Source organism: Eretmochelys imbricata, chromosome 2 (genome assembly GCF_965152235.1).
Source record: "Eretmochelys imbricata isolate rEreImb1 chromosome 2, rEreImb1.hap1, whole genome shotgun sequence".
Taxonomy (NCBI): Eukaryota; Metazoa; Chordata; order Testudines; family Cheloniidae; genus Eretmochelys; species Eretmochelys imbricata.
The window spans coordinates 7,094,139-8,247,571 of NC_135573.1; the positions used below are offsets into that span (position 1 = coordinate 7,094,139).

Here is a 1,153,433-nt window from a genome sequence, read left to right on the forward strand (position 1 = left end):
TCCCCACTGGGTTGGCCAGAACGGCAGCTGTCACACAAACCCCCACAGACTTTGGCAGTGTTTGACCCTGTATTTTGCTCCCATTTCCACTAGACGGGTGATTGCACCACTAAGAACCCCTCCCCCGGCTGGCACTAATTGGCTTCCATTGTTGGTAGTCCCAGCAGAGGGGCTGGATAGGCCCGGGAGAGTGATCCGCCCATCTCACCCCTAGAAATAGTCCCTCCCGGGCACGGCTGAGGCAGTGGTGGTGGGGAGCTTACCCTGCTGCTGCTAGTACGGAACCCGTTCTGGGTGTAAACAGAGGAGTTCCCAATCAAGAGATGCCAGGCTAGCTCCTTTCACCATCAGTGAGTTCACTTTAGAAAACCATCAACTCCTGCATCTTGACAGGGGCTAGATGACCCTGCGGTCCCTTCTAACCCTATAGTTCTATGAAATCTATCACCCTTCTCCCCTATAATAGGTTCCACACAGCCTGTTCTGCCTATCTAAGTATTTACAAGACCTTCATCACCATAGTGTCTGAGCACCTCGTTACTGGATTTCACCCTCGCGACACCCCTGTGAGGTAGGGAAGTGTTAGCCCCAGTCTACAGACAGGAAAACTGAGGTACAGGGTAGCTTAAGCAGCTTGCACACAGATACATAGGGAATCTATGACAGAGGTGGGACTCGAACTCAGGTTTCTTGAGTGTTTAGCCACTGCTCTATTCACTAGACAAGCCATCCGTTGCTATTTTGGAAGGAACCTCTTTTCATCAGGCTTGCAAATACTTCCACATTTCTGCCTACAGGAAGCTCTGTTTCGAGAGACCCATGAATAGCATTTATCAAACTGAAAGCGAAAAATAATCAGCAGATGGTCACTGAGCAACATATGAAATTATCTTAATCTGAAACCTCAGCAGAGAATGAGTGCTCTTTTCCTTTCTGTGATGGTCCTGGGTTCCTTTAATGCAACTATGTTTTATTTTGAGTGCAAGCTAACAGGACATGTATGATCATTACAGTACTCAGTGCTCTGGAGCACTAATCTGAGATGCCCTTGCTCCCCAGCCTCAGCCAGGTAGAATCCAGGTGCCAGCCTCCAGAACCTTCAAAGGACAGCCTGCTCTCCATCCACACTCCAGTGGTTCGATCCTATCTATGTGGACTTCAAAAATCCTTTGACAAAATCCACAAGAGGCCATTATGGATCCTGGGATGAGAATTAGAGCTGTCTCCTGGATCGGAAACTGGCCAAGAAAGAGAAAATAAGAACATAACAATGGCCACACTGGGTCAGACCAAAGGTCCATCTATCCCAGTATCCTGTCTTCCAACAGTGGCCAATGTCAGGTGCCCCAGAGCGAATGAACAGAACAGGTAATCATCAAGTGATCCATTCCCTGTCACTCATTCCCAGCCTCTGGCAAACAGAGGCTAGGGACACCATCCCTGCCCATCCTGGCTAATAGCCATTGATGGACCTATCCTCCATTAATTTATCTAGTTCTTTTTTGAACCCTGTTATAGTCTAGGCCTTCACAACATCCTTTGGCAAAGAGTTCCACAGGTTGACTGTGCATTGTGTGAAGAAATACTTCCTTTTATTTGTTTTAAACCTGCTGCCTATTAATTTCATTTCTTGTGTTCTTGTGTTATGAGAAGGAGTAAATAACACTTCCTTATTCCTTATTATCGGAAGAGTCATCTGAGCGAAGGGATCAGAAGGAGACCCCATCGACCGGAAGGCATGGGATGCATTATCCTAGGGATGGCGGTTCCACAACCACCACTCCCAAGAGGAGGAGGCGGGTGGTGGTGGTCGAGGGCTCCCTCCTAAGGGGGACGGCGTCATCCATCTGCCGTCCAGACTGGGAAACTCAAGAAGTGTGCTGCTTGTCTGGAGCTAGAATTCAGGATTTGATGGAGTATCTGCCGAGACTCATCAAGCCCTCGGACCGCTACGCCTTCCTACTTCTCCACGTGGGCACCAATGATACTGCCAAGAAAGACCTTGAACGGGTCACTGCAGACTACATGGCTCTGGGAAGAAGGATAAAGGAGTTTGAGGTGCAAGTCGTGTTCTTGTCCATCCTCCCCGTTGAAGGAAAAGGCCCAGGCAGGGACCATCGAATTGTGGAGGTAAATGTGTGGTTACGCAGGTGGTCTCAGAGAGAGGGCTTTGGATTCTTCAATCATGGGATGTTGTTCTAGGAAGAAGGAGTGCTAGGAAGAGATGGATTCCACCTAATGAAGAGAGGGAAGAGCATCTTCGCAGGCAGGCTGGCTAACCTAGAGGAGGGCTTTAAATTAGGTTCGCCAGGGGATGGTGACCTAAGCCCAGAGATAAGAGGGGAAGTGGGACCCTTCGATGATCCAATAATAATTAATAATAAATTACAGCTGATCAGAAAATTATACATATTTTCTGCAAAAAGATTAGAAAGAAATTTTAAAAGCTTAGGGTTGTCTTTCAAATATTTTTATGGGAATCTTCTAGTTTTTCAACAAAAAATCCCCCAAACAAAAACAAAACAGCATATCCCAATCAACTCATTTATTTAAACCGGGTATCCCATCAACTCATTTGGATTTGGGGCCTTTGTCGAAAACCAGAAAATTTCAACTAAAACAAAAATGGTCAGTGAAAGTTTTTCTTTAGGGAGAAAAGGGCCATTTTTTTAGTTGAAAATCATATTGATGGAAATGTTTTGACCAGCTCCAGTGACAATCTTGTGCCTGTTGCAAACACACCTTTTACCAAGGGTGGCCAAACGTACTGACCCTCCGAGAGGCATACAACAATATTCAGAAGCTCAAGAGCTGGGGCGCGCCTGCCGGGGCTCAGGGCTTCATCCCTGCTCCTGCTGAAGCCCTGAGCCCCAGCAAGTGTACCCCACAGGGCTGAAGCCCCGAGACCCCCCGCCCCACTAGGCAGAAGCTCCTACCCCACCACCCCGCTGCAAGGCAGAGGTCCCAAGCTCCCCACCCCCAGTCTGGTAGGTGAAAATGAGAGGAGGCATGTAAAGTAAAAGAGACGCATGTGGCCCGTGAGCCACAGTTTGGCCACCCCTGCCTTATACAGTGAAACAACTGTAGCTCCTGTTCTCTTCTCATATCCATTAGTTCAATCATTTTTCCCCTCATAGATTCCAAGGCCAGACGGGACCGTTGTGATCATCCAGTACGACCTCTTGTATATCACAGGCCAGAAAACTTTCCCAAAATACTTCCTTGACCCGATCTTTTAGAATAACCTCCAATCTTGATTAAAAACGGTCAGAGATGGAGAATCCACCATGACCCTTGGTAAGTTGTTCCAGTGGTTAATTGCTCTCACTGTTAAAACATTTATTTATTTTGGGAGGGAGGCGGTGCACGTTGCTAGAACGGGGACTGTGTTTGAAACAAAGCCCCATACTTTCTCCACGGTGATGCTCCATGCTGTATCTCTCTGGCACAGGAGTGCACCAAGAGGCTGTGGTTATTGTTTTGCTTTTTAAATACCTGGCTAGTTACCGCAGTCCTTTTTAAATTTTAATGCATTCCTATAAAGACTTTTCTTGCTTTCTCTAGCATCAGGTACCGTCTGACAAAGAGGAGCGGTGAGACATAAAGAGCACTGTTCAAACGCATGTGAGAATCTTGGTTGAGACTTGTGACAGGTCTGCTGGTTGCCTTTTCATAATGATCTCCCAGTTTTATAAGTCCATTTTAGTCTTTCCAGTGCATTAGTCTTCCGTACTAGAAACTGCAGTGAGTGAGGTGATCCACTCCAAGTCTGATATGACCCGACCCTCAATATATTGTGTCCCGTGCGTGTTAAAGCATATTATTCAGCCCTTTCTGATTCTATTACACCTTTTTTGAAGAAGCATCCCAAAGCACTTCACTTAGGAACCACTTCCCCCACCCCTGCAACTTGGTCTGGGGTGGAGAGCAGCAGCTGTTTGGCAGCACGCAGCAGCGAGCCCAAGCCAGGAAGTGAAGAAGAATATTGTATCCCATTGACCCTACAAGGGTGATTAATGCAGAGGAAATACAAGTACAGTAGCTGGAATTCAGCAAGTACAGCAAAGCTAAACAAATAAATGTACGGGATCTTCAGTTTCCATCGGTGATCAAGGCATTAGTTTTACATCTCAGCCAAGAGGTGGCACCTGGAGCTTCCCCAAGGCCCAACCAGATGATCACAGTTGTCCCTTCTGACCTTATATATGAATCTACCACTCTCGTAGGACTTTGGTTTACAGGGAGGAGTGTGAGTCTCTACTAAATCAACCACGGATCCTACTTTTCCTTTGTGGGGGTCTCCCATCCAGATACCAACCAAACCTGGGCCTGCCATGAGAGCTCCTGTGATCACCGCTTGAGGGAGTTCAGATAGGCTGGCAATGGAATAAAACAGGATGAATTGCCAAGAACTAGAGAGATCAGATGATCACATCAAGGAGATGAGGGTTGGAGAAGGCCTGTTAGATTATCCAGTCCAGTTCCTGGCCAACATAAGCGTGAGCGTCGTGGTATGATTTTCCAGGACTTCATCCCTCTCTTAAAACTGATGCTTTTCATGTCTTTGAGGTTCATGACTAAGGGCTTTCTGCAGACATATAGTAGCAATATGGCGTGAAAGGCAGATCAGAAAAGGTTGAAGGGTTCACATTTAAGATAAACACTCAAAAAACTCCAAATACTCCATCCCCTGGACTATCCAGACCGCAGCATCTGAAGTGAGTAATTGCCAGAGGTGACGGCATGAAGCCCAGGAATCCAGTCACAGGGAGCACTTGGGACAATACCTGCTCTTTGGAATAACCTGGTGTGTTCCAAAGGCAATGCACCAGATCTCAGAATTTCCCCATGGATAAAAGGATTGGGGCCTTTCCTACAGTGCCCTCCTCCTCCCAGACCAGGCATTGCTCTTGCTGAGGCAGCCCATGCCCTGGATGAATTCTGTCTGAGCTCTCTCCAGCAATCCAGGGAAGAAGTTTCCAGCAGGGTGAGTTGTTTTATTTTAAGCCTCCTCAACAAACAAAATCAAAACCTTGCAGACTCTTCCCTCAAAAGTCTGTGCAGGCTGCGTAGTTGCTTCCCCAAATCTGTCCCTCATGCCAGTAATCAGAATTTCCTGGCTCTTCCCTCCGAGCTCAGCAATAAAAGACTCCATATGGTCTCATAGAATCATAGAATATCAGGGTTGGAAGGGACCTCAGGAGGTCATCTAGTCCAACCCCCTGCTCAAAGCAGGACCAATCCCCAACTAAATCGTCCCAGCCAGGGCTTTGTCAAGCCTGGCCTTAAAAACCTCTAAGGAAGGAGATTCCATCACCTCCCTAGGTAACCCATTCCAGTGCTTCACCACCTTCCTAGTGAAAAAGTTTTTCCTACAATCCAACCTAAACCTCCCTTATGTCCTTTTGGTTTCTGGTGCAAGTCCTCTCTGCAGTAGCTCCAGGAACAGTTCACTGGGACCACGGCCCCTCAGCTTTCTGGAGGGTTTTGCAATCCTCTCTTTCATTTCCTGCTGCCCTCTTTTAGAAGGGTCAGTGAATTAAGTCCCAGCCCTTTCTCAGGTGCAGTGAGCAGGGCTAAGCAGCCAGCCAGCAGCTGCAGGCCTTTGGGCCCAGACGTATTCCTTATATACCTTCACACCATACCATGCTGCCAGCAGCTGTGGTCAGTGGAGACTCCTGAACCAGAGCCCTCTGGACATGAGAGAGAAGAGGAAGCTGGTATGATGTTCTCTGTGGTCCACTCAGCACTGGGACTCCCTCCTATGCTCTGCAAAATAGCCTGAGTTTATTGGCCTTTATTTGCTTTCCTTTGCTGCAATGGAGTGGGAAGGCTTGGGCTGGCATTCTTCATTATGTTTGTCCTACTGGGTTTTTGTTGGTTGTTGTTGAGATGACGGCTGGTGGCTGACAGGAGGTTAATGGCTGAGGGTGCTGCTGATTTTATAATTGGTCTTTTTAAGGAATTTATCAGCAGCCCCTAGAGCAAAGGCAATCGGTGCCCAGTCTGCCAGGAGGCCAAATTCCTTTGGGCTTTTCCATAATGATAGCGAATGATTAAATGACCTAGAGCAAAAGATACCTGCTCCCACCTGCTGGGGTGTTTGTCTAAACTGAAATCAAACAAATTCATTAATCTGTGCTCAAAGGTTTCAAAATTGACCATGGGGGTTTTTTGTTTTGTTTTTTTGGCGGGGATCAGTTTTGGGGAGCATTACGTGAGACACCATAAAGAGGGCCTGACTTTCAGAAAATACACCATCCCCACCCTCTAAAAATTGAGCCCTTTTACTGGTGTCTCAGGTTGGACACCCAACATCACCAGCCACTTTTGAAAATCTTGGCCTGGAGCAGTATCGCTTAGGGGGCAGGGAATACGGTGACCTTTTAAAGGGGATGGTTCAGCTGCACCGAGATGGGAGAGGGCACTAAACCTCGTCAAAGGCTTTCCTCACCCTCCCCAGCCTCCTGGCTTCAAGTCAAGCAATGACAAACCCTGGGATCTGCTGACAGTAGATTACATGTGAAAGATACTCAAGAAATGGGATGGGCAGATGTCTCTTTATTGTTTTGTTTTCCAGCTAATGTTGTACCCATGAATCTCATAATTTGGTTCACTGATTGAACCAAAAAGATTGAAAAAAATTGTTTTAGATCAAACCAAATGTTGTGTTCTATCTGAGATAATTTATGGGGAATCATTTAGTTTTGTTTCATTGGGAGAGCTAAATATCATGTAATGGGTTTTTAACATTAAAAGTAGGTAAACTCTGACACAAAACAGCTTTTGGAAAGAAAATGTCAAAACATTTCATCTTGACATTTCTGAAAAGTTTTCCCCCTTTTTTTATTTTGCCAAATCTATTTGCCGAATGCAACCTGAATTTGCAAATCATTTTGATCAGCCTGAATCTGCCTATTGTCAGCAAAAAAAAACGATTTGCATAAAATGTTTTGCCCAGATCCAGTGATCATAATAATGGACCCTAATAATGGGACTCACTGACTAAGGCTGTTACCTGCATCAAGAAATGATCAGCTAAGAACATGCCTTTCTCCGAGTTTCATCTGAGCTCCCTCACCACTGGCTTTTTGTTCTCCCTCATCAGACCAGAGATGAAACAGAAGACTTGTCAATCACTGGTTCTTATGACAGCAGCCCACTCTCCCATCTCTCTAGAAGTTTCTGCCAATGGCAGCGCTGGAGCCTCAGTGTTTGCCGTGCGAGTTTCAGTTATATATAGTGCATCTAAAATAAAAAAATTCCTCAGAAAAAAGCCTAATTTTAGCTGCTACTCAAATCTGCAGATTTGGAAGGAAAATCTCACACGAATTATTCTGCAGATTTTGAGTCACTCGTGTGGGAGCACAGAACTGCACACGGAGTGACATACACAGCAACACATGAAGGTATCGATGCTAATAATAGCTTACATGGAGAGAGCTCCTTTCAGCATCCCACGGGGCTTTAAAAAGTATCAGGCAGATGAACAGTACACATCACCGCATCCACCTCTGGGGTGGAACACGACAAGGGCCCGATCCAAAGCTCCGTGAGGTCAAGCCTTTCGGTCAAGCTTTGGAGCAGGCCCCAACTTTTTAGCAGGGCACAGGAAGACGACAGAGCAAGACAGAGGACTGACTCTGCAAGTGCTTAGTAACTTTTCTTACCTGAGTAGCTCCAGGGGTGTCAATGGGACTAATTCACATACTTAAAACTGAGCGTGAGCTTAACTTTACGGTGCTCAGCATCCTGAAAGATCAAGCTCTGTCAGTTGCTACTGAAATCTTGCCCCAGCTGATCGATTGGTCATGTGCGTGAATGCTTATATCAGTCCTATGAAGCTGGATTTGAGCTAGTGACCTTGTTGGTAACCCCCTAGGCATCTAATCCCTCCCCCCCGAAAAAAACTTTATTGATGTTTACAAACAGCTGAGCCTAATTCTGACCTCATTTGCCCCATGGTAAACCTGATGTAACTATTGAATTCAACTGAGTTATTTCTGATTTACACCAGTTTATATGAGCTCCGATGCAGGCCCACTGATTTTTAACCATGTGGCTTGTAATCATTTGATTTTCCTGGTTATGTTTAGTGACTTTCCTAAAGGAAAGTTAATCCTCATTGGTTTAGAAAAATGGGACTATGCTGTTCTGATCTGATGTATCACAAGGACAAGCCACCAGTTTGATATTTCTGTGTTTTGGGCTGTACTGACTAAACCGTACTGTGTGAGTGCTATATATTAAAACAAAGAGCTGGCTTCATAAATTACCTTTACCCAGCAGGTGCCCTTCTTCCAGTAAGTTTGAAAAAAAATATTGTTAGGGTTCCGATTTACAAAGGTGTACAGTGAATAAAATGACTGTATAATATCACAAGATTTCTGTGGGCCATATTGCTCCTGCTACAATTACAATTAAACGATACCAGTAAAATGAGCAGGTTACGTTATCTGCATATTTTAGGAGTTGAAATAAAAGTACATTAAACTTGCTGATATGTGGAATAAAATCAACATGACTGAAGAGAAGCATTTTTCACCGTATAAATGATTGATTAAACTAATGGGGCAAAACCACAGTGAGGGAAACTGAACAGATCTTTCTAATTCTCGGAGGCCAATGGAATTTCTGAAATTGGATCTCTGTGTTCTGTCTGTACAAGTATCACTGCATCTGGGAACTTGGTTACAACTTGGCTATGTCCTAACTGGCTAACTGATAGAGCTCCAACAATAATTGTAAATGGGAGAATCGTCGTCCAATGGGGATTTTTTAATGTTTTTTTCAAAAATCTGTTTAAAAATCTCTAGATGATTAGTTGAAAGGACTTGTGTCCAGTTAAAAATCATATATTTTAAAAAATGTCCTGGCCTGCCAGCAGTGGGGCCAGTGACTCTTAAAAAAGATTTGGGGGTTGTGACGGATAATCAGCTGAATATGAGCTCCTGGTATGATGCTGTGGCCAAAAGAGCGAGTGCAATCCTGGGATGCATAAACAGGAGAATCTGAAATAGGAATAGAGAGGTTATTTTACCTGTGTGTTTGGCATTGATGCAACCTCTGCTGAAACACTGTGTCCAATTCTGGCCCCACAATTCAAGATGAATGTTGATAAATTGGAGAGGGTTCAAGAAGAGCCACAAAAATGATTAAAGGATTAGAAAACATGCCTTATATGGATAGACTCAAGGAGCTCAATCTATTTAGATTAACAAAGAGAGAGTTAAGGGGTGACTGGATTACAGTCTATAAATATGTACACCGGGAATAAATATTTAATAATGGGCTCTTCAGTCTACCAAAGAAAGGTATAGCACGATCCAGTGGTTGGAAATTGCAGCTAAAGAAACTGACTGGAAATAAGACGTAAATTTTTAACAGTGAGAGTAGTTAACCATTGGAACAATTTACCATGGGTCACAGTGGATTCTCCATCACTGGCGATTTTTAAATCAAGAAGGGATTTTTTTCCCAAAAAAATCAGCTCTAGGAATTATCTGGGGGGTATTTCTATGTCCTGTGTTACAGAGGAGGTCAGACTAGATGATCACAATGTTCCTTTCGGACTTGAAGGGTACAATGTACTTTGGCCAGTGCTCTTCATTATCTCTCTACTGATTTTTGAGTCTGCTGCAATCTTTACCAGCACTGATTTTATATTTTCTTCCAGATCAGTCAGAATGGGAGGGACAGGTCAGTTCTACAAAGCGATCTGGATCTCACAGAAAGCTGGCTCACTTGAACAACATTTGTTTTAACACACCTAAATGCAAGGGCAGACATCTTAGGAACAAAGAAGGTAAGTGATAGCTATAGGATGGGGCTGGGGGACTTTAAAAGCAATGACTAAGGCCCGGTCTACATTGGGGGAGGGGAATCGATCTAAGTTACCCAACTTCAGGTACGTGAATAGCGTAGCTGAAGTCGATGTACTTAGACCGACTCACTGCGGTGTCTTCACTGCGGTAGGTCGACTGCTGACGCTCCCCTGTCGACTCCGCGTGTGCTTCTCACTCCGGTGGAGCACCAGAGTCGACGGGAGAGCGCTTGGTGGTCGATTTATCGTGTCTTCACTAGACGCGATAAATCAACCCCCGCTGGACCGATCACTCTGGAGGTTAGTGTAGACATGCCCTAAGGAAGGGATTTAGGGGTCGTGGTGGAAAACCAGCTTCACATGAGCTGTGCAATGCAGTGTCTGAGAGAGCAAATGTGCTTCTTGGATGTATAAAGAGGGACTACTGAGTAGAAAGAGAGGTGTTTTTGCCGCCATATATGCCATGAATGAGACAGTCACTGGAATATAGTGTCCAGTTCTGGTGTCCACATTTTAAAAAGGATGTTGACTAACTGGAGAGGATTTGGAAAAGAGCTGAAAGGCAGATGTGAGGTCTGGAACCCGGGCCTTACAGGGAGAGATTAAAGAAGCTCAAGCTATTTTCTTTGTCCAAGGGAAGGTTGAGGGTACATCTACACTGAAAAAAACAAAACAAAACAAAAAAGACTCGTGGCAGGGAGTTTCTGAGCCTGGGGCAAATGCCTCAGGCTCACAGCACTCATGATATGGGGCTAAAAATAGCAACATTCAGGCTCATGTTGGAGCCCAGGCTCTGAAACCCTGTGAAGGGAGAGGGCCTCAGCGCTGGGGCTCCAGCCTGATCCCTACTACCTACACTGCTATTTTTAGCCCCATAACCCAAGCCCTGTGAGCCCTAATTCATTGACCTGGGCTCTGAGACTCACTGTCCTGGGCTTGGGGGATTTGATTTGGCGGGTTGGATGTGCCCTAAGAGGTGACTTGATCGCAGTCGCAAGGACCTACATGGAGAGAAGAGTTCTGGTGGTGGAGGGATCTTTCATTTAGCAGACAAAAGCAGAAGAGGGGTTAAAAAAAACAACGACAGTGTGTCTACAGGTGAGAGGTCTGCTAGCCACAAACAGGAGGAAAGCAGCAAAGAAGACGTGCCTTGCTAACACGCTGCATTGCTGATAGGTGGCTTCGGTTCTTCCTGGCTCTTTGGCCATGTACTACGCAACCCATATTGACCCTGTTTAGCTCTCTGTCTCCCTCTAGTGGCAAGTCCACACTAAAGGTTTACCAGTCTATTACTGCTCTCTGCTAGCAAACCTGGTTTTCTGCCTTAGCCAGTAACAGTTTATGCTTTTAGATCCTAGGGGTTTTGTTCACTTCCCACTGACATCTCATCTAGCGGTATTGTGCTCGAAGAAAGAAAAAATTATGACATGGGGCCCAATTCTCCTTTACATAAGAATCCAGTTTCATCATTTTTTCCCCTTCCTCTGTGAGCTAAGGTGACCTGTGACTAGGGCTTGAATAAAAATCCTCATTGCCTACTTACTCCAAGTATGCAGCGTGCATGGGTCACATGAACTGCACTGCAAACAGAGATGCCGCCTGAATGAAATGGAGAAATACAAATAATCTCTCTGTACTGTATGATAATGACCAAAAAGTAACTGTCTAAGGGCGCCAGAAAACTCTGCCATGAATGCAGCGTTTGTACACTGAGCCTATTTACTTAACAGGTGTCCTCTGGGCTGCGATGCCAGGCTTTGCTTGCCAAGTTTGCAGAGAGAGGGAGCCAGTTTGAATAAACAGAGGGGGAAAGACAATTCTGAAGGCATTTTCTTTGTTATTTAAACAACGTTTATTGTAATGAGTATACAGAAAGTACAGTGCTGCTTTGCTGCATGACTACAGAAAGGAGAAGCTGTCTACATATTTTCTCCTAGTAAATGGGAATAATTTAGGTTAGCCCCAAAATGCAGAGCTTTTCACTGTTTTCAGGATGGGTTTTGCTTCATTTAAATAAAGTCTAGCAAGTGCCAAGGGCTGGATTTAAAGATTCTCCTGCACTGTTTGGAAAACAAAAGCCAACAACATCATGCTGTTGTGTCCCCAAGGTATTCTCAGTGCACAGTCAATAAGTCCTGCTAACACAAGCCTCTAAGAATCAGATAGTGAAACTGACTACACAGAAAGTGAAATTGACCAGCCCCCCACTATACTGGCCATACTTAGGGAGAGTGAAAAATGTGAGATGCCTTTCCGCCAGAAGAAAGACACTCACAATACTGACATCCCTTATGCTCCACAAACCCCCAATCAACAGTAACAAAAGGAAACTAATACGACACAAAGGCCCCTTGGAAAGAGTCCCCTGTTCTTTGCAAACAACTCTCATCTCAGACCTGACAAACTCACGACATCAAATACCTTGCTTACAGGGTATTTGTCCACCAAGGGTAACCTGTAAGGTCTCTACTGAAAGCTTGCAACTTACCAATGTTCACAATCATGATGTGGTGTCTATATGGGTAATATTTAAGGAATAATATCACTATGTTGAAGTTTATGCCTTTATGGTCTTAAGGTTGAAGGAGTCAGCCTGTTTATGCAGGAGTGAGGTGCCAACCCTCCCTGGTCAGCTGGAGAGTTAATGCAAGGTTCAGTTGTCCACCCTTGCTCCAACCCAGAACAGTCAATGGAAAACCATCAAAGACAACTGCAGCCAATGAAAACCACTTGGAGGTAAAAAAGGAATGTTGTAACAGACAGGGGATCATCCTGTCTATGAATAAAGACAAGAGATTGTTTCAGTTGAACACAGTGGGGAGAGACACTCTATATCCATTCATTGAGGAGACATCTTGTTGAGCGGGGATGTTTTTCATGGATGATTGGATCCTGGCTCCTGAGAAGCCAGCCAGCTCTGCAATGGACTAAACTTTGGGAAGAAAACCTATTGTGTTAGATAGGGAATTAATAAATGTAGATCCAAGTTTGCATTTTATGATTTTTGTTTTGTAGTGTTTCCATCACTCTCTTTTGTTTCTAGAGGAATCTGCTCTTTCATAAGTAACTCTACTTTTGTTTCATCACAAGTGCTGTGTGTTATACAGAAGTGGTGGTCTAAGGTAAAATGGGTAAACTGAGGCACACTGCTCCTTTGGGGCAGAGGATCTGAGATTTCTCTGCGTGGCCTACATCAGGAGCTGGATATCACAGGGGAATGTTTCAAGGGGGCAGGGGTGCACCTCTGGTTAACCTGCAAGATGAAGTCAGCACGGTAATAGCCCAGAGGAGAGCGCTTGAGGGGCTGAAAGGCTGGTGGTGCTGCGGTGCTAACACCCAGCTGCTGCAGGCAAGATTCCCCCTTGCTAGAGGCTGGGGTAACAAGGTGGCTTACAGTCCTGGGTACCCCAAGATCCATCATATGTCCCACACACAGAGCTCTTTCCCCAGAAAGGGAGGTGTGCCTGAGACCCCTTTGAATCCACGAGGGACTTTGCTGTTGCGGCTGGTTGGAAGGTGCTCAGACACCGCAGTGACGAGCAGCCGTTTAAAGCCTTACGATGGAAAGCTACACAAACGGTGTCAATGGCAGCACATACACCTAATTCTTAAACATGACATTTAAATAAGCTAGGCCCGAGCCCAGCAGTCTGATCCAAACACGAGGATCCCTGTGAGCGGATGGTGCCAGAAGTCCTGGGTTCAATTCCCACTGATTATAATCATGGCTGCGGCCAGCATTCATTAGTCACACAGCAAGGGCAGACACCAAGGGAAACTTAATCTGTACTCGGACTCAGGGCAGACAACCGGGACCGCCCCGGTTTGGGAGCTGTGGAGGACAGTTCAGGTCCTGGTGCAAGCTGAGGTGGCCCCAAGTACCATTCCTTGCTGCGATAGCCTTTCTGGGTACATCTACACTGTAATAGAAGGGGCTGTGGGGCAGGGGGCTATGGCCCCTTCCACTTTTTACCTGCCGTAAGGGGAAGCAATGGGGGGAGGGGACAGAGAGGAGCGAGCGCAGGCAGAGTCTCGGAGAGAAGAGGTGGGGGGGAAGGGGTAGGAACTTGGGGGGGAGGGGCAGCGTGAGGGCGGGGCTCAAGGAGAAGGAGCAGTGGGGGCAGGGGCTGGCAAGTGGTTCGAGCATCTGTGGCCCTCCCACTTTTAGGGCGCTTCTGCTGCTCTTGGCTGCTGGCCCAGGTCACCTGACTCGGGCTTGCAGAGCTATGAAATTGCCGCGTAGATGTTCAGACTGAGGCTGGAGCCCAGGCTCTGAGACCCCCCGAGAGGGGAGGGTTTCAGAACCTGGGCTCTAGCCTCAGTCTGAACATCTACACTGCTACTTTTAGTCCCGTAATGCAAGCCCCACAAGCCCAAGTCAGCTGACCCGAGCTCTGAGACTCGCTGTGTCGACATACCCTGTGGGGCTTGTAGCAGTGGGGAATAGGCGGGGTGCAGCTGCTCCCCGGGCTGCCCCAGAATGTCCCCTGCCTCCGGGGCTACAGCAAAGGTGGCGGACCTCGCTGTGGGCTGAGGGATTTTTGGCAAGGCAGGTGGGGTGAGTAGAGTGGCCGCACCGGTGCCATGTGGCTGCATTACGGGGCCAAATTCCAGTTCTGTTCAGCTAATTTGCTCACTGAGCTAATCTCCATGCCAACAACAGTGACCCACTTGGCTTACACCCTGTCACACAGCTCCCTAGGCTACACCTGTCCCCGCCACAGTGGCAGAACTTGCTTTGCTCCACAAAAGCTACTTGTGTGCACTCCCGATGTCTTTGGCAGCTCAAGAATGGCTTGGCCAACTCACACTGAACCAGGGGACTCCAAGCTGAGATATTGTATTGTATTATATGCCAACATTTTTATGGCTGACTTAGAACAACACTTCCTCAGCTCTCGTCTCCTAGTACCCCTCCTCTACTTGTGCTACATTGATGACATCTTCATCATATGGACTCATGGGAAGGAGGACCTTGAAGAATTCCACCCCACCTGGATTTCAACAATTTCCACCCCACCACCAACCTCAGCCTGGACCAGTCCACACAAGAGATCCACCTCCTGGACACTACAGTGCAAATAAGTGGTGGTCACATAAATATCACCCTATATCGGAAACCTACAGACCACTATTCTTACCTACATGCCTCCAGCTTCCATCCAGGAAACATCACATGATCCATTGTCAACAGCCAAGCCCTAAGATACAACCGTATTTGCTCCAATCCCTCAGACAGAGACAAACATCTACAGGATCTTTATCAAACATTCTTAAAACTACAGTACCCACCTGGGGAAGTGAGGAAACAGATTGACAGAGTGAGACAGGTACCCAGAAATCATCTAATACAGGACATGGCCAACAAGGAAAATAACAGAACACCACTGGCCATCACGTTCAGCCCCCAGCTAAAATCTCTCCAGCACATCATCAACGATCTACAACCTATCCTGGAAAAGGATCCCTCATTCTCACAGACCTTGGGAGGCAGGCCAGTCCTTGCTTACAGACAGACCCCACAACCTAAAACAAATACTCACCAGCAACCACACACCACACCACAGAAACACTAACCCAGGAACCAATCCCTGTAACAAACCCCATTGCCTACTCTGTCCCATATCTACTCTAGCAATGCCATCATAGGACCCAACCACATAAGCCGCACGATCAGGGACTCATTCACCTGCACATCTACCAATGTGATATATGCCATTATGTGCCAGCAATGCCTCTCTGCCATGTACATTGGCCAAACCAGACAGTCTCTATGTAAAAGAATAAATAGACACAAATTGGACATCAGGAATCATAACATACAAAAGCCAGTAGGAGAACACTTCCATCTCCCTGGACATTCAATAACAGATTTAAAAGTAGCCATCCTGTAACAAAAACACTTCAAAAATAGACTTCAAAGAGAAACTGCAGAGCTGCAATTCATTTGCAGATTTAACACCATTAACCTGAGCTTGAATAGGGACTGGGAGTGGCTGGCTCACTACAAAAGCAATTTTCCCTCTCCTGGAATTGACACCTCCTCATCAATTATTGGGAGTGGACCACATCCACCCTGACTGAATTGGCCTGGTCATCACTGGTTCTCCACTTGTAAGGCAACTCCCTTCTCTTCACGTTCCAGTATATTTATGCTTGTATCTGTAATTTTCACTCCATGCATCTGAAGAAGTGGTTTTTTACCCACTTTATTGGATATTTTATGCCCAAATAAATCTGTTAGTCTTTAAGGTGCCACCGGACTCCTCGTTGTTTTTGTGGATACAGACTAACACGGCTACCCCCTGATACTTGGCAGGCTGAGGTATTGTGTGCTGGGCTCTTGCTAGATGTAATTAAAAATGGAAGATGGGCATAAGCCCCCAAAATGGAGATTTATAACGCAAATGGTGACAAGGCCGGATTTTGTCTTTATACCTGCAGCACACAGAGCAAGGAGGATCTTGTCCACCATGAGCAGACGTTTAATTAGATAAGTACTTCATAGTCCTGCCTTGCAGCCAGTGTGAGATGAGTTTGGTGGTCTCTAGTGGATGGATGCCCTCTACACAGGAGTCAGAACTAGAGCTTACCTCATAGAATCTTTGGAGAGAAGCCAAGGTTTGAGTAGACAATGGAGACTGGTCATGGGGTCAGAGCTGGAGCCCACTGGTAGGAGAATTTGGGCAAAGGTTGTATAATGACTTTTATCTTAGCTGTCAATGGGGATTAAACCCTGGACCTCCAGCGCTAAGCACATGAGATGCTGCAGCTTGAGGTAAATGACTAAGACACATAACAAGTTTGTAATGTCAATGGATCAAGCATAGAGTGAGACACAACACTCAGTGAACTGTGGGTTACTAATGTACTACTGTATCCACCCTGGGGGGAAACAGAGGGCTCTTGTCTGCAGGGCTGTTAAGCTGGCACCAGTACTAAATTCATGCATACAGTTTAGTAATATTATCTTCCATTGTCAGGGCAGCTTTCATGCCAAGGCATTTTGTACCTACATATCGCTGAATTTTATGGCGCCATGACCTTGATGGGCCTCTAAGCACTACTGCACTACAAACCATAGAGAATAATATATGTGACAAAGCTCTATCCTTGCCTCCATGGGTCCCGCGTTTCCTGGCAGATTTCGCTAGCCTCAGTGGTTCACTGTGACCCTCCACGTAACCCTTCTCTCTCTAGAGACAAGGTCACAGTCTACTGAGCCATTTTCATCATAAGCCAGCGAGGGAGGTGAGGAGAAGTTATCCTTCCTTGCACAGTCTCTGTTGTCTCCCAGTCTCAGTGATTAATCAGGGGGCAAAGGTTAGGGGCCCACCTTCTAGTCTGGGCTCCAGCCCAGGGACCCTAATAGTATCAGCTATGGTAGCTGACCTTTTAGAAACATGACATGTAATATTCCCTGGGCTACTTCCCCCACAGCAGCCCTCAGTTCCTCAAGCGCCACTTCACCCTTACCTCAGGGCCTCCTTCCTTGTGCCTGATATGGTGTGTACTACTCAGCCTCTCCAACAGCACAACTTCCTCCCACAGCTCTTGACATACACACTCACCTGACTGACTGGGAGTCTTTTAACTAGTTTAAGCCAGCCCCTGATTGGCTTCAGGTGTCCCAATCAACCTAGCATTCTCCCTGCCTTCTGGAAAGTTCTTAATTGGCCCCAGGTGTCTTAATTGACCTGGAGCAGCTGCCATTTCACTTATCCTGGTACCAGGGATTTGTTTAGCCTGGAGCTAATATATCTATCTCTCACTACTTTTCCATAGCCATCTGGCCTTGCCCCAACACATATACATGAGTGAAATATGGCCAACCAGCCCAGAGCACCCTACAGAACAATGGTGGAGAGGGAAACCTGGGACAAGTCAAACAAGGTAACCTATGGCTTGTATTGAAAAGTGCCATTAGCTGTTTAATGACAAAGTTTCCTCTGCATCTGGTAAATGTCAAAGCGCTCACTTTATGTACTGATGAAGGGATGATGCTGGGGTGAGAGTTTAATTTTGAACCTATGAGGCATTTCAAGCCTGAGGCCCCATTTTCTTCTTCTTAGGAGGCAAGCCATTCCCCATGAAGCCAGTGGAGGCTAGGGCTTGTCTGAACAAGAATGTTGCACTGGTGTAAGTTGAGTCAATAAAAAGCGTTTCCTGAGCTGGGCATGGTGCTAGTCACAGCCTCTGGAGGTGAGAGAGCGGCTGTTAGATAACAGTGTGTCACCTGTAAGTGGGCTTGGGGAAGCTTGGCATGAAGTGGGGGAAAGGGGAGTGAGAGGAACACTGCGCTGACTCAGCACCTCTTTGGCCACGATCTGCTGACTGAGAATTGCTGACTCACACCCAAATCCGCAGCGTCAATTCTCCTCTTAATTTTCACTCTCTATTAATGAATCTAACACCAGTCAGCTAATTCTCCATCTCTCCCCCCACAGGCACAGCCCTAGCAACCACAGCACTAGCTTTCCTCACACCCGGGAGAAGCCTCGCTGCTGGCTTCCACCTCTGGGAGTGAGGGGGCTGCTCCATCTCCACACCCAGCTCAGTCCAGCGCTATCTGCTGCGGCTGCCAACCAGGGGGCCAATTAGTGCCAATCATGGGGCGTTTCTTCTGATCTACCAGCTGTCCGCTGAGGATTGGATGTGGTTCCTGTCACAGTTTCAGGGTTAAATGTATCTTTGGCCCCCTCATGCCCTGGGTCTTCCTTGAGGGCACCTAGTTAAGATGTCAGGATCCCAGTCGTCATCTCTCTCAGGCTGAGACCCACATCTCTCACCCTCCAGATGGGGCTTGTAGTCCCTCTGTACCTCACTGACTGGGATCCCAGCACCTGGGTTAACCTTTCTCCAGAGGCTACAACAGTGTATGCCGGTTACCAGCCAGATTTCATAAAGCAAAATACATTTATAGGGTAAAAGCATTGCAGGGCAAATATATAAAAACCAATAAACATTCCTACACCTCAGGGTTACGAATACCCTGGGAATGGAGGTGGTTCATAACTCTGAAAAGTTTGTAACTTTGAACAAAATGAAAAGGAGTACTTGTGGCACCTTAGAGACTAACCAATTTATTTGAGCATAAGCTTTCGTGAGCTACAGCTCACTTCATCGGATGCATACTGTGGAAAGTGTAGAAGATCTTTTTATATACACACAAAGCATAAAAAAAACCCTCCTCCCACCCCACTCTCCTGCTGGTATTAGCTTATCTAAAGTGATCACTCTCCTTACAATGTGTATGATAATCAAGTTGGGCCATTTCCAGCACAAATCCAGGTTTTCTCACCCCTCCAACGCATTATTAAGGATCTACAACTTATCCTGAAGGATGACCCAACACTCTCACAAATCTTGGGAGACAGGCCAGTCCTTGCCTACAGACAGCCCCCCAACCTGAAGCAAATACTCACCACCAACCACATACCACACAACAGAACCACTAACCCAGGAAGCCTATCCTTGCAACAAAGCCCGTTGCCAACTGTGCCCACATATCTATTCAGGGGACACCATCACAGGGCCTAATAACGTCAGCCACACTATCAGAGTCTCGTTCACCGGCACATCCTCCAATGTGATATATGCCATCATGTGCCAGCAATGCCCCTCTGCCATGTACATTGGTCAAACTGGACAGTCTTACGTAAAAGAATAAATGGACACAAATCAGATGTCAAGAATTATAACATTCATAAACCAGTCGGAGAACACTTCAATCTCTCTGGTCATGCGATTACAGACATGAAAGTTGCTATATTACAACAAAAAAACTTCAAATCCAGACTCCAGCGAGAAACTGTTGAATTGGAATTCATTTGCAAATTGGATACAATTAATTTAGGCTTGAATAGAGACTGGGAGTGGCTAAGTCATTATGCAAGGTAACCTATTTCCCCTTGTTTTTTCCTACCCCCGCCCCCTCCTCAGACGTTCTTGTTAAACCCTGGATTTGTGCTGGAAATGGCCCACCTTGATTATCATACACATTGTAAGGAGAGTGGTCACTTTAGATAAGCTATTACCAGCAGGAGAGTGGGTTTGTGTGTGTGGGGGGGGGCGTGAAAAAACCTGGATTTGTGCTGGAAATGGCCCAACTTGATTATCATACACATTGTAAGGAGAGTGATCACTTTAGATAAGCTATTACCAGCAGGAGAGTGGGGTGGGAGGAGGTATTTTTTCATGCTTTGTGTGTATATAAAAAGATCTTCTACACTTTCCACAGTATGCATCTGATGAAGTGAGCTGTAGCTCATGAAAGCTTATGCTCAAATAAATTGGTTAGTCTCTAAGGTGCCACAAGTACTCCTTTTCTTTTTGCGAATACAGACTAACACGGCTGTTACTCTGAAACCTTTGAACAAAATGTTATGGTTGTTCTTTCAAAAGTTTACAGCCGTACATTGACTTAATACAGCTTGGAAACTTTACTCTGAAGAAGAAAAAAGTTTGCTTTTAACCATCTTAATTTAAATAAAATAAGCACAGAAACAGTTTCCTTACCTTGCCAAATCTTTTTTTTAAAACTTTCCTTTTTTTTTTTTACTAGTTTATGTTTAACAGGGTACTGATTTATTTTTATGTTTTTGTCTCTGCTGCTGCCCGATTGCGTACTTCTGGTTCCAAATGAGGTGTGGGGTTGTCTGGTCAGTTTGTAACTCTGGTGTTTGTAACTCTGACGTTCTCCTGTACCTCTCTGGAAGTGTTTACAACCTGAGACAAGGTGGGGGAGGTAATATGTTTTATTGGATCAACTTCTGTTAGTGAAAGAAACAAGCTTCAAATCTTTCAAGCTTACACAGAGCTCTTCTTCAAGTCTGGGAAAGGGACAGAGTGTCACAGCTAAATACAAGGTGGAACAGCTTGTTTAGCATAAGGAGTTCACACATGTTGCAAGAGCCCATCCAGGGTGAAGTGGACAATTAACACCTCTGCAGTCCTAGGCCAAAGGATCCGGTTAGTGGTTACAGATTGCTGTAGTGAGCCATAACTCCAGTGTCTTTCGTAAGTCCATGATTTTTAGTGCCTAGCAAAGTTATGAATTTAAGCTCCCAGGCTTGTCTTTTGAAGGTGTTGTGCCCCCTAATCACCCCCCGCTGTTTTTGGTTCCTGAAGGAGCTGTGATGACCCTTCCTGCCAGAGTAGCATACAATCCCTGGCCCACAGATACATAAACATACATCCCTGGCCCATGTCTACACTGCTGCTTTTGTTGGTGTAACTTATGTCACTATGTTACACTGACAGAAGCGCTGGTGTGGACAGAGCTTCTCCCACCATCATAGCTAATGCCGCTCGTGGAGGTGGTTTTACTATGTCGATAGGAGAGCTCTCCCCCGCCGGCTTAGAGCAGGTACACGAGCGATCTTACAGCCACGCAGCTGCGTCCGTACAGCTCTGCCACTGTAAGTTTTCTAGTGTACACATGCGCATAAACTTAATACAATACGGTCCCCAAAAACATTGCATGTGGCTGCAATATCCATTACCGTTGCCACAGCAACACAGTCTGGCCACTGTCCTACATAGCTGGGAGTAAGCATGTAATATCCTTGGATACACATACTAGTAAGCAGAGGTCTCTATAAACCTGTGTAATTGTGCATTCCTAGGCCAAACACTACAGTGCTGTAAATTGCAGACTGTGTTGTTCAGTATCTGGGTGTCTTTGGCAACCTAGTGCAAGTTACATAGCCTTTGCTGTCAGCGGGTGTGCAACACGAATAACTTTCACATAGTCTTCTGGATCTTTAGCTCCATTGACTGCTGCTTGATACCGTGGCACAAAGCAACCTTAAGATCAGTTTAAGCAGCAAGTGGCTTCCATGTCACAGCTGCTCCCAGCGTTGCAATCTGGGAAAAAGGGGAAAGGATCAGAACACTCCCATTCTCCAGCAGTGCCTACCAGCTGCAATGGACCCTTAAATCATGCTGAGGACCTAACCAGCATCCAAGCCAGTCCCAGGATTTGGGGCATCCCTGAACATATCTTGACAGCAGCTGAGGATCTAGTCACTAACACACAGTGTACCACATGCACCAGGAAGCTGATTTGCTTTGAATTTCCTGGCTTTAGTGTATTTAAAATCTCAGACATAACATTGCATTACCACAATTTAATTAAGTCCTTCATTCCTAGAGAGTAGGCCTTGGCAGCCGGGCTCTGAAATACTTAAGTGGAATGATATAGGAGTGTGGGAAAAGGCTGCATTATGTGTCAGAGAAGCTAATTAGGAACAAATATACGATATAATCCCAGCAAGGAGCTCAACTGATGGCCTCAGGCCAAAGTAAAACCATATTAGGCCTCCTTACCTGGTAAAGACACTGCAAGTATGCAACGAGATTGGATGGTTTCCTAAAAGATCTGCTCTAGGAATTATTCTGGGGAAGTTCTATGGCCTGTCTCATACAGGGGGTCAGACTAGATGATCACAGTGGTCCCTGCTGGCCTTGGAATCTGTGGATTTTATGCTAGGAGGAAATTAGAATCCCAGCATAAAATGTCCTAACGACTTGCATGGGTCGATAAATGCACAGAGGCACTGCTTAGTGGCTAACACAGGGGGCCCTTCATTAGGAAAATGAGATTCTATGCTTCACGGAGGAGCTTGATTCCCTACTGGTCACAAAGTGCTTGGAGATCCTCAGATGGAAGGTGGTATTTAAGAGCAGAGTATTGTTACCTATGTCCCTGCATCTTGCATTAGGCCTGTTCTTAATACACTGTCAAAGCTCTTTATATTGGGGATTGTAGCATGTGAAGTGGCAGGTCCTCTGTGGGAGATGATGTGTATTCCATACCTTGTAATGTGGTGGCAGGGATCGTTGGTTGAACAGCTGGTTGAACAGCTCTCATAATGCTAACTAGGACTATGCCGCCTGAAATGTGTGGCCAGGAACGCCTTTGAAGGGTCCTGTCTTTTCTGCTCAGAGATCCCATGGGGGTAAATGTTCACTGGCACTGAATGGCTCCACCAAGCTATACTGAGACACCTCTTCTGAGGCTTCTGGAAGAGGTTGTGTGGACTTTGATGTCATTGACACTCTGATGACATGCAGTTCCGCTGTATGTCTCTTTCTAATCAGACTCAAGGTGCTGGTGCCCTCTCACTGCCTGGCCCAGATAGGCCAGAGGAGAGCAGGCTGGCTAAAGACCAAGGACTGCACTAACTTCCTATCTGATTCTGCATGCAACCTCTGGGTACCAATATTGGTCTTTAAATTGCTGCAATAAGATTATCCTCAAGAGCTCAAGGGACTTTGGCACCTAATTCCCACTGAAATTCAGTGCGGAACTACCTAAGGAAAATCCTAGCCTATGTGTCTTGGGGCCTTGCTCCTTGAGAGACCTCTCCCTGTTCAGTCATAGTTCTGCAGATCAGCCATTGTGCTCCGGCTAACTGTCCCTAGAGTAAATGCCTGGAGGCTGAGAACAGTTCACAAAGGAAGGCCCTTGAGTTGAGGAATTCACCTCCTCTGAGGGCCAGAGAGCCTGGGTTTGCTAAACTTTGGGGCACAGGATACAGCCTGTCAGTATTCTCAGGCATCGGCCTAAAGAGCAAGAGTAGCGAGGACTGATGTTACCTTTGGTTGGGGGTAGAGTTTCAGGGTACATCTACAGTGCAAAAAAAAACCCCACTTCAGTGAGGCCCAAAGCCTGCATCAACTGACTCTGGCTCGTGGAACAGTGCTAACAATAGCAGTGTAGATGTTCCCATCGGGCTGGAGAGCAGGCTCTGAAACCTGGCAAGGGGGGAGGATGTCATAGGCCGAACGGAAATGTCTGCAGGGCTATTTTTCGTCCCCTAGCGCGAGTCCGAGTCAGCTGACCAGGCTCTGAGACACACTAACGTGCCGGTTTTTTTGCAACGAAGGAGTATCCTCAGTTAACACTGGTTGCCCATCTGGTGGTGTTTGTGTGTTTTCAGATTTGTATCTCCACGCAGGGGGAGATTTAATGGGCACATTTTTAAAAACCGGAAACAAAAACTGAAGTCCTGCTGGGGACATCGGCTTTGAAGAGCAGCGAACGAGAGTGGTAATTGGTCAGAAACCAGTCAAGCATTGTTATTTGGAGCGCAGCAGGACCCACAGTGTGGTAGCCAGTTTGCAAACATATAATAAGATGCCCCTTGCGCCAAAGAGCTCAGTGGAACGTGGTCAACAAACAGGGTTAGGAGGGGACTATCCATCTTCATGCTTCAGGAAATAAGCCAACCTCTACTAATGGGGGGTAGGAGGAAATTTTCCCTGCAACTGAGTTATAGTACAGCTACATACAGCAGGGTTTCTTGCACATTCCTCTGAAGCACCTAGCACTGACCACTGTCAGGGACAGGATACTGGACAAGATAGACCATGGGACTGGTCCCCCATGGCAATTCCTCTGTTACTGCAGACAACCTCTACAACGGCAGTAGTTTCTGTTTGTGCTGAAGAAGACAACTGTTTAAAACAAACACCCTGAGCCTCCTGAAATGAGTACTTTGCCCTGCCTTAGTTCCTGGCATCCAAGGATCTCCAAGTATCTAACGAACACGCTAAATAACAGTGTCTCTCCTCTTACATCATTATTTTTACGCTGAGCCCAGTGCATGCTGGGACGGGACTTTGGGAGTTTAGTCCACGTCGTGTGTGCACTGCAGTCATGATCCACACGCCTTCAATTCATCAATTCCGCGACCGAACACAGTGCTTTGGTGGACATAATGCCTCTAATACCTTAAAGTACTACTGCAGTATCGGCAGCAACACCTGCAGCAAAATCAGTTGGGCTGAATGCAGAGCTGACTCCAGAACGAAGAACAACGCAAGCTGCACTGCGTTAACGGTAGAACGCCAGCCTGTTGTCAGAGACCGCTTGAGCCTTTCTCGGGGTGAAAAATAAACCCCAGCTGTACGGAGTCCAGAAGAGCATGTGTGTGTGTGTGCCTTTAAAACAAAGATATTGACTGTTAATAGTCTGGCAGATTCTTAAAGACTGATGGCTGCTGGAATTAGTATGATAAAAAACCACCTAAAAAGAGGATGTGATCAGGTACATTGTCCTGCCCTACGAGCAAGCAAAGAACAGATCTGCAGCTACACAACAGGTTGCTGTAATCCCATCAAACCCAAACCGGGTAAATACTTACTGGGTGGGTGATCACCGTGAACACTTATGTACCGCAGGAAGTGCTGAATCCTGACTTTAATGGGAGTTTTGGCTGAGTACGGACTTCAGGATTTGGGACCACACCCATCCTTTGTTTCCATCGGCCTATCCAGGTTCCTAGGCCATAGCTGTCACCATGGTGACTGGACCTCTACACGATGTCATTAAATCAATGTGAGGTGTTGTCACTGATTTAACTACAACCTGGATTTTGTCCTTGGTCCATAGAGTGGGCCTCGACCTGCTTTCCACCGAAATCAATAGCAAAACACCTGTTGATGTCAACAGAACAAAGACCAAGAGAGGGAGGAGGGCTACTGCACTGGGACCCAGGGATTCAGTTTCCAACTCTGCCACTGACTCACTGTGTGACCTTGGGCAAGTTATTTAATAGCTCTGTGCTTCATTCCCCTATCTGTAAAATGGGGATAATAATACTTCCCATCACCCAGCCTTTGTATGACTTGTCTGTTTAGACTGTAAGCTCTTCAGGACGGGAAGTGCCTCTTACGTGGTGTCTGTACAGCACCTAGCACAATGAGGCCCCCGATCTCAGTTAGGCCTCTAAAGGCTACTGTAACACAAACAACAAGCAGGCCCCATATCTGCGCCATGCTACTGTCTACTCTATGTATCCGTGCTAATTTGGCTGCAGGAAGATCTGAAACATTCTCTGAATTTTTAAATGTCTTACAAGTTTTATTTTTACAGCAGAGCTGCCAAAGGTGAGCCTGGTCTCACCACCTACGCATGCACTTTACAAAAAAAATAAAAGGACGGGGTTTTAATGTGCTAGGAGAAAGTCCTGAAATCACTGCCTACAGGCAGAGTGGTATTTTAAATCTTCCCAAAAGAGTTGATGATGGCAAGACCCTTAAATTACCACCTACATCCACACACCCACATATGTGTGCGCTCAGATTTCTGTGTTAAAATCTGTAGGCACAGAGCCCCAGGAAACAGACTTTTTTTAGACAACTGGGTTTAGGTTTCCTCTGCATTTGTTGACAGAACAGAGGTGAGAAGCAGAGAAGTATGTGTGCAAGCCTTAGATCCCAGCTACAGCTACAGGGTATTTTTTGTAGAAAAGTACAAGCTCTCTCTGGGCTCATAGACCTGAACACTTAGTTCGCAGCAAGCAGGGGTATAACAACCCCACCCTAGCCTGCTATGCACTAAGTGTCTGTGCGGACCCAGCAGCTGCGCACTGAAAGCACTGCCGGGTGCTTTGATCTAACCCACTTTGAAATGGGAGGAGACTAGAGCACACTGGGGTGCTTTTAGGTACTCTTACACCCCAGCTTGCTGCAAACCAAGCGATCATGTTGATGGGAGAACAGGCTCACTCCACCTTGAGCTTTGCCTGTCTCCGGATCAACCTGTGGTTGGGGTCTGAAGACAATGGGAGAGTGTCAGCATCACATCGGGGCAACTGGCCCTGCCGTAGCCCCTCTGTGGGCATATGGTGAAAAATTCTGACCATCAGGCAATCAGTCTTCTTCTTAGCACATGCGCAGCATGCCTCAGGTGGCATGTGACCGGGATTCATCACCAAATTTGGTCTGCTAGTTGAATCATGCACTTCCCCAGCCCCAGGCCAGGCACTGATGAGGAGAGTGATGTGAATGCTGATCCATGTGACGGAGCAGACAAACTGTCACTAACTGGCTAGACATACCCAGGCTTTGTTCACAGAATGGTGGGGGTGGGGGCGCAGAGGAGGGCTTCCACCGTCACCACACAGCCCAAAGTATCTCTGTCATTTTGATTTCCACTTCACAAATCCCAGTCTCCAGAGCCTTTCAGTGCCCTACAGCAGAACAATCTCTTGAGCCTAGGTTCCTTTCCCAGCCGCCAGACCCTGAGCATCCACCCTACCATCAAAGTCAGTGGGAAGGGTGGGTCCACAGCACCTCTGCAAATCAAGCCCTTAGGCTGAGTTTGTCAAACTCAATCAGCATTGGCCTAGCTCAGCTCCCACTGAAGTCAATGGGCGTTTTACCACTGAGCCCGCTGCCAGCATAAGGCCAGGGCTGAGTGCTTCGGAAAGTCCCGCCCTTGCTGTGTAGAATACGCAGCTGTGGTGCAGGAATCTCCCTTTTTCTGCCTAGGCTGCCAATCTCTGATGCAGATGTCGAAGTCTGTTCTTCTTATGCTTCTCTTCAATGCCTCTTCCAGATGTCGAAATTATCCCTAGAGCTCTCTGGCTCCCTGTGGTTCTCCTCCATACGTTTTGCATGTTTTCTTCTGATGGTTGGAACTTGACACTGAATATAGGTAGAAAGCTGTATTTAGGGTGGCTAATTAGAATACAAATAGAGCATGCAAACATGCCTCCTTAGGCTGCAATTGGTATTAAGTACTTAACTCCTAGGTTCAGTTCATGGCTGCTGCTGACTCAGTGTCCCATCTGCCTCAGTTTCCCTACTTTTAAAGTGGGAATTATTATACCTACCTATGTCAAAGGGGAATGAAGATTTGAAGAGTACTTTGAGGGCTTTGGATAATATATGAGTGTAAAAGAATTGTTGTTTCTAATAATAATTAAACCAAAACGGCACAGAACTTTGAGAGGGTTTCATACCTGCCCCCCCCCCCCCCCCCCGATCTCTATAATGGTCCAAGACAACACCTCAACTACAAACACCTGCTGCAGCATTTGAATTCTGGATCCAAATTTCACAGTGCAGGCCCATCTCATGACTCAGTCGCCTATCAAAGTACCACAAGGTGTCTGCCTCGTTTCTTAAGGATAATGTTGTGTACGGCTCTGCAGGAACCACCAGCTGGAGCTCCATCCTGAGCTCTCTCCATCCTTGCAGAGAGTGCTTTAGAGCCAGGTCTTTTGTCGTTCAGAAGCAACCCCTTCTTGCGAATGAAGGTGCAGGGTTTGATGGTTAGGAAAGGTGGGCTCAAGAGTCCACATCACAGCCACCGCCAAGAACGCTGGCGCCCTAAAACGCTGATAGCATCAAGGATTAAATGTAAGTGTATTACAAAATGCGGGAATAAATGTAACTAGAGTCAGCCCTTTGAGTCTGGTCCAAGTCATTAGTGACAATAACCATGTGGAAGGCATGTTGTATTGTCAGTTCCATTACTGGTCGGCCCAGGGTCCACATCATAACTGCCACCCACAAATCTGGCATCTTAACATATTAGTAGCATCAAGGATGAAATGAGCATAGAGATGGGCACCTGATATTGGCATAGGAGCAACACCCCAGTTGTGAGTCTTCTCCACAGACAGGCCAAGGATGTGACATGGCGTGTGAACTGTTCTCATATTCCTAGATTTGTTCTTTCCAGTTCATGGCGGAGAGTCATTGACAGTGGTGTAAGGAAAGCTGGCAATGCTTATTTTTATGTTGTACCTGCCTTCTGTGGAACTCTTCAAGGCTCTTAGTCCAGCACCTTTGGCCAGCATTAATTCACTCCTCATTTTCTACAAGAAGATCCCAGTGACGTTACCTTTTCTGAAAGTGAAGAGATTTCTTCCAGCAGGACTTAACTGTTTTTGAAGTGCAGAAATGGACAGCACACATTCTGCTGGTGACACCACCGTTAGAATCAGAGAATATTAGGGTTGGAAGGGACCTCAGGAGGTCATCTAGTCCAACCCCCTGCTCAAAGCAGGACCAACCCCAACTAAATGCTCCTACTAATGCAGTCCAATATGCCATTAGCCTTCTCGGCAACACTGCTGACTCATATCCAGCTTCACATCCACTGTAATCCCTAGGTCCTTTTCTGCAGAACTGCTGCTTAGCCAGTTGGTCCCCGACCTGTAGCGGTGCATGGGATTCTTTCATCCTAAGTGCAGGACTCTGCACTTGTCCTTGTTGAACCTCATCAGATTTCTATTGGCCCAATCCGTCTAGGTCACTCTGGACCCTATCCCTACCCTCCCGCGTATCTACCTCTCCCCCCAGTTTAGTGTCATCTGCGAACTTGCTGAGGGCGCAATCCATCCCATCATCCAGATATTAATAAAGATGTTGAACAAAACTGGCCCCAGGACAGACCCCTGGGGTACTCCTCTTGATACCAGCTGCCAACTAGATATCGAGCCATTGATCACTACCCATCGAGCCTGACAATCTAGCCAGCTTTCTATCCACCTTATATTCCATTAATCCAATCCATACTTCTTTAACTTGCTGGCAAGAATACTGTGGGAGACCATATCAAAAGCTTTGCTAAAGTCAAGATATATCACATCCACTGCTTTCCCCATATCCACAGAGTCAGTTATCTCATCATAGAAGGCAATCAAGTTGGTCAGGCATGACTTGCCCTTGGTGAATCCATGTTGACTGTTCCTGTTCACTTTCCTCTCCTCCAAGTGCTTCAAAATGGTTTCATTTCATTAATCTGCTCAGCCTCGTCTCCAAGAATATAGATGTCCTGGAGCTATATGATAATAACAAGCGTTGATGTCTTTATACCCAAGGCGGCTTCCCACTTCCATGGGGTTGGAATCGTTTCAAAATCCAAGGCTCACTTGACCCTTCTGTGAACTTGCTGATTGAGGGCAGGAAAAAAAGGAAACCCTTCCCTTAAATTTCACTGGACATTTTGTCAGCTCAAGATGCTTTTCCTGGAGGAGTCCCAAGATTGCTTTGTCTTTGAGGTTGGGGAGCACGCCAATGCAGGCTTTGTTTCCAATCATGTTCCTTCCAGTAATGCCGGTTGGAAAGTCACACCTGCCTCGCATGATGAGGGCGATTTCTCCTTTTTCTTGAAGATTTCTTGAAGATAAATTTCTGGCAACTAAAATAAATCAGAAACGTCAAGCCTAACAAACAAAGGGCTCGTTAATTAAAGAAGTTCCGTCAGTGATAGAAATAGGAAGCTTCACAGAGATTTGGTTGGGGTTTTTTCTGTCAACATCATCATAAACCAAGCCACCATCAAGGGCAGTGTGAGAAGAGACCTAGAGAAGAGCGGGGAAGTAAGTGACATTATCAAGGTGCAAGCAACAAATCTTTGAGAAATAAAACATGAATATCTTTACTGCAGATGGAGTTGGAAGTGATGCTTGTTATTAAAGTTGCCTAACACTTCCCAGTATAACCCAATCATATGTGAACTCTTCTTATTACTTTATCCTGAATCAGGTCACTGCTACTTTGTTGTCCCTCTCTCTGTTATGTCCATCTGTTGTCTCTTTTCCTGTACATGGATTGTAAACTGTTTAGGGCAGGGGCTGTCTCTCTACTATATGGGTGCACAAAGCCTAATCGAATTAGGCTTCTATCCTTGACTGAGACCTCTACACACTATTAACTCGGTACAAATATTTAGTAGTAAGAGAGCTCTCTGGGTGTTTTTCCAGAGCTGTTACAGGTATCTTAGGATCCAGTAAGCATTTCAAATTATTCCCTCCAGTGTGCACTGCTTTGTATTTACTGAGGTTGGTCAAGATTGGAGAAGACCACTTGGGTGAAGAGAATTGGATCATCTTGCTTAATGCTTGAGGTTGCTCAAAACTACAGTTCCAGAGCACCCATCCTCTAAAAATCAAGCCCGTGTAAAGTCTCTTTCTGGGTACCCAAAAATGTGGGCCCTTGTCTACACCAAGTTCAGAGATGAACATTTAAAACAGATTTAAATTCTGTCTCTTTGAGTCCATTGTGGTCTTCATAATGGGACTCTCTCTTTCATGACTAGTTTTTTATATATTAACAAAAACAAAACATAACACAAAAGCCATAGGTTTATAAATGTCCAAAAGGAGAAAATACTTAAGTATCAGTAAGCTAAAGTATTATTTATGCCATTTAAGGACCACTAAACTCTTAAGAAGTTGGCCTGTGGTAAGAGTGACTATCACTTGAAATGACTGCTCCTTCTTGTCTCCCCTAAGGCAGAATGCCTGATTCCTCCAGATATTAGTGGTCCCTCTTGTCTACATGCAGCTGGTAGCAAGCCTCTCAGATAGACAGACCAATGCTAACTTTGCATGAGCTAGGATGCTAAAAATAGCAGCATGGATATTGCAGCATGGGCATGGTCTTGGGCTAGCCTCCTGAGTCCATGGATCTGAGCTCAGATGGCTAGATTGAGCCACTGCCCATGCTGTAACATCCATGCTGCTATTTTTAGCTCCAGCAAAATTAGCACAAGTCTGTCTACCCAGCGTGGGAGCTGCACTACATACAAACCTCTGTGATCGTTAGAGACAAAGAGAATTTACTGAGGGTAAGTAGTTTGTTTGTGGTGCTCTGTGCAAAACCATTTTTCACTCAGAAAGTCATCAGTGCCTAAATGGATGCCTTCTTGGTGCTGAAGTTGTGGCTTGGCATTTCTTCGGGAGAACGCTGAAGACTTTATCCCAAATGGATGCTGCTTGGACACCATTCCCCAATGGTAACTTTACAGAGATTTACAGCTGCAACTCAATCTTTTCTGGGTTGGATTCCCTGGGAAATGTGCGACTTTCACTCATTTAGCATAAGAATTTATAGACCTGTGTGACGGGGTGGACTGGCCCCACACTGGATCAGAAGGGGTTAATGCAGCGCTCTTAGCAGCTGAAGCCACACCCCCTCGACCCTGCTGGGTGTGCTCCATCTGCTGCTGCAGTATAAAAGGGAGCAGCGTAGCCAAGGAGGAAGGACACTTGGTAGAGGTTCCGGCCCAGGAGCTGTTACAGCTGTTATCTACAGGAGGTGAAGAGCCCAAGACCTGGACCAGAGGCCTGCCACTACCCTATGGACCGCTGCTGCAGAAAAGCTGGTAGAAAGTGACCCAGGGAGGGTAAGGGAGTGGTACCTCCTACCCTCATGAGGGCAGCATGTTTCGGTGGGATCGCCTGCTGATCCAGTGGCAGACCGCTGCGCAACTGTTAGGGCCCTGGGTCGGGACCCGGTGGAGTTGGGTGAGCCTGAGCACCCCTACCAGGGCCACCACCCCCCCTGCTGATGGCCCCTCAGGCACTGGCCACTTGGCCACCCTACCCTACAGTCGAGGGTGGCTGTATTGACTCCGGCCGCTAGGCCACACTGCTCTGCCTCTGAGGGTGGTTGTATTGATGCCGGCCATTGGGCCACGCTCCCCTGCAGTCAAGGGGAGTCCTGTTGACTCTGGCCATTGGACTATGCAGCCCGGAGGCTGAGCACAACCATATTGACTTCACTGTGAGGCTACCATGCATGTACCCCACCCCGAGGTAATGGGCAGTACTGGCCCCTCAACAAGCTGCTGTACTGGGCAAGACCATGGTCCATCTTACCCATTAGCCTGTCTCCAACAATGGCCAGCACCAGTGATTCAGGGGGAGTGTACAGAACAGGGCAATTGTAGAGTAATCCACTCCTGTCTTCCACATCTGGCTCCTGGCAGTCAGAGGTTTAGGGTCGCTCCGAGCGGTTGCATCCCTGACCATCTTGGCTCATAGCCATTGATGGTCCTGTCCTCCATGAACTCATCTAGTTCATTTTTGAACCCCATTATGCCTTTGGCCATCACAACAGCCCATGACAATAAGTTCCACAAGTTAGTTGTGTGTTGTATGAAAAAGTACTTCCTCTTTTTTCTATTAAACCTGCTACCTATTAATTTCATCGAGTGACCCCTGGTTTTTGTATTGCAGGAAAGGGTAAATAATTCTCTATTCCCTTTCTCCACACCATTCATGATTTTACAGTCCACTTTCATGTCCTCCCTTAGTAGTCTCATTTCTAAGCTGAACAGTCCTGACCTTTTTAGCCTTTCCTCATATGGAAGCTGTTCCAGACTCCTGATAATATTTGTTGGCATTTTCCAGATCCACTGTATCTCTCTTGAAATGTCAAATACGCTTTGACAAGACTAGGTTAACTCTTTTTGCTTATGATATAAAGCATCCATTATTGACTTAATTACTACGTGGCATGTGACCTCACAAGTAATGTTGGTTGTAACCCTTTCCCCTTTGTCCCAATTAACAGTAAAACATTCATGTTGCATAAAGTCCTTATTTTAAATAATTGTATTTAACAATAATCCTCTGTATATTGAATATATTATCTTTATTTCCAAGCTTCCTAGAAATAATATTTATATCTCAACCCAAGCCTTCTATTAATTTTCTTTGGACATGAATCAATTTACACAGGTATCACAATATAATTTATCCAATAATTTTGAATCAAAACTTTAAAATTTCCCAGTAACTTTAGTGTACTTTTCAACATTCGAATAAAATTAATACCCAGTCACTATAATTTGGTGAATATAATATGTGTGCATTTTTATTATTCAGTACTTTAAATCACAGCAGGAAAACAAAAACTGCAATACAGTATAACTTTGTGATGAAGCAGAGAAACCCCGCCAACACAGGAAGGGTTAAAGAAAGCTTTTGGGTTCAGCTAGCTCTGCCCCGCTACACCTGTAACCAATGCCAGGCTTGGAGGGAGAGATAAAAGAAGGGAACCTGGCTCAATTCAGGGCTGACTGGCAAAGAGGCAGGAACCAGCTGTCTTCCTGCCTGAAGGGAAAGAGCACAGACCTGCCAGCCAGGGCAGCCACCTGGAAGTACACACTGGCCGCCCAGCAAAGGGAGGCTACAAAGTAACCCCAGCACCAGAGGTAAGGGACTGAGTGAACCATAGAGACATTGTGGAGCTTGGTGGCATGGTGGCCCTGCCTGAAAGAACCTAGAACACCCCCCCTCACACACACACACACACACACACACACACACTGTTCCTCAGACGTTCCTGTTAACTGCTGGAAATGGCCCACCTTGATTATCACTACAAAAGGTTTTCTTCCCCCCCAGCCCGCTTTCCTGTTGGTAATAGCTCATCTTAAGTGATCACTCTCCTTACACTGTGTATGATAAACACCCATTTTTTCATGTTCTGTGTGTATATAAATCTCCTCACTGTATTTTCCACTGAATGCATCCGATGAAGTGAGCTGTAACTCACGAAAGCTTATGCTCAAATAAATTGGTTACTCTCTAAGGTGCCACAAGTCCTCCTTTTCTTTTTGTGAATACAGACTAACACAGCTGTTACTCCGAAACCTGTCAGATCATGTGGTCCAGCTATTCTCCACAACCAGTAAGGCTAGAAATGGCTTTTTTCCTAACTGGAAGCTGAGATTCTCACCATAAACACTTGCCTCTAAGTATCAGGAGACTCCTGAAAAAACCATGAGAGTTGGCTACACTGTGATCCGAAGCCCACTGACATCAATGGAAATCTTCTCCTTGACTTGAGCGGGCTTTGGACAGAACCATGCAATGGGTTTTTCAAAATCAGGATCACAAACTTTAAAATGACATGGCAGACTTTAAATATCTTAATGTTATAAAAGGACCAAAGAAAACACTGAACAAAACACAACCTCATCCATTATATTTATTCATCTTTAAGCTAGATTTTAAGAAAGGAGAAAAACAGAGCAGTCTCTCTATAGTGCAGCTAATTAAAAACATAGGAATGTTTTGGCTCTGATATTTTTTTCCCCGACAAACCAACTCATACACCAATTAAAATTATCTTTAACACCTTTAAAGAGGAAGCACTAATATTGTTAATGTACAGGCTTTGAACATTTATAATTGGGAAGAACTATAGCCTCCATCTGTAGTTTTTAGTGGCTCTTGCATATGAAGGATCATTTAAACTTGTCTTAAATGTTCCATTCAAAATGCCTCTTTTAACTGTAAATCTGTTATAAAAGATGCAAAAAAGCACATGCCCACATATCTAGATGTACTGTATATGTATATGTGTACACATAGATGAGTGTGGGTGAACATATAATCGGTGCCTATGTATATGTAAAATCTCTCCCTGGCTATAAATATGTCATAACATTCAGGTGTACTTAGCACATCCACTTTTCCATGATCTCAGTTGGAGTTGTGGGTGTTCAGAAATCTGAAACTCAGCCCCACATGTGATGGGGTATCTATCCCACACAAGGCCTGAACACGTGAAATAGGCCAATAAGCCTTCTAGGAGAGCCAGGGCCTGATAAGGCCGAATGGCTGAAGAAGCCCAGCTCGGGGAGGAGCTGGGCGAGGCTTATCAAGAGAGGAAATTCGTGGTGGGAAACGAGTGAGCAGCCGGCAGAGGGGCCTTGGTAGAGGGGGCTGAGAGGAGCAAGGGGTGAGTGGGGCCTTGGGGGCGGAGAGGAGTGAGCAGCAGCTGGGCAGGGGGAGCCTGGGGGAGGGAGGCTGAGAGAAGTGGCTGGGAGGCAGCCTCAGAGGAAGGGACAGAGCAGGGACGAGAAGAGGCGGAGCCGGGTCTCGGGGGAAGAGGCCGAGAGGGAGCGGAACCTTGGGGGAAGAGGCTGAGCCGGAGCAGGGCCTTGGGGCTGTGTGGGGGGTGGAGCAACCACCAGCAAAAACAAAAGTCATCATCTGTGGCCACCAGGAAGCTCCACTGGTAAATCTAGAGGGCCAGAAGCTAGAGAAGAGAGGTAGGAAAGAGCCCAGGGAAACAGCAACGGGGTCAGAGACTTGGCTGCTTCCCTGGGCTGGAACCTGGAGTCATGGGCGGGCCTGGGTTCCCCTACCAGCCACTGGGAAAGTGGCATAGATTTGGAAGTGGATCAGAAGACTGCCTGAGACTGAAGCTAAACAGTTTGTCCAGGAGAGGACTATAGTGACCTGGCCAGGGGGGCTGAGTCACAAAGCTGGAGCATGCCGAGACCAGAGAGAGAAAGAGACCACGCCACCCCCAAAGGAGGAGGTGCCAGACTGAGTGAGAGCTGATCCCCGGACCCAGCCACAAAGGGGGTGTCCCAACAGTGAGTGAAACACTACGGTGATGAGTGCAGTATGAGCACCTTTACAGAGTACTTCAGGCATAATTCTTCCCTTTTTAGCCCTGCAGAGCTGAGCGATAGAGGAACTTAAATGTTACTGCTGCAGCACTGAATATAACCCATCCTGTGCCTTGTGGTAGTGCAAATTTGGATGGAAATTCCTCATTTTGAGGGAAAAAAGGATCTCTTTGGCAGAGAAATATTGTGTAAAGAAAGAAGTAGCAGCTGTGGAGCGTCTCAGAAGTTTGCAGCGTTAGAAGCAGTCAGAGGGATGATGGAAGGACTGCAGGCAAGGCGGTCAAAGAAGCACGTAAATGCAATTTATCCCGTGGTTCTGCTATGCTATAAATATGTAATCGCACCACAAGTGGAGGTGATAACCATGTGATAAATAATCGTAGTGCATTGTAAAACAAATCATCAGACCTTTAAAGCACTGTGAAGCTGCCAGATGGGATAGATCCATATCATGAGACCATATTATTGCTTAGACCCGTTCAAATGTTGTGGAAGTGCCATGCTGAATAACATCCTGTTCCTTAGAATGCTGTTTTGTAACTCACCCTGCCATCAGCCTGCAACTGAATATGCCGTAGAGCAAACATCTCACCGCCCATCCACTGCTTCTTAAACGGCAGCATGCACTGATGAAATCAATGCCATTTTTATCACCTTCCCCATAAATGCATAGATGTATCTGTTCGGCCGAGAAAATGTACAACTGGCGATCTCAGATGATCCTCCTTTCTCTAAACCTGAGGCATCAAACCCAGCATGACCAGTGCCATGAAGAAAGTAATACATACCCTTTCTGTAAATGTGTCCTTTAATGTGCAGGCCAGGGCTCTGGAACGGTTGAAATCTAAAATTACTGATCTTTCTGATGACCTCTGATGGAAGGGTCACTCTTCAAATCTGGGGATTTTTTTTTAATGAGCCCATCAATATGCAAGAGGAGAATGGAAATTAATTGTCAGGCACTGGAATCTGGTTTAAAATGATTGTCCTTTCCTGTTGCCTGTAGCGGCAACATCTGATTGAGGTTTTCTTCGATACTCAGTAGCCCATGGCGAACGAGCATACCAAGTTTGAAGACTCTAGCCCAACAGGGTCATGGGAATTGTGTTCCAGGGCTTTGCTGAATCGGGGCCTGTACAGTTAAAATGCACTATGCTGAGCACGGCTTGTTTGACTTTCCTTCTGATATTAATTACATCTTTAACCTCTTCCTGCTGCAAATAATGGAGCTCGAATATTTGGGGTTTCAGAAGGCAGCCGCGGATGTCCACTGTAAACGACACCTCCTGCTGTACAACTCACATGCCTCTCCCCATCACATGATCATTACAATGGGCCACATTCTCCCACCCTTACTCAGGGGGGAGTAGGACCTTACTGTGCAGGTACCTCCATCAATTTCAGTGGGCACTATTCCTGGTGTAAGGTGTTATCCAGTGTAAGGGTAGCAGAATCTGGCTATTGTAAGTAAAATGACTAATGAGTATTTCTGCCCCATGGGCAGAGATGTCGTGAGACTTTCTTGAGATTCAGGTACCTGATGCAATTAATGCCCTAACCTGCAGTTTTCCTTCTTGCTGGGCCCGACAGCAGTGGCTGTGACTCATACATAGAATATTTTACACAACATTTTCTTCTCCGGGAATAGAAGGCCAAACGTAACAGACTGCAGCAGTAACCCGCTTACCCTGAACAGTAGTCTATGAGGGAGCTTTGTCGTGTGAGAACAACATTTTTCAATAGAGGATTAAAGGACTGATTTGGCAGTAACTGTGTTATGAACGAGATGACAAGACTTCTTCCACCAGCCAGTTATTATTTATTATTGTCACATGCATGAGCGATGGGAATTTGGAAGGGTAATTTCATGATTTGTTCCTAAGGGTATGTCTGGACTGTGTACACTTTAACGTGAATTCAGTGCTGGTGAAAGACTAACCACCAGACTAATGGCCCTGGAGGCTGCAGCCCCTTTCAATTAATGGAAGAGGGGGCAATACAGGCAGGAGCTCTGCAGATTTCCTCCACTGCATTCTGGAGCATGCCTCAATCATGACCTGCAGGATCCATCTCTAATGAGGGAGACGATAGATAAGCCTCCCTAGCCTAGTCAGTCCTTTGTCTCTCTGCTCTCAAGCCATGGTGGTGTGGACACTGGGCCGAGATCATTCATTTTAATGCCCACCGCATAGCCCATAAGTGTTTGATTCCACCCATTCCCTCAGGTAATTAGTTCTGGGTAAGCCCTTGCCCCTCCAATGGGGGGATCCAAAGAGCTATGCAAAGCCTAGACGCGGGCAGTGTTCTCTGCCCCTGACAATGGTAAGGAAAAAAGACGACTAGGGAGATATGATAGAAATCTGTAAAATCATGACTGGTGTGGAGGAAGTAAATAAGGAAGTGTTATTTATACTTTCTCATAACACAAGAACTAGGAGTCACCAAATGAAATTAATAGGCAGCAGTTTTAAAACAACCAAAGGAAGTATTTCTTCACATAACGCACAGTCAACCTGTTGAACTCTTTGCTAGAGGATGTTGTGAAGGGCAAGACTATAACAGGGTTCAGAAAAGAACTAGATAAATTCATGGAGGATAGGTCCATAAATGGCTATTAGCCAGGATGGGCAGGGATACAAAACCATGCTATGAAGTGTCCTTAGCCTCTGTTTGCTAGAAGCTGGGAATGGGCAACATGGGATCCACTTGATGATTACCTGTTCTGTTCATTCCCGCTGAAGCACCTGGTGTTGGCCACTGTTGAAAGAGGTGGTGGAATCTCCTTTCTTAGAGATTTTTAAGGTCAGGCTTGACAAGGCCCTGGCTGGGATGATTTAGTTGGGGATTGGTCCTGCTTTGGGCAGGGGGTTGGACTGGATGACCTCCTGAGGTCCCTTTCAACCCTGATATTCTATGATTCTACGAATCTATGAAGACAGGATACTGGGCTAGATGGACCATTGGTCTGACCCAGTAGGGCTGTTCTTATGTTCTTAAGTACCCAACAGCTTCCTGCCTTCCACCATAAAAGTGTGTGCTTTGGGGTGCTGCTTGTTCTCCCCATTTGGTTGGTTTCTGGTGAGTGGGGAAGGACTATTGACCTCTATGAGAGTCCCGCTGTCCGCACACGTGGAACAGGCTGCTGGGAACACTGAGCTCTCAGAGGAGCTTGTTCACTGCAAAGGGAGCAGTTGAGTATGGCTGAAGGTCAGTGACGTATGGGGTCACGATGCCTAATTGAGGTCTTGCGGTAAAATGACTCTTAGGTAGCAGACACAGAAACAGTCACAATTTAACACTGGGTTTTATTCTGCTTTCTAGTGCAGTATTTCACAGCTGCATACAAACATGAGCACTGGTTTCTCTAGTAGCATGTTCTCCCTTAAACCCCAGCCACCAGCAGTGTAGGTGGAGATGGCTAGCAATGATCTGCAAGACCAGACCAGCTTTATAGGGCACTAAGGCTGCAAACAGATCTAACTCCTTGTGGCAGCTGGGCTCTGCCTCTTGTCCTAAAGGACAGCTTGTGCTTACTGGGAGCCAGCGTTCTCCTGACCCCATTTGAAGCAAAGTATCTTATGTGGCTCTGTACTGAGCCGGTGTGGCTCCTTGCTGCCCAGGAGGGGGACGAGCCCGTCCGGAGGCTGGGGTGGGCGGAGCTAGCTCTGAACCCGCCCCTCAGAGGGTCAGGCGGTGACCTGGAAGTATAAAGGCTCGCCCTCAGAGCTCACTGGAGGGCCAGACGCCGGGGAGACCAGACGCCTCCAGCCTCACCCGTGACTGGGAAGCCCCTGCGGCCCAAGATGCATGCCAGGACTGGCCTGACTTGCCCTGTGCCCGCTACCCGGAGGAGGGCCCTGTGCCCGCTACCCGGAGGAGGTGCCGGGCCTGCCGCTCGCCCGCCACCTGGAGGAGGTGCCGGACCTGCCCTGGGCCCGCCACCCGGAGGAGGTGCCGGGCCTGCCCTGTGCCCGCTACGCAGAGGAGGTGCCGGGCCTGCCCTGTGCCCGCCACCCGGAGGAGGTGCCGGGCCTGCCCTGTGCCCGCCACCCGGAGGAGGTGCCGGGCCTGCCCTGTGCCCACCACCCGGAGGAGGTGCCGCGCCTGCCCTGTGCCCGCCACCCGGAGGAGGTGCCGGGCCTGCCCTGTGCCCGCCACCCGGAGGAGGTGCCGGGCCTGCCCTGGGCCCGCCACCCGGAGGAGGTGCCGGGCCTGCCCTGTGCCCGCCACCCGGAGGAGGTGCCGGACCTGCCCTGTGCCCGCTACCCGGAGGAGGTGCCGGGCCTGCCCTGTGCCCGCTACCCGGAGGAGGTGCCGGACCTGCCCTGTGCCCGCTACCCGGAGGAGGTGCCGGACCTGCCCTGTGCCCGCTACCCGGAGGAGGTGCCGGGCCTGCCCTGTGCCCGCTACCCGGAGGAGGTGCCGTGCCTGCCCTGTGCCCGCCACCCGGAGGAGGTGCCGGGCCTGCCCTGTGCCCGCTACGCAGAGGAGGTGCCGTGCCTGCCCTGTGCCCGCCACCCGGAGGAGGTGCCGCGCCTGCCCTGGGCCTGCTACCCGGAGGAGGTGCCGCGCCTGCCCTGGGCCTGCTACCCGGAGGAGGTGCCGCGCCTGCCCTGGGCCTGCTACCCGGAGGAGGTGCCGCGCCTGCCCTGGGCCTGCTACCCGGAGGAGGTGCCGCGCCTGCCCTGGGCCTGCTACCCGGAGGAGGTGCCGCGCCTGCCCTGTGCCCACCACCCGGAGGAGGTGCCGCGCCTGCCCTGTGCCCGCTACCCGGAGGAGGTGCCGCGCCTGCCCTGTGCCCGCTACCCGGAGGAGGTGCCGCGCCTGCCCTGTGCCCGCTACCCGGAGGAGGTGCCGCGCCTGCCCTGTGCCCGCTACCCGGAGGAGGTGCCGGGCCTGCCCTGTGCCCGCTACCCGGAGGAGGTGCCGCGCCTGCTGCTCGCCCGCTACCCCAAGGAACCCATGGTGCTGGACCCCCTGGAGGACACCACCGAGACTCAGGGACCACAAGAGGGGGAGTCAGGAAGTAGCCCAGGGGCAGCCGACCCTAGTCCGGCTGTGGCACGGCCAGAGCCCATGTCAGTGTGTTGCGGCCGGGATCCCCACTGACACAGCAACGGGTCTTCTGCCGCTGCTGGGGCCCCGGGCTGGGACGCAGTGAAGTGGGAGGACCTGCGTCCCCCCCGCCACCCAACTCACGGGTGGCCGTCTCCCCCTCTCCAAGACTGTTTGGAGGCCTGGGCTCGCTACTGTTTGCATTGTCGCCGCTCAGCCCTGCCTGAGGGCCTGAGCTCCTGACTCATTATTGCCCCGCCCTGACCTAGGGCCCCGGCATAACTGTACTTATTTTCAGCCTGCACAAAAGCTGCCAGGGAAGACTTCCGCAGCCGAACTAATTCCCCAATCCTCAAGCTGTGCGTAGTGAGCCAGTGTGGTTTCCCTCCGCCCCGGAGAGGGTCGAGCCCCGGCTAGCCCCTTTACAGGCTCCTATAAGGGCACGTCTTCACGAGCAACGTTAAAGTGCTGCCACGAGGGGAATAGCTACCAGCACTGGGAGCCTGGCTCCCAGCACTGGTGCACGGTCTACTTCACAGTGCTGAAACTTGCAGCGCTCGGGGGGGGGTGTTTTTTCACACCCCTGAGCGAGAAAGTCGCAGCGCTGTAAGTGCCAGTGCCCTAAGCCTCCAAGACAGACCATTCCAACCGGCCACCATAGCAGTGCATCACCGTGGGGTCAGTGCAGACCGGCTGCACTGCAGGGAAGCAGGGATTTTTATCAGCCATTCAGGATCAGGAGAAGCATTACAAAAATTTCCTTTTCCAGGCACGTTCCGTTTTTGACCCGTCACCCTTGACAGTGGCCTTTTGAGAGCTAAAATTGAGATGAACCAGATGGCCCAGAAAATGAGCAATGGCCTCCAAAGCCTTTCACCTACAGATTCCTGGCTTTGATCCATCCCATGCTGGTAGTGACTGGTGTGTGATACGAGGGATTGTGAAAGGGGGGTTGTACACCTATGGTAGGACCCAGTTTTCATAAGTCCTCCCAACCTAGCTGTCTCTATTGATCTCAGTGGGACCTGTTGCATGCTGAACTCTACTGAAAATCCAGTCACTGAATTTGTGCCTAAATGGGAGCTCAGCTGTCTCAAAAATTCTGGCCACTAGTTACTAGTGGCCTGATGCTTTATCAGAGTCACAAGACGAGAGGGAAAGTCATATCAAACATCAAGCAATTTTCAGACACTAATCTAACAGAAAGCTCTTAATTCATGCAACGTAAATGGTCTCCAAACCACTTCTCCAGTCTCAGGGCCTAGCGCTGGTACCTGTTAGTGGTATCAAGGCTTCTCTGGGCACTATGTCTCCTTAACCATTTTTGCTCGTTTACTTTTCTAAATTCCCTCTAGCTTGTGAACATGCTTCTGTTACTGAGGTGCCCAGCTATGCATGCCATATTCCAGGTGAAATTGATCATACTGGAGCTATGTAGAGTAGTAATATCTCCTCTGTGATGTGATGCAGCCCAAAAACTGTATTGACTGTCTCGGTCACCACATTGCGCCATAATTTGAAGTGCCATTGTCCACCTAATTAAGTCCTAGTATTCCCTGCCGACAGTTTTTACTTTCTCCAATTGCTCAAGGCAAATTGCTGGAGGCGCTCCCTTTGGATGAGACAAAACGACTGCCTTCAACCTTCAGGCTGCCTCTCCTGACTGTCACCAAACTTTCTGGAAACATCTCTAGCCTGGGACGAGATGTTGCATGGGAAATTTCAGGGAGATCGCTTTGTCTTTAGAGACATTCCAGGGAGGGGATAATGGGAAACTGTGTATAAGCTAAACAGCAGAGCAGCCATTGCTGTTCCAGCAACATTGCATATCGGCTTTACACTTACTGTAAGCGAGAGAACCACAAATCCAAGTCAAGTGCATGGAGCGTGGAGGACACAATTATTATTACTATGAGTAACACCTAAGCATGCCTATAAACATATAATAAATCAGAGTCCTTCCTCTTGTTTTTATTTCACGCACAAGATTTATGAACCTGTATATTTAGACTGTGGATTTAGGGTGCCTGGCGCGCAGTCCGCTCTTGGCACAATAAAAGGTTTTTCATGGCATGCTCAGAATCTCGTTTGATTTGGCTCCACTTTAATGATTTAAAATAAGGAATCCATCCCAGACTGCTGAGGGTTTGCTCAAAGTTAACGAGGTCAAGAAGACATGTAAGGTCAACTTTGACTCTCACTTTTTGCATCAAATTTAGCTTTCTAGTCCTGAACTTTAGGGCTTGGCATAACTCTTCATAACTCCACTTGTCAACATCTCTGCTCTCTTTCTTCCTAATATCCCATTCGCCCTCTCCTCTCTATGCCTCCCACTCCTGTTTTCACGCCTTCTTCTACACTGCCCCTTCTTTCTGGTGCTGCCTGCATGCACCCAGGCACCAGTCAGGAGATGATTTTCGAGTGGGGGTGGGAAAGGTGGTGGTATTCATCCAAGCTCTGCCCACAAAATAAGCTCCACCCATATGAGTCACCAGAATGCCTTGCCACTCCCAGTAGATGTTCAAAACAGGTCTCTGAGCTCCTTGAGCTTGGCTTCCCCTTCAGAGAGGTGCCAGTATGGGCCCCTACCATCTATTTCTGAGCCCTGGCAGCAGAAAGCAAGAGTTAATAGATGCAGCTGGGAAATAGTTGCCACTGGTTAGCCCGCCTGCAACCTGCTTAAGGAAGCTGTTATGCTACTGGGAGTGAGACGGTAGTTTGGGAATGTGATGGGAGAGATTTTGTGGTTTGCTTTTTAAAATCTTATTTTGTTTTATTTTATTTGCAAGAATGCTGTGTTTGTTCCAGCTTGGAAAGTGCTTTCAAGACACCTTTGAAAGGAAAAGTGTGGACCTCTTGTTTTGTTTCTTCTGCCCGCATAAGTGACCCTGCTTTGACTGGGATGGAAGAATCTCAGAGGCTGTGGCTTGGCTTGGCTTCTGTTCCACTTGCCTCGGGCAAGGAATTGGGCTTGGGAAGGCAATAGGGAGTTTTGGAGTCACACCTGGGCTGCTGCCTTTGTTCAGGGCTTAAGACTGGGCCTTGCCGTTGCAGGGAGGTTGAGAGCTCCCCTTGGGAACTGAGGGACCACCAGGGGCTGTATCTGACATGCATCCGCATTCATGCATGATTCCTACTGACCACATTGGGAGCAAAATGGGTGTGTCCGATGGCAGAGTTAGGCCAGTGTGTTCCAATTAACACAAGATTCTAGTCACTTCTCCTGCTTGTGTCTCCTTTTAGTTCTGACCTCACTTTGCATGTAGGGCCATAGAGATCACCCATAGTTCTGTTTGTCTGCTGTTTCCTCTCGTGGGTGAACCTTGCCTGACCAGTCTCAGTTCTGGAGCCCAAAGGTGAGTCTGCACTTCTTGGAGAGGGGACACTTCTCCTCCTGGCAGAGATTCCTAAGGGCTTGGGTTTTTTATACCCCCCTACCTCCTCCCCCAACAAATGCTGAGAACCCACAACTTCCCTTGAAGTCAATAAGAGTTCCAAGTATTTGAACTGCTCAGGATTAGGCTGTATGTGTTTGGAAAGAGAATTATTATTATTTTTATTTGTTCTGTAGACCAGGGCCCCATTGTGCTTGGAGCTGTACAAACACAGAACAAGAAGACAGCCCCCATCCCAAAGACCTAACAAACTCGTATCATTTCCTTTTACAAAGGGCAGCACTCTTCCCTATCACACAACTGTGTGCAACAGTGCTTCTCAACCTTTTCCATAGTGGGACGCACTTCCTGTCTTCATTTGAGAAGAGCAGGGTGAATGTGACCTCTAGACAGAGAATTCATGTTCTACAGCAATAGCCCAACTGTGTAAAACTCACAACAGCAGCTAAAGAAACCAATCCTAGATGTAATTTTCTCACAGGGCTTTTAAAAAATGCTGTAGACAGTTTGGCATTAAAATGGTTCCCAAAGTGACACCTTTCTGATTTCTCGTCATAAGGCCGCTAACCCGCAAGTAGGGTGAGCTCTTAAAAGCAAGAAAAAAGGTTGTCCCATTAGACCACATCCAGCATCTTTCTTTGATGCACATAAGGCATGTGAGAGCAGGGAAAAGTCTGCCTCATACTAGCTGGAAGGAAGAATAATTTTAAGAAAGGTCTCTTTGAGGCTCTGCAGGAGATCTATTTTACATAAATGTTTAATGCCTTTCTGGTAGCTCATCAATAATGGAGTTTGTCCTTTTCCATGAATTTTTGCATGCAGTTTGGGACAAAACCTCAGGAGCCAGCTCTTCCAGCCAAACTGGGATTACCCAACAAGTCGGGGGCAGACTGGGAATGTCAGCTCTAATAAAAATACAAGCGTGGTGGCATTGGTGGTTAAAGCCTCTTTGCTGTCATTTGCCCGTTTTCCTGGTAGTTGTGTGCGAGGGAATGCTGGGTGAGCACAGCAGGTAAAGGCTTATTTTGGATTGCAATTTACTCTGCTGAAATGGCCACTCAGAGTGGAAGTTAGTCAGGGGTGTAGGGAAAGGGCAGGCTGGCCAAGGGAGTGTGGGAAAGCAGCCTAACGAATGCCCTTTTGTTTTAGCCTAGCTGGCCACAAGGCTTAATTGCACCCAACCAAGCAAAAAGGCAGGCGGCTCACAAGATGGTTGCTTCTTTGCACTTGCATGCGTCTGGCTTGAGCCATCACAATTATTGCCCAGGAGGAGCACTTGAAAAGGGGCTTGTCTGCACAATAGGATGAGAAGCTGCATTGGAGTGCAGGGCTGGGCATGGGTATCTGAGGATGAGGAAGGGATGCTCCCTCTTCTGGTTCTATCTCCTTGCAAGAGCCTGCTACCCTGTTCAGCTGCTATGCAGTCTGACTTTTTATTTAATACAGGGGGTCCCCTGGTTACACTGGGGTTGCGTTCTTGAAAAGGGCAATGGATACTGAAATGACATACTGGAGAATTTTCCGCATAAGAAATAATGGAAGGATGCGTTTGCCTCTTCACCACACTCACCTATGACAATGCTCTTTTCACCTAAACAGTGTACCTTTTTCCAGTGACATGTCCAGTACATATTTTACACATAAAACATTGAATAAAATAATGCAGAACCCTACTAACACTGTTCAAACACATAGAACATTTTAATACAGTAAATACAGTACCGTAATACAGTATAAAACAGTGTCAATTATGCTAAACTTAGGTAGGGTGGCAGCTGGATTTTCTTGGGCTGGCTTTTCCAGGGCTGGCATTTTGGTTGCAGAAGTTTTTTAAAAGGATTTTATCCACGTCTGCTCTCCTGCGTGAATCTTTGAATGATAGATCTCCCTGTAGCAAGCCACTACATCACTGAGCGCCCTGGAGATTTTGGCAAACCGTTCACGAAAAGGATCACCGCTCTGTATGATTTCCGTCATCTCATCCAGCAATCCAAAGAAACAGGAGAGATTTTTTGTTGTCAGACTCCTGGCTTCCTGCCCTACATCGTCGTCATCATTGTCCTTGCTTTCTTTGAATATCCGTTGTTGGTCCAGCTCAATCAGTTTCTCATTTGTCAGTTGCTCAGTGTGAGACTCCAACAACTCCTGTACATCCTCCTCCTCCACCTCCTTGAAGCAGACATCCTTTGCCAACTTCATAATTTCTTGCTCGAGAGCAGGAATGCCATCAAATCCCACAAAGCTGTGGACAGCGTCTGGCCATGCACGGCGCCAAACACCGTTCATACACTGCAAAGTGACCTCTTCCCATGACACGTCAAGGTTTTCCATGCCCTTCAAGATGTTGTAGGACTTCCAGAACTCCTTTACACTGGGCTTTCATTCACTTGCCACCTTCATAAGCAGCATGGAGAACGTCCTCCATAGGTAATAAGCCTTGAACATGGCCAGCGGACGCAAGTACAGTACCGTACTGTACAACAGGGGAATGTTCCAATTCACGACAGTCCCGATCCATGCAAATGATGGATATGTGAATCGGGTCCAATGTAAATTAGAACATGTTCCCCTATCGATAAGCGATAGATATCTGAAACAATGGATAAGGGGGAGATGTATACTGGGGACTCCCTGTACCTGGATGGGAACATCTTACCTGGCTGGTCCTAGTGTTGTCACCCTCTCTGAAATTATCCCACTGTTCTGCTGTTGGTGTTTCTATGGCTTTTCAGAAGGGACAGAGTCAAATGTTAGAATGAGAGAGATTGCAGGCTACTAAAAAACAAAACCTTTCAAAGTGATTACAAACTCTGTGTTGACTTTAAAGGAAGAGGGAGAGAGGGGAAGGTTTAAGGATATGCCTTTTATGATGAGATTACTGGTTTTGTGGATGAAGGGAAAGCAGTGGATGTATTGTTTCTTGACTTTAGCAAAGCTTTTGACACAGTCTCCCACAGTATTCTTGTCAGCAAGTTAAGGAAGTATGGGCTGGATGAATGCACTATAAGGTGGGTAGAAAGCTGGCTAGATTGTCGGGCTCAACGGGTAGTGATCAATGGCTCCATGTCTAGTTGGCAGCCGGTATCAAGTGGAGTGCCCCAAGGGTCGGTCCTGGGGCCGGTTTTGTTCAATATCTTCATAAATGATCTGGAGGATGGTCTGGATTGCACTCTCAGCAAATTTGCGGATGATACTAAACTGGGAGGAGTGGTAGATATGCTGGAGGGGAGGGATAGGATACAGAAGGACCTAGACAAATTGGAGGATTGGGCCAAAAGAAATCTGATGAGGTTCAATAAGGATAAGTGCAGGGTCCTGCACTTAGGACGGAAGAATCCAATGCACCGCTACAGACTAGGGACCGAATGGCTAGGCAGCAGTTCTGCGGAAAAGGACCTAGGGGTGACAGTGGACGAGAAGCTGGATATGAGTCAGCAGTGTGCCCTTGTTGCCAAGAAGGCCAATAGCATTTTGGGATGTATAAGTAGGGGCATAGCGAGCAGATCGAGGGACGTGATCGTTCCCCTCTATTCGACATTGGTGAGGCCTCATCTGGAGTACTGTCCAGTTTTGGGCCCCACACTACAAGAAGGATGTGGATAAATTGGAGACAGTCCAGCGAAGGGCAACAAAAATGATTAGGGGTCTAGAACACATGACTTATGAGGAGAGGCTGAGGGAGCTGGGATTGTTTAGTCTGCAGAAGAGAAGAATGAGGGGGGATTTGATAGCTGCTTTCAACTACCTGAAAGGGGGTTCCAAAGAGGATGGCTCTAGACTGTTCTCAATGGTAGCAGATGACAGAACGAGGAGTAATGGTCTCAAGTTGCAGTGGGGGAGGTTTAGATTGGATATTAGGAAAAGCTTTTTCACTAAGAGGGTGGTGAAACACTGGAATGCGTTACCTAGGGAGGTGGTAGAATCTCCTTCCTTAGAGGTTTTTAAGGTCAGGCTTGACAAAGCCCTGGCTGGGATGATTTAACTGGGAATTGGTCCTGCTTCGAGCAGGGGGTTGGACTAGATGACCTCCAGGGGTCCCTTCCAACCCTGATATTCTATGATTCTATGATATATAACTGGAAAGCCCAGGAGCATGTGCTTTAATTAAATTTATCTGCCTGAGTCACCCCTCCCCCACCGCAGCTGAGACTGAGTCTGTGATCATGGTAACACGCTGGATTTGGTGGCGTCAGTAATGTTTTCCTTTAGCCTTGTCTACACTAAAAAAACCTCTTCTGCGCTGTCCCACCCTTGTGACTTGGTTGATAGTAGCAATGGGGGGACAAGGCAACAGCTGCCAGCTTGTTTAAGCAACACGGCCCACACACCATGCTGAGCGGGGCTGGAGAATGCGGTGCTGACACTGTTAGTGGCCATCTGGGGCTAGGGACCGTGTAGTTGCTACTCTCCTCGGAGCTGACATAGTGGCAGCAACAGTGGGAATCTCAGCAATAAGATCCTAGTGTAGACAGAGCCTCAGAGAGCTGTGGGGCAGATTTTTAAAGGTATTTAGGCGCCTGCCGATGCAGGTAGGCACCTCTTAGGATTTAAAAAAGCTTTCTTTGACTTCAGTGCAAGTTAGGCATCTGGGCACCTTTGAAAATTCCACAAAGTGCCAATCTGCCTCTTTAGGCCCCTGAAGGTCTGTCCGTCAGTGCTTTCTGACCGGAACCCCAATTCTCTTTCCGGCTGTGCAACATCTGGATTACGGCATCAAGCACAAACCCAGCAGGTCGAAGGTTGGCCTGTCTTTGCTATTTCTAGAGCACTGATTGCCAGGTGGCCAGATTCTGAACTGCCTCCTCCTGCTGAGGAGTACTGTCTCCTGCGAGGAGTCACACAAGTCATTCTGCTGAAGCTCCGTGTAAGTCAGGGTGGCAGAATCTGGCCCTTAATGCCTACACTTAGCTAAGACCCTGGCTTGACTAGGGCTTGCAAAATGGATTTACCTTTTCTGTTAAAGGCTCCCTTTACCAGATATTAGAGTGACGTGCTATAGCTGCACATTTTGTAGGTGAGTTTTAATCTGGTTGTCTGGAAAACCAGACTTTTTAAATCAAAGAAATGTATTAAATGAAAATAAGTAATTTTTAAAATTTGTATTGTGGTAGCACCTAGAGGACCCAACCCCATTGTGGTAGGCACCGCACAAGCAGTACCTGCCCTGAAGAGCTTACAATGTAAGTGAAAGATGAGAGCACAGGGAGATATAACAGACTGATGGCGAAAGCACAAGTTAACACCTTGTGACTTAAGCCTTAAGTGCTCCATACGGCCAGGTAGGAGACCAGATTCAGTTTGCAATATCTCTGGGCCTGATTTTAAACTCAGTCACACCCTAACACCATTGACTTCAATGGAGTTACTCCAGATTTACAGCAGTGGCAAAGATCCATTGTTTCAGTGCTGCGAATGGTGTGGAGGGAAGCTTTGGGTGGTCATTCAGCTCTGCTCCCACCGGCTTACTAAAAGAACAATGTTCCAATGCCTTGGAAAGGAGTCTCGTCCTGTTTCCTTTCTCTGGAAGAATAGAGGTTGCACTGGAGGTCTGGCAGGGCGCGTGTATCTCTACAAAACAATGACGATAAGACGTTATGTAACATACACAACTGCAGTTTCAGGTCAACAAGTTTATTGTAAGCAGCCAAACTGCAGGATTGCACAAGCTAAACAGGGACAAGGCTGGTCTGTATCTGGAGGGCCGACCTTTAAGGGAGAGGCAGGGTAGTGCAGAAAACATAGCCAAAGGCTATCTTCCCTGTGAGTCAGTATGCCCGATGCTGGAGGAGACCTTCATTCAGGATGAGAACGAAAACTCCTGACTGCTTGTAGTCATGAAAGATCCCACAGCATTGTTTTATAAGACTAGAGAATATTAATCCCAGACCCTGATGAGAGCTGGGCAAAACTTTTCGGGCAAATAGTTTCTTTGCCAAAAAGTGCAGTTTCAGATTGACTGAAAGTAGTCACGACTTCATGTCGAGTTTGCCAAATAGTTTCAACCATGCTGAAGAAATCAAAACAGTTCAGTGATATCAGAATGAAATATATCATTTTGACCTGAAAAAGCTCATTTAAACTTTCAGGCATTTTGACAAAAGAAAGCAAAGAATTCACAAAACAGCCAGAGGAAGAAGCATCACCACCACGCTACCCTTGTAAGCATTAACCCAGGGGCTAGGAAATTTACCTGGGATGTGGGACACCCCGGTTTGGTTCAGTTCCCCCAGCTGCCTGACATGAAGAAGAGACTTGAATGGGGTCTCCCACATTGTAGGAGCGTGTCCTAGCCACTAGGCTATGGGCTAGTCTGGTATATGTGAGTTAAAATTTTCAGGGATGCAGCAACAGCAAAACCACCACCTTCTCCTCTGCCAGTGAATTGGTGAATCCTTGACTTGTTTTTGTCAAAAAACCTGAAATTTTGGTATTTCAACATTATAGAAATATTTCAACTCACTTTTTTTTACTTTTCAATTTGCCAAAAAATGTTGTCTTTGTTTTGACCTGAAATTATTTGTTTTAAACTGCCAGCAAGCTGAAAAATCTGTTATTTGCCCAACTTTAGTCCTGGCCTCATTCCAGGCTTGGTAATCATATACTCCCTACTTAAATACCACTGAAACTTCCAACTGGATGTGGTAGTCTTCTTCACTTACTGTCCTAAACTGTTGTGTAATGGTTTCCATGCTGTTCAACAGGCACTGTGTTCTAATGCAGAAGTGGCTGCATTTCAGCAGTGGGTGAACTGCATTTAAGAACTGGTCAAAAGTTAATTTGACACCAGTGGCAAGATTCCCATTGATTTCAGTAGGCTTTGGATCAGTCTCCTAGTTTGTATTTCAGTTTACAAAGTGCTTTGGGATCACTTACAATGAAAAGCTCTCTATATATTGAAGTTACTGTTATTATCACTTATAATTATGTGCCTCTCATAGGAATAAAACTTTTTTTTAAATTGTTTTACTCTGTTATTTATCAGATCTTGGATTAGAGTTTAAGTATATCGACATGTCTGATTAAAGGGTATGGAGCCAGCTAGAGGCTGGTTGCTTCATTTTCATGAGATACTTTGAGTCATGATCAAGCGTAGATTTTCCCCCTCTCCAATTTGATAAAATGGGACCTTCCTTCCCCCCTCCCCCAACACAAAACATCTGCTAGAGTTCACCAGTGAGATAATATGGTATTTGGGTTTGCTGTGGGAAGAGAAATGGTATTAAGGATACATGCATTCATCCTGATGATATAGATAAATATAGGGAAACAATGGAGAATGATTTGTAGTATCTTTCCATACTCCGGTACACTCGTGTTGCTTAAATGAGTCAAATGTTTTGACCTTAAAGAGATGTTCTTAAAATGATAAAAGTCATGGGCCAAATTCTTAACTGCTGCGAACTGGCATAACTCCATTCACTTCAGTGACACTATGATGATTTACACCAGTGGAGGATCTAGCCCTGTGTAATATAAAAAATGCTTTATGTGGGGTGCTTGTTAATTTTAGTGCTAGTGAAAGCTGACACATTTGTAACGATTAACAGTGATTAGTTTTCTTCAGTCTCTCAGCTGACATAATTACGACTACATTCATCCTTCCAATTTAAACATGTTTATTGTACATGCAGCTACAATTAATTATCTATGCTGGGAGATGTAATAGGGTGGTCTGCCTCCTCTAAGAGCAGTGGGGCCTGGGCCCAGCCAATCCCTATTTCAAGGCATGGACCTTTTAAGGACAGGGGATCAGCAGACAAGCTGGGAATAGGGGCCAGGTGTTGAGCAGGTGACTGCCTCTGGAAACACTGCTGTGAGCTTGGGCGTGGCGGGGAGTATGCCATAAGGAGGTATTAAGGAAGGTACTTTGGAGTGGGACCACAATCTGGATGCTGGGGGAGCCTGCCTGAATCACAATGTAGCCCCAGGAAGGAGAGTATGATGGGATCCCCGAGGTACAACCTGGAACTGGGGTACCACTGTCCCCCTTAACTTTCCAGCCTGGGTGTCTCTCAAAATGCTTTGCTAGTGACAAGCAGCAAACCCCTTCAGGTGCTGTGATCACTCAGCACAATAGCATGTGGAGACCCACACCCAGCTAGACTGTATGAATGTTTCCTGAGCCACTCATGAATCACACGGAGAAAGGTACCAGCTGGTTCCCCCCCACTCCCAGCCTTGCACCCCCAGACTATACCGTCTTGCCCTGGTCAGAAGCCTGATCAGTGTAAGTTTATTACCCTGTCCACCCCTCCCTCAATGTGGAGAGGACACACACCAGCCTTTGTACCAGAGCTGAGATTTCTCAAGCACTTCAACCCAAACATCCTGTTTTAGGTAAAATATAAAACAGATTTATTTGAGCATAAGCTTTCGTAGACTAAAACCCACTTCATCAGATGCATGAAATGGAACATACAGTAGGGAGGTATAAATATGAAAAGATGGGAGTTGCCTTACCAAGTGGGGGATCAGTGCTAACGAGCCAATTCAATTAAGGTGGAGGTGGGCTATTCTCAACAGTTGTCAAGAAGATGTGAGTGGAAATCACTTTTGTAGTCCTAATGAGCCAATGTAAACAAGGTGGCCCATTTCAAACAGTTGACAAGAAGGTGTGAGTATTGGCCAAACCAGACAGTTTCTGCGCAAAAGAATAAATGGACACAAATCTGACATCAGGAATTACAGTATAACATTCAAAAACCAGTAGGAGAACACTTCGGTCTCCCTGAACACTCAATAACAGACTTACAAGTGGCAATTCTTCAACAAAAAAACTTCAAAACCAGACTCCAACGAGAAATGGCAGAACTGGAATTAATTTGCAACTGGACACCATCAAATTAGGCCTGAATAAAGACTGGGAGTGGATGGGTTACTACAAAGACTAATTTCCCCCTGTTGATCCTCACACCTTCTTGTCAAGTGTTTGAAATGGGTCACTTTCACCTTAATTGAATTGGCTCGTTAGCACTGACCCCCCACTTGGTAAGGCAATTCTCATTTTTTCATGTGCTGTGTATTTATACCTCCCCACTGTATGTTCCACTCCATGCATCTGATGATGTGGGCCCACGAAAGCTTATGCTCAAATAAATTTGTTAGTCTCTAAGGTGCCACACGGACTCCTCATTGTTTTTGCTGATACAGACTAACACAGCTACCACTCTGAAACATATAAAACAGATTTATTAACTACAGAAAGATAGATTTTAAGTGATTATAAGTGGTAGACATAAGAGGTCAGAGATAGTTATCAAAGAAAAGAAAACATAAATGCACAATCTAAATCTTAAAGTTTATTACAGTAGGCAGTTTTTAAATCAAGCACTTTTCTCACCCCGCTGGGTGTTTCAGTTTTTAATACACAGGCCTCTCTTAAGCCTGGACTAATCCCCTCAGTTGAAGTTTTCGTCTTTTCGGGGTTCTTGTTGCTTCCAGCGTAGGTGTGGGAGGAGAAAGGGCAAGGCATGCCGAAACTGTTCCCTATTTTATATCCTTAGTCTATGTGCCTAGAGACACTTGCCCAGACATGTCCAGATGGGCTTTGTGGAGTCATAGAGTTGAACCGTCCCCATTGTGTGGTGTTTGGGCAGCTGTCATTGAATTGTAAATCCCTTGATTACAACACCCTTGCTGATTAATGGCCATTGAGCACCCTCCTGAGAGTGGTTTGCCTTCTTGGTATGTCCCTAGCAAACTTACAGCATATTTCGTAACAATCATTCAGCAAAATCCTATAACTTGATATACACTAACAATATACATAATTGGACAGAACAATCAGAACACTGGGTTTCAGCAGATCATGACCTTTCATATGATATCTTACATGGCATGCTTTGTATGAAATATATCATAATTATATGACTGTGGTGAATGTGGAGGTTCCAGGGTGCTGCTTTGAGGTACAGAGTTCCACAGAGGGCTGTGGAGCCCCTGAACCAAGGGCAAGAAGATTGTTAGTCCAGAGAGCAGGTTAGGAAGAGACCTAAGGAAAGGACTCCAGTGAAACCAGGGGCTGGCGGAGGTTTTCGATTCAGGGGGAATTCTGCAGGAGTTGGGTCTTGAAGCCCTGGAAGAAGAGTGAAGTGGAAACCCCAAGAAAGAGGGAGGATTTGGGCCTGTAGGGCCAAAGGTGAGTGTATGCTATAAAGTAGAAATTCCCTCCAAAGGGGGACTGTTGTTTTAAGTACTCTGGGCTATGAATGAATTAATGGGAGAACCAGGATGCAACTGCAGGCAGGATGCCTCTAGTGTCACACCACGCCATGCGGGGGAGTGATCTGCACCTTTAGAAATGTAAAAGTTCTAGAAATTTTGAAGGCATGGGAGAAACCCGGTTTTCTTCTGTTTTTTTGGGACAATATGGAAATCTGGGGGAGAACTAAAATATCTACAGTAGTCACTTATTGAAACTAAACTTTATTTACTTCTTTAAGAATGAAAAATGCATTATGTATATGTATTATGTAGTTAGCATGAAGAATGTACTGTTCGGTATATTTATGAAATAAATAAGTATAAATACTTTACTTTTGAATAATGACAAACATACCTAGTATTAGAGATGGATCTGCACACTAAGTACTTAAGTGTATTTTTTTTTGCCTGCTGACATCTTTCTCAAACTGGGGAAAAAATTAAAATTTCCCTTGTGACTTCTCTAATCAGAATCTGTGTCTGAAAGATCCACAACTTCCGATTCTGAACTTTCACTGTGCTTTTCACGTACTTCATTAAACTGAAGATTTGCATGAATGGAAACAAGCTCCTCAACTCTTTCACATGTGAGCCTGTTTCTTGATTTTGTGTGTATATTTATTTCCAAACATCGACCAGTTTCTTTCACATGCTGCAGAAGACGGAGGAGTCAGAAGCAGAAGAGAAGCAAGAGGAGTCAGAGGTTGTATTGTATAAAGGCCTTGCCACTATGGTTTAGGAGCAATATGTTTGCCAGATTCTCCGTTTGTGCTCCTGGACCAAATACCCAAAGAGCGTCTGTATTCAGCAACATTTGAAAGTATTTTTCCAACATCGAGTCCTAAGTGTGTTGTTTGATTAGTAATCCAGTCAGATAAACACTGCTATCATCACTAACATTATTCCCTTAGAACCTTGGATCTAAGAGGTTTGCAACATCGTGTATTGATTTGCAGCAAAATTTTTCCTGTCTACCGATAAAGACCTTCACTTTTACCTCTTCCTGGCTTGTGAGTGGAGATGCACTTAGATTGTCAAAACCAGTTGACTTTCTCTTGGCTGTAAGTTGAGGAATGTCTGACGAAAGGGCTTTGTCTGATTCAGATACAGTGATTGCAGAAGCAGTTGGCTGAAGAATCTTCAGTGTTCAGCGGGTGAATCCAAAAGATATCATCAGCAAGTACAGTGATTCAGACACTTTTCACTACTTTAAGATCTTCAGTTAGCATCATTTCTGGAAGATCTTCTATGTTTTTTAACAAACCTTTAAATACCATCACTACAGTTCCCCATCTTGGTTTGCTGGAAAGTTTGCGTTACCATTTTATTCTTAGCAACATGTTTTTTTCCTGCTTCTTCTTAAAGACTGCAGCTACAATATGAGTAGTTTTCACACATTTTATAACTTTTCTTTGCTCTTTTATAGATCGCTTCCAGTGTGCTCAACTTCATGAAATCATTAAGAAGCAGGTTTAGGCCACAGGAAGCACTTCCTAGTGCAGTAATACATGGATATTTGTCCATGATGACATCTCATGCTGCTTTCATTTTATTGGCATTGTTAGTCAGCAGAGCAAATATTTTCCCACTTCCAATCTCCTCTAGTACTTCACATATTTCACTACTAATATACTCTGCAGTATCTCAGGGCTCTCCTGTTTCCATGCATTTGTTAAAAAAACTGGTGCAGGTGTTATCACAAAGTTTATAATTCCTGCTCCCTCCCTACATTTGTCCACCCTTCCGTAAGTACTGCCCGAGGGCTTTATTGATTTTTTTCCCTTGTACAATCCACATTACGTGTTTATATTCTGACTGTAAAAGAGGCTTGCTCGGGGAATGTGTGCTGGGTAACTGGTAGGATGATGCGAACTGTTTAAATGCTGCCTTCCAATAAGTGTTTTCAGTGACTTATAATGGAGTACCAGAGGCCTACGTTGCTCTTGCGAGAGCTTGGTGTCACGGGATGGTCCCCTTAGAGTCCTTTCCAACTGGCTACAGCCACTCCAGGGCTTTTTGACCACACCCATGCTTTATTGTCACTGCCTTGCCCACTGGGGAAGAGCACCCTGTCACAGGTTTCTCTCTTCAACCACCATCCTCCACCTCGGAAGGGGAGGAAAGGACCGCACAGCAGCCTCCTCCAGGCCTATGAAAGAGGGTGAAGATCCCCCGGAGCTGCTGGAGAAGTAGATGTGGAGTTGATGGGGGGCAGGGAGGTAAGCAGAGGTAGGGATGAGAGCCTCTGCAGTGGAGGCCAAAATGACCTTAATAAATTGGGGAGCGCTAGCGACACTAATTCTCTCTCTCTCTCTCTCACACACACACACACCTCCCCACTGCAGGGCAGGGGGAATCAAACATCAAAAGAACAAAAAACAATATTATCTTAAAAAAACAATCTCATGACTTTTTGCAGGGGGTCTGACTTGATTTTGGAATCTTTGGGATTGGCGATACTGTTTGCTCTGCGTTGCATGGCTAGAGCAGCACTCAGTAGTCATGAAGTGCTTGTGCATTTGGCCCATTATGTCTTATGTTTACCTTTTGAAGGAGTGTTCTGTGACTTTCAGTGGGTGCTGAACCGATTCTGCTGAGTATGACTGTTTGCCATGACACTGCATACTGCCATTGGCCTCTTCTTTTATTTTACTGACTTTCTAGTATACTTTTCTTAATGAACTAGAGGGTACCAGGTCCCATTAGAACTAGGCCCTTCTGGCCAAAATTCAATGAATCCTTCAGTTAATCCCTTCTGGTTTCTACTGGAGAACAAGTAGTAACCAAATAGATTCACTGTTCCATACCAAAACCTCATTGCCAACTGAAACAAGTAGGAACTAGCTGAAAATTGGTGGTGGGTGAAATTCTTCTCTTTTGTATCAGTTCCTTTTCTGTTTGCATTGGACTTGATTTGGTGAAACTGAGGCGATTTTCCTTGGGGTATTTTAATAGAAGAACTAGAAAACTGTTTTTCTCATAAAGGATATTGGTCCGGATTCTCCACCAGCGAATTTAAGCTCCTTGTCTTCAAGCATGGGAGCTTGAACTAGACATAACTGTACTAGACACTAAAAACCATGGACTTGATACTGGATTTATGGTTCATGACAACAATCTGTAACCCACTAACCCCCTCTTTTTGTCCTGTGACTGCAGAGATGTTAATGGGCCATTCTACCTTGACTGGTCCCTTACAATACGTGCTAACTACTTATGCTAAAGAGTCTATTCCATCTTGCAATTAGCTGTGATGCTTGGAGTAACTTTCCCAGACCTGAAGAAGAGCCCTGTGTGGCTCAAAAGCTTGTCTCTCTCTCTCTCTCTCTCTCTCTCACCAATAGAAGTTGGTCCAATAAAAGATATTCCTTCACCCACCTTGTCCCTCTAATATCCTGGGACCGACATGGCTACAACTACACTACATACTGATGCTCCATTGTCTTGGACCTTTGGCAGTGGTGCAAAGTGAATGCCTAACACTAGCATTCTGATTTAGCCCTATTTGTACCTGCTTTTGCCAGGTGTAAATGATTACACAGAAGTCCAGTTTAAAACTTATCACTTCTATTGTGGCAGCACCTAGAGGCCAACTAAGCCAGGACCCCACTGTTCTATGCCCACACAAACATGTAGAAAATTGCAATCCCTGCCACAAAGATTTTATCATCTAAAAGACAGGACAGAACAGGTGACTGAGACAAAAGAGCAGGGCTGGATGGGGTGAGGGCTGTGGAAGGCAGAGTAGCAAAAATAATAGGATCTGGACAATTCTTAGCTAGTCAATGACAGTAATCAGAGTTCAAAAACCAGTAGTAGAATATGGATTTGATTCTGTTCCTATTACGGTCACTGGGAGCTTTGACTTCAGTGGCAGCAGAATTAAACTCTTTATATGTAGATTTAAACATTTCAAATAAATATGCTTTAAAGCGCGCTCTCTCGCTCTATTTTTTCTCTCTCAAGCATGTCATGAGTTCAGGATTCTGTGTTTTGCCTAGCAAGATCGATTGCAGCCCAAGCAGCTAGAGCATCATAAAGAATGAAGGTTCCACTTGTCCTTCAGATGTTAGTACTGTCAGGAAGAACCCTGACCTTAGGTTTAGCAGATAAAATCCCTCTCAGTTTACCCTTAGCAGTGCTCTTGTTGCCGGTTTGGAAGGGCATCCTCCTTATTTTAGCTTCATTGAAGGGGCCAAATTCTTTTCTTGCTTACACCATGCAATGCCAGCTGCACTGGAGTAGGATTTACCCTTCGATGTTTATTCTTGTCTTTGATCCAGGCATCTGTGTGGCCTTTTTCTTCTTCCTTCCCCAAACTGGACCAAATCCTTTTCTCACTGAAGTCGATGGAACATGGAATTTGCCCCAGTGTCCGTTATTGACTTCAAAGTCTCCTTCCCCACCACCTGAGTTCAGTTCTGTTCACTCCCCATTGCATTATGACTGTTGCGCCCAGCATGCATTCCTTTAGCTCTGTTGACATTAATTTCATTTGCCACTTGTCATCCCGAGCCACAGTAGTGAGGAGGTTCAATTTAAACTCTCCAGCGTTCATCAATGAAACTGATCACTTGGGTCACTTAGAGCATTGGACACTCTTTATTGATGAGATGATTGACTTATCACTACCCAGGGTGCAAAGTTTATTTTTTCTAATTCACAAAGTACAATACTTCTAAAACTGCAGGGTCAGCTCTTAGCGACACTGATGGAAATCTGGAGATGCCTGTATTGACTTCACTGGAGTTAATTCAGAGTTTCCCCAGCGTAACTGAGATCTGAACGTGGCCCACAGCCAGAATACAAACTCTCTATAGCCAGTGAATCTTACCCATGACGTATCATACCTGCCAGTTAATCACTACCATGGGACATTTTTATTGATACCATTGCAACATTTGATGAAAACATCTGTTTTGTGTCAAGATTTGATGGGCTCTGGTCCAAACCTCTTTTGGACTTTAAATGGACTGAAATAAGGTTGTTCGGGGAATGCTCAGTGCTCTCTGGCCTGGCTTTACTGTTGCTGTAATAATGTTTTATTAAACTGCTTGCATATAACAACAAGGTACAGATATGCTGCAGTGAGCTAACGGAGTTGCACTCTTTGAGGAAATCTCTGATCACTATCATGTAGCCCTAAAATTTGGAGGTAAAAGCCAAACTTGTGTTTCTTTAGAGGAGCATTCATACTGGCTTCCTCTGCTGATATTTGCAAAGAAATGGAGAGGTAGTCCTCCAATATTCCTTGCAGTTGAGCAAGGAGGAGGTAGCTTTGGCAGCTTTGCTTATGGTTTCTTGTTGCAATTGTATTAGGAGTCTGATGGATTTGGTGCAGAAGATGTGACGTGTCCTCGGTACAACACTCGCCAGAAGCATGTATTTAAGACCCAAAGCTGCTGTCTCTTTCAGGTCAATCTATTTACTACATGTTGCTCTTTACCTTTTTCCCCAGCTGCATTTCATGGAATCATTGAACTGCCAGGCTGAAAGGGACCTTTAAAAGATTATCAAGTCCAGGCCTCTGCACTGAGGCAGGACCAAGTATACCTAGACACTGTTCTTAAAAACCTCCAGTGATAGGGATTTGACAACCTCCCCTGGAAGCCTCTTCCAGACCTTAACTATCCCTCAAGTTAGAAAGCTTCTCCTCATATCTATCCTAAATCTCCCTTGCACAGATAAAGCCCATTACTTCTTGTCCTACCTTCAGTGGACATGGAAAATAATTAATCACCGTCACCTTTATAATAGCACTTAACATATTTGAAGACTGTTATCAGGTGCCCCTCAGTTGTCTTTGCTCAAGACTAAATATGACCAGTATTTTAACTTTTCCTCATAGGTCAGGTTTTCTAAACCTTTTCATTATTTTTGTTGCTCTCCTCTGGACGCTCTCCAGTTTGTCCACATCTTTCTTAAAGTGAGACACCCAGAAATGAACACACTACTCTGGCTGAGACTTCACCAATTTTGAATTACAGCAGGACAATTATACTCCTGTTAATACACCCCAGAATATTAGCCTTTTCATAACTGCATCACACTGTTGACTCATATTCAATTTGTGATCCAGTATAAACCCCAGATTCTTTTTAGCAGCATTACTGCCTAAAATGCATCCAATGAAGTGAACTGTAGCTCTCTGTGAGAGTCTTAAGGAAGGATTCTGCCAATGCACTAGTTATGTCTAGATGGCTCTAGATGGCTCTAGATCACTGCTGTCACACTTTGGTTAGGGAAGTGGTGAGCTGAATCTTCTGCTATTCTTAGCCTTTAGCCTTTCCATCTGTAACCTTTGATTTAGATAGTCCCATTAATATGATTAGATGCAAACTTTAAAAATAATGTCAGCCCAAGGTTCGGTCCTTGATTTGGCTACAGGTTATTTACTTAATTCAGTCTAAGAACCGTGAGTGACACGAGGGATGAAATTCAAACTGTTATTATATGATCAAACTAAAGCAAGTGTGCACAAAAACACTACAGTTTAACAACTTAACTCTACATTTATACTCACATTCCAAAGATGTAATAACACCAAGGGGTGTAGGATCCTTCCTTTAAGCTGTGTTTGATGGTGTATGGAGCGCCCCCTACATTTGGAGCTACCCTATTGATAGTACATTATAATAAGCCAATCAATGTTAAATCTACCTTTTTACCATAACTATTCTTCTGCTACCATATTTAATCTTCCATACCCCAAAGCCAAATATCTTCTTTTTACTATTAATATCAAACATCCTTCTAATTATCATTTGCATCAACGCAAATTCTGCCGTTACTAATATTCCACAACATCCCAAAAATCCCTGTACAACACTTGTTAAAACCAGTTAAAATCAAAATATATTTACTATGTGATCCAAGATTATGCCTTGAGTCACTTCTATTAATACCTCTATTCACTCATGCTAACAAACCTAACTTTAGCTAATATAAAGCCTAATCTTCAGGCCTAAAGGCGTGCTCTCTATTTGCATTTCAACACATTTTAAATAAGCAAACAACACCCTCATGGTCTACACATCCACAGCCATGGGTGTGTCTGTTTGACCCAGCTGTTTCATCATGTCTGCCCGTAAACTGTAAGATCTCTGGAGCAGGGTTTGTTGTCTTCGTACTTGTCTATACAGCACCTTGATCCATGACTGGAATTCGTAGCTATCCCCATAATAGAAATAACAACATCAAGACTAGTTTGCAAACAACTTGCAAAGAGAAAAACAGGCTAAATTTACAACCTGTTATCTACAGTGAACAGCACAGCTTTTGGTTCTGAGAGAGCTGGAGACCATCTAAACTCCCATAAACTTGGGATATAGTCCTAAATTTCAATTTCCTTTATTTTTTTTATTGTTCAGTTGTTTACCAATGCAGCCTGTATGCAAATTCCTCTAACAACTGCTGGCATGGCTTATCACAAATGATGAGTCCTAATGATCTTTACAATTATACATATACTTCACTGAACACAAAGTGCCTGATAGAGCTTTCATGGACTTAACAGACCCTTCTCTCTTGCAGGAGCACAGGTCTCGTCTCACGACTTCCTTGCAATTTTAAGACAGGCAGCAACCATTAATTCAAAGTTTACAATGTGGGAGAGAATGATTTGTTCGGTGAGTTTCTTGGCACTTACATTAGCAAAGTGTTACTTAATTTGTGTCCAGTTTAGTTTTTCCTCTTATGGTTGCATGTAGATTATTGGGTTGTTTTTGTTGTTGCTGCTGCTGCTGTTATTGCAACACCCAGTGCAGCTACACGCAGAATGTAGACAAAGATGTTTAAACCTATTCCCCTCATAGACTTTCGGAATCTGATGCCATTGGCAGGAAGGCTGCCAAAGCCCAATCTCCAGGTTATAGCTGTAGCCCATGGAGTTCTGTACTGGGGCCCATAGCTGCCTTCCTCTTCACAACAGAGATTTCACCTGCAGAGAGACTCAAACATGAATGTAATACTCAAACTTGAGCCAAGCAGAAGGCCACCTGGAACAAGTTGGAGAACTGTACGCTCAGATCTGTAGTCTTTGTAGCCCATGCTTCTGTATTAATGACGAGCAAACGGCAAAGGCAGGCTGCTTCCAGTATTTACAAATGGGGCATGGTCTTTGTGGCTCCCAGAATGTTACTAAAACAGCCCTCACCTCAGCAAAATGAGAGCACTCGGTATTAATAAAAGAACGACACCTGGGAGGAAGTCCAGAAAGTGTGTGGAAAAACACGTAGCTTTTCAAAATCTCTGATCCTTAGGCAGGCAATATCTTGATGTGGTGATCGCTCATCTTCACAAATTAGCACTTAGTGTTACCTGGGGTTTTCAGAACCCCCAAGAGTGGTAACTTAATTATTTCACTCTGGACAGTGTCAGGAATAAATTAATCGAAACACAGCAACTCCATCTGATCAAGGATTAATGCAAGTAAGCGTGCTCTTGTCTAACACTGCAGTTTATTAGATTTAAGCACACACAGACATAAGCAATAGGTTTAGAACATCCCAGATATTTACCTAAACTCTGGCACGGTATTGAGTAGTTAACAGCAGGTACGCAGGGGCCAGTTGCTCACCCGCTGGGGAGAAAAGCTGTCAGGAAAAATGTCTCTCAAGACGGCTTCAGAGGACTTACATTCTATTATCTAGGTTTTTTAATAACTATCTTCTACAAAACACATAGGTCATAATGACTGCTACTGGATCATCACTTTTCCTAACTTTCAATAAACTTCTAATATCAGAGGCACTTAGTCTTCCATCCACTTATCTTCTTCAGTCTCACTTTCTTACTTTCCTTCCCCTTCTCCATTCTGATTAGCAGAAACTGCCTCCTAGATTTTGACCTTGCCTCTAAAATCCTGCTTCTCAATTAACCCTTAACTAGGTGGTGTTCTGTTTTATTAATTCATGGAGGCTGAATGCACATAATATGGTTGCAGTTGGCTTAGACTGGGGCTCCACTGTGCTAGGAGCTGTAGGAACACATGAGTCTCCACCCCAAAGGACATACAGTCTCAATGGACAAAACAGACTAAGGAAGTAGTCTTGAAGTAGTCAGAAACTGAGACACAGAGATTTCAGCAACCTGCCCAAACCCTCTCCAAAAGTCTGTGGCAGCCCTAGGGTTGGGTTTGAATGTGTAAGGGGGTGGCAATATCAGGAGAAAGGGGTAGGGTTGAAGAGAAATCAGGATCCTGAGACTGGCAGTCCCCACAGCCAATGGGGAGAGGGCAGTGCTCCAAGTCAGCTGGATTGACAAGGCAGGCAGGCCAATGCGGGAATCAAGAGCCTGCCACCCATCCTGCGTGTGAACTGGAGCTGCCTGAGCCAGAGTAGAGCCAAGCTAAGGAGAGAGCAGCAGCCTGAGCTGAGCTGAGAGAGCTGTGGGCCAGAGACAGAGGGGCCGGAGAAGCAGCCCAGAAGGCAGAGGTGAGCGGGAGGCAGAGCAGCAATGAGCCAGAGGAAGCAGAGCTGGGGAGCTGGAGCAGCACAGACCAGCTGCGCTGATGGTGCGCCAGGGCTGAGCTACAGCGGGGAGCAGTGGGGCCAGAGCTGGGATAGTGGATGCCCACTAACGCTACAGCCGAGCGTGTGGAGCAGCTGGGGAGAGCGAGGTGGGATCCTGATCAGAGGGCCCAGCTTAGGGAGATGTTGCCAGACAAGACGCCTTGAAGTCCGGACTTGGAGGTGGGGACGCAAACCCAATGGGAAGGTCAATGCTGTGGAGAAGGGTCCTCCCACCTAGAGCCTGAGGGCGTGTGGCCACCACCAGAGCTGGTGTCTGACCCACAGTATCACTGCAGCACAGCCAGGGCCTGGGAGGGAGGCTAGGGACATGTGAGGAATAGGCTGGGAACTTTTCTGAAATTGCAAAGACTGCTGGTTATGGTGTTCCCCAGGCCTATGGAAGGCTCCCATTCCTTTAACCTTTTCCATTTTCCCCATATTTTTCTTACAGTTGCTGTTTATTAAATTATATTTGGTTTAAACTTAATGTAGTGATCACTGGGGTCAGGGAAGTGGCTGGTGAGCGGACAATATCCTGGAGTGGGGACACTCTAGCCCCTGCACTAAGTGACCATGACAAGACGGGGGTTAAGTCTCCCAGGAATCCTGGACCCAGCTTTATCAGGGTTACGAGGATTGCCGCATGGTAGAGTGGAAGAGGAGTTCTCAAGGTCAGGTAGGTATCCAGGTAAAGGGAATTGGAGCGAGGACTCAGATCCTTTTGCTATCTGATTCCACCGGGGTAGTACAGAAGCCAGGAAAGTTCCCCACAATAGCGGGACCATTTTGCTGCTTACAAATGTCTTGCGTCCCAGCCTAATGCCTTAACCACAGGAGCATTCTTCCTGCACAGCTATGATATGCAAACTCTAAACAGGGTCACACAACTGGCCAGCACAACTTCTGAGGCAGTTCACTTGTTGGGAAGAAAGTTGATGCAATCAAAGTCTGAAGAAGCTCTTTGTAAATCAGAAACAGAACAACCATCCCCAAGATGGGGTATTTTTCTGTATATTTCAAGACCCTGTGCTGCTTGCTTGTGGCACCATATAGGGCTATATAAACTGGGAACACGGTTTGTGTGTATTCCATGCTGGAAATAAATCTGAATTTCTAACTCTGCTTTCTCTTCTAATATTTAAACCTCTGGGTTTGGCAAATTTGTCTTTTGCTGACTGCAGAGAAATCCGTCAGGATTGCTGTGTCACCGCTCCGAATCCATCCTCTGCCTACTTTTTGGAGAGTTGATGCAGTTTTGCAGCGCTCTCCAGTTGGCAAACACAGACTATTTTATCTTCGTATCCACTCTCTTGTCACTGCTACCTAATCTTGCATTAAAGAAATGCAGTTCTCTGCCCCCTCAAATAAGCTATCACATCATGGGCCTCAGTCTCTGTAGTCCAGACAGAACGAGTCTCAAACATGTGAATGAAATAATCAGCTGTTCATTCTGTTTTTTATCCCCCTTCAATAGATGTACCAGTTTGGACACTTTGTGGTCTCTTGCTGCTCCCCATAAAGGGCCTGCACTTACAATATGCCAAAGGTCCTTGACCCCTCTTGAAAAACAGTAATAGATAAATAAATATTGGTAATAACAAGGACCAGCCATAATGCACGTAAGGCACTTTTAGATCCTTGGAAAAGCGCCGTAGAAATATACAGAGTATTATTACTGTATTATTAATTAACCCAATTATTGATATAACAGCATTGTTTCATACACAGAACCAGCAAGATGCACACGCTGCAATCCAAAGCAATTATGTTATTATCATCCTACCTCCTCTCCTCTGGAACACACTGTCTGTTGTATCTTGTGTAGGGACTGTGTCGTTTATTGGTACATGCACACTTATAATAGCACTTTTTAAAAAAAAATTATTTTCACAGGGCTCAGCGGGAAGTAAACACGACCAGTTTTGAAAATCACTAGACTGTCTTGAATTTTGCACATTGCTATTTTGATCTTAGGCCAGGTCTACATTACAGACCTATAACAGACTGACTGCGTCGCTCAGGGGTAAAATCCACCCCCCTGAGCGATGTAGTTATACCGATCTAATTCCTGTGTAGACAGCGCTATGGGGATGGGAGAGCATCTCCCGTCGCCACAGCTACAGCCTCTCGGGGGGGGTGGACTGACTACGCCGACAGGAAAAGCTCTCCCGTTGACGTCATAGCAGTGTCTTCACGAAAGTGCTACAGTGGTGCAGCTGCACCTGTATGGGAAGACAAGCCCTTAATCTGAACTTTTTGTGGGACAAAAAAAGAACAGCAAAAAACAGAGTGTGACACCAGATCAGAGGCATTTGCACACTGCAAGCAGGACAGCAGCCTTTTCTTATCAGTGCATTTTTATGGCCTTTTTCCCTAAGGGATTTTCTGCAAAGGCCGCACCAATAAATGATTTATCAATGCAGCAAAAGATCAAGGAAACAGCTCTGCTTGTGGTTTGGCGCTGTAATATCTTGAAGTTTATGGAGGCTTAGGTGGCCTCTCAGCCCTTTTAAAACTTTTCTGGCAGGGCTATCAGTGCAGCATTACATTTCTGAAAAAGCAGCAGGCTTGACAACTCCTTGTTAAAATGAAATGTCGTTTAAAGGCCCTATCAAGAAAATCTATCCTTATAACTCACTTCTTCCGTGAAGCCGTCCAGTGCTAGCCCACTTCAGTAAAACTGCTGTCACATACCTAATAAAAAAACAAACAAACAAAAAAATCTAGTTATGCGCTAAGACAGAGCTATTCCGTGGGTCACCAAGTGCATCGTGTACCTGAATTGGATTGTCAAGCCATTTAGATTGTAAATGCCCCCGCAGCCGGGGCTGTGTTTTACTATGCTTTGTACGGAACTGAGCACACCGTCAGCACTTTAATAATAATGTAGTTGATTTTATTTTTATGATGTTTCTGGTGGCATTCACCATGTGCTAAGCACAGGCAAACACAAAGGAAGGCACGTTCCCTTCCCCAAAGAATTTACACTGTTTTTATGAGTAACTCATAACACCTACAATGATCAAAACTGAACTGAAACTTCTTCTTTCATGCAAACTGTTTGCTTTTTTGCACCTCTATCAGCCTGGAATGGTTGGTTTTGCTTTAGGGCCATCCTATATCTGCAGTGGTGTCATGGGCCAGTAAAACCACTTTTCAAGGGAGGAAATTAATTCTCCACCTAGGGTGACCAGGTGTCCGGTTGGCAGTGCTGCTCCCTGCTAGCCTCCGCGACGTGTGGCTCCCAGGCAGAAGCCGGCATGTCCCCCGTCCGGCTCGACACATAGGGGCAGCCAGCAGGCTCTGCACGCTGTCCCACCCGTGCAGCTCCCATTGGCTGGGAACCGTGGCCAATGGGAGCTGTGGGGATGGGGCCTGCGGACAGGGCAGGGTGCTGAGCTGCCTGGCCGTGCCTCCATGTAGGAGCTGGAGAGGGGACATGCCACTGTTTCCAGGAGCTGCTTGAGATAAGCGCTGCTCAGAGTCTGCACCCCTGACCCCCTCCTGGGCCCCAACCCCAATACCCCTCCCACCCTCCAAACCCCTCAATCCCAGCCCACCCCAGAGCCCGCACCCCCAGCCAGAGCCCTCACTCCCCTCCCATGCCCCAACCCTCTGCCCCAGCCCTGATTCCCCTCTCGCCCTCTGAACCCCTCGGTCCCAGCCTGGAGCACCCTCGTACACCCCAAACCCCTCAACCCTGGCCCCACCCCAGAGCCCGCACCTCCCAACCCCTCTTGCATTCCAACCCACTGCCTCAGCCTGGAGCCTCCTCCCGCACTCTGAACTCATTTCTGGCCCCATCCCGGAGCCCGCACCCCCAGCCAGAGCCCTCAGCCCCTCCCGCACCCCAGGTCCCTGAGCCAGCCCAGTGAAAATGAGTGAGTGAGGGTGGGGGGAGAGCGAGAGACAGAGGGAGGGGGCCTCAGAGAAGGGGCAGGGCAGGGGGTGGGGTAAGAGTCTTCAGTTTTGTGTGAGTGGGAAGCTGGCAACCCTACCTCCACTTGATGACATGAAAACCTTTTGAAATTGTTTCTCATCACTTGTTTTCTTGAAGAGTTTCACAGAATCTAATACAGGTCTGGGGTTTGCTGTTCAGGTTTGCAAGCAGGCACTTGCAGGCTGACGTGCCAACCTCACTAACTAGGGAGAGAGCTATTGGTTCTCAAGCTATTGTACCGGTGACCCCTTTCACACAGCAAGCCTCTGGGTGTGATCCCCCTTATACATTAAAAACACTTGTTTATATACTGAACACCATTATAAATGCTGGAGGTGAAGCGGGGTTTGGGGTGAAGGCTGACAGCTCGTGACCCCCCCCATGTAATAACCTTCCGACCCCCTGAGGGGTCCCAACCCCCAGTTTGAGAATCGCTGGTCTAGAGGGTGTCCTAGCCATGATCTGGGAGGGCTGTGGGGCAACAACAGCACAAGGACTGGTGGGGAGAAGACTGGAGCCAGGGGACGAGCTCGCAGGTATGGCATTAAACCTGTGTGTGTGTTTGGTGAGTGGGTGGGGGGTAACTGGAGTCCAGCAGGCCAGGAGCTTGGGGAGAGGGGACCAGGGGATAGCCAGGGCCCAGGGATGAAGTGGGCAGGATGCCGGCAGAGGATGAGGAGCCAGGATCGGGACTAGGCCCAAGTATGGGAGGAGCAGGGAGGAGGAGAACTCAGGATCGGGACTGCGACCAGGGCCAAGGAGGGGGATGAGATGAGGAACCGAGCCAGGATCAGGGCCAGGGTACGAGGAGCCAGGATCGGGGGCCGGGAGCCAGGATCGGGGCCAGGGCACGAGGAGCCAGGGCCGGGGGCCAGGATCGGGGCCAGGGCACGAGGAGCCAGGATCAGGGCCAGGATCGGGGCCAGGGCACGAGGAGCCAGGATCCGGGCCAGGGCCGGGCGCCAGGATCGGGGCCAGGGCATGAGGAGCCAGGGCACGAGGAGCCAGGATCGGGGCCAGGGCACGAGGAGCCAGGATCGGGGCCAGGGCACGAGGAGCCAGGGCCAGGGAGCTGGGATCTGGGCCAGGGCACGAGGAGCCAGGGCTGGGGGCCAGGATCGGGGCCAGGGCACGAGGAGCCAGGGCCTGGGGCCAGGATCGGGGCCAGGGCACGAGGAGCCAGGATCGGGGCCAGGGCACGAGGAGCCAGGGCCGGGGGCCAGGATCGGGGCCAGGGCACGAGGAGCCAGGATCCGGGCCAGGGCTGGGGGCCAGGATCGGGGCCAGGGCACGAGGAGCCAGGATCGGGGCCAGGGCACGAGGAGCCAGGATCCGGGCCAGGGCCGGGGGCCAGGATCTGGGCCAGGGCAGGAGGAGCCAGGGCCGGGGCCAGGGCCGGGGGCCAGGATCGGGGCCGGGACTCGAGGGAGGCGGGGGCGGAGGGGCGCGCCAGGCTCGGCCGGGGCGGGGCCTTACCCCGGGAGGGGCGCGGGGCGGCCCTCTGCGGAAGCCCCGCCCCTTCCTGCCCGGCGCGCGGCTCGCTGGGAGATGTAGTTGGCGAGGCGGCCTCCGCGGGGAGGGGCGGGGCGGTCGCGCGGTCACGTGATGTTTGGGTTGTCCCCGGCGCTGCCCGCACAATTGCAGGTGAGCTGCGTGCGGCGGGGGGCGCCCGGCCTCGGGGCGGGGTCCCGCCTGCAGACGGATGGCGGGGGATCTCTGGGGGCCCCCCTGCAGAGAGAGCAGGGAGTGTGGGGGTCGGGATCCTGGTTCCCCCCGGGGAGAGAAGGGGTCGGTGGGTCAGGGCCTGCAGGTTCCCCCTGGGGAGAGAAGGGGGGGGGTGTGGGCCAGGGCCTGCGGGGCCCCCCTGGGGAGAGAAGAGGGGGCGTGTGTGTGGGTGGGTCAGGGCCTGCAGGGCCCCCCTGGGGAGAGAAGAGGGGGCGTGTGTGGGTGGGTCAGGGCCTGCAGGGCCCCCCTGGGGAGAGAAGAGGGGGCGTGTGTGTGGGTGGGTCAGGGCCTGCAGGGCCTCCCCCCTGGGGAGAGAAGAGGGGGGGTGTGAGTCAGGGCCTGCAGGGCCCCCCTGGGGAGAGAAGAGGGGGCGTGTGTGGGTGGGTCAGGGCCTGCAGGGCCCCCCCCGGGGAGAGAAGGGGGGGGCGTGTGTGGGTGGTTCCAGGCCTGCGGGGTCCCCCGGGGAGAGAAAGGGGGATGTGTGTGGGTGGTTCAGGGCCTGCGGGGTCCCCCTGGGGAGAGAGGAGGGGGTGTGTGCGTGGGTGGGTCCAGGGCCTGCGGGGTCCCCCTGGGGAGAGAAGAGGGGGTGTAGGTGGAGGACCTGGGGGGTGTCCCCATGCAGAGAGAAGGGGTGTGTGGCTGGAGGACTGGGGGTGGGGGCAAGGTGTCCCCATGCGGAGAGAAGGCGGGTATGGGTATGGGTCAGGGGCATGGGTTGTCATTTTCTCCCTTTGCAGCAGAATGCCTCATTGTTTTTAAGGGTATCTGTGTATTTCTCCAGTGCCCGAGCCTGGTCTCTCTTGGGAGCCTTCTGCAAACGAGGAGGGTGCAGGTATTAGGGACCTGAGCTCCCTCTGGGACACCTGTCCAGTAGGAGAGTCTGAGGTCCGGGTGGCTTCCCTTCATCTCCTCCTGTTGGTCCCCACATAGTGAGGGGGAGAAACATGCAGAGGGGAGCTGGCTTACTAGCTTGACCTTTGCAGACCTATTCATGTGCCTCCCCCTGAGGCATTTCACTGAGGGTGTGTGAATGAATACCAGCAGTTTGAGCTCTCCCATCTCTCCTGGGGGTGCCCCACAGAGAGTGGGAGGTGGGTAGGTGTCAGTTTTACCCATGTCTCCTCGTGGAATGCTCCCTCCAGAGAACTGCCTGCAGATGTCACAGCTGAGCTCTCCTCTCAACTTCTCCTGGGGTGCATCTGCAGAGAGTGTGTGTCTTGTACGGTGGCAGTTACCTGAACTCCCCTTCCCCTGTGTCCTTCCAGATCAGAGTGTTTTTCATGCATAGCAACCACAGGATTTTGTTTTCAAATGGCTTGGGGGAAACACATTCATGGTACACCTAAGTAGATGGATACATTTTCCCCCTCTAGCTGGAAATGTCACTTTGAAGCTGTTTCCTAATGCTTTTTTTAATGAAAACAGTGAAAGTTGGATAATACATAACCTCTCTCTGATATAGCAACCTTGGATGATAGTCAGTTCTGACCATTGTTAAATAAAAGGTTTTGCTCACTTATGTCACTCGTGGATATGATATGGTGATTGTTGTCTTGGTGACTACTACCTGGTATTACATGGCATGTTTTTAAAATGGCATTTATCACCTCTAGGAAGGTGTTACTAGCAACACCTCTATCAGAATCCAATAATGCAAGCAAAACTTCTTACAACTTTTTTCAGGTTTAGAAAGCATCACTTTCTACACAGTGCTTGAGTGATATAGAGCAGGTTTTTTCTGTATATTTTTAAATTTCCAAAGAGCTAAATGTCTTTATAAATGCACATAAAACTAGATTGATAGTATAAATATCAATCAAAATCAAACGTTTAAGGGGATGCTGTCAGGAAATATAGGTCCCATCTGTGTCTTGGTTTATAAAATATATCAAAAATATTTTCTGAAACAGCAAAAATGTTTTCACAATTACAAAAAAGAACATCAACTGAAAACCACTTGTTTGAAATTCAAATAGTCTCCTACAGCGTTTACAACCCAGTATTTGCACGTGCTTAACTTTAAGCATGTGAATATGTCACTACCTGCATGTGTAAAGTTAAGTAGGGATATAAATGTTTGTGTGATCAAGACAAAATGTTGAAAAGCAAGCTAGATTTTAAATGTTCCCCCACCCCCGTTTCAACTAGTAGTGGTGACAAAGGTAAGACTCATCCTTTTAAAACTATATTTACCCTGGTAGTGACCCTTTTAATTAAGCTGGTATTTTTCTTAGTCATGAGGGCAGTAAGGTATTGAGTGGCATATTATCCCTCTTGAGCTTTTTATTGGGTTGATTAATGATGACTCAGCCCCAGCCTACGTCTCTGACTTTTAATCTTATAGCATTTCTCCTCTGCTCAGTCACTGACTCCAGCCTTGATGTCCTCTTTGTTTTCGTTTCCCGCTCTTGGCTCTGACTTCTTCAGTGATGACACCTACATGCAGAATGCCTTCCCTGTGCCTGCTAACCAAGCAATAAATGTCTCTCATCATTCCCTCCTAAAAACTCAGTTCTTCCACACCACCTACAAGCAGTGAGTTAATGTAAAGAAAACCCCAAATGTGGCTTTAATGGAAGCACAGAGACTTGTGCCCAGCGTAATTGCAACCAGGTTATCTTAGCACTGCTGTAACCCTGCAACCCTTGATGTTACACTCTTCAGTGTCATGTTGTGAAATGAGATCGTAGGGCATATGTCTTCTTCTTGGCTCTGCAAAGCGTGTAGCAAATTTTTGGGTGCTGTATAAATATGATGTATAATTTTGAGCTCTGAGTCTGCAAGCTACTCTGCCTGTGTTTAGGCGGATGCTACTGACTTAAGTAAAGCTATGTGTTAGTGTAAAAGTGTGTCCATGCAGAACAGCTTGCAGGATTGGGGCCCTATTTTACAGGAGTGTGTCTGCTCTGGAATCAGCATTCTTAACAGTGGTTGGTATCACTGTTACAGAACCCATTGATAAATACTAGTAAAAACTTGAATCCAGGATATGGGCTGTAAAGTTAGAGACTGAATGGAGGATGATAGACCCGTACTAGCATCTATGTAGCATCCATTATTGCAGTCCCTATGTAGGCAAATTCCCACTGAAGTCATCACTGGGATTTTTTTGTGTAGATAGCAGTTGTAGAAATAGAGCCTGAAAAATGATTCCCTTTAGAACACATACTTGCAGCGTTCCTCGAGAGAGAGTTTTTTATATGTATCTATGTTACCATAATGTGAAGTTTGCAAAATCAAGCTTTCAGAAGTTAAAAGATGCCAGACTTTATGCCCAGGCTGCCTCATTTCTGCCTCTTTGTGTGTACACATTATAATGGTTACTTACACAAGGTTTATTTTAAAGAAAAAGTCAAAACCAAATTCTGACAGCAGCAGTAGGCTGTTAACCTGTGTCAACAAGCTACTAGAGGAGGCTACCTAACACAATCGGAGAGTGTTAAGAATGCATGAACAGCCCCTTTTTACGGACAGCATTGCTAAGAACGTACATTTGGTAGATTCTTTCTGAGAGGCAGCGTGGCTAAATGCATCAGACTTGGGACTTCTGTATCAGAGATTTGTGTTCTGTTGCCAGTTTGTGTAATCTTTCAGTGGGGTACTAGGCCCTGCTCAGTTCTAAATGTTGTGCAGGGCACTAATTAACAGAGGTGAGTGTAGAACTCATGGCTTCTTGATTCCCAGGCCAATGTACCCCAGCGGCCAATGGGTATTGGGAGGAAGATCTATTTTGTGGTCCATCCAGTGGAGTACTTTGCATTTGTCCTTACTGAATTTCATCCTGTTTACTTCAGACCATTTCTCCAGTTTTCCAGCTCATTTTGAGTGATAATCCTATCCTCTCTAAAGCACTTGCAACCCCTCCCAGCTTGGTATCATCCGCAAACTTTATAAGTGTACTCTCTATGCCATTATCTAAATCATTGATGAAGATATTGAATAGATTAAAATAGAAAGAACTATAAAAATCTTTTTTTTTTAAAAAAAAAATCCTTTCTGCTCTCTGACTTTCTACGCTTCACTTAGCTTGGGGAGTGAACCTAGCTGAATCACTTTCACTTGGTTTCCCATGCATAGGGGATTGTCAGCAGGGACATATGTAAATCTACAAACTTTTAACTGATTTAAAAAAATCATAAAACATTTGTTCTTATTTTGAGTGAAATTCACCTCAGTGCAGTGTGTCCGCATGAGGCCCTTGGCACCACTTAAATTGCAAATCTCTTAATTTAAAACTTTAATTTGCCTGGAGCTCTGATTTTACAATGAGTTCAGCTCCGAGTGGCATATGTGGCAGTGGGAGCTCCAGGCAGGCACAGGAGACTATCTTCATCCAGTTTATATAGGATTGGGGTTTTAGTTGGTAAGGAGAGCATTGTGCAGCCATTCTGCATCAGGGTGAGTTTGGCTCATAAAGTTCCTGATCCAGCATTGGGATTCACAGTTGCAGACCCATATGACTGTAGGACCCTACACAGGCTCTGGGAACTTCAATTATGTGTGGATTGTTTTGTCCAACTCGTGATTCAAGCACATGTGTAAAGTTTAGCATGTGCTTAGCTGCTTTTCAGAACTGAAGTCTTAATATTTGTGTCTAACCTATAGTACTTAACAGTATCTGTTGTGGTGACATTACATGTTATCAATGTTCTCTCTAATTTTTTACATCCATATATGGAATGAATTTTGTTATGTGCACCAATATGGAAGTGACGTGTGGTGGGGGTTGGTCAAGGGGTTCGGAGTGTGGGAGGGGGCTGAGGGCTGGGGCAGAGGGTTGGGGTGTGGGGGAGTGAGGGCTCTGGCTGGGGGTGCAGGCTCTGGGGTGGGGCCGGGGATGAGGGGTTTGGGATGCAGGCTGCGGCGGGGAGAGAGGACTCCCCCCAGCTCTCTCTTGCCACAGCAGTTTGGGGCTGGGTGAGAGTCGCCTCTCCCCGGTCACGGCAGCTCTGGCTGGGCTGGGCTGGTCCGAGCCAGGGGAGAGGCTCCTCTCCATGGCTATGGCAGTTCCGGTGGGGCTGGGCCGGGTCATGGGAGGGGCGCCTCTCCCTGACTGCGCAGCCATGTGGCTGCACAACTTACAGGGAACTTAGTATGTTATGCTACCTGTTTTCTCTTGTTGGCTGTTTTCTTTTTAATATATGAAAATAGAAAATAAATGTTTAAAATGCTTAAGCTATTTATCTTGACATTGCAAAACAGAATATTCAGTATTGCTGGGATGGATTTGAAGATTAGAAATTGATGATTTTGCAGTGGCTACTTAATGATGATAACCATCTCTTAGATCTCAGAGTATTGCAAAGGATGTCAATATTATTATCCCCATTTTACACGTGGGGAAATGGAGGCACGGGGCAATGAAGTACCTTGATGAAGGTCATCCAGCAGATCAGTGGCAGAGCTGGGAGTTGCAGGTGTCCTGAATCCCAGTCTGATGCTCTGTCCATGAGGTCACACTGCTTCCCCACGTATTATCCCCTAATCATTATATAATAAGACACTCAAACACAATAGCTCTAACGAACATACGGCTCTTTCCACCAAATGATCAGTAATTTTGGCATTTTAAAAACATTGCTGTGCATTTTTAATTGGCATTCTACTTCTGCTAAAGGGATTAATGTAAGAATTGCACTTAACAGTTTTCTTTACCTGTATTGCTAATAATACCCAAGATTATAAAACTATAAAGAATTAAATACATCTGATTTACTTGTACTGTTTGCAGAGTGGGAGAGTGGGTGTCCCTTGTTTGTATGTCTCTTGTCCCTTTCTTGTATAGTAAAACTAACGGTAAATTTCATCCTCTGGTTCTTGTGATCTGGCATGATGCTGTTGGGAGTGCTCAATGAAAGAGAGAGAGCTGTTTTAAAAAAAAAAAAAAAAAAAATCCTCCTCTCTACATTCACTCTGATTTCCAGCCCGCCAGCTCGTAACAAATATTTTACTGACAATAAAATTGCATTGTCAAAGACAGGCTGAGGAAGTTGGAGTGTTTATTTATACATATTTGTAACTTTGTTTTGCAGGATTGGGGTCTGAATTGATAAGGAGCACATTTTTAAATCTACTGTACTTTGGTTGTGGTGGGGCTTATCCTCAGTAGCTATTAGTGTTTGCTGCTCACTTGCTGTGCTATTTAATCAAAAGATTGCTGGGAAGGATATAAACTTTTATCCTTCAGGGCATGAGCATAGAATGATGGGGGTTAGGAAGAAACTTTTCCTATTCACAGGTTACTCCATAACTTGTTCCTCCAGGGATTCTTGCACCTTCCACTGAAGCATCTAGAACTGGCAGTGGTCAGAGATAGGATATTAATATGAATCACTACTCTGATCCAGTATGACAGCTCCAGTTCAGTTAGGAAATGAATTGTATAGTTAAGTCTGGGAGGGATGCGTGCAAAATAAAACTACAAAGTTTATTCCAACTTCCTCTTGGATGGAGTATCAAACTAAGGGCTTGTCTGCACTACCGGGGTAAGTCAATATAAGTTAAGCTACTCCAGCTATGTGAATCATGTAGCTGGAGTCGATGTAGCTTAGGTCGACCTAGTATCTTCAGTGTGCTCCGTCGACGGAAGGCGCTCTCCGGTCGACTTACCTGACTCTTCTCAGAGAGCTGGAATACTGGGGTCGACTGGAGAGTGCTCTGCCTTTGATTTAGCAGGTCTTCACTAGACCCACTAAATCGACCCCGCTAAGTTGATTGCAGTAGCGTTGATCTCTCCGTAGTGAAGACCAGCCCTAAGGTTTGGTCTACGCTGCAGATGTATATCAGTATAACTACATCACTAGAGTGTGACAAATCCACACCCCTGAGCCACGGTGCTGGAACAATTTTTGTAGTGGGGGCGCTGAGAACCATTGCCCTGTATATCATGGAAACCACTTCAAGCAAGGGGTTGCTGCAGCACCTCTTCCTCCCCAGTTCCAGCACCTATGCCCCTGAGCAAAGTAGTTATATAGACCTAACCTCGTGTAGACAGCATTGTGTCAGCAAGAGAGTTTCTCCTGCCAACATAGCTACTGCCTCTCGGGGAGGTGGATTAAATAAGCCGATGGGAGAGCTCTCTCCTGTTGGCTTGGAGCATCTTCGTTAAAGTGCTAGAGTGCTGCCGTTGCACCAGTGCGGTGTTTTATGTGTACATGTGCCCTAAGATGCAACATTTGTCGTATTGCAAAGCTGTATAGTCTTAAGAAATATGTGGATATGAAATGTCATGTTGTTTTAGTGCTTGTTGAGCAAATGCTGATGATGGCTTATGTGGGTATTTTTTGTCATGCTATCTTTATAAATTCTCAAAAGTGCAAATTAATTAGCTGTAAAGTGTTTTGTGCTCTTTACTGTGTAACATTGTCATTTTCTTTTACACTCATTCCCCACACTAATGAGGCCTGTATATGGCACAAGGCATGGCTCCACTACAAAGATTTTAAAAATCAGTTAGGCAACCCTAGAACATTAAGTTAGGGAAAACATAAATATAAGTCCTGCTCTGAAGTTCTGATACTTCAGAATTCAGACTCAGGGTTAGTTTACATACAGAAGTTGCATGCATGTAACTCAACTTGTGATGTTTCTGCATTGATTTAATTGAACTGGTTCAGCAGCATTACACCTTTAGCTAAAATCAGTGCAATTTCTGTATTTACACCCGTTCTTGCTTAGGACAAAAGGAAAGATTAGAGAGCACAGGAGTGAAAATCCGTGGTTGAAAGCAAGGTAAAATAGGTGGATGTTGAAGAGGCGTGTGAAGACACTTGATATTGATGAAGAGGGATGTTTTGAACACAGGGAGGTGTGTGTGTGTGTGTGTGTAATTGATCACATTTTTTTCCTACGGGACACCGGCCTCATTCAGTGCGCAGGATGGATTGTGTGCACTGAATGAATAGTATTTTTGTTTTATTTTCGTCGTTCAACTTGTGGCCCTGGGCTTCTTTTACTGCACACTCTTCAAACTCTGCTGTGAATATGGAATCATTAATTTCCTCATAAACTTTCCTATGCCACTCATCCCTGTAGCATCTGAGTGGTTCACAAACGTTATACAAATTTATCTTTGCAGTACCTTTTGTGAGGTAAAGCAGTGATGTTATTCCCAATTTACAGATGGGGAACTGAAATACAGAGACATCAATGTCAACTGTCAACTAATTTTGGGTGCCCAGTTTGTGGCATCTAGGACCTGACTTTTCAGAGTCCTTTGCCTTATGTAGCGCTTTGTGTTTATGACACTTCCATTGACCACAGTTGGGAGTACTCTGCGCTTCAGCAAACTAGACTCGAGTGGAGTAAATTGGCCACCCAGAAAAGGAAGACCTATGAACATTTTGATTTGACTTGCCCAGCATCACACAGGAGGTCTGTGGCAGAAGCAGGGATAGAATCCAGTTCTCCAGGGCAGCCATGAGATTATCCTTTCTCTTGCAGCAATCCCCTGCATCATTCAGTGCACACCTTTCAACTTCTGCAATGAATGAGGCAGGGGTCCTACAAACAGTTTCCTTCATTACACAGCCCTGATTCATCCCTAGAGCAGGTCTGTCCTGTAGAGAAAATACTGTTAGAGATGGGTTTGTCTCTTCTGTGCTCTCAATCTCCCAGCTCTGTTCCTATGCCCTGGCCCACATTGACTCTGGCTTCTGGGAGGAGCAACTGCAAGGAGAGTCATGCTCAGCTGGGATCTGGAGCAAGTTCTTTGCAGACAGAATCATTTGAGAATTTAGCTGCTGAGCTCTAGCAAGTTTCTATTCAGTATGTGCAAACTGAGATTTTCAGAGGCTCATAACTTTGACAAATTTGGGTTGATTTTCATGCAGATGGCAAAAGGCACAATCGTGACACCAGGGCAAATCCTTGCTCCAAAGCATGGAGGTGCTAAAATTTCTTAGCAAAACAGCTGTAAGAATAATTTAAAATGGGCAAACCATACAGAATCATAGGGTTAGAAGGGACTGCAAGGATCGTATATTTTCCCCTAACTTCATTCTGAGAAACAGCGGAATCATTTTTGTTGAAACTGTCTAGAACAATTCAGCCCGAGACAGACATCTAAGTTCCAACATGGAAAATTTCAGCATGAATGGTTAAAGTTTGGCCAAGTTATAAGCAACTGAAAAGAGGGTCTTTACTAGGAAGTGTTGGGCAATCTTCATTCTAGGTATTGCTACCTGTATTTCTTATAATATGGCAACTAAATTACTATGGATCTGTTTCTGTATAGTTTAAGATGAATAGGCATATCCTATTAAAAATTTGAAAGAGCTCATAGACCAGGGATCAGCAACCTTTGGCATGTGGCCCTCCAGGGTAAGCCCCCTGGTGGGCCAGGCCAGTTTGTTTACCTGCTGCGTCTGCAGGTTCGGCCGATCGCAGCTCCCACTGGCCGCGGTTCACCGCTGCAGGCCAGTGGGGGCCGCAGGAAGCAGCACGGGCCGAGGGATGTGCTGGCTGCCACTTCCCACAGCCCCCATTGGCCTAGAGCAGAGAACCAAGGCCAGTAGGAGCTGCGATTGGCTGAATCTGTGGACGCGGCAGGTAAACAAACCAGCCAGGCCCACCAGGGATTTACCCTGGCGGGCTGCGTGCGAAAGGTTGCCGATCCCTATCCTAGATCATCCATAACGTCTGTCTACAAGCTCAGAGCTCCTGATGGAGAAACCTTCAGATACTGCACTTGGTTCTAGCCAGAAGGCTTTTGTTGTGCAATTTGTTTTATATTTAAATCTTGCGCTAAAGACATTTTTTTAAAAAAAAGGCACTGCCGTTTATCTGTGTAGTAATCTGTTTAGTAATGGGAAAGTTAGATGAGACTCTGCAAGAACCTAATAGAACTGTGCTGACTCACTGGCTAGCCTCTTATTTAATAAAATGCTGTGAATGACTGATTTTCTTAGCTTGCTATTTATTTCTCTTTCATCTGCCTTGAAATGGGAACTGCAGACGCTGATCAATTGAGTTTGTATAATTTTATTGTGGCTTTTGTAAGTACAGTACCTCTCTGCTAAAATGTGCATTTGTCACTTTCTGTAGTGGTACCATTTAGTGAATACCTCTCTCCTTCCCTTATTTCAGTTGCATCAGTCACTTATGGGGGCTATTTTATCTCTCTACAGTGGTCAAAGTATACCAGTGCTGCCACATGTGTGGATAATCTGGTAATATTAGGAGATCCTCCATTTAAGGTGCTAACCTAAAAAGCATTGTGTGAAGGTTTTTTGCTGCAGATGTTTGTTAATGGTAATCAAAGTGAACTTTTTATGGTAGTTACTGTAACAGGCCTATGTGAAATCTGGATCTGGAGAGTTAAGTAGATGATATCACTAATTAGCAAAAAATTATATTGTCTGATATGCAACCTTACAGGTGCTGTGCAGCATTATGGCTTAGAGCAATTTCTTCCTTCACTGTGTTTCTTAGCATCTTAAATGTAGCTTTCAAACTGTATTCTTTGAGCAGGCATTTTGTATCTGTGGCTGTTCATACAGTGACACAACCTAAAGAAGTAGCTGTTGTTTACTAGTAGACCTGGGTGAACGTTGATAATTTTTTCACAAAAAATGTTATTTTTTGACCAGTTTTATTTATTTTATTTTATTTGTGACAACCTCAATCTTCTAGTGCTTATTGGTGCTTTTGCCTGAGCTGTGCGTATAAACATATTACTAAATGAGTGGCAGTGGCTTTTGCATGATTCCTAAGCATTGTGGGGATTTCCTTAATGCCACCAGCATTTGGGGTCAGATCCTTAGCGGGTGTCAATTGTCATTGACACCTGCTGAAGATTTGCCTCTTTAAGAAATCCCTTCTCCGTTTAGATTGTGCCTTTCTGCTTGCTTTTGTTAAAAGCATGCTGCCCCATCTAACCCATGCACGTTTGTAGTTGTAGGAATGGAACATTGTCCTGAGAGCCAGTAAGTTCATAAATACACCCTGCCAAGTCTGGGCATGTCCAGTTTCTTGGCTTGCCTGTCAGTGTCGCTTCAGATGGATGGATGAGTTTCAGAAGGTCTGGGGCTCCTTCTTCATTCTGTTGAAGTAAGTGGGGATGGAGTAATGGGTGGTTGACTAGCGATAGTGAAGTTCGCAGGTAGAATTACCAGTTCATTGACCCCAGTGCTGGAATATCGGTGGGTGTTGTCGCTCAGTTCTGAAGTGAATCAGCAGAACTGTTAGTGCGGAAGCACGCACAGATCTGCCAGTGCTATATGGCCTTTATTGAAGTTCTCTTACAAGCAATAAAATCGTTCACAATTTTAGTGGTGGTGCAAAATCAAGTCATTTTAGTGGGAGCTTTTTTTCCCCCTAATGATAACCAAGGTCAAAATATTAAAACTTTGATACTGAAAATGATATTTAGGCAGCCAGATATATGTGATGCTGATTTTCAGTGTGCAGAGAACCTGCAACTTCCATTACATATAAGTGCCTGACTGAAATTAAGTGCCAAACATTTGGTATCCAAATTTGAAAATGCTGGCCTCAGGCTTTACACTACTCTGCTTTGAAAAAACTACCGTTTCTTCAAAATAAAGTACTGATCATGCAACATAGTGAAGTTTCATGGCTCCTCATTTACTATAACTCATTCTCATTCTAGCCAAATGTCAAAACTGGGATCCGTTGAAATGAATCTTATTGAGTGGTATAGAAAGTATTGTGATATTATAATAAGACAGGATGCTCGACTCTGAATTTCCCTTCTATGGTACAGGGATGTATGACAAATCTGTCCAGATGCTATCTTTTTCCCCTGGTTTCTAGCATGATTGAAAAACCAGGGTGAAAGTGAAGAATTCCCTCCACTGACAGTATATAATACTCAGCTGAAGTATCACTCGAGCGTCAGGTAGATGGAATCTTCCCTGCAGTAGAAGTGCAGAAAAGATTCCATTTTCTCTTGTTAGCTTCCCATGTACATCCATGCATTTCAATCACAAATGTTCTCATTTCCACCCGGAGATACATTTTCTCCTTTCCTCTTTTGTTGCTCTGGCCTGGATCTGCTCTCCTTCCCCGTGATGGCTTCCTTTAATATCTAAGTGTGGGAGAAATCTCCATAGCATTTTCCACAACCTGCCCCATTTCTCACCTTCTTCCCCAGCCAGGGTATTATCTCCTTCCATTCTTATTCATTTCCCCTTCTCACAGTCCATTTTCTAAACTCTTTTTGTATTATTATTAATAGCTTGTATTGTGGTAGTGCTTAGGAGCCCCAGTAGTGGACCAGGATACAGCCCTATTGTGCTAGGTACTGTACAAACACAGAACAAAGAGACGGCCCCTGCCTGGAAGAGCTTACAATCTAAGGCGTGGTCTACACTGGGGGGAGGATCGATCTAAGTTACTCAGCTTCAGCTAGGTGAACAGCATAGCTAAAGTCGACGTACTGAGGTCTGCTTACCACTGTGTCTTCGCTGCAGTAAGTCGACTGCTGACGCTCCCCTGTCGACTCTGCCTGCACCTCTCGCTCCGGTGGAGTACCGAAGTTGACGGGAGAGCGCTTGGTGGTCGATTTATCGCATCTTCACTAGACGCGATAAATCGACCCCTTCTGGATCGATCGCTCTGGAGGTAAGTGTAGACATGCCCTAAGTATCTCCTTGGTTGCCCACCTGTCGTCACCATCAGTGTCATAAAGGGCAGCATGCGGAAAACACAAGCTAAAGCTTTTCTTATCTAAACGGAGCTTCTCTTCTCCCTAATGCGCAAAGTTTTAACGTCCTTCCTCCTTTGGCCCATCTGACAACTGCTGGGGCTTCTTCTTACTGGTCCTTCAGTGACTGAAAATCTGTATGACACCTGTAGCCCCTGCTCAGTGGGACCTTTTTCTGTCAAATGCATTTGACCTACCCTGCCTTCAGCAATGGGGAGGAGGGGAAGCATCCTTACCAGAGGTAAATCGCATGCTTACTCAGCAAGATCAAGGTCTGACAGCTTATTGTGGAGCTTGTGCTAGCTTGGCTCGGAACAATACATCTAATTGTTGGAGTGTGTACTGCAGCTATGGAGGCAGGGCGAGTAATACATTTGTCCATTCATTTGTGCGTTTTAAATGCTTGTCTGACTCCACATACACCGCCCTCCATTCCATTCCTGCCTCGACCTGTATACAAATACGTAGAGAGCAAACCTCAGAGAGCAGCCCAAGCATTGCAAAAAACTATTGGGCATATGTTCTGACTTCACTGAAAGCTGTTCTTTTCCTCAGCTTTTCCTTCCTTTTGTAACTAGCAGCACCGCCTTAGAGAGACAGCCCCTTTCTCTGCACTGCATCTCAGCACGCGAGAGGTTAAAATTGGAAGCTACAGTTATTTTTGGCCCTCTCTGTCCCATATTTACAGGGCCTTTGAGACCCAGGCCCCATTTCCTCTGCTTTACAGTGTCAGATCTCGTCATCCCACATTGTGGCCACTGTGCTTCTGGTCAATGAAAGTCTGCATGGGAATGTCCTTGAAGCCTGTTCAGAAAGGGGCTTATTGTTGAATGAGGATCATCATCAAAGCTTATTGCTCCAAACCCGCAGCCAAGATCTGGTGTGGTCACTTATCTCAAATAGCTCCTTGGGAGTACAGGAGGTTTGTGGAGGGTGCTGCATCAGGCAGCATTCAAGGGCTTCCTTGCCTGGGCTCTCCGCATTCACATTTGGGGTCATTCCTCAGCTTCCACTTGGTCATATTGTCACCAGTCTTTGCCACCCTAGCTCAATTTAGAGTACTCTAGTGTTTTCATTTGAGGTCAGTGTGTGGAGGGAGTTGTTCTGTAGCAACCAGGTTCTCTGAGGCCGCAATAGAAGGCATAGACTTTGAGTGAGGAGACTCTCCCTAGCGGCTCAGCATGCTACCACTCCATCACTTGCCTGCTTAAGCAGGTTGGACCTGGTTGGATATTGTATCTGGTCTCCTGCATGGCAGTGTGCACAGTGCTACGTGAACTAGGCAGGAGTGACCACTGACTCCCTGGTTGGGTAACTGGGCTGTGACCCTTGGCTCCCCACACACTGTTTGATAAATAACTCTGCATTCTGGGTGTCATTCCCTGGGCCCATTTACATCTTGCCAAAAATAATTACTCTCTTGGAGAACAGAGTTTACTGATGAGAGAAGGCAGAGAAAAGTGCAAGTCATCTGCAGTTCAGACTCTTCAGACTCCCTTGTTAGGGCAGCAAGGGATGAGTCTACACTGCAGTGTAAGCCCAGGGTTTGTAGAACTCAAGTTAGCAGACCCTGGGTTTGTTAACTTAGGGATTCAGCATTTACACTCATTTGTAACCTCAGGTTAGGAATTGTTGAATCTGCACTGCATTGTGTGGGCCCAAGTCCAACCACCATTATCCCAGACTTTCCTAGCACCCTAGGAAAAGGAGAAGGTGTGTTTAAGTTTGGGAGTGTCTGAAGGTTTGCCTCTGCACCCACGGGGCCTAGGCAGCTGGACAATGAGTTTGAGCTCTCACGATTTGGGGTACTAGGCAGCAGTTCTGTGCCCTGAGAGTAGGCCTAGACACATACTTGAGACTGGGAGAGTGGTTGGACTCCGTTCAGGCTCTGTTAACTTAAACCACTCTGGAATTCCCCTCATAGCAGTCTGGTGCGTGGCTCAGAAGGGAGTGCCCTGACAGATCTGAGACACCATAGTCTGGCCATCCAAGCACCACTGAGCCATCTGGTACTGATGGTCCCATCCCTAGTCCGGCTGTCAGAGCACCTTGGATCCTTCTGGTTCTGATGATTCCATCCATAGTCCAACCATCCGAGCACCACGGAACGGTCTGGTTCCATCCATAGTCCGGCCACCCACCTGCCATTCTCAGCTTCTGAAGAATCTTGTAATACCTTCCTCTCCCCAGTGAAAGGTTCCTCACCAAAACATTCTCCTTGAGTCTATAATAGCAGGCAAGAGAAGAAAATGTTATCCCTTCCATTGTATATAACACTGCTCATTTTCAAAGCACTTTACAGTCGATACCGCCTCCATGAGAAATAGCAGGCATTACTCCCATTTTTACAGATGGGGGGGAAACTGAGGCTGGTTTATATATGGTCAGTGAAGAACTGGGATTACATCACCATTTCCTGGTCCCCAATCCAGTGCACAGATCAGCCTACACCTATGGTGTAGCATTTAAACACTAGGTTTTCTCTTCAATGAAACTTTAGTATGCAAATTATTTTCAGAAGAAACCTTAAGGTGGTTTTGGCACTGCATGTAGGACATCAGAGCAGTGTGTTTGAATAAATATTTAAGCCAGGGATTTCATCCAGAGGGCGAATGGGGCATGTTTATTCTAAAACTTTCCTTTCTACATTGAATTGCTGTTGTCCTAACAGACTGAAATGTATGCACCTTTGGAAAATACTCGATTCGCACTGGCAAAACGGAGATTAAATTACATTTTGTAACTCTGGGTTTTGAGGGCTGCAGAAGCACTAAACTCTAGTTGCCTTTCATTTGTAAATGATTACTGAGCCTTGGCTGGGGAAGAGTTTTCTAGTGGCTACCGGAAGTGGGATGAGGAGTCCAGAGATCTGGGTTGTATTTTCTGCTCTGCCACTGTCTTGTTATGTGAGGCTTTGCAAGTCACTTCAACTCTGCTTCAAATTCTCAAGTTGCTAATGGATTCACTAAACGTGTGTGAGGTAGGGAAGCTTAAGTGTTTGTGCAGTGTGTTGAAACCTTTGATTGGAAAGTGCTACACAAATACAAATTGTGTTATTTGATTTTATTCATTGCCAATTTCATGATGGTACCACTGGAGAGGGAGGCAAATAAGTTAAAAAGTTTGGGGGGGGAGGGGGAGAAAGGTAGCACTTTTGTAGTCCTGAATCATGATTGTGGTAACTGTTTCTTCTGGGCATCAACATTTAGAAAGTAAAGATGTTCTAGGCTAGTGAAATGCCTGAAGTTTATTTCTAGTGTCAGCAGGTTCCACTTCTTTGAAAAGGCCACTCAAAACCTAGCTGTATTCCTCCTCCTCCAGCCAGTGAGCTATGTGAGTGTAAAATAAAGGTAGTCAAGTATCATGTTTCATGGTTTAAACTGATGACTGCTGGAGTCAGGAAGGAATCTTTCTTCCTCCTGCTAATGCGCACCATTGGACATTTGGCCAGATATTGTCTTCTAAAGCATTTGGGTTCGGGCCACTGCTAATCTTGATGAACCAACAATTGGATATGTTATGGCAAGTGCTACATTCACCTATTTGCCAGACCTGCTGTATTAGCATTCCTTTCTATTTTGCCTGACCTCGTTTAGTACCCAAGGCCCTACTTAACTTGCGATATTGCAGAAATTGCAGGTTCTGCAATATTAATTTTCCACCGCAGTTTTGACAGCGGGGGCTCTGGCATGCACGGGGCTGGCAGCGGGAGCCCTGGCTGCCCCAAGGCTGAGAGCGAGAACCCCCGTGGTCAGCCCCGGGCCACTGCTCTCAGCCCCAGGTGGCCGACAGTGGAAAATCACGGAAAAGTAATAATGAATTTTATTACTGCAAATAGTAAGGTCCGTTATCACTTTTCTGCAATTTTCCATGGCTCGTTCGCACCTCAGCCGTGAGTTTTTGACAATCTTCCCGTGATTCAAGTAGGGCCTTATCAGTGTCCCCACTTGCTCTTATTTTTGGCCTTTTTTAAAACCTTTTTCTTTGCTTTAGCTGCTCTGCAGATTTATGAATGGTCCAATTAAAAATTAAATCCATACACAGTATTGATGGGTGGGTTGAGGAAACCCCAAATTTCCACAAAGTGTAAATGTTTCACGGGAAAGAATAAAAAATGTAACCACGTATATTGAACTGTGTGTGTATGGTGGTGACGGATTCTACTTCAGCAGACATTGGCTGGAAGGAATTGATTGAGGTTTGTTTGTGGAGCCACACAGTTACCCTTTCCAGGGGATAAGCATGCTCCCTCTGCACTGCTTATAACTCAAGCAGACTGTCCAGAATGGTCTTGAACTTGAAGCAGGGGAATGCACTACACTTGTTTGTTTAACTAAGATTCACCATGAGCCAGATTTGTCTGCTATTGGTTATCAGCCATAGTAATATGCCAGGTGGAGGGATGGGAGGGCCTACAGCTGTGATATTATATTTTATATTCCTCATCCTACAATGTGCTTTAATTAACTTTGAGTCTTTGGATATTTAGCCTCCATTGTCAGGGGGAAATCTTTTCAGCTCTGTCAAGTTACATGTCAATGGCTTTTTAACTATATACTCTCAAGTGCTACTTCATTTCTTTCTCCAATTGTCCATTTGCAGCATCTTCCTAGAAGTTTTAAAAAATTGTAATTGAAGGGCTGATGTTGCAGTGTGTACTCAGACTCCTGAACTCCTGCTCAGTTCAGTTCTAATGTTGTTCCTTTGTGCTTTGCCTGCAGGGTTGGACCTGTGTAGCATCTTTCATCAAAGAATCTCATAGCCCTTAATTAACCCTCATAACCCCTGTTTTAAAAGTGAGAAAACTGAGAGATTGAGAGGTTAACTGACCTGCCTAAGGTCACCCAACCAGTCAATGATTGAAGTGGGAATAGGACCAGGAGCCTTGAATTTCACTTTGCTTGCTTTGACTTTCCAGTAGAGGATAACACATTGTAGATCTTAAAAGAAAATCTTTTTTTTTAAACAGAATTGTCCTTACCTGTGTAATTAATAAGACTTATATTATGATGCTTGAATATTTTGAAAATCTAACTTTTCCCCAGAAGTGCTGTTCACTGTTTGCTTTTCTCTTATCTTGGATAATGATGAGTCAGCTTCATATCTTTCTAGTCAGTTTCAGTTTCTGGACTTCATGAGAGACAGTTCGAAAGGTTGGTGGAGATTTTGTTTATTAAAGGCTTGAATTAAAACAGAGAAACTCTCTTCTAATACAGTCTCTAGGGGGGAAAACCCCTCACTGGAACAGTTCTGTATGTCATGAGTTTTTTAAAACTTTGTTTTTACCAAACTAAACTGTGATTCTGCTTTGATCTGACAGTGTCCTTTTATTTTACATATTTAGCATCCTGTATTATTTAGGTTTTGAATGTATATAGAATCCTGTTATTCCCAGCCAGAACTGAACACTTTCAAAGCAGGCCTTGATTGCATGCCTTAAGCAACTTAGCAGTTGTTGCAGCTCACCTTGTAAAAGTGATAACTTCTTAAAAATCAAAACAGCCTTCTGAAACGTTAACAGAATATCTGTGAGAACTTTAGTTGTAGCTCATGTCTGTACAGTGCCTTGGTGGAGTACAGCACTATATAAAGACTGTTAAATATTTAAACCACTCGTATTTTGGGAAAAGCAGCTTATCTGGAATTCACTCATTGTTCATTTCCCTGCCAAGACCAGAAATTAAGATCCTTTCCCTTCCTGTATTTGAAGACCTCATTAATGACAAAAACTGGGCTTTTTCATTCCGCCCCAGGGTGTTGTGGTATCTTCAACTCTTTTGTGCCGGAAACTGGAATCTGGCTCTCTGCTCTTCATGCATAAGAAGCATTCAGATAAAAATATCTATTTGGACTCAGTAAGTCTGCACATATACTATGCTAAAGACTTGTGATCTAAAGCAGGCTTTTGATAGATCTTAACAGGTATGATATCACTTGTCAATCAAATTAAACGCCTACCTGACATCCTCCTACTATTTCTCTGAGTCAGTTTTCTTTGGTTTGGTCATAAAAACACCTTATGATAACCATAGCAACAAGAAAGACCCGCCTCTCACATTCAGAATCATTACCATGATATTTCTCTGACATAATGTGAATGTTGCATGTATATCTGTGATGGATTAAAAACCATGCTGGTGCTGTGTGCATAGGTGTTGACTTTCTAATGTGCCGGAGGGGTGCTTCCCCCGGCTCTGCCCCAGGCCCTGTCCCCATTCCACCTCTTCCCCAAGGCCCCACCCCCACCTTGCCTCTCCCCCCACACCTCTTCCCACCCCATTCCGCCTCCTCACCTGAGTGCGCCCTGCCCTCGCTCCTCTCCCCTCCCCACCCCCGGCCCCAGCGCCTCCTGCACGCTGTGGAGCAGCTTATCCGTGGCAGGCGGGAAGTACTGGGAGGAGGGGGTGGTGCTGATGGGGGGCTGCCAGTGGGTGCTCAGCACCCACTTTTTTCTTTTTTCCTCTAGGTGCTCACCCATGGAGTCGGCACCTATGGCTGTGTGTACATATAAATGAACCCCTTTAGTGAATTTTTTTTCACAAACAAACCATACTTTGCTATTAGTAAAGCTGCACTAAAATCACTGCAGGAGCATTATTAATTATTTGTGTTATGGTAGCGTGTTGTGTAATTTCAATCGGAGATAAGGACCCCATTGTGCTAGGCACTGTATAGAAACAGAATCATAGAAATGTAGGATTGGAAGGAACCTTGATAATTCATCTAGTCCAGCCTCAGCAATGAGGCAGGACTAAGTAATCTCTAGATCATCCGTGGTAGATGTTTGTCTAACCTGTTCTTAAAAACCACCTTTAATCTAAATCTTTCTTGCTGCAGTTTAAGCCCATTGCTTGTTGTTCTTGGATAAGGAGAACAATTTATCACCCTGGTCTCTACAACAACCATTTACGTACTCCTGTTATCAATTCCCCCTCTGTCTTCTCTACTCCAGACTAAACAAACCCAATTTTTTAATCTTTCCTTGTGGATCATGTTTTTTTAGACCTTGAATAATTTTTGTTGCTCTTCTCTGGACTTTTTCCAGTTTGTCTTCATGTTTCCCAAACGGTGGTGCCCGGAACTGGACACAATACTCTATCTGAGGCCTTACCAGTGCTGAAAAGAGTGGAAGAATTACTTCTTGTGTCTTGCTTACAACGCTCCTGTTAATAGATCCCAGAATATATGCTTTTTTGAACAATGTTACATTGTTGATTCATATTTAGTTTTGATCCATTATAATATGTAACAAAGAGAGAGTCTGTCCCAGAGAGCTTAGAAAGGACCTGATTGACGAGACTCGTGTGGTGGGGATGGATGGGAGGACGGGCAGAGCTGCTGCTAGGCATAAGTAGACTTAGGCTATGTTGCTCCAGGGTGTGAATATTCCACCCCCCGGGCGATGTAAGTTACACCAACATAAGCGTTGGTGTGCACAGCGTGATCTCGGTGGGAGAGACATAGCTCAAGCCACTTGTGGGAGTGGGTTTTTTTTATGCCGATGGGAGAGCTCTCTCCCATCAGTATAGACTGTTGTCACCAGACACGTTGCAGTGGCAGCAATGTACGGATAGACATATCCTAAGCAATTGCTTAGGGCCCCGAGCGGCTCAAAGGGGCCCCCTATTCATTATTAGTATGTGTTGTGTGGAGGGGGGCAAAACTATTCCTGTGTAGGGCCTCCAGTGGGCTATCACTGACACTGGAGGATGAGGTAAGAGAATGAACAGAGATGAGCAGAAAAGCAAAAGAGATTTGTCGCGTGTGGTGTATTGAAATAATTTAACGTGGTCTCTTGTACTTGTAGAGGTACACGTTCAAAGCATTGCACAATTATTAAGGAACTTGAGAGGTGGGCATAATGTTTACCCACCTATGAAATAGGGGCACTGAGACACAGAGAAACATTTGAAGTGTAGGTGGCTAGATTTAGGGCCCTGATCTCGTATTTGGGAGGCGCTCTTGCACTCATTGACTTCACTGGGAGTGGCAGATACTCTGCTCCCCAGAAATCTAAGTCATTTTTATTTAGGCACTGAAATAGGAATTAGATGCCTTATGGTAGGCATCTGAATTTGAAAATGTCCTAAAGCCACATTGGAATTTATTGGCAGAAATCAGAGTAGAAGTAAGTGTTCCTGGCTTTTGGCTCCAAACTCCATCCTCTAGACAAAGTAGCCTTGTCTTTAAGACTTCGCTATGAAGAATCTTGCTACATCTGAGCTCACTGTAGGCAAATTTTCCCTTTTTTTTTTTTTTTGAGTTGAGATAAATCATCAAAATGTGTAATGTTTGTATAAATGTAACATGTAATTGATCGGATGAAGATAGATAACTGCAGTTGTCAGGCATGGCCTCGATAACTCACTCAGAGCTTCACCATCTTTGTGAGTTATTGGAACTTTGAAAAGAGAGCTTCTGAAACAGTAGCATACAGCAAGCAATTAGGAAAGGGCTGTGCTTTCCCAGAGAGATGATGGTGGCATTAGAGGGATGTCTTCTCACATGCAGTGTTACCAAGAACACTGAACGTTTTCTGATACAGCGTGCAGGTCAGAAAGAGACACAGGCCCTCCAAGAGCCGGTGTCAAAGGTAGCGGGGGCCCGACATGTTTGATTTTCAGTTACAGAGCCATAACTGGTATGGGACTGGGTTACCTGACCTCCTCTTCTACCTGCAGTGGTGCTCCAGCTGGATTCCCCCTTTGTTATAATTTGGAGAGTGCTGTTGGCAGAATGTTCTCCACCTTGGTTCCCAGTCTGGAGAATTCAAATCCTTACGCCACTAGCCTGTGGTGGATTAGTTGTCTTTTTGGGTGTGTTGGGTAGGGCTTGATGGGTTTTTTTATTGTGTATGTTATTGGTCTGTATCACTCGTGTATTTGCTGGTAGGTGTTTATGTAAATCTTAAAGCTGGATGAGTGAGGAGCTTTCTGTTCTGCTGTGTAATGTGTATATGGTGTGTGTGTGTATAAAGTTATGCAATGGGTGTCAGTAGAGTTTTATAAATAAATGGTGGTGTAGAGAAGGATTGCAAGACATGGCATAAGCAACATCAAATTATTTCCACAACGGCTGGACACAAAATGTCATCAATAGTATTATGTATTGGAGCCTTGTCTTTAGAAACCATAAAACCTGACCCCTGTACAGTACAGTAACAGGGAAGAAATGTTGAGCAGTTTGACAAGATGTTGCTGACTAAAATAGCATAGACCTAATTTAGGGAGAGACCAAGAAAAACCCTTGAAGAAAAGTATAGCATCTCCGAGGGCAGGTTTTTGAAGAGGTAGAAATGTACTGCCCATCTCTTACTGGTCAGGGAAGAGATGGTGATAGGGTTGTAAAGCCCTTCACTGGGGAGAAGGATTTGAATGAATAGATGGAGCACCTCAAGGAGGGCTTTCACTCTGAGTGCATTTTCGAATTGGAGAACTTCCTTGCATGGTGCTTTCAGTATAGAGGTGGCGAATGTCGCTCTCCCACATGAGGAGATGTGGTAGTCTTGAGAAGAGTATGGAATGCAGTCTAATGGCTTTTGCTGGATGGCATACTCCAGGATTCTGATGCTAGCTCCGCCACAGACTTGTGGATGTTGGGCAAGTCACTGAACGTATCTCTGCCTCTTTAGTTGAGAGACGATGATATTTACCTGTATAAGGGGAATAATCAGTTGTCTAATTTTAGAAATTCTAAAGTGGTCTGTGCCTGAGTTTGCTGTGTGTGTGTGTGTGTGTGTCATCTGAAGTGTGGGGACTTTGGCGGTTTAGCTGGAGGGAGTGAGACATTTGAGAAAAATGGCAACATTTCCAAAAGGGAGCATTTTAAAAATGTTTCCTCTGCAAATGTTAGTAAAGACTTGTCCTTAAAAGTAGTGGATAGAAAACTCAAATGCCTTCTGAAGAATTAGTCTCCAAATTTAGTGCAATAAATTCAATCATTAAAGTATGAAACAGGCCTGCTTTAAGTGCGAACCTCAGTACAACCCTAACTATGGAGTATCTACAGACATCGCTCTAATATATATGTAGAGAGAGAGAAAATGATTCCTTCTGGGAAGTAGTAATTTTTGAGTTCAAAGCTAATTGAATAATCTTTATGGCGTCTTTATAATCTCAGGCTAATTTCAATTTATGAGATGGTTACTTGGTTTCGCTTTTGTGTGACCCACAGTCTCCTCTTTCTTTCGTTTCTAGTTACTATTTCTGTGCTTGCTCGCTGTTGCTACGCTGCCTGTGTGGTTGGTGGATGATGCTCCCTGCTTTGTTGCTTTTCATGAATGATGTCATGAAGTGGGTTTTAGCCCATGAAAGCTGATGCCCAAATAAATCTGTTAGTCTCTAAGGTGCCACAAGGAGTCCTTGTTGTTTTTGCTGATACAGACTAACATGGCTACCCCTCTGAATTCTGTTGAACAGTGGAATCAGTACAGGAGAGAAGCAGAATAACTTTCTTCCTGGTGATTTTGAGTTCTGCCAGTACTGCTCTTCAGGGACCCTTTCTGTCCTCATCAATCATGATGGTTAATCCCAAAGGGACATAGCCTCCTTGCAGATCAAGGGCCACCTGTATCAATCTCTAGCTAGGCCCTTGAGATAGTCTGGTTGGATGTTCAGTCTGTGACCCTCTCTATGCCTATCTACCATTGAAGATATGTACAGCATAGGATTTGTTCTTCTGTTCAGGACAAGACGGAATGTCAAATATGGCTCAGATTCCATGGTAATAAACACACAGACACTACCTCCCTACATCTGTTGTCCCAAAGAATAAAGGTTCCAGTTCTGTGTTTGCTGCGGTTTGGCCGTATTTATGTGGGGATGATGTGGATGGTTCAGCAAACATGTTAGCAGGAGAAGCTTTCAGTTTAAAATTAAAAAGGGGTGGGGAAGAAATTGGGGAACTTATCTTAGGATCCATAATTCTGTCATGTGAACAGAAGAGCAGATCCATGCTGGGAGAGAATAAAACTGTAGGTAAGAGAGCTAATTTTGCTGTTCCTCTTGTGTGACCCCTAATGTTCTTGGTCCCTAGTTTGTGCATCTCTGGGCTGGTCTGAGCTTCTTGAGGGCAAAGTGCCGGCCCCTTCAGCCACCCAGAGAGGTGACTCTGTTATGTAGAAGAGTGTCCGGGATGGGTTAAAAAATGAAAGTGGAATGCTTACAAATGCTCGTCTTCCTCATTCATATCAGGTGGATGAAGCAATTTCAGGAGCAGATTTTTCATATCCGCTCATTTTTTCCTAGTTGGTGGTCCTCCGATTTCCTTGTCCGGTCTCTTCAGTTCAGTAAGGAAGCATGCTCGCAATTGAGTAGCATTATTTCAGGCTTCTAAGCTAAAAGACATGTTGATGAGGCAGAGAATCTCCAGTGTCCATCACGGCTCTTCAGTCACTGGTGACTATTTCTTTGATCCTTCAGCTGCACGAGGCTTCACTTGTCAAGGTGCAATGGCCTGGCCTTTTAAAATGTCATTTGTACTGGTGATTGCAGCACCAGGTGTTGTTTAAAGGAAACTCTCAATTCTTACCAGGAATGCTGTTATGGTCCCTAGCACTGTGGCTGGAATAGCTCTGCTTTGCTTACTGCCCTTTCATACCTGAGCTGCAGGAAACTTTTTTTCATTCTGTGGTTTTTGATCTACCCTTCTTAGGATATACTGGAACTCGAAGAAATAGAGGGATTGAAAGGGATTCTTGGAACCCATCAAATAGCACTTATATTTTATTTCTCCTTAAACACACCACTACTTCAGCGTCTGATGTCATTATGTCTGTAAAGGATTTCCTCTTACCCTACCTCTGTCATCTCATGATTTGGGGAGAGTTAGTAAGCAATAGGCATGTATTTTATAGAGTATCCCATGACATGAGGAGTTGGCATGTAGCACCAAGTATACCTTCAATATTTAGTAAATAATATGCAATACAGCCCTTTTTACATATTACACATACTGACTGACCACCAGCACTTGTTAATAAGATTAACAGGAAACAAAAAAATCAGTGTTTTAAGCTCCTCTCACTGGCCCCAATCTGATCCCTATTTTGTAGCCCAGCCTGGCTAGGAATATAATAGTGATCTCACCACTGTTCCCAGTACAACACTTAATGAGTTCCTAGTGCTGAGGTGGTCTTACAGGTACAGAACCATTAAATCTCACTCCCTGCCAGATGATCCTTATGCTGCTTTTCCATTAATATTCTGATGCAGTGGTTCAGCGTTAGCTTGCCTGCTTAGTCTCCTTCTGTCCATTTCTTCTCTGCAGTTTGCCATCAGTATGGTTTCCTCTTGGTCCAGGAGCACCGGTGCTCTTTGCTATCCTTCCGGTGTTTCCCCTGTGGAACACACTGCCCAAAGGATTTCAGGTTCCCAAAGTGGATTGGGACTCTTGCACTGGTTTATTTTCCCAAGCTCCAGGTTCTCTTTCCTTTTTTATTTCTCTTCCAAGCAGATTTTTTCCATCAAATGCTGCAGGGAGATGGAGGTAATTTACCTAGAGGGGAAAAAAAATAAGCTTTGTTTTCTTCATCGAGCTCAGTACTTGATTCCATTCCCGTTTACTGTGGTTTGGATTATAGGATTATCTGAGCTCTGCAGCCTCTGTCCACCTGGTTCTAGGTTTCTCTGACAACAGCCTAAAATATTCTGAGTGTGCTACTTCTTAAGAGTTAGTAATTTGCATTTTCTCCACCCAAACTTCATATGCATGATTGACTCAAAGCTCTAGGCACCAACTCCCCCTACTGGTCAATTGACAGATTGCAATGTATTTCCATATTTAAAGAGGATTGATTAGGGTCCCTCACAGAGAAACCCAGGTTGTTTACATCTGACTAAGTTTTGTTCTTGCGGCCCTAGTCTAGCTCTAGTTAGTGGTTTCAATTAGACTATGGGTATGTCTTCACTACCTGCCAGATCGGCGGGCAGCGATTGATCCAGCAGGGATCGATTTATCGTGTCTAGTTTAGATGTGATAGATGGACCTTCGAGTGCTCTCCTGTTGTCTCCTGTACTCCAACGCCATGAGAGGCGTAGGCAGAGTTGACAGGGGAGCGGGAGCAGTCAACTCACTGTGGTGGAGACACCACGGTAAGTTGATCTAAGGACATCAACTTCAGCTATGTTGTTCATGTAGCTGAAGTTGCGCAACTTAGTACGACCCCCCCTCCCCGACCCCCCCGTGTAGACCAGGGCTAAGACTCTCAGACCTTAACTATCCACATAGGATACAAATGTCAATGGCGCACGACCCAATTGTGCCACCACTTTTTAAAATTTCACTGGCTAACTATTGCCCTGGCTTAACTGGATCAGAAACTGCGTTCTCTCTCGGTCTTGCAAACCTTCTGTCTATAGGGTAGGGTGATTATCCAGCCCTTCTTAACCATGTAAATCAGTAGGCTCTTGGCCAGCTTTTTCCCCCTCTTGGCCTCCTTTAAATAACTATAATTAAGCTCCACTAATGTCTTGTGCATAGTAATTGAGAATTTCACTTTTCCCTTTTTCTGTCAAATTAGACAGTCTTGCAACAGGCCTCATGGCTCATACTTACTATTCAGGTGCAGAGCCATTTACTGAGACATAAAATCATCACTCATAAAGTTTGCAGATGACACATGGATTGGGAGAGTAGTAAATGATGAAGGGGACAGGTAACTGATACAGAACAATCTGGATCACTTGGTAAACTGGGCTCAAGCAACCAATATGCATTTTAATACGGCCAAATACAAAGTTATACATCTAGGAACAAAGAATGCACACCATACTTACAGTATAGGGAACTCTATCCTGTAAAGCATTGTCTCTGAAAAAGATGTTGGAGTCATGGTGGATAATCAGCTGAATATGAGCTCCTAGAGCAAAGCTGTGGTCAAAAGGACTAATGCAATCCGTGTATAAACAGGGGATCCTCATGTAGGAATGAGGAGGTTACATTACCTTTGTATTTGGCACTGGGCTGACCACTGTTGGATTGCTGTATCCAGTTCTGATGTCCACAATTCAAGAAGGATTAGAGTAGGTGTGACCGTTTGTGCCTGGAGGGGCCACACTGAGATTGATCAGTCAAGGCAAACAGCAAAGAATGGGGCAGATGATCCCCCAAACAGGTGGTTATTCTAATAATTAGATTCACCAAGCCAGCGACAAAACAGCTTCTACATTACCTTGCTGGTTACCCAGAGCCCAAAAACACAGCTCCCTGAAAGCAATCCACTCCTGGGCTCCCACCCAGACAGATTCTGTTCATCATATATAAAGTTCTACCAATCCAAAGGGATTGGACACATTACCTGCCAGGTCAATGAATATTTCAGATCTTATCCAAATACATGCTTACAGCCAATTCTTATTAACTAAACTAAGATTTATTACAAAAGAAAAGAGAGAGTACTGGTTAAAAGAACATTATACATACAGATATGAGTAAAGTTCTTAGGTCAGTTTCATAGTAGAGATGGTGAGCTGCTGAGTTTAAAAAGTTCCCTCAGAATCAGTTTCATAGGTTGTAGTCCAAATAGGCAGTCCATATATAGAGTTTGTTCAAATTTTTCCATGAGAATTAGCTGGGTCATCCAGACTGGAGCTGGAGACCTTAGTCTTCCGACTGTAGCTTCCCGTGATCAAGCTTAAGCAGACCTGAGATAACAGGATCAGGTCCTAGAGTTCTTCTATAGATCTCTGACAGGCTACTATAGCCTCTTGACAGCATGGCAACACAACAGACTTTCCTTGAATGCAGAGTAAGTAATGCACATTGTTGCTTTGAAGTAAAAATCCCTATTTCCTATGTATACACAAGTAAACTAGTAGTATTAATTAACATGGCAATTATCCATTCAAACGATCAAAGGATTTAGTTCTGGCACAGACAATTTAAGATCAAGACCATGTAAGTAATATTATTTCCTGCAATATCTTAAATCTTTGATCTTAAGGTTAACTGAACCATCTGTAAGCATAATATAATGTAATTAAGACATGAAAGGGAATTAGCATCCACAAGCTAATCTGGTTACATGGTTAACATCTAACAAGATGTAGGTAAACACATACAATTAGTATTCACCTCTAATTCTCTAACAACACAGGTTTGCATTTCAAAGCTCTAGCCTATTTAACATGGCTTTGTTAGCTATTTATAAGGAATGGCACTAATTACCATTTATATACATTTCTAATATGTCTTTAAAGGTTGAATTTGAGTCACTTAGCCTGCTAGTTGCTTTAACCCTTTCTGGTTCAGTGTCACTCTGGGTTTAGAGAGTTTCATTGGTCTTCATGGCTGAGGATGTGAGGGAGATTCCCAAACCTGAGCCATTCTTTTTAGGTGACAAATCTGAGGAACTGTCCCAGATTTAGGTGGTGTTAGAGGAGGTTTTGGAACAAATTAAACAGTGATAAGTCACCAGGACCAGATGGTATTCACCCAAGAGTTGAAATTGCAGAGCTACTAATTGTGGTATGCAACCTATCATTTAAATCAGCTTCTGTACCAGATGATTGAAGGATAGCTAATGTGACACCAATTTTTAAAAAAGGATCCAGAGGTGATCCTGGCAGTTACAGGCTGGTAAGACTAACTTCAGTACCAGGCAAACTGGTTGAAACTATAGTAAAAAAACCCCCCGGAATTATCACACAGATGAAAATGATTTGTTGTGGAAGAGTGAACATGGTTTTTGTAAAGGGAAATCATGCCTCACCAATCTACTAGAATTCTTTGAGAGGGTCAACAAGCATGTGTACAAGGCGGATCCAGTCAATATAGTGTACTTAGATTTTCAGAAAGCCCTCACCAAAGGCTCTTAAGCAAAGTAAGCTGTCATGGGATAAGAGGGATGATCTTCTCATGGATCGGTAACTGGTTAAAAGATAGGAACAAAGGGTAGGAATAAATGGTCAGTTTTCAGAATGGAGAGAGATAAATAGCGCGGTCTCCCAAGTGTCTGTACTGGAATCAGTGCTGTTCAACATATTCATAAATGATCTGGAAAAAGGGCTAAACAGTGAGGTTTGAAAATTTGCAGATGATACAAAACTACTCAAGATAGTTAAGTCCAAAGCAGACTGGGAAGAGTTACAAAGGGATCTCACAAAACTGGTGACTGGGCCACAAAGTGACAGATGAAATTCAGTGTTGATAAATGCAAAGTAATGCACACTGGAATACATAATTCCAACTATACATATCAAATGATGGGGACTAAATTGGCTATTACCAGTCAAGAAAGAGATCTTGGAGTCACTGAGGATAGGTCTCTGAAAGCATCCACTCAGTGTGCAGTGGCAGTCAAAAACGTGAACAGAATGTTAGGAACCACGAGGAAAGGGATAGATAATACGACAGAAAATATCATGTTGCCTCTCTATAAATCCATGTTACGCCCATATCTTGAAGACTGTGCGCAGATGTGGTCACCCCATCTCAAAAAAGATATATTAGAATTGGAAAAGGTTTAGAAAATGGCAACAAAAATGGGGTATGGAACAGCTTCCGTATGAGGAGAGAGTAATAAGATTGGGACTTTTTAGCTTGGAAAAGAGATGACTAAGGGGGATATGACAGAGGTCTATAAAATCATGACCGTTGTGGCAAAAATGAATAAGGAAGTGTTATTTACTCCTTCTGTAACACAAGAAGTAGGAGTCACCAAATGAAATTAATAGGCGGTAGGTTTAAAATAAACAAAAGGAAGTATTTCTTCACACAACACACAGTTAACCTGTGGAACTCTTTGCCAGAGGATGTTGTGAAGGCCAAGACTATAATGGGGTTCAAAAAAGAACAGATACATTCATGATGTATAGGTCCATCGATGGCTGTTAGCCAGGATGGGCATGGATAGTGTCCCTAGCCTGTGATTGCCAGAAGCTGGGAATGGGCGACAGGGGATGGGTCACTTGATTACCTATTCTCTTCATTCCCTCTGAAGCACCTGGCATTGCCCACTCATGGAAGACAGAATACTGGGCTATATGGACCTTTGATCTGACCCAGTATGGCATTTCTTATGCTCTTAATAGTCATGAGAATGATGAAAGCATTGGTAAACATGCCCTATAATGAGATGCTCAGGTAACTCAAGCTATTTAGCATAACAAAGAGCAGGTTAAGAGATGATTTGATCACAGTCCATAAGTACCTGTGTGGGAAAGAAATATTTGGTATTAAGCTTGTTACTCTAGCAGACAAAGGAAAACATCATCCAGTGGCTGGAAATTGAAGCTAGACACATTGAAATTGGAAATAAGGTGCAAATTTTTAGCAGTGAGGGTAATTAACCATTGAAACAATTTACCAAGGATTGTGGTGGATTGTCTACCCTGGGCAATTTTAAAATTAAGATAGGATGTTTTTATAAAAGATGTGCCCTAGTTCAAACAGGAATTAATTTAGGCAAGCCCCGTGGCCTCTGTTACACAGGAGGACAGATTAGATCACAGTCATTCCCTTCCTGCTTTATAATCTGTGAATTGCTGAGTTTACAACAGCTGAGAAGATGAATTGTTAATGGGTACAATTCTATTTTTGCCTTATTTCTTTAAATGTTTTCATTTGATGCTTCCTGAGAGAGAAGAAAGGAAGCTGAGAGGAAAGCAGAGCTTTCATCCGACTGGACCACAAGCATGAATATTGACAAGAAGATAGGCAAGGAAAGTTCCTCCTCCTGGATAGCTTGGCCTGAAATGCTGTCACCTAATTTATAGGCAGCAAAACATCCTCTGTGGTGATCCCATCTCTGGGGGTAGGGCAGGGGCAGTTGCAACCATCTAAAGAGCGTGAGGTCAGGCAGAACTACTCTTGTTACCGATTGGACGATCATCTAGCTTCAGTATTCATCTGTTCTTACTTTGCCTCTGCAAAGGTTGGTCATGGATGGTGGATCTCAGGGGATTTGGGAATGAGATATGGAAACTTTGAACCTCTAGTTGATCCATTTCATGTTTGCCTCAGGTGGATAGTAACTGGATGTTGTCATCTAATTTCTGTATGAAATGAGTTGATAGGTCTCAGTCCTGTTCCTGTGGACAGATGCTCACCTCAGAAAATTACCATCACAGATTGGTTCCCAGGAGGCCAAAAAGGAAGCTGAACTGATCTCACACTTCTGGTGTATTTCTATCCAGATCAGAGTGAGGCATGTGGCTTGGGTGTTGAGAGGGAAGCTTGCATTGGGGCTGCCCAGAATGCTGACTAGGGGGATAAAGAGAGAACACCAGAATCCATGTCTGTCACTCTATTGTATCTTGCATGAGTGAGAAATATATTAAAATATAGGTGGGATTGCTTGGAAAGTCATCAAAAGAATGAATAAGTAGATAAATGAAGGAAGCAGTTTGTTGTTTGTTATGTAGAACTGTGTGTATTTATGTGTGTATACTGGGTGAACTTATACTTTTTAATCTGGTATGACGCTGGGAGAAGTTTTCCTACTTTCTTTACCACATTAACAAAATTTGTGTAAGACTAAAGAAATCCCTTTTGCACCTTCTAAATGGATGATTGAGCTTTCAGCAGTTACTTTCTCACTATGGAAATCTTTAAACCATTATACTTGTTTTCTTTAGCAATTGTATTAAAAACAAAGTGAGTTGTTTCATCTTTCCGAAAGTGCTTTTTTCTGCCTGCTGTGTGCAAAAGCATTTAATTGATCTTTCAGACAGTCTAGAAAAGAGGAGGGTGGGAGGAAAAGATATTTCACGCAGCACACAATTTTTGAGTTTTGTCTCAAAATAAGAAATGACTTTATCACCGTTTATGTATTTAGCCACACATTTTATGCATGTAGTGTAATTATGTTTTGTCAGCATACACAAGTTTTTGAAAAACCCACACCTTGATCAATATTATCCAGCATATCGCAGGATACTGTCATATCTGTCACAGTATAAAGCTCAGGGTGGCTCGAGAGGTGGTTTTGTCATAAACTCAGTGTTGGTTATTACAGCCCTGACTGGTACTATCACCATTATTTCTGTGGTAGTTTTTGGTGTGGTGTAGTTCTGATTTTAACTGAGGGAGAGGTTAGTAGCGTTTGCAGAAGGACATTACAATAAAGATAATTAAAAATAGGATAAAAAATCCCCTCATTTGCCAGACTTAAGCAGACTAGTACCCCACCTAGACCTGTATTCTTCAGAGTCCAATGCCAGGAGGCATCAGAGCTAGATGTAAAACACCCTCCACTCCCTCAAAATGTGCAATACGATATTCCAGAGGGGAGATTTCTTTAGGAAAGAAGTCTGGGCAAAGTAGGAAATGATTGTTGAGGTCTTCCTTGGCTGATGAGTTTGCCACCATGCTTATATGAGGCTTTGGCACTTCTTTTCTAAGCTAACATCTTCTGAACCACTGTCAGATGATGTCAAATAAAAGGCCTGAACCCCTTCAAGGAGTATCTCATTTAGTATTTTGGATGTATCGAGACATACCTGTCTGAAACTTGACATGCCCTGGAAGATTCTTCTTGAGAAGATTTCTGTCCACAAAACCTATAGGTAACTTTCTTATGTAGCGTTATGATTGGTAACTGTGAGAAAGATAGGGTATTGAAGCCTGATCTTTAGATTATGTAATTATTTATATTATTATATTGATTACTTAAGAATGTGCAGTTATTACTTTACATGTTCTTGTCGCAAGATCAGGCTCAGTATTATTTAAATGATTATATACTTGGCAGCCCTGATGTGTACAGTTGCAACACTTGCACTATAGGAACTTTCCTATATTTACAAATAGTTTATTAATACATTTAGCACAGTCACAATCACCCCAACTCAGTAAAATTGATGGAGATATGACAGAATGTACCTCTGCACATCCATATACTCACACCATCCCTGGTAGAGCAATCTGAAATGTTAGCCATCATCTTCCTCGTCACTCATGGCCATCATTCTGGCCCCTCCTAAGGATTACATCTTCTTATTCCTATCACCCCTAGGCTGGGATGCAACTTTCATAATATGATACTCTGACAACACTATGTTTTGATGCATATTCAGTAGGGGTATTTCCCTTTTTCCTTATTTGCATATCCTTACCTTATTAACTTTGGAATGTCCTTCCCCTATAGGTTAGTACAGCAGTGATCTTAACTTATTATCATATACGTCAATTCTTTACCATGGCACTCTTGTTGTTAGGTGTCTGTGGATGTAGCTCATGTACCTGTTATGTATATCAGTTCGTTGCCAGGACACTCTTGTGGTTGGACTCATGTTCCTGTGGTCAGAAATTCCCCTTAAACACTCTATTTTCAGCTCCCCATTACTTGGGGTTTCCACTGGAAAGTTTCTGTGCAAAGTTTATCTGTTCAGAGTTCGTAAGCCTCAAGCCTTATGCTAACTTGCTGAAGCTAATGTCTTACAGTATATAGGCTTGTAGGTTTCTTGCATCAGTGCTGAAAAATAAAGCAGAATATAATAAAGGCAAGCTAGCCACTGGGCTACAGAATAAAACAAACCTTGGTTAAGCAACTGCTCAAGTGATTACCTGTATCACTCTTTTTAGGGTTCTTTTAATTTTGATTACCACTTGGGTATCTCACGTGTGCTAATTGGTTAGCAACTCTGGTGTTGCTAATACAACAGAGGAAGAACAATCCAAAGCTAGATCACAACAGTTTAGTCAATTACTTATGTACCTGCCAGTTCACCAAAGTCATCTTCCCAATGGATTTCGAGCAGTCAGCTCTTTCTAATCTACTTTCCCACAAATTATTTTAACCACAGGATCTGACTAACACTCCTATCTAACATAAACTCCTACATTTATGACAAACTATATAGACTGAGTGCAGTGCAAGAAGCTTTCACACTTGGTCTCATTTTATGTCTCTATACACCTGGAGCTTGAAAGACTATGAAATCATTACCAATAGCAGACACATGTACAGTGTTCTACAAACGTAGCTAACAGCAATTTGTTTAGTTTTAAAGCCACTTTATAACAACCTCTATTGGAAGCTGTTACAAAACAAGGAAACCGACTAACTCTGTGACAATCTGTGCGTGAGCATGCACGCTTCCTTACTAATTAGACACTCACTTTCAGGAAGTGGTCAACTGATTGATTAGAGTTGCGATAAATGAAGTGCGGGGAAGCTCTGTTTTATGGACACCCAGCCAGCCAGTTAGCTATAAAATTCCTCTTATTAGTTGTTCTCTACTTGTTTTACCTGCAAAGGGTTAAAAAAGTCCAGGTACAAGGAAGGGAGTGGGCACCTGACCAAAAGAGCCAATGGAAAGGCTAGAACTTTTTAAAATTGGGGGAAAAATCTTTCCCTTTTTGTGCTGCTGTTGTTCTCCGGGGAATAGGGGAACATGGTAGCAGTTATGCTGTGAGAAGCTGAAGGCCAGGTCTAAAAATCATCAGACTCATACCTAGAATTGGTTATTTGGAAACCCAGATATGTAAGTAGATCAGAAATGTCTAGAAAGACATGATTAGGTTTATTTCTCTTATTTTGTAAGGCTTGTGGACTCCTCTGTGCTAACCCCAGATGCTTTTGTTTTGCATGTAACCTTTAAGCTGAACCTCAAGAGAGCGATTTTGATACTTAATTTTTGTAATTGTTTTTCTTTAAATCTAGCAATAGTCTGAGCTTTCAGATGCATTTTCTTTCTTTTTGGTTTTTTTAATAAATTTTACCTTTTTTAAGAACAGGATTGGATTTTTGTGTCCCTAAGAGGTTTGTGCGTATGTTGTTTAATTAGCTGATGGCAACAGCTGATTTCCTTTGTTTTCTTTCTCATCTCTTCCCTGGAGGTAGGGTGAAAGGGCCAAGGGTACCCCACAGGGAAGAATTCCCAAGTGTGCCTTCCTGGGTCCCAAGGGGTTTTTTAGCACTTGGGTGGTGGCAGCATCTTCCCATCCAAGGTCAGAGAAAAAACTTGTGACCCTGGGAGTTTAATACCAGCCTGGAGTGGCCAGTATTAATGTTTAGAATCCTTGCGGGCCCCCACCTCTGCGCTCGAAGTGCCAGAGTGGGGAAAGGACTATCATGATCATCTAGTCTGACCTCCTCTGCATTGTAAACCACAGAACCTCACCCTCCCACTCCCGTAATAGACCCATAACCTCTGGCTGAGTTACTGACATCCTGAAATCATGGTTTGAAACTCCAAGTTACAGAGAATCCACCATTTACACTAGTTTAAAACTGCAGGTGACCCATGCCCCACTCTGCAACAGAAGGCAAAAACCTCATAGGGTCTCTGCCAATCTGACTGGCGGAAAAATTCCTTCCCAACCCCCAGATATGGTGATCAGTTGGACTCTGAGCATGTGGGCAAGATCCACCAGCCAGACACATTGGAAAGAATTCTTTGTATCAACTCAGAGCTCTCCCCATCTAGTGTCCCATCACTGGCAATTGGAGATATTTGCTGCTAGCAATTGCAGATCAGCTACGTGCCATTGTAGGCAGTCTCATCGTATCATCCCCTCCAAAAACTTATCAAGCTCAGTCTTGAAGCCAGTGAGGTTTCTCCCCCACTGCTGCCCTTGGAAGTTGAGTTGTCTGTTCTCACCATCCAATCAGGGAATGAGATGTCACCATTTGAGTTCTTGCAACTGGGGCTGATATTGTCCCATCTTTGTGCAATGCATCTCGTCATACCAGCTTGCATAAGACAAATTAGGCCACACCTGTTGGTACAACCATCTTGGGACATGGCAAACCAGCCACTGTGCAAGTTCTGGTCAGCAACTTACCTCGGTAAGCTGCTTTCTGTGGGCCTCCACTGGGATGCATCCCTTGGCTAATTCTGCAGTTATGCTTGCTCAAGTTGTAGTTTCTCCTTCCAAACTCTAACTGCTGAAATGTCTAGTTTAAAATTCATATAATTTATACAAAGTCCCTCCCTATTCTTTGATGCTCTTTAAACTTATTTTAACAATCCTTCATACAACGCAAAATCACTTCAAGAAAAGGAGTACTTATGGCACCTTAGAGACTAACCAATTTATTTGAGCATAAGCTTTCGTGAGCTACAGCTCACTTCATCGGATGCATCCTACTTTTCTTTTTGCGAATACAGACTAACATGGCTGTTACTCTGAAAAAAATCACTTCAAGAACTGTTGTTCTCCAGCAGGCTGAAACATTCCAGGAATCTTCCATTCCTGGTCTCCTTGTTTTAACAACAATGGTGGGACCTTGGTGTGTATGTCTGAGCTGAATCTGGGTATTATTGATCAAACAGTTACATTTCTGATTATTCCACTCTGTGATCAGGTGTCCTTGTAAACACAGTATTTGGTTTAAGTTCCTTTTATTTACTGCTTCTTTTGGCATAGATGTATTTCACTAAATTGATAACATTAGCCTGCTTGAATGCAAATATTAGCCTTGCTCCTTCACTTGACTAAACTAAAAGAAATCAATATGAAAACAATCCCTTTTTTTCCCCCCAACAGGTTTGCCCAAGAGGTAAATCCCATCATTAAAGTTTACAGTATTTTGCCCAAAGTTATATCACTTATAATCAACTTCCCTTTTATACATATAACTTCATTTAATCATTATATTTCATCAAGTTCCCCATTCTCCTGCTGTGTCTGACACATCATATAATACCTTAGTGTTTGATAAAATTTAATTTTTGACTCATTCACAGCCAGGGAAAAAAGGGGCAACTCTTTAGCTGCACAAGAAGTACACTCTTTCAGAAGGCTGCAGCAACTCTGAATTTCCTGACTATTGAAGAAATCTAGCTGTTAGACCTTAATTTTTTTTCATTCAGCACTCTGTCCTGTCTTTTTTCTAAACAGCCTCGTCACCTTGGAAATTCTTAAATAGTAATCCTTCTAAAATTTTGGGGCCTTAGTTTCTACGTTGGCTCCTCCCTCTCTATTCTAAGGAATAACACAATAATTAAAACCATGGAACTATCAAGAGGCCAGTTGGACATCACCGCTTGACATGCTTATTAATGCTTCTCATCCTCATTTTCCATTCTGTTTAGGTTGGAGTCAGGGACCTTGCATTTTACTCAGCCGTAAACCAACGTGGCAAACTTTTGGTTCTATAGACTGAATAAATAATATTCACAGATATCCTTGTATTATTGTTTTTAAAACAACACTTGCAAGGGAAAAAAAAAGTCCATTGAGTTGGAAACATCTAGTTTCTAAGGGTATGTCCTGAGATAGAAAGAGATCTGGTGTATTGCAAGAGAGGGATGTAGTCTTAGAGGACTAGGTAGTAGAAACTCCCATGTCCTAAACCTGATTCTGACATAGTGTGTTTTTGTGGCCTTGTGTTAAATCACTGAACACTTTCTTGCAGTTAAAATGGAGATGACAATAGTCAGCTGCCTCACAGGGATTAAAGAGGATTAACTAAATGTTTGTAAAGTGCTTTGAAGATTGAAAGCATTCTAAGAAAATTACAACAGAATTCTATCCTAATATTAGAAACTGCCTTCCATTCCATGCACAGCAACAGCTTCAGTCATATGGAACTTTAACACCTTTATCTCTGAATGTGTGCGACTCTCCACTTCACCAGATCCAAAAGCTACCATTTATTGATTCAGTGAACTGACTGCCAGATGCCACTGGAACTTCTTTTGGTGCACCAGTATGTTTTGGTTAATGCAATACAACTGTATTTTGCATAGTCCCTTACACGCACACGCACACTCACACACACACACACACACACTAGTTTGATGGAAGAAGAGGCAATGAGAAGGTTCAGGCAGGTAGGGCCAACAGCCATCTGATAGGGTAAGAGATGTCTGTTTATTTGGTGCCATAATGCCCTGTGCCCAGTCAGGAGCTACTTGAAAGCACTGGATCAGATAACAGTTTCCATTCAGTTGTTAAACGAAAGCTCACATACTGCGATACGAACTCTGATATTACTTTAGAAAAGCATGCTCTTGTGTTTTTCATATCATTGTCCTTTATTTCTTTGAATTGCATGCGAGTCCTCCTAATGGCAGAACAGGGTGATGTTTGAAAGGGGAATAATGTTCCAGGAAGGTTCTTGTACCAGCTAGGGAGGGAAAGTCCATGAACTAAATCATGGTAACTTAATGGAGGTTTTTGAAAACAAGAAGATTGTATCATATAACAGCACTTAGAAATGCCCTTAGAAGACTCTGATGCTCTAGGGAAACAATTATTTTTCCCGTTCTGAAGTTTTGGCATACTTTAGTCCTCCCTTTAAAGTTCCCGCCGTAGAGGTTCAGTGGAGTTAACCCTGCTCCAGCTGGAAAACAGTGGGTTTATTTGCGGAGCATGTCTGAGGAGATATGTCTGACATGTTACCAAGCTTTTCAAGAGGAAGTGGGTGAGGCCTCAGCCAGAGGTTTGTGTGAGCTTATAATATTGATGCTCCTGGATGAGATGAGTGGGTGAGATTTAAGTTTAGTTTTTCTTTCCATCTATCCCTTTAATCCTTCTTTACTGGCCGCTATTCTCCCCATCTTTTCTTAAGAAGTTGCTCCTAACTTTAGCTGCTTTTTTTTTTTTTGAATGACACTTTTATTAAGAAATCAGAGCCTCGGTACAGCAAGTTCCTTAATTACGTGTGCAAGAGTAGTACCAATGGGACATCAGGACCTAAGACTAGATGGGACCTTGTGGGACATTGAGTCCAGTCTGCTGCTATCACAGGCAATCCCCTGGTTGCATTGACTTCAGTGGGAGTCAATGAGGATGGGAGTACTGAGTCTCTTTCTGTTGGACACTAGTAGTCACCAAAACGTTAGCCTCAAAGCCTCTTTCTTTCTTATGTCACGATTAAATTAATAACATCATAACCTGCAACTCTCAATGGGAGTTCTGGGAGCTCTTGGAGTCAAGTTCTCAGATAAAACTAGAAACCAAAGGAGCAGATTCTTTTACCATGTAGTCCAGTATCTCAAAAACAGAGAAGTTTTTTATGGGGAGATGTGCTGGCCTCTGGGGTTTTCATGGAGGAGCAGTGCTGATGACACAGCTTGTTCTCGTGAATCTGCATGAGGGCTGAAAATGTGATTGGCTTTTTTTTATGTTGCATTTGGGTATTTCATGTTGTAGTCCAGCAGACATGTTAACTCTGAAAAGGGAGAGGGTGAGGGATTCTCCAGTATCCGCTAGTGGGCTAGTGAACAGTAAAGTATTTACAGGCTCTGTAATGATGGAACTATGCTTGGGGTTAAATATCTTTAGATCCTTCTAAAATGTCATGCAGTCACAGAGTTCAAGGACAGAAGGGACCAATAGATCATCTTGTCTGACCTCCTGTATATCACAGGCTACTCGCACCACCCAACACCCACAGACTAACCCAATAACTGGAATGAGATCAAAGTATTACAACCTGCAGGAGACTAGACTATAATGTGCCACATGTGGAGAATAGAGGCTGAGGTGCATTGGGGCCCAAGGCCAGTACGTATAAGGTTGTATCCTCCCTTAATGTGGTTGCTTTATTGGAATCATTAGCTTTTTCCAGATGCTCTTTACATGGAGATGCGTCATGATGTGAACCCAGGAGCTGGTGGTCTTTTTTGTTGTACAGCTCTGGTGCGACCACACTTGAAATATAGGGTACAGTTCTTGGCCTGTCAATACCAAAAAGATGTCAAACAATTCACTGAAGAGCAGCAAAAAGCCTTAAAGGACTCTGAGGAATGACGCAGGGATGGCAGGTCTGTGAGTTCTTCTAAGAAGTCCATGGGTTCTTCATCTGGGGATCTGTAGTTGAGTAAGTAGGAGTTCTTGGCTCCTTCTGTCCTTTACTTTGTAGATGATACTGAGTGTGTTTTAGGGGATTTGGTTTATGTGGTGAGAGGATTCTTTTGCAGTGGTGACTGGGATGAGAAGCAGGACTGCTCTTCTGCTACCTGTTTTCTTCTTTCTGGCTCATGCTGATGACTTTCTTGGTTTGCATTGGCTGGAGATCTCTCATTTTAAGTGGGAGGGAGCTGCTGGCAAGATGTATTCAATGATGGGGCTTTCCCACACCTCTTGGTGCAAAATAGCCCAGATCTGTTGACATTTTAGGGTATGACGGAATCTCTCTCTCTATCTCGGGATTTTGAGGATGATGGGAGCAGCTTGAGTGTGTTTGTGGATGGGATCAGTGACTGACCAGAGCTGTCTCCTCTCCCTTTTGGTTTGGGTGAACTGCTGTATTTGCTTTTGTAGTTAAAGATGGTTTGTATTTGTATGTCAAAGCACTAAGAACATTTGGGGATAAGCGAGTTTTTTTGTGGGGGAGGGTGTGTGTGTTTGTTTTTTTTAAAGAAAACAAGTAAAACCAATTCTCAGCAATGCAGGCAAGGTCTGTTTACTCTTCCAAACTCAGATAGTGGTTAGGGACCTTGTCAAAGGTTTTCTGGAAATCTAAGTACACTATGTACACTGGATCCCCCTTGTCCATATGTTTGTTGACCCCTTCAAAGAACTCTAATAGATTAGTAAGACGTGATCTCCCTTTACAGAAACCATGTTGACTTTGCCCAACAATTAATGTTCTTCCATGTGTCTAACAATTTTATTCTTTACTGTTGTTTCAACTGATTTGCCCGGTACTGATGTTAGACTTACTGGTCTGTAGTTGCCAGGATCACCTCTAGGGCCCTTCTTAAATATTGGCGTTACGTTAGCTATCTTCCAGTCATTGGGTACAGAAGCTGATTTAAAGGACAGGATACAAGCCATAGTTAATATTTCCTCAATTTCACATTTGAGTTCTTTCAGAACTCTTGGGTGAATGCCATCTGGTCCCGGTGACTTGTTACTGTTAAGTTTCTCAATTAATTCCAAAACCTCCTCTAGTAACACTTCAGTCTGTGACAATTCCTCAGATTTGTCCCCTACAAAAGACGGCTCAGGTTTGGGAATCTCCCTACATCCTCAGCTGTGAAGACTGAAACAAATAATTCATTTAGTTTCTCTGCAATGACTTCATCATCTTTAAGTGCTCCTTTTGTATCTCGATTGTCCAGGGGCCCCACTTGTTGTTTAGCAGGCTTCCTTCTTCTGATGTACTTAAAAAAACATTTTGTAATTACCTTTTGAGTTTTTGGCTAGCTGTTCTTCAAACTCCTTTTTGGCTTTTCTTACTACATTTTTACATTTAATTTGGTAGTGTTTATGCTCCTTTCTATTTACCTCACTAGGATTTGACTTCCACTTTTTAAAAGATGCCTTTTTATCTCTCACTGCTTCTTTTACATGGTTGTTAAGCCACGGTGGCTCTTTTTTAGTTCTTTTACTGTGTTTTTTAATTTGGGGTGTACGTTTAAATTGAGTCTCTATTATGGTGTCTTTGAAAAGTGTTCATGCAGTTTGCAGGGATTTCACTCTAGTAGCTATACTGTACCTTTTAAATTCTATTTAACTAACCTCCTCATTTTTGCATTGTTCCCCTTTCTGAAATTAAATGCCACAGTGTTGGGCTGTTGAGGTGTTCTTCCCACCACAGGAATGTTAAATGTTGTTATATTATGGTCACTATTTCCAAGAGGTCTTGTTATAGTTACCTCTTGGACCAGATCCTGCGCTCCACTCAGGGCTAGATCGAGAGTTGCTTCTCCACTTGTGGGTTCCTGTACCAGCTGCTCCAAGAAGCAGTCATTTAAAGTATCGAGAAATTTTGTCTCTGCATTTTGTCCTGAGGAGACATGTACCCAGTCAATAAGAGGATAATTGAAATCCCCCACTATTATTGAGTTCTTTATTATGATAGCCTCTCTAATCTCCCTTAGCATTTCATCGTCACTATCACTGTCCTGGTCAGGTGGTCGTGTGAATTTTGCTTTTGGCTTCATTTAGAAATAAATGTAAGATTCGGCCGACTATCCTCTCCTTGTTTGGATTGAACTTGTTGAGAGCTGTTTGCTCTCATCTTGGAGTACAGTGTGAAATATCCCAGTCCTGATCGCAGTCGGGACAGGGAAGACACTGCACTGTCTAGGCCACTAACAGAGTTGTATGTCATATGTCTACTAATGGCAGCCAAACACAGATAGTCTCGGGTTCTATCTGCAGCCCCTCATCCACTTTGTCTCCCTGCTTGACAAAATAGATCCCTATGGATTTCTTGGCACTGGATCCCTCAAGGCTTATGAGTACTTGACCAATGCTACCCTCTAGCTTCAGGAGGAAAGAATAAACTAAGTGTGATCTCTTCAAATTCAAGATTTGCAGGGAAGTTAAGAAAATTTCATAGCCAACAGTATCAAAGGCATCTGATGGGTCTAAAATAATCCACATAGAGATTCAGAGATTATAAAGCCAGAAGGGGCCAGTGTGATCATCTAGTCTGACCTCCTGTATAGCACAGATGATAGGACTTCTCTAACTTATTCTCTAGTTCAAATAGAAATTATCTTTTATTGTTCCAATGGCTAATTACCCTCACTGTTAAAAAATTCATGTCATATTTCCAGTCTGAATTTGTCTAGCTTCAACTTCCAGTCACTGGATTGTGTTATGCCTTTCTCTGCTAGGCTGAAGAGCCCGCTGTCAAATATTTGTTTCCCATGGAGGTATTTACAGACTGTAATCAAGTCACCCTTTAGCCTTATATTAAGTTAAATAAATTGAGCTCCTGGAGTTTTAACTATAGGGCATGTTTTCTAATCCTCGAATCATTCTTGTGGCTCTTCTCTGAACCCTCTCCAATATATTAACTTCCTCCTTGAATTGTGGACACCAGAACTGTTTCCAGGACTGGTTCCACCAGTAGTAAATGCAGAGGTAATCAATATGCCTTCCCTGTTCCTACTCAATATTCACCTATTTATAGATCCCAGGTTCACATTCACTCTTTCGGACACAGTGGTGCAGTGGAAGCTCATGTTCAGCTGATTATCTCGCAGGACTCCAGAATCTGACCTTTGTACATTGCTGGAAGGAGGTCTTAAACTATTGAGACCAGCATGTTCTCTGTTCCAGACTGAAAGCTGGTCTGAAGGGAACCTAAATAACATGTGATTAGTTCCCTTTTAAGCAAGTGACGTAAAAAATATTTTTGCTGCCTTTCTGTTGTCTTCAGTTTATCAATATCCTTATTACAACCTGATAGTCTAAATGGAATACAGTGCGCTAGCAATGTTCTCATGGTTGTTTTAGCAGTACATACTATAGTAAATTATGGGTCTTTTCATGCAAGTGAATTTAGTGCTGAAAAAAATCCCAGATGGTCATTCTTCAAGGCTGAAATCTAGAGCTAGCACTGCTCAAAGAATGGGAACAGGGGAATTCTGAATCTTTTGTTGTTGGAAAATTCAAAATGTTTTGACCAGCTGTATTCACAGAATAGGAACATCACAGAAAGTTACCTCAACGTCTGCAAGATGCCTCGCACTGCTCAGCCAATGTGCTCCAACCCCAGCCTGGAAAGGACATCTCTAGAGTGAGAGTTTTCATGCCCATTTTTTCCCTTGGCCTTCGATGAGAATTTCAACAAAAGTACCAGTTAGTGATGATTGCAATGTTGGCATGTATGGTCTGGACACTTGTCTGCTAGACTGATGCTAACTGTACGCTTGTCATCACATCTGCTGCTTGCCAGGAGCTAGGATTCACGATGTGATGGAGAGACTGCCGAGACTCATCAAGTTCTTGGATTGCTACCCCTTCCTACTTCTCCATGTGGGCACCAATGATACTGCTAAGCATGACCTTGAGTGGATCACTGCAGACTACATGGCTCTGGAAAGAAGGATAAAGGAGTTTGAGGCTCAAGTGGTGTTCTCGTCCATCCTCCCTGTAGAAAGAAAAGGCCCAGATAGAGACCATCAAATCGTGGAAGTCAATGAATGTCTACGCAGGTGGTGTCGGAGAGAAGGCTTCGGATTCTTTGACCATGGGATGGTGTTCCAAGAAGGAGGAGTGCTAGGCAGAGACGGCCTCCACCTAACGAAGAGAGGGAAGAGTATCTTCGCAAGCAGGCTGGCTAACCTAGTGAGGAGGGATTTAAACTAGGTTCACCGGGGGAAGGAGACCAAAGCCCTGGGGTAAGTGGGGAAGTGGGATACCGGGAGGAAGCACGAGCAGGAGAGCGCAAGAGGGAGGGCTCCTGCCTTATATTGAGAAAGCGGGACAATCAGCGAGTTATCTTAAGTGCTTATACATAAAGACAAGAAGCCTGGAAAACAAGCAGGGAGAACTGGAAGCCCTGGCTCAGTCAAGGAATTATGATGTGATTGGAATAACAGAGACTTGGTGGGATAACTCACGTGACTGGAGTACTGTCATGGATGGATATAAACTGTTCAGGAAGGACAGGCAGGGCAGAAAAGGTGGGGGAGTTGCATTGTATGTAAGAGAGCAGTATGACTGCTCAGAGCTCCGGTATGAAACTGCAGAAAAACCTGAGAGTCTCTGGATTAAGCTTAGAAGTGTGAGCAACAAGGTTGATGTCATGGTGTGAGTCTGCTACAGACCCCCAGACCAGTGGGATGAGATGGATGAGGCTTTCTTCCGGCAACTAACGGAAGTTACTAGATCGCACGCCCTGGTTCTCATGGGAGACTTCAATCACCCTGATACCTGCTGGGAGAGCAATACAGTGGTGCACAGACAATCCAGGAAGTTTTTGGAAAGTGTGGGGGACAATTTCCTGGTACAAGTACTGGAGGAACCAACTAGGGGCAGAGCTCTTCTTGACCTGCTGCTCACAAACCGGGAAGAATTAGTAGGGGAAGCAAAAGTGGATGGGAACCTGGGAGGCAGTGACCATGAGATGGTCAAGTTCAGGATCCTGACAAAAGGAAGAAAGGAGAGCAGCAGAATACGTACCCTGGACTTCAGAAAAGCAGACTTTCACTCCCTCAGGGAACTGATGGGCAGGACCCCTTGGGAGAACAACATGAGGGGAAAAGGAGTCCAGGAGAGCTGGCTGTATTTTAAAGAATCCTTACTGAGGTTGCAGGGACAAACCATCCCGATGTGTAGAAAGAATAGTAAATATGGCAGGCGACCAGCTTGGCTTCACAGTGAAATCCTTGCTGATCCTAAACACAAAAAAGAAGCCTACAAGAAGTGGAAGATTGGACAAATGACCAGGGAAGAGTATAAAAATGTTGCTCAGGCATGCAGGAGTGAAATCAGGAAGGCCAAATCACACTTGGTGTTGCAGCTAGCAAGAGATGTTAAGAGTAACAAGAAGGGTTTCTTCAGGTATGTTAGCAATAAGAAGAAAGTCAAGGAAAGTGTGGGCCCCTTACTGAATGAGGGAGGCAACCTAGTGACAGAGGATGTGGAAAAAGCTAATGTACTCAATGCTTTTTTTGCCTCTGTCTTCATGAACAAGGTCAGCTCCCAGACTACTTCACTGGACAGCACAGCATGGGGAGGAGGTGATCAGCTCTCTGTGGAGAAAGAAATGGTTTGGGACTATTTAGAAAAGCTGGATAAGCACAAGTCTATGGGGCTGGATGTGCTGCATCCGAGGGTGCTAAAGGAGTTGGCGGATGTGATTGCAGAGCCATTGGCCATTATTTTTGAAAACTCATGACGATTGGGGGAGGTCCCGGATGACTGGAAAAAGGTTAATGTAGTGTCCATCTTTAAAAAAGGGAAGAAGGAGGATCCTGGGAACTATAGGCCAGTCAGCCTAACCTCAGTCCCTGGAAAAATCATGGAGCAGGTCCTCAAGGAATCAATTCTGAAGCACTTAGAGGAGAGGAAAGTGTTTAGGAACAGTCAGCATGGATTCACCAAGGGCAAGTCATTCCTGACTAATCTATTTGCCTTCTAAGACAAGATAACTGGCTCTGTGGATGAGGGGAAAGCAGTGGACGTATTATTTCTTGACTTTAGCAAAGCTTTTGATACAGTCTCCCACAGTATTCTTGCCAGCAAGTTAAAGAAGTATGGGCTGGATGAATAGACTATAAGGTGGATAGAAAGCTGGCTAGATTGTCAGGCTCAACGGGTAGTGATCAATGGCTCCATGTCTAGTTGGTAGTCAGTATCAAGCGGAGTGCCCCAAGGATCAGTCCTGGGGCTAGTTTTGTTCAATATCTTTATTAATGATCTGGAGGATGGTGTGGATTGCACCCTCAGCAAGTTTGCAGATGACACTAAACTGGGAGGAGTGGTAGATACACTGGAGGGTAGGGATAGGATACAGAGGGCCCTAGACAAATTGGAGGATTGGGCCAAAAGAAATCTGATGAGGTTCAAACAGGACAAGTGCAGAGTCCTGCACTTAGGATGAAAGAATCCCATGCACCGCTACAGACTAGGGCCCGAATGGTTCGGCGGCAGTTCTGCAGAAAAGGACCTAGGGTTTACAGTGGACGAGAAGCTGGATATGAGTCAACAGTGTGCCCTTGTTGCCAAGAAGGCTAACGGCATTTTGGGGTGTATAAGTAGGGGCATTGCCAGCAGATCGAGAGACGTGATCGTTCCCCTGTATTCGACATTGGTGAGGCCTCATCTGGAGTACTGTGTCCAGTTTTGTGCCGCACACTACAAGAAGGATGTGGAAAAATTGGAAAGCGTCCAGCGGAGGGCAACAAAAATGATTAGGGGACTGGAACAGATGAGTTATGAGGAGTGGCTGAGGGAACTGGGATTGTTTAGTCTGCAGAAGAGAAGAATGAGGGGGATTTGATAGCTGCTTTCAACTACCTGAAAGGGGGTTCCAAAGAGGATGGCTCTAGACTGTTCTCAGTGGTAGCAGATGATAGAACAAGGAGTAATGGTCTCAAGTTGCAGTGGGGAAGGTTTAGGTTGGATATTAGGAAACACTTTTTCACTAGGAGGGTGATGAAGCACTGGAATGCGTTATCTAGGGAGGTGGTGGAATCTCCTTCTTCTAAGGTTTTTAAGGTCAGGCTTGACAAAGCCCTGGCTTGGATGATTTAATTGGGGATTGGTCCTACTTTGAGCAGGGGGTTGGACTAGATGATCTCCTGAGGTCCCTTCCAACCCTGATATTCTATGATCACCAGACACTGAACTGTGTTTAGTCTGTCCTGATCATGGACAGACATGAATTGATGACCTAGAGGTGAACTATTATGTATTATGTTACTAATTCCCTGTGCAGTGTGTTCTTCCAACCTCTGAGGTTTGCACTTCAGTTAATGGTGAAGGCCCAAGCTCTTAAAGGCCATACTAGCAAGATCTGTTCGTGTGACTGTTCGTGATCGGTTTGCTAACATCTTTGATGGGTTTGGATGCAGTAGAGGAAATGGATCTGGGGCATGGCTATGTAAAAGAAAATTAGCTCTGGTCATTGATTATATATCCCTGTCTGTGTCTCTCTATAGACATATAGATAAATCTTTTCTAAGCTTTACCATTTCCATACAGTGACTGGAAGGATCGCATCAGCTATTGGGACTAGCTGGAGAGGAGGAGAAAGCAGTTATTGGTTAACTTCAGCTAATGACTGAAGTCCAACCACTTTCAACATCTGCTGCCAAGTTCTGGAATGGGAAATGAGCAGGGTATGTCCTTCTCCATGCCTGCCAATTGCAGAAGAAATGAGGAAATTCTACCACTCTGAACCTCCTGACAATTCACTAATGTTTGTAAAATTTCAAGTTTCTTTTTCACATGCGTATCTTTTTCAGTTTTGGTGAAACAGCTAAAAGCGACCGTAAATTCTTGTAGATTGGTAAATGTCACAAGCACAGTTCAGCTACTCTTGTAAGATTCCTTCATAAACATTTAAAAGAACAATAAATCAAATGTAGTGCTATGTGCTAAAGGTCTGCTGCGGAGCCTGGTCTGTGCAACAGAATGGCCTAAATTATCTGTTGGATGGAGGTTGTGATCCAATTTCCTCTCTGCATTTGGGAGGTTGGGATGGGGTGAAAAAGAAAACGAAAAAAAAACCTGCTTCAAATCAGTCTGGAGGCAGCCGTGCTATAAGAGACTGAAAATTATATTTTTGAATAACAGCCCCAAAATAAATCGTAAACTGCGTCCATAATGGTGGAATGAGCATGCAACTGGCAGGCATACAGAAGGACACCTCTGAGTCCAACCACTTTCAACATCTACCACCATATTCTGGAATATGGGGTGAGCAGGCTGTGTCCTTCTGCCTGCTTGCCAGTTGCAAAAGAAGGTGGTGAGTCTTCAATACGTGGTAAGCTGTTTGCTGGTGGTAAAGATCTCTCCCTGCCTTTTTCAGCACCTCTTTAGAGTGGGAACTTCAAGAAATTTTGGCTCTTTCACTGTTTTGGTTTTTTTGTAGGCTATTTGGATGACTTATCAGAGGTTTACTTCTTCCACACCTTTCCAAATACATGGGCATCCTCTGGTCTGAGCACTTACTCCTGCTCATTCCACCACAATGGAGGCAGCTTAGGATTTATTTTCGGGCTTTCTGTTTTCAAAAAAATAATTGTCGGTCTCTTATAGCATGGCTGCCTCTGGACGTATTTGTAGCTAGTTTCCTTTTTTTTTTTTTCCTTTTTCACCCCTTCCCACCCCCCCAAAATGCAGAGAAGAAATTGGATCACAATCTCCATCTAACAGATAATTTGGGGCATTCTGTTACACAGACCAGGCTCAGCCGCAGACCTTTAGCACATGACATTGCATTTGATTAATTGTCCTTTTAAATGTTTATGAAAGAATTTTTCAAGAACAGCTGAATTGTGCTCGTGACATTTACCAATCCACAGGAATTTACAGTCGCTTCGCTGTTTCACCAAAATGGTAAAAGATAAGTTTGCAGAAAGGCAACTTGAAATGTTATGAAAATTAGTGAATTGTCAGGAGGTATGGCGAGGTAGAATTTCCTATCTGATGTAAACTACGTTTTTACTCCCGTCTCAAGTACATCAGCAGCTACACAAACTTTTGCCTGTAATAACCACTTATTCCATCCCACCTAAGTTTGCTGTCAGAGAACGACAGCTTTTTTTTTATTTAAGCATTGAAGTGATAATGCTGGCAAGAGTAACTCCAATGTGCAGCCTAACTTTGTATTACTCAGTCTCAATACTATATGTAGTCTAGGAAGGATTGGATTTTTATCGGTAAGTGTCAGAAAATGTCCATTTCACTTTATATATATATATATATACACACATACACACACACACACACAGACAAAATATTTATAATAACTGAAATTTATAGATAAGGAAAGTAAGAAAAATGCTTCTTGAGAATTTAATAACATTTGATTTAAGAATATTTACTTTTTATATTTTGACGTGATGTTGACAATTTGTATTTTAACAGTTAAGCTTTAACATTTTGAATCTCAATGTCTACTGTCATTAAATAATTTTTGTCTCACCTCCCGCCATAATTTCCTGGAACTGTGAAAATTTAAATTGATAAAAAGAAGAAAAAATGCTTAGAAGTAAACATCAATATTATCTATCAAAATTATAAAAAAAAAGTCGAATTCTGCCAAGCGTAAATATATGTACTTAACAAATCTTAGGGGCAAATGTGTTAAGCACAAAACATTGTCATTATAATAAAATACAGAATTGTAGTTACATAGGGTGATTAGGAGCGGATTGGCATCTTGCTTTCTCTGTGTGGTACAGTGAAGTTTGTAATTATAAGGACATAGGAATTGTCAGACTGGATCAGACCCAAGGTCCGTCTAGTCCAGTATCCTGTCTTCCGACAGTGGCCAATGCCAGGTGCCCCAGAGGGAATGAACAGAACAGGTGATCATCAAGATGGAAGAAGCGATAGGCCAGTGGTCCCCAAACTTTTCAGGGTCATGCGCCCCCTTACCCCTCTCCGCTGCCTCTGTGCTGCCAGGAGTGGGGGCGCGGCTCCTGGGGGTTGGGGGGATGTGAATAGGAGTAAGGGGCGTGGGGGCGGGCTGAGGCTGGGGCCGCAGCTAGTGGGACGGGTCTGGGGCCGGGAGCATGGCTGGGGCCAGGAATGGAGCCACAGTCGGGCTGATTCTGGGGGTAGGGTCGAGGTTGGAGCCGCTGCCAGGCCACTGTTGGGGGATGCGTCTGCGGGTAGGCCTGGGAGCTGGGGCCGTGGGTATGGGCGGGGCCAGAGCAGAGCTAGAAGCGGAGCAGGGCTGGATGGTGCTGCCTCCCTATCCACTGTGGGGGCTGGCCTGGGCCCAGCTGTGCCCCCACAAACTTTCCTCCATGCCCCCATGAGGGGGCACGCTCCACAGTTTGGTGACTTCTTCCAGAGGCTGACCAGTTGTTATTACCCTCAAACTATATTAACTATGTGCCTGCTTCATGATGTTCTGCCTTTTTCCAACCTTGCACTTATGTAGACATAAAGGGTGACATTTTTTCCAAAGCCACGTAGGGAATGTAGATGCACAAATTCCACTGAAATTTGTATCATAATAGGGGAGGTATTCAAAGGTACAAATAAGGGTTCGGCACCTAACCTCCATCTGTGACTTAGAAAACCTCTCCATGTGTCTGAATCCCCGAGGCAGCTTTGAAAATCACTGCTAGTAGGTATTGATAATAGGTGATTTGCTGTATGTGACAGTCTGTTATCCTGCATATGTTAGTGCATCATGATTTCACTTGTATACGTTTATTTCCTCTTCAAAGTGTAGCTGTGGTCAGAGAATGGTGTAAGTCCTTACTCAGTGTCACTTGACTCACATCTGCTCGCTTCACAACACAAAAACATGTTTTCCTACTGGTTAGCTCTGCAGAGCCACTACCATGGTGGGCGAGTGACCTGAAGTCTGTTTTGCTCATGTGTCACTCACTGAATTGTCAACTGAGTTCCAGCCTTCATGTCTTGGCTACTGGTAATGATTTAATGGTAATGATTTAAGGGAAAAGGGAGTGCTTGCGAAAAGTTTTTCGCTGTTGCTAGCTGCGGTTTGCATCTGCTGGTGTTTTTATCAGAGCACATCTCATTGGCATGGTGCTTAAAATGCATGGGACAGCTTGTCTACAGGAAGGCATCATTGCTAAAAGCAGTAGAGCTGACCCAGTGTTCATGGTGGGCAGTGTTTGCAAAATTTCCTTGGTGCAGGTGAGGCTTAAAAGGCCAGGCTGCATGGTCAGATCTTAGATGGAGTTTGTAGATCTAGCAGTTATCTTTTGAGTTGTAACCGGAGCTTGGTATTTGAACAATCTTTTACACTTCTCTCATGCCTTTTATTCAGGAATCTCAACGCACTTCATTTGGCCTTCCCAGGTAGGGAAATACTGAGAGAGAATAATTTATAGAACCTCATGGTGTGATGTCATTTTGTTAGCGTTTAACCACATTTTAAGTATTCAATAAAATATAGTTCCTGAATTAACAGAGAAGATTGTCATTGCATTGGGTCCCTTGTGGTTTTGTGTGAAGTCCTGCTGCTGTGTGAGATAAATTAATCATTATAGCTGCATTCTTAATACCTGAGTATTATGAGTAGTGTTGCAAAGAGCTTTATTTGGAAAGTTTGCTGAATTTTCAGCTTAGTGTACACACTGCAGAAGTCTTGATTTTTTTTGTAATGGTCTTAAAATCTGTAGATACACATTTTCTTTGCTTCCCATAAACTGCAGAATGAAATCTGTGTTTCTAGGGGCTGTCTTTTTTGCTTATTTGTGTGTTTAGGGCTAATACAGTTTGGCTGATAGATGTGCCTTGTTGAATAGGAGAGGCCTAGAGGTCAGCCAGGGTCTGCATGGGAGAGGGTCTCCAACTCCCTAACAATCCACACGCACCCCCAAACCCTCCCCCAACTGTTTCATACTTCTCCCACCCAAACCCAACAATCCTCCAGGTTCACTTCCAGGATCCAGACCAGCAATTACTTCCCTCTCCCTCAGCTCCTCCGTTACCCCTTGCTCCCCCAAGAAGCAGTGCGGGAATTATGTTGTATTGTGTGTGTATTGAATCATTACTCAGAGTTCTGTATTAATATACCTTAGTAAAGAATCTATTTGTCAAAAAACATCTTTTGAATCTTTTTTGTCCTCTGTTTTGTTACAGACATACTTGCTGACATTTTGAAATAAATTACCAAAATAATTGAAATGGGCGTGATTATATTGTGTTATTTTGGCAAATAAAATATGCAGAATTTTGTGGAATTTTAAAATGTGCACAGAATTTTTAATTTTTTGGTTCAGAATTCCCCCAGGAGTAAAGTTCTTCCATAATTGTTCATTATGGGATTTCTTGTACTGCCGTCTAAATCAGATAGTACTGTCCACTGTCTGGCGAGATACTGGAATAGATGATCCGCTCTGATACTCTATGGCAATTCTTATAATCCAAAGTTAACTAGAAACAACTTGATTCATCCACTGCTTGTTTATCTTAACGTGATGGCTGATAACGTAAACTGAGATTTACAGGTTGACCTAGTTCATTAGCAGGGTAAGTTTAAAGTGATAAACACAAGTGATTGTTACTAATCCTAGCAGGTTTCTGGTGTTGATAGACTTGAATGACAGCTGGGAAGGTACTGAGTAGATTGGGAAGGACATCACTGAATTTATTATTGTAGAATTCAGTGGATAGAAGGATGTTGCAAAAATGTCTAGATCAGAGGTTTTCAATCGGTGCGGTGCACCCCCCCTTGGGGGGCATGGGGGAAATGTTTTGGGTGGCATGGCTGGAGCCCAGACCAGCCCCTACAGAGGGCGGGCAGGCAGGGAGCGCCGCCCAGTTCCTCTCCTGGCCCCGGCCTTGGCTGTCTGCCCTGCACCAGGGGTCCTGGCTGCCTGGAGATCCGTTCCCGGCTGTGGCTGCCAGCTCCATGTCTGGGGCAATGTTCTCTCTAATTTTTTTCCATCCATGTGCAGAATAAATTTTGTTATGTGCACCGAGGTATGTGCGGATGTGCGCCACCAGTAGAAACAAAAAAACCTAGATATGATATATATTTTTAAAAAGTTATCATAGGGATAGTTACTCCAGCCAGGACAGGTTAGGCATTTTTAGAACTCACTACCCAAAAAAGTAAATTTAAGTCTAAAAGAGAAATAAAAATTATGACATAGACCAGTCAAAACACTAAAATAACACACTCTGAAAGAATAAAATTACAGAGAATATATGTGCATTGCAGAAGGAACCAAGAAGTAACAACAACAATAATACAAGTATGTGTTGGGGGGTGAGTGTGACAGAGACAGTATATGTGTGTGCGTAACAGAGGGGGTGTGTGTGAGAGACACAGAGATGGTGTGTGACGCGGTGTGTGTATGTTTGTGACACACAGACTGTGTGTGTGTGAGTGTGCATGCTGGCTGCTGGGGAAAGCTGTGCGCTGTCTCTTTAAGACACTCACTGAAAGCTCTCCTGCTCTGTCCTGAGGCCTATTGTCTCCCTTCCCCCATGCTGAGGAGATGGGGTACATGGGCGGGGGGAAGAGAGAGAGACTGTATGAGCTAGCTGCTGGGGAAATCTCAGAAACTGTGCACTGTCTCTTTAAGAAAGACACTCAGTCACTCACCATTCAGACAGTCCTCCTGAGCCAGGCTGTCCCCTCTGCCCTGCTTTGCGGAGATGGGGTACAGGGGCGCCCTGACATCAGCACCCTCCCCCCCGCCCCCATTATGCACAGCCAGCAGGAGAGTCCCAGGAGCAGCTGCAGGACGGAGCAATGTAGCAATGTGGGCGGAGGAGCATTTGAATCTCTCCTGCATGCCGCCCAAGCACGCAGCTTACAGGGAACACAGGTCTGGGGTCCTGCCTGTCTGCCCGGCATAATGCATAAGCTCGAGGGGATGAGGTACTTAAATAAAATGGGTGAGGTTATTTTTATTTTTTTTCAGACTCCCTGAGCAATCATAGTCAAAATCAGGCCAAAGTGCTGTCTAAATATGGGTTTCACTGCTTTAACTTTAGGCACTCAGGTTTTTTTGGCCATATTGTTGTTATTAGAGGTTGGGTGAATGGGAAGGGTGCCTGTTAGAGCAGGAGGGGGCCTGTTTGTTTATCTAGTCCATCTCTGGCCACTGCAAGATTGTTTCTGACCACATATTTGTTAGTGCTTGTAGTGTATTCGTTGGCTATCATTTGTTGGTTTCCAAAAATTCCTCTCCTTCCCAGTCTGATCAGCCAGACTCGTAGTAGCCATAGGTTCTGGGTCTATAAGAAGATGCTGTGATAAAGTTCCCTTTTTTCTCTGGCCAGACTAGTAGAACAGCAGTGCTGAATACATGTATTTTTCCCCTTTTTTCCCTTGTTGAAGGAAAATAGCAACAGGGTTGCTCCCTGAAAGAGATCAGCACTAAAGAGAATTGATTTTGCAGTTTCCAAGTCATGATAAACCTAATTTAACCCCCTCTGTTCCCACTACTGCTCTGAACCCCACTGAGTAGAACAGAACCCCAGGCAAACTTTATTTGCATAGGGATTAATTATTGCAGTTCATCATTTATGAATCACTGGAGACGAGCATGGCACTGTATAAACAAAGACAGACAGGTAACCTGAAGAGCTGAAAAACAAAAGTCCCCTGGTGGATTTGACTGTCCAGTGTATTGGTTCTGCTGTAATTGTTTTGTGTACACGATTTCCAGAAAGCAGCACCTCCTGCTGTCAGCTTGGGGTTGAAAGACTGTCCTGTTTTGGAACGGATACCATGAGCGAGTGCTGTATCTGGGACACCTGGAGTAATCAGAAAGGGAATGAGTGAGTGGCAGCATATTTTACGGTCTGTTTGTCTCCTACAATGGCCCTTTTTAAAACATGATGTGACTAAAAGTCTTGCAACGTATTTGTAATTGTTTTTTTTCTGGTTGGTATGGGGGAATTCCCGGAATTCTTCCTCATCTCAGCGTTCCCACTTCCACTCCACTGTCCCTCTGGCTTAAGAAAGCTGCAGAGGGAAAATGTTGCTTGTGGCTGGTAGTGGATGTGGAGCCTTCCACCTTTAGGGCACCAGTGCAAATCTTGATCGGGATCGAAAATTCTCATCTGATGGCTGTTTGTTCCATTATTTTATTTTTGTCATTATTAACATACATAAATGGAGAAAATATAATCATCTGGATTATGCTGATGTTTGTCCTCCTTAATATTAACCTAATAAATTCACATTTATAGCACACAGTGTCCGAATGAAAATAGCTACTCCATCCTCCCCACCTTGATGCTATTTCATTGTTAGACCCATGTCTTAGAGCTTCTGGAATTTTTTTCTCTTCGTATAGCTTTCCCTGTATAAATCATGTAAATCATCACCAGCTGCTGTGTCGGTCCCTTTTTATGGGACTACCTGCTGTGTTTGCGTCTGCTTATTCCCTAGTATTTTTAAAGGATCCATTTGGGTCTTTTTGGCCGCTTGTCTTCACTTTCAAGGCCTTTCCCAGTCAATCCCCACCTTTCCTACCATCTCTCATCCACTGTTGAGCTGTCGATCCTCACCTCTGAGCAGCCTGTTATGTGAGCCTTTATTTCCTACATGTTAAATTTTCAAGCAAGGACCTTTATATTTTTTCCCTTGCTGCCCCATGCGCTTCAAAGAAGCGCTCTGTAAACACCCACAAAACTAACTCATTATCTTCCTTCCCCTCTTAAAACTCTCCTTTGCCGGGATGCCTACAAAAAACTTGACAGTGCTGCTGGCATGCTCTGACCAATATTCTGATCAACATTGTCTCATTGTTTCCTTGCACTCCGCCGTTGGTCTTTCTGTATCCATCTTTTGTCTTATACTTCCCTTTTAAGCTCTTTGGGACAGGGACTGTCTCCTGGTAGAAGGCTTTTGATTATTTCATTGGAGATGCAGGTTAGACTTGAGGGATGATAATGACCAGGCTGTAATCATCTTTGCGTTTTTTTTTCTCCTGTCTTCTTGTACGACTACCGCTCTACAAGCTCTTCACGTGACTTTTCAAATACAGTCAAAGGCAAACTGCTTGCTTCTTTCAGAAATCATGGCTGTGTTTGTGTGGTGCTGAGGAAGCTATTTAAAAACAATATATAACACTGCTGCTGGCACGTGACCTCAAATCAGATCACCCATGTTGTACCTGTGTTATTGGATTGGCGGGCTGGCGCTCTGGTTACATCCATGGTGTAAGTGAATTAGGCCCCCAGGAGCCTGTTTTTATTACTGTTTTATGTGGCATGATCTTGTTTTTCTCACTTTTGCACACAAACTTGCTTGCACTGTTGTTCCCTATAGAATAAATGACTATGTTTTAGAAAAGTGAAGTGCGCCCTTCTAAGTGAGAGAGAAAATTACTGACACGTGAAGCACGAAAATTATTGAACATGCAGCAGTTTGCAAACAACCCCCGCCTCGCAGCCCTGCTGCACCATCTCAAAACCAAACACAAGCAGAGGGCCAAATTCTTCCCTGGTGTAACGCCATTGGGAACACTGAGAAACAGTGGAGTTAAACCAAGAATGGATGTAGCTTGTTCTTTGTATTCCAGTAGCACCTAGGGGGCCCAGCTGAGACCAGGGCCCCATTGTGCTAAGCACTGAACATACTGGGGGTGACATAAAGAGCTTACAGTTTACCTGGACAAAGCAAAGTGGGGAGAAGGGAAGTATTGTTATCCCTGTTTTACAGATGGGGGAGCTGAGACATAGAGGGGTCAAATGACTTATCCAAGGTCATGCAGGGAATCTGTGGCAGAGGTGAGAAATGAACCAGATCTTCAGAGTTCCAGTCAGAACCTTAACCATAAGACTGTCCTGATGGCAGGAGAAAAGAGAGTTCATCCTCCATGTCTATATGCTGAGACTGCCAACAAAGACACTTCTCTAATAGATGCTGTGATGTTGCTCTCTATATGCTTTATGGAAGTATGCTTATGAATATGACATAACTGGAATATGCTTTACGCTAAATACCCCTTGTATGGTGTTATTAGAAAGCTTGTAATCTACTAAGTGTGTTCATCCTATTTATTTGCATGTTTTATTTCTATATCTGGAGTTAGGAGAATAAGATATAAACTTGTATCACTGATGTAAACATATTAAGTGAAGGCCATTAAGGGTGCTCCAGAAACAATCAGTTGTAAAGGGCCTAAGTTACTTGAAAGCCTTCCTGTGTACGTGTGGGCCAGCCCATGGGGAATGGAGACTAGGGGTCTTACAGTGACATGTGACCATGTCACCTGATGATGAAATCCATCTTAAATCTGGTACTTTTCCATTTAGAAGGAGGGGTGGGGACTCAGAGAGACAAAAGATTCATGCTCTATGCCAAAGCTATAAAAGGGGGTGGAGCTGGATAAAGGAGGCTGCCAGTCATGAGAAAACCCCTGGTTACCACCTGGATCTAACAAAGACTGTACCGGGGAAAGGATTGGGCCCAGACTAGGAAGGAGTCTAGTCTGTGAAAGAAGCTCATTGGAACATCTTTGAGGGTGAGATATTACCTGTAATCAGTTTCTTAGTGTGTTAGGCTTAGACGTGAGTGTTTTGTTTTATTTTGCTTGGTGACTTACTTTGTTCTGTCTGTTATTATCTGAAACCTCTTAAATCGTACTTTTTATATTTAATAAAATAACTTTTGTTTATTAATAAACTCAGAGTAAATGATTAATACCTGGGGGAGCAAACGTGCATATCTGTATCAGTGATATAAATTTTGTGAACAATTTATGAGTTTACCCTGTATAAGCTTTATACAGGATAAAAAGGATTTATTTGGGGTTTGGATCATATTGGGAGCTGGGTGTCTGGGTGCTGGAGACAGGTAACCTGCTGAGCTGTTTTCACTTAAAGACTGCAGCTTTGGGGGCATGGCCCAGACCTGGCTGTGTGTTGCAGCAGGCTAGCATGTCTGGCTCAACAAGGCAGGGTTCTGGAGTCCCAAGCTGGCAGGGGAAACGGGCTCAGAGGTAATTTCAGCATATCAGGTGACAGTCCCAAGGGGATCTCTGTGACTGAACCCGTCAAAGATGCTACCAGACTTGGGTCATCAACTGGTTGCCTCTACGTCATCACAGAGACACCAGATGACAGCAAATTTCAGCCCCTACAATGAAAGTTGGAATCACATGGGAGACCTACAGGTGAAAAGGCTGCTGTCTCTTCCCATTAGGGATGCGGTTGGGGAAGGCGACTGCATGCTTTAGTACAGTGGTTCTCACTGTGGGGTGCACAGAGGAACGTTCACAGGGGAACGTGGCAGGGCCGGGGTCGGCCCCTATCTGGGGGTTGGAAGGGAGTGCCCTGTATTCAGTCCCCAGTATTGCTCCGCCTCCAGGCCCAGCTTCTCCCTCACTCCCTTTCTGCCCCCCAGACCAGCTCTGTCCGCAGCCTTAGCGCCACTCTGGCCCCAGCCTGGCTCTGCCCTCATTCCCTCTATCCCCAGACCATCTTTGATCTCAGCCGCAGCTCCACTCCATTCCCTGCTCTGCTGTAGTAGCTAGGGCAGGGCACAGGTGAGGTTTAATGTGAACTCCTTTTGACCTTGGGCAAGTTGCTCTTAACCTCTTTGCCTCGATTTTCCCGTCTGTTAGTTGAGAATGATATTCCTTTCCTGCCTTGGAGGGGTGCTGGGGATGAAGAAATGTTTGTGCGGTGCTTTGCAGAGAAATCCCTCTGTAAGAGTCAAGTGCTGTCCCATTGTTACTTCCTGAGCTGCCTGGTTCTTCCAAGTTTATAAAACAAGCAAAGAGGACCTTGAACTACTGCCTCTGGGGAGGCGTTGGAAAGCTGAGGGCAACAGCATGTCGTCTGTCTTGTTCGTTTATCTCCCAGAAGGACATATTTCCTCTCGTCTCCACAGAATCAAGCTGCAAGGTTGTCTTACCCCCACTGCCCCAGTGAATTGGCTGCAAAGGGGCTAACTGTGACAAACTGACCAAGTGGGAACCTGCCTGCCAGCCTGGCTCTGTGACCTTTTCTGACCTGAAACCTTTGAAGAGTCAGTTATGAAATAAGAGCGAGCTCGCTCCCGCCCCCAAGGTCACATGCTTCTCACATAGAGCCGTGCCCCATACTCCGAGTTAGAGGCTGCTCTGACTCCGCTAGCCGTGTGTGGGGAAGAGAGATGACATGATTCGCGCTGTTGATGATAATGGCTTATGTGATCTCACTTCATTATATTTGATTGGAGCACAGAAAGTCCCATCTGTATTCATGAGCCAGTGAGTCTGCAGGGGGTGGGGTGGGGAGAGAAGCAACATTCATCCTTGTTATCAAACCCCATATTCCTTCAGCAGAGGAAAGCAGCTCGGCAGAGCTATGCTGGGGGCTGGTGCACAGCTGTGCATGTGTGGATGGAGCAAGGCTCTGAGGTCATGGGAAAACTCTTCACCTCTGTAGTAAGGGAAAGAAGGGTTAGGGAGCCCCTGTGCTGGCCTGGAAATTTGGGGCTGCTTCACATTATCTGGGACCCCCTGGGATACAAGCCTTTTGCTTTGGAACAGCCTGGGTGAAACAGGTGTTTGTAAAGCTGTGCAACCTTTCCCTCCCACCTTTTCTTTCATAGAGAAGCAGGGAAAGGTGACTCATTCCACCAGCCTACGAGGAAACTTTAATGAAGAAATGCATTTAAAAAACTCCTCCCATTTGGGGAGGATGGTGCTTCTATTGTCTTCGGTTATGAGATAATAGCAGTCAGGCTGTTACTTTTTATTACTTTATTTTTAATTGTCAATTAGTGAAAATATTTTACTGTCCTCTTCTTGATTAATCTGCTGCCCATGTTGGGATCAGAGCTGAGTATTAAAATCATGATTTGGGTGTGTTTAATTTGCCTTATGTTAATTGTCACATTGTGCTCTGAAAAGCCCTGAGGTGCCTCCGGGCCCAGCTCTGGGAATCTGGATGGGACCCTACTAGAGTTGCAGGGTAGTTGTGAATAGGTGAGCTGTTGCATCACCTTACAACCATATATGCTTCCCAAAAGTAATCAGAGCAAATGTAATGATTCCTCACTGGAAAGGAGATGGTGGAAGATTGGCTTTCTTAGGGTGCTTGGTTTGGGCGTCAAAGCTTTTCATCTCTATATGGCATATTCCCTTCTAACCAAAGTTAGTAGTGACCAAAAAGTTACCATGTACTGGGTGTTGGCTTGTGTGAAATGAATTTTGGAATCCACATCACAAAAATAGCTTATCTGGGACTTGAAAATTTTATCGCACCCCTGCTAGTGCAAGGATTGAAGCCTACTATCCAGGGTGAAACATTTTTTGTGTCACCACTCTTATTTCCTCTCTTCCTCCCATTCTCCACCACCTCCCCCCCCAGCCCCCCCAAAACAAAAAAAACTCCAACCTGCCCGCCCCCCCCAAAAAACCCAGGTTCTCTCTAATTCAAAGGGATAAACGTTATGTTCTGTATAAATCTGGAGCCCCAGTTCCTCCTTACTGAAAGAGAGGAGGAGCATCCCCATCATCTCCTGACTGCTCCAATGCGGGTGTATGTCTTCTCTACTCTACCCTTCATTCATCTTTCTGGCTGCTGCAAAGGGTGTGTCCCCTGTGCCCTATTCCTTTCCCAGCCTCTGTTTTGTAGATCCTCGTCCCTAGTGACTTGCTCCACAGACTGCTTCTAATGCTACACACACTGCTGCCAATCAGCAGCACAGTTAAACGGACCTGATTCTGGTCCATTCACTGCTATCCGCAAGGTCCTGAATAGCCACATTCACTCTGGTGTAGCTTGGGACAGCTCTGAGCAGCAGCAGAAGCACTGGGTCTATTTGCCTGCAGGTTCATGAAGATAACACTGGCTCTCATAGACGCAGTTCACTTGAAAAGTTGTCATTGTAACTATAAGAGTTAGAAGATCTCTAACTGCTACTTCTCCCCTCCTACCTGCCTGTTTCGCTTGTTTAAATGGAAGATTGTATCCTGCAGAAGTGGATGGCTTAGACCCTTACACTCACTACAGAAAGTCTGTCAATCCCCACTGGTGAGTAAACTGCAATCAAACAGTGCTGTCTTCCAGCAGTATACTTCCTTGAAAGGACGACAGTAAGAGAAAACACATTTATTTCACATAACAAAACCTTTGTCCACAAATGCTTTCCATTCATCATTTTTGGAATTCATATTTAAGGCAGAGAATGTGAGACAGTGCCTAAGTTAAGGGAAACAATATTACACATACCCGAAGAACGTTTATTTTTTATCAGTTTTCAGGAGGAGTTCAGTTTGTGCTATAAAAAGGCTATACTTTGCTTCTGTGCTTTTATACTGGATTCCTTGAAGTTGTAGTGTTATACCTGTAAAACCAGTAAACCCATTAGCTTTCAAGACATCCTATACAGATCAGGAGCAAACGTTGTAGCCTTTGAGACACTGTATATTAGTGTTCAGAACAGTGAGTGGGGAACTGGATGTGAATGTTCAGACAGTGGGTAAATTCTGTCATGCTCTGGGACAACTGGGTCAGTGATTGAAGGGTGTTCTGGCAATATTCAGAATTTCATTTGGCTTTACTCGTTTTTCCCAACTTTAATTTACAAAGGTTTAATGGACCTTGATTGTAGTGTCATAATATAATTTGAGGATGTGAACTGCAGTATTTCTTTACCATAACCTCTGCATTTTGTTCACCTTTATTTAAATACAGAAAGGAAAATGTTTTCAGAGGGGGGTGAGGAGGCGAGAGAAACGGGGGGGGGGGCGGGGGGGGGTTTGCTCTGAGGTTGACCCCATCCATTTTTATCTCGTTATATGTCATTTTTACCTAATGCTTTTATATTATTTGAACTGTGCTTGGGTTTTAGATTTGATGCAGAGATGAAGTTGCTATAACAACATGATGATTCACATAATTCCAGTGACAATCTGCTGGGGTTTATTTTTCGATCATGAAGACTTATTTGGTTCTGATGGGGATTTCTACCTGTTTTCAGTTAGTATGCTGCATTGTTTTGCCTATACAATTTTTTGGGGGTTACCACTGCTTATAATAATACCTGCCTGTTATACAGTGCTTTTCATCCCTAGTACTTCACAAAGGAGGTCAGTGTAATTACATTTTACAGATGGAGAAACCAAGGCACAGAGAGAAGTGCCTTGCTCAAGGTCATTTATCAGAGCAGTGGCAGAATAGAACCTAGGCATCCCGAGTTCCAGTCTAGTAATCTATCTACTAAACCAGGCTGCTTCTCCAGTTCCTTCTTGGAGCTGAAACTAAGTTGCTACAGGTTTTGACTTGCTAGTCACTGCCATTTAAAAAAAAAACCCAACCTTTGATTCTCCATTTGGGTCATGGAATCATGAAGATGTAGAGCTGGAAGGGATTCATAGAATCATAGAATATCAGGGTTGGAAGGGACCTCAGGAGGTCATCTAGTCCAACCCCCTGCTCAAAGCAGGACCAATCCCCAATTAAATCATCCCAGTCAGGGCTTTGTCAAGCCTGACCTTAAAAACTTCTAAGGAAGGAGATTCCACCACCTCCCTAGGCAACGCATTCCAGTGTTTCACTGCCCTCCTAGTGAAAAAGTTTTTCCTAATATCCAACCTTGCAAGAGGTCATCTAGTGCAGCCCCCTGTGTTGAGGCAGGATTAACCATCCTGGGTGGAGTGTGTGCAACTCATTCTTAAAATCCTCATGATGGGGATTCCACAACCTCCTTAGGTAACCTGTTCTAGTGCTTAACTATCCTTGTAGTTGGAAGGCTTTTTCCTGATCTCTAACATAATTTCCCTTGGTGCAAGTTAAACCAGTTGCTTCTTGCCCTACCTTCAGTGGACATGGAGAACTGTTGAGCACAGTCCACTTTATAACAGCCATTAACATATTTGAAGACTGTTACCAGGTCCTCCTCCCCAGCTTTACAAGCACCCAATTCTTGCACCCTTTTTGTTCTCTGTCTGGAGAATCTTCCTCCCAAAGGGGTGGTGTTACAGGGCCCATCCCCCCTGTTCAGAGTGATGTTCCTCCTTATATTCTACTGTCTTAATCTCTGAAGCATCCAGTGGGAAATTGACGGAATCAGTAATGTACCATTGACCAGCCTGAGCATTAAATTAGAGCCTCTTTATCATGTCCAACAAATGAAATCCAGTTGACAATGTAAAAAGGTCCTGGCTTTCTGTCCTGCCTAATTGTGTTGAATTACAATTACATTCTGAAGGGAGAGCCTAAGAGGGGTCAGTGTAGCTTTAGATGGAATTGAAATTTGTAAATGACAAAAGAGGCGAGGGAAGCAGCAGACACGTAGCAATTAAGGCACTAACAAAAATACACCACACTTTTGTATTATTCAGAGCCGAGTGCTCCGTGCATTAAATTTCTGAGTGTACGTATGCACACTGCTCTTGGTTGTGTTAGTGTTTGGGGGTAGTCTGAGTTGAGGAAGCAGCCCCTGGACCAGGAAGTATGCCAGTGGGTGTCACATGGCACTATTAGCCCATCATACAGCAAATGCTTCTGGCAGGGGGTGATAGTTAACATGATGATGTAGCTGTTCTTTCTTGCCTCTGATTTCTGTGGTCCTGTGGTGGTCAGAGCTGTCTGTTGCTGTCTCAGTAAAACCTATGGCAGAGAACACAGTCACTCATGTATCTATTTGTTTTCATGTCTTAGATAAGTGGCTCCTCCCCCCCTTCTTTCTGTCATCCAGAGTTGTTGCACTTGCTCTGCCTTTCTAGTGTGCCTTGGTTGTATGTAGAAGAGATACAACTGATTATGCACCGATTCTCAGAGTCTGCAGAAGGGATAGGCTGACAATCAATCTGAAAAAGAGAAAGATCATGTATTAACCTGTGCCAGGGAAACCCTACACAAAACTGAAAATCGCCATTAGCAACACACAGCTGAGTGCAGTTATAGGCTTCTGCTGTCTTGTCAGTGTATTGTCAAATGATGATACTACAGACAAGGCGCTGACAAGTAGTATCAACAAAGCCAGTTTGTTGCTTGGCAGACTATCAGACTGAGTTGGCAGCAACATGGTATTAAGCTTCAAACCAATCTAAAAGTCTATACGTTGTGCTGTCCAACTTACATGGGTGTGAGACCTGGACCTGGGACAGGCATCACATTAAGCTTCTAGATAAATTCAATTTACTACATCTGCGTGCCATGTTCTGCATCAAATAACAGGATAAAGTTACCACTAACGAGGTTCTGGAGCTTAGTTACGTCCCAGGGATCAAAGCCGTGCTCATCGCACCCCCGTGACTTTGGGCTGGCCATGTGTTGAGGATGGCCAACACCTGAATGCCAAAGCAGTTGCTGCATGGGGAACTGAAAGTGGGCAACCGCATGTGCGGCGGCTAGAAGAAACACTTTAAGGACACACTGAAGCATCCCTTGAAATGGTGCAACATTGGAGTTGGCAGCTGGGAGTTGGCAGCAACAGATTGACCATGCTGGCGAGCAGTAGTCAACAGTGGGGTTCCCCAGTTGGAGATTAATCGCTGTATGGCTCTTGAGGCACAGAGGCTGAATCGTAAACAGTGGCGGACTCAGCAGGCACAGATTATAATCTCTTCTTCGGCATCAAGCTACCTATGCACTTCCTGCAGAAATGACTGCCACTCACCCGTTGGCTTTTTTAGCCTCATCCATACTCACAAGACCTAATACAATCGTCAGGGTCATCTTTGGGCATGCAGGACAACATGTGTGCCTTATTGTTGTATTTACGCACCCCAAGTAAAAATACTGCAAAAGTATCAGTACTGAAAAATAGATTCCAGTAAGATATTGATGATATGAGACTGTACCACAGTACCAGACTCAAGGCTGGCAATACAGCTTTTATATTATCATTGTAGGTAGGGCTGGAACATTTAGATGTCCATCTGCCGTTGTTTCCCCCTAGGTGGAGTTTTGATCCCCTGACCAAGTTGACAGTCCAACCTGATTCCAAGTGATCTTATCCCTGGCATGGACTAGAATCCTCCTAATGTGATATGCTTGACTCTGTGCTGAAGCCGAGGCTGGTAGGAATGACCTGGTTGGAATGCTGCTTCTGATCATGTCTGTGCAGATGCTGTGGTGGAAGTGAAGATGCCCTTCTTTCTTCTCTTCCCTTAGAGCTGTGGCATTGCACAGTCTGCTAGCCTTGGCCTGTAACTCCTATTATGGGCACTCCTGCTATCTCCCTGCCCACTGCATCTGTCTCAGTCATAGATAACGTGCTGACCTGAGAGTGGCTAGGCACTGCCATATTGATGGTTGAGGACAAAAGGTGGTTATGTCTTACCAAGCCATTGATGGGGCTCTTTTGGCAGTAGGGTAAATTCTCCTCTGAGTTATGTGAACCCTTTAACATCCCAAGGTAGACTGATGAAATGGGTGTCTGGCTACGATGGTGATGGGGGTGCCTTGATCTCAAACTGGAAGAGGTAATTGTTTGTGGAAATAGCGTAACCACTACTCACACCTCCAGTCCCACCCCAGAAATATAGGTCCCGAGTGTGGGAAGCTGAGCGCACTGAGCCAGAAAGTATCTGGAATAGTCCCATGCTTGTTGTAGAGGGCATGATACCATGAGCTAACCTGGAGGAATTCTCAACCCTGTGGACAGTGAACGTACCTGGAACAATCTGTTTTAGAGACTCCAACAGCAGTGTGAAAGAAAATTTGGTCAGCATAGCAGGGTCATTGAGGTGCCAGAGAGGGCCTGTATACCAGCCAGCTGCTGGGGCGTGAAAGTGAAATGAGGGGAGGAATGTAAGGGTAGGAGGCAGGGATTTCCCTACACCCCCCCATGGGGGTGTTTACCCCCCACCCCGAATTTCCCCAACACTCCTCCCCCCCAGTTTTGTGAACTAGTTACATGCAGTGTTGCCAATTTAGTGATTGTTTGGAAATTTTGAATGGAAACTGAAACATTAATACACACTTTAAAAGCATATAATGTGTATCATAAAATACGTGTATCTGAAAAAGTGTAATAGATTTGAAAAGTATGAACATCGACTAGCTTCCTTATACAGCTGTTGTTTTTTATGACCATGTCAGTGCATTCATTTCGGTGATGTTGGCCAACCTAATACTTTCAAATTATGATTTGTTAACAAAGTCTAAATGAGCTCTCCCTGACAGCTAGTGATGAGCTGGGGGTTGGGGGGAAAGGCTTCAGGACCAGATTGTATTTACACTCACGCCTAACCTACCTAGGTATCCACCAAATAGAGCTGTGTTGCCCAAGTGATAGATTTTGGCTGGGGTTGGGTTACAAATCATTTGAATGCAGGGGGGGGGGAAAGAAATGTTGTTGTTCTTATTGTATGAGTAAAGGGCAGTAGAATTGTACTTAGCCTGTGCTGATTGAGGGCATCAAGAGAGAGGGTGGGGGCAGGTGTTTTGCTTGATGGTCTGCCTGATCACAAGTACGATTTGACCTGTCCCTCTCCACTGTTTAAAGACAGAACTGATTAGGCTCCATAGATAGTCTTTTGTTGTGTTAAGTGATCACTACAGCTGAAATCACTGATAATCAGGTCTAAGTGCTTAGACCTGCTGTGGGACAGTGTTTCTGTGGAAGAGACGGCCCAGCCTGCACTAGCAGGGAGGTTCCCCCGCTGAGAGCTCAGCTGAAATCACTTGAGAGCTGGGTAGAACCTCAAGAGACCAGGTCGCAGAGGTCACAGTTGCAGGTGGCAGCAGAGCAATGGAGTGAACGGTGGCACAACAAAAAACAGTGGCCAGAGCGAACAGTGAGCAGCTGGAGGAACGAGCAAGGTGCCTTCTTGCCCCCCACCTGGGAGGTGAACTCATATGAAAGCACCTCTGAACTCTGAGTTTCCACTGACCAAGGACAACACAGGTGAGTGTTAATGAGGCTGTTAAGAATGCTGGAGACACAGCATAGTTCATGCAAACAAACATGGCTGTGGCATCATACTTTCTATTGTGACAAAGTTCCTGCTCTACCTTGGTGGGTTTTGCACTTATTGGCGGATTTGCTCGCCTTGGAGCTTCACGGTAGCCCGCAGCTTGGCCGTTTTTCTGAACCCACAGTCCAGGTCGACTCCTCCTGTGTCTGACCAGGAGTTGGGAGGATTTGGGGGGACCCGGGCCCCCCTCTACTCCGGGTTCCAGCCCAGAGCCCTGTGGAAAGCAGCTCTCTAGAGTGCCTCCTGGAACAGCTGTGCGACAGCTACAACTCCCTGGGCTACTTTCCCATGGCCTCCTCTCAACACCTTCTTTATCCTCACCATAGGACCTTCCTCCTGGTGTCTGATACTGCTTGTACACCTCAGTCCTCCAACAGTCCGCGTTCTCACTCTCAGCTCCTAGTGCCTCTTGCTTCCAGCTCCTCACACACACACACCACAAACTGAAGTGAGCTCCTATTTAAAACCCAGGTGCCCTGATTAGCCTGCCTTAATTGATTCTAGCAGCTTCTTGATTGGCTGCAGGCTAATCAGCCTGTCTTAATTGTCGTCCAGAAGGTTCCTGATTGTTCTGGAACCTTCCCTGTTACCTTACCCAGGGAAAAGGGACCTACTTAGCTTGGGGCTAATATATCTGCCTTCTATTACTCTTTTGTAGCCATCTGGCCCGACCCTGTCACACTATTTAGGCAAGAGATACCACACACTACAAACTGGAGGCCAATGTTAAGTGCATTGTCACTTGTTCATCCTGAAGTTGAACACTGATTTCAAACAAGACCAGCAAATGCTCACTATCTTTCTGCAAGAAACTCAACTGACTGGCTAGATGTATGTGGTGCAACAGTGAAAAACTCAACAGTTGAAAAAGTGAAGAACTCTCTCACCACATTCAAAAAATTTGCATACATGGCTGATGAATGCACCAATGCAAATGGTCATCAAGTATTAAGTCATTGTGTACGTTATCTTGATGTCAGTGGTAGGCCAGTACATGCATTTCTAGATGTTCAAGTTATAGAAGACTGATTGGCTGCATCTGTGACAACCCACATCTTAGAAGAGTTAAATGCTTGTCAGCTGGACCCCTGACAGATGGCTGCTTGTGCATTTGATGGAGCTGCAAACTTCTCTGGAAGACATTGTGGAGCACAAGCTTTGCTCAGAGAAAAATGTAAGCCTAGTCTCTCCTATACACACTGCAGAGGCTGTCTACTCCAACTAGCATTAGTACGAGCTGCAGACTCTTCAAAAGACATTAAAAAAGCTATAAATTTAATGTATTCATTATATTCTTTTTTCAGCAAGATTCCAGAAGACTGAATATCTTGGAAAATATAGAAGATACACTGGGACTGCAGTTCAAATTAGTCCAACCTGGGAAAATCCTCTGGCTTTCTCATGAGTGATCCTTGGCTGTTGCCTTAAAATTACTCCAGCCATTATTACTGGCTCTGGAAAGTATTTACCAAGATGGGATGGATCTAAGTAGTGGGGCTGGTGGATTACTTTTGCTACTATGTTCAGAGAAGACTATTGCCATTCTCTCTCTTGTAAGTCTACTGTTGAAACCACTTGGGTCATTAAACAATGCCATCCAGGCATCTGCTACAACAGTAGTAGATCTTTGTCCAGCAATAGAAGCTACATTTGGATCAATCAGAGAGCTATCTATTGAAAAAGTACTGGAAGAAGGAAAGACTTCAGTCCAGAAGTTGACTAATGAAGGCATTTATATTGAATCCTTAAGTGAAGAGGACAAGAAGTGTTTGTTAAGACAACTGAAAAAGTACACAGACTTGATTCTTAAAAATCTACAACAGCGACTTCTAGATTCTACTCAACCTCTACATAGCTTTTACAGATCCCTGTCTTTTGGGGGGAGGGATAGCTCAGTGGTTTGAGCATTGGCCTGCTAAACCCAGGGTTGTGAGTTCAATCCTTGAGGGGGCCATTTTGGGATCTGGGGCAAAAATTGGGGATTGGTCCTGCTTTGAGCAGGGGGTTGGACTAGATGACCTCCTGAGGTCCCTTCCAACCCTGATATTCTATGATTCTGTAAAACACCGACAGTTGAGTGGAGTGAGGCACTACCAGCAATGGGGCTGCCATGTGCTCAGGACAGAATAGAGAATTTGAACCCAGAGTGGAATATCATACGACGAATGAATGAACATTTGACTTCAACTTCCTTTTTATCATCACTAGTGGCTCGACCCGATCTTTATGCTCTGTTTCCTGGGCTGAAAGAAGTAGGAATTCATCTCTTGCTACTCCCAGTCACAACAGCTACACTTGAGTGTTCTTTTTCATCACTGAGTAGAATTTGTGTTTTGAAAGAAGTCTCCTTCTGCCTGATCATGTGAATGAACTAATGAGCATATCAATTCAAGGAATGGAAGTACCGGACACACGAGAAGCCACCAAAGATGAATGCATTGCATTCAAGAAGTTCATTAACAGAATTGTGCAAAATTATAACAAGAAACCAAGAAGGATGTAGATGTTGTGCTCCATAGAAGGCTTGAGTAGCCAATTTTAATTTGCGTGGTGATTTTAAAATCTAATAAAATGGTCATGAAACATTTTTCAGTTTTTTACTATGGTGCCATACAGCCCACCTTCACCCTCATGGTCTCACCCCTCTTTCCCCCTCCACCCCCCCATAAATTTGAACACCACCACCTAATTTCAATTCTTGAGGAAAACACTGGTAGGAGGTGTAAATAGTTTGTGAACAAGTGATTCATAGCTGGAGATTGAGTGTCTTGAAGTTAAGTGCCATGAGCCAGTATGTGCCCTGACTCTTGCTCCCACAGTGCTAATGATGTCTGCTGGAGTTGCAGAGGGTGAAAGGGTAGGCATAGTCTGGCCAATTGCATGCAATGGTGGTGTTCTGTTCTTGGGGATCAGTGTTACAACCTGGCCCTGCGCCCCAGTGTATGGTCACTACTCCGTTGGATCCCACATGCTTCCAAGCCACCTGGGTCTGGGCAGTCTAGTCACTTCATCTAACTCTGGGACCCTAGGCTCAAACTGTGTTTGTGGCTGGTAGAGCCAGGGAGCTAACACTCATCAGGCACAGGCAAGCCTTCCTCACAGTCAGGGCAGGTGGTAGCGAGGTGCCTTATAACCCTGGGTAGCCCTTGGAAACGTCATATCTGGGTTCAAGTCCCTGCTTTGCCACAGACTTCCTGGGAGACCTTGGGCAAGACACTTAACCTCTTTGTGCCCCAGTTCTTCAACTGTAACATGGGGATAATAGCACTGCCCTGCCTCAAAGGGGTCTTGTGAGGATAAATACATTCAAGACTGTGAGGTGCTCAGATGATCCTGTTATGGGGGCCAGATAAGTACCTGTGGTAGGCAGTGGAAATTCAAATAGATTTTTAAAATTCCTTTCTTCAGTAATCGAAGGTGTTGTTATTGACACAGGTAAAAATCGCTATATTTTACATCTTACATATCGCTATATTTTACATCTTACATTTTACATATCTTGGCAGTGTGTCTGTGTGTGCCCCAGAGGCAACTTACGTGTGAGGAGGGTTGCTATATTTCTGCCAGGCATGGCTCTTGTGGCAAGTCAGGAGAATTCCAGTAGAACACACCAGGTAATATTCTAGACGGCACCCTTGTTGAACATGGTCTGACTAATCAAGGAGGAAGCTGTGTCCCCCTTGTGTGACTTCTCTATTAGTATTGTGTTTCTGTGAGTCTGAATGGCATTTTCATTTATAAGGGAGGGGATAAAGGAAAGCTGCCCACTTCCTGTGGGTCAAGCACATAACTCAGCAGGAGAACTGCTCATAAAACTACATCATCATTACCAAGACCTTGAGGATTTTTGCACCAGTGACTTCAGTGTGGCCTGATCTTTGAAATGCATCAGCTACTTTTGTTTTTCTGAATGCAGTGACAATTCCTCTACCAACAGAGATTGATATCCTGTCTCCTCCAGTGACTGGAGGCTTCAGGTGAAGCCTAGACCCATAATACTCCTCTGCTAACTGGGTGAATATACCTTGGGTTCCGAACATGGATGATTTCTTTCTGGCCGTCAGCTGGTGAGCCACGTAGACCCTGAAGCATGAGGATTGACCCTCTTTCTCGTTGCCGTCCCAGCATGTGTCACTGCGGATAGGCGCAGATTCTCCGCCGGTGTAAGTTCATCATAGCTCTGTTGTCGTCAGTAGAGCTGGTCTGCTGTAATCCAGCAGAGGATTCGGTCTGCTGTTCTTAAAGTGTTTTGTCCTTTTTGTGACTCTCAGTAAGATGCCTCCATTGCATCCTGCCCTAACAAGTTCTTTGAGCCTGACTTTTCAGAGCTGATGGGCATCCACAGCCCTTACTATTGTCAGCTGGGATTGTGGGTGCTCAGCACTTTTGAAAATCAGACCTGTCCCTTTCAAAAAATGTATTTACTTCTATCCTATTAGGGTCCCAGGGTGATCTCTCCTTTCAAGGACTCTGTATAACTCACTCTGCTTGGGAATTACCAACATCCTGTATTTCATTAATTAAACTGCACTTGCGATTTCTACCCTCTTGGCCGCCCCCCGCCCCTTCCCTTTCATGTCTGACCCTCTTACTAGGCTGAGCTCTTAAGGCTTCTGTTGTATAATATACTAGCTCTTATCCTATTCTCATCACTGTCTATGTGGGCATCTTCCAGTTGCAAATTAAGCAATGTGACTAACATCTGTTGTGGGTGGCTTGTTCTCTCTCTCATCTTTTCATGAAGGGGAGAGTTGTGTGTGCAGGGGAGTGTTTTGTTTGGGTTAGTTGGGTTTTCATTTTAAATGTATCTGCTCTCGTGTGTTAGAGAAGGCAGGTTGGTGAAGCGTGCCTTGGAGAAGAAGGTGGGGACATTTGTCTGGGCCTGTTTTCTCGTGAGTTTGTTCCATAGTCTTGAACCAGTCCCTGAGAAAGTTCTGTCTCCTGCACAGATGAGCTTTACCCTTACGTTGGAAGGTTCCATTGTCTGAGGAGCAAAGTTTTTGCCTGTGGTTTTTACCCTGGAGCGTCAGGTAATCTTTTAGGTATGCTGGGCCCACTCCATTGGTCCATTTTGAAGCTAAAGGACTGAGACCATGACTCACTGTTCTATGGCAAGCCAGTTTAGTGAGCGCAGGACAGGTATGGTGTACTCATGGCATCCAGTGTTGCTGAGCAGATATGCTGCAGTATTCTGTACTAGTTGGAGTTTTCTGAGGGCTGATAACCACATGCCTAGATTTGTAACATTGCTGGAGTCCAGATGGGAGGTGACAAAAGTGCGTATACGTGAGGCCAGGTCATCCTTTCCCAGGAGGAGGTGAAGTTTCCTAGCCAATGGGAGATGATAGAAAGCATGATTAGCAGATGTTGCTTTGAGAATGTCTAGTATCGGTGAAGGATTACAGGAGAACTCAGAAGTTATGGCCTGAATGGACCATTTGTGGATGTGTATCTTCAACCGAAGGAGACTACACAGTGGCCGCAAACTGTTCAAAATGCTTTCCTTTGCCCACCAGTATCCCTTCTGTCTTGGTTGGATTCATCCTCAACAAGCTGTTTTTCATCATCCATGAGCTTATCTCATCCAACTGGGCCATGCTGGGGGTACTGGGGTTATGTGTAGTGAGAAATAAACTATGTGTCCCCTGCACATTCCTGGCAGCTGAGTCTATCTTGTCTGACTAGTTCTCCGACTGGCTGCATGTAGATGTGGAATAGGACCGGAGAAAGGATTGTGGTGTGGGTGCCGTTTCCCATCTTTACTCCTTAGGTATGTCCCGCCAGGAAGGACTCAAACCATGTTAGCACATTCCCATGTTACCCCTGCTACCACTGTAAGGCAAAACAGCAGTGTCTGGTGGACAACAGTGTTGACTGCAGCACATAGCTCCAGGGAGATGAGAATAGACATCTGCCAGGATGAGGCCTCGGCTGTGCCAATCACGAATAGCATCGGTTACTCATGACTAGGGCCCTACCAAATTTGTGGCCATGAAAAATGTGTCAGGAACCATGAAATCTGGTCTTTCGTGTGCTTTTACCCTATACTATCCAGAAGACCAGCGTTTCTCAAATTGGGGTCCCGACCCAAAAGGGAGTTGTGTGTGGGAGGTCCACACAATGTTATTTTAGGGGGGTCATGGTATTGCCACCTTTACTTCTGTGCTGACTTCAGAGCTGGGCAGCCAGAGAGTGACGGCTGCTGACTGAGGGCCCAGCTCTGCAGTCAGCAGTGCAGAAGTAAGGGTGGCGACACCATACTAGGCTGTCCTAACTTCTGCGCTGGTGCTAGCAGGGAGCTGCCTTCAGAGTGTGTGTGTGTGTGTATGTGAGTTTATATAAATATAAGCTAGTGTGGTATTGATTACTGTAAAATTTAAAATGGAAAGAGCATTGGACTTGGGGAGGTTGTTCAGTATATGGACCAGAATCACCAAAGATGTTGCAAAACACTAAGCTTTGGATTTGAATAAGTAAAGGACATTGCTATTCATTATTAATCAAACATGGGAATTGGGATAGTTATCACGTAAAGACTTTTCATTTCTGATAACAGATTGATGGCTAACGGGCAAAGGCATTTATTAGTATTTTCCAATTAAATCCATGAAAAATAGTTCTTACAGCTATTGCAAGGGACCGTGGCATGTTAAGGACCCTCTGTTTACTGATGCAAAAGGCCATCTATTGTAGTCCATTTGCTTGAGGATAAAAGTGTTGGCAGCATGTAGCCGCAGCACGCTATTGGAACTCTCAGAAACTGGTCAGTACCTGGCTGATACGAGACCACAGGAGAATCTGGTGGGAGACCTTCCGAGTGGTTGATTAGATAGTGCCTTTCCTTCTTTATGAGCACCCCACCAGCATTAGTGGTTTTGTGCTGCTGAAGGTTCCATTGTTTGGATGAGAGAGAACTGAAGTCCTGGTAAGGTGCCAAAAAACCTTGGCCAGTGCTTATAGTGGGAATCATCTGGGGCATGATCCAATGGGACTATTCACATGCTTAAAGCTACACATGTTCTGAAGTGCTGCACCAGGGCCACCATGGTCAGTACCTGGCAGGATTGAGGCCCTAAAGAAACCAGGCCCTTCCTTAAAAGCGATTGGTGGAAGTCAAGAAATCACTTGAGTTTTGTCCCTCACCCCTCAATACATAAATACACCTGGTAATCTGGAAGATTTCTAAATCCCTTAACTCCTTCGTTTGTTTCCTTATCTTTAAAATGAGGATAACCCTCATTATCTCAGAGAAGTTCTGATTAATGTGTGTAACGTGTGATGTGAGCGATAAGTGTTGCTTGGTTTTGTGCTCAGTCGTGATCTGCAGCCCAAAGTACATGAGATGTTCCTGGAATCCAGAAGTCAAAGACATAGAGCAGCTGTGAAAGTATCTGTCTGAAAGCAGGGAACGTGGCATATTTCCCTCCACCCCAACACCACTCAGCAATCTCTGTCTTTCGTTCCAGATTGCACAGGATTCTTGTCTGACGGGGAGAACAGAATAAAAGCAACTCTACAGGACCGTGTTTCCAATATAAGGTAAGGGGGAAAGGTCTTGTCTATGGTTGGCGAGGTTGGAGTGAGTTGGGAGGTGGTGGAAATCTTGGACACTGGTTGCACAGTCACGAACATCTTGCACATTTGGCCATAAAGGATGGGTTGGTTTTGGTTCTTCATCATGCATATTTAGAGGCACAGCACTCTCTCTTTGGCTCAGGGTTTGCACAATGGGGCTGTGGTCTGTTGAAATATTAGGCTCCGAAACAAGGTCTGTCCAGGCAGGCGTTCTGTTCCCTGCAAGGCTCCCCACAGGCTCCAGGTAATGTTATTTTGAAGATGTTAAGCTGTGTCTAAACTAAGTGGCATTTCAAATCATGTTAGTTAACGTTATGAAAAAAACACCAGTTTACTCAGTCTGACCAGACTCTCAGCCATACTTGTCTCCCTCCTACTCCTGCATTCTTGTTGTCCCTACCACCTGACATAGCCCACCCCACCCCACCCTACAGGTCACTAGCTAGCAGAAGTGGGTCAAATGCAGCACCCCTGCCTACTGATCCTGGTGTGGGCTCTGCCTGTAGGACGTGCATCTCATAGATCCTGTCTTAGTCTGCCCCAGAGTGGAGATGAATCTTGTTCAGAGTGCATTTTAGTCTTGTCCCAGAGGGTGTATTCTACAGGATGTGTTTCCATATGCATTTCCAAATGTTTTTTACACTAGCTGGCTGATTCCTTCCGCTGCATTTCATTGGTAATGTATGTCCATCGGCCAATGTTTTGAAATTCGGTTGCTTGAAGCTGAGCACCTAAAATCAGCTGGAGCTACAGGTGCTCAGGAACTCTGAAAGTCAGGTCACTCAAATATAGACTTTGTGGGTGAACAATTAAGTTACCCCTGTGTGAAAAGTTTTGCCATTGGGCTTAAGTGTGTTGTGAAATGGAAACTTACGTGTAAAGTGCTCTAAGAGATGCCCTGATTTATGGTCTGTGGCTCTGCAGGTGTGTCGACTTGCACTTCCTAGGTCCATGCCACTCCAGTGTGTTCAAACCACTATCCTAACACTGGAAGACTGCGTGCTTGCTAAAGTTACCTGGCTGGGCACTTGCCATCTGCTTCACCAGCGCATTTCACAATGAATAACTCCATTCTTGGCCGAGGGAGCACAAGCAAAGATGCATTCAGTGTGTACATAACTTTTCCTATAATCGCTGCTTTGTTCTCCCTTGCTTCCAGAATTCCTACACTTCAAGTTGTAGGAGGCAGCCCTTGATTTACATAGCTGCCTTTTTCGTTAAGTAGCTTGGGCTAGTAACTGTGTGTTTCAGAGTTAAATCCCATAACTCCAGCATTGATAGGAGGGAGAGTAGGGTTTTGAATGGCTGTTTTTGCAGCTTGAATCCAGTCTTAACTTTAATGTAAATGATTTGTTCACTATCTGACCTGAGAGCTTGTGACCCTTTACCAATCACACTGCTCTGCGGCCTTGGTTTGCCTTTCTTTGTTCCTTGGGAAGTGTGTGCAGGTTTGGGTTATTTTAGGGTTTGTTTTAGGACTCTTAGTCAGTTTGTCGGTGGCACTCTATTTTCTGCAACTTTACAGCAGGGATGTGGGAGCTGTAGACGGACTCCTGCTTTGAGATCAGGAAAGTGGCTCTGTTCTGTATGAACGCTAATGGGCATGGAGACTTCAGCTCCCTGGTCTATCCAGGTTGGCTGGTCAGGGTAAGGGAAGCTTGCAATGTTGTTGCTCCTCCTCTGTGGATAGAGAATTTCACTGTCCAGGGCTGTCCTCCTAGCACCAATTTTGCCTAAAAAACAAATGTAAAGATCTAGCATTAAAAAGCGTCAGATCGCAGCCTGTCCCGGCAAGAGATGTACAAATCACTTTCCCTTTTGTTGTGTAACTAGCTACCCCTGAAAAACAAATTTCCCTGTGTGGGCTCTCCCACTGGGTTGGTAATTCTCCAGTTCTGACTTGTTTTGGTACAAAATTTCCTTTGCAGGCTGAGGATTGAAAACTAGGTCATGCTGGAATGTGGCCTTGAGGAGTTGTAACTAACCCCTTTGCACTCGCTGTAGACAAGCACATTGTGTTTAACATTGCAGACTTTTAGCAGTCAAGGGAATTAACCATTGGAGCAGTTTATCTAGGGATGTGCTGGAGCCTCCATTGCTTGGAGTCATTAAATCAGTATGCTGCAACTTGACCAGACATTATGGGCTTGATGCAAGAATCACTGGGTGAAATTCCCCGGTCTGCGTTATACAGGAGGTTGGACTAGGTGATCGTAATGGTCCCTTCTACCTTTAAATTCTGTGCGTCATGTCAACTGGGATTGGGCCGTGGTTTACCTACACTAGGCTGATGTGATGTTAAATGTGACAGCCTGTCTGCACAGACTGCAGTTGTGTGTAGTATCGTGTGCCCTGAGAGGGCTTGTTTACCCATCCTGTTGTGTGCCCATTTCTATGGTATCTGAGCACATTCTGATCCTTGCTGCTCACACTGTGCCTGTCTGCTCTGGGCATTGCAGTGGAAGCCATGTTCAAGGTTCAGCCATCCACTCAGTGGGTCAAGGACATGAGGAATGCATACAGGAACTTGTGGGAGGTTGTTTGGAGGTGGGAGGGGAGTTGCTCAAAGGCTGAGGGTGTTCTCATCCATGGCTTTGCCTCTGCCCAGGGCTCTGCAGGGGGCAGCAGCCAGGATTCAGCATGCCCCTCAGGAGCAGCATGCCCCTATAGTTTGAGACTGTCTCTTGACAACCCCTGCTTGGATGTTTACCTGCTGAAAACACCCTTCAGAGCAAAACTAAAGATTCAAAATAGAAAGATGTCTCGTGGTTCAGGGATTCTGAATATATCTAAATCTGAGTTGATGGTGTCCCTTTGAATCCTACCTAATTCAGCAGGGTTTAGGTCGCCATACTGGTAACCTTGCCCGACCTGGGACTGACACAGAGTGACCTCTGATTAAGCCAGATGAGTGTCAGTCTGCTTTGCAGTGGGATTTGTAGCTTTCTTCCACACAGCTGCATTGTGTGATGCTTACCCTGGTGATAGACTTCAAACTTGTTTTCTTTTTAACTTTGATACATTACCAAAGGAATGGTACAAGAACTAGGGATCACCCAATGAAATTAATAGGCATCAGGTTTAAAACAAACAAAAGGAAGTATTTCTTCACACAACGCACAGTCAACCTGTGGAACTCATTGCCAGAGGATGTTGTGAAGGCCAAGACTATAACACGGTTCAAAAAAGAACTAGATAAATTCATGGAGGATAGGTCCATTAGCTATTAGCTGGGATGGGCGGGGATGGTGTCCCTAGCCTCTGTTTGCTAGAAGTTGGGAATGGGCGATGGGGATGGATCACTCAATGATTACCTGTTCTGTTCATTCGCCCTAGGGCACCTGGCTTTGGCCACTGTTGGAAGACAGGATACTGAGCTAGATGGACCTTTGGTCTGACCCAGTGTGGCCGTTCTTATGTTCTTTTGTAGGTTGTGTACTAGCTGCTCTTACCTCTTTTAGACTGAAGCATGCTGGCACGGAGTTCATGTTTTACTGCAGCATGCTCAAAATATTGCCCTCTTCCAGAGCATGCTAAAGTAAATGAAAAACTTGAGACAAAAGCCATGCTCTGCATCTGACCTCATTGCCATGTGTTTCATGTTAGTGCTTGTCATGGGGAGACATGTCATCTTTTTATCAACATTCTCTGATCTCTTTTTCAGAGTAGCAGCCGTGTTAGTTTGTATCCGCAAAAAGAAAAGGAGGACTTGTGGCACCTTAGAGACTAACAAATGATCTTTGTGTGTGTTTGTGAATTAAGCCACTCACAGTCATGGCTGGTGAGGTAGTATCAGAATCTCTCTTTTATAGATAGGACAACTAAGGAATGGAAAGGTTTCTTGCGCCAAATCATACAGCAGCTCTGTCACAGAACTCAAACTTCCTGACTCGCAGTTTTAACCACCAGATCATTCCTCTGTCACCACTGCTACATCCTCAGAGCTGGCCAGTATATTCCCACTCTTCGTGGGACTAGTTCCCTAGACGGTATTTCAAAAGCACTGTAGGATCTTTGGGTGCATGTTGGTGCTTGCCGATATTGTGTTCTTTACAATATTCCTTGGGATATTTTTAATTAAAAATGTGATGCCACCAAATGGCCGAATTGTGTGTTGCTGCGTTCCCTCTTCTGCGCCTAGTTTCTGCGATGTGCTTCCCTGTGTTTTAAACATGCATAATTGCAGTTAAATAAAATGATCACCATCCCCCTGGGAATAAGTGTGGGACCATTCCTAACAAAAATGTCTGGAGAGCGAACAAAATGGACTTGACTGTCCAGTTTGGTAGGACTTCTCTTCACTGTTCTAATTCTCTCTGGCCTTTAAGGAGATGCTGCCATAAGCTGTCTAAATTGTATCTCTTTTTAAAATATTTTCTCTCTTAATTCTTTGAAATAACCATCTGGAAGCTGGAAAATGCCACGTCGTTCTGCACCAGCTTGGATGACTCGCTTTCTCATTTGGGTAACTTTATTTTAGACTTCCCGCTGTTTCTGGCAGAGCTCAAAATTATTGTGGCTTAAAAACGTCCTTGTTTGAGTATAAGCTTTGATGCCTCCGCTCTGGGAGGTAGTGTAAACTGCTGTTGCAGCAGAGGGTGCAGGTGAGCACAGAGGTGCCTGCCTCAGTGTGCTGAATGAGATTATCTCTGCAACGTTGGAGGTAAAATGTAAAGGAGCTGGTCATCCTGTTCTCTGGGGTGATTCGTTGGTCTGTAGCTAACACCAACTAGTATCCCATCTTGTGCTTTGTCTGCTAGGAGGTCGATCCATGAAGCATTCAAGATAATTTTCTGCTGTGTTATTAGTGACTCGGAAACAGGTAATGCCATATTGGACATAGAGTGCCACTCCCCCTCCCCTTTTGCCCACTCAGTCCTTCCTAAATAGTTATAACCATTGATTGTAACATTCCATTCATGCACATCATCCCACCACATTCCAGTAATACCAACTAGATTGAATTTATGCTCATAAATGATTAATTCCAATTCCTCTTGTTTATTACCCAGGCTCCTAGCAGTGATGTATAGGCAATTAAAGAATTATTTCTCTTCCTGACTTTTGGTTTGTTGGTTAGTTTTTTTTCACAACATCTTGATTTTGGTGTGTAATAAATAAGTTCTCATATGTTCCCCCTTTTTACCCTCCACTTTTGTTATTAGTTTAACGCCCTCCTGATTGCTCTAGGCCGCCTGCCCTCAAGGAGATTGCCTCCCTCTCAGTAGAAGGGGAACCACTCCAAACTGTACAGCCCTGATAGAAGGTGGACCAATGTTTCACAGAACCCACACCCTCTGCCCTACACCACTTACCTAGCCAGTGGTTCGCTTCCAGAAGCTTCTCTCTCCCTTCGCTCATGGGACAGGATGGATCTCAGAGAAGATTGTTTGGACATTATTCTTCTTCAGTACGCTTCTGAGTTCCCTGAAGTCATGTATTAGCTTTGAGAGACACTTCTCATGTTATATATCCCTGTCTGTGGGAAAAGAGGGGTGCTGAGGGAAGGGCGAATTTGTTTTGATGAATGGCAAGGGGCATACAGGACAATGGAAAGCTTGTCATTGCTAATGGCAAACCTTGGATATCGTTGTCTAAAAGATCTAGTCAAACTCACCCAAACGTTGTGGGCTCAATGCTGGAATCACTGAATGAAGTGCTATGGCCCGTGCTATGCAGGTGGTTGGACCAGATTGTAATGATATCTTGTGGCCTTGAAAACATCTGAGGCTGTGAAAACATGTCTCCTCCCCAGCCTTCTCCTGCTGTGCCGTGGTCTGCTACGCCAGTGTGGACTTGCTGTGGCATCTGTGCTTGGTAGGCACAGGATCCTTTCCTCCATTTCCCCACCCCTCCCCTGCCTTCTCCAAGTCTGGATACTTGGGATTAAGGGGGAGGAATTAGCCCCATGTAAATTGCTTTTTAATGTGTCTGTATTTTTGGGTGTTGGAACTGGACTAAATATTCAGGGTTTAAAAATAAAATAAAATAAAAAATCCAGGTTTTTCCATTGCCTGGTGTGGAATCCTCTCTTCTGGGTCTCAAAGCCACAGTCGATGTATGGTGACCTAAGTCATAATTTCCTCCATGGTGGGAATTACCATGTGAAATTCTCTGGCCTGTGGTTCACAGGAGGAGGGCAGACTGGATAATCTTAGTGCTGCCTTAAAATCTATTTGAATCTTCGTGTGAGTTGCACATGAGCCTGGCATGTGGCAGGAGAGATGTTATTAGCAGTGCTGTCTGGAGCAGACAGTTCTCAGCATAGATGAGCATATTTTGTTCTGTCTGCATGGCCAGGCTTAGTTTTTCCTCCTCCATAATCTTTGGCTATCATGTGTTTTGGAGGCTTCCCTTCGACAAGGGCAGGTCTCTGAGCAAGCTTCGGAGAGCAGCCAGCATATTCCTATCAGCTGGTGCATCAAACTCTTGTGAGGATTTTTGTGAGAGAGACTGATCCTTCAGACACTCCCGTTAATGCAGTGTGGAAAGGAGAGGCTTTGGGTTGCTTTTATTTTTAAGGATGTGAACGGCTGAATTGATTAGTAGCTGAATGGGTAGCAGCCCTTGAACCTGATTGCCTGCAAAGCTGGGATCACTACAGAAACGAAATGAGAATCCCCCTTCTCTTTTTGAGTTTTCTGTCCTAAAGGAGAGAAATTGGGGTGAGATAGTGATGTAGTCAGGGTGTTGAGTTGTGGATCACATGGTTGCATATCTCAGTGCAGTTCTAGAATAGAATTTAATGGTGGTTGCAGATCACAGCAGAGGAGCCAAAGGATTGTAAGATATATTTGAGGGTTCCACACCAATGGTAACCAGAACCCAAAGGATATTTCCCATCTAACAAGACAGGAAAGCTGTGGTGTAATATGAGAGATTCTAATCACATCTTAAAAGAAGGTAAATCCAACCTTTCCGTTAGTAATCGGTTGTTTTTTTTTTTTAATTTCAAAATTTCAATGCAAATTGAGAAGTTTTGATGGAATTTTCCTCATTTCCCCTTCCACCTTTCAACTGGCTCCATTCTGTCGTGAGAAAATAGCTTTAAAAAAGTGAGGTGACTTATACAAGGAAAAGGCTGGGTGATTAAGCAGTAGCTGTTAGCGAGAGGCACAAGCACCATTTGCAGCAAGTAGTAGTGAATCAGTGAGTGACGGTTATTTCTCAGAGGGGTATTGCAAGTTCACCTTCATGACAGCTGCTATTTGTATTTGCTCATAACTGCCCCAGCTCCTGCTTTGGGATTAAAACTATCCAGGGTGGAAGTGAGTTCTTTAGGAAATTGGGCAACATTCATGAACTGTTCGAATTAGGAAGAAATTTACTTTGCCCATTTGTTATTTGTGTACAAACCGTTTGATAGTCCACTTCCGACCCCTGCCCCAAATGGGCTGAGGTTTAAAATTATTATTTTTTCTGTTGTGTTTGCAACCAGATGTTGCAAATGGGATCTGGGCACCTTTGTATTAGGCATTTTATGAACACAGAATAAACTTCACATGTGACTAGTTCTCAGTGAGGAGGAGTTGCTTGATAAGTTATAACCTGGGGCAGGGGGAGGGTGAAAATAATTGTAAAAGCCTGATAGGCAACAACTTAACTAAAAAGCCTATGGCATTAAAGAATCTTGTTCTTTCCACCATTTAGAACAAACCTGTTGTCAAGCTCTAGGTATTTTTACCATAAAAACAGCATTGTGCATCAGCCACAGCGAAGTTAACAAAGGTGAACAAAAAACCTCCCTTGCCAAATAAGAACCTGCAGCTGCAGGCTTTGTTTATGGAGAGGATTGAATTTAAAAATCTTCTGGGATGTGCCAAACAACCCCAGCGTGCCAGCTAGAGAAGGGGGGATTGTTTTTATTCTATTTCTGCCTCTTAAACTAAAACAGGGAGTGTGCGAATGTGTATGTATGTATGTATAATAAAAATGGTAAAGCAGCATTGAGGCTGAACATTTGCATATCACACAAAATAGTCAAGAAAAACTTAATTTGAGATTCCAGTCACCAGTCTTACCTGGCTATGTGAACATAAGTAATAATGTAGACTCCTGGTGAGACCATTAAATGCCTGATCCTGCAAGGCGCTAACTGTCCTTGGCTCCCACTGAAACCAGCCCTGCTTGAGGACGTGCAGCGCCTCACAGGATCAGCCACTCGGTGTTGGGGAGTCTAACTTGAGATAACAGATCTGATTTTCCATAACTCCCTTTGACTGCAGGAGGAGCTCTGAGTGCTCAGCACCTCTGCAAAGCAGACACCAGCTATCTCAAGTTGGGCACCGAAAAATAATAGCCCTAATTATCTAACTTAATATGAGTTATGTGCAGAGCAACCTTGTGTAGGATCCTTTTCATTTCCTGGATCGGTGCTCAAGCGTGCTTCCTTATTAATGCACTTATTGCATTTAATATATATGCTGCTGTTGAAGACTCCAGGCCTGCAGTCTGCTGCATGGTGGGACCCCATTGCCTTGTCTGGGACTTCACCCAGTGGTGTGTGGAGTGGCTTGCGGAGCTGGGGCCACATGTATTGTGACTGTTCACTGTAGGTTCTGATAAGGAAGGAGACATTTTTGAGCCTGAACTATATGGCAGTCCTTGTACTTCTTAAAAAACTATTCTGCTGGTAAAGGTCATCATAAGGTGATGACAAATATCTCTCCCCCTCTGAACTTCCCCCAGTAAAGGCACTGTGTGCAAGGGAAGGAGCCATGGAACAGGACTTTCCCCAGTTGACCCTGAGAATCTCCATCCACTCATCCAGTAGTGACCATCTTTCTGTCCCATCACAGTGTCCCATAACGGTTGGTCCAGGAGCTTCTCCTCTGCAGTGCGTGTTTCCTGGAACAGCCTTTCTGTATCTCCCTGCCTCACTGGCTCCGCATCTTTTTTCAAATATCATCTGAAAGTGTCTCTCTTCTCCTCTGCCCTTGCCTCCATAAATAATAGCAGAGGGAAGAGGGAAATTAACTTGGAGAAGCTTTTTGATAGTTTGTATGTCAGACGCTATATAAACTAGTTATATTGGATTGCATTGCTCTCCACTTCATTGCAGCCATTGATTGCTCACTGGCTCTCGGCCCATTAGTGCCGTTAGGTATTTCGCTTTCCTTCAGCCAGCGCTTTTTCTTTTCTTCCTAGTTAATGAAACCGGAGGAGCGCTGCACTCAAATCCCATCTTCAGCCAGTTCACTTCTCCCTGATCCTCCCTCTGTCTCCGGAGAAGCTTTCGTCTCTTATTCTTGCCACCTCCTGGTCGACAAGTCAGATAATTTGCAGAGTAGTTCGATTGTCCTGCCGGTTGGCAAAGGTCATTGCTCATTGAAAGCTTTGGTTATAGGACCATTGTTTGTTATGTGTGTTACAGTAGATGGAACAAAACATGTAGGGACTGGCCAAAGGATGACAAAGGGGGCAGGTCATGGTGGGGGAGCAAATAATTCAAAGGATGCAAAGGCCCAGGTTTGAAAGGAATCCATTCGGGTGGGATAGGAGAGAGGGTTATAGCAAGGAGAAATGGGATAAAACTGAGCAAAAGAATACTTAAGGTTGAATATCAGGAAAGCCTACTTAAGAGAAATGGCTGTTAGACTGGAGAAGTTTCCTAAAGAACATGATGGAAGCACCATTGCTTTGATGGTATACGACTAGCTTGGACAAAATATTAGAAAACACAAGCAGAACAGTGTGGTACTGACAGGGGTAGGTGGATGAACTGATCTTATTGTTCTCCTCCTCCCCCATCTCTTAATTTCTTTGATTAGAGGTGCCAGTGTAGCTCGGTGCCATATACGCCCACTGTCATTGTGTATATAATGCCGAAGGAAAATAATGCTTGGCTTGCTACAGAGCTGATTGCTCTAGATGTGCCCATCAGTAACAAAGGCAAAATGCCAGCCTTGAAAAGTTTATAAACTAAATTAGGCAGATCATGACCTGGGATGAAAAGGAGGGGAAACAACCAAAAACAAGGGGAAGGGGAGAGCAGCTTGTAGGGTAGACAGTTATTTATAAGGAAATCAGGTCATTTAGTTTGTTGTCTAATTATAATGGAAGGATAGGAGAGAAAGTTAGATTGTGATCAGAGGAGTTGGCTCATGAAATTGAGGGGATAAACAATTCTCTCTCTAAAAAATTGAACACATTTTGGAATTGTTTTGCAGCGTGGAACTGCTCCTTAACAGTTATAGGACCAGAGATGGGTAAAGCTTCTATTTTTTCATAATTAATCTTGAAGTCTGAATGGCTTTCCAAATCTGTCACACAGTTAAATCAAATTTGGAAATGCTATTATCGGGTTTGTTAAGTGTCAAATGGTTTCACCTGAGTATTGTTCTGTGTTCTTTGCCACAAACATTGATCTCTGTTTAGCTCTTTACTTTTATTATAAACTGAACAGGAATTCTTTCTTGTACCTGTTCCTGCTTTTGTCAAAAGAATTAAAAATGCACACAACACAGCTTTGCTTTATTTTTATCTGGAGCCTGGAATAACAAGTGGTCTTGCTGGCCAGAAGAGAGTTGCATGGGCAGAAACTTACGCTGGAGTGGAAGCATGCATATTATTTTGCCTGGTTCTAGCCAGTAGAGTTCCTCATTTCCCTGAGCACAACAAATTTGTTGAAATTACAACACCTGTGAAAACCTGACCACACCCGAGGTAGTGTAGCTTTGTATCTGTTTTTCTTGTGTGATCATTAATGTGACTTGTAACTTTGTTCCCATTTCTAGCTGTAGAAATATTTTGCTTTGGATTTAAAAAGTAAACAAGAAAACACTAAATTGATGGGTTCCTTCTGTTTGATGTAAGGCTAACAAAAACAGATCCATTTGTTTTTAAAACCTCTAGAGACAAAACAAGTTTTAAAGCTATGAGGAGGAGGGGAGAATATGTTTTTTAGGTACTTCATAGCTTTGCTGGTTGGTGCTATTGGCTCATTCCTGACTAAAGCCAGGCCTGTTCGTTTCTCGTCCCCTGTTGTCTCATTTCGTCTCATCCACTACAACTGCAGTATGCAAATAGTTGAGTAAGGGAAGGATGATTTGCACTCCCACCACACAATAATGAGTTATTCATAGTTAGCAATGGATGAAATGCCGGGTAAAGGAGGAGGAATGGAGATGATGAGAGAGAGGTGATAAAGAGACATTTGACTTCCGAGACAACACACGAAGCAATACAATTTCACAGATCCAACATAGGTCAGGACTATTCGAGACCCTGCCGCAGTTGGTGGGTTTTGTTACAGTTTCCAAAGTAATCTCCCTCTCCAAACATATGAGACATTGGCCAGCATCCTAGATGCCTCACAATTAGGGTTCAGACCAGGGTTCTGAACAGAGATGGCTCTAGTGGCACTAAAACAATGATGTCTTTGTGGTCATGAACACAGATAACTCCAAGCTTATACTGCTGGGCTTCTCTGCAGCCTCTGACACGGTGGACCCCAGTGTATCACGAACACGCTTACATGACACAGCAGGAGTAGAAGGCCCAGCAGTACAGTGGCACTCATTCCTTTTTGGCAGAACTCTTGAGTGGTGATGGGTAACTGCCCTTCCTCTCCGGAGGTGCTCCCCTGCTGGGATCCCTCCTACCCCCACTTCTCTTTAATATCAACATAAGACCACTATCAGAGGGGTAGCTGTGTTAGTCTGTATCCACAAAAACAACGAGGAGTCCGGTGGCACCTTAAAGACTAACAGATTTATTTGGGCATAAGCTTTCGTGGGTAAAGAAACCCCACATCTTCAGGTGCATGGAGTGAAAATTACAGATGCAGACATAAATATATTGACACATAGAGAAGGGAGTTACCTTACAAGTGGGGACCCAGTGTTGACCGAGCCAATTCAATCAAGGTGGATATGGTCCACTCCCAACAATTGAGGAGGAGGTGTCAATACCAAGGGAGGGAAAGACCCCTGGGAGAGAGAGTGAGATCCTCTGGACTCAGCTGCCAGCAGGATGCTGATGACATTCACTGTCTACCTCAACTGATGCAACCACTACCACGACTAGAACATCAGAATGCTTACAGGATGATGAGCCGCTGGTGCAAGAGGAACCCAGGCATGACTGGTTGGAAAGGGGAAATACATTGATGAGTTGGCCATGTCCACCTCCCATCGAAGGCTCACATCCCACATTCGTCAAAGTGGTCAAAGCCTTGGGGTCCTGCCAGACTCATAAGAACATAAGAACGGCCATACTGGGTCAGACCAAAGGTCCATCTAGCTCAGTATCCTGTCTTCTGACAGGTTTCAGAGTAACAGCCGTGTTAGTCTGTATTCGCAAAAAGAAAAGGAGGACTTGTGGCACCTCAGAGACTAACCAGTTTATTTGAGCATAAGCTTTCGTGTGCATCCAGTGAAGTGAGCTGTAACTCATGAAAGCTTATGCTCAAATAAATTGGTTAGTCTCTAAGGTGCCACAAGTACTCCTTTTCTTTTTGTCTTCTGACAGTGGCCAGTGCCAGGTGCCCCACAGGGAATGAACAGGTAATCATCAAGTGATCCATCCCCTGTTGCTCATTCCCAGCTTCTGGCAAACAGAGGCTAGGGACCCTCACTAAGCTTGGATGACAAGGTAGCATCGGTTTCCCAAAATGCCCTTTTACCTCCAGCGTGCTAGGAAACTCCCAGATGAAGACCTGCCCACAGTGATCCCAGCATTCGTCACCTCCAGGCTGAATTACTGTAACTTGTCTCTGAGGCTGAATGTGTTCACAGGCTCCAGGTGGTACAGAATGTGGCTTCCAGCCTTCTCCTTGGCTCAGACTGCCATGAGCGTACCTGGCTCATGCTCAAATCCCTCCACTGTCTCCCAATCAGCTTCTGATGCTGGTTTAAGGCTGGTTTAAGGTCCTAATCTTCGGAGCAATTAATGGATCAAGCCCCAACTAAATCAAAGATTGAATTTTGATCTATGAACTACAGTGACAGCTGTGCTCTTTTGGGGCGGTGCAGATCACTAAGTAGCATGAAGCATGTGAGAGCTGAGCAGAGTATTCTCGGTCATGGGAATCCAGCTATGGAACAGTCTTCTAGAGGAGATCAGGAGAACCCAGAGTCTGGCCAGCCATAGGGAACATTGCAAGCCCTTCCTCTTTAAGAAACCCTTTCCATCATAAATGATGCACAAACCATGAACACCCTCTACCATTCCCCCCAGCTCCCTACCCTCAACAGAGTTTTGACACTAAAAAAGGAGATGTGCCAGAGACGCAGAAGCGGCTAGGGACTTTGCTATTGGTTTTACGTGGTAGATGCTCAAATGCCATGGTGATAGATGGCAATTTTGAACCCTACACAGATAGATAAGATAGTTATTGGACTATGCCAGGTCCAGCAGGTAGGAATGAGCCACCCCACCCTCCTGCCCCTGCATTTGTCCTGCAAAACTCATCTTGGGATCCAAGAGTTAAATAGGGGTCTTCAAAGGGCGTGTCTTCACCACAGAGTTAGCTGTTGCCCCTAACGCAAGCTCCATCCACACACAAAACCCTTTAACTTGAGTGTGTGGTGGTGCTTGAACTCAAGCTGGCCGATCCGCCGGGGTGTAGGCTCTAGTTCGAATTAGCACAACTCCTCAGTTGCTAACACAACCACTCTGTGTAACTTCAGTGGGATTGCGCAGTGCAACTGCTCGCACTTGAGCTTGGCCTAACTCAAGTTAATTTGACTGTCGATGATTTGTGAGCTCTGTGATGAAGATGTAGCCCAAGGATTTTGGTAAGACAGATTTTCCTGTCAGATACACCCATACAATCCTATTGTCTTCAAATTCTGTCACCAGTTACATGTTTGCAAGCCATATTGTTTTCGGGTGTAACAGTGGGCAGAATTGCCACTTGAATTTATTTAAGAATTCAGCTGCTGATACTGGAGGCAGAATAGAATCCAATTCACTCTCCCATTGCTGTCTTGAAGTCTACGAATGAGCCCCCTCTCATAGAGCATTATAACTGCTGGTGCATCATGCTGCAGTTGGAAGTGTTGTCCTTACCTCTGAGCAGAAAGCCTTCTGAGTCGAGCCTTCTGCTTTCTGTTATGGGAGATGTGTTCCCATTCACCCAGCTTTTTGGTTTGCCTCATGGCCATAAAGCTATTGCTTGTCGACTCAGGGTTCCTTTCTAAATGTTTTCCTGCAAAATAGCTCCCTGCCCTTTATGTAAATGTAACAATTCTATTAGCATAGTCTGAAGATGCATATTAAACCAAACAGCCCTAATCCGTTTTTAAACATCACAGTTCATTACCAAGTCTGTCCTTGCTGTGAGAGAATGCAGCCCTTAGCCGGTAGTGGATTCGGGTAGCTGCTCTGCATAAATACACTGGGTGAAATTTGAAATTTAATTAACCCCTTAGCTGCTGGACATCAATGGCACCTCCCCTGCCACTGTGTTCCATTGACTTGATCGCACATTCAGTGATTGTTAAGACATACCTGCAACTTGTAGCAGCTGTGGTGCGGCCTGGTCATATCTGACACCCGTTCTTCCTTTTCCAGCTGTAGAGGAACCTCAGTCTGAGTGGGGGTTGGGGAACTGTGATGTAGCAGGCTGCTGATCCTTCAGGTGGCAGTTCTGCAGCTTACAGTGAAGAGGACAGAAGAGAGGAAAACATTCTGTGTGCCGAGGGAGATGTTGTGCGCTAGTTAAATAGTTGAAGATGTGTGCCTCAATTCTCCACCTGGTTTAAACTGATTGCTTGCTTGAGTCAGGAATGTCTGCCTCCTACACTTCTCGCCAGACACTGACTAGGTGCGTGATGTTGTTTCTTTTCCCTTCCCTTCCCTTCCACTCACATATCACGACTTGGCCACTGTCAGACTGTAAACAAATATTATAGCAATTACATAAAGAAAAACTCTTCTTACAGAATGTTATTAAGCATTCAAAATCCAGTACTCAGAAGTTAGGAAATACCACAGAGTTGGTTCCTGATGGTGGGGTATCTTAAAATGCTGCTGCAGTTAGGATGTAATCTAAATTATGTCAAGGGAGCCTAGAACGTATGTTTGTATAAAACTATATGAACACATGAACCGGAGCTAGCATTGAAATGCAGAGTTTGGGGGTGGTTTTGTGTTTCAGGTCCACAAGCGAGTTCCCAAGGACAGCCCTCTGGTAAGAAGCTCTGCTCTCTGTGTCAGACAACATTGATGTGATGTGATTTTTTTGCCTGTTCTTAGACCCTGCTTAGAGGCTCCAGGCTTCTTTTCAGCCTCTGGCTAGTAGGTGTCATTTCATAGAACCATAGAAATGGAGGCCCTCTTAGAGACCTCAAGAGACCTGCACTGAGACAGGACCAAGTAAACTTAGACCATCCATGATGGGTGTTTGTCTAAGACCTGTTTTTAAAACCCCGCAATGTTAGAGATTTCACTACCTCTTTAGCTAACCTGTTCCAGTAAGTAACTATCCTTATAGTTACAAAGTTTTCCCTAATATCAAATCTAAATCTCCCTTGCTGCAGATTAAGTTGATTACTCCTTGTCCTGCCTTCAGCGGACAATGGAGAACAATTGATTGCCATCCACTTTATAACAGCCCTTAACGTATTTGGAGACTGTTCAGAGATTCTGAGATTCCAAGGCAAGACGGAACCATTGTGATAATCTAGGCCGGACGTCTGTATAACTCTGGCAAGACAACTTAGGCAAAATGATTCCTAGAGCATATCAAACATCCAAGCTTGATTTAAAAATTGCCCGTGATGGAGAATTTACTGTGACCCTGGGTAAATTATTCCAGTGGTTAATTACCCTCACTGTTTAAAATGTACAGCTTATTTCCAATCTGAATTTCTCCATCTTCAACTTCTAGCGAGTGGATCATGTTACACCTTTCTCTACTAGACTGAAGAGTCCATTCTTAAATATTTGCTCCCCATGTGGGTACTTATGGATTCTAAGTACTTCTTCACACAACACACAGTCAACCTGTGGAACTCATTGCCAGGGGATGTTATGAAGGCCAAAACTATATGTGAGTTCAAAAATAATTAGATAACATCATGGAGGATAGGTCCATCAATGGCTGTTAGCGAAGATGGTCAGGGATGCAATCCCATGCTTTGTGTGTCTCTAAGCCTCTGACTGGCAAATGCTGGAACTGAACAATAAGGGGATGGATCTTTTGAAAAATGCCCTTTTCTGTTCCTTTCCTTTGAAACATCTGGCATTGGCCACTGTTAGAAGACATTTCAGTAGTGGTTGCACTAGTGCCAATGAAAGAGGTAATATAACCTCTCTACCATAGTCACTGACTCTGTGGGTGCTCCGGGGCTGGAAAAAAATAGTGGATGGTCAACACCCACTGGCAGCCCTGTGGCTCAGCACCTCCCCCACCCCCGGTGCTTCCTGCCCACTGGCAGCCCTGCTGATTGGCTCCTCCTTCTCCCTCCCAGCACCTCCCACCTGTCATGATCATCTGTTCCGTGGTTTGCAGGAGGTGCTCAGGGGGAGGGGAAGGAGCAGGAGCAGGAAGAGGTGTGGTTGGGGTGGGTTGGGGAGTTGGAGGAAGGAGTGGGGCGTGGGGCGGAGTGAGGGTCGAGTACCCCCTGGGATCTGAGTAAGTCGATGCCTATGCGTTCTACTCCTACTTGAGATTCTCCTGTTTATGCAACCAAGAATTGCATTAGCCTTTTTGGCCATGGCATCTCACTAGGAGCTCATGTTCAGCTGATTATCCCCTACGACCACCAAATCTTTTTCAGAGTCACTGCTTCCCAGAATAGAGTCTCTTATCCAGCATACATGGCATACATTCTTGGTTCCTAGAGGTATATGTTTACATTTAGTCATATTAAAAGACACATTGTTTGTTTCACCCAGCTTACCAAGCAATGTAGGTCACTCTGTCAGTGACCTGTCCCTCCCCCAATTTTTGTGGTGTTTGCATTTTTTATCAGTCATGATTTTCTGTTTTCTTCCAGGTCATTGATAAATATGTTAAATTGCGTAGGGCCAAGAACCGATCCCTTTGAACCCCACCGGAAACACTGATTCAGAATTGCATTTTGAGACCTATTATCAGGTCCCCACTCAATCATTATATCTCAGTACTAAATATGCCCAGATTTTTTAACCTTTCCTCACAGGTCAGGTTTTCTACACCTTTGGTCATTCTTGTTGTTCTCTTTTGGACTCTCTCCAATTTGTCCATATCTTTCTAAAAGTGTGACACCCACTGTGGGACCCAGTACTTTAGCTTTCAGCACTGCCGAGCAGAGCAGAATAGTTACCTTCCATGTCTTATCTACCACACTTCTTTTAATACACCACAGAAACATATTAACCCTTTTCTCAACTGCATCAGATTGCTGGCTCATATTCAATTTTTGATCAACTATAACCTCCAGATCCTTTTCAGCAGTACTACCGCCTTGCCAGTTATTCCCCATTTTTTTAATTGTGCATTTGATTTTTCCTTCCTAAGTGTCGTACTTTCCACTTGTCTTTATTGAATTTCATGTTGTTTGTTTCAGACTAGTTCTTTAATTTGTCAAAGTTGTTTTAAATTCTGTTCCTATCCTCCAAAGTACTTGCAACCCGTCCTAGCTGGAAATTTTATAAGCATTCTCTCCACTCCATCATCAAAATCATTAGTGAAAATATTGTGTAGTACTGGACCCAGGACAGACCGCTGGAGGATCTCACTAGATACATCCTCCCAGTTTGGCAGTGGATCATTGATAACTACTCCTTGAATATGGCTTATTAACCAGTTGTGCATCCACTTCATAGTAATTTAATCTAGACCTCATTTGTCTAGTTTGCTTATGAGAATGTTAGACTATGCCAGAAGCCTTACTAAAATAAAGATATATCACATCTACTGCTTTCCCCCCATCCACTAGGTTAGTAGCCCAGTCAGATAATTTTTTTTCCTCTAATTGTTTTGTGGGAATTTTCTTGACGAGAAAATGTAGGAAGCCCTAAATAGTAACTATTAGCATATAGGGTAGTGTCCCTGTCCAGAGGAGGTGGAGCGCGTGATGGCTTTTTCTGGGTATTTTTGTTTGTTTATTGTCTGGCCAATGGGAATTGTTGACACTCTTTGATTTTAATGCTGCCAGCTGGCAGACTTATTTTATCAGTGTTTTGGTTCTTGGGGCTGTTGGCTTAAGTTTTAATTAGGGCACTCCAAGCTTCTGTAGGGGTGTCTCTTCTTTAAAATTTGGTTAAAATGTTTTCTTTTGAAATTGACGTGCAGTGCCTAGCCAGTGGGGTGAATTAAGGACAAAGAAACCCTGATGGGAACAGCAGTCAGACTTTTCCCCCATGGTTTTTAATTTATTTGTTTTTAAATCTTGATCTTCACAGTTCTTACGTCAGCCCTACCAGAAGCTTGGAATTAATTTTTCCTTATCCCATCAGTCTCATTCATGTTTTGGTTTGTCACCACAATTGACTGATCCCTGGGAACCTCCGCTTTCCTTACCTCTGCTCCTCTCTCGTGCATGTCCATCATTGGGGCCAAGTTTGGAGCTTGGCCCCACAGGAGAATGGGGTTTCAAAACACTTGACAAATGGTTAGGCAGCTGGTGTGCTGTGAACTCTGGTTGTACACATATTGTAATTGACTCCCAGTTACATTGTGCTGCCTGTCTGTTGTATCTATCTGTTGTCTCATTTTATGCTTGGACCAGAAGCTGTTTGTGGCATGCACGCTGTCTGTGTGTGTGTGTGTGCGAACGCATGTGCAGTGCAATGGAGACCTAATGCCTGACTGGGGCCTCTAGGTGCTACCATAATACAAATAAGAAACAATTTTCTGTGCCCAGTGTATATGTAGGGTATGGCTCCTAAATCAAAGCTCTGATCTAAAGAGTGCACCTTGGGGCGGTTCACATCTGCTCGCTGTGTGCCTGTCTGTTAAGCCGAGGAAAGCCAGTGTTTATTGCACGCTGTCTACCGTAACTCCAAGGGAGTGAACGGGATTCTCTTCTGCCTAGTGCACAGCATCGTCAGCTCAGTTCCAGCTGTGGCTTTGTTTGCTGGTGGCTGTGATGTATGGGTACAGGAAGAAGAGCCTGATTTTCGGCTCTTGGGCCAAGCGGCAATGAAACAGATACATCTTGTTTTGATTTGCCAAAGGAGAGAATTTTAACATAGAAGTGAGGGAGGGACAAATTACTATGAAACAAGGATATGTCCTTTTTGGATTCTTTTTCCTGACCACGACTGCACTGAACCTGGGAAAGCCAGAACTATGGCCCCAATTCAACAAACGGGGTGTGTGTGTGTGTGTGTGTGTGTGTGTGTGTGTGTAAAAGTCCCATGGGACTTCAGCATGTGCTTACAGTTAAGCGTGTGCTTTAGGTTCTTCAACGAATCGGGATCTGTATGTCTTTGAAATTTCATCTCTTCCCTGCTTCTACTCCCCCTTGGACACCTTTACCCCCTACTGGAGTGGGCACCTCAAAGTTTCTCCTATTGGCCTTCTTTTTGAGTACTGGACTCTGTATTTTGTTCATCTTCTTCAGTCAGGTTCCATCTTGGTTCTGGGGTGGGTACGGCTGGGCTGGAGGTAAGGTTGCCGCTGCCTTTTCCAGTCCAGGACACATTCATTGACACACAGGGTCATTTTGCTCGTTCCACATTATTTTCAGGACAATGCAATGGTCCTGGGCATGGGATTTCCCATATAGACTTGGCAGAGTCTTGCTAAATTTGCGTTGGGTTGTGGCCCTACCTGGCTTATGCCAATAGTTTAATCCTTGCTGGATCCCATAGTAATTCCCAGTCCTGGGGATAAAGTCCCAGAACAAGGACTCTGTGGTGGTGTAGATTCCTGCTTGAACAAGATGTGCAGAGTATTAATCCATGAAGATATGAAATACACAGTTTCCTTGGGTTACCTCTGACATAGGTAGCCCTGTTTGTTGTTGCCACAGGGTCCGGAGGAGACCAAGCCTGTGTTTCTGGTGCGGTTTACCTGAGAATTTTGGATAGACCTGTCCTTGGGGACAAATAGCTGTTGCAATTCCTTTTGTGTAGGGAGGTGTCTGAAGGAGAGCTCGGGGCAACTTTCCATCACTGTGAGCAAATTTCAGGCCACATGCTCCTGGAGAAGAGGTTTGAAAGGAGCACCGCGGGTACTGTATGTTCCTGGGCTGGGAGAGAATTCAAATAACACGGGAAGCTGGTAACGCTTAACCTTGGCCGTGTGTGAGTATTCTGAAAATAATATCTAATAGAACACTGCACTGTGTCATTCCAGCGGGATCATGCTCTACTGTCCTAGCGAGATGGGAGTCTTTGCTTTTGGTTATAGGTTTTATGGTGGAGGAGACCTGTGAAAACGTTTGGTTTGCTCTGTAGAGAGGCTGAATATTGATGAGAAATGCTTCTTGCCATGCTGTGTGGGAAAGAAGGCAGGCTTAAGTTTGCTGAATTTCAGAAGTGTGCACACACTTGTCAATATCTGGCTCCCAATAACATGCTCTTGAATATTTTTCAGAGTTTATTTTTTGGTAATGTGTGTGTGAACTTCAAAAATACATTATTTGGCTTATAAACCTTAGCTCTGGAGTGGAGCATTTATGTATGTAAAAAAACCCACACAACCACAACACACCTGCTGATATATGAAATGGATATACAGGGATATGTGGAAGGAAAACTAGACATACACTTTTAAGTACCACTGAAATTCAGGGGACTAGGAGAAATTTTGGGGTAACAGGCTCCAGATTGATGGCTCTGGAATCTGAAATCCTCTTTCTATCTACAGAACAGGTTCAACATCGTCAATACTTTGCAGGGAAAAATAGGGACAATTGGCATTTGCCATGGGAAAAATACTATTGTCGTAAAACGTTAGTACATCACTAAAGGAAATCCTGCCATTGAGTTTTTGCAGAAGCTGTTGTATTTACTACCATGTTAATATACTGGAATGAAGCTGTATTAAAATAGTATAGTGAAGTCATAGTGACCGACCATGGTATTTGTGTAGAAACTCTACTATTATTTACCAACAGTCAAACACACAATATTGTGTGAAGATGTGTAATATTTGCTATAGTCCACAGTACTGTCCTATTTACCATAGTGTGCTGAGGCATGTGCTATAAGCACACTGTAATTAGTAAAAAGAAAAGGAGGACTTGTGGCACCTTAGAGACTAACACATTTATTTGAGCATAAGCTTTCGTGAGCTACAGCTCACTTCATCGAATGCATCCGATGAAGTGAACTGTAGCTCATGAAAGCTCATGCTCAAATAAATTGGTTAGTCTCTAAGGCGCCACAAGTCCTCCTTTTCTTTTTGCGGATACAGACTAACACGGCTGTTACTCTGAAAACTGTAATTAGTGTAACTTACACTGTAATGGTCTGTCCTGAAACCTACAGTTAGAAACATAGGCTGTGATAGAAACTCCACGGAAGTCAAGGGAAAGACTTACACTGATGTCCATTGGGCTTTACTTTGGACACGTAAAGCAGTGCAGCCCTTACTCCTGTGAGTAGTACCTTTTAAACGGGAAGATATGGTTGTTAAAGACTGTTTTATTTGCTGTGCTTTTACTTTAGTTTCTATAATAAAATGTCTCATCATAATCATACTGTGTGGTGTAGTATTTGGGTTATAAGACATTGCACTGTATAAAATTTATCTTAATTGACTAGTAATAATGGCAGCTTTTCCCAATGGGTATTTTTCTGCTGTAGGATGCTGGTCTCTATGGGGCTGATCTGACCTTCCTTACTTTAGGAAAATTCCCACAGCCTATAATAGGATAAGGAGTAGCCTGTTAATTCATCCTCCTTTTTAGACCAGTGATGAAGCTGCGATAAGGGACGGTTCTGAATGTCACCTTGTCATTTGTTCTTATTTAAGTAGGATCATGAAGAAACCCCATATTCTTTAGTGTCTCCAAAATACTCTTTACAAATAAAAGGCAAGGTCCCTGCCCCAGGTCCTCCATTTTAATTTTAGATGGGACACAAGCGAGGGTGATATGCTAGTGCAAGGGCGGTGGGGTGAAGCAGACCCCAATTTCTCAAAGCACTTAAGCGTGTGCTGAAGCCTCATTGTGCCCTTAAGAACTCCCGTGCTGGGATGTCCAATCTTGGTATTACAAAGGCACAGCTTTACAATTTGCCACGAGTTTCAAGGCAGCACCTACTTTGCATATATGCATTTGCATAATTTTTAAATGAAAAATGTAGCAGTGCTATTTGCTTGTATGTGTGTCTTCCTTGGTTCTGGGAGGGGCATTACTTACTGTTGAATGTCAGCAGCCCCAAAGCAACCTCAGAAACCTTGATCAGTTTTGCTTCCACTCTGCAGTTAAAGGGAAGGAACAGTTACAAGCCACAGTTTAGGGCTTTTGTGGGCTGCATCCAGTTTTTATATTGGTCAAAATTCACTGCCATTTGTTTCTAGCTCAGTGAGAAATTCCCTGTGATTGAGGGATGTGGCTGTTACTTAGCATTTTCAGGACAGTGCTGTATGTTTGTACAGCACTTCTAGACTGCAAAGAGCTATGTAAGTGCCATGGACTAATGTTCCCATTTTACAGGTGGGGATACTGAGGCACAAACCCATGTTCCCAAAGAGAGAGCAGAGCCAGGTCTAGATAAATTCTTGGCTCCCAGCCCTGTGCTCCGAGCTCTGGAGTTTGCTGTTTATCTGAATGCTCTGCCCAGAGGTTTCTTTGCTGGTGGTATGGATGCTATTTAAGCACCAGCACTCATTAATATTTTTCTCCTCTGTCTGTGGTTAGTGCTTCCTTTTCACAAGCTTTCTCAATTTTTGAAGCCTTCCAAGGCCAAAATATGACAGAACAATGATTCTTGGTTGAGCATTGTGTTTTTACCCTTCTATTATGTTCTTTTGTTGTCTTCATTCAGTGGATCACAGGCACCTGATGGGAAATAGTAGGGGAAAAGACCAAATCAAAACTTCCATCAAATTCCGTTCTTTTTAATGTTCTTCCCCACATAAAAAGGTGACACATAATCAATCCTCCAGTGACCCCAGCTTTTGTGCTCAGCGGCCTTTTGCTTGGATGTTGTTATTTTCTAAGTGCAGGTATCACTCTTGGGCTTTAAGTGTGCTTTTGAATGTGGTTGTTTAACAATACCTCTGCAGGATAACACTTTTCATCAGAGGTTCTTGGTGCATTTGACAAACATGAATTAACTAAGTCTCCCTATCCCCTTTTGCAAAGGTATGACCCCCCCCCCCCTTTTACAGGTAGGTGAACGGAGGGATAGGAGCTAAGTGGCTTGACCAAGGCCACATTAGTGAGTGAATGGCAGGGTTAGGAAGACCCAGAAGTCCTGACTTTTGCAAGATAGCATTGCCTTGTTTGTTGCTGAATTTGAAATTGCTGCAAATTTTTGCATGTTCCCAAGTATCCTTTGCTTTTGACTCTGGCTCTCTCCTCCCCTCCTTTCTTTCACTTCTTTTCTGCCTTTTCATATTTTCTGTTGTCTTCGTGATGGGCTGAGAAATGGAATTACTCCTGGGGGAATTCTGCACCCCTGTGGGGATGTAGAATTCATACCCTCTTCAGATTTCGTGGCTCCCCCGCAGAAAAATGGGGGAGCAAATAAATCTGTGGGGAGCAGATGCTCCTTCCCCTGGCAGCCTGGTCGCGTCTGCTGGGAGCAGCCAGCAGCAGAGAGCAGATCACCGTGGTGGGGGGAGGAGGGAGGGTCTGTGTGTGTGTGTGTGTGTGAGAGCATCCATGGAGAGACGTTAAGGGGGTGGGGCTGGGCGCCTGCCTGCGTGCGAACCAGTCGGAGAGAGGGCATGGCTACACTTGCAGATGTAGAGCTCTATGAGTTAAACCCGCCTTCGGAGAGCGCAGAAGGGAAAGCGCTGCAGTCTGTCCACACTGACAGCTGCAAGCGCACTGGCATGGTCACATTTGCGGCACTTGCAGCGGCATTGGGAGTGGTGCATTATGGGCAGCTGTCCCACAGAGCACCTCTTCCCATTCTGGGGCTGTGGCTTGTGGGAAGGGGGTGGGGGGCTTTCTGGGTCCCATCCCAACGTCACGTGATGCAGCGGTTCGTATCCCAGCAATCCCTGTGCTTCCGTCCACATTTGGCACCATCTTTCAGTGTTTTTTGTAGTGCGCGCTCTGTCTTCCCTTTCGGTCTGCGAGAATGGAGCCCGAACTGCTTCAGAGTATGCTGACGAGTCTTGCCAACATGTCACGTTTGGCTGTCGAGTTATTCCTTATGATCTAACGTGACAGTGAGGGTTCTGACGATATCGACTGTAGTAACGTATACGACACGAGTTTGCTTGTGGCATTCACGGACAAGCTCACCACCGTAGAATGCCACTTTGGGGCTCGGGAAACAAGTGCTGAGTGGGGGGATCACAGGGCTGGGTGGTGAAGCTACAGGTGTTGGAGGCGGCTGGTGGTGGTAAGAACGCGGATGTTGGGGAAAGTGGGTTGGAGGTGACTTGGGAGCACAAGGGAAAGAGTTTTGGGACAAGGGCTGCAGTGGGGGTCGGGCACGATAGTGTTCTGCCTGCATGGCGACGAGCGCCTGGATCGAGTCTGCTTGGTGCTCCATTATGCTTATCAGCCGATCCGTGCTTTGCTGCCGGAGCACCGTGTTTTTGTGCTGTCGCGCCTCATTCTGCTGACGGATCCTCCTTTCACTGTCCCGCCACTCCTGCCCTTTTCGATTTTCATTACTTGAATGCTGCATTACTTCATGCAACGTCTTCCTTATTTCTGCATGTTTCAGAGAAGCAGCTGTGTTAGTCTGTGCTCGCAAAAAGAAAAGGAGGACTTGTGGCACCTTAGAGACTAACAAATGTGTTTGAGCATAAGCTTTCGTGAGCTACAGCTCACTTCATCAGATGCATGCAGTGGAAAATACAGTGGGGAGATTTTATGTACACAGAGAACATGTAACAATGGATGTTACCATACAGACTGTAACAAGAGTGATCAGGAAAGGTGAGCTATTACCAGCAGGAGAGCCGGGGTTGGTGGGTGTGGAAAGGAACCTTTTGTAGTGATAATCAAGGTGGGCCATTTCCAGCAGTTGACAAGAATGTGCGAGGAACTGTGTGTGTGTGTGTGTGTGTGGGGGGGGAATAGTTTTACTTTGTGGAATGACCCATCCACTCCAAGTCTTTATTCAAGCCTAAGTTAATTGTATCCAGTTTGCAAATTAATTCCAATTCAGCAGTCTCTCGTTGGAGTCTGTTTTTGAAGTTTTTCTTGTTGAAGAATTGCCAGTTATAGGTCTGTAATCGAGTGACCAAAGAGATTGAAGTGTTCTCCGACTGGTTTTTGAATGTTATAATTCCTGACGTCTGATTTGTGTCCATTTATTCCTTTACGTAGAGACTGTCCATTTTGGCCAATGTACATGGCAGAGGGGCATTGCTGGCACATGAAGGCTTCTACGTGGCCTATTTCTGATTCTTTGGAGTCTTTTGGCCAGTGATAACACAGACGGCTGAGATCTCAAGGTTGCATCTGTAAAGGCAAAATGCAACACTTAACAGAGGCAGCATTGTTCACACCAGACAGAGCAATGATTCCCCTGTACTTAAGGGCAAGCACAGTCTACACAACGGCATAATTTTCCTGTCCCAAAGCAAGCACACACAACCCACAGGAGCCCCAAAATGGTGAGTAAGCACAGGGTCAAGCATGACAGATTGTTTCATGGCTGTATTGTCCTCTGGGTTTCTGTGCCTTGGGGAGAGCCAACAGCGGCAGGGGACCCCTATACCGAACACTGTTCCCACATTTTCCACAGGAGTTCGTCCTGGAAGATATCTCGCTGCTGAGGGTGACCTGGGAAGCAAGGGAGGGTCTTCTACTGCAATGCGGATTCCGCCCTGGCCCATATGCAGCTTGCCTGTGTGCAGCAATGGTCCCCCCGCCCCTCATGGCACAGTGGTGCGGACAAATTAGCCTTACTGGGACGAGAAACACAGTGGCTCTCTCGACAAACCTGCGCAAGCACATTGCCCAAGTTCTGGATGAGACCTTTGAAGAGATCACTGAGGCCGATTACCATGATGTGAGAGAGCACATCAACGCTCTATTCCACATCTAGGCATGCATGCAGCCCTGAGCCTCCTCACCCCAAGAGCCCTCACCGAATAACTTCCTTCCCAAAATAAAAGCTGCTGACCGGGAACCTCCTCTGGTGTTTGTCCTTCCCCAAGCACCGGCCGCCACGACTGGCTACCTTCTTCCTAGCTTGAGAACAGCTCCTGGCTGCATGCATCTAGGGATTCTGGAGTGTCTTCCTCTGCCTCAGCACCCTCACTCCCACTTTGCTCCTCCTCCTCCTGCCTTGTTGGACTGGGCTCTGAGGTGTCCATGGTGGTACTCGGAGTGGAGGTGGGGTCGCCCCCAAGTACCATCTCCAGCTCTTTGTAGAAATGGCAGGTCGCGGGGGCAGCACCGGAGCAGCTGTTTGCCTCACGGGCTTTGCAGTAGGCATTCCGCAGCTCATAGAATCATAGAATAACAGAGTTGGAAGGGACCTCTGGAGGCCATCTAGTCCAGCCCCCTGCCCACAGCAGGACCAATCCCAATTAAATCATCCCAGCCAGGCCTCTGTCAAGCCTGACCTTAAAAACTTCTAAGGAAGGGGATTCCACCACCTCCCGGGATAACGCATTCCAGTGTTTCACCACCCTCCTAGTGAAAAAGTTTTTCCTAATATCCAACCTAAACCTCCCCCACTGCAACTTGAGACCATTACTCCTTGTTCTGTCATCTGCTATCACTGAGAATAGTCTAGATCCATCCTCTTTGGAACCCCCTTTCAGGTAGTTAAAAGCAGTTATCAAATCCCCCCTCATTATTCTCTTCTGTAGACTAAACAATCCCAGTTCCCTCAGCCTCTCCTCATGAGTCATGTGTTCCAGTCCCCTAATCATTTTTGTTGCCCTTCGCTGGACTCTCTCCAATTTCTCCACATCCTTCTTGTAGTGTGGAGCCCAAAACTGAACACAATACTCCAGATGAGGCCTCACCAATGTCGAATAGAGGGGAATGATCACGTCCCTCGATCTGCTGGCAATGCCCCTACTTATACACCCCAAAATGCCATTGGCCTTCTTGGCAACAAGGGCACACTGCTGACTCATATCCAGCTTCTCGTCCACTGTAACCCCTAGGTCCTTTTCTGCAGAACTGCTGCCTACCCATTCAGTCCCTAGTCTGTAGCGGGGCATGTGATTCTTCTGTCCTAAGTGCAGGACTCTGCACTTGTCCTTCTTGAACCTCATCAGATTTCTTTTGGCCCAATCCTCCAATTTGTCTAGGGCCCTCTGTATCCTATCCCTACCCTCCAGTGTATCTACAACTCCTCCCAGTTTAGTGTCATCTGCAAACTTGCTGAGGGTGCAATCCACACCATCCTCCAGATCATTAATGAAGATATTGAACAAAACCGGCCCCAGGACTGACCCTTGGGGCACTCCGCTAGATACCGGCTGCCAACTAGACATGGAGCCATTGATCACTACCCGTTGAGCCCGACAATCTAGCCAACTTTCTACCCACCTTGTAGTGCATCCATCCAGCCCATACTTCTTTAACTTGCTGACAAGAATACTGTGGGAGACGGTGTCAAAAGCTTTGCTAAAGTCGAGGAATAACACGTCCACTGCTTTCCCTTCATCCACAGAACCAGTTATCTCATCATAGAAGGCAATTAGATTAGTCAGGCATGACTTGCCCTTGGTGAATCCATGCTGACTGTTCCTGATCACTTTCCTCTCATCTAAGTGTTTCAGAATTGATTCCTTGAGGACATACTCCATGATTTTTCCGGGGACTGAGGTGAGGCTTACCGGCCTGTAGTTCCCAGGATCATCTTTCTTCCCTTTTTTAAAGATGGGCACTACATTAGCCTTTTTCCAATCTTCTGGGACTTCCCCCGATCGCCATGAGTTTTCAAAGATAATGGCCAATGGCTCTGCAATCATATCCGCCAATTCCTTTAGCACTCTCGGATGCAACACATCCGGCCCCATGGACTTGTGCACGTCCAGTTTTTCTAAATAGTCCCGAACCACTTCTTTCTCCACAGAGGGCTGGCCGCCTCCTCCCCATGCTGTGCCCAGTGCAGTAATCTGGGAGCAGTAGTCTGCCTTGTTCATGAAGACAGAGGCAAAAAAAGCATTGAGTACATTAGCTTCTTCCACGTCCTCTGTCACTAGGTTGCCTCCCTCATTCAGTAAGGGGCCCACACTTTCCTTGGCTTTCTTCTTATTGCCAACATACCTGAAGAAACCCTTCTTGTTACTCTTAACGTCCCTCGCTAGCTGCAACTCCAGGTGTGATTTAGCCTTCCTGATTCCATTCCTACATGCCCAAGTGATATTTATATACTCATCCCTAAAAAGAAAAGGAGTATTTGTGGCACCTTAGAGATTAACCAATTTATTTGAGCATAAGCTTTCGTGAGCTACAGTTCACTTCATCGGATGCATCCGATGAAGTGAGCTGTAGCTCACAAAAGCTTATGCTCAGATAAATTGGTTAATCTCTAAGGTGCCACAAGTACTCCTTTTCTTTTTGCGAATACAGACTAACACGGCTGTTACTCTGATACTCATCCCTGGTCATTTGTCCAATCTTCCACTTCTTGTAAGCCTCTCTTTTTTGTTTAAGATCAGCAAGTATTTCACTATTAAGCCAAGCTGGTCGCCTGCCATATTTACTATTCTTTCTACACATCGGGATGGTTTGTCCCTGTAACCTCAATAAGGATTCTTTAAAATACAGCCAGCTCTCCTGGACTCCTTTCCCCCTCATGATATTCTCCCAGGGGATCTTGCCCATCCATTCCCTGAGGGAGTCAGTCTGCTTTTCTGAAGTCCAGGGTCCATATTCTGCTGCTTTCCTCTCTTCCTTGTGTCAGGATCCTGAACTCGACCATCTCATGGTCACTGCCTCCCAGGTTCCCATCCACTTTTGCTTCCCCTACTAATTCTTCCCGGTTTGTGAGCAACAGGTCAAGAAGAGCTCCGCCCCTAGTTGGTTCCTCTAGCACTTGCACCAGGAAATTGTCCCCTACGCTTTCCAAAAACTTCCTGGATTGTCTGTGCACCACTGTATTGCTCTCCCAGCAGATATCAGGATGATTGAAGTCGCCCATGAGAACCAGGGCGTACGATCTAGTAGCTTCTGTGACTTGCCGGAAGAAAGCCTCGTCCACCTCATCCCCCTGGTCTGGTGGTCTATAACAGACTCCCACCACGACATCACCCTTGTTGCTCAGGCTTCTAAACTTAATCCAGAGTCTCTCAGATTTTTCTGCAGTTTCATACTTGAGCTCTGAGCAGTCATACTGCTCCCTTACATACAGTGCAACTCCCCCACCTTTTCTGGCCTCCCTGTCCTTCCTGAATAGTTTATACCCATCTATGACAGTACTCCAGTCATGTGAGTTATCCCACCAAGTCTCCGTTATTCCAATCACATTATAATTCCCTGACTTTGCCAGGACCTCTAGTTCTCCCTGCTTGTTTCCCAGGCTTTGTGCATTTGTATATAGGCACTTGAGATAATCCGCTGATCGCCCCTTGTTCTCAGTATGAGGCAGGAGCCCTCCCCTCTCACACGCTACTGCTCGTGCTTCCTCCCGGTATCCCGCTTCCCCACTTACCTCGGGGCTTTGGTCTCCTTCCCCCGGTGAACCTAGTTTAAATCCTTCACTTTAATCGTGCACTGCAGTGCGTCCTGGTCATGGCCCCTTTCCATCATGTCCCTTGATAAGTGCCCGAAGGTATCGTAATTCCTACTGCTGGAGTGCAGCTGGGACTCCCCCCAAAGACTGATGAGGTCCAGCACGTCACCATTGCTCCATACTGGAGCTCGCCTGGAGCATGGAGGCATGGTCACCTGGAAAGATACGCTGAGGGCTCTCCATGCCTGGCTGAGCAAACAGGAAGGGGATTTTCAAAATTCCCAGAGAATTCAAAGGGCGGGTCTGACGGTTGGTCACCTGAGGGCAGGGCAGTAGAGTTCAAAGTGATGACCAGAGTGGCTAGAACAGGGATTGTGGGACACTTCTGGAGGCCGATCAGAGCACACTATAGGACCAGGGCGTCCATACTGGTGCCGCGGCACTCCAGCAGGAGCTCAGCAAATGCAGTTCCACTCACTGAGGTGGAGTACCAGGAGTGGACCAGCCGTGGAGTCGGAGTGCTCTACCTGCCTTGCCCGTGTGGACGGGGAGTGAGCTAGGGGCCCGGGGCTCCTTTATTGCGTTGTAACTTGCAGGTATAGCCAAGCCCAGAGACACACTGTTGCTGTATCCCAGGCTTGGAGGTGTAGGGCTCTGTGAAGTAGGCTCTGTCCCTGAGGCAGAACAGAAGTGTAACAACTAAGCAGGCAGGCTGCTAATCATAGAATCATAGAATCATAGAATATCAGGGTTGGAAGGGACCCCTGAAGGTCATCTAGTCCAACCCCCTGCTCGAAGCAGGACCAATTCCCAGTTAAATCATCCCAGCCAGGGCTTTGTCAAGCCTGACCTTAAAAACTTCCAAGGAAGGAGATTCCACCACCTCCCTAGGCAACGCATTCCAGTGTTTCACCACCCTCTTAGTGAAAAAGTTTTTCCTAATATCCAATCTAAACCTCCCCCACTGCAACTTGAGACGATTACTCCTCGTTCTGTCACTGCTACCATTGAGAACAGTCTAGAGCCATCCTCTTTGGAACCCCCTTTCAGGTAGTTGAAAGCAGCTATCAAATCCCCCCTCATTCTTCTCTTCTGCAGGCTAAACAATCCCAGCTCCCTCAGCCTCTCCTCATAAGTCATGTGTTCTAGACCCCTAATCATTTTTGTTGCCCTTCCCTGGACTCTCTCCAATTTATCCACATCCTTCTTGTAGTGTGGGGCCCAAAACTGGACACAGTACTCCAGATGAGGCCTCACCAATGTCGAATAGAGGGGGACGATCACGTCCCTCGATCTGCTGGCAATGCCCCTACTTATACATCCCAAAATACCATTGGCCTTCTTGGCAACAAGGGCACACTGCTGACTCATATCCAGCTTCTCGTCCACTGTCACCCCTAGGTCCTTTTCCGCAGAACTGCTGCCTAGCCATTCGGTCCCTAGTCTGTAGCGGTGCATTGGATTCTTCCGTCCTAAGTGCAGGACCCTGCACTTATCCTTATTGAACCTCATCAGATTTCTTTTGGCCCAATCCTCCAATTTGTCTAGGTCCTTCTGTATCCTATGTTCTAGGTCCTTCTGTATCCTATGTTCTAGGTCCTTCTGTATCCTATGTTCCCATTGTTAGTTAATTGTTCCCATTCTTAGTCCATTAAGGCTCCTTTACCTTGCCAGAGTGGTGTAAAGGCGCCTTATTGTAAATGACAGTAATGGAATCAGAGTAGCAGCCCTGTTAGTCTGTATCCGCAAAAAGAACAGGAGTACTTGTGGCACCTTAGAGATTAACAAATTTATCTGAGCATCTACTAACCTAGTGGATGGGGGGAAAGACCATCATAGGGCCTAATCACATCAGCCACGCTATCAGAGGCTCGTTCACCGGCACATCTACCAATGTGATATATGCCATCGTGTGCCAGCAATGCGTCTCTGCCACGTACATTGGCCAAACCGGACAGTCTCTATGTAAAAGAATAAATGGACACAAATCAGACGTCAAGAATTATAACATTCAAAAACCAGTCGGAGAACACTTCAATCTCTCTGGTCACTCGATTACAGACCTAAAAGTGGCAATTCTTCAACAAAAAAACCTTCGAAAACAGACTCCAACGAGAGACTGCTGAATTGGAATTAATTTGCAAACTGGACACCATTACGTTAGGCTTGAATAAAGACTTGGAGTGGATGTGTCATTCCACAAAGTAAAACTATTTCCCCATGTTTATTCCCCCCGCCTCCCCCCACGGTTCCTCACACATTCTTGTCAACTGCTGGAAATGGCCCACCTTGATTATCACTACAAAAGGTTTTTTTTCTCTCCTGCTGGTAATAGCTCACCTTACCTGATCACTCTCATTATAGTGTGTATGATAACGCCCATTGTTTCATGTTCTCTCTGTATGTAAAATCTCCCCACTGTATTTTCCACTGCATGCATCCGATGAAGTGAGCTATAGCTCACGAAAGCTTATGCTCAGATACATTTGTTAGTCTCTAAGGTACCACAAGTACTCTTTTTCTTTTTGTAATTTAAGTGAAAATCCAAGATTATAACGGGAATGCAGGGTATTGGTTACCAAGTATTTGTAACTTAACTTTCATGTGTTTAGGAAATTCTGAACAGTTATTGTGAGATTTTTCTCTATGGTAGTTTAAATAAATTACCAAAGTAAGTGAAACTGGTGTCATTATATAGCATTATTTTGACAAATAAAATATGCAGAATTTTGGATTTTTTGATGCAGAATTCCCCCAGGAGTATTGAGTGCCTGGCTGTAAATGGAGTGAACCAGAACATGAATTCTTCCCACTAATACTCCTCTGTTTTCTGTAACTCCATTGCATGTTCTTTCGTAATGTCTCTTTTAATTTTAAAGAACTCTTTCATTTGAAGACTTTCTGATTCAGACAATATTGATGTGTCTAATCTCTGCTGAATGAACTTAATTCTTTTTATAGGCAAGACCTTGCAAAGACCTTCCTATTTTCCTCACTGAATATGTATAAAACTTTAATATTAGCTCCATGAGTCTTGCAATGTACTTTTATTTAAAGATGGGAGTCTTTTCTTTCTGTTTTCGGGAAGGAGGTAAGGGAGAACTGTAGGGTGAGGGGATGGGGGCCAGGAATTAAGAGATCAAAAGAAATGTAGATGGTATAAATTGTTCAGAACACCCAACAGAAAATGTGGCTCTTTTCTCTATCTACTTATATGGCCTTTGTAAATGTTAATGATTCATCAGCACAATTCCCCTAGGAGATGTGATCTTTATTATCCCCGTTTTACAGATGGGGAACTGAGACAGTGCGATTAAGGCTCCAATTGATTCATCCGTAAACACATGCTTATGCCTCACTGAAATGAGTGGTGTTCAGCACAAGCTCATCGACACTGCGGATCAGGGCCTGAGTGATTTGGCCCAGGTCACGCAGGACATGTCCTGAGCTCCTCTGCTTTAACCACAAAACCTTTCTTTCTTTCTTGTTTTCCCTTAAACTGTGTAGAGACTTGTATTTAAAGCGCACTCTGCTAATTACATAGCCCTGAGAAAAAAGAATGAGGAGTACTTGTGGCACCTTAGAGACTAACAAACTCAGTGCTCTACCAAACACTGAGGATGAAAACACCAGTGGACCCCGCAATTGATGGTAGGCGTGAGCCAAAGCCAGCTTGTCTAATCTGGATCCCTTTGAATTTGGGAGTGTGTGGTGGTCAGTGTTGAATTCCCGGATTCAAACTCGCTGCTTCCGTTTTGGTTCTGAGTTTCCTCCCAAACCAAAAGGGGTCTGTGTTGCAAGTTCCCCCTCTTCCCAAAATGTTGTGTCATGATCTGTTTGCCAGTTGACCATCTGACTGCTACTTTTACCCAAAGGGTGGCTGCATTTCAGTGGCAACCTTATTCCAGCCCATGTATCGCAATAATGATTTTTGCTTCTGTGGTTCCTCTCATCATAGAATCTCAAGCTGCTTTGCTATAAGGTAGGTCAGTATTATTCCCATGTGTTTTATAGATGGGGAAACTGAGGTACAGAATGTAAGATATTTTCCAAGGCCTCATGTGTTAGTTATGAGGCCATCCTATCCCTATATACTGTATAAACCACTTTGAGCTCAAAGACCCTCTGTAATGTAAAGAGGCATAACTTTCAGTGAACTTATTTGTTCTTTGGAATTATGCTTGGCATAACTCAAGTTTTTAATAATTTCAGCAGATAATATTAATGTTTATTTTACAGCATTTTAAATCGATTACATTTTTGCAGTTGCAGGACATTTTTGGGGAGGGTCAGGCAATGATGGAATCTGACAATAATTATGCAATGGTTGTATACCAAAAGGTTCAAAAATTGTCATCACATGTCAAAATATACAAAATAAATATCCTTAACTCATACTCCACTACGTTCTCAAGCAGCATTTTTCCTCCTTTGCCTGGATGTGCATTCCGGTTATTATCAATGGAAATATTTTATTAATCCGTTTGTGTATGCGTGTGGTGAAATCGACGTTTACTAACATTTACCAATAAAATCCAATCCTTCGAGCGGGTGAAGTGATAAGCACAAGATGAAAAATTACCCCAAATGCAATAATTAAAGTTAACTCTCCTCTCGGCATTTGGATTTTATTTTATTATTTTGAAAAATGCTCATTTATAGTTGCCCAGAAGAGTTCCATATGTCTCTGTTTGTTAGGACCAGTGGAGCTGTGCTGAAAGAACAGCTGCATCAGGCCCATTATAGCTCACAAGCACTGCTGTCTAATTCATTGCCATTACAAAAAGGCTTCTAAAATTATTTTGAACAGTTAACCCCAGAGCTGTCTGCTTCTATTATGTTCATGTCGAAAGTGCCCTCATATTTTGTGAATAGGCTGCCATTAAATTCAGCATCTCCCGCCATTCCCTCCCTCCCGACACCTCATATCCTCTCCTGTCTCACTTGCATATTGCTGGCTTCTTAAGAGAAGTAAGGCAGCAGTTTTCTTTCCCTGGAGATCACAAGTGAAATATCAGAAAATAACCCCATTTATGGTGTTTATCATCCCTGGAGGAGAAGCTTTCTTGAATAATTTCTTGTAGAACCTGGGTAAACCTTAACCTCCATGATGTTTAGGAGAGGACTTTTTGCTTTTCATGTCTGAAGGCAGTGGTTGTGTACAGAGGTTTAGGGTTGATTAAAATGTTGGATCTATGTCTTGCAGTGCAGTGATCTCCTTGGGGGAACTGGTGGAATACCCCATTGCTGGGGACACTTCCATGTCTGCTGGATGAAGCACTGTAGGAAACACCATAGGGAACAATCCTGAACTGTCCATGCGGAAAGGGATGCATGTATTGAAACAGATGTGACAGGGTCAGGCCAGATGGCTACAGGAGAGTGATAGAAGGCAGATATATTAGCTCCAGGTTAAGTAGGTCCCTTTTCCCTGGGTAAGATAACATGGAAGGTGACGGAACAATCAGGAACCTTCTGGAAACAATTAAGACAGACAGGCTGATTAGAACACCTGTAGCCAATCAAGAAGTTGTTAGAATCAATTAAGGCAGGCTAGTCAGGACACCTGGGTTTAAAAAGGAGCTCACTTCAGTTTGTGGTGTGTGTGTGAGGAGCTGGAAGCAAGAGGCACTAGGAGCTGAGAGTGAGAACGCGTACTGTTGGAGGACTGAGGAGTAAAAGCATTATCAGACGCCAGGAGGAAGGTCCTATGGTGAGGACCTCAGTCCCTGGAAAAATCATGGAGCAGGTCCTCAAGGAATCAATTCTGAAGCACTTGGAGGAGAGGAAAGTGATCAGGAACAGTCAGCATGGATTCACCAAGGGCAAGTCATGCCTGACTAGTCTAATTGCCTTCTATGACGAGATAACTGGTTCTGTGGATGAAGGGAAAGCGGTGGATGTGTTGTTCCTTGACTTTAGCAAAGCTTTTGACACTCTCTCCCACAGTATTCTTGCCAGCAAGTTAAAGAAGTATGGGCTGGATGAATGGACTACGAGGTGGATAGACAGCTGGCTAGATTGTCAGGCTCAACGGGTAGTGATCAATGGCTCCATATCTAGTTGGCAGCTGGTATCAAGTGGAGTGCCCCAAGGGTCGGTCCTGGGGCTGGTTTTGTTCAATATCTTCACAAATGATCTGGAGGATGGTGTGGATTGCACCCTCAGCAAGTTTGCAGATGACACTAAACTGGGAGGAGTTGTAGATACACTGGAGGGTAGGGATAGGATACAGAGGGCCCTAGACAAATTGGAGGATTGGGCCAAAAGAAATCTGATGAGGTTCAACAAGGACAAGTGCAGAGTCCTGCACTTAGGACGGAAGAATCCCATGCCCCGCTACAGACTAGGGACTGAATGGGTAGGCAGCAGTTCTGCAGAAAAAGACCTAGGGGTTACAGTGGACGAGAAGCTGGATATGAGTCAACAGTGTGCCATTGTTGCCAAGAAGACCAATGGCATTTTGGTGTGTATAAGTAGGGGCTTTGCCAGCAGATCGAGGGACTTGATCGTTCCCCTGTATTTGACATTGGTGAGGCCTCATCTGGAGTATTGTGTCCAGTTTTGGGCCCCACACTACAAGAAGGTTGTGGAAAAATTGGAAAGAGTCCAGCGGAGGGCAACAAAAATGATTAGGGGACTGGAACATATGAGTTATGAGGAGAGGCTGAGGGAACTGGGGATGTTTAGTCTGCGGAAGAGAAGAGTGAGGGGGGATTTGATAGCTGCTTTTAACTACCTGAAAGGGGGTTCCAAAGAGGATGGCTCTAGACTGTTCTCAGTGGTAGCAGATGACAGAACAAGGAGTAATGGTCTCAAGTTGCAGTGAGGGAGATTTAGGTTTGATATTAGGAAAAACTTTTTCACTAGGAGGGTGGTGAAACACTGGAATGCGTTATCTAGGGAGGTGGTGGAATCTCCTTCCTCAGAAGTTTTTAAGGTCAGGCTTGACAAAGCCCTGGCTGGGATGATGTAATTGGGGATCAGTCCTGCTTTGAGCAGGGGGTTGGACTAGATGACCTCCTGAGGTCCCTTCCAACCCTGATATTCTATGATAAAGACGGTGTTGGGAGGAAGCCATGGGGAAGTAGCCCAGGGAGTTGTAGCTGTCGCACAGCTGTTCCAGGAGGCACTCTAGACAGCTGCATTCCACAGGGCCCTGGGCTGGAACCCGGAGTAGAGGGCGGGCCCGGGTTCCCCTCAAACCTCCCAACTCCTGGTCAGACACAGGAGAAGCTGACCTTGACTGTGGGTTCACGAAAACGGCCAAACTGAGGGCTGCCGTGAATCTCCGATGTGAGCAAATCCGCCAATAAGCGCAAGACCCACCAAGGTAGAGGAGGAACTTTGTCACACAGACTAGAGTCAAACCATTAGTTCCTCCCTGATTTGGATGATTTTTTCCCTCCCCCAGTTCTTGTAATGACAGAATAAACCTGATTAATGCTCTTTTGGTCTCGTGTCATGGTCCAAAGGGGGAGGTTTGGATTATCCTGCTGTAGAGTTGACAGATCAGCTGTTGAAGAGCTGGGCATGGGGGAAGTATTATTATTATTTGTATTACTGTAATGCAGTTACAGATGCCCCATGCTGCCTAAAATAATTTCCATTTATTATCCATTAATCTCCTTTGGCTCCCAGGTTTGCTGTAATATTAGACATCTGTGTAAAAATCCTGACTCCTTAGCTTTAAGAGTGCATTTTCCTAGGCGGTGTTTGTGCCTCTTCCCCGTTGGTTTGCTGGGAGGAAATAAACACGGCAAGATCTGATTTTTCAAAGCAGTGGCTCACTAGGGGGTGTTAGTGCGCCCACCGGTTTACGGACAAGGAAAGAAGACAGCCATCATTGCAACATGAACGATTACTCAGCAGACGTAGTGCATAATGGTCAGAACAGAGGAAATGGAGGCAGGACTCCTGGGTTCCAGGCTGGACCCCTGACTATCCTGGGCAAGTCACTTAGCTGCTTTGTGCCTCAGTTTCCCCCCTCTCATATGGGGATAATACCTGCCACACAGGGATATTATGAGGATTAGTTAATGTTTAGAGCTTCCTGAAACTGTGAAGCCCCATGTAAAAGTAATGTCTGTTACTTCTCTCACCCATTGTCTGGGGTGGGACTCGGGGGGCAGCAGCAGCAGTGCCCCGGCAGAAGGCATCACTCCTTACAAGAGACGTCATGGGGCTGTTCCTGCTCTCTGTGCATTTTTTTTTCTGCTCCTTCCCTCCCTCTGTCTGCCTTCAGCTTTGTATCCACTGTCAGAGCATGAATAGGTCTCAGCGAGGAAAGAAAATGGAACTGTTTTGGGATCAGTGTCTCCTGGGAGAGAACTAAAGAGACGGCAGTGGGAACAGCAATAGGAGTCCATTATAACAGTAATAAAAGGGAAAGGGGGTTCTACATGTCTCTTGAGGAAATGAGGATCTGACCCTAGCAGAATCCACCTGGATTGTTCCCTGCATGTCCTGAAATTCCCTTCCTCAGTGAGATCATCATGATCCTAGTTTTGTTTGACAGCATAGAGTTTTTGCTGGGCAATCTTTGTCTTTTGTATTTAATGGACTTATGCTTATCAGCCCATCCTTCCATTTTCCTGCCTGCATTGTAGGGTGACTTTTGCTGTGGCTGGAGTGTCATGTCAGTCAGGGCTGGAGCTGAGAATGGGGAAAAGGATTAAAAGCAAGAATCTGTTCTAAGTCGGACGCTCAAGTTCGAAGATGAGCAAGTGGGAGCTGTCAAGCTCGTGGTCCGACTACTGCAATGTTGTGTGTCAGACAGGTGCCAAGATTGGATGCTGCATATGCAGCCATACCCCTCTGTAGCACACCCACTTGTGCAATGCCATACCAAGGGGCGGGGAGGGATATTGTGATCATCTTATGTCCTTGGCCCCTGTATCTTCTCTTCCCCCCAAATATAATAAAGCAAACCTTTGAAGTGCACCTCAAGATATGGTTCTCTCCTCAACTCTTTTCCCTTTCTTTCTGTATTTTTTGTAGTTCTTACAGTCCTTCATTTGCATTCAGTTGAGAGTCGTGGTAGGAGACCCACAGTGAATGAGACAATACTCAATATACATGGAAACAGGTAGAAAGATAAGTATCTCTTACCTGACAGGAAACCAGCTTTTCAACTTTTCTGGTGATCAGTCCCCCCAGACGCAGACTTTAAGAACATATTTTCAGCATATGCAGAATTCTTACACAGTGTCTGTGCACATGTTTCACAATGATATTGATGACTAGTGTGATACCAGCTTTTATTTGAGACCTCACATGGCACTTTGGTGAACTGGAATATAAACACCAGACTCAGGAGATCCCTGTAACCTCCCTGCATCCCCTTGCCAGGTGGCATTAAGGGGTTCTTTGGGTCACAGGAGGTAAGACACCTATTTTCCTGTCCGGTCATTTCTTTATTGTATGCCTCACAACGTATGCCTATTTTCGTAGTGAGCCACAAATGAAATAAGAGAACATGAAATTTACAAGAAAGGAAATCTACAAGATGAACGGAACAGTAGGGCGGGGGAAGGCTGAGGGGGTCCTGTTTATGAATAAAGACAAAGGATTGTACTGGTATATTTTAAGGGGCAAAGAAACAAACTGAGTCCTTCACCTAGGACACAAGCTGACAGCACATCTGTCTCATGAAAGGAGGGTCACAGCTGTAAAGCACTGCAACAATTTTGGGTGAGCATTACTACAAGAGATGAGCGTATCTAGTTAATTAAGTCTAGGCTCTAGAATGCGTGTTATGATTTTGTTTCCTATGTGACCATTTGTTTCCAGTACTTCTACTTGCTGTTACTTGACTCTCTGTGCTTTGTTAGATAAACTTGTGTGTGATCTTGGTGTAAATGTATTGAGGTGCTGTGTGTTCAGTGGAGCAGTGGTCTGAGGTGGAACTGGTAAGCCCTGTTTCTTGAGAAGCCGAGAAACTGTGAATATGGCAAGGGTCCAGTGGAACAGGGCTGGACAGTTCAGGGAGACACTTGGGAGGGTTGGATTGTGCCTATAGCTAACCTGTAGACAGTGGGACCTCCGGGCCCAGAGGGGAGTGCTTGTGCTGCCTGTGGGTGGTTGAGTTGGGGAGCTGACGTCCGCCAGGGACTGACTAGCCTCCCAGGTGGTAGCAAAGTGCTTCACATCCCTAGGTACTTCTGGCAAGCATCAGAGGTCGTGGTCCATGATGAGGACTACTATCATCATCATCATCATCATGTTCCCATTACGTCTCTGTTGGTTAGGGGAGTGACGAAGCTCCTCCACTCCTGTCTATTTCTGGCAAGTCTTGCAATGGTTCCCCAGCTGTGCCTCAGGGTTTCATCTCGGCTTCCACAGCTCTTCGCCATGCTGCTTTTGGGCAGCCTCATTTTCGCTTGCCTTCAGGTGTCCATCTTATTGCTACTGTGGTTATGGAATCCGTTTCCATGCGAAGCACATGGCCAATCCATCTCCAGTGCTTCCTGGCAATGATGGTGCTCGTATCCTCTTGGCTGCACTCTGTCAGTAGATCTTGTTTTAAGATTGTTCTGGGCCAAAAGATACAGAGGATTTTTCTGAGGGAGGTTGTATGGAATGAAGACAGTTGGGACATGTCAGACTTTCTCATTCCCCAGCATTCTGCACTACAAAGTAATATTGAAAGTACGCAGCTCTGATAACCTTGAGTTTGGTTGAGGGCTACTAGATGCTATGGAAGTACAAACAATAAATAATAACAATAACCCATTGACTTCAGTAGGCTTTGGATCAGGACTTGAGTGCATACAAATGGGTGCATGCCATTGCATGTGGCTAAATGTGAACGTTTGGCTCCAAATATATTCCTGAGAAACAATCTGCTTAATTTTCCAGCCAAAAGGTAGTGCTGATCGCTGCGTTCCTTTTATGGTCAATTTCTGCTGTTCCTAGAGGGAGCGATGATTCGATAGTGCCTAGAACATACACTCATTGAGGAAAGCATGGGCGAGACACCCAGATATGGAGGGATTGAAAAGTCATTGATAATAAGCAAATGGATGCTTTATTTGGATGTGAGCAATATGTGAGCAATGTGAGTATAGTGCCTTTTTTCAAGATTCAAAATGCTTTAAAGAATTACAAATTTGTATACAGGTTTAGCTCTAGTCTTCCATTAGAATAGACAAATACCAAAATCTAAATATATTTACTTTTCCTCATCCAAGAGTTGCAGTCACCTTTGGGATGGGACACAATGTCTGTATAAATTAAAAACTCCAGTAATTAGATTTAATTCCTTTGAGAGGTGAGTGCTCAATGAATGGTGACATAAAGGAAAGAAAAAGGACGTTTTCAAGGCATTTCTTAGAGATGCTGTACATAGCTCTGTCCATGAAGCTGCTGTTTGATCAGTAATTGTTATTTTAGCAATGCTTTTGAGCAGTAAGTCCAGTATGGCATAAGAGAATCAGATGCGCTGTACTCAAAGCCTTGGAGGTCAGACAGTTTACCTTACATTGTAAGGTAAGTTTGTTCAAGTTTGTTTCTTTTGTTCTTTCTTTTAAAAGGAGAAAAAATACTTCCAAGTGAAAGGCACTTACCTCCCTGCTGGACTCTATCCATGGTAAACTTGCAGTTTTAAAATTAGGCCTTTAAAAAAAAAAAAAGTTCACAGCACCAAAAAAACTCTTCATCTGCCAAAAGTTTAAAGGTTTAGTTTTCCCCTTTAAAATCAATTAGCAAATTTAAAATGTCATCGATATATATATATATAGGCTGTAGATACACAATGTGAGCATTCTGCTGGATGTTCTCATTTGGTGGTTGTGCGTGGAATCGGCCGCGGGAATCACATGCTGAGCTTTTCTCGTGAGTCATGCTGCCGCCCGTTAGAAACACTCCAATCCAGCCTTGTAGTTGTGCCATACATCATCATCACTTCCCCCCATTCTGTTGGTCTAGTGTCAGTTTCAAACTCCCACTAAGACTGTGTCTACACTGCAAGTGGAAGGTGTGATTGTACCACGGACAGGGACACCTGTTCGAACTGTAATCTAACTTTAACAGCGGTAGTGCGGACCATGGTGACATGGCTTCAGCATAGGCTAGCAACCGGAGTACAAGACCACCGGTCGACCTTGGATATGTACTCCGGTTGCTCGCCCATGTTGAAACCCATATCACCACATCTATACTGCTGCTGCTGCCTGAGCTAGCTAGATTAAAGCTAGCAAAAGGATGCCTAACTGTATGGCAGTCAGACCTTCGCTTGCAGCATAGACATACCCGAGATGTAAAATAGGCATCCAAGTTTTAGGGTCCCGAGTCTAGGCACCCCACTTGGAAAGTTTTCGGTCCTTTCCAAAAGTGAACACTTCAGCTCTGTTATCCGATTGTCAAGATGGAAGATTCCTGCTGGCTAGCTAAGTTCATACGTGGCCCTTGTCACTGTAGTATATTTCTGCTTTTTAATTAGTGACTGTTACCTATAATGTTCTTTCTGGCATTCAGTGTAGTGATTAGAACACTTTTTGTAAGGCACTGGAGTTTTCACGTGGCTGTGAATAGTTAAGTTGAAGAACAGGCAGTGAAGGCACTTATAAGCATGCGGTGTTATACCCTGCTCACTGTGAATAATCCACATTTTTACTCCCTACCTGGTAACTCAAATAAAAGAACATAAACCTCAGTCTTAGCTTTTCCCCTTTGTTCCTAGGCTTCTCCTGTAGGAACACTTCAGTCCCAACTTTAACCTCCTTGTCCTGTTGAGTCTAAGTGGATCCACCTGCTGGTATGTCCCAATGGTAACTGCACTGCACCTTCATGCCGCATTCAGACACCTGCTAACAGGATGCATCAACAGCTGTCTAGTGTGTTGATTTTTGTATTGGTTTCCCTAAATGGGGCTGTCACTTGAGTTTGCCCTGCCCAGACCTGATGTCTGCTGGCTTGGGAAGCAAGCCTGCACTGGTAACGTACTCGCTCAGACCTCGTTGTTCGCAACAGTAGACCCCTGTAGGCCACTGGGATATGAAGAGAATAAAGGAGGAAATGATATCTAGGGACTAGACTGACTGTAGCTGGAGATCTGAAGTGGGGGAACGTTACTCTTAGCTAAGATGGAGTTCCACCATAGGGGAAAATTGTGCTAATCTCGTTCCGTCTTTGGGAAGCAAACGAAGACAGGAAATTAGATTGTTGGGTCCCGGTTAGATAAGACATTGGAGCAGAGGTATCCAAATCTTGCAGTTCCAAGGGTGGTGTGTGTGACTTGCCAGGAGTGCCAAGGCAAAAGTTAATTTTCATGTTCATTTAAATAATTTTTGAGACGGTTCTTGTATAACAAGTGCAATATTTGCCTAGCCTTATTCCAAATGCTGAAACTAGCTGCTTTCATATTTGTAGATCGCTGTATATATGTATTCACGTATTTTAATTTCATTCTCACGGAAAACTTGAAAGTAGCTGTATGAGTATATGAATACATGTGTGTGGATATGTATTATGGAGGAGATTTTATGCACTGCTTCCAACAGAGATGGATTTATCAAGATCAGCTGCTAATGGATAACGTCTTCTCTGTCAGTAGATGCACTTTTGAGACACAGCCTTGGGACAGTACGCACACATTCACCTCCTCATCAAATCGCTCCCCCATGCGTATATGTTTAAAAAAACTCCAAATCCGGAAAACGAAGACACAGAAAGCTCCATTCTGAAGCAGTCAGGGTTGCAACACACACAACATGCCTGACACAAACCCACAAAAGAAAGGAAAGGAAAGGAATTCTGCCACACAAGGGATGCATGCCTTCCAACATCCCCAATATCAGACTGCCCCCCTCCTACCACAACATACTGCAGCACCAAGCATCCATAACAGTACCGGGAGGGGGAAGATTAGTGAAGAGGTGTGTGCAGAGCGGAGGGTTGAGGCTGTGGTGTATTGGTTGTGGTCGCAACAAAGTGTGCGCCTGGGGATGGGAGCGTAGAGGATACGTACTTGTTGGGTGAGTTAATTCTTATTTATTTGCTTTTGTTGCATGTGTAGCAACTGTAACTATTTCACACTTAAGTTCCTGTGTTTAAAAAAAATGTGTGTATTGTAGGCATAGCGGGTAGAACTGACAGTATAATATGTCTCTGTGTGTACGTGTGTACATGTACACGCACATACACAGTACACACACAACAACCTATCTTAAAACAACTTCGAAGTTGCAAAGTCAAGGACTGAAAAGTTAGGGAATGCCTGACTTAAAGGTTGTGTGTGTGTACTCTAATCTTTCGTACAATGTTTACAACAGTGATTTTAATTCAAGGGATTCCATGCCTCCTGTGTAATACTAAGGCTATGGCTACGCGACAAGGCTTTTAGCAACACGTCCGTGCCGCTAGAGCCGTCCCGCTAGAAGGCACGCTGCGTAGCTGCTGTTTGTCGGCAGGAGAGCTCTCTCCCGCTGACGAACATCTTCCACCCTCCACGAGCTGCTGAGGCTCGCTCGGAAGGAGAGCGCTCTTCACACCGGCGCTTTTCGTCGGTAAACCTGTTGTCTTTCGGGGTGTGTGTGTTTTATTAACACCCCCGGAAGACAAAAGTTTTGCTGACGACGTGCCAGTGCAGTCAAACCCTTCATGTCTTTGTTCCCAACTTAAGTGTGACATGCTCGTTGGACTCAGCGAGGGAATGCTGTTCCTCTCTCATCTCCTTTGCCTCCTCATCCTTGTATGTTCGCCTCCCTCCCTGAAGGACAAGAGGCCAATTGCCCTAGGCTTTGGCATCTCGATTCCATGCTAGCATCGGTGGGGTGCTGAGAACTCTATGGGCTTTTTGTGGCTATACTGAATCACTGGCTTTCTGAGGCATGGTGACGCAAATCTGCGATCTAGGCTGAGCTGGGAAGAAGATTGCCAGCTCCACCAAAGAGAACGCACCTTTCTGAATGACCCCTTTCCCATCCTCCTCAGTTCTGGCAGCAATTAGAGTTTTGTCACCTCCTGTCCTCTTCCTGCCCTGCCTTCCTCAGACAAAGATCATGCCCGCCTCAGCCACAGCCATCCTGAGCTGCCGCATACGTCCCCAAGAACAGTGTGTTTAATGCTGGGGAATCTGTGGGTGAGGGAGGTGCTATGTTGTGGGCTGCTGGTGCTCCGGTTATGTTCAGAGTGGTGGTGGTGGGGGGCTCTCTTTGAAATCTAAACATCCAAAGCGGGTTTGGTCAGCTCATTAGGGCTAACGAAATTGTTATTGGTCTTCACAGTGTCATGGACAGGGAAGCTTTGAGGCTTACGGTGCATCAAGATCACCAGCTCCCATGAGACAAGAGCAAAGAGGGAGCTCTGAATTGAAATGGCAACACATTTCTAGAAGATAAATGAAAATAATTTTTAAAATATGCATAGTTAACCTTTGGAACTCATTTCCACAGGATATTGTTGAAACTACGACGCATACTTTCTGCTTCTGTGTGCTTTTCACTTAAGGGTCTTAACACGTTAGAAACATTTACCCTCACAACACTCCTGAGAGATAGGAAAGCAATATTTTGCTATTCAATTGATGGTAAAGTAGAGTACAGAATGGTTAAATGGCTAAAGTAACACTGCAGCTGAGTACCAGCATCAGGAATAGTGCACACGGCCCTGACTGCCCTAATTAAGGGATTGGACACTTAGACGAATAAATATGACATCTGCATTTTACCTTAAACTTGCTGCTGAAGGGCAAAAGGTCAGATGGGCTGTTAGATGGGCAAAAAACGGGTACACACTGCAGTCTTGAGGTGTAGCCCTATTTGGCAATGCATGCTATCAGTATTTGAAAAGAGAGCCATTTTGCTTGGAAATGCAGGTCATATGATATGCTTCTGTTCCCTGAGTTGATGAGGTCTTGCTATCTAAATCAAGGTTCTGGTAAAAATGCTCTCAGTCATGAGTTAGAATATTCTGCAATAATCACTGAAAATTCACTGCTTCAAATATTCCTGCTAGTCAACTGATTTGCTAGAATGTTCCTGGAAAGCAAATGCAGTAAGGATGCAGGCCCAGCCAGTGGCCAGCCTTTTAAAGATTCAAGTTTATTTGTGGAAAACTTTTTTCAGTATTCACCCAGAAGTTTTGTCCTCAACTTGCGGCTTCTCAGTTGGTTGGTTGTGTTTTGTGTTTTTCTTCAAAGTTCATTTAAGATGATATGGCTAAAGGGTGACTTTGGTAACCTTTAAAACTGCCATTTAAAGTACAGTTGTAATCAGAAAAGTGACTCTGCAAGTGACATTGTAGCACAGGGTCCAGTATTTCTTCTCTCAATGTCGTCCCAATGTGCTCAGTTTACTATACACAAAAAACTGATTTTTGTTTTTTTCCCTAACTAGCAGTGCTGCAAACTCAATCTGGAGAACTGGTTGCTCTTTCTGTTTTACGTTGTCACCGGTGACAAAGATTCAGCAGTCCGAACTGAGCTTGACAGTTCTTTTGATGAAACGTGAGGCAGAACAGACTCCCATCTCACTGTTCCCGATGCTTTTGCGGTGCTAGGGGAGCTGGACCTTGTTTTGGTCAGGAAAGGTAGTGGCGCTGACTCTGAGACACACAGGGAGCAGATGCATTTGGTAAGATGGTGTTATTTTTACACAGTCCCTCTTGTGTTACCTGATGCACCTCCAGAGTTATCTGTAACCAGCGAGGTTGGGTCACTTGTTAGTGCTCAAATAGCTGTATGTTCTGAGACACTCACCTGTACAAAGGAATTCCATATGTTCTCAGATTTTCTTTTCAAATCAGAACACTGCCACCCTCTGTCTATATAGCGTATTGGCCAAACACCTGGAATCATCTTATGTCATTGTGGTGGGGTAGGCCAGAGCGGCTGCACAGAAGGGCAGCGAATCAGGAAAAGGCCTACTGGGTGCCAATCAGGGCTAGGCTAGGCCCTATATAAGGCTGCCCAGGAAGGGAGCAGGCAGTCTGTCCCAGACCTTCATGGGGGATGGTCGGTCTTCTGAGCAGGAGACAGGCAGCTCGGACAGAGCAGTGCTGGGCAGGCTCGGGGAGCATAGAAGGGCTCCAGCCCAATACCTGCCAGATTGCGGGCCCTGATAGAAAGGGCCTAGAGAGTGCGAAGGGCCAGAGGGGAAGTGGCCCAGGGATAGTTAAACAAGGGGAGAGATGGAAGGCAGGGAGGCTGCCACTAGAGGGTCCCTGGGTCAGGACCCAGAGTAGTGGGTGAGCCTGGGTCCCCCTCTTCCTCCTTGTACAGCATCTGGCCATGGAAGGGTGGCTGTGACAGGCCCTTGAACAGAGGGGCTAGACTCGAGGGGCTGTGGTTGGCCACTGCAGCAGGAGCGAACTGGAAAGATTGCTGTTAACCCCTCTCCCCCGCCCCCCACCCCCCAGGAAGGGGGCGAGTGTGGTGGACTTGGGGGCACTGCTGGAGGGCAGTGTCCGGAAGAGGATGCCACGAGCTGGGAGCAACATGGGTTGAGACGCCAGTCAAGGGCGAGAGACGGACGGGACACCACCGGCAGAGGGTGCTCCACATGAACTGAGCTATTTCCCAAAGGTACCAACAGGAGGCGCTGCGGTGGTGAGTCCCAACCCCGTCGCAGTCATTTGTCTAGTTTTCCAGCCAACATAACTTGTGCCCAGCCAGGTAAGCATTGTTTACACCAAACTTAATGGTGGCTATTCAGAGTGGAACTGCACTAGGCAGACACTGAAGAATAATAAGACTTTTTAAAATCTGCATATGCTGCTGAGCATCTGTGCTTTTTGTCCCTGTCCCCTACAGCTCGGTAATAAGTTGGCTTACATGTTACAATTGTATTACAAAAACCCTTTTTTCTTTTTTTTTTCTTTTTTTTTTTAATGTGTAATATATTAGACTTGTTCTGTCTTAAAAAGCCCCAGAAAAAAACCATCCAGTTGCTCCTGTCCAATTGTGGGAGGATGCTGGAGAATCTCATTATAGCCGACTGGCTCTTTTAATGTGAAATGTGATTCCATAAATACAACCAATTAATGAAATAGGAAGAGCAGAGCTAGAATGTGCTTCTCCTCCCCGTTCCCGTTCCCTTTGGCTTGAAGCCTCCCTTATGACCGAAGATGAGAGTGAGCGAGGGAGAGAGTCTGATTGCTTGTATAGTTCAGATGGGGGGCACTTAAAGAAGCTAAATCGTTCTGTTATCTTGGATGGAACCCAACTGGCAGCATCTGGAAGTGCCTTCTTGACAATCCGCAGTACATAGTTAACCTGCTAGTACTCAAGCCATTAAGCTAAAACTGCTCAAGATTAAGTTGTCCGTAGCGGCTGTGAAATATTCAAAGTTATTTGGTTTTTTTGATTAATCCACTTTTATTTTGGTGCTGCTTCATTATTCTCTGATGCCATCTTATGAGAGACTCTGCATGAGGTGATACAGATTCGGCTCGGAGGCATGGTTAGGGGACTAATTGTTGGTGATTAAATAAATTACACATAATTACTACACACAGCCCTATTGGCTGGAAACCTGGGCATGCCAGTAAATTATTTTTTCGGACACGCTGGCTTTCATTTGCTTTTTTCGGACACGCTGGCTTTCATTTGCTCTGCTCTGTCTTTTTATCCTGAGACATAGAGTGGAAGGAGGACATTGGGTAAGTTTAAAGGAAAAGTCTCCAGTCCCATTGATGTCTGTAGGGTCTGGGAGAATGCTCTGCATTTTCCTGGGTCTGCTCCAAAGCAGGCAAGCTACATAAGCACTAACACATCTTGCTTTCTTACTTCTCTCTTTTGTCCTCAGATTTTTAAATGATGTGTAATGGTTCTCATATAAATCTGTTTTCCTGCCTAGAATGGGAGGACTTGTGGCACCTTAGAGACTAACCAATTTATTTGAGCATGAGCTTTCGTGAGCTACAGCTCACTTCATCGGATGCATACCGTGGAAACTGCAGCAGACTTTATATATACACAGAGAATATGAAACAATACCTCCTCCCACCCCACTGTCCTGCTGGTAATAGCTTATCTAAAGTAATCGTCAGGTTAGGCCATTTCCAGCACAAATCCAGGTTTTCTCACCCTCCACCCCCCCCCCCCACAAATTCACTCTCCTGCTGGTGATAGCCCATCCAAAGTGACAACTCTTTACACAATGTGCATGATAATGAAGTTAGGCCATTTCCTGCACAAATCCAGGTTCTCTCACTCCCTCACCCCCCTCCAAAAACCCACCCCCATACACACACAGACTCACTCTCCTGCTGGTAATAGCTCATCCAAACTGACCACTCTCCAAGTTTAAATCCAAGTTAAACCAGAACATCTGGGGGGGGTGGTGGTAGGAAAAAACAAGAGGAAATAGGCTACCTTACATAATGACTTAGCCACTCCCAGTCTCTATTTAAGCCTAAATTAATAGTATCCAATTTGCAAATGAATTCCAATTCAGCAGTTTCTCGCTGGAGTCTGGATTTGAAGTTTTTTTGTTTTAAGATAGCGACCTTCATGTCTGTGATTGCGTGACCAGAGAGATTGAAGTGTTCTCCGACTGGTTTATGAATGTTATAATTCTTGACATCTGATTTGTGTCCATTTATTCTTTTACGTAGAGACTGTCCAGTTTGACCAATGTACATGGCAGAGGGGCATTGCTGGCACATGATGGCATAAATCACATTGGTGGATGTGCAGGTGAACGAGCCTCTGATAGTGTGGCTGATGTTATTAGGCCCTGTGATAGTGTCCCCTGAATAGATATGTGGGCACAATTGGCAACGGGCTTTGTTGCAAGGATAAGTTCCTGGGTTAGTGGTTCTGTTGTGTGGTATGTGGTTGTTGGTGAGTATTTGCTTCAGGTTGCGGGGCTGTCTGTAGGCAAGGACTGGCCTGTCTCCCAAGATTTGTGAGAGTGTTGGGTCATCCTTTAGGATAGGTTGTAGATCCTTAATAATGCGTTGGAGGGGTTTTAGTTGGGGGCTGAAGGTGACGGCTAGTGGCGTTCTGTTATTTTCTTTGTTAGGCCTGTCCTGTAGTAGGTAACTTCTGGGAACTCTTCTGGTTCTATCAATCTGTTTCTTTACTTCCGCAGGTGGGTATTGTAGTTGTAAGAAAGCTTGACAGAGATCTTGTAGGTGTTTGTCTCTGTCTGAGGGGTTGGAGCAAATGCGGTTGTATCGCAGAGCTTGGCTGTAGACGATGGATCATGTGGTGTGGTCAGGGTGAAAGCTGGAGGCATGCAGGTAGGAATAGCGGTCAGTAGGTTTCTGGTATAAGGGTGGTGTTTATGTGACCATCGTTTATTAGCACTGTAGTGTCCAGGAATTGGATCTCTTGTGTGGACTGGACCAGGCTGAGGTTGATGGTGGGATGGAAATTGTTGAAATCATGGTGGAATTCCTCAAGGGCTTCTTTTCCATGGGTCCAGATGATGAAGATGTCATCAATATAGTGCAAGTAGAGTAGGGGCTTTAGGGGACGAGAGCTGAGGAAGCGTTGTTCTAAGTTAGCCATAAAAATGTTGGCATACTGTGGGGCCATGCGGGTACCCATAGCAGTGCCGCTGATCTGAAGGTATACATTGTCCCCAAATGTGAAATAGTTATGGGTAAGGACAAAGTCACAAAGTTCAGCCACCAGGTTAGCCGTGACATTATCGGGGATAGTGTTCCTGACGGCTTGTAGTCCATCTTTGTGTGGAATGTTGGTGTAGAGGGCTTCTACATCCATAGTGGCCAGGATGGTGTTATCAGGAAGATCACCGATGGATTGTAGTTTCCTCAGGAAGTCAGTGGTGTCTCGAAGGTAGCTGGGAGTGCTAGTAGCGTAGGGCCTGAGGAGGGAGTCTACATAGCCAGACAATCCTGCTGTCAGGGTGCCAATGCCTGAAATGATGGGGCGCCCAGGAGTTCCAGGTTTATGGATCTTGGGTAGTAGATAGAATATCCCAGGTCGGGGTTCCAGGGGTGTGTCTGTGCAGATTTGATCTTGTGCTTTTTCAGGAAGTTTCTTGAGCATATGCTGTAGTTGCTTTTGGTAACTCTCAGTGGGATCATAGGGTAATGGCTTGTAGAAAGTGGTGTTGGAGAGCTGCCGAGCAGCCTCTTGTTCATATTCCAACCTATTCATCGTCTACAGCCAAGCTCTGCGATACAACCGCATTTGCTCCAACCCCTCAGACAGAGACAAACACCTAGAAGATCTCTGTCAAGCTTTCTTACAACTACAATACCCACCTGTGGAAGTAAAGAAACAGATTGATAGAGCCAGAAGAGTTCCCAGAAGTTACCTACTACAGGACAGGCCTAACAAAGAAAATAACAGAACGCCACTAGCCGTCACCTTCAGCCCCCAACTAAAACCCCTCCAACGCATTATTAAGGATCTACAACCTATCCTAAAGGATGACCCAACACTCTCACAAATCTTGGGAGACAGGCCAGTCCTTGCCTACAGACAGCCCCGCAACCTGAAGCAAATACTCACCAACAACCACATACCACACAACAGAACCACTAACCCAGGAACTTATCCTTGCAACAAAGCCCGTTGCCAGTTGTGCCCACATATCTATTCAGGGGACACTATCACAGGGCCTAATAACATCAGCCACACTATCAGAGGCTCGTTCACCTGCACATCCACCAATGTGATTTATGCCATCATGTGCCAGCAATGCCCCTCTGCCATGTACATTGGTCAAACTGGGCAGTCTCTACGTAAAAGAATAAATGGACACAAATCAGATGTCAAGAATTATAACATTCATAAACCAGTCGGAGAACACTTCAATCTCTCTGGTCATGCAATCACAGACATGAAGGTCGCTATCTTAAAACAAAAAAACTTCAAATCCAGACTCCAGCGAGAAACTGCTGAATTGGAATTCATTTGCAAATTGGATACTATTAATTTAGGCTTAAATAGAGACTGGGAGTGGCTAAGTCATTATGCAAGGTAGCCTATTTCCTCTTGTTTTTTCCTACCCCCACGCCCCCCAGATGTTCTGGTTTAACTTGGATTTAAACTTGGAGAGTGGTCAGTTTGGATGAGCTATTACCAGCAGGAGAGTGAGTCTGTGTGTGTATGGGGGTGGGTTTTTGGAGGGGGGTGAGGGAGTGAGAGAACCTGGATTTGTGCAGGAAATGGCCTAACTTCATTATCATGCACATTGTGTAAAGAGTTGTCACTTTGGATGGGCTATCACCAGCAGGAGAGTGAATTTGTGGGGGGGGGGTGGAGGGTGAGAAAACCTGGATTTGTGCTGGAAATGGCCTAACCTGACGATTACTTTAGATAAGCTATTACCAGCAGGACAGTGGGGTGGGAGGAGGTATTGTTTCATATTCTCTGTGTATATATAAAGTCTGCTGCAGTTTCCACGGTATGCATCCGATGAAGTGAGCTGTAGCTCACGAAAGCTCATGCTCAAATAAATTGGTTAGTCTCTAAGGTGCCACAAGTCCTCCTTTTCTTTTTGCGAATACAGACTAACACGGCTGTTACTCTGAAACCTGCCTAGAATGTAACTAGTGGAAGCTCCAGCCTTGATACACTGAAAACTGGTCTTGACAATGCGATGGAGAATAGACCAATGGTACAATGCTCCACTGGCCCCAGATGGATGGATTTGATTCTCTAATTAGATCTTTTCTATCTTTGGCTTCTAGGCCGTTGTATAGACTGTACCATTAAGGGATCTTGCCATTCTGCTGCAGCATGTTCACTTGAACTGAATAAAAGCCTCACTAATAATCATAATTTTATATTTATATGGCCCTCTTCACTTGGCTGGATCTGTAATTCTTCCATTACATACACAAATAGCAGTTTTGTCCTTGGCAGAAACAAAATATCATAAATTGGAGTTATTTTTAATTGATATTTCTAACCTTAATTGTGGCAGGTTGTTGGTTCTTCAGACTTTTCCTCTGGAATGAAATACACAGGTAGCGTTTTCACACTGTTGAAAGGCACAAAAATGAAACCCAATACATTCTGTTCTTGTTTGTCAATGGGAAGAAATAGCCATTTAAAATATGAATAATGTAGATGGGATGCAGGAGTTTATGGGAAATGTTGAACCAGTTCTGCTCATTGAAACGAACTGAAAGTTCACTCAGTAAGGAGCCACTCTTTGCTATGAATAAACTGTGAAAAGTGCATTTGGAAATGATTTTTAATGATAAAACTGACATTTTGGACTCCTGGATGGCCATGTGGGAGCCCAGTATGTACACTACGAGACTGTGAAATGGGACTAGTTGCTAATAAAAGAAGAGAAAAAAAAATAGAGGACATTTCTAGAGCATCTTCTATTCTGAAGTTGATTGGGGTTATATGAGTGTAAGTGAGAGCAGAATTTGGCTTGTTACATATACAGTAAATACTTTGCCCAATGCTGAAATGCAGCCCCTTCTGGGGTGGGAGGATAGTACCTATTTAACAGCATACAGAAACACTATCTAACGGTTTCACACAGGAAGCTTTCCAGAGTGAGAATTTTAGGGAGGTTGAATGGTACTATCCAAGTGGGAATTTGGCCAGGACACTTGGGTTCGTGTCCTCTTTTAGGGAGGAGGAAAAATGTGCCGAGGGATCCTTTAATGCTCCCCAACTGAAAGTCCCAAGGGACAAGTAGCGGGTTGTATGAGTCTCTCCATTGAATTTCTATCTGCTGTGTTGTCGGTTTTCTCCTGGACAGCAATTTCTGGTCAGTCTGTTGGTGCGTTTTGTAGGATGGCATGTTACTGATGCCTTTCTGCATCTTCAGCGAGCGTAGACTGAGTACCCAGCTGTGGATTAGCGTGGGTTGATTATGGTGGCAGATTGAGCACCTAATTATTTGATCCTGGAGCACCTTTTAGCCAATGTGTTCTGGATTTGGGGCACGCTTGTTGCTAATGCCCAAGATCTTGTTAAGAGTCTGCCCGTTAAAACACACAACCTAGAGGAGTGTTTCTTTTTTCTTCTCTTTCCAGGCATGTCATAGGGTAGAAACTTACTAATTCACCTTCATGAATTTAAATTAAAATGAATTAAGTTTTTTTTTTGAAATTTAAATATCCCTCTGTCACATTGTGCTAGTGCAGAAGAACTGAGTGGAACAAGCAAGTGGAATGGGAAAGTCGCATTCATGAGCCGAAATTTGATCTAATTAGTGTTACTGAAGCCTGGTGGGATGATTTGCATAATTGGAATGTCAGAATCACTGGTTATTACCTGTGTAGGAAGGAGAGAGTTGATAAAAATGGATGTGTGTGTGTGTGTGAGGCAGTGACACTCTCCATTAAAGACACCGTTACTTGTTTTAAAGTCACTGATAACTCAGGAGAACAGGATCTTGAAATCATACATATAGGCAGAGGGTGAACCATGGGCTTGGGGAGGCTAGCCACTGGCCCAGCCCTCCTCTTCTGCCTGAGGCTCTACCCCTCCCACCTCCCTTGCCCCACCAGAGCCCAAAGCCCCTCCCCCATACGACCACCCGTCCCCCCCCCCACGCCCAAGCATCCCGGGCGGCCTGACCCTCCGAAGCCCCAGAGTGCCAAGCGGGCAGTGCCCCCCCCCCCGAACACTGGCGGGCAGCACAAGCACTGGCTCCAGCCACCCAGAGTCCCTGGCTGCAGGCCGGCCCCAGCCCCAGCCACGGGGGAAGAACTGCAGAGCTCCAGTGAGAAGCAGGAGGGAACCTGCGGGCGGAGCATGGGCGGGACCACATAGCGCTGTTTGGGGAGGCACAGCCTCCCCTAGCCTTTCATCCTCGCCACCCATGATCATACAGATCAGTGTGCTAACTAAACCCAAGAAAGAGGTACTGGCAAGGCTGTGATATAGACCACTGAATCAACCGAAAGAACAGGATGAGTTACTCCGCAAGCACCTCTCTGTAATGTGTGGAAAGAAAAACTGTGTTATGTAGGACTTCAGTTTGGGAGACGTATGCTGGAGGTCTCATGCAGGCAGTAGTAAAACATTATTTAGAGTTTCTAAAAAATATCGATTTTCTGACACACAAGATTTTTCACCCAACATGAGGTAACTCTATCTTGAATCTCATTATGACAGATAAAGATGAATTGATCTCTGGGCTGGAAATTGCAGAGGGACCAACGATCATGACCTGATCACATTTGATATGAGCAAAGAGAAGACAGTCCCAGTGAGTTATGTGTGTACATGGTGTTTGGCCAATGTACATGGCAGAGGGGCATTGCTGGCACATGATGCCATATATCACATTGGTAGATGTGCAGGTGAACGAGTCTCTGATAGTGTGGCTGATGTGATTAGGCCCTACGATGGTGTCCCCTGAATAGATATGTGGACACAGTTGGCAACGGGCTTTGTTGCAAGGATAGGTTCCTGGGTTAGTGTTTTTGTTGTGTGGTGTGTGGTTGCTGCTGAGTATTTGCTTCAGGCTGGGGAGCTGTCTGTAAGCAAGGACTGGCCTGTCTCCCAAAATCTGTGAGAGTGTTGGGTCGTCCTTCAGGATAGGTTGTAGATACTTGATGATGCGTTGGAGAGGTTTTAGTTGGGGGCTGAAGGTGATGGCTAGTGGCGTTCTGTTATTTTCTTTATTGGGCCTGTCCTGTAGTAGGTAACTTCTGGGTACTCTTCTGCCTCTGTCAATCTGTTTCTTCACTTCAGCAAGTGGGTATTGTAGTTGTAAGAATGCTTGATAGAGGTCTTGTAGGTGTTTGTCTCTGTCTGAGGGGCTGGAGCTCTACAATACAACCGCATTTGTTCCACCACTTCCCTTCACATCAGGCACACTGTCAGAGGCTCGTTCACCTGCACATATACCAATGTGATATATGCCATCATGTGCCAGCAATGCCCCTCTGCCACGTACATTGGCCAAACCGGACAGTCTCTACGTAAAAGAATAAATGGACACAAATCAGACCTCAAGAATTATAACATTCAAAAACCAGTCAGAGAACACTTCAATCTCCCTGGTCACTCGATTACAGACCTAAAAGTTGTAATTCTTCAAGAAAAAACCTTCAGAAACAGACTCCAATGAGAGACTGCTGAATTGGAATTAATTTGCAAACTGAACACCATTACATTAGGCTTGAATAAAGACTGGGAGTGGATGTGTCATTCCACAAAGTAAAACTATTTCCCCATGTTTATTTCCCCCGCTCCCCCCACGGTTCCTCACACGTTCTTGTCAACTGCTGGAAATGGCCCACCTTGATTATCACTACAAAAGGTTTTTTTCTCTCCTGCTGGTAATAGCTCACCTTACCTGATCACTCTGGTTACAGTCTGTATGGTAACACCCATTGTTTCATGTTCTTTGTGTATATAAAATCTCCCCACTGTATTTTCCACTGAATGCATCTGATGAAGTGAGCTGTAGCTCACGAAAGTTTACGCTCAAATAAATTTGTTAGTCGCTAAGGTGCAACAAGTCCTTCTTTTCTTTTTGCGGACACAGACTAACATGGCTGCTACTCTGAAACCTGACATTTTTAACAGTAACAACAAGGAGTCCGGTGGCACCTTAAAGACGAACAGATTTACTTGAGCATAAGCTTTCAGGGGTAAAAACCCCACTTCTTTTACCCACCAAAGCTTATGCTCAAATAAATATATTCGTCTTTAAGGTACCACCGGACTCCTTGTTGTTTTTGTGGATACAGACTAACATGGCTACCCCTAGATTTTTAACAGTGAGGATGATTAACTATTGGAGCAAACTGCCAAGGGAAGTGGTGGATTCTCCACTGTAATTTCACTCTCCAAGGTAAATGAGGTGCAAACGCAAACCATCAGCATATCAGAAGAATAAAAAGTCAATTAAATTTTAAAAATCTTGTCAGTTTTAATAATCCGAAGCAGTGTTTGTGAAATAGGGAAAGACTTTTAAAAATAATGCAATGGACTTGTGTGTGTGTTTGTGCTCATGTGTGCATAATACTGCTCTCCACTGGACAGACCCAGAACAAGTCTGCTATGTTTCCAAGACTCTATACTGCTTAGAGGTAAACAGTGACTCTCTTAGTTGCTCCGCTTTTGAAGCAGGTGAATCGGAATTCTGTTTATCCTGATTGCAACTGTGAAGTGCTGAGTAACTGTGCCCATGGTGAAATCCTAGGTGATCATAGATTTGTTACAATCTCAAAAAATAAATCTCATCTGAGATCACTATTTCAGCTTTTTTTCCACCATTAAACTGTGTTGTGAATTTTTCATGGTTGTGATGCATCCCTCTGTATCCCCCTGTTGCCTAATATGCACATTGCAAGTTCTGTCTTTGTTTAGTTTGTGCTCGGTGCCTTGAACCATTGGGCCTTGATGTGTGCCCATGGCCACTGTGGTACAAAAAATAAACTGGCTCAGGTTGGCTCCAGATTGAGACTCAGTTCGTAGGAAAGGTTTGTGAACCTGTGATGGGGTCCCTCAGATGCAACCTGGACTGCTGAGTCTTCCAAACCCACCGCCTGGGCTGTCCTTCACACTCTGATGCTCATGTCAAGCTCCAAGCCTCTGACAGGCACTGCACTTACACAGCCACTCACAAAAACAACGAGGAGTCCTTGTGGCACCTCAGAGACTAACACATCTATTTGGGCATAAGCTTTCGTGGGCTAAAACCCACCTCATCAGATGCATGGAGTGAAAAATACAGTAGGCAGGACAGGAAAAGATGGGAGTTGCCTTACCAAGTTGGGGGGGTGAGAGCTAAAAAGGCCAATTCAATCAGGGTGGATGTGGCCCATTCCCAACAGTTGACAAGAAGGAGTGAGTATCATCTGAGGGAAAATTACTTTTTGTTGTGACCCAGCCACTCCCAGTCTTTATTCAGGCCTAATTTGATGGTGTCAAGTTTGCAAATTAAAGCTTATGCCCAAATAAATTTCTTAGTCTCTAGGGTGCCACAAGGACTCCTTGTTGTTTTTGCTGATACAGACTAACACGGCTACCCCTCTGAAACCTACAGCCACCCACAGGCAGGAACACACTCAACTTGGTTACATGAATGCTCTCCCAGCCACTCATGAGCCATCAATAGGGAGGCTCCAGCCAGTTCCCCCGAGCTCTAAGCTTTGCACCCCAGAACTGTACCGTCTTACAGTGAAAGTTTAAGTAGTTCGCCACTCCCTCAGTGTGAAATGGACACACACTTGCCTTTGTAGTCTGAGCTGAGATCCCCCAAGCAGTTCTTCCAAAAACACAGAGTTTTAGGTAAAAATATAAAACAGATTTATTAACTATGGAAAGAGATTTTAAGTGATTATAAGTAGCAGGCAGAGAGATTAGAGTTGGTTACTTCAGAAACAAAAATAAATGTAAAAAGAAAAGGAGTACTTGTGAGACAAACAAAGGTGCCACAAGTACTCCTTTTCTTTTTGCGAATACAGACTAACACGGCTGCTACTCTAAAAAATAAATGTGCAGCCTAAATTCTAATTTAAACAGACTAAGCAAGATTTGAATCAAGCCGTGTCTCATCCTAACAGATGGTACAAGCAGCTTACAGTGCCTCAATACAGAGACTGAACCCTATTCCAGCCTGGGACCAAACTCCCTCGTTCAAAGTCTTTTTCTTCCAGATGATTTTCCAGGTGTTGAGTTGGGGGAGTGGGGCGGGGAAGGGAAGAGGCAAAGTGATGAAATCACTCTCCCTCTTCTATACTACTTTCCAGCTGGCTAGAAAGATCCTTGCTGTGACCTGTGTTAGTCCATAGCATAGGTGCTTTCTCGGAGAAGTCTCTGGGATAGTGGATTGGGTGTGGATGAGCCATTAACCCCTGTCTGGCTGGTGATTGCTACCCCTTTGTTGTATGCCCTGGGTGTTCCTGAATTCACAACATATTTCAGTCACATATAACAATACTTCATAACTTCACATACAATCCAACAGGATATTAGTGTTGAACAGATCAAGACTTTTAAAATAATTCCTCACTAGGTATGCTTTGTACAAAACACATCATAATTATATGACAGAGGTGAATATGGGGATTCCAGGCTGCTGCTTTGAGGTACAGAGTGTCCCAGAACCTCAGTGAAAACTTCAACAAATCTAGGATGAATTACAGGTTTTTCGTTAGACCACATGTTTTCATTCTTGGTTGCAAATGTTTCACCCAAAAATATTTCAGGCTTGGTTGCAAATAGTGAAAACCCATGTGCCCTACTTAATCAGATTCATGTGGGTAAGGAGGAGAATGTTCTTGGGGGTTTGGAGAATCCCTGTAGTCTGATCACTCTCATGTCGGGGGGGGGGGGGGGGGGAAGAAAACCTGGATTTGTGCTGGAAGTGGCCCACCTTGATTATCATACACATTGTAAGGAGAGTGTCACTTTACATAAGCTATTACCAGCAGGAGAGTGGGGTGGGGAGAGAGAAAACCTTTTGTAGTGATAAACACCCATTTTTTCATGATTTGTGTGTATAAAAACAAACATCTTCTGTATTTTCCACAGTATGCATCCGATGAAGTGAGCTGTAGCTCACGAAAGCTCATGCGCAAATAAATTGGTTAGTCTCTAAGGTGCCACAAGTACTCCTTTTCTTTTTGCGAATACAGACTAACACGGCTGTTACTCTGAAACTCTGGTTACAGTGTGTATGGTAACACCCATTGTTTCATGTTCTCTATGTATATAAATCTCCCCACTGTATTTTCCACGGCATGCATCCGATGAAGTGAGCTGTAGCTCACGAAAGCTTATGCTCAGATAAATTTGTTAGTCTCTAAGGTGCCACAAGTACTCCTTTTCTTTTTGAGGATACAGACTAACATGGCTGCTACTCTGAGAAATGTAGTCTGTGTCTATCTTTTTCTCTCACTTTACTTATCACATGGGCAGTTGTTCGTAGATTGCTAAGACCAGAAGGAGCAGTGGCATTCCTTTACTCTGATTTGTTGCAGAACCCAGACCTTGAAATGTCAACAAGTGGTTCATTCGTCAAGCCCCTAATTTTTGGGTGAGCTACAGCAGATAGTTTAGAAAGACATCCAGTCTTGGTTCAAAGACCTCAAGTGATGGTCTACCCTATCCCTTGGTGAATGTTTGCAGCTGTTAGTTTTTTTCAATGTTCAAAATGTGCATCCAATTTCCCTTTTGATCTTTGCTGACTTCAGCTTCCGGCCACTGGATATTGTTATCCCTGGTGACATAAGGAGTAAAAAATATTTCAGTGCAATGTGATTTTTGAATTGAGCTGAAGTAGGGAGAAAGGAAAAAGCTATAAAGCTAGAATTAGGAGCTTTTAAATAGCTAATACATAGCACTTATATTCTGCATCAGGGCTTAAATATCTTGGTTAAATGGCTCAATCAATAGAGTTTCCTCCCCCGATCATATTGATTGTTATGTTTAAGACAGAGATTTCATATTATTCTTGTCTCTGTGTTAGGTGAGCAAGAAGTTGTTTTAAAAAGTTTAGTTCTAAAATGTCATTCCTGATTGAAAATTTTTTATGAAATGTTAATTTTTTGGGGGTGGAGGGTTGTTTCTATGGGAGATGGCAACTGTGTGGAACACGTATTATCGATCCTTGGAAAGTGTGGAAGAAAAATCCAGGCTTTGTACAAACCTTAGAAGCCTTTTTCTGTCTCTTATTTACCATATGTCATGTCAAGTAATTGTAAGCTTTATGTATTATCTCCTTTGTTCGTAAATATTTTTCTTCTGCTGTCCTTCCCTTTTTAGTGCACAGAACACTCCTGTAAACAAGATGCTACATCTTTAAAGCTCTTGAATGGCAGAGGAAGGATAATAAGACTAAGAAAAATGAACTCTCTCCAGACCCTGTGAATGGCCTGAACTAAACAGAGCACGTGGTGACTCACATATGTTTGCTTTGTAGTGGCAATTATCAGAACCAGGGCAGTAGGAACATGCCAATGCGGAGGTTAAAGGGCTACTCTTTGCAAAAACACTCCTGAACACCAAATCCAGAGTAAGGGCCCAGTCATGTGAGGTGTTGAACACCTTCAGCTTCCTTTGGCTTTCTTGTGGTATAAGGCCTCCATCTTGTATGGTGTCTTTTATTTAAAAATGGAACCCGGAATTAAATAACAATAGAGGGAGCTGGAAATGAAGAGGCAAGGGAGGAGCGAGATGCTTTCAGCTGAGATTTGCAATTAGATGGAGCGTTTGGGTGTTTGGCTCTGAGGAGAGATGCAGAGGAGAAGGCACTTGCCCTGAGAGTGACAAGAACGTGTGGATGGTCAGAGAGACTAGTATGAGCAGAGGGAGTTGGGATGGGAATAGACGCACAAGGTTCACTTGGATTTGTTAAAGCCTGACTGATTTTTTTAACAATACAAATGGAGTGGAACTCACTGTAAGGGCCATGTCTGACCTTTCCCATAAGTGACTCTTTTAAAACATATAGTAAAATTTTGTCTGAACTTGAGCTTGAAGTGCTCTCTACTCTGAGGCTACTTTTAGCTGATATATTTGATGAAGTCATTTAGGACAGGGATTAGTACAAAGCATTATTATCCCTGTGTTTTGCTCTACTTTTCAAAGCACTGGCCTGTTTTAATTAACCCTTGCCGGGCAGGTAAGTATTATCCTTGTTTGACAGATAAACTGAGTACAGTGAGGGAAAATGACTTGCCCATGGCCACGGAGGGAGTCAGTGGCAGAGCCGATATTGTAACACAGGCGTCCCTGTCACCCATTTGCGTGGGCAGACCTCCTCACCATGCTGCCATTATCTATAGGAAACTGTGGTGACAGGTAAGGTACAAAGACATAGACAGCCTGTGTTTGTAGTTTAGCGTGCACCTTCACTTGTTCTAAGTAGAGTTGGCTTCCCAGGTTTTTGAAATGTCCTTGTGCCCATCGAGCACCCATGATAGCTGTGAGCCATGAGGATGTGTGGATGGAAGAGGAAATGTCTCATTTTTCCTCCTTCCTCTCTGACTTCCCCCACATGGGAAGCATGTGTCCTTGCTGGAGAATCCAGTGCTTGAGGTGGAAAGGAACCTTCACTAATTTAAAGCTGCCTATTTACTCATTTAGAGGGAAGAAAGAGGGCAGCATTCCTGGCTTCTCCCAGATCTTGCCGGTGTAATTTCCATGGTGCTGTTACCGCAGTGTCAGGTGTGGGACAGGTGGGTTCAGGGAAGGGGGTAAAATGCATGGGGCAGTTTTGTTTATGACATAGGAAGAAGTCAGGTTAGAGTAAGGGTTCGTGGGGCTGAGAGTCAGGGCATAGATCAGCTAGCAAAGCTCAGCCTTCTCCCACCCTGCACTGACCTGCCACTCACCTCTTCCCATACCCTCTGAGGGGCTCTTCCCCCTGCTTTCCCCTGGAGCTGACAAGCTCCCTGCCAGGGCTGGTTCAGACAATGCTGCCAAACCTGCAGGCACAGAGTGGCCTGGGTCATGTGAGCTCCGCTCACACTGGCAAGCTGGTGCCACATGGCATTGCTCCGAGCTGCTTGGGCTGGCAGCCGGTAGCCCTTTCCAAAACTTCACCATTTGTGGGTATGTTCCCTGCTGACTCCCCCTCCACACCCGCCTGTTAGGGCCCAGCACTGGGGCCTTAGTGTTGGGGAGCAGGCTGCACACTGAATCGCCGGCCTCGGCATACAAGGGGCTGCTAAAATGGCTTTGTAGGGGGAGTGGCATTGCTTGAACTGATTACACCCCGGCATTCGGCATTTCTGCCTTGCTCTGTCAGCTGCTTTGTGCTCAGGGCACTGAGCTGAAGTGGGCTGATGGCTCTTGAATTTCAAAGCCCTGACTCGTTTTCACTCGTGCCCTTCTGGATCTGGGAGCTCAGGCTGTTCTTCCCTCCTCGCTGCAGTTGGCTCTGCAGTAGAGCCCCTCTGGGGAATCAGGACTCAAGGCCCCCCTCTGTGTGTCCCCTTTAATGTTGCACCCTGCTTCTGGGGAGCAAGGCCAGCAACGAATATGGTGTTGCCAACCCCAGACATTCAAAAATCATTAGTCAGGCTCACCAAAGATCATGAGATTGGCTTTAAAATCATGACATGATGTAAACATACCAGATTTGGGTTCTCTTTATTTGCCTTCCGCTTTTGGAGCCTTTAGGGTGCACTGGGGTTACATTTTAAAGCTTTCTCCACAGCCACGAGGGCTAGAAGAGGGCTACTTTTTCTTTAAGAATTCAAGGCTGAAATCATCCCATACCCACTTGACTCCAGGCACTGGGGCTTTAAGGAAAACAATAATGATCATGAGACTCATGACAAAATCATGAGCGTTGGTAGCACTGTGAATGGAATTAGACTGCGGTTTTCTATTGCACTTTTCAGGCCCAAAGCACTTTGCGAAGCAGCGGATTAGATGCTGGTTGAGGCAGCAGGACTGCAGGCAAACTTGGCTGCTCAGCAGTAGTTTGCACTTGGCTGTGAATATCTGGATGTTTTATATTCACGAACTCAGGTATTAGATGAAAAAGATGTGAGGACAGGACAGTTCCTAGTGGGACACTGTTCGGCGAGCATCTTCAGGTTCCCTGTCTTTTGTCTGGTTTTCTTACCTCTTTCTCATGCTCTCTCTCTCCTTCATTTCTTGTGGAAAAGGGGGAAGGACAACTGACGTAGGCCTCGTGGTAGAAGGGATTTGTAAGTGTGATTTAGTGGCTAGGACGCTGGACTTCGGCCACATGGATTCTCTTCCTGCTTCTGCTGCTGACCAACTCTGGGTCTTGACTGGGGTATCTAGGCAGTACTGGAAAACAAATAAATAGTAATTGAAGGAGGAGAGGACGTGGTAGGCTGGGTCAGGGTGGGAGCTCCTGAGACATCCGTGAAACTGGGAGGAGTGAATGCAGTTGGGCTGGAGACCAAGCAGTGGTTGAGATGGTGAAGAGAGGTGGGAGCTAGGTTATGAAGAGCGTTGAAGCCAGGATGGGAAGCTGTCAAGGTTCCTCCCCCACTCTGAACTCTAGGGTACAGATGTGGGGACCTGCACGAAAAACCTCCTAAGCTTATCTTTACCAGCTTAGGTCAAAAACTTCCCCAAGGTACAAAATATTCCCCCCCGTTGTCCTTGGACTGGCCGCTACCACCACCAAACTAATACTGGTTACTGGGGAAGAGCTGTTTGGACGCGTCTTTCCCCCCAAAATACTTCCCAAAACCCTGCACCCCACTTCCTGGACAAGGTTTGGTAAAAAGCCTCACCAATTTGCCTAGGTGACTACAGACCCAGACCCTTGGATCTTAAGAACAATGAACAATCCTCCCAACACTTGCACCCCCCCCTTTCCTGGGAAATGTTGGATAAAAAGCCTCACCAATTTGCATAGGTGACCACAGACCCAAACCGTTGGATCTGAGAACAATGAAAAAGCATTCAGTTTTTTACAAGAAGACTTTTAATAGAAAATAGAAGTAAATAGAAATAAAGAAATCCCCCCTGTAAAATCAGGATGGTAGATATCTTACAGGGTAATTAGATTCAAACATAGAGAACCCCTCTAGGCAAAACCTTAAGTTACAAAAAAGATACACAGACAGAAATAGTTTATTCTATTCAGCACAATTCTTTTCTCAGCCATTTAAAGAAATCATAATCTAACACATACCTAGCTAGATTACTTACTAAAAGTTCTAAGACTCCATTCCTGGTCTATCCCCGGCCAAGAAGATTACAGACAGACACAGACCCTTTGTTTCTCTCCCTCCTCCCAGCTTTTGAAAGTATCTTGTCTCCTCATTGGTCATTTTGGTCAGGTGCCAGCGAGGTTACCTTTAGCTTCTTAACCCTTTACAGGTGAGAGGAGCTTTCCCCTGGCCAGGAGGGATTTCAAAGGGGTTTACCCTTCCCTTTATATTTATGACACGCCCCCCAAATCTCAGCTAGGGTGAAACACTGGCTGGGATTTCTTCCTGGAGCTCTAGGAAAAACAGAGTTAATAAGACACATGCATCTCGAAATATACTACCAAGTACATAAAGACTAACAATATTTTCCACATCTCAAGGACGATTTTAACCAGTTGATTCTGGGAAACTTTCACGGGAGAGTGCATCAGCCACTTTGTTAGAAGCTCCTGAGATGTGTTGGATGTCGAAATCAAAATCTTGGAGAGCTAAACTCCACCGAAGAAGTTTTTTGTTAGTTTCCTTGACGGTGTGAAGCCACTTTAGTGCAGCATGGTCGGTTTGCAGGTGGAAACGCCGTCCCCAAACATATGGGCGTAGCTTTTCCAGAGCGTAGACAATGGCATAACATTCTTTTTCAGTGACTGACCAGTTCCTTTCCCTCTCAGACAGTTTTTTGCTGAGAAACACTACAGGGTGGAATTCTTAATCAGGTCCTTTCTGCATTAAAACTGCTCCCACACCACGCTCGGATGCATCTGTGGTTACTAGGAACGGTTTGTCAAAGTCTGGGGCCCTTAGTACAGGGTCAGACATGAGTGTCGCTTTAAGCTGGTTAAAGGCCTTCTGACACTTTCCGGTCCACTGAACAGCATTTGGCTGTTTCTTTTTGGTTAGGTCTGTCAGTGGGGCAGCGATTTGTCTGTAGTGCGGTACAAATCGTCTGTAATAACCGGCCAAGCCTAAGAAGGATTGAACCTGTTTCTTTGACTTTGGGACAGGCCACTTTTGGATAGCATCCACTTTGGCCTGTAGGGGGCTGATAGTTCCTTGACCCACCTGGTGTCCAAGGTAAGTCACTCTGTTTAGGCCTATTTGACAGTTCTTAGCCTTAACAGTTAGTCCTGCCTCCCTTATGCGCTCAAGGACTTTGTGTAGATGTTCCAGGTGGTCTGCCCAGGAATCCGAAAATATGGCCACATCGTCAAGGTAGGCGACTGCATATTCTCCTAATCCCGCTAGGAGACCATCTACAAGTCTTTGGAAAGTGGCGGGTGCATTTCGCAGCCCGAAAGGGAGTACATTAAATTCATACAGCCCGAGATGTGTGATGAAGGCTGACTTTTCCTTGGCAGATTCATCTAGCGGTACCTGCCAGTACCCCTTGGTTAAGTCCAAGGTAGAGATGAACTGGGCCCGTCCCAGTTTCTCTAATAGTTCATCTGTGCGGGGCATTGGATAGTTGTCTGGGCGAGTTACAGCATTTAGCTTACGGTAGTCCACGCAAAAACGTATTTCCCCATCTGGTTTGGGAACTAGAACCACTGGAGATGCCCATGCACTTTCAGAGGGGCGGATTACACCCATCTGTAACATATCCTGGATCTCCCGTTCTATAGCAGTTTTAGCTTGAGGAGACACCCGGTAAGGTTGGACCCTAATTGGGTGAGCATTACCTGTGTCAATGGAGTGGTATGCCCGTTCAGTCAGTCCTGGGGTGGCTGAGAACGTTGGCGCGTAGCTAGTGCACAGCTCCTGGATCTGCTGTCGCTGCATACGCCCAAGGGTCATGGAGAGGTTCACCTCTTCCACACCACCAGCACATTTCCCTTCGTAGTAGACACCTTCAGGCCACTCAGCATCATCTTCTCCCTGGGCTGTAAACTGACAAACCTTTAATTCTCTGGAATAAAAGGGCTTTAGAGAATTAATATGGTACACCTTAGGCTTTCGGTTGGAGGTGGGGAATGCTATGAGATAATTAACAGCTCCCAGGCGCTCCTGGACCATGAATGGCCCTTCCCACGATGCTTCCATTTTATGGGCCTGGCGCGCCCTTAAGACCATGACCTGGTCTCCTACTTTGAAGGAACGCTCTCTGGCATGTTTATCATACCAGGCTTTTTGCTCTTTTTGAGCATCCTGTAAGTTTTCTCTAGCAAGGGCTAAAGAGGTTCGGAGGGTGTTTTGTAGGTTGGTTACAAAGTCCAGAATGTTAGTTCCTGGAGAAGGTGTAAATCCCTCCCATTGCTGCTTCACCAACTGCAATGGCCCCTTAACCTCACGGCCATATACAAGTTCAAATGGGGAAAACCCTAAACTGGGATGTGGTACAGCTCTGTAGGCAAAGAGCAACTGCTGCAACACTAGGTCCCAATCATTGGAGTGCTCATTTACGAATTTACGTATCATGGCCCCCAAAGTTCCATTAAACTTCTCCACCATGCCATTTGTTTGATGGTGGTAAGGAGTGGCAACCAAGTGATTTACCCCATGAGCTTCCCAAAGGTTTTTCATAGTTCCTGCCAGGAAATTAGTCCCTGCATCGGTGAGGATGTCGGAGGGCCAACCTACCCTGGCAAAAATGTCTGCTAGTGCCTGGCACACTTTTAGCCCCGGTGTTGCTTAGAGCTACTGCTTCCGGCCATCGGGTGGCAAAATCCATGAAAGTCAGTATGTACTGCTTTCCTCTGGGTGTCTTTTTCGGAAAAGGACCCAGAATATCCACAGCTACTCGCTGAAATGGAACTTCATAGAATCATAGAATATCAGGGTTGGAAGGGACCCCTGAAGGTCATCTAGTCCAACCCCCTGCTCGAAGCAGGACCAATTCCCAAACTTCAATGATGGGGAGTGGCTGGAGAGGGGCTTTGACCTGGTCTTGGGGTTTTCCCACTCTTTGGCACACCTCACAAGACTGGACATAGGTAGAAACATCCTTGCCCATTCCCTCCCAGTGGAATGATCCCCCCAAACGGTCTTTGGTCCTGTTCACCCCAGCATGGCCACTAGGGTGATCGTGTGCTAAGCTCAAGAGCTTGGCCCGGTATTTAGTTGGAACTACCAACTGTCTCTGAGGATGCCAGTCTTCCTGGTGTCCCCCAGAAAGAGTTTCCTTGTATAAAAGTCCTCTTTCTACAACAAACCTGGATCGATTAGAAGAGCTGAGAGGCGGTGGGTTGCTCCGTGCCGCCGTCCAAGCTCTCTGGAGGCTTTCATCTGCTTGCTGTTCGGTCTGGAACTGTTCCCTTGATGCTGGAGACATCAGTCCCTCATGGGATTGTGGACCTAGGCTTGGTCCCTCTGGAAGCGATGTAGGGGATGGAGCTGTTTCTGTTGACTGTGAACCGCTCTCCACTGGTGCACTATGTTGGGATTCAGGCTCCGGCTGAGCCTCTTGTGTTGGGTTATCGGCTGCTGCCAGTTCAGGGTCGGTGGGGCCCTCTGGTGTTGAGGTTGCAAGTACTGGATTCAGTGCTGACACTGGGTCTGGTGTTGGTTGTTCGGCTGGTTCCGGTTCTGGGACTGGTTCCGTCTGGGTCTCTGGGACTGGATCCACTACTGCTGTTGCAGACATTGGCCTGGGGTCCGGGTCCATCACCTCTGACTGGGTCCTGATAGAAGTTTCCGGAACAGAGCTAGGCCTCACGGCTTGTTTAGCCTGGCTGCGGGTGACCATTCCCACCCTCTTGGCCTGCTTCACATGATTGGCCAAGTCTTCCCCCAACAGCCTGGGGATGGGATAATCATCATAGACTGCAAAAGTCCATGTTCCTGACCAGCCCTTATACTGGACAGGCAACTTGGCTGTAGGCAAATTGAAAGAGTTGGACTTGAAGGGTTGAATCGTCACTTGGATCTCTGGGTTGATTAAATTGGGGTCCACTAAGGAAGCATGGATAGCTGACACTTGTGCTCTGGTGTCCCTCCACGCGGTGACCTTCTTCCCGCCCACACTCACAGTTTCCCTCCGCTCCAAGGGTATCTGGGAGGTATCTGGGCCTGTGGACCTCTGGTGTGATTCCGGTGCAATGAACTGTAATCTGTTGGGGTTCTTGGGGCAGTTGGCCTTTACATGCCCCAGCTCGTTACATTTGAAACATCGTCCAGCTGACAGGTCACTGGGGTGAGGAGGGTTGCTGGAGAACGGGGTGGCAGGACGATAAGGGGTGTGGAGGGTTCTTTGGGAGGTAGGTGGGGCCTTGGGTGGCCCCCGGTAATAGGGTGTGGTCTGGGGTGGTCCCTTCTGGTCTCCGCTCCAACTGCGACCAGTTTTCTTCTTCTCTGCCACCTCCACCCATCTGGCTCCAATCTCTCCTGCCTCGATTACAGTTTTGGGTTTCCCATCTAGGATGTATCTTTCTGTTTCCTCAGGAACACCCTCTAAGAATTGTTCCATTTGCATTAGGAAGGGCAAATTTACTGGAGATTCAACACTTGCTCCTGATATCCAGGCATCCCAATGTTTCACAATGTGGTAGGCATGTCGGGTAAATGACATGTCTGGTTTCCACCTTAGGGCTCTGAACCTCCGACGAGACTGCTCGGGTGTTATCCCCATTCTGACTCTCGCCTTGGATTTAAACAGTTCATACTTGTTCATGTGTTCTTTAGGCATTTCAGCTGCCACCTCAGCTAAGGGTCCACTGAGCTGCGGCCTCAGCTCTACCATGTATTGGTCAGTAGAGATGTTGTACCCAAGGCAGGCCCTTTCGAAGTTTTCTAAGAAGGCCTCAGTATCATCACCTGCCTTGTAGGTGGGGAACTTTCTGGGATGGTAAGTGGTACCTGGAGAAGGATTGCTAGGGTTTGTTGGTATATTCTGCTGGGCCTTTATCCTCTCCACCTCCTCCACATGCTTCCTCTCTTTTTCCTTCTCCTCTTCCACATGCTTCCTCTCTTTTTCCTTTTCCTCCTCCACATGCTTCCTTGCCTCCATTTCCCTCTTGTGGGCAGCCTCCTGTGCCTCCTTCTCCAGCCGCATGAGTTCTATCTGTCTTTCATGTTCCCTTTGTTTTTCCTCAGCCTGAAATTTGGCTAATTCCAGCTGTAGTCGAGCTGAGGATTTGGTCATTCTAACCTCTCTGTTTTTAACTAACTTTACACCCGAGGTTTAGAAATAAACAAACAAAACTTGGCTGTAAAATTTTGCTGTGCTGGAATAGAATATCTATTCTCTGATAGGTTTCAGAGTAACAGCCGTGTTAGTCTGTATTCGCAAAAAGAAAACGAGTACTTGTGGCACCTTAGAGACTACAGTGGGGTGGGAGGAGGTATTGTTTCATATTCTCTGTGTATATATAAAGTCTGCTGCAGTTTCCACGGTATGCATCTGATGAAGTGAGCTGTAGCTCACGAAAGCTCATGCTCAAATAAATTGGTTAGTCTCTAAGGTGCCACAAGTACTCCTTTTCTTTTTATTCTCTGATAGTGATTGTCAGCCTACAGAAAAAGACAATTCCCTTGTCTCTGCTCTGGGCCCAAATTAAAGCAAAAAACCTCCAACTACTTGGAAACCTGCTTACCCAGCCCAAAGAAAAAGCAAATGGGTAGAACACACACCCCCTATTTACTTTTAGGAAGAAAAGAAAAAAACCTCTGGGTTGGAAGACTGTGAATTTCCCTGCAGGAGTTAAGTACCCTGCCTCCAGGCAAAGAAAACCTGTAATTCACAAAGATAATCCCCTTTTGTCTCTGCTTGGCCACAGTTTCAGCTTTCAGTTTCAGCTGCTTTCCAAAGGAAAAAAAAAATTCCTTTTTAAAATCTGTATTTCTAGTTCAAAAAATCTCAACTGGATCTCAAAATGATTTCAGGTTAATCCCACCACTATGCCACCATGTCAAGGTTCCTCCCCCACTCTGAACTCTAGGGTACAGATGTGGGGACCTGCACGAAAAACCTCCTAAGCTTATCTTTACCAGCTTAGGTCAAAAACTTCCCCAAGGTACAAAATATTCCCCCCGTTGTCCTTGGACTGGCCGCTACCACCACCAAACTAATACTGGTTACTGGGGAAGAGCTGTTTGGACGCGTCTTTCCCCCCAAAATACTTCCCAAAACCCTGCACCCCACTTCCTGGACAAGGTTTGGTAAAAAGCCTCACCAATTTGCCTAGGTGACTACAGACCCAGACCCTTGGATCTTAAGAACAATGAACAATCCTCCCAACACTTGCACCCCCCCCTTTCCTGGGAAATGTTGGATAAAAAGCCTCACCAATTTGCATAGGTGACCACAGACCCAAACCGTTGGATCTGAGAACAATGAAAAAGCATTCAGTTTTTTACAAGAAGACTTTTAATAGAAAATAGAAGTAAATAGAAATAAAGAAATCCCCCCTGTAAAATCAGGATGGTAGATATCTTACAGGGTAATTAGATTCAAACATAGAGAACCCCTCTAGGCAAAACCTTAAGTTACAAAAAAGATACACAGACAGAAATAGTTATTCTATTCAGCACAATTCTTTTCTCAGCCATTTAAAGAAATCATAATCTAACACATACCTAGCTAGATTACTTACTAAAAGTTCTAAGACTCCATTCCTGGTCTATCCCTGGCCAAGAAGATTACAGACAGACACAGACCCTTTGTTTCTCTCCCTCCTCCCAGCTTTTGAAAGTATCTTGTCTCCTCATTGGTCATTTTGGTCAGGTGCCAGCGAGGTTACCTTTAGCTTCTTAACCCTTTACAGGTGAGAGGAGCTTTCCCCTGGCCAGGAGGGATTTCAAAGGGGTTTACCCTTCCCTTTATATTTATGACAGAAGCTGAAAGGACAGGGGAAGCCAGGGAAGAAGGGACGAGTACACGGGTGGGGTGGCAGGAGCAGTGGACATTGCATTGGAAAATCCTGCTGACAGAAGGCACATCTTGGATAGGGTTCTGCTGAGCTCAGGATAGCTCACTGGGTCCCAAGCTGTGGTCTGCTGATGAGATGGCTTTTTTAGCTGATGCCTTTGAACAGAATCAGGCGATTATTGAGGGCAGGCCACAGAAAGAGGGGTTTAAAACTGCTGGGGAGGGAGGATCCCATTTTGCTCCTGGGAAGAGAGAAGTGGGTTGGGAGCCTAAACCTTCTCTTCCCCAAAAACATTCCTCTTAACTCATCCCAAATCGCCTGTAAAAGCAGAAGAGCCCAAAAGATGCGATCATTGTAATTCCACTGACCATCTGAGGAATACATGCCCTGTGCTAGGAGGAAGCAGGCAACCAATAGCTCTTGTTAGTTCTGTTGTCCTCAACACAGAAACCCCCAAGCAATTGGAACCGATCATATTGGTTTTGTGAGGTTAGCTTCTGCAGAACCAGATAGGAGCACATTAAGGCTGTCCAAATTGATGGCAGGGAATACTTGGGGCAGAGGGATACAGGGTCCCAGATCTCTCTGGTTAAGCAGAGTGTGGTCCCAAAGACCAGTATGCTACCTGGCCAAATGGCAGAGATTGTGGCGGTGGGCGAATTATGGCAGATTCCTCATATTAGCTAAAATCCATGTGTTTTGGGAAGGTTTGGAAAGTGTTTTGACTGTGGGGGTAATAGAACACCTCCTATTTGACCTGCTCCTGGGTAATGATTTTTTCCGTGTAGCTCAGGTTAAAGTATTTGCCTGCAGCAGGAGGGAGTTTTATGCTGGGACCCCCGAGGGAAAGGGTAAGGTCTCAGGAGTTGCTGAGAGAATGGGAGAGAGTCTCCTTGATTCTTCTGCAGCAGTGAGAAACCACATGCTTCCAGTGGGAGGGTGGTTGAGACCAACTCCTGCACTGCAGCTGGAGGCAACACCATATCAGGAAGGGATGAGGGTGTAATGCCTGCCAGGGAGAGAACTGTCCAGATTGTTAGCTGCCAGCAGCTTGCAGCTGAATCAGAGGCAAAACCAGGTCTAGGGAGCATAGAGCAATGTGTCCCAGAGGAGAGCCCAGAGAAGGGGCAGGGGATCTCAGAAACCACAGAGGTGGGTGAGGATTCCTGTGACTCTGTAACCCAGGGAAGCAGTGTGCTTCCAAGTATGGGAAGGGCTGAGACTAGCTCTTTTCCAGCAGAAGGCAACATGCCCTCCAGCGCAGGGGCAGGAGAGGTGTCCTCCGTGATTAAGGAAACCATCCCAGTTTTTAGCTGGCAGAGTTTTGCAGCTGAACAAGAGACAGAACCCTTCCTCGGGAGCACAGAGGAATGTGTCTTAGGACGGGACCCAGAGGAAGAAACTGAGGAAGGACTAGTAGGGGTACAGGAATGTCTCCTCCCTAGTCATTTGGGACAGGATGCCCAGGACACTCAGAGTATGACTGGGTCAGCATCTGTGCACCCAGGCAGTCAGCCTGTGACCCAGGTTTTGAGAAGGAATGGTGTGACTGACTTCGTGGAAGGGAGCCATCACACAGCTGACTTCTCAGGGACAGAGAATGGGGTGGCAGAGGGCACACCAATACAGGTCCCAGTTTGTCAGGATGCTATTTCTGAAAAGTTTTTGGAAGGTAACTGTGTCTCTTTACATCAAGCTGCAGCTCCAAAGCGTGGGACAGCAGAGGAGTTGGGACCAGGAAATTGCCAGGGGGTCGTTTGTGAGAACAGAAGTGACCCATCTGACAGAGAAGGGAGTGTTTTCCCCCAGGCTGGTGAGACACAGAGAGCAGTTATGGGAAAGCTGCTGGGGAAAGGTGACTCTGATCAAAGGGTAAACACACCTAGCCCACAGAGCATAGGTCATAGTCTCCTGGGAAAAGGTGGCAAGGAAGGACTCAGTTCTAGGAGGGGGAAACACCGGGTAACCCCAAAAGGGGAGCTGGATTTTCTACATATGTACAGTCCTGGGGTTGGGAGACTGCTCCCCAAAGGGCCAGCCAATGTGCAGGATCCCCCTGGATCCTTATCTTGCCAGACCCTGATATAGCAAAATGCCAGAAACATGATTAAATTAAGAGCCCACACAGAAGGGAACACCGGAGGGAAAGAAAAGCCAGTAACTGATTACATGGGAGAGAGTCAAAGGACACCATGAGTAATGAACAAACTAACCTCAAACTACATTATCTGAACAGAGGGCATGGTATCATAAAGATACTAGTAAACACCCATCTGTGATACATTTTTTTGGTATTAATGTTAAGTTTTGGGATAAGAATTTTGGCACGGATGTTAAACCTGGTAACGCTAGTTCTCAGTTAATACCTGTGAACAGATTTACAGCTGATCACAGTAGAGAAACCATAACAAACCTGGTTTGCTGTGTATGTGTGTGAATGGGGAAACTGAGGCACGCTGCCTTGTGGCCTTAATGGCTGGATGCCAAGAGAACTATAACACAAATTGTCTTCAAGCTAGTCAGTGACTAATCCTCTTGCAGTACACTAAGAGGGGAGGTGTGATGCTCTGTACCTCGGGGGAACACCCTGCACCCCCATCTTCATCTTTATAAAATGACTGTGTAGTATCCAGTGCAAAGTTTGTTATGTTGGATGTCTTCGGAAGGCTCATGATGCACTGAGCATGGTTGTTGCAGTGATGTTAAAGTCATGTAAATAAGGTTATGGGTTATAATTTCATGTATGTAGTTATGATGCTGAAAATGTATCCTCATGGCTTAAAATAAGCCCAGGCAAAACTCTCCAAGAACAGAGAGGCAGTTCACACCTCATCAGGGCATGGATGGGACAAACCCAGCCCAGCCTCACAGGAACAATGGATGCTGGCCTAGGCAGCAACAAAAGAATCTGTTAGACACTTGAGGGAGTCACCCCCTTCTTTTGGTCAGTACGGGACTGCGTGAATGGGGAAACTGAGGCACACTGCCTTGTGGCCTTAATGGCTGGACTGCTTGAGATAATGCTCACCCAACTCTGAAGGGGGGGGCAAAGCCAAGAGGGAAGAAAGGACATGATAAAAGGGAGAGACGTTTGCCATGCTCCTCCTCTCTTTTCTACCTCCATATACAGACATCACCACCAAGTGACTGAAGTGCTGATCAAAGGGGAGAGCCTGGCTGAAGAGCAACCACCAGCCTGTGGTGAGAAGCATCTAGGTTTGTAAGGACATTGAAAGTGTTAAGATCAGCTTAGAACGCGTTTTGCTTTTATTTCATTTGACCAAATCTGACTTGTTATGCTTTGACTTATAATCATTTAAAGTCTATCTTATAGTTAATAAACCTGTTTGTTTATTCTACCTGAAGCAGTGCGTTTGGTTTGAAGCATGTCAGAGACTCCCCTTGGGATAACAAGCCTGATACATACCAATTTCTGTGTTAAATTGATGAACTCATATAAGCTTGCAGCGTCTAGCGGGCATAACTGGACACTGCAGGACGGAGGTTCCTAGGGTTGTGTCTGAGTCCGGAGATAATGGCTAATGTCATTCAGTTGTAAGTAGCTGGGAACAGCTTAGATGCCAGAGGCTGTGCGTGAACAGCCAAAGAGTGGGGGTTCTTACACCAGAGCAGGGTAAGGCTGGCTCCCAGAGTCAAGGGTTGGAGTGACCTAGCAGATCACCAGTCCAGATAACACCAGAAGGGAAAGTCACACACATACCCACAGTTTTTTCTGTTTGCTGGTCCCCTTAAATCCACACTCACTTAGGGTCCCAAAGCTGTTCCAGTAAACAAAAACAGCAGGCATCTCAAGCTGTGACCTAGAATTTAATCTGTCATCCAAGATTTACTAACTTTCCATGCAGTTAAATTCTCCTTTTACTGCATGTGTTTAGTTCATCTAGTGCTATATTTACTACAATAGATAATATGAAAGGTCTTGTACATGTTGAGATAAAAGGAGATTTTTGTTCAGAGTTGTGTTTGCATAAAAGAAGCGCTGTGGTAGGAGAGATACAGTGACTGTTGTAAACTTCCATTATCAAACAAAGGTTTAATGTTGTACTGAGATCAGAGGGAAAGATAGATGTGTGTAATATAATAATTCATAGAGAACAACACTAATGGAAAGTAGAACACACTCTGTTTGCAGCAGGCATTCCTTTGTAAAAAGGATATTAGAAGACCAAACAACAAAAAACATCTGTTTTAATATTTAATGCAGAAGGGCAAGGGTGCAATTTGTCTATATAATTTAAATACTTCCACCTAAATAGAAGTAAGAATAGAGTTGTCAAGGTTCCTCTCCCACTCTGAACTCTAGGGTACAGATGTGGGGACCTACATGAAAAACCTCCTAAGCTTATCTTTACCAGCTTAGGTCAAAACTTCCCCAAGGTACAAAATATTCCACCCGTTGCCCTTGGACTGGCCGCTACCACCACCAAACTAATACTGGTTACTGGGGAAGAGCTGTTTGGATGCGTCCTTCCCCCCAAAATACTTCCCAAAACCTTGCACCCCACTTCCTGGACAAGGTTTGGTAAAAAGCCTCACCAATTTGCCTAGGTGACTACAGACCCAGACCCTTGGATCTTAAGAACAATGAACAATCCTCCCAACACTTGCACCCCCCCTTTCCTGGGAAATGTTGGATAAAAAAGCCTCACCAATTTGCATAGGTGACCACAGACCCAAACCCTTGGATCTGAGAACAATAAAAAAGCATTCAGTTTCTTACAAGAAGACTTTTAATAAAAATAGAAGTAAATAGAAATGAAGAAATCCCCCCTGTAAAATCAGGATGGTAGATATCTTACAGGGTAATTATATTCAAAAACATAGAGAACCCCTCTAGGCAAAACCTTAAGTTACAAAAAAGATACACAGACAGAAATAGTTATTCTATTCAGCCCAATTCTTTTCTCAGCCTTTTAAAGAAATCATAATCTAGCACATACCTAGCTAGATTACTTACTAAAAGTTCTAAGACTCCATTCCTGGTCTATCCCCGACAAAGACCAGCATATAGACAGACACAGACCCTTTGTTTCTCTCCCTCCTCCCAGCTTTTGAAAGTATCTTGTCTCCTCATTGGTCATTTTGGTCAGGTGCCAGCGAGGTTACCTTTAGCTTCTTAACCCTTTACAGGTGAGAGGAGCTTTCCCCTGGCCAGGAGGGATTTCAAAGGGGTTTACCCTTCCCTTTATATTTATGACAAGAGTGTAAACAGCTACCAGGGAGGAAAGTTGTGTTTGCTCTTTCAGTTACATACTGAGAGTAAAATAACATATTTGTTGTTGGGGATTGAAATTGACTTGGATCAATGGTTTTTAAGACCTGTGCTTTGAAGGGGGTTACTGATCCTGAAAGCAGGGCAATGAAAAATCTCACACGCCTGATAAGAAATGGGCAGAGTTCTCTAGAGATTGACATGGCTTAAGCCATCATTTTCTGCAGGGTGCATGAGATCATTAAAATAAACGGTTCCCAGTTCTAATGGTTGTGGAGATAACCTTCCAAGTGTAAATCAAATGGAAAAACATTGCAGTACTGTCTGCAGACTCAGGAAGATTGTTTCCATGCCTCTGTTGCTGCTCAGAGCTTTGCTGGGCAGCAGTGAAGATCTCCTCTATGTCAGTTTTATGCTGCTGCAGAAGCCTGTATGCACTGCAAGAAGTAGGCAGTGGTGGTGGTCATGAAGTGTTGTGTGTGTAGCATATCAGACCTTTTCTCCTAATCCTTGCAGCAGTCAGGAGACCCCGAAGGCATGTAGCACTGGTCCGTCTCCCTTCCAGCAGCATGTGTGTTTATATGTGAGATGGTGGAGCTTCACATTTATCACACCTACTAGCTGGAGACTGATATCTAAAATGGCTCCCTAAGGAGGGTCCAGGTACCTGGTGCCCTGATAAAAATCCCAGTAACTTCCCCCTTCCTAGCAGGTGGGGGTTCTCACCAGGTTGTTGTCCCCTTGGCCTCACTATTCGAGTCTTTTGCCTTCTTCCTTTTTCACATTTGGCTCTGGCTACTAGGTGTCTGTTACCTTTTTCAAGCCCTGTCTGAAAACATTTGTACTGGTCTGGCCAGAATGCTTCTAGCATTCAAGGTTAAAATAAGTATCAGACTTTTTTAAAGTCATGGCATTCTGATTGTCCTCTTGCTTCCTGCAGACACCCCCTCCCTCCTTCTTCCCCCTCCACCCCCACTTCACATTTCAGTTGCAATATGATTTTACTAGCCACTGTTTCTCAGATCCAGTGGAGTTGATTCATACATTGTTGTTCAAATACTGGGGTTAAAACATTCCGGTTACTGGGAGGTGTTGTTATTGTTATTAATTATTATTATTATTAATAATGAATAATATTTATTATAGTGGCCCCATCCAAGGTTAGGGCCCCATTGCACAGGTCACTGTACAAATGCAGAGTAACGATACAGTCCCTACCCTGAAGAGTATGTGATCTAAATAGACAAGACAGATGAAAGGAGGGAAGACCAGTGACTTGCCCACGGTCAGTTAGCAGGCCAGTGGCAGAGCTGGGAGAAGAACCCAGATTTCCTGAGTCCCAATCCAGTCTAGTGTCGTACCCATTAGACCACCAAGCCTCTCATAGGTATTATTGTATAGATGTGCAGCAAACATTTCTAGCCCTGATGGTTCGTAAGATGTAAGACTTTTAAAGTTGCCACTGGTCTCTCTCTGTCTGTGATTTTATGGCACTGGTCCAAAGTCCTGGATGGTAGAGCAGTATAATTTTGAGTTTCTCTGCTGTGGTCCTACTTCACATTGTCAGGGAGTAAGTGAAAGAAGTTAGGTATGAAATGGCTCTGTTCTGGTGGCACCTAGGGCTGGAGATGATTTTGGTCAATCATCTAGCCTGGCCTCCTGTATCACACAGGCCATAGGACTTCCCCAGAATAATTCCTAGAGCAGACCTTGTAGCAAAATATCCAATCCTGATTTAAAAAGGGCCAGTGATGGACAATCCGCCACAACACTTGATAAATTGTTCCAGTGGTTCATTGCCCTCCCTATTAAAAGTGTTCGTGTTATTTTCAGACTGAATTTGTCTAACTGCAATTTCCAGACAGGAAAAAATAAATTAGAGAGGTACTGACAACCTCCAGCTTCCAGGTAAATGACTTGCTTAAGTGGTTGTGTAGCTTAAAGGAAGGACCTGAATGAGGAGCTCATATGACAGCAGAGTGTGGAGGGAAGGGAAGAACAGAAGGAGAAAGTCTAGGGGGGAGTGGGAGGAGGTGAGAAGGGGAGCAGAGAAGTGAAAGCTGTTTGTTGCACTGCAGTAGAAGAGTTCTGAGGTACAGTACTAACCTTAAGTCAGTGGTGTTAATGTGAAGTTACATCAATCTTAAAATTGTTAGTAGCAGCTAATGATGATTTATAATATTGAAACACTCATTAATCTGGAGTAGAATTTCTCCTTGCATTGGCCTTCCCCACCCGAACCCTTCTGCATAACAGCCTTGCAAACATCTCAGTCTCACCTCTCTGGGGAGTGAATGGTTTGAAGTGGCAGCTGTTTCCTCTGCTAGGGCTTCCTGGTGGACAGCTGCTATGTGCTCATCATTACAGCTTGCCGCACTTTGGTGTATCGGTGAGGGTATCTGCAGGTGTGTTGCCTTCTTCTGGCCGGCCCTGCTGTTCCCACCTGCTTTCTGCCTCATTGTTGTGGTATTGAGCTCTTTGCACGTGTGGGCTTTGAGGCTTACATTTATTTCTTTCTGTTACGCAGGGCAGTAAAGTCAGATGCTTGTTAGCCAGCTCATAGCACAGCAGACGCAGCGGTAATCTAGTAATGTATAGTGACTGGAGACACAGTGTCCATATTGCTCGCACAGTTTGAGACAGAGTAACTAGAAACAAGGTTCGGCACAATACCCGCAGCTCAATGAATTGCATCCCCATAGGAGCTAACACTGCAGTTTCTGCCTTATTAATTGAAAAAAGCTGGTCCGCTAGAGAAAGCGACTGATTTTTTACAGTAGGCCCTGAAATGAGCACTCGTGCATCCTCCATACAATTGTAATTATGATCTTGTATTGACAGAGCAACGTACACCCAGGGGATCCCAAAACGCTATTCAAATATCTGAATTGCAAATAAATTTGCTTCACTGGGGTTGCACAGGTGTGAAGAGAGTGGTGTGTTTGTCTCTGTTTGTGTGTGTGTACAGAGGCAAAAAGCTGCATACAGTATTAACCTGAATATTCCACGTTTCCAAGAGGCAAGTGACATGTTCGGTATTAGAGCGAATAGAGAAATGCCAATTATTTTCCCTGGGAAAATTTGAAAAATGTCGTGTTTGAATTTTTTTCCCTGAAGTTGATTCCCCTGCCCCCAGCCCCAGATTTAAAAAACCAACATCTAAAAAAATTGCTTTTTGAAAACGGAAAACCAAAACTTTTTACCTTAAACAACAATTTTTACGGAACAAGATGTGACTTTGGGTTTTTCAAGTAAAAACTGGAAAATGTTGCCCAAAATGAAAATTTTCCATGTATGAATTTGTTTTGGTCTCCAAGCCATTTTTATTAACAATGTTTTAACAAAAGCAAGCAAACAAGCAACACCAGACAAGTGAACCAACTCTAATTGAATTCCCATCTCTTTGTTAGGGAAGAAAAAAGTTAGTTGTTGTTACAGTAGCATACAGAGACCCTCATTAGGATGAGGACCTAATTGTGCAAAGCGCTGTACAGACATATATAAAAGAGCGTTGACTTTATTTGAACAAGTCACTTCCCTTCTGTTTGCCTCGGTTTCCCCTATTCCCAACAAGTCATTGGTGTGATCCATGATGCTGCAAAGACTTACGCACATGATTAACGGTACTGCTGCAAGCAATGCCATTGATTTCAGTGGGAATAATGATAAAAACCTCCATGTAAGGGATGAAGATGTTGAAAGAGTTCTTCATAGTGCAGCTGTGCTGAGTGGGTCTGAAATTGATTGGGACAGTATGTGGAGTTTTGTAACACCTTGAATAGCCTCTTTCAAATCCAGAAGAACACAACCCGCATATCTTAAGGGCATGGGAGTGGGATACTGAACCATGCCTATTTGGGGCACCCGACTTGAATGCGGAGTTTTAGGCAGTGAATGAAAGTTGTTACCCTCTGATTGCTGAGCTTGAGGCCTGGTGGATCTGCAGTTGGGAGGGGTGATTACAGCACATGTAGACATACCAGAGCTAGATCAAAGCTAGCTTGAGTAACAATAATAGTGAAATTGCAGGTGTGTGGGTGTCTGCATGGGCTACCCTGTGTACATACTCGAGTGGCTGCCGCCTGTGCTAACTTGGCTTCACTCCTGTTGTTACTTGAGCTAGCAAAATCAAAGCTAGCTTAGGCATGTCTATGCTGGGGTTGCCACCTTTCTAATTGCTGGTAACTGGACCCTGAGGCCCTGCCACTTCCCCGAGGCCCTTCCCCTTGCCTGGCCTCCTTCCTCGAGGCCCTTTCCCCATCTCCGCCTCTTGTCCCCCAGGCCCTGCTCCCTTCTCCATCTCTTGCCCCCCAGGCCCTGTTCCCTTCCTTCCCTCCCCACATCACTCACTGGATTGTCTCAAGGAGCCTGCCTGCAGGTAGGAGGCGGCTCAGCTGAGCAGGGGCTGGCGTGGGTTAATGACCTGGTGCCTCCCCTTGCCCTATGGTAACCGGACTTTTGGTTCCAGTGCCATTTAGCCCCGAAAACCGGACTCTCCGGGTGAAAACCGGTCAGGTGGCAACCCTAGTCTATGCATGGTGCAGTCACCTCCCCATTGCAGAGCAGACGTACCGCTAGGATTAAATTCACCCCTGTGCAGAGCGTAGGGTTGCCAGGCATCTGTTTTTTGACCAGAACGGCTGGTCAAAAAGGGACCCTGGCGTCTCCGGTTAGCACTGCTGACCAGGCTGTTAAAAGTGTGGTTGGTGGCATAGCGGGAGTCCGGGGCTAATGTAGGCTCCCTTCCTGCCCTAGTTTTGTGTGGCTGCTGGAAGCAGCCACCAGGCCTTGCGGCTCCTAGGCGCATGGAGGGCCAGGGAGGCTCCGTGCATTGTCCCTGCCCTGAGGGCCCACACCACAGCTCCCATTGGCTGGGAACCACGCCTGCAGGCACGAGCACAGTGCACAGAGCCTCCCTGGCTGCCCGTGCAGGGCTGCAAGAACCTGGCGGTCGCTTCCTGGGAGTCACGGTAAGTGCTGGCGGGATCCCGCATCCCGAACCCCCTCCCGCAACCCCTTCCCCAGCCCGGAGCCCCCTCCTGCACCCAAACTCCCTTCCGGAGACTGCACGCTGGGGCCTCAGGGAAGGGGTGGGGCAGGGGTGCTCATTTTTGTGTGATTAAAAAGTTGGCATCCTTAGCAGGGGGCCAGAGCAAATCCTATGCACCACTTAAAACTTCCTTTTAAAATTCACCCAGCCTGCAGATGTGTACGCCAAACAAAGCGCCCTCATGACTACAACTACAACTACAATACCCACCTGCGGAAGTGAAGAAACAGATTGATAGAGCCAGAAGAGTTCCCAGAAGTCACCTACTACAGGACAGGCCCAACAAAGAAAATAACAGAACGCCACTAGCCGTCACCTTCAGCCCCAACTAAAACCCCTCCAACGCATTATTAAGGATCTACAACCTATCCTGAAGGATGACCCAACACTCTCACAAATCTTGGGAGACAGGCCAGTCCTTGCCTACAGACAGCCGCCCAACCTGAAGCAAATACTCACCAACAACCACATACCACACAACAGAACCACTAACCCAGGAACCTACCCTTGCAACAAAGCCCGTTGCCAACTGTGCCCCACATATCTATTCAGGGGACACCATCACAGGGCCTAATAACATCAGCCACACTATCAGAGGCTCGTTCACCTGCACATCCACCAATGTGATATATGCCATCATGTGCCAGCAATGCCCCTCTGCCATGTACATTGGTCAAACTGGACAGTCTCTATGTGAAAGAATAAATGGACACAAATCAGATGTCAAGAATTATAACATTCATAAACCAGTCGGAGAACACTTCAATCTCTCTGGTCACGCAATCACCGACATGAAGGTCGCTATCTTACAACAAAAAAACTTCAAATCCAGACTCCAGCGAGAAACTGCTGAATTGGAATTCATTTGCAAATTGGATACTATTAATTTAGGCTTAAATAGAGACTGGGAGTGGCTAAGTCATTATGCAAGGTAGCCTATTTCCCCTTGTTTTTTCCTACCCCCCCCACCCCCCGACGTTCTGGTTAAACTTGGATTTATGCTGGAAATGGCCCACCTTGATTATCATACACATTGTAAGGAGAGTGATCAGTTTGGATGAGCCATTACCAGCAGGAGAGTGAGTTTGTGTGTGTGTGGGGGGGGAAGGGGGTAAGAAGACCTGGATTTGTGCTGGAAATGGCCCACCTTGATTATCCTGCACATTGTGGGGAGAGTGGTCGCTTTGGATGGGCTGTTACCAGCAGGAGAGTGAGTTTGTGTGTGTATGGGGGTGGGGGGGTGAGAGAACCTGGATTTGTGCTGGAAATGGCCCACCTTGATTATCATACACATTGAAAGGAGAGTGATCACTTTAGATAAGCTATTACCAGCAGGAGAATGGGGTGGGAGGAGGTATTGTTTCATGGTCTCTGTGTATATAATGTCTTCTGCAATTTCCACAATATGCATCCGATGAAGTGAGCTGTAGCTCACGAAAGCTTATGCTCAAATAAATTGGTTAGTCTCTAAGGTGCCACAAGTACTCCTTTTCTTTTTATCCTCATGACTGAAACCCTTATTGCCAGCTTTGGCTGAAAAGGTCTGGACTGAATTACTTACAGAGGCTGAATTCCCTTCTCAGCTCTGGAAAGGGGTTCCTGCCTCCGGGTTGAGTCACAATGGCAAGAGAGACAGACTGGGGGTAGCCGAAATTCCTCCTGGCCTTTGCTGTCCCTTGGATAAACAGTCTTCCAGCATTTTGGTTTGAAGGCCTGTTGGTGGAGCATCTCTCACCAGAGCTTCAGTTTGCTTAAAAAAACTTTTAATTTTAAAAAAAATACAGATTGCATCCTGCATAGCTTTTGTTTGCACACTCTTTCCTGCTGACCCCGGACTTCTCTTATTGCATCAGGTTTGTCTCCAACCTTGCTTCGTAAAAGCCTGCCCTCTTGAGAGAGTAAACAGCAGGTTTGTTGTCAGATGAATGTTCAGTTCAGTCTCTAATGGATGGACAGATGCTCACAGCCAGAAGTCCAGAATTAGATCTTTGTAGGCAAACGGTAAATACAAATTCCCTTTGGGACAGAAGGGGAATGGAATCTGTCATCTAAGGAACCAAGCACAGTAAGAGTGCAAGTCCTGCGTTGTGAGTAAGCTTAGAAGGTGGAAGGATTCGATTTTTATTGGTGAGTGTCGGTAAATGATGAAAAAAAATTTCCACTGATGAAAATTGAAATGTACAGAGAGGAAAAGTTAAAAAAATATGCTTCCTGAAAACTTATTAGACACTGTCATGAAATAATTATCTGACGCTGCCATATAATTTCTTTCAACTGTGAAAATTTAAATGGATAAAAATGGAAAAAATGCTTAAAAATAAACATTGATATTATCCACCAAAATTATTTAAAAAAATTCAAATTCTGCCAAGCATAATTATGAGGGATCGTAGACTAAAGAAGGCTCTATTTTGAAAACTCGATCTTAACCTATGAAGCGATTTGATGCGACAGGGATACCTCTTGCCTAGTTTCTGCCCGATTGTAGCACCTTGCATCAGAAAATCTCAGTGCTTTACAAATATTAAAGAACTATTAAATCAGTTGAAGAAATCTGACGAGCCCCTTTGAGAGAGAGAGAGAGAGAGAGGGAAGTATTACTATCTCTGTTTTATAGATAGAGAAATGGAGGCCTAAGGAGTATGGAACTTACCCATGGTCCCACAGGAAGTCTATGGTGGAGCTTCTCTGAACTGTGCTGTAATCCACAGGGAAATCTTTCCCCTTCATAGCTTCTTAAGCCTTGATCTTGCAGTGCGTGGTGTGCGGGTGAGACTCCTGTATGTATGTTCAGTTCATTACAGGATTGGGGCCTTCGAAATGACAGCCTTTTCTTCTGCAGTGTAAGGCAATAACATATCCTTCCTTATGTTGATATCCAAATAAAAAATCTGAATGTGTGTGAAAGGATGCTGTCAGCTTAGAGAAGGCTTAATTTCTTTTAAAGTTACAAAATCTGAATATGTATAAATAAAAAAAATAACAGAAAAACACAACCCCCCCCTCACTTTTTTCCTTGGGCGCTTGTGGACGAGGGAAAACCCACCAACATAATAGTATTGTGCTAGTGCGGCAGAGCTAGGGAATGAGGCCGACGATAGCAAAGCTGGAAAAGGTTCAGCTAGTTTCAGTGTCCATGCTATGTGAAATGCAAAATGTAAATTTCTGAAAAGCTGCAACATCAATTAAATGCTTAAAATTCTTTTAGTTTTCATCCTCGGGGGGTGTGGGGGGGGCGCAGGAAAAGAGATGCACAAATATGGAGTTGAAATAAAGAATGCATAAGGCTTTTTTAGTGGGGAGTAAAAGGAAAAATTAAGAGCATCTTTATGAGGTGTCCTATCACCCCCCACCCCCAAAATGGGCACATAGCCAGGGAAGGATAATCGGATAAGGAAAACTCTGGCCCCATAAATTGCAGAAGGATAGATTTTGTTTAAGATCCATTGGTCTTTTTTCTGTGTGTAACAAACTTTAACACAAGTTGTGATCAAAATTTGAATCCTTAGCACCAAAGCACAGACTTTGAACTATCACTGAGCTTAAAGGAGCTAAATTAGCTGGCAGGAGTAGTGTAGGCTATTATACTTTATATGGACTAGCCATTAGCAGATGGCTTCCAGTGCCGAGGAGGTGAGTGGGAAGCGAGTAGGTCGAAGTGTTGGAAAATGCAGCCCTCAGGGATTGTGAGCTAACATTGGAGGACTGTCAAAACCTGTGCTCCGTAACCCGTCAGCTGTATCCAGACTGCAAAGTAGGTGGGTTAGAGCCCACTTTATAGCAAAACCCAAGTTCTAACCTATACCTCTAGCTGGGCAAACAGACCTGGGTTCAAAACCCCTATACATCCAGGTTTTTAAGGGTTTTGTGTGTGGGCAGAAGCAAGTTTGGGCTAAAAGCTGGGGAAGAGCCTGGGTAAACTCTTCCGTGAAGACCTACTGGGACCCAGGAACCTGTTGGTGCCAACTAGCAAGGGGCACAGAGACAGTGCCTAAGGGGTCACAGGGCTCTTCTGAGTCCGATATTCACCAAAAGAGCATCATGGGAGATCTCAGATAAAAGCTGGTGCCACACAGGTCATCATTATTGTAGCAAAACATAAGTATGGAGGTTGTGTAAGGAGTTATGTATATACGCTGCAAATGTGTTCTTAAAATCTGTGGCCAGGGACTTGTCACCAGCTAAGGTGAAAAACAGGTTTTCTGTCAGACAAGACGTGTTTATCTAGCTGGCTGTTTACATGTAAAGTATTGTATAGTTCACAGTGGGTCTCCTCTCACCAGTCTGGACTTAATGCTAATAAAGATTTGTAAAAATTTCATAGAGAGAGAAGTAACAGGAAAAGCAAGCAGCAAAGTGGGGGAGGGGAGGAGGAAGGTGGGCTGGCTATGTTGAGGTTCACCTCAAAGATTTGTTCTAGTATATTTAGGGAACAGAAAAGACACCCTGTCTTCCTTTAGCGAGGAAGTGAACAGGCAGTGAGTTTACTTCATGAAAGAAGGGTCTCAACCAGGTTTTAATGAAAACACTGGAGAGAACTTTGGTGTAACAAGCTTCTTTAGACAAGAGGTTAATCTGTGAGTTAAGTTTAGTCTCTAGCAAGCGTGTTACGATTTTGTTTTATATGTAACCATTTGTCTCCAGTATCCTTCCTCACTATTATTTGAATTGCTGCGCTTTGATAACACAATTATTTTTGCTTTCACTATAAATATATCTAAGAGCTGTGGTGTTAAGCAAGGTGATGGTCCTGAGTGAATCTTACAAGCTGGCGTGTACTGTTGCTTTGAGCACAGCAGGCCTGGTAATTCTGACAGTGTCCAATGGATAAGGGGCTGCACAAGGCAGGGAACACTGAGAGGACTCGAGGCTTGGTTTGTGCCTTTCACTAGACTGAACAGAGAGAGCAAAGGCTGTGGAGGCCTGGAAGGCAGAGCTTTTGCTGCTGGAGGCTGGTGGTTTCAGGGAGCTGATCCACAGCAGGCATGGATAAGACTGCTTCACGCTAAGGCAGAGTTGTGAGGCACCTCGCCACATCTGGGTACCTCTGGGGAGCATCATACATACCTTAACAGAGGACGTAACACATGCTTTATGAGTGTATTACACATGGAAGTCTGAAAACTCTTATTTTCTTCAGGCCTCGCATTGCCTTGTCCAACACAGAGACATGGTGGAGTGTTTGTTGTTCTCTCTTAAAAGCTTAACTCAATTTTAAACAAGATATAGGCACAAAAATCAAATTAAAAAGAAAGATACCAAGATAGGAAAGATACCAAACTAAGAAGTCACTGATAATGAATGGAACGTGAGAAATGATATTAAAGGAGCTATTAAGTTATAGGATTCCTAATGCTTAAAAGCTGTTCCATTTTGTCGCGCTTGAGAACCACTCTTAAATTGTTCAATCAAGAAGTGAATGGATTCAGTGGTTTGTAATATGAAGTTGTGCAGTCACCCTTCTGATCTTGAAAGCTTATTTTAATGTTGAAGGTTAATACATACCGGCGATTGCCATTATATATTGCATATAAGATGTACTTTGCCACAGTAAAATAACGTAGGCAGTAACTAGCAAGTTTTTTAATGGTGGTGTCAAGGTTCCTTCCCCACTCTGAACTCTAGGGTACAGATGTGGGGACCTGCATGAAAAGCTCCTAAGCTTACTTTTGCCAGCTTAGGTTAAAACTTCCCCAGGGTACAAACTATTTTACCCTTTGCCCTTGGACTTCCACTGCCACCACCAAACTTTATCTGCGTTCCTGAAAAAACGTAGTTTGGAAACGTCTTTCCCCCCAAAATCCTCCCAACCCTTGCACCCCACTTCCTGGGGAAGGTTTGGTAAAAATCCTCACCAATTTGCATAGGTGACCACAGACCCAAACCTTTGGATCTTAGAACAATGAAAACGCATTCAGTTTCCTTACAAGAAGACTTTTAATAGAAGGAAAAAAAAGAATCACCTCTGTAAAATCAGGATGGTAAATCCCTTACAGGGTAATTAGATTCAAAACATAGAGAATCCCTCTAGGCAAAACCTTAAGTTACAAAAAAGACACACAGACAGGAATATTCATTCTATTCAGCACAGCTATTTTCTCAGCCATTTAAAGAAATCATTATCTAACACATACTTACTAGATTACTTACTAAGTTCTAAGACTCCATTCCTGTTCTGTCCCCGGCCAAAGCATCACACAGACAGACACAGACCCTTTGTTTTTCTCCCTCCTCCCAGCTTTTGAAAGTATCTTGTCTCCTCATTGGTCATTTTGGTCAGGTGCCAGCGAGGTTACCTTTAGCTTCTTAACCCTTTACAGGTGAGAGGATTTTTCCTCTGGCCAGGAGGGATTTTAAAGGGGTTTACCCTTCCCTTTATATTTATGACAGGTGGTCACTGCATTTGAGAGTTTTCTGTCGATAAACGTTTGCATACTCAGCTGTATTTTCTGATTATAGCATGTCATCTAATAATTTTACAAACTTGTTTTAGTTTGGTTCTTAGTTAGTTGGTACCAGAATAATTGGTTCATGGAGACCTTGAAACAAGGTGTGACTGAAATGTGTTGCCTGTTAGCCAACCAGCAAGAGTCATTAATGGATAGGCCAGCTTTGTGCATCTTGAGCTCACCATGATGTATTGTGATAGAGTAAGTGAGGCTTGGAGGTAGACACAGGTCAAAACACAACATGAACATTCCTATAAGTGACATTCCATTCTACCAATGATCACACGCTTATACAACCTGCTACCATAGACTCTTCCTTTCTGACATGAGCCCATATCCACACACCAGCTTCTTCAGAGGAAATCCTCAACCTTTACTGTTTTGTCCAGATGTTGCGTGCATATAGAATCATAGACTTTAAGGTCAGAAGGGACCATACATAGGTGAGAGGTTTATTGCAGGAGTGGGTGGGTGAGATTCTGTGGCCTGTGTTGTACAGGAGGTCAGACTAGAGGATCATAATGGTCCCTTCTGACCTTAAGAGTCTAGTCTGACCTCCTGCACAACGCAGGCCACAGAATCTCACCCACCCACTCCTGTAACAAACCCCTAACCTATGTCTGAGCTATTGAAGTCCTCAAATCGTGGTTTAAAGACTTCAAGGTGCAGAGAATCGTCCAGCAAGTGACCCATGCCCCACACTGTAGGGGAAGGCGAAAACCCCCCAGGGCCTCTTCCAGTCTGCCCTGGAGGAAAATTCCTTCCCGACCCCAAATATGGCGATCAGCTAAAACCTGAGCATGTGGGCAAGACTCACCAGCCAGACATCCAGGAAAGAATTCTCTGCAGTAACTCAGGTCCCACCCCATCTAGCATCCCATCACAGGTCATTGGACATATTTACCGCTAATAGTCAAAGATCAAATTAATTCCCATTTATCGGTGTTTGCCATATAAATTAGATTTTTCCTTTACAGTGGCCATTTTAAGCTTGTCCTTCCACTATTCCAGGAGCTCCATCCACAGTGGCTGGGGGAATGGGTGGGACACAGCTACCTTGAAAGGCAGAGGATATTGAAGCTGGCGGACTCACTGAGAGCTGCTGCAGTGCTTTCGGGACTGTGCCGTTAGGGAAGGTTCCCCGCGCATGAGGCACTGCTGAACGTAGCTTATGAACCCTGGGTGGCTACTACCCCTCTGGTCCTCCTCAGAGAGTGGTTCAGGCTTGTGCTCTTGCTTCCTTCAGGAGCTGCACAGCGCACTGGATGATTTTGTGCCCTGTTAGCATTAGCACAGCCCTCCGTGGAATTCAGTTTCCTGATTTAGGTCCATGGTTTAGGTCTAACTTGCTTCACAGAAAGCGAGGCCTTGACTCTAAGGAAGATCATAAAGGATGAGATCCTTGATGGTTGAGTAGACTGCTTCTCCATCTAAAGTCCTTTAGAGTTGCATGGGGAATAGGATGCAATTCTAAAGCGGAGGGAAGGGAGACAGTGTATGGTATAATGGGAGAATAAGTAGCTCTATGTCTTTCCATGTTTAGCCAGTAGAGACATCTATGTCATTCTTCAATCACTGTACTACCTGTGTCACAATAAATTCCTTGAGAACTGAAATATGAGATAAATCCACCCTGCCCATATACTCGCGGAGGAGTGTTTTTCCGATACCTTTAAATACGACTGATGGTCATAGAAACTTGCTGAGACACATTTCTGAAAGGGTGAAGGGAAAGGAAGGGGCAACGTACTAATTGTAAATTAACTGTGGTCTCTTATATCTCTGACCAGAGAACATCCAATGGAGACCAATTAGTTACTGCATCTTTTGTTTTGCTTTTAAGAAGCATAATGCTAAATTGATCAGTTGGGTCAAGGTCAGATAAAAATTGAATATTTAATGTGTTACAAACTCCCTTCTCACAGGGTGATGGGCTGGGAAGCAGAATCAAATAGGATGGAAAGCTTCAGTTTTTGTCCTGTTAACCCAGTAACCTGAGATATTACAGCAGGCCTGTTTGGGAGAGTTAAATTATTATTGTTGGAATTACTGTAATGCCTGGAGACCCCAACAGAGAGAAACATAGCAAGAGACAATCTTTGCCTTGAACAGCTTACGGTGTAATGATGCAGGCCCAACAAAATGTGGGAGGGGGGCACAGAGAGATAATGGACTTGCCGACATTCACAAACAGGAAGTCTGTGAAGGATCCACAAATTGAACTCGCCTTTCCTGAGTTCCACTGTCTTTACTGCAGGACTGTCTGGATAAATCCATAGATATCAGTCACTAAATTGTGGTAGATTCAGGTTCTAAAAGTAAGGGGCTGGGTTCTGACAGCGTTACTGATGTTAAGTAGCATCTTTCTACATGAGTCCCACTGGAACCGTTGGGATTATTTGCAGAGTAAGGTACTACTCAGGGTGAGTTGGAACGGCAGAATCAGGACCAAAACTAACAAATGGAATGAAAAACACCACCTCTGCCTGGTCTATCTGTGAACAGAGGCTGAATGAGATCAAGAGTCTGGCAAAGGTAACTTCATATAAGAAAAAAGAAAAGGAGTACTTGTGGCACCTTCGAGACTAACCAATTTATTTGAGCATGAGCTTTCGTGAGCTACAGCTCACTTCATCGGAAGCATACCGTGGAAACTGCAGTAGACATTATATACACACAGAGACCATGAAACAATACCCCCTCCCACCCCACTGTCCTGCTGGTAATAGCTTATCTAAAGTGATCATTAAGTTGGGCCATTTCCAGCACAAATCCAGGTTTTCTCACCCTCCGCCCCCCCCCCCCCCCAAACTCACTCTCCTGCTGGTAATAGCCCATCCAAAGTGACCACTCTCTTCACAATGTGTATGATAATCAAGGTGGGTCATTTCCAGCACAAATCCAGGTTCTCTCACTCCCTCACCCCCCTCCAAAAACCACACACAGAAACTCACTCTATGGATGTAGAAGCCCTCTACACCCACATTCCACACAAAGATGGACTACAAGCCGTCAAGAACACTATCCCCGATAATGTCACGGCAAACCTGGTGGCTGAACTTTGTGACTTTGTCCTTACCCATAACTATTTTACATTTGGGGACAATGTATACCTTCAGATCAGCGGCACTGCTATGGGTACCCACATGGCCCCACAGTATGCCAACATTTTTATGGCTGATTTAGAACAACGCTTCCTCAGCTCTCATCCCCTAAAGCCCCAACTCTACTTGCGCTATATTGATGACATCTTCATCATCTGGACCCATGGAAAAGAAGCCCTTGAGGAATTCCACCATGATTTCAACAATTTCCATCCCACCATCAACCTCAGCCTGGTCCAGTTCACACAAGAGATCCACTTCCTGGACACTACAGTGCTAATAAACAATGGTCACATAAACACCACCCTGTACCGGAAACCTACTGACCGCTATTCCTACCTACATGCCTCCAGCTTTCACCCTGACCACACCACACGATCCATTGTCTACAGCCAAGCTCTGCGATACAACAGCATTTGCTCCAACCCCTCAGACAGAGACAAACACCTACAAGATCTCTATCAAGCTTTCTTACAACTACAATACCCACCTGCGGAAGTGAAGAAACAGATTGATAGAGCCAGAAGAGTTCCCAGAAGTCATCTACTACAGGACAGGCCTAACAAAGAAAATAACAGAACGCCACTAGCCGTCACCTTCAGCCCCCAACTAAAACCCCTCCAACGCATTATTAAGGATCTACAACCTATCCTGAAGGATGACCCAACACTCTCACAAATCTTGGGAGACAGGCCAGTCCTTGCCTACAGACAGCCCCACAACCTGAAGCAAATACTCACCAACAGCCACATACCACACAACAGAACCACTAACCCAGGAACCTATCCTTGCAACAAGGCCCGTTGCCAACTGTGCCCCACATATCTATTCAGGGGACACCATTACAGGGCCTAATAACATCAGCCACACTATCAGAGGCTCGTTCACCTGCACATCCACCAATGTGATATATGCCATCATGTGCCAGCAATGCCCCTCTGCCATGTCCATTGGTCAAACTGGACAGTCTCTACGTAAAAGAATAAATGGACACAAATCAGATGTCAAGAATTATAACATTCATAAACCAGTCGGAGAACACTTCAATCTCTCTGGTCACGCAATCACCGACATGAAGGTCACTATCTTACAACAAAAAAACTTCAAATCCAGACTCCAGCGAGAAACTGCTGAATTGGAATTCATTTGCAAATTGAATACTATTAATTTAGGCTTAAATAGAGACTGGGAGTGGCTAAGTCATTATGCAAGGTAACCTATTTCCCTTTGCTTTTTCCTACCCCCCCCACCCCCCGACGTTCTGGTTAAACTTGGATTTAAACTTGGAGAGTGGTCAGTTTGGATGAGCTATTGCCAGCAGGAGAGTGAGTTTATATATGTATGTGTGTGTGTGTGTGTGTGTGTGTTCGTTCCCCGGGGGGGAGGGCGGGTGAGAGAGCCTGGATCTGTGCTGGAAATGACCCACCTTGATTACCATGCACATTGTAGGGAGAGTGGTCACTTTGGATGAGCTATTACCAGCAGGAGTGTGAGTTTGTGTGTGTGATTTTTGGAGGGGGGTGAGGGGGTGAGAGAACCTGGATTTGTACAGGAAATGGCCCACCTTTATTATCATACACATTGTGAAGAGAGTGGTCACTTTGGATGGGCTATTACCAGCAGGAGAGTGAGTTTGTGTGTGGGGGGGCGGAGGGTGAGAAAACCTGGATTTGTGCTGGAAATGGCCCAACTTGATGATCACTTTAGATAAGCTATTACCAGCAGGACAGTGGGGTGGGAGGGGGTATTGTTCCATGGTCTCTGTGTGTATATAATGTCTACTGCAGTTTCCACGGTATGCATCCGATGAAGTGAGCTGTAGCTCACGAAAGCTCATGCTCAAATAAATTGGTTAGTCTCGAAGGTGCCACAAGTCCTCCTTTTCTTTTTGCAAAGACAGACTAACACGGCTGTTACTCTGAAACCTGTCATATAAGAAAGTAATTGACAAATTTTTGGCTAACCCCAAACCAATGAAAAACATGGGTGTTATAATTCTATTACATATTGTCACATACGTTTTGTCTCCTAAAGACAGCACGGCTACATAAATGGTCTGTTCATTCACTGCATGAGTGACATTAGACATCTTGAGTTTATCTGAGCAAAATCTATTTTAGTGGAAAATTCTTGACCCTGGAAGCTAGGTGAGGAATAATTTGGGGACTAAATAAAGTGGGGGAGTAGAAACTGAACTATGTTTCAAAAATATTTTGGAATCAACGTTGATCAGTGAGAGTGTCCTATAATAATTTCAAATACAAAGTTATCTGTAAGATTTTTCCAGCAAATTGCATTGCTGCTTTGGGGCAGGGAACAGGTAGAGTCTTTGGCTTCCATCTCGTCAAAAAGAAGCATAAGTTTTGGCAACAGAAGATCTGTAAATATTTTATAGAATTCAGTAGGGAATCCATCTGGACCAGCGTTCTTTTTTTAGCCTTCACTTCTCTTATGGCTTAATTTTATCCACAGAGAACAGCAATCTTAAAACTTCTTGAATTGACTTTGAAAATGTGTTTTGAAATAACCCCTCACAATAATGGAATAGAAGCAAGTATTTATTGTAGATCTATTTAAAATGGGCCTATCCATCCCCTTTGCCGCTTGTACACACTTTGTTTTACAATGAAAGCATTTACAGCACCTGCGATATAGGCAGTATCCCTCAGAATCTAATTGATGTAACTGTTTATAATACTCAGATGAAGTAGCGGGAATATGCTTTTTTTCCTCATGAGTATTTAATAATTATGAGCCAAATTGTGCTGCCTTTGTTTACGCAGAGCACACCTTCTTCCTTGAGCAGTCTCATGGAAGTAAAGGAAACTGTACAAGGAATAAAGTAGAACTTAACATGATGAGTATGTATATCCCAATCTAGCCCCAGGCTCTTTAAAATTCATGGAATATTTTGGTTTAATTGCTTAATTTTATGTTTGGAGTTACGCTAATTAAACTGTGCTTCAATTCCAATGTTTTGTTTCATTTCATTTCATGGCCTACGACTTGGGCATCATATATATTGTTTTGAAGGATTCCCTGCCTGATAAGTCTCTCTCATTGTTGCTTTTGTGGCTTCTTTTACAGTCTGGAAAAGGAGATTTGGGTTCAGATTTGAAAGAAAACAAACAAAAAATTCTATATTTAATTTAAAGGTAGTGTTTTCCATCTTCCCATAGTAGATTTCTCTTTAAGGTTTATCCAAGTAAAATTAGACATGATCTGATGAGGCAATATTCTCTACTGTGAGGGTTTAGAAAAAGAGTCCTTCTCTTTGGGATTAACTAGCCATCCTAGATCATCCAGACTTGACTTTCTAATCAGTGATTTTAAAGCGTTATGAGCCTTGGGAGGTATATAATGTGCCATGGATCTGTACTCCTAGACACTCTCAGTGACTGCAGTCATTTCCACAATGTAAGTAAAAGAGCAACAGATAGTAATACTTCTACTGAAAAGGTTGCTGCCCAGATGAATATTTTGTTTCTCTTCTTGGATGGGGAGAATAATTCATCTGAAGCTGAGATCTTGCCACTGTTTTAGTTCCAGAATCAGAAAAGGATACGTCTCTTGAATCAGTTCAATCAATCAGATTCAAGAGTGGTTTGCATCATTTATGAGCATGTTTGCTTGGCATTCTAGTCTCTCTACAGGACCCATCTCCATCTTGGAACTCCCTAGTGGTTCGGGTAATTTTCTCTCCTCTGAATATATTTTACCTCCTCAGAAAATGGAATATTTCCTTATTTTTCCATTGGCTGTATTAGCCTTTGAGCATTACCCGAGAGTATTTATTATCCCAGGCAGTTTTAGGCTGAGAGTAAATTCATAAGACTCTAAGGCCAGAAGGGACTGCCATGATCGTGTGCTCTGACCACCAGGACATGCAGATTGAAGCTGGATTGAAAGTACGTCTTTTAGAAAAATGTCTAATCTCATTTTAAATGTCCGCAAGTCCACTACCCCTCTTGGTAAACTGCTTAATTGCCCTCACAGCTAGGAAATTGCATCTTACTGCAAGGCTGAATTTGTCTAACGTCAGTTTCCAGCCGTTAGATCTCGGTATGCCTTTGTCAGCGCGGTTGAACGGCTCTCAACCGTCACATCTCTTTTTCATGTGTAAGTACCTGTACACAGAGATCAAGTCACCTCTCAGTCTTCTCTATTTCCAGCTATTAAATCAGCAATCCAAATGCATTTAACTAGGAACCAGCCTGTTTCCATAGATATTTTTAATAGCATTCTTCAGGAGGAGGCTGGTAGAGAGGTTCTGTTATGGTGGATCATATTAAAAAAATTCTGTATTAAAATCACAAATGAGTTTGATTCCCCATTGTTTAAATTCCAGGGTATCACTAATTAAGAGGTCTCTTAGTTTTTGGTCTCTTATTTTTACTGTTTCTCTCCCTCTCTGTGTGAAACTTGCAAGCTGCTGTTGTGTTAGTGCATCCTAAGACAGAGTCTGTTCTCAAAGCAATACTTTGTAACAACTACTCAGGCAGAGAGAGACTCAAAGCGATACTTTGTAACAACAGAAACAGCACACAGAGACGCCCCGCCCTTTTGTTGTATTTATCTCGCTTTGTTAACAATTGTGATTAAAATAGAGATAGAGGATGTATGTGGAGGGGTGCTTGGTGTGGATAACTGAATGATCAGGGAGGTGCCAGCCTAAGAATCCAGTGTCCATCGACTGAAGAAGGCGTCAAGTGGAAATAACCAGAGGACCCCCGGAGGACAGACTGGAATCCACCCAACAGCCTCAAGAATGGGAGAACCAAAGAACAAGATAACATCTGGCAGCATGGAGCTGTCAGGAATGTGCCATCTGCTGATTGATTCAGCAACAGCATGATGAAGCAGTTCCCATAGACTGGCATAGGAAGAAATTCCTATAAAAATGGACTCTAGAAAGTGAGAATTTTGGGGGTCTGATTCTGCAAACCAACTTCCAGGAGCATCTGATGAGCATCTGACAAGGCCCTGCTCCCTCCTCGTGTCCAGGCCACCTGGCCAGTGGCTTGGCACAAGCAACTGTAAGGCTGGTAACTATGATAACAACCTTGCAGAATCTGTCTCTGTGTGTGTGTGTGTGTGTGTGTGTGTGTGTGTGTGAATGTGTGAATAAATATGAGATTGAATGGAATGTTATAGCTATAACTAACTGCTTACTATGATTCTTTCTGTATTCACAATAAATGTTGCATTTTGCCTTATTAATAAGATCCTTATTTTGCCTTTAATATGATCCTTCTGGTTTTTATTTTATTGGTATAACAGTTCTCCATGTGCTAATCAGAGGCCTTTCACATAGTTGTAGTAGTGCAAGAACCATGACTGCACCTAAGGAGGATGCAGAACTCTGACTATACAGGGAGACGATTTCATATGAATAACACTCTCTACATCTATCATCTAAGGATCTCGGAGCACTTCCTACTGAACTCTTACAACACCCCTTAAGGTGGTTGTTTGTATCCTCGTGTAAATGGCGAGTAAACCGAGGCATGGCGAGGTAATGCCTTTCAGCTCGGAATTCTCAGCACTTGTGAAAGTGAGGCCCTAGGGGTCCTAAAGTTAGGCCCCTCAATTGGAATCTATATAATAAGTGGCAGCTTTCATTGTCTTTTAATGGGAGCTGCTGAAGGCTCATTGCTTCTGAAAGCCAGGCTACGTATATAGGAGCCTAAATGTGGGTTGAGGAGATAAATGGTAGGCTCCCGTTTTTGAGAATTTCGGTCTGTGTGTTTAAAGCTAAAGCGAGAGGTTACATTTGAAAATCCCATTGTGCGAGGCACTGTTGAGTAAGAGATTGTCCCTGGCTTGAAGAGCTTGCAGTCTAAATAGACAAGACAGAGAAAAGGTAGGAGGGGGAAGAGGTACAGAGAGTGGAAGTGACTAATGTCACATGGCAGGGGAGTGGCAGAACAATGATTATAACTCCTACTCTGATGCCCTGTCCACTAGTCCAAGCTGCCTATGTGCATATTTGGTGGCTACTATCTTGGCAGAGTTTCTACAGCTTAAGCTAAAGAGTCAGGCTCAGTAGCTGGGACTGGGACAGACTCACTTTCTCTGTGGATCGGACAAAGAGAGGGACACACAATACACATTATTCACTGCTTATGCTCAAATAAATTGGTTAGTCTCTAAGGTGCCACAAGTACTCCTTTTCTATTAACCACTGGGTTGCTCTCTGCATGAGCTATCATCTGTGCCAGGAATTCTCTTTCTCATTTGTGGTCCTACAGAGGAGGGAAAATTACCAGAACCACGAGGGAGCTCCAATATATGGGGATGGGTACTGTAGAGAGACTAGAATGCAAAGCAAACATACTCATAAATGATGCAAACCACTCTTGAATCTGATCGATTGTCAGATTTATTTTTATGTGTCTCCTCTTCCCTTCCCTTCAGCCCATCACCAATGCCTATTTATTTTTCTTTGTCAAATCTCCTTTATTCACCATTACGTTTTCTGCTGTTTCGCTTACTGTATGTGCTATTTCATGCTTTTCATTTCATTCTTGAGTTTTCAGTTTCATTTTCCAATAAAAACACTTTTCTTCTGTACAGCTGGTAGCTGTAATTTTCCTGAATGTTTTTTTTCTGCTTCTATAGATCTGGACGTCTTCATATATATATATATAAAATATATATTTGATAATATAACAAAAGAGAAGGGTGCAATAAGATATTTGAATTACAAGTGTTTTGGAGCATATCCTAACTCCATTACAGAGTTTTCTTCATTGCTATTTATTCATTCATTGTAAAATGACATTTTCTTAAAGGTTTGAAAAAAAAACCTGTCAAACAAACAAATCATGTTTAAAAGTGCAGAATGGGAGGAAAAATATCCTATCAGATCTGAACTCCTGCCCTGTATGTGATATTAATTCACTAGAACAAACAAGATCAAACCAAACAATAATAATAAATCGGGGCCTATTAGGTTAAATGAGCTGGATATAGAATAACATTTAGCATTTTATATTTCTTTAATGTATGTATTTTTGTTAGAATTATACCAAAAAAAAAAAAAAAAAAAAGAGAGAGAAAGAAAGAAAACCCTAAAAATCCCATCTATTGAAGGGACTAGGCATCCTGGCCATAAATAACAAAAATGAATAAAATAAAACAGCCAGCAGAACACAACACACCCCTTTCCACATCCATTTGATTCTTCTCAGAGCCCATAGCACTGTATGCTTTCATAGCTGGGGACAATCTGGGTCCAGACACCCCAGGGGGAGCTTGGGCTGGGGGTGCAAACCTCCAAAGAATAAGCAATTGAACCAGCTGGTTGTGTACAGTGTTATTGTGGTATAAAAATATGTTGGGTAAGATCTATTGTGAAAGCTTGCAGTGTCTGAACTTGATAGTCATTGTGAGGTATGTGCATAGACTGTGGTTCTGAATTGATGTATTTGTGTAGATATAAAGCTGAGCTCATAATTTTGTGCTGCAATATTCAGCTCCACCTTACAACAGGGAGGTAGTCAGCCAAGCAGGGAGGGGATGAGGCTAGCTCCAAGCACCTAGCATTGTACATAGAGTGGCCAAGCGCTCAGGTTTTGACTGGAAAGTCCGGTCGAAAAGGGGACCTGACAGTGCCCAGTCAGATCTACTGACTGGACACCCAAAGTTCAATTACTGTGGGTAGGGGATGCGGGGAGGTGCTGGGTCATCACTCGCACCAGCACCTATTCAACTGGGGCACCTGCTACCTGCATTGGGCGCCCGCAGCTCCCAGTCCCGGCTCTGCAGGTGAGTCCCTCCTGACATGGGCGGTGTGCGGGGGGAAAAGGCAGAAGGGGGAAAGCAGCGAGCGAGCGATGAGGGGGAGTGGAGAAGAAGAATGGATGGGGGCAGGGTCTTGGGGTAAGAGGCTGAGTGGGGTGGGACCTCAAGGGAAGAGGCAGCCAGGGAAGATTCCGGCACTCTTGCTGGAGTGTCAGTTTTTTAAATATTAGCAAGTTGGCAACCCTAATTGTACAACCTAGGAAAAGACAAATGATGGACATTCGAGTTAATGGAAAGAGATTGAAACTGAAAAGAAAACCCCAATCTTGGAAAATGAAGAAAAGAGGGAGTTTCCTCCACTGTGAACAACCACGAGTCCTCATGCCAGGAGGAAGGGGGGAGGAAGGGGGGGGGGGGGGGAAGCTTTTTAAAAGTAGGCTTGTGGTTGAGGATTTTTTATCCAGAAATCAAGGACAAGTATCTAGGCAGGATGTCCCTGAAACTCTGGATCTCCTCTGTGCTGGAGGTATACTGAGAAACTGTTCAGAGACAATAGGTAACTTGTATATAGAGATGTGGAAACCTTGAAGCTGGGCCTTTGCTTATTTTCTGTGTAACTTGTATGTCTCTGCTTTTCCTTACTGTTCATCTTTGAGTCTGTGATTTTCCTGTTAAATAAACTTACTGTTTATTTTTACCTCAAGTAAGTCTCTGTTGCGGAATCTCTGAGAAGTGTGTGCGTGCCAAAAGGAACTGATAACTGGGGACAGGTTTCACTCATGTGGGAGTGATGAACCAGAGGGGAAAAGTCTATGTGTCTGGTAGTTCGGAACTTGAGGTGGCCAGATTTGGGGAGACTGGGGTTCAGAAGGGCCTTTGCAAAGAGTCACTAGGCTTCTGGAAGCCAGGGTTGCTCTTATATTTGTGTGTGATGGTGATAGCCATCCATCCATCAATAACCAGCAATCAGGAAAATGGAGTGTGATGATGATCACTATAGTGCAACGGGCAGGCTGCTGGTGAAAAGCAAAGCAGAGTGATTGGAGGAATGTTGTGGTGAAATGCAGGTTTGAGGCGCGGTGCAGCTGTTTGCATTACATCAGTTCAGGATGGCAAGCTAAGCAATGTTAAGGCCCCTGACCATGGAGTTTTGGAGGAAAACTCTTGCCAGAGAGACTGTTTCCTCCCTGTGATAATGGGAAGTGTTAAGCTGACTCTTGTCGGAGGGCAGAGTGAGCCTGTTGCCATTTAAAAGGGAATGTCCTGGTGCTGCTTGTGTCCTCCCCCCTCCAACTGTGCATGGGCTGTGGTTTATAATGTGATGTTTGCGTGAGTTGCACACAGAAAGGAGCTCTTCCACTCCCTTTGTCAGCAGCAGGAGTTTGCTGGCTTCAAATTTGCTTTTCCGGTGCTTCTGCATAAACAGGATCCTACTGTACCAAGCCAGAGAGAAAAACAACCGCCCCTCGCCACCGCCGCCGCCCCCCCTCCCCCCCCCCCACACACAGCCAAGCCATGGAGGTCGCAGGGGAAGCATTAGACAGTGCCAAGGGAGAGAAGCCAAACAGGTTTGCCCTAAAGTTACCTGAGGGTGTACTGGCAATGCTGCTCCCATGCCTGTGTGCAGACTGGCAGGCTGCCTTGGGGAACTGCTAATGCCAGTTAGTCTTAGCAAATGCACTATTTGAGATTGTTTTGGCCCCTGTGCCTTCCCTTGAAGATCAGACCATTGTCTTCCCCCTCTGCCCTCTCTTGTGCTACCCAAAGCCACTCTCCTTCCAGCTGAGAGGAACTGGATGGTATTTCCTCTGCATCTCAGCATCCCCACTGCCCCAGAGCCCTCAAGGGTTATGATGAAGTTCATTTGAGTGTATTACCATTGAATTCAGTGGTAACAGGACTGGGCAATGAAACACCAAGGGTTCTAATTACTTCTTTCTGGATAGATCTCAGGGCCTGTACACATCCTTGAGCTCTCTGCTGCTTTTGAGACTAGATCATTAGATCTTTTCCAGGGTGGATTTGATTTAAATCATGATTTAAATCACTAGTCAGGAAGACTCTATTTAATCATGGATTTCTACATAAAAGTGCATTCTTTTTGGTTGTTATAACCTTAATACATATTCTTCACGACTCAGAGACAGATGTAGGTTTCATTTTTAGAAGGTACACACTATACATTTTTAAAGTGATTTATTTTGAAAACTTTTCAGATTAGTTTTATAAGTATATCAGAAAATGAATGATTGGTTATTTCATTTACCAAAGGTAATTGAAGCAGATATTTATGAAGTCATTGGAAGGTGAACTATCTTCGATTCAACAGGTTAATCATTAATATTTGGAGGATTTTCTTGCCATGCTGTATTAAGAGGAGAATATCACCAGACAGACATTTAAATTGTTTTATTTAACTAAAACAACAACATTATGTATTCTGGATTTTTTTCTTCAACAGCAAACATATACTCTTTTAACAAAACAAGCATATGCATTTTTGAATTTAGTTAAACATTCAAGTTTTTTAAAATCAGGTTTGTTTTTGTTAAAATTGTTTTTAACTAAAATAGTTAATGAAATATTAAAAACCAAAATACCAAAAATTAAATTGACTAGGTGAGCCAGGTCAACATGAGAAACTTAAAATATTGGCTTCTGCAGCTAACTCAGTCTTCTTCACCTTCATTTTCCTGTTTGTTCATAGTCTGGAAAAGAAAATCAAGCTTTCCTGCTTTTTCAGGTCCCAAACAATTTCTCAATTTGGAATGAATATTTGTCCAAATATTCTTTCTACACTGGCAGAAGAAGCTACTGCTGTTAAAAGTGAGATTATCACTTCAACAGTCTTTGAATCCAAGTGCTTGCTTAAGTGACTTCTACCAGTTCGCTGATGTGACTTTCTTTAAAACATCATCAGCAAACATGTATTTCTTGAATGGTTCTTATTCCCAAACTGGGTCTCTTTTACAGCCTGCTGCCACTATAGGTTTTCCCTTCTAGTGAGAGCATGGTATGGTAAATCTCAAATCAGTGAAGGCTACACTCAGAAAGACCTCAAGACTTCTGGAATATGCTGCTCAAACGAGTCACCTACTACACGACAGGCCTGACAAAGAAAATAACAGAACGCTACTAGCCGTCACCTTCAGCCCCCAACTAAGACCCCTCCAACGCATTATCAAGGATCTACAACTTATCCTGAAGGACGACCCAACACTCTTACAAATCTTGGGAGACAGGCCAGTCCTTGCCTACAGACAGCCCCACAACCTGAAGCAAATACTCACCAGCAACCACATACCACACAACAGAACCACTAACCCGGGAACCTATCCTTGCAACAAGGCCCGTTGCCAACTGTGCCCACATATCTATTCAGGGGACACTGTCACAGGGCCTAATAACATCAGCCACGCTATCAGAGGCTCGTTCACCTGCACATTCCCAATGTGATATATGCCATCATGTGCCAGGAATGCCCCTCTGCCATGTACATTGGTCAAACTGGACAGTCTCTACATAAAAGAATAAATGGACACAAATCAGATGTCAAGAATTATAACATTCATAAACGAGTCGGAGAACACTTCAATCTCTCTGGTCACTCGATTTCTGATCTCAAAGTGACTATCCTTCAACAAAAAAACTTCGAAAACAGACTCCAACGAGAGACTGCTGAATTGGAATTAATTTGCAAATTGGATACAATTAACTTAGGCTTGAATAGAGACTGGGAACAGTTGATTCATTATAAAAAGTAACCTATTTCCCCTTGTTTATTCCTTTCTCCCTCCCCCCCCCCCCCCCGCTGTTCCTCAGACGTTCTTGTTAAACCCTGGATTTGTGCTAGAAATGGCCCACCTTGATTATCATACACATTGTAAGGAGAGTGATCACTTTAGATAAGCTATTACCAGCAGGAGAGTGGAGTGGGGGGAGAGAAAACCTTTTGTAGTGATAAACACCCATTTTTTCATGGTCTGTGTATATAAAAACATCTTCTGTATTTTCCACAGTATGCATCCGATGAAGTGAGCTGTAGCTCACGAAAGCTTATGCTCAAATAAATTGGTTAGTCTCTAAGGTGCCACAAGTACTCCTTTTCTTTTTGCGAATACAGACTAACACGGCTGTTACTCTGAAAGCTGCTCAAACAGTTTCACTTTTGTTTCTACTGCCTGTCCCTCCCTTCTCACATTTATCTCCAGACTTCTTCTCCTCGTCCAGATCTATTCCGCCCCCAAAAATCTTCTATTAATTGAACTTGTTGAAACTTTGCACTTTTAGAGAGAGGTAAGGGATTGACTCTGTGTACCCAAATTTGCAGAGGGACAATAGGGTTGTGGTCTGTTATTTCTCACCCCTATTTATTTATTTAAAACATTTTTGCTGTTAACAAGCATTTTATCTCTGGAGACACAAATCCACAGTTTGAGAACTGCAAAACTAAGCACCTCTGATGGTACCTTCTAGACTGAGCACTGAGTCCCATTGGGTAGATAGAAAGATTAACCTAAATCTGTACAGAAGCCCCTGGACCATCAAAAGATTGGGTCCCTAATCCATGAACTATTGGAACTCATTTACAAAACTTTTCTGAAACATTTAGATGAATATATTGTCTCATCCTATAGAATTAGAATTTATAATCCCTATTCCATGATGAGATATCTTTGAGCTATAATGTATCTTAAATAAAACTCTTTAGATCGGTTTTTTCCTCAAAAAGCATTTTATAAAAAAAATCTGATTTCAATTAAAAAAAATCAGATTTTTTTAAAAACATCATTTATTTTTATCCACCCTGATCTTTTCCCCTTAGACCAGGGGTTCTTAACCTCTTTCTTTCTGAGCCTCCTCCCCCCCAATGCTATAAAAAGTCCACGGCCCACCTATGCTACAACAACTGTTTTTCTGCATATAAAAGCCAGGGCTGGCGTTAGGGGGTAACAAGCAGGGCAGTGGCCCTGGGTCCCACGCCACAGGGGGCTCCACAAAGCTAAGTTGCTTAGGCTTTGGCTTTAGCCTCAGGTTGCGGGGTTCGGGGCTCCGGGCTTCAGCCCCATGCGGTGGAGCTTCGACTTTCTGCCCTGGGCCCCAGCAAGTTTAATGCCAGCCCTGCTTGGCACACCCCCTGAAACCTGCTAGTGACCCCCCCACCCCGCCCCGCCCCGGGGGCCCCCAGACCCCTGGTTGAGAACCACTGCCTTAGACCATGTATCTTCTCTTTAATTCCCCCACGTTATCCTCTCCGGTTATCCTGCTTTCCTGACCACTCCCTTTAAACTGGTGATCTTCCTCTTTCCCATTGCCTGCGAGAGTACCCCCCCAGGACTCGCTGCTAGACTCTTTCCCCAGTCACATGTATTGTAGCAGCACCTACAAACCCCAACCAAGATTAGGGCACCGCTGTGCTGGGCGCCAAATATACACATAGGAAGAGACAGTCCTTGTCCTGAAGAGCCCTAAAGAGACAAGACAGGCAAAAGTGTGGGAGGAAAAACGGAGGCACAGAGAGTGGAAGTGCCAAGGTCTCCCAGCAGTTCAATGGCAGGGCCATGCCGAGGACTCAGAATTTGCTACCCAGCCATGCTGCCTTTTGTTGTGGCTGACTCAGAAAGCTGGTAGTCCAGGAATGTCGGAGTGAAACTCACCATGTCTCCTTCCCATGGCCTAATTCTCAGAGATGCTGAGCACCTCCAATTCCAGCTGAAGTCAGGGAGAGCCATTAACACTCAGCTCTTCTGGAATTCAAGTCTTCAGTCTCCAGAGCCATCCAATCCCTGCTTCCTTTCTTCTTTTTCCCCACACCCACCTCCCCATCCAAACCCTTTAAACAAACAAGGAAAAGAGGCGGGGGGTCGGGGGGGGCGGGAGGAGTGATTGCAAGAGATATTCATAACCAGGTATCGTGATCTGAATTTTAAAATCAGCTTAGCGGGAGTGTGAAGAAAAGTTGCAAGTTTTGTTGTTGTTGTTTTTTTTTTTTTTGGGGGGGGGGATCATTTCCCACTTATATCCCTTTTAATATCTTTCCATTTTACTTTCCTTCCCTTCCCCCCCTTGCTTTAGTTATTTTCCCAATTTACCAATAATGAGGAACTGGCTATTTGACAATGGGTATTTGGACTGAGGCCTTGTCTTCACTGGGGGAAAAAAAAAAAGCATGTGTGTTACTTGGAGGTAGCATCTTGAGGTGAAGTCCTACTTGAGACAAGGCATGGGTAGTTATAACTTCAATGTAGCTAGGCAAGGTGGTCAACCCTATACCCATTCTATCCCCCACTTGGGGTTGACCTCAACCAGCTACATCAAGATAAATTTAAAACTGCCAGGCATTGTCTCCACTAGGATTTTACATCAAGGTAGCTAACTTTTTTTTTTTTTTTTTGCAGTGAAAACAAACTGAATTGATGTTTGGGAGCTGATTGGTAGAGTCTCTTTTGTCCTACATTTCTTCCATTTCCTTTGTGGAGTCTGAGATTTTAGTGACTTTTTTTGTAAAGCACTTATTGTTCAAGTCTTGGTGTTTTATCTCTTTTGTGACTCAGACCCATTAGTGCGGTGTTAGTTTTTCCCTCCATATTCATGCATTGCTTCCCTTGACGCTATCAGGTGCTGTCTGGGCATATCAGGGGGAGAATAAATCCCTAAGCATGCAGCTAACAAACCTGAAGTAGAACCTCGGGTAGCCAGCTGAGATGAGGCTTTTCATCTTCTCCAGTTTATAATTGACAACCTGTTCCTTTTCTGTAACTCTTGGCATGACTGGCAGGTACGGTTTGCTCAGTATAGTGTTAGCGTGTATGTTTGTTTTGAAGAATGGAATCTGTCTCTTTGAAGTGAGCTGTAGCTCACGAAAGCTTATGCTCAAATAAATTTGTTAGTCCCTAAGGTGCCACAAGTACTCCTTTTCTTTTTGCAAATACAGACTAACACAGCTGCTACTCTGAAACCTGTCTCTTTGAGTCTGTCTGCGTGATCTTGGGCTTCTTTTGGACACACACAACCAAATAAATAAACTAATTAAATAAATTGCATTCATCATAAGTTGTTTTAAACAAGTGGCTGACTGATAAGGAGTTTGCCTCTTTACGCTACCTTGTTTTGTCAGCAGTCTTTCCTGTGTCCCTCATAAACTTTTTGATGAAAGAGACTTTGAGATAGAAACTCCTTTGACAGCAAAGCACTTATAAGGAGTAGATCAATCCAGTCATCTAGACCCTCTCTTCCTCCTTCCCTGATTGATGTGGGATTGTTCTCTACAATGTATTAGAATATTATCCGGAGCTTAGTTGAATTTATTATTGAGTAACTCAGGTGCTGGGTTCTTTCACCAATTCCCTTGGGCGAATATTTCACATTCTAAAAGATTCTGCTATCTCACTCAAATTCACATTTACTTTCTACACATTACATTTTCTTGGATCATCCTCGCAATTCCTCTCCCTCCTGCATCTTCATACCTTTTCAAATAACTGCTGAGAGTTATCATATCCAAATTATTTGAGTTTTGGCCAGACTATACTGCACATATTTCTTTCAATCCTTCCTGATAAATGGATGGGTGTCTTAAAAAAAATAGGTTTAGATCATTTTTTCCTTCTAGTTTGCGAAACTGTTTGGTTTCTTGCCTGTGGACATTTTGTGTTACCATAATTTCAAATAGCTGCTTGCATGATTGACAGGGAGCATCAGTGCTTGCTTTTGCCACTTGGTGGTCACAAAAATATTTTAAAAAAATGTGCCACTTTTATGAAAAAAATGTTTTTGTATTAATCAGTAGCATTTGAAACAAAGGCAGTCCAAGCCCTGCATTATCTCATGATGGCAGGAGAAGAACTTCCAGTTCTAATACAGCCGCTGTGAAATGAGGTGGGGATCTTACTAGGGTTCGTAGGGTAACTTTGAAAAAGGTTTGGGACTCCTGGTGAATAATCAGCTGTCATGAGCCCCCAGTGTGATGCTGCGGCCAAAAGGGCTAATGTGATCCTGGGATGCATAAAGAGGGGAATCTCAAGTAGGAGTAGAGAGGTTATTTTACCTCTGTAAGCTCTCTGGGGCAGGGACTGCTATTTCTTGTGTTTATACAGGGCCTAGCCTAGCACAGTGGGTTGATCTGGTTGAAGCATCCAGGCATTGACACTCTTAATGTTCAATAAAGGTCAGAACTTGCACTGGGGGAGGGAGGATGTCATGTATTGTACAGTCCTGTGTGCCTTTGAGAACCGAGAGCATTGGAAAATCCTATTACTCTGCTTTGTTACATTATTTCAGCAATGGTATATTTTTCTTTATTCGAAGTACAAGCACTTTACTTCACACCGGTCTCTACTGTGATTGGGGGCGCGAGGAAATGAGGGAAAGGATTTGAAAAATCACTTCTTACCACTCATTCATTTAAAAACTGGCCAGGCCACCGCCCACTAGGGAATGCACTACGTAAAGAACGCTCCTTTGGCTGAGGGAGGGGAAAAAACGTTGCTCGGTGTTTTTATTCCCCTTCTTCCACTCTCTCTGATCAGCTTGTCTACACTGACAATGCGTCGACCTAAGTATGTCAGCCTAACCACTGGTTTCAGAGTAACAGCCGTGTTAGTCTGTATTCGCAAAAAGAAAAGGAGTACTTGTGGCACCTTAGAGACTAACCAATTTATTTGAGCATAAGCTTTCGTGAGCTACAGCTCACTTCATTGGATGCATACTGTAGAAAGTGTAGAAGATCTTTTTATATACACACAAAGCATGAAAAAATATCTCCTCCCACCCTACTATGCCTAACCACTATGCCTCTTGCAGTGGAGGTTTTATTAAGCTGGCGTAGTGGGTGACTTACAGCCGTATGAGTGACATTTTAGTGTAGACATTTACAGAGTTAGCTCGACGTAAACTACCTTGCATCGACCTAACTCTGTAGTGTAGACCAGGCCTTAGAGAAATCCAGATTAGGGTTGCCAGGTGTCCAGTTTTCAACCGGAATGCCTGGTCAAAAAGGGACCCTGGTGGCTCTGGTCAGCACCGCTGACTGGGTCATTAAAAGTCCAGTGGCGGGGCTGGCAGGCTCCCTACCTTGCTCTGCACGGCTCCCCGAAAGCGGTGACATGTCCCTCAGCTCCTAGGCGGAGGCATGGCCAAGGAACCGTGGCCAAAGGGAGCTGCAGGGGCGGCACCTGCATGCGGAGGCAGCCTGCAGAGATGCCTGGTCATGCCTGGGACATGTCACAGCTTCTGGGGAGCCCTCCGAGGTAAGCGCCGCCTGGAGCCCTCACCTGCTCCCACATCCCAATCCCCTACTCCAGCCCTGAGCCCCCTCCCACACCCCAACTCCCTCCCAGAGCCCTCACCCCCTCTCGCACCCCAACTCCCTGCCCCAGCCCTGAGTCCCTTCCACACCCTGAACCCCTCATTTCTGGTGCCACCCAGGAGCCTGCACCCCTAGCCCAGAGTCTGTACCCCCTCCCACACCCCAATTCCTTGCCTCAGCCCAGAGCCTCCTCTCACACTTCAAACCTCTTGGCTCCACCCCCCAGCCTGGAGCCCCCTCCTGCACCCCAAACCCTTCATCCCTGGTCCCCCTAAAACCCGCACCCCAACCCCCTGCCCGGTGAAAATGAGCAAGTGGGTGAAGGTGGAGGAGAGTGAGCGACAGAGGGAAGGGGGATAGAGTGAGCGGGGGCGGAGCCTTGGAGAAGAAGCAGGGCAGGGGCGGGACAAGGGTGTTTGGTTTTGTGTGATTAGAAAGTTGGCCACCCTAATCCAGATTGAAAAGATATACGTGGGGAGAGAAGTGATCAGAGCAATTATTCACTGGTTGAAGAGGTCTCTTCTTTTCCTCCCTTTATTGTCCATCATAATGAATTTGCTTTTCCCTACTAGTTAAGATCTTCTCTGAGATATGGTAGTGTTAGATTGACTCCTTTTAATGATCTCCAATTAATTAATTAACTCCTTTTACTTATTATATTCTATTTAGAGGGACCTTTCAGATCCTTTGCATTTCATAAAGGATGTTGTTGTTTTCGAATCCTGACTGAACTGCATGCTTTTAAAAATTTGTTTCTGTCTCTGTCATCCTTTGCGCTAATTTACACTCCAGTCAGTCTGGGGCACGTGGTGGTGGGAGGAATAGTTCAGGGAACATTAAAGCATGTTAAAAACCATGAAAACATAAGAAAGAAAATTGTGGCACGGGGTGTGTGTGTGTTAAAAAACAGTTTTGTGAGTGGCATAATGCACAGACCTCTAGGGGTCTGAATTAATCAGAAGGTTTAAATTAGGAATGGATTTGGCTTTAGGAGCCAGGTTGTCATCTTGTTTTCTGATCTCTGTTCCGCTGCTGACTCACTACCTTGGTCAAGCCACTTCACCTTGTCTGTAAAATGGGGCTAATATTTTATTCTTTACTTCACAGGTGGGTTCCGTTTCAATGCCCAGCCAGGGACTTGGGTGCGGCTGGGCTGCTAGGCTCAATCCATGGCTTTAAAACGTCAATGTGTTATGTACCATGGTGGAATGCGTTCTCAGTGACCGGCTCTCTGTCCGTTAATTTAGAGACGTAAATAAGAAAATCTGTACTTGTGATCTGAGGTTCCAATAAAAGGTCTCTGCTGGGTGAATTAAAGAATGGCTGTAGGAGCACATCTGGAAGAGAGAAGGGAGAAATGCTGGAATAGACCTGATTCTGTCCAGAAGAGGGTGGTATCGAGCACAAGCTCACCCTCGTCTTCTCTTTCCTCTTCCCAAGGAAGGGTTTGTACATAAGATCAGTGGCTGTAAGCATTAGCTGGATGCCGTCTTTCTGACATGTTGTGTGGAGATCTGTCAGTAAATGTTGCTACTTTATCATTCTGACAGGTCTTTGAATGTGTGCGCGTTTTTGGCATCCAAGCAAGGGAATAAGAAGTCAGACTCACAAAAATTAGGGATAAAAATGGTCTCTGTCACTTGTTTGCCTGCAGAAAGTTCTTTGGTGCCTTTGTCTTGACCAGCATTAAACGACTCCAGTGACGACACTTGCATCTGGGAGGGGGAAGACTATGTCACAGTCTAAATGATTTCACCCTTAGGGAATGTTACCTGTTCATCTCTATCTTTTCTTTACTCAGTTTCACCCTCCTTGAACCATATTTAGCCACTCTTCTCCATCCTCCTTCCATTAGTTGTTAGATAATAATAACCATTCTGTTATCCTTCACGGCCTCCAAAACGTTTTACAAGCACAAACTAATTCACAGCTAGGGTCAGTGAGTGGCATTATCGCCTTATTCTCAGTAGGGAATCTGAAGGGAAAAGGTTAAGGGAGTTGTTCCTGGCTTCACTGTAAATCGTTGCTGGAGCACTTCAGAATTCTCATGTCCAAGTTGCCATGTTTTTCTGTTGGACCAGGCTGCTACTACTTTAGCCATCTCCAAGAAGCGTTTCTAGAGAGGGTGCCCATGAGTATCCCTGTTGGTACAGACCAGTGCTTGAAGAGCTTCTCAGAAACCTTGCACTTGCAATTACAGGGTCTTCCTGTGAGCAGTAGGAATGGGGGGGTTAGAGAACAGTATGTTTAGTGGTGGGAGCAGAACATCTAGATGTAGTAATCCATGATTCTGTCATTTTAAACAGACTGTCTGCCAGGTGCCTCCTTCCCACAAAGTGGGATTCCCAAATTTAACTGTGTGCCTGTCTCTGCAATATCTTCCTTACTGGCTCCTTTATCCTGTTGATATCTGATGCCAGTGCACACACACTGATTGTATCTATTAATTTGAACAAGTGTAACACCCCTGTCTCTGTTTATGTCTGCATATGGATCATCCAAAGTTAATAGCTTTGCTCCGGCTACACAGGAGAAAATTACAGAGCCTGATTCCCAACCCCTTCTTCCCTCCTTCCTGTTCGTTTACAGCAGCTTTGCATTAATATTCATAATCCATAACCAGCGAAAAGGAAGATGAAGCCTGGATTCCTGAACTGACTTGAAATTTAATTTTGCTGTTCACTGAAATATGTAATACTTCTGTTTTTGCTTAGTGCATTGATAGATTAAGACTGTTCTACATGCAGGGTTCACAAAAAACAGACAGCATGGCATGAAATGGCAAAGAGAAGACGGCACTACAAAAACCCAACTGATTCACCCAGGCGACGGCTCAGTGCAGCAATGGTGGGAACATTTTGGTAATAAAGTATTTCTCTTCCTCTGCCATTTTCTCCTTAGAGTAAGAGAAGGAGTGTTTGCCCATTAGCTAGGCTTCAGTTAAAACAGAATGTCACACCATGGCCAAGTGAACTGATAATGCCTTTCATGAGCAGATATCAAAATTGTTTTATTACCATTATCTAAGCCTCACGGCCCTTGCAGCCTTGTTGGTTGGTATGGCCTAGAAGAGAAGCAATGGAAACCAGTGTTTAGATGCTGGTGGTTTCAGACTCCAGAAGCATTTTCAGTATGTTGCAGAAAAGATGATGGATTACTCCTTTATTCCCCGAGATCTACTCCCCCTCCCTTCCTGTTGGGCCATACTATTGAGCTGGCCATCAAAGTATCTGAAAAACCTAACTGCTCCTATGAGAAAAAAATCTTGTTCCCAGGAATAGACCTTATAACCTCTGTATCCCACCTGCTTATTGTGTCATGATGCTATCCCTGGGAACCCAGCTTCTCCATTGCACCTAGTCCGTGAAACTTTTGTGATGTCACTGATGGAAGACGTCTTCTGGTCACCACACATGGCTACTCTTGCTTCTCTGGAGTTGAATTAGTCAGCAGTGGGGTCTGCAAGCCAGTGATAGCCAAGCTAAGCAAAATACATTCAGTGCACGGAGTCCTTGCAGTCATCAAAGGCGTGGTCTACCCTGTATATCTCAGTACTCCACAGCGACTTCAGTACCTACCCCATTAGCCTCTCCACCTGAGCCGAACTACCCTGCTCCTGAGAAGCATGTGCAATGGTAGCCACAATGAACAGATCAAAGGCTGCCAATTACTTTGGAGGACTTAATTCCTGGAAGAGATGTTTCCATGTTTGGAAAAAACGAAGGATGTAATGTCCCGAAAGGAGCCTCGCCATGTTTCTGACGAGGTCTTTGGAACAACAAAAGAAGCCGCTTCCCTCAGAGAATCTATGCTGGGTTTTACTTTGAGCCCAGTGCATGCTGATTTAGGATTTCGGGTATCTGCACAGTGCTGACTAAACCCCCAGGCAAAGCAGCCATGATCAAGTGTCTGTGCTTTGAATCAAGGAGTTCCCAGTCACCTGGGACAGCCCATGGATCTTACCCTTCCCTCTAGAATCTCCTGAAGATCAAACTGTTTTGTATAGAGTTCTAGCTATAAAGAGCACACCCCAGTCTCTCTTCGGGTGTATTGTTCTAAGTTCTGGGGCAATTTGTGCTAGAGACTGTAGGCTCATTAGGGCTTGGTTACTTCAGCACATCTGTCTGCTTGGATAGCCATGCACAATTGTGCCAGAGGAAGAATTACGGATGTTGACAGCTGGTGGCCTTGGCAAGAGATTAGCCAAGGCCACTTGATCAGCCAGTGGAGACTTTGAGAGAGAATTCCAGTCTATAACAAGGTTGAGGCACCTTGGTGGAACAGTGTTGATGGGGAGTCTTGCAGCATCTCTGTCTTTGCCATGGAGACATAGCTCTACTTCCATCTCCAAGCACCTTTCACCAACATTGAAATTAACTTGGAAACCAAAGTGGGGATGGGGGAGGAAATACACAGTCTTATCTGGCTACCTGCTCACCCTGTCCCAATACACTTGGGACACCAGCTCTGGATAACTGCACTGAGCAGTCATTTCCTGCAGGTAATTTTGAAGCTTTTAAACATATTGCTTCCTAAACTTGCCTTGTACTAAGCCACCAGAGAACAGAATGTTAATATTGCAAACACCACAAAAGAACTAAAAGCATAAATTAGCTCAAAGACACTTTTTTTAAAAGTAATCTCCTTACAGCTATTCTGATTGACCTCTGACACATTCGGTATGAAGCTCATCAAGAGTATAGGGATTCGTGCAATTATACCAACTCAGTGTTAAACCAGTGATTTTTAGAAATACTCTGACGATAGAGCTTGTTCAGAAGTTCAGGATCTCGGAGGCAAAAGAGTGGCATCTCTCCAGGTGATGTTCCAGAACGATATAGTTTTTTAAATAATTGAATAAATCCCTGAAAACAAAAGCCTGGAAAGTGACATGACTCCAGCATAATTGACAGATTGGAGCCTGGAGAGCAAACCATTTGGAAAGGACTTGGCATTAATATTAATATTATGCAAATATATGTGGTATATCTCACCAATGATCTAAAAGCATTTCAGGGTTAGTAAGTTTAGCCTCACAGCATCGTTGCAAGGCAGGTCAGTGTAATTCTATCCATGTTACAGGTGAGAAAACAGATTTAGGTGTTAAGGTCAAGATTTTCAGAAAATGCTCAGCTATCCCCTTTTGAAAATGGTTTGTGGTCTGGAAAATAGGCCTTATAATGAGAACCTAAAGAGGATCAATCTATTTAGTTTATCCAAGAGGACGTTAAGAGACAGTGTGATCAGTCTGTCACCTACATAGGGGACATGTATCTTGGCTCTTCAATCTAGGAGGCAAAAGTATAGTAAAACCCAAAGGCTGGAAATGGAAGTTTGCACAGTTCAAACTGGTAGTAAGATGCAATGTTTTAACTGTGTGGAACAGCTCACCAAAGGATGTGGTTTATTCTTCTTCACTTGGAATCAAAATGGATGCCTTTCCAAAAGATATGCTCTAGTTCAACTAAAGGCTGTAGAGTCTGATGCATGGATTAGAGCGTGAAATTCTCTGGCCTGTGTTATATAGGTACACTAGATGGTCCCAGTGGTTCCTTTTGGTTTAAAATCCTATGAAGAAGAGTGTCAAGTTGGTCAACCAAAAACGGAGGCAACCATTGTCACAAGTCACTTCTGAAAACCTTGGTGTAAGGGACTTGCCCATAGGTTTTACAGCAAGCCTTTAGCAGAGGTGGGAACAGAACTCCTAGGCTGTTGCTCTAATCACTGCACATATTCAAGGATTAAAATAATCCTAATCCTGAGGTGTGTTTGAGAAATAAAGAGGGACCTAGTTCTGGTACTTTTTGATGTGGCCCTGCCGTTCCCCAGGGAGGAGAGATGCTAATGGAGGAACTCACGGCAATAAAGTGAATCCATAAATAGAGCTCGAGGTTCTTCATGGATGGGAAATTGGTAACTTACCCCAGAGGAACAGCCTGTATAGATGGGTGAAGGTAACAGTATTGCTCATCCTAAAGTTTCCAAAAATCATGAATCAGGGTCCCCCAAATCCCAAAATTTTAAATAAGAAATTGTGCTTATTTTCATTTGTCTTCTGGTTTTGAGCTGGTAGGATTCACATTTTCAAACTTTTCTCCACAACCGTGAGGGCTAAAAACGTATATTAAAAATAATAATAATAAAAAAAAAAAACCTGAGATCCTGTCAGGATCACATGACTCAGGAGGCAGGAGCTTTAAGAAAAAGAGCAAATGTCACAAAACTCACTGAGGGTTCCCAAGACTGAGAGAACACCATAGTCTGGGATTAACATCACTCGATGGAGACACTTATGTGGGACTAGATTGAATGAAGCTGCTCTGGGAACTGTAAATTCCACTTTCCTGTGCCTGCTAAGCCCCCTCTAGTAGACCTCTCTTGTGGGTCTCAGGCAGGGACTCTTGCTGCGCTGGGTAAGAGCTCTGGCAATTGGAGTGGCTGATGGTAAGTAAGATGCTCCATCAACATGTTCTAAGGCCACACCTCCTTTCTTGTTAGTGCCACCCACCATTTGGGCGGCAGTAGCCTCCTTTGATCACCCTCAAGGGGACGTTGTGGCCCCTTTACACCAATTCAGCCCGCCTTGGTGGACTTTCCATCGCTGGAAACCGACCTTGTGTCTTTTGGTGGCCTCGCTTTGAAGTGAAGCTAGCTTTTGAGTGATATGCAGCGCAGAACAAGCTAACGCCCCGATCCTGGAATGGGATCTGTGCAGGCAGAGACTGGTTGTGTGCAGGCCCAGGAATCTGCCCACACAGATCTGATGGCAGGATCAGGCCCTAATAATTCAAGAACAAGCCAGAGTCCTCAGCTTTTGATTCCCCGTGATGCGAGCAGGGAAGCTGTAGCTTTCCTGGACTCCTCCTGTGCCCTTTTGTCTGCATCTCACCTGTCTAGATGATGACTCTGCCTGTCCCATCAGAGTGCTGGGCTGACCTAACCTAATGGGAAGATAATTTAGTATTTAGTCCGTGGTTTACAGCTCCCTTTTCATTAGCTGTATGTGAGTGAGTGGTTTGTCTGCCACACGTGGCCTGTGCACCAGGGGTGACTGCAGTCTCTCTCCTCTTTGACCCATTAGGCCCATATACAATCTCCGCTAACTCAAGATTTCCAGAGCTGTATCCACTCCCAAGCAGATGGTGTCTGTTGCTTCCCAGCCCCCAACACATCATCAGGGAAACTTTGGGTCTGGTCCATTAGGCAACACAGTCTCACAGTCAGTTTGCATTAATAACGCAATTCAGAATAAAGTTGTGCTGTGTCTTGGAAGGATAAATAGCAGAGGAATTAGGAGGTGTAATTGGGTGTCTCATTCTCCACATCACCTGTTTCTTTACCCAGGGCCACACAATCGGGGGTGGGGATCGGATGGCAGAGCAAAGCGTTTAACACAAGTTCTCACTCCTAGACTGTGTCTCTGAAGATCAGAGCCCTCAGGCTTGGTCTCCTCTTGCTCCTCTCATGACTCCTTTTCCTCTAGAATTCCTGCCTCCCTTTCCTAATCACATTCCCAGCTGGAGGGCAGGGCGATCCTAGGACTTTGCTTCCGTTCAAAAGGGAGGAAGTGATGATCCAGTAGTTAGGCTATAGAGTTCAGGGCCAGAAGTCTGACCGCCTTTATATCACAGGCCGCCAACACCACTCAGCACCTGCTCCCTAAACCCAACAGCTATTACAGCTCACAGGAGACTAGACTGCTATATGCCACAGGGAGAGAACAGGAGGGACCGAGGTGCACCAATGCCCAAGGCCCCCTCAAAGTCAGGGAAATGATGAAGTGAGATATACCCAGATAATCCTGGTAAGTGATGCACACCCACATGCTGTGGAGGAAGCTGGACCCCACCCCCACTCCCGGTCACTGCTAATCTGACCTGGTGGGAAATTCCTTTCTGACCCCCCACACGGCGATCTATTAGACCCTGAGCATGTGAGCAAGAACCAGCCAGCCAAGCCCCTGAGAGAGAGAGAGAAAGCTCAGTGCCACCTGAAAGCACTGGCCCTCCCCATCCAATGTCCGATCTCCAGCCATGGCCGTCCCTGATTCTTCAGAGGAAGGAAACAAAAATACAAAACCAAACCAAAAACCCTCCCAGAAAACATGCATGGGGAAGGAATAATCCCTTCCTGACCCCTGCCAGTGGCCAGCTGGAACCCTGGAGCATGAACTTTTGGAACATAAGACAGAAACCAGAGGGCTGCTGAGCCCTGCCCCCACCATCACAAGGAACCCTATCATACAGTCACACTCATCAGTTTCTCCATCTCGCTCTCAAAACTAATTAAGTTGTTTTCTCCCCCAGCTCCTGTTGGGAGGCTGTTCCAGAACCTCACTCCTCTGATGGTTAGAAACCTTCTTCTAATTTCCAGCCTGAATTTGTTTGTGGCCAGTTTATCCCCATTTGTACTTGTGCCAGCATTGTCCTTCAGTTTAAATAGCTCTGCACTCTCCCTGGTGGTTACCCCCCGATGTATTTATAGAGGGCAGTCAGATCTGCTCTCAGCCTTCTTTCTGCCTGGCTAAGCAAGTCGAGCTCTTCCAGTCTCCTCTCATAGGACAGGTCCTCCGTTCCCCGACCATCCTCAGAGCTCGTCTCGCCCCCTGTTCCAGTTTGAGTTCATCTTTCTTGACCAGAATTGCACACAGTATTCCAGGTGAGGTCTCACCAGAGCCTTGTGCAATGGCATTAATACTCTGTCTCTGTCCCTGCTGGAAATGCATCTCCTGATACATCCTAGAATCACATTTGCTTTTTCACAATCGTATCACATTGCTGGCTCATAGTCATCCTCTGACTGAGCCTCACATCCAAGTCTCCATCCTTCTCTTCACTTCTAAGTGATGAACCCCCAGCTTGTAGCAAAAATTCTTAATATTAGACCCTAAGTGCATGACCTTACTTTGTACTATTTCTGTCACTAGCCTGGGACTCAGAAGACCTGAGTTCAGTTACCTGCTCTGCCACAGACTTCCCGTGTGATTTTGGGCCAATCACTTCGTCTTTCTGTGCCTCCGTTCCCCCCATCTGTACAATGGGGATAACAGTCCTTCCCTGGCTCACAGAGGAGTTGGGAGGATAAGTAGATTAAAGATCATGAGGAGCTCAGATACTGCAGTAATGGGGGTTGTAAGTACAGCTACATTTTAGCAGAGGTATTTTTATTGAAAGTCACAGACAGGAAGCAGGAAATAAACAAATCATGGAAATGTACACAGGACTGGCATTAGGGGGTAGCAATCAGGGCAATTGCCTGGGGACCCCCGCCATAGGGGGCCCTGTGAAGCTAAGTTATAGGTGGCGGGGCTGAATTAGTGGAATTTTGAGGAAGTCACAGAAGTCTCGTAAAATCACAGAATCTGTGACTGATTTTAGCCTTAGTTATAAGTAAGGCTACGAGTCTGTCACAGATTCTGTGGCTTTACTGGACCTCTGTGACTTCTTCAGCTTCAGCGCACAGTAGCAGCAGGGCTGGAGCAGCTATCTGCCCCCCACCCAGGAGCAGTGGCCTGGGGCTGGCAGTCAGCCCCATCTCCCGGAGCAGTGACCCAGGGCCAGCAGTCAGCCCCTGGGGCTGGAGCATCGACCACCACCACTGGAGTAGTGGCCTGGGGCCAGGTCAGCCCCCAGAGCCAGTGGTTAGCTCCTGCTGCCGGAGCATTGGCCCAGCGCCGGTGGTCCCAGCGGTCAGCCCCCATCGCCAGAGCAGGGGCCAGTGGTCAGCCCCCAGGGCTGGTCAGCAGCTGCCCAGAGCCAGCAGTCAGCCCCTGCTGCAGGAGCAGCAGTCCTAGGCTGCTGGAGCAGAGGCTGCCACTGCTGGGTTGCCCCCAGGGGCCGCCAGAGCAGCGAAGTAGCATCCAGGGCTGGAGCAGTGGCCGGTGGGGGTCCCACTTTTAGTCCCCCCCCGGTGTCTTTAGTAAAAGTCGTGGACAGATCGTGAGGTTCCGTGATTTTTTTTTTTTATTGCCCATGACTTGTCTGCGACTTTTACTAAAAATACCCATGACAAAATCTTGGTTGTAAGTATCTAGATAGAAGTGTTGTCTTGTGAGACCTAGCTCCTGTTCCCAGCTCTGTCACTGTGTGCTGCAGTTTTACTCAGCTGAAAACGTACCTACTTCATGGGGATGTTGAGGCCTAATTAATGTTTGTACCGTGTATTGAGATCCTCAGCTGAACGACGCTAGAGCAGTGTGAGGAACTGTATTTATTGTTCTCTATTAGTTATGTTTTTTGTATTGGTTCGTGCCTTTTGATTCCTGTACTCAGTTTCTTTTTCATTGTAGCTTCTCTTGTCTGGCTTCTCGGAGCTGAATCTCCCTCTAGGGCTATTCCAGCTTCGCTCCTGGGGGTCAAGTGTATGGGAGGCTGGTTCTGCCGCAAGGCCTAGGAATCTCGTGGCACATTCCCTCTGTGCAGAAATGCCGCTCAGCTGGTGGATGAGATCTGCAGCTTGACAGGGAACTGGAGTGCAAATGGGAGTCGATTAGCTCTTAGCTTTTTTTTTTTTTTTTCTTGAGGCAGAGATAAATTGCCCTGCTCTCCGTTTGCGTGGCATTTGCTCCAGTCGGAAAAGGGCAGTAAGTGGCTCCCCTGGGATGTCACAGATTCCATTGCCCATACTAACGGCAGCAGTAATTTTGCCTGGTGTCGTGTAGCTTCAAAATAAAAATGTGCAGCAGCTGCCTGCGGCCAAAGTCCAAGTGGAGGTGTGGGGTCCGGAGACTCTGGTCTTCCTGCAGGATGATTGAAATGAAGTGCTGCAGTGCAGACCGCTGAGCCGATTCACTGCAACAGAGACTTCGCCTGTCGCTGCAGGCTTTGGTAGCTGGTACCATGAATAAATTGAAATGAATAAATCCCTAATTCATACAGAAACTGCTCTTTCGTACCTTCGATACACCTAGGCTAGATCATTCATAGGTAACTCCAGACTTGTATTTTCAAGCTCTTTCCAAAACGGGGCACATGCGTTATCCCCATTGTATGCACAGGCAAACTGAGGCACCAAGCAGGTGTTTTTCTTTCCTGAGGTCACACATCGAGGCTCTGGGAATAGAACCCCGGGTCTGCTGACTCCCCACCTCCTGCCCTAGCTGCTGGGACCATGCTGCTTGTGTATGTACTTGGGGGGTGTCTGGGTTTTTATTATACCCTTCACCGCAACATGCAGACACAGCTGATCAGCTCCCAGTTCCTGCCATCTCCCATGCTGCAGGCACCATTTCCAGTGAAGGGATCTCCACTGAGCAAGGACAGAAAAATCATTGTTGTATGGTCCTCGTCACACTCTCAGCAGGGAATCTACTGTCACATCCATCAGCCCCATCTGCAGCCAGAGAGCTTCTCCATCCACTGCCCTTCTTCCTGGCCTCACCACCACAAGCAAGGAGAAGGGGCTGCCGTTTCCATTTTTGCTCCCTGGGAGTCGGGGAGCCAGCACCACTTGTCATGCTGCTTCTTCCCCTGTTTGCCACTTCTGCCACTTCCTGCCTCCCTACCAACCCTGCCTCAGCACGTTGGTCCTTATTTCTTTGGGCCATCAGGTCCCCAGGGCCTCCAGGGTGAGTCATGTTTGGCCCTTCAAGTCCTGGGATCCCCTTGAAATAATCTAAGGCTTCTGGGGCAGTGGTTGCTGCATTTTGCAGAGGCAAGGAGGAGGTGGAGGAGGAGATTTAGGCTTGCAGCTGCCAGAAGTGTATTGAATTCAGTCCATTGCTGCTTGATGCAGCATCTTTTTACAGGCAAGGAGGAATAACTCTGGCTGCAGTTTTTGTACTGGAGGCCCAGGAGATTATGATATGGCCATAAACTGTCTGTCTAGAGCTCGTCAAGCCTGCAGTATGACAGATAGACTCCTGTCCAGCTCTGTAGCGAAAATGCTGCAGAAGGCAATGGCTGCCTTCCTTTGCTAACACTACCCTCCACTTGCCTTCCGCCTGAGGATCTCAAAGCACTGTGCACACGGTAGTGAATGAAGTCTCCCAACCCCCGAGGTGTTACGCTCATTTAAGGCACAGAAAGGGGAGCTGATTTACCTGAAGTCACACAGCAGGTCATTGGAAAAGCTAGGGACGTAACTAAGGAGACATGAGACCCCTCCCCTCTCACTACTGGTGGACAAGGTTACTAGGAAAGCTCTGGGCTTTGTTTCCTTTGCAGGATCTTTTAGGCAATGCTTGTGGACTTTAGCCAACTGTTCTTTCTTTGTGTCCTTTTTCAGCCTTAAGAGAAAATCTCCATTCACCGCTGTGTAGAAAATGTCTTATGGTTCCATTGATGGGAGCGGATTCGGAAGCCGGAACCCCTTTGGAGGCCCATCGAGACAAGGATATCAACCCCTAGGTAAAGTATTGATTGCGTGCTGTACTTTATCCTACCTGACTACTCTGGGGAAGGCAGTTTTAATTGCTAATGTATAACAAGGCTGATGTACCTCAGTAGACAAATGCTACGCTATATGATAGATCATTCTGCGTGGTGATTAGGTACAAGGAAGTCAAGTTAAAGATCTCCTCCAGCCCCTCTTTTCTGACTTCAGTACTGAGAGCTAGACAGAAGATGTGAGTTGCTTTCCAAGTGCTCTCACAACACATCATAAAATATCAAGACACGTCATGCAATAAGTCATAGGAATGTAGCATTGCCTAGGCAAATTATATTGTTGGTCCCTCTAGTCTAGTGGTTCTCAAACTTTTATACTGGTGATGCCTTTCACGCAGCAAGCCTCTGAGTGCGACCCCCCCCTTATAAATTAAAAACACTTTTAAAAATATATTTAACACCATTATAAATGCTGGAGGCAAAGCAGGGTTTGGGGTGGAGGCTGACAGTTCATGACCCTGCATGTAATAACCTTGGGAACCCCTGAGGGATCCCGACTCCCAGTTTGAGAACCCCTGCTGTAGACCCCGCAGTAGCCAGTACCTGATGCTTCAGAAGAAAACATACATCACCACTGCGCACCTAGTTACTGTGCAGTGCTATGTAGTGTGTGATTGTTCCCTGAGCAGCATGCTGCCCTTTCAAAGCACATGATTTAATCACCATTGTTCAGTCTTTTAGGGCTATCTTGTGCAATCCTTATGTTGAGGATCAGTTGTGCAAATACTCCCGCTGACTTCAGTGGGGCTGTTTGCATGAGTAAGTGGTGACCAACAAGAGTAAGGGCTTGTCTGCATTGCTGGGTAACACGTGTTACTGGGGTGTGATTTCCAAAGCGCACAAATGTGTTGCACATTAATTGACCCGTTCAGACCTTGCTGATGCACTAAAGGTTCCTTGGTGCACTGAAAACGATAGATTAATAGAGCTGAAGGCCAGAAGGACCAGCAGATCATCTAGTCTCACCTCCTGTCTCTCCCAGGCCACCAGCACCCGCACACTAAACCTAATAATTGAAATTAGACCAAAGTATTACAGCCCACAGGAGACAAGACTATTATGTGCCACAGGCAGAGCTAGGAAGGAGGGAGGTGCACCAGTGCTTGAGGCCCCTGCAGTGGCAGCATAATGATTAAGTGAGATATATCCAGATAATCTTGGCAAGAGACCCGCACCCACGTGCTGCAGAGGAAGATGAAAAACCCACAAGGTCACTGTCAATCTGACCCAGGGGGGCATTTATTTCTCTGTTCCACATATGGTAGACCCCGAGCATATGAGGAAGAACCAGTCAGCCAAGCACCTGCGAGAGAGAGTGAATGCTCAATGTCACCTCACAGTCCTGGCCCACGCTGTCCTGGGTCCCATCTTTCGCCATCTGCATCCCTGATGCTTCAACGAAAGGGGACCAAAAACTCGCCCAGAATGCACTGCGGGAGAGGAGGGGAGAAATCTCTTTCTGACCCTTGCAGGTTGACCATGGGAATCCTTGAAGCACGAGCTTTTAGTAATATAAGACAGAAAGGGGAAGTGATCCCCACCCAGGGCAGTGTGCTGAGCTCTGTCTCTGATCATCACAAGCAGTCGTGAATTTGGCCAGCTCTCTCTGATTAAGTTGTTTGGACTCATGGCTCCTATTGGGAAGCGGTTCCAGAACCTCACCTCTCTGATAAAAACCTTCTAATTTCCAGCCTGAATTTATTTATGGCAGTTTATACCCATTTACGCTTGTGTAAGCATTGTCCTTCAGTTTAAATAGTTCTTCACTCTCCCTGGTGTTTACCCCCTTGATGTATTTATGGAGAACAAACATATCACCTCTCAGCCTTCTTTCTGCTAGGCTAAACAAACCTAGCGTTTCCAGTCTCCTCTTGTAGAATAGGCCCTCCAGTCCCCTGATCATCCTAGTAGCATTTCTCATTACCTGTTCCAGTTTGAATTCATCCATCTTGAACATTAACATAATGCTGTTCCAAGTACAGTGCAGCACCTTAGAGTGCTTTAGAAATCACACCACGGTCGCGCATGTTCCTGTACGGTGTAAACAAGCCCTTAAGGATTGCACCGCTGGGCTCTTAATTTGCACCGCTACTGATGTTGACAGTGCTCTCAATCTTATTTAGCTCCAGCGACAATATTTAATTCAGTAATATCTTGCAACAGTGAGTTCCCCAGGTTGGCTTGTGGTCTAGGTGAAGATATATTTTTGTGATTCTGTAGTTCCAGCTTTGCAATATCATTGGCTGTCTGCCTTGTTCTAATATAACAGGATGTGTGAGGAATGCTGGGGGCTGCTCAGTTTTCACGATATCCTCAGTCTTGGGGCGTGATCGAATTACTGTGTTGCATATTATGATGCTTGCTTTTGCATGTTGCATGGTGGCTCATTCTGCTGGGTTTGATTCATGTATCAGTCATTGAACTAGTGCATATAACATGAGTAGCATGGGTGAGAATTTAGTGTACAACGTTGTTTACCATATATGTTCAGCTGGGGTCTTTTGCTTGCAGCATTTTTAGAGGCATTTGTGGGGACTGGAGATAGAGCATTTCACGGGCAGACATAAGATTCTGTTCCTGTCTTCTAGGTGTATTTATAATGGGAGTGATTGGAATGATGTGCAGAGGGAAGCTGGGCATGATGTGTCCACCGTGGGTAGTTTACCTCACAGGGATGCTGCATCTAATCTGTGCAGCGTGCTATTACATTACAGCAGTGGGCACAGAGAGTCACTCGGTAAATACATGCAAACCCAGAAATAACATTTAGCAAATGGCTGCACTTTTCTTTTTTAACCAAAGCTCAGAAATAATCTCCCTGGCCTCCCACCCCCTTCTTTCCCGAGGGGCTTTGGAAATGGTAAAGTAAAAAGAGGCAAAGCATCCAGATGTCAACCTGTATGTTTTAAATGGTCTCTAATGCACAGTGTCAGGCTGCACTTTATAAACGCAAACTCATAATACAACTGTCATGACACAAAGGGGAGCTAATGACTGCGACCTCATGCTTTAGCTTTCTGAAAGAATTTGCTCTTGTGCCTGCCCTCCTCTGAGGCAGACAGTTATAGGAAATGTGTATCCCTATTGGGTATTATGGGGGAAAGGGGGTGGCAGACTTTTCTGCTCAGATACCACAGTAATGAGTGAGCTATGGAAACCTGGAGAGAGCCGTGGGCAGGAGCATAGGGGTGTATAGCATTACTGATGGCAAGGCTGCTTTCTCTCCACTCACAATGATGGGGAGCTGATTCCTTGGTGCATTCCCATGTGTGCGGAGGGGGGTATCCTAGTGTATAGTCCACCTGGTAGTCCTAGAGCAACATGGAGAGGCTGTGATGCAAGGGAAGATTCACACCTCTAGAGGAGCTGCGATAGGCTAGGCAAAGAGGAGGGAGGAGGGCCCTACCTATCCCAAGCCTATCCTAATCTCAATGCACACGCCCCCTAGGTAATTTTGCTGTCATTGTGCATCTTCAGCGCCATTGAAGGGCTGACGTTTGCCATCTTAGCAGGAGACCAAACTACTTCGTGTACATTGCTATACAGTGGGTGGAAACACTCAGATGTTCCAGGAAGGGGGCTCAAAAACGGACCTAGACAGGTGCTTTTTGGAGTTTTAAAGTCTACATATTTTATTCTAGGGATTACATTCGTTTAAAAATCATCCATTTTAAACCAGCAAATTATCTTCCCTCTGTCACTAATTATATATAGGTGATCAAAGCAGAAGGAGTTTTATAAACCCCATTTGCTTTTCACAGTTTGTGCTGGTTGATTTAGCGTGAAATCCACCCCTGTGCAGAGAGCCTGGGTGAAGCCTATGCACCATGGTAGAGGCTTTGTGCTAGCACTTTGCAAATGGGCTGAAAATGTTCCACGAGGAACGTTTCCTTGTGTCCAGTCAGGTGTTCCCACGAGAAGGGAAATAAAAAGTGGAAATGTTTTCTGGGTTTTGGTTTTCTTATGAGTTTTGGCTTTTTTTTTTTTTAAACAGAATTTTAAGTACTGAGCCAAATTCAAGTTTTTAGTTTTAAGCAAATGCTCCTGGAAGGATTAACTCTCTGGAAGTGAAGCAGAATGGGGTATTCTGGGAAGCCAAAGAACAGTGACCGCAGAAGCGCAGAACGCAGGGCTAGGTTAGTGTTGAGTCTTTGTAAGATGTTATCTGGTCCACAAAACTTTGACATGGAGTCCATCCTTCCCCACTCTGAACTCTAGGGCACAGATGTGGGAACCCGCATGAAAGACCCCCTAAGCTTATTCTTACCAGCTTAGGTTAAAAACTTGCTCAAGGTACCAACTTTGCCTTGTCCTTGGACCCTATGCTGCCACCACCAAGCGTGTTAAACAAAGACCAGGGAAAGAGACCTCTTGGAGACGTCTTTCCCCAAAATATCCCGCAAGCCCTACACACCCCCTTTCCTGGAGAGGCTTGATAATAATCCTCACCAATTTGTACAGGTGAACACAGCCCCAAACCCTTGGATCTTAAGAATAATGAAAAATCCATCAGGTTCTTAAAAGAAGAATTTTAATTAAAGAAAAGGTAAAAGAATCAGCGCTGTAAAATCAGGATGGAAAATACTTTATAGGGAATTCAGATTCAAAACACAGAGGATCCCCCTCTGGGCAAAACCTTAAAGTTACAGAAAACAGGAATAAACCTCCTTCTTAACACAGGGAAAATTCACATAAAACAAAAGATAAACTAATCCGCCTTGCCTGGCTTACCTATACTGGCTGCAATATTGGAGACTTGGATTAGGATGGGTTGGAGAAGATGGATTTCTGTCTGGCATCACTCAGTCCCAAGAGAGAACAAACAAGTAAACAAAGAGCACAAACAAAAGCCTTCCCCCCCCCAGCATCCCCCAAGATTTGAAAATATCTTGTTCCCTTATTGGTCCTTTGGGTCAGGTGCCAGCCAAGTTACCTGAGCTTTTTAACCCTTTACAGATAACAGGATGTTGTCTCTGTCCAGGAGGGATTTTATGGCACTATATACAGAAAGGTGGTTACCCTTCCCTTTATATTTATGACAATCCCTCGTGCTCTTCTCAGGCTGTGTTCAAGTACAGATCGAAGAAGACAGGTAGGTTTATTTTTCAGGCAAGTGGAAGTGAATCTTTGAGTTGCTCAGTAGTGTGCGTACTTGCTTGGCTTTTGAAAATCAAGGGATTGCCTGTCTCTCTGGCTTGCTGATTCCTTCTTCTCTCCCGGGCCCTGTCGCGTGTTCAGTGCTTTACGTGCTTTCTAAAATTTTAGAATGGAAGCAGGAAGAGCCTTGGTCTCATTTGCTAAGCAAAAACCTCTGAGTCAGGAGCCCTGGGTTCTGTTGCTGCCTTTGTTTCCTCATCTGTATAAGAGGATATCATCAGCCTATCTAACAGGGATGTTGACTTGGTTTGGTCATGTCTGTTGAGCAGTTTGCCCTCTTACTGTGCCTTCTATGTGAGAATTCCAAACGATTATTCTTTGTACTACAATAAGTATTAATAATTACTTTGCGACTCTCCTTGTTTTTGGCTGTCCCCCAAGGGAGTGTGTGTTTGGGGGGGGCAGAAAGCGGTATAAATAGAAATTAATAAGATGAAACTGGGGGCCCTGTTGCTCGGGGACATCTGGACGAGGGCTGGCCGGAGCACTAGAACGTACAGCAGGGAGCAGTTCTGTACTAGCTGTGGAGTGGGTGGGTTGGCCTGGAGAACCTTTTTGTCTTTTTTGCATCTTATCTTTGTGCCTCAGTGTCATTTGAGCCTCTGCTGTGTTCTTTGCCCTTTAATCCTGACAGAGCGAGTGACACCTGCGGGCTGTCTTTCGTTGTAGGAGTCCTAAATATTATTGTTAATTAAATGTCAAGGGAGGCTGATTTGGAAACCCGTATTCTGCCTCCACTCTCCCCTGAGACGGATTAATGAGTTAATGAGAAAACTTTCTCAGTGTAGAAACCCCATGGTGAGGTCAGAATAAAGGAGTATGCCTCCTTTCGTCTCCAACATATATCTGTTTGCCGAGTGCATATAATCCTTGATGGATATATGTGTGTTCTTGAAAACAATGTTCTTTACTTTATGTTTACCAAATCAGTGCCAGCACCCCCTTTTTCAGTAACAACCCTACAAAAACAAACCAAGGTGTGTAGCCTGGTAGTTGTTAGGGGGCTTTTCCATTACCCCGTCCTCTGGTTTTTGTCATGGAGACAGAAAGCAGAAGACTGGAAATCCGAAGTGGAGGCAATGCAATATTTATTGGGGTTAGTTTTAAGCAAGCATATCCATAGCTCTGATACCACAGAGCCTTGTTTCCCAGTGTCCTGTCCGCCCCCCTCCTTAGCAGGCATAAATATACCTGCAATGCACACCCTCGTTCCCACCTCTTACAATTTATGGTCATGTTTTGTTTTGGAGGGTCCTGAGTCTGGGTTCTTCATCTCACCTCTTTTGTATTCCATGAAGGAGGGGTAAGGAGTGAGGTTGTATTTTGGTCAGGGACAGGCATTTCTTTGGCCTTAGTGTTTCTTACACCTCCCCGCAACCCCCTTGCCCTTCCTGACTGTTGCTTGACCTTGCCTTGAGATAGGAGTTGAGGCAGTCTTCAAGTGTACGCTTGTATATGATACTCCCACCATAACCAGCAACACTTTAGCTGTTCTTACGTGTTCCCATTGTACTAACAAACCCATCTGGCTAGACAGAAGCAACATACACAGTGTCTTTGTTCTTTGTTCACACATATTAGTAAGAATATAAAAGTATCAAAACTCAAGTGAGCAAACAAGACCCAAAAGTCTATCTCGGGCAAATATACAGGCCTGAATTCTACATTATCACTAACACTTCTAATGTGCAAACAACAAAACAGAACCATGAATTGCGAGACCCTGTTTTTATGAGCCCGACTATGCAATAACAAACCAGAGTGGTGCAGTGCTCTTGGGTAGCCCTACCATAACAAACTGATGTGCCTGGCATGTTAATCATATGCCAACAAGCTATTGTGTCCAGCCCAGAGCTGTGGATGATGAGACCCTATAACAAGATCGTATGTATGCACCATGAAGGAAGAAGAGCATTCGGGAAGAAATGCTCATCTTTCAAGAGTTTATTTTGGAGATCAAAGAAAGGAGCAACCAAAAAAAAAAAAGAGCTTTAAAAAAAAGTGTTGAAGATACTTTGAAAAAGTTCCTTGCCCAGGTGTATTTCCAGTGCATCTTGGCTCCTTTTTGCTCTGAGCTAGTTACTCATGTACTCATCTAGCAAGAGAAGATAAATTATTTGGAAGGGAGGAAAAAGCCTTCCCGAGCTGACATGATGACAAATGGAATTGTAACTATTAGAATGTTTGCAAAAAGAACACAAAAAAAATGTTTCAGAGGAGCAGCCCTGTCCGTCTGTATTTGCAAAAGGAAAAGGAGGACTTGTGGCACCTTAGAGACTAACAGCAAGAATGTTGTTGCTCATGGAAGAAATCTGATAGCAGGGTCTTGGATTGCACAGTCTTTGCCCTTTTCTAGCCAATCTATTTAGAAAGATGTATGGATTCCTTTTGCTATAATTTTGGAATGGATCTTGGACCCAAATTTATGGAGGTTTTGGGGCCCAAAAATACCTTTGTTGAACGGAAAAAAGGCAAAATAAAAATGTTCAGATTATTCAGAGCATTTTTCATTTATGACATATAGCACCTGTTATCTGGAAGGATCCCAGCATGCTTTACAAAGTACACACAACACACAATATTACTGAAATGCAGCCACTTCTGGGGTGGAGGTTGGCACCAAACTGAGGCAGAGCATGCTGAGCAATAATGACATATCTTTGGCTAATACGCTGGGACATATTCCTGCTCTCTTATAAACTGCCACCTGGTGCCCACAGAGAACAGACAGGGTCTTTATTTCTAAGGTCTCATCCCAAAGACTCGGATGAAACTGAATTTCCAAAAGTGCACTTTTCTGTATGTCCAACTTTCAATTGTGCGTCAGAGGTTGCACACAAAAGTCAAAGTTGGTGTGGATGTGCAAGACAGGATCATGGAAGAATTCACCAGTGAAGATTCACTGTTAAAATGTGTAGAACTCAGCTTCTCTGCCTGGAAAGGGTGAAAGACTGAAATGATCCTGGCGGGATAGGAATTTTTTTCATATAGGAGGTGTCTCATCTGTCTGCAGTACACTTAAAAGAAATGAAACACTGTTATAGTGAAGTTGAAATAAAGCCCTGAATCGTTAATGTGACAGTATGCAAATTACAGCCCTGCTATAGTGAACTCATTCTTCCAGGGTTGCTGTTCTATGGGGGGAAATGAACAGAGATCCACTGCCTATAAAAATACATAGAGATCAAAATAATGCAAATGGCATAAGTTAAAATGCCACAGGCCAAGTAATTCTTAAAGGTGCTTCTCTGTTCTTCACTTACCTTACTGTGCCGTGGTAATTTTAAGGTGGGATAGCATGAGCGAGAGTCATTTTACTTTGCAATAGTGAGGTGTAGTGGAGAGGGCAAAGGAGGCTTTTGGATTAGTGGTTAATTCTCAGGAATTGAATACTGTGTCACAAAGCAGATAGGTAATGGCCTCTCACCTGTATAGTTCTAGTGCAGCCATGCCTGGAGTTTATGTTCGCTTCTGGGCACCCATGTTACTGCAAAGTTCAGAGAAAAGTAGTAAATAAACTTTAGTGAGATGGAAAATGAGCTTCTCTTTCCTTTCAAGTGCTCACTTACGTATAATGTAAAATCCTAACTACATAGGTGGCTTTACTCATGTACTATTATTTATTATTATCCAACTACCTAGGAGTTCTAGTCATGGACTAGGATCCTGTTGGCCTAGGTGCTGTACAAGCACTGAACAAACAGAGGTCCCTGCCCCAAAGAGTTTACAATCCAAGTATAAGACGACACAACAGGTGCATATAGGCAGACAGGAGCGCGAGGGAACGAGACTACATTTATCAGCTTGATAGGCACACCAGCAGCCTAATTGTTGTCACGTTTTTTGTAGGTATCACGGCAAGCAAGAGTTTAAGGCAGATTTTGAAGGAGGAAAATGAGTTAGTTTTATAGGTGTTTACAGGGAACTTCTCCTAAGCAAGTTAAAATGTGCGTCTTCTAATGCAGACTCTTTACTGCATAGTAACACATGTCATGCTCTGTGTACATTGGGTACCTTCCAATAGTTCCAATGGTTTGGAGAGTTCTTGGCTCCAGAAGAGTTCACTAACAACAGGGGAAGCGGATAGCATCTTTCAAACTAGTCAGGCTTCCAGTGGATGCTCGCTGAGCCCTGCACACCTGGGCAGACAGCATGTGCAAGACTTTTAAAAGTGTCTGCTGTCAGCAATTCAAACCAGATTGTCACATGCATGCATGTGCTTGCAAATCAAGGTGCAGCAGAGTGTGGGTGCCCTCATGTTTTTGCAGATACACTTTTGGAAATTCTGTCCCTATAATGTTAAAATGTTTTTATTGATAAAAAAAGTTGTTGTGTTTTAATGACAAATTGGATATAATTTAGGAGGAAAAAATATATCAAATCTTTCAGACTGCAGAGAAGCAGTTGATTAGGATCGGGCTCTGGGGTTCTGTTTCATAAGGACATAAGAATGGCCATACTGGGTAAGACCAAAGGTCCATCCAGCCCCGTATCCTCTCTACTGACAGTGGCCAATGCCAGGTGCCCCAAAGGGAGAGAACCTAACAGGTAATGATCAAGTAATCTCTCTCCTGACATCCATCTCCACCCTCTGACAAACAGAGGCTAGGGACACCATTTCTTATCCACCCTGGCTAATAGCCATTAATGATGTCAGCAGTTATTCGCTCTCCTTCCCTGCTATATATGCTCTGTTTTAAACAGCTTCTCTTATGGGTGTTTGTTAAGCATATCTATTATCCTTTGCCTTAAATAGCCCTGCCTGAAATTATCCTCAGCTCCTGACTCTTAGATTCATCCCCCCTGGTTTTCCATTCCATCACCAGACTTTAAAATCAACCAACAACTAATCCGTGAGGATTCGATTAACCCTATTTGCAATCTGAAAAATTCCCACTGCCGTTCTCCAGTGAGAATGAGCCTTCCTGTTTTAGCCTTTCCTCACCCTTTAGATTCTTTAGGCCGTCATTACTTTTATTGCTGGCTTCCCCGGTATTGTCCCATTCTCCAGTGCAAATGTGGGACTGCACTCGGTTCTCGAGGCTGGATTTAGCAAATGCTTTATGCAGCAACAGTATCACTCTCTCCAAAGCCACAGTGATATACTGACCATGCACAACAACCAGCGCAGCATATTCCCCTTAGGGTTAACGACAGGCCATTATACTGGTCCCTAGGGCGTCACTGTTACCAACCTCCTATTGAACCGTGCATGTGAAGCTGGGATTGTTTGGAATGGGAGGTAGCTAATGAGCCAAAGTCTTGTAAAAGACACACTGCCACAGACTACTGGCAAGAACCTTGGCTGATTATTTAATTTCCTCTGTCAAATGAGAATAGTACTTACTTGACATTGTAAAGCACCATGAGATCCTTGGACAGACGGTCTTGTGCAAGGCTGGTTAGACTTGTACTCATAAAATGATAGGTTTCATAAGCCTGAGAAAAGGAAGGAGTGACAGAAACAGAATAAGAATAATGGACTTTAAAAAGCAGACTTTAACAAAATCTGAGAACTGGTAGATAAGGTCCCAGAGGAAGAAAATCTAAGGGGTAAAGAGGTTCAGGAGAGCTGGCAGTTTCTCAAGGAGACAGTAGTAAAGTACAACTGCAAAATATTCTGATGCAAAGGAAACACAGGAAGAATAGTGAGAGGCCAATATGGCTCCAACTCTTTAATGACCTGAAAATCAAAAAGGAATTCTACAAAAAGTGGTAGCATGGACTAATTGCTAATGAGGGGTACAACAGAAAAGAAAAGGGGTACAGGCATGGAGGGACAAAATCAGAAAGGCCAAGGTACAAATGAGTTACACTTAGCAAGGCACATAAAAGGCAATAAGAAGAGGTTCTTCAAATGCATTTGGAGCAAGATGAAGGAAAATGTAGCTCTTCTACTTAGCCGGGAAGGAGAGCGAATAACTGATGACATCAAGAAAGTTGCGGAGGAAGCCAAACTAGGGAAAGAACAGGTTAAAGAATATTTAGATAAGTTGAATGCATTCAAGTTGGCAGGGCCTGATAAAATTTATCCTAGGATACTTAAGGAACTAGTTGAAGCAATCTTGAAACAGTTAGCAATTATCTTTGAGAACTTATAGAGGACAGGTGGGCTCCCATATGACTGGAGAAGGACAAACATAATACCAATTTTAAAAAGGGGAAGGAAGGGGAAATTATAGAACAGTCAGCTTAATTCGATATCTGGAAAGATACTGAAACAAATTAGTAAACAATTATTAAGTGCCTAGAGAATAATAGGTAATAAGTAATAGCCAGCATGGATTTGCTAAGAACAAATTACGCCAAACCAGCCTAATTTCCTCCTTTGACAGGGTTACTGATCTAGTGGACAGGGATAAGGTGACCAGATAGCAACCGTGAAAAAACAGGAGAGGGGGTGGGGGGTAATAGGCGCCTATACAAGAAAAAGTTCCAAAAAATGGGAATGTCCCTTTAAAAACGGGACATCTGGTCACCCTAGATAGGGAGGAAGCAGTAGACATGATGTATCTTGATTTTTAGTAAGGCTTTTGATCCAGTCCCACATGACATTCTCATAAGCAAACTAAGGAAATGTGGTGAAATTACTATAAGGTGGTGCACAACTGGTTGAAAGTCTGTACTCAAAGAGTAGTTATCAGTCGTTCTCTTTCAACTGAGATATCTAGTGAGTCCAACAGGGCTCAGTTCTGGGTCTGGTACTTTTCAGTACTTCATTAATGACTTGGATAATGGAGTGGAGAGTGCGGTTACAAAATTTGTCAATGTCACCAAGCTGGGAGGTGTTGCCAGCACTTTGGAGGACAGGATTAGAATTCAGAATGACCTTGACAAATTGGAGAATTAGTCTGAAATGAACCAGATAAAATTCAATAAAGACAAGTGCCGAGTACTTCAATTAGAAAGGAAAAGTCAAATGCAGAATTACAAAATGGGGAATAACAGGCTAGGGGGTAGTATTACTGAAACAGGATCTGAGGGTTATAGTGGATCAAAAACTGAATATGAGTCAACAGTGTGATGCAGTTGTGAAAAAGGCTAATATCATTCTGGGGTATATTAACAGGAGTGTCATATAGGAGACACAGGAAGTAATTGTCCTGCTCTACTTGGCACTGGTGAGGCCTCAGCTGGAGTACTGTGTCCAATTCTAGGTGTTGCACTTTAGCGTAGATGTGGATAGACTGGAGAGAGTCCACTGGAGATCAACAAAAAGATAAAAAAAAGGTTTATAAAACCTCACCTCTGAGGAAAGGTTAAAAAAAACTGAGCATGGTTAATTTTGAGACAAGAAGACTGAAGGGGGACATGATAACAGTTTTCAAATACATTAAGGGCTGTTAGAACAATTGGTTACCATCTTCTTCTCCATGTCTGCTGACGGTAGGACAAGAAATAATGGGCCTAATCTGCAGCAAGGGAGATTAAAGTTAGATATTTTAGGAAAAACTTTCTAATTTAAGGTGGTTAAACTCTGGAAGAGGATTCCAAGGGAGGTTGTGGAGTCCCCGTCATTGGAGGGTTTTAAGAACAGGTTGGACAGACCCCTGTCAGGGATGGTCAAAGTTTATTTGGTCCTGCCTCAGAGCAGGGGCTGGACTCAATGACCTCTCAAGGTCTCTTCCAGCCTGACATTGCTCGATTCTGTATTTCTATTATTATTACCATAGCATATTATTTCATTGAGAGCTTAAGAAGTACTGCATTGACAGCTTATACCTTCCATGAGCCAGATATCTCTTCCCAGTTACACTGATTGCAGTGTGAACTGCGTAACTGATGGCAGAATTTGGTCCTGATGTAATAGTGAGAGTATACAAGGCACTTGCTGCCTGACACACCTCATTGGGGCTGCAGGTGCTTTGGACTTTTCACGGTAGTAGTAGGGAAATTAAACACGGTGAAAAGTGGCTGCTTTAGCAACCCAGTGCATTAGCTGTTTTCAGTTAATTGAATAATTTGCTTAGTTTTTTTTCCACTTGAGTACCATTAAATGCACCCCCCCCATGCTGCAGAATAATTACTGGTAAAATTCCCATTGACAAACTCAAGCTGTTTATGAAGTTAGTGCCTGCACAGGTGCCAGGTTCCCTGTGCCCCAAGAATGAGATTTTCTATTTATTCTGACACTTGGTTTGTAACTGCCAAATTTAACACATCAGAAATCCATCAAACCTACGCACAAGATTGCCTTGCAAGATTGCCTGCAGCATCAACCCAGTGGACAGAGTTACCCAGCCTTGGCATGCTATGCTGAGTAATGGGAGATAGGTAAACTACTCCTGCCTCTTCTCACTGCCACTGGCTCTTCTTCATCTCCTTTTCACATCCCTCCATTCCCACATAGCTCCTTTTACCGTGATTTTGGACACTGACCACTCACTCCTGATGGTAAAAAAAAGCCTTGGGATTTACCAATATCCTAGGGATTGTGAAGTATTTAGAGCCATGCATTCCCCATCCATGTAAAATCACACAACAGGGGAAGATTTGCAGCAGTCTGCAGTGTTGGAGTGAGATATGTTACACTGCATTGTCCCTTTGACAGCGAGGGAATCGGGGGAGCTGTGCAAGGGGCAAAGGGCAGGCCTGTAAATTCCAAGTAGGGTGGAGTTTTGTGTGAGACTCCTGATAAAAGCCAGGGGACCACGGGCCATGTGAACAGAATAGCAGTCCCTCAATGTTTTGGTTTCATGGCAATGTGGTCATTAAGTCCCTTTGGCTAATTCTGTGATAACTCTGATGGTGTTTGCAAGACACAAAGAAGATAATGCTGACTTGGGCCCCAAATCTAGCAAACGCTTAAGCACTTGCTTAACTTAAATACATGAGTAGTCCCGCTGAAGTCAACTAAAATTAAGCATGTGGTTAGCTGCTTTGTAGAATCAGGGCTGCATGCTTCTTCCAGAGTGGCTTTCACTTACTACAATGCTTTGTTAGAGGAATGGCTTTCTAAATGCTTGTGCTGCACTGACCCCTGTATTATCTGAATGCCTTGAACAGCCGCTCACCCCTGACGACTGCTACTCGTTCTTCATTTGTATAAATGTAGCACCTATAAGCCCTTGTCACGGGTCAGGACCCCTGTGTGCGAGGCGCTGTACAAACACAAAATAAAGAAGTTGCTCAGATACTGTGATAATGGTAAATGGATTACCTAGATAGACAGACTGGCAGAATTGAGAACAGAACCCAGCGGTGTTGATTGTTGAATCTCTGTTCTAGACACACGGCTTTCCCCGTGTGTCATAGGAACTTTTCTAGGACCAAGAGCATACAGCCGTACTCAATCTGAACCACAAAATAAGATCACCCACTCTACGGATTCAAAAAATCGTTTAAAAAAAAATATATATATAGTCAACAAAACATGTGTTGTGTGGTAGGTTTCTCCATGGTGTTTAATCCTGTTAATAACGTTGCAGAACATAAGCACTGAGCTTTGTTTTTTCCCTGGGGGTGTTCCACCTCTTTGCCGCCCCAAGGTCCCGCCCCCACTCCACCCCCTCCCTGAGGCCCTGCTCTCTTTCTGCCCTGCTCCAACCCCTCTCCTGAGGTCCCGCCACTCCCTGCTCTCCGCCCTCCCCCAAGCTTCTCCCGCAGCTGCTGAACAACTGTGGCTGGTGGGTGCCGAGCACCCGCTATTTTTTTATAGCCATTAAAAACCCATGGCGTTGGCACCTATGTTGCAGAATATTCTTTGTTTCCCTAATCTAGTTGCCGTTGTTTTAGAAGAGATTTCTGCTGTTATGTGACACTGATCTTACCAGTGATTTAATGAATAAATGAAACTTAAATATAGAAGATACTTTGCAAAAGCATAATGAACAACTTGTTTGTAACAAAAAAAAAACAAAACATTGCTAATAGATCTAACTTTGAAACTAATTCCCACGCTGAAAACTTCTGCCCTTCCTTCTAGCCATTATAACTTTATAAGTGTTCCTCCTAATCTATGTTTCAGTGATGCTAACTGGTGAATATATTTACATAAGTAACTAGTGAATCATTTTTACAGAAAAACCCAATGGAGTAAACAGATGTGTTAATGAGCCATATCAGTGCTGTAGAAATAGCCTCTCTCATTAAATCGCCTCTGGGGTAAAGATAAACTCTGTTAGTAACATTTCTTCCCTCACCTCCCAACCCTGGTGTTCAGCACTGCTCTTCTGAGCTCCCTCACCAAAATAAGTGTGTTAAAAATCATACCTAGGGCTTCCATTCTTTAAAAACAAAATCAGTGTTACAGGCGACTTCCTGGACAGTATACAACTGGAAGTACCAGCTGCAGCTATAGGGAGATTTTGAACTATTTAAACATCTCCTCAAAATAGCATCTCTTGCGTTGCCCATTCCGTCATAGTTCAGACCCAAGTCTTAAGAAGGGGATCCTCTCCCCACTCTATGGTCTTTACATTTGTGGGAATCTGTGCCTTCCTATGGACAAAACTAAGTGTGGTAAACACATTTCCCTGGTTGTCTCAGCAATCGTTTTGTCATAGCATCAACCCCACGTCTGGGTTCAGAGTTATTCACGTTCTCATGCTATGGACCTAGAAAGTGTTCCAGGGTGGGTTTACTTCTCTGTAGGGGCAGGCAATCTCCTTGATTTTGGACTTGTGGAGTTCTTCTTGAAATCCATCCATCCAGAGTGGAGTTTGTTTAGGGGATGTTATAGGGCCTGTGTTATACAGGAGGTCAGTCTAGATGGTCACAGTCGACTCTCTTTGGGCCGTGGACTCTATGAATCCTCACAATTACTTCTTCTGAGTGGCCCAAACGTCCATGTGCATTTGAAGGATGTAAACACTAAAGGGTCAGCGGTGTATTTTGAGTGACATGAGGGGTAAGTTGGAATAAGAAAACTGAGCAAAGGGAAACAAGTTTAGGATGAATATTGGGAAATATTTTCTACTGGTGACATATATTAGACTGAGGAAAGGAAATGGTAGAAGTCCCTTCAGTGGAGCCATTTAACGGTCTGTTACATGAAGCACCAGGGAATATGTTGTGGAAAGCCACTCACATTGCCCCACTGGGGATAATCTAAATGACCTAAATAAGTCTCTTTCATCTCTAATTTCTCTGTGTCTGTGAATCAACTTCCCTTAACGTACAGTATCTTTAATGTGTTGACTCATCGTCTCTCTCCTGGGTAGTCACAGTCTGTATGTAGTTAAGTGTTGCGTTTGTTCCTTGAGTTGAAATGTCTGGATTTCAGCTATTGTGTCTGGGAAGTCTGTGGCCAGTTTTAGACCTTGGTCCTGATAGAATGGAGTGGATATTGCTGTTTTATTTGCTACATCGGTTATGGTCAAGATTTCTGCCTGCAGCTTTTTGGCGGGGGAGGGTGAACACAGAGTTTGGGTCCTGGGCACAAAGTTTAGCAGGTACAAACTGCACCATAATATCTGCATTGAGTCATAATATTGCCTTTCAGTGCTGCAGTGGCTAGTCCCACGGAGCTGAGTTTTGCGTCTGCTTTAGTCAGGTTGTGTTCATACCTGAATTACAGGGAAATGAAGGGATTTGTGTGTGTAAGTCTCAGTTGCAATACCATTAGCCCACAGAAATGTCACACTTAGCAGTTCAGCCTGATGCTGATGGATGGATGACTCACCAGAATGGTACTGTCACACGGTGCATCTACCTGTGATATTCCCACTGGAAAGGTTCCTTTTAATCATGCTTTTAACGGTTCTCCTGGCTTTACTCAGAGATCAAGACTATACATTCGCAGCATCTTGTCAGATCTTGTATGGGGTTAGAACAGACACACAGCAGCTGCTAATGTGTGAAGCACATTGTATGAAACAAAGCACAAACATCTCCTGCCAGTCAGCAAAACCTCCTCAAGCTAATACTATACAACTCATATTTGAGTGCGTCTAATTAACCCATCCGAGAATGCATACACAGTCACGCCCTCCAATCCCGTTACTACCTGGTATACACGCTCCCTCGTGCACCTCTGACTGTCCATATGGCTGGATTTTTCCTCCTTTATTTTTTACATAGCATGTACAAATGGAAGCGCATTCAGGCAATATCCGGCTATGTTAGCTACTCCACCTGCAGCAAAGTACAGATTCACAGATTCCAAGGCCAGAAGGGACCATGGTGGTTATCTTGTCTAGTGGTTCTCAACCTCTTGGGCTCAGGACCCATCTGTAAATATTTATGGCCTGTTGTGACTCAGTAAATAGTCTGGGGATGGAGGTCATGGGGTGGTTTTTGGTAGGGTCCTGCCCCCCTCCCTCCCCAGTGGGGTAGGGTTCTGCACAGCACTCAGCCCACAGTGGCAAGCTCCAGCAGCTCCTGGGCTGTGGGACCGGCTGGGCTTGGCTCTCTGTTGGAGGTGGTACAACCTCTCAGGTTTGGCCCCGCCCCCCTGACTGGACCAAATTTTTGCGACTGGAGTTGTGACCTGGCTTATGGAGTTGCAGGGCCACTCACTCATATTTGGCCTAACTGGACTCCTGTCGTCATGACAGCTGGTCCAAACCTGAGTGGTGTTGGGACCCCAGAGGTTGCAGTGCCTGGAGCAGGTAGGCGAGCCCAGCCAGTCCTGTGGGACAGGAGTTGCCACGCGACCATTTGAAACATTTTGGAGACTCAATTACAGACCGGTAAGTTGAACGTCAGTACTGGGCAAATTAGTTGAAACAATAGTAAAGAATAAAATTGTCAGACACATAGAAGAACATAAATTGTTGGGCAAAAGTCAACATGGTTTCTGTAAAGGGAAATCATGTCTTACTAATCTATTAGAGTTCTTTGAAGGGGTCAACAAACGTGGACAAGGGGGATCCAGTGGACGTAGTATACTTAGATTTCCAGAAAGCCTTTGACAAGGTCCCTCACTAAAGGCTCTTACGTAAATTAAGTTGTCATGGGATAAGAGGGAAGATCCTTTCATGGATTGAGAACTAGTTAAAAGGCGGGGAACAAAGGGTAGGAATAAATGGTAAATTTTCAGAATGGAGAGGGGTAACTAGTGGTGGTCCGCAAGGGTCAGTCCTAGGACCAATCCTATTCAACTTATTCAAAAATGATCTGAAGAAAGGGGTAAACAGTGAGGTGGTAAAGTTTACAGATGATACTAAACTGCTCAAGATAGTCGAGACCAAAGCAGACTGGGAAGAACTTCAAAAAGATCTCACAAAACTAAGTGATGGGGCAACAAAATAGCAAATGAAATTTAATGTGGATAAATGTAAAGTAATGCACCTTGGAAAAAATAACCCCAACTATACATACAATATGATGGGGGCTAATTTAGCTACAGCTAATCAGGAGAAAGATCTTGGAGTCATCGTGGATAGTTCTCTGAAGACGTCCACACAGTGTGCAGCATCAGTCAAAAAAGCAAACAGGATGTTAGGAATCATTAAAAAGGGGATAGAGAATAAGATGGAGAATATCTTATTGCCCTTATATAAATCCATGGTAGGCCCACATCTTGAATACTGCGTAAAGATGTGGTCCCCTCATCTCAAAAAAGATATACTGGCATTAGAAAAGGTCCAGAGAAGGGCAACTAAAATGATTAGGGGTTTGGAATGGGTCCCAGATGAGGAGAGAATAAGAGGCTTGGACTTTTCAGCTTGGAAAAGAGGAGACTAAGGGGGGACATGATAGAGGTCTATAAAATCATGAGTGGTGTGGAGAAAGTGAATAAGGAAAAGTTATTTACTTGTTCCCACAATATAAGAACGAGGGGCCACCAAGTGATATTAATGGGCAGCAGGTTTAAAACAAATAAAAGGAAGTTCTTCTTCACTCAGTGCACAGTCAACCTGTGGAACTCCTTGCCTGAGGAGGTTGTGAATACTAGGACTATAACAGGGTTTAAAAGAGAACTGGATAAATTCATGGAGGTTAAGTCCATTAATGGCTATTAGCCAGGATGGGTAAGGAATGGTGTTCCTAGCCTCTGTTTGTCAGAGGGTGGAGATGGATGTCAGGAGAGAGATCACTTGATCATTACCTGTTAGGTTCACTCCCTCTGGGGCACCGGGCATTGGCCACTGTCGGCAGAGAGGATACTGGGCTGGATGGACCTTTGGTCTGACCCATTGTGGCTGTTCTTATGTTACCACTCCCTCAATTTTTGTGTCAACTGCAGACTTTATCGATGGTGATTTTATGTTTTCTTCAAAGTCATTGATAAAAATGTTAAATAGCATAGGGCTAAGAACCGATCCCTGTGGGACCCCACTGGAAACAAACCTGCTTGATGATGAGACCGCATTTACAATTCTATTTTGAGAACCATCAGTTAGCCATTTTTAATTAGTTGAATCATTAATGTACATGCAGTTTATATATGTATTAGATACGCAGCTTAGGTAGTTTATGTTTCATATATCAGATTTATAATATCAAAGTGGCTCCTTTTACATATGACATGCTTAAGTGGTCTTTTATTTTAGACATGGATCATTCCGTGTAGCCCAGTGTATAATAAAATGTGTAATACTGTCATTCGAAATCGCAATAACATATGTAAAAACACATACAAAATGTTGAACTTGTGATAAAACACTTCGGTCTACTTTTCAGAGTTAAAGGCAAAACATGTCTCTGGTCTTTGCTCTTAAATTTTAAAGGCCAAATGTTCTTGCAGATAGGTAGGAACTGCAGATGGGCTGGAACTCAGGGGATCTGGAGTCTATTCCCAGCTCTGCCACTGATGTGCTATATGACCTTGGACAAGTCACTTCACCTTTCTGTGCCCCTTCCTGCAGACCTTAATCACTCCTGTCTGTTTAGAGTGTAAGCTCTTTGGGGAAAGGACTGCCACTTTCTATGGGTATTTATAGTTTGACTCTCTACGGCCTCCCATAATACAAATAATTACTATATCAGCATTCTCACACTATATCTGTATTTACAAATATTTCCCAACAATACCTTTTAAACTTGTTCCTTTCAACAGGGTTGGAAGAAAGATTTATATGCAGTCTTTTGTGGGAGGTGATGAATAAAAACTTAGATATATAGATAGATACATCCATTTACACAAACTTTGTATCTGCATATTTCCATGTTATATGCACACACATAAACTGTCTCAGTATATGAAATGACCAGTCTACACGAGATGATGAATGTAAAATGATGTTGTTCAGCCACCTTTTAGCTTTAATATAATTGAATTTTTACTTTCCGTTCCTTGCAGTTACAGTATCCAAAAATGTTGGAAATAACCTCTTTTTTCCTTTACTAGTTTTGACTTTTGGTAGGGGAAAGAAATGGCAGCTAGAAGTGAGGAGGGATTAAAGATCAAACATCATGGGAAAGGAACTGACAGATGTAAACAGGTAGAGACTGGGCTTTGGGCTTAGCTGGGATTGGAAGGACATGTGGGAGCAGGAAGGAGTTTGGGATTGAACATTAGGTTTTGTCTGGTGAGGGAAGATTCAGTTAGGATTGGGTATTAGAGTGTGACTGGGCACTTGGATAATAAGGGTACCCTATAAGTACTAGGTACGTAGATGGTTGTTGCTGTGTGGAAGAAGCAACAGTGTAGGATCTAAGACATACATTAGGTTGGTTTAGGCAGGCTTATGAACGCATGTTGGGTAGCAGAGACGGCTATTTTAAAGAATGGCAGCAAAGGTCAAAGGCATTACCTATCTATAAACTAACTAGTAAGTAAATGTGAGTTTAGCTGGTAAATGGGAGACTGGGGGGAAACCTTGGCAGTGATTATTAACTTGGCTGCTTTGCTTTAGTGACTTTCTCATTTCTGTGCCAATGTGATCATTTATTGTCCATAAAGCTTGGAGAATGAATGAAGTTCGTTAGCTTGTTCTCCCTCTGCTGGCTTGCTCTGAACTGCAGAATATGTGATACTGTACAACTTACATAAACTGTGGCTATTTATTTTACTCAGTGATAAACAGAGACATTTTTGTATGTTTGGATATCTAGAATTTAGAAGACAGTCTCCACCTCGTTATAACACTGTTGAAGTTCTGGACTAGAAGGGGCATGGAATAAGATTAAGTGCTGCAGTTTTATTAAACTGTAATAACTCATCCATAATACTCAGCTTGGATATCATGTCTCTGAGGATTTTGAAGCACTTTAGAAAGTGAGTGTTAGCCCCGTTTTATAGATGGAGAACCCAAAGCACAGAGAGATTGAGCAACTTGTCAGAAGTCATGAAGATACAGTAACTCAGCTGAAAATACAGCCCAGAAGTCCTGACTTGGAATTCCCCAATATAACCGCTTGCCTCGCACACTGCTTCCCCAGGTGTTTCTCAAGTGCTGACGTGCTAAGTTTCTAAGTGATGCTGATTTCCGCGGAAGCATGTTTTCTCCTGCATTCTTCGGGCAAGATGCCTTCAAATTTGGTTCCTTGGTTTCTCTGTGTCAGAGATCATTTGTCTTTAATGTTGTCTTGAGAGATGATTTCAAAATAAAATGAGAGTGCATGGCTTCAGCAGTGCCCCTCTGTAAGGAGGACCAGGCGGGCTGGAGCTCTGCACAGAATTTCCAGGAGGTAGTCCTTTAAGAAGTCCCCAGCATCTACCAGGAAGGAGAGACTCAGCAGAAGCAATTGTAGCCTTCTGCCCCAGGGGCCAGGGCCTATTGTAGTCTTCCCTCCCGCCCCCCCGCCCCTAACCCTTTTGCAAAACCAGATTTTTGGAGGTTCCCCTCAGTAGCTCCCTTCCCATCTCAGCAAAAACAGAGGTACTCCTGTGATGTCAGCAGTTCTGGTCAGTGCTTAGTAGGTCTGGGAGTCTGACTGTGAGTGGGGGAATTTGGGGAAAGGGGAGTGACAGAAAAGATTAGGTATCAGAGAGGCTGTAAGAACCACTTCTCAACCATGTCTTCAGGGATCTTAGAACATGAATGAACGGACAGTCTGTTCAGTGAAAAGTCTTAGGGGGTAAGGTTCTCACTGCCACTCTGACACCTTTATTCTGCACGGAGATGCCCGTAATAGCCCAGGGTAGGGATTTTCTCATTCTCCTTTCACCACTATCAGAGGGGTAGCCATGTTAGTCTATATCCACAAAAACAATGAGGAGTCCGGTGGCATCTTAAAGACTAACAGATTCATTTGGGCATAAGCTTCCGTGAGTAAAAAACCCACGTCTTCAGATGCATGGAGATCACGAACATGGTCTGAATCATAGAATATCAGGGTTGGAAGGGACCTCAGGAGGTCATCTAGTCCAACCCCCTGCTCAAAGCAGGACCAATCCCCAACTAAATCATCCCAGCCAGGGCTTTGTCAAGCCTGACCTTAAAAATATCTAAGGAAGGAGATTCCACCACCTCCCTAGGTAACCCATTCCAGTGCTTCACCACCCTCCTAGTGAAAAAGTTTTTCCTAATATCCAACCTAAACCTCCCCCACTGCAACTTGAGACGATTACTCCTTGTTCTGTCAACAGCTACCACTGAGAACAGTCTAGATCCATCCTCTTTGGAACCCCCTTTCAGGTAGTTGAAAGCAGCTATCAAATCCCACCTCATCCTTCTCTTCCACAGACTAAATAATCCCAGTTCCCTCAGCCTCTCCTCATAAGTCATGTGTTCCAGACCCCTAATCATTTTTGTTGCCCTCCGCTGGACTCTCTCCAATTTTTCCACATCCTTCTTGTAGTGTGCGGCCCAAAACTGGACACAGTACTCCAGATGAGGCCTCACCAATGTCGAATAGAGGGGAATGATCATGTCCCTCGATCTGCTGGCAATGCCCCTACATATACATCCCAAAATGCCATTGGCCTTCTTGGTAACAAGGGCACACTGTTGACTGTGTCTGTGTGGCACGAGCCTTTCCCAGAGAACTTGTTCATTTCTTTGGTTGGTTTGCAATGCCAGTGTCTGACATATCCTGGCTGCAAGACCAGTTGACTTTGTGGCAGCCCAAAGCACATCTTCTTTTTTTCCCACCGGTGGCGATTGTATTGATTTGGTTTTATTTAGTACTATATTAAATGTGGGGTGTGTCATATTTAAGGGGAGATAGCCCCTAGCTTGCCTATGACAACTCTCTAAAAACCCACCTGGGAGTAATTGGTTCTTCCAAGTGGCTGATTATAAAGATCAGTTAAAAGCGTACATCTAGGGGCAAAGAATGTCGGCCTTACTTACAGGATGGGGGACTCTATCCTGGGAAGCTGTGACTCTGAAAAACATTTGGGGGTCATGGTGGATAATCAGTTACACATGAGCTCCCACTGCCGTGCTGTGGCCAAAACGGCTAGTGTAATCCTTGGATGCATGAAGAGGGAAATCTTGAGTAGGAGTAGAGAGGTTATTTTGCCTCCATATCTGGCACGGGTGCGACCGCTGCTGGAATCCTGTGTCCAGGTCAGGTGCCTACAATTCAAGAAGGATGTTGATAAATTGGAGAGGATGCAAAGACGAGCTGTGAAAATGATATAATGATTGGAAAACATGCCTTCTAGTGGTAGGCTCAAGGAGCCGAATCTATTTAGCTTAACAGAGAGAAGGTGAAGGGGTGACTTGATTACAGTCTGGAAGTGCCTACATGGGAAGCAACTCTTTAATAGTGAGCTCTTCAGTCTATCAGAGAAAAGTGTAAAACGGTCCAGTGGCTGGAAGTTGAAGCTAGAGAAAGTCAGACTGGAAGTAAGGCATGCATTTTTAACACTCAGTGTAATTAACCTTTGGAACAGCTCACCACGGGTCGTGGCGAATTCCCCGTCACTGACCATTTTTATATCAAAATTGGATGTTTTTCTAAAAGATCTGCTCTAGGAATTGTTCTGGGGAAGTTCACTGGCCTGGATTACACAGGAGGTCAGATTAGATGATCACAGTGGTTCCTTCTGGCCTTGGAATCTATGAATTAGTAAAGGAGTATTTGCATGCACTAAATAGGGTAAGTCAGGGGAGTGGAGTCAGGAGGAGGGTGCTTCTGAGGAGAAGAGGCTTGTAAGGGGAAGGCAGAGGGAAAGTTGTCCCAGGGAAGGAACAGGAGTAGCCCAGTAGAAGGAACCAGGGGAAGGCTCCAAAGAGACTGTTCCCCAGGGGAAAGGAGCCAGGAGTACCTTGAATAGAAGGAATCAGTGACTGTTTCCAGGGGACAGGAACAAGAGCCCTGAAGGAATGAACCAGAGTTTCTCCAAAGTTAGTTGGCCTTGACCCTGGAATAGCAGATGCCCTGCGGGTACCAGAATAAAATCTTGCTGATGTTCATTAATTTCTGTTGCCAGTAATGAGACCTTCTGAAGGGGTTGTTCTTTAACACACAAAGTCTGTTTGGATTTGTCTGTATCCAGCTGACAGTAAACTAAGGCAGGGCTCGACCGCAGCGCCTCGCCTGAATGCTAGGGGGTGCACAGTGGGAGGTGGTGTGTCTGCAGGGGGTCATGGGATGCTAGCCGTTCTGCAAATCTACAGAGAAAAGGGGCTTCCAGTGGCAGAGATGTGACTTAGCCAAGCCTAGCCCATGTTTACTTGGCACCTATGCCACTGGCAAGTATCCATGCAACTAGTGAGCAGGCACAGTGCCATCCTAACAGATGGGCATGAGGGTAGGCAGCCAACGCATCACACAGCATCTTGTATGTTTGGCAGTGCAGTACATGATTCCCAACTGGAAATATTGAAACAGGCTGTGCACTCCGAGCTTACACACACATCGAGGGTCTGGCTATCGTCAGTCCAGCCCTGAGCTGCATTGATTTCGGAAAATTAAATATAGAAAAATACTGCCCGATGCTGCCTGCTGTCATTTACGGCAGGGCAGCTGGCTCTTGTTGGCATTGGAGAATCTGTTGCCAAGAAGCGAGAGGAATCCTCATCAGTTCTTCGCCTCTTCCCACTCTTTGCAAGTACTTCAGCTAAGTAGGCGCTCACCTCTGGGTCTTCCCCTCTCCACCGGAGCCAAGGACAGTCTCATTTGGCAGCTTTACAGGAATCAGATTATAAGCGTGCCAGATAGAAGCGCGTTAATGGAAGGTCAGTGTGTTTTATCCCTTTCAAATCTACACTTTGCTGTTGCTTACTGCGGTATGATGACGGTGCTTTGTTTATCCCAAGCTCTTCAAAGGCATTAAGGGTGATTTAAGGAATTAAGTCACCAGCATCCTGGTAAAGTAAGTAGGTAGCTTCCAGTTTCACAGATGGGGAATCCGAGGCACAGATTGGAAAACATTCAAAAGCATCTGTGAAAATAAATCCACCTGAGGATCTCCACCCAGATGGTGGGAGAACCTGGCTGCACCCCATTATTGGCACTAGGTGTCTTCAGCATAGGCCCCAGGTCCTTACAAATTGCGAGGAGCCCTGCCCTTCCTTCCTCTCTGGCTCCCCCTGGGAGTTCGCTGCACTCTCCGTAGGGTCAGGGTGAAGATCTCCCGGCTTGGAGTTTACTCTGTGGCTCCAGGAGTCCCTCCAGCAATCTCCTGCTTAGGGCAGTCCTGCTCCTGCCCCCACAGCTGACTGCCGTTTCCTCCCTTCTCAAGGCCTCCTTCCAACCACACACGACTGATGGGTCCAGATGGGTGGGACTAGCCCTGCTTCCCAGGGCATCTCTGGCACCTTCCTTGTCAGGATGGAGTCTATACACGCCGTCACAGCATTTCAGTATCAGGAGCCCCTGTCCCACATTCTAAAAGTTAAAGCCAAAATTTTAAGAGACTTTAGGTGTCTAAAGATGCAGATGAGTGTCTAGTGGGAGTTTTTAAATTCAGTGGGAGTTAGGCGCCGAGTGGGATTTTCAGAAGTGCGTATCAGCATCTTGAGACACCTCAAGACGTTTACACTCGGGCCATAAGGCTAAGTCTGATTGAAAGTCAGTGGGACTTGGCCTCCTAAGACACGTAGGGTACAAGTAGAGTGCAGCTCGGAGCGAGCCTCCCAGCCTGGGCACACAGACGCATACCAGCTCTGCTCCAGCTAGTGCGCTAGAAATAGCAGCGTGGATGATGAGGCACAGACTAGCTGTCCCCTCCTTACCCCTGGGTCAATGCTCGAGCAGCTAGCCCATACTGCTGCCCATGCTGCAACATCCAGACTGTTCCTTTTAATTCGCTAGCTTTAGCAGAGCTAGCGGGCATCTGTCTACCCAGGCTGGGAGGCATGCTTCTGGTTGCAGTGTAGACAGACGGACAGCTGCTTTTGAAAATTTTACCCAAAGAGGCGAAGGGGTGGTGTAATGGTCCCTCGCCCTCTCGTGGGGCGGGAGGCCGCTCAGTCTGGTCCCGTCTAGCCAGGACCAGAGTCCGTAGGACAGTGGAGCCCACAATAGGGCTGGGTGACCAACTGTCACAGTCAGGCTTTACCCTGAGCTTGGGTGGCTCAAGCTGTCAGCCCTTAAACAGAGTTTATATCTGAGCTGGGGCCTGGGCTTGAGGAGGCTCAGGCAGCCAGCGACCAAACAGTCTCAGGGCTGGCTTTAGCCTGGGTGGAGCTCAGGCAGCCCGCAAAGAAACAGTCTTCAAGGGTGACTGGTAAGGGAGGCTCCTTCTCCAGAGCAGGAGCTTCTCAGGGAAGTGTAGGGAGTTGACCCCCTGGGGTGGGGTCGCAGGGGGACGTGGCCCCACCCTACTCCACCGCATCCCAGCCCAGGCAGGAGGAGATTCAGCCGCAGCACGCCGACTGAACCACAGCCGGCTGCACGGGGGCTGCCCCTGGGCTACTTCCTGCCTCCCTGGTGGTTGGTACCTGTGGCCTCCAGGCCTTTTCTGGCTCCTCGGGGTACACGGCGGCAGGCACTCCGGGCCAGTCCGCGTTGGCGTCTGGGAATCGGGAACAGCCAGGCATAGGTTCCTCTGGGATGCTGCAGAATAGGCAGAGCGTCCTCCTCCTCTGCAAGCTCTGCCCCAACTGTGCTGCAGGGCCAGTCTTTTATACTTCTGGCCACGCCCTGCTACTTCCAGTGTGTGGGGGGCGATCTAGGCTCCGCCCTCCAAGGGGAGTGTAATGGTCCCTCGCTCTCCCTTGGGGAGGGAGGCTACTCCGCCTCACTACAGGTGGGTTTCGAAAATGAGTGTGTGCACATAGACCTGTATGCAGGTAGCCACTATGGAAACACACAGCCCTGGTCTACACTAGGACTTTAGGTCGAATTTAGCAGCATTAAATCGATGTAAACCTGTACCCATCCACACAATGAAGCCCTTTATTTCGACTTAAAGGGCTCTTAAAATCAATTTCCTTACTCCACCCCGACAAGTGGATTAGCGCTTAAGTTGGCCTTGCCGGCTCAAATTTGGGGTACTGTGGGCACAATTTGACGGTATTGGCCTCCGGGAGCTATCCCAGAGTGCTCCATTGTGACCGCTCTGGACAGCACTCTTGTCAAGGTTCCTCCCCCACTCTGAACTCTAGGGTACAGATGTGGGGACCTGCATGAAAACCTCCTAAGCTTATCTTTACCAGCTTAGGTCAAAACTTCCCCAAGGTACAAAATATTCCACCCTTTGTCCTTGGATTGGCCGCTACCACCACCAAACAAATACTGGTTACTGGGGAGGAGCTGTTTGGAAACGTCTTTCCCCCCAAAATACTTCCCAAAACCTTGCACCCCACTTTCTGGACAAGGTTTGGTAAAAAGCCTCACCAATTTGCCTAGGTGACTACAGACCCAGACCCTTGGTCTTAAGAACAGTGAACAATCCTCCCAACACTTGCACCCCACCTTTCCTGGGAAATGTTGGATAAAAAGCCTCACCAATTTGCATAGGTGACCACAGACCCAAACCCTTGGATCTGAGAACAATGAAAAAGCATTCAGTTTTCTTACAAGAAGACTTTTAATAGAAATAGAAGTAAATAGAAGTAAAGAAATCCCCTCTGTAAAATCAGGATGGTAGATACCTTACAGGGTAATTAGATTCAAAACATAGAGAATCCCTCTAGGCAAAACCTTAAGTTACAAAAAAGATACACAGACAGAAATAGTTATTCTATTCAGCACAATTCTTTTCTCAGCCATTTAAAGAAATCATAATCTAACACATACCTAACTAGATTACTTACTAAAAGTTCTAATACTCCATTCCTGTTCTGTCCCCAGCAAAGGCAGCATAAAGACAGACAGAGAGACCCTTTGTTTCTCTCCCTCCTCCCAGCTTTTGAAAGTATCTTGTCTCCCCATTGGTCATTTTGGTCAGGTGCCAGTGAGGTTACCTTTAGCTTCTTAACCCTTTACAGGTGAGAGGAGCTTTCCCCTGGCCAGGAGGGATTTCAAAGGGGTTTACCCTTCCCTTTATATTTATGACAACTCTCAACTCAGATGCACTGGCCAGGTAGACAGGAAAAGAACCGCGAACTTTTGAATCTCATTTCCTGTTTGGCCAGCGTGGCAAGCTGCAGGTGACCATGCAGAGCTCATCAGCAGAGGTGACCATGATGGAGTCCCAGAATCGCAAAAGAGCTCCAGCATGGACCGAATGGGAGGTACGGGATCTGATCGCTGTTTGGGGAGAGGAATCCGTGCTACCAGAACTCCGTTCCAGTTTTCGAAATGCCAAAACCTTTGTCAAAATCTCCTAGGGCATGAAGGACAGAGGCCATAACAGGGACCCGAAGCAGTGCCGCGTGAAACTTAAGGAGCTGAGGCAAGCCTACCAGAAAACCAGAGAGGCGAACGGCCGCTCCGGGTCAGAGCCCCAAACATGCCGCTTCTATGATGAGCTGCATGCCATTTTAGGGGGTTCAGCCACCACTACCCCAGCCGTGTTGTTTGACTCCTTCAATGGAGATGGAGGCAACACGGAAGCAGGTTTTGGGGATGAAGAAGATGATGATGATGATGATGAGGTTGTAGATAGCTCACAGCAAGCAAGCGGAGAAACCGGTTTTCCCGACAGCCAGGAACTGTTTCACACCCTGGACCTGGAGCCAGTACCCCCTGAACCCACCCAAGGCTGCTTCCTGGACCCGGCAGGCGGAGAAGGGACCTCCGGTGAGTGTACCTTTTAAAATACTATACATGGTTTAAAAGCAAGCATGTGAAAGGATTACTTTGCCCTGGCATTCGTGGCTCTCCTGGATGTACTCCCAAAGCCTTTGCAAAAGGTTTCTGGGGAGGGCAGCCTTATTGCGTCCTTCATGGTAGGACACTTTACCACTCCAGGCCAGTAACACGTACTCGGGAATCATTGTACAACAAAGCATTGCAGTGTATGTTTGCTGGCGTTCAAACAACATCCGTTCTTTATCTCTCTGTGTTATCCTCAGGAGAGTGAGATATAATTCATGGTCACCTGGTTGAAATAGAGTGCTTTTCTTCAGGGGACACTCAGAGGAGCCCGTTCCTGCTGGGCTGTTTGCCTGTGGCTAAACAGAAATGTTCCCCCCCTGTTAGCCACGGGGAGTGGGGAGGGTTGAGGGGGTAGCCATGTGGGGGGGGGGGGAGGCAAAATGCGACCTTGTAACGAAAGCACATGTGCTATGTATGTAAAGTTAACAGCAAGGTTTACCCTGAAAGAGTGTAGCCACTGTTTTATAAAATGTGTCTTTTTAAATACCGCTGTCCCTTTTTTTTTCCTCCACCAGCTGCATGTGTTTCAATGATCACAGGATCTTCTCCTTCCCAGAGGCTAGTGAAGATTAGAAACAAAAAAAACCGCACTCGAGATGAAATGTTCTCCGAGCTCATACTGTCCTCCCGCACTGATAGAGCACAGACGAATGTGTGGAGGCAAATAATGTCAGAGTGCAGGAAAGCACAAAATGACTGGGAGGAGAGGTGGCGGGCTGAAGAGAGTAAGTGGCGGGCTGAAGAGAGTAAGTGGCGGGCTGAAGACAGGGCTGAAGCTCAAATGTGGCGGCAGCGTGATGAGAGGAGGCAGGATTCAATGCTGAGGCTGCTGGAGGACCAAACCAGTATGCTCCAGCGTATGGTTGAGCTGCAGCAAAGGCAGCTGGAGCACAGACTGCCACTACAGCCCCTGTGTAACCAACCACCCTCCTCCTCAAGTTCCATAGCCTCCACACCCAGACGCCCAAGAACGCGGTGGGGGGGGCCACCGGCCAACCAGCCACTCCGCCACAGAGGATTGCCCAAAAAAAAGAAGTCTGGCATTCAATAAATTTTAAAGTTGTAAACTTTTAAAGTGCTGTGTGGCATTTTCCTTCCCTCCTTCACCACCCCTCCTGGGCTACCTTGGTAGTCATCCCCCTATTTGTGTGATGAATGAATAAAGAATGCATGAATGTGAAGCAACAATGACTTTATTGCCTCTGCAAGCTGTGATCGAAGGGAGGAGGGGAGGGTGGTTAGCTTACAGAGAAGTAGAGTGAACCAAGGGGAGGGGGGTTTCATCAAGGAGAAACAAACAGAACTTTCACACCGTAGCCTGTCCAGTCATGAAACTGGTTTTCAAAGCTTCTCTGATGCATACCGCACCCTCCTGTGCTCTTCTAGCCGCCCTGGTGTCTGGCTGCGCGTAACCAGCAGCCAGGTGATTTGCCTCAACCTCCCACCCCGCCATAAACGCCTCCCCCTTACTCTCACAGATGTTGTGGAGCACACAGCAAGCAGTAATAACAGTGGGAATATTGGTTTCGCTGAGGTCTAAGCGAGTCAGTAAACTGCGCCAGCGTGCCTTTAAACGTCCAAATGCACATTCTACCACCATTCTGCACTTGCTCAGCCTGTAGTTGAACAGCTCCTGACTACTGTCCAGGCTGCCTGTGTACAGCTTCATGAGCCATGGTATTAAGGGGTAGGCTGGGTCCCCAAGGATACATATAGGCATTTCAACATCCCCAACAATTATTTTCTGGTCTGGGAATAAAGTCCCTTCCTGCAGCTTTTGAAACAGACCAGAGTTCCTGAAGATGTGAGCGTCATGTACCTTTCCCGGCCATCCCCCGTTGATGTTGGTGAAACGTCCCTTGTGATCCACCAGAGCTTGCAGCACTATTGAAAAGTACCCCTTGAGGTTTATGTACTCGGCGGCTTGGTGCTCCGGTGCCAAGATAGGGATATGGGTTCCGTCTATGGCCCCACCACAGTTAGGGAATCCCATTGCATCAAAGCCATCCACTATGACCTGCACATTTCCCAGGGTCACTACCCTTGATATCAGTAGATCTTTGATTGCGTGGGCTACTTGCATCACAGCAGCCCCAACAGTAGATTTGCCCACTCCAAATTGATTCCCAACTGACCGGTAGCTGTCTGGCGTTGCAAGCTTCCACAGGGCTATCGCCACTCGCTTCTCAACTGTGAGGGCTGCTCTCATCTTGGTATTCTTGCGCCTCGGGGCAGGGGAAAGCAAGTCACAAAGTTCCATGAAAGTGCCCTTACACATGCGAAAGTTTCGCAGCCACTGAGAATCGTCCCAGACCTGCAACACTATGCGGTCCCACCAGTCTGTGCTTGTTTCCCGCGCCCAGAATCAGCGTTCCACAGCATGAACCTGCCCCATTAGCACCATGATGCATGCATTGGCAGGGCCCATGCTTTCAGAGAAGTCTGTGTCCATGTCCTGATCACTCACGTGACCGCGCTGACGTCGCCTCCTCGCCCGGTATCGCTTTGCCAGGTTCTGGTGCTGCATATACTGCTGGATAATGCGCGTGTTGTTTAATGTGCTCCTAATTGCCAAAGTGAGCTGAGCGGCCTCCATGCTTGCCTTGGTATGGCGTCTGCACAGAAAAAAGGCGCGGAACGATTGTGTGCCGTTGCTCTGACGGAGGGAGGGGCGACTGACGACATGGCTTACAGGGTTGGCTTCAGGAAGCTAAAATCAACAAAGGGGGTGGCTTTACATCAAGGCGTATTTCAGGCAGGACTTCACGGAGAGTTCCAATAAGAAATGGTGCACCTAAGTTATTGTTCTTATTGGAACAAGGAGGTTAGCCTGGCCTCTGATTGATACATGGCTAGATTTACCTCGCTGCACCTTCCCTGTGAGTGACTGCAGTGTGACCTAGAGGAATGAGTCCCCTAGACGGGGGAGGAGGCAAATGAGTACAAAACAAATCTGGTCTATTTCTTGTTTTGATCCACTCCATCTATCTTTTACATCTTTGGCTTGCAGCAGATGGTGCAGAAGGACTGCATGCCATCCACATCTCATGGCTGCTCGGCAGAAGATGGTACAGTGCGACTGCTAGCCATCGTCATCTCTTGCCTGCCCAGCAGAAGATGGTACAGTACGACTGCTAGCAATCCGTATCGCCTGCCTGCTCACCATCAGATGGTTCAATAGGACTGACTGCAGGACTAAAGAGAATGACCTGGTCAGGTCACTCCAAATTTAGTCCTTGCGCCCATGTCTGCCCAGGCGCTCCCAGCCGACGTGGCCAGGAGCACCTCGGACACGACGATGATGGCTACCAGTCGTATTGCACCGTCTGCTGCCAGAAGGCAAGGGGTTGCTGCTACTGTGTAGCAATGCCGTACCGCGTCCGCCAGCACCCAGGAGACATAGGGTGACGGTTACCTGAGCGGGCTCCGTGCTTGCCGTGGTATGGCGTCTGCACAGGTAACTCAGGAAAAAAGGCGCGAAACGATTGTCTGCCCTTGCTTTCACAGAGGGAGGGAGGGAACGGGGGCCTGACGATATGTACCCAGAACCATCCGCGACAATGTTTTAGCCCCATCAGGCATTGGGATCTCAACCCAGAATTCCAATGGGCAGTGGAGACTGCGGGAACTGTGGGATAGCTACCCACAGTGCAACGCTCCGGAAGTCGACTCTAGCCTCGGTACTGTGGAAGCGCTCCGCCGAGTTAATGCACTTAATGCACTTAGAGCATTTTCTGTGGGGGGACACACACTCGAATATATAAAACCGATTTCTAAAAAAACAGCTTCTATAAATTCGACCTTATTCCGTAGTGTAGACATACCCATGGAATCATAGGTCATCAGATCCAGGCCTCTCCGCTGAGACAGGACCAAGTAAACCTAGCTCATCCCTGGTAGGTGTTTGTCCAGCCTGTCCTTAAACACCTCCAATAATGGGGATTCTGCAGCCTCCCTTGGAAGCCTCTTCCAGAGCCTGACTACCCTTCTCATAGCTAACCTAAATCTCCCTTTGTATTTGTTTGTATAAGGCATGTGCAAATGTGTGCAGGTGGTTCTCAGATGAACAATTAGTTCGTGGCAGGCTGGGGTGTCGATCTCTCCCGCACTGTTTCCAAGTGGTACCTTCTGCCATGCACTAAAAAATCCATAGTGGATTTTAGGCTGCCCCCCCCCCTTTTAAATGGGAATAGTTTAAAGTGCACTGGGGAACTTTTAGCACCCAGCGGTAAGGTCCACATGGACACTTAGTGGTGTAGATTTATATGTCTTCTTGCTGCGAATTAAATGGTCGTATAGACCAGTTCTGAGTGCCTTAGACGCTGCTGTTTGGGGTGAAGCTTGGGCTCTGAAGCTGAACCGTGCTAGCCTGAGTCTGTCGACCCAGGCGGGGAGGCTTGTTTCTGCAGACTCCAAAATGCTGTGTAGACGTACCCGACGTGTGACTTGCCCAGTGTCCTAGAGGGAAACAGTAACGGATTGAGGAATAGAATCCATGAGTCCCGATGCTACTCAGCTCTAAACGCTAGTTAACATTCCCATACCTACTAGCGCTCACTGTTCCTAAAGGTTGCACCTAGATGGCAAGGGGATTGCTGTGCTAGAAATATGTACACAGACGTAAAAGTAGATAAAGGAGAGAGAAAAAAAAGCTGTGTTAAGAGGATTAAAAAATAATACAAACATATTTTTGTATGGAGGTCAGCAAATGTGGCTCTGGATTCACACAGGGAGCAATTCTGTTGTGTAAGAACCACACTGAATGAGACCATTAACAGAGTCACTTCATTAAGAGGAGGGTATGTTTCAAGTTTCAGAAAATTTCCAAATTTTTGGGAAGCAATTGAAGGTGACATTCTGAATAAGATAAGACTGAATGAACGCTTTACTCTCTCCCTCCCCTCCTACCTCCCCCATCTTATATTTGCTACTGTCAAAAGGGCACAAATCACAGATTCGTAAAGATACACTCATTCCAAAACACAGTAGAGAAGGATTTTGTCTTTATGACAAAACACAGCAGGAAGATTTTATCTTTAAAATCAGATACAGCTGTCAGTGCTTCAGGTTTATTTAATGTAATGGAACATTGAAATGGATAGGGAAGGATAAAATACGTTTGGCTACTTTAATGGACTTCTGAACACTGGCTGGCTGGTAGGGCTAGTGCAGTGCTTCTCAGACTATTTATATGCAGCCTACAAAGTGTTAGCTGGGACACAGTGCCCCCACCTAACCCCCCCACAAACCCGTATGCTCAGCACCCTCTGCCCAGAGACCCCTCCATGGATTGGGGCCAGGAGTGGAAAGCTGGGCGTGGGGCAGGGACCCCGACCCCTGTCGTGTGGGCCCGGGGGGCGTCCAGGATCCTGTTGTGCGGGGCTGGGCAGCAGCCGGATGGCCGGACCCTGAGCCCCGCTGTGTGGGCACAGCAGCTGGGAGCCCGCCCTGCAGCAGGGCAGCCAGGAGCTGGCAGCCCAGAGCCCACCATGGCAGGGCAGCCGGGAGCCCACGGCTGGTAGCACACAGCTGATTGGGCTGCATGCGGTTGAGAACCTCTGGGCTAGGGGTATGAAGCCAGCATCTAACAGCAGCAGAGTAGCTAAAAATATACACCGCATTCTGATAGGTTGAACTTCCACAAGTCAAGACAGCTGAAATGCTTTGGCCTAGCTGTACTCCGTCCTCCGTATTTGCAGTTTGACTTATGGGACAATGGGACTTAAGCTCTGAAATCACCAAGAGGCTTGGAAAATTCCACCATTAAGTGCCTAAAGATGGATATAGGAGTCTAATTTTTCTTTTTTTTTTTTTTAAATACACAGGGCGAAATATGAAGTCTGAATAACTTTGTTAATGTATTGGAACTTTCTTCGTTGTTAACACTGAAGCAGTTTTTGTTCTGAAGCGACAAAGACTCTTTATGCCGCCGAGAGAAACATTATTTAATAAAAATATAGTTTCAACCCCTGATGCTGTAAATACTTAGACACGTGCTTGATTTTAAGCATGAGTCGTCTCACTGGGGTCAATGGAACTGTCAAGGGGAATAAAACTATGAACATACCTCAGTGTTTGCAGCACAAGGGCCTTAATTTTCAAAAGTTTGTGTTTTTGCCTGTGGTTATTTTGTAAAGCTCACACAAGATACCTCACCATTGACGATATTTAAAACAAGCAAGTAAACGTTGATAATGTAGTTCAGTATACATTCCAATCTGAGGTTTCCATAACACAGTTTTTCAAATTAGTTTTACAGAGCCTCAAACAAATTTTAATAACAAGGATTTTTTTTTTAAAAAAGTCAAGTGTTTTAAATCAAATTACTTAAATCTTTGTGATTTTAAATTGCCCCGCCCTGAATGACAGTATGCCAAAATGATAGGTATTTCTTTGCAGGATGCATAAATGAAATTAAGATGAGTTTTTTTAATTATCCACAGCAGTGGTTCACAAACTTGGTTTGCGGCTTGTTCAGGGTAAGCCCCTGCCAGGCTGCGAGACGCTTTGTTTAGAATCATAGAATATCAGGGTTGGAAGGGACCTCAGGAGGTCATCTAGTCCAACCCCCTGCTCAAAGCAGGACCAATCTCCAATTTTTGGCCCAGATCCCTAAATGGCCCCCTCAAGGATTGAACTCACAACCCTGGGTTTAGCAGGCCAATGCTCAAACCACTGAGCTATCCCTCCCTTGGAGCTTCTGCAGGTATGGCCACTTGCAGCTCCCAGTGGCCACGGTTCGCCGTTCCCGGCCAATGGGAGTTGCGGGAATTGGCAAGGGCCAGGCCACCGGTTCCTGCAGCTCCCATTGGCCAGGAACGGTGAACCATGGCCACTGGCAGCTGCGAGTGGCTCTACCTGTGGACGCTCCAGGTGAAGAAAGTGCCTCGCAGCCCGCCAGGGGCTAACCCGGAACAAGCCGCAAACCAAGTTTGGGAACCTCTGATCCACAGTGACAAATTATTTTTTTTATTTTAAAAGTAAAGCAACAGCTGCCCAAGGTGCCACCATGCATTGCTTAGAGTGCAATTGAAAATGAAATATGTGCCCGTGATATATTTATTGTTCATATTTCAGTAACACCAAGAGCCCTAATCATGGAGCAGGTCCCCATTGTACAAACACAAGGTAATAGACAGTCCCTGCCCCAAGGAGCTGACAATCTAAATATATATATGATTTTGACTGCCATTGTTCTTTGAAGACGGTGATGGGTTTACACATTTTTCTGAAAATAAAGGAAGGACTAGACTGCTTATTCTCTGGGATTTAAAGTAAGAGGGGATGGGGCAGATGCTAGCTCCCTTTGCTGTGCTTAAAGCAGAAGGAGAGTTCTGCTTCTTCCCTGGCTTGGCAAAAGCAGTGCTCCTCCACAACTCGCCCCTCTTTGGCTGGTGTGAGGAGTGCTACTTCTCCTGTTTTGATCTGCATTAATGGCTGTGACTGTCCACATGTGACCGGGGCTTAGTTGAGCTTATATGGACCTGAAGAATTCAGATAAAGGGCATAGAGATATGCCCCATGGTCTATGTGTGCAAATCTTGGTGTGGTTTGTACATGCTTGGTTGGGAACACTTCAATATCCAGCCTTTCAAGGAGCCAGCCTTAATATGGTGAAGTTCCATGCTCGAGCCTATGACTACTGCAGATGTGCCTTACTCCACCCATGGGGATGCCTTTGTATCTTCCGCTGCTGGAATTGCGCCTCATATCGATGGAGAGCTGAAGGATTATACTCCGGGGTATCCCATGCTAAGAAGAGAAGGCCCAATTTTTGACCGCAAGAGACCGAGACTTCTGTGCCGTCAGCTGCTCTTTCGGGCCAGGATCTTGAAAGCAGGTCCAATGACGCAATTCAGGTCCCAGAACTGGGAAGTCGCAGCAATGTGAGGTAGCCCCAGGAGGAATTACCCAGGGTTCCAGGTGGGCTCACGCAGTCCACAGTGAAGGTTGTGTTGCTACAGTTTCACTGTTCTGGGACCCAAGCTAGCTAGATTAAAGCTAGCTCAGGTATTCCTACAGGAGGTACGGTCCTAATACCCAAAGTGGCATTAGGTAGTTGTGGTTGGGCCACTTGCACTCATCATCTGTTGGAAACGTTTCTGTTTGTCAGGGTTGTTTGCCCTTCTCTTCTGTTTTCCCATGCTTGCTCTTTTCAGTTTCTGTCCTTCTCTCCCTTGCTTTTCTTGGCCGGCTTTCCTCAAGTGCAGGAAGTGACATTGGTTTATAGACCTGCATAAATGCTTTCATAGTTTGGTACCAGCATATTTACATTCGCTTTTTCCTTGGTGCACGCTGCAACTATGCCCTACACTCATACCGACTGCTCATCTCAAAGTGCCTAGAGCAAATGCTGACTATTGGAAGACTGCATCCCGTAGGGGAGGGGTCTGCAGCCCCAGACAACTGGAAGAAACTGCTTCCTTCATTGAAACAGGCGCGCGCATTGTTTGGGTTTAGGAAAACTTCTTAATGCGTTCTGATCTGAAGTGGGGAACATTACCCGGAGGCTCAGATGGATTGTCCTGCGTTATACCGCATATAAGAATATACGATTGCCCTCCCTTGAAAGCCTGGCCAAAATGCATTTTGCACGGATATCCACGTGAGCAACTTTTTCAGTGCAGTAACTCGATTTCCCCTCAGCTGCTGACAGAAGGATGTACGTGGAGACATTTCCCTTGAATGTGGTTGGATTAATTATCGTTTATAAAGTGCTATAGAAGTGCTAATATTGATGGTCATTATGTGAGGCAAACCTGCGGCCTGACCAGGGCTGCAGCATCTCAGTTGCGGTGACTCATGCCTCCAGCAGAGCCTGCAGTGACCCAGCCCCCAGGCTGCAGCAGCCTGTCCTTGATCATGGCCCTGGTCAGAGGACCCCCCCAGGCACAGATATTTCACTGACGCCACCTGGGCTTCAGGTTACTGTGTGCAACAGCACTACCAGGAACCCTCCTGCTGCCTCGCAGTGTAACAGATTCCCCAGGCTTCCAGTCTGCCCTTGATCTGGCTCCTGTTCCTGTCTCAGCCTTACCCAAGCCTTGTTCCAGCCCACTCCAGGCTTGTCCGTGCCCTACCCTGACCTTGCTCCAGCCTTGTAACTGACCCACTCCAGCCCTGCATCCCTCCATGACTCCCAGATATTGACTGATTCCAACCCAGTTTTGACCTTTGGCATGCATCAAGACTCCAACTCTGATACTGATTTGGTTTGTCTGTACACCGTGACCTTGGTTCTAACCCTTGGTTTGTCTGTACTCCGTGACCTTGGTTCTAACCCATGGCCTGTCCCCGGGCCTGGTTTCAGCAGGGCCCTTGGCCCGGTCCTGACCCTACCTCTGGCTTCGACCACTGCTCCAACCCACCAGGCTTGACTGCCTGGATCCAGAGCCTGACACATCGGACAGCCTCCTCTCATGTGATGTTGGCTTGTGCTGCAGGCATGATTCACTGGTGATTAAAGCATGCGAGTGGGAGTCAGTTGACCTGGGTCCTGTTCTGGGCTGTGCAACTGACTCGCTCTGTGCCCTTGAGTAAATCACATATCCTCTCTGCCCCTTGATTTTATCTGTCTGAAAGATGGAGATATCACCTTGCAACGAGTTAGTTTGTTACTGGCCTGTGAAATGGTGTGCCTGGAGTTAAGACAAAAAGGTGACTAGAAGGCTAACATAAGGGCTAGGAGATTGTATGACAACTTGTCTCATATTTATTTCCTGTTCTGGAAATGAATATTAATTTGCTAGAGATGGTTTTGTACTAGTTAATCTGCAGTCAAATAGCCATTGTGGAAGATCTCATAAACTAAGTAGTGATTGGATGGGTAACCTCAAATTAATACTCTGAATTAATACTGGATTAGTGTCCCAGCCTGGTGTTATGGATTATAGTCATACTAGTCCCCAGGGGGTTTGAAACAGAGAAACTGACCCCAATTTGTTACATGGTGGCGGTGTATTCCAACATGGGTAAACCTCTAAAGGAAGGTCTTCGCTACCCGCCGGATCGCTCTCCCTGCCACAACCCCGGGGCCGGAGGAGCTCTGTGACCCTGATGATTTTTGTGGGGGTGCGTGCGCCCCTGCTTGCCCCCCTTGTGCATGCCCCTGCATGGTTTCCATGGTTTCCATCATCAGCAACCCCACTATAAAAATTGTTCCAGCACCCCTGGAATAGGCCCATACTTCAATGCTATACATGGCATTTTGGAACTAATTCTGCAGCTTGGATCTTGTTATGAGCCAAGTGCTTTCCTTCCTTTCCATCCAGTAACATTAAATAGACCCGAGGGCACATGCAGGCACCACCAGTGACTCTTGCTCTGTCTTCTCACTTCGCCACCTGCTATGGGAACACAGCCATCCTCAACTGAAAATGGGGACGGTGCTTTCTCATGGCTAAAAACAGGAATGGGAGCCGGGTCGCTTGGGTTCGGCTCCCAGCTCTCCAGCCTTCTCACTTTGAAACCTCGCGCACCTCATTCAGGGGCTCTGTTGTGATGCTCAGTCTTACGGCAGACACGTCCTGAGGATGTGGAACTGGCAGCCTGTTTGAGTTCTGTGAGGAGGTGTTGTGGACCTCCTTGGCTCTGCTGGGGACAGAGGTGGTCTTTAAACAAGGGGAAGCAAGTACTCCCACCTCTGGGAGTGGTGGAATCTCCTTCCTTGGAAGTTTTTAAGGTCAGGCTTGACAAAGCCCTGGCTGGGATGATTTAACTGGGAATTGGTCCTGCTTCGAGCAGGGGGTTGGACTAGATGACCTTCAGGGGTCCCTTCCAACCCTGATATTCTATGATTCTATGGGGTGGATCAGTGCTTCAGGCATGACTGTTTCCCTATCAATCTCTAGCACAGCCTGAGATGGGCCCTACCTGAACCGTTTACTATGTAGAAAGGCTCTCTGCTGCAGCTGTTGCAGGGAGGTATAACTTAGCTGTCTGTCTGTCTGTCATTTCTCCCCCATAATATAGATATAATACTTAGCATATAGTTATACTTTTTTACTCGGGCTGTCGATTAATTGCAGTTAACTCATGTAATTAATTCAAAAAAATGAATCACGATTGTGACCGGGTCCCAGCGGCGCCAGTTGTGGTCACTCAGTTAGGGTGAACTGCAGAGAATGGGGCAAACAGTCCCCAAAAAGCTGGTGAATATTCCAATATTTAGATTTACCAAGCCAGAATAAAACGGCTTTTTATTACCTTACTGATTACTCAGAAGTCCAAACAACACAGTTCCCTTAAAGTGATCCAGCCTCAGGCCTCCATTCAGGTACCTAAGTCAAATATGACGATTTCTGAAAATCTTATTTCATCCTATAAAAGAAAAGTTTCTACCAATCCCAAAGGATCGGACACGTCACCTCCCCGGTTATTGAATATTCCAGACCTTACCCAAATACGTGCTACGGCCAATTCTTCTTAACTAAACTAAAATTTATTAAAAAACACGAGAGAGAGAGAGAGAGAGTATGGTTAAAAGATCAATATACAGACAGACATGAGTTGAATCCATTGAGGTTCAAATTCATAGCAGAGATGGTGAGCTTTGTAGTTGCAAAGAGTTCTTTCAGAAATAGTTCACAGGTTATAGTCCAATGTCCAAATACCATATTCAGGGCATACCAGCATAACTGGGACCTCAGTGTTGCTACTCAAACTTCCCCTGATGAAGCTTAAGCAGATCCTTGATAACAGAATCAGGACCCAACGATCGTTTATACAATTTCATGTCCTCTTTGACAAGTTGGAGTTCAAAAAGTAATTAACGTGGCTTTGAAGGAGGTCCATCCCCCTACTTAGCTATAGAATTAACGTCAGGCAATTTGCTTGTTCCTCCACCAGTCACAGTACGTTTCAAAGAATACCAAGATAGCCCGTGTTTACAATTCATTTAAATGATAGAATGTTCTTTTGACCTCTGAATTATCAGAATACAGCACAGACAGGGATTGTTGATTACATTGTCGACCCTACTCATACATATGTAAATACACAAAACCACAACCATTATCTCCCCACATGTCTTTTGAGGGTTATTTATTTTGCAGGATGTTTAACCCTTTCTAGCCATGCGTCACAGGGGTTTAAAAAAATTATCGCGATTAATCACAGTTTTAATTGCACTGTTAAACAATAGAATGCCAATTGAAATTTATTGAATATTTTGGATGTTTTTCTACATTTTCGTATATATTGATTTCAATTACAACACAGAATACAAAGTGTATATTATTTTTATTACAAATATTTGCACTGTAAAAATGATAAACAAAAGAAATATTATTTTTCAGTTCACCTCATGAAAGTACTGTAGTGCAATCTCTTTCTTGTGAAAGTGGAATTTACAAATGTAGATTTTTTTTTGTTACATAACTGCACTCAGAACCAAAACAATGTAAAACTTCAGAGCCTCCAAGTCCACTCAGTCCTATGTCTCGTTCAGTCAATTGCTAAGACAAACAAGTTTGTTTACATTTACGGGAGATAATGTGGACCACTTCTTATTTACAGTGTCACCAGAAAGTGAGAACAGGTGTTCTCACGGCACTGTTGTAGCTGGCATCACAAGTTATTTACATGCCAGATATGCTAAACATTCATATGCCCCTTCATGCTTTGCCCACCATTCCAGAGGACATGCTTCCATGCTGATGGCGCTCATTAAAAAAAATGTGTTCATTAAATTTGTGACTGAACTCCATGGTGGAGAATTGTATGTCTCCAGCTCTATTGTACCCGCATTCTGCCATATATTTCATGTTATAGCAGTCTCGGATGATGACTCAGCACGTGTTCATTTTAAGAACACTTTCACTGCAGATTTGACAAAACACGAAGAAAGTACCAATGTGAAATTTGTAAAGATAGCTACAGCACTCAATGCAAGGTTTAAGAATCTGAAGTGCCTTCCAAAATCTGAGAGGCATGAGGTGTGGACCATGCTGTCAGAAGTCTTAAAAGAGCAACACTCTGATGTGGAAACTAGAGAACCTGAACCATCAAAAATAAAAACAACCTTCTGCTGGTGGCATCTGATTCAGATAATGAAAATGAATATGCGTAGGTCCGCACTGCTTTGGATTGTTATCGAGTGGAACCCGTCATCAGCATGGACGCATGTCCTCTGGAATGGTGGTTGAAGCGTGAAGGGACATATGAATCTTTAGCACATCTGGCACGTAAATATCTTGCGACGCCAGCTACAACAGTGCCATGAGAATGCCTGTTCTCACTTTCAGGTGACATTTTAAACAAGAAGCGGGTAGCGTTATCCCCTAAAATGTAAACAAACTTGTTTGTCTGAGCGGTTGGCTGAACAAGAAGAAGGACTTAGTGGACTTGCAGGCTCTAAAATTTTACATTGTTTTATTTTTGAATGCCATTTTTTGTACATAATTCTACATTTGCAAGTTCAACTTCCATGATAAAGAGATTGCACCACAGTTCTTGTATTAGGTGAATTGAAAAATACTATTTCTTTTGTTATTTTACAGTGCAAATACTTGTAATCAAAATAAATAAATAGTGAACGCTGTACACTTTGTATTCCGTATTCTGTGTTGAAATTGAAATCGGTATCCACAGTTACATTTGATAGACTATAAATTATGTGTAGGTATGTATAAAAGACTTTCATGCTTTAGGGCATAACTGATACGGGTTAGGAATAAATATCCCTGTTAGGTAGGGTATTCTGTAACTGACAGTGGGAGTCCTTGCAGTGTCCAATGAACCTGTGGAACTCATTGTCACAAGATATAAGCGAGGCCACTATTTTAGCAGGATTGAAACAGATTAGACATGAATATGAATAACAAAAATATCCAGAATATACATCCTTCTGCTTTAGGATATAAAACACCTTCTAACTATTGCAGTTATAAGGGATTGTTCCCTGAGGGAAGATTGTCCCAGGGCTGCACACTTACAGAGTTTCTTGCACCTTCCTTCAGTCATGTGGTGGTGGCCACTGTCAGGATACTGGACCAGATGGTCCACTTGTCTGATTCCTATACACCTATCTGCTTTGCCTCATGCAGGTGTTGTGTGGTGAAATAATGTTTTGTAAAACTACTTTGCAGTGCTCTGATGAAATGTGCTTTAGAAGGGCAGAGTACAGTTGTTATGATGTGAGAGTAAATATCCATAAAGCTGCATTTGTATAAATACAAACAGGGTAGGGATGGGGCAAATAAAATAAAAGAACACATCTGTTTTTATGAAAGTAGTTGCGATCTCATTGCAGGGCTTGTCAATGAATAATGAAGCAGGCTGCTGGGTTTCTTTTCCTTTGTGCCTTTAGCTGAGATTTATTTCCTTGAAGTTTACGAGGCCCACTGGCGCACTTACTGGGAGGTTTGTAGAGGGTTCTGCATTATTGCTGTGTGTGTAAAGAAAAAGAAATAGGGGGTTGCGGGGTGAGTGGCTAACCAAACCCCTTAGTACAAAGCGCTGTTATGTTATCTGCAGAGGTCCCCTGGAGGTGGAATTGATGTGGTTCCACCTCCCAAGGGCATTGTGCATTGGGGAGCTGCATGTGGGGTGCTCACCCCTCGCATATTGAGGAGCATGAGGACTCTGCAATAGCAGGGAGCAGGCCAGGGTGTCTCTCCAGTCTTCCTTATTGGCCACTATTGGACAGAAATAGCCTCTGCGGAGCAGCTATTCTGGCACTTCACAGCTTGAGGCAGAATGTTTCTTTCGCCTACCCCACCCCAACCCTAAATTTGCATTGTGTCCAGCCTGCTACATAAGCTGTGTTCCCGGGTTTGACCCTTACTAAGGGGATGAGGGGATGGACACTCTTGGGATTAAGGCACAGGGCTGGTACAGAGGAGACCTGGGTTCATTCCTCAGATTCCCTGTGTGATGTTAGGCAAGTAACTTCCTCTGTTGTCACCTCAGTTCTCCATCTGTGAAATGGAGACGACACTTCCCTACCTATGTGGCAATAAATCAATTACTGGTTGTGAGACTCGTGCAAATAAGGTGAATGATGAACAGAGCTATGGATGTGTCTTGATACATAGGTAGAAAGCAGACGAGTTCTCCATCTGCTTTTTTGTGACTCTGGTGAGAATCTGCTGTGTGTGGTTTCTGTTATTATCATACTTTCTTTTATGCCGTCTGCTAAACTTAAACCCAATAACTGCGGCTTCTGCCCCCACCCTCCATTTTGTGGTCTTAGCAAAGTCTGCTTGCCATGGAAGTTTATTATGCATGTCACTCTCGTGGTGCATGTCAGGATGAGCTGTGTATCTTCGGGGCTGTTCGTGCAGCTTGATGTAAGTTTTGCCCAACTGGCTGTCGTTCTTGCATTCTAACTGTAATGTAGACAAAGGAAAAGTGGTTGGAGGAGGGTGTAAAGCTGGGGATGAGAGGCAGGCAAAGACATGGCCAAAATAACCGAATGGTGATGATGCTTTGTAGAACATCAAATCCTTTGCTCCTTCTGCGGCTTGTACTAAGTTTTGCCTAGGCAAACTCCTATGGCAGTTGGAGTATCTTCTTGGAAAGACTAAACTCAATGAGAGTTTGTCTGAGTAAAGCCCTCAGTGTACATCATTGCTTGCATGTACATTGATATAGCTTGATTTGCGATTTTGAAGTAAAGAACCGAGAGGTTGGTTGCGAATTACTTTAAATGTCCTGTCTTTAAAAAAAATCCCAAGAGCATGCTTCCCTCCCCCTGCACTCTCCTGTTTGCTTGTGTACTTGGAACAGGGGGAACAAGTAGATGTCTCCTTTCTTGGCCTTGTGGAGACAGTACTCTGTGTCTTGGGTTTGGGATACTTCATGAATGTTAAAGCCCCCTGTCACTTCAGCTGGGTGCAGTCATCTGAGTAGGTATTTTGTCTCTGCATGTTAAACAGCTGCCACATTTCCATGCCAGAGGTGGTTGTATTTCAATAGTGGGTGAAACCATTCCTGTGCAGAGCATATAGAGCCATATCCTACTCTTTTACACTGGTGTAAACCTGAAGTAATCCTGTTTGTAATTTGAGGTGCATGTGTGAAGGGGGTGGTCTCAGATTTACACAATGTAACTGAGGGCAGGATCTGGCCCATAGGTTGGAGAGCCCTCTTGAGTGCTTTGGGATCTTTGGAGAAAGTAGCTGTTTGGATGCCAGTTGTTATCCTCTAAGAAGCGGCATTTGCAAACCACAGCTGCAAACCAGAGGGCTGGTTTTAGTAAACTGACTTTAGGATAGTTTGTTTGCTGCACGACACAGGCACCTGGGGACAATGGAGAGAATGAGACATTAAACCCAAGTCTTTGTCTAGACACACAGAATGAGTGAAACCTGCAGTGAAGAGTATGGACCATCTTCAATAGGTAACTCATAGACTTTGAGTGGTATTCACTTTGAGTGGTATTCCAAGGTATTCAGTTCAGTTCTGTTTGATCTTTAAAGAACCACATCCATGAGAGGCACCGTGTTTTTTTTCTCTTGTCCTTGAATGGTCCCTTAGGCTAGATTTCACTCTGTACCCGGTGGATACAGGAATTCATGTGCTGCGGAAGAGTTGGTGCTTGTTGCGGCTTAGCAAAGGTGTATGATGCACTCCTACTTGTGATTGTCATGCCCAGGGATCAGCCATTGTGGGTGAAGGCCCAGGTGCCCTTTGAACAGATAGCAGGGGTTGTCCTCACTCTATCTCCAAAAGTATTTTTATTTGGGATACTACTTTGGATCCTTTTCGTGAACTGCTGTAGTGACCCGTAAATCCATCTCACCGGGGGGCAAGAAGCCTTTGAATGGGAAACGCCCATCTTCCCCTCCATAGATGGAGAGGGGGACGGAAACATGCACGCACCCGCTCTGTCTGGTGGTTAGAGCACAGAGGTGTCAGCCCAGCTCTGATGCGGACTCCTGCTCTGGCCCGCTTTAAAAACTGTGCCTCTGTTTCCCCCACTGTATTTAAGATGCTTTACTCGCAGTACATCGTGCTGTTCAATTTGAGATCTGTGTTGAGGTGGTTGTCCTCGCTCTGTGACAGTAACAAAATAAACTTTCATACTGTGGTGCCAGTTGATAGGAGAAAGCGTACCTGGTTCTGACTGGAGGAGTCTGGGAATTTTTCGGTGTCGGAGACAAAAGTGATGAGCAGGAATTGGGATGTAGCTGCCTGCTGCAGAGTTTTGGATCACTTTAATTCCACTGGCCCCAGACGTGATGCGTTGTCATAAACACCCTGCCTTAGATTATCCTTTGTGTGCTTAGCACTGCTCTCTTTGTCATCCTCTTGTGATTTGAAAGCGTCAGATATGGATACCTCTCTGTGGACAGAATCTATTACATGTCTCTGCCAAGCAGAACCATGTTGCCTGCTTTATTTCCCCTCCTGTCTCAAACATGCAATCTGTTCTTTGTCAGGGCTCAGCTAGACACATTGTTGAGCACCAGTGGGACTCCCTCTGCAAAGAGTGGGTCCTGTAGCTGCTTCTCTTCTTAGTTTCATTATCCATCTCAAATGGGTTTTTAATGTCTTAGCTGAATTTATGGTGCTGAGGACTTCATGCACCTTCAGTTTCTCTGGCAGATTGGCAGGGAGAGTCTGACTGATGGGCTCCCAGGTTCTTCATGACCTAGAGGAGAACTAGCCTCCGGGTTGCAAATGACACGGGATCTGTGTTTGCCATTAGCAGGTTCCTGCGGAGTGTGAGTGACAGAGCTTTCAGCTATACTTACTGAGTTGTAGTCCTAAGTTATAGTAATTACAGGTTCTTGCTCCATGAATCAGTCAATAGAATAGGAACAGCAATTGTACATACAGTTTTGCCACTCTATGTCCTATATTTTTCTTTCTGTCCACTTGTGAGCAGGTGCCTTTCCCGAGCTGCTGTGCAAACACCGTCTATACACAATGTAAAATCCAAATCTTTACCCTTCATGGGGTTTGACTTCATTAACAAAGACATGAGCAGTAACACAAGATGTAACTCAAACCACCTCCACAGGCATGGCTGCTCCCAGGGATCCTTTCTCAGAACTGTTCAGCCCACACCCTAGGTCCTGTCCCTCAGAAAGCCACTCTCATTTCCCTGGGATTCAGGTGGGATAAAAAGCCACCTGCCTCAGTGAGTCTAATCCATTTAACCCTTTCTCCACAGGATTTACCTCATGCTCTCTGAGTGGAGCGTCTCAGGGAAACAGTGCCAACTTGTTACAGCTAATCTGTCTTCTGCTGCCAGTCTCTAGGGTATTGCTCTCCTGTCTCCATTTCCCCAAAGAGTGGCTCCTAGAAATAGCACACGGATCGTAGGGGTAGGTGGCTTGTACAGGAGCCTGGGGGCTGTTTGTGAGGGGCACACTCACTCATGTCAGTTTTAATAGTCAGATGAACATATGCTGTTTTTATTAGTCAGTAAATCTGTCAGGAGAAGAGTTGAGACATTCCAAAGTTTAAAGGTAATTAAAGTCTGAGTAGTTCATAAAGCAGGATGCAGCCTTAGGGGCCCTGGCGAGGCACTGAATGTTGCAGGTACTCGACAAAAAAGATTCCAGACGTTCAGGAAAACAACATGGGCCTTCTCTAATGTGAGTATATCCTAGAGACACAAAGAATAAATAAGGCACTTGCAGCTTATTCCTCTGGGGATGAATGCAAGATAGTTCCCTACTGCATGTTCTCTGCTGTGTTGTCCAGAGCGGTTTTAAATGTCCTCTCATCATGGGGCTTCAACTATTTCTCTAGGTGACTACTTCAGAGTCTAATAGTTCTTGCTGTTTGGAAATGCTTCCTGATGTCTAACCCAGTTTTTCCTTTCAGCTTAATTGCCTCCTGTCTAGTTTCCTGCTTCACCTTCCTGGATTCTGTAGAATAACAAACCATGATTGCAGACACTAGTCACTGGTGCTGAGCAGCCACAGGCTTGAAAAATGTCACAGGCTCAAACCCGGGAGCTAAAGAAAGACCCATGCAGTTTGGGAGGTAGCAAACAGGTATCACGTGACAGGTGGAGTAAGGCACCATTGTTATGCTTAAGGAAACAATGATAGCGGTTATACAGGAGAATGCACTTCTTAAAGCAAGAAAAAAAAAAGGGGGGGTGGGGTATGAGCATTGTCTATAAAGAACAAAGGCCAGCAGACTCTGAGGTGAGTGAATACAGTATTCTCCAGTGGGCATCATTCAAATTTGGCATTTCTACATGTGACATCCTGTAAAACTTTGGAAGGGATGCTGTGTATTGCATGAGAAAAAAACATCTTTAACTGGGAGCTCTTCAGGAGTCCATCACTTGAGAGTTTTACAATGGAACTGGCCAAGACGTTGGAGAATATTCTGTTGGAGGGCAGTATGAAAAGGAAGAAATAGCTGCCTCAAAGGGTGAGACACCGTAACGCAGGAAATATGAAAATGAAAGTCACTAAGGAAATGTGAACAACAGTTGTTGTAAACTAATGGACTGACTAGTGCACGCAGCCTGGAAAATGGGGATTGTGGAAGCATCCATCATGGCTTTTTCACTGAGCATTTTAATGCATTTATCCTTTTCTTTTTCCAATGAATCTTACTCTTGTAACTTGCATTTCCTCCACTTGCAAAGGGTTATGTAGCATGGATAGGACAAAATGGTGCTGCTTTGATTTGGAAGGGAAGAAGAGGAGGGAGGGAGGGAGGAAGGAAGGAAAAATAGGCAGGAGCTCTGTGCTATTTCACTAGGTGGGTGGTGAAGCACTGGAATGGGTTCCCTAGGGGGGTGGTGGAATCTCCATCCTTAGAGGTTTTTAAGGCCCTGCTTGACAAAGCCCTGGCTGGGATGATTTAGTTGGGGTTGGTCCTGCTTTGAGCAGGGGGTTGGACTCGATGACCTCGTGAGGTCCCTTCCAACCCTAATCTTCTGTGATTCTATGTACTACTCATAGGTTAGGGCTTATTAAAAGTACACTTCTGCAGTGTAAAATGCCATCTATTGTGCTGGGCAGTTCCCGTCCTGTAGGGTGGAATCAGCTGAATTCCTGGGGAGGGAAAAAAAGAGAGAGTGAGGAGTCATAAGCACCAAGCTGAAAGTCCATCTTAAAAAAAGAAAGAAAAAGAAAAGAACCCAGCCAAACCAAACACGGCCCTGTGCACGACCCTGTGCACGTAATTCCCCCTGAGGAGAGGAGAAGAGAGTGAGTGGACCACACAGTGCGCATGGGAGTCACATTGCTTACTGCACTTCTGGAAGGCGCTCAGATACTATGGTGATTAAGTCAGTGTAAGATCCTATATTACAGAATAGAATTGTAAGTACTAAGACTGTAAATAGCCACGTTCTTTGCTTCGTCCAGAGTTCTCCAGAACAGTGCGTAGCAGGCCCTGACAATATTGAAATGATGGCAGGCAATGGGGTGAGCGCTGCTATCTGACATCCTTTTGGAAGGAAAGAAACCAGACGTGGTAAGAAAAACGAAGCTACTTGACCTGGGTGCTTCCTTTGAGTCTTTGACTCAGCTTAGCTAACTACAAGGACAAACCCAAGTTCTTGCCCTTGTTGGCTGTGCAGAAGCCAAGCCAGCACCAGGAGAGCCAGTCTGTTCTGCTGTGTGTCCTAGCATCAGAATTGACAGTTATGCAGAATGTTGATTACTGGTGTGGGCGTGAGATGTAGAAAGAACAATTGGATAGCTGGATTTTAGGTGTGTTCTGCCATGGCAGATGGAAAAACATCATTTGACTTGTAATCTGAGCACATTTGTGGTTCATTTGTCGAGTAGGGATAAACATGATATCGTACAGCATCAGGCTGGTGTTGTCTTTTTCTGACTGCATTACATTACGGTACCAATCCTGTAGCCCTACTGACTTCAGGGGTATTACTCACATAAGTAAGGTTTCAGGATTAGGCCCCTTTGAGAGAACAAGTAGAAGTGTATGGATGTAAACTCATGTGTTTGTTTTAGCCAAGAAGCATTCAGCTGTAATCTCTTCAGGGCAGGGACTACATAATCATATGTGTTTGTACAGCACCCAGCACGATGACACCCTGATTCTGGTTGGGGCTTCTGAATGCTATTATATAATAAGTATTCAATAGTGAGCACTTAGCTAGCTGGCTCACCCTGCCAAGCCATGTTGGCCTGTGTATGACCATCATCACTGATGTCAGCACATTTATGCAAGCAATGATTAATGATACAGAACCAAAAGAGAACAGAAACAAATGTTTTTTTTTTGTAGGGCTTGCATATATTGCTGTTATATTTTAATAAGCTCCTGGTAAGAGAGCAGTAGAATATTTAAAAAACAAAACAAAACACACATTAATAACAAACAAACAAAACTAAAGCTGTATCAATTCCAGAGGGAATTCCTGTCTACTTACCCTTCATAACTGCAGTAGCTGAGTGCTTCCATTTGGAGACTTAACAATTTGAGGTATAGTAGGTCATATTTTGGGACTGAAGCATCTAGAATATGTCTCCAGTATTAGTGCTGGAAAGAGTGGATACTTGGTGAGCTGTCTTTGGTCTGGCAGCTAGGCAACATCTCTAAAATGGGTTCATAGTAGCATGAATAGTAGCATGTAGGATAGATACCATATATTAGACAAGTAGGGAAGGAAGTGTGGCTGAGATGCTAGGCTTCTAGGTTCCATGGATTAGTCCACGTGTTACTCATGGCTGGATCTGATTCATTAGTGACTCAGTTCTCCTTTACATTTCATAGAATTCATAGAGGCATAGAATATCAGGGTTGGAAGGGACCTCAGGAGGTCATCTAGACATATTTCAGGTCTATATATTCTGTGGAGCTCAGTCAGGGTGTGGCCAGCTTAACATGCCTGTGTCAGAAGCTGACAATGACGGCTTCAGTCCTGCAGGGCTGAATTTGAAATAAGAATCGAATGGTCCACAGCACTTTACGAAGCATTAAGCACAGCACGTCGTGCCATCGGAGTGGATGCTGACCACAAATGCATTGGTCACTATTCACTCAACATCTTCTCCCATCAAGCTGTAAACATCCCTGAGAAAGGGATAATCATATAACGATGATATTGAAGAGGTTTGTTTCCCCATTGTACAAACTAATGTACAGTTATGGGCACCTCTTATCTCCATAGAATCCTAGAGAAATTAGCTTGGGATTTGGGACTGGGGACTCCTGAGTTCTAATAATCACTCTGTCTCTCTGACTCACTCTTTGTCCTCGGGCTAGTTCCCTAATTTCAATGGGAGCTATGGCAGCTCAGCACTTCTGAAATCAGGCTCCCCGTCTGCTTCTCCATCTGTAAAATTGGGGTAACAGTAGTGCTTACCTACCTCCTAGTTAATGGGTCTGATTCTCTGTTGATGTAACTCTGCTGACTTCCATGCAGTTATTCCAGCAGGAATTTAGGGCCCCATATTTTCAGATCATTTTGAAAATATAAATCTCTATGTAGGTGCTAACTTCTGTCTCCCAAGAAATGTGCTGTTCCCCTAAATAGATTCAGGTGGGAGAAATGGTAAGTGGAGCTGCTGGCTGTTCTGGTACTGTGATCCTGACCTTATGAAATGGGTGCTTAGATACCATGCACACCACTATGGTATAAATCCTTAGTTAAGAGGTGATCTTTTTGAATAGGGCTAGGTTAATGGAATGATAGTATAGAAACCAGAGGATTTTGAGCCAGCTGGAATGAAACCGGGGCATTATAAGTTTGAATTTGGCTTGCCTGGGGGCTGCAGCAGAGCATTGCAATGCCGCCGAATTTCCACCAGTGTAGAAAAGCCTGTCTTCTAGGATCCTGCACGTGAAAGGAGAAATCCCATCATGTTGACTTACATTTCCTCAAAACGGCGGCGCACATGAACACACACCAACAGCTGCAGTAACGGAGGCTAGAGTTCTCCCTGTCAAGAAGCTGCATTGATGCCTTTGAGGAAATGCAGATGTGGTTCCAAAATCCACTGCACATCATCTTGCTGCTTATGTGCATACGAACCTATGGGTTGTCATATCTTAGTCAAATGCTGTGTGCAAGGCTGTCCGCAGGCTGTGTGAGCTGGGGCATGCTTGCGTTCTACTGTAGGCACACTACCCCGCCTTTTCCCATTGCCCTCTTTCTTTCCAGCTAAAGTGCTCTCACTTTCGCAACACCTGCAGTCAGAATACTAATCGTTTTTATATAGTGTAGCACATTCGGTTCATGTATTTATTTTAGCCACTGGGCTCGCTCTCATTGCCACAGCATCTGAGGGCTCTCGTGTCTGATTTACCTTTTAATACTCACTACACCCCTGTGCTGTAGGTAGGTTAATAGTATTATCCTCTTTTTGCAAATAGGGAAACTGAGGCAGAAAGGTTGCATAGGATCAGAGGACTTACCACACTCACTGGATCAGACTTGTGATCCGTCTAGTTCAATATCCTGTCCCTGACAGTGGTCAGCGCTAGATGTTTCAGAGAAAGGTGCAAAAAGTCCAGAGTAGGTAGGTGGGGGATAAAACCTGAATCGTGAGATTTTTATGTCTTTCAAAACTTTCTCTCTTCTTTTCTTTTTTTCTTTTTTTTCATTAACTGTTATGACTTTAGATATTCTTGTTATCCATTTAAACATACAGCCCCTCTTTGAATTTTATTTAGTTATTTCTTGACACCCACCCACCCTGTGGCAATGAGTTCCACAGCTTAATGATTCATTGACTGGAAAAAATACTTCCTTGTCTCAGTTTTGTATTTGATTCCTTTCAGTTTCATTGAATGTCCCCTTGGTCAATGAAATTGAAAGGTAGCAAATTAAAAACAAATATTAATGGTTACGTGTCTTGCCTAACCTCACAGAGCAAATGAGTGGCAGAGCTGAATCTGGAACCCAGGATCTACTGCCTGTTCCTTTTCTCTCTGCCACGCTCCTTTTCTTTGTGGAGGGTAGGTTCACTAGAACTGGGGACAACATGCTTTGTAAGCTGGATATAATGCTGGTTCAGGTTCTGCTGAAGTCAGAGAGTCTACGCAGGCCCTTGAAGTTAAGCACATGCTTAAATACTCCAAAATCTAACTGGATTTTGGCTAGCGTGCTCTGCTCCTTGCAGGATTGAGCCTATAGTTGGTTATACTTATTATTGTTATGTACTTAATGCAAGTGGATTTCTCAAGCCAGAATGCACTCCATAAGGAATCAATAGTAATATTTTGCCCTTCTTTAACACCTTTCAACTAAACAACTCAGACGCTTCACAAACATTAATGAATTAACCTTCATAGCATCAAAGCATGGCAGGCCAATTATCATCCTTATTTTATAAATAGGGTTACTGAGCTGCATAACAATGAATGGTTTTCCCCAAGTCACGCTGTCAGCTAGCAGAGCCAGGAATAAAACCCAGGAATCCTTGCTCCCATTCCTTTGTTTGCACTACAGTTAAAAGCCCACAAATTTTAAGTGGGGGAAATAAAAAGGAAATGTTTAATCCACCACACAAAAATCCTTTGGAACTCATTGCCACCATATATTCTTTAGGTAAAGAACTTAGCAAGTTTGAGAAAAAAGTATTTTAAATATTTAAGGATATCATTTGCAGTGACACTATCTAAACGGGAGACAACTCTCATTCTTCAGGGACTAAACCAACCAGTATCTGTTTTGGGCCAGGGCCGGGGGGTGGGGGGGGGAGGGAAGGGGGAGGACTCCACTCCCATGCCCCCAGGAAGCATTTTCTTGCATAATTGTCCCATATGGGGAGTTTACAACCACCTCTGGAGGTTTTGGCACTAGCCTCTTTCTGATACAGAATACCAGATTGGAGATGTCATTGGTCCAGTCCAGTATGGCAATTCTTATGTTCCTCCACGGGAAACCATGCACTCCTCTCAGAACAAGAAAAGGAGGACTTGTGGCACCTTAGAGACGAACAAATTTATTTGAACATCAGCTTTCGTGAGCTACAGCTCACTTCATCGGATGCATGCAGTGGAAAATTACAGTGGGGAGATTTATATACACAGAGAACATGAAACAATGGGTGTTACCATTCACACTGTAATGAGAGTGATCAGGTAAGGTGAGCTATTACCAGCAGGAGAGAAAAAAAAAACCTTTTGTAGTGATAATCAAGGTGGGCCATTTTTAGCAATTGACAAGAAGGTCTGAGGAACAGTGGGGGGTGGAGGGGGGGAAATAAACATGGGGAAATAGTTTTACTTTGTGTAATGACCCATCCATGCCCAGTCTCTCTTCAAGCCTCAGCTAATTGTATCGAGAACTTGGAACAGTTTATTTCGAGTTGTGGATTTTAAATACCATGGGTCACACTGAGAAGTCAGCATTTGGCCACAGTTACTATTTCACCTACCATAGCTTGTCTGTATACTGGGAATGGAATGTGGGTACTCATCCTGGGGCTTGACGACCCACATTGGGGTCATGAACAGGTTTCAGGGGGTTGCTGCCATCTTCCCTTTCCGTATGGTTTCCTTATGGTTGGATGAATGCACTATAAGGTGGGTAGAAAGCTGGCTAGGTTATCGGGCTCAACGGGTAGTGATCAATGGCTCCATGTCTAGTTGGCAGCCGGTATCAAGTGGAGTGCCCCAAGGGTCGGTCCTGGGGCCGGTTTTGTTCAATATCTTCATAAATGATCTGGAGGATGGTGTGGATTGCACTCTCAGCAAATTTGCGGATGATACTAAACTGGGAGGAGTGGTAGATACGCTGGAGGGGAGGGATAGGATACAGAAGGACCTAGACAAATTGGAGGATTGGGCCAAAAGAAATCTGATGAGGTTCAATAAGGATAAGTGCAGGGTCCTGCACTTAGGATGGAAGAATCCAATGCATCGCTACAGACTAGGGACCGAATGGCTAGGCAGCAGTTCTGCGGAAAAGGACCTAGGGGTGAGAGTGGACGAGAAGCTGGATATGAGTCAGCAGTGTGCCCTTGTTGCCAAGAAGGCCAATGGCATTTTGGGATGTATAAGTAGGGGCATAGCGAGCAGATCGAGGGACGTGATCGTTCCCCTGTATTCGACATTGGTGAGGCCTCATCTGGAGTACTGTGTCCAGTTTTGGGCCCCACACTACAAGAAGGATGTGGATAAATTGGAGAGAGTCCAGCGAAGGGCAACAAAAATGATTAGGGGTCTAGAACGCATGACTTATGAGGAGAGGCTGAGGGAGCTGGGATTGTTTAGCCTGCAGAAGAGAAGAATGAGGGGGGATTTGATAGCTGCTTTCAACTACCTGAAAGGGGGTTCCAAAGAGGATGGCTCTAGACTGTTCTCAATGGTAGCAGATGACAGAACGAGGAGTAATGGTCTCAAGTTGCAGTGGGGGAGGTTTAGATTGGATATTAGGAAAAACTTTTTCACTAAGAGGGTGGTGAAACACTGGAATGCGTTACCTAGGGAGGTGGTAGAATCTCCTTCCTTAGAGGTTTTTAAGGTCAGGCTTGACAAAGCCCTGGCTGGGATGATTTAACTGGGAATTGGTCCTGCTTCGAGCAGGGGGTTGGACTAGATGACCTTCAGGGGTCCCTTCCAACCCTGATATTCTATGATTCTACGATTCTATGATAGATCGGGGAAGGGGGGTCCTGAACCTATTGTTTTTTCTTTTGTAACATGGGGTCCTATTGTAGAAATAGTTGAGAACCACTGGGATAGAAGAAAGCTGTGGTGGTGTCTCTGGGCCATAGTTGACTTTTTAATGGCAACCACTGCACATGCAATTCCACTTCAGAATGGGGTCCCTCTGTCATCCTTCACCGTGCTCTCCAGAAACTCCATCTCACCTACCTCCTCACACCCTGAACTTAAGTTCTCCTGGAACCTCATCGGCTAAAATAAAGAGCTAATGGAAAAAAGAGCTTTGCATAACAGAACATAATTGCCAAATGTGCGCGAAAAGGTCTTAATTTATGTTTCTGTTCTCAGCAGATAACAACATGGTGTTAGACAATACTGTGCTATGAAACATAGAGGTCTTGCGGAATGAAAGAGCTTTTTATTTGGTCATTTTCTTAAAAAAAACCCCACCTTATTTTGCCTCACAATGGGGCTGGTGGGAGGAGACAAAGTGGCCGAGGTAGCTGAGAAAAAGCAAAGATAAGCACTGCAAAATGTGTTTGCATGTATGTATGTATGTATTTATTTATTCAGCATGCAAGCAAAGTCATTTGGGGGGTGGGGGGGAGATGTAATCAGTGAAATGGATTGCTTTATTCATTCTTTGAACAATTGTAGCGCCAGTCTTTTTCTTCCATTTGCTTCCCCTCAGTGTGATACAGAAATGTCTCTTGAAAAAAATCTATTTCATGTTTTCTAAAGGAAAAGTTCGTAGTTTAATTAGATTAGACCAGGGGTGGGCAAACTTTTTGGCCCGAGGGCCACATCTGGGTATGGAAATTGTATGGCTGGCCAGGAATGCTCACAAAATTGGGAGTTGGGGTGCGGGAGGGGGTGAGGGCTCCAGCTGGGGGTGTGGGCTCTGGTGTGGGGCCAGAAATGAGGAGTACAAAGTGCAGGAGGGTGCTCCAGGCTGGGATCGAGGGGTTTGAAGAGCAGGAGGGGGATCAGGGTTGGGGAAGGGGGTTGGGGCACGGGAGAGGGTCAGGGGTGCAGGCACCAGGCGGTGCTTATCTCAAGCAGCGGAGGTGCGGCCAGGCAGCTCTGCGTGCTGTCCTGTCTGCAGGCATCGCCCCTGCAACTCCCATTGGCCAAGGTTCCCGGCAAATGGGAGCTGCGGGGGCAGCATGCGGAGCCCCCTGGCTGCCCCAATGCATAGGAGCCAGAGGGGGGACATGCCGCTTTGAATGGGGAAAGCCCTGGACCCTACTCCCCAGCTGGAGCTCGAGGGCTGGATTAAAACATCTGGAGGGCTGGATGCGGCCCCTGGGCCGTTGTTAGACCATGCAGTATTGTTTGTCAAGTTAATGGTTGTTTTAATTAAATTATTATAGTAATCAGAAGGCACGAACTAGTGATCTGAAAACAGGGGTGGGAGTCAGGAAGTCCTGAGTGGTAACCCCAATCTCTGACATGGACCGTCTCTAACTTTGGGCATTTCCCTGCCTCAGTTTCCCAATTTGTAAAATGGGGGGAGGGTACTAATATTTGTGTGTCTCACGGAGAGGTCAGGAGGATGGATTGATGTCTGTGAAGTACATGGACCACAAGATAATAATGTAAGTGATATACAGACAATAAAATTAAAAGTACATTCAAACTTGAACAATTTATTGGACAGCCACTTTTTATTCGCACAAGAGAATTGGAGGCCTCTCTGAGCTGCTTTTAATCAAAGCTGTTGTAGTGAGGATCCATTCTGACACAGTCTTTTGTAAAAGTAATATACAGAAATGTATAGCTTTGAAATTACAACTAAATTGCAGCTGACAAATGAACTGAAAACTTCTGGTGATACATTGTTGGGGTTTTATTTAACCCTTAAACCCACTGCGCTGCTAATTCACACAGTTCAGGAATGGGCAGTGCGTTTTGTAGTCACTTGTTTGTAATAGTGAGGCATCAGTAGATCCATTTTCTCTTATGACCCACATCATTGCTGTGTTTGAGGTACTGTGGGTTTGAGCCAGTGCCTACTGAAGTCAATGGAAAAACTCCCAGTTACTTCAATGGGTTTGGATCAAGCCCTGTATTTATATTCTCTCTTTCTCTCTCTTCACATACATTACACCGTATATATATTAATATACACTGCAACATTCATTTAGGAAGTGTCAGCTTAGTCATGTTGATACACTTAGAAAATATTACTGTAAAACATGAAATCTACATGCCATGTTTGTTTGGTATGTTCTAACCTTCGTCTGATTAGAATAATTACGTTTCCGCCTGAGCCACAGATGCAAAGTGTGTCTATGTGATTTTGTCTGAGTGAAAATTGTATTTGCACAAAGGTGTATTTGTGAAATGCCCAAGTATAGCTCATGTATCTCTACCTAATTTTGACATAGTTTGTGTGGTATCATTTACAATTTAATGAGTGTTGTGGAAGTAACTATTTGATGGATCAGTCATTGGGTTTTGTCTGTGGAGACACTATATGGAACAATTGGTTGGAGGTTGGTATAACCTTGGTGTCATGGCCATATTCTGATTTGGGTACCTATATTCGGCTGGCTTATAATTTTTCTGCAGGCACAACTGGATACACGCTATTCTTCACCTCCTGTTTTAAACTGTTGGGCTGTGCTCCTGGGCACTGTTAACGAGATGGTGTGTCTCACCCCAGAGGAGGGTGCATTCCACTGGTGGGTGAAGTGGTTAGTGTGATGTATTGTTGCGGCATCACCAGCCCCTGTGCGCCTCATTGCAGAGCACAGTGCTGCAGCAGCACTGCCTCAGTTTCCCCCAACGGAATTTCCAGCCCACTCTGCTGACTAACATGGCCCAGCCCTCCAGTCAGATCACTGCATGAGTTCCAGGGTCGCTGAGTCCAAAGTAACAGTCCAAAACAAACACAACATAAAGGAATCTTTGTCCCAGCTGGGTTAGTTTTCTGCCTCTCTGGGGTTATTTGTTCTTCTGCCCGGTAGCCTGAACTCTGTCCTTCCCTTCTGGTGAGACGCCTCCGTCACAGCCCTATTCAGTCACCATCGGGAGGTCCACACCGTCCCGTGTCAGGGACTACTTTCCTTCTTGGGAGACTTTGACAGGCAGAAATCTCACTCAGCTCCTGGCTCCCCAAGTGAGAGCTGTAGGTCTGCTCTCCTTCCCAGCCAGCCGCCAGCTGCGAGCTCGCCTCTTTGTAGCCCTTTCCTTCATGACTGACATCCGTGGTGGATGGGGCTGATTGAGTTTACAGCACTTTGATAACCCTTTCCAGGTCCATGTGGGGTTGTAACCTCCACATGTTATGTATGGAGTGGAAATCTATCAACTTCATGAAAATTTGTTAGTCTCTAAGGTGCCACAAGTCCTCCTTTTCTTTTTGTGTGTATCTAGTAATTTGTCAAGCCCTTTTCAAAGAAAGGTAAGCATGCATGTATATATGAGTATTTTATTATTAATAATATGTCTGACTACCGCATCCAGAACAATTGTCCTTCCCCTGACCTCAGCTGTCTCTGCTGCAGTTGTGGAATGTGGAACACTGTCTTCTAATGGTATTAATTTTAAGCTCCTCCTGGCGACATATAATGCCCTTCCAGTTGCAGGTTTGAGCGACCAGCAGTGAGACAGTGGGGTGCTGTGTAATTTCTCATCAGGAAGGCTACTCTCTGATCTTTCTAGACCCGATTGCCTAACCAAAAATATTTCCCAAACTCCATTGCAGGGGCACCTGGGCAAACATGCCTGGTGCGGAGTTACAGATTACTGTGAAAGAGTCAGTAACTTTGTATGCGAGCTGTAGGACATAATACATTGCAACCACTGTGGGATTTCCCTATATCCCTACGAGGGGAAAGCCTATTGGCTGTGTTTGCCAGGAAACAAGTTTGCCTATCCTAGCTAGACAATGGATGGCATCTTGCCTTAGCAGTCTCAGTAGCACTGAAAAGGCAATAGCCAGAATGTTAATCTTTTCTTTTCCTCGTTGCATGGTGCTGTTGGACCCTGAGGCAGCTTCTCAGACAGATTGATGTGTCTGTCACATCAAATTAAACTCTGTTCAAAGTTGCTTTATTGACTTGACTGTAATGCAAGGATTGCCAAATCTATTACGTAGGAATTAAATTACTATTATCTGTGCCTGTCTCTCTGTGTTCAGTTGTCTTTCATCCTATAGTCTTGGAGTTCTGCTTGCCCAATTTAATGTCATTTAGTCCAGCAACGCCAACTGTGTATCGGTTACGGTATCGGCTGAGCTGCCAAAGCAATCTCCTTTCAGAGCAAGGAGAAGCTACAGCAGAAATGTGGCTAAACATAGGGCTTGAAATCTCAGTGAGCAGATCGCTTGGTTCAGCTGTGGCACACTTTCTTTTGCGCTGTGCTTCTTGTGGCGGTTTGTTTCCCTCACACGCATTCCTGAAAATTACCCAATGTGGTGAAATAAGCCAAACTTTTACGCCAAAATGGGCTAACCCTGGCAATATATTGGGGTTAGGCTGGTTTTTACTTTACTCTGAGGTTTGTCCATCACCAAACTTCTATGCCAGGGCAGCGGCACTTGCAAACAGGATTGTGTTCTCTGCGTGCGTGTGCGTGTGTGTGTGTGTGTGTGGTGAGTTGTGGGGAGTGCTGCTGGATCAGGACTCCTGGACATTGAAGATTTCCGGATGACACCCTGTCCTGCTCCACCCATACCTAGATGGGACTCTCTTTACGGGAAGGGGGAAGGTTGTGTCCATTCCCACTCTCTTGTCAGCCATAAAAGGGCCCCAATAAGTGGCCTTGGTGGTGTGGATTCCTATCTACCAGGGATTCTGGAACAATTTGTATAGTGGCGGTGCTGAGAGCCATTGAACCAAACTGTAAACCCTGTATCTGATAGAAACCACTTTAAGCCAGAGGGTACAGCAGCCCCCACATCATCTGTAGTTCCAGCACCTATGTTGTCTACTGGGAACTGGGATCAGACCACTATACTCACTTTGCATACAGTAGATCACAATGAAACCATCAAATGGTGACAACTTCAGGTAACTTCTTACCTGGGTTGGATTTCAACTGGGAACCAAGAGCTGAAACATTCTGTGTCTCATTAACAGCCTTAGAGCCAGCGAGTCCCTAAGGGTTATTTTCTGATGTTATCAACAAGGACTTTATAACTTATGCATTCAAGGCAGATAAAACTGTGATTTCTTAATGTACAGTAGCGTATTTTTTCCTCTGGCATTCCCTCTATTAATAAATTGAGTTTTCTTGTCTAACTAGTGTATAATAATTTCAACAATAGCTGTTCTTTGTTTAGCCTCTATTTAGATTTCTCAGAATTTATTTAGCATAACTTTTACTGGCCATTTGGAGAATAGTCTGCCCGTCCCCACAGACGGACAGACAGACCCACACACAGACAAATGCTCCTATTTGTGTCTTGAACTTGCATATCAATGGGAGAATGGGGAGATCTGTTACTAGCAACTGCTGGTTATAGATACACCTAGTGTAGTGTATAATTGTACATAAATTAAGCATGTCCCTTAGGTTCTTGGCATATTGATCAGTGCAGTTCTTGGTTTTGGACTGAGCATCCTTATACTGGAGCTTTGGAGCTGTCACTATACCTGTGCCCACTGAAACATTATTACAAAAGCCACCTCTTTAACGGCATGATCCAAAGGGCATCTGAGTATTAGGAGTCCCTGGTTCCATTCCCATCAATTTTCCAGACTTGCTGTGTAGACTTGGTTAGGTTATATAAACTCTCTGTACCTCAGTTTCCCCATCTGCAGAAGAGGGATAATAGCACTTCCTTATGTAACAGGATGGTTTAGGTTCATAGATTCCAAAGCCAGAAGGGACCGCTGTGATCTGACCTTCTGCATAACACAGGCCAGAAATGATTCCTGTTTGAAGTGGAGTATATCCAAGTTATGAGGCTTCAATGATGTTATGCGAAACACTTTGATATCTCAGATGAATTGCACCATCCCAGTGCAAAGTGGTGGTAATAATCCTACGTGCACAACAGGTAGAGAAAAAGAAATGCCTTTCTGTCTTCTGATGGATCCAAAATATTCCTTACTCCTGTCTCTTAATGTAACATTAACATCCACACTTCAGTTACTGAGTGCAGGATAATACCTGTAACAATCAGTTGAGATTTACTTATGGATATTTATCTTGAGGATTATACTGTACTGTAAATGCCTGCTTCAGGACAGCCTGCACTTATTAGCGTTTTGGTTAAATTAACCAAGAGATCTTAAAAAAAGGCACCAAGATGAAATTCAGATCTCCTTGCATGGATAGTCTTTGATTTAAAAGCAGGTTAAGTGCTGTCAATTTCCAATTACTCTATAGCCTCCAGGGCATGGGAGCTCTGCCTTTCATCCTTCCTATACTTTTGATCTTTTTTTAAGACAGCAAAGTAGAAATCCCTGGCTCACTTAGGTAGAACAGGATTTTAATGATACTCATAGGTTGGGTATAGAGAGGTGCAATTTTTAAAATTTTGTTTTCCACCCGTGCAATGTTGGTAGACGCAAAAAGTTATTGGAATATTTGAAGTTCCCTTGTTCATCTCTTCGGTCACCTTTTGCTAACTGTGTGCCTGTATGTAGAGCTGTGTAGTGCTAGATGTAGAAAGAATGTGTAGGAAATTATTTTTTGCCTGACTGATCATAATAGTAAGTGGCTATATTAAATTTCAGAGGGTGTCTTTCCTCCCTTAGGTTCATAGATTTTTAAGGCCAGAAGGAACCATTATTCTCATGCAGTCTGACCCTCCTGTGCAACCCAGAATTTCACCTTGATTTCCCACACACTTCTCATTAAGTGCAATAGTATTTGGCAGTTATATTCAGTGCTTTCCCCCCTAGGATTTGAGGTGCTTTCCTAAGGTAGGGAAAACAGTTATTCCCACTGACCAGGTGGGGAAACTGAGATCTAGAGAGAGATTCAGTGACTTGCTTGAGGTCACACACAGAGTTTGTGTGGCGTCTGGACAAGAACCCAACAGTCCTGGCTCTCAGTCCTCTTTGAAAATCACTTCTCCATGGTAGTCTGGCTAAATGACTGTAGCAGAGGCTTTAGAATCCAGATTGCTTTCCTTCTGACTATTGAAATGCAGCCACCTCTGGTGTGGAATGTAGCTGCTGTTTATCAGTATTTCCATTACCAACCTCCTTTCTTCTTTCCCCCGTGCCCTTCAGCTGCTTTAGCCGTTGGAATATCCAAACCTGTTACAAAACCCCATTGAGTGAGTTGTGTACTGTTCATTGGGTGCTCGTTTTATATCGGTCTGTTTTCCATAAGTACTGAATGACATCCGTAGGGCTGCGGGTGCTCAGCACCGTGGACAATCCGGCTGTTCGTCTCCAGGCCGTGAAGACGGACTTGGGTGTGGGCCTGTCTTCGGAAGACATACAGACCCAGGATTTGGACATCAAAATGCCCCCGTATGCCCGGTTTGAAGTCTAATCCATCTGCTTCGTTCCCTTTGATTAACCACATTGATGTTCAGCTTCACCCATCGGAACTGTCGTGGATGACCCTGAATTAGGTCAAGTTTCGTGGTCAGCCTCCTTGCCTGATTCATGGGGGGGTGGGGTGGCAGGTGGAGGAAGGGGCTTGGCTCCTTGGTCAGCACACACACAAAAACAAAACTCACTGTTTCCAGGAAACTCTCATTCCATCCTGTTGACTCTTCAGAGAGAATTACAGCCCATCTCAGGCTGCCTTGGGTAGCTTATTTATTCTGCACCTCATAGAATCATAGAATATCAGAGTTGGAAGGGACCTCTGGAGGCCATCTAGTCCAACCCCCTGCCTAGAGCAGGACCAATCCCCAACTAAATCATCCTCGCCAGGGCTTTGTCAAGCCTGACCTTAAAAATTTCTAAGGAAGGGGATTCCACCACCTCTCTAGGTAACGCATTTCAGTGTTTCACCACCCTCATAGTGAAAAAGTTTTTCCTAATATCCAACCTAAATCTCCCCCACTGCAACTTGAGACCATTACTCCTTGTCCTGTCATCTGCTATCACTGAGAATAGTCTAGATCCATCCTCTTTGGATCCACCTTTCAGGTAGTTAAAAGCAGCTATCAAATCCCCCCTCATTCTTCTCTTCCGTAGACTAAACAATCTCAGTTCCCTCAGCCTCTCCTAAGTCATGTGTTCCAGACCCCTAATCATTTTTGTTGCCCTTCACTAGACTCTCTCCAATTTATCCACATCCTTCTTGTAGTGTGGGGCCCAAAACTGGATACAGTACTCCAGACGAGGCCTCACCAATGTCGAATAGAGGGGAATGATCACGTCCCTCGATCTGCTGGCAATGCCCCTACTTATACACCCCAAAATGCCATTGGCCTTCTTGGCAACAAGGGCACACTGTTGACGCATATCCAGCTTCTCGTCCACTGTCACCCCTAGGTCCTTCTCTGCAGAACTGCTGCCTAGCCATTCAGTCCCTAGTCTGTAGCGGTGCATTGGATTCTTCCGTCCTAAGTGCAGGACTCTGCACTTGTCCTTGTTGAACCTCATCAGATTTCTTTTGGCCCAATCCTCCAATTTGTCTAGGTCCCTCTGTATCCTATCCCTACCCTCCAGCCTCTGTCCTTGGAAACCTCAGGCACTGCATGCTCTTTGCACTCATACTAAATGGCTGTGAAAAGAGATTTGATTTATTGCAAAAGACTCCTCTCCACCTGGAAGAAGGGAGGGGAGTGATCTGTGGCAGTGTTTTTTGAATCGTGAATTGCAATAGTTGGCAGAGATCTGTGTATCTTCCCATATCAAGTCCAGCCATTTCAGGAAATCCGCAGGTTCCCAGCCCAGGATTGAAGTGGTCAGAAAGACAAGAAGGTCACTACTAGGTTGAGATTGCTGCTGGCATTTATCACTGGCACCTGGGATCTGGGTTGAACTCCTTTTCTGGGGCAGGAGCCAAAATGAATGTGACAGTCCCACTTGAATCCGTGTCTGCAAACGTCACAAATCTGTTACATAGCTGGCAAAGACGGCAAATCATGCACAGAAGAAGCTAGGCACTGGACTAGTGTAGGGCCTCCTGTACGTCAGGATGGGAGCTGCAAAGCCATGATAGGTTTAAGCCATGATAGGCATCCAGAACTGGAAGAACAGGGATTTCATTTTTTGAGTCTGAGGTACTGTGCAGAGCTGTGTGAGATCCCTATGCTACAATAACAAGGAGGAGATGGATGTGGGGGCTTAGGTTTATCAGCAGAACTGCTTGCAAGTCTAGTATTGATGGGCAGAGAGAGATCTTTGTGGGGCTGAGCTACCACAGATAAGACTAAGGTGCATCAGTAGACCTGTCATTTTGTGGCATTAAGTAGTGGCATACCAGCCATCACTCAACTTTGCAGAAAGGGGTTGGAATCATGGGTGGGACCCAGTGGGATCAGTGTGCTGGTATGTATATTTTCGATCAGACCTACCAGCCTTGATGCTGACCTTTTCACAATCCTTCATAGAAAGCTGCTGTTACGGGGGGAACACTAATCTAGGGAAAGTGGGAGGCTGACTGTCTCTGTAGCTATTTTGGCAGGGTCGAGTGAAGATTTCCCCCTTAACTCTCCATGGAACCATTTAACCAAAGAGATTTGATTCACAAAGGTTTTACTAGGCAGCTTCAAGTGTCGCATGTGGGTTCTGCGTTGAGCTGTCAGCTCCTGAGTCGCTGCTGGGAATGCTGACTCCATATTGCAGTGAAGCAGATGCGAACATTTCAACCTAAGAGGAGAAATGGTGTCTGGGTGGGGATGGCCCTTCTCTAACCACACTGGTTACACAAAGTGAGAACCTGACCCTGAGTGGTTTTGATCACCCAACACCTCCTAACAACTACAGTGAATTCAGGCCCAGTTCATGTAGAGGGCATTTCACCTGCCTCTGAAGCCACCTGGTGTGGAGCTATACCACCTTGAGTTGTGATCTTGCAATTGCTCAGCTCATCTTTTTGCAAGGACTGTGATTTTTTAGTCCTTGGTGTCGCAGTCCTCTGGCAAGTTTCCCCTTGGCTACGCTGAAGTTAGAGGATTTGTTTGCCGGAGAAAGGAGAAGGGGCATGAGAGAGGTGGAAATGGGAATGTGCTAAAAGGAAGTGTATCTGCAGCTGTGAGTCAAGATAAAAACTCCTCATCTTTCTGATCCCCCTTGAAGAAGAAGAAGATATTTGCCGTGTCATACTCAGGATTTGTCTCCTCTGTGTGTATCTGTCTGTCTTTCTGAATCCTGTTTCCAGTTCTCTGTCAGCAAATGGAAAACACCAGTAATGAGAAATAACTGTTCGGGCTCAAATCCAAAACCATGTTTCTCCCCTACCCCATGCTCCTTACTGCACTGACAATGCATTTGCTGACACTTTGTCTTGGGTAACCTCTGCCTTCCAAGGGTACTGTTAATCTCAGGGACTGTGCACGTGTGTGTCCCCCAGCAAATGTAATGTAAGACTCTTCAGGGGGATGGTAAGAGAACACAACTTCACAGCCCTCCCAGCTCCGTCTTTGCAACAGCAGTGACCTTGCAGCTACAGCCCCTTCTCCTGGGTGATTCCCTGCCGTGGGGGGAATGGATTGTCCTGAACTTTGGGGTACCGCCCACCCCTTCCGCCCACAGCTGGGGATCGCCAAATAATTTGTCTTCTTTGTCTCAGTGGCTCCTCCGTGGGTCTCTCATGCTTGGACGCTGCCCAGCAGAAGTTGGCGATATGAAAAGCAACAGCTCAGCTGCAGCGTTTGTGGCTTTCTGCCTACGCAGAAGGAGAAAGTATTGCAGATCTCATCGCTTGAGTCAGGCCAGGGCGGAGCGCTTGCTCCCAGGTGTCACTGCCAGCCCTTACCAACAATGCGTACGGACCCCCTGGGACATGTCAGGTGGGCTCAACCGTCGGGGTTGCAAGCGGTGACACTTTGCAGCGTTTTCTCCCACACTGCACACCTGAAAATGGCACGGCTGTGCCGCTGCGGCAAGGGGCGCTATGTAGCCGCTCTTTATCCCCGGGGGAGAGCTGTCCCGGTCACAAACTAAAACCAGCTCCAACCAGGGGCTGTAGCTTCCCGCTGCCAAAGCGCTGTCCACGCCGGCGCTTTTGTCGGTAAAACGTTTGTCCTTCGGGGGATGTTTTTTCACTCCCCTGAACGACAAAAGTGTTAATGTCGAAAGTGCCAGTGTAGACAAAGCATTAGGCTACAAGAGAGGAAAGCATTTAAGCACGTGTTTTACCTGTAGGCATATGCACTGTTCCATTGCAGTCTTGTGCTTAAAGTCATAGAATCATAGAATATCAGGATTGGAAAGGACCTCAGGAGGTCACCTAGTCACCCCTTGCTCAAAGAAGGAGCAATCCCCAATTTTTGCCCCAGATCCCAAATGGCCCCCTCAAGGATTGAACTCACAACCCTGGGATTAGCAGGCCAATGCTCAAACCACTGAGCTATCCATACCCCCGCCCCCGTCCAGCTTTGCTAGATCAAAGCCTTAGTATGGATAGCAGCATGGTATGCTGTTTAGATGTTAGGAGCTGCGGACTAGGATTCAGGACTCCTGGGTTCTCACATGTCGTAGAGAAACTAGATACTGAGCAACAATGTTAAAGTAGAGGCTTTCCCTAGGGGATGCAGGGACCATTTGTAGAGAGATCACATGCAAAGATGAGTAATTTTTTACTTACAAACTGTCTCAGTCGTTTTGTGTGTTCTAATTACCAAAGATACTGAGTGTGTGGGGGGCGGCGGGGATGGCTGACCTTTAAGACCTAGAATCGACAGCTGAAACTCACTAATGGTGATAGTTAATTGGGCTGTTCTGGAAAGGAACTAAAAATAAATGTGGATGACCCCCAGCTCTGTGTCTGTATCTCATGACCCAGCCAGTGGTGTGGAATGCTTAGCCCAGCATTGCGTATGGAGTGGGATGTGAATGAACATGAGCTGGCTGAAGTCTGGATAAGACTAAAAGGAAGTTGGCAGATTGAGGGAAGTGGCCAGAAGATGTGATTTGACCCTTTTGATCGAGGATGTGAACTCCTCATTTGTTAGATGTCACAAGTGGGAGGATATTATTGGATCCTCAGGAGCTGACCATAAAGTAGCAGCTTCTAGACAGATTTCTTTTCCCCCTCCCTCCCCATCTTAAGCAGGAGACGGTTGTCTGACTTTCTGGCACAGATTTGCTGCCAGCGCATGCCTCCATTGCCTTACGCTTAGTGTTCTGCATTGTGCTCTACTTTAGTGACACATGATATTGACTCAGAAACAGAAGCTGCTCCAGAATGTGGCAGCCCACTTCAGTAAACAGCGAATCTCCTGGGCATCACCTAACACCAGTGCTCTGGGATCTTCACTGGCTGCTTAGAAGGTTCAATGTGGAGTTTAAGGGGGCGTGGTTTTGCCCCATGTCTGCTTATTGGAGAGAATTCTTATTCTCATTTGCTTGACACTCGAGCTGGGTGTCCATTGGCATGGAAGAGGTGGCATTGCCTGCTGGGTGTTACCATGAGGGGTCTTCAGATTTGTATCATGCTCCCATCGTGGTCCAAAATAGCCTGGATTTGTTGATCTCTAGGGGACGTTACATCTGTTTAGCCTGATGTAGATTTTCACCAAAATGACGGTGATGAGCATGATGATAATACTGCCTCGCTTTTATTTCACACTTTTCATCAGTAGCTCTCCAAGCGCTTTGCAGAGGAGATCATAGAATCATAGAAGATTACGGACCTCAGAAGGTCATCTTGTCCAACCCCCTGCTCAAAGCAGGACCAGTATCATTAAAGGGAGTCCGGAACCCAACCCCCACTGACTGTCATAGGGCTCCGAACTGCCCTGCCCACAAACATCTGGGGGGGAGGGGGGGCAGAGAGGGGGGGCAGAGATAAGGGCTAGCAATTGTGGTGGTGAGCTTGACCCTCTGCTCAGTTGTTTTATGGTTTCGGTGTCGGGGGTAACAGGTGGTTTAACTGTTTAATGTTGATTGTATTTTTAATTTTATGGCAAAGCTACCTGGAGCCTCTGAGAGGCTTTTCCTAAATTCCTAAATGTATTAGGAATGGAAACCTGCCCTGCTCAAACACTGGGACCTGGCCTGCTCTTGGAAAGAGGCAGCCCCTCCTGGCAAAAATGAAGATACCTTTGCACCCTCTCCCTTCCTTGGCCTGAGAAATACTGCAGACAGATACTGTGCGGGAAGGCTGCCCTGTCTGCTTGGCTGCAGCTGCTCTTCTCAGCCCAGCTGCCTGGGGTTGCTTGAGGGGTGTGCCTGCTTTGTGAAAGAGCAATCCTGGGGTTTGGGAGGAAAGTGAATAGGAGTGAGTGGAGGCAGCTGGACCTGATATCGTAGTGAGTGGATCAAATGCGTTGCACCCACATCTGCTCTGCATAGAACTGTCTTTTCTCGGTGTGAGCTGCTGGGATTTTCTTTTCTGTTGTTGGCAGCTGGGGAAGAATCAGTGCTGGTTTTGTAGACCAGAGAACAAACTGATCCTGTCACGCTAGTTGTATGTCCTATTCTCCCTTAAGGACAGTGCCATTGTTTCAGAAGAAAATTTGAGTGAGAGGGTCAAAATTGTGTCAGCATATAGAACCTTCCCTGTCCCAAACAGCATCATGAATGAGAAAAAAAAAAAAGGCAATTATTGTTTTCCTAATGACCAGACCCAAAGGTGGGGTTGGGGGTAGGTGGTGGAAGACATAATGTTGCATATTGATCGATGAAAAGTCAGGGGGAGAAACCAAGATAAGGGGAGTGGGGGTGGGAGGGGAACTGCCCTCCTGCTCCCCATGGCAAACACTCTGCTTAGGGAATAGGGTGAATGGGTCAGTGGAAAGGGGGAAGTCTGAGCTTTATGCAGCCGCGTGAACTGGCAGAGGTGGAGTTCTGGGGGATTGTTCCAGGTGACACGCAGTTGCACCGAAATGCACATACATGGTTAGCCCGGGCACACGGATTTCAGGGTGACTGTGTCCGTAACCTGCCCTGGCAGAGGAAAGGGGAATTTCTTGGGAAGGGTGGGGGAGCTGGTGCATCTCACATGCTTCCTAGGCTGCTTCGTGAGGAGATTTCTGAGGCAGATGTTGCTGACTTTACACAGGGTGGGTGGGAAGAGCGTTCAGTAGGAGGATGCGGGAGGGAAAGAAAGGAAGGTGAAGTAGGGAGGCTGCGGGGAGAGGAAAGGCATGAAATTACAGTCCTGCATTCTCATAAGGGCACTAAGTGACCAATCCCACTCGAATGATCATCTCTGACTCCCACTTACCCCCCACAGCCCCGAACACAAGGCTTCTCCCTAGCCCTTTAAAAGCCAGTTGATGAAATATCAGTAAGCGGGAGTGTGGGAGAGCAGAAATTTGGCAGCCGTCCTGCTTCTTCTCCTAGAACATTGTATTTTATTATTGTGGTCCTGACGTAGACTGGATTTCAGAGACGTTTCTTGCTGTCACCCTGCTGCTAACCTATTCATTTGTCTTGCTAAAAGTTGCATAGAGAAGAGGTGCGAGGGTGTGCTTGTGCAAAAACAAGCGTGTAGTACTATCCTGCCTTCTAAACTGGGTCAGAGAGGTTTATTCCATTCCAGACTCAGCAGCACCATTACAAAGAGAATGTCAGAAAATAACCAAAGCGTTTTCCAATGGCATTTGAATGGAGGCTGCCAGGTAAAAAGCAAGGGTCCTGATTCGGCTCTCAGTTCCACCAGTGTAAATCAGGAGTAACTCCACTGAAGTCAAGTTACACTGGTGTAGGACAGATGCAAGTTCAGAATCACATCTGGTATATTTTAAACTGCAAACAATCCCCCCCCTCCTCCCAATAATGCAAATTTCCCTTTATTTGTTTCCCGAAAGCCTTAAATTCACTTGATTTTCAAAGGTACTGAGTACACAGAGCTCCAATTAACTTCAGTAGGAATTGGGGGTGCTGAGAACCTCTACAAATCAGGCCATGGGATCCTTGGAACAGAGAGAATTTTTAATACATAATTTGCTTTTCACCATCTGCACTGTTTGTTGTTTGCAAGTCACTCAGGTTGGATGATGAGGCCAGTTTTCAGTGTCTTGTCAGTTTCACTTCCTAGTTCTCATCAGTATCACAATGTTGCAGTGTTTGGATTGCAGATACTGCAGGGGGTATTTAAAAATCTGTAGTACCCTGTTCTTATTTTTTGGGAGGGAGAGGTAGTGTGCGTTTGTGTGCAAAATATGTTCTGTTAAGGTGAGATATTGTGGATCAGATTCTGATCTTAGTTTCTATACGGTGGTGTAAATTGTAAATTCAGAGTAACTCGATTTAAATGGTGATACTCTGAATTTGCATCTCTGTAGCTGAGCTCACAGGTTGACCCATAGATGGAATGGGTCTCTCTTGGAGTAGAGTTGATAGGTGCAATATGTACTTTTGTGAAACATTGCCCCATTATGGTCTTCATTGACAAAGTGCTCTTGTTCAGAGGAAATACAGAATCAATTTGATATGGTCTTTAAAAATCACATAGCTTTATGTGTGTGTGTGTGTGTGTGTGTGTGAGAGAGAGAGAGGTGGAAGGTTCACTGTCCTAACCAAATACCAGTTGGAGAAACTACATGCCCACTGTAGCTTCAGCTGAATGTAGGAAACATTTTGATTTTTTGTTCTAAACTGTGGTGCAGACTTCTTTTGCATTGTTAAGCTCTGCCTTATAGATTGGTAGCTCTTTGGTCACGTCTTCTCTTCTGCTTTTGCAACAACAAATACATTCTTGATGCTTAAAAAGAAAAAATAATAAATAATGGAACAAGTTTAGTTGGGGGTTGGTCCTGCTTTGAGCAGGGGGTTGGACTAGATTACCTCCTGAGGTCCCTTCCAATCCTGATCTTCTATGATTCTAAGTTCCACTCCACCTGTAGATGAGGGGAGACTGTCTTTTTGATATCCATTTGCATTCATGGAAGCGGGGGGGGACAGACGATGAATGGAGTACTCAGTAAATACTGGACTGCTTCTTTGGTCTCTGTGTGAAGTATTGTTATAGCTGTGTTGGTCCCAGGATATTAGAGAGACAAGGTGGGTGAGATATAGAAGTTGGTCCAATAGAAGTAGTACCTCACTCCCCTTGGCTCCTGGGGGTTTGATCAAACTGGGTTACTCTGAAAACCAGGAGTCTCCAGGGAGAAAAAAAAATGAGAAGGTTTGGCAGGTCTGTGAGGCGGAAACTAAACTCAAGTTAGGGAATCCTAAAACCACTGGCCGGATCTATACTAAGTGGGAATGAATCCCACAGACATCTTTATTACGCCTAGGTGATAAGAGGTTAGAGCCAGTTTACTCACTGCTGATAGTCAGTGCTATCGGAGACAAAGAGAATTCAACATCTGAACTTTACCGATCCCAGTAAGAGGCACAGTTTAGGTAGTGGCTTTTAAATTACTCTCCCACTTCAGATACATGTTTATTGCTAACACACATGGTCACACGTGGGAGGGCTGTGCTGTTAGGGGTGCTTTTGTAGATAAAATGCAAATCCAAGGTCCTGACCATTTATGGTCGTGAAAAGTCCTAGGACGTTTTGCATGAGAGTTAGTCCCAGTGTTCAGGCCAATTTCTACTTTGGTTAATTTTTGCAGTCAAATTAAATCGCTCATCCTACCTCTTCTCACCATGAAGTTCAGTTGAATACAACATTCATTTTTGCTTTCTGTCCTAAACTGCTGTTTAGTGTTGCTGTATCATGGTCCACCTAAGAGGTGGCTGCATTATGGTAATGGCAAAAGTGATCCATCTGTGTATGTGTAGAGGGCAGGGGCTGCGAAGCACCATTTGAAATGTGTGTGGGCCATAGATTTCTCCCTCCCTCCCCCCCGAAACTCCTCTTCCCCCTCACGCGTTCCCCTCCCAACATCAGCCTGCCCCCAGGCCCATGACCACCTACACCCACCCGCTCCAACTCTGAGCGAGTGGCAGTGTGACCTGGCATGCGGGATTGTAGTGCCACTCACATTTGGCCCAACTGCCCCCCTGACATGATGAAGGTGTGGCCAGGCCAAATATGAGTGAATGACAGGGTTGTGACCTGGCACATGGGATTGCAGTGCCACTTAGGTTTGGCCCAGCCCAAAAGTGGTCAGGCCATGGTCTGGGTGCTCCCCCACCCCGGCTCCACAGTCTATGGTAGACAGACAGTATTGGTAACCTTGTATTAAAAATTTTAGTATGTTCCTGTGTCATGCTGTCTGGAGTGGCTCACCACTCTGAGTGCCTATCTCAGGGCAGACTGTCAGAAAACAAGGGCATACACCCCAGATCGATGGTTTGTTCTATAATTTGATTTCATCAAGCTAGTAACAAATGCAAACTTCTAGATCACTATACCTGTCTTACCAGGGAGTCACAGAAACTCCCCTTAGACTCCCCAGTCTATCTTGCCACCCAGACAAAGTGAACTTTGCGATTAAAGGTTACTTAAACCTAAAATCACGCTGCATCAGGTTTGTCCGAGTCCCAAGAGACAAATCACTTACCTCAAATCAACTGGTACTCCAGGTCTTACACCAAAGACAATGCAGGCAGCCAGTTCTATAGTAAACTAACTATAGGTTTATTAGTTAAGAAAAAGAATGAGAGTTATTGATCAGTTTAAGCAGGTAAAATATAATAACAGGTAAATCACAGTTTGTAAGTCTAAATGGTGGCAGTGATGTAATGCACTGCCAGTTTCCCAAAAGTCTTTCAGGGCTACCCAGAATAATTCTGGGGATCTCCATCTTCTCTTTCAGTTATTCTGCCCTGTTAGAATCCAAACAGTCCAGATATGATGGATCATTTTTTGTACCCATATTTATAGCTCCTTTACAGGACTATACGCAATGTAAATGTTTGCTGTTGCATGAGACAGGAACAGGTAAGTGAGAACAATATAAGTAACAACCCATTCATTTTCATGAAGTTTGAATACCCAATACACTCTTCTACATTTAACAATTACTTCAATCTATCCTAATAGCAAGTGAACTGGCCTGTGGCCCTAGATTGACCTAGTCTGCCAGCGTCAGACCCTGCACCTTATAAATATTGGAAAAGACTTCTGGGAAGAGGAGCTTACTGAAGGAAAACTCCATTTCTGTGTCCATTCATTTTTATTGGCCAGTTGGCTGAGCATTTCTCTCCAGGTGGTCTCTGTCACCCTAGCAGCTACCATCCTAAAGATGTTTTTCTTTGGCTCTGTTGCAAGGACTTGCAGTGCTGTACACTTGTAAAAGACCTTTGTTTATGTTTTTGACTGACAGCATAGTCTGCTAAAATGCCGGCTGTGAGCTTGCTTTGCTGTGGCATCGCCTTCTCTGCTCTGTGCGTGCGTGTGTGTGTGTGTTTGTAGCTTTTGCTGATTTAGATGCACAGAATTTCAATCCATTTCTCCTGCACCATCCTTCTGTGACACCCGGAGAAGGAAACACCCTATATGCAACTTTCAAAGAAACCACCGAAGCTATGAGGGAGGCCAGATTGAATTACGCAAGTTATCTGGCCAAGATACGTGGTTTAAATCCTTCTGTTACTGAAAGTGTTGTGAGATCTGGGATGATCACAAGTGGTTGGAAACTTGGTTTGATACCCTGTCAAAAAAAGCCCACACCTTCAGCAGTGCAGCACTCAATAACTTCATGTTGGAGCGGTAGTCTAGAATTGTCATAGGGACAAGAGTGTCCCCTACTGGAGTCAAACCATCACTTTCCTGTATGCAACACAGATTTTTCTTGGAGAGATCCCATCCACGTACGGTCCTGTCTTACTCCTACTTACCATGTGGGTGCTGACATAATCACAGTGCGTGGTGGGTACAACTGCAGACTCTTGCCTCCTCTGCAGTCTTGCATTTGCTAGAATAACCAGTGAAGTGTATTTTATGGGCTGCCAGCTTTCAGAGTTCTGAGGAGAGCTCTCCCATCTCCCACACTGTTCATCTCAATCTGACTGTCACCGCTGTCGAGGTAATACTGCCTGTCACACAGTCATTATCTTTCCCCTCAGCTTGTGACTCATCATAACACTGGAAGCCCTCCAACGCAGAGCTGGTGAGGGTAATCTCATGAATGATGTATTTTATCGGCTGGGGGTCACACAGTTTCACTCATTTTTATTACTAACCTTTTATCCAATACACTTTTTGGTTATCAAGATTATACTTTAAGATTTTGATTAAAACATTCATAATTTAGAGGCAGAAAAAAACCCCAACCCAGCAACATTTGTGATTCTCATTGGAACCCATCTTGCATTGTAACAAAAGGTTTAAGGATTTCTGTCTTTCTGTATGCATCCGATGAAGTGAGCTGTAGCTCACGAAAGCTTATGCTCAAATAAATTGGTTAGTCTCTAACGTGCCACAAGTACTCCTTTTCTTTTTTGTCTTTCTGTTGTTCGGTGGGCTGATTTCTCTATGATATCACTTCCTGTTTATCACATGGGCAATGCCAAAATAAGGAAAAAAAATCCTTTTTTCGTGTTGCCGTTAGTCATGTAAGATTATTAAAAGGACATTTTAAAGGCATTCCAATGATGAGTGCATCAATAAAACCTAGCAATTAATAATGCTTTTTAAAATAAAAACCAGTATTAATTTATCTTACCAATACATGTTTAGATTATTAAAGCTTAAACACACACTCCTAGATCACCCTTTGTGTTGCCCTGTTTACATTTTGCCTTTCCTTTAGTTTGGACTATGAGGGCAGGTTGGTCAGTTTCGTGTACTGTTCTTCTGCATTGCTGCAGTGCTATAATAATTGGGTTGCAGACACTTCTGGGACTATTTCAATGCAAACTATAAAAACTGTTTTTAGTGAAGTTAAATATATACAATCATCAAAATTTTTGGGGAAACATTTTAAATCTCCTTTTTTCCATTGCCTAAGCTACTTGAATGTCCCTATAAAAGGCACGTTGAAACCACCCTAATGCATCTTTCTGTTAGTTCTGTACAGCACAAAGAATGAAATGTGGATTAGGCATTCCATGTTGCGAGGGTGGGCGATGGGAGTTGATATGGAAGTTTTGTAAGTGAAATGTGCATTTTCCATTTGGCTGATTTATTTCAGTCAAAAAATGAATGGTCTTAAAACTCTCCTAATCCACTCTGAGTAAAAATGATTCAAATCGTTTGTGTTTTAAAACCTCTTAAACTGTGTCTTGGTAATAAATCAGAATTATGCAAAACCTTTAATATTTTCCTCCTCATTGATTTAAAAAGTAGGAACATTCTTAATTATAAAACTACCCAGCTGAAACCAAAATTCCACGTTACCAAAATTAGAAGTTGCTTAATTCCTACCACAATACCTCTAGGTTTACTTATTTTTCAGAACATTCATAATCTTTTAAAAAAATGTTAAATTTAAAGTGTACTTTGTAGTGGAAAAAGGAGTCCAGCTGAAAGCCCTGCAAGCTAATTTCCAAGCAACAGATGCAGAATGGGCATATCAAGTTTCCCCATATTGTCCCTTCCAATATGCTTAATTCATGACTGGGAAAGGACCACTCCAGTGGGAAGGAGGAGGATAGAACACTCTCTGTGATGGGACGGTCAGCAGCTTGCTAATTGTGACAGTTGGCATTTAATTGTGATCACTCGGAACTGGACTGAGATCTTACTAACTCATTTCATGAAGCCAACAAACTGACATCATATGCAAATATCCCCCAAATCACTATTCACCTAAAATGGATTCATATCAGTGACCCTGGAGTGAAAGACTCTTTATACCTATGTCTTGAGGCTTCCAGATCTCCCTCTGCTAAATAAATTAGAAAAAACTGTTTTCTTGTTGTAGGAATCAAAGGTTAGTGGGACAGGGTCTCAAAATGGCAAGAGATGCACAAATGTGCAAAATTACCTTATGATAAACCCGATCAGGAATTCTATGTGTTAGTGGGCTGCAGACTCAGTCTGGGATCTCTGTTTGTAGTTGCCACTCTTCCTCTTATCCTATCATTCTGTTTTCTGGTAGTGCTTCATGCTAAGGTTTTTGTCTAGGCTGTGCAGGAAACCTGTGGCTTTCTTTGCCGAGGCCCCGGATATGGTCTTTCAAGGTTCTTTGTCATAGTTCCACTTTTCAGTCTCAACACAAACCTTCTTCAAGTCAAAGCAAACTTGATCAGGTCCAGGTTGCTCTTGCTCTGGGTGGACAGACTTATTTATTGTTATATTTTATTTTCTGAGAAAAGTACAAGTGCCAAAGTCCATCTGAATCCTTCCTGAGGCATCAAACTTTGCCTAGTGTACAAATGAGGCTCTGCCTTCCCTGTCTATCCTGGGCCGCTCTTTGCATGTCCTTTGTGTTATTAAATTCCATATGTTTTCCCTCTCTGTGAGTTATGTTTGTCTGAGGGATGCTTTTGGTCTTTTGCATGTTCCTCTGGCTGATGAATACCACTCCTGCCATGGCATGTGCTCTGGCTTCATTCTTAACACACAGCCCAGATAGTTCCATCTTCTTTTCTGAGTAACTTCGGAGATGAGGAGCTGGTGGACTCTGATGAATCTCAGTATTTATTATAAATTCATTCAATTTAATACCTCAGAATTTGCTGAGGCATTTTGCTTTCGAAGGCATTTAGACGTTTACTTGCATATTTGGTGGATTTCCAGCTTTCACATCCATATGTTAAGATGGAAATAACATTCAAGCTGAAAATTTGTAGTTTGGTCTTTAAACTATAGATTTTTGGTGACCAAATCTTGTTTAAGAATGCAGCTGCTGCCTTGTCAATTTAGGGCATTATTTCCTTCTGGATATCCCCATTGGCTTGCATGTCATGGCCAAGGTATATAATTGACTCACGTCTTGAATTTCTTGGACTTCTAACATAATGCTTGAGTTGGGAGTTGCTGTGGTTCTTATTGACTTTGTGTTCTCATGACTGATTATTAACCCAGTCTTTCTGTGACGCAGGACAGTCTTTTGGTCTTTGCTTACACGTTGGTTAAGCTGTCACTTGGAAGAGCTATGATATCAGTAAAATCTAGATCTTCTACCATTCTGTTAACAAACCGTGCAATGCCTGTGTTCTGGGCGATGCTGGATGAGGGCTCGCCTGCTGCCAGAGCACCTCTCCAGGTGGCATCGGGCGCTCTGGACACTGCCGCCCATACCATGGCATCAGCCATCTCTCTGCGCAGGGCTTCGTGGTGGCTCCTCTCTGGTCTTTCCTCGGAGGCTCAGCCATCAATTCAAGACCTGCCTTTCGACAGGCGCACCCTGCTCACAGAGCAGGGAGACATTAAGCTCCTGGAAGGTTCCCGTATGACCCTAAAAACATTGGGCCTGTACGTCCCCGGCCCTGCAAGCAGTTTAAGCCACAGCAACCTCAGAGCCAGGGGTGCCACCCTCACCGCAGAAGGTCCAGGGGCTACAAGAGGCTCCCTGGCCACCAACCCCTATCTACATCCCAGATGGGCTTGACCCGCAGTAAAGAGATGGGCAAGCACCCGTTTTGAGGGTGCCCCCGAGGGCAACCTACTGGACCGTTCTCCGGATCCTTCCTTCCCTCTCTTTGCCAATCGCCTTTCTTCCTTCCTCCCTGCGTGGGCGTGTATAACATCAGACTGATGGGTCCTCAGTACAGTGGCGCAGAGTTACACCCTTCAATTACTTTCTACCCCCCTTCTCACCCCACCTCCCCATCTCTCTTCAGGGACCCCCTCACCAGAATCTTCTCGTACAGGAAGTAGAGGGTCTACTACAGCTGGGTGTGGTGGAGGTAGTTCCTGTGGAGTACAGGAACAAGGGGTTCTATTTCCAATACTTTTTAATTCCCAAAGCCAAGGGTGGTCTGAGGCCCATACTAGACCTGCGGGGCTTGAACGGCTACGTAGCAAAATGGAAGTTCCGCATGGTCTCCCTGGCTTCCATCATCCCCTCCCTGGATCTGGGAGACTGGTATGCTGCCCTCGATCTGAAAGATGTGTACTTCCACATCGCCATCTTTGAGCGACACAGATGCTTCCTCCAGTTTATGGTAGGTCCTGACCACTATCAGTTCGCAGTCCTTACGTTTGGCCTAGCGACAGCACCGCGGATATTTACCAAGTGCATGTCGGTGGTGGCAGCTTACCTCAGATGTCAGGGTATCCAGATCTACCCATACCTCAACGATTGGCTCGTCAAGGGCAACTCCAGGTCCAAGATCCAAAGGGACATTGCGATGCTGCTGCCATGTTGTGTTGCCTCGGCCTGTTGGTGAACGATAACAAATCCATGTTAGTTCCAGGACAGAGGATAGAGCGGTGCTTGACTTGACCTGCACCAGGGTGTTCCTGCCACTGGAGAGATTCAGGGAACTGATGGACTTCATCGCGGACGTCTCCATGTTTCCCGTGACCACAGCTAGGGATTGCCTGCGCCTACTAGGTCACATGGCAGCATTCACATATGTGGTGCGCCACGATAGGCTCCAGATGTGACCCCTGCAGCAATGTCTGGTGACGGACTACTCCCAGTCCAGGGACCACCTGGAAAAGGTCATTAGCAGCCCTGTGTCGATACTTACCTTGCTGTGATGGTGGACCAACCAGGAAATTCCTGGAAGGAGTCCCTTTCAACAGCAGTCCTCGCTCAGTCAAGTTGGTTTCAGATGCCTTGGACCTCAGCTGTGGGGCGCACCTTGGCACCCGCCAGACCTGGGGTATGTGGTCCCCAGAGGAGTTGACGCTACACATAAATATCAAAGAGCTTAGGGCGGTGCGCAGAGCAAGCACAGTCTTCCTACCTCACCTGTCAGGCAGAGTGGTCAGAGTCCTCACGGACAACACAGCCTCAATGTTCTATATCAACAGACAAGGTGGAGCGCGATCCTCACCCCTTTGCCAAGAGGCACTCCATCACTGGGACTTCTGCATCGACCATGGAATCCAGCTGGAAGCATGTTAAGTCCCGGGTGCCAAGACATGCTAGTGGATCACCTAAGGAGGGACTTCTTTTATCACCACAAGTGGATGCTCCACCAGGAGGTAGCCGACATGATCTTCCAAAGGTGGGGAACTCCAAGTGTATTTGTTTGCCACCAGGCAGAAAAGGAGGTCTCACAGGTTTTGCTCCAGACGGGGTCTGGGCAAGGGCTCCCTCTCCAATGCCTTTCTCCTGAAGAAAGACTGAAGTATGTATTCCCTCCGATTCTGCTCATCAGCAAGGTCCTAGTGAAAATCAAGAGGGACAAGGCTCAGGTTGTCATGATTGCCTCAGTATGGCCCTGCCAGCACTGGTTTGGGACGCTATTGAGCCTGTCGGTGATCCCTTCTGGCCCCTACCAAACCGACCAGACCAGCTGTCACAGGATCACGGACGACTCTTGCACCCCAACCTGGCTTCCCTCCACCTCACGGTGTGGATGTTGCGTGGCTGAACCCTGAGGAACAGGCCTGCTCAGAAGGGGTCCAGAAGGTCCTCCTCGAGAGTAGAAAGCGCTCGAGTAGACTTACCTGGCAAAGTGGACAAGGTTTTACCCCTGGGCGGCCAAAAGAGGCATCTCCCCTTCGCATCCTTTGGTGCAGTCGATCTTGGACTACCTGCTTCATTTAAGGAACCAGGGCCTGATGCACTCCTGTATCAGGGTGCATCCGGTGGCCATTTCCGCCTTTCATCCGTCCATCCAGGGCAGATGGTGTTCTACTATGACATGACGGTCAGGTTCCTTTGACTTGTCAAGAGGCTCTTCCCTCAAGTCCACTCTCTGGCCCCTCAGTGGGATCTTAACTTGGTTCTGTCCAGGCTCACAGACCCGCCCTTTGAGCCTTTGGCCTCATGCTCCCTGTCTCACCTATCGTGGAACGTAGCTTTCCTGGTGGTGGTGATGCCGGCGAGGCAAGTCTCTGAGCTGCAAGCCCTGACCTCAGAACTGCCATACATGGTCTTCTATAAGGACAGGGTCCAGCTCCGGCCCCACCTAGCTTTCCTTCCCAGGGTGGTGCCCGCTTTCCACATGAGCCAGGACATCTTTCTTCCCGTCTTCTGCCCCAAGCCCCATTAAACTGGTGAAGAGAAGTGCCTTCATGCTTTGGACGTAAGAAGGGCTCTGGCTTTCTATCCAGATCAGACAAAGCCTTTCCGTAAGTTGACTGTAAGCGTGCGGACTCACCCTTGCGGCGCCTCCTGCTGGTAGTTGTCGGAAATTAGCTTGTCCAGCCACCGGAGCGCCCTCTGCAGGCCAGTGATCTGCCTTACTGCAGGCCCACGTGTCGCTCCCAGGACCCGGTGCACTTTTCTCTGGGGTGCTGCCCCCCTGGCAGTACCCCCCCACTCTCAGGTTCTGGGTCTCCCCACCCTCTAACCCCACCTCGCCTCAGTCTGGGGTACTTCCAGTCCCCATCTAGCCCCACTCTCTGCGGCAGACTGCAGTATAAGCCACTCATCACAGGCCAGGGGGTTCGGACCTGCTGCCTCTGCCTACCTATGGGCTGCCCCTCTGCAGCCCTGCACCTGTTCGGCCTGTAGTCAGGCTGGCAGCCTGGGGCTTTCCAGGCCAGAGCTCCCAGCCACTTTGGCCCTTCCCCAGCCCTGCTCCAATCTAGGTGTCCTGCCCTGCAGCCAGGCCCTTCTCCCTCTACAGGCAGAGGGAGGCTGCCTGAGGTTCTGGCTCACAACTTCTTATAGGGGCCAGCTGAGCCTGATTGAGGCATGGCCACATCTGAGCCTACCTTCCCCAATCAGCCCAGGCTTCTTGCCCCAGCCACAGCCCTCTCCGGGGCTGTTCTAAGCCCTTTCAGGACAGGAGCGGGTAACCACCCTGCTCCTTTGACTCAGTTTTTCATCTCTACAGCTGATAGGATGAAGGGCCTCCCAGTATCCATGCAGAGGATTTCTAACTGGATCATCTCTTGCATTTGCACCTGCTACGAGTTAGGGGGAGTCCCTCCACCGTTGATGGTTAGAGACCACTCGACTAGAGCGCAGGCATCCTTGGCGGCCTTCCTGGCACATGTTCCGATTCAGGACCTCTGTAAAGCGGCGACGTGGTCCTCAGTGCACATGTTCACGGGCCACTGTGCCATCACGCAGCAGGCCAGGGACGATGCTGGGTTTGGCAGAGCTGTGTTGCAATCTACATGTCCGTGAACTCCTACGCACCTCTAGGGGTCCTCCTGGGAGTCACCTAAGTTCAATGGACATGAGCAAGCACTTGAAGAAGAAAAGACAGTTACCTTTTTTACAAAAACCAGTCGGAGAACACGCTAACCTCCCTGGACACTCAATTACAGACCTAAAAGTTGCAATTATTGAACAAAAAACGCTTCAAAAATAGACTCCAACGAGAAACTGCAGAACTGGAATTAATTTGCAAACTGAACACCGTTAAATTAGGCTTGAATAAAGACTGGGAGTGGATGAGACATTACACAAACTAAAAACAATTTCCCCATGCTAATTTTCCCCCTACTGTTACTCACACCTTCTTGTCAACTGTTTGAAATGGGCTATCCTGATTATCACTACAAAAGTTTTTTTTTTTCCCGCCTGATGATAATAGCCCACCGTAATCAATTACTCTCATTAGAGTTGGTATGGCAACCCCATTTTTTGATGTTCTCTGTATATATATTTATATATCTTCCTACTGTATTTTCCACTGCATGCATCTGATGAAGTGGGCTTTAGCCCACAAAAGCTTATGTTCAAATAAATCTGTTAATCTCTAAGGTGCCACAAGTACTCCTCATTCTTTTTGCTGATACAGACTAACACGGCTACCACTCTGAAACCTGTTACCTTTTTCTGTAACTGGTGTTCTTCGAGATGTGTTGCTCATGTCCATTCCACAACCCGCCCTCCTTTGCCACTGTCGGAGTTTCCGGCAAGAAGGAACTGAGGGTGAGGGGGAACCAGCGGCACCCTATATGCCACGGCATGTGCGTGCCACTCCAGCCGGTCCCCTATGGATACTGCTGAGGGAAAAACTTCCAGCACTGGTGCATGTGGCAGGCACACACACCTACGTTGAATGGACATGAGCAACACATCTCGAAGAACACCAGCTATGGAAAAAGGTAACTGTCTTTTCCTGAGTGTTACCCCTAGAAAAAGTTTATTCCCGCTGTGAGGTTGGAGTCATGGAGTCTCATGGTGAAAGAGGTCCCATGCTGGTGTTCACTCAAATGTTGATCAATCTGTTTCTACCCATTTTCTTTGCCAAAGAATGGCTACTTGACAGGTGATTGCTCATCAACTTTGAAGACATCTGGCTAGAGGCGTCAGCTTGTCCTTTGTCTTTGAGAAACAGTCAAAATTTCCGCTTGTGTTTGTAACTTTACATGTAAAGTTGCTACATACATGTCCTCATGATATTATTGATCAGGGAGTTATTAGTTTTCAAATAATATTTCATAAGGAATATTTTATACAAAGATTATTACAATTGCATGTAGGGTGTGACTGCAGGGGTGCATTCGGTCACAATCAGTTAATGCCAGTCAGCCTGGATTTATGGAGAGTAGATCCTGTCAAACTAACTCAATATCTCTTTTTGATGAAACTACAAGTTCGGTAAATAAAGATAATAGTGCTGACGTAATACACTTAGATTTTTGTAAGGTGTTTGACTTGGTACCACGCAGTATGTTGATTAAAAAGTAGAATGATATAACATTAACATGGCATACATTAAATGAATCAAGAACTGGCCAATTGAGAGGGGAATTGTCATTGTGTGGGTGTGGGTGATTGGTTCTTGGCCCCATGCTATTTAACACTTTTATAAATGACATGGAAGAAAACCTAAAATTATCAGTGATAAAGTCTGAAGATGACATGAAAACTGGGGGGCTGAGGGGGGTGTGTGGTAAATAATAAAGAGGACAATAAAATGTGTGTTTTAGTATGACTAATGTATATGTCTAGGAACAAAGAGTGCCAGCCATACTTACAGGATGGAGGACTCTATCTGGGGAAGCCGTGACTCTGAACAACTTTGGGGGGTCATGGGTAGATAATCAGCTGCACATGAGCTCCCACGGCTGTGCTGTGGCCAAAAAGGCTAGTGCGATGCATGAAGAGGGGAATCTCCAGTAGGAGCAGAGAGGTTATTTTACCTCTGTATTTGGCACTGGTGCAACCACTGCTGCAATGCTGTGTCCAATTCAGGTGTCCACAATTCAAGAAGGATGTTGATAAATTGGAGAGGGGTCCAAGAAAAGACATGGGAATTATTAAAGGATTAGAAAGCATGCCTTATAGTGATAAACTCAAGGATCTCAATCTATTTAGCTTAACAAAGAGAATAGTAAGGAGTGACTTGATTACAGTCTGGAAGTAGCTACATGGGGAACAAATATTTAATAATGGGCTCCTCAGTCTAGCAGAGAAAGGTATAAAACAATCCAATGGCTGAAAGTTGAAGCTAGAGAAATTGAGACTGGAAATAAGACACATTTTTAACAGTGTGAGTAATTCACCATTGGAACAATGTGGTGGATTCTTCATTATGGAGAATTTTTAAATCCTGATTGGATGTTTTTTCCTAAATAATATGCACTAGGAATTATTTTGGGGAAGTTTCATGGCTTGTGTTGTATAGGAGGTCAGACTAGATCATCACAATGTTTCTTTCTGGCCTTGGAATCTATGTATCTATATCTTCTTTCCTTCAGAGATCAGAGCAAGACTCCTTTTTGGTAATATTCCTCTAAGAGCCTAGTTGCGGACAAGATGCTCCTTGAAATGAGCAGTATAGACTAACTACTCTACCCATATATAAATATGAAGAGAACTCAGAGCATGGTCCATCTCCTGAATAATATTAGATTAGATGCAATGATAAAGGTTCCCTAGAACACACATAAAATTATCCATTTTATTGTGTGGTACATTAAAGCGCCAAGAGGTAAAGTGATTAGTGGAATGTGTCATTGGCAGAGCTGGGAAGAGAACGTAGGTGTCTTCATTCCTAGCCTTCTGCTCCAACCATTAGTCCCCACTGATAAGATGATATGGGGATGGCATAACTTGCACTACGTCCCTGGCAGTATCCATACCCTTCTAAAAGTTAAGGACAAGCAGGAGAAATACAGAAATGGCATGATTATAGAGTTAGTCATGCACCTAGTACAGGTTGCTAGTACTCTTCTTGTACAGCAGCTTATTAGCACATATGCTAAAGAAGGAAACAAAAGAGAATAAAAACAAGTTAATTAAAAATAACACAAGGCAGGTCTGATTGAACCTTGATTATAATCTGAAAATGTATTTATATTAATGTTTCCTTTTTTTATTCATAAGCCATTTCTTCTTGGTATGCAGAACTGTGTTCCTAAAGCTCAGTTCTGATTTGTTTACATGTGCTGAATTTCAAGGCAAGATATTTTGATGGGGGGGAACACTGAGTCATTTTGAAATTGAACTGGACAAAGCACCCAAGGACATACTTTACTTTGACCATAGCATGGTCTTGATACCCTAAAAAGTCTTCTCCATCTCCAAGCTGTGATTTGAGTTCAGTACAAGTGGATGACATCCTAAAATCCACTGCCTGACACGCTACAGTCATAGGAAATGTTGCTCCCTTCCTGGGTTGTATATACCACAAGGGCATGTTATCTATACAGTAAGGTGCCGGGAATGTCATTGTGCGTTACTGTGAAGCCTATTATGTCTGTGGTGTCAGTGGAAAGCAATGGAAGAAGATACAAGCATGGTTGTGGGCATGGACGGCGGGTATAAGAGGCTTAGGGAGGCAAAGCCTCCCCAAACGGGGCAAGAAATGCGGGATGCGGTGCACCTGCCTTTGGAGGCGCACTGGCCTGCCACCTTTGGAGCACCACCGCTAGAATCTCCCGAGAATTGGGGGAGCCACCGGCGTCCGGAGCATGGCCCCGCCTGCACTCCTGCTCAGTCTCTTCCCCCATGGCCCTGTCCCCTTCCGCCCCTTCCCCCTGAGGCCCCTCATTCCACCTCTCCTGCCCCCTCTGCCTCTTCCCCCTCCGAGGCTCTCCCTGCCCGTGGTTCTCTGGGGGAGGGGGCAGAGAGGTGCAAGCAGTGGGCGCTGGTCCTCAAGGAAGGGGGCAGAGAGCAGCAAGCCGCTAGCAGGGGAGCTCTGGGGAGAAGAGGTGAAGTGGGGGGTGGGGCCTCAGGGCAGAGCAGGGAAGAGACCAAGCGGTGGTGGAGCCTCGGGGTGGAGCAGGAGGTGGGGCCATGGCCTGTGCACTGTAGCCCCCCCATGCTAGGGAGCTTCTAGTGCTTGCACCCAGCCTTCCCGAATGCAAGAGTAACGCACCATCTATGATTGAGGGCTCTTTTTTGTTCGGAGTATCACCAGGCTGAATCATCACTGGAGTTTGCAGTCTGTTACCATCCAGTTTTTTAGTTCTCAGCCATTTTGGCTTTATGGATTATGCCCATGTGGTGTACAGCGACAGTAAGGCATGTAACTATGCCATGCCAAGAGTCCTAGACCATTGTGGGAGCAGAAGAAACTCAACCAATCAGTACTTTTACTCTGCAACTAATTTGCATGCAGCGGTTTCATTGGTTGTATGAGGGAGACCACACAGATTGTAGATGACTTGGTCCCAGTGCCGTACCTTTGTGTCCACCTGCCACGCACACAGATCTCCCAAGTCAACCCGCCTCGACACAAATCAACACAACCACTTACACCACAACACAATCAGCAATAACCCCAAATACACACAGCCCCTCACCGCAGCACACACCCCTCTTTTGCCAGCTGCACAACTCCCCACAACTCTCCCAGCACAACATAAATCACACACTCAAATCAATCAGCCACGCACGTAGCAACACAACTAGCACACACAATAACCCCAAACATCACTCTGAAGTCTAGAATGTCTGTTGTGTTAGTGTAAAGCACAAACATGGCTGAGAGCTCTTTTTGTTTTGAATATCTCCCCGTTCTTCTTCGAGTGCTTGCCCATGTCGATTCCATTCTAGGTGTGTGAGCGCCCACCTGTGTGGTCAGTGGGGAGTTTTGCCTTAGCGGTATCCATAGGGCCAACTGTGGTGCCCCCTTCATTGATGCGCTCATGCATCAGTATATCAGACTCTGCCAGCACTAGGCCCTCTCAGTTCCTTCTTGCCACCCATGGTGGTTAGTTGGAGTGCCCTTCCTTGCATAGCAAGGGCTAGCGGTTTCAGCTCTTCTGACTTCGAGCCTTATGGCCTTGTAAATAGTTTGTTTATAGTAGTTAGTGTTAAGTAGTTGTTAAGTGTAGTTAGGAGTTAGAAGTCAGAGTCCTAGTGGGGACTTAGCCCCAGGCGGGGCATGCCCCAGTCTCCAGGGTTTAAACCCTGCATGGACTGTAACAGGCCTGTCAGTGACCCCCACAGCAGCTCCCTCAAGTGCCTGGGGGAATCACGTGTGAAGGACAAGTGTCGTATTTATAAAAAAATTTCAACCCAGGACTCAGAAAGAGCAGGATATTCGTTTGCATGCTCTCCTCATGGAGGCTGCCTTTCGTCTGGCTTCTGAGACGTCCTGCCAGGACTCGCCTAGTACCTCGGCCTTGATGCGCAGCGCACCCCCGGCACTGGTCTCCACCCAGCACCGCTCCCCATCGCCGGCGCCCAGAAAGAAAATGAAGAAGCACTGCTCCCCAGCACTCAACAAGAAAGGCCGTGGGGCATCGTGCAAAGGACCCAGTTTGGGCCACCCTGCCACTCTGGAGCCATGCGGACGTGCCTCCCGAGCTGGGGCCCTTAGCCCCTTAAAGGATCCATCACCAACTTCCGGGAGCAGTAGGGGACCCAAACTTCTGGCGGCATTGATGCTTTTCGAAGCTCCCCTGGTGCTGAGAGAGCAGAGGCCTCTGCCTCTGCCACAGGATGCGGTAGAGGCTCCCTTTGAGGGCAGGCCATCCCCTAAGACCCCTCAGGGGGCAGTGGAGCGCCGCAGATCCCCCTATCGGCAGCGCTCTCCATCTCTGCGTCACAGATCTCCGGTGTCACAGCCCAGATCCTCTAGAGCTCGCCCTTGGTCACCGGCATCGTGATCCTGGTCCATGCCATCTCAGAGAGGATCACCCAGGGGGAGGCGTTGGTCTCCATTCTACTGGCACTGTTCACCCTCCCGCTGATCCTCCTCTAGACGCAGATCCCGGCACCTGCCCCATGGGAGCACTCCCCGTCGCGGTTCTGGTCCCCCTAGTCCAGGTTGTCTTGATACTGGCGCCGATCCTCCCACTCAAAACACTGGTCTCCGGCGGCAATGGTCAGCAGACAGACAAAGGCGTTGAAGGCCCCACCGTAGTCACCGGAAGGGGATTCCTCCAGCAATTCAGCCCCTCGCCATGACCCCACCGGCGCAATTGGGCACCTGAGGCCATGTCGACTTCTACGGCATCGCCTTGGCAGCATGTCCAGTGGGCAGCGCAGTGGCCTTATTGGAGTGCTTGGGGCATGCAGGTGATGATGCCCCCTTCACACCGCTCATCTGCTGTCACTTTGGAGCAACAGCTGGCGGCACCAGGCTTGGTGCATGAGAACCACTCGGAGGTTGGGTTAGAGGAGAGAGTACCCACCCCAAAACCCCGCCCCCCCCAGGGGATGATGCCCTGGATTCCCAGAGTAGCCAGTCATGGGACCCTTGAGGGCCAGCTTTCTGAACGATTTTAAACACCAGGCCCTGCTTCGACGAGCGGCTGAGAACTTGGGCTTAGAGGTGGAGGAGATGGCTGAGCAGGCAGACACCTTGTTGAATGTCCTCTCAGCTTCCACCCCTGCCCATGTTGCACTAACAGTGCATGACGTGGTCCTGAAAATTGCCAAGGCCCTCTGGCAAACCCCGTCGTCCATCCCTCCCACCTCCCAAAGGGTTGAAAAGAAGTACTTCGTCCCAGCTAAAGGATTTGAGTACCTATTTCCCACCCACCTTCGCCCTCGCTGGTCGTCTCAACCAAACACTAGTTCAACGCACAAAAATAGAGGCCAAAAGACTGGACCTTTTTAGGAGAGAGATTTATTCGACAGCTAGCATGCAATTCTGGGTGGCGAACCATCAGGCCCTCTTGGCAGGTGCAATTTAATGTATGGGACTCCCTCCATAAGTTCGAGGAGTCCATCCCTCAGGGTCTGGCCCAGGAATTTGGCACCCTTGTGGAGGAGGGCCCACGGCGGCTAGGTGCTCTCTCCAGATGGCGTGGGATGCGGTGGACTCGGCGATGAGGGGGGTCGCTTCGGTGGTGGTCTTGAGGCACAGTTCCTGGCTTCAGACCGCCGGCCTGTCCCAAGAGATGCAGACCTTTATCCAGGACTTCCCGTTCGATGGGAATGGTCTCTTTTCGGAGCAGACAGAAGCAAGGCTGCATGGGTTGAAGGACACTCAGCCCATCCTTCGCTCACTGGGCATGCGTACGCCTCAGTCTGCATGGAAGCAGTTCCAGCCGCCCCTGCCACCAAGGCCTTGTCAGCCTCATCAGGGGTCTGCAAGGAGAAGGGAGAGAGACGTGAGCATTAGTCATCACTGCCCTTCCTCCTCCCGCTCACTGGCACAGCCCAGCCTGGTGAAGCATCCCGGGGGCCAGAAGCACTCATTTTGAAGGTGCGCTCAAGAACGATGGCCCTTAATTCCCCAGATCCACCTTGTTCTTTCCTCGACCGTCTTTGTCCCTGCCATTCAGCCTAGTCGCGGGTCACCTCGGACCGCTGGGTGCTGGACATAGTATCTCGGGGCTACACCCTGCAATTTTCAGTCACCCATCACTCCCACCCCCTCTCCTCCCTGTCCCTCTTCAGGGACCCTTCTCATGAGCAACTTCTTGTCCAAGAGGTTGAGAACCTCCTGCACCTGGGGTGGTGGAGGAGGTCCCTCGGGACATGAAGGGAAAAGGGTTCTTTTCCTGCTACTTCCTAAATGATCTGGAGGATGGTGTAGATTGCACTCTCAGCAAATTTGCGGATGATACTAAACTGGGAGGAGTGGTAGATACGCTGGAGGGGAGGGATAGGATACAGAAGGACCTAGACAAATTGGAGGATTGGGCCAAAAGAAATCTGATGAGGTTCAATAAGGATAAGTGCAGGGTCCTGCACTTAGGATGGAAGAACCCAATGCACCGCTACAGACTAGGGACCGAATGGCTAGGCAGCAGTTCTGCGGAAAAGGACCTAGGGGTGAGAGTGGACGAGAAGCTGGATATGAGTCAGCAGTGTGCCCTTGTTGCCAAGAAGGCCAATGGCATTTTGGGATGTATAAGTAGGGGCATAGCGAGCAGATCGAGGGACGTGATCGTTCCCCTGTATTCGACATTGGTGAGGCCTCATCTGGAGTACTGTGTCCAGTTTTGGGCCCCACACTACAAGAAGGATGTGGATAAATTGGAGAGAGTCCAGCGAAGGGCAACAAAAATGATTAGGGGTCTAGAACACATGACTTATGAGGAGAGGCTGAGGGAGCTGGGATTGTTTAGTCTGCAGAAGAGAAGAATGAGGGGGGATTTGATAGCTGCTTTCAACTACCTGAAAGGGGGTTCCAAAGAGGATGGCTCTAGACTGTTCTCAATGGTAGCAGATGACAGAACGAGGAGTGATGGTCTCAATTGCAGTGGGGGAGGTTTAGATTGGATATTAGGAAAAACTTTTTCACTATGAGGGTGATGAAACACTGGAATGCGTTACCTAGGGAGGTGGTAGAATCTCCTTCCTTAGAGGTTTTTAAGGTTAGGCTTGACAAAGCCCTGGCTGGGATGATTTAACTGGGAATTGGTCCTGCTTCGAGCAGGGGGTTGGACTAGATGACCTTCTGGGGTCCCTTCCAACCCTGATATTCTATGATTCTATGATTCTAATCCCAAGAGCAAAAGGGGGCCTCAGCTTCATTCAGGGCACGCACGCACCTAGAATGGAATGGACACAAGCGACACATCTCAAAGAATAACAGTTACGCAAGGTTGGTAACCGTTTGTTTTTAATCATTACTGGAATTCGTGGTCTGTAACTGGCCAATTTTTAAGTTCTCAGCCACTTTCAGCTCTTCTACACACATGACTTTAAAATTACACCCATGCGACAGCACTGCCTTTCAGCCATGAGTGGGTGTTTAAGTTTTTAATCAAAATCTGCTCTGATAGGTTATTGACTTCAAAGGCTGGCTAAAAGAGTAATATTCTGGGGAAAAACCCTTACATTGATGCATCTTGTTTATTAAATCTATAATCTGTGTATTCCTTTCTTCTTCTTTTCTTCTTTTTTCTATTATGGTAGCATCTAGGAGCCCCAGTCAAGTATTAGGTCCCAGTTGTGCTATGCACTAAGCAAATACAGAACAAAGAGATGCTCCTGTCTGCAACAGCTTACAATCTAAGTAACGCTTTGTGTGCTGAAATTATAATGAGAGTGATGCAGGGCAAGCACAATTTTTGTTTACTTTTTTCAAGGCAGGACAAAGTAATAACTAGACCATTCCCGACAGGCCTTCGTCTCCATCATTGGAGGTTTTTAAGAATGGGTTAGACCGGGGTGGGCAAACTACGGCCCGTGGGCAGAATCCAGCCCATGAGCCATTTAGCCAGCCCGTGAGCTCCCGCTGGGGAGCAGGGTCTGGGGCTTTTCCCACTCTGGCGCTCCAGCCGGGGCGCTGGGTCAGGGGCCGCACCACACGGATCGGCCCCGCTCTGGCACTCTAGCCGGGGTGCAGGGTTGGGGGCTGCTCCACGTGGCTCCTGGAAGCCGCACCATGGCCCTGCTCCGGCTCCTACGTGTTCTAATGGCCCCCTCCAGTGCTGCAATGGGAGCTGCAGGGGCAGTGCCTGCGGACAGGGCAGCGTGCAGAGCCGCTTGGCCGCGCCTCCGCATAGGAGTCAGAGAAGTGACATGCCACTGCTTCCAGGAGCCACTTGAGGTAAGCGCCACTTGGAGCCTACACCCCTGAGCCTCTCCCCATGCCCAAACCCCCTGCCCCACCCCTGATCCCCCTCTCCCTCTCCAAACCCCTCGATCCCAGCCTGGAGCAACCTCCTGTACCCCAAACCTCTCATCCCCAGCCCCACCCCAGAGCCTGCACCCCCAGCCAGAACCTGCACCACTTCCTGCACCCCTCCCCCAGCCCTGATCCCCCTCCTGCCTTCCGAACCCTTTGGTCCCAGCCCAGAGCACCGTCTTATACCCGAAACTCCTCAGCACCACCCCAGAGCTCGCACTGCCAGCTAGAGCCCTCACGCCCCCTCACCCTACTCCCCTGCCCCAGCCCGAAGCCCCCTCCCACACTCTGAACTCCTAATTTCTGGTCCCACCCCCAAGCCCACATCCCCAACCAGAGCCCTCACTCACTCCCTCACCCCAACCCCAATTTCGTGAGCATTCATGACCTACCATACAATTGCTATTCCCCGATGTGGCCCTCAGGCCAAAAAGTTTGCCCACCCCTGCGTTAGACAAACGCATTTCAGAAGTGGCCTAGTCATTACTTCGTCCTGCCTTGAGTTCTGGGGACTGAACTAGATAACCTGTTGAGATCCCTTCTAATCCTACACTTCTACGATTCTTTGACACTTATTTCAATCAAATCTTCTTAATAATAAAGTGGATCTCCAACACCTTGTAACAGTAGACTCTGAAAAGATTAGGTATCATTTTACCCTACCTTTCTGCCTTCTTCACTGTACTGTTTGAACACCTTAATACACATTGCATCAACTAACCTCATGGTCTAGTCTGGTTTCCTCCCTGCTTCCCAGAGACCACCATTCTTGTTCTCCCTACCATATGTACTGCTTTTCCCTCTCCATTTTTTTTTTTTTTTGGTCTTGTCCTTCTTTACCTCCCCCTGTCATCTTCTATCTTTTTGGGTTTAGTTTAATACAGCTGAGGTGAAGAAGTCAGTTTCTTTTTTGCTCGGAAGACCTTGAGGCTAAAGGAAAGTTGCAGAGCCGTAGGCCAACTTCCAGGGGCCTCATGAGTTTGATCCTATACAGGGACAGTTTCATCGGCCCAGCAGAGTGTGACTTTCTTTGGAGATTGTGGTCTTTGGGAGCATGTTGTTGTCTTAGACAGTGTTGGCCAATGCCATGGAGAGCCTTAAAGATGAAAATTGAAACCTTGTGTTCTGTGGGAAGCCAGGGTAGTGTGGGAAGCCAGGATAGTGAGCAGAATGTTGGGGGCAGTGGGGGAGCGAGAGCCATTCCAGATAACCTCTGGTCTCCAGTGCTCCAGAAAACTGAAGCCTTTTTAATATCGGTGTGTTCAATCCTGTTAGTAATGTGAGTTGCACTAATTCAGCCAGTTTGTCCTGATGATGTGAATCACAATGGCCAGTTCATTGTCCAGCAGTTTAGGGCACTGATTCCTTACAGGCTGAAGATGGAAGAAGTTGTTTCTGGACGCTGTGGCTATTTGAGTGTTCAGGCAGTTCATATAGATCCTGTGGCTATGAACGAAGATAACCGCAGGCATCCCCCTTCAACACAGGATGCTGCAACGATGGTAGCTAAATCTTGCAGATGTTTTTTCCCCTCTTTCTGGCATCATTCATCTTGCCCACGTTCATTTTGAGCCAGCTGCCTTTCACATACATGCTGATCTCATACCGACACGGAGAACTTCAAAACATCAATATGGTCTTAGATGCCTAAACTTTAGTCACCCACATGCGCAAACATGGACATGTCTCTGTGGGTCCCGTCTGTAAAATGGGGATAATAGCCATGCTTCAGAGAGGTATTGTGAGGATAAAAACATTGTGAGTGGCTCAGATACTATAGCAAAGAGGGCACATAAGTATCCTGGGTAGAGAGATTTAACAATTGTCCCTCTCCCTTTCTTCATACCAGTTACTATAATTATCAGTCTCTTTCTCTCCAACCTTCTAGATCTTTCAGGTTTGGTACAAAAATAAGTTCATGAAGGCAGCTGATTACACCAGGCTGCAGAAAAGCCACTAGCAACTGTAAATTAGTGTGAAATAATTAATAGGCCTGAATGATTAGCATTGGCTACCCTGGCAATTTTAATTAGTAATAGGGAAGTTCTTGTAGATGCCTGCACCAATTTTTGTGGTCTTTGACCTGTACTGGATCCAGTTTGATGTTCTTTACAATACAGATCAGAAAAGACAAGACATAAGCCTGCTTTGGCTCCAGATCTGACTTGTTTTCAAGATGAACCGAAAGAGGTTTCCAAGACCCCCAGACTTCTGTTTTCCCTCCTACAGTTGATGTCAATAACAGCTGGAGCTAATGACTGATTTACACAGTGCCTGTCAGCCTGAAGGATCCCAGTGTGCATTGCAAGCTGTAGATCTAGGAATCACTTCTACCACGGGTGAAATACACGGGGTGAAACAGACCAAATGTTGGTAAACATGAGAATGAGAGCTGTGAACTCCTGAGTTATTGCTCCTTCCAAGCTCTGACTCTGACTCCCTCTGTGGCAAATCACTCCACCAGTCCTTGTCTACAGGAGCATAATATGTTTCTCCCTCATATAGGATTAGTTAGTTAATGTATTTGGATGATGAGATCTGCATAGGGCCTGACATTTGATCTACCTGAAAAGTGCCTTGTTCATTCCATATATAAAACCTGCCGTGCTGTAGTGTTTGTTTGTTTTTTTAATATAGTTAAAGGCTCTTGGTTTCTCTTGAAAACCTCACATGGAACATCATCCAGTTCTTAAATGTAAATGTATTTCATCTCCTTATTAAGATGGGGAAAATAAGGCAGTGAGATCAAATGGCAGCGACTCTGGAATGGAACTCATGTTACTTCGTTTCTGTTCTCAGCCCTGCCACTGCCCTGTTGTTTGACCTCACACTAGTCCCTTCACCTGTATCTCTTTCCAGTCTCTGTCTTGTCTATTTCGTTTGTAAGCTTTCTGGGGCACAGCCTGTCTCTCACTGCGTGTATGAAGAGTGTTAGCACAATGGGGCACTGATCTCATTTGGGTCCCATACATGTTGTTGTAATACAAATAAACAATTACAAATACTTTTAAAAGAACCCCTCCTACCATTTTGGTGTGATCAATTGAAACTAGGACTTACATTCCACCATCTGCAGCAAAGTGAACTATTAAGCACTCACTATTTTCAGGGCTTTTCAAATGCTTCGGATCACATTTTCAGGGGACTATGTTTCCATAAAATTGCACGCAGACACATTTTGCTCACTCATATTGGTTAGCTGGGTGCTGAAACACCTGGTTCATACACACACATGTGATGGCATGTGCAGTTTGGTGGGGAAACGTTCTGAGGCTTGTTCGAAACCATGGAACAAAAATCACAAGCACCCATGTTGGCTGCTGCTACTTTAGAAAGTTGAAAAAATAGAAATAATTGAAATGCTGTTCTCCAAATGTGAGACGCAAAAAGTGGTAGCAGTGGAAGTTGTTTATTTTTCTTGATGCCTTCCAAGGGGATGATGCCAACAAGTGAATGGAAAAGGAAAAAAAAAATAATTGGAGACTAAAGTGGAGGAGAATTGATTTGCACATGTGTTTCTGCAACACTTGTACCGAAAACTCCATGCTGCCTTTAATATCTCAGCTATAATTACAATTCACCTTTCCTCATTCGTGGCACTGAACTGTATTAGCATCAGGGCATGCAAAATATTTACTGCATATTGGCAACCCCATAGTTCATCTCGGCGAATCGTAATATTTTAACACTGTGCTTTATGAAGTCTGAAGCATATAATTTTTATTAGCCACAACTGTCTTTCATGTTCTCCCCCTCCCTTTCTTTTTATGGTGTCAGTAAGTATCTGAGCTGTGGCATCTCCACTTCACTTGGCAATGTGGATGTGTTCTTTTGAAATTGCTTTTTTCAATAGGGAACTTGTACTTGTTACTCTCGCTGTTGCAGCCCTCCTGAACAGTCACAGGGTGAGAATCGCTTCTCCACATGTGTAAACTCTAAACTGCATCTGAGGTTTAAAGCTAAAATAGCACAACCTCAAAAATAAACAATGAAATTGCCGTTGTGTTACAGTAGGAGATGTGGGGCTGCAGATGGGGTCAAGAAATATCAACCAGGTTCCAGCCTGTTTAACAGATCAGCACTTCACAATACATTGTACTCCTTATTAAATTTGTGGCAGCTTTCTAGCTGATGTTGAAGATGTTTTGTTTAGAGGTGGTTCCCTTTCTCCATTGCATATCTGAGGGTTCAGCATGTGTGTCTTGTTAGTCCTATTATAACTAATCTAATTATGTTTCTGGCCCCATTATCATAGTGTTTGAGCATCTTACAATCTTTAATATATTTATCCTTATAACTCACCCCTGTGAGTCAGGGCAGTGCTATTATCTTCATTTTACAGGTGGAAAAGTGACTTGCCAAAGGTCACACAGGGAGTATGTAGCAGAGCAGGGAATCAAACCCAGGTCTCCCAAGTCAGCGTCCTAACCGCTGGGCAATCCTTATGCTCTTCCTCTGGTCTTAACTTTCAGAACATTGCGTCGATCAGTAAGGTATCTACAAAAGTGTTTCTTCCCTCTCGCATTTCATGATCTCCAATATGCAGGCATATGTTGCTCCCACATCTGATGGAATCATCCTAAATCCCGCTTTCGGGGTGATTCAGCATTTAAATGGATCATTGTAAACTCCTGCTGGTTGATTTTACTCCTGCAGGATGGTCCCTCTACAGAAGCCCATGAACCACTCTGGTCCATGCTGTTTGGGGAATTTAATGGAATACTAACTGTGTTTCAGTGAGTGCTGTTCTAGTTGTGGGTTGTCAGCGTTTTCACTTTGGGGACTAAGCTGTCTTTTACCAGACACGCCTGTCTGAGTACATCTCAGTTTGCTTGGGTCCCGATTCAGTAATGAACTTAATCATGTACCTAACTATAAGTACACGAGTAGCCCTATGCAGGGACCTTCCTGAATCAGGGACCATATTGTAATGTCACCCACAGTTCTGATGCCCTCAGCAAAGAACTAAAGGGCTAATAATGCACTATTAAAAATTTTGCCGTTGACTTAATGGGAACTGGATCAGGCTGTGAATGAATTAAATTTCTGGGGAGAGAGTTGAGCATGACCTGATTACTTCTGTTCCGTAATTCCTGGCTTTTGCAAGTTAGAATGAAAATATAAGGGAAAAGTTGAAGGAATTGAATTATGAGGAAGGAATTAAAAAATTAACCATGTACCTCTTAGTGAAATGCCAGCTAAAGTAAATCATGGGGATGCCTGTTCAAACTTGCTCCTACCCCTCCTTTTCTGCTATTGAGGCTGTGAGGACATTGATGGGATAGGGATTTTCATATAAATTTAAAGGTGGGAAATGGGAAAACTCTGGTTCATACCAGCTGGTGCCACCTTCTGCTCAGGGACAGATATAGGCATGTTCTTTCATAACTGGGTGCTAACAGAAGGGATTCAGGCAGACCAGTAAGCGAGGTGGAGGTCACCAGGGACTACAGCACAGCTGATTGCTGCCAGCTGGCTATCTGGTTACTGCATATGCGGGCAGGCACAAGGAATCGGGAGCAGAAGGAAGATGAAAATCCCACCTGGGGAGACTGGGATGGAGAGTCTGTTGGGGCCAGGAGATGGGGAAAGGTTTGCCCGGGGAGGTCAGTGTTTTTTTAGGGGGGAGCATGAAATTAGAGGTTCAGCACCATATTTGGCCTTCATCCACCCTATCTCTTAGGGGTGTGGGTGTGAGGCCATGTATGTATACACAAAGAGGCCTGTTAAACTGTAATCCAATTCTGCAAAGAGACGTTGTAAGGAAGGCATTGTGTTCATTTCTCATTGGTTGCCTTTATCGAATATGCTCACTCTCTCTCTAAAAGAAGTCCTTGCTAATTGCCGCGCCTTCAAATGCTCCCTTGTTCAGGGTCAAGCTGGATTCTTACTTTCTCACACCTGCCTGACTTCTTGACAGGAACGTTGTGGGTGAGTTATGTTTAAAGACTGCTTTGATGATTGAGGATCTGAGTTTTCAGCCTAGCCTCAACTAGTCTGGTGGGTGCACATGGTTGTGTCATGTCTCAGATTAAATAATAAATGCATCAGGGTGGGAGGCTAGTTTTACTGTGTATTTGTACAGCACCTAGCACAATGGGGCAATGATTCTAAAAGGGTCTTATACAAATATTTAAATAATCATAGTGTTGCATGTGCAACATGTGGCTACAATCAGGGAATCGGAGGTGAGATTTTCAGAGCCACCATTGGAGTTGGATGTCCTATTCCTATTCATTTGTATGGGAATGTGTGCATCCAGATGCCTTAGGCAGCTCGGAAACTATCAGCCTAGGTGCCTAAATAGAATCACTTGCCTCCAAAATAATTGTGGGTGAAAACTGCACTACAGTTGATTGTGCCTGCAAATTATGGGCACATAAAGAAAGGCAGCCTATAAAAACCTGCCCCTGTAAATGCTCTGTCTCCGCTCCATAGCCTGTTGATGTCAGTGGAGGGATTCCCCTTTACCTCAATGAGGTTGTATTTGGGCCTATAATTGTTAGAACCAGTGTTTCACTTTCAGCCCATTAACTTTCAGAGGTAACTGTGTGTTTGTTAAATATGTACAACCACCACAACAAAGTATAGGGAGAAAGCTATGATAAATGTCCCTCTCTTTGGTGCATGCTGGTTCAGAGACTCCGCTCTGATGTTAGTCTCTTGCTAAGCAAGGCACGGCGATACGCTGGCCAGATGTATTAACATGCGCTCTCCTCCTTGTCTTGTTGCAGCCACCCAGATCGATCCCAACGAACTCCAGGAATTGTTTCAGGAAACTTCAGCCAACATCTTCCGAATTAACTCCAATGGTGCGTATAATGAAAGGCTTCCTAGTCAATTGTATGCAGTCCTGCTGATGACTTGTAAGCATGTATACCGCGTTCAGCAAGCCCTCTTGTCGGGGAGCAGATATTAATGCATTTTTGCTGATTGGCCTCATGAGCTCCAGCACACGTACAATACACTTTTCTTTATAAGATGTAAAAATATTCCCCCATATGTTGCATTAAATAGGCAGAGAGATATTCCCATCCTTACTGAGATGGCATCCTTTTCTATTTTTAATTATGTCATCTGTTACGATAAGGAATTGGAAGGCAGAAAGGTGGAACAAGCTACACTGCTTCTTTGAAGTGTTGCAATGCTGCAAAGTTCAGAGCCTGTCATATTAGCTTGCAAAACAGCTACTATTTCCTTTATTCTTCCTTCTGTATCAAATGGGAATGCTGTTCCTGGTAATTCCTCATGTGTCTGTTTAGGATACTGCTTCCTAAGGGCCCAGTAGGTCAGGGTGCTGAGTGCCTTTTGAGAGGTGCTCAGGACCTTCAACACTCCTCGAAGGTAATAGGAGGTGAGGTTGCAGCACCTTGTAAGATTCAGCTGTAAGATAGCGAATGACAGAGGGAAGTGCTCTCTAATGATTAGAGAGAAGGCTTGGGAGTCAGAATTACTGGTTTCTCTCCCCTGTGCCTGCAGTGACTGACACATCATAAGAACTGAGGTAGGTAAGGAATAGGATCAAGTCACTATAACTAGGAGTCAAGACTTCTAGAATTCAATTCTGCCTCTTCTACAGGCCTGCTGTGTGACGTCAGGCAAGGCTTTAATATCTCTGAGTCTCAGCTTCCCCATCTGTAAAACTTGCATGATGCTGAACCTGTCACCGAAAAAATAAAAAAAGAGTCAATTTCATTAATAACACAGAGGATCAATGAGTTTATCCTGATTATAGAGTTATGCAAATTAGTGTGTCATAAAGATCAGGGCCAGAAGAGACCAACTGATCATCTAGTCTGACCTTCTGTGTATCCCAGGCCACCAGCATCCACGCACAAAATCCAACAACAAAGGAAATAAGACCCACAGGAGATCAGTCATTTATGTGCCACAGCAGAGACCAAGGGGTATAAGTGAGTCTGAGGAGCACCAGTGTATGAGGACCCTGCAGTGGAAGGACAATGACTGAGAGAGAGAGACCCAGATAATCCTGGCAATTGACCCACTCGCCGCAGAGGAAGGTGAACCCCCTGTTCAATGTCACTGCCAATCTGATCTGGAGGAAAATTCCTTCCTAACCCCACATATGGCGATCAGTTAGACCCTGGGCATATGAGCAAGAACCAGCCAGCCAAGCACTTGAGAGAGAGAGAATGCTCAGTGCGACCCCGTCCAGTGTCCTGTCACCACCTGTGGCCATCCCTAATGCTTCAGAGGAAGAAGATACAACAACCTCCCAGAATACATTGCAGGGGAAGGGACATCCCTTCCTGACCCCTGCCAGTGGCTTGTTGTAACTCTGAAGCCTGAGCATTAGGCACATAAGATATAAACTGAAAGTGACACCCTGGGCTGTCAAGCCCTGCTCCCCAACCATCACAAGCAACCCTGTCATGCAGTCCTTGCGGCTCCTGGTGTCCCAAAGTTAAGGGAATCTCTGCTATAGAATAGAAATTTCAGCAATTTCCCTTTGGCCAGTTCTACACTACAAAGTTTTATTGGCATAGCGGTGCCAGTCAGGGGTGTGAAAAAGCCACAGGCCCTGGCCAACATAACTAGGCTGGTTATTTCTCTGGTGTAGATTCAAGTATGCCAACAGAAGAGTGCTTCTGTCGGCACAGCTAATGTTATGTCTACACTCAGGGTCTTTGCCAGTATAGCTGTACCAGTATAGCTATAGCAGGAAAGCATTTGTAGTGTAGACAAAGCATTTGTGATATATGTGGGGGTGAGGAATCATGCACTTAGCAAGCTGAATAGCAATAAGAAAGAATGGATTCCCTGCTAATCTTTGAGATGCTTTGTGGTAGCAATGGGACTCTTGCTGCTTCAGAGGATGTACTTCCAGGAAAAAGCCAAGTGCTGCAGAAGGGGGTGAAATTCCTCCGAACGAGTTCCGATACCATGACCCAGCATGGTGCTAAGGTTAGTCTTGCAGATTGAATATAGACCTCAGTTTCTGGCTGCTTACGGTCGTTTCAGAATCTGTGACACTTCTCAAAAGAGATCAGGATTTATCATAAATATCCTTGTCCGATTTCATTTTGTATGTAACCACTGAATTCTGCCTGAACTTTCAAGTATTTATAGTACTCTTCACTTCTTGTTCTGAACTGCTGTTGTGTGATGTTGTGTTCTCCATCACTAGTGTCTGCATTTCAGTGCTGTCTGAAGTGATTTCTTTATTCCTCTGCTGGAATAATGGTGCCAATGCTTTATGAAACATGGTGTAAAACTGGAAAGGGTTCAGAGGAGAGCCTCAAGAACTGAGGACTGGAAAGATACAAAAAGCCTCTCTTTATTTAGCTTACTGAGAAATTCAAGAGGTGACTTGATCAAGGTTTACAAATACCTACGAGGGGAGAAGATAACGGATAGTACATGGCTCATTAATCTAGCAGACAAAAGCAGAACAAGATCTAGTTATTGGAAGTTGAAGCTAGACCAAATCAAACTTTAAAAATGAGGGTGACCAAGCATTAGAACAGCTTGCTGAGAGGCATGATGGATTCGGCATCACTCGGAGTCTTTAAATCAAGATTTGATGTCTCTGTAAAATGTAGCTCTTGTTCAACTGCAAGTGATGGTCAGGAACTGCAAGATGAAATTCTATGGCCTGTGTTATGCAGGAGGATGGGCTGGATCATCAGAATAGTTCATTCTGGCCCTAAAATCTATGAATTTATAATGCTTTTAAAGCACTTGGGTATCCTTTGGAATGAAGAGATAACTATAAAATAGCTTCTTGATGCTGTACTGGTCACTGATGTTGTTGCAGTTATTTTTGCCTTCTGTGATCAGCTGCTCTTACTGAGATTATGCACTGGCACTCACAACCCTGGGGAAGGCAGGCTGTTACAAAGATTGGTGCGACCAGCAAGGGGAAAACGTCCTAGCATGAGGTTGGTGAAACAGCAAAATTAGGTAAAATGATGCAACAAAAAGCTGGAAGAGGATCTGTGGAAAAATTAGTGGCACTCAACCTATTAGAATAACATGTAGTGCTTTTCATCCATAGATTTCAAAGTGATTTACAAAGGAGGTCAGTATCACTTTACAGATGGGGAAACTGAGGCACAGAGCAGGGAAGTGACTTGCCCAAGGTTACCCAGCAGGCTAGTGACAGAGCCACGAATAGCCAGGTCTTCTTAATGCCAGCCCAGTGTTTTATCCACAAGGCATCACTGTTTCCCTATTGCTTCACTTGCTCCTGTAGAGTTAGAGGATTTTGAATCATAGCTGTAGCCAGTGGCGATGATGCAATTTATATTCTGCTAGTTTGCTATCTCATTGCTTAGAAATCATGATGCTAGGTGTCTAAGAAATATGTAGTATGAGAGTAAACGTTTGGCTTGTTTAGGTGGCCTATATTTTTGAAGACATGTTTTGGTCCCCTTCCCTGTGTTTTTGTGTCTACTTTCCTCATTCCTCTTGATGTTTAGGAACTGTCCTCTTTGTGGGTAAGGAGGTTTGCCTGATAACTATCGGCTTTTGTGTTTGGGCCAGATTTTTTTTTTAATTCCAAGGTTATGGATTACATTTAGCTGATTGGGGACTTTTGTAGTAACTTTTTTAAAAAGGGGTTTGTGTTCTTTTGTTTTTTAATTGAGCAGCACTTAGCTGCCACCTAGTAAATGCCTTATAAATAAAGAAAATAAACGCCACCAATAAAGGGAATTGGTTCGGTAGATCATGTCTGAAGGACTAATCACTAAAGAATGTACTGGAGGGAGCAATCCTGCACTGGCCGGTTGGAGCATCAGAATGCTCTAATAGGGATCTTCTATCTCAGATTCCTGCTACTTGCTTGTTAATGATGTCACATGACAGGTTGGTGCAGTGTGCATCCCATTTCTTTGATCCGAGGGGCTGAGCAAAGGCTTCTGTACTGTCCCCGAGGTGCTCTAAAATTTTGGTAGCCATTTTGGGACCAATTGCTTTTAAAGCTTCCGAGAGAATATATGGATATTCTGAGTCAGATCGTCAATTTACACAAATCAGTGCAGTTCCTGTGACGTCAGTTACACTCACTGGGGATCTGCCCCACTGTGTTTAAATATCACATATACTGATCAGTGGTGTAGTGGTAAAAGATTAAACTTCATATTCCCCAAAATGAGAAGTGGGTAAACTCCATTTACCCACATTTATCCTCAACTACACTGCTGATGCTAAAGCTAGAAATGACTTCTGGGTCACCCAGCCCAAATGCTCTTGCACTGAGCAAAGAGCCTGTGACACTTTAAAAGCAACGCCACTGTATTGGGTCCAAAATTGGCCTTTCCGTGGCTCTGCAACTGGTGTTGACATATTACTTGTCTCAAACAAATTTCTTTGCTCTAAAATACAAAATATCAAAGATCTATGCTGCTGTTACACAGAACCCATGGAAGATCAGATCAGCCTGTCTTCCATAGATCTCCCTAGTTTGGCAGTCCGAAGACATTAAGGGGGTAGCCTTCACTCTGAATTGCCATCGTTTTCTCTGCAGAAGTCAAAAACATATCATCATGATGAACTACTTCTTTCCTACTTGAATGATATACATAACCCTAATACATTCTCATCAATTGAGTACATTTGAGAATGCGTAGGCCGCCTTGACTCATTCTGTTATCTGACGAGTTCCTTATGGCAAGTACCATACTGTGTGTTGCTGCTGCATTGAGTTCTTCTCTGAAGGTCTAATTGGCCTTGAAATATTTTTAGAAGCTGTCATGTTTCATCTTGGAAATGGGCGATATATAGATTGCACTTTAGATTGATTTGTTAAGAATGTGGATATAAAAAACCCAGGAGGAAATTATCGTACGTGGGAGACCTCTAGAAAGGTTAAACTCTGCTGTTAGAGAAGCTAACGGACATTAGTGAAAACTCTCAATTTATCCTTTGGACCTCTCTGTATATCCTACAAAAAATAATTATTAGCTAAAGTGTAACGACTTCGGGGCTCTCATATTATTGCATCTCCAAGTGCTTTACAAAGCATTGAGTGAGATGCTGGCACCGAGGTGAATGTATAGCAAAGGCGGCAGCTGTTTGTGTTATCAAATTGTCCATACACCGCTGTGGATACTAGATCCTGTTTCGTAGAGAAGAGGAAGTGTTGGCCAAGATACCCAGGTGATCCTGTTACTATTGAACACCTTTTAATTTCAACCTAGGGAAGCCCAAAGGAGATAAGTGAAGGTGGGGAGGTGACCCTGGTTTACAGTCAAATCAAAGGATGACTTGGGGGTATACAAACCCCTCACTACACAGGAAGGGTTAAAGAGCAGATCTGGACTAAGAATGCCGCACCCCACTGTTCCTGTGAAGCACGCCAGACTTGGAGGAGGAGCATTAAAAGAGAGAAACTCAATTCTGAAGGCCCCAGTCCTGGGCGATGGATAGACCTCTCATTCTCAGCTCCCAGAGTGGAGCACAACAGAGAGCCAAGGTGCCTTAGATTTCCTGTGGATCTGGAGTAGCAGTATAGATGACTGATGGACCCTTGTGGAAACTGTGGGACAGAAGGGCTGGTGCCAGTCTTTATCTCTGTTAGAATAGTTCTCTTTCCTTTGGCATAATGGGACCCTGCCAGCAATGTGAGGCCCCTGAGAAGGCAGGTCAGAGTAGGAATTAGCCCAGGGAAGAATCAAAAGATCCAATGAGACAGACCTTAACTGCTTGTTGCAGGTCTCTGGGCTCGAACACAGGATAGCGTGAGGGAATGGGTTTCCCTACAACCTCACTGAAGAAACTAGTGTAAAGATCCCAAATACAAGGGCCAGAAGGACTTTGTTGGGCCTAGACCAAGGCTGATGACCTGTTTTGGGACTATTGTTGAGTTGAAGTCTGATTAACCAAAAAAGATGTGAGACAAAATGTGACCTGGCTGGAGGGCCAAGTCACAAGACAAAGGAAACCACCACAAAATCTAAATGGTTGGTTGATGGGGTTACAGAGAGAAAATAACCCAAAAGAATAATGCCTCACCCAGGTACAAGATAGCACACTGGCTGGTGAGTCACTTCATCACAGACTGCATCAGGCATCCAAATCCCCTAGGTTGTTTTGAATATCTCATCCCTAGTGTGCAAGATGGAAAAAATACATGGGAGGTAAAAGGCGGGGAGAGAGGGCAAAAAAGGGACAACTGGCTGAGACCCCTACTGAAGTTCACGTCTTCACTTCTCCAATATATGACTCATTTCTGACATTTGGATGCATTAATTATTACAGCTGTTCCAGCCTGTGCCTGGCACTTATATGGATGACTCAAGATCTCATTGACCGTGACAACTTTAAAAGGGTCATATTGCAGCATGAATTTGTGGGAATTTCTGAACTGTGTTTCAGGGACTTGGGTGTGTGGAGCTTTACGAACTGTGATGACAGTGAATGTTTACTGTGCCTTTAGGAACAGAAACATTCTGGATGCAGAGCTCAGCAGACTTGTCATTAGAAGAAGCTGGTGTCGGTGGGAGATTGAATCAAAGAATGAAGTGGGGTGGATGGATGAAGTTTGTAAGCTAGGACCCTCTCACTTCACTGTTTTGTTGATACTCTTTCTCCTCCTGTAATTAAAAACATGCTAATTAAATTAAAAGGCTTTATTGGTTGTTTGGGTTTTGGGAAAGATAACAAGGACCAAACAGGCTTTGTTCTATTCTTGGGTCTTTCCAGCCAGCTGGCAGAGATTTTATGGAGAATGCAACTAATATTCCCCCTCCTTTCATGTGCAAGCTTTCTTCTTTCTCTCCATTTCCAGTTAGAGCTAGTCAGAATTTTTTCATAGAAAATTATGTTGAAATTAAAAATAAATATTTTTGTTGATTTTTAGTGAAAAATCTAAACTGGAAAAAATTCAACCAAGACTTTTGACTCAAAACCAAAAAAAAAAAAAAGAAAGAAAGAAAATAGATTAGGAAATGCCACCATGGTGCCTCATGGGAGTTGTAGTTTGCGTGCCTTGTGCTCCCATTCTCCTTTATGGGCTGCTGGGCTTTGTCTGGACTACATTTTCCATAATGCAGAACAGTCCCCCTTCTTGCTGAGCAGCCATGGTGCATAGCTAGCTCATTGGGAAGATAGGGTCAGAAAACCTGGGAACTACAACTCCCTTGGGCGGCTTTTGGAATTGAAACTTTTGGTATTGAACCAAAACCCTTTTGATTTTTAGGTGTTCCGCTTTTTGATGAAAAGCTGGAATTTCCCATGGAAAAGCGGACACTTCTCATGAAAAACAAAAATCTTTAGTCAAAAGCCCAGTTTTCCATTAAAAACCAGTTGTAATGGAAAAAAATTGACCATCCCCAGTACCTCAAGGTGGCAATACAGTTCGTCACACCACCCAGGCTCCTGAAAAGGGTAATTCTTATTGCTTATGTAGCAGTTTTCACCGTCAAGGTATGTTACAAATCAATGAATTAATCCTACGAGAGAGAGAAATATTACTCCTACCTTACTGATAGCAAAACTAAGACACAGAATAATGAAGTGGCTTGGATAAGTCACAGATGGAGTCAGTGTCTGTCAAGGTTCCTCCCTCACTCTGAACTCTAGGGTACAGGTGTGGGGACCTGCATGAAAAACCTCCTAAGCTTATCTTTACCAGCTTAGGTCAAAACTTCCCCAAGGTACAAAATATTCCACCCTTTGTCCTTGGATTGGCCGCTACCACCACCAAACAAATACTGGTTACTGGGGAAGAGCTGTTTGGAAATGTCTTTCCCCCCAAAATACTTCCCAAAACCTTGGACCGCACTTCCTGGACAAGGTTTGGTAAAAAGCCTCACCAATTTGCCTAGGTGACTACAGACCCAGACCCTTGGATCTTAAGAACAATGAACAATCCTCCCAACTTGCACCCCCCCCTTTCCAGGGAAATGTTGGATAAAAAGCCTCACCAATTTGCATAGGTGACCACAGACCCAAACCCTTGGATCTGAGAACAATGAAAAAGCATTCAGTTTTCTTACAAGAAGACTTTTAATAGAAATAAAAGTAAATAGAAATAAAGAAATCCCCCCTGTAAAATCAGGATGGTAGATACCTTACAGGGTTATTAGATTCAAAACATAGAGAACCCCTCTAGGCAAAACCTTAAGTTACCAAAAAGATACACAGACAGAAATAGTTATTCTATTCAGCACAATTCTTTTCTCAGCCATTTAAAGAAATCATAATCTAACACATACCTAGCTAGATTACTTACTAAATGTTGTAAGACTACATTCCTGGTCTATCCCCGGCAGAAACCAGCATATAGACAGACGGAGACCCTTTGTTTCTCTCCCTCCTCCCAGCTTTTGAAAGTATCTTGTCTCCTCATTGGTCATTTTGGTCAGGTGCCAGTGAGGTTACTTTTAGCTTCTTAACCCTTTACAGGTGAGAGGATTTTTTTCTCTGGCCAGGAGGGATTTTAAAGGGGTTTACCCTTCCCTTTATATTTATGACAGTGTCAGAACAAGGATTAGAATTTAGGATTTCCTGGCTTCCAATTCCACAGTCAGGTGATGAGTCCATACCAGTTATCTGTTCTTTTTCATGACCTAAGATACTAGAGCAACCAGTGATGTATATATGTTTGTACCATTGAGAGTGTCTTGAGAAAATCCACGAGATAAGTAATAATAATAGCCTGTATTTATTTAGTGTCTTTCATTGTGTATTTGTCAAGTGCTTACATACTTGATATGTTAAATGCAAGAAGGAAAAATAAACAAATCTACTGTTGATTCAACATTGAGGTTCAGACATCAAACATTCAAAAAAATGTTTTCTTCTGGATTTAACTTAGTCACTTTTCTGTATCTTGTATATTTTGTGGCATAGATTAAATAACATAAGTAATAAAAGCCAACTTATGTTGTTGATTTACAAGAGTCTCACTGTTAGCTTTAAAAATCTGCTGGACTGATTTTCATAAATCTTAAGTCGTTGTGGAGTGCAAAACAAGTCAAGTTTCTAGCTGCAGCCATTCCAATGGGAACATATGGAAAAGGTAGCTTTTTTTGTTTGTTTTTCCCAGTTGCAAAATTCAAAAGCACCTCTTTGGCTCAAAGTTAAAAAAAATCACTCCCTTCGGCTGAGACAAAACATGGAATTTGTATGAGGAAGTCCTGAACAACTGAAACAGGAAGATGAGAATGGAAGCTGGAACTCAGCTTTTAAAATATAATTAAGTCATTCAGTGTCTCCCCTCCCCAGCAAGAGCCTCCTGAGTTGCCTTTTACAACTCTGGTGACTGTACCTGTAAGATCTAGAACATTCTGGGTTGGCAAAGTTCAAAAGACGTGTTCCTGCAGCTTGGGAGACTAAACTGCACAATGAAGTGGGGCAGGGCGTAACTTGTGAAGGAGGACCGACCTTACCACTTCCTGCCCCTGTGATAGCGTGATGCATTTTTTGTTGTTGACATGGTTGAAGCAAAGAACCAGGAAAATGATCTTTGCTGCAGCATTTTGAATGGATATGAGTGTGGCATGATGGGATTTATCGAGGCCAGAAGGAGGAGGTTGCAGCAGTCAAGATACAAGAGGATGAGGCCTTGGATGAGAGTTTAAACTATTCTTGCTAACTACCTTAGAGCCCAGGGTGCTTATTGTGGAGGTCAGCCTGCTCTTAACTTGCAGGGTTATGCCTACTGTAATTTGCCACTTCACGGTGATCTCTGGCCTGATTGAAGGCTTTTTACAGGTCCTGATCCTGCCAGGTGCAGGATCGCCTTGATTCCCATGGGAGATAAGGATACTCAGATACATGTAAGATCAGGCCCACTGCTCCAGGCCAGTCCTGCTTTGGTGCCTCCGCATCCCTCATAAACATAAGAATGGCCATACTGGTTCAGACCAATGGTCCATCTAGCCCAGTATCCTGTCTTCTGACAGTGGTCAATGCCAGGCGCTTCAAAGCGAATGAACAGAACAGAATCAAGTGATCCATTCCCTATCACCCACTCCCAGCTTCTGGGAAACAGAGGCTAGGGACACCCCGAGCACGGGCTTTCATCCCTGACCATTTTGGCTAACGGCTATTGATGGATTTATCCTCTATGAAATGATCTAATTCTTTTTTGAAGCCAGTTATAGTTCTGGCCTTCGCAGCATCCCCTGACAATTAGCTCCACAGGTTGACTGTGCGTTGTGTGAAGAAGAACTTCCTTTTGTTTGTTTTAAACCTGCTGCCTATTATGTGATGGGATAAATAACACTTCCTTATTCACGGTCTCCAAACCAATCATGATTTATAGACCTCTATCATATCCTCCCTCAGTTGTCTCTTTTCCAAGCTGAACGGTCTCCGTCTTTTTAATCTCTCCTCATATGGAAGCTGTTCCAGACCCCTACTCTTTTTTTTTTTTTTTTTTCCGTTCTCTGTACATTTCCAATGGAGAATTGGAAAAGGTACAGAGAAGGGCAACAAAAATGATTAGGGGGATATGGGGTGACCAGAACAGCACACTGTCTGCAAATCGGCCTTGGCCTGCATTGCATTCTGTACGTGGGCCCTTCGTGCGCACCAGAAGGGAGGGGAGCACAGAGTGTTTGTGGAGTGGCAGTTTAACTGCCATGATGGTTTTTTATGGCTTATGCCAGCTCAAGGAGAAACCACTGATGGGACAGGGGAGGGAGCGGAGCCCTGGGACGGATTTGGGCTCAGGCACAATGGTTTCCTATTACACAGGGAGGGGGGGGGGATTTTTGCCTGAATAAAAACCTCAGCATTTGGATGAATCATTGGCTTGGCGCGTGATGCCTCCTCACATTCACGGCTTGTGACCAGCCTCTTCTTTGGAACAGAATGGGATGGAATGAGACTCGGGGGAGGAGATGAACGAGAGCATGGGTGAGTGGAAAGCGGCAATGTATGTTGTTTCTTAGCTCCTTGGGAGTTGCATACTAAGGCACACCAACCACAAACAAAATCCTCGGTGAGGTAATTACCGGGGATTTATGCCTTCTTCTGAAGCATTTGGCATTGGCCAGTGTCGGTGACAGGATTTGAGGCTAATTGATTTTTTGATCTGTTCTGGTAGAGCAGTTTTGGTGTTCCTAACAAGGTGCGGGTTGACAAGAATGAACGCACACCGTCTGGGAGTGGGGAAAAATGAATGTCTGTTGTATAAGGATGGACAAAGTGTGACCCATGGAGATCAACATGCAGTTGCAGCCACCCTAGTCACTAATACAAGGGTGTGAGGTTTGCAGAGACTCGGGATCCCAGCAAGCAGTTATCGCTCTCTCGCTCAATGGAAGGCTGCTCGGATGAAGATGTACAGTTGCATGTGGGAGCTGTGGAATCCAGAGGCTATATCACTGGGTTAAAGAAGAAGGTGGCTGCAGGCTGTTCCATTTTTACACTACCTCAGTGCTGCTCACCAAAGGTCCCTCACCAAAGGCTCTTACGTAAATTAGGTTGAATTGGGATAGGAGGGAAGATCCTTTCATGGATTGAGAACTGGTTAAAAGACAGGGAACAAAGGGAAGGAATAAATGGTAAATTTTCAGAATGGAGAGGGGAAACTAGTGGTGTTCCCCAAGGGTCAGTCCTAGGACCAATCCTGTTCAACTTATTCATAAATGATCTGGAGAAAGGGTTAAACAGTGAGGTGGCAAAGTTTGTAGATGATACTAAACTGCTCAAGATAGTTAAGACCAAAGCAGACTGTGAAGAACTTCAAAAAGATCTCATAAAACTAAGTGACTGGGCAACAAAATGGCAAATGAAATTTAATGTGGATAAATGTAAAGTAATGCCCATTGGGAAAAATAACCTCAACTATACATACAATATAATGGGGCTAGGTTAGCTACAACTAATCAGGAAAGAGATCTTGGAGTCATCGTGGATAGTTCTCTGAAGACGTCCACACAGTGTGCAGCGGCAGTCTAAAAAGCAAACAGGATGTTAGGAATCATTAAAAAGGGATAGAGAATAAGACAGAGAATATCGTATTGCCTTTATATAAATCAGTGGTAGGCCCACATCTTGAATACTGTGTACAGATGTCGTCCCCTCATCTCAAAAAAGATATACTGGCATTAGAAAAGGTTCAGAAAAGGGCAACTAAAATGATTAGGGGTTTGGAATGGGTCCCATATGAGGAGGGAATAAGAGGCTTGGACTTTTCAGCTTGGAAAAGAGGAGACTAAGGATGGGACATGATAGAGGTCTATAAAATCATGAGTGGTGTGGAGAAAGTGAATAAGGAAAAGTTATTTACTTGTTCCCATAATATAAGAACTAGGGGCCACCAAATGAACTTAATGGGCAGCAAGTTTAAAACAAATAAAAGGAAGTTCTTCACTCAGCGCACAGTCAACCCGTGGAACTCTTTGCCTGAGGAGGTTGTGAAGGCTCGGACTATAACAGGGTTTAAAAGAGAACTGGATAAATTCATGGAGGTTAAGTCCATTCATGGTTATTAGCCTGGATGGGTAAGGAATGGTGTCCCTAGCCTCTGTTTGTCAGAGGGTGGAGATGGATGTCAGGAGAGAGATCACTTGATCATTGCCTGTTAGGTTCACTCCCTCTGGGGCACCTGGCATTGGCTGCTGTTGGCAGACAGGACTGGGCTGGATGGACCTTTGGTCTGACCCATTATGGCCATTCTTATGTTCTTATGCTCTGGGATCCACTGGACTAATCTGATAATACCATGAATGTGAGATTTACCTTTTTGTTCTTAAATATTAAAAATAATGTAGACTCTTTAATGTAGCAGCCAATTGACTCTGCAGCCCATGTGTCCTTTGTGGGGTGTCTTACTTTAGGATTTCAAATCTGCATCTAGAATTCAGGGTGAAAAGTACATTTACTTGGACACCAACAGTCTTTCAGGCTGTACAGTTGGGGTAGATGTTTAACAGTGGTCAGACATGCTTGGAGTTGAACCGAATGCCGTATTTGGGAGACACGGCCTAATTTTCCCACGGGACATATTGACAGTGAACTTGAGGGGGTCACAGGACATATTGACAGTGACCTTATTCTTCTGGAGTGTGGAGTAGAGCTCATTTAAGGTTACCTTAAAGGTCATTTTCCTTTCCTGCTACTCTCTCACCATATCTCTGTGCTTGACTGTCTCCACTGGCTCTTCATTATCCACATAAAATTTAGATTAGCCTTGCTTTCCATATGCTCCCGAACTCTGTTCCAGCTTTATCTCCTGCATGGCCTCCTTCTTCCTTTTAATTCATTTATACTAGACTGTTCCGTCCTCTTCTTCCTCTATTACATATTTTTCTCCTTTCACGCCACTCCTTATCCTTAGATCATTAATTTAAACCAAGCATTCTTCTGTACCTCCTCTGAATCTTTTTAGAAAATGTACCACAGAAAATGACCAAAGGGCACTCTTGGGCTTGTGTTGTTCAATTGTACGGTCTATGGGGCAGAGATTTTCTTTGGTTTATCTGAATTGTTGTAAATCTCTTTGTACAGTTATGGTCTATACAAATAACAAATGTGTATAATACACCCTCAAGATGCAAAAGGATTATTCCACATTATTAATTTCCTCTCCTGGAGTTAGTATTGTTGGACCTTCAGCTCTTGCTGTGTTCTGTGTTTTTATTTATCCATACGTTAGTTATTAGCAAAAGAGTTTGAAAGAAACCCCATTTAAAAATATAAATACTTTTGTCTGAAATGTGGTGTCATTTCTTTCTCTTTTCTTTCTTTTTGTGTTGACAGTGACTTCCTTGGAAAGAACCCTTAGATCCCTTGGGACATCGAATGATACACAAGAGCTGCGAGATGGACTGTGAGTCTAGTTTGGATTGCTGTGGATCTCTGTCTCTCTTGTTCCATATTATTCCCATCTATTTTCTCTCTTCTATTTTCTTATGTTCTTATGATGTTCCCCCCACACACCCCTTATAAAGCTGGACAACTTTTTGCACAACTCCTTTTTGATACTTCACATTGATGATTAATGCTTATAGGAAGTGTATTGATTTTATAAAACTTCCCTTGTGCCGGTTTGAGAAGGATGGTGAGTGGATAAAGGAAAACGACTGGTTAATTATTTTTGTAATGTGAATATGATGGCCAGAATTGGAAGCTGAAGTAGGTTTTTCTTGCCAAGAACAGTCAAGCGAGGAGGAGAGAAGAGAGGAAAATGGGAAGACATAAATTTATAGCTAAAAACAGCTTATTATCGTGTCAAAACTGACATGGGTCAGCACACATAAAATGGTACAAAATAGTATGTTACATCTCACTTCTAGCAGATTTGGGTAGTCTCTCTCTGTGTCTCTCTCTAACACTAACACACACACATTTTCATTGTATACACACTAAAATAGCTTTTCTAAGTGTGGTGCAATTTCCTATTAAAATGCCTCTTTTATAATGGCCAATAAAACAAAATCTATCCTCCTTTTTATGAATGTAACTCATGGGACGTATATCTCATGGCAGAATCCGGGGCTGGAGCACCCCTCGGAAAAAGAAAAACTCAGCACCTATGCTCTTATTCCCTGTTATATTTTCTCCTTTTAAAGATGGAACCCAAGATTCCCACCTTCTTTCTCCCCACTTTACCCTGCCAAGATCCTATAGTGTAGCCAACACCCTCTGGAACAGGAGGATGGGACTGAAGTAATTTTTCAAGCCTTCAGTGGCCTTGCTGATTGTTCACCACCGGGCTGCTGCTTTTTGTTGATGTTTCATCCACACAGAACGTCTAGGTGTGTCTGAAACATCCAGCACAGAACAGGTGTGTTTACCTGAATGTAACTATTCCATTTGTAGCAGATGACAGGACAAGGAGTAATGGTCTCAAGTTGCAGTGGGGGAGATTTAGGTTGGATATTTGGAAAAACTTTTTCACTAAGAGGGTGGTGAAACACTGGAATGCGTTACCTAGGGAGGTGGTGGAATCCCCTTCCTTAGAAGTTCTTAAGGTCAGGCTTGACAAAGCCCTGGCTGGGATGATTTAGTTGGGATTGGTCCTGCTCTGGGCAAGGGGTTGGACTAGATGGCCTCCAGAGTTTCTTTCCAACTCTGTTATTCTATGATTCATTTAGCCACCTGGCAGGTGTGTACTTTCTAGATGGCTAGCTCAGTTGGTAGAGCATCAGACTTTTAATCTGAGGGTCTAGGGTTCAAGTCCCTGGTCAGGCACAGAGAGTCCTTCCTCCTGTGGAATCTCCCAAGAACTTCAAAAGGCACATCCTCCTTCATGTTACTTTCTAGATGTCGCTCATGCACTAGGCTGTATTAGGCATAGCTCCCTTGCCTCCTGGATGCACTGAACAGTTCAGCACTGTAGTTGCCATTCTGACATAGCGCTACCTAGTACATTATTCATGGCAGGCGGTGTTTTACCTGAGAAATGCGGTATAGTCAGCTGCTCCTCCGGTGCTGCTCCTTGTTAATTGTTCAGAAGAGACCTCTGAGCTGTGCGTGCTAGCTCTGCAGCAAACAGTTCCAGTTTAATCTCTTTCCCCCTCCTCAGCACCCAGTCCCCCTTGTTCTGAGGCTGTCACACGTTTCTCCTTGAGTATCCTCTAACCCAGAAAATGTTCAGGGAGCAATGAGTGAACATTTGGTTAAGTTTATGACTTTTCGTGTTACCGTGAAGACAGCATTTGAGTAGAATTTTATTTAGATAATAAAAGTGCCACACATTCTGATTTCGTATTTTGTGTCTACATCCCTCTGATTAGAGTGAAATTGGTGGGGGGGGGGAGGGAAGAGGGGGGCTTCACAATAAATAGGTTCCATTGTATTTGTGTGTGATGAAAGACCCTGCAAGATAGGTCTCTAGAGCCAGCACAGTCACTGCCAACTCTTGTCGCTTCCTCGGTCCGGTTGGCATCAGCCCACTTGTTTGTCTGCCACAGCTGTTTGCAACACGCTTCACTAGGAATGGAGGCCTTTGCCCCTGTCTGATTGTCTGAGTGTTGGGGTTTAAGTTCCAGGACCTCTTTGCCATCTGGAACCCCTCTTTTGAGGGTTTCAGGGTGAACCTTCTCCACACACAACAGCAGATTGTTTAGTAAGAACAAGATTATTTTAAAACAAAAAAATGGAGTTAAAAATGCCTTGCATAACATACCTAGATTTATAGTTTGCATAAGCTAAACCAGGCCAGGCATTCTCACTGAAAGTTACCGAGGGAAAACACAGTCCTTAAGTATTCCAAAGAGCAATCTGTGTCTGACTGCAGTTCCAACCCCATCCTGTTCTGAGAGCAAGTGAATCTCAGCTGTCTTTCATGCATTCAGAGATCTCACCACACCCTGCCGCAGCTTTGTGTCCAGCCAGGCTTCCCATCTTACTCAAGACCAACCACCTCCACTCTGCAAACAATTTTTCTGAATTACCTACATGTACAATGAAGTGGGGTAAGGTAAGGGGATTGCTGCTTTTTCTCTAGGTTTGTCTAGTCAAGGCCTAAGAGATGGCCCACTGGGGATACAAAACCTTTAATAGCTGCCTTTTGAAAGATTAACAACACACCCCTGAGGTTGTATTTCAGAGACTAGCCTGCCTCAGAAATAAAATGGTTTGTTCACTTGTTCATTGAGTAGGGTAATTTCACCTGGTTTGATGGAGTTTTTTCTAAATCTGAATCACACCCCCTCAAGCTCTTTGGCTATTAAATATTATTTTATTTACAGACATATTCATTCTGTCACAAAGGGTCACCGGTGTCCAGGGCTGGAGTGCACATAATTCAGTGGTCCTGGCAATGTGTATTCCTCCATCCCCCTCTAGTGGCAGGTCTACATAAAAGATGATAGCCTTCTAATGCTATCAGTTGCTTTATTAACTCAAGGGTTAGAGGACCGTGCTGTGGATTTAAAGATCCCAACCCTGCTGATGATCCATGTGGGGGACAATATGTTTCCACAGAGTTAAATATTTGGTGGTGTCCCCCACCCCCAATTTTGAAGCTTTAAAACTTTTTAAGCTTTAAAAAACTTAGTTTGGGATGTACTTTCCTATGTTAAAAGAATGTTAAGGTTGCATCATCAAGCACTCAAAAGGCCATAATCAAGGATGCTTTTGTAACCTTAATTTGGTCCTCTTTTGCATATGCATTATGATGATACACTCTTTAATTGCTTGGTCACATGTTGTTTCTTCCACAGGACCCCTTGCCTCATTCAATGCACAAGATGGACGTGCTCTGGGTATAAATCAGGGTTGTGTAGTGAAGAAGGCTGTTGTCGGTAGGACCTCTGCCTTATTTGTTGCAATAGTTGGAAGGTGTGTCATGAATGATCCAGAGGATGCAGGGAGAGAAAGGATAGTCTCATGGTTAAGGGAGTTGAATGCTGCCCTGAAGAACTGAAATCTATTTCTGCCTCTGCCACACAGTTTCTGTGTGAGGTTGGACCAGGCACTTAAACCAAAATGTTCACAGCTGGCTGTGAATTGGGTGTTCCTCATTTTCTGGTTGCCCAACATTAGATGGGTGATTTTTCTGGGCCTTCGTTTCTGTTCCTCATCTGTAAAATGGGCACAGTAATACCACCTGTTCTCACAGTGGTGTTGTGAAGATATATTGAATAATGTTTGCAAAAAGAAAAGGAGTACTTGTGGCACCTTAGAGACTAACCAATTTATTTGAGCATGAGCTTTCGTGAGCCACAGCTCACTTCATCAGATGCATACCGTGGTATGCATCTGATGAAGTGGGTTTCCACGGTATGCATCTGATGAAGTGAGCTGTGGCTCACGAAAGCTCATGCTCAAATAAATTGGTTAGTCTCTAAGGTGCCACAAGTACTCCTTTTCTTTTTGCGAATACAGACTAACACGGCTGTTACTCTGAAACTTGAATAATGTTTGTAAACTACCGTGACAGGATCAGTGAAAAGCTCATGAGGAAAGTAATAATTCTGTATTCAAGCACTGAGTTTGGTTGTGGTTCAATAAATAATGCACAGGGACCACACATTGAATGAGGAGCATCAAATGGAATATTCAATAGTTATCCATCAAAGGAATACTGCCTATTCTGTGCATTGAATGAAGCCAGATGTCTGGTAGAAAAAAAAAATGGTATGTGATCATGTAATTAGACTGTCATGATGCATATGCACAAGAGGGCTGAATTAAGGTTGCACAGGCAACTTTAATCCCAGCATTTCCTAACTTTTGGGTGCTTCACTTTGCAATCTTAGAGTTCTTTTAATGTAGGGTTTTTTGAAGGTAGATAAGCGCAATGCTTTTGTTAAGATTTGTGCAATGGCCCTGATGTAAGTACTGTGCTGAAAATAAAGTCCAAAATACTTTGAGAATAATGAATTTAATCTGAACAGCTCTGGCATGAGACAAGGGCAATGGTTCTTTTCCCAAGTGAAGAGGAAAGCAGAGCTTTTGGATTGCTTGTGGTACTCTGCTTTCAGCCATGCTGTGTCCCTGCTAAGCACCTGTTCTCCCTTGGGGTGCATACTGTGCCAAAAGACATTTATGGCTCACCACGCTGTTATTCAACAGCCGTGATTGAAAGAAAAAGATCATATATCTCATTGGTTATTGAAATCGCTAAGTAACCTGCAGAACTTTTCAGGAAGGCTAATTACTTCATCAATTTGGTTTGCCTTCTCACTACCCCCAAAAGGCAGTATCACATGCTGTGAAGAACTGCCAACATATTTTGTGGAGAAGGTAACCCAAATGTGGGATGCTCTCTCCACTGAAAAAGAACCATACAGTGCTCCCAGAAAAAGAAACATCGTACTCGCAGTTTGAGGCCTACCTGCACAATGAGAAACACTTGACGCACTACCAGAAATCTGTATCACCACATTCAACTCAAGCCCATGCCCCTCCTGTTTTGTTTATTAAATATTCAGGGGAAAAAAAGGTGTCTAACTGAAAATTCTTGGTGCCCCTCAATCTGGAGTAGAATTAGAGGTTGTTTCACCTCTCTACTTGGAACTGGTGCAACTGCTGCTGGAGTACTGAGTCCAGTTCTGATGTCCACAATTCAAGATGGATGTTGATAAATTGGAGAAGGTTCAGAAAAGAGCCACAAGAATAATTAAAGGATCAGAAAACATGTCTTATAGCCTGACTATTCTTTATATTAACTTTACATTTTATAACTTGGAGGTTTGGGCTTTAAAATATCCTCCATTAAAATATTTTTTATTCCTAAGAAATTCAAATTCCTTTTTTTAGAAAGTGAAGAGTAGAAAGGTATTTTAGAGTAATAATTTACTGAAAGAAGATTTTTAAGTAAATCAGACAGCAGCTTTTAAGTGTCAGCATGGTTAATTGCGGGTAGGATTTTAATAATATTTTATAGGGGTTTGTTTTTCTTCTTGTATAAGCTTTAAAAAAAGATTTCCATAAATATTTTGAAGTGTCATTTTGATTCCATTAATATGTTAAACCCTTCAAAGTAATACCTTCTCTGTTCAACTCAAAGCAGCTGGATTAACTTTATCTGTCCTTTATTTATCACTACTGCCATCAATTTCTGACATGAAAAATCGTATTGGTTTGACAGTAAAACAGGGTTACCAGACTGCACCATTTACATTTAACTATAATGCCCTGGCCTCATTAATAATTATGTCTTATATTTATGTGACATCTCTTATCCTTTAGAATCCTAAAACACCAGAAATGTGACATCTATATGATAAATTGCAGAAGCATGTGATAAACTTCAGATAAATAAGTTTATCACACACCTTTGACACATCTGTCATCTGGCCATTAATCTGCTTCTCTGAGACATCTCTTAATATTCCAGTCCCCAGGTGGATTCAAACAGCTGCCATTTAAAAAAAAAAATCAGCCTGCCAGGGAGACTGCCATGGGATGTTTACCCCCCACTGGCAGTGAAAGGGTTAATTGAAGCCGGAGAACAATTAGTGCTCCTGTTTGCACCTGGAAGCTGTGCCAGGCCCAATTTAGGATTAATTAGCTGGGGAGGAGCTGTGTGGCTGAATTAAAGATGAGTCCCAACTGAGAGTCTGTAGTTAGAACACTGGACTGGGGATTGGGAGAACTGGATCTTGTTCCTATTTCAGCCACTGACATGCTGTGTGAACTTGGGCCAGTTTTCTTCCAGTTGTGTTTCCTAAAATTAAAACATGCATGTTCCTAGCTTCAGTAGAATTTGCAGGTTCCCAGCATAGCTAAAAGCCAAGCTACTTATCTGAAGTTTAGAAATGATAGCCTTAACTTCTCTGTGTAAAATAGAGATAATACTTGCCCACCTTTGCAAAAGTACTTTGAAATCTTTTAGTGAAATGTACAATGTAGATTGATTGATATAATTTTATTCTTATTTATTTCTTCAGACTGTTTAATTTATTTAATGCCCATTCTGATCTCACCTTTTCAATAATATTCATGTCTTCTCTTTTGCTTCCATGAACAAAATGATATTTTTGTTGTTTTGCTTCATTTCTTACATAGTGATAACTTGGTATCATGAAACAATATTTCAGTAGGTTAAAGAGTTCAGCGACACTTTGAAAAATGGCTTGAAAACTTTTAATCACTTCTCCCTCCCGCTCCTGTACAGAAAGAGAGCAAACTGACTTTCACCATCTATTAGCATTGCCAGCAATGAGCAATAGCCTTGTAGTCTGATTTAGAACGTCCACAGGCATAAAGCTTGGAAATGCTGCATTATGAGATGCTAACTGGAGTGACTAGCCTTTGGATTCTAAGGCACATTTTTGTAAACATCCCTAGGTCAAAAACTCTTTAAAGAAATGTCTCGGGTGCTTGTAAATGGTAGTCCCCGTGGTTGCACATTGCACAGTGCAGTTCAGTGACAGAATGGAAAGGAGCTTGTGGGTAGATGATTACTTAATATTTCATGTATACACACACACACAGTATATGTTGCTGTCAGGGCCAGGCATTCCCTTTGCAGTCAAGTCCTTAAGGGGCTGACATGTTAATCCAAACATGCTAATGTTTAGTGAAATACTTACATTAGCTCTATGTGAGGTCTCATTTATTTCCCGAGATTTACATCGACCCTAAAGCCAGGAGCTTCTGCCCTTCAACTAGCCTGGCATTTCTTCTGATCCTTTGACGTTGATTGTTGGGCTGTGGCATTTTTGCAGCATGTCTATGGAAGCAATTAACGTTCTCTGGAACATATGCTGATATAATTAGGCTAGCGGGTTTTTTTTTTTTTTTTTAAGGTCTACTTTGTACGATAGTGGGATGGTGTGCTGTATTTTTCTTTGGTGAAGAAATCAGTCTAGCTTGGTGGTAATACTGTGGTTCCTACAAGTTAGTCCTTTGTGTAATAGAGGAGTCCATACATGTTCCACTTTTAAAATTCTCCATGGTGAGAGCCATTATCTAGCTAAAGGACCGTAACACATTATTTGGGAAGGAAGGTGTAGGATATACCTGCAGAATAATGGGTTGATTTTAAGCAAAACAAAACTTAATCAAGGCTGAAGGGAGGTCGTTTAAACCATAGAGGAGTCTCCTAAGAGAACTGGAGGAAACAACATCATGTGAGTAACATAAAACTAAACTAGAAAAATCATTTGAGAATACATCTGAGTAATGCTGGACAAAAAAAATAAGAAGACAGAAGGAGAGAACTCCAGGCACCTTTTTAGAATGACTGCATTTACTTGTCTGTTAGCCAGCTGTTTACTGATGTCACGACTTTGGGATTTGGCAAGTTGCTTAATGGATTTATTCTACAGATTTATTCATCCCTTAGGGATTTATTCATCCCTTAGGTTGGTACCTACTCTTGGTTAACCTTGTTACTTGTTAATATATGCAGATAAATGTGCATATATTATTTTGAGGCAAGTCAAACCACAATAGAATTAGGTATGTCCAACAGAGTATTACATTGCTATACCCTTTTTCTGCGCTGGTGTTCACTTTTTTTTTTTTTTTTGCTAAATTTACTAACCGTTGAAACTATTGGATTAAAAAAAAAAAAACTACTAAGTTTCTAAACTCTTGTGGTTGTGGAGAAAAGCTGGACCACAGTGTAGCCTAAAGGCTCAAAAGCCACAAGGCAAATAAATAGAGCCCAGTGGTTTTTGGGAGGCCTGATGCATGATTTTTGATTTCTTGGGGTTGGCAATGCCTCTAATCTGAAGCACAGTGATATTATATTTTCCTCAATGTAAAATAGCAAGTCACTTTCAAACCATGGAGTAGAACTCAATAGTTCCTGAGCCTCTGACATGTACTCAGGCCACTAGACTGTGCCCCTCTCTCTCAGATCACGTGAATCACAGTGGGGAAGAATGATGTTGAAGTGGATCGAAAAGTATGAAGAATAACAGCTGTGGCTGGAGTCATGAAGATAAGAAAGAGGTTAATGCTGCTGATACTCTGTGAGTGCCTCCTGTTAGAAGATAGTAACTCTGAGTGCAATTGCTCATTTCAGTATAATTGTCAAATAATACAGGTGTTGAGTGTCTGATGCCTGGTGTATTTCATCACATGTGCCGTGCTGTAAATGTTTCTGACCATGGTACAGAATATCAAGGTAATCAATAAAACAGCATCAGAGGGCATAGACAACAATGGCAATCACTTTCTTCAATAAGCTAAGGAAAGATTTGGAACGTTTAAGCATCTGAGCGAATAGGTGGCAAATGGAGTTGAACATGGATTAATACTGGTTAATGAGACAACTTGGGAAGGGAGTGGACCTAAACAAGTCAATTCTTTGCCCAATGGATAGTCACAGTAGCAGGCTGACAAGACATTTAGATTGTAGAGATGATAGTCCCCTAAAACCCTCTTCGATGATGTGCAGCTAGAATGCAGAGAGAAAACCCAGACGTGCTGCATTATTTGAAGACTATAAATCAAAGGAGATAAGATAATTGCAATACAGAGAGTAGTGAGTTCACTTGCTGTCCCCACTAGAATAATATATTTTAGCAACATTTTAGCCATACTGTACAGTATGTAAAGGTCAGTTTGCATTTCAATTATAAATCTCAGTTAGAGGTTTAAAAAGGACACTGAAATTTTTAATGGGTATTTTTCTCAATTCATTTTTGGTAATGATCTTGTGGAATGTGAATCACATTTTGCCCTTATCCATTGAAGGATCTGAAAATGCTATGCAGGTGAACATTAATTAAATCCCCAGTGAGGAAAGTATAGATGCTAATATTATCTTCATTTTACAGATGAGTAAATTGAGGCACAGGGAGGTTAAATAAATTATCCATGGTTACTTAGTGAATTATTCACAAATCTGGTAATAAACCCAGGAATCCTAGATCCCAGTCCCTTCATCTAGCCGCTTGTGACGTATCACTCCATTTTTATCTGTTTATAAAGGTATGAATTAATGAATTCAATTTTACAGAAATAAGATTCTTTTTCTTCACAAAACTTAAAACATTAGTGTGAAACCAACTTTTGTTTATCTGTGCATTTGGCTCTCCATTTGGCAATCAGAGGGTGGAGGGGTCAGAGCTGGGACACGGGGTTGGGGCACCGGGAGGGGGTCAGGGGTGCAGGCTTCAGATGGCATGTGGCCAAGCGGCTCTGCGCGCTGTCCCATCTGCCGGCGCCGCACTGTGGCTCCCATTGGCCACAGTTCCTGGCCAGTTGGAGCTGGGGGGGGGGCGGTGCTTGGGGCGGGGGCAACGTGCAGAGCTCCCTGGCTGTCCCTACATGTAGGAGTTGGAGGGGGGACATGCCACTGCTTCTGGGAGCCATGCAGAAAGCCCTCGACCCCACTCCCTGGCTGGAGCGGAGCAAGCCCCCAACCCCACTCCCCGATGGAAGCTCGAGGACCGGATTAAAAGTTCTGACGGGCCGGATGCGGCCCGTAGGCAGTAGTTTGCACACCCCTGCTATAGAGAATACTCCTGCACTGGCTAGGAGAAGGTGGACTCTGTAATTTTAATTAGTTCTCCTACATCTCTAATATCTATCATTTCAGGCTATTTTGGGTCTTAGAAGTTCACCTATGCCCACTGATTATTCTCTAACAGAATACATAGTTTTGTATGTCACGTCATAATTGGCTGCTGTGAAGATGATTCTGAACAGTGGCTGATGAAGCACTTGTCTACACTAGACCCTTGGCCGGTATAGTTAAGCCTGCTGAGGCCGCCTAGTGTAGATGCAGCATAAACTGGCAGAAGGATTTTTTTCTGCCAGCGTAGCTACACTACCTCCCAAACAGCCTTAACTACGTCGACAGAACCACTTTTTGGTCGGCATAGCTGTGACTATACTGGTGGTTTTGCTGGAATAGCTATGTTGCCTGGGAAGTGTGATCCCCCCCCCCCCACACACACATTCCTAGCTGACAAGGCCATGCCAGCTATAGAGCTCTCTCAGCCTTTTATTTTACATACAGTAACACAAGGAACAGCCATGTATCATGTAAGATGTTGACTGTAACTTTGTAGCATAGTCCAAGCCTCAGGCTAACCAGGGCCTGAAACCACCAGAATTTGTCCCGTTCCAAAGATGTATCTTTCTTTCTGCTGTCTTACAGGTACTTGCCCAGATGGACCTTCAGTCCAAACCCAGCAGCCTCCATCCTAACCAGGTCCCTTCTTCCCCTCTCTCTCTCTTTCCCATCTTTCTGCTTGTGGACCCTGGCCTTTGGTTTGGCTTCTCTGTTGATCTAAGTGCCCACCCAGCCCTGGGACTGGAGTTGTACTCCTTGGATCAGTCTTTAATCCATGCCTGATTATGATGAACTAGACCAAAGCAGGAGCAGATGAACTCCTGTGTAACAAAGGTCCTGTTTTCATGCAAATGGCCCTAATTAATAGGACAGGAGAAGGTGGGGAAATACCCAGAAAATAGATCACGTAGTGACAAGATAATTTCCAAATAGAGATTTTTTTCCAAGTTTTCTAACGTGGCATCAGCAGCTCTTCAAATGTCACATTTTCCTCCTTAGCTATGCCTGAGTGACCAAGTAACTAACAAGCTGCCAAAAACAAAGGAGCAGGATAACAGGGTAAAGGTTACCTATTTTTAACTAGATTATGGGCCAAAACATATGAATTGGATCATTAGAAAAGTGAATGTAACTGTATCTAGAAAAATAATTAAATTTATTTCCAAATCTAGATGGGGATTCTTTTCCCACATAAGCTGGGAAAGGTTCCCTTTTCCCTGTTTTATCTGTTTTATATCTGTCTTACCTCAACCAATTATGCCTGGGAGATGGGCAATTAAAAAAGAGCATCTGTTTTGCCAGGATAGTGCTGCCTTTCGCATTACACTTGACATAAAGGTTTTCTACTTACAGGGAGGAAACAAGAGGAAAAGAGAGAAGAAAATATGAGAGCAGAAAACTTGGAAGTGACTGTACTGAATGATTACTAGGCCTGTGACTTGACTTGCGTGGGGTTTGTGTGAATAACAAAAATGTTTGCCAATGGAGTTGCAAGGGGATCGGTCCACTCAGTGGGAAACTAGTCTGCATAATTTGTTGCTCTTACTCTCAGGATGACTTGTTGGGTCATGACAATAATGATGTTCTGGGCCTCCACGCAAGCCAGACAAAGGGTTGCTGGGCACTTCTCCCAAAGCAGGGGGCATCCTTTGAAATGATTCAGGACATCTCTAGGCACCGTGCTGTTGACAGGGTACAGCGGGACAGATTGTCACAGAGAAACATCCAAGCTCCTATCAAACATACAGCTGTGATCTCTGTGCTTGAAAGGGTTTAGTAATGTGTGTGCTGATTTCATATGTTAGCTCTATGCACTGGGGAGATGATGCATTTCAGGACTGCAGGTTCCTTGATTAAATGGGTGCTCTTAGTGTCTGCGGCCTAATCAAGACTGTCAGACATGTTCTGAAGGTGAAACTATGGGAGAAGCCAAAAGATGGACTGTATTTGTCATGTATTTTCATGTATTTGTCTCTCACTCTGTGTGTATGTGTTTGTGTGTGTGTGTGTACATACTTCTTAATGGTTAGTGGGTAGAAATACAGTGGAAGACCCAAAGAGATGTACTCATTCATCAGCAACAACTGTAGTTCAGTTGTAGCAAAATACATTATATTTGTGAAAATGTTTCTAAATACTGTTACCAGATGTGCCCGTTACTTTGGGGTATGCTCATTTATTAGGATTACTCTTCTGGGGGGTTCCTTTGACACAAGCAGTACATTGACAGAATTACTTGTGTTCAATGGAGCTATCCTGCCGGACCTACATTCCCCAGGGCTGGGTTCTTCCGCCCCCAGAATCAGACGAACACACAGCGCGTCTGAGAGGACCAGGTTAATCAGCACTCCCAAGCTGAACCCTTATATGTCCCTGGACTCAGTAGTCCCACTTGATGAGCAAACCCTACAGTATTTTTGGGTGCTGCAGGGATCTTTAGCTTTGGTCTGAGAATTGTTGCTGCAGAGCGAACAGGGAAGCCAAAGAACACCCACATGTGAGAGGGAAAGGCAACCAGCTTAACCATGAAAGTTATTTATGCTAGGTAATAGCCATACAATGGGAGCCAAACAAACAAAACAGTTACAATATTAAATCTAACTTAAATTTAATTATAAAAGTCAGGTTTAGAAAACTATAACTGATCACACAAGTCAGGGTCAGAAGGCTATACCAAGAGAGGGAGAGAGCTGGGTTCTCACCACTCCGTGAAGCTTGAATCGATCAGGTGTCCCAGATGGTGGTGGTAGCTGAGGGTCCGGAGTGCTGGAGACAGGCAGAGCCCCCAGTACAATCAGTCAGGGAAGATGAAGTCCCAGTGGAACTGATGGAGATTTTGGATCTGGGCATCAGAACACTTACTTGAGCATGGGTAGGGGTTTTTGCAGGCACAGAACAATGGTTCAAGGGAGAACACTAGATTGATTTATGTGTAAACTGATGTCTCAAGGAAGTATACCAAAGTTGTTTCATTCAGGCTAGACAACAGGAATTGATCATTTCTGGCTGTGGGCGGTGTTCCTTCCAAGGAGCTCACAATACAATTAGGAGCTTTACTATTTTGGATACCAATAAAGGATTTATTACTAGAATTGGTCTGATAACTACTGAGCTGGGTGTGTGCAGGTGTGGATTCATTAACATCTGGAGCAGAGATACCCCATCATGCAGTGCTTCCCTGCTTTTCTGATCCCAGAGTTCCATGCGGTTCTTGCCTTAGAATCTCTGTTCTCCATTCTGTATGCTAATGAAGATGTCCCCCGTCCATCTTTAATGCAGATGAGGCTAGGGGAGTTTCCTTAATCCTGTCATCCTTGTCTGGGGGGGATTGAGGTGTGTCTTCCACTACCTTTTGATAGCTTTTTGTAAGTCTTTCTTCTGATCGGCTTTGTTTCAAGCAGAGATGGTGGGGGCGGCGGGGGGAGGTCTTCAGTGAGTCAGACAGGCGGGGTATTGCGCCCCGGTTCCCCAAGAACACAGAGCTGATAGGTAACAATACAGATGTCACAGCACAGAGTAATCCTACAGCCCTTGGAAAGCCAGAGCCTATTTCATTACAATATACTCTTCCCTCATTTCTGAAATTGTACCTTTTCTTTAGATTAATTGAGCAATCTTGCCAATCTCCCCATCCTAATAATACAGATATAAAGCAACACTTGGAGCTGCTTCCAGAGCTGCTTCCCTGGCTGCATCCAGTGAGCCTCTGAGGTGGGAAGGGGTGGGATTTGGTTTATGCATGAGCCGCTGGACCTGATCAGCAAAAGGAAATTATTCCTGTGCAGATGGATAGAATTAATGTAAAATGCACCTTGGTGGCCCTCATTTTTTCTTCTCCACTGTTTTGCAGTGCTAATGACAATCACCTCTGAGCAATATAGTTTATTGCCTTGTAATAGCACGAAACAGTAAGCAGGGCTTTTCATGTATAGATTCAGTGTTCATCTAGTGCATTGTTTTATACTGTCTGTACATTTATGTTTGGTTTTTGTGGTGTGTTATTTTTTTTTTCTTTTTTGAAGAGGCATGCTGAGAAAATATATCGCACCTGGATGGGAGTCAATTGTGGTTATATCTTTTTATTAAGCATTGATAGTGTGTTTGGTGCTGTACAAGCTGAAAAACTACCCAGTCCTGCCCCAAAGAGCTAGTTTCACTTCTACAAACACTTGCTGTCTTGCATAGCAAATAATACCTTGAGTAATCCCATTGAAGTCAGGGTCACTACATGCAGGTCAGGTTGTGGTAACTGCTCACAGTTAATAGGACCTTTAGTCCATGAATGGCTCTATGGAAATCAGTGGAACTACTTATGGAGTCAGGTGCTACTCACTATGAGTCAGAATCTGCCCCTGTGTCAGTAAATATTTGCAGGAATTGGCCCTAAATGATGGACACAGAGGAGACAGGATGCATAAGAAACCTTGGAGGATGGAGCAGTTAGGTCAGGGGTGGGCAAACTACGGCCAGCGGGCTGCATCTGACTGGTCAGAACTTTTAATCCTGTCCTCGAGCTCCCGCTGGGGAGCGGGGTCGCGGGCTTGCCCCGCTCCAGCCGGGGAGTGGGTTCAGGGGCTTTCCTCATGGCTCCCAGAAGCAGCAGCATGACCCCGTTGGGCTTCTACATGTAGGGGCATCCAGGGAGCTCTGCACACTGCCCCCGCCCAAGCGCCGCCCCCCCTCCACTGGCCGGGAACTGCAGCCAATGAGAGCTGCAGGTGCGGCGCCTGTGGACAGGACAGCACATAGAGCCGCCTGGTCATGCCTCCCTGTAGGAGCTGGAGTGGGGACATTCCACCGCTTCCGGGAACTGCTTGAGATAAGTGCCTCTGGGACCTGCACCTGTGACATGCCCCACACCCCAACACCCTGTCCCAGCTCTGATCCCCCTCCCACACTCCAAACCCTGCGGTCCCAGCCCAGAGCACCCTCCTGCACCCCAAATCCCTCATTCCCAGCCCCACCCCAGAGCCTGCACCTGCAGCCGGAGCCCTCAACGCCCCCTGTCCCCGGCGCTCTGCCCCAGCCCTGATTCCCCCTCCCGCCCTCCAAACCCCTCTGTCCTAGCCTGGAGCACCCTCCTACACCCCAAACCCCTCATCCCCAGCCCTGTCCCAGAGCCCGCTCCCCCAGCCGGAGCGTTCATCCCACTGCCCACACCCCAACCCTCAATTTCATGAGCATTCATGGTCTTCCATACAATTTCTATACCCAGATGTGGCCCTCAGGCCAAAAAGTTTGCCCACTCCTGAGTTAGGTGCTTGTTTTTAAATATAATAAGTCCTTACATCTCTTGTTGGGAGCATCATAGAAGAAGGAAGTCTTTAGTGAGGGACTTCAGTGTGGAACATTCTTTTAGGTTTTTAATACCACACCTATCACTGTGATATCTGTCTGCCTGCAAAGTCTTAGGACTGACATCAGCTGGACGTAAGCCACCAGAATTGGCACTGAGACACTGGACCAGCAGAAAATGGTGGCTTAGTAAACTGGAATAGGGAGGATTCCATACATAAGGATAGTAAGGGAGAAGGCACAGAGGGGAGTAGGAAATGTATATTGCATTGTAGCGTTATTGGTGGGGGTTGAGGAGATGTTGAAATGTGGGCTAGGTGGAATGGGAGAGAGGGTTTGCCATGAAAGAGGGGAGAGATTTAGGATGAGGGAGATACAACTCAATATTCCCATATCCCCTCTCATTTTCCTAGAAGCAGGGTTGTTGAACTGAAACCAAAAGATATCCTGGAAAAAAATGGAATAATCAATTTTTTACAAAAAGAAAGAATTTTTCCTTAAAAAAACCCAATAAATCCCTATTGTATTCAAAAATCTACTCTTAGCACATTATGGGATGATTGTAAAAGTGCAGAGACACCTGGAAGACACAGTATCTGAGCTCCAAATAATTGGGGGATAAAATGAAGAGTAGGATTGATTTCAGAAGAATATTATTTATAATAGTTAAAAATATAAAAAGGTGCCTGTCTTTTTATAACATGATGTATTCGGAATAGAAGGGTTTCAAGAGAACCTGATTTCTCTAATCCACACTCCTTATAATTTGTACACAATATGTTGTTATTTATTACTGTTTATTTGCTTTATATTATTGTAGTGCCCTAGATGTGCTGGGTGCTGCACACATAGGGTAAGTCTATACTGCCATTAAACACCCATGGCGCTCTCATGCTAGCTTTTGGGGATTGGGCTAAGGGTCTGTTTAATTGTGGTGTAGACTTTCAGGCTTTGGCTGCAGCTCAAACTCTGAGACCCTCCCACCTTGCATAGTCCTAGAGCTCCGGCTCCAGCCTGAGCCCAGACATCTCCACTGCAGGTAAACAGCCCAGCAGCCTCAGCCCCGTGAGCCCGAGTCAGCTGGCAGGGGTCAGCTGCAGGTTTTTAATTTCAGGAGAGTTAGTGCCATAGATACAGTCACCAGTCCAAAGGCAGCCGCTCTTCAGCCAGATTTAAGGAAGACAGTGAGAGACTGCATAACTAAGGCTCTTACCTTGGAAACACATACATGAGTAACTTTATTCATGTGAAGACAGTGGGATTCCTCATGATCTTAAGTGCTTCACTGGACGAGGCCTGCTAAAGTCAATGGGCGTCTTTCCGTTGAGTTCAATGGGCTTTGGATCAGGCTCTTAGTCATTAGTGCACATTAGTGAGGCTGTGCTGTATGTTAGAGGAACTATCTGGTTAACCGTCTGGTTTTCACTGGGGGTGAGGGGAAACCTTGTGTAGTTTATTAACAATTTAGATTTGGGTGGTTTTAGACAAAATAGGTTTTTTTTAAACCTGATTTACTTTTTATAGCAGATCGGTGTGATATTTCACTCAACAGGGAAAATGGCAGTAGACAGAATTCTTGGCTAATCATTTTCCCTTTCTGAGTTTCAGACTTCATTAAGAAAAATAAATCATGGAAATCTTTCTATTGAACCTACAAAACCTACATTTTGACTTCAAAAGTACCCATCCACATCCCATTTTAAAGGAGAAACCTTGCTGAAAATGTCGCTTTCAGACACCTCTGTCCAGTTGAACTGATAATACCAACAGTTCTTCGAGTGGCTCAGCGTTTTTCCACTTGTGGGTTTTGTGCCTCGTGGAACAACACAACAGTAGAACGTTCTCCAAGCAGTGCCTTTTACAGTGCGTGCTCACCGCCCTCTTGCCTCTCCCCTTAGTGTTTCTGTACGTTCTGAGGGTGAGACTGTACAAGGGGGTGCTGCACCCTCTCCAGCCTCAGTTCCTTCCAGCTGCTAAACCAAATGGAAGTGAACTGCTCCTCTCTCTCGGATCTGGGGTTTTCTCCTATTCAGTGCCTCTGGATCATTTTTTTCTAGTGTAGTTTAAAGTAGTTATAGTTAGTTATCAGAGTTTGTAGGTTCAATTCCGTGTAATGGCAGAACCAAAGAATAAGCTGGGATTTGAAGAGATGTGCTCCATGTTCTGTTGTCTTCCCAGCATCGGATCATAAAATCATAGAATATCAGGGTTGGGAGGGACCTCAGGAGGTCATCTAGTCCAACCCCCTGCTCAAAGAAGGACCAATCCCCAATTTTTGCCCCAGATCCCTAAATGGCCCCCTCAAGGATTGAACTCACAACCCTGGGTTTAGCAGGCCAATGCTCAAACCCCTAAGCTATCCCTCCCCCCATGACTACATTAGGTACTTTAAATGCCTCGTGGAAGGCCACTCTCCTTCTAAGTGTTCTGTTTGCCAGGACTTCACCCCCGGAGTGTGTAAGGAATGGCAGAATAGACTGCAGGTGCTCCTGCTGAAATAAGTTGTTGTTGTTAAACCGTTAGGTTCTGGGTGATTTTTGGAAGCACAGATTAAGAGTCATGTTTCACCTCTGGTTGCTTCATCTAGCAAGACTAAGGTGCCTCAAAGATCCAGGGGTTTGGGGTCCTCATTTGTTCCAGTTCCTGTTCCTGTTTTGTTTGATCCTCCTGTGAAAGCTGTCAAGGTGTCAAAAACACCATCTGTCCATCTGGCTTCTAAAGAAACCGAGGATCATGTGATTGGTTCCGGGTGTGTTGGTCCAAAGAAAAAGGTGGGGGAGAAGATGGCCACCGTTAGCAGTTGTAGATCCTAGTCACTATACATCAGACTTGTCAGATCCGTCTGTTTCTGGTATGGCCTCTGCAGTTCTGAGTCTGAAACTTAGGATGGTTCCAGGTTCAACTTCAAAGCCCAGCAGTGCTGAGGTAAGTATCTCTCTGAATTTTGTGCTCTCTAAGTCTGTCGCTTTAGCACTGTTATTCGTTCCCACTCTAGGGCTGTCCTCATATCTGAAAGCACCACCTAGGAGCTGGGAATACAGGGTTGTATGTGTTTGTGGGAAGCAGGGTAGGACACAGGGATATCTGCCCCCAAAAGAGTTCACCAACCTCCTGATGTCAGCTCTGTGCCTTCAGCCCAGTAGTCATTGTTTTGGCTCCAGAAATACCACTGTGGGGGTAGTTGGCAAATGACTTTAGCTGCGGACTCTGTAGTCTTGCTCTGCAATGCTCACCATGTGTGCAGATACAACAGCAAAGAGCACAGTGTATGTTACTAGGTGTTTCAATACGACAGTGATAGCATAGAAAGCTCTTGGATGTGGTAGATAGGTGACATCTGATTTCATTCAACTGAGGAAGGGACTAATCTAACTGTAGATGGACAGCCTTAGTTTTTTGTTTTTTTTTTTTTTAATATATATTTAACCACCTGTCAGTGAATATAGACTTCTGCTGTTCCTGGGTCTGAGGTTACAAATAAGACCCACCCATGTTAGTCTTGGTGAGTCTAAATGTGTAGTGGGTTGTGAGAGGGAGTAATGATGCGTGAGGTGTCATTTAAGGTTCCCCATCTCTCCACTGCCCACCCCACTATGATTGTCTCGGACTTCTCTCCAGACTGGGTGGTTACTCTTTATGGAAAGCCTTTCCTGTGGGGAGCAGTGAGTGCCTCCCACGGAGGGAGAGCAAGACCTTGGCAGATGCGAGTGGGGAACAGTAGCTTAATCTGCGTGGAGTGCCTGGGTATTTAGCCTTTTAGAGTCATCGGTTTGTCATGGTTTCTCTGCATCAGGAGAGACCCAGCAGCATTGAACAATCCATGATCAATCTGTGCCTGTGTGTCAGTCCTTGTGGGTGGAGGAGCTTTTCCTTCTGTTGTTAATCTTCACGGGGCAGGGATTGCTCCAGCATTTAAAATATCGTCTTGGGATGGAAGGTGTGGCGTGACATGGATTTGTCCTGAGGTGACTAGCGATGAATTCCTTACGCCTTCTATGCAGCAGAAGGAGGCTATAATTCAACCTGCGTGCCCTCTTCTTTTCTTTATGTTCCACTGCAAGGCTTTCCCCCTACCACACGGCTACCACGTGACTTCTTCCTGTGTGTCTAGGTGGCAGGATGGGAAATGGGGAAGATGAGCTAGAAAACGTGTGCTTGTTTCTTTTCTTCCTGTCAACGATCTCTACAGCACCTATGCTCTGACACCAGCTTCCCTAAAGGAAAACCCCTATTCCTCTCTCTGGCTCCCTACTTTGGCTGCATCCCACAACTGGAGGAAAGTAATAAGGCCATTATTTTATCTGCGAAACACTGTTTCCTATCCAGATCAATAGGGAGAGCTGTATTAGCAGCATGAGTCACTGAGTTGATGGCTTTGCCTATGCAATACATCCACCTTACGTCAGGCTGGAGGTTGAAATATAGAACACAGTGACGGGTTTGGAATGTGGCTTCCTGATGGCTGTCATGGCAATGAATGTCACATTAGCTTGTTGATCTGATCTTCTCTGCATATTTATCCTCTAAGCCCTGGCCCACGTTGGGGAGTGTGGAAGGGCCATGCTTGTGGGACCCACCAGGAGGAATTCTGGCACATGCAGGGACGGTTTCTCCTGGGACTCCTGGTCAGCATGGAGCGGGCACAGAACCACCCTCACTTCACCCTTGCTTTGGGCAGCTGACATATGCCCGGCAACTAGCAGAGGGCCGTACCCGAGAGTCCTAATCGTATCACACCCACCCCTTTTGCGGAGGTATAAAATGGGCAAGGCTGATCGTATAGCCACTGCAGGCAGCCCCATTAGAACCTCTAGCTTATAGTGTGCATTGATGACATACGATTTATTATTTTATTAACAAATTAGTTTGATGCATGAATGTATATCTGCAAAGATGTAAAGGGAAAATAACTTGCATAATATCAGGCACCACCGTGATGAAGGGGTTATAAAGACAGATAGGACTGGATCCTCATACCCATTGAAGTCATTGGGTTTTGAATCAGGGCCACTGATAATGTAACATGTTCAGGTGAAAGAATAGCGGCCGAATTCTGTGACTGAAGTAGCTCATTGCAGCCCATGTGCTTGATTTATTGCACATACCCAAATTTATCGCTACCCTCCACTCCATGCCATGATTGTGAAGCACCTCCTGCTTTTCTCGGTGTTATCCAGTAGTCTCCTAAATATCAAAATACAGCGTGCAGAAAGCCTGCAACGTTCACAGCATCAGGGCGGCAATGCTAGTCATGACTGCAAGAGGGAAAGGTTGCTAGAAGGCATCTTAGTTGACGTCAGAACCAGAGTTTTTTATTTCTTTTGCAAAATGCCTTGTGTGTAAATGCAGTGCGACATTGGTAGCAGTGGAAACTGAAAGCTTCTGTTGAGCTGCAGAGTGGGTAGAGCCTCTCAGTATGTGTACGAGGCTCCCCGCGCCTCCCATCCAATGTACCTCAACCCTGAAGCGAGAACCACCGTGCTCTGTAGAGACAGGTCACCAGACAGCAACCGTGTGGTGACAATTTGGTGGCTACTGATCCGGGTGGAATTTGATTCTATGATTTATCAGCAGAAGGCTGTATAGCAAAGGACAGTTGTTAGGGCTGACCTCCCTCTAGACTCGTGGAAATTGCCCCACTTGGCTGGCCAAAGGCTTACCTGAGCTGTCTTCTAGGGGAGGCATTGTGACCTAGTGGATAGAGCACTAGGCTTAGACTCAGGAGACCTGGGTTCTATTTCTGGCTATGTTGTTAGCCTGCTGGGTTACCTTGGGCAAGTCACTTAACTTCTCCGTGCCTCAATTTCGTCATCTGAAATTTGGAGACGATAATTCTTGGCCACTTCTGTTAAGTGCTTTGAGATCTATAGGTAGGTGCTATATTATTTTTTCCTGCTGATGTAGTATTTACTGACCATTCTGAATTTTAAATGCTTTCTACCCTATATAAGGCTGTCAAGGTTCCTCCCCCACTCTGAACGCTAGGGTACAGATGTGGGGACCTGCATGAAAACCTCCTAAGCTTATCTTTACCAGCTTAGGTCAAAACTTCCCCAAGGTACAAAATATTCCACCCTTTGTCCTTGGATTGGCCGCTACCACCACCAAACAAATACTGGTTACTGGGGAAGAGCTGTTTGGAAACGTCTTTCCCCCCAAATACTTCCCAAAACCTTGCACCCCACTTCCTGGACAAGGTTTGGTAAAAAGCCTCACCAATTTGTCTAGGTGACTACAGACCCAGACCCTTGGATCTTAAGAACAGTGAATAATCCTCCCAACACTTGCACCCCCCTTTCCTGGGAAATGTTGGATAAAAAGCCTCACCAATTTGCATAGGTGACCACAGACCCAAACCCTTGGATCTGAGAACAATGAAAAAGCATTCAGTTTTCTTACAAGAAGACTTTTAATAGAAATAGAAGTAAATAGAAGTAAAGAAATCACCTCTGTAAAATCAGGATGGTAGATACCTTACAGGGTAATTAGATTCAAAACATAGAGAATCCCTCTAGGCAAAACCTTAAGTTACAAAAAAGATACACAGACAGAACTAGTTTTCTATTCAGCACAATTCTTCTCTCAGCCATTTAAAGAAATCATAATCTAACACATACCTAGCTAGATTACTTACTAAATGTTCTAAGACTCCATTTCTGGTCTATCCCTGACAAAAGCAGCATATAGACAGACGGAGACCCTTTGTTTCTCTCCCTCCTCCGAGCTTTTGAAAGTATCTTGTCTCCTCATTGGTCATTTTGGTCAGGTGCCAGTGAGGTTACCTTTAGCTTCTTAACCCTTTACAGGTGAGAGGATTTTTCCTCTGGCCAGGAGGGATTTTAAAGGGGTTTACCCTTCCCTTTATATTTATGACAAAGGCAAATCAAAGGCCTTTAACTGGTCCCTGTGTATGTAAAGTGACCACCCAACAAGAGACATTCTACAACTCCTACTGCTTGAAATACTTTCCAAAAAATGTGTGTCAGCCCTGAATGCAGCAACAGTCCCCAGTACACACTGGAGATGCAAAGCAGGAATCAAGTCCGTTTATTAGGGTTAGAAATGGGTTCTCATTTGTTTTAGCTCCTTGGAGAAAATCATCAACAACGGTGTTATAGAACATCCTCCCACCACCTCATAAATATTTTTCATTAAAAAAAAAAAGACTACCTACAATTGTTCTTGCATTATTTAATCCAGAGTTTAACCCAAATTAACCATGACCTCTGAAAATTAGGTGAGCTATTTGCTACCTATGCCACCATGTAATCAGTGGTTCTAAACTCTTTCCATACCATGACCCTCTCTTTCCATACCAGGATTCCCTCTTCCCTCCACGTAGCTTGGACGTAGCCAGGAACCCCCTCCGATCCAGCTGGTCATGTGCCTGATGTCTTGTAGTTACAACTCCCAGACTGAGAACCCATGCAGTATGCCATCTGGTTCCGCTGAGTCAGGCTATTTAAACTACACAACTCAGAATGCTGTGTCACTGACATGACTAAATGCTACTTAACAAAGTGGCAGGGGGGTGGGGAGGGAGGAAACCTTTGCCATTGTTCTTGTGTGTGTGAGAGTTAAGTTTTGATGATCATGTCACCTTGGGATGTTTGAGTATGGCTTTTAAATACAGGTGTGGCTAACTGTGTAATTATTGCTGTCATCCCCCAGTTGTGAAATATAATACCAAAGGGTGTTATGACAGGCAGAATCTGATTGGCTGATTGAGAGGTTATAACTTCACAAGTGTGACTTGTTAGCCCATAGAAGCAAAATATTGTAGGAATGTACTAATACATGGCAAATGACAATAATATCTAGCACGTTATGTATAGTGCTTTTCATATCTAAAGAGCCATACAGATAATTAACTAATTAGTTACACTGCTGGGTACACAAGTAGAATAGAGAACAGTTAGGCGGTTGAAGACCTGCCTTCCTCCAGCGCACCGATCTGATAATATTGAGAACAACATCTCCATCAGGAAGAAGAGAGTCCATTTTTAACTCTGTCTCCAACTCCTTGTCCCCTCTCCTTCAGTCCCACATTTGTGGTTAACAGAGGAGTGTAAGGTAATCCTCCTGGGGTGCATAATAATCCAGCTGTGCTTTCCAATAGCTACCGTTTTCTGTCACTAAATAGTTAAGTGCATTTCTTTCAATGCTAGGGAAAGGGGTTGCATAGGCAGACCTAGGAACTGAAGTCCTCCCTTTCCTCAACTGAAGGGTGCAGCTGACTGGCAGCAGCAGTGCAGGTTAACCCCATGCCTGCTCCAGTGCCTCAGTCCTAATCTCTAGCTCTGACGGGGTAATTCAGGGCTTGGCTACACTTGCAAGTTAGAGCGCATTAAAGGAGCTCAGGGTGTCCTAGCTCACTACCCGTCCACACTTGCAAGGCACGTAGAGCGCTCTGACTCCATGGCTCGAGTGCTCCTGGTACTCCACCTCGGCGAGAAGATTAATGCTTGTTGCACCTTGGCTGAAATGCCCAGGCGTCAGTGTAAACGAGGTGTTGCATTACTGCTGTCTGATCAGCCTTTGGAAAGGTCCCATAATCTCCTTAAGTCAAGTGGCCACCCTTCTCATTGTTTTGGAATTGCTGCAGGAATGCAGATATGCCCTTTGAAAGCTCCGTTTCTGACAGCCAGCTGCTTATCTGCCCCGAGACAAAGCAACCATTAGTGTGGAATGCTGTGTGTGTGAGAGAGAGGCGGGGTGTGTGTGTGCGTGGGGGGGGTCTGCTGCTGTCTGAACTTACAAGACAGCATGCTGACATGCTCTCAGCCTCCCCAAAAACCCACTCTCCCCCCCCCCATACACACAACACACTCCCTGTCACACTCCACCCCCCCTACCCATTTGAAAAGCACGTTGCAGCCACTTGCATGCTGGGATAGCTACCACAATGCATGGCGCTCTGTGGCCGTTGCCAGAGCTGCTAATGTGGCCACACCAGTGCACTTGTAGCTGTCAGTGTGGACAGACTGCAGCGCTTTCCCTACTGCGCTCTGTGAAGGCTGGTTTAACTAAAAGCACTCTACATCTGCAAGTGTAGCCATGCCCTCAGACTCCATGTCACTTCAGTCCTTGGCCTCTTTCATGAGATTGCCAGCTGGAGACTCTATAAAACCAACCAACCAAAGGAGTGTATTGAACGTAGCCACTCTGGGCTTTGTTTTGTGCAGCCAGTGTTGTAGACTCATGGACTGATAGCTTTCCAGCGACTAGAGCTTTCTAAAAAATCAGCCCCAGCTGCTTCAAGTGGCACTATCATCTCTCTGTGATGGACCCCGACTTCCCGCTCTAGTGTAAATCTATTGAATTACTCTAAGGATGAATTTTGTTCCATGTTCTTAATGCATTCCCGTGGGGTTGGGGGCGCTGGGAGGCAGGGCAGGGAGCAGTTTGCATTATCCAGTGCTAAATGGAGCAGCTGTACCCCAGGGGAGAGCGAGTATCTGCACCACTGCTGTCCCCTCCTGCCCAGGCGGAGAGAGAATCTTTGTCGTATATTTGGGGAGCCCCTAAGACTCCCCCGCCCCATTCCACTGGAGACTTCCCAGAAGATATGCTTAACCGGGCATCTCCCAGGTGCCCGGGTCACCCCTTCCCTGGTCAGTGTCACCCACTTTTGGTGCTCAGTGGGCCTGCTCGGTAGCCCTGTGGCTGATGTCATAGTGCTGCTACCTTCTCCAGGGCACACTTCCCATGACCAGGAGCCCATGCCCAACTTCTGCCTGGTTGGTCTCAAGCCCCAGTAATTTTACTTGGAGCAGAGAGAGAAAGTGTGCATGTGTGAAAGTTGTTCCAGTATGCCGCCTCCTGGCCAGATGTGGCATTAAAGCACCTTTGCCTCCTTTCCCTCCATTGTCCTTTAGCCAGCTGTGGCCATTAGGGTGCCCTGGCCCTCCAGGCAGACTACTTTGCAGAACACTGTCCCTTCAAGGGCCACAGAGTCCTTTAGCAAAGTCCAGCAGAAATATACACAGAACCAAGCCTTCAGCCTGGCTGGGCTCAGCTGGCAGCCATCTTATTGCAGGTGTGTCGTTGCTGCACTACACTGTCTAACCACAAGCTTGGAGTCCGGTGGCACCTTAAAGACTAACCGGTTTATTTGACCATAAGCTTTTGTGGGTAAAAACCCCACTTCTTCAGATGCATGGAGTGAAAGTTACAGATGCAGACATAAATATACTGACACATGAAGAGAAGGGAGTTACCTCACAAGTGGAGAACCAGTGTTGACAGGGCCAATCCGATCAGGGTGGATGTAGTCCACTCCCAACAATAGATGAGGAGGTGTCAATTCCAGGAGAGGCAAAGCTGCTTCTGTAATGAGCCAGCCACTCCCAGTCCCTATTCAAGCCCAAATTAATGGTGTTAAATTTGCAAATGAATTTTAGTTCTGCTGTTTCTCTTTGAAGTCTGTGTCTGAAGTTTTTTTGTTCAAGTACAGCTACTTTCAAATCTGTTATAGAATGTCCAGGAAGATGGAAGTGTTCTCCCTCTGGCTTTTGTATGTTACCGTTCCTGATGCCCAATTTGTGTCCATTTATTCTTTTACGCAGGGACTGTCTGGTTTGGCCAATGTATATGACAGAGGGGCATTGCTGGCACATGATAGCACATATAACATTAGTAGACATGCAGGTGAATGAGCCTCTGATGAATAGTTGAATCCCATTAATTTGGGCTTGAATAGGGACTGGGAGTGGCTAGCTCATTACAGAAGCAGCTTTTCCTCTCCTGGAATTGACACCTCCTCATCTATTGTTGGGAGTGGACAACATCCACCCTGATCGAATTGGCCCGGTCAACACTGGTTCTCCACTTGTGAGGTAACTCCCTTCTCTTCATGTGTAGTATATTTATGTCTGCGTCTGTAACTTTCACTCCATGCATCTGAAGAAGTGGGGTTTTTACCCACGAAAGCTTATGCTCAAATAAATCTGTTAGTCTTTAAGGTGCCACCGGGCTTCTTGTTGTTTTTGTGGATACAGACTAACACCGCTACCCCCTGATACTTAACCACAAGCTTCTGTACTTTGATCAGCCTAGGGGTTGGCACACTCCTCCCTTCACGCAAGCTACAGCTCTGGAAGGTCTCTGTTCTCAGGCAGGCTTCCAGCTGTCCCCTGCAGAAGCCTATCTGCTTTTCTGTCCACAGCCCTTTTCTTGGCTGCTTCCTAGAGAGTGGGAATGCTCCACCTCCCTCCTTCTCCGGTCTCGCCCCTCTAACTGGCTCACTCAGCTCTTTATTGGGGCAGGGGAGCTTCCCTCCCCAGATGGGCTATCTCTAATTAGGCCTGGCCCACCCTGCGGATGCAAGCAGGCTGGTTAATTGGCCTCTCCTGCCCATATTAACCCTTTAATGACACGTGTAGGGTAAACACCCCATCAGTGTGTGAAACACAATGCGCACACAGCCCCCTGCGCATAGGGCCCTCTCTGGCAATGTGGAGACATGTCCCAGCTACACGCTGCTGGGACCAGAACTATTTTCTTTTCTAGGGGCTTGTTGCGGGAAGAGTTTTGAGTGAAGCTGATTATGGTTGTTAGAGCCCTGGAGACTGCAGCTTTCTTGTCTCCACAGAAGAGTAAAAGCATGGGGACCACCACTAAGGGCGAGAGGGGAGGTCAGTTTCTGTGACGCAGTTTAGTCCTCTTCGCTCTTTCCTATATACATCTTCTATAGCTTGAATTATGACGACGACAGACTAGATTCTGCCACCTGTACATTAAGTACTACCTTACCCCATGGGAATCCCATTGATTTCTGTGCATCGGTTCATCCTGCAAAAGGCTGTGACAATCCGGCCCAGAATAACTCGGCGCTGGTTCAGAGCAGCGTTTGTTATACTAGAGTCATGTGACTATCTATTTTTAATATGCGTAACTATGTACGTTTCATGGAATGTGTTTTCACATGGCTGCCATCGGCATTAACAGCAGAATGCGGAGTTCACATGTTAAAGCTGCCCCTCTCTCAGTGGGGAAGAAAGAAGTCCATGGAGCATTGTGCAGACATCCAGAGTAAGAGCTCTGCAAACTGAAAGGGCTGCAGTGAGGAAGCGTACGTCTGTCTTAGCAGCAGTGGCATGCAGCCTCTGTCGTCCCTAGTCCATCCTTCCCTTACAGTCTTCTGCTTCGTGATCAGTTGTGACATGCCAACAGCCTTAGCCTGAGCAACGAAAGTCCATACATTTTCCAGCTCATCAGACGTCTCTGTGACCTTGGCTGCCTTTCAGAGGTCTGCTGCCTTGGCTCTTCTTGACATGCTTGAGATGTGTAACTTCTCCACTCTTCGCCTCGCCACCTCTTGCCTAGGTTAAATGGGAAGGAAGACGGAATTAAGTATCCCTGTGAAGTGATACTTTGTACATGGCGTTGCCCTGCGGAGTTTCTGATCAGAGTCTGCTTCTGGTTTTCAGTCAGTTTTCCTGCTTCAAAAATATTAATAACTCCTTGCACTTCAGCAGCTTCAATCTGTGGATCTTGAAGCATGTCAGAGCAGGGACACTTTTACTCCTGTGCAAGGGGGGTATAATGACTACACCAGGTGCAAGGCAGGGGAGGATCACTCCTTCAGAGTCCATGAAACCACCAGGAGGGATGACTCAGCTTTTTATCTTTCTGAGGTGGAGAGGTTGAGTGCTGTTCACTGGGGACGGGTCTTTCAAAGGAGATTTTAAAAATAAAGTTGTCTGTTCTGCACGCACATTAGCGATCCCATGGTACTTGGGACTTCCCTGGTACCTTTGGCCAAATCTCCTTCCCCTCCAAGCTGCTGAGATCTGTGCTCTGCTTCGGTTGGTAGCTGCACTCCACATTTGAGGAGAACATGGGCTGCATTTGGTCTAAGAGAGAGTGACTTTGGATGCCTCTGTTCTCCAGAACTGGGCTGCGAAGGGGATGGGAATTGCAAAAAATAAGTTTCCAGGGGGAAAGAGGTTATCTGAGGGAGGACAGGAGATTGTCTTTTGTAAACAGTGAAAATGCCAACTATTCCTTGCTCTTTGGAGCAGAGACAACTGAGGTTCGTGTACGGGGAGTGGTGACAAGTATAATAATAGGTTACACTGAACTCCCTTGCATGACTCCCTCAGTCGAACATCGCCAGGGTATCAAACTATAAGAGAGGTAATATTAATCATAGCACATTATCGTATGGAGCACATGCTGAACTTCCCACAGCTCCTTTCATCCCTCAGGTTTTGCAGTCACTGGGGCTGTGTAGCTGAAAATCAACCGAAAGCCTCTCTGGGCTTGTCTACACTGGCACTGTACAGCGCTGCAAAGTTCTGGCTCAGGGGTGTGAAAAAACACCCCCCTGAGCGCAGCAAGTTTCAGCGCTGTGAAGCGCCAGCCTAGACAGTGCCCCAGCGCTGGGAGCTGCGCCCCTCACGGAGGTGGGTTTTTTAGAGCGCGGCAGAGCGCTCTGCTGCGACTACACAAGCCACGGTAAAGCACTGCCGTGGCAGCACTTTAACATTGCCAGTGCAGACGAGCGCCAAGCCTTTGTTGTGAGATGGTGGAGGACGTTTTGTGCCTGGTTTAAAAGTTAACTAGGCCTGATGAACATCTGAAAGCTGGGGCCTCTCTCTGTAAGCACTGGGTGATAGTTGAAGTGAGTTAGCACATTAACCTTGTCCTTTGGAATTCAAAAACAAATTGGTGTCTTCAGGCTTTCTCCACAAGTTAGAGGGGTGGATGCATTAACACTAATATGCATTTGGCCACAGCAGTAAGTGGTGGGGTCACTTTTGTGGGAGATGATTGTCAGCACAGAACACAGAGGCAGATAAAAAACTTATTTTGAAACCAACAGTAAAGGATCTGGGGGGGAATGTGTGGAATTTTGATGGCGAGATTACATTTAAAAACAAAACCAAACAAACTTTGTATACTTGAACATTTGTGTACCCCAAGTGGATCTAACATACCAGAACAATATTATTACATTTCATTTATACAGCACCTTTATCGGAGATTTTCAATACATTCTAGACATGTCAAGCCTCATAGCACATCTGTTTCCACTGTTTAATGATGGAGGTAAGGAGACCATTCAAGTCATTTTGATAATTTAAATAATAGATAACAATAAGAAAAGACGCACGCCTCCCAGTCCTCGTGCCCAGTCCACTGGAACAGCATATCTGCAAAGGTCTTGCGCAAGACCACACATCAAGTCAGTAGAAACGCTGGGACTAGAAGGCAGGAATTCATGCTGTGACCATTAGACCTAAGTAACTAAGCTACATCTGCCTCCTCAGTTCAGCTCTCAGCACCTACCTTTTCACTTGGTGCATGCTGAAGCCATGTCTACACTACAAAATTAGGTTGACTTAACTTACATCGGCATACAGCCGTGGCAGTAATTACATCGCTTAGAATCATAGAATCTCAGGGTTGGAAGGGACCTCAGGAGGTCATCTAGTCCAACCCCCTGCTCAAAGCAGGACCAAGCCCCAATTTTTGCCCCAAATCCCTAAATGGCCACCTTGAGGATTGAACTCCCAACCGTGGGTTTAGCAGGCCAATGCTCAAACCACTGAGCTATCCCTCCCCCCTTGTGTGTGTCTAGAATTTGATCCTTGTATTGGTGGTACATGTCCTCAACAGAGCACTTGTATCGATTGTACAGTCAGTGTGGGACATTGTGGGAGGGCTCCTGAAACAGTAATAGTCAACATAAGCCATGCAGTGTCTACACTTATCCTGCATCGACCTTGACTCTGTGTTGCTTGTGGAGGTGGAGTCATTAAGTCGGCGTAGCGGGGCAGTTACGTCTGTGGGAGCAAAATTTAAATGTAGGCACTTACATAGGTCAATGTAAGCTGCCTTGGCGTTGTCCTAACTCTGTAGTGTGGACCAGATCTAAATATTTCTGTATGTCCTTTGTTTGACATTTCAGCTGAGAGATAGGGAAGCATCTTAATTCCTGTGATCCTGTGTGTTCATGGCCAAGGTTTTTAACAACCACAGGACTGAATCTCTTTCTCAGGCCAGTAGAGAATGAAAATCCTTACTGTATCATCTGCCACCTGTTCACTAGCTTGTGTGAAGTGAGTCGGTCATCTTCATCCAGTCTTTCCTCTCACAAATAACTGATGATGCTATCCCTTACCAAAAAAAAAAAAAATAAATAAAGTACTCTACGATAATGGTCAGATACACCACCTTTTACAGCAGTGTTATTACAGAATCTGGGGTGATTCGTGTAAGCATTAGCAGTATGCGCATAAGGTTTAGTTCGTCATCAGAACAGAGAGGCCATAGATTTGCCAAATGTGGAAGAGTAAAGAACAATCTTATGGTAAAGCATTTGATGGGGATTCAGATCTGGTTTTGGTTGCCTGTTCTGTCACAGACTTCCTGTGTCACTTGGACAAATCACTTAATCGCTCTTTGACTAAGTTTCCCATCTGTAAAATGGGGATAAAAACACTTCCTTTCTCCCACACCTTTTTCTGTTTTCTAGTGAGGCTGCAAACTCTTCAGGGCAGGGACTGTACATAGAGCACATAAGACAATGGGGTCCTGATTTTTGTTGGAGTTGCTAGGTGCTCTTGTACTCCTCCTCCTATTACTGATACTTTGTTATCTTTAGAGATGATCCTTTCAGGACAGGGTTTGAGGTTCTCGACCTGGGGCACCTTTCAGCTGCAGCCACATCAACTTAGAAGGGACCGCACACCCCAAAATCCTCTACAGGTCTGTTGCAAGGACACAGAAACACAAGGGACCTACAGAATCACCATACTCCCGAAAATTGTTTTTTTCTTTATTAATCTGTGTGGAAATTAGAAACCCAATTAGCGTTGCCAAGCTTATTTTAAGCACAATACATGTCAAAGTGTAATTGTTCACAAAACAATGCAAGCTGTCAAAATAAATAATTAAGGCCTTGCATTAGAAGAAACAGATGTAAAGTCAACGAGAAGCAAATTCACAATGTGCCCCAACATGAATAGTCTTTTTACCTTCCTAGATGAGAAACTAATAAGGACGTAGCACAGACCTCAGGGATGGTAATATTGCTGTGCTAGGAGACGATAATGGCTGCCACAAAGCAGGTTTGATCTGTAGCTAATCACAGACCTACTTAAAGCCAAGGGGTGTGCTAAGCATCCTTTTAAGATTAAATGGAAGAAGCAATTAAGCTCCTTTATGCAGTGAGATAGCTGGAGACAATGAAAGCTTCCCCTCCAAGGAAATGAACCCAGTGGCAAAGGATGAGCAGGGCTGAATGGGTGGTCTGAGGTCTTGCCATGGGACTGATTGCAAATGCAGGGGCTAGGGAATTGATTTATTATGTCTGTAAGAGAGGCAGAAAGCAAGAGAAGCAATCCTGAGAGTGTCCCTGAGAGGGAGCAGAGAAACAGAGCTGCTTGGGGCAGAGGACTTGCTTGGAAATGGAAAGCAAGGAAACTGTCTGTAGTGTGTGTTTCGTACTGTGTTCAGAGAAACAGGACTTTGTGAAGATTTCCTTCTAAATAAACAAGATTTCATCAAAGAAATATTTGACTTGTGTCTTCAATTTCTTCTCCTAATGGAAACAACTCAGCCAATATTCAGAGCCTTGCTAACTGCTTGGGCCAAAAAGCAACAATATCTTTGGGCAGCTGTAGGTCATCTATTTCACCTGGAGATGGTAAAGACATTTTCTCCTGGAAAGCAAAGTGGCAGTGCCTAGGATCAGTGCTCCTGGCTGATAGAAAACTAAGCTGTGAAAGATTTAGCAAGAAACCTAGAATAATTAATTTCCACTCCTTGTTGTACTTTAATTGGATTTTAATACCTAAGCTTTAAAGATCCACATTAATTAGGATACTTAAAATCATCTTTAAGCCATATTTATGGGCTCTCCTGGTGGCCCCTAGTGATAAAGCTCTGTAGTAATGCCAAGTGGAAGTCCCAGTTTTGAGTCCTCTCCACAGATGTCACCTCCTCATTTCCTGTGGCCGAATGCTGGTCCCATTACAGTCAACAGCATATGCATCTGTTGCCTTCAATAGGATCCAGTTGGGGGAGCTTGTGCTGGTCTACACTACCCTGGTCTACACTTGGGGTGGGGTCGACCTAAGATACACAACTTCAGCTACGCGAATAGCATATCGTAGGTCGACTTACCTGGCCATGATGACTGCGGCGAGTCGACCGCTGGTCCTCCCCCGTCAACTCCGTTTCCACCTCTCACAAGCTGGAGTTCCGGAGTCGATGGGGAGCGTGTTCGGGGATCGATTTATCGCGTCTAGAGGAGACGCGATAAATCAATCCCCAATAGATCGATCACTACCCGCTGGTCCGGCGGGTAGTGAAGACCCTGGCTAGTGCCACCCTGAATGAAGGAGTGTAGTGTTTGTAATTCAAAGGGAGTTCCTTTTCAGTTCTTTTTAGCTAGAAAGAATGGGCTTTCTAGGGTGTGGTGGACTGGACTGTGTACTTTTGGGGCCATAGAGAAGACTCTTATTGCCCTGAAAGAGCTGTAGAGAACTTGCTTTCAGTCATGTCATTCTGAGATCTGCTACTGGTTTCCATTTAATCATTTGATTGGCATAAGGAGAAGCTGCCTCGCAATCCTCGGGAAGGGGATTAACGTTCACAGAGGCTGAGCTTTCAGGGAGCATGTGTAGCCACCTAAAAACACATGAAGATCTGTTTGGCTGCACAAAAGGGACGTTAGCCCTGGGGGTACCCGTCCTGCAGTGAAAATCGTGTCAGGAGTCCAGCATGCTGGATGTCTTGTTTTGTATCCCAGTATGTATTTTTGTCAATGATGATTATCTCTTAATTGAGTTCTCTGGTGCTTGTTTGTAAGTGAATTAATTATTGTTCAGGACTGGGATTTAGGAAAGTTTTGCTGAATCAAGATTAATTGTTTCTTTTTCTGTTAATGCAAGAGAGAGTAGGTTTTAAATCAGGCAAAACGTGTTGAAATTTTTCAACAGTAGCAGGTGTATGAGATACTTTTGTTTGCTCTGGGATACAGGGAATCCTTTTTGGGGGGCTTCTTCCCCATTTTCTTCTTCCATTCTAAACCCTGCAAGAAGCTTTCTTCCAGCTGGGAAGCCCAGCTGAATTTCCTTTAAGTGCACAGCAAAATCTCCGCTCGGGTGGCTGCAGTATTTTTAGTAAAAGTCATGGACAGGTCACGGCAGTGACCAAAAATTCACGGCCCGTGACCTGTTTGTGACTTTTACTATATACTCCTAATTAAAACTTGGGCCAGGGGTGATCGGGGGGGGGCAGTCTGGGGGTGTTGAGGGGTGGCCCAGGACCCCCACTGGTGCTGGGGTGGGGAGGCGGGCAGCGGTGCACAGCCCGGAACCCCCGTTGGTGCTGGGAGGAGGGCAGGTTGGTGGGGCTCGTGGGTTCCCTACCGGGCTCCATGTGTCCCTGCAACTCCTAGCGGGAGGGCTCAGCAGGCACAGCATCTATTGGCCAGGAACCACAGAACAATAGGAACCGTGGGGGTGGCGCCTGTGGGCGCGGGCTGTTTGCACAGCCCCCCTAGTCCCTCTGCCCAGGAGCTGTGGGGACATGCTGGTGGGAGCTGGGGAATCCCCCACGTGAGCACCCCGCTGCACCCCAACCCCGTGCTCCAGCCCTGAGCCCCCTCCCACACCCACACCTCTGCTGCTGGCCCAGGGGCTGCCTGGCTAGGGCAGCCCTGAGCCAGGACCGTCCGCTGCAGAAGTCACGGATAATCATGGAGTTTGTGACAGACACTCAGCCTTACTGATATTGTAAGGTGCTAATTTTTTCAAGTACATGCTTCATGGATTAAGAAGTAGCTAATTGACAAATCTAATAGTTTGTCATTTGGGAATCATCATCTATAGGGGTGTTTCTAGTGGGATTCTGCAGGGAATGATACAAGTCCCAATGTTTTCATCAGGAAAATAAACAGGAAGTAAATGTAAAATCAATGCTGATAGATTTGCAGGTGACACCAAGACAGGTGAAGTAGTAAATAATGAGAACAGAGTGGTCTCACAGAGGTGACTTGATTACAGTATATAAGGACTTTCAAAATGGGAAAACTGAGTAGTAAATGGCTTTGTAATCTAACGGAGAACAGCATCACAAGAACCAATGGCTGAAAGCTTAAGATAGACAAATTCAATTTAGAAATAAGACACTTTTTTTTTTTTTTTTTTTTTTTTAGCAGAAGGGACAATTAATCATTGGCACAAACTATCAAGGGAAGTGGTGGATTCTCTGTCTTTTGATGTCTTCAGATAAAGACGGACTGCCTTTGTGGAAGATATGCTTTAGTCAGACACAAGTTATTGGGCACAATATAGGGGTAACTGGGTGAAATGTAATGGCCTGTGTCATACAGGAAGTCAGCCAAATGATCTAATTAATGGCCCTTTCTGGCCTTCAATTCTCTGAGTCTGAACAGTACTGGTTGTTCAAAAGCCTTTCATTTCTTTTTGTCCATTGAATTTGATGCCCCAGAAAAGAGTTGCCTCGACATCCCTGAGGACCCAAGTGACAATCACAGAAAGGAAGCAATAGACCCAACTGCACTGTGAGTTTCCCCACACTAACCCACCAGTGTCACTCTTCTGGTGGGGCCACCTCGAGGAGATGAGGAGATTTCTCAGTACCCATGTCCATTCTATCATGTTTTCTTTGCTGAGATTGCCTACAAGGGAGCTAATTAGTACTATTTGCAGAGGTGGTTTTTGTGAAGTACACACCTGCGCTCTGTGGACTGTGTTTACCACATATAGACCACTGAATAGCCATCAGATAAGTTCTGGTGACTACCAATCAGGGCTGGACTTGACCTAGATATGAGAGACTCTGTATAATACCAGGTTTCAGAGTAACAGCCGTGTTAGTCTGTATTCGCAAAAAGAAAAGGAGTACTTGTGGCACCTTAGAGACTAACCAATTTATTTGAGCATAAGCTTTCGTGAGCTACAGCTCACTTCATCAGATGCATACTGCGGAAAGTGTAGAAGATCTTTTTATACACACAAAGCATGAAAAAATACCTTCCCCCACCCCACTCTCCTGCTCGTAATAGCTTATCTAAAGTGATCACTCTCCTTACAATGTGTATGATAATCAAGTTGGGCCATTTCCAGCACAAATCCAGGTTTTCTCCCCCCCACCCCCACAAACCCACTCTCCTGTTGGTAATAGCTTATCTAAACAAAAAAACTTCAAAACCAGACTCCAGCGAGAGACTGTTGAATTGGAATTCATTTGCAAATTGGATACAATTAACTTAGGCTTGAATAGAGACTGGGAGTGGCTAAGTCATTATGCAAGGTAGCCTATTTCCCCTTGTTTTTTCCTACCACCCCACCCCCCCGACGGTCTTGTTAAACCCTGGATTTGTGCTGGAAATGGCCCACCTTGATTATCATACACATTGTAAGGAGAGTGATCACTTTAGATAAGCTATTACCAGCAGGAGAGTGGGGTGGGAGGGGGTATTGTTTCATGGTCTCTGTGTATATAATGTCTTCTACACTTTCCACAGTATGCATCCGATGAAGTGAGCTGTTGCTCACGAAAGCTTATGCTCAAATAAATTGGTTAGTCTCTAAGGTGCCACAAGTCCTCCTTTTCTTTTTGTATAATACCATTAATTCCCTGAGCACAAGCACTGCCTCCTTTTAGCCTTCCTTTAAATAGCACCAAGAATGGTCACAGAAAGTTATAATGAAAACAAAGAGAACACATTTAGAGAGGATAAAGGAGAGTGCTGTCGGCAGAGAGCACCTGGAAGAGAATAAGAAGGAAATGCAACGGGACTATGAAGGCATGAACCTGAACGCTACCTCCCCTTCTGTTTACAGCTAACTTGGGTTATAAATAGAAGATAATGGAATGTGTGTCCTGCAGGAACCGTGAATAATTAAGAGAGTTTATGTACAAGAGCAAGTAGAGGTCAGGTAGATAAACTGAAATAATACTCGAATTTGTTTGCAGAATGACTAGCACTGCTTGGTTAGAATCTCATTTTAATGACAGGAATAGAAAATAACTCCTGAAAATCAATGGGCATCATTCTACCCTGTTACTCTGGTGTAAATCTAGAGTAACTCCAGTGAAGCGAATATAATTACAGTAGTGTAAAACTGGAGGCAGATCATGCCTAATACTTCTAGCTGCTGAGATAAGATGTCACTATTTATTACTTTTAATAAAGTTGAAGCCCAGCTGAGATCAGCCCCCATCTTCCCCCTCCCCCTCGTGTGCTAGGTGCTGCCGCAAAGAGCTTACACTCTACATATACAAGGCAGAAAGGAAGTAGTAATTATTCCTATTTTACACAATGGGGAGCTGAGGCATAAATAATTTAAGTGACTTGGCCAAGGTCTCACATGAAGTCCCTGGCAAGCCAGGAATTGAACCTAGATTACCTGAGTCCCATCCCAGTGCTTTAACAGCAAAACCATCCTATGTGATCTTAAACAAACAAACAAAAAGTAGTTAGTTTGTGCAGCTTCCTTTTTAAATCTTATCACCTTTGAAAAGAAAGGCAAACTCGTGGCATCAAGTTGTGGTTATGCCCCCACTGCCATGACGTCTGCTCTCTATAATGCAATGTGACAATGTAAGAAATGGACCTTGCAAAAGTAGCCCTCTAGCTATGTGTATGTGGGTTTTTTTTCCGTAAAAGCTAAACAAGAGCAAACCCTGATTCCTCGCACCCTGCACTCCATCTCTGCATGGGGCACATGAATGAATAGCAGCTTAATGCAAATGTATGGGTGGGTTGTTCATAATTGTTATGATTGGACGATTTAGTTGGGGTTGGTCCTGCACTGAGCAGGGGGTTGGATTAGAAGACCTCCTGAGATCTCTTCCAACCCTAATATTCTATGATTCTACGATTGCTCTGGTAAACTAGACCTCTCAAGGTACTCTCTAGTGTGCTAGGTGTATCATGACTAAGAGGCAACCACTGAAGGCATGTAAACTCCGAGACCTATATATTCCAACCCTGGTAGATCCCAGTAACCACTCAGATGCACGGCTGAAGTGAAGGGATATTTTACTGGAGTTGGCAGGCAGGCCTGTTGGGAGAAATTTGGGGCCCCAGTACAACGTATTCACTGCAGCCCCACCCCCTGCCATTTCACCCCAGTCACAGATGTTTTGGGGAGCCCTCTGAGCTCAGGGTGCTGGTACAGTTGTCCCCCTATTTAGCCCCTCTCATCAACCCTGCTGACAGGAAAGGGAAAGGTGGCAAATATCCCTAGGTATAGTTACTTAACCAGTTATAATTCAAGATAGACCCGGCAATTTTTACAGTGGCCCCTAGGAACAGTCCAAGAGAGGGTTTGGGCCCCAGAGGCCTTGTAGCAGCGGTGCCTGGTTTGAGCCTGAGTCCCATGGGGCTTGGGCCTACACTCCATTGTTTTGCAGTGTAGATGCAGGTCAGGTCAGGCCTGGGCCCCCCAGACTTGGGTTCTGAGAATCTGCCAATTGTGGCATTCTGTACTTCAAAGCAGCACCCTGTAACCACCATATTCACCACTGTCATATAATTATGATATGTTTTGTACAAAGTGTGACTTGTAGGATATCATATGAAAGGTCATGATATGCTGAAGCCCATTGTTCTTTCAAAGTATGTATATCATTAGTGTGCATGAAGTTATGAGATTTTGCAATATAGTTCTTAGTGAAATATGTTCAGTTTTACAAGGCCATTTTTTGTCCTTGAGATTCCAGGAGGCACTCTTGCCTGGGGATACTGTGAACATATGAAATACCTTGTTTGATGTCTGCTTTTAGGCCTTTTGAGCTCTGATGGTTCTTCCATCTCAGCAGCACGGGCCCACTGCAGTAAGTCCCTGGGTTGCAGAACTGTCACAAAACAGTCTGAACAGAATATTTTCCAGGATGAACTTCTAGCGGACGTTCAGGATAGGGCCAACAAGCTGGTGCAGTACCAAAGGGGGAAGCGTTCACGGCAAATGGAAAGGCACAGCCACACTGCAGAGTGAGAGAACAGATTCAGTGCATGAGGAGAGGCTTGCCGTGCAGTTTGCTTATGGCCACCAGAACACAGACTCCGGCTGTACTCACACCATGCCCTGAGTCCTTTCCGTGCGTCCATGTGCTGCAGACCGGGAACACTTTGGACAATTCCTTGGTTGGGTGGCCCATGCGATTGGGACTTAGCAGCTGGACAGGGTAAATCTACCCTGGGAGGCCTCCAAACCCCTGCTGACTCCTTCCCCGCTGTGGGCCTTCACTCCCATTCAGACCCTCTCTCCCGTGAACACCCCCACCCCCCTGCTGTAGCGCCAAGTACATGCTAAACGTGGAAGGAAGGGAAAGGAGAACGTGGGTTAGGGGACTCACAACTGTAGCTTTGTTTGGAAATGGTCGCACTGCTCAAGACCTTTGCTTTTGTTAAAGGTTTTGGTGTTGGTTTATTACTGGTGTTTTGGTTTGCCAGTGGCAGCTGGCCTGCCTCACAAAGGTTTAATCTTGTGCTTTTCTAACGTATGTCCTAAAACAAAAGGTTTTTATTTTAATAAGAACTTGTGCTGCCATCACTACTTCACATCATATAATGTGTGTTTCAAATAATGAAGATAAACACATGATAAGGGACAACTGGGAAGTTGTATGCAAACACTATTTCTCGGTACATTCGTTACATCAAGCCATCCTGTAAATCCACAGTTCTTGCCACTTGCCCCCCCACCCCCATTTCATAAGCGGTCATGTGATTCATCGGTACAATGAATGCCAGTCAATCCCCCCATTTCATAAGTGATCATGTCATTTATAACTAAAGTTCATGGCAATCCACCCCCCCTCCCACACATACAAGTTATTGTTTGATGTAGCAGTACCGCATTTACTGTAAAGATTTTACAAGCACATTCACAAGGTACTACTCTCTCTCTTCCGTTGGCCCGTGCTAGTCCATAATGTGGAACTACAGAGCATCCATGATTTGTGTTGCCCGGGTGCATCCAGCTTCAGCTGTGATAGGTGCACAGTTCAGCAATCCATCACTGTCATAGTTCCATTCAGGGGCAAATGACTCACCTTTGGCTTCACAAAGATTATGGAGAGCACAACAAGCCACAATAATATGGAAGGCATGATGACACAGGTATCCAAATGTGTCTATAAACAGCGCCAGCAGGATTTCAATCTGCCAAACACACACTCAGCCACCATTCTGAACCTGTTGAGAATATAACTGAGCCTTCTTTGGCCAGGCCCTCTGAGATTGGGATATGGTTTCATAAGGGAAGACAAAAGGGGTCCCACAGGGTAACAGCGGGGACAGTAACTCTATTTCTGACAATGAATTATCCCAATTATCAGGAAACCCTGAAATCATGAACTTTTCCAGTGCAGCCCATGTTGGTGTCGATAAATCAGCCCCTGTGGTCCTCAAGGGCCTGCATAAAAATGGTATCTTACCTTTTGCAGTTTATGTACTCGTGCTCCTTGAGGAGGGCAAACTATGGGCACAGTAGATGTTGTATATCTTCACTTTAGTAAGGTTTTTGATACAGTCTCTCATGACCTTCTCATTTAAAAAAAAACGTAGGGAAATACAGCCTTGATGGAGCCACTAAGGTGGGTGATAACTGGTTTGAAAATTGTTTCCAGAGAGTAGTTATCATCAGAGAGTAGTTATCAGTGGTTCACAGTCAAGCTGGAGAGGCATAACGAGTGGGTTCCTCAGGGATTGGTCCTGGATCCAGTTCTGATCAATATCTTCATCGATAATTTAGATAATGGCATAGAGATTATACTTATAAAGTTTGTGGATGATACCAAGATGGGAGGGGTTGCAAGTACTTTGGAAGATAGGATTAAAATTCAAAATAATCTGGACAAACTGAAGAAGTGGTCTGAAGTAAATAGGATGAAATTCAATAAAGACAAATGCAAAATACTCTGCTTGGGAAGCAACAATCAATTGAACACATATAAAATGGGCAATGACTGCCTAGGAAGGAGTACTGTGGAAAGGGATTTGGGGGTCATAGTGGACCACAAGCTAAATATGAGTCAACAGGGTGGCCAAAAGAGCAAATGCAATCCTTGGATGCATAAACAGGGAATCTCTTGTAGGAGCAGAGAGATTATTTGACTTCTATATTTGGCACTAGTGTGACCATGCTGGAATATTGGGTCCACTTCTGGTGCCCACAATTCTAGAATAATGTTGAAAAATGTGTTCAGGGAAGAGCCATGAGAATGATTGAAGGATTAGAAAAGCATGCCTTATAGTGATAGAATCAAGGAGCTCAAATTGTGTCGTTTAACAAAGGGAAGATTAAGAGGTGACTTGATTACAGTCTGTAAGTATCTACATGGGGAACAAATACTTGATAATGGGCTCTTTAATCCAGCAAAGAAAGGTCTAACACAATCCAGTGACTGGAAGTTGAAGGTAGACAAATTCAGACTGGAAATAAGGTGTAAATTTTTACGAGTGAGGGTAATTAACCATTGGGACAATCTACTAAGGATGCTGGTAGATTCTTCATCACTGACAATTTTTAAATCAAGATTGGATGTTTTTTCTAAAAGAGATTCTCTAGGAATTGTTTTGGGGAAGTTTTATGGCCTGCGTTATGCAGGACGTCAGACTAGATGATTACAACGCTCCCTTCTGGCCTTGGAATCTGTGAATCTAAGCCTCTCCTTATGGTGAGAACTGTTACTCCGAGGAGTAGTCTTCCAAGGGAAGTGGTAGAAGTGTTACCTTGAATGATTTAAAATTGAATTAGACTGATCGTCTGTGGTAAGGAACAATCCTGCTTTGGCCCATGGGAGATGGCTTAGCAGATCATAGAGGTTTTTCTTTCTCTAGTCACTATGATTCCATTTGCCATCTTGTCAGCTATTTGCATTTGGAGGTATTGTTCCGAACACTGTCAGTGTTAAAAAGATGCTACCGATAGATGTTAGGGGGCATTTTTCTAACATTTTTTCCTCATTTCTTTTTCTTTTAAATGACATCATAACCTCTTGAAACCTTGAGGCTGAAAGCTGGTTTCTCACAGAATAGTCATGCCTCCATCCTTCACAGGCGTCTATACTTTAATTGATCTGGTAACATTGCTCGCAAGCCCTGAGTTGCTGGCACTGATTGTTATTTTTCAGGGGGAAAGAACACTGACTCCTTTTGTTTTAGGGTTGGGAGACAAATATAAATCTACTCACATTGACTGAGGAAACTGATAAGGGGGAATCAAATGCTGAGCCAGTCAACCTTCACAGCATCCCTTTAAGAAAAGTTGCTTTGGCTTACTTATAGATTATTATTGTTGTTCTGAAGGAGATAGGACAAGAGATCCCTTTAAAAAAAGTATTTTTGAAGGCAAGTGAGTTTAAAATCAATCTGAGACTGAACCAGTGGGAAAGAGGAGAGATTTAGTCAGACACTTTCTGCAGCAATGACCCAAATGTGAGGCAGTTTTGTGAGAGAGGTTTCAGACTATCAGAAATAATAAAACTTCTCATCAACAAGAAATGAAGAAAAACTGCCCCTGGTCCTGGGAGAAAGAAGAGACACAGCAGATATGACATCATGCTACATTCAGTCTGCCCCCAGATGAGGAATGGATGGCAATGGGAAACTAATGTGACAAACCCCAAACAATATGTAGCCCAACCATGGGCAGATCTTACTTACCCCTGACAGGTTTCTCTCTCTTCTGTTTGGTAACGTGTGGAGCTTGACATGCCAATAAAATTATGTTGAAATTGAAATGGAACCATAGATAATCCTTTCGGGCTGTTCCAGTCAGATGCAAGCTCTTCTCTTGGTAGCTGCAGGAGGAGAGGACAGAAGCAAAATATAACAAAACACACCTAAGGAATTTCTTGAGCCCATTTTGCTCCTCTTTTGTTTGTCATTGGTTAAAGCTGGATAGTGGAATAGTTTCCAGAGTAAGTGTGGTCTAGGGGTGGAATCGTACCTCATTCAAGTCAATGGGAGTTTTGTCATTTATTTCAGTGAGGCCAGGATTTCACCCTCAGACTTCAGAGGCACGACATGAAGGCTACTGTGAAGCAATATTTGCCTAGGCAGGAGAATTTTCTGTAGTGGTAGGAGAGTATCCATCCTCAAAAAATATTCTTCAGTGAATTCACTGCCAGTGAAAGGTGCTGCATTGACAGCTCCAGAGATGGAGATCTTTTGTTTATTCAGAATGCTGGTAGGGCAAATGTAGCAACAGTGCACGCTTTCACCAAAGAAGTGATCCCTCACCTGAAGTGGCCACTTCTAGTTTCCAGGGCCTGGGGAGATCTGTATTCTCCTTAACTAGACTGCAAACAAGCTGAGAGTCAAGGTGGGTGAGGTAATATCTTTTATTGGACCAATTTATGTTGCTGAGAGAGATCAACAAGCTTTCAAGCTACACAAAACTCTTCCTCAGGTCCAGTCAGTGCCAGTTGTGATTGTACCCTTAGTAATGTGGATCCATAACCCAGGAACTGGCCTGAGGCCACTAATTCCTCTCATGTCAGCCATGGAGCAAATCAGATGGTAATAAATTCAACTTGAGCTGAAATTAATCTTTATATAGGAGCCATCAAGCCCCCCAGCTTTAACAGTCTTATTAAATGTAAAGCTATCCACCGACCGTGAGCACTGGATTAAAGGCAGCTGTACTAGAGAAGAAGAGATGTTTGAACAGGGCTCTCTTTTCATTAGAGAAGAGTCTACTTTCTGATCCGCTAGCATTTTCTCATCTCTTAATTTCAATGACTGTATTTGAATGGCTTTGCCTTTGGTCTTGAAGCTAACCTAGAGGCAGCTCAGGTGTGTCTGGGGTTTGTAAGTGCCTCTAAGCACTAGTGTTATACAAATAATAATCAATAAATGTGAGGTAGCTGACAAGCATGTTAGAGAAGGGCATCTTTTCTTTGGTAGGCCATGCTATCGTTATTCACTGAATTCATTCACTGTTGAGGTTCTCCAGTTTTCCATTCTGTAAAAAAATAAGTCAACTTTGGTCAAGAAAACTATTTTTCTGTGTTCACTTAGAAGGGAAACTCATTATATTTAGGGTCTTTCTTCTTTGATGTCAGCATTTGAGTCAGATGTTTTGATGTGTGACCCCTTAATTTAAAATAAAACCAATAAAACACTGCAGTAGCACCATGGCATGGTGTTTGGGGTCTTTAAGGCATAATTCTGTTGTCTTTTTTTAATAGGTGTTAGCAGCATAGATCCTTTGGCACTAAGTATGGCAGCTGTCAAATATACCTACTAAAATCACTATTTAGTGTTCTTAAGAATTTGTGTTGAAGCCAAGTTTTTGTATTATTCAATAATCAGGAAGTCCCTTTTTGATGGACTGTATATTGGGTCAGAGTTTGTCAGTCCCTCACCTTTTCAACGGGTCTGATTCTCTGCATAGTTGTTTATAACAGTGCAAGGTGGTTGCAAAGTGGTTGTTATACACTGCCTTCCTGATTTGGTAGCATTTTCCAGTATTTGTTCTGGTACAAATGACTACGCAAAGCACAGACAAGAGAGAATGAAGTCCTGAGTATTTTTTTTCCTCCTATGCATAGACTTCACTTCAGGGAGAGAAGAGAGATTATTGATCTTTCATCAAGTAATTTTCTTCTTTCAGCTACGCACATTGGACTCTTAACAGCTACTCTTAAAATGAATCCATTTGTTTCCCCCCAAAGAACAAATTTGCTATCAGCAGCAGAGTTCCTGATAAGTGGATTTAGAGTTTTTACATTTCAATGGGTTGGAGCAATTAGGGACTTTCATCATACCTCACTGTATCTAAGGTTTCAGAGTAACAGCCGTGTTAGTCTGTATTCGCAAAAAGAAAAGGAGTACTTGTGGCACCTTAGAGACTAACCAATTTATTTGAGCATGAGCTTTCGTGAGCCACAAGTACTCCTTTTCTTTTCACTATATCTAAGTTCATTATAAATGTTGTGCATTGCCTTGTCCCAGCAAAAAGATAGAATTGTCTTTACCAAAACAGAAGTTCAGAGCCTGTCAACTTAAAACTCTTTATTTTAGACATAACTTCCTAGATTTCTTCTGTTTGTGTATCTTTTTTGTTATATATCTCTACCAAATTCTTACTGGAGAAATATATTCCATACGTTTACTTTTTTTGACACTGCCAATGCCCGGGGTGGCCAGCCTGAGCCTGAGAAGGAGCCAGAGTTTACCAATGTACATTGCCAAAGAGCCACAGTAATACGTCAGCACAACCCCCACCCGCTCCCAGGGCCTCCCACCCACCAGCAGCCCTGCCAGTCAGCTCCTCCCCCTCCCTCCCCGCACCTCTTGATCAGCTGTTTCCTGGTGTGCAGGAGGATCTGGGGCGGGGGGGGGGAGGAGTGAGGGCACAGTGGCTCAGGGGACGGGGCAGGAAGCGGTGGACTGGGGAGCAGGGCCTGTGGCAGAGCCAGGGGTTGAGCCGCATTTTAACTTCTGAAGAGCCGCATGGGGCCAATGCATTTTAATGGCCACTCTCTCACCTTGGAAATGCACATTCTCTTACCCATGTACTAAAACCCTCTCATCATGCACCATGAATGGTGATTTGAATAACTCTGTAATAGCACTGCCTTTTGGGTGCTCATGCAAATTTTACTGTCCGTGGTATCCCCAAATGTGGTCCTTATTCACATGGCCACTCTTGCGGATGTTTTATTGGCCAATAACGTGCTCCATGTTTTGGTAATCTAGCCACTAGGTTGCTTTATGAGCCAATATGAGCCAGAGGATGCTGGGGAAGAGCAGTGTGTGTAATGCTCTGGGAATTATGCGTTATTGTCATCTTACAGCCTGAAGGATCTTTAAATCAATGAAACGTGGGGCTGGGCATGACAGAAACCTCACCTGCAGTATTTGCTTTTACATTTTGTGCCTTTTGGAAACTTCGTCATTAAAAGAACAACAACAACCAACCAGACAGATCTTTCCGCCTTCTGTATTTTAGTTGCTGCAAAGGAAAGACAAATCAGAATGAAACATAATCTGAACAAAAGTACAGCGAAGGAAATCGAAAGAAACAACTATTCAAAAATCAAGAACTTGGTATTTTGTGTGCAGAAAAATATTAACCTCATCTGCACTTCACAGTTTGCCCTTACAAGTTCAGAAAGCTGCAGTGACGTGGGGTTTAAAGGGGTTTATGAAGTATACAGCATAGAGCAAAGTGTGTCAACTGAGCTGCTGAGATCCATTTCTCATCTCAGTGCAGTTCCTTTTAGTTGTCTTTATATTCTTAAAAAAATCAAAAAGCCTTTTAAAGCAATTTGTCACTACACGTTAATATTTGCTTCCTCTTCGCTAGACTATCTAGAAGCTAAACAAAATAGATATCTGCCTGCATATAAGAAGTGAGAGTATGCCAACGCTGCATAAAAAAGGTGTGTTCTTAACTTGAGTTAGCTAACTCATATCAAACTAACAGTGAAGACACAGAAATTCAGCTTTTAACTCAATGCTGATAAAGGCAAAGTAATGCACATTGGAAAACATAATCCCAAATATACATACAAAATAATGGGATCTAAATTAGCTGTTACCAGTCAAGAAAGAGGTCTTGGAGTCACTGTGGACAGTTCTCCGAAAACACCCATTCAGTGTGCAGTGGCAGGTAAAAAAGTTAACAGAATATTAGGAACCATTAGGAAAGGGATAGATAATAAAACAGAAAATACCATAATGCCACTATGTAAACCCATGCTAGGCCCACACCTTGAACAGTGAGTGCAGTTCTGGTTTCCCCATCCCAAGAAGGATATACTAGAATTGGAAAAGCTAAAGAGAAGGAGAACAACAATGCCTAAGGGTATGGAACAGCTTCCATATGAGGAGAGATTAAAAAGACTGAGACTTTTCAGCTTGGAAAACAGATGACTGAGGGGGGATATGATAGAGGTATAAAAACCTATAAACCTAAAATCTAAATCTATAAAACCATGAATGGTGTGGAGAAAGTAAATAAGGAAGTGTTATTTATTCTTTTATGTAACACAAGAACCAATGAAATTAATAGGCAGCGGGTTCAAAACAAACAAAAGGAAGTACTTCTTCACACAGTGCACAATCAAACTGTGGAACTCATTGCCAGGAGATGTTGTGAAAGCCAGAACTATAATGGGGTTCAAAAAATTATTAGATAATTTCCTGGAGGATAGATCCATCAATGGCTATTAGCCAAGATGGTCAGGGATACAGCTCCATGCTCTGGGTGTCCCTGGCCTCTGATTGCCAGAAGCTGGGAATGGATGACGAGAGTTGGATCACTCAACGATTGCCTGGTTCTGTTCATTCCCTCCAAAGCACTTTGGAAGACAGGATAGTGGGCTAAATGGATCATTGGTCTAACCCAGTATGGCCACTCCTATATTCTTGTGTAATTGGGCATAGCAGTGTGAATTCAACTACTGTCTCCCCAGTTGGCTTGAATTTGATCTGCTAACCCAAATTAAAAGTCAGGTTGCCTTGTCTTCACTGCTATTTTAACGCGAGTTAAGAACTCACCTTCTTTTTTGCACTGTAGGCATATCCATAGTATTACTACCTCACTCTTTTAGTTTACCCTTCATTTCCCAGGTTGTTGTGCTACTGTTTTTTATCTCAAAACAAATAAACTTTGTGAGTTCAATGCTAATATTTAAAATAAGCTTTACCTGAAATTATGATGTAAGAAGAGTAGGAAGGTCTTTCTCTCTCATGCTCTGCCTCCCACCCCACCCAAAAGCTGAATTGCACAAACTTTACTCATGTTGGTGTGTTCTTATATTAAATCAATGGAACTTCACATGAGTATTCACCAGTGTGGAGAAGGATTCTATAATCTAGTGCTTAGTGCTTTTATAAAATAAATCTTATTTTTGGTAGATTTTGCAGCTCCTTTAAATATCTAAAGTAAATAGATTTCCATTTGCATCCTCCAGAGTCTCAAACATTCAAATTTAGGTGCAACATTCATTAACACTGATGTGAAGGTTTTATAAAGTGTTTGCCCAGTGACTGAAGTAATAGATGGACTTCTGTTTAGTAGAACTGAAATCCCACTGGATCTCTGCAATATGCGTTTTTTCAGTCTGTGTTCTTACATAGCCTATTAAAGAGGGAAAAGAGCTGATGGTAACAAATTCAGTGTGTATACAACCCTTGATCCAAGATGGTTCATAAACGTTATGGTCATGTACCATATGTTTAATCTCCTCCTGGGGTTGATGTAACTTTTAAATCAATCATATTTTCTTTGGCAGTTGTGTTCCTTGTAATACGCAACACACAGTGTTCATCTGATGAAGTGAGCTGTAGCTCACGAAAGCTTATGCTCAAATAAATTTGTTAGTCTCTAAAGTGTCACAAGTACTCCTTTTCTTTTTGCGGATACAGACTAACACAGCTGCTACTCTGAAACACACAGTTGTCATCACTGTTGATAAAGGTGCCTTTGTACTGTAGTAACAATTGTGGGTATTTTTTCTTTTCATTATTAAGGATGAGTTTCTTGGAGGTGGTAAACTGTTATATTCCCTCTTTCCTGTGTATGCTCCATTCTCTGTCGTAGACTATGAAAGAAACACATGTGCCATATCTCTCTTTACAGTTTAAGGGTTCCCGTTGATCAAGAGGTCCCTTTCTCGGCAGTAGTAGACATTAGTTCGAATTGACAATCAGGTTTGCTTATTATCCTCTGACTGATGCTGCCACTTTTAATACCTTTCATTCCATACTCTGGTCCTGACTGAGGAAAGCACTTAAGTACATGCTTAAATTTAGGCATATGCTTAAGGTCTTCCTTTAAGTCAAGATATGCAAAATACTAATAACAAAATACTGACTAACTCTGAAGCCAAATTTCTATGCTTTTTGTTACAAACTCAGGGTGTATATTTTTTTTAGTGAAAAGGGCCCATTTTTCAGTGAAAAATGACCTCTTCTTGAGCAAAATCAAGCCCGTTTCTGAAATGAAATGAGCCCAATGTCAAGCAAAACAGCTCTGCATCAGAAGCTTGTGAAGCTTAACTTTTCTGCATCTTTTTAATGTGAAAGTAGCTGAAAGCAAAAGACCATATGTGGCGGTGCAAAATCACATGAAACAGCAAAACTTTCAGTACGAAATTTCATGACACAATAATAGTGATATTTGTGCATCTCTATATCTGTGTTTCCTTAAACCTTTCCTACTTGAGGAGACAAAGTGGCTGCTTTTGTTTATCAATGATAGATTCAAAGTAGGTTTCAGAGTAGCAGCTGTGTTAGTGTGTATCCCCAAAAAGAAAAGGAGGACTTGTGGCACCTTGGAGACTAACACATTTATTTGAGCATAAGCTTTTGTGAGCTACAGCTCACTTCATCGGATGCATACGATGAAGTGAGCTGTAGCTCACAAAAGCTTATGCTCAAATAGATTCAAAGTAGTTTCTCAAGAGGAGCTGAGTCAATCATTCATTTGCTCACATCAGTGAACGATCTGCCATGTTTACTTTTTGCAGCGGTAACCGCTAAAAGCAAGACCTAGAAAAATAATGAGCTCCTTTCATCCCTGGAGTAATTCCACTGAATTCTATTTGTTCCCATTTATTTTTTATAGCAGAGGCAGAAGATCAGTGAATGGCAACAGTTGATTTCACATGGGATTCGAGGTATTGGGCACATTCGGGGTGTTCAAACTCTTATACCAGTGAATAGAGTTGAGGCCAGGAAGGAATTTTCTCCCAGGGCAGATTGGCTGGGACCTTAGGGTTTTCTTGCCTTCCTCTGCCATGCGGGATGCAGGCCGCCTGCTGGGATCACCTGGTCATATCTCACCTAATCAATCCTCTGCCATTGCAGGGGCCTCGGGCATTGGTGGTCCTCTTGGTCTCTCCTGTTCTCTGCCTGTGACACCCAGTTTAGTCTCCTGAAGACAGAAATGCTTTCATCTAACTAAAGTTTTGGGCTTAATACAGGGGTGGCTGGGTGAAATATTATCCCCTGAGATAAACAGGAGGTCAGACTTTATGATCTGATAGTCCCTTCTGACCTTAACTCTGTGAAACTATAATTACAGATAAAATCCATTAAAACAACAAGATTTCTCACCGTGCATATACACACACTCTCTCTTCTCTCTCTCCCCCCCCCCAGCCCCCCCACAAATCTACATTAAAAAGGAAATGTTATGACTGCAGAGTGAAGTGCTCAAAGGTCGGGAAGTGAGAATGTTCAAGTTGCCTGCATGATGTGCAGTGAGTGAGGCACAGGGCCAGGCAATGTCCGATTATGATAAAAAGGAATATTGAACATCGGCTTTTTTCACTGAACAGCCTCCGATGAGTGCAGTGAACAAGACAGGGACAGGCCTGCGGGGAAAATACCATCTGCTCCCTACTTCCCCATCGGACACAGGAGGGACAAGAATACAGTTTCTCCGTCTTCTGCTCCTTATCTGTTTTGGGGCTTCTGGGATGGGGGAGGAGTAGGTCTCTCTGTCTCACCCTCCCAGCTCCTTGTGCTACATTTCTGCATGCCGCACACCACAGGAGGAGCGGAAGAGCCAGCAGTGTGGAGCTAGAACTGGCGAAGCTACTGAAAAATTGGCATCACACTAGCCCCCGGTAGTTAGTGGAGCACATTACCCCAAACCCATACCCTGAAAGCTGCAGCTGTCAGCTCCAAGACACCCTCTTCTCCGGCGGCCCCTGTAGTCATATGGCAGAACTGCCCTGGCTCTGCACCATCCATCTGAGCTGAGCTGGCAGGTGAGGAATGCACTCAGCACTCTGGAAAAAGCATGTACCAGCAGCTGTGTGTGGACATTTTCTGGCTGATGCATGAAAATGCTGCTGCCAGGATTGTGTGACTCCATACTACTGCAGTCTTTTAGGCACAGTGTAGTCATTAATGGGGAACATAAGAACGTAACAACCATACTGGGTCAGATCAAAGGTCCATCTGGCCCAGTATCCTGTCTTCCAACAGGGGCCAGAGCCAGGTGCCCCAGAAGGGATGAACAGAACAGGTAATCATCAAATGACCTGTCCCCTGTCACCCATTCAGGAAATGCAGACGTCACAAGGCCGAACTGGGAAAGAATAAGCTATGGAGCCCAAATCCTCAGGGTTTGATGAAATTCACCCTGGAATGCTAAAGGGATTAGCAACAGTGACACTGGAACCACTGGCAATTATTTATCAGAGCTCACTGAGGGCAGGGGAGGTCTCAACGGATTGGAAATGGACAAGCAGCCATTTTTTTTTGAAGGAGGGGGAAAGTAGGACCTAGGAAATTGCATACCAGTAAGTTTAACTTCAGTACCACGTAAACTGCAAGAACAATTAATGAAGTAGTCAATTTGTAAGCACCTGGAGGAAAATAAGGTGATAAACACCAGGCAACCAGGGGTTCGCAAAACCAAATTACAGCCAATTAATTTAATTTCTTTCCTTGATAAACTAACAAGCTTAGTGGTTAAATGGAAAGTGGTGTATGTGACATAGCTTAACTGTAGCAAGACATTTGCTGTGGTTCCAACTGACCGTCCTATTGTGAAATGAGGTGGTACGGGAATTGCTGCACATTTGGCAAAAATAGAGAGGAGTGGGAGAGAGAATGAAAAAGTAACCAGAAGTGAAATTTATTACTAGTTTGATGTAAAGTTCAGAGGTGTTGGTAAGCCCACAGGATCGTGTTCTGGGTTCATTCTGATTTCATATTTCTTGGTGAGGGCTAGTGGTCAGCTGCCTATAAATATTTAATACGATTGTGGAGTATGATCTCTGATTGGAATGAAAAATATAACCTTCTCCCTCTTACAGTGTTGCTGGATATGTCTGTGTTTTTTAGTGAGAGATATAAAATGGAGTTCCTCACAGTTAGACATTATAGAGCCCATGGAAGTTTCTGCAAGGATTAGGGGCTTACCTACAATGTCCTGGCCAAATTCTGGTTTATGTAAATACACTCTGCCTTCGTAACATTCTCTGTATAACTAGAACTGGATACAGTATATCTCAGTCCTGAACTATTGAGTAATATAGCTGTGCTTCATTGAATTCTTGCCATGTCCTGCCCTAGAGATGGCTGCATTTCACTGGCAGGTGAAGTGCTTCCTTTTCCTTTAAAAAACCCTGGGATAACTTGGGATGAATGGCACCACAGAAATGTATGGTATACTTAACTTCATGGCTGAAACTGGAAACCAGTGGCCCAGTTCTCCCCGACTTGTACTTTGACTAATTTGCTCCTATGTGAAGTAGGCATATAAATTGCCAGATTACAGTTCTACTGTTTTGCACTCCCTTTGCCCAGATGTAAATGACTGCACAAAGAGCAAGTCAGTGGAGCAGCAGGTCCTAGACGTGAACATAAAACAGTGTAGAACTCTGTCTTGGAGGTAAAACAAGTAGATTTAGCTCTTACTGTTGAGACCTAATGATACAGCAAAAGTACTCTAAAAGTTGATTAAATAACTACCTCTTCCAGCTTGCCTTTCTTCTGTTTGCTTTTGCAATAAATGCTCAGTTGAAAGATGCATTGTGCTTTAACTTCTCTCTGCATATGCAAGCAACAGCAGAAAATCTGGAGGATAAGGCACGATATTGCATCTTGGCCATAACACATTAATTCACCAGTTATAGTTGGTTATTCTGTGCTCTCCATTTAAAGGCTCTTACTGCATCAGCAGTTGCATTACTATATGCAAGTGTGTCTTAATAGAACAATTCATTTCATTGAGCAGGATCCTCAGCTGGTGTAAACTGGCATTGTTTTGGACTAGTCTGATGATGCTGTGACAATTCTTTGCAACATTGCTCCACTGGGAATCTCAGGAGCTGGTCATTGATTCTTGTTGGATCTTGGATCTGTATTTTGATATTGAATCTATATCTTTGTCTACTAGATTAACAACTTTTCATGACATTGGATCTTCTTATGTTTTTGTGTGCTAGATTAGCAATTGTTTGTTGCCCATGCAGGTACTTATGGACTGTGATCAAGTCACTCTTCTCTCCTGGGGTCTATCAAGGAATCTCAGGAGTACCTCTTGGCACTGTAGCTGCTCCCGTGGTCAGTAGAGTTTGAAGACTAGAAGAAGTCTGAAGCTATGCAAATTATTATGCATGTAAAATTAAATATACAAATGTTTATAATTTATGGGCCCAATCCTGTGCGATGCTGAGCATTCTCAACTCCCATTGACTTCAGTGCTTCATAGAAGCAAGCCCTACGACATAAAGGAAAATGGTAACAATCTTAAGGTTTAAATAATGATTTCCTAACACTTCCGTGGTGTGCCTTCTTGTTTTCATGCTCCTGACAACTAAAGAATGTAGGGAACATACGTAAATGCAGATGCTCAGCATATCAATGCTTGAACCAGAGATTTGAGATCATTGTGTCATACCAGGGTACAATCCAGACCAATATGTCACTATGTCATCACTACCCTCTAACATGGGGTGCCCTTTACAATGCTTTGCTGCTGTAGCCTCCAGCCTGGACTGCTAAAAACAGCCTCCAGTATGCGAGTCACTCCCAGCTACGTCTGTGTGTGTGTGGCAGCCAGATAGCCACACCTTGGCTCTTACCAGCCAGGGTTATTCAGCAGGGTGACCCCAGCACACCTCCAGCCTTAGATTCCACCTCCCAGGTATGTATGTCTTATACCCCCAAGCCCGCTCTTGTTTATATAAAGTCTGTTATTTCTTTAACAGAAATACTATTCAGACAACTTGTTACATCAAATGTAGTTTCCCAGACACTTCAATTTAAACAGACTGGATTGGATAAAACAATAAAACAAGTTTTTTAACTAGAAAGAGATTTTAAGTGAGTACAAGTAATGAGGCATAAGGATCAGATACAGTTACAAGAAAAATAAAGCTAAAATGCAACTGGTGCCTAACTTAACAAATTATGTTAAATTCAAAACAATTTTTTCTCACCATTTTCTTTCAGCAGTCTTACTGACCAACTTCTTAAGTCAGGATCCCTTCTCCCAGAATCCAGTGAATGCTTCCTTTGTGGCTTCTGGTTCTGTGAATGAGATGGGCAGGAGGAAAGAGAGGGGGGCCTTGGGGTGTTTGTTCTTCCTTTTTATAGTGTCAGTCTTCCCCTTGAAAAACATTTCAAGCCGAGATTCAGGAGAAAAAAGAGTTTATGTGGAAAGATGTTCCCTGCTGTTTTTTCCCACCTGTTGGAGCTTCCTTTGTCTCCCCTTCCTGCTTGATGACTCTGTTTACTGCTTAAATGCAAATTTGGCAGTGTACACATTCCTGTTCGCCAAGTTCTGCTTGGGTAAGGCTGTGGTTTGGAACATGTGTTAATAACATCATAAAGGGAAATCTTATAACACAACATCGCCACACATATTCTGTCAGGGCAATAATGACCAGCAAATTATGAGTTTTCAAATGATACCTCACAAGGCATACTTTGTACAAAGATTATTACAATAGTATGTAGGGTGTGAACACAGGTGTACAATCTGTTACAGTCATATAGCCCATCTCCCCACATAGTAAACAGTAGTTTTTCGTTTTCTTTTAGAAAAACAAATGACAATTTGTGCTACACTTTCCAGTTGCTGTGCAAAAGACCTTAACCAGAGTATCATCTTATGAGCATATAGTGTACGATAGAGTATGCTACCTGTCTTAATTATAGTCAAACCTCCTTGATCACCAACTTCTAAATGCATAAAATTGTTCAGCTGCTTTGCAAATCTTAGACACCAAATGGGATAGAAAATCTAAAGAAGTTTAAGCTGGCACAGTAAATATTCATAGATTCATAGCTTCCAAGGCCAGAAGGGACCATTGTAATAATCTAGTCTGACTAGGGTGGCCAGGGGCCCAAAATGTCTGGTCAAAAAGGAGACCTGAGAGTGTCCAGTCAGATCTACTGACTGGATACCCAAAGTGTAGTTACTGGAGGCGGGGAGGTGCTGGGTCCCCACCCATGCCAGCCCCTACTCAGCTGGGGCCACCTCCTACCTGCGTCGGGCGGCTGCAGCTCCCAGCCCTGGCTCTGCAGGCAAGTCCCTCCTGACCTGGGCAGGGGGAGGGGAAAAGTAGCGAGTGATGACGGGGAGGGGGAAAGAGGAGTAGATGGGGGCAGGGCCTTGGGGGAAGAGGCATGGCAGGCGTGGATCGTTGGGTGGAAGATTTGGGGCAAGGGAAATTCTGGCACTCCTGCTGAAATGTCTGGTTTTTAAATATTACCAAGTTGGCAACCCTAAATCTGTCCTTCTGTATAACAGAAACCATAGAACTTCACCAAAATAATTCCTGGAGCAGATCTTGTAGAAAAAAAATCCAGTCTTGATTTAAAAATTGCCAGTGATGAAGAATCCACCACAACCCTTGGTAAATTGTTCCAATGGTTAATTACTCTCACAGTTCAAAATTTATGCTCCTATTTGCCATCTAAATGTGTATAACTTCAACTTTCAGGCATTGGATCGTGTGATACCTTCCTCTGCTAGGTTGAAGAGCCCATTATTAAATATTTGTTCTCCATGTAGGTACTTATAGATATATTCTTGACATGTACCTGAAAACCATGGTATTGCTCTTTTGTTAGGGCGCAGATGTGTGTAATAGAAATCAGCTGTACCCTTTCTGAAGTGTGCTTCTCCCCCTCTATTCCCTCTTCCACCGCCCCTCCAAAACAGAGCTTTGGCTACAGTGTTGGTGACATAACTGTTGCAAACAAGTCCCTGTCTCAATTCTGGTTTTAATCGTATGCTTTAGTCTTCAGTTCCCGTGCTGAACTGTTGTGTCAAGTTGCTGGACCTAATTCTGTTTGGCCCTAGCCCCTGAGCAGTCATTTACAGTTCTGCAAAATGAGCATAAAATGCTGCCATGTTGATTGAAGAGTTGTCACCAGAGGTAGCTGTCTTGCTGTAGCGGATGAAAGGATTCCTTATATTGTATGTAATTTATAAAGTGCTTTAAGATCCTTTTTGATATAAGAAGCAGTATAAATTCTAGGTTATTAGGATGATATTTGATAGTTAAGGTGTTGTAAACTCCATAAATTGGTTTAGAGAAATGGTATCTAAAGGGAGGGTGCCATGATATCCCCTTTCTTGGCAATATGTGGTATCTATCCACACAATCTGATCTGTAATCTCCACCATGCCCCAACTGTGAACTTTCAGCTGGGGACTTGACCTGTCAAAAATAGCTGCCAGTGATTATCCTGAAAATGTCCTGAATGCATCAGTCTAGCTCTATCCAGTCTGTTATTACTGTGCTTGTCGCTGGCATCTAAATATTTTGTGTATGGCTGATGCAACCTTTTAGACCCCTGTGTGCATGTCTGCATCTACCCCAACAGCTGTACTTCCATAATAATGTGTGTTTACTCCTTTCAGCCTGCTGAAGAGGTAGGATTTTGCACAGAAGATAAGAAGTCATGGCTTACTAATCAGGAATGATGGAGCAATGTCTGGGGTCACAGCTGAATTTGCCCAGACTTAAAATGCTCTCTGTAACTTCTCAATAATCATTTGTATAGCATCATAAATGACCATGTACATGCAATAGGGTATGTCACCTGCCCCAAAGAAGTTACACTCTAAGACTTTTCTACCCAATGAGCAGGGTTAGCTTTGTTTACAGGAGAGCACTCCTGCTGACAACGCTCTGTTCATACTGGCACTTGTCAAGGCAAAACTTTTGTCTTGCAGGGTTTTTTTTTTTTTAAAAAAAACATCTCTGAAAGACAAAAGTTTTGTCATTCAATTGCCAGTGTAGACATAGCCTCAGGCAGACAAAACAGAGACCTGATATTGAACAATAGTTCAGGTAAAGGAGAGAGTGGTGAGATTACTGATGAGGAGAAGGAGATAGAAAGAATTCCTGGAAGGAGGTGGCTTTTAAGGAGAGATGTAAAGGGACCACATGATGGAGAAAAGTGGAGGTTTATTCCAAACAAAGAGGTCAGCGTGAATGAAGGCCCCCAGGTTCAATCTCAATACTCTTGAGTGCTTGACTTCACAGCTGTGACATTTTTAACATAAAAAGAAAAGGACTACTTGCGGCACCTTAGAGACTAACCAATTTATTTGAGCATGAGCTTTCGTGAGCTACAGCTCACTTCATCGGATTCAGCTCACGAAAGCTTATGCTCAAATAAATTAGTTAGTCTCTAAGGTGCCACAAGTCCTCCTTTTCTTTTTGCGAATACCGACTAACACGGTTGTTACTCTGAAACCATTTTTAACATAGTTTTTTTAGTGTTGTTTGTGTGCACGTGCACACACACGTTTTTAAAATAATCAGACTTGTGTGGTTAAATCCCCCAGTTGCTTTGAAAATCTTCCATGCAGTGTATGCTTCTTTTAAGAAAGCGTGTTTTGAAATGCAGCCTCATATCAGAAGGCTCCTGGCCATCCTAGAAATAGCAATTATGGGTTCTTCTCTCATCCTAAATTCTTTTCCAAAAATAGGCTGAACATTAAATGATTATTAAAGTCACTCCGTTCTTCTGGTATTAATTTCAGACTTTCTGGTACTGTCCGCAGTGTGTCTGTAGATCCCTGATATGAGCTGAAGCTGTTCTGAGACCCTGCCAACGCATATAACATAAGCAAACTAGAGAGACAGGGTGGGTGAGAGAATATCTTTTATTTGGATCACCTTCTGTTGGTGAGAGAGACAAGCTTTCAGTCCACACATAGCTCTTGTTTGGGTCTGGGATAGGTACTCATAGCAAGGTAGAACAGAGTGTTTCGCATAAATAGCACATATTGTAAGGGACCATTTAAGGTAGGGTGGCCCATTAATGTCTCTGCAGTCATAGGACAAAAAGAAGGGCTCAGTGGGTTACAGATTGTTGTAATAAGCCATAAATGCAGTGTCTCTGTTCAATCCATGATTTTTAGTATCTAACAGAATAATGAATTTAATCTCCCACTAACAACTTCCTTTTGTCCCTTTTGAAGTATCGAGTCACTTTTTCTCTTTGAAATTGTCTTGTTTTGCTGTTTGTTTAGTGAGCTTGGAGCCAGTGTTAAGTAATTTCCTTTTTGAGCCTTTTACAAGTGTAATCCTAAAAAACAATGTAAAGTGAAACTGTATGTTTAATTGGATTAGTATGTGGCCTTTCACCTCTGGAACTGGCATGTAAATCCATCCCTGGGGTTGTTTATGGCAGGGAGCCTCAGATGGAGGGGAAGATAAACATGATGAACCCCTTTGTTTTCTCTAACTCTCTGCTGCTTCATTTGAAGTCAGTCCTAAGGGTCTGATCATATTTTGTACTTTGTTTTTCACTAAGAATCTCAAAACCTTGTACAAACAATACTGAACATGCTTCATTACACCCCGGTGAGGTAGATGAGGGAAATGGAGAGATCACTTTGCTTGACTCTCACTTGAGCTCATTTTAAAACTGGATAAATGAAGCACAGCTGTGGTAAATTGAAGCAAAAATGCCTTGACTAAAATCACACAGCAAGTCAGTGGCACGGCTGGGAATACAATCTAAGATCACAGTTCCTAGTTCATACCATTACTTAGTGCCTACAAATAAGCAATTCTTAGTCTAGGACCTGTCTGAACTGCATGCTGGGAACTATACATCCAATGGGCCATACTTCCATATTAAAGAAAATGGCAGCCATGGGTTTGATTGTAGAATTATGTGGGCTAAGCTTTCACCACCGTGGTTTATAGAGTACAGTATCTTTGCATCCTTTCTTATAAACACACACAAATCAGAAAACTTTACTCCTCCTAAGAGAATTCCATCCCATGTGTAGTGCTGCAGTACATCTTTTCAGCATATATAAAATATTCACACTATATCTGTATCGATCATATATTTAACTTACTAGTGTGTGGCTGATTTTTCTCAAAATGAAATTGTGTTAATCTGAGACACCCCTTTAATTAACTTGCACAGTTCCATAGGGAGATGGATATGGAGGAAGCTAATAATAATAATAATAATAATAGTAGCTGCATATCTTATTACTGTTACATATTAAAGTAAAATAAAATGCTGCAGGAGGTGGGATTCCAAGGCCTTTATTTTTAATGAAGATCTTAATAGCATTTAATGTAAATTAAATATAATCAATGTCTGATTTCTGAATGTATCTCTGAGGCTGAAGCATAGTAAGTTAATTATGCTGACAAGACACTTGCAACTACCAAAGTTGAGCACAACAGTGTTGTTAAAAATGTGTTTTAAAAGGAGGATGGAAAGCAATTTTTTTAAGGCAGACAAATTGAGGGATCCAAGTTACAAGTTTACGCCAGACTTGAATGTATTATGTACTGCAGGGGTTCTCAAACTTCATGGCACAGCGATCCCCTTCTGACAATAAAGTTACTACTACATGACCCGGGGAGGGAGGGGTCAGAGCCTGAGCCCCACTGCCCCAGGTGAGGGCGGGGAGGTCTGCAACCTGAGCCCCGCCACCCCCATCTGGGAGAAGGGGAGGCAGCCAAGCCCTGCCGCCCAGCTGGGTGTGGAGCTTGGACTTCAACTTCATCCCTGGGTCCTAGCAAGTCTAATACTGGCCCTGGCAACCCCATTAAAATATGGTTGTGACCCACTTTGGGGTCCCGACTCACAGTTTGAGAACTGCTGATATATTGTATGTAAGGTCAACATTTGTATTGGAATCCAAACAAAGCTGGGCTTTTACTCAACTTCAGACATTGAAAATAATTGAATGTATAGAATTAATGAGGCCTTTTACTTTTGGGATGGGGATTGTCCATATGGAAATTTCCAACTTCTGTAGATAGACAGTTTTTTGAGGTTAAGAAGGTGACTGAGGATCAACTCTAGTGTCTTGTTCTATATTAAATTATATTAAAAGGAAACATTTGTTAAAGGCTCAATCATGGAACCCTCACTCATGGAAGTCATGCACCTTCCTTAGAGGTTTTTAAGGTCAGGCTTGACAAAGCCCTGGCTGGGATAATTTAGTTGGTGTTGGTCCTGCTTTGAGCAGGAGATTGGACTAGATGACCTCCTGAAGTTCCCTCCAACCCTGATATTCTATTATTCTATGGTAGGGAGGGAGGTTTGGAATCTAACAATAATCTAAAAATTATTATTCCAATAATGAATTATTGGGATCATAAATAGATGACCTCCTGAGGTCCCTTCCAACCCTGATATTCTATGATTCTGTGATTCTAAGGAAATTCCACCACCTCCCTAGGTAATGCATTCCACTGCTTCACCACCCTCCTAGTGAAAAAGTTTTTCCTAATATCCAACCTAAACCTCCCCCACTGCAACTTGAGACCATTACTCCTTGTTCTGTCATCTGCCACCACTGAGAACAGTCTAGCTCCATCCTCTTTGGAGCCCCCTTTCAGGTACTTGAAGGCTGCTATCAAATCCCCCCTCATTCTTCTCTTCTGCAGACTAAACAATCCCAGTTCCCTCAGCATCTCCTCATAAGTCATGTGCTCCAGCCCCCTAATCATTTTTGTTGCCCTCCGCTGGACTCTCTTCAATTTTTCCACATCCTTCTTGTAGTGTGGGCCCCAAAACTGGACACAGTACTCCAGATGAGGCCTTACCAATGCCGAATAGAGGGGAACGATCACATCCCTCGATCTGCTGGCAATGCCCCTACTTATACAGCGCAAACTGCTGTTAGCCTTCTTGGCAACAAGGGCACACTGTTGACTCATATCCAGCTTCTCGTCCACTGTAACCTCTAGGTCCTTTTCTGCAGTGCTTTCTCCATGTGCTTCTTGGATGGAGTCAAAGAACAGGCAGGGAAGAGAAGAGATGCAAGAAGGGTAAGGCAGCTGGAGCTCATCAGGCAGCCAGGCCCAGCTGCTTTATATCCCAGACAGGAAGAGGAAGCCAAAGAGGGGGATGAGGCTGCCCTGACCACCAAAAGAGGAGGCTGGGGATGAAAATATATTTGTGCCCTGGAAAGACTTTCTTTTTGAGCTGGGTTTGTTCCAAAAAGAAGGAGCTAGAAGGGCTGGAACTGAGGGCCTGGAAGAGAACACCTTTTGACAGTGCCTGTAGTCCTGGGGTAGAGTGTGGTAGTGGGCCCAAGGCAGGGACACCTGTGGGTGGGTGGGTGGCACAGTGGGGCTGTGGGACAGACGGCCTATGTGTGTTTATTTTCTGTATGAACTACTGTCCATTAGTTACAGGCCCCGGTTGTGTGGAGTGATAGCAAGATAAATGATTGTCTCTTTTGTTTGCCCTCTCATCACTCCATAGAGATACTATGGACTCTGGTTGCAGTGTGCCACTGAAGTGGCAAAAAAGGTGATTTTCTCCAGATGTCTCAGGAATCTGTGTTACTTCTCTTCAAAACTACCAGGCCTTTTCCTCTGCTTGAGTTTGGTAGAGAAGATAATAGGTGGATCTGTATTTCTCATGCAAACATGATACGTTTGATTACTAACTTTGATAGATTGGCTGCATAGGACCGTGTAAAAATGGCTGCGTATGGCCATGTAAAAATGACTTCTAAGTCTCATGTAGTGATCTGCTGTGCATGTATTCAGGTGATTTCTCTGTTTTTCTATTATGTTGGATAACCAGTAAGGTATTGGAAGCCTATTTTTAAGAAGTAATTGTTCTGTTCACGAGTAATTTATGCACTTGTTTTTCACCTTTCTGCCCAACTTTTAACAAGACTTCACCCTTCTAGCAGAAATGAGCAATACAATACGAGTGAGGGGTTGGGATTAATATCTACCTGCTGACAGCCATGTTTGATTTATCTGGTAAACTTCTTTGGGCGGAGTCTGGACTAGAGTCATCAGGGAGAATTAGGCACCTAACTGCCACTTTGAGTGCCTAAATCCAACATTTAGGTGCCACTGGAATTCACAAAACCACCGCACAACTGTTGCCTAACCTTGTAGTTGCATTGCAGTGCCTAAATCCCCCTGCTAAACCTCATCCTGACCTACTTTTACTGCCTGATACAGAATCTGTCTTCTAGATCTTCCATGGCAATGCCCTCATGTAGCCCTCTGTGTCTCCCTCTGCCCTGCACAGCAGGGAGCAGGCTGTCAGCACTCAGTAAATCCAAGAAATACTAATCATGACCATTGGAGAGTCAGATAACAGAATGGATTAGTCTTGCTTCTTGCTAGCATATTTAACCGCCTGTACCCACAACTGCATTATGTGCACCTTACCAACTGGTAGTACCCTCTTGGTGTAAATTAAAGGTCAGAATACCAAACCTCATGCTTACCGACTTCGTCCTCGTCTAGCTCCTTCATCACATCTCTTTCTGTTCTCGACCCTCTTTTTCTTTTTCTCTCTTTCTGTTCAGCCTTCCTCTCCTCCTTTGTTATTGCCAAAGCAGCTATATGTAACAGTCTGTCTGCTTTCCTCCACCCACCACTGACTCCCTTTGCACCATCCCATATTAAACCACAGATCCCAACCCATATCTCTTGCTGACTACAACAGGTGACCATTTGCTGGATCCCCTCTCTAACATTTACTATTATCCAACCTTCATGTTGCTGCTTCTGTTATGTATACCTGCCATCACAGCTTCATAGCATAGCCTGTGTGTATATTGGTGTTATAGCAGGAATGTGTTATGAGAGTTTTTTGAGTGAGTCATTATAAAATTAAATTGTAATTGTAATTTGCATGGTCTCTTTTTTTCTACAGGCATGCAACCCAGCAAGAGACCAATAAAACCATTACTACCAGCACCAAAGCTATCAAGCAGCTGTCTGAGATTGTCAGAGGCTCATCTAGGGTATGTGCCTTTTGGGATGCCATTTAGATAAAAGTTTGTTTTTGTTTTTTAAAGATAAGTGGTGGGCAGCAAGTGCCTTAAAGTTGCTGAGCTCGGTATCTTTATAATTTTCTTTGTTTTGATATGGTGATAGTGTTAAATTGCATGCTGCCTCGATAAATCATCATTGCAAAACGGATTCAAGGGACCTCTGAGGACTTGTTGAAAGAGCTCTCTCCTGAGGCTGGCTCTCATTAAATTAGAAATCTATAGTCACATAGTGAAATCCCAGCTCTTTCCTACACTGTGTTTAAAACTTAAGAGCCCACATGTCAACTGGAGTAGCGGGGGAAGGTCCCATGGAAGTCCCTAGACACTAGTTAGTGATGATGTCAAGAGAGGAGCAAATTTCACACTGGGTAAGAGTGAGTCTACAAATAGGTGAAAGTGGATGTAAGTGACAAAGGAGTGACAGTTGCATGGTGTGGCATTCATTGAGTGCAAGTATGTTCAATTTACATACTGAGAGGCAGAGAAGGGAAAATTAGAGCATGCTGAAACTCACACAAAGGATGCTGCTGGTGGTCCCCTTACACTCAATGGCCCGGTAGGTAGAACACTCACCCAGGATGGGGGAGACAGGGGTTCAAAGCCTCACTTTGTAACTTAAAAGTAATTCCTCACCATATTATAATTTATGCCATGCTAGCCCCAATTTTCGCAGGGGCATATTCAGCCCCTATCCATCAAGACCTTGATAATGCCCCCTGCAATGTCATAAGTCCTGCAAGCCTCTCTGGGAACATTTATTTAGCCACATGCAATCAGGCTATGATCAAAAAGCAGGTTGGGCTAAACAAGACTTAAAAAATAAGTATCTTGTGCTGGATCCCATGCCGAAGGTTCCTCGGTTTGACCTTCCATAGTTATCTTGGTCAACTCTGAACCAAATCTGAACTAACCTTGGCAGATGCAGACATCTAATGCACAAATTGAAAATCAAGAACTTCCCAGTGTGCAAGTGTGATTCCCCACAACAGACCATCGAACATATCGCTACCTCCTGCCCAATTTATAAATATGAAGGAGGCATTACCGCAATAAATTCTGCTACCCCTGATGTAGCCATTTGGCTTGATCAGCTTCAGGTGAAACTATAGTTGCTGCTCTACGTCAGACATAGGAAAGAAGGAGAAGGAGAAGAAGCTCCTAACATAAGTGGGTGCATCTCCCATTGACTCCCCCAAATTGGTGTGGGTTACACCCCTACTGGTTGTCCAGCAATTTCTAACAATTTACCACTTACACTCATTTTCTGACCAACTTGTTTCTAATGTGTAACTTACCACATTTATGTCACTGCTGAATTTGGCCCATCGCATTCTCATTGGAGAAGAGTCCAGGGCTTGTTGTGTGCTCATAAGAATGGCCATGCTGGATCAAACCAATAGTCCATCTAGCTCAGTATCCTGTCTCTGACAGTGGTCCGTGCCAGATGCTTCTGGAAGTTGGAGGTTTAGGGACACTGGAACATTGGGTTGCATCCCTGACCATCTTGCTAATAGTTGTTGATGGACCTATCCTCCAAGAATTTATCTAGTTCTTTTTTAACCCATTTATACTTTTGGCCTTCACAACATCCTTTGGCAATGAGTCCCACAGGTTGGCTGTGTGTTGTGTGAAGAAGCATTCCTTTTTGTTTGTTTTAAGCTTTCTGCCTATTGATTTAATTAGGTGACTCCCTAGTTCTTGTGTTATGTGAAGGGTTAAACAACACCTCCTATTCACTGTCTTCACACCATTAATGATTTTATAGACCTCAATCGTATCCCCCCTTACTCATCTCTTTTCTAAATTGACCAATCCCAGTCTTTTTGATCTCTCCTGATACGGAAGCTGTTCAATACCCCCTTATCATTTTTGTTGCCCTTCTTTTTACCCTTTCGAATTCTAATATATCTCTTTTGAGATGACCGGATCTGCACGCAGTATTCAAGGTATGGGCGTACCATGGATTTATATAATGGCATTATGATATTTTCTGTCTTATTATCTATTTGTGTCTTAATGGTTCTTAACATTCTGTTAGCTTTTTTGCCTGCCACTGCACATTGGGTGGATGTTCTCAGAGAATTCTCCACAGTTACTTCAAGATCTCTTTCTGGAATAGTGACAGCTAATTTAGACCCCTTTTCTATGTATAGTAGGGATTATATTTTCTGATGTGCATTACTTTGCGCTTATGAACATTAACTTTCATCTGCCATTTTGATGCCCAGTCACCCAGTTTTGTGAGATCCCTTTGTAACTATTCACAGTCTTCTTTGGACTTAACTGTCTTGAATATCTTTCTATCATCTGCAAATTTTGCCAACTCACTGTTCACTCCCTTTTTCAGATCACTTATGAATATGTTGAACAGCACTGGTCCCAGTACAGATCCTTGGGGGACCCTGCTATTTACCTCTCTCCATTTGTGAAAACTGACCATTTATTCCTGACCTTTGTTTCCTATCTTTTAATCAGTTAGTGATCCATAAGAGGATCTTCCCTTTTACCCCATGATGGCTTAGTTTGCTTAAGCACCTTTCGTGCTCATCTTGGAGAACAGAATCAACCTGAGTGTTTATTAAATGACAGACCCCAGGTAACACAGTAATTCAGTAGCTAAAACAAGAATATAATCCCTGTCTCTCAACTTCTAGTCCTTTACCCACACTACTAGAGCATAGACCCATGAACCATACCTCCCCCTTACTGGATTTTCTCCTGGTGTGCTCTCAGCAACCTGTGCTCTCCTCACACCTGCTCTTCCTGTAGCTTTCACTACCTAACCTTCCGTTAAACCACCCATGCACCTTCGGCTCCCTCCCCACCCCTACAGTCGCTTCTCCTTGATGTTCCCATATGATATTCTCTCCCACTCTGCATTTGCCCTCCTTGTGGTGTACAGGGCTGCTGCTCCCCCAAACTATCCCTGCATCTTCTCCCTCCCTCCCTGGTGTTCTCCAGAATTCCATGTTTCCATTCTTCCTAGACACTGCTTCAAGTATCCCTCCATCTAGAACAAGTATTAGTTGAACTGCCCAACTCAGGGTTTGTCCAAATATTCCCTAAGGGGCTGAAGCTGTGTTAATGTAAAACTCCACGTTGTTTTATAAAGGAGCACAAGCATTGTTTCTTCCTGTTGCCTGCCTGTATTGAGTGGTAAAGAAAAGGATGTACCAGCAAATGAATACTCTAGCGAGGGTCGCGGTAGCCTTTGTCAGAGAGAGAATGAACTGTGGGGCTGTTGAATGGCCAGACTAAAGCTGGCTGGAATGAAACAAAAGGTGCCTCACTGACTTTATAGAGATGTGATGGCCTGGCCATTCTCTGCAGATCCCTGTGTTATTTTGTGCAACACAAATTGGGTCCAGGGGGAAGTCAAATAAGGCCAGCTGAAAAATATTAGCAGTGCCTTGTTCTTGAATAAAGAACAGGAGGACCTGTGGCACCGTAGAGACTAACAAATTTATTTGAGCATAAACTTTCGTGAGCTATAGCTCACTTCATCGGATGCATTCAGTGGAATGCTTATGCTCAAATCAATGTATTAGTCTCTAAGGTGCCACAAGTCCTCCTTTTCTTTTTGCAACACAGACTAACAGGGCTGCTACTCTGAAACCTGTCATTATTCTTGAATGTCATTATCAGCCCTTGAAGCCCAGGTGGATTCCAGCAGAGGAGGCTATGATCAGAACAGGTTTCACTGTAGTGGATGTAAAGTTTTTAAATTAAAGAAAGTATATTTAAGAGCAGAAAGGAAAAGAGATGCAAACGTTTATGGTAATAGGAGAAATAAACTCACAACTCTGTGTTGATATCACATAATAACTTTTCCTCTCCCTGGTCAATTAATTTAACAAATCTTTTTTCACTCTTCCTTTATAACAGTGTGTAGCTTAAATAATTTAACCTACAAATTTTGATGTAATCCTGTAGACTTTGTCCCTTATATAAAACAGATGGCTCTGATAGGGATTGGTTGCTGGGTCTCTTAAGTCACTCTGGAGGAATCTGTGGACAGTGTTCCAAAGTTTTCCTCTTGCAAAGTTTCTTATAGCGTGAGAAACCTTCCATTGATTTAAAGCTTTGTGGTCAGTCCCTTCTGATCCATTTTTCTGTGTACTGCTTTGCACAAGAAGTTTTTCTTTTCCAACAGTGATGTGCCACCAGCCAAGTGCATTATGGGTTTTTTTTCCTACCTTCCTTTGAAGCATCGTTTATTGACTGGAATTGTTGGAGGCAGGAGGCCCACTTGGGTGAATTCATAGTATATCAGGAATAAAGATTCTGGTGTAGATAGACCAGTGACTGGATCCATGCGAGAGAAGGCAGGATGCTGATCTAGCTGGACACACAGTCATGCTGGGGCTATCTCTAACCAACATTAAAGGGCTCACACAGAAAAGCCCCGTCTAACACTGGGTCAGGCTAGGGTTCCAGTGTTTCTTATGGGGCTAATGTTAGGTTTGAATGGTCTCATTAGATAAGTTCTTCAGGGCAGAGAATATCTCTGAATCCATGTTTGTAAAGCATGTTCAAAAGTGATGGTGTTCTATCTCTAAAACGGGGATCATGTTCCCATCTTCTAAAGTGCTTTGAAATCTCAGGATGAGAAATGTGATGTAAGAGCCAGATGTGATTATTGTTATTAAGTGATTTTTAATAATTTAATAATGCATCTGCCATCCCTTATAAAATCTACCTCCCTATTCCTCAGCAATGTCTGAAACACTAAAACATGCACAAAGTTGCTAGATGTTTTTGAACAGTGATTGTAATAGACTATAGTTTTTTTTAATGATGCCCCCTCCCTTTCTCCCAACATACCCCTATGCAAACCTGAATATTTTAGCCCACAAGGGGCTTGAATTTTAAGATGCAAACTTCAAGGGTTCAGAGTACTCTTCTGAACCACGGATGGTTTCTGGAAGATGATCCAACACACACGCTGACTAAAAAATAATATAGTGTTGGTCCCAAACCCTCAATCTTCGAACCATAATGCTGCTGCCCATTGAACTAGAGCACTGCTGGCTGAGGCCTCCTTTTTTTACTGAAAACCTAATGTTAAGAGCTCCTGCTCTCTTTGAAGTCAGTGATAAAATTCTTATTGACTCCAGTGGGTGCAGGACTGGGTTTGGATGGATTTTGGTCAAAACAGTGACCGCTGGTGGATTAAACAACCTGGGAACTGGAACTAGGTGGGGAGACACACCCGCAGTGATCTGGGGCCTGAAACCATGTGTGCTGATGGCTCCGCTTTTCATCCAGCCCTTCTTGCTAATTGTGATATTCTGCTACTCCTCACTGGTGGTGGGTTGCAAAGTTCTCAGTCAGGAGCGGTGGGTGGCAGGGACTGTGTTTGGAATTTCATTAATGTCCATCACCAAGCACTCATTTTTCCAGTTATCCCCAAATAGCTAACATCTAAAGGAGGGTCTCCCCAAATCCATTTGCTAAAGAGGCTCTTGAACAATATTGCTACCAGAAAATAGATTTTAATGACTAGAGATTTTATTTTCAATCACTGAGCCCATGAATAAGGGAGAATGCTTTTCTTGTTCTGGGTACCATGGTGAGCAAAGACTATCTTGTCTCTTGTCGGGCTGTGTTTGTTTGTGATAAAAATAAGCTGCACATTGTTTGCAACTGTTATGTTATCCATTACTAAGTCTCTCAATGCTGCTTAGAGTATATTCAGTATAAGTTATGGGAGTCTCTAAGGTGCCACAAGGACTCTTCGTTGTTTTTGGGAGAAGCCGTGTTTGTCAAACAGAGTGGAGTGTGGCCCCCCATTATTTGCTGAAGAAGGTTTAAAAATAAAATCATAAATCTGTTTATTCTTACAAGGAAAGTATTGTTGTTATTATTGTTATTTATTTATTGTATTTATTAGCATCATTTTATTAGTGTTATTTCTGTTTTGTTACAAGTATTTATGAGGTACTCATCACTGTACTAATTGTCCTTTATAAGATATAAATATGAAAGGCAACTTTCCCATATACTAGAACAAGTATTCAGTGACCCCTGACTTTAAAGTGAGAGAAACATAGCAAAATAAGAAATTCCAGAATGGCAGTTAGAGGGAAGGTCTGAGCAAAGAGTTCCATCTCGTATTCTCTCATAAATGAAGTAGGGTTTCAACTAAGGCGAATGTCCCAGGGAAGTGAATTCCAGAGAGGAGGGCTTGTTACTGAGGACTCCCTGCTTCCCAGCATGTCGGTAAATGTATAGACAAGCCGGCCTCTGATTAGAACTCTTTTGTCCCTAAGCCAATCAGAATGAAGATGATTATTAATGGCACAGCACAGACCAAGTACAGAATGATCCATCAGACAAAATGGTCAAATCAGTCATTCGTCATCATCCAAATAAACTCCTTTTGATGTGACATTCATTCTCCCAGAATCAATGTCCCCGGCATTAAAGACATTTGGGGTCTGCCTTGGCATTTAAAAAGGAGCTGCAGGAGACCAGGCTACAACAGTCTATTCCACTGATAACATCTCTTCTGTAGATGTGTTGTCATTAACTAAATGCATGAATTAAAATGTGCTGTCTAGAGCATCATGCTGTAATATGTTTGCTTTTCATTTTCAATATGCCTATATTATTGCACCGTCTTGTGTGTTTGTTGTATAATGGATAAAGAGTGTGTGGTGTTGTGTTTTGTTTTTGTTTTTGTATTTTTTGCAGCTTGAGAACAAATACTTGTTTTCCCAAAGGAGAATATGGGGATTTGTAACAAGAATTGCAATTATTGATTTCTTGACTTTAGCATCATTAGTGTGACATGATAATTCATATCAATTAGATCTGGCCGAATAGCGGAAAAGGCATTTTTCGGCGTTTTTGGCAAATTTGACTGATATTCATCACATTATATACTCACTGAATAATATTGCTGATTGAATGCTGCAAAACATATTTCCTGAATATGGTGTTCTGTGAGTACTGGTGAAATTTATCTACTAATGTGTTCTTCAAATATGGTTTGACCAGCCCTAAAATAAATGTCATGATGTCAGACAGACTTCCTGTGAAATCAGATGGATAAAACCTGAGGTCTTTACTCAGATTTTGCCTGAAGTCAAACTCCCACTGACGCCAATGGGAATTTGCCTTAGGTCAGATCTATACTAGGAAAGGTTTGCTGGTATAACTATACAGCTTATATTGACAAAAAAGTAATTTTGCCCTTGTAGATTGTACCAGTTTCCTGAGTGAAATAAGCTATACTTTTTTTTCTTGGTATAAGTACATCTGCATTAGGCTTTTGCTTGTATAAAAATGTCATAAAAATCACACCCATAAGCGACTTCCCTACCAGCAAATGTTTATTCTTTAGACTAGGCTTTAGTAATGTCAGAGTGAAATATAAGGGCTTCGGGATTTGGCCTGTTGAAATTAGACATGCAAAAGGCCTTTTAGGTCATGTAGTCCAGATACCACATGGATGAGCATCATAGTCTATTTATTAAATAGATAATAAAGTATTCTAGGAGACAAATAGTCTATGATTGTTCCCTATTGTATTTTCTCTTGTATTGTTTCTGGTCTAGTTTATTTGTCCAACAATAGTGTCCAGCTCTTTCCTTTTAAGTGTTAGGTTGCATAAACTAGGCAAAATCAGTCCTGTTTAGTATATACATAGGCGAATATATGGAAAACTCAAAGGGTAAAGCATCCCCTTACTCACTAGCCAAAATAACTTGCTGTAGCACCTTGGTATTTCTAGTAATTCAGATACTGTTCAAATACCAAGCAGATCTAATGCCGCTTAGCTTAGGAGATCTTGCAGGATTACTGCTCAAGGTCATACACAATCACTTTCTGCTGAATTGTCGGCCATTTTATTGGTTAGTAATGATTTTTTTACTTTACTTTTTGTCTTTTAAATACAGCAAGAGCGACTTCAGCTGGACAGGTTGAATAACCAGCTGTCTGATGCCATCCAGCGGTATGGAGCTGTGCAGAAGGTAATAGGGCTCCCGCACTTCCTTTCACTTGTTGATGTGTGGATTTGGAAGTATGTTGATCAACAGCAACTATGGACTCCCAAGAGCATGGAACTGGCCAACAGGGTGTCTCAGGTCTTATATAGCATGATTATTGCAACATATCTGTACTGTTATTGTGTGGCACAGTGTATTGGAAATACTGCAAAACCTTTAATGAAATAGCAACATAGAAAATAATTTATTGATGAACTGGCTCCATCCCGCCTTGGCTGAATGTCAGTACTGCAACGGCATCACAGCATGGTGCAGCGTAGGGTAACACAAGAGCTGCAGGATGGCTTGTGTGGCTTTAGGAGAGCTGAAAGAGAAAAAGAAACTTTAGTGTGCAGTGTTGCTCTTACCTATGTGATTTAAAGGGACGCTGTCCAACATTGTGAGGCTTAAACATTGACCTACCTTGACAGCTTTGCTATATTAAAAGTTTAAGACCCTAAGGGTTCCAGAGGCCTATAGCTGAATAGAAAATACTACAACAGCTCAAACTGTTAAATAAAGCAACCAAAAGCCAATCCTCTCCTTCTGTTTTCCCTTCCCACCTTATTCCTGGGTGACCGTCTCCATTTGCAAGGTTTCACCAGTCATCTCTATGCTGATGACTCACAAATCTACTTCCCCAACCCTGTCCTTTCTCTTATTGTCTGTTTCTTATCGTCTGTTCCACATATGACAGCCTCGGAGGTAGAGCTGGTCAAAATTCGGAATTTCCGTTCCACAGGAGATTCTGACATTTTAAAGAAAAGTTTTAATTTCAAACCAGAACGAAGACTAGAAATTTTGAACTTTCCTGCAGAAAGAAAATTCTGGATTTTTTGTTTGTTTGAGAACAATTGAAATGTTTCCTTTTGGTTATTTTGAAACAGAGCAGCTAGCTACCCCTGGCTCAAGGGGACTCCCTGGGCTTTCAGGATCCGTGACTCTGGGGCAGCTGCACAATGCAGTCTGCCCCAGAGCTGAGGGCCCCCAGGTTTCCAGACTCTCTGCAGTGGAGTTGGAAGCCAATAGCCTGAGGCTGTATCTGAGCCTCACAGCCTGGGTCGAGAGATTCAGACTGGGGGAACTCGCACTCGCGCTCTAACTATAGCTGTGTAGATGGCACTTTGAAGTTGCGGCTCGAACCGGAGCTTGGGCTTTGACGCTTCGAGAGGGAGGATGGGCTTCCGAGCCTGAGCCCAAGCCAGAGCTGCACAGCTCTTTTTAGAGCACTAGCGTGAATCCTGCTAGCCCGAGTCTCTCCACCCAGCTTCTGTGGGTTGTGTAGACCTATCTAGGAGCCACTGCTAGAGTCAGGTGTCCCAGGTCTTCCGAGTCAACATGGGAGTGCTGCCCTGGAGCTACGGACTGTGTAAGCCTGGGCTCCCCAGCAAACCGCTAGGCGACCTGGCATTTCAGCGGAAGTTCATTGAAACGGAACCGTTTCCACAAAACGCTTCCGTTTCAACGAACTGGCATTTCCCAGCAAAAAAGCCACTTTATCGGGAAAAGCCCTAGCCAGCCATACTCAATGAGGCATCTACCTGAGTGCTCCAAATCCTGTTCAAGCGCAGCCTGGCCAAACTTGAGCTCCTTACTTACCCTTCTTCAATGGGAGTTCCCATGCGCTTGTGTTGAAAGTTGGGAAAAGGAGGATTTTGTGCAAATGAAATATTTGAAGCATACAATCCAGCCCTAACACTTGCATACAAGACGCTTTCTGTGAGGATGTAATGGAATTTTATTTATTTTTATTAAACACACACACAAACCAGTTATATTTCTGATGGGTACCAAAGAGGTACCATCAGGGTAAAAGTCAGGTATCTGAATAACAACTAGTTCTTTCTCTGGCCTTGATTTACCACTTTAACCTGTACTTAATTTTAAATGTGGGCTGTCCCACCCCTGCTTAGCAAAGCGCTTTAATTATGTGCTTAGTTGTAAGGATATGCTTAAGACCCATTAAAGTCAAGCATGTTCTTACGTGCTTTGCTGAATTGGGGCCTTTGCTGATAACACACAATATCATTGAAGTTGAAAGCATTTATTGTTTTTTTTTAAACCCTCATTTACACAACACCATTGACACAGTTTACTTTTTTGCATGTGATGGTGGAAGTAGACTGGGAAGATTCACTTACTGTTTCTCTTGCATTAGAGGCAGGCTGTTAGTTTGGGTTTCCAACACAGCTGGAAAATGTTTTTTTAAAAAGTTTCCATAGAATCGTAGAATATCAGGGTTGGAAGGGACCTCAGGAGGTCATCTAGTCCCACCCCCTGCTCAAAGCAGGACCAATCCCCAACTAATTACCCTTTAAAGTGTGTATATATAATAGCAATGCCACTGTATTATTTCTACTCATATGTCTCTTCATAGAACCTTTCCTCCTCTGTTTCAAAAATCTAAGTGCTGGGTGTAAATTAGATAGCACTGTCTCGTTAACTCACAAGTCAAAAATATCTGTGTAATGGGTTTGTTTGTCGTTAGATACATGTTCATCAGCATATTCCATCTGTGCTGTGCATGTGACTTTTTAAATAAATCTCATAGTGCCAAAATTAGCCGTTGCATTTTGTGAATGCCCGGTTGCGGCAGGAAGCTGAACTGGCTGGTAAATTGCTACTTACCCACATCCTGACTGTCATTTCTTAAATGCATATTTTGTCACCTTGTCATGCTTGAAGCTTAAATGACTTAATTTCTGAAAGGTCTACCTCTTCAAGGCAGTTTTTCCATTGCTAAACTACAGGGTTATTTTAATTTCTATTCTTTTTTTAAATGTAATGTGAATGAAAAAAGAATTTAATATGATTTCCTCCCTGCAATATTAGACCACTGATACATCAACACCAATCCCTTTTTTTCTTCTTTGGCAGAAAATAGCAGAGAAGTCCAAAGCTTTGCTTCCTACGGGGCAGAGAAGCAGCAAACAGGTAGGTATGTGTGTTTGAACTTTAGAGGGCAATAAATCAACCCTTAATAAAGTGCTAGTCTGTAATCCCCTTACTGATGTTGAGTAGCTCCATTGAATTCAATGGGGTTGTTCCTCCTTTCAAAATTGTATATCATTCAGTTGCATGTGTCACCCTTGGCCAATGGCAATGATCGTAGAATCCTAAAAAATAGAAATGTTGAATTATCTTGTTCCGTCCCTGGCTAATTCAGGTCTGTTCCCCACCATATGCTTTCTACTGTTTTGTCCACTCTGAAATGTCTCTAGAAATGGACTTTCCTGAAGAGATTTTTTTCACGTCTAACTGTTTTTACGAGTAGGGAATTTTGCTGATACTGCATCTCAGACCTCAATGTTAAGGTGCAGTCGCCTAGGGAATTTCTACACTCCAATAAAAGACCTGCAGAGGCCTGGGTCAGCTGAGGGCCATAAAACTGTAGTCTACATATTCATGCTTGGGCTGTAGCCCGGGCTCTGAGACCCTGTGTGAGGGTGGTGAGTCTCGGAGCCTGGGCTGCAGCCTGAGCCTGAATGTCTACACGGCTATTTTTAGCCCTGCAGCCCAAGGCCCTTGAGCCGAAGTCAGCCAACCTTGGTTCTGAGACTTGGTGCCGTAAGCGTTGTATTGCAATATAGGTATACCCCTACTCTACATTATTTATGTATTTTACTCTCTCCTGTGTATTTACACATATGCATTAAAGGTGCCTTTCCCAGGCTCTAAGTGCTTTGATAATTACTAAACATAATATATCAAACAATGACTAATCATCAGCCAATCCCATAAAGGGACTTAGATGCCCAGAGCAAAATTCATCCTAAATGCAACTCCAGTGGCTTAAGTAGAGTTACACCCAGAACATAAGAACGGCCACAATGGGTCACACCAATGGTCCATCTAGCCTAATATCCTGTCTTTTGACAGTGGCCAATGCCAGGTTCTGCAGAGGGAATGAACAGAACAGGTAATCATCAAGTGATCCATCCCCTGTCACCCATTCCCTGCTTCTGGTAAACAGAGGCTATGGACACTCAGAGCATGGTGTTGCATCCCTGACCATCCTGGCTAATAGCCATTGATGGACCTATCCTCCACAGACTTATCTAATTCTTTTTTTAAAGCCCTATTGTAGTTTAGGCCTTCACAACATCCCTGGCAATGAGTTCCACAGGCTGCCTGTGTGTTGTGTGAAGAAATACTTCCTTTTGTTCCATTGGGTGACTCCTAGTTCTTGTGTTACGTAAAATGAAGTTGTCCCTCAAATTCTACATTGTGGCATTCAGAAGAGCATGTAGGTGCCTAAAACTACAACTGGAACACCAGAGCACCATACTCAACTCTTCACTTAAGTGTCTACATTTGAAAAAGGGACCCTAAAGTTTCCTTCAAGGGATTTTTGAAAGAGATTCCAGTTTGCCTGTAAATTCACATTTTCCTCCCTTGTTATTGTTCTTAGTTGGAGCTCTGACCATCTTGCTTCCTAAACTCCATCCAGCCCGTGTTTAACATCTCTGTATGTTAATAGCGCTGGTGCTTATCCATAAGGAATAGAGCTGTGAGGAAAACAGAAATCCCCTCCTGCAAAATATTCATATTTTTGAAAAAAAAAAATCTTGCCAACATACAAATGAAATGTTTCATGGGAACGGTTTCAAGAAAAAAATCCATTTCAGGAGGATTGAGAGGGAATGTTTCAGCTTTCCAGCTTGCTTGCCCTGAAGACTCTTGACAATTACACTCCCGGTGCCCCTGGGAGAAAGGGAAGGGCAAGGGACCAGGAAAGCAGAGCCACTGCCCTCTCTGGCTCCAGGATCTGGTGGGAGGGAGGCCGGAAGAGAGTCAGGGTGCTCAGTGTCAGGCACCCCCCAGTAAAGCTTCTGTCGGTTTCACTGACCAAGAGTGAAATTTGACAGGAATCTTCCAGCCAGGCAGCCCTCATTTCAATTTTTGCCAATGGAGAATTGATTTCTTTCTTTCTTTTTTTTTTTCTTTTTTTCTGTGCAAAACATACTTGTTGTTGCATAAAACTTTGGATTTGTGAAATGGCATTTTTCATGTCTAAAAGCATCTGATTTTAAAAAAAATTGAGCATCTCTGCTAAGGAGCTGTTGTGAAGAGTGGGATAGATTCACAGATGATCCTGCAACTATGGAAAAGAAATGGGCTAGAAATTCATATTAATTTGCACGTTTCAAATAATTAAGATTCTGTGTCTGACTTTGTTGTAACTTAGTTGGTATTAGTTTGCTGAGGTGTTAGTGTATTTCTTTAATCTCAGATAAAGCTGTTTTGTTAAATGGTTCCATTGGCTCTCTGCACCTTGGAATAAATATACTTTAATTGTGTTATTAAGTTATGTGTTTATTGCCTTGTGATGTCTTTTTTCCCCCACATTCCCCCAGCAAGTGGTGATCAGTCATGGACAGAGTATTGTACATGATCGCAAAGGCATATTCTTGTATCTTAGTTGGCCAAATCCTGATTCCACTGAAGTCAATCTACAAACTTCTGTTGGTTACAATGGGAATACAATCTGGCTCATTGTGAATATGATATCTTTGGTGGAAACTAACACCCTAAGTCAAGAAACCATCCAAGTACCTGCTTAAAGGTAAACACATGCTTAAGTGTCCTTCTTAAATTAAGGATGCCTTCCTGGACTGGTTTAAACTAAACTGACCTCAGTGGAGCTAGCCTGTTTTACACCAGCTATGGATCTTTTGTGGACAGAAATATTAGACATATTGGGCCACATTCTACTTCATCAGTGTAGCCACACTGCCTTTTGTATATCACTGAAAGCAAATTTTAACCCACATCTTTTAAAGAAAATAGGAAACTGTTAGATCTTATCAGAATTCCTTCCGCTACATATTCTTCATAAACTAAATCCTGAACCCACAAAAGCCAATATTAAACAATCACTCGATTGAGATTTGGCCCTCAAAACCCCAGTAATTTGGCGGAATTGATCTAATATTCACAAGAGAACTTTTATTAGCTTTAGGTGCTTTAAATGGTGAGCAAGAAAATTATTCAAAGCTGCGGTTAAGAATCTAAATGGATTAAGGGCCATTTCTTTGTCTCCAGTCAGGACTAAAAATTAAGCTGACATCTGACATGAGATATTGTCCCCTTGATAAGCTGTGACGTTGGAGGCATCACCAGGCTACAGTCTACTGATCTGAATCTCAGGCACATTGAGTGTCCACAGCTTATATTCATCTTAACAGGAGCATTGCTGACAGCCCCTCTGAAAATCAGGCCATTGATTTTTAATGAGGATTGGTGAAATTATTTGAACCTTTATTCAAAATCTGAACCAGCCATTCCTGGAGAGTACTCAGCCCCTTGCAGAGTTGAGCCCAAGATGGCCAGCTCTGCCACTGCAGATCAATCACAGTTGATTTGTGGATGACAGTGATGACAGAGGGGATGACAGTGAAATATTTGCCCAACAAAGATAAAATTCCAGACAAGTGATTTATAAATAAGTTGAGAAATGTTATCAGGACAGAATAGATTTCCAAAGGAAGGAACTAGCATCATGGATACCAGAAGAATCCAGTTTGTATTACACAGTGAAAAATTTTAAAATAAATGTTCCATTTGTTTTACTGCTATGTTGCTACTGTGTTAGACACCTCACAGTCAGTCACTGGAGTGGATGTCACCAGTTGGCAGAGTCCTCTAGTTCGTGGCGGGATTTCATGCTTGTCATGATTTGATGTTTGGCTTGTATATAACCACAGCTGAGACACAAACTGGGACTGTCCAGGTTCAAAGATAGCATGTTTACTAAGTGAAGCAGAAAAGATTTTTCCCTCTGGCTGAGCTTTTAGGGGCTGGGCTAAACATGTCTCAGCTGGAAGTCCCTTTTCTTCATAACTTACACTTTGCCAGTTAAAGTTGGTGACTTTTTACTTCAATGCATGTGAAATGGTGGTTATGAAATGTCCTTTTGTGGAAATTCATACCGGCCAGGCCCACATCTTCAAAACATACTCGTGTACATACGCAGATTTGCATATGCCCAGCTTGGGTGCCAGCAATACCTGAGGTGCGTGTGCTTGTATGTGCAATTCCCTGATGGACATGCTCAGATCAGCTTTGAATTTGTGTGTGTGCATATATTTGCTTCTATAATCAATCTGAGATCTTTTTGTTTTCTCCCTCTTTAAAATATACAAAAGAAATTAAATGTATAAAACTTGCTGATGTTAAAGCAGTGACTGTTATGCTTGATTTCCCCCCCACCTGCATAGGAGTCAGGAAATTAAAAAATTATGGTTCCCACAGCAACTGCAACTCGACTATATTGTGCATATTTTAAGGCTTTTAAGTTAACACCTTGTACAGCAATACAAAATGCAACATATGTGTAGGAGAGCTGATTTGTGCTCGTTTTGGAAATCAGACAGTGAATTTCCTGATGCTTGTGCATGGAAAAATCTCCATGATAATGCTGCCATAATGCAAAGAGTTGGTTCCCACCCCCCCTCCCCCAATTGCAATTTATTGTAACAGGTTTGAAAACTGATGGCATCCCTACAATCTTCTACTTGCACTGGTGGGCAGGCATACTGAGATGTTCAATTACCTAAATCCTAATGAGAGTCCTTTGGGAAGTAACTAATTTCCTTTGCATTCCCTCTCTGGTGGCAATGATTTAAAGCAGTGGTTCTCAAACTGTGGGTCGGGCTGGCTGAGACTTGCTGGGGCCCAGGGCCAAAGCCCAAGCCCAAACCTGAAGGCTTCAGCCCTGGGAGGTGGGGCTAAGGTTACAGGCCTCCTGCCTGGGGCTGAAGCTCTTGGGCTTCGGCTTTGCTCCCCCCTGGGGTGATGAGGCTTGGGTGGGCTCAGGCTTCTGGTGTCCTGTAGTAATTTTTGTTCTCGGAAGGGGGTCGCGGTGCAATGAAGTTTGAGAACCCCTGCTTTAAAGGGTGCAAAGTGAAACTTCAAAAGACTTTCTTTTAATGTATTTACAATAATTAATGTTTAATGAAGTATTCTGTTTTGCTTATTTGGCTTTACAATATCTACCAAAAGACACTGGTCACAAGCTTAGACTCCTATAACAGGCACATAAACACACTATCAAATGTAAAAAACAAAAGCCAGCGGCAACTCCGCAAAATATGGCTGTACCTCCTTAAACCATGTAGCAAAGGAGAATTGAGGAAAAGTATCTTGTTCTTCTCAGTTATTACTTCTCATATAACATCTCCTTCCCCAAACACCCACTGAAAGAGGAGTCTTGCAGTGTGCCATAAATCATAGCATCATAGAAGTTTAGGTCTGGAAGGGACATCAGGAGGTCATCTAGTCCAGCATCCCATGCCCTGCAGTGTGCCCTGAAGATAAACAAGTACAAGCTATATTGAATGAAAAGGAGGAGTGAGTTCTAAAGCTGAAGGGCTCTCAAGTACCTGCCATTCCATCAATTACACTGAAATGGACCAGAGCAGATCCAGCTTGAGCGCCATCGCTAATCTTGAATGGGTCAGCATGTCAGCAGCCCCAGTGTATTCTGCATAGGTGAACTCTCTTCAGGGCTCCTTCTTTTGCTCAAGGTTCTCACAGAGTCTTCAGTTATTATAACTGGTCATGAACTCGATTTTACTTATTAATCGACTGATAATGGAGCCCCTCAACAAGGATACTTCCTGACTGATCCTTGGAAAAGTTTGGAAGGGAAAAGTACAACTTTGTTACAAATAAGGAATAAAATGTAAACTGGAACTTTCCCAGAAATTGGCAAAATCCAAACTGACAGTTTAAAAAAAAAACCTGAAACACATTTTTGTTCTGGTGTTTTTAGAAAATAAAATGACTGTAATTCTGATAGTATAATGCCACCCTCTTTATTTCCTCCTTCCCACTCAGGGGAAGAGGATAATTACTACCACTGAACAGAACAGTTGCCAAAAAAAAATGTTTGTAGTTTTTATTTTGTATGACTACTTGACCCTTTCTTTCAAGGGTTAATAAGTAAAATTTCTTGAAAAGACAGCTAATAAACCTCTGTTTACATTCAAAGAGATTATTTCTGCAAATCACACCAATTTATCTCAGCTTTAAATGCACTTCCCCCTTGCAGGAAGTGTGACTTGTGATTCTTTTGTGTGTGTGCACCTGTGCATTTGCACACTTGTGTATGCATGTGTGTGTGCATCTCTCTTTAAATTCCTCTTTGTTGCTGAATACAACAAAATTCTCATTTGGGACATTAAGATTTAATCTTCAACTTTAACGAGAATCATCCATTGACATTATACATAATTTATCATACCTCTACTGTGGCCACAATCTAAAAAGACAATATTTGCCAAACCTGGTATGTGAAGTACTGCAGTTGAGACCTGATGAAATGTCCATTCAAGTCAATCCACTTACTTCAGTGGGCTTTGGATTGTCCCTTTATTTCCTATACTTAGAAGAGGAAATATCTGTGGTAATTTTGTGGTATTTATTGTCCTGTTATTGTCATTATCTATTTATTTGTAGTACCGCAACACCTAGGAGCCCCAGTCAGAGAGCAGGACCTCATTGTGCTTGGAGCTGTGCACAACCAGAACAAAATGGCCCCAAAGAGATTACGTTCAAAATACATTATGACTGGTCAATATAAATTATGTCCACAATGACTTTAACGTAACTACTGTGTATCGTACTTTTCATCCCAACTTTTTTGCAGGATTGCTATGTCAAAATGATATATTCATCCTGAATCCAAACTGAATAGACATGATTTTTTTTTGTTTTTTTTTTTAAATACAAAACATCCTCTTACAGTCACAGAGACTGATAAAAAGAAAGCTTTTGCATACAAATGGAACAGATTTTTATTATGATCGTCTAACAAATGGCTCATCCTAACATCAGCCCAATTCCTAATGTTTTGGGCTAGCTGGTATATTTTAAGCAATCAGGATTGTCTTCAGCTTCTCTAGTAAATATAATGTCAATTGGTACATCTGTTCAAGGTTATTTCATCGTTAACCACCCCCATAATGAAGAAATATGTTAATTGAATAATTTTCTTCTGGTTCATGACCCTTCACTGGGAACTGAAACAAGACTTGATTAAGCTAATGCATTCACCTGATCAGACTATAGAAGACTTTATAGCACTCTGATTAGCTATGACGTTGATTAGGAGATAGTGAGTGAATGATCTATAGGCTTTGATGGTGAATCCTCCGTGTTCAGTTCTTCAGATAGACAAAGTAACCCTTTCACCCAACCCAAACTTTCTCCATAAAGCTATCAAGGGTTCTATTTAAACTAATTGAATTAACACTATCATAATTACACTCCTTTTATTTTTATTACATTTTATTTTGGTTTTTGTTTGTTTTCTTTCCAGCCCTTTAACTGTTACACAGAAGCTTGACTGCATACGGCAAATGTTCAGGGAACTTGGAGTTAGTACAAAGCTATCCCAAGTACAGCCTCAAATTTTTAATCCTTTTGGAGATAGGAAAGAGTATCTCTAGTCAAAGGCTTCGTAAGTGGACTGTCTCATATATTTAGACCTGTTTTAAATCTGTTAGAGGAGAAGGGAGGCAAGCCCCTATTCCTCAGGGGCAGTGCATGTGTTTGTTTGTTTGCATACTTGCTTGCTGGTTGTTTTGTTTTTTTAGTTTTCAGGGGCTGGTAGGAGGCTGTGTGCTGTGAAAGAAGCAGAGCCTTTAATCATAACAGAATCCCGATTGGGGTCATGGCTTTCCTGATTAGGGGCGGGGCTTCCCTGATTAGGGGACCTTTCTAGCTAAACAGCCAGCCCATGGCAGAGGAGCCAGCAAACTGAGCTCGAAACAGAGAGTTTGTAGCGGAAATCTGGCGGAGGATGTATGTGGTGTTGTGTGTTTGTGTGTGTGTGTATTTTTTTTTCTCCATGACAGGAGCTTAGGAGGGAGGGCTATGACAGCTGCAGAGGCAGCCAAGGTAGTGATCCAAGGAATGGAAGAGACAATGAAGATGAGTGGATGTGGAAGCTGCGGCACATACGTTGTCCTGGAGTGGGTACCTGAAAAGTGCTTCATTTGTATGAAGTGTCACCTGATACAGGGGATGGAAGAGAAGATCTGAGGTTTGGAGATGCAGGTAGAAACTATGGTTGAGTTTTGAAGGGGATTCAAGCAGATGATGGAAGGGAAGGGAAGAAAGGTTGAAGGGAAATCTCAAGACTCGCAAGCTGGACTGGAGAACTGTGAGGGTAGAGTGCTGGGTGAAGAGTGTGGCCAGTGGAAGCGTGTGACTACAAGAACCAGGCAGAGGAAAAGACTGGCTAGTGAACGAGAAAGAGAGCTCAGGAGCAGGTTTGCTGAGTTGGAGACTGAAAACGGGGTACAGCAAGCAGTAACAAGAGGTGGGAAGGCAAGAAATAAGAGAAGAGCAACTAGTCCTACAAGAAGAGAGGAAGAGTCAATGGAGATTTCCTGGGGCTCTGAACTCTGGCTGACAGAGAATGACTTGCAGAAGACTGCAAGTGAGAACACAAGACAAGAGGACTTGCAGCCAGAAAGAACAGAACAGAGAAGGCTGGGGAATCTCATCAGAACCAAGAAGAGGCAGGTCTATGTGATTGGGAGTCCCCTACTAAGAAGAACAGACAGACCTGTCACCAGATCTGATCCAGTGAATAGAAGGATATTCTGTCTCCTGGAGTTAACATTTGGGATGTGAACCTGAGGCCGAAGAGGATCCTAATTGGAGCTGTAAAGAATCCACTGATTTTCCTTAATGTGGGAGCAAAGGATACAGATAGATTTTCACTGGAATGCATCCAGGGAGACTATGCCACGCTAGGGAAGATGCTTGAAGAAGTGGAGGTTCAGGTGGTCTTCAGTGGGATTCTACCTGTCCGTAGAGGAGGAGAGCAAAGGCAAGACAAAATTATGATGATCAACAGATGGCTCAGGCAGTGGTGCTATAAGGAAGGCTTTGGGGTGTTTAACCACTGGGAGGCATTCATGGACAGAGGACTGTTCTCATGGGACGGACTCCACCTGAACAAAGAGGGGAATAGACTTCTGGGATGGAGGTTGGCACAACTGATTAAAAGAGCTTTAAACTAGGAATTCAGGAGAGACACTTGAGAGACACTCATGCAATATCCATGCCTGTTTCTAACATTGTGTGGGAGGAAAATCAGGTAAGAGAGGATACAGCAATAGAGAAAGAAACAACAGAGGGTAGGTGAATGGATAGCAATACCAATGACACTAACAATCAGCTAGGCGATACTGGCAGTAGAATGACTACCTAATTAGGTGAGGAATCTGGGAAAAGCCAAGCAGAAACAACTAAGACATCTGTAGACCCATGCAAGGAGCCTGGATAACAAAATGGAGGAACTAGAGCTACTGGTGCAGCAAGTAAAACCAGATATTATAGAGATAACAGAAACATGGGGGTATAGTAGTTGTGACTGGAGCATAGGCATTACAGGGTATGTGTTGTTCAAGAAAGATGGAAATAAAGGTAAAGGTGGTGGAATAGCATAGTATAGTGCAAATGGTGGATTCTCTCTTCCTTTAAGTCTTTAAATCATGGTTTGAGGACTTCAGCAACTCAGACAGAGGTTATGGGTCTGGTGGTAGGTGAGGTTCTATGGAATGTGATTTTCAGGAGGTCAGACTAGATGATCACAATGGCCCCTTCTGTCATTAAAGTCTATGAGACAATGGCCCAAAGTAGTTTCTTTATGTTTGAAATATATGTTTGTATTAGACAGAGGACATGTTCCAACCAACATGATCACAGCTTTGTTCCAGGATGCCAGAGTGCTTTACCGAACTATATACATCACTTGCTTTCCATTCAACTTATCCTCCACTTCCTGTAGTTCCTTCCTTCCTTCCACTTCCTGTCTCTGTGATAGAAGGCATCAGCTGTGTAACAGGACACAAGGCCACTGCACAGCAAGGTCAAGAAATGAGTACTTCACATTAAAACTCCAGGGAAAATGTAAATTGGCAGAATGGCATTTCTGGTATCAGACCTTGAATTTGAACAGGACACTTGGGTCAACTCCTCTTTCATCAGTGGTAGTTAACAATTATGTTGTGGTGGGGTCAGTGCAAGAACACAGATGATCAGGATTTCAGTTTTACACCTTACACAATGGTCCAAACCTTTTTGGGCCAGATTTTTAAAAGGTATATATAGATGTTGCTGGGCACAGTATTGCAATGCCTCACTGACTGTGGTGTCTGAATTGCATTTTCAAAAGGGATTTAGGCACTAAAGCAGGGGTGGGCAAACTGCGGGCCGCATCTGACCCATCAGACCTTTTAATCCGGCCCTTGAGTTCCCACTGGGGAGCAGGGTTGGGACCTTTCCCCACTCCTGTGCTCCAGCTGGGGAGCGGGGTCGGGGGCCTTGCCTTGCTCCTCTCTGTGTGTGCAGCAGCTCCACCTGGCTCCCAGAAGCAGGGACAGTCGGGGCTCCACACGCTGCCCTCTCCCCAAGCGCCGGCTCTGCAGCTCCCATTGGCTGAGAACTGCGGCCAATGGGAGCTGCGGGGGCAGTGCCTGCGGATGGGGCAGCACGGAGTGGCCCTGCCTCCTCGTGGGAGCTGGGGGGTGGACGGGCCACTGTTTCCAGGAGCTGCTTCAGGTAAGTTTTGCCTGGATCCTTCACCCCTGAGCCTCCCCCTGCGCCCCAACCCTCTGCCCCAGCGCTGATTGCCCTCCAAACCCTTTGATTCCAGCCTGGAGCACCCTCCTGCACCCTAAACCCCTCATCCCCAGTCCCACTCCAGAGTCTGCACCCCCAGCTGGAGCCTCACCCCCCCCCATGCGCCCCAATCTCCTGCCCTAGCCAAGAGCTGCCTCCGAACCCCTCCATCCCGGCCCAGAGCACTCTCCTGCACCCCAACCCCCTCATCCCCAGCCCCACTCCAGAGTCTGCACCCGCAACCAGAGTCCTCGCCCCCCCCTGTGCCCGCTAATCCCCTGCCCCAGCCGTCCTGCCATACAATTTCCAGACCGAGATGTGGCCCTCGGGCCAAAAGTTTGCCCAGCCCTACACTAAAGAGCCAAAATCTCATTGACAGTTGATGGGATTTAGCTCCTAAATACGTAAATACCTTTTGAAAGTGAGATGTAAACACCTAAATCAGTTCAGTGGTGCAATGCTGAACACAGCAATGCCTAAATAACATTACGAATCTGGGCCTTCAGTTTAAAACTGAATTATTCGCAAAAGATAGAAAGGTGAACTTCCAGAGACACACTGTGGGGACAAAGCTGCCCTCTCCTGAATTAAGGATACTGCTTCCCAACAACACCCTGGATTTTCCTTGGCGATCTCCCATCAAACTCCTTTCCATAGTTTATCCTGCTTCATGTGTGGGGTTTGCCAAAAATCATAGCCACAGGTGGAGTGGTTGCTGATTTAGCTGGAAAGTGGAGCTGTCTGTATCTGGCACATGGGCGAAAGATTTCCTATTCACTGACTGGATTTTTTTTATTTATTTATTTTTTGATAGCTCAAAAGGCAATACGTCATTCGTAGGAGGAGCAGCGAGAGAGCGATTCTCTTGTGCTAAGCCTCCACAATAGTCTGTGTGCTTTGATGTTTAAGCCAGTTTATTCAGACATTCCCGTCCCATACCCCAGTCTCTGAGTCATTATCAGAGTCTTCACACATGCTGAATGACAGGTTGTTTTGTCTGAAATGAGCACCCCAAGTCTCACTGCCTTCCTATGTCAGTGCTTGCAGTTGTATTCTTTAATCCTGCAGCTGTTCTCTCCGCGCTGAAGATGTAGAGCCCAGAGAACGAGAGAGTTTGGGGAACGGTGACGCCAGGGGTGTGTGGGTGGCTTGTGATGTACTGAAATGAAACGCCTGCCTGCACGTGCCTTGTTAATTAGAAGACAGTGCTATGGGGGCTTGATATTAGTGAGCTAGGCTCAGTCACATAACATAGTGTCCATTTTAGTGAGCCTCCCTAGTCAGTGATTGCTCTAAAACCTTGTAAATTGACTTAATTACTTAAATATTTACAGTGTCCCCATATGGTAAGTATAAGGGAGAGTGCAAACACTGACACAGAGTTATTTAAAAAAAGAGGAGGACTTGTGGCACCTGAGAGACTAACCAATTTATTTGAGCATAAGCTTCCGTGAGCTACAGCTCACTTCATCCGATGTAGCTCACGAAAGCTTATGCTCAAATAAATTGTTTAGTCTCTAAGGTGCCACAAGTCCTCCTTTTCTTTTTGCGGATACAGACTCACACGGCTGCTACTCTGAAAGGTGTTATTTAAGGCCTAACTGGAAAGATTTTACAGAGGGCCACTGTATATAAGAGTGTAGACAGGCATCATTGCCCAGTCTTTATACAGACCTTACTGGGGTCTTGGACGGTGCTTTTGCCTATGTTCCTACTAATGCCGACCTCCTTGCCCAGTGCACAGAGTGTACATATAGACAGTATGGTGGTATGGAGCCACGGCTAGCACTGCTGCCTGTAAGCTGACCCGTGCCAGCGATTCCTTGTCCAATGCACAGCCTGTGTGGGATGTGGATGCAGTTTTTCCCCCTGCAGTTGGCTTTGTGCAGGCTTCCGTGTTAGAGTTAAAACAAATATAGGCTAAATCTCTGGACTGACTAACATTAGTATTGCACTGTAGCAAATGTAAGGTCTCAGTAGCAATAAAATAAAATAAAAATCAAGCTAATTCCTGGACTGGTTATGTTTGCTTGGATTTTGTTCACTGCACAATTTTGTTTTTATTTTTCTTCCTTGAGCAGGAAGCTGCTGATGTAATAGGCATGTCGTTTATGCTCAGTGGAAGCGGTTGGTGGGTTTTGCCTGGGTGATGGTGATGCTTCATCATTTAGATGACCTCATCCATTTCCCCGCCCCTTCCCCCTTCAGAAATTACATTGCATGAGCTGAAATTGACTCTTGCCCTGGCAAAAGTCATGCAGTTACCGGGAAACAAATGTGAAACCTTACCCAGTATGTCACCTTGTTCCAAAGTGAATGCAGTATTATTTAATGCATTTAAACCCCTGAGGAGATGGATTATTGAAAGGAAGAAAACTGTATTCTTCTAAACCCTCTTTGACAGCAGCGTTTATAACGTGATTAAAGTGAATGGCAGTGGTATTTTCCCCAGAAGAATACATTTAAAAATAGAGTAACCCTTGCATCACTAGGATGAAGATACAAGTCCTTGGTAAATTGCGTCAGTGAACCGGAAACAGATATCCCCTTTTCAGCTTTGCCTCGCTAAGATATAGCACACAACCAGCAGCACAGGGCGTGAATCCACAACACAGCCTTGCCTGTATGTATATTCTGTTCACAGGGCAAGGAGAATGGTAGTATAGAATGGCATATAGAGAATGGTAATACAATTAATGCCAATCAACATGGGTTTGTGGAAAATAGATCCCGTCAAACTAACTTGAGATCTTTTTTTTGACAAGATTACAAGTTTGGTTGGTACAGGTAAGAGTGCTAAAGTAATATACTTCTGTAAGGTGTTTGACTTGCTACCGCAAAACATTTTGATTAACCCCCTGCCCCCCACTCTCCTGCTGGTAATAGCTCATCTTAAGTGATCACTCTCCTTACAGTGTGTATAGTAACACCCATTGTTTCATGTTCTCTATGTATATAAATCTCCCCACTGTATTTTCCACTGAATGCATCCAATGAAGTGAACTGTAGCGCACGAAAGCTTATGCTCAAATAAATTGGTTAGTCTCTAAGGTGCCACAAGTACTCCTTTTCTTTTTGCGAATACAGACTAGCATGGCTGCTACTCTGAAATCTGTCATTATGTTAATTGTAAATGTACACCCCTATGACTAAATAACACAGTTACATGATGGGGACTCTATCCTGGGAAGCAGTGAATGGGTGAGTTTCTAGTGGAGTCTGAAAAAGATTTGGGGGTCATGGTGCATAATCAGCTGAATGTGCGACACTGTGTCCAAAAGAGCTAATTAGATTCTCCTCTTTATGCATCTGAACAGGACTAGAGAGGTTATTTTACCTCTGCTTTTGGTAGTGGAGCGACTCCTGCTGGAATACTGTGGCCAGTTCTGGTGCCCAGAGTTCAAGAAGGGTGTTGGTAAATTGGAGATGGTTCAGAGAAGAACCAGGAGAATGATTAAAGGATTAGAAAACATGTCTTATAGTGGTAGACTCAAGAAGCTCAATCTATTTAGCTTAACAAAGAGAAGGTTAAGGGGTGACATGATCACAGTCTATAAGTACCTACATGGGAACAAATATTTGATAATGCTCTCTTCAACCTAGCAAAGATATAACAAGATCCAGTGGCTAGGAGTTGAAACTAGACAAATTCAGGCTGGAAGTAAAGCATTAAAAATTTTAACAGCAAGAGTATTTAACCATTGAAACAATTTTCCACGAGTTGTGGTGGATTCTTCATCACTGGCCATTTTTAAATCAAGATTGGATGTTTTTCAAAAAGATCTCGTCTAGATGAAACAGGAATTGATTCAGGCAATTCCTGTGTGGTGCAGGAGGTCAGACTAGATGATCACAATGGTCCCTGCTGGCCTTGGACTCTATGAACCCTAGTGCTTGGACTCAGGTGCCAATCACGTGGGCTAACTATGCAGTATAGACATAGCCTCAGTGTCATGTTTTTTTTTTCCTTCCTCCGATCTTGCTCTGCAGAAAAGTATGTTGTTTTGACCCATTTGTGGAGCAACTTATTTCTCCAATGCACCTGACCAGCTACTTGGTCTGGTTAGTAATTGGATGGAACTGGGGCCACTTCCTCCTTGTTGGAAGTGGTAGTGTGGTGTCGTATGTTCCCTCTTATCATGTCTGGTAGACCCACAATCTAAGCAGGGTCAAGCTGGGGAGGAGATGGACCTTAGCCCCCAGATGGCTGAGGCAGGGCTTACCAACGAAGTTACCTCATGAAATAGCATATTGGAAAATCAGTTAATTTCCCTGAGTTTAAGATTCTTCTTTGCGTGGTTGCACGTGTGTATTCCACTCAGGGGTGTGTCCGCCTGGTACACTGGAGAGTTTTCTGCCACACCGCCCTTTGTGGCAGCTCATGCCCCATGCCCAACTTGTGGGCTGTCCTGAGGTAATGTAAGGGCTATGCTGCCCCTGCCCTTCTCAGTTCCTTCTCCTTACACATTGTCTGAGTTAGAACTTCCTGGTTGGTTTGCTTCACAGTTGTTTCTTCTGCGTAGTCACTGAGTTTAGCTCTCTACCTTCCCCATAAATAGCTAGTCAACAGTTAGTACCCAGGAATTAAGTTTCCTTTGTAGTTTTATTTTATCTTAGCTATTTTAGTAGTTAATTTTGGTGCTGGGCACTGGTGGCATGAAGTGCTCACTGGATTTAAAGTGGCAGCCTGTTGTATGGGGTATTTGCTCAGTGGTCTTTGACAGACCCTTGGACCCAGACTCTTCTCCTGGAGAAATTGATTGATAGGATAGGGCTGCGCACCTTCATGGGTTGAAAACTCGAGTGTTATGGACAGAATGAGAAGCAGCTCTTTGTATCAATGTCCTCAAGCTTTGGGCAGTTCATGTGCTTTTGTCCCTTACGTGAAGGGCTTGTCGGTTAAGAACATAAGAATGGCCATACTGGGTCAGATCAAAGGTCCATCCAGCCCGGTATCCTGTCCACTGACAGTGGCCAATGCCAGGTTCCCCAGAGGGAGTGAACCTAACAGGTAATGATCTAGTGATCTCTCTCCTGTCATCCATCTCCACCCTCTGACAAACAGAGGCTAGGGACACCATTCCTTACCCAGTTCAGATACTGATTGACAATACAACTGCGATATACTCTCTAAACAGACAGGAAGGGGCATGATCTGATCAGCTTTGCCAAGAAGTGAGGAAACTTGGGGACTTTTGTATCAAGGGATCCATTATTCCCATTGTCGCTCACTTACTTGATTCCCAGAACCAGTTGGCTGATCATTTCAGCAGGAAATTCTCCCAGAATCATGAGTGGTCCCTCAAGAACGGTGTACTGAGACCCATCTTCCAAGTCTGGTGTATTCCAGCATTCAACCTACTCACAAGAAAAGACCAGAAGAAATGTTGTCAGTTCTGTTCTTGATTGGGTCACAGTCCAGGCTCACTAATCAATGTCTTTCTCATGTATGCTTTTCCCTCTATTCTACTCATCCTACTAGTTATTCTCTAATTGAGGCAAGATCACACTGAGATGGTTCTTTCTGGTTCAGCCTGGTTGAGACAGTACTGGTTCTCGGATCTTCATAGTGTCTCAGTTCAACTCCCATGGCCTCTGCCTCCTCTTCCAGACCTGCTGTCCCAACAGCATAGATGAATGTGGCACCTTGATCTAAAGAGTCTGCATGCACCTCATGGCCTGGCTGTTGAGTAATTAGATCAAATGGAGAAGTGCAGTTCAGTGGCAGATCAAGAGATATTACTTAATAGTAGGGAGCAGTCCACTAGGTCCACATATTTAGCTAAATGGAAGCATTTTTCAATCTGGTCCACTAGTCACGGAGTACAGCTACCAGAAACTAAAATTCAGGATGTTTTAAAATACCTGTTATACCTTAAATTCTTAGGTCTTTCTCTAAGTTCCCTGAGAGTCCACTTAGCAGCGATCTCAGCTTCCATCCTCCCATTCAAGGAGATAAATTGTTTTTTTTTTCCCCAACCCTGTGGTCATTAGATTGTTAAAAGGGATTGTTTAGTCTTTTCTTCTTGCTAAAATTCAGTACCTCTTTGGGATATCAGTGCTGTATTAGCCATTCTGATGGGTGTCCATTTGAGTCTTTGGCAACCTGTTCTTTGCTTCACCTGCCCCAAAAGACATCCTTTCTCTTCACCATTATGTCATCCAGAAGAGTGGGTGAGCTTCCAGCTGTGATGGCAGGATCTCCATATATGTAATTGTTCAATAAAATAGCCATGATGCTGCATCCAGATTTTTAAACTAAAGTGGTATCAGTTTTTTGTTTGAACCAGACAAGATACCTATCTGTCTTCCCCCACAAAGCTGCACTCAAATACGAATGGACAACATCTGCATACTTTGAACATAAGGTGAACACTGGCCTTCTATCTGGACAGGACCAATCCTTTCAGGCTGTCTCCTAGGTTCTTCATTTCATATGCTGAAAATAATAAGCAAGGCACAGACAGTTACCAGATGGATTACTTCCTGGATCAGGATGCAGTAGAGGGTAGGGACAATTTCTTCTCCACTGACACTATTGGCTCGTTCAACAAGAGCTCAAGCTACCTTTTCTAAAGGACTTCCCCATGCTGGACATTAGTGCAGATGCTGCGTGGTCCTCGGTGCATACTTTCACTCATCATTATGCCATTACTACTGCTTTGCAGCTCTGATGCAAACTTTGGGAGAAATACTGCAGGCACTGTTTATATAGACTCTCAGACTCACCTCCTAACAGTACTGCTTGTGAGTCTTAGAATCATAGAATATCAGGGTTGGAAGGCACCTCAGAAGGACATCTAGTCCAACCCCCTGCTCAAAGCAGGGCCAATCCCCCCTCTTTTTTTTTTTTTGTCCCAGATCCCTAAATGGCCCCCGCAAGGATTGAACTCACAACCCTGGGTTTAGTAGGCCAATGCTCAAACCACTGAGCTATCCCTCCCCCCATCACCTGTTAGTTACCTGCCTTTTCGATATTGTGCTTCCAGATGTGGTTGCAGATGTTTTATCCCATGACCCACCCTCCATCCCCTCTTCATTGGAGTCTTGAGCCACACATATTCCAGTACGAAACCACTGAGAGGATTTGGGCAGTGCCGCCTTTACCTAGTCTTGGGAGGGACCAAGAGGATGTGCCGAGCACGTAAGCCACCCCACACTGTTGCTGCAGAAACCTCTGTCTCCAGTCATAGGCGTAGTTTGACGACTGTATTTCGGTGGGCAACACATGTATATGTGCATGTGGATGAACATGCACTGAAGCCAGTTCCCCTGGCTCACTGCCTCTCCCCCCCCCCAGCCTGGAGTGGTACCCGGGCTGCTGGTGCTGCGGGGGGAGCTGGGTCAGCTTGTATAGGGGCACCCCCGTTGCTGCTGCTGCCTGGGTGGCAACTTGAGCACAGGAGCTGTGGCTACTCCAGCACTGGCTGCTGCGGTGACCCTGCTGCTCTGGTGCCTCCCGGAACTGCTGCGGCTGCCTTCCTGCTCCCTCCCCTCCCCACCCCATCCCCATTCCTCTCCCCACTGTCCCCTGCCTTTATCCCCCTCCTCCCTCTCCCCCATCCTTCTGCCCCATTCCCCTATCCTTCTCTTCCCCCTGCTCTGTGCCATCCCCCTTCCTTCCCCACTGCCTCTTCCACCTTTCCTCCATTTCCCCCGCCCCACTCCACCCCCTTGCCCTGCCCCCCGGGCACTCACCTTTGTACAGGAAACAGGATGATGGCCATGCAGGGCCCCCAGGACACGAAGATGGCGATGGGCACTAGGACCCAGGAGGCAGCTTCCCAGAGTGGCCACCCTCACCAGGGGACAGTGGCCAAATGAGTTGAAAACTTGCCGGGGGAAGGGAGGCGCAGCATGGGAAGGACGGAGCCCACCCCCTGCTCAGCACTTGCAGAAAGCAGGGAGCAGTGGCATGTGACCTCGTGTGCCCCCCCAAGCTTTGCCTCTGCATGAGGGGCAATGCCCTCCCTGTCCCTGCAAACTACGGCCGTGGCTGCAGTGCACTGGGCACACACACACCTGAGCTCAACACACATGTGCACCCGCATTTGGGAGAACAACAGCCACAGTACAGGTAAGTAACCGTTTTTTCCACGTTTCCCTGGAGGAGGACTACTTCCAAGGGTTGCTGAAAACATCTGTTGTTAGCAGAAACTTGGCACCTTGAACTCCTGTTTTGGCTGGGGGCCAGAAAGGAAGTTTTTAGTTTTATTATTATTTTGTTTTTAAAGGTATATGCATATTTTCAGTCTGAATTGGAATCTGCAAATTGAATTTTAAAGAAAAGATTTGCAACTTTAAGAAAGAAATGGGACAAATTCTTCCGTGAGTTGAGAGAGGGAATTTGGTTGGACTTGGTGTTTGTTATTTATATCTGTCAGCTGTTTTCAGGCCCATCCTCTCTGGGTGTGTCTACATTGCAAAGGAAAGCCTGCAGCTGGCCCATGCCAGCCCGTTCACAATTGCGGGGCTTGAGCTGCAGGGCTGTTTTGTTGCTGTGTAGATGTCTGTGCTTGGGCTGGAGGTTGAGCTCTGGGACCCTCCCACCCACTAGGGTTCAAGACCATGGGCTCCAGCCTGAGCCTAGAAGTCGACACAGCGGTGAAACAGGCCTGCAGCCTGAACCCTGCGAGCCTGAGTTGGCTAGCATGGGCCATCCGTGGGTGTCTAGCTGCTGTGTAGCTATACCGGTACCTTCTGTTTGAGAAAGCAATTAACAAGGGGTTCTGCAATATATTGTGTTTGTGTATGAGTGAGCAAGGGTGATGTCTCCATCTAGTGACCACCCCAGAGAGGATCAGGAGTCTATTGCTGTAGCAATCAAAATGAGTTTGCTGCTGACTAACTTGGTAGAGACCTGGGTTTGGAGTGAAAGAACAGAAGTTCTCTGCTCTGCACGTGTACACTGTGGGATTTATCGAATAATTGTGTCTATTTTTTGCAGCCATACATCAAGTCCAGCCTAAGACAGTACTCTAATTTTGTTAAACGTCCATCAGTTGAACTGTGGACCAGTACACAGCCTAATGAGGTCCAAGCAGTACCAAATGTCAACATCCAGAATGCTGTTAACTTAATGTAGTGACTAAATCAAGGAACTGGGAGTCAGAGCTCCTGGGTTCTGTTCACAACTCTGCTAAGGACTCCCTGTGACTTCCTGAGTAAACTATTTAGGCTCTTTTTTTTTCTTCTTCTTCTTCTTTTTTTCAAATGTGCCCACTAACAGCACTTTTACATTTTTGGCTGTCCAACCTGAGATGACTTGGATCTGATTTGAGCACTCACAGCCATATTCAAAGTTTTATGTTGTGGGTATTTAGCACCTCTGAAAATCAGGGCCCATTTAGGTATCTCTGTATCTGAGCTTACCCCTCTGTAAAAAAGGCTATAATGTTATTGCCAGGATGACCCAGTGGTTGGGGCACTAACCTACTGGGCTTAATTCCCTGCTGTGCCACAGACTTCCTGTGTGACCTTAAGCAAGTATCTTCGCCTCTCTGTGCCTTGTCTGTTTAGATTGTAAACTCTGCAGAGCAGGGACACTTCTTCAGTATGAGTATATACAGCGCCTAGCACTTTGGGGCCCTGATTTCAGTTGAGGCCTCTAGGCACCACTGTAATAGAAATAATAAATAATCTGGGTTCTGGGAATGGGTGACAGGGGATGGATCACTCACTGTTTACCTGTTCTATTCATTCCCTCCAGGGCACCTGGCATTGGCCACTGTTGCAAGATCGGATACTGGGCTAGATGCACCTTTGGTCTGACCCCATATAGCCATTCTTATGTTCTGTAAAATAGACGCTATTTAAATTCAAATTTTTACATAATTTATTTAAGCAATGCACATTCCCTTGCCTAAAGAGCTTGCAATCAAAATAACGGGTCTGATTCTGATCTAGTAACATCCATTTTAGCAGTGGTGTAATTCCAGTGACTTTAGTACAGTTACTCCTAATTAACATGATCAAGCCCAAGACTTTGCCTCTTTTGCTAATAACTGAAATGTTACTTAGCCTTGGTGTCCTGTTGAAAATTTCATTGTGAATTATATTGTGCTGCCAAATTAGGCTCCTGCTTTAGTTTCACCTGGACACAATATTTTTCCTCCCTTCCTGTGCTCTAACATTGCTGAGCTCAGTTAAACAGCATCTGGATTCCACCACAGAGGTGGCCGCATTTCCGTGGTGTATATTTTATATAATTTCTTTGTAAGGTGCTTTGGGATCTGTTGGGATGAAAGGTTCTCTATAGATGGTATATGAAGTTGTTGTTATTATTATTAAGTTGATAGCAATATCTTGTAACAAAGGAGAGAAAGAAGGAACACTAAAAACACATTATAAAAATATTGGTTGCTCCTTGTAGCTTCTGTCCTAATGTACAATGGCATGTTAGCAAGAGCAGGTAGCAGAAACGTGTCCATAACCGCCACCTTTGCTTCAAGAGACTGTGCCAGATGTGTTGCCACTGATCCTGAAATTAGGGGCGCAATCCAAAAAGGGTGTCATCAGCAAATAGTGGTGTGACTGCCACACTTGTGTGTGCATGCACCCACGGGCGCACACACCCACACACACACAGGCCGAAATGGAAAGGTGGCCATGCCTCAACCACCCTGTTGAACAGCACACCTTGTATTAGTTGTATTAGTAGCTATCGCCATAATGCAGATGATGTTTCCTTACCGGCATAAAACTGACACTTCGCTCCCCAAAATGGTTAAGGAAGTTGGAGTTGAGTGATTCATGGAACGCATCATGTATGCTCCCTGCTTGTGGGTGTTACAAGGCTTGATATGCCATTGCGATGACAAGCTGTCAAGAATGCCTCCTATGGCTTCCTCTGAGGTAAAACACTGTAACACTTTGCAGTGTCCCATTCTTCTAGCCTCCTTTAATTAAAGAAAGAACAGGAGGACTTGTGGCACCTTAGAGACTAACCAATTTATTTGAGCATAAGGTTTCGTGAGCTACAGCTCACTTCATCGGATGCTGTAGCTCACGAAAGCTCATGCTCAAATAAATTGGTTAGTCTCTAAGGTGCCATAAGTCCTCCTTTTCTTTTTGCGAATACCGACTAACACGGCTGCTACTCTGAAACCTTTAATTAAGGGTGTGTTACAGGAGGGCTCTCATGAAGGACATTCGGCAGATAGTGCTGCCGTGCAAACACATTCATTCAGACCGGCATGCGTGGCAAATGGCTCCGGAATGATGCAGTATTGTTGTAGCTGCATTGGTCCCAGAATATTAGAGAGATAAAGGGGGTGAGATAATAGCTTTTATTGAACCAACTTCTGTTGATGAAAGAGACAAGCTTTAGAGCTACACAGAGCTCTTCTTCCGGTCTGGGAAAGGTGCTAAATACAAGGTGGTTGAGATTGTTTAGCATAACCAGTTAATGCATATTCTAAAAGATCATTCAAGCTGTAATGGCCCGTTAACACCTCACGAGTTATAGAACAAAATGCGGGGAGGGGCGGGGGTTGGGGGAAAGGGTGCTAGTGGATTACAGATTGTTGTAATAAGCCATAAATCCAGTGTTTTTATTAAGACCAGGATTTTTAGTGTGTAGCAAACTTCCGAATTTTAGCTCCCAGGCTCGTCTTTTGAAGGTGTTGTGCAGGTGTCCTTTGAGGACAAGGACTGAGACGTTATGTACGGCATGATCACTTTGTGAAAAATGTTCATCGATAGGTGATGTGGAATTTTTTGTTTTGTTTTGTTATTTTTCAGTGAAGGTTCATTCAGGAGCATAGGGGTTGCCTGGTTTCACTCACATAGTTGTTATTGGGGGAGTTAGTGCACTGGATGAGGTTCCCGACATCTGATAGGCATGTGTAGGATCCATGGCTCTTGAAAGGTGTGTTGTGGGATATAATGATCATCGTAGCAGTGGAGAAACAGTATGTCTGCAGATTTTACATCGGTTGTTCTGGCGGGGGTTGGAGCCACTTTGAGTTGGTGTGTCTTGGTCTGTGGGAAGCTTGCCTCTGATGATGAGTTTGGTGAGGTTGGGGGGGTTGTTTGAAGGCCAGAAGATGGAGTTCGGGCAAGATTTCTTTCCGGATGTGGATCCCATTGAGTGTGGGTTGTAATTGTTTAGTAATACCCTGTATGGGTTCCAGTGTGGTGTCGAGGGTGACAAATAGGGGTGTGTTGTTCTCCCTCCTGCCTACATTGAACTCTCATCCTGGCCCCCATCTGTCAGTGCTCACAGTGGGTACTGCGCTCACCTCTCACAGTTAGAGAGAGATCCGGATAAGATTGTGTCCAGCCCCTGCATGACTAAGCAAAGTAAAAAGAAGGTGCAAAGAGTCCTACCCCGTTCACTCCCAGCACCCACTGTGCACAGAAGCAGCTCTTGCCTAGGGAGTTTAAGAGCAGCTTCGGGTTACTGTCACAGATCCCAGGCAAACACCGGCTTCTGCCCACTCACTGGCCTGCTGTGAGAGAACCCAGCTGCTGAATCCCTAGGCATTTTAAGCTTCCCGGAGCCTGACCAGAGCCCAGTCACTTGGGGTCCCTAGGCATACTCTTAAAGCGCAGACCCTCTTTCTAGCACATCTCCTGAGAGCTGGAACCTGCTGTCAAGCTCACTAGACCCTGGTCCGAGTGCTGACCCTCCATTCTTCCCTGTGTCTTGAACACACCCTCTCCCAGAACTCCACCCACAGGCGTGAGTCTGCTGGGTTACAGTTTCTTAAGTGGCAGGAGGCAAGTGTTACATATAACACACAAAGGCAATTTACCCAGGATTCTGGCGCCATTGTTCTTGTACTTAACGGATAAAGCCCAAGAATGTACAGATCAAAGAGAAGACAGACAACCTCAGTGCACTGCCCCTCACTAGCTCACCCTTCCCTTGGAAGCCTTTGGGGGACCACCTGTGTTCAGGAAGCTAGGCAGGATCCCTGTCTCACCATTATGCTACATACTGGGTTGTTTCTCCCTCCTCTTGAGCTGGAGAAAAATGGCTCCTGAGTAAAGCAGCTCCTGTCCTTTTATAACTTTTAGCCCCCTGTGTCAGGTGCCATCCTGCTCATCCGCCTCAGGTGATCACAGACCCCTGCCAGGTGATTTCATTGCCAACACCACCTCTCCCCAACAAATCAGTTCTGAGTAGAAGCCAGCCTTTTGTCTAGTGTGGTTCCTTTTTGAATAAGGGACCTGTGACATTACCCAGTGTATAACCTGAACCGATGAACAGTTGTGTCCCCTCAGTTCTCCAGCCTGAGGTGCCTTTTACACTGCTTTGCTGTGAGAACTACCACTCCTGGTCTGCTCACCCACAGCCCCCAGCAGATAAGTTACTGCCACTTATATTGTATGAGTGCTATAGACAGCCACTCATGAATTACATTACAGGGCAACATCAGCAAATTCTCAGCCCCAGACTTTCCCCAGAAATGTACGTCTTGTACTGCCCAGCTCTCTCCTGGATAATACAAGCTCATATAAAGTCCATCATTTTATTAATAGAAAATGATATGCACAAATCCTGTTATTCCAAGTGGAGTTTCCCAAACGCTTCAGTCCAGACACACTGGTTTAGATAAAACAATAAAACAATTAACTACAGAAGGATAGATTTTCCGTGATTACAAGTAATAAGGCATAAGAGTCAGAACTGGTTACAAGAAAATAAAAGTAAAATGTAACTAATGTCTAACTTAACAAGCTAAGTGAATTCAAAGCAAAGGTCTCTCACCACATGTTCTAGCAATCTTACTGGCTGAATTCTTTCAGTCAGGATCCTGATGTGATGCAGCAGGGACGGGGGAGTGTTGACCTGGGAATGTGCCCTGGGAATGGGAGACCTGAGAGCCTGTAACCTGAGCCAGGAGGGGAAGGGGGAGGTAACACCTCTGCCGGGGAATGTGGACGGAGGCTGCAGCAGGGAACCTGCTGGGTGAGTTTAGTTTCAGTTTGGGGCTGGGTGGAGGAACGCAGGGAACCCCAGGGCTGGGGTCTAAGCTCCCTGCTCCCCCAGAAGGACTTGACTGAGGGATCCTGGGTGCACCCACAAGCTCTGTTTTGGACTGTGTTCCTGTTGTCCAATAAACCTTCTGTTTTACTGGCTGGCTTAGAGTCTCAGTGAATTCCAGGAAGAGGGGTGCAGGGCCTGGACTCCCCCACACCCCGTGACACCCTCCCCCAGTCCAGTGCTGCTTCCTTTGTTCTTCAAGTGTTATGGATGTCATGGGAAGAGAGAAAGGGAGAAATAATTTGGGACATCTGCTCTCCCTTCTTATAGTTCTTTCTCTTCTTTGAGAATCATCTCCAACTGAGGTTCAGGAGACAGAAAGTCTGTGCAGATGGAAACTCGTAGCTGTTTCTTTGTCAAGATGTGGATTTTCGCCCACATCCTTTTTCCTGCCAAAGAATGGCCATTTAACCAGGTGATGGTCCATGTGATTTTGTTGACACCTGCCTCAGGCATCAGCTTGCCTTTTGTCTCTGTATAACAGGTTTGTGACTGTTGTCCACACTTGAAACATGTCTTAGTAACGTCATACAGTAGAATCTTGTAACTTTACATACAATGTTGCCATACATATTTTACAGGACAATAATGATCAGCATATTATGAGTTTTCAAATGATATCTCACAAGGAATACTTTGTACAAGCTTTATCATAGTATGAGCATACTTTGTACAAGCTATAAAAAGCGTTAACATAAGGGTACAGTCTGTCACAGGACCACCACAGTTTAATTGTCCTCTGTTGTTAGGATTTTGCCACTACCCCTGTTGGAATTCCGATCCAACATGGAGGTGAAAGGACAATAGAGAAGAAAATAGGCTTTGCCTTCAACATGGAGTTTGCAGCTGGGTAGAGATCCATACAGAGAGTTCATAATCTCATGCAGAACTCATTAGCTGTATCAACAAATTCCCCAAATGGTCACAGCTGGCACCAGTGTGCTTTATCTAACCTCTGTAAAGGAGGTATGGCTGAGTCTGTCCCCCATGATTTCTACCCCGCACCAAGAAAATTATGTAGCTTTGGTTGAGTATCACTTTGATTTTTTTTCTTCGTTCAAACCTGGATTGTAGGGTGAAACTAAGCCACTGAACCCCTGTAAATCAAAACATCCCTGTCTGCACCTCTCCAGGGCTCTAGCTGTGGAAATCCCAGTTGCAGGGGGGCATATTTAAATTTAAGGACTGCATTTTTAAAAGGCTGGATAATCTCATAATCAATTACACTGATAATTTTTCTGCAAAATGGACTAATCAAAGCTTATGCTTCTGGGCATAACCATTCACAGAAAGTCAGGAAGGCAATTTCTCCCATCTTGTGCAATCGCTAGGTGATTTATAGGACGTGATGAGAGTTGGCTTCCAGTGCAGCATGAGTGATTGGCCTCTACTTGAAGCTGGAAACAGAAGACTTGATGGCCTAATGTGTGATCCCATCCGGCAGCTTGTATGTGATTAAGCGCTCCATGTAAAGAGCCGCACACCAAAAGCCATTTGCAGTACACAACAAGAAAAGCTTGTATTGGTCCTAGAAAACCTATCAACAATGCTGCATAATCTTGAGTGCCATCTACAGGCACGCTACATTTTAGCTAACTACGTACACGTATACAGGCATCCATTTTGTAGAACACTCTGATAACAGTGATGGAGGAGAGGATTTGATGAATCATAAACACTTGTAGTTTGTTTATTGTATGACAGTAGTGTCCAGAGGCCCTAGTTAATCTCAGATCCCCATTTTACTGGATGCTGGGCAGAAACTTAGTAAGAGAAAGTGTGACCCACTGGTCAGCGTGTGCGTTACACGTCCCCTTCTCTGACCAATCCACAGAGGTTATCGGTCTGTTACCACTGAGCTACACAGCCTGCTCATCAGCTCAAACTCTAGAGACTCAGGCTTTTAGCTCAGGAGTTCTCTGGCTCAATCTCCAGTGTCGGCCAGATGGCAGCTCTCATGATAGTCTCTATCCCAAAGGATGTACAGTCTAAGGCCCCAATCCTGCAGTGCTCTCTGCCTAGGCAGACTGTTGTTAACTTCAGTGGGACTGTGCATGGATGGGCACAGGTGTCTGCCTGCTTGAAGGATCAGGCCTAACTACTACAGGACATGTGTAATAGACAAATGTAAGGGGTGGGAGAGAGAGGGCTAGGGTAACAGTGATAGGAGCATGCGATAATGGAGACCAGCTACCTGCAAAGTTAGCAGATTTTTTGTTCATTTTAAGATACAAGTTAGCATGAAATATTAATGATATCAGTTAACTCATATCTGTAGAATCGTTCGTGATGACAAGTAATGTTAATAGTCCTGATTGTCATAGGTATCCTCGTAGAAGTGGTCTGTGAGCAGGGATTTTAAAGACGGACAGAGAGGAGGTTTCAATGGCCAAGGAGGGCCTGAAAAAATGGTCAACCTCATCAATTTTTCGTTCATGAATGGTGAATTGTAAGAAAGGTCGGAAGAAGTGTTTTCAGTGTGTTTTTCCCCCCCATTTAATTGGTCCCTCAGGTTTCTTGAGTGTTTCTCTTCTTATCTCACAAATATGCATCTGTTGCATTTGGGAATTTGTTTGTGTTCGTGTCAAATGTAGGATCTGCTCATTTTGGGATATTTTTTCTTTTGTGCCCAATGACATCAATCACTATAAAACCTGCTGTACCCTTATCCAGCATTGTTTTTCTGCTTTCCAGCCTCCTGGTACTGGCCCCCTACAGAGATCCAAGTTTGCTCGCAATCATCTTAATCACTGCTTTATTTTCCAGAATCCCAATGGAAGTAAAATCTGCCTTCCCCCTCCCTCCCCCCCCCTCGATCCAGGGGCCTTGAAAACATTTAGAATGTGAAGTAGCTGGGGGGAAAATACACACACACACACACCCCATTGGAAACCCGCCAGTGTTCCAGGGTCAACACTCCACAGCAGAGTGCATGGCACCTGGGTCACTGGGGACTTTTAGGCTCCACAGTCTGTGGCAAGTAGCCCTGGGAGCCATGACTGAAGCCAGGTCTCTTTGAGCTGCCAGGCCCCCTGCTTGAGCTGAGGCTTTCAGGGCTGCCAAGGTCCTTGCCACAGACCTAGGAGACTGGAAGTCCTGGGATTGGACCCTAGGTCTTCCAGGATCTCAGGCCATCTGGTTCCCATGCTTCCCACTCAGGAATAGTGAATAGCAGCTGTCAAACAGACAAGAATGTCAGCTTCCCATTTTTCGTTGCAGGAACACCATATTTTTGTGTTTCTGAAATGAAATGTTCAGGGATCTCCAGTTCATGAAGAAATATAGGTAACTTTGTTTTCATTCTGAATCAAAACAAAAGCAAATTTGGAATGATTGAAACTTCTTGTCATCCGCCCCATTTCGGCCAGCTCTCCTTGTCACCACAACCTCATCTTTCAAAGCAAGGGGTGAGGAGAAGGTCATGCTGTTCGTTGCATGGTGGGAGATGTTGGTAGAGCCGGACGTCCAGAAAAGCACAGTGTCCTGAGCAGTTGCATAGATGGCACATGCCTTTCACAGGCCCACTGTTGAAGTCTCCAAGAATCAGAAGAGGGATGGCCTCTTGTAGACATTCTTTACTTTTAGCCAGTCTCATTGCATTTTAGCAATACCCTGAATTATCCTTACAATGCAGTTTAACCCCAAACATTGCATCATGAAATAAATCAATTCTCTCATTCACTTGCACTGGTGTTTGGGATTGGGTCATCCATAAGGCATAAATTAGCTTTTGGAGGTCTCCTATACTAAGATGTATGGTAGTCGCCCTCACGAACCGTGGCATCTGGTTCCTTTTGGCATTCTCTTTCACTGACTACTGCGCAGATATCTTTGGTTCTGTCACAGGGCCTAACAGACAATATTGGAGCTGGTCTGCAGTATCTTTTCTGTCTTGGAATTGTTTTCCTTTGTGATTCACTCTCACTGTATGTGTGAAAATTAGGCTCTGGGTGAAATGTATGCAGGAAATCCCACAGGAAAGATGACTTGGCAGGTTGTTCTGTAAAACTCTTCCCATCAGCTCTGAAGGAAACAGTAATGCCTACAAACGCCTTTTATTAATCTGGGCTTGGCTCATGTGCTACAATACAAGAGAAGAACAAAAGAAATCATTGAATTTCATTATTGCACTGGTGTGAAATAAGATTAGTAAGGATCTACCTTGTATTTGTTTAGAACCTTTCATGCTGATGGAGCCTAATGTGTCTCACAAACATCACTAATTGTCTATATACTCTGTGGGCCAATTTTTGAAGATCGTACTCTGTTTTTCTAATCTCTTATTCAGGCAAATTCCATTTGATGATCCTGATTGAGGACTCTTTTTTTCCGCCAGGATTTATTTCTCTAGATAGAGTACTCACTTCACCTCCACAAAAGTGAAGCCACCTCTAGGATAGATCATGTCTGCCATTGTAATGGCTCAATCCTGCTGACAGTGAGAATGTTGCCATTATCTTCAGTGGGAGTAGGACTGGACACCAAAAGTACACTGCAACACTAGACAGAAGTTTAGGACAAGAAGTGCAGAATGTTCATTTGGGCATAAGCTTTCGAGGGTAAAAACCTCACTTCCTCAGATACATGGAGTGAAAGTTACAGATGCAGACATAAATATACTGACACATGAAGAGAAGTGGAGAACCAGTGTTGACAGGGCCAATTTGATCATGGTGGATGTAGTCCACTCCCAACAATAGATGAGGAGGTGTCAATTCCAGGAGAGGCAAAACTGTTTCCACCCCACCACCAACCTCAGCCTGGACCAGTCCACGCAAGAGATCCACTTCCTGGACACTACAGTGCAAATTAGTGACAGTCACATAAACACCACCCTATATCGGAAACCTACTGACCTCTGTATTTACCTACATGCCGCCAGCTTCCATCCAGGACACATCAAACGATCCATTGTCTACAGCCAAGCCCTAAGATAACAACCAAATTTGCTCCAATCCCTCAGACAGAGACAAGCACCTACAAGATCTTTATCAAGCATTCTTGGAACTACAATACGTACCTGGGGAGGTGAGGAAACAGATTGACAGAGTGAGACAGTGCCCAGAAATCACCTACTACAGGACAGGCCCCACAAGGAAAATAACAGAACAGCACTGGCCATTATGTACAGTCCCCAGCTAAAACCTCTCCAGCACATTATCAACGATCTACAACCTATCCTGGAAAACAATCCCCCACTCTCACAGACCTTGGGAGGCAGGCCAGTCCTCGCTTACAGACAGCCTCTGAACCGGAAGCAAATACTCACCAGCAACTAGACACCACACCACAGAAACACTAACCCAGGAACCAATCCCTGTAGTAAACCTCGTTGCCTACTCTGTCCCCATATCTACTCTAGTGACACCATCAGAGGACCCAACCACATCAGCCACACCATCAGAGGCTCATTCAGCTGCATGTCTACTAATGTTATATGTGCCAGCAATGCACCTCTGCCATGTACATTGGCCAAACCGGACAGTCCCTGTGTAAAAGAATAAATGGACACAAATCAGACATCAGGAATGGTAACACACAAAAGCCAGTGGGAGAACACTTCCATCTTCCTGGACGTTCTATAACAGATTTGAAAGTAGCTATACTTGAACAAAAAAACTTCAGAAACAGACTTCAAAGAGAAACAGCAGAACTAAAATTCATTTGCAAATTTAACACCATTAATTTGGGCTTGAATAGGGACTGGGAGTGGCTGGCTCATTACAGAAGCAGCTTTGCCTCTCGGAATTGACACCCCCTCATCTATTGTTGGGAGTGGACTACATCCACCCTGATCGGATTGGCCCTGTCAGCACTGGTTCTCCACTTGTGAGGTAACTCCCTTCTCTTCATGTGTAGTATATTTATGTCTGCATCTGTAACTTTCACTCCATGCATCTGAAGAAGTGAGGTTTCTACCCACGAAAGCTTATGCCCAAATAAATCTGTTAGTCTTTTAGGTGCCACCAGACTCCTTGTTGTTTTTGTGGATACAGACTAACACAGCTACCCCCTGATACTTGACACCATGTTCATTTGAATCTGTAGTATCTATTTTGACAGGCGGAATGTAATTACTGGAGCATAAATTTGTCCAGGACAGTGGGACTAACACTGTTAATCTTTAAAAAAGCCATGGAATCTTTCATGATCACCAGTGGTTAGAACCTCACCTTTATATCTCAGCCAAAATCTGTTCCTCCAAAACCAAAACACACCTAACAGCACACTGGGACGTCAGCTTGCCAGAGCCTTAGAGGGATCACGCTTTCCGAAGTGGCTCCAAGTGCCTGCCTCAGGGCAGACACCGCAAACTGGTGGTGTGTTCTCTAATTGGATTTCATCAAGCCAGTAACAAATATGACCCCCTGGATAACTGGAATAGTCTTTACCATCCAGTCACTGAAAGTCCCCTTAAACTCTCCAGTCTGTCTTGACACACAGACAAACTGGACTTAGTGATAAATGGTCGTTTACACCAAATATCACACCACATTCGGGTTGCTTCCACTCCCAAGAGACCAGTCACCTACCCAAGATCAATTGGTGCCCTAGATCTTACACCAAAGACAACACCTTTAGCTAATCCTGTAATAAACTATGTGAAGGTTTATTAACCAAGAAAAAGGAATAAGAGAGCTATTTACAGGGTAAAGCGGGCAAACATACACACCAATGAGTTACCATCTAAATCCTAAGAGTACAGAGTTGTAGTGAGCTGTCAATTCAAAGTGTTTTTCAGGGCAGACCCAGGAGGCAGTCCCTGGGGTTATCTGGCTTCAGTTTAGAGTCTGTGACCCTTTAGATTTCAGACAGCCAAAAAGATGGAAACTTTTCCTGTGACTTTATTTTATGTCCTTCATTCAGCTTCCAATCCCACAGGATGAGCTTCCTTGCAGGTAGCATTTCCCAGGTGCAGTAGGGCCATTAACCAATCCTTTGTATTGCGATGGCCCTTGATGACACATCTGATTTTGATAGTCACTGTGGATGGGCAGGGGAACGATTCCTGGGCCTGATTTCACATGTTCAGAGCAAACATTTTCAAAGTTGTAAAGCAAAACATGCATATTTTCTTGCAACATGGAATACAGACATTGCAAATGAGATTAATGTATGTAGCAACTTCCAAGCATTTCATAGAGTCTAAATGCATTCGTATAAAACTAATACCTATTTTGAATACAACTCACATACAGGGGAACTGGTCTGGACTCCAGCTATAAATGTGTCAGTTCTTAGCTAATCCCTGCAGCCTGGGCAAGAGCCGGCATTTGGCCTGCTGGCATCACAACACCTAACAGCACACTGGGCCATTGGTTTATCACAGCCTTGGAGGAATTACTTGGTTTACTGAGTCATGCACACCATGGAAGTGTCCCATCCAAGTACTGACTGAGTACAGCCAATTATTGAGAAATGTATGGATCTGGTCTATGTCTGCAGGCTAGTAAAACTAAGCTATGTTCAATCTGAGCAGCATTGGGGGAAAAACAAGGACTCTTGAGACAAATGGAAAAGAAAAATGCAACATAAATATAGGTTAAATACTCCATAGGAAAAGCTGTGGGCAAAATTCTGACACCTTTACTCACACTGAGTAACACCTTACTCCACAGGTAGTCCCATTGGATCTAATAGGACTTCACACAGAGTAAGGCACTATTCAGCATAAGTAAAGATGTCAAAATTTGGCCCAGTTTTAAGAGATCTTTCAAGTAGCACAGTTGAGCCCAGGAAATGTGCATGCAACATTTACTCTGTCCCCTCATGCATGTGTATTATGACACAGGGCAAAATTCTGTTCTGAATCACTAGTGTAACTTCAGAGAATCAATGTAGTTACTGCGTACCAGAGAGTCTTTAATTACCAGTACCCCTCTATAGTAAATAGGATTGGGTGTGTCTGCCAGGAGGTGTTGGCAAAAACCAATTTACTAGGGTGTAAGAGACAAATGAACAACTGGTTCATTTGTCTGACTATAAATGGTATTGGACACTTAACTGCAGTAATTCTTATTCACAAATGGACACATTTTGTGTTGCATGCAAATGACAGTATTTGAAAGGGTTAAACTAAGGGCTGTATTTTGGGTTGGAAAAGACCACCACCTTGCTGCCCCAGACACATGTTAGAAATATATTTGGGATGTTGGGAATCCCATCTTCCTCAGTTCCACTGATCCATTAGGGTCAGGTGATGGTATCCCACACAACTGATTATTTTTGTGATTGTGAGGAGCTGACTGTTCATCTGAGATGGGCACCATGATCTATAAATTATAATAATCTGAAACTGGTAGTCAGATTACTCTTGGCTCTGCTTCTGGCTCACCATGTGTCTCTAGCAACTCCCTCTTATCTTCCCTCTCTGTCTCCCACTTCCCTTTCATCAGCATCTTCTGTCCTTCATTCACTCTTGTCAGGTCACAGTCCTCTCTTCTTCATCTGTTCTCTCTCTCATTGTCTCCCCACCTCCCTTCCTCTTTGCTTAGAACTTTTGGCAAAGATAAGATTCCAGAACAAAGAACAATTAAGTCAATTCTGTGACATATGTTTTCCTTTTGTAATACGTGATATGATCAGTTGCATTTCTGCCCATAACCATGCTATTAATGTTTAAATTGCTCCTATTGATATAATGATACCTATTGTGAAACTGACAATGTAAATATGCTTGAGGAACAGCTAAGAAAACAAGATAAGAATATCTCAATGCCCAGGGGAAGCACACAAGATGGAGACTAATAGAGAACATTATGCATTTTGCTCATCACCAATTTTTCAATAAAAGCAGATTTACAAACTGCAGCAGCTTTCAGCATATTAAGTGTGTAGCTCTGAAATGAATTGGGATTAGCAGGCAGCTTCGTCTAGTTACTCCTGGTCATGCTGGGTTCTGCAGCAATCAGCCCTTGATTGAAGCTTACCTTGACAAATTTTTCCCACAGGTTGATTCTTGGTCTGGAGACCTTCGATGTTCTGTTCATGTCTGTACATTTCAAGAAAGGCCAATAGTCATAATATCTGGATGATTTTTAAATCAATATTAACAATCTTTTTATTTCACATATCAACAAGAATGTTTTAGGAATGTGTCAGGCAGATAGGTCACTGCTTTCAGGATCTTACCCACTAATGAACTGATCCCACAAGGTGCTAAGCGCCTCCTCAAAGGAGCTGAGCACCCAGTTTGGGGCACTTAGCACCTTGCAGAATAAAGCCCTATATAGAAGGATGGGACTAATCTTCATAACATACGAGCACAGCCTGTGGGGGGAAAGGGAGAGGAACCGGAAAGGTGGTGCGTGGGACCAGAATTGAAATAAGGACCTCTCTTTTTCGGCATTCAGTACTCTTCCCTTGGCTGTCATGGGTGCCTTATCTAATTTAAATTGACCTTGCAGCTTCTTCCCATCTATTGTGTCATTTGAGCATTACAGTGTGGAGAAACAAAGACTTCTTGTCTGAGCAGTACAAATTCCATAATCTGTGTCTCTGCACAGTAGACTCTATTTCTTCCTCTCAGGATACAACATCAAGGATTTTACTTTCTATTTCCCCCCGCCCCGTTTGTTTCTAATGCTGTGTTTATTAGGAAAAATGATATCTGCTGTCAGAGAAAGAGATAATTCATGCAAGCAATCAGTGCTGGGTTAACCGGAGAATGAAAATGTCTTGGACTGTAGCAGAAACTCACATACTGAAAGTGTTCTCTTGGCTATCCATCAAACAATCAATTACTGTAGCCATTAGTCCCCTTTAACCACACATTATATCAATTTACCAGACGCGCCAATGTCCAGGTCATAACCCTTTAAAGATGAGCAAATACAGAAGGAATCTATTAACGTTTTGATGCCGCGTGGTCTTGAAAGGTAACAATATATAGCTTTGATCACTCCATGTCCTTCCGGTATCTTTAGCCTATTAGAGGCCCAATCCTTGAGGAATGCCGAGTGCCCTCCAATGTCAGTGACTGCAGTAGGAATTGAGGGCCTTCAGCAGAAGGCACTCAGCACTTCTCAAGATGGAGCCCTGTCTCTGGTAGTGAGGAAGAGAAGGTCATTCAACTGAAAAAAATGAATAGAGAAAATCAGTTTGTTTTTTGTCATTGCCTTGGTAACGCTTACAAACAACTGCCCTCCTCCTGTAAATGCACAAGAGAAGTGAATTTCCTTAAAAAAGGAAATGTGGGTGGGTGGTTAGTGCAGCATACTGGCAGTCGGTCCCAGCTTTGTCACTGCCTCCTTGGCCATGTCCGCCATTCAATAAATTAGGCATGCTAGCCACCCTTGGGATCCACGAGCACACGCAACACAACGCACAGCCACATGTGAAGTTCCTGTCAATAGTGCAAGCTGATTCTTCCGTTTGGTATAGCCTTGCTGCAAGCAAGTGTAACCATCTAACCACCATGTTATCCTCAGCTGTGCCAGTCTCCCCCGATGCAATGCCAGTATAGGTAGCAATTGGTACCAGAGTTGCAAATTCTCTTTCTGCTGCAATCCCAGAATGGTCCTGCTCTTCTCTTCCTCCCAAGCTGGTAGGATATAGGGCTGAGGAAGTATCTGCTAACCTCTGCTCTGCCCAGTTGCCTGTCTCTGAACCCACACCCTGTATAGCAGCATTGATGAACACGAAGGCAGTGTAGTCCCTGGTCCCCACAATGCATACGTGACTCCTCATGCCGAACAGAAACATTTACAGGAGACAAGAAAAATGTGAGCAGGTACAAATATACATTATACTATAGTCATTTTGCACCTGCCGTAGGGAGCTGTGCCAGGCATTATGGGATAAGTGCAGAAATGTATGTGCTCTTCAGTGTTTGCAGGGACCATTCTGTGTGGATGCAGTACATTGTGCACTTGAAATAGGATTCCTAAGAGGGATGTTCTGAACCGATGCAAGCTGCAAGCATACATTTCTCTAATGTAGACACCGTTACTGTGTGACTTTGAGCAAGTAACTTCTGAGTGCCATCTCAGTGCCAGAATCTAATGCTTATCCACCTCAGAGGATATTGTGAGGCTTGAATGCCGTTCTAGGTTTGAAAGTGACTGTGTAAAAATGTCCTCTTTTTACAGAAGAGACCTGCCTCCTGTGTGTGTTCAGAGGTAGATCTGCCAGTTTTAGAGTAGCAGCCGTGTTAGTCTGTATTCGCAAAAAGAAAAGGAGTACTAGTGGCACCTTAGAGACTAACCAATTTATTTGAGCATGAGCTTTCATGAGCTACAGCTCACCTCATCGGATGCATGAAGCTCACGAAAGCTTATGCTCAAATAAATTGGTTAGTCTCTAAGGTGCCACTAGTCCTCCTTTTCTTTCTGCCAGTTTTAGTGACTAAAATGAGGTTTTAGTTCTGTGTATTCCTGCTAGCCATGCAGAGCCAATGCAGGCAGCTACAGGAAAGTGAGCAGGATTCTGTTCCATCTGGTGGATCATCAGTGAAATTGTTTGCCAAGTTTCAGTCAGTTACACAGGTGTAATTCCATTGTTAACACTGAAGTTGCTTAGGTCTGACTCAGGTGGAACCTTTATTAGTAATAAGGATGTGTGAAATGGAAAGGACCCAAATTTGATTCTCTTTGAGACTAGCAGCCGGGGGATGGAGGTGGGAATCAACTTTGTTTTAACTTGTAAATTGAGCCCATCTGCTAAGAAAATTATTGAGAGACAATAAGCATGTAACCACCGGCTGCAGTATTTGCAGTGGTTTTTCAGAATACAGATTAGCATTTGCAAAATCATTGGATTTTTTTGGATGAAAGTGCTAATACAAAGTATAGAAACTGTTATAAGCTACAGAGCACGTGATCACCCCGGGTTATTACTTATAGTCCTGGTCTTGACTGTTCAGGAAAGATATTTTTTAAAAAATGAATACAAATAAGGACAGCAGAAATTACACAGGGGCTGGAATATAACACATCAGATGAGAAAATGAAGAAGCTAAATGTATGTAGTCTAGGAAAGAAGACCCAGAAGAGACATGATTACAATCTATAAATATTTTCAAGGTGACAATATACATGAAGAATAGGTAATTTATTTACAATGTTAGATGATCTGATGCTAGGGCTGATGGCCTGAAGCTAAAGAAGGAAACATTTAGGGTAAGTATTGAAGGGAGAAAGTTCTTACATTAAGAACAATTGGAATAGGCTTGCTGAGAGGTGGTCCAGACACTATAACTGGAGAAATTCAGCAATATAAATAAGACAACACAAGGAATAAGAATAGTATGTGAGCCTATAAAAAGGCAATGAAGTCATGATCCCAAGGCTATCTGTGGACCATCTATCTACAATACAGTTAGGTAAGCTAGTATCCCAATGTTCTCTGGAGAATGAACACATGTTGAACACTTATGCTGTGGTGATAAGCTCCTGAGGGGCTGAACAGAAAATTTTTCAGGATTTTTTCTCTCTTTCTATCTTCACAATTTATTATGCTGAAAATATTTTGATAGTTTTTCAAGCTAGTAAAAACCATCGGGATGTTTGCTTGCTAATCACGTATTATGGGTCTGCTGGGCTGAACAGTTTAGTTAATGAAAGGTCACCATCTTGATGTCTATATAACACAAATACAATACGGAATATTCCAGGAAAATAAATCAGTCTGTAGCGTTCCCATGTACCCACTTCCTACTTCTTGCCACCTTTTGAAAAATTAAGTTAACAACTTTTTGCCCTATAAAGAACTTACATGGAATAAATTAGCTAAGAAGCAAAATGCTTTCCACTTAATTCTCCATGGCAAACAGTCTTGGATATGCTGTTTTATTCAGTTGAATAATATTTATGCTTCCCATTGTTATTTCACTTTGCATTCATTTTGATTGCAAATATACATATGTGACAGAATTTGCCTATAATCTTCAGCTCCTCTTTCTTGAAATCTCCAGTGTATCAGTAATAACTATATCGTTGTTGTTAATGGAAATGAGGTTTATATATGTTTTCTTTCTTTTGTTGTTGTTTTTGTTTTGTTAAACTTTGTTGATCTTGTACTGAGAGTTGCCACCCACCTTGTTTGTCTGGATGCAAATCCACACTGTTGTCCTGTGTGACCCTGTGCATGTCTCTAGTGCAGCATCATGCTGCACACAAACATCATGCCACAATCACAGTAAATGTTTATTAGCTCTCCCTAGAGGGCAGATTATTCAGGTTCATTTTGGCCCTTTTCTACCTTTCTTTGAAACATGCTTTGCAGACCTCTGAAGGAGGTCAAAGTCTATACTAGATAAACTGTTGGACTATTCCAATCTGGCAATGTGACACTAAGAACATCCCAATGCCAGAGGGCAAGGGGGCTCACTGGCTATTGGGTAATGAGTTTCATCTTGTCTGATCAGTTCAGTGTACCCCAATTCATTATTGTTATAATCTGTATCTAAAAGGTGTCATAATATGTCATTGGAAGGTTCATAGCTCACTAATCATTAATATTCTTGACTGATGTATGTGCATGGTATGTGTTAAGAGTTATGGATCTATTGCTGGAATTATGACTGAAATGTGTTTAAACCAGGCAGGTCGGGGGGAGTTGGTAAACAGGTCTGACCAGGTCTGGAATAGAAATGAAGCAGGATTGACCAGAGACAATGAGATTGCAATGTTCATGTGTGGTAAACAAAACCATCAACGCTCACAAGGTGGTTGGGTGTCAGCATGTCTGGACCAACTTGATCATCAGGCAAAGACCATACATTGGCATGCCAGATAAACAAAGCTACCAAACTAACAAGTGGGGGAAGAGACAGCATGGCTAACCCTTAGCAGGAAGAGGAATTTTATTTGAGCTATAAAGAGAGGCGGGGTCTGAGCCTCAAATGATCAGCAATTGAATCACTTTGCTGTATTACTGTATTATAGAAGTGTATTGTGCTAGATCTTTTGTGAATGCCTGCAACAGACTGGTTATTAATATCATTTTAAAATGCATCTATTACCACTATAGGAAGGATTAAGAATACTCATTGATACTATGCCTAAGTAGTGTGGGCAAACGAAGGAAGAAACAGTTCCTACCCTGACAGGTGGGAATGTCACAGCTATTTACCTGTCTCCAATGAAATTAAGCAAGGTGTGACCAAAAACAATGGAAGCCCCATTTGCATAGAAATTAGCAGGGGGATGGGAAGGCCACAGGAAGGGAAGAACAGCATGAGGTGATCCTGCCTCTCGTAACAAAGAATTTTGGGAGACATAAGCGAAAGCCATTTCAGGCCTCCATCACTGGGCAGATGAAAGAGGGGAGAGTTCTTGCAAGTTGAGAAAGAAGGGTCCTTCAGTCCGGGGGGAAGGGGGGGCTAGAGTCTCTGGGAACTGGACTATAGAATGAGGGGAAGAGATCCCCTATGATCTCTTTCACCTGGGAGACGAAGGATGTTCTTCCACTGGAGAGGTCCTTGCCAAAGGGGTGGTTAGCCCTTTTGAGTTATCTTGCTGGAAGCATGCAGTAAGGATTTTACCTTGAACCCGAACAGTAGTGTGTTAAATTAAGTCTTAGCCATTAGAAACCCTATTTTTGTTTTGTACTTGTAATTCCTTGTAGCTTCATGCCTTATACTTGAACCCACTTAATCCCTGCTCCTTTGTTAATGGAATTGTTTATTTTTATTATAAACCGCCTCAGTGCTGTGTTTAACTTGCCGTGAATATTACCTCCAGTTAAAGTAATAAACTGTTGTATATGGTGACTCTTTACAGCAGCAATGTACCTTATTATTTCTCTGGGTGATCCAGGAGAGGGCTGGACACTTCAGGGCAGGCGTTGTAGGGTGCTTTGAGCAGAGGGTTGGACTAGATGACCTCCTGAGGTCCCTTCCAACCCTGATATTTTATGATTCTATACTTTAAGAATCCCAGTGCAGTTGAACAATACAGAGGCTGTGAAATGGGCAGGCTTTTTTCATATGTCAGTCACATGTTAGCCTTGGTGCTCAACCCTTTACAATAGATTCTTATGTTGAAAATATTTAACTATCGAAAGTATGGAAACCATTCATATAACTATGTAAACTATGAAAACATACATCAAAGTTTGGGGCAGTGAAGCTATGGCAGCAGTCAGCAGAAAAAGTGTTAAAGGTCTTAATTCCCAAAGAGGCTTTTATATGTCCTCCTGAGGTCAAAGTTGTTCCTAAGGTGACTGAGAACTCTGACAATTTGAAAAAGCAGTTAATGGCTAATAGTTATGAATTCTTTCATTGTGCATCACAGAGAACGTAGCCCACCAATGCATTTGTTTGGTGCTGATATATAATGCCATGTGCGGACTCCATTTTGCATAAATACCGTGAGCATGCAGCAAATCTTGTCTTGGTCATTTGTTCCCTCTCTGAGATGGGAAAGGACTCACTTGGAAGAAGAGGACTTGTTTCCCTTTGCTTTCCCATCAGCTTCCTCCTGCTCTGTTTTAATCCCCCCTCATTCACTCTAAGGATAATATGATCAGCAGGGTTTTTGTGGCTGTGCTGAAGGTGAATCTCTCAAGGGCAGGGCATTTTCATTCATGGACCTTTGTCTTTTGAACTTCCTTCCACTGGAAATCAGGCTGAGTTTGGTTCTTGCCCCCATCTGAAGCCAAAGAAAGATTTTCCTCTTCACATTATAAAGGATGCCACCAAAGGAACTGGTGGCATTCTTCCTTTTTTCATTTTCTTCTATAATCAGTGTCCAAACTAACTATCCGAAAGCATGACTGTCTAATGGGAGGTGCATAGAATGTGGTTCTTCTTAGATAACCATGATGCTCCTACTAATCCTTGTAATTGGTACCTAGATACAGAAATGATGGCTGTATGAGAAATTCAGAGAGGGAGCCTGTAAGTGGAGTGGTTTTCTGCCTGTTCTCAGGTTACAGAAGAGATGTACTGTACAGTTTTCAGCTGTGGCGTCTGGAAAACTTTGCCAGTGGGCAGAATGCTGTGGAGTTTAAGAATTATGAGGCTGTAATTCAGACAGCCAGGAAAGGGCAGAAGCAGTTTTTTAAAATGTGATGCTGTGCAATAAAAAATAACAGCCAACACACATTTATGCCAAACCTAGGAAACATTTGTCTGTGTTGTTTTGCATATATACAGATGCTGTCTGAAGCTGGTGACAGCAGAGTATCCGAGTTTGGGTGTGCATGGATGTTTGTGATCAAAACTTTGCTCGTTAAATGAAATGGATGATTTTAAAATTACTATGAGCTTGTGGAGAAGGGAATGTCTATGCCTCTGCTCATCATTATTATTCCACTTCACACACATTGCTGCAGGACCATCTGTTGGCACTGTAGATAAAAGCCCTCTAAAGGGAAAGAGAAGACTGGAAGTAGAAGCGGGCAAAGCTTTTTTCTTACAGAGCATGCCTAAGGATTTAGTGATAGTTACAGGTAGGTACAAATAAGCAGGTGATAGTTACAGTGAAAGGTTGTACTGAAGACTCAGCTCGCTCAATATCTGACACAGGTGTATGCCATCATTTCAGGGAGCCAACACATGTTGGTGTGAGGGTGAGTACAAGTAAGACTAATTATTCTTTGAGGGAGTTCTATCAGAAGAACTCTCCTTTTAGATTTAGGTTGACCTGGGTCACCCGGGGCTGCAAAGACACGCTATCTGTGAAGAGCCCTTTTGTTTCAGATTGCTGAGCCTCAAAATAGTGGTTTATTTCTCCTCCACCTGAGCTGTCACAGGCACATAATTTAACTCATCCAAGCTCAAAGTATAGTAAGCTCAGCTAGGGAATGGAAGAACCGTGTGAGGTCAAGATCTCGATGGAGAGGTAATAAGCTCTTGCAACAAGAGAGAAAAAAACAGTAGGGGAGATGAACTAGCTGCTCTTCTACCAAGTCTCTTCCAGTGCCAGCAGTTCCACGAGACTAATAAGCCTGTCTATAGGCTTCATGACCTCAGCGATTAGAAGGATGAAAAATGCTAAACACAAATATACATGTGTTGAAATACGAACTGATATTACAAATACCTCCCACTATTTCACTGTCCCTATAGCTGCAAGTACTGGCATATAACAGAAAATCAGTAGAACTGATGGTTTATTTTTTGCTTGGCTTTGGTTCCATCTCATTCCAGTCGAAACTTGACCAAGTGTTGATAAGAAAAACAACAACCTTGGAAAGATCCTAGTTACAATAAATGTAAAGGCACTACAGACACAAATACAGACTCTCTCTCTCTCTCACACACACACACACACACACACACACACACACACACACACAGAATTTATTCTCAGACTACGGTGGTATATTATAATCATATTTACATAGTTTAAAAAGTTGGAGTGATTTCTGTAATTGTGCTTGTTGAAGCTGCAAGTGCTATGGATAGAAGATATAATATTTAAAGCAGCTGTAGTTTAGGAGCTGAAATTAATGTCTCTAACAGTGTCTAATAAAGTTCATGCTGAGTGGGAGAGAAGGGCATGGAATGGACACATTCTGATTGGATTTTTCCCCCCCATTGACATGGTAAAGTACCTCTCATAAGATAACGGAGCTCTGGTTACCAATCACTGCTACTCTCTTCTGTGTGAAAGATAATGCAAAGTTGTAATATCACTATTTCACTTCTCTAAAAGATTTAGAAGTCCCAGGCCACTTGTTTTGCAGCTGCCGGAGGCTTTTCTACCTGTAATTGCTTTGGGCTTCCGCTTGACGAGATACATCTATAAATCTTTCTGAGTTTGCAAGGTTAGTTGTTTTGGAAGGATGGTTTGAGAAAGATTATCTAATCTAATTTGTGTCTTTTTAATGTAGCTATATATTGCAGCTGGGAAGACAGAGCTGGCTATTCCACGTCATTTTTGTTCATGCCAACATATGTACTAAAAATTCACCAGTAACATTCCAACATTGTAACTAATGGTATTGCAAGCGATGGTCTTTTGGGCCAGTGCTGTAAAGCATTTTAGTGTTCTTTAATGGAGGCATTCTGGCCTCATTATTCCAAGTATAATTAAATGTTAATCTTCATGCATGCTACTGAGAGTGGGCTTATCCTCATGAAGGTTAGTCCGTCTCTTTAGATGTATACGCGTACTGTAAAGTAAGAGAGACACATCTCTGCATTGCTGTGTTTGCAGTTTGTGCAAATGCTACAGCCAAAAAGTTCCCTAGATGAGATGTGATACCTTACATGAAGAAAGGTAGGTGTGTGGGTGATTCCTTATTGTGGTCGTATTCCTGCTAGGGGTACAGGAAATCCTGAGGAGTAAAGGAGGGAGAGCACCCCAGTTTGTTTTATAATATGGTGTGCGCAAAGTTCCTACTGCATTACAGATTTACGTGATTGTGAATGGTTGTCATGGACCAGCTTGCCATTTGTAGTATTCAGTTTGATTATGTGAGCCAAATTCTCCTCTCTGTTACATGGATATAAATCCCGAGTGATTCTGTTGAAATCTGGCAAGTACAGCGTGCACAGCAAGGCTAAGTATTGTTATTATTACATACAGGACCATCCTTAGGATTTATGGGACCCTATGTAGTATTATTAAACCAGTGCCCCTATGCCCAATGGCAGCCCGGGCTCGCACGTGTATTTTAAATAAGGGTGGTCTTTTGAAGGATTTATTTTAAAAAAAACCTATATCTGAAGATCCAAGCATTTAAGGCTAAAGATGAATACTCATATTGTGCATCTAAAAATGTTTGCAAAATTTTTTAGAGTTGTTATTTTATAATCTTCAGCAACACACTAATGAAATATTTTTACAGCAAATTTTAAGCGAAGGTCCTGTAGACGAACATGTTCCGAGTAAATATTACAGTCCTGCACACCTGGTTTTGTCAGTAAATTCAGAAACTGACAGTAAGTAGTGGGGGTTGGCAAGTGCTTGTTAAATGGCTTCATTACCATGTGAGGTTTCAGAGTAGCAGCCGTGTTAGTCTGTATTTGCAAAAAGAAAAGGAGTACTTGTGGCACCTTAGAGACTAACCAATTTATTTGAGCATAAGCTTTCGTGAGCTACAGCTAATTAACTTAGGCTTGAATAGAGACTGGGATTGGTTGAGTCATTATACAAAGTAAAACTATTTCCCCTTGGTTATTCCTCCCTCCCACACACACACACACACACTGTTCCTCAGATGTACTTGTTAACTCCTGGAAATGTGCTGGAAATGGCCCACCTTGATTATCACTTCAAAAGGTTTTCTCTCCCCCCACCCCACTCTCCTGCTGGTAATAGCTCATCTTAAGTGATCACTCTCCTTACAATGTGTATGATAAACACCCATTTTTTCATGGTCTGTGTGTATATAAATCTCCTCACTGTATTTTCCACTGAATGCATCGGATGAAGTGAGCTGTAGCTCACGAAAGCTTATGCTCAAATAAATTGGTTAGTCTCTAAGGTGCCACAAGTCCTCCTTTTCTTTTTGCGAATACAGACTAACATGGCTGCTACTCTGAAACCTGATTATGACGGCAGCTTTAATTATATAAAGTGTGTGTGTGGATGGTGAAGAAGTTGTGGAAATGTTACCTGTGTTTCCCCTGGTCTTCCAGAATTAGGTTGCCATCCAATTGTAAGACCTGCTTCCCACAAGTTCTGAGGACACTGACAGCTTTGTCATAACCATTAATAAAACAAATAAATAATAAAATAATAAAAACAAGTAATAAAACAAAGGTAAGCAAGTGACAGAGTTTGGCATGCAAGACCTCTTAATAGCATCTCCGTCTATTCTCCCACCTATTCAAAAAAGAAAGCTGTGAAAGACAGCAGCCAAGAGTTGAGATCATGTGGACAAGGGAGCCGTGATATTTCAAGAATCCCTTGTTCTGGAGACAGCCAATGGAGAAGACTGTGTTCACCACTGACATAATGGAATATGATAAACTGAATTCACATTAAGCCTAGTTAGGGTTGAAAAGTCAGCAAAATATCAGCATGCTATAATTTTATTAAGATGATGTTGAAGTAAAAAGAAAACGGTACAGAGTTTAAGCATAGAAGTTTCTGGTTATTAGGGAATAAGGTGCAGATTATCAAGGGGTGCAAACGCACGTGTGTTAGCTTCATCCTGTGCCTCAGCACTTCCGAGCCTTTCCGTCTGGTACCTGTCACACTGTTTTGTCTGTTTCTTTTAATTTCCAGTAGGAGCATAACTTCTAATGAGCGTCAGTAATAGTGTCTTGAAAGTTAGATGTGTAAACGAGAGCTATAGTTCTGAGTCACGGACAGAGCAACTGTTCTTTGTATGGGACATTCTCTGGTCCTCTAAAGATATGCTGTGCAGGATCTCTGGTGTACAGTATGGGAGCTGTAAGGTTGTGCTTTTGGGCAGAAAAAGAGAGGGCATTATAGTGTTAGGTGGCTTAACTTTTCATTTCCGCGCTTTGATGATTTGTTGTTTTTGTCACGTGTCTTGTGTGTGGCAACTTGAACCATTTCACAATTGAGTTTTTGTGTATTAGTTTCCCACATGTTTTTTTTTCCCTATTAAAATGTTTAAGCAGCCGAATGGGGGTGGAACTCCGTGGAGGTAATTTCTGGGTCTGTGTCACAGAAGCGCAGCCCTAGGTGCTGCCACAGCCCGTGGCTTGAAGTGGTTTCCATCGTATACAGGGTTTACCGTTTGGGTCAATGGCTCTCAGCCCCCCGAGTGCAGTTGCTGAAGTGAAGATTTTATCTGCTAGAGAAGTACAGCTGCTGACAGATTTTATATCCAGCCGGACAGATACAACTTTTTCTATCAAGAACTGCACATAAACCCTTATTTGTAGGATAAAATCTGATAAAACTATAGCTGCAGGCAGAAGAGATTTTATCCTACAGAGAAGATTTTATCCAACGGAGAGAATGTGCCTTGGCTACTGTTTGTTCATTAGTTGTCACATATGTTGAATAAGAACAAAAAATGACCCTTAGTCCTAAAAAAATTGTTTTCAAAAACTATCCAGCACATCGCACATACTGAACTTTTTCACCTCTCTACCAATACCTTTGCAGATACAGTGTTTGTTTTAAAGATACACACTGGCAGAAGACTGCCACAGGCAAACTTCAAGAACAGATCAACTTCAAGCACTTCCTATTAAAAAATTATAAAAAGAATCTAAACAACAATTGCATAGAAAATTCAGATAGCATAGAATCTAGCACCATTTCATACTGAAAAGCTACATATGTATAGAGGAAACCAAGAAATTATGCCTCATTTTAAGCCCATCTCAGATTGCAGCTTTAACTATGGAAGATCAACGCGTGTCTCTGTTATAACTTTGTTGATTATAAGTGTAACATTTGCAAATACAGTAACAAAAAAATTCAAAATGTAAAGGAAATACAAGAAAAAAACAATTAAAATACAATTTACAATCCAAAATATTAAATCAAATTAGATTTCTTTACACATTTAAATCCAAGTCTTTGTTAGCTGAGAGTTTCCATTTGGTGCTGCTTGAAAACAAGGGGTTTGTTCATTCAACCCACTGTATGAGGGCCACATACTACATCAAAATAATCGGCAAAAAATGGATCACAGTAGCCAACCATGACGAGTCTATGGAATGAACACAACTCCATTTTTATGTCTTGCAGGAAATTATAGCCAGCACACATCCTATTCTTTCTTTAATACAGGATCACTCATTCATGTGGCTTCTTTGCAAGATGTCCAGGAGACAGATTCACAGAGCTGTCTTCAGTGACTCTGAAGTTAACTCATGTCACCAGTCTGTTTAATAGGAAGAACATGAGTATACTGTGCTTGGACCATAATTTATTTAAACACATCAGTGCCCATGCTTTTTAAGGAGATATTGGAGCCATATCTGTTGTTGTGGTAGAGGTGGATTATTGTGGATTTACTTATTTACTTATATTGCAATACAGCACCCAGAGGCACCAGTCAAGACTGCAGCCCCATTGTACTGCAAAACTGCATAGGACGACATGGACCCTGTCTCAAAGAGTGTTAACTCTAATTTAAGACCAGACACAAAAATGAGTGCGTGTAACAAATAGGGAGTAGAGGAAGATAGAACAAGAGTAACAATGAGAGGAACACATGGTTACATAAGAGTAGCTATGTGCATAGTTTGATGGTGCCAAGTCATCTGATGTATGTTTGTTGGGGTGGTGGCTTTCCCCCTGATCCTGTACAGCCACTTCTGGAAAACACCAAACAAATTTGATGAAGGCGGTATGAATTGTGTTTGGATAGCCCTGTGAAAATGTGACCGTGATGACTGTGTGTGCAACTCCCATTAACCTTAATACGTGAGACGTTGCTGAGTTGAGAAGAGACCTTCATAGCTACAAGAGTTGCATTAGGGTACTCCAGGGTGTTTTATTGGTCGATTAATACGTACCTCAGGTCGTGTAGGCAGTCTGCCATATGCTTTCAACTGTCTGACACTTCTATTAGTGGACCAATAATACACCCCCTGGAATGTCTTAATGCTATTAAAATGTGGCTTGGTAATTTTAAATGCATTTGTAAACCTCATTTTTGTGATGAGTTTCCTTTTATAACATATCCTTCCACTCCAGAAAATAGCTCTTAGGGAAGGAGAGGAAGAAATAATGGAAAATACTGACAGCAAGAATCTCCTTCTCTATTTATAATTTTGGGGAACATTGTTTTTGAATGTTTCCCCCCCTTTTTATGCATACAGATTGATTTCCCCAGCCACGATTTTCAAAAATGGGTGCCTAAAGTTAGATTCCTAAGTCCATATTTATGCACCTAAATAAGTGGTCCAATTTCCAAATGCCCTGAACATCCAGCAGGTCCAACTGAAGTCAGAGAGCCAGATGCACAGCATTTCAGAAAATCCAACACATATTAGATGATGAAATAGGACCTTAAGAGTTTGAGTTTAGGCACCCATTTTGAAAGTCTTGGGCCCTGTATTCCCATCTCTTTGTTCACCCTTCACACTTCCTCCAAAAAGCAGAGATAATTTTACAGGTACTGTTTTGCTCTTCAGGCACATACCCCATGGCTGGGGTCATCATCCCTTTCAAGGTGACCAGACTGCTTTCTTAATGCAGTTTTGAAGACCCAATTTTGCGGGGTGTTGTGAACCTCCAGTGAGCTGCTGAGAGTTCTTGATTCTCATTCATTCAATGTAAATTGAGGGCAATTGGCAACATTCAGAACCAGGACCATTGCAAAGTAGCAAAGTATTTCCTTCCCAAACCCAACCCCTGAGAGACACTTGTGGCTGAGGTAGCAATCACCATGTCTTCCTCCAATTTCATAACGTTGCAAGCAGCTGGACTGCCATTTAATTTAACTTTTGATAAGCGAAACTGGGAGCAATGCCAGTTCGATGGCGCTACTTACGTGTTTAATGTTATACCATGCGGAGCCTTAAATGCTTCCTAAAAACGAACACCTGCTGTGTGAGCCGCCAGTGAGTTAATTCAAAAAGCAAACCAAAATGGAACCATGGGTTGCCCATAATGATAACTGTATTATCGTATTGCTGTTGCAGCTCTCCTTCCTACTCACGTCAGGCACACGGTTCGTCACTCTCTGATAACTCGTGTACTGTAAATTAGATCATAAAGTCTTCAGGGTAGGGAATTTGCGTATGCTCTGGTAAAGTGTTGAATACACTGTAGGGTATCGTAGACTTAATAAGTAATAACAGTGGGACTAATGTGCTTAAACTTAAATGTGTGCATAAGTGCTTTGCTGGATCAGGGCCTGTATGTTGAGATATATATGATATGACATATGATGAGAGAGATGATGTGGTGAAGGCATTGGCCTGGGTCTCAGGAGATCTCAGTTCAATTCCGAGCTCTACCAACACTTCCGTGTTACCTTGGGCATGTCATTTGACCTCTTCAGTTCCCCATTTATAGAACAGGGATAATTCTTCCCTTCTCCTGCCCATCATCTGTCTCAGCGGTTCTCAAAATGTGGCCCATGGTCCACATGCAGCCCAATTAGCATACAGCTGCAGCCCAGCTCTGTGCTAAAAAAATATTCAAAATTTGCCACTCTGGTCTGGCAGGGGGCAGGGCTGGCTGAGGGGGAGACAGCGTCTTGCAGCCTGCACCAGCGTTCCTGCCAGCAGGAGGCTGGTGAGTGCCGCAGTGGGACACGGGGTGGTAGAGTTGGTCTTTGGGTAGGTTTGGTGGGGGGCTCTGGAAACCAGGGGGTTTGCCCCATTTTTTAGGTGGGGCTCCACTCCTGGCCCCTCTTCTCAGGTCCTGGCTGCCAACCCCGCTGGGTGCTCCGCTCCTGGCTCAGTGCTCAGGGTCCTGGCTGCTGCCCAGCCCCACGCAGCCGTATTTGGGGTATGGCTGCCTGGCCCACACCCAGGGTCCACTCCTGGCCCCACTCTGGGGACTGTGGGCAGTTTTATGATGCGGGGGCACTGTGGTTCTCAGCCTACAGCCCTTAAAACGCATTCCAAAGGCACTATATCTGGTACATAGAGCTTTGTTTTGCATAATCTGCCTGGTAGGTAAAAGCAGCAACCATGCTGTTAAATCTAACCCTGCCTTACATACTTTCTCCCATCTCAGCAGAGTCCCAAGACCCCCTTCTCCGACCTGGCTGATGATGAGAAGATTTTTAATGGAGGAGATGGCATGTGGCAGAACCAGAGTCAGGATCAAGCCCTGCTCTCGGAAATCACAGAAGAGGACCTGGAGGCCATCCGTCTGCGGGAAGAAGCCATTCAGCAGATTGAGGTCAGTAGCCTTCACTACCAGCTGGCTTGGAAGTGGGAGTGGTCATTAGCTTAGCCACACGGTAGACACTCTGAAGAGAAGACGACGTTGGTTTTATATTCTTGGTGTTGTGACACCTCCATTAGGTTTTGGGAGCATTTTCAGGTGTATATTACAGTGGGAACATGTAGAGCAAGGAAGAATTACAGTGCCGTATAGTCACTGGTGAAAGTTAAAGGAATTAGTGTTTAGGATTAAATGTTTAAGCATATAGTTTGTCTCATCGTCTATTGCGCTGCAGAGTCTTTGGGCTCAGTGCTGCAGTGCCGGTTCAGGCAGAGCTCTCTTGTGATGAGTGATAGCTTTGTGTGCATACAGATCAGAGGATCAGACCCAGTGGGTGAGAGACATGGAACAGATGCAGTTTACTGGCATTCTTTCTGCTGTTGGCTGGTTGTCGTACAGCTTATATACAGTAACTCCTCGCTTAACGTCGTACTTACGTTCCTGAAAAATGCGACTTTAAGTGACACGACGTTACGCGAATCCAATTTCCCCATAAGAATTAATATAAATGGGGGGTTAGGTTCCAGGGCATTTTTTTTTTGCCAGACAAAAGACTATATATATAGTATAAGTTTTATATACAGTATACACAGTATAAGTTTTAAACAATTTAATACTGTACACAGCAATGATGATTGTGAAGCTTGGTTGAGGTGGTGGAGTCAGAGGGGGGGATATTTCCCAGGGAATGCCTTACCGCTAAATGATGAACTAGCACTCGACTCAGCCCTCAAGGGTTAACACGTTGTTAATGTAGCCTCACACTCTGCAAGGCAGCACACGTGGAGGGAGGAGACACAATAGACGCATGGCAGTGGCTGCAAACATTCCCTGCGGAAACTGAACGTGATGATGAACCCATGCTATCCCACTGGAGCGCACCACTCCCGCCACTTTCCAAAGTGCAGGGGTGGTGGTGGTGTTGCATGTGTGTGTGAGATATCCGGTGTGTGTGTGAGAGAGAGAGAGAGAGAGACAAAGTCACACACACGGTGTGTGTCTGACAGAGAGAGATAGACACACACCGTGTGTGAGAGAGAAGCTCCTACTCTAAGTACACTGCCTTTTTAAGTAGATCAGCAAGTTGAGATAGCAGCTGCTGCCAGGAAACTCCCTCCATCCTGAGCCCTGTCCTATCCCCTCCTGCTCTGTGGAGATGGGGTACAGGAGCGGGGGGGGGGGAACAGGGAGAGGGGGGACACCCAGACATCAGCACTCCTCTTCCCCCTCCCTCCACAGCAAGCAGGAGGCTCGGGGAGCAGCTCCAAGGCAGAGGGCAGGAGCAGCACACGGCAGTGGCGGGAGGGACAGCTGAACTGCCCGGAAATTGATAGTCTGCTGGGCGGGTGCCGCACAGGGAACTTAGGGGAGCGGGGAGCTGATGGGGGGGCTGCCGGCCCACCCTGGTTCCAAGCCCCCACCAGCCTGCTGTAACGGGCTGCTCTTCCTGCCAGCAGTAGACAAAGCAGGCAGCTGCCAAAGAACGTTATAAGGGAGCATTGCGCAACTTTAAACGAGCATGTTCCCTAATTGATCAGCGACATAACAACAAAACCTCACTTAGCATCGTCCTAGTTAAGGTTGAGTTACTGTACCCAGATATGTTGTTGGATGCTAGGTTGAACAATCCACCTTACTCTATACATACACCTACTTCCTGCTTCCTCTATTTCCATCAGCAATCAATGCCTAATACCAGTGATCATGCAAAATAAAATACTGTAACCCTCCTACCTTAATAATTAAATATTTTGCTCTTTTATATAAGAATCTGTTGGTTCTTAACGTAGTAATGGTGAAGGAAAGGAATCAAATTACAATATTCCAGGCTTATTTTTTACTAAAAGGCAGCACAAAGGTTTATAAATATAACGTCAAAAAGCTCCAAAAGCTTTTTTTTTTTTTAAGAGATATGACTGAGTCATGTATACATTTTTTTCTTTTAAAAAAATCAGTTTTCACTTTTGGAATACTCAGTTGCTTGAATTTAACCGATAAATGAATGAGAACAGAGAACATTTCCACTCACAAACTTATGCACGCTTAAACTAAGGATGAACCTAAAGATAGGATTTCAGAATAAATCAGAACATTTGATTAAGAAATACATGTTATTCTCTAATTGAATTCAGCTACTTTTATCAGAATGAATTTGGATATTAGCATGTCAAAAAGTGTGATGCAAATCAACAGTGCAAGAAGAGGACAAAAGTTCAAACTGTGACCCAGTACACTGCATCTTTGAGAAGGGAATATATGCTGCTTTTAAATAGAGATAAGAATTAGATATGATTCAGTGTTTAAAATGGGAGACTTATTTTGTCTTCTAGGGGTATATCTCCCTTTATGCACACCTTGCCTTGGCTCAGGTTGGTTGAATGGTGGTGCTGATATCCAAGATACAGAAAGTCATTGAATATTTTTGTTCCCTGAGGTGAAACTGTAAAAGGTTATCCTCCATTTTAGCATCTGTACCTGTCTGTGAGTGTGAGTTTGACAGCAATATCCAGTGAAAACCTCTGCTGGAATCTCTCGTGGCTGAGCCTCCTGCAGAGCCATCTATAATGTGGTTCACTGCAGTATGTTGCATATATTTGTACCTTGGGATGTTGCTGCTCTTAAGTATACTTAAGTGTTTATTTTAGGTTATACTGGTAAAACCATCTTGGGTATTGTATACAAGTAAACGCAAATTAAAATATCCCCAGTCCAATGACCTGGATATTCCTTCTGTATGTACAATTTACAATAATAGTATTGATGAACTGAAGGGATAAAAATGATCCAGGATGGACTCACCTGAACAAGATAAATTTACAATGTCTTGAAGATAGTACAATCCTAAAAAGATGCTTACAGATGTCCTAAAAGCACTTTTTTACAGAAGGTAGTCAACAAAGTGAAAAGGCCCAGCCTTCCTATCAAGATGTAACATTTAGAAAGAGACCAAGGACAGTCTGGCTGATTGCAGCTGCCCTGTTGGGGTAGAAGATATAGAGATTCATGCGGGCATTTGGGGCGTATGTCGATATTAATTTCACAGGTGCTGTACGAATACTTTGCACTCTGCTTTCTCCTGTGTTTCAGTCCTGGAAAGCATGGCTTCTTTCTTTTGGAGGGTGGAGGGGACGTTTGATATCTAAGAAGCATGGATGTAATGGTATTTTCCCAGGAAGTGGTAGAGATGGGTCATATTCTTGAGACATTATTGAGAGAATGTAGCAGCTTCCTTTCCCTATACATGTTCCTACTGTCTCCTGCCCGGCACAGAAGACATTGTCACTTCCCTGTAACTGAAAATGCTAGATGAAAGCTTCCTGTGCTGAGCAGATGGAAGATGCCCAGCAGGCATGGAAGACTTCACTCCAGGTGCTACAAGGTTGTTAAAAGTACACAGACATAATGCACCTTTATTTTAAAATAAGATTTTTATTGATTTTGTAGGCTTTCCAAGTGTGACTCCCACCTAATGTTAATTCCCCATTAGCTAAGTGTTCGATAATTCACTCAGCCACTTTGCATATGGTGACAGGGATTCAGGTTTCTGTTTCTTAAGAATCTGTTTTTCCACTGACATCACAACCGAAACCCACTTTGCATTGATAACTGGTACTGTACATTTATTCAATGACCTTGCGAGGGCTACACAACATACGCATTCTTGCATACAGAGCTTCAGTGATTTTTTAATTAATAGGAAGAGGGTGAAATATAAGAAAATTAGCATCGTGTATTATGTCTCTCCATCATTATGCTGCATTAAGCAGATATTAAGCAATCCTTCAACCTATTTTAAAAGAAATGTGATGAGAAGGTTATGGACATTTTGAATTGTGCCTGTGGCAAATTGCTGGCACTACTCTGATGGGTCTCGCGCTTTCTCTTCTTGGGGCAGGGGTGGGGGGGTGTTCAGGGCACCGTTTCTTGCCCCTGAACTGGGGTATTAACTGCCCCACTAGTATCATAGAGGAGGGGAGTGGAGAGGGAGGAACCCGGGCCCGGCCGCTACTCTGGGTCCCAGCCCAGGGGCCCTAGGGATAGCGGTAAATCACTAGAACTAGTGGTTCCTTCCCCTGGGCTACTTCCCTCTCCTGCCCTTCAGCTTGTGGGGCTTCCTGCCCTCCCTCTGCACAAACCAGGTGTCCCTTTACCTAGGGTCTTGGTCTTCTTAGCCCACCGCAGCACTTCTCCAAACTCTCCTCTGCTTCCCTCCAAACCGCTCTCTGCTCCAACACCGATCCACTCTGCTTCAACTCCTCCAAACCGCTCTCTGCTCCAACACCAATCCACTCTGCTTCAACTCCTCCAAACCGCTCTCTGCTCCAACACCAATCCGCTCTGCTTCAACTCCTCCCAACGGCTCTCTGCTCCAATACCAATCCGCTCTGCTTCAACTCCTCCAAACGGCTCTCTGCTCCAACACCAATCCGCTCTGCTTCAACTCCTCCAAACGGCTCTCTGCTCCAACACCAATCCGCTCTGCTTCAACTCCTCCAAACGGCTCTCTGCTCCAACACCAATCCGCTCTGCTTCAACTCCTCCAAACCGCTCTCTGCTCCAACACCAATCCGCTCTGCTTCAACTCCTCCAAACCGCTCTCTGCTCCAACACCAATCCGCTCTGCTTCAACTCCTCCAAACCGTTCTCTGCTCCAACACCAATCCGCTCTGCTTCAACTCCTCCAAACCGCTCTCTGCTCTAATGCCAATCCGCTCTGCTTCAACTCCTCCAAACCGCTCTCTGCTCCAACACCGATCCGCTCTGCTTCAACTCCTCCAAACGGCTCTCTGCTCCAACGCCGATCCACTCTGCTTCAACTCCTCCTCTTGTCTGATTGAAGCAGGGGGGGAGGGGTTATCATGTAACTGGCTTCAGGTGCTTTAATTGGCTTCAGGTGCTTTAGTTAATTTATAGCAAATTTTCTTCCCTCTACAGGGAAGAAGGCTCCCTTCTGACACTCTCCTGCTGTTCTCTGGCCTGGGCTTTCCTTGCTTTTTGCCCCTGCTTTAGTCTCCCCCCCTCCCCGCAACCAAGCCAGACGCTTTTTCTTCGTTTTGTTTTTTTTGCTGTTTTTTTGGGGTTTTTTGCTGCCGTTCGAGTGCTGGTCGGCTGCCAGCTTGCCTGCCAGCCCCCCCATGCCTGCCCTCGGACGCTGCTACTGCTTCAGCTGCAACCCCCGGAGGAGGGGGGAGGACTGCCGACCTGCTCCCCGGAGGAGGGGAGTGGCCGTCCCCAGACCCAACCGTTTTGCTGTTCGTTTGTGGACCCGCAATTAATTGTCTTCTTATCTGCTTGGCATTTTTGGAATGCTCCACAAAGACCGGGAGAGAAGACAGCTGACAGAGACATCGCCCAGGGAAGCTACAAATCATTGTGGAGGGGGCCGTAAGACTGAGTAACTTTTGAACTGTACTCTCGTGTGGGGGGAGTTTGACTGTGTCTTAACTACGTATGTAGGGGCACAGGGGGTGTGGCACGGAGCTGCCCCCCGATCCATTGGTGTCCCCCCCAACACTACTACAACTGTCATGGTCCCCCCGCCGTCCGTCCCTGCTGGCAACCTGCCATCTGCCTCTAGCCTCAACTGCTTGCTTTGAATTTCGTCATCCGGACCAGACACAACAGCCAACCAAGCGAGACTCTTTGGATAAACGCGTGTGGGTCCGCATTCCCCCCCACCCCCGCCCCCGGACTGCCCACCCCACAGTTTGCCCCACTACCTGACCCAACTCCTGTTTTCCTTCCCTTGTCCAGTCCGACACATTTGCCCCCCCCCCCCCCCCCCCGCCTGCAGCCCAGCAGGGAGAAGTGGTTAATCTGTTTCCCCCCCGCCCTTCCTTCTGGTGTCTCCCCGTCTCTCCCTGCTCACGATGGCGGGGAATGAGAGGGGTGAGGCCCCTCTAACAACCTCAGTTGCCCCTCCCCCACCTACCCCCCTGCCTAACCCCCAAGCCCCCCACCACCACCACCACTGCTGCCAAAACACCTGCCACCGTCCCTGCTGGGGCATTGGCAGCCGGAGGCACCGGGGCGACTATTGCCGCTGCTACGCCCACCGCCCCCCCAGATTCTAGGAAAGCCCCCCCGGTTAGCCAGAAAGGCCAGGGTGCGAAGAAGGGGAAGGGCCCCGCCACAACCACCAAGCCCTCCATGACAGAGGCTGCCCCCACCGCTGTGGCCTCGTCATCGACCATGGCGTCCCTCCCTGCTGTTCCCTCCACCAGCTCTGCGAGCGTCCCTCCCCCGGCCCCCAGGGTGTATGCCCGGGCGGTGGCAGCCCCCCGCCCCCGCCTGCCGCCTCGTCATCTCGCCCACCCACCGCCTCCGCTACCATCAATAGCGGCCGGGGTCCCTTTCCCACCATGACCAGGAAGCACGGCGTCCGTTGCCTCCTGGTGCCCACCTCGCCCCACGTAGAGACATACGTGCAGGCGTTGGCGAGGGTGGTAGGACCCACGGCTATTGTGGCGGCCTCCAAAATGTACGGGAAGGTCGTCTTTTTCTTAGCATCGGAGGCTGCCGCCCAGGAGGCGGTGGAGAAGGGCTTGGCGGTGGCGGGGGTGTTTGTCATCCTGGAGCCGCTAGAAGACCTGGGCGTCCGCCCAGTCCTGACCTCCATCCCTCCTTTCCTACCCAGTGCTGCCCTGTTACCCGCTCTCTCCACCCTGGGGAAACCCGTTTCTGTCATCAGCCCTCTCCCGTTGGGCTGCAAGGACCCCACCCTCCGTCACGTCCTTTCGTTCTGCCGGCAAGTGCAGCTTCTACAGCCGCCGCCAGCGCGTGACGGAGAGGCGCTCAAGGGGTCCTTCCTAGTCCCCTACCAGGGAGCCCGCTATCGGGTCTACTATTCCACAGGAGAGGCCTGGTGCTACCTCTGCCGATCAGCGGGGCATGTCTGAAGAGACTGCCCCTTGGCCCGGCGGGGAGGAGCACCTGAGACCCCCGAGACCCGGCAGGACATCGGCTCCGTCGTTGCCAACGCCCCTGGCCGCCCGACATCTGAAACCACCTCTCCTCCTGCTCAATCCACCGCTGCTCCTGCCCAGGCCCAAGAGACACCTCCCCTACAATGCCCAGACGAGCGAGGGAGCCCTGCCCTTGCTGTTAACAATCCAGAAGAGCCTATGGAGGAGGGTGCAGCAAAGATATTACCGGGCATAGAAGAGGGTCCGTCCCAAGGAGAACCGCCCCCCCCATGCTGCCTCACCGTTACCCCCCCGAACCCCTGAACCATCGCCTCTGCCCCCCAACACGACCCCTGCTAACCAGCCCCCAGACGATGCTATGGAGGGCTGGACCCTAGTCCAGGGAAAGCGAGGCAAGTGGAAGGCTCGAGCTCCGCTGCACCCATCCGATGCGGAGGCCCCCCGGAAGACCAGGAGGGGAGGCACAGACACTGAGCCTTCCGCTATGCCCACGAGTGAGATCCATCTGCCAGCGTCAGGAGGGGAAGACAAAATAGCACTGGAAGGTAGAATCTCCCCTCCACAGGAGACCCTCCGCTCCAAGACCCCTGAGGAAGCCCCTTCTGCCCGAATATCACCCGAACCCCCCGCGAACCCCGAAGCGACCGTCATAGCGGGTGCCAGAGGCGAGTCCCCCGGGGTGGCAGAAGACGACCTTTCCTCCATGTATGAGGAGATCGAGGCCCTAGGTTTCACCCTGATCACCCAGGGAGAGAATGACCTACTGCCAGCTGGCCTCGATCTGGGCAACCTTACCCCAGTCCCCCTTTTCCCATGGTCCCTCCCCCTAACCGCCTTCCCAGGCGAGCACCCTGCAGAAGGTGGTCCACCACCTGAGGCCATGGCTGCCAAATCCACCACAGAGCCTGCGCCTAGCATCACTGGGAGCCCCCTCCCCACCCCCTTAACCCTCAAATCTGTTCGGGAGGCACCACCTCTTAGCTGCTTGCCTCCCGAAGCCCAGAGCCTCGCCTCTGCCCCCGCCCCCACCCCTGTCCCTCCCCAATCCACCTCCTCCTGAAATGCTATTGCCGCCCCTGGGGTTATTTTTTTCCCGTTTTTTGCGGATCCCCCCCAAAGAGCAGCCTTTGCATTTTCCTGCCGCGACCCATTAGGAGCTGCAATTTTCCCTCCGCCATCCTCTTCTACCCCAAGGCTTGAGACGGACCTAATAACTTTAGCCTGTCAGACGCCCCGTCGGTGGTCTGCACCCTGCCTGCCCGCCTCAGCGGACCACGAGGCTGCACCAAGAGCCCCACCAGGGAATAACCCGGAAATCGCAACCCCACCCCCCCATGAGCTGCGAAAAGCGTTGCGAGAGTTTTTAGAAGACATCCGTGGCTCCCGCAACAGGGTACAGCTAGCTCTCCAGCTATGGGGGGACTTTGATCAAATCCTCCGGGCCACAAGGGCCCTTATAAAGGAGGGTAAAGGGAAAGGAAGGCATGGTGTCGCGGCCTACGGGTGGGCCTGCAGCTTCCATGACGATTTACTCACTTACGGGATGGGTCACGGATTGTTGCGCGACCCTCCGGGGGCTGCGAACACCCCCGCCAACAAGGAACCCCCACCCCCCCATCCCTCCGCATGACGCTCCTCATTATTGCAACTTTGAACACCAGGGGCTGTAGGATGGCTCTCCGCAGGTCCCAGGTGCTCTCTTACCTTCGGGAAGGGGGGTACTCTGTAGTTTTCCTGCAGGAGACCCATACGGATCCGACCGCCGAGGACAGCTGGCGGCTGGAGTGGGGGGACGGGGTCTACTTCAGCCACTTCACGATTCAACAAGCTGGAGTGGCGACCCTGTTCTTCCCCAACCTACGGCCCGAGGTCCTAGGGGTCACTGAGGCCGTGCCGGGCCACCTGCTGCATCTCTGAGTCCGTATGGAGGGGCTCGTGGTCAACCTCGTTAACATCTATGCCCCGACAACGAGCCCGAAGCAGCCGCAATTCTATCAGCTGGTGTCCAACTTCGTCAGCACCCTAGATTCTCACGAGTGCTTAGTCTTGGGAGGGGACTCTAACACCACCCTCGAGGTACAGGACCGTTCAGGGGCCGAGCTGAGCCCGGCTGCCATGAACATTCTCCAAGGAATAGTCGAACATCACTCCCTAGTAGACATCTGGCGTGACCACCACCCAGATGACACTTCCACATTCACCTTTGTCCGGGTGGAGGCCCATCGGTCACACCACTCTCGGTTGGACCATATTTATTTATCCTGTTTCCATCTTTCACAGGCCCACTCCTCCAACATTCGGCCGGCCCCATTTTCCGACCGTCATCTAGCCACTATAACAGCCTCCATCCATGCAGAGAGGCCGGGGCCGGCCTATTGGCATTTTAACAACAGCCTGTTGGAGGATGAGGGCTTCGTGACGTCCTTCCGGGAGTTTTGGCTGGCCTGGCGAGAGCAGCAGCGTGCCTTTCCCTCGGCGCGGCGATGGTGGGATCTAGGGAAGGTGCGCGCCAAGCTCTTCTGCCGTGACTACACCCAGGGCACCAGCTGACGGAGAAATGCAGCAATAGAGCAGTTGGAATGGGAGGTCTTGGAGATGGAGAGGTGTGTGGCCGCCAGCCCCGAGGACCCGTTCCTCTGTGGAGCATGCCGGGAGAAGCGGGAGGAGCTCCAGGCCCTCGAGGACCATCGGGCCCGAGGTGCCTCTGTTCAATCCCGCATCTGCCTCCTTCGGGAGATGGATCGCGACTCCCGTTTCTTCTACGCCCTGGAGAAAACGAGGGGGGCCAAGAAACACGTCACCTGCCTTCTAGCAGAAGACAGCACCCCCTTCATGGATCCAGTGGAGATGTGTGGGAGGGCCCGTGACTTCTACACAAGCCTTTTCTCCCCGGATCTGACAGATCCTGGTGCTTGCAGGGTGCTCTGGGAGGAACTCCCCACGGTCAGCGTGGGCGACCGAGACCGACTAGAGCTGCCTCTCACCCTGGCCGAGTTCTTGGAAGCCCTCTGTCGCATGCCCACCAATAAATCTCCGGGCATGGATGGGCTGACCATGGAGTTCTACCGCGCGTTCTGGGACATCCTTGGCCCAGACCTAGCCATTGTCTGGCTGAGTCTTTGCAGGGTGGGGTCCTCCCTCTTTCGTACAGGCGAGCAGTGCTCGCCTTGTTGCTGAAGAAGGGGGACCTCCGTGATTTACGAAACTGGTGTCCCGTCTCGCTCCTTAGCACGGACTACAAAATCGTAGCAAAAACAATCTCGCTGCGGCTAGGGTCCGTGATGGAAGGCGTGATCCACCCAGACCAGACCTATACTGTCCCGGATCGCAGCATTTTTGACAACCTATTTCTAGTCCGAGATCTTTTGGAACTCGGGCATAGAGACGGTCTGTCGTTCGCCCTCCTGTCTCTTGATCAGGAGAAGGCGTTTGATAGAGTGGACCATGGATACCTCCTGGACACTCTGCAGGCGTTTGGATTCGGACCTCAGTTTGTGAGTTTTCTCCAGGTGCCGTACGCTTCCGCGGAGTGTCTGGTTAGGCTCAACTGGACCCTGACCGAACCGGTCAGCTTCGGGCGAGAAGTACGGCAGGGGTGCCCCCTCTCGGGCCAGCTGTACGCTCTGGCGATCGAGCCCTTCCTCTGTCTCCTCTGCAGGAGGTTGACGGGGTTGGTGCTGCGGGAGCCGGAGCTGCGGCTGGTCCTGTCGGCGTACGCCGCTGACGTGCTCCTCGTGGTCCAGGACCCGGGCGACTCGGCGCGGGTGGAGGCTTGCCAGGCCATCTATTCGGCAGCCTCCTCCGCCCGAGTCAACTGGGTCAAGAGCTCTGGCTTGGCGGTGGGGGACTGGCGGCAGGTGAGCTCCCTCCCACCCGCACTTCAGACCATCCGGTGGAGCGCGGGTCCACTGCTCTACCTAGGCATTTACCTTTCTGCCACGCATGCTTCTCTGCTGGAGAACTGGCAAAATTTAGAAGGCGGGGTGATAGAGCGGCTCCAGAAATGGACGAGGCTACTCCGATGTCTCTCCCTCTGATGGAGAACACTGGTGCTTAACCAACTAGTCCTGTCCACGCTCTGGTACTGGCTCAACACCCTGGTCCCGGCCCTGGGTTTCCTGACCAACCTCCGGACATCGATTCTAGAGTTCTTTTGGTCAGGAATGCACTGGGCCCCTGTTGGGGTTCTTCATCTACCCCTGAAGGAAGGAGGGCAGGGCCTGAAGTGTCTGCACACTCAGGTCCATGTCTTCCGCCTCCAGGCCCTGCAGAGGCTTCTTTACAGTGCAGGTAGTTCGACGTGGAGCATATTGGCGCACGCCTTCCTGCGCCGCTTCCAAGGGCTCCGATACGACCGGCAGCTCTTTTATCTCTGTCCGAGAGGTTTTCCACGAGACCTCTCCGGGCTGCCGGTCTTCTACCAGGACCTCCTCCGGACCTGAAAACTGTTTTCAACTACTAGGTCTGTGGCGGCCACCATGGGAGCAGATCTCCTCGCAGAGCCCCTGCTACACAACCCCCAGCTCCGTGTGCAGGCGTGGAGTCCCGCTCGGTGCGCCAGAGTTTGGTCCTGGCGGAAGCCACGAGAGTCGGATACCTCCTGGACTACGACCGGGGAGACTGGCTGGATCCCGTAATGCTCGCTCGGCATATGGGGCTCTCCAGACCTCGTACCGCCCAGCACGTACTTCAGGAGGTGAAGGCCACCTTGACGCCCGCTGCTCGGGCTTATCTCAACCGAGCCCTGCGCGAGGGCGCACCCTGCCCACCCTCTACCCCAGGCCCGCCGGACCTTTCAGTTGGGCCCTTACCCCGTAGATCCCAACAAACCCCTCACCCTTCCACTGCGAGCCGGCTGCATAAACTGCAGCCGGTCAGCTTCCAAATCGCGCCACGGAAATATCTATACACACTCACGCTTCACACCCTTCACGCCCACACTCTGGTGTCCCACCCCGATACAGAGTGGCGGGACCTCCTGCCACCTTTGGAGGGTGATCAACCTCGGTGGGCCAGCCTGTATTCCACCTTGGTCCTGAGGCCCGTCGGGGACATTAGTTGGCGGCTCCTTCACGGAGCTGTGAGCACAGGCGTGTTTTTGACACGGTTCACCCCCATCCCGGATACTTGCCCTTTTGCAACGTGAGGGAAACCCTGGTGCACGTATATTTAGAGTGTGCCAGGCTGCAGCCCCTTTTCCGGCTCCTCACGAATATTTTATTACGCTTTTGGCTACATTTTTCCCGTCACCTTTTTATCTACACATCCCCATCCATGGCCCCACAAAATCGCGAGATCTCCTGGTTAACCTCCTCCTAGCCCTAGCTAAAACAGCCATTTATAAAACCAGAGAGGGGAGGTTGGCTAATGAAGCATCCTGCGATTGTACGGCCATTTTCCGATCCTCAGTACATTCACGTACCCGGGCGGAGTTCCTCTGGGCGGCGTCCACCGACTCCCTTGATGCCTTCGAGGAGCGGTGGGCGCTGTCCGAGGTTCTCTGCTCGGTGACCCCGTCCGGTTCCCTCCGTCTGACCCTTTGATTGAGGGGTAGAGCAAGAGACCCCAGCCCCAGCCGTTGCCACTGTGGATACCATCATCACTGTCACCTAGGAGGGGTCCTATCACACGTGGTGTACGTCCCCCCCACCCCCAAACCGCCCACCTCGCAGCCGTGGCCATCTTGTCGGGCATTCTCAGGAGAGGAATAATCGGTGACGCTGGGCGTGGCACTAGGTAACTCGAGGGGGTGGAAGACCATGAGTGTCGAGGAAGCCCCCCCGCTCTAGGCCACCAGGTAACTCAGGAGGGTGGAAGACCACGAGTGTCGAGGAAGCCCCCCCGCTCTGGGCCCAGGCTAGCCTGAACACTTCTCCCTCCTGAAGGCTGCTGTGTTATACCTTGTGTTTGCTTTTGTTTTGTTGCATAGTTTTGCTTTATTTTTTTTGGTGATTCTTGTAGGTGTTACACAAATAAAATTTTTTTCTGCTTAAAAAAAAAAACAAAAACAAAAAACAAAAACACTTTCCTGCTGCCCTCTGGCCATGCTGTATCACAGCCACACATCTGCCCAGCTCTAGCTGGATATACCTTATTATTGTTTGCAAACCTCACATGCTCAGCCCTGGATGACAGTCACTGTTATTGCTGGAGAAGGCGCTAGGAGCAGGTTCCCTGACCTCTGCTCAGCCGGGGCTGGGGATGGCCCCAGCCGGGCCAAGAGCTCCCCGCTCCTGTGGACCCAGCCCCTTAGGAGTTGTCAGGATTGGCTGTCCTGGCCCAGGGATGTGGGGCTGGAAGTTCCTCCCAGAGGAGACATCTGGGACAGTCATGCATCCCTCCATTTACGTTGTTCCCCACCTCTGTTAGCAGGCACAAGTCATCTATGAACTGGAGGTTCTTTGACATGTGTGGTCCCTATTTGTATTCCACTACCTGGTCTCCATGATCTCTCCTGCGGACTGGACTACACAGCAGTAAGAGGGACACTGGAGAGTCATCAACCCGCATGACCTATTATAGCCTCAGCTGTGAGCACGAGGGAATGCACTATGCATGTGTGAGTCAACAGACACTGCTAAGAAATACTTCTGGACTCAGATGCATGCCGCGCATGCACACCCATGTATGGTGTACAGATAGGGACAACACATCTCAAAGAACCTCCATTTACAGGTAAGTTACCTCCTCAAATCGCAGCAAGAGAGATTTAGGTTAGACATTAGGAAAAACTTCTTAACTGTAAGGGTAGTTAAGCCCTGGAACAAATTGCATAGGGAGGCTGTGTAATCTCTGACAGAAGAGGTTTTTTTAAGAACAGATTAGACAAACACCTATCAAGGATGGTCTAGTTAATACTCAGTGCAGGGAACTGGACTAAATGACTTTTGAGGTCCCTTCCAGTCCTACATTTCTATGATTCTTTGAAACATCCAGTTTGTTCAAAAACACCAATTCACTGTAGTATATTGGAAACTCATAGTCATTAGAGATAGTGACAACCTATTAGCTTGACATGTCCATCCCCTGGGAGTCAGTATTGGATTGTTCCCTACAGAATATGCTTGAATATATTGTCCATTTATTTTTAAATGACCCAAGCTATAGGACTGCCTCCATTTATTTTGGGAGACTATTTCATGGTTCAGTAGAGTTCACTGTTGATGAAATTCTTCCCTCTATTCTTCTTAAATATCCCTTTCCTGTTTCTCAGCCCTCTACACCTAGTAAAACTCTATTAGGCGCTTTCAATAATTCTTCCTCCTCCTTGACATTTACACTCTTCAGATACCAACAGACAGTTATTGTCCTGCTCACAAGTCAATCTCCCTTGCTCTTCAATCACTTTATTTCTGTTCTCTGTATTCCATCTAATTGTCACAGTTCAGGGCAACTGAACCTGTTTTTCCCAGCTTGTGGTCCACCAAAGGCACCCACTCTAGAGCGCTGGCTCCTCAGCTGTCACCTCTCTTGGGTGGAGACAGATGTCTCTCTCCCTCCTGACCAGGGGTTTTTCCAGACTGCACAGTTCCCGGCTTACACTGTGATATCCACAACAAGACAGACCACCTCAAAAGGTCAGTGTCTCTGCTTTGCTTCCTTTCCGAAGGCTATGAAAAAGCTGTAATTGCCAGCAGTCACAAATTACCCCACAACTCTTTATAAGCAAGCACATGTATTCTTAAGGTGAAAGCTTTACAGAAAAAACTTATTACAAACAAAGTTCCTATATATCTGCTAAAAAAATTACCAGTGGGCACCCAACAGTCTTATGGGACCTAAGTAATCCTTCCACTCCTCCCAGGAAGAATTGGGGGCCCCTTGGACAGAAAGTCCTCTCCATTTTCTCAATCAGAAAGAAGGCTCTGTGTCAGTTTAAACTTGGGTTATTTATCCAAAAATCATTTGGATAAAATCATTTGGATAAATAAATCAATCCAAATAAATAAAATTATTTAATAATTTAAATAATAATCATTTAAATAATTATTTAAAAATTATTAATTATAATTTTAATAATAATTTAATAAAATATTAATTTACTTAATAATTAATTAATAATTAATTAATAATTTTGATAATAATCTAATAAAATTATTAATTATAATTTTAATAATAATTTAATAAAATAAAATCCAAATAAATCAATCCAAAATGGCCCAACTTGATTATCATGCACATTGTGTAAAGAGTTGTCACTTTGGATGGGCTATCACCAGCAGGAGAGTGAATTTGTGTGGGGGGGTGGAGGGTGAGAAAACCTGGATTTGTGCTGGAAATGGCCCAACCTGATGATCACTTTAGATAAGCTATTACCAGCAGGACAGTGGGGTGGGAGGAGGTATTGTTTCATATTCTCTGTGTATATATAAAGTCTGCTGCAGTTTCCACGGTATGCATCCGATGAAGTGAGCTGTAGCTCACGAAAGCTCATGCTCAAATAAATTGGTTAGTCTCTAAGGTGCCACAAGTACTCCTTTTCTTTTTACTAATTTACTCATTTTCTTCTGCTACCAAGATGTTTGGAACTATATATAATGCCTAGTTGTGGTCACACCGGAGCAATGTAGAACAGAACTATAAATTCCCCAGGACCCTGAGCCAGTGGCCATTGAAGTCAAAGACTTCCACTAACTTCAGAGGTCGTTGTCTAAGGCCCCTAGACTGTAGCATGATGACATTTGTGTTTACATCCCAAAATGACTGTATTCTCTGCACCCCTGTATTGTATTACAAGCTGATAACCAATGAGTTGATCATGATAATCTCCCTTAGGTTTCTTTGGTATTATTGCTTGGGAGAAGGTAAGTTAAGAGTATGTTTTGGGGAAAATATATGTACAAGTCTGAAAGTAAAATGGTGGAAGCACAGAAATAACAGGGAAGCCTTCGGGAAAGAGGGAGATTCTTTAGCAAGTGATGATATGAACAAGTAAAGCTAGCTATGCCGAAAGGCTGCTGTGAAGATTGTTTTTCTTGCTCATCACTTTGATCGTACCATGGGTATTCGTCCATTGGCTCCCTTTCTCCATCACATTAAACATAAGCTATTTGTCTTTACTTTGAAGGTCCTATGGGGGGACCTATTTTGAAGTTAGCATGGAAATAATGTAGTCTGGAGAAGTTGTAGAGGAAAAAAACAGGGCAAAAACATTGTTTCAAAATTGCACTGGATCATGACTCTTTGTTCTCATCATGACCTGAACTGTGTGCCTTAGTAAGCTTATTTTGGGAGTGTTTTTAAGTGTTATGCAAGTTAGCATTGTAGGAGGCATGAAAATACGGACTGTGGTGGAAAATTGGGATTGGGATGGCTGTTGATGAGATCAAAGAGCTAATCAGTACAGTTGAGAGATTTATAAACTCCCTTTATGCTGAGATACTGGATTTGCTCCTCGGTTCCAGGGAGAATTCAAAGCATTTTTTTTTTATAGCTTCTAGTCTCTGGAGTTAAGCGCTCTCATTGTAGAACACAGTGGACCAGGTGTTAAAATGCAGATAGATATATCTTTCAGTTGGTTGTGTCTTCCAGTTGATTTTGTATTTCTGAATGCAGGTGTTGCAGTTTTGTTTTTGCTAAATTCACTTTTCCCAGGGGAAATAATTAAATCCATAAATAAAAACAAACCAATGCTAAGCAGAGTCCCTTCTAACTTATTCATTTATTTATTTTCTTTCCCACTGGCTGCTGAATGATTGACATCTGTATATATATGTCTGTCTGACCCATCATTTAAATGCAATCCATCCACACTGGTGGAGGTAGGTATGTGGTAATATACCATGTGGTACTATGTTGTCGTAAATTCATTTGTCATGAACCTTTGACCACTTCACCAGCATTCTGACTCTAATCCATTTCTCCTAGGCATACTTCAAACATTCCAAAACTCTGTGCAGCCTCAAGCAGCTGCCATTAATCATCATTGTCATCTTCGTCATTATCAACAACCAGAAAAATGTTTCCATCTTCCTCCCAAACATGATTCTGGTTTGAGTCTTAGGGTCAGCAGTGTTTAGTGCTTGACTCTTAGGTCTAGCATTTCATGTTTCTCCAGGAGGGAGATCAGCTTCTCAGTGGGACAGACAGCATTTATTTCTGTCTCTGGAAGATCCTGAGATATCAGACATTACAGCTGTGACGGTATTGTGTATGTGGAAGCTATTTAATGTAAATTTTAGAGGTTTCTAATATCTACTAATTATAGCTTTCCTCTTCCCTGTTAGAGTTATAGGACCGAATCCAAACCCCATTGAAGTTAGTGGGAGTTCTTTCTATTGACTTCAGTGGGCTTAGATCAGACTTATAGTAACCAAAGCACAGATATTCAGCTACGTGGGGATGGATTTTAAGCATGTGCTAAAGTTTAAGCATTTCCTTTACAGAAGGAAATAAAATAATAATAATAATAATAATAATAATAAACCCACACTGTACTACACACACAGTGTACATAAAACCATCTACATTATTTATGCATACATAAATATACATCCCTCCACCCCCGTCTCTGTCTCTTTGTCACCAAACAACCACAAGCAATAATTCTGCTATTGCAAATGTCTATGTCTATCCACCTTCTGTCACATCTGTATGTACCACGATGTAGATGCCAAAATATGGGGCTTTAAATCATCCACATTATTAAGTATATAGATATTTATAGGGTTTTGTATGTATATACGCACATTATATATGTGTGTGTGTGTGCATATATACATACACACAGTATGTATAGTGTGTATGTGTGTGTGTGTATATATATGCATGCGTGCGCACACACATAATGTTTGTGAATTTAAAAAACCACCCTATATCTGCACACAGAATAATGTGGATGATTTAAAGTCCCATATCTTGGCATCTGCCTAGTGATACCTACAGATGTGACAGAAGGATGGATAGATATAGACCATGTGCAACAGCAAAAATAATGCTTGCGATGGAAGCATTGTTTGGTGAGAAAGAGTAACGGTAGATTCTGATGTTAGTGCTGCCTGTGATGGAAAAGATGCCTTTCCTCTTCATGACTTACTGCGCTTTTGGGTCCTAATTTTCCATTACCGGATGATGACTCTCTCACAAAGGGCAATACCTTACACAGGTATTACATCTTTCTGTAGTGACGTGTACAGTAGAAACACGATGTGCTGCATTAATACAGCTGTTTTCTATTTTCTTTGTTGTAATTGGCTGGCGTAAGGGACTTGGAATTGCAACTTTCCCATCAAACAAAAGCCAGTTCATTCCCAATTGATAATTAATAATATGCTAATCAATGTGTCATAAGCCAGCAAAGATTTTTTTTACCCATGTGCTCTGGAGGTGTGCTGTAGTTCTGACTTCTTGAGCTCTTGGGTTGTGCTCTTTGTTCTGCCCTTGATTTGTGTGTCTGATCTTTGGGGAAATCATTTCTTATAAGAACTCTGTGCCTCAGTTTGCCCTTCTGTAAAATTGGGATAGTATTTGTCTACCTTTCTGAAGTATTGTGTGGCTTAACTAATGCATGTAAAGTGCCTTGATCCACGGAAAAAGAGTGTTACAGAAGAGCAAATAGTATTTTTACCGCCATATCTGCCCATCCCTCATCTTCCATAGCATGTCGTTGGAAACATACCCCTCCCCTCCATCTTTGATGGGTACAGCAGGTAAAAAGTCAGTACTGATGGGTGCACCTCTGTCATTTTCCTCTAGCCCTGTCTTCTGAGTTGTAGTGGGAGTTTACTTGATGTAACTCTTGAACAACGCACCCTCCAACCCAACCTAAAATAGCTTAATTCACTTCAGAGGGAACCCTGATCTACCTTCTTTTGGCTCATGTTGGGTGGTTGAGGAAATTGAAGGTGGGGGAGGTGAGAGAACCCTATGGGTCCCTGAAAGGAAAGGGATCATTGGGATTATAAGGAAGGGGGTCACTGAAAAGTTAATTAAAATCAGCATAAAGGAGAGAAGCATTTTATGGTGAGGTGTAGTTTCTGTTCCCCCCCCTGTTTAGCAAGGGGTCCCTTGCTCTTCATAAATTAGCCATGACAGTGATGTTCTCACATAAAACAGTAAATGTAGCAGGCAATTTTGAGCATATAAATTGAGTTTTGGATGCTGACACTGAAGACTGTTATTAATTTAATTTTCCTTGCCCCCTGCAGACTTGTAGTGAACTCTTTTCTTTTCTTTAAACTGCTTGTCAAGGTTCCTCCCCCACTCTGAACTCTAGGGTACAGATGTGGGGACCTGCATGAAAAACCTCCTAAGCTTATCTTTACCAGCTTAGGTCAAAACTTCCCCAAGGTACAAAATATTCCACCCTTTGTCCTTGGATTGGCCGCTACCACCACCAAACTAATACTGGTTACTGGGGAAGAGCTGTTTGGACGCGTCTTTCCCCCCAAAATACTTTCCAAAACCTTGCACCCCACTTCCTGGACAAGGTTTGGTAAAAAGTCTCACCAATTTGCCTAGGTGACTACAGACCCAGACCCTTGGATCTTAAGAACAATGAACAATCCTCCCAACACTTGCACCCCCCCTTTCCTGGGAAATGTTGGATAAAAAGCCTCACCAATTTGCATAAGTGACCACAGACCCAAACCCTTGGATCTGAGAACAATGAAAAAGAATTCAGTTTTCTTACAAGAAGACTTTTAATAAAAATAGAAGTAAATAGAAATAAAGAAACCCCCCCCGTAAAATGAGGATGGTAGATACCTTACAGGGTAATTAGATTCAAAACATAGAGAACCCCTCTAGGCAAAACCTTAAGTTACAAAAAAGATACACAGACAGAAATAGTTATTCTATTCAGCACAATTCTTTTCTCAGCCGTTTAAAGAAATCATAATCTAACACTTACCTAGCTAGATTACTTACTAAAAGTTCTAAGACTCCATTCCTGGTCTATCCCCGGCAAAGACAGAATATAGACAGACACACAGACCCTTTGTTTCTCTCCCTCCTCCCAGCTTTTGAAAGTATCTTGTCTCCTCATTGGTCATTTTGGTCAGGTGCCAGCGAGGTTACCTTTAGCTTCTTAACCCTTTACAGGTGAGAGGAGCTTTCCCCTGGCCAGGAGGGATTTCAAAGAGGTTTACCCTTCCCTTTATATTTATGACACTGCTCCTTCAAGTTGTGAGGTTTTTTGTAATCAGTAGTAGTTTATGGAGTAAGACAGGATTTTATGTACCAGCATTTGCCTACCCCATGGGCCAGTTATAACAAGTCAGAATACAGAACAAAGCATTGTTTATGAGCACACAATCCTAATGGAAAAGCAAGGGCAAAATCTCCTTTGTAATGAAGGAACAAGACACAGCAAGCAATGTATTTTTCCGCTGACTTCAGTGGGCCCAGGATTTAGCCAGAGAGGAGTAGCCTGAATACAGGGCGAGGAACCAGGAACTGACGAGTTCTTATCCTTAAATTGACACTCTCCTTGGCTTTTGGGAAGATGCTGAACCTCTCTGGAACAATTTTTCTCTCATGTAAAAGTGCCTGAGAGAGAATCTAATGCAAGTTCATTTGTCTAGCTGTCATCTGTGATGAAACTCATGTCACAGGTACTAACCCTGCCCATGAAGCACCACTTTGAGTGCAAACTAGGAACAGATCACGGTGGAGCTGGGGCTATGCAGTCTAGTGGATTTTTTTTTTCTTTACTCACTGTTCATCTATTAATATTAGATTGATTTCTCTTTTAACTCATGACTGTCAATGGGAAAGAGCAAAGGGCAGGTTTTAAAAAATCCATTTTGAAGACTGTAAGATGACTACATTATCAGATGATACAAATGATGAATGCCTTAAGCAAAATATGTGCTGCTCAGCTTACTTGAAAATATTGAGTGTCACTTTCAGAAATCCCACAGGAGCTTTCAGTCCCTGAGTTATGCAGTATCCCCTATTTGTGCCAACAACAACTTTATAACACCGCATTCAATCACTTATTCTATACTGCACGTGCAAATAAGTTTGAATCAAAGTGATATAATCAGCTGTGTGTTGAATGGCTGTTAGAGGTGTGCCATTCGTTTTAAAAGGATGTTTGTCCGGATTTTCAAAAATGTTTAAACACACACAATTGGGACCAGATTTTCAGAATAGCTCAGCTCCTGTTTAGGCACCTAGATCAGGTGGCCATATCTTCAAAACTGCTCAGTCCCCAGCCATTCCAGTGACAATAATGAGCGTGGCTGGTTGCTGAGCACTTTTATGGAAATTTTGCCACTTCATTTCGGTGCCTAAGAGGGAAGTGACCTTGTTGGAAATGCCAATCACTTATGTAAGTGCCTAAATAGAAAATGCTGGATGCTGAGCACTTCTGAAAGCTTGGCCAGTCATGGGGAAAAGGAGAGGGTTGAATTATGAGTGAGAGAGAATCATAGAAATATCAGTCTGGAAGGGACCTCGAAAGGTCGTCAGGTCCAGCCCCCTGCATGGATAAAAGGAGAGGGTTGACACGAAGTAATCAGCTCAATCTGCAGCAAGGGAGATTTAAGTTAGGTATTAGGAAAAAATTGGAACAGGCTTCCAAGGGAGATTGTGGAATCCCCGTCATTGGAAGGTTTTTTTGAACAGGTTTGACAAACACTTGTCAGGGATGCTCTAGGTATAAGGCATCAGCTCAGGTGGACTTAGATGATCTCTTGAGGTCCCTTCCATCCCTACCTTTCTATGGTTTCATGATTCTCTGAGTTAGGCTGGTGCCATCACAATAGGATCTCTCCACTATAACTGTGAGGTGTTTTTGGTGGTTAATTTTTTAGTGGATAATAATCTGTATGACAGAGTTACTGGCCTAGTGGATGCGGGGAAGCAGTACTCATCATATGCAAACCAGGGGAATGTAGCCTAGTTTGCATATGATGTTTACTTTAAGGAGGGTGCACAACTGTTGAAAGACTGTACTCAAAGAGTACTTATCAGTGGTTCATTGTTAGACTGGGAGGATGTATCTAGTGAGGTCCTGTAGTGGTCAGTCCTGGGTCTGGTACTATTCAGTATTTTCATTAATGACCTGAATAATGGAGTGGAGAGTGTGTTTATAAAATGTGGGGCAGAGACCAAGCTGGGAGGGGTTGCAAGCATTTTGGAGGACAGTTTTAGAATTCAAAATGACCTTGAGAAATGGAAGAATTGGTCTGAAATGAAAAAGATTAAATTCAAAGATAAGAGCAAAGTACTTCAGTTAGGAAAGAAAAATCAAATGCAGAATTACAAAATGGGGAATAACTGGCTAGGTGAGGAGTGCCCACCTACAGCCCACCAGAGCATTTCATAAAGCCCGTGGCTTGCTTCAACACAATATATTAACGACCGATTCATAAGTGTTTTGTCATCATGTTTACATCAATTTAGTTGACACAAGTGTGTAAATAGACAATATTGTACATAGAAACAACCTGTCTAAAATACATACAAAACAAGGTGAACTTAAAATACAAGTCAATACAGGTGACTTTAAATCTTATTAAAATATGTCGAATCTGGTTGGCATATATGAGGTTGTGCTTAGGTTTATGTGGCCCTCCTGTGTAATAAGATTGGGCACCACTGGGCTAGGTGGTAGCTTTGCTGAAAAGGATCTTGGGGTTATGGCTGATCACAAATGGAATATGAGTCAACAATATGATGCAGTTCTGAAAACGCTAATATAATTCTGGGGTGTATTAACAGGAGTGTTGTGTGTAAGACATGGGAGTTAATTGTCCCGCTCAACTTGGTGCTGGTGAGACCTCAACTGCATCCAGTTCTGGGTGTTATACTTTAGGAAACATGTGGACAAATTGGAAAGAGTCCAGAGGAGAGCAACAGAAATGATCAAAGGTTTAGAAAAACTGACCTATGAGGAAAAGTTTTTTTTTAAAAAAAAACAACAACCCAACTGAGCATGTTTAATCTTGAGAAAAGAAGACTGAGGGGAGTCCTGATAACAGTCTTTCAATATGTTAAGGGCTCTTTTAAGGAGGATAGTGATCAGTTGTTCTCAGTATCCACTGAATAGGCTTCCAAGGGAGGCTGTGGAATCCCCGTCATTGGAACTTTTTAAGAACACTTTAGACAAACACCTATCAGGGATTATCTAGTTTTACGTAGTCCTGCCTCACTGCAGGAGGCTGGGCATGATGGTCTCATGAGGTCCCTTCCAGCCTGACATTTCTATGATTCTATGTATAACGGTAGTAGTTAATATTTGTTCTCCTTTAACTGAAGTAGTAGGGCCTGTACTTTGGAGCAGAAGGATCAGAGCTCAGTTCATGATGTATAGTTCTGAGTGGCCATGATTTGCACCATAGTAACAACTGCAAAGTCCTCAATTGCCATGAATTTGTTACCATATTCTCTAGTCCTGGAGGAATTCTGTGCTACTGTGCATGCGCAGAATTCATGTGCTGAGCAGATTTTTCCCCCCGCAGAAAATAACTTGTACTGGAAAGTTGCTGCTGTTATGCCGTTTGCCTACCAGAGGCTGCTTCAGTGCTAGAACAGAGCAGCCGCTCCCAGGCCAGCTGCAGCTGCCAATAGGGAAGAGAAGACGCTGCCTTCCCGTTAGCATCCTGCTGGTTGGGCCAGGTCAGGAGACAGGGGATATGGGAGGACAGACAGTGTGGGGCATATGGGGTTGCTGGGGGTCACAGACTGGAGTTCATACGGGTTATTGGGGGGAGGACAGATTGAGGCAGGAGTTGAATAGGAGTGGAGGTGCAGGGCCACATGGGGAGAGGGGAAGGGCATGCAGGGACACATCGTGGAAGGGGATGGCTGAGTGGGTGCACAGGGACACATGGGGATGGGGTGGGGTGCAGGGACACATGGGGGTGTCTGAGTGGGGGTGCAGGGACACATGAGGACAGGGGGAGGAGGTGAAGGACCACATAGGAAAAGGGGGTGGCTAAGTGGAGGTACAGGGACACATAAGGAGTGAGGTGCAGGGACACGTGGGGGTGGTGTGGGGGTGCAGGAGCATATAGGGATAGGGACAGATGTGCCTGGCTGAATTGGAGAAGCTAGGGGTCAGCCTTGCTCTGCATGGGGGAGGTTCCCTAACAATCCTTTCCCGCCTCACAAAAAAAACCTGTTCCATACTTCTCCCAACCCTACCCAACAACCCACCAAGTTCACATCCAGGCTCCTTCCCAGCAATCATTTCCCTTTCCCTCAGCTCCTTCGTTACCCCGACTCCCCAGATCCTTTGCTCTGCTTCCTGCAGTAGTGCTGGAAATACTGGTTCTGTCTTGTAGTTTAAATGAATTATTACTCAGAGTTCTGTATTAATATGCCTAGTAAGGAATCTATTTCTCAAAACAAACAAACAAAAACCCAAACTTTTCCTGAATCTTTTTCATTGTCTGTATTGTTACAGACATACTTGCTGACAGGTATTTTGAAATAAATTACCAAAATAATTGAACCTGGTATGATTATATTGTGTTATTTTGAAAAATAATGTAGGCAGAATTTTAAAATATTGTGCGCAGAATTTTTTTATGCAGAATTTTTAATTTTTTCATGCAGATTTCCTCCAGGAGTACATATTCTCGGTCCCATTTTGCATCTGGGGAAGCTGAGACACACTGAGCCTCATTCATTGCTGTGCTGCTGCAGCTTTAGGCCAGTGTAGCTCTATAATATGTAAGTGATTTTCCTAAAACCCGAGAGTCAGAGCCAGGATTAAAATTGTACACTGAATTTCTCGGCAGTTGAAGAATACTGCTGCTGACAAAAGATGATTGTAATCTATCCAGTTTGGATGAAGCTCAGGGAAAATGCTAATAGTCATTTGTAACTGACGGCAGATCTTCCCTACAGGGGGAGCTTGCTGTGCTTTGAAGTTTAGCCCATGATATCATAACTTTATCAAGTGAAGCTAAATAGCAGTCTGTCTCTCTGAGGACACATAGCAGATTTCACTGTCAAGGAGAAAGATAACTTACTGCCTTGTGAAGAATCTTGGGATATAATGTTGGAGATATAGGGGAAGGGAGCAACTAAGACGTGTACACTTTAAACCAATCTGGAGGAAATACTACAGGTGTGTCAGTTGTGTTGGATGAAAATTTGTTGAACTCTTAAAATAAAATTCATCTCTTTCAATGCCCTGGGATGGACAGGCTGAAGTTCTCCTAACGGAAGTGGGTACAATGCTCAAAGGTCACGTGCAGAGCTCTGCATCAGAGATGTTGATTAGCATATGCTGATTTTAAAGCCGAGGTTCACTACTAGCCACACTATTTCAGGGAGCTTGTGCTCTAGGTGCTATTGTACAGTGGCATTTGGCATATATCAAGCTTCTCAGCAAAATCTTTCTCCCAGGCTGGTAAATGGGACAAATTGCGTACTGCCACTTGTGTCGGCAAAACTTGTGTGTTTCACCGGGGGGGCTTTTTTAAGTACTCGTGAAAGACAAAAGTTTTGTCAACAACGTCACAGTATAGACAAGACCTGTGAAGCAGAGAGTGTGTCTAGGGAGCTGTGCTGAGTCAGCCAAGTGTCATATTTAGTACCTTTTAGGCGGACATGCTAAACATATTGTTATGCAAATTTCAGCTAATCAGCCTGATTTGATTAGCAAATAGTGGCAGCATCCAGAGCCCCAAGATCACACAGTTAACATGAGTTCCTGGGTCTTGCTGCATTCTTTATATAAAATATCCCTAAAATAAATCCACTGAAACACCTCTGTCTGCACTGAATGCATTCAATCTTCTCCTTCCCTCCCTGCTGCATTCCTTGCTAGATGTGGATAAAAAGGAAGCAACCAGAATGATAACAGAACTCTATTACTGGTAAACTAAGCCTCTCAAGTGGAACAAATCAGCATCCAGCACCCACACCCCTGTGTCTGATGAGAGGATTGTGTTAAAATAGAATCAGGACAGGCTGCGTTCACTTTAGGTTAGGGCTTTCTGCACAGGAAGTGCTCATTTGGGAGCCTGGCCTGGGGGCTGAAGGAGCTCAGCACCTGACAGGATTGGGCCCTCCAGGAAAGGAAAGTCTGAGGAGTGCTTTCGATTTTCCTGCCTCCCCATTTTCAGTCCCCATGTAATATGTGGACCCTCTATGGATCAGCATCAGCGAGGTGGTGGTAGGGAAGTATTCTCCATCCATAATGTGGGTTGGTTGGAAGGGGCAAGAGACAAATCCCAAACCTTATAATTCAGATAGCCTTCCCAAGTCTGTACTTAGTGCTAAAGAGGGAGAAATAATTCACCACTGGCAGATGGCGATAAGCTCCTCCACTCAGTTTATCAGGCTTCTGTTCTACACTACTATGAAGGGTTAAGGAAGGTGACTTCATGCTTTGTAATCGTAAAGTCATGTTACACACATCAAACAAAATGAAAAAGAGGACTGTGGAATTGCTGAGCCAGTGAATACAGAGCTTCACACGCACACGGCGGGGGCAGGCAAGGAACCAGCCGTGCTTCTCTTTCCCAGTCATCTGTCACCCCATTTGAGGATTAAGAGCTTTGCATCTTTTAGTCCTGAGTCTTTACATTTAACTCCAGATGCTGCTGAAAGTCACATACTTTTACAACTCGCCTATTAAGATTTAAGGGAAGTCTCCTCCTTTTGTGGTTTTTATGTGGACCACAAAACAAGGATTGTAACTTCTCCGAGACCATCACCTGGTAGGAAGCAGACCCAGGAAATATGCTGTCAATCAGTGGGTTTTAAATATAAGTAATCTTCCTCCCCACACTTTTAAGAAGTTTGGTGACGGGGTAATTTTACTTGTAGAAATTGTAGGATAGATCCTCAGCTATTGTAAACCGATGTAGCATTCTTCACTTCAATGTCTGTTTACACCAGCTGAGAATCTGGCCCTTTAAACTTATGTCTTGGTTTCTTTTGTTATTTTGTATGGTTTTCACGGTCCTCCAAAAAAGCATGATGTACAGAAATTACTCTGTGTATAGCTCTCTTTTCCCCTTAGTATTCTGAGAAGATTGAAAAGATCTCCTCTGTTTACTAGCTAAACAGACGAGGTGGGTGAAGTAGTGTCTTTTATTGGTTCAACTTTTGTCTCTCTCTCCAACAGAATTTGGTTCAGTGAAAGATATTACCTCTCCCACCTTGTTTCTCTCATATTCTGGGACCAACACAGCTCCCTCAAAACTGCAATTTACGAGTTAAGAAATATTCCATTTTATCCTGTGATTAGAGCGCAGGGGATATAACTGAGTTCTGTTCCAGCCTCCTCTTATACAGATTTGCTGTGTTACCTGGGCAGGGGAGAGGAACTTTACTTCTTTGTGCCTCAATTCCTGGTCAACGAAATGGGGATAATACTGACCAAAACTGAGGGTGTAGTGAGACTTACATAATTAATGTTTGTAAAGCATTTAATAACCTTTTTTAATAGTTTTCGGCCAATATCTGTTGATTTGAATTCAAATATTTTATGTAGGGCTGTCAATTAATCGCAGTCAACTCAGGCAATTAATTCATGATTAAAAAAATTAACCACAATTAATCACACTGAGAGGGATGAGGTGTGGCGCCGGCTTTCAGAAGTTTTAAAAGAGCAATACTCTGATGTGGAAACTACAGAACCCGAACCACCAAAAAAGAAAATCAACCTTCTGCTGGTGGCATCTGACTCAGATGATGAAAACGAACATGTGTCAGTCTGCATTGCTTTGGGTCATTATTGAGCAGAACCCGTCATCAGCATGGATGCATGTTCTCTGGAATGATGGTTGAAGCATGAAGGGACATATGAATCTTTAGCATATCTAGCATGTAAATATCTTGTGACACCGGTTACAACAGTGCCATGCAAATGCCTGTTCTAACTTTCAGGTGACATTGTAACGAGAAGCAGTCAGCATTATTTTCTGCAAATGTAAACAAACTTGTTTGTCTGAGCTATTGGCTGAAAAAGAAGTAGGACTGGTTGGACTTGTAGGCTCTAAAGTTTGACATTGTTTTATTTTTGAATGCAGGGTTTTTTTGTACATTATCATGAAAGTTGAACTTACAAATGTAAAAGAGATTGCATTACAGTACTTATATTAGGTGAATCGTGAATACTATTTCTTTTGTTTTTACAGTGCAAATATTTATAATAACAAATAAATATAAACTCAGCATTGTACACTTTGTAGTCTGTAAAAACAACGAGGAGTCCTTATGGCACCTTAGAGACTAACAAATTTATCTGGGCATAAGCTTTCATATCTGTGTTGTAATTGAAATCAATATATTTGAAAATGTAGAAAACATCAAAAATATTTAAGTAAATGGTATTCTGTTATTGTTTAACAGCGCGACTAATCGCTATTAATTTTTTTAATTGCCTTGACAGCCCTAATTTTATGTAATCAAACAGGCAGCAGCAATGGCTTTGGAATGACAGTACTTTGAAAAGTGAGAGGTTTTTCCTGCGGGTGTTAGAATAACACTCTCACAGTAGGTCAAGCTGAAGGTGCAGTTGAGCAGATGGCTTTTTAGTCCACGTTCTCTGATGTTTCTTTAACCTTCAGCCAGGTGTGGTGGTGACTCCTCGTCAGATATCAGGTGGCACAAGTCCTGCTGAGATGGTTGGTGCCTCTGCAGCATCGGCATATCCTTAGCAGCGATAACAAATCTGTTGGGATCTTACTGGTAGTGCAGTGTTAAATTAGTTAGTTCTTTCTTCAGAAGTGAATTTAGAGCTGGTAAGTGGTGCCAGACTGACAACCTTGTATTGGTCACCATTCCATTCCTTTTGCATCCTAATATCTTGTTTACTTTTTTGTCCACAGCTGAACATTGAGCAGACATTTTAATTGAGCTTTCTACAGTGACGCCCCTTTCTTGAGTTCATAAAATTAACTTCAAACCCAGTAAGGTGTACAAGTAATTTATTTTTTCCCTCCAATGTGGATTGCTTTGCATTAATTTAGGTTGAATATTGTTTGCCATTCACGTGACTTGGCTGTGTCTCTCTGAACTTCCTCACAGTCCTCCCTGGCTCTGACTAACCTAAATAACTTTGTGTCAGATTTTGCTACCACACTGTTTACCCCCTTTTCCAGATATCATTATTACATATATTAAACAACACATGAACTGAGAGGCACCCTGGTCTTAACCTTTTGCCATGATGAAAATTGACCTACATTTTGCTTTCTGTCTCCAAGCCAGGCTTTGATCCATGACAATATTTTGCCTCTCACTGCATGACTACTTAGCTTCTTTAGTAGCCTTTTGTGAGGGACATTATCAAAGACCTTTTGGAAGTCTAAAAAATTATGAAAAAAGAAAAGGAGTACTTGTGGCACCTTAGAGACTAACCAATTTATTTGAGCATAAGCTTTCGTGAGCTACAACTCACTTCATCGGATGAAGCTGTAGCTCACGAAAGCTTATGCTCAAATAAATTGGTTAGTCTCTAAGGTGCCACAAGTACTCCTTTTCTTTTCGCGAATAGAGACTAACACGGCTGTTACTCTGAAAAAATTATGAGACACTCAAGGTAGCTGAGGTAATCTTTATTGGAGCAACTTCTGTTGGTAGACGGTGCAAGCTTTTGAGTTTGACAGAGCTCTTTTTCTGTGAACTTTGAAAGCTTTCCCCTTTCACCAACAGAAGTTGGCCCAATAAAAAAATTACCTCAGCTACCTTTTATGTTTCATATCCTGGGACCAACACAGCTATAACACTGCAAAAAAATAAATTATATCACTCAATTATGTCTCTGTATCTACTACATTATTGACATGTTCAAAGAATTCTAAGAGATCAATGAGACACCATTCCCTTTTCAGAAATCATGCTGGTTAGACCTTATATCATGATCTCCATGGTGTTTTATTTTTAATTGTCATTTCAAACAGTTTGCCAGGTACAGATGTTGTGCTTACTGATCTATAATTCTTCAGATCAGGTCTCGGGCTTTTTTTAAAATATAGGTACATTTGTTTCCTTGCAACCCTCTGGAACAGTGGCTGTTTTTTAATGAAAGATTGCCTATTTTTGTTAGCTACTCAATCGCGCTAAACTTAAGCTCCTTCCAAACTCTTAGATGTACTGTCTGGGCCTTGTGACTTATGCTTTTTAAATTATCGGTTTGCTTGGGTACTTTTTTGGTGATCCAGCAGACCCACCAAATTGTTCTCAAGCTCCCAATTTCTGGTATTCTTATAGACTCTCTTGTTGCTTCTTCTTAATTCTTTAGCTATTTGCACTTCAAAATCCATTTGACCATTCCAATTTCTTTCTTACTTATCGCCTGCTTTCTTTTGTGCTCCTCTTGTACTCTGAGGATAGACTGACTTAAAAGAATCCATCTTTTCTGGTCCTGGTGGTTCCTCAAAAATGATTTGATATGAATTTTTGATGGAGTCTCAGTACATTCTGGTCCTCCCTAGTAATAATGCATCTTTGGTTGTTGGAGAGATTGAGTAGATCTCGAGAATTGTGGGTAGCTGAGCTGCATGACTAAATGCATTTAGTATAATGTGACTCTGTGGAAATGAAAATACTTTTTATTTGTATCTTAGCTTCATTTTTCTACTGAGCAAACTAAAAATCTTCTGGTCAGGGATTTCAAGGCAAGCTGGGTAGTATTTTGGCAAGTTGCCCTCTGGCCAAAATCACTGCATGCATTGGAGAGAGAACAGAAAAACATTTTCGTCCTCATTATTGAAACTGTTAGGTTTAATTTCATTTTAGGGAGGAAAATCAATTGAGTCATTCTGAAGAAATCATCGATTTTTAGAATTTAAGAGAACCAAATAAAAACATTCAGGGAACAGACATATTGGCCATCTTTTGAGGGTTGTTCCTCTGGGAGAAACGCATATGCAGCCACAGTATGACTTGTTGGCAAATTTCAATGCTATCTCTTGGTGCAGTGCCCTCACATTGTGACATGACCTTATTGTGTGACAACACAATAGTTCAGCTTAGGCCGAGATTTTGAAAGTTGACTAGTGATTTTGGATGCCTGACTAGACACACTTTAAAGAGGGCTGATTTTAAGAAGGTGGCTGCTTAGCACTCATTTGAACCCTCTTGACTTTGTCTGAACCTCTGAGATGGTGGTTTAGCTGCAGCCCTTGAACAAATAAAGCCACCCTTTCTGAGATACATGCACCCACTGTATGTCACCAGTGCCAGTGAGCCCGTGGATGGTCAGGTTGGCTTTCCATTCAACTTAAATTGCAGCCTGATTTAAGGTGTACTAATAATATTAATTTAATGTATCAATTTAATTCTTAATTTAATTAATTAATAATACTACTAATAATTAATCGTTAATATTATTTTGGGTAGTATGGGTTTTGGGCTTGCCAATCTGTTTTGATCAGAAGATAAAAGTTCTTGTCCTGAATCAGGCTCCACTGAATTTACAAAGGACCCTCGCGGGTATGACAGGAAGCTCACACTGACACAGATATAGCCTTAAAGACTTTTTATTAAAATCAATAATAGTAAGTAAATGGTAAAATACTCAGAATTAAAAAATGCATTACTTTTATTCAAAAGATACATATGATATTATAGTATTATATGCAACAAAGCTTTGGTTAATATACTCACACCCTTCCTTGATAACCTGGTCGTAAGAGCCGCAGGACCAGCCTTGCAGTTCAGGTTTCTCAATTCTTGAGTGAGTGATACAGTGCTTAGAAGAAATTAATGCTAAGAGCTATCAAAACTAACTTAGGGTTTACTTGACTAACAAAGTTAAAATCAAAACCTAATAAACAAACTAAGAATAAAACTTAGGGAGACCATGCTTAGCCTAGTTCCCTGGAAACTTAAAGTTTAAGAAGTATAGCCTACTAATAGTAGTAGTCATAGTAAATAAATAGAATAGAAAGAGTGAGATAGAGAGAACGGAGGAAGTAAGTGAAAATACTCTAGCGAGGTGGGTTACCTCTTTTATAGGGCACAAGTGCCGGAAATCCTTTCTCCTATGCCCAAATTTCATTCCTCAGCCACAAAATGTGAGGGTACGCTTACCCCATTGGCTAGTATGTTTGTGCATATTGATGACATGTACATACGCACATAAGTTTACTTGTGGTGTACCTGTTAAGTCCGTGGGTACGAATTTGAAAAACCCCCTATGTTATTCTTCCATTGTCTATTGGTCTAGATAAAAGGTCTTAGACATATGTGTGGGTACTTATCTATTTAGGTAACAAGATATAGCTCAACTTTACTTTCTGGGTAAAAGTCTTAATACAGATATGCTAACTTTGCCTTAGCTTAACATACAGGTTTTGGCCTGTAGGTCTCTTGCATTATAGCCAAACTTACTTTAATATAAATCTATAAACCTATTACAATAAACCCAATACTTAAACTCTAAAAAAAGATACATATATGCAAGCAAGCAGGTTAGTCCTACAGGCTACTCAGTGTTCTAAGGGGCTTTCCGTACACATGGTCCAAGAGAGAAAGCCACACACCGTCACCCTGGCTTCAGAATGTAAAACCAGGAAGAACACTAGGGCGTGGAACCACTGCTGGTTTTTATTTTCCTTTCTCATTTTCCCAGCACATAGGAAAGTCTCAGCTATTTCTGGCCATTGAAACCCTTGTGATCCTCACCAAAAGGCCTCCCGCCCTCCCTTTTAGAATTGGCTGCTAATGAAGTTTGGACTCTCATTTTTCTTCTTTCGGACCTCATTGACAAAAAAGGGCAATGTTGACATGAAGCATTTTTCTCCCATTTGTGTCATGGCAGAAATACCTGGGAGATTTACAACCTGCAGAGGATATTGAATCTGCTTCTGCGAACAAAAATTGAATCTGTCCACACACTCATATAAGGTGTGCTAAAAACCTTGAAGAAATAGGAGAGAAACAGAGATCTGGGGAGGCGGTTGCCAATTGAAAACCCTTTCTGTGCACAGAAGGAAATTGGATTTCATGGAGATAATTTCGTCATCACAACAGCTGCACAAGTTTAGCTATTCAGTCTTCAGGAGCAGGGAAGCCATCGCTATAACATTCAAGTTGAGACAGGAGGGGCAGCTGTGTAAGAATGTACCTAATAGCACTTTACCTTCCCAATGAAGCTTACTTAATGTTAATTGTTATTTAGGATCCTTCGATCAGAGGTGATAAATAAAAGTGCATAGTATATCAGTAACCTCAGTAATGGGTTTGATTGGTTTTGTTTGTGGCTTATGAATGTATGAAAAAGCCAGAGTAGAAAATAAAATAACCCTCTCCCTCTGCTCTCATTCCAGCACCCTGGCAGAACTGCCAGGGAGGAAATCCCCCATGGTATTATCCCTCTGTAAGGGTACAGCTACACAGGGATAAAAGACCTGCGGCATGCCTGGGTCAGCTGACTGAGGCTCATGGGCCTTGGGCTGAGGGGTTAAAAATCACTGTGTGGACATTCTGGCTCGGGTTCTAGCCCAAGCCAGAATGTCTACAGAGATATTTTTCACCCCCGGAGCCTGAGACCTGTGAGCGCAAGTGAGTTGACCTGGGCCAGCCATGGGTTTTTTATCCCTGAGTAGACGTACCCTTAGTGCACATGGCATGATCCAATAACTTGGCATCAGTATAGTCCTGTGGGTATAGGATGTCAAGTGCAAGTTCATGTTCCATTCAGTTGTATAACGTTCAGCAAAATCACATTGGCCTTGAGTGCATGATCTCCTCTCTGCCTGAAGGGTTACGTTGTTTTACCATGTAAGTGTTATAGAAGCTCACAGTGGTGATGCTGTCTTGCTACTTAGAAGTCTATTTATTAAGCCATTGAACAAAGTAAAAGTTACCATTAAGGCATAAGCAATGCTCATACTGAGACAACAGAGGAAACACCTACACTGTAAAGTAGCACTTAACCTTTCAGTGTCTCTGCTTGGTACCAAGAATCTGAGTCCAAGGCTTTGTCTACGCTAGCTCTTTTGTTGGTGAAACTTTTATCAATCAGCAGTATGAAAAAACCACAACCTGATGAACAAAACTTTCACCGACAAAAGTGCGGGTGTGGACAGCGCTATGTCGGCAGGACATAGCTATCGCTGCGCATTCGGGGTGGTTTCATTATGCTGGTGCCATGAGGCGGCTACACAGGAGACCTTACAGCTGTGCCGCTATAAGGTCCTTAGTGTAGACATAGCCTTACTGCAGAAAAATCTAAGTTCCCAGTTTTTTAGGGGCTGAGGGTAGCCCCATTCATGATGGGCTAGAAGATAGCAAATAATATTGCTAATAGCGTAAAATCTCCTTATGGTCAGTGAAAAATGGGTTCATTTCTGTTCAGTTTCCTCTCTTTGGGCCAATTCTGTTTCTACTGAAGTCAGTGTGAGTTTTGCTGTTTGTATCAGTGAGATCAATTTTTGGCTCTTAATTATTTAACTAAACAGAATTGTATAGTCACACACACACACACCGCTTTGTGTCTTTGCAGTCTGGATTCAAATTCAGGCCTTATGGCTGCTAGGGAACAGTGACAAGAATGACTAATCCCATGTATAATTCCTTGGGTAAAGTTTCCCTTCTGCAGAAGCTTGAATCAGATCGCAGCCTATTCTCATTTGATTTAGGTAATTCTGGGAAGGCATGCGGATCACAGGAAGAAAGAATGCAGAGGGCCTTCCTGTGAGATGAACAATCCAATTTCTGCTCAGCAAAAGAATAGGGGAATTTAAAATCAGAAGCATTAACAGAGACTTTATCAGGAAAAAGCAAAAAAGCTAAGAGCAAACGGAAATGCAGCCTCAATTTACTGAAGTTTAACTTTTCCAGTGTTAACTATAATACAACTTCATGTTAAGTGATTACAGCCCCGGTAAGTTAAAGGGAAAAGGAAATAACTGCAGCTCATCATTTTCATCTTACCTTCCCCTCTTCCCCCCCAAGTTAGAAATAAAGGGAAAGATAGGAGAATGGGAAAGAAAAAGAATAAAATTGTATTTGGAGTGAAGCCCTGGAATCGGCAGCTGTTAGCAGCCTCAGGACAAGTGATAAAATGCTACATTAAAGTAGCCACAGTGTGACAGAATAAGCAGGATGGGAAATAGCTTTATAAATGTGCTTACCAGGATAAACAGATGTGATTGAGGGCACCTCCATTCTGTCACTGAACACTATAAAGGGCAGCAATTTATGGCAATCTATTTTCTCATGAAATAACAAGGAGGTTTCAGATAGAGGTGAGGGCTCTATGCACATGTCAGGGATAGAATTTGAGTAGAAACATCTCTCCTCCTCTAATAAACCATTCTGGTAGTACAATAAATCAAAACATGTGTGTCCTTAATAATTCACAAGCAAGAAGGGGGGTAGGGGTTGAGTGCAAGCACTGATGGTCCTCTTGAAAAGTAGGATCCTATTTTCAGACACCCATAGTAACTCTGGGTTTGACACTGGTAAAATATGCAAAGGACATTGGGCCAGATCCTCTGCCCTGGCTGAGTCCTGAGAGACACAGGACCTTGATGGGGAACAGCTGGGGGTGGGAAAGGTGGATTAAAGAAACCGCTGTGTTTCTCTGATCCTGGAGGCCGCTGAAGGACAGTTAAGCCCCTTTAGAGCTGGTCTAATTTATACCATCTGATAACAGCTCCTAGGCACTGTTGCATAGTCTGGGACTGTTGAACCACAAGTTGCAGTGGTCAGGCTTTGATGCATCCTTTAGGCTGGTGGTGGGGATGCTTAATGGGTGGGACAGAACAATGCAAAATGGGGTGTATTGTGGATGTGCAAATATACTGTCGTGTACTTTAGTGTCTCCTTCAGTGAATACAAGAAACAGCCAAATCCAGACCAGGTTGGTAAAAGCAGAAAGTCATTACCATCTGATGGCTGCTCAGTGAGCTAGGCATAATGAGGTGGGTCTCAGTTCAGTAACTGATGCATAGATGTCCACATTACGAATGTTAACATACAGCTGGCATTGTTGTTAGCCTGAATGAGCCAACTTCCCTTTCACCCACAGAACTGGATGATTCAAGGTCAGGGTTGAGTCTCATGGCCAGGTCTCCCAGTTCTGTGCCCATTCTGTAGATAAATGCAGGGCTTCAATCTCCAAACCTGTCAATCTGGCCCTTTCTCTGCCAAATAAATACAAATATATTTTCAAAATAAAAGAAAGGACAAAGTTTGTTGCTGTCTAAAATGTTGCAACAACTGAGGTAGCTTCAGTTATATTGGATTGTCCACATCTACAGAACCTTCAAGTCCCCTAATCTACTGGCAGTGGATGAACAGCTGCCACTAAGAACCAGACTGAGAATGGTTATGAAACGATAATTCTAGCCTAAGGTCACTAGCTATCCAGCTGGAGTAGAAAGTAAACCAGTGACCCAGAGGTCCCTATTCCCTTACCAATCACTCCAGCGATGTCAGTGATCATGAATTGATTTGGTCACTGACTCATCTCAACCAATATTTGATGTTAATTAAAATACAATGACAAGAAAAATACTGCATATATTTATATTTTGGAACGCTACCATGCTATAAATAATCATAATAATTAATTAATAATTAATGAGAGAGACAAGGTAAATGAGGTAATATATTTTATTGGACCAACAGATGTTCCAGTAAAAGATATTACCTCACCTACCTTGTGTGTCTCATATCCTGGGACCAACATGGCTACAACAACACTGTGAATAACGATTAATAATTCAAAAGGTTCCTAGGTTCTTCTCTGTCATATGAGTATGCATTCTACCAGCCACCCATGAATGGAAGAAGGGATTTTGGCCCAGCTTTTATCTGGGAGTCTAGGATCACAGATGGGTACAGCAGGACCATGTTGTACAGCACATTGATTTTAGAGGAGCAGATTTCCTCAGGTGTGGTTGTGGTGACCTTCTCCCTCTTGCCCCAGATATTCTGAACGTTTCCCTCTTCCAACCAGCATCAACTCAGTGCTACCTAGAATGAGCCAAGGCCACCTATTCAGTATTAGAACCTTACTTAGCCTGTTGACAAAATAGAACTGAGAGTTCAAAACAGTCCACTGAAAGTTTATTTTAATGCTGGGAGCCTCAGTTAGGAACAGCTGAATAAATGTGTTTAAAAGTTTCTAATAACATTGAATGATGAATCACATTTATTCTGAATTAACGTTTTCTTGGGAAAAAAACTGTTTTACTTCTGTATTGGGTAAATGCTGGCATAACAAGCATAAAAGAGTTTGGTCCATCACTTCAGACATGCCTGACAGCTTCTAAGAGCAAGTTTTCCCAACAGACTTGATTGATGGGCCTTGGGTTGATAGCATGGGTTGCCTACAAATTTTATTGTTCTCTGCTAATAAAGTGAAATCCTGCTGTCCGATTTGTATCTGTAGCTGTGTAATGACCTAAAATATCTTCATTACTTTTGATAAGTTGGTGAAAGTTTATTGTTTGCTGCTGTTTATTTTTGTGGGTAGAGTTGTTGAGCGGAACAGGGGTGACTGTCTAATTTCATCTTGACAGACAGCAATGGGGAAGTTGTGTAATGGGCTGCTTCTTAAATGTACTTCACTATGAGCACCAGAAACTTGAGCTCCTGCATTGGTCGTATGTCGATCTGTTCTATGCAGCTTTAAATGTCTTGACTTGTTACCTGAGAAATCCCCCTTTCTCCTGATGTAACACAGTCCTACTGAGATCCACAGAGGTGTTTGAACTAGAGCTCCATTGGTAGGAAAGAGACAAAGTTGTTGTGATTGTCATTTCTATTAGTATGCAAGGTTAAAGGTCACAGTAATATTCTTTTTAAGTAGTAAAATATTCCCAGTGTGGGAAGCCATGTACTACTGACAGTTGTAGTGCAAGAAACTGTTATGCAGATCTGTTATGATTAAATATACATGCCAGTAGCAACTGGACTCTCTTGTCAGAATAGAATGTGTGTAGGGGATACCTACAAATGGAAAAGGGTCTCTTCCTGCCTCCATTTAGTCTCATGTTACTGAATTCAGGGTCCTGCTCACGAGGAATCAGGTAAGTCCGCTCAGTTGTGTGAAAAAGACTACCCAAAAACCTAAGGCTCTCATTGTGCTCTGAAGGGGGCAAGACTATGTCTCAACCTGATCTCTAGAAGAAGCTCTTCCAAAGCTATGGGCCTCCTATCAAAAAAGCTCTTTCCCTTACTCCAAGTAGGGATGCTCTGAGCTCTGTCACCTTCAGTGACTCTGAACAGGGACCATTAACAGAAGCTTCTCCTGAGGTAGCCAGGCCAGCCCATTCCAGGCTTTGGAAGGTGAAGACGGTCAACAACATTCTGCTCTAGGTAGCTAACCAATGTAACATGCAGGGGACTGGTGTGACATGCTTTTGTCCACCTGCTTGGGTGGCTTTGGGGAGGCAGATTACAGTGGCAGGAGGGTAGGAAGGAGAACATGGGGAAAATCAATTAAAAAAAAACCCAACAACCAAAAATATGATATATCTTCATTTTTATCATATATATAAAATTTGGAGCACTATTGTAGTATGAATAATAATAATAATTAATAATAAACATGGCACATTGGTGGTTCTCTTTTAGCAAGGGGTTCATTCACCTAGCCATTCATGGCTAAGAGAAGGAATTTTGCCTCCAGCTTTTATCTGGGAGCCTAGGATCAGAGATGGATCTAGCTGGATAGATCAGAGATGTACCATGATGTTGTACCACACATTGATCTTAGATGCCATGGATGTGGTTACCATTTTTCCCCAGATCTTCAGAATCTTTGCTCAGTGAATCCCTGTGTTGTCTAGAATGAGCCTGAGCCCCCTGCTTTTCATACATGTCCCTGTTCCATCCAGACACCAGAATATCTGGAATAACATTTGTACTAGGGAGGAGAAGAAAACTGCGGTGTCATCAGCATATTGTTGGTGTCACGAGCTAGGGTGTTGCTCAGTATCTCCCGGCAGTCTCACACAGATGTTGAATAAGTGGCCTCACTTCCCTTTGGAAACTCCCAAAGAGGAAAGAGCAAATATCATGATCCTGCCTACACTTGCTAGAGCCTTCCGGACCCCAAAATCCCTGATGTCTAAAGCAAGATGTGTTGAAAGGGAATTGCTGTACAAGCTTCTGTGCTATAGTGGAGAGGTGTCAGTCATTTAGACTTCTGTAAACTTTAAAGAAACCTGATGTTAATCTGGAGAATCCCTGTCTTACCCTTAACTTTTAGATTGGCCTAGCTACATCACTCTAGGGTTTGGAAAATTCACAGCACTGAGCACAGTAGGTAAGCTAACCTAGCCTCAGCTAGGTCAACGGTCTGCTTGGGGAGCTGGATTACGTACACTGATGGAAATACCTCCTTTTTCGATGTAGGAACCGTCTGTACTACAGCGGCATAGCTGAAGTGCCCATTGTGTAGGCATGGCCCAAGTTTCTTTCCATGGACCATTTTTTGTGCAAAGCTTAAAGAACAAAACCTAGTCCCTTCTGCAGCTGCCACTGAGTGATTCATTTCCCTTTCCACAATCTGATTTGTGGCATTTCACACAACCCCTGGCTGCGGTAGGCCTGAAGCTGGTGAGGCAGACACTGAGCATGCTATAGATCAAATAGTCTCAAGCCTCTGAGGCTAAAGGTGCCAAGATGCATTGTGTTGCTCTGCAACACCTCCTATTCTCTGATCTTCGGAGAGTCTTTGACGTTGTTATCTATAACATCTCCATTAAGAGATGCTCACCCTCACTCCCTGCTATTAACCTACAGGCCACAATGCAGGAAAGTGGCACAGGTACAAGAGGAAAAAAGTAAGAAACTTGTGCTCTGGGTTCTGATCTTCTGTTACAGAGTGTAAATATTGAGTTGCTACCTTGGCTTTAATGGATTAACTCTGGCTCTAGTACCTTGTGACTAGAATAACAATCTGCAGCACTGGAGGATAATGCAGGAAAGAACCCAGTACTTCCCCCTTCCCCACCCGCAGAGAATGGATTGGATGATGCCCCGCAGTCCAGTGTCTCATTTCGTTTGCAACCAGAACTCCCAGAGGGGTCACTGGGGCCCCAGTTCAGGAAAGCACTTGTGCCCATGTTTAATTGCCTTTCAGAATCATGGCTCAAGAGATGTGCTGGCACAAAGAGTGTAAGATCAGGGCACTGTGGCATCTTTTCCTATTCCAGTTTCTGTGTTGTTGTAACTAATGAGAAAGGTGAGTCTAGAAGTATGTTGAAATTGTGACACATGTTTTCCCTGTGTTGTTTGTACAATATACCAGAACACGGATAATAGTTATCGAGCAACTCTGAGTACTTTAATCAGCTAGTGTAAGCAGCTGTGTAATTTGTGCATTATTAGTTCAGGACTTGCTGTAGCCCAGTGATGATAACCACTCATTTTAAGCACGGGGATAATTATTCATCTATTTATTTCTAGTGTTGTTTCGTTATCAGTAAGTTACTGTAGTAAAAGAGCTACCAAGCTCTCATGTGTAAAAACAAATTGCTCTACAAATGCCGCTCCACCCCGCCCCTTTTATTCTTATTTAAAATGAACAAATATTTGCATTTCTATCAAAATGTTATCACTGATAATGCAAGGAGTTTATTATACATTACTAGTTTTCTTTTTTAATGAAGTACTTTTAGTGACTTACTTTAGAAGCAATAAAAACCCCTCAATTACATTTTACAAAGTTAAGTAGATTTTTTTGTCTGCATGTTGGTGCAAAAGACAACTAGTTAATTTGGTTTGAACAAAAAAGTGCAATATGCTTTTCCTGTTAATAACAACTCATTTTTCCCATATATGTGCAATTTTTGTTCCATAACAACTCCACTTATTTGCTTCTTTCATGTCATTCATTTCCTCCTCCCTCCCCTCCCCTCACCCCCGGGTCTGTCACGAACACATTTGCATTGTTGTACATTGGATTCACAGCTATTCAATGGCCCCAAGATTAACAGAACCAGTTGTTGTAGAAGTGAATATCTTTCTTTTGTTTTCTTAGCTCTCGTAATATATGCTCCAACAGGAAGCCATTGCTCACTCCTGCAGCTGTATCTCCATTAGGTCTGTTGTTCATATGTGTTGTTGTGGTGGGTTTTTGTTGTTTTTTATTATTATTATTATTTTGTTTTTAATAACGTGAGGGAAAATAAATTTAAAACAAACAGAGCAACAATAATGTCAAAGGTCTGGTTTCAAACAGCAGAAGAGAAGCAATACTTTGGACTGCACATAGGACCTTTAGTGCTAAATCTTGGTTTTACTACAAGCGCCGAGTAAGCGATGGCATGTTGTTGCTTGGCCCCATGAACAGACCAGGAAGCCCATTGTGACTCTGAGGGTATGTGTACGCTGGAGGTGTAATTTCCGGCTTGGGTAACCATACCTTTGCTAGCTCTGATCCCATCCGAGACATTAGGCACATACTTGGGCAGCTAGCCCCTTGTTCCATTCACACTGCCACAGCTACTTTTGTATTTTTAGCACGCCAGCTTGATCAAAGCTAGCGCAGGTATGTCTACTCAGGCTGAAATCACACCTTCCAGCTGCAGTGTAAACATACCTTGAGTCAGAGTGCCCCCTCAGCTTCCCCTGCAGCAGGGGGAAGTGCCCTGTGCCAAGCAGTTACCTAGCATAGTGTACTTCTCATGGCATACTGGCACAGCTATACTGGCTGCCATATTGGGGGATCAAAGCCAAGCCTCTGCCCATTCTCTTTACCATTCCATCCACTCAGCTGCAGGAGAGGATGTAGCAGCTCTGTGGAGTCTGTCTTCCCCACACTGCTACCCACAATGTGGGTTGCCGGCACTAGGAAGTAAGGTATTGCTTTACATCTTCTCAGTTCTCCACACAACCCTGTGCACATGATCCAACCCTTCGTCTGAGGATCTCAGAATACTTTACAAACAGTGGCTAAGTATTACCACTTCTGTGTGAGCCAATTCAAGCAGATATGAGATTATATCACCCTCTTCAGAAATGCAGCCACCTCTGAGGTAGAACAAGGCAGCTGTTTTAACAGCACACAGAAACACAGTGCCATAATTTAGGCCAGGAAGTGAAAAGTTAGATATCCAGTTGAAACTGTAGGGTAAATGTAGGTTGTCAGAAAGCGTAAAAACTCTCATGGGATCTTTAATGTCCATATACGTGGTCAGGACTTTTGATTTTACTTTTCACCTAATAGGCAATTTCCTTAGAGTTTAGAGCTGTTGTGGCTACTTCTTGTAGTGATAAATTGGGGAATTCCAGAGAAGGGGAGAGGAAAGGGAGAAAAGGATTAGGTATAATTTATGAACAGCAAGTTTAAGCATTCACCATGTGCAGCCTCAAGAAAATTCAGCAATGAAAGAGGAGGTAGAATAATTTATGATGGCTAAAGTTGAGCATAGCAAGGAATATCAGCTCGAACTAATGAAGGGAATATGTAAATTAGACATTAGGAAAAAGGTTGTTACAGCGAAGTCAATTATTTGGGATTTGATGGCTGATTTCCAAAGGAAGCTGTCGAGTCACTGTCACAGAATGTTCAGGTGTAGACTAGAAAAAATCATTACGGGTTTACTACAGAAGTTCACCATTAAAAGGGCCTTTCAAGCCTTAGGTGCTGCAAGTCTATAATGCAATTCTAATAAATCATCCCTTGGATGCCTTGGCCCAGTATTTACATTTTAACTAGCTTAGATATTCATTGAAAATATTACACTGGGTGAATGACAACAACAGGATCTTCTAATTACTGCAGTCCCAATGAGCCAATGTCTGGCATATCCACAATATGCACTGTTGACTAGGGAACACACAGAGGGGATAGTGAGGGTAGCCATTATCTGTGTACTGGTTATGATGTTTCTTTTCTTTGGGCTAGATCATGCCATTAAGACATGCATCCCAGCACTGTACCAATTTAATTGGGGATTGGTCCTGCTTTGAGCAGGGGGTTGGACTAGGTGACCTCCTGAGGTCCCTTCCAACCCTGATATTCTATGATTCTAACCCAGGACAAGCCTCAGGAGACATTGTGTCTCAAGGAGGCAAATGCCTGCCACAGCTCTTGGAGAGCTAGGCTGCGGTGTCACACCTCAGATGAGTGCAACCCCTGCACATTGGCTAGCTCTGCTGGCTGATGTGTAGCGGATTGAGTCTTGCAGTCCTGGAGCTGCTAGCAAGGAACATTTCCTGTCTTCAGGAGAGCACTGGGGACTACAACAGTGGCCATCCCCTGTATGCAAGACTCCTTTAAGGGCTGACTCCTTTTTGCCCTAAATATCCATTGCTGCACCCAGTTAGTGGCAGGTATAGGCACCATGGTCCGTTCATCATTGCCCCTTGCACTTGAGTGGGCTTAGTCACTTCAGCTCTGTCACAACACAAGGCTGGTGCATCATTAAAAATACCTTGCTAAGAAGGCTATTTGCACCACAGGTTCCCTGTGAACAGTTTAGCACTTGGACATGGTGCATTTATAGTAAATACACTTTGCATTTATTTGGAGCCTTATCTCCCAAACCATTTTAGAGTCCAATATATAGGGAATACTTCACCAGCCACTGAAATGCAGCAAATTTCTCTGGGGAGAAATTTTGAAACTGATTATACACAGGCTGAGCTAGAGCCCATGAGGAAAGATTTTTATCTTCCTACAAAAATGTTGGTGGGGAAAAAAAACAAAAAATGTTTCTTTTGAAACTTTTCTTCAAAGGTTTTCAGGTGTTTATCCTCAAATAAACAAACCACAGAACAGCTCTAAATTTTGGAAGGGTTGATTTTTCAATGAAAACTTGAAAAACTTCACGGAAATCAGACATTTTCTGTGGACATTTCCATTTTGCCAAAAGCCATTTGTCATCAAAAGTTTAGAATGAAACATTTAGACAAATTCTAGCCTTAGCTTCCTCCTGGAAGAGTAATTTCACTATGCAACCAGCCCTGGAAGCACTCCAAATCTTATACTGCCTAGAAGGCATTAGGTCATATTTTTTTTGTCTGGCTCAGTCTTTAAAGATGTTTGATTTTCTACTACTGGAAACACAAACCCTTATTTAAAACACACACATAGTCATTTCTAGTAAGGTTGTCCAGGGGTTGGTCGTTAATGTGTTAGTTAATTATAAAGAACATCTCGTCAAACTGTATAATTAGAGTAGCTAAAGCAGAATTAAACAATGATGCTGAACTGATATAAAATGGTTGACATGCAGCAGATTGTCTTTCCTGTTTGTTTTCTTTTTCAAGTTATTTTAATTAATTTTGTGCTGGTGAAAATTCCTGAATTGTGACCTGTCCTGGAAACTGGAGTAGTTGTTATTTCGTATTTGGTTTACCATAGCATCAGGGCCTCGTTGTGCTAGGTGCTGTACAAACACAGAACAAAAAAGATGGTCCCTGAGTACTTTCTTGCCAGCAGTATGATGCATACTTCGCCACCACTGTGCTACAACCTCAGCTCGGAAAGCTGCCTCTGCGGGGCAAGGGTGGTTGTTACTTCAGATCCATTCAATCCATGGCGGCTGGCTGGAATTTGTAAATCACCTGTCTCCATTGAATGCCTTAGATTACACTGCTAGCACAGGTGCCAGTTGGCATTGGGTAATGCAGACTTCATTACGGTCTGACCTGAAACCATAACATTGTTTCACACCCACACAAGCCAGCATTCAGCTGATGCTAACCACTTTCAGCTAATTCCATACTGAGAAGGATTTGAACCCGCAGCCTAGCAATGCAAGATTCCTAGTTGTTACATTGCCAGTTCTCTCCCTGATTCTCTCACTGCCCCTCCACCCCCCAAATGAACCATGTACTTGATAACTGCAGATCACACTTTGCATTCAGTTTCATATTTAAGTAAAATAATTGAATGGCAATTGACAGTTTAAGATTACACTAATTGCTGAGTTTCCCAGAACACTCCTAAAAAGAACATGAATTTATCCTTCATATTTTTCCAGTTAAATGACCCTCATGGAAATAAATCCAGAGTACGGAATTAATAGTGCTGCAAACAAAGTGTATAAAGAGTGGAGACTGCTTAGCTTTTTGTCATAATCTTTGTACAGTTTCTATTTTGTGAAGATAAGAACATACTGTCTGCAATAAACTTCTCTTTCCTGAGGCTGGTATCAGTCAGTTTGATAGATTACTGCTACATCCCTCAATACCTGTATTAGTTTACACACCAGAGTCTGAGGTATATAGGAGAAAAAGCAAGTGTGTGTGATATTCAGTTCAGGTTTTGGTTGTGGATTTCCATGTCCTTGATTACTTAGTACACTGTAAAAAGAAAAGGGTACTTGTGGCACCTTAGAGACTAACCAATTTATTTGAGCATAAGCTTTTGTGAGCTACAGCTCACTTCATCGGATGCAGTCAGTGGAAAATACAGTGAGGAGATTTATATACACACATGAAAAAATGGGTGTTGTCATACACACTGTAAGGAGAGTGATCACTTAAGATGAGCTATTACCAGCAGGAGAGCGGGGGGCGGGGGTGGGAAGAAAACCTTTTGTAGTGACAATCAAGGTGGGCCATTTCCAGCAGTTAACAAGAACATCTGAGGAACAGAATAAACATGGAGAAATAGTTTTACTTTGTGTAATGACCCATCCACTCCCAGTCTCTATTCAAGCCTGAGTTAATTGTATCCAGTTGAGTCTCCGACTCAAGGAACATTTCCAACACACCTCTGAACAACATACTAATCCACAGAGACCTTCCTACCAACACTACAAAAAGAAGGATTTTAGGTGGACTCCTCCTGAAGGTCGAAACAACAGACTGGACTTCTACATAGAGTGCTTCCGCCGACGTGCACGGGCTGAAATTGTGGAAAAGCAGCATCACTTCCCCCATAACCTCAGCCATGCAGAACACAATGCCATCCACAGCTTCAGAAACAACTCTGACATCATAATCAAAAAGGCTGACAAAGGAGGTGCTGTCGTCATCATGAATAGGTCAGAATATGAACAAGAGGCTGCTAGGCAGCTCTCCAGCACCACTTTCTACAGTCCATTACCCTCTGATCCCATTGAGGGTTACCAAAAGAAACTACAGCATTTGCTCAAGAAACTCCCTGAAAAAGCACAAGAACAAATCTGTACAGACACACACCTGGAACCCCGACCAGGGGTATTCTATCTGCTACCCAAGATCCATAAACCTGGAAATCCTGGACACCCCATCATCTCAGGCATTGGCACCCCGACAGCAGGATTGTCTGGCTATGTAGACTCCCTCCTCAGGCCCTACACTACCAGCACTACCAGCTATCTTCGAGACACCACTGACTTCCTGAGGAAACTACAATCCATCGGTGATCTTCCTGAAAACACCATCCTGGCCACTATGGATGTAGAAGCCCTCTACACCAACATTCCAACAAAGATGGACGACAAGCCATCAAGAACACTATCCCCGATAATGTCACGGCAAACCTGGTGGCTGAACTTTGTGACTTTGTCCTCACCCGTAACTATTTCACATTTGGGGACAATGTATACCTTCAAATCAGCGGCACTGCTATAGGTACCCACATGGCCCCACGTATGCCAACATTTTTATGGCTGACTTAGAACAACGCTTCCTCAGCTCTCGTCCCCTAATGCCCCTACTCTACTTGCGCTATATTGATGACATCTTCATCATCTGGACCCATGGAAAAGAAGCCCTTGAGGAATTCCACCATGATTTCAACAATTTCCATCCCACCATCAACCTCAGCCTGGACCAGTCCGCACAAGAGATCCACTTCCTGGACACTACGGTGCTAATAAGCGATGGTCACATAAACACCACCCTATACCGGAAACCTACTGACCTCTATTTCTACCTACATGCCTCCAGCTTTCATCCAGACCACACCACATGATCCATACAACCGCATTTGCTCCAATCCCTCAGACAGAGACAAACACCTACAAGATCTCTATCAAGCATTCTTACAACTACAATACCCACTTGCTGAAGTGAAGAAACAGATTGACAGAGCCAGAAGAGTACCCAGAAGTCACCTACTACAGGACAGGCCCAACAAAGAAAATAACAGAACGCCACTAGCCGTCACCTTCAGCCCCCAACTAAAACCTCTCCAACGCATCATCAAGGATCTACAGCCTGTCCTGAAGGACGACCCGTCACTCTCACAAATCTTGGGAGACAGGCCAGTCCTTGCCTACAGACAACCAACCTGAAGCAAATACTCACCAGCAACCACACACCACACAACAGAACCATTAACCCAGGAACCTATCCTTGAAACAAAGCCCGTTGCCAACTGTGTCCACATATCTATTCAGGGGACACCATCATAGGGCCTAATCACATCAGGCACACTATCAGAGACTCGTTCGCGTGCACATCTCCCAATGTGATATATGCCATCATGTGCCAGCAATGCCCCTCTGCCATGTACATTGGTCAAACTGGACAGTCTGTATGTAAAAGAATAAATGGACACGAATCAGATGTCAAGAATTATAACATTCATAAACCAGTCGGAGAACACTTCAATCTCTCTGGTCACGCAATCACAGACATGAAGGTCGCTATCTTAAAACAAAAAAACTTCAAATCCAGACTCCAGCGAGAAACTGATGAATTGGAATTAATTTGCAAACTGGATACAATTAACTTAGGCTTGAATAGAGCCTGGGAGTGGATGGGTCATTACACAAAGAAAAACTATTTCCCCATGTTTATTCCCACCCCCCACTGTTCCTCAGACGTTCTTATTAACTGCTGGAAATGGCCCACCTTGATTATCACTACAAAAGGTTCCCCGCCCCCCCTCCCCATGCTCTCCTGCTGGTAATAGCTCATCTTAAGTGATCGCTCTCCTTACAGTGTGTATGATAACACCCATTTTTTCATGTTCTGTGTGTGTGTAAATCTCCTCACTGTATTTTCCACTGACTGCATCCGATGAAGTGAGCTGTAGCTCACGAAAGCTTATGCTCAAATAAATTAGTTAGTCTCTAAGGTGCCACAAGTACTCCTTTTCTTTTTGACAGGTTTCAGAGTAACAGCCGTGTTAGTCTGTATTCGCAAAAAGAAAAGGAGTACTTGTGGCACCTTAGAGACTAACCAATTTATTTGAGCATAAGCTTTCGTGAGCTACAGTTCACTTCATCGGATGCATACTGTGGAAAATACAGAAGGTGTTTTTTAGACACACAGACCATGAAAAAATGGGTGTTTATCACTACAAAAGGTTTTCTCTCCCCCAACCTCACTCTCCTGCTGGTAATAGCTTATCTAAAGTGATCACTCTCCTTACAATTCTTTTTTGCGAATACAGACTAACACGGCTGCTACTCTGAAACCTGTCATTAGTACACAGTAGATTTTCTTAGAATCATAGAATCATAGAATATCAGGTTTGGAAGGGACCTCAGGAGGTCATCTAGTCCAACCCCCTGCTCAAAAGCAGGACCCATCCCCAATTAAATCATTCAAGCCAGGGCTTTGTCAAGCCTGACCTTAAAAACTTCTAAGGAAGGAGATTCCACCACCTCCCTAGGCAACGCATTCCAGTGTTTCACCCAGCCTCTGAGCACTTTCCAAACACCCTCCTCGTGAAAAAGTTTTTCCTAATATCCAACCTAAACCTCCCCCACTGCAACTTGAGACCATTACTCCTTGTCCTGTCCTCTTCCACCACTGAGAATAGTCTAGAATCATTCTCTCTGGAACCACCTCTCAGGTAGTTGAAAGCAGTTATCAAATCCCCCCTCATTCTTCTCTTCCTCAGACTAAACAATCCCAGTTCCCTCAGCCTCTCCTCATAAGTCATGTGTTCCAGACCCCTAATCATTTTTGTTGCCCTTCGCTGGACTCTTTCCAATTTATCCACATCCTTCTTGTAGTGTGGGGCCCAAAACTGGACACAGTACTCCAGATGAGGCCTCACCAATGTCGAATAGAGGGGGACAATCACGTCCCTCGATCTTCTCGCTATGCCCCTACTTATACATCCCAAAATGCCATTGGTCTTCTTGGCAACAAGGGCACACTGCTGACTCATATCCAGCTTCTCGTCCACTGTCACCCCTAGGTCCTTTTCCGCAGAACTGCTGCCTAGCCATTTGGTCCCTAGTCTGTAGCTGTGCATTGGGTTCTTCCGTCCTAAGTGCAGGACCCTGCACTTATCCTTATTGAACCTCATCAGATTTCTTTTGGCCCAATCCTCCAATTTGTCTAGGTCCCTCTGTATCCTATCCCTGCCCTCCAGCGTGTCTACCACTCCTCCCAGTTTAGTATCATCCGCAAATTTGCTGAGAGTGCAATCCACACCATCCTCCAGATCATTTATGAAAATATTGAACAAAAGCGGCCCCAGGACCGACCCCTGGGGCACTCCACTTGACACTGGCTGCCAACTAGACATGGAGCCATTGATCACTACCCGTTGAGCCTGACAATCTAGCCAACTTTCTACCCACCTTATAGTGCATTCATCCAGCCCATACTTCTTTAACTTGCTGACAAGAGTACTGTGGGAGACCGTGTCAAAAGCTTTGCTAAAGTCAAGATACAATACATCCACTGCTTTCCCTTCATCCACAGAACCAGTAATCTCATCACAGAAGGCGATTAGATTAGTCAGGCATGACCTTCCCTTGCTGAATCCATGCTGACTGTTCCTGATCACTTTCCTCTCATGTAAGTGCTTCAGGATTGATTCTTTGAGGACCTGCTCCATGATTTTTCCAGGGACTGAAGTGAGGCTGACTGGCCTGTAGTTCCCAGGATCCTCCTTCTTCCCTTTTTTAAAGATTGGCACTACATTAGCCTTTTTCTAGTCATCCGGGACTTCCCCCGTTCGCCACGAGTTTTCAAAGATAAAGGCCAATGGCTCTGCAATCACAGCCGCCAGTTCCTTTAGCACTCTCGGATGCAACTCGTCTGGCCCCATGGACTTGTGCACGTCCAGCTTTTCTATATAGTCCCTAACCACCTCTTTCTCCACAGAGGGCTGGCCATCTATTCCCCATGTTGTGATGCCCAGCGCAGCAGTCTGGGAGCTGGCCTTGTTCGTGAAGACAGAGGCAAAAAAAGCATTGAGTACATTAGCTTTTTCCACATCCTCTGTCACTAGGTTGCCTCCCTCATTCATTAAGGGGCCCACACTTTCCTTGGCTTTCTTCTTGTTGCCAACATACCTGAAGAAACCCTTCTTGTTACTCTTAACATCTCTCGCTAGCTGCAGCTCCAGGTGCGATTTGGCCCTCCTAATTTCATTCCTACACGCCCGAGCAACATTTTTATACTCTTCCCTGGTCATATGTCCAACCTTCCACTTCTTGTAAGCTTCTTTTTTATGCTTAAGATCCGCTAGGATTTCACCGTTAAGCCAAGCTGGTCGCCTGCCATATTTACTATTCTTTCGACACATCGGGATGGTTTGTCCCTGTAACCTCAACAGGGATTCTTTGAAATACAGCCAGCTCTCCTGCACTCCTTTCCCCTTCATGTTAGTCCCCCAGGGGTTCCTACCCATCCGTTCCCTGAGGGAGTCGAAGTCTGCTTTCCTGATGTCCAGGGTCCGTATCCTGCTGCTTACCTTTCTTCCCTATGTCAGGATCCTGAACTCGACCAACTCATGGTCACTGCCTCCCAGATTCCCATCCACTTTTGCTTCCCCTACTAATTCTTCCCGGTTTGTGAGCAGCAGATCAAGAAAAGCTCGCCCCCTAGTTGGCTCCTCTAGCACTTGCACCAGGAAACCACCTTCTTGAACCTCATCAAATTTCTTTTGGCCCAATCCTCCAATTTGTCTCGGTCCCTCTGTATCCTATCCCTACCCTCCAGCGTATCTACCACTCCTCCCAGTTTAGTGTCATCTGCAAACTTGCTGAGGGTGCAATCCACACCATCCTCCAGATCATTTATGAAGATATTGAACAAAGCCGGCCCCAGGACCGACCCCTGGGGCACTCCACTTGATACCGGCTTCCAACTAGACATGGAGCCATTGATCACTACCCGTTGAGCCCGACAATCTAGCCAGCTTTCTATCCACCTTATAGTGGATATTCTTCTTCTGAGCAGCTACAGAAAAACTGTAGCTGACCGTATTAGAAGCCCTTTTCTTTTTTAAATGAGTAAATGGTCCCAAGCAGTTCAAGATATGTCATCTCATTGATATATTTATTCCCAGTTAAAAGCATTTTTCATAGGATTTCACATGAACTCACGTAACTTGCTTTCAGTAATTTGTTACTGAACAGGCCTGTGGCTCACTGGAGTGGTTCAGAAACCTCTATAAAATAACTAGGCACTATGGTCTAATAGTTCCTAGTGCATAGTCATCCACATCATAACCTACCCATCGCAATTTCACCTAATTAGAGTACTTGTTATTGGGCTCTGCAGAGAGGCCGAGGGTTAAATGGGCCATGAAGACTGAGTTACTCTCTTACCCATAGAAATGCTCTTCCAGGTCAGGGATGGTGAATAATTGTGGGGTGAAGTTTGTGTGACAGCTGTGTCTGCTGTAATTTTTCTGTGGATTCTATGTTCAGTAGCCTATCATGAGCTCTAAAGTCTATTTTTTCAATGAATCCACTCCATCAGGGAAACGTTTTGTATAAATGACATTTTTGTATCCATAATGCAGATGCTACCATGTCATCTTGTGCTTGCTTATTTGTGTTTAATTTTATTTCTTGGATTTTTTTCTGTAGCCCTTATCGTAACAGCCTCTGAGCACTTTCCAAACAGCAATGGATTTAGCCTCACAAAAGCTTTGTGACACCTGGAGAACTGAGACAGGTGCATTGCCCAAGTTCACATAGGAAATCTATGGCAGAGGTGGGAACAGAACCCACATATCTAGATTTCCAGGCCAGTTTCTCAAACACAAGGGCATTCTTCCTTCAAACTCTGTCTATATGCTGGGGCTCGGAGGTGTTTATTTTTTTGTGGTGGCAAAGTAGCAGAAAACCTCATCTTCAGGGGATCACGCATTCGGTTTGGAGTATGTGCGTGTTTTCCTGCCTTATCACAGTACAAATGTGTACATAAATGAATAAATTCACAAGCTATAAATATTAGGTGTGACCAGCCTAATGCATTTTTGACATTATTTCTTCCAAATATGAATTGCAAAGTCCCAGAGGCCTCAGTCATCTGGACTAACAAAATGCGGCAACATCAGATGCTGAGCGAAAGGAAATAAGAATTGTGGCATTATCACTGTCAGAGAGCAGAGCAGATATTATCGCTTGTACTCAGGAGGGTAATGAAACACCTTCCTCCGTCATTTACTTTGTGTGCAGATCTTCACCTTTTCCCTCACTGCTAGCAACTCCCCATTGTAGGCTGGGTGAGCATTTGGAATGTGGGTAAGGGATGTTCATACCTAATTAGGAAACACATGCTCTGTCATGCATCACAAAAGACTTTTGAAACATTATTCAATTTGTTCTACCCCTTGACGTAGTCGGGTAATTTTTTGGTTCCCTGCGCAAGAATATCACTTCTCTATTTTCTGACGCGAGCTGTTCCTTGCTCTCCTCTCCCTGATACCAAACTATCATTCCATTGCCTTGAAGATAAAATGGAATCAAATGCAGCTTTTGTTGTCAAAAAAGAAGCAAGGAAAACCAGTTATTTTTGTTTATTTGTCTGCTATCAGAACGTTTCAGTGTTCACACTTATCTTGAAATGTAGTGTTTAGAGGCGAATGGGGGCTGAGATAACCGTTCTGCATTGTGCTGGTTCAGACAGAATTAGACTGCATTTTATCTTTGTAATCTGCCAAGCCTCAACCCTTTATCTACCATCTTGGGTGAGGTTCTTTTGGAGGGGGGCGGGGGGGGGGAATAATTTACACACACACACACACGCTGGAAGGGGTGGTCTTGTGAGATTGTCTGATGGAATATGCACATTTACAGTGGTGCCAATCCAGATCACAGCCTCAGTGTATTAGGTGCTACATGCTTACAAAGAAAGAAAAGCCCTGCCCCAAAGAGTCTATAAACTAAATAAAAAGAATGAGGAGTACCTGTGGCACCTTAGAGACTAACAAATTTATTTGGGCATAAGCTTTTGTGGGCTAAAGCCCACTTCATCAGACTAAATAGGGACCAAACACAATAAGGCATACAGAACACAAAACAAGAGTAAAGGTAGTAGGAACCCAAGGTTGCATATAATTTTAGCTGAGGGCACAATTTGGAAACGTCAGTGTTTTGTGTGTGTCTGTAAAAAGTAGATAAAAAATATTAAATAACCGCTCATAAGAAGAGGTGACTGAATAATTGTTTGGGTTTTTTTGGTTGGGTATCCAAAATGAAAAATCTGGGAAATGAATCAGTTAGTTTAGAACCAAAATGAAGTTTTACATACCAAAATGAAAAATGAGAAATTAAAAAAAAATATCATTCAGGTCAAATGAAATGGTTTGAATGTTGATTCAAAACAAAATATCAAAATGGTTTGTTTTGGAAAAATTTTGAGGGGGTGGGGAGGGGAACTCTTCACTGAATTCAACCTGAATTCACAGATAGTTTTGGTGTCCTGAAAAAAATCATTATTCAGTGAATTTACTATTTGCCCAAATATTTCGCTCAGCTCTACTCACAAACCATCTGCCTTATAAGTTGCTATTGTTATTATATCTCTTGCACACTTTTGCTAGTCAGCATCACAAGTAATGACACTTATCTTTAGTCCTCAATGTAGAGAAACACCTTCAAGAACAGGCGCCTAGTGGCTCAAGGGGCATGGCAATGGCATGGAGAACCCTTCATCTCTAGGTCACTAGTGCAAAAGCAGCCCAAGTTATTAGTGACTGAAAGACTGATGGGTGTCTGGTGGCTGATATGAAGTGAGCTGGTGTCTCTTGGTCCAGTTCTTAGTGAGCATGTGTGTATATCACAAAAAAATCCGTCACAGCTGATAACCAATATACGGTCTGCAGCCCCAGTGGACGGGCCAAGGACTGAATAGTTTATGGTGACTAAATTGCCCTTTTAGCCTCTACCTCAGTACTGAACCATGTTGCCAGGGAGTAGTGAGGGGAAAGCACATTCTGTCCCTGCATCTTTTCTGAATAAATAAAGGGCTTTGGTGTTCCAAGCCATCAGTCTAGCACCATTCACTACATCTGAATTCACTCCACTACATTGGCCAGAGATGGACTGCCATATTACAGTAAAAAGAAAAGGAGTACTTGTGGCACCTTAGAGACTAACAAGTACTCCTGTTCTTTTTGCGAATACAGACTAACATGGCTGTTACTCTGAAACTTGTCATATTACAGTAACTCCTCACTTAACGTTGTCCCGGTTAACGATCGTTTGTTGTTACATTACTGATCAATTAGGAAACAAGCTCATTTAAAGGTGTGCAATGCTCCCTTATAAAGTCGTTTGGCAGCTGCTGCTTTGTCCAGTGCTGGCAGGATTCTCTGGAAGAGCAGCCCCCCCATCTTGGGGATTGGAACCGGGTGGGCCGGCAGCCCCCCACCCCCATCAGCTGTAAGGTATGTGGCTCGGCAGCTGCCCAGCAGCAGTTCAGGTGTCCCTCCCGCCACTGCTGTGCTGCTCCTGCCCTGCCCTCTGCCTGGGAGCTGCTCCCTGGAGCCTCCTCCTTGCTGGGGGAGGGGTGGAGAGGGGTGCTGATGTCAGGATATCCCCCTGTTCCTGCCCCCCACCCCCGCAGGAGGGGACAGTCACAGGGCTCAGCGTGTGGGGGGCGGGGTGGATCTTGCAGGAAGCTGTTGCTTCCTGTATGAACTGGCTGATCTGCTTAAAAGGGCAATGTACTTGAAGTGGTGTCAGAGTACTTAAAGGGGCAATGCATGTCTCTCTCTCTTACTCATGCATGCACCCCCCAGCACTTTGGAAATTCCACACCTGTGCAGCCATGCATTGCTGTCAGGAGGAGGGAGTGGTACGCTCCAGCTGGATAGGCGTCGGTTCATCATCATGTTCAGGTTTTTGCAGGGAAGTGTTTGCAGCTACTGCCCTGCATCTGTTGTGTTTCCTCCCTCCTGCCTCAGTCCATGCTGCCTTGTAGAGTGTGAGGCTACATTAACAACAGCGTATTAACCCTTGAGGGCTCAGCCGAGTACAAGTTCATCATTTAGCAGCAAGACATTCCCTGGGAAATATTCCACTCTCTTACTCCACCACCTCAACCAAGCTTCAGAATCATTCATTGCTGTGTACAATATTAAACTGTTTGTTTAAAATTGTTTAAAACTTATACTGTATATGTATATAATGTCTTTTGTCTGGCGAAAAAAAATTCCCTGGAACCTAATCACCCCCCATATTTACATTAATTCTTATGGGGAAATTGGATTCGCTTAACATTGTTTCACATAAAGTCTCATTTTTCAGGAACATAACTCCAACATTAAGTGAGGAGTTACTGTACTGTGTTATTTCTCACCTAGGCCCTAATAAATGAATCATGTTAATAGGGAGAGGTTTCCAGCATCCTTCCTCTCTGTCCCTCCCTGTTCAGAGGCCCTACGTAATGGCATCGCAATGGTCTGATAAGAGCTAGACATCACGCCTTCCAGAGCCCATCTGCTCAGCTCCTGCTGTTGAGCACAGTGTCTCTGCAGTGCTCCTGGAGCCTGCTGTCCCCAGTTAGCTTAGGGACTGAGATGATGAAGCTCAACAGAGCTATTTTAATTATTCAGCATGGTGCCATGATGGCATTGACCATTAAGACAACAAAATAGAGCAAGAGAAGGAGAAAGAAACTCCCAGTGCTGGTTGTTGAGGAGTCCCAGAGGAGGTCTAACTCAGGCTGTAATTGCTGTTCTGGATAGCTTCTGCCCTCAAAACAATTTTCTGCTAGTCTGTTGTTGCTTAGCCTGGCTCAGTTTGATTTATAGGATGTCATTTTTTCTCCCCAGCTGTAGACAAGAGAAAAATATTTCCTGGAAAGACTGTTGTGGGTGAAATTTAGTTTGTGTCCATCTAGCATCAAAGAAGCTCTCTGCCTTTCTATGTCCCTTTGTTATACCAATAAAATAAAAACCAGCAGGATCTTATTAAAGGGGAAAAGGCAAAATACCACATTTATTGTGAATACAGAAAGAATCATAGTAAGCAGTTAGTTATAGCTATAACATTCCATTCAATCTCATATTTATTCACACGTTCATTCATACACACACACACACACACACACAGGTTCTGCAAGGTTGTTATCATAGTTACCAGCCTTAGAGTTGCTCATGCCAAGCCACTGGCCAGGTGGCCTGGACATGAGGAGGGATCAGGGCCTCGTCAGATGCACATCTGATGCTCCTGGAAGTTGGTTTGCATAATCAGACCCCAAAGTTCTCACTTTCTAGAGTCCATTTTTATAGGAATTTCTTCCTATGCCAGTCTATGGGAATTGCTTCATCATGCTGTTGCTGAATCAATCAGCAAATGTCACATTCCTGACGGCTCCATGCTGCCAGATGTTATCTTGTTCTTTGGTTCTCCCATTCTTGAGGCTGTTCGGTGGATTCCAGTCTGCCCTCCGAGGGTCCTCTGGTTATTTCCACTTGACGCCTTCTTCAGCTGATGGACACTGGATTCTTAGGCTGGCACCTCCCTAATCATTCAGTTATTATCCACACCAAGCATCCATCCACATACATCCTCTATCTCTATTTTAATCACAATTGTTAAAGCGAGATGAATACAACAAAAGGGCGGGGAGTCTCTGGGTACAGTTTCTATTGTTACAGAGTATTGCTTTGAGTGTGTGAGTAGTTGTTGTTACAAAGAATTGCGTTGAGAACAGACTCTGTCTTAGAATGTACTAACACAATTAGCAGCTTGCAAGTTTCACACATAGAGGGAGAGAAACAGTACCAAAAATCAAGAGACCCCTTAATTAGTAGTACCCTGGAATTTAAACTATGGGGAATCAAACTCATTTGTGATTTTAATACAGAACTTCTTTAATATGATCCAACACCTTCTCCCTGCCCCCCCCCACCCCCGGAAGGGATGGGAAATGGATTTACACTATGTTTGAGTTTAAACACTGAGAAATGTCCATCCTTGTGCTCTTTTCTATGTGCGACACAGGCTGGGTAGTGGGAGGAATGTGTTCCTGAGAGTAATGCACACTGGGCACCGTAAACGGTGCTTCCCTGTGATAACACATTTTGCGCATCTGGAGTGGGTGTTCCCCAATGGTTACATTTGCCTTGGCCCTGGGAGAGTGCTGTTGGGTGGGGGGGATAGGGGGGTTATCCCAAGGGTAACACATTTTAGATATTTCCTGGGTTGCTTCCCTGTATTGACGTGCACAAAGATATGCTGTGTTTTACTCCCTTTAGATCCTACGCCAATATCTCTGTCTGCTTCCAGTTCATTTTATAACAGCCCTTGTTGATCATTCATAGAATGACTGGCAGGGCTGACCCAGGAGTCTGCATATAGAATTCTACATGACCTGCAGACACAGATATAATTAATTTAGTTGTTAATTTAGATTCATCCGTCTAATTTTTTTTTTAAGACTAGAGGTTCTCCCTATAAAGGGACAAACCCTGAGCTTTCTACTCAGTTTTTTTTATTCTGTCCCTACTCAGGCAGATTCCCTTTGATATCTGTGGGACAGTTCCCTGAAAAGGGATTAAGTCAGTATTGATCAAGAACTCCAGGATGTGGCCAAAAGTGAATGAGAAGGGACAGTGAGGACATCCCTGGCCTGTCCCTTTGGAATGCAAATGAAATCACCTCTTGTTTATTTAGCATTGTTCTTGTGGCTGGAATTTAGAGTGTCCTGAGAGTAAGATTACATGTGGGGCCAAATTTAAATGTTTGCCATATTGCTAAACTTTGACACCTTTAGGAATGAGAATGGCTGTGGGAGGAGCTAACATTTTCATTGCTGTTTTTGTGAATATGTTTAAAATGTATGTTCTGTGCTGAAATGTGCTGATAGGATTTATAATCCAGGCTGTCTGCTCTTTGGCTTTAAGAATGCTGAAATTGTGGGCATGTTAAAATGAGCCTTCTGTTGGGAGGTGTAACACTCTTGTTAACCAGGGAGTTAATATTTCTTAAAAGAATTTGTAAATTATCCCTGTAAAACCATCTGAGCCTGGTGATTTTCTAGGGTTTTTTTGTTCTTTGTTTTTCCCTCTCTGTATGTAAGATATGTCTAATGCAGCTTGTTTGTGTTCCTTGAAGTATGAGAACGTTAAACAAATTATACATACATTATGTTTGCCTTGGTCATCTCCTATCTCAGCTACTGCAACCATCCCTTGTGTGTCCCCCAGTCTTGCCACATCCGTTTGCCTCTCTTCCGCTGTCTAGTCTACACACAGTATAAAGGGCCTGGTCATTCAACTCCACGGGAGCGCTCACAACTCCCACTGAAATCACTTGGCAGATGGCAAGCACTCACCGCTTTCCAGAGGCACTGAGCACCTTACAGGCTAAAAAATCTTCATCTTCTGCCACCAGTCTAACCATGTAATTCCCTTCTCAGACTCTCCACACTGACTTCCTCTTGCTCACTAAAGCTTATCATCCTCACCTTCAAACTGCCACACAATTTCTACAGTGGAACCTGCCTTCTTGGCAATGCTTTACTACCATAGTGTTACAGAGTGTGATCTCGTGTTACTTAAACTTCATTACTTTTATAAAATATTCTGTGGAACATTTACTAGTTATGCATATTCTCATACATAATTAAAGCTAGACTGCACTTGACAAGGAAGTGAGCACAGTGCATTTTGTGCTGCATTACCCTATCCTTTGGTTTTTTTTAGCTTTTGTTTCTTGTATTTGTTCACTTGCTCGTAAATTTGCCATATTCAGTCATTCGCAATGGTTCTCCCAGGCTTCATTACAAATTAATGAGATTTGACTACATTGTATAATTAAGTACTGTTCTACTCACAATTACATAATAAACCTCAAAAATGAATGTAGATACTCTTGGAACCATTTATAAATTAATCAAAGGGGATAATATAGTTGTCTAACCATCAGGTTGGGGACATTTAGACTCCTTTGCCCCCCGGATTCTACTCCAAGCCGGCTTAAAGTAGGTGAATAGGCTACTGTTCCGTTAACTGTGTGAGGGAGTCTCTTACAAGAGATTTTAAAAGTTAGGGGAGGAAATCATCTCCTATGAGAAAATGTGTGGGATGAGTCTGAGGGGAGAGAGAAACTACACTTCTCCATGAGAGCATTCTCACATGTGTTGTCGGGAATACGTATGTGTGTTTTTTTCCCCTCAGTGCCCCAGTAGAATCAACAGGGCGCTCCTCCCCAAGAACATGTGAACTCCCTTGGATGTACAGTCAACTAGGGTTGATCTCCTATTTGCCTTGCATCTATGCATCAGCTCTGAAAACACCTCTCTGCGGATCAAAGGAAAGTTAATACTGCCAAAAGTGGTTACCATGCGTGGATCATGCCCTGAGAGTTTGTCTGCTCCCTGTGGACATTAGTGGTCCAGTGACACTTCACAGAGGAGTAAGGGTTTGCTCTCGCTCTGGTGCTATGCATTGTATTTGGCACGAATTGATTAATTTCCCCCCTCCCCAGATTTATCTATATATCAAAAGTGCTGTATTATGGTGGCACCTGTATTAAAATTTTGTGTTAGTTCTGTTATCCCTGAGCAGCCTTCACTCACACTCAGCATAATGTTTTTGTGTCCTAAGATAAATAGGGCAGCAAAGTCGGATCTTTCTGCATGAAAGGCGCTATAAAAAATCAAGTCATAGCAACAAGTTATGTCAGAGTGTCCTTTTCTGGTATGCTAATAGAAGCCTTTTCTGTATTGTATTCAGTATTATCCCATTTACAGATTCATCATTCTTATTAGAGCCAGAGTTACATGAAGCCAAGATTTGATTGTAAATGTTCTTACATGCTAGGCTGTTACAGGCTCTAATTTAGAAACAATATTTCAGTTGCTGTTTTTTAATTCAAAGAGCTACTGTTGCTTTAGCTAGTTAATGTTTTGACACTTTGAAGAGGTGTAAACAAATCCTTTCATCACTTAGCTTTGCTCTAACTGACCTAAAGATAAAGAAATTTCAAAATCTGACAGTCTTTCTATCAGCTCTCCATTCACTTAGTAATGGTATTTCACCACAAACACGCAACACTGAGAGAACTTGAGTTAGTACATAAGAATCAGCGGTCCTAAATGAATTGTATCCCTCAAACACAGCTCCTTAGAAAAAGGGGAGGGCTGGTTTTTGTTCTTTGGTGCTGCACAGTTATTCTAAGCAGCTGTGTAGTCTAATTTTTTGATTTCCTCCTTTTACAAGGCAACTCAATTGGTTCAAGTGCAAAGTTTGATAACTGAAGTGCAACAAATTATGGTGTTGTTTAAGGGCCCTTTTAAGGTATAGTGAGAATATTTGGTCATCACTGTTCTTTGCAGAAGAAAAAATACATGTTTCCAAGCTTGAGAAACCGGGCAACTCTTTTGGGGTATCTGTTGATCATTAACTGTGACCTTTCACCTTTTCAGAGTGACATGTTGGACGTCAACCAGATCATTAAAGACCTGGCCTCTATGGTTTATGAACAAGGAGACACAATAGGTAGGTATCACCATTAGTGTTAAGGTATGTCCTTTATTATCTGATTTTGCCATTCAGATCTGAGGTGGCAACTCACCTACAAAAGAGTTTAAGGGGCCAAAATGATCCCAATTCCATGGCTGCTTAAGACAACTGAGTTGCCACTGAGACCATTCGTCTTGTACTAGAGGGGATTCTGTACATGGAAATCTCCTTGGGTTTGAAAAGCTGTCCTCTGATATTTGGGATAGTTACTGGTGGTAGTAGCATAAAAATAGATTTCACAGGAAGAACAATCCATTGGCTGTTGGATATCGGGAGGGGAAGACTTAGCCATAACTAGAATGGGAAGAAATTGTTAATCTTCCTCTGGAATTGGAATGAACAATTAGTGTAGCTACAGAAAATTGTATAGCTTGATTCTGCTTAATAAAGCTTCAGCCATAATATTTTGACACACACACAGTCCAAACATATGTCTAGAGCCTGACCCCCTCCTTGCTCCCCCGCCAGCAGGGTTTTGGACCATAGTGAGACAGCATGCTTGTGCTTTGGTGGAAGGCAGGGGAACAGAGGAAATGCTTAGCCATTGACTGTTTTTTCTCCAACATCAAGAGCATCATTGACAGGGAGTGGAGACCAGTGGGAGTAGGGGGAAGAAATGGAGGCAAAATATAGGAGAGCCACATCTTTTAAAATGTCCTGTCCCCTCAGCTCATTCATGACCATCTCCGGTTACAGCTAAAGGAAGGAAGGGTCAGCTGTGTTTCTCTCCCTCTTGTTTTACAGTGTGTATGAGATAAAATGAACTATCCAGAGCCTTAAACAATTGCCAAAATTTCCTAAGAACCTGAGCGCCTAAGTTAGACTCTTAAATCCATGTTTAGCGACCTAAATATAAAATAAGCCTGATTGGCAGAGATGCTGAGCACTTGCAGGTCTCATAGAAGTCAGTGGGAGTTGGACCAGACCCTAAGAGGGAAATCACAAAAGGAGAAATACTTCCAGTCTGACTGTTGATCACACTGTTTCCTCGCCTAGCACACAGTCTTTGGCAAGCATCCGTTAAGCTGCAGACATGTCCATCCAAACAGAAATATGCAAGTGCCATCACATAGACTGTTCATTCACAGACAGAGAGCAAAATCAGGATGACGTCTGCAACAATTCATTTTTGATCTTGTGCTTGTTTGGCAGTTCTTTTTGTGCACAGATAACTTCTGAATCTGCTTGGGCTTCAGGAAGCGTATCAGATGTTAATGCCTCGAGGGACATGACAACACACATCAGTTAGTTTCATGACCCTTGTCACGAATTTCCTTACGGCTAGATTTATTTTTAAGCCATTACCCGTGTGGCCCCAATATTAACTTGCCTGGGAGAAAGCGGAAAGCTGTAGAAAGTAGGACCTTTTTATCTTTAAACCAGCATCATGCTTTTATATAGTAGGTGTTCTTTTTCCAGTAGCACTGTTAACCTTTTTCTTTCTTTCTGAGTAGCTTTTCAGTAAATCAGCCAGTCAAGATATCCCCCTACTCAGCTGCTGCAAGTTCCCACTGTTTATCCTTTGAGGTTTATGTTACACACAAACGAGAGGAATCAGAAGGTAAAGGGAATTGAAACGCCCACAGTGAAAATTCAACATTGATGATGATCAGGGGGAGTTCTCATCACATCCAGGGGTTTAATTTCCACCTGTTATACATAGGAGATGAAAGTTCTGCAACTGTCACTCCTCCACTAAGTATTTTTTTTTTATTTAAATGAGGAGAATCAGGCTGGCCAGCAAAACAGGCTCTTGTGTCCATGATACAAGATCAGATCTCACACTCACTTGTGCCTGCCCTGGTCTTCCTGGGAGCAATAGAAAGGCAGTTTGTGTTCACCTGGTGGAGGAGGCCTGTGTTCTTTCAAGGAACCTTCTGTAGCTCACCTAGCTGCCAAGTTGGCTAGCTTCTGAGGCAACATGACCACAGCCCTTCTTAAAGGGAAGGAAGTTTGTTGCCATGCAAGGGATGGGCGGAATGAATGAAGGAGGAAAAATGTAGAATCCTAGAGGCTGCATCTCTGCCATTTTGTATTTTCTGTTCATATATCGCCATCCCTAAGGATTGTGATCGGTGTTCCCAGTACCAGTAGTTTCCTCTGTTTTAGTGGTTAAATGAACGTGTAACTGAGAATCACAATACCAGTGGGCCGGATTCATTAAAAAATAGTGACACAGATTATCATTGCATCAGGCACAAGAATCTTTTCAGTCCAGGGCAGTAGCAGGCCCGAATGGTTTCAAATACATATAGATACTGGATCATCTAGTGTGCCTCCCTGCCACGTTGCAGGATATGATCCATAAATCTATACTGGATCCCCACTAACAGTCCTGTTTTACTCTAGCATTGGTAGTGAGTGAATGATCACCTGTGAGAGGTTGCTCCTTTGTATAATTGACACAAGCTCTCATGAAGGAAATGAAGTTAATTCTTGTAGGTAGTTATGCAGACAGCAATTTCAATGGCACTGGACTTTTCCCATGTGTTAGTTGAGATGTCAATTTACATATGTAACTCTGAGAGAAACTCTGACAGGCTTGCACAGCCATGGATCAACAAGTGGGCGGGAGTTTACATTTTCAAAAAGGATTCAGACATGGGTGTGGGAAACACTGCTTTTTTATTAAACAATATAAGGTAGGTGTGCAAATCCTCATTTGGAATTTACACGCTACCTTATTAAATAACATATAAATACCCAGCATTTGGTACCTTTCTAGGAACCAACCTCAACATGTTGACATGCAAGAGAAGTTCCACACCAGAGTCTGCGATTGCTGCTCAGTTGGTTGCTTCTACTTCTGACCCTGCTGCTCACGGGAATGTTACTATGTTCACACACTATACTGCTGGAATGCCACGTCAAGGACAATACTCACGGACCAAGACAAGGAAACCCAATTTTAGTCCACAGGAGACTGAGGTGCTGGTGCAAAAGGTCGCCAAACACTACCAGTTACTTTTTGGGGCTTTAAGGGGGACCCCAGCCAAGAAGCACAGAGTGTGGAATAAGATCCTACAAGCTGTCAATGTTTTGGGGTACTGCAGGCGGGACATGGGGGATCTGAAACACAAATGGCGAGATCTCCGTGGGGTAGTGAGGAAAAAACTTGGGGAACATCAGAGAGCTGCCGCTGAAGGAGGGCCACCACAGTCCCTTGTCCTCACTCCAGTGGAGCGAATGGTAGCAGAAACATTCTCCACTCAAACCATCCAAGGACAGAGTCAAGGAGTTGACACCTTGAGAAGTAAGTTACACTGGTGCAATTGTCAGAGCAACATTTACCTATACAAAAGCACACACACATTAAGACACTCTACAGTACTCATCACCTCAAAATTTACCCATCATTCTCTGTCAAAGGATATTTTGTACACTGTATGGGCTGGTTTCTCCTCTCACATACATTGATGTAAATCAGGAATAACTCCAAGAAGTCAATGTATAATTGGTATTTGTGCGAGGAGAATCTAGCCCTACATCGAGCAGATTTGAAGGAGACATCACTGACATAGCTGGCAATATCATTCTCATTAGCACATGATTTGGGCGAACACACATCTGCCCATCTCTGGAATCTGCTGTGTGTGTTGCAAGAGGGAGTCAGGATGATTGAAATAATGTGCACGTTGCATTTTTTTAACCCATGACGGAAAAAATACTGCTGTTCTCATGCCCATCAGGAAGAAGGAGATGCTTTCCTCTCCCATATACATAAACAATGTCTTTGGTATCCCGAAACAGTGCAAAAGCCAATTCCTTAAGTAAACCATCCTACATCAAACATCACAAGTAAGTTCACTGTTTGCAGCTTCATCACATTTCTCACATCTGAGCGCCAGATTATTCTGAAAGCATTTTACTAGGATTATAACGATTGCCCATCCCACCCTCCACCCCTCCCATTGGGCCATTTTGCCACCAACACTCGTTCCTCAAGTAGAGCACATACATACCCGCAACCTGGTTCCTGAAAAGAGTAAGAGAACCACAGACTGGTACATCCACACAATCAGTCCAAGACTACAGCACAGGAAACACAGGAACTCACTCTATGCTTTATTCGCCAGCTCCAGCTACCTCTTTGTCATACCTAAAGGTGTACAGATCAACGGTGTACAACTTTCACAGCAAGACCTGCTGGCAGGGAAAGGAAGCTGTGTGACATGAAGATGAGAACTTTCTTCACCCCTGTTTTTCTTCCATGTCTTATTGTCACATTTGCCACCCATCCGCCTTCTCCTGTTGCTGAGTCTGAGTTGCGTGGGTTTTAGATTTTGGTTGATGCTGAAATTGCACTTGACCATGTCCTGAAGTCTGGACATCTCGCACTAAGAATAATAAGGCTGAGGAAGGGAAATTCAGTAATGCAGCCTGATACGGAGGCTTGAATAGTTTAGAGAATTCACACACCTGGTGTCTACCAGCCTAGAGCGTACAGGCCTGCCCAGGAAACAGGAGAAATGTGGTAGTTGGTTCATCTTCTTCTTACATTGAGGGAGAGAGAAAATTGTCCCGGTGGGTCAATAAATGTAGTCCTTGAGCTGGGCTGATATTAGTTTGAATGCAGCATTGTCTTTCCCCCCAGTCTTAATAAATGACTCTATGGAAGGGAAATGTGTTTGTATTGATGTAAATGTGGGATCACTGAGATTATTTGTTTTGGGGGTTGGGGGAGCATCCTGCACCAGCCTCTTCTGTCCCCTGGAACCAGCCCTGTTTGGCCAGCATCATTTCCCATAGCTGGGTACTTCCATCTTGACTTGAAGGCTGATGTCTTTTCAAAAGAGTGACGCTTCATTTGCAGAGTCATAGGATTTAACATGTAGCATGCTTAATAGAGTTTACACACCATCCTGGGATCCACCAGAAAGAGCCATCACTCCTGTCCTCTGCAAGCCTCTTCACGTCCCTTTGGAAGACTCTTCATGTATGTTCCGTGACTGATTGCTTCGTGGCACAGAAATTTCTTTGTTATGAAGAGTCCTCTGGAGACTGAATGGAGTCTGCTGTCAAATACAATAAAACGAGAGAAGTTGGAAGATCAGACAGCTGGATCATTAGCTAAACTGTCCTGTAGCTCAGTTGGGAATCTGAAAAATGAATGCATCCTGGGAATGGTCCCTGAATAACTGGATTTAACATTCTGGTAACCTTTGTACAACAGAATGGGGTCTACATATTCATATCCATTCAGTTGGTAACACTTCCTAAATATCAGAGGAGACAATTATATTGATGGATATATTTAAGCATTCGTTGGTTCTCTGTGCACTGCAGAATCCTCACTTGGCTCTTTCATGTCTAACTGTTCCTGGGGTAAGACATGGAGTTATGTGTCAGTGCAGGGCACCACTTCTGCAAAAGTTGTGCACAGTGGCATCCAAGTCTTTCTGAAGTTGCTATTTATCTATTTCATATGAGACACACATTTTTCATTTTATTTTGAAGGCATAACCCAGAATCTGTTGAACCAAAAGTGTATACTTTGGAGCCAGTTTACTCTGTCTTCTTCTCAACACGATTATGACTAACAGTTTTACTATAGGTTTCAGAGTAGCATGCCATGTTAGTCTGTATTCGCAAAAAGAAAAGGAGTACTTAAACAGTACCATGCATTGTAATAGCGTTTCTCTCAGGAGGCAGGCAGAGGTTTGTTTAATCTTCTCTGTTCTTCTCATTTCACCTATAGTGGTAGGGGGTGCAAGGAATGTATGAGTCTTCCTGTTTTATGGCTCTGTGTTTAGAAGTCTTTGTCTCTGAGTTTCTGTCTCTTACCTTATTGGTTGCACATTCTTTTTATAATGCTAATGGTGTTAGAAAGACAATGCCTGTGTTTTGTAAAGAAAAGAGTAATGGGTGATTACAGACTTATACGTTTACTAATGCCTAAAGATGTGTCTGCTGTTCTGTATTTGATCTTCTTAATGTGACTGGGTTGGTGTAGTTGCAGCTAATGAGCCAACTAATTTTGTACAAGAAACTAGCTGTGTGGACGAGGGTCTCTTCTTTTTATGATGTGTTTTTTTGTTGTTTTTTTTTTGCCACCAGTAGAATTCTCTACTGCTGTGAATATGCAGCCCCGTTCATCTGAAGTTGTTATCAGGAAGCTGCATTGCTGTGCTCTGAACTCCCAGAAGTCCTGGGATTGAGCTGGTAGGGTCATAAATGTACAAGCAGCTGAGTTGTTGGTTTATTTCTGCTGGTAGGCGTCACATTCTATCTTATAAGGGTAGAGTGTGGGATAGCATGTTACAAATAGGTTAAGTAAATCAAATCAACCACTGCAAGGGAAAGACAAATCATAAATATCATGGATTTTACTTTGGAGGCAAAATTCAGCCTTTCCAAAATAACAAGCAAACATACACACCCTTTTTTTAAAAGTATCGGACACATTGTCTTGATATTTTCCTCTGACTGGGAAGAGTTGACACCTTTGGATAAATCCACTGAGTTATAGGAGTAGATAGATTATACATTTGGGTCTCTGAGATTTTATTTTTTATTTATTTTGGCATAATTATAGGTTTGAATGGACTTGCAAAATATTCTGAGCTTGATAATGCATGTAAAATGAATTTTGCATAAATGATAAGCTATTGACACTATGATATAATTCTGCAATTTGCATAGGTTTTATGGAGGTTTAAATATTTCCAAACCACATCTTAAGGGCATCTGTCATTTACAAAGCAGTGCAAATCACTGCTTTGTCTGGGACTAAAGTCAGGTTAATGTTAGTACACTACTTGACACCCACTTCTGCTGGTATAAACTAGGGCACAGGGCCCTTGAAGAAGGCAAATCCAGCAAGCAGCAGATTGTGGCATTTCATGGTGGTTATAACGTCTGCTCCACTTTGATCTTCAAGGAGTCAATAGCGAGATTTCTAAAAAGTGCTGGCTTGGTTCACTCATTTGGCACAACACCTTGGCAGGGGTCTTTTCTGTTACCCTTTGCGGAAATGAGAGCTGCCATCTCCCATGAGAAACCCTTGGATAGCGTAGAGATGTGGATGCTGTCTGCCCTCCATTGGGGATTAATACCCCCAGGTCTTGATGGCTCAGGGAGCTACAAATTGTACCTCATTACGTCAACCTGATCCACTTACCTTAATTTATAAATTGGGAGAGCACATATATTACATACTCTATAGACCTGATTTTGCATATGGATTTACACACATTTTGATATGACCAAACACTGTCATTTTAAGTTTTATTTTGGAAGAACTCCCATATCTATTAATGAGAGGTAAGTCCCCAATCCAGCACGGAGCAAAACACGATGTGTCCTGTGAAGTGCTCTTTGAGTTAAGGATTCTCAGCACCTCACAGTCACAGACCCTAAAGAATGACACAAGACTTGATTCATACTATGTACAAATTAGAACTGGTTGAAATTTTTCTCACTAAAGCATTTTCATCGAAAAGTGGCCTTTATTCAAAAAAGGAACATTTTGACATTATGTTCCATTTTTCACAGTGTCTCACACTGTATTTTTACTGACATTTTTTATGGAAAATTTTTTGCTAAAAATATAGTAATCATTTTGTTTAAAGAAATGTCATGAAAAATGTTTTGGAAAACAAAATGGACCCATTTCAAACCCTGCAAACAAGAAGCAATTTTAAATGTGTTTGCAAAATCTTTCTCCTGTTCTTCAACCAGCCCTCACACAAATACCTACCCAGTGAAACCAATTAATAATGGCCATTGTGGGGATCCTGATTTTGTCCTATTAAATCCAGTGACTGTTCAACACAGTGCAACAAAAAAATGAAAAAAACCCACCACCCTGAGCACTTTGACTTAGGTGCCATTAAGTATGGAATTCACTTTCACTTAAGTAATTTCACATAGAAGATTTTGCTGTCCATTAACATGGGTTGATCATAGACAGCAGGTGACCTTAAGCAGAGGTGTGACAGGGTAGGGTCTCATTCTGGTCTCTTTTGAAGTTACAAATAGTTGGAGACCTTATTCAGGTCAGCACCTTATGTGGTTTATATTGCACCACTTTCACAGAGGAGTGCAGTTCCCTGTTTACAGTTTCATACAGTCCTTAACTCCCTTAGCCAAGGAGGGGTGACACAGAAAGGATCTTCCTCCTGGGAGATCCCTCTGGGCTGTGACTCTGAAAGCTTCCCTCTCTCTCCTTCCCCACCTTCCCCTTTCTTTTTTACTTTCTGCCTAAAGGACTAATTAGCCTTTTAGCACTCCAAAGCGCAGCCCAATCCATCAATTAGGCCCAGTTCTTCTTAATCAGTTCTACCCCAGAGCAACTAATCAGAGATGCAGTGGCCAGAGTGCTGGATCAGCTGTTGTTTCCCAGCTCTCTGTCACAACAGGGTATCACCGTAAAGAAATAAAATGCAAATCACAATGCTTAGCACTTCTGTAATTGTGTTCTCTTCAAAACATTTAATAATCCTTGATTAATACCCTTGTGTGGTAGGAAGGATTAAGGCCCGTTTGAAAATCACAGCCCAAGTGACTTGGCTTACGTCACACAATGAGTCATTGTAGTTGGGATCATCCTGTTGTGTGCATGCAGGACCTCCTATTAAAATCAGTGAAGTGGTGGACAGATAATTGGCTGGATGATCTGGCCAGTAATTCTTGGCTACCGTGTTTGTGTTTTGACACCCAAACTACATCTCTCTCACCCTCTCTCCCTTGTGTGTAAATCAGTGGAAATCACTAGTTTGCCCAGGTCTTGTCTTCTCTGCTAAGAAAGGTGCATTTTTTACCTCAGGGTAGCTAACACGCATGAGCTGCCCTGAGGTAAAACCACAGAGAAGACCAGGCACTTCAGTTTTACTGCCTGGTAAATCATGTCTTTAACAGCTCTATACCTCTTCCAGGGGCTGACTTACGGTAAAACTAAAATGCCTGGTCTTCACTATGTTTTTTTTTCCTTGGGATAATTCATACATGTTAGTATCCGCAAGTTAAAAAATTGCATCTTTTTTAGCAGTGAGGACAAGCCCACCATATTACCTATGTATGCCTCATTTTTCATGCAGTGCTAGCTCTGTAGTCTTTTTTTTTTTTCCCCTGCCCCTTAGGATTGCAAGCTACTGTAGCAAATGTTAATTAGGACCTTTCATCTCAAATCTTTTGTACTCCTGGCAAATCTGGAGTTCTGGACATTAGAGGAACCTGCCAGCTGGGCAGGCTGCTTGCCCAGTTTTTTGCTTTTCCTCTGTAACATCACACCATTACGTATGTAACGTTTGGGTAATCATTCAGTAAAGATTCCTTGTACTCTGGGTGTTTGCATTGTGGACTAATTTAACATGTAGTGTTTGCAAAGCATGATGCTGGTTGTCCTGAAAAAATCATCATGGAATCTAAAGAATTTTGTGTTGCTTTTCCATGCTTAAAAAGTTATTTCCCTAGGAAAAGGGCCTGTTAAATTGCAGCTGTTCATGAAAGAAGAGGTGAAATGTCCTGGGATCCTAGGTAACACTAGGGCAGAAAACAACAAGCTGTTTTGCTTTGATTAGACAAATCAGATTACTCAACTTTTTCTGAATTTCCATATAAGGCTGTTCTATTATCGGACAAAGAGTGACTGTCCTCTTTAATGACAGGTTTCAGAGTAACAGCCATGTTAGTCTGTATGTGCAAAAAGAAAAGGAGTACTTGTGGCACCTTAGAGACTAACCAATTTATTTGAGCATAAGCTGTAGCTTACGAAAGCTTATGCTCAAATAAATTGGTTAGTCTCTAAGGTGCCACAAGTACTCCTTTTCTTTTTGTCCTCTTTAAATATATCTCCTATAAACTGGCAACCTTGCCTTGCTTTATGCTCCCAAAATGAGCATGTCTCCTATTACCTGCTATGGCTTGTTTCTGATTGTCACTTGTTACCTTATTTACCTTGTGTCATGTCCCCTCTCTCCAACCCAGGTACATGTGTCTAATTCCCAGGCCTTGTCCAAACTGGGAGATTATGCTGTACAAGAGCACAACCTTGTACATTGTGGAGTTATGGTAACAGAACATGAGACAGTTAGGATCAGCTTGTGTAAACTGCTGTAGCTCCATTGACTTCCATGGAGCTGCACTTATTATACCAGCTGAGAATCTCTGTAGACAAGCACTGTCCTATTTAGCATTGTCCCAGCTGGTCACGATATTCCTAGCATATGCACAATGTTCCTCACGTGGCATGTGACCAGGATTCATCAACCTTAGGGCTAACCACAACTAGCTGACAAAATGTTACACCTGATATTCTCTGTCTATGCTATGTGCTAAGTCACATTTAGCATCACGTCATCTACCTTGACTCCTCAGAGTGTGTTCTAGCACAATGTAATTTCCCAGTGTAGACAAGCCTGTATGGACGACCATGGAAGCTGGACACACATGTTAATTGCTATTTACCAAGCACTGATTAAATTCCCATAGCTAGACAGACATCAAGAGAGAGACACTCCGAGCCCCATACAGCTTTCCCTGCCCTAAAGAACATGCTCAGGCACCACTCTGCTTTTCCCACCCCAACTCTTTGGTTTCAGATGGAAAGGGCATGCTTTTTTTCATTGTCTGTATGATGATCTACTGCTAGAGACTCCTGAAATACCCAGGCACTGTGAGCTGACTTAAGAGTGTCGAACAGAAGAGAGATCAGAGGTTGCACTGGATGGTAGTGGTTTTGAACATGTGTGTGAGAGTGATTTAATGCCATTATTTTCTGCTAGCACTGACAACAAAAAGGGGAGAAAAGAATCTGTCATTATTCCAGCAGTATACTAGAATTAACATAAGACTGTAAATGAACCCTTTGGGGCTGATAGATAGACAGAATCATAATAGCTCTCATCTGTCCTTATAAAGGCAAATTTGATAGGCTTCTGGGCCAAACCCTGAGCTCATCATGCAGTTTTCACTCCATTCCCGCTGACCGTGCAAAAAGGACGATTTGGTCAGAAACCAGCGACTAAAGTGGATCTCTGCACAGGCTCAGGCCTCTGTTGCAGGGTCAGGTCCTTGGTTAAAAACTGTTTGAGATGCTCAGGATTTGGCCGTTAAATTAAGGCATCTCAATCCTTAATAGCACTGCCCGTAGAGTTTCTGCTCTGCTAATACAGATGCATGTATTAAAGAATAAAAAGAGTAGGACCTCCTCCCCAAGTTGTGATGAATGCTTTTGAGTAGGTTTCCACACGTTAAACTCATTTCATTTTCTCTAAGGTATCAAAAGTGCCCAAGTGTATTAGCAGCCTTACAAAATTGTTTCATTTACAAAACAGAATAAAACAAATCTTCTGAAAAGTATCTATGAGTGCATAACAGCATCTGAAAGCTCAGTTTCCCGCACTCCACAGAAATGTCCTTTTTTTAATGTTCTCTGTTTTGAAAATAGAAGAATGAATTAATTAAACCAATTTTCTGTAGCAAGGATCCGTTCAATTTCCTAATGATGTCATGTAAAGTCTTTCCATTGACTTTATAGAGAGTTGGATCAAGCCCTGAAATCTTATTCTCAACTTTCTGCCTATAGTACTTTCCCCCAGGTGATTTATATCTACCCAGTGGTATGCTTTCTCCTCTACAATGCAAACGGGCAACTCCCACTGAGATCAGTAGTCGCTGTGTGCACGTCTCTGAGGGAATGATTTGGCCATGACTGTGATATTTATATTTGAAACACAATCTAACTCTTAATTGCAGCTTTTGCAACATAGATGTTGGTTTCTAAACACAGGACTGGTGTCCATTTAAAACATTGCTTTCTTTGACTGGCATGTATTGATTTTTCCCCCCAACTGGCTGCGCTCTGTAGTTATTAAACCTTCTATTCCCAATGTTTTTTCTTCACTCAGAGGTAAAAAGTAAAGATCTTTACAGCAGGACAAATCAAGAAGCACAAACATAGTATACCTCCTGTATCCCATTTTAGAATGTAACTTTCATCCAATGAGATTACCAGTCCTATAGAAGCCCTGATCTATTGGAGTCCATGGGATTCTTTCCATTCTTTCCAGGCCCATAACCTCTCCATTTTGTATGATATTCACCCATTACTCTGCCTCTGACTGTGATGATTTAGGCTCCTTCTTTTTGCTAAATTTTGGGTGACCCTTATGAGCACCCCCTAGTTTTCCAAACTCGCAAACAAAAGGATGTGTGGATCTTTCCTGTTTGTTCATGCCCTCCCCCCCACCATTAAATCGCTGCATTGTTGTTGGTGTGAATTATTCCTTTAGCTTTGTACCATGTAATTACCTTCTATTATCTTAATTTACAGATAGTATTGAAGCCAACATTGAGACTGCATCTTCTAATGTAGAATCAGCCAATCAGCAGTTGGCTAAAGCCAGTCAGCACCAAGTAAGTTGGTCTAAAAAATCCTATAGATACATTCAGTAACATTATTTAAAATAAAACAGTTGAAAGCTGTTTTATTTCCATGAGCACATGGCAGAAACTCTGCTGTGTTCTTGCACTACATGGAAGTATAATAAAGAGTAGTATAAGTGAAAGCTAAAGTCTTTCATATGATTAAATGACTAGTGTTGGCAACTTGGATTTGGAGTAGTCATTTAGAGATCTGCATATTAAAGAGACATTTCCCAGTAGGAAACTGAGCAATTAGCTACTGTTGTTCTTGGAAGGGTGGCATAAAGAGTGCATCATTTAAGCATATATGTTCTTCTTACTGGAATGTTTCTCTATAATCAAGCAACTCAGTGTTGCCAGCAGACAAGATGCAGTTGGTAAATAATGGGTAAGGAAATGATGTTCAGCACTTTTTAAGGCAATTTTCATTTTGTTTGCATCAGAGCAAGAGTAAATTACGCTAAAAAAAAATTAGTCTTGTTTGAAAATAGCTGGACCAAAAAGAACAGCTTGACTTTTTGAGCTAAATACTTACTAGGCATGAAGACAGGAGGGAAAAAAATCCCAAATCCATTAAAACTTCATTATTACGTACATTGGATTAGACAGACCAAAAGTTGTTAAGGTAAACTTTGTTTTTCTGAAACATAAATGTATGAAAGCCCAAAGTTAGTTGCTTGTATCCAAACTTGTAGGCATTTTTATGAAAAATTATAGCTTAGATTACACGTGAGTGAACAGAACCTTCTCTTTGCTAATTAATATAGGGCATAATTCTGAAGATCTTACTCAGCAAAACTCATTAGGAGTTTTGCCCGAGTGGAGACTGCAGGATTCTGTTCACAGGAGATGAAGTAGTATGCTTTTTAGAGTCTGCCCTGATTCTCTGATCATAGGTACTGTAGGTGATTAGACACGTAATAATACTGTCTGTTCGGGCAGAAGCATTTCTGCGGAACATTGACATGACCTAAATCTATAGAGGGGGAACAGTGAATATATGTTTGGGGCAGAAGCGCACATTTATGCACAAATCTCTAGGCAATAATGTATTATAGGCAATGTTGTGGTTGGAATAAATTGGCTATGTTCATGAATTACCCCACTTGCCTGGAACAACCCAAGATTACTGAACTCTGCTTAACAGAATTTCACTGTCAACAAACTTTAGATGCGATCCATGGGATTTTACTCTGGCCTCTTCGTAGAGTCTACATTCCAGATCCCTCAAGTGCATAGCATAGTGAACAGAATGTCCTGTATGGATAATTCTATGTAAAACTAAACCACCGTTTTATGTACTTAGTGTTGGATGTTTATAAATACATACTTGAGACAGACTGATGAGCTGGATGACTTTGTAGATCACTTGGGTTGAAAGGGGCTGCACTGGTTGGAATGTCACACCCTTCAAAGCCATTAGAATTTGTTGCGCTGCTCCACACTATCTCTCTGTGTAGCTTCCTTGTTTTATTAAACTGTCAGTTTGCCATTGTATACCCCTATTACCCACAACCTATGGCAAGTTGGGGTTCTCCTATAAATGGCTGGCTCACATGCATTTGTTATGTATCTCTTCTTTATATTCTTTATGAATGTGTTGAAATATTTGCGTTTGAGACCGACTGTAGTCCTTAATAAAGGGATCTCTGTTGGGAATAAAGTTAAAGTGATGAGTTACTTAGTATAGTGTTTAAGCAGAGCATAGAACATAGCTTCAGCAATGCAACATGGACCACTGGCCTCAACCCAGACATGACCATAACAAAGCATAGGTAAATAGCTTTTCTTTAACTCTTACAAAATAGTTTTCAGCCAGTGATAAAATATTTAAGCAAATACAAGTATGCTCCGGCTAAGCAACTTTGCCCTGGTACTTCACTTATACAACTGTTTTCCCCTCAGCCTGCAATATCTGTGCTGACAACAGCATTTTGCTCCTCTGCTGTGACTCCCCCCATCCTCCCTCCTATCTGTCTATCTATCTATATGGAGGAAACTGGAAATTTCTCATTACATAAAACCCATGCGAGAAACACACTGTAGCTTATCTTTAATGGCTTTGCGGCCTCCCCTGTTTGAGTTTGTGCATGGAGACTTGTTCAATTTGCCACAGATGTACTTGCAGAAGAGGGGCATCTGCTTCATAATGTGTGTATGGATGTATGAACACATCTCTGTGTATGTAAGTGTACTTGAATAATAATTTATCTCTCTAGTAGCAGAAAAGAATAGCTTCTCCAGTGGTTAGGGCACTATCTTAAGACTTGGGGGTGAGGGTTTGAGGTGTGGGTTCAAGTCCCAGTTCCCCAACAGATTTTCTGAGTGACCTTGGGCAAGTCATTTAGGCCCAGATTTTTAAAGTCTTTAGGTATTGCCTAAATCCTTTTAGAAAACTGGAATTATGTTCCTAAATCAGTTAGGTGTTGTAATGCTGAGTGCAGCAATGCCTAAATACCTTTACGAATCTGGGCCTTAGTCTCTCCGTTTTTCATTTCCCCAGATGTATAGCAGGGAAAATAGCACTTTCCCACCTCATATTGTGAAGATAAATATTTTAAAGATTTTGAAGTGGTCAGATATGGTGACAGGGGCTCATATACCTACTGTAGATAAAGGTGAATACACATACTCTCTGTACCTATCCAGGAGTTAAATGAAGAGAAATAATATTCTAATAGTGTGTCTTGAATCCTTGGCTACTGCTGTAAATCTGTGTAGCTCCATTGACTTCTGATTTACACTAGTTGAGATCTGGTATGCTGTATCTGGACTACAAATGGGAAGTGGTGGGTGAATTTCTGCTGACCATGATATTATGAGTGAAAGAGGTGCTACGTTAGCCCAGAGGCATAACCGAGTTAATTATTTTAGTGAGGGTATTCAGTGGCCTGATATTACTGTGTTCAGCATTGGACAGGCTTAACCTTCATAGATGACCACAAACTGAATATGAGTTGTCAATATGATGTAGCTGCAAAAAACACTAACATGATTCTGGGATGTATTAACAAGCGTGTTGTATGTAAGACACAGAAGGTAATTATCTCGCACTACTCGGTACCAATGAGGCCCCAGCTGGAGTACTTTGTCCAGTTCTAGGCACCACACTTTAGGAAAGATATGGACAAATTGGAAAGAGTCCAAAGGAGAGCAACAAAAATTATCAAAGGTTTAGAAAACCTGACCTGTCAGGAAAGGTTAAAAAAAACGGGGCATCCTTAGTCTTGAGAAAAGAAAACTAAGAGGGGACCTGATAACAGTCTTCCAGTATGTTCAGGGTTGTTATAAAGAGGACAATGATCAAATGCTCTCCATGTCCACGGAAGGTAGGACAAAAAGTAAGGCGCTTAATCTGCAGCAAGGGAGATTTAGGTTAAATATTTGAAAAAACTTTCTAACTCTAAGGGTAGTCAAGCTCTGGAATAGGCTTTCAAGGGAGGTCGTGGAGTCCCCATCACTGGAAGCTTTTAAAAACAAGTTGAACAAACACTTTTCAGGGATGTTCTAAGTTTACTTGGTCCTGCTATAGCACAAGGAGCTAGACTAGATGACTTCTGAAGGTCCCTTCCAGCCCAATGTTGCTATGAATCTATAATTCTAGAGACACAAAGGGTAACAAGAAAACATTGTACAAATACATTAGGAACAAGGGGAAGAGCAAGGACAGGATAGATCCATTACTCAATGGAGGGGAGTAGGGAAACAATAAAAGAAAATGTAGAAATGGCAGAAGTGCTAAATGACTTCTTTGTTTCAGTTTTCACCAAAAAGGTTAGTAGCAATTGGATGTCTAACATAAAGAATGCCAGTGAAAATGTGGTAGGATCAGAGGCCAAAATAGGGAAAGAACAAGTTAAAAATTACTTACACAAGCTAGATGTCTTCAAGTCACCAGGGCCTGATGAAATACATCCTAGAATACTCAAGGAGCTGACTGAAGAGATAGCTGAACCATTAGTGATTATCATGGAAGATGGGAGAGATTTCAGAGGACTGGAAAAGGGGAAATATACTGCCCATCTCTAAAAAGTGAAATAAGGACAACCTGGGGAATTACAGACCAATCAGCTTAACTTCAGTACCTGGAAAGCTAATGGAGCAAATAATTAAGCAATCAATTTGCAAACACCTAGAAGATAATACAGTGATACAGTCAGCACAGATTTGTCAAGAACAAATTATGTCAGACCAACCTATTAGCTTTCTTTGACAGGGTAACAAGCCTAGTGGATAATGGGGAAGCGGCAGATGTGGTATAACTTGACTTTAGTAAGGCTTTTGATACTGTCTCGCATGACCTTCTCATAAACAAACTAGGAAAATACTACATAGATGGAGCTACTGTAAGGTGGGTGCATAACTGGTTGGAAAACCATTTCTAGAGTTGTTATCAGTGGTTCACAGTCAAGCTGGAAGGGCATAATGAGTGGGGCCCAGCAGGGATCAGTTCTGGGTTTGGTTCTGTTCAATATCTTCATCAATGATTTAGATAATAAGATTATAAAGTTTGCAAACAATCCTAAACTGGGATTGGTTGCAAGTGCTTTGGAGGATAGGATTAAAAGTCAAAATGATCCGGACTAACTGGAGAAATGATCTGAAGTAAACAGGATGAAATTCAATAAGGACAAATGCTAAGTACTCCACTTAGGAAGGAACAGTCAGTTGCACACATACAAAATGGGAAATGACTGGCTAGGAAGGAGTACTGCGAAAATGGATCTGCGGGTCTTAGTGATCAGAAGCTACAGAGGAGTCAGCAGTGTAACACTTGCAAAAAAAGCAAACATAATTCTGGGCTGTATTAGCAAAACATGAAAAGTAATTCTTCCTCTCTACTGCTGATTAGGCCTCAGCTGGAGTATTGTGTCCAGTTCTGGGCGCCACATTTCAGGAAAGATGTGGACAAATTGGAGAAAGTCCAGAGAAGAACAACAAAAATGATTAAAGGTCTAGAAAACATGACCTATGAGGGAAGATTGAAGAAATTGGATTTGTTTAGTCTGGAGAAGAGAAGACTGGGGGAGGGACATGATAACAGTTTTCAGGTACATAAAAAGTTGTTACAAGGAGGAAGGAGAAAAATTGTTCTTCTTAACCTCTGAGGATAGGGCAAGAAGCAATTGCAGCAAGGGAAGTTTAGGTTGGACATTAGGAAAAACTTGCTAACTGTCAGGGTGGTTAAGGACTGGAGTAAATTGCCTAGGGAGGTTGTGGAATCTCCATCATTGAAGATCTTTAAGAGCAGGTTAGACAAACACCTGGCAGGGATGGTCTTGATCAGAGTTTTTCAAACCATGGGTCATGGGTTGCGGCATGTAAGGTGCCAGGTCGCCTTGCTCTGGTCAGCACCGCCGACCAGGCTGTTAAAAGTCCCACCAGCGGTGCTACCCAGCTAAGGTAGGACATCAGAAGCAGCCAGCAGCAGGTCTGGCTTCTAGGCAGGGGGCCACGGGGCTCTGCGTGCCATCCCCGCCCTGAGCAACCGGCCAATGGGAGTTAGGGAGGTGGTGCCTGCAGGTGAGAGTCACGCAGAGCCACTTGCATGCCTCCGTCTAGGAGCCAGACCTGCTGCTGGCTGCTTCTGGGGTGCAGCATGGTCCGTGGTGCACCCCGGCTGCACCGCTGACCGGGAGCCACCAGAGGTAAGTCCATACCCCAACCCTGGGCCCCAATCCCCTACCCTAGTCCTGAGCCCCCCCCCAACCTGGAACCCCTTCCAGCACCCCAAACTCCTCAACCACAACCCCAGCCCAGAGCCTTCACCCCCTAGCCCAGAGCCCTGACCCCCTCCCAGTCCCCAACCCCATGCTCCAGCCCTGAGCCACCCCAACCCAGAGCCCCTCCTGTACCCCAGAGCCCTGACCCCCTTCCACACCCCTGCCCCAGCCCAGAGACCTCGCCCACACCCTGAACCCCTCATTCCCAGCCCCACCCCACAGCCCTCTGCTCCAGCCCTGAGCCCCTCCCACACCCCAAACCCATCATCCCAAGCTCTGGTGGGTCACGGGCATCAACAATTTTCTTCAACTGTGTCCCCAGAAAAACATTTGAAAATCACTGGTCTAGATAATACATAGTCCTGCCTTGAGTGCAGGGGACTGTACTAGAAGACTTCTCGAGGTCCCTTCCAGTCCTACAATTCTATGATTGATTCCATTTCTTTTTATTATGTACTAATTATTAGTTGCCTTAAATTTATTTTTCTGACAGATGACTAGAGCACAATCTAGGTCATTGAATTCCATCATTCTCTGAAGAAAAATGAAGGAGATAAAATGCTGAGGGTGTCATAAGTGTTAGTCATTATCAGCAATGCAACATAGGGTCACATTTCCACATGAAATCTTCTGACTTCACTGCTGATCTCCAGAGGCTGGCTTTTCTCAACTTCACTGGTATTAGGAAATGAAGGTTGGTGTGGGCCTGAAATGAAATTCCAATGCACTGGACTACCACCCCCTGCTTTTCACTTACAGGAATGCTCTGTATCTTTTGGGACTATTTGATATAGACAGATCTATCAGTGGATCTGGAGGCTACCAATGAAGGGCTGGCTTCAGCATGTGCAAAAAGAGTGACTCTGGATTTTTTTATGTTCTCTCTTTTGTCAAACAGAGGTACATTAGGGTAAACAAAAACGTTCCACTAGTTTGTTCTGAGCTCCAGTTTTACCTTCTCAGATTCTTGAAGTCCCTTGGCATTTTGAACCTCGCAGTGCAATTCATAGTTACTTGTGTTCTGATAAAGGAGTGCTACTGTTCTGAAATTTGTAGGGCAGTCTTGATTTCTATAGGTTTGTCCTTGGAACCTTATTTGCCCAGCACATAAATCGACCCAAATTTATTTTGTTCATACTATGATGATGTAGTGTCATGATGCAATGAGATTGCATCTTAATCCATGAGACTGCATTATGATATGCTGAGAAGTCACTGGAAATTGATGCCACATAATTGTTGCAATGCAATGTGAATGTAACACAGCATGATTACTTTGTCTCATGGGAATACGAGAGTGGGAGTGCTCACAGGTCAGAATCCTAACTGAGGAGTAATGGCAGACAAGTGGTAACTAATTTCTTGTGGGTTATTGCTTAGACGTGTGTGTCTGGAGAGTGAGTATGGCTGAATATGCTTCTCATTTTCGTAATTAGCACTGACTGAAAGTTTTATTTGGGGGATTTTAAAGCTGTTCTGTAGCGATTCTGTCTATGAATGTAATGGGAGCTAAATAAAAAGTCCTGACGTGGACTCAAAACATTGCAAAGGTTCTAAGCAAACTACATTAAAACAGTGATTTTTTAATTTTACAGTTAAGCATTTGTTTGAACCCCTTCCCCAGAGGTAGGTACAAAACTTTCCTACCAGCCAAAATTCCCATGGTTCCAAGTCATGACAGTCCCTTCACAAATAAATAAATCTCCCAAAATGTACTGAATTGCTAATTCATGTCTTGCTTATTCTAAATGCATCCTTTGTGTTCTCCCAGCAGTACTCCCATCATAACTCCTTTCTGTTCTCCAAGCTGAAGCATTACTTCTCTGTACACACTAACACCAACCAGCCCCTTTCAAAAATCTTAGCCCCCTCCCACCCCGCAATCCACTTCCATAAGCATACACAACTGATCTCCTCACTTTCCAGGCTCTTCATTCCTCTCACATCTCATTCTCTTGATCTCCTCTCCTTCTACCATTTCATCTCACTCCCGATATCCCTACATCTTCGCTCTCCTCTACGAATTCTGGACTTTTCTCAATCCCCCCTCTTTTTTTCATTGTCGGGGTTGACCCTTTGCTGCCGTCATCACAGTTACCTTGAACAGTCTGTTCACTTGCATTGACCCTACAAATTCGTTTGTCCCATTCAGGTCAAAATCCACCTTGTAAGGAATCCTATATTCATGCTCTATGGTCTGCTTCCCCACTTACTCACAAGAGTCCTTTCTAACCTTTTATTTTATTTAAAGTGAATTTAGTAATGTTGTATTGCACCATTGTGGGTTCAGCTCTGGTGGCTACAGTTTCCAGTTTAGCAGAGTGAAAGTCACCTCTGCTACTTGCTTCAGATTTATTGTCTCTTGGAACACATAAAGACATATACATACATTGAGAAGTACAAGGTCTAGTTTGTTTTGTCAATTTTGTTAAAGTTACAATTAAGGTTATGAGTACCCAAGCATACAGAAATCCTATAAAGACCTACGCACAAGTTAGAAAAATAGTCATACTCACATCCTTAATGATATTCTTAAGGTCTGATGTCTGCCTTGCCAATTGATCATCAGTAGAGGGATGGTTCTTGGTGCAGGTTTCCCACAGGGGACTCATTTTACCCAATCTGGGAGCCTTCTTTTCTCTTGTGATTCTAACTACACCTAACACCCTGTGCATGTGACTTGTACTCAAAATTACTCTTACAGTTAATTTTTCACAGTACCACCCATTGGTACATCTTTTCCCATAATCTTGTGGCATAGGGTCATTGTTTGGTCACTTACTTATGTCAGGTTTCAGAGTAACAGCCGTGTTAGTCTGTATTCGCAAAAAGAAAAGGAGTACTTGTGGCACCTTAGAGACTAACCAGTTTATTTGGTTATAAACTGGTTAGTCTCTAAGGTGCCACAAGTACTCCTTTTCTTTTTACTTATGTCAGCATTTCTTAAGCCTATTACCTAGTATGGCTAAGCTAAAACGTACAGGCCCAAGCCTGCAGGCCTTGTGTTTCAGCCCTACTTACCTAGATACCTAATGCATACTTATCCCTTCTGACTACTGATCAATCTATTATTCTATAGTCCTACAACTTAAATATATTTAATATACAGTTATTATATATGACATAGCATGTCAGTTAATCATAACATCATACAACACACAATAAATGAATGATAAAATGAAGTAATGATCTACACCTTCATGCCGTTCCTTGTCCACTGTTCCTGTCTACTCTCATATTTCTTTATTGTAGCAATATCTTGTGTACTTACAAGGTATTTTGGTATGAACAATGCCTTCTACAGTTAAACTGTATTGTGTTTTAACTTCCAATGACAAATAGGTTGGTGCAGGTGGTTCTGATAAAAACGTGTGCTTTCTTTTCTGCCTGCTCCAGTGGCTGCATATGAAAGGCGGGCTGAGATTACAGGTTGGAGAGTGTTTTATTCGGAATCAGCTTCTGTCTGTATGTGTGTTTTATCTTATTGTAATGCGGCCCATTACAAAACAGCTGCTTACCATTGGAAATGGTATTCGAGTCAGCTGCAGTCCAAGTGATAAACGAGATGAGTGAATGCAGGAATTTAACCTCAGCAAGGTCTGAGCTATAACATTTATTTAAACCCATCTTTTCCTCTAAACAATGGCTCTGTGTGATCAAATATTTATTGGGATAAGGTTTATTTAGGGCTTTCAGATGGATGCTTGTGAGTGGTAAGGGGCAGTTTTTCAGGAGAATTCTGATTGCATCTAAGCATCTCTTCATTCAGACTATCAGGGGAGATGATTTCTGTAGCTAGGTGTTAGTTTAATCACCTTACTTTTTGAATCGTGGCTAGTGGTTTGTTTACAAGAAAGAAACTTTGTCCATCGCATGTTTTGGTCCAAATGATTCTATGTTTTCATGAGAGAAATGTACTGTATAGAGTGTATGGCAGGACATGTCAATGAAGCGGAGTCTGTTACCTAAGGCCAAGAGTGAATTCAGCCCGATGCATACTGGGCATAATAACATCAGGATGCAGTAATTTTACGTAAACTAAATTTCTCATGGTTGCTTATTCAGGAACATAACCTTTTGTAAGGAATGGTCATTCCATAAGCACTTAGGAGAGCTAGCAAACCAACCAGACAGCTGCAGGAAACAGATGGCTTAGTAAAGTTAGGTGTGTTGGCAAGGCCATAGTGAAGTCATTATCTCCTCAGAAGGGGGTGATTCTTTGTTTAAAATATCAGACCAGACATTCTTCATTATATTTAGACTGAACCGTTTGACTTGAAGGGAATTAGAGACAATATTGTCAAGCTGACTCAGAACTGGAGCATTTGTGGAGTTCATGTGAGTTCATTTGCCGCTGATAGGAGTTCAGAGTTTATGCAGCATGATGTCTTACACATGTGTGACTGGGTGTGTGGTACATGTCCCCATGCATGGGTGAACATGTGGTTTTTTTCCTCATGGATATTGATGTTCAATATAGTGACTAAGCCCCTGACCCTACTTTGCTTGTCTGATATGCCCAAGTGGTCTGGAGGATATAGTACTCATTAGCTGAGGTTACACTGCCAACTCATCTTTCCTAGCAACAAACTATGGCCTGTTCCAGTGCTTTCCTAAGCAGCTGAACGTTTCCTTTTTTTGTTATTGGGCAGCTACAGGATATAGTTTGGAGAGCCCAGTCCTTAAAATCATCTCAAACATTCCTGGAAGTGCTTTATTTTAGAAATAAACCCATTAACTGTATATCATTACAAATCAATGGTGCTAACTCTTTAAAAATGTCCAATATATGTATATTTTAGCAACATGGCCATGTAGTCATACCTCCTAGTTTGTGATCTTCTCATGTCTTGTAAACTCAGTGGGATTGAGATTCACTACTGTTTGAATGTGGGATCTTCCAGAAGCACAGAGCATATTGCAACGAGTCATCTTAGGATCAGTCCTTTCCCTCGGACTCATTGCCGAACCAGTGTCCCAGCACTGAATTAAGGGCTCTGCTCCTGGAGAATGGTGCCTTTCAGATGAGATGGAAAACAAAGGTCTTGATCACTTATGGTATGAAAGAGCCTATGACAAATTTTGGAACCATAGGGGTATTAATTACCTAAGAGAGAGTATCCAGAATGCTTAAGGATCTGATTCTAATCTCACGTACACAAGCGTAACTCGGGACCAGGTCCATTGAAATCAGTAGAGTTGCACCAAGGTAGCACTGGTGGAAAAGAGAGAGGAATCAGGCCTTAGAAATCTAGCCGTTTCCAGCACTGCTGGAAAGTCCTTGTGTCTAATTTTCATTTACCTTAAGATCCCCTTTCTCTGAGTGTTGTAAGTGTAATTGAGAATCAGGCCCCTTGGGTGCAACAGCAGCAGTTTACAGTATAATCCATTACTACTAATATTTGGTATATTTCTTTTGGTAACACTTTTGTACTTTGCAAGCCAATAAAGCTATTGGACCTGATTTTCATATACACGAAGCCCCCTTTACATCACATTGGCGGTGTAAAGGAGGCTTAGGGCTTGTCTACACAAACATTTAGTTTGTGGCAAGCTGGAGTGTGAGTCTACCTAGCACTATCCTGCTGCGCACTATTTGTCCGTGTGGACTTTGCTGATGCACACTAACAGGTCCCTGGTGCACTTTGATCTATTCCCTTTTCAAAGCAGGGTGGATCAAAGCACACTAAGGAACTGTTAGTGTGCTTCAGCAAGGGCCAGAAGAACACTTAATGCAACACTGCAGCTTGCTGCAAACTAAATGTTCATGTAGATACATCCTGAATCTAAATGAGAGTCAGGCCCATTGATATTAAAATCCGATATTATATTTAAGCTCTTGTTCTGGTGCATGCTATTTTATATGCAAACCAGATACTTGGTGCTAAAACCTTACTAAAATCCTGATCCTGAAGCACTAAAATCAGAGGACAGATTTCCAATAACTTCATTGATGTAGGATTTTGTCTTAAATTAGATGCCTCCTTGTGATTATTGGCATCCTAAATGAGCAACATATTGAGGAACTGAAACTATTTGGTAAATATTCAAAACCAACCCCCTGCTCTAATCATATCAGAATATCAATCCATCTGCCGACCTCTGGTATCTTGTCTCTTTCATTGTTTGACACCTAGTGCTTCAGCAGGAGGTAAAATCTCCCAATAGTGCATTTAGGGCCTGATGGCAAAAGAAAGAGTCCCACTGAATTCAGTGGGATTTGGATCAGTCCTTTAGCCCGTTTGGCCCCACCTCCTGAATCATAAGATTTGATTGTTCATCTCCTACCTTGCATAACTACAGACAGTGATATTACTGGCCATACTATTATACAGATTTTTAAAACCAACCCTAATAATTTACCAATATCAGGGAACTCCACAAGATGACTTTACAGCATAAAGAAATATTTGTTTTTATTTGTGTGAAACATACTTGTGTATCTAATAAGGCTATTGTAAGGGTAAGTGAATTAATATTTGTGGTGCTCTTTCATAAATGTGACATACTATGTTAGTGCTAAATACTCTTCTTAATCGTTTTGCTATTACTACCATTTAATTTCCAGCATCCTTCTCTTTTTCATATTATGTGAAAAAAGAGGAAAACTGATTTTTTTTCCCCCTCTGATTGTTGTTCAGAAGCTGACAAATGTCATTTACTCTAGGGATAAATTTAAAATGAAAACCTGATACTTTCCCCACTTTTTAGGCAGAGGCTGAAACTTGTTTGTTAAACTAAAATCAGTGACTGTTTAGGTGTATTTGTAACACTCTTAAAATAAAACAGACCCGTTTAAATACTACTAATGTGGGTTACTTTTTTTTTTCTTTTTTGAACTTTGTGTTCTATAAAGTTTTCACAGATCCAGAGACAGTTTGGGTCAATTAAACCAGTGTAAATCAACAGTGATTCATTTGGGTCCTATTCTCCTGTCACTTGCACACGTTTCACACAAGTGTAAATTTAATTGACTTCAGTGCACAATGTTTTTCCTCTTATTTACACAATGTGTAAGTTAGAGGAGAAGCATGCCTTCCACCCCATAATTCATTCTGTGTAACCTACAAAGCACCAGAAACGTATGTAGCCGGACACCAAACTCCTAGATGGAAATGTGACACCCTGTAGACCAGAATCAACAGTGATAAAAAGATGGTGCAAGTTACCTGTAATTAGATCAGAAAAGAGGTATAATTTGTGAAGTTTTAAAAACGGGTTCCTCGCATACAGAGGGGCCCAAAGAGAAAGCTGTGATAGGAAAAGCAGCCAACAAGGAGGTTGTAGATAATTTATCCCATTCCCTTTACCGATCCTACACCCGCTTTATCTTGAACGCTTCTATTGCTTTTCTTGCTATGTTCCCTCTCCTCTCTTGTCCCTAATTACATCCCCTTTCCTGTGACTGCCAAATTGGTGTAAGTTACAGTTACATCCGTTCCTTAACCAATTTACACCCCCTCTTACTTCATTGCATAATTTTGCACCAGGATTTTTATGGGAGTTCACCTGCTGCGTATAGTTCCAACAGTGTAACTGAAGAATAGACCTCTGGGAATAATTCTGCACCGGCAGGTAGTTGCACAAGATGATGTAATGGACCTATACCTCCAGCTATTTTGTGTCACTCTAGTGCCTCAAAGCAGTTGCAAAACCCTGCATAACCGGCCAGATAAATTAGATTCACAGCAATTTTACCCCACCAGGCTATACCAGTAAATCTGGCCCCAAATATCTTTTCTGTCTCTTGTTTGCATGATTCTTATCATCTGATGCTGTTAACCTGCCTTTTTAAGCAGCTGAAACTCTAACATGCAGACTCTCTAGGCTTGTTTCTAATATCACAGTCATTGTTGTAAATAAGGAGCGGCTCTAGTGAAGTCCAGGGGGTTAAACTGTTGTAAAAATGTAAGTGAGATCAGGCTCAGACTCTAGGAGCATGATTCTCCTTTTGTGTAATTTAGGAGTAACTCCCCTCAAGTCATTGGAATTGCTCAGTGTAAAACTGCTTCCAGAAAAAAAATGGGTTTTCCAGCTGTGTGTGATGTTCTGAGCCTGAGAAAGTACAGTGAGCCTGATTCTCCACAGACCTACACCAGTTTGACTTCACTGGAGTTACTCCTCAATTATATCAGGGCTAGTGAGCTGAGTATCTGACCCAAAGCTTATTTCAACCTGTTAAAGACTGTGGCCCAGATCCTCAGCTGGTGTAAATCAGCATAACTCCATTGAAGTCAATAGAGGTACACCAATTTACACCAGCTGAGGATTTTATCCTTGTGTGTCTCCTCATTTCTGTTCCAGTGACACTCCAGTAACATCAAGCCCCCTCGTATAGCGTTTTGTTAGTCATTGTCATTGTTAGCAATGACACATCTATGTACTTTGCCACATTATGCCCCACTGCTTGAGCAGGCACTGACCAGCATCAGCGTAGCTTGTGTATTTCATGAGAATATTTCAATGTGAAGTGGTCCTGATGAGAATCCAGCATCAAATTGCCCCTTCCTGTTTCGTTTTTTGCAAGAGGAGCAGATTTAAAATGGCTGCTGGCCCCCGGAAGAGGAAGGAAAAGTTTTCTCCTGTAGAACTTGAGATTTTGGTGGCAGAGGTGACCAAAAATCACGCTAGGCTCTATGGGAGTGAGAGAGTCAACCTGAGCCAGCCAGAGAGGGAGAAGATATGGTGCAGCATTGCCAGGAAGATCAATGCTGTCGCCCGGTCCCCCAGGACCCCCCGGGACCTCCGGAGGAGATGGGATGATATGAAGAGGCGCACCAAGGAGAAGCTGGTGGAGATGAGTCGCTCAACGGGGGAGCCCAGACCTGATACTGTGGTGGTGCGGATTTTGGAAAGTCCTTTGCTTGGGCAGGAGGAGGCTATTAAAGAGGCTGAGGCCAGAGTGGTGGCAGAGGAGGAGGATGGTGGTGGTGGTGATGGTGTTATGCACACTGGTGGCCCTCACATAACTCTGGAGCTTCAGTCAGGTAAAGAGTCCTAAACAAAACCATTCATCCCATCCACACACATCAGCAGACTGGGGAAAGCTGGGGGAAAGGGGGAGGGGGAGGAGCCTTTCTCTAGAAGGTTATCTTTGGAGGCTGTGACGTGGTCTCCCCTGCAATGTTAGATTGCTACAGCCAACCTTATGGCAAGAGAGGACTCTGCAAATGAAATCTCAGATCCAAATAGGCAGAACCTCTCACACAACAGCTTTTGATTCTGGAGTCTTACATTCTCCCCCTTCCCTCCCCCCTTTCCCCCCCACCTCCGCCCCATCCTTCAGGACAGAGATGTCTCCTTGTACAGGAGCTTGGAGTTACTCAAAGGAATTCACCCTGCAGAGCAGGAAATCATCTACGGGACATGAGGAATTTTAATGTCCCAGGACCTTATCATCTAATATTTCAGATGAAACAATTACATAAGAGAGAGAGAGATCCCTCTGGTTCACAAATACAAAGCACAAGACCTATTGAGACATTCACATGCACACAGTCAAACTAATGTCCCTTTCCTGAGCTCATATGCACACCCACACAGCAGACATCATTCCTTTAGCATATTAACCAAAAAGGCTGCTTTCTGTGTTGCTAACGTGTAAAGAACTCATGTTTTGATATTTTGATCCCCCACAGATGAGGAGGAGGAAGTGCCTGGTTGCACATGGGTGCCTTTGAGGACTATTGAAATGCCTATGCCAGCTGAGACAGATGCGTTAGAGCAGCGGGGGGCACTGCACACTTCAGTTTCCTCTCCCTCCCCACCTTCCTCCCCACAGATGCAGCAGCGGGCTGCCTATGGAAGGCGGTCATCCCAGACTGCCCGGCATCCTAAGCAGAAGTACAACATCTCAGAGTTTGAGAAGCAGCTGATGGATGCTCATCTCCAGCAAAGCACCCTCTTGTCCTCCTGGTACCAGCAGCAGAGCTCCCTCATGATCCAGCAGAACCTCATCTTGGAGAACTTAGTGGAACAGAACAAGAGGCTGGCAGACAATGTCGAGTCACTCAACCGGACGCTGGAGAAGCTGGTCGACTACCAGCATCCGCGCAGGGAGACAGTACATTTTGTGCAAGACTGCACCCCTGAGACTTCTGCCCGTCTGCCCTCCCGGATAGCCAGTGGCGAGTCTGTGGGGCAGTCAGGGATCGAGGTGTTCTCGGGAATGATCTTGAAAGTCGAAGAGGAGATCTAAACAGAAACACAGAGTCTTCTCAAATGCCATTTTCATAGTTTTTAAGGACAGTTCTCTAAAACAAATACTTTTTATGATGGGTAAAAAATTCCTCATGATTTGTAGGTCACGGTAAATGCTACAGTAGCTCTTTTTTTAGAGGGTCAAGATTCTTGGGTATATTCTACATATAGCCTTTTTTGGTTGCCCAGTATGGGACAGGATATCATTCTGTTTTATAACCAGCAGCGCTGTCCATTTATGAGAAACAATTTTGTATCAGTTCTTTTTATTGTGAAAGATATTTTCTTACATAAATCCAAACCATATAAAAATAAACTCTGTTCATATTTATCTTTACTCTTAAGAGTCTGTCCCCCGTGGATATTATTCTTTTCCGGAAACATTTTTAGGTTTAAAAAGAAAAAAAAAAAGAAGAAATCATTGCTAAGGCCGTAGAACTTGAGGGCCTGATCCTGCTTCCACTGATGTCAAAGAGAAATTTGTCATTGAGATTGATGGGAGCAGGACGGAGCTCTTATTGTTATTTGGATTATGTTTGCTGATTTAATAATACTGGGTAGAGTTCTTTTATGAGCAAATAAGACAGTTTGTTTTCTAAGTATAAGCATACGGAATTCCATTTATTCCCCCTTCAGTCTATCCCGACCTTCTCACTAGCTTTGTGTTTGAAAGACACACGATATATCAATGAATGAGACATTTAGGACTGTAGGAATATAATACTCAATAATACAGTTCAACTTTGCCATCTTGCACTAATTTTATCACGAATCTCATGATATTTGTGTTTTTCTGAAAGCCTCAACTCTTGGGGAATACATGAGCATCTGAGTTTTCCTTTTAAAAACCCTAAATGTCTAGTCCACATGGTTTTAGAGAAAAGACTGAAAACATAATGTGGCTCCAGAGAAAGAGAACCCTTGACTTCGGCAATAACTCATACCAAATCAGATTCAAGGTCCATGTTGTCCAGCATCCTGTCTCCAGTGGAGACTAGCACCAGATGTTTTATAGGAAGGTGCAAGAAACCCCACAGTGGGGATAATCTGCCCACCATGGAGGTCTCATCCTGATCCCTAATATTTAGAGAATGGCTTATGCCACAAAGCCTGAGGCTTAATATCATCTTCCAAGCCTTTTTGTTTGCATTAAGTATTATAACTGTGGATATTCTTGTTATCCAGATCAATATCCAATCCCTCTTCAAATCTTGCTACGTTTTTGGCCTCAACAACATCATATGACAATGAGAGCCACAAGCTAATTATATGTTGCTTGAAAGAGTATTTCTCTTTATTGGTTTTGAGTTTGCCGCCTTTCAGTTTCATTGGACATTCCCTTGTTTTTATATTTGAATTGGTTTTCTTCCTTTCCAATACATAATCCAGTGTGAGAGTGTGAAACTGCTAGGGCACACCAAATCAGTTTATTAAGAATCATGCCACTCTCAGCTCCTGCAAAGGGTAAATTGATCTAAAATCTCCATTGAAGAAATAACCAAATCAATTCTTGGTAAGAATTAACACAGTTCCAATTACCAGACTCTTGCCAGAATCCCAGTTTTTTTCATCTAGTGCAAAGAGTTAAATCAAAAACAAATGGTGCTTGGCTATAGATCCTATATCCCAACCCCTCTGTTGATCTCAGAATCCATTTTAACATTTGCAAACCAGAAGGCAGTTATTTGAAATAGCTTGCTGCTTGGAAGGATTCACCTTCACTGAATGACTTTGGCTACATTGTGGCCTTATACACCTTTACACTCAGGCAGCTTTAAACCACTCTTAACAGTATAAAGGGGCCTTAAAGTAAGCATAAATATAGTATACACCCACTTTAAGGTCTGTTTTTGCTGTCAGAGTGGTGTAAAGGGTCCTTAGCGTCAAAGACAAGCACCCCTGTGTCTTTTATTCCCTCTTGCTCTAAAGATTATACCATTTTCTCGGGATAAGCATCTTTCAGATAGCACTATAAAATATTTTCTTTCCTTTCCTCCTGCTTCCCTTATATTCATAAAACACCCAATGAACTAAGTAAGTTCCCTCGGAGTGTAATACACTTTAACATCAGTGCACAATAATGAAGTTTACATATTATAATTATCATTTGCTATAAAAAGCTGAAGGTTTGCATTCATCTGTACGTTTGTAATGTGTTAAACAGCAAGCACTTAACATGTCTATAAATGTAATGAATGTGTTTGAGGCGATCTTCTATTTCTGATAGTGCCCTTCTTCCCCAAGGATCACAAAGCATTTTACAACTTGCTCTGTAAACTGGACATACAGATCATTTCTACCAGCACTGAAATTTCATCCCTCTTGGAGGTGAAACACAGCAACAGTTTCAGGGTAGGTCTCCCAGTGTCTCTAATGATGGTCAGATCAGGCTCTATTAGCACACAACCCCACTAGAAAACAGTTTAGTAAAGGAAGAAAGGAATCCAGTTGAAACAGCAGGAGGATTGACATTGACGGAATGTAATTACCCATGCTGGAGTGAGCCCAAACAGTGGTATCTCCAACAACACAGTGCCCCAGTGACTGATACAGAAGACTACCTTTTGCTGTTTCTTTCTGAAGTGTTTGGATGTGCCTTAGAAATCTCCCATTCGCGTACCCACAGGCCCCAACCCTATTTGGCATGTGAGATTACAGTGCTGCGTGGAACGTAAAGTACAGGCCATATTCAGACTATGTCACAAGCAAATAATTATCTCATGAAAAAACTTTGTAGCCAGCAGGTGTTCTGCTTTGGCTAATTTTTTCAAGCTTAGGTCGGTACAGTGAGGGAGGGACCTAAAGCCATATTTAGGACTGGCCTGATTTTCAGCTATGCTGAGCACCTACATTATCCATTGGCTTTGGTGGGAGCTGCAGTTGATCAGAACCTCTGGAAATCATTTGTTTTGTCTCTCATTCTCCAGCTTTCTCGACAAAGGGGAGTGGGTCAGTTATGGTGCAAGCCCCCTGCACTCTTCCATAGAGCCAAGCGTCAGGGGGTTTGGTTAGCCAGACCTGGCGCTTGCAGCTGTGGAACTATGGAGCAGCCAGCGACCTAGGCTGGTGAGGCATGCTGCCTGGAGAACAGCACAGCAGCTGAGGCCAGGACAGCCAGAGCACAGAAGTGCTGAAGTTTTGTTGGAACACATAGGGGAGGGTTAGGAAACTTTATGCTGGACTAGATCATGGGATCATGGCCTGGAGAGGGGAACCTGGCTGCCTGGAGAGTACAGTAGGGAGAGAAAACCCCTCCTCAAAATAAGTTACTGGGGAAAATAATCAACACATTTTACATCAACAAAGATTTTCAACTATGAGCAGCCAGCCATAAGTGTGTGGGATAATGTGAAGGTGCAGGGATGGGAATTAAGGGTATTATGTGACAACAGGATAAAGTAATGTTGCAGGAAGCTTAGAGGTTATTGCTCCAGCAATTAGTCCCATTCTACCGCAGAGCATATGGGACCCTGGGTGACGGTAATAATAATATCTCACAGGTTTTAATTTGTTAACATTTGTAAAGTATTTCGGGAAATTCATGTCTACATATTGCAATGATTGCTGCTTAATAGGTACCTTGATAAATCGTTAATGCAAATATATGTAAACCCAGCCGCAACACTAGCAGTGTTGCCAGTTCTCATGATAGCCAGATATTTTCTTAAATCCCCAGCTTCTGGAGTCATAGGGTTACATGAGAATCTCAGCTTTCATTTTAAACAAAATAGTAAGTTTCTAGTCCTTATCACTGCAGAGAAAAACTTGAAAACATGACCTAAGTGCTCTCTCTACATTTAAAAAAATGGAAGGCAAATTAAAAGAAATCATATTTTATTACTCTGAAAATTATCCTATCATTATTAAGCCAGTTGCATTCTATTGTGCCAACAAACACAGAAACCTTTATCTTGGTCTTGGTATGTATGTTAATTTGAGAATTTTATTCTGTGCCCACTGTTTTATCACACAGATGAAAAGTTTGTTTTCTTGCGGTATGACAACTGCATTTTATTCAGTCCTTGGGTTCTTTACAGGATGGAGGGACTTTTCAAACCTGTACTGACTGGTAGATTCTCATATTGTTGTTGGTGACACTTATTCAACAAGGAGACTGTTGAGTTGGTAGCCTAAAGAAGTTCCTTTATCACTGTCATTTAGGAAACCTGGATTTGATTCATCAGCCTCTCATTTTCCACAAACCAACAAGGGATGTGAAGTCAGCCCAGGGCATTTAGAGAATGTAATATCTTGTGACATGCAGGAATGATTCCTCTTCTGCGGATGACTGGGTGACATTAATTAATGAACTCCAGAAACAGAAGAATGGCAACTGAGATGCAGTCTCTCTAAGGTACATAAGATGAAGAATAGAGGTAAATCAGCAGATCATTCAGAGTTCCAAGCCGCATGGAGAACATACTTCTTTGCCCATCTGGAAATAGGAGAATTGTTAAACATTTAGCCACATCCTATTTCCTGGAGCAGATTGAATTCTGGATCCTGCGATAAGGAGAGGGCTTAGTTGCAGCTGTGAGTCAGTCGCAGGGGGTAATGTAGCACAGCTGCTCGGTTGTCCGAAAGATCAAGGACGAAGAAGTAAGAGGAAAAGGCCATCCAGGGCCAGCTGCATGGATTGGACTGTCTGAGTCAGGTGTGAGGAACAGTTTGCCTGTAGGACACTTATGGGGTTGGGGGAGGGGGCAAACAATGGTGGCTCTATCTACCATGCAGATTTAATTCACATCCTTCTTAATTTTTCCTGGACACTCAGTTTAGAAACACTTTGGCTGATGCAACATAGATGAGAATAGAGCCATAAAGGCAAATTTAGTTGTATTGCTGTGAATTTGGAGTAACTTCAGTGGCGTTACACCAGAAACCTCCTGGTGTCACTGAGAGCAGAATCTGGACCACAATCTAGCCCTGGAGCTTCTTGTCCAGGGGAGCATCTCTCACTTCCTCATCAGTTTCATGCTTTGGCCTTGCTGAACGGAGAAGTAATGAAATGCCTGCAGTGCCTGCCTGGCTCGGAGGTACCGTACTGCATGGCACCCACGTGCATCGATAAACGTCACCATATGCTTGCACCAGCTGCCAGAAATTATATTACTCCCGCCACATCAACCCACAGTCTCATTCGTCAACACTGCCTACAGAGAGAGAGAGAGAGAGAATGAGTGCATCCATTTTTTACTTCACTCAGGCGTCCCTTGCATTTTAGCATCAAAAGCTAATTAGAACTGAACAAATTGAGGAAAGGATGTTCTTATGCAGATCGTAAACTGGCTGAGCATGCACTTTGTTTGCGTAAGTAGTGAAAATATCAACTGCATCACTTCTAAAATCCAAGAGCCAATGTTTTGCCCTTACATATACCCACACAGCTCTCACTGCAGTCAATGGGAAACAAGCATGCATCCTTAAGACAGCATTTTGTCTGAAGATTGGAAATACAGTGGTCTGTCTACTTAATGTAACTCTTCATCGCCATAGTATTTGTGCACTTCATGTGCATTAAGTAAAGAGTCCTCACAACAGCCCTGTGAGGTGGGAAAGGACCATCCCAGTTATACACCTGGAGCAGAGTCATAAACTGATGCTCAGATCCTCTGACTACCAGTCTACTGCTTTAAGTGGAAATAGGGTGTAAATTTTAATGGTCAGAGTAATTAACCATTGGAATAGTTTACCCAGGTTATGGTGGATTCTCCATCATTGACAATATTAATGTGTCATTTAGAAAGGAAATCTTAAAACCAAACAATAAATTGCTCAGGGTGAATTACTGGATTACTCAGGGTATTGGTAGTGGAAATATAGAGCTTTCTCTCCTTGGTCATTGCTTTAATTCTAGTCCAAATTGCTGGTAGTCCAAGAGTTCTTACCATCTGATGGCAGCCTGGCGGTAGGGTGACCAGACATACTGATAAAATCGGGACTGTGTCAATATTTAACTTTGTCCCGCATCCCGACCTATGTACAATCAGGATGTCGTTTGTCCCGATATTGTAAAGTTGCCAGGCGTCCAGTTGGTGCGGGGCTGGTAGGCTCCCTACCCAGTTCTGCGCAGCTCCCTGGAAGTGGTGACGTCTGGGGGTGTGGGCTCCGGGGGTGCTTACATCAGGCAGCTCCCCGGAAGTGTCGACATCTCCCTCTGGGTCCTAGGCACAGGGATGGCCAGGGGGGCTCTGCGTGCTGCCCCACCATGAATGCCTGCTCTGCAGCTCCCATTGGCCAGGAACTGCAGCCAATGGCAGTTGCGGGGGCAGTGCCTGCGGGTGAGGCAGCTCACACAGCTGCCTGGCCGTGTCTCCGCCTGGAACCCAGAGGGAGACATCAAGACTTCCGGGGAGCCACCTGAGGTAAGCGCCCCGGAGCCCATATCCCCTCCTGCACCCAAACTCCCTCCCACAGTCATAGAATCATAGAATATCAGGGTTGGAAGGGACCTCAGGAGGTCATCTAGTCCAACCCCCTGCTCAAAGCACCCTGAACTCTCCCCCGCCCAACTCCCTCCCCCAGCCCTGAGACACTCCCCCACTCTTGCAGCCAGGGGTGGGAGCCAGGGCCATGTGCCCCTGACCTGCAGCTTCCTCGAGCGGTGTGCCTCCCTCCCCCATGGCTCCAGTGGGGCTGTTAGTCTGTGGCTCTCCCCCCGCCCTCCACCTCCCATGTTTCCCAATATTTTCTTCTTGCCATCTGGTCACCCTACCTGGTGGTCTACGTGAAACGAGATGGTGGGTCTCAATCCAGTTCCGATGGAACAGGTGTCCATATCTTAAAACCCATCACCACAGTTGTTATTAAGGCCACATCTATGCTACAACTTTTTCCAAGAATAGCTGTACTGGTCAAGGTTGTGAAGGGGCGTGATCACTGACGTACATAAGTGGTGCTAGCAAAAGTGTAGACAAAGTTATACTAGCCATCATGTGCCAGCAATGCCCCTCTGCCGTGTACATTGGCCAAACCGGACAGTCTCTACGCAAAAGAATAAATGGACCCAAATCTGACATCAGGAATCATAACATTCAAAAACTGGTAGGAGAGCACTTCAACCTCTCTGGCCACTCAGTAAAAGATTTAAGGGTGGCAATTTTGCAACAGAAAAGCTTCAAAAACAGACTCCAACGAGAAACTGCTGAGCTTGAATTAATATGCAAACTAGATACCATTAACTTGGGTTTGAACAGAGACTGGGAGTTGCTGGGTCATTACACACATTGAATCTATTTCCCCATGTTAAGTATCCTCACACCTTCTTGTCAACTGTCTAAATGGGCCATCTTGATTATCACGACAAAAGTTTTTTTCTCCTGCTGATAATAGCTCATCTTAATTACTTAGCCTCTTGCAGTTTGTATGGCAACTTCCACCGTCTCTGTATGTGTGTATATATATCTTCTTACTATATGTTCCATTCTATGCATCCAATGAAGTGGGCTGTAGCTCGCGAAAGCTTATGCTCTAATAAATTTGTTAGTCTCTAAGGTGCCACAAGTCCTCCTGTCTTTTCTACTAGCAAAGCAATTTCCCCAGTGTAGCTTTTTACACCCAGGAGTGTGTGTGTCAGATAAGCAGTACCAACAAAAGCAGTTTTGCAGGAATAAGTGCATATCTGCACTAGGAGCTCTTTGGCAGTCTAGCAGTCTCTCTACTGACTGGTCAGGCTATGGAGACGGGAAGACTCCTCCATCCGCCACTCCTTGGCGGGAAGCAGGGGAGTGGGAAGTTAATGCTGCTATTGCCTGCCATGCTTGTTCAGTGAATGGAAGACGCGTCAACAGGGCTGCAGACCCAGTGCTTTTCACAACAGTGAAATGAATCATAGAATAGAATCACAGAATATCCGGGTTGGAAGGGACCTGAGGAGGTCATCTAGTCCAACCCCTTGCCCAAAGCAGGACCAATCCCCAACTAAGTACATCTTGCTTTGTTTTCTCTTAAAAATTAGTCTGCACTGGATCCCTGGAGACATTTATTTTCAAGCTAAAATGATGTTATTGACAATGGGGAGTTGAAAAAATAGAGAAAAAAATTAAACCAGTACTTACCAGATTCCTTTGATGAGAGAGGATGGTTACCGCTTAGAACGTACACCGAGAACCTAGTGGGGCAGTGGTACATGCACGAGTTAAACACTGAAGAGAAGCAGCAGGGCTACACAGGATTGGATGGGACCTGGGACATCACCTCCAGTCCCTCACTGTCACAGGCAGTTTAAGCTGCGGGGGCGGGTATGTTTGTTTTTTAGACGTTTCTGTTTGGTTTGGGATTCTAGCTAAGCAACTGGGGGAAATCTGCTTTAAATTCTGAGATCCTGTAGCTATTCATATACAGTTTATTTTGTAGCCAGCTGAGAAGTGTTGTTTACAGCTCCCAGCACCCACTGCCCTGGAAGAGACCTGAACCCTGCTCCTGCTCCCATTGACTTCAGTAGTTCAGGACCAAGCCCCTAGAGTAGGTCATCTAGTCTCATCCCCATTGCGTGGAGCTGGCTTGATTTTATTGTCCCTCGGCAGGCCTGATTGATGGTTGTCAGTAGGTTTGAGCACTTCTAGTGAAGATGATTTTTTATGCTCCTTTGGCAGTTTGATCCATTGCCTGGCGTGCTTTTATGGCAGTGTTTTCTAAGCATTTTTGCTAAGAGTTAAACTATAGTTCCTCTGCTGCAGTTTTAGCCCCGCACTTCTTGCTCTGACCCCACTGTCTCCTTTTTTCACATCCCTTTGAGTTCATAGGTGATTGACCTGTTATTTCTCCAGAGCTTTTCTGAGCCTTTCCATATGTCAGCACATCTTATTTTCCAGACCTTTTAGAAATTTGATTTGCTCCCCTCTGAAATCCATTCTGGTTTATCCAGAAATCACACCCCCAAGAGAAGCCTGGATGTAAGCTAGGAAAGCAAAGGGGAGAAATCCAGGTGATGTGTAACAGTTTTACATAAATATATGAATTGCAGCACCAAAGAACTCCAGTGGACCATGTAGTCTGGTAGCCAGTTCTCATAAATGACCAGCATCGGATGCTGAAGGGATAGTAATGCAATACTGGGTCTGAGTCTTATCTCACTTGCACTGGCATACGTTAGGAGTAGCAGCACTGAATTTAGTGGGGTAAAACCAGTGTGAGCAGAATTATATTGATTAGATATAACACTATGAACTCCTATAATGCACCTAATTCTAAAATACTCCATGACCAAATTTTGTCCTGAGGTGTATGTGTGTGTGCAACTCCATTTACAGTCAGTGAGAATTGTGTGCACACATCCATGACCTGAATTTTTCTCTGTGGAGGAGATATCTTTCTGACCTCAGCTGGTGATCTTCTTATACCCAGAAGCAGATGGAGTGACAGAGCACTTATAACTTGCCTTTGTAGCATAACTGCAGATGCTGTTCTGTGGAGACTTGCTATATTTTTGTTTTGTTTTATTTTTTTGCCCAATAGCATTAAGCCATCAGAGCACATCAATGGTTCATGTATTTATTTTTTTCCAGACCCAGGTCTGTGAGGTCACCTGGAATCCCGTCTTACATAGTAGTTCTGGCCACGCAGAAAATTGCTTTTCAGGGTGAAAAGCTGCTTTTTTCGCTTGGTTTTCCACTCAGCTCTACTTTAGATTGGGGACTGAACATGATGAATCGATGCCAACATTTTTCTCTTTGTAATACTCAGTGAGAATGAAATCCCCTATACCCACTTCCACACTGAGGTCTGATCCCCATATCCATGCCTAACACAGCCTTCATTTTTGCATACTAAAGTTTTCCTGATGTTTATATACATGGAATTTACACCTAATGGAATGAGAGGGAAAGTGAACGTGCTCTTGCATTTTTGAAGTCCCGTTCTAAATCAGGAAGAAAACTGCTCACAGTAGTCCGCAGTCTTCCATGCAGTCCGTGGAAGAGGCCAGACCACTAATGCCAGCTCCCTCCCAGATGGAGGCTCAGAAATGCCAGTTCTAATTTGGAGATGGGCCCAGTGACAGTGTGCAGGGGCATTATCTGTTCCTGGTGAACAAGGAGTTAGATCTGCTTCTTGATGAACAAGGAGTTATGTTCAGCTCCTCCCTCTCCTTGCACACGTGCTTAGGGGAAGGGCTGTACATTGGCTGATGGGGTGACAGAAGGGGAGAGTGGCTTCGGGAAAGTTGGGCTCCACAGCCAGGATCAAAGGATTGGGGGGAATCCAAAGTTTTCCATTTCCTTTTTTGCTTAATGCTTTCTTGTTCTAAGCATTATTCCTTATGGAGAAGACCCCTCCTGATTGCCTCTCTGTTTTCGTCTGCTGTGTCATGCTACCAGTTCACAGATCTGAAACAAACTGCGAAATCCAAACAAAACCTCAACTTTAAAGAAATTCAGACTCAGCTTATAATTATGGGCTGAACCAATCCCCCACTTCCCCCACCCTCCATGAGATCTCTTGGGACACTTCGCTGAGACATACAGGCACCCTCTGCCTTTCCTTTATGATGGTCATATGCCAGTTGTTTTCCCTTGGCCAGCAGCATGTGGCAGCCCACCTTATGGGTGACATAGATTCATGTCCACTAACTTGAATTGCCAAGTCAGGTTTATTTTAGCCTTGTAAAGCACAGGAAAGAGAAAGTTGAGGGACATCCTGTAACACCAAAGCACAGGTCCCAGGCAGTTTAGTGAACTCATTACCTCACTTACATTCAGTGATACAATCTCTGGGCCCAGGGAACTTGTTAGTTCTCTGAGCTGACGGCTTGCTTTCCAGCAGGAGACAGAGGACTTGTCTTCACTGCAGTATTGACTCAAGTTATGCCTTGACTTGTTTCCCTCCAAACACAAACACTTAACTTCAATGCGGTGATGCTTTTACCTGGAGTTGGTAAGCCCATCAGGGAGTACGGGCTACATCTTAAGTTAGCACAAGTCTCCAACTGCTCACACAGTCACCCTGTGCCACCAGTCCATTCGCTCTGTGCCATACGAGTGTTATCTCTCAGGGCAACTGCCTTCATTCGGATCAGGCCAACCTCAGAAGAGTTAACTCTGCAGTGAAGACCTAGCCTAAGGACCCTCCTGTGGATGGTGCTGTGCACAGTCAACTACCAATGGGATTGAAGATGCTCCATCTTTGGGGAGATCCCACCCAAAAGATGAGTGGGAGAAAGGAGGGGGATGGTATGCATTGAAGGAAAGAGAGCAGGTTGTCCAAAGAGGAGCTTGCAGATTGGTTGAACCCCCCCAAAAAACCCTGTTGCTCATAAAGGAGTAATGCCAGAAAGCTGATATGCATTTGTGTCCCAGTTTTGCATCTTTGAACTCTTCAGGTGTAAGTGAAAGGGACCATTATCAGGGAGGTAAAGAGTAATGCAAATGATAACTCCAGGAGGGAGAAATGGATTGTAAGTGAACAGCTTTAAACATAACCTAATTGAAACATTGTTTTCTTTCATTTTATTAATCATCATCTTAATAGGATTAAAACAATTATTTTCTATCCTTGAGCATTGTTTTCCTTCTCAGAAGAATTCCATATTTATATCTTAGTTTGCTCATTTTCTCTTTTGGGGGGCATTAATTAAAGAAACAATGTATCTATAGCTAACTGAGTTCTTCTTCCCACGGATAATACACCAGACAATGAAAAGCCAGGAAGAATTTCTGCCACTTCCTTATTAGAAGGAGAATTATTTGCTGTTATCAATCCCCATCCTGTGGCCAAGCGAAGCTGATTTGCCTAGTTGTCTTTCCCAGGGTTGGGTCTGGAGACATGACTTTCATTCATTGCATTCATCTTACCCAGTATAAATCTGGAGTCACTATTGAAATCAATAGTTACTCTGAATTTACCCTGGGGAAGAAGAAAGCAGAATTTGGCCCCCGTTTTAATTTTCAGGCACATCAGATTAAATGATCAGAAATTGGATTGCATTAAAGTTTACAATGGCCCTTAACAAGTCAGCACTCCTTTGCAAGCAGGGCTCTTGAAAATGGCATTTAGTTGATCAGGTTTTTATGTATTCTCACTTCAATGGCATTATAAGCCATCCCTGCAGTGCTTCTGAGAAATGTAAATGGAATTGTTTTCCCCCACCCCAGTAAAGGGAGAGCATTTGTATATGTAAAGAGTCCCTTAAAATCCCTGTGTATTTCCCCTCCAATAGCTCAGCTATTTCTGCTGTCCCAAATGGGAAACTCTGCCACATACGTGACCTTCTCTTACGTGTTAAAATTAATGCAAAGTATAAAAAATAACCCTGGGCAAAGATTTAAATCAATCTGTTCTGTGTTGAATAAATACAGGGAAATCAGATACCTGTAGGCAGTGGGGAAAATATCTGAGCCATTGCGAACTGTTTAAGGGGGCGGGGAGATGGCCATTCCAAGTAAAGTGTTGCTGCATTTGAGGTCATATTTCAGCTTTATAACTTTCCAGCCTGCCAGTTTTTTTTTCAGGCACCCATTATAACTGGGTCCGTGTAAAGTAATCTCAAGCGACTCGCTATCCATTTCTCTGTAAAGTTCCTTCCTCATTCTTCCCATCTTGACATTTCAATAGCCACTGTTTTTCAAGACCTGCCTGGCCTTTGGATATGCTGTGGAAAGCTGTAGGAGAAATGTTTTCAATTCTGTCTATCTAAGGTATTTATATGACTGCCATCATCCAAATATCTGAGTATCTCAATACCCTCAATGTATCCTCACAGCCGGAGGTGAGCAAGTACCATTGTCCCCATTTTACAGAGGAGACACAAGGAGAGTAAGTGGCTTGCACAAGGTCACTCTGGAAGCCTATAGCAGAGCTGGTAATTGAGCCCAGTCCTCAAAGGTAAGCACTGGGCCTATGGGGCAATCTTTCTTCTCCCACATAGGGTAGAATTCACCTCAGTACAGAGAGTCCGGGCATGCCATGCACTAGAGCAAGTCTTGCTCCTAATGACTTTGCCCTGGAGTTCTCAATCTGGGGGTCACGAATAGGTGAAGGGGCGTTTGGACCACCCTCCCTTTCTTTATGGCTAGATGGGACTATGAGCAGATGGTCCCTGCCCTTTTGTCTCTTTCAGAATAGAGTCACAATATGGTAAAGGTTGAGAACCATTGAGTTAAATTCACATTGTCTCTTTGGTAGCTTTATTGGCAGTCTTGGGGGGAATTTCAAAGACTCTAGTGGCCGTAGAAGGCCTCATGGGGCCCCAATTTTCCATGGATCTCACACCAATTGGATACATCGGACCTGTCCCTGTTCTTGAGTGTGAGTGTGGCACTGGCAGAGATCAAACTGACCGGGCTGTGAAGGGGAAGGAAATGGATAGGGCATCACGTGCTATTTTACGTGTCCCTACAAACCAGAGGGCTCTGTGTTGCTCTGGGTCATTGGAACTTCAAAAACATATTAAGTATAGATGTGAATTTTGCCTACTTATTGCATCTGGGTATCTTATGCCACACTTAGGATCAGGACTCAGATTATCTGTGCAGACAGAAAGCTATGACGCAAATTGGCTATGTATACACTGCAGCTGAATTGCTCTTCCAGTGATTACATATCTTCAGTGTGATTTTCAGAAGCCCCTAAGGGAGTTAGATGCCAATATGCATTGGCCTTTATTGATGGCCAGTGTGAGATGAGCACCTTCCTCCTTTATCAGCTTCTACTAAGTGCATTAAACAATAGGAAAGGACCATTTATTTCAGTTTGTCCCAGTTTTTATTTAGTTCAGACAGTCCGATTTCCTTTCCCAGACCTGAAGAAGAGCACTATGTAGCTTGAAAGCTTCTACTTTCCACAGAGGCTGGTCCAATTAAAGATATTACTTCACCTCCCTTGTCTTTCTCATTGCTTAGGTGTCCATTTAAAATTCCTTCCAAGCACACAGTGTTCTTAGGGAGTGATGGCCACATGTGCCTCTTATTGCATCGTGTCCTGAGTGGGAAAAGCAAACACGCTCGTCTGCTCTGAGGTGCTGTCATTCAGAACAGATACCAATCATCGAGTTACCATTATCTGCCTTCACTTTACAGCATTTTTAGCCAGGCCTATGAGCAGAAGATGAAATATCTGCTATCAAACGAGACTAGTGCTTTTGCTGGAATAGAAATGTTGCCAAAAAAATCACATCCAGAACCGATATTACTCTGCTAATAAAAGTTTCTCCTGTAGACCTGGCTTTAGTCTCTTTGCCCAGATCCTCAAGGGTATTTAGGCTCCTAAATTCCATTGATATCCTGTACCTCAGGATAATAGCACTTCCCTTCCTTACAGGCATGTTGTGAGATTAAGAAACTAAAACAAAAATTGAGACGCTTAGATACCATAGTACTGGGGGCCACATAAGTACCATAGATAGATTACCATGTTTGTTCCCTCTCCCAATATGTTTGTGAGATGCTGGGACAGAGTGCTGGGAACTAACAGCTGAGCCAGCACTCTGATCACTTCAACACACATTAATGCCCCTCCCCGAGCCTAATAGTGGATTAAAATGGGCTGGGGAGGATTAAAGAATGAATTAGCCCATTAAAACAGAGGGTAGAATTTGGCACAAGAAGGAAGGACTGGGGAAGAGAGACCAGTTAGCGGAGCCTGCACCAAGAAAAGGCTCAGAGGGCTGAGGTGAAACTGCTGCTGTAAATGATGTGGTGTATCGATCTGTAAGATGGCGGGAGGAGCAATGTCAATAAACCACATGATGAGGCTTAACAGCAAAAGATCTCCAAACAATCTGTGTAGACAGAGCAGAAGACACGAGCCGGACCTCCCGCAGTCACAGATGCCTTTAGCAAATGTATGGTACCTAGAACAGAGGTACTTGTGCAAAAGACACTTCTTTGTATGCATTTGAAATCATGATGTCAAAGGGGTCTTGGTTCTCAACCTGAAACTATACGTCTCTGCCACAGCGATATTTACTTCTGTTTATGTAACTGGTTTGTAGAGGAAAATATATGTATCTGTTACAGCCATACATGGACATTTCAACAGATGTCAAGTCATAAAATCACTTACCTCTGTTTCTTAGAGGCAGTTTATGATCACTGGGGATTGTGCCTTTGGACAGGGCATTGCCATATTGATTAAATGCCTTGGACTGTTTCAGGAAAAAAAGAGGTATTGAATCAATAGATTTCAGAGTAGTTGCACTTCAGTCACTGTCCTTGTCTGGCTGGAACAGAAATAGCTCACGGGTGGGGTGGCTGCACACAGCATTTGAGGGAGTCAATTTTAGAAGAAAGCTAACTGTAATGCATTCCAAACCCAGTGAGAGAGAAAATAATGGATTTAGCAGCCATTCCAGTGTTGTTGGAGATACCAAATCAATATGGTTAAGGAAGATCAGGAAGAATGTGTGTGAACCAGAGAGTTACTTATGGTACAGGTTGCAGCTTTGTTGGCATTGAGATCCAGATCCTGTGAAATCTGAGTGCCTCCTCAATAACAAAGAACTTATACAATGCTTTTCATCCACAGATGTCAATGTGCTTTACAAAGGATAACATCCCTAACTTTTGCCCAAGGTCATGAACCAGTCCATGGCAGAGGTCTGAATTCTGTCCATGATACACCATTGCCCTCCTTTGAATAATAGATTCTAGTTATTATAAAGTGTACAAATCTGTGATTTATACTCTCAGAATACAGTTTTGAAGAGGAAGATACTTGTTCACCATTTGTTTGCTAACCCTTTGTTCAAGTTCTCTAGCCTGAAGATCTGAATTCTAAAGCTAGTTGGGTTTATGAGGAATGAATTTAGTGAGCTGGATCTGCAGACTCTGGGCATTTGCCCATCTTACTCAGTGTTGTAATTGTCTCCAAAAGTGATTGAGATTTTCTAGCATGATTTTCTGTTTATAAAGCTGTACTGTGCATTTCCTATGGTTCTGTCCAGTAGCAGAGGTGAGGGGCTTCAGGACTGGAGTAGCAGAGCCGTGTATTGAAAATCTGGAGTAGCAGAGGCATGCTGGGTGCAGATTTGATCAGATTATGTCTAGTTCTAGCGGTTGCGTTTGAAGAGAAAGGAGGTAAATTAGAAATTTAACAATTGTGAAACAGGGCAATGGGTTTGGGGGCACTTGTGTGCCAGATACAGCTCTTGGGCCCTTTAAAACTGGGATCTCTAGTTTCAAGGCACTTGGCTGCTTGGGGTGGAGTATAACAAGAAGGGGACAGTGGGTGAAAGGGGAAGAGCATTCCTCCTCCCCTCTTTGCTTGCTGAAGCAGGGGATGATTGCCCAGTGTATGTCAGACGACTGGCTTGTTGGGGTTTTTTCGGTGATCATTTGTCAAATAAGCCCTGAGGAGAGGGCCTCCAAAAGTACTGAGGCTTGGAGCTTTATTCCCTTCCTCAGATACCGTCCAATTTACAGACTGCTGGATCTGGGAGCTTAATCCAACTACATGAAGAGTGTTGCTGCTTAGTTCGGGTTTTCACAGAATGTCACACGTCCCCAGTGGTGAGTGACAAGTCACTTAGCCAATGATCTACAAGATAAAAACATTGCACCATGAGAACCATTTCACAGGCTGAATGCACTCTGAGAAGGGGGACACTAGTTATCTAATAACTTCTGGAACCTGATTTCACCTATGTCCTACTTAGATTGTAAGCTCTTTGAGGCAGGGACTGTCTCTTTGTTCTCTGTTTCTATAGTGGCTAGGACAGTGTGGTCCTGGTCCATGATGAGGGTTACTTAGCACTATGGTCATACTAATTATTATGATTATTATTTATTATATTTTATTTTATTTATTAATGTGTATGTACAGCATGTAGCACAATGGGAACCTGATCTCGGTTGGGCATGCAGTTTTCTGTACATAGAAAAAAACATGAGAAGAAGTAGATCATATATATAATCCTACTACTAAGAAAAATAATTAGCAAGTGTTGTCCCTCAATTTTGATACAGTCGAATTCAACCAAAAGGGAAAAATAAGGTTGTTGTACTTATAAAGAATTCAATATTTTATTGATCAAATGGCAAAATACTACTTTTGCATGATGTTGGTGCTGGGTCTTCCTTGTCTTCCCTCAGTAACAATGGAATTTCTGAGTAAGTCTCTTCAACAATAGCATGATATGCTTTATGTGAATTAGTTGCAGTACATACCATGCATTAACATCAGTAAAGTGGCATACTGGGGAAATTTCAAAAGTCTGGAAGAGTGCTAATGTTGTATCAAATTCAAGAAAGGCCACTAAGATAACCTGGGTAATGTTAGGCCAGTTAACCTGATATCAGTCCTGGGCAAAACAGTGGCATAGCTATTACAGGATGCAACTGATAAAGAATTAAAGAATAGGAATATAATTAATGCCAGTTAATGTGGTTTTATGAAAACTAGGTCTTGTCAAACAAGCCTTATTTCATTAACATAACATAAGAATGGCCATAGGGGTCAGACAAATGGTCCATCTAGCCCAGTATGCTGTCTTCCAACAGTGGCCAGTACCAGATGCTTCACAGGAAACTAGTTAACGGAACAGGGCAATTATCAAATGATCCGTCCCCCTGTTGTCCAATCCTAGCTTCTGGCTGTCAGAGATTTAGCGACACCCAGAGCATGGGGTTGTATCCTGACCTATCCTCCAGTAATTTATCTAATTCTTTTTTTAACCCAGTTATGCTTTTGACCTTCACAACATCCCCTGGCAATGAGTTCCACAGGTTGCCTGTGTGCTGTGTGAAGAAATACTTCCTTTTGTTTGTTTTAAACCTGCTGTGTACTAATTTCATTGGGTGACCCCTAGTTCTTGTGTTATGAGGAGGGGTAAATAACACTTCCCTATTCACTTTCTCCACACCCGTCATGATTTTATCCCTTGATCATATCCCGCATTCGTTTTTTTCTATGCTGAACAGTCCCAGTCTTTTTAATCTATCCTCATTTGGAAGCTGTTTCCAATTCTAATATCTTTTTTCAGATGCGGTGACTAGAACTGCACATAATAGTCAAGCTGTGAGTGTAGCATGGATTTCTATAGTGGCATTATGATATTTTCTGTCTTATTACTTTTTCCTTTCCTAATAGTTATTTCATGAGATTACAGGTTTGGTTGATAAAGATAAATGTAATATCCGTAGACTTTTGTGAGGTATTTGACTGAGTACCCCTCAAGGTTCTGATTAAAAATCAACACTATACAAAATCAATACCGCACACATTAAATGGATTAAGAACTGGCTAAATGACAGATCTCAAAAAGTTGTTGTTAATGGGGAATCATCATCAAATGGGGGTGATTCTAGTGGGGTACCACAGGGGTTAGTAGTAGGCCTTGATGCTATTCTACAAGTTTTCTCCCAATCAACATTTTTATGAGTGATCTTGAAATAAATATAAAATGAATGCAGATAACATTTTCAGTTGACATAAAGATTGGTATGTAATGATGAGGACAGGACAGATGTACGGAGTGATCTAGATTGCTTGGTAACCTGGTAAGCCAATTCAAACAAAATTATTTTTAATACAGTGAAATGCAGAGTTATACATCTAGGAATACAGGCTCCGTCTACAGAATGGGGGACTGTATCCTGGAAAGCAGTGACTCTGAAAGAGATTTAGGGGTCATAGCGGGCAAACAATTGAGTAAGAGTTCCCAGTGCCACACTGTGGCAAAAAGAGCTCCCATGACCCATGGGTGTATAAACAGGAGTAGCAAGAAGAATTAGGGAAGTGATTTTTATCTCTGTATAGAGCATTGGTGAGGTTGTTATTGGAATATTGTGTCCAGTTCCACTGCCACATTTTTCAAAAGGATGTTGAAAAATTGAAGAGGATACAGAGAAGAAACACACACCAAAAAATGATTTGAGAGCTGGAGAAAATGCCTTACAATGAGAGACTTTGAGAGCTCCATTTGTTTAGTTTATCAAAAAGAAGTTTGAGAGGTGACTTGATTACATGGGGAGAAAATACTGGATGCTTGAAGGGGTCTTTCATTTAACAAAGAAAGTCGTAACAAGAGCTAATGGAAGCTGTAGCTAGACAAATTCACTTTAGAAATAAGGCACACATTTTTAGCAGTGTGGGTGATTTACCCATTGGAAGGAAGCACCAAGGGAAGCAGTAGATTCTCCGTCTTTTCATATCTTCAAATCAAGACTGGACACCTTTTTGGAAGATACACCAGTGTCAACCCTCAGTTATTGGGCTCAATACAGGGGTAAGTGGGTGAAATTTATTGGACTGTGATATTCAGGAAGTCAGAATGATGATCTAATGATCCCTTCTGGCCTTAAACTTTATGAATCTATGAAATAATTAAGTTGTTTCTTCTCACAGTTACCCTAGTCTTACATGTCTGCTGTGACTATATTCCTGATTTGTATCAGAACGTTAGAGGAGAGGCAGATCCTGAGTGAGAACTCACTGTAAATCATTTCTCTCCATGGTAGAAACGACTGTTATGGATATTCAGGGCTCAGCACAGCTGGACAATGTAGAGGCTGCCAAAGCAACCCCACCTCTATGTGTCTACCTTATGAACAATAAAATCAATTGGCCCTGGCTCTGAAAGCATTAAGGCTAATCTTGCAAAAGTGCCTTCCTCAGCAGGAACTGTTGTTTTGAAAAGTTAACAAGGGATCTATTGGAAAGACTGCATGCCCTAGCAAGGAAGGTTGACACGTTTAATGAGGGTTAAACATGAATTAGCTCTATGCCCTAAAACCACAATAAATATATTCTGTCCCAGCTAAGAAGTTCAACCTTCTGTAGCCTACTTGGCTCAGACTGAGTACAAAGCTCTGGCTGCCTGTGAAATTCGGTTGTTGTGGATTCTGTGCTGGTTGGCAGTACAGTTCTCCATGACAATCAGTAGTTGTCTCTAGATAAAGACAAAAGGAACTCTCCAGGGAGCAAGAAGAGGGGTTAGTACAGTGGCCTGGGAGTCCAGACATATGAAGTCCGCCAGGGCCTTATCTGACCTTAGGCAAGCCACTTAATCCTCTCGGTTTGCCCCTCTCTAAATGGGTACAGTTATACTTCCCTAGCTCCCAGGGGTTGTGGGAGGCCTGCCTACCACCTCTAAATCGCTTGGAAGTTGTTGAGTTGGAGTTCTGTGGAAAGGCAAAGTAGCAGTAATGTTTTCAGAGCAATCCGCAGGAGGTGGCCTTGGAAATGTGCTGTTTAAACGGTAGGTTTCCAGAGCTGGGTTTACAAAGTGAGTCACTCAGACTGTGGTACAGTGTGTTGCTCAAGGGTGGAAGCCCAGTGAATGCTTTAGTGTGACTCCCATGCAGAGCAAGGACTCTGGCAGGTCAAGCAATTTCGTTTTCATCCATCGCTTCAGTTGGGGCCATCCTGAGTTTGACCCCATCCCTCTTCTACAAGTTCCAGCTCTGGCTTCATTTGTGCATCAACCTGCCGTAGAATTACTCAGTTGCCTAAGTTTTGTTTACCATGGCTCCCTCTCCCCTTCACTCTATCAGTGGGTGCCAGCCTTCTCAGCCTGTTTGTTCCTTCCCTCATCCTCCTCTTGTGCCTTCCCCTATGCTTGGGACATAATCCCAATGTGTTACAACCCCTCACCCTTACCTCATTCTGTTCCCTCCTAAACCATCATCAGCCCACTAAAAACCAAACCAACCAACCAATACTCCTAAGGCACGTCAGGAGTGAGGGGCATTGGCACAGGTGGGAGAACACAGGTAATTGTAGATGCTGTCTACCCACACAGTACACATAGTTCAAGCCACTGCTATTATGTCCTTTCTCCCCCATTACTGGGATTACAGTAGCACCTTAGAGGCCCCAGCCAACACTGGGGGCCCCATTGTGCTAGGTACAGTACACATAGTATGAGATAGTCTCTGCCCCAAAGAGCTTGCAATCTAAATAGACAAGCCAGATGACGTGGGGGAGAAAAGGAGTATCATCATCCCCACTTTACAGATGGGGGAGTAAGGCACAGAGACATTAAGTGACTTGCCTAGGGTCACACAAGGAGTCTGTGGTAGAGATGGGAATTAAATCCAGATTTCCTGAGTCCCACTCCAGTATCTTCACCACAAGATTAGTATCACTGTCATGAGCACTAACCAAACTCACACATTCTTAGGTTGGAAGCAATGGATACAGATACACTTGCGGATAACTTTAATTCATATATTATGTTATCATTATAACAGCTGGGGGCACAGAGACATCTGAATTTGAACTCACTCCCTTTCCCTTCCCCTCTGCCTACCTGTCTGATTTTCACCCAGATTTATGCAATTCCGGTCTGTCTCTACCTTAAAATGTTGCTATGAAAATGGAAAATAAATACATTTCTTTTTGAATCTGGTAACAAAGGTTCCAAACAGCATCTCTTATTTCCTTTAAAGATACTGCAGGCTTGAGTATTGTGACTGCCCTCCCCATAAAGCTTCTCCTTGAAAATACATTCTCTCACATTATTGTGCCCCAACTGGTAGCCACTTAAAGCAGCTCAGTGTTAGCATCAAAGATGCATCATTTGCTGTAGTACAATGCAATGGTCTACCGGAGCTGTTTTGCACACTCAGTAGCTCAGGCTTTGTGAAAGCTTTTAATCCTTCCTCTTTTCTCCATCCCTGAGGTTCACAAGCCCTTTGAAGAGTGTTGCCCACTCCATTTCTCATCACAGTTCTACTTCAACTAGCAGGAACAAATGCAAACATCCAAAAAGAGAATCTGAATCGAAACTGCTCTGATCTGCCTGTTATTATTCTCTTGAGGGAGTGATTATTTGGAAAGCACTGAAGTCATTTCACTTGTGCTGCCCAAGTGTATGGAAATAACCAGGTTGGATCCAAATGGATTCCATTGCAGGTGTTGATCAACCATGGAGGGAGTGAAGGAACGCGCTGTATCCTCAATGAATCAAACTGCATGCATTTTAATACAGCTAAATGTAAGCTTCTCATGCGGCTAAATGTAAATGTATACATGTGGAAACAAAGAATGTAGGCCATGCTTACAGGAGATCTATCCTGGGAAGCAGTGACTCTGAAAAAGATATTGAATCTATTTCCCCATTGTTAAGTCTCCTCACACTTTCTTGTCAACTGTCTAAATGGGCCATCTTGATTATCACGACAAAAGTTTTTTTTTTTTCTCCTGCTGATAATAGCTCATCTTAATTACTTAGCCTCTTACAGTTTGTATGGCAACGTCCACCCTCTCTGTATGTGTATATCTTCTTACTATATGTTCCATTCTATGCATCCAATGAAGTGGGCTGCAGCCCACGAAAGCTTATGCTCTAATAAATTTGTTAGTCTCTAAGGTGCCACAAGTCCTCCTGTTCTTCTTGTGGATTCAGACTAACAGGGATGCTGCTCTAAAACCTGAAAAAGATATAGGGATCATAGTGGGTAATCAGCTGAACATGAGCTCCCAGCATGATGCTGTGTCCAGAAGAGCTAATGCGATCCTGGGATGTATCAACAAGGGAATCTCCAGTAGGAGAAAAGAGGCTGTTTTACATCCGTATTCAGCACTTGTGTGGCCGCTGCTGGAGTACTGCGTCCTGTGCTGATCCCACAATTCAAAAATGGTGTTGATAAATTGGAGAGGGGTCAGTGAAGAGCCATGAGAATGATAAAAAGATTATAAAACATGGCTTATCGTAATAGACTCAAGGAGCACAATCTATTTAGTTTAGCAAAGAGAAGATTAAGGCGTGACTTGATTACCATCCATAAGTATCTACATGGGAAACAAATATTTAATAGTGGGCTCTTCAGTCTAGCAGAGGAAGGTATAACATGATCCAAAGGCTGGAAGTTGAAGCAAGACAAATTCAGACTGGAAATAAGGCGTACGTTTTTGATAGTGCGAATGATTAATCATTGGAACAATTTGCCAAGGGTTGTGGTAGATGCTCCATCACTATTTATTTTTTTTCTACAAAAATATGATCTAGGAATTATTTGGGGGAAGGTTTGTGGCCTGTGCTATGCAAGAGGTCAGACTAGATGATCACAGTGGTCCATTCTGGTTTTATAATCTGTGAATCTATGAGCCACTGCAGGAGGGGAAAGGGACTGAGAGGTAAAACATAAGCATGTAGTGGTTGAACAAATAATTCCACATGGCAAAATGCTTCAGTTTGCTTTAGAGGATGGGTTCGAAAGAGTGGCAGACCTAACTCAGGAAAGGAAGAAAAAGAACCCCAAACCTTAAAATGTGTTTTAATGATTCAATCATCCCTCTGCTGGCTTAATATCAAAAAATGCTCAAAAAAGTCTACTTTAATAGCTTTTCCAGTGCTCAGAAATGTTGATAATTAACTGATCTGCTCCTGTCTCAGTCAAAAAACCTCTTACTGTTTGAAGAGCTGTCAAAATGTGAAATTATATATACACACTTATAAAAATCTGAGGTACCTGACAATTATTGTGGCTTCTTTGTAAACATAGATGAATCTTTCGCTGACTTCTTCCTAACCTCCCCATGTTCATGCTGAGAAGGAGGGCATACTTTTTATTTAAAGACAGATTTTCTAAAGTATTTACACTCATACAAGTGCAGATAGGCGTCCAGTGGAATTAGTCACCTAGGTGACTAATTCACATTGATTCCAAGAGGAGTTAGGCTCCTAGTGCTTGTGCCTAGTGCAACTTTAGGCACCTAAATACCTTGAAATTCTGTCATAGAATCATAGAATATTAGGGTTGGAAGGGACCTCAGGAGTTCATCTAGTCCAACCCCCTGTTCAAAGCAGGACCGATCCCCGACTAAATCATCCCAACCAGGGCTTTGTCAAGCCTGACCTTAAAAATTTATAGGGAAGGAGATTCCACCACCTCCCTAGGTAACGCATTCCAGTGGTTCACCACCCTCATAGTGAAAAAGTTTTTCCTAATATCCAACCTAAATCTCCCCCACTGCAACTTGAGACCATTACTCCTTGTTCTGTCATCTGCTACCACCGAGAACAGTCTAGAGCCATCCTCTTTGGAATCCCCTTTCAGGTAGTTGAAAGCAGCTATCAAATCCCCCCTCATTCTTCTCTTCGGAAGACTAAACATCCCCAGTTCCCTCAGCCTTTCCTCATAAGTCATGTGTTCCAGTCCCCTAATCATTTTTGTTGCCCTCCGCTGGACTCTTTCCAATTTTTCCACATCCTTCTTGTAGTGTGGGGCCCAAAACTGGACACAGTACTCCAGATGAGGCCTCACCAATGTCGAATAGAGGGGAACAAACACGTCCCTCGATCTGCTGGCAATGCCCCTACTTATACATCCCAAAATGCCATTGGCCTTCTTGGCAACAAGGGCACACTGTTGACTCATATCCAACTTCTCGTCCACTGTAACCCCTAGGTCCTTTTCTGCAGAACTGCTGCCGAGCCATTCGGTCCCTAGTCTGTAGCGGTGCATTGGATTCTTCCGTCCAAAGTGCAGGACTCTGCACTTGTCCTTGTTGAACCTCATCAGATTTCTTTTGGCCCAATCCTCCAATTTGTCTAGGTCCCTCTGTATCCTATCCCTACCCTCCAGTGTATCTACCACTCCTCCCAGTTTAGTGTCATCCGCAAACTTGCTGAGAGTGCAATCCACGCCACCCTCCAGATCATTTATGAAGATATTGAACAAAACCGGCCCCAGGACCGACCCCTGGGGCACTCCACTTGATACTGGCTGCCAACTAGACATGGAGCCATTGATCACTACCCGTTGAGCCCGACAATCTAGCCAGCTTTCTATCCACCTTATAGTCCATTCATCCAGCCCATACTTCTTTAACTTCCTGGCAAGAACACTGTGGGAGACTGTGTCAAAAGCTTTGCTAAAATCAAGGAATAACATGTCCACTGCTTTCTCTTCATCCACAGAGCCAGTTATCTCTTCATAGAAGGCAATTAGATTAGTCAGGCATGACTTTCCCTTGGTGAATCCATGCTGTCTGTTCCTGCTCACTTTCCTCTCCTTTAAGTGCTTCAGAATTGATTCCTTGAGGATCTGCTCCATGATTTTTCCAGGGACTGAGGTGAGGCTGACTGGCCTGTAGTTCCCAGGATCCTCCTTCTTCCCCTTTTTAAAGATGGGCACTACATTAGCCTTTTTCCAGTCATCTGGGACCTCCCCCCGATCGCCATGAGTTTTCAAAGATAATGGCCAGTGGCTCTGCAATCACAGCCGCCAACTCCTTTAGCACTCTCGGATGCAACGCATCCGGCCCCATGGACTTGTGCTCGTCCAGCTTTTCTAAATAGCCCCGAACCACTTCTTTCTCCACAAAGGGCTGGTCATCTCCTCCCCATGCTGTGCTGCCCAGTGCAGTAGTCTGGCAGCTGACCTTGTTCATGAAGACAGAGGCAAAAAAAGCATTGAGTACATTATGTTTTTCCACATCCTCTGTCACTAGGTTGCCTCCCTCATTCAGTAAGGGGCCCACACTTTCCTTGACTTTCTTCTTGTTGCTAACATACCTGAAGAAACCCTTCTTATTACTCTTAACAAGAGTTAAGAGTCCCTTGTCCCTTTGTCTTTTTACAGAGCACTTTAGTGAATTGATTTTGGCGAAACTGTCCTTAGAATCCTGTTTGCTGACTGACCTCCCATAGCCGAAGGATGAAAGCCAGTCTCAGGAGCAGTGGTTTGGGTTTGGACATAGATACTCAGAAGCAATCTATTAATGACTGCTGTGACCCAAGGCACTGGTGTACTCACACCTACGCTCTACTGCAATAATATTTGTACAAAATGTGCCTTGTGAGGTATCATACGAAAGCTAAGAATACACTGACTATTAATATTATTGTAAAATGGATGTGTTAATAATATATGTGAAATTATTAATTCCCCCCTGTATGATGTTACTAGAACATGTTTTAGACCAGGCATCCTAGCCTAGGTAAAGGTGATAAATAGTTCTGTCCTAGACAGAGGAATGTGGGTTTACCTCAAATTGCATATTAGCAGTAAACAAAGCCATCAAGCTAAACAAGTAGGGTTTATCCTGATCCTCAGCTTGAGAGATAGAGAATTAACATGGCTCTTGCACCCCAGAGAGAGACAGGAGACTGAATCCTCAGGAGGCCTTCCTGACTTGTAAGACAAAAACTATCCCTTTGGGGATATAAGGAACAGAGAGACTCCATCTTTATCCTCCACCCAGGAGACAAAGAAGCCAAGTGATTTGATTTCTGTGAGGGATCCTGGCCAGTGCACCCAGTAAAAAGCCAGAAAGGAGACTTGAACAAAGACTAGTATCAGGGGGTAGCCGTGTTAGTCTGTATCCACAAAAACAACAAGGAGTCCGGTGGCACCTTAAAGACTGACAGATTTATTTGGGCATAAGCTTTTGTGTGTAAAAGACCCACTTCTTCAGATGCAACTGAAGAAGTGGGTTTTTTACACACGAAAGCTTATGCCCAAATAAATCTGTTAGTCTTTAAGGTGCCACCGGACTCCTTGTTGTTTTTAAACAAAGATTGTATCTTGCTAAATTAAGTTTTAGACTTTTAGATGCGTGTTTTATTTGCTTGTAACCCTTTCTTCCTTTTTACCTCTTTTACCTAGTCACACTTAATCCATGCTCTTTTGTTAATAAACTTGTTTTACTTTACTATAAACCAACTCAGTGCTGTGTTTGAAGGGAAGGGTGCATTTACTCCAGTTAAATTAATAAACTGTGATGTCACTGACTCTTTAACAGAGCAGCAAACTTAGTGTCTTCTGTAAGTGCACAGAAAGAGGTGTCGTGCATTGCAGAGAAACATCTCTGAGGAGCTCAGGGGCTGGAGTTCACTGATGGTTACGTGACTGGCGAGGTTTGGGCTAGGAGAGCCTTGAGGAGTTTGATGATGAGGCAGACAGGCTGGTGTGGCAGGGAACTGACACAGTCTAATAGCCAGCAAAACTCACCCTTGCCGAGACAGAGGGGTAAAACAGTGGCTCACAGCTCTAGGTATCCCCAGCAGCATGTTTGAAAAGGCCTACTATCCTTCTTTCCTTGTTGATTCAGTATCAGCATAGTATCAGCATGGATTAAGCAATGTAGCACCACAGCCATCTGGCCTTCATACTGAGCAAAAGAAAAAAAGAAAGATCTTGATGAAATGTCAGTGTCTAAGTTAAACTCCATTCCATCTGCAAAAATGAAATATATTAACAATCAGCAGCTCACTGTTTACATTCAAAACATGTTGGTCCAGCTTTTTAAAAGAAGGGGCGTGCAAATATGTCTGTACTTGCTCTTCTTCTGTTCCCCCCCCCACCCCCAAAATGTGGTGAGCCTATCTGGCTAACTCAAAAGTCTTTGGAAGTTAACTCCTATTGGCATGAAGCACTTCTTTTCTGACATGAGTGGTGCTGAAAGAATCCAAGAAGTGACTCCTAACACCAGTTCTCATCTACAGCAAGAGCAATTAGATCAGGCCATCAGAACCTGCCCCTTCCTACTGCCTTCTCCCTTAGCAGTTGAGTAGTCTCTGTGTGTGACCTATATATGGGCCTGCATCCTCACTCTACTCCAAACGGTATCCTCGATTGCTCAGTCCACTGCAGTGGAAGACAGGATGCATTCAGGGCAGCTTCACATGGTTTATCACACACCAAAAGGGAAGAAACAATTATGGGATTCTGTGACAACATGACCTATGACCATAAAACCTCATGCGGTGCAGTACTTGAACTGATGGCCTTCTAGCTCACTTGCAAATGCTGCCAACTTACCCTTAAGATGCTTACTATTGTGTTCTCTTTGTAGAGCTTTTGCTCCCCAAACTGTATGTCCACGACCTCAAAATGTTTCTTCTGTTGTTTTGTAGATAGAAGTCCAAAACAACCTCCCAGTCCGAGCATTTGTGAACTTCATATGTGGCCTCTATAAGGAGCTAAACTAAAATCCTAGATCCAAACACTGTTGAATTTGGAGTACATTTGGATCTGGATCTGAACTCCTTGGCTGGCCCCTGTCACTGTAATTAACGAAACCAAAATTCTTGATCTCAGCACACACAGTCTCTGGGAAGGTGAAGCATACATCCAGATCTCTACTCAACATTCTCTTTTGCAGCGGATGTATAAAACCTACAATCCTGTCTGCATTTGATCACAGTCCTGTCGGAGTGATATACCAGGAAAATTCCAGTCATTTCCACCAACTCCTCTTCATTTGGGTGCGATCCCTATGTAAGTAATTGTGCCTAACCATGGTGGAGATATGCCAAAGTACCCAACTTGAACTTGTTGGTGGGTGAGAGTTTGATGGCAAGTAGTGTAGCTAAACCAGCTGCAGAACCCATCGTTTCTCCACAGAAGTACTCCCAATGCTGCTAACACTGCCCTCCACCCCCATTAGTGAGCTGCCTGCATCCATCCTGATTGCATAATACAGGAAAAGACTGAATGAGAGGCGGAATTAAGGACATGAAAACATCAGCAGGCGGGGTCATGAATATTGGACACCATTATCACTGGCATGCTGTGCTGTTGAAAACTAATGATGCTCGGAATGGAACCTGTACATCTGGCTTTCTGAGAGGGATCTGGGTCTGCAGGAGTCAGCTCTGATTGCCAGCAGTTTATGTCGTCGGATATTACTGTAGATGAAAGGAATTTGATTTTTACAAAGAGCTTTTTCATCATTTAAAAAAAAATTAATTCCCCACTTGCTGCTGCTATTTACCAAAACCCGTTGGAAGCTTGAGACAACAGTGATTGCAACACAAACATTGCAGCGCTCAGAACCCAAAAGTGAAAATAAGAGAAAACAAAAAGTGAAGGTGACTTCAGTGTCCTGGCTGAGAGAAATGCAAAACTAAATAGAGCATAAGTAGTGAAAAGTAAATTGGATTTATAAAATGTTGAGTTCTAATAATATAAGTTGGTGGTGATTACACACAGACATAATATGGTGCGGTTGATAGGGTTGCTTTAATTAAGCTTTGTTAATTAAAGTGAGTTTCTGCATTGAGAGGTTAAGTGGTTAAGGCTGAAAAGCAAGTAAGCAGGACAGAGGTGGGAATAAAACCCAGCATTTCTGGTGCCCATTAGAAAAAGTAAAGCCTTGAGGAATTTGCTTCTAAAAGGAAACTCATCGGAGGACTTGAACTTTGCAAATAGATATAGGAATATAAAAAGACACGGCAGGTTTTACAACCTTGTCACCATCAATCTTAATATAGTGTAACTGTAGTCTGTAGAATAACATGCTCTTTAATTCTACTTATATCATTTCCTCCCTTTGGACCAAGTCCTCAGCTGGTAGAAACAGGTGTAGTTTCCACTAGTGGAGTTTGGCCGTTCCCACCAGCTGAGGATCTGTCCCTTTGTGACTTCAAGTTAGAGTTTCTTTATTTACTGAAAAATATTTTTTTATTCCTATTAACGCTGCAGATTCCAAAGCAGCTATGAAAGAGTGAGTTAGATACTAGTCTGCCTTGTAAATCCCTGACAAAATTGTCATCTAAGTTCTCCTTGTAGAATCTTTGGTACTGGCGAGGATATACGAAGCAAAAAGAAGAGACACTTTGATGGTCAAATCCCTGGGAAATTTTATGGTACTGGCTGTTAGACAAATCAACATTTGCCTTGTAAAGTGAAAGAACTCGGTCCAGGCAGTGTTGAGAGAGAAGAAATATGGAAGGCCATGATGTTATTTTGACAGTCACTTTTCTGATTACAACTGCGCTTTAAAAGTATACAGAACAGATGATTATTGAAGATCACTTTCTGCTCAGCTAGTAAATCGGATGGGAGCCCAGCATGCTATGTACATTTGCTTTTCAAAACACATCTGGGAACGATTGGCAGAACAGACACTGAAGTTCCTGAGTTATCCGATGAATCAATTATGCAATTGAGTGACTGCAGTTGCATCCATGGCCCAGGAAGAGATAAGTTGTACTCTTTGACGTGCCTGCTGTAAAGGAAGGGAGAGAGGTGATCTCATTTCTTATTTCAATTTAGAAAATGCACTTTGTCTATCCAGTATTCTAGGGGAAAAAACTCAACCCTGGACAGAGGACCAGCCTAATGTGTGTACACCAACATGAGTTCCACTGAAGCCCTCAAACCAGGCTGGAAAAACCACAAAGATGGCCTCTATCATGGTGTTTTAGCACTTTCCTGTCTGGTGTTGGGAGCATTTTGCTTTCCTCTGAAGTTTCAGACATACGACATTATGCACAGGCAGGATATTGGACTTGATCAACCTTTCACCAAGTCTATCTCATCTGTCTCTGTGAAGAATTTCTATAATTCCCATCACTGCAGTATCTGAGGACTGGTAGAAGCTGATATTACTGTGGTTTAGCAAAATCTTTTAACCTTTCTTATAAGTATATCCGAAACATAAAAATAAAAACAGGCTGTCTGGGAAATGAACCCAACTCTGTTGGACCTCTCAAGGGCTTTGATTTAGAATGGATTTATGATTGTAAGGAATGCTCAGGTTGGATTTTATTTGATCTGGATTGCTTCTTTTGATTTGCCCAACCTTTCTTCTAGGCAACAGGACTGTCAACTCCCGATGTTTTATATCCCCCAGTTGAAGTTTCCTCCCTTTTACTTAAATGTGTAAGTGAATTTAGTGTTCACTTTCTGTGTCAGCTCTTGAGACTAAAGTCCTCTGTTTATCCTGATCAGCCACAGATCAAATAAAACAGCACTGCAAGCTTCCTCATCAATCTGCCTCACTCTGAACAGAAGGAATAACCTCCAGGGTGAAAGCAGAACTTCAGCCCTTTGTCATTCTTGTGAGAATGCTCACAAAGAGCCAATAGCTGCATAGGTCACCTAACAGTCATTGGGTGTCAATGATTCTCAGTCACTAGCAACCCAGGCTAGGTTTCAGCCTGGTTATTTCAGTGCGGAATGATGGAACTCTCCATTTCACATTTCCACTTCTCTCATTCATCCAATCTATGTTTTGAGCTTTGTCACATTAGTATTCATATTCCTGAAAAGTCATTTAATCAATCAGTTCAGAGAGAGAGAGAGAGATCTGAGTGCAGGGGACTGGACTAGATGACCTCTCAAGGTCCCTTCCAGTCCTATGATTCTATGATCCTTGAAGGCCCGTTTTTGAGGTAAGTGTTGCAAAATAAGCATTTGTTGCTATTGCAGAAGTTATGAAACAAATGGTCAAACTAAATATACTTGATTCTGGCTTCACACTCCTGTAAATGAGGAGCAGCTCTTTTGAAGTCAGTGAAGTTACAACAATGTAAAACCAGGAAACCTTGGATCAGAATTAGGTCCTCAGAGAGCTGATTTTATTTATATGTATTTTTGTGATGAGTTGATGATGTTGCAAATATCATTCTCAGATGGAATGCCAGGTTAATGCCAGGAGAATAGCCAGCTTTACAGATATAAATCTTCCCCTCGTTTGCAAAAAGAACTCGTGTTTGCAATTGGACACACATGCAATAAATAAACTCTTCTTTAAAAAAAAGTGCACAGATGAGGTGCTGAATGCAGCACTGGTGTGTAGGTACCAAGAATTTATCCATTTCATGAAGCTGAACACCTGGCTGTTTAATAGAGGTCACCAGCTAAATTAGTTGGAAATGGCTTAGCCAGGCATATGGAAGCAAGGCTGGATTAGAACTAAGTGAATTCTTGCTTTGGCCACGAATGTGTGAAAATGAAACTAAATTAAGTCGCCTCAGCCCTTTCGCTGGCACAAAGTGATATAAATTGGTTTCATTAAAACCCCTCACATATGTTCAGATGTTCAGCCCTAACCTATTACATTTTGTGCAGTTGCCGAAAGCGAGTAGCTGAGTGGCATTTTATGTAGAAAATGAACAGGGGACACATAGAATTTCATTGCTTCCTAAATGAAAAGGCTGGGAAGTTGCAGTATAAAATTGATTTTCACATATGGAAAAGTTTTCTTCCTTATCACCAACTTTGCGCCTCTCTCTCATTCTCTCTTTATTCCCCTCCCCCGCATTGTTTTCCACTTATTTTGCTAGACATGCATGTCGTTTTCATCCCCATTCATTCATGTTTCCAAATTACATTTTTGTTTTCCAACTGCAACATCTGACAATGTTGACATGGAGGCTGGGGGTCTGGAGCGTGACTTTCTTGGAGCATGTACTCATCTTGATATTATTTTCTCTCTCACCTCTGGATGAAGTACCTGTGAGGGGTATTTTGTCAAATAAATAAATAAATAAATAAATAAATATATCTCCTGACTGTACTTACAGAATTTGTCTGTGTTCTACTTATGTCCCCAGCCTTGCCAATCCATTTGTCAGCTTCTCCGACAGTCACCTTCATGCCACCTTTGACCCTAACCACCCTAACCCTAACCCATGCATGGTACAACCTCCGTAAACTCATCCACTTCTGCTGCACTGCTGATGATGGATTAAGTTGACTTGTATATAATTGCCTGTTATTGTTCCCCATCACCCCAACCTTTGTCTCCTGGTCTATTTGTCTTTAGATTGTGTGCTGCTTGCAGCAGGGGCTGACCATTTCAGAATCCTTGCAAAGCATCAATCACATTGTGGCAACTGCTGTAAATACAGTATGAATAATAATAATAATGGCTTCTGGGCTAGTTGATTGTTGCTATGATATGCAGTGGGCAGAATGCCAGAACCTCATGATGATGTACTCTTCACATGGGGAGAATGTGAAGAGTGCTTTACCTTGTGTGCCATGCACATGGAGGTAGCAACAAATTGTGTAATGTATGTTATTAGGTTTGAGAGATCAGTGCCTAATTCCAGTCTTCATTTTATGGAGTCTAATTCCTTTATAAAGGAGGATCTCAAATGAGTGACTCCCATATAGGGGATGATAAAGTGAGCCCAGATAGCCCAAGGTTACTAGTGGAAATTAGAGCTTGTGTCAGGGCAGAGGTGGCATGGGATTAGGGCATGCCACTGAGGGCATCTTGAAAAGTAATCTGTGGCAGATGCATAGCTGGGCACGGTTAGCAGACGGAATGAGAATTGTTCATCCTCAATGCAGAATAGTGATGTTGGTGTCTCGTACACCAGATTAAGTACTGACAACCCTGAAGCAACAAGATCTGGACTTCCCATCAAATGTCTCCAGTTCAAAATGCATTTGAAAGTTGGACCACAGAAACAGTGGTCTCTGTGCAGGAGTTCACATTGCATAAAAACACCACCACAACTGACACTAATTGGCAACCTTAGCTTCAGCAGAGAGACCATGGGCTGAATGCACCACGGAGACCGAAATTCCCTCTCATCCCTTCACATTGTACCTCCATGTTAGGAATAAGACATATTGTGGGACAGTATGTTTGTGGTAGCTTCTACAGGCACTGCCCACACTGTACCCATTCTGTGGTGAGCAAAAGCATGTCTTAGCAAAGGTGTGTTCTTAGCTCAAGTTAACTAACATGAGGTAAAAGCCTAGTGAAGACCAGTCAATTTGTAGTTTTCACCCAAGTTAGCAGGTTGGAATAAAGACTACGGGGGAGCCTAGGATATAACTTGACCTGCTAACTCATGTGAAAACTACAGATTGCCTTGTCTTCACTAGGAGTTTACCTTGTGTTAGTTCACTCGTGTTAAGAGCACATCTTTTTTTCTGAGTGTAAACCCAGGTTACTGAGAACTTCAGTCTCCGAGGTTGTCAAATGGGCATCTTTCTCTAGCACCAAAGGCAATTTAAATAAATTAAATCAGACATTTTGCCAAGTAATTCTCATCTCTCAGTGCCAGAGCATTAATTGATAACACCTCTTTAAAATATCCACTCAGTCCAGTCACTTTCACACTGTTGCAATTTACTGCATGGAATAAGGGAAGTTAAAGATAGAAAACCTTGGTTCAATCACATCGCTATTATTTATCTGTCATTCTCAGAGCTCCAAAATATGTGCCCTTCCCCTTCCCGTGAGTGGGTATAGCCAAAAAGAGACATTCTGACACAGATACATGTCTCTCAGGCAATCCCAGAGAGGTGTGGGCTCATGTTGGTCAATGCTTCCCCACTGGCCTTTTATAGAAGGACAGGGAGCGATATTAGTGTACATTAACGGGGAGGCTGTTCCAGACCTAAGAGGCAGAGTGAAAGATGGCATGAAGAGAGGAGTGTGCCGGACAGTGAATTGGGTCAGAAGGCAGGTAATATGGCCCAGTGGAAAGGGCCCTGGATGGGTCCTATTGCCATCTCTACCACTGACCTGCCGTGTGACTCTGGTCTAGTCACTTCATCTCCCCGTGCCCCTGTTTGCCCTCCCACCTTCTGTCTTGGCTACTTAGACTGTAGGGACTCTTTGGAACAGGGACACTTTCACACTAGGTGTATATATAGCACTTGGCACAACAGAGCTCTGATTGAAACTGGAGCCTCCCAGGGTATGTCCACACAGCGATTTGGAGCCCATGGGAGTGAGCCTCCCAGCCTGGGCTGACAGACTTGATACGGCAGGGCTTGTGCTAGCTCCAAAAACAGCTGAATAGATGGTGCTTCGAAGTTGCAGGTCAGGCTGGACCTTGGGATCTGAAGCCTCAGGCACAAGCCGCAACTTCAAAGCGCTGTCGATACAGCTATTTTTAGAGAGCTAGCATGAGCCCCTACTCGGGCTGGAAGACTCACTCCCATCCAAAATGCTGTGTAGACATAGTCTCAGTACTTCCACAATAGACTGAGACACAAGAGAATAGGTGAGTGAGTGCAGTGTGGTGTAGTCCTTCAAAGGGGAAGAAGAAATAGTTGAATCATCTATAGAATATGGTTCAAGGGTCCTTCAGGCATGTGGATGTGGTCAGAATGTTGGAAAAGGAAGATAATTTGGAAAAGGAAGATAATGGTGCCTTCACGATGAGACCAAAGGAGGATGAGGAGGAGAGAAGGAAGTTGTAGTAGTTGAGTTGGAAGACAACTAGAGCCTGGATCCATAGCTTGGTCATCATCATCTGACCCTCCTCCCAGCAAGGTATGATTGCTCTCTTCACCTTTGTTCTCTGTCCAGTCTAATTACCCTGAACTTAATAAAACAAACAACTGTGCACATGATGTTTATTTCAACATCCTGTGGTATAACTGAGCTAATTATACTCAGCCATAATACAAGTGTTTGAATCAGCATGAAGGCAGTTCTTACAAGGGAATGAGTTCAGGGAAAGATGATTATTCAGGCTTCAGTGGTTTCTAGACTTTCAAAGTAGCACAAATATATTTTTATAACCAAGGCCCCAAATAATGATAATTACAATGATTACATAGTAGCTGGCGTGTGCTCATCTTTTATAAATCCATTATACCCCTCGCCTTGTATGGAGGCAATAAGTTTGTGTATTCCTCTAATAGAAATGTATTGATAGCAAGTTACTTGTTAATTGCTATGAACATCAGTAGCAAAGCTGCGTCAGCACATCTGTGGTTCGCTGCTTGACTGAGAGATCATGGAATCATAGGATATTAAGTTTGGAAGAGACCTCAGGAGGTCATCTAGTCCAACCCCCTGCTCAAAGCAGGACCAACCCCAACTACATCTAAATGGGGAAATCGACAGTGTCACTTGGATGAGCATTGGGAAGAAGTGCTGTGTAGTGGTTGGAGCAGGAGACCTGTCATCATGGGTTTATTTCTGGTTCTTCTGCTGACTCACTGTGTGATCCAGGGAAAATTATATAGGCCAACATTTTCAAACATTTTGACATTTTCAAAGGTGATCACTGGGAGTGCCTCAGTTTTGGGCTAACCAACTATAGACATCGCGGGTCTGATATTCAAAGGTTCTGAGAACCTGCAGTTTCCAATAACTTCAGTTGGAGTCATGGGTGCTCACGGCTTTTGAAAATCAGGCTGAAGTGTCAGACACTGGAAACGGAGGCAAAATTAGAGGCTGCCTTTGAAAGTTTGGTACTTAGTCTCTGTGATTCAGTTTTGCAATCTGTAACATAAATTGTTGACAATTCCTCACCACACAAGGGTGTTTGAGAGGCTTAATTAACATTTTAATTACCTTGAGATTCTTCGATGAAATAATCTGTCTGTGATGTAAAACAGATGTAAAGGAAGGCTGGAACCTCGTTATTTTATTCAAACATAGGGTAGACTCTGATCTCGCTTACATTTGTGAACGTCTGGAGTTATTCTGATTACATTAATGTAGTTACCGCTGGATTTATGCCTGAGCAGAATCTGGACTGTGGACAATTTTCAACTAATCTAACAGGTACTAGGAAAGAGTTTTCCATTGATCTTCTCTAGTTTAAGTCACACCCTTGTGGGTGATCACAACAGGTGATGAGAGGGACTTCTGCAGGACAGGTTTCAGAGTAGCAGCCATGTTAGTCTGTATTCGCAAAAAGAAAAGGAGTACTGGTGGCACTGTAGAGACTAATCAATTTATTTGAGCATAAGCTTTTGTGAGCTACAGCTCACTTCATCGGATGCATACTGTGGAAAATACAGAAGATGTTTTTATACACACAGACCATGAAAAAATGGGTGTTTATCACTACAAAAGGTTTTCTCTCCCCCCACCCCACTCTCCTGCTGGTAATAGCTTATGTAAAGTGATCACTCTCCTTACAATGTGTATGATAATCAAGGTGGGCCATTTCCAGCACAAATCCAGGTTTTCTTCCCCACCCCCCACCCCCCAAACCCTAAGCTATTACCAACAGGAGAGTGGTTGCGGGGGGGGGGGACCTGGATTTGTGCTGGAAATGGCCCACCTTGATTATCATACACATTGTAAGGAGAGTGATCACTTTACATAAGCTATTACCAGCAGGAGAGTGGGGTGGGGGGAGAGAAAACCTTTTGTAGTGATAAACACCCATTTTTTTCATGGTCTGTGTATATAAAAACATCTTCTGTATTTTCCACAGTATGCGTCCGATGAAGTGAGCTGTAGCTCACGAAAGCTTATGCTCAAATAAATTGGTTAGTCTCTAAGGTGCCACAAGTCCTCCTTTTCTTTCTGCAGGACACTAGATAATCTCACTGGTGCAGCTACATTTAGGAAGGAGATGAAGGGATGAGAGTTCTCTTCCACCAGGGCTTATGAATGCTGCAGTTTATCAGATGATCATGGGGTTGGTGTCACTTCAGACTGATACGAGGAAAGGAACCAATATCTGCTGGGGAAGGCACAAGAGGGACTATAACATTAACTTCAGGCTCTGAAGGAAAAGTCTTTGGACCTGATTCATCATAGTCCTAGGGAGACTGCACCAGCTAGGCTGTGTCAGCTCTTCACTGGCTGCACTGCAGTCCCAAGCCCAAGTAGCATTTCAGGTGCTGTTCGGAAGCATTCGGGGCAGGCAAGAGGAGGGAGGAGGTTTGGCCAGGATGGATGTGACAGTTCTGTCTCATAAGGGCCATTGAAATAGGGGCACAATTTAAGGTAGCCCTATGGGCACGTTAGGGCACACCCTGAATAGGAGAGATGCAAGCTGCCTCTTTCTATCCCTGCCCCTCGAGGAGGTATGAACCGGACCCTCTGTGTATGAGCAGAGGGTCACCCCACCAGCCTGACCCCTCACCTGCTTCCTTCCAGCTGGAGTGCGAAGGGGTTGCTATTTGTCTCTAAAAGCCAACGAGCCCTAAATTACCTTTTAAAGAGCCCGAAAGAGGAATGTGCTAGTGTGGTGCAAAAGCCTGAAGAGACTGTAAGAAAGCGGATTTCTGTGGGTAAATTGTGAATGAGTAGTTTTCCCTGAACGGTTGTTTAATTGAGCTGCAGCTGGAGATGATTATGTTTGTTTTTCCTTCAGTGTCTCTCATTTCCTTTCGTTTCCGTTAATTCCTGCTTTCAGTCGGTATCTGTTGCTGTACAAATTTTAAAATGCTCTAAAAGAAAAAAAAGGCAAAAAGAAAGTATTTCGGGAGCTTTTTATGACAGTCGCTCCTGGAGACACCTGTAAACTATTGAGCTGAATTGGGCTGCAGCTGCTGCTGACTAGGTTTGATGCGAAGGGGCGTGACTCACTTTGCTTGTCTTTCCGGCATTCGCTCTTCCTTCCAGCAGGTTTTGCTGGGGTGACTATCAGGCAAGGCAAGATGTGATCGATGCTTCTTGGAAGAAGGAATCGAGGGGAGAACCTGCATGGATATGGGGTGTTGAATCCATCATGGTCATGGCTGCTGGCGGTGAGAGCCAAATTGCTGTACTACCAAGGCAGACGATGGACCTGATGGATGAACGGTTCTTTCCAGCCCACTGTCTTACCTACGTAGCAGACAAACAATGACTATAGAGGGCATAACAGACAATATAAAAGTCCTGGGTATACTTCCTCCTGCCCTACAGGCTCTCTCCTGCTCTATTTTTGCAGGTGTGAGGTTTCCTGGGGACTGTTGTGTTGCCTTCTCTAACCTCTGTTGTCTTCTGCTGGGGCCGGGCAAAGGGATCAGAAATAGAGGCTGCAGGAAAATGTATTACACCACAACTGCCGCAGGTATTCATCCTTGTTGAAATTCACCCTGGTGCAACTGGGAAGTGCCCGGGTTATTCTGAAGGCTTAGCTTATACCCATGTGCTGTATAGACCTTTTGCTAGCTCTCTGCACAAAAGTGAATTCTGTCCCATGAGAATAATAAGGTTTGATCCCTCCCCCACCTACCTACCTTATCCCTGGGGGAATTTCCTTCTTCCTACTTCTGAAATCAAGATTCAGTTGAGTATCAAGAGAAGTGTATCCCAGTAGAGTCATACTCATCCATAAATAGATCTGCCCTCCGCAGGGAGAAGGGTAAACTTTTTCACCCATAGGCCACACTGTTATTACAAATTGAAGATCTGGGTCCCAGCTGTTGCCACTGAACAGTCGCTGTTTTATACAGATGCGTCATGTTACCCCAGGCCGCTGGTTTTTTGCTTCACCACCCATTACAGTTCTTACACCCTGGCTCCCTTTTGACAAAATAAAACAATCAGCTATTTACTTTTTATGCTGGGCCCCATCCTCCTACTTCTGCCCCTGCTAATCTCTGATGGCAACAGGAACAACACCAAACACAGGGCAACTGGTAGTCAGTCGCATGTCTATGCCATGGCTTAGCTATTGTGACCGTGTGAAGGTTTCTGCTGCACTATTGAGAGCTGGGGTCTCTTAACAAAAACATTCTCTCTCATTTCTCATGTTGATGCCAGTTGGAGAATCCCTGTTTAAGTGTCTTGCTCTGTCCTCAATTCCTTTGCCACACTCATCCGTTCTGCCTGCCATCAACGCCTTGCACGCCCCCTTGCTCAGCAAAAATACCCCGAGGTTGGGTTCATGAGCTGACATCTGTTCAAGATATTCATGTGCAGTCAAGCTTCCCATTTAACATCTCCTCTCTCAAAGGATGTTCCTTAGCGACTTCAATGCTGCTGAATGTATCTGGCACCTGTGGACAAAATGGACGGCCAGTGCTACCCCCGTGTGGCCACCAATCCTTGTGCCATGATTGACAGTTAGTCCTGTGTGTTTCTGGATGTCCACAGTTCCGGATACCATTTCCAGGACCTGCATTATATCATTATGTCACAATAGTGCATCGTAGCATGATAGCATTTTGAAGCAATGCCATATTGTGACATTGCAATGCTGACAAAAGACCACAACCAGATTGTGATGGCTGAGTTTGTCCTTGGCTGACACACCGTCCCAGGTGTGTCCATGTGGTAGATGGGAGCCTCTTGAGCCTCTTACTAAATTTCTGCCACAAAACTGAAGAATAGGTTTGGGTGATTTCCCAGTATCTGATAGAGTGTACCATCTTTCTGATACAACTAAATCTTCTCTACCAGAGATGCCTTTTTTCTAGAGTACATAAATAATTCTGAAGAACCTTTTATTCTTTTGGAATGGAACAGATAGCACCAAATGGCAAGTATAACTCAAAATAAAGTTCCCTGGAAACGGATCATCCCCCATGATCCCTTTCCCTTATGTTGCAATTATGCAATTTGAGTTCTAGGCTTTATAACCAATAAACTCATTGTATATGTCGGCAAGAGATAACAAGCATTTTCAGCAAAATGAAGCTTAATATTCATTGGTCAAGTGGCACTGCCGTTTCTTACTTAAGGTTTTAAGAAAGTGTTTCTCTTTAAAAGCAAACCCTTCCCTGATTTACTTCCAATGGGACTCCACTGGTGTTTAAGTGGGATTCCACAGAGTGTATATCAAGGTAGAATTTGCCCTAAAAGGGGAAGTAAACAAATAGATTTGCAGTCTGCCCCTTGTGCTCTCTAGTAGCCCATGTGTGCTTGGCACACGATGTTATATCACAGTCTAAGGGGTATAATTTTTGTAGGAGCCCCTTGTTAGACTATTGCCAGTACATCACTGGCCACGTATTACCAGTGGAAGTGCCAATATTTCAATTTGTTGGCATTGCAAACAAAAGAAGCTGGATTATACCAGTGCATAAAAGTTGTGTTGGGACTCTGCAGTGGAAGAGGTTAACGCGAATTTCAAACCTGAGCTACAACAAAGTCATGTTTAGCTTTCGTTATGATGCAGAGGGATTGAGGAGCCAGTGCATCAATCCATAGCAACTCCTACTCTGCTTGACATCCTGCTTTCTGTAATGAATACATTTCTTGCATTGCTGCATGCTTCTCCCAGCGTAGATATATATGATTAATATGCCTTGTCTTTTATAAACAAACCTAATGCAAAGCCAATAATGTGAGTCTCATTTCTTTATTGCCAAACCAGCAGCTCAGCATTGTTTGGATGTATATGTAAAGGAAGGAAGATGAATGTTCACTCAAGCTTGGGAACTAGAGCTATAACAAATTTACGGGATGAAAAGTGCACAGCAAAGTGAAGAGAATAAGTCCTGGGAAGGCCTCTGCTTTGCCCCCCTCAATCTTTTTTTATTTTAATAGCAATCGCACCTTAATGTACACACAACCAACAGCATCACACCACACACACACTAATGGAAACAAATGCATTGCAATAACCTGGAAGCTTTTATCACTAATGAGATCCTGCAGGAATAAAGGGCTATCTTTACACACGCCTAAAACAGAGATGGATTAGCACTTTCTCAAATAATTTAATTTCTATTAACCGTACAAGTTGCTGAATTTTTCTTAAACACCTAGAGCTAGATTAAAGCAATCTGGGGCTCTCAGCACACCTCCACCCCACTGACCACCACCCCCTTAGAAGTTGGATCAGTTGGCCGCCTCCAATTCAAAAGTAGCAAGCATGGGGTTGAGTGGCACCCTTAAGGCTGGGAGCCTAGTGCACAGTGGTGGTAGTGTTTGGGGGGCTAGATGGCTTCCTCCATGGATCTAATGGCTGCTGCTTCTCCCTCTGCTGCAAGCTGTGTGCAGACTCACACAGACTTCTCTGTATCAGTTATAATTGGTTCACATGTTCATGTGTAGCTGCTTCCCCAAGGTGTGCCTTAGACTCCTCCCTTTTCTCTCTTTGGTGCTTGATATCACCAATATTTGGAGAGGCTTCTCCCCTCTCCTTGCATGGGATGAGACCTGGGTTCTTTTTTTCTTGGTGCATGATGCCTCCACTCAAAGTGACTCTTCACTGTGCCGTATGCTCAGCGGTGCTGTTCCTTGAGAAAATCAATGATAAAGCTACCAGCTGGCAAACCATGTAGACCTCAGTACACTCTAGACAATAAGGTAAACAAAATAAACTCTAGCAAAGAAATATCACTCCAGAAACAACAGTATAACAGGGGGGTGACTCTGTTGGGAACAGGAAACTAGGATCTTGGGAAGGAAGGGGTTAAGATCAACAAACATTTACGAACAAATCAGTTCTCCACCTCCTAACACAAACTGCTCCCACTTTACCTCTCTTCCTGAAGCAGGTGATAAGTTGAGGCTGAGTGTCCTGAGACACAGTGTCATCATGCTGTGGTGTTTGCCAGGTTAAACAACCGTCACTTTACTTTTTCTTCGCACCCCGGTGTGGAACCCTTCCAGGGTATCAGCAGGCTCTCAGTAGCCAATGCCAGGTTGGATCTCTCTCTCTCTCTCTCTCTCTGGATGTTGGTCACTGCAGTGCTGGAGCAACCCGATAGGTGCAACTAGCGTCTCAGAGCAGCGCAAAACCTCACATCGGGGGAAAGGGTACTCTGGAAGGGTTCCCCTGACCTGTCTTCCCTCAGCCCCAAACACTGGAACTCTTCCTTTCTCTGAAAGTCCTGTTGGCCCCTTTCATCCGTTAATTTCCTGAGAGCTGTTCAGCCCTGGCTTCTCATCGGCCCACTGGGCTTCTCTTCGAGATCATCCTGTGCAGAAAACCCTCAGTTTTCTTCTGTCTCCACCCCTGATTCCAGCCATGCTGGGAATGGGGTCAGAGGGATTTTGCAGCCATCCTAGTTGTAGCCCTTTTGGTAGGGCCCCCTAGAGACTCAGCTCAGAGCTCCAGAAACTGGCAAATTCCAAGTGAGTAGGTTGCACAGGATTTTCTCTGCAAATCATAGGAGATGAAGGATGGTCCAGTGGGTAAGACAGTAGCCTGGGATTTGGGACACCAGGATTCAATTCCCTGCTTCCAGTGTGATCTTGGGTAAATTGCATACTCTCTCAGTGCCTCAGTTTCCCATCTGAAAAACTGGGATTACGGTACTTCCCCAGCTCACAGGGATGTTGAAGATAAATGTATTAGACGTTGTGAGATACTCAGGTTCTATGGTACTGGGGGCCATATACGTACCTCAGAAAGATAGGAACAGATACTTCAAAAAGAAGAAAGCTGAGATGCTGATAACAACACTCAACTCTGGCTCAAGGCTGTTCGGCCTGTGCCATAACCTGGCCTTGTAAGTACTACATTTTTACAAACATATTTTCTGTTTTTTTTATTGAAAGTTTTCTGACTAGCTCTAACAAGCATACATGGTGCTTTATACAGACACCGGCCAGATCCTCATCCAGTGTGAACTGGTGAAGCTCCATTTAAGAGCAGCTCCATGGAATATTGTCTTCCTGCTCCCAGCAGCTTACAAAGTTTGTCATCTTGCTTGTATTGCAATCAACATGAGTTTTGCCATTGATTTCACTGATCTAGTGCCCGCTGAAAACCAGGGAAAGACTCCTGTTGACTTCAGTGGGCTTTGAATTAGGCCCTAATTCAGTTCCTTGTGCTGCACAGCATAACAGTTCAAACACAAGAGAAAGCAAGGCTGATGTCAGCATGGAAATCATAATGTCACTTATATAGTGCTTTACAAATATAAACTCATGGAACCATACTACATCTCTGGTTTGGTAGGTCAGTATTATTATCCCTCATTTGTAAACTGGGAAACAGGCCAAGCTGTTATGTAAATTACTCAGGGCTACACAGAAAGACATTTATAGAGCTGGGATTAGACCCCAGACTCTGAGTTCTCCAGCCACTAGATCAAATGGACTGTCAAAGATCAAAGAAGGCTTTACAGATGAAAGCCGCATCTGTCCAGTGATGTACTGTAAATAGCTTCAGCATGTATTTAGCAGAAATATTTGTTAGATGTACTTCTTGATATGTTAACCTTTAATGTGATTTTGGAAACACAGATAGGTGATCCTGTTAGATCCCGTATTTCTGACTTCAAGTAGCCCGTGGTCAGCGCACGAGAGCTTAGCTTGAACTGATTCCAAGCGGTTATTCTAAAACCACTAAGAATATATATTGAGTCACCTAAATTCTGGGTTTTGTGAAGGAAAATAGATTTTCAGAGCAAGAGCTGGAGAAATGTAAATGGAAGGGAGTTTACATGCAGCATGGGCAAGAATGCTGAAGATAAAAGGGAAACAAGAATCAGTAAGCATCCTTGCCTATTATTATTTGTTTCCAGTATCTCCCACAAAGTGCCAAACACTTTCTAGGTTCCCTATCCCAAGTAGCTCACGCTGCTAAGAGAGATGAACAGGGGTTAGGTGGAAGGAGTGCTATGTTTGAGAATTCAAGGAGGGCCAACAGGACCACAGAAGGTAAACAGAGTAGCTGTTTTTAAAAAGGGGGACCAAAGAGGACCAGGAGGATTATAGAGCAGTCAGCCTTAATTCAATACCTGAAAATATATTGGAACAAGTTATTAAACAATCAGTTTGTAAACACCTAAAGGATAATAGGGTTATAAGGGATAATCAGCATTGATTTGTCAAGAAAAAACTCATGCCAAACCAATGTAGTTTCCTTCTTTGACAGGGTTACTGGTCTAGTGGATTTAGAGGGGGATGATGTATCTTGATTTTAGTAAGGCTTTTGACACAGTCCCACATGATATTCTCATAAACAAACTAGGGAAATGGGGTCTATATAAAATTACTGCTAGGTGAGTGCACAACTGCTTGAAAAACCATGCTCAGAGAGTGGTTATCAATGGTTTGCTGTCAGACTGGGAGGGTGTATGTAGTGGATCTCACAGAGGTCTGTATGTAGTGGATCTCACAGAGGTCTGTCCTGGGTCTGGTACTATTCTGTATTTTCATTAGTGACTTGGATAATGGAATGGAGAGTATGCTTATAAAATTTGAGGATGACCCCAATCAGGGTAGATGCTTGCAAGCCTATGGAGGACAGGATTAGAATTCAAAATAACCTTGACAAATTGGAGAATTAGTCTGAAATCAGAAAGATGAAATTCAAGAAAGAAAAGTACAAAGTACTTCACTTAGAAAGGAAAAATCGAATGCAGAACTACAAAATGGGGAATAAGCAACTAGGTGCTAATAGCGCTGAAAAGGATCCGAGGGTTATAGTGGATCACAAACTGAATATGAGTCAACAGTGGAATGCAGTTGTGAAAAAGGCAAATATCATTCTGGGGTGTTGTGATTGGATGTGTACTCCACTCCCTAAATGGGTTAATGTGTGCCTAAGAAGTCAATTAACATGCCTGGCTGCACCTGCGTGAGAGGAAAAAGCCAGGCTTAATTGATGATGAAGCCCAGGAAATTGAGACCAGGAGGGACTGCCAGGGGAGAGAGTCTGTAATTACTCTCGGGGAATAGAGAAGTGGTGAGGAGGTGGCCCAGGGGTGGGCCTTAAGAATCCTAGCCCTGAAAGAAGGGTCAACCTAGAGAAGTTGCAGGGAAGAAGGCGTGAGAAAAGCTGGATGGGAAGGAGCCCAGGGAAACAACAGCAAGGAGTGGGGCTGCATAAACATTGGTTGCTGATTATAGGGTCCTTGGGCTGGAGCCCAGTGTAGTCAGAGGGCCCAGGTTCCTCTGCCAGCCGCTGGCAAAGGGGCATGAGCCCGGAGAAGGGGATAAGGACACTGGAAAGCCCTGACGTGAGGAAGTGAGGACCAGGGGCCTGTAGTTGAGGTCAAAGACCCTTTTGTGAGCTCATTGGACTGTTTTATGTTGGACTTTCTGCCAGCCCCAAAGGGGTGGATTAAATGTTGGCCTGGCCAGAGGGAGAGAGACTGCTGCCATGACACAGCAACCGTTGACAGAAGGCGCCAGACTGAAAGACAGCTGCTACACCTTGTCTGGGCAAAAGGGTCACCTTAGTGGTGCGTGATCTCCCTTCATAGGTGTATTAACACCGTGTAAGACATGGGAGGTTATTGTGCCACTCTGCTTTCCACTGGCGAGGCTTCAGCTGGACTGCTCTGTCCCCTTTGGGGTGCCACACACTAGGAGAGAGGTGAATAAACTAGAGAAAATCCAGAGAGAGCAACAAAAATGATCAAAGGTTTAGAAAACCTGACCTATGCGGGAAGGTTAAAAAAACTGGGCATATTTAGTCATGAGAAAAGAAGACTGAGGCGGACCTGTTAACTGTCTTCAAATATGTTAAGGGCTGTGACAAAGAGGGTGGTGATCAACTGTTCTCCATGTCCACTGAAGGTAGACTAGAAGTAATGGGTTTAATCTGCAGCAAGGGAGGTTTAAATTAGCTATTAGGAAAAAAAAATCTGACTATAAGGGTAGTTAAGCTCTGGAATAGGCTTCCAAGAGGGCAGGGGGTTGGAATGCCTGTCATTGGAGGTTTTAAAGAACAGGTTGGTCAAACGCCTGTCAGGGATGGTGTAGGTTTGCTTGGCCCTGCCTCAGTTCAGGTGGCTGGACTTGATGACCTTTCAATGTCTCTTCCAGTCCGACATTTCTATTATTCTATTTATCAGGAGATTTGCCAAGTTGGAGCTTGACCACCTCTTTTGTGAAATATGTATAACTATTTACTTGTCCATCTAAGGTTTTCCCATAGACGCGTAACAGAAGTAATAGGATCTTAACTGTCCGGAGGGTAAGAGCCTTGTGGATGAACTCAGGAAGAGCATTACAAGTATAGAAGGCAGCCTGGAAGAAGGTAATGAAGGTGATTAGGTGAGAAGTTGACAGATGATTGGATGAGCTACAATCATTGGTGGATCGGAGCAGGTGGAGGGCTGAGGTGACATGAGATAAGAGAAGGAAAATGGAGTGGGGCTGATATATGCAAAGCTCTGTAGGTAGTGACAATCTTGAATATGATGCAATAGCAGAAAGAGAGAGGGCTTCAAAGAGGGGATCGGTGGGATTGAAATGGCAAGCAAGGAATATGAGTGTAGCAGCAGGACTTTGGGCAGAAGGGGGAAATATATTTGGGAGGCTATAGAGGATGATGTTGCACTAGTCAGGTCAGGAAATAAGGGCTTCAACTTATTCAGACACCCGGATGTTCAATGGGAAATCAAAGTCACATTTGCTTGTGTTTCAAAAGAGGGGAATAATTTGAAGACATTTTAAATATATTTATTATTATTATTTTACTTTTACATCATAATTAGGATTTTAATCAGGGTGTAAGAACTGATGAGGGCAGTTTTTCTCCTGAGAAGAGGATTCTGTAAAATCAGATATGCAAGAAAAAAATGGAAGGAGAAAATGTCCTGTGCGTATGCAAAAGAGAACTGACATTAACACAAAAGATAAAGTAATTCTGTACTGCACTACTGATTCTGTGGTCATTGTTGCTGTTTGGTAGTTTAGTTACATGCATTCATGAGGACTGAATAGGGGTAGTAGTGGGAAGAAAGGAGAGGAGCAGAGAAAGAGACAAAATGATCGGGCAACAGAAGTGGATAAATAGAGAGGTGACATAGCTCTGCCTTGAAAGATGGTATTTATGGGCTATGGTCTCTTGTAAAAGGTTCCAGGGGAAAAAGAATTAATCCAGGATGTTGTTTCTTTAGTTGATGATCTTGTCCCTCATAATTATTGGTATGTTTGTTTCTTTTGCACAACTGTCTGAAGAAAAACACACCTGAAGAACAACATCAGGTGCCATGTCATAGGGAGAACTTCGACCAGATCATGGATTATTAAGAGTCTAATGTGCTGTTGTCATCCTGGAAGATAACAGCTATTGGTAATTCAGTTCTCCTCATTTGGAATATATTGCCCTGCACTTAGAGCCTGCTCCAAAGCCCACTGAAATCAGTGGGAGCCTTTCTGTGGATTTCACTGGGCTTTCGCTCATCTGCTTAGTTTATTCTGTCCACAGAATACAGGACACCTAGTTTTCTACAATGCTTACACCTTGTAACATTCCAGTTGTAGTTCTTCCTTGCACTTGTATGTACATAGTGTGAGTTTGGAAGCACTACAAAATGCAAAATGTTTGAGGGATGCTCACTCCCTTCCATGTACCTTTTTGTACTTCCTACATGTACAAAGCAGCGAGCCCAAACTATGCCCATCTCTAGACATCTCCTCATTCATTTCCAGAGCCAGTTTCATATTATCCTTCTGGGTTTTAAAACCTTCCATGGACTGACTCCGCCGTCCATCACACACTTTCTCTCTCTCTGATTATTTAGCACCGGCCTCCTCTGTCACTTCCCAGAGTACTTTGGCTGCTGGTGGGAGAGCCGTCTCCTCTACAACTCGTGCACTTACCACATTTGTTCTGTCTCATTTCAAACCTCAGCTGAAAACTGTTCCTCCTTGCCTGCTAATTTTTCCCTTCCTCTGCTGTTATTTAACTCTGTAATGGTATTATTTAATTCTAAAGCATTTCAGGGGCACAGTTGGTTTGAAAGACTCTATATCAAATAAAGTAGTGTACTAGGTAGGCAATTTGTCATGTACTACTAATGCTAATAGGCATTTTACATCTGGTTGGTCTCAGTCACTGAAAACAGACTGCGTTATTAAACCTCTCTTTTTATTAAGATTAAATGGCATGTTTGTTTACTCCACTGCAGAAATGCTAAGAAGCTAAATTCTCTCTCCTTTTTTCATTCCTGCAGGTATAGATTTGTGGATGTAGCACACACACCCACACACGCACACACAAACTATTGAATGATATAAAAATCTTCCCTAATAAGCCCTGAAATCCCTATCTAGTAAAGGCTGTAATGTCACACAGGGACTAATTGACAAGTTTTAAGGAAAGAGAAGGATTCTGGAGAATGAAAACCAACATCTATGAGCCATAATTGGGCAAATTAATAGCTACTTGAAGTCACTTCTTTGGTTAGTATCCCATGAAATGGCAGAGAATGTGGCAGAGTTTAGCTTTGAGCTGCTTCTTGCAAAATCATTTCCCCCCTCAGCTTTGTGTGTGCATTGACAATGGACCATCCTTCATAACATCAATGGCAATTTTAACATTCAAAGGCAAAGCCTTCAGCTTCATCAATTCCAGACGGGTGAGTCTTATAGAGTTTTCACCTTTTCCTTTGTTTGTTGCTGAGGTTTCAACAATAATTTGCATTTATATGATAGTTTTATCTGAGGACTTTATTGCTGTCAAACAAGGAGTCAGTGATGAAGCCAGCAATGGAACCCAGGAGTCCTGGCTTCCAGTCCCAACTCCTTTGAGGGAAGCTCTTTATTTACCTCTTTTTCTTCCCACCCTTTGGTCACTTTTATACATCACTGGCTATCTTACTGCACTCACTGAGGAGAGGAGATATCACAGAAGCTTCTCTAAAACATATCTGCTTCTCTGGGGTCTGGGGTCAACGGAGATATGAGTCACCTTGTGTATGTCTACAGTGCAAAGAGAAACCCACAGTACTGAGTCTCAGAGTCAGGTCAATTGACTTGAGCTTGCAGGTCTCGGGCTGTGGGGCAAAAAATAGCAGTGTAGATGTTCCCGCTTGAGCTGGACCCTGGGATCTCAGACCCTTCCCCCTCGCCAGGTTTTGAGCCCAGGCCAGCCCATGGCCTGAGCCCCGTGAGCCCAAGCCTATTGACACAGGCTCTAAGACTCAGTTCTGCAGGTCTCTTTGGGTTTTTTTTTTTCAGTGTAGAGACAGTGCTTGGGCCGACAGTAGAATGCATGTGTGAGCTCTATTGCTAGAAGACCTAGAGAAACAGAACTGTCTGTTCCATCTATTGGGAAGGGGGAAAGCCAGCCTTGGCCATCTTCATTTACTTAAGTTATAGTGTTATTTATCCGTAATTCCACCTACCAAGTCTTGTTGCATGTTTTTGAATTTGGTTTGCTGTGTAAACATGAGAATAGATTCTTAGCATTACTGTATTCATGAAAGGCAGAGGAATTGTGCAGGATATGCCCTGGACAAGGGGTACTGGGTGTAACAGCAATGGACTTTGGATGGGTAATAAGCTCTGGCTCAGCAAAGACAATGGGAAGAGCTTTGCTCTGGAGATGAGGAGCCCTATCCCAGGCAGCAGGAACTTCTTCTGCTCTAGGTTCCTTACTTGGAGGCTCTGCATCCTGTGGGGTGGGTGTGAGTGGAATCTCTAAGACTGGACCAGGTAGACCTATAGGAGTGGTGGAGCAGAGCTCACTCCACAGCAAGACAAGTGGTGGTAGCAGCAATGGAGTTGAAATCACAGACATCTCGAAGTCGGATTTGGTTGAGCAGTTCTGTCTGGATTGAAGGAAATCAGCAGAAGAGAGCCACCCTGGACACCTCTGACTACCACGGAGACTACCTCCCACCCCTGAATTTCCCCCAAAACATGTTTTCTGCATTGTCCAGCCCTCTCCTGGGCAGCTCAGATATTAGAGGTCTGTTGCCCCTATAAGGGGTCAATATGCAGCAGTTTGATACTTTACATGGAGTTACCCAAGCAGTTCAGTTTAAACACAACACTGGATTAGGTTTGATTTAAAAAATAAAACATGTTTATTTAACTACAGAGAGGTAGATTTTGAGTACAAGTATAAGGTATTAAAGTTAGAAGTGGTTACAAGAGAAATAAAGATAAAACACTTTCTGATAGCTAAAACTTAACAAATTAGATTTGGTTCCAGGTCAAATCTGTATCACAGATTGCCAGCAACATTATTGATCAAATTTTCAGGTCAGGAACTCCCCCAAAGGCTGGTTCCTGTGTCTTCTTAGGTGAAAGAAAGAGATAAGGAGAGAAAGCTTGGAGTGTTTTTGCCCCTCACTTTTATAGTCCAGTCACCCTTTGAAATGAATTGTCTGAGGGTCACCCCAAGATAAAGTTCATTCCAGCTATGAGGACAGAGACCTGGAGTCTTGTGATGAAAGAGGTTCCATGTTGTTGTTTGCTAAAATGCCAATCAATCTGTTCCTGTCACCCTTCATTGCCAAAAAATGGCCACTTGACAGGTGATTGCCAATCAACTTTGACACCTGGCTAGAGGCGTCAGCTTGTCAGTTTGACTTTGAGAAACCAATTTTTCCCGCTCCCCGGGCTTGTCTGGTAAACACGTGGCAGTCATGATTTCAACTTACGTTCATAACTCTTAATATGCCTTTTGTACATACGTTACTCAAAAATATTGATGATCAGCCTGTTGTTAGTTTTTAAATGGCATAATTTGCACAAAGAGTGTTACAATCTTGCGTAGGGTGTGAATATAGGTGTGTTTTGGTCACACTAGTGTATTCATTATGATTCAAAAATCTACACACAAGCTAGACCATCAAAATCAGGCAGAACACTCTGGATTGCTTTGCTCCTAGCGTAGTGTGAAGATTTTGGCCCAGTGCAAAGTACTTTTAGACAAATCAAATAATTAAGGACTCACCTATGAACCCCATTCTCCCACTGAGCCACGATACACATGAGTAAGCTCCATCACTGGCAATTTTTAAATCAAGACTGGATGTCTTTCTAAAAATATGCTCTAATTCAGAAAGGAATTATTTGGGGGACGTTTCTGTGGTCTATTTTATGGAGAATATTAGACTAGATGATCACAATAGGCCCTTCAAGCCTCAGAATCTATGGCTCAATCTGGCCCTGTGTGATGAAAATGTAACTATTGAATTGATAGCAAACGAAGATGAAGCTCGGGGCCTTAACTTTAGGCATCTGAATCCCTATGTAAGCACCTAAATGAAAGTAGCTGCAATCTCAAAAGTGCTGAGCACCTCCAGCTCCTGTTGACCTCACTGGGAACAGCAGGCATTCATTACATTTGAAAATCAGGCCACTTTGGTTTAAGTGCCTGAATATGGATTTAGGTGTCTAGCTGTCGGCAGCTAATTTAGACATTGTTGGCCTTGATGCCGTTAGATTATAGGCCCTGATCCCACTCTTGCTAAATTCAGTGGCAAAAGTGCTGTGAGCGTCAGAAGTGCAGGACCAGCCAGGTAATTTTGTGGCTAGGTTTCACAGTGTGTAGTTAGCATGCATGGATATGTATCGCTCTTAAATGTGTCATAGGAGGGAACTCATCTTGCTCGATGAATACCATAAAAATATAATGAGAATTACAAAGGAAAAATGAATCCAACTTTTATGTAAACTAAACGCAACAGTGCAAAGACTATTCCCTTAATTCATGCCACAGTGTCCTGGGAAAAATTAACATGGCATTTTGATTCTTCAGCTAAAGGAGTTTAACTGTTTTCCAATGGCTGCAGAAAATTCGGGACTCATAAAGATAATTAAGTGTTGTAGAGACAAGGGTCCATTTTTGACCCAGAGGGAGAAAATAATAATGAGGACATTTTAATAAAAACACCCCCTAAAGAGTGTTTGAACTTTGAAATATAAGGGAAACAATTTAGCGATTAGGCTAAACAGACTTTACAAATCTATATTAATTTGGATTTGTTAAATTAGCCACTGGAGGGCTTGCACAGTGTTCCTTGGATGCGAGAGAAATATAAAGGATAATGTATTAAATATTTGAATACAGGGGGCCAGATTTCCGCTAAAATCAGAACCCTTTGTGTTGATCTGGCAGTGCAAAGGGGCTAGAAAGCAACTGGCTTTTCCTAGCTAGGGATTCCTTCATTGTGGAGGGATAGGGTGACTGTATGTCCCATTTTGGCTGGGACAGTCCCTTTTTTAAGCCCTGTCACGGCCATCCTGACATTTTTGGCAAAAGTGGGCATTTGTCCTCTTTGCTCTTGCCAACTGTTCAAGGTGGGAAAAACAAACAGGACAAATGTCCGCTTTTGTCAAAACAATGAGGTGCAGAGGAACATGGGTGGGGGGAGAAGCAGCAACGTCAGCTCCATGCCGGGGGTAGGGCAGGGGGGAGGGAGGGCTTGGGCAGGAGGCAGACAGGGCTCGAGCAAGCAGTGATGCTAGCCACAGCCTCATGTGGTGGTGCAGGGAAGGGGATGGACTGAGTGGCTCGGGCCAGCACCGCTTGGGGAGGGCACCTTGAGCGAGCGACTGGGGTCAGCCCCAGGCAGGGGTGGGAAGAGGGCTCCAGCTAGTCTCACACAGTGTCCCATTTTGCTTTGGGGAAATATGGTCACCTGATGGAGGGGTCAACAGTTGGCATAGATCTGGCATGTTGGCTCCATGTTGGCATAGATCTGGCATGTTGGCCCCAGTTGACTCCATGCCTGCCCCCCCACACACACACATTCCCACAGCCCCTGGCATAGGAGCAAGAGCAGCGTGGCCAGAGCTGTACTCCAGCTATTCTCAGGTGTAGGGTTGCCTCTTGGGGAGCCATAATTCTGCAGCATAGACCAGAGGAGCCTTCCATTTTCTGTGCATTATGCCAGAGCTGGGATAGAACTGGGTGCAGAATTAGGAAGCTGCAGCTGGCTCATTTGTGTCCCTGCATTCTCTTTGAATGCCAGATGCAGCTGAGAGGGATGTGTAGTTTTCAAACCAAGCTTGCTCCCTAGTTTATGCTTAGATATAATTGCAGGCAGAACTATAATGGAAATCAGACATGACTTACTGTGCTTAGTTTCTTCAAAAATAAATAAAATGAATAAATAAAAAATAATAAATAAAATAAATAAATAAAAATGAATCCAATCTCTACTTAGTGATGGGGGAGGGGGCATCTGGGAGGTGGGTATGGCTCCCTGATTGAGTGCCAGCCTGTCACTGTCATTAATTGGAGCATCCAAGGAGCTTATGCAACTGGCATAAAATCCCTAAGAGACTTCATGTCAGTTGAGAATCAGTGTAGCAGAGCTTTGCTCTTCCATTCTTCGGCCCACCCCCCATCCCCCCGGGAACACCCTCTATGGTGGGCTGGGTGGCTGGTGCAGGAGCCTTCCCTCCAGAAGAGGAATTCTCCACTGGCTATTTCTAGTATATGGGAGCTCTGGACCCAAAAATCTCCCTACCTTTTAGCTGCAGATTGCTCTAGATTTCATAATGATAGCAAACAAAAAATAAATATCATAGCATGGGGCAAGTAAGTATAGTTTGTGTCTGAGCTGATACGTTTTCAGGGTGGTTTTGCCGGGCTGCGTTTTCTGATACATGATGTTCAGACCTGACCCTGCTTCTACTGAAGCAAACACAAAGGTTCAAACCCTGAGAGTTGCTGAGCATCCTTATCTCCTCCTGAAATCGCTGGGAGGGAGGCGGATTTGGTACCCACAGGATGAAGTTCCAATGCTTAGTGTTGTGAGGTCCGCGCACCCATCATTCCCCATCAGCCACGGTCCCGCTTAGACCGTAACATTACTGGATGGCATTCTACAGGACACAAATGGCTGGTCTTCAAACCCTTATTGTAACTCTCATCAAGGCTGTGCTTCCAACTTAGCGCACTGTGCTAAACACAATTTATGGCAATATTTTTTCCTCAGTAGCTTTTTGTGGAGTGTGTGCAACTTATTCTGCAGACTGCTGGTTTTCTAATTTATTATCATCTATTTTGTGGTCTGCATTTTAAATTCCTTTAAGTGCTGGCAGCTGAGGAACAAGTTTGAGAGCGATCACTAGTCAGTCCCAATTCCCCGGTGCAGTGTCAATGTGCTGTTTATAAGTCACTAACTAACCTCCACCCCAGAGGGTGCGGCATTTCAGGAGTAGGTAGAGTAATTGCATTATATGTTGCTCTGTTTAAATTTATGATGTGCTCTGGTATTCTACTGTACATAAGTCTTTATGTTGTTGCTGTTTATATTATAGCCACCCCCTAGATGCACCAGCTGAGATCAGGATCTCATTGTGCTAGGCACCATACAAACCCATAGAAAGAAGCAGTCCCTGTCTCAAAGAGCTTGCATTCTAAACAAACATGTCAGTCAAAAGGTGAGACGGTAAACAGAGGCATATAGCAAGTCAGATCACCTCATATGTTCATGCATCAGGCCAGTGTCAGAGCCTGATCTCCTAATTCCCCCTCCAGTACCCTATCCACTGGACTATGCCGACTACTTAAATGTCAGCCAGTCTTTAAGGATGATATTCTAAACTTATTTCACTCTCATTGTGCACAGGTACTTCACTTCATATGGTCCAGTAGATCACCCGCTATTATAGTTCCTAGGTGCAATAAGCCTGAGTATAACCCAGAATTTCAATTTTAACTCCGTAGTTCCCTGACATAGTGACTTTTACCCACCTATTATTGGACACCAAGTCAGAAGAAGAAAGTCGCAGTTGGAGGAGCAGTGTCAGGAATGGAACCCACCACTGGGAATTGAAAGAAGGCATCAGTGTGGGGAGCGAAACATCCGTGAATCACAGGGAGAAGGGAGAGATTCTTTGTGATTTGTGTCAGAGAGTAGAATGCACCAGTGTCCCAGGAAGGGATGCTAGGCAAGATGGTCAGATCCAGGCCTGTGTTTCTAACTAAAATTGAAAGGCGAGGGGGAAAGAGAGGAGACGGAAAGGAGACACACGGGGAGGAAGGAGACCCATTGATTTGATGTTAGTAATATTCCGGGATCTTATCCAAAGGAGTGCTACTAGCATGCAAGGGGTGAATTTGCACCAGCCGCATGAGTAGCGCTGTTGGAATTGCAAGGTGACAACCTGAGGTTGTGAACCATGCAGCCGATAAGTCAAAGCACACTTTGAAGTGACTTATGGACTCTGACCTCCCTTTTGGGATCTCCGTTGGCAGTTGGGCATCTAGGTCTCTTGGGCAGCTTTGAAAATGTCAGCCAAAATGATGTAGGATGTAAGATAAACATTGATGTAAGATGAATATTGCACAGAAGATATAATGGAACCCTTCTCCTGGGAATTATTTCAAGCCATCACCTATAGCTGTGCCTATGTATCTATAGGGAGATCCTCTTTTTCACCAAGGAATCTATATTCTTCCCTAAAGTTAACCATCTCTGTCCAGTAGCAGTGCCCAGAAGGACATTGCTAAACATTTCCATATCAGGGCAGTGAAAATGTGAATGCCGATAATGCCAACAACACCGTACACAGCAAAATACTCAAGCAGTGACTTCAAGACTCCACAGAGAAGTCCTGTGCTTTTATTTTTCTTATAATCTATTCCTCAGGCCCTTCCTAATGATGAGGTTTGAAATGTCTGGGGACGGTCACAGATTTTCTGGAAATGCTCCATTTTTAACTGTGAAACCTTTCTTGTGCAAAGACTGTCCACTCTGCATCCACTTGCTGTGCCTCACACTGAAGCACTGAGCATGCACATAGGTCATAATCTGTGCTGAGAAGATGATGTAATGTAGTATGATGGAGGTGGAGACTGTGATTCGGGAGTCCTGTGTTCCCATTCCCTGACAGTGGCCAATGCCATCTAACCTCGGTGTGCTGCAATGTTCCCATCTGGGGAAATAAGATCCTCGTCTCAGGAGTGTTGTGAATGAGGCTTAATTAATTTAAGTTTATATGTTGGGATTTCCAAAGCAGCCTGCTGGAGTTAGGCGCCAATTCTCACTAATATGGATGCCTAAATCCTATAGACTTTAAAAATTCCCAACTTTTACAGGCTTTGGGATCCTAGAACAAAAGGAGCTATTAAAGTACAAAGCATTGCAGTAATTTTATTATTTTAATCTTCAATTAGCACAGAAAAAAATGAACTGTTTCTTTAGTTTCTCAGCCACCTTACTTAGTATTTTAAACATGTAAATACCTCCATTTATATCCCAGATTTTTACAAGCCATAAAGGTTATTTTATTCCTGAATTCTTGCAAGTTCCAGTCAATGCATTCCTCAGCAGGTTTTAATTCCACCATGTCAATGGAATGTGGATAATTTGAGGACTATTTTACATTTATTGCATCATAAAGGATGTTCACAGTAAAGGGCTTAATTCAGCATACATCATAAAAATTTAAGAAAATAATATGCATAAAAACTCTGCATGCTCCTGTATTTAGAGTGAAAGGAAGACACTGACAAGCATATTGCAAGGCAAAAAGTGCATGCAGGAAAATATTTATAGGTCTTGAGAAGAGCAAGTACGAAACACAGAGGGGAAGCTGCCCATCTGGGGCACTGAGCATGTATTTTGTCTTCCTTGTATGCCTGCGTATTTTTTTTGTTGTTCAGAGCAAAGAGGGTGCCCAGAGGGCTCCTCAGCTGGTTTTGTTCAGAACACTTCAGCTACATGAAACTGGGGAATAGCAGCTTGACTGGACAAGGATCAGAGGAGGTTCTGAAGGTTTCTTATGCCATAACTATTGTATTCAAGACTTTCTGTAGTAGTGGAAGTTGGGGTCTGCTGGTACACAGGACTCTGTGAGCAGCTGCTCAACCAAGGGCTATAACCTCTTCAGATTTCACAAGCTAAGGTCCTCGCACCTGGTCCAAAGCCCAGTGAAGTCAATGAGAGTCTCTTAAAAGGTGCTCAATGCCTCATGTAAGATCCTGGGACCGCTTCACCCTGGAGGAAGCACTCTGTGCCTCACAGGATCAGGCTCAAAGCAAAGGTAGGACAAGTCAAAGATGGGGAGAAACTAAGGTGTTGGAGAAAGTGGTCATTCAGTCTGTGGCATCGTCGGAGTCAACACTCCAGCATGGTAGAAGTGCTGCTGAAGATGCTTCCCTGGCGTAAAGCACTGTAGCTCCATTGACATTAGTGGAGATATGTGAATTTGCACCAGTGATGGTCTGAACTGCTGCCTTTCCGATATTGGGGTCTAGACCATTTGTGGTTATTTTAGATTTCACAAGAATCTTCACATCTTTCACAGGAATATGGAAGTTTAATCCTGGCTTCCTAGTCAAATTCCAGTCTGCTTAGCCTATTTACATTTCTTTGTTACGACTTTGTTCTTTTTCATTTGGAAAAAAAATATTTATTTCCAATGCAGATGAAGTGAACAGGATTCTTTTGCTTTTGTTTTGATTACTTACCTTTTCCAACTCCATCATTCATGATGCCTGGCCTGAGTCAAGTCTTAGGCAATCTGAAAGGCATGAATGAGAGTTAGGTGCCTATCAGATGCCCTTTTGCCTTTGAATATCTCACTCCAGATGGTATGGTATTGCAGATCATCTTGATATCCTACCTGTTCAAATCCTGTTTTAGTTCTCAGTGCCTCAGTTCCTCCTTTTTTAAGATAGGTATTAAAGTACGCCTTCTTCTGTCTTCTGGGACCTCACCCATCCTCCATGAGTTCTCAAAGATAATTGCTAACAGTTCTGAGATTGCTTCAGCTAGTTCCTTAAGTACCCTAGGATGAATTTCATCAGATCCTGCTGACAGCACCACTGTGACACTCCCCGGTGTGCCCAGCGTTGTGAGGCACCTCTCTACCACCTGCCTTTAGTACGAGGAAGGTTTGTCTGCTCCTGCTATGGGTTAGGTCCTTGACTCCACCACCCATGGGCAACACAAGAACTCCCCTCTCAGCTTGCACAGGCTCTGCTGTCCTTCTCCAGGTTAGTGATAGGCACACTCCAACCCCGAGCCTGAGCATTTCCGTGGTGTGTCCAAGCCCTGATCCACTGGACATTCATGGTATTTGCAGATTTGCTGTTCCCAAAGAAGCTGTGCACTCTAGTTTACCAGTCCCACATCAGATCTCTGCTCCACTTAACACAGCACTTAGATATGTTTATAATAAAAACAAGCCAAAGTTTATTTAACAAAGAGAAGAGATTCAAAGGATGACAAGTAGTAATATTGGAAACAAATGGTTACAACTAAAATAAAATCTTGACACACATTCTAAAACGTAATTTTATTCAACTAAAGCTCACCCCAAAGACCTTCCAGCATCTTTCAGCCAGGGCTGGCTGAGATCCTTTTTTCATGAGACAAAACATGCAGCTAGCTTGTCTCCTTATAAAGGATACTTGTCTGTGTTCTTGCAACCCCAGATACAGTGCGCTCCGTTTTTAAGAGTCACTGATATATAAGAATCAGCTGCATACAGTGATCAAAAATACTGGGACAAAATCATTCCTCTGCTAAAATACTCTGCTTATAAGAATCAAATCAACCGTGACCGATGTGATTTGTATAACAGGAGTGCACTGTATATCAAACCAGTCCTTTGATCTTTATTCATAAACAGGCCACCTTCCTGCTGTGTGTTCCTTTCTTGTCAGTTTTACAGTCTTGATTAGCTGGTGGCTCCATATGCAAATAGATTTGCATTGTGAGATACACAATGACCAGGCAGAAATATAAGAGTCTACCACACCTTGCCTGAACAGAACCTGTCCAAGGTACGTCACCTCCTGGTAACCTGCCTTTAACTTCAAGCTTAAAGCACATAATTTTCAGTATAGGTACATAACTTCTTAAATATCCGTACATGCAGTTTGCAGTGATGATGATGACCAGTGGGCTGTTGGCTCTCTGTAGAGACCTTACACGCTCTCCTTTGGTGAATTATTGTGCACATACTTCTTCACCCGGGGATCCCTGTAATACTCTGTGTCCCCCTTGCCCTTTGGTCACACCCTTTGGTATTAAAGGGCACAGTATGCATGTAGGCTACTCTATTGTTACTACTGCTGTAACAGATGAGATTGACAACCTGCAGTATGTAGTGCCTGAGACGGGACTCTGATTTTCGGATGCTTAACAAACTGGGAATGGAAAATATCGATACAGATTTGGCATTAGCATCCCACCCCCGGCTCCTGCACATTCAGAATGGGGTCTCTTGTCTCAAACCATCTGCACAGCTGCAACCACCAGTCTGCTCGGGCTATTTTTGCTACTCTCTGCACCTGAGATTCCTGAGCTCAGAAAATGAATTCACATATTGCAAGTAAAAGGGAAAAAAATAACCCCAAACCCTGAAGGACAGTTGTGTGTTTGATATGCTCCGCAGATTCTTAAGGCATTGTTAAAAATTTAGTGCTGAACATAGCAAGCTTAGTTTGCTTTACAATGCATGCTACCCTCTTTTATGTACCACAGCAGTTTTGTATTTGGAAATTGAAATGATGCTCACTTTGGGGATAGTTTCACACCAGGCCTGGCATTTTATCGGCTTTGAAACCCAGTGCCCTTTAAGTGCATATTGTCAATGGCATAATGAGGAAACCTAGAGAGAGTCCCGGCTTGGACATAACAGTGGGGATGAGAGTGACTAATTTTGATCAAAATACGCAGCAGGAGCAGCAGTGGATAGTGAAGTGCTGCCTAAGTAAATAGTAATTTGGGTGACTGTGATTAAAAACTTTAGAAGTATTTGCAGCAAAGCATATAGCAGTAATATATCCCATTCTCCGGACTCACTAAACAATGCTGGATGTACTGTAGAGCCTTGCTAGCCAGCCATGTCTATCCATGACCCGATGATCCCTGCAGTTGGGTATATGAGGAATGTGCCCTTCCACCCACGTGTAGCTTGCATGACTCCAACAGGGCTCTGCAAGGCCTGCCCATCCAGCTCTGCCAGCTGGATCAGAACCCGTCTTAACATCTCCACCGTCTCTTACACCAGATCTCCCTGTCCACCTTCTCCCTGCCTTCCTGAATCGTCCCAATCCCCTGCTCTCTCTCTCCTCTCTTTGACCCTCACCTGACGATCTCTTATCTACCAGCTGTGTCTCCCAACCCTTCTGTCTCTCTCCTGACTTGTCTCCATCCCAACTCCCTCTCTCTATCTTTCCTTCCCACTCCACTGAATCATTCCAGAGTAGCATAAATTAGTAAAACTATTCAAAACCAAGAGCAACCGCAATCATCTTTGGGTCAGCTGAATACCACAAGACCCGACCTTCATTGCTTGCTTGCACAGATAACAGAGCAAGCCATCAGCTTGGATAAGATCATTTGGGGGGGGGGGGTTAATCATGTTTTACTCCCATTCATCTTATTAATATTGCAGCTGTCACACCCTATATGCTCATGTGTTAGCTTTAACCCAGCGCACGGTAGTGCGTTGATCCCTTTATTATTTGAATCAGTTTGGTCTCGTGATATTTTTCATCCATGCTGAAATGGAGAGAATGAAATTGCAACAGAAAGTGCACACACACAAATTGTTAATATTTGACCTCTGGAGCGAACTCATTTTCACGTGCCCCCGGGATATTCGTAGGCATCGTTTCTTTGTGTGTTACTTTGGCTGTAAAACTCCAGCGTTTCCCCATGGGCTCCTCTAAGTGATCTCAAGCGCACAGTAATAGTCTTTTTCCTTTGGCTGTCATGAGTATAGCACACAATTAGTGACAGCATCCCCGTTGGGTGATGGTATTCTTTTATTTACACACACACACACACACCCTCTTACAAGGAGGAGGGTTTGTTTCTCTGCTTCAGTATGAAATAGAGAGGGCTGCTGCTGCAGCACTGGGGTTTTAACAGATGGGGAATATTAAACCTTCACATATATGTTTTCAGAGTGTAAAAGGATTGATTGCCACAGAGCCAGGCACTAAAAACTTGTTTTCATACAAAGCATGTTCTGCGGTTGGTTCCTTCCCGGTGGTAAAAAGCATAGATGACTTTGACTCACTGGCTGTCTATTTGCATCGTCCTTGGTGGTCAGTGCCCTGATGGACAATTAAAAGATTGCAGAGCCTGGAAGTTGATATTTAAATAACCTCTCCAGAACATAATGAAAACTGCACCCAAAATTCAACCGCTATCCTAAAGGCTAAATCCTGGGCTGGGCTGCATTAGTGACCAAGAGTGGAACGAGGGCATGGGGTGTGATCATCCAAAGCACCCCCCACACACTCCCGAGGCAGTACTACTGAGAAAATCTTGCCCTTCCCTCTGGGTCAGAGCCGTCCCTTTTGCAGCAGAGCGGGGGAGCATGACCCAGGAACACACCCAGTTCAAAGGGGGCTGCTATGCAGCAGTGCACAGTGAGGATTTGAAAGTGGGTGGGTGGATGCACTTCTGTGTGACTCCATGAGCTGTTTCTATCCTGCTGGGGAAAGACTGTTACTGCTTGGAGAGTGGAGTACTATAGATGGGCAGGGATGGTGTTCCTAGCCTCTGTCTGCTAGAGGCTGGGAGTGGGTGGCCGGGAATGGATCACTCGATGATTACCTGTTCTGTTCATTCCCTCTTGGGCACCTGGCATTGCCTGCTGTTGGCAGACAGGATACTGGGCTAGATGGACCTTTGGTCTGACCCAGTGCGGCAGTTCTTATGTTCTTATTAGCCATGTAGCAACCTCTGGGCCTCACTGCACCATGGGTGGAGCTGGGGCATCATTCCTTCTCCTACAAGCCTCAGCCCCAGCATAGGGTTTGGCTGTGTGACAGAAAGCTGGCTGGGTTTGAGGGTGTCTCTAGCCTACCATCGAGCTGGTGAGCCCTACCTGGGGGACACTGCCCTTGCTGAGATGCCCTGCACTGCACAACCCCACTGTTCACCATAGGGAATCAAACTCAAATGAAACTATCTGCAGCTAGATCGGTATGAGGGCCATCTAGAACTGAACGTTCCAGTCCTAATCTCTGTTGGTCAAGGAAATTGTCCTGCACCATAGACAATCCACAATGGACAACTTCTTCAGTGCAGTCAGCAGTCAGCCTCACTGGTCAGATACTCTATGCCCTTCACAGCTTGGCTCCTGGCACATGGCCCTTCGTGATCCAGCTTCCGCAGCAAATCACCAGTGCTTCCTCTTTACACTTCCTTCTCTACCCGCCTTCCAACCGCCTCCTCTCTGGTGGATTCTCAGCCCCTTCCCCAGCAGAAGCTGCCTGCTTGGCTGTCTCTCCCCAGGACAGCATTCTGAGATTACTGATGCATGATGAGATTACTGGTTCTGTGGATGAAGGGAAAGCAGTGGATGTATTGTTTCTTGACTTTAGCAAAGCTTTTGACACGGTCTCCCACAGTATTCTTGTCAGCAAGTTAAGGAAGTATGGGCTGGATGAATGCACTATAAGGTGGGTAGAAAGCTGGCTAGATTGTCGGGCTCAACGGGTAGTGATCAATGGCTCCATGTCTAGTTGGCAGCCGGTATCAAGTGTAGTGCCCCAAGGGTCGGTCCTGGGGCCGGTTTTGTTCAATATCTTCATAAATGATCTGGAGGATGGTGTGGATTGCACTCTCAGCAAATTTGCGGATGATACTAAACTGGGAGGAGTGGTAGATACGCTGGAGGGGAGGGATAGGATACAGAAGGACCTAGACAAATTGGAGGATTGGGCCAAAAGAAATCTGATGAGGTTCAATAAGGATAAGTGCAGGGTCCTGCACTTAGGACGGAAGAATCCAATCCACTGCTACAGACTAGGGACCGAATGGCTAGGCAGCAGTTCTGCGGAAAAGGACCTAGGGGTGACAGTGGACGAGAAGCTGGATATGAGTCAGCAGTGTGCCCTTGTTGCCAAGAAGGCCAATGGCATTTTGGGATGTATAAGTAGGGGCATAGCGAGCAGATCGAGGGACGTGATCGTTCCCCTCTATTCGACATTGGTGAGGCCTCATCTGGAGTACTGTGTCCAGTTTTGGGCCCCACACTACAAGAAGGATGTGGATAAATTGGAGAGAGTCCAGCGAAGGGCAACAAAAATGATTAGGGGTCTAGAACACATGACTTATGAGGAGAGGCTGAGGGAGCTGGGATTGTTTAGTCTGCAGAAGAGAAGAATGAGGGGGGATTTGATAGCTGCTTTCAACTACCTGAAAGGGGGTTCCAAAGAGGATGGCTCTAGACTGTTCTCAATGGTAGCAGATGACAGAATGAGGAGTAATGGTCTCAAGTTGCAGTGGGGGAGGTTTAGATTGGATATTAGGAAAAACTTTTTCACTAAGAGGGTGGTGAAACACTGGAATGCGTTACCTAGGGAGGTGGTAGAATCTCCTTCCTTAGAGGTTTTTGAGGTCAGGCTTGACAAAGCCCTGGCTGGGATCATTTAACTGGGAAATGGTCCCGCTTCGAGCAGGGGGTTGGACTAGATGACCTTCAGGGGTCCCTTCCAACCCTGATATTCTATGATTCTATGATTCTATGTGCTGCTACATACCAACTACAGGTCCTAACATTACCCCTCTTGGTCAAAACTGCAGCAGATGCTAGTGCTAGGGCTTCAACACAGGACCTGCACCCTCCGTGTTACAAGCTACCCCACAGAGAAGAGCAAAGTGAGAGTAGCATCTCCACCATTCCTGAGCTGGCTGGCCATGCAGGAGAACGTGCTGCATCTCCTTCAGAGGCACATGAGCCGGACTATTCCCTCTGTTCACCTGTAGCCTGCGCTAGGCATCAAGTCCACTAGGAACAATTAGTGGTAATTCCAGACCTCATCCTTTCCTTGGTTAAGTTCTCGTTTTTCTAACCAGCCCCCTTTTCCCCCTCTCCACTGTCCAGTTTTTCTCAAGATCTATATATATCTCATTATTTGCCTATATATGAAGCTTGTTGCTTTCTGATTCCCATTGGACATGTGGAACTGATGTCCCTTTCCGAGGGATTTATCAGCAATTATAAATAAATCAGTACAAATAGGTTTCCCGGGACCTTCAATTATGCACACTAGCTTGGTGCTAATGAGATGCAGGATCAAATTTAAATCCATCTGATTCTAAATTTAGGGCCAGAAAGGCTTGACTGAATCCACAACTTTGCAGATTGTGTTTGAAGCCAGCGTGGTAAGGCATGCTAGGTCCTATGAAGCAGCCTGTATACAGGCAAAACTCCCAATGACTTCAGTAGGAGTGTTGCCTGAGTGAGGATCACAGGGTCAGATCACTGGCAGATGGGGACAAAAAGGTTCTACAAGGAATATTGATTCAGGTGAATCACAGGGGAACACTAACATCAAATGCCACCTTATGGGGATGGAGGATGGAGGATGGGCTCAGTGCAAGAACTCTGTTTAGCCATCAAAGCAACAAAACCAGCATATGCTCTGTAGAGAGGTAACAGTCTGCCTGGTCCTATTGCATTTGTCACATGGCCTAGAAGACTGACACATAATGGTTAAGTCAGACACCACCACCACCATCTCATTCATGAATCCATAGAGGGAAACCATCTAGAAACCTAGTTGCTACTCCACGGGGAAGTGGAATGACTATGAACCAGATTTACACAAGGCACACAACTGTGAATGCATCCTGGCTTAGCCAGAGATCATTGCATCAAGGAGCATGGTTGCTGAGTTCTGCATTTGTCAGAGGGAATCCTGCATTAAGACATTCATGAATAGGGAATAGCAGCCTAGCACAGAGAAGCAGCCTTCCCTTATAACCAAAGCAGTATAAAAATATCTAAAGAGAAAACGCCCTGATCATTCCGGTAAATGTGCAGTGGCTTACATGACCCATGTTCTCCAGGCTAGTACCTCCAATTCCATGTACTCTTTACACATGCCTCCAGGGAAATATTTATACACTCTACACCAGGGGTGGGCAAACTTTTTGGCCCGAGGGCCACATCGGGGTTCTGAGTATGGAGGGCCGGGTAGGGAAGGCTGTGCCTCCCCAAACAGCCTGGCCCCTGCCCCCTATCCACTCCCTCCCACTTCCCGCCCCCTGACTGCTCCCCTCAGAACCCCCAACCCATCCAACCCCCCTGCTCCTTGTCCCCTGAACACCCCCTCCCGGGACACAACCCCCCCACCGCTAACCACCTCCCCGGGGCCCCACCCCCTATCCAACCCCAGCTGCTCCCTGTCCCCTAACTGTCCCAACCCCTATCCACGCCTCCGCTCCCCGACAGTCCCCCTGGGATCCCACCCTCTATCCACCCCCACCCCACTCCCTGTCCCCTGACTGCCCTGACCCCTATCCACACCCTCACCCCCTGACAGGCCCCCCGGGACTCCCACGCCTATCCAACACCCCCATTCCCTGCCCCCCCCCCAGGACCCCCTGCCCCTTATCCAACCCCCTCCCCGCTCCCCGCCCCCTTACCATGATGCTCAGAGCACCAGGACTGGCAGCTGCGCCGCCCGGCCGGAGCCAACCACACCGCCGCGCTGCCCGGCAGGAGCTCGCAGCCCTGCTGCCCAGAGTGCTGGCAGCATGGCGAGCTGAGACTGTGGGGGAGGCGGGACAGCAGGGGAGGGCTCAGGATTTGAAATGTCTGAATGGCCACTGAATGGGAATTACTGAAAAGGGCAGGCTATTCCAACAAGAATACATTTTACATGGTTTGCATCAAGGGACCACTCCACTTCTAAGGCTTACTCTGATGCCAGGAATTGAGCCATCTGCTTATGCACACACTCCACATTACTTCCAGCCTCCAGTTCCTCAAGGATGGCCTCTCTATGAGATTGAAATCAATATCCAAGTCTCAGGTGGCAGTTTTCCCTCCTCTGCTGGCCTTATCCTATTAACCAACGTTAGTAGAGATGCCAGCTCAAGAGAGAGAGACATTTTGTCTCCCCTGTCAATTTCTCTTCTTTGAGAAAGGTATGTCCACTGCTCCATGCCACCCTACTCTCAGGGCTATGCTGGGTAACTGGGATATGCTGCATAAGTTGTTACCTTTGTCATGTCTTGGCTGAGTTTATGGAGCCAATTGTGACTCGATTATGTACATACCATCTGCAGAGAGAGAAGAACAAATTTATTGCTGGTGCAAGAAGGCACAGTGGCCAATGATGTCTATGGGAATAGTAAAAAGAACAGGAGGACTTGTGGCACCTCAGAGACTAACATTTATTAGAGCATAAGCTTTCGTGGGCTACAGCATGGGGCTACAGACTAACACAGCTGCTACTCTGAAACGTATGGGAATAGTGGCCATTTACTCCGGCTCTGGATTTGGCCCAGAGTATTGAACCTTATTTGAGGTTACATGTTAACAGTTTGTTCTTACTGTAGCTTTGGCAAAGGAAGTGAGCGGGATCTCACATAGCTACTTCATCCGTTAACAGTTTCAGCTGGTTCTCTCATGACCAATAAGAGGCCCCAACCCATTTGCAAGATGAAACGTGTGTGCCTTTCTCACAGAAGAGAAACTAACCGAGACACTAACATGTTTCTTTCAGTGTTTGTGTTAACATAGAAATGATCATTCAAAAGGATATCGCATATCCAAACGAATCACCGTCTCCAGGAAATTAGATGATGTGATATCTTTCATTCCAGAGCACTCCAAAGTGCTCTCTGTACGGTGGCCACAGTTGTCAAATGTGGCTGCCTCTCACATGCCTAATTTTCACACAGAGGTGCCCAAACTGGCAGGGGTGGTGTAGACGTGGCTCGATTTTATTACTGACAGTTTTAATTAGTGAAGACGATCTGAGATCAGCTGCTAACAGAGTTTTGTAATTGCTTGGTGGTGGTGGGTTGTGTTGAATTTTTTGGCTGTCTTAGAGCCTTTCATGCTCATTGCTAATAGAAATTAAGTGATAACAAGTGGCCAAGGCCTAGTTTGGAGGAATCCTTCCAAGTTAGGAGAATTTTTAATGAACAGTTTGAAATTGATCCATATTCTGTACCTTGCACTTGAAAAAAGTTAGTCTTTAAAAGGCTCCATGCACCACTTAACTCAGAAACTGGCAGAGGATGAAAGTACAACATACTGTGGGAAAAACTGCAAATTTCAGATTACTCTGTGAAGAGCGTAGGTGCTCGCGCGCTCTCTCTCTCTTTCATTACTTGACTTCTCATTATTTTTTACTAACCATTTAATATCAACCAATGGGCAGAATCCTGCCCTTTATTGCGTGGGTGCATTATGGGAAAGGGAGCTCAAGGGATCTCTTCCGCACCCCATCCCAAGCAGGAGTAAAGCAGAATGCAAACCTAATTTTCTCTTCACTGTATCAGCATCATGTAATGTGGGCTCCCACTCTGTGTTGGAAGGCTTAGCCCAGGCATGGCTGGGGAGCCTGTAGTTTAAGCACAATCCTTTAGCCTTCTCTGTGTGTCCCAAGACCTGATGGATTTCCACACAATGATGGTTATCTCCAGACTAGGAGATTTAGAAGCATTGCCTGTCCTCAAGGAGTTACACCTAGCTCTCCACTTACCATGTGTTGCAACGTAGTCTACGTGGCTTCAAGTCCTGTTAAGACTATTGACCCTCCAGTCAGTGTTTCCACAGGAGGGAATCATCTGGGCCATTATTTGGAAAGTACATTGAGATCTTAGAAAGAAAGGTGTCCTGTTGTAAATATATGATGTTGCTATTATTATTAACTAGAACTTCAAGCTAATTTGTAAAGTTCAGTTTCCTTCAAATGGCTTCCAACAGCAGTTGTCTGTTGCAGAGATCTTAGAATTTGAAGGAGCCCACTGGCCTTAAATATATTGTTATGATCTGAGTCCTCCATTTTTAATGAAACTCACAGCTATTAGAAGCAGACAGCTTGTGCTGACAGTCTTGCTTACCTTATTTAACCTTCTGCAGCCGTCCAGGAGTTTAGCCTCCAAGAAGAATATCTGAGAAGTACAAAATCTTTTTCCAACTCACTGACTTGATGGAGAGCATTTTATTGACATTATCTGCACTGTATCTTTAGGGAAAGGTACAGAGTCTATAAATGGAGAGGTTTGTGAAATTCATGTCCAGGAATCAAAGAAGAAAACAGCAAGGTAAAGTATTCTTGACAGGGCCACCTTCTATTTTCTGAACTGAAAAAATACTTTCTTTTTTATCAATGCAAATGACTGTATCTGGGAATTTTGACCAAGACCTAAATCAACCTCAACTAGTCTTTCACTGAAGTAGATTTTATCATGCAGAGCTCACTTATGTTCAGAACATTAGCTTGTGAAGGGACTTAATATAAAATCACAGTTCAGAGCAAACAGATTTTGCATGAGAAATAGCTTAGTTTACTTCATCCTTGCAAAATCAGGTACCAAATCCTGGAATCTTTAATTTACATCCTTCTTGCAGGAAAAGGGTGTCTTTTACAAGAGGAACTCAGTGTTACTGAGTGGACTGGACACTGGAGTTCTGGTTTCCATCACCAGGCTGTGCCACAATTTTCCCATGTGATCTTGGGCAAGTCACTTGATATCTCTGTGGCTCAGTTCCCTTTCCTCCTGCCCGTGGCTTGTTTTGTCTATTACACTGTACTGTCTTTGGGATCATCTCTTACCATGGCTTTGATATTTTTTCCTAGTCAAAACAAGTTTAGGTCAGATTTAGCTAGCACATGCTAGCTAAGCTTGACTGAAATCCAAACTTTTTGGCATTGTAGATACAGGGAAAGATCTTTAACTCAACTTTAGCTGGTCACATTCTAATCTAGGTAGGACCTCAAGAAGCCTAGGCTAGAACATGACCAATTAAAATCAAACTTAAGGTGTTACACTGCATCTCGACTAGGAAAAAGGCTGAATTTTGGTTGAGCCTAGCTATCAGTGTTAGAGAATGGATAGTTCACTGGTTCTTACTCGCCCACTGAACCGCCCTTAGGGGGATTAAAGTTGCATAGAAAATTTTACAAGCTTCAATTTTGACAAGTTCCTAAGGCATCGTCAATTTGGCAGGGCTTAGCCTGCCTATGGAAGAGTGGGCAAGAAATGTTCTCCCTTCGATGTCCTGAGATCTGGCAGATCCTGGAGCAACAAAGGATGGGGATATTGATACCATGAGAAATGCTGTTCACCTTCCTTTCAGTGGACCTGGGGATAAGAAGCATAGGGAATATTGCACAGAGATTCCATGTTTCTGGATATTTCAGATATGACGTGGAATTTTCATATGGTAACTTTGGAGGACACGTCCCATTCAAAGGAACTTGGGCTTCTAAATCAGTTAAGCTCTTTTGAAAATCTCACTCCAATATTCCAACTTCAGAGTCAAACTCAGTAGCTTTTTGAGATTCTCTCGCTACGGTCCATAATCCCTGATTCACTCCTCCTTCAGATGATGCTCACACTGAAGCCAATAGGAGTTTTGCCTGTCTAAAGAGTGAAGGCTTTGGCCTGTAATTATATCATTGAGCAGAGAAAGCATTAGTAACAGAATGTTGTCCCCGCCCCAAACCTCCCAGTTACTTGCTGAGGCTAGGTTCAGGGCAAATTGGCTAGAATTTCCTTCCCTTGCAGTCAGTCCTTGTTGACAAAAGAGCTTCTGATGTTAATTCTCCATTGCATTGATTTGTAGAATTACTCTGCTTTTCATACACTTGAATGTCTTAAGCACTGGCCAAATTTTCAGCTGATCTGTGTAGAAAATGATCGCATGACAAAGGGAGGAAGAAGAAATGTAATAACTATTGAGTAGAATATTTTCAGCCGTTGATCTGACATTGATTTAAGCCTTACAATGAAAATGGAAATGAAGAACTGAAAATGAATTTGCCTACATAAAACTCACTTTATATTAAATGGGTTAAGCAAAATCCAAGAGAAATATTTTATTTAATTTATCGTATTTATTTATTTAACCGAATAATTTTGATATTCCTGAATGATAGGGACTTACAGAGCTGGGTAGAGAATGGGTGAGGGCATTATGCAGGTTTACTGAGGCATATCCCCACAGATCAAGCTTTGAAGGTGGGCATCCCAGCTTGTCATTACTCTAAAATATGTTTTTTTTCTGAGCACACTGCTGAATCATTCAGAAAGGTTGGTTCCACACTGTGTAGCAGTTATGTGATTTGGATGGATATTCACCAGGAAATATACTGAGATTGTCCAGTCGTAATCTACAGATGGCTTCACTTCATCTCTTTGTTGTAGTAATTGGGGCCTCGTATGCCTACTTTAATTGTTAGCCTAACTGGTGAAAAGTGGGTAAAGGTTCATAGATGTGAGAAGGAGACAGGCGGCATTAATTTAAACAAAGCATCTACTGATAGCACTCAAGGAGTGTCATAAGATTATGACCGGTAAACAAGAGGAGAAGAGGATCAGAAATCAATGAACCAAAATTGGTATGTTGGAAATTAGGCCGAATTGGTGTACAAAATAATGAGAGAATTATTGCCTTTTTGGGGCCTGGAAAAAGAATCTTTGGGAGGGGAAAAAGGGGAACTTTTTATCATCACAATGGCTGAGGCAGATCGGATTGACAGCAGACCTTGATATTCCAGTGGGGACATTGACTATCATCACTGAACCAGTGAAGACCCCCAACCTGATATGTGTGAGATCCTGCTGTCTTCTCTTTCCACATATGCTCCTTTCTGTCCCCCTGCATCTGCCTCCTGTTCCACACCCCCCACCCCACACTCAGCTTTTCAGCTCATCCTGAAATCAGCTATATTGCATGGCACCGACACGAAAGGATTAGATGACCCATCCAGCTCTGCCCAGCCTAAGGAGGACTAGTGAAGAAGAGGGAACTGACCAGATCAACTAGACAATGTCCCTGACTGGGGAGGTGAGCCAGGGTCCAGAGCAACAGCTGTCGTGGTTATCATCATCCATGACTGCTCGGCTGCTCTATATCCTGAAAACATCAACAAAAATCTTATTGTCTCCATATTTGCTATCCTATCTCTTCCCTCCCTTCTGTGTCCGTCTATCTGTCTGTCTAAAACAAGAAAGTGACTATCATCCCCAACTCAGAACTGAACAGTATGAACCCCTTTCTTCTCCACCATTGACTGTTTCACTAAATAAGAGACTTCAGCCAATATTCAAAGTGGAACTTTGATAGGTATCGATTAGATTTGTTTTCATAACCAATCAGTTTCAGTTTCAATGCTCCTTACTTCATTTCAGTTCTTCTCCTTTTGTTTGTTTCAAATCAATCAATTTCTAACCTTTGTCAAGTATTTTATAGTGTGTTTTATAAGCTCCCGGAGATCTCCATGTATCAAATCCCAAACCTTGTGTAAAACTATTTAATGTAGGACACTTTTAGAGTCATGACACTTCAGGCCCTTTATTCCATCTAAAATAATACAACACACCTTCTTTACTCTGTGTATTATAGCCTTTCCCCCTATGATCTATTAGTATGCACCTTACAGTACAGCTAAGACTATGTGGTCTCTTATAAGACTATGCGTATCTATTATAAGGTTGTAAGCTCTTTAGGATGGGGACTATTTACAATTCTGTGTTTGTCCAGTATGTAGCACAGTGGGATCCCTTTCCTGGTTGTTCCCTTGGTATTACTATAAAAAATGCTTAATATTTTATTTCACAGCGCCCAAAAGTACCTTATACACCTTACAATACAGTTAAGACTATGTGGTCTCTGCACTAAAGAACATACAATTCAACCAATCCTCTCCCCACCCCAAAAGGCATGAGAATTATCACGCTGCAACTCCACCTTCTGTAAAAGCACAGTGTTTTCAAAAGTGCTCTATTTTTCAGGGGGGAGGGATAGCTCAGTGGTTAGAGCATTGGCCTGCTAAACCCAGGGTTGTGAGTTCAATCCTCGAGGGGGCCATTTAGGATCTGGGGCAAAAATTGGGGATTGGTCCCCCTTTGAGCAGGGGGCTGGACTAGATGACCTCCTAAAGTCCCTTCCAACCCTGATATTCTATGATTCTTCAGCTGGTCACACATGGAAATTTGTCTGCTTGTGTATTAACAGACTATTATTAGAGTATTCATTTACGTTATATTCATAATTGTTCCTTCACCTGAAGGGATCATTCACTGGTTCTGTGCATGAGGATCACAACACTTACCATTGTAATGCAGGCACTTCTGGTGTGGAACTCAGTATTTGTTTGTTAGTACACAGTTTAGGACAGGAAGAGAAGGAAACTGTATATTGGAACTACAGGAAGAAAACAAATGGGCAGATATTGCAGTCTGGCCAGGACACTGGGGTTAACTCCCCTAATCGTTCACAAAACAAAATAGGGATTTTTAATGAACACAGATGGTGAGGACTTTGATTTTCCATCATAGCCAAAAGACAGCACAGTGCCTGCTGACTCAATGCCAGACCACTGGTTTATTAGTGACACTGAAATAAGAGGCCCACATACTAAATTACCAGCACTGGGATAATGCGTGTAATGTGATTTGCAATAACTAGTCTTGGCAAAAGTCATGTGGCACTAAATAAAGTCAACTCATGCCTGTTAGAACCTATATTTTCTAGAAGGTCTCCCACTTAAGTTGTAACCAGATGAAAACAGGCATAGCTTGTGATCACCGCCTAGATCATATCTTCACAGTGATACAGCTACTGCGTATTTTGGGTCTGTTCTGATACAGACTGCTCCCAAACAATCTTGGAAGCAGATCTATAGCAATCTGTGATTTTACATGCCACTGAAGTGAAACTTTCAGGAAGAATCATCCCATGCATTTGCCTTTGTATAAGTCATTGGTTTTTTAATACATTTCACTTAAAATAAGTGTCAGATTTTGGGATAGTGAGCAGTTCTATTAAAGACGATTATGTCTGTGTGTTTTTCCTTGCTCCCATACAGTGTAATTTGCTGGGATTTCAATGCATCTTACTTACCCTGGCATCCGATTTCACGGATAACACTTAGGGGAAGGCCATTTATTTTATTTAATGATGTAATTACCCAGGTACCTTGTTTATTGCATTAGTGCCCACATCCACGTCAGCCTTGTCTTCAGGAGAATTAGTATCATTTGTCTCATTCGGGCTGTATAACTTTATGCCTCAATTATTCTGCACACTATCACATAAGTAACATTGCCAGGATCTCTATTAGATGGGGACACCAGACGACAGGGAAATTTAATACCCTGGCATTTTCAGCTGTGGAGCACTCGGTCCTGTTATTAATCAAGGCTTCAGGGACTTTTTCTCCTACAGATTAAAGATTTCAGAAAAAGGGAATCATGCAGGCTTTAAATACTGTATTTTTTAATTAGGGACAAACTCAGGAACATCACTTTGCATTACTTCTTCTATAGGTGTAATTTAAGAGCTGATTGGTAATGAGCCAGTTTGGGAAAATGCTCTCACCTCAGACCTCAGCAATCTGCTGTTAGAAAATGATCTTCTGCATGAGGGACACACATTTCTATCTTGCGCTGTGCTGTATAGCAAAGGAATTGTGGTGATTGTTTTTCCCCGAGGGTAACTGTGTCTTTAAGAAGGACAAGCCCAGTTACTCTACCTAGTGAGCAAAGTCAAGCTCACAGCATCCCTACTGATGACACAGGAGCAGTTATGTAGTAACTATGGTGTAAGGTGCAAACAATTGCTGAAGTTACAATACTTAGCGCTGTTAACCTGAAAGCACTGATACCGAATACTCTTTACAGCTGTCTGAAGAAGGGGCATATTAACTCTATTTTACTGATTGCACAGAGTGTTTAAATGACTTGTGCAAAATTACAGAGTCAAAATCTGGATTTGAAATCAGGAGTTACTAGCTAAAGATGCGTGGGAAGCGTTTTCCACAGCCAATGAAATTTTTTAAGATCTTGAAACATTTTACTATCCCATAGCCGGACAAAAAGGTCAAAATCTCAAAAATTTTTGCAAACTGGAAATCTGAAGAAAAAAAAAAGCTCAGGTCAATCAAAATGTTGCATTTCGATAATTTCAGAATACTTTTCTTCAATTTTGACTTTCATTGATAAAAAATATTTTTATTATAAATTCAGTTTTGAAACAAAGGAATTACTGCAAAGCAAATGAATTGAACCGTTTCATTCTGAAAAGGGGTTAAAAGCAGCCCTAGGGAGGCTACACAGGAGGCAGCCAATCTGCAAAGAGACTGCTTGTCCCTTCATATGATCTCCACATGACACAAACAGACAACCTCATTTCGACAACCACCAAAATTTTTAAAACTTTTGTTTGAAACGGGAAGTTTGTCAAAACTGACCCTTTCCTGCAAACAGTTTTGGTTTAAAAAAATTGGCGTTTTGCAACAAAGAAGTGTTGTCAGAAAATTCCCCACCAGCCCTAATCCTGTCATCCAGACCTGTAACTAGTTCACTGCAGTACATTGTCTCTTGCAGTAGATGTGAATGTTGTAGACTTTCCTATCTGCGATATTAGGTAAGTAGCACCCAGTGACACAATTGGGGCCTGGAGATCAGGGCAGAAGAGAAGAAACACGAATACAGCCACAGAGTATTGCTGCTCAGCGTGTGTACGCCCTGGCCAAACTGGGGGATGAGAGTCACTCAGGACCCCTAAGCTTGCCTGTGTCCAAACCATCACCATCGCCATTTCAGTAAGAATGCAGCACACAGCTGCTACCTTGGGCATCTAGCTGGTATTCTGGCAGGAGAATACTTACCAGTTGCTGGCTATTCTCTGGCTGTCCGCCCCAGGGAGGGTTGCCCTCCCGATTAAGGATTCACTCACAGAGCCTGCAAACATTCTTTGGAGTACGCTGGCTTCGGTGCCGCCTGGGATGACATGTTCAGAGAAATGCTATTTTGGACTTATACAGAGTTTTGTTCCCACCCAGTGCCTTATTCCCTGGTTGTAACTGCGGTGAATGACAAGGCCTGGCAGGGCAGGTAAAAGTCTACAGCCAAGGGGATGGACATAATGGACAGTTCAAGAGGATGGACATAATGGGTAAAAATATCTATATCCTCGCTTCCCTGCAAATGCATATTGTAAACCAGCGGGCATTGCTGTCCCAATACGCTTTTGTTAATTGGACAACTATGTCTAAGTTCATGGACCAATTACCTGAGGCTTCCAAGGAGGAATTTTGAGCCTGTGTAGCTGAGGGTTGTCTGGTGGCCAGGATATCTTTACAGTCGGCTTTGGGTGTGGCTGAGACATCGACCAGAGTTATGGCCTCAGTGATAATCCAGAGGGAGGTTTCTTGGCTGTAAAATTCTGGCATTGCATTCGATATGTAGCAGATTATTGAGGACCTGCCTGTCGATGGTTAAGTGCTTTTTTCAAGAAAAGACTGACGAAACTCTGCCCTTGTTTAAAGACTGTAGGGCCACCCTATGCTAGTTGCGGGTGTATACTAAAGCCATGCAGAGATGTCATTATGGTGCACAGCAGCAGCATCCACAGTATCAAGATAGTTAAGACCAAAGCAGACTGTGAAGAACTTCAAAAAGATCTCACAAAACTAAGTTACTGGGCAACAAAATGGCAAATGAAATGTAATGTGGATAAATGTAAAGTAATGCACATTGGAAAAAATAACCCCAACTATACATACAATATGATGGGGACTAATTTAGCTACAACTAATCAGGAAAGAGATCTTGGAGTCATCATGGATAGTTCTCTGAAGACGTCCACGCAGTGTGCAGCGGCAGTCAAAAAACCAAACAGGATGTTAGGAATCATTAAAAAAGGGATAGAGAATAAGACGGAGAATATCTTATTGCTCTTATATAAATCCATGGTACACCCACATCTTGAACACTGTGTACAGATGTGGTCCCCTCATGTCAAAAAAATATACTGGCATTAGAAGAGGTTCAGAAAAGGGCAACTAAAATGATTAGGGGGTTGGAATGGGTCCCAGATGAGGAGAGATTAAAGAACTAGGACTTTTCAGCTTGGAAAAGAGGAGACTAAGGGAGGGACATGATAGAGATATATAAAATCATGAGTGGTGTGGAGAAAGTGAATAAGGAAAAGTTATTTACTTGTTCCCATAATGTAAGTACTAGGGGCCACCAAATGAAATTAATGGTCAGCAGGTTTAAAACAAATAAAAAGAAGTTCTTCTTCACACAGTGCACAGTCAACCTGTGGAACTCCTTGCCTGAGGAGGATGTGAAGGGTAGGACTATAACAGGGTTTAAAAGAGAACTGGATAAATTCATGGAGGTTAAATCCATTAATGGTTATTAACCTGGGTGGGTAAGGAATGGTGTCCCTAGCCTCTGTTTGTCAGAGGTTGGAGATGGATGTCAGGAGAGAGATCACTTGAGCATTACCTGTTAGGTTCACTCCCTCTGGGGCACCTGGCATTGGCCACTGTCGACAGACAGGATACTAGGCTGGATGGACCCAGTATGGCCATTCTTATGTTCTTATGTTCACAGTACTGCCCACATCACCCCCTTTGGGAAGTCCTTCCTTCCCCTGAGGCAGTGTGACTACCCCAGAAAGGTTCATAGATCCCAGAGGCAGAGGCCTTCAAGTTCTGAGTTCAGCCAGTTGGCTCGTCTCTCTCCCCTTCCCCCAGCATCTACCAAATGCCCATTTTCACTTGTATGTCCAGGACAGAGACGCAGTTGTGACCTCTGTGTCCTTGCCCTCCCCTCACCCTTCAGGGACAGGCTGGCTCGCTTTCATGATGTTTGGGGTTCAGTTACCACTGCCCTCTGACTGTGCCACACTCTATGTCCCCACCCCACCCCTTGCAATCTACTGTCCAGCCACTTCCTTCAGTCGCTCCAGCACCCTCTATGCCCTTGCCTCAGGGCCTCAGTCTGCAGATCCCTGCAGCCTGCCAGGAGCTGCCTTTAGCTCTCTGGGTCTCTCCCTGAAGCACTGCTCTGCCCAGGGGGCTTGCTACCCTCCACCTGCAAGGCAGCCAGTCCTCCTCCCTTCTCAAGCTCCAGGGAGTAACTGACTCTGCTCTTTTCCACAGCCCTTTTTATATGGGCCAGCCCAGCCCTGATTGGCTGCCTCCCGCACAGCCTCCCTGGGGCTGCTTTTAACCCCTTTTCTGCCAGTGTAGGGCAGATGCCCCATCACAACAGGTCATCCTCAAACTGAAAGTCAACTGTGCCAAGCTCATCCTCATTGCCCCAGCATACCTGAGGCAATGTTGGTTCTCTGACCTTGCGTTATAGATTTGGCATCCCATATCTCTTCATCTTCACCCCAACCTCCTGACTCAGAATCGCGGTCAGATTTTTCATCCTGCACTCAGTTGGCTCCATCTCCCTGCCTGGCTGCTGTGTGGTAAATGAGGAGGACGAACAAGGTTCTCAGGCTGTCCAACAGGTTCCACTCACTAGTAGAAAGCCTTCTACCAGAATAGACTATCCGGAAGCAGTTATTGATGTGGTGGTTCAGTTCAGCTGAAGCTGGCTTGTTTCCAGGACACCTTGTTGTATCTTCAGTCATTGGACTGTGCACTTAGCTCACTGAAGGTGCATCTGGTGATGATTTCAGCGTTTCAGCCTCCCATTCATGGAAGATCAGTATTTTCCAATGCCATGATATCAAGGTTCTTGAAAGGAATCTGTCATCTCCATCCACCGGTATGAGAACCAATTCCTTTGTGGGACCTTAATATGGTTTTAGTAGCTCTGATGTGTCCTCCTTTCCTACTTTTGTGTATACTGTTGTGGCCTGCGGTATTGTCAACACCACGCAGTCAAGAATCAAGAGTAAGGCCTCCAAAAATCATGAGATTTTTAGTAATGCATTTTAGATTATTTTTTTATTTGCCTTCTGATTTCTGAGTCTCTAGGTTACACACGGGTCATGTTTGGGTCATGTTTTCAGAAGGGATATTTTGACTCCACAAGCTGGGGCTTAAAGAAAATCAGACATCACTCCCAACTCCCAAATCAGATAACACTCCCAATAAAAGCAGGAGAGTTGGGAACACAGGATCTGGAGGAACGAGCCAATGAGTGAGAGACAGAAGGATGTGAGTTCAAATCCCACCTCTACCCCGACTTGATGTGTGGCCTTAGACAAGTCATTTCTGTTCTCTCTTGCAGCTTCTCGTTCTGTATTAAGGGGATAACATTATTTAGATGTGTCATGAGGACTAATTACTTAATTATTGCAAAGTGCTTCAATATGTAAAGTGCTGTGGAAATGCTGAGGATTACTGTTATTATCTTGGAGATAATGAAGATTTTAGTTATTGTGAATATTTTTTTTTAAAATAGCTGCATGGCCAAATGTCTATAAGAAGCTGTCATTTATAAAGTAGGTTTTGTGAAGGGATTTCAAAGGAGAGAGGATCATGGGAGTTTTAAGTGCTAGAGGGTAGAACTGACCAGGGAAGAAGGCATGATGCTCTACTGCAGGGGTGGGGAAACCTTTCGGCCTGAGGGCCACATCGGGGTATGGAAATTGTACGGCAGGCTAAGAATGCTCACAAAATTGGGGGTAGGTGTGTGGGAGGGGGTGAGGGCTCTGGCTGGGGGCGTGGGCTCTGGGGTGGGGCCAGAAATGAGGAGTTCAGAGTGTGGAAGGGGGCTCCAGGTTGGGGTGCAGGGGAGGTGAGGACTCTGGGGTGGGGCTGGGGATGAGGGGTTTGGGGTGCAGGAAGAGGCTCCAGGTTTGGACCGAAGGGTTTATAGGGTGGGAGGGGGATCAGGGCTGGTTAGGGTATGGGGGAGGGGTGTGAGGGCTCTGGCTGGAGGTGCAGGCTCTGGGGTGGGGCTGGGAATGAGGGGTTTGGGGTACAAGAGGGGGTCCTGGGTTGGGATTGAGGGATTCAGAGGGCGAGAGGGGGATCAGGGCTGTGGCAGGGGATTGGGGCGTGGGGGGGCCTCGGGGGTGCAGGCTCTGGGCGGTGCTTACTGCAAGCAGCTCCCAGAAGCATGTCCCCCCGCCAGCTCCAAGGCGCAGCCAGGTGGCTGCGCGCTGTCATGTCCGCAGGGGCCATCCCTGCAGCTCCTATTGGCCGGGAACTCCAGCTAATGGGAGCTGCGGGGGCGGTGCCTGCAGACAGGGTGGCATCTGTGGAGGGGGCAATGCGCAGCCATTCCTCAACGTACTACGTAGGAGCCGGAGCGGGGTCATGCCGGCTACTTCCTGGGAGCCCCCGACCCAGCTCTCTGGCTGGAGCGGGGCAAAGCCCCGATTCCTCTCCCCGGCGGGAGCTCAGGGCCAGATTAAATGGTCTGATGGGCTGGATGTGGCCCACGGATGTCGTTTGCCCTCCCCTGCTGTAGTGACTGGGGCACTAGACCGGAAAGACTGGGCCTGGTTCTGTCTCTGCTGCGTAACCTTGGGCAAATGTTTGTGCCTCTCCTTCCCTTTCCATTTGTTCTCTGTCTTGCCAGCACAGACCATGAACCCTTCAGAGCAGGGCGAGTATCTTATAATCTGTACAGTGCCCGAAACAATGGAGCCCTGATCTCAGGTGAAGCCTCTGGGTACCACTACAATAAGAAGGTACAGAGATGAGAGCAGGAGTAAGTAATACATAAAAGTGGTCCTGGCCTGCAAAGTTCAGATGTGAACCAGGGTAACTTTAATCCTAAACTGGAAAGGATTCAGATCTGGGGTTTTCATTTCACCCTGAGAAGGGGACCTTCGTGGTGAGATTTGAATATGAGACTTGAATAATGAATACAGATGTCCCCATGATACAGCGTTGTTTGGCTCTGGGCTTGGTGTATGTGGAAAGTGCATGGGGATGCTTGATGAGATTTGATTTGTCCCTCCTATGTTCCTCTGCCGTTCTCATCTTTCTGGTGCACTTCTCTGTGATATTTCTAATAGAATTCAGTGCTTGACCTGTTAGACCCATGGCTATCTTCCTCCTCCTCTCTCACACGCCCAGGCAGAAAATTGCTGACGAGGCTTAGAGTTAGATAAACCGGCTCAAGAGGGTGTGTGGAAGGAAATTAACTTAAGCTGACAGCCTGAAATCCTTCTGCCTGCCTTTCCCTCCAGATAGCCATTCAGTGCACCAGTACAAGTTGCATGTGTAACAACTTTTACATGAAGGCATTTGTGCTGCTAAATTCCTCCCATCATCCCTTGAGCTCTTTACCTCTGAAACTGGATTTGCTGCAGCTTCCATTTCTCCAGACCTCTCTTCTCCCAAAGCAACCTGACTCTCATGCTGTCCGCGCCCATTCAGGGACCTGTCAAATGGTGACAGCACGATCTACAGGCAGCTTCCGAGGAGGAGACTAAGCTTATAAGTGCCTTAGAATTTCACATGGAGACGGGTTTTTCTTTGTCATAAGAGCTGACGGCACCTTTTTATAATCAAAATGCAAACTCCCTTCCCCTGCTCCGGAATACAATTGAGAGTGACGGAATTCATTGCCGAATGGAGACTGACGAAGGACTTAAAAAAGAACCATAGATCAAGAGAGGAAGGCTGTGAGTGTGCAGATAGTGGGCAAAAAGCTTAAAAACTTCAATCTCTTCCATGCCGCTGAAAATTACCAATCTTCTTATCTCGGCAAAACCTCATTATGCAAATAGTTGTCAAGTGGAACACTCAAATTGGCAAAATTTCTTTAATGTAGCGTTTCCCCCCCTCCTCCCCAAAAAAAGTCTGCTTTACTCCTGCAATAAGTAAATGATTGATCACTCTTGCTGTTTCAGAACAGCATGAACTGAAAAATGGTGTGGTAATGCTCTGTACAGCACATGCTACATTTAAACAGGAGAGGGAGATGGCTCCATGTTCAGAACGTGGCCTGTCACTGAGAAGTGGTCAAGTTGGTTTATTTTCCTCCACTCGATTGCTGATTCTAATAGTGGGTGGAGGGGGGGGGAATATGTGGGTGGACTGGGATTTTCAGGGACCAAATTGCTCAGCCCTCCCTCTCTCACCTCCCGGATACCTCCAGCCTCTCTCACCTCCCGGATACCTCCAGCCATTTCCAAGTGAAATATAGAGCCTGTGCGTTGTGTGAAGGAGTACTTCCTTTTCTTTGTGGTAAACCTGCTGCCTATTAATTTCATCCGGTGAGCTCTGGTTCTTGTGTTATGGGAAGTGGTCAATAATACTTCCTTAGTCACTTTATTAACACCATTCATGACTTTATAGACCTCAACCATATCCCCCCTGAAGAAGTGGGGGTTTTACCCAGGAAAGCTTTTGCCCAAATAAATCTGTTAGTCTTTAAGGTGCCACCAGACTCCTTGTTTTTGTGGATACAGACTAACACAGCTACCCCCTGATACATATCCCCCCTTAGTCATCTCTTTTCTAAACTGAACAGTCCCAGTCTTTTAAATATCTCTTCACCTGGAAGCTGTTCCAGACCCTTAATCACTTTTGTTGCCCTTCTCTGTACCTTTTCAAATTCTAATATACATATTTTTGAGATGGGGCAACCAGAACTGCATGCAGTATTCAAGGTGTAGGTATACCATGGATTTATTTAGTGGCATTATGATATTTACTGTCTTATTATCTATCCCTTTCCTAATGGTTCCCAATATGCTGTTAGTTTTTTTGACTGCCGCTGCACATTGAGCAGATATTTTCAGAGAACGATCCACAAGGACTCCAAGACCTCTTTCTTGGGTGGTAACAGTTAATTTAGACCCCATAATTTTGAACATACAGTTTTCCAATGTGCATTACTTTGCATTTATCAACATCGTACTTCATCTGCCATTTTGTTGCCCAGTCTTCCGGTTTTGTAGGTTCCCTTTGTAACTCTTCGCAGTCTGCTTTGGACTTAACTATTTTGAGTAATTTTGTATCATCTGCAAACTTTGCCACCTCACTGTTTGTCCCTTTTTCCAGATCATTTATAAATATGTTGCACAGCACTGGGTCCAGCACAGATCTTTTGGGGCACCACTATTTACCTCTCTCCATTCTGTAAACTGACAATTTATCCCTACCCGTTGTTTCCTATCGTTTAACCAGTTACTGATCCATGAAAGGACCTTCTCTCTGATCCCATGACAGCTTACTTTGCTTAAGAGCCCTTGGTGATGGACCTTGTCAAAAGCTTTCTGAAAGTCTGAGTACGCTAAATTGACTGGATCACCCTTGTCCATGTGTTTATTGACACCCTCAAAGAATTCTAATAGATTAGTATGTGATGATTTAACTTTACAAAAGCTGTAGTTCTGCAATTTCACATTTGAGTTCCTTCAGTACTCTTGGGTGAATACCATCCGGTCCTGGTTACTTATTACTCTTTGATTTATCAATTTTGTTCCCAAAATCCTCTTTTGACTCCTCAATCTGGGACAGTTCCTCAGATTTGTCACCTAAAGAGAATGCCTCAGGTGTGGGAATCTCCCTCTCATCTTCTGCAGTGAAGATTGATGCAAATAATTCATGTAGCTTCTCCACAACAGCCTTGTTTTTCCTGAGTGTTCCTTTAGCAACTTGATCATCCAGTGACCCACTGATTGTCTGGCAGGCTTCCTGCTCCTGATACACTTAAAACATTTTTTGCTGTTAGCTTTTATGTCTTTTGCTAGTTACTCTTTACATTCTTTTTTAGCCTGCCTAATTGTACTTTTATACTTAACTTGCCAGCGTTTATGTTCCTTTCTATTTTCCCTCAGTAGGATTTGACTTCCAATTGTTGAAGGAAGCATTTTCACCTCTAACTGCCTCTTTTATTCTGTGCCATTTTTTTTTTGGTTCTGAATCTGAGCCTCTTTTATGATGATTTTTAAAAGTTTCCATACAGCTTGCAGGCATGTCACTTGTGTGACTGTACATTTTAAATTCTGTTTAACTAGCTTCCACATTTTTTGTAGTCCCCCTTTCTGAAATTAAATGCCACTGTGGTGGGCTTCTTTCATATTTCCCCCCCCCAATAAGGATGATAAATTTAATTACATTATGGTCACTATTGCCAAGCAGTTCAGCTATATTAACCTCTTGGACCAGATCCCGTGCGCCACTTAGAACTAAGTCAAGCATTGCCTCTCCCCTCATAGGTTCCAGGACTAGCTTCTCCAAGAAGCAGGCATTATTGGTTTCTAGAAGTTTTATCTCTGCATCCTGCCTTGGGGTGACATGTACCCAGTCAATATGGGGATAGTTGAAATCCTCCATTATTTTGGGCTTTTCTGTTTTTGTAGCTTGTCTAATCTCCTTGAGTATTTCACTGTCACCATCTTGGTCAAGTGGTTGGTAAGATATTCTTGCTGCATCCTTCTCTCCAATGTCCTTTTGTCCAATAGGGGCGCTCCCTCTTCAGGTATCTCCTCCGCCCAGAGGCATAACATTCCCCACACTCAGACACCACCTCTTGATCCTGGTGCCTAGCTTCTTCTCTCTCACTGCAGCGTCTACGGGCCCTCTCTCGAAGCCCCTTAAGCAGATAAAGCTGCTGCTCAACTAGCCAGGCCACACAGACCCTCAAGTACTCTAACACCATTTTCTCCACCTCCACTGTCTCTCAGCAGGCAATAGTCCCCACAGTCTTCTATCTGCTCCTTGTATCAGGAGTGACCGTGTGCATGCATTCTTCACCACATGTAAAGGGGCATTTGTGACTCACCACCACGGTGCCTCCTGCTGGCTGTCCTGGGAATTAGCTCAGGGTTTGCTAGTATGCCCTTTGGGTGGTGTCTTGCCCATCGTCTTGTCTGTCTCCACCTCCAGAACCATCACTCCCCGGACCGCGTCATCCTCTTCTGGACACAGTCCTCCTGCCGTGTCCCAGTCAGTCCTTTCCCCCCTTCCGGGGTACCGACAGTCCTCAGTCCAACCACTTGCCTCAGAGGCAAACTGCAGTCCCAATTCTAGCTGCTCGTTGCAGTGGCAAACTGCAATCCATTCACCAGCCACTCCCCTCAGTAGCAAGTGGGGGCAAGGAAAGGGGGGGGACCCAGGCCTGTCTGCTACTCCGGCTCCTGATCCAGGGACCCAATAGCTGGCAGCCAGGTACTGCCCCTCCTCCAACTCTGCCATCTCCTTCCCTGGGCCACTTCTCCACAGCCCCAGCACCTCTCCTCTATCCTTGTATCAGGGCCTCAGTCTGGCAGCCATCAGCCTGGAGCTTTCTCCTACTCTGCTGACCCTGCCCAGCACTGCTCTGTCCATGGTGCTCCTCCCTCAACCTTCAGGGAGTGACTGCCTCTGCTTTGCTCAGCAGCCCCTTCTTATATGGGCCAGCCTGCTCCTAATTGGCTGTTCCAGTAAAGCTTCTCCTGATTGGCTGGCACTATAAGCCTTTTCCTCATTGGCTGCCTCCCGTGCAGCCTCCCTAGGGTGGCTTTAACCCCTTTCCTACCAGTGAGGAGCAGCCGCCCCATCACACAAGCACTTATAAAATTTGTCATTATTTAGTTGTCTGCCTTTAAGTGATGTAATTGAATGGGACTCTTTTATTCCTGTGTTTCTCTTCAGCTCCTACCTGTACTTTATCAACTTCTATGTTCTCCTCTTTTCTAAGATGTAGATTCCCTATTAATAGATCCTCCCCTAAGGGATATCTCTGAACGAATTGTGTGCTCCTCCAGACCTGTCAGCTTTTCCCTAGCCCTAAGTTTCAAAACTCCTCTACAAACTTTTTAATATTACATGCCAGCAATCTGGTTCCATTTCGGTTTAGGTGGAGTCCATGCTTCCTGCACAGGTTGCTCCTTTCCCAGAAGGTTCACCATTTTCGAATAAACTTAAAACCATCCTCCCTGCACCACCGTCTCATCCACATACTGAGATCATGCAGTTCTGCCTGTCTAACTGGCCCTACATGTGAAACTGGAAGCATTTCAGAGAATGCTACCATGGAGGTCATGGCCTTTAATCTCTTACTTAGCAGCCTAAATTTGGCCTTCAGGACCATTCTCCTCCTTTCCCTATGTCATTGGTATCTACATGTACCACGGCCAACAGCTCCTCCCCAGCACTGCACATAAGTCTGTCTAGATGTTGAGAGATCTGCAATCTTTGCACCCAGCAGGCAGTTCACCATGCAGCTTTCCTGGTTATCACAAACCCAGCTATCTATATTTCTAATAATTGAATCCCCCATTACTATTACCTATCTCTTCCTAATAACTGGAGTCCCTTTCCCTGGAGGGATATCCTCAGTGTGAGAAGACACCATGACATCATCTGGAAGGAGGGTCCCAACTATGAGATCGTTTCCTTCCACTCCAGTTCTCCTTCCCCAAGACTTTCATCCTCGTGAACAGCACAGGGGCTGTCAGACTGGGAGCAGGACTGCTCTGCTGTGTCCCAGAAAGTCTCCTCTATGTTCTTCTCTGCCTCCCTTAGCTTCTTCAGTTCAGCCTCTCTGGTCTCAAGAGCCTGTATTTGGTCTCTGAGGACCATGAGCTACTAGCACTGAATGCACATATATGCCATCTGCCCACAAGGCAGGTAATCATACATACTGCATTCAGTGCAATAAACTGGATAGCCCCCGCTCTGCTTCTGGATTTCTGGGCTCGAAGGAACCATTAAGATCATCTCCTCTGACCCTGCATAACAAACCATAGAATTTTACTCAGTGATTCCTGAATCAAGACCACTGCTTCTGGATGAGCTAGAGTGGATCTCTTAGACATCCACTCTTGATTTCAAAGCTTCAAGTGACAGAAAATCCACCACATCCCTAGGAAGGCTCTTCCAGTGGTTATTTACCCCCATTGTTAAAAATGTTCATCTTATTTCTAGTCTGAATTTCTCTAGTTTAAACCTCCACCCATTGTTCTCCCTTGCTCTGCTAGATTAAAAAAAACCTTCTGCTATCAGAAATCTTCACCCCATGTGGGTCATAAGAACATAAGAATGGCCCTACTGAGTCAGACCAAGGGTCCATCTAGCCCAGTATCCTGTCCTCTGACAGTGGCTAGTGCCAGGTGCCCTAGAGGGAATGAACAGAACAGGTAATCATCAAGTGATTATCAGAACAGGTAATCATCAAGGTCCTTATAAATGGTGATCAAGTTACCTCTCAATCTCTCTTTGATAAATTAATGAGATTGAGTTTCATGTCTCACGGTAAATCATGTGTTCCAGAATGTGACTCATTCTTCTGGTTCTCTTCTGAACACTTTCTTGTTTGTCAACATTCTTTCTGAAGTGTGGACACCAGGACTGGACACTTTATTGCACAACATCACTGGAATCACTCCTGATATACACCAGTATACGTGAGAAGATCATGTGATGTGTGATTCTGAAATAAGAGAAAGAGTAACTATTGTTTGAGCCTTTTGCTTTTCATATTCTTCTTAGTAATTTGTTTGCGGAGCTAATTTCTAGGCCCTGATCCTCATGGTGCTCCACTGACATCAAGGGGTCTGCTAATGTGGGGCCTTAGCCCTGGAACTTGCAACTTGTTCCAGGTGAACATATCACTGTGTCCACACAGATCCCTACCAAACTCAGTGGGACTCTCTGTGGGTGCAGCAGTCTGGCCACAACACAGCAGATTGTGGGATCAGGATCCTAATTTGATGAGCCTCAGGAAAAAGCAATATGGAAATAGCCCCCTTTATTATAGGGCTAATGAATACTTCCTGTAAGCCTAATTCCTCAGAAGAGGCGTTCCTGGTGGTTTACTCAAAGCTGTCATTTCCCCCTTCCCCCCCCCCCCAGTGGAATATATGTTTTTTTTTAAATTATAGCATTTGTCATCCACTTAGAAAATATGGGATTTTAGACAACATTACTTAGGAAATAAATACACTTCATACAGATCGATCTAAATTGCATATCTGAATAATTTATCTGAAATGCAATCTAAGTATGTACAAATAGATTTATCTAAAATGCCTCATTTTATGCATACATTTACATGGAAAATATAATTTTAATAATTCCATTCGGAAATGATGAGGCTTTTATTCAGGACAAGCACAACATCTGAGCAATCTATATAGTCGCTCCTCCTCTCAGAAACACTCAGAACCCTCTCCCACACCATGTGCCCTTTTCCTTCCCTTTCTAGCTTTAAAGGTGGGGCGCTATTTCTTTGAACTTACATAGTGTCATTAATCTTAGAATCCTAAAGCACTTTCCAATCATTATAATAAAGCTTCTATGATTCTGTGATTCACAAGACTTTCTCTATGAAGTAAGATGGTATGTCAGTTTTACAGGTGAGAAAGCTAAGGTGCAGAGAGGTTGACTGATGTGCCCAAGGTCACACTCTGACCTACTGGCAGAGCCGGGGATAGAATGCAGGAGTCCTCCTTCTCTGATCTCACCAGTAGACTGCACTCCCATCACTTCAGACAGGACCCAGCATCTTCAAAGCTGCATTACTTTAAACATGCCCAGCTGAAATTTCTGTGACTGCTCGTCAAGCACACAGCAGGGTGTGAGTGTGTGAGTGTGTGATGAGTTGCCTCTGAGCCTGAGCCTACTAAGCCTGATGAGTCACATTTCCTGCTCAGGGATGACTTAGGCCCAGCAGTACCTCAGGCTTAGGCAGGTTCAGAGGTAACTCATCACAGCTTGATCCTATAATTAACCCTCTAATACAGTGGTCCCCAACCTTTCTTGTGGGAATAGCATATTGCTGTTCCCTGAAGACTGTGGCAGGCGCCAGACACCCCACCGCCGAAATGCCGCAATAAGCATTGGGGACCCCTGCTAATACGTAAGATTGGCCTTTCATTGATGTACTTGTAGGTTTCCAGTTCAAATCTGGTCAAGGGCAGTTAAACAGGCATTATTGTGTGATGGCTGTTAGGTTTTGAGCTACATTAGGTGAGTTGCTGGGGAACAGTTCTGAGTGAACAGGGGGTTCATTTTCGTTCCTAGTGGGCAGCTCTTAGTGCTGCCACCAATAACATTAACATTGTTTTTGGTAATCATAGCAAAGGCTAAGCCTTGAATGGACCACAGAGACAGAACTTCTCGTTTCCCCTACAGGTGGTCCTTCAGATCAGGGTTGGAATGCAGGACTAGAGGGTGGCACGGGGAAGCTGGCACGGATGCAGCCCATGTTCTATTTCTTCTTTGGGTGTCAATCCAGCACCTTTACCCAACAGCAGAGTTACACAAGAAGGAGTTAGTGCCCTTCTTGAGTATAGGAGCAAAGAAATCTCTAAAGATTTTGAATCCATTAGTTTAAAGTACAATAAACTAATCATAAGGAAAAGATTGAAGATCCTGAAACCAACGAGAGCACTGAACTGGAAGCAGAACTGGTTTCTTTATCCACAAACCTCATTTCCAGCTTCTGTTGACTCATTGCAGTTCTGAGCAGACAATTGGGACCGATGCCTGAGCCCAGCTAATGAGAACAACAGAGGGACTGCAAAACTCAGTAAGCATGCTAGTTACACATTCATCAACTCAGATACCTTAAATATCCAGAGGTATACAGGCTACCAAGTAGGCTGTGATTTCGTCAGCTCTCACAAGTTAAGCAGGGCTAGTTGAATTTGGATGGGAGACCTCCAGAGACATTCCCAAGAGCTTCAGGAGTTAGTGCTAATGATTTAGTAAGCTTCCCTGGGAATCAGGACCCCACTTGAGATTAGAAGGCTGCTGTAAAGTGCTGTCATTTGGATGTGAAATAACACTGAGAGACACCTCTTATTGGTAAAAATATAATGGATCCTTTCTTTTAGAAGCTACTTCTTGTCAGCTTTCCAGACAAAAAGGTCTAGAGATGCATCTAAATATTTAGATGGTTATCTAAGCTGAACCTCTGAAACTGTTGTAGTTTTTCCATTAAGAATTATTATTTCTGGTAAGGGATTAAGCTGTGGGAGCAGATGAACTCTGACGAAATAAAGATCCTGCTTTTATGCAAATATGCCTAGGAGTCAAAATAACACAAAAATACCCCAATATCTATTTAACATCATTTTTGCTAAATACAATGTTTTACAAAGACTTCTTTTTTAGGAGGCATCATGTGTATCTTTTTTAAGACAGGAAGAATAAAGCAGGGAAGTAAAAGCAACAGGTACACCAGCCTGCCATCTGGGTCATTATCTGAGCTTCATTTAAACAAACAAAAAAAATTCAGAAGATCTTTGCATGAAAAGAATGAAAATCAGCAAGAGAGAAAGAAACAAGATTGATGAATTAGTGCCTAGAATAAAGATGCTCAATGGAAATCACGCTTTTCTACCTTTGGCATCAGTGCCAGTGAAAGAGCCAAAGCTTTAAGGATGGCAGCCCTTTGTATCATTCCCATAGCCTCTAAATTGTTGGAAGCAGGAGGGACCAGATGTTAGAGGATGGCTGGAAACCAAAAGAGGTCCAGGAGTTTCCTTCCCCTTTGAGCTATCTTGACATCAACTAACAATTTGCTTCACGCTGCCATGGCTGAAACAGGCTCCCTTGATTTACATGTTTCATGATGTTTCATTACTAGATGTGCTATATATATAGATATTTTGCTGACTATTTTCAACATATTTAGTGACTTTTGTGCTCATGCAAGGTGTCGGGTTGAGGGCCCTGGACAATGAAGACTCCTGTTTACAACTGGAACCAATAATGTATAAGCAAAGGCAGAGCTAGCCTCTCTTCACTGCCAATGTGATTCAATCCACACACCACCTCTAAGGAGGGGAGAGTAGTTCAATATCCATGGCTCATTTGGTGCTTGGCCTCTCTACCGCTAACAGTTGTGGTGGTTTTGAGATGTGAACATCTGACTTTTTTTAAATGCCTAGTGCTTTGTGTTTTGCTGTTATAACTCATTTTTGGAACAAAAATATTGCTGACACAATATTGATGGCTGTCATGTAAATTGGACACCTCCAGTCTTACGCTGTAGGCACTTCACTTCACAATAATCAACATGCAATATTCAGTGAGAAAGTTAACAATCTGGCAAACCAATGGATGGTCTACATGCTATGGTACTAGTTTCAGACTCAAAAGACCTAGTTTTAATTTCCTGCTCCACCACAAACTTCCTGTGTGACCTTGGGCAAATCACTTTGGTTTCAATGGGAGTTAGGTGCCTAAATAACTTTGAGGATCTGGGCCTTAGTCTCTCCGTACCTCAGTTGCCCCATCTGTCCAATGGGTTTGAGAGCAGTGCCCTGCCTCAGAGGGGTGTTGTAGGATAAATGTATTCAACTGTGAGGTGCATAGATTCTACGATAATGGGGCTATATAAGTACCTTAACTAGACCGACTCAAATATTAACACAAGTCCATGACTATCCTAATGACAATGAACCTGAATCAAACCCCCTATATTATGTCCATCACCGACCTCCTCCCCAGATCCCCAGCAAAAGAGGTGAGCTTTGCCATGCAGGTTAAGAAATCTGGGCTCTGGTTGATCAATATCATCTGCATCGCTATAATTTAAGTCTTCGTAGAGTACTATGAGAAGAAGATTGTGCCATACGTCATTTGAAAGTTATTTTTCCCTGGATCCAAAGCCTTAAATCTGATCTATGACCTTGATGTCTCAAGGTATTAATGGTACAATATAATACAACTTCTTTGTATTTTGCATTTCATCCAAGCTGTATGCCAAAATGCTTTATAACTTTCAGGTGAAAACCTGAGTGCATGATTTGGCCACAGAAAATACGTAACAGCCAGAAGAGAGCGAAATGATAGGGTGGTTATACTTCTCTTTAAATCTAGTCATATGGTGTAGCATAAACCCTCCAATCTAGTTGTAGGCAGAGGGTGAATGAGTGAGTTTCCTGTTGAGGAAGAACTTGCTGATGTCACAATTCCTGAGGTAGCTGCACCTCAGACCCCTTCATGATCTCTTTGAGGGCTTCTCACTTAGCTCTTAGGCCTCTAGCCGTCACCTGGCTAGGAGTGGAATCCTGCAGCTATCTCTAAACTAAGAATGTAGGCAGTAATTCACTGTGATCACCCTAGCAAGTCTGACTTTAGTTCAGCATCTGCAGTCCTGTTCTCTCTGGGGCATTCACAGGATTACCCAGTGACTTGTCAGCCTTTAAAAAGCAAAGTAGTATTTATTCAGAACAAAAGCATGACAGAGTAAACATAGCTTAAAAGCAATAAATAACTTCCATGCACAACTTAGCTTACCATACAGTCATCCATCTTCACATGGAGACGATAATAGGACCAAAATACTGTAAATCTTTTCTGCAGCGTCTTCCCCTCTGGGTCACAGGGTCATGCCAGTTCTCCCGTAACTATCCCATTGAGCATGAACACAATTCCCAGTCCATATTGATGTAACATTTGTAAAGCTGATATTACAGTCTTTGGACATTCCATCTGTCCATAATATCTGTCACAACTCACAGTAGTTATAGAATGCAGACTCTCAAGTGACAAAGAGCCACCTCCTATCACTTCACACATCTCTTGAAAAGCATCATGAGTTATTGGCCTCAAAGGGATAACTGGGTGAAATTAGGATTTGGATTATATGTGACATTATGTTGATTAGGATGGATTACCAGCAAGGATCTCTGCATTGTGACACAGACTGTACTGATTTACCTCGGAACAGCAACAGACGACTTCCCAAGGTCTGTACTACATAAAGTTAGTAAAGCCAAAGAAGCATTGAGACTAGTGGACTGGGAGGAGGGGGGTAATTAAACAGCAGGTAACAATGATTTGGAAAGGAGAAAGGAGTGACCGGGTCACTGAAAAGAAATAAGCACATCAGTTACAAAATAAGCACATCAGTTACATTTGCCCCTCAGTGTTGATAGCTAAATCAGAGTTATCATGGAGAGAGGATATAATAAGATGCTTCCTTTTGTCTTCCCCGAAATCCAGCTTCTGCAATTGAATGTGGTAGGAAAACACCTTCACAGCTGGAATTTGTGCGCTAACATTTCTTGAGTACAATTTGGTTCAGTTGCCTGACCTATATTTCTTGGCAGAGAGAGCCATATTCTTTCTCAGCTCAATTGTCTGATTTCCATCAGAAGTTTGCTGCTGAGCACTGTGGCCACCTAGAAATGGGTTCTTATGGCTATATAATAGATTTTAAAAGAATCAAAGAAATAAGAAAGAGAACTCTTACTAGGGTGTCTTCTCCACTCAGTAACTCCCATTCCTAAACAGCAGTGCCCCTTCTGATATGTTCTCTAGTGCTTTGTCAAGTACAGTTCTAAGTGACTCAGGTGATGGGGACTCCTGTGCTTCCCTTTGAGAAACTATTCCAAAGAGTAATAGATCTCACCTGAAATCTAGCCTCAATTTCTCTCAGGCTTAATTTATTCCTTTTACCCCGCATGGAGCACCCTAAGCAATTTCTGTCCTGTGCTTTCATGTCTAGTTATTTCACCCCCAACAACTCTGCGAGTCCTCACTTTTGTCATTGCTAAATAAATATTTGCCTTTGTAAGTTCCCTGGCACTTAGGGCAGAGATTCTACCAATAGATCATTTCACTTCCCATAACGTTATTAATTCAAAGTAATGCTACTTTAAAGGCTAGAGAAAAATAACTGGGACGGAGCAGCTAACTGGGCGAGTCTCACCATTTCATTTCCTATGTTGCAGGTACTCTTGTATTGTCGAATCCTGTTGTTGTATCCTAGGAGCCCAAGGCCTCTGTGGAATGTAGACAGGCCTCTCACCACAGTGGCTCAATGACTTTGACTCCCCTCCCCCCTTCTTCTCTGTTGTATGTGTGTGAAAAAATCATCAGATTTTGTCCTTTCAACACCATTTAATATATTTGGATCATGGAGAATAAAGTGGCAGTCTCATAGTCCCTAGGAAAGTAGCTAGTTTTCCTCCTCAGTGGCCCCAGAGCAATCCACCAGCTTTTTCAAGCCTCGCCGCACTATCAGCTGTCAACCAGTGCCATCCAATAAAGTCATTCATGATTAATTATTCTTAAATGACAGCAGCATATTGAAACACTCTGATAGCTGCTGACAGTGGCAATCCAATTAACCTGAATTACTATCTTGATTGTGGCCCAATTAATGTCAGCTGTGCCATGTCAGGAGGGAAGGCCTGGCTAATATAATTGTTTAATTAATTCACTGTAATGGGTGAGTTGATGTGAGACATCCCCCAATGCCTTTTTCCCCCCATTGAACATTAGTTTTTAAAGAGAAAGGTAAAGGTGCATGCTGCCTGCTGCTCTTTGTTTAGGTGAGTAAATTAAATTCCTTCCTGAATAGGGCTTCGGAAGAGTGCTTGTGGAAGAGCAGAACAGTTAAACTTGCTATGATCATCCTACTACTGCCCATTGCTCTAGTTAGTTTGCAGTGTCCTCTGGCTAGGCGGATTTGCTAAGCGATAGCCGGGACTTCAGTTTGAGAGTATCAAAGAAAGGACTGATGCTGACTTGACTTCCTGACTTGTCTGTCTCTTAAAAACATACTGGATGTTCAGAAAACTGGTAATGAGGAGGCCTGGATCTGTTTAGCCATTAAAATAGGAAATTGGGTCAGGGTGACTGAACGTTTGTTTGGGTGCTTTTTCCTATGTCTGTCTGGTGTACTGAGATTAGTTCATGGTCTCAGCCTGGTTCCAGGTGAATAGGGCGCCCATTACAAAGCAGCACCTGCCTGGCAGTTTTGGGAATGAGTAGGAATAGGATTTGAATGACTAGTGGGTCTTGCAGCGGAGGCATATTGGTCATGTGGAGCTAACTTTGCTGCCACTCCCCATGCTGTGGCTCTATGCTGGGGGCTTTAATATCTGTAATTACCAGTCAGGCACTTTTCAACAGCCCTGAATGCGCTGTTAAAAACCTGCCCTATCACCCTGTGTAGAAAGGCCAACAACAGGAAAGAGAGAAGCCCAGCAAAGCATTTTAAGGTCTAAGTGGCGTCCCTGGCCACTGACAAATAAGTTTGAGTCTGTGAACTAGATCAAGAGAAAACTTTCCTTGATCTCCTTGAGAACCTTAAATTATCCCTAAAGAGATAGACTCAGACTGATTACCAAATAAGAGGATTAGAACTAAAAAGGAGCGCTAAATACTTAAAGAAGCTAGCATTAAAAAGATGAACTCAATAAATTAACATGGTAAGTATGGAGGCTGTGACAAGAGAAAGGGGGGGGAATATATATATTTTTTCCTCCTGTGGAGCTCAAATGTAGATTTAAGCTCCTGTCATGGGTGCCAGGAAAAGAGGAATGGAGTGTTAGAGGCTTTCATCAGCTCCACATAACTAGAATTGGAACACCCTCAATAAGTTGAGAGGTTCGGTTCACAAGAGTACCTAAAACTGCGAATGCTTATTGCAAAAGTCTTCAAAGCCCTGGGATCATGAACATTGATCTGAGAATGCCCCAAGAACAGGCTTTCTCATGAGATTTCTGGTTCTGAATTTTCCAGTAAATATCATCAGAACATTCTCTCTCCTGGTATCTTTAGTTTGGGTGGAACCCAGAAGTACATACGAGAATTTCTTAGAAGCTCAAAACCATCTGTGGTTTGAGTTTGGGATTAAGGTTTGACAGAGTTGTATTATCCAAACTGCCCACTCCGACAGACAACCCTTGAGGCAGTGTACCTCATTTGAAAGTTTCTTTATGTAAGCCTCACACTGTGAGGTGGTGAGATCCCTCATCTTCCCAGGAAGCTTCAGACTCTTCTGACCTGGGCCAGGAGACCAGCCTGGTACTGACCCAATCAAGGATCAAGAGGATTCGAACTGCACCTTTGCAAGCACCTCCCTTCACATACACGATTTGAGTGAAGAGTTCCTCAGGCACAGTCCAGCATCTGGCCCTGTGTATTTTAAAGAAAACCATGTCACCACCTACTTTATTATTTCATCTCGGCAAAGCTTTTTCTAGTGCATCAGATTATTTTTTCTTGTGCATCACTATAAAGATATCTTAGACAGATACATAACTGAAAAGGTTTTGCCTGGGCTAAAGGTTATTTATAACTGAGTTGCAAAATGTGTTTTAGCATCAACCTCTTGCTCCCATCATGTTGGGGTTTTCTATTTCTTCACTATCTTTATCCATCAGAAGAAATATTCCTAGTTCGATGTTTACTTTCACAGTCTAAATGGATTTATTATGCTTGTTTGCTATTACAGGTGTTGTAAATTGGCCACAACTTGGCAACCTGTTTTTTTTTTTTTTTAAAGGCAGATTCTTTTGGAGTTTGTGAATTATGTTCTTTAACAATATTTTTTCCAGGCAGTGTGAAACCACTCAAGGACATAAGTAATTTTGCCCCTTTCATGGCAAGCTAAATGAACAGATTTTTTTTACAGAATGCCCTGTAATTGTTGCTATTAATGGCTTTACTTTGTAGAATGATCAGTGTCAATGATCGTTGCAGTACACAGCTGAGCCCCATTAAGCTGTCCACAGCATTAGAATCCTATCACCACGCTGTTGGCATAAATGGACCTCCTGGTTGGCACGCTTGGTAGAGAGAGGCCAAGGACTGAACTTCCCTTTTACACTTAGAAGCGATTCCTGCTGGTGAGGTTACAGGGACATTGACATGGAACAGTGTAAAGGAAACTTGCCTGGCTCCTGCCAGGGCCATAACTATTCTGTGAATAACCAGAAGATTTGTGTCTGTGATTGTCGGCATCTTGCTTTTCATAAGGACTCTATTTATTGGTTTTGTGACAGTCACAAAACCCACACAGCCGCCAGTCCCACAAAAATTCACTTGTAGAGCAATTACTATTCATTTGTTTTATTCTCCTGAAACGTGTGCTAGAGCCATGCCTCAGATATGTGGTACACCAAGTTTCATGATTGTGAGGCAGAACTAAGGACTAGAGCCAGCTAGGGAGCATGTGCATTTACTTTAATAGAAATTGGATAGGGGCCCAAATTCAGAGATCCAGGGCTTCTCCCTGGGAACTCTGTGACATTAGGGGGGATAGAATCAGGGGGAGAGAATAGCTCAGTGGTTGGAGCATTGGCCCGCTAAGCCTAGGGTTGTGAGTCAATCCTTGAGGGGGCCATTTAGGGATCTGGGCCAAAAATTGGGGATTGATCCTGCTTTGAGCAGGGGGTTGGACTAGATGACCTCCTGAGGTCCCTTCCAACCCTGATATTCTATTATTCTAATCACGTTCTTTGGCAGCATTTAGCTGTCTTAACCACGAGACTCTCCTTTCTCTTGCTGCAATCCCCTGCCTCATTCACAACACACATTCCATCTTTTGCAACAAATGAGGCAGGGGGCCTACAGAGAGCAGTTTCTTTCCCTTGGAAACCCTGATTCAGCCCCAGAGCAGTTCCATCTTGTGCACTGAATGAAGCAAAGGTCCTATGGACAAAACAGTATGTGGTAATGTAGTTAAACAGAAATTCCATCATCTGGAACTACATTAACCCCCTCACCCTTCTTAGAAATGACTGAACCATTTCAGCTGAAACAAAAACAAATAATAATTAAGAATATAATAATAATAATAATAATTAATAATTGATTAATTAAATTAATTAATAAATCAGGCAGACACCTGGCATGAAAAACTTCAGCCTGAACAATTTAAATTGAGCAAAGTTAAAAGCAACCAAAAGCAGGATCTTGAAATGGAAAGCACTAGGCAACCTTAACTATTGGTGTTGCTATCTGTGCTATGTGTAATTTTAGTGGTAACATCCCTATTTTACAGATGGGGAAACTGAGGCACAAAAGTTAAGTGGCTTTTGTTAGCTCACATAGCAATTCAACTGGAGAGCAAAAAATAGAGCCCCAATCTAACACACAGTTCTGTGCTTTATCTGATAGCTCATGTGTGGGGTTTTGTTTGTATTTTCCCTTTAATGCTGAACTCCTAGCTGTCCTGAACTCTGATCCTTTGTCAAACCTTATCTGGATCTCTAGTTGCAAAACTGGGCAGGCAATCTCAGGAGAAATTTCTTTCTCCTGAAATTGCCAATACATCCTGCTTCTTGATGAGGCAGAAATGTACTGCTTCTCTCATGGCTTTTCTACTTCTGATCCATCGGAAATGTGAAAGCACACAGGCTGCTGTGAAAAATGAAAAATAATAGAGGCTAAAATGTTATTCAGACATTGGAAAACTCATTTGGGTTTATTTTCTCCTAACCAGTTTCTCATCAGTACTGATTAATAAGTAAGTCAGCTCATGTTTAGGCTCAAATCTATCTCCGTCCCAACTGACCCAAGACACACAGGGCCCAATAATTCCTTGCTGTAACTCCACTGGCTTCAGTTGAGGTGCACCAGGGCAAACTTGTCCAATACTGTTTGTTAGAACAATTAACTGATACTGGAAAATTTGGACTTTGAATTGGAGTTTATGGGAAATGAAATGAACTCAACATCCTTTAAAGGAGCATCTCTTGGAGTTTTTTGCTGTGCTTCTCATGTTATGACTCTATTGTACATTGTAAAGCCCCATGTCACACACATGGGCTTGGGAGGGTTGAGACATTGTAATGCAGCAATAGAGTCAGCTTGTAAATCCCTGCTATGTAATGCTAAGTGCAGAGCTGTGCATCTCTTTACTCCAGGGGTGGGCAAACTACGGACCGGGGGCTGCATCTGGCCATCCAGACGTTTTAATTCAGCCTTCGAGCTCCTGCCAGGGAGCAGGGTCCAGGGCTTGCCCCACTCCACATGGCTCCCAGAAGCAGCAGCATGTCCCCCCTCCAGCTCCTACGTGTAGGGGCAGCCAGGGGGCTCTGCACACTGCTCGCGCCCAAGCGCCTGCGGACAGGGTAGCGTGCAGAGCCACCTGGCTACACCTCCATGTAGGATCTGGAGGGGGGTCATGCCGCTGCTTCTGGGAGCTGCTTGAAGTAAGCGCCGCCCAGAGCCTGGACCCCTGACCCCCTCCCACACCCTAACCCCCTGCCCCAGCTCTGATCCCCCTCCCACCCTCCAAACCCTTTGGTCCAAGCCCGGGAGCATCCTCTGCACCCCCAACCCCTCATCCCTAGCCCCACCCCCACCCCAGAGCCCACACTCCCAGCTGGAGCCCTCCCCCACACACACCCTAGCCCCCAGCCCCAGCCCAGAGCCCCCTCCCGCAGCCTGAACTCCTCATTTCTAGCCCCACCCCTGAGCCCACACCCCCACCCGGAGCCTGCACCCCAACTCCCAATTTTGTGAGCATTCATGACCCACCATACAATTTCCATACCCAGATGTGGCCCTCGGACCAAAAAGTTTGCCCACCCCTGCTTTACTCTCTATCACAGAATGTATTGCTCTTTCAGAGGCAGATTGTCATGCCTGTTTTCAGTTTAGTTTACTCACTGGTATTTAGCACTTCGCTCCTAACTAGTTCTCATGCTGCAAAACATCAGCAGCAAAGTGATAAATGCTTGTAAACTAGTGAAAAATAATCTGTCTGGAAGGAAATTGTGCTCTGTAGTTTTAAAAATACTCTCAGCTACAAAGCACTGTGGTTTTTCAGAGTCTCTTAAAGAAGCCTTCTGCAACTCCTTGTGTTGAAGCATATTTGTAATAAGGCTGTTTCTGATGAGACTAAAGGGATTTGGTTTTCCGTGTCCGCTGACTGTGTTATAGCAAAAGCCGCACCTAACATGTTTATTAAGAGCTGCATGCAAACAGCTGAAGGCAAGAAGCTATCTGTAGGGCACAACAATAAAAAGTTTTATTTTCCTACAAACCCAATAACAATGCAGCATATTCTTGAGCGCCATTTACTGGCAGCATATCTATTAACTATTTACTTATATACAGCGTTGTCTCTTCTATGGAAAACTCTTGTAAACTTTATAACACAGGGATTCACTAACTCCTAACAGTGACTTTATAGAGCACTGATGATATACCATTCTCAGAATACCTCTTTGGGAGCCTGTGTCATGTGCACCAGGGGGTTGAGGAAGGATACCTACCTTGATCACTCACTGTAATGTACTGGTTGATGGGTATGTGCAGCGTTGCCTCAACTGGGTGGAGTCAGACTTGCTGAAGTGTCCGTTTTGTTCTCAAGTGGCTGGAGGTCTACACTGAGGATACTAGTATTGCTATGCAAGATTAAAATAGCTGCTGAAGGTAGATGGCTGCTTTCTAGGGTAGGAAAAATGAATTGTCAATCTAGGGAATTAGTAAATCACATTGTGAGCCTGGTGCCTTGAAAGAGACCATAGAAATGTTAGCCATTAACATTTTGTCATCTTCTTCTTCTTCTTGCTTTAAAAGAGCAATATTAAATGTCCACGTCTAGGTTGGTGATCCAATTGATTGCTTCAAGTGATGCGTAGGGATGGCAGAAATATCACCAAGGTGTGGGGTTTTTTGGACATTGAGTGATGAGGAGTTCCATAATTTGAAAGCTATTTCTGCAGTCGCAAATAGGTTTGTGTCTCAGTCCCCATTTATGGAGAAGGTAGGCAGATCTGCTGTTTGGATATTGGAAAATCCTTGTTCCTCATTCAATGAAACCAAAAGATTCTCGTGTTGTGATGAATTTGGGTGGGTGGAGGAATGCCAGTATGGGAAGCCATGGTTGTAGCGTTGATTTTACTGTGCCTGTAATGACCCACATGGTGGTGTTGAGAACTAATGTGTCCAGATGTGTGAGCAGTATCCTGTGGTAGAGTAGACAAGGGCCAGTGAAGTGTAGAGATTTTTTTCATCGGCTCCCCAGGTTGATCTTGCCAATTTCTGAATGAGATTTACATGCATCTTTATTTATCATGAATATTTTTCAAGTGCTGGTGGTATGTAAAGTATTTGTAATTGTCAGTGATGTTAAGTAAAACAAAACTGAAAGAACATAAGGTCGCAAAGTCATGCACTCAAAAGTTAGGAAATGCCAAAATTAAAGCAGCTTGTGCAGCCTTGGCAACAGCGCCTAATTGATGGGAGGAGCTATTGCAGGGAAAGTCCTGCTCAAACCCTGCAGCCCCGGGCTGGAACATGCTCAATGCAAATGGCATTTGGCAGCTAAAGTCTCCAAAGATTCCAGCAAGTCTCTACTGAGCATGTGTGAACTGAGGTTTTACAGAGGCTCATAACTAAGCCAAATTTAGGTGAATTTTCACAGAAATAGCAAAAAGCGTTTCCCTGATACAAAGAACATAAGAACGGTCCTACTGGGTCAGACCAAAGGTCCGTCTCGCCCAGTACCAATAGCAGTGTTACCAGCTCTACTTATAACACACACGTGGGAGAGTAACAAATTGTAGTAGCCATGAGAAAACTAAGAAGGAACGGAAATTGCTTCAGGGGCAAAGTGGTAGATACATTGACAAAGTTGCTGGAGAAAAGGATAAATTAGTCCACGAGATAGAGATTAATGTCTGGGATGGGAGGGGATCGAGGAAATAATGAACGGCACCAAATCTACTTAAGCTATATCCATCAAGTTGGTGTGGGATGGTCTTTTCCTGCTAAAAATACGTTATGTTCTTATAAACAAAGTGGCTGCTTCTTTCTCATTTAAATACACCGAAAGGTGCGTGCTAATATTATTGGTTTTTTTATAGCCACTCTTCAGAAGCAGTGATATTTAATAGTAAATTTACGTTATTTTTTAAAGAAGGTACACCATAAAGATCACCAGATTTGGTCAGTGTGTTTTAATTTATGCACACTTTAAAGGTTACATTCCTCAGTTCCCTTTCAGTAACACAGTCTGTTTATTTCATTATAAGGTCTGATTGTGTACAACATGACTAAAGGATCTTATGAAATACAATGGAATATAATAATAATAATGTTCTGGAAACCTGTTATCAGGAAATTGTTTTCTCAGAGTTCAGTTTTACTGTAACCAGAGATTTTAGTCGAGCTGAGTTCACAAAGGGCCTGATCCTGATGTGTGCTGATTACCCACAATGTCCAGGGAAATCACTGGATTTAGAGATAAGTAGTAATTTATACTTGTATATTTGTGTGTCTCCCCCCGCCCCTTCGCGGGGACCTGCTTGGAGTATCTGGAGAATGATGATATGCTAAGGGCTAGATTGAGAAGTCCTAACTCATTTTGGTGAGCACCTACTAACATGAGTAGCCCTGACATTTGCAATGTTATTCATGTGGGTACGTGCTCACCTATATTGAGATTGCACAGTCTTGCCTTTAGATTCTGATACAGATTGCATATAAAATGGACCACCTTATATTGTACTATTTTCCCCTCCTGCAACAAAGGAAACAGCTACTTGAAAATAAATGAAGATGAGTTTTCATTGCCCAACAAGGGCACTTAAAAAATTCCCTCATGACAACGGCAGACTGTGAATGAATGTTTTTTTTAAGTTCATGGTGGTTCTGATATTTTCAGGATAGGGTTGGGATCCAGGAGACAGAGTTCTCCCTGATGGATGAATCCTCAGAGGCTTCTTTGTTTTTCAAGCGATTATTTGAGCCATCTAGAAAGTCTTTTAGTATTACTGAAGTGTTTTCAAATTCCTCTCTCCCTTGGTCATCTTTAGCCAGTCCTTTCTGGTTAGAAATTATTTTGTGTAATGTGCATAAAATATTCCTGCGAGTATAAAGCCGATGGGATCACTGTGATCTTATTTGCTGGGAAAGAGGGAAGAACGGTGGCTTCTTCTCTGCATGATATCAAGGTTCCTCTAAGGCTTGTTGTCCAGAAAATGGGTCACCATTTCCTCTTGTACTGAGAGAGAGAGTGCTGTGTTGTATAGCTCTAATGGTAGGCAAGGTGTACCCTAGATGTTTACATCTTGTAGAAGAGCAGGAGGGTGAGGAAGAAGGGTGAAGTCCTGTGGTAGAGTAATAGTGCTCCATGCATTACTCCTTTCCTTTGGCGCCCTTATCCCTATCCCTGACATGTCCCCTATGCCAGAGGTTGTATGTGGGAGCAGCACAGAGAGATAAAGTCATTGTGGAGATGAGCTTGGCAAAAGATCACATGCCTTCATGAAGAACATCCACTCCCTGTAGATCCTTCACCCGTTTTCCTGTAGAACCCATGATAGACAGAAGGAGTGCTGACGATGCCTATGTCCAGCAACAGGCTGAGAAAAAATCCTGGAATCAGACACATCAAAGACAGAAAAGCCCTTGACAATTTTGTGTGAAACTCGTTGCCATTTGATGGCTCCACATTTTCTTGACCCTCTAAATATAGGAACAGCACCAGTTTTTCCTGGGCTCGCTACCCCTTCACAGCAGCAGAATAAGGACAATGGATTTCAAAAAAGTGGATTTTCACAAACTCAGAGAACTCGTAGGTAAGATCCCATAGAAGAAAATCTATGAGAAAAAGGAGTTCAGGAGAGTTGGCAGTTTCTAAAATAATGAATAGTAAAAACACACCAGCATACTATCCTGATTCAAAGGAGAGATAGGAAGAATAGTAACATGGCTCCATCAGGAGCTGTTTAATTATCTTAAAATCAAAAGGGAATCCTACAAAATGTGGAAACATGGACAAATAACTGAGGATGAGTACAAAAGAATAGCATAAGGGTGTAAGGATAAAATCAGAAAGGCTAAGGCACAAAATAATTCGATCTAGCTAGGGCCATGAAAGGCACTAAGAAGAGGTTCTATGAATACATTAAGAGAAAAAGAAAGATGAAAGAAATTCTAGGCTCTCTACTTAAAGAGGAAGGGGAGCTAATGTCCGATGACATCAAGAAGGCTGAGGTATTTAATGCCTATTTTGCTTCCGTCTTCACTGAAAAGGTAAATTGTGACCAGGTACTTAACACAATTCAGATTAACAACAAGGGGAAAGGGAACACAAGCTAAAAGAGAAATAAGAGGTTAAAGAATATTCACATAAGTAAGGCTATGTCTACACTGCAAACTTTTGTCCCCAAAAGTTATGCCATTTTCATTAAAATGTTTTAAGTAAACCGCTGTTGCATGTCCACACTATGGTCCTTGTGTCGGCAGAATGCATCCATGCTAGCAGCTTTTGCATTGACACGGAGAGCAGTGGGTAGCTATCCCACTGTTACTCCTGGGGGAATTCTGGGGGAGCTGCCCGAGGTAAGCACTGCCCAGCTAGCACCTGCACCCCTTACCTCCTCCCACGCCCCAAGCCCCTGCCCCAGCCTGGAGCCCCCTCCCATACTCTGAACCCCTCGGCCTCAGCCCTCACCCCAAGCCTCCTCCCGCACCCCAACCCAGTGAAAGTGAGTGAGGGTGGGGGAGAGCGAGGGACGGAGGGAGGGGGGATGGAATGAGCGGGGACGGGGCCTCAGAGAAGTGGCGGGGCCTCAGGGAAGGAGCGGAGCAGGGGACGGGGCAAGGGTGTTTGGGTTTCTGCGATTAGGCAGTTAGCAACCCAAACCCTGCCATCAGCCCCCACTCCTTCCAGCTCTGCACAGCACAGCAGTCTCTCTCTCTCTCTCTCACACACACACACCCATCCGCCTCTGCCTACTTGCCTCTGTGTTCCTAGTCCGGGAGAGAGCAGCATTCCATGTTAATGATTTGCTCCTTGCTGCCAGAGCTCAGCTCTCAGAAACTTCCCAGAGCTTTGAAAGGGAAGGGGCGCGTGTCTGCAGGGCAGTTGATTTCAAAACAGTGTGCAGAATGGTCCTGGCAGGCATTGTGGGATACTGGGGGAGGCCAGTTGTGGTGATATAACAAACGACAGTGTCTACACTGACGCTTTGTAGCTTTAAGTTTACTGAAAAAAGCTTTATCGCTCTCATCGAGGTGGTTTTATTTTGTCACTGAAACTGACGAGTTTTGTCCCCCAAAGTGGCATTGCAGTGTGTACACCTCCGCTGGTTCATCAACAGAAGCTGCCTTTCAGTGACAACATTCTGCAATGTAGACAGGGCCTTAGATGAATTCAAGTCAGTAAAGCCTGCATGAAATCCCCCCCTGGGTACTTAAGGAACTAGCTGAAGCAATCTTGAAACCATTAGTTATCACCTTTGAAAACTAGTGGAGGCTGGGTGAGGTCCCAGAGGACTGGAGAAGGGCAGATATAGAACTTATCCTTAAAGGGAGGGGGACATAGATGACCTGAGGAACTGTAGACCTGTCAGTGTAACTTTGATACCTGGACAGATTCAGGAACAAATTATTAAACCATCACTTTGTAAGCACCTAGAGGACAACAGGATTGTAAATAATGACAAATCCATGTTGGCGAAAAACAAATCATGCCAAACCAACCCAATTTCCTTCTTTGACCGGGTTACTTGTCTAGTGTATGGGCGGAGGCTGTAGATATGATATATCTTGATTTTAGTAAGACTTTTGACACAATCCCACATTACATTCTCATAAGCAAACTAAGGAAATGTGGTCTAGATGAAATTAATATAATGTGTGTGCACAACTGGTTGAAAGACGATACTCAAGGAGTAGTTATCAGTGGTTCACTGTCCAACTGGGGGGGGATGTTTCTAGTGGGGACTGTCCAGGGTCCTTTACTATTCAATATTTTCATAAATGACTTGGATAATGGAGTGCAGAGCATACTTATTTAATTTGTGGATGACACCAAGTTGGGTCAGGTTGTAAGCATTTTGGAGGACCGGATCAGAATTCGAAATAACCTTGACAAGTTGGAGAATTGGTCTGAAATAAAAAACAATGAAATTCAGTAAAGACAAATGCAAAGTACTACACTCAGGAAAGAAAAAATTAATTGCACAACTACAAAATAGGAAATAGTCTAGGTGTTAGTTCTGGGGGATTATAGGGGATCGCAAATTGAATATGAGTTAAAAATAAAGTTGCAAAATATGCTACTATCATTCTGTGTTCCATTAATAGGGGTGTCATATGAAAGACATAGGAGGTAATTGTCCTGCTATTCTCGACACTGGTAAAGCCTCATGTGGAGTACTGGGGCCCACTCTGGGCACCACACTTCAGGAAAGATGTGGACAAATTGGAGAGAGAATCCAGAGAAGAGCAACAAAAATGGTGAAAGGTTTAGACAAGCTGACCTAAGAGGAAAGCTTAAGAAAACTGGTCATGTTTAGTCTTGAGAAAAGAAGACTGGGAGGGGACTTGCTAACAGTCTTCAAATAAATTAAGGGATGTTATAAAGACGATGGTAATCAGTTGTCCTCCATTTTCCACTGAAGATAGGACAAGACATAATGGGCTTAATCTGCAACTCTGGAGATTTAGGTTGGATATTAGGAAAAACTTTGAATCATAAGGGTAGTTAAGGTGTGGAATAAGCTTCCAAGAGAGGTTGTAGCATCTCCGTCACTGGAAGTTTTTAAGAACAGGATAGACAAACCTGTCAGGGATGGTCTAGGTTTACTTGATCTTGCCTCAGCGCAGACAGTTCGACTAGATGACTTCTTGAGGTCCCTTCCAGCCCTACATTTCTGTGATTCATTCCAAGCCAGCTTTTGAAACTCTGAGCAACAAAGATGTTTTCTTTTGCCCTTGCAACTGTATTTTCTTAATAATTTCCAGGATGTAAGTCACTCCTCTGGGCCCAGTGCCTCAGCAGCTTTTAATGGTTCTAATTGCTTGACTATCTATTGTGGCATAATTAAAAAGCCTTTTAACATTTCACTTCCCTCCCATAGATAAATAGATTCCAGCCTGTAGGATGTGACCTACAGCTTCTTCTGTGGAACATTAAGGCAAAGGATTCTTTCAGTCTCACAGTAACATCCACCTCTCCTGTCACTATAAAGCACTTTCTACTCATGTCCCTAAATAGCCCCACTAACTTCTTCCCTGACATTTGGTATTCACTATTTCAATTGTGTGTGTAAAGGGCACTGTCAGGCTTAAAATATGTCCTTACCTATAACATGTTACTTATAAATCCTGAGATTAAAGCAAAAATAACTACTGGTACACACAAGTGGATCAATGCTGTTCTACACCAGCCGAAGATCTGGCTCATCTGCTCACCAGACTAAGCTGGGTGGTGTAGGTAGTTCTGCCTATAATTAAGGTTGCCCAACATTTTCCATTATAAGGTCCTGGTTTTAGTTGTTTAAACTTTGCCAGACAATTCAGGCTGAAATTTTCCACTCTAGGCAACTGCCTAAAGAGGTTTGTTTGGCTTGGTTATTGGTTTTCTGTTTGCTGTTTGGTTTTGTTTGTTTAAATTTAAGCTAAACAATCCAGGCACCTTCAAGAACAAAATGAGGGGGAAATGTGGTGTTTTCCCATGTTACAAATTCATAGTACTGTTTTGTTGAGAAGCTGTAGTGCCTCTGTGCTTTGGAACACTGACTTGAAATTTGGCAGTGGGACGCATTAGTGTCCGGGATGTGCCTTTTGCCATTCCAGTGAAAATCTGACTGAATTCTAAACCTCCAAAAAATTCTAGTTTGCACATGCTCATTGGAGACTTGTTAGATTTTTGGCAGCTAAATTCTCTGACATTTCCATCTGCATTGAGCATGCTGTATCCCCTTACAGCTCCTACATGCAAACTGGATGGCACATGGCCCAGAGAGCGACTGAGTATGCTCCATCCTGGGGCTGCGGGAGCTGAGCAGCAGGACTGTTCCTGAAATTGGTTGTCCAGGCAGCCAAAGGGTGCAGTGGCACCAGGCACAGGAACTGAAAGCGGGAAGACTTGTCAGTCCTCTGCTCTCAGTGCTTCCTCGCTGGCACTCAGGCAGCCTGGAGGAGAATGAGGAAGACGTCTTGCCTGACTGGAATTAGGGTTGCCCACTGTCTAATCACACAAACCCAAACACCTTTGCCTCACCCATCCCCGAGGCCCCGCCCCTTCTCTGAGACCCCGCCCTGCTCACTCCCTTACCCCCTCCCTCCATCGCTCGCTCTCTCCCACCCTCACTCACTTTCACTGGGCTGGGACAGGGGGTTGGGGTGTGGGAGGGGGTGCAGGCCCTGGGCTGGGGCCAAGGGGTTTGGAGTGTGGGAGGGGGCTCCAGACTGAGCCTGGGGCAGAGCGTTGGGGTGCAGGAGGGGGTGCGGGATGCAGGCTCTGGGAGGGAGTTTGGGTGCTGGAGGGGGCTCAGGGCTGGGGGAGAGGATTGGGGTGCAGGAAGAGATGCAGGCTCTGGGAGGGAGTTGGGTACAGGAAGGGGCTCAGGGCTGGGCCACGGATTTGGGGTGCGGGAGGGGTTGTGGGCTCCGGCCGGGCAGCGCTTACCTCAGGCGGCTCCCAGTGCTTACCTGCCTGGGACTAAGGCAGGCTCAAATCACTCCAGCCTCTGATGTCACATGCTAAACTGGTTCAGCTCTGATCCGGTCTGAAAAATCCTCCATGGAATGCACAGATGCTGCAGGAACTGGAGTTGGTGGGTTAGCAAGTGATAGTCTTCCCTGTGCATAAGTGTTGAACCAAAGACCATAGCATGCGATAGAGGGCAATGTACTGAGAGAGGTGCCATCTTTTGGATGTAAAACTGGCATGCTGATGTATCCTTGATGACCAAAACTTGATGATGCTTTTTTTTTAAGAGCAGCAGAGTTAGTTCTAGTGCCATAGCCATATTCTAGTTTCGGTACTTATATTCTGCTTGCCAAAGGGCCTCTTGCGAGTTCATTTGGGTATGATGTGGATAAATTGGAGAGAGTCCAGCGAAGGGCAACAAAAATGATTAGGGGTCTAGAACACATGACTTATGAGGAGAGGCTGAGGGAGCTGGGATTGTTTAGCCTGCAGAAGAGAAGAATGAGGGGGGATTTGATAGCTGCTTTCAACTACCTGAAAGGGGGTTCCAAAGAGGATGGCTATAGACTGTTCTCAATGGTAGCAGATGACAGAACGAGGAGTAATGGCCTCAAGTTGCAGTGGGGGAGGTTTAGATTGGATATTAGGAAAAACTTTTTCACTAAGAGGGTGGTGAAACACTGGAATGCGTTGCCTAGGGAGGTGGTGGAATCTCCTTCCTTGGAAGTTTTTAAGGTCAGGCTTGACAAAGCCCTGGCTGGGATGATTTAACTGGGAATTGGTCCTGCTTCGAGCAGGGGGTTGGACTAGATGACCTTCAGGGGTCCCTTCCAACCCTGATATTCTATGATTCTATGATTCTATGATTCTATGATATTCTTCACTTCCTTTCCTGAGCTATTGTGAAGTGTTCCTGTTCCTATTGAACCCAGAAGTGGTTGCATTTTATGGCATGTGAAGGGATTCCAGTATATGGCATTACAATTGTGAAATTCCTGTGGATGCTTCTGGATAAAAAGTGGTATATGAATGCAACATATGCATGTAGTATATTATTTATCCCTACTCAGGTATTCTATGGCATGCTAAGATTTTTGAATGGAGACTGAAATACAGATGAAAAGTGCAAACTGTCTTTGCAATGGAATGAACATTTGCCTTAATGAAAAATGAAAGAACGAGATGAGGAATTAAGAGGAAAAGGCTGTAACACCTAAAACAGATTATAGAAGCATGTTGGAGCGACATGCTAAATCCATAAAGTGGTGATATAAAGGGAACAGGAGCCATTATTGTAATTTGTCAACCAGGACAGAACTTATAAAATGTTTATACATATAAAATGTCTAAGAATAATGAAGTCAATCCTGCTCTAAGCTAAATGGCCCGCTAGCATTCCCTACTGATGCAACAGAGTCTATGGTTTTTAGAACCCAACAAGAACTAGTCTTTTCAAGATAGTCTTTGTGATTTTAAGCAGAGGCAATGCTCCCTTATTGACTTGAAATTACTTAAGGCTAAAGGTAAACAAAAGGTTGCAGCAGGCCCTTTATCTCATGTGCTCAGCTCTTCAGAATGTATTTGATTAAGTTCCCCCTTGGAAGTGAAGCTTAAGTCATTGAAAAGGAGAAATTTACCTTTATAGGTGGAAAAATGGCCTTATGGGACTTCCATTATTCTATCCAGTTAAACAGGGAATAAGGAATTGCCCCTCAAGAGAGAGGTTATAAATAGATAACGGCAGTATTACAGCTGTGGAAGATACTGAGTAGGAAGAGCAGTGGGTGAGGAATGTGGCTGCGAGTTTCAAGGGAGGCTTTTCTCTCAGGAGGGTGCACAGAAGGGTGGATCTGCACTGAGTAAAAGGCATGTCTTCTGTAGCCTAGCATCCTGCATGTGACTCAGCCAGTCCTGGAAGTGGAGATCGATGTGCAGCGATATTTCTTCAGACTTTCTCTGCATCGTCCAATGAACACATACATGTATTTTGACAGCAGTGTGCCCTTGTTGCCAAGAAGGACAATGGCATTTTGGGATGTATAAGTAGGGGCATAGCGAGCAGATCGAGGGATGTGATTGTCCCCCTCTATTTGACATTGGTGAGGCCTCATCTGGAGTACTGTGTCCAGTTTTTGGCCCCACACTACAAGAAGGATGTGGATAAATTGGAGAGAGTCCAGCGAAGGGCAACAAAAATGATTAGGGGTCTGGAACACATGACTTATGAGGAGAGGCTGAGGGAACTGGGATTGTTTAGTCTGCAGAAGAGAAGAATGAGGGGGGATTTGATAGCTGCTTTCAACTACCTGAGAGGTGGTTCCAGAGAGGATGGTTCTAGACTATTCTCAGTGGTAGAAGAGGACAGGACAAGGAGTAATGGTCTCAAGTTGCAGTGGGAGAGGTTTAGGTTGGATATTAGGAAAAACTTTTTCACTAGGAGGGTGGTGAAACACTGGAATGCGTTACCTAGGGAGGTGGTAGAATCTCCTTCCTTAGAAGTTTTTAAGGTCAGGCTTGACAAAACCCTGGCTGGGATGATTTAATTGGGGATTGGTCCTGCTTTGGACTAGATGACCTCCTGAGGTCCCTTCCAACCCTGATATTCTATGATTCTATGATTCTATTTATTTCTGTTTCCTGTTTTTCTCTTAGCAACGAGCCAGGAAGATGAAGTGCTGCCTTCTCTCTGTCGGGATGGCCGTTCTGCTGGTTGTTGTCGTAATTATTGCAGTCTCAGTCAAACACTGATCCCGCTGAGATTTCTACAGGTGGGAGTTTATATCTGACTCTTTATCATGTGATATGGATGAAGGCTGGGATAAGTGGATGGCTCAGGAATGTGGTGATGACTAGAGTGGTGTATCTCTAATTTGTTGGTTCATATCCAGACCTCAGAAGTTAGATGTGACAATCATTACCCTCTAAAGGATGCTGGGGGGCCTAGGTGAAATGTGTGAGTGGTCACAGTCCCATTCTAGGTAGACATGGGGAAACTTGCACTGCTGTTTTCTATTCTGCACTCATGCTTTGAAGAAATTGAGGCACTCAGACTCCAGGGCAGTTTTCCTGGCATCTTTCACTAACTTTCTATGCATGCCAAAGCCTGTCCGATGTCTGGGCCAGGCTGAGATCGGCCCGTGGTGGGCTTGCAGAAATCTCCCCCTCACTTGTGCAGCCCATGTGAGGAATGCTACAGCCGTGTCTCCTGCCTTCTTCCGTATCGGGGGAACAATCTGCACCACGGATAGACCCTGCACAGTGTGTAATGCCTTAATCACGCCGAGCAGCTCAAGAGACACATCACTTCCTGAGGAACCCTCCCTCCCCCACTCCTCCTGATTCAGATGGCTCTGCATTGCCCTCCAAACAGGGCTCTGTCTAAATTGCACAATTTATCTCTGGCTTTTTTTTATCCTGCACAATTTATTTCTCTCTCTCGCATACAACAAACTGCGCAGGCCAGATTCTGATCACGCATGCCAGCGTAAATCTGGCATAACTCCAGTGACCTGAATGGCATTACTCTGGATTTGCACTGGTGTGTCTGAGAACAAAATCCGATCTCATATGCTACTTTATGTGAGTATGGAGCGATGTTAGGGTGTACAAAATCAAACATCCTCAACTCCTGGAAATCACAAATCTTATCAACCCGTGGTTAAACCTGGACGCATTTAAGGCCTACTTGGGCATGTCTACACAGCAAAGAAAAACCTGCCACTGGCCCATGCCAGTGCGGCTTGAGCCGCGCAGCTCTTACATAGCTGTGTAGACATCCGGGCTTGGGCTGGAGCCCAGACTCTAGGACCCTGCGAGGAGGGAGGGTCCCAAAGCTCTCAGCTGGCACGGGCCAGTTGCGGGGGTTTTTTTTGCTGTAACACTTTTTTTTTAATCCGTTAGATTGGTGCAGTCACAGAGCCAGAATAACCTAATGGTAATGAAAAGCCCAGCAGGAAAATTGGAGTTAATCTTCTTTCAGAATTTCATGTGTTTGGGGAGGGGATCCTAATGACTCAGTACAGCCCTCGGAAAAGCTGAACACTCAATTTTCCCGTCATCCTTCAGTGGTTGAACCACTTACGACCTAGTGCATAAAACACCAGTTCCTCAACAGCAGCACCAATAAAAATATAAAAACTGGACTGGATTATATTGGATTCAGCCTGGACGTGTCCTCTTATTTCATCTCACATGAGACAAGCACCAACATGGTGACGTAATGACATCTGACCTTTATATACCACTTGTCATGCAGAAGGAGCCCCAAATGCTGTACAAACTACTCATTTATATACAGGTATCACTTTACCCACCTCTAGGGAGAAATGCATCAGTTGGTTTTTTGTTTTTTTTTCCATGCCCAACAGCTCTGCACAACAATTCAAGGCAAAAACTGAAGTATCTAATTGAGAGACAGAAAATAAATACTCCACTTTGAATGAGGCGAGGACACTGAACCTAACATCCCGAGACTTATAAAATGTGCTGTGAGATCTATAATGAGGACAACTAGTTAGGACTCCAGTTTTACATTTCATCCAGGAGAGGCTACAGCACAGGGCTCTTGAGTCTTTGCTGGACCATTGCTTTATTGCTGAGTCAGTGGGAAAGTAACTGCCTGCTAAATCACTTTTGATTTTTCTCCCATCCTCGTACTGATCAGGCCAAATATCTCTAGCTTTCAAGTTCACATCCCAGGATGAAATACCTTAAGGTCACTACACTGAGAGCCCCCAGACCCAGCTGATCATATTTTGGACCTAGCTAATGATTCATTTGTAATAGATTTTTTTTAAATTATGATTTCAGCAACCCTGATACCCCCAAAATAAATAAAGGTCCTTATTACAAGGGAAAGGCAGGTTGTTCTTTCACAAATCAGATGTGAAGCAGGCACAGCAAATCCATCCCTTCCATGGGATTCATCGTTTGTTCCTTGAAAAATAAACAAGAGAGTGGCTCTTGCTTTGAATTTCCTAAGTAACAGCGGTGCCATCGGTTCTTCAGCTCAGTGCGTGCAGAGAGACCAGCTGTTCTTATGAAATCTCCAAGCCCTGTCCTAAGTGTGTCACTTCATGCCCTGAGGCATTCTTGACTGAGGATGGAGAGAAAAGCATCCATTGCATCCAGCGAGGTTATGGAGAAACTCCTGGAGATGTATGTACGTTTTTTTGTTTCCACCTCGGGGATTATGAAGTAACCAGGCATTTTGGAGTCAAATTGCTCATTATGGAACCATGTTGCAGCTGCTCTCTTAGCCATTCTGGTATAAGTCACAGAACATCTTAAAGGGATAGTATCCTGGTGACTGTCCTAGAAACTCCCTACCTTAACAATGCCTTTGCTTTATAATTGTTAGAATTCCTGATCCTGGAAGCGTATCTCCATTGGCTCTCTCTGCCTGACTTATACACAAAGTGTTTCAGCCTTTGGACTCAGTGCCAGAGTCTAGGAAAACCAAGAGAATGCAGAGAAAACCCACTAAAATGATTTGAGGGCTTGGAACAAATGCCTTACAGTAAGAGAGTTAAAGAGCCCAGTCTGTAGTTTATCACAAAGAAGATCAAGAGATGACTTGATTATGGTGTGTCCCTTCATGGGGAGAAAACACTGGGCACTGAAAAGTCTTTTTAAGAGAGAATGGCATAACAAGAACTGATGGCTGGAGCTGAAGCCAGACAAATTCCAGTGAGAAATAAGGCACACAGTTTTAACAGTGACAGTGATTAATCATTGGAACAAACTACTGAGGGACATGGTGGATTCTCCATCTCTGGATGTCATCAAACACAAGTTGTTGGGCTCAGTGGATGGGTAACTGGGTGAAATTCTATGAACTGTGATAGACATTAAGCCAGACTAGGTCCCTTCAGGCCTTAATCTATAAATTTAAGAAGATTTGGATAGAGGTAATCGTATAAAAGAGCCCTTCACTTCTCAGTTGCTGATTCATATTCAGCTTAAGTCAGTCAAGACTTCAGTGTTGTTGCCATCTGATGGCAGCTTGGTGGCCTATGTGAAATCGGTCCACCAAGTGCCCTACATCCGTATCTCATATCATGGCAACTATTACCCTCATTAGCAGTCTCAGTAGACTCTCTATTTCTTGGTCTAATCTGTTCCTCCCTGTGCTTTGGAGCTTTGCTACATAGTTCAGATTCAGATGTTAACTTTCCAAAGTTCAAGGGTGGTAAGATCTAAACATTCAGGCCCTTCTATACTTTTAACTAATTGAGACACAACCTTAAGGGAACCGTTAAATGAAATACCTAGCGCAGTTTCTAATTCCTTTCCCTCCAGTTTGGGGGCCCAATTCTACATGGAAGGAGAGAATCAGGCCCATGGGGTTTAACCATTCCCTGAAGATATGGTGCACTCTCTTATTCACTCTCTTTCAGCTTAAAGTGAAATAACCATCAGATCAAGCTGGAAACATTACTTTGACTTTTTTTTTTCCTTTGCAGTCACAGATAGCCATGTCCAGTCCATTTAATTGGTGCATTCTGTGATGAAGTGTTTATCTCACCACTCAGAGAGGACACAGACTCTAGCAGCTTGTTTGATATGTTTTTTTCCTCATGCTTTCAGGTCTTGGCTATTTTCTTTAATGTCTTGTACTCCGTTATGCCCCTCTGTGCTCTACACCTGATGTCCTGACTGCAGTGGGAATAATAAAATCCACAATTTTAGTGCACAGCCACTGGGTATGATCTGAGGACCATAGGAATGCCTCTATCAAGGGCTTCATGCTGTATAGCCTAAGTCACTCCTCATCTCAGAGCCTGAAACCTAAGAGATTTCTGAACTACTGGATTTTGCTAAATCAGCCTCAGAGAGCCCCACTTGGTGTCATTAATACTGAACTTTTCCAGTACACCAGAGGACTTTCAGAGACAATACACAGTACCCTGTGGAGCTGAGGGAAAGGATATTTCCAAGGCAGGAGACATCAGTAAAATACCAGTGAATGCAATTGGAGACTCTTTCTGAGGGGATTATATATACTGTTGAGGACACCGATGACAAAACCGACAGCTTGCGTTGGTGTTCCGTGTGCACCCAGAACGTGGTGCTTACAATGCTCTCTCTTCACCAACTCAAGCCTAAATGCTGGGCACCCTCACAATGGAAATTCTGTGGCACGTTCTGTGTGTTTCTTGCATGGTGCCATCATGTTGCAGCTGCAACAGCAATTCCCAACTAAGCGACAATGTGGGATGTAACAATAAATTGACCTAATGAACATTGTAAATAAGGGAAAAACATGGCTAGCTTTGTTCCATGAAATTGCTTCTTGCTTTTTAAATTGATACCATGGGGCCAGTTTTACTTATTGGCTCTGCTCTTACCAGTGCAAGGTACATTTCTTAGTGGTCATGAGAGAGGCCCAATTTGCAGTCCTGTATCAGTCTCAAGAGCCACAGAGGACGTTGTCATATTTGCTAGCTGCCAATCACAGGACTGAATTAATCCACACCCTGTTCCCTGAGCTGCCTGTGTCCTTTGTGTTCAGGAATGTACAAAGGAGCCAACAGTCAATAACTTTGCAAAAGCTCTTTTGTTCTGGAAGTGATTCTCCTTTTTTTCATCGGGGTATATTCAAGATTTATAGTCTCTTGATCTATAATTAATGTTTCAGATCCTGAAGTCCTTACTCAGTTTTTACTCTGGCAAGATTATTGGGCCAGATTCTTACACTGGTTTAAATGAGATCAGAATCTGGCTGTCAGTTTCAGAAGGAGTATTGATGGAGTTTTCTTAACACTTCATCTGATCTTGATGCTTGTTGCCTGCGTGCCTCTGTGACTTCACAAGTATTTCCATGGTACCAATTGCAGTGTCACAAACAGAAGCATCTGACTACAGCTGGGCAAAGGTTTTTCACTTTTTTTTCTGAAAAATGCTTTTGCAGGGAAACAAAAATTTGAAATAGTCAAAATGTTTCATTTTGACTTTTTGATTTGAAACAGTGTTTCAATTTTAAATCAGGCCAGTTTAAAAAAAATATATAAAAAGGGTGAAAAAATATCTTAAACAGCCAAAATCAAAATAAAATTAAAAAAAAATCTTTTGAATCAATTGAAACGTTTTGGTCGACTCAGTATGAATCAAAAGTTCAAAAAAAATTGTTTTGGGTCAATTCAAAATGTTTAGGTTGATTTGAAACTAATTTTTTTCAAGTTTTCTGATTCAACCAAAAACCTTGAAAAAAATGAGGTTACGGTTCAAATCAAACTGGACTTTATTTTGATTTTTCAGTTTGGCCCCCAAAACAAAAAATCTGTTATTTGCTGATCTCTACCTATGAGTTCAAGGACAGGGCACCTTGAGCAAATGAAATCTTAAGAAACAGGATCCTACTTCATGCAAAAGTCCTTTTAAAGTAGTGTACAAGGGAGAAAAAATATAAAGACCCCATAATATGTAGGAAGACTTATTCCTAAATAAGTTTTGCTGTAATTCATAAATAATTTCTCCCTCTTAAAGGGCTTAATCTTCAAAATGTTGAATGCTTGAACGGAAATCAGTCAGAGTTGTAGGCATTCATCACCTTTCATAGGCCAATTCTAAACTTGCATGGCATCTCTTTTACAATCTGTAGCATAATTTAGCATTTTCCCTTGGGTTTCTAGTGCATATTTAATCTGAGAATCTCAAAGTGACTTGTGAACATTAATTTAGACTTTGAAACACCCTTAAACATTTGCCATGACAGCCCATCTCTAAGCATACAGTGAAATAGCCTGATTTTCAGAGGTGCTAAGAATTCAGTTTACATTGACACCAGTAGGACTTACGGGTGCTTGGCCTTTAGGATCATGAGGTTTTTGTATCCCTTACGTATATTTTTGTTATGATACTTCCAGATGTTCTTGATAGCCATATAAATATATGATTCCTTTTGTAATCTTGTTACATTCATGGCCTCAATGACTTCTTGAAACAATGAGTTCCACAGTTTATTCAGACATTGTGTGAAATACTATTTCCTTTTATCAGTTTTGAATTTGCCACCTTTTATTTTAATGAAATGTTACCTTTTGTTCTTGTATTATCAAACTAATATTTTCCCCCTGTTGTGCTTAAGTTATCTCTCTACCTGCTTTTTCTGTCTTGGGTTGTCCAAGAACCAGGGAGGTCCTGGGGTGCTGGTGGTGAAGTGGGATGGAAGCAGAAGCAGCAGACAGTGTTTAGTCATTGTGGTTCACTGATTCTTCTGCTCATGGGCTTAAGTGGGTTTGCGGATTTGGTGGAGTCCCTGATTTTTTGATATCACGGTGATAGCGTCCCCTTGCCTGGAGAAAGGGAGAGTTCTGATTGCCTCCCGAGGGGGGAAGGACATGGGCGTAGCTCCTGGGTCCACATTCAGTCTCAGTGTCTAAAACAGAGGATGCTGGCTCTGTGTGTGGGTGTGGCGAGAAGGTGGAGAAGGCAGCAGATAGGCATGGTTGTGCTATTCTACCCTAAGCCTTGCCTGCATGAATATTGTCTCCCAAAACAATGAGCTTTGTGAATGTCATACCCATGTCAGGCTCAATCAACTCCCTGGGAAAATCGTTGAGGTCTTGAGGCTTTTGTGTGTGGAACAGAGAGGAAAGGAGGAAGAGGATGCTGACTTAAAAGACCAAAGGGGAAATATTAGCAAAATCTTTGTTTTCCCGTATTATATTATTAAATATATATTTTTGTGAGTAACCTCGAAATACAATTTTAAAAGTGTGGAGTTTAATGGTAGACCTTTGGGGATGTATTTCCCATTGCTACAGCAAGGCGAGTGGGGTTATTACATAATTGTGTCTACAAACTCAGCTGCAGAGAATACGTAAGTATCTGGTTATTTTTCCTCTATGGACAAGGTTGCTAGTGCATTAACAGAAGCCCTGAAGAGGCTGGAATGCCCAGCTGCTCTGATTAGTGATCCACATAAGTATGAAATATATGCCTGTTGGGACAGGGAAAAATAACCCGTTGGACTTTCTCTGGACCAAAATCTAATTAAAGGATGTACCAGGATTTCTCTGGAGACAATTGGTTACAGGAGAATTATTTTATCAGTGCTGTTAGAGAAACAGATAAAGAACATCTTAGAAACAGCACTCCAGGGTTTGTAGTGAGTCGTGAACAATTATGTGTTTTGCCGGTGGGGAACCATGTTTTTGATTCCACAATCTACTGAAAATCCACCACGGCAGCCATTTATACTCAGTCAGTTGTGCGTCTCGAGGTTCACAGGCAACTGTGGAGACAGGGAAGGTTTTGTGAGCACTCCCCTATTTCCTGTCCACCTCTTGCTAAAGTAATTCACTCAGTCTCTTACAAATGGGATCTCTCCAAAGGTCAGGAGTGTCCCATAAATAAGACAGGTTTCAGAGTAACAGCCGTGTTAGTCTGTATTCGCAAAAAGAAAAGGAGTACTTGTGGCACCTTAGAGACTAACCAATTTATTTGAGCATGAGCTTTCGTGAGCTACAGCTCACTTCATCGGATGCATACCGTGGAAACTGCAGCAGACTTTATATACACACAGAGATCATGAAACAATACCTCCTCCCACCCCACTGTCCTGCTGGTAATAGCTTATCTAAAGTGATCATCAAGTTGGGCCATTTCCAGCACAAATCCAGGTTTTCTCACCCTCCACCCCCCCACACACAAACTCACTCTCCTGCTGGTAATAGCCCATCCAAAGTGACAACTCTCTACACAATGTGCATGATAATCAAGGTGGGCCATTTCCTGCACAAATCCAGGTTCTCTCACCCCCTCACCCCCCTCCAAAAATCACACACACACACTCACTATCCTGCTGGTAATAGCTCATCCAAAGTGACCACTCTCCCTACAATGTGCATGATAATCAAGGTGGGCCATTTCCAGCACAAATCCAGGTTTTCTCACTCCCCCACCCCCATACACACACAAACTCACTCTCCTGCTGGTAATAGTTCATCCAAAGTGACCACTCTCCCTACAATGTGCATGGTAATCAAGGTGGGCCATGTCCAGCACAAATCCAGGCTTTCTCACCCCCCCACTTTTTTTCCCCGGGGACACACACACACACACACACAAACTCACTCTCCTGCTGGCAATAGCTCATCCAAACTGACCACTCTCCAAGTTTAAATCCAAGTTTAACCAGAACGTCTGGGGAGGGGGCCTAGGAAAAAACAAGGGGAAATAGGCTACCTTGCATAATGACTTAGCCACTCCCAGTCTCTATTTAAGCCTAAATTAATAGTATCCAATTTGCAAATGAATTCCAATTCAGCAGTTTCTCGCTGGAGTCTGGATTTGAAGTTTTTTTGTTGTAAGATAGCGACCTTTTACATTGGTCATTTACATTGGTCAAACTGGACAGTCTCTACGTAAAAGAATAAATGGACACAAATCAGATGTCAAGAATTATAACATTCGTAAACCAGTCGGAGAACACTTCAATCTCTCTGGTCACGCAATCACAGACATGAAGGTCGCTATCTTAAAACAAAAAAACTTCAAATCCAGACTCCAGCGAGAAACTGCTGAATTGGAATTCATTTGCAAATTGGATACTATTAATTTAGGCTTAAATAGAGACTGGGAGTGGCTAAGTCATTATGCAAGGTAGCCTATTTCCCCTTGTTTTTTCCTACCCCCCCCCCCCAGACGTTCTGGTTAAACTTGGATTTAAACTTGGAGAGTGGTCAGTTTGGATGAGCTATTGCCAGCAGGAGAGTGAGTTTGTGTGTGTGTGTGTGTGTCCCCGGGAAAAAAAAGGGGGGGGTGAGAAAGCCTGGATTTGTGCTGGACATGGCCCACCTTGATTACCATGCACATTGTAGGGAGAGTGGTCACTTTGGATGAGCTATTACCAGCAGGAGAGTGAGTTTGTGTGTGTATGGGGGTGGGGGGGGTGAGAAAACCTGGATTTGTGCTGGAAATGGCCCACCTTGATTATCATGCACATTGTGTAGAGAGTTGTCACTTTGGATGGGCTATTACCAGCAGGGGAGTGAGTTTGTGTGTGGGGGGGTGGAGGGTGAGAAAACCTGGATTTGTGCTGGAAATGGCCCAACTTGATGATCACTTTAGATAAGCTATTACCAGCAGGACAGTGGGGTGGGAGGAGGTATTGTTTCATGATCTCTGTGCGTATATAAAGTCTGCTGCAGTTTCCACGGTATGCATCCGATGAAGTGAGCTGTAGCTCACGAAAGCTCATGCTCAAATAAATTGGTTAGTCTCTAAGGTGCCACAAGTACTCCTTTTCTTTTTCCATAAATAAGATTGTCTCAGAGCATCAACCAAACCTGGATAAAGAGATGTATGCACCTCCTTTTTATCTCCAGCTGCACTTGCAGGCCTCTGGGCTCCTTATTGCCGAGAAGAGCCTTGTCATAAATATAAAGGGAAGGGTAAACACCTTTAAATCCGTCCTGGCCAGAGGAAAAACCCTTTCACCTGTAAAGGGTTAAGAAGCTAAGACAACCTCGCTGGCACCTGACCAAAATGACCAATGAGGAGACAAGATACTTTCAGAGCTGGAGTGGGGGGAAACAAAGGGTTCTCTCTGTCTCTATGTTGCTTTTGCCAGGACCAGAGCAGGAATGCAGGTCAGAACTCCTGTAAAAAGTCAGTAAGTAATCTAGTTAGATATGTGTTAGATTCTGTTTTGTTTAAATGGCTGAGAAAATAAGTTGTGCTGAATGGAATGTATATTCCTGTTTTTGTGTCTTTTTGTAACTTAAGGTTTTGCCTAGAGGGATTCTCTATGTTTTGAATCTGATTATCCTGTAAGGTATTTACCATCCTGCTTTTACAGAGTTGATTCTTCTACTTTTTTTTTAATTAAAATTCTTCTTTTAAGAACCTGATTGCTTTTACATTGTTCTCAAGATCCAAGGGTTTGGGTTTGTGTTCACCTATGCAAATTGGTGAGGATTTTTATGAAGCCTTCCCCAGGAAAGGGGATGTAGGGCTTGGGGGGATTTTGGAGGGAAAGACGTTTCCAAGTGGGCTCTTACCCTGTTATATTTGTTAGACGGTTGGTGGTGGCAGCAATAAAGTCCAGGGACAAAAGGTAAAATAGTTTGTACCTTGGGGAAGTGTTAACCTAAACTGGTAAAAATAAGCTTAGGGGAGTTTTCATGCAGGTCCCCACATCTGTACCCTAGAGTTCAGAGGGAGAAGAAACCTTGACAAGCCTGAACTCGTAGGAGAAGTTAGAGAGTTAGCATTATGTGACAAGTCGTCTCTCCATGTTCCACCAGCAGGTGCTTTGTGCACTAATTCCCATGTTTCTTTCTATAAAACACTGTGGGAAAGGTTCTCAAAAGACCTCTAGGGCCATGAATCAAGTTAGGTCTAATTCCCTGTGTGTGCTGAGTCGTTTAGAGATAATGGGAGAAGGGCACTAGAAATTGCTGTCCAGCTTATGGCTGCAGTCCAGTTCAGCACAGACAATGGATTTAATAATGTATCTTTGGGCAGGGTGTGTGTGAAGCATTCTGAGCTGTATACACTACATAATGTATAATGTTTATGATTTTGTTCCACTGCCTCAGAATCTCATTTGGACACTCTCTTAGCATGCCCAGAAATGTCTCTGACACTTTTCCCACGTCTATCATGAAGAAGTATTATCAAGAAACTTGCATGAGGAATGCTAGCAACAAGCCTCTTCAGTTTCATAAGCTGGCCAAAACAGACACCCCCCCCCCACACACTTGAAATGGCCTGTTTATAAACACTCAGCTGCCATGAAGAAGATGATACCTAAATAAATATATCTACGGCCGTCAGGTCACCAAGGGCAGTGTGAAGTCTCTGCTACTGAAGAATCAATTTTCAAGGCCTGCTTTGGGCTACTCATTCTTCCAGTGTGGTTTGTACTGGGTTCAGGTGTGGTTGAATCATTATTTTAACACACAGTGCCCCCTAGCCCTTTGCACAGTATTGTGCTAACCCTGAGTGTGTCTAATTGCTGCAAGCTACAACGGATGTGGAACACAGCATTGCTCCAGCTTTGAAGGCTTTGCATGTTCAACACTTAAATTTTGCTGTGAATCAGACAGGAGAATTCTCAGACTGTACTATGATCCTTTTTTATTGTCTTAAAGACAGTCAAAATGAAGACCTTATACCAAAACCTGCCTGATTGGCGCATAAGAGAAGACAAGGTTTCACCTCATCACCAGACTGTCTGCTCTGCTGGGTGTGGTTTGGTTTGATTTTCTTTTTCTAAATAAACCACTCTCCATGTGATTCTGAATTGCCTTCTTGGTCAGTGGATTCATGCACAAACCAAATCTGATTCAAGTATTTATCCCATGCCAGCTAAATAACCAGGAGAAAAAATTACCTTTTGGGTTTTCTCCAATTCTGTCTGCGTAATGAAAATCTGGAGATTAGTAATTAGGGAGGGATGAATCAGAATTGTGCCAAATCTTTGCCCCAGACATGATATAAATTGTTTTTAAGGTTTAAAAACATTTTCCCTGCTGATATAAACATTGTGGTCCAGAGCCTCAGCTGATGTAAATTCCCAAGATGAAATCCTGGCCCCACTAAAGTCCAGTATAAAAACTATCATTGACTTCAATAGAGTCAGGATTTCACCTCTAGTACTTTGTGGGCTTGCTCAGGCCAGAGACATTGTGATCCTTTGGTTTTACTTTTCAGTGGCCCAGTCCTCAGGTGGTATAAATGGAAGCAACACCATTCAGCACTGGAGTTAGGCTCATTTTCACCAGCTGAGTATCTGACCCAGTATTTCACAACCTCAGCTTCTAGTCCTGGCCTAAGCCAGAAAGAAAAGGAAATTATTTTATCTTCCTCTGAAGTATCTGGCACTGGCCACTGTCAGAGACAGGGTGCTAGACTAGTTTATCCATCACCCTGTGCTCCTGTGAGATATGCCAAAGTTTTCAAACAACAACAAAAAGCGAATCTGTCATAACCATAAGGGTAGCCTAAAATTCCTCCTTACATGTAAGGGGTTAAAAAGCTCAAATAACTTGGTTGGCACCTGACCAAAGGAACCGATGGGGACAAAAGATACTTTTAAATCTGGATTGGGAAGAGAGGCCTTGTTTTGGGTTCTTTGTTTCTGTGTTCGTTCACTCTTGGGACTAAGAGGGACCAGACATCAATCCATGTCCTCCAAACCGTTCTGAACCAGTCTCTCATGTTACAGAAATTGTAAGTACAGCCAGGCAAGGCATATTTGTTTATCTTTGTTTTCTCAACTTGTGAATTTTCCCTTTGCTGGAGGGAGGTTTATCCCTCTTTTGTTGTAACTTTGAAACTGAGGCTAGAGGGGGTTCCTCTGTGTTCTGTGCATCTTTTGTTACCCTGTAAAGTTATCTTCCAACCTGATTTTGCATAGGGGATTTTTACCTTTTCTTTTTTTTTTTTTTAATAAAATTCTTCTTTTAAGAACTGATTGATTTCTTTTCAGTGTCCAAAGATCCAGGGATTTGGGTCTGTGTTCACTTTGTAACCAATTGGTTAGGATATTATTCTCAAGCCTGCCCAGGAAAGGGGGTGTAAGGGCTTGGGGGGATATTCTGGGGGAACAGGAACTCCAAGTGGTCCTTTCCCTGATTCTTTGTCTAAATCACTTGGACGTGGCAGCATACTGTTCATGGACAAGGTGGAATTTGTGCCTTGGGAAAGTTTTTAACCCAAGCTGGTAAAAATAAGCTTAGGGGGTCTTGCATGCAGGTCCCCACATCTGTACCCCAGAATTCAGAGTGTGGAAGGAACCCTGACAGAACCAGTCATTCTCAATCTGCTAGAAATGTTTGTTTCTCATCTGCTTGAAGAATTTGGGATTCTCTGTGTCTTCTCTCCACCAATTTTTCCTTTCCCTCATTGGGGCTTTCACAAAAGGATAGCCAGCATCTGGGGGTGAAATCCTGACCTCTCTCCATGGCAAATCTCCCATTGAGTTCAATGGAGCCAGGGTTTCACCTGATATTAAAGTGTGAATCGCTGCTGTCTTGTTAGTCTTTACACAACTGGTGCAGGTTACTTATGTCTCTGCATTAGTAAATTCCCATGATGTTTTCTGGCTTTCTAGAATCTCCCTTGTCTCCTAGACTCCTGGGAAGCTGTAACCCATTTACCCTCAGCCACAACCAGACAAGGACCATTGCTCATACTACAGACATAGCAGGATGTGCTTTCTCAGCCTATCGAGTCCCTGAGGCTAGGACTGCCCTACTCTACTCTATAATTCTGTGACTAGAAGTAAGCGTGGTTACTCCACTCCTGCAGGATAGCAACTTTGTAGTCACAGTGCCCCTGGAGTACCTCGCCTTAAGGGGACAAGTGTTTGATGCCATCACTCATTTACACCGGGACATTGTCAAATTTTGACTTCTCGGTGAGCCGTTAAGAGCGGGCAGCGGAATGATCTGAGTACCGGTTGTCTGGCTAAACTCACAGATATTTATTAATCTGCTGACATCCCTATTTTCCTGATGCTGTATTCAAATTGCAGTGTCAGTAGAATTGCCTGTTGTTAGAATTCCACTTTACCGAAGCCATCCTACTAATTCTTCTCTGAAACCAACACGCATACACACTAACAACCTGATGCACATTAGCTATAAAACACTTGGGTGGAAGGGGAGGAAAATCCACACCTATGATGGTGATGTGGGATAAACCTAGTGAGTGTTTCAATTACAGAGAGGAATTAAATAGCCTGGAGTTAATCAGCAGCCAGATTTCACTTTCATTATCATTTTCATGTAGCTGAAGGCCCAGATACAGGCAGCTAGAGCCGCAGGCCTGTTCTCTATGTGTCCATGTACACATGGGCACGTCCTTTGGAAATAGGCTGGCTTGCAAAAGAAAGTGGCCTGTAGACATGCAGATTTATTGCAGAAATAAACACTGTTGATTCAAAGTGGCTATTACAGAACAATGTGCGTTGTAGGCTGATTTGCTACTGGAGTGACCTGAGCCCTGCGTGCACACTTTCCGTATTGGAATGATTTCTGTGCATCATGTGTCAGAGCATTCTTTTTCTTTTCCATGAGTGGTAAAGAAGGGCTATCACTTGCTCCCATCCTCTTATAAACTGATCAAAGAGGAGAACAGTGGTTCATTCCTGTAGAGAGACAGAAATCCCCTCTTCAGGTAATCATTGCTGTTGTTTGACTTAAAAATGTGCTTATCTGGCAAGCTCTATGTGAATGCACAAAGATAGAGAGCAACTCGTCTAGTATCAAGGTAGATGGAACCCATTCCCCCCACATCCCTCCATAGTCTTCCTCTGAACACTAGGGTGGGATTTTCAAAAGCACTTAAGGGACTTGGGAGCAGCATTCCCACTGACTTACAATCGTGAGTGAAGAGGGGAGCCTGGCACCATGCTATGAAGGTCAACAGGCTCAGCTTCTGGAAGACCAGTAAGGGGAACACAGGCCACTTGAGGACTCTCCACTGAGAACACGCCGCTTCCAGCCCCCAGATGTTTAAATCAAGGGAGATATCAAAAGGGTCCCTGCTGTCCCTGGCTGCAGTAGCAATGTGATCGTTGGGCTGCCAGGTGTCCTGCATCTCACGTGGCGCTCACCCATCCGGCAGCCCTGTCACGCATTCTTGCTGCGGAGATCTTGCGTGTCCAAGATGGACGGCAGTCCCGAGAGATTGGTGGTGCCTGCTCTGCACACAGCCAGACACCCATGCGGCCTCTTTGTTTCCCCTCTTGTTGCGCTCCTGCTGGATCCCAGCAAGGGAAGAGCTGGCAGAGGTGGCAGCGGCAGGCAGTGAGAAGTGAGGGCTCTGGTTCCAGACTCCCTCAGCCAGGCACCACAACCTCATGCTTCTCTCCAGCGTTCCCCTGGCCCACTAAACATGCTGCCCCTGCCTGAGAAAGCCTCTGAGGGGAAAGCAGCCCTACCATACATTCCAGTTTATAGACATATGTCAATGATTTCTAATTATCCAAATTGGCTCATATAGCTCATACAGTGATACATGGAGCTGCCCCAAAGTTGGCAGCCATGAGGATTGCCATTTAGAAAGCAAGGAAGATTTAACGGCTTAGCTAGCAGAAGTCTGCATCATTTACCATAGCTCTTCGTAATGTCTTTGGGCTTGTCTGTGCTAGGAGTTAAAATGCTTTCAGCAATCAATTTGGCTGAGCTGGTGCTGAGCACAGTTCACCTCAAGGGTGGACATAATGATTACCCAGAAGGCGTTTTGTTTCCTTGGCTTTTCATCGTCACGGTGGACCGCTTCCCTTACATTTTCCATTGCTTGCTTTCCTTATGCCTTCACAGTAAATCGTTCTCGTGCAGAGAATGCATGGGCTTCTTTCTGAGGCCCATCAGTTCGCTGGAGGAATGGCGAATACAAAGTGTTCCCCTCGCAAGGAATCGAGAAGGCATCGTCTTTCTCTGCAGGCCCACGGAAAGAGACTGAGCGTTGAACCCAACTCCAATATAATAGCTACTGTGAAAGATAACTGCACTTACCGTGATGATACTTTGTGTCCACAGCGAGCAAGATGATTCACCAAAGTGGGTAAATGTCATAATCCCCATTTTAGACACGGGGAGACAGACTCCGAGATGAAAAAGGGGATAAGAAATTAGTGGTGCTCTGGAAAAGCTCTTGAGCACCTGCTTAACTCTGAGCACATGAAGCAGTCTCCTTGAAGTCAAGCAGAGGTAAACCTTCAAAGTCAATGGATCTACTCGTGTACTTAAAGTGAAGCAGTTGCTGTAAGTGCTTTGCTGACTCAGGCTGTTAAGCCCTAATGTCGTACAGCGAGTCTCTAGCAGCTGGGAATAAATCCTATGTCTTCTAACTCCAAGGCGTGTGCTTCCCATGCACAGTGGCTTTTGTGCGGTTGTTTTATCAACGCTTTCTCCTCAGTAATCGCCCATCCCCCAGCCAGCCTACCTGCCAGCGCTTCAAAACAAAACTGGCAAGAGGATTAGCCTCTGTACTGTAATTCAGACATCAAATCTCCTTTTGAAATGTGTTGGAAAAAGTTTAGCCCTGACAGTCCTGTTTTGTTGCGCTATCTCTTGATTCCCAAATAAAACATTCAAAGCTGAGGGCTTTCTTTCTTTCATATTTTTAAGTTCCCTTTTGATGTTCTGTGAGCTTTGCCTTTCTTTCTCTCTCTCTTTTTTGAAGTACTTAGAGAAGAAAGTTCATTTTCTTTAATTGCGGTTTCTACCACCATCAACAAAATCACCACTCCATAGGTCTCTTGGCTTTTGTTTTCCTTACTGCTGCTTTTACTCTTGACATTCAGCCTGCCCAACTAATCCTGATCTGACACTTTGTAAAATCTTTATTCTGTCTCAAAACCCTGCTGTGAACCTTCTCCAGTGCTTCCAGCATTTGCATTTACCATCCATTCACATGTCTAAATCGATGTGGTTTTCTTATCATCAAATAGCCTGCCAGCTTTACAAAAAAAGGACACAAAGTTAATGAAATCAGGATTAAAACTGTATCAGCATTTAGTGAGCTCACTGGGGCTTGGCCTAAGCTTGGTATGAGGTCCAATAATTTGTTTTAACTCTCTGTACTCAGAGTAATAGCTGAAATGATAGTGCAGGTAAGTCCACTTCCTTCTGTTTGTGAGGATAAGAGCATTTCAGAAGAGAGATACAGGGCATTTTTTTTTCTGAAGGAAAACACACGTGTTGGCTTTATTCTGTTTCCCCCCATTTTAATTCCTGAGGAACTCTACCCCAAAGAGAGAAATAACTCTTTGGAGAAAAAGCCTGTATCGTTGCTGGCATGCAGTCAGAACCTGTCATTATGCCGATTTCATAGACTCTGGCCTAGATCTTCAAAGATATTTAGGTGCCTAATTCCTATTTTAGTTAGGCACCTAAATACCTTTGAGGATGTTTGCCCATGTACCTCTTGCTAGGTGAGAGCGGCAATCTGCATGCCTATCACCGTGGGCTCTGAACTCCTAGTATACCCCCAAGCAAAGGCCTTGTCTACACTACGAAATTACTCCAATTTTACAGAAGCCGATTTTTGGAAACAGATTGTATAAAGTCGAGTGCATGCGTCCACACTAAACGCATTAATTCGGCAGTGTGCGTCCACAGTACCGTGGCAAGCGTCGACATTCTGAGTGGTGCACTGTGGGTAGCGATCCCACAGTTCCCGCCGTCCCCGCTGCCCATTGGAATTCTGGGCTGAGCTCCCAATGCCTGATGGGGCCAAAAATTTGTCACGGGTGGTTATGGGTAAATGTCATCAGACAACCCTCCCTCCCTCCATGAAAGCAACAGCAGACAATCATTTCACGCCCTTTTCCCTGGATTGCCTGAGCAGACACCATAGCACGGCAAGCATGGAGCCCGTTCAGCTCACCACAGCAGTTATGACCATTGTAAACACCTCGCACATTATCGTGCAATTTATGCAGAACCAGAACCTGAAAAACCAGGCGAGGAGGCGATGGCAGTGCGGTGATGAGAGTGATGAGGACATGGACACAGATTTCTCTAAAACCGCAGTCACTGGCAATTTGAAGATCATGGTGTTACTGGGGCAGGCTCATGCCGTGGAATGCCCATTCTGGGCCCAGGAAACAAGCACAGACTGCTGGGACTGCATAGTGTTGCAGGTTTGGGATGATTCCCAGTGGCTCCGAAACTTTCGCATGCATAAAGGCACTTCCATGGAACTTTGTGACTTGCTTTCCCCTGCCCTGAAGCTCAAGATTACCAAGATGAGCGCAGCCCTCACAGTTGAGAAGCAAGTGGCAATAGCCCTGTGGAAGCTTGCAATGCCAGACAGCTACTGGTCAGTCGGGAATCAATTTGGAGTGGGCAAATCTACTGTGGGAGTTGCTGTGATGCAAGTAGCCAACGCAATCATTGAGCGGCTGCTATCAAAGGTATTGACTCTGGGAAATGTGCAGGTCATAGTAGATGGCTTTGCTGCAATGGGATTCCCTAACTGTGGTGGGGCTATAGACGGAACCCATATCCCTATCTTGGGACCGGACCACCAGGGCAGCCAGTACATAAACCAAAAGGGGTACTTTTCCATGGTGCTGTAAGCACTGGTGGATCACAAGGGATGTTTCACCAACATCAACATGGGATGGCCGGGAAAGGTTCATGACACTCGTGTCTTCAGGAAGTCTGGTCTGTTTAAACAGCTGCAGGAAGGGATTTACTTCCCAGACCAGAAAGATGTTAAAATGCCTATAATTATCCTTGGGGACCCAGCCTACCCCTTAATGCCCTGGCTCATGAAGCCATACACAGGCACCTGGACAGTAGTAAGGAGCTGTTCAACTATAGGCCTAGCAAATGCAGAATGGTGGTAGAATGCATTTGGACATTTAAAGGGTTGCTGGCACAGTTTACTGACTTGCTCAGACCTCAGCGAAACCAATATTCCCATTGTTATTGCTGCTTGCTGTGTGCTCCACAATCTCTGTGAGAGTAAGGGGGAGACGTTTATGGCAGGATGGGAGGTTGAGGCAAATCGCCTGGCCGCTGAATATGCATAGCCAGACACCAGGGCGATCAGAAGAGCACAGCAGGAAGCGCTGCGCATTAGAGAAGGTTTGAAAACCAGTTTCATGACTGGCCAGGGTACCGTGTGACACTTCTGTTTGTTTCTCCTTGATGAAAACCCACCCCCTTGGTTGACTCTAATTCCCTGTAAGCCACCCGCCCTCCCCCCTTTGATCACAGCTTGCTTGCAAAGGAAATAAAGTCACTATCATTTAAAAACCATGTATTCTTTTTTAATTGATTATAAAAATAGAGAGTTAACTCACAAGGTAGCCTGGGTGAGGTGTGGGAGGAGGGTAGGAGGGAAGGAAAAGGCCTCTTCAAAGCTTGTTGAATGACAGCCTTCTCTTGCTTGGGCTGTCCACTGGGGCGGAGTGGTTGGGTGCCCAGAGCTCCCCCTCCCCTCCCCGCGTTCTTGGGTGTCTGGGTGAGGAGGCTATGGAACTTGGGGAGGAGGAAGGGTGGTTAAACAGGGGCTTCAGCGGCAGTCTGTGATCCTGCTGCCATTCATGAACCTCCAGCAGATGCCGGAGTATATCCGTTTGATCCCTCAGTAGCCCCAGCATTGCATCCTGCCTCCTCTGATCTTCCTGCCACCACCTCTCATCTTGATCATCCCTCCTGTCCTCGCATTCATTGGCCGCTTTCCTGTACTGTGCTACTGTGTCCGTCCACACATTCTGCTGAGCTCTGTCAGTGCCGGAGGACTTGAAACATTTGCAGCTGCGGGAGGAAAAAAAGGGAGTGAAGTATTTAAAAAGATACATTTTACAGAACAATGGCTATACTCTTTCACGGTGAACAACACTATTCACATTACATAGCACGTGTGATTTCGGTACAAGGTCGCATTTTGCATCTTATATTGAGTGCCTGTGGCTTTGGTGTTAGAGATCACACGTGCAGGGCCGGGCAACAGAATTCGGCTTGCAGGTGGCCATGGTAAGCCATAGTCTTTTGGCTTCTGCAATCTTCATAACAGCAGCACCATCCTTTCCCATACCAAGCAAAGCCCGTTGAGTTGGCTTGGCTAACTGCGGGGAGGATTTATTTTCAGCCACAGGCAAACAGCTCAGTAGGAAAGGCCACCTCTGAATGTCCCCTTAATTAAATTCCCCTATTTCAACCAGGTTACCGTGAATGATATCACTCTCTTGAGGATAACACAGAGAGATAAAGAACGGATGTTGCTTGAATGCCAGCAAACACCTGGACCATACACTGCCAGGCTTTGTCATGCAATGATACCAGATTACTTGCTACTAGCATCGCGTGGTAAAGTGTCCTACCATGGACAATGGAATAAGGCTGCTCTCCCCAGAAACCTTCTGCAAAGGCTTTTAGAGTACCTCCAGGAGAGCTTCATGGAGATGTCCCTGGAGGATTTCTGCTCCATCCCCAGATACGTTAATGGACTTTTCCAGTAGCTGTACGGGCCACAAATACATCCCAAGTCCTCAGGGCAAATTAATCATTAAAAAATGCTTGCTTTTGTAACATGTATTATATTTAAAAAGGTACACTCACCAGAGGTCCCTTCTCCGGCTTGGTTGGGTTGGGAGGGTATTTCAGTCAGGGTGATAAAAAGATCCTGGCTGTCAGGGAGTGCTGTGTGGTCTCCTCAAGCTCGTCCTCCTCATCATCATCTTCCCCGTCCGCAAAATCCTCAGGCATGGTGGAGAGTACCCCATCATTGGAGTCCACGGACAGGAGTGGGGTAGTGGTGGCGGCCCCCCCTAGAATTGCATGCAGCTCAGCGTAGAAGTGGCATGTCTGGGGCTCTGTCCTGGAGTGTCTGTTTGATTCTTTGGTTTTCTGGTATGCTTGTCTGAGCTCCTTAAGTTTCACACAGCACTGTGTGTAGCCTGCTGTATCCTCTGCCCCTCATGGCCTTGGAGATTTTTTGAAATGTTTTGGCATTTCGTCTTTTGGAACGTAGTTCTGGTAGCACAGATTCCTCTCCCCACACAGCGATCAGATCCAGTACCTCCCGTGCGGTCCATGCTGGAGCTCTTTTTCGATTCTGGGACTGCATGGTCACCTGTGCTGACGAGCTCGCCTGGCCAAACAGGAAATGAGATTCAAAAGTTCCTGGGGCTTTTCCTGTACACCTGGCCAGTGCACCCAAGTTCAGAGTGCTGTCCAGAGTGGTCCCAATGATGCACTGTGGGATAGCTCCCGGAGGCCAATACCATCGAATTGCGTCCACACTAACCCTAATTTGAAATGGCGATGTCAATTTTAGCACTAATCCCCTCGTCGGGGAGAAGTACAAAAATCGATTTCAAGAGCCCTTTATGTTGAAAAAAATGGCTTTGTTGTGTGGATGGGCGCAGGGTTAATTCGATTTAACGCTGCTAAATTCGACATAAACTCGTAGTGCAGACCAGGCCTCAGTAATAGCAGCTTGGTTTAATGTTTCGATGGAGGATCTAAGTGAATGTACTGATGTAGTTGGCGGCGCAGTGAATCCTCTGAGCTGCTACTTATTTGCATCACGGAGGACACACCTTTTAAAGGTCCATGCCGTTTCATGTCTCCTCAAACAAGAGAGCCCCACTGGGAGGGAAGAGAGCTGCAGACCGTGCTGAACGGTGGAAACTTCACCTCTTCTGAGTCCTTCAGCCAGCCATTTGCCGGGGGCGGTTTTGGGGAGCGAGTAGCTACAGATCCACGCCCGCGCTGCTGCGGGTGCTCAGAAAGGTGAGGGGGAAGGGTTCTGAAAATACAGAGTGGGGACTCCAACTCTGACTGCACTCAGCCTAGCCAGAGAGGTTTCACAGCCTGCTCCTTCTCCTCACCGTGTCAGCTTCTTGCTAGCCAGATATAGCTGTGAGGGAGGAGAGCCGCTAGAGAGTCCTTTCTGCCCATCCCACTGCACTTTTGCTGTCCCTGTAGCCACTCAGTGTGAGGCCCAGGCACCCACTAAAATAGCAGTCAGGAGGACGCACAAAAAGGGAGTGCATCCTCATGGGAGAGGGCAATCCACCAGTCCTTCCTTCCTGCTAAGAGCACAGCCTATGCATGCTGCTGTGACCCTGAGTTCCCTTCCACCAAGCCCCCATACTCAGGCCTTGCACATGTTACAGGAAGGATGGGTTGCGGAGTGGAGAAGGTACTGGTTGGAGATAGAAAGATGTGGATTCAGTTCTTGGCTCTACCCTAAGCTTCCTGTGTGAGTTGAGGCAAGTCTCTTAATTGATCTTAATTAGGATAATAGCACTCCCCCACTTTGTCTTGTCTATTTATGCTGCAAAGTCTTTGGGGCACTTCCCCTTCTGTAAAAATGGGGTAATACTTCCCTACCTCACTGCGGTGTTTGGAGGATGAATTAACTGAGGTACATTAGTTGCTCAGTTACTATGGCAATGAGGGGCCATAAAAGTCCCTAGATAGCTAACAACTGTACAAACACTCTTTTGTCATGTATTTATTAAGTTAATAAAAATGAAGCTACTTAAAACATTCATGAGCGTCAAGGTCTCACAAAAGTTTTAGACAAAAGAAAATAATTGGAATTAATATGGGCATGAAGGGAAGCACGCTATCAGGCTTTATGAAAGCTTTGTTCAAGGACTTTCTTCTCATGCTATAGATGGTAGTGCTGCATGTAGCCACCTGTAAAATCCATTAGAAATGGGTTTACAGAGGGGTATTGTGGAACGGGAGTATGTCGGGAATGCAGCTTTGTCCATTCTAGAGCTCAGCCTGAACACAGTTTCTGTCTTTGTGGGCATAAAAAGAGATTGCACTATTCAGTGCTAAGCACAGTTATATGCCTCACCTTCCTTTCATAAAGGAAGGTAAGACAGTGCTGCTCAACTGAAGGCATTTTAATGCAGACATTAATATTACCATTGCATGCTTTTCATCCACCAAGCCTTTTGGAAACATGAACTTAACTCTCAGAGCAGCCCTGTGAGATACATAGCTCTTAATAGTCTCGTGTTACAGGTGGGGAAGCTGAGTACAGAGCGGTTAAGTGGCTTGCCAAAGGCCATACAGGAGAACCAGGAGTAGAACTCAGGAATTTAAGGCAACCAGTCCTGTGTTCTGGCCACTAGATACAGCTTCTCCTCTCAAGCTGAGAAATACAGTGTAACAGCGCGCATCATTCTGGGATGTATTAGCAGGAGTGTTGTAAGCAAGACACAAAAAGTACTTCTTCCGTTCTACTCTGCACTGATATGGCCTCAGCTGGAGTGTTGGGTCTAGTTCTGGGTGCCATGTTTCAGGACAGATGTGGACAAATTGGAGATAGTCCAGAGGAGATCAACAAAAATGATTAAAGGTCTAGAAAACATGACCTATGAGAGAAGATTGAAGAAACTGGGTTTGTTTAGTCTGGAGAAGAGAAGACTGAGGGGGGACATGATAACAGTTTTCAAGTACATAAAAGGTTGTTACAAGGAGGAGGGAGAAAAATTGTTCTCTTTAACCTCTGAGGATAGAACAAGAAGCAATGGGCTTAAATTGCAGCAAGGGAGGTTTAGATTGGACATTAGGAACAACTTCCTGTCAGGGTAGTTAAGCACTTCAATAAATTGCCTAGGGAGGTTGTAGAATCTCTGTCTTTGGAAGTTTTTAAGAGCAGGTTGGACAAACATCTGTCAGGAATGGTCGTTATTACATAGTCCTGCCTTGAATGCAGAGGACTAGACTAGATGACCTCTCGAGGTCCCTGCCAGTCCCACACTTCTATGATTTTATGATTCCTTTAAAAATGAGTTTAGAAAAATGGACCAAATACTTCCTTGTTATAAATCCACTGAAGTCATTGGAATTGCCCCAGCGATTAGTTTATTTTATTAATTTCAGGGCAGATACCATGAAGTCTGCTGGGTCTATTTTCTGCCCACTGATCCCAGCTATTGGTGTCTTTGTGTAACTAACGAACTGTAACAGGTTGTGGCAGGTCACTTTCCTTCATGATGAAAATTTCTTTTGTTTTTATAACATGTCATTATTTTCCACTCTGTCCACTAACTAAGGTGGAAGTGTAATATATTTTTCCTTGTTAATAATCTGCTCTTTTGTGTGTGGGGCAAATATTGATCATGCTTCACCTGTGTTTGGAGTAGAGCTCAAAAGACGATGACTTTATTCAACATCCTTTCTTGTATCATGGATTATCATGTCAAAATCCTGTGGGAGCAAGCACTGAGGATTTCACCTACTGGCTCAGATGGGAGTGCTGTATGGTCAAACCAAAGGTGGAGAGGTGTTGAGATCCTGGCTGTGATTTTGGCTCATCTCAGCTTATTATCATCTTTCTTGATTTAAACACCACCTGAGAAAGGCTGAGTGACCATAGCTATCATTAGCTCCCATGGGAGTTGCAAATGTTGGAAAATCAGGCTACTTATTTAGGTGCCCAAATATGTTTTGAAGTGCCTACGTTCAAAAATGTTGTCACTTTGCTGGATCAAGACCTTATTGATGATATAGCAGGCCAAAATAGCATGCGTTTTTAATGTGTAATTAAATACATGTAGGGAATGTCCAGTACAGTTACTAATGATCCAATTTGTATAGCCATCCTGAAATGCATATACTCATCTGATTGATGCAGACTGGTCACAAAACTTAGCACATTTGGAAATACTAAAGAAAAAAGATACTGTTGCATTGAACCAATACCCTGCTATTTGTGAAATATTTGTGATTGCCTGCACCCCCAGTTTTACATTTGAGAAGGTAAATGCGCCATTGTGGTAATTAGTATCTAAATCCATTGCATACCAAGGCAGTATAGGGCATTGCACTGGGACTCAAGAGATGTGGGTTCTAATCTGGCTCTGCTGATGGGTGACCACATGCAAGTCATGTCTACCTCAGTTTTCCCTTCTGCAAACGAGGGATAATGATACTGGCCTCCTTTGAAAAGCATTTTGAGATCACTGGATGAAAAGTGCTATATAAGGGCTAGGTATTATTATTTATTAAAGGCATTACACAAGTGCCTTTCGCCTGGAGCTATTAAGCCCAGAATTATGATCTAGTACATCTGAATTACTTCAATGAATGTATCATTTTCATATCTTTATCCTCTTTGTTACAATGGCCACGATTTTGCAAAGAACTTAAATATGTGTCCCATTGATTTCACTGGGACTTAAGTCCCCGTTTAAGTACTTTGCTGACTCAGGGCCAGTAAGCATGGGTTTTGTATGTTGGATTGAATCCTGCTTCCCTTTTCATTGTAACCTGAGTCACTGAACGGGGTTTATCCATTTGTTTCCTGCAAGTGAAGTTGGCAGCTCAATGAGCAAGAGTCTGTCCTGATGAGAACTGAATAGTGCTTTTTTGAGACTAGAGGAATAAAAAGATGATGATGATTGGAATGAGGCTCATGAAAGGAAGGTTATATTTATACTCTAGTGTTTTTCCTTTAACTTTAGCCTGGAGATACATTTGTCAAAGCAACTCAAATTACATCAAATGAGAGCCATTTGCCGCTAATGTGAGCTGGATACTGTATGTTTTGACATTTTTTTTAATCATCTAAATTTTACAATTTTTTTTACTATTTATGTGAGATTCTAGTAAGTGACATTTCCCTCCAATTATGCTGGCTATTCTGTTTGTTTTTCAGCGACTATGGACATACCTTTTAATTTCCATATCAGAATAATAATAAGGAGGCTACAAAGGAGGAAAGAGCCATGTTTTCCCCTTTGTCTGTATAACAATAATACCACTCATCCTTGGCATTTACATAATGCCATGCATCATCCAGAGATCTCAAAGCACTTTATAAAGCACATCTCATCATTCCTCTTGTATTGATAGAGGAAGCTGAGGCTCACAGTTCAAGTGATTTGACCAAGGTCACACAGCAAGTCACTAGCAGTAGAGCCAACTATAGAACCCAGGACCACTGATGCCCAGTCTTCCACTCAGTCTGCTAAATCCTAGCTATGTTTTCTATAGCTTATCCCCCATTCCCAGCCTGTGCTCGCTACCTTTCCAATTAGACGTGGCTAAATAAGATTTAATTGTGAGTAGATCTTCAATTTTTGGTGATGGAAGTAGTGTGATTCCTATTTAGATTCTTGTGCTGTGCCCATTACGGTGGTATCTGAGTACATGTGGTACAAGGGAAAGTTGGAAATAAGGAAGGGAGTGGATTGTAACCTATTCAGGGCAGGGACCGTGTCTCCTATGTGTCTTTAAAGTACCAACAATAATGGGTCATGCTCCTTCCTGCGAACTCTTCCATCGGAAACGTACACCTCCAGCCTCTCTCCTTCTTCAAAGTGTTGTGGCTTCCAAGGAACAGGGGTCTTTTTCTGAGATACAAATGCTCCAGCATGCTCTCTGCTGTGCTGATGACGTGGCACATTAAGGACTGACATTTTGGGGAAATGTTATTGCAAATCTAAAGGGACGTTGTGAAGATGCATCATCTAGTTGAATAGCCCAACTTGAAGATCGCTGAAGTTTACCATGCAACCCCAAATGAGCCTCTTAGGTTTGTAGAAATACTTCCCTGGAGATGTAGCCACCTTATCGTACCACTTCCAGCTGTCACAAGAGCTCCAAAGAGCAGGCTGCGTTCTGATCTACATCTTTCCCAGTATGCTCTGCTGGTGAAAATGTGTATCCATCCAGGCCTTTTATTTGCACAGTGGCTATGGGGGTGGTAATATTACTGGGAAGCAGCACTGAAGAGTTAATCCTGTGTCACCTCTGATGGGTTTTTATTCGTGGTGGCCAGCCTCCAAAATCCTCTTTTTCATTTATGGAAGCATCACGTTTAAAATGCAAATTCCTTCCTATTCTCCTCCTCCTTCTCCATCTCTTTCCTTTGAAGTATCCCTTGAGCACTTGAGGTGTCATGAACTTCCAATCCACTGTAATCAGCAAACTTGCAAAATGATCACAATACAACAGCTCAAGTGAGGTGAGCTCTGCCTCACTTGGGAGTCCCAGCTTGTAGGAGCAGCTGCTTTAGTGGTTCCAGGTGCTCCATGCATGCATGAATGTGACTGTCTTGCCTCTTGCTATTAGCTGGGATGTGGAGGAACAAAGAATATCAGTTATACCCCTCTGAAAACATCCACTGAAACTTATCTATCACCTGGCACTGAAAGCAATGCACACTCTGAACTGTTGCAATGTCTGTGGCCAGCGGAAGATTTTGGGTGGAGGAAACAGAGGAGAAACATGATGACTCCAAAGTATCAAAGTGGTGGGGGTTGTGTATACCTGCAGGTGGCCAGACATAAGAGTTTGATCAGTTACCTGAGGCCACTATTCAGCAACTGGACTAGCTGTTTCCTGTACATTACTGCAGCCCGCACTTGAAATCAGGAACCATGTAGTGTCTAGGCAGCGGCTCTACCAAGTGAGACAAAAGTGAGCTTTTATCAGTTTAAATGGGCAAAGAAAAAGTAACATATATCATAATTAACCTGTGGAATTCACTGCCACAGGGTAACACTGTAAAGCAAATAGCTTATAAAGATTTATGTAAAAATAATTGAAGACCTATGTGAATAAGAATATCATCATGCAGTTACACTAGCTAAGATAAAGTGTTATTTCACCCACTGGGTAAGTGAGGGAATCTCACAGTTAGCCAAGTGGAGGGTTTTGCCTTTCTCTAGGCCATCCCGTTCTACCTATTCTCAGACACCTGCCAGCCCAATTTGGCATCTCATGTACTAGGAGGCAGCATGTAGTTTGGCACCTCATGGACATATTCGCTGTGATTGAGCTAATGGTAGCTATGGTCATGCCGCCCCAGCCAGAACTTATTTTGTGCATCACTCACAAACCTTGACCAGTCTTGAGTTGCACCTGCCAGGAATATTGGAACTTCTATATAAAACCCATTTCTTCTCACAGTTGCGTCAGTTCAAATGAAAAAGACATCACAGGGCACAATAAGCAGAGAGAGAGAGAGAGAGACGTGGATGTGTAGAGGGGCTGCAAAGTCTCTTTCCATCCCCAAATGCTGCTGTGTTCCTGAGCTTGCCACTTACCACAAACATCACTCGTAGGAAGGTTAAGAATGCCTTGAATTTTCTTCGCCAAATTCCCTGAGCAATGCTGGGCTTTGTACGTTCCACTGGTATCTGGGAGGCCTCCTGGTGCTTTTGAGTGTGTTTGTGGTTTTATTAAATGGATTTTGTTCTTAATTGCATTGGGATTGTGCCTTCTGCCAACAGGAAACGAGAAAGGCAGGTTCCGTGGCCTTTTCAGCCAGTATAATCTAAATAAATTCATGAATGCACAAAAACACATCTACATCTCTTCCCTTGCCCTGCAGCCTGTGTTGGCTCAAACAGCTCGGATTTGCTGTAATCCCCTTTTCCTCTCCAGTAACCATGTTAGAAGTCACCCCCTGTGTCTTCCACTTGCTTCTAATTACTTTAGTTTTTATTTCCAAGAGTACTGTTTTATGAACTTTGGGAATTGGAAGGCCTCGAGTAGTTTAAAGAAGGGGGATTTCCCTCAGCACTTTGGGAACGAGGAAGTCACACCAGCAGAAACACTGGAAGGATGCACACTTCAGTTATCCATCCGTGAGAGCTGGGAATGCTCTGAAATGATGTCGTTAATTTTTAGTACCCCTACAAATGAATCACTAAATCAGGAAAAAGAAAAGGAGTACTTGTGGCACCTTAGAGACTAACCAATTTATTTGAGCATGAGCTTTCATGAGCTACAGCTCACTTCTCATGCTCAAATAAATTGGTTAGTCTCTAAGGTGCCACAAGTACTCCTTTTCTTTTTGCGAATACAGACTAACACGGCTGTTACTCTGAAACCTGTCACTAAATCAGGGTTATCAAACTAACAGGACTTTAACAGTAGGAAATAAAACTCTTGAAGGATTAAGACTTGAGCTGATCGCAGGGCCGGCTCTAGGCACCAGCAAAGCACGCACGTGCTTGGGCGGCACATTTCCAGGGGCGGCGTTCCGGCCAGCCTTTCTTTTCTTTTGCTTGGGCAGTCGCGCTCTCGGAGATTGGGGTGGCAAATTTTTTGTTTGGGGCGGCAAAAAACCTAGAGCTGGCCCTGGCTGACCGGAGTTGGGAAAAGGGTCTTTTGTGTGTTGCCAAAGTTCCTGTATTTTAATATCTCCGAACACAATTGGGACCATGTAAATCTTTCTAAGTTATTTATTAAGGTACCTATCACCCTAGTATCTGATCTATTCCTGCTGAAACATGCATTCACTCAACTGATAGTTTTAACACATAAAGTCTCCTATTTTTTCCTTGCAGACCATAGTCATATCCCCTGTTTTTTGAAAATATCAGAGGTGATAAATGATCATCTAATCTATCACCCCCTGGAGTGCAGGGTTGGCTCATTAGAGGAACATATGCTTTGTCCAGTCCAGTTGAATAGGTGCCAAGCAATGAGACTTCCAGTAGGGAGAGTCTATTCTACAATCCAATAGATCTCACAGTTAGGATTCCCCTGCCCCCTCTTTAAATTACTCTGTTTTCCTTTTCTTCATTTCATCCTAGTTATCACCATTATGACTACCTTAAACAATTCCTCTCCCTCCTTGGGCTCAAATCCTGGTCCCACTGAATTCAATAGGAATTTTGCTGTTGGCTACAATTGCACTAGGTTTTTGCCTGGGGTGTTTGTACTCTTTAAATAGGCATACACAGTTATCATGTTTTCTTTAACGTTTGGCCAAGAGGTACAGGATACTTTTTCTTCACTATTTCCTGAATCACTCTCGTGTTTTAGTCAAGTATGATGCTGTTTTCTGATTTGTTTCAGATATAGTGAGAGCTTATTGGCATTTCTTACATTGTAAGCTCTGCAGAACAGGGAATGTGTTTGTACAGCACCTAGCACAATTGAGATTAGCACCCTTGGACACTACTAATGTAATGTGACAAAGTTCCTGCTCTACCTTGGTGGGTTTTGCGCTTATTGGCGGATTTGCTCGCCTTGGAGCTTCGTGGCAGCCCTCAGCTTGGCCGTTTTCCTGAACCCACAGTCCAGGTCAACTCCTCCTGTGTCTGACCAGGAGTTGGAAGGATTTGGGGGGAACCCGGGCCCACCCTCTACTCCGGGTTCCAGCCCAGGGCCCTGTGGAATGCAGCTGTCTAGAGTGCCTCCTGGAACAGCTGTGTGACAGCTACGACTCCCTGGGCTACTTCCCCATGGCCTCCCCCCAACCCCTTCTTTATCCTCACCATAGGACCTTCCTCCTGGTGTCTGATAATGCTTGTATACCTCAGTCCTCCAACAGTCCGCGGTCTCACTCTCAGCTCCTAGTGCCTCTTGCTCCCAGCTCCTCACACGCACACCACAAACTGACGTGAGCTCCTTTTTAAAACCCAGGTGCCCTGATTAGCCTGCCTTAATTGATTCTAGCAGCTTCTTGATTGGCTGCAGGTGTTCTGATCAGCCTGTCTTAATTGTCTCCAGAAGGTTCCTGATTGTTCTGGAACCTGCCCTGTTGGGAAACGGAACGTCTTTTGCTTGCTCCTCAGCTATCTGCTTTCTATTCTTTCCTAAAGCGCCCTGGCCCGGATTTTCTTACTTTTTGCACCTGCCTTAGTCCCCCCCCCCGACCGGGCCAGATGCTTTTTTTGTTTTCTTTTCATTTTTTGTGGGTTTTTTTCCGTCTACGTGCTTCGGCCCTTAGCTTGCCAGCACCCGCCCCCCCCCACGCCTGCTTTCGGGCGCAGCTATTTGCCTCAGCTGAGCCCCCAGAGGAGGGGGGGGAAGATTGCCGATTTTGCTGTCTGGAGGGGGGAGTGGAAACCCCCAGACCCAGCCGTTTTGCTAGCAGCTCGGACTTTACAACATTCTTAGCATGCCGGAAGCCTTGGAACACAGCCAACACAGCCGGAGAAGAAGATTTCAGCAGACAGGAGAAATAATCCCGGAGAGCTATAAATCATCGTGAAGGGGGCCGTAAGACTGAGTAATTTTCTGAATTATACTCTCGTGGGGGGGAGTTTGACTGTGGTTACTTGCGTTTGTGGCAGCACAGGGGGTGTGGCGTGGAGACCCCCACCCCCGATCCATCGGTGCCCCTACCCCCCCATCGTTATTACAACTGTCACGGCCCCCCCGCCGTCTGTCCCTGCTGGCAACCTGCCATCTCCCTTCGGATCCAGCTGTTCGCTTTGAACTTTGCCTTCCAGACCGGACATAACAGCCGAACAACCGAGACTCTTTGGACAAACGTGTGTGGGTCTGCACCCCCCCCCCCCGGATTACTTATCCCACAGCTTGCCCCTATTACTGGACGCCGATTTTGTTCCCCCCCCTCCTCCCACTCTAACCCCCTCCGCATTCCTCCCCTCCCTGCCCGCAGCCTAGCGGAAGGAGGGGCTACTCCGCTTTCTCCCCTCCTCCTTCCGGTGTCTCCCTGTCTCTCCCTGCTCACAATGGCGGGGAACGAGAGGGGCGAGACTGCTTCAACAAAATTAGTTGTCCCTCCCCCACCACCACCCCTGCCCGACCCCCAAGGCCCCCCCCACCACTATTGTTAAGATACTTGCCACCCCCCCTGCTGGGGCACCGGTAGCAGGAGGCACCAGGGTGATTGCTGCTGCTGCTGCACCCACCGCCCACCCAGATTCTAGGAAACCCCCCCCCCGGTTAGCCGGAAGGGCCAGGGCGGGTGGAAAGGAAAGGGCCCCGCTAAAACCACTAAGCCCTCCATGGCAGGGGCTGCCCCCACCGCTGTGGCCTCGTCATCAACCGTGGCGCCCCTCCCTGCGTTTCCCTCCACCAGCTCTGCGAGTGTCCCTCCCCCGGCCCCCAGGACGTATGCCCTGGCGGCAGCGGGCTCCCCCCTGCCTGCCACCTCGTCATCTCGCCCCCCCCCAGCCTCCGCCACCATCACCAGCGGCCGAGGCCCTTTCCCCGCCTTGACCAGGAAGCACGGTGTCCGTTGCCTCCTGGTGCCCGCCTCGCCCCACGTGGAGACATACGTGCAGGCGTTGGCGAAGGTGGTAGGACCCACGGCTATTGTGGCGGCCTCCAAGATGTATGGGAAGGTCGTTTTTTTCTTAGCCTCGGAGGATGCCGCCCAGGAGGCGGTGGAGAGGGGCCTGACGGTGGGGGGGTGTTTGTCCCCCTAGAACCGTTAGAAGATCTGGGCGTTCGCCTCGTCCTTACCTCCGTTCCTCCCTTCTTACCCAATGCTGCCCTGTTACCCGCTCTCTCCACCCTGGGGAAACTTGTCTCTGTCATCAGCCCTCTCCCGTTGGGCTGCAAGGACCCCACCCTCCGTCACATTTTTTCGTTCCACCGGCAAGTGCAGCTTCTACCACCGGCAGGGGCGCGTGACGAAGAGGCGCTTGAGGGGTCCTTTCTAGTCCCCTACCAGGGAGCCCGCTATCGGGTCTTTTATTCTACCGGAGAGGCCCGGTGTTACCTCTGCCGTTCAGCGGGGCATGTCCGCAGAGACTGCCCTTTGGCCCGGGGGGGAGGGGCACCCGAAACCCCCGGGACCCGGCAGGACATCGGCCCCGTCACTGCCGACGCCCCTGGCTGCCCAGCACCTGAAACCAACCCTCCTCCTACTCGACCCATCGCTGCTCCCGTCCGGGCCCAAGAGATACCTTCCCTACAACGCCCGGGCGAGCAAGGGAGTTCCCCCCTTGCTAGTACCAATCCAACAGAGCCTATGGAGGAGGGTGTGGCAAGGATATTATCGGGTATAGGAGAGGGCCCTCCCCAAGGAGAAGCCCCCGCCCCTCATGTTGCCTCACCGCTACCTCCCCGAACCCCTAAACCATCGCCTCCACCCCCCGACACGACCCCTGCTAACCAACCCCCAGATGACGCTATGGAGGGCTGGACCCTAGTCCAGGGGAAGCGAGGCAAGCGGAAGGCTCGAGCTCCGCTGCATCCATCCGACGCGGAAGCCCCCCGGAAGACCAGGAAAGGAAGCACTGCTATCGAGCCTCCCGCCACGGCCACGAGCGAGATCCATCCGCTGGTGTCGGGAGGGGAAGATGGACTGGCATTGGAGGGCAGGACCCCCCCTCCACGGGAGACCCTTCCCTCCGAGACTTCTGAGGACGCCCCTTCTGCCTGGACGCTGCCCGAACCCCCCGCAAACCCCGAGGCGACCGTTGAGGCGGGCCCTAGAGGAGAGGCCCCCGGGGTGGCAGGAGTTGGCCTCTCCCCCGTGTACGCGGAGATTGAGGCCCTAGATTTGACCCCAGTCACCCAGGGAGGGGATGATCTGCTGCCGGCTGGCCTCGAGCTGGGCAGCCTTACCCCAGCCTCCCTTTCCCCATGCTCCCTCCCCCTAATTGCCTTCCCGGGTGAGCACCCTGCAGAAGGTGGTCCACCACCTGATGCCATGGCCGCTAAGACCACCATGGAGCCAGCGCCTAGCATTATTGGGAGCCCCCTCCCTTACCCCTTAACCCTTGACTCTGCTCAGGAGGCACTTTCCTTTAGCTGCTTGCCTCCTGCATCCCAGAGCCTTACCCCTGCCCCTGCCCCCACCCCTGCCCCTGCCCAAGTTCCCTCCTCCTGCAATGTTAATGCCGCCCCTGGGGTTATTTCCTTTCCGCCTTTCGCAGATTCCCCCCAGGGAGCAGTCTTTGCACTTTCTAGCCGCGACCCATTAGGAGTGGCAATTTTTCCCCTGCCATCCCCCTCCACCCCAAGGCGTGAAATGAATTTAATAACCCCAGCCTGTCAGACGCCCCGTCGGTGGTCCGCACCCTGTCTACCCGCCTTAGCGGACCACGAGGCTGTATTAAGAAGCCCATCAGGGAACACCTCGGGAATTGTAACCCCACCCCCCCATGAGCTGCGGCATGCGCTACGGAAGTTCCTAGAGCACACCCGTGGCGCCCACGATAGGGCACAGCTGGCTCTTCAGCTATGGGGGGACTTTGATCAAATCCTCCAGGCCACAAGGGCCCTTATAAAGGAGGGCAGGGGGCAAGGAAGGCGCGGTGCTGCGGCCTACGAGTGAGCCCGCAGCTTCCGACGCGATCTACTCACCCACGGGATGGGTCACGGGTTGCTGCGCAACCCGCCGGGGGCCCTGAACACCCCCGCCAACACAAGGCCCCCACCCCCCCAGCCCTCCGCATGACGCCTCTTATTATTGCGACCCTGAATACCAGGGGCTGTAGGATGGCTCTCCGCAGGTCCCAGGTGCTCTCTTACCTTCGGGAAGGAAGGTACTCTGTAGTTTTCCTGCAGGAGACCCATACGGACCCGGCCGCCGAGGACAGGTGGCGGCTGGAGTGGGGGGACGGGGTATACTTTAGCCACTTCGCGACCTGGCAAGCTGGAGTGGCGACCCTGTTCTCCCCCAACCTACGGCCTGAGGTGCTAGGGGTCAATGAGGCCGTGCCGGGCCACCTGCTGCACCTTCGAGTCCGTATGGAGGGGCTCGTGGTTAATCTTGTTAACATCTATGCCCCGCAAATGAGCTCCAGGCGGCCACAATTTTATCAGCAGGTGTCCGACTTTCTCGGCACCCTAGATTCGCACGAGTGCCTGGTCCTGGGAGGGGACTTTAACACCACCCTCGAGGAACGGGACCGCTCAGGGGCCGAACCGAGTCCGGCCGCTGCGAATATTCTCCAAGGGATAATTGACCATCACTCCCTAGTGGACGTCTGGCGTGACCATCACCCAGATGACACCTCCACGTTCACCTTTGTCCGGGTGGAGGCCCATCGGTCACACCACTCTCGGTTGGACCGTATTTACTTATCCCGTTTCCATCTTTCACAGGCCCACTCCTCCGCCATTCGGCCGGCCCCATTCTCCAATCATCATTTAGTCACCGTAACGGTCTCTCTCCGTGCAGAGAGACCGGGGCCGGCCTATTGGCACTTTAATAACAGCCTGTTGGAGGACGAGAGCTTTGTGATGTCCTTCCGGGAGTTTTGGCTGGCCTGGCGAGAGCAGTGGCATGCCTTTCCCTCGGTGCGGCGATGGTGGGATCTCGGGAAGGTGCGCGCCAAGCTCTTCTGCCGTGACTACACTCGGGGCACCAGCCGACGGCGAAATGCGGCGATAGAGCAGTTGGAACGGGAGGTCTTAGAGATGGAGAGGCGCCTGGCCGCCGATCCCGAGGACCCGTCCATCTGCGGAGCATGCCGGGAGAAGCGGGAGGAGCTCCGGGCCCTTGAGGACCACCGGGCCCGAGGTTCCTTCGTTCGGTCCCGCATCCGCCTCCTTCAGGAGAAGGACTGCGGCTCCCGCTTCTTCTATGCCCTGGAGAAAACGAGGGGAGCCAAGAAACACGTCACCTGCCTTCTTGCGGAAGACGGCACCCCCCTCACGGATCCGGAGGAGATGTGTGGGAGGGCCCGCGACTTCTACACAAGCCTTTTCTCCCCGGACCCGACCGATCCTGACGCTTGCGAGGTGCTCTGGGAGGAACTCCCCACGGTCAGCGTGGGCGACCGAGACCGACTAGAGCCGCCTCTCACCCTGGCCGAGTTCTCGGAAGCCCTCCGTCGCATGCCCACCAATAAATCTCCGGGCATGGACGGGCTGACCGTGGAGTTTTACCGCACGTTCTGGGACATTCTTGGCCCAGACCTAGTCACCGTCTGGGCTGAGTCCTTGCAGAGCGGGGTCCTCCCTCTGTCGTGCAGGCGAGCGGTGCTCGCTTTGCTGCCGAAGAAGGGGGACCTCCGCGACCTACGAAACTGGCGTCCCGTCTCACTCCTTAGCATGGATTACAAAATCGTAGAGAAAGCAATCTCGCTGCGGCTAGGGTCCGTGATGGTGGACGTGATCCACCCAGACCAGACCTACACTGTCCCGGGTCGCAGCATTTTTGACAACCTCTTTCTAGTCCGAGACCTTTTGGAACTCGGGCGGAGAGATGGTCTGTCATTCGCCCTCCTGTCTCTTGATCAGGAGAAGGCGTTCGACAGAGTAGACCATGGGTACCTCCTGAGCACTCTGCAGGCGTTTGGATTCGGACCTCAGTTTGTGAGTTTTCTCCGGGTGCTGTATGCCTCCGCGGAGTGTTTGGTTAGGCTCAACTAGACCCTGACTGAACCGGTCAGCTTCGGGCGAGGAGTGCGGCAGGGGTGCCCCCTCTTGGGCCAGTTGTACGCTCTGGCGATCGAGCCTTTCCTCTGTCTCCTCCGCAGGAGGATGACAGGGTTGGTGCTGTGGGAGCCGGAGCTGCGGCTGGTCCTGTCGGCGTACGCCGATGACGTACTCCTCGTGGTCCAGGACCCGGGCGATTTGGCGCGAGTGGAGGCATGCCAAGCCATCTATTCGGCAGCCTCCTCCGCCCGAGTCAACTGGGTCAAGAGCTCTGGCTTGGCGGTGGGGGACTGGCGGCAGGTGGGCTCCCTCCCACCCGCACTTCAGACCATACGGTGGAGTGCGGGTCCACTGCTCTATCTCGGCGTTTACCTTTCCGCCACGCATCCTTCCCCGCCGGAGAACTGGCAAAATTTAGAGGGTGGGGTGATAGAGCGGATCCGGAGATGGATGAGGCTACTCTGATGTCTCTCCCTCCGAGGGAGAGCACTAGTGCTTAACCAACTGATCCTGTCCATGCTCTGGTACCGGCTCAACACCCTGGCCCCGGCCCCGGGTTTCCTGACCCACCTCCGGAGATTGATTCTAGAGTTCTTCTGGTCAGGAATGCACTGGGCCCCTGTTGGAGTTCTTCATCTACCCCTGAAGGAAGGAGGGCAGGGCCTGAAGTGTCTGTACACTCAGGTCCGCGTTTTCTGCCTCCAGGCCCTGCAGAGGCTCTTTTATAGTGCACGTAGTTCGGCGTGGAGCATATTGGCGCACGCCTTCCTGCGCCGTTTCCAAGGGCTCCGATACGACCGGCAGCTCTTTTATCTTTCTCCGAGGGGTTTTCCGCGAGACCTCTCCGGGCTGCCGGTCTTCTACCAGGACCTCCTCCGGACCTGGAAACTGTTTCTAACAACCAGGTCCGTGGCGGCCACCGTGGGAGCAAATCTCCTCACGGAGCCCCTGCTACACAACCCCCAGCTCCGTGTGCAGGTGGCGGAGTCCCGCTCGGTGCGCCAGAGTTTGGTCCTGGCGGAAGTCACGAGGGTCAGAGACCTCCTGGACTACGACCGGAGAGACTGGCTGGATCCCCTGACGCTCGCTCGGCGCATGGGGCTCTCCAGCCTCCGTACCCCCCGGCGCGTACTTCAGGAGGTGAAGGCCGCCTTGACCCCCGCTGCTCGGGCTTATGTTAGCCGAGCCTTGTGCGAGGGCGCACCCCGCCCATCCCTTACCCCAGGCCCGCCGGACCTTTCCATCGGGCCCCTACCCCGTAGATCCCAACAAACCCCTCACCCTTTCACTGCAAGCCGGCTGCACGAACTGCAGCCGGTTAGCTTTCAAATTGCACCACGGAAATACTTATATACACTTACGCTTCACACCCTTCACGCCCACACCCTGGTGTCCCGCCCCGATACAAAGTGGCGGGACCTCCTGCCACCTTTGGAGGGTGAGCAACCTCGGTGGGCCAGCCTGTATTCCACCTTGGTCCCAAGGCCCGTCGGGGACATCAGTTGGCGGCTCCTTCACGGAGCTGTGAGCACGGGCGTGTTTCTGACACGGTTTACCCCCATCCCGGACACTTGTCCTTTCTGTAATGTGAGGGAAACCCTGGCGCACGTATATTTAGAGTGTGCCAGACTGCAGCCCCTTTTCCGGCTCCTCACAAATATTTTATTACGCTTCTGACTTCATTTCTCCCCTCACCTTTTTATCTATACACTTCCCATCTGTGGCCCCGCAAAGTCACGGGACCTTCTGGTCAACCTCCTCCTAGCCTTGGCTAAAACAGCCATTTATAAAACCAGAGAGAGGAGGTTGGCCCATGAAGCGTCCTGCGATTGTGGGGCCTTTTTCCGATCCTCAGTACATTCACGTATCCGGGCGGAGTTCCTCTGGGCGGCATCCACCGACTCCCTTGACGCCTTCGAGGAGCGGTGGGCGCTGTCTGGGGTTCTCTGCTCGGTGACCCCGTCCGGTTCCCTCCGTCTGACCCTTTGATTGAGGGGAAGAGCGAGAGACGCCAGCCCCAGCCGTTGCCGCTGTGGATACCATCATTCCTGTCATCTAAGAGGGGTCCTATAATACATGGGTGTCTACCCCCCCCACCCCTAAACCGCCCACCCCGCAGCCGTGCCCATCTTACCGGGCACTCTCAGGAGAGGGAGGATCGGTGACACTGGGTGCGGCACTAGGTAACTCGAGGGGGTGGAAGACCATGAGTGTCGAGGAAGCCCCCCCGCTCTAGGCAACCAGGTAACTCAGGAGGGTGGAAGACCACGAGTGTTGAGGAAGCCCCCCCGCTCTGGGCCGGGCTAGCCTGAACACTTCTCCCTCCTGAAAGCTGCTGTGTTATACCTTCTGATTGCGTTGTTTTGTTGCATAGTTGTTTTGTTTCCTTTGGTAATTCTGTAAGCATTACCAATAAACTTTCTTTCTGTTTAAAAAAAAAACAAAAAAACCTTCCCTGTTACCTTACCCAGGGAAAAGGGACCTACTTAGCCTGGGGCTAATATATCCGCCTTCTATTACTCTCCTATAGCCATCTGGCCCGACCCTGTCACAGTACATTATATTTACTAGTGACAGTTTTTAATACAAATCTCTCTAAAGATGCTCCACACTGTCAGTTTCTACTTTAATACAGGGCCTTTCTTCTCAAAAGAAGTTTACCACTTCATCTATAATGGACTTGCTTCACACATCAATTAAGAGTATCCTACTAAAGGGTGAAACATGGTAGCTGTTAACCAGCTCATAGCAACAATATACAAATGAAACTATAGAGGGGATTTAAAGTAGAGAAAATAGAATTTGACTAGGACATCAAGCTAAACAGCATTGAAGAATTTTTAATAATCACTGGCAATGAAGACCACAGTGTCATGTCCAACAGACAACCCTTTGAGCTAAATAGCACTCCCCAGTATCATCCTGGGGTAGTAGATCAATTGAAATTAGACATGTGGAAGGGAAGGAAAATGTCATCTGTTGAATTACTCAACATTCCTTCTTGCAACTGACCAGGTTGTATTTGGAGGTGTCCATTTCAATACTGATTAGACCTCCTCTGGTATCTGAAAATCCAGGTATTCTGTCTGAATCTTGCATCATTACTAATAGTAAAGATTCTGAAACTGGTACTTAGCTAATAATAGCCCTGTTAATTATTCAGATGACAATAGCCATTCCATCTCACTCGCACATAGCCGTGTTGGTTCTATAATGGTAACTGTAGTGAAAACTCATTTTTGTCAGTAAAATAATCCAAAATTCAAAGACACACAGCGAAGAGATATGATCAGATGCCTTCTTTTTGTTGTGGCCACCATTTCTTTCTGAGCCTCTTTTTTACTGTAACCAGTTTCTATTATATTCACGTACCTTCAGTGCCAGATTTACACCTTACACGCCCCTAGGCACATCCTCTCTGGTGCCTACAGTCAACCTTCATGTTTTCCATAAAAAATGAAATGAAAAGCAATATAAGCACAGCCTCCCTGGGAAGACACAAGACCCTCCGCCACGCGTGGCATTCCCAGCCTGAGCTGGGGCGCAACGAGGAGACTGTACCTCTCCCCATGACGAACGGTCCCTGGGTGTCATCCATCCCTCCTGCAGCCCAGCGCTGCAGCCGTACTCTCCCCGTGCAAGTGAATGGGGCACTGGCCATGCCCCTTCTCCTTCTTCCTAACTGGAAATCTGGCCCTGGGTACTTTTTTGACGCCCGTCACGTTATACAAATGTCCCTGGCATTAACCAGTTTATCCTTACAAGATCTCTGTAAGGTAGGGATGTATTATTATCTCTGTTTTACAGAAGGAGGGACAGAGAGATTCAGAGCAATATCCTGCCACCTTTACTCAGGCTATGTAAGAGCAAGGAACTGTGGTGGAATTTGGTCCTGAGTGACTTCTCCAATATTCCACAAGAGCCTGACATTGAGCCCAGGTCTCCTGAGTGCTAAGTCAGTGCCTTAACCACATGACCAGCCTTCCTCTCCCTTCTGCTGTCTGTGGAAATAAAAAAGATGACAGATCCGAGAGCCAGCTGAAGCTGGGGACAAACCCCAAACATATGCCCTTGTGAAATAGATGCAAAATCCAACTTAATACTTCATTTATACCATCCCTCTCCCTCACAGTGTGTGATGGTGTTAACCATGGGGACACTTGTATAAGCCCTCTGAGTATGGAACTCCCCTTCAGAAGAATTTCCAGGCAATAAAGGTTTGTAGAACCATTTCCTATGACTGAAAGAATTAACAAGATGGCCAGAATGCAAATGCTCCCCTCTGCTTCACTCCTCCTATCCCCTGTGTGCATGTTACAGACCATTAAATGTTCCATGAATTAGTTTTTATGTTCCAAAGAGCTCCTTACCATTGCCTGTTTTAGCTGTTTGGTAAAGCCAGTCACTGTAGCAAGAAAGTGAAATGTTAAACCAACTTGCACTGGGCAGCAACACACACACATAAACCATAAAGGATTAAATTGCTACCTTGCAAAGAGAAAGAACTGAGAATCTTCCTTGCAATCTTCACTGAGCTTCTCATCATTCTTCGACACTAATGCTGGTGAAACAGAGATTAGAAAATCTGCTATTGAGCTAAATGGAGACTGCAGCTGGGAGATAAGTGAACCAGTGTATCTGTTCAGGGCTCATTTGTTCAACTTCGCTCATTCAGAACCATTCTAACTGAGAAACATGGGCCTGAATACAAAATTCATGGCGTGCTCAGTTCCTCCACCACTGCCCAACCTCCTTCAGCAAGGCTGAAGTGTCAATCACAATAGCGAGGAAGGTTTCAAAAGGGTGGCTTTTAGGTTCAATCATTGGGGTGGATTCACCCTGTGGACTTTGTATGTCTGTAGGCATGCTACCTCAGGTTGTGATGTCTTACTTAAAGCTCTCAGGTCTGGCCTGTTCTTGTCTGGGAGACCTCTAGAGTTGCAGTAGGGGATAGTGCTGATGATTCAGGCGGTGGCCTAGTGCCTTCTGAACTAGTACTGAAACAGGGCCCCAGAATGGTGTTAGGGGGCATTGGCGTTGCAGATGGAGTTGCCAGGGTCCTGAGTACATGTTGTCATTAAAGATCCCATTGCACTTTCCCAAGAATTCGCCACAGAGTCGTACCCAAATTCCAAGCTGGGTAATTGCTCTCCTGACCTAAATTTCTTATGCTATTTCATTTGGATACAGTATTTTTCTTATTTTATATTTATTATTGCTACTGCAATAGCGTCTAGAAACACCACTTGAGGATCAGCATCCCATTGTGCTAGGCACTTTACAGATATGCTGACAGAAGTCAGTCCCTACCCCAAAGAATTTGTCAGTTAGGTTATGGCAGGATGTCACAGGGGTGTGAGATAACCTAATAGGAGGGACCAGGGAGACAGAGGTAATAGCAGAGCAAAAACACTAGCAGAGCAAAAACTGTTGTTGTGTAATAAGTAGGATATCCCGCAGTCATTCCGCAAAATGACTGCTTCATTCCACCCAAGAGGTGTGTGATGCTTCTTGGGGTTAGGTACCTCGCTACCACCTGCCCTTAGTGTGAGGCAGTCTTGTCAGTTCCTGCTGTGGGTCAGCTCCCCAACTCCACCAGCCACAGGTAATACAAGCACTCCTGTCTCAGGCCACATGGGCTCTGCTGTCCCTCATGCAGGCTAGTGATAGGAACCCCCGAGCTTTCTAAGGGTGTCCAGCCACTGGGCTAGTCACAGAATTACCAGGTTCTCTCTTCCCAAAGCAACAGTACACCACAATTTACTAGTCACATCTTAGAACACATGCCGCTTAACACACAGCACTTAGAGCTGTTCATAGAGAAAACAAGTCTACGTTTATTTAACAAAGAACAGAGATTCCAATGATAGCAAGCAGAAATATTGGGAACAAAGAGTTACGTATAAAATAAAATCATAACCCACATTCTAGAGCCTCAACTCAACTATCAAGATGCCCTCTTGACTAATAAGGTACTGCTCACCCCGAAGTCCTTCTCTCAACATTTTTCAACCAGGATGGCTGAGACCCTCTTTTCATGAGGTCAAGCCCACTGGTAGCTTGTTTCCCCCAGTGAAGGATCCGGGGCATCTATCGGCACCCCTAGATATATGGACCAGTCCTTTGTTCTTTACCAGTAAACAGGATTCTCTCCCTTGCTATTCACCTCGTCCTGTTAATTTCTTGTCTTGAAGTCCCTGCAATCTCTTCATTAGCATTTGACTCAGTATGCAAATTGACTTCCATTGTAAGACACACAGTATACAATGATCAGCTAGGGAGATAAGTGTCTCCCTCCTCCTGTGCAGTGAAATCAGTCTTGCACCGTGCTGCCTCTGGGTGACCTGCCTTTAGCTACAAGGTCTTCAGAACATAAGTTCCAATATGTATATAAATATCTCCTTTCATATTATCCACACATACATTTTGCAAAGATTATGATTGGTGTGACACAGGCTTGCAGTAGAGATCTCACATGACACTCCTTAGTGAACGAGACTGTAAATATCAGACTCAGGGGATCCCTGCAACCCTCATGTACCCCTGTGCAGTGATACCTTTGCATAGAGTGTATCGTTTGGATGATGGGGGGTGCTTGAATTGTTTTTTTTAAATGACGCAGTGATCCCATTTCACCAGTTTTTTACTTCCTTCAGCTACCATCTCCATCCCCAATTGAAATACTCATCTGTAAGCACTTCACAGGAAAAAATGTCTTCTGAAGTCAAAGAGTTGTTTGTTTTTTAAAAAAAAAAGAATAAGAAAAAAGGCTAATTTGATTAAATTTTTGCTATTTTTCAATATGACCCAGATCCAGTAACACTGAAGTCAACACAACTTCTCACCGTTCTTAAAGTTAAGCATAAGCCTAAGTGTATGGCTGGAATGGGAGCATTGGGAGCACTGACTTTAAGACTGAACGATGGGAAGAAGTAATTCCGGAAAAGGAAAGGACAGGAGCAACTAACCCCCTGCAGACAAACACCCCAGCTTGCCAATGAGTGATTTCAAAGAAAGGAGTTGTTACAAGGGCTCAGGAAGTGTAGTTTGCTGAATGTGACTGAGATGTGACAATTAAAAGGAAATGACTGTAAATGTAAATTACCATGTGCCACGTTGAAGGCACTAATACATTTAAAATACAATAGTGCAGACATCTACAATTGGTAATGAAGGCCATAATCACTTTATATTCACAAAGGAAATGGTATAATAAATCCTACATAATGCAGTTTGCGGGTTACCTTGGCATGAGCACTTGAATCAACAGGCAAGGAACATGAAGTCCGAGAACTGGAATATACATTAAAATTAGGGCATAAGAATGTCATGAAATGGTGACCTGAGTAATATTGATTCCTATTTAGTGGGGTGAGCTAGCAAGGCAGAGTCCATGACGTAATCGAATTTTGCTTTATTGGTACTCTTTCTTGCAAAAAATATAGAAATACATATATTAGAGTTCACCATGTCTTTACGTGCAGCTTCTGTCTGTTCCATCAGTAAAACTAACTGTCATAAATATAAAGAGAAGGGTAAGCCCCTTTAAAATTCCTCCTGGCCGGAGGAAAAATCCTCTCATCTGTAAAGGGTTAAGAAGCTAAAGGTAACCTCGCTGGCACCTGACCAAAATGACCAGTGAGGAGACAAGATACTTTCAAAAGCTGGGAGGTGGGAGAGAAACAAAGGGTCTGTGTCTGTCTGTATGCTGCTTTTGCCAGTGATAGACCAGGAATGGAGTCTTAGAACTTTAGTAAGTAATCTAGCTAGGTATGTGTTAGATTATGATTTCTTTAAATGGCTGAGAAAAGAACTGTGCTGAATAGAGTGACTATTCCTGTCTGTGTGTCCTTTTTGTAACTTAAGGTTTTCCCTAGAGGGATTCTCTATGTTTTGAATCTAATTACCCTGTAAGGTATCTACCATCCTGATTTTACAGAGGTGATTTCTTTACTTCTATTAAAAGTCTTCTTGTAAGAAAACTGAATGCTTTTTAATTGTTCTCAAATCCAAGGGTTTAGGTCTGTGGTCACCTATGCAAATTGGTGAGGATTTTTCCCAAACCTTCCCCAGGAAGTGGGGTGGAAGGGTTGGGAGGATTTTCGGGGGAAAGACATGTCCAAACTACGTTTCCCAGTAAACCCAGTTAGAGTTTGGTGGTGGCAGTGGAGATCCAGGGACAAAGGATAAAATTAATTTGTATCTTGGGGAAGTTTTAACCTAAGCTGGTGAAAGTAAGCTTAGGAGTTTTGATGCAGGTCCCCACATCTGTACCCTAGAGTTTAGAGTGAGGAAGGAACCTTGACACTAACGTTCTGACACAAAAAGGAAAAAAAAGAAGTCCCTGCTGCCGGTCAGTTGCAACAGAAATTATTTTTTGGCTCTAATTAGCATCAGTTTAATGTCCTGTGTAAAAAGATGGAGTCACAGAGTGTATGAGCTAAACATGCCTTCTCAAAAATGTCTTTAATTTCAGTGGTTGGTAGGCTGGAGATATTAAGAAAGAAATATTATTCCATTATGATCCAGCCAAGAAGGACCACATATGGGCAGTGAAATTATGGAAGTGAATTTAATGGTGCAACTGTAGAATGGGGAGAATAGATTATGTGTTTGGTTCTGGATAATATATAACAGATCAAATTCTGCTTGTAATTTCTCCGGTGTTACACCAGATGTTACACTGGTGTAACTAAGAACAGAATTTGGCCAGACATGTATATACCACCTTGATGAAATGGGATAAGTTCTTTCTGGCATCTGCATTAGAACTATTCCAAATACATTGGTTTTACTATACAGGGGCTCATGCAAACATTTGCTTGCAAATTCTTCTTGTTGTAGTATTGGTAGGAGGGTTCCTGTGGGTCAGTGCACTGTTCAGTGGTGTGTTGAAAATATTCCTTGAGTCGGAGATGGCGAAAGTAGGCTTCCAGATCACCGCAGAACTGTATCATGTGCGTGGGGATGGTGGGGCAGAAAGAGAGTCCCCAAGATAGGACAGACTCTTCTGCTGGGCTAAGCGTGTGGTTGGATAGATTAACAATATTGTTGGGTGAGTTAAGGGTACCACTGTTGTAGCCTCCTGTGGCATGGAGGAGTTTAGATAGTTTACTGTCCTTTTTCCTCTGTAGAGAAGTAAACTGCGTTGTAAATGGCTTGTCTTGTTTTTGTAAAATCCAGTCGTGGAAGTTTGTGTGGAAGGTTGGTTTTGTATGAGAGTCTCCAGTTTTGAGAGCTCATTCTTGATCTTCTCCTGTTTGCTGTACAGGATGCTGATCAGGTGATTCCTCAGTTTCTTTGAGAGTGTGTGCCCCACAATCTCTCACCATAGTCCGTGTAGTATGTCAATTGCAATGGATTTTTTACCTTCAGTCCATTTGGTATTATGTCCATCTATTTGCACTTGGAGGGGAAGATGATGTCTGTCTGTATCTGTGCGAGTTTTTTCATGAAGTTGATGGATTTCCATAACAGAAAGACTTGAGCAGGTGGCAGCTGCCAGATACTTGGGCTGCATCATAGACAGGGCTGGAGGATACGCGAGAGATGTGGAGTCTTGTATAGCAGCAGTTGCTGCCATGTTTCAGGCCCTTCAGTGGCCTCTGTGGGAATCTTGGGGCATGGAGTTTGCTATGAAGCTGCAGATTGATAGAACCGCAGTTATACCAGCTTTACCATACAGAAATGAAATGTGGGCTCTGAGGAACGCTGAAGAAGATTGATGTTTTCGATTCTCATTGTCTCTGTCAATTGCTCCGTAGCAAGTCTCAGGACAAAGTCAGAAATGACGATATTTGAAGCTGAATGCAGCAACTCCTGCCATCACACTGGCTCGGTTTTAGCGGGTTTCTTGGTATGGACATATTGTTAGGCTGAAAGACCAATGAATTCTTGAATTGTGTGTCCAAGGACTGCTGCTCCATGGCTGGCAATCATATGCGCATCAAAAGCTTCAGTGCCATGACAAAATTGCCAGTGATGGACATTAACTGAATATTCAACCAGATCACCTTAAGCACCTTGCCAGAGATCAATCTGGGTGACACTTGCTTTGCAAGCAGGCCACGTCCCTTTCAGTTTGCCATGATGATGATGTGAAGACTTGGAAATATGGCTAATTATGATGTTGTTACTATTTATTTGTATTTCAGTAGAGTCCCAAAGGCCCATTCAGGTTTGGACCTCATTCTTCTAGGTGTTTTACACTCATAGGCCAAGATTTTCCTAAGTGAGTAGAGATTTAAAGTGGTTTGATGTTTGGTGCCCAGCTGACCATCAGAAAGTGATGGTCACCTGCCCTCTGAAAATGGGGAACCTGTAAGGTCTGTCTAATTGGTACCAAAAAACGGAGACACTCAAAATCATTAGTTACTTTTGAAATTCTTGGTTATAGAGCCCAACTCTGCGACCCTTATTTAAACAGCATTGTTCCTTATACTGCAGATAGTCCCATTGAACTCATGAGTATTCATATGGAGATGTTGTTAGCAGGGCGGGTAGGTGGTTGTTAGGGCCAAATCCTGCTCTGACTAAAGACAGTGGCAAAGTTCCTGTTGACCTCATTGGTGCAGGATGGGCCCTGCATTGATGCAGTGGTTCTCAAACTTCATTGCACCGTGACCCCCTTCTGACAACAAAAATTACTACACTATCCCAGGAAGGGGGACCGAAGACTGAACCTGCCCAAGCCCCGCTGCCCCAGGCGTGTGGGGGGGTGTGTGGCAAAGCTGAAGCCCAGGGGCTTCTGCCCTGGGTGGGGGCATGTAACTTTAGCCCTGGGAGGTGAGGCTTTGGCTTTGGCTTCAGCCCTGGGTGGTGGGGCTTGGCTTCAGACTTGCTGGGGCCCAGGGCCAACAGCAGCCTTGGTGACCCCATTAAACTGGAGTCGCGACCCACTTTGGGGTCCCGACCCACAGTTTGAGAACCCCTGGATTAGAGCATTTGATATCTTAATTAGTAAAGCACCTGGAAAACTACAGCCTGTAACACAGAAGCAATAAGATTATCTGACCCATCCAGTCCAGCCTAGCAACACAATTCGTTAGACTTAAAATGTGTTCCTACGCAGTAAACAAAGCCAGTCTAAAGTTATACCAACTGTCATAAGAAAAGATTAGAGTGAGCAAAATCCCATATTTTTTGGATAAATAGAACTTGTTGCAAGTGTAAATAGATAGGCCTACAAAATTTGAGAACATGTTTTTGGAGCCTCATTAAAAGTTTATCCTTATGTTTTTCTCCTCTCATTACTAAATGCTCATTTGCAATTCCATATGCTAATCAGCATCCACAGTTTTGCTCATCTCCTGTGCTTTGTTCTAATTCTATCTTTGTTTGCTCTCCTTTTCATGAGCCCGTCTCAGCCTGGGTAGTGGAATTTCATCATTATTAACTTTAAATGACAATCCAGCCTCCGAGTGGATGATGTCTCAAGGGAATCGGTAGCTGCATCCCCGGTAGTGCTCAGTAAAGAGAACAGAGAAATCGGGAAGCTCCTAAGAGGCTTCATTATAGATCTGAACTGGGGAATCAGAGCCCAGAGTGGAGCCTGGGAAGCAGGGGAGCTCCTGTAATGCTGCCGGACAGATTTGATCTGGAAGAGAGCACAGAGACAGACTGGAAAGTACGGTGTGATGAACTATTTAAGTATATGTGATCATGTTGCCTGAGGATAGCTGACCTACAGTGTGGATAAAAGCCTTTCCACTGCGGACAGCTGGGTGAGATAATTGTTTAACTCACACAAGAGCTATCAGTGCTCCTGCTTGTGACAACCACCTGCTATCTGGCGACTCTTATGTCTGCTGTAGATTGGCACTGTCCCTCTGAAGATGAACTTCGACTAGCCAGGTGGAAGCCATTTGGCAGTGTACTGGTCCAGGATGTGTAATCATAGTGCCTTCTAGTAGCTGACTTACACAGAGGAAAAGCATCCTACCACTACTGATAGCTGAGGGAGACTTTCCTTTAGTTTCGAACCTGGGTCCTGTCCTCATGAGTATCTGCTTTACACAATGACCATGCTGTCTGCAGCACACAGATTTGTTACAAGCAGTGCGGTAGCACAGATTGGAGCTGGGAAGCACAGCACAGAGGAAAGATGGGAAAACAAGGGAACTGCTGTAATGCTACAGCACATGTATGAGTTTAGGAGGGGAGCAAAGAGGCAGAATTAACCACAGAATAAACAGTTGCTTTATTCTTTTTATCGCTGCATATTTTTTATTCTTCTTCCTGCTTTGCTTAAACAAGAATAAAAAATATATCTCCCCCTTCACTCAGGAAAATTACCGGTACTCAGCTCCTGCTGGGCAGCGTGCCAGCACTCAGCTCATGCAAGCTCTTTCTCACTTTAAGCACTGGTCCTTAATAATGGAAAAATACGAACAAAGGAAAGCAAAATATCGGATAATATATTGTGTGTCTTTTGAATGCACTGAAAGAAAATATTTAAAACCATACGGTTTGCCAGCTTGGATAATACACGGGAAATATTTAATTTAACTCTTCAGTCCAGCTCCGATCTCTCCCGGCATGTGTCCTGTGCATCCTGTCTTCACGTTTCTGTGCTGTCCTCCATTACAGTGCATGCCTCTTACCTCTTGAATGTAGTTTGCCAGGTCAGAATGTCCCTTGCTGGGAAGTAAAATACAGTGCATGCCTCTTACCTCTTGAATGTAGTTTGTCAGGCCAGAATGTCCCTTGCTGGGAAGTAAAATAATGGAAGTTATGGCGGGCATTAGAGACTGACCAATATATTTACATTGCAATTGGAGATGGGTGTAGACATACCCAAGATAGCTTTGATCTAGCTAGCTCTGGTAACAACAGCAAAGAAGACCCAGGAACATGGGTGGCAGCACACGATGTGCAGCCCCAGCCGGGTCCCTGTGTATGTACCCTAGAGACTAGCCCATGCTGCTGCTGCTTCACCGCGATTGTTATTGGAGCTAGCGAGAGCAAAGTTAGCTTGGGTAGGTCTACACGTCGACATACCCTGGATGGTTTAAGGGCTGCATAATTTTCCCCTGCAGGAGCTGGATTTGACCCAGGTATGCTAGGTGATCTGTTTGACATGAACTGGTGGTCTCAGTTCGCATCTTGGGCCCTGATCCTAGTACTGGCTCCATGCCCCGGCTCCTATGCCTGTTCGGATCCCTACTAAAGTCATGAGGGCCCAGGTGGAGCTCGTAGCAAGATTACAGTTTTAGTGGACAGGGGTTAGATTTTCAAAGGTGTCCTACTTGCATTGGCTTTTAGTGGAAGGTTGGCACCTAACTGTGTCTTTGAAAACCTCCCCCGAGTCATCAAAACTCACCGTCATCGCTAGCACGACCCAGCATTCTTGTTGGCAGCCGTGATGACAAGGCTAGGGTTGGAAGCATCCCTAGAGACTGAATTAGCCTCTTCATCTTAATCTGGTGCCTTCAGGCCTCGGCAAAGGCCAGTAGTGGGGCAGTTTAGAGATGAGTGCACTGCTGCTGACTATAATGCACCCACCGTGAGGCAAAATAAAGGATGTCCGTATCCAGCATTGCTATTCTGGTACTTGCACTAGCATTAAATAGATAATTCTGTCTTTACCCCAACTACCCCCCACTCCCTCGGGAACACCTTGTGACATACAGCCACCCATGACATTTCCAAGGGGTAGTGCCCTTTAAGAGGTTCAGGAGCCCCCTTATTCCCCAGCCCCTGCAAAACTAGGAATTTGTGGGCACCTGGCCCCAACCTAGTAGCACCAGAGACCGTGCTTTTACGGCTTCAAGAGTATTGAGGAAAACAATTCTGGGCACTGTAAGTTACTTTGTGGAGCTGGGAGACTGACTGAGGAGGTTTGGGAAGGGGAAATGAAAAGGGGATTAATGGGCAGGCTCCAGGGGTACCTTCCCAGGCACACCTTGAAGGACATCAGAGTGTAGGGTTTGTGCCCTGCTCCTTGGGACTGAGCACGACCAGATGCAGCCTAGGATCAAGGCTCAGATGTCCAAGTCTAGAGACCTGACGCTGTGACCACTGAAATAGCTGGCAAAGCTCTGTTGATTTCAGTGAGGGAAGGCATCAAATCAGGAAAGGCTGAGCTACAGAAGTGGTTCAATAATGTGTGAAGCAGAAGGCTAGGGAGAAGAGGTGTGTGATTTCTCTACCAATTCTAATCATGTAGTGAAAATAGTCTGCAGGGGAGACATCTGGAATAGTTTGAAAAGCGTCAAGAGGATTTTTATGACAAATATTTATTTATACAATTCCTGATAATAACATATTGAAGTTGACACATCAAGCTAGAGAATTACACTCACAGAGAGGAAAAATACATCTTGGTAGAGAAATGCTGGTGAGCACAAAAATACACTGTAAAACTTAGGGATGAAAAACCTTTTGGTGCAATGAGTCCAATACCTGGGGACTGATCCAAATCCCATTAAAGTCTCCCATTGATATTACTGGGCTTTGGCTTAGACCCTTGGACTCCAGTGTCCCATCCCCTCCACTTTCTAAATAAGTCTAAGAGGTGTCTAAGGGCGTGACTACATGGTGAGGTAGAGCAGAACAAGCCAGAGTGTGAATCTACAGCATACCAGCTTGCTGTGCATTACCTCACCGTGTGTTCACTGCTACTGCACTGGCAAGTCCTGGAGTGCTTTAACATGCCCTCTGAATTTGGCCCTTAGTATTTATCATCTTCAAATTCCTTTATTAATCTTAACTGATTAATCCTCACACAACAGCCCTGTGGGGTAGGTAAGTATTAGCCAGCCTTAATGGAAGGAATGGGAGCAGTGAAGTTAAGTGACTCACCAAATGCCACAAGGGAGACACTGCCATAATTCTGACATTAGAAGAGAGGCGTTTGAATCAGAGGTGACGTGTAAGGGGGTTTGGGGTAGGTGGATGTGAGTCTGTGGGAATCTAAAAGAATCAAAGTTGATGTAAATTACATCAGCTTAGACACCCTGAGTTAGGCCCGGCGTCAGTCAGTTTTAGATTCCAGTTTTACCTTCAGTGACCTCGGTGCTTGCTTGATAAACAATATTCAAAGAGTTCCCCATGGATCCACAAGGTGAAACTTATGCAGGAGCATTAGGGTCACTTATGGTAGCAGCAGTTCTTCCGTAACTCGTGTTCAACTACAGATCACATGCAGGCTGGCCATCAAGCAGTGCTGTCTTCTCTACATTGCTCCATCAGTGTCCATTAGCCTTGATGGGTCAGGACCACGTCTGGGACTAAGAGGGGAATGTAGACCCTAGCCTCTCTGCAGAGAATGCCAACAATGTTTCCAAACTGCGATGGTGGCTTTTCTTACCTAGGCATCTGCCTGTTAGGAACTGAATCGAGGCCACCAGCTTATTTCATAAAGGCGACTGAATGGCTATCGCTAACTTTTATTCTGCAGTATATGTGGGGTTACTTTTATTTCCTTTGGCTATTTCTCTGCCGTGTGACTGTTGACAAACATCTTTATAACAAGTGCTGCTAAATTTTCACTTGTTCACCTCCTTGGAATGGGAAAGACAAAGAAATCCCATGAACAGTGACGGTTTTGAAGCCTATTGTTAGTGACTTGTTCATCACAATAATTGAAATAGGAGCTAAAGGTCCTATTGTTCCCTACACTGACTGTATGCCGCTTCCTGTCATTCTTCCATCGGGGGCTGTCATCTTCCTCTAACACCATGAGATACAGGACCCAACGTGATCTCTTTAGATCCAGGGAGTCCAGGGCTATTTGTGCAGCAACCATATGACTCTGCACTGGCCCCTACCTGCCTCCGTCCCCGTCCAGACACTCGACAAAACATCTCCTGTGAGTTATGCTACCAAAGGCTTTCCTTGTAACCTGTCAGAGGGAGATGCCCAAAGAACGGGATTATTAATACCAACATGGTCAATATGAGCTCACCTGGAAAAATCCCATGGGCTTCAGGTGTGGGAACAATGCCACTGAGAGAAGCTATGCCCTGAGCCTACTCCCTTCATCTCTGCTCTGCCCTTCTACAGAGGTAGGGGAAGACTGGGGTCATAGAAGCACTGGGGATGATAGGGACTACATAAAAAATACAGTACACGCAATATTAATGATATCAAATTCACAGAGCACCTTATGCAGAAGTCAGAATAAAGCTGCCATTGACACTAGAGGCATGTATGCAGTTCTTGTGAATAAATAGGTTTTTAATGCAGCCTTGAGAAAACTAATAGGCCTGTTATGTCTCACCTCCAATGGCAACTAATTCCATCAAAATGAAGCATAAGAACCCCCAAAGGCACATCCTATCGTATTGTGTCTAACACATGGGAGAAGTAATGAGCCTTTAGCTGTAGACTGCAACATGTGCTCAGCTTCATAAAGGAAGAACAAATTGACTAGATAGTTAGGTCCAACCCAGTTGCTTTTGAAAAATAAACCCAATCTGAGAAAATAGTAAGTATTTATTTTGCAGCAGGTGAAGGCCCATTCCTAAAGTGCATGGAAATGTGTGAAACATAAAAAAGGACTCAGATGACATTCTCACAACACGAGAGCCTGCCAACCCCACAGAGACCATCACCACCAACGAGGCCTGGGTATAGTGGGCTGTGTCTTGTGTCTGACTTTAAAATCAATCCATTGCCAGTTTATGATCCAGTGGATATAATGTACTTGGACTTTGAGAAAGTCTTTGACAAGGTCCCTCACCAAAGGCTCTTAAGCAAATTAATCAGGCATGGGATAAGAGGGAAGGTCCTCTCCTGGATCAATATGTGGATAAAAGACAGGAAACAAAGGGTAGGAATACATGGTCAGTTTTCAGAATGGAGAGAGATGAATCGTGATGTACCTCATGGATCCATACTGGTACCAGTGCTGTTCAACAAATTCATAAATGATCTAGAAAAAGGGTAAACAGTGAGGTGGCAAAGTTTGCAGATGATACAAAAGTATTCAAGATAGTTAAGTCCTCAATCACTGTGAAGAGTTACAAAGGGATCTCACAAAACTGGGTGACTGGGCAACAAAATGGCAGATGAAATTCAATATTGAAAAATGCAAAGTAAGGCACATTGGAAAACAATCCCAACTACACATACAAATGGGGGGCGGGGGGCTCTAAATTAGCTGTTACCACTCAAGAAAGAGATCTTGGAGTCATTGTGGGTAGTTCTCTGAAAACATCTACTCAATGTGTAGCAGCAGTCAAAAAAGCGAACAGAATGTTAAGAACCCTTAGGAAAGGGATAGATAATAAGACAGCGTATATCGTAATGCCACTAGATAAATCCGTGCAACACTCACCCCTTGAATACTGTTTGCAGTTGTGGTCACCCCATCTCAAAAAAGACGTATTAGAAGAGGAAAAGGTACAGCGAAGGGCAACAAAAATGATCAGGGGTATAGAACAACTTCCATATGAGGAGAGATTAAAAAGACTGAGACCGTTCAGCTTGGAAAAGAGATAACTGAGGGAGGATATGATAGAGATCTATAAAATCATGAATGATGTGGAGAAAGTGAATAAGGAAGTGTTAATTACCTTCACATAACATAAGAACTGGGGTCACCCAATCAAATAAATAGGCAGCAGGTTTAAAACAAACAGAAGAACATACTTCTTCACACAATGCACAGTCAGCTTGTGGAACTCATTGCCAGGGGATGTTGTGTAGTCCAATACTATAACTGAATTTAAAAACAGGTCCATCAGTGGCTATTAGCCAAGATGGTCAGGGATAGAACCCCCATGCTCTGGGTATCCCTAAGCCTCTAACTGCTCGATGCCAGGACTGGACAACAGCAGATGGATCACTTGATGATTGCCGTGTTCTGTTCATTTCCTTTGAAACATCTGGCATTGGCCCCTGTCGGAAGACAGGATATTGGGCTAGATGTACCATTGGTCTGATCCAACATTCACATTCTTATGTTCAGACTGCAGTGTGTCCTCCATTGTGCTAAGCCAGATAAACCAGCTACTCAGCATTTCTTTGTCTAGGACAACGTGTTTATCACCTCTGCTGCTAAAACATATTTTAGGAACTTATTTCCAGCACACATACATAACTCTTTACATACCATCCATACGTACTTTACACAATGATATTAATGACTGGTGTGTCACCAGCTTTCATTTGAGGTGTCACCCAACACTGTTTGCAGGTAAACACTCTGGCAGCTGTGTGTGAGATTTAGTGAATGTGTCAGATCTGATAGGAGTTATGGCTTGGTGGGCCCTCTGCCACTTAGGGTCACGCTGTTACAAGCATTTAACTCTGCTACTTGTCCATTGAGACTCACGGCAGCCTGTCTTCCTACCCCATTGCTGAGTGTGGTGCCCAATCTTTGTGCTAGATCCCGGGACCTGCCTCAGCTTCATGTGTGCACACTTAAGGCTATGTCTGTATTGTACATCACTGGCCGTGGCGTATAGGGTATGTGTAGCTACATGCTGCAGTGAAAAGCAAGCTGTGTGTTTAGCTACGTGTGTCAGTGGACGTCTGAGGCAGTGGGGAAAGGCTCTGGTAGCCCATCACTGCCAGGGCCTTTCTCTGCGATAAGGAATGGCTGTGGCAGGAAGGAGGCAGTGGGTAAAGGCTCCTGCTCTGGGGAGCTGCAGGGCCTTTCCCTGCTGCCTCTGCCCTACCAGAGCCTTTCCCTGGAAGCGGGGAGGCAACGGGACTCTAGTCTGCTAAAAATAGCAGTGTAGATATGGGAGGTGTGGCTTGCGCAGGTAGAGAGCCATGTAGGGTCCACACCCACCTAAGCCGTGCCTCACTGTCTACACTCCTGTTTCTACCCATGTTAGAGATGGGTGCAGTGTACGTACTTTACACGCCACCGTAAGGAGTGTGCAGTGTACATGTACCCTACGTGTAATGAGTTATTCTAAATCATAGTCTCCTGAAATCTGACTCAGTATTATTATGGTTGTGGGACATCCCAAACGCTTTAGATCAAAAGGCTTCCCTATTCACCAAAATAAACTTTCCCCTTTCAGTTGATTCAAACCCCCATGCAACTCCCTGCCTTACATCAAGCAGGACCTTAGAAATAGAAAGATTTTCTAACAAACCCCGCAGGTGACCAAATCCAGATTCTGTTGGAGTTAGAGAGGAAGGAGGAGTGCGTTCCTGATTCGGTGACTCCTGGATCAAGGATTCCTTGCCACTGACCCCTTTCCATTGGAACCAAGTGACTCCTACGGTATTTCAAATGGCTCAGCAGATTGCATGGCAATGAATTCAGTTGTGGTCTCTCGGTTAGCCAGGACCAAACCATTTAGGGATATAGACTCATAGACCTTAAGGTCAGAAGGGACTATTATGACCATCTAATCTGACCTGCACAACACAGGCCACAGAATCTCACCCACCCACTCCTGAAATAAACCTCTAACCAATGTCTGAGCTATTGAAGTCCTCAAATCACGGTTTAAAGACTTCAAGGTACAGAGAATCCTCCAGCAAGTGACCCATGCCCCACGCTACAGAGGAAGGCAAAAACTCCACAGGGCTTCTGCCAATCTGCCCTGGAGGAAAATTCCTTCCCAACCTGAAATATGGCAATCAGCTAAACCCTGAGCATGTGGACAAGACTCACCAGCCAGACACCCAAGAAAGAATTCTCTGTAATAACTCAGATCTCACGCCATTTAACATCCCATCATAGGCCATTGGGTTGTATAGGTCAAAACCAACACCTCACACTACACTGGGAAATCAGTAGGCAGAGAGTGCAAATCACGGAATACAGATGTAATGCATTCCTTGCAAGAAACACCACATAATATGCATGCAGCTGTATTTTGCACTTGTACTTTTCAAACATGCCTGTAAAGCATGTTGTAGCTATTCAGTCACACGTTAACAAGGTGTGGATAACCTTAATAAGATTTACAGTGAAACTGTTGATTAAGAACCTATTAATAAAGTGATCTGGGCAGATCAATAGACAAAGAATTGCCATCATCTAGAGTTATGTGAAGACACACACATGCATTCGTCAAGGTTCTAACATAGCTAGGAGTGAGTGGTGATTCTGGCAAGCTTGTTAAAATGTGAGCTGTTAAAACTACGATTCGGATGCACTACTGATCCTCTGAAACATTATAAGATCAGGAAAAATGCATCATCAGCAAAATGGAGAGAAATAGGAGAAAAATGCATTTGGTACCTGCTGAGATTTTGACAAAACCAATTCACTCTTCCCACTGCCAAGAGATAAACAATGATTGTACATCCAAGATAAACTGCAAGGCAATGGAGATAACGCCCTTGGCATTAGGAAATCAGGTTTAAAATAAATGTGTACAACAGCAGCATAAAATTTGTCACCCTCTGCACAGCACCTAGTTATACAGGATATGAGTACAAAACCAGTCACAGAGGACCATCCCACTGTAGTCAAGAGCTATAGTCACTGAATTCAAGCTTTGTATTCTCAGATTCTTGGGCTCAATCCTAATTCCATCATTTGCTTCTTGTATAGCCTTGGGTGAGCCAGTTATAGTACTCTATGCCTTTATTAACTAACTTTAAATGCCTATAATAACTCTTAACCTTCCTTGCAATTCATGAACCTAAACTCAACATACATAATCAGGCAAAACTCCCATGTGGCCACATTCTGAGGTCATGATTCAATTTTTACTCAGGCGAAGCTCCCATTAATATCTGCCTAGCACATGAGTGATAGACTGACTGTTGTCACTCAGGAGTGGCAAATGTTGAGCTTTTAAGAATGATTTCCATTTGTATAATATGTATTTTACCAGTGCGGGATAAAAGAAGCACACACAAATTATGTGATTTGTCTAAAGCAACAAAGAACGCTTTTTCAATGCATGGGATAGAGCCCAAGAATCCAAATTTCCACTCCCCTATTCTAACCACTAGACCACACTCTCACCTTTGATTGTTAAACTGTTGGCAGCAAAACTGTATGACCTTCTCTTTAAACAGTTAAGTCTTCCATCAAGAAATTCAAACAAAAATCAGAGCGTATGGCAAAAAGGGACAAAAGCATGATTGCACCATCCTGTGATAATCTAAAGGAATAAATTATAGATAAGAATATCAGCATTTTGGGAAGAAGGCAGAAGATGTGTTTGGAAACTCCAGTCACCAATGAGATATTAACAATCAGTGCCCAGCAAAGATACAAAATAATCAGAAATTCACACACACACACACAAACACCCCCCCCCCAAAGGTAAAGAAAGATCTTTAGATGGAGCAGTAAATGGCAATAAAAATTGCAGAGATCAGAGCTGTAAGGAGCACGGGCGGAATGCTGTGTCTCAGGTTACAACAGAAGACTAGAAGCAAGGATTCCTAGAGTCTTTACCTGTCTCTGGAATTTAACCTCACTGGGCCTCAATTTCCTCATCTGCTTTTCTCCCAGATTTCCTTCATCGCCAACTAATAATCAAATTTCTCTTCTCTTGAATCTCACCTGGGATGAAATTCATGTCTATTCAGAGGGCCAGAACAAGACTTATGCAACACTGAAATCTCACTTACGCTCTATTTTTGAGAGCTTAAATGGAATTTAAGTGGTGCCTGGACTTTGTACTGGACCTCTGCATAGAGGAGAATTTCACCCCAATGTCTACATTTTAGCATCCAGGAGAGCCCTGTAAATTTAAAGTAATTTTTGTGGGCTTAACTTATGCTATGACACGGACCCAAACAGCTGGAATAACTTATCTGTTCTCTTGAAATACAAGACAATATTGTCTGTGTTTTAGAAACGTACCTCTTACCCTTGTGAGTGTAAACTGAACTCAAATTGTGGCTTCTGCTTAATGTTGCTGTTTCCTATTGACATTGAGTGCCGTGCCATGCAAAGTGCGTAAGATTGCATGACCTCTCGCTCCCCAGACCCCTCAAGAAAATAAGATTAGTATCCCAGAAGGCTACATGGTGAACAAATATTTATAATAAAAATGCACGTCATATTTTCCTACCTTCATAAAATTATAGAACCTGGGGATGGAAAAAGATCTTTTAGGTTACCCTGCTGCCAAAGCATAGTTGTTCCATACAGTAGTATGAAGAGATTCTAATTTCTACACTAGATAGTACTCTCCAATGATTTGTCCATTTTTGTTTTAAATGTCCTTTTTGATACAATTTCCCTTACTCTTCTGTTCTCTAGTCTAATAGAGTTCAGTGTTATGAGTTTTACTTGCTTTTCAGGCTAAAACTTCCTTGGCTTAACATACATAGGAAACATGGGAATTGTCATAAAGGATCAGACCCAGGGTCCATCTAGTCCAGTATACAGTCTCCAACAGTACCAGATGCTTCAGAGAAAGGTACAAGAACCCTGCAGTAAGCAGATGTGGCATAATCCCCCCTCATGAAGGTCTCATTGTAACCTCTGATAGCTAGAGGTTGGCTTAAACCCTGTAGTATGAGGTTTTATATCTCTTAAAAAATTGGCTTTGAGTATTATAACTGTGGATATGCTTGTTATCCATATAAATGTTTAATCAATTTTTGACCCCTGATAATTTCTTAGTCTTGCCATCCTGTCGCAATAAGTTCCACAGGATAATTACATATGAGAAAACATATTTCCTCTATCAGATTTGAATTTGCTGCCTTTCAGTTTTACTGAATGTTCTTTTGCTCTTGTGTTTTGAGAGAGGGAGAACAGAAGCTTCTGACCTAACTTCTGTAGATCATTAATTACTTTATTTACTTTTTAACTATCATATCCCCTCTTATTCATCTCATGTCTATAGTAAACAATCTTTTCAGTCTCTTTACTCGCCCCAATCATTTTAGTGATCCCGTTGTTCCTAGTTCTAAATCTCTGTGTGCCACCTGAAATAACTCACTCCCCTCTTTTGTGAATGCTTGTACTCTTATCATATTTCCACTTCGGCACGATTAAGACAAACTGTAGATATTAATTTGCTTTAATCATTCTTCATAAATCTACCTTTTCATCCTCTGAATTATTCATTGACAATTTTTTGCTAATGCAGTGCACCTAGACCTAAACACAGTATTCTAGTTTTAGCAGAACTAATCTACAGTTCTTCGTTAAGGTCTCCAACATGGTACAAAGAGTAACGATAAACTTCAAGGTGGCCACACTTCCTTGGACACAACTTTTACTGGGTGAAATTCACCCGTCTGCGGAGGACAGCACAAGGTCTGTGCACCACTTACATCCTATTTTGAAGGCTTAAGTGATGCATACACATCTGTTTGGGGGTGAATGATTTAGTTGGGGATTGGCCCTGCTTTGAGCAGGGGGTTGGACTAGATGACCTCCTGAGGTCCCTTCCAACCCTGATACTCCATGATTCTATGAATTTCACATTTAAGGAGCAGAAACAAAGAAAGGGAGTTCCTGCATCAGCTATCTAGGTGGTTTAGAGTCAACAATACCAGCCATTAACGATTATCTTGTTTCTTGCTGTTAAACTATTGTTGAGTTTTTCTGGTAAGTGACTTGGGAGACATCCCTTTCACTGTGAAGGGAACTTGCCTCCTAAATCACTAGGAGCCAGATTTTCAGAGGAATTTAAGCACCTGAAGATGTAGATAGGTGTCTAGTGAGATTTTAGGCAGCTGGCAACTAACCTGCTTAGGCACTCTTGAAAATTCCACGAGACACCTATTTGCATCTTTAGGCACCTAAATACTTTTAAAAATCTGTCTGTAGGTGCTTTGGAACATTCCACCCTAAATACATGATTTGTCCTGCAAATAGCTTCATTGTTGCGTGCACATAGCACATCCAGAAAACTTTGAGCCTTGGGTCTGAAAAAAAAAGTTACTAGACAAAGGATATTTTATAGCTTTGTTATTTAATGCAACCCAAGCTGTTCCTAGTGTATTTTTAGGTGGTTTATTTTGTTTAGTTTGTGACTCACACAAACATAGTGAGGGACAACAAAGAGGATGTCAGGTTCCATTACTGTAGTCAGACGGTGAATGACAAGGGCATCTGGTCAATAAAGCAGTACAGAAAATTGCACTTTGTCTGGCAATTAAGGGAACAAAAAGGAAAGATTTCACTTTCCGATTTTCATTTAACTCCCTTAATACAACAAGATTCTGCTTAGGCAAGTTATGTAGGCAGCTCCTTGGTAACTAGTTTTGCTTTAGAAACACTTTGTGTAAAGGAGGCAGGGAAGGTGATAAAACATTTATCTAACTTCCAGTCTTTGCTTGATGCCTTGATGACTCAGGGCTTCCCTGAACTAGGAACACGACCCCACTGGTGACAAGTGGTGTCAGCAGTGGCTGCAGCTGAACCACCGCTAAAAAAAGTTTGTTAGTCCTTTCACCTTATATCGTGCTTAACATCAGTTTGGCTATGAGAACTAAAAGGCTTTTCATCTGCTGAGTTCTACATAAGAATGGCCCTACTGCGGGAGACCAAGGGTCCGTCTAGCCCAGTATCCTGTCTTCCAACAGTGGCCAGTGCCAGGTGCCCCAGAGGGAATGAACAGAACAGGTAATCATCAAGTGATCCATCCCCTGTCGCTTGTTCCCAGCTTCTGGCAAACAGAGGCTCGGGACGCCATTCCTGCCCATCCTGGCTAATAGCCATTGATGGACCTATCCTACATGAATTTATCTAGTTCTTTTTTAAACCCTGTTATGGTCTTGGCCTTCACAACATCCTCTGAATTCAAATTTCTGTGTTTCTCCTGAAGGACCTAAACCAGAGCCTTTCCCAGCCTATGCCCACCCTACCTCTTATCTCTTGTTCACTATTGAAATATCGACTCCTGCCTCTGATGGACCCAGGATTGTTCAATTTTCAAAGAAGCATCTCTGTGCTCTCTCCCATGCTTCCCCTAATGCTTGAGAGGAGCATAAACATCCACAAAGCCACCTCATTGTCCTCTTTAAAACCCTCCTTTAAAATTGTCCATTGCCACAATGCCTACAAAGAGCTTGACCATGGTTGGGCCACTGTTGTGCTGAGGCCACTGTGTATCATGCTGACCAGTAATGCCTCTCTGTTTCCTTGTACTCCCCCTGTCTATCTGTGTCTATCCGCAATCTCTTGGGTGATATTTAGATTGTAAGCTCTTGGAGGCAGGGACTGTCTTTTTTTGTTCTATGTCTGTGCAATGCCTAAGCCAGTGGGATTCGGGTCTATGACCAGGGATCCTAGGTGCTACGGTAGTAATACAAGCTGCTGGGGGTGCCACTAATGGCTTTAACTGTTGGAACGGGACCAGAGGCTCCTGAATTCAATGGCTAATTTCTCTGCGGCAGCGGAATCTACGACTTGTACAAAAGGGAATTGGGACCAACGTCTTGTCAAGTAGATAATGGAAGGACCGGTTCTAAAGAGTTTTGTGTTACAGTGCATTTGCCTGCCATTATTTAATTCTTCTTCTGTTCTCTCCATTATTTGGCATTGGCATCTTTTTGTTTGTTTGAAAAAAGAATTCATAGATTCACCTTTTAATTCACCTGTAAATTAAAAATAATGCATTTTGTTTAAACCCATCCATGCCAGGAAAGCCAGGGTTAAGGTGACCCTGTTCTAACTAAATACATCCATTTATCATGAAGTGCAGGGCCACATAAAGCTTCAAAGATCCTGTGCTTTTGTGAGCCCCAGCAAAGCAATAATGACAGCACAACAGAGGGAGTTTGGAACTGAGTTCCTTTGGCTTTGATTTTCCCAATACTTGCTATATTGGTGAATGCCATTGTTACAACATTTGAAGTAACCAATTAGTCATTTTTAATAGTGTACATGTAACAATACCCTATGAACTTTGGGAACATAAAAGAACACACTTCCCCCTGCCCCCACCCCAGAATATCATGGAAAAACTAAACAATCCCAGGCTTTCTAGTCACTTAATAACAAGCGGCTCCTGCTAAAGATCATGTCCCTCATAAACCCTGTCTGGAAGAGGATGTTGGTGTTACGCACACCTGCCACTCTTGTGACAATCCTGTCACCCATTGGATTGTGAAACACTCATTTGGCACCTGAATGTTGCCTTCAAAATGCTCACAGATCCGCTCCTTCAAGCCTGTGGACACAGTTTCAGTGCATTCCTTTCTAATCATGACAGTGTAGCTCCGAGTCATCCCATTTCCAAAAGGAGGATGGGAGCACTTTATCTTCCACAAAGAGGTGATATTCAGACTACCTTCCAGCCCAAACAATCAGTGATAGGAGATAGTGATACATCCCTTCTGTCCCCACGTGGGTCATGTAAAAGAAAGTAAGTAAGTAAGCATGCAAAGGACACTGAACTGGTCTGGTGACTCTCAGGGCAAGTATATAAGCCTCACAGGAGGAACAGCAGCTGAGTCTACTCAGTGTCACTTCAGGGCTTGAAACTCTCTCCTGCCTGCTAGCTGTGACAGACTCCCTGAATCTTAGCCTGCTCCAGCCTAGCTCCTGCTCCAGTCCTGTTCTTAGTCTTGCTCCAGCCGTGCTGTTGCTCCCATCCTGTTTCTAGTCCTGCTCCAGCCTTGCTTTCACTCCAGCCTCGCTCCAACCCTGCTCTGGACTCCTGGGGCTGGCTCCAACCACTAGGCATGACTGCCATGGCTCCAACCCACTATATCTGGCCATCCCCATCACGGTTTCTGATACAGATCCTCCTTGCCTTACTCCCTGCTGATTTTCAGTGGGCTACGTGTATGAGTAAGATGAACAGAAACTGGCCCCAAACTTGGTAGCCGTGACTTTTTCTCCTTGTCTGTCCAATACTCTGGCCTTTTCCTCTGAATATGGAGCAGAGACGCTTCCTGCTGGCAATGCTACACTGCAGGCTTAGTGCACACCACTGTGCCCAGAGAAGGCTCATGCGCACATTGTAAGGCTGCATTGGTCCTGCTTTGAGCATTGGTCCTGCTTTGGACTGGATGACCTCCTGAGGTCCCTTCCAACCCTGATATTCTATGATTCTGTGATTCCAAATTTACGTAACAACATGAGATCTTACTTAAGCTCCATCCCTACACTTGCTCTTCCCTCCCCGGAGGGTGGATGCATAGCTCTTCCTCTCTTTTGGTGCACAGAGGCTTGGAAACTTCTGCTAAAGAGCTGCTGCCCAGAGGAGAGCCTGGGTAATTGCACTGGAACATTCAGCTCCGTGAGGTCATCTCCAGCATGTTGCACCAGTGCTCCTGACAGATGTTTCCTCTTCAAAGCTGTCTCTTCTGAGGTCTTCTATTCAAATGTGATCTGAAGGTAATATAGCGAAAGGCATTCAAATGCAAATACTCGAAGGCAAGCAACATATGGCAGAAGTGGCTGAGTGTGTCTGCAAAGGAATATTTAGATTTTCTTGTGCATAACGTTTCATTAAAGAGTCAAAATGTGACGATGCAGGCATGGAGGGGAGGATGGACACAGCCTGTGTTGTAATTCCTGCAAGTACTGTTTTGAGAGATAATTTGCTGAAGGCAAGTTACATATATGTGCCCTTGTTGCCAAGAAGGCCAATGGCATTTTGGGATGTATAAGTAGGGGCATAGCGAGCAGATCGAGGGACGTGATCGTTCCCCTCTATTCGACATTGGTGAGGCCTCATCTGGAGTACTGTGTCCAGTTTTGGGCCCCACACTACAAGAAGGATGTGGATAAATTGGAGAGAGTCCAGCGAAGGGCAACAAAAATGATTAGGGGTCTAGAACACATGACTTATGAGGAGAGGCTGAGGGAGCTGGGATTGTTTAGCCTGCAGAAGAGAAGAATGAGGGGGGATTTGATAGCTGCTTTCAACTACCTGAAAGGGGGTTCCAAAGAGGATGGCTCTAGACTGTTCTCAATGGTAGCAGATGACAGAATGAGGAGTAATGGTCTCAAGTTGCAGTGGGGGAGGTTTAGATTGGATATTAGGAAAAACTTTTTCACTAAGAGGGTGGTGAAACACTGGAATGCGTTACCTAGGGAGATAGTAGAATCTCCTTCCTTAGAGGTTTTTAAGGTCAGGCTTGACAAAGCCCTGGCTGGGATGATTTAACTGGGAATTGGTCCTGCTTCAAGCAGGGGGTTGGACTAGATGACCTTCTGGGGTCCCTTCCAACCCTGATATTCTATGATTCTATGATTCTATTTATTAATTTTTAACAATTGCAGTTTTATGGGGGGGAAATTAAACCTCTCCAATTTAAATACAGATTCTAAATGACATGTAATCCTCCCACTGGTACCACTTACAAGAAACAAAAGGATAAGGCAAAGGCAAGTATCTTAAATCTCTGCCCCCCCTCCCCCCGCAGTGGCATTTGAAAATGTGAAACCAACAAAGCAAATCGATATAGTATTATTTTCAAAAATGGATTACCATGTATATGAGTGAAAATAGCTCTGATAGTTACACTAACTAAGAGATCAATATTCAGGACTCTCAGTCCTCATGCTTCAACCGATCACCAGCTATGGATCAGGAAGGAATTCCCACCACAAGCTGATCTTTAAGTCTTTTAACCTCTCCTCCTTCAGAGCCCTTCTCCAAAACCCAGTTCTGACACAAAGCCCACAGAAAATTAGCCCATATTTAAATAGTTAGGCTGAGGGACATTTAGGGAATGCCTTTATGCATCAATGTCACTGCAAAATGGATGTCTTTCTAAAAGATAAGTTCTAGTTCCACGAGAAGTTATTGGATTTGAAACAAGAATTACTGGAAGAAATTCCCTGGTATGGAATATATAATAGGATGTGATGATCATAATGGTCCCACTAGGCCTTAAAATCTATTGAGCTAAAACTTAAAAACAAATAGTAAACCTATGTAGGTATCGAAGTTGTATATATTATTGTGTCCCATTCTGCCTCTCTTCGTATGTTGTTCCACTATACTGTAAACCCTTCAGGGCAGGCAGCATGTTTATCTCTATGTTTGTGCAGTTTCAGCAATGGAGAAGAGTGAGGGGGGATTTGATAGCAGCCTTCAGCTACCTGAAGGGGGGTTTCAAAGAGGATGGAGCTAGGCTGTTCTCAGTGGTGGCAGATGACAGAACAAGGAGCAAGGATCTCAAGTTGCAATGTGGGAGGTCTACGTTGGATATTAGGAAAAACTATTTCACTAGGGAGGTGGTGAAGCTCTGGAATGAGTTACCTAGGGAGGTGGTGGAATCTCCATCCATAGAGGTTTTTAAGGCCCGGCTTGAGAAAGCCCTGATTGGGATGATTTAGTTGGTGTTGGTTCTGCTTTGCGCAGGGGGTTGGACTAGGTGACCTCCTGAGGTCTCTTCCAACCCTAGATTCTATGAATGGCGTCCCAATCCTACTTGTTATAATATAAATTAATTATGAGATGATATTACAGTTTGGTTAATCACTGGGATTTTATGCTTTCTTTTGAACCATTCAGCATTGGCCAGTGTGAGACACAGAATACCAGACAACTAGCCTTGGTGACAAATACAATCCTTACACAAGCAGTGACCGAAGGGGAGGGTGACAAAAGGCAGGCATTGCTGTTGTGAGATGTTGAAAAATTTATTTAATTGAAAAGCAAAGAAAATTTCAGTCCCCACATACCCTCATCTTCAAGGTCAAGTATTCTGTGTCAACCTCACAAAGTAAGCATGCACATATACACACATTAATTATACAGGCTTAACATTGATATATTTTCCCTCTGACTTTTGTAATACATTTAAGTGGGTCATGACAAATTTGACTTTGAATAAGGGGTTGAAAATATGAAGCAAAATCTGCAGTGCCTGAAGTACAGAAAAGTGTCAGAACAGAGCTTGAGTGTCCTACTGTGGCCAGGCATGAATACTGCCATGGAGGATAAGGTGTTCAAGTGTGAAATCTGCCATCAGTACAGGAAAGGGAATGCAAAAGAACCAATGAAACTCTAATAGATTCTTCCTCACCTTTAAGCCAAGTGTGGCCCAGGTCTATTAGAATTAAACTGGAAAAATTGCCACTTGTTAGTGGAGGGTACTACTTAATGGTTTTAAAAATTGAGCTATTGCAGAATACACTGAGTGACAATGAACTAACACAGGTTAATTGTAATTTGCTTGCCTTGGGATTCCAGATGAGTTATTAAAATAACAAACGGTGGGGCACAATTCCAGAGTGAATCATGTCAGCAATTCATTTTGATACTGTTCACAGCACATCAACCCCTTACTATGTCAAGTGGATTATTAGAGAAGTTGGTACAAATAATAAAAACCTTGATTTAAAAAAAACCCTGGTGCATTCAAGGGTTCTGTAAAATATGACAATACACCTCTCAGTGCTCTGGAGCAACAGTTCAGAGCTTATGAGCAGTAGGACATTGGTGCCAGTATCTAACAAGTTTCTTGAGCCACAGAAAATTAACCTTGAAGTGGTTGCAAAAGAATTATATGCCCAGAAACTGGAACCGAACCAGCTTTGTGACAAGAATGCCAAACAGTTCTCTACATTGCAAGTGGGAAAGAATGCTGGCTGCCAAACAGAGACTATAGCATCCGCCCCAGGTCATCCCTCAGAGCCTATCCTAGGTGAGGAACAGAAGATACCGAAATAAAATTAGGAGAACACTGGGGCTCAGATCCTCAAAGGTACTTAGTACTTAGGCTCTGCTCTGCTCAGCATTTCAGAAGTCAGCAAGCTGTGCAGGAAGCTAGCCAGGAGTGACGTGCCAAGCAGATGGGTGGCAAAAGGGGCAGGGAGAGGGGAGGACCTTAGGCGTAAGCAGCTGATCTGATGTGCCTGGCTGATGGACCAGAGATAGATGCCTCCTTCTGCTCAGGATGCTCAATTGCCAGCCCCCTCCTTGAGTTAGCCACCTAAGACAGACCAACCATTAATGTAGCACATGCCTTAGCAGTCAAAAGCATCTCTCTATCTCCTGCTCACAACTGATACTTCTCTGATGCTTGCTCCATGTTCCCAGCTGTCTTCTGTGTGGACGCTGCCCCCACACCTATCTTGTATCCTGCATCCAGACCTCCTGCTGCTCCTGGGCTCTGACAGGTATCAGGTCGTAGGTGTGCTCCGAGCACACCTGTGGGATTGGGCCCCACTGGTGAGATGCGTGTTCCCCCACTTAATGGGAGAAACCTGTTTTGGTGCCTCCCAGGCTTTGGTTTGAGCTAGGGCTCTGTGTGGCTTGTTAGCTGCTTTGCAATTGCCACCTAGCCCTGGGATGCCAGCGGGACTGGGATGCCTTGGGGTTAAATGGCACCTAAATGGTGGACTTAGGTGCCAACAGGGGCAGATAGGGGCCTAAATACCTTTGAGATTCTGGGCCTGGGTGTGTGTTTTGAAGACGTCCAGAGTGCTCCTGACAGTGCTTTTGTGCTGCCTGTACTAACAGCCACCCATTGAGTTGGTGACTGTGGCACAAACAAGGAGCAGCAAACACAGCTACAGGTGTCGGATCCTCCCAGCGTGGCTGAACAGGCCTCTGCAGAAGGAATTCTTGAGAAGCTAGAAGTGCTGTGTGATGAAAAAGCCCTTGAGCGGCAGAGATAGAAATTACTAACAGGTGTCCAGAAAGATGGAGACTAATCTGTCAGGGGGTCCCGGGAGTCATTTCTGCTGACCTCCATCCTAGACGTCTCCATATGTGTATTGCATGAGTTGGTTCTGCCAGTGTGAGGAGGTTGGTTCTGGTTGATATTATGCTTGATTTGATCTGATTTTTAAAAAAGGAAAATATGCCCAGAGTCAACGGATACTCATCTCCATCAAGTAATATTTTGTTAACCCTGACCCATGTCATGTGTCTGGAACCACGAAGACCAGTCTGGGAGTCATCCCTTTATGACAATGATTCTGTGCCAGTCTTAATATCCATGCTGTTGGCTCCACATAACCTTTCTGAAAGCCTGTTAATCCACTAGGTGGCTTGTCCTTGAGCATCTTATCATCACTGACTCAAAGGGAAGCTAGCCACCTACTGAGTCATCAACAATACATCCTGCAGCACCGAGTTCTCCTCTGAGATTTTCAATCGAAGTACTTACACAGCCCAGCCCCACTTCACAAGTGACATCCAAAAAGCCACAGCGCTAGGTGGTACAGCTGCAGGAGAAGCAGCCTTCTAAAGCTCTTATCCTGGCCCAGAACTGGCAGAATTATAGCTTGATCCAGCTCACACTAAAGTCAGTGGTAAGACTCCTGTTGATTTCAGCGGGAGCTGGATGGTATCCTTAATCAAAGGAAAACTCCCCATTTATTGACTGTGACCCACAAACCTCTAGGATCCTAAATTGATGAAGCTGATGCTGAGTATTTTGAGAAGCACTGGAAATTCCTCCTTATACAGCGGAAAAGCAAGACCTCACCCACTCTGAGCAGAATACAAATGGTTACAAAACAGTGCATCTTGGTAATAGCTGTTGCACTTACCATTTTTCTCTCCTTCGTTCTCTTTCTCCTTTCCTTTTTCTTCTTGGTAAATAGCATCCACCCATCTGTTAAAACTAAAAAGGTCTCCCTCAGCTACTATCTATTAAAGTACCATATGGCTGAGGTGTAGCCTGCGGTGGGAAGTACTACAGAGACTATCTCTGAGATTACAGCGATTTGTGCATTTGAGGTTTAATTAAGTAAGTGCTTTTTAAGCAGTGTTTTAGCCTTGCCTTAAATATCTGCAGCCAATGGGGAAGGGGAAAGAGGAGGGAATTTGGGTCTAAACTATACCATGGCATGAATCATCAGCACCTCCATCCTCCTCATTATAGTACCGCATCCTCTTCATCTTGTTGCTTGGGCACCGTGCAGAAAGTGGCCTCCTGATAACTCATTGCTGACCTCTCCCATCTTGGTCCATGTAGCTTTCCTCCTTCATTACTGAGCATGGCTGCTGCAGATACTGTTTTTAGTTTGAGTACAGAACACCATCTGTTCCAGGGGAAGAAGGAGTTGTTTATTTCAGGATGCACATACAGTATTTCCCAAAAGCTTTGTTGGGGGAGAGAGTAAGGGGAAATGAACATCTTCAGATTTCTTACATACATAAGGCATTGCATGTTGCTCTGCAGAAAGCTATCATCACCAAACCAATAGGAAGCCAGATATGGAGATGGGGAGGAGAGGACAAAGACCACCAGATCTCAGTCCAGCTCCCAGGTTTAGAGATTAATACGACTGGGACTTTTCAGCTTGGAAAAGAGACGACTAAGGAGGGATATGATAGAGGTCTACAAAATCATGACTGGTGTGGAGAAAGTAAATAAGGAAGTGTTATTTACTCCTTTACTCCACAAGAACTAGGGGTCACCAAATGAAATTAATAGGCAGCAGGTTTAAAACAGACAAAAGGAAGTATTATTTCCACACAATGTACAGTCAACCTGTGGAACTCTTTGCCAGAGGATGTCATGAAGGCCAAGACTATATAACGGGTTTCAAAAAAGAACTAGATACATTCATGGAGGATAGGTCCCTCAGTGGCAATTAACGAGGATGGTCAGGGATGGTGTGCCTAGCCTCTGTTTGTCAGAAGCTGGGAACGGGTGACAGGGGATGGATCACTTGATGATTACCTCTTTTTTTCATTCCCTCTGGGGCACCTGTCATTGGCCACTGTCGGAAGACAGGATACTGGTCTAGATGGACCTTTGGTCTGAGCCAGTGTGGCCATTCTTATGTAACAGGTATCCACACTGCAAAAACCACCAGCTCCGCTGACACTGATTAGCTTGCTTTAAAGAAGTCACTTCCCAGGCTGAGGACTGATCAGATATAGAGACTTAACTATGTTCTCATCCAGCGAGCTGTCCCTTCTGGCAGAATTTCTCCTTGAGCATGCCCAGGGTGTGCTCTACATCTTACTGTGGAGTATGTACCTACATGGCACAATTGAACTCAAAGTTAGTAAGCGCTGAATTTATCTCCTTTGACTCCCAGTGTTCTCCAGGAAGGGTGGGGAAGGAGGGCAACCCCTGGTGGCAGCAACAGCAGGTCTTGAGAGTCCGAAGCAAAGTCAGTGCTTGCAGTCATTAGCACTTAGCGAGTCACTGAATTGCCCCATCACGTGTGGCTGTCACCTTTTTTAACAAAAGGCAGGATGCGAAGAGCTTGCCTGCGATGCCACCGCCCAGCAGAGAACATTGACTAGAGAGCAGGGTTAGAGCTACTTGTGGTATTCCTGGGCCTGGCCATCCTAGCAGTTGCCAGCTGTTGGTCCAGGGTAGGAGTCTGGATAGTTGCGGAGAGGAAACTGACAATAAATATTATTTTAAGTCCCATTGTTATTCTCGTAGAGGGTGAATTTTCTGCCTAAGGTGAGGGCAACACCTGTTGTTTGGTGAATGTAAGTAAATGTAGGATTAATGTTTTACCTGAAGCCATGATGAATAGTGCTTCCTATGAAATCAGTCTGACAAAAGTGGAGGGCAGTGCCAAAATGCCTTGCTGGTTGTTATTGTCTAGGGAAAAAATCCTAATACAAGCAGCAACCACAACAACAATCTTTTGCCTTTCAAACAGCACCCACAATCATGGAGTTAGACATGACAGATTTATAGGTCTTTTCCATCCCACAGCTGATTCATGATTGTTCCCTGCTGTCTGTTCTCCAGTGTTTTGTCCAGTTCAGTTTTCCTTCTTCTCTTGTAGGTATTTCCAAGACACCAGTCACGGTGGTATCAGAAAGTCATTTAAAAAGTTGTAAGCAATGGGACTTCCACCACTTCCCTTGAGACACTCTTCCACTGTTTAACAGACTTCACCCTTAGGAAAGATTACTTCCTATCCAATAGCAATGTACATGAGCGCGGTTTCATATCCTTCTTCTCCGACACCCCTTGGAGCCCCGAAATAATTCCTCTCCCTCCCTTCTTGTTTTGCCTCCTTCAAATACCAGAAGGTAATAATCAAGTCAATGAATAAACAGAATTATCATCATTGATATGCACAATGCTAGTATACAGAAATGAAACTGGCAGGAAGCAGTCCATTACCCTGGGAATTATATTAGGCTGATTGAAGGGCTGCATGTGCTCCATGGTAGAGAAGGCAATGAAAATGACGTTTTTGTGTATACAGGACATTACACCGAAAATGGGCTTAACTACATCGTAGGTGGAGAATTTTAAACAGGAACAATTAGATTACTATTGATAACGTGTAGCATGAGAGGTCCTTTCTCAACACTTCCCCTCCTTTCAAATACCCCAGTCTAAGAAGACAGAACTAGGAGTAATGGGATGAAACTGACCAAGGCGGTTAGAGGGCACAAGGGAGAGGGCATGGTAGAGTTCCACTCTGTTATGCCTATCCACCACTGGTCTGTGGCCCCCACACCACACGGCTTTGGGGGAAATGCGGAGAAGAGCCAGCCAGAGACTCCAGTGGTTAGGGGCAGAAGCAGCCAAAGCAGGGACCTCTGGACATCCAATCAAAATTGTGCATGGTCTCTGACTTCCTCTGCCCTGTGCTGATTGGCTGTTTGCTCCAACTCCCTCCCTCCCTCACAGCCTGCTCACCTCAGCTTCACTCCACATTTGTCCCTTTTGGCCTCTTCTCCTTACCTTGTCCCCATCATCCTGCATCCTTAACCCTTTCCATTTAACTGATCTCCTACAAATTAAACTCTCCATCTCCTCCCCACACCCCCAATCATGCAACTAATACAGCATTTGCCACCATCATATTGTTCACTCTGCTTGTATGTTTTCCCCCTCTCTGGCTCATAAGAATGGCCATACTGGGTCAGACCAAAGGTCGATCTAGCCCAGTATCCTGTCTTTCAACAGTGGCCAATGCCAGTTGCCCCACAGGGAATGAAAAAAACAGGTAATCGTCAAGTGATCCATCCCCTGTTGCCCATTCCCAGCTTCTGGCAAACAGAGGCTAGCGACATCATCTCTACCCAACCTGGGTAATAGCCATTGATGGACCTATAATCCATGACCTCATCTAGTTCTTTTTTGAACCCTGTTATAGTCTTGGCCTTCACAACATCCTCTGGCAAGGAGTTCCACAGGTTGACTGTGCATTGTGTGGAAATAATACTTCCTTTTGTTTGTTTTAAACCTACTGCCTATTAATTTCATTTGGTGACCCCTAGTTCATGTGTTATGAGAATGAGTAAATAACACTTTCTTATTTACTTTCTCCACACCTGTCATAATTTTATAGACCTCTATCGTATCCCTCCTTAATTGTCTCTTTTCCAAGCTGAAAAGTCCCAGTCTTATTAATCTCTCTTCATATGGAATACCATACCCCTAATCATTTTTGTTGCCTTTTTCGGAACCTTTTCCAATTTCAATATATCTTCTTTGAGATGGGGCGACCACACTCAGTATTCAAGATGTGGGTGTACCATGGATTTATATAGCGGCAATATGATCTCTTCTTTATTCAGATTGTAAGTTCTTCAGGACAGGGACTGTCTACTATGTGTTTACAGCACCTAGCACAAAGGGGCTCGGGTAATTAGTAGTAGTCATAATGATCAGTAAGCACCTTACAACGGTGGCACAACTAAGAGTTGCCCAGAAGCAGTTGTAAGTGACATCAGGTCTGGCCCTAACAATCAGTTCTCATGCAGAAGAGAGTCAGCCTCAGCTTCTTTCCCCCTACTTTAACCCAGGTCTTCTCTGACAGGCCTATTCTCTGCCCTCACCTTGCTGCTTATTTGCCATTTGCTCTTGCAAGTCAATGAACAGTCAGTGGACCCAGAACCATACTTGCACTCAGTGCAGTGGATCAAGCCTAGTGCTTCACCTTACCTGTGCACACCAGCCCCTGCTGCACACCATGAATAGATTTGTAGGATTCAGCCCAGAATATACACTCAAGGGTTAAATAATTGTTAGGATTGGGAAGGATGCAGAGCAGATTCCTGTATTCTAAGTCCAAAAGGAACCACTGAGATCATCTGGTCTGACCTCTTGCCTCACACGGGTCATAGACCTTCCCCAAAACAATTTCTGTTTGAACTAGAGTGTATCTTTTTAGAAAAAAAACCCATCCTTCTTGATTTAAAAATTAATCCAGTCCATTCCATTTGCTTCTTTTCTCTTAAGATTGAATATGTCTGTTACAGCTTCAGTGTGAACAAGGCTTTCCTTTTGTCACCTCATAGAATAAATTTTGCTTGTAGCTAAACGCAAGTGCCGAGGCAAAGATCTAGTACTGCCCTGTAGCTATCGGTAGGTGTGCTCCCAGATACAGTGAAAAGGAAATGATATGTTGAATGGGTGTTAAATATAATTTGTACACCAGTCAGACTAGGGCTACATTCCCTACTCTGTGAGCATTCACCTCCCTGAAATTGTCTCTCTGCCGCCACAGGTACTTTGGTCTGAATAAGCAACTTGCGCTACTGAAAGTTCACCCAAATAGAAGGTTGAATGCAAGTAGTTCTACATGTTTCCGTAGGAACATAGGATTTATAGCAAACTGGTGATTTGTCAAGTCAGGTACCAAGCAGTGGCCAGTCCCTGGTGTCTTCTCTGGCCAGGTTCTCCTCATCATGTTCTCCTGAGGGTCACCCACACAAAGCTATAATTCTCTCTCTCTCTTCCCTCCAGTAAGAAAAGATTGCCAACTGTGAGGCTGCCAGCCGTATAGTCCCCAGGAAAAGTGGACAGTGGCTGAATAGACTCGAGAGACGCTTGCATGATTGCCTTAAAGAAACCACGACCCCTGCCCACTCACTCCTAAAGCTTCTGAGAGTCCAAAAGAGAAGGGAGTATTCTTAGCTCCGAGTATGGGAGAGGGAAGACTAGACTTACACCTCTTGACTGAGACTTTCTGAGCTCATGCTGATTTGGGGAACAGGATTAAAAGGTCCAAAGTGGAGGTCTGTACAGTCCTGCAGAACTGGTGGCTTGTGTGTGGGTATGAAAAGGTTAAAGAATAAACAAAACCTGGTGGATGCACAAGAACGCTTCAGAGCACAGCTTGGGCGGGAGGGCAGGGAGGAAAGTAGGCCCTGCAAATGCCAGTGTCTGTGTCTTTTCAGATAAATCTTTGAAATGGCCTTTTTGCAATAAAAGGATGACTAAAAAGTCTCTGTGGGAACACAATCTCTGCTGATCTCCACAAGCTGCTGTCTCCTGAAAGCTGCCCCAGCTGCAAAGAGAGATGCCCTTGACACCACTGGAGTCACTTTCATGGCAGCCAAGAACAGGAGGAAACCTCCTCCTCCTCTGAAGCGTTAGCAGATTCCAGAAAAAAATGCATGCCATGCTCTCCCCTTATTTTTCTTGCTTACCAGCAACAGGATTCCTGACTATTAAGCTAACAACTTCACTCCCCCCAGGCAATCCTACTCATCTGTTAAAAATAAATAGGTAAATACAAAAATGAGTAGCTACACGGAACTAATGCAGCCGAAAGTGCGAAGAGAGCTCATTGATGGGGAGAGCCGTGCAATTTTCTTGGCTATTCAGCGCCATCTGTTTAATGTCACTTAGATTAGATCTTGTGCAGATTGCGCTTTTAACCGTTTTTTCAAGGCAACAGGATGAAGTCAGAGTTCTTCTGCCACTTATAATCTCTGCCTGGATCCTCCCTTCTCCCCTCTTTTGAAGAGGATGGCACTGGAGAAGTTTGCTCATGTTGTTACTGGCGTCCCAAAAGACTGTCCCAGAAGAGAGTGCTATTCTTTGTGGAATAAGATAATGATACTGGATTCTGGGGCTGAATGGAAGCCATCTAGGCTTATGCAGCAGTTTATAAGCCGGAAAGTTTCTGCTGGGTGTGACGTCACTGCTGCTGTAGCAGAGAAGTAGAAATCCTTTGCTTCCTTCATCCCAGTGACTTCGGTTTGAAAGGGATCCCTCCTGCCTGAGCTTGTCTGGATCAGCGTGGTTTCGGTGCCAGCTTGCACGTGTTTTCCTCTTTCCAAACTTTTCGGGTGCAAGATGTCCAAAAGCATACCGGTCTGTGTCGGCAGTGGAGGAGTTGATGGAGCCTGGCTCTGAAGTAGCAGGCGAGCTCTGCACTGAGCTGGTCAGGCTCTCAGACCAGAAGTGGCATGGTAATGCCCTAGAGGAGGGAGTGAGGACGAGCTGGGCGGGGGTGAAGCTCTAGGAGCTAAGGGCGATGGGGGCCAGATTCATGGGTGGTGTAAATCCGTAGCGTCAGTGAAGTCCGTGGAGCTATAGTGATTCACACTAGCTGAGGGTATAGCCCATTAGCTCCCAGTGCTGGTGGCTTCGTAGGTGTCCTGTTGGCGGACGCTAACAGGGCCGGATGACCTCTCACGACCTCAGTTTCACTTCTAAAGCAAACGCAAAATAGTGTGTTCAGGGCATATGGCAACTGTCTGAATCAAGCAGAAAACACCTACTGGAAACGGAAAAGCAATTATGTCCAGGGTTGGACATTAGCCGGAGCCCTTTGCAAAAATTCCCAGTGCAGCTCTAGAGCTAGAAGGCAGAGAAAAGTGACATGAGACAGAGTTGTCAAGGAGACAGTGTCATGGTGTATTATGAAACCAGATGTGGTTTTGGGTAGCTAAGTGACCAAAAGAAAACTGCACTCACCCTCTACTACTGCATCTCCCTGCTAGGGGGAGTGACTGTGGAGGAGAGAAGGAATGGGTAAGCTTACCCAGAAGCAAAAGATTTTTTGGCAATGAAAATATACCCCTGGGATCTGAAATGTGACTTACTGTTTAGTCAGAGCAAAGCATCCCGTGTAATTGTCAGCAAGCTGCACTGAACATTGCCACTTGAATCTAAGTTGCCTATAATGGCCCATGGAACTTGTAACATTGGTGGCTTCCTGCTGCAGCATACCCTAGACACCTGCTTATATATGTCTCCCTACACTTGGTTTCAGGGGTGTGTGGGAGTAACAGTCTTTGCTTCACCTCCCCACCTGAACTCAACTAAATACTTCCTCTGTTTGCCAGAAGCTGGGAATGAGCGACAGGGAATGGATCACTTGATGATTACCTGTTCTGTTCATTCCCTCTGAAGCACCTGGCATTGGCCACTGTCAGAGGACAGGATACTGGGATAGATGGACCTTTGGTCTGACCCAGTATGGCCATTCTTATGTCCTTAGATAAAGCTCTGGGCTGGAATGGAATCTCTCATATAAGAAATGTTCTGTTTGATTTAGCTAATGACAGACAGAGATGAGCAAGGCTGGTCTTGTGGTTGAGGCATTGGAGGAGGGGCTCATGAGATCTAGGTTTAAATCCCAGCTCTGCTACAAACTCCCTTTGTGAGCCTGGGCAAGTCCCTTAACACGTCTGTGCCCCAGCTGTAAAATGGTGGGGGATCGCACTGCCTTTCTCCCAGCCTTTGGCTGCCTTGGCTATTGTGACTGTAAACTTAGTGGGGAAGGGGGGGGTCTCTCTTGCAGTGTGTATATACGGTGTCCAGCATCCTGGGCCCCCAATTTTGGTAGTGAAGATATTGTGTTATGTAAGCCATTCCCTTCCCAAAATGACAGTGGGAGAGATCCAGTCTCATACTCTAACCGGAAAAGGGGTTGGGGGAGCTCTTTTCTTTTCCCCCTCTGACCAGCCTGCTTCTGTTTGTTGATGAATGGGGATGGATTTGGTGTATTCTCAGCCAGCAACAGCCAAATGCCTGCATTTGAAGCCCTGCTCTTGTTGTGACCAGCTCAGAGTGTAGGAGGGACATTTCACAACAGCGGGTACATTTTGCGGGGATAAACGTGGTGCTTTTGAAAGTCAGGAAATAGGAAGTCAGGTAAACACCAGGTTTAGTATTCTCAAAACTTCAGATTTCAGCCGATCCCCTTCTATCCTGATCCCCAGCATTCCCAGTCCTGCCACTCACCATCCCCAAAGTGCAACCAGCACCGTTCAGTTCTGATCTACAGCGTTCCTTGTTATTCCTGCCCTGCATTTTCACCTCAGTTCTGACCAGTGGAACTCCCTGTTGTTCCCAATCCTTAACACAGCTCTACCAAAGTGCTATAGTCCTTCTCTGCAACACCCCATTGCTAATCCAGTTGGGGATTTCCCACTGGAATGTGCCCTGCCAATGCACTGCAGTCTGATGTGGAATATCCTCTGCCAAGCCAATCCTGGGTCACTCCTCAACTGTGACGGGTCGGAGTGGATTCTCAAGGACCCCTTGCTAAAACTCTAGCATGAAAATGAAGGGAAGTGTGGAATGCCTGCTTCTAATGGAATTACACCTTCTCTGGGTTCTTGCTAGAGACAACTTCTTCCGGAGGTCTTCATACACACCCCAAAACTCACATCCGTTTATACAGCTGAAATCTGTGCTATATCGTCAATAGACTCAGTGCTCCAAATCTTGGCCCCATTATAGTTTGAACAAGTAGTACATCAAACTGCATTACAGAACATTAGCGCATGGTAGCAGGGTCCACCCAGTGAGTTACTGCGGTGTAGATTCACACCTTGGCTTGCTACACACTAGCTCGCCATGTAAACAGGCTCTTAACTGCCACTTTAGGCACCTAAGTCCAGCATTTAGGTGCCACTTGCATTCATAATCCTATCATTCAGCTGCTGCCTAGCCCTGTAGGCCCTTAAAATTCATGGGCACCAAAGTTTCCCTCATTAACGTTGCCTAGGTGCCTACGTTTGTGCCAGCAGGCATGCATACTGCTGCTTGAGTCCTGACAACAGTGAGCTGCTCAGCACCTAAACCCTGGTAGCATTCACAAGCTAAGTGTTCCCACACCTGGCTTGTTTGCAGGGCCTGATCTGGTAGATGTGCTCTTAGTACACCTACTCCTAGGCTGAGGTGACCTCTCCTCCCATACCCCATGGTCCAGTGGTTAGAGCACTCTCCTCACATGTGAGAGAGCCAGGTTCCAATGCCACTCCTGTGGACTAGGGTTTGTGCCCAGGTCTCCCACCTCACTGCATGAACCACTGGGCTCTAGGAAGGTAGTCTGGGGCGGGTGTCTCTCCATTTCTTCTGTTGCAGCTGGCCAATTTGTATGAAATACATAAATATTCCTGGGGCCAGCGAAGGAGAATGACTCCATGGCCTAGTGGTTGCAGAATTCCCCTTTATGGGAGAAGACCTGGGCATCTGCTGTGAACCAGGCAGAGTGGAGATTTGAACTAGGGTCTCCCTCAATCTGCATAAGTGCTCGAACCAGTGGGGTACTAGGTATAAGCAAGGCACCACCTCCTCATTTCTTCTTGAGAATGTGCTGATGTCACTTAGGTATCTGTCTCCAGGAGAGTTTCCAAGGTTGTGAATCCCAAGTAGAGGGAGTTGCCTCCCTCCAGTTCAGAGTTAGGTCCTAGCTCCTTTTGATGGGCGGGGCTTAGCCCACATCCCTCTCCTTGGCATTTCCTATTGGCTGGCTTAGGCAGCTCCCCACTCAGCATGCTAGCTTCCATGAATCCCAGTCTTAAGCACCTACATCTCCCCATACAATGCATGGAGAGCCTGGGTGACTAACTCAGGGCTGTGAATGCCACTGGGAGGCAGGGCACCTAAAAGGTAGGTATTGCAATGCCCAAGACCCCCGTGTGAATCTAGCCCAGGGTGTACGACCATTAAAGAACTCTTGTTAAATTACAGGCAGTACATCACTGATCCTAAGCGGAGATAGCCAGCCGTGCCAAATCTGACAGTGGCTTTTGTGCCATGGACAAATATCCACTAGGGACAAGGGTAAGAGGGTTTGTATAATGAAAAGAAGTTATGTGTAGCAAAGGGGAATATAATTTAGTTATCTGCATAACCTTTGTGGCAAATTAGAGGAAAATAATTATTTAAAAGGGAGCAATATATGTTGCTAGAAAAGCAGACTTTACTGAAAGCATACCCACAGCCCCGTAGATTGCCTCTGAACAAGGCCTAGATAAAAACTCAGCTCCACCAGATTCACTGTGTCCGTGGTGCAGTTCTCAGATTAATCTGCTGTCTGATTAGATTCAGCTTCGAAGAGCTGGAATATATTGTTGTTTGCCTTGGCTGTCATGTCACGTTTTTTATTTCTTCTTATTTAATTGAACCCAAGTAGACCGCCACGAAGCAAATAATAGTGCAGTGATAACAATTATGTATTTATGTCATATCCCATGTCCAACAGGCTCTGGGTAACTTGGTGTAATACCATAAATAAAACATACGTGCCCCAGTTTTCAAACATGGGGCCTTAAAGTAAGGTACCTAAGGGCCTAACCATTCCCACTGTAAGGGTTGTGAGTATTTTACCAGGAGGTGCTCAGTTGCTTTGGTGATGGGCAACAGCGAAAAGCCTCCTGAGAGTCTGCAGAAGAGAAAAGTGAGGGGGGATTTGATAGCAGCCTTCAACTACCTGAAGGGGGGTTCCAAAGAGGATGGATCTCGGCTGTTCTCAGTGGTGGCAGACAACAGAACAAGGAGCAATGGTCTCAAGTTGCAATGGGGGAGGTCTAGGTTGGATATTAGGAAACACTATTTCACTAGGAGGGTTATGAAGCACTGGAATGGGTTACCTTGGGAGGTGGTGGAATCTCCATCCTTAGAGGTTTTTAAGGCCCGGCTTGACAAAGTCCTGGCTGGGATGATTTAGTTGGGGTTGGTTCTGCTTTGAGCAGGGGGTTGGACTAGAGGACCTCCTGAGGGCCCTTCCAGCCCTGATGTTCTATGATTCTATGAGAGATAGAGTATTGGTTTCAGCTTATCTTTGGGTTTTATACTGCTGTCCCTCCCCATAGCATCTGAGCACCTTCCACACAAAATCAACAGCAATAGCAAGGACCCATGAGCTAATGGTTCAAGCAGGGAACTGGAAATTCCAGCTTCTCTGCCCAGCCCTGTTACTGGCTTACTGTCTTCCTATAGGCATATTCTCCTAATCTCTTGGTGCCCATCTGCAAAATGGCCAGGATCAACAGTGATCCCCAAATTAGCAGAACATGCCGATGTGGAGAGGTCGGCTATCCTGTGGCATGAAAAGACAGTCTTTGTAAACCGGGAACAGAAAATGGGCCTGTATAATTGTATTAACAGAGCATCTCAGTGTCCCACAGCTCAGGCAGGGAGGGGTGCTTTATAATAACACTGATTGATATTATTATATGATAGATATGGCGCACTCAGTATGCAGCATGGGACGGGAAAATATGAGAGAGCTCCGGCAGGGTGGGGAAGCAGAGCAGGGGGTAGGAAGGTAAGCAAGCACCCTTAGTGATGTAGCACAGATCTGAGCAGAGCGCGGGCAGAGGGGAGATGCAGAACTTCTGTGAAGCTGCAGCACAAGGTCTGAGCAGGAGAGGCTAGCGCTGCGGGAGGGAACAGTGAAGAAATGAGGGGACTGCTAAATTGCTGTCGTGTTAATGCCACTGAGTAGCTGCAGTGCACGGGGAGGAGAGAGGGAGGCAAGGAATGTTTCAAAGTGGACCTAAGGCTGCCATTGTGAGGCAACTGGGAATTCTCTCAAGTGTGGATTGAAGCCACTTGCTTCCCCCAGCAGAGTTTCAGCATGGGGAGAGGAAGAGCGTGGTGTGCTCTGGCGATCTTGGCCAGATGGAATGGTCCACAGGGGGCTGCTCCAGCCCATCTGCAGGAGAGCAGCCCTGTGGCTGCTCTAATGTGCATCTGGGGCAAAGCTGCGGCGCCAGCCTGCAGTTTGGTTGGATTTCAGAGAAGTGCATGTGACTGCCCCCTGCTGGGCTAAATGCTGGGGCTTGGCTCCTGCTCCTGCTTTTAGCTGGAGTTCTACACATTGAACGACGAACAGATACTGTATTACTCACAGGAAGCAAATGTCCAAGACAAACAAAACTTGCCCCATCTGGCATTCTTTTTAGCCCACTGTAGTCTCTATATCTTCCCCTCTCTATGCTGAGCACAAGCACACGCAGCTATTTATCCAGATGACACTGCACTCATTTGACTTTTGAAAACATTCAAGGACATTAAGGCTCATTTCCCTGACAGCAGTTAACCTTAGTGAACTACAGCCTAGCCATTCAGACCAACTGCTCTCTATTATTCATACTAATGGGTGAGGGGGGATGGCCCTTATAATTTAGGGGGGTTGGAGCAGCAGGAATGAAAAAAACTAATTATGAACAGGCTGCTAGTCACTGAACTCCCCGAGTAGGAAAATAACAAATAGACTAGACGCCGGAGTGGATGAGAGCGTATGAGACTGATCCAGACATCCAAGTCAATGGAAAGACTCCCTTTGACTTCCACAGACTTTGGATCAGGCCCCAGAAAATTCCCTGGGCCCCGTTCTGCAAACTATTACTCATCAGAATAGTCTCACTCAAAGGACGGAGAGTGAACGAATAAGAATGAATGAAGAATGTCAGATAGAGGGAGTGAGAGAAGACTTGAGTATCACCAAGGGAAAGAGCATGGACCTGATTTTGGGCTCCTAAGTTGTTAAATATTATTGCACTGAAGTTAGATCAGCCTCTCTGGCAATTTTTATTTCTTAACATGTCGAGTTCAGCTGCTAACTTGGCATAACGCTAATAGCTTCAGGGTAGCAATGCCCATTGACCCCAGTGGAGGCCCTGTCCTGTTAGATTCAGTAAGCTCTTTTGGGTAAGGATTGCCTTTTTGTTATCTGTTTATACAGCACTGTGAAGTCCTGGTCCAGGCCTGTGGCTCCTGCATGTTACCACACTACATATAAATCACAATAATCATAGGCACTCTGTCAAAACTTTAGGATTTGGAGGGATAAAAATCCTTTCTGATGGTCCTTAAAAGGGATTCATGTTTCCCTAAATTAAACCCCAAATGAATATTATACCATGCTGGCCACATGGCCCAAACTCTCTCTCAGTTGGATTGTGGCCACAGCATCAAAGGATCCATCTCCAGATATAGACACAAGACAGGTTTGCGTCCCAGCCCAGCGATCAGCTAGTCCTGATTTAAGTAGGTTTTGTAATGTAGATATTTTTCTGCTCACAAATCAAGATACATAATCCCCACTTGTTACACACCCTGCCAAAAATTACAGCTCCTGTTGGTATTGGAGCTTGTTTACGTGTCAAACATATGGTGCCCCTCATCCCAGTGCAAACAGAAAGCTTGGATTCCAGCTCCTCAGAGGGAAAAGCCAAGCCAAGATCCATGGGATTTCCTTAGGCTGAGCTCTCTCTCATGCACACACACAAAATGTTATGAACCATGGCAGCTTGTCTTAAAAAGGCATTAATACAGGAATGGCTTGATTGGGCCAGATTAACTCCAGCAACTTTTTACAGGGAGAAGAACAATGCTGAGGAATGTGATCAGCTGTGCATCAATTTTTGGACACCAATTTTCACTCTTTATGTGGCCAATTACCATATCGATACTTGGCACTTACAGACACATCCATCTCCTTCTCAGGGCTTGGTCTGTCCTTTCACTCTTCTGTTGGATCGGGGTATGGTATTCCCCGGCAGAGTACAGGGAGAGAGAAGAGGATGTTTTTAGAGAGCTAGGCAAGTTTATATGATTCCTATTCTGGCTTCTCCCCATAGCCTCTCAAATCTCATGTGAAACACAGTCCAGTGGTTTTGTGATGATATAAGTACAATTCATTTACTGAAGATGAAGATTTTACTGTTTCCTTTTTAGCAGTTTATGCTGTTTACGTGTGTTCATGGCAAACCGTGGGTCTTACTCTGTGCACATATGGCACCTTCCACACTGGGATCCTGATCTCAATTGGGGCCCCCAGGTACTATTCTCAGACAAATAATTGCTACTAAAATAACTCACGTGGGTTTGTATTTTGTGAGTTTTCAGGGTTTGGTCATTCTCCTCTATTTTGGTATCTTGTTGGTTTACAGTAAAGTAATCTTTTCTTTTTAGTACATCTTCTGAAGGATTTCAGGCATAGGCACCAATAAAATGTCATGGGAAAGTGATCACGTACAGTAAAGTAGAGTCCGGTTTTATTATGTGGCCAAATGGCAACACGGCCAAAATTGCTATGGGCTCACTTGTGACCTAACCTAGGATTTGAACCCGGCTTCCTACTCATTAACGGCTAGTGCACCCCTCCATTATTTTTTTTAAAAGGCCAGCCTTGCTGCCGTCTGGTGCTGGGCTCCGCTGGTAATACAAATAACAGCGCCAGAACACAGTTCCCTGCCTAAGCTTTCTCCCCAAGCTTGGCCAATCCCTCGTCATCTCCACCCCCACTTCTGCCTCCTCCACGAGAGAGTCTCTGCTCTCTCCTGTATGCCTAGACTGGTTCCAACCAGGCACACGCTGATGGGATTGCGTATCCACCTTACAACTGATTATGTATTTATTTGGGAATGTCTCGACTAGCCATCCTTCCGTGGGCTGGCACTTTATATCTGCAACTCTCAGAGAAACCCATGAATACTTATCCGTTATCCTTATCTTTGCAGAGCACCTGATCTCACCATGAAGTGGAACAGACTCTGACGATACTTCACATTCAGGCCATATATCAATTTCGGCTTTACTTGATATGTGATATTAAAACTGCTGTAACCAATAAAGACTGTAATTGTATGAAAGCAAAGCTAGGTTTTGTAACATATATTAGTGATCATGAATGTTTTTTTTTTCCCTTTACCTCCTTCACTGAAGACACACACTGTATTTGATCTTGTGTTATGGATTTTACTTGTCCTGTGTATCTGGGGAATGTTATTTCATTGCTGCTGAAGCTTGGTGTTTAGAGTGCTTGAATATGTATAACTGAGAGTTCAGCTTTATAGTTTTTTTCTTTCAACATGTTCCTGATCGCTAATTTTGTTCTTTTAAAGCCATGAAAGTCAATGTGTTTTGTTGGTTTCTTTTTTTACAGGGTTTAAAAATAATCTCGTACAGGCAGAGGAAATTCACGTACAGTAAACTGCTACTTCAGAAATTGCTCTTCTGGGCAAAACACGAAGACATTTTAGGATTACGCATATTATTAGCATACAGATCAGCTGGCTGTTTAGTTGATGCAGGGGTTCTCGGTTTGGAAGAGAACTATGTTAAGGTACCATTTAGTTGGTGCCAGCTGTGTCCACATGGGGCAGCTAGGGCACAACACTTTGGTGCGCTGTGCAGCTCACACCCATGTCATCTGCACTGTAGCATGGTGTAAACATAGCCTTAGACTCTCAGCTCTACATACACAAAACAACACCTCTCAAAGGCCCTGTTTATTTATTTTGGGGACACAGCAATGGAAGATCAGAAAATAAGATCAGTTATTTCACTAGGAGGGTGGTGAAGCACTGGAATGGGTTACCTAAGGAGGTGATGGAATCTCCATCCTTAGAGGTTTTTAAGGCCCGGCTTGACAAAGCCTGGCTGGGATGATTTAGTTGGGGGTGGTCCTGCTTTGAGCAGGGGCTTGGATTAGATGACCTCCTGAGGTCTCTTCCAACCCTCATCTTCTATGATTCTATGATTAAGCCCTGCCATACCTCGCTGGCAGGAAGTATATAACTAGAGCTGATTTAAAAACAAACAAACTGGAAAAGAAGCTCATATAATTGCAAATTGTATTGAACATGTAATTGAAATAAATGTTTAAATGTTTCATTTACTGAAAACCCAGTTTCCGTTAAGAAAATGTAGTTTTCAGTAAATGAAAAAGGTTGATAATTATTTTGATTAAAATTTCAGTAAAAGATGTGGACAGTTTTCTGAGAAATGGAAATAGCACCAATTTTTCATGAAAAATTGCATTTTTTAAAAGAGGCCATTTTTTGGCAAGAAACAAACACAAACAAAAACCTTTTCATGTGAAAAATGTTGACCACCTCAATACATTACATATCTCTGAGCACTACGGAAGTTAAAAAATCTGCAGCAAACCGGATCCGAAGTCGCTGCATTGACATCCGTAGAGCTATGCCAGTTCACACAAGCTGAGGATCAGGTTGTTAAGAATGGCTTGATCATGCACCATTGTCTCGGTGGAAGCTTTGGCATTGACTTGGCTTGATCCTGAGAGGTGCTGAAATCAATGGGACTTGCAGCTGCGTAGCACTGCTTAAAGGTAAAAAAGCCTAAATACTAATAGAATGGGAGAAATTCGGTTTGGCAAAAGACCTATGCCGTCATTGAATAGTATATCTCCCAAACTAGCAACTAAATTATTAGTTATATACATAGGTAATATGTAGAAGTTACAATTAAAGCGTTGGATGAATGGAAATTTACATATTTTCAAGTGAATTTAGTCCTGGCAAAAGACACAAAATTTGGTGCCTACTCTTCCGTCTTTATATCTGGTCCTGGGGTTATCACCTCTGGTGTGGGTGTGCAGCTCAGTATCCCTCTGCAATTCAGGCCCTGAGCTCAGACTACCAGCAAGTTTGCCCAGTCACATCAGGGGTGGTAGTGGCTTGTTGTGATCTGCATGACACCTGTCCTGGATTGAGACCATCAAACAGCTGTTAGATAGTAATTGTTTTTGGTTACTAGAGCCTGAGGGCCTTTTAGCCAGTGACCCAGAGATGAAAGACTGTGTTTGAAATCCCTTAGCCGTTTACTAATCCTCAATGGGAGCTACGTTAGTAATGTACCATCTATTGACAATGAGAAAACATATTTTAGAAATAATGATTCTGTGAAATTGCTATAAACAAATGTATTCACTTCGAATTTATGTTTTTCATTGATTTGCACACTATGAAGGCACATTCATCCTCCCATTTCCATGACAGATTAATCCAGCAATACCATTAAACTGCTGTTTACTCTGCCGATGCCCATATTCATTAATATAAATACTCTGAATACACACATTGGCACTGTCTCCTCTTACTTACCATATCACACAATGCAGACTTCTGAGCGGAAACCCCCAGGAGCTGGCAGTTCTGGTTGGGCAAAATGCCCAACCAGAAGCACGGGGAGCAGCTGGATGTGGATAATGAGAACTGTATGAGACGAGAGAGAATTCTAAACGCTCCTTTTATGGGTGTTACTGAGGAGTCTCTGAACCCTGGCAAATGTGGAAGAAAAGTAAAGAGAACATGACTCAAACAATTGAAGAAACACAGAACAAAAACTTAATGAGCTGAGGCCAGTACTAGTCACTAATGAGTCAAACTTCCATTGACTGGGAGTCTTTGTCCAGTGTCTTAAGAACAAGTCGTCACATCACAAAAGCAGCACCCAATGCCATGTCTGGCAGTAGTTTCAGCACCATAAGCCAATGATTAACTGAGTGTAGAGGCCAAACGCCTCTCTGACCCCCAGGTCTGTGCTCATGAATATTTGTCGGGGAATATAACAGAGCCGCACCCATTTTTAGGGACATATAGAGGAATACATTCTCCAACCTTGTCAATTCTAATCTTGTCTTGGCAAACCTTGCTTCTCTATATCTATTTTACCTTAGGTACTTCTACTGTACCCATTACGATGTATCATGACCACTAAAATTCACTGATAAAACTGTACCTAATAAATGAAATGGAAGACACCTAAAATCTACTATATTAGTGAGACAGCTATTTCTCCTGTGCACTGTGGGTTTGATCCAAAGCCCACTGAAGTGGGAAATATCAAGTGCTGTATCTCATCATTCACCAATTTCGCTCATTTCCTACCAAGCAAGTTTCTGAGATAGAACAAAGAATTGGATTTCTTTCACATATTTCTCCTCTTTAGCACTCCAGACACAAAGCAAAAGTGAAGAGTGATAAGACAGTTCAACAGATCACTCACTAACTACTTATTAATCTGCAGTTCTATCGGTCTCAGGGGCCTCAAGCCATTGGAAATGGCTGCAATTCATCCATATTGTATGAGTGCATTAACCCACATAATTAGGTAGAGCCCTTTCCAAAGCAGCAGCCCAGAGCATATAAATGATCCCTCACATGGCTTCTGAACTGTGCTTCTCATGTGTTCATTTATTACAGCTTTCAACACAGCAGAGTTGAGTTGAACCTAATTAGACCAAAAAGAAAAATGGTTCTAATTGGTCCGGGGCAACTTAGTGAAATGTAATAAGGAAGTTTAATTGGATGCTTCCCTGTATTGATGAGCCTATAATTTATGATTTGCGTTGGACAGCAGATGAGCTCCGCCTTACCTTGCCTGACATTGCCATGGACAGAAAATTAATAGATTTAATTCTACTTAAAAGTAAATTGGTTGATGCTCATACACAGTGATGGTGGAAATTGACCAGCTTCACAATAGAATGCTGCAGGTTCTGGGCCTGGGATGCTGTTGATAATTGGCATGTGTCTTCAATTTGTTGGGTTTCAGTTAGCAAAACAGTAATAGCAAATAAATGGTTAGAAAGTCATTAGGTTATTAGCTTTTTAAACCCCTATTCCACTGTACAAAGGGTACAGTGAATGTCTCACTTATCATAGTCCAGGGATGGAAGCCACAGTATAAGCAAACACAGATCTGACCCCGATGTGAACAATTTAAGCTTTTCACTTGCCATAACTAGGGTTACGGGAGAGCACAGAGAAAGTTGTACACTTAGAAGATTTGCCCTGCTGCTTTCATTAGCAATTCTGAGGTTTATTTGTTGACACCTCCGCAAGAAAAGCAAGCGCCTCAAACCTCTGTCACTGGGTTCCAGTGTGGGGGTGGGGGTGGGGCGTAAATGTGTGAAAACAGGAAATGGACATTCCTGATTATCCATCAGTGCTTGGATTCTGCAGAGGACTGGAAGCCATGAAAGGTTAGATGTCACATCACTGGAAATACAGGAGGAAAAGAACAGTACGCTAGTTTGTTGGGGATTTGGTACATGGAGAAAATATGGCTTGTGTCTTAGGACTTCTTGCAAAGCCCAGCAGCATAAAACGTACAATGTAAAACATAAAAAGAATTGGCAAAGCCTAAAGCTTCTAGTGCTGTATTAAACATGACCTCTTAAAAGCCTTAAGGGACTCACACAACCTGAGAGCAGAGATTACATAAGCATAACTGCAAACATATAACACATGACTTGTGAGGAGAGGCTGAGGGAACTGGGATTGTTTAGTCTGCAGAAGAGAAGAATGAGGGGGGATTTGATAGCTGCTTTCAACTACCTGAGAGGTGGTTCCAGAGAGGATGGTTCTAGACTATTCTCAGTGGTAGAAGAGGACAGGACAAGGAGTAATGGTCTCAAGTTGCAGTGGGGGAGGTTTAGGCTGGATATTAGGAAAAACTTTTTCACTAGGAGGGTGGTGAAACACTGGAATGCGTTACCTAGGGAGGTGGTAGAATCTCCTGCCTTAGAAGTTTTTAGGTCAGGCTTGACAAAGCCCTGGCTGGGATGATTTAATTGGGGATTGGTCCTGCTTTGAGCAGGGGGTTGGACTAGATGACCTCCTGAGGTCCCTTCCAACCCTGATATTCTATGATTCTAACATGAGTTTGAGGTTAGCTGATAGGACCTTCCACCCACCTAGGGTCCCAGAGCTCGGGGTCCAGTCTGAGCCCGAACACCTACACAGAGATTTTTTTAGCCCTGGAGCCTGAGACCCCGAGTCAGCTGACTTGGGCCAGCCACGGATGTGATGTGGAGCTTTTATCCCTGTGTAGACGTACCCTATGCCTTAAAAGATTTCCACCTCCAAATCTTTCTATGATCTGGTTCCGTGGCTGTAGCTGTGCTTCTGTCCGTAGTAGTGGGGCTGATCCTATGGCTGTAACCACGCTGTCTGTGCTCAGTTGTGGGGCTGATCCTATGGCTGTAACCACGCTGTCTGTGCGTAGTTGTGGGGCTGATCCTATGGCTGTAACCACGCTGTCTGTGCTCAGTTGTGGGGCTGATCCTATGGCTGTAACCACGCTGTCTGTGCTCAGTTGTGGGGCTGATCCTATGGCTGTAACCACGCTGTCTGTGCTCAGTTGTGGGGCTGATCCTATGGCTGTAACCACGCTGTCTGTGCTCAGTTGTGGGGCTGATCCTATGGCTGTAACCACGCTGTCTGTGCTCAGTTGTGGGGCTGATCCTATGGCTGTAACCATGCTGTCTGTGCTCAGTTGTGGGGCTGATCCTATGGCTGTAACCACGCTGTCTGTGCGTAGTTGTGGGGCTGATCCTATGGCTGTAACCACGCTGTCTGTGCTCAGTTGTGGGGCTGATCCTATGGCTGTAACCACGCTGTCTGTGCGTAGTTGTGGGGCTGATCCTATGGCTGTAACCACGCTGTCTGTGCTCAGTTGTGGGGCTGATCCTATGGCTGTAACCACGCTGTCTGTGCTCAGTTGTGGGGCTGATCCTATGGCTGTAACCACGCTGTCTGTGTTCAGTTGTGGGGCTGATCCTATGGCTGTAACCACGCTGTCTGTGCTCAGTTGTGGGGCTGATCCTATGGCTGTAACCACGCTGTCTGTGCGTAGTTGTGGGGCTGATCCTATGGCTGTAACCACGCTGTCTGTGCGTAGTTGTGGGGCTGATCCTATGGCTGTAACCACGCTGTCTGTGCTCAGTTGTGGGGCTGATCCTATGGCTGTAACCACGCTGTCTGTGCTCAGTTGTGGGGCTGACTGTATGACTGTAACCACGCTGTCTGTGCTCAGTTGTGGGGCTGACTGTATGGCTGTAACCACGCTGTCTGTGCTCAGTTGTGGGGGCTGATCCTATGGCTGTTACTATGCTGACTGTGCTCAATTATGGACAGGCTGCATCAGTGGTGTGCCTGGTTCATGGCCTTCCTTAGGAAAGAATTGCATAGTCCCCAGCACATGGCTGATAACGCTGCTGCTGCTGGAGTTCTTTGCATTGCATTTTTTTAAGTGGACTCAGCATGTGTCTGCCATCACGAGGGAGCAGCATTTGCTCTCTCTCAGACATTAAATTTATTTCAGAATTGCTCAGATTACTTGTATGGTGATTCACAATGTGGGACCAAGGCATCTAGCTAAGTCGCTGTTTCCCTTGCAGCTGAGTCACTGCTTGATAGCTGCTGCTAGGCTACGGGCCAGTTCAAAATGCACGTTTCAGTTTAGTCAATTGGTAGAGCCCTGCAAATATCCACTTTATATCTGTGGATATCCACAGCCATGGATATGGATAACCATGGGCTAGGTTTGCAGGTCATGGATGGATGCAGATCAAAATTTTATATCTAGAACCCTGCAAATCTGTGGATATCCATGGACCATATTTGCAGATTGCAGATCAGACGTGGATGCAAATTTTGTATCCATGCCGGGTCCATCAATAAGCTCATTAAAAATCTGAACTTGCATGATTCCTGATGTCAGATTTGTGTCCATTTATTCTTTTGCGTAGAGACTGTCCGGTTTGGCCAATGTACATGGCAGAGGGGCATTGCTGGCACATGATGGCATATATCACATTGGGAGATGTGCAGGTGAACGAGCTATGCAAAAGAATAAATGGACACAAATCTGACATCAGGAATCATAACATTCAAAAACCGGTAGGAGAGCACTTCAACCTCTCTGGCCACTCAGTAAAAGACTTAAGGGTGGCAATTTTGCAACAGAAAAGCTTCAAAAACAGAGTCCAACGAGAAACTGCTGTGCTTGAATTAATATGCAAACTAGATACCATTAACTTGGATTTGAATAGAGACTGGGAATGGCTGGGTCATTGCACATATTCAATCTATTTCCTTAAGTTAAATATCCTCACACCTTCTTGTCAACTGTCTAAATGGGCCATCTTGATTATCACTATAAAAGTTTTTTTCTCCTGCTGATAATAGCTCATCTTAACTAATTAGCCTCTCACAGTTTGTATGGTAACTTCTAACTTATCTGTATGTGTGTATATATATATCTTACTATATGTTCCATTCTATGCATCCGATGAAGTGAGCTGTAGCTCACGAAAGCTTATGCTCTAATAGATTTGTTAGTCTCTAAGGTGCCACAAGTCCTCCTGTTCTTTTTGCGGATACAGACTAACACGGCTGCTACTCTGAAACCAAAAATTCCACTAATAGTTACTTTTTGTTTGCGGTTGTTTAACTAATTATCTATCCACTTAATGGTAGTTCTACTGAACCCACATTTCTCCATCTTACTTGTGAGAACGTCATGTGGGACTATGTCAAAAGCCTGGCTAAACTCCACATATATTATGTCCACTGCATTCCCCCTATCCATCAAAGTAGTTACCTTGTCAAAGAAGGAAATCAAGCTGAATGGCATGATTTGTAGTAAAGCCATGCTGGCTGCTTCCTCCGCCAGATATTTTCAAACTGAATGTTTTATACTAGGGATGTCAAACGATTAAAAATAATCGCAATTAATCATGAGATTAAACAAAATAGTGGCAACTAATTGCAGTTTTAATTGCACTGTTAAACAATAATGGAATACCAATTTAAATGTATTATAAATAGTTTTGGATGTTTTTCTACGTTTTCAAATATATTGATTTCAATGACAACACAGAATACAAAGTGTACAGTGCTCATTACAAATTTTTTTTTGTATTACAAATATTTTCATGGTGAAAAAGATAAACAAAAGAAATAGTATTTTTCAATTCATCTCGTACAAGTACTGTAGTGCAGTCTAGTTATCATGAAAATGCAACTTACAAATGTAGATTTTTTTTGTTACATAACTGCACTCAAAAACAAAACAATGTAGAACTTTAGTGCCTACACATTGAAGTATGAAGGGACATACGAATGTTTAGCATATCTGGCATGTAAATATCTTGCAACACGGGCTACAACAGTGCCATGAGAACCCCCTGTTCTCACTTTCTGGTGACACTGTACATAAGAAGTGGGCAGCATTATTTCCCGTAAATGTAAACAAACTTGTTTGTCTTGGTGATTGGCTGAACAAGAACTAGGACTGAGTGGACTTGTATGAGGTGAATCGAAAAATACTATTTCTTTTGCTTTTTTACAGTGCAAATATTTGTAATAAAAAATAGTAATATAAAGTGAGCTGTGTACATTTTGTATTGTGTTGTAATTGAAATCAATATATTTGAAATTGTAGAACAACATCCAAAACTACTTATAACACATTTAAATTGGTATTCTATGATTGTTTACCAGTGGGATTAAAACTGCAATTAATCATGACTTTTAAAAAAATCTAGGTAATATGTTTTGCGTTAATCGCATGCATTAACTATGATTAATTAACAGCCCTATTCTATACATTGCTCTAATAGCTTCTCAGATATCTCAGACACACTGATTGGTCTATAATTCCCCAGTTTGTCCTTTTCCCTCTTTTTAATGATGGGCACCACTTTAGCCCTTCTCCAGCCTTCCAGGACCTCTCCTGTCATCCATGAGTTTGCAAATATTATTGCCAGTGGCTCTGAGATTTCTTCAGCTAATTCCTTTGGCATTCTGGGGGTGAATAATATCAAGTCCTGCTGACTTGCTGTCATAAATATAAAGGGAAGGGTAAACACCTTTAAAATCCCTCCTGGCCAGAAGAAAATCCCTTTCACCTGTAAAGGGTTAAGAAGCTAGGATAACCTCACTGGCACCTGACCAAAATGACCAATGAGGAGACGAGATACTTTCAAAGCTGGAGGGGGGAGAAACTAAGGCTCTCTCTGTCTGGGTGATGCTTTTGCCAGGGACAGAACAAGAATGGAGTCTTAGAACTTAGTAAGTAATCTAGCTAGATATTCGTTAGATTCTGTTTTGTTTAAATGGCTGAGAAAATAAGCTATGCTGAATGGAATGTAGATTCCTGTTTTTGTGTCTTTTTGTAACTTAAGGTTTTGCCTAGAGGGATTCTCTATGTTTTGAATCTGATTACCCTGTAAGGTATTTACCATCCTGATTTTACAGAGGTGATTCTTTTACTTTTTCTTCTATTAAAATTCTTCTTTTAAGAACCTGATTGCTTTTTCATTGTTCTTAATATCCAAGAGTTTGGGTCTGTGTTCACCTATGCAAATTGGTCAGGATTTTTATCAGGCCTTCCCCAGGAAAGGGGGTGTAGGGTTTGGGGAGGATTTGGGGGTGGAAAGATGTTTCCAAGTGGGCTCTTTCCCAGTTATATATCTGTTAGACGCTTGGTGGTGGCAGCAATAAAGTCCAAGGGAAAAAGGAAAATAGTTTGTACCTTGGGGAAGTGTTAACCTAAGCTGGTAAAAATAAGCTTAGGGGGTTTTCATGCAGGTCCCCACATCTGTACCCTAGAGTTCAGAGTGGGGAAGGAACCTTGACACTTACATTCATTCAAATTAATCAGAAGATCTCTGATGTGTTCTTTACTTATCCTGATTTGCATCCTTTCCCCTTTATTGTCCATGGTAACTTCTCTCGGCATCTGATCACGCACTCTTTTTTGTGTGAAGACTAAAGCAAAGTAGGCATTGAGCATGTCAAGGTTCCTTCCCCATTCTGAACTCTAAGGTACAGATGTGGGGACCTGCATGAAAACCTCCTAAGCTTACTTTTACCAGCTTAAGTTAAAACTTCCCCAAGGTACAAACTATTTTACCCTTTGCCCTTGGATTTCCACTGCCACCACCAAACTTTATCTGGGTTTACTGGGTTTAGTTTGGACACATCTTTCCCCCCAAAATCCTCCCAACCCTTGCACCCCACTTCCTGGACAAGGTTTGGTAAAAATCCTCACCAATTTGCATAGGTGACCACAGACCCAAACCCTTGGATCTTAGAACAATGAAAGAGCATTCGGTTTTCTTACAAGAAGACTTTTAATAGAAGTAAAGGAACCACCTCTGTAAAATCAGGATGGTAGATACCTTACAGGGTAACTAGATTCAAAACATAGAGAATCCCTCTAGGCAAAACCTTAAGTTACAAAAAAGACACACAGACAGGAATAGTTATTCTATTCAGCACAGTTCTTTTCTCAGCCATTTAAAGAATTCATAATCTAACACATACCTAGCTAGATTACTTATTAAAAGTTCTAAGACTCCATTCCTGTTCTGTTCCCGGCAAAAGCAGCATACAGACAGACACAGACCCTTTGTTTTTCTCCCTCCTCCCAGCTTTTGAAAGTATCTTGTCTCCTCATTGGTCATTTTGGTCAGGTGCCAGTGAGGTTACCTTTAGCTTCTTAACCCTTTACAGGTGAGAGGATTTTTCCTCTGGGGTTTACCGTTCCCTTTATATTTATGACAGAGCAGCTCTGCCTTCTTATCATCTTCTCTTACCGGCTCATCTGCTCCATTGAGCAGCGGGCCCACACCGTCCTTGATCTTTCTTTTTTGTCTGACATATATGAAGAACCCCTTCCTGCTGTCTCTAACATTCCTTGCCAGCTATAACTGATTTCTTGCCTGGGATTTCCTGATTTTTGTTCTTCCAGGCTCGTGCTATTCCCATGTATGCTTCCTTGGTGACATGCCCCTCCTTCCGTTTCCTGTACGTATCCCTATGATGTGGTGACGCCCCCTTGTGGAGAATGAGTGGTGCTAAGGAAGGTACCAATAGAGCTAAGAATGTGTGTGGAAGTCCAATGTGAGAGTGCTTCAGGGGAAAAGTGTTTGTAGGGTGTGCATTAGAAAGGCTGTGCATCGTGTGAAGGATGTGCCTCAGTCTAAGACAAGAGAGCAGCCACATATTCTGCATCCAGAGAGCGCGCGTTTTGGGGACTGCCAAGACAGGGGCTGAGGATGGTGCAGGTAGGGAGAGCGGTGAAAGATGGCCTGACAGAGACACTGGGAGAACGCTGGAGTTGGCAAAAGCTCCGTGCATCTGTCTGTCTGAAGGATTCGTATGGTGTCTGCGATTCTTTTCATTGCTTAGGTAACAAGGAGATCACGGCACTTCAGAGTCAAGAGCCACTAGCATTCCCTCTGTTTGTTCCCCAGATTGCAGGGTGTGCGGATTGTATGGTCGGGGATTGTTGTTTAGTCCTGTTGTTCATTTGCAAGGGAAAGTCTTTACTGAAGAGCTGTATCTTGCCTTTTGATCTGAACACAGCCAGGTTTGGGCTTCTTCTGATTCCCCCTGGCAAAACAGTCCACTGCCAGGGTCCCACCCCTGAGAACGCTGCTCCCCCAGCACCTGTCTGTCCAGCAATCTCGCTAACTGCAGCAGCCCGGCACACACAGTTTTCTTGGCGGGTGAGTAGCCAAACCTATTCCATCAAAGGTTTTGTAGCTTAGCAGCAAGGCCTTGAATTCTGTACTGAAATGAATGGGAGCACTGGCGAAGCCCAGGTGTGATGTGTGCATGTCAGCCTCTGTCTCTGATATGGGCTGCTGCCTGAAACCTGTACCCGTGAGAGAATGTGTGTGTCTGAACACGAGGAGGCTGCAGGGTGTGGCAGGGTGGGCCGGGGGGATGGTAGCCTACCTGCACAGTGTGCCTGACAAAGTGACGGCAGGAAATGTCTCTTAGGTTGTGTCTATGCTGCACTCACGGGGTGTGGTTGCCGCTCGAGTAGACATAACTGAACTAGCTTTAAGCTAGCTAGCTTGGGCACGGGAGCGGTGAAGCTGCGGCCTTGTGGGCTTTGGTGTGTGTTGTACAAGCCCACCCAGAACACTGGGTAATTACACATGGCCAGCCAACCCTGCCATGGCTTCACCGCTCCGGCACCTGCTCTAGGTAGATTAAAGCTAGCTCAGGTATGTCAATACCCCAGCTGCAGTCACACACATTTTCCAAGTGAGAGCAGTGACAGGGGTGGCCAGAGAGCACTTGGGGAAAGTGCTGTGGGGCTAAGAGAAACGCTGCACGGAGAGCCTGGCGGACAAGCTGAAGCGCATGTGTGTAGCAGAGAGCATATGCCGTTTGTGGGAAAGTGCCTGAATAGGAGGTGTGGCCACGCTAAGTGAAGGGGAAATCCATGGGGTTGCGTTTGTACTGTGAGAAGCTAACGACAGACAGGGAGCTCACCAAACTATGAATGTAACTTTGGAGGCCAACACATCTCACAGCAGCAGATAGGCCTGACCTGTGTCTGTCCACCTCCTTATTGCCTTCCCATACGTCTTCAGTGAGGTGTTTCTCTGGCGTGCCACGCCAGCAGCACTGTTACTGGGCATGGATCGAAGCACAGACTCGGTAACTCTTCCTCTGGAAGGCAACAATTATAATGCTAGCATGTTCACAAGCAGTTCCCTCCACGGGGACATCTGGATAACCGTTGCGTCTCCCAGAGAACCACTTCCTCCCACTGATAGTCACTAGGGAAAACTACCTCCTAGCTGGAAGGTGACGCTGCTTACTGAGGACAAAAAGAAAAGGAGTACTTGTGGGACCTTAGACACTATCAACTTCCTTATACTGAGGACAGTGCGTGTCCCACTTCCCTAAATCGCACGCTGACCCCTCTAAGCTCCATAGGAGGAACCGCTATAGCCATTCTAAGATTGTAGGCTTCATAAGGACCAGGCCCCATCTCCATTTAAATGCTATGAGGAGTAAACTAGGCAGGCACTAGGAGACAGCTCAGATGCTCCATTGGGGCTTCCCAGTTTCCAAAGCAGACAATGCAGATATTGCAAACACTGCAGGGCCTGAGACTGCTGCTGCATTCTGCCCCATTTCCTGAAGGAGCTTAGAAGATTTCTATGTGGCCTTATGTGGTGATAATCATCAGGCCACTTAAGCAGGCTGAGGGGCTGTGCAGCAGACCGTTGCATTGACGTGACTGCCACGCTACATGCATATGAAGCTGTAAAATGGGGCATTATGAAAGGACTTATCGGACTGTGGAAGCTCCTGACGAAGTCACTCTGGCTGGCTGGGGAGCACCAAACATCTGGTGCTTGGCTGAAGTTTATTCAGATGCTGAAATGTTCAATAAGGACAGTCCGTCGACGGAGCTCTTTCCACATTGCAAACAAGATCAGGCAGCATCCTGGGTGAAGGTTCAGGCCAAGTCTTCTGTGACACCAGCAGATCGAGGGACGTGATCGTTCCCCTCTATTCGACATTGGTGAGGCCTCATCTGGAGTATTGTGTCCAGTTTTGAGCCCCACACTACAAGAAGGATGTGGAGAAATTGGAAAGAGTCCAGCGAAGGGCAACAAAAATGATTAGGGGTCTGGAACACATGACTTATGAGGAGAGGCTGAGGGAACTGGGATTGTTTAGTCTATGGAAGAGAAGAATGAGGGGGGATTTGCTTTTAACTAGCTGAAAGGTGGATCCAAAGAGGATGGATCTAGACTATTCTCAGTGATAGAAGATGACAGGACAAGGAGTAATGGTCTCAAGTTGCAGTGGGGGAGATTTAGGTTGGATATTAGGAAAAACCTTTTCACTAGGAGGGTGGTGAAATACTGGAATGTGTTACCTAGGGAGGTGGTGGAATCCCCTTCCTTAGAAGTTTTTAAGGTCAGGCTTGACAAAGCCCTGGCTGGGATGATTTTGTTGGGGATTGGTCCTGCTCTGGGCGGGGGGTTGGACTAGATGACCTCCAGAGGTCCCTTCCAACTCTGATATTCTATGATTCTATGACGCTGACTGGTTCTCCCAACGTCAGGGGGGTTTCACGGCTCCTAGCAGGGCTGCGTTTGGCTTGGTGTGAATGGAAGTGGGTTCCTGGTCACCTTTTCAAAACCATCTCAGTGAAACCAGTTGCTTGGGGATGGAAAAGCTCCTCTGTGGTGTTGCAAATCCCAGAATGGCCCCACATGCTGCTGGCGCATGGGGGCGGGAAACTGGTCATCAACACAGACTGAAATTGACCCGTGCAGCTGCCCATTCCGACATTTGCCGCCACGGCTCATTGAAAGGATGTAGGAGCATCGTCGGAGAAACAGTCTCCAGAGGCATGATGCTGCTAGGAGCCAAGTGGGGAGCGCACAGAGGAGCAGCAGCTGTGCCCCTCCTGGGCTCCTGCAGCTTTTGGGCTGCCAACTCGACAGCCGTGACTAGACCTGCCAAACCACGCCCCTCCCTGGAGTGGGTAGCACGACCCGCCAGGTGAACGTTCCCCCTGCCCCTTGCCCTCCTGGAGAGCAAGTGCCAAGCTTCTGGCTTCCATCTGCCCCGGTGCGGAATGGCGGGCAGTGAGATCAGAATCAGGCTGGCTGACTCTTGCGCATTACAAACAATGAAAGAACATAGCCCCTGATAGGATGCCATAGGGATGAGAAATCTAGAGGATCCTAGCTAAGCATCAGATAAGTAATAGCCTCCACAAACCAGGAGCCTGACTGACCCGGATTCCACCCGGATTCTGGTCTCAGAACACACATACACCACTACCAAAATCAGCCAGCACAGAGCACAGAATAGGGGCCTAAGTGTTTATAGCAAATGTTAAAAGCATAGAGTTGGGGGGGGCGGGGGGCGAGGTCATGGCTAGCGTCAGGAGGTCCTGAGATCTAATCCCAGCTCTGCTACTATCCACTTGTGCTGCCAGGGTCATGTTGCTTTTATGTTCTGACTCAGTTTCCCCACATGCAAAATGGACGACTAATACCAACTTCCCTCACAGAGGCGCTGGGAGGGGTAACTCAGTAATGGTTGAGATTATGGGATGAACGGTGCAAAAGGAAGGTAAACCATAACTCCATCTGCCAGGGACTCAGAGCAAGCAGAGGTCATGGCAATCTAGAGCAGCCAGCAGCTCGTTGCTGAGCCTACCCTCAGGAAGGGCGTTGGTGAGGGTCAAATAGACTCACATGAGCACTGCCCCAGCGGTGGCCATGATCGCTGGGGATCCGTTTTCATTCCTGAACATTGTCAAATTCTTGACAGCTGGGGCTCACATTCATCACAGTCAGGGTCCTATGCACGAGCCAAACAATGCATCTTTACAAGGCCAGTGTCAAGCTGTCCTGCAGTGTGTACCACCCTCAGGGCAAACTGTTCAGACACAGGGTACAAACCCCAACTTGGTTGTGCGTTCTATACTTAGATTTCACCAACCAGTTATCAAGTGTGAACTCCTCAAGCCCTATTACAGTTTTACCATGGAGTCACAGACAGTCCCCTTGGGCACTCCGATTTATCTTGACACCCCGGTAAGTTTGCCTTTGTGACAGATGGGCCCTTATACCAAAGATCACAGCAATATTCAGGTTACTCCCAGGCTAGAGTTGCCAACTTTCTAATCACACAAAAACCGAACACCCCTGCCCTGCCCCCTTCTCCGAGGCCCTGCCCCCGCTTGCTCCATCCCCCCTCCCTCTGTTGCTTGCTATCCCCCACCCTTCTGAACTTTCACCGGGCTAGGGCAAGGGATTGAGGTGCACGGGGGGGGGGGCAAGTGCTCCGGTTGGGAGTGCAGGCTCTGGGGTGGGGCTGAGGATGAGAGGTTTGGGGCGTGGGAAGGAGTTCCAGGCTTGGGCAGCAAGTTGGGCTCTTGGGGGGGGGTATGGGCTCTGGGCTGGGGGTCCAGGCTCTGGGTGGGGCTAGAAATGAGGGGTTCAGGGTGCGGGAGAGGGCTCTGGGCTGGGTCGATGGGTTCAGAGTGCGGGAGAGGGTCCGGGCTCCAGCTGGGGGGGTGTGGGCTCTTGGGTGGGGCTGGGGATGAGGGGATTGGGATGCAGGAGGGGGCTCAGGGCTGGGGCAAGGAGTTGGAGTGTGAGGGGGGTGCGGGGTGTGGGCTCCAGGAGGGAGTTTGGGTGTGGGAGGGGACTCCGGACTGGGGCAGGGGCTTGGGGTTCGAGAGGGGACTGCGGGGTCCCACCGGTGCTTAGCGCGGCAGCCAATCAGGAGCCACCTGAGGTAAGCACCACCAGGTCAGAGCCCACACCCCAAACCCCTTCCTGCACCCCAACCCCCTGCCCCAGGTCAGAACCCCCCCCCGCACCCTAACTCCCTCCCAAAGCCTGTCAGCCTTGAGCCCCCGCCCCGTACCTCCTGTACCCACCCTCCCTCCTGGAAATCACATCCTGCACCCCCTCCCACACTGCAACCCCAGCCCTGAGCCCCCTCCTGCACTTCAAACCCCTCATCCCTGGCCCCATCCCAGAGCCCACACCCCTAGCCAGAGCCCTCACCCCATCCCGCACCCCAACCCCCTGCTTCAGCCCAGTGGAAGTGAGTGGGGGGGGAGAGCGAGTGATGGCGGGGGAGATGGAGTGTGGAGGTGGGGCCTTGGAGAAGGGTGGGGCAGGGGCACGGCAGAGGGCAGGGCAGGGGTGTTCAGTTGTGTGCAGTTAGAAAGTTGGCAACCCTAACACAGGGGCATTGGCAGCGGGAATCAAACCTGGGACCTCTTGAGCTAAATGCACGAGTCTCTACTGCCAAAGCTAAAAGACACATCTCTTTTAGCCAATGCTGTAGAAGGCTCATCAATTTCTAGGTGGCCTAGACACCACTAGGGGCGACAGAGTGCAACTTCGAGCAAGTAGGGGTTACAAAGGTATCTAGCAAGCCAACGACACCTCATTGAACCCACCTGATTCCAGGGTGGGCTAGTGGTTAGGGCAATTGGGAGGCTCTAAGTCAATTCCCAGTTCTACGACAGACTTTCTGTGTGGCCTTGGGCAAGTAACTTAGTCTCGCTGTGCCTCAATTCTCCATCTGTAAAATGGGTATAATAGCACTGCTTTGCCTCACAGCATTGTTAAGGATTGTGAGGCATGCAAGGCCAGGTCCTCAAAGATATTTAGGCACCTAACTTCCATTCATTTCCACAGATACTATGTAATTGGGGTGGGGGAAGCTCTAAGTACCTAACATAAGAGTCTGGTCTCACACCACTGTAAATTGAGTAACTCCACTGAACTGGTGAGACGAGAAGCAGGCCCTGTGTGCAAGTCTCCATAAGCAATAAGGACAAGCTTGCTCTGTTACCTGGAGCCAATGTGATGCAAGCACTCCCAGTGCCACCAGCAATTCCCCAGTGGCATAGGGTGACCAGACAGCAAATGTGAAAAATTGGGACAGGGAGTGCAGGGTAATAGGAGCCTACATAAGAAAAAGACCCCAAAATCGGAACGGTCCCTATAAAATCAGGACATCTGGTCACCCTCCAGTGGCAACACGGTGGAATGTAAGGACTGAAGTCTCCAGAGCTATGCAAATCTAACTACAGTCCTGTCAAGGGTCCTTCCCCACTCTGAACTCTAGGGTACAGACGTGGGGACCTGCATGAAAGACCCCCTAAGCTTATTCTTACCAGCTTAGGTTAAAAACTTCCCCAAGGTACAACCTTTGCCTTGTCCTTGAACCCTATGTTGCCACCACCAAGCGTGTTAAACAAAGAACAGGGAAAGAGCCCACTTGGAGACGTCTTCCCCCCAAAATATCCCCTCAAGCTCTACACCCCATTTCCTGGGGAAGGCTTGAGAAGAATCCTCACCAATTTGTACAGGTGAACACAGACCCAAACCTTTGGATCTTAAGAACAATGAAAAAGCAATCAGGTTCTTAAAAGAAAAAAATTAATTAAAGAAAAGGTAAAAGAATCAGCTCTGTAAAATCAGGATGGTAAATACCTTACAGGGTAATCAGATTCAAAACATAGAGAATCCTTCTAGGCAAAACCTTAAGGTACAAAAAGACACAAAACCAGGAATATACATTCCATTCAGCACAGCTTATTTACCAGCCATTTAAACAAAAGGAAATCTAACGCATTTCTAGCTAGATTACTTACTAACTTTACAGAGTTTCTGAGACTGCATTTCTGATCTGTTCCTGGCAAAAGCATCACACAGACAGACAAACCCTTTGTTTCCCACCCCCCACCCCGATTTGAAAGTATCTTGTCTCCTCATTGGTCATTTTGGTCAGGTGCCAGCGAGGTTATCCTAGCTTCTTAACCCTTTACAGGTGAAAGGGTTTTGCCTCTGGCCAGGAGGGATTTTATAGCACTGTATACAGAAAGGTGGTTACCCTTCCCTTTATATTTACGACAAGTCCCCTGGTGGCAGCAGGAAATAGTGGGCCCTACCATCTGGTTGCCACATTAGAGATGCCACAGTGTAGCTAACAGATGGGGCATCATTGGTGGGGGGCTAAGCCTCATCATCTTCTAAGGACCAGCTGTCTCCCTCTACCTATAGATGAAATGCTCCAGCTCTCCTTACAAATCTACAGAGGCAACCTCATGGAGAAACCGGTCACAGATCCCTCAACATATCTTGAGACTTCCGCATTGGCCATCGGGTTGTTTACCACCCTCCGCTCCAAGATATGGCCATGAAAGAATTACATCTCGATGGGCACATTTCTTCCCGTTCAGCTGTCTTCCTCTCTTTCCGCTCCACTGACAGAGGCGCCGACTCTGTGGGTGCTCTGGGGCTGGCGCACCCATGGGGAAAAATGGTGGGTGCTCAGCACCCACCAGCAGCCCCCCTATCACTTTCCCCTCACCCCCATCCCAGCACCTCCCACCCACCACGAACAGCTGTTTCGCAGCATGCAGGCGGCTGGGAGGGACAGGGGAGGAGAGAGGACATGGCACGCTCCGGGGAGGTGGCATGACTGGGTGGGAAGAGGCGGGGTGGGGGTGGAGCAGGGGCAGGAAGAGGCAGGGTGGGGCCTTGGGGGAAGGGCTGGAGTGGGGGGACGGTGCCTGGATCAGAGCCGGGGGTCCAGCACCCACCGGCACTTTGGAAAGTTGGCACCTGTGTCCACTAGTATCTGCTATTATAAACAAGCTGCTCTTAACACAAGTAGAATTCAAAGGGAAAAAGCAAGCAGCAGGCTCATTGTAAGTAACAACCAGATACAAGTGCAGTCTAGTCCTATTGGGGCTTTCTAGCTGGCTTCAGGATTTGAAGCTGGATCAGATGAAAGTGCTGATTTCCAGAGAACAGCAACAACACTCGACACCCCTGCAAGTATGTGTAGAAGTGCAACTAGGCCACGAAGAGCCAGTGTGTACAGATACTCTGACCTGATATGTAAGTGTGTGGGGGGCAAATATTTGCCTTTGTGTCATGAAACCAGACCCCGTAATAGCTAAGTAATGTAACAGTGGCACTGCATGGATGCCAGTTACAGATCTTTTATTCATATCCTAGTCCTTGTTACAATCTCATTCAGCCTAACACAAAGTGAAGGCCTCAGCAGAGCATCACTATTGATGTTAGCTCGTCTTTGTAGCTGGAATTCTTTACTGCACTCACCACTGTGTCACAAGTATAATCTGTAAACTGACTTCAACGGGGTCCTGGTTTGCTATTCACTGGACCATGCTGCTTCTTGTTGCTCTGTACCATTTGAAAGTTTACAGGCTTTCCTGTGGTACACAAGGTTGGTTCCAGCTCTAAAAGGTCTTGAGACATGAAAATCAAGGCAGAACGGAAGCAGAGGGTAAAGGGTAAGATAGTAATCGGAATGACGTGATTCTAAGGTAACAGATCAATGCCAGCTCAGATGAATCAGCCTACTTGTGTACCTGCACCATTATTTACCTGTAGCACGAGGGTGCTGAGTACAGAGTAAGCCTCCCTTTGCTCAAGTCCTTTCAGATTGCTATGCACCATTGGAAAGCTAATATTTCCCAGCTACTTGCCAGTTGTAATGGGCAGGGACTGTCTCTTCCTATGTGTTCATACAGTGCCTGGCACAATAGGGCCCTGATCTCAGCGGAGGCCTTTAGGCACTTCTATACATAAGCTACTTCTCCTCCTCCTACTAATAATAATAGTGTCAATTTTCCTTAATTAGTCAATGAGGTTGGAGGGATGAAGTCCTGGTTGTTCATGGGACATGACCTAAAGTGGTGAGTGGTCCATCTTACCAGGAAAATAGCTGGCCACTTCACAGGTGGGTCAGGATGCTTTCAGCACTACCCATCACTGTCCTGTACCCTCGCTTCCAGCTGTTTCATGTGTGTAAGAGAGGGCACAGTTTGGCTTGTGAACTTCACAGCTGCAATAACCTGCCCTACTTTGATTTGCATTGAAGATAAATGGTGTTGTGTGGCAGCAAAGAGCGACTCCACAGCTAAAGCTGTCTGATTTTTAAGGGACACCACTGGAATCCCTAAGATGAGGCCTACCATAAAACTGAGACCAACTGTTAAGCTGCCTGTCAATTTCTCTGCCTAACAAACCTTGACAGTGGAGCTTTAAAAGAGAAAAATCAGAAAAAGAAAGCTGTTACACGGTTCAGGTGTTAGATGCAGCACATTCCTGGATAAATTGACCCCAGAAGAGTTAGGTTCAGAAGCTCCGGGAAAGAGGGAAACCAGGTGGCCCTAGAATCCCTATGAAAATGATCGTGTATTCAGCTATGTAATTGTTGTGGTTTTTTCGTTGTCTGTGTACTGCTCCGTTAAATCTCTCTGACCAGTTTGTAAAGCCTGGCAGCTTTTGAGTTCAGTCCACTGCAGATTGTCACAGAAGAGACATACACATTGGGCCAGATCCTCAAGTAGCATAAACTGGCATAGCCCCATTGACTACAATTGAGCTATCGTGATTTGCACCAGCTAAGAACCTGGCCCATTGTGTGCTCGCTCACAGAGACTTTACTTTTGTTCTCTCTTGGCTATAGTGGATCCCACTATCAGGCACTAAACAAGCTGCCTTCTCTGAGTTGTCAGTCCCTGCCACCCTGCAACGTGAATGCAGATTCACTGCATTCATAGATTGACAGAGCACAGGGCCAGTTTTGCTCATCTAGTCTGATCTCGTCCATACCACAGGCCATATACCCTTTATTTCTAGGTTAAATATGTCTAGCTTCAACTTAAAGCCACTGGATCTTATTATACCTATGTCTGCTAGACTCAAGAGCTCTCCATTGTAAAATTCTGTTCCCCCGTAGGTACAAATAGGCTGTGATCAAGTCACCCCTTAACCTTCTCTTTGTTATGCCCAATAGATCGAGCTCCTTGAGTGGATCAGAATAAATCTTATTTTCAAGCACTTTTAATAATCGATTATGGCTCCTCTCTGTACCCTGTCCTATTTTTTTGAATTGTGGATGCCAGACCTGGGCACAGGATTCGAGCAGCTGGCACACCGGTCCCAGATACAGAGGTAAAATAACCTCTGTATTCCTATTGAGAATCACCTGTTAATTAGCCCTTTTGGCATCAGTATCATACTGGGCCCTCATGTTCAGCCATGATGCCCAAGTCCTTTTCAGAGTCACGGCTTCCCAGGAGAGAGTCCCCCATCCTGTAAGTATGGCCCGCATTCTTTGTTCCTAGACACAGGACTTTACATTTTGCCATATTTAAATACATGTGGTTGGTTTGCCCTCAGCCCACCCAATGATCCAAATGGAGGAAGAAGCAGAAGTCATTGGACTGCCATATCAATGTGTGGCTTGTTTTATAATGAATGTGTTGGATCTTACTATGAAGCGTAGCCGACAGGGAAGAATTTTCCTGGATTTTATAAAAGACTTCAGTTGTTAAGCCTGAATTCACAGTGCCAAATTGTGCCCTCAGACCTGATTGCAATGCAACCCCTTTTCCATTCCTGGATTTGCTCAGGTCTAACCGGTTGGCTGTGTTGGCTCTGCAGGGCTAGCAGGAGTAAATGGCAATAAAAATCTTAATTTGGTCACTAAGAACAGCAGACAAGCTTCTGAATACACTGAGGGAGCAGACCTGTGGCCTTTTCTACATTAGGAAGTTATATAGGTAAAGTTAAAGGAACCGCTGTCGTGTGAATGCAGTGATACCAGTATGAACGTGCTTATGAACGTACAGCTCATTCTCATACGGGAAGGGGAATAACCTATACTGGCATGAGGCATCTTGATACCAGGATAATTGCATCCGTGCTAGGGGTTGCACCGTTATAACAACTGGTGTAACAACTCTACCACTACAATTCTACTTAATATTGATGCATTGTGTGTAGACCAGGCCTAAGAAGCGACCATTTTTACATTGTCACTTTTCAGAATGGAGCCGTAATTCCAGAGTTTAATTTATGCCAGGGCTGAGCCCCGACACATCTGGGCTTGGCAATTCACAGCCCCGGCACCTCTGGGCTGGGCAATTCACAGCCCCGGCACCTCTTCCGTTACAAATTACGCCCTGTGCACTTCTGTGTGTTCATTCAGCCTCCGTTTCCTGGGAGCCTGCTTCCGCCAGCCCAGTCCAGCCTAACCTCCCATGGACTTCCATGGGATTTTGACCTGTGAGAGAGTGGCAGGCTCTGGCCAACGTACGTAGAGCAAAAGATTGATCAAGAGAACGAGTGATGGGTAACTACAAAGGGATACATACAGTGAGTGGCAAGAGCAAAGCCTGAATGATTTATGTGTTTTCACCAGATCCCTGAGATGTATTTACATCCCCATCTTCCATTTCCTTATTTTCCTTATATTTTTAACAGTAGGAGGACCCACTGTCAACCGTACACACTGAGGGGACTTTGTCCAGAGCAACAGAGTTGATTTACAGGCTTGCCATTTGGCTGTGTGACTTCAAACATTTTTCTCTGAACGGAGAGACGTATAATTTCCACACCACTGCCCTGAGGTGGAGTTACAGCTTTCTGATCATACTTAAACTACATGGCATGAAGTGTCCTCTCTCCACCTATCGATAAGGGCCTCAATTCAGGATAGCACTTAAGCTTGCGCTTCAGTCCCATGGAAGTTAATGGGACTGAAGAACAAGCTTAAAGTTAAACCCGTGGTTTGGGTGGGATTTTCCAAAACATTTATGGGTGCCCAGCACACAAGTCAGACTGAAAACCACACACTCAGTGCTTCCCTGACGAGGGATGGCTTCGACGACGTATGCTGTCATGGTGATGCCGAACGGGGCCGAGAGGGCACAGGCTGGCATGGCCTGACTATCACCAGAAATTTGGAACAGCCATGAAACTCATGATTTGTTAATTGTAGTAGCTGAGTAGCGCCTAGAGGTGTTAATCAAGTTTGGGACCCTACTGTGCCGGCCATTGTGAATTTACCATCTAAATAAGTCCCTGCCTCAAAGAATTTACTATCTAAATAAATTGAGTTACCAGGGTCACCCCAGATGAATGCCAATAAATCTATTCTGTCACACAAACACCACAGCATATCCTGAGTATTGCACATCTATTTTAGGGTACCAGGGTTCAGACCCCAATCACAGTGCTTAGCTCTACCTCTGACAGATACCCAAGGATAGCTTCTTCATACTTAGCTGGTCCTGACAATAATGTTTCAGTGAACAGAAGGAATGTTGCAGAGGATTCACAAAAATTATTGGGACTTCTTTTTGTGTCCTTCCACCTACATAGTCAGGTGGCCGTATCTACCATGAACCTAACTATGTGGAGCAGAGACGGAGCCATTGCCACCTCTGAAAATGACCAAAAATTATGTAAACTGTTCATAGAAATATCAAAACTTTATAGCCAGATGTCTTGAGCCCTTCCAGGACTAGAAGCAAGTGTTGTTTGTCACATAAATAATCTTCAGGTCCCACTGGGAGCTCCACTCTCAACCAGTATCAAGCTCCCATTTCTAGCCGTGCAGAAACAGGAGATATCAAAGTGATGTCGTATTTATATACAGAAAAGCTGGACTGGAGCCTGTCCAGGCTCACAATTCCAGGGGGCGAGGATGGAGAATTCCACATCTCAGGGAGAAGAAGGGTGTTCTGAGGCAAGTAGGTTTGTAAACACTGGCAGCTGCTCAGAGCTTTGGCTCAAGACTTGAATTGTAGGAGATAGCTGGGGGTCCGATGTACCCCCATTGCTCTGGAGCAGCCATCTTGTGCTCCAGAAGGAAAGCTTTTATTAAAATAAATCAGTACATGAATAAATAAATAAGTCCACAGCCTTCTTGATTTCAAAGAAAATCTTCAGAATATGATCCCAATGTAAACTGACTGAATGAAGTAGGCCTGAGTGTGCAGACAGCCTGGAACGATAGCTCTGAAAGCTGTGTCTGGTCGCCTTCATCTCAACGAGGTGTTGGCTCACAAGCCCAACAATGATTAATTTAAATAGCAACATTCATTGTTAAGTATTTCACTGATGATCAAAGCAAGTAAGATAGGAGAGGAAGGGGTGTATTATGAAGAGCTGCACAAGGAACCCTAAGTGACAGCACGTTTTGGTGCCAGGAGTGGGTGGGATATGAGAAGGTAAGAAGGAACTAGTTTCAAAGAGCCTCACAGAAACCAGCAACACATCTTAGCCCCACAGAGGGAAAGCCGACCCCAATGGGGCATCGGAGCATCACCAGGAGGTAGCTGACCACAAACAGCACAGAAGAGCTTATGTGTGTATGCGACCATCAGTGGGGTGAAGCCAAGCTCAAGGGGTCCAGTGGCTCAGTACAGCACTCCTGATCCCATTTTGAACACCTCCTATGAGTGGCGTCTCATGTGGGCGGAGCTTTGGAAGAGTTCTGCTGTCCCCGATGGTTTCACTGTGCCACTGGTAGGGCTGGTTATACCGAACCTCTAACTTACAGCCAAGTTGTTCTGCTAAAGTGAGTCTGCATTGGACGAGCCACTGTGTAGATGGGGCAGGATAGAACCAGGGTCTGCTGCTGGAATAAATAACCTTTTCCTCTGTCATCTACTCAAATGTGTTCAGTAGAGACCAAAAATCAGTACTGCCGGATAGCTGTATTAAATGAAATAAGTTTAGAGAGATGGGGTGGTGTGATCGTGTGAGGTATTATCTTTTATTGGACCAACTTTTCTTGGTGAGAGAGACAAGCTTTCAAGCTACACAGAGTGCTTCTTCAGGTCTGGGAAAAGTACTCCGAGTGTCACAGCTAAATATAAGGTTGAACGGGTAGTTTAACATAAGTAGTTAGCACATATTGTAAGGGGCCATTCAAGGTGAAGTGGAAACCTTGACTAGCTGCATTAAATGAAATGAGTTTAGGGAGAGAAGGTGGGCGAGGTCATATCTTTCATTGGACCAACTTCTGTTGTGAGAGAGACAAACTTTGAAGCTACACAGAGCCTCTTCCCCTTGAATGGCCCCTTACATTATGTGCTAACTACTTATGCTGAACTACCTGTTGGAGCTTGTATTTAGCTATGACACCCTGTCTTTGAGCACTTTTCCCAGACCTGAAAAAGGGCTCTGTGTAGTTTGAAAGCTTGTCTTGCTCACCAACAGAAGTTGGTCAAATAAAAAATAAAAACACCTCATCCACTTTGTCTCTCTAATATCCTGGGACCAACAAAGCTACAGCAACCCTGCATACATGAAATGAGTTTGGCAGTTTCAGTCCATTGTCAGTGGCCACTTATCAAAATACCACCACTCACGACAGCACCATGACTGGTGGCTTCAGCAGAGAGACTGAGGGCTATAAAAGGGCTAGAGCGACTTAGCTGCCCTCTCGTCACTAGAGACACTACCTGCAGAACAGGATGAAAGCACGTTGGTGATGCAGTGATGGCAAAACTCACCCAGCTGCTACATGTTCTGTGGAAAGACAGACGGCATCAGTCTCTAGACTGTTGCCTTCACCAGCACTAAGTTCATCTGGAAGAAGCAAAGGGGCTTTATACAGCCACATGCTTTGCAGGTTTATATTCGGCACCGCTCCAAATTTGCTACAGAATAATATATATATATATATATATTCCATAGCTTACCAGAGGTCACTTTTTCAAACATCACATATGGTCATTGGTTAAGTATTTCATTACAGAGCAGATAAAAGCCCCAGCTGTCTCCAGTGGTTAGCATTGCCATGTTTTATTTATTACTTTTTGTACCTATTCATCATGAAGGACACCTGGGTGTCCTTTCGTTAACCTCCAGTTGAGTTCACTTTTGGATGGCAACTTAAGATGGTGATAGAAAAATGAATAAATAAATACATACAGACATAAATAAATAAAATAAAAATTTAAAGGCCCTGAAAACATTTATTAGATCACTTTTCTTTCTTTCTTTTCACAAAGAGGAGGAGGGACATGCAGTTTTCACAGGGGAAAAGCATAAAACAGTGACCACTGAACATTTATATGAATAATGACAAGATTGCAGTTAGACCAACTAGGATAATTAGGACAAAGGCTTTCCATCGTCATACTTCAGGACATAAATTTATCAGAAACTGGCGTAAGGACCATCGGACTGCAATTGCTAAGTCCCTAAATTACTTTTGAGAGAGAAGCAGGTAGGGTTTTATAATTACCCTCCTATTTGAGCAGCATGGATCTCCCATTATGCAACACAAAACCACATGAAATTCATCTTGTTCCATTGCAAAATATGGACCCCCAACCCAGACTGACTGAAAGGTTTAACATTTTGACTGAGCCCAGAATGCCAAGCGACTGTGGGGTGATTTGTAGTTTAAAGCAGAAAACACAGGAGGGCTAATGGCTTTGCAGGGCTTCAGAATGAAACCAAGTGAACCAGGGGTGCTGGAACAATTTATATAGTGGGGGTGCTGAGAGCCATTGAGCCAAACTATAAACCTTGTATAGGATGGAAACTACTTCAAGCCAGGGGGGGCAGCAGTACCCCCCACACCTCAAGTTCCAGCACCTATGAAGTGAACTGCTCTTTCAGCTTGAGGTAGGCCTGGGTCAGAACCTCAGGTCCCAATGCCCCTGAAAAATGGAATAATTTGGAGCTGGCTGGAATGTCACAGATGATCCCTATGTTTACAATGGAGCTGGATAAGAACCTCACATCCAAGCACCCCTGAATTTTAGGGAAGTTTGGATCTGCATCCAAACTTAGGACACAATGGTACAAATTGAACAAGAGCTATGAGAGTGATTAAAGGATCAGAAAACATTCCTCATAGTGATAGATTCAAGGAGCTCCATTGATTTTGCTTAACAGAGGCCAGGTTAAGGGGTGACTTGACCACAGACTATACAAATCTACATGGGGAACGAGCATTTGATAATGAGCTCTTCAGTCTAGCAGACAAACAAGATCCAAGGGCTGGCTGTTGAAGCTACACAAATTCAGACTGGAAATCAGGTGTATATTTTTAGCAGTGAGGGTAATTAACCATGGAAACAATGTACTGTGTGTGATAGTAGATTTGCCATCACTAGCAATTTTTTAATTTAGACTGGACATTTGTTTTTTTAAAAAGATTTGCTCTTTTAAAAGTTTTTTTAAAAGATTTGTTCAAAAGGAATTGTTTTGGGGAAGTTCTCTGGCCTGTGTTATACAGGAGGTCAGACTAGATGATTACAACTGCCCCTTCTGGCCTTAGAATCTGTGAATAGTGAGTGACAGAACAGAGCCATCCAGCCCCAAAGGGAGCCTGGTAATACATCCCTTACTCCCCCCATACAGCTGGCAAATGCATAACAAAGATGGATCCAAGCTCCTGTTGCACCCCACCCTTCTCGTTCCATCTTTGGGTAGAAAGGAAGCAACCCCGGCATACAGGTTGAAACTCCACCTGGCTATTACATGGGCTGCCTCAATGTGGAAGTGCTCCCCACCCCCATGACAATGTACAACCAGGCAGAATCCAAACTAACCCCGTCTCTAAAATGGTCCAGACCAAAACCCTGGCTCCAAACTCCCCTTTCAACTGGGGGTGGGGGGATGGGAGAGAGGGGTTTAAGGTCCACATATGGCCCCTCTCTCTGGTGCTCAGGCCCAGCTCTAGCATCCAAGCCATAGGGGTTGTTCAAGTCCCCAGGTTTGAAGGGGTGCAAACTGTGGTGAAGCAAGCCAAAGACAAGATTTAGTATTGTGGTTATTACAGTGGCACGAAGAGCTGTCCTGAAGATCTTACAGTCTGAGAAAAGGCGCAACAAGTGAGCATAGGACAGCTGGAAGGGGAGGTGAAGGAGGGGGAAGGTAACAGCAATAGGACCATGCAGTTGCATACATTAGCTCAACTTCAATGGAGCTATGGCTGAGGATCTGGCCCTTTTTGATTAAAGTGGGTCATTGAGCCTTGTTTAAGGCACCCATCATTGAATCATGGAAATGTAGGAGTGGGAAAGACCTTCATAAGTCATCTAGTTCATTCCCCTGCACTATGGCAGGACTATGTAAAACCTACACCATTCCTGACAGGTGTTTGTCTAACCTCTTCTTAAAGACCTCCAATGACAGAGATTTCACAACCTCCCTCATCAAGTGGCAGCATTTGTACTTTATTGGTAGCAGGATTGCCCAGTGTCTGAGAGCAGAGGTCCATTTCCGGCTGACTTCAGTACTGGTTAGAGCTAAGGAAGAGCTTTTCTTCTTAACCAATAAACATTGTGCTTGAACAGTAACAGCCAACTGGCTTGCAGGTTACTGGAGGAATCATACATGAGATGTTTCCATCAGCAGCATCAGCCTATGGACAAGGGCATGACTAATACTGTGCAGCTCTGTTCTTGGTTTTCTCTTAGTGCTAACAGCCTTAGGGCTAAAAGCTTTTGTCCTCTGTGCAGACTGCAGGATGGAGTGTAAATTGGCAAAGTTCCATTGGTGATGAGCTCCTTCACTACCTGAGAATTTAGTCCGTTATGTGCACAGAACATGGTGTTGCATTACAACATACCAGCCTCGCCCCAGATCGGCAGGAGCCTGCTGCCAGATTTGGGAAAGCTGGAGGCATGGTTTTAGAAGCAGGTAAGGTGAGCCTATTTTGTCAAACCCACTCAAATACCATTAAGACTTGAACTTGAATGTTATAGCACGAGCTGCACGTTCCACTTAAGAGATTAGCTTGTGGTGTCCCCGGGCCAGATTGCGCCTTGAGAACCATGCATCGCAGGGACCCATTGCATCTAAGTCTCACCTGGTTTCTACAGCTGCCTCCATGGCATGTTTCTCTCCCATCCTCTGAACAGCAGAGAGCTCTCAACAGGACAATAATCCAGTAGGATCTCTACGGAGACCTTCAAAATAATTGTCCATAGGTCATCAGAAAGTAAGGACTTTTAGTCCCTATTGAGATGGTCTAGATTCTATCTGATGACCTAGAGGGGAAAGATGCTGGATCCCCAAGTTACCCAGTTCAGTGTTCTGAACACAAATGTCAGATCTTATGAGATTTGTCCATCCCACTCCCCAAAGTTCTCAACCTCACCATCTCTGTGCAGAGCTAACACTCTAAGAAGAAAGTCCACTTTTTTCTTGCAAGAGGTGGAAGCATTCCTCACCCCAGAGGGAGCCAAATTCTGGCAGAATGTGGCACATGAGCAGGTGCCAGGAAATCCAGACACGGCAGAGGAAGAGGAATGAAAATTTTTTACCCAGATTCTGCCACTACCCAAAATTCAGTGAGGCTGTTCCACAAACCCTCTGCACCAGGAGCCACAAAGACAATTCCCGGGAAGGGATTAATGATCAGAGGGCTCATTCATACATTGTATGGGTACAACCCCTGCCCTACCATTGGTACATATGCACCCAATCACACACATGCGTACACATTATTCCTACTTTAGGCCAGACAAATCTGCATGAGCTAAAAGGAAGACTTTGACGGGCTATTGCTATTCAGAATACAGATACGTATTAATGCTGCTTCTGTAGAGTATTTGCCCACCCATAACAGAACCATTAAAACACTGGTCCCGGGTACGTCCCAGAGGCTGTATGTTGCATTTGATGTCAAACAGTTTGGTTAACAATTGGCATTTCTGGCTTCCTGCGGGAGGCGGCCATTGTACTAAAAATGTAAGTCATTGCAACACTAGTAGCAGGGGGCCCAATGTCAAAGATGGTAAACTAGCTTCCCTTCAGCTTTAATACTGGCTGTACAATTAAAAATATAGCTTTGCTCTTCACTTTTGAAAAGCAATGCGGGTAGAGGAATACACAGGAGACTAGGACTCAGGAACTCCTAAACTCTCAGGGCTTGGCTACTATCAAGGTTCCTTCCCCACTCTGAACTCTGGGGTACAGATGTGGGGACCCACATGAAAGACCCCCTAAGCTTATTTCTATCAGCTTAGGTTAAAAACTTCCCCAAGGCACAAAATTCTTGCCCTTGGACTAGGCTATGCTGCCACCACCAAGCGCTTTAACAAAGAACCAGGGAAAAGGACCACTTGGAGTTCCTCTTCCCCCAGCAATCCCCCCAGCCCTTACACCTGCTTTCCTGGGGAGGCTTGAAAATAAACAAGTTGAGCACAGACCAGCTTGGGTTTCTTGGGACCCTAAGAACCCAATCAGATTCTTAAAAAACAGAACTTTATTAGAAGAACAAAACAAAGATAAAAGAAACTCTCTGTAAGATTAGAATGGAAGATAATCTCACAGTCAGTCAGATTCAAAACATAGAGAATCCCTCTAGGCAAAACCTTAAGTTACAAAAAGTCACAAAACAGGAATACACATTCCCTCCAGCACAGCGAATTTACTAGCCAAAACAAAGAAAACCTAACGCATTTTCTAGCTAGATTACTTACTAACTTTACGGGACTTGGAGGGCTTGCATCCTTGATCTGTTCCTGGCAAAAGTATCACACAGACAGACAGACAAAAGCCTTTCCCCCCACTGCAGATTTGAAAGTATCTTGTCCCCTCATTGGTCATTTTGGGTCAGGTGCCAGCGAGGTTACCTTAGCTTCTTAACCCTTCACAGGTGAAAGGATTTTGCCTCTGGCCAGGAGGGATTTTATAGCACTGTATACAGAAAGGTGGTTACCCTTCCCTTTATATTTATGACATCTACCCAGCAAGTTAGCGCACAGTAAGCCAGGGTGGGAATCAAGCCGCAATACATTTAAGCAGTATTCTGTGACTTTTACTGCACTGAGGCAGGGTCCACAGGACAAATTATTGCACGCAAGCTGATGCGCTGTTGATTCGCACCCTGGTTTGCTGCTCACTAACTCTCCATGTAGACAAGTAGCCCAGTTTCCTAGGAGTATTTGCTGTTCATTATTCATTGCTATGGGAACAGTCATTTTCATTATGTGGTATTTTCTCTCTTCCCTGATTGGATGAGAGGAACTGTAATAAAGAGGGGTAGTGAGGGGCAGGTCACTGGGTCTTTGAGTCACTCAGGAGAGGTTTGAGATGATTTGTGAGATGAAGAGGAATGCGCCAAAGCTGGTTTACATTAAAAACCCTCCTTTTGGGTCACTCAAGCCAGGTCCTGCCAGAGCCAGCACCACTAGGATAATTAGTCTATAATACTTAAACAGAGATCAGATTTGTTTGTCACATTCACACCAAGTAATTTCGTGTGTAGCTCCACTCACAAAGGGTGTAGCGAGATCCTTGTCTTCCTTATTTGGTTGCATCTAGTCAGGAGGTCCACATGGTCCAACCCACCAAAGAGGAGATCACACACTTATCTGTCTCGTTTAACTGCATTACAGCCAGGGTTCTGGCCCAGGCTTTGGGGACGGAGTCCTTCCACATTGTGTTGAATAGCTCTAGTAAAGCACCGTGCAGCAATATTTAATTTCAAGTGTACTCGCTGAATAATACCGCTATCCATTTTTCTGTCACCTGTTACTATTCACCATGCTCATTGTCACAAGCCAATTAGCATAAGAATATAAGAATGGCCATACTGGGTCAGACCAAAGGTCCATCCAGCCCAGTATCCTCTCTACCGACAGTGGCCAATGCCTGGTGTCCCAGAGGGAGCGAACCTAACAGGTAATGATCAAGTGATCTCTCTCCTGACATCCATCTCCACCCTCTGACAGACAGAGGCGAGGGACACCATTCCTTACCCATCCGGGCTAATAGCCATTAATGGACTTAGCCTCTATGAATTCATCCATTTCTCTTTTAAACCCTGTTATAGTCCTCGCCTTCACAACCTCCTCAGGCAAGGAGTTCCATAGGTTGACTGTGCATTGAGTGAAGAAGAACTTCCTTTTATTTGTTTTAAACCTGCTGCCCATTAATTTCATTTGGTGGCCCCTAGTTCTTATATTATGGGAACAAGTAAATAACTTTTCCTTATTCACTTTCTCCACACCACTCATGATTTTATAGACCTCTATCCTATCCCCCCTTAGTCTCCTCTTTTCCAAGCTGAAAAGTCCTTGTCTCTTTAATCTCTCCTCATCTGGGACCCGTTCCAAACCCCTAATCATTTTAGTTGTCCTTTTTTGAACCTTTTCTAATGCCAGTATATCTTTTTTGAGATGAGGGGACCACATTTGTACACAGTATTCAAGATGTGGGCGTGCCATGGATTTATATAAAGGCAATAAGATATTCTCCGTCTTATTCTCTATCCCTTTTTTAATGATTCCTAACATCCCGTTTGCTTTTTTGACTGCCGCTGCACACTGCGTGGACATCTTCAGAGAACTATTCACGATGACTCCAAGATCTTTCTCCTGATTAGTTGTAGCTGAATTAGTCCCCATCATATTGTATGTATAGTTGGGGTTATTTTTTCCAATGTGCATTACTTTACATTTATCCACATTAAATTTCATTTGCCACTTTGTTGCCCAATCACTTAGTTTTATGAGATCTTTTTGAAGTTCTTCACAGCTTCCTTTGGTCTTAACTATCTTGAGCAGTTTAGTATCATCTGCAAACTTTGCCATCTACTGTTTACCTCTTTCTCCAAATCATTTATGAATAGGTTAAATAGGATTGGTCCTAGGACTGACCCTTGGGGAACACCACTAATTACCCCTCTTCATTCTGAAAATTTACCATTTATTCCTACCCTTTGTTCCCTGTCTTTTAACCAGTTCTCAATCCATGAAAGGATCTTCCCTCTTATCCCATGATAACTTAATTTACGTAAGAGCCTTTGGTGAGGGACCTTGTCAAAGGCTTTCTGGAAATCTAAGTACATTATGTCCACTGGACCCCCCTTGTCCACATGTTGTTGACCCCCTCAAAGAACTCTAATAGATTAGTAAGATATCATCTCCCTTTACAGAAACCATGTTGACTTTTGCCCAACAATTTATGTTCTTCTATGGGTCTGACAATTTTAACATCTTTTGTTGCAACACCTGAGCATTATACCAACCAATTGTCATTAATAGGGTATTGTCAACACAATCTCAAGCAACCACGCCTGTTAGTAGCAGATCACAGCGATCTGTTGCAATTGAATTAAATCTTTGCTCTGGACAAACTGATTGGCAAAAAAAGGTAGTTTATTCCTAAAATGGACTTTTCAATGAATTTTCAAATGGCTTGAACTGTTGCAATCCAAAACTCTATAGTGATTCATTGGTATTGTTAATAGTACGGCCTAAAGTCCCTAACCAAGATTGGAGCCCCATTGTGTTAGGTGCTGTACATACACATAGTAAAAGACAGTCCCTTGCCCTGGAGAGTTTATAGTCTAAATAGACAAGATAGACAAAGGGTAGGAAGAGAGGCAGTACCACTGATCCCCATGTTACAGATGGGGCTCAGAGGCACAGAGAGATTCATGCCCAGATTTTGAAAGACATTTAGGCAACTCACTCCCATCGATTTCTAAATTTGGGCCTGCGCAACTTGCCCAAGGTCACACAATGGGTCTGTGCCCCCCTGGAAATTGATTCCAGATCATCTGCATCCCTGTCCAGAGCTTTAACCATAACACCATTGCCTATGTCATAGCACCTAGGTGTGCCTGATTGGTCATATTTAACCCAACTACTCTGACATTGTGAACCAGGCTGTGGTCCCAGTTCTGCCCTCAGCTAATGAAGGGTAAAGTTCTATGGAGTTACATGCATGTAACTGATGGCAGAATTGGCCCCAGCCAGGGTATCTTAATAACACTTTGGGACAAAGGCTACAAAGTCCATGTAGGTCTAGCTGCTGCCAAGCCCCATGGTGCTTTTTCATGGGCATATAGGATTGGAAAGGACCTCTTGGGTCATTGAATCCAGCCCCTTGCTATTCAAAAGGGTAAAAGTGGGCCCCACACTACAAGAAGGATGTGGAAAAATTGGAAAGAGTCCAGCAGAGGGCAACAAAAATGTTTAGGGGGCTGGAGCACATGACTTATGAGGAAAGGCTGAGGGAACTGGGATTATTTAGTCTGCAGAAGAAAAAAATAAGGGGGGATTTGATAGCTGCTTTCAAGTACCTGAAAGGGGGTTCCAAAGAGGATGGATCTAGACTGTTCTCAGTGGTAGCAGATTGACAGAACAAGGAGCAATGGTCTCGAGTTGCAGTGGGGGAGGCTTAGGTTGGACATTAGGAAAAGCTTTTTCACTAGGAGGGTGGTGAAGCACTGGAATGGGTTACCTAGGGAGGTGGTGGAATCTCCTTCCTTAGAGGTTTTTAAGGTCAGGCTTGACAAAGCCCTGGCTGGGATGATTTAGTTGGGGATTGGTCCTGCTTTGAGCAGGGGGTGGGACTAGATGACCGCCTAAGATCCCTTCCAACCCTGATATTCTATGATTGTATAACAGTGAGGTGGCAAAATATGCAGATGACACAAAACTACTCAAGATAGTTAAATCCAAAGCAGACTGAGAAGAGTTACAAGGGGATGTCTCAAAACTGGGTGACTGGGCAACAAAATGGCAGATGAAATTTAATGTTGATAAATGCAAAATAATGCACATTGGAAAACATAATCCCAACTATACATACAAAATGATGGGTCTAAATTAGCTGTTACAACTCAAGAAAGAGATCTTGGAGTCATTGTGGATAGTTCTCTGAAAACATCCACTCAATGTGCAGTCGCAGGCAAAAAAGCTAACAGAATCTTGGGAATCAATAGGAAAGGGGTATATACTAAAACATAAAATATCATATTGCCTCTAGATAAATCCATGGTAAGCCCACATCTTGAATACTGCATGCAGATCTGCTCGCCCCATCCCAAAAAAGATATTTTAGAATTGGAAAAGGTACAGAAAAGGGCAACAAAAATGGTTAGGGGTCTGGAACAGCTTCCAGATGAGGAGAGATTAATAAGATTGATACTTTTCATCTTGGAAAAGAGGGGGGATATGATAGAGGTCTATAAAATCATGACTGGTGTGGAGAAAGTAAACAAGGAAATGTTATTTACTCCTTCTCATATCATAATAACTAGGGGTCACCAAATGAAATTAATAGGCTGTAGGTTTAAAACAAGCAAAAGGAAGCATTTCTTCACAAAATGCACAGTCAACCTGTGGAACTCTTTGCCAAAGGATGTTGTGAAGTCCAAGACTATAACAGAGTTCAAAAAAGAACTAGATGAATTCATGAAGGGTAGGTCCATCAATGGCTATTAGGCAGGATGGGCAGGGATGGTGTCCCTAGCCTCTGTTTGCCAGAAACTGGGACTGGGTGACAGGGGATGGATCACTTGATGATTACCTGTTGTGTTCATTCCCTCTGGGGCACCTGATATTGGCTACTGTTGGAAGACAGGATACTGGGCTAGATTGACATTTGGTCTGACCCAGTATGGCCAAGGTCACCTCATCCTATAATCCCATAACACATTTATCAATCTCTATCTTAAAACCATTTAAATTTCTTGCCCTCTCTTCTGCTGGGAAGCTCCTCCAGAATCTTGTTCCACCGATGGCTAGAAAATTTCTTCTAATTTCCAGTCACCATTTATTCATGACCACTTGAGCTCCATTTGTTCTTGTGCCAATGTCGTCCTTTAGCTACAATAGCTTTCTCTCTCCTTAGTGTTTATCCCCCCTGAGTATTTACAGAGAGCAATCATGTCCCCTCTTAGCCTTCGCTTGGCCAGGCTAACACACCAAAGTCAGTCTCCTCCTCAGTTTTCCTTTTAGGGTTATCTCTAGTTACTCAAAACATTCATCGACACGGACAGTGTTGCTGTCTTTGGAAACTTGTTCCACACATTCATTATCCTCAGTGCAGAGAATCTCTTTGCAGTACTCCCACAAGGAATGGCTCGTTTGTTTTCACATTTTTTGACCCCTGTGATATGCGTTCAGTTAACATGTACTTGAAGAGTACAGCTTAAGGTATGCACCAAGCAAAGCATCAGTCTTCAATCTGAATTTCCCTAATGTCTGGGAGGAGAACGGACAGACCTCAAAATGGGCTGCAAAGAGAAACTGACCAACCCTAGTCATTTCTGCAGGGCAGTTAGCTCCATTTTTACAGTGGAAAACTGACTGGAAATATTTTGTTCTGTATTATGCTTTGTCTACCTGCACCTTGACAGTTCTTTTCTAATGGGGCGTTAGAAGCCAAACATTAGAAAAGTGTGTTACAAAATTTTGGGCCTAGTTATTGTAAGTTCTGTTTTCATTTTAGTTAAAAAATAAAATGGACAAATGACAAACTATAAATTCAGCATTAAGAAGGTAGGAAGTTCTTAAAGCAAAAGGCCCTAATAAAATAATAATAATAATAAATAATATTTTGTCGGTATACATTTGTTTTCTCTTCCTTTATACTTTTCGGGACAGGGACTATTTTTTTTTTGTTCTGTGTTGTACAGCCCCTGGCACAATGGAGTTCTGGTCTATCACTGGGTTCCCAGGCAATAAAATAAGAAACAGGAATACTAAAGAATTATAAAGAGCTAAAACAAATGCCAGGAAACATGACAACATGCAGGCAGATCCATTCCTAAGCAGAGCATTTTTCAAAGTTTTCCTAGATGCATCAGCGGGTCTTTAATATAATGTTGTGAAATAGAGTTTATTTCTTGTAGTGAACAGAACTGATTCATCACAGGGAACATATGGCTTCCCATATGATTTAGCATTTGGGTCTCCACAATGTAACACATCATTGGAGTTAACAGTTGTGCCTGAGTTTTGCCATGCTAAGAGCTGTTACTTAGTTTGCCCTGTTCCCACAGATCATTTTCCTTTTCTAAAAGTACATTGGTCTGCTTGTATACAGGAAATGTTCAATACTGCACCCTTCCATTTGAGAGGAGACTCTGTTTGGGCTAGATCGTCGGGCTCAACGGGTAGTGATCAATGGCTCCATTTGTAGTTGGCAGCCGGTATCAAGCGGAGTGCCCCAAGAGTTGGTCCTGGGGCCGGTTTTGTTCAATGTCTTCAAAAATGATCTGGGGAATGGTGTGGATTGCACCCTCAGGAAGTTTGCAGAGGACACTAAACTGGGAGGAGTGGTAGATACGCTGGAGGGTAGGGATAGGATATAGAGAGACCTAGACAAATTAGAGGATTGGGCCAAAAGAAATCTGATGAGGTTCAACAAGGACAAGTGCAGAGTCCTGCACTTAGGATGGAAGAATCCCACGCACTGCTACAGACTTGGGACCGAATGCTAGGCAGCAGTTCTGCAGAAAAGGACCTAGGGGTTACAGTGGACGAGAAGCTGGATATGAGTCAACAGTGTGCCCTTGTGGCCAAGAAGGCTAACGGCATTTTGGGCTGTATAAATAGGAACATTGCCAGCAGAACAAGGGACGTGATCATTCCCCTCTATTCGGCATTGGTGAGGCTTCATCTGGAGTACTGTGTCCAGTTTTGTGCTGCACACTACAAGGAGGATGTGGAAAAATTGGAAAGAGTCCAGCGGAGGGCAACAAAAATGATTAGCAAAAAGAACAGGAGTACTTGTGGCACCTTAGAGACTAACCCATTTATTTGAGCATAAGCTTTCGTGAGCTACAGCTCACTTCATTGGAGCTGTAGCTCACGAAAGCTTATACTCAAATAAATGGGTTAGTCTCTAAGGTGCCACAAGTACTCCTTTTCTTTTTGAGAATACACACTAACACGGCTGTTACTCTGAAAAATGATTAGGGGGCTAGAGCACATGACTTATGAGGAGAGGCTGAGGGAACTGGGATTGTTTAGTCTGCAGAAGAGAAGAATGAGGGGGGATTTGATAGCTGCTTTCAACTATCTGAAGGGGGGTTCCAAAGAGGATGGACCTAGACTGTTCTCAGTGGTAGCAGATGACAGAACAAGGAGCAATTGTCTCAAGTTGCAGTGGGGGAGGCTTAGGTTGGCTATTAGGAAAAGCTTTTTCACTAGGAGGGTGGTAAAGCACTGGAATGGGTTACCTAGGGAGGTGGTGAAATCTCCTTCCTTAGAGGTTTTTAAGGTCAGGCTTGACAAAGCCTTGGCTGGGATGATTTAGTTGGGGATTGGTCCTGCTTTGAGCAGGGGGCTGGACTAGATGACCTCCTGAGGTCCCTTCCAACCCTGATAGTCTATGATTCTATTCTATGATACATGAGAAATTGGCCCCCTAACTGAGCTTCCAGGATTGGCTCCTTCAGTAATTAATGCTTGGACCACATGGTTGGCTGGACCTTTTGGAAAGTGTGTTTGAGCTGTGAAATAACTCATGCGAGCAGAAATCTTCTACATTTGAACATCTTGCCTTCCGGCTAATTCAGTAATTACGTGAAAACCACACTGTACCTCTACAGATGGCTTCCCTCCCTTCCTGGGAGGCACCACATTTAGTTTCTGCATTGCATTGTCATGTACTCATTACATGGCCAATCACATGATTAATATATGCCACCTGGGTGAAATGTGTCACGGAGTAATCCCCACTAGATTTTAAATAATATTTATATAATAAAATAACAACACTATAATTGGCCAGGTTCTCCTTGATATTTACTGTTGACTATATATGATGCAACAGGATATATTTGAATTAACAGTGTATTTGAAGGTGATGTGTTTAATAATATTCTATTCTGCAGTATATTAAATGCATGTGTTATATTAACACTCATGTGCTGTTCATTAAAGATGAATGGAACAGGTCAGAGAACATAGCCAAACCGAATGGCTGCCTAACAATCAAACCAAACTCGAACAGAGAGGACAGCCTTGTTCTTCAGGCACTGGGCTCCAGCGAGCTGAGGTATTTCCTGGCTCTTCCATAGACTTCCTTTGTGACCCAGGACAAATTACTTAATTCCTCTTTGTCTCAATGCCCCTTTCTGTAGAAGTAGGATAATAATATCCCTGCCTCAAAGGATATTGTGAGGATAAATCCCTTAATGATTGTGAGGTGCTAAGATACCATGGTGATATAATGACCTAGATGGATAGATCTCAGAGAATTTCATCTGACTGACTGGACAACTAGCATGGTGAACGTCAGTGTAAATGGGGTAGGATCTGAAGCTAAAATAGGGAAAGAACAAGTTAACAATTACTTAGAAAAGTTAGAAATACATCCTAGACACTTAAGGAACTGGCTAAAGAGACCTCTGGGCCATTAGTGATCATCTTTGAGAATTCATGGAGGATGGGAGAGATACCAGAAGACTGGAAAAGGGCAAATATTGTACCTGTCTATAAAAAGGGGAATAAGGACAATCCAGGGAATTATAGATCAGTCAGCTTAACTTTGGTACCTGGAAAGATAATGGAGCAAATAATCAAACAATAAATTTGTAAGCACTTCTGAGAAAATAAGGTAATATGTAACAGTCATCATGGATTTGTCAAGAACAAATCATGTCAAACCAACCTAATATCCTTCTCTCACAGGGTAACAAACCAGGTAGATGGGGTGGGGGAGGGGAACGGTAGATGTGATATATCTTGACTTCAGTAAGGCTTTTGATACTGTCAGATATGACCCTCTCATAAACAAACGTGAGAAATATAGCCTAGATGGAGCTACTATAAAGTGGGTGCACAACTGGTTGGAAAAGTGTAGTTAGAGAGCAGTTATCAATGCTTCACAATCAAGCTGGAAGGGCATATAGAGTGCGGCCCTACAGGGCTCCCCGTCTGGTTCTGTTCAATATCTTCATAAGTGATTTGGATAATGGCATAGGGAGTACACTGATAAAGTTTGCGGACGATACCAAGCTTGGAGAGGTTGCCAGCGCTTTGGAGGACAGGATTAGAACTCAAAGTGATCTGGACAAACTGGAGAAATGACCTGAAGTAAATAGGATGAAATTCAAAGGAAAAATTCAAAGTATTCCACTGAGGAAGGAACAATCAGTTGCACAATCACAAAATGGGAAATGACTGCTCAGAAAGGTGAACTGCGGAAAAGGATCAAGGGGTTATAGTAGATCACAGACTAACTATGAGTCAATAATGTAATACTGTTGCAAACAAGTGAAGATCATTCTGAGATGTATTAGCCAGCATGTTGTAACCACAACATTAGAAGTAATTCTGCCAGTCTATTCAACACTGATAAGGCCTCAAATGGAGTACCATATCCAGTTCTGGGCACCACACTTTGGGAAAACTGTGGAAAAACTGGAGAAAATCCAGAGAAGAGCAACAAAAATGATTAAAGGTCTAGAAAACATGACCTATGAGGAAAGATTAAAAAAAATGGGTTTGTTTAATCCGGAGAAGTGAAGACTGAGGGGGGACATGATAACAGTCTTCAAGTACGTAAAAGGTTGTCATCAAGAGGAGGGTGGATAAATTGTTCTTAACCACTGAGGATAGGACAAGAAGCAATGGCCTTAAATTGCAGCAAGGGCAGTTTAGGTTGGACATTAGGAGAAACTTCCTAATTGTCAGGGTGGTTAAACACTGGAACAAATTACCTAGGAAGGTTGTGGAATCTCTGTCATGGGAGGTTTTTATGAACAGGTTAGACAAACACCTGCTAGGGATGGTCTAAATAATACTTATTCCTGCCTCAGTGCAGGGGACTGGATTAGATGACTTCTCGAGGTCCCTACCAGTCCTATATTTCTATGATTCTATGATCTGGGTGGTTGTAAGAGAAGGGATCCCTGCAGAGGTGTGTGTTCAACATCTGAAGGGAGAAGAAATACCTCATGTTATATTTGATCAACCATACTCTGGATGACCCAGCACCAATACTGACAGGATCCAAAGCTTGCTGCATCTTCACCACATTGAGCAGGAGGCTGTGCATCAAGGAGGAAAATGGAATGATTCTGGAGGACCTCTCTTTGCTGTATAGCTACAGTATGTATATTTTATGCTTCTTTGTCCTCTCCACTGCCTGGTTAAATCTCAAAGGACTCCGCTGTGTATAGCGGCAAACAGCCATTTTGTGTCTGTTTCAGGCCCACATTTTACTTTTGTTTTTTCTTGTTTTTTTGTTCTTCTCCTAATCTGAAGTAAAGACCATGCAGCGGGAACGTATTGTATGGGGTAAAAGACACATTATATGTAACAAGAGAATACAATCCATAACCTTATTTCCTCACTAGTGTAACATACTGGTTAGTGTCTATATTCATAGATTCATAGATTACAATACCAGATGGGACCACTGTGATCACCTAATTTGTCTTCCTGCATAACACAATCCACTGAATTAATTCCTGACCCTAGTATTTCGAACACAGGGCCTTCTTAAGTATATGTCAGAAGTTCTCAAACTGTGCGAGCGCCATTCAGGTGGTCTCCAGATAGTTCCCTCTAAGGGTGGCCACACACGAGAGAATGAAGGGCCACCCACCTAATCAGTGGAGTGTTCACTAATTAGGTACCTGGACCCTGGAGACGATGTACATGTAAGGTGAGGTGGTGGCACTGAGGGGAATAGGGGGTAGGTGGGAGGGGGCAGTGGGGTGAGAAAAGGGGGTGGGGGGAATCTGGGACGTGCAGGGCTGTGGCAGCCAGAGAAAGAGGCGACTTTCCCCAGCTCCAGGGCTGCAGCAGCAGCTGCAGGGGAGAGACGGCCCTCCTCTCCAGCCTCAGCTCCGTGGCTGCTGTGGCTGGGGAGAGATCCCCCTCATTCCCAGCCCCAGCTTGGGGGCTGCCCGGCAGGGTAGAGAGGGCACATCCATCGCATTAGAAAGGTAAGACTACTGATATTATAATATGAGTTGTGTGCTGTTGTCTGTAGAACCAAAAAACATTAATTATTAAGGTTTTTTTTAAAATATAGTGCTTTTATCCAAAGCACTTTACAATAGTTAGCTAATGGTACAAACAACATTTGGAAAGATCATTAAGTGGTCCGCCAAGACCCTCAGCAATTTTCAAGTGGTCCGTGAAAAAAAAAAGTTTGAGAACCACTGGCATGTGTGATCATGGTTCCCTTTAATGGCCAGTGTTGCAAGATTATATAAACTCTAACCCTGGTACAATTAAAAGAAATACTAGCACAACTAGTGGTAGGCAGCTAGGTTATTTTTGCAGGAGAAAGCCTTTAATTTGGTCTCTGTTCATGTGGTCCCAGAAACAATACATTCCAGGTACGTCATGCTACAGAAAGAGAATTGTTACCCTTCTCCAGTCAGATGCGCTGACAAACCAACCAGGAATTGCATTTTGTTGTTTGTTGTTGAACATTTGCCAAGGATAAGCGAGAGTCCCCCTGCTGCAGGAAAACAGAAGAGCATGAAATTGTCAGAAATCTGGTGATCTGGGAACCTCTGAGAGGTAAACTTTCTAAAGGGGGAATGCAAACGTGCAATGCTTCCTCACACAGTTATAGAAAACAAGTGCATATGCCCAGGATAGTCACTGAGCCTGTCATGTCTGAAGGCCTTAAGGCCTAGAAAAATGTGTGTTTCACACACAATAACACAGCGTGCTGCACAACTCAATGAATTTTACACAAAAACTTGGCAGTCTGCTGGCTGGGGCACTGGATTGGGAATCAGGAGACCTTGGTTCTATCCCTAGCTCAACCACGGATTAATTATATGACTATCGGCAAGTCACCTCTCCTCTCTGTTGAAGGCTTAGTTTTTTTTGCATCCAACTTTTTGTCTGTCTTGTCAGAAGTTCTTTGGGGCAGGGACTGTCTCTTACAAAGCGTATGTACAGCACCTAGCACCAACAGGATCCTGGTCTCAAGTTGAGGCCTCTATACGATTAATAATGACAATAGGATGTAGTGGAAAATGTGGTAGCTGTTAAGTGCATGGTACTGAGGCCTGCTCTACAGTGGGAAATTAGGTTGGTGTAAATACATCGCGAAAGGATGTGAAAAATCCACACCCCTGCTGCCAAGTGAGCCCTCCTAAAATGTGCAATCCCCAATACGACTGTTTAGCAGGTACAAACTATTTTATACTCTGCATTTGGTTCTTTAACAAAAGGTGTCCCACCTTTCTATTTAAAACGCTTTTTATTTTCATGATAGAAATTCTCGGACGTTCATATTGATTTTTCTCCCCTCTGCTTTTATGTTGCCCGCAAATCAAATGCGATAATAACCTCTGAGAGGCTGGGAAGAGCATATTTATCTCCCTAGGCAAGGTCTGGGGAGGATAGCTCAGAGCCATGGCATCGCCAGAGCGGTTATATTTCCATTCATTAACATTCTCTTTTTATATGTAAAAATATATAATTGGGACTTTCCTTACTGGAAACGTTCGGTGCATCTTCAGCTGGCAGCTGAGGATCACAGCGGTAAAGCCTGAACCTAAGAGGTGCTGAGTGCTTTCTGAGACCTGCTGAGCACCCTTGCTCCCAGACACTCGGTATCTTGCAGCAGTAGACTCTTAACTTGTCATGTTTTTTGTGATGATAATAATATCAACTTTTCTCTCGCTCTTTTGTACCATGCTTGCAAAAGTGTGTCATCACCCTCCAGCGGCTGGTCCACATAATGGATAACAGGCTGACAGCTAATCAGGTTATCTTCCAAGGTTATGTAACAGCTGTCTGTGCTTCAGTGCCGTAGGTTTTGGGACCAAACACTTTTGACAAACCGTGCTGGAGATGGTTACACTTCTGGGGCCAGATCCCCAGCTGGTGTGCATTGGTGTAACTCCATCATAATCAATAAAATTATGCTGATTTACACCAGCGAGGGATGTCGTCCTTCACCTACACGTCCCAACATTCCTCACATCGTTGAGTAAATATCATCGCCCGTACTTTGCAGATGTGGATGAGACACAGAGATGTCAATGATTGGACCAACAATGTATTAAGTTCACAGCAGAGATGGGAATCAAACACAGGTCTTCTGTGGCAAAGAGCCATGTTTCCTGGTGCAGTTGATTAACTCTTCGCCAAATTCAGATCACTGTCTCTGTTCTCTGGTTCATGCCAGAACACTGGGTGCGTTTCTGTTTCAGAAGATTAAATGCATTCCCAACTAGAAGCTGGAAAAGCCAGATGTCTCATGAGGCATTCTGCTCTTGCCAGATTTCCAGTTCACTTATTCATCTCGGAGAGACTGGGATAATTTGTCTGAGGTTCGGTTGAATATCCAAAACCTCTCAGCCTGGCTATTACTCAAAATTGTTGTTTGATTGCCGTTTTCACTAAAACTTGAAAAACTTCCCCGCTTGCAGTTATATTCTCAATCACTGCACGGGCATCGAGCCAAGCAATGCTGGGCAAATGTGTCTGTTTTTGGTTTCTAAAAGCAATCAGCAAAATTCAAAACCAAATCACTTTAATATGACATTTCCCTTTATTTATTTTGGAGACAGCTTCTGAAATTCAGACCCACTTTGGATCTCCGGCTCCCCCTTTCTGTGACACCCCAGAATGCATAATGACAACCCTCTCAGGCGATCAGCAGGATTTGATCCCATGACCATTACTACTAAAAGCAAAAGCCTCTACTGTTTGAGTTTAAGGAGAAGCCCTTTCAACAAGCAGCTGCATAAGACTCTTAACTTCTTAATGCACTAGGGAGAGCCAAAGGCTCACACTGTGCTCCTGTAGGTTATCTGTACATTCTTCCCATTCTTCATTTAACCCTGTTATTCCTGGTTATACTCACAACCCTAAATAATTCCTATTCCTCCTTGGTGCCGACACATACCAAGTTACCAAGAACCCTCTTAGTCATCGCCTCAGCCAGCCCTATCTACTTATCAGTAGGAGTCTTTCCCAAACCAGCCCCTTCCACTGCTGAGCATGTCCGTTGATCTACTTTGAGCTCTCACCAATCTGTAGGGTGACCATATTTCTCAAAGGGAAAATGGGACACTGTGCAGGGCTGGGCTGAGCCCTCCCCCAGCGTCCCTACGCGGGGCTGGCCGGAACCACTTGCCCAAGCCCTGCCTGCATCCCGCACAAGGCTGGGCTCACTGCTCACCTGAGCCCTGCCTGAACCCTGGGCAAGATTGTGGTTGTGGCTCACTTGAGCCTGCCTGCCCCCTGCATGAGCCCTGAGTCGCCCCCTGTGTGGGGCTGGCATCACTACTCCCCCCACATCACACACCATTTTTTTTGACAAAACCGGGGCCTTTGTCCCATTTGCTCTTGCCAACTGATCAAGCCAGGAAGGGCAAATGGGATAAATTCCCACTTTTGCCAAAAAAAGTCACGATGACTGAGACAGGGCTTAAAAAAGGTACTGTCCTGGCCAAAACGGGATGTATGGTCACCCTACCAATCAGTCAGCCTCTTTCAGATAATGAAGTGCCCAGAACTGAGCTCGTTATTCCATGGGCAAGGCCATAGAGAGACACATTGCAATCCTGATCCAGGGCCATGTTTCCAGCCAAACATCACGTAGGCCTGTCCAGCCACCATGCCATATTGCAAGCTAATGGCTCACTGTTATCCGTGCTCAGCCCAAAGCCTCTGGGATCATCTAGTCTGACCTTCTGTATGACATAGACCATAGAATTTCTATGTCCATCTTCCAGTCTCCGTAGTCAATACCACTATCTAATAATTTATCCTGAGTCCATGAAGGACATCTCGAGGAGAAGAATGGATCATGTTTAAATAAACTCCCAGCCCTTTGCCCAACCTGGATTCCACACATACACAGGGCCTGCGAGAAGTGTTTCTTGAAGATGAGAAACGGAGAAATAATTTGAAAACAAATTTTGTCCTCGCAATAGGCTTTTCTGAGCCTCATGCTGGCAGGCAGCCATGTTGTTTTAAAAAGAGTGACATTGGCATGATGGAACAAAAATGTCAGAGGCTGGAAATAAGTTCTCAGACAGCTTTAATACTAGCTCCATGCTTTTTATTTTTTTAAAAAGGAGGTTAATATTTAAATATTAAACAGTTTGTTTCTATAACCCTTCTGCCAAGTGTTGTCAGCAGCAATAAGGGCTGGGTTTAGACAGCGAGGTTTTCCTCTTAAAATTGGCAAGCACAGCAGCTCAAGCCCTCACCCAGAAACCTGAAAAACGAAATCACTTCCTGGAGTCCCTTAACCGGCAACACTTCCCTACTTGCAAGCATTGAGTCTGTCTAGAAACGAAGGGAAAACTATAAAAGGAACAAGGAACTCAGCATTAATTTGGGAAAACCTGACAATAGAGCAACCAACCATATGCTTATAAGAATAATAAGTAAAACACCCAGCCCCAGTGTCCCTACCTGCTGGTGTGAATGTCAAGGAGACAAAGGTCTCTTTGACAACTCACTCTCCCACCATCCCGCTTTTCCCTCTGATGCACCCCACTCATGGTTTGTTGTCAGTGGTTAATGAAGTCCCAGAGCTTGGAAGTGAACTTATCTCTAGCTCCTAGGGGGATTCCTGGTTTCCACTAAGAGACAACTAGTTACCATCTCTGGATCGGCTCTCATTGTGTTAGCACCTCTAGCTGTAATGCTGTATCTGCACCGCCATTTCCCCCCGTGCCACCATCTCTCCCCACAATGCTGTCTCTGAGCTGGCGCAGTTTGGTTGGAAGTCACCGCGACTCATCTTAGTTATGGTGATTTCAGCCCTGTGGGTGCTGGGTAAAAGGGCCCTTACTGGAGCTCATTCGGCTCTGCTCTCTGCAGCTTCAGTGGAGAGCTACCATCACCTCTCCACCACCAAGTTCATCTCTCAAGATTTCCATTCTGTCATTACTCTGCAGAGGGGGCCCCTTGAGCAGAGTCCATGCCACCAGGGATCCACTCCTCCCGAGGCAGTAAGAAGCCCTTTCCCCCACGCCCCTTCTCTTCATGTATTTACAGCTCTACTGCTTAGCCCTTTGAGACTAACGTTATGGTTATAGGTTTCAGAGTAGCAGCCGTGTTAGTCTGTAGTCGCAAAAAGAAAAGGAGGACTTGTGGCACCTTAGAGACTAACCAATTTATCTGAGCATAAGCTTTCGTGAGCTACAGCTCACTTCATTGGATGCAGTGAGCTATAGCTCACGAAAGCTTATGCTCAAATAAATTGGTTCGTCTCTAAGGTGCCGCAAGTCCTCCTTTTCTTTTTATGGTTATAGTGACTATTCACTTAGGCTAGGCATGTGGGAATTCTCCAAAAAAGGGCATATTTTTGGAGTTTAATGTACTCACCCTACCCACATCCACCTCATGTATCACTTGAAAGCATACGTTTAGATGGGGGATGATGAGGACCTGTCAAGTGGTGCCGTAAGCCTGTAGGTGAGGTGAAACAATGGTACCCAAAATGGGAAAGTGTCATTTTTTGCACCATTCCAAGAACACTGCAACATGACTATGACAAGTTTTTACTCTTTAAGTTAATTTTAACACCTTAATGTTGTGTTAATTGGCCAAAGCGACCAAACGACAATATATTAAAAGATTTATATTGGTTTTGCCTGGGCATTTTTCAGAAATGATGAAACTGACTAGCCTCTGGCAAAAATGGTGAATATCAACATTTGCAGTGCACTGACATGAAATGTTTTCGCATCACATAGTCTCAATGGTCAAAGTATATAATAAGAATGTTCTAGATTATTATATAATAGTGATTATAATAGTTTTCGCAAAAAGAAAAGGCGTACTTGTGGCACCTTAGAGACTAACCAATTTATTTGAGCATGAGCTTTCGTGAGCTACAGCTCACTTCATCGGATGCATACCGTGGAAACTGCAGCAGATATTATATACATATATACATATATATGTAGCTCACGAAAGCTCATGCTCAAATAAATTGGTTAGTCTCTAAGGTGCCACAAGTACTCCTTTTCTTTTTGCGAATACAGACTAACACGGCTATTACTCTGAAACCTATAATAGTTTTCTATATTTTCAAATGAAATTTGCTGATCAGATCAGTCTGACACTGACATTTGTACACCAGTAGTCATAGAATCATAGACTATCAGGGTTGGAAAGGACCTCAGGAGGTCATCTAGTCCCACCCCTTGCTCAAAGCAGGGCCAAACCCCAATTTTTGCCCCAGTTCCCTAAATGGCCCCCTCAAGGATTGAACTCACAACCCTGGGTTTAGCAGGCCAATGCTCAAACCACTGAGCTATCCCTCCCCGTGTGCCCACAGTTTGCACTGCATAGTGGGTAGATATAAATGTATGTGAATTCCTACTGTAATGCTTCTCCATTTGAAAGCTTTTGCACATACAATGTAGCATCTAATCTTCCTAGGTGAAGGTTTTAATTTGTAATTGCCTATGCATCAGTTCTAGTCTTTGAAATATTCTACAAACTAGCTTTTTAATTCAGAGATACTTATGCACAAGTCAGTATTAGTGTTAGAGATGACAATACGCAGTTTTGTATTATGAATATGCAAGAGCTATGAGAGAAAGAAGTGACTTAACAAGAAGCAGTGAAGACAAAGTCCACAAACAAGCCCTTGCCTCTGCACTGAAGCAGGATGAAGAGCATGTTACAGCTCTTACCAACCATATCATCAGCTATTTAATAAACCCATTTGACCCTCAATCACATCCAAGGTGCTTATCAACATGTCTGTTGGACTGCATGTAACATCAGATGTACAAGAGACTCTACTGAAAATAGCAGCTGCTGGTGAAGAACAGACAGATTTGAAAGAGGTGCACTTGATTCTGATGGTACACATAGCTTCTTCAGCCCAGTCAAGAAAGCCGGCATCAAAACATTTGCTGACATGGCCAAGAAGACCAAATTTAAATCTGGCAAGGAAGGGACAATCCAGAAATTGTTTGCCGCAGAGTAAGATACAGAGATGATGTTTCAATGGTAACTGTTCTTAGTTACCAGGTAGGACCTCTGCCTATGTCCTGTTCCATGCTGATGGAACAATGAGAAGAACAGACAACACTGAATTAGGACATCTGCTGGAGGTTCAAGTTGAAATAATCCATGAGCTAAGAGCATGCAACAAAGAAACCGCAGTGTACATCAGACATGCCATGGCTGTCATACAAATGATGGCTGGAGAAAACTTCCACACTTTGGATGAACTGGCAGTTGAGTACTTGAGGTGGGTCCTAAAAGGATTTGACAAAGCTAATTCTGTAATCGAAGGCTTTGACAGATACGAAAATAGTAGCTCTGTGAAAACTGCAGAACAGCAGCACCAGAAAGGATCTTAAAGGTTGGACGCAAGAAATATCCGGTGATTGGTGGATGCTCTGTGCCTCCATGGAAAGTTTCTAAACATGGCCTCCAACAAGCAATCACTTGTAAACTTCTGTGACTATATGGTTCAAAATGCACCTGAGAGTGTGGGAGCGCACCCAACACTTCATAGAATCGTAGAATCATAGAATATCAGGGTTGGAAGGGACCCCTGAAGGTCATCTAGTCCAACCCCCTGCTCGAAGCAGGACCAATTCCCAGTTAAATCATCCCAGCCAGGGCTTTGTCAAGCCTGACCTTAAAAACCTCTAAGGAAGGAGATTCTACCACCTCCCTAGGTAACGCATTCCAGTGTTTCACCACCCTCCTAGTGAAAAAGTTTTTCCTAATATCCAACCTAAACCTACCCCACTGCAACTTGAGACCATTACTCCTCGTTCTGTCATCTGCTACCATTGAGAACAGTCTAGAGCCATCCTCTTTGGAACCCCCTTTCAGGTAGTTGAAAGCAGCTATCAAATCCCCCCTCATTCTTCTCTTCTGCAGGCTAAACAATCCCAGCTCCCTCAGCCTCTCCTCATAAGTCATGTGTTCTAGACCCCTAATCATTTTTGTTGCCCTTCGCTGGACTCTCTCCAATTTATCCACATCCTTCTTGTAGTGTGGGGCCCAAAACTGGACACAGTACTCCAGATGAGGCCTCACCAATGTCGAATAGAGGGGAACGATCACGTCCCTCGATCTGCTCGCTATGCCCCTACTTATACATCCCAAAATGCCATTGGCCTTCTTGGCAACAAGGGCACACTGCTGACTCATATCCAGCTTCTCGTCCACTGTCACCCCAAGGTCCTTTTCCGCAGAACTGCTGCCTAGCCATTCGGTCCCTAGTCTGTAGCTCCTTCATATTGGAAGCTTGTCCAATGGTGAAGTAGCAAAATCTATCACCAGTAGAAGTGTTGAAGAAGCCCAAGAGTTGTACAGTACTCAAGAGGAAGTGGGCTCAAGGATACTTCTGCATGCAATATGTGCCAATATGGCTTTTTGGGTCTCTTGGTGTCAAAGGAACCTTAGTAATTGGTCACCTGGTCCTTGCTGTTCACTACTTTCCAAAAATGAAACAAATAGATAACATGTAGATTGAAACAGGCACCATTATCAGCACAATTGACAAGCATCACTTCATACCTGTGCATGCAATTTGTGACGCACTCACTCCTGACTTCTGCAACGTACTTCCTCCTATACACACATTAACAGGATGTGATTCTGTGTCATTCCCATTTGATATTGGGGGAAAAAAATTGGTGTTTAGTGTTGTCAGAACAAAGGGAGCTTATCGCTTCAGAGATCTTGCCAAACTGGGAGAGAGTGATAGACAAGCTGCAATTTCTGTAGCAAGGAAGGTAGTACCAGTGTTGTATGACCAGCGGAAGAAAAAAAAACAATGGAGACCTGAATTGCTTGTGTCTCAATCTAGCCATACAAGTCACTGGCCAAAATCCCACCATGGGAGGACAGTTTTGATGAGCACATCAGAAGAACATCTCGGCAAACAAAGATTTGCATGTCTTCGCACATAGGTAAACCAGATATTGCATCACCATTGCAACATGGATGGAAAAATGTGGATGATGAACTATTTCCTGTATTCCTCAAGGGCCCAATGGCATCTAAGCTTCTACAAGACCTTATCTGTGCCTGTACCAGTAGGGGTCACTGCACAATCCATAGTGTCTGTAGTCAGAACAATCTTCCCTTGTACAGAACTGTATACATGCCAAGGCAATGAAGACTGTCATAACCCAGGCACTATTGACAGAGATCATGAACAAGATGATGATAATGATGTCGACTAGAAATGTCACCACCACTATTACATTTCAATAATACTTGTGCACATTTATTATTAGATTTTGTTTTACCCTTTAGATTGTTGTTGTGATGCTTTGAAGTCACAAAGAAATCAAATTTTATGTCTTGAAATAACACATAGAGTCATTCAACTAATACAAACAAATGCAAATATTTCAAAGTGGTCTTTTAATGTGTTGATGGTGTCATTGTTTATCTCCATTTCTATGGTCCTGGCACCACCTGACAGCTCCACATCATACCGAACCTTAAAGTAGACATAATAAGCTTTCTAATGGTGTGTGGTGTGCATGTGTGTAGAGCAGGTACATTACACTGACCAAAGCGGTGGTGTCTGCCATTCCCCTAATATTAAGTATAGTTCTGTTGCCCTTTTATCACACAAAGAGGATAACAACACTTCATTACCACTACACCTGAAACTTAAATAAATTGTAGTGACCAAAACCACCAAAATGTTTGCACCAACATACACGGTGTCATCCATGCAAATGAAGTCTGGCTCATTCTGTCTCTTCCTTGAGTTTTCATCAATATATGGTATCAGAGAGCTCCTCCCTCTAGGAGCTTTGGACCACAGGGCTGCATCTCACTATGAATAGCCTCAGGCTTCTCCCCACGTATGGCAGCGCATCTCCATTGACTTCTGCGGAGTCACTCCTGACTCCATGATATACAAGAGGAGAAACAGGGGCAAGCTGTTACTCCTTTTTTTCTGAAGTTAAATTAGAGAAGAGCTACAACACTGAATAAATTTGCAGAGACAGTGTGTTTTTCCTTTTAAGAGATACAGAACTTAATTAGCATATCGCCTCCCTCTCATAGACTCATAGACATTAAGGTCAGAAGGGACCATTATGATCATCTAGTCTGACCTCCTGCACAATGCAGGCCACCTAATCTCACCCACCCACTCCTGCAATAAACCTCTCACCTATGTCTGAGCTTTTGAAGTCCTCAAATTATGGTTTAAAGACTTCAAGGTGCAGAGAATCCTCCAGCAAGCGACCCGTGCAGAGGAAGGCGAAAAAAACCCAGGGCCTCTTCCAATCTGCCCTGGAGGAAAATTCCTTCCCGACCCCAAATATGGGAATCAGCTAAACCCTGAGCATATGAGCAAGATTCACCAGCCAGATACCCAGGAAAGAATTCTCTGTAGTAACTCAGATCCCACCCCATCTAACATCCCATCACAGGCCATTGGCCTATTTACCATGAATAGTTAAAGATCAATTAATTGCCAAAATCATGTTATCCCATCATACCATCTCCTCCATAAACTTATAGAGTTTAATCTTGAAGCCAGATAGGTCTTTTGCCCCCACTGCTTCCCTTGGAAGGCTATTCCAGAACTTTACTCCTTTTATGGTTAGAAACCTTCCTCTAATTTCAAGTCTAAACTTCCTGATGGCCAGTTTATATCCATTTGTTCTTGTGTCCACATTGGTACTGAGCTTAAATAATTGCTCTCTATAAATATATCAGAGGGATAAATAACAGAGAGGGAGAGGAATCATATCTCCCCTTAGCCTTCTTTTCGTTAGGCTAGACAAGCCAAGCTCCTTGAGTCTCCTTTCATAAAATAGGTTTTCCACTCCTCGGATCATCCTAGTAGCCCTTCGCTGTACCTGTTCCAGTTTGAATTCATCCTTCTTAAACATGGGAGACCAGAACTGCACACAGTATTCCAGGTGAGGTCTCACCAGTGCCTTGTATAATGGTACTAAAACCTCCTTATGTCTACTGGAAATACCTCACCTGATGCATCCCAAGACTGCATTAGCTTTTTTCACAGCCATATCACATTGACGGTTCATAGTCATCCTGTGGTCAACCAATACTCCAAGGTCCTTCTCCTCCTCCATTACTTGTAATTGATGCGACCCCAGATTACAACTAAAATTCTTGTTATTAATCCCTAAATGCATAACCTTACACTTCTCACTATTCAATTTCATCCTATTACTATTACTCCAGTTTACAAGGTCATCCAGATCCTCCTGTATGATATCCCTGTCCTCCTCTAAATTGGCAAAACCTCCCAGCTTTCTATCATTTGCAAACTTTATTAGCACACTCCCACTTTTTGTGCCGAGGTCAGTAATAAAAAGATTAAATAAGATTGGTCCCAAAACCGATCCCTGAGGAACTCCACTGGTAACCTCCCTCCAGCCTGACAGTTCACCTTTCAGTATGACCCGCTGTAGTCTCGCCTTCAACCAATTCCTTATCCACCTTTCAATTTTCCTATTGATCCCCATCTTTTCCAATTTAACTAATAAGTCCCCATGTGGCACGGTATCAAACGCCTTTCTGAAATCTAGGTAAATTAGATCCACTGCGTTTCCTTTGTCTAAAAAATCTGTTACTTTCTCAAAGAAGGAGATCAGGTTGGTTTGGCACGATCTACCTTTTGTAAAACCATGTTGTATTTTGTCCCATTTACCATTGACCTCAATGTCCTTAATTACTTTCTCCTTCAAAATTTTTTCCAAGACCTTGCATACTACAGATGTCAAACTAACAGGCCTGTAGTTACCCGGATCACTTTTTTTTCCTTTCTTAAAAATAGGAACTATGTTAGCAATTCTCCAGTCATATGGTACAACCCCTGAGTTTACAGATTCATTAAAAATACTTACTAATGGGCTTGCAATTTCATGTGCCAATTCCTTTAATATTCTTGGATGAAGATTATCTGGGCCCCCCGATTTAGTCCCATTCAGCTGTTCGAGTTTCGCTTCTACCTCAGATACGGTAATATCTACCTACATATCCTCATTCCCATTTGTCATGCTACCATTATCCCTAAGATCCTCATTAGTCTCATTAAAGATGCAAAATATTTGTTTAGATATTGGGCCATGCCTAGATTATCCTTGATCTCCACTCCATCCTCAGTGTTTAGCGATCCCACTTCTTCTTTCTTTGTTTTCTTCTTATTTATATGGCTATAGAACCTTTTACTATTGGTTTTAATTCCCTCTGCAAGGTCCAACTCTACCTGACTTTTATCCTTTCTCACTTTATCCCTACATGTTCTGACCTCAATAGGTAGCTTTCCTTGCTGATCCCTCCCATCTTCCACTCCCTGTAGGCTTTCTGCTTTTTCTTAATCACCTCTCTGAGATGCTTGCTCATCCAACTTGATCTACAACTCCTGCCTATGAATTTTTTCCCCTTTCTTGGGATGCAGGCTTCCGATAGCTTCTGAAGCTTTGACTTGAAATAATCCCAGGCCTCCTCTGCCTTTAGATCCACAAGTTCTTCAGTCCAATCCACTTCCCTAACTAATTTCCTTAATTTTTGAAAGTCAGCCCTTTTGAAATCAAAAACCCTAGTCATAGATTTATTTTTGTTTATCCTTCCATTCAGTTTGAACTGAATTAGCTCATGATCACTTGAACCAAGGTTGTCTCTACAACCATTTCTTCTATGAGGTACTCACTACTCACCAAAACCGAATCTAAAATGGCATCCCCTCTTGTCAGTTCAGCAACTACCTGATGAAGGAATCCATCAGCTATCACATCTAGGAAAATCTGAGCCCTATTATTATTACTAGCACTTGTCCTCCAGTAAGTTAAGTTAAAGTCTCCTATGATCACGCAGTTTCCATTAGTATTTACTTCATTAAAAACATTAAAGAGGGCTCTGTCCATATCCAAATTAGATCACGAAGGTCTATAGCACACCCCAAGCACTATCCCAGGGGAGGCTCTAGTAGTTTTCTTCCCCAATGGGATTTTTGCCCAGATGGACTCTGTCTTATCCATTCCATCGCTTCTTATTTCTTTACATTCTACCTCCTCATTGATATACAATGCTACTCCACCACCTTTACCTTTATTTCTGTCTTTCCTAAACAGCACATACCCTTCAATACCTGTAGTCCAGTCATAACTACTATTCCACCATGTTTCTGTTATCCCTATAATATCTGGTTTCACTTCCTGCACCAGTAGCTCTAGTTCCTCCATTTTGTTTCCTAGGCTCCTCGCATTGGTGTACAAACATCTTAATTTTTGCTGTTTGGCCTCACATTCTTTACCCAATTAGGCACGGTCATTCTACAGCCAGTATGACCTATGAGACTGGTATCCACACTGTCCTTCCTCCTTATGCCCATTCTCCTACCCATGGCTGTATCCTTTCTTACTTTGTTTTCTTCCCTCTTAATGCTAAAATCTGGCGTGGAGATTACCTGTACATCTCCCAATCATCTCCCCCAAATTCCTATTTTAAAGCTCTCTTAATCAGTTGTGCCAGCCTCCATCCTAGAAGTCTATTTCCTTCCCTACTCAGGTGAAGTCCATCCCGAGAGAACTGTCCTCTGTCCATTAATGCCTCCCAGCAGCCATACATCCCAAAGCCCTCCTTATAGCACCACTGCCTGAGCCATCTGTTGATAGTCATAATCTTGTCACATCTTTGTTGCCCTTCTCTAGGAACAGGTAGAATCCCACTGAAGATCACCTGAGCCTCTTTAAAGGACCAGACATTAAAGCAGAGGACAGGGAAACATGGCCCTTTAAGATCTGTGGGCAACAGTAGCTCTCAGTTTAATATAGACTCTTAAAAATGAGAGATGGAAAGACATGAATTAAAACTCTAGATCCAAATACCACTGAACTTGGGAGACCTTCAGATCCAGACCCCAAAATCTGGGTATAAACACCCCAAATTCTGAGGCCATCTAGTTCCACGTCTGAAAATAGTGAATCAGGTTGATCACTATGATAAGCAATATGCTAGAAATATTAGTGAAGCTAGATTGGCCCAGAATAGTGAAAGCCTAAGGACTGGAAAAGCACAATAGATTGAATTAATCTGTGCCGCAAAGCCAAGAGGTAAAGAAGAAGTGGAAATATCTCACTCTGATCTCACAGCACAAAGGAGCACCAGATGTTCACGTTTGAGACATCATTTCAATCTGTTCCAAATCTAGAGCTGGCATCTGTGATAAGGATATTGTCTCCTAGAAATTGGCTGGAGACCACCAAGCTTGTTTTACTAAATGACCTTATAGGGCATGGAGTATTGCTCACTAATGGTATTGCCAGGATGTTTGCTGGTGACTACAGGTTAGATCCCTGACATGACATTGAGCCATCCAGTCAGTTACCACGACCTGTCTATTACTACCCTCTCCTCCTCACCAGCCTTACACTTTTAATGTGGAGCTATAGCTGTATAAGAATGGCACCTTATTACTGCATATACCAGCTCCCTGGGTGCCCTCCCACTCCACTTCTTTTTACAAGCAAAAGCAAGGTTTTCTGTTGCTTTCAGCACCACATAGCCAAGCTAGGTTCTACTACAGAGCAACCGGCTGGGTTCTTCTTTATCTTGCATGGCTTTAGCCAAAGTGAAATGAAAAGGAGCAATGGTCTCAAGTTGCAGTGGGGGAGGTTTAGGTTGGATATTAGGAAAAACTTTTTCACTAGGAGGGTGGTGAAGCACTGGAATGCATTACCTAGGGAGGTGGTGGAATCTCCTTCCTTAGAGGTTTTTGAGGTCAGGCTTGACAAAGCCCTGGCTGGGATGATTTAGTTGGGGATTGGTCCTGCTTTGAGCAGGGGGTTGGACTAGATGACCTCCTGAGGTCCCTTCCAACCCTGATATTCTATGATTCTATGAAATCTGAGCTCCCACTCCAACTGGTTTATTATTCTACTAATAATACTTGGTGCTTGCACTCAAGATTATCAAATGCAATTTGCAAATATTAATTAAGCCTCATAAGAGCCTTGTGAAATAGAATAATCTCTGCTTAACAAATGGGAAAACTGGGGTCAGAGAAGTTAAATGACTTGACCAGGGAACACTGTGACAGAACTAGGACTGGAACCTAGAGCTCCTGACTCCCAGCTTGGTATCTTAGGTAAAAGACTATTTTATAATGTAGACAGTAAAAGGAATGCAGCTTGTTCTTCAGGTGCTAAGGTGGGCTTTCCAATATTAGACCTTTCTTGCTTTGTTTTCTAAAGCACAGCTCCCCTGAGGGAGCCACTGACAGAAGATAAAATAGGGAGCATGGTGGATCTCTTTTTTTTCAGACCCCATCAACACTATTCATTAGAGCCAAGCTGTGTAAAAGTATTTCAGAAAACGCTTTGTATCTGGATTTTCACCTTCATTTGAAGTCACTGTCCATTTCTCAAACTGGCTATTTTTGCATCAAAAGCATGCAATATTTTCAGTTTCCAGCACTGAATTTCAAGGGAAACTTTCGCTTGCCACTTTCTGGCAAATGATTTGGAAAAATGGGAGCATTTTCAAATTTGTAATAATGGGAGAAAAACAACCAGTTCATTGTGACTATTCCATTCACTTCCCTTATTAATCGCATCAGTGCCACAGAGCTGTATAATCAATGTCGGGAAAGAAGACTGAATAGAACACTCTCCACCCAAAAATACTTACACATATGTGTGCTGGAATTGCTTCATCCACCATTGACATAAAGCAGCCTCAGGTATAGGACACAAAGCTCTTCAACAGTGCACAGGAACACTGCTCAATCGTCTAGGGCAAGAAGTGAATAATACAATATCCAGAGGGAATTTAAGCTGGGCAACATGTCATTACCCAAACTGGAATTTAGCAAGGAGACCAAAATCAGCACCACTGCACTCAGGAAAAGGGCAGTGGAATCTTTAATAGCAGCATGAACTCTTGATGCTATTTTTATATCTCACCACCACAGCACTCCTACAGATATTGGTTCAGAGAGCAGCATGCCACCACTTTGACTCTATGAACCAATACAAAGTCCTGCACAGCATATAAACCATCTCAGCTCCTGCGTGCTTGCTGCATGGCACAGAAGAAGGGGTTAAGGAGCTAAATGAAATTAATACGTAGTTGTTTCATCAGTGCATAATGGAAACTTCAAAGTAATCTGATCAGCTATGTTCTAATACACCCGAAATCCACCACCACAAAGAAGAGTGAACATGCAGCAAATTTTAGGCTAAATTGCATGACGAATTCTGACTTTATTGAAATGAACAAAGACAAATGAGGAGCTACTTGTTCACACAGTCAGTTTCAGCGGGACTGTACTGCCTTTACTGTCATCCTTTAGACCAGAGGTTCCCCAACTTTTCTTCATGTGTACCCCCTTCTAGAGCTACCAGCTGGCTGCATACCCCTACCTTTCTCATCACTGATACTTTGTGTGTTCTTCTTAACACAACCTGTCTTTAATATCTGTCAATATGTCACTGTTGCATACAGATATAGTTATAGTGTGACGTATACAACTGAAAAAATAACAACCCTGAGTACGTTCTGAGCTCAGTTAGACTGGACATTTGCTGGGCAACTGAACTCGCGATGTATGGTGTTTGGAAGTGAGGGCTCTGTACATAGAATCATAGAAGATTAGGGTTGGAAGAGACCTCAGGGGGTCATCTAGTCCAACCCCCTGCTCAAAGCAGGACCAATCCCCAACTAAATCATCCCAGCCGAGGCTTTATCAAGCCGGGCCTTAAAAACCTCTAAGGATGGAGATTCCACCACCTGCCTAGGTAACCCATTCCAGTGCTTCCCCACCCTCCTAGTGAAACAGTGTTTCCTAATATCACAGATATTAATATCAAGATACATCAGCATCTCTGTGTATCTGTTTTCTCAAGTTCTCATCTTGAAGTAAATTAATGACCATATTTTATATAACAAATTCCCACAGAGTTTTAAAGCTTCACCTGCATAGCCTATTCTGAAAATGAAGTGAATAAAATCATTAATAAATAAAATCCATCATTGCACAATTTCTCCTGCATACCCCTCCGAGATGCCTTGCATACCCCCACAGGTACGCATGCCACCGTTTGGGAACCCCTGCTTTAGACTGTAAACCCTGCAAAAGATTAGTGTCAGCCGGTCACTGTCCTTTACGGGGTTCTATGCCTAGCACAGTGGGGCTGTGATCCTGCCTAGGGCCTCTCAGCAGCAAACAGTAAAAATCACCATGGACATTGCTGGCCTCTGAATCCCTCTAACTCTCTGGACTGAGAAAGGAGCCCACTGTATGTGAGGAGGAAAATGAAGTCACAGATTCATGGAGCTATATGCTCCCCTGTGTTCTGAGCGGCCGAGGACAGCAATGCAAATGCATATTATTCATGTACAATCAGGCCTGGGGGGCAAATGGAAGGGAATAGCTGGTAAATGGCGTCATCTCCCACCCAGCCTGAATCAGTGGAAGCCTTCCTGCACTTTCACACCAGTAATGCAGTGTGGGAATGGTCCATCAATGGCTCTTAGCCAAGATGGTCAGGGATGAAACTCCATGCTTTGAGTGTCCCTAGCCTTTGTTTGCCAGAAGTTGGGAGTGGATGATAGGGGATGGATCATGCAATGATTGCCCTGTTCTGTTCATTCCCTCTGCGGCACCTGGCATTGGTCACTGTTGGAAGACAGGATACAGGGCTAGATGGACCATTGCTCTGACCCAATAGGGCCGTTCTTATGTTCTATGGAATTTAGGGCTCTGTTAGGAGAGATACGAGAAGCCAGGAATCAGTCACTCTAGAACAGCATGTGTCCCTTCCAAACCACAATATGAAGTAGAAATCCCCAGGGGGATTTAAGTTCCTTACAGGATCAGCTTCCACACCATGCACCAGGGCCCAAGAGCAGCATGACCTCCAGCTTCAGCTTGAAACGCAGATATCCCCCACTCTCCCAACCCAAATACATGGAAGCATAGGGACTGCCAAAGTGGATCAGACCAAGGATCCATCTAGTACAGTATCCTGTCTTCAACAGTGGCCAGTACCAGGTGCTTCAGAGAAAGAGGCAGGATGCCCTGCAATACTCAATCATGGGATAACCTGCTCCCAGGGAAAGCGTCCTCCTGACCCTGATAGTTAAAGGTGACTTAAGCCCTGAAGCATGAGAGTTACATCCCTGTCCAAAACTCTCTTTTTTAAAACATTAAATATTAAAACTCTGGATATACTTTTTATCCATAGAAAGGCCTAAATTCCTTTTTGGATCCTGCTAAGCTTTTGGCCACAGTGGTGTCTCCTGGCAGTGAGTTCCACAGGCTGATTTTACCTCATATCGAAAAGTATTTCCTTTGATCAGTTTAGAATTTGCTATCCCATATGAACAAGGAACTGTGCAGAACCCTAAGCACACAATCTAAGATATTGATATGGCCACCATTACCTGGTATCTGAGTGCCTCACAATCCGTATTGTATTTATACCCTGTGAGGTAAGTGACCATTATCCTCATGTTACAGCTGAGGGACTGAGGCACAGAGAGACCAAGGGCCAGATCTCTATATGTATTTAGGCACCTAAATAAATTCAATGGAATGTAGACACCTGAATACCTTTAAAAATCTGGCCCTTAGTGACTTGCCTGAGATGGTTCCCCAAGAAGCCTCTGTTAGATCAGGGATTTAAACCTATGTCTCTCAAGTTCCAGACTAGACCACTAGGCCATCCCTCCTGTCTGACATGTCACCTGGCAGCACCGATGGCTTTGCATTGTGTCTCATCACTAGGTCACTATAGTGAATATAACACACCTGGTGAGCCCCATGAAGATTTCCACTTTGCTTCTTCCCTATCTGCAGTCTCACAAGGAACTGTTCTTGTTTCTGAAGAAAACACCACCACCACCATCCCACTGAAAATAATAGCCATGTCTACTAGCAGAGAAATAATTCCACCTTGCCATGCTGGTAACCTACAATCTCCTGGCTCATTACCTGTGCATATTAGAACAGGGGCATGCTCATTCTCTTGAATCATAGGTGAGGTTACACGCTCACTATAGGAACCTGAAGATTGAAATTGCACAAAGGCCAATTTATTTTCAAATAGTTCAGTACTAATGGGCTAGATAAAGATCAGCCTGAATGAATGATTCAGAATTGTTCCTGGTATTCTAGCTCACCGGGATCTGAGCTACAGCCAGATTAGCTGAGTTGGCAGGTCTCATCTAACCATCACCCACTACCAGCATGACCACTACCCCACGCACCTGTACGAAGCACCGCCTAGTGCTCTGTGTAGACGCCACAGCAAGCACTGCAGATGAAAACCCCTTATTAGGCCTGATTTGAACAGAGTATGATACTTCAAAACCAAACCGAGCGCACAAACTTTATTCGGCAACTGTCAACGTTTTGAATGCGTTCACACCCTCTTTTTGTGTTCACTTTGAATGAATAGGCTAAGCAACAATTTTATCAACTGAAATGTTCGCGTCAACAGCTATTTTTAAGGGAGTATTGAAGAATAGTCACAGCAAGTGAAATGTCTGTCACTCTTCTACATCTACCTTCACCGTTGTATTTTAGCATGCACAGGTAGAATTAAATTTATCTTAATTCCCTCCTGGTAAGGTATGGAAGTATTATTTTCCCCATTTTATTGGTGGGCAGCTGATGTGCAGAGATTAGTTGAGTTGCCCAACGTTACATGAGAAGTCTGCAGCACTGCTAAGAATTGATCACAAAGCTCCTGTGTCCTTTGTCGAGTCATCCCTTGTAGGATCTTACTATTAGCTCATCATTGTGATCATTCGGGAGTGGTGATAAAAGCTGACATGGGCCATTCAATCCATATCTATGAGAATTCATGCTTGAAACTTGATTCTAAGTGTCAGGGCATCAAAACGTGTGTCCAATAGAAAGAGATTGATTGTTGAATATTAAATACACAGAACCAATGTTCATCAAAAATCTACAGATGAAGAATGACATACTAAATAGAAAAAGAGGCTTCACTTGTCAACTAAATTCATGATTAAACATGATTCACCCAGCTCTGAGTGAAGTAGGACAAGGTGATGTCCAGGACAAAATGCTGGTGTGACTGCGGTCCGGGGGCTGGGGGTAGGGGTAGGGGGGCACACTGAGGTTACTCAATTAGGGCAAACTGCAAAGAATGGGGCAGACAATCCTCAAAGCTGGTGGCCATTCCAATACTTAGATCCACCAAGTTAGCCTCGAAACAGCTTCTATAATACCTTACTGGTTACCCACAAGCCAAAACACAGTTCCCTTAAAGCAACCCAGCCTTTAGCTCCCACCCAGACACCCAAGTCAAATATGATGAAGATTACTGAAAATCTTATTCATCATATAAAAAAGTTCTACTTATCCCGAAGGATCAGGCACATTGCCTCCCAGGTTAATGACTATTTCAGATCTTACCAAAAATACACACCTACAGCCAACCTTTATTAACTAAACTAAACTTTATTAAAAAATAAAAGAGCGAGAGTATTGGCTAAAAGATCAGTATACATACAGACATGAGTACAGTTCTGAGATCAGATTCATAGCAGAGATGGTGAGCTTTGTAGTTGCAAATAGTTCTGTCAGAATTAGTCCATAGGTTATAGTCCAATATTCATATTCAGGGTGATCCAGGTGGGACTAGAGATCTCAGTTTTATGACTCAAGCTTTCCCCGAAATAAAGCTTAAGCAGATCTGAGATAAAAAGGATCAGGTCCCAAGAGTTTTTTATAGAGTTCCTGGGCAGTACAGAGTCCCTGAATGAACAATAGGCCTTTGACATAACCTTCTATTTCCCAAACATCACTGATAATTACTACATGGATTAACATAAGGTAATTTATCCATTCAGCAGTTTATCACAAACTTTAAAGAAACATACAGACAATGACATTATTTCACCCAAGATCCATCTAAATGTTAATATTCCCTTTTGATCTCTGAATCAGTAGCTACAGTAATATACAGGAACTGTTTACATGGCTAACAGCTAACAAGATATAAATAAATACATACTAGTATCACCTCTAATTCTTTAACGATACAGGTGTGAATTTCAAAGTTCTAGCCTATCTAACATGGAATTGACTTAATTACCATTTACATACTTTTCTAACATGTCTATAAAGATTGAATCTGGGTCATTTACCCTGCTAGTTGCTTAACCCTTTCTAGCCCAGCGTCATAGCTGGTGACAGAAAATGGGTGTGTTGGAGAACCTGTTTGGAAAGCTGTGAAGATTAGTGCCTGAAATCTATAGAAATCATTCCTGACCAAGGATGGATGAATTGTCAATGTGATTGATCAAAAATATGGGTTATCAGCTCCCCCTAAACTGCTGGATATATGTTTGTTGGGCCAGTGCAACTGGATTATTTGGTGTCCTTCCAACAAAAAGCTCATCATAATTATAACATGTTGATTGCAAACAGGGATCTTTCTATCTTGGTTCATATATTAAATAAATGTATCATCTGATCATGTCATAAATAGCCACAGATTTATTCTCAGAACCCCTCTTTGAGGTAGAGAAGAATTATTATCCTCACTTTACAGATGGAGCGCTGAGGCCCACAGGCCCAGATCCACAAAGGTACTTAGGCAGCTAACTCACAATGATTTCAGTAGCAGTTAAGCACTTTAGAGGACCTGGGCCGGAGAGATTGCATAAAGGACTTGCAGAGCCAGGAATTTAATCCGGTTCTCCTTCTGGAGCCTTAACCAAAAGACCAGAATTCCTCTGCTGATGTGCCTAAAACACTGTGCCTTCTTCCAGGGACTCCCAGTTCTGACTCAATCGAGAGCCAGACCAGCAGTTTTCATAAAATTGTCACAGAATGGAGCCACTTGCACATGGTAAATATGCAGATGTGGCTCAAGGAGATGGTCCCATCGATGCTCCATGTTGACCCAAGCCAACTACACGGAAGATTGCCCACTAGAACCTGTACTCTGAATGGTCTACACCTCTGCCTGAAAATAGGCTGCATTGTGGAACGCCACATTTGGTCCCAAAGCTGCCATTTGACCCTCCCATTCTGACGGCCATAGTGAAATTTACACCTAGTGTATGTGTTCACTTCCATGACTGGCTACTCTCTGCTTGCTGCAAGGGGGGCAGATGTACTGGTCTGAACTGCCTGGAGTTATCTGCACTGGGGAAGAGACCAGAGATGTTTATTTCAAGCAGTTTGCGGCAGGAAAATGAGAGACAAGGGAGCACAAAATTCAATTATGCACAGAGTGTTATGCATGTACGTTTTCATGATTTGTATTGATTCATGTGCATGACAGATTGGTTATAAATTGGGTAATATATTGACTTATACATATTGAAAATACATTGGCTTGTAGTTGGTGTATGGAATTCTCAGGGCCTATATGACATTTTAGTTGTGTGTGTAAAGAATCGCTGTTATTCCTGTGTGTGTATGATATAATTGGGTTACACGGGTAGTACGTGGGTCGTTTATGGAAATATATTGGCACCACAGTATCTCAGGTTGCTGCTGCCGTCCATGAAATGAATTGATGGGGCCGAGTCCGGCTCCTAGAGAACATGCAGACACATCCCCTCTCAGTTAGCATCCCTCTTGTCAACCTCAGCATAAATCCATGACTGATTGGGCAGGGAGACCAAACTCCATCCACCTCAAAGGTTGAGCTGTCTTGGTATGGGCTGCATGGGAGGAGGCTGGCAGACTGCTGCTGCCTCTGATGTACCTCCTGAGGGGGAAGGAGTGCTGTTGATCCAGCACAAAAAACCAAACAATGAAACACCTGCCCCTAGGAGTCTGGGCAGCTATGCTGGCAAGACCTTCAACACTACACCCCGCGTTGGAGTAAGGCAGGCTTAGGCCTCAGGCACATCACAACATGGGTCCACTCCAGCTCCATGGACATAGCCCTACCTCCCGCACTGCTGGCCCACCCAGCCCTTACAAGGGTGGGAAAAGGGGCCCCCTTCCCTTCCCAGGAGCCGCAGCAGAGCCAACATCCCCTTGAGAGCCAGCTTGGTTTTCAGCAAGAAGCACCCCCGGTACCTAGCCCAGCAGCCTGAGTCTAGGGGCTTGAGGGATTGGGATGGACTCACTGTACTCTTCTCTTCCTGATGCACACAGAGGGTAGACAGACAGAGGGTAGCTTGGGTAGACAGACGCACCAGCTCTACTCGAGCTACTGTACTAAACATCACAGCGTAGCTGGGTATTAGCACGGGCAGCAGCTCAGACCAGTTGCCGGAGTACAAACCTGCCCAGCCCTCCCCAAGTACATGCTCTGGTGGCTAGCCCAAGCTGAAGCTGTGCTACCCCAGCCATGTTGCTATTTTTAGCCCGCTAGCTCAAGCAGAGCTAGCACCTGTCTGTCAACCCAAGCTGGGAAGCATCCTCTCAGCTGCAGTGGAGAAATAACCAGAGTCTTCTGCTTGCGTGGTGTTGGTTGCACATCCCCTTCCCTCTACCCCAGAGCAGTTAATCTTGGCATTAACACCCCATTAAGGTGAATGGTGCCCTTCATGCCTCTTAGACATATTGTCTCAGGCTCTGTGCAGACTCCGGCAGACATCTCTCCACTGGTTATGCTCAGGTTACTTTTTTAAGCTTTTTTCCATTCCAACTATGAGGTTTGGGAAGTTTCTCTTTGGAATGAGAGCTGAGATTTGGCTCCAATCACAAGACTTGGAGATTTGGGACCCCTGGCAAGAGCCTTTATTGCCTATGCCTGAATCTGTACTTGACTAGCCTGCATTAGTTGCTAGCTGTAGTATTTGGATACCTCTCCAAAGCTTAACCTGAAGCTCTAAGGCCACCAGCAGCAGAGCAACCTATTAAACAGGAACATTTCTCTTTGTCCAGTTAGAACACAAAACCAAAACCCATAAAGGTCAACAGAAAGACTCAATGGGTTTTTGGGATCACGTCACCAGTCCTGCATTGGCAGGATGACTAACACGGTCTTCTACGACTTTGACTTCTACGAAAGAGGCATACAGCTCTAAGGCCAACAAGCAGAGGACTGGATGCAAAAGTGGAGTCATTTAGAATCATAGAATATCAGGGTTGAAAGGGACCTCAGGAGGTCATCTAGTCCAACCCCTGCTCAAAGCAGGACCAACCCCCAATTTTTGTCCCAGATCCCTAAATGGCCCCCTCAAGGATTGAGCTCACAACCCTGGGTTTAGCAGGCCAATGCTCAAATCACCGAGCTATCCCTCCCTCCTGAGATTTACAAGAGCTCCAGGGGTAGATGGTCAGTTGGTAGTGGAGACGCTTATGGACACCCATGCTAGGGTATAGGAGAGGGGGATGAAGGTGGAAGGGGTGAATAGGTCCTGGTGAAGTTGGTTTTATACAGCCCTTTCCATAATTCCCATGTCCTGCTCTCTGGAGATGGACTTAGTCAATGATTTGTCCCTTTGGACTGAGTAGTTCAACTGGTGAAAACTCGAAAGTTGGTTTCTTTTGGGGGTTGAGGAAGAGAGAAGGATTTTTAAAATCTTATCCTTTATTCTATAACTTATAGTTCTTATAGCAGCGCTAGTACTTCAATAATCTTTATAGAGCTCAATTATACCATAGACAACTGATACGAGTTACTTCAGTGTGTTTTAATACATGGTTTAAAATCTCCAGAGTAGAATATTCGTAGTGCTCACTTGTGGCTGAGATGCAGAAAGAATGAAGATCAAGTCTGCATTACGTTACAGTGGTGGTTCCTCTCTCCCGCTGAGGTTCTGTCAGCTTTCCCAGTTCTAGTTCCACCCCAAAACGACTGGAGCTAGCAGTGTGCACTTATGGAGCAGGGAAGAATAATTCCTTCCTCTTCTAGAATCACTGGCTGGAATCCTATGGCTTGTTTTATGCAGGAGGTCAGATTAATTGTTTACAGAGGTCCCTTCTAGCCTTTTAATCCATGAACCAGATCTTCAGCTGCTGTCAATCAGTGTAGTTGCACTGAAGGGAAGACTCCAACTGGATCAAGCTTCTGCTGAGATTAGGTGGAACCTGAGTTTTACCATCTCTAAACTATTCTGCAAGACCCACGTCTTCATACATGCATTTCCTTACTGAGTAGGCATGGCCTCCCCACTGCACTTGGAGTATGACCTTTAGGATAAGAATCTATGGAAGAGGGCGAATGGATGGTTAAGCTTGCATTAGTGGGCACACGTATGCAAGAGTGCCCAGATCCTGTTGTGATGGGCACTTTAAAATGTCCCTCATAGAGCTAGTGGTGAAAGCCTATGGAGAAAGCTGATGAGACATTAGACCTGTTCTGGGTAGCCCAAATGTTGAATGAAAAAGGATTTGTACAATAACCATGAGACCTGTTCTTTATATGTGGTCACCTCTGGTATATATATCTTGCGTATGAAAGACATGGCATTAAAAGGATCTCTAAAGCTGCGAGCACCTAACATGGAACTCCAGCTTCCCTGAAAGCTACTGGCTGCTCAATGCTTTTGAAGAATCAAGCCACTTATTTAGTTGGCTAAACAGGGACATAGGAACTTCAACTTCAGGCTTCCACTTTTGAAACTCTTGGCCAGCATTTTGAATCACCATGGTATTGATGAGAAGACGGCAGCTTTAATGACTGATCCTCCTTTTGATGTACTCCACAGGGGTAAAGCTGTCCCACTTCCTTTTCCCAGATTTGTATCATCAGTGGTTTCTGAGTTCTCGAGCACTAATTTCCTGGTGTTCTTTCTGAAACCTCATCCTAATCCAAAGGAAACTAGAGTCCATGCCCTAAGCATCAGAAGGGCTTTGAGTTTTTAAATGGGTAAGGCTAAGGCATTTTGCAGCCTTTGAGGATCAGAGCAAAAGGAATGCCATTTCCATGTAACATCTCTCCAAGTAGATCAGCCGGTGCATTGAGACATGTCATAGGTCAGCCTGGGTTTCAGCACCTACGGCTCTTAGGACGTGCACACTACTAAGCCTGAAGCAGCATCAGTGACACTGTTTTGTAATGTTACCCTCATAGCAATGGGAGTGGCTCTCTGGAGTTCTACCTTCACATCTACATAGCGCTACTCTGATGAACCGGCATCTGGATCCGACACTTGCTCTGCAATCCTTGTCTGATGAAAACTCCTCCACGCACCTTCCAAGTGTCTCTGCTCACTGCAGTCACACATGTGGGAATAGACAGAAGAATAAAAAAAAAAATAATGAAGCTGGCTGGAATTTTCCAACATTCAATTTTTCAATGAAATTGTGTGTCAAAATTTGGAATTTCAATGAAAAAAATCTGGCCATTTTGTTCGTGTGTGTGAATTCCCTTCCCCCACATACCTGTTTTCTGACTAGCTCCAGGAAGAACAGTAACTGGCCACAATAAGAGTGGCTCTCCACACGCCTTGCCTCTGCGTATTCTTGCTCAGCACTCTCTCACACAAGACTCTTGGACAAGATTTGTGTAAGACCCTAGCAATTTGGGATCCCTCTATTTGCGATGCCTCTATTTGGGATGCCAACCTGAAATACCGGATTTTCAGAGGGAGGAGGTTCAGTGTTTTCTAAAAGGCGCCTCAAGAGGGGCAAACAAAAGCAGAGACAACCCCAAGTTACTAACTGCTTAGGAAAACGTCACCCTGGGGATTCATGGAAGGAACTGAGGTGGCTGGAAGCTGCACAGAAGTTTATAACCTCATCTCTGAAACTTCTGGGGCTCTGCATGGAATATTGAGTGGTGCCAGCTGGCACCGAAGTTCTAGAACAGGAGTGGGCAAGCTATGGCCTGTGGGCTGGATTCGGCCCTCCGGCCATTTTAAGCCGGCCCTCGAGCTCCTCCTCTGGCACTCCAGCTGGCTCCTACACGCTCCAATGGCCCCCTCCTGCGCTCCAATGGGAGCTGAAGGGGCAGTGCCGGAGGACGGGACAGTGTGTAGAGCCAGCCTGGAGCACCCTCCTGCACCCCAAACCCCTCATCCCCATCTCCACCCCAGAGCCCGCACCCCCAGCCGGAGCCTGCACCCTTTCCTGCACCCCAACCCCTTGCTCCGGCTCTGATCCCCCTCCTGCTCTCTGAACCCCTCAGTCCCAGCCCAGAGCACCCTCCTACACCCCAAACTCCTCATCCTCAGCCCCACTCCAGAGCCTGCACCCCCAGCCGGAGCCCTCACCCCCCCACACCCCAACCTCCTGCCCCAGCCCTGATCCCCCTCCCACCATCCAAACCCCTCAGTCCCAGCCCAGAGCACCCTCTTATACCCCAAACTCCTCATCCCCAGCCCCACCCCAGAGCCTGCATCCCCAGCCAGAGCCCTCACCCCCTCACACACCCAACTCCCCCGCCCCAGTCCAGGGCCCCCTTCTGCACCCTGAACTCCTCATTTCTGGTCCCACCCTGGAGCCCGCACTCCCTCCCACACCCCAGCCCCAATTTTGTGAGCATTCATGGCCTGCCATACAATTTGGCCCTCGGGCCAAAAAGTTTGCCCGCCCCTGTTCTAGGAGGTCCTTGAAGCACAGCAGCCCCAGGAAAGACAAGGCTGTGGAGAGGAAATTCTCTTGATATATGATAGTCGTTATAATTAGTAAGTGGTTTCCTCTCTCCCCTGCCCCCCCCCCCAGCAACTATCCAAGCAAGGGCATGGAATGAGAGTGCTGCAATTTGAGCTGTCTTGCTATCAGGGAAGCTCCAAGCAGCCACCGTCCCTGAGCTATAAAAGGTATGAAATCTCATCAATTTCCACCCAACTAATCCAAGCTGACTCAGCTTTGCTAACTGCGTCTCCATGTCTCAGCCTCTATCTATCTTGCCACCGTGCATTAGCTTCTTTCTAAGTCCCTCACCGTGCATTAGCGGATGGCAAGATTTATTACTGGGAGCTAATAACCGCGTGCGTTGCATGTTGTTCCACATAAAGCAGGCTCTGAGAAATTACTGTGGACACTAATTGCACTGGACTAAATAATGACAGGTTGACACCATTATTGTCAATGATCCAGAGATTTACAAGAGACAGGATGCCCAGGGTTTAAGATGAGGGTGCTAACTGTATCGCTGAACCATGCATCTTGCAACACCTTTCCCCTTATCCACGTAGAGTAACTCCACTGCCTTTGAAGGTAGCAGAATGAGGAAGGGTGCTAGTTATCATCTCGTAACAGTGTCAGTGGAATACAGCAAGAGATGATTGAATCAGCAAGTGAGAAATTCTGTTTGCTATACAAGCCAAAGAAAACCAAGCAGAGTTAGTCAACAGTAGGGTGGGCTTAATCAGATCGTAACACACAATAGTGGGTATCATCCAGCTTTGTGTTTAATTTGTTTTCCCTGTCTTCTTAATAACATACAGTGTTTACCCAGGGTGTCCACACTATGATATCTGAAATGCCACAAGATCAGCTTATTCATAATTAATAGAAGATAATTAAGGTAGCTTGGATACTGTTGTGTGGGAATGGCTGGCAAATGCTGACATTATAATGGCAACTAGTCCACTGGCCCAGGTTGCTAGCCAAAGCACTCAGCTGTATTAGCTTCAGTTTGATTCAATTAGAGGTTACTGGCAAGCTACAGAGGTGTTGGCAGAGGACAGAAGAAGGATCCTTTGGGTCTCTGTCAGAGCAGGGTATGATCCAGCCACAAATTGGTTCCACACTGCTGCATTCAGGGTTTGAATCCCTTTTTCATTATGATCCGCTAACAGGCTGGTACACAGCATGATGCTCTCTCTCCTTTCTCCTGCAGCGAGGCTTAGCTGTTCCTCAGTTTCAGTTCTATGGATGTGGAAGGCACGTTGATGTGTCTGCATAGTGCCTAGCCCAAAGGGGCCCCCAATATAGATCAGGGTTTCTTGGCTCTGCTGCAGCACAAATACCAAGTGGGCAATTGAATTTGAAAACAAGTAACAGCCTGAAGTCACTGTTTCCCATTCAGTTGTGTCTAATCTACAGTGGAGCCCGGAAATGCACCAACATCTAGCCTCACAACTGGTGTGATCAATAAATCATGAGCCAAAACAGGTTTCCTCAACCTGTTACTGAAGGAGCTGCTTACATGAGATCTGGGGGTGCTCATCACCTCTGAAAATCAGAACGCTTCCATTTGGAAGCCTAATTATGGAGTTAGGTACCCAAGTAGGCACCCAGGTTTGCAATTTTGGGGCTAAGCGACTTGCCCAAGATCACAGAGTAAGTCAGTGGCACAACTGCTATTATAAGTATGCCATTGAAGTTAATGGGAACTGATAACACTATGCGCCTTGGAGGATGGTTGGTCTTGTGGTTATGGTGCTGCACTAGACTTCCCCAAACCTAGGGTTAGGTCCCAGCTATATCATAGGTGACCTTAGGGAACTGACTTAATGTCTCCCTGTCTTAGTTCTCCATTAGTAAAATGGGGTATAACAACATTTTCTATCTTGTCTGGTCAGCCTGTCAGCTCCTTCGGGCAAGGACGGTCTCTTACAATGTGTTTGCTCAGAGCATAGCACAACGCAGCACCAATTTTGGGTCAGGCAGGCACTACTGTAGTACAAACAAACCAGTGCTCTGACCGCTAATCCCTCTTGTAGCTCATTGCCAGTGCAACTTTGGGAGAACTGATGCCGGAGAAGGTGTACTAGGACATGATTACTTGAGAGAGACTTAGACGGATGGCTGGATAACTAGCACGGTAGCCTCTAACTTAAAAATCATTCAATATACATTTGAAATAAGACCTCTCTTAACTCTCCCTGACAAATCCCTGTTACTCAGTGTCCTGGGGTCACCTCTGCAGTTCACAGACTGCAAGCCTGATGTGGCATTTTTGTAATGAAAACAGTATTTCATAGCAAACTATAGCATCTAGCGGCCTCAAGATAATTACCAGCAATTCCAAGTGGACAGAAATATGTTATCAGTAATAATTTTACACACTTTACCCACAGAGCAGGCAAGAACACAGCACCCTGCCTGCATAATGCCTGGAGCAAGTATGTGTTACTTTTCTCCAACTTAAAGCAAAGGAGTGTAGCTAGGACATGCCTTAATTAGTAGGCTATCCTTCCTCTCCTTTAATAGCCTCTATAGAGCTGGCAAATAACGGATTTTTTTGGTTTGGTGGCAGTTCTGAAAAAAACAAACAAACCCCAACAATAGTTCAAGTTGAATTGAAACTGACATTTCAGATTTTTCAGTGACTCAAAAAAAAAATCAATTTTGGGTCTGTCCCAAGGCAGCAATTCAAATCTTCCATAGCCCAGGGAAGTGCCTAACCATTAGGCTCAGGTTATAAAGGAGTTTTTTGGGGGAGGGAGAGGATGGTGGCAACTCTACCACCATTGCCTGCTCCTCTGGGCATTTTATGATTGACCAAAATCATTCGTGTCAAATTCACAAATATTTTCAGGTTAACCCAAACTGCCTTTTTTTGTTGACGAAACTGTTTGTCCAGAAAACTTCACCCGGTTCTCATCCAAAACTCGGAGCCATCTCACCCAGGCAAATGAGACTGATTCAATGTTCAAGTCCTTCTAGCTACACAGCATTCTAAACCGCACAATCAACCAGCCAACTTGAAACGCTCACAACCTGAAAACTCCTGAACGGATTTTCTTCTGCTTTTTCTTCTTTTACCGATTTCCAGAAGACTTACAAACCAAGTCGGCTCCAATGGTGATATACATTGCATCTTACTTCATGTCGCTGCGTGTAAGGCACAGGTAGCTGAGGGAGAGGCAAAGCGTAAGAGCTACATTTTAGAAAGCTCTAATAACGTCCTTAAATTCTTTTCCATATGTAAGAATACCATGAACTTAAGGCCTGATCTACCAGAGCCAAAATTCTTTTGCCATTGGCAGAGGGGATTCTTGGTGTTTGAAGGGGATAAAGCTGAATGTTCTGGAGTTATTGGACTATAACCTTGACACCAGGGCTGAATATTAGCTGTCCTGGGCCCGTAGCCCATAGAGCTAACTTAGCCTTTTATTTTACTTGGCAAGGACCCTATAGGCCTGTATCCTATAAGACCTTGGCTTTAAGCAGGTTAGCATAAGTGAAGCATAGACCTATGACCCTCAACATAAATCAAATGGCCCAATGGTTACCTGAGCGTTTAGGGAACTGGGAACAGCTTGCTTAAGAGAGAAGTCGTTACATAATGAGACGAGGCAACCACAGAAATCTTGAACTGATACTGGGCTTGGATATATTAGGATAAAGTCATTGGCAGACTTCTGTTAGCAGTAGTTGACGTATATGGTATCATAGAATCATAGAATATCAGGGTTGGAAGGGACCTCAGAAGGTCATCTAGTCCAAGCCCCTGCTCAAAGCAGGACCAATCCCCAACTAAATCATAATGAGCTAAAAGGTATTAATATGTTAACCTATAGGATAAAGACACCCCAGTATTATGAGGGTGAGGAAGTTAGAAAGAGACATGGGAGACAGGGCATCTGAATAAATATTCATGATAGTCCCCAGGCCCTATAGTAGGCCAGGCCACCATGTAAGCAAGAGGTGAGCTTTCCCTCTTTGACCCTTTAGCTCTTCATTGTCATCATCGATCACTGCCCTTCAGGCATTGGGGTCTGGACCATCGGATGCATTTGGCATGTCAGGGACAGGGCTGGTCCTTTGTCTCTTACCACTAGATCCCAAGGAAGCATGTGAGTATATAAGTATATGAGCATATGCAAGGAATGATATTCCAGATATCCCCAAAACTATATTACTGCTATTTGTTTACATGGTTTGACGCTTTCTCGTCTTTACTGATTGCATTAATAAAAGTGGCTAAGGTTTTGCTTTGCCCTCAGTGCAAGTGTCTTTGTCATACAGCCAGAGCTCCCTACGAGATATCGAACTTAGTTTTAATTTTGTTGTGTCTGATTCTGGGACTAGAACCCTATTACCCCCAGCTCATTAGATGAATATTATGTGGCAACCAAGACAATTATAAACCATTAAAGAATCAAGCTACAACCACAGGCCAGTGGGGAAAAAATCCAGACTTGTAAGTAAAGAAGGAATAATTTCCCTGGAAATTGATTTTTTTTTAATAGTGTACGTATGAGCTGTTCAGAGGTTTGGAATTGTAACAGTAGGCCCAGGGGAGGTGGATTAGTGGGCAGAGTCCAGAAGAGGCAGTCAAAGACGCATATGATAATTTATCATATGAATAGCCCTCCACAAAGGCAATGTGTGTGAGAGAGAGACCTGGGTTTAGTCCCATGCCAGTGAATCATTGTGTTATTATGGGCAAGTCATACCCACTAAGCAGTGTGCTCTACTGGAAAGAGTACAGGACTGGGACACAGGAGCCCTGGGCTCAGGTCCTGGCTAGGTGATTTTGGGCAAGTCACTGTCCCTCTCTGTGCCTCAGTTTCCCCACCTGTAAAATGGGGGAAACGACATTGCCCTGCTTCGAGATCTACGGAAGGAAAGAGCTGGATGGATATTATTATTATTTCCTCCTCTCCTCATACCCTCTCTCTCTTCCTTCTTGCATACACCTCTTCTCCCTGCCCCCCTTTTCTCCTTCTCTTTTCTTTGTTGTTAAGGCAGAGTCTCTGGGAAAGCCAAGTGAGCCAAGCCAAGTCAAAGAAGTGAATCCAAGACACCTCCCTCCAGCCCTTGTTCAGGGGTTGTGCAACACTGCAGTCTTTACTACAGAGACTTGTATTACAAGGCTTCTGGTGCCGTTGCCAGCATTAGAATCCCCAGTAGGGGTAGGGCTATGGTCCTCTGCATGTCTGCTGGCCCTACTGTGAGTTGGCCTATAGGTGCCAACCCCGTGGTTGCTCTGGGGTTCAAGCACTTACTAAAAAGGGTGGCACTCAACACCGGCAGGGCCTGCTTAATCTTTTGTGGGCTCCATTGCCCGGACCGTGGCCCTGGCCCCTGCTCCACCCCGAGGCCCCACCCCTGGTCAGCCTCTTCCCCCAAGGCCCCGCCCGTGCTCTTCCCTGAGGCCTTGCCCCCATTTAGCCTCCTCCCCGCTGCGCTATGCCCTGAGGCCCTGCCCACTACTCGCACAGAGGGACGGGAGGGAGAGAAGCACCCACCGGCAAAAACAAAAGTCAGCACCTGTGGGTAGGCCTATTAACTACCCAGGCTGTATCGAAAGGAGAAGCCAGGGAGGGCTGGTACCTAATTGCTGATGGTGCCCAGCTAAGGAGGAACAAGCAGGGCCTATATACGCCAGGAAGCTGGCAACAGAAAGAGGCTGCAGGGAAGCAGGCTGCAGTTGCTCCCTGGGCGAAGGGAGATGCTTCAGGGGCTAGAGGTAGTCCACGGTTACTCCCTGAGAGGAAGGAGTTGGGAGGCTGATGAACCCAGACAGGGGGAAGCCAGGAAGGTAGGGAAAGGCTCGGGGGAAGCAGCAAGGTAGGACAGTGCAGGTCTTGGCTGCTGATTAGAGGGTCCCTGAGCTGGAACGTGGATTAAAGGCTCCCCTACCAGCCCGTGGGGATGTAGCACAGATCAGGCAGAGGACAGTGAACTGCACAGGAGAGTTTGTTGTGGGAAATACTTTTACACCCCCCCAGAAGGGGGGAAACCATGGGGTGACCTGGCCGGAGGGCTAAGTCACAAAGAGGAGGCTGCACTTTCAGGAGCAAGACAGGACCGGTGAAGACACCCCCCAGAGGAGGGCGCAATGTCAGGCAGAGCTAATCCCCAGGATGGCCAGGAGCAGGCTCCACTAGCGGTGAGTGGACCCCGTGACAGGGTCCTCTGCTAAAATGAATCAATTTATGGCTCAAGCCCCCAGCCAGAGCTGTACTCCAACTTTTGGCTCTGAGAAATTACAGTAGAGTCTCCCTCAGCTTTGTAGGTTTTTCCACTCACAAGCACTCGGGAGTCCTTGGGAACTGGATCCACAGACACCTTTCATTTGGGGTAAAGGAAAAAACTGAAACAAAAATCTATATTTACTTACAATGAGCAAGACCCAATCAGTACAGCAGGCATATCGCCAAGCCCAGTCAATTGTCTGGTTTGTTGAGGTCCAGAATTTAGTCACATAATCTCCATCCACTGTGATGCCCTACAAGGGTCACCCAGAACTGCAAGTAATTATGTTACCGCTCTGTCTCAGCAAGAGGGAGCTTTGCTACTGCTAAGCTATGAGTCAGCTCCCCGACACACACCAGCTCCTGACCAGGGAGCTTCAGGATGATACTACCCTTTCAGGGGTGGTGACCTGTAAGAAATCCCATGTCTATTTATGTTGCTTGTGGATTTTAAGTTGGCTAACGATTATAGTGCTGCATCACCCACTACAGAACTGGTTCTCAACTCACTGTCTGCCGAGGCAGGTGCTGGGAGGCTGCTGGGTGATTTGGGCCTGTTGTAAATGTTAGGAAGTGGAGAGCTTAAAGTATTGTTGCTATTTTATGATTCTAGTTATGCCTGTTCTTTCTTCATCCCTCATCCTTTGTTCCCGGGACGTAATAAAGTTTCCCCTGTGGTTTTGCTGCTTTAGAGATTGTGATAATTATTTTATTCCTTGTGTATCAAACTAGATGCCTAGTAAATTATTTGGTAGTAAACATTTTCCCAAGGGACAGCACTCCTTGCGTTCCACGTGCTAGGAGGGGATGCCTTGGATGGAGGCACCAGGTGCCAAGAGAAAGGACCCATAATCCTGAGGTGAAAGGGGAGAAGTCACTCCAAGCAGCAGGCACAAGGGAGAAGGTTTTAGCCTCAGGGATGGGGTTACATTGTAATAGAGTCAGCGTACCCAGACCTGGAAACAACTGGATTTCTCAGGGAGTCTACAGTGATTCAGCCCATGAAGTGAAACTCAACATAGGAAGTATCAACACATTAGCAACAAGACACTGCCTTCTTTCAGAAGCATCCCTAGATCAATCTGTAGAGATCAAGGAAGTGTGCATGGTGAAAAAGATAAAATCAAAACACTGCTGTGAATGAACTAGGTGGGTAGCCATTTTCTGCTCTCCTCCACACCTGGTGTGACCCATGCGGCTGCTGTGGTGTAAATGGAGCAGAATTTGAATGAGTATTTAAATAACCTCTAGACATACAGCACACAAATCCTGCACCCACTGGCGTGATGGCATAAGAAGGAAAGGACTGTTTATACTTAAAGCATTAGGCTAGGACTCAGAAGAGGGGACGAGGGGTTTCAAACCCTCGTGCTCCACGGATGGCTTCTGTGATCTTGGAAAGTCACTTAATCTCTCTGTGTATCAGTTCCCCAGCTGTACAGGATGGATAATAATACTTCCCTTCTCCCTACCCTTTGTCTTGCCTATTTACACTGTAAGTTCTACGGAGCAAGGATTGTCTCATTATGTGTCTGTACAAGACCCAGCACAACTGAGCTCTGATCTTGGTAAGGGGCTGCAGGTGCTGCAGTAAATATGAACAACAGCAGCAGCATGAATCAACATCAGCAAGTGCAGGATCAGACTCATAATGAGAGGCACTGTCCTACCTTGCACTGTCCTACCTTGCTGCTTCCCCCTGTATGTTACTCTCAGTTACACCTGCAGGTGTATTTGTGAAGCTTGAAAAACTGCTCTGTTTCCTTTGAGATGAAAGGCCTCTTGGCATGTAAAATATGATTCTTACTTCAAACCACGTTCCTTAATTTAGAGATCTGAAGTTATTACAGCAACATGGCACATTTGTCATCCATTGTGGGTATTAACATAAATTTTTAAAGTATGTTGTTTTAAATATGCATTCAAAACAACTAAAGGCTTTTTGTTCAAACATTAAAATTGTAAAATTACCTCACAATTCCTCAGTAATAATTAATTTTATGATTTCAACTCCACGGGCCAAATGCAGAGCTGGCAAAGGCATGGGAGTTGCAGAATCCAGACCATTATTGATTAATATTCTGTTGCTTGCCTGCTTTTCTTTAGCTCTCCCAGTATGCATTAGACCTCCTGATTAAAGGGGGGGCCCCATGGCTGTGCAATAGGGACTAGGATTGGGTATGTTGTTGGTTCACATCCCTTTTAGGTTGGTTGAGTCATTACCATTTGTGCGACATGAGAATCTTGATTCATTTCCTTGCAGACAATTGCCCATGCCACAAGTCATGGTGACTCATTCTCTCCCTACAGCTAAGACCAAGGATTGAATTGGACAAGGAGACTGAACAGCTAAGTTATACCCTCTGAGATACAGGTGCATCAAGGGAAGCTTGTGCTGCTGTGTCTGCTCATATTGTGTCTATCCTTGCTGGGGAAAGAGGGGACTTGGGTCTTCATGGCCAATAAGCTCACATCTTTCTTAAGCAATGCATTCAATAAAAGATGTGAATCTGGTCTGTGTGTCTCTCTTTTACTATACTTTGAGTTTATTTTGGTTTGGTGTAACTTGCTCATGATTTGAAGTGTTGTGAAAGGGGAATCAGGCCCCAAAGCAGCCTACCTCAAACACTAGGGGTGAAAACTCAGGCTCCTTGGTTTTTTATTACGCTGTGGGTTAGACACGTGCACCACATGCCCGGAGCTGGAGAATTTGAAAGTAGCGTCCATTCGTCTGCACTTGCCCCCGGCTCATGCTGTGCCTCTGACTGAGGGGATAAAAGGAGTGGTGGACCAACTGTGATTCCTTCTCTGCTGTGAATCACATATGATCCAAATCAGAGGGGAAGAAGGCGGGTAGTGAAATACAGATACGGACCACACATCTCCAAGAACCTCCAATTCCAGGCAAGTAACCTCCTCTTCAAGTGATGGTCCCTATTGTATTTCCATTGTGGGTGACTGACAAGCAATACTTAAGTAGGAGGAAGGTGCGAGGATGTAGATGGGAGAGTTGAGTGTAGGACCACCTTTCCAAAGGAGGCATTAGCAGAAGAGTCCTACACCAGGGCATAATGTCTCATGAACATGTGAGCAAAGCCCCATATGGACACTTTATACGTATCAAAGAGGGGTTCCTCATGAAGTGATGCCATAGTTGTTGCTTGCCCTCTTGGAGGGGAGAGGGAAGGTTTGATAGCTAATAGCAGGGAAGAATGCAGCCAGAGACCCCTTTGGAGATTCTCTGGGTGGAGATGGCATGCCCCCCTGATTCTTTCCCTAATTGGTTTTGTTCTTTGCAGATAAAAGGCCAAGGGCCACCGGACATCAAGGGAGTGGAATCTCTGTTCCTCTGAGAGAAGCGTGAGGTTTTGGAAAGAACACAGGTAAGTGAATAGATTGGTTTGGGTGAAATTCTGAAACTACTTTGGGGATGAAATTGGGAAGTAAATGCAATGAAACCTTATCCTTGTGTTATATAGTGTAAGGAGGATCCACCATCATTGCTCCAAGCTTGCCAACCCTTCTGGCTGAGGTGATGGCTACAAGGATGAGAACTTCATGGAAAAGGAGAGACATGGAGCCTTGTGAGTGCTGAAAGAACAAGGTTCAGATTCCACTGGGGAGTAGGTTTCCAATTAAGCCTTTCCAGAATCTGGCCGTCAGTGGGTGTGCGAAGACTGAATAGCCTTGAGAAGGTGAATGGTATGCACTGATTACTGCCAAATGGACAGGCCTGATGTCTTTAGAGAAAGGATATTGTCTAAGATGAAGAATATCTGCAGTTTCTGGGAAAATGAGCCTGATGTACCCAAGAAGAAAAGCACCTCCATTTAGCTAGGTAACATCTTCTAGTAGAGTCCTTTCTATTGTTAGAAAGGGTGTCTCATAGGTCTGTGGAACATGAATGTTCTAAGGATGATGCCCATCCAAAACCAAGCTCTGAGGTGAAGCGGATGCAGGTGCTGTTCCACTGGGTCAGGAGCTCAGAAAACATTGGGAGGATGATTGGTACTTGAGATGTCATGTGTTCCAGGCTCGGAAACACAAACTGTCAGGACCTGTAGGGGGTGCCTTGTCTTGCCAGATTTTGCACAGAACTTGTGGCAAGAGTGGTAGCAGAGGGAAGGCATGGGGTTCCCCATACAGCAAAAATGTTGCACAGTACTGAGCCATGGCGCTCCCACTCGTGGTTGACTGCAAAATGTCTGCTGAGGGAGTCTACAAGCACATTTCTCCCCCCCCCAAAGATAGACTGCCAATAGCATGATTTGATTGATGACACCCCTGTTCCACAAGCTGATCAGTTCTGCACACAGATCTCGCTTTGTAGAATATCAGGGTTGAAAGGGACCTCAGGAGGTCATCTAGTCCAACCCCCTGCTCAAAGCAGGACCAATTCCCTAAGTTTTGCCCCAGAACCCTAAATTGCCCCCTCAAGGACTGAACTCACAAGCTGGGATTTAGCAGGCCAATGCTCAAACCACTGAGCTATCCCTCCCCTTCTCCTTGCTTGTTGATGTAGAAGACTGTCAGTAAACTCTGCAAACTTGGAGTAGTTCAGGAAGTCATACTTACCAAGGAGTACCTGGTAATTGGCTATCCTGAACTGAACTGGAGTCTACATGATGAAAATACCTTTCTTCCCAGTAGGTTCAGGCACTTGCACTCTTCATCTGCAGGAGAAGACCGGGGTTGTTGCTGCCTGGACATTTTGGAAGAAGCCTGGATCACCAGTGAGTTGGGAGCTGGAGTGCTAAACTGTTCTAGCTGGCTTCAGTATGGCTTCATTAATGGGGAGTGCTATTCTGTTAGATCTGAATGAATGGATGGATGATCTCTAGAAGTACGTGCTGGGAGTCTTGGACTTCAAGAGGAGTCTGTAGTTTTCCAGCAACTTTGTGAAGAAAATCCTGGAACGGTTTGAAGTCACTGGTGCTGGTGGGGAGAAGGAGACATAGGTGTCGCCACTTCATCTGGAGATGAAGAGGGCAGTCTTACTCATTCTGGCAGAACTGCTGGATCCGGTGTGTATTGCTTTTCCTTCTCTGCAGGAACCAGAGGTGGATCTGAGTGTCCCCTTAGAAATGTTGCAAATGGGTGACTCCCTAGGAGATTGGACTGACTTTGCAGGGGGGATACTGGCCCCTAGGCCCCCAATATGGCCAGTAGGAAAAGTAGAGAGGGGGTCCTGGAGGCCCCCCATGGCATGGGGTACCAGTGACTCTGAAATGGAGGAGGTGGAGGTTGGTCCCAAATTGGTGTCGGTCTTTTGTGAGGCGGAGGATACATGGGGTGAAGGAACAAAGGTTCATTGAGCAGTTCGGCATGTCCTGATGAAGAGAAGGCTGGTTCTGGTTCCAGTGACAGTGCTGGTGGTATTGTGGGAGGAGAGTTGCATCCCAAAGATGGGACGGGTGACAAACTCCTCCTCGTGGTCAACTGCCTAGGAGGTGGTGTTATCGCTCTGGAAATCAAGGGGCCCTTTGGAGCAGGGGATTCTGGGTTCTGGGAGAGTGAAAATGTCCAGTTGAGCAACAAGGGATTCAGTTCTCCCAGGTGTAACAGGGGTTCTACCTGTCCAAGCCACTGTAGCTGGAAGAGATTCTGTTATTGTTGAGGAAGACGGTGCTGTGGATACTCAAAGTTGGCGATGATCTTTGTCAGTGATGGTGGATCCCAGGGTTTGGGAATTGCCAAGGATGACAGTACCAACAGATCGTGGTCCGGTACCGATGTAGCCCTATGTTTGTGGGCTGTCTTGTCATGCCTCTGGGACTTTTAGTACATCCTAAGTCCTCTTAGGCCAAGCTGATGGGCATGCTCAGAGCTGAATCTGACTTTCTTGAAGTGGATTTAGAGGAAGACTTAGTCTCATGCTTATGAGACCGCTTCCAGGATTCCCGACAAGATCCCACCAGGGGATCAATGGGGGTAGACTCTCCCATACCAGAGTTGGAATTTGTAGCAGGAGGCACACTCCTTGCTGAATCAGGCTGATGTTCCCTGGCCTGTGTCCAATTGAGGCCTCATGGCCTTGTCCATCAGATGTTTCCAAAGATACAGTTCCCACCCTTCTCAGGTACAGCTGGGGAATGACAGGCAGATACTTCACCTTGTTGCGATGTGGGCTTTCCCAAGGCAGTTGTCAGTGACAGGGAAGGACCATGGGCAAGAAGTGCACAGTTTGAAGTCCAGAGTTTAGGCATAGTCCAGTACCTGTATAGGGGGTTCTGGCCTGGATCATGTTGCAGCGAGAAGGAACTGGAGAGATGGTCAGTCTGCCCTGCCCTTTATCCTCTTGGTCAGAGGCAGGAGGTGAGCCAGGGCACTACTTTTAAATTCTCCGGCTCCAGGCACATGCTGCCCATGCGAAACCCACAGTGGAATACAATAGGGACCATCACTCGAAGAAGAAGAATAGATTCAGTGGCCTGGCTCCTCACTTACCTCCCACACTCCCTCCTGGCCAGCCCCAAATTGATCTGGGTCTTGTAGAGGGCTTTATGCATTTGCTAATTTCACCCTCTTTGATATGCTTCATGAGGCTATCAGATGGTTCATGACAGCTGCAACACAAGTTAAAAAAATATATATCTATCTATCTGTGCCTGGCTTTCCAGCTCTCTGTTTGCTAACTTCTATAGCAGCCAAACATGAATGAAGGGCTCTCTTCCTGTCTCAGTCAGTTCTCTCTCTCGGTCTAAAGCAGGCTAACTGGGAGACTAGTCAACATGCGCATGACAGTAATCAACGATCAAATGCGTGAATCAACTCCCTTGGAACCGTTCGGTTCACAAGAGGACGCAGCTGAATATTGCTCTGTCACAGGCCTGTCAGTCAAGTGGCAGCATGAAGACCTCTGTTGACACACCCATCACCGTCACTCAGGGGAGAAGGGCTTTTCTTTGCAGCCAGTGCTGCCAAGCTGCTTTGTAGCATCAAGAGGACGTTGAGCATATGGGCTGGCATCCAGGCGATCTTCTCTTGTGATTGAAGTTGAAGAGGCTCTGCTGCTTCTTCTCCTCACTGCGTCTCTCGGGGAAGAGTTGTGAGACGAAATCCTCCTCCTCCCTGCTGCTTTGCCTGCTGCTTCCTCCACTCTGTGGGACCCACCATCCCTCGCCCAGAGCCTATTGAAGCTGACAGCTCCTAGCCAGCATCTTCACAGCTGAATAAGGCTCACGAGTTAAACAGCAGTTGCTCCTGGAGCACAGGATGGGGAAAGCATTATAGCTGGTAGAACAGGTACTAAGGAATCAACCCTTCCCCTAAAAAACAAAGAACACTAATGGGGTAGACCCACAGCTTCTATAAATCAGCATCACCCCCAATGAATTCAAATGGAACTACAGCAGTTTACACCAGTGGAGAATCTGGCCCCTGCAAGTCCTTTAACAGCCTTAGAATTCCATTAAGAGGAGAACAATGATGTAACCGATCCATTCCTCTGCTACAGAGTTTTCCATGGAAGGGGGGAAATGGGCAATGGTTCTGTGAAAAAGCTGGCTGCAAGGCCAGAGTTAGGAGTGAATCGTGTGTTCTGCTAATATGTTGTACTGGGAACATGCTGTCATGAATAAAATAGTCTTCATGAGACGAGAGCATGATCTTTATAATGATGTGCTCTCCCTTACACTAGTGCCCAATGAATGATTCCTGCATGGCACAGGACCTTGCAGCGAGAGAGAAGATTGGTCCATTTTTTTGACAGAAACATGCTGCTTTGGGTGCTTAGATGGAGGGTGGATGGTAGCATTGCAAGGGTACTTGCAGCAAGAGGAAGACACTATGTTGGGAACACAGTTGATGACTGAGTAGTTGTCTTGCCAACCCAATAGATTTTTTGGTCTCTTTTCTGCAAACAATTCAACTTACTCATGTTAGGGTTGATTGTCTTTGTTTGTGTGGGTTGTTGTTGTTTTTATGTCTTCAAAATGTCAAATAAGAATGAGGGTTTTAAAAGGTTGTATTTCTGGTATGTTTGCAGTGTGCTTTATAATCAGAGCCCAGGCGAAAAGTTGTTTTAACAATTTAAACACAACAACAACACCCCAGTACTCTCCAAACACAGCAACACCTACCAAAGATTTCTCCTTGTTAAGAGACGTAACTGTCATGTCTCCATGTAACTGGAGTCAATTATCTACCATGTCAGCTACTGGGAAAGATGAGACTACAAACAAATATAGGAGAGCATTTGGATTTCATAGCTTCTTTCATATTCAGAGTATGTCTAAGATTTTTACAAAGCAACAAGTCAGAGTGAGCTGTAGCTCACGAAAGTATATGCTCAAATAAATTGGTTAGTCTCTAAGGTGCCACAAGTACTCCTTTTCTTTAAGGCAGAGAGAGAAATCCATAGCAATAAAATGCAATAAAAATAAAATAAAAAACATACTAAAAATTATAAAAATATTATTATATATTTATTATTTATATTTTTATTATTATATTATTTATTATATTATATATATTTATTTATTATGCAATAAAAACACATGGTCAGCAATAATTCACTGAACCTTGGGCAATATAACCTGTTTTACAGAGAAAGGAGAAACTACCATGGACCTTTGGAAATACCTTGGACAGAGAGAGAGATGAAATACAGCAGACAGACACAGACGGAAATGTGAACTAGAGCTGTGCAAATGTATTTTTTAGTTATCTGGTAGTTCAGAAATTTTTTTAAAACAAACATTTGAGGTTTGCCCTAAAATGAAAGTTTTCTTAATTTTGGCCAAAATTTTTCATTTTGGGTTGAACGTCATTTTGGGTCTAACAAAACTTTTAGACTTTTTAAGCAGTTAATCAAAAGGGTTATTTTCTGACCGAAACCCACAAGAATTCACAAAAATGTTTTGGTTGACATGCATCTAAATTTTTTTTGCCAAAGGAGAGTTGTAGAAATGTGTTGCCCAGTTCTAATGTAAACCAATACTGCACATGATAGAGAGGGCATGGAAGGTCTCTCTGAACTCTTTTTAAAATGAGTCATTGAATGTTTAACACCCACTTGGACAGCCCAAATAGAAACCTGCACAATGGAATGTTTATTTAAGAGAAAATATGAGTGAACAAATATGAATTATTGCCCACTGATTTTCAATCACTGTTAGCTTGGATTAGATTTGAAGTGATAACCAGCAGTTAGATGCTTTGCAGCCCATCACCAAACAAAAGGTACCACTACAATTTTCAGTTGTACAATTTTCAGTTCAGTTGCTACCGCCAATTAACTAGCCAACATGGTACAGCTCCTTCCAAGCTATTGCTGTCAGGTTTCATTTTCAAGGATATCTGTTTTCCATTCCTCACACCAACCAATACTGTACAGTTTCATCTCAATTCTGTTTACCTGAAAGACTCAAGATTTTTTTCATTTCAGATCTCCCTTTGCCTTGCGTTTTCACAGCCACAAGACACGGCTGTTCTATGAATTTCAATTGATATTAAGTTTGTTTCATGAAAGTTTTTGTTTGTTGCAGCTGTTTCTTTCTTACCAAGAACTCTAGATTGAGAAACACCGGTACAAGCAGAGTGTAAATCCAGGAGCAGTTTATCTTCCAAGAGCTTTCAGAGAATTTTGTATAGTTTTTCCCCCTCTCCCTGAAAGATCTAAGAAAGAAATTCTTCTTTGGCATATTATGCTATTGTGTACCATATCTTACATGAAGGGAAAAAAAAATCTCAAAAGCACCTAAGTGACTGAGGAGCTTATGGTCCATTTTAAAAGTGGTATAGGCACATCAGCCCAGATCTTCGAATGTATTTAGGTGCCTAACACCCATTAAAAACACTTAAATATCTTTGAAGATCGGGATCTTAGGAGCCTAAATCTAATGGAAAATCAATAGGACTTAAGCTCCTAAATCATATACTTTTACCCTTAGATCATAGAATATCAGGGTTGGAAGGGACCTTAGGAGGTCATCTAGTCCAACCCCCTGCTCAAAGCAGGACCGATCCCCAATTTTTGCCCCATATCCCTAAATGGCCCCCTCAAGGATTGAACTCACAACCCTGGGTTTAGCAGGCCAAAGCTCAAACCACTGAGCGGACCCCCACATTCACTTCCTTCCCCACTTCAACTAATTTCCACCTGTGGGCCCCTCAGTCATTCCCGTCCCCCCTTCCAACCATACACACACTGCACCCATATCGCAATGCCTATGTGGTACATCACTAGTCTGGAGTCGGACGGGCTGTGCCTCGCCCCAGGGGAAAAACTATGTCAGGTCTCTGGGCTGATGTGATTCCTAAGGAGCTTGCTTCCTTCTCCCTAAAGATGCCTGGATATTAGCCTCAGGCCCCTGCAATCCCGAGTGAGTTGCAGTCAGTGGATTTATATATAGTTTCCTAATGATTTCTCTGTTCTACCATAGATCCTGGTATCACATCATATATGTCAGATACGGAAAAGACCTAGCAGGCCTCCTTCAACTGGCCAATACTTTGTTATTATTAAACATGTGCAGTGGGATTTTCAGGTGCAATCAGTGCTGGCCTAACTCTACTCCCACTGAAGTCAATGTGGAGTGTGGGTCAGTAAGGGCTGGGACTCATTACTACAATATGTGAGCTTCGGGTACTTTCATGAATCTATCCTCACAACACCCTGTGAGGGGTTGGGAAGGAATTTCTCCCTGGTCAGACTGACAGAGACCCCTGGGGAAGGGGGCGGAAGGTTCACCTTCCTCTGCAACATGGGGCATGGGTAACTTGCAGGTTTAAACTAGTGTAAATGGTGGCTTCTCTGTAATTTGACATCTTTAAATCCTGATTTGAGGATGTCAGTAACTCAGCCAGAGGTTATGGGTCTATTACAGGAGTGGGCAGGTGAGGGTCTGTGGCCTGTGATGTGCAGGAAGTCAGACTAGATCATGATGGTCCCTTCTGGACTTAAAGTCTATGAATCTAAGTGTGCATTCCTTATCTACAAAATGGAGATGAGATGCAGGATAGATTAAGTGACTCGGCCGAAGTCAGGCAGGAAGCCCGTGGCTGACCTAGGATCTGACCCCAGGTCTTCTAAGTCCCAGTCCCATTGCCAGTCTAGTACACCATCTGTCCTACCTCCCTCTTCCACTGTTCAGCTTAATTCTGAGCCTATTGCTGGGATGCCGTCAAGGCAGAAGTCTTGGGTCATAGGTGGCTGTGATCTCAATGGGGTCCAACATACAGGTGCTGCTAGCTGAATTTCAAACAGATCAGACTCTCCATCAGCATTCCCTAATGACAGTGCTAAATTTCCTTACAGATGATTCAATGATTTTGTGGAAATTACAGCTGTCATCTTCCGCCACCATGGGCACAGGATATATAATTAGTAGCCAAAAATAATTACAATCTTGCAAATGAAAGGCAGGCATGTAAAACATATGAGCATTCAGGCTTGTCTGACACAGCATCATTAATAAAATGCATAATCTGTACTCCAGCAATGTAGCTGACTCACAGTGAGAACGTTAGGTTATTCACTCAAGTGTTTTCAGTGGTAAATGTGTATTTGAATATAGATTTGAGTGTGCAGGGGACATTGCTATGTTAATAAAACTTTAATTTTTAATTGGATTCTCTCTGCCAATTCAGTTTCCCTCCTCTCTCCTGATTGCTGCCTCTTTTATTCCACCTTATTTCAAAGCACTGAAAATATTAAAAGCTGATAGAGAAAGTTTGGTCTGTTTCAAGGTTTATGACCTTTCAGAGAAGAACCAAGAAAAGTGTCTGGCAAAAGAAAGGATGAGGGAGAAAAGGGTTGCATTTGCCCATTGCCAAAATGGAAGAGGTCCAGAGGTGGGCAATAAAAATTCTTCAGGAGCAAAAAGGTGAATGGTTGGAGGTGATTAAGCAATAGACAAGAGATGAAAAGGATTAAGGGTGAGCTTTTCAAAGCAAATTCTGAGATTGTGATGTCCACTTCCTGTTCAAATTAATGGCAATCCCATTGTAAACCTCACTTTTGGACTATTTAGTTTGGAAAGAAGAGTGGGGTTATATGAATGCAAGCCTAATAGACACTCCTCGTTGCATTTTCCAGAAATACAAGAAACAAGGCACAGTTGATGAAGTTAATAGCCAAGAGGTTTAAAAGATATATAAAGGAATAGTTTAGGCAACAGGTATTTAACCTGTGGAACTCATTTCCACAAGAAGTTATGAAGGCAAAATAGTACAATAAGGTTAAAAATGGCTTAGACATTTCAGCAAGTCAAAGCAGTTGGGTCAGATCCTGAGCTGGTCTGACTCAATGTATCTCCATTGAAGTAAAACTGATTTACAGCTGCTGAGAATCTGGTTTAGCATTTCGAATCACATTAGCTAGGATAAAAAGAAAAGGAGTACTTGTGGCACCTTAGAGACTAACCAATTTAATTGAGCATGAGCTTTCGTGAGCTACAGCTCACTTCATCGGATGCATACCGTGGAAACTGCAGCAGACTTTATATACACACAGAGATCATAAAACAATACCTCCTCCCACCCCACTGTCCTGCTGATAATAGCTTATCTAAAGTGATCATCAAGTTGGGCCATTTCCAGCACAAATCCAGGTTCTCTCACCCCCTCACCCCCCTCCAAAAAACACACTTGGAGGGGGGTGAGGGGGTGAGAGAACCTGGATTTGTGCAGGAAATGGCCCACCTTGATTATAATGCACATTGTGAAGAGAGTTGTCACTTTGGATGGGCTATCACCAGCAGGAGAGTGAGTTTGTGTGTGGGGGGGTGGAGGGTGAGAAAACCTGGATTTGTGCTGGAAATGGCCCAACTTGATGATCACTTTAGATAAGCTATTACCAGCAGGACAGTGGGGTGGGAGGGGGTATTGTTTCATGGTCTCTGTGTGTATATAAAGTCTGCTGCAGTTTCCACGGTATGCATCCGATGAAGTGAGCTGTAGCTCACGAAAGCTCATGCTCAAATAAACTGGTTAGTCTCTAAGGTGCCACAAGTACTCCTTTTCTTTATGCGAATACAGACTAACACGGCTGCTACTCTGAAACCTGTCATTAGCTAGGATAAACTCTCAGTCTTCAAGGTCTTTGCTGTTTGTCAGAAAGAGTCAGGTAGGCATACCCTGTCAGTCTTTCATGGGACACTATATTTTAACAAATCCACAGGCCATCTCCAAACCTAGTGACTGTCACCATCCTTCACACCACGGCCACTTGGAACTTCACATGACAGCAAAGATAGACCTCAGCACAGGCTTGCCCCACTTGAACTAAGGGAGAAGCTTCATTAGCTGTAGCAGTGTAGTGACACAACAGAACAGTTCTGATTCCATCTAAGAGAGGGCAGTGGAACACACATGCACAAAGCTGACTAGCTTGTTGGGATCTGTTGTTTTTTCACTTCCAGCAGGAATCTCAGAAATACAGACACTTTTATGACGTTGTTCCCAATAGCTTCACTAATTGCCAAATCTTGGGGCCCCTATTCCCTTTCTGGGACTGAAGGCTACTTCTAATGCCCACTCCTCTCTCTGTAACTTGTAAACCTGCTAGAAGAGATCAGTGCTTAGGGTGAAATCCTGACCCCATTGAAATCAAGAGCAAAACTCCCCTTGACTTCAATGAGGTCAAGAGTTCCACCTTAGAATCCAGCTTCCAACATAGCCTCCCTTAAACTGGGCTATTTTAAAAGCCTCTCTACCATGCTTTGTACCTATTTATAAAGCAAAGATGTCAAAGGATATTGCTTTGCTCCCTTCAGTCATATAGCTGTGGGGTTATATTGTCTGGCAAAGGTCCCCACTTCTGGGAAACTTGTGATGGTGGTTTCACTAGAAGGGGTGAGCTAGCAATCAAGAGGTCGGCACTCTGGGGCTTTGAGAACTCTCAAGCTACCAAAATTGTAAATATCCCAGCAGTACGGGAATCACTGTTTCCAACTTCCTTGTACGCTTTACAGCTGCTCGTGTTTTTTCCGATCTGCAAAGCATTTATTTTTACAAATCAGGAGGATGGTGGGGGGGAATCAGCAAGACCCAAGGTCTCAGGCACATTCTGACTGCAATTTGTGATTGGCTACAAAAATTCAGCTTGGCAGCCAGTGGCTGGAATATAAACAGCTGGGAAGTAATAGGCTCAGGAAATCCTCAGTGCAAGTGGTAGCTGGACCAGAGCCTGTTTGCCTTACTCACATGAGCAGGTAATGAGTAGAGTGAAAAATGTGGCCCAGCAAGAACAGCTGGTTTTATATAAAATATTGGATTAAAGAGAATTATTTCTCCTACTTCATGGGAAATTATATATTATCTTGTCACTTGCCATTATTGACTGTAGCAGAAATACAACCTGGCATTTGTCTCTAGAACCTTTTAAAGAACAATTTTGCAACTATATTCTCATAATGTTTAATTTGATAACAGCTGCAGTCAGGGCTGAGGACAGGGCATGGAGTGGGAGTCAGGGAGTCTCATTCTCGCACACATGAAAATTTGGCGGAAGGGTTCGATCAGGAACCAGGAATAGGTGTAGTCCCATCTTTGAGGCCAAGATTTTAGTTGGGTTAAAATTATTGGTCATTTTTGTATAGAGGTGAGACTAACCACCTACATTAGTAAGGAAGAGATATAAACCTTCATGTTTCTGGGCATAATCCAACCTCTAGTGGATGGGGGTTGGGAAGAAATTTCCCATATAGACTCAGACTCATAGATATTGAGGTCAGAAGGGACCATTATGATCATCTAGTCTGACCTCCTGCACAATACAGGCCACAGAATCTCACCCACCCACTCCTGCAATAAACCTCTCACCTATGTCTGAGCTATTGAAGTCCTCAAATCATGGTTTAAAGACTTCAAGGTGCAGAGAATCCTCCAGCAAGTGACCCGTGCCCCATGCTACAGAGGAAGGAGAAAACCCCCCAGGGCCTCTTCCAATCTGTCCTGGAGGAAAATTCCTTCCCGACCCCAAATATGGTGATCAGCTGAACCCTGAGCATGTGGGCAAGATTCACCAGCCAGATACTACAGAGAATTCTTTCCTGGGTAACTCAGATCCCCCCCCACATCTAACATCCCATCACAGGCCATTGGCCTATTTACCATGAATAGTTAAAGATCAATTAAGTGCCAAAATCATGTTATCCCATCATACCATCTCCTCCATAAACTTATCGAGTTTAATCTTGAAGCCAGATAGGTCTTTTGCCCCCACTGCTTCCCTTGGAAGGCTACTCCAGAACTTCACTCCTCTGATGGTTAGAAACTTTCATCTAATTTCAAGTCTAAACTTCCCGATGGCCAGTTTATACCCATTTGTTCTTGTGTCCACATTGATACTGAGTTTAAATAATTCCTCTCCATCTCCGGTATTTATCCCTCTGATATATTTATAGAGAGCAATCATATCTCCCCTCAGCCGTCTTTTGACTAGGCTAAACAAGCCAAGCTTCTTGAGTCTCCTTTCATAAAACAGGTTTTCTATTCCTTGGATCATCCTACTAGCCCTTCGCTGTACCTGTTCCAGTTTGAATTCATTCTTCTTAAACATGGGAAACCAGAACTGCACACAGTATTCCAGATGAGGTCTCACCAGTGCCTTGTATAATGGTACTAAAACCTCTTTATCTCTACTGGAAATACCTCGCCTGATGCATCCCAAGACCACATTAGCTTTTTTCACGGCCATATCACATGAGCGGCTCAGTCATCCTGTGATCAACCAATACTCCAAGGTCCTTCTCCTCCTCTGTTACTTCTAATTGATTCATCCCCAGCTTATAACTAAAATTCTTGTTATTAATCCCTAAATGCATGACCTTACACTTCTCACTATTCAATTTCATCCTATTACTATTACTCCAGGTTACATGGTCATCCAGATCCTCCTGTATGATATCCCAGTCCTCCTCTAAATTGGCAATACCACCCAGCTTGGTATCATCCACAAACTTCATTAGCACACTACCACTTTTTGTGCCGAGGTCAGTAATAAAAAGATTAAATAAGTTTGGTCCCAGAACTGATCCTTGAGGAACTCCACTGGTAACCTCCCTCCAGCCTGACAGTTCACCTTTCATTATGACCCTCTAGTCTCCCTTTTAACCAATTCCTTATCCACCTTTCAACTTGCTTATTGATCCCCATCTTTTCCAATTTAACTAATAATTCCCCATGTGGCACAGTATCAAACGCCTTACTGAAATCTAGGTAAATTAGATGCACTGCATTTCCTTTGTCTAAAAAATCTGTTACTTTCTCAAAGAAGGAGATCAGATTGGTTTGGCACGATCTACCTTTTGTAAAACCATGTTGTATTTTGTCCCGTTTACCATTGACCTCAATGTCCTTAACTACTTTCTCCTTCAAATTTTTTTCCAAGAACTTCGATAATTGCCCAGTTTAGGGTTTCTGGGAACTTTCTGTGCAGTGTCTGGTGCTGGCCATAGTTGGAGACAGAGTTGTAAACTAGATGGACTGTGGATATGATCCAGCCAGCAATTCTTATGCTTGTACGAACATCCATTTTGAAAAAAGAAAATAAAAAAATAATAAATTATCTTTAAGTCCAAAGAAAATCTTCATTATGGACAAAGATTCAGGTGGCTGATGTCATCTGAATCAGTTTGGCCACAGTTTGGAATAGGGCCAGCTGTGTGTTCCTAGATTGCACAACTCTGTAGGATGCTGCACAACATAAGGATGTAAATGACTGTATCAGAAGGAACCTCATGCTTCTTTCAGGCTTAGCTGGTGATGAGACGGACTGCCCTGGAGGAGCCTGGGATGGAGATGATGACTAAGCGAGTTCCAGGTCTATACCCAATGCGGTGTACATTTCCCAATCTGCTGGTACAGCTATTCTATCCAGTGCATGGAAAGGGAAATGAAACCTAGACTCTTTTCACTGCCTGCCCTCTTCTACCCACCTGCATGGAGTGGGGAATATAGTGGTTCCCTTGCACCCTCTTACTCCAGACCAAGATGTGGCCCTTAATCTTTATTATCCAAGGATCTCAAACACTTTCCTAACATTAACTCATTAAACCAGCAATACTTCTGGGGCAGGGACTGTCTTTTAGTTACATGTTCATACAAAGCCTTGTGCAATCCTTAACGGGAGCAGTCAGGTGCTATACAAATAAAAATATTCCTATCAAGGAAGGATCCACATTTTATAGATGGGTAAAATGAGCCACCAAGAGGTTAAGGGACTTCCATTTGACCATGCAATGGATCAGTAGCAGAGTCAGGACTAAAATTTATAAGCCCCAAGTCCTTCTCCTCAAACTACCAAGGTCACATGTAAATTATGCCAGTGGAGTAATCTAACAACCTAACAGGGGCTGACTGTAATGAATGCAATGTTAAACTATACTGAACATCCACCTAATGCCTGTAAACCTGTACATCTCTTCTTAGGCTTTCCTGTAGCACTCATTACCATAGTAACTCAGTCCTGGTCCCCCAAATGCCAACATTATTCCTTGGATCTATGTTGGCAATGCAGAGGAGACAAGCTCCAGCCAGCACAAAATAATCGGTGGATTCATCTTTCCTTCCATCTAATTAACAACAGAGAAGCATTCAGAACACACCACTTTTAGATAAAATAGAATTCCTGATAAAGAATGGCATTTATAATTAATAGCCAGCTAGCTGAAGTGGTAGCTCTTTACTTTTAAGTGTTCCATTACTGTAATTTCCCTTGAAATTCATTGTAACAACACTAATCACAACGAAGCGATTTGGCTTTGAGTTAAAGGGACACTGTCAAGGTTGGGAAGGCAAAGATTTGACCTACTACCGGCCGTGTTTGGGAACATGTGGGTGAGGTGCTTGTCTCTCCATGTTCCTGCTCTGCTTCAGTAGCCACACACTGGAGAAGTGCTGGAGACTTGCTCCGCAGGAGAACAGGGCTCAGAACAGCAAGGAACAATGCCATGTGCAAACTGACAGAACCCTTGTGTGATGCTGCATAATTGATATTACCACTGTTATGCAATTGCAACAAATCTTGTACAAAGTAGGTCATGTAAGGTGCCAATATAACGTTTCCAATCAAATATGATTATCCTGGTTAAATCCATGTATCATCTTCGTATCTAAAATTATGAATATTAGCCATGGACTTGCGTTTTATTCATGTGTTGTATTCCTGGGTAACACCCACCAGATCCGATTTACATCAAGGCCAGACAGCTATATGTTGATGGCCCATTAAGGACACTTCACTCTAACAATGAGCCATAAAAGAAACTCATCCCGGCCAGTAAGACTTCCTGCAGATGCCTCAGCAACATTATGGGCAATGGCTGCCCACTGTAAGTCATCAAAGCATGGAAGGACATGTGATATGCTCCTATGACTCTGGACTCCATCTTGGGCCAGTAACTTTCCACAAACAGAGGCTGTGAGCTTTGTCGGAGACAATAAATTTCCAGGCACATGGCAGAGAATATAAAAGACCCCAGAGATATTTCCATTTTGCCTCTTTCCTGCCCTGATTCTCTGGCTTGTGAATTTACGGACTGAGAACCTTCCAATCTTTTGGAAGTTACCAGAGAGACTTTACAAGCCAGCAGTCTATTCCATCACTGCCACAAACCTGATATAAGGACTTTGCAATTATTTGTTTGTATATGATCTATTAACCATTATTAACTCTCCTTTTCTTTTATTATTAAACCTTTAGTTCTTAGTTACTAAAGGATTGGCATCAGCATGATTATTGGGTAAGATCTGAGTTATATATTGACTTGGCTAAGTGGCTGATCTCTTGGGATTAGAAGGACCCTATATTTAGTGAAATTGATTTTCAGTAAGCACTCATCACCAGTGTCTGGGTGGTGAGCCAAGGGCTGGAATGCCTAAGGAAACTGAATTTTTGGTTTCTTTTTAACCAGTGCGGTGAGACAGAAGTTTACTTTTGTTGCTGGCTTGGTACAATCTAAATGAGAGAATAACCACCAGTTTGGGGGGAGTCTGCCCTATTTCTCAGCAGTTTGTCCTGAATTTGGCATCCGTAGCTGGGATCCATGCCACTGAGACATGGCGACACCTTGTTAGTATGGGACGGGAACAGATGCATTATCTGTGTTTCCCCTTTGTCTTTACAAATCTCACTTTAAAGGGATGTCAAAGGGATTTTAAAAGACATCGGGTTGACGGCACTGGAGAGTGAAATCCTCTCTTCAGCAGGCACAGCATGGGCAGCAGTGCTGTGAGCGCCTCCGAGCCCTGCTAACGAGCCTCAGCGCTGACAGGCAGGTCACTCACACCTGACTTTAGGTGTGAGAGCGGAGTTCATCCTCTCTGGCCCCTTCAGTCCTTGGCCTATCTGCAGAGGCCGAGAAAGACCACCAACCAATGCCGTTTGAAATGAAGGCCTCCGTTTTTTGGTGGGGAGACCAGACACATTGCCTGTCACCTGAACCAGCCATCTTTCCTGAATTGGGGTCTACATACCAATACAATCATAGCATGTGAATTGTGGGTCCAACGCTTATAAGTTCAGTGAAAGGAAAAAGAACAGAAAAAAGTGTGGTGACCATTACAAATATAGAAAAATACATGATTTTCTCATTTAGGACCTCACAGGAATATCTTATTTGAATGACAGAATTCTAATAGCGAGTTCCTAACAGACAAACGCTCATTAAGGAAGGCATCTGACTATAGTCCATAACTCAATTAAACTCCTGAGCTAACTCAGATTGCTAGGCTAGAGCAAGTTTCTGAGCTAAAAATGAATCTCCGAAGATGGAGAGAACTTCTGAGTTATGCTACAGTCCCAGGCTTAAGTAAGCCTCTGAGCCGTGCTGAACTGCCAACCGGGAATGAGCGCCTTACGACTGGACCAGACGTCTTACTAAGCTAAGCTTCCCTAATGGCGTCACCTCCACAGAGCAGACATCTAAACAGATGAAACCACTGAACTCCTTTAGGTCTAGAACATGATTTATAGTTCTTTAGCTCCACCTCCTAATAGGTTCTGGGCAATCAACCCTCTCCTTACGGACTCAAAACGCAGTCTCACAGCTACTAGTTACTGTAGCCTCTCCCAAGGAAATTCTACCAATGTATTTCCCCCAGATAAAAATACCTAAGTCAAATCAATGGGAGTTGGGTGTCTAAATTCCCTTTGTGCCTTTACAAATTTTCCCCTTAGCCTCTTTTATTTCAAAATAGAGACAAAGAGCAAAGGAGAAACCAACTCTGCAGTAAGGGCCCTGCAATTGGTTTGTGCTTTCCCCATTTCTCCTTGGGGCTCAGTAGAAACTTTCTAGGGTGGGCTGCACCATGGCAATCATTTTATGCCCATTAAGAGACTGCACTGAAAGGACCACACATCTGCCCATGGGCTCAAACAGAACCTCCAAACATTGCAAATTCTCCTGCCAGTAGAAAGAATCCTACCCACTGGCAAGGATGCCATCATATCATGTTTATATAATATTTATAATGCCTTGCATTTCTACAGCATCTTCCAGCAGAGGATCTCAAAGCACTTTACAAATTAAGTCCCACCAAGGTGGGGTAGGCTCATTATTTTTCAGAAAGGAAACGTATACAGGGTAATTAATTGATTTGACAATGTAAGGCAGTGATTTAGCTAGGTCTCCTGATGCCTCACCCTGCATTAGCTAGACCAGGTGTCTCTCTGAAATAACCCCCCAAGAAGCCCAAAAAATTCACCTGTGGCAGCTCAATATATAATGCCGACCCTTCATTTGCCATGGGTAATATTTTACAGTATATCTCTTGCAAATCATTCCTTTTAAAAGCATTGTTATGTCTGTGACTAATGATTTATTTTGTCTTTGTTGCCGGATGTGAATCTTTCCAAAAAGCAATATACAAATCTCTTAAAGTGGGATTTCAGGGTTGTTTTTAATACAAGTCATAGATCTTTACATTGGTGGAATGAATATTAAAAGACCTACCGCAACAGTTTTTGCTTTAAATATCTGTAATGCCAAATTTCTCCACCCACAATCATATGTATATCTTCCGATTCTTCCAGGGTCCTAGAAATGACAATAGAAAAGGTGCCTAGAGTTTTTTCAGGGAACGTCTAGAGATTGGAGTTGGAGGAAATTTTAGTGCCCAAGTGGTTGCAATGTTTTTAAAGCATCTTCTTTTGTTATTAGATAGGAGATTAGCCCTTGGGCTTTAACATTAAATGAAATTGAGGCTATCAATATGAGCTGACATGGGGTTAACATGGGCAATCCACATTTACTTCACTAGGAAGAGCTGTGTTTAAATAATCAAGTAAGAAACAGTCCCTGCTCAAAGAGTTTAGTGTGCGATCCATGAAGGTACTTAGATACCCAAGTCCCATTTTTAGGCTCCACTTCAATCCACACACCACCTGCTCAGCTGCCGTCAAACCCCGTAGGTGCCTACGCTCACGTGGTGCCTATGTTTTGGTATCGGAGTATGTTCCCAGCAGCCTCGCTCGAGGTGACTGTATGCCTATCTCCCGCCTAAACCCTGGAATGATTCACGAGCCAGGGAAGACGGGCGTTCAGCTCCTTAAGTCATATGCAAGGACCGCACCTGGTAGGTGGCCTCTGAGCATGCCTATTGGATAGGGCCCCTGTCATAACCATAGGGGTAGCCTAAATTTCTCCTTACCTGTAAGGGGTTAAGAAGCTCAAGTAACCTGGTTGGCACCTGTCCAAAGGAACCAACGGGGACAAAAGATACTTTCAAATCTGGTGGGGGGAGAGGCTTTGTTTTGGGTTCTTTGTTTCTGTGGCTGTTCGCTCTTGGGACTAAGAGGGACCGGACATCAATCCATGTTCTCCAAATCTTCCTGAACAAGTCTCTCATATTTCAGACTTGTAAGTAACAGCCAGGCAAGGCGTATTAGTTTACCTTTGTTTTCTCAACTTGTGAATTTTCCCTTTGCTAGAGAGGTTTATCCCTGTTTTGTTGTAACTTTGAAATTAAGGCTAGAGGGGGTTCCTCTGTGCTCTTTGAATTTTCTGATACCCTGTAAAGCTAACTACCAGCCTAAGTTTACAGAGGTGATTCTTTTGCCTTTTTCTCTTTAAATAAAATCCTTCTTTTTAAGAACCTGGCTGATTTTTCCATTGTTCTAAGACCCAGGGGTTTGGGTCTGTGGTCCTGGCAAGGTTCCTTCCCCACTCTGAACTCTAGGGTACAGATGCGGGGACCTGCATGAAAGACCGCCTAAGCTTATTCTTACCATCTTAGGTTAAAACTATCCCAAGGCACATATTTCTTTCTTGCCTTGGGAACCAGCTTAAGTTAAAACCGGATATGCTGCCACCACCAAGCGATTTAAATAAAGAACAGGGAAAGAGCCCACTTGGAGACATCTTCCCCCAAAATATCCCCCCAAGCCCTACACCCCCTTTCCTGGGGAAGGCTTGATAACAACAATCCTCACCAATTGGTACAAGTGAACACAGACCCAAACCCTTGGATCTTAAGAACAATGAAAAATCAATCAGGTTCCTAAAAGAAGAATTTTATTTAAATAAAAAGGTAAAAGAATCACCTCTGTAAAATCAGGATGGGAAATACTTTACTTTATTTAGCCTGGCTAAGTACACCCTATCCACTAGGCTAAAGGGGAGTTCCTCCCCCAAGCTGTTTTGTTTTGGGTCCTGCCGGCAATGTAGGTATTTGTCTACCTACTGCCCTTGGTATCTGGATCGCAAGCAAAGATAGGCACCTCCCAGCAGCCTGGATTTGGGCGCCTATCTCCAGGAGTGTTACCCAGGGTTCTTTCAACCCAAAGCTCTTAGCAACTTTCCTCTGTGTGAGGGGGTGTCAGTAGATAAATCAATGGAGACATGGCTGTCCAACCAATAGGTCGCTGGCACAAACAGGACAATACAAAAATGCTCTCACTAAAAGCTAGACTTTACTTATTATCAAGCACTTACACTCATCCCCAACAGGTTAACAAAATGCCCCCAACCCTCAATAACTACTGAAGTTGGGTGTGGGTCTTGAACGGCGCAGCGGCTGTCTTCTGATTGGTCAATCTTCCTTCTGCAGTTGGGGACCCCAAGAGGTATCCAGAGGGAGAGTCCCTGAAGAGTTCAACTACCCCAAACTTTCTTCCCTTATTTATTCATTAGTATTACAATAACTCATCACTCAAAGAAAACTTGTTAAGCAAGCAATTTCAAACAATTTCAAGGTTTCCCTCTGATCATCAATTAGCCAGATGTGTTTTTTTTTCAAGCCTTGAGGCCCTGACAAACACATCCCTGAGGGCACATATAGATAAGCTTTCTGTTTTTCCTTAAACGCATACCTCAGCAATTTCAACAGAGATCTCGTCAGGAAGGACGCGGGTTCAAGCTTCCCTTCTGTGGTCACCCAAACCCCCTCCCCTCCTGACTTGGTCATGCTAAGGCTGCTGCATAGGCCCACTCATGGCCTGCTGGTTACTTTTAGCAATAAGTATTAGTGGTCCAGGCACTTTACTGGTCCACCAAGATCTCCCCATACAAGAGGGGCAGGGTTTAGCACACACCCGCCTGGTTGACATCTCCCATTGGCTAGCTTAGGTGGTTCCCTGCCTAGTGTGCTGGCTTTGTGGATCACCTTCTAAGGAGCCCATCTCTTCCCATTCATTGTACAGGGAGCCTCAGTGCCTAAATCAGGCTTTGTGGATCACAGTCTTGTTCCAGCGGTTTTCTAGGCAACTACCAGTTAGGCACTGCATTGCCTCAGTCTCTCTGTGGATCTGGTCCTTACAAACTAAATAGCCAAGACAGGCACAGGAAGTTTCATTATCCCCATTCTACACAGAAGGAGTGGTGGTCTAGAAAGAGTGACTGATTTGCCCAAAATTATAGAGGTTAGAATTGAATCTAGATCTCTCAAAGCCCAAGTTAGTATTTTAACTACAAGACCAACCTCCTTCTCAAAGGAAGCTATTTTCCAACATATACCACTTGGTATTCTCTATGTTGTAAATCCTGTACACATATGTTAAAGGCATCTTTCCCAGAGTCAAATACTGATGGGATGGATAGTGCGCAAAAGTCATGGAGGGAGTTTCAGTGGCTTTTAAGGAATACCTTGATATTCTGCATGCAGGATGTCTCCGAGTCACATAAATCATCACCAGAACTGACCCTCCCTCCGCTTTGTCTCTCTCCTAGCGGCAAAGCCAAAGTTGCAACCCTGAGCATGGACCTTACCTATCTAGGCCTTTATACTGTGCTGTATTTATATAGCTCCCCTGACCCATTTGCAGGCATTTCGCCGCAGGCTGGGTGTCTGCACCTTTCAGACACCGGTGGAGGGTTTTTTTTGGCTCAGTCACTAAATACATCAATGACTATGAGGTGCTCAGATACTACAGTAAAGGAGGGCATATAAGTACATAATCTAGACAGAGAGAGTCACTGGGTGAGTACCCAAAGCCAGGTCCCTTGACTAAATGTCAGTCTAAATAAATGTTAAGAGAAAAAGGAGGATGTGAGGAAGGCTGGTTCTGTGGTCAAGGCACTAGGCAGGCCTCCAGGAGGCCTTTGTCCAAATCCTGGCTGTGCCACAGATTCCAGGTGGACAAGTCAATCTCTCTGTGCATTGGTTTCCTGGCTGCAAGGTAGAGATGATGCTTCTCTCTCTCACAGCAGTGTTCTGAGGATAGGCAGAGCAATGGTTCTGAGGTGTTCAGATACCAGAACGATGTGGCCGTAAAATTAGACAAACTCCTGGAATGAGCTCCAGGAAGGAGAGGTGTGTGGGTGTCCAAATTTCTTGGTTAAAGTACAGTCAGGGTTCAGACTCCAGAGAAAACAACAATAATGATAATAATAAAATAAGTGAAAAGATTTCATTGTCCATTCAAAAGCCTCTGGTGGTCCAGGTTTGGTCCACATTCCGCCTATTGACTACCCTTGAAGTAGGTCAACCCAAGCTCCGTTAGCCTGGTCTGGCTGGCAAACAAAATGATTCTCTAGCTTCCCCTAGCGGATCATTACAATTGATTCCAGGGCCTCTATAAAGGCACTACACTACCTAGAAATGTAACTTCTCAGGCCTGTAGGTTTCATTTATTCCATCAGACTAATAACCAGACAATAACACTGCATTTTGTGTGCGCGCGCTTTCATTTTCAATCTTTGTGCCCTTTCACTGTTCCCACTCACAATACAAGTCATAGTCTTGATGCTTTTCTATCCCTTAATCTCTCGGCATTTTGATGTGTTGCTTTCTACATACTCATTCACTCATGCGCTCTCTCACTCTCTGATCCTTGCTTAATGTCCTTTTAGGTGACTCCACTTGCTCTTCTGCATCGTCTCTCAGAAAAGAAGGGAAGTGAAAGGAAGCAGTTTGGTATCTTAGCGCTTTTTGGACTTTAAATATCACCAGTTACCAGGGTGACACAAGACAAGCTGCACAGTTCCCTACGGAATGTCATTGCTGGCTTGGTGCTATTGTGACTACAGCAATTGTCAACATCTGAGAGTTGACCCCATAGTTCAGCTGCTGTCTTGAGGCTGAAACTAGTGCGGGAACAGCTCCTCAGGAGCTTTCACTAGTACTGTGTTTTTTAAACCTTGGTGGCAGCATGGTCCAGTGGATAGCACCTACTAATGGGACTTTGAAATGCTAGGTTCTGTTCCTGGCGCTGTCACTTACTTGTTAGGTGACCTTGGGCGAGTCTCTTTCCTTCTTGTTTTTTAAGTTGTAAGCTCCTTGGGACAGGGACTGTTTCTTACTATGGCTTTGTACAATGCATGGCATAACGAAACCCTTGTATTATCTCTGCTTGTATTCATACTATGGCTGTTGATTAATCACAGTTAACTCACGTGATTAATTCAAAAAAATTCATAGCGATTAATCGCTGTTTTAATTGCGCTGTTAAACAACAGAATACCAATTGAAATGTATTAAATATTTTGGATGTTTTTTCTACATTTTCATATATATTGTATTCTGTGTTGTAATTGAAAACAAAGTGTATACTGTCTTATTCCAAATATTTGCACTGTAAAAATCATAAATAGTATTTTTTAATTCACCTCCTACAAGTACTGCATTGCAATCTCTCTGTCATGAAAGTGCAACTTACAAATGTAGATTTTTTTTGTTACGTAACTGCATTCAAAAACCAATCAATGTAAAACTTCAGAATCCACTCAGTCCTGCTTCTTGTTCAGCCAATCACACTGTCAGTCACAGGAGGCTTTTAATGATGGGACTTCTCAGAGGATGGTCACTGATGGGGAGTGCAGGATACTGAAAATGCCCTGAAATAGCCTGGGGATCAGTGCACCCCAGCAACATTTTGTGATACATGATAACGGGCAGAAAGTTTTCTAAGTGGCAACTTTCTGTCTTAAGGTCACAGAAGGGATGGTTGGCAGAGTATGTGTGAATGATCATGATGTTTGTAAAGCCTGCTAGGGTATCCTCACTGTGAAAGGTGCCCAGAACTTTCAGGGAGCCCCACTGGAGTCAATGCCAAAACACGCATTCACTTCAGCTGGCACACGGTCAGGCCTTGAACGCTTGCGCCTGGTTTGTAACTTGTTCAGTCCTAGGGCCAGATTGTGTAACTGAGGCCCATGCCTGAGCAGAGGGTGATGCAGACACCCTTGTAAAATGTATGGCCTTGTGGTTAAGGCTTTGGGCTGCCACTTGGGTGCAGTTCCAGGCTCTGTCTGTGTGACCTTGGGCCTCAGTTCCCCATCTTATGCTTGTATGTTGTATCTCTTTTCTCCCACCCTTTGGGTGTCATGTCCATTCAGACTGTAAAGTCTTCAGGGCAGGGACTGCCTTTTACTGTGGGTCAGCCTGTGCTACATGTCTTCATGTTGACGAGGGCCCAGATCCTCAGTGTTGTGTAGGTTCCTAATGCCCCTTTGGGTCTAGAAATTTTCACCACAAGGGGTCCTACAGAAACCAGTGTTGCAGAGCATCAATGCAACTATTGCAACTGGCCCTATCTGTTTGTACAGCATCTTCATGTTGGCTGGGACATCTAGGGACAAATTATTAACAACACTGTTCCTGGGGAAGTTCTGGGAGGGAGAGTGCTTCATGAGGCCCTGGGGAACATAGCAGCCATGTCAAACGTTAAGTGCTTCCCTCTGATCATGATAGAAGCAGAATTAGGCCCTTGGCTTAGTTTTTATGTTGTATTTATCAGCACTGCATGTCAATCATGCAAATATATGCAAGTTTGGGCACATCGTTTCACATACCCCTTCCTATGACATTTCAGGTCTTGAGAAGTTTTTCAGAGTGAAATTATTTATGATTATTATTAATTATTATTATTATTATGTGGTATTGGAATGTGAAGAAAAATAAAAAGTTTGTGCTAGTGAGTTTTTAACATGAAAACTTCAACCGGTTGAAGGGATCTCTCCATCACTGCTAGAGACAGCGTGGTCTCGTACTGCATACAGGAATCCTCCTTTTCCAATTCCCACCTCTGTCACTGTCTGGCCTTAACCCCATGTTGCACCTCTGTCTCTTTTTACAAACGTTCTGCACCCGATCCTCAGCTGCTGTAAATTAACACCATTCCACTGAAGTCAACAGAACAATGCCAATCTACACCAGGTAAGGAGCTGGGCCATTATTTAGTAAGGTGTTACAATTCTCTTTTGCTATCTGTTCCATTTATCTGTACCATGCTATCTGTTCATATCACTACCGTGGATGAGAAAATTGAGACTCTGGGAGGATTAGACCATTATTTTAAAAATCGTCCCCTAATTTGGTTGCCCAAGCTTATGACTGGCAACAAGACACACCCAGAACCTGACTTTCAGAGGTTCTGGACCCCACAACTCCATTGGATGTCAATGGGATCTGCGGTTGCGTAGGCCTGGATCCTGAAATCCATTTAAATCAATAGAAGGTAGATGCCTCTGAAAGCCTGGCCCTACAGCAGATGTCTAAAGTTGTACACCCAAAATTGAGGCTATCAAAACTAGTTTTGAAAATAATGACCTAAGTGACTTGCCCCATGTCACTCAGCCAATGTCTACACGTATGGTGCTGTAGAGGCAGTATATGCTACAGTCAAAGGCTCCAGCAGTGGAGAAAGGCTCTTTATTGTCAGTCTGCTTTAGCCTCTAGACTACACTACCTCTTAGAGGAGAGGACCCTTTTATTTCGAGGTAGCCAAGATGTTTCCTTGAGGAAGCTATGACTTCAATTTATAACGGGCACTTTGCGAATTGCACTTATGTAGCTCAAGCCAGCAGGACTTTGTATCACCACTATGCCATTTCTTCTGGTGTTTCACTGAGGTGCCACTTAATACGACATCACATGACCTAGGCTGGCCCAGTACAGTGGGGCTACCTGCAGGAACTGTAATTCTATCAAAGTATCAAGTACCCCGTGAGTGGCAAGTTGCGATGGGGATTGGGCTTACTGATGGCAATGCCTAGCGGTTAGGTTCCTGGACTGCCACTTCCCCCCACCCTCAAGACGGGGCCTCTCGGCAGCAACCACTCCAAGATCCCGGCCTTTGGTAGGTGGGGACTTGGCCCTCCCAGGTGTGTCACCAATTAATTTAGTGAGTCCCCTTCCGGTGTAACTGAGTCCTAGACATATACAGAGTCCCATGTCCAACAGGAAGGGCCTTCAGTCCAACTCTGGACCCTGATAGGTGGCTCACCTTCACCTCGAGGCTTTCAGCACCTCTACTCCCTCATACTTCTGAAAAGGAATTTTCTGGTCCTGCTGTAACAAGGGTGGTTGGTACAGGAGCCTGAGCCCTCCCACTCCATCAGTCTCCAGCCCAGAGCCCTGTGGGAAGCAACAATATCAAGCACCTTGGAGTGCCTCAAGGCTGCTTCCCTGGGCCACTTCCTAGCATTCATCCCCCACCCCCCAGTCTCAAAGTCTAACATAAGAAAGAAAAAGGAAAATCGCTGAACCTTCAGCCCAGCTGGGCTCACCTGGTAGCTGCCCACTCACAGCAAAGGCTTCTGAAGTTCCCTTGTGCAGGTGCTCTCAGGGTAGGTCTGTTTCCTCTATTCTCTGTCCCCTTCTGAGCAGGTGGGCTTCCTTTTAAGCTCCTCCTTCAGCTGGAGCATGCTCTGCATGTGCAGCGGGAGCGAAGTCACCATGGCCCAGAACTGCTCCTTCAGTTCAAATCTGCGGTTTATACAACCCACCACACAGGTCTTCATTTTCCACCAATAGACCAGAGCAGTCGCAGCACAGACCCTTACACAACGGTTACTTTCTAGAGCTCTAGCAAGGAAGTGCAGCTTGTGTAAATGCTGTTCTTTCTTGATATTATTTAGACAGAATCAGTGTTCACACCCATTCATTTCTCTTGGAGGCACAAATGAGAACAGTGGGCAAAATTAATAAAGATAAATTGAAAAATAACATGGTATTGATTGGCCAGCTTTCCATTATGTTCCACAGCATCACTCAATCTCCCATTACACAGATAACATGCTGTTATTTATCGCAGCCCAGCATCCCTCATAGCAAACTTCTCTTGCTCTAAAGAATAAATTGCAGGGGGTTGTGTCTTCCTTCAGCTGAACACCTTTACGGTTTGGATTAACTGAATGCAAAGGCACACAGCAAAGGGCTAGTGGCCATGTTTAAAAGCATACTGTCACCAGGGATCTGACTATCTTGTCCAAGGATTGGCCTCAACAGGGGCAACATTCCAGTTACACTGCTGGTTTTGGTAGCTGTAGATGTATTTTTAAAAACAGGCATTGCATTCTGAGAAGTATTGCTCTGAAAAGAAAATTGGCTAGGGTGACGGCTAAGCAGAAGCAAAGTTTGAGCTCCTGGAAAGGTCTCCTGTATGTGTCTGTGATCAATTAAATTACACCTGCTGCCATACCTGAACCCAAAATTAGGAACATAATAATAGCCCAAAGCATTTTCTAAGGGAGGAAGTACCCTACATTTTAATTAATTAATTGCATGCTGTCTAGGTACAGTGTCATATTCTGTCTCTCCATTTGCACCTATGGAATCACATCAACTCTGACATGCCGTTTACACTACCTATTTCATTGAGACACAACAGATATAACTGTGGTGTAACTCACAGCAGGTTTGACAGTACATGCGGGTAGATATTTGTGGAACACTTCCTCTCCTTTGTAAAGCTGTATGGATAGGAATCCTCATTATCTCCATTATAACAACAGGGAAACAGTCCCAAAGAGGTGAAACGTCTTGCCAAAGGCTGCAAAAGGACAATCCTGTATTATCAAACTCAAGCATTCAAAAATCAGCATTCACACCCCCAGTCATGAGAATAGCTTAGAAATAATAAGATAAAAAAGAAAGAAAAAAAGCTGAGATTCTCATATATATATACTTGGCTCCTGGAGCCAGAGTTTTAAGAAAAAGACCAAATATTGGGACACTTGCAATAAAATTGTGAAAGCTGATAACATTCGCATGAGTCAGTGGCAGATCCAAGAAAAGAAGGCAGGTTTCTTCTCCATAAGTAACTTATCCTGTGTGTTACCCTCAGATGGAAAGGCTGTGTAGGTCTAAACTTCAACAACACACCTGCAGCTGGCCCTTGTCAACTAACTTCGGCTTGTGGGGCTTGGGTTGCGGGGCTATAAAAGTGCAGAATAGACTCGGGGTGAAGCTAGACCCTGGGGTCTGGGACTCTGCCCCCTTGCAGGGTCCCAGTTCTTGGGCTCCAACCTGAGCCCAAAACATCCACACTGCAATTTTATAGCCCCGCAACTCAAGTGCTGTGAGCCCGAGTTAGCTGACAAGGCCAGCGGTAGGTGTTTTCTTGCAGCGTAGACCTACCCTGACTCACTAAGCAGAATTTGCTAATTATATGAATAATGGCTCTTTAGTGGTGTTATTGTTTACATTATGTACTATTGGATGTTTCTTTGCTTAACCCAAGAATGAAATGCAGATGGGCTGTGCGCTAGGTCCATGCACAATCCAACAGACCATAGCACCTACTGGGAATTCATTTCACTCAGGGAGCAATGGTGAGGACTCACACTAAGAGTCATTTTTCTCTCCACACTGAATATGGAACTTTCTTGTTCAAAGATGACAATATTATTTCCCAAAACTACTCCCTCTCTCTCTGCTTCACTGCTGTGCTGCTAGAACTTTGCTCTGACACTGGCTGCCTGGCTTTCTGCCATCCCAATATCCTCATCTCTCTCCACTCACCATCCTTTGTCCCCCCTGCATAAACAGTCTTTATCGAGAATTAATATTTAATAGAGCCAGGAATATAGCTGACTAAACCTGCTCACATTCTGGTCTTTAGGAGAAATTTGTCCAGTTGATTCACTTAAATTATGAAATCTCAAAAGTTTCTCTGAATTGTCATCTGTCAGTATCAATTCCTAGCAAGGACACTTAGAATGAGGATTGATCTCTAAGGCTGGTAGCCTAAATGTAGCATGCTGAACCACAATGAGCTGAGCTGGGCTTAGTTCAGTGAGTAACATATGGTGTTGCTCTCCATCACTGGCAAAATACAAACAGGTTTGAATCCTTATTTTTTGGTCCTATTTAGGCTTAATCATTCTGAACTCAAGCATTACATTAGAAAACAAAAGAATACAAGAAGTGAGTCTATTCACATACATTTGGCAGTAACACGCAAACCAGTGTGGATGTCCAGAATGAAACAATTGACAAGATGGCAGCTGCATTCACGATCTTTGGTAATTTGGTAATCGAAAATCTACAATGTAAAGCCCAGAAGACAGATCTTCAACTCAAATGTTACTTCCCTCTTAACATTTAGGTTTGAAAGCTGGAAGTCCACCAAAGGTACAGACAAATGTCTAAATTCCTTTGAAAGCAAATGCCTTTGAAAAATACTAGTATTCAATTACATTATTTTATAACAAATGCTCAGATTCGTTTGCCTTCGACAACTCCTTATCTCTACAGGTAATCAGAAAAGAAGATGGAAATATTTGGGACACGTGTTAAGAATGAAGCCAGAGCATCTGCCTTTGGATCTTTGGAGGAACACACAAAAGGGGCTGACCAAAAAATCTGTGTGTCAAACACAACTTTGGGAGGGAAAGGATATGGCACTTAACCACACAGGGGACATGGAAAGGGATGGCAGACCCTTGTTGATGTCTTAAGCAATGTCTGATGGCTAAGGAAGGATTCAGAGGAAAGTGCGTCATTGAGATCTTTTGCGTTCACACATGCACAAAGCTGGAACAAGGAAAACATGTGAATTCCAATGAATTCTTAATGATGAATTATTATTAAATTAACATATATATATATACACACACACATTATTATAGTGTGATAACAGCTGTCTGTGGTCAGTACGAGGGACTTGGACCTGGGATCTCCAGTATTAAAAGCATGAGCTGAAGGATCAACTCCTCTAGCTGACAGCTGTAGCAGACGCACATTTATGTGGACAAACCATATGTGGGCTGACACATAACACAACAGTGGGAGCTCCATAACTGTGCATGACACTTTACAGACAAGCTTGAAGGCAAGGACCCAGTCCTAAATTGCATACAATATGAAAAGAACTTACCCGCTAAATGAGTGGTTTAATTAAGATTTATGGCCTTAATCTTATTTAGCATTTATGAGTTTCCCATAGATTTTGCTATTGTATGTTCCCCAGAATCTAAGCTTTTATTTTTAGAATAATGAAGTTTCTATCCCTTTTGATTGCTCAAATAGCCTTCAGAAACCAGCAGCCTGGCCTTGTAAAGAATAAATCACATTAGCCAAAACTTGATTGCTTTTCTTGATAGAAACACAAAATTAGTAGATGAAAGGGCTGCAGTAGATGTGCTATGTTTTGATTTTAGTCATGCATTTGACAGTGTGTGTCATGTAATTTTACCTGAAAGAGTTATTCAGATTGCTTTGGATAGAGCTCAGTCATGTGGATTGCAAACTGCACCGATGGACTGCAGCATACTGAGCGGGGCAGAGTAAGGCTGAAGTCAATGAGAGAGGCACGTGGTCAGGAAGACATCTCAGAATCTGGCCCTCCATGAATGAGGGCATGCTTGTGCATAAGCTCCATAAATCAGCCTACCGCTCAGAAGAGTCCAAGCAAAGGTTGAGCTGAATGTGGCCCTGTCAGATCTCAACAAGGCCAAACCGGCAGCTGTCTCCCTGACTTGTCAAACTCCACACAATGAAGACATGGAAAAAAAAAATGAACAAAGCACTACTCTTCCCGACAAGCAAATACAACTTGTCACTTCTGCCATCACTGCTCAATCAAAAGGAAGGGAGCCATTATTCCTAATTACAGGGGAGTGAAAACACAGTTTATCAGTTACTCCTAGCTGAAGGCTTGCTTCTGGGTGTGCAGAGAATTAATTTTCCTACAGTAACTCTTGGGAGACAGAAGATTGGTTCTGGTTGATTTATAGTGTCAGTATTTATTTTTATTATTATTTCATGAACAACCTCCACTTAATCATAAAGCATCCAGAACCTGACTACGAAAGGAGCCCCTCCGTTATTCATAGACAACGTCTTTCCCAATCACAGCCGCTTCCTTGGTTAATAATATCAGTACTAAAAAATCCTGGCTGAAATCAGGTCCACGGAGCACCTTGTTTATTTCTTATTTACTTTTAATACCTAAGGGGGTGCTGGCGATAAGCAAATTTGTCCCTCTGCTGTGGCTCAGGAACTAAGGATTAATGTTTCCTGATTCTCCTACCTTCTGCAAGAAGGAACATGCCTCGGTGTTTAAAAGCCTGGAACTAGGAGCCTGGAGATGTGGCCTCCAGCCTATAATTCTGCTGCTGGTGCACCGTGTTCCGTCAGGGCTGGGTTAGGGGAAAGGCACTCTGGGCACATTGGCACCACAGCTAGGGGTGTCATTCCCAGCTTGGCTGGATGCACACACGTCAGCTCTGATCGAGCTAGCATGCTAAAAACAGAAGCGTGGCCATGGTGGCATGGATTAGCCGCCCGAGTACAATCTCGTCCGAGATCCTAGGTATGTACACGGGCAGCTCGTGTTAAGCACCAGGCCGTGGGCGTTCTTGCTTAGTGGTCAGGGTGGAAGGCTGACCTAGTGGTTGGAGCAGAGGTGACCAGGGCCTCTAGTAGTCAGAGCCCACATCAGGGGTTACCAAATCCAGGGAGTGAGGCAGAGCTGAGAGCCGGGGATCAAGAGCCGAGGGGCGGAGCTGTGGTCAGAAGCCAAATACCAAGTGCAGGGAATGAGACCGAGCCCAGGGTCAGAGACAAAATATCAGCCCAAGCAGGGGCAGGAAACCAGGAGTGGGTGCCAGGAGGAAGGAAGCTACAGCCAGAGATACGGTGCTGCTGCCAGGCTTAGGAATTTGCCTGCTGAAATCTTCAGCCAGTCAGGGGGCAAGGTTCATGAATCGGCTGCGTCTGAGATCAGCTGTGGGTCCCCGACAGCTACCCTGTGCCACCGCACCAGCCTTGCTGTAGTTAGCCTGCTAGGTCAATTAGAGCTCCACTTGGATGTCTAAACCAGCTGAGAACTACACCACCCAGTTGCTGTGTAGACATGCCTCGCACTCCAGCTCCTTTGTAGGACTGGCAGAACAATTTCGGTCTAAATTTCTTTTCAGTGGGAAATTGGGTTTTTGATGCAATGAAAGTTTTCGCAGCCAGCATCAGCTTTCTTTGAAAAAGTTTGGTTTTTCATCAGAAAACTCAAAACCCCCAAATTAAAAAATTTGCATCTGAATTTTTTTTTTCAGATTTTGGCAGATTTCAGCTAATTATTTTTTGGTTTTTGATTGCCAAGCCCCTCCTCTCTTCAACCTCCCTCCCCAAAATCAAATCCCTCCCCCCACAAAAAACCATGGGTTTTGGTTTTTTTCCAATGAAAAGTCTAAAATTTCCACAAGGGAATTCCCATCCCTCACCCCTTGACCAGCTCTGCTTCTAGAGGCTCATGTTCAGATGAGAATTTTAGCTCATTTATTAAAAAATAAAAAGCATTGCTTCTAGCCTTCACGGCCTCATTCTTCTTAGTACTGAAAGCTACTGTCACGCTAAGAATGGGAGGGACCATGGCACAGGGGTGGAGTCATGTCAAGTTGTGGGTTCTGTCTAGGCTCTAGACTGCCTTACTTTGGCTTTTCGCAATTTTCTGAGGGCCTAATCCTTTGACCTTTATGCATGTGAATGGGGCTATTTGTGTTAATAATGATTGCAAGACTGAATCCATAATCTAAGTCTAGACATCTTGGTTAGTACTAGGAACACAGACTGCATTTGCTCAGAGACGTAATTATAAGCCTGTGAGTCTGACATTAATCCTGGATAAGATAATGGAACAGATGAAATGGGACTTGATTAATCAAGACTTAAAGGAGGATAATGTAATTAATAGGTTTATGGAAAATAGATCCTGTCAACTAACTTGTAATCTCATCAAAAAAGATATCAAGTTTGGTTGATGAAGGTAATAGTGTTGATATAATAGACTTCTGTAAGGTGTTTGACTTGGTATCGCAGAACGTTTTGATTAAAAAACTAGGACAATATAAAATGAATATGGAACACTTTAAAAGGATTTAAAATGGCTAACTGATAGGTCTCAAAATTTAACAGTAAACAGAGAATGGTCATTGAGCAGGTTTCCAGTGGTGTCCTGCAGAGATTGGTTCTTGGCCCTACATTATTTAACATTTTTATCGATGATCTGGAAGAAAAACCTAAAATTATCACTGATCAAGTTTGCAGATAAGTGACAAAAGGTGGGGAGTTATTTTTTCACAACAGTGCACTCCCCAAGTGTAAGCTGTGTGCTTGGCTGCACATGTATCCCGACTGTCCAATTAGTTACCTGGGAAGGCATGGCTCCAGGTGAATGCAGCATCAGAGAATATAGAACATGGGATTATTTCTTTGTGTGCATTTTCAAAGCACCACTGAAGCAAACACAGGAGACTCTAATTAGGCTGGGCCCATGTGCATAGCAAATATGAACAGAAGACACAGATTCTTAATATGGAGGAACTGTTTAATTCCACTCACCACTAAAAATGCTGCCCTTTCTGGGGAGGGACATGGCAACCATTACAATGACACTCTGCCACATTCCGTAACGGAGTAAGACAGTGAAGAAAGATGTAGCCTAGTGCCCTAAGGACAAAGGAAAGGCACACCTGTGGCTCTTAAAATAAATCACAGCTGTAATCATTCAGAATAATTACTAATTAATATATCTCAAAGACCCCCCTGCCTGTCCTTTTCTATTCATTTTTCAGGCAATAACAAGTATCACCCACATGAAGATCACAGGTGCTACCCACACTGATTACTTCTCTGTAGGACCAGAAATACCTCAGGTAGGGGGGTCTATATACATAATCATAGAAGATTAGGATTGGAAGAGACCTCAGGAGGTCATGTAGTTCAATCCCCTGCTCAAAGCAGGGCCAACACCAGCTGAATCATCCCAGCCAGGGCTTTGTCAAGCCAGGCCTTAAAAACCTCTAAGGATGGAGATTCCACCACGTTCCCAGGTAACCGATTCCAGCGCTTCACCACCTTCCTATTGAAATAGTTTTTCCTAATATCCAACCTAGACATCCCCAACTCCAACTTGAGACCATTGCTCCTTGTTCTGTCATCTCCCACCACTGAGAACAGCCTAGTTCCATCCTCTTTGGAACCCCCCCTTCAAGTAGTTGAAGGCTGCTATCAAATCCCCCCTCACTCTTCTCTTCTGCAGACTAAATAAGACCAGTTCCTTCAGCCTCTCCTCATAAGTCATGTGCTCCAGCGCCCTAATAATTTTCATTGCCCTCTGCTGGACTCTCTCCAATTTGTCCACATCCTTTCTGTAGTGGGGGGCCCCCAAAACTGGACACAATACTCCAGATGTGGCCTCACCAGTGCGGAATACAGGGGAATAATCACTTCCCTCGGTTTGCTGGCAATGCTCCTACTAATGCAGCCCAACATGCCGTTAGCCTTCTTGGCAACACGGGCACACTATGCATGGGATTCTTCTGTCCCAAGTGCAGGATGCACCCCACTGGAGAGCACAGACATTGCTCATGGCTAATGGCCCAGTAGTGCCATCTACTTAAAAGGGGTTTGTAGATGAAGTTGGGGGTGGAGGTATAGTGCAGTCCTCTTCACAGAGCTGGCTGGCCACATATGATGGGTGATGGACCTGCCCCTTTATTGTGCATTACTTATGCAGCACAGAGCCCTTCAGCCTGGGTCTACAGCACGAACAATGGCTTAATAGGCCCCGGTCTGGCCTGTGGTATCATTTCCTTTGCCCAACACTTCTCCTTCAATCTTACTTTTCATTCTCACCTTGTTACTTCTTGTTATTTCTCCCAATTTAGCTGATTTGAAGCACTAGCCAGAAATTACGGGCATAAAAGAGAGATATATCTCAGCAGTAAACCGAATTCTCTTCTATTTCTCGTGATAGATAGGAACGTTACAGGAATTTTCCCCTCTGGATTTGGCAATGTTTTATGGGGACTGAAAAGAAAAAAAAAAGAAGTACCAAGCATATACACAGCTCCGTAGCTAATCCAAAATCCTGGTGTGCTGCATCAGGGCATATTTACTGAGGATCATTTGTTAGAAGTAGGGCACAGAATGAACTGCTTTTTAGGCCTCTTTGAGGAGAGGCCATTGGTTTTGGCACAGCAGACATCAAGCTGCTGGGAATAGTGCTTTCTACATTAAACATTGCATACAGGTAAAGCAGGTTCAAAGAGCTACATCAAGAGACATTAAAGAGTCAGCATTTACCATGTGTTACCATGCGCTGACTACAGATACCTCCTAGCTTGTCTTTGTAGAGTGCCTAGCACAAGTATATAGAGAGGGAATAAAAAAGGGCGGGGGAGGGAGGCACCTCAAGAGGGTACTCATCACCCCTGTGCAAGATCAAGTCCTGGGATATCATGCTACCATCTACAAGGGCTTTCCTTCCAGAAGCAGCCCACTTATTCAGGCTCTAGGGGAAGAGTCGGAGAAGTGACACTGGGTGCACAGGAGATAGTTCCCTACAAGAAGGAAGTCGGGCCTGTTTGTAGAACAGCGGCTATCCTTAAAGAGCTACCCTTAATATCTTTGCTCATTCCCTTCTGAGATTTTTTTCCTTTTACAGGTAAGGGTATTAGCCTGTGAATTCAGCATCTGGGGTTAAATAACCTCCTCCGCCACAGACTTGCCGTGTGACTTTGAGCAAGTTCTCACTGCAGTGGGGAGCGAGCCTCCCAGCCAGGGCAGACAGACTTGCATTAGGAGGGCTCGAACAAGTGCTCTAAAAATAGCTGTCTGGATCTTGCAGCTCAGGCTTGAGCTCGTGTTCTCAAGCCTAGGGGGCTGGGTGAGCTTGAGAGCCTGAGCTGTAGCTTCCACCCTTGCTGGAGCCCTGCTAGCATGAATCTGTCTGCTTGGGCTAGGAGGCTCCTCCCAGCTCCCGCCTAGGCAAACTCTTAGGGTAAAATTTACAAAAAATGCCTAGATCCTCACAGGTATGGGACTTAGGTACCTAAATAGCTTTGAGACTCTGAGCCTTAGGCCCCACTTCCAAAGGGACTTAGGCTTCTACATCACTTAGATGTTTACGAAAAGGTTACCTTTAGTCTCCCAGTGCCTCAGTTCTCCTCCTGTAAAATGGGGATAATAGCGCTGCCCTACCTCACAGGGGCCATGTGTGGATAAATCCCTTAAAAAATTGTGAGGTGCTCCAATACTTTGGTAACAGGGGCCATATAAGTACCTAAGATATACCTAGATACAGCTACCTTTGGTTTCAGCACAGACACACTTTTCACTTTAATTACAATGAAGCAGATTTGCAGCAACTGGAAGCAGCCCTTTCCTTGGGGTTTTATATTTTAAACATTACTCTTAAGCCACGGAAATAGCCTTTGAAAATCTCCACGAAACAGCTGTAAGGGAAGAGGGAGAAAAAGATTGATAACGTTCAAATGTCCTTAAACACCTGCATGACTTTTTAAGCTCGTGGTGACTCAAGCTGCCCTGTGTATTAGCACAGACCTATGGGAATTGGGGGCACGGAAAAGAACCTGGTCCCCTAATTGCCAAGGAAACCAAGCTAAGTGCAGTGTGTCCCTTAAATCCACCAGAATACTGAGATATTGATGTCACCATCAACAGCCCAAGAAGATAAAAGAGTAAGTAGCACCTCATGGCAACGAAATCCGAGGTGCTGTATATTAAACTTCGGAGCAGTTGGCTGTGCTGAATGCAAAGTACAAGGAAGGTTAAAAGGAGCATGCAAATCTCAGGGCTGAGATGGCAGAGCTGAAAGCAGAGGAGGGAGGAAAGAGAGTGAAAGTGACAAGGCTGTTGATTTTATTATTAGAGGTGGCCAATCTAATTCGTATAAACCAATATAACAAAATTGTGATCACATAGAACTTCTCAGTTGCCTCCTGTACTGCAGCCCATGGCCAATCACAACAGCAGCAGGGAATTATGGGCTCGATGCAGGAATCACTGGATGAAATTCTAAGGTCAGTGTTCTGCAGGAAGTCACGCAAGATGGGCCCTTATAATCTATGAAAACTCAGTACTTCCTACTCCAACATCACAAGGTGCTTGCCAGTTCAGGCAAAGGAGAATCCCCATTAAATGTTAACAGTGTAGGGCCTATGACACAGATTTGGGCTGTTCTGACTCTACCCCATAGAGAGCAGTGGTGTACATATACACACACAGCTTATTATATTAAGAATCTACCCAAGCATGTTGGTGCTTTTCTAAGCCACTCCCTACAGAGAATTCCCCTATCACTACCCAGATGGTCAAATCTTGAGGGTCCTGATTCTGCTGTTGCTCAGTCCTTGCACAGGCCAATTCCCATCAAAGTGAGTGGGGCCAAACCCTGATAGGTGCTAAGCACCAGCCAAACCTGGACGTCCTCACTCACATTTTACTCAGATAAAACTCTTGCTGACTTCTGTGAGAATTTTTCACACTACATATTTTCTTCACTATCAGGGTCTAGACCCCAGTTCCCAGCCAACAGCTCCGTGACTATTATGAACTGCCCTGGCTCAAGCGATGAAGCAACATTGATGGTGTTCCTGTGCATTCCATACATCTACTGCGTGCAGGGACCGCTGCAGAGATCAGACCTCAATTAGTGGTGTTGCTGATTAACTCTGGCTCCGCTCTGAATGCTATTTTTTGAAGCAGCTGTAATCTCTAAATCATGGGTTTCAGAGTAACAGCCGTGTTAGTCTGTATTCGCAAAAAGAAAAGGAGTACTTGTGGCACCTTAGAGACTAACCAATTTATTTGAGCATGAGCTTTCGTGAGCTACAGCGCTCTCTGCAAGATCTTAACAATGGCAGAGCATTACCTGCCGTTTCCAAAGTGCTTTATTTACTCAGAAGATTTATTTGTAAACCCACAGGAGGTTTATTGTTGCTGGTTGTGGACAGGCAGTGCATTGCTTTCCCCCATGTTGAATGTGGTCGCATAAAACCACGCTTGAGGAAGGTAGTAAACTGGTATTTGGTGCATCCATTATGAAACCACTTTAATTATATTGGCACATAAGCTCCTGCTCCTTAAATTAATTCCTTTGTAGCTAATGATTTCCTGGACATTTTCTACATGCTTAATTTAATTTAAATCATTCTCATGGGAGAAGATAGATGGCTCTTAACAGGACACAGGCCTTGTGGTTTTGAGAACTGGGTGGTGGGTGCCATGTTGCAAAGGTCAGGTGGAAAGATTTTTACCTGCCAAGACTTGCATTCATGCGTCTATCTCTCTCTGTCCGTTGTCCATCTTTCTGATCTCCGTCTATCAGATTCTCAAGGCTGCCCAAGTAGATGCTTAATTCTCATTAGTATCATTTTGGTTCCACTTCATATTAAGGTTCCAGTTATACATTGGTTAATTAGCCCCATCACAACCATTAAGAGATCTGTTTATCATTTATTGACTCTTTTATAAACAAACAGGCCACAGATGAGGAGAATCAGTGCCCAAGGAATCCCAGGACTCAGTAACGGAGCTGGGTTGGAGCTATAAAGGCAGGAAATTGGCAGCAGAAAGGTACTGCTGGGAAAGTCTGTAGTCACCCCTTGGGAGAAGTGCTTGAAGGCCCTGGGGACAGTAGCCCACAGTTATTCCCTGGGAAGGGGAGTTAGGAGGCTGGCAAACGCCAGAGAGGGGGGAGTGCCAGATGGCAGGACAGGGCTCAGGGAAAGGCAGTGAGCTTTAAGAGGGACTGCTGGCTAGAGTGTCCCTGAGCCAGAACCCGGAGCAGAGCATGGGCCCGGGTTCCCCTGCCAGCTGCTGAGGAAGTGGTACAACTACACAGTGACTAGGAAGACTTGTCAGTGGGAAGAGACTGCCAGAAAGGGAAGCCATTTGGTGACCTGGCCAGAAGGCCGAGTCACGAAGAGGCAGCAGCTGCTCGTGGAGCGAGAGAGGAGTCACACACTCAGAGAGCGACAGACACCATGCAACCGTGGGAAGGGGCATCGACCTGGTGAGCTATTCCCCAGAGGTGCCATCCTGGCCATGAGTGGTACACCCCATCACAGGGGTTAACTGATGATTACAGCGTCTACTGGTGTGCCTGTAACCATCAACAAAACCTACTGCTCATCTCTGTAACGTGCTTATAACATCCATGAATTGTTTAGTAATCTTTTATGAGCCAGTTATGAATGGAACCTTAATATAAAGCAAGGCCTTAATTTTCATCGAAATTGGGCATCTACAGCTTTGCAGATCTCAGCCCTGATCTTAGATCTTTCTAGGATATTAATCCATGTACGTCGTCCGGACACTGTAGCATCAGTAGAACGCTGGTCGTGTGTAGCAGGACAGCTTTCGGGACTCTGAAGCATGCCTGCCCCAGAGGAGGCGTTCTCTTGTCAGTGCAACAATAATATTGTCCATAGTTGTATTTAGACGATGGCTTCTCCAGGGGCAATTCCCTCAACAGCCTAAGGAGGGAGTGGGGGAGGGAAAACACTCCCTTCCCCAAACCCACTCCAAAATAGGTGACACCACCTTGTAAAATGGCTCCTCTTTCTACATGCAAAATGACACAATGTAGAATTATTTTAATTCTGTGGCCAAAGTTCCTATTTTGTGTTCTCTCTCCTCCCCTTTTTCTTTCCTCATCTCCCCCCTCCCCCTATATCTTTCTAGGCACTCTACAGCATTTTTAAATGGCTGTCTATTTCCATTTAACCCATTTCTCGTCTACATTTTTTCCCTCCTACATTTCCCTCTATTTTTCATTCAGTCTCTCATTTCCCCCTCCCCCAGTTCTCATGTTAGCACTTTTAATACAATAATGATGCTTAGCTCTTATGTAGCACTTTACCCTCAGTAGCTCTCAAAGGGCTTTACAAAGGAGGCCAATATTATCCCCATTTTACAGGTGGGTAAACTGAGGCACAGAGCGAGTGGGTCACCCAGAAGTAAAGCCAGGAATGGAACACAGGTCACTCGAGTCCCCGTCCAGTATGCTATCCACTGGGCAACACTGCCCCACTACAGAGACGACTTTTATTTTGCTTTAGTCTGCTTATTTGTTTGTATAGCAGCTCTGCCTAGCTGCCTTCATCAGGATTGTGGCCCTATTGTGCCAGCACTGTATAAACACCCAGTAAATGGCAGTTCCAACTTTCTGCATGGTCTCTGTGTCCCACCAAGAAATGTAGCTCTGGTGCCAGGGTTGCGGATACTACATAGCTTTCTCCTACCCATCAGACTGGAGCAGGTGCAGAGACGGGCTGCGAGAACAATCCGAGGAATGGAAAACCTACCCTGTGAGAGGAGACTCCAAGAGCTCGGCTTGTTTAGCCTAACCAAACAAAAGCTGAGGGGAGATATGTTTGCTCTCTCTAAATACATCAGAGGGATCAATACCAGGGAGGGGGAGGAACTGTATAAGTGAAGTGCCAATGTGGACACAAGAACAAATGGATATAAAATGGTCACCAACAAGTTTAGGCTTGAAACGAGAGGAAGGTTTCGAACCACCTGAGGAGTGAAGTCCTGGAACAGTCTTCCAAGGGAAGCAGTGGGGGCAAGAAACTTAACTGGCTTCAAGACCAAGGCGATGTCTACACTGGCACTTTCGTTGTTAAACCTTTTGTCGCTCAGGGGTGTGAAAAACCAGCTTCCTGAGTGACAAAAGTTTTAACGCTGAAAAGCACCAGTGTGGACAGGGCTTCGTTGGCAGGAGCCGTTATAAGGTGCGCAGTGTAGACGTAGCCTGCGCCTGATAGAATTTATGGAGGGGATGGTATGATGAAACGGTCTACGCTGGCACATAGCCGATCTGCGACTGCTAGGAGCAAATATGTCCAATGGCTGGTGATGGGACACTAGATGGGGAGGGCTCTGAGTTACGACAGAATTCTTTCACAGGTGTCTGGCTGGTGGGTCTTGCAGAAATGCTCAGGAGCCAATAGACCACTGTATTTAGGGTCAGAAAGGAATTTTTCCCCTGGTCAGACTGGCAGAGACCCTGGGGTGTTTTTTTTTGCCTCTCTCTGCAGCATGGGGCATGGGTCACTTGCAGGTTTAAACTAGTGTAAATAGTGGATTCTCTAAGCTGAAGTCTTTAAATCATGACTGAGGACTTCAGTAACTCAGCCAGAGGTTAGGGGTTTATTACAGGAGTGGGTGGGCAAGGTTCTGTGGCCTGCAATGTGCAGGAGGTCAAAGTAGATCATGATGGTCTCTTCTGGCCTCCAAGTCTATGAATCTGAGGGCAAGTTTTTGCCTGTAATGTATTTTGTCTATGGTGTGTATATTGCATAGAATTTTATAATTGATTGCTTTGCCAGATAGAAATAATCAGTTGTAAGAGTACTCAAGCCAAACTGATCATTGGTTTGGTTTTGTAAAACCCAAACCCAGCTGTCAAGGTTCCTCCCCCACTCTGAACGCTAGGGTACAGATGTGGGGACCTGCATGAAAACCTCCTAAGCTTATCTTTACCAGCTTAGGTCAAAACTTCCCCAAGGTACAAAATATTCCACCCTTTGTCCTTGGATTGGCCGCTACCACCAAACAAATACTGGTTACTGGGGAAGAGCTGTCTGGAAACGTCTTTCCCCCCCAAATACTTCCCACAACCTTGCACCCCACTTCCTGGACAAGGTTTGGTAAAAAGCCTCACCAATTTGCCTAGATGACTACAGATCCAGACCCTTGGATCTTAAGAACAATGAACAATCCTCCCAACACTTGCACCCCCCCTTTCCTGGGAAATGTTGGATAAAAAGCCTCACCAATTTGCATAGGTGACCACAGACCCAAACCCTCAGATCTGAGAACAATGAAAAAGCATTCAGTTTTCTTACAAGAAGACTTTTAATAGAAATAGGAGTAAATAGAAGTAAAGAAATCCCCTCTATAAAATCAGGATGGTAGATACCTTACAGGGTAATTAGATTCAAAACACAGAGAATCCCTCTAGGCAAAACCTTAAGTTACAAAAAAGATACACAGACAGAAATAGTTATTCTATTCAGCACAATTCTTTTCTCAGCCATTTAAAGAAATCATAATCTAACACATACCTAGCTAGATTATTTACTAAAAGTTCTAAGACTCCATTCCTGGTTTATCCCCGGCAAAAACAGCATATAGACAGACATACAGACCCTTTGTTTCTCTCCCTCCTCCCAGCTTTTGAAAGTATCTTGTCTCCTCATTGGTCATTTTGGTCAGGTGCCAGCGAGGTTACCTTGAGCTTCTTAACCCTTTACAGGTGAGAGGAGTTTTCCTCTGGCCAGGAGGGATTTTAAAGGGGTTTACCCTTCTCTTTATATTTATGACACCAGCTGAAAGGGTTTTGCGAAAACAAGACTAAGGGTATGTCTACATTTCAAGATGGAAGGCATAATTCCCAGCTCAAGGAGACGTACCTCTGTGTTGTTGGCAAATAGGTGCCAGCTCTTGCCAAGGCTTTAGGCCTCAGCAGAACTCGGACAGATGTGTTGCTGGAAACCAGTCCTGCTCACCGTGTGGGTTAACATGGTTATTGAACTTCTAGCCATGTGTTTAGTGTGTTGACTTTGACATGCTTGTTTAAGTTGCTCTGTGCATTAATCTCACTTACAATCTTGATCACATGCTATAACATAATATTCAAGTTTTTGCTCTGAAACGGTCAACCTGTCAGAAGCGATCCTCTCATGCTCATTAAGAAATCATTGTGGGACATCGCAATACAAAGACATCGTGAATAGCTCCTTCACATATCAGGAAGAGGCTACATGCATAAGGCCTTGTCTCATCAGCTTGAATTCTGGAAGAAGCAAATAAAGATAGCTGGCAAGAAAATGTTTCCTCTGAGTTACAAAAGAAAAGCAGCGATCCCTGGGGTCAATCTGGGTTAGCCTTAAAAGAAAATCAGTGTTGACAGCTTGCTGCAATTCTGTCACCTTTTGACTAACTCATTTAGTATATATATGTTGCCCACTTTAACCTGTAAATAACTCATTTCTTTTTCCTAGTTAATACATCCTTAATTAGTTTACTATAGGATTCTCTACAAGCATTGTCTTTGGTGATCTGAGGTACAAATTGACCTGGGGTAAGTGACTGGTCTCTTGGGACTGGAAGCAACCTGAATCTTTTGTGATCTTTGGTGTATGGCAACCAACTAGCATTCAGTCCAGCATGCCTGGGTGGCAGTTAGACTGGAGTGCCTAAGGGGACTGTCTGTGACTCTATTGTAAGACTATTACAGTGCTTCAGGAATTCAAATGTTCCTGGGTTTGTGAAATCTAAGGATAGAACATACAGACAGCTGCCTGCCCTGCTTCCTGACCATCTGCCCTGAGGTTGGCACTCACAGTTGTGAGCCACTCCAGACAGTGCAACACCCCACGCTAGCTCTGATCGATCTAGCATGCTAAAAATAGAGGTGCAGGCCTGATGGCATGAGCAGCGGGAGGGGCTAACTGCCCCTCATTCAACCCCTTCCTTCCCCCGGCCCAGCCCCTAGGTATATGTTTGGGGCAGCCAAACTCTGTTACCAGTATGTTGCAGTGAGCTAGAAATTACACCTCTGGATCAAAGTGTAGACACACTAAGGTATCAACCCCCACAGTTTGGCTGCTGGTGCACTGATTTGCTGCCTCTCCTGCTGACCAGCCTTGTCCCATTGTTTCCTTGTACTCCCCTGCCTTTGTGTCTGTTATACCTCTGTCTTTGTACCTTTGTGTCTGTTTTTTTTACAGTGCAGTATTACAACAGTCTATGAGGAGGAATCAGAGCAGCTTTGCTTTTCATATGATGGAGGGAAGGAGGATGAATGACAGAGTCTCTCCTCTTGACAGGGTTATTTCCACAACTTAAGTCGATCACTGTGTATCACTATCCAGACCAAAAGCAGAGCTCAGCAATGCTGTGGCATTTTCTGCTGCCATAGCAGAAGTATTGGCCATCTGAAGAGCTTGCTTTCCCTCATCTCATTTCACCCTGTCATCAATAAGTGATTATATTATCATTGTTACCTTCTGTGTCTCTTCACTGTTTTTAACAGTGATGAAGAGGATGCACAGTGCTTCAGCTATTTAGCTTTACATTATAAGAACATAACAGCCATACTGGGTCAGACCAAAGGTCCATCTAGCCTAGTACCCTGTTTTCCGACAGTGGCCAATGCCAGGTGCCCCAGAGGGAATGAACAGACCAGGTAATGATCAAGTGATCCATCCCTTGTTGCCCATTCTCAGCTTCTGGAAAACAGAGGCTAGGACACCATCCCTGCCCATTCTGGCTAATAGCCATTGATGGACCTATCCTCCATGAATTTATCTAGTTCTTTTTTGAATGTGCTTTTAGAAGTCTACTGTACGAGTAGAGATATTGGTTATTAAGCTCATAGTTTTTCCGTTGTGTTTGTTGAGCACTGGTAATAGGCCCATTATTACTATTTATTTTGTGTACTATGGTAGCACTTAGGAATGTCAATCAAGGCTCAGGGCCCCATTGTGCCAGGCACTATAGCAGACAGGTCTCCTTCTTTATGGCAAGGAAAGACTCCTATTGGTTTCTCTGGGCTTTGAATCAGGCCCAGAGTGTTTAGCACTCTACAGCAGTGGTTCTCAAAGCTGGTCTGCCGCTTGTTCAGGGAAAGCCCCTGGCGGGCTGGACCAGTCTGTTTACCTGCCGCATCTGCACGTTCGGCCGATCGTGGCTCCCACTGGCCGCGGTTCACTGCTCCAGGCCAATGGGGGCTGCAGGAAGCAGCGCGGGCCAAGGGACGTGCTGGCCATCCTTCCCGCAGCCCCCATTGGCCTGGAGCGGCGAACCGCTGCCAGTGGGAGCCGCGATCGGCCGAACCTGCAGACGCGGCAGGTAAACAAACCGGTCTGGCCCGCCAGGGGCTTTCCCTACACAAGCAGTGGACCGGCTTTGAAAACCGCTGCTCTACAGAGCCTGGTGCCACAATCCCTGTGTCAGAGCGTACAATGCGAGATGACAATCAGCAGACAACACAAATAAGATCACTACTTCTGACGGTGAATTGACACTAGACAATAAGGGGAGTTTTCTCCCAGTGTGACCTTGGTGCTTAATTGAGGCAGTTCCAAAGTAAACCAGTACTAGAAGCTCTGCTTAAACACTAAAATCTCAGCAGGCCTCCCAGGTAAAAGGCGAGAGCACCCCAAGCATCTGCTCCTGAGCCAAGACACCAGAGGCCCAACTTTCAAAGGCATTTAGGTGCCTAAAGATACAACTGGTTGGGGGAAGAAAAGTTCAACAAACTTTTCCATGGGGGAGAGGGAAATGTAGTTTTGTCCAAACTGAAATGTTTTGCAAAAATCATGTCAATTTCAACAAAAGTTCATTTAAACAAAATAAGTTCAAGCACCTTGTGAAGGAATCTGGCCAACATAGGGTCGTTCCATTGGAACTGCCTGAGGTTTGACTCAAAAACTGGTTGTAACTTAATTGTGACTGGAACTTGCTTGAAAGTTTGGGGGTTTGAATGAAACTCAGGGATGCAAACCAAGGTGAATTCAGACTGAAGAAAAAGCTCAAAGGAAGTGAGCCCTGAAACCTTTTTCCTGTATAGTTCTAGCAAGTGTCTTCATTTTCATGACCTATTTCTCTCTCTCCATTGAAATCTCCTTGCCTTTGTCTAATACACGACAAGGTTTCATTTTTAGTCACTGTGTAAGCAGCACTAAGTACTCTTGTTTAAGAGTGTTTAGTTTCTTTAATCTCAAAGGCACCCCTAGCTTTTTTGCTTTGAGCAATGGGAGAGAGAGAGATCAGAGTGAGTACCTGTTCATTTTCATTACACATGGCGGTTGAAAATGAAATCCTCCCAGAGTTAAGCCATGGTCCTGTGGATGAACCTCCAGGAACGCCTCTGGCAAGGCCAGCAGGAATCCCATGACAATCTCTGATTTAAAAGGCTACTCATGCTTTGCAGGCACCCAGGGCTGCTCTAGAGAGAAATCATGAAGCCCACTCTTCAAAGTTTTGCCAGGCAGAACTTCCCAGGAAGATACTGGGATTTTGACTGAGAAAGGCATCAAGATTTAGATCATTGTTACTATTATTTGTATCGTGGCGACAATATGCTAAAGAGTTTTTGGGACAGAGGGGAAATGGATTCTCCAGACAGCTGTGGCTTCTTTGGACCACTCCTGCACCCATCACCCCCCCCCCCACAGCCTTCTCCAGCACGGGGGGGGAGGGGAGAAGGGAGAGAAGGGGTGTGTCTGGGGCATTTCAGGATTGGAGCAAACCTCTGCTATGCTAGTGGGGTAAGGCAGAGCCACTCCCCCACTGCTTTAGCTCATATCCAGAGTCAGCAGTCCAGAAGCAGGGAGCAACAGCTGGTTCCTTGATAGTTTCCCCCATTAAACGCATCAAGTAGAACTCTCATGCGGAGGAGAATTCAAACCGCTGGATTTCTACATGTTTGCAGGGGTCTGCTCAGACTGAGTCAGTTGCAGGGTTGGGGCCTGGGATATTATGGTGATGGGCACTATAGAAATAGCTAAGATAGAGAAGAATCGTTCCTTCGCTGGGCTGGGCTGGGGCATGGCAAATGTTTTACAACACACAGCAACTTGAGAGATGAAGAAGAATGCAGTGCGGTACAGATGCTTCTAACAGGTGACCCACCAGCACCATTAATGTCCATGTTCCTGTTGCTCTAGAATATTAATTTTTGAATACCCATTTGTCATGGGCTGCCGAGTACAGAGGAAATCCAAAATCTGACTTTTCCGTCAAAGCTTGTCCAGGGGTCAGGGATTGCTCAGGACCCTTCAGGTTCCCTTCCATGGATATTAAGGGAAACAATTTATAACCATGATGTTACTTTCTTCCGTGCAACAGTCATGTTGTGCATGAGACCTAACAATTGGGGAGCTGAAGCTTAGCTGAGATCACTGATTGCATTAAAGCCATGAACATTTCCATAAATAGGTTTATTGGGCAGGTGACAGCCAACCGTACATTGATGTAATCGTTACGTGCTGCTGTTCTAAAAGACCACGCTGGGGAAATTGCATGTTATGGCATATTCAACCAAAGGCATTATATTGGAATGTTAGTGGCCAGGCATCAGTACAGAGAATGCAACCTTATTCCACACAGCACCATCTAGCATTTCCGCAACATTTAGACAGGTCCAATTAGATGGTAATAGTCTCTCAGAGTGTCTCTGGATTAAGTTTAGAAGTGTGTGCAACAGGAGTGATGCAGTGGTGGGAGTCTGCTATAGACCACCGGACCAGGGGGATGAGGTGCATGAGGCTTTCTTCCGGCAGCTCGCAGAAGCTACTAGATCACATGCCCTGGTTCTCATGGGTGACACTAATTTTCCTGATATCTCCTGGGAGACCAGTACAGCGGTGCATAGACAATCCAGGAAGTTTTTGGAAAGCGTAGGGGACAATTTCCTGGTGCAAGTGCTAGAGGAGCCAACTGGGGGGGGAGCTTTTCTTGACCTGCTGCTCACAAACGGGGAAGAATTAGTAGGGGAAGCAAAAGTGGATGGGAATCTGGGAGGCAGTGACCATGAGTTGGTTGAGTTCAGGATCCTGACACAGGGAAGAAAGGTAAGCAGCAGGATACGGACCCTGGACTTCAGGAAAGCAGACTTCGACTCCCTCAGGGAACGGATGGGTAGGATCCCCTGAGGGACTAACATGAAGGGGAAAGGAGTCCAGGAGAGCCGGCTGTATTTCAAGGAATCCCTGTTGAGGTTACAGGGACAAACCATCCCGATGTGTCGAAAGAATAGTAAATATGGCAGGCGACCAGCTTGGCTTAATGGTGAAATCCTAGCGGATCTTAAGCATAAAAAAGAAGCTCACAAGAAGTGGAAGGTTGGACATATGACCAGGGAAGAGTATAAAAATATTGCTCGGGCATGTAGGAATGAAATTAGGAGGGCCAAATCGCACCTGGAGCTGCAGCTATCGAGAGATGTTAAGAGTAACAAGAAGGGTTTCTTCAGGTATGTTGGCAACAAGAAGAAAGCCAAGGAAAGTGTGGGCCCCTTAATGAATGAGGGAGGCAACCTAGTGACGGAGGATGTGGAAAAAGCTAATGTACTCAATGATTTTTTTGCCTCTGTCTTCACAAACAAGGTCAGCTCCCAGACTGCTGTGCTGGGCATCACAACATGGGGAATAGATGGCCAGCCCTCTGTGGAGAAAGAGGTGGTTAGGGACTATTTAGAAAAACTGGAAGTGCACAAGTCCATGGGGCCAGATGAGTTGCATCCAAGAGTGCTAAAGGAACTGGCGGCTGTGATTGCAGAGCCATTGGCCATGATCTTTGAAAACTCGTGGCGAACGGGGGAAGTCCCGGATGACTGGAAAAAGGCTAATGTAGTGCCAATCTTTAAAAAAGGGAAGAAGGAGGATCCTGGGAACTACAGGCCAGTCAGCCTCACTTCAGTCCCCGGAAAAATCATGGAGCAGGTCCTCAAAGAATCAATCCTGAAGCACTTACATGAGAGGAAAGTGATCAGGAACAGTCAGCATGGATTCACCAAGGGAAGGTCATGCCTGACTAATCTAATTGCCTTCTATGATGAGATTACTGGTTCTGTGGATGAAGGGAAAGCAGTGGATGTATTGTATCTTGACTTTAGCAAAGCTTTTGACACGGTCTCCCACAGTATTCTTGTCAGCAAGTTAAGGAAGTATGGGCTGGATGAATGCACCATAAGGTGGGTAGAAAGTTGGCTAGATTGTCGGGCTCAACGGGTAGTGATCAATGGCTCCATGTCTAATTGGCAGCCGGTGTCAAGTGGAGTGCCCCAGGGGTCGGTCCTGGGGCCGGTTTTGTTCAATATCTTCATAAATGATCTGGAGGATGGTGTGGATTGCACTCTCAGCAAATTTGCGGATGATACTAAACTGGGAGGAGTGGTAGATACACTGGAGGGCAGGGATAGGATACAGAGGGACCTAGACAAATTGGAGGATTGGGCCAAAAGAAATCTGATGAGGTTCAATAAGGATAAGTGCAGGGTCCTGCACTTAGGACGGAAGAACCCAATGCACAGCTACAGACTAGGGACCGAATGGCTAGGCAGCAGTTCTGCGGAAAAGGACCTAGGGGTGACAGTGGACGAGAAGCTGGATATGAGCCAGCAGTGTGCCCTTGTTGCCAAGGCGGCCAATGGCATTTTGGGATGTATAAGTAGGGGCATAGCGAGCAGATCGAGGGACGTGATCGTCCCCCTCTATTCGACATTGGCGAGGCCTCATCTGGAGTACTATGTACAGTTTTGGGCCCCACACTACAAGAAGGATGTGGATAAATTGGAGAGAGTCCAGCGAAAGGCAACAAAAATGATTAGGGGTCTGGAACACATGAGTTACGAGGAGAGGCTGAGGGAACTGGGATTGTTTAGTCTGCAGAAAAGAAGAATGAGGGGGGATTTGATAGCTGCTTTCAACTACCTGAGAGGTGGTTCCAGAGAGGATGGTTCTAGACTATTCTCAGTGGTGGAAGAGGACAGGACAAGGAGTAATGGTCTCAAGTTGCAGTGGGGGAGGTTCAGGTTGGATATTAGGAAAAACTTTTTCACTAGGAGGGTGGTGAAACACTGGAATGCGTTGCCTAGGGAGGTGGTGGAATCTCCTCCCTTAGACGTTTTTAAGGTCAGGCTTGACAAAGCCCTGGCTGGGATGATTTAATTGGGTATGGGTCCTGCTTTTGAGCAGGGGGTTGGACTAGATGACCTCCTGAGGTCCCTTCCAACCCTGATATTCTATGATTCTCTAGCCTAGCCTACAAAGGTATAACAAGATCCAGTGGCTGGAACACCAGGATTAACACTGCTACCTATCTAAAGTTAAGTGATTTTTTCTTGCCAGGCATTAAATCAGTGGCAGAGACAGGATTAGAATTCAGGATTTCCCTTCTAGTTCCATGATCAATTCACTAGACCATGTGGCCTTCCAGTTAAGCACAATGGGTCACATCTGGTGTAAATTGACCTAACTGAGAAGCCGACCCAATATTTTGTAGTGAGTTACTCTTCCTTACATTTACAAGACAAGGTAATAGAATATCAGGGTTGGAAGGGACCTCTGGAGGTCATCTAGTCCAACCCCCTGCTCAAAGCAGGACCAATCATCAATTAAATCATAAATTTGGATCTTGGCTTCGTCTGCATAATTCTTGGAATCAGTATATGGGAGGACAAAATTTGGCCAGAAGTGATTAGAAACTGGAATGTCTTTTATATTATAATGTTGTTTTCCCTTTAATTTAAACAAAAAGGGAAGCTCGTCCTACAGCAAGCAATTATATCCCATGGCCATAATAAACCCCAAGCCATACCCATCTTCTTACTATTATACAGCATGACATCAGGGCTTCACTTCATACAAAGCAGATGTTAAAAGCAGCTTTATGGCTGCTTCTCATTTTCAGTGTGTCTCAAATTCTACTGTGGTTACTGCGAAAACAAAAAACTGTCTTTGTATTGTTATTCATATCACAGGGCATCTTCCAAATTATATATCCTTACAGAATCCACTTAATATGAGTTTCAACACGATGCTTATAATGGAGCCTTGACTCATTTTATTCCAAGTACTATAATGCATAAACATTTCTAAAGCTTCTCAGCTATGCACGAATGTACCCTATAGAAGAGAAAAATAAACATAATTTGATGCTAAACTGCCAACTGAACATGGCATGAGAGATTTCTGAACCACTATCTAGTCATTTGTAAGCCTCCTACCAATAGTTAGCCATTTTTTTCATATATAAAAGCCATCCATTTGTGTACTGGTCTTCCTTAATGATTCTTAAAATCAGCACTGAAAGAAGCACAGAGTCTTCCTATCCTGAAGGTGTATGACTATAAACAGCTTCTGTGGCTAATACCAGTTTTTAGTGGCTGCATTATTGCTCCTTTGTTATATTTACCGCACTGGAAAGGCTCAGGATCTCAGAGGTAATATGGAGCTTAAAGGAAAAGACTGCAGGGGTTTGCTGCAATATTTAGAATGTAAGCTCCTTGGGGCAGGGAGCCAGCTTTTTGGGGATGGGTGGGTGGTGCCTAGCACAATGGAGCCCTGATTCCTCACTGGGTGCTACCTAGATACAAAAAATAACAAAACCCTAAATGGCTACAAAAGTACTGGCTGAATCAGCACTTGACCTATCTGCCTCTGCAGCTGGAGGAGAGGAACACCCCCATGATTCCTGCTAGGGGATGACAGAAAGAGGTAATGCCTCCTCCAAACACTGACCTCACAGAAGTCTCTCTGGCCAGAACTTTCAATGCTTGGCTGGGAAGGGGTGAGGTTAGGGGATTTTAGACAATCATGCTGATCCTGGTTATATTACCTCACCTGCTTCTGCCCTTACTCCACAATGTGGAACGCCCCATCCAAGTGATTCAGCCAGGAGCTCCTGAGAACTGGACCACTGTGGAGCTAGAAGGTAGTCACGAGACTGCATGAGACATTGGTCTTGTTCCTCTGATACAGGTGTAATTCCATTGGTTTCAATGGAGTTGCCTGATTTACCCCAGAGATCAGAATCAGGGCCATAGCCCCAAACACTTTACTAAAACCCAAAGCTCTCCAAGGTTCTTTTCTTTGACTAGTTTTGGCATTTTTAAAAGTAAAAACAAACCAACAATCAAGGTTTTTCTGGTCAGATGTGTTATTTATAGCCACACCTTCCATGCTGCTCACTGTTCCCTACTGAATGATTTCCTTTCTTCAAGTTGGCACCATTATATTACTGGAGGCAGGTGTTAGACTTGCAGGCCCACAATGGACAGGATTAGTGCTTGGTCCCTTTTTGAAGATCAGTGCTCTGTCTGCATTTCTTCATTCCTCTGCTACCTCTGTAATTTCCTATGGGTTTTGGGATCATAACTGTGACTGCTTCAGTAAATTTGTTTGCTATTTCCCTTAATATCCTAGTGTGTATCTCATCCAGCCTGGCTGATTGGTATATGTTCACATTTCCCATCTTGTCCTTTACTAATAGCTATATTGATTAATTATTTGTATTGCAGTAATGTCTAGAGGCCAGGACCCCATTGTGCCAGAAAGTGTACAAACACAGAACAAAAGGGTAGGCCCTGCCCTGACAAGCTGCCACTCTACGGTATATTTATAAGGGGTCTCCTAGTTCTCTATATGGATCTCCTTTAAAATCCATAGGCAAAGAGAAAATAAACACCATTCCACTATCACGGCCATTTTTAAGTCATCAGTTTCATACCTTTCTCCATTTACCAATGAACCCTGCTTTCTCTCTTCTCCCCACTGTATTTATAAATCCCGACTTACTCTCTTTAAGCCTGTGACTATTACTTGGCCATTCTGCTATCTTGCTGCCCATGCTTTATGTCTGAAAGTATTCACTGATTGTGCTCTCATTTAGTTATCTCTTGCATTTCTCTTTACAGCACTGGTACTGCTTGAACCTCAGATCTTGGAATAGTCCATGCAAAATCCTACTGGCTTCTTCTTTTCCTTTGCAGCCTCCTTTTTCAGAGGAAGCCCCAGTGCGGATCCCCATATCTATCGTGTCTTCTAGCATTCTCCAGATGTCCTCCGCACTTCCTATACAACCACACTGGAAATCACTCCTCTCCCCACCTATTCAAATGGGAGCTGCATTTTCTTTGGGTCTGACCCAGAGCCACTGAAGTCAATGGCAAGATCCACATTGACACTGAGCTTTGGATCAAGGTCACCTTGGGGGAAGATTTTCAGAAGTGCTTATGGGGTTTAGAATCAGAGATTCTGGTGACTTTCAATAAGATGTGTGCTCCTAAATCCCTTAGGTGCACAGCTGGTTGGGAAATGATTGTTTTGTCACCACCTAGCCCCATATAACATTTTCAATGAAGGTCAAACATTTGTGGGGGGGTTGTTATTTTTTAAATTGTACATTCTCCTTCCCACAAGAATATCAGTTTTGTCAAAAAGCCAGGCTCCAACAAAATTATATAGATGGAAAAATTGACCAACTCTTTTTAGGTGGTTTAGAAAAAACTCTTCCTTCAGATGATAAAGATAGCAGGTTCCTATCCAATAGTTGATCATTCTTTTTCATTGGCATACTACAATAATTCTGCTGCAATTTTTCTTCTTTTCTCCTAACTAGATGGAGTGATGAGAAGAACTTTTGCCTTCCACTGCAACTTTTCTTTAAGCCAAGGTTGCATAAACGCTTTCACACATGGGCAAGTATCTTTTAGGCTAGACAGCATGGTTCAATTATCTCAATGTATCTTACTTTTCAAAATACACTTGGTTGCTCCTTTTGATTTACTGGCACCCTCTGATAATTAGTCCTCTTTCTTTCCCCTTGCTGGCTTTGTTTGATAAGGGTTTTACTAGAGCTTCGGCATATGTAATTTAGAAATCCCACTTGTAATGCAGTACGTCTCTCTCTCTGCGCTCTGTCCCAGGCTTGGAGCAGAACAAAAGTCTAATTGCCACTGTTTACAAATTGTTCCGCTTGGGAGGAGTTGTGGCTGCATTTGATAAGTTAAGATGTAAGCGATGAGAAGATAATGACTAATTCATTCTTGGAGCCATCTACGACTTCAAACAAAAGACCAAGTTCATTTGGAAGGTTCATAAATTATGTCATAAATCAAATGTAAAGAACTTTAAAATAGGTTGGGGCTGTGGGCAGCTAATGATTTACAAGCTGGGTTTGATCAATCAAAAATTACCAGAGAAGCAAGAAATGGGCTTTACATGAAGCTAAGGCCCATTCTTATTAATAAGTCCTGCTACCAGAAAAGAGCTCCAAGGCCCAGGTCAGGACCAACTCCTGATTGTGTGAACCTGAATGACAACATGGTTCCTGACCCCAAAAACCCTGTGGTATGGTTGATTCATTATTTGTACTATGGCAGCACTGAGAGGGCCTCAACCAAGATAGATGTGCTTGGGGCTGTACAAACACAAGTGTAATTCTTCCACCAGTTGTCAATGGCAGTCACAAGGACTGGATTCAATAGCTAGGGCTCCCTCTTAAAATGAAATTACATCTAGCTCAAATGTCTGAGATCACTAATTAGCTTCCCTGACTGCCCTTAACGAGCAATACTGCTCCACTCACATGCGCTGTGTCTGCATAAGAAACAGGAAAACTTTATTGGGGGGTGGAAAGGGAATACAAGATCAACTTGGGAAAACACAGCAGCTATTTATCTATCTTTCTTCCAGGCAATGTTAATAATAGTCCATTAACTTGGTCCCTCACCTATAGGCATAAACATCCACTAGCAAATATCCCTTCTCTTTCACCACTCCCACCCTGCAAACCCCACTCACAGTTTGTTATCAGCAGGTAGTACAGTCCTAGAGTCCTGAGATGCACTCACATAGATCTGTCTCTTCAGAAATACAAGGCAAAATCCTGAGCAAAATCCTTGCCTCCTTGGCCTTCAATTCCCCTTCCCAACCAATTCTGAATATGTGTTCGGTTATGGTGACTCCTAAAATGTAACTCAAGGAATTCTGGGTAGAAAACTTATGCAAATGATGCCCTACTTCCACCTTTTCACCAATAAATTGTGGCAGAGAGCATTTCTCTGGATTTCTCCCTCTGGAGCATTTCTTTATTTGGAGTTGTGGGGTATCTTATGCAGATGTGGAAGCTCTGAGGCCATTCTTCCCCCTCTATTCACCAGCATATGGGAGCAGAGAACTTCTTGCACCCTAGTGCTTCAGGGCACATGGTTTACATTGTCATGAGGAGAGGTTCATTCCCTGTACAGGCCACCACTTGTCACACTGCACCCTGGATGTGTTGCTAGCAGCTGGGATCAAACCTAGAACATCTGGATCTTAATACATGAGCCTTCACTGTTTGAGCTAAAAGACCCACCTCTGTTTTCCAAGGTTGTAGTAGATGCAACCACCTTTCAGTGGCCTAGCCATAACCAGTCACTGACTGAGCACTGCACTGACTGGGTGTGGGTTACATAAGAGACACTCCAGATCTAAATAAATGAGGCAGACAAAAGAAGCATTTAAAGGGGAACTGAGGTACACAGAGAGATGAAATTCAGTGGGATTTAGGTGCCTCAGTCCTTTATGCCCTTCTGAAAAATCCCACTCTAGCTGATTTATTCAAGATCACCCAGGGAGCCTGTGGGTTCTCTAGTCCCCATCCAGAGCCTTCACGATGTTTATTTTACAGCTCAGCTCTGAGGACTTTAGATTCTAAAATGTATTTCCAGGAAGCAAGGGAGAGGTAAGTTCTGAGCAGAGTGTGGGGAGGAATAAGAAGTCTCGCCTGATCTTGAGCTTTGTCCCAAACAAAGGCGAGATTCTGCAAACATTAGCATGTCTGAATGCTCTTCTCTCAAAGGTTTGCCTGAGTGTGTAATTGCTACCACTCAAGCTTAGCTGGAGAGATACGGCATGCTAGTTGTAGTCATACATACTAAAATATTAGGGGGTTAGTGTCTTCTCTTTACGTCCTGACAGCCTTATCCTTAGAGCCAATTAACTGCTTCTTCTCAGTATGTAGCCTGCTGAAGGCAGGGAATTCAGCAATAGCTGACTCCTTCGTTGTAGCTCTCACATAAACTGAGAAGTCAAGCAACTGTTTCTATCTTGAGGCCTTTGGGGAGCATTATTGACTGTGGAATAAATGCTTTCCTTAGCCCCTGGTAACAGGATCAAAGGGTGACAGCATAAGCACAATAAAGGAAGTGTGGTTGTGTGGTTAGAGCAAAAGGACTGGGTCAGGGTCAGCTAGAGTTGTCATCGTCTGGGGCACATTTACTCAGTCTTACTTCTCTGTTTCTATCTGCACCTGAGCAAAGTCACACATTTGGCCCTAGACACACTGCATTTTCCTTTCCTTGAGGGAGGCAGTATTGCCTAGTGATTGGACTGGGACTTGTGCTAAGATTTTCCAGCATGGGTACCTAAAGTTACACACCTAGATAATCCATATTTAGGCAAGTGGCCTAGGTTCCACGGGTGCTGAGCACCCACTTTCCTCATTGACTTCAACAGGCTTACACCAGGGATGAATGTATGTCACTGAATCCTAAGCTGGACTCCTTTGCATTGTATGTCAAGACCTAACATTGTGGGTCTAAGCGTTCTTTAAGAGCAGATTACTATATTAACACTTTTAAAACTTGCTTCTCTGTGGGGATGACTGGTGCTAATATGGTTCAGTTGGGTATTCATCCCACATTTAATGCTTTGTTTGATCTATCTACTATAAACTAAACTACTTTATTAACTAATAGCACTAGTATCTAGGTAATACTTCAAAATAAAATAATACAATTCATCTTGAATGCACAGGCCTCAATTTCTGCATTTGAAGTGGAAGTGTGATCTTGTAGATAAAGCAATGGCCTATGACTAGCAAGGCCTGGGTTCGACTCCTGGTCTGATGCTGGGGTAGGGTGACCAGATAGCAACTGTGAAAAAACGGGACGGTATGGGGGGTAATAGGTGCCTATATAAGAAAAAGTCCCAAAAAACAGGACTGTCCCTATAAAAATGGGACATCTGGTCACCCTACACTGGGGTGATCTTGGGCAAGTCTCCTAACCACTCAGTGCCTCAGTCTCCCCATCTGTAAAATGACAGGTCATCCTTTGTAAATCACTTTGAGATCTACTGATGAGACATACTAAAAGAGCTAGATCTTAGACTAGATGACCCTTGTGGTCCCTTCTAACCCTATGATTATTATTTAGTGTCTATCCAAAAATTCCCGCTTCCCCTAACTTGTTGACTTGGCCTGTGATTTTTAAAAGTTCTAATACTTTTAACATACACAAAACCATTAACTTTGTGCAGTTGGGAGGGAGGCAGGGTTAGGAGAACAAAGTCAGGGTTGATGCAGTTGAGCTGTCAGCTAGACTAAGAACCAGACATCTGTTTGCTCAGAGAGTAAATATTCCTGCAGTCATCCATTATGGTACAGGTATATACCTGGGGCAATCCTGAGTCGTTGGGTGTGTCTCTAATTTATCAACATCGTTCTTGAATTGTTGACACCAGAACTGGACATGGTATTCCAGCATAGCATTCCAGGTTGCACCAGTACCAAAAAGATTAAATACATTCTACAAATACATTCGAAGCAAGAGGAAGACCAAGGACAGGGTAGGCCTGTTACTCAGTGTCGGGGGGGGGGGGGGGGAGAACAATAACAGAAAATGTGGAAATGGCAGAAGTGCTAAATTACATTTTTGTTTCAGTTTTCACCAAAAAAGGTTAGTAGTGACTGGATGTCTAACAGTGAATGCCAGTGAAAATGAGGTAGGATCAGAGGCTAAAATAGGGAAAGAACAAGTTCAAAATTACTTAGATGAGTTAGATGTCTTCAAGTCACCAGGGCTTAATTAAATACATACTAGAATACTCAAGGAGCTAACTGAGGAAGTATCAGAGCTTTTAGTGATTACCTCTGAAAAGTCACAGAAGACAGGAGAGATTCCAGAGGACTGGAAAAGTGCAAATATAGTGCCCACCTACAAATAGGGAAAGAAGGACAACCCAAGGAATTACAGACCTGTCAGCTTAACTTCAGAAACTAGAAAGATAATGGAGCAAATAATTAAGCAATCAATTTGTAGACACCTAGAAGATAATAAGGTGATAAGTATAAATCAACATGCATTTGTCAAGAACAAATCATGTCAAACCAACCTAATAGCTTTCTTTAACATAGTAACAAGCCTTCTGGATTCCGCGTGTGGGGAAGGAAAGTGCTAGATGTGGTATATCTCAACTTTATAAGGCTTTTGATACTGTCTTGCGTGACCTTCTCATAAACAAACTAGGGAAATACAACTACTATAAGGTGGGTGCATAACTGGTTGGAAAACTGTTCCCAAAAAGAAGTCATCACTGGTTCATAGTCAAGATGGAAGAGCATATCAAATGGGGTCCCACAGTAATCAGTTCTGGGTCTGGTTCTGTTCAATATATTCAGCAGTGATTTAGATAATGGCATAGAGAGTACACTGATAAAGTTTGCAGATGATACCAAGCTGGGAGGAGTTGCAAGTGGTTTGGAGGATAGGATTAAAATTCAAAATGACCTGGACAAAGTGGAGAAATGGTCTGAAGTAAACAGGACAAAATTAAATAAGGACAAATGCAAAGTACTGTACTTGGGAAGTAACAGTTAGTTGCACCCATACAAAAAGGGGAAATGACTGCCTAGGAAGGAGTACTGCAGAAAGGGATCTGGGGGGTTATAGTGGATCACAACCTAATATGAGTCAGTGTAACACTGTTGCAAAAGAAAAAAAAAAGCAAACATCATTCTGGAATGTATTAGCAAGAGTATTGTAAGCAAGACACAAGAAGTAATTCTTCCTCTCTACTCCATGCTGATTAGGCCTCAAATGGAGTAGTGTGTCCAGTTCTGGATGCCACATTTCAGGAAAGATGTGGACAAATTGGAGAAAGTCCAGAGAACAGCAAGAAAATGATGAAAGGTCTAGAAAACATGACCTATGAGGGAAGATTGAAAAAACTGGGTTTGTTTAGTCTGGAGAAGAGAAGATAGAGAGGACATAACAGTTTTCATGTACATAAAAGGTTGTTACAAGGAGGAGGGAGAAAAATTGTTTCTTAACTTCTGAGGATAGGACAAGATGCAATGGGCTTTAAATGCAGCAAGGGCAGTTTAGGTTGGACATTAGGAAAAACTTCTTAACTCTCAGAGTGGTTAAGCACTGGAATAAATTGTCGAGGGAGGCTGTGGAATCTCCATCGTTGGAGATTTTTAAGAGCAAGTTGGACAAACACCCATCAGGGATGGTCTAGATAATACTTAGTCCTGCCATGAGTGCAGGGGACTGGACTAGATGACCTCTCAATGTCCCTTCCAGTTCTATGATTCTACGATCCTTGCTAGTTGGCTTCAGAAACCTGTCCATCTTAGAATGTCATCTTGGTGCCTTGATTCCAGGAAGGCAGCACACCATCCTGTTGCCCATCTGTCCCTTGTAGAATATCCTTTTGAGTCTTCTGAATATTGAATCTTCAACAAGGAATGTTTTTTGGAGAACTCTTTGTAGGCAAACTTGATTTTCTAACAGCGTGGGCTGAGTTGCCACCCACCTCTGTCCTGTACATCTCTCGGTTCCCTTGGAGTCTTGGACCTGCTAGATCTTGAGTGGTATCTTCTAGCTTCCATGTTGAGGACCTGATATCAATTTGAAACTTCTAGCTGTGTGGAAGTCCTGCTGCTTCTCTGCTTTCTGGTGGCCACAGTCTGCCTCTCCTTATCTGTCTCCAGGCATGAACAAACACCACCGAACCCAGGAGAGAACAGCGGCTGCATTTGAGCACAGGCAGAATCAAGCATTTTTATCAAGAAAGTGTATTTACCAAGAAATGCGGCTACTTGGCTGGTGATCATGTAGTTGCCCAAAGCTTTGGTGGGGTGATAAGATTGTCAATGATGGACATAAACTGTATATCCAGGTTGATCACCTTAAGGACCTAGCTAGAGAGGATCGAAGTGTTTTTAGTAAGGGCAGCTTGAAAGTTTGAGTGAGGGCTTGATTGGTTGGCTGAAAAGGGAAGGAGTTGGGAGTGTTTTGTTTCAGGTGAGCCTGGCTGTTTAAAAAAGCTGGCGCACCGCGAACCAGCTGAGCGGCAGGGAACCAGCTGAGCAGCAAACAGCAGGAGTTTGCCTGGAGTGAGCCCACTGAGGCTTACACCCTAATGACTTCTCTGAGTAATTACTGCATCTCCTGAGGAAGCTCGTAGTTGGAAGGTAATATGGATGGGGAGTGTTCAACTGTTGTGACCTGCACTGGATATGCCATGTTTGTCTTTCTTCCAGAGGACAGAAGCAACTTTGTGTGTACAAAGTGCAAGCTGGTCTCCATATTGGAAGAGAAGGTTCAAGGTCTGGAGCAACAGGTATCGACCCTGTGTTGCATAAGAGAAACTGAAGATTTCCTGGACAGACGTCAGGATATGCTTCTACAGGCACAAGGTTCTGAAGATTCAGAGCAGGCTGTGCAGCGCGGACAGGAGGATGGTGAAGAAATCTGGCAACATGTGACCTCCAGAAGAAGGGGGAACATCCATATACCAGCAACGTGGACACAGGTAAGTAACCGTTTTCATGTTCTCTCCACAGGTACCATAGCGGGGAATGGCCCAGATGATACGTCTGGGGGAAGGGAGCAGAAAGAGACTCCACCAGTTGAAAGGCATGAGATGCCCTGTCCTATGGTTGGGGGTTCCACGACCACCACTCCCAAGAGAAGGAGGCAGGTGGTTGTGGTCGGGGACTCTCTCCTCAGGGGGACTGAGTCATCTATCTGCCGCCCCAACCAGGAAAACCGAGAAGTCTGCTGCTTGCCAGGAGCTAAGATTCGGGATGTGATGGAGAGACTGCCGAGACTCATCAAGCCCTCGGATCGTTACCCCTTCCTGCTTCTCCACGTGGGCACCAATGATACTGCCAAGAATGACCTTGAGCAGATCACTGCGGACTATGTGGCTCTGGGAAGGACGATAAAGGAGTATGAGGCGCAAGTGGTGTTCTCGTCCATCCTCCCCGTGGAAGGAAAAGGCCGGGGTAGAGATCATTGAATCATGGAAGTCAATATATGGCTACGCAGGTGGTATCGGAGAGAAGGCTTTGGATTCGACCATGGGATGGTGTTCCAAGAAGGAGGAGTGCTATGCAGAGATGGGCTCCACTTAACGAAGAGAGGGAAGAGCATCTTCACGAGCAGGCTGGCTAACCTAGCGAGGAGGGCTTTAAACTAGGTTCACCGGGGGAAGGAGACCAAAGCCCTGAGGTAAGTGGGGAAGCGGGATACCGGGAGGAAGCACGAGCAGGAGCGTGTGAGAGGGGAGGGCTCCTGCCTCATACTGAGAACAAGGGGCGATCAGCGGGTTCTCTCAAGTGCCTATATACAAATGCACAAAGCCTGGGAAACAAGCAGGGAGAACTGGAGGTCCTGGCAAAGTCAGGGAATTATGATGCAATTGGAATAATGGAGACTTGGTGGGATAACTTGCATGACTGGAGTACTTTCATGGATGGGTATAAACTGTTCAGGAAGGACAGGGAGGCCAGAAAAGGTGGGGGAGTTGCACTGTATGTAAGGGAGCAGTATGACTGCTCAGAGCTCAAGTACGAAACTGCAGAAAAACCTGAGAGTCTCTGAATTAAGTTTAGAAGCCTGAGCAACAAGGGTGATGTCGTGGTGGGAGTCTGCTATAGACCACCAGACCAGGGGGATGAGGTGGACGAGGCTTTCTTCCGGCAAGTCACAGAAGCTACTAGATCGCATGCCCTGGTTCTCATGGGAGACTTCAATCATCCTGATATCTGCTGGGAGAGCAATACAGCAGTGCACAGACTATCCAGGAAGTTTTTGGAAACTGTATGGCACAATTTCCTGGTGCAAGTGCTGGAGGAACCAACTAGGGGCGGAGCTCTTCTTGACCTGCTGCTCACAAACAGGGAAGAATTAGTAGGGGAAGCAAAAGTGGATGGGAACCTGGGAGGCAGTGACCATGAGATGGTCGAGTTCAGGATCCTGACACAAGGAAGAAAGGAAAGCAGCAGAATACAGACCCTGAACTTCAGAAAAGCAGACTTGGACTCCCTCAGGGAACTGATGGGCAAGATCCCCTGGGAGAACAACATGAGGGGGAAAGGAGTCCAGGAGAGCTGGCTGTATTTTAAAGAATCCTTGTTGAGGTTACAGGGACAAACCATCCCAATGTGTAGAAAGAATAGTAAATATGGCAGGCGACCAGCTTGGCTTAACAGCGAAATCCTTGCTGTTCTTAAACACAAAAAAGAGGCTTACAAGAAGTGGAAGTTTGGACAAATGACCAGGGATGAGTATTTAAATATTGCTTGGGCATGCAGGAGTGAAATCAGGAAGGCCAAATCACACCTGGAGTTGCAGCTAGCGAGGGATGTTAAGAGTAACAAGAAGGGTTTCTTCAGGTATGTTGGCAATAAGAAGAAAGCCAAGGAAAGTATGGGCCCCTTACTAAATGAGGGAGGCAACCTAGTGACAGAGGATGTGGAAAAAGCTAATGTACTCAATGCTTTTTTTGCCTCTGTCTTCACGAACAAGGTCAGCTCCCAGACTACTGCACTGAGGCAGCACAGCATGGGGAGCAGGTGGCCAGCCCTCTGTGAAGGAAGAAGTGGTTTGGGACTATTTAGAAAAACTGGACGTGCACAAGTCCATGGGGCCAGATGCGTTGCATCCAAGAGTGCTAAAGGAGTTGGCGGATGTGACTGCAGAGCCATTAGCCATTATCTTTGAAAACTCATGGCGATTGGGGGAAGTCCTGGAAGATTGGAAAAAGGCTAATGTAGTGCCCATCTTTAAAAAAGGGAAGGAGGATGATCCTGGGAACTACAGGCCGGTCAGCCTCACCTCTGTCCCTGGAAAAATCATGGAGCATGTCCTCAAGAAATCAATTCTGAAGAACTTAGAGGAGAGGAAAGTGATCAGGAACAGTCAGCATGGATTCACCAAGGGAAAGTCATGCCTGACTAATCTAATTGCCTTCTATGATGAGATAACTGGTTCTGTGGATGAAGGGAAAGCAGTGGACGTGTTATTCCTCGACTTTAGCAAAGCTTTTGACACGGTCTCCCACCGTATTCTTGTCAGCAAGTTAAAGAAGTATGGGCTGGATGGATGCACTACAAGGTGGGTAGAAAGTTGGCTAGATTGTCGGGTTCAACGGGTAGTGATCAATGGCTCCATGTCTAGTTGGCAGCCGGTATCTAGCAGAGTGCCCCGAGGGTTGTTCCTGGGGCCGGTTTTATTCAATATCTTCATTAATGATCTGGAGGATGGTGTGGATTGCACCCTCAGCAAGTTTGCGGATGACACTAAACTGGGAGGAGTGGTAGATACGCTGGAGGGTAGGGATAGGATACAGAGGGCCCTAGACAAATTGGAGGATTGGGCCAAAAGGAATCTGATGAGGTTCAACAAGGACAAGTGCAGAGTCCTGCACTTAGGTCGGAAAAATCCAATGCACTGCTACAGACTAGGGACTGAATGGCTAGGCAGCAGTTCTGCAGAGAAGGACCTAGGGGTGACAGTGGACGAGAAGCTGCATATGAGTCAGTGTGCCCTTGTTGCCAAGAAGGCAAATGGCATTTTGGGGTGTATAAGTAGGGACATTGCCAGCAGATAGAGGGACGTAATCGTTCCCCTGTATTCGACATTGGTGAGGCCTCATCTGGAGTACTGTGTGCAGTTTTGGGCCCCACACTACAAGAAGGATGTGGAGAAATTACAGAGAGTCCAGCGGAGGGCAACAAAAATGATTAGGGGACTGGAACACATGACTTATGAGGAGAGGCTGAGGGAACTGGGATTGTTTAGTCTATGGAAGAGAAGAATGAGGGGGGATTTGATAGCTGCTTTCAACTACCTGAAAGGTGGATCCAAAAAGAGGATGGATCTAGACTATTCTCAGTGATAGCAGATGACAGGACAAGGAGTAATGGTCTCAAGTTGCAGTGGGGGAGGTTTAGGTTGGATATTAGGAAAAACTTTTTCACTAAGAGGGTGGTGAAACACTGGAATGCGTTACCTAGGGAGGTGGTGGAATCCTCTTCCTTAGAAGTTTTTAAGGTCAGGCTTGACAAAGCCCTGGCTGGGATGATTTAGTTGGGATTGGTCCTGCTCTGGGCAGGGGGTTGGACTAGATGGCCTCCAGAGGTCCCTTCCAACTCTGTTATTCTATGATTCTATGATCAAGGGATTGCACAATCTTCAAGGAGACTGCATGTTGAGGAAGATAAAGAGTCAAAATGAATGGAGGAGGCTCTGTAGACCTTTATTCATCTCCCCCATTGTTCATGAGCTTAAGGACCAGGAACAGTTTGGCCCCAGTAATTGAGCCCATGTGTATTTCAAGAGATTGGCCTCAGATCAGGTAGGCCAGATGTAAGGAATCTCTAGAGGGAAGCACATATGCCATTCTCATAGCCAAAAGCCGATGTCCATACGGGTGGATTTAAAATTAAACAACTTCAGAGTCTCCTGTGTCCACAATTTCTGCCTTGGATGGCTACTTGATAGAAAGCATTTAGGAGAAAGGGGGGGCACTGAAGAAAGCGGGGAATTAAAATGCTTACAGGGATAGCACTGCACGAGGAGAAAAGATTCAGAGAATGCAGTGCACACAACCTGGGAAAAAGTGAGAGTCTACAGGGGAACGTGATTCTGGAACTGCACAGAAGGACCCTACAGAGGGGCAAGAGAGACCATGCTACTAATGACAGACAAGAAATGATAGACTTAAATGGAATGAAATGTGTAGCTGCTGATGGTATCTTTGAGAAACAGCATGAAAAGAAGTCTAGGTGAAAGCCAGCAAGACTTGGAGGCTGCCGCAGGCCTTTGTTAGCATAATTGCCATGCCTATGTGTGAGGGCAAACATAAGCTGCTCTCTCAAAGGCTTCCCCAGATGAATTTGAGAGAGAGAGAGAGAGAGAGAGAGAGAGACACTTAACACAAATGGCAAGAGATGTCATTACAACAAGCATTTGTCAGGAGCAACAGATGCACCCAGCACTACTCATGGCTGGAAGACTTCCAAGGTAGAATGGCATGAAGAGCGATTTACTGAGCACCAGTGTGCTCAGAGTTATATGGGACATCAGAGGGAAAACGCCATGTTTGGCCTACAATCTGAATTAGAATAGGTCAGATACAGGCCAACATGGTCTAATGTGGGTGTTATAGTTAGGGTTTTATCCATATTTACCACTCGCTAAACAAGACTGGCCTGATTTTCCAACTGTCTGCGTACCTGCAACTGTCACGGATACATCAGCATTTGCTGGAGTCTCGGCCCCTCTGGGTTTAGGAGCCTGACTTTAAGACATCCAGATTTGAAAATGTTCAGCATCTGCATACAGGTGCCGAAACAAACACTTATGGGAGCTATGGGTTCGTAACATCATGTTTTATTTAGGTGCAAATGTTTAGACACTCAAGTGGGAACACTTGGAAACTGGACATATGGATGGACTTACGTAGGTACAGGTCTCAAAGGGTGAGGTTTTTTTACTCATTTTAAAAATTGCGTAGAGGCCCCAACCAAAACTGGAGCCTCATTGTGCCAGGTAGGTGCTGTACAAACACACAGAAAGAGGCAGTCTCTGCTCTAAATAGCTCAAAGTCTAAACAGACAAGGCGGACAAAGGCACAGAGAGCTGAAGTGACTTGGCCAAAGATACATAGCATGGCCATAGTAGCATCACAAATAGAATCTAGATGGCCTGACCCCCACAGGGCCCTGCTCTGTCCATTAGACCTCACTGTCTCTCAGTGGTGGATCAATATTATTAGACTGCAAAGAAGAGATGGGTTCTGAGGAAACTGAGGTACAGAGCAACTGTTGATAGAGCAGGGACTGGAAGCCAGGTCTCCTGACTCCTAGGCTCACAAGCCAGCCACTGGACAGCACCTGCTCTGCAGAGCTTTTGGTCAAAATAGACCAACTGTGAGAAACAGGAGTTAAAGTGATTTTCCTAAGGTCACATAAGGCAGTGGCAAAGCCAGGATTAGAATACAGGTTTTCTGAGTTCCATTCTGCTGCCTGCTCACTGGATCAAGCTGCCTTTCTAGACAACAGAGAGACAAGGTGGGTAAGGTAATATCTTTCTCTCACCAACAAAAGTTGATCCAATAAAAGATATTACCACACTCACCTTGTCTTTTGAGTATCCTGGGATCAACTTGTGACGGGTTCAGTCGCAGAGATCCCATTGGAACCACCATCTGATGTGCTGAAATTACCTCTGAGCCTGTTTTTCCTGCCAGCTTGGGACTCCAGAACCCTGCCTTGTTGAGCCAGACATGCTAGCCTGCTGCAACACAGACCCAGGGTCTGGGCCACACCCGCAAAGCTGCAGACTTAATCGAAAACAGCTCAGAAGGTTATCTGTCTCCAGCACCCAGACACCCAGTTCCCAACGGGATCCAAACCCCAAATAAATCCATTTTACTCTATATAAAGCTTATACAGGGTAAACTCATAAATTGTTTACCCTCTATAGCACTGACAGAGATGCACAGCTGTTTGCTCCCCCAGAGATTAATCACTTACTCTGGTTTTATTAATAAACAAGTGATTTTATTAAGTATAAAAAGTAGGATTAAAGTGGTTTCAAGTAATAGCCAGAACAAAAGTCACAAAGCAAAATAAAACAAAACATGCAAATCTAAGCCTAATACATTAAGAAACTGATTACTGGTGTTAGGATATAGATATTCAGGTAAAGGCCTATACTCTAAGAATTTAGGTGTATTCTTATCACTTAGCTAATTTTTGAGGTATAAAAGAAAATCAAAATCACTGTCTGCTGGTGTAAGGTCCTTCTCTTACTGTGACAGTCTGAGGCCTGGTTCTTAGGCAAGATCTTTGGCTAAGCAGTAGAGGCAGCCATAAGCTGGGAAGCGAGCGGTCACATCCTTACATTCCAAACTAGTCACATTGAAAGAAGGTGCTATTGGACTGTTAGGAATACAATCGCATCCTAATAATGCTTACCACCTCCAGAGAAAGGGAAGTGCCTAGAAAATGTAAAAGGAAACTTAGTTTGATAGCATCCTGTCTGGCAAGAACTCACTTATCAATAGCTGGGATATGAAATCCTCATTTCTGTGTTGTTCTATCATTGTAGTCCCCATTTCCCTATTGTTTGTCTGTATAATCTCTGTCTGGTTCTGGGATTGTTTCCGTCTGCTGTATAATTAATTTTGCTGGGTGTAAACTAATTAAGGTGGTGGGATACAATTGGTTAAATAATCATGTTACAATATGTTAGAATTGGTCAGTTAAATTTCAGTAAAATGATTGGTTAAGGTATAGCTAAGCAGAACTCAAGTTTTACGTTATAGTCTGCAGTCAATCAGGAAGTAAGGGGGAAATGGGGAAATGGGAACAGAGAATGGGGGTGGGGAATTGGAATCATGTTTTGCTAAGGAGGGGAATGGGAACGGGAACAGGGACACAGGTAAGGCTCTGTGGTGTCAGAGCTGGGAAGGGGGACACTAAGGAAGGAAACTGGAATCATGCTTGCTGGAAGTTCACCCCAATAAACATCGAATTGTTTGCACCTTTGGACTTCGGGTATTGTTGCTCTCTGTTCATGTGAGAAGGACCAGGGAAGTAAGCGGGTGAAGGAATAAGCCCCTAACAACAGGTAATCTCACCTTTAAAGATGTTCCAATAAGCTTCTTTCACAGACTAGACTCCTTCCTAGTCCGGGCCCAATCCTTTCCCCTTTTACCGTCTTTGTTAGATTCACCAGTCATCTCAGGTGGTAAGCAGGGGGTTTCTCATAAGTGGCCGCCTCTTTTGTCCTGCTCCACCCCCTTTTATAGCTTTGGCACAAGGTGGGAATCTTGTCTGTGCTTGTCCCCACCGCCGCCTCATCAATGGAAAAAGTACAAGGATTAAGATGCATTCCAGTTTCATGTGACATGGTCGCATGTCACTGTAAGACCCCTAGTCTCCATTCTTCCTGAGTTGGCACACATGTACACAGGAAGGCTTGCAGGTAAACAAACAATTTACAACCAATTGTCCTAGTCAATGGGAGCCTAAACCAAGATTCTAAACCACCATTAATGGCCCACACTTTGCATAATTACAATAGGACCTCAGAGTTATACTTCATATTTCTAGCTTCAGATACAAGAATGATACATGCATAGAAATAGGAGGAATATATACAGTAAATTATAACCTTTGTTATGACACCTTACAAGAGACCTTTTGCATAAAGCATATTCCAGTTACATCATATTCACACAAACATATTTCCATAAAACATATGGAGTGCAATGTCACACAACTCCATTGCATTTCTAGAACAAAGCATTTTCCAGGCAGGCCCAACTTGCTGAAATGGGGCACACAAATGATCATTGCCACCAATGGGCTTATGGGGAGGGAAAAAGAGACAGGGAGAAACTCTAAATGGAATTTTCCCACTGCAGTTTGACTTGCCGCATTTATCCAGTGACCACAGTAAATCATGAGAACAGTGGTTTATTTGCTTAACATTGAATGACTTATGTGGCATGTCAGCGGAGCACCCAGGAGAATAAAGTGCACCAGAAACGACTCTCTAATTACTCTTTTCAGATGAAGTAATGATCTTTAACGTGCAGTGGATCTCATTAATTAACTCTCTAACTTTAATGAACTCTTTGCCTAATTCACCTGCCATAATGTATTATCACAAATCTCAACTTAACAGAGACTTCTGATTTTGAGGAAGGGGGAAAAAACATCAGGGTATGCAGACATCTTTCCCCCACCCCTTATTTATGCGTCTTTCTGTCGCAAATCTGGAAGGAAGGCAAAGAGGTGGGTATAGTAGCTTGGGTGGGTAGGAACATTTCCTATCCATGTCTGTGATACTAAACCCAAGCCATTAACTTTCCACTTCTGGGAGGTACCCCTAGGAGAGCTGTTTAAGAGTTAACACAAGGCTCACCCATTAATAGTTGTGTTTTCATTCCTCCAGCACTCTCTGCTGGTTCATCTTAACATAAGAACGGCCCTACTGGGTCAGACCATGGTCTGTTTTGCCCAGTATCCTGCCTTCCAACAGTGGCCTGTACCAGAGCTTCAGGGGGAGTCTACAGAACGGGCAATTCTGGAGTGATTCACCCAGTCTTCCACTCACATGGCAGTCAGAAAATTAGGGTTGCCCTGAGCATGGGGTTGCATCCCTGACCATCTTGGCTAATAGTCATTGATGGAAGTATCCTCCCTAAACTTATCCAGTTCTTTCTTAAAGCCAGGTATCCTTTTGGCCATCATGACCCCACATTAGCTGTGCACTGAGTGAAAAAGTACTCCCTTTTGTTTGTTTTAAACCTGTGGCCTATTGATTTCATCAGGTGACCGCTGGCTTTTGTATTGTGTGAGAAGTTTAAAGAACACTTCTCTATTCACTTTTTTTATGGAATTCATGATTGTATAAAGATCTCTGTCATATCCGCTCATTAGTCATCTCTTTTCTAAAGCTGAACAAGCAATCTTTTTAGTCTCTCCTTGGATGGAAGCCATTCCACACCCTGGTCATTTTTGTTGCCCTTCTCTGATCTCTTCAAGTTCCCATATATCCTTTCTGAGATGGGGTGACCAGAAAGGGATGCAGTATTCTAGGTGTGGGTTCAGTATGGATTTATATAGTGTCATTAAGCTATTTTCTGTCTTATCTTTGCATTCCTCTGATTTTCCAGTCAAAACACTGTGTTGAAACCGCATTCCTTGCCGCCAGATGATCTAAGGAGAATGCTGTGACAGGGTTTGATGGTCTGGCTGGAGAACCACATGGTTGGCAGTCAGTGTTCCATGAATAAAAGACACAGAAAGGAGTTTGGGCTCTTGGTGGGGCCTAGCAGAAGTACGTACATGAAACGAAGCTCTCTGCTGACTGGTATAGAGCTTAAAACTGTTTGTGGCCAACTGTTCCTGGGACCTATAAACAAACTGTGAACATTCTTCCTAAATACTAAATAATTCATAGCCAGATAAATGTTTTATACCGAGGTGGCCCAAACATAAATTCCTCCATGGTGGAGGAAACCACTGCACACTCCAATGGTGTCTGGGAGCAGAGAGACTCCCCAGGGGATGTGATAGATGACCCGTCGCTTGTGTTCTTGGCCAGAGCAGCTCAGTGTGCAATGCAGGGACCGACCCCACCCAGGCTCCCAGTGTGATGTGATAGTTGACCTAAGCAGCCTTTTCCATCTTCTGCTTCTAAGACGTACATTCAATATGCTCTTTCGCGTGACTTGTATCAAATCCACGTGCTGCAAAACACACACATTCCTGCAGAGCTTGCCCTGGAGTCTGCTCCTTCAGCTCCCAAAAAACCCCCAACACAAGCCTCTACCATTTGAACTAAAACAAGATCTTTCATAGCTAACAGTAACAGTAGGTCCTATATTATAGACCCAGCCACTTGGAGACACTACTTATTCACTCACACAAGGCCAGTTCACTTCAGATTGACCTCAGCACTTCTGCCAGGAGTTGCCTTGATTCTGAAGTCTGTTTGATCTGTGACTATATTGAACATATACTTTTTTTTAAGTGAGACTCTTTCCAACCCAGGGCCTGTGCAGGGAGGCCTGCTTCATGCAGCCCTGTATCTCTCTCCTACTTCACTGTTAACTGCAAGAAGAAGTTCTCAACCTCTGCAGGTTTCAGAGTGGTAGCCATGTTAGTCTGTAACAGCAAAAACAATGAGTCTCCTCTAAGGTGCCACAAGGACTAACAAATTTATTTGGCCATAAGCTTTCGTGGGCTAGAACCCACTTCATCAGATGTATCTGATACATCTGATGAAGTGGGTTCTAGCCCATGAAAGCTTATGGCCAAATAAATTTGTTAGTCTCTAAGGTGCCACAAGGACTCCCCGTTGTTTCAACCTCTGCAGTCACCTATCTGAATTCCATAGTCTGAGGCTCATTCCAGCACCCCGTTGCCCCCTCCAGTCACTCAATGTATGATGATATATTTACCTGCAATTATATGATTGAGCCACTAGACATCACTGTGCACCATACAGCATTGTAGACTGTGCGCTTGGACCCTGGTAACCAAGGGAGACAAAGCTAGAACTCAAGCTGCGTGGAAGCCTGTTTGTAATTGTGGTTGCAGTGGTTTTATTGAAGAAATGCCTCCTGTCCAGGACACACTCTGATTCCATATATCATAGCATGATGTACCCTTCCACATACAAATGCTTACACCTTGTCTAGCTCACCCATTTGTGTCACCCCATATCCCACCCAGCTCTGACAATGCAATAAATGCCTGACACACAGGAGTGAAGTTAAACTTTATTTCCTGGCCCTATTACAGATACTTGGTCAAACTGCTCCCAGTGGAAAAAAAAAATCTCTTCACTTGTCTTCCTGGCACTAAGGGGCATTTGGGCTTGTTAATCCCTGGAGCCCACCAAGAGTCAGGTAGCACATGGGGTAGAGGAACCAGCACAGATAGTCAGAGGCCTGGGCTATGCTGCTGTGTTGCAGGAATATGTAGCACTGATTCAGTGCATCCCCCACCGCAGCTTCCACTGCCAGGGCCCCTCTTGTGCATGAGAGCTGAACACCATGAGTAGCTCTGGATTTGCAAAACTAACTGAATCTGGGTCTTGTTGTATCTGGCCAGGGATGAAGTATTTGGATAAATTATTCTGGTTTTGCACCCTCTCTATTTTCTATCAACTGTGGTTGTCACGAACGCACCAACATCGTGATCAGGGAGGCTGCCTCAGTGAGCAGACAAGAAATGGAGTACTTGTGGCACCTTAGAGACTAACCAATTTATTTGAGCATGAGCTTTCGTGAGCTATAGCTCACTTCATCAGATGCATACTGTGGAAACAGTTTCCACAGTATGCATCTGATGAAGTGAGCTATAGCTCACGAAAGCTCATGCTCAAATAAATTGGTTAGTCTCTAAGGTGCCACAAGTACTCCATTTCTTTTTGCGAATACAGACTAACACGGCTGTTACTCTGAAACCAGTGAGCAGACAATTACCGTTCATTTCTTTAGCCGAAGTATAAATTGTCCAACAGAGGAACTCTGTTAAACAATGGAACAACAAATACAGAGTTAGACTTGCTACTCCAAGCTTAACTCCCCCTTAGGAGCTGCAGCAGTCTCAGAGCAGAAGGTGAACTTGCACAGCCAAGTTTCTGCAATACTTGCTGTCCTTGAGTTAACCTACCAGAGTAGGTTGCCTAGGAATTTCCTTGTTCTTGCTAATTAAGTGAGGCTCCTTAACATGGCTTCTGTCACCATCCCACGTACTACACCAAGCCAACCTAGAATGGCCATATGGATTCCACAGATTCAGTTTGGGAAGAGGCAGGCATCTTAACCAAGTGTAACCCACACCTTCTGGTTATGGTGTTTTGTCCCATATAGTGGCAACGAGACAACTTAGAGATTAATGAGTCTGCTGCAGCCTTAGCTAACAGGCAGTTGGCTTTTAGGTCATGTGATAGAGGCTCATGCACTAAGCTCCAGAGGTCCCTGGTTCAATCCTGCCCTCCAAAGACTGGGGTCTGTCGGTATTACAAGTTGGGGCTCATCCAGGATTTCAACTGGGAAGTCTCTGAAGCTTGGGATATGCTTCCTCAGCTAGGGAAAAATGTAACCCACATACCTTCCAAGAGTGGTGTTCTGTCTCATGTAATGGCACCGAGACCACTTAGAGAGAGATAAAATGAGTCTGCTCTACAGCCTTACCTAACAGCCAGTTGGCTTTTGAATCATGCATTAAGCTCCAGAGGTCCCTGGTTTGATTCTGCCCGCTGCCGACCAGGATTTCTCAGTGTTACACAAGGAAGCCCCAATATAGCGGCACCAAAAAGTGTATAGCTTTGATTTGACTGTGTATTATCGACAATAAATTTTTTAAGAACTTCCCTCATGGACCTGAACCCTGAGCTTTAAACCACCATACTTTTCCATTTCTGGATCCTATACCCAGTTCTCTTCAATCCTACTATGACGACACGCTCCACTCACCGCTAGCATGGTGCCTGTTCCTGGTCACTGTGGGGAATAGCTCGCCGGGTTGACGCCCCTTCCTGCAGTTACACTGTCACTCCATCTCCCTCCCTGGTCTTCAGCCCCTCTCGTGCTCCATGAGCTTCTGCTGCCTCTTAAGTTCACGGAGGATAGGTCCACCAATGGCTATTAGCCAGGATGGGCAGGGATGGTGTCCCTAGCCTCTGTTTGCCAGAAGCTGGGAATGGGCAACAGGGGATGGATCATTTGATGATTACCTGTTCTCTTCATTCCCTCTGAAGTACCTGGCATTGGTCACTGTCAGAAGACCGGGTACTGGCTAGATGAACCATTTGTCTGACTCAGTGTAGGCGTTTTTATGTTCTCTTCATGACTCAGCTCTCCAGCCAGGTCACTATATAACTTTTCCCCTTTTGGGGTACCAAAGGTCCTTCAACAATTCTGGATAGTCTTCCTATTCACAGCCTCAGGGCCACTCCCTCAGGGGTTGGCAGGGGAACCTGGGGCCACCCTCTGCTCCAGGTTCCAGCCCAGGGACCCTTTAGCCATCAGTCCAGGTCTGTTCCCTCTTAGACCTTATTGCCTTTCTCTGAGCCCATTCCTACCATCTGGCACTTCCCCCTGGGGTTTGCCAGCCTCCTAACTCGCCCCTTGCAGAGAATAAACGGTGGGTGATCTGCCTCTGCAGCTTCCAAACACTCCTCCCTTCTCCCTGGCAGTGACTGCAGACTTCCCCAGCAGCCCCTTTCTGCTGCCAATTTCCTGTCTTTACAGCCCCAACCAGCTCATTCCTCCTCAGCTGGGCTCCCTCCTGAAGTGAAGGGATTGCTTGGCTGCCTGATTCCTCTCAGCTGTGGCCTGTTGGGTTAATTATCCCCCTTCTCAATCTGCTTTAACCCTTTTAGGGCAAGTGCGGGGTAAACACCCCATCACATCCACCCTCAGCATTGCCTTCTGTCTTAGCCCTTGCACTGCTCCCACTCTTCCAGCTTTGCCATTGCAATGCAATCCAGACTGGCATCACTGTCTCAGATGTCAGTCCTTGTTATGTTTCTAGGATGCCTGAAGGTGTGATGTGAGGTGTTTGGCACCTCCGTTTGGATTCACAGCACAACTAGAGATCCTGGATCCTGCACCCCGCCCCCGCCCCCAGAGCTGTCAGTGCACCTCAGTCCAGCCCTGCCCCCAACACTGCTCATCCCTCATAGCCCCCACCCCCAGGTCTGTCAGCAAACCATAATCCTGACCAACAAGCTCCTCTGCTATGGCAGTCATGGCCGCCTCACACAGTTTCACCTCTATCCAGACCAACAATTCCTGTGATGACGTCTACTCATCTGTAACTGAGAGTGGTGCCAGATGGAAGTGTAGATCTGAACAGATCTCCATCAGGCAGTGGCAGGAGACCAGATGACTCATTTTCACTTCGGGCCTAAATCAAGATTCAGTGAGGTTACAGTCTAGGGTCTGAGGGTGGGACTGGGACTTGGGGCTCGTAGATTTGAATCCCATCCCTCATACTGACTTGCTTTGCTTCAATAAGCAAAGTCCATAAATCCAACCCTTTGGGAACACTACACTTCTCATATGCCCCCCTGTGGTTGCAGAGTCGGCTGCCTGCCTCTTGTTAAATGCTAATACCTGCTTTCTCTTTGTACCCACATTAAAGTAGCTGGTGTGATGTCACCAACAATAGCTGTGCATAGAATTTTTTGACTTGGAAGGTTCCTCCAGTGGGCCATCAAGTCCTTCCCCATGGCATTATAAGCATATTGATTCTATTCTCTCTAACACATAGATATATGGGGGTCTCATCTGGAATGACTCCAGTGGTAGCAATTCCACAACCTCCCATAGCAACTTCTTCCATTGCTAGACTGTTTGCAATTATAACGTTTCTCTTGAGGTGTTGCTCAGACCTTCCAAGCTGCAGCAGCTTCAGCTTGTCACGCAACATCTTGTTCCACTCTAGTTGAGTGATGAGAATAATTGATCCCTGACCTTTGCATACCATCCCTTTAAGCAACTACCATGATTCCCTTCTGGCCTCTTCTCACCAGTCTAGACATGAACAGTTCAATCAAACTCTTGCTATCATAAATCTTACAGGATGTTGCAGACTTTCATCATTATTTTGTTTCTGTCCTCTGAACTCTCTTAAAAGAGCAGCTGATGCCCAACACTGAATGCACTCATCTAGCTGAAGCCTAGATATTGCTGTGTAGACTCAAAGTATATTGACCAGCAAGCTTTTCCCAACCTGATGGCCACATAATTAATTTTGCTGGATATTTTTGGGGTGAAGGGGGGATGGCAGAGGAGAGCCTCACGTTGTTTTCATCAGATTTTCGTGGTGATAGGCTTAAGCTAAACAGATTGAGCTCTGAGTCTCCTTATCAAAAAGGAGATCAAGAGGTGACTTGATTACAGTGTACAAGTACCTTCACAGGGAAAATATACTGGGTACTAAAGGGCTCTTTAATCTAGCAGAGAAAGGTATAACAAGACCCAACATCTGGAAGTTAAAACCAGAGAAACACAAATTACAAATAAGGCACAAATGTCTAACAGTGAGGATGACTAATCTTTGGAACAAACTAGCAAGGGATTCTCCATCTCTTGAGACTTTCAACTAAAGACTGAATGCCTGAGTCAAACATAAGTTACAGGAATAAGTGGATAACATTCTATGGCCTGCCAAATGATCAATGGGGCCATTGGATGACCAAGGTGCTAAAGGAGGGTTCATGGAAGATAAGGCCACTGCAGAGAAGCTAAATAAATTCTCTGCATTGGTCTTCACTGCAGAAGATGAGGGAGATTCCCATGCCTGAGCCATTCTTTTTAGGTGACAAATCTGAGGGACTGTCCCAGACTCAGGTTTCGATAGAGGAAGTTTTGGAACACATTAATAAAATAAACAGTAATGAGTCACCAGGACCTGATAGGATTCACTGAAGAGTTCTGAAGAAACTCAAATTTGAAATTGCAGAACTACTAATTGTGGTGTGTAGCTTACCACTTAAATCAGCCTCTGTACCAGGTGACTGGAGAATAGCTAATGTAATGCCAATTTTTTAATAAGGCTCCAGAGGTGATCCTGGCAATTACAGGCTGATAAGCCTAACTACTGTACCAGGAAAATTGTTTGAAACTATAGTAAAAAGCAGAATTATCAGACACACAGATGAACATGACTTGTTGGGGAAGAGTCAACACAGCTTTTGTAAAGGGAAATCATGTTTCACCAATCTATTAGAATTCTTTGAGGGGATCAACAAACATGTAGACAAGGGGGTGATCCAGTGGGTATAGTGTACTTGGACTTTCAGAAAGCCTTTCACAAGGATCTTAAACACAGTAAATAGTCATGGGATAAGAGGGAGGTCCTCTCATGCATCAGTAACTGGTTAAAAGATAGGAAACAAAGGGTAGGAATAAATGGTCAGTTTTCACAATGGAAAGAGGTAAATAGTGGGGTCCCCCAAGGATCTGTACTGGGACCAGTGTTGTTCAACATATTCGTAAATGATCTGGAAAAAGTGAGGTGGCAAATTTTGCCGTGATACAAAATTATTCTAGATAGTTAAGGCCAAAGCAGATTGCGAAGAGTTACCATGTGATATCACAATGATGAATGACTGGGCAACAAAATGGCAGATGAAATTCAATGTTGACGAAGGAAAACAATCCCCACTATACATTTAAAATGATGGGGTCTAAATTAGCTGTTAGGGATGAGGAAGAGTTTATGAGGGGCTCCTCCCACCCTTTCCAGAAAACACAACCCATATCAGAAACCTGCTGCCCCAAGCCTTTTTCTTTTCCCCAGCGTCTGGCCATGGTCCCCTTTGCTGGCTACTTTCCCATTCTTCCTCCTTGGGACTCCATGGAGAAACTCACATCAGGTCCTTTCCAGTCTCTTCTGAGCTCCAGGCAGCTCTTTTTATATCTTGCCTTCTATCCCCCCAAGGCGGCTGTGCTGTAGCGTCTAATCATCTGGTCACCTGACCCCTCTGGGACTGCAACTCCCTTAAGGCCAGGCACTCTGGGAGATGAGCACCTGGAAATGGACTGAACTAACCCAAGCCTGCCCTAAAGGGAAAATACACTTCTGAGTGGTAGAATTTCATGCTATGTATAATTATGAGGCCTGACTCTGAAAGTTGGGCATAAGCAATTGCACATGGAAAGATGTGTCTACAGTTTGTTGGACACAATTATTATTGTGTGAGCAAAGCTAGTCAATGTGCTTACAAATGGTTACTTGCATTTCTAACTGGCTTTTTGCACATACCCAGTTTGCAACTGGAAAAGCAGTCTGTATGCACAAAAGTTTACCAGGCCATAGCAAATACATTTTCCCCTGCATAACTGTATGAACACAGTTCAGAAAACCAGACTCATAATGCCTAGAGCAACACGTGAATTCACCATAAGAGACAGCTACCAAAACCCTATATTTAAGTTTATCTAGACTCAGAGAAAGTGTGGCTCTTATTAATGCAACTGTATTTGCAGACACAGTCTTGTTATAGTTATAGAAGAACAGAAGGAATATAGATTATTCATCCCATGGGAAGGAATAATACTCTCAAGAGATGAAGAAAGCATCTGTAGTCAGGAGATTTTTTTTTTTAAACTAGGTTAGATACACTCTGGAAAAATGAGAATTGGTATTCAATGTAAGCACATTAATTATGAGGAAGGAACACTAAAAAACAAGATACAACGTGTAGTTCCAGAGGAATCACATTGCAATTTAGCATTAATGACCACTGATTGCAGTGTGTTATCTTCTTTCATTCTAATATCACACATCACAATGAGGTCATTTGTTATTCAGATTTCAGAGTAGCAGCCGTGTTAGTCTGTATTCGCAAAAAAGAAAAGGAGTACTTGTGGCACCTTAGAGACTAAAATTTGAGCATAAGCTTTCGTGAGTTACAGCTCACTTCATCGGATGCATAAAGTGGAAATCTCCTCACTGTACTTTCCACTTTATGCATCTGATGAAGTGAGCTGTAGCTCACGAAAGCGTATGCTGAAATAAATTGGTTAGTCTTTAAGGTGCCACAAGTCCTCCTTTTCTTTGTTATTCAGAGGAACCTCACTTGCATTTCCCTTACTGTCCTGTTGAAATGGAGAATTACTTAATAATTAGTTAATGGACACTGAAAAAAAATATCCCTGTTTTCTTCCTTGCCATGACATGAAACTAGATCAGGATTAGATCATCTCTGCATTTTGCCCAATCCATGGGTAACTGATTTAGGGTTAGATAGGGAACAAGTGTGCTACCTCCTTCCCTATAGTGCTCTTGATGGGAGGGACAGGAGCGCAGAAACAGCTCACAACAGAATGCCAGAAAATACATAGGCTCTCACCATTTTAGACTCAGGGAGGGTTTTCTGGAATGTGGCAGACTTATGAGCTTCTTCTAGTATTCATAATTTAGCTTAGATGGTTATTTTCCTGGGGTGACAAGGAGTAATTGAATAAAACTGTGCAAAGGGAACTTTTCTGAACAGTGAGATCTAATACTTTGCAGAGTAAATAGTGACTGTCCCATTGGTTGGTTAATTTAAACTAGACTCGATGAAACATTCGTGCACGTGCTGTAAGGAACTAACCTGCATTGGTAGGTGTTGAAGTCAATGTCCTAAGAGACCTTTTCTATTTCTAATTTCTATGATTTGTATTAATCTTTCGTGCACAAAAATCTTTAGTGTGCAAGTTAAAGAGGAAAACAATTGAATGAACTGAGTGAAAAACCAAGAATGAACTATCACGGAATCATAGAATCATGGACCAACCCCAACTAAATCATCCCAGCCAAGGCTGTGTAAAGCCAGGCCCTAAAAACTTTTAAGGATGGAGATTCCGCCCCCCCCCCGCCCAGGTAACCCGTTCCAGTGATTCACCACCCTCCTAGTGAAATAGTGTTTCCTAATATCCAACCTAGACCTCCCCCACTGCAACTCGAGACCATTGCTTCTTGTTCTGTCATCTGCCACCACTGAGAACAGCTGAGCTCCATGCTCTTTGGAACCCCCCTTCAGGTAATTGAAGGCTGCTATCAAATCCCCCCCTCACTCTTTTCTTCTGCAGACTAAATAACTCCAGTTTCCTCAGCCTCTCCTCGTAAGTCATGTGCCCCTGCGCCCTGATCATTTTCGTTGCCCTCTGCTGGGCTCTCTCCAATTTGTCCACATCCCTTCTGTAGTGGTGGGGCCCCAAACTGGCCGTAATACTCCAGATGTGGCCTCACCAGTGCAGAATAGAAGGGAATAATCACTTCCCTCCATCTGCTGGCCATGCTCCTACTAATGCAGCCCAATATGCCGTTAGCCTTCTTGGCAACAAGGGCACACTATCTGGTGTGCATGGGCAGCACTGACCTCTGCAGGATGGAATCAGAGCTGTTCAGCTATTGATCACGTTCTATACCACTAGCCAGTGAGGAAGATCCTCTTTAGCTCATACTGTAGTGGTCTTGTCTTTTTGGAGCACGAGAATCTGAATTTTGTTATCTCGGGTTTTCATACGTATATAGCAAACATATTGCAAAATTTCAGTGTGAGTTATTTTTATTTTAGATCAAATAACACAAACAGAAAAAAAAACAAACAACAAAGTATGAAATCTCCAAGTCCTAAGCAACTCAGGATTCGTCACAACACCATCTGTCGTTAGAGCCTGCTTGAAATTTCCCCCCAGCTTATTTTTCCTTTTACAGCTTGAATGTGTATTCATTTCAACCAAACAAAGAATACCCTTCCAGGCTAGAGCTTTCCTCAGCGGCAATGATTTAAATTGTGGATGTTTGCAAATATAATAATTGTCTCAGATAGTCATATATTTACATCTCAGTGTGTCAGACTAATCTTATGTCATCTAAGAATGGCATTTTGGATTCCTATCTTGACCTTTTGTTCTTTGGAAAGCACAAATCGGAAAACAAAGTTTAAAGTCAGCTGGTTCTTTTAGTTTCCTTTGTAGGCTTCACTGTTGCCTACTGCAGTCCTACTGGTTCTCAGTTCCAGTTTCCTTGTCCAGCCAGTCCCAGGTTCCCCATCCCGCACCAGCACCTCATCCAATCTTAATCTCCCCCTGGCCAACAGGCTCTTAGTCTTCCCTCATTTCCCTCCCACGCTCCAAGTCCCAGTCTCTTTGTCCAGCCAGTCTGTCTCCTCCTCACCACCTCCCAGATTCCCTCTCCCCACCTACCAGCTTCCAGTTCCAGTCTCCTGACAACTTGTCCCAATCTACTTCCCCTCCTCCCACTCACAGGTCTGGCTCTTGTTCCCTTTGCATTCAAATCAGGCAGCCTTGGTCCAGCAGAGGATCAATGGGAACACAGGAGAGACAATCTCCCTGCTCTCATTTCCAGTGCCCAGACATGGCCCCAACAGGGCCAGTCGCAGCCCAAAGATGCAATTGCTCCAGCCCAGGGCTTCCTGCATGTCCAGTGCAGACATGTTTGGGGGGAATTCAGCTGCTAAAAATCTATGAAGCCTTTACTGAACATGCGAGAACTGCTGTTTTTCAAAGGCTTCTAACTTGGTCAAATTTGGGTGGATGTTCCTGGGGGTGGCCAGTTCTGACGCAAAGGACACCCAGTTCCAAATGTCAAGTCCCTCCTCCAGAGCAGAGGGTGTTAAAGATGCTCAAAGAAATGGTTGCCAGAATCTGTGTAGTGCCTTCTGGAAACACTCTGCCCTTTGCTTCAGCAAAGGGAGACGCTGAAGTGCAGAAAGGATTGTGCAACAACATTACCCCAAGCACCCTGTTACATGGACAGATTATTATTTATTTTAATTATTTATTTTAGTTGCACATGAAGGTCCCCCATCAAGATCGGGGGTCCATTGGTCTAGGCACTTAGCAAACACAGTGGGAGACTAAGTGTTCCATGGCAGAGACTACAAGATAGACAAAGGGGGGAGAAGAAAGCAAACTTGCCCAAGGTCACACAGCAGAGACTCCTGAATCATTATCATGCCTTATCTACTAGATCATACCTTTGCACTAGGAGCATTTGCCCTAGGATGTGATCATCCATAATTCCTGATGGATGCAGAGGGAATGCTGCTTACACCATGGTGGTTCTGTTTCCTGCCTCCACCAATCAACTGACCCTTTATTTGCATGGCACTCTTCTAGAGCTGATCAGGAAACAATTTTGTCCCTCTACTAAAAATGTAGACAAAAAATTATATTTTTCACCCCTTGAAAATTTCCTTCCAATTTTTTTTTTTTTTTTTTTTGGTATTTCAGCAGCCAAAACCCTAGAGCTTTTCAAAGAAATTTTGCAGCAAAATTGAGAAAAAAATATTTTTTTCCTAAATTGATTCTTTTATGTTTTCAATGATCAACACTGAAAAACCCAAAGCCAATTTTCAATTTTTTGGGTGAATACCCAAGAATTTTAATAAAAAATGGTCATATAACCAGGGAACAACTCACCCAACTGCAGGTCTCTGCCGGTATGTCTCTGTCCCAACAACGTCCAGTATAGTGGGACTTCAGCCCACTGGCCCAAAACAACCTTCAGTCCTACCCCTTTAGGGCATTTAAAATTCAAAGATAATCAGAGGTGAATAAAACAAATCAAAGCCCAGGTCACTCCACAAACCTTTGGTGGGGTGTCATCCTCGTATTCAAGGTTTCTCTCCTAAGCAGTCTGTGTTTCCACCGATTCCCTTCCCAGGGAATCCAATAGGGGTGTTCTGGGTGGCAAGTAAGCTCCATCTCAGGGCTGAAGTCACGCTTCTCTCCCAGCAAGAGGAAACAGAGCTCTGTCCTCCTTCCTGGTCAGCCCTGTTCTGGGCTAACCCCTCTCCTTTTATCTTCCCTCTCCACACCTGCCATTGGCTGCAGGTGTAGCAAGGCGGGGCCAACTCACTCCACAGGCTTCCTCTAACCCTTTCCTTGCCAGTGGAGAGCCTGTCAGTTTCCTTAACCCTGTGATTGCCAGTGTGGGGCCTCTCTGCCCCATAAAGGATAATTTTTCTCACACACACACAAACACACACACACACGAGAAAAGTTTCAACAGAAAATTTCCAGCTTCGTGCCTTTCCTTTCTCTTGATGTTTCTCAGGCTATGTCTATACTGGCAAATGAAAGACAAAACTTTTGTCGTTCAGAGATGTCAAACCCCCCACCCCCCGAGACAAAAGTTCTCCCAATGACAAGCACCGGTGTGAACAGCACTATCCTGCCGACAAAGCTAATGCCGCTCTTTGGGGCTGAAAGTTTTTTGTTGGCGGGAGAGCTCTCTGCTGCCAACAAACAGCGGCTACACTGCGCACCTTTTAGCAGCACCGCTGCGTCACAAAAAGCTGTGTAGTGTAGACGTAGCCTCAGGTGCTTAAGTCTTTCTTAGTCCTTAGTGCTCGAGCCACCAGCAGTTTAGTTGTTGGCTATGACTTCCCAGTGCCCCATTTGTGCATGGAATTGCCTGCCCAAGGACTCTGGGTGGCAAAGTCTTAGTTTATTCCCAGGGTTAAAGGTCTTCCTACTTATCGTTTTTAATGGGGGTTTTCTTCCCAATAAATGCCTTTGGGAGCAGGTATTTCCAGAGATCAGGTCTGTTTCCTGGGTGGCCTTAGTCTACCTCACTTGGACATTTTCTAGGTCACACAACTCTGCCGGCTTTTTCCCGCTGCCTTCTTGGCATCTCATTGTGGTGGAGTCTTCTCCTTTCTGCTTTGTTACCATCTTGTCTTAAGGAATCTCAGTAACTTGGCTTATTTTCTGTGGCATTATTGCTTGGTCTGTCTGCTTTTTAAGTCTCTAAACCAGTCAAAACTAAGCCCTTGCTTCCCAGTCTGGGTTCTTTGTACATAGTATACTTTTGCAAGCTAGGGAACTGACCCCAGTTCAGTTTCAGTCTGCACTCTGAGGGAAACAACTGCCCATTAATTACCTCTCCTGTTCGTAGTGGCAAATGTTATAACGACCTCGGTGGCTCCTTGCTGGGCACTGTGTTAACCCCCCAGTGCCACATTCAGCTAGCAGAGTATCCTGAATCCTTCCAGCACAGTAAAGAGAAGCATCGCCAGAGGCTACATGGGAGCAGGAGCTGTCTCCTGGTGGCAGCAATCTGGGAGCTGGTTGCAAAGAGAAGGCTGGCCAATTTGAGGACAGGGGTTGAGAAATGGGCTGGGAAGCAGCCTGCTGCTGGCAAAGGGGGCAGCAGTAGATATCTAGGGGACAGGTGCACCCACAGCACTTGCAGTGTCCCTCTGCAGCCGGATCAGGTACAATATAAATGTGAATCCTCCATTTTATGGAGCCAGGGCATTGCAAGCAGGCTCTGCTTGGGAAACCAGGCGGGAAGACATCTCCTACTACATCAGAAGGCTGCATAACACTGGGGAGCACAAGTGGGTTTGCTAGTGCTTCCCATAGCACATCACACTGCAGACTGGGTGTATTTTGTGAGGGAAGGGGGCACGGCCACGGATCCAATGTGCCAACAAAGGTGCTTTCTGGTTTGAAAGTGCACCTATCTCCTTGTCCCCCACCTCTTTCTCGATCTCAAGAACCATATGTTGGCCCACTAAGTTTAAAGACACGTCCAGTCTTTATGCAGAGACTTCACAGATTCACTTGAGACTTGTGCCAGGCTCACAGAGAGGTTCGTGATGACTCTGGTGTGAGGTACTGAGTTTCACAAGGTTTGGGATTTTGCTGGGAACCTTCCACATGATGTGAGATGTTACCCATAGGTTGGAAAGCGACAGACCAGGCCCTAAAATGATCTTCTTACCTACACTTTAAATATATTCTCCTTTTATTACTTTTGAGCTTCTGAGAATGATTAATCAGGATTTAATGCTTAGATGAGGTGGTTGATTTTTTAATCACTAAAGCACAATAAGGAATGGCAATCAATCATGTAATGGGTTGTTCTGAGTTTTTTTTTTTCTTAGCCCCAAGGCAATGAGCTACCAGCCAGCTCTGAAAAACGTTCTGCTTCACTTCATCCTCTGCTGAGTTCCTGAACAACATTCATTTTCCCCGTGTAATTTATACACCAAAGTCAAACTCACAGATCCTCTCCAATTAGCACCATGAAGAAAGATGTGGGGCAAAAATATTGTGATAGATGCGTAATTTTCTTTTTGTTTCGCTGTGCTTCCTGCATTACCTTCTCAAAAATTACCTGCAGTAACTTCTCAAAAATATTAATGCTGTCTCACACACACTCACTGTCTCTCGTTTGAGGAAACCAGCTGAGGAATTCAGGGTTAAAAAAAAGAGAAGCTTGTAAATCACTGTGTGTTATTATTGGGAAAAATAAATGAAAACTCCTCGGTCTTCACAGGATTGTGCCATTGTGTTGTAACTTTTGCTTGTTCAATAATCCCCCTCTGCCCCCCCAAAAAAGAAAATAACAACAACAAAAAAAGTGTGGAAGGATTGATCAGTGTTTTTTTTTTTAAATATACTGTCTTTCAGATGTCTTCTACCACCTCCGCTTATGTGTTGATCGAAGAAAACATGCCTCGGCAATTTTTAACTTTAAGCAAAGAAACTTTTCTTTCTTTTCATAAATAAAAAGAAAAGAAAAGAAAAGAAAAGAAAAGAAAAGAAAAGAAAAAAGGCCAAAGATGGAGTCTTTAGGATAACAAAAGCATTGCTCTGCTGGGTCAGACCAATGATTCCAGCATTCTCTCAGTGGTTCCATATGCTCATCCATATGCCTGAGAATTTTGTGGGGCCGAATAAAATGGATTTTGGGTCTTGGCCACATAGACATTTTCCTAATGGATCCATCAAGTAATCCAATATCCTGTTTTAGAGAGTGGCTGGTACCAAATGCTTCAGCGGAAGGTGAAAGAAACTTGAAATGGATAATTGTGAAATAATTAGCAGGTAATGGAGGTTTCTTCCTATCCCCCATCAGTTAGAATTATGGTCATGCCCTGAAACAGATGGGTTTAGACACCATACCTCCTTTTTAAAAAAAAAAACTATCTAGGGATGTCTATTTAATACTTAGACCTACTTCAGTGCAGGGGAGTGGACTAGATGACCTATCAAGATCCCTTCCACTCCTACGTTTCTATGATTCTATAATACGACTGTGGATTGTTCTCATTGTCCCTATAAATATCTATTCCTTTTTTATCATATAACGCTCTTGGCCTCCATTATATCTGGCCTTGAAATCTATGTTTTCTAGTGGCAAGGAACTCCACGTGCCAATTGTATGGGATCATTTAGAGAGGTGCAAAGAGCACAGCAGGTCACATGTGGTTACATAGAAAGTAAATGTTTTATTAATAATAACCCAGAAGGGGCACAAAATTATGAGCACTCCCAGATATGGTGAGATCTATATTATTAACTCTTTAACTGTTTGCAATCACCGATTAGAAAATCAGGGACTTCTGCAGGTTATGAATGAGGCTGCTAACCCAAGTTTTCTCACTGCTGTCTGTTGCTATTAATATTGATTTGTATAACGGAATGCCTAGGAACCCCAGTCATGGATCAAGACCTATTGTGCTAGGCACTGTAGAAACACAGAAAAAAACGTCTGGGAAATCTCACATTATCCCATTGGTGACTGGAAAGATAACAATAGTTACCAGTGCAGAAAGTTTCCAAATCAATATCAGAATACAAATTTTTGTTGTGTATCTCTGCTCAGCGGAGAACCATGTTGGAACATCAGGAGATAAAATGCTCTGACAAAGCTCAAGCAAACAAAGCGAAAACCTAAACAGAGTATTTCTGGGAGTTAATGATAAGAAAGCTAGGTGCACACTAGCTCCTCATGTTAAGCAAATTCATCTCTAAATAAGGAGGATTCTGTTGCTGTGTTATTTAATCTTCGAGGGCTGCATTCAATAAAAATACCTTCCATTGAATAGGAAGGGGATACGCAGCAGAATTGTAGAGCTTGAAGGCTCTGTTTTAGGGTAAAAGTCACCTCCATGCATGAAGTCAGCACATGTCTTTGTGAACACCTTAAGACCTCAGAATAACTCTTAATACATTTTAAGGCCAGAAGGAACCATTCTGATCAGTAAGTCCAACCTCCTCCAGAACACTGGTCATAAAATGAAGAGGTGCACAGGCTTTGTACTTGTCCTCTACACGGGATGGATTTTACCCTTATTGATCATTTAAATGTTAGATACAGAGGGAATCACAAGATCATAGAGGAGAGAAGGATGGAAAGGCCCAGAAGCAACACCATGTGTTTGCTACTATGAATAATAAACAGGAGTTTCCAATGGGATGCAAACTCTTATGCTTCAGGGCATAAGCCAAGCTCTAACTATTGAGAGTTAGGAGGAACTTTACCCATGTGAACAGTTATTCCATAAATTATCCACTGTAGAATTTCTTGGACTTCCTCTAAAGCACTTTGTAGCAGCCACTGTCAGAGACTGGGTACTTGAACTGACGGAGCAATGGTTTGATTCAGAGTCGCAATGGCTATTTCCCTGTGATCCAGTGCCCATAGAAGTCAATGGGAATCTTTCCATTGAGCAATGGGCATTAGATCGGGTTGACAGGACTGGGTCCTTACTCAGTATCAAACATGTTGTGAATGATTATTATTGCTACTCCTAATAAAACATCAGAGGATTGGAACACTGAAAGAAACAGGAGCTAGAAGCAGCTTGACTGATGTCATCAGCAGGATCTGAGATACCGTCTCTGCAATTCCGCTAACGTTTCTATCCACAGCTGAAAACAGCCACAGTCGCTTGAGACAGACAACAATTATGGAGATAGGTCTGTGACTGAATGCACCCGTGTCTGCATCCTAGACATGACTGTAGCAGTCTTTGTACCAGGTCTGACTTGTAAGGTATCATTTGAAGACCCATGAATTGCCGGTCAATATTGTCCTGATAAGATGCTTGGCAACATGGTATGTGAAGTTATAAGATTTCCCTGTTTGATGGTATTCACACATGTTCCAAACTGAGGTTGGCAAACAGGTCTGTCTCAAACAAATGAATGTGTGCACTGCTTAATGTGCAATTAAGAAGCACAGAGAGTCACCAGGCAGGAAGGGAGACAAAGGGAGTTCAAACAGGTGGGCAAACCAGCAGGGAATATCCTTACATATAGACACTCTGTCTCCTGCCTCTCAGCTGGAACTGTTTTCCAGGAGTGGGACTGACACTGTAACATAGAGGAATAAATGCCTCAGGTATAGGTGGCCAAGCTCCCCTCCTTCCCCCTCCCTCCCAGTGCCTCCTGCATGCCGTGGAACAGTGGAGCACTGGGAGGGAGAGGGAGGAGCGGGGATGGGGCATGCTCGGCGGAGGGGGGTGGAAAGACACGGGGTGGGAAGGGGCAGTGCCTTGGGGAAAGGGGTGGAGTGGGCGTGGGGCTGGGGCAAAGCAAGGACAGGAAGAGGTGGGGGTGGGGCTTGGGGGAAGGGGTGAAGCGAGGGCGGGGCCTGGAGCAGAGTTGGGGGTCAAGCACCCCCCAGGTAGAGAAGAAGTTGGGGCCTATGCCTCAAGGGACCCCCTCCTCTCTCTATCCCTGCATATCTATTCACCGCATGAGGAGGGACAAAGGAAGCAGCCATTAAACAGAGGAAGCAGTCCTGGCCTAAGAAGTTTGGTCAGAAAGACTGTTGAGAGCATGTGGTGACAAAAACTTTGCTCTGAATTTAACTTGGTTTGTTAAGTTAGGCATCAGTTGCTTTTTATCTTTATTTTTCTTGTCACCATTTCCGACTTTTATGCCTCATTCCTTGTATTCACTTAAAATCCCTCTCTCTGTTACTAACCTTGCTTTACTGCTTTAGCTCATCCAGTGTGTTTAATTGGAAGTGTCTGAAGAACTATTTAAAATAAATAAGCTGGCATATTATTATCTTAAAGAAATAACAGATTTAATGTCTTTTTATTGTCCAGGAAAGGGTTGGGCAGTACAGGACATACATTTCTGGGGGGAATTCTAAGGCTGGGTGTGCGTTGGGGGGTCACCCTGTAATATAACCAATGGCTGGTAAGAGCCAAGGTGTGGCTGGCTGGCTGCAGCTCATACACAGACAGAACTGGGAGAGACTCGCATGCTGGAGGCTGTTTGAGTGAGCCGAGCCGGAGGCTACAGCAGCAGGGCATTTTAAAGGCAACTCCAGGAAAGAGGGCAGAGATGACACAGCTACTCATTAGTCTAGATTGCACCTTGGGCATGTCACAATGTCGAACAGCAAGCAGGACTGAATTCCGCTGGTAATTGCCCTGCACTAAATGCAGTGTCAAAATGTGCTGGATCTCAGCTGAAAACAAAACAGAACAAAAAAACCAAACAGAACCCCTTTTGTTTTTACTCCTCGGAGCTTTTAAATGTGACTAGGTGGAAAGCTGTTCGGGACCCCTTTGCACTCGGAGTGGTGCTGTCAGCTTGAGTCTGAGAGCTCCCAGAGTGAAGGCAGAAAAAACATTCTCTATCTCCCACACAATGGGCCATAGTCAGAGCTCTGCTGGAAATACAGAGTCTCACGCTCTGAATAACTGCAGTCTCGAAGTGTTGTGCTCTCTCAATAGATCCCATCTGCCCTCCGTGTCCACGACTGTTCTTGTAGCTCAGCCAGAGAATTCACGTGGGAGGCTGAACAGAGACCTGGTTTTACTTTGCTTTGAACTGGTGTACTTACAAAATACTTTGTTAGGAGATGAAAGAGACATGAGTCATCGGGCCTAAAACATCTTGATCCACAATAGCTCTGATCTAAGCTGGAGAACAGGCTCTCAAAGACGGATCCTGGTGCACTTATTCCAGCCTGGAGATTTGGCTGCCTGGATGGAAAGAGGTGCTCATGTGATGACATACCTTGGTTGCCGGTGTCTGAGGCTCTGTCTGTACTGCGGCTGGAAGTGTAATTTCCAGCTCAGGTAGATGTCCAGGTGCTAGCTCTGCTTGAGCTAGACTGCTAAAAATAGCAACGTGGCTGCAGCAGCGTGGGCAGCTAGCGACCTGACTACAGCCCTATCCAAGATCCGAGGTCCATACGTGGGCAGCTCGCCTGAATCGCCCCAGCCACTCCGGTATACGACAACCAGTACATGTGCATCCACCCGAGCTGGGAACCTCCCAGCTGCAGTGTAGACATAGCATCAGAAACATGTGCACAGGAGCTCACGCCTGGAGTTAAAATGCCTCTGGATCCATTGCGGACCATTCTAAGAGGTGCCACTCCATTTTCTTTCATTCGTGGCGAGCATGATGAGCTGGTACCCATACTTCTGATGGTGGAGAGGCGTCTCACCCCACCCTGGTGAATGCCGGGGAAACACCATCTTTCTGGGAGAGTCTGGCTTCCTCATTGGGAGGAGATGATTATTCCTAACCGGCATAATGTGAGGTTGATATCATAGTGATGATGGAGTTATAAATGTCTAGAGTTGTAGATTACAAATCACACAGGAGAAAAACATGGGAGCCTCTCCTAGGAACCACAAAGTAATCCTGCTTTTCAGAGGGCCCTTTACCATCACAGCAGCAGGCCTTACCCAGGATGGGGTGGGTGGAAGGACTAGGAGCCATCCTTACCACCCTCCTTACCTGAGGAGAAGGCTCACTGGGGCTGTGTCATATGTATACGATCAACAGTTATCACTGCCTGCTTTAACATATCCGTTACAAAGGGATGCAATAACTCACGGCAGTTGTGCCTTCTACTCACAGCAAACCCTAATTTAAAAATAATGGACCTGCAACTAAGCTAAGGTACCCCCCACCCAACTCCAGAGAAGTCAATGAACTTGCAGCAGGTGAAAGGCAAGGTATAATTCGGCCTAAAATGGCCAGGGGATGCTTTGCTCTATTTGGGAGGAAGGCTGGTCCATTGATTAGGGTGCTAGCCTGAGTCCTGGTAGAATTGGTTTCGATACTCTGCTCTGTTACAGGCTTCTTGCGTGAGCTCGGGTCAGTCGCTTAGGCCTAGATCCGCAAAGGGAGGTAGGTGTTGCAATGCTGAGTGTCACGGCGCCTAGAAAAATCTCAAGAACGACACTGCAATCCACAAAGCCTGAGTTAGGCCCCTATGTTATGAATGGGGAGAGATGGGCACTTACAATGTGATCCACAAAGGCAAGCGCACTCGGCAGGGTGGCGCCTAAGCTCCCAGTGGGAGATGCCGACAAGAGGACTGTGTCCTCAGCCCAATTCTTCCCCCCCCCCACAATTCTCAGAAATAGGCACCTAAGTCTGGGCTGCAGGGAGACACCTAACGCTGCTAGTGATCCACAAATGGGAACCTGCCCCCCGGTGGCTTTGGTGCCTAAGGCATTTGGCACATGCTGGCCTCACTCCACACAAAGTAGTTGGAGGAGGAGCCCCCCCCACCTTACAACTTTTAAGTCCAGTGGTTAGAGCACTCACCTGGGATGTGGGAAATCCAGGTTCAATTGCCCCCTCTGGCAAAGGGGGAGAAAGGATTAGAACAGGGGACTCCTGTGCTATGGGATATTCTGATGCAGGGCTCCCCCAATCTCTCCTGGTGAAGCTGATCCAGTTTGTATAAATATTGCAAGCGAGATTGGAGGAGGGGGACTGGAGTCCGGGTCTCCAACTTCCCAAGTAGGCGCCCTAGCCACTAGCCTACAGCATCATTCTTTGGCCCGATAGCTATTTAAGTATTTACAGTGGGACCCTATCTGGCACACAGCCTCTGAGCATGCCTGCCGGATTAGGGCCTGCATGCGACTTAGGCAGACGAACAGCTATCTGTCCCCCATTCGTGAGTTACGCTGGGGCTTAGGCTGGAGAGGGGTCCAGATGCCTAGAATTGTGGCAGTAGTACTCACGCTCCGAGGCAGAAACATAAGTACCCGGGGAACTTTCTACTGCAAAAACTTCTACACTAAATGAGTTTAGGTGCCTATAGGGTTCGGTGACGTTTTATAGCTCTCAGTGGAGTCAAAATCGGGACTTAGGCACCTAAACCTGAGATTTAGGCACCGAAGTACCTTTGTGGATCTGGGCCTTACTCTCTGTGACGCAGTTCCCTAACTGGAAAATGGGCTTAAAAAGTACTTCCTGCTCTCACAGGGGGTGTCACGAGCATGAACCCATTAAAGGATGTGAGATAATAGGATACTGTGGTAAAGGAGGCTATAGATGAAACAGCAAGCTAAACACTATTCTTTTCCAGGTACCATGCACATTGTCTGTGATTCTGTATGCCTCAGTTTTCCCCATGCATAAATACTCCTTTGTAAAGTGCTTCAGGAACTATAGATATGTGCTATACACAGACCATATGTTGTTACTACCTGGAAAGGATCCAGTTTATCAACATGCATGTTCCTAGTAGATAGGACTGTTGATTTTTTTCCAAGGGTAGTGATGCCAGGGAAATAATAAAGACAGCATTTGATTAATGTATGCATTTTAGTTCAGATATGTCAGAGGATCATATAAAGGTTGACATCAATGTGGAAACATAATTGATGGTATTTCAGATCGCATCCATCTTCACTTGGATGCACATTGATCTCTGAGCGGGAAAAAACACCCACAGAAATATTAATTCTTGCATTCAATTACTTTCCCAAAGTAGTTTTCTTATAAAGGCTATGAGTGGAATGGAAGGGCAGATAGGGTCACCGAGATCATGACTCAAAGTTCAGTCCTGAGCTGAGCGAGAACAGACAAAGGTTAGAGCAGGTAGAGATTCCTGATCTTGATTGTTCAAACAACTGCTGAGATGGAAGGAGGTGGGCTAAGCAGATAAGACAGGACAAGCACTGGAAAAAAGGTTTCTTATTCCCACTTGGAAGGACTTTGCTTTAACAATAGTTAGAGAAAGAGATATTAGATTGTCTGATCCATGAATTGGTCCCTACAGTATTATTTTTCAGTGCTTTGTCCAGACCACTTGTAAATGACTTAAGAAATGGGGCTTCCACCACTTCTATGTATCAGTCCATTGGTCCAAGTAACTATACAGCTGGCATCACTGGAATCTGTGATCACCAGTTCTCACCTACAGCCTGTCTCTTGTCATTCATTTCCTGATACTCATTTTACAGTGACCTTTTTCTTAATTTCATCCTCTGACTCCACATTATAATCCCTCCCACTTCCCTAATGCAAGATGCACCTCTTTATAAAGAGGAAACAGCAATAAACTGACTGGTACATTTTCTTCCCCCACATTGAGATCACCTTCCAAAGAATAGCGAATGGAATAAACCTCCACGATACTTTGTAGCAGTGAGTGCCACTTGTTAATTGTGTGTTGTGTTCAAAATATGCATGTGCTGCCTTCTCATTTCATTGGTGCCCCCTTGTTCTGCAATTATGTGAAGGTAAAATAAGAGGCAACGGACTGAGGGTAGAGACTAGAAAGGGTATGGACTTCGGACCAGATCCTCAAAGGTTTATAGACACCTTATGCCCATTGATTTCTATGGGAGTTAAGCACCTAAATACCTTTGAGGATCTGAGTCTCAATGACCTCTTCACCTCCTTCTCTGCCCCAAGAGTTCTACATTTTCATGCTAGCTAAATAGCTTGGCCTGACTGGAATGTAGCCACAGTGAACAATTGAACCACCTCTGCAAACCAACCATCGCTTCCTTGAGTTTGGTTTGTGCCTTGGAAACTGCCCATTGGAGCAGCTTTGTGAACTTTCTGCTCTGTCTGGATAACCTTGAATGTCATTTGGATAGTGCATGGCAAGATTGGGCCAGATTCACCATCATTCTTGTAACCTCTACTCCTGAGAAGCTGCACATCAATGTTGCTATTACAGGGTCTCACATGCAAGTCATGCCACCATCTCATTTTCCTCTGCTCGGGCTTCCCAACAACTTCACATAGGCTTTTCTGTGTCAAACACCACCCAGCCTTGGGGTCTGGTTTGTTAATATATAGTTCAAACAGAAGCATAACAAACTTCCACCCCGCCGGCTCATACCTTTGGTGCCAGTGTCTTAGTCCTGCCTGTGCTGAGGTTTTCCTCCCAAAGATTTGGTCCCTGCATTCTGGCCTTCCTAGCTGGCTCCTGCAGGCATACACTTCCCAGGCCCTCTGCCTGAGAACTAAGGAGGGAATCCCAACTAACACAGCTCAGACATCCCTCCTACTCCCTCACTCACTGAGCTCAGCCTGTTCTTTATATCTCCGATGAGGCCTGGTTTTGAGTCACATGCTTCTATCATGTGACCCTTCCAAACTCATTCCCTTCACTTGGGGAGACAGGTGATACCTTGTGCAGGTGAGACTTTGAGCCCCCACTCTCCCAAAGGGCCAACTCACCCTGCGACAGTTGTCCACGGCGGCTGGGAATCCCCCCCCACGCCAAAAGAAAATGCTCTCTTTGACTGCATCCTTGGCTGCCACTGTCATTATTGTTTAATAGTTTTATTGCAGTAGTGCCAAGGGGCACCAATCAGGATCAGGATCACATTGTGCCAGGTGCTGTACAAATGGATAGGAAAAAAGATGTTCCCTGCCCTGAAGAGTTTACAATGTAAGAAAGCAAGTGACTTAGGAAGGGTGACGAAGAGGGATACAGACAAATATATACAATTTTAATATATATTTATATTTTAAAAATAGTATTATCAATCAATAAAGTTAGCATCCACCACCCCCAACTACCCTTCAACCTAGCCATAAATGACTGTCTGGTTTCTTATAGGCTATGAGATGAAGATGGGTCTTCAGGAGGAAAGTGCGGGTGGGTCATGGTTGGATTCAGAGATTGTGTTCTGTGAGTAAGGAGCAGCCTGGACACAGCAAGTCTGTGAAATGAACCCAGAATCTCCACAGCACTTGCTGGATTTAACTTGATGCTTTGATGAAGGCCAAGGGCATTTTACTCACATTAGCACTACTTGCTCCTGACCTTCTGAAGTGAGAAAGATATCGAAGCTAGTCTACGTGTGTGCTTGGTGGAAAGCAAAGCACAGGAGAGCAGCTTCATTCACTGGCCCAAGAAAGCCATTTTCATAGCATTTGGCCCTTTCGGGAGAATTTTGGCTGTGCTAATTTTCATGTTGCTCTCATGTGGTAAAATACCGACTGTATCAGATGTCTTTTCATATCCATGAAGAGTTCTGGTGACACCCACTTTATACAGGTATAAACGAGAACAAGACAAGGAGAAGCAGGCGCAGTGGGACAGTGGAACTAGAATCAGAACCCAGGAGTTCTGGTCTCCAGTCCTAATTCTGAGCACTAGGGGCCTGATCCCACTCCTACAGAGCATGCCCACCTTGGACAAGGACTTCCCATGTAGCCGTGGGCAAGTTACTAGTCTCTTTTTGGCCACATGACACCTTCTCACACAGAGAAAGGATGGCTTTGTTGTTAAGGACTGGACTGCGACTCAGGCGATCTGGATTCAGTTCCTGTCTCTGCCACACTTTCTATGTGACCCTGGGCAAGTCACTTAATCTCCCTATGCCTCAGCTAGCCAGCTATAAAATAGCACTTTCCTACCCCACAGGGGTGTCATCAGGATAAATCCATTCAGGATTGCGAGGCACTCAGCCACTACAATAATGGGGCCATATAAATACTGTAGGCATTTTTAAATGATGTTGTGGGAGTTGAATCAAGCCCTTGATTCTTACTCCCAGTGTGTCTCCTGAATCAGAATGAGTCTCTTTCGCTGTCAAATTTGTGTTAAGGACCAGGCCATGGGCAGTCTTGCCTAATGGTCAAGGCAGGAGGCTTCCCTAGTGGTTGGTGCAGAGGTGACCAGGCCAGTGCCCGAATCAGGAGCTGAGTTGTCAAGTCCAGTGAGCGAGCCAGAGTTGAGAGCCAGGAATCAGAGCCAGAGGATCAGCTGGAGTAGGGGCAGGAGCCAGGAATGGAAACCAGGAGGAGGAAACCAAGACCGGGAGCCAGGGACAAGAGGCAGGACCCAGAAACACCGCTGCATGCAGGGAACACCATTGAGCAGCCAGAGACCGGGGCTTGATGCAAGATTTAGGAATGTGCCCGCTGCAGTTTTCATCCAGTCAGGGGGGCAGGTTCGTTAGCAGAATCAGCTGGGGGCAATGAACTGCCTCTGTGTTCAGCTCTGGGTCCCTGACAGCTTGTGTGGTTGGAAGGCTCCAAACATCCCAATTTTGTGGTGGACACAACCCACAACAATCCAGTTCCCCTTCTTCTCCCCTCAGTATATTTACACTGGGCCTCATGTTTGCTAGGGAGGTCTCCAGACAGACATGACAACCTACTACCATTCTGCTGGCCAGTTTCTCTCCGATTCCTAGATCAGGGGTTGATCTCTGTGACTTCCATGTCAATTCCTCTCTGGCGCCTTTATTTTCTGTAACGGTGGAGAAGAGGAGCTTGTAACTGGTTTTGACAGGCACGATACTGATATCTCAAAAGCCTTAGGGGGCAAAAAGAAACCCTTGATAAAAGTAGGATTGAAGACGAATAGTTGTCGTGTGAAGATTCCTGATAAAACACCCCACAAAGAGATTACTTGCCTGAAGTGCTGAATAGCTGCAGCAGTCACGGCGGAGTGAAATCGAGGAGATAGAGGAAGTCTCATTTCAGAGTGCGTTTATCTCACACGCAGCACCCTCCCTGCCTCAGGCTGTGGGTGGAAGCTGCGCACTGCTGCACATGGGGACTGTGCAGTCTTCAGGTGTGAACTTTGCAGGACCTGCGATGGATGCTGTGAGCCTGAAAGGTGGGTGGACATCTTTGGGTGCTAGAGATGGGAGCAGTGGCGGGAGTTTGGGGGACCACTGTCATAAATATAAAGGGAAGGTTAACCACCTTTCTGTATACAGTGCTATAAAATCCCTCCTGGCCAGAGGCAAAATCCTTTCACCTGTAAAGAGTTAAGAAGCTAAGGTAACCTCACTGGCACCTGACCCAAAATGACCAATGAGGGGACAAGATACTTTTAAATCTGGAGGAGGGGGGGAAAGGCTTTTGTCTGTCTGTCTATGTGATACCTTTGCCGGGAACAGATCAAGGATGCAAGCCTCCAACTCCTGTAAAGTTAGTAAGTAATCTAGCTAGAAAATGCATTAGGTTTTCTTTGTTTTGGCTTGTAAATTGTCTGTGCTGGAGGAAATGTGTATTCCTGTTTTTGTGTCTTTTTGTAACTTAAGGGTTTTGCCTAGAGGGATGCTCTATGTTTTGAATCTGACTGCCTGTAAGATTATCTTCCATTCTGATCTTACAGAGTTGTTCTCTTACCTTTTTTTGTTCTTCTAATAAAGTTCTGATTTTTAAGAATCTGATTGGATTTTTTGGGTCTTAAAAATCCAAGGGGTGTGTGCTCATCTGGTTTATTCTCAAGACTTCCCCAGGAAAGGGGGTGTAGGGATTGGGGGAATATTTTGGGGGAATAGGACTCCAAGTGGTCCTTTTCCTGTTCTTTGTCTAAAACTCTTGGTGGTGGCAGCGTTTTACCTAATCCAAGGGGCAAAGACTTTGTGTCTTGGGGAAGTTTTAACCTAAACTGGTAGAAATAAACTTAGGGGGTCTTTCATCCGGGTCCCCACATCTGTACCCTAGCATTCAGGGTGGGGAAGGAACCTTGACAACCACCAAAACTAACAGATTCCATGTTGCTCTAGAAACCTGGCTTCCTTTTTGGCAGCATGAGTCCTTTCAGAAGACGAGCAAGCGCTGCTGAAACAGGCAGCATGTGAGCCATGAGAATGGGAGCAAAACACCCTAAGTCAGAGTGGGCTTTAGGGAAGGGCACCAGCCTGGGGATAAGGCGCCCTAGGTTCTAGTTTTGTTGCTGTCGATGACCTGCTTGGGCAAGCCATTGCCTCTCTTTGTCTTGTCAACATGGACTCTGAGCCCTTTAGGGCTGTCTCTTGCTGCGTGTTTGCACCGCACCATGTACACGGTGGCAATTATCACCCCTGGAACCTCTAGGTACTACTGTAATAACCAATGATATCAGCAGAGACTATCTTGACCAAGTCTTCCCGCAGAGTCCAGTTGCCATCAAAAAGACATTGCTTTCCATTTGTGTTTATGTTGATTCCTTAGCCTTAGTTCGGCAGAAAAATCTAAACCGGCTATTGAGCCATTCCAACACTAAGGTACACGAGGTGGGCCAGCCAATTGGCCTGAAGTTAAGGGCCAAAGTTAAGCTTAGATCAAACCTGCCACCAATCTCTGAATCTCGATCAATATTAGTATTCAAGATGTTTGGTTAAAGGCTAGGCTTAGGGCAGGGCTAGAGTTAACTTGTACAAACAGTGAACCTTTTCCCTCCAGACATACTAAAATATCATAAACCTGAGGCTACCTTGACTGCATACTAAGGCCATTAATGACAGTGGCAGTTTGGGTAGGACTCAGATCCTCCTGCTCCGAAAGCACACTCTAGCTAAGTGAGAATCCCCTTTAGCTACTAACAATATAGAACCTATGACACACAGATAAGCAGTTCTTATAACATCCAGTCGAGGACAGTGGTTAACATTAGACAATACATTGCAATATGAAGTGAGACTGTTATTGGCATATTTTCAGCCCTGCGAAAATAGGGACACACAGGAATTTTCTGGGACAAAGCTTTGTTATTTCTGGATCAGGTTCTACACCTTACAGATTCAGAAAAGTTTACTAGAAAAGATCCAGATCATCGCAAAATATTCACCTTCAATTGTATTTTGAAAAATCCCTTACAAATTAATTGGAGGCCAAAAGCTGAGAAAGATTTGCAGAAAATTTTTAAATACCCACCTCTTTTTAAATATGTTAAAAACCATTGTTGTGATTTTTAATCTAAAGTGTTTCACCTAGCTCCTATACTCTTCTTTGAGCCTGTTTGCTATCAGCGGGCCTGATTCTGCTCTTGCTTTGGCCTTGATCCTCAAAGCACTTAAGAAAGCAATTAAATTTAAGCATGCCAGCAGTCCAATTGACTTACTTAAAGGTAAGCAACTGCTTGAGGTCCAGAGCCTCAAAGTTATCTAGGTGCCTAACTCCCATTGATTTCAAATACCTTTGAGGATCTGAGCCTAAGTGCTTGTTAGAGCAGGGCATTCAGGTGCTATAACTGAGAGTAAAATACGATCCTTTGTATTTCTGGTAAGGGAAATCTTCCAAAAACACTGATATTCCTTGGTTCAAGTCACGTTTAACAGGGCATTCTGACAATGCAGGTCCATTATGTCTTGAAGTTCTGGTTCTGTGTTGAGTAGTGCATGCCAACGTTACAAAAATAATGATGCGATCACTTTCCATAATTTGCCTATTATCACAGAGAATTAGGGTGCAAATTATACATTTATATACAGGGCACAAATGGTTGTGCTAATTCCAACCATTCAATGTGTCCTACATATTATGTACCGTATGGTGTCTGTGGGCAAAACAGATAAATAGTGAAGCTTCTGCAAATTTAATGTTAGGATCAGCATTGTGTCAAAAACTGCTTTTCAAGGAGCAAGAATTAGCTTGTCACGTCCAGCAAAAGCACATAAGGGAAGAACTGAAGGTTTCACTTTATTTGAAAAGGATCATAAATACTGCTTTACATCTCATTTAAATGCCACAGGCAAACGTATTTTTGAATAAAATTATTTTTTACGAGAAACAAAAATATTGCACGGTTAGATGCTAGTCTGCGTAATGAACATTCAAGGCATTAAAAAGAACACCGGCAAGGTTTGCATTCTGGTTTTAATAACGTTCAAAATAAAATAATGTTCTTAGCCCCAGTGAAAAATAAGTTTTGGTCACAAGACTTCCACACAGAGAAGAAGGATGATCTTGTGGTTAAGGTGGCTGTCTGGGACTTGAGAAATCTGGGTTCAATTACAAGTAGGGTTGCCAACTTTGCTCGGACAAATTCCTGGAGATTTCATCACATGACAATGTTTAATTAAAGATTAATTGTTAATAGCTGGAGACTCCAGGACAATCCTGTAGGGTTGGCAACCATAAGTACAAGCTCTGCCACAGACTTTCTGTGTGACCTTGGGAAGTCACTTCACCTGCATTTCCTGTTCCAACGTTTGTCTGGTGCATCTGATTAGACTGTAAGCGGGTCAGGACAGAGGCTGCCTCTCGTTCTGTTTATGCAGTGCTTTGTACAGTGGGGCCCTGACCCTACATGGGGTCTCTAGGTTTTATAGTTATAGTGATAATAATGTACAGTACGATAAACCAAATATTTTAATAAAGGGATGTGTGCATGTGATAGAAAATTAACACAGAATTACGGGTGGTCTGTTCATGTCAACGGTTTCCGATATTATTGTAAACACAAGTGCAGAGTCTGGATGATCTGAAGTGTCATTTGAGTATAAAACATACATCTCTGTTAATACCTTTCTATTCACAGCTGGCAGAGGGGGTTTCATCCATTTACTGTTGTGAATTTGGTGCTGGTGGAAGATGCCATAGAAGTAGAGCAAAACTTTCTATCCGACAGGTCAGGAACAGGTTGGGAAATGTCAGGAATCAGGCAGGAATCAGTCTCCAGGCATTCTCATCACTACAGCTGGCCTGCAGCAGCTGCCTGATTAGCTATACAACCTGACTGGCTGCCGAGGCCAGCAGGCTAGCTGTTAAGCCAGCAACAGCAGCAGCTTGCTGGCATCTCAATGCTCATGCCCACCATGATGCCTTCTCCTGTGTTACTTGGTTCCTGCAACTCCTGCTTTGCTCCCAGTCTTGCCTCTGTCCCATCCCTGCCTTGAGCCCTTCCTTGCCTGATACCCTGCTCATTCCAGTTCCTGACCTCCAGTTTTGACCCTTGGCTCTGGCTCCTGACTACCCTGGCGCTGGTATCCAGTTCCTGACATCTGGTTTTGACTCTGGCTCAGACTCCGGCCACTAGGCCTGCTGCCTGCTTCAGCCACTAGGCAAGACTGCCCTCATCCCAGTCTGCTGACTAGTTGCAGCAGAAGCATTCCCACAGCAGCCCTTTGCCACTGTAGCTCAGCCCTGACCTCCAGGGACTGCTTCTAGTAACAAGAGGGTCCTTCGTTCTTCATACCCTTTTCATTCTTATAATCCCTGGTCTCTCCACCAGGGCTACCGTCCAGGAAGGCACAGATGAGTTATTACGGATTAGTTATACTGTGGTAGCACCAGGCCACGGCCTCATTGTGCAAGTGTGACCAGGGCTCTCTTGTGTCAGCTGGCAGAGCGCACAGTGGTTCAAAGGGTTACAGAGATACCCTAGGCCTGGTGTCTACATACTCGTTCATGAAAGGTCTGTGTCACTCTGGACCTCACAATCATTGTGCGATGAACGTACAGATAATATGTAAGGAGTTATGCACATACACTGAAAAATATGGTCTTAAGGTCTGTGACTGGGGTCTGGTCACCAAGAGGTGAGAAACAGGTTTCTTTCAAGCAAGAGATGTTGATCCATCTGTCTGGCTAGACGTAAATGAACGTTGTACGGTTCACAATGGAGGCCCACTTACAGTCTGAGCTGAATGCTAATGAAGGGGCCGTGAGCTCTCCCGGAGTGGGAATTTACAGGAAGAACTAAACCAGCACCAGGGAGGCCTGTTTACAAGTGAAGACTGGATTTTTGGACCCTGGCTGCTGGTACAGAGCTACACTTTGCATGCTTCACTGAGGGGCCAAGCGGAGAGCGCACCTTGTGTCATGGCAAAGCAATCACTGCCCACCTGGCTGAAAACTGCTGGTGAGTAATACTTGCTTCTAGAATGTGTGTTGCTTTTATTGTATGTGTAAGCCTTTGTTTCCAATACTTCCATCTACTAGCTTCTTCTTGAATCTCTGTTCCTTGTTAAAGACAAGCCTGGTTTTTCCTGTAAGCCCGTCAAAGGGCTGTGTGTTGATCCTGGGTGTAACTGGTGAAAATGCTAAGCACTTTTCCTTTGGGAGCAGCAGATTTGGGAATTCTGTGGCTGTCCAGAGGCACGGGGCCTGGATGCTGCAGGGAGATTTTCGGAGGGTTCGGGGGCTGGTCTGTGCCTATTGTTCACTTGCAAAGAGAGAGCAGGGCCTGCTTAGGTCTAGAGGGGCCTGCTAGTGTTGCCAGAGGCTGGTGGAGTTGGGAACTGAGCCACAGAAGGTACAGTCCAGGCTCCCTCATGCTAAGGGCAGGTGTTCGTGGGATACCTCATAACCCCGGGTACCCCAAGAAAGTGTCACAGAGAGGCACTGTACAAATGTGGTGAATGACAGCACTGGGCCTGAAAGATCTGACCATCTAAAAGACCAAGCTCCAGTTGTGATGGTGATAGTGATGTGTGGTGGGTGGCTGGGAACTAGGACGTGGACCTGTTTTGCATAGTGGCTACCAAACAACTTTCAATCATTAGCGACCACACGGACACACAACCACATGTTCACTATACACTGGTTATCATAAGAGGTCAGCACGAACCAGTGCTGAACGTTAGAAGCCAGTGAGCTGCTCCTTCCAGCATAGCCTTTAGGGATGAATCCCAAGTTCAAATTCATCGGGTACAGCTCAGTGGAGCCTTCACTCTTAGAAACACCCAGAGTGAAGTGGGGAGGAGTCATCCTTATTTTTGCAAAGGGGAAAAAGCGTCAGATCCATTTCATTGGCAAAAAGGCACTCATTTGCCTTCCTGCTATTTGCATAGCTGGTAAGCCATATATTTGTCATGGTTTAAACCAACAACTGCACAAGAAAACAGCAGGAATCCCATTTAACCTCATTTATCAGCATTCTCCACAGAGGTACTAGGCAGATTGAGCTGCTAATGAATTATTTAAGATTGCACTAGATATTAAATGCTTTGAATTGTGGGCAAACAGCCAAACAAACGCCTTGCAGAATGTTGATCTTCTAAAGAGAGCTCCAGGACATGCTGGCTAATAAATGACGGTGTTCTTGTAGGTCAATTATTTGTGTAAGGGAAGCTGTACCTGGGGCTAAGAACAGGTGTCTCGGGGAGGCTTTCAAGGCCAAAGAACAACACTGCAGGATATCTGGGACCTGGGCACTGTTTTCAGCTCTGACACAGAGCTGCTGTGTATTGGTGTAAATGACTGAACCTCTCTGTGCCTGGAGGTGACACAAGAATGCCCAGCTGAGGTGATGTCTGTGTGAGCTAGGAGATAAGTTCTGATCTAACCACAGATGGCGGGGAGGGTGGTGGGGGGGTACGAGCTACAGCTGATACCTGGAAAGCCAGAATTGCTCCTTGTTCAATGCCCCAGACAATGGTAATACCTAGCACTCTGCCAGTGTGACCTAGAACAGGGGTTCTCAACCAGGGGTATGTGTCTCCATGGGGGTATGCGGAGGTCTTCCTGGGGTACATCAACTCATCTAGATATTTGCCTAGTTTTACAACAGGCTACATAAAAAGCACTAGCCAAGTCAGTACAAGCTAAAAATTGATACAATGACTTGTTTATACTGTTCCATACGCTAGATCAGCGGTTCTCAAACTGTGGGCAAGTTTGTTTTAATGGGGTCACCAGGGCCAGTGTTAGACTCACTGGGGTCCAGGGCAGAAAGCCGAAGCCTGAGCCTTGCCTTGCGGAGTGGAAGCAGAAGCCTGAGTTTTTAAGTGAGGTGAAACTTGGGGGGACGCAAAACAAATCAGACTCCTGAAAAGAAAAGGAGGACTTGTGGCACCTTAGAGACTAACACATGTATTTGAGCATAAACTTTTGTGAGCTACAGCTCATTTCATCAGATGCATTCAGTGGAAAATACAGTGGGGAGATTAAGGTTGCAGCAGTATGGAAAGGTTGAGAACCACTGATCTAGGGAGGGGCCTCTCAACTTTTTTCTTTCTCAGCCCCTCTCCCCCCCACACAACATGCTATAAAAACTCCATGGTCCACCTGTGCCACAACTATTTGTCTGCATATCCAGCAGATTAAAAGCCAGGGCTGGCATTAGGGGGTAGCAAGCAGGGCAATTGCCCATGGCCTCAACCATGAAGCTAAGTTGCTCGGGCTTCGGCTTTCTTCCCTGGGCCCCAGTGACCTTAACACCAGCCCTGCTCTCTGGTTTATTTTGGTGGACCCCCTGAAACCTGCTTGCAGACCCCGGTGGAGGTTGCGGGGGCTTGGACCCCTGATTGAGAACCGCTGATCTAGAGGATGGAGAAGTGGTAGCTAGAAATCTGGCAACCGGCTCCATCCAAGCGAGCAGTAATCAACAGACTCATCTGATACCATTTACATCCTGAGCTACTCTTGACATCCAAGCCAATATCCTTTCCTTTGTTTACTCTTCTTGAATCTGCTAAGGTGGTTAGTGGTGTTATCTTATCATTATTTATATTATAGTAGCACCCAGAGGTCTCAGACAAGACAATGGCCCCACTGTGGTAGGTGTTGTACAAAGCAAGACACAGTCACTGCTCTGAAGAATTTACAATCTAATTAGAGAGGACAGTCAACGGAAGTGTTGTTATCTCCACTTCACAGGTGGGAAACAGAAGCATTGAGTGACTCTGCCCAGATCATACAGGAAATGTGTGGCAGAGTTGGGACTTGAACCCCGCTGCCTTGTGTGGCAATACCACAAAGCCGTCTTTATTACTTTTCCCTGTTGAATCATCTGCTTCCAGCTTTTGGAATCTTTGCATTGGCTGGCGAGGTGAATTTTCTTTTCAGTAATACGAGACATGCAGAAAAAAACTTTGCTCGCAATGTGTGTGTGGGGAGGGCATGGAACGGGGATCACAGATGCCCAGAGAAAATTGTGGCTTTAAGAATTTGACTCAGACATTGAAAAAGAGCAAAAATCATTTTCATGCTCAAGGTGAATTCCTGCCCTCTTCACAGGATTTGGATGGCACAGGTCGTGTGGGATGAATCTCTCAGGTTGTGGCTGGTGATGTTTCTCTTTCACAAAAGTCCCTATTACCTGTGGTGTTGGTAAAAAAGTTATATCATAAGGTAGGGGAAATTTTCCGAGTTACCTCCAGCAGGAAGCAGAGGAAAAGAACCCCAGGAAAATGCCATAAGGGTTTCTTTTATTTTTGTCTTTAAAAGAGGCACAGATGGGTTAGAGGATTTTGCTCAGTTAAATCCAGATAAATGTAGCTGAAAGAGACATTTATGATCTTCCTTTATTTAAAAATGTTCTTGTAGTGAATTTCAAGGCATTGTTTTCATAAGATACCATTTACTATGAGAGAGAGATGCATTTGGGAAAACACAGAGGAGACTATTAGTCGCTTTGAAGCAGCAAGAGTTGCCCAGGGCTAAGAGAAGGTTGCAGGGGCAGAGAGCAAATGAACAGCAGCGGGACAACTGGATGAAAGGTCTTGTCGAGCTTGGTCTTGCAGAGAGGCAAAGGAAGGATCCTGGGAAGATGGTGATATAGTAGAGTACGGGGGTGGGGGGAGAGAGTATGCATCACAAGAGCATTGCGCGTACAGCCCTGGTGATCCCTCCGACTAGATGACCATGCTTTAGATTCCCAGCTGGTGTAACTTGGTAGAGATCCATTGGCTTTAAATTAGACCCACCGAGGATCTGACCTATAGGGCCAGATATCGTAATTTCTCCTTTTTCTTCCCCATTTCTGCTCTGTTTCACAAGATGTCGAAAACAGCCACTCAGGTAAAAATAATCCACATGAGCACGCCATATTCTACAGGCTCTAAAAAGGGCAATGGCATAGTAACTTCACTGATACTGGTGGCCGCCCTTGCGTTTAATCCAGCCAACACTTAGGTCTCATCTTAGTCTCGCTGCCATGCAGGTTAATGCAGCTATTCACAGTAGCACCTGCTGCCCCTGGTAGTAAGTGTTTGCAGGATCCAGGTGAAGGCCAGAAGGTTGGCAAGACGGGGTAGCGCAGGATGCAGAAGTCACCATGTCTAAGTGGCCAAGAGCATTCGACAGACTTCGTGCTTGGCAATGCACCATGTGGCAACACGCGCCAGAAGGTGGAAATTGTACGGTGCTCTGGAGTGTTGTGTTCCAACGGCCACCTGTAGGCCCTGCTGTTGCTCACTAAATGGTACTCGGTGCACGTTTGAGACCGTACTACATTAATGTGCACTAGGTACCTTTTAGAGCATGTTAGTGGGGCGTACATGGGCAGCTACAGCGCATCACTTGAGATCTCTCTACAGTGTCCAGCCCTGTGGGGCGCATTGCTGCACTGTACAGAGAAGCTCTCAGATATTCCTTGATATGATTTATTTTAACATCGTTCGTTAGAAATTCAGGGCACGTTTTTCCAGATTTTTCTTGGAAGCCGCTAATGTCAGATGCCAAGTGGAAATCTGATTCAGAATAATACCACCTAACTCTTGTATAGTACTTTCTATTAGTGGTTCTCTCCACACTTAATAGAGGAGGTCAGTATCATGAGCCCCATTTTATAGATTGGGAAACTCAGGCACAAAGTGACTGGCCCAGCCCAAGGCCAGTGACACAGCTGGGAATAGAGACCAAGTCTCCTGAGTCCCCATCCAGTGCATGAGCCATTAGCCCACCCTGAGTAATGGGAGTGGAGATGTGACCGTGAAGAGCTGAGTAGCCCTAGTGTGCAAAACCACCATGAAGGCCCACCTGGGCCAGACTTTGTTGCACTGTAATGCACTCTTGCTGACATGCAATGTGTGTTGAGCTTCATCTAAGAGGCAACGCGCTCTTTTGTCTTTTTACATTTTTTCCATTGACTGGACAACTGTGGGAATAGACTGGACAATTGCAGACACCGCCTTATGTGAGAAATGTTTTCAAATCAGAGGGGATTCAGAAGAGCCACCTTGAGATGAACAATCAGAAGTGATTGATTTGTAGAGCCTGTTAGCTTAGTGATGACTAATGGGGTAGGGGTATGATACAAGTGCTCGAAGGGTATATATACTAAGACTGGGGAAGAGTGAATGGGGTTGACTGGGCATATAATTAGGAACTATTGGGATGAATCTGAACAAATGATGAGCGAAGAAAATGTTGAAAAGCAAAATATGTCCTAACACTGATATCTATTAGACTGGGGAATATTCTCCAATAGCAATTACTATCGTCACTAAAAATCAATACATTGGAGAGTATCGTGTAAATAACAAATATTCTCCATTGGCAGGGGCCTGGACTAGAGGCACTGTCCTACTCCCGTGAATGTCACAGGCAAAACTACCATTAATTTCAATGGTCCTGTATCAGACCCTAGGTGACCAGAGAGATCTTTTACATCTCTAATGTTGGTAATTCCAATACTTTATTACTTTGCTTGCCATTCAGTCAGTTAAAAGGCAGGTGGTATGAAGGAACGCCTATGCGCACACTGCTTCTTGTGCCGGAGAAGCGTTAGAGGTTAGACAGACACCTATTTTAAGTACCATCTTGACATTAAAGAAATTGGGAAAAATGCCCCCAAAATATTTTTCCCCACCATCCCCCAAGTGGAAAGCAACATTTATTCGGCAGCTTGGGATAAATTATCACATCAATTATTCACAATACTTAATGCCATCAACCAGAAATGAATTTACCAGACGCAATCAGGAACCTGACACAAAAATCAATGGAGTTCAAAGGCCTTTGCATGCAATGAATAATTAACTCTGTTCTCTCCACGTGTGTGTGTGTCTGTGGAGGGGGTTGGGTAGAACAAATGGGTCACCCGATGTTGCCTACAGGGGAAGGGGTGAGTTGAGGGAGAATAGCGACTGAGGTCAACATTGAATTCTCACTTTCTATGCAAGCCAGTTTTAAGCTTGTCTGTACACAAACACTGTACCACTTCAATTATACTGGTATAGTTAAAGAGGTAGAACCCCATTAGTATGGATATAGTTATTTTGGTGTAAAGGTGCTTTATACCAGTGTCACTATTCCCATGCAGGAAGGACCATGAGCTATTCTGATATAACTGCATCTATACTAGGGGTTGCACTAGCAGAGCTATCAGTTAAAAAAAAATCGCCCCTCTAACCGAATAGTTATATGGCACTAAAACTGTGTCTACAACACACTTTGGAGACCAAGAGGAAAATTTTCACCAGCATCCTAATGACTGCTTGTCCACAACAGAAACTTTTGCTGCTTTAATTATACCAGAATAGATAAAGCTGCACCACTCCCAGAGTAGAAGCAGTTACATCAGTATGAAATTGCTTCTCCTGGTGTAGCATATTCCAGTTTGGAAAGTGAAAGAAGTTATCTTGGTATAAGACACCTTTATACCAGTATAACTGTGTCCTGACTAGAGTTTATACCAGTATAACTATATTGGTTAAAAAATACCTCCAATGTTTCTGGATCTCATGATCTTCTTGTCAGTCATATGATTCTGGCCAGGGCTGGAACTAGTCTCCCAATCATAGAAATAGCTCCAGCCTTCTGGGGAATTTCAGCTTTTCCTCGGGGATGGGGAAGCCAGCCTGATTTAGTTGGGGATTGGCCCTGCTTTGAGCAGGGGGTTGGACTAGATGACCTTCTGAGGTCCCTTCCAACCCTGGTGTTCTATGATTCTATGATTGGCTGCCCTTTCCCATTTCTTCCACCTCCTGACGAAGAGCAGCCAATCAGGGCTTCTGCAGGAGACAGGCACAGCTCTCATTCTCCTCCCCTCAGAACCAGAGAGGATTTTTGGATGGTGGGGGAGGCGGCAGCAGCAGACACCATTCTCACAGGAGGGGAGGAAGTAGAAAGAGCCCAGCCAAAAAGGCATCTCTGCTCACCTCCCCTTTTTGGGGAGCGTGGGTCAGTTTGCTACATCCTTCTGCCTTCTCTCCATCCCTGGAACACCAGGCCTGGGAACTGGGAGAAGAGGATGCTGCTGCAGCTGCTCCCCCCCAACCCCATCCCTGGAGTAGGAGGAGGAGCAGATATGCAGGTGTGTGGGGGGGAGATCTGATGGGAGGGTTTGCATAATTAATTGCTGGGCTTGGAGACATGGAATTAATTAATTAAACTTTTGGGTGCTTGGGAGAAGCTGGAAACTCCGTGCCATCAGGCAGCAGCATTTGCTCCCCCAGCAGGGCCAGAGTCAACCTGCTCAAATAAATTTGGGAGAGTTGGCAATATTTATTGTCAGCCACACACACTGATGGGCCCAAAGAGTTCAAAAATCAAAAGAGAGGACTGACAAACACTGTATAACCTTTACAAAAAAATCTCCTGATTCCTAGGCCAATCTCGTGAATTTGAGGAGCTCTTACTCATGATTTTTGAACTTCTGGGACTGGCAATACTGCTCACCCCTAGCTGACAGTTTTCTAGTGTAGACAGTACCTGAGGAGCTTAACCCCCACTTTCAAAAGAGACTCAGGCACTTAGGATGTAAGCCTCACTGGTTCCGTTTATTGTTTGTTTTGCGGTCACACCTAGGAGCCCCAGTCATGGACCAGGGCCCCATTGTGCTAGGTGCTGTACAAACAGAACAAAAAGTCCCTGCCCCCTGGGTGGGTAAACTCTCCGTCCTGCCTATACGGTCCCATCCAAATAAATCGCTAAAGTCTTCTTCAAAGAGGTAGCTTCTGATAAACAAACAAACAAACAAATGAAAAGACCAAAGAATGACTAGTAACTAGAGCTGATCAAAACACCAGGCCATCTGCTCATCTGGGGTAAATTGGTGTCACTCCCCTGAAGTCCATGAAGACATGGCTGTTTACACAGGCTGAGGATCTGGCCCTGCGTTCATGAACATTCACTCCAATGCTTTGTTCAGTCATGCTTGTCACCCTTATCAGTGGCTATTCATGATGGTTTGACTAGAAGTGAATCTCCTTCTTAATATGGAACCCATCCTCCTGTCACTCCTTATGATGGGATCCCTGGGGTGCAGCCTGGGACCACTGTGCCCCCTTATCTCTCCAGCCTGGGCTGTCTCTCACAGTGCTTTGCTAGTGACAAGCAGCAAACCCCTCCAGGCACTGTTATCACTCAGCACAACTGTACGTGGAGCCCCACACCCAGCTAGATTCCATAAATGCTCCCAGAAGCACTCATGAATCACACAGAGCAAGGCACCAGCCAAATTCCCCCAGCTCCCAGTCTTGTACCCTAGGTATATACTGTCTTGCACAGCTCAAGACCCTTTCTTGAGCAATGCAAGTTTATTAACTTGTTCACCACTTCAGCAATGGAAAGTGGATATACGTCACTCTTTGTGACTTGAGCAGATTTACCAAGCACTTCAGGAAAATTCACTGGTAAGGATAAGCATTAAAACAAGTGTATTGTTTACAAAAGATAGATTTTAAGTAATTAAAAGTGATAGGGAAAAAAACAGAAATAGTTACCAAAGAAAACAAAATAAGTGCACAATCTAAATCCTAAATCTGTAAGACACTAGGCAGTATTTTGATTTAGCAGTTTTCTCACCCCACGGGATGTTACGTTCATAATAGACGAGCCCTAAGTCAACCCAGATGATGCCCTTCCTATTCTGAAAATAGGCTTTTGTGGGCCCATGCTCACAAGCCAGGCCTTCTTTCTATATCCTTTACTTATGAGCCACATGACTTACTGTAACACCTCTAGTCCCCCTCTCACTTCTAAGAGTCTTTGGAAGGGAGCAGAGAACATAAGAACAGCCATACTGGGTCAGACCAGTGATCCATCTAGCCCAGTATCCCGTCTTCTGCCAGTGGTCAGTGCCAGATACTTCAGAGGGCACAAACAGAACAGGGCAATTATCGAGTGATCCATCCCCTGTTGTCCAGTCCCCGCTCCTGGCAGTCAGAGGTTTAGGGACACGCGGAGCATGGGGTTGCATCCCTGACCATCTTTGCTAATACTCGTTGATGCACCTATCCTCCATGAACTTATCTAGTTCCTGTTTGAACCCAGTTATAGCCTAGGTGGCGTGGTCACTACACTGGTGACTCAGGAGACCTGTGTTCAATTCCTGGATTTGCCACTGCTCTGCTGGGTGACCTTGGGCAAATCACGTCACTCCCTATGCCTCAGCTTCCGTGATGCATAAAATGGCTATATTGATAGTGGCCTCTTCTGTAAATCCCTTTGAGATCTATGGATGAATAGGACGATATCAGAGCTATGTATCATTGTCATTAAAGGAATGCTCCAGCGTGTTGGAATCCTGAGGAAATTCCAGTCTATGCATGTCACAATGTTCCACTGAACTGGTTTCTTTTCTTCTTCTCTCCACTACTCTGCCCCCATCCTCCTTTCCTTTTGTTCTTGTGCTGCTGAACCCGACAACGAAACCATTTAGCCAAGAGCTGGGGGAAAAAAGAAAGTTGAATAGAGGAAACAAACATGCACTAGAATGATAAAGTGGTGAGGAAGTGCTAAGGGTGCAGCCTGACTGCTGTGAAGTGTTACAGCTATTCTGAAATACATCAGGAAAACATTTTGCTGAGATCAGTTACCAAGGCACAGAGCCTCCAGAGCATTTAGAAAATATCCAGAGAACAATGCCGTGTACAGAACAAGACCAAAACAAACTACAAAGCAATCTTTCTTTCCAATAAACTTGTGAATATAAACTGGAGTCAACTAAAGCTATTGAAGGTTACCTGGGGATATCAGCCATTTAATTCTCAGCCTTTATAGCTGGCAGTAGAGCAGAAGGGAGAAATCCTAGATCTTGTCTACACACGGGAATTCAGTTGTATGCAACTGAAAAATTATTTTGCATTGCTTTGAAGCACAAGTGGTTCATTGTGTTCATGCATTACTGAATTATGCTAAGGGACACTTGCAGTTTTGCAGTGTATTCAGGGAGGTTTTTGAAAGCGTGATGGGATATCTTTGGAGACTGGGGAATTGTGGGAGAAGGCTGCCAACTCCCACAGGTCCCCTGGAGGAAGGAATGGTTTATGATGCTCAATGCAGCAGACCTTCCAGTCAGAGATGAAGAAACTGTGATTGGTAGAGCCAGTTAAAATGTACAGCAGAAACTGACAGAAAAGTTTTTTAGTTAAAGGGAAAAATTTATTAAAAGTACACTTTTGGCCAAATTTTGGGGTTTTCATCAAGAAAAAAATGAAACCCCAAATAGCTAAAATATTTTCAATTTGGGGATTTTCAGTGTGACAAAGTCTATAAAATTTCCTAGAAAATGTTGACAAAAAAGAAAGATTTAATTTGCATTAAAAGTTATGACAGAAAAAAAAAAAGTCCTGTCCCACTCTGATTGGGTTTAAAAGGAGGCCCTGTGCACGAGCTACTATAAAACTATAAAGGCTTTGATTAGTATTAGAATAGCACTTAGTCAAGATTGGGCCCATTGCCCTAGGTGCAGCATGTTTACACCAGTAGAGGTCAGAAAGAAGTCTACCACTCTCCACCTTAACCTTTGCTAGGAATAGAATGGTGGGCCTCGGCCAAAGCCTGCTGAAGATAAGTGAAGTTATAGGAAAGATTTCAGAGTAACAGCCGTGTTAGTCTGTATTTGGAAAAAGAAAAGGAGGACTTGTGGCACCTTAGAGACTAACCAATTTATTTGAGCATAAGCTTTTGTGAGCTACAGTTCATCCGATCAAATGAGCTGTAGCTCACGAAAGCTTATGCTCAAATAAATTGGTTAGTCTCTAAGGTGCCACAAGTCCTCCTTTTCTTTATAGGAAAGTGATACCGAGGATGTGATTTTTTTTAAAAATCAAATGTAATCATGTTTATATTTTTACAGAAGCCGCAGGTACTACATCAGGAGGAGGCAATGCTATCAATTATATTCATCAGGGTTATTTTTCATCATGTGCCTGGCATGGAGATTTAATGGCACAAGGCGGTCTTATTATTTATATTAACGTAGCATGTAGGAGCTCTAGTCATGGACTGGGACCCTGGTTTGCCAGGCACTGTACAAACACAGAACACAAAGATGGTCCCTGCCCCAAAAAGCTCACTATCCTGTAGCGATCTAAGCACTTTCTGTGAAGTACAGAGCAGCCTCAGCTCGCACAGAAGCCATTGATAGGTAGAGGGTGATCAGCAGATAGAGGCAGTCTTGCCTAGTGGATAGCACACTGGACTGGGACTTAAGATACCAGCATTCTATTCTGTGTTCTACTACTAGCTTTCTGGGTGACCTTGGTTAAGTCAACCATCTGTAAAACAGGGATAACAATACTGACCTACTCTGCATAAGAGCAGAGTATTATTATTATGATGATGCACATTGAAGGAGATGCTCATTGGATCAGGCCATTTACGGACAATAAAGCATCAAATAAAGCATCATCGCGTTGTCATTTTTGCTGGGGAACAAGGGCACTTAGTGGTGAAATCCACTCCTCAGAGTGGGAGTCGCAACACATCTTCCGATCAGCTCTGCCCAGAGGAGACAGTTATTTCATACCAGCAGTTCCATTGTATTCAATTAGCTCCCACGTAAACACAATGAAATACAGCGATATTTGCACATGCCCCCCTGGTGACTGGCTTGCATTGCTATATGGATACTTATGGGGGAAGGCATCGCAGAGTAAATTTAATAGTTTTGCAAAGCGTCATTCTTTCCAACAAGCTCTAATTTTTTTTCACATACTTCATCATATTCAATGATACAAACTATCTAGAGATAAAGTACTTGCGATTTTCGTACAGCAAAAGAATAGAGCAGAGCCAGCAGAGGAGGTCATCTGCTGCTGATTCTACCTTCCTTTCCCGCCCTATAACTATTAGATTTTTTTTGTTGTAAAACTCTATTATTATTTTTAATGGTAGCACTAAAGGGGCCCAGTCAAGAATTGGGGCCCCATTGCACTTGGTGCTTCACAAACCAATCACAGAAAGGGCACATTACAATCTAGCTTTATGAAAAGACACAACAGGTGGATGAAGCAGAGAAATCAGGTGTAGTGGGTGGGAAGAAGTAAAAACCCCCTTGTGACACATGGCCAGAAAGGGTTAAGCAGCTCACAGGCTAACTGACCCAGATTCAACCTTTAGAGATGTTAGAAAAGTATGTAAATGGTAATTAGGGCCATTCCATGTTAGATAGGCTAGAACCTTGAAATACAAACCTGTATTGTTAGAAAATGAGAGGTGATACTAATTGTATGTGTTTATTTATAAAGTAAATTAAATGTTAGCCATGTAAAAGGACAGTTCCTATCTATTACTATAGCTACTGATTCAGAGATCAAAAGGGAATATTAACATTTAGATGAATCTTGAGTGAAATAATGTCATTATCTGTATGTCTCTCTTAAAGTTTGTGGTAAAGTGACCAGTGATGATTGGGAAATAGAAGGTTACTTCAAAACCTATTGTTCACCCTGGACTGCATGGTCAAAAGGCTGCTAGAAAACTGTATAAAAGGCTCTTGGGACCTGATCCTTTCATCTCAGATCTGCTTGATGCTTTATGCAAGGGAAGCTTGAGTAGTAAGACTGAGATCTCCAGTCCCATCTGGATCACTCTGAATATGAACATTGAACTATAATCTATGGACTAATTCTGAAATAAGTCTTTGTAACTGCAAAGCTCACCATCTCTACTATGAATCTGATCTCAGAACTGTACTCATGTCTGCATGTATACTGATCTTTTAACCAATACTCTCTCTCTCTTCTTTTTAAATACATTTTAGTTTAGTCAATACGAATTGGCTGTAAGTGTGTATTTGGGTAAGATCTGTAATATTCATTAACCTGGGAGGTAATGTGTCCGATCCTTTGGGATTGGTAGAACTGTCTTATATGATGAATAAGATTTCCAGTAATCCTCATCATTATTGACTTGGGTGTCTGGGTGGAGGCCTAAGGCTGGGTTGCGTTAAGGAACTTTGTTTTGGATTCTGGGTAACCAGTAAGGTATTATAGAAGATGTTTTGAGGCTCACTTGTTGGATCTAAGTACTGGAATGAGCACCAGCTTTGGGGATTGTCTGCCCCATTCTTTGCAATTTGCCCTAATTAAGTAACCTCAGTGTGGCTCCCCTGGGGCCTCAGTCACATCCATAATCAATGAAAGTATCTGTATAGAGAGAGGAAAAATGGGCTGGTGGTTAGGACACTAGTCTGGGACCTGGCTTAGATTCCCTGTTTTGCCACAGATTTCCTGCCTTTCAGGGGTGTTGTGACGATAACTACATTAAAGATAATGAAGTGGCAATGGGGGAGGCTGTGGCAAGGGGGGCCTGTGGAATTACCTTAGCCAGATTTGGGACAGCGCTAAGCAGTTGGTTAACTTTAATCACGTGCTTTCCTGAAACGGGACCAAAATCGCAATTTTTTTGCATGTGCTGGGGAAAAAAGTATCTTTCCTCATGTATTTTTAGAAAAATTGATTAAAAAAAAAAAACAACTGGCTCGGCAGCTGTGGATGGCTGTGCAGATGTTGAAAACAGCTGGCAAGTTGCTACCTTTTCACAACGCAGAGCACTTCATGCAACGCTTCCAGTTGCATCTTGTGTAACTTATTTTTGCTACGTGTTTTTGACAGCATTCTAGCAGATATCCTATTTGCATCACACATTCTGTGATGTGACTGAGTCTGTGTCATCATTTATGCTTCCTGTATGTGCCCTCAATCCAATTAACCCAAGGAGTGACTTGCTAAACATGCCCGACCATTGCTATTGGAACAAAACTGCTATTTTGCTAAGCCGGCGGAGACGCCTTTGCATATAAAAGCAGCTACAGTAAAATACAATCAGATTCTACTCAATAATCCTTAATTTTCTGGGCAAGGAGTCGAACTGCATGGAACTGATACCATTAAAAGGATGGAGCTTCCCCCCCCCCCCAACACTTAACTTAAATCTGTTCAAGGGAGACAGTCAACTCTAAATCTACTCAATTAAAAAAATTAGTTAGGAGTAGTTTTGCATTCTACACTTGTCCCTGAGTCTCCCTGCCAATTTTGGTAGTTTAACTATCATCATTTATCTATTTTTAGCATGTGTTTCTCTCCCTGGTTGCTGTGTGGAAGAGCCGCACAAGCCAAAAAGGAAACTGACTACACAGAAGAAACTGTGAAGAGAGGCGGCTGTGAGTTACAGCAGCCTTAAATGCTCACCTAGGCTTGGCTATGCTGGCCCAGAATAGCCAGAGTGCAGTACCCTCTGGCTACACCCCCTACTAGTCAGCATGTCCCCCGGCTCCACCAGCTCTAAACCCACTGTGTCAGGAGGACTTCCTGGTGTGGAGATCTGTCTGAGCATTCTGCCACCAGAGCAGGGGCCATGGATGGAGCCTACGACATTGCCTGCTTCTGGGGCAGGGACTCTTTATTTTGCCTGCTTACAGCATCGACCCCATTATTGGTGCTAAATAAATAACATTTGTGGCACACAAATAGATGGCCCCTTAAAAGATTATGGCTCTATCTCACTGAGTAGGTCTTTCGGGTCTGATGTCATGAGGTTATATCAATGGAATATGAGAATATAAGAATGGCCATACTGGGTCAGATCCATGGTCCATTTAGCCCAGTATCCTGTTGGCCAACTGTGGGTGACCAGGGGGTCACCAGGGGTGGCTTAGACTTGCTGGCGCCCAGGGCTGAAGCCTGAGCCCCACCATGCAGGGCGGAAGCTGAAGCCTGAGGGCTTCAGCCCTGGGAAGAAGGGCTCAGGCTACAGGCCCCCTGCCTGGGGTTGAAGCCCTTGGGCTTTGCTCCCTGCCGGGGTGGTGGGCTTTGCCTCAATCAGGGCAATGGGACTCGGATGGGCTCACGCGGGCTCAGCTTTGGTCCCTACTCCTGGGGTCATGTAGTATTTTTGTTGTCAGAAGGAGGTTGCGGTGTAATGACATTTGAAAACCCCTGCTCTTATCCCATGATTGCTTACTTTGCTTAAGAGCCTTCGGTGAGTAGGGTTGTCAGCCCTCCAGGATTGTCCTGGAGGCTCCAGGAATTAAAGATTAGTCTTTAATGAAAGACTATATCATGTGATGAAACCTCCAGGAATATGTTCAACCAAAATTGGCAACCCTATTGGTGAGGGACTTTGTCAAAGGCTCTCTCAAAGTCCAAGTACCCTATATTGGAAGATTCTCTGCACCTTGAAGTCTTTAAACTACGATTTGAGGACTTCAATAGCTCAGACATAGGTGAGAGGTTTTTCGCAGGAGTGGGTGGGTGAGATTCTGTGGCCTGCATTGTGCAGGAGGTCAGACTAGATGATCATAATGGTCCCTCTGACCTTAATATCTAGGAGTCTATATCCACTGGATCACCCTTGCTATTTTTAAAAAGCATTTCACTCTTGTGACTGTTCCTTTTACATTTTCATTTAACTAGGTTCCTGATTTTTGTGTAGTTCTCCTTGTTGAAGTTAAAATGCTGGTGTGATGGGTTTCTTTGGTTCCCCTCTCCTCCATCCCAAGGATGTTAAATTTCTGGAAGGGGAATTGTTCCCTTTCCTTTTACACTCACTTACACTTACAGTCTCTAGCACTCACAAGTAACAGACAGTATTTTTAATCCTTTGGGAGGCTCCGAATGATAGGGATACCATGCCAGCATGTGGTTGGATGCCTTGTGATGTACTAACAAGGGCAGAAGGAATTGCCAACCACAACAGTCCTCTCTGAACTATTTCAGCAGCTGTTAAATGGGCAAACAGTGAAGTGGCAAAATTTGCAGACGATACAAAATTATTTTAGATAGTTAATTTCAAAATTGACTATGAAGAGTTCAATGGGGACTTTATCTCGGTTAGATCCTATTCTAGGCACTAAACTAATATGAATAGTAATATACAGGGAAACTGAGGCAAAGAGGTTAAGTAACTTTCCAAAGGTGAGACAGTAAATCTGTGTCAAAGTGAGGTCTAGCATGCTGATCTTCTAATTCCCATGACCATCAGTCATTCACCTGTACTTCCTTTTGTTTGACCTTCCTTTCACAGAAGTAAGGACAGACTTTTTTTGATTGAGTGGATCACGCAACGAAAGAGGATCAGATTTACTAGTCTCTCTGCCGGTCTCCCTCTCCAAATCCTTGGCTTTCCTGAGTGGAAAGGTTACAAAACCTTGATTACTTCTGAGAGTTCTGTTGTTCCGCACTCAGCCCTTAGGAAGCTACTGAAAATAAAGCAGGGCTTTTCTATCCCATACGCATTAACGTACCATGCTGAACAATCTACTCCTGCAAATACCAGTGCCAGACCATGTGCCTCAAATCTGGCCTAATCTAATTTATCATTGGGAGGTCACTGTGTGCACGAGGGCCAGGGTGAATCAAGGCATGAAGATGGGGTGGGAGAAGGAAATGTTACTGGAGGTGAGAAAAAGAAAATAACTGGAATGTGGACAAATGAATTCAGCTCAGCCTCTCTCTCTCTCTCATCACAGAATATTTAGCCATCATTGAGGGCTTGACCCAATGTCCGCTGAAATCAATTAGAGTCTTTTCATTGACTTCAGTGGGCTTTGGAGCAGGCCCTGTGTTAGTATGTGTAAATACAGTACAAGATAAGAGGAAAATGCATGTACCTTCTATTCACAGTAAAAGATAAGAGAAAAAGTGCACATCCATCAATTACTGTGAGTAGAAGGTGAGAGAAAAGTGCACATCCATCTTTTACTGTGACTGCAGTAAGTAAATGTGTAACTAAGGAATAACCAATCTGGCAAAAAACCTGCCAGGAATCCTGAGCTCTCTAGAGACAGAGACCTCATCATGCTTTGATCCTGAGAGATGAATTATAGTATCACTGGTATGAGACATTCCGGTGCCTGCCAGCAAATCTTCTGGTGTGTAATAGATACGCAGGGATTCAAAAACTTTTCTCCATTGCATCTTAGGTAGAAAGAGATAAAAGGACAGCTGATTGTGTGTGGGTCTAATCAGATGTATGAATTAGCACCTCTAATTAGCAGTGTCAGGTTTGCTGAACAAAGAGAGGAGCATGTTTCTCATTGTTGTGGAAGTGGAAAAAAGCGCAGACATCTTAGTCTTCTAGGAAGAGCAAGAGTCAGGCTAACTCTAACAGCTAGTAATGCGAGACTTCCAGGCAGGGCCTGGGAGAGTGCAAAAGAACCATAAGAGAGATCGTTTTGACCTTGTGCTCGATAAGAATGGAACGCAGACTATAGCGAGAACTGCTGAGAAAAGAAAGATATCAGGAAGGAATATGTATAAACAAAATGCAGTTGTTGATCATTACTGTTGGTAACAAAAGGTATACGTGCTTGCCTTAATTGTAGACCTGCCGTCGTGCACTCTCCCCCTTTTGCAACTGCTTGAGAATAAACTGCCTCTGACATGTTGCAACCAACCTAAGAGCGAAGACTGTGTTTATTCTTCCACACTGTATTCCTCTTAAAAAAACCAAACAGGCCCATGTCCATTCATTTTAAAGGAGACCCAGAATAAAGTGAAAATAGCAGAGGAGCTGGACAGCATGTAGCTTTTGGGTATTTCCTCTGGACTGCGGGTATTTGAACTGATGTCTTAGGTTGTGCGTATGTTGAGCTGACCAGAGAACAACAATGACATTCTGCAGCAACTTCTGAGTTTTGTAGGTTTTTTGGTTCCTTTTTGCAAATCCAGAATTGTGGCAGGGGGAAGTTTGGGCACGTGCATGCTTCACACGCTGGATACGTCTACACTGCAATAAAAACCTGCCAACTGACTCAGGCTCATGAATCTCAGGCTGCAGGGTTATAAAACTGGAGTGTAGCCATCCAGGCTCAAGCTCTGAGCTCTGAGACCCCATGAGGATTTAACTGGGAATTGGTCCTGCTTCAAGCAGGGGGTTGGACTAGATGACTTTCAGGGGTCCCTTCCAACCCTGATATTCTATGATTCTATGAGGAGGGCGGCTCGCCAAGCCTGAATGTTTACACTGCAAGTTTTAGTCCCACAGCCTGAGCCCTGTGGGGCTGAGTCAGCTGACCAGGGCTCTGAGACTCGGTGCCAGGGGTAGATTTGTGATTGCACGGTAGATGTACCCTCTGTAGCCTGGTGATTAGGGCATAGGCCTGGGAAGTGGGAAACCCAGGTTCTGAACAGAGCTTTTCATTCCAGCTCACTCCAAGTCAGGCCAGTTCCAGAACCACCCAGCCATAGAGTCTCTCTCACCCCCCAAATGTTCCTGATGGAAGTTCTGTGGAAACCAATACATTTCTGCAAGAAGGTCCCGACAGCTCTAGCAAAAGTATTCACCCCCCTGGCAGAATATAGCTACAAGTCACAGCAGCGGGGGCACTTGTAGTGAACTGGGGCATTCCTTGGTTGGGACCGAGCTGTGTAGATCTGCTACATGGTTTCTGCACCATCTAGCAGAATTCATTGCAGTACCCAACCCAACCGGGTGCCTGAACTCAGCAATCAGCTGGTCCTTTGGGACAAGATGCTTTGGTATTTGCTAGACTAATCAGTGGCCGAGTTGGTCTCAAGTAGCAGGGAATGTGCTGTAAGCCCCTGCAGAGCTCCGAATGACAGGAATAACGCTGCGCCACACGGTTATGTGGCTGGCTCTTTTGCTAGCAAGGGAAAGAGCAATCGCTGAACAGCAAGTTCCTCCTTGAACGATGTGAAAGCCTGCTTAAAGGTACAAGAACAGACACCAGGAGCTGACTCTGCTGTCACAACAGGCTCTTCCCTCTCTAGTGGGACTTTACAGCCCTTCAACTGAGATAAGCCGAGTTAGGAGAAATAACTGGGCCAGAAAGTCCCACTGACAAATCCCCTGCCCTGGCTCTACTGTCTTGCTTAAATCATTGTTTAGGGAAGCTGCAGGTCACTGTGCAACCACTGAGAAATGGTAGAAGCCAGCCCAAATTGCAGTCTTGGGGCATTTATTTGTTGTGTGGTGTTGTGAATAAAATACGATGGCAGCCTTTGACCGTCTCAAAGTAGTGACCTAAATAAACACATGCAAAGTGCTCCACATTGTGGATCGTTATTCACAGGACAGACGTGTCGAGATGCCCCTGACATCAAGGCGCTCTTGTGCCAGCTGTTGGACAGACACAGATCAAGAGGCTGTCCTTGCCCCAAAGAGCTTACGATCAAAATAGACCAGGGGAGCGTTATCATCTCCATTTCACACATGCTGATGGATGCACAGAGATCCTCAGTGACCCAGGGAGGTCTTCAGCAGAACTGGTCTTGAAGTCAGATGTTCTACGTACTAGTCCTTTGTCTTAAGCCCCAAACCATCTGGCTGCTTCCTTACGAGAGTGTAATTCTCAAAGAAAACGTTAGCGCTGCTAAGGCTCCACAAAGTCACAGTTAGCACCCACAGCACAAGCATTTGGATGAGCCCCACATAGAGAGACGCTGCCCCATACAGAGAGCATAGCAATCATCCAGTTTAGGCAACACAGAGCTGCAGATCACATGATCGAGGTCACACTCCAAGGCAGAGACTGAACTTCTATCAAGTCATCGATATAAACAGGAATTTCTGAGACACCTTTGGTAACCCTGGGAGCAGATGGGCAGCCAAAATCACCTCCGAACTGCAAACTGCTTGGAAGGACTGGTGAGAAACCCCATCCACAACGGGGGTAGAACACCAACCTCAAAACCTCACCGTATCTACAAGATCCTTCCCCATCCCTCCCACATTAGCTTTAAACTTACCCCATGCAGTGCGCACACATCCCATACTGCTTCACCCCAGTCCTGCCTATGGATAGGAAAGCAAAGACGTTGTTCCATGTGGGTATGATGGGGATGAGAATGGCTGTGGTTCAATAGTACATTGGTGATGGAACCACAGTTTATGTGTCTCACTATCTCCCCCAGTGGCTTCACAGACACATTGAATTGGGCCTTGCACTGGAGATTCCTTGGAGCAGATGAATAATCACCCCGCAAACCAACCCTTGGAAACTGGAATGGATAACACAAGACTACTCCTGCAAGGGAGCAGACAGCTCAACAGAACATGATCAATGGGCTCAAGGCTGCTGCTGAGAGATATAATAAAACCCCTGGCTGTACCAGGCAGCTACAAGCAGTAACCTACTGTAGCACACATAGACAGGGCAGCAAATTCTTCCCTCTAAAGCAGAGGTGCAAACCCCCCACCCTGCATTTGGGTGTAATTAGCAATTACATTTGTGCATCCAAAGCAGAACTGAACCTTGTAGCCATATATCAGACATGGCCTGGCAAACAGTTTTTACTTCCAAATCTGGAAGGTCCCTCAGGCAGCACCAGGAAAGGGACTAAGAGAAAATGCGTGTAACTGGCCCTCCAGAAGAGTAGAAGGACTCATCATCCAGCACACCCTATTTCATACACGGGCACTGGGGTGCAGAGAGACTAAGCAACACAAGGTCTCTTCATGATTCAGCCCTCCAGCCAGGTCTGGATCAGTTCCACTCTCTCCCAGGTACCAGCACAAGTAGTTCAATGATTTGAGTCCTGACTCTGGCCCAGCCAGCCTTGCTCCCCATATCTCAGGGCTTCCATTAGTTCTCACCTCTTGTAATAGGGGGTTTCATACCACCTTCCTCAGCAGCTGGTAGGGGAACCCAGACTCCGCTCTAATCTGGGTTTTAGTCCAGGGAACCTGTAGAGAGCAGGAAAGCTCTGTTCTCTCAGACCCCTTGCAACTTCCTGGACTTCTTCCTACCTTGGCCTGTCTCTAGGCCCCTTTTCCCAGCCCCAATGGCACTGGGGCACTTTTAATAGTGGGGGTGCTGAAAGCAGTTTTTACTTTTTACCTCATTCCCCTACCTTACTCCTGTCTGTGCCCCCCTCTAGCCCCCAGAGCTGGGGCTGGGAGCAGGGCTGTGTCTCCAGGAGTGGGGGACCCAAACAGGGGTAAGGAGGCCAAGGCTGGGGCCACAACTGGGGGCTGGCATGGGGCCAGGGGCAGAGCCCCGGGTGCATGGCTGGCAGCCAGGACCCTGGGATCAGAGCCCCAGGCATGGGGCCAGGAGCATGGTGCCGGGCATGGGCTCCCAGGGACAGGGCCAGTGGCCATGGCCCAGTGTAAAACCTGGGGATGCTGCAGCATCTCCTGCACCCCTAGTTCCCAAGTCTCTACCTAGCCCCTCACCACACTCCACAGAGTTCTTTCCAGCTCTGGTGGCCAGTCACACCTCCCAGGGCTTTCCCCTGGGGACCCAGTTCCCACCCTTTTATCAAGGCTCAGCACAGGAGCTCACTCCCTCCAGTGGCATCTCAGTAGCTACCCTGGGCTGTTGTCAGAGTTGCCATCTCAGGAGAGAGCCCAAGACCATCTCTTCTGTTTACATTAGCCACCAGCTCCTCCCCAGCTGGGTCTGATCCTTCATTGAGCCTGGCATGCCCTAATTGAATATGCCAGCTGCCCTTGACTCTTTCAGTGCGAGCATGGGATTATAGACCCATCACAATTGCTATTAGTATAGTTTCTTCATTTAATTATAGACCTAAGTGCTTGTGTAGAGAGGAATGGATTTCTGCCCTGGCCTGCTCCTTTTCTGCCACCTGAGAGTCCCTGTAGCAGACTGCGGACTCACCGGCATGGCCACCTCCTGCTGGCCAGTGTCTCTTCTGTCTCAGGCCTGGTGTCCCTCCCAGACCCAGGTGCCCCCCTCCTTGGGGTTCTGCCCACAGCAGTACCCCCACACTCTGGGTCCACCCCTCCCAGGGGAACCCCCAACCCTCTATCTCCACCTTGCCTCAGTGGCTATTACCGGTCATCTTCTAGCCCCCGCTCACTGGGGCAGACTGCAGTGTAATAGCCGCTCATCATTGGCAAGGGGTTAGGACCAGCTGCCTTTGCCTGAGCTGCTCCTCTACAGCCCCAGTACCTCTGTAAAGCTTCACCAAGGTCTCAGCCTGGAGCTCCCCCAGCTCCTCTTACCCTTCCCCAACACTGCTCTACTTCAGCTACCTTGCTTTCAGGCAGCTAGCCCTTCAGCTCCCAGTCCTCTTATCAGGGCCAGCTGTGCCCTGATTGAGCTAGCCACACCTGGGGCCAGCTACCCAGCCACAGCCCTCTCCAAGGGCTGCTTTTAACCGCTGCTCTCCTGGAGTGGGGCAGCTGCCCCACTACAGTCTCACAGGAAGTACAGCCTTCCTCAGGCCCCTTGCTGCAGATACCCAGCATGGGGGGACCCTAGCAAATATAAAGCCAGCATGAGGCATGTCTCAAGAGTGGAAAGGGGTGGGTTGGGGTCAGGGAAAGGGGGCAGCCCACTCCAGGAGGCGGATGGCCCTTTAGGGACTGTTGGTAGGTAGCACAAATTAGAGCAGCACCAGGTCTGAGACTCAGGGAGTATAACCAGCTCCATGAGAGCCAATGGAGCTCACTAGACAGTGTGCGTCCGATGAAGGGAGCTGTAGCTCACGAAAGCTTATGCTCAAATAAATTGGTTAGTCTCTAAGGTGCCACAAGTCCTCCTGTTCTTTTTACAAGAGCAGCAGAGAGTGGGTCTCAGAATGCTTTCCCACAGTCACCCCAGCAGACCCCTTCCTCGGGCAATACTCCCTTTTCAGTTCATGGCCATCTGCAATGCAGACTCAAGCCCACCCTTGCAGGTGCTACTGTGTTCCCCTATACCAAGCATGTGAAACAGAAACAGCCTCTTCCATAAGCCCTGTATGGAAATACCCTCTGTAATTGGAGGCGGGGGTTTTCTTCCTGCTGCAAGTAGAACCAGTGTTTGCCGCCTCTCATCTCCACTCGCTTTGATACCGATTTAGAAAGTAAGAGCCTTTCCCAAGGAAAAGGAGGAAAAGAAAAAAGCCCAAGAGTTTCTTAACAGAAAGAAATGCATTTTTTTAGCCATCATTAAGCTTGCTTGGGGTTCACCCTTGTCTGGGACAGCTTGGTAAATAGGAAAAAGGAAGGCTGGTGGTTGGTTTGCTGATATTTTTTTTTCCACTTTCCTTGAGGAAAAGGGTTGTAAAGTCTCAGACAGAGGGAAAAAATAATACCCACAGTTTCAGAAGACAGAAAATACAAACCAGCAGGGCCCTGAGTGGTCTTGCTTCTCTTCCCATACTAATAAATCCTCCTTCAAACCAGCAACAGTGCAGACACCTAGGAGAGAGCTTTCTATATTTAATATGTCCCCGGGGCATCAGCAGAAGCAGGGACAGCAAACCAGTTAATTTAATCAGCCAGTGTTTTTCCAGTGAAGAACGGCGCCATACAATACTTATAATGCGTTTAGAGGTTGCAAACCTAAGCCAGCCTTACCCTCTTTTATCCGCTTGTATTTGCATGATCATTACAAGCCAAGAACAAGCGGACTGGATTTTGTTTCCCAGGCCAATGTAGATTCTTTATTGTTGCTGTTATTATCGTTGGAGTCTGCTGGGGTTTTAGAAGGGAAAGTTTTCTATCGGGCCTCTCAGCTGCAAGTATGAAAACATTTGATGAATGAGTAAAATAGAAAGAATAAGACTTTGTACTCCAATCGCTGGAAGACACTAAACAAATTAGCATGACTAGGACAAACAAATCTCCCCTCCCCTCCCCTCCCCTCCAGATCTCCCTGAGCTGAATTTCTGTCCTATGGGGAATTCCAAGATTGTGAGACCTGTTTTTGTCCCAAATTGGGAGGGGAAAAATATCTAAATAACAAAACTTTTCACTGAACAAAAAATGTTGGATTTGGAAATGCTGAAATGTGTCAGGTCCGGTTAATGTTAATCCCTGTGTCTACCTGAGATCCCTGGAAGTTGTAGTTCTGGGTTCCTCATGCTCCCATTTGCCCCCATAGCCCTGGTCCTCAACTAGACTACCTCTCCCATGATGCAATGCGGTCCCTCCATGTGGCTGAGCTGCCACAGTGCCTCATGGGAAAAATGTTTCATTCACAATTTTCTAACCGGTCCTACTCCCCAGCTTGTGATCTGCACAACACTTGGGTATGGACTCCTGCCTCTTTCCCACAGGCAGTCTCCCTCTGCTGCATCTCAGCGGTCATTCTTTTAGCCCCGAACCTGAGCACCTATTCAAGGGTGGGCGCAAGGTGAGCCGGAGTTAACCCCTTGCTTACTCTTTCCATTGATATTCAGCAGTCTGGGCAGAAAGACTGAACACCGAGGCCCTGTTCAGCAATGAACTCTGCATGGGGGCTCCACTGGTGCAGAGTTCCTTCCCCACAGAGCTTATTGCAGGATCCAGACTGGAAGGGCTCCCCGGTGGTTAGAATTAGTCTCTCGCTCATTAAGGGTGGTCTCTCCAGGGGCACAGGAATGGTGAAGTAGCCTGGGGTAAATTGCACTGCTGATGCCCACGCTGTACAGCCCTGGAGCTTTACAGTTCTACTTGGCCTGCAGGGTGAATTCCATTGAATTTTGCTGAGTACCTTTAAAAGGAAACAAGCACCCCTTTCTGCTGGAGAGATGGGCTTCGGAGGCTTCAGAACTCTGTGTCCTCTGGATACTGTTATTATTAATTATCTGCAGTACGGTTTGTGCCCAGAGGTCTCAGCTGAGACTGGCTGCCCCACTGTGCTAGGTGCTCTACAGACACATAGAGACAGATAATCCCAGCACAGAAGAGCTTTCAGTCTTGACAGTGTGGGAGGGGAAAGGAAGGTGAAGGGACTTGCCCAAGGTCACACAGCAGGTCAGTGGCAGACCCTGAACTAGAACTGTAGCTTCTTTGGGCCCGTCCAGGTCTCTAACTGTGGGAACATGCTACATTCCAGTCTCCATGACTGCAAAGCCAGCTCCTTTCTATTAGCATTTCCAGAATAACAGGGGCGAGCATCCCAACTTTTGACGGCCTATCTAAGCAGAGCCTTTTGACACATGCCCTGGTCCCTGGTACTAGCTGTAAGCTATTGATCTCTTCCATGAAACAACAAGCGGAGCAGCGTCCTCTTGTTCACACCATGCAGCGCAGAAGAGTGGAGCATTTCAAAGGGACTATTTCCAGCTCTGATGAGAGCAGCTCCAGGGCATAGAAGCAAAGCCCTTTTGAATTAAAATCGTGAAGAGCTGTATTGACAGGCATATGATTACAGTACAAATTGCTCTGAATAATTCAAAAAGGGTCGTCTCCAAAGCTTGATGGCAACCCCAGTCTGGGAGGATGCAATTATAGCTGGAACCTGCTGTCTGGGGCAAGGATTTCTTTTCCTTTTTGTTTATTTTTTTAAACAAAATGACAGGGCTGAGAGAAGGAACTGAGCAGCCGTGGAGAATCGGAAGCAAACCAAGTAGCCAGTCCACACACAGAGAGAGGCTATTGCGCCTGTCTCTTGCTAAACCCACAAATAACCCAAACAAATTCTGGCAGCAGTTCAAGCACTCCTTTCTCTAATAAAAACAATGTTGATTTGTGCCGGCAGATACAGACAAAAGGCTTCGAAGAAAAGCCGCAATGAAATATCAAGTCTGATAATGAAAATGCAAAATGTCTCCCAGGTATTCGCTGCACTGTTCCTTATTCTTTATTCTAAAGTGATTCAGTGCCTGGGAAAGATACTGGATTGTCATCCCTGGAGACCATAGTCTTTAGTTACCCACACAACAGGTAGAGGACATCAGCAGCTGTGTCTTGACCCCACAGGATCTCAGCTGGTGCTGGTACCAGGAGGTGAGAGGGCAGCACAATGAGTCGTAGAACTCACAGTGGAGGCTATTAAGAATACCAATTAGTGCCGATTGTGATCATACTATGGACACTAGTCCATTAGGGATTGGATTGAGGCCACTGAAGTAGCGATCAGATAACCCTGGGATAAATGTGAAAGAAAAAAAGAAAGATATATAGGGAGACTTTGCTTCAGAGGATAGGGGATCAGTGTGGGAGACTGGGGTCTATGTTCTACCCTGCTGCTGACCCTGGGGTACATCATATTGCCTCGGTTTCTCCTCTCACCCTTTGTCTTATCTATTTATATTGTAAGCTTTTTGGGGCAGGGACTGTTCCCCCACTATGTGTCTGTACTGCAAACACATAATTACCACAATGGGGTGTTGATTTCGGTTGGTGCTGCCGTAATATAAATATCAAATAAGAAGAGACACACATTTCAAATAGAGAACAAATCGGTCATCAGATAACTTGTAGGCACTGAGAACAAATCTGTCCCTGCATCTCTTTGTCCACACAAAGCACCCAGGAGCTCACTTTTTAGAGTTTCTTCCAGCAGACGCACACACAAACGCACACACACAGAGCAAACTGCCCGGTCTTTGCGCCTCTCCCTGAGAAGGAGGAGCAGCTGGTCCCACAGGGATCGGTCTTGGGTCTGGTTCTGTTCAATATATTCATCAGTGATTTAGATAACGGCATAGAAAGTACATTTACAAAGTTTACGGACGATACCAAACTGGGAGAGTTTGCAAGTCCTTTGGAGGACAGGATTTAAATTCAAAATCATCTGGACAAACTGGAGAAACAGTCTGAAGTATGCAGGATGAAATTCAATAAGGACAAACGCAAAGTACTCCACTAAGGAAGGAACAATCAGTTGCACACATACAAAATGGGAAACGACTGCCTAGGGAGTACTGCCAGAAGTGAAAGGTAGCCGGTACGGGCAGGTACGGCATACCGGTAAGCACTGTACCGGCAGGGCCGCTGACAGGGGGCGGTGTGGGCAAAAGGGGCAGCTGCCCCGGGGCCCGGTGATTCAAAGGGCCTGGGGCTCCCGACAGCAACTGGAGTACCGGTAAGTCCTTTAAGTTACTTTCACCCCTGAGTACAGCGGAAAGGGATCTGGGAGTCAGAGTGGATTGCAAGCTAAATATGAGTGAACAGTGTAACCCTGTTGCCAAAAAAGCAAATATCATTCGGAGATGTATTAGCAGGAGTGTTGTAAGCAAGACACCAGAAGTAATTCTTCCGCTCTACTCCGCACTGATACGGTCTCAGCTGGAGCATTGTGTCCAGTTCTGGGCACCACATTTCAGGAAAGATGTGGACAAATTGGAGAAAGTCCAGAGAAGAGCAACAAAAATGATTCAAGGTCTAGAAAACATGATTTATGAGGGAAGATTGAAGAAATTGGATTTGTTTAGTCTGGAGAAGAGAAGACTGAGAGGGGACATGATAGCAGTTTTCAAGTACATAAAAGGTTGTTACAAGGAGGAGGGAGAAAAATTGTTTTTCTTACCCTCTGAGGATAGGACAAGAAGCAATGGGCTTAAATTGCAGCAAGGGCGGTTTAGGTTGGACATTAGGAAAAACTTTCTAACTATCAGGGTTGTTAAATGCTGGAACAAACTGCTGAGGGAGGTTGTGGAATCTCCGTCATTGGAGGTTTTTAAGAGCCGGTTGGACAAACACCTGTCAGGGATGGTCTATTTATTACATAGCCCTGCCGTGAGTGCAGGGGACTGGACTAGATGACCTCTTGAGGTCCCTGCCAGTTCCACACTTCTATGCTTCTGTGACCTGGCCAGCTGTTGTCTATGTGGAGTCTGTGCCCACCAACACATTTTTAGGGGGAAATTCACCCCTGACTGTCGCAAAGGCCAAGTAACTGGACATCATGTGGGGAACTAAGTGGGCACTGAATTCATGCTCCCAAAGCATGTGGTTGCTGTTCTAATATACGGGCTGGAACAGTAACTGCTGCCCTTGATGTGAGGGTTTGGAGCTCCTGCAGCAGCATAAATATGGATCCTTTAGCCCCTTTCTCATCTTGTCCCCTCCGTGCTTGCCTATTTGGTGCCAGCTTGGAAACCTGCAGCCTGCAGGAGGCACCGCACTTGGTCACTCTCTTTGACACCCGCTTAAAGGTTAACCAGCTCTCAGAAGCTGCAATGCAACAGTGACCTGGGCTCAGGATATAAACATAAGGCCATAGGAATGGCCACACTGGGTCCATCTAGCCCATATCCTGTCTTCCAGCAGCGGCCAGTGCCTGACGTTTCAGCGGGAATGAACAGAACAGGACAATTTTGAGGGATCCATCCCCTGTAGTCCAGTCCCAGCTTCTGGCAGTCGGCTGTGTAGGGTCACTCAAAGCACGGGGTTGTGACCAATCAGAGTGCTGTATTCTGATGAGGCCATGGGTCAGGTTCTGTGCCGCATCCCTAGGCGGATCAGTATGAAAGATGGAAACGACAGCCCCAGGGGCAGGCAAAAGCCATTTTTGTGCTGTCTCACTTGCTGCAGCAGCTCCCAGTTTAAGTCAGGTGGCCCTGACTCTTCTCTAAGTTACCACAGCCTCCCCATGGCCTGGTGCACTAGCCAGAGTGGCCGTAACAATGTGATCTATGGCCCTGGGCATGGCTTCTTCCCCAGCATACCCCTATAGTGACCCCAGTGTAACCCATGCTCCTTAGTGGGGCACTCTATCGCCCTCTAGTGGCAACTAAACCACCTAGAGATTGATGAGCCTACTATAGCTTGGCTAAGAGGAAGCCGTCTCTTAGCTCAGACAGTTAGAGGTTCATGTATTCCCTAGGCAGTCGTTTCCCATTTTGCATGTGTGCAACTGATTGTTCCTTCCTTAGTGGAGTACTTTGCATCGGTCCTTGCTGAATTTCATCCTGTGTACTTCAGACCATTTCTCCCGTTTGTCCAGATTATTTTGAATTTAAATCCTGTCCTCCAAAGGTCCCAGGTTTGATCCCAGGTGCTGCTGACTGGGGTCTGTCAGCGTTACAGCAGCATAGTACCCGTGCTGGGGAAATTCTCCCTTGGGTTTTTATAAACTATTTATACCTACCCACTGCTGAAGTGGGTCTGGCCTCTCTAAACCGCTATGGACAGAGCTCTGGAACCGGCCAGAACCTTTCTCCTTCACTGGCTCATGTCATTGAATTAATCCTTCTCAATAAACACAGTTGTTATTGTTTTTTTCTGCACCCACAATTACTTCCCCCCCGGCTCACAATCACTTCTGCACTACAAGCTCCGAAACAGAAATCTCAGGGGCTGTGAAGCATGCATGCGAAAGGCAGGCAGTGCGCCCTATGCGGTGGTCAAGTGCCGCACGGAGTGTTCTGCACTCAAGCTGTGCGGACATTGCTGAAGAACGCCAGACAATTTTTCTTCTGTAGCCAGCACATGCCTAATAATGTGACGAGGCGCCCCTGTGAGATAACGACGGACACTGGCAGTGATGGATTTTGGAATCGTTGACATAAATATGGAAGAAGTAAAAAAGAAAGCTGGTAGAACACTTACAAGGTAAGAGCCAAACACAGCATTGTGGTAAAGGGTTGTGACAGCCTGAACTGATGAGAGAAGAATACAGCAAGATGTGTTTGTATCTGTGAGGGGCAACAGCAGTTGTTACAAGGATGTGCTGGGTACCTAGGCAGATTTGACTGGCTAATTAGAGTGCCAAGCCTTCCTTTCATCTCTGGAGATATCTACAGTTGGCTGTAAATACCTCCTCCTATACTATGGGTGAGAGATTTAAGTTTCACTGAGTTGTATTGTACTGTGTAACTATAGTGCAAAACCCATGTATCCAACCTAAGCCTAGAATCCACTCAAAACATAAACACAGCATATTTTAAATCAAGTATCTCAAATAAATATTTAATTTAGGGCTGATAAGGCACTTTTCGCATCTCAATTACATACAAAAATTAATGAGCTTTATAAACTATGTAAGTCCCACTTCCGATTATACAGTTATTAAAAGTCAATGAATATGCTTTAATAATCATTAATATTTTATACATCTAAAATAATGATTGCAATCATAAGGACCTAGGAAGTGCTAGTGTTGATCAGACCACTGGGATCTTTTCTCCAGTAGTGACCAGTACCAGCTGCCTTAGAGGAAGGTGGAAGAAGCCCTGCAGTAGGCAGTTATGGGATAACCTGCCCTAAGAAAAGTTTCTACTTTACCCCCTGAGTTAGAGGTTAGCTTATGCCCTGAAGCATGAGGGTTAATAAACCTGATCCAAATCCCATTAGAACCAACAGGAGTCTTTCCACTGATTTCAATGAGTATTGGATTAGACCCTAAAACCTGTCTGAACTTTCAGGGTGTTCTTCTTCTACTTCTTCTTCTTCAGTGTGTGCCCAGCCATTTGATAGCATTGTCATCAAGCAGATGAAGAGCTGGTAGCCTGCCATCAAAGTAAGTTAGCAGGCACTTGTCCGGCATATGCAACATAGTCTGAATTTGACTGTGTCTACATCGCTGCGCTTTTGAAGGGATTGGGTGCACAATTGCCCTGTCTTTTACAAACTAGTTCAGGGATGACCACAGGTGCCTTGGCAGGTCAAAACCTAGTGGGCAGATGGTTGGGTGAGTGATGAGACAGTGAATAACGACTGCCATCGCTGACCATGCATTACGCCAAGAGGATTCCACCTCCATGTACTGTGGTGGCATAAGTGATCATAAAGGGCATCTAGAAGACAACGGTGTTGGGTGGATGAAGAGCTCTGAGTACAGAGGCAAGTCACTGTTCTCACAGATCTTGGCCAAGATGGAGGCTCCCTCACAGCAAATATGGGGTGCTTCTATGTTAGTAAGTATGAGCAGCCATGGCAAGGGAGTTGCACATAAAGTATTGGTAACAATTCACATAGCTTTGTTAAGCTCTACATTGACCAGCCTCGTGTGAGACAAGTGACCGGAGCATAGTACTCTGCTGTTGAATAGCTGAGGGCAAGGGCTGGTGTTCTAAGGGTCCAGGCACTCACACTCCAGGTTGAGAAGCCCAGTTTTCTGAGCAGGTTGTTCTGAATGCTAACTTTGGCTGCTGTCTTTTTCAAGTGATTGTGGTACGTCAATGACTTAACCAATGTCACACCGAGGTAAACCGGGTTTAGATCATGCTGCGGGCATTGGCCATTTAAGAAAATATTTAACTAGTGGCTTGTGCTTGCATTATGCAAATGAAATATGCTAGAAACTGCCTCGGAAAAGCTCAACTGTAGGTGCCATTGACTACAGTAGTCTGGCATGAGCTTCATAGATTCATAGATATTTAGGTCAGAAGGGACCATTATGATCATCTAGTCTGACCTCCTGCACAACGCAGGCCACAGAATTTCACCCACCACTCCTACAAAAAAAACCTCACACCTATATCTGTGCTATTGAAGTCCTCAAATTGTAGTTTAAAGACCTCAAGGAGCAGAGAATCCTCCAGCAAGTGACCCGTGCCCCATGCTACAGAGGAAGGCGAAAAACCTCCAGGGCCTCTTCCAATCTGCCCTGGAGGAAAATTCCTTCCCGACCCCAAATATGGCGATCAGCTAAACCCTGAGCATATGGGCAAGATTCATCAGCCAGATACTACAGAAAATTCTTTCCCAGGTAACTTGGATCTTACCCCATCTAAAACCCGTCACAGGCCATTGGCCTATTTACCATGAATATTTAATTACCAAAACCATGTTATCCCATCATACCATCTCCTCCATAAACTTATCGAGTTTAATCTTAAAGCAAGATAGATCTTTTGCCCCCACTACTTCCCTCGGAAGGCTATTCCAAAACTTCACTCCTCTGATGGTTAGAAACCTTCGTCTAATTTCTAATCTAAATTTCCTAGTGGCCAGTTTATATCCATTTGTTCTTGTGTCCACATTGGTACTGAGTTTAAATAATTCCTCTCCCTCTCTGGTATTTATCCCTCTGATATATTTATAGAGAGCAATCATATCTCCCCTCAGCCTTCTTTTAGTTAGGCTAAACAAGCCAAGCTCCCTGAGTCTCCTTTCATAAGACAAGTTTTCCATTCCTCGGATCATCCCAGTAGCCCTTCTCTGTACCTGTTCCAGTTTGAATTCATCCTTCTTAAACATGGGAGACCAGAACTGCACACAGTACTCCAGGTGAGGTCTTACCAGTGCCTTATATAACGGTACTAAAACCTCCTTATCCCTACTGGAAATACCTCTCCTGATGCATCCCAAGACGACATTAGCTTTTTTCACAGCCATATCACATTGGCAGCTCATAGTCATCCTATGATCAACCAATACTCCAAGGTCCTTTTCCTCCTCCGTTACTTCTAGTTGATGCGTCCCTAGCTTATAACTAAAATTCTTGTTATTAATCCCTAAATGCATGACCTTACACTTCTCACTATTAAATTTCATCCTATTCCTATTACTCCAGTTTACAAGGTCATCCAGATCCTCCTGTAGGGTATCCCTGTCCTTCTCTAAATTAGCAATACCTCCCAGCTTTGTATCATCTGCAAACTTTATTAGCACACTCCCACTTTTTGTGCCCAGGTCAGTAATAAAAAGATTAAATAAGATTGGTCCCAAAACCGATCCCTGAGGAACTCCACTGGTAACCTCCCTCCAACTTGACAGTTCACCTTTCAGTAGGACCCGTTGTAGTCTCCCCTTTAACCAATTCCCTATCCACCTTTCAATATTCCTATTGATGCCCATCTTATCCAATTTAACTAATAATTCCCCATGTGGCACCGTATCAAACGCCTTACTAAAATCTAAGTAAATTAGATCCACTGCGTTTCCTTTATCTAAAAAATCTGTTACTTTCTCAAAGAAGGAGATCAGGTTGGTTTGGCACGATCTACCTTTTGTAAAACCATGTTGTATTTTGTCCCATTTACCATTGACTTCAATGTCCTTAACTACCTTCTCCTTCAAAATTTTTTCCAAGACCTTGCATACTACAGATGTCAAACTAACAGGCCTATAATTACTTGGATCACTTTTTTTCCCTTTCTTAAAAATAGGAACTATGTTAGCAATCCTCCAATCATACGGTACAACCCCTGAGTTTACAGATTCATTAAAAATTCTTGCTAATGGGCTTGCAATTTCTTGTGCCAATTCTTTTAATATTCTTGGATGAAGATTATCTGGGCCCCCCGATTTAGTCCCATTAAGCTGTTTGAGTTTTGCGTCTACCTCAGATATGGTGATGTCTACCTCCATATCCTCATTCCCATTTATCATGCTACCATTATCCCTAAGATCCTCTTTAGTCTTATTAAAGACTGAGGCAAAGTATTTGTTTAGATATTGGGCCATGCCTAGATTATCCTTGACCTCCACTCCATCCTCAGTTTTTAGCGGTCCCACTTCTTCTTTCTTTGTTTTCTTCCTATTTATATGACTATAGAACCTTTTACTATTGGTTTTAATTCCCTTTGCAAGGTCCAACTCTACTTGACTTTTAGCCTGTCTCACTTTATCCCTACATATTCTGACCTCAATAAGGTAGCTTGCCTTACTGATCCCTCCCTTCTTCCACTCCCTATATGCTTTCTGCTTTTTCTTAATTACCTCTCTAAGATGCTTGCTCATCCAGCTTGGTCTACAACTCCTGCCTATGAATTTTTTCCCCTCATATCACCACTCAGGACAGTGTCATTAGTGATGGTCACATCCAGGCAGTCCTGTCTTTAGATTTTGTTGAAAAACATTTTCAGTAAAGGTGATTAAGGCCAAGACTTGATCCTAGGTGCTGACGTCCTTTCCTGAACCCTGCCTGCTCAACCTGCAAGATATCATTCAACGCCAGAGCGAATTGTTGGAGGATCAAGTGCTCAAACACCTTGAAACTCACTGACAGCAAGGATATTGGGCAGTAACTCGTCACATTGTCAGGGCCCTTGCCCGGCTTGAGAATGGCAATAATATTTGCCTGATGCCAAGTGCATGGTAGTTTCTTCTCATAAATGACCTGTATATTGAAATTAGTGAGCCACTCTGACACCTTTGGTCCAAGGTGCTTAGCGAATTCTGGATAGATGTTATCACACCCCGCTGCTGGGCCTGGTTTGATGGAGTTAAGGGCCTTATGTAGCTCATTGACTGTGAGTAGCTCTGGTTGACTCCTGCCCACATTCTGATGTTGAAGTTGACACCATTTGTCATATACTTTGTGTTTAAATCACTTCTCTAGCGGAACCGTTGCTACCCACATTAGATGTCTTGCAACCCCACTGGGCTTAACCAGTGGGTGATTTTGGCCTGGAAGTTGTTGAGCAGCAACCAGTGGATCAGGTTCCAGCACTTCCACTTGGAATAACTGAAGTCAAGCTTCTCCACAGATTCCTTCTACCCAGTGAGCCTGGCGGTGTCCAGACCCTCAATCAGATGGTCTGTAATGTCTGGGTCACCAGTTAATTCAAATTTCCTGAGCAAGGCTTGGTAATCGGCACTCAGGCAAGGAGTATAAATCGGTCAACAGCCCTGTGGTATAGCTGAACATGCAGCTTTGTAAATGGCTCCTTGGAATTGACAGTAGGCTTCATCGATTGGGATACAACCTGATGGAATGAGCGCAACACTACATTCCAGTTTGTTGCAGAACTTTTCCCAAGATCTGCCTTTCGAAAATTCCACTGAGGCTTGAATGAACTGTGAATGATGGGTAGCTGGAGCCTGACGTGGATGAGCGATGGTCTATGTTGGCTGTGAGGGAAGCTATCAAGTACTTTACTACTTATTGGTTGTGGATGGCCAGCTAGCAAACTGACCCAACAAAGATCAGGTGAGTACTTTTGACCATCTGGCTAAGAGAAATGTGCCACGTTGTTTTGCATCATGAATCAACACAAAGTCATTGTTAATCACCCAGTCCATCAAACCCTTACTGTCATCATCCAAATCAGTGTACCCCCACTCAGAGTGATAATGGTTGAAATCTCCAGTGAAGGTTGCTGGATGATGTTCTTAGCGTATGCGCAATGTGCCTTGAGTGGTACGTGGCCAGGATTCATCACGGAATTTGGCCTGCTGCTTGGATCATTATCAAGTGTTGGGAAGACCTGCTGGGCCCAGTGTACACTTGGCATTTTATGTACGTTGGCAACCCTAATCCCTAGTTATAATATTGGAATAGTGTGGTATCACAAAGAAATATGTTTTACTATTAATATTTTTACTATTCACCCCTTTGTGCTCAAACTTATTGCTGTTGCAAAAAAACTCCCCAAAAGTATGAAAAATCATAATCTAGTGATGCAACACAAAACACATATCTAGTAAACAAACAAGTAATTCCAACATACCAACAAACCATACCACTGGTGGATTAAATGTTGTTTAGAGCAGGTCCAGGAACCCTAAGGGCTGAAATCATTAGTTTCCTGGGTATACTCCTTGGTTTGCCTATAAAAGAAGTTTAATGATTTAGTTAGGAGCCAAAGGTGTTTCCCTTGAGTCTTTAGACCCTAGATTAAAACACAAGTGGGTAAGAGAGAAAAAATATTAATATATGCTTTATTTATCTGGAAATATAAAGGGAAATTTGCAAGAGATAAATGGAACATTTTACAGTAAAGGCTTTTTTCATCCAGCATGTTGGGGGAAAGGGGGATGCTGGTAAGTGAAAAATGCTGGTTAACTAAGAGGGAGGGAGTTTGGGTGCAGGAAAGGGCACGGGGCTAGTGGTTGGGGTGCAGGGCGCAGGCTCTGGGAGGGAGTTTGGGTGCAGGGAGGGTGCTCAGGGCTGGGGTTTGGGGCATGGGAGGAAGTGCGGGGTGCCAGATCCAGGGGGCACTCATCTACTGCGGCTCCCTGCAAGAGGCTACCTGTCCCTGCTACTCCTAGGCAAAGGTGTGGCAGGTGGCTCTGAGCGCTGCCCCCACCCTGTCCCACCCCAAGCACTGGTTCTGCAGCTCCGATTGGCCGGGAACTGTGGCCAGTGGGAACTGCGGGGGTGGCACTTGCAGGCAGAGGCAGTGCACAGAGCCTAGGAGCAGCCAGGACAGCGCCCCCCAGATCCGGCACCCCAAAACTCCCCCCACACCCCAACTCCCTATCCTGAGCCCCCTCCTGCACCCAAACTCCCTCCCAGAGCCTGCACCCCCTCCCATGCCCCAACCCCCAGCCCAACACCTCCTCCTGCACTCCGAACCCCTCATGGCCGTTCCTCTGCCTAGGAGCAGCAGGGACATGTTGCTGCTTCCGGGGAGCCACACGAAGCCAGGTAGGGAGCCTGCTGGCCCTGCGCCAACTGGACTATAAAATGGACTTTCCATGAAGATTAGAAATGCTGGTTTATAGAGCTTTCTGGTTGGTACAGGGCCAGATAACACAGCTTTTCCTGCATTTTGATGAATTAAAACCTATAACAATAACCATGATACATGGTGTGGGTAGCAAAGGCTGCTACATTTTGCTTGTTAGAGGTTTCGATACTTTCTGTGTCAAGAAGAAATATGATTTGTTGCTGGCTTCCTTTACTATGTTGGGTACGTCCGGAATCGCAACTAACTTGATCTCTATTTTTGGAATAATAATGCACAGCAACTGATTTAAACCCAATAAGTTTTGTGGCTGCAATTTGACTAATACAAATATGCAAGTAACAAAACAATATAATACTTATACTTGGTTAGATATCTGTAGACGTAACTCATGTACCTGTTATTGTTTTGTATGTCAATTCATCACCATGGCACTCTTGTGTTTGGACTCATGTTCCTGTGGTCAGAAATTCCCCTTAAACACTATATTTTCAGCTCCCTGATACTTGGGGTTTTCTGTTGGGCTATTTATCTGTGCCAGAGTTCATGGGCCTCAAGCCTTATGCTAAAACTGCTGAAGCTAATGTCTCACAGGATACAGGCCGGTAGGGTCCATGTACTACTGCTGAAAATAATAAGGCAAGCTAGCTCTATGGGCTACAATGCCCAGGTCTTTTCCCCGAGTTGATACAGATAATTCAGACCCCAGAAATGTATATGAATATTGCAAACTATTCCTTTCAATGAGCATTACTTTGTCAACAAGGGATTCCATCTGCCATCATTTTACCCAGTCACCTGGCTATTTAAGGCCCTTCTGGAATTCTATGCAGTCTTCTCTGGTCTTGATTACACTAAACACTTTGATGCCATCTCTAAAATTTGCCACGTCACTGCTAACCTCCTCTTCCATAGAGTTTATAAATATATTACACAAATGTCAGTCTGACTATGGAACTTTGTGGCGTCCCCCTGCCATAATGAAAACAGTCAATCTGTAGATTCTTTGACAATTTGTTTCCTCTTAGCCAGTTTCTGATCCAGTCCTTTGCCTCTCACCTACATCTGAACTTAGTGTTCTCAAAATCCTCTTGTGAGAGATTGTGTCAAAGGTTTTTGGAGAGCCTAAATAAATCATGTTGAGTTTTTCTCCCTCTCACCCCTTGGTCACTGGGTCAAAACCAGCTCAGGCTGGCTGTGAAAAGAAATTGACACATTTACTTCATAGTTTCATAGCGTTTAAAGCCAGAAGGGACCATCTGATCATCTAATCTGACCTCCTGAATAATACAGACGACTAGTTTTCACCCAGATAACCATATATTGAGCCCAACAACTTTAGTTGGACAAAAGCATTTCTGTCTTCAGGAGACTAAACTGTGTGCCACAGGCAGAGAACAGGAGAGACCAAGCTTCCAACAATGCCCAAGGCCCCTGAAATGGCAGGGAATTGATTGAGATATGCCCAGATGATCCCAGCAGATGATCCATGCCCCATGCTGTACAGCAAGGTGAATTCTCCCTCCCCCCATGCTCCCTGACAATCTGATTGGGGTGAAAATCCCTTCCTGACCCCAAATCTGATAAGTGTGATCCTGAGCAAGTGAATAAAACTTACCTGCCAGGCATCTAGAGAGAAGATTCTCTATGCCATCCAGTGTCCCATCTCCCGGGGTGGCCAGTCTCTGATGATTCACAGGAAGGCAAAAAACTAATCTCAGAATTCAGAGGTTAGTCGGTATCAGCAAAAACAACGTGTTAGCCGTGTTAGTCTGTATCAGCAAAAACAACGAGGAGTCCTTGTGGCACCTTAGAGACTAACAACTTTATTTGGGCATAAGCTTTCATGGGCTAAAACCCACTTCATCAGATGCATGGAGTGAAAAATACAGTAAGCAGTATAAATATTACAGCACATAAAAAGATGGGAGTTGCCTTACTGAGCGGGGGGTCAGTGCTAATGAGGCCAATTCAATTAAGGTGGAATTGGCCTATTCTCAACAGTAGACATGAAGCGGTGAATATCAAGAGAGGGAAAAATTACGTTTGTAGTGCTAACGAGGCCAATGCAATCAAGGTGGACGTCGCCCATTTCCAACAGTTGACAAGAAGGTGTGAGTACCAGCAGAAGGAAAATTACTTTTTGTAATGACGCATCCACCCCCAGTTTTTATTTAGGACGAATTTGAATCAATTGTGCCTCAGGGAAAAAATCCTTCCTGACCCCTACAGATGACTGGCTGAGACATGAGATTTGATTATACTCGTTCTATGGAGGCAATATTCATCTCTCTGCAAAGGGCCAGTGTAACCTGCTGGTGAGTGTGTGTTACTGGCCCCCTCTGTGCCCAATCCATAGAGGATAGGTGTGGGTTACATCCCTCCCTAGATTGGCTTGGCTTGTTAACTCCACCTATAATAGCTTATTCCTTTAGCTCTGGAGGTCTCTGGTTCAGTCCCCAGTATGGCAAAAGCCTTTGCTCTACTTATGTTCTTCTTAAGACCTCAAAATATGGTTTAAGTGGAACTAGATAGTGCTGTCAATCAAAGGCGCATTCAACTCACAAAGAGTCACCCCCAAGTGTCCTTGCTATAGGTCACTGCAAAGGGAATGAGAACTACTGGCATGCCCAGAATGACTCCAAAAAGTAAATGCCAAGGTGGTGCAAACTTGTTTGCAAAGTCCTTGATGAAGACAACAGAAGGACAGCGCTTTCCCTGTGCAAAGGGGAGATGCTTGCTCAGAATTTCCATTTTGTCTAATAATCAATTTATGTAAATTTAAATACATTACATATGCATGTCTAATTTGGCTGCTCATAATGATGACAATTGCAATTAAGCTACCCATTCTCTTGGCAGCAGCAAATGGGGGCTGAACACACAAAAAATTTGTTTCCGGTGACCTTACTACAAACTTACCGGTGAACTCTAAAAATTGCTCTTTCGAAAATCTGATTTTGCTAGCCTCTTAATAAACATATACACTATTAGCGTGTTTATGTTTCGGCCCTTAGGAGTCAAACATTCAGGAGACAAATTCACAAGGAGAGAGACTGACTGTGAAAGCAAAATGTCTTCCTTTGTATTAAGTACAATGGCTCCAGAAGGCTGAGTGCTCCATAGTCATTTACAGCAAACTTATGCATTTAAGGTGGAACTACAGGAAAAGAAGGTCTTTTTTTTGCCGGGAACTCAGTGGTGTTCAGTAGAATTCATCCTACAAAGGTGAGGGAATTTTAAAGCTTCAGGGTGAAGAAATTAAAGGGGCCAAATTCCACATTCATTTATGCTATTGTGAATCCTGAGTGAGTGGAGTTACGTTGGTTTAACAAAGAGCAGCATTAGTCTCTGTACTTCACCCGGCTCTTCCCTCCACGTGGACCTCGAGGCACTGATTCTGGGGCTGGGAATGAAATGGGAGGCTCCACATCTTTAAGGCATTTCCTATGAAGCTGAGATTTGTCAGGAGAGAAGCTCCGTGAGGGAAGAAGAAAGGAGAGAAAGAAATCAACCACAACGTTCGCACTGGCATTCCGATATTATGGTGATTAGATTGACAGATGAGATAGATAGTAGATGCTAAGCTTTTTCATCCCCAAAAGTCCTCCCAGGCCTCATTGCAAGGGCTAAAATAGTCCAGCCAACAGGTCACCAAAGGATAAGAGCAGTGGGGTTGGGACCCCATTGTTCCCCTCACAAGGTGCTGCCAGGGCAGCTGTGGAGGCGGAGGAAGGCATGGTCAAAAGGAAGGTCAGACATACTATTAAATACGGCAGGGGGATGGAACTGGTGCAAACCACTCAGGCAAATAACGAGCCTCTAGATGCACCTCCCTTGCCTGGTGAACAGTGGACACACCACCAGTAGGGATGGCGGGAGGGCCAATCAGGAACCAACAAATCCCACATATCACATGGGCCAAGGGCACCCTGAAGCACAGGGCTGAAGGGAGAGGATGAGGGTCCCGGTTCACAATGGAGAGCACAGAGCACAACGTTGCTGGGGGCACTTTCCATAGCACAGTCATGGTCACAAAGGCTTAACCAATGGAATTCCAGCTCTTATCCCTGTTCCCTACGTATCTAGGTCTATGCCCTGCCACTGGGTACTCATGCTCGCGCTATTCAGAGGTTGGGCCATTTCCATCCCATCTCACCCTGTCTGGTGTATTTTGCTGCTGCAGCACATGGTACAGCCATGGATGTGTGAGTGCGTGATGGGGATGCTGTGTACCATGAACTATAGTGTTTAAGATCAGAAGGAATCAGAAAATCATCTAATCTGACCTTCTGTATATCACAGGCCACCAATGCTCACACACTAAACCCAACAATCACATTAGACCAAAGTAAATGAGACCCACTGGTGTAGTCAATGATTTTAATGTATTATCCATTTATTGTGTGCTGTTATGAATCAACATGTTATATTCTATATATTCATTTTATGTTAAACAGAGTTAATTTGTAGGATTATAAAAGTATAAGATTGATCAGTATTTAGAGGGAATCATGTATTAGATATAAGTAAGACAAGCCGAAATGCAAGAACCTGTAGGCTGAGGCCTGCAAGATTTTAGCTTAGTTATTTTAGGCCTTGGAGATAAGAAAAGCTGACATAAGTATATGAGTGAGCAATAGCCCGATGCTCTAAGATGATGGGAAAAGAGGGACCAAGTGGTAATATTGCGAAAATTTAGCCGGAAGATTAATTTTAAATTATAAAAATGTTGTAAAAGTACATCTGGTCTCCAACATGTGTCTTAATTACAGGATACAGGTGGTACGTCAATGTTAATGAGAATAAAGACAACCTACGCAGCCTATAGAAATTGGGATCCCTTATGTTCCTAGAGGCACAGACCAATAAGAAAAGAGAGGGCTGACACTTTCATGTACATGTGCAGAATGTAGGTACAGACCAGAGGCGGGCAAACTATGGCCCGCGGGACACATCCGGCCTGCAGGACCCTCCTGCCCGGCCCCTGAGCTCCTGGCCTGGGAGGCTCGGCCCCGGCCCCTCCCCCGCTGTATCCCCTCCCCCACAGCCTCAGCGCGCCATGCTGCTGGTGTAGTGTATTAAACTGCTCCGCGTAGGAATGTGCTCCTGGTAGCAGTTATGGAGAGCAATCTTCTACACTACACCTGCGCAAAGCTCTGGGCGGTGCGGCTGTACTGCCGCCAGCCACCGGTGCTCTGTGCTGCGCGGTAAGGGGGCAGGGAGTGGGGGGGGTGTAGATAGAGGGCAGGAGAGTTCGGGGTGGTGGTCGGGGGGGGTATGGATGGGGTCAGGGCGGTCAGAGGGCAGGGAACGGGGGGCTTGAATGGGGGCAGGGGTCCCGAGGGGGTAGTCAGGAAGGAGGGGGGGGTTGGATGGGGCGGTGGGGGGGCAGGCAGGGGCAGGGAGCAGGGGGGAGGTGGATGGGGCAGGGGTTCTGGGGGGGCCATCAGGAAATGGGAGGGTTGTATGGGGCAGGAGTCCTGGGGGGGCATCAGGGGGCAAGAAGCAACGGGGGGGGCAGATAGGGGGCGGGGGCACATCCTGGCACAGCCTCCCCTAACAAACCCTCCACACAATTTCCAAAACCCGATGTGGCCCTCAGGCCAAAAAGTTTGCCCGCCCCGGTATAGACAGAATCATTTTATAGAAAAGGATGCCCAGAGTGGGAAAATTGAGCTTCCTGTGGGAAACTTCCAGCAGGGACCATCCCCGTATTGATGATCAATCCATGAGAGAGTCATGAGACTCTAACACCGTCTGGGAGGATGTGAGTATGTCTGTAGTTACCACTGGTGATCTATAACTCTCAATCTTGAACAGGCAGAAATAACGCTGTTGAACTTGAGACTGTAGCCGCCAGAGCCGAACCCATGGTGGTGTAATATAATTAACATTAAATAAAATAAAATAAAAGACTAGACTATTTTGTGCCTCAGGCAGTGAACAGGAGGGACCAAGGTTCATCAATGCCTAAGGACCCCGGAAATGGCAGGGTAAGTGAGATATACCCAGATAATTCTGGCAAGTGACCCACACCCAGGTGATCATAGAATCATAGAATATCAGGGTTGGAAGGGACCCCAGAAGGTCATCTAGTCCAACCCCCTGCTTGAAGCAGGACCAATTCCCAGTTAAATCATCCCAGCCAGGGCTTTGTCAAGCCTGACCTTAAAAACCTCTAAGGAAGGAGATTCTACCACCTCCCTAGGTAACGCATTCCAGTGTTTCACCACCCTCTTAGTGAAAAAGTTTTTCCTAATATCCAATCTAAACCTCCCCCACTGCAACTTGAGACCATTACTCCTCGTTCTGTCATCTGCTACCATTGAGAACAGTCTAGAGCCATCCTCTTTGGAACCCCCTTTCAGGTAGTTGAAAGCAGCTATCAAATCCCCCCTCATTCTTCTCTTCTGCAGGCTAAACAATCCCAGCTCCCTCAGCCTCTCCTCATAAGTCATGTGTTCTAGACCCCTAATCATTTTTGTTGCCCTTCGCTGGACTCTCTCCAATTTATCCACATCCTTCTTGTAGTGTGGGGCCCAAAACTGGACACAGTACTCCAGATGAGGCCTCACCAATGTCGAATAGAGGGGAACGATCACGTCCCTCGATCTGCTCGCTATGCCCCTACTTATACATCCCAAAATGCCATTGGCCTTCTTGGCAACAAGGGCACACTGCTGACTCATATCCAGGTTCTCGTCCACTGTCACCCCTAGGTCCTTTTCCGCAGAACTGCTGCCTAGCCATTCGGTCCCTAGTCTGTAGCGGTGCATTGGATTCTTCCATCCTAAGTGCAGGACCCTGCACTTATCCTTATTGAACCTCATCAGATTTCTTTTGGCCCAATCCTCCAATTTGTCTAGGTCCTTCTGTATCCTATCCCTCCCCTCCAGCGTATCTACCACTCCTCCCAGTTTAGTATCATCCGCAAATTTGCTGAGAGTGCAATCCACACCATCCTCCAGATCATTTATGAAGATATTGAACAAAACCGGCCCCAGGACCGACCCTTGGGGCACTCCACTTGATACCGGCTGCCAACTAGACATGGAGCCATTGATCACTACCCGTTGAGCCCGACAATCTAGCCAGCTTTCTACCCACCTTATAGTGCATTCATCCAGCCCATACTTCCTTAACTTGCTGACAAGAATACTGTGGGAGACCGTGTCAAAAGCTTTGCTAAAGTCAAGAAACAATACATCCACTGCTTTCCCTTCATCCACAGAACCAGTAATCTCATCATAAAAGGCGATTAGATTAGTCAGGCATGACCTTCCCTTGGTGAATCCATGCTGGCTGTTCCTGATCACTTTCCTCTCATGCAAGTGCTTCAGGATTGATTCTTTGAGGACCTGCTCCATGATTTTTCCAGGGACTAAGGTGAGGCTGACTGGCCTGTAGTTCCCAGGATCCTCCTTCTTCCCTTTTTTAAAGATTGGCACTACATTAGCCTTTTTCCAGTCATCCGGGACTTCCCTGGTTCGCCACGAGTTTTCAAAGATAATGGCCAATGGCTCTGCAATCACAGCCGCCAATTCCTTCAGCACTCTCGGATGCAACTCGTCCGGCCCCATGGACTTGTGCACGTCCAGCTTTTCTAAATAGTCCCTAACCACCTCTATCTCCACAGAGGGCTGGCCATCTCTTCCCATTTTGTGATGCCCAGCGCAGCAGTCTGGGAGCTGACCTTGTTAGTGAAAACAGAGGCAAAAAAAGCATTGAGTACATTAGCTTTTTCCACATCCTCTGTCACTAGGTTGCCTCCCTCATTCAGTAAGGGGCCCACACTTTCCTTGGCTTTCTTCTTGTTGCCAACATACCTGAAAAAACCCTTCTTGTTACTCTTAACATCTCTTGCTAGCTGCAGCTCCAGGTGCGATTTGGCCCTCCTGATATCATTCCTACATGCCCGAGCAATATTTTTATACTCTTCCCTGGTCATATGTCCAACCTTCCACTTCTTGTAAGCTTCTTTTTTATGTTTAAGATCCGCTAGGATTTCACCATTAAGCCAAGCTGGTCGCCTGCCATATTTACTATTCTTTCGACTCATCGAAAGAATGCACAGAACAGAACAATAGAATCCAGCACTTCGACCTTCTCTTGTAACCTCTCCACTGGGCTATTTCTGCAGAGGAAGGTGCAACCCCCCAAAAGTTACTGCCACTCTAACCCAGGGGAAAATTCCTTCCTGACCCTCACACATGCCGATTAGTTAGACCCTGAGCATGTGAGCGAGAACCAGCCAGCCAAGCCCCTGAGAGAGAGAGAGAAAGCCTCAGAGCACTGGTCCTCCTCACCCAATGTCCCGTCTCCAGCTGTGGCCATCCCTGATGCTTCAGCGGAAGGAGACAAAAACCCTCCCAGAATACACTGAGGGGGAATAATCCCTTCCTGACCCCAGTCAGTGGCCAGCTGACACCCGGAAGCATGAGCTTTAGGAACATAAGACATAAACTGGAAGTGAGCCTCAAGGCTATTGAGCCCTGCCTTCTTCCCCCCCCGCCATCACAAGCAACACAACATACAATTGCTCTTACAAAGCTTTCTTTATAAAGCCTGTTGTGCATCATGCTTCTTTAGCAGCCGGGGCAAGACATGCTCATGTGAGGTAGAGCGGGGAGAGAGTTGAGGATGGGAACACTCATCCTTCCATCACTGCCCAGGGTTATTTTCAGAGGTCTGATGCTCTCTCCCCAGATTGCCCACTCCTCAAGAGAGCAGATGGTTCTTTCCTTTGCCCACATGTCAGATCTCCAGTGGGGAGGGGTACAATGCAGTCCTCCCTTTTGGGACAAAAAGCATCAGACTCTGCTCTCAGTTACACTGGTATAAATCCAGAGTAACTTCATTGACTTTGATGGAATTAATCCAGATTCACTCCAGGGAAAATAGAACAGAATTTGGCTCATATTGCACAATCTGCTTTAAACCCAGCTTGGGGGTGGATGCATGTGATGGGGAGTAATGCACCTTGGGCCAGATCCTGAGCTGGAGTAAATGGAATTAGGGTCATTTACACCAGCTGAGTATTTGGCCCCTTTATTCCTTATGCTCTATATCGCAGTCCAAGGCACAACACTGGATCTGGACAGACGCATCTCAACTGATGAAAGATTTCTGCATTAGACAAGCTGAGTTACACCTTCTAATGTGAACAAACTGGTTGAATGAGGGAATGAAGCCACCCACCATTGACTCCTCAGCTACCCACCGAGATGGAAAATTACCCATTTCCTGCAAAACTTTGATCTGCTAATTATGTTCATTGATTCTGGATGGGGGAATGAAGGAGCTGAATTCAGCTCTATATGTACGGAGCATTCTTAGAGCAGGACTAGCTTCCAGCAGACCCCAGTCTTCATGCTGATGCACAGAACAGAACAGCAGGATCCAGCACTTCGACCTTCCCTTGTAACCTCTCCACTGGGCTATTTCTTCCTCTCAGTTCTCCAGGTGGCTTGTAACATCTGGAATAAAATTCCACCAACCAAGCGGTGGAGGCAGCCTAGAGGCAGCCCCCTTATTACATGGGTGCATCAAGTCTGTTCTGAAATTGGACTTTGAGCCCATCAAGCCCCTGCAGCCACACAGGAATAGACCAAAAGGTGAATGATCGCTACGGCCAACGGTTCCGCTAAGCGTTGAAAAAGAAGCTATAGAATGGGCAGCAATATCCATTGAGCTGTCTACAGTAAAGCCGTTGTCCATTTCCATAGTTGATTTACTAAATTTAGGCTCCTGTCCTAAATTTATCTGTATGTCAATATATATGTATATATAGAATCTTACTATATGTTCCATTCTATGCATCCGATGAAGTGGGCTGTAGCCCATGAAAGCTTATGCTCTAATAAATTTGTTAGTCTCTGAGGTGCAACAAGTCCTCCTGTTCTTTTTAAGGAAGGAGATTCCACCACCTCCCTAGGACACCCATTCCAGTGCTTCACCACACTCTTAGTGAAAAAGTTTTTCCTAATATCCAACCTATACCCCCCCACTGCAACTTGAGATCATTACCCCTCGTTCTGTCATCTGATACCACTGAGAACAGTCTAGATCCATCCTCTTTGGAACCCCCCTTACTGGTCTATGATTTCCCAGATCACCCCTAGAATCTTGTTTAAATATAGGTGTCACAAAATATAAATGAGGCAAGAGCTTATTCAGGGTCAAAACAGATTAGACATTTATATGGAAGATGAGAATATCCATTTGTACAGTCCATGAAAAACAGATCCAGAGGATAAGGGCTTATATTAGGACTCAGAAAGACCCAGGTACTATTCCTGCCACTGACCTGCGGTGTGACCTTGAGTGAATCATGATAACTTTCTATGCCCCTCCCAGAATTTGTCTGCCATTTCTATTTAGGGTGTAAACTCTTTGGGTCTGGGACTATCTCCTACCACGCTTGTGAAGTGCCTAACACAACGGGGCCCTGATCTCAGTTGGGGCCTCTACTTACTATTCTAATGCAAATAATACTACAAGGTTAAAATATAGGATGTAAATGTCCATGCTTCAGGGCATAATTCAACAAGCTGTTGATGGGGGAGGGGAAGCAATTTTCTTATGGCCAGGTTTTTATTCCATAATTTTTCAGTAAGTGTTTTCGTGAGCTTTCTTTTGAAGCATTTGGTATTGGCCACTAGTAGAGACAGGCTACTAGACTAGAGGGATCCCTAATCTGATCCTATGTTCTAGAATCATACTGTAATCACCACCATGACCTTGACTCTGCCCCACAAGAGTTGCATCCACGTAGTACACTCAGATTGACTTAGGCAGCATTGTGTAATGTTACTTTTGCAGCTCGGCTGAAGGAAGTCTGTGCGTTCAGTGGATGCCTTTAAGTGGAAGATATAAGGTAAGGGAGTGATAGTGAAATTGTTAACCTGATTTATGAACCAACGGTTCAACTCTTGCTCATGCATGTCTGGCCTGAAAGCGTTCTTGAATGTATTTTTTTGTTGATAAATACAGTACCAGCCTAAAACAGTCCATAGCATGGGAAGTGAACATCTGTAATTGTGAACATCTAATGAGCACCACAATCCATTTCTATCTTGATATCTGACTTAGTCACGCATTGACTTAAACATTGTGTTCTTACAAACTCTTTAATAATATCAGACACCTTGAGGAAATATGCAATTAGATCTAGTTTGTTCATTAAGAGTACATAATACTCTTGCATTTATTGGGAAACTCGTGATAAAAAAGAGCTGAGCACGTTCCTGCTTTGAACGTGGAAGTGGCTTTTCGCTCGGAATGCAGCAACCTGGTGTCATGGAGGTCTGTCCAGAACGTGAAACCACATCAGAGTGAAACCGCATGATACTCTGTGCTCTGTAGAATACCACTTCCCATGGTAGCGTTACGACCACCGAACTTGCACCTCTGGATGACTTTTTAATAAAGTTGTACTCTTTCCACCTCAAGTGTTATTTTGGGGATTTGTTACTTTTCCAGGGGCAAAAGCTATGATTGTTACTTGAGGGGTCTTTGCCTACCGGAAATGGAAACTTAACTCTGAGTGGATTGGCTTGCTAACTGCTTTTTTTTTTTTAAGCTCTAAACAATGCATAATAATTCATTCATTCAAACTCATTCTGATTTCTCAAACGAGGAGCATCACCGTTAGTTGGCAATTGGTTTTTACATTGCATTCACCTCCAAAACTGATCTTCTTGTCGTAGGTCAGAGGCTAGAAAGTAGATTTAAAAAAATCAGAAAAACTATGGGGTCTAACTGCTGAAAATAGAAAGGATTGTGATGGAAGCTTCGGGGTTCAATTCTCCATGGTCTTTGAGATATGATGCCAATTCATTATAGATCAAATTACTATGAAGACTCATTAGCATCAAACCAAGCAATATGTAAGCATGTCCAAATTTATATTCAGCGTCGATGATATTCTGAGAGGGTGGGAGGTGGAGGGGCAAGCTGATCTCATTTGAACATTTTAAGAGAGGATCATGCCTGGAAAAGTTCCAAGACAGTCTGTTCAAGCTGGGAATTTCCTTTCATGGTGTCAGGATTCACGGCCTACAGCAGAGTCAGTCTCTGGACAACCTAACAAGCTCTGCCTGATTGCTACACCTCCTGATTGGTGCGAAGAGTCTTAAGCCCAGAAGCACCCTCAACAGTTCAGCAACTGCTCAAAGCATTTGCCCATGGCTGTGATATCTCCTGCGCCTACTTGTTCCCAGCCCTGCCCCGCGCCTTGCCCCACTCCAGCTAACCTGTTTCTCACCCTGAGCTTCAATTCCTGGCCTCTGACTCTGGCTCTGGGCTCCAATTCCTGGCTACCGATGCCTGCTCTGACCATTAGGCATGATTCCTGCTCCAACCACAAGGCATGACTATCCACATCCAGGTCACCTAACACATGCTCGATGCGTGTTCCAGAGGACTGAGAGTCTAGAATTAATACACATAGAATCATAGAATCATAGAATCATAGAATATCAGGGTTGGAAGGGACTCCAGAAGGTCATCTAGTCCAACCCCCTGCTCGAAGCAGGACCAATTGCCAGTTAAATCATCCCAGCCAGGGCTTTGTCAAGCCTGACCTTAAAAACCTCTAAGGAAGGAGATTCTACCACCTCCCTAGGTAACGCATTCCAGCGTTTCACCACCCTCACAGTGAAAAAGTTTTTCCTAATATCCAATCTAAACCTCCCCCACTGCAACTTGAGACCGTTACTCCTCGTTCTGTCATCTGCTACCATTGAGAACAGTCTAGAGCCATCCTCTTTGGAACCCCCTTTCAGGTAGTTGAAAGCAGCTATCAAATCCCCCCTCATTCTTCTCTTCTGCAGACTAAACAATCCCAGCTCCCTCAGCCTCTCCTCATAAGTCATGTGTTCTAGACCCCTAATCATTTTTGTTGCCCTTCGCTGGACTCTCTCCAATTTATCCACATCCTTCTTGTAGTGTGGGGCCCAAAACTGGACACAGTACTCCAGATGAGGCCTCACCAATGTCGAATAGAGGGGAACGATCACGTCCCTCGATCTGCTCGCTATGCCCCTACTTATACATCCCAAAATGCCATTTGCCTTCTTGGCAACAAGGGCACACTGCTGACTCATATCCAGGTTCTCGTCCACTGTCACCCCTAGGTCCTTTTCCGCAGAACTGCTGCCTAGCCATTCGGCCCCTAGTCTGTAGCGGTGCATATTGCCCTGTTCTTCCCTCAGATATGCACACACTGCTTATGTTAACACAAACTAGGTACCTTTTAGTTCACACTAGCAGGGTCTACATGGAGTAGTTACATCACCAGATCTGGACCCAGCATTCCAGTAATGGACTCACCAGCGCTATAGACAGAAGAAATATAACCTCTCTATCATTGCTCAACACTCCCTATACATCTTGGGATCATGTTAGCCATTTAGCCAAAACACTGTTCTGGGAGCTCATGTTCAGCTGGTTATTCATGATGACCCCTGAAGACTTTTTTCCAGTCATTGCTTTCCAGGATAAAGGCTGCAATCCCATAAGTGTGGCCTGCATTCTCAGTTCCTAGATGTACATCTATTCTGAATTGTTCAGAGTTCCGCCCCAAGAGCAAACAACAGAATTCCCAGCTAAATTGCTATTTCAGACCTGGCGTTCAGCTTGGCCATCAGATTACAAACTGCTGTGAAGAAACGAGAGTAGCTATGTATATGAAACCCTAGTTTCCTACATCTCCAAAGTAAGATGGAATTTTAATGTCACACCCCCACCATCTTCTAATTTTAAAATGCCAAGGCAATTTTTGTGCACTGCTGTCTTCACCCCCTTCCCTACCCCAGAAGTCAGCTCTGTGTGAAATGCGGGTTTGTTACAGTGCAGCTGTGGCTTCAACATGCAACTCTCTCAAAATGTGACACTTGTGACTGCAACATAAATAACGTATCTCAATGTGCTCAACCCACGTCGGTGACTTCCTGCCATGAAAGTGCAGAAGTGGGGGAGTTTTACATGGGGAGGGTTTAGGGCTGGAGGAGAACAACGCTGAAAACTAAAATTATCCGTTTAACCATGAACAAACGGGGTGATGGTTGCAAGCACTGAGAGTGGCAGTGTGAACTAGTGAACTGGGATCTGGGATCTGAATTCTACTCCTGCCTCTGCCACTGACTTCTTGGATGACCTTGGTACCTCAAATTAGAGGCCACTTTTGAAAATGCGGCCCAAAAGCCTTGCGTTTTCCTCATGTGTAAAATGGTGATGTTACCTTCCCAAGGGTGTTGTGAGGATGAAACAGCTGCCTTAGTACACAGCTTTGAAGGCATAAGGCATGAGATACTGTAAGTTGTATACTGCTATGCATCAGTGTCCCTTAACCTTCTTCTGGAGAGGACACTTCTCCTGCAGAGAGGACAAGGCAGTATTACTCATTAAATCCAGGGAAACGCAACGTGGGTGCCAGTTGCAATGGTGAGTTTTGTGATGCTGATGTCTGCCCACTACGAAGTGGAATGAGCCCATCGGGGGGAGGGATAGCTCAGTGGTTTGAGCATTGGCCTGCTAAACCCAGGGTTGTGAGTTCAATCCTTGAGGGGGCCATTTGGGGCAAAAATTGGGGATTGGTCCTGGGGTTTAAGCAGGGGGTTGGACTAGATGACTTCTGGAGGTCCCTTCCAACCCTGATATTCTATGATTCTAATTCCTTCCACATGCTCTAGCATTTTAGTTTCGTTCTTGCTTCCACTGCAGGATGACTTGTTCCAGGGAGTGGGGATTGTGTTCTTGGTGGATCTAGTTTTGGTCTGGCTCAGGCAGCAGATGTTTACATGCCTGTCTGTTTCGCAGATGTGCAACCGCATCCATTTGCTCTTTGCATGGAAAAGTCACAGTGCACCATGCTTCCATCTCCATAGTCAGAATAAATTCTCTCAATGTCTTTTTCCTTTTCCACACTGCCTTGTTGCTGCCGTTAATGCCGCTGCCATTCTGACAACAAACAACATCGGTGACCTTTACCGAAACGCAGAGCTACATTGACTGTGCCTTGCATCGTGGACGATCCATAATGCAAGTTGTTTTCCTATAGCCCACCATTTATGCAGAGGAGTCAGAGCAATGAGTCCAGCTGATTTCAGTCTGCAAGTAAATGCGGACACTATATATTGTACCAGTACCTGTCTTAGAGCTGGAAGGTGAGGGCTACGCATGTTCACATGAACCTACAGACCATGCTTTGCTGCGGCTAGTGTGTCAGCCTTTTCATTTGACTCGCATAAAGGTAGAGGTTCTTTATGCCCTCTTATTACGTAGGTTGTGGCCACCATTTTTCTGGGCACTATACAAAGACATGGTGAGAGATAGCCCTACTCCGATACAGGTTACAGGCTAAGAGACAAGGCAGGCAAAGGAAAAGAAGAAGGAAGTATTGTCATCCTCAGCTGGGGAACTGAGGCACTGAAAGATGAAATCCTGGCACCCTTGAAATCATTGGAAAAACTACCATTGACGTCAATGAAGCCAGGATGTCACCTGTAGTGACTTACCCAAGATCACACAGGAAACATGTGGCCGAAGTAGGAAGTGAACAATGCTCTCTGGAGTCTGCATCCAGTACTTAACCCCAAGACTCACCTTCCCTCCTCTTATAGGTTTCAGTACTTCCTCCTCTTGCACCTTACTTATTAGATTTATCACCCCAAAATCCAGAAATCTAACACCCATGTACTGCTGTGTTTTCCTTACCCTGTGAACCTACTTCCTTACAAAACTTCAACTATAGAGCATGAGGAGATGAAGGAAACACCTGGAAACAGGACACCGAGGCTGATTTCTCCTTTCACTCCCAATGGCTTGACACTGATGTAAGCTCCATTGTCTTCACTGGATTTACACTAGTGTAAAAGAAAAAGGCTCAGTAACTCTAACTGCTCTGTGCACCACTTTGGAACTGATGTGTCACCAAAGCAAGAACAAGACCCAGAAGAAGACAATGACCTAGAAGAAGACTCTCTTAAACAATGCTTCCAGCAAAGCTCTCTCCCTCTCATTTACATCAGGGAACCAGGCAGGGAACTATCCACCAGCAAGAAGCACTGTGTGTCTTCATGTACTTGGCAGATTAGACATCAAGGAACCCTGCCATTTCCACTTCCAAGAAGAACTGTAAGAAGCAGTGAAAGCAGTTTAGATACCATATAAGTGATTTTAAAGACAAACTATTGCAAAATGCTCTAATTATTATCCTTTTAGCTATCCTTACTTGCGCTCTTGCTTGAGGCTCTTGGCAGATGAAATCAAGGGAAACAAGAAGTATATTTTAGTTAACAAGCTTCCTGGGCTAAAAATTCCTCTCAACTGCATAATTCAAACAAATTAGAGAGAGAGAGAGAGAAAGAGAGAATTAAAAGAGCTAATGAAAAAGATTCCATTGCTAATTTAATGTTTGTGGTATTGCAATTAATACACATCAGTCTAGTCAATAGGAGATTGCACTGCAGGACAGATTTTTGCAGAGTAATAGAATCACAAAAGATTAGGGTTGGAAGAGACCTCAGGAGGTCATCTAGTCCAATCCCCTGCTCAAAGCAGGATCTAATCCCCAACTAAATCATCCCAGCCAGGGCTTTGTCAAGCCTGACCTTAAAAACCTCTAAGGATGGTGATTCCACCACCTGCCTAGGTAACCCACTCCAGTGCTTCACCACCCTCCTAGTGAAATAGGCTCAGTATGGTTTGCTGAACTGTCATACATACTTGGGGAGGACTCCATGCAGCTTTCACCTGACACTTGGCCAAAGATTAACTGTCTGAAAAATGCCACTCAAGAAAATCCTCTGTCCATGATGGCTTTCGTCATCTGATGAAATCAGCCAAAGCAGGTTATTGAGTAACCTCCTCTCACTGTCAAATGTATAGTCACAGAAGCTAAATTGGATGCCAAATGCAAGATCAAGAAAAAGGTGGCACCTTAGAGACTAACAAATTTAAAAATGCAAGATTGTTTCTCTTCTCTGTTTTGGATGGATATAGGATAAAATTGTGCACACCTTGGGCCTTGTGGATCCTTGCAGTCGGGTGGAGCGAGGGACAAATTGCTGCCTGACCCATGCTCTAAAGTCCTTATTTGGTTTTTCTCAGCCCTTGTTCAGCCACCCCCAGTGATTTTAATGGCAGTGTTGCCTGAGTACAAATCTCAAGATTTTGGCTGCTTTTCAAAATATTGGAATAAAAAAGTTATCAGCCATTCTTGAAACAGGAGTTGGAATAAATATTCTGTAGGACCTCACCAATGACTGGGAGAAGAGTGTAGTTTGCAGAAGGGAGTTTGCTGCTTGAATTATCTGCTTTTGATGAAACTCATATTTTTCCTGTAAGACGTTTGAACCAGACTTGGTCTTGGACTTCACACCAGAGCAGAAGTAAGGGGGGAAATCAGTCTCTACAATCTTTCCTTTGCTGATGCTTCCCTTTATACGACCATGTAGACATCAGAATTTTTGGTACTAATTGCCCTGTGGTCTCCAAAGCATGTTGAGGCTAGTAATAATAATACTTGAAGACAGAGTTCATGGCAGAGCATTTCAATACAAGCTAGTAATAGCCAGGGAGCTTAAAGTAACTGGTTCCAGTGCAGGATTTACTTTTGTAAAGTTCTCCTTTATTGCCGCATCCAAGATGCTTAGTGCAGAAATAATTTGGTAATGCCTATCTTTTAGAAAAAAGTAATAATGAGTAATAGGCAACTAATTACTTCAAGGTTCCAGTGAGCAGAAATTTGTAACAGATTAACTTTAGAAAAATAATTATTAACCCAGGAAACATCTTGAGAGCCCATGTTGGGGACAGTTCTGCGATCTGTTTTGAAAATCATACAGTTTCCTTGGCAGGAAGACAGAATGTTATAAGCACTAAGTAGCATCCTTGCTGAAGGGCTCATCAAAGAGACAAAGTACCAAATGAGCATGACAAAGGACTGGACCTGCTGTGTGATTTATATATTTATAATGAGTGATCTTTGCAGTCTCAAATTTTGTCTATGCCTGAGAGTTAAGATGGATGATCGGATGAAATTATGGGACAACGCTCAGAATGCCCTGTGATTTCTAGATGCATCTGTTGTTAGGGGAGGAGAGTATAACACCCACATTCTGTTCTTACACTAATCTGGGAATGGAAAGCAAATCCCAGAGGAAAACAAACCCCTTTCCAAAAGGAACGTATTTGTTTTATTAACTGTCCTTGTCCTTTAAACCAGGAGGGAGGGGGAAAAATAAAAGCCTGGGCCTGATTCTCAGCTATTACTTTCCCTGCATTTGGGGCAAAGATGGAGGAAGAGGGCAAGAGAGGCCCTTTTTTTTTCTGGGGCTGTGCAAGGGCCTGCCCAGCTCCGGGTGTAAATTAGAGCAGCCTCTGGACGACTTTAAATTATGCTCTGTTTCTTATAGTCCCCTGTGGAACCTGGGAAGCAGAGAATAGCCATGAGGCAGTAGCTGCAGGGCAGCTGGGAGCAGTGCTGGCATACAGATCTTGCAGCAGCTTTACACAAACTGGGGTATCCTCCCTGCCCAGTGGATATTCTTAGGGGACCATTTCCACACACTTTAAGGTCCATTCAGGCTGTTAGAGCAGGATACAGAGAATCAGGCCCCCCCACTGGATGGAAAAGGACTATAAGGTACAAGATCAGAAGAAGACCATCAGGGTGGAGATTAATAGTTGTTAATTTGCCAACCCCAGACTGGGACACAAACCTAAGTCACCCCCCCAAACTAATTTTGGCAGGTGCCAAGGGAACAAATTTCACATAAGTGGCCAGTTGCTAAGGCAGCCTGCTAGCCCCTGCTTGTCATCCTGATCAGAAGCAAACTGATGGATGTGATTGATAAATCAGAATAAATGAATTCCCCAGATGCCTTCAACTTTGGAGACAGATTGGTTCCAGTTTGGTGCAAATGTTCAGCTGGGTTCTTACTGCGTCCTCTTGCAGAATGGCTGTGGCTTTGTATATATCAATGTTAAATAATAATAATAATAAATGTTGTAGTAATGCTTACAAAGTCGGGGCCCCAATGTGCTAGGTGCTGTACAAACATAGTAACCGACAGTCCCCGCCCCAAAGAGCTTAGAGTCTGACAGACAAGATAGGTGGATAAGACAAATGAGCAGGCTGGGGAATGGGGAGAGGTGGTAACAAAAATAACAGGAGGTGTGCAGCTCTCAGCCAATCAGGGGCAGTGAGCAGATTTGGCCCAGTGAGTCAGTGTTTTGCCTTTGCAGCGTCAGAGGGGAGTGAGACCTCCATTGCGTTGCTTTGGATTGTGCTGCAAACTTCCTTTGTAAGCAGCCTTAGGCCTCTGTCCTGTAATGAACTCCACTCTGGTGCAGGAATGCTTCCCCATGGAGCTCACTGCAGGACTGGGGTTCGAAGCAGCTGCTTATTGCATGATACATCCACCCAGCTGGCTTGGGTTTGGCTTCAGGTGGCTTTAAAAAGAAAAAAATGGTTAAGCCAACAAAGAAAACTGGCCAGGTGGCAATTCCGATTGAAGCACCTGGAGTTGGCAGAGTTGCAAGTGTGTGTGGGAAGCTTGCAGGGATATTGTGAGCATCTCACTTTCAGGAACACGCCATTCATTGACAGAAAACAGATAAATCCACAAGCCTTGCTGCAGTGTGGCCTGGTTCTATCAAGTAAGGTCTTTTATGAAAGCTTGTAATATTCGGAACTTGGTGGTCATTGTGAGACACGTATACAGACTGTGGGTATGAATGTATGCGTTGGTGTCTACAGAAAACTGCTCATAATCTGCGGGGCAACCTCAGCTCTTCCTCACCACAGGGCGGCGAGCAGTCAAGCAGGAAAGGGCACCTTCCAAACCAATCGTCTACAGGAAACCGACTTCAAGTATCTATCCATTGTCCCACCCAGGAAAAGACAATGGTGGACCATTAGAGTTAATGGGAAGACACTGAGGGCAGGTCTAAACTACAGAATTACTTTGGTACAATTACACCGACCTAAGCGCTGACGTAGACAGCGCTGTGTTGGTGGGAGAGCTTCTTCCACCACCCACGGCTACTTCTTCCCCCACCACAGCTACTGCCTCTCGCGGAGGTGGATAAACTGCGCCAACAGGAGAACTCTCTCCTGTCAGTGTAGAGGGTCTTCATCAGAGCACTGCAGCTGTGTTAAGTATCGACCTGCCCGAGACAACTCCAAACTGAGAAGAACCTCCTGCCTATGGAACATCAAGTCAAGAGGGAATTTCCCTGCTTTGATTAATCGTGGTCTGAGAGAGGGAAAAAGCCTTTTAAAAGCAGGCTTGGGACTGAGGTTTAATGCAGAACATGGGGGACAGTCTTGAGGCGGCAGGGTGTCTGTGAATGCTGGATCCTTCTTCTAGTTAGGGGATATGCTGGGAAAGTACTTGAAGGCAACAGGTTACTCTTATCGGAAAAGCGATTTTATCTAATATGAAAGTGTCAAGCCTGAGGTTGGGTCTTTAAGTTTATTTTAAAGTCTTCCCTGAAAGTGATCATGGAACACAGTGGCAAAGTGTGTGTGTCATGTGACCCCCTCCTCCAGAGGCTCGTTTACTACAGAATAATTGCCTACTACTGTTGCCAGTCAAAGGAGTTACTCCTTTACCTCAAGTTTTAGAGCTGTGTACTGTGGTGCTGAAAGTCCTTGACTGAAACCCTGCTGCTGATGACTTATGGTAGAGGAGGAATCAATGAAATGCAGAGCTTGAAGGAACCTCAAGTCATCTTGTCCATCCTCCTGTACTGAGGCAGGATTAAGTAAAAAATCCCTGGCTGATATTCAAAAGCCTCCATGGATGGGGATTCTACAACTTCCCTTGGTAACCTCTTTGAGTGCTTAACTATCCTTATAGTTAGAAAGTTTTCCTAATATCCAACCTAAATCTCCCTTGCTGCAAACTAGGCAGATTACCTCTTGTCTTACCCTTGGGAGACTTGGAGTACAATTGGTCACCATCCTCTTTATAACAACCTTTTCCATGTTTGATGACTTATCATGTTGCTACTCAGCCTTTCCGTCTCTAGAAAAAAAATGCCTAATTCTTCCAGCCTTCCTTCATAGCTCATGTTTTCTAATCCTCTGACCATGTTTTGTTGCCCTCTTCTGGACTCTCTCCAATTTGTACACTTCTTTCTTAATGTGCGGCACCCAAAACTGGACACAGTACTCCAGCTGAGGCCTCACCCTTGTGGAGTAGAGTGGACCAGCTACCTCCTATGCATTTAATGTCAATACACGGAAGCATTCTGCATGAAACTCACTCTCCTCAAGTGGCTGTTGTTGACACACGATTGAGAGGAGTACAAGGGTTTATAGGCCTCTTGGGAGAAGTCCATATTGAGGTGGTATTTTAACAGAGTGGGTAAAGCTTGGCAGATGGGGGCACAGAGAAGAGTGCAAGACCAGGGCCCACATGGGGCCAAGAGTGACAAGTGGCAAGAGGACTCAAAGGCATGGCATGTTGTGTGGCTTGGGTAGAATGAAGGGGACAAGATGGAGAAACACTGTTTGGGTTGTTGGCATGCCACCCCTGGATGGAGTCTTCTTTCCCACTGACTTCACCAGAGGTTGCGGAGGTTCATCTTTGCATCAGAGCTCAGCACCTCACGACATGGAGCCCTGAGGTAGGTAAATCATGTCACCCCCTTGTCTTTACTACTAGATTGAAAAATATCTTCCCACAGATGGGTGAATGGGGGACTGGCTATGTGAGAGGAATTGCACTGCTCATACAAAACACAGACGGATCCAGAACCTCAGCTGGTGTAAATTGGAGTTGCTCTGTGGACTGCAAGAGCGCATTGGATCGCACAGCTCTGTGGACGGCAAGTGCTCTGTGCTAATTTCCACCTATCGACTGGTTCTTTTCCTCCCTCCCCTGAATGTGCGGATCTGCAGACAGACTCTTGAGCTGAAGAAGTATGTTGTTTATTTGCTGCTTCGTGAGTAATCAGTCCACTGAGACAGGGCACAGCATAGGGTTAAATGCAAGCACACCCCCACATTCAGGTGCTTACCTTAAATACACTGTTACAAAGTGATTCATTCTATATTTTACGAACGCTTTTTCTGCCTAGCACTAAGATCAGTTTGCTAACTCAGTTGTTTACCTGATTGGATTGCTGACCAAGTTGTGTACCTGATCAGGTTGCTGACTCAGTTTTTTACCTGGCTGTTCTCTTTCCTTGCCAGGCATCTTTTCACATGTCCCAACACCTAAAATATACATTCTACATATTAAATCCTACAACACCAGTTGAATATCTGACCCAGAATTCCTGTCAACCTTGCTTCCTCATCATTAGACCAACACACCCAGGCATGGCACATCCCATTTTTGTCTGCTCTCTAACCTTCATTTTACTATCAGTCCTGCTTTATTCTTGTAGCCTGGGTGTCATATGAAATCAATTTCACAAGGCTTTAAAAAGCAGTTAAAACGTGCAACATAATTGTTTTTTCCCTACCTGAAGGCGAGTAACTGGACAATACAATTTCTTGGTAACAATCATTTCAGTCTTGGAGTGCTAGTGTCCTTCCCTTGCCCATGCTTAATACTGTAATCGAATTGGTTTTTATTTATATTTGGTAATAAACGCCAGTCTACATACTCCTAATTAATGTCCACCCTACTTGCGGGCTTTAAGTTCACTTTCAGCAGATCTTGCCCCAAGATAGAACTAGACAACCTGATGAAAATAGGAGATGGTGCATTTCTTGCCCTTGAAGATCATCCTTAGTTTGATTGCAAAATCATATAAGGCAGTGACACAAAAGAGCTATTAGACTTCCCTTTTCACTCCCCTACCTGCAAAAGATTGTTCCCTGCAGTATATTTTGTGGTTCTTTCTCCAGTGTAATTTCAAGGGTAAAATTTCCAGAATAACCTCAACTCAGCTTCTAAGGTTGCATGCTCAGGTTTTTGTGTGCTTGATTTTGGTTGCCCTTGTTTTTTACGTGCTAAAAAATCTGACATGCAGTGATGGCAATAGCAGAGGCAAATAATCATAGTCCATTCATGAACTCAAAGCAGCATTAGCAGGCCGGTGCAGCTTGAAGATGATCATCCAAATTCTGGGGAGGGAAAAGAACTTGGACATCCACAATGTGCTCAGAAAAATTAGGACATGGAAATGTACAGACTGCTTTTGAACATTTGGGTCAAAATGTCTTTAGGGATGGAGCTTCCACCACTTCCCTCAGGGATTGTTAAAGACTCTTATAAGATCTCACTGTTAGGAAGTTTCCTCTTAATATTCAACCCAAATTACCTTTTGTCTGTTTAATACTAATGATGTTTAGCATTTGTATTGCACTTTACAGACCTACATAGAACCTGGCTATCCATGGATCTCCAAGAGTGCAAAAGAGTGAGTGTTATTCCCATTTTACAGATGGGGAAATAGTGAAGTTGAGGCCAAACTTCAAACTTGAGTGCACCAAAGGGTAGGCACTTATGTCCAATATGTAGGCACCTGTCAAATTTTCATGGGCCCAGAGCATTAGCAGCCCCCATTGTATTCAGTGGGAGGCATGAGTAATCAGCGTCTCTGCAATGTTTTAACTCTGTAAAGCCTTTTTTGAGATTGAGAGCAACATTTTCACTGATGTTGGATGCCTCCATTTTGGGTTGATCTGGCACCTAGAATCAGTGGCCATGTTTGGAGAATGTGGCTTTGTTTAACAGAGCATTGTTTGGTGTCTCTAGATAGATCATAGAATGTCAGCGTTGGAAGGGACCTCAGGAGGTCATCTAGTCCAACCCCTGCTCAAAGCAGGACCAATCCCCAATTTTTGCCCCAGATCCCTAAATGGCCCTCTCAAGGATTGAACTCACAACCCTGGGTTTAGCAGGCCAATGCTCAAAGCACTGAGCTATCCCTCCCCCCTTGCTTGACACACTGGTTAGCTCAATCACACTTTGGGTTTTTTTCCAAATTAAAAATGCTAATGTTAAAAATTGCATTAAAAAATATGGAGCCTTGAACCTCTGGAACCACAAGTTCAATTCCAGCACATTTAAGTAGCTACCGAAAGCTGTAACCATTCAGTGGCACATGTGAATGGAGTTGGTAGACTCTGTCCAGTTCAGAGAACACAAGTGGCCACATTGTGACAAGCAGCCACCTCATTAGCAGAATCAGCTGAGAGCCAAGAGATTCAATGAGCAGTGAAATCTGAAATCCTAGGGCTGAGGTGGGGGTGACAACACAGGGGAGTTTGCATCATTCTTGCCTCTGTTCTGCAGATGAAGAGAGGACTTCAGGCACCAAGGTTGTCAATCTAAAACTAAATCCATGTCCCTCTACAAATCTCTTTATAAACTCTTTGTGTTTTTAAGTAATAACATTAACAAAGTTGGCTTGGCTGAATGCTTCCTGTCAGTATAGATATTCTGCATCTGCTCTAAACTGATCATGACACACAGATGTGCATCACATTATGAGATAGCAGTTTGCCAGCTCTCCGAATTGCCGTTCGTTTATCCAGGACATCAGATTCAAAATGATAATTGCATGAAACATTTAAGGATGGCAATAATCAGAATAGGCATTTTTAAAATGACACCTGGACACCTTCTGTCTGCTCCCTGTGCATGTGTCTTTGAGATGGAGCCACTTATTTTAGCGACAAAAACTAGTTTTCTATCCTATTAGAGTACAGTGCTCATGCAGCCATGGGAGAGTGAGATGGAGTCTCTTCTGCCTTGTACATCAACTGCAAAATCGTCAGCTAATCTCTGATTGCTGGGTCTTTATTTTCTGCATGAATGGGAGAGGCAGAAAGCAGCGGCAGATTGGTGGATCCCAGGTTTGGATTTGACTTGTAAATGAACTGCAATTTGAATACTTGGTTGATTGAATTTTTCCAGACCCCTTGCCTTTGGACAACAGGTTCCTATTGCCCTGAAGATGCAACTGGAGATGGGCCTGGGAAGAAGTGCACTGCCCACACTGGCCGTGCAATAGTGGAAGTCAGCCTCCTGGGCCTAATCAGCCTATTAGGCCGCACGGAGGGAGATTTAGGCTGGAGGAAGTTAATTGGAGGGAGGCTCACCTGTGAGAGAACAGGCCGGGCTTCTACAAAGCCAGGAGGAGGCTACAGTCACTCCCTGGAGGAAGGGAGGTGTGCTTGGAGGCTACCAAGGCAGGTAGCCCACAGTTACTCCCTGGGAGAAGGGAGTTGGCAGGCTGGCAAACCCAGAGGGGGGAAGAAGCCAGCCAGGTAGGAAAGGCTCTGGGAAGGTTCAAGAGGGAACAGAGCTTGGCTGCTAATGTGAGGGTCTCTGAGCTGGAACCCAGAGTAGTGTGGGCCCAGGTTCCCCTACCAGCCACAGGGGAAGTGGCACCGGCTGGGCAGGGAATGGGAAGATTGCCTGAGCCTGTTCATAAGAAGGGACTTTGATACCCTGGGAAAGGGAAACCACTTAGTGACCTGGCCAGAGGGCTGAGTCACAAAGAGGAGGCTGCAGTCCCTGGAACGAGAGAGGGGTCACAGAGAAAGAGACAGAGTACAACAGCCAGAAGCGACATCTGCCTGGCAGAGCTAATCCCCAGAACCACCAGTGGTGAGTAGGGATCCCAGTTGGGTGTGATGGAGCTAAATTATAATGACAGATCCCAGCTGGGTGGGATCCAAGAGAGGACTACTTAAATAGGGCTGTGAACTCAGTCAAGGGGAGAAGAGCCAGTGGAGAGGAACAAGGGGAGCTCCCTCTCTGGGAAAGGCTTGCGGGAAAGCCAGGCTGGAAGAGGGAGCAGATCAGACTCATGTGGGGTTGAGATAGGTCCTGCTAGGAACAGGGAGATCCCTGCAGTAAATTTCTGGAGTCCTTGGGGAAAAGGATGCTGCGGCAGAAAGCCTTTTGGGGAAGAAAAAGCTTAGGAGAATCTCTGCAGGACCTGAAGACTTTAGAGTGGCCTAAGAGGACATTTGGACTTATAGTTGGGCCTTTGTTACTCCTGGAAGAGGCTTGCTCTTTTCTGTGACTTGGCCGGAGGGGCAGGGCACAGAATACCCAGACAGAGACAGCCAGGTGGACAGAGACAGGTGATGGAAGACTCAGACGGGAACAGGCTTTGCAGCACCAAGGGAGTGGCCATACAGAGGTGCAAGAGGCAAAGTCCCCTGTAGTGCTGGGATCTGACACCAGGGGGCACTATGGCAGTAAAAGCAACTGATTACATACACAGGTGCTCTACTCCGACCACACATTTCGGAGTTGGATGCAGAAGAGAAGAATGAGGGGGGATTTGATAGCTGCTTTCAACTACCTGAAAGGGGGTTCCAAAGAGGATGGCTCTAGACTGTTCTCAGTGGTAGTTGATGACAGAACGAGGAGTAACGGTCTCAAGTTGCAGTGGGGGAGGCTTAGGTTGGATATTAGGAAACACTTTTTCACTAGGAGGGTGGTGAAGCACTGGAATGGGTTCCCTAGGGAGGTGGTGGAATCCCCTTCCTTAGAAGTTTTTTAAAGTCAGGCTTGACAAAGCCCTGGCTGGGATGATTTAGTTGGGGATGGGTCCGGCTTTGAGCAGGGGGTGGGACTAGATGACCTCCTGAGGTCCCTTCCGACCCTGATCTTCCAGGATTCACTTTGTGGTCAGACACACGGACCAATGCCTGAATTACTCCCAGTGCAGCACCCAACAAACAGAGGGAATCCATTGCTTCTGAACTCAGAAAGGAAACTAACTTGCTGTCCGTAGTTTGTAGAACCATTGTGCCCTTCAGCTGGGATTGGGAAGGATTGGTCCTTTCGTGTGCTGCCATGCATTCTACTCTCAATGGTCAAAAGCAAGTGAAAAAGCACAGGATGTGTGGCTTAGGCTAGCTCCACCCTGCCAGGAAAGAGCTGGTTCCATTAGAACAGAATGGGATGGCCGTGGTCATCGCCCCGGTACTGGAATTCATGAGAAGCACAAGCCGCCAAGCTTTACTTCAAAGACCACAGGGGGAAAGGGGGAAATAGTGAAGCTATGGACAACACAAGTATGACCCTCAGAGGCATCCTTTATAACCTGTCCCGACGGTGTCCCAGATTGGTTCATGCACTTAGTAGAATATCATGCATCTGCCTTTTGACTAGAAGAGAAGCAAAAACTTGTGAACTGTGCAGTGATCTCTGCCAAAGTGCCTTCTCTATTTGCATCACACTGCAGCACTGAATCTGCTAAAATAGCACAAATATGAATTAATTACATTGCAGTAGTGCTTAGCGATCCCAGCCTGGGATCAGGTCGAATTGGACAAACCAGTGACACAAAAAGTCCTAGCTTAGAGAGCTCACCATCTATCGGAGGTTCCTATGGGTCCCCCATTACAATAATATCTGCACATCACATAGTCTTTAATGTATTTATCCTCACAACCTCTTTGTGATTATCCCCATTTCACAGATGGGTACTAAAGAACAGAGAGACTAAAGCCCAGAGCCTCAAATCACCAGGAGTTAGATGCCTAAATATCTTTGAGGATCTGGTCCTTAGTGACTTGCCCAAGGTAACCCAGGAAGTCTGGGAGGGACCAGGGAATTGAGCTCAGGTCTCCTGAATCCAGTGCTATCCGCCTAACCCCTTGACCACCGTTCCTCTCCAGGATGGAGACAATGCACAACAGGCAAATAAATAGACAAACAAGTGAAAAGCAGGAGGACAAGGTAACAGCAGAGGCAGGTTCACTTGCATTGGATAGTAGTCATGGAGGTAACCGTAGTATCAATCTAACTAATGACAAGATACCAGTAGAGACAGGAATTGTTGCATCAGTTAGTCACAGAGGTCTTTGTAGTCTAGACACAGGTTGACCAGTGCCAGAGGGACATCAGCACAGCAAAGATGGGTTTTAAGAAAGAATTTATAACAGGTTAATTTGGTGGCTTTGCTAATTTGACAAGGGAGTTCTTCCCATCACAAGGTATCGTGTCACCATTAAAGACAATGGAGTTTTTATCATTCAGAGTTAGGCCAATGCTGTGCGGTTTCGAAACCCGTCCTTCCTTATGCAAACCTTCACTCTGCAGGAGGTCCATTTTGGTGATCATAAATGGTCCCTTCTGGCCTAAAAATCTATTAATTGAAGACCAGTGAAAGTGCATTCAGGCCCCAAAATGAATCCATGGAGGAAGATGACCTACGCAGACACAATACATGTGCAAAGACAAATGATGGGAGAAGGCGCGAGAACGCAAGTGTGGTCTGCTATGGAATCTGTTTTGAGGGACTATCTTCAGGACATGCTCTGGTGTGTAGGGCATCAGCCAACTGAAGATTCGAGAGGAAGTCTGCCAGACTGTGCGACAGGACGTGCTGCTTGGAGACAGTTCACAGAGACTGAATATCATCTGTCAATGCAGATGGTGGGGGGGGGAGTGAGGAGGGACAGGGATTGGGGGAATACGAAAGGAGCAGGAGATAAAGCAAGAAAGTGGCAGTAGGATGGAGAGCCCTTTTTCGGAACAATAAACAATCAGGATAACTGGATGGTAAGTGCTGCTAACTCAGTATTAACTATGACTTCATCTGTTGAATCTTGCTTGGCATGCAGCTGTAGGGGCCAGAGTTTCCAAAGAGTTCAGGGAGAGCTTTCCCAATGCTCAGCACCCACAACAGGGACCGGATTTGGTAAGAACTCAGCCCAGTATTGTGCGTTCAACAAGGCCTCTGGTTTTGGTGCTGAACTGGGCTGCTGCACTATTTTAAACATGCTGCCTATGCTGGGTGATGATCAAAACAGAATAAACAGCCGCTGGAAAGATCCCAGCCCCCTCCCACCCAGCCAATTCAAACAGTGCCATGTGGGAATGCAGAAATGTCTCTAATAGGGACAAGCTAAGCCACAAATCTTGGATGTGAACTTCCCCAAAGGTACAGGGGTGTTTGCATCCAGCATTTGGGGGTCGGGTTCAGATCTAATCATTTCACATTGTGCAAGGAGGAAATTGGTGAGATTCAACCACAGGCATCAAGGGTGTGGGGAACGGATCCAGAGGGTGAGGACCTGGATGAAACCTTGTGCCAGCTGTTCTTCTCTCTGCAAATTGGCCTTAACTAAATGTGAAACAGATTGGGTTTAAGGTTGCTAAATCTTGTATTTTTGTCTAGACTTGACTGCTTTCTAGTAAAGTGCATGCAGGGGCTATAAGCTGCATAATGTTATTGCTGTTTGCTGAAAACAAGCATTTTGCTCTGATAGGATAATTGAAATTCAAGCTGCACTTTATACAATTTGACATTAATTTTGGTTATTTGTGGGATGAAGTTTGCTCCATCCAATGAGAGCCGACAGTAAAGGAGAGCACTGGAAATGGAAATACACAGCACCATTAGGTGCAAGGCTTGATTTGTAAATCGCATAGATGGGAATAAAACAGGGGATGGGAATAAAAGTGGCAAAGCTCAGCTTTTCACATGCTAAATAATTCAAGAGGGAAAACATTACAAGTACAGCAAAAGCAGAGAGTGTGAAAACAATGGCATCTGAGTCAATCAGGAATGCCAAGCTTCGACGAAATGTCATTTCAGTTCGATTAAAGCATAAAATCAAGATTATGCATTGCTTAAATCTGGGACAAAGCATGTCATTTCGGTAGCGAGTTCTGAAAAAGTCAAAGCAACTGCCAAGCCTGGGAAAGACAATGCCCAGAATGATAGCAGAGCATTCTTTGATTTAGCAGAGAAAGGCACGGCAAGATCCAACCCCTGGACATTGAAGCCAGCAAAGCTCAAAGTGGAAAGAAAAGAAGCTTTTATTTTTTACCAGTGATGGCAATTCCCCAATGGAACAGATTCCCAAGAGAGATGATGGATTCTCTATCACTTGAGTTTTACATTGAGAATGGGTGTTTGGCTAAAAGACACACCCTAGTTCAGCCACTGGGCTCAATGCAGGAATTTGGGAGTGAAATTCTATGGCTGGAGTTTTCCATGAGGTCAGTTTCGATGATCATAATGTGACCTTAAAGCTATTACTCTAAGGCAGGTGAAATTGTCCTCACGCCATAAAGTGAATCCGTGGGTACCATGCATGTGAAGACAGATGATGTGAGAACTACAGAGGAAGCAAATGTGCTAGGACTGTGCTGTTCTACCACTGACGGCTACCCTGCCATTCTTCTTTCCTGCAGGCTAATAGCTGGAGGACGTGACACCAGTCAGCAGGAAAAGACTCCGAGATAGCTAGAAAAACTGTCAGCTAAAACTGAGTTTGTTTCGATTAAGTTTATACTGGGTCTAGCACTGATTGAGGTTTCTGGGCGTTACCCAATTTAAGTAACAAATTAAATATTTTTTGTTGTTTGCAGTGGTGTTTATTGGATCAACAACAGCCGCTCCATCAATATTTGTTGTTTGCATTATCGTAACAATAATAATAATACAGCTGCAACCATGATCAGAGTCCTGGTCACTAGGCACAGTACAAACATGTAAAACTTGTCTGCATGGGGACGTTCAGGAAAATTAACCCGCATTAACTGAAGGTGTGAATTTGAAGTTGTCATAAATATAAAGGGAAGGGTAAACCCCTTTGAAATCCCTCCTGGCCAGAGGAAAAAAAACTCCTCTCACCTGTAAAGGGTTAAGAAGCTCAAGGTAACTCGCTGGCACCTGACCAAAATGACCAATGAGGAGACAAGATACTTTCAAAAGCTGGGAGGAGGGAGAGAAACAAAGGGTCTGTGTGTCTGTCTATATTCTGTCTTTGCCGGGGATAGACCAGGAATGGAGTCTTAGAACTTTTAGTAAGTAATCTAGCTAGGTACGTGTTAGATTATGATTTCTTTAAATGGCTGAGAAAAGAATTGTGCTGAATAGAATGACTATTTCTGTCTGTGTATCTTTTTTGTAACTTAAGGGTTTGCCTAGAGGGATTCTCTATGTTTTGAATCTAATTACCCTGTAAGGTATCTACCATCCTGATTTTACAGAGGTGATTTCTATTTACTTCTATTTCTATTAAAAGTCTTCTTGTAAGAAAACTGAATGCTTTTTCATTGTTCTCAGATCCAAGGGTTTGGGTCTGTAGTCACCTAGGCAAATTGGTGAGGCTTTTTACCAAACCTTGTCCAGGAAGTGGGGTGCAAGGTTTTGGGAAGTATTTTGGGGGGAAAGACGTTTCCAAACAGCTCTTCCCCAGTAACCAGTATTTGTTTGGTGGTGGTAGCGGCCAATCCAAGGACAAAGGGTGGAATATTTTGTACCTTGGGGAAGTTTTGACCTAAGCTGGTAAAGATAAGCTTAGGAGGTTTTTCATGCAGGTCCCCACATCTGTACCCTAGCGTTCAGAGTGGGGAAGGAACCTTGACAGAAGTGGATTAATTAAACTGCATTAAACCCCTATGTGAACATCCTCATTCAAAATTAAAGTGGCCTTAATTTGGTTTAGTTTAATTCACTTCCAAAATGAATTAAGCTAAACCATATTAAGGTCACTTTAATTCTGAATAATTGCACCCACACAGGGCTTTAATGTGGTTTAACTAATCCACTTCAAAAATCACACCTTTTGTTAATTTGGGTTAATTTTCCTGGGTGTCCCCATATAGAAAAAAAACCCTAAGATTATTATTATTATTATTTTTATTTCATTATTATTTGTATTTCATTAACACTTCGATGCCTCAACTGAGATCAGGGCTCCATTGTTCAGCGTATAGACACAGAGTGAGACAGTCCCTGCTGCAAAAAGCAGAGAGGCTAAATATATAAGACAAAGAAAAGGTAAGAGAAAGAGAGTATTATTAGCCTCTTCTTGCATAGGGGGAATTAAGGCACTGAGAGATTAGATTACTAATTTAGGGTCACACCAGAAGTCTGTATCAGTGATAGGACTTGCACTCAGCTCTCCTGAGCCACCGTGCAATGCCTTCACCACTAGACCATCCTTCCTCTCTGCTAAATAATAATTCTTGGCAGTGGATATTCTGTGGGAGAGCTTTGGAGGGTGCAGAGCTTAGGGAGTACCACATCCCACTTCCAGTCTCCATCTGCTCATCCAGTTTCAGTTAAACTCATTAGAATCAAAGGGACACAGTTATCTTGGAAATCATATTCCTATCTGGACAACAACAGCTACCACCTCGGATTGCCTTCGCTGACAGTTTAACGAGAAGTCAGTGTTTGTCTGCATTTTCTATTTGTTTTCTCTGTGCATTTGGTGGCCTCCAAATATTATTGGAGGCTGAGCTTCCCAAAGTTTCCTAGAGGATTTATTCACGCAGCTCTTCCTTCATTCAGAAAGGGTCATTCATCCACACTTCTGGTCACGTGCCCCCCTCTCAAAAACTTTCTTAATGGGGTTACATGTAGTCTGATCAGTATTTGGTCATATGCTGATTCCATGTTTAAACACAGCTTGTGCCTTAGAATTCAGGATCTGTAGCCCTAGATCTGTGGGTAACTGCAGTTTAATTTCCCAGAAGTCCCCCCATCATGGCAAATTTTCCTCTAGTGATGACAATAGGACATTGCTTTCACTGGTTTTATTGACATTTTTCCCTTTTCATCACCTGTTCATGCTGGTTTGTTGTTGTAGGGTTGCTTGTGAAGACCAGCCAGTGCACACTGGTTGGTTGTTGTGGGCTCATTCATGGAAGCGGGTGTATTGTTTTCAGGTTGCTTATGCGTGCTGGGCTACACATGCTGGTTTGTTATTGCAGGATTTCTCTTGAAAACTAGATCACTCATAATTATTTATTTCTAAATAGCTTTATGTTTGTAGAGTTTTGGCTAGTATATAATTTGAGAACCCTGTCTTCATCCATAGAAAGGGAGGCCCTGCTAATTTGGATCTTGTCTCTTTAAGGAATTAGCAATTTGCTTGTGCGTAGAATAAAACAAGCATTTTTTTTTTTAGATGGAAACAGGTTTTTAAAAGCCTCGATAAAATATTAAAGTTTTTAAAAAGTGCAGGTAATACATATTTTCAATTTCTCATGGCAGCATGCATCTAATGTATAGTTTTCAGAGTAGCAGCCGTGTTCGTCTGTATCCGCAAAAAGAAAAGGAGGACTTGTGGCACCTTAGAGACTAACCAATTTATTTGAGCATGAAGTGAGCTGTAGCTCACGAAAGCTTATGCTCTAATAAATTTGTTAGTCTCTAAGGTGCCACAAGTCCTCCTTTTCTTTCTAATGTATAGTATAGCCAGTATATAATATCCTGAACCGTTTCACTATAGAATGTAGTAGCCTTCACAACAGAGGAAGGTTTATCTCACTGACTAGTAGAATCTGAATGCCTGAAGTCATTTATTGCCTTCAACACACGCACACACACAAACTTCCAAGCCAGTTAAAATATGTAAATTTCACTTAAGAAAAGAGCAACGCTAAATTAAGCTTTGCAGCTCTGCCAAGGTCAATAGCTCCACAAAAATGCATCTGGATCTCCGGATGGATGCAGAATACACAAAGGGCTAGGCTATATCATCTTCATTCACACTAAATGGTACCTTGCTCCATCAGTAGTGGAAATCAATCAGCTGATTTGTGAAGGAAAATAATTACCCTAGGTTAGTCAGCAGGGCTTAAATGCTCTATTTCCTGGAGTCCCCCATGCCCCTCCCCATTCAGGCTTGAGGCTTCAGCCCCTTGGGGTGTACTGGGGTTTGGGACTTCAACCCCACAGGGCAAAAATATTTACTAGAGCTTCACTCCAGAGAGCTCTGGCTGAATTTAAACCCTGTTAGTAAAGGTGGTAGATTCAGGTCCATTTATAGAGACTGGATTTTTGAAAGTGTTGATCCAGATCCATCTATAAGGAAGCAAAAAATAAGAGGGGTACAAATTCATTTTTATAGTTGTATTACTGTTCCACAGAACTCATTTGAGATAACCTTCTGATGAGCTAAAACACAACAGGATAAAGGAGAAAATGATTAAATAGAAGAAACTGCCAAATGAAGTCCCAATACTCTCAGAACAATAAAAAATCCAACTAGTGTTGAAAGGATCACCTAGAACTTCTTGGAACCGTATGGGTTCTACAATATCTGGTAGAATCTTTTTTGCTCAGTACCGGGGAAGCAGGGTTTTGTGTTTTAGCTTTGACCTTCTGACATCCATCTAAAATAAATTGTGACTTTCCAAAGTATTTCACTAGGAGGGTGGTGAAGCACTGGAATGGGTTACATAGGGAGGTGGTAGAATCTCCATCCTTAGAGATTTTTAAGGCCCTGCTTGAAAAAGCCTTGGCTGGGATGATTTAGTTGGTGTTGGTCCTGCTTTGAGCAGGGGATTGGACTAGATGCCCTCCTGAGGTCTCTTCCAACCCTAATATTCTATGATTCTATGAAAGTCTTCTCGAGCTACTGTGAGAACCCAAACTTCCCCCTAATGTCTTTTCTCTAATTTGCTATATAAATGTGAGTCACCCTTATCAGCTTAAACAAGACTGGCTCTGTAAAATAATATCTAGAGGTTACATATCACTTTGTTTTGGCCATCAGTGTTCATGGAATCTCATACTACATTCATGGATGAGCTTAGGGATGCTGCTTGAAGTTCTAAAAGCTTTGGGTGAAGCATTCACTTCAGCTGGAATGCTTCATCTGAGCTTCAATGGAGAAGGACAATTAGGAAGGCTCATGGTTCCTAGAACTGGTAAAATTAACAGAGCTAATGAATTTGTTTAGTAGCTGAATGGAAAGCAAATGATTGACAGTAATTAGTCTCTGCAGTTGGTAGCAGAGGAGTTAATCAAATCACCCATACCACGATTGATTAGACACATGATTTATCAGTTACTCTGGCTAAATCCTTCATAGGCATTATTTTTCTCCTTTACGATGTTAGTCTGGTGTCTTTACAAGGCAGAGAATTGCTTAAAATGAATAAAACGTCCAGCGAACTGAGGGTTATATCATTGTTGTAACATGACTTGAAACCATTAATCTCATGGGAGAGAAGTGCAAGTGGCTAGAGAAAGACTAAATGGGATAATGGTCCATTGTTGGATGCTACATTTTGTGGAGTTAAGGGAGTAACAAATAGCTAACAAAGATAAAAGTGGAAATTAACATGATGATAGTAATCTAGAGAAACTCATGATACCATATGCAATCCAATTCTAGGGTTATTTTCTTACCAATCGAAAGAACTTTTTTCATCTACACTATTGCACAACTGGCCAGGTATATTATGAGCTTTATTTTATTTATTTATGTTGCAGAAAGTCATGGAATCTGTGACTTCCATGACCTCCGTGACAGACACGGAGTCCTACCCATAACGTCTGGCTGAGTTACTGAAGTCCTCAAAGCGTGATTTAAAGATTTCAAGTTACAGACAATCCACCATTTACAGTAGTTTAAACATGCAAGTGACCCATGCCCCATGCTGCAGAGGAAGGCAAAAAACCTCTAGCGTCTCTGCCAATCTGACCCGGGGGAAATGCCTTCCTGACCCCAAATATGGTGGTCAGTCGGACTCTGAGCATGTGGGCGAGACCCACCAGCCAGACCCCTGGGAAAGAATTCTGTGTAGTAACTCAGATCCCTCCCCATCTAGTGTTCCAACACCAGCCACTGGAGATATTTGCTGCTAGCAGTCGCAGATCGGCTACATGCCATTGTAGGCCGTCCCATCATACTGTCTCCTTCATAAACGTATCCAGGTCAGTCTTGAAGCCAGTTAGGTTTTTTGCCCCCACTGCTGTTCTTGGAAGGCTGTTCCAGAACTTCACTCCATCTAATTTCAAGCCTAAACTTGTTGATGGACAGTTTATATCCATTTTTTCTTGTATCTACACTGGGGCTTAACTTAATTAACTCCTCTCCCTCCCTGGTATTTATCCCTCTGGTGTACCTACAGATAGCAATCATATCTCCCCTCAGCCTTCATTTGGTTAGGCTAAACAAGTCGAGCTCTTTGAGTCTCCTCTCATAAGGTAGGTTTTCCATTCCTCAGATCATCCTAGTAGCCTTTCTCTGCATCTGCTCCAGTTTCAATTCATTCTTATTACATATGGGAGACCAGAACTGCACACAGTATTCCAGATGAGGTATCACCAGTACCTTGTATAATGGTACTAACACTTCCTAATCTCTACTGGAAATACTTTGTCTGATGCATCCTAGGACTGCATTAGCCTTTTTCACAGCCGCATCACATTGGCAGCTCATAGTCATCCTGTGATCAACCAATACACCCGGGTCTTTCTCCTCCTTTGTCATTTCCAACCGATAAATCCCCAGATTATAGCAAAAATTCTTGTTGTTAGTTCCTAAATACATGACTGCACTTTGTACTATTACATATTATCCCATTTCTATTGCTCCAGTTTACAAGATCCCTGAGGAACTCCACTAGTAACCTCCCTCCAGCCTGACAGTTCACCTTTCAGTATGACCTGTTGTAGTCTTCCCTTTAACAAGTTCCTTACCCACCTTTCAATTTTAATATTAATCCCCATCTTCTCCAATGTAACTAATAATTTCCCATGTGCAACTGTAGTACTAGAAGTAGGCATCTTTCAGTCTCCAGAGACTGTGTAGCCACCCCTGACAGGTAAAGAATTTACTCAGTTGGTTTTATGGCAGCTGCGAACCTGGCTGAAGAGACCCACTCGAGAGACAGCCTCTGCCGCATCTGTCACATTAAAAGGAGATGTTTCGGACCTTTGGGCTCTGCCTTCTGCAAGCCCTTTTCTCCTCTGCTAAGCTGGACGGCTTCCTCTCGGAGCTCCGGAGACCTTTGTTCAGCTCTGGGTTCCAAAGGCTGCAGTCCTGAGTGTGATCATCCCAGTTATCGACATCTATGTCCATTTCTTCGATGTCTTGCTTGCACACATCCTTGAAACGCAATTTTGGGTGTCCTTTGGGTCTTTGTCCAGATGCCAGTTTGCCGTAGAGATTGCCCTTTGGGACATGCTCATAATTCATTGGGCACACATGCCCAAGGCTGAGGAGGCATCTCTGTTTCAGGCGTGTTTGCATGCTGGGTATGCTGGCCCATTTGGAACTGTATCAAATGCCTTATGGAAATCCAGGTAGATTAGATCTACTGCATTTCCTTTGTCTAAAAAGTCAGTTATCTTCTCAGAGAAGGAGATCATGGGTTTTTTTGTAAAACATGTTGTATTTTATCCCAATTACCATTAACCTCTATTTCCTTAACTACTTTCTCTTTCAAAATTTGTTCCAAGACCTTGCATACAATTGAAGTCAAACAGGCTTGTAGTTTCCCAAATCATTTCCCCCCTTTCTTAAAAATAAGAACCATATTAGCAATCCAGTCATAGGGTACAACCCCTGAATTTACAGATTCATTAAAAATTCTTGCTATTGGGTTTGCAATATCATGTGCCAGTTCCTTTAATATTCTTGGATGGAGATTATCCAGACCCCCTTTAGTCCCATAAAGGTTTTTGAGTTTGACTTCCACCTTAGATGTGGTAAATTCTACTGCCTTGTCTTTGTTCCCATTTGCCACCCTGCCACTACACCTAAGCTCTTAATTAGCCTAATTAAAACTGAGGCAAAGTATTTATTCAGGTGTTGGGCCATGCCTAGATTATATTTAATCTCCACCCCATCCTCGCTGTCCCACTTCCTCTTTCCTTGTTTTCTTTTTATTGATATGGCTATAGAACTTTTACTATTGGTTTTAATTCCCTTTGCAAGGTCCAACTCTGTTTGGCTTTTGGCAATTCTCACTTTGTCCCTATGCTTTCTGACCCACCAAGAGGTAGCTTTCCTTGCTGATCCATCCCATCTTCCATTCCTTGTAGGCTTTCTGCTTTCTCTTAGGGCAGATCTACTCTATCACTTGAGTCAATCTAATTTATGTCACTCAAGGGTGTGAAAAAGACAGAGAGCTGTCCACACTGGTCCTCTGTCAGTGAAAAATGCTCTCCTGCCAACATAGCTTCCACCTTGCGGGTGGAGTAATTATGCAGCTGTGCTAATGTAGTGCTTCTAGGGTAGACCTCCCCTCAATCACCCGTTTGAGATGCTTGCTCACTCAGATTGATCTGCAGCCCTTCCCTATGACTTTTTCTCCCTGGCCTGGAGGCAGGCTTCAGATAGTTTCTGCAACTTCGACTTAAAGTCATTCCAAGCCTCCTTCACATTCAGATCCTTGAGTTCTTCAGTACAGTACACTTCCCTAACTAATTCCCTTTATTTTTTAAAGTTTGCCCTTTTGAAATCTAGGACCCTAGTTGCAAGATCTATTTTTGTTTATCCTTCCATTTAGTTTACACTGAATTAGCTCATGATCACTCAAACCAAGGTTGTCCCCCACAACCAGTTCTTCTATGAGGTCCTTACTACTCACTAATATCAAATCTAAAATGGCATCTCCTCTTCTTGGTTCAGTGACTACTTGGTGAAGAAATCTGTCAGCTATCATATCAAGGAAAATCTGGGCCCTACTATTATTAGTAGCATTTGTCCTCCAGTTTATATGTTTGAAGTTAAAGTCTCCCATAATCACCCAATCCCCAATAGTATTCATTTCATTATAAAAAATAGAGGTCTCTATCCATATCCAAATTGGATCCTGGTGGTTTGTAGCATACCCCAAGCACGATCCCAGGGGAGCCTCTAGTATAGAGGTGGGCAAACTACGGCCTGTGGGTCACATCTGGCCCGCGGGACCCTCCTGCCCAGCCCTGAGCTACTGGCCCGGGAGGTTAGCACCAGGCCCTCCCCCGCTGTTCCCCCTCCCCGCAGCCTCAGCGTGCCGCGCGGCCTGGCACAACACTCTGGGTGGCCGGGCAGCACAGTTGCAGAGCTGGGGCCTGATCTGGTGCTCCAGGCAGCACGGTTAGGGGGCAGGGGGTGTTGGATAGAGGGCAGGGGAGTTCGGGGGCTGTGGTCAGGGGTGCGGATAGGGGTCAGGGCGGTCAGAGGGTGGGGAACAGGGGGGTTGGATGGGGCAGAGGTCCTGGGGGAGCAGTCAGGAATGAGAGGGGGGGTTGGATGGGGTGGCAGGGGGCAGTCAGGGCTTGAGGATCCGGGGGTGGTCAGGGGACAGGGAGCAGGGGGTGGTGGATGGGGCAGGAGTCCCAGGGGAGCCGTCAGGGGGCAAGAAGGGGGTCAGATAGAAGGCGGGACAGGGCCATGCCTGGCTGTTTGGGGAGACACAGCCTCTCCTAACCAGCCCTCCATACAATTTTGGAAACCCGATGTGGCCCTCAGGCCAAAAAGTTTGCCCACCCCTGCTCTAGTAGCTTTCTTCCCCAAAATGATTTTGGCCGAAACAGAATCTGTCTTCTCCATTCCATCACTTCTAATTGCTTTACAGTCTACCCCATCATCAATACACAATGCTACTCCATCACCTCTTTTCTTTCTTTCTTTCTTTCTTTCTTTCTTTCTTTCTTTCTTTCTTTCTTTCTTTCTTTCTTTCTTTCTTTCTTTCTTTCTTTCTTTCTTTCTTTTCTTTTACTTTCACAGCACATACCTTCAATGCCTGTACGCCAGTCATGACTGTTATTCCATCATGTTTCTTTTATCCCTACTCTAGTATAAATTAAAAAAAGCTCTGAAGAGGCAGTGATGTGATGGAAAGCAGAAAAGTGTCTTGATTTTTAGAACTAGCCACCACCCAGGGGATATTGACTGACCAGAAAGGATGAGGTTGGGGAGGGCAGTTTGGGTATGGAGTGCATCCCTGTCGCATTAATGGAGGATTGTCTCTACACTAAACCCAGGAGTGATTTTTAATCTTGTCATAACACCTAATGTATAGGAAACAACAGCAAATAGAAATATAAAATATTTTAGCAGGTGCCACTCATAAGCATCCACCAGAAATCCCACAACTGACAGCAAGGGGAATAGACTAGAAGCTGGCAGATCCTCTGAACTGGAAAGCAGAAAAGGTCATTACTAGGAAGGTCTAAGGACCAACAATTCCCTGCTTTACCCTCTGAATGCAAACCGCTGTGCGGGTTCTTCTTCTCACGGTAGGAATAATCTGAATGAGCGACTGGGCAAAGGGCTGCTGCCAGACTAAATAGCGGCTTTCATCAGCACTGCATTTGCAATGTATGGGCCCACATTAATGAGGTCAATGGGAGTTTTGCCCCTGACTCCAATGACAGCAGGATTAAGCCCTGTATGAGCACCTGTTTTGGTGGCCATTCTGAGCGCTTCCAGAATTTAGCTCCTAGGAAACAAGGAGTAGCTGTGAACTAATGGTTGTCAAGTTCTGATATAGAACACCTGACTGCCACTAAGTACACAAGGAGATTTTTAATAGATTCCTAGACTTTAGATCCAAAGGGACCATTATGATGAGCCACCTCTAATTCCCTTTATTTTCTGATGGGAAATAGTGGTCTAGTTCCCTTAGAGATATTTCACATCCCCCCTTTGTTTTTCCAGGGCTTAATATAGTTCCAGTCATCAAAGTATCACATATAATGGGAGATAACACATTCCCCTTCAGCTGTGTACAGGGGACATGTTAATGTGAAATATTCAGCGTCAGTGTAGTTGATGAAAATTCAATCCCAAAAATGCCTTGCTGTATCTGTATTCTTCATTCCTTCTGCCCAGGAAACCCAGCCACTAACGGGAGCTATAGATCTTGCATATTGCTGTATACTACTGTGTGCCAAGCTTTTAATACTCCTGTTGTAATGATAGTAATTCATTCATTTCCCCTCCCTAGTGCAGCTAATCAGATAAGTGTATTATGTACAGAATAACTCTTGAAGGATTTCTTTATCACTCTTCTATAGTGACTCTGTGACAGCCGCCATCTTGACAGAAACACTGGGGATTAAACCAGGGACTTCCAGAGCTAAGATTATGAGCGTCTGTTCCTTGAGCTAAAGAGAGACAGCTCCCTAGCTGGACCTGTAAAAGACTCCTTTCTTCTGCAGATCAGGCACAGAGGTGAACCTGTAACTAGATCTGACCGGGAACTGGATTTTCTATTCCATGGGAAATTCTGCAATTTCAAAAATTTTGCTGTTCCAAAATAGAATGAAAACAAAACAAACAAAAAAATCAAAATTTCCTATGAAATGAAATTCTGGAATCATTCCATTTTGAGTCAGTTGAGATGCTGTGTTCTGATAAATTTGAAACACTGTGTTCTGATTTCAAACTTTTAAAACCTTTTCAACCTTATTGAGGTTGCAGGAACAAACCATTCCGATGTGTAGAAAGAACAGTAAATATAGCAGGCGACCAGCTTGGCTTAACAGAGAAATCTTTGCTGATCTTAAACACAAAAAGAAGCTTACAAGAAGTGGAAGATTGGACAAATGACCAGGGAGGAATATAAAAATATTGCTCAGGCATGCAGGAGTGAAATCAGGAAGGCCAAATCACACTTGGAGTTGCAGCTAGCAAGGGATGTTAAGCGTAACAAGAAGGGTTTCTTCAGGTATGTTAGCAACAAGAAGAAAGTCAAGGAAAATATGGGCCCCTTACTGGATGGGGGAGACAACCTAGTGACAGAGGATGTGGAAAAAGCTAATGTACTCAATGCTTTTTTTGCCTCTGTCTTCAAGAACAAGGTTAATTCCCAGTCTACTGCACTGGGCAGCACAGTATGGGGAGGAGGTAACCAGCCCTCTGTGGATAAAGAAGTGGTTCGGGACTATTTAGAAAAGCTGGAAGAGGACAAGTCCATGGGGCCAGATGCATTGCATTCGAGGGTGCTAAAGGAGTTGGCGGATGTGATTGCGGAGCCATTGGCCATGATCTTTGAAAACTCATGGTGATCGGGGGAGGTCCTGGATGATTAGAAAAAGGCTAATGTAGTACCCAGCTCTAAAAAAGGAAGGAGGAGGATCCGGGGAACTAAAGGCCAGTCAGCCTCACTTCAGTCCCTGGAAAAATCATGGAGCAAGTCCTCAAGGAATCAATTTTGAAGCACTTAGAGGAGAGGAAAGTGATCAGGAACAGTTAGCATGGATTCACCAAGGGCAAGTCATGCCTGACTAACCTAATTGCCTTCTGTGACAAGATAACTGGCTCTGTGGATGAGGGGAAAGCATGGATGTGTTGTTCCTTGACTTTAGCAAAGCTTTTGACATGGTCTCCCACAGTATTCTTGCCAGCAAGTTAAAGAAGTATGGGCTGGATGAATGGACTATAAGGTGGATAGAAAGCTGGTTAGATTGTTGGGCTCAACGGTTAGTGATCAATGCCTCCATGTCTAGTTGGCAGCCGGTATCAAGCAGAGTGCCCCAAGAGTTGGTCCTGGGGCCAGTTTTGTTCAGTACAAAAGAAATCTGATGTGGTTCAACAAGGACAAGTACAGAGTCCTGCATTTAGGATGGAAGAATCCCATGCACCGCTACAGACTAGAGACCAAGAGGCTAGGCAGCAGTTCTGCAGAAAAGGACCGAGGAGTTACAGTGGATGAGAAGCTGGATATGAGCCAACCGTGTGCCCTTGTTGCCAGAAAAGCTAATGGCATTTTGGGCTGTATAAGTAGGAGCACTGCCAGCAGATAGAGGGATGTGATAATTCCCCTCTATTTGGCATTGGTGAGGTCTCATCTGGAGTAGTGTGTCCAGTTTTGGGCCTCACATTACAAGAAGGATGTGGAAAAATTGGAGCGCGTCCAGCGAAGGGCAACAAAAATGATTAGGGGACTGGAATACATGACTTATGAGGAGAGGCTGAGAGGACTGGGATTGTTCAGTATGCAGAAGAGAAGAATGAGGGGCGATTTGATAGCTGCGTTCAACTAGCTAAAAGTGGTTCCAAAGAGGAAGGATCTAGACTGTTCTCAGTGGTAGCAGATGACAGAACAAGGAGTAATGGTCTCATATAGCAGTGGGGGAGGTTTAGGTTGGATATTAGGAAACACATTTTCACTAGGAGGGTGGTGAAGCACTGGAATGGGTTACCTAGGGAGGTGGTGGAATCTCCTTCCCTAGAGGTTTTTAAGGTCAGCTTGACAAAGCCCTGGCTGGTATAATTTAGTTGGGGATTGGTCCTGCTTTGAGCAGGGGGTTGGACTAGATGACCTCCTGAGGTCCCTTCCAACCCTGATATTCTATGATTCTATGAAAACTCTTTAAAATATATATATTAAAAACCCTCACGTGAATGTTGTTTTGAAATGAAAAATTGAAACGTTCCATCCAAAACAATATACATTATCAGAAAGCTTTTTTTTTCAAAACATTCAATGGAAATGGTTTTCAAAGAAATATAGAGACTTTGATGAAAACAGGATTTTTCCTTTAAAAATGTGGACAAAAATTCTGACCATCTCTACATAAAACTCTCACTGCTGGGTTACAGTTGTATGCAGTGAATGTTATTGCTAAGCTTACGCATGAAGTTCCATGATAGCCTCTGGTTTTCACACGCTCCTAACTTGCTCAAAATTTCTCCTTCTGGGCTGAAATTCAGGATCTTCTGCATCAGCCCAAATGTGAATTTATTTTAAGCTGGAGAAAAAAACCACGTATTGAGCCATTTCCCCCCTATCAAAGTGAGAAAAAAGACCAGAATATCCTTTGCTTAGAAAAACTAAAGGTTCTTTTTGTTAATTGGTTTAAATAATTCAAAACCAGCTGACCATCACAAAATTGGTAAAAAAGTACATGATGCATTGTGAGCTGATGCCCTTGGCTCTATGGGGCAGTGCTGAAGAGAAGACCGAAGTAAAGACTTCTTTTCTTCCCAAGCTCAGCCCATAGTGGTGCCACATGGATTGAAGCCCAAGTGGTTTGGGAACTGTTTGGAGACTTGTTTCCTTCCCCTCTCTGAGCCAGTCAGCAGAGATGGCTACCCTGATGGAAAGGAGGGTGGTCTGTGTGTGCTGGATCCTGGAAAGGGGTCTCCCTTCCTGGCACCACAGGGAATCATGGGAGGAATTGAGCCACCAGGTGCCTCTCTGAAGTGCAATGGCTCCAGTGTTTTCCATGGTACAGTTTGGCTTCCAGAGCTCCTGTTATCAGTGGCTTTGTCTAAAGGACATATCTAATTATGTACTGAGGGCTAGAAACAGCCATTCAGAGGATCTCAAAGAGGTTAGAGAAGTACTGTACCTCCCTTCGCGCCCCCCCCCATGCATTGGGATGATTGCATTGCAACAAACTGAAATAATAGCCAAGAATGACAGGTTTCAGAGTAACAGCCATGTTAGTCTGTATTTGCAAAAAGAAAAGGAGTCCTTGTGGCACCTTACAGACTAACCAATTTATTTGAGCATGAGCTTTCGTGAGCTACAGCTCACTTCATCGGATGCATACTGTGGAAACTGCAGAAGACATTATATACACAGAGAGCACGAAACAATACCTCCTCCCACCCCACGCTCCTGCTGGTAATAGCCCATCCAAACTGACCACTCTCTTTGCAATGTGTATGATAATCAAGGTGGGCCATTTCCAGCATAAATCCAAGTTTAACCAGAACGTCTGGGGGGAGGGGGGGTAGGAAAAAAACAAGGGGAAATAGGCTACCTTGCATAATGACTTAGCCACTCCCAGTCTCTATTTAAGCCTAAATTAATAGTATCCAATTTGCAAATGAATTCCAATTCAGCAGTTTCTCGCTGGAGTCTGGATTTGAAGTTTTTTTGTTTTAAGATAGCGACCTTCATGTCTGTAATTGCGTGACCAGAGAGATTGAAGTGTTCTCCGACTGGTTTATGAATGTTATAATTCTTGACATCTGATTTGTGTCCATTTATTCTTTTACATAGAGATTGTCCAGTTTGACCAATGGACATGGCAGAGGGGCATTGCTGGCACATGATGGCATATATCACATTGGTGGATGTGCAGGTGAACGAGCCTCTGATAGTGTGGCTGATGTTATTAGGCCCTGTGATGGTGTCCCCTGAATAGACATATGGGCACAGTTGGCAACGGGCTTTGTTGCAAGGGTAGGTTCCTGGGTTAGTGGTTCTGTTGTGTGGTATGTGGTTGTTGGTGAGTATTTGCTTCAGGCTGGGGGGCTGTCTGTAGGCAAGGACTGGCCTGTCTCCCAAGATTTGTGAGAGTGTTGGGTCATCCTTCAGGATGAGCTATTACCAGCAGGAGAGTGAGTTTGTGTGTGTATGGGGGTGGGGGGGTGAGAAAACCTGGATTTGTGCTGGAAATGGCCCATCTTGATTATCATGCACATTGTAGGGAGAGTGGTCACTTTGGATAAGCTATTACCAGCAGGAGAGTGAGTTTGTGTGTGTGTGTGTGTGTGTGTGTGTGTGTTTTGGGGGAGGGGGGTGAGAAAACCTGGATTTGTGCTGGAAATGGCCCACCTTGATTTTCATACACATTGTAAGGAGAGTGGTCACTTTAGATAAGCTATTACCAGCAGGACAGTGGGGTGGGAGGAGGTATTGTTTCATGGTCTCTGTGTGTATAATGTCTTCTGCAGTTTCCACGGTATGCATCTGATGAAGTGAGCTGTAGCTCACGAAAGCTCATGCTCAAATAAATTGGTTAGTCTCTAAGGTGCCACAAGTACTCCTTTTCTTTTTGCGAATAGCCTAGAATGTCACTCTTGAGCTTTGCTGCCAGCCTGTGGCCTTGATGCATTTTGGCAAGGAGCTCTGCATCTGTCATGCCTGATTGCTTCCTTCCCTTGAAAAAGGGACAATCGTCGAGGTGAGGTTGCTCTTTTTTGACTGTCCTTCATTCCACGTTTTCACTGGCTGCTTCTGCCTTCTGCACAGACCCTGCCTTCGCACTGTCGGGGGGCAATTGACCAGAAAGAAAAGCAGAACATGTTGTCGTTCCTACACAGGGAAGCCAAAGGCTGTGAAATTAAACCTCTTGTTGGAGGGCTGCGTGCGTGTGTGTGTGTGTAGGGGAACGGGTTATTCCCTCACATTTTGAAATGTTGAATGTTCTTGTATAAAAATGACAAGCAAGTGAGAGCAATTAATAGTGTGAGTAGGGTTGGAGCTGGTTGGGGTCCTAGTATCCAGGCTATGATTCTGTCATGGAGGTCACAGATTCTGTTATTTTAAGAGATGTCTGCGAGTTCTTTGGCTTCTGCTACAACCTCTGGCAGTGGGGCTCAGGATTCCTTACTGTCTTATTCATGACATTTCTACAATGTATTGTTTATTGCCTGCATCCTGTCTGTGGCTTTTAATAAAAATACCCATGCCAAAAATCATAGCCTCGTCTGTGAACAGGTTATTGCATAACTGTCCACAAGGGAAGTTCTCGCACTTTTCTTTGAAGCATCACATTTTGGCCACTTGCTATTTGTTATAGCATAATTGCAGTTGCACAGACTCGGGTCTGTCCATGCTGCAGCTGGGCGTGAGCTTCCCAGCATGGGCAGACAGATGCACGCTAACGGCAGGACCAGCAGCAGTTGAGGTCCCCCCCTGCAGAGTACATACCAAGGAGGCTGGATGGGATTGTACACGGGTGTCTAGTCCGAGCTCCCATGACCAGCAGAGCTGGGAAACATGCTCCCAGCTGCAGAATAGACATACCTGTAGAGGCTCCAGTGTGCTAGGCACTGCCATGAAGTGCTCACAAATTGAGCAGGCAAGGCAGAAAAAGGATGGCAGGGGAAAGAGCCTGGCCCAAAGTCACCCATCGGATGTGTGGCAGATGGGGGAATGGAACCCAGGGTGTTCCTCCTGCATCCCAGTTCAGCAAGTGTCAGACTGTCAACTAGGAGGAAGACTGGTCTGATACGTTACGGCAATTCTTATGCAGAGCATGTTCAAACTTAGACTACACTGGCTGCCCCATTGCTCCTGGGAAGTGGCTGCCTAATGTAAATAGAGTTTAATAGTATCAGGAGTTGTAATTCAAGTAAAGCGGACAGTTCCAAAGCCCTGGCTATAATGCATTCATGGGCGCAATGGTCATTACCCACGTGAGTTCTGTGAGAGCGATTCTGCAAGTCGTCTAGGGTTAGTCACTTCACATCCAACTAAATGCGGCACACATCACCCACAGTGGATGGCTCTTGTTTTCCATCTGGGTGCTGTGGTGACTGTGATAGAATTGGAGCCTGAGATGCTTTGCAATTCCACACACAGCTGTCTAGAATTGGTCTGAGGGGGAAAGCAATGGAAGGTTTAAGTCACTGAAGGGTTACTACAATTTTAATTTAAAACTTCTAATGTCTTTAAATTACACTGTAAAGAGGTGAGACAACACCAGGGTAGACGGGGGTATGGACAGAATTCTAGCTCTAGAATTGCAGGGCTGTCCTCCTTAATTGAAAGCTATGCATCTTGCTGTCACCTCCTCCTACTGGAAGATCTTGGGGGTGAATTCACAGCCCTGTAATTGTGGTATCACATTCATTATGACTGTCCTGGGAGACACTTACTCAGCAGAACGTTTTTATTTCAGGATCACTTGACATCTATTGTTGTTCTATAGCACACATTCCTTCATCAATTAGTTGCAAAAGGACTGCAGGTTCAGGAAACACAGAGGATTGCATGAGGCCATTAAACTGGTGTGTACAAGGGATATGTCAAAACCCCATCATAGAATCCTAGAATATCCGGGTTGGAAGGGACCTCAGGTGGTCATGTAGTCCCACCCCCTGCTCAAAGCAGGACCTGTCCCCAACTAAATCAAATCATTATTAAATCATTATTATCTTCCATGTATATATTTAATCCTAAAAGGCAGCAATGCACTTATATAGAAATCAGTTCACTAGCCAGCAAGAAAATGTGGCCACCTCGGTGAGGAGACACATTGCCCGTGTAACAGAACACAGCAGTGCTATATCATGGCTGGTGAGGAAAAGTGAAGACTGCTGGACCCAGCTGAAATTGCAGAAGGAATTTAAGGTAGACAATGTAGAACTAGACATCGGCGAGGATATTGCGGTAAACACCTCTTGGGGCTGGTCTACACGACAAGTTACTGCACAGTAACCTACAGTGGTGTAGCCGTATCTACATGGGACATTAGTGTGTGGCAAGCTGTATATGCACACCCTGGCTTGCCGTGCAGTCACTTGCCATGTAGGCAAGTCCTTATTCTAGCAAAGAGCAATTTGGGATGTTATTATTTATTGTGTTATTGCAGGAACACCTAGAGGTTCTAAACCCACATCTTTCAATTCCAAGTCTAGTGCTGTACCCACCAGCCCCTCTTTCTGTTCTTCTTATGGCCAAACATGGTCAAGAACTCAGTTGCATGTTTCAACCAAAAGATGCTACCGCCAGCAGCCCAGGGGCTCTTGAAATCATTATGGGGCATTGGTTCAGTATGAAATTAACTACTGCATTATCAACCTCTCTTAATGCACCATTTCACAAACTGAGACACACAGTGGTACATCTTCTTAGATACTCTAAAGAACAAGAACTAGGACCATTTGCTTGTGTTGTTTATCTCTTCAGGGTTGGGACTGTCTCGTAGTAGGTGCTTTTACAGAATATGGAAAATCAGGGCCTAGGTTTCATTTGGAGAGGGTGGGTGGAGGCGTATACATAGTTCTCCAAGTTCTAAACTTTCCTTTGAAAAATCTACAGTTGTTGTGGCTTCAAAGAAGTTTTGAAAAATGTGACACATGTGTAACTGCTGCTGAGTTGCCTGAGTTTGCAAAGAGCCTGAAACAATAGTTCTGAGTGTGAACTACCCTGTGCTTCTCCATGGGTAGTAACTCAAATCCCAGTGATGACACTGTAAATGTCAAGAGTATTTACTGTTTCACTGCCCCTCAAAGTGGGTAAGAAAGGAGAGGATGCATCACATAATGAAGATTTACACAATCTATTCTGTATCAGGGGGTAGCAGTGTTAGTTTGTATCCACAAAAACAACAAGGATTCCGATGGCATCTTAAAGACTAACAGATTTATCTGAGCATAAGTTTTCATGGGTAAAAACCTCACTTCTTCAGATGCATGGAGTGAAAGTTACAGATGCAGACGTAAACATACTGACACATGAAGAGAAGGGAGTTACCTCACAAGTGGAGAACCAGTGTTGACAGGGCCAATTCAATCAGGGTGGATGTAGTCCACTCCCAACAATAGAACTACCTATTCTGTTCACTCAGGGTAGGCCTTTAATAACACACAATAAGTAAAATGGGGGAATGACCAGTTTCATTTTCCTGAAGGAGGGATCAGCTTTCAAAAGTTTAGGAACTGTTGTCTTAATCCAATAGTTATATGTCAAGCCATTGGACTGATCTATTGTGAAATTATTTCATTCCAATCTCAACCTCTATTGTAATCTGGAAAAAAAAAAAAACCATCAATCAGAAATGCCCTAGCTTGGGTACAATATTACAAATAGTTTGTTTTCTCCCCGTCCTGTTCGGCTGTCTGCAGATGAATAGAATACTGCTCTTGAATTTGTTCCTGGCATCGCACGATTTATGCTGAATGGCATTTTCTTCTGATTTAGCCTGATTGGTCAGCAAAATGGAATGCATGGAGAAACACCACAGAATTCGTATATAACCTAAGAAGAAGAAAAGGTAGAGTTCTATTTCGCATTGTCCTGTATGCAACAAAGACCCAGTGAATGGAGAAAACATTTAAATAAAAATTACTCTGAAAGCTACCCCTTGCAGTTTGTAAGTAACTCGCTCACTACTTGGTGACCCTCTGTGGCCAGCCATGGCATCGCAGCTCTCTCGCTGGGCTAGCACCCCATGTTTTTGTGCCTGGTGACTCAGCCGTCCAGCTGAGTCTCCGTCTTTAGTTCACGCTTTCTGAGGTCCCAGTTGTCCCGGACTGAGTCCAAAAGTGTCTTCAATACAAACAAAAACCCTTCCTCCTTCTCTGGGGTGCTTCCTCAGCCAGTCTTCGGCTCAGCCTGCGGGCCCCCTTACAATGGACTCATGCGCCCCCTTTTTAGGGGGCCAGCAGGGGCACTCACTCCCATCCTTGACTTTGGGTTCCAGCCCACGGTCCAGTACTGCAGAGCTAGGCCAGCTCCTTTACCTCTATTGCTGTTTTCCCTGGGCCACTTCCTACCTCACCTCTTTACTTCCCCTCTAGGTCTCCCAGTCTCTTCCCTGCCTGAAGAGATTCTTGGCTTCCCTGCCTAGAGAGCCTTCCTTACTGACTCTCTCCCTGCAGTTTCCTTTCCTGCTCTGAGCTTTTCCCTACAGATTCAGGACCCTGCCATAGCCTTCTTGCTCTCCACCTGACTTTTCCCTCCAACTATTTCCTCCACCTGAGCTCTGTGAGCACTTAAACCAGGCTCCTTCTATACAAGAATCCCCTGGTTTCTCACAGGCAGGGCTCATCCTGCAGTCAGGGCTGGCTTAGCCCCAGGCTCTCCAGCCCAAGGGCAAGTCACCCTGTTACACGGTTATTTAGAGAAGGACCTTCACACACTTGGAATAAGAAAGAACATTAATAGAAACACATCTGCTTGGCTGATCATTTTTCTGCGTCCGTCAGCTCTTGAATTCTGCATTCCAGGCCTTGTTGACACTGGGAAGTTATACCAGTAGAAACTAAAGTCTGAATTTAAACTGATATAGTTATACCAGTCTAAATATATTGGCTTAAATAACTGGTAAATGCTTTTCTGTGAAGATAAGCCCTCAATCCAGCTTCTTGTAGGAATAGAGGAATTGCCATACCATGAGGGCTGACAGGAAATTTCCTATAAAAACTGGTTTCTGCAGATGTATCACAGTCATATGACTAGAGTGACCATATTTTCCTAAAGGGAAAATGGGACACCGAATGGGGCCAGCCCAGGCCCGCCTGCTGCCCACCCAGGGCTAGCCCAGCCTGAGCCGCTCTCCCAAGCACTCCTTCCCACACAACTGATGGCAAGAGAAAATGGAACAAATGCCTAGTTTTGCCAAAAAAGTCAGGATAGCTGGGGCAGGTCTTAAAAAAGGGACTGTCAAGGACAAAAAGGGATGCATGGTCACCCTACATATGACTCGCATGATGCACCATGATGGTGCAGGAAAAGGGGAAACCATAGTGCATCATGGGAAATGTAGTCCAGTCAGGGAGCACAGTTCATATAGGAGAGTGGGAACATAAGGCACCTGTACTACAGTTCCCATGGGGTGCCACAGAAGCATTTCAGAATAGAAAATTACGGTTTTCAACAGAAAGTTCCAGATTTTTGATTTTTCCATGGGGGCTGGGGTCAAATTCCAACCAGCTCTACATATCAGATAAGATCAGTCCAGCATCCTGTCCCTGCATTAACCAGTACCTACTGTTTCAGTCCCCTAATATCATGACTGCCTCATGGGCAGTCTAACCTAGTGGTCAGAGCAGGAGACAGGAGTCAGGCTGGGTCCAATACCAGGAAGTCACGGTTCAAGACAGATCAGAGGACAAACCAGGTGTCAGGAGACAGGCAGGGTCAGGTAACCAAGAGATCAGCAGCAGCCAATAGGAGCAGGTATCACAGGGGAGGTAGTCCAGAGAAGGGAGAACCTACTGGCATGGACAACTTTCTCTTCCTTTGCTGGCTTCATATAGAAGCTGTGAACCAATCAGAATGCCCAGCATTCTGCCAATAGATTCCAGGACTGGGTTCTCTGTCGTAATTCAGCTCCTATTCTGATGATAGCTAGGGTGGCAGGTTGGAGTGTACTAGTACCAAAGTGCCCTGTGGACCAGCGTTCAAGACCTGTGGTTCCTGACACCTAGGAGCTTAACATCAGATGTGTTGCATGAGACAGAAGAAAGTGATTGAGCCTTATGGGATTCTGTAGCTGCATCTTTGAGAGAGAGCTGCAACTTCCTGTCACGTCCAAGCACAGTGAAAGTCTGTCCATCCTAGTTTACATAATAGCCCCCCACTAATAGTGCTGAGCAGGATGTGAATTCAGAACCACAGCACAGACCAACACAACCTACGCTAAGTTAGTGATTCCATTGGCTGGCAAGAGTAGAAGGCTGTTATCCACTAAGTGGACTAGCTACTAGAATAGGACAATACACATTAGATCTCTGAGTTGATTCAGTTATACCTCATTCAGTTACAAATGCTGCGGGCAGATCTCAAAGTGTGAGCATGGATGTTTTTTTTCATTGCCATCACTTAAATTAGAATATTCACCAACACAACAACGCATGTCTCAGGACTATATTCTCGCCTGAGACAGTGAGGCTTAGTTACTATCGGAAACAGCAGCTAGTCAAATTCTCAGTCACATTGTCAGGAATGGTAGATTTGAAACTGAATGGTAATTGCTGTGATCGTTCCCGCTGAGTGAAGATTTTCATGAGTACTAGTGAATCATACCACATTTCTAGAGTGGCCAATAGAAAACCCTTACACAACCCTTCATTTTCATGATCAAAAAGTATAATTTCTACTCCGCTCTGTCAATATTAGATTGGGTCAAGAGTGGGATTGTAAATTGTGAAAGGCTTTTCCTTGCTTTCCTCGTTTTCCTCACTTATCTGTGAACGTTCACACAAACGATTCTTTATTTCCATGACTATTTGAGGAATGGTTGTTCTTTATGCAAATATCCATATTTATATGTGGATAAGGTTATTTGCACTGAAATATTTGCACTTAAAGGGCTTTCTAACCTAGCCGGCAAAAGCATAACGAGATCCAATGGCTGGAAGTGCACACTGGACAATTCAACCTAGAAATAAGATGCACATTTTAAATAATAATCCATGGGAATACCTTCCTAAGGGATACTGTAAATTCTCCATTATTTGAAGTCTTTAAATCAAAATCAGATATTTTTCTAAAGATCTGCTAGAGCCCAACCAGAAGTTCTTGAATCACTTGGTGAAATTAGATGGCTGTGATTATAATAGTCAGTGATTATAATAATCACTTCAGTCCCCGATAAAATCATTGAGCAGGTCCTCAAGGATCCATTTTGAAGCACATGGAGGAGAGAAAGGTGATCAGGAACAGTCAACATGGATTCACCAAGGGCAAATCATGCCTAACCAACCTGATTGACTTCTATGATGAGATAACGGGCTCTGTGGATATGGGGAAAGCAGAGGATGTGATATATCTTGACTTTAGCAAAGCTTTTCATACGGTCTCCCACAGTATTCTTGCCAGCAAGTTAAAAAAGTACGGATTGGATTAATGGATTATAAAGTGGATAGAAAGCTGGCTAGATTTTCGGGCTCAATGGGTAGTGATCAACAACTCGATGTCTAGTTGGCAGCCAGTATCAAGCGGAGTGCCCCAGGGGTCAGTCCTGGGGCCGGTTTTGTTCAACATCTTTATTAATTATCTGGATGGTGAGATTAACTGCACCCTCAGCAAGTTTGCAGATGACACTAAGATGGCGGGAGAGGTAGATACGATGGAGGGTAGGGATAAGTTCCAGAGTGACCTAGACAAATTGGAAGATTGGGCCAAAAGAAATCTGATGAGGTTCAACAAGTACAAGTACAGAGTTCTGCACTTGGGAAGGAAGAATCCCATATGCCGCTACAGACTAGGGACCGACTGGCTAAGCAGCAGTTCTGCAGAAAAGGACCTGGGGATTACAGTAGACAAGCAACTGGATATGAGTCAGCAGTGTGCCACTGTTGCCAAGAAGGCCAATGGCATATTAGGCTGTATAAGTAGGAGCATTGCCAGCAGATCGAGGGAAATGGTTATTCCCCTCTATTTGGCACTGGTGAGGCCACACCTGGAGTGCGTCCAGTTTTGGTCCCCCCACTACAGAAAATATGTGGACAAATTGGAGAGAGTCCAGCGGAGGGCAACAAACATGATTAGGGGGCTGGAGCACATGACTTACGAGGAGAGGCTGGGGGAACTGGGCTTATTTAGTCTGCAGAAGAGAAGAGTCCAGGGGGATTTGATAGCAGCCTACAATTACCTGAAGGGGAGTTCCAAAGAGGATGGACCTCGGCTGTTCTCAGTGGTGGCAGATGACAGAACAAGGAGCAATGGTCTCAAGTTGAAGTGGGAGAGGTCTAGGTTGGATATTAGGAAATACTATTTCACTAGGAGGGTGGTGAAGCGCTGGAATGGGTTTCCTGGGGGGTGGTGGAATCTCCATCCTTAGAGGTTTTTAAGGCCCAGCTTGACAAAGTCTTGGCTGGGATGATTTAGTTGGTGTTGGTCCTGCTTTGAGCAGGGGATTAGTCTAGATGACCTCCTGAGGTCTCTTCCAACCCTACTATTCTATGATTCTATGGTAGTGCCATCTCATAGGGGCATTATGATCTATCAGGTATTTTCCATCTCTGGATTTCTATGATCAGTGAAAATCATTACTTACCAGACTTATTGTAAGCCATGCAATTTTTTTTACCTTTATGCAGTAAAAAAATCAAGTCATCTTCCATCTCCTGCTCAGTCAAAAGGTGAATTAACTTAATTTTCCACTTTGATCTCTTTATTCAATGGGGAGCACTGGAGTGTTGTATTCACAGTGGCCTGTGTTGCTAAACAGAAATACTGTTGCACCTTGAACCAGTTTGAGCTGGTTCAAATGAAGCAAGGTTCCTACAGAGAATAGTGTTACCAGCCCTGCCTATAATGAACTGGAACAGTCACGCCTAGAGGTCACAAATGCATGGATCACCATGGATAGGTCTGTCAGAGAGGATGGGGCACAATCTTCTGGCCATTTACTGATGGATGAGTTTGCTTTGTGCAACCCTGGCCATTTTGGCATCCAGTAGCAGTGAGGAGTCCAAAGTGGCTATGGACTGATTTAAAGATCTGAGGGCAGATGCTCGTCACCAGGAGGCAGGTTCTTACCAGCCTTGCCTCTAATTCAGATTTTAAAAGTCACTTCCTTTGGGTACTTGTGTTGCCTGCTCTGTGCTGGCTTTTCAGATCAGGCTGAAGACACTTTTACTGCCCATTTTTAAAAATTGTTCTTCTGAATTGCTGGAACCAGGTGATTTCCACACCTGAATTTGTAGCACCCTCCCTTTTTTTAAGAGTGGACACTGTGGGCAAGATTGTGACTTGGAGAAAAGGGGGAGTAACAATTCCACTTACATTCCTGGGCGGGATACCTGGATCTTGGCCCCAGGGGCACAAGAATAAGGAGGCACTGCATTCCTGTTTATTCTGCATCCCCACCCAGAGAGGCTAGGATGGGAGAGAAGTGGGAGGAGCCTTGGATCCAAATCCGGTACCTATTAGCCAGCTCAGCACAAAGTAATTTACTGCTGGTATAAGCCAGGACCAGGAGCAAAAGGATGAACAAAACCATGCTCTGAAGTGTCCCTAGCCTGTGTTTGCCAGAAGATGGGAATGGGCGATAGGGGATGAATCACTTGATGATTCCCTGTTCTGTTCATTCCCTCTGGGGCACCTGGCATTGGCCCCTGTCAGAAGACAGGATGCTGGGCTAGATGGACCATTGGTCTGACTCAGTGTGGCCGTTCTTATGTTCTTAACTGTGATTCAGGCCCACCTCTGAGTCACACTGTCTCCCAGGGCTACTGCGCGGCTATGCCTAAAGCCCCAATCTAGCCCTACATTAATGTATATTTGCGCTCATTTGGCAGGAGTTTGTGAAAACATGATTTTTCTGCACACCAGAGCTCCTTGCTGGTGTAAGAATGCCCGGCACTGCCTTGAAAGGCAAAAACCGTTACAATAGCTCTTTCCCGAGGCAACCCAGTTAATCTGAATTTCACAAGCCACATACCTTTTTCAGAAATGATTGCACGGCATATTACATATGGTGTGTGCCTGTTAATTGTTTTCAGTAAAGCAAATGTTACTAAACCTGTGTTATCAGCGTGTTAAACATGTAGTGTGTTGTCTTGCTTTGTTCTGCTGTCCAACCCTACTTCATCCATACAAAAACTCATCTGGGTGGAGAGAATTTGACCGAGATCTAATGCAAACCAAACTGTATCAAATAGATTTCTTGGACACTTCTGCGGATGCACTGTGTGTGTAACTCAGAGTAGCTAGGATATGAAGCCTAAATGTGAAGCCTGAAGTTATTTGTAAATAAATGGTTTATCTAAAAAAAAGAGAGAGCATCAAGATTTCCTGTTGAAAAAGACGTCTGTGTGGAATGTAAACAGACGTATGTGTGGAATATTCAACAGTGCCGATAGGCAGAGAGGTCGTGACTTACATTTATATCTCACCTTTCATCCAGAAGGATCCCAAAGTGCTTTGCAAGCAAAATTATATTTAGGAACCCACTACTGAAATGGAGTCATTTCTAGGGTGGAACATGGCACTTAGGAACACTGAACAATCTGTTAGCACAGGAGGGGAAGAAGAATTCTGTACAGCAGGGGAATTTTAGGAAGCATGGGCATTGTGGGCCTGTGATGGAGTACGCACCCCACACAGGCCCTGAAAGGGTTAATGTGGGCCTGAGGGGCCAGATAGGGTACCTGGCTGCACCTGGAGGGAAAGCCAGGATTAAATGAACAAGATGCTCAGCTGGGCCGGAGTAGGTTGGATTATCAAGCCAGGAAGTTGCAGCAGAAAGGGGATGCAGGGAGAGAATCTGGGAGCAAAGAGGAGGGGAGGTGAAAACCGAAGAGGGAGGATAACTCCTGGGATTGTAGCCCTAGGAAAAGAGTCAGCCCCAGAGGAGTTGTGGGGAAAGGAAGCCTGAGAGAGCTAGATAGGAAGAAGCCCAGGGAAACAGCAGCAAAGGGTGGAACTGTGCAGATCTTGGCTGCTTGTTATAGGTTCCCTGGCCTAGAACCCAGTGTAGAGGGTGGGGCTGGGTTCCCCCTACTAGTCCTGGGACAGCTGGTCCAGAGACTTCGTTTCAAAAGAAGGGGAGGAGTATAGTGACCTGGCCAAAGGGCTGAGTCATGAAGAGGGAACTCCCTGAGTCTTGGGGAGAGAGAGGGGCCACTGTGTGAGGAAGGGGATGTCAGACCTGAGTGGAGCTAATTCTCAGACGTAACTACAAGGAGATGCCCCTAGCGGTGAGTGAACCTTGTGACAGGACTGCATTCCCATGGGATGTATATTAGCAGAGATCCACTGAAGTCTACGGAGCAACGTTGATTGACACGAGCTGAGGTTTTAGTCCATCATTTCTTTTTTATCTTTGTGTTATTTAAAAACAAAATAAAAACAAAATGTTATGAAGGTGATTTTTTTTTCTCTAAATCTTTTCAGTTTTAAGGTATTGCAGCTTTCTCTACCGTTTGGTAAAAGCAATCCAGTATTGTTGGCAGTGGATAGTGCTACATTTCTCTCCTATTGACTGTTTTAAAATAGTTCTTCTTTTCTTTATCCTGGGGGCAAAACAATCGTTTAGATAATTGAGAATATAAAAGTGATTTTATTTGACATAACTACAGTTTAAACCCCTGTCAGATAAGAGTGAGGTCAAAGAGAGCATCTGGTAAAAGACTCCCATGAAGGCTTGTATGAGGAAGCTGAGCTGCTCAGAGACTTTTTCTGACCTGGTTAAAACACTCTCTGACATCAGGTTATTTTGTGTTTCTCAAGCTTAGGCTTCAGGAATCGGCATTTTGCATTATTTTGAGGATATCTAGCTTTCCACTGTGGATAGAGAGAGGAGTGGGTTACCTTGAAGCTGATGGAGTTTTGCTGTTGACTTCAATGGGGCCAGGGTTTAATCTGTTTAGAACTTGGAAGTGCTGGTGAAAGGTGTTAGTTCAACAACCCGGTGGCCCAGATTGCCCAATCATAGAATCATAGAAGATTAGGGTTGGAAGGGACCTCAGGAGGTCATCTAGTCCAAACCCCTGCTCAAAGCAGGACCGATCCCCAATGAAATCATCCCAGCCAGGGCTTTGTCAAGCCAGGCCTTAAAAACCTCTAAGGATGGAGATTCCATCACCTCCCTAGGTAACCCATTCCAGTGCTTCACAACCCCCCTAGTGAAATAGTGTTTCCTAATATCCAATCTAGACCTCTCCTACTGCAATTTGAAACCATTGCTCCTTGTTCTGTCATCTGCCACCACTGAGAACAGCCCAGCTCCATCCTCTTTGGAACCCCCCTTCAGGTAGTTGAAGGCTGCTATCAAATCCCCCCTCACTCTTCTCTTCTGCAGACTAAATAAGCCCAGTTCCCTCAGCCTCTCCTCATAAGTCATGTACCCCAGCCACCTAATCATTTTTGTTGTCCTTTGAATGACTCTCTCTAATTTGTCCACATTCTTTCTGTAGTGGGAGGCCCAAAACTGGACACAGTACTCCAGATGTGGCCTCACCAGTGTGGAACAGAGGGGAATAATCACTTCCCTTGATCTTCTGGCAATGCTCCTACTAATGCAGCCCAATATGCCGTTAGCCTTCCTGGCAACAAGGTAATCCCCAGGTCCTTTTCTGCAGAACGGCTGCTTAGCCAGTCGGTCCCCAGCCTGTAGCGGTGCATGGGATTCTTCCGTCCTAAGTGCAGGACTCGGAACTTGTCCTTGTTGAACCTCATCAGATTTCCTTTGGCCCAATCCTCCAATTTGTCTAGGTCACTCTGGACCCTATTCCTACCCTCCAGCGTATCTACCTCTCCCCCCAGCTTAGTGTCATTCTGTCTGGCTCAGAATTACCTCAGACTGGGATGCTTTTCAGGCCAGGGCTGGCAGGGACAATACCATGGAGACCAACCTTCCTCCCAATACCACCCCTGATTCCTCCAGCCTTCCCCCTCCACAGACATGGACTCTGATCCATATGGATCACCCATGAAAGAACTTCCTTGGGATGGGGGAAGCTCTCCTCTTTCACAGCCCATGGAGGATACACAGATTTGAGTCCACTCTAATAGCAACATCCATTTTCGTTAGGAGACTCCATTCCATCCTGGCCGATAAGGACTTGGCCGTGATTAGTCACACCTTCATCATCCCATGCCTGGACAACAGCAATGCAATATACCTGGGCACAAAGCCATCAAGCCCTTAGGAAACTCCAACCAGTGCAGAATGCTGCAGCTTGTCTCCTTAGCAACGTGGGCTACCATGAGCACATCACACCTGTCCTCTGCTCTCTGCCCTGGCTTCCCACAGAATAATTAATCAAGTTCAGAATCTCAGTCCTTATTGTCCAAATGATCAATAGCCTAGGCCCAGAATATCTGAAAGCTCTGGGACAGATACCATAGCCAACATATCCACTCCTCAGGCTCAATGGAACTTCCTACCACAAGACTGGAACTCATCTGTGCAGGAGACAGGGCGTACTTGGGAGCTGGTCTGAGACTGTGGAATGAGCTCTCACAGGAGCTAAGGACCATCCCAAACCTCCCCACCCTCCACTCCAAAGTGCAAGGCATACTTGGTCAACCTCCCATCGCTAACAAACATAGAGGAATGTGTCTATTTCAAACAAAACCAAAACCTGACTGAAACACAACTCTGCACATACAATTCCTCCCATGTGGAGGGGAGGAGTGAGAGACTCAGTCACACATGACAGATATTAGTCATGTCACTTAATGATGACTGAAGGCACTCAGATATGGTAATGGCATGGGCCATATGAGAATCTATCTGGAATAGACATGCTGAAGAAAAGGGGATTGTCCAGCTCACATTTATGGATGAAAGAAGCATGGTAGGTGGTCAGAGTTCATGAGTAACAAAAAGCACTTAATGTAATCTTACCCTCAACAGTTCATTCACATGGCTATGTAACCAATATGAGATTATGAGGAGGCATTTCATGGGATAGTGCATGAATTGCTGTTCGGTCCTATCTTATCCAATCTTGTTATTAAGAGCTAGATGACAGCACAGTATGAAATTCAACTTTTTTAAAAAATGCATGCTATTACATTTGGGGAGATATAATTTGAACCCCAGAGTTTCAGCAGCAGGGAGACACCTAGGAAACAGTGATGCTAAAAGAGGCCTATGGGTAAACTAGACACCAGTTTGCACTAGCAAAAAATGGTCAGTGAAATTCTGGACTGTGTATATGGAGCCGTGTTACAGAGCAGGGATCAAACAGTTCATTTTTATATGGCTCTGGTGAGATCACACTGTCAATACTGCTTACAGTTCTCAGTACCAAAACTATACCAACAAGATTAATTGACTTCATGAAAGAGACACAGACAAGGTGAAGGAAATGAGCAAGAACACAATATTTAATTGATTAAGGGGGAAAGGGGGCTACTAGTGAGGAAGAGTTAAAAGGACGAAAGCCCTGATCCAGCTAAGATGTTAAACCCATGCTTAACATTAAGCATGGAAGTAGCCCCAATGCTGTCAAGAGGATTACTCGTGTGTTTCATTGTAAGCATGCAATTAATTGATTTGTTGGATCTGTGCCTAAATAAACAGAGCTTAGCCAACTGTCAGATGAAGTGGAATATAACACTCAATTGGAGGATGTGATGACAAAAGAGAGAGATGAATGGTTTAGGGTTTTATAGGGACAAGTGGGTTATAAGGAGGAACCTAGAAGTCATTGGATTCAATTATGAAAGAGAAATTGTAGTCTAAATATTAGGGATAACAGCTAGCTAGTGGATGACAGAAGTGTCCCCCGGGAGACTGGTGACAACATTACTGCATTAAAGTTGGAAAGGACATAATCTAGGGAACCCCCTCTGTGCTTGCTGGGGGAGGGAATGTATGACCTAAAAGATCTTTTCCATCTTGTACTTCTAGGGATCTATGAAATAAACTTGCCAGCCTCCTCAAAAACAAAGCATGAGCTGAATCAATTTCAAAATGCATCAATAAGAAAGATAGAAAACAGCAAAATCACACTTCAAGATGATATGGCTGAGAATGATATGGTGAGATGGATGCAGTGAGCACCTCTTGTCAACTGAATACACAACAAAGAGCAAGGCTGGGCGGGGCGGGGCGGGGCACGTATGGGGCTCAATGATGAAGCCAATAGCTAGACTCCCACTGAGCCTAAGAGAAGCAGGATTGGACCCCAAGCAGAATAGGTTGTTGCATTTTTGGGCAGGAAAGTTTACAAATGTAACTGTGATTTCTGTCCACCATCGTCTCACTGCTATGCACAAAGCTGTAACAAGGACTAGGCTGAGGCAGATTCTGTGGAATACACCCCAAAGCTGGGTGTAAGGAAAACACTCATTGGCAGGGCAGCCTAGCGGTCAGTCGGGCTGGGGTCCCCAACTAGGTTCTCTGCTGAAGGCTCAATGTCTGTCATTGTCCTCTCTTTGCTGTAGGGGGAGCCAGGCTCACCCTCTCTACCAGGCTTTGATCTGGAGCCTAATGGTAAGCAGCTACACCTTGGGGTGCTATGCAGCTGCCTCCCTAGATCTCTTCCTACCACTGTCTCCTCTTCTCACAGGGTAAACTAAAAACCAACTACAAAATTAAGGTTTTGGACCTTCAAAAATGCCCAGTCCCTCCTTTGCAGGTTTGGTCAGGCCAGAATCTCCAAGGCTTTGGTGGCAAGCCATAAGAACATAAGAATGGCCCTACTGGCTCAGACCAAAGGTCCACCTAGCCCAGTATCCTGGCTGCCAACAGTAGCCAGTGCCAGGTGCCCCAGAGGGAATGCAGAGAACAGGTAATCATCAAGTGATCCATCCCCTGTCGCTCATTCCCAGCTTCTGGCAAACAGAGGCTAGGGACACCATCCCTGCCCATCCTGGCTAATAGCCATTGATGGACCTATCCTCCATGAATTTATCTAGTTATTTTTTGCACTCTGGTATGGTCTTGGCCTTCACAACATCCTCTGGCAAGGAGCTCCACAGGTTGACTGTGCATTGTGTGAAGTCTTGTAAGCTTCTCTTAGAACAGCTGATTCATTGACTAACCATCAAAGTCATTTGAGTTACTCGAAGGTACTCAGTCTCTCAGCATACCTAAGGAATATGATCTTAACATAAATCAGACTCAGTAAATATATACCATAATGTAAGTTGCTGAAAAATGGAGAAAGGAATGCTATATACAGTGCTGTTAAAACATTTATTTATATTTTTGCAGATTTCATAGATTCCTAGATTCTAAGTCCAGAAGGGACCATTGTGGTTATCTAGTATGATTTCCTATATTGCACAGTCCATAGAACTTCCCCAAAGCAATTCCTAGGGCAGATCTTTTACAAAAACATCCTGTCCTGATTTAAAATTGCCAGTGATAGAGAATCCACCACAAGCCTTGCTAAATTGTTCCAGTGATTAAACTCTCAGTGTCAAAATGTAGGCCTTCTTTCCAGTCTGAATTTGTCTTACTTCAACTTCCAGCCGTTGGATCTATTAGACCTTTTTCTGCTAGATTGAGTAGCCTATTATTAAATATTTGTTCCGTATTAGGTACTTATAAATCTACAATCAAGTCACCCCTTCACCTTCTCTTTGTTAAGCTAAATAGATTGAGCTCCTTGCGTCTATCAATATAAGGCACGTTTTCTAACCCTTTAATCATTCTCCTGGCTCTTCTCTGAACCCTCTCCAATTTAGCAACATCCTTCTTGAATTGTGGACATCAGAACTGGACACAGGATTCTGGCAGTGGTTGCATCAGTGCCAAACACACAGGTAAAATAACCTCTCTATTCCTACTCGAGATTCCCCAATTTATGTATCCTAGGATTGCATTAGCTCTTTTGGTCACAGTTTCACAGTGGGAGCTCATGTTCAGCTGATTACCCATCACAACCCCCAAATCCTTCTCAGTCACTGCTGGAGAAGTCACTGCTTTCAAGAAGGTACAAGGAAAAACTGTTAGTAGATTTCAAATTACTTTGTAGCCATGTTTCAGAGTAACAGCCGTGTTAGTCTGTATTCGCAAAAAGAAAAGGAGTACTTGTGGCACCTTAGAGACTAACCAATTTATTTGAGCATGAGCTTTCGTGAGCTACAGCTCACTTCATTTTTGGAGTAACAGCTAACACAGGAGAAGAAGTTTAACATCTGTCCAGTCTATATTTCCACATATTCATAGACTCATAGATACTAAGGTCAGACGGGACCATTATGATCATCTAGACCAGCGACCAAAGACTCTCACTGACTATAATAAAGTCCGGATTTCCCCACTAAATATTTTCCAGGAAAACAAAATTTGGATTTCCCAGCTCTTTGTTTTTTTTGTCTTATTCTGAAAATGATAGCCAGATCTGTTCAAAGCAACAATACTTCTATCAGTGTCACCTTTGAGCTTTTCCATTACGTTTTGCCAAACTACACACGGGGGACACTTCTCGTTTTAAATTCTGCTTGATGCTGCAGACATCAGGTTTGTGAGCTAATACATCGTGGTTATGTTGGTCCTTTCATTCAAGAATCTTGTGATAATTTACAAATAATCACAATAATGATAAGAGCTGTACAAGAAAAAATGAGGGAAAAGAATAAAAGGGAAAGAAGGGGGAGGGGGAAGGAAGCAAAATCCAAACCTTGAATTGGTTTGGTTTTTGAAAACCCAAAATGAAAGTTACAATTTTCATTTTATCTGGAACTTTTTCTGTTGAAAATTTAAATCAAAATTGAAATGTTTTCATGAATTTTGACAAAAATGTTTTTTCCCCCAACCAGTTCTATAATGTATGAATCAACTAATTCTTACAACTCCACAATCAGGCAGGCATTGTTGTTATTATTATTATTATTATTCAAGTTTTACGTATTTGGAAAACTGAGCAATGAAAATCTAAGTGACATGCAAAGTCACACAAGAAGTTTGGGGGTAAAGCTGGGAATAGAATTCAGGTCTCTTGATCACAGAATTAGCCCTTCCTCCCTGTTAAGTACAAGTATGTGAACACTTTGTCTTGAATGTCCCTAGTAGTAATACTAAATACAGTACTTCTCAGTGCAGGAAGTTGCCTCTTGGATTACACTACCCAGAATCCTTAAGAGGAAGATGAGTATATACGTGTTTATACAGGAAAAGAAATACAGTATGCTGTATTATTAGCAATAAACCTCATGGTTCTCTGGAACTCCTTAGAGGAACAAAATTCCAAGTCTACAACATAAACCACGGCCTTCATTAATCATTCATATAGCTATGAAGGACGAGAAAAGAAATCAAAAGGGATAATAATAGTTAATTAAGCTTTCTGAGAACACGTAGGAATTCTTTTAGTTATCAGGATTCAGGATGCTGCAAACTATGTCCATTGTGACAATCCCCTGGCTTTTAAAGTAGTCGATTCAGAGCCTGCAGCTTTTACAGCACTGCCTCGCCAGAGAGATTAAATGTTTAGTGCCACGCAATGTATTACTGATGCTCTTTTGACAGCATTTCATGCCTCATTTGCTACCAAAGTTATCAGATTTTAGTCAGTGGCCAAAGACTAAACTGACTCTAAAAGGGCTCCTTTAAGGTGTTGATACATGAGATTAGAACAATTCAGAAATAATCTTGATCTTTTCTTCACCCAGTGCTTAAAGCAGTGGTTCCCAACCTTCTCTAGTTAACTCACTGCTCATTTAAAAGGAAACACTTGAAGTAACTATACCCTTGAAACGATTTCCATTTATGTCTGGCTTATAGCAGGTAAATCATCTCAAAAGGTACCATCAAGTGGCTGTAGGACTGCATTTAAATTGGATGTAACTATATAAATAAAAGAACACGCATTAAATGGAGGAATGGGGAGTTTATGGAATCTGATATTAATGGAAACATTTCCCTGATTTATTTTAATTATAATGAAAGCTCTCTTTAAAATGTATTGAAACACACCAGCCTTGTGCTTCTGCATGGGGACCAGAAAGTGAAGCTGAGTAACTACTGTATAAACTCCATCCAAAAGTCACCAGCATTGTGCTGGTGCTGTACATACACATGGTAAAAGACTGTCCCTGCCCCAAAGAGCTTACAAAGTCAGCAGACAAGAAAGCCAAAGGGGGGAGGGAGGGGAAAAACTACCAGCCCCATTTTAAATGGTTGGCAAAGTGGGTCACAAAGAAACTGAATGACATCCTGAAGATCAGTGAGAGACCTGGGTATTGAACCTAGGAACTATGGTGTTGAAGGTTACATACACTAGAAAAAGTCACCTGAATTCCAGTCTTGTTCCTTAACCCCCAGATCGTCTTTCCTTTCCAGTGGAAGCCCCTTCAGTATGACATGCACCATATAATGCAGGACATTCCATCTAAAATAGCAGATGGCCACGCCAAGCTGTCACAGCTTCAGGTCCCGACAGTGGGTGAACCCTCCGTGTTCGGTATGTCTTCAGTGGAACCGGTGTATACACTAAAACCCACTAACCCTTTGGTGGAGAGCTTCCCTCCGCAGATCACAAGCAGGGTTGTCCACTCACACATACTAGGAGTGAGGCTAAGGCTGTCACATTTCTCCGTCCCCTGTTCCCTCTCTGAAAGAGGCTCATTACCTATGTTTGGAAGGTTTACAGAAGCTGCCTACTGGCTCCCAACAAACAAGGGAGAATCACAGGTGTAAAACTGTATAAGCAAGAGTACAGTTCAGTCCCAGTGTCCTGTCTAATTCCCCAAAGTACATCGGTTTCACAGTAGCAGCCGTGTTAGTCTGTATTCGCAAAAAGAACAGGAGGACTTATGGCACCTTAGAGACTAACCAATTTATTTGAGCATAAGCTTTCGTGAGCTACAGCTCACTTCATCGGATGCATACCGTGGAAACTGCAGAAGACATTATATACACAGAGACCATGAAACAATACCTCCTCCCACCCCACGCTCCTGCTGGTAATAGCTTATCTAAAGTGATCACGCTCCTTACAATGTGTATGATAATCAAGTTGGGCCATTTCCAGCACAAATCCAGGTTCTCACCCCCCCCCCCTTTTTTTTTTTTCCAAAAACCACACACACAAACTCACTCTCCTGCTGGTAATAGCTTATCCAAAGTGACCACCCTCCTTACAATGTGTATGAAAATCAAGGTGGGCCATTTCCAGCACAAATCCAGGTTTTCATTGTAAGGAGAGTGGTCACTTTGGATAAGCTATTACCAGCAGGAGAGTGAGTTTGTGTGTGTGTGTGTGGGGGGGGGGGGGGGCGGAGGGTGAGAAAACCTGGATTTGTGCTGGAAATGGCCCACCTTGATTATCATACACATTGTAAAGAGAGTGGTCACTTTGGATAAGCTATTACCAGCAGGAGAGTGAGTTTGTGTGTGTGTGGGGGGGGGGGTGGAGGGTGAGAAAATCTGGATTTGTGCTGGAAATGGCCCAACTTGATTATCATACACATTGTAAGGAGAGTGATCACTTTAGATAAGCTATTTCCAGCACGAGAGTGGGGTGGGAGGAGGTATTGTTTCATGGTCTCTGTGTATATAATGTCTTTTGCAGTTTCCACGGTATGCATCCGATGAAGTGAGCTGTCGCTCACGAAAGCTTATGCTCAGATAAATTGGTTAGTCTCTAAGGTGCCACAAGTCCTCCTTTTCTTTTTCCAAAGTACATCCCGTTTCACAGAAGAATTCCTGTATCCCAGGGCATTTTAAGCTGCTCTCAACTCCAATGCTTAAGACCATGGGAAGCTGTCGAGGCACTCAAGCTGGACGTGTAAGGCTAGGGATGGCTAACTTCAGCCTGAGCCATGCATTTTTCTTTTATCTCACCGTATTGGACTGGCAGCAGAGGACCAGAACAGGCCAAAGCATAACATGACAGGCCAAAGCATAACAGAGCGGTTTATCTACTAAACAGACTTTCATGGCTGGTACAGTGCACACCTTATGGTTTATTGATGGCAACATTTCCTTTGACATAGTCCTTAAAAGGCCCCCTGTTGACCTGCTAATTTTTTATCTTGGCATTTGGAAACCCTTATTATAAAAAAATAGCCCCACCCCCCTTTCCTCTTTGCATCTGAGTTTCAGGAAGCTCTTTAGCTAAATCAATTGCCAGTAATTTGAGTACTATTTCTGACTGTGCCTAAATCATATTTGATTGGGCGTATTGTGTTAGCTCTTACCATGAACTGTATTTCACTGCATCTGAATTATTCCAAGTGTTCCTCTAATCCTCTCACTTTCCTTCAATTCAAAGATGAATGTCTCGGTTTTACACAACGGTATTATCAAAACCTCCTTCTCAAGGCTAAGATGTCTGCAAGAATCATTTTTTATGAAAATGTGTGGCCTGACAAAGAATTATTATAATGTGTTAGGGAGATTAGTTCATTTTCACTCAATTTCTGCCTTCCCATTCATCACGCCAACATTGCCAGGACTTCCAAAATAGTCTATGGGGGGCAGAAAACTTAGGCATGATATTTTCTGTCTTGTTATCTGTCCCTTTCCTAATGGTTCCTAACATCCTGTTCGCTTTTTTGACTGCTGCTGCACATGGGGTGGATGTTTTCAGAGATGTTTTCCACCCAGAGCAATAGGTCCGGGAGAGGTAGGTGGTCAGGTGGGTACCCATGCATGTGTGCTGGCATTTGCTGTGGATTCAGTGGTATTTCACTGTCAGTTTAGCAGCAACCACTGATGCAGCACATCCTCCCTTTTCACCACCGACAGTACCTGTGTAGAGTTATTGAGCATGTTGTCAATTCTCAGCCATTTTTGCCTTTATTAATTTTAATTCTCTCCTTGTGCATTAATGTATATCTCAGAAAAAGCGGAGTGGAATTTAATGGAACAAAAAAAAAAAGAAAAGGAGTACTTGTGGCACCTTAGAGACTAACCAATTTATTTGAGCATGAGCTTTCGTGAGCTACAGCTCACTTCATCTGATGAAGTGAGCTGTAGCTCACGAAAGCTCATGCTCAAATAAATTGGTTAGTCTCTAAGGTGCCACAAGTCCTCCTTTTCTTTTTGCGAATACAGACTAACACGGCTGTTACTCTGAAAAAAAAAAAGGCAATTCTCTAGCCTGAGGGCTATTCCCTGCTGACTAGCACAAGCCGGCCGCAAATGCCCTTCTGGCATTAAAATCTGTGAACAACGGAGCTTCTCTGAGGCAACACCTACAGCTCAAACCATTGTGTATAGGGTCCACGTGAGCTACACACCACAGTGAAAAGCAAGCAGCATCCAGGCGGGGGGGTGCAGCTAAACATGCCAGCAAAAGGCTCTGGCAGAGGAGAGGCAGCAGGGAAAGGCTCCAGCAATGGGCACCTGGCAAAGCCTTTTCCCACTGCCTTTCCCCTGCCAGAGCCTTTCTCCACTGCCAGTCTGTTCCTGTGGTAGCAAAGAGGCAGCGGGACTGCTAAAACTAGCAGTTCAGACATGGAGGCGCAGCTTGTGTGAATGGAGAGCTGTGTAGGGTATATACATACCCATGCCCTTCTTCTTTACTCTCCTAAATTTTGCCTCACCATCTACACTGCTGTTTATACCTGCACTTGGGGGGCAACCCATGCTTGTACTCTACACACCTAAGTAAACATTTCCAAGAATCCTTTGTAATGGGACAGTGGCAGACAACCGCAATGCTGGGGATACTGCCAGCTCCTCGCAAAATAGAGCTACTGGCATGCTCATCTCGGCTGTTTCTGATTTCTTGCATTGTGCCTCTTTATAAGAACCATGTCTCCATCTCTCCTAATGGTTTCACAGCCTTTTCCGGTACTAAAGTCTCCCAGATTTTGAAAATTACCAGTCAGTGTATGAATCTGAGAGCTGCTCATTTACCTCTGTCTGCTTCCAAACTTGCCACCTGTCCTACCACTTGCTCCAGTGGTTTGGACACGATATTGTCATCTTCAATTAAGGTGTTTCATGTCTCTGAGAACAAGCTATTTATAAACTGGCTGAGAAGAATGGAATCTTTTATAACAGCTCACTGTTCATATTTCCCAACTTGCAGTTAACCCTAGTGATCTCAAAAAGAAAAGGAGTACTTGTGGCACCTTAGAGACTAACCAATTTATTTGAGCATGAGCTTTCGTGAGCTACAGCTCACTTCATCGGATCATAGTGATCTCATCACCACAATACCCTGGTCTTTTTCTCTTTAGTGGAGCTAAGAAAGCCCTGCCAAAGTTAACCTACTATGCTGATGCTAATGCATGTACAGACTTCTTTTGGTGCTATACATGGGCTTGTCATTCATATCTGCTGTGCAAAATAACCTAGCCTTCCTCATGACTTTGCAAACATTTTTCTTTTAAGAGCTCTATCGGAATTCTTCACTGATGGATCTTCACTGGCAGCTTGCTGAAAGAAAGCTTTTGCATCAGCATCTAGGAAGCATCCAGAATCTTGTTACTTTTTCATCAGTCCATTCACTTACCTTTTCATTAGCTGATATTTTCTCATAACATCTGAAAACTTGCAATCTGGAAGGGTATCCATAGATGTTATTGCCACCAGCTGTAATCAGAAGCTAGGAGAACACTTAACAATCCTACTTAAATAGCAGGGAGAGAGACTTCTACCACAAGTTTCAGTGCTCAAGGTGAGTGCTCTCATAAATTACCCCTTCCAGCCAGACTACAGACCTATACATGGTACAGAGAAAGCCTTGATGGGTGATCTCCTTAGGTCACTGGATAGGGGCCAGATGACCATGTCTATCCTTCAGTGGCTGGGTTGGAGTCAGTCTGAGAGTCTGGGGGTGAGGAGGTGGATGCGGGGCTGGCGTGGGTCAGTAACAGGGCTGGAGCAAGGTCAGAGTTGGGCATGGACTAGGCTGGAACAAGGCTTGGGCAAGGCCAGGGCAGGAACAGGAGCCAATCTACAGCAGGCTGGCAGCCTGGGGAGTCTGTTACACTGCAAGGTAGCAGGCGGGTACCTGGCTGGAGAGCAGGGCCAGTGAAATGTCTGTGTCTGGGATTCATCTGACATTGGCTCTGCTCAGGTCAGGCTGTTGCAGCACGTCTGAGGGCTGGGTCACTGCAGGCTCTGCTGGAGGGGTGAGTCACGGCAACTGAGTGAGCAGCCCTGGCCTGGCTGTGGGTTTGCCTTACATCAGTTACTTCCTTCTCTGGAGCTTGGGCTGAGCCAAGGCTAGGCAGGCCATTTGTCTGGTTTTAAGTGGGATAGTCTTGATTTTGTGTAGTTTGTCCCCTGTCTGGTACTGATATAAAACCAGGCATGGTTTACACACAGGACGCCATTTTGAAAAGCGTGCCATCCTGCCCCCACCAGCATGACCTCACACAGTGTGCATGATCGCAAGATCGTGCCTCATGGAAGCCGCCATTTTGAGGAGCGAGGTCATGCCAGCAGGGGCAGAGTGGCACACTCTTCAAAATGGTGCCTCTGTGCAGCGTGACCTTGCAGGTACGATGTGTGCATGGTCACGCCCGTTGGGGTGAGGTCACGCAGGCAGGGGTGGGGTCTTGCAGGCAAGCGTGGGCCCGCTCCATTTGCAGAAGGACTGGAATGTCTGGTATTCCGGGGATGCACCAGAGGCTTCCTTAGCCAAGGTGCCACTTAGAAGTGGCACCTAGTGCAGAAGGCCGCATCCCACTTCCTAAGCCGAGCAAACCAATGTGAACAAACCATGCCAGTGCTCCACACTCTGCTTTGGCACCAGCTAGACTCAGGTCCATTTCAAGGTCCTTGACCTCCTCTCTAAACTCGGAAAGGTCGAGGGCCAAGTTATCTCCCGGACTCCCAATCTCCTGGCAATTTACGACAACTAGAGCTAGGGGTTTCTCAGAGAAGAGCCTGCTTGCACAATCAGTCTGGCTTAGCCTGAATCTCACTAACTTGGAAAATACTGCAAGATGCATCCTGTTTAAATGAGATTTCCCCCAACCAATTGTGTAGTAGGACCTCCAAACAACCATCAGCCATCAACCATCTTGCTTTATCACTGCAAGAAACTAGCTTAAAGATTTGGGGAGGAAAAGTAGTACCTTCTAGATAAAAGTTATGTATCTGGCATCCCAGTGAGTGCTCAGATACTGTAGTAATTAGTGCTAGAAAAATACCCATAAATAACTAAGTCTCAGCTCTGTAGATAAGCTGTGATAACAGCAGCAGGTAGTGAAATTCTTACCTTGTCCACTCTGGTCATAAAGGTCCAGACCCATTATCACAATAGAAACACAAATATAAAAAGTCTTAAAGTAAAATGAAAAGTCACTTCTCATTGTACAACCAGGGAGAAATGCGACATTAAACAAACGGGAAGAATCAAGAGTGGAAAGTACCCTGGAATATTAAAATGCTGTTTGTTGTAATAAATTTAAGATGTTATTTTATCCCAGGCTTGGACATTTGTATTAAATATATGATTTTTAATCTTAGTATTATTATCTGTATTACCACAGGGGACTTAGTCATGGACCAGCACCCCATTGTGCTATGGGCTGTACTAACAGAGAAGAAAAAGAGGGCCTTTGCACCAAGGAGATTACAATCTAAGAGTAAGACAAACCACAACACATTGATACAGACAAACCGACAGTGGAGGACAAGGAAACAATGAGACAGTGCTGGGAAGTATGACAGGCTGTGGTATCAGCATACCAGCAGCCCCTATAATTTGGGACTATGAGAATCATCGGTGTGTCATGTAATATTTAATATTTATTAATATGACAGTAGCAGCCAGAGGCCCATTTTGCTAGGCACTGTGCAGACACATAGAGACAATGAGTGCCCCAAAGAGTTGACTGTCTAAAGAGACAAGACAGATAAAGGGTGGCAGAAAGGAAACGCTACTATCCCAATTTACAGATGGGGACCTGAGGCACTAGTAGATTAAATGACTTATCCAAGGTCTGTGACAGACCCAGAAACTAAATCCAGATTTTGTTGAGCCGTAATCTAGTGCCTTAACCACAAGATTGTTCTTATGGTTTATAGAAAAGTCATAGTCAGCACTTGGGTGAAGGAGTGAGCAGATGAATGATCTTCTGCTGGTTTACCCTGAAGCTGCATCCCTTGTTTCCAGTAAGCATATGAGGCTAAGATTTTGTCATGGCTATTTTTAGTAAAAGTCACGGACAGGTCATGGGCAAAAAAGAAAAAACCACGGGAAGCTGTGACACGGGAAGTCCGTGACTTTTACTAAAAATATACCTGACAAAATGGGGGTCTGAGGATCCCCACGCTGCCTGAAGTGGGGCAGCTGTGCAGGGGCTAGGATCTGTTTGCAGCAGCTGGGGGCTGCAGGGTACCCCTGCCACCTACAGCTCCAGGAGTCCCCCACTGCCTGTGGGAGCCGGGAGCTGTGGGGTGCCCCTGCCTCCCATGTCACCTGGGAACTGCGGGGTTGTGGGGTTCCCGGACCATAGCAGGGAGACGCAGGGCTTCTTGCTGCCCATGGCGGCCAGGAGCTCAGGGGTTCCTCCACCACCGGGGTTTGGGAGGTCGCTGGAAGTCACGGATTCCGTGACTTCCGCGACCTCTGTGACTAAATCGTAGCCTTAAGCACAACCTAATGAGGTAGAAACGCAGCTTCACTGTGGTCTGACAGTCAAAGCATCCAGGTCACATTCTGCTGGGCTAAAACAACAATCAAGGAAGATTTATTAAATCCGCATCAGGCCACGGAGCCAAAAGCTTTAATGGAGGCGAGCCTCTGAAATAAGCTAATCTGGGGCACTTCTAATGTCCAGACCCAAGGCCCACCAGAGCTTCCAGCTGTTAAAATACAGGCAGGCTCTGTTTTGCACCTCCGTGAACAGAAGCCAGGAACCCTCCTGTCCCTGAGACAGTACAATTATATGTAGGGTGTCGGAGGCTCAATGCCTGTAACTGATTGCTCTCCGCGCTGAGGCTTCCCCCACCATGGGGCTGTACCGCACGAAGCACAGGAAATGATGCCATGCAGCCTGGCAGCTGGAAACGGCCCTATCGGTTCAGATCGCAGCCTCTGCCTGCTGATAAGAGAGCGATGGAGTTTACAGATGGAACATTTGTGGCAGCGATGTTTTCCTTCTCCCCGGCTAACGGTGGCTGATCAGAGGAGAACACAAGCAGACGAAAGGCAGCACGTCTCGTCTGACCTTGTCATTCTAAATGGTTGTGGCATTGCCAAGAACACTAGCCACCCTCTCTTTTTCTCTCTAGCCTTTTTCTATTTCCCTGGTACAAAGTTCCACCCGCAATAAACAAGGGGGAAAACTATAAGAAGATGGGGAAAAAATGTCATGATGATCCCTACTGACTCTGCCCAGATGCATCCTCACTGCTAACTTCTCCCTGTGACATAGCTACACACTTCACTGCCAGCAGTTAATTACAATTGTTTGTAGCTAGGAGGAAGGAGTTAGTAGGTAGAGACTAGGAATGACAACTGGGTGCTATTCTCAGTTCTGCTTCTCAATGCACTGGGTGACGTAGACAAGTCATTGCTCGGTGTCTCATTTTAGCCACCTGTAAAATGGGTATAATGCCTTGCTACATGGCAGGAGGGGTGAGGATTCATTAACTAACTATTACTTGCTTTGTAGGCCTTGCAACTCAAGCAGTGCAATGTACTGTCTTGGGAACACTTTCATATAAAGGTAATAATTTTGGGGTTAATTTCCTTTTTGTTTGGAGAGACGGAATTGATTGGGAGAATTCCACTTTCCATGGCATCAGTTTGCCATTTACCTGAGATTTCTTAGGGTGCCCATAGGGGCTTTCTCAAGGAAATTCTCTTGTAATTAACTGACTAGAAAGCCGTCATTAGCACAGTGAAAGGGTTGCAGTGAGGAATCCTCATCATGTCTGATGTACCCTAGCCAGGACATGAAGGGACTGAGCTGGATAGATTAGGGCCTCTGAGGGGCAGCACCCTTGCAGCTGCTTTAATGGTGTGGGGCTGAGTTCAGTATGAGGCTGGTATGTTTGCTGTGACCAAACAAAAGAGGTGTCTCCACAGCCGATGCCCCCAGCATTGACGCTGTTAAATGAAGACCCCTGGCTCCATTTTGTCCCTGGTAAGCTGCATTTGTAATTTATTTTAATCATTGCACTGCTGTTTCCCTCTGCGTCCTCTGTGGGAGAACAGAAGCCAGCGCAATCCTCACTGCAGGGTTGTGAATCCCTTTTCTACCAATTTTTGAGCCTTCCTTTTCAAGGTTTTCTCACTGTTTATCATGAACACTAGCTAGAGAGGGCTGCATGGCTCTGCCCATAAGGGATGCCTATGGCCCCTGCTGGCATAGTGAACTCGGCTATCTAGGGGCCTGATAATTGTCACTAATGCTGGGGTATGGCATGAATCAAGGTGCTTGAACAACATGAAGCCTGAGGCAGAAAGCCGTTTTCTTTGGCCAGAGATTTCTCACTCTTTCCTCTCTTCCTAAATGATCCAGTCACCTTTAAAAAACAACTGGAATAATCCACAGAGCCCTATCCTGCTATTATTATAACCTTGAAAATAACTAAGGCTTTGGGGTTTATAGCCATTAACAACTATTACTCCAGACACCTTTTACAGCAATGAAAGCATGGGCACCAGCCTTCCAGTCATTGTAGGCTCCTTTGCAAGGCTGACCTTTGATCTTTCACTAGCTGGTGCTAGAAATAAACAAGTTTTTGTGTTGTTCGTATTATTATTCCTTGACCTCTGAAGGTGTCCCTCTGCCTTTTCTGCTAGCCTGGTTATTAGAACAAAAATGTGGCAGGTAACTGGCCTGACTCCTCTTCCCCCCCGACCCCCCGTGCCACCCTGGCAGCTGTCCCCAGTGACAGTGTAACCCACACACCACCAGGGTCTGTCACCGTTACAAATGGGGGCTAGTCCAGGATTTCAGCTGGGAAATCTGAAGCTCGGGACGCACTTCCTCAGCTAGGGGATGTATGTAACCCACACGCCTTCTGGGTGTGGTGTTGTGTCCCATCTAGTGGCACCGAGACCACTTAGAGAGAGCAATTAATGAGTCTGCTCTACAGCCCCAGCTAACAGCCAGTTGGCTTTTAGCTCATGAGGTAGAGGCTCATACACTAAGCTCCAGAGGTCCCCGGTTTGATCCCGCCCACCAAGGACTGGGGTCTGTCAGCATTACAAAAGCACTGTTTGCTGAAGACACCCCTTTGTATGCAGCTAAGTCCCACTGGGCTAGATCCACAGCAAGTGTAACTTGGTCCAATTTCATTGACTTCATTGATGCTGCCTCCCTTTACACTTGTTGATGATCTGGCCCTCCAGATCAAATGGCACTGAAGCCATTCCTGGCACAGAAGACAATGATGCTATCCCCATGGACACCAGCTGAGGATCTAGACCCATGTCCTAGAGGAGTAGGTTTATTTCAACCACATTTATCGCCCAAAGTGGAAACATGTAGGGAAGGGAGAAAAGTGGGACAGATTCCAGCCTAGAAAGAAGAAAAGGAAAGTTATCAGTAGATAGTACAGCCTTTCTGATTTCCCAATGAAACGTTAAAATAATTGAGGTTGATGAGCAGGGTAAATTTCCCAAGAGTAATGCCTATTAGAAAATGAAACTGTCTCTCCATGGAAGTGATTTTAATCTTGTTCCTTGAACCATTTAAAATGAGATGGATCAAAGCCCCAGAGACCATCTTGTAGGGAATGATCTATATTGGCATCAGGGATGGCCTAGCTGGCCTAGCTGTAATCCAGTTTCAATTTCTCTGCTTCTACTCAATATAATGTTTGAATTAAAAAAAAAAAAGAAAATTTGGTTCTACCCCCGGTCTCTGCAGGCAATATGCAAAGTGACTGAGTTTCACTGGAAGTGACTGCATGAAATGAACCCTCATTTGAAGTCAATAAAAGGCCTCCCATTGACTTCAGTGGTCTTTGGATCAGGCTCTTAGTGGATTGGACATAGGGATGGGAGACTTGAGGCAGTATTTTCAAAGTTGCTTAAGGGATTTAGGTGCCTCATGACCACTAAAATGAATAAGACATGGGCATTTGAATCCCTTAGGAAACTTTGAAAAATTTCATTTTTGGATTCTAATCCCAGGTCTATCACGAGTGTGCGAGGTAGCACTGAGTAAATTATTTTCCCTCGCTTTGCCTCAGTTTCACCTTTGTAAACTAGTTTACTTATGGCACAGCTAGAGCTAGGTAAATAATACAGGGCAAATAGTTTATTTGAGATATTTCACCTTTTCTTCCCTGCTCACAAATTGCCTGCAAGCAGATTTCGATTTTCTCAAATATATTCCATATTTGACATTATTCACTTGACTAATTTCAGCAAATCATTTCTGGGCCGTAGCTTATTCATGAGCAAGTTTGCTGCGAGTATTTGACATTTCAAGTTTGAATCTTGGGATTTTTGACTGGACAAAGGTCACACACTACTTTTCCATTCCTCAGTTAGACGTGCAACTTTTACGATTGGATTTTGTGCAAGAATATTTGTGATTGTGAATTTCAAATGTGCTTCCTATTCATAGTCTGCAATAATCACTTAACATTTACTGCTTTGGTGAACATTAATGATTATTATTATTTGGTATTTGTATTACTGTAGCAGCTAGAAGCAGGTCATGGGCCAGGACCCCATTCTGCTAGGTGCAGTACAAACAGTCTTACTAGAAAATAGTCACTGAAAGCAGCACGAGCCCATTCAAAGAGAATCAGATCAAAACTTTCAGAGCACACTTACACAGCTTTTTCTGCCTTTTTTCACCCAGCTGTACCCTTAAGTGTCATGTGGCTTTATAATGTATGCAAAGTGCTTTGAACACATCGAGTTCTATATAAATGCCAATTGTTATTAGTCTCATTACATTTGGCTAATATTTAATACTAAAATGCTAATGGGGCTTACTATAAAATAGTTCTGACAAGTGCTAATTATTATTAAAGAGTCTCCTCTAAAATTCTTTGTCCATCTTTCCATGGTTGTATGAGTTGCAAACTCAGTTTTAGTATTTTCCTGTGTGCCCGGAAACTCGCCAGCCCCCCTCAAAAAAGCTGTAAAATGTCACTTTGGTTAATAATAAAGACACTGAAGTGGTTATAGAAGCCTTTTGTCAAATGCAGATTCTACATATCCTGCCCCACCCCCATTCCTTTTATATCTCTATCATCCCATTTGGCTGGAAATTAGCATTATCAGGCAATTTCTGAAAGAGGGAAAAAGCAGATGAGAAGAGGAAAGTGAGTTTGGTAAGGCCACACGGTTCCTGTGGTGAATAACCTGCATTGTTAGAGTTTCATTTCAGTTGTGTCAGTTTCCATTTCTCACCCGTGTTTATTTTTGAATGCTGTTCAATTGGCCAGCACAGTGTACCAAATATTTATTCTTTTCCTATCCTCGTGGTTTTGTACTGAGAGTGGAAATATAAGTTTGGTTCAGGAATCGCTTGTCACTTGTTTTTAAAAAAAAAAACAATGGCCCAGTTTCCGTGCTCTATTACCCTGACGGAAACCTGGAGAAACACCATTAACATCAATTGTATAACACCAGCTTTGCACCTGGGCACCTGGGAACAGGAACTGATTCTATAACTGATTGCTATAATCGATGTCAAAGGGACAAGATCAGAGATATCACTAGGGGTTTAGACCAGGTTATATTATCAGAGAAAATCTGTCTGTGCTTTGGTTAAAATGCATAAGAAGAAATTATATTAAATTGATAACAAATAGTAAAAAAAAAAAATCTATTTTATATAGTGTCATTCACTCCGAGGGATTCCCTGCATAATTTACAAACTATCATCTCAATTCAGAAAAAACACTTAAACTAATGCTTAAGCCCTAGGGACCTCAATGGGACTTAAGTGTGTGCTTAAAGCTAAGTACGTGCTTAAGTACTGCCCAGAAGAGGGATGTTTTTCCTGAATCAGAGCCCATATGTGCCATCCTATTCATACTGAACTCACTGGGAGTTTTGCCTATGGGTGCGGGAGAAGACGGGCTTCACTGTGAGAGAAGATGGGCTTGTAATTGAAAGATGGGCTTGTAGTTAAAACTCTGGACTGGAGCTCAGGAGATGTAAAGCAAAGCAAGCAGGCCACTGCATTTGGTACTTGCTGACGATTCCAAATGGCCTTCAGATGTAGCCCTATGCAGCGCACATGTTGGAGACACAGCATGTTCAAACTGCAGTGCCTGGCGCTGGGCGATTGGAAGGGGTGTGCGGCCATGGCCCTCAGCAGCCCCGTCCTGCTGCTTTGCAGTGTCTAGCATCACTGGCAGTGCTATCTTTCCTCATGCTAAAAGAAAAGGAGGATTTGTGGCACCTTGGAGACTAATCAATTTATTTGAGCATAAGCTTTCGTGAGCTACAGCTCACTTCATCGGATGCATTCAGTGGAAACTGCAGAAGATCTTTTATACACACAAAGCATGAAAAAATACCTCCCCCACCCACTCTCCTGCTGGCAATAGCTTATCTAAAGTGATCACTCTCCTTACAATGTGTATGATAATCAAGGTGGGCCATTTCCAGCACAAATCCAGGGTTTCTCATCCCCCCCCCACACACAAACCCACTCTACTGCTGGTAATAGCTTATCTAAAGTGACCACTCTCCTTACAATGTGTATGATAATCCAGACTCCAGGGAAAAACTGTTGAATTGGAATTCATTTGCAAATTGGATACAATTAACTTAGGCTTGAATAGAGACTGGAAGTGGCTAAGTCATTATGCAAGGTAACCTATTTCCCCTTGTTTTTTCCTAACCCCCCCGCCCCCCAGACGTTCTTGTTAAACCCTGGATTTGTGCTGGAAATGGCCCACCTTGATTATCATACACATTGTAAGGAGAGTGATCACTTTAGATAAGCTATTACAAGGAGGAGAGCGGGGTGGAAGGAGGTAATTTTTCATGCTTTGTGTGTATAAAAGATCTTCTACACTTTCCACAGTATGTATCCGATGAAGTGAGCTGTAGCTCACGAAAGCTTATGCTCAGATAAATTGGTTAGTCTCTAAGGTGCCACAAGTCCTCCTTTTCTTTTTGCGAATACAGACTAACACGGCTGCTACTCTGAAACCTTTCCTTATGCTTGCACTTAAGGAGCTCAGTTAAATGGATCTGTGGGGATGCTGCCCTCAGTGGTTTCCTGAATTAAATTGCAACCCACGAGCCTCAAGGTCTTGTCCACAATATACAGAGTACCATCCTTACAGCCACGGGACCACATTGCCTCCTTAGATAGGTTGCATGGTTCATGAGTTAGTTCATGAATGTCTAGCAGACAAAGGGAGCTTGAATCTAATAGATCAGCAACATGAATATTTTAATTTCCAACTCTGCTGATACTCATATAGGATCTTGCAAGGTGCTGAGAGCTGATTTCAATGGAATTAGTGGGTATCCAGAACCTCTAAGGAGGCACACAGCACCCTACAGGGTTGGGCTGTGACCAGGGTTCGGGGAGGGGGGCAGGCACTGAGATTGCTCAATTAGGGTAAAATGCAAAGAATGGGGCAAACAATCCCCCAAACTGGTGGTCATTCCAATACTTAGATTCACCAAACCAGCAACAAAACAATTTCTTCAATACCTTACCGGTTACCCAGAAGACAGAAATACAGTTCCCTTAAAGCAACCCAGCCTTGAGCTCCCACCCAGACAGCCAAGTCAAATATGATGAGGATTACTGAAAATCTTATTAATCATATAAAAAGTTCTACCAACTCCAAAGGAACGGACACATGACCTGCCAGGTCAATGAATATTTCAGATCTTACCCAAATACACGTTTACAGCCAATTCCTATTAACTAAACTAAGATTTATTGAAAAAGAAAAGAGAGAGAACACTGGTTAAAAGATCAGTATACATAGAGGTATGAATAGAGTTCTTAGGTCAGTTTCATAGTACAGATGATGAGCTTCAGAGCTGCCAAAAAGTTCTTTCAGAATTAGTTCCATAGGTCACAGTCCAATATTCAATATCAGTGTGGCCCAAACTGTAGCTAGGGATCTCAATCTTCCCCTGATGAAACTTAAGCAGATCTGAGAGAACAGGATCAGAGCCCTAGAATTCTTTTTATAGTTCTCTGGCAATCTCTTGACAGCAAGTATTCCTTGAGTGCAGCATCGTGACTTTGAAGTAGAATCACCGATTTCTTTTGTATACAAAGGTAACTAGTTGCATTCATCAGCATAAGGTAATTGTTCATGAAGCAGTTCATAGACAGCTTACTACCGACTTCAAAGAGATATATAGACAATGATGTTATTACATTCAGGTTTCGTCTTAATGTTAATATTTCCTTTTTGATCCCTGAATCAATAGAATATGACGTGATTGGAATAACAGAGACTTGGTGGGATAACTCACATGACTGGAGTACTGTCATGGATGGTTATAAACTGTTCAGGAAGGACAGGCAGGGCAGAAAAGGTGGGGGAGTAGCACTGTATGTAAGGGAGCAGTATGACTGCTCAGAGCTCAAGTACGAAACTGTAGAAAAACCTGAGTGTCTCTGGATTAAGTTTAGAAGTGTGAGCAACAAGAGTGATGTCGTGGTGGGAGTCTGCTATAGACCACCGGACCAGGGGGATGAGGTAGATGAGGCTTTCTTCCGGCAGCTCACGGAAGCTACTAGATCGCATGCCCTGATTCTCATGGGTGACTTTAATTTTCCTGATATCTGCTGGGAGAGCAATACAGCGGTGCATAGACAATCCAGGAAGTTTTTGGAGAGCGTAGGGGACAATTTCCTGGCGCAAGTGCTAGAGGAGCCAACTGGGGGGGCGCTTTTCTTGACCTGCTGCTCACAAACCGGGTAGAATTAGTGGGGGAAGCAAAAGTGGATGGGAATCTGGGAGGCAGTGACCATGAGTTGGTTGAGTTCAGGATCCTGACGCAGGGAAGAAAGGTAAGCAGCAGGATACGGACCCTGGACTTCAGGAAAGCAGACTTCGACTCCCTCAGGGAACGGATGGCCAGGATCCCCTGGGGGACTAACTTGAAGGGGAAAGGAGTCCAGGAGAGCTGGCTGTATTTCAAGGAATCCCTGTTGAGGTTACAGGGACAAACCATCCCAATGAGTCGAAAGAATAGTAAATATGGCAGGCGACCAGCTTGGCTTAATGGTGAAATCCTAGCGGATCTTAAACATAAAAAAGAAGCTTACAAGAAGTGGAAGGTTGGACATATGACCAGGGAAGAGTATAAAAATATTGCTCGGGCATGTAGGAATGAAATCAGGAGGGCCAAATCGCACCTGGAGCTGCAGCTAGCGAGAGATGTCAAGAGTAACAAGAAGGGTTTTTTCAGGTATGTTGACAACAAGAAGAAAGCCAAGGAAAGTGTGGGCCCCTTACTGAATGAGGGAGGCAACCTAGTGACAGAGGATGTGGAAAAAGCTAATGTACTCAATGCTTTTTTTGCCTCTGTCTTCACGAACAAGGTCAGCTCCCAGACTGCTGCGCTGGGCATCACAAAATGGGGAAGAGATGGCCAGCCCTCTGTGGAGATAGAAGTGGTTAGGGACTATTTAGAAAAGCTGGATGTGCACAAGTCCATGGGGCCGGACGAGTTGCATCCAAGAGTGCTGAAGGAATTGGCGGCTGTGATTGCAGAGCCATTGGCCATTATCTTTGAAAACTCGTGGCGAACTGGGGAAGTCCCGGATGACTGGAAAAAGGCTAATGTAGTGCCAATCTTTAAAAAAGGGAAGAAGGAGGATCCTGGGAACTACAGGCCAGTCAGCCTCACCTCAGTCCCTGGAAAAATCATGGAGCAGGTCCTCAAAGAATCAATCCTGAAGCACTTACATGAGAGGAAATCGATCAGGAACAGTCAGCATGGATTCACCAAGGGAAGGTCATGCCTGACTAATCTAATCGCCTTTTATGATGAGATTACTAGTTCTGTGGATGAAGGGAAAGCAGTGGATGTATTGTTTCTTGACTTTAGCAAAGCTTTTGACACGGTCTCCCACAGTATTCTTGTCAGCAAGTTAAGGAAGTATGGGCTGGATGAATGCACTATAAGGTGGGTAGAAAGCTGGCTAGATTGTCGGGCTCAACGGGTAGTGATCAATTGCTCCATGTCTAGTTGGCAGCCGGTCTCAAGTGGAGTGCCCCAAGGGTCGGTCCTGGGGCCGGTTTTGTTCAATATCTTCATAAATGATCTGGAGGATGGTGTGGATTGCACTCTCAGCAAATTTGCGGATGATACTAAACTGGGAGGAGTGGTAGATATGCTGGAGGGGAGGGATAGGATACAGAAGGACCTAGACAAATTGGAGGATTGGGCCAAAAGAAATCTGATGAGGTTCAATAAGGATAAGTGCAGGGTCCTGCACTTAGGATGGAAGAATCCAATGCACCGCTACAGACTAGGGACCGAATGGGTAGGCAGCAGTTCTGCGGAAAAGGACCTAGGGGTGACAGTGGACGAGAAGCTGGATATGAGTCAGCAGTGTGCCCTTGTTGCCAAGAAGGCCAATGGCATTTTGGGATGTATAAGTAGGGGCATAGCGAGCAGATCGAGGGACGTGATCGTTCCCCTCTATTCGACATTGGTGAGGCCTCATCTGGAGTACTGTGTCCAGTTTTGGGCCCCACACTACAAGAAGGATGTGGATAAATTGGAGAGAGTCCAGCGAAGGGCAACAAAAATGATTAGGGGTCTAGAACACATGACTTATGAGGAGAGGCTGAGGGAGCTGGGATTGTTTAGCCTGCAGAAGAGAAGACTGAGGGGGGATTTGATAGCTGCTTTCAACTACCTGAAAGGGGGTTCCAAAGAGGATGGCTCTAGACTGTTCTCAATGGTAGCAGATGACAGAACGAGGAGTAATGGTCTCAAGTTGCAGTGGGGGAGGTTTAGATTGGATATTAGGAAAAACTTTTTCACTAAGAGGGTGGTGAAACACTGGAATGCGTTACCTAGGGAGGTGGTAGAATCTCCTTCCTTAGAGGTTTTTAAGGTCAGGCTTGACAAAGCCCTGGCTGGGATGATTTAACTGGGAATTGGTCCTGCTTCGAGCAGGGGGTTGGACTAGATGACCTTCAGGGGTCCCTTCCAACCCTGATATTCTATGATTCTATGAATATACTAACAGACAGGAACCGTCTGTTTACATGGCTAACATCTAACAAGATATAGGTAAACACGTACAATTAGTATTTACCTCTAATTTTCTAACAACACAGGTTTGCATTTCAAAGCTCTAGTCTATCTAACATGAAATAGCCCTAATTGCCATTTACATACTTTTCTATCATGTCTCTAAAGGTCAAATTTGGGTCATTTAGCCAGCTAGTTGCTTAACCCTTTCTGGCTTAATGTCACAGTTGCCAATACACTGTTATTCCAATGCAGCACACAGAGCAGGAAGACAAGGGGAAGAATGAAGAGAGAGGTTTAGTAGTGATGGCCCTAACCTGGGACTTGTGAGACCAGGTTCCATTCCCTGCTCCACCACAGTCTTCCTGTGTACCGTTGGGCAAGTCATTTAGTCTCTCCGCGACCTTGTTCCTCATCTGTGAAATGGGGCTAATTGCACTGCCTTACCCCCAGAGGGTACATTAAAGATTGTGAGGTGCTCAGAGACTAACAATGATGGGCACCATCTGAGATAGAAATAGTCACAGTTGTCTTATGTCTTAGAGGTTTTTAAGGCCTGGCTTGACAAAGTCCTGGCTGGGATGATTTAGTTGGTGTTGGTCCTGCTTTGAGCAGGGGGTTGGACTAGATGACCTCCTGAAGTCTCTTCCAACCCTAATCTTCTATGATTCTATGTGCATAGTTGAGTTTTCATGCACAGGCTATAAATTAAAATACCAGGGAGATCTGGACATATTAACTGCTAAGGACTGATTCTGATTAAAATGGGAAGGAGTTTATTATTCCATAGATCCATTTGCACCTATTTTCCCCTGAAGCATTTAGAGGGATGTATTCTTGTCAAGGCACCCTACGTCATTTCAGAAAGCCTTATGCCATCTGGAAGAACCAGCTCAAGGTATCTGTGTCACAGCATGCTAAATTACAGGAAGGTTTTAAGCTTCTAAATAATTGCTTTTGAAGAGGGAAAACCAATGTTCTCTGGCCTGTTTTAATTTCCCTTCCCCATTTGTATGGCTGATGTATGCCTAAAGTGTCACATTAAAAGGCACTGTACCTTCTGCCCCAGTGTCATTTTCACAGTCTTAATCCTAGCAAAATCAATGACTGTCCAACAGACTCAGCATCGGGGAGAGCTTGAAAACTCTATTTGTTTGTTATAAACCAACAGGCTGGAAATCATGAGAGCAACAAATCAGGATTGATCTGCGGTGCAGTCTGGCACAGAAGAACAGGCCTTGCAGCAAGAAGGGCATCGCTTGGAAAGTGATGGAGCAGCAGAGGGAGGCAGACTTTATGGCAGTTTTGGAACAGAAGCACGTTGCCGTGTTCCCACCAGTGGAAATTTGAGGGAAATTCAAAATTCTGCCTCAATGTTTCTATCATTTTTTTTTCTGCACAGATTTTTTTTAACAAAGAAAACACTGATTTCACCCCCACACCCAAAATACTGAAGTTTTTTCCCCTTAAAACATGTCCACCATTTTTGACCAACTCTAGTTCAGAGATTTGGCCTTGCCTGGATAAGCACCCAGGATCTGGCTATTTCTCTAATCCATACCCGAACACCTCAGTTCTTGGCAGGTCTCCTGAAAACAGAATTTCTTGCAAGATTTCTAGTAACTGGACTGTCAACCTAGCACTGGATTGGAAAGCCCTTGTGGGATTGTATTAGCTTTCTAAACATAGTTACTTGCTGTAAGAGAATGAGTTGTGTGGGACTCTTGTGGGGGCATGAAAAGGTGCAGCTAACACAAGTGAAAGATGCGAGTAATGCAAATGACTTATGAGGCCTTAAATAACTGATTACAGCATTTTATATCTTCAGAGATACAAAAAACTTGACAATAATAATAATGGGTGAACCTCACAATGATTGGAGGTTCAGCTGAGTCCCTCAGAGATACTTATGTCTCTGAATCTCCTGGATCTAGGGGTACCAGATGTCCCGATTTTATAGGAAGAGTCCCGATTTGGGGGTCTTTTTCATATATAGGTTCCTATTACCCCCCACCCCCTGTCCCACTTTTTCACATTTGCTGTCTGGTCACCACACCTGGATCTTCAAAACTGGGATGGAAGTCTAGTAAGAACAGGTCTACATAAAAGATTTCTTGTATCTCCTACCTTGTCCAGGCTGAAGAACAGCCATTCTTGGGGATAGTTCTGCTCTTCTGCATCCTATCCCAGTTGGAAACAAGAGCAGAGGTAGGTGAAAATGAAAACAACTGGTGAAGTCCTGACTCCACTGAAGTCAATGAGAGTTTTGCCAGGATTTTGCCCAGTGTATCCAAATCTTTCCTAAACTTCAAAACAGATTCAATTCAAGTTTAGAACAAATTAAGGTTGGGGATGTTCTTATTTGACACAGTTGACTCAGCCTGAAAAGATTTTTATTTTAAAATCAAGGAAAAGCAACAAGAAAGGTCAAAAGTCAAGTCTTCATGAGGGACCACACTGTATTTCTCCTTTTCTTCTGTAATAAGCTACAGCAACTCAGAGAACAAAATGGCCACTGTCACTGCAATTCCTATAAATTTAAAGGTGCAGTACACAGACAATAAGGGCAAGACAGGTTCATAGCTATGCCACGTGTATTGGAATCTACAGATGAACTCAGCAAATCCTGTGGAATCAAAGGAAAATGTACTCCTTGGGGAACTAAAGCAGTGGAAACACCGTCACCCAACTAATCCGGATAAAGTGACTAGCAAAGCCATTTTGATACCATGCCATTGCGGAACATACTGTAGCACTGAAAAGAGCTTCTTAATAGGTTACAGATCATATGGACATGCAGTGACAGACCTTCTGCGGTCAGTGGGCATTGAGGGACCTTGCAGGATCAGCCCCTGTGTGCAAAAATTGACAAGGAAATCCTACTTAAGCAAATGAGAAGAAGTGAGAGATCCCCAGGCTCAATAAACCCTTTCGGCTTGGAGATCACCGGCCCTTCACAGTCCTGGTTTGCAAGATTTCTGTGACCAGTTAGAAATAAAGACAGTGCCAATTTCTGCTGTTAAATGCATTCTTTTCTTAAAAAACACACTTGGGCACGAAGCCATGGATCTTGCTTAGTGGGTGGTTATAGTTGTATGTAAAGAGTGGAGATTAAATTAAGCAACGCGGAAGGTAGTGCATCTTTTCTGGGCAATTACACATACCTTGTATAATCTAATGAGCTGTTACTGGCCTCTAATGTAACATTTAAAGAGTGTTATTGTCCTTTTTCACAGTTTGCTGAATTGTAGACGTTAATTGATTTCCCAGGGAAAGTTCTCCCCCCTCACCCTATCCCTAAAGCCCTCCACCTCCTTTAAAAAAATACAGAAATAGAAATGTAGGCAAATGACTACAGTCATCAGTGATTAAATACAGCATCTTTAAAGGAAAGGTAAGGTAGTAATATCTTCCCTAGTAGTAATCTCCAATAAAATAATAAATAATAATAATCATCATAACAATACTTAACTCTTATATCCATAGATCCCAAAGGATGACAGTATCAAATAATATTAATAGTTTTTGAAAGAAAAGAAAACCTATCAGTATTAAAACTGCACAGTTCTGTTACAATGACCCCCCAAAGCCTATGAATGACAGTGGAACTCATACAGTTATTTAGGCCACAGAAGACTGCAGTAGGGTTGTGAAGTAGATTCATTTCCCCAAATCTTCCCTCTCCTACATGCTTGAAAATTACAGCTGGTCCCCAGAGACAGGGACCATGGTTTTGATGAAAGAGTGGTTAGGACTCGTTCCTGTTTGCATAGAAAATACATTAAAAGAAAGACGTTCTCCACAATAAACATCAACACATCCATCTCACAACTCAGCCCTGCACCACGCCCTGTAGATTAGCAAACCTTTCTCCTCTTGGTCTCATGGAGGATGTGAATTCTGGAGCTGAGGACCCTCTAGTGGAGACACCCACCCACTGTCTGCAGAACTCCGTTAAATTGAGTAGGGATTCGGTGAGTGGACCACTTACCTGGGCCCAGGGAATGTAAGCTTGACAGTCCCAGTTTGTACGGGGGCTCCTGGAGGGTGACTGCACTGGGCTTGGAGACTGGGCTATCATCTCCAGCCTAAGATGTCCCCTTCAGCACAGGGCTAAACCATATCACTGGGAATGCCAGTGCCACTACCATGATATACTCATTCTGTGGGTAAATAAATGATGTAGCTTTCTGGGCTGTCAATCCAGCACTTTTCCCCAGCTGGATTCCCCTATCCAGATCCTTCCTTCAAGCACTTCCTTCATTAACATATCTTAAAAGGGCACTGTAGCAGACTGGGTCGGCTGAACTTCAGATGGATGGATGGATGGAGAATGTATTTTCCAGCTCTCCATGTGCTAAGATGAACGGCAACAGTTTTGGTGGCTCAGAGGTGCTAATGTGGGTAGTTATATAGAGAAACGCCTGCTTGGATTCCCCACCACCTAAAAGCAAGCCTAGCACAGAGGACTTGCATGTCAGTGCAGTGTAGATTATAGGACTAGAGAGATTGGAGAGACAATTCTACTGAGCAGTAATGAAGATCATAAGAGTAGGGAGCTAGTAGGCAAGGTTCTCATTTTCTCTCCTGTTTCTTTTTGTTCAGTAAGTGACAACAAATGGATATTGGGGGTTCTTTAAGGTGTGTGCTACAGGAGTTATAGGTGGGATTGGTAGCACTGCCTATTATGAATGTTGCTGGACACGTTCCATTAAAAGTCTCTGTTTTTCAGTTTATAACTTTGCCAAATTTTAATCATTCAGGCTGAAATGTTCCACAGACTATGTCTAAGGGGTCCACAAATGTTTGTCGTTGCCATAGAACAGTGGTTTTCAACCTGTGGTCTGTGGACCCCTGGGAGTGTGTGCAGACTATAGCTAAAATTTCCAAACGGGTCCACACCTTGTTTCAAAAAAATGTTAGGGTCCACAAATGGAAAAAGGTTGAAGACCACTGGTCTAGCGAATACTTAGTCCTGCCTCCGTGCAGGGGACGGGACTAGATGACCTATCAAAGTCCATTCCAGTCCTACATTTCTATGATTCTACAGGGTAGACTGAGATTGGATGAGAAGTCCAGGGAGGGAAACTAGGACTGGGAGCCAATGGGTGGAGAGGGGGAGACAAAGATCAGAAGATGAGCCAGGATTAGGGAACTGCAACTGGATGTGCCAGGAAACTAGGGTCAAGGAGACATGATGACACAGTATTCATGATATCCCAGAAGGGGAGAGACTTTAAAATGACCTGGCTATAGGCCCAAGTCTCAAAAAGAGAGACCATGGCAGTGCTGGGGCAGCTGTCACTGGGGGGCGCTAGATAACGAACAAGCTACTATGTCAAGCCCAGTCACAAGGAGCACACCTGCGGTGAGTGCAGTCTTTTACACATACCACAGTTAGGACGTGTCAGAATTGAGGTCACCTGTGCAAGTCAGCCCCCTGGTGTGTGTGCATTATAATACAGTCTTTAATTTCATGTTCAGATCTTATTTTTAACACACAACGCCTGCCTCCTTCCGTGCACAGATTGGACCTGCGCTCAGGATGAATCAGGATTGTGGATTAAAAGAGGTTCTGTCTGTAGGACCACTGTCTCATTTGTTGCAGAAATGGGAAGGTGTGTAGTGAATGAGACGGGATCGCAGGAAAAGAAAAGACAGTCTCATGGTCAAGGCATTTGAATGCTGCCTTGGAGAACTGGATTCTCTCCCTGCCTCTGCAAGTCACTTAAACCACACTTTTCCGATGTGCTCGCTAATTTTCTGTGCCTCATTTTCTGGGTTCCTGATTTAAGAACCCGGGGGTCTGATCTGTAGATGCGCTGAGCACTCACCGCGAGAATTAATGTCAATGGGAGCGGTGGCTATAGATGTCCAAAACAAGAGCTGCTGAGCACTTGAAAACCTGCCCCCTGGTCATTTAGCATGTGCTAAAAGGCTTGAAATCCCAAATTCAGAGCACTGTACAGAAACAGCCATTCAGTGTTCCTTGCTCAACAGCCAGTAACATAAAGAGAGAGAGTCAGATATCAATCATCTGCTAATAGCACTTATCCTTTCAATATGGGTATATCAGTGCATCAGATGGATGTTTTAGTGTTGGTGGCAGTTTCCGCTTGGGTGAGGGGCGAACATTTTCACATCCACCAGCATGAATGAGGTCAGTTTGCAAATACAAACTGGTAACCCTAGGTGATGCCAGCACGGCTGTCTGCCAAGAGCATGTGTTTCCAACCATTATAATTCAATCCAAGCCTGTCACACAACCAAGCGTGGGAATGTTTGAATTCCTGACAAGACCTGACCCCACATGGCAGAACCTGCTGGAGAATCTGTTCATTGCTTTAATATATGTAACAAATGGCAGGGAGTTTCCCTGAAACCGTCATATGCTGGCATCTGCCAAAGGAATCATCCCATGCCTCCCCTACCACTGACCCCTGGGTTGGCACACAAAAGTGCTCGCAATTGCATAAGCAATAAAAGTGTAATTAAAATCACCAACACAATGAAATCATCAGGAATGTTGAGGCCCTTGGGCAAAAGGAAAAGCTATAACAAGCAATCAGTAGTTAGAATCCAATTAAACATGCCTATTAAGTTGCCCGTTTTTGGCACTGACCATTGTAAATAAAAAAATATTAATACCTATTGGTCATGGTGTTAAGTGCTAAATAAATACATAAATATTCCTTCTACACTTAATGATGGCTAGGTATCCAGATAGTGTATTTGCTCTGTACAAAGAGCTTCCAGGTATTTTGAGCATGAAAAGCAATACAGACTCAATTCTCTCCTAAGCATTAATTTCTGCTCTTTTTCATGTAAGTGCACTTTTCTGGACCTGAACTAGTGTTTGTCTATTATTGAAATCTAGTTCTGAAATAATCTTCCCTGCAATTATTAATCCTTTATAATTAAACTGGATATTTCTGGAAATATCCATGTGTCTCTTCGGTGAATAGAACCAAGATTTTCAAAAGGGATGAGTGAATTTTTGATGCCTCAGTGTTTTGGGGTCAACTTGAGACAGCTTAAAGGGTTCAGAAAAGGTTCAGAGAAGGGCAACTAAAATGATTAGGGGTTTGGAATGGGTCCCATATGAGGAGAGATTAAAGAGGCTAGAACTTTACAACTGGGAAAAGAGAAGACTAAGGGGGGATTTGATAGAGGTATATAAAATCATGAGTGATGTGGAGAAAGTGAATAAGAAAAAGTTATTTACTTGTTCCCATAATATAAGAAGTAAGGGCCACCAAATGAAATGAATGGGCAGCAGGTTTAAAACAAATAATAGGAAGTTCTTCGAACAGCACACAGTCAACCTGTGGAACTCCTTGCCTGAGGAGGTTGTGAAGGCTAGAACTATAACAGGGTTTAAAAGAGAACTAGATAAATTCATGGAGGTTAAGTCTATTAATGGCTATTAGCCAGGATGGGTAAGGAATGGTATCCCTAGCCTCTGTTTGTCAGAGTGAGGAGATGGATGGCGGGAGAGAGATCACTTGATCATTACCTGTTAGGTTCACTCCCTCTGGGGCACCTGGCATTGGCCACTGTTGGCAGACAGGATACTGGGCTGGATGGACCTTTGGTCTGACCCAGTATGGCCATTCTTATGGGCCTGATTTTCAGAAGTGTTCAAGTCTCTTCGAGACCCAAAAATGAAGGCACCCAAAATCACTAAGGGCCTAGACTGTCAAAGGAATGTAGGTGCCTATCTCCCATTGATTTCAATTGGAGTTAGGTGCCTATATCTCTCTGAAGATCTGAGCTTAATCACTTTTGAAAATCTTGGCCTTGGTGTCTAAAATTAAGATCCTAAGACCATTTTCTGGCACCCAAATAAATGCCTGGATTTTCACATATGTTGAGAACTCAGCAGCTCCCACTCATTTCAGACAGAGCAACACTTTTGAAAACATAACAACTGCTCATCAACATGAGTTTATGGAAAACAGATCCTGTTAAGATAATTTGATATCATTTTTATGGGATTACAAATTTGGTTGATAAAGGTAATAGAGTTGATATAATATACTTAGACTTCTCTAAGTCATTTGACTGGGTACCATATGACATTTTGATTAAAAAATATAAAATTAACATGGCACATATTAAATGGCTTAAAAGCTGGCTAGCTGATTATTGTAAACAGGGAATAATCATTGAGTGGGTGTGTTTCTAGTGGGGTCCCGCAGGGATCTCTTCTTGGCCCTATGCGATTTAACATTTTTATCAATGACCTGGAAGAAAATATAAAGTTATCACTGATAAAGTCGGCAAATGCCAGAAAAATTGGAGGAGAGTTAAATAATGAAGAGGACATGTCCCTAATACAGAGTGATCTGGATCGCTTGGTAAAATTGGGTGCAAGCAAACAATATATATTTTAATACAGCTAAATGTAAATATATACATCTAGGAACAAAGAATATAGGCCATAATTACAGGATTGGGGACTGTCATAAATATAAAGAGAAGGGTAACCACCTTTCTGTATATAGTGCTATAAAATCCCTCCTGGCCAGAGGCAAAATCCTTTCACCTGTAAAGAGTTAAGAAGCTAAGGTAACCTTGCTGGCACCTGACCCAAAATGACCAATGAGGGGACAAGATACTTTCAAATCTGGAGGCGCAGGAAAAGGCTTTTGTCTGTCTGTGCTGTCCTTTGCTGGGAACAGATCAAGGATGCAAGCCCTCCAACTCCTGTAAAGTTAGTAAGTAATCTAGCTAGAAAATGCATTAGGCTTTCTTTGTTTTGGCTTGTAAATTCGCTGTGCTGGAGGGAATGTGTATTCCTGTTTTTGTGTCTTTTTGTAACTTAAGGTTTTGCCTAGAGGGATTCTCTATGTTTTGAATCTGACTGCCTGTGAGATTATCTTCCATTATAATCTTACAGAGTGTTTCTTTTATCTTTGTTTTGTTCTTCTAATAAAGTTGTTTTTTTTTAGAATTTGATTGGGTTTTAGGGTCTTAAGAAACCCAAGCTGGTCTCTGCTCAATTTGTTTATTCTAAAGCCTCCCCAGGAAAGCAGGTGTAAGGGCTGGGGGGATTGCTGGGGAAAGAGGAACTCCGAGTGGTCCTTTTTCCTGGTTCTTTGTTAAAGCGCTTGGTGGTGGCAGCATACCCTAGACCAAGGGCAAGATTTTGTGCCTTGGGGAAGTTTTTAACCTAAACTGAGAGAAATAAGCTTAAGGGGTCTTTCATGCAGGTCCCCACATCTGTACCCCAGAGTTCAGAGTGGGGAAGGAACCTTGACAGGGACTCTATCCTGGGAAGCAGCGACTCTGAAAAAGATTCAGCGGATAATCAGCTAAACAAGAGCTTCCATTGAGACTTTGTGGCCAAAAGGACTAATGCAATCTGTGGATGCATAAACAGGTGAATCTCGAGTAGGAGTAGAGATGTTATTTTATCTTTGTATTTGGCACTGGTGAGACTGCTGATGGAATACTGTGTCCAGTTCTGGCGTTCACCAATCAAGAAGGATGTTGAAATATTGAAGAGGGTTTAGAGAAGAGTCACAAGAATGATTAAAGGATTGGAAAACATGCCTGATTGTGATTAAACTTCTTGAGTCTATCATCTTAACAAAGAAAAGGTGATGTGATTATAGTCTATAAGTACCTACATGGGCTTTTCAATCCAGAACAACAATATTCAATGGCTTGAAGTTGGAGCTAGACAAATTCAGACTGGAAATGAAGTGCAAATTTTAAAGGGGGAAGGTAATTAACCTAGAATCATAGGACTGGAAGGGTCCTCAAGAGGTCATCTAGTCCAGTCCCCTGCACTCATGGCAGGACTAAGCATTATCTGGACCATCCCTGGCAGGTGTCTGTCTAACCTGCTCTTAAAAATCTCCAATGATGGAGATTCCACAACCTCCCTAGGCAATTTATTCCAGTCCTTAACCACCCTGACAATTAGGAAGTTTTTCTTAATGTCCAAACTAAACCTCCCTTGCTGCAATTTAAGCCCATTGCCTCAGAGATTAAGAAAAACCATTTTTTCTCCCTCCTCCTTGTAACAACCTTTTATGTACTCAAAAACTGTTACCATGTCCCCCTCCCGGTTTTCTCTATTCCAGACAAAAGAAACCAATTTTTTTCAATCTTCATAGAATCAGATAATCATAGAATATCAGGGTTGGAAGGGACCTCAGGAGGTCATCTAGTCCAACCCCCTGCTCAAAGCAGGACCAATCCCCAACTAAATCATCCCAGCCAGGGCTTTGTCAAGCCTGACCTTAAAAACTTCTAAGGAAGGAGATTCCACCACCTCCCTAAGTAACGCATTCCAGTGTTTCACCACCCTCCCAGTGAAAAAGTTTTTCCTAATATCCAACCTAAACCTCCCCCACTGCAACTTGAGACCATTGCTCCTCATTCTGTCATCTGCTACCACTGAGAACAATCTAGATCCATCCTCTTTGGAACCCCCTTTCAGGTAGTTGAAAGCAGCTATCAAATCCCCCCTCATTCTTCTCTTCCGCAGACTAAACAATCCCAGTTCCCTCAGCCTCTCCTCATAAGTCATGTGTTCCAGTCCCCTAATCATTTTTGTTGCCCTCCGCTGGACATTTTCCAGTTTTTCCACATCCTTCTTGTAGTGTGGGGCCCAAAACTGGACACAGTAGTCCAGATGAGGCCTCACCAATGTCGAATATAGGGGACCGATCACATCCCTCGATTTTCTGGCAATGCCCTTACTTATACATCCCAAAATGCCATTGGCCTTCTTGGCAACAAGGGCACACTGTTGACTCATATCCAGGTTCTCGTCCACTGTAACCCTTAGGTCCTCTTCTGCAGAACTGCTGCCTAGCCATTCGGTCCCTAGTCTGTAGCGGTGCATTGGGTTCTTCCGTCCTAAGTGCAGGACTCTGCACTTGTCCTTGTTGAACCTCATCAGATTTCTTTTGGCCCAATCCTCCAATTTGTCTAGGTCCCTCTGTATCCTATCCCTACCCTCCAGTGTATCTACCTCTCCTCCCAGTTTAGTGTCATCTGCAAACTTGCTGAGGGTGCAGTCCACGCCATCCTCCAGATCATTAATGAAGATATTGAACAAAAACTGGCCCGAGGACCGACCCTTGGGGCACTCCACTTGATACCGGCTGCCAACTAGACTTGGAGGCATTGATCACTACCCTTTGAGCCCAACAATCTAGCCAGCTTTCTATCCACCTTATAGTCCATTCATCCAGCCCATACTTCTTTAACTTGCTGGCAAGAATACTGTGGGAGACCGTGTCAAAAGCTTTGCTAAAGTCAAGGAACAACACGTCCACTGCTTTCCCCTCAACCACAGAGCCAGTTATCTCGTCATAGAAGGCAATTAGATTAGTCAGGCATGACTTGCCCTTGGTGAATCCATGCTGACTGTTCCTGATCACTTTCCTCTCCTCTAAGTGCTTCAGAATTGATTCCTTGGGGGCCTGTTCCATGATTTTTCCAGGGACTTCCCGCATAGGTCATGTTTTCCAGACCTTTAATCATTTTTGTTGCTCTTCTCTGGACTCCCTCCAATTTGTCAACATCCTTCCTGAAATGTTGCGCCCAGAACTGGACACAATACTCCAGTTGAGGCCTAATCAGCACAAAGTAGAGTGGAAGAATTATTTCTCTTTTCTTGCTTAAAACATTCCTGCTAATACATCCCAGAATAATGTTCACTTTTTTTGCAACAGAGTTACACTGTTGACTCATATTTAGCTTGTGGTCCACTATGACTCCTAGATCCTTTTCCACAGTACTCCATCCTCAGCAGTCATTTCCAATTTTGTATGTGTGCAACTGATTGTTCCTTCCTAAGTGGAATACTTTGCATTTGTGCTTATTGAATTTCATCCTATTTACTTCAGATCATTTCTCCAGTTTGCACAGTAACTTGGGACCAGATCCTCAAAGGTATTTAGGCACCTAACATAAATACTTGTGTCCAAGCCAGCACTGGAACTTGGGCTCTCTGATTCCAGTGCTTGTTCTGTTAGATTATGGTGTCAAATGATAGCTGAAAAATCTTTGCTGTCCATAAATTGGCAGTTACCTACCCCCACCTTTGCCCAAGTGTTCAGAAGCCTTTGCATCCTTGCATGGGTAACTTCAAAGTTCTCCTAATTACAATATAACAGCAAGACCTCTTCAAAATGAGTGGAGCACTATCCATGGGGTGCTAAAATATTACCTTGTGTTTCCCTTAATCTGAGCTGCTTGGTTCACTGTGGTAGGCTTCACTGGTCCGTCTAGTACGTCTATTTAGCTTGTTTAATTTTCATGCAACTGCTTTATCAGTCTAATTCCATGATGTGCTGAAATGACAACATCTGCATGTGTATACAATATTAGTGAACTTGCAACCCCAGAACCAGGTTTAACCAGTGTTTTTAAAGACTCACAAGGCATCTGAACCATCAACCATTGCACACATCAATCTGAATGAGATGCTTATGAAAACCATTCAGCAGTCACTATCTGAAAACAGTTTCAACCAGTTTCCTTATTTAGAGATGGCTCCTTTAAGACTCAGTTTAGCTTAATTCTTAAAGCAATTTTACAATGAGGGAAATAACAGATTAAACTGTTTTCAGGGTGTGGAACAGACTGTAGACCTGGTGGTCCCACCTGCTGTGTGGAGCACCCTTCCCAAAATTTAGTAAGTTCCAGAAAGGAGCAGCTGCTGCAGGGCTCCCTGCAGCCTCATGCAGAAGCAACTAGAGTTCACAGTGACCAGGAGGCTGGCCATTGGGTTAGTGGGTGGGAATAGGGCACAGCCACAGAATCCAGCCCAGCATGGCTTGGTTTTCTCCAAGGTCATGCAGCCCAAAGAAAAGAGGAGTAAAAAGTAAAGTGGTCACAGGGAATTTAAAGTAGGCATCTTGGTGCTTTAAGGAGCTATGTATTGCCAAGTGGTGGGCCTGTGCCATGCATCTCTATTGGCTTGGACATGGGTGGCAAGCTGTTACTCTATTCCTGCTGGGTGCTTACCAGTACATCCCTGCCCCACTCAGATGTCTGTGCCATTTCATTGATCGTTCCCTGGTTGGAGCAGTCATATTTCTATGATTGTGCCCTGCTCACGTGTGCTTTTTGGCTGATACCCAGAGAGAGGAAAGACAGATTGTGATTCCCAATATCATAATGAGCCCGAGCCTGCAGCCATTAAAGTGAATGGTAAAAAACCTCTAATGGTCTTCAGTGGACAAGAATCAGGTCCTAAGCCAGTTTACACTCAGCGGAATCCAGTATAAAGCTAGCCTGGTATGTTTTATGCAATTAGGCCCTGATTCTACAGATGGAAATCAATGAGCTAAGCACAGGGGTCACACTGCAGAATTGGGCTTTCATTTATCTCTACTATAACTGAGTCTTCTTCGGCTTAAGGTGTGCCTAAGAGATCCTCAAAAAGGCCTGCCTATAACAGCAGAACATGCTATATAAGTTTTCAAGTGGGGGAAAAACCCATGAAATTAAAAATGGAGATATTTGGCAGGGCAACAAGCTCGCACTAATTTTGAGCAATGAAAATCTGCTGGCTTTCTTCTTAACTAATTAATGCAGAATGTCAAATCAGAAATCAGCAAGTTAGGCAGAATAAAGAACCAAAAAAATTAATTAGCTTTTCGTAAAGATCATAAAGTGGAAGAGAATCTGGTGGAAGGAAAATGTTAATAATTACACACTGTTCTTTGAACTCTAATTAAAACGTTGAATTAAAAAGTTACAAAGAAATTATTAGCAGCCATGTTACACACAGGAAAATCAGTCAGAGTAACAAGAGAAGAAAAAGAAAAGGGTGGAAAACGTTTGGTAATTGAAAAAGTAAGTTGAGCACATTTTCACCTGTCAAAGGTTCTGATTTGGGCAGGTGTGTTCCTGATCAGGAAGGGTGGGTACTTAACTTTAAACATGTATTAAAGTCCCACTGAAGCCACTGGGGAGCTAAGCAGATGCTTAACTTTAACTGAGAAGGGATGGATTTTGGCACATGCTTGTTACCCTGTCACTTTAAGAAACATGTAGACAAATGGAGAGAGTCCAGAGGAGAGCTACAAAACGATAGAAAAGAACATAACCTACGAGGCAAGTTATTTAAAAACCTGGGCATGTTTAACTTAGAGAAGGCTGAGGAGGGACCTGATTACAAATACGAGAAGTGCTGTGCTAAAGAGGACAATAAGCCACTGTTCTCCATGTCCACTGCAGGTAGAACAAGAAATAATTGGATTAATCTGCACCACGGGAGATTTAGGTTAGATATTAGGAGGGTATTTATGCGCTGGAACAGGTCTCCAAGAGAGGCTGTGGAATCCCCATCACGGGAGGTTTTTAAGAAGTTAGATGAATACTTGCCAGGAATTTTCTAGGTTTACTTGGTCCTGCTTCAGCACATTAGGTGACTTCTTGAGATCCCTTCCAGCCCTACATTTCTATGGTTCTATGATTCATGCTCCATACAGTAAATATGCATTTTTGGGGCTCAGCTGTACGTAATACAGGAGCTTTGCTTCTGCTCTCATTGGTATGCTAGTGTATTATGTCTCTACATGCTATTACTGTTCTGTTGCTATTACAGTAAAACCTGTTCTACCCAGCAATTCACCAACCAGAAAGTTCTATAAACCTGTATTTCTGATCGTCATCGAAATTCCGGTTTATAGTCTGGTTAGCATGAGGCCGGCACGGGGGTCTGGAGTGCAGGCTCTGGGAGGGAGTTTGGGTGCGGGAGGGGGATTGGGGCTCGGGCGGGGGTGCGGGGTGCAAGAGCGGGGGCCACTCACCTCAGGCGAACTGTCCTTGCTTCTCCTGGGTGGAGGCGCGGCAGGCGGTTCTACTCTCTGTCCCCCCACCCCCCAGCATGGCTCCGCAGCTCCCATTGGCTGGAAACCATGGCCAATGGGAGCTGCGGGAGCTGCGCCTGTGGGCAGAGGCAGCACGCAGAGCTGCCTGCCGCGCCTCTGCTTAGGAAGAGCTGGGACAGGTTGCCACTTGCAGGAAGCTGCCCAAGGTGAGCGGCCCCCAGATCCAGCACCCCACACCCCCTCCCATGCCCCAACCCCCTTCCCCGAGCCCCTGTCCCACACCCAAACTCCCTCCCTCTTAGTTAACTGGCATTTTTCTCTCACCAGCACCCTCCATTCTCCCATCATGCCGGATAAAACAGCTTTTACTGTATTATTATTCTTTACTTATTTTACAGTGGTGTCCAGGGGCCTCAATGGTAATCAGGGTCCCATTGTGATAGGTGAAGTACACACACAGTACAAGAGACTCTCCCTACCCTGAAGAGTTTAGAATCTAACTAAACAAGACATACAAAGATTGGGGGTGAAGGGAAGTAACATTATCCCTAGTTTACAGCTGGGGAGCTGAGACACCCAGAGATGCTCAAAGTCACAATCTGTAGCAGTGCCTGGAATTAAACTCAGTTCTGCTGCCTCCTGCTTCAGTGCCTGGACTACTAGACCAGCCTTCCTGGCTTTTGAGTTCTTCCACAGTCTCTCTCAGAAGAAAATAAATCCTTTCAAAAAGTAAGTAAAAGAGTAACAATGATTACCATTGTTCCCGTGTGGAATGTTACAGCAGGGAGTATAATTATGGTACCATCTTTAGATTCATTATATTATTATATCAGCTCATAGGTGCTCAGATACCATGGAGATAAGCGTGGGGTACATTATCTGAATTTATTTCGAGCTGGATAATAACATATTGATATTGCACCTTTCATCCTGATGGATCCCAATGAGCTTCAGAAAATAATCTATCCCCTCCCTTCCCAACATGCTGGTGAATTGGCTCAGGTGGGAGAGATTTCCACTTCAATACCACTTTTTGCTGCACTCTTGGATCAATGTGGGGGTCTCCCATCCAAACACTCACCAGACGCCACCCTTTGTGTCTCCTTGAGCCTGGGAGGTGGTAGGAACGTTCTAGTTCAAGAGGACAGAGGCAGAGTTTGGAAGGTGAAACAATTCCAAGCCCGGGGAATGGAACAAAAGCAGTAGGGAATCCAGAGAGTAGATGGGATTGGCTCATCTGGGGAGGAAGTCCCAACAAGTTCAGGGAACACTAGGGGAGATCTGGGATTTGGGAATGGGGTAGGGGAATGAGGTGGGAGAAGGGAACTGGATGACAGGGAAGGAAGGCAACACCAGGATCAGGGAGAGAGTAGGAGATGTCAATGAGTTGAGGCTTTGAATGGAAGGCAAAAGTGGGAGCAGGACCCCTCAGAGGGGATGGAAGGAAAGAATCTGAATGGGATTCATTCCAAAGCAAACTGACTCATAAGGGTGGGGAGGGAGCAGCAGAAACTCTCATTTATCTTCTGAACAATACCAGATGCCAACTTGGCACTATACAGATGTGTTTCAGGGAAGCACTTAAGCACCAAAGTCAATGGGACTTAAACACATGCTTAAAGTTAAGTACTAGATTAAGCACTTTTCTGTCGTTGGGCCTAGGAGCTGATCTAAAGCCCACTGAGGCTGGAGCTTCTCTGTTTATTTTGGGCTTCAGATCAGGCCCTAGGTGATACATAAGGAAACCTCCAGGACCAGTGTCACTTTTTTACAGTAAGATGCATTATAACAGGGATCTCAAACTCAAATCACCACGAGGGCCACATGAGGACTAGTACATTGGCCCGAGTGCTGCATCACTGACACCCTCCACCGCCGCTGCCCCTGGCCCAGCCCCCACTCCACCCCTTTCATGAGGCCCCACGCCTGCTACACCTCTTCCCACCCCTTCCCTGCCCCCATTCCAACCCCTTCCCCAAAGTCCCCACCCCAACTCCGCTCCCTCCCTGGCCCTATTCCAACCCCTTCCCCAACTCCCTGCCCCTGCCCTGCCTCTTCTCCGCCTCCTCCCCTGAGCAATCGGCTTCCCGCTCCTCCCCCCTCCCTTCTGGAAAGCGCTAAGTGCCACCAAACAGCTGTTTGGCAGCGGGAAGCGCCTGGAGGTAGGCAGAGGAGCGGGGACGCAGTGTGTGGGAGTGGAGGAGGGGGGCAGCGGGTGAGGGGAGCTTGGCAGCCGCAGGAAATAACTCTGCGGGCCACGTGTTTGAGACCCCTGCTTTATAGCATTGCACGGTTACCCTTTGTTAATGACATACTATGAGACTCTTTGTTTTACCAGTCAAACATCATTTCAGCTAACTTAGACAAAGTCTAACACAGATCAGGCACACAAGGGAAGAAAATTCCAAAATAAAATGAACTTGATCTCACCAGCTACACTGCTAGCTGGCAGCTGTATTTAACAGTGACAATTTCCTGTGGATTTCAATGTTCTTCACTTGGATCCAAATGCATAGGCTTCAATTTTTAATTCATCTTTATAAATTTAAAAAAGGCTTCTTCAAACCACAATAAGCTTTTCAAAGGCTTTCAGTGAGAGTTTGAATATTGCAGTTTTAAGTACACATACAGGGCCAATTTGTTTTCAAATGGGCATCTAAAATGTCCCTACACAAAGTGCATGGGGGAAAAAACAACCACATTTACATGTGAAAACTGAGATATAGGGCCCAATTCTCAACTGGCATAAAGGGATGTAGCTCCATTGACTTCAATGGAAAAATTATGATCTACAGTTCCTTGAAAACTTCTGCTCAATGTACCACAGTGATTTAAAAAAGCAAATACAATGCTAGGATATATAAAGAATGGGGCAAAATATCTATGAATAATATTAGTGGAATCAGTGGTATATTGTCACCTGGAACACTGATCTCAGTTCCGGTCATCTAATCTCAAAAAAGATACAGAACAATAGATGGGGTAAGAGATAGCTAATAAAATAATTAGACACATGAGGAAGATTTCCATATAAAGAGAGACAACTGTTTAGAGGAGACAAATACGAGGGAACATGATTGAAGTATATACAATTATTAAAGTTGCAATGAAGGTAAAGTAATGGTTCGTATGTATCCTGTCATAATTAAAGAATAAGGCAACACTGCATGAAATGAAAGGCAATACATTTAAAACCAAGTAAAGGAAATATTTTCTTTTGTGCACAATATATTACTAACTCGTGGAACTTCTTGCCACAGGATATGAATGAGGCCAAGAGTTTAGGAAGATTCAAAAAGAATTTGAGATTTCTACCGTTAATATCCCCATTACATGAAATATTAATATGTGTGTGTGTGTGTGTGTATCATTCTGAAGTACAGTGATGTGAAAGGTGTATGTGAAGTATAAATCACCATGCTTCAGGACATAAGCAAACAATTTTCTGATAGGGTTAGGAAGAAACATCTCCTAAAAGTAGATTATTCCATAATTGTCCATTATGGGGATTCTTGCACTTTCTTTGGAAGCATTAGCTACTGTTCACTGTAGAAACAGGACATTGGTTTAGAAAGAGACCAGTGCTCTGATACAAATCATCTATTCTTATGCTGTCCTATAACTATTTATTGGATAGTTTAAATTAAAGATGTCTGTCTTATTTAGAAAGCTATACCCAGACCCATCACCTCTAACTCCTGTGGCAGATAATATTGACTTTAACCCCAATAAAAGCCTGAGGACTTTTGACATTTGGGAACATACAGGTATATCACAATTTGGTCAACTGTTTAGAGAAACTCACAACTTTATCTTCTATGGGTGTTTACAAGAAAAGAGAGAGACAAAAAAATTCCATTCCCATGGTCTATAGACCCAGCACCCTTTCATGATACCTCAATTTATAATAATTGATAAGCTAAAGGCATCTGTTCAAGTCATTATATCATCAATCACAGAAAATATGTGTAACAAGTCGTCCCTTTTCTTGATTCCCTAGACATATTTTCTAAGGGTCAACGGGTCATGGTAAGAGGAGGGACACAATCCATCAGAGCCAAAACACTAAATTTAGCTAAGGTTCATTTGAAGTATGAAGGATTATAGACACAGGACATTGTAAGACTTTGTCTCACCTACAAAGGATTATGGGAGTTTTGATCCATTTGCTAACAGATACAAAACACTTTGGTTCAGCAGTTAACACCTACAGTTGAGACATTTTTCAAAACATCCCCACACAAAGGCAACCCTAAGCAGAAAATCGACAGAATTTGAAAAACGACTTGATGCATCCATGAAACACAAAGGCTTAATTTCCACTCTATACAAAGGAATCTCTAACTGTTACTTAGAGGAAATAGCTATGAAATGTCACTGTAGGCATAACACCAATACTGAGGAATGGGAGACTGGGCAATGATCCCCCACAACTCAATAAAAAATGAGTAAAAGAAAATTATATTAAAATGCGTCATTAATGGTATATAATTCCCATTAAAATTGAATGAATTTATGGTACAGGGATGGGAAAATGCTGTAAAGAATGTAATGAAATAAGACAATTTCACCACATATGGTGAACATGCCCCCAAATTAAGACATTTTGGAAAGCCATGGGAGACTCCATAAGGGAGATAACAGGGTATAAGCTGCCAGATAACCTTTTATTATATTGTCCAGAAAACTCTGTCTCATAGAAGCCATACAGAATGGATCACTCCTCTCCAAGCTGCTGCTAGAATTACCGTAGCAAGATGGTGGGAAAGAAGTGAGTCCCCTAAAGCTATTGACTTGCATCTAAACAATTTGGGAAATTCTGGTACTTGAAAAATTAACTGAAGTCAGAGCTCTACGGGGGAGATGGAAAAAAGATAACTGCTTAGAAATCTGGTGGAAGGTTTTGGAGTTTCCTGGAAAGGGTGTGTGAGGGAGTAGAGAAACTGCTGTCCGGCACAGCGGGGATTAAAGAAAACCTTTGGGTTCACCCACCCCCACCCCGCTTTACCTGCAGCCAATTCCAGGCCTGGAGCCAGGGAGAAAAGAAGGGAGCCAGGCTCAGTTGGGGGCTGACTGGCAAGGAGGCAAGAGCTCTCTGCCTTTCTGCACGAAGGGATGGATCAATGACCTGCCAGCCAGCACAGCCACATGAGGCAAGTAAGGGCTCCCATGCCAAGGGGAGGCTGCAAATAAATCCAGCGCTCATGGCAACTGGATTAGCAGGGCCATGCCCAAACTGAAGAGACATGTAGGAAGTAGCCCAGGGTAGTGGGTCTTTACTCCCTGCCGGGAGGGAGACCCCATTTCCCCTGTTTAGGGATTGATCTACACAGGGTCCTGGGCTAGGACCTGGTAGAGAGGGAGGGTCCACGTCCCCCTACTGCCCCCTCTGGCCTTACAGACAAAGACCAGTGATCTAGCCATTAGGCCACCTGGCCACAGAAGATTTTATCACAAGGGGTCATTGCTCACCACCAAACCTCATAGTCTGAGAACTATTTTGAAAACTGAGGAAGGGACAAACCCCTTCAACAACAGTCAAAGTTAAACTCAAAATTAAGACATTAAAATTGGGAAAATAGATAGGAGGGAAAAGGAGAGAATCTTAATATCACATAAAGTTTTGATAGAGCAACTAATAAACAGGCTATACCTCTCAGTGCAGGAAAAACAGACGTCTGGACCTAAACATATGATAATGAAATACTTTAACTGACAGTATCGACTGACAAGACTGAAGAGGAAGACCTCGAGTACAGAAGCATCCACCACAATATGTAATCAAGACCACAAAGCTGATGGAAGAGGTTGGTAGCAGGTCTCATCAGTACAGCTTTAGGGACTTCCATAGGCTAATTTATAACTGTATTTGTGTATATAGCAAGTTTATTTACACTATAAAATAAGTTATATAAGATTTCTGTTATAAGCGAATGGATCAGGCAATAAATGAAAGAAAGAAAGAAAGAGTCAGCTTATATTGGTTGTTCACAAATTGTTTTCTTCAATTATTTGCTATTTGTGTTGTGTAAGTGGCTATCTGAGACACAGGGTATTTTCAATTCTGTTCCATGACTGGATCATAGGAATGTACAAGGTTAACCGGTAAGCATTAGGCTTACCGTTAACCAACCTTAACTGTTAACCCCGGTGGCCCCGTACCAACTGGAGGGACCCCAGCCCATTTAATTGTTTAACCGGTTAACTTTTTTAACCGATATTTACATCCCTATTGGATCACTGCAATTTTTTAAACAGAACAATAAACAATCATAGAAATGTATGGCTGGAAGGAGCTTGAGAGATCATCTAGTCCAACCCTCTGTACTGAGTCAGGAGCAAGTATACCTAGACCCACTCTGACAGGTGTTCACCTAACTTGTTCTTTAAAATCTCCCATGACAGGAATTCCACAACCTCCCTTTTTTTCTATTAACTTTTTATTCATTTTTAAAAGATATATATGGAAAAACAAACACAACAAGCTATACATAAACCTCTCATAATGCATAAACTTCTCAAAAGCGATTAACCATTTGCAACCTAACCTTAGCCATGCTTAACACATTTAATTGTATATAATATGAATGGTTAAAGTATAAACCAATTATCTGTATTACACAATTTACAAACAAACATAATTTGTTTATAAAAAATCCAACCAGTTTTTTAAAAAAATATTAAAATAAGATGAAGAATAGAAGCAAAATTCAGAGGAAGTAGGTAGAGTGCCTTTAATACGATCATTCAGATACTTCCAGGAAAGCATCCCATATCTCTGATTTTTCTTGGCTATTTCTGTTACAGTACCCAATTCTTTCCAGGGTGGCCAAGCTTACAATGTCTATGCCCCAGTCATCACTTGTTGGTTGCTTTTTGGAGTTCCATTTTTATACTACTAGTCTTTTAGCAATTATTAGTGCTCCACTGAGCCAAAGTTTTTCCAGCTTTATTGAGTTTCCAGTTAACATCCAGTAGGTTTGAAATTACATGTTTAGCACATAACACAATTTTATTTGATAGGAAAAATAACTATAATTAAGTTCTGCCCAAAAACATATGGACATAGGAGCATTCCCAAATCCTATGGGTAAAGTTAGCACCTGATGAATCACAGCACCAGTGTTTGCCTGACTTAGGCCTGGTCCACACTAGGGAGGGGGGAAATCAATCTAAGATATGCAACTTCAGCTACGAGAATAGGGTAGCTGAAATCACTTACTTCGCCTCCTCGCCGCTCGGAATCGACGGCTGCCACTCCCCGTCAACTCCGCTTCCGCCTCTCGCCCTGGTGGAGTTCTGGAGTCGACAGCGGAGCAATCAGGGATTGATTTATCGTGTCTACACTAGACGCGATAAATCGATCCCCGATAGATCGATCACTATCCGCTGATCTGGCGGGTAGTGTAGACGTGGCCTTAGTGACATCTGTTTCGATTAGTCGGAGACGGGTCCAATGCATCCTCCATGTGATTTTTCAGATGGATTCATCTTCAGCTGAGGTCCAAGGAATAGTTTGGAGCATGGGTTACAATTTGTTTCCATTGGTTAGCAGAGAATAATTGGCCAAATTCCTCCTCCCATTTCTTTTGTAGGGAATCTTTGTTTAATTCAAATTTGCTGGCCAAATGTGCAGATAGTGTTGCCATAGGTCTTGGCAAGCTGGGTAATATCTGGAGAAAATGAAGCAGTTCAGGTGGGTGCATGTGGAGCAGAACAATTACATTCCTTATCACCCCAACATGATATTAGCTGGGTTTTTTTTTGCAACTGCATCACATTGCTGGCTCATATTCAATTCATGATCCACTATAACCAAGAAATCCTTCTCTGCAGTACTACTGCCTAGTCAGTTACTCCCCATCTTGTACCTGTGTCTTTATTTTAGCTTTCCTCAGTTTAGTACTTTGGACTTGTCTTTATTGAATTTCATCCTGTTGATTTCAGACCAATTCTCCAATTTGTCAAGGTCATTCTGAATTCTAGTCCGATCGTCAAAGTGCTTGCAACCCCACCTAGCTTGGTGTCATCTGCAAATTTTATATACATACTCTCCACTCCGTTATCAAAGCCATTAATGAAAATACTGAATAGTACTGGACCCAGGACAGACCCCTGCAGGACTCCAGTTTAACAGTGAACCATTGCTAACTATTTTTGAGTACAGTCTTTCAACCATTTCTGCACAGCCAATATGGTCATTTAATCTAGTCCATATTTCCTTAGTTTGCCTATGAGAATGTCATGTGGGACTGTGTCAAAAGCCTTATTAAAATCACAGGGTCCAAAGCCCGGGCTCCAGCCCGAACCCGGAAGTCTACACAGCAATGAAACAGCCCCACAGCCCGAGTCCCACAAGCCCAAGTCACTTGGCATGGGCCAGCTTCAGGTGTTTATTTTAGAGACCAAAGGCAAGCACATGTTTTTCTCAAGCAGAGAGGGGAATGCTGCATTTAGGTTGGCTGCCTGTTTCCTCTGAAGCATCAGGTAATGACCCCAGCTGAAGGCTGGGTAGGGTACCAGAGTAACCTCATGGCCCCTGACCCAGTATGGCAAATTCTATGCTCCGGACATTTGATTCAGAAATACACAGTGTAGACTCCAGGGAGCTAACAGACCATGATCTGCACTAGAAGCTTTAGGGGGGTTATTTTCTAAGAATAAAATTTGACTGGAACTTTAATAATTAAAACCAAACCTTTAAGGGGAGAATATCATCTGCAGACCTTATTTTTGCGGGGAGGGGAGTGATGTCACATGATCTCCCCCTTTCCTCACTTCTGTACAGCACGGTAGGGTTTGGGGAAGAGACTTCCACCCCACCCCTGCTCCCAGTGGCTAAATAACACCTTCATATATATATATATATATATATATATATATATATATATATATATATATATATATAAACTGGTTTCTCTCTCTCTCTCGTGCACTCTGTGATATTGAGAAGCGGCGCCTGGAGCGACTTGTTCGACACGAGCGCTCTGTCTCTGTCTTCATGCTTCCATTTCATTTGCTCCTGTGGGAAGCTGCCTTGGCTGTCTCCCCAGACTCTGAATCGCAAGACAATATGCCCAAGCATTGTGCCTGTGGCAGACGGAAGGGGAGGCAGGCTGCTGCCAGTCGTGGAGGTTAAGAAGCTGGGCTTGGTCTTGCTGCTGCTGTGCCTTTCCTTAGTGAGGTATAAGGCCAGATCCTCAGCTTGTGTAACTGGCATGGCTACACTGGAGAGAATCACACCAGCTGAGAATCTGGCCAAGAGGAGCATAGACAGATGAGGCCAGTCTTTCCACCTGTGCAGGACTACTCCTTCCCCAGGCCCTGCACAGAGGACCCTTCACTCGGGCTGTGCATGAACGGAGCTGCACATAATGGAGTGGGTAGAGATGGGGAGGTGCCTTTCTTCACAGCACTCTCCCTTGCAGGGCCTGTGCAAGACATAATACAACTGGGGTGGGGTCCCTCTTATGTCCTTCTGAGGCCCCAGCTGCTTCTGAGAAGCCACAGGGGGCTTGTGCCAGCGGCTACTGTGGGAGCCATGCTGCCTGGCATCGGGGAGGGAGTAGATTAACAGTGTTCCTTGCAGGACCACTCCCATCTGCACATGGAAAAGAGCTTTTTTTCATTGCAGAGGCAGTATGGCCTAGTGGCCAGAGCACTGGACTGGGACTCAGGAGACCTGTGTTCTCTTCCCAGGTCTGCCATTAGCCTGCGAGGCGACCTTGGGAAGACATGTCCCAGCTGTGTGCCTCAGTTTACCCTCGTGTAAAAACCAGAATGATGAAATGGACTTCCTTTTTAAAGCACTTTGGGGTCTGCTAATGTAAAGTGCTTCCCTGTCAAAGAGTTTGCAATCTCAATGAAAAAGGGAAATGAAATAAGTATTATTGTTCCACCTGTGTGAATAGCGGAGCTTTTTAGTTCACTGTTCCAAAAAATCAGAAAATAAATAATTTCTGGTTGACCTGAGAATGAAATTTTTGGCAAATTCTAAACTCAGAGTTTTGGTTTGGGTCAAAGAAAACATTTTTGAGCTTTTTTTTTTTTTTTGGCTTTTTTTCTTTACATTTTCAAAATAAATAAAATTGAAGGCGATTTTGACACGAAAAGTCACTGTGAGCCCTCCCCCAAAAATCAAAACATTTCATTTAAAAAGTGTCTAAACAAATTGCTTTGGCCTTTTCAGATTTTTCCAAGATTAATTCAACCAAAAAACCACAAATTTGTGAAATGTTTTTGTGCCGCTGAATCTGCATTTTTTGTCAAAAAGTTTCAGCCGACAAAATGTCACCCAGCTCTAATTATTATAATTATCTCACAGATGTGGAACTGAGAGACTGAGTTAGCCAGGATCACATGATCATACAGTAAGTCTTTGGCAGTGCTAAAATTTAAACTCGGGTCTCTTAGGCTATGACTACACTGTAAGAAAGCTTACAACAGCACTGCTGTACCGATGCTGCTGTATGATCTCCTTTGTACCCACTCTATACCAACGGGAGAGGGATAGCTCAGTGGTTTGAGCTAAACCCAGGGTTGCGAGTTCAATCCTTGAGGGGGCCATTTGGGATCTGGGGCAAAAATTGGGGATTGGTCCTGCTTTGAGCAGGGGGTTGGACTAGATGACCTCCTGAGGTCCCTTCCAACCCTGGTATTCTATGATTCTATGAGAGCTCTCCCACTGACCTAAGTAGACCACTCCCATGAGTGGTGATAGCCATGTCTGCAGGAGAGCATCTGTCCACACCAGAGAGTGCTGTCTATACCGGAGCTTCTGTTGGTGTAACTTATGTTGGTCAGTGATGCGGTTTTTCACACTCCTGAGCGACATAAGTTTTACTGACAAAGGGTAGACGTAGCCTAAGTCTGATACCTGAACAAGACCAAGAGCTCCACGCTGAGGACTTCCTAAATCTTCTGATCAGTCGGTTTCACTACATAAAGGGCCCCCACAGCTGCACCTCATGCTCTGACTTTCTCCTTTCCCTTCTCACTTCTGCAGCTTTCATGTAAGCACCAACAGCATAGGTTCTTCTCTAATCAATATTCAGGAAGGCTTCGCATTGCTGACACCAACCATTCTGAAGGCTTGGCTAGTCAAAGAAAGTACATGAAAGTAGCCATCAGAAGGAGAAACTGCTCCTTAATCAGAGCTTTCTTGTTGAGGGATTTAATCTCTTTAAAACCATATTTTCTGATGGTGCAAAGAACAAAAAGGAAATTCTTTGATCAAAGTTTACTGAGTATTTCCTGTCATTTGCAATCCAACTGCACATTGCTTACTCAAGAGACCCAAAATTCCACCTTTCCGGACTAGGCTTTAGAGTAAAAATAATTGTGATGATGCATACAGGGCAAGAAAACCTGGCTGTATTGTGTATGGTATCTTCTGTGCAAACCCTACTCCAAAGCCACTTGCAAAGTTCATGAATGCAAGTACAGAGTTAAATAAAAACCAGAGGAATTAAAAGGTGTCATCAAAGGAAGAAATAGGTTTGCAGAAGAGCTGTGGAATGAAATGGGAGCTGATGATCCAGTAAATCCAGAGAGAGGCACATCTTTCTAGCTCTCCGGAGCGGCAGGGGATCATAGAATCATAGAATATCAGGGTTGGAAGGGACCCCTGAAGTTCATCTAGTCCAACCCCCTGCTCGAAGCAGGACCAATTCCCAGTTAAATCATCCCAGCCAGGGCTTTGTCAAGCCTGACCTTAAAAACTTCCAAGGAAGGAGATTCCACCACCTCCCTAGGCAACGCATTCCAGTGTTTCACCACCCTCTTAGTGAAAAAGTTTTTCCTAATATCCAATCTAAACCTCCCCCACTGCAACTTGAGACCATTACTCCTCGTTCTGTCATCTGCTACCATTGAGAACAGTCTAGAGCCATCCTCTTTAGAACCCCCTTTCAGGTAGTTGAAAGCAGCTATCAAATCCCCCCTCATTCTTCTCTTCTGCAGGCTAAACAATCCCAGCTCCCTCAGCCTCTCCTCATAAGTCATGTGTTCTAGACCCCTAATCATTTTTGTTGCTCTTCGCTGGACTCTCTCCAATTTATCCACATCCTTCTTGTAGTGTGGGGCCCAAAACTGGACACAGTAGTCCAGATGAGGCCTCACCAATGTCGAATAGAGGGGGATGATCACGTCCCTCGATCTGCTCGCTATGTCTCTACTTATACATCCCAAAATGCCATTGGCCTTCTTGGCAACAAGGGCACACTGCTGACTCATATCCAGCTTCTCGTCCACTGTCACCCCTAGGTCCTTTTCCGCAGAACTGCTGCCTAGCCATTCGGTCCCTAGTCTGTAGCGGTGCATTGGATTCTTCCATCCTAAGTGCAGGACCCTGCACTTATCCTTATTGAACCTCATCAGATTTCTTTTGGCCCAATCCTCCAATTTGTCTAGGTCCTTCTGTATCCTATCCCTCCCCTCCAGCGTATCTACCACTCCTCCCAGTTTAGTATCGTCCGCAAAATTGCTGAGAGTGCAATCCACACCATCCTCCAGATCATTTATGAAGATATTGAACAAAACCGGTCCCAGGACCGACCCCTGGGGCACTCCACTTGAGACCGGCTGCCAACTAGACATGGAGCCATTGATCACTACCCGTTGAGCCCGACAATCTAGCCAGCTTTCTACCCACCTTATAGTGCATTCATCCAGCCCATACTTCCTTAACTTGCTGACAAGAATACTGTGGGAGACCGTGTCAAAAGCTTTGCTAAAGTCAAGAAACAATACATCCACTGCTTTCCCTTCATCCACAGAACCAGTAATCTCATGATAAAAGGCGATTAGATTAGTCAGGCATGACCTTCCCTTGGTGAATCCATGCTGGCTGTTCCTGATCACTTTCCTCTCATGCAAGTACTTCAAGATTGATTCTTTGAGGACCTGCTCCATGATTTTTCCAGGGACTGAGGTGAGGCTGACTGGCCTGTAGTTCCCAGGATCCTCCTTCTTCCCTTTTTTAAAGATTGGTACTACATTAGCCTTTTTCCAGTCATCCGGATCGCAGAGATTGTTTTCAGATTGTGTGGAGGTACAGAGAGGAGACCAACGTTGGGTAATTTTTAGTGGTTTCTAAGTGTTATTGGTTACCATTGTTCTCTCTCTGAGGCCTGGCTCCCAGGGCTCTAAGGGAGCCCGATTTTACAAATGGAGGAACATGAAAGCTACTACCAATAACACTTCTAAAGCCGCCCTAGAATGTTTCTAAAAGTAACACAGGCCTCCCAAACAACTGTGACGAGAAACTTCGTACCATACCTACACCCAGCAAGGTACTATCCCCCCGATCCAGCAAACCGTGTAGGCCCGACCTTAACTCTAAGCATGAGTGGTATCACTGAACTCAGTGGGTCTCATTCTGATCTCATGTTACATGGGTTTGCACCACTGCAACTCAGCTGACTTCAATAGTTACTTCTGATTCACACCGGTACGAGACTAGAATTAGAAGCCATAGGCTGGATTCTCTGATCTAAGTTGTCTGTGCCCCCTCCCACCTCAGCACTCCCATTCCTGGAGAAGCAGGATAAGTGACATGTTGGGATCGGAGACAGGGCAGGGAGAGGAAGGCAGCATGGTAGATGCTCCTTCCAACTTTAACCTGATGCAAATATCTTCCTCCTGACTTCCTTCTCCAGCATGACCAAGAATAGCTCAGGGTAGCGGGGGGTTAGAGAATCTATCTCATGACTTGCATGAGTAAAAATTACTCAAGTGAGGAGAGATTTGCAAAATCAGGACTCCTTGTTTCTGACATTTGGTCTGACTGGTGATATCAAGAGTCAACACAGATTGATCATTCCTTCCCTAACCTCCCCCCGGTAGCAATTATTTGATACTCTTAACTAGTGTAGTGTACAAGGTCCCTGCATGGCAATGTAATCAGCACACTCCCTGGGTGCATTGTGAGAGATTCAAAACATTCCTTGTGACTCATTTTTTAAAAAAGTGGCATTCAGCAGAGTTTTTGCCATGCATTCCTATTTCAATTAATTATGTTAATAAAGGTTATGGTAATGCTAATGGGGACTGTATTGGATAAGATGAGTTGGGCTGATACCAAAAGCTCCTGGATTAACCCTTCTCTTAGCATAAGTATTTTAAGTTAAAATAATTCTCAGGTAACATTTGTATCAGAGGCAAATTAACTGGGTTTTGCTAAAGAAATGATCTTAGCAATTCACTGTATTCTCTGCCCTACTTTGCTACACTGGAGTTGAAATGAAATGCTGTACTATAATGAGGAAGGGAGCGTGACTTAGTGTTTGGAGTAGGGAGAAGTAAAGGAGGGAAGAGGAGAAGAAGAGAGGGACAAGAGGCAGAAGAGGGAGATCAGACAGCAACAGGAGTCATACCACAATCCAACCAACCTCATGAATCTGTCTTGGATACCAGCTAGTTCTAAATAGCTTCCAATTTGCATGCTGTGTGCATCCATGGGTCACTGCTTGGCCATCCAAAGGATCTGTTCTTCCCTCATGTTAATATGTTGAAAAAACACTCTTTAAGAGTCACATTAATGGGATAAAAGATGACAGTCAGGATCACCCCATATCTGCTTGGCAGCAGCTGGAAATCAAAAGGTTCCTAATCTACACCGTATTCCACAAATGCTTCATAACATTCAACTTGCCTCTATCTGAGCTGCTCTTTTCATGGCATAGTTTCTTGTCAGTCTCTGGGGTATAAATGCAATTGTGCGCCTCATCACGGAATCACAGACATGTCAGGCCAGAAGGGCCTTGAGACATCATCAAATCCAGCCCCCTGCACTGAGACTGGACCAAATAAACTTTCCCCCAACTGTCAAAGTTGTTTGTTGCTAATTGTCCAAATGGTGAAAGGACAGCGGGAGCTTTGCCTGAGCTAGGGTTGTGTAAACATTGAGGGAGGCCCTAAGGATTTGAAGATGCCCAGTAGAACCACAGAGTTATGGACTCACTGGTCAACCACCCACCTCATTTGGAACTGGACGTTTGCAATCAGGCAGCAGCAGAGACAACAAACAACAACAAACCCCAAAATAAACAAACAAACAAAAAGCAAATACAGTGCAGTCCTGCGTTAAACATAAACTACCAAAAAAAAGGGAACATTAAAAAAAAAAGGGTTGACAAGGTAAGGAAACGTTCTGGACTTGTTTCATTTACATTAAGCTGGTTAAAAGCCGCATTTTTCTTCTGCATAGTAAAGTTTCAAAGCTGTAGTAAGTCAATGTTCAGTTGTAAACTTTTGAAAGAACCAGAATGTTTCGTTCAGAGTTATGAACCGCCTCCGTTCCCGAGGTGTTCGTAACGCTGAGGTTCTACTGTCATAGGAAAACAATTGCTTTGCTGTTATTAATAATTGTTTGTCTTACTGTAGCACCTTGAGGCTCCAACGGACTTCAGATCCACTTTTGTGCCTGGTGGTGTTTGCACACAGCCCCAGCCCCAAGAGTTTATAATCTATAAACAAACACAGACCAAGGAAGTATTATTATCCCCATTCTACAGATGGGGAACTGAAACCCAGGATAGATTTCATGACAAGGCCAAGGTCACACTAGAGTAGCGTCCTTCCCGCAAGACCATCCTTGTTCTCATTGGAGCTGTACTGATTTATATCCTGCACTGCTCTGAGTACAGTAAGGAATCTGTGGGCACCTTCCTTTTGTAATCCCAGCTTTTTCTTTTCTCTATGTTGTTAATCGATAAAATTCATTTGATGAAGAAAGAAATGAATAAGTCATTGGCTACTGGAAATTACCACTTTTTTTTTTTTTAACTATACTGTATTCCTCAATGTCACAGGCAGGAAAAGTAGGGAACATTGAAATTGTATCTTAAAGTCCAGCTATGTGGCAGGAACATACTTTATTTTACATCTCTCTGCGTAAAGATCAGAATATCTATTTCCCCCTCTCTCTAACTGGTGTATTAAATGCTTGTCAGAGCTCTTTGCATGATGAGCAATAAAAGTCCAATTTCAAAATGACTTTGCAATAAAAACTTTTGAACAATGTGTGTGAAATAAATGTTCTTCCCCTAACTTTTCACTCTCAAGAAAAGGCGAGGTTTGGAACATGCCTAGGATTATTTCCGATATGCGATTACAAGGGATGAGCGGAAAGATCCTGCCCACTGCACAGAAATACAGGCTGTTGGAGTGCAATCATGTTAGCTCTCCTGAGAAAAAGCAAGGAAGTGTTTGGATGGGTGACCTTGGGAAAATCCAGTATGCTGTAGGAAGTGGTATTGGTAACTCAATAGTTTCCGACAGAGTTCATTTGGATGTTCACTTAGGGCCTGTTCCAAAGCTTTTTGAAATAAAAGGGAGTCTGTCCGTTGACGCAATGAACTTTGGAATGGAATGCTGGTGGAAGACTCCCTTGGATTTCAGTGAGCTCTGGATCAGAGCCTTCATCTGCACTGACTCTTTATCCCTTTATGGTTGCACCTGCATTGTAAAGCCTGGTTTGTGGGACCCGGGCTTGTGGACTTGGTGTTTCCAAGCCTACGTTTGGCCGTCCATACTGAGGTATGAGCCTGGGCTTAGAGTTGTGGGACCCGGACCTCACAGCTGTGCTAATGCATCCATATGACACCATGCAAACTTTCTGACTTGGAATCTCCACAACTGATCCTTGAATTTAGCCATTATTGATACTCTCAGCAAATGTTCTTGGGAAGCGGTTTTACCCCTAAAGATGTACAGAAAGTTTATATGTGTTGGTTAGTCGCTAATGAACATGTGCTTGCATCATAGTGGGTTTTTTTTCTGTTTCCTGATTGGAGGAGGGTAACTCTCATACTCTTGAGAACAGCCGGAAGAAGACGTGAACTCTGGTGAGGTTTTTTGGGAATGTTGTTTCCCTGCTGGGTGAAACAGTTCCGGATTTCACCCAAAATGGAATCCATAGCAGGACTATTACCATGTGTTTGTGGGGAAGAGGTTGGGGGGGATGATACAGAGGCAACCTGAAGTGCCTTTGCCACATCTATTTCTGTGGATAAGCGGAGGGCCGATCTCCAGGGTCGTCAGTATGTGTGACCTATTCAGCACTGGTGAGGCCACATCTGGAGCACTGCGTCCAGTTTTGGGCCCCCCACTACAGAAGGGATGTGGACAAACTGGAGAGAGTTCAGCAGAGGGCAACTAAAATGATCAGGGCGCTGGGGCACATGATTTACAAGGAGAGGCTGAGGGAACTGGACTTATTTAGTCTGCAGAAGAGAAGAGTGAGGGGGGATTTGATAGCAGCCTTCAGCTACATGAAGGGGATTCCAAAGAGGATGGAGCTCGGCTGTTCCCAGTGGTGGCAGATGACAGAACAAGGAGCAATGGTCTCAAGTTGCAGTGGGGGAGGTCTAGGTTGGATATTAGGAAAAATTATTTCACTAGGAGAGTGGTGAAGCTCTGATATGGATTACTTAGGGAGGTGGTGGAATCTCCATCCTTAGAGGTTTTTAAGGCCTGGCTTGACAAAGCCCTGCCTGGGATGATTTAGTTGGGGATCGGTCCTGCTTTGAGCAGGGGGTTGGACTGGATGACCACCTGAGGTCCCTTCTAACCCTGACCATCTATGAGTCTATGACCTCTTTCAGCAGCACTAAGGTCCCTTCCAAACAATACAGAAGAAACAGAAATCTGCCTCTGGGCTGGAATTCTAATCCCCCGAGCACAGACTACCACAGTAGTCACAAGTCACACAGTCCCCCCCACCCGCTGCTTTGGAACCCACCATTCCAGCTGGCAGCGGATAGTGAGGCAGAAAGCTGGCTTCCACATCTCCTTTCCCTGACTCCCAGGGAAGGCATCTGAACCTCCTGAAGAGCATCATGGATTGCCTCTTTCTTATGTCATCTGTTCCTACTTGCCCACGGATAACAGCCCTGTCAATCACAAGCATTTCCCGCACCACACGCTACGCGGCTGCTCCCACCACAAACTCCAGAGCTGCACTGTGGAAGGTCTGTCCCTTGTGCACTTTTCTGAGAGGCGCTGAGAAAAGGGTCATACTTTTTAACCTCGCCCACAGTCCTACGGCGTGTTCTAGGCAGCAGATCAACCAGTCTACAGTCGGGGCTTGTGCTAGGATATCGGCATCACAAAAAGCCTGCGTACCAAAGATGGGCTTCACCCTCAACCCTGTCTCTGGTTATCTCTGGCTGTTGCTCTAGGAACCTGGATGCTGTTTGGTGGCTTGCAGCCACTTTGCAGTGTATGTAAATTACATCCCCATTTTTAGGGTAACTTTCTCACCCCTCTCATCCTCTGCCCCTCGAAAAGTGGAACAACTTGCATTGCAGTCGTGGCACAACAGCAAGCGAGGACCCAGCTGCAGCGCCCTCCCCCTGCAGCATGCATGCAGGGCTTGCACTTGCAATTGTGAGCGCTTCTCCAAAATCAAACCTGAAGGAGCTGCACTAGCCGGGCCTGCTAACCCCTGTGAAATGTCTTGGCTAGCAGCCCTTTCGGGGGGAGGATCTAACCCAAAGAGCAGTCAAACATTGTGTGCAAGGGAGACTTCCCTCCTCCCCCTTACGTCCCAGCACCAGGGTGAATCACAATGTGGCAGGGGGCACAGGTAGAGGTTATAGCAATGAGAAGCACGCTCCCCGTCTCCCCATGTTCAATGCAAATGAGATCTCTCCTCCGCTCTTCAACTTGGCTCAGAGAGAAGGTTCTCCATGACTTTCCCCTTGTTGAAGTGAGGACTCACCAAGCAAGGGAATCTGAAATGTGAGCAGGATTGGACAAGGTGGAGGTTGTGATAAAACCCTGGGGCCTTATTCCCAGGCCACTGCTGTAACCACTACACCACGCTTCCCTGAAGGTGTAAACAGTGCACAGGAATGACCCCAGTTACCCTCTGTGAGCAAACCTGCTGCCTTCCCTCACTGCCTTCTCATCCTCTAGCATTCAGCTCAGTCTCTGAGCCAGGGCGGCATGGCTGTTTCCAACTCAGCATGACCGCATGGGAACTGTGACAAAGTGGTCACAAGGGTTCCATGATCTTCAGCCTGGAATAGAGGAGAAGAAAAGCATGTGTCGGGGAGAGAGAGATCCCAGCTCGACACTGAGTATTGGAGCATTTTTCTTCGGAACCTGCAGGGACATGAAGATGAATGGGTACGCTTGTTCAAATGGCAAAGGATCAAAAAGCAATTTGCTCTGACAAGGTCAGAAGGGGCAAGTAGCGGCGTTTTATAACACTTCGGGGGGGGGGGCAAGCATAAATAGAGTGTGCATATACAGGAGAGGAGGAAAATAGTGTACAGTGAACGATACAGCAGCAGCAAAATAATGGAGTGTAATGGGAGAAATTGTGTATGTACCACTGAATTCATTAGGCAACCTCACTGTTTTTGAGGCCAGCTAACTGGACACAAAAGTGGTGCAAGATCATAGGAAGAGCTGATAGAAAACAAGGCAGAGAAGAAACTAAAGCAGGATTTGTGTCTGATTAATGACAGACACTAGAAGAGATGGGAGTAAATGAGAAGGAAGGTATTTCTCAATACTTGCTTTGAGTGGACAAATACTTTTCATGTTGATAACATTATGCATAACAACAACACTCATACAGAACTTTTTCCATCAGTAGATCACAAAGTGCTTTGTAAAGGAGGTCTGCATTACCCCCATTTTATAGATTGGGAAATGGATACAGGGAGACATTTAAGTGACTTGTCCAAGACCATCCCAGAGACCAGTGGCAGAGCTAGGACCAGAACCTAGGTTTTCTGATGACCAGGTTAGTGCACAAGGCATTAGGCCACACTCTTTCTCCCTCATGTAAAGCCTGATCCAAAGCCCATCGAAGACAGTGGACAGCCTCAAAGCACTTTGATACTACAGCTATCCAGCCACGAATGGAGGGGAAATTTGGGCCACAGACATCATAGCAATCTCTTAGGCTTCTGAAAAGTCCGATAGAGTGTAATGGGGTGACACCCACCTCTTGTGAGCGCCCCCGGTGGAAGGTGTGCAAGCCTGCAGTTTTCTCAATTTCTCAGCTCACGGTGCCCCCTGTCGGCCACTGTGCTTGTCAGACAGGTGTTTGGTGATTCAGCCCTCAGCCAAGTCACCCACAGTCCATGTGCAAACAAACCAAACCAACCCCTTCTGGGATACGTTGTCCAACCAGGTCTATCTCAAATCCCTCAGTAACGTCCTGTAGCACTCCACAGGCTCAGTCCCTTCACAGTCCAACAGGGTCCCTCATGGTACCTCTCCATTGGCAACGTCTCCGTAGCCCTCCCTGGGCTCCGGTCCTCTGTCTGAGACACAGGGCCTCTCTCAGTACCCTAATGACAGGTTTCAGAGCAGCAGCCGAGTTAGTCTGTATCCGCAAAAAGAAAAGGAGGACTTGTGGCACCTTAGAGACTAACACATTTATTTGAGCATAAGCTCAAAACTTATGCTCAAATAAATTTGTTAGTCTCTAAGGTGCCACAAGTCCTCCTTTTCTTTTTTCTTCATACTCTAGTTGGCCAGCTTATGTGCAATGGTTCCTGCTTTGGGCTGCAGCAGTGCCCCCCAGGGATTCCTTCCTGGAGGCTTTTTACCTGACCTTTAGTCCTCTGACCCCATCTCTCCGGCTGGGTCAGTCTCAGTTCAGTCCCCTTCTGGAGGGGAACAGTTCTGCATACAGTCCCTTCCCTGGGTCTGTCTACACTCCCTTCTCTCAGAACACAGCCACTTCGCCAGTGGCTGCTGGGGAGTGCCAGCAGGAACCCCACTCACTACTCCGGGTCTCAGCCCAGGGACCCTCTAAGTAGCAGCTGTGTGCCATGAACCTTTAACTAACTGTGCTTCCCTGGGCACTTCCCCATAGCCCATCTTAATTGAATCCTGGCAGCCATCCAGAAACTATTCCCTTACTTCCCCAGTCCCTGCTAGCAACTACCTGTTTTAGCCCTTGCAGCCAGCCAGGAGCACCCCTTGCTCCCCCAGACCCTGCTAGCAGACCGATCTATCTAGCCCTCTCAGCTCCTGCAACCAGCCAGGAGCATCCTTCACTAGCCCGATCCCTGCTACCAGACTGATCTAGCCAGCCCTTACAGTGCCTACAACTAGCCAGGAGTACCTCTTGCTCCCCTAATCCCTGCAAGCAGACTGAACTCACGCTGACCCTGCTCCTCCTTTTATACGAGCCTGCTAGGCCATCATTGGCTGCTCCCTGCAGCCTCTCTGATTGGCTGCTTCCCCTGCAGCTGCTCTAGCCCTTTTGGAGGACCTCTCCACTGCTCCTTTCCTGGGATGAGTGTAGATGGGTGTGGCAGGAGGCCTTTACGCCTAGTCTACCCCATCATGTCTTTCATGTCCCTCACACAACATAGGTGGGGCCTCATCAGAACAACCCACACTTAGTAAACTGCAAGGAGCTAAACTGATTTACCTTGGAAGGACATAGGGGTAAGCAGACTCTGAAAGTATTTGAACATAGCATTTGAAGGTGTCTAGGTACTGCGAGCCTGAGCCTTCCAACACTCATCCATCTCCCCTCTGGAAAATGTCTCCCCAAATGGTGACCACTATGCAAATTAAAGCAAATAATCAACAGTTTAATGGTTGTGTTTCCTAGGGGGGCACTAGTTAGTGGTTACACATTGATTCTCTGAGATACTTATATCTGTAAACATGGGTTTATAAAGTGCAACCATTAATTAGGTTCTCCTGGAAACATGCTCTGGAGTCTACTATTATTTTGCAAGTAATTGACCCAGTGAGGGATTCTTTTTTTTTTCTTCTTCTTATAGTAAATTAGTGATGCTCAGAATTTTCCAAAATCCAGTGAAAATGTAAGCTGAGGTGGAACAGGGTGTGTGTTATCTGCCATGGTGCAGGGTTAGGGAATTGCTATAATTGCCTTTCAGTACAGTTCAAATTCAATAAATCTGTGGATGGAGGTACCAACCATGAAAAGCAAAGAGGAAGGACTATTTATTTTCTTAAACAGCGGCCACACAGGGTTTCCCATCTCTGTTAGAAGCTGGATCTCTGTATAATTGTCAGTGACAACAGGAATAAAATAAAATGATAAAAAGGGACATCTTCTTTGCTTTGAGCTTGGAAGAGAGTTCAAAGAGATAGAGATGGCTGTTTGAGACGCTACTTTGCAATTTCTCCTCTGGCAGCATCTCTGAGAGTTTGCTAGAGCTCAAACAAATGATGAAATGGATTTCTCTTCTTCAAAAGTCAAGGGATGGTCAAATACATTCTACTGTAGCACAGTGAAACTAAATCCCAGCCCCAATGCTCCACCTGAGTCAGAGGATATTTATTTTATATATTTTGATGATCCTTAAAATGGTGTTTATTGATCCCCTCCCATGCCACATCACACACAAGACAAACTATAAAGCCACCTTCACAAATAATGGATTGATCCAATGTTGGTTTATAATAAACATGTCAGGCTCCCCAGGGAAGAAGTTCAGATATTTCCTAGAAAAAGCAGACTGGTTCGGTATTACACCAGGACTGCTGTGTCCAAGGGTGAACCTCAGTGGACATGTCTTTTCTCCACAGCAGAACGTCCCTTGACCTGCTCCTTTGGTAAATGTCCTGTATATTTTTTTTCCTCAGTTGGCACAATAAAAGTGTTGCGTACTCCAGCAAAATTTTCACCATTTACTACACAGACTCTGACTGGAAACGCGCAGCATCTGTATCCAGAATCTCCACAAACATGGCCTACATATAGGCACAAATAGAGAAGGAAATCCTGGGGATTGTAGTTGGTAATGAACCTTTTTACAGTTATGTCCCTCAAACAACATTTGTGACTGAAACTGATTGCAAGCCTTTGTTAACCATTTCAAAGGGTATGTCTACACCGCAGTTGAACTCTGCAGCTGGCCCAAGTCTAAGGGGCTCATAGGGCTTGGGTCTAAGGGGCTGTTTCATTGCGGTGTAGACGTCACAGCTCTGTCTGTAGCCCGAGCTCTGGGACCCTCGCAGGGCCCTACAGCCTGGGCTCCAACCTGAGCCTGAAAGTCTACACCACAATTAAACAGCCCCTTAGCCCAAGCTTTGCAAGCCAGATTCAGCTGGCTTTCTAGCCAGCCAGGTGCCAGCTCATGCCAAAGCCCCAGGCCTCCCTGAATGCTTACAAATGCATGGCTGGAAGCCAGGCCAATTCACCTGTGCATTGGCATAGATCAAAGTGATTGCTAAATGTATAAGAATGTATTTGGTGTTTAAACTTCATGAAAACTAATGGGATGTTACTTGCATTGTTTTCACTTCTCAGTGTCCCATTATCATGTAATAGCAAACATTACATTGTATATATCCCTGTAACTAAATAACCCAGGGAATGAAAAAGAAGCCTTGTATAATGCAAATGAAGAACTTGAACAGGTAAGTGCTAATTTCAAAGCAAGGGTTCATTGTGTGCAATTATTGCATTCCTCACTCTCCATCATCAAAGGAAGAACCAACATGGGTGGTGACCCTGTCAGCTTGATTACTGTGAGAAGAAGCTGTAGGCATGGATTCAGGGAAAGATCCTGTACCTATGGACTGCTTAGATTCGAACAGGGTGGAATAACTGAATGAGAAGACAGATCCCCAGGTTATTCTGGGTAGTCCTGAGAGACTTTCAGGAAACTGGTGGATTACTACATCTCTGCTACCATTTGTAATTATAGACTGTGTCATACATATAAAGGGAAGGGTAACCACCTTTCTGTATATAGTGCTATAAAATCCCTCCTGGCCAGAGGCAAAATCCTTTCACCTGTAAAGGGTTAAGAAGCTAAGGTAACCTCGCTGGCACCTGACCCAAAATGACCAATGAGGGGACAAGATACTTTCAAATCTGGAGGTGGGGGGGGAGAGGGGAAAGGTTTTTGTCTGTCTGTGTGATACCTTTGCCGAGAACAGATCAAGGATGCAAGCCATCCAAGTCCTGTAAAGTTAGTAAGTAATCTAGCTAGAAAATGTGTTAGGTTTTCTTTGTTTTGGCTTGAAAATTCGCTGTGCTGGAGGGAATGTGTATTCTTGTTTTTGTGTCTTTTTGTAACTTAAGGTTTTGCCTAGAGGGATTCTCTATGTTTTGAATCTGACTGCCTGTAAGATTATCTTCCATTCTGATCTTACAGAATTGTTCTCTTATCTTTTTGTTGTTCTTCTAATAAACTTCTGTTTTTTAAGAATCTGATTGGTTTTTTTTTTGGCTCTTAAAAATCCAAGGCTGGTTTGTGCTCATCTTGGTTATTCTCAAGCCTCCCCAGGAAAGGGAGTGAAGGACTTGGGGAGATATTTTGGGGGAAGATGTCTCAAGTGGGCTGTTCCCAGATTATTTGTTTAAATCGCTTGGTGGTGGCAACGTACCAGGTTTTTAACCTAAGCTGGTTCCCAAGGCAAGAAAGACATTTGTGCCTTGGGGAAGTTTTAACCTGAGCTGGTAAGAATAAGCTTAGGGGGTCTTTCATGTGGGTCCCCACATCTGTACCCTAGAGTTCAGAGTGGGGAATGAACCCTGACAGACTGTGACTCACCTGTACATGTATTTTACCTGCTTTAACCTCTCAATAATTCTCATTTCCTTTTCTTAGCTAATAAACCTTTAATAAGTTTACAATAGAACTGGCTACCAGCACTGGTGTAAGATCTAGGGTACCAATTGATCTGGAGAAAGTGACTGGTTTCTTGGGCCCTGAAGCAATCTAAATGTGGTGAGACATTTGGGGCAAGTGACCTTTTATCACAAAGTCCAATTTGTCCGGGTGGCAAGAGAGACTGGACCGTCTAAGGGAACTGTCTGTGACTCTATGGTAACACTGGTATAGTGATCCGGGAGTTCACATTTTGTATGGGCTTGGTGAAATCTAGCTATAGAACATACCAGCAGTCTGGAGTGTCTGCCCCTTTTTTCTGACAGTCTGCCCTGAGGTAGGCACTCATGGTCCTGAGCCACTCCAGACAGCGTGAGAACATGGTTACCATTTACCTTTTCAGTGAAGATTGAAGCAAAATAGGCATTAAACACCTCAGCCTTCTCAATGTCATTAGTAATTAGCTCTCCTTCCCTGCTAAGCAGAGGACTTACATTTGCCTTAGTGACAGGTTTCAGAGTAGCAGCCGCGTTAGTCTGTATTCGCAAAAAGAAAAGGAGGTCTTGTGGCACCTTAGAGACTAACCAATTTATTTGAGCATAAGCTTTTGTGAGCTACAGCTCACTTCATCGGATGCATTCCGATGTTGTACCTCACGAAAGCTTATTCTCAAATAAATATGTTAGTCTCTAAGGTGCCACAAGTACTCCTTTACTTTTTCCTTAGTCTTTCGCTTGCTCCTAATGTATTTTTGAGTATGGTCTTTCAATCACTTATGCACCCACAATATAGTAATTTAATTTAGTCCACATTTCCTTACTTTGCCTATGAGAATGTCTGTGTCAAAAGCCTTTCTAAAATTAAGATATATCCCATTCACAGCTTCCCCCCTATCCACTACGCAAGTAACCCTGTCAAAGAAGGACATTAGGTTGGTTTGGCATGATTTCTTCTTGGCAAATCCATGTTGACTATTACTTATTACCCTGTTATATGCTGGGTGCTTACAAAGTGATTGCTTAATTGTTTGTTCCAATATCTTTCTGGTACTGAAGTTAGGCTGACTGGTCAGTAATTCTCCAGGTCCTCTTTGATCCCCTTTTTAAAGATAGGGACTATATTTGTCATTCTCCATTTGTCTGAGACAAAACCCATCCTCCATGAGTTCTCAGAAATAATCATTGAACCAGTTCTGAGAGTGCTTCAGCAAGTATCTTTCATGAAGACTGAAGCAACATAGTCATTATGCATCTCACCCTTCTTCATGCCATCTTTTGTTAGCTCTCTTTCCCTGCTAAGTAGAGCAGTGGTTCCTAACCAGGGGTACATGTATCCTTGGGGGTGTGCAGTGGTCTTCCGGCGGGTACATCAACTTATCTAGATATTTGCCTAGTTTTACAACAGGCGACATAAATAGCACTAGCCAAGTCAGTGCAAACTAAAATGCTATACAGACAGTGCTAGTTTATACTGCTCTATATACTAGACACTGAAATGGAAGTACAATATTTATATTCCAATTGATTTTATTTTAGAATTATAAGGTAAAAATGAGAAAGTCAGCAATTGTTCAGTAATAGCGTGCTATGATACTTTTGTATTCTTATGTCTGATTTTTTAAGGAAGTCATTTTTAAGTGAGGTGAAATGTGGGGGAATGCAAGACAAATCAAACTCCTGAACGGGGTGTTGTCGTCTGGAAAGATTGAGAGCCCAGAAGTAGGGGATCTACACTTTCCTTAGTCTTTCACTTTCTTCTGATGTGTTTATAGAACTTCTTCTTATTGCCTTTGTCATCCCTTGCGAGGTCTTAGCCTTTCTGATTGGGCCCTACATGCTTGTATTATTCTTTTGCACTTGCCCTTAGCAATTTGTCTGTTTCCACTTTTTGTAGGATTCCTTTTTGATTTTCTGGTCATTAAAGAGCTCCTGATGGAGCCATGTTGGCCTCTTACTACTCTTCCTCTCTTTCCTTCGCATCAGACAGTTTGTAGTTCTGCTGTTATTATTGTCTCCCTGAGAAACTGTCCTTTCTCCTGAAATACTTTTCCCTTTAGATTTTCTTCCCATGGGACTTTCCCTATCAGTTCTCTGAGTTTGTTAAAATCTGCTTTTCCGAAGGCCATTGTCTTTATTCTCACACTCCTTCCTTTCCTTGGAATCATGGAACCTTATCATTTCATGCTCACTGTCACCCAAATTGCCTTCCCCCTTCAAATTCGCTACCAATTCCTCTCTGTTGGATCCTCTTGGGAGGCCCTAGTAAAGAGAACCTATCATAATAATAAAAAGAAAATGAGTACTTGTGGCACCTTAGAGACTAAGGTGCCACAAGTACTCCTTTTCTTTTTGTGGATACAGACTAACACGGCTGCTACTCTGAAACCTGCCATCATAATGATTGCACTGGGTCCAATTCCATCCTCTAGACGGCAGCAGAGACCAACAGCTCTGAAAACAGACTATAGCTGTCCTCATTGGTATTGTACATCTCTAAAGTCTTCAGGTGAGATCCTCAGCTGGCGTAGCTCCACTGACACCAGGAGAGCCATGCTGACTTCCACCTGCCCAGCTAGTCTGCTTGTGATGGAATCATATGGGAAAAAAAGAACTGGCAGGTTTCAGAGCTGTGTTTCGAAGCAACATCAATAGGAGCAGCTAGTAATTTATCTGACACTATGCAATTGGTTACTAATTTTAGATGGAAAGAAGCTTCTCGAATTGATACGTGTGCTGTTATGCTGCACACTGTCTTGCTGATTTCACACTGTGGAGAGGCAGTGAATGCTAGACCCATTTGAAGTATAGATTTCAACGTGCTGGAGAGCATATGGCTACTTAGACTGAGAACAGGAGGAGAGATTAATAAGACCGGGACTTTTCAGGTTGGAAAAGAGACGACTAAGAGGGATATGATAGAGGTCTATAAAATCATGACTGGTGTGGAGAAAGTCAATGAGGAAGTGTTATTTACTCCTTCTCATAACAAAAGAATTAGGGGGGCCACCAAATTAAATTAATAGGCAGCAGGTTTAAAACAAGCAAAAGGAAGTATTTCTTCACAAGCGCACAGTCAACCTGTGGAACTGTGCCAGAGGATGTTGTGAAGGCCAAGACTATAACAGGGTTCAAAAAAGAACTAGATAAATTCATGGAGGATAGGTCCACCAATGGCTACTAGCCAGGATGGGCAAGGATGGTGTCCCTAGCCTCTGCTTGCCAGAAGCTAGGAGTGAACGACAGGGGATAGATGAAACACTTGATGATTACCTGTTCTGTTCATTCCCTCTGAAGCACCTGGCTTTGGCCACTGTTGGAAGACAGGATACTGGGCTAGATGGACCTTTGGTCTGACCCAGTATGGCCATTCTTATATAGGATGTTTGCATCTCGGCAAGAATTAAAAGGATGCAGGGGTTCCAGGGGTTAGAATTTGTCCTGTGGGACAATAAATGCATTGTACCACTGCTTCTCAATGTTGCAATATTAACGTCTTCAAGATGTCGTGGTGAGAAGATGCACCTGCATCATCATTGTGTGGTCCAGTGAGGCCCTAAATTACTGTAGGAGTGGGGTCCATCTGCATTTGGGCACTAAAACATTGGGGCAACCCCACAATGAGAGACCTAAGAGCCTACTCCTTACTACCACCTTTCCACCTCCATTCAGATCACATCCTAAATGATTATGGGCCAAGGAATACATGAATAACAGAGAACTTGCTAAAAACAGACAGTCCGGGAACTGAAAAAATCAGGGTTGAAGTCACGCTACTTCCTGTTCACCTAGGGCCTGTTCCTGCCAGACACCGAGCATCCTCAACTCTCCATTTAAGGCAGTGGGAGCTGAGGGGACGAAGTGCCTCGCAGGATTGAGCCCTGAAATAACTCAGGGTAAAACCAGTGTGCTGTCCTATTAGAGACAGAAACTTACTTACAACCTGCTGACTTTTAACTGAAGGCTCATTCTCAGAAAACACAGCAGCCTAGCTGGCTCTCTCTGGGGAGGGATTCTCACGGAAGCTAACCCTCGCTGCTTTGGCAGGAGCAGTATCTGACAATGCCTTAATGCTCATATTCAGTTCCAACCTTCCTCAGAGCAAACTCCCTCTCCCCCCCTCCCCACAATCCCCTACACACACACACCCCCCTACACACACACACATTCGTGGCAAAACACGGAATTCAATTCACTCCTGTTGCTTTAATTCACATTTTTGCCTGCAGCAAAATCTGGACCCTGCTTGCTGAGTTACCTGCTAGTCGGCAAGGCAACGGAAACCACAGTGCTTATGTAGATTGTATCTGGCAGGCGCTAGCCATGGATGGAGTTAAGGATGAGCTTGTGGGATGATTGGTCCCTGCCAATTTTTGGAGGGGCATATGAACCCATTTGACCCTGCTGCATCAGTCAAACTCCTGCCCTCTAATAGGATGCAGGCCCCAAAGGAGTGTGTAGCTAAGCAACTCATTAGCATGATGAGGATTGCACTTACACTGAGTTCTCTTAAGGCATGACCATTCTGTGCCGAAACCCCTCCTTGTTTTCACCCTTGCAATTGAGGGTCGGGCAGGGGATTTAGTACTGAGTGCTATGCAGTGCCAGGGACAATCTAGCAGGTAACTTGTTCAATGGCCACTGCTGTGCACCCCCTGAGGACTTGCTGGGCTAACAAAACGGTGTCCCCGTTCAATATTAGAAAACCCACAGGAAACTGCTTGTGAAGCTGTTCCGACTCACTTGCCTTCATTGCCACTTTGAATTAACAAGCGACTCATTGTTTTGTCTATGTGTGCAATTATATACCAGACAGCTTCCTGAAAGGTTCATTTATCATCCCAGTAATACAGTACATTCCTCACCTGCCAAAAATATGTACTGTGAGAGCTTGCCTCCTCGACACTCCCCTTGTACTTCCGTCTGACACACATTCAAGGAACAAAAATTCAGAATCTATTTTCTTTTGCAGTGTATTTCCCGCTCCCACCACAAAACCCAGCTTTGCTGCACCCTCTACTGTTTGTGGCAGGTACTGTTACTGACTCTCTTTTCCAGCTATGTTTCTTGAGGCACACGGTGGAGTCAAGTGACTAAGACTTGGGATTTGCTTAGTGACCATCATTTCCTCGAGACCCTGTCTTAGTTATTAAGCCCTGGCTCCCAGAACCTCCGGCACAGGAGCTGTGTGGTTTTGGACACAACAGGAATATTTAAAGCCTTGGTAGGTGCTAAGCCCCAGAGCCTAAATACCTCTGAGAATCTGGGCCTAAGAGCCTACATCAAAATCTTGGGTTCATCATGGCAACCTTGAGATAGTGACAGATGGTCCTGGCCACATGCTGCTCTTCAGCCTATAGCACGGTAATTGCTCCCCATCCAGGGCTGAGCATCATATCCTCCAACTGGGAGTCTGGGCTTTCCCTACTTGCCACCCAGGAGGTGGACCAATCCTGTCGTCGGTTCACCTCCAAAGACTTATAGACCCAGTGAGTCTGGAGAAAGCCTGAGAGCAGGGTGTCCCCCTGGAATGGGACTGGTGTACCAATAGACTGGTTAGATGTATTACTTAGCTGTTGTCCCCTGCTAGGTGAGCAATGTCCCCAGATCACTTTGGTTCACTGAGTGACTTCCACCAGCTAAAGCACAAGGAAAGGGGATTCGATCTGGTGGGGGCAAGGCATGATGTGAATCAAGCCAACAGCAGGCAAAGGAATGTAGGCATCCCTCTGGCCCAGCTGTGAAACAGGCTAATGGATCTTTCCTCTCCCTTTCTGTAGTATCTGCAAAATCTCAGCCAGAGACCGGGCAGACTCATCTACCCAGGCTGACTTCAGTCAGTGTTCATCCCTATCACCCACTTGTGCTCATGAGGAGCCTTCCACGTTTTTCCCAGTAAAGAGCAAACTGCTTTTGAAGTGAAAAGAGTGGGATTGTTTACCTTAGAGAGGAGATGAAGGACATGTTGAGAGGAATGGATGACATAGAAAAGATAGGGTGGATCTTCTAATCCCCATCTGAGACCACAAGAACAAGGGTTTGGTGAAACAGGTGACAAATTCAAAACCAATGAAAGGAAAAACTTTTTCACACGATTCTTAATTAGCCCATGGAACTCATTGCCACTAGATGTCATCTGTTCTATATAGATTCTTACATTGCTTTCATCACTATATTATCTGAGTTCCTTCCAGTTGTGCATCAAGCAATGCGACTAACATCTGGCATGGGGTCAGAAAGGATTAGACACCCAAATGCATAACAAGCATATCCAGAGTTATGACAGTAAATACTTACGAGATATTAACATACAAAGAGTTTTGGAAGGGATCTAAACCCTCAGGGTTCAGGTCATGGAACCAACCTTTAATAACTGGGGGCAAGGAAGGAGCTTATCCCATAGTGGCCTACTACAAGGTTTCTTGCACCTTTCTCTGAAGCAGCTGGGAGCTGTCGGAAACAGGATACAGGACTAGATGGACACCTGGTCAGATCCAAGAGAGCAATTCTTGTGTTTCTAAAGTGATTTCTCTGGGTCTGAGGAATCAGAAACAGATTTCCCTGTGGGACTTTGAGCCAATCCATAAATGGAAGGTTATGAAAGCCCCACGAGAAAGACAACTGGGGCTGACGTGACATTCAGGACACACCTCTGGACTCACTTATGTCCCCAGACCTTTTGGGGTATGTCTACACAGGGATAAAAGGCCTATGGAAAGGCCACGGCTGGCGAGAGTCAGCTGATTCAGGCTTGTGGGGCTCAGGCTGCAGGGTTAAAAATTTATGTGTAGACATTTGGGTTCTCTGGGACCCTCCACCCCTCCCCGGGTCCCAGAGCTCAGGATCCAGCCCAAGTCTGAACATCTACAGAGCCCAAGTCCTGTGAGCCCGAGTCAGCGGACTCAGGCCCGCTGTGCTTTTTTTTTAACGCTGTGTAGATGTACCTTAGACGAGGGGGCATCGATTGAGGATGTGAATGGGGGAATTGTTAGAGGAGCCAGGAAAACTGGGATAGGACCTAAGCACTGATGTCTGGGTCTCTTTTAAAAAACAGGCAGCTCTCATGAGCATCCTGTTAGGTAATTTTATTGGTGGCTTATGCTAAAGATGGTAAGCACACACCTGGAGCTTAGATATATTTACAAACACAATTACAGTTAAAGAGTAGCCGCATGTGCGAATACACACGCAAAGATAATTGCACTTGTATTGTTTCTGTAACACTGCCACTTAGTGGGCCTGTTCTTACATGCGGATATGAGGGCACTGAGCACACGCAGACTCCCGATCAGAGAACTGGGATGATAAACTAGGGATCCGTTTCATGAACAGCTTGTGTGCATGTGTCCTCTCCTGGCTTGGGAAGGGAGGTTTAAGCTGCAATAATGGGGGAGCGGCCTTAAAGTGAGATATTTAATAAAAAATGATCCGTGACATCAACCCTTTAAACCATCAGCATTTTCACGGTTACAGGCTTTTGGGAGGAAGAGCTCTGAGGCAGTCAGGCTGCCTGCATGAGATCAGGCAAGGGGGGGAAAAGGTAAGGATGAGGGTAGGAAAAGACAGCAAGACAGAATAATAACAGAGGTCCTAGGGGGAGGGGACACCGGAGCCTATTCCTATTGAAGATAGGGACCGGATGTGTCCAGGATGGAGAAGATCAATGCAACAAAGTCACAGGGTTACCTGGGTCCTTAAAGTGCACCTACCACTGTGTTTCTGACTGACTTCTAACCTAATAGAAGGTCTTCAGGGCTCTCAGGCATACAGTTCCCTAGGAATTACCAGCCCCAGAATGTTTCTTTCTGGGTGGAAACCGGGAACAGGGCTGAGCCAGACCGGGAACCTGTCATTGGAAGCGTTATTCGGATCATGTTGATGTTGTGTTCACAGAAAAAAACAATAAAAATAGTACTGGAATGGAAGTTTAAGGGTGAAGAAGAACCAGGAAGGGGGGAGACAAAGAGTGTCTTTCTGCCACCTTTATGAGGCCTGGGTTCAGCTGGAATCCATTCCGGCCCGTGCTGCATGTTAGAGCACCCTAAAAGCTGCTCTCACTTATGGCTGCCTGGTCACACTCTAAAGGGCCATTCTGGTGGGTAGGGATATCAGAGGCAGCTTGGCTGTGTCCTTTCCCGCGCATGAGGGCATGATTTTCGAGTTTATTAAGGCAGGATCAGTTGCACTTAACTAATATGCATTGGTGCATGCAGGAAGAGCAGACTGCAGACTGCAGGTTTCCAGGGGCCAGCAGCCCTGACTCACAGGAATAGTTTTGCCGAAGTCAAGAGAGTCACTCCCTGGAGCCAGAGTTACAGAGCAGCCCCCGGCTTGCCGGGGATGGAGCAGATGACAGCTGCGCTCGGCTTTTTATACAGAAGCGAAAGGCTCCGAGCAGGAGGCCACTTGAACTGGCCCTTAACGCCTCTGGAGGCTGCCTGTGCTCATCAAAAGCCAGTGCAGCCATTAGCCACCCTTTCATCCCTAGACAGTAGTCCCCTTAGCTCTGAGTGGATGGCTGCTGTACCTGTTCTGTGGCTAAACAGAGGACTTCACTCTCCTGGGCTGTCCGTCAACAGGTACAACATTCACTTAAAGAAGCGAACGCCTCGGTATGGTGACCAGACGTCCCAAGATTATCGGGACTGTCCCGATATTAGGGGCTTTGTCTTATATATACAACTATACCCTTCCCGCCCCCCGTTCCCTCCAAAAAACAGTGTCCCTATTATTCACACTTGCTGTCTGGTCCCCTTATGGCTCAACAATATCCATCATTAATCAATAAACCGAGGACAGCAGCAAGGGGGAACAGTGGGGAAGGAAATTGAATCAGGGTTGCACTGAGCACTGGAACCTCCCATTGAAGTCCCTGGTACTTGACGTCTTTCCGGATGCGGCCGTGTGACATTCACAGAAGAAATGCAGGACTCTGATACTGGCAGGAGCAAGGCAGACCCAAGGGAGGGCCAGTCACAGACGACACTGCAATAACGGTGGCAGACGCCAGATCAATATTAGCTGCATTAGAAGAGATCATTAAGGGGGCCAGGTTGAGCGCTCAAGCCAGCAAAATCCATGCGTTTTGGGTTACTGGAAGATAGAGTAAGCATGACAGCTGAGCTGGAATCCAGAGGAAAGCTGATGTCTGCTTTGTCGGAGAGGCCAGCAAAGCATTGGGGGAAATGGTTTTACATGGAGTTGAATGACAGGGATGGCACATTAAGAGCTTTACACAGACATCCCCCTGAAGTTCCAGCAGAGAGAAGAAAAAGCAGAGAAAGAGAGAGGGCTGCCGGCAGGCAGAGCACTGTCTCCCCTGAGAGATGGCATGACTGACACAGGAGACGCTATCAAAGAAGGAAAATGGGGCAGGGAGAGATAGAGAGAAGGAAATTGACCAGGTGTGAATCGCTCCTGGTGACTCCTCCATTGCACTATTAGAAAGGGAGCATGATCTAATGGCTGAAGCACTTGGCGGTTTTGAATCAGGAGACCTGAGGGTTTTTTTCCTGGCCTGGGACCAAATAGGGCTCCAAGTCTATTCTAGACTGGCTATGTGACTTTGAGCAAGTCGCGTCACTTCCCTGGTTGTCAGTGTCCCATTCAGCCAAAGGCGCATACTCATCCTGACCTACTTCACGGTGGCCTGGAGGAAAAGGAGTGGAACTTTCACATCTACAATGCAGGTGAGGAATACAGGTCTGGTGGTTAAAATACTGGGTTGGGAACTGCATTCAATTCCTAGCTCCTGGGTGACCTCGGGCTAGTCAGTTCCCTGTCTACAGAATGAGGCTGCCGATGAGAATCCATTGGTCTATTTTTCTAGTTAGATTATAACTCTTTGGGGTAGGGGAGTCTGACTCTGTGTCTGTACAGCACCTAGCACAATGGAGCCCTGATTGCCACTGGGGCCTCTAGATGCTACCATCCCAAGATGATACCCACAAGAGGGACACTGGGAGTTGATGCAGCAAAGATTGAAGATGCAACTATGAGCAACCTGCTGAACCTGGAAGAACAAGGATGAGTCCATGTTACCACCCCTTGCAAGCTCTGGGACCCTGCATTATTTCAACACTACAGATGCTTTGAGTTTCTGGACTTGTGCAAACCTGAAACGCAAGGTAAAATCCCAGCATCCTGTAACTACGCCAGCTGCTTTTGCCAGTCAACCTGCCTCCAGAATCATGCAACTCTAATCCCAGGGTAGGCAGCAGGGTCCAGGGATTAGGGCCCAGGATTTGGGACTCAGGAGACTTGCTGTTTTTTTTTAATGGCTGTACCACAGAGTCACTGTGCGATCTTGGGAGAATGATAACAATTTGCTGGGCACTTCTGACAGGCCACTTCTTGAATTGGCTCAATATGGATTTAGGTGTCTTCCTTTAGTCACATTTAGTTAAAATTGAGTATTTCAGCTTAACCCCTCTGTGCCTCGATTTCCCCACCTGTACAGTGAGTATAATACTACTTACCCACCTCCCCCCAGAAAACATGCCGAGCACTACAATTGAAAAACATTATAGGTTACATGCTGTCTTTTTGGGCTCCACCTGCCCCAGGAGACGCTGTGCTACAAACACACCTTGGGACCCAGTTCCTTTGCTCCAGGAGAGAAAGAGAGATATGCTGGCCTATAATAGCAGCAAGCTTGGGATATCACCACCTTAATTCTGACATCCGCTAACTTTTGAGTACTGCATTTGCAACCCCAAAAATGTGCTTTTAACAAGGTTTTTTGTTTCAGGCAATAATTTCTTCTTCTTTTTCCCCAAGCAAATTAAAGAAAGAGAAATTCCATCATGGAACCCATATTGAGCCCCAGCTTGGATCATCGGCAAGGTTCAGACCTTCGGACCCACAGTGCAGACCTCTGCCGCTTGAGCTAACAGAGTAATGGTTAGCAGTAGTAGGTTGTTATTCCGTCTGAGGTGCTGCATTGGAGGCGGATGAGACTTTGTCAATGGGTTTCATGGATATCTGCCAATAGCAGAGGCATGTGGAGACAGAGTGCTACTGGGTTGAATTCTAGTATTTGTAGGGGAGTGTGCTCTTGTAGTTATAAATCCTTCTGCTCTTAAGCTGTCTCTGTCCTCCTCTCTTCTCATCCATTCCCTACCCTCTGCTCTGGATCCCCTCTCCCTCTGCTCCTTTCCATTCTTCAGAACCCGCCCCCACGCCTCGAGACCAATGAGAGCACAAGAGAGACACAGCTCCCCCTGTTCTCAGTTCCACGAACTCCGGCTTGCCAGGAGGAGCAATTGCAAGGAAAGTCCTGGTCAGCCCCTGCAGTCCTGGAATTGAGAATGCTCCGTGAGGAAGTTGCATTTGGAGTCTGATCACACATAAGGGCTCTGGGGGGCTGGAGCATGCTCAGTCTGGATGGAATATTCAGAGAATGTAGTTGCTAAACTCTAACAAGTCCCTACTGAGCATGTGCAGAGTGAGATTTTTCAGAGGTTTGTAACTTGGTCAAATGTTAGTGAGTTTTCAGTGGAATGGCAAAAGACATATCCCTGACAGCAGGATAACCTCATGGCCAAATGTCAAGATCTTGCTCCAAAGTTTGGGTACTAGAGCTTTTCAGCGAAACGGCTGTACGCATTTATTTAACATGGGCAAAACAATTCGCTCCCTTAATCTTGCTGTTGGAAACAGCATGCCTGTTTTTGGCTCAAACTTTCTAAAAAAGTTTAGCCTGAGGCAGACACCTACCATGGGAAACTTCAGCCCAAATGGTTAAAGTTTGGCCATGGAAAAGGGGGTCTTATAATGAGAAGTGTTGACCAATCTTAACTATAGGTGTCAGTACCTGCTCCATTAGAATAATGAGCCGTCAGATTTCTCTCAGATTGACTTACCCACTTTAATTTTTTGCATCAGAACAATAATACTGGATGCTTTTAATGGATGGGGTTTTTAAACATGCCTTTGTTACACAAGCTAATCAAAGACACCCCAAGCCCTTATCTGTGTGGATGTTTGAGACGAATGGGCGCTTAGTAGAAGAGATCGTTCAGATTAGTGTGTGGGGGGGGGGAGGGAGGGGGAAATATGTATTTGGAGCTGAGGAACCTGAAAAATTCCATCAGGAATTCAGACTATATAATTAAAAGCAGGGATCAGTAACACTTCATTTTTGCATGAACCAGCAATTTCCTATTTTATTTCAGCACAGCGAACCTATTAATAGCAACTTTTAAACTCTACTTTCATTTCTTTCAGCCTGTGAAGACATCCTGGTGATTCTTAGTTATTTTCAAAATGATTCTGACAAATTGCATTATGCCCCGAGCTTGAATCTCAAATACATTGTATATAACTGATGTTTTCCTGTCATGGTATAACATGCCGCTGTTTCCTGCCTTTATGTATCCCAGGTACACGTGGGTTGTGAATATTTTATCAATCTCAACATCTACAGGGGAAGAGAGGTTGCTCATTCAGTAAGTCACTTATTCATAATGACTTCAGTGGAGCAATACCAATTTACATCAGCTGAGGGTCGGCTCTTAATCTCTCTTGCTTCAGGTCCCCTCAGAAAAAAGGAAATAGTAATAATTCATTTCTCCCATTCTTTGCCTTGTCTCTATAAAGTGTAAGCTCTTCAGGGCAGGGCACTGTTGTCTCTTGTGCTTGTCCAATTCAGAGGAGCCCTGGTCTGGGCTGGGTACTAGTAATTGTCATCTTAATGAGCCACAGGTGTTATACATGAAGATGCATCTGTGATTGGTTCATTGGTGCTATGAATGTGTGGCAGTCTCCTGGGCATTCTTTGGTGGCTTCAGGACCTCGCTGCAAGCTTTCCCTCACCCCAGTTTCTCTCATGGTTCCTCAGATACATTTGGTACAGCTTTTGGAGTACATAAATAGCTCCTTTTGCAGGATTAATTTATTACCAGAAGACCCACTACCATACAGCATAATCCTCCCAGCACAGTGCTAACAGCCCCTCTAGCTTGTGGGTTTCTGCACCCCGTTTCCTTCCCAGACATGGTTCCAGGTCTTGCTCACAGAAATCAGTGGGCTCACGTCTCCATCACTCCCCAGCTTTCAGCCCTCTATGGCCATGGGTCTCTGGCCTGGGGAAGTTTGCAGGTCACCCTCCAACTTCCATCCTGTTTTCCCCTATCTACTCTGACTCCAGGGCTCCATTGGGATCTCTCACCACTGCCCTCTTCAGGGCTATCCCCACCCTGAAACTCTCAGTTCTGCTTCTGCACATGCTTTCTGGACTCCTCCCTCTCAGGGTTCTGAACTCTCATTTATAACAACTCCCAGGGGCAGCCTCACCCTTCTCTTTATGCCAAATGAGGGTGCACTTGGACTGGAACAGGAAAGCTAGGCCCAATTTCATTTAAGGGGCAAGCCACCCTGCTACAGGGATGATAAGCAACACACCACTCTTCTAATAGTGTCTATGAAAACCAATTGTGCATGTTGCAAAGTCACTCGGATTCTACTTATGCAACAGCTGTGTGTGGGCACATCTGTCCTGCTTCTTTGTTTCTTCTGATTTTGTTCTTGGGGGGCAAATTGCCAAACCAATTAAAATGATGGCTTCCACATCCTTCTTGTGCTTTCACCAAGGGGCGAAGTGCGAGGCTAATCAAAATGCTGGCTGCTGGTGTTATTAAAACCATAATTTCAGAAACAAGTCTCCCTCCCGTGAAGCGGGAAAAAAGCTGATGGGCGGCAGATGTGGAAGGTTGTCTCATCAGCGGTCCAGCCTGTATGGACAAAGGTGATCCCCATACAAAGTAGGGGGCTTTGAAAACTGCACTGAATGGGGATCAGGCAGGACTTGAGGCAGAGACATCTGGGCCAATGAGAACTATCCCAGAAAGGGTTTCTACAAATATGCTCAATCCAGGGTTCAAATTCCCTTTTGAAAGATCTTGTTGGCCAAACAAGCTAGAAGCTCCACATCACCCCACCCAGAGATGGGCAAATATTTTGACATGTTGTGGCAATTTAATATTGCTCAAGGTTACTTAAAGACTAATATCTATGATGGAAGAATAGGCATGGCAATAAATGGCTTTCACAGGCTTTGGATAATAGCAAAAGCCAGTTACTGAGAATGCAGGGAATCCTGTTATAAAGGTTGATATGTGGGACTCCCTGCTTTGAAGTGAGAAATCTCTCAGGTCCTGCTCCTGTACAGTGCTAAGTGTCCTCAACCGCCATTGACTCCAATACCTCACACAGTTAGGTCCTACGCCCAAATTTGCAAAAGTATTTAGGCTTCTAAAGTTGCAAGGAGGCATCTAGTGGGATTTTCAAAAGTATCTGAGTGATTTGGGCACTTTGCTCCCATTGGATATCTTGGGAGTTTAGGCACCTAACCTGCTTAGGTGCTTTTATACATCCCTCTAGGCACCTGTTTGCACCTTGAGGTACCTAAATACGTTTGTAAATCTGCCCCTAAATCCATAAAACATGGAACATCCTAAATCAGGCACAGATGCAGAAGCAAAATTCCCATCTTGCAAGGAAACAGTGAGGCATGTTAGTATCAGTGAAGGTCAGGATATTATTGGCTCTAATTAACACATACACACAAACACACACAAGCTGTAAACATTCTTGACCTGCAGTAGTGTGGCTCCTAGAACATGAAAGTCTCTCCCAACTTTGAATAAATTATGCAAATCAAATAATAGATTCATAGATTTTTAAGGCCAGAAAGGACCATAGTGACCATCTAGTCTGCCTCCAGGTGTCCATTAAACTACTGCCCTTAATTGAGGGAAAGTCACGGGGTGATCTTTCTTCTCCCAAGGGCGGGGGAGCTCGTTCTCGGCTGACACTTCACGTGATCGATCAGTCTGGCCCCACATAATGAGCATTGAAGTAATTCTGCTGTCACAGCTCTGAAAACCTCCTCTGATTCAGCAGAGGTCATTGTGCTAGCATGGTGTCTAAGGGACGGATTCTGATCTCATTGAGAGAGGTGTAAATCCAGAGCTGAGCCATGGATAGCAATGGGGCTACTCTGGATTTACACTCTTCTGGTCCCACTACTTCTAGCAAGGAAAATAAGATAGATATGAGGATACCTCAGTTACTCTGCACTTTATTCTTTGTCTTGACTCCTGCACATAAAAATCTGATGTATGAATCCAATGTCTCCCAAGAATGATACTCAGCAAAATCTGTCCATTTGTTGTAGTTAAGTCCTATTAGAGAAGTACGTTCCTTTAATGTTTCCAGGAGTGAAATATGTGCTGCCCTGTACTAAAAAGGGTGAACAAAAAAAAGTCTCGGAGGTGTCTGCTCCCAAATGAAGACAGACTGCGGACACTGGTGAGAGCTTGTCTACAGCAGTGAAATTACCAAGAGTGAACTTGCTTGAATTCACTGGTGTATCTCTGAACTCTGGCTCCTGGGCAAGGTCCATACTTTAGCAGCTCATCACAGGAAAAACAACACAATAGAAAAAGAAGTGATGGTGCTTGTAGGGAGAAATCCAGAATCAAAGCTAGAGACTTGGACACTGGCTGGCATCAGTATTTCCACAGACTGTAGGCCTGATACATGCACAACCAAAAGCTCAGATACAGAATGGACTCTTTGCTTCGTGATGTGTGTCACTATGTCACTATGGCCTGGTCTGCACTTAAAAATTAGATTGACCTGTCTATGCAACTCAGGGCTGTGAAAAATTTCACATCTTGAGTGCCAGAGTTACTAGCAGTAATGGTAGCAGTAGTAGGCATCCTTCAGTCTCAAGAGACCATGGGTATGCACCTCTGAGAGGTAAAGAATTTACTCAGTTGGTTTTAGGGCAGCTGTACCTGTGGCTGAAAAGACCCTCTCAAGAGAGACAATCTCTATCACATCTGTAACATTTAAACGTGATGTTTTGAGCCTTTGGGTTCTGATTTCTGCAAGCTCTTTTCTCCTCTGCTAAGCTGGACGGCTTCCTCTCAGAACTCTGGAGACCTTTGTTCAGCTCTTGGTTCCAAAGGCTGTGGTTCTGAGAGTGATCTTCCCAGTTATCCACATCCAGGTCCATTTCTTTGAGGTCTCGCTTGCACACATACTTGAAACACAATTTTGGACATCCTTTGGGTCTTTGTCCTGATGCCAATTCGCCATAGAGGATGTCCTTTGGGATGCACACATCAGTCATTCAACACACATGCCCAAGCCAATGGAGGCATCTCTGTTTGAGGAGTGTTTGGATGCTGGGTGTGCTGGCCCATTTGAGGACCTCAGTGTTGGTGACTGTCCCTCCAGGAGATTCTAAACATTCGACAAAGGCAACACATATGAAAGCTGTTGAGTCTCTTTTCCTGATGAGAGCAAAAAGTCCATGTCTCACTCCCATACAAAGTGTGCTGATAACACACACACACGATACACACAGATCTTTGTGTGTTCTGTCAGTTTGTAGTTTTGCCAGACCCTCTTGCTCAGTCTAGACATTGTTGTGGAGACTTTTCCAATGCGGATGTTGAGTTCCATTTCAAGTGAAAGGTTGACTGAAATAGTGGACCCCAGGTATGTGAACTTGTTCACCACTTCAAGTTCATAGTTGTTGATCTTGATGGAGGGTGCTTCCTCAACTCGTTGGCACACTATGCTCATCTTTATTAGGCTTATGGTGAGCCCAAAGTCTTGGCAGGCTTTGGAAAAACTGTACATGAGGTTTTGGAGATGGGCTTCTGGGTGGGTTGTCACTGCTGCAACGTCAGCAAAGAGAAGGTGTTGGATAAGGGCCTCCCGAGTCTTGGTTTTAGATCTGAGTCTTGCAAGATTGAACAGCTTTCCTTCAGATATTCTGTGCAAATAGATTCCCTCAAAACTCAAAAGCTGGTTTCAGTATCAGGGAGAAGAAGATCCCAAACAGAGTTGGGGCAAGTACACAGCCTTGCTTAACTCCTCTACGAATCTGGAAAGCCTCAGATACTGAGCCATTGCATTGGACTATGACTGTCACCATTTCTAAGCTCTTACTCGATTGGTTCCATAGTTAGGTTGACCTAATCCCTGGGTATAGATGCAGCTAGGTTGACAGAAGAATTCGTCCATCGACCTAGCTACCGCCACTCAGAAAGGTGGATTAACTACACGTGTGGAAAATCCCCGTCTGTCTGTGTAGGAAGCGTCTACCCTGTGGCAGTATAGAGCCATAGCTGTGCTGCCGAAGCAGCTGTAGAGGAGACACAAACCAGACTATATCCAAGTGTTCCATTGTGATGCTGAGCCTTCATGTTGTGATGCCGTGTCACCGTCTCTGATTCCCAGGCTATGATACTACATTGCAATGTTTCATTCTTGACCATGGCTTCGTGAGGGAGGCATGGAATGCTTGAGAAGGAGAGAGTGGGCCAGCGGGTTGCCCCTCACCTCCAGAGGAAAACTAGGAGAGTGCAGGAAGGAATTTGGGTTTTCAAACTTTACTCGCAAAAGCAGAAGCTGAATCCCCTTTTTTTCCCAAGCTTGCCCAGGTGTCCCGTTGCAAAGTGATGCTGGAGTTCATTACACCCAGCAGTAAGTGTTTGGTAGGATCCGGCGCATTAGCAGCAAGAATGTGAACTTAAAAGCATAGTCTGCAAGTAGTTGGCAAGCATTAAATGGTTACTAGGCAGTATGATCTAGTGGACAAGCATGATTTCTATTCCCAGCTCTGCCACAAATGTGTTGCATGAGCTTGGATAAGTCACTTCCTCTGTCTGGAGTAGGGACTGCCTCTCACTATATGTTTGTACAGAGCCTAGCATAATGGTGTCTGCAATCTTGGTTGCAACCCTTAGATTTTACTGGGACACAAGCAATAGATCATATTTATGGAGACTTAGGGAAGCGACTCAGACCGATAAATCTGTAACATGAAGAATCACGATGACACATCACGCTCGCTTAGAGCTGCCAACTTCCTAATCGCACAAAACTGAACGCCCTTGCCCTGCCCCGCCCCTTTACGAGGCCCCGCCCCTTCTCCGATGCCCCACCCCTGTTCACTCCATTCCTCCTCTCTTGTCACTCGCTCTCCCCCACCCTCCCACACTCGGTCATTTTCATCGGCTGGGGCAGGGAGTTGGGGTACAGGAGGGGCTGAGGGCTCTGGCTGGGGGTGTCGGCTCCGGGGTGGGGCTGGGGATGAGAGGTTTGGGGTGTGGAAGGACTCAGGGCTGGGGCAGGGGGTTGGGGCACAGGAGGGGGTTTGGGGTGTGGGCTCTGGGCGGCGCCTACCTCAGGCAGCTCCCAGGAAGCTGCAAGCATGTCCCTCTGACTCCTAGGCAGAGGTATGGCCAGCCCAGGCAGCTCTGTGCACTGCCCCTGTCTGCAGGTGCCACCCTCACAGCTCCCAGTGGGTGCGGTTACCAGCCAATGGGAACTGCAGAGCCGGCACTCAGGGACAGGGCAGTGCGCAGAGCTCTCCTGGCCACCCCTATGCCTAGGAGCTGGAGCGACATGCAGGCAGCTTCTCGGAAGCCCCACGGAGCTGGGTAGGGAGCCTGCCAGCCCTGCGCCAACTGGACTTTTAACAGCCAGCTCCTTTTCGACCAGGTGTTCCAGTCGAAAACCAGACACCTGGCAACCCTGCGCTCGGTGGGGGAAGCAACCTCAGCATTTTAACCGTATTCATTTTAAACAATAATTTAAAACATTTTAGCTTTACTTTTTTAATATAATATATAGTATGTATTAGAATTAATTCAGGGTGAAGGGAAGTGGGAGAGAGAGAGAAGTGCAGGCCCTGAATTATTTTAATGAACGAAAGCCGTCTACATTTCGGCAAGCTCAGTTTATTTGCTGCTGCTTTACTGGGACAGAGGCAATCTCCTGCATTAGCCTGTTGACGCATTTCTAGTAATTGTAATTGATTGCTGTTGGGACCCCGTTCCATAGTGAGCCTTCAAAGCAATCCACACTAATGGCTGTGCTGTCAAAGCACAACTCTCTGACGACGTATTACTCACCTGCTAAAGGTTATCATGAGAGGGCACTAAGAAAGGGAAATGCTTCTCTGCCTTTCTTAAACATCCATATTTATTTCTGGTTCAGAAGGATGCTCAAGAGGGTTCTTTCTTAGTAATTAAACAGACATTGTCAGCTGCTGCCGTATGGATTTTTCTTTAACACTTTTGTTATTTGTAACATTCTTTTAGAAGCCTGAAAATATGGTTGATCCATCTGGCAGACACTGATCTCATGAGCTGACATTCCCTTCCATGGACCCTTCCACTGATGCTTTTGTGTGTGTGTGTGTGAGAGAGAGAGAGAGAGAGAGAGAGAGAACTATGAAGTATTTATTTTTAAGTGGATTTACAACTGCAAACGCCCTGCAGACTAACAGGGAGGTTCAGGTACCCAACTTCCCTTGACTTTCAATGAAATTGGCCACACAGCCACCCTTTGTGTCTCTGCAAATCTGTCCCTAACATCCTGTAGTTTGCCACAGGATGGATAAACACAGGCTGTGGTACTGCAAGCTTCTCTAATATTTCCTTCCAATAGGCCCCTGTCCCACCTTCCAGGGGCCCCCCAGTAGATGTTGTCTACACTAGAGTTTTTTGTAAAGGGTAGTCTAGGCACTCCCAAAAAGTTTGCTCCAGGAGTACGGTAATCTCCCAATGTCTGGGACATACTGAGCATGTTCTCTTCAAACATGTTAACCACCTTGAGTTAACTGCCAATCAATTTACTGCAGGTAAAATCTCTTGTGTAGACAAGCTCTACAGTTGAAAGAGTAATTCATGGGTCATTTAGATCCTTGGGCTGTCTTCTGAGGCCATTCACAAAGGTGCTAACTGGGGCAATGTTTTTGGGAAGTGGGCATCTGTCCCATTAGGAACTGGCCTAAGAACCCAAGAAGCCATTTCACAAAAGCCATTGAATAATTACCTGATGGTAATGATTTTTGGTCACCACCAAATGGGCCAAATTTCACGACCAGTGGGCCATTTCAGAGGTTCTGTATCCCAGTCCCCTGATCCATCCATGATAACAAGGGCTTCTAACACCATCCTTTTACTGCCAGTCTTATCCTCTCATTTGGAGCGAGACAATCATTGCACACACCCATTGTAAGGATTGTCAAACCTCTAGGATTGTCCTGGAGTCGCCAGGAATTAAAGATTAATCTTTAATTAAAGAGTATGTCCTGTGATGAAAGCTCCAGGAATATGTCCAACCAAAACTGGCAACCCTAGTCCATTGACTTTAATGGGTCTTGGATCAGCTATAGATCGCAAAGCACTTTTCAAAAGGGGGAGTGAGAACACTGCCATCAGATGAAGTTCCAGTATTTTACAGACGAATGAGACATCCACAGGATCATGTACCATATCTAGCTTAGTCTATGCTTAAAAGTGAGGTTGGCGTAGTTATATTGGTCAAAGGTGTGAAAAATGCCATCCTGGCCCCCAGCATCGATGAAGATATGTCAATGGAAGAATGACTCCATCAATGTTCCTAACTTTATTAGGGGGAGACAGTGTTCCTACCCCTTCCATCAGTGTAGGCTGAGTCTATACTACAGGGCATAGGCACTGACTCCATGGATGCCCCGGGCTGGAGCACCCATGGAAAAAAAAGTGGGTATTCAGCACCCACCAGCCACAGCTGTTCCACACCCCTACTCATCAGCTGATGGGATCGGCACTGCCACCAAACAGCTGTTTGGCAACTTGGAGAGGGGCTTAGAGGAGGGTGGAGAGTGGCCTTGGGGAGGGGGCGGAGTGTGGGGGGGAGGAGGTGGAGTGAGGGCAGGGATTTGCGGGGGGTGCAGAGCAGGGGCAAGAAGAGGCAGAGAGAAAGCTGGGCCTTAGGGGAAAGGGCAGCATGGGCAGGGCTTTGGGGCCAAGCAGGGGGGTTGAGCACCCCCAGGGAAAAGGAAGAGTCCGATACCCACATAGCTACACTGGCATAGCTTTTTGGTATAGCCTCTGTAGCGTAGACACAGCCTAGAAATTTTGCATTTCACTGCTGTCTCTTGTCTCTAAATAGCACGCTCACCCTGCTAACAGCAACAGGATGAGCAAGGGGAAGTAAAAAGGAATATAGCCTAAGGCTAGTGTTAGGAGTAATATCGCTACTGTTTGCTGGAGGGAATTTCCTCCACTGAACTCATGAATGAAACTTCTTTTTGTGGCACTGGAGTCCAAAGAGCAGAGCCATACTTTAGGAAAGAAAGCATCTGCAGCTGTTTGGAGCTTCTGTGTCTGAACAAGTGAGATCTTTGCCTCACTTGATTTTACCCTGCTGCATGTATTCACAGGAGTGTTGTAAGCAAGACACGAGAAGTAATTCTTCCGCTCTACTCTGCGCTGATTAGGCCTCAACTGGAGGATTGTGTTCAGTTCGGAGCTCCACGTTTCAGGAAAGATGTGGACAAATTGGAGAAAGTCCAGAGAAGAGCAACAAAAATGATTGAAGGTCTAGCAAACATGACCTATGAGGAAAGATTTTAAAAAATGGGTTTGTCTAGTCTGGAGAGGAGAAGACTGGGTGGGGGGACGTGATAACAATTTTCAAGTACATAAAAGGTTGTCACAAGGAGGAGGGAGAAAAACTATTCTCCTTAACTTCTGAGGACAGGACAAGGAGCAATGGACTTAAATTGCAGCAAGGGTTTAGGTTGGACATTAGGAGAAATGTCCTAACTGTCAGGGTGGTTAAGCACTGGAATAAATTGTCTAGGGAGGTGGTGGAATCTCCATGATTGGAGATTTTTAAGAGCAGGTTGGACAAACACCTGTTCTAGATAATACTAGTCCTGCCATGAGTGCAGGGGACTGGACTAGAAAACCTCTGGAGATCTCTTCCAGCCCTACAATTCTATGATTCTATGGCACTTTGGGGCAAGCGTGACCCCCCTACGTGCTCTTTCTCTTTGCTCAAAGTAGAGAGAATAATGGGGAAAATGTCCAATAATGTATCCCATGGATTTAGTGAAAGGAATTATTTGCTGTGGAGAATTCTGAAAACAGACACATGGTTTGGGTTCCTTCAGGTTGTTAAAATTAGGTGCTCCATTAGTTTGGGATTTCCAAAGGTGCTATGGGGACATTGGGTACCTATCACCCATGTAAAGCCATGGTCAGTTGGGCGCAATATGTGCCTTTGAAAATCCCAGCCTCAACTTTTATTACTGATGGACCATGACCCCATAACCTCTCCTAACCAAACACCCACACACCGTGGAGACCTTTGAATGCAGATTTGCAACTCAGGCTCTTCTCGACACTCTACTGAGCATCTGTGAGTAGCAGAGGTTCCTATCCTGAGAGGCGGCCCTAGGAAGCCTGATTAATTCTCTCGCAGTGGGGGACAGGGCATGATGTGTTGCTGTTGGTGATATGGGCCCCGACATGAGAAGAGCTTTGTCAGAGACATACCAGACCTGTCAGAGTCATACAGTACAACAAATTTATGAAGCACATCCATTTGATTATCCATAATGTGGCCTATTCTCTGCCTTTGCCTGTTTCTATAGCTTTGAGAATAAATAATGTTTAAACCCTCAAACATGGGCTGGTTTAAAGTTATGATACTGGTGCCTTCTAATATCATTCAAATCCCCATCTTTAAAGAAGCAGTACAAAGTTGCAAAGAATCATAAGAATGAAGGATGGCAAAGGTTGATTCCTCTGCCAATGCAGCACCCAGTTTTTAAATCTGCATGCCCAGTACTGCATTTGGATATTCTATGTAGTAGCTAGCTGCCTAGAAGGGTGATTTGGTAGCTGTCTGAAGGTAAATCTTGAAAAGACTGAGATGAGATTGTGAGGAGAAGGTTGTACTTTGAAGATCCCACTGTCTCTATAACATCCTTGTCTATATTCACCTACATAGGCAGAAGATAACCAAGACTAGAGGACTCTGGAATCTAGCAGACAAAGGCATATCATGGTCCAAAGACTGGACTTTGAAATCATCAAAGTTCACACTGGAAATAGGATGCATTTTTTTAACAGTGAGGGTAATCAACCATTTGAACCCATTAGCAATGGACATTGTAATTCTCCATCACTTCGAGTCTTTACATCAGGACTGGATGTCTTTTTTTTTTTTTGAAGAAATGCTCTAGTTCAAACACAGATTGTTAGGCTCAATGCAGGAATAATTGGGAGACGTCTATGGTCAGAGTTTTGCAGGAGCTCAAAGTAGTTGATCACGATAGTTCCCCCCCCCCCCCGCGCACCACACATCATGATGGTTTGATACTTAGCAACAATTATCCATGCATTCCTGGCCTCCAGACTTCTTACTGTAAGTTGATATACCTAGAAATGAAACCCACTAACCGGTTAAAGAAGCTGCAGTTGGTTCAGAACACTGCCGTGCATCTATTCACCTATTCAAGACAGGCCACCAAGAGAACATAACACCAGTGCTGTACTCTCCTCACTGCTCTCTGGCTGACGACCAGGTCAAACGTATGGTTTCGGTCCTCATCTTCAAAGATCTCCATGGCAGTGGCCCAAGTTACCTGAAGGTGTGCTTCACCTTGTGTGAACATGACAGCTATGTTCTACCATAACCATGGAAGAGTACTCTCAAGGGTGAAGCTTGTGTGTGGGAGAGAAAAAAAAACCCAGCAACTGGCCTGTGAAAGTGGAACTTGCTCCCAGAGAAGGTTGGGACCACCGAGAATCTCAGTGCCTTCACAAGAAAGTGCACACCCCCCTTATTTGAAAAAATATATATATATCTCATGAGTGCACTTCATAATTTCAGTAGTAGCTCAGATACCATGGTAATGGTATACACAAACAGATGGATAGATAGATAGATAGATAGATAGATAGATACCACAGAATATGCACCAAAGAGAAAATGTCCAGGATACACTCCTTAACACACTTAAAACTGCCTTCAGTAAACAAGGACACCACCAGAGAAGTAGATCCCAAATACCCCAGAAGAACCTGCTTCAATACAGAAAAAACAAACAAACAAATCACTGACTGCACACCCTTAGTTTTCACCTACCACCCCACAGTAGAACCCATATGAGGTATCATCAAAAAATTACAATCCATACTTGGTGGGGACCACATCCTGAAAGAAATATTTCCCAACCCACCCAGTCTTACCATGTTCCTCATTAGAAGGAAGCAAGCTCCCCATACATCAGGATACCCAACTCAAAGGGTTGCCAGACTCTTCCAGAACAACAGATGTAAAACTTGCAGACATATCTACATTGCTTTTCTGATCAATACCTCCCACAACCAGCCTTTCAAGATCCATGGGTCCAACACATGCCTGTCACACCATGTGGCATACCTCATCCAGTACATCAAATGCCCCAGGAGCAACTATGCCAGTGAAACCAGACAATCATTACGCTTTCAAATGAACTCACACAGAAAATGATAAAAGAGAAAAGCATCCTGACACCTGGGGGCGAACACTTTTCACAAAGGGATCACTCCATATCTCATTTCTCAGTCCTCATCCTCAAAACAAACTTGCACAACACTTTCAAAAGACAAACCTGGGAAGTTAAATTTATAACTCTGCTGAATACAAAAAACATAGACTTAACAGAAACACTGGTTTTATGGCCAATGACAAGAGTTTGTAACATATCCTGCTGCCTATTAATCTTCCATTGTCCTACAACTTCAGAGGTGTTAATTGTCCACTTTATTTTATGTGGTCTCCTACCACATGTGTGAACCCCTTAATCTTAACAATCTGCCCTACCTTGTATTTCTCTTGGACATTCTGATTAGCTCTTCCAGACTTGAGGAATAGCTCTGTGAAGCTTGAAAGCTTGTACCTTCTACCAACAGAAGCTGGATACAACAACACAGCCAACAAAAGTTAGATGAGAGACAGAGATGATCACCTTAATGTGGTATTGGATGCCCTAAATATTATTCCCAAGTTTAAAAGTTGGGCCCCCCAAAATATATATTCACCAATGGTTTTGCACTACAGTTTTAAATGTTCCAGGAAATGAGAATTTGACTTCTCTTGGGAGAAAAATAAACAGTCTAATAAACTTGACTGTTAGAAACTTTCACTCTGATATTCAGCATACAGTTAATATTCTTTTCCATGTGGTTTGTTTTTTTCATCTTGAAGCAAATTTAAGTTATATATTTTAAAAGTTTCAAATAACTCTACAGAAAAAAAAATTGTTCTTTTCTGGCAAGTAGAGAAATGACTAAGAAGTTCATCTGTAATTAAAAATTAGCAAGCATGAGTTTTTGCCAAATAAAGGCTTACCATCTCCGGAACTTTTACAGATTAGATCTTATAATTAGGATTAAAGCTAATTACTAGAAAAATAACTAAGACATTATTCTGGGACAACTGCTGGAGATCAACAGGGGTTAATACAGATACTGCTACAATTTCACCATACACTGCCAATCAACTATTGGAAAGATGGATTACATTTATAATATGCATGGAACAACTTCCTGAGGAACAGGGGATGGGATGAGTCAATGTACTGTGTATAAAGTGCTTTAAGGTAATTAAAACCATATAAACACAAGGTATCATTCATTACCAGTATTACTCTTCACTAATAAGGATACAATTAAAGCTTAGGTGACACTTTCATCCTAAGCCCTGTAACACAATCAACATTTTAAGAGGGATAAATGATCATTTTCTTGAAGAGCAAAGGATATTTCAGGCTATAAGGGCATGATCTAAATCCCACTGGAGCCAACGGAAATCTTGCTTGCAACTTCAGTGAGAATTTGATCAGGCTCTAAGTGAAACTAAGATGGGATTTTTAAAAGAGGAGTTTTTAAAGGAGCATAAATACAACTGTCATGCAAAGGGAACTGGATTTCTAACTGCCTTAGGCTATGTCTACACTACAGCTTATGTGGCCACAATTTACGTTGCTCACGGGCGTGAATAAACCCCCCCCCCCCCCGAGCGACATAAGTTACACCAACATGAGCGCTCATGTGCACAGCACTATGTCGGTTGGAGAGCTTCTTCCACCCACAGAGCTTCTGCCAATTTCAGAGGTGGTTTTATTATGCCAAAGGGAGAGCTGCGTCACGGAAGCACTGTACCTGTGGACAAGCCCTGAGTCTCCTTTGAAAATCTCAGACATAAATACTGAAAGAGCAGTTCTACCCCAAATGTCATTCAATTCAGTAAAGTGCTTAAGCCCACGATTACTTCTCATTGAGGTGGGATTTGACGATGTGATTAAGTGCTTTTCTGAACAAGGATGGACTTAATGCACCTGCGTAATGTTAAATTGCACAGTTCCTTGTTAATTGCATAAAGAAAAGGAGGACTTGTGGCACCTTAGAGACTAACAAATTTATTTGAGCATGAGCTTTCGTAAGCTACAGCTCACTTCATCGGATGTATGTAGTAGAAAATACAGTTGGGAGATTTTATATACCCAGAGAACATGAAACAATGGGTGTTACCATACAGACTGTAATGAGAGTGATCAGGTAAGGTGAGCTAAAGGAGGGCGGGACCTTTTGTAGTGATAATCAAGGTGGGCCATTTCCAGCAGTTGACAAGAACCTTACCTGATCACTCTTGTTGCAGTCTGTATGGTAACACCCATTGTTTCATGTTCTCTGTGTATATAAAATCTCCCCACTGTATTTTCCACTACATGCATCCGATGAAGTGAGCTGTAGCTCATGAAAGCTTATGCTCAAATAAATTTGTTAGTCTCTAAGGTGCCACAAGTACTCCTTTTCTTTTTGCTGATACAGACTAACACGGCTGCTACTCTGAAACTTGTTAATTGCATGTAATTGATTGCATCACCATTTTGCTCAGTTTACAAACAAAATGATACCCTTCCTTTTCCAGCTGCTGGGCCTGAAATTCACCCTGGTGTCTTTTGGCTTCTTGACTATCTGAGCCCTTTCACTGACCAGGATGTTCTCCACTTATCAGATATGGAAACCAAACACCAGTTTAAAGCTTCCTAATTGCATCACCGCTCCATTGAATAGTTCTCTGTATTATTGAGTCTATTTATGTCTTCTGCAGTCATACTCCATATGAAACTAATGCACCAGTACAGGCCTTTCTGGAGTGTGAAACGCACATGCACCTTGCTACAAAACATATTATTAAGGAAAGAACTGGCCAAATGTCCACATGGAGAAATCTGTTTAATCAGTTTCCCACACTGCAGTTTCATTTGAACAGAGTATTCTTCTTCACCTCTTTTCCAAAATATTTTGTGCTGTGTGAAGTTAAACAGCTGCCGTGTTCCCCGCCAGACATGGCTGCACTTCAGAGGTGAGTGAAATAATTCTTGTATAGGCAGCTTGCATAATCCCTTAGTAAAAACTTTGCAGAGCACTTGGGGATCCATTTGAAAGAAAGGGGCTATATGCAATGCAAGGTGATTATCACAGACAGTCTCCACTGAGAAAAATAAAATCAAAAGGACTATCATACCTGTATCCTTTAAAAAAAATCTTTACTTCTGGGTCTTATTTAGAAACACAGAACACAGCTGAATGGAGAGCAAGTTCACCCAATCTGGCTTTCCAGCAGGAACACCTTCACTATGTACAGTGTCTGTCATTGAAGAGTGCAGAGCATTTATGCAGAGTATTTCTCTATTACTGTCATAAATATAAAGGGAAGGGTAAACACCTTTAAAATCCCTCCTGGCCAGAGGAAAAACCCTTTCACCTGTAAAGGGTTAAGAAGCTAGGATAACCTCGCTGGCACCTGACCAAAATGACCAATGAGGAGACAAGATACTTTCAAAGCTGGAAGGGGGGGAGAAACAAAGGCTCTGTCTGTCTGTGTGATGCTTTTGCCTGGAACAGAAAGGAATGGAGTCTTAGAAGTTACTAAGTAATCTAGCTAGAAATGCGTTAGATTCTGTTTTGTTTAAATGGCTGAGAAAATAAGCTGTGCTGAATGGAATGTAGATTCCTGCTTTTTGTGTCTTTTTGTAACTTAAGGTTTTGCCTAGAGGGATTCTCTATGTTTTGAATCTGATTACCCTGTAAGGTATTTACCATCCTGATTTTACAGAGCTGATTCTTTTACTTTTTCTTCTATTAAAATTCTTCTTTAAGAACCGGATTGCTTTTTCACTGTTCTTAAGATCCAAGGGTTTGGGTCTGTGTTCACCTGTACAAATTGGTGAGGATTTTTATCAAGCCTTCCGCAGGAAAGGGGGTGTAGGGTTTGGGGAGGATTTTGGGGGGAAAGACATTTCCAAGCAGGCTCTTTTCCGGTTATGTATCTGTCAGACGCTTGGTGGTGGCAGCAAAAAAGTCCAAGGGAAAAAGGAAAATAGTTTGTACCTTGGGGAAGTTTTAACCTAAGCTGGTAAAAATAAGCTTAGGAAGTTTTCATGCAGGTCCCCACATCTGTACCCTAGAATTCAGAGTGGGGAAGGAACCTTGACAATTACAATACATTGTCCTTCTGAGCAGAAACTGCAGACTCTGCATTTTTCAACGGTAGCCACTGTGGAGTGCTACAATGCATGGACTGCTTCCCCATCCTGGATTTCAATTCATTAGACCTAGTGGTTTCCACTAGGTCACCTATTCCACATGGTAATGACCCCAGGAGTTAAATAAGTCCTTCAGGGACATTAAATTTGAAATGTCTAATTCACTCTCAGTTCATGATCCAATTTTTGCCCTCGTCACCTGCCACAAATAGATTCCTATTGAGGTCCTTGTGTAGCCCTCCTAGGTCATTTATAAATCAGAATTGAGTCTCTTTGTTTTCTCTTTGAGGCTCTTGAATTTTATGTCCTGTCTGAAACCCAGACCTAGTACAGCACAGAAAGTAGGTGACCTATAATACTTCAATCCTGACCTGAAGTGGCCAGCTCTGGACTAAGAGGTTAGTCCGCTCTTCATGTCCATCTACTCATTGGCATCTCTGCTGAGATTGCCAACAAACAAGGATGTCAGCTCATTCCAATTGTTATGGTGGTTTTGTTTCAATGGGTGCTTGTCCACTAGAAATGGGGCTTGAGGTCACCTAGACTAGGCCACCAAAGAGCTATCATCTGTAATAAACAGTGATAGATAGAAACCAAAGTCTCAGATTCACACACCCCTGAGCTTTGAGGAAGTTCAGATCGGGATCTTGATCTTCACAGCTGACACCATTATTGTATTTGGATGTTATAGTAGCTAATGGAGAGGAAAGAAGTATGGCCTAGGCTAGAAACTGGGAGATTGAGGTTCAAGTCCCTGCTCTGAAACAGACTTCCAGTGTGACCTTGGGCAAGACACTGTGCCTCAGTTCCCCATCTAGCCAATGGCACTTCCTTACCTCCTGCAGGTGCTGTGAGGATAAATACATTAGAAAGAGTGTGAGGTGCTCAGATGCTAAAGAGGTGAGCACCACAGAGAGATGGAAAAGATCCTCAATAGAGCGAACATGGATGCTGTGGAGTGGGAACTCTCTGCTGGACGTTCTTCCTGCCCCCACTCAAGTGAAAAGAAACCAAGCATCTGAGCATGGAAGTGGGTAGAAGAGAGTGAGACACCAGGTGCATCCAGAGCACTCAGTTTGCAGCACAATGCGAAGAGAGGCACTTGTGATAAAGACCTCAGACAAAACTGGGAGGACAGCACTGAGTTCCAGGGGAAGGCCCAGAGGGGAGAGGAGGGCTGGCAAACCCACCCCACTTCTGACAGCTGTCTAGAGAAGTTTACAGCTGGTGATAGGCAGTGCAGAGGGAATAGAAATCCAAAGCCACGTGACCTCTCTGCTTGCCACGAAAGGCCCCTTGCTGTGTTACTGCACCTCTTTGCTGGCATCTTTAATCCTTGCACACGTGCTTTGGAATCAGCCTGCTACAGCTCCAGGGGATCCCTTCCTTCCAGAGCTTTTGATGGCTTTTAATCAATGGACCTTTCGCTCCATTCTCCATCCCACCCTCCCCCTTGATGCTGGCATTCAGTGGGAAGCTGCTAGCTGTCTTCTCCCTTTGTTCCTTGTCTGCTGTGCAGTGAACTCCCCCTGGCAAATTGTCTTGGACAAGATTCTCTATTCTCCATGTGAGACATGTCGATATCCCTGGGAAAATCAGCAACATTTACTTTTCTCTCTCTTTCCCAACCCACCATGGGACTTTCCCTAGTCTCGTTTTCCTGCTCCCTGTCTGCTGTCTGTTTCTCACTGGGGTAGACAAATAAAAAGAAAGGACAAGGAAAATGAAGTGAGAAACTTGCAGGAAATCAGGGATGTGCTTAAATAATTGAATAATTTATTACAATCAGCTGGCACCACACTGTTTATAGAAAAGCAGGGAACCTGAAATGGAACTGATCAGTTGATTAAACAGCCATCTCTCACACACTGTTCCCTAGTGGAAAGACATCAGGCTCCGATTCCTAAAGTTGCCGGGGGAGAGACAGGCTGGCTTTGTTGTTTTAAAAACACAGATGTTCTGCTTTTCTTACCTACCTTCATCTGAACTTCTGCTGCATTCAAATCCAAATTGGAATTCTCTGCTACTTGGAAGAATATATATTTTATGGAAATGTCTTAAGAGTACTATGTACTGAAAATTCCTTCTAGTAGGGAATGAAAAGAGAATCAGTTGAGGCTCAAAATTTAAGTTTTCTTTAAAAAATCTGTTTTTAAAAGTGTTCTACAAAATGCATTAGAAATATCTTCCTAAGCCTTCTTTTTAATTTCAGTGGTTTCCTAAAAATGTATTTAATCACTTCCCTTATGCTAGTGCATGAAAACTAGAAGGTGAAATTGAATATAAACAGCAAGTGAAACTGTCCAGTTTACTTTCACTGTCCAAGGTGAGTTGAAATGCAAAGAAGAATAGATAGATAAAAACAAAAGGTAAAAAGCAAAATTCATTTTTAAATTCCTTGTCAGCTTTCATAAATAAGCATGCTATATACCTCTACAAGTGAGGGTATATATTTTTTCTATATTTGCATTGTTCTTTTACCCTAGTTAAGTGATGATTAGGGGCATGGAGAGCTCTCCAGTGAGGAGTGACTGAAAAGACTGGGATTATTTAACTTGGAGAGGAGATGGACAAGAGCAGACATGATAAAATTGTATATAAAATAACTAATGGTATAGAGAAGGCAGCTCACAATATTCTTTTCTTCCTGTTTCATAACAACACACGAAGCAGAGGACAATCAATGAAGGTGAAGGTGGAAAACTCAAAACTGATCAAAGGAAATACTTTTTCACACAATGCACCACTGGCCTGTGGAACTCATTGCCACAAGATATCGAAACCAGATGTTTAGCAGGATTCACAAGGGATTTAGGCATTTATGTGGATAACAAAAATATCTCGAGTTCTAAATTGTGAATTCCAACCAAAGAAAACAAGAATTTGGTCAGGGACATAATTCCCAAGCTTCATGGATGAGCCAACCTCTAACTATCTGGGGTTAGGAGGAAATTATCCATGGGGGCAAGTTATGCCATAACTTCTTACTTCAGGGTTCCCTGCACCTTCCTCTCAAGCAATTGATATGGGTCACTTTTGGAGGCAGGTCCTAAAGTGGGTGGACTGGTCTGATCCAGTATAGCAATTCCTATCTTCCTCTGTTAGTCAGTGTCTGACCTAGTCAATGTCCAGACCTTTTAGATAAATGGTAACTGTGCAGCAGCTCTCGATCACTAATACTGACTGTTCTAGTCAAGACGACCAAAGCACAGTGCACAAAACGAGATCAATCTACATCTCTGGCATCTTGGATTCTAACTTCATGGACCAAATTTCTAAAATTCAGAACTTACAAACTAAAAAGTAACCCTTAAAACTGGCTGGTTCAGTCAGTGGCCAGGTCTACACTACAAACTTACATCGGTATAACTATGTTGCTCAGAGGTGTGAAAAATCCACACCCCTGAGCAATGCAGAGATAGTGACCTAGTTCCTGGTGTAGACAGAGCTTCTCCTGCCTACATAGCCACTACATCTCGTGGAAGTGGATTAACTATACCGACAGGAGAAGCTCTCCCATCAGCATTGTAGTGTCTTCTCTAAAGCGCTACAGGGGTGCAGCTATTTAAGTGCAGACCTGCCCACAGATATAGAACCACTGCTCCTTTCAAATGATCCTTTTGAAAATGAAAGGACAATAGCAAGTGACAGATTGTTTCCTTTAATAGAAACACACTGAAATTGCAGCAGAGGAAGACTTCAAAATGAAACAGTTCTCACGCTTACTAGGGCCAGATAATACCCTGTATGCACTCTCCACTTCTTAGCTATGAGGGTGGAGTACGAAACTGTAACAGGAGGGGCTTCTAGGAGGCAAGCTAATACCATCTTTCACATAGCTGATGGCTTGAAATCACAGTGTCCAGGGAGATTGAAGTGTTTTCCTACTGGTTTTTGAATGTTATAATTCTTGATGTCAGATTTGTGTCCATTTATTTTTTTGTGTAGAGACTGTCCCTGGACAGTCCCTGGACTCTCCCTGGACGCTCAATAATAGACTTAAAAGTGGCAATTCTTCAGCTAAAAAACTTCAAAACCAGACTCCAATGAGACACTGTAGAACTGGAATTAATTTCCAAACTGGACACCACCAAATTAGGCCTGAATAAAGACTGGGAATGGCTGGGTCACTACAAAAACTAATTTTCCCCTGCTGATACTCTCACCTTCTTGTTAACTGTTTGAAATGGGCCACCTTGATTACACTGGCCTTATTAGCATTACAAAAGTGATTTCCACCCCTTCTTGTCAACTGTTGAGAATAGGCCACTTCCACCTTAATTGAATTGGCTCGTTAGCACTGACCCCCACACTTGGTAAGGCAACTCCCATCTTTTCATATGCTGTGTATTTATACCTCTCTACTGTATTTCCCACTCCATGCATCTGATGAGGTGGGTTTTAGCCCACAAAAGCTTATGGCCAAATAAATTTGTTAGTCTCCAAGGTGCCACAAGGACTCCTTATTGTTTTTGCTGACACAGACTAACATGGCTACCACTCTGAAATAGATCTCAAAAGTTATCTTCAAAAGATGCCAGTATCATTATCCCCATTTTATGGATAGGGAAACTGAGACACATAGATATGAAATGATGTGCCAGGCTCACCCATTAGGTCAGTAGTACTGCCAGGAACAGAACCCAGGTCTCCTGAGTCAGTGCACTAATTTCTAGGCAGCACTGCCTCCCTGGATTGTTATACTATTGACTTCTATTATAGGAGCAACTCCAGACCCCAGTTTGGGGTCAGCCCATCCACTGTGCTAGGCTCTGTACAAACATATTTAAAAAAACAGTCCCTGCCCCCAAAGAGTCTGCAGTGTAGATACCAACTGATCACAGCAGGTGGACCTAACAAGTTTTGTGGGGAGAGTCAGAGGACAAGGTCACAGAAAAACAAGAAAATGTTAGCACAATTAGTTATGGCTCACACCTGGCTACCCATAAAAAGCCATGATCCCTGAATCTATTTAGGTTCTATGTTCCTTGGGGCAGGAAGCTTGTTCTCTTGAAAAGGACCTAGCCTACTGCGAATGTGATATGTTATAAATGACAGCAATAATATATTCAGGTTAATTGAGTTCAGGTTTTTTGGAGCAGTAACTTTATGTGTTAAATTATAAAATACACTGTAAAAACACACAAACAATAGTCATTGATACTCAGTAATTTCCACACAAAAATATAAATGCAGTGTTTCAAAGAGAAATACATGCACACAAAACGGTTATCAAAATCCTTGTGATCCATCAGGTGGGAAAAATAGAGCAGCCTCTATCATACGATGAAGGTAAAGCATCACAGAAAGAGCTGTTTTCTTCTAGAACTGAACGAGGAACTTTATGAGATTAAAGGAACAGTATTATCCCTAAAGTTACTCTCTCTGCCTCTATACTTCACTGTGGCACTTCTACCTACAACCTTCCTCTACCTTTTTCTGCCTGACTTCCTGCTCCAAGTTTAAAGAAACAGTGCACATAGCCTCACATCTTCCCTCTTTTACTTTATAAACAATTTTCAAGAAGAAAAATAAAATATTATTGAAAAACAAATGATTAATCCAGACAAGTCACTGGCTTCCCCATTCAGCTGTGTTGTGTTTTCTTTTTGGACCCGCAGAAGGTTTTGTGTCCAGCTCATTAATTTGAATTTTGCAATCTCAAAGGTTTCAATAGGTTCAGGACTCTTCTCAACTGGATCATCTCTTTTGGTGTTGGCAACTCTCATAATTTTATCCCAAGTTTTGTGCAACTAGTGTTCTTAAAACCTCAGCTCCTGGAGTCATGTTATTTCACGAGCCTCTCAGCTTTAATTTTTCAAAACAGTTCAGGCCACCATAGCTGCAGAGCAAAACTTGAAACCATGAGCCTGGGTGCACCCGAAAGGCTCAGAAACCAGAAGGCAAACGGAAAGAAGCTCACATCTATTATTTTTTAAATAGGTTTGTTTTAACCCGAACTCATGATTTTTTGGAGCCTGACTTATAATTTATAAATGTTGGAGCTGGCAATACTGCTCTCTTAACTAAACCTTCGAGGGTGAGTGCCGCTAACATGGCAATTTGGCAGGGTTTGGAACCAGGTGCAGATGGCACACAGCTTCTGTGGTACGTACATTGAACAGTATGCACCACATATGACCTCAGCCGGGGGCAGTGACATACACCAGCAATGATTTTTCATCTTTTAGAAAGACTAGAATTGCTTTGAGTTTAGAGACCCTGGAAACCCAGGGAACCCCGAGGCTTCTCCTGCCATTATAAACGGAGTATCTGTTCATTGTTGGTTTTATTAATAAAGTTGACCTTAATCTATGAGCTTTGGGGGGAAGTGCTCTAGTCTGGAGGACAATATTTAGGGATAGTGTCCCTTTATCATGTGATTTCTTGTTAGCACCTTTAGCCACATGCTTTAAAAATTATACCTTAATTTCAAGGCCTTCAATGTAAATATGTAACACTTAAAGACCTCTTTGATTCCCAGACACACTCCCACCCCCCAAAAACCCAGCCCTCTCACAAAATCAGATCCCAAGCAGAGTTCCTATCCCATAAAGAGGCAAGTACCAGAGACTCCATGGAACCCACTGTTGTCAGCTGTTGGCTGCGTGTGTGTTCTCTCTGCCTGCTGCACTGGCTTTGGCCAGATAGCCCATACAGCAGACTTTGAGCAAACTGCCCAAGAAGACCAGACTCAGATTCAGTAGCGAAGGCACTCAGCTAGGTTTATTGCCAACAAAACATGGTATTAGTATCCCATAGATGCTACAGGGTCACTAATATATGCATGCCTGTGACAATGGACCAGGGCAATGAACAGCTGGACTTTACTTTATCCCCTTGGCCAGACAAAGACCCGCTGTGACCCCTCTTTTATACACTGATACAAACAAGTTACCTATTGTCCCTCTGATGTGGTTAGTTACCACCCTTAACCTTGTACATGTTGGTTCAATACATCACCCTGTCATCCTAACCGTATCTTTAGGAGGGGTCAGTGTGTCCCTGTATCATCCCTGGGGAGTGTGTTTACTTTGTATCGGACTTTGTATCGGACTTTTCTGGTACTACCCATCTGGAATGTGTTTCCATGACTGGTTAGTGCCTCGGAGTGTTTGTGGTTTTGTAACACCAGCCCTGTTCTTGCCAAGTTCATATATTGGACAGTGAACCTGCAAGCAGGCATCTGCTTTGTATCAGGGCCTGACTTTTGCCCATAGCCGGACTTTTGCTAACTTTGCTTTATAGCACCAGGGCCTGACTTTAGTTTGAGCCTTAGGCCTTGTACCAGGCCCTTATACCAGGGCTCATGTCTGAGGCTCTCTTTCTACTACTCCCACTAGGAACTTTGCTATGGCTTTTGATTTTACCTGGAAGGCGTTCAAATACTATGGTGATAGGCAGCCGTATAAAAGCTCTAAGATAGATAAATAGATAGAGCTCTTTTTTAAATACACAGATCTCTTTTTTTCTATTTCCACTTTAAAACCTCAGTACTGAACATTGCTAAAGCTAAAGCCTATTTTAGTAGTTGTCAGGGCTACGTATCAATTACATCCAGTCTGAAGCTCTGGCTGTATTCCTACGTGAACGTTATCACTTTTCTTCAGATTTTCCTTTCCATTGGACCAGGCAGCTCAGACACATACTGAGTCCTGCAAATCCCCTCAAAGCTCCATTTGCTGTATAATCTGAGGGTTTATGCTTTGATACAAACCTTTCAACGTTCACTGAATCTTTGGGAAAGCCTCTTCTTTTCCTTAAGTATGCTAGGCATGTTCACCTAATCAAAGCAGTCCTCTTCCTTCCACGTTTATTATATAACGTCTCTAAATGCTTCTTAGCCTAATTTACTTAAGGGATGTTAAGAAACATAATCAAATGTTCACAAAATTTATTTAGGCCAGAAAAGAATTAAGAATTGCTCTTAACAAAACAACCTTAAGCTTCCTTTTTATTTAGGAGGTTATGAGTCTCTTGATTTCTGATTTTTAGTGCTGTTTGTGCCACGTTGTGGATTAGACTCAGATCATGAACACATTTAGTTGTCTATCTTTAGAGCACACTATGAACGAAGGAGCTGGCCTAATTTGCAGCCTGTGCCGAGAATACAGAACACTGATAAAGTCTAATGGTGGGCTACGAAGAGTGCCAAATGTCCAGATCCTCAAAGGTTTTTCATACATTCAGAGAATTTAAGACCGGGAAGAACAATTGTGATAATCTAGTCTGACTTCCAGCATAGCACAGGCCATAAGACTCACCCAAATAATTCCTGTTTGTACTAGAGCATTTCTTTTAGAAAAAAAAGTCCAATCTTGCTTTAAAAATTGCCAGTGATGGAGAACCCACCATGAACTTTGGTACATTGTTCCAGTGGTTAATTACCCTTACTAAAATGTATGGCTTATTTCCTCTCTGAATTTTTCTAACTTAACAAGAGCCAGTGGCTTGGGTTTATAACTTTTAGCCTGCTCGATTGAAGAACCCATTATCAAATATTTTTTTCTCATGTAGGTATTTACAGACTGTGATCCTCAAGTCACCTGCTCTTTGTTAAGCTCATAGATTGAACTCCTTGAATCTATCACAATCAGGCATGTTTTCCAATCCTTTATTCATTCTTGTGACTCTTCTCTGAACCCACCCAAATTTTTCAACATCCTTCCTGAAATGGAGACACCAGAACTGGACTGAGTATTCCAGTAATGGTTGCACCAGTGCCAAATACAGAGGTCATACAATCTCTCTACTCCTGCAGGAATTCCCCGTTTATATATCAAAGGATTGCATTACCCTTTTTGGCCACTGGGAGCTCATATTTAGCTCATTATCCATCCCTCCATCCCCCAATCTTTTTCAGAGTTACTGCTTCCCAGGGTAAAGTCCCCTATCCCGTAAGCCTACATTCTTTGTTACTAGATGTATATATTTACAGTTAGCCATTTTTAAATGCATGTTGTTTGCTTTTGCCCAGTTTACCAAGCGGTCCAGATGTTCTGTATCAGTGACCTTTATTATTTACCTCTCCCACAGTCTTTGTGACCTTTGCAAACTTTACCAGTGATGATTTTATGTTTTCTTTCAGGTCATTGATAAAAAAGTTAAATAGCATAGGGCCAAGAACTGATCCTTGCAGGACCCCACTGGAAACATTCCTGCTCAATGATTATTTCCTCATTTACAGTTACATTTTGAGACCTGTCAGTTAGTCAGATTTTAATTCTCTTAATGTGCACTGTGTTAATTTTGTTTCATTCTTGTTTTCCACCAAAATACCCTGCAGTACCAAATCAAATGCTTTATAGAAGTCTAAGTACATTTCATCAACCCTATTACCTTTATCAACCAAATGTACTTTCCA

General features: G+C 44.6%; 2 protein-coding genes and 1 non-coding gene across 18 annotated transcripts; all 3 read left to right on the forward strand.

The window, feature by feature from the left end:
* The first annotated feature begins 69,461 nt into the window (after positions 1 to 69,461).
* TSNARE1 (t-SNARE domain containing 1) lies at positions 69,462 to 779,914 on the forward strand. 16 transcript variants are annotated; one of them, XM_077809721.1, is made up of 15 exons: positions 69,510 to 69,535; positions 125,713 to 125,780; positions 143,383 to 143,455; positions 217,589 to 217,674; positions 263,573 to 263,694; positions 362,018 to 362,095; positions 375,966 to 376,035; positions 438,047 to 438,137; positions 446,072 to 446,146; positions 449,039 to 449,095; positions 498,317 to 498,484; positions 558,808 to 558,880; positions 571,179 to 571,261; positions 585,521 to 585,980; positions 586,632 to 587,509. In XM_077809721.1, the coding sequence occupies exons 5-15, from the start codon at positions 263,610 to 263,612 to the stop codon at positions 587,189 to 587,191; spliced, it is 1,800 nt and encodes a 599-aa protein (XP_077665847.1). In that variant the 5' UTR covers positions 69,510 to 69,535; positions 125,713 to 125,780; positions 143,383 to 143,455; positions 217,589 to 217,674; positions 263,573 to 263,609; the 3' UTR covers positions 587,192 to 587,509. The 16 variants fall into 16 exon arrangements, with proteins under 16 accessions (XP_077665861.1, XP_077665845.1, XP_077665858.1 ...); XM_077809720.1 differs by lacking the exon at positions 125,713 to 125,780 and adding an exon at positions 123,710 to 123,843 and having other exon boundaries at positions 69,511 to 69,535; XM_077809735.1 differs by lacking the exons at positions 125,713 to 125,780; positions 585,521 to 585,980; positions 586,632 to 587,509 and adding exons at positions 696,474 to 696,589; positions 779,518 to 779,914 and having other exon boundaries at positions 69,462 to 69,535; positions 498,320 to 498,484.
* LOC144260978 (uncharacterized) lies at positions 288,601 to 293,932 on the forward strand. Its single transcript, XM_077809999.1, has 3 exons — positions 288,601 to 288,851; positions 292,392 to 292,803; positions 293,397 to 293,932. Exons 2-3 carry the CDS (start codon positions 292,395 to 292,397, stop codon positions 293,930 to 293,932), a joined length of 945 nt encoding a protein of 314 aa, XP_077666125.1. The 5' UTR covers positions 288,601 to 288,851; positions 292,392 to 292,394.
* TRNAK-UUU (transfer RNA lysine (anticodon UUU)) lies at positions 377,328 to 377,399 on the forward strand. The gene has a single exon. It is a non-coding gene; the product is annotated as a tRNA-Lys (tRNA).
* Positions 779,915 to 1,153,433: the final 373,519 nt, after the last annotated feature.

What these genes read in the sequence shown, in the direction of transcription:
- TSNARE1 (XM_077809719.1), top strand. Translation starts at nt 263,610, where the DNA reads ATGTCTTATGGTTCCATTGATGGGAGCGGATTCGGAAGCCGGAACCCC. An exon ending in TGAACAAGGAGACACAATAG is followed by an intron (nt 558,881 to 571,178) that starts GTAGGTATCACC and finishes CTTAATTTACAG; the next exon opens with ATAGTATTGAAGCCAACATT. An exon ending in AACTCTGGAGCTTCAGTCAG is followed by an intron (nt 585,981 to 586,631) that starts GTAAAGAGTCCT and finishes GATCCCCCACAG; the next exon opens with ATGAGGAGGAGGAAGTGCCT.
- LOC144260978 (XM_077809999.1), top strand. Translation starts at nt 292,395, where the DNA reads ATGAAGGACAGAGGCCATAACAGGGACCCGAAGCAGTGCCGCGTGAAA. An exon ending in AGGCGGAGAAGGGACCTCCG is followed by an intron (nt 292,804 to 293,396) that starts GTGAGTGTACCT and finishes TTCCTCCACCAG; the next exon opens with CTGCATGTGTTTCAATGATC.